The 1153433-nt window shown below is 42.6% G+C and overlaps 4 protein-coding genes, 1 long non-coding RNA gene and 2 pseudogenes across 7 annotated transcripts in view; 5 read left to right on the top strand and 2 right to left on the bottom strand.

The window, feature by feature from the left end:
• The window catches only part of HHAT (hedgehog acyltransferase), a 385158-nt gene extending 30674 nt beyond the window's left edge, over positions 1 to 354484 (top strand). For both annotated transcript variants that reach the window (XM_089677807.1, XM_089677808.1), the window contains 8 exons: positions 17091 to 17285; positions 29159 to 29371; positions 38195 to 38366; positions 100605 to 100755; positions 187927 to 187962; positions 229474 to 229675; positions 230464 to 230608; positions 354182 to 354484. In XM_089677807.1, coding sequence (XP_089533933.1) covers positions 17091 to 17285; positions 29159 to 29371; positions 38195 to 38366; positions 100605 to 100755; positions 187927 to 187962; positions 229474 to 229675; positions 230464 to 230608; positions 354182 to 354318 — 1251 coding nt within the window. In that variant the 3' untranslated portion in view covers positions 354319 to 354484. The remainder of the gene's footprint in view (positions 1 to 17090; positions 17286 to 29158; positions 29372 to 38194; positions 38367 to 100604; positions 100756 to 187926; positions 187963 to 229473; positions 229676 to 230463; positions 230609 to 354181) is intronic.
• On the top strand, positions 47268 to 48305 carry LOC149461774 (uncharacterized; annotated as a pseudogene).
• Positions 107748 to 108882, top strand: LOC149461773 (uncharacterized). The gene is made up of 2 exons (XR_016312765.1): positions 107748 to 108504; positions 108610 to 108882. It is a non-coding gene; the product is annotated as an uncharacterized LOC149461773 (long non-coding RNA).
• A 53638-nt stretch (positions 354485 to 408122) lies between the features above and the next one.
• On the bottom strand, positions 408123 to 909713 carry KCNH1 (potassium voltage-gated channel subfamily H member 1). Its single transcript, XM_089677806.1, has 11 exons — positions 909486 to 909713; positions 849746 to 849869; positions 845576 to 845682; positions 841882 to 842010; positions 837724 to 837842; positions 825803 to 826195; positions 779213 to 779642; positions 611164 to 611363; positions 596953 to 597205; positions 571563 to 571759; positions 408123 to 424518 (listed from the first exon to the last, which is right to left on the bottom strand). Exons 1-11 carry the CDS (start codon positions 909556 to 909558, stop codon positions 423679 to 423681), a joined length of 2865 nt encoding a protein of 954 aa, XP_089533932.1. The 5' UTR covers positions 909559 to 909713; the 3' UTR covers positions 408123 to 423678.
• A 69422-nt stretch (positions 909714 to 979135) lies between these two features.
• On the top strand, positions 979136 to 1053362 carry RCOR3 (REST corepressor 3). 2 transcript variants are annotated; one of them, XM_089677802.1, is made up of 12 exons: positions 979136 to 979344; positions 979500 to 979556; positions 1000710 to 1000787; positions 1003858 to 1003910; positions 1005147 to 1005308; positions 1005459 to 1005580; positions 1008525 to 1008603; positions 1012271 to 1012489; positions 1013308 to 1013385; positions 1019076 to 1019133; positions 1043801 to 1044042; positions 1047892 to 1053362. In XM_089677802.1, the coding sequence occupies exons 1-12, from the start codon at positions 979218 to 979220 to the stop codon at positions 1048234 to 1048236; spliced, it is 1620 nt and encodes a 539-aa protein (XP_089533928.1). In that variant the 5' UTR covers positions 979136 to 979217; the 3' UTR covers positions 1048237 to 1053362. The 2 variants fall into 2 exon arrangements, with proteins under 2 accessions (XP_089533928.1, XP_089533929.1); XM_089677803.1 differs by lacking the exons at positions 979136 to 979344; positions 979500 to 979556; positions 1000710 to 1000787 and adding an exon at positions 1003982 to 1004103.
• A 33607-nt stretch (positions 1053363 to 1086969) lies between these two features.
• TRAF5 (TNF receptor associated factor 5) lies at positions 1086970 to 1152085 on the top strand. The gene is made up of 11 exons (XM_089677851.1): positions 1086970 to 1087295; positions 1113112 to 1113333; positions 1119321 to 1119378; positions 1121516 to 1121617; positions 1124116 to 1124280; positions 1128480 to 1128557; positions 1134486 to 1134560; positions 1137326 to 1137418; positions 1141813 to 1141953; positions 1147387 to 1147555; positions 1151388 to 1152085. Exons 2-11 carry the CDS (start codon positions 1113119 to 1113121, stop codon positions 1151966 to 1151968), a joined length of 1677 nt encoding a protein of 558 aa, XP_089533977.1. The 5' UTR covers positions 1086970 to 1087295; positions 1113112 to 1113118; the 3' UTR covers positions 1151969 to 1152085.
• Positions 1106852 to 1106972, bottom strand: LOC149461769 (U2 spliceosomal RNA; annotated as a pseudogene).
• Positions 1152086 to 1153433: the final 1348 nt, after the last annotated feature.

Raw genomic sequence — 1153433 nt, 5'->3', positions numbered from 1 at the left:
AGGAGAAAAAAAGTATGTTTGATTTTTTTTTTTAAAATATATGTATTTATAAGGAGAATGTGGTAATGTAGGGTTTTTATTCAGAAGCTTCTTCCAAACTATTTATCATACTGATGTTTGATGTATTCGCTCAATCTGAAATACTCTGTTGCATAACAAAGGTCACACACTTCTTGTTCAGTTTTTCACATTGGAACATTAGCAGTATAGTGGAGGAGAGCTTAAGTGGTGACTTCTCGATGGCAGAGTTCATGCAGTAAAAGCGTTTTTACTGCAGTAGAGAAGCCTTTAGACACATTCCTTTTTATGACCTTCATTTGCAGATCTGAGCACCAGCCTGGCTGTCTGTGAATTCTTGTTTTTTTTTTAAGTGACCCTATCTTCTGCTTTGAATATGTAAAACTAAAAGTACTGCCTAGGATCAGGCACTCATAAAGTGCCCACTATCACCAGCCTTGTCCAGAAAAAGCTCCGTCTGGGAATGCTTTTCAGTTTGCTAGGGATACCTCAGTCCCTCCCATCATCCTCTATTCTCTAAGGCTGGCTGATTGGAATTTGGTTGGTTCAGAAAATTTTCCTCAATGAGCAGCTTCAGCCGATTTGCTGCAGCTGCTGGTAAGTGTATTCTGATAGCAGCCTGTAGAGTGGATTGCTCCCGATGGAGGTAATTGCTCCATCCACTTTGTGTGGATGGAGAAATCTGTTCTTTTTTTCTTCTTTTTTACATTCAACCTGCTGGCTGAACAAAAGAAAACTGAATGTGTATGGCCACCTTACGAACTGGATGGTATTGACTAGCAAAGCACTCTTATTGGGTGGACAGGTGCCTGGCAGGTGGGCTTTTTACATGGGCACAAGGGCCCATTCACACCATATGCGTTGTGCCAGCACCTTGACTAGGCAATTTGCCTTTTGTCCTCTTGTTTCAATTCTCACCATTACGCTGTGCAGGTGTGCGCTCAAAAAATGGAGAGGAATGCATCACAGGAGGTCTTTTAAATACTAGAGGATAACCGCTTAGACATTTGTCACCACAGCAGGGGGCCCCAATTGAAAGATCTGCCCTCATCTCCTGTTCCTATGACATCTCCAAAATGTTGGATTTTTCAGCACTTTTTTTTACCAGGGACAACGGTCACCAGTAAAGCAGACCATACATAGAATGCATTTTGGCTAGTACTTGATGAACCAGCCAAAATCTGAGCTGTAGATGGAGGCCTTGTCAGCATCCTTCCTCTTACATCCTTCAATCTGAAAATTGAAGGAAACATGCAGAAAATTGTGGTCCAGACAGTGGCTGCATGCAGTCAGATGCAACCAATGTTCAAGTATTCAGAGAGCAGCGGGTGAGGGCTGTCAAAATATAGTTGTCGGGAGAGATTTTTCCATCCATGCTGTTTCCCCAGGGGGCTGAATGAGAGAAATCTTACAATGTATAGCCCACCTGAAGGAGCATCACAGACAACAATAAAACCCTAAAAAGGGTGCTAACCCTTCCTTGTTCTATCCAAAACTGGAAAAAAAAGTTTGGGCTTGGCATACACTTGAAAGATTGAAAGCAGGTAAATCGAACAGCTTCTATTTAAAGTCTGCCCCCCATATCAGTATATACTCACTTTACCTTTACTCCCCTGCTATTCCGATTCTGAAGTCTTGAGCTGACTCCAGTTGGATCCTAGTTGGAGCCTACATGGGGCTGAAGACTATTTTTCTGCCCCCAAGTGGCAATGCTGGTGGCTGAGCTACCAGTTGAGATGAATCTGCGCTGTTACATGGGACAAGGAAGGTAAGATTAGTACAAGCCAAGCTGCTGCAGGAGCCAACATTAATGTGCATTTGTTGTTTTTTTTCCTGTAAAAGCACATTTTCACTTAAAGTGGAACTTTAGTCAGAAAATTAAGTCCTGCTAGATCACTTCAGGCTGACTTCTTTTGCAGGTATAGCTATGAGAAACATTAAAAATAAATGCCTATACTGTCTAAAATGCAGTAATACACTGTCTCACCCTGCTCTGCACATGCTCAGTTGCTGTCTATTTTTAGGCATTGTGCTGAATTTGTAGAGGATGATCTACTGATAGCCTTAAAGCAGAATTAAACCCTCCTATCCTTTACAGCCAAGGAAGCTGCTTCTGTTTAACCTGCAGCTGCCATGGTGCTACTCCTGCGATCAGTTATGACACCAGCCATTTAATGGTTTGACAGTTTGGTTGAGGACACAAGCATGTGACAGCTAACAATCCCGGAATGTAATTGTTTTTTGAAACCGTTAAATTGTTGGGTTTAGTTTTGATTTATGATTTACTGCTGTTCAGGGGCTCTGGGCTTCAGCAAAATGGTAGCCTCCAGTGAGAAGAAACATGAACAATGCTGGAGGCCATTTACAGCACACACTAATTTTGGTAGCATAATTATTAATGTGGAATGTATGTTTCTAATTAATAAACCTTATTTTTATCAAGTTCTTTAGGGTAAAGTTCCACTTTAAAGTGGTAGTTAACCTCAGACATGAAATACGAACAAAGTACATCCTTCTATACTGTGTATTTGTCTCTGACCAAAGCAATGAGTGTGACTTCTGTCTGCATGAGTCACTTCTGAAAGCTTTTCCCCACACCAAGAGATAAAAAGCAGACGGGAGGGACATCCAGCACACAGCCTATGACTCATATCCTTAGCTCTGCGTGTTCCTGTTTACTGTGAGGAGGGGGGTGTTCCTTCCCTCTAATCAGAACTCCTCACTGAGATCTGAAAAGTATAACTTCAGCTTCCTGCCCCCTGCCTTTCAGAGCTGAGGGATCCTGTGTAAATTCTGAACTTTGAATGAGTGTAGAGGATGGATAGCTGCAGATAAACAGGTACAACTTATGTAGAAGGATATGTTTCATCTCTGTGTATCATCTGATGTTAGTCAATTCACTGGGTATGCAGTATGTGAGGGATTTTTTTTAGCCATGTTGAACCTGAAGTGTAATTTATGCATACAATATATCCCCCGTCCCTATCCTGTTCAACATGCAATTAAAATGTTTCAATCAAATGATTTTGTTTTCAAGAACTCCTGCATCAGACCTAGTGACATCACTGGGTCTGTATGCTGGTCTTTGCTCTGAATTAGGTGGGAGGGGTCATCAGGCCCCTGTAAATGTCACAGTGCCCTGCCTTAGATCTCCTTTCAAGAGCCCAAGCATTCTATGAAAGTACACATTCTGAAAGAACCCTGGAGATAGGCAAGCTCCTCTTTTCTGGCCACTGGGTGGTGCAGACCTTAGCTGTGCAATGAGCAGTTGCTTGATTCGCAATGTGCAATGAGCAGTTGCTTGATTCGCAATTAAACAATTGATTAGCAGATTGCACAGCTAACGTCTGCACCCCCCAGAGAGCATAAATATCTTTTTTTTTTTTAACAGATATTTTATATTTTGCATAAAAGTCGAAAACAATGCAAAACCCAAATAGGTCTGGTTGGTACACAATGCAAAAGATACATAAAAGTGATACAGTAGATAAACAGCAGCATATACAATTTAGGGCATAGATATTTCTCTGATACAACAGTTTTCGCAGCAGAGTAGTCCAGGACATGGAGCAGTATAACCTCATAGAACATAGGTGTACAACAGGGAAAACAAACACTCATAATTCAACCCTCGGATAGAAGAAAAGGGGAGGGGAGGGGAAGAGAGGGGAGAGGGAGGAGAATCAGTAAAACAATATCCTAAAGTTAAGAAAAGGGAGTCAGCAGAAAAGGAGGGGGCAGGGGGAAACCAAAAAAGTAAGTTAACGAGGGCGAAAATGACTTGCAATGAGGCAGAGATCCCAGTAGACCATTAGAGATCAATTTGTACAGAGGAAGTACCTGGTTCACCATATTTCTCCACTGCTGAATCGTGGGTGGTTCAGAGGACTTCCACTTGGTCAGTATAAGCTTTCGCGCATAAAACGCTGCATAAAAAAGGAAGCACTTTTGGGGGAAGGAAACATCCAACTGAACTCCCATACCCAACAGTAGAAAGACCGGATCAAAGGGTAGACAAAGATCTAGGATAGTATGAAGATCCGCCAACACTTCCTGCCTGGTAGGATTGCAGTCTAGAGCAGGACCAAATCATGTGTAGGAAAGTGCCCACCTCTGACATGCACTGGGGACAATATTAGTTGACTGTAGGGTAAATGAGAGATAGGCTCTGCAGGATATGATATGCACGGTTTAAGAATTTAGGTTGAATGAATCTGTCTTTGGGCGATATCATCAGTGGTATAAATTGTTGTATATCTTCCCCCTAATTGTCTGCAGTAAAGCCAGGGAGATCATTCTGCCAGGTGCGACACAGTTAGGTAACTTTAGTCGTCTCCTAACCATAAATCCTTAGGTAAAATGAGAGTATTCTGCCCACATTTTTACAAGTCAAGAAGCGCTCAACTGATTGAGACGCTAAAGTAACCGTGGTGTGAAATTGTGCTCTAATTGCATGGCTCAATTGAATGTATGGTTAGGAAGTTGGAATTCTGATTTTAAAGTATTAAATGGTAGGAGGGATCCATTGGGGATAACATGTTTAAGAGTCCTGATACCATGTCTTGCCCACACAATTGGATCTGGAATCGATTGGAGATGTGGGAGAGTAGGGTTACACCATATCATCAAATTTAGTCATCTGTTGCCAGACCCGAATTGTAGTGCACATTGGAGTGGTTATGCCTGGATTAGAACTAGGATCTGGAAAAACCACATTGCTCAGTTCTGCATAGGAGCCTAAAAGAGCCGCCTCTGAGTTAATTACAGGGATCCCCCGAACACCAACGCCAACACCGCAGCCCAATAGTAGTGCCTAAAAGTAGGAAGGGCCAAGCCACCCTTTGGACATAGGTAGTTGTAGGGTGGTCTTTGTTAACTGTGGGATTTTCCCAGTCCAGATAAATATGGTAGTAGTTGAACAATTTTGTCAAAGAAGACCTTAGAGATCATTACCAGGGTGTTGCGGAACACATAGAAATTTAGGTAAAAAGGTAATCTTTATTAAATTGATCCTACCCACAGGAATTAAGGACAGAGATTTCCATACTCCATATTTATGGGTGAGCTGGGTCATGACCGGGTGAAGATTATTAGGCAGAAATTTAGCAAAGTCATCCGTTATTTTAATTCCTAGATACTTAAACTGGGAGACTACTAATAGTGGTATATTGGACAATTGGGCAGACATTCCTGGGGTCAACAGGAACAAAACTGACTTGTCCCAAATTACCAGCATGCCAGAAAATTCCCCAAATCAATTAATGAGAGATCAGGCTGCCGTTAAGTAGGGTGTCATCTGCATACAAAGACACTTTTTCGGTAACAGGGCCTACAGCTATGCCCTGTACAGACTCAGATCTACACAAAAGTATTGCCATGGGCTCAATAGCTAATGCAAACAGCCTTGGGGCAGCCTTGCCTTGTACCTCTAAATGGGGAAAAAAGGCAAGAGCAGTCCATTGGTTCGCACTCTAGCCATAGGATGAGCATAAAGAAGTTTAACCCTTGTTGCAAAATTAGGCCAAAATCCAAATCTCCACAGAATCAGCCATAGGTATTCCCATTCTACAGAATCAGAGGCCTTTTCTGCATCAAGGGAGGCCACTACCCCAGGGTGAGCATCAGAGCCAGCTCGTGCAATAACCATATACAGGTGATGAAGATTAATATCTGTCCCTTTACCTGTCATAAACCCAAATTGGTCCCCATGGATCAGCGTAGGAATTACTGTATTTAGCCGATTAGCTAATATCTTAGTCAGTACTTTAGCATCAACATTAAGTAGTGAAATCGAGGAGCACAGAGATGGGTCCTTACCTGGCTTAGGAGCCACCTCTATAACTGCTTTCGACAGAAAATGGAAGAGCATTTTCAGTAAGCACATATTTAAGAGTTTCGTATAAATGCAGAAGGAGTACATCTGCATAGGTTTTATAGAATTCTGTGCTTAATCCATCTATCACAGGTATTTTTCCTCCTTGAAGGGAGGTCAAGGCTCTCTTAAGCTCATCCAACGTTATGGAGGCATCTAATTTGATTCTAGCACTCGCACTAAGCACTGGGAAGTCGGTGTCCTCCAGATACTGATGTAATTGTTCAGGAGGGTAATGCACTCGAGAAGAGTACAATTGACTATAATAAGAGGCAAAGCGAGCATTAATTAAACCTGGATCTGTCAGCAACCTACCATCCTCAGCCTGAATAATTGTTTTATGAGTTATGGGGGTATAATCCTTGGAGAGCTAAAAGTGAATCAGACTGGGAGTCATGATGGGCTGCAGCAATATGAAACTGGTACTGTCCTCTAGTGAAGGCTTTGAAAGCATCCCACACTATTTCAGGGGAGGCTGTCCCAAGATTGCAATTCCAGTAGACAGAGATCTCACCAAAAAACTGGGGTTCAACCTCCTCATTCTCAATCCACTACATGGACAACCGCCATAATTTCAGCCCCTGTGGGAAGTCTCTGCCCACCAAAAAGCGTAAGAGCAGTGGAGCATGATCAGAGATTCCCCGTGGAAGGATAGAAACCTCTTGGATTCAAGGTAGCATAGCAGTAATAGCATAAATTAAATCTTTACGAGAAAGTGTGGTATAAGTAGATGAGTAACCTGTATATTCCCTACTAGCCGGGTATTTCCAATGCTAGAGATCACATAAATCAAAGGATTCCATCCATCTGGATAAAGTAGATTCAGTGGCCGCATCTGGTGTGAGTTTATCAAGCATCGGGCTAGGGGGCATAATAAGGTCACCAGCAAGGAGAATATGGTCTGTGAGGTACAAAGCTACAATTTGAATTTTTTAAGCATGCATGGAAACACTGGCCGGGGGAAGGCAGATGTAGTCCAACTACAACTATGGCAACACTATCAATCATAGCATGTATAATCACATATTTACCCTTGGGATCCAAATGAAGGACCAGCAGCGTGAAGGCCAATGTTTTATGAATCAGTATACTAACACCTCTTGTGTAGGAGGAATAGATAACATGGTAGTAATGCCCTACCCAGGGTTTCTTAAGACTTAGGATCCTACTCCCTGTCAAGTGGGTCTCCTGTAAAATACAGATATGGGGTTTATAGGTTTTGATCTTTGCATTTAGACTCCAGACATTCCAGGAAATTAAAGTCACTGGCGCCATGAGGAACCACGTATATAAATAATACGGTCACTCCATCTGCTGGACTCCATAAGAAGTGAAAAACATCCAGCCCTCAAATCATATAATATACTCAAAAGGTGCTGTAGAACATCAGTACCAGACAGTTTCCCATCATGGGGCGACACATACCAGATCAAAAACAGTAAACTAAAACAAAAACCAACTGTACAAAATATCCTCTCCCACACCCACCCCGCATCACCACCCCAAACGGGGCGTGTCTCATCCCCAAACAGTAATATGGTACAACGCCAGAAGGGAGGAAAGTTGTTCTAGATGTAAGTAGAGTAAGAGATGCCACTTGTAGTCTGAAAGGAGCAATTGTAAAGTTTCTTGAGGTAATAAGAGTTCAAGGACCACAGTTCTTCGTTACAAACAAGAAGAAAAATGAAGGCACTAAGGCCAATCTCCAAGTATATTGGTACAGCTAAAGAAATCAGCAAGTCTCTCGTGAAAATCGAGTGCACCATACTTAGTTGCAAACAAATACAATTAGTGCAGTAAACTGGTGGGTAGCAATGCAAAAAACATCAAGGCAAATATTCGACAGCATAATATTGTAGACAGCAGCTCCCAGGATATCAGAGAACAGAATATGTGTTTCTAGCCGAGGGCAGGATCCATGTGGCCAGTACAGCAGCTGAAGGTAGCTTGCAACCAGGAAGGGCCGTGAGGGATGCATCGGCCATGGTATAGTAAACTGCCAACAAGTAACATAGAGCAAAGAAGGCCCTCGTCTGCAAACAGGGTACGGAAACCATAGACCCAATAGATATCTGAGCAGAGGCTGTGAGGGCTGAGGCCAGAGGCCTAAGTGGGTAGTACACACCACCTAGGCTTCCATATTATAAGGCTTAAGGTCTGGGTAGCGGCTCAAGATATTGGGATGCCTCCTTGGGGGAAGTAAAAAACTGAACAGAGTTACCTTCTTGTATCCGGAGTCTTTCCGTAAAGTGCATACTATATTTGAGCCCCTTCCGATGGAGAGCCAGCTTCACCTGCTCAAAAGAGTACCGCAGCCTGTGCGTCGCCTCTGAATAGTCTGGAAAGATTATCAACTTGGCAGTTTCTTGTTTCCTGGCTTCCCGGAGAACCACATCACGGTCACGGAAATGAAGGAGACGTAGGATAAAAGTGTGAGGAGGCGCAACAGGGGGGCCCCGATTTGATGGCATTCTGTGGGCCCTCTCCACTGAGAAGTGTGGAGAAAATGGCGCTAGAGGCAGCAGAGCACGCAGTAGCCATTCTGAAAAAGCCGCTGGGTCTTGGCTCTCAGCCATCTCTGATAGGCCAATGATGTGGATATTATTTCTCCGGTGCCGGTTTGCGTCCTCAGCTCTAGACTCTAGGTATTTCACCTTAGTGCAAAGGGTGTGAACTTGGACAGAGTGCTCCCGGACCGTGCCTTCAGAATCACTGAGACGGAGCTCAGCTTCTGATAGCCAGTTACGGAACTTCTCCATGTCCTGCCTAATAAGCCCAATATCAGTCTGGAGGGAGTCTATTTTAGTAGTTAAGGTAGACTGGTAGCCCTTAATCGCTTGCATTAGAACCTGAAACTGATCGTGTTCTGCCACTGCCTGTTTGGCGGCCTCAGTTTGAGTTGCCATGTTGACCACGTGGCCCAGTTGCGAAACCGCCTCCAGAGACTCACTCACTGTATCTGTCGAGCATCGGGTCCCCGTCTGCTGTCAACCTCTCGTCATCATCTGGAGGGGTTCCCGGGGGTAGCAGAAGTGCTACCGCCCAGCGCTACTCCAAAATCATGGAGAAAAGAATCATAAAGCGGTGGAGCTCCTCTCTCATACTTCCTTTCCCGTCGCCATCTTGGAAACGCCCCCCAAGCATAAATGTCTAAAGGGATCTTGAGAATGTGATAATTGGACACAAAATGATTGATGGCAGGGGAAACTAGGAGGCTGTTTAAGGCTGGAGTTCAGCTTTAAATAAAGTTTTAGAGACTACAATTTTACCTTAACTGTAAAGGGATCTGAGCGATATTTAAATTGCTATGTTAAACTTAAACATTCCTTGGTTAAATGTGTATAATGTCCTTAGTCTAGTAATTCCTATTGTCCAGGCAGCCTAGACTGCACTCCCACCAGTCATTACCATACCACTTACTTATTGAAATGCTAACCCCAAGCCTTTAGTCTGAATGCACCTGCGATTGTGTTAAAAAGCAGGAAGTGATTGCAGTTGTACCTATTGGGGCTACACTTCATACCTTGCAGCTGAAATCGCATAAAAAACAAAAACCAAATGCGAAACGGAAAGGTTAATTGAAAAGAAGAAAACCAATTTCAAAATCCGAACAAGTGGAAGATAAAGTAATTATTACAAGGCATTATTACAGGGAAAAGAAAGCAGGTTAGTACACTCCGGAGTTATCGCTGCATGTATAATTTCTGGACTAATCATCTGTGTGGGTATCTCTTGTTTTCTTGTATTCATATATTCGTCATGAAATGGAATGAGTAGATTAATGGATCATAATGATGGTTTGATGAGCTGTGTGATTTAGAAAAAAAAAGTGGGTCTTTTCCGCAATCAGGTTTGTTTCATATATTCAAGTCTGTCAAGCAATTGTGCAAATGTAGCCTTTCACTTTGTGTCTTACTGCTGTATTTCCTTACTGAAATCATGAAAGGTTCTACTAGTTTAAAGTTTTTTTAATTGTTTAAAGGACAGCTACACTTTCTCTATAAATCCCCATAGGACCCCTCCTTTGCCTTGTAAACTAACTAAACTGACCTAACTTCCGACCCAGGTACATGCCTAACGCTTTGTAGTAGCACCAGCCTGCTGCTTCTGGTTTATATTCTAAATGCAACAGAAACAACTGAGTACTGTCCGTGATACTTTTTTTATTTGCACTAACATACAATTTTGAGGACAAGCTTTCGGGGAATGTCCCCTTCTTCAAGGTCTAAGCAGTACTAATCACAAAGTTTTAGCAGAATGTTAGAAGAGATGTGGGGGATGAAAAAAAAAAAAAGAGACTGGAGATAAGACACAACAAAAGCAAAGACTGGGAGGGGGGGGAGAAGACAACACTCACAGAGGGAGTCACGCTTGAGGTCATAATCATAAAACTGTTGGATAATGATTGAGGAATCTCATGTCCAAATTTAGGCCGTTTTCTCTGGTATCAAATAGAAATATCATTCTTAGTTCAAAAGTTTTTCTTTCCTGAATGGATTTGAAATTTCCTTTAAGAACTCAAATATTGAGGTCTCCCATTGTGTGGTCTGGTTGTGCGAAATGGTGTCCCACAGGTGTGCAAAAGTCATCTTTTTTATGTTCCTTGATGGTATGTCCGTGCAAATTCATCCTTGTTGCAACTTCTGTCCTGTTTCGCCAACATAAGATCCTTTGCTACATTTTCTGCACTGGATAAGGTACACAACATTACTGGAGGTGCAGCTGTATGATCCGGAGATATTGAAGATCCCTTTTGAGTGTCTGACACTTTTTGATGGATTGATTTGGTTGTACAGTTTGCAGCGTTTTTTTATTATTCTAAATGCAGAAATCTTCTCTGGCTGAGCAGTAACTCCTCATAGACATGAATGAAGGCGGTGCACTCAAGTCGCCAGGAATTCGCCTGGCAAAGTTGCACTGTAAGTCGTGTGACTTTCAGGTCACAGTAGCGTGAACCGAGCCTTAGAATCAGCAGCTGATTGATAATTATAAAACCACTCCCATTTACATTTGCTGTGCACATGGACACAAACAGCTATTTCTTCAAAAGGTAGGAATCTGCAACAAAGTTTGGTAAAATCCTTGCAATGTACATCGATCAGAGGGGAAGGTTTTCTTCTCAGCAAAGCTTTTATTTGCATTTAGAATTTGTAAAAGTGGATAGCTCAGCACACCTGATGTATCTCCCATAATCTAAGGCCATGGGTCGAATTCTGAATGAATCGGCAACAGCCGATGTTTGAGCAACCATTGAATTTGAGTGATCAGGCATGTTGGAGGTTTTTTTGAAAAACGAACAAATTTCTAATCAATGATGGGAGAATTGTGCGAGAAATGTAATTGAAAAAGAAATGAGTGTGAGCTGTGACCTGGAAAGAAAAGAAAATGATTGGCCATGAAAATTCTTCTCTGTAGCAACAAGAGTTGAAATTGAAGACTTGGTTGGTCGAATTTCGACATCAATGGTGGCACCGTCGGACTACAAAATGCACGAAATTTCAGATGTTCTAAAGAACATTCATTCGGAATTCGACCCATGCATTATTATTATTATTATACAGTATTTATAAAGCGTCAATAGTTCGCTCAGCGCTGTACATTACAAAGGGGGACAGAACATGTGACAGAACAATACCAATACAATGCAAAACATGAGGGGATTGAGGGCCCTGCTCTTTCGAGCTTACAATCTAGGAGGGAGGGGATGGTGGCACAGGAGGAGATAGCTGTGGGGGATGGAGTGGTAGGAAGAGTGAAGGAGGTCAGCAGGTTAGCAAGGGGTGGGGTAGGCTTCCCTGAAGAGGTGGGTTTTCAGGGTGCGCCTAAAGGAGAGGAGAGTAGGTGATAATCTGATGGGTTGGGGCAGGGAGTTCCAGAGGATGGGTGACACCCTGGAGAAGTCCTGGAGGCGGGCATGGGAGGAGGAGACCAGGGAACTAGAGAGAAGGAGGTCTTGTGAGGAGTGGAGTGTGCGTGCTGGGCGGTACTTGGATATTAGGTCAGTTATGTAGTTCGGGGCAGTATGGTGGACAGCTTTGTACGTCAGTGTTAGGATTTTGAATTTGATCCGTTGCCCAATCGGAAGCCAGTGGAGGGATTGGCAGAGGGGGGTGGCGGAAACGGAGCGGTTGGAAAGGTGAATGAGTCTGGCAGCCGTATTCAGGATCGACTGAAGTGTGGATAGCAAGCGGCGAGGCAGGCCAGTGAGGAGGGAGTTGCAGTAGTCGAGTCGTGATATGATGAGGGAGTGGAGTGTATGGCCTGCATTAGGAAGACTTCACCTATGAGTCTTATACACACACTTGATAAATGCAGAAATGTACTTGGTGCACGGGCGTTTGGCTCATATCAGCGTCCGGCAAGGCCAGACATTGTTTAGCAAGGTGCATTACAATGCAAAGGCTTTGTGCCTGTTTGTTATAAGCCATCTGCTGTGTATCTGGCCATAAAAATGGAAGGGGGTCATGAGAATCGCCACCAAACACCTCACCCAATGTTTGTATATCAGAAAAAAAGGGGAAAAACCTGCGCTGCACCCCAGACAATACAATATGTGAATAAGTATGTGAAAAAAATATATATTCTGAAACATTAGTGAACTGCTGCTACTCTTTACCTGAAAACCAGAAAATACAAAACCTAAAAAAAATGAGTGCGCTGTACACTAAAAATTCGTAAACAATAATAAATCAAATAAATACTGCTGCATAAAAAATGTGCTTAAATTAATTGAAATGATATGAGTCCACATTCATATATTAAATAATTAAAAGTCCCAAAATCCAATAACAGTGCTGCGTGCTAAAGAAATCCTCCAACGGAAAGTGCATAGGTGTCCACAAATGCTTGACACAAAAGAAGAAATCAGCCTTTTACCAGACACTTTGACCTCCAATCAAAAGATCAAACAAGAGGATGGTGTTCAGATCCTGACACCCTAGTTACCTGTATCAAGGAGATGAATAGGAGATGAATGGACAACTGCAGGTTCACTTGAACGAATCCATCACATCAGACAACTCTCCACATCATGCAAGGAAACGTTTAAAACAGAAGAAGAAAACTTCATAGTGCGATAAACCAGCAAAAAATGTATTAAAGTATTGCACTTACATAGATAAGGTGCAGAAAGGCAGTGTAAACATTTAAAATGCTCCTGGTGTCAGACCAACAAGGTGACATCACAGAAAGCTCTGCCTGGGCGGAGGTGACGTCACCTTGTTCTGGTAATTGAATGTGGACTTATATAATTTCAATTTATGAACATTTTTTATGTAGCAGTATTTATTTGATTTATTATTGATTATGATTTTTTAGTGTACAACGCACTCATTTTTTATCTGTTTACAATGTTTGTATATATCAGACCTTAGCTATCCCAAAAGGATAGAGAAAGCAAATCCAGCCTGTGTTGTCTTCAACATGTTTTGCTTCTGGTATTGCATTACATTAGAGATCTTGTAAGTGCCTCTCATAATAAAGTGTGCCGTGTAGATTGGAGAGCCACATTAAATTGCCACAGGAGACAGCAGGGCACTTCACTGCCTAAAGCCCTCTGTCAGCAGATATTGCCTCATAAAATATTTGCTGGCTTGGTTTTATTGGGTACAGCTGGAATGTTTTTACGTTTCTAGAACCTTTTGTTTTAGGTAGTAAAACCACTAAGCATAAGCTATCGATCTATTTATCTGTGTATTTTTGCCAGTTTTCATCAGTTTGCCTCCAATTAGTAAGATCATTTTTTTAGGCTGTATAATCTGAAGAGAATAACACAATCTCATTGTAGCTGTAGGCACTGAAGAAGAATGTATCCTCAATGTTTACAGCAAAAGCAATAAAGTTGTTTAACCTCCTCCCGCCTGCCATATAGTCCAATGATGGGCACAAGGTGGTTCTCTCGTTCTGATAGGACGTCATATGTCGTCCTTCCATTCTCACCACGCATGCGCGGCTCAGGGAGCGCGCGGCGTTCGGAGGTGCGCTGTGTCCCTCGGACACAGCGGATCACTGATCCACAGAAAGAGCCGAAGATGTCGGCTCGGTCATGTGATCAGCTGTGTCCAATCACAGCTGATCACATGTAAACAGGGAAATGCCGGTTATCGGCATTTCTCTCCTCTCGAGCTGTCACGTTGAAGTGCTGAACAGTGCCACCTGCCAGTGCCCATCAGTGCCACATCAATGCCACATATCAGTGCCTATCAGTGCCACATATCAGTGCCCATCTGAGCTGCCTTTCAGTGTCACCCATCAGTGCCGCCTATCAGTGCCAGTCAGTGCCGCCTATCAGTGCCAGTCAGTGCCGCCTATCAGTGCCAGCCCGTGCCGTCTAACAGTGCCAGTTAGTGCTGCCTATCAGTGCCAGTCAGTGCCGCCTATCAGTGCCATATATCAATGCCATATATCAGTGCTGCCTTTCAGTGCCCATCAGTGATGCCTGTCAATGCCCATCAGTGCCACCTACCAGTGCCTCCTCATCAGTGCCACCTATCAGTGTCCATCTGTGCATCTTATCAGTGGCCATCACTACAGCCTCCTTAGCGCACATCAGCGAAGGAGAAAAATCAATTATTTACAAAATGTTATAACAAAAACTAAGAAAAAACGTGTTTTTTTTTCAAAATTTTCAGTGATTTTTGGTTTGTTTAAGAAAAAATAAAAAACCCAGAGGTGATTAAATACCATTAAAATAAAGCTCTATCTATCACAAAAAAATGATAAAAATTTCATATGGTTACAGTGTTGCATGACCGCGCAATTGTCATTCAAAGTGTGATAGCGCTGAGAGCTGGAAATTGGCCTGGGCAGGAAGGGGGTATAAGTGCCCTGTAGGCAAGCGGTTAAAGCGGAGCTCCACCCAAAAGGGGAAGTTCCGCTTCAAGCCTTGTTAAGGATTGGCATCTTTGGGGAGCGGGGGGGGGGGGGGGGCGCAGATACCCAAATTTGACAGGTACCCGCTCCCTCTTCTGCTGTGATCGCCTAGTCAATTGGAAATGTAAGGTGTCCTCCCTCCCCATAGTCTTCTGCAACATGTGACAGGTCCCAGAAGACTACGGGGCTATTCACAAAGTGCAACGCTTCTCGCGCATGTGCAGTGGGCACTCGGCTGTGAAGCTGCAAATTGTCACAGCCGGGTGCCCACACTGAAGATGCCGGCGCCAGGGAGAGAAGACGGCCGGTGAAACCTGCGGTTGTGAGGACATCGCTGGACTTAGGGGAAGGTAAGTGTCTATATTTTAAAAGTCAGCAGCTACAGTTTTTTTTTTTTCGGTGGTACTCCGCTTTAAGTAATTTTACAGTAGCTCACCTCACCCTATGTTTATATTAGAGTGTAGAAGTTGAGTCACTGCTGGAAGTGGGAGCAGGAGAAGCCAAGCTGCTGGGAAGGGGGAAGTTGAGCTGCTGGGATGGGGAACAGAGGTAGCTGAGCTGCAGAGTCACTGCTGAGAGGGGGAGCAGAACTACTGAGTCCTGTCTGGGGAAGATGGGGAGGGGGTTATAGCAGAGCTGCTGAGTCACTGTTGGAAGGGGGAGCTAGGATGCTGAGTGACTTCTGGGAGGGGGGAGCAGGGAGAGCAGGGCTGCTGAGTCACTGCTGGGGAGGGGAAACGGGAAGCTGGACAAATTAAATTGTCCCTCCAAAGCCAACACTTTGATCCACTAGCACTCACCTTTCCAGTGATCCCCCAATGCTCCTTGCACCCTCCCAGCTGGCCCCTAAATTCCTAGTATTGAAGGTTAGTTGGAACTCTGATGTCACCTCCGTATCATTACATTACATTACATTACATTGAGTTTATATAGCGCCAAAGGGTTTGCTCAGCGCTGTACAATAGAGGGGGGGACAATACATGAAACATTACAGCAGCTACGAACAGCACACGAGGGGTAAGAGGGCCCTACTCTTTCGAGCTTACAATCTGGGAGGGAGGGGGTAGTGGTACAGGAGGAAGTGGCTGTGGGGGATGGAGTGGTAGGAGGAATGAAGGAGAGCAGCAGTTAGGTGAGGGTGGGGTAGGCTTCCCTGAAGAGGTGGGTTTTCAGGGAGCGCCTGAAGGTGAGAAGGGAAGGTGACAGTCTGATGGATTGGGGTAGTGAGTTCCAGAGGATGGGGGAGGACCTGGAGAAGTCTTGCAGACGTGCGTGTGAGGAGGAGACCAGGGAGCAAGATAGAAGGAGGTCCTGTGAAGAGCGAAGGGTACGGGTAGGGTGGTACTTGGGAATCAGGTCGGTGAGGTAGTTAGGGGCAGTGTTGTGAATGGCTTTGTAGGTCAGAGTGAGTAGTTTGAATTTGATGCGTTGGGCGATAGGGAGCCAGTGGAGGGAGAGGCAGAGGGGGGTGGCAGAGGTGGAGCGGCTGGTGAGGTGGATGAGTCTGGCAGCTGAGTTCAGGATGGTCTGAAGCGGGGAGAGTTTGCACTGGGGTAGGCCGGTGAGGAGGGAGTTGCAGTAGTCAAGGCGTGAGATAATCAGGGAGTGCACAAGTAGTTTAGCGGTGTCTGGGGTAAGGAAGGTGCGTATTTTGGCGATATTGCGGAGGTGGAGCCTGCATGTGTTTGTCAGTGATTTGACATGAGGTTGGAAGGAGAGGTTAGAGTCCAGAATGACCCCAAGGACTTTGGCTTGCGGGGCGGGATTGATGGTGGTGATGTTAGTAGTGATGGATAGGATGGGGGGGGGGCGCGGGCAGGAGGGAAGACGAGAAGCTCGGTTTTGGAGAGGTTGAGTTTGAGGAAATGGAGCGACATCCAGTCAGAGATGTCGTTTAGGAGGTGAGTGATGCGGGCGGAGAAAGTGGAGGTGAGGTGAGGGGTGGAGAGGTAAATTTGAGTGTCATCAGCATAGAGATGGTAGTTGAAGCCGTGGGAGTGTATGAGTTTGCCAAGGGAGGAGGTGTAGATGGAGAAGAGAAGGGGTCCAAGGACAGAGCCCTGGGGGACCCCAACAGAGAGGGGGAGGGAAGGGGAGGTGGCACCATTGTAGGAAACGCTGAAGTATCAAATGAGAATGTGACTTGGAAGCACGGGGTATTTTGTGGCAGCTGAAGCAGAGGCAGAAGCAGTGGGGGATTGCTGAAGAGGTGACTATCAGAGAGGTCAGGGGGGCTTTTTCACAGACAATGTCACTTTGCCCTGAATTGATAATTTTGTATGTAGGTTTTTTCTATTTCTTGCTGCTAATAAAATGCATTTGTCTGCAGCATCGCTTGTGGTTTCTGATGTCCTATGGCATGGTGGCCTGCTGGTTTGTACTTGGAACGAAAGGCCTGGCAACCATTTTCCTGAACACCTTTATATTTTATATGATAGCACAGACGAAGATTCCACTTCTCACCTGGCTGAGCTCTGTGCTTATCCTCCTGATGTTACATAATGAGACCGTTGAAAATACCCAGGTAAGTCTGCGACAGACCCAACCAGGGCAGGGGCTTTTGGAGGGGACTAGCCTTCTACCCACTGATTATGGCCCATGGAGGAGACCAGGGATTTTGTCTGCATCTCTCAGTCAGAGTATGGAAAAAAGCTCAGTTCAGCCTCTGATCCCAGTCTATAATGATAGATAATAAGTTGATGAACGCTGAGAGCGAGGCTTGGATTAATTCTCTGAATAAAGACAATAAAGCTTCCCTTCTGGAATGGATGGAAAGGTGTAATATTAATCTTGTACAGGTTAATGGTCAGATGAAATATGGTGGCACTCCTGCAGCCTGGGTTGGACAATATCTCTCAAAAAATCTCTGAAGATAAATTAATTCCATTTTTTCAGACTGTTGTAATATTGTATGAGTTTTGTTTTATGATGATTTTTCTAGTGGACAGATTATACAAGTGAAAGGCAAACACCTGAAAGTTAGTATGTGCAATGTACTTTGTATATCCAGGGGTGTGGGCTTGTTGCCGGGCTGTCTGGGGTGGGCTCCTGGCTGGCCCAGGTACCTGGCTGTTGATTAGCTTACTGTTAATTAGATCACTGTTAGCTGTTAAATAGATTACTGTTTGATTATATCACTATTAGATGTTAGCTATTCTGATGATATTACTGTTTACAGTTTGCATTGTTTAGGATAATGTAATCAAGCTCTTACCTGATTCTGTATGGTATAAATTCTGTGAAAGTTGACAGTAAAGAGTTTCTTGTTGCACCTAAGCTAGTGTTGTTGGGTACAATACCCAGCTATAATACCTTGGTCCTCTGTCCCAGTGGCAAGGAAGCAGTTCTCTGATGGAAGCACCCAGGTGAGGTGCTAGGTGGTACGTCACAAAGTCATTTAAGTTCCAACTGTTTGCCCGTCCATCTGTTCACCCAAGTTTTTCTGCTTTTACAGAATAAAGTTTAATATCTGATTTATAGATGCAGCATTAAAAAGAATGTCGAATGATTTGTATGTATTTTCTTATGTTTACTACCAAAAAAAAATGAGAAAGCATTGTCTTTCCTATATTTATTTATTTAAATATAAAATATTATATACTGTATGAGTAAAATATAGCACTTCAGGCTGGAAGTTAGCATGCTGGAAGCTACTTTGCAGCTCTTTACCAAACCTACTTACTACCGAGCTGGTAAAAGCTTATATTGTCAATAGAACCAAAAAGCTGGTGATAAAATAACACAGCTGAATGATTCAGATGAGGGGCACATCCCTCTCCCCTAGCAGAGACCACTCTGTACAGATTTGTAGTTATAAAGAGGATTTCAACAAGTTAGCAGGCAGTGCTGGGCTTTCTTTTTGGAATGCCTGCCATGTTTTGTAGAGTGCCTTGTAATAAATGTTTATTTGTAAAATAAATATCTTATAGAAATAAACAAACACAATTATACAAAATATCTGTTTATTATATTGTTTAAAAGCTAAAATATAATTGACCAAAAACAAATAGAAAACAATCAGCAGAGTTCAAGGTGATGTCAGTATAACAATTTCTTTTTATGAAAATTAAAACAGCATCCACTTACATAACAAAGGCTGAAATCCAGTGATGAAGTATTATATCAGCTCACGGGGAAGCAGTGTGACATCAAAAAGGGTCCAGGTTCCACATACACTGTCTGTGCTGTATAGCTCAGCATGGAGGATGACAGTCAGCCGGCGGGAGAGAAGAGAAGGGATCAGAGTATCTGCAATGGAGCAGCTGCTCGGTCCCTACTCTTCTTTCCTGCCGGCGGGCTGTTTTAATTTGTATAAAATGGAATTATGCTGAGATTGCCTTGCGCTCTGTTGTTTGTTTTATTGTTTTATCCTTGCTCCGAGGATGGTCTCCCATGATGAACTGTCAGCACCACCATCTATCCTCTCCTTCAGGTCCAATCACCTTGGGACTATTTTGACCCCCTTGAAGTTCACAGGTTTTTGGGTGTCTCATCAGTACACAGGTTAGGCTACAACTTTTTATAATCTTTTATTTGTCAAAAACAAATATATTTTCTCTCTAAAGTGGTTCTCCAGCCTATAGTGTAAACAGCAGTCCCCTTCACCTCACCTAGCAGAATCACTGTTATAATATTGAAAAATAATTAAACCTGTATACCCTTTTCATCTTTTTTTTGTCATGACCACACAACTTCCTTACCCTAGGTTCACACCTAAGCATTTTCCGAAGCGTTTTGCAGAAATGCACTACAGTCCATTTAAAATGATTTTCTATAGGACTCATTCACATTTCCGCATTTTCACCCGCTGCGTTTTTTGGAAAGGGTCAGGGACTTTTTTAAAAGCAAAAAGTTGTGTTTTTTGTTCTATAGACTTCAATGGAAACACTGCAGAAAAGCATGTAGTGCGTTTTTGCTGCATTTTTTATGTGTTTTGCATTTTAATCTGCCGAGCAACAAGAAAAATTTGAAAAATAAGCAAAACGCATCAAAAACGCATGTGCCAAAATGCACTGAAAGAGAAAGAGACCAAACACAAACTGCATAGGTGTGAACCTAGCCTAAACCAGACTGAACAAAAAGAAAACTTGTAGTGTGTACCAGGCATTACTCTGAAAAATGCTGTTATCAGTGGGTGGACACTAATAGCTGCTGCGCCTTGTCTTCCTTTGTTGGGATCCACCTGGCTGCCCGATTGTTAGAATTCACCCAACTAGCTGCCTGATTGACTTGCAGCGAGAGCCAAGCCTAGCGCCCAGGAGAGCCAAAGAGGAGAGCAGTGATTGATCGTCACTGCTCAATGATTGAAGCAGACTGAGAGCTGAATGATCAATGTCATGTGATCGCTCAGTACTTTGTCTTCTGTGTGGGACAGATGAGCGCTACACAATGCTGCAGCATGGAGGTGAGTATACATGTTTGGGTTTTTTATAATTCAACACTTCTCCTTCATCTCCAGGCAAACAGCTAAATAGGCAGTTGAAATACATTCATAGGCTGTTTTGCCTGTCAAAAGACTTGTATTTCTGTATATCCAGTCCTAGCATTTTCACCGACCAACCAAACAGTTGACCTGACGTTTCTTTACTGCACTTACAAAATACAGCAGGGTCACCTCCCCTCTCTCAGCCTGTGACTGGACAGTGAAGGAACACCGACACACAGATGCTGTTTCTGATTTCTCCTTCTTTCAGTAAATGTGCAGTCTGCTTTTAAAGCCAGCCATACATGGGTTTAATTCTGAAATAATTTTCTTTCGAAAATCTTTTCTAAGAATTTTCGTTCAAATTTCGCACAATTAGTGGGCCACAGCATCGGCCGATTTTCGTGCAACCATCGCATTTGAGTGATTGGGCATGTTGGAAATTTTTTGAAAAACAAAGAAATTTCGAATCAATGATGGGAGAATTATGCGAGAAATGTAATCGAAAAAGAAATGAGTGTGAGCTGTGACCTGGAAAGAAAAGAAGATTCCTGGCAACGAAAATTATTTTCTGTAGCAACAAGTGAATCTGAAGGCTTGATTGCTCGAATTTCGAAATCAATGATGGCGCCATCGGATTACAAAATGCACTAAATTTCCATTTTACTAACGAAAATTAGTTCAGAATTTGACCCATGTATGGTCTGCGTAAGTTCCTCTCCTCCCTCTCCCAGTCTTGTTGCTTTACGGGGTATTGTAATAGTCTGATACCATATCAAATTTAGATAGCTACACTAATTCTATTGACAAAAACATTTAATAATTGTTTTAAAGCAGAACTCCAGGAAATTATTATTTTTTCCATGCAGTGGGGCTGTGCCCACAGTGTATGGGTTAACTGCTTGTTTTGTCCAGGGGCAGGCAGAAAGTCTATACTCACCTGATCCTTCGATTATCCAGAAAACGGCACTCCCCCACGTCCAGCCGTGGACTGTTCCTTCCATCCTCACGTTCAGAGTCGGTATATAGGCATGATGACCTCAGGAAGAGTCCAGTGTACAAGACCACAGGGGAAAGGAGGGGGGTGTTGTCTTGCACTGGGAGGATTGGTGACTTAGATAAGTATATCTCCGCTCCTTTTACATCTAGACAAAAATGATCAGTTAACCCGTACATTGCGGGCAGAGCCCCACTGCATGGGAAAAACATTTGTTGGCTTGAATTGGTCTTTAAATTAATGCATACAGTAACAACATTATTTGATGTTTTCCTTTTAATCTGCCTGGCTTTCAACAATATACAATGTGACAGATGTTTGCTGTGTTATTGTATACTGTATAATATGGTCCATACTTTTCAGACTAAAACTGCTAAATTTCACAACTGCAGTTTTATGGTGCAGAGATGACATCATGAATCATAAGGGATGCAATTCTTGCAAACAATGTTTGATCAATTTTAAAGAACACCTGTAAGAATAGTTTGTATCTATCACAACCATTTTACAGTGCTGGAGGATGACACGGCCCAATTTTTGGAGTAGGTGATAGTTCTGGGTAGAGCATACTTCTGCAGCAGCATTACACACACTGTTTTTGGGTTAGGGGTTTTGACTGTGACAGATAGCCACTCTTTTCACAGATTCCCTTTACAGTGACATCCACAAATTTGCACATGTAAAAAAAACATATTGAAGCTTCATTTACACTTGTGGCTGGTGGGTGGTAAAAATAGGTGGTTGCACAATGCCACTAAATGCAACAACCACCCCGCACCTTGTAAGGCACAAAGTGGTGGCACAGTACTGTGTTATTTGAAAGGGTTAATACAGGTGGTAAGGAGGCACCATATCTCTTCCCAGTCTCCTATCAACTGCCCTCTGAAAATTAAACTACCACAAGGTGGTGAACACCATTGCAAGTGATAAGAGCCCTTAAGGATAAAGAACCAATGGACTAAGACGGCAACTAAGATAATGCTGACATCACATCCTAAAAAATTGACATGGTCCAAAGAAAAAGCACAAAGCAATACATGAAAGAGGCAATTGCAAACTGTGGTAACTAAAAAGAATAATTGAAAGCGATTCTAAAGGTTAATTTTTTTGGGGCGGAAATAACAAACGTACTGTGTGCAGTGGTTTTGCGCAGAGAAGCCCAGATCCTCCTCTTCTCAGGTCCCCTTCAGGCTCTCCTGGCCCCTCCCTCCTGTAGGGTGCCTCCACAGCAAGCAGCTTGCTATGGGGGCACCCGCTGCTCTGTGTGTCCATTTACACAATGAGCCGTAGCTTGGCCCTGCCTCCCTCTCTCCTCATTGGCTTATTGACTGTGATTGGCAGCAGTGGGAGCCAATAAGGAGGCAGAGGCCCAGGACAGCTGAGGCTGTCATTCACATCGCTGGATTGTGATGTGACTCAGGTAAGTATTGAGGAGGCTGGGAGCACTGCTGCACACAGAAGGGTTTTTACCTTCATGCATAAAATGCGTGAAGGTAAAAAACCTTCAGCCTTTACAACCACTTTAAAGTAAAAAGATGTCAGACAGCCCATCTTGAATGAGGCTGACCTGTGTGATCTGAGAGAGATTATGATTTCATAGATTGTGATGTATGAAGCATTTTTCAGGTCATAAGCACTGGTGTATTGTTTTCATACCAAAGTCTTAACTGTCTTTTAGGGCCGGTTCACACCCCATGCAGTCCAGTGCGTTTTTAATCTGCATCAAAAATGCATGGACAGTAGTTAATATGGATTCCAATGGCCCTAGTTCACGCCAGTGTAGTGCATTCCAGTGCAGTCAACAAAAGTAGAACATTAGCATTTTTTCTGCATGGAACTGCACTGGAACATGGCAGAACGCATAAAAAAAGTGTGGGGTGCTCCCCAATCTATGTCAGACCCCTTGGGACTGGTATGGATTTTAAAGGGGACCCCATGCCAAAAAAAATAGCAGGGATGACTAATCATTGTTAGGAAGCTGGTGGGTGCCAACTCCTGACAACCAAAACCTAGGAAATTTTGGTAAAACAAAAGAAAAGAGATGGGAAAATGCATTAAAAATGTATGAGAACAGTGCATGCAGAAACACATCTGGATTGCGGTGAAGTGTGGTGTGAACCGGCCCTTAGGCTGTATATACTGTTCTATATGAACCTTATTTCCAAATGAATGCCTTCTGTGTCATTTAATGGAGCTTCCTCCAGACACTTCTGCATGTACTTTAGAATGTTCCAAAGATGTCTACTGTATGTACAATGTAGCTTTTATAGAAGAGATCGGAAATGATATTTTTTTTATACCCTCACCAGCCACTTTATTAGGTACACCTTCCTAGTACCAGGTCAGACCCCTCTTTGCCTTCAGAACTGCCTTAATTCTTCGTGGCATAGATTCAACAAGATGTTTGAAACATTCCTCAGAGATTTTTGTCCATATTGACATGAGTTACTGTCGCCTTTCTATCATCTCAAAACAGCCTGCCCATTCTCCTCTGACATCAGCAAGGCATTTTCATCCAAACAACTGCCACTCACTGGATATTTTCGCTTTTTCAGACCATTCTCTGTGAACCCCAGAGATGGTTGTGCGTGAAAATCCCAGTAGATCAGTAGTTTCTGAAATGCTTAGACCAGCCCATCTGGCACCAACAACCATGCCACATTCAAGGTTGCTTAAATCCCCTTTCTTCCCCATTCTGAAGGTTGATTTGAACTTCAGCAAGTCGTCTTCAACACGTCTAGATGCCTAAATGCATTGAGTTGCTGCCATGTGATTGGCTGATTAGCAATTTGTGTTACCAAGCAATTGAACAGGCGTACCTAATAAAGTGACCAGTGAGTGTAAAATTCTGTTTTAGCAACAGAGTGAGAATGGCTTAGTAGAGATCAGAGAAGATGAAATTGGGCAGCGTAGCAGTGCTTTTATACAGCACCTCTTGTGTCTTAACCCACAAAGCATAAAATAAAAAAACTGCAGTAAATTGGCAAAATAAAGATTGGCAATAATCTGGATTTACTGTTTTGAACAAAAGATTATCTTTCCTGTGTTCTACTCATCTGTGTGTAAAGACCCTAACTGAACTTAATTGCTCTTTATGGTCTGTTAAATATACCAATCAAAGTGTTTTGTCATATCTGTTCAGTAAGTGAAAAACAAATTGTTGATTCTGCCAGAAATACAATGAGCTTGTAGCTTCCTGTGCTGCATCATTATCAGTTAATATTATTGCTGGATTTCTCCGAACTACAGAACACCTTCCTTCTATAAGTAAAAGAGAAGGGATGTTTTGTTGCCCTGTCCTAAGGTAACAATATTGCTCCTCCTATAGATACAGTCCCATGAGTTAGCATTGTCACTCTAAGACATGTATTATGTTGTTGGCAGGATCACTAGTTAAAAAAAAAATACTGCAACCCCTATGTCTAAGGACTGGTATGCTACAATGTATTATGTTTTTGTTTTTTTGTCCTTCGGTTTAGATATGCTTTAACTGCCTATTTCAGCTTAAAACACAGCATTTCAATAGTAGGACTGGGGTCAACATTTTGTCTTGGCTGCTCTAAAATACAGAATTTATTCTGTATGAGTCCTTGTAGCTTATTTACTCCTTTCATCATTTCCATGTTGTGTGAGTCAAATTCTTTTTGTTAATAGATGCCTTGACATTCTGTTGTAGAATTTGCTGGTACATAATAGAATTTATAACTCTCTCAATTACTGCAAGTTGAGGCAGTGATGCAGCAAAGTAGCTACATACTATTAAATTCCTTCCACCATGCTTCACAGTTGGGCTGAGGCTTTGTTACTGGTTTGCAGTGTCGTGTTTCCTCTGAACATAGTATTGTGTATGTTTGCCAGATATACATGTTTTTGTGACTACCTACAGTTGCAAGAAAAAGAATGTGAACCCCTTGGGATTACGTGGAGTTTTGCACGTATTGGGCATAAAATGTGCTCTGAACGTCATCTAAGTCACAACAATAGAAGAACACAGTCTGCTGAACATAATACTACACAAACATTAGATGTTGCCATGGTTTAATTGCACATAACATGTAAACATTCACAGTGCAGGGAGGAAAAAGTATGTGAACCTTTGGACTTAATAACTGGTTGACCCTCCTTTGGCAGCAATAACCTCAACCAAACATTTCCTGTAGTTGCAGATCAGACCTGCACAACGATCTGGAGACATTTTGGACCCACTCGTCTTCACAAAACTGTTTCAGTGTAGCAATATTCTTGGGATGTCTGGTGTGAATCGCTCTCTTAAGGTCTTGCCACAGCATTTCAATCGGATTGAGATCAGGACTCTGACTGGGCCACTCCAGAAGGCGTATTCTGTGCTGTTGCAGCCATTGTTTTGTTGAATTACTTGTATGCTTTGGGTCATTGTCCTGTTGCATCACCCATCCTCTGCGGAGCTTCAGTTGGCGGACAGATGGTCGTACGTTTTCCTGCAAAATGTCTTGATAAACTCTGGAATTCATTTTCCCATCAATGACAACAATCCGTCCAGACCCTGAGGCAGCAAAGCAGCCCCAAACCATGATGCTCCCTCCGCCATGTTTTACAGTGGGGATGAGGTTTTGATGTTGGTGTGCTGTGCCTTTTTTTCTCCACACATAGTGTTGTGTGTTCTTCCCAAACAACTCAATCTTGGTTTCATCTGTCCACAGTATATTTTGCCAGTAGTGCTGTGGAACATCCAGGTGCTCTTTTGAAAACTTCAAACGTGCTGCAATATTCTTTTTGGACAGCAATGGCTTCCTCCGTGGTGTCCTCCCATGTACTCCATTCTTGTTTAATTTTTTCCTTATTGTAGATGTGTCAACAAAAATGTTAGCATGTGCCAGAGATTTCTGTAGGTCTTTAGCTGACACTCTGGGATTCTTCTTTACCTCATGCAGCATTCTGCGCTGTGCTCTTGCAGTCATTTTTACAGGACGACCACGCCTAGGGTGAGTAGCAACAGTGCTAAACTTTCTCCATTTGTAGACAGTCTGTCTTACCGTGGACACATGAACCTCAAGGCTTTTGGAGATACTTTTGTAACCCTTTCCAGCTTCATGCAAGTCAACAATTCTTGATCGTAGGTCTTCTGAGAGCTCTTTTCTGCGAGGCATGGTTCACATCAGACAGTGCTTCTTGAAACCAGTAAACCCAAAACAGGTGTGTGTTTTTTAAGGGCAGGACAGCTGTCAGCAACACATCCAATATCATCTCACTGATTGGAGTCAAGGTTGGCTCACTCCTGGCTCCAATTATCTCTGGGAGAAGTCATTAAGCTAGGGCCTCACATACTTTTTCCTCCCTGCACTGTGAATGTTTACATGTTATGTGCAATGAAACCATGGCAACATCTAATGTTTGTGTAGTATTATGTTTAGCAGACTGTGTTCTTCTATTGTTGTGACTTAGATGATGTTCAGAGCACATTTTATGCCCAATTCATGCAAAACTCCATGTAATCCCAAGGGGTTCACATACTTTTTCTTGCAACTGTACATAAGAATTTGCCCACTTCTTACTGAGGAATGAATTTCTTAAATGTTGCCAATGTTTAGCTATGTGGGTGGTACGACTGAAGTTTGCATGTAAAGTGTTTGGCTTAGACTTGCACGCATGTGCATTAGATGTTTAAGTGAGCGCAGACTGAAAAGTCATCTCATGATTAGTTCAGTTTGGTAGACGACTGGGTAAAGTGACTACTTCAGTGGTCCCTTAAATATGTTGAGCTTTTCTCACTCTTATGTCCAAGTTAGTTGGACGTGTCACATACGACTATATTATCAGCAGAGAATTGTTGTTTTGTATGGATGCTGTCAAAGTCGGAGAGACATCTGTTTGAGTATGAAATGAGGAATGACAATAGGGCCACAGAAGTACACATTTTTGACTCTCAAATGCTTTCTTCCATTGTCTCCTGAAGGATATGGGTGGCTGACCCTCTCCAGTCCTCCTATCTACCAAATTTGACTTCAAAGTCCCTGATTTGTAGCGTTTATTGGCCATTTTTAAAACATGTAGTTTGCTGTATTTTGACATCTTTGTTTTTAAGGCCTTTAAGTGGAACTCTTACCAAAGGTTTTCTTATTTTGGTTCAAGAGGACATGCATTGGAACCTCATTTAGATTTTTATCGCATTCTGTGTTCTGTTTTGGAGATTCACTGTCACCACAACAAAAATTGAAGAGAAATCTCTTCAAAGTTAACAACTAGAAATTAAAATCTTTCAATGGAAGAATCCAGCTAGTTCCAACGGTCTAATCTGAGTTATTATTGTTATTATCATCTTATCTGAGTTGGCAGACATCAAGAAAACCCTGAAAGTGGTTCAAACCCTTGCCCACTATGTTTCAAATGAGCAAAAATATTTTGGCTGGTGCTTCATGTCACGGTGCGCAAGATCGCCGCCACCAACATGCGACGATTCCACGATCGCGACGTCTATTATGTCACGATCACGGCGTCGGATCCCAGACCTAGTCACCAAAACTCGTGACCGAAGGGCTAGCCGACCTAAAACTGCGATGTGACGTGCGTAACAATGCCACACCCAGCTGCACCCTGCACAACGATTTTCCAGCTAATGGATACAGATCGACGTGCCAGCAACCTGGATCGATTGTTACTGGGTCAGGTTAATTAGGCAATTAACCATTCACACTGCCACCACCTCCTTTTTATTCAGAGAAAGAGGAAACTCGACGTCCAGCTATAACACTGTAATGGTTGATATAATCGACTGCATAACCCAGTCATAATACAGGCCTGTTATACATAGGGTTAAAACAAACAGTAGCATCTCTTCAAAGGCAGGGATTTGTAAATTGCAATTAAGAGCTATAGAAACAGTTCAACACTTTCAGAAAGAGAGATTTATTACTAAAAGGGTCAAACAGGTGCAATAAAAATATTTACAGAGAAGATGTAACTAAGATATATATATATATATATATACAGAGCACAGCACAGCAGAGAGATAACAGGGAGAAGTTAAAGGGTTAAGTTACTTGCCATTAAGCCTTGGATGTAAGCAGATCACGTTTCAGAGCGAAAGGCACAGGTCTCCCCAGGTGCTATATTGATGTTAAAATGGGAGATGTCTTCAACTTCCACTCTTAGGCTTGACAGCCTGTTTTAAAGTTTTCTAGCAGGGGGTGGTTCTGAAGTAAAAGACCAATCCCCTGTTTAGGGAGGGATCGTCAGGCGGAACATTAAACTGGAGCCAACATCTTTCATAACTCATATTCTGGTCCATAACTTTCCATCTGCACAAACGGCAGTCCCCCCCGCAGGTATATTAGTATGCAGACAAGTCTGAGGATTATTTAGATATGAAACTATATACTGCACGGTTCACGAGTTCTATGTTTCGGCTTCCCTGATGGTCCGAGATAAGCGAGTGACCCATCAAACTGTTCGTCTGCTCATTGGCCATCTGACGAGGTGTCCGGTTTTTATGTAAGGCTTTCATATTCCAAGATATGAGACATAGAGGAAAAATTGATTTGAGAAGTGTTTAAGTCTGTCACCTACGCTGAGCTAGGTTATTAGCTCAGAGTCCCTTTCAACTCTTGGGAAGGCTCCGTTATCTTTTTACGAGGTGTGAAATTACATAGGTACTTTGGTCATTGAGACTCCAACTCTCTTGGGAAAGCTGCCTTATCTCTTCCTAGGTGAGAAAGGATACAGCTTCCACAGACAGCTCGGCACCTAGCTAGAGATGCCTTGGCCGGCCAGTGATCCATAAACAGTACACACACACACACACACACACACACACACACACACACACACTGGCCAGATGTCTCCTCTCAGTGAGAGGGAGGGGTAGGGGAAGGATAAGGGAGAAATGGATACCCTTAGCAAGATGGAGTCTGCGTCAGTCTCTGTTGCGCACGTTTGCGACACTTCACATTGACAGTGAAGCCAATAGCACTTGAAACTAATACCATCCTCTTTTGTTTTGCAGCGTGGTTGGTATGGAACCGAGAATGAGTATTACCTCCTGCAGTTCACTCTCACTGTACGCTGCCTTTTTTACACCAGCTTCTGCCTCGAATACAGTTGGCAACCGGGAGGTGACAGCAGATGCTACAGCTTTCCATCGCTGCTGGCCTATGTATTTTATTACCCTTTATTCCACAACGGCCCTATAATTCCTTTCAATGAGTTCTCTGAACAGGTATGCATATTTTCATAGCATGATTTAATGTGTGAAATTACTGCCCCTTATCCACCAGGGTATTTTTTTTTCCATTCACCATTTTGTCTTTGTGTTTCAGACAATCTTATAACTCATAGATACCAATCCTATGCTTTCACTGATCTATGCTGTACTGTAATAAAGTATATCTTGCCCCCGTGAACTCACACACACTGTCTTATTGTCTCACACTTTTTGCTATGCCTTTATATGGAACATCCTGTATTTTATTTTATTTGTTAGGTTTTTTTTTTTTATTTATAAACAATTAAAAATGCGGCACTAATCTATATCACAATAAATAATCATAAAGTCCAAATAATCAAAAAAAGGTTTGGATAAATTGCACAAAGAGGAGTTCGGCACTATCCACCATAACCAAGGCACCTGAATGAATAAGCCCCTTACCGGACATTCTGACCGAAACACACCAGTCAATAAACGCAGCCCTAAAGAGGGAACAGTAGTGCAGATTATGAAGCTGACAATCCTCCCCAGGATAAGATTTAGTCTTCCTTTCATAAGATCCTTAAAAGGCCTTAAAAAAGACTCCCATCCAGTAATCAGATGAAGACTCTGCCATAGATTTCTATTCCTGAATGAAATACTGCTATGCCCAAGGTTGACGTATATTCGTTTATGCAATACTTTCCCCACCAGATATGATTGTAAAGGGCGAAAATGTTTTTAAAAGTTTTGCACAGAGCAGCCCTGATCCACCCCTTCTGGGGTTCCCCACTCGCTCTCCTGGCTCCTCTACCCTGCTGAGTGCCTCCCATAGCAAGCTGCTTGTTATGGAGGTACTCATGTAGGCTCAATCCCGAGCCATGCTGTGTGTGTCCATTGACACACACAGCATTGCTTGGTCCCACCCCCTATTCCCTCCTCACTGGCTGCGATTGACAGCAGTGGGAGCCATAGGGGAGAAAGAGCAGCAATGCTGCTCTCGGGCATAGCACTGGATCGAAATCGAGCTCAGGTAAGTATGGGGGGGGGGGGCTTTATGTATAGAATGCATTAAGGTAATAAAAACCTTATGCGTTTAGAACCACTTTAAGGGCTAATTCACATCTTTGTATTGGTTACTGCATGTGACTGCTTAACCGCATTACAGTTTATAGGGGTACGATTCATTCTGAATGCACTCAATGCAGTAGCAGGCAATGTATCTGCACTGCTGCGCACCCCAAAGCACATGCCATGCATTGAACTGACTGATAATTGCAATATCATATTTTATAATGATGTTAGAATATAGTTCTTCTTTAAGGGTACATCATTTATGCTTCTGAACACTTTGCTGTATAGACGATCCTTCAGCTTCCTCTTATGCTGTGTTTTGATTGCTCCGTACCTTGCAAGCTGACGCAGATCTGCACCTAAATTATAGATGATGTACTTTTTCCATGTGTGTTGCTATGACAAATAATTTTATATACATTTCAGATGTGCTATAAATGAGTGTGGGTGTTTTGATCCATGGTGAGAGACAACTATGTGATGTGTCATATTAGAATATATAGATGCAGCTGGGATAGACTGGCTGCGCTTATACTGAAAGCTCTTAAAGGAGAAAAGTACTGAAAACGTGTAAAATCGGAAAATTCCAGTTGAAACATAGTTCTATCACCTAATGTTTCTGCCTACAGATCTGTTTTTTTTTTTCACTTCCTTTAACTCCTTCCTGTCCGGCCCCAGTATCCCTTTAAGTGGGCTCTTTATGTCCAGGTACAGAACAGACTTCCCAGTCACATGACCACTGTGATTGTTTGTCACAGCAGTCATATGATTTTGAAGCCAGCAGGGCTAGTGGCCCAGAGCTGTCTATTGCCGGGAGCACAGAAACCTCAGCTGCCCATGGACGGTTACGTGCGCCAGGTGGTCTTCAAAGCTCACCCTCCTTGCTAGCACATATGTGTTACATGGGTAGCAAGAGGTTAACAAGGTAACAGGCACATACATAGCATATGTGCACTTTATGGCAGACTTACCTCCCAGTCTACTCTTATCCAGCACTGACAGATCCACACACATTGTCACTGTTGCCACCATCTGCTCCTAGACTTCTTCTGGACCAGCGTCTTCTGATGGCCACTGATGACATTCTTGCGCATGCCCACTGGGGTTACAATGTCCCAGCATCAAGCTCCAGTCTCAACATCTTACAGATGTGAAATAGGACGTACACCAACACTGCACATGCACAGCAGGCAGCGTACATACAAAAAAAATTGCTAGCAGAAAGTCTCTTCTACCAAAAACTACTTTCTAGCATTTTTTAATTTCTTTATTATTATGGTTGCACTTTTATTTGTACAGAATCTTAACCAAACAGGAGCACTGCTCTAAAGTCTGGTACATACCACCTGCCTGCTCAGTCCTTGCTGCCAGGTGCTGGCTCATAAGGTGAGCACCTCTGACTCAAAAAGATCCAATGTAAAACAAAAACAGGGCTGCATACTGTCCGAGTTAACCTGGTAATTGTCATGGTCAGGGGTCAGGCTCAGGACCAGTAGGTATACCAGTAGAGAGGCTCCCACTGAACAGCTGGATAAGTGCAGCAGCAGGTCACCCTGGATGATGGCGTGGGCTCCCCCGAGGTGCGGAGTCTTAGCACTAACTGGCATTCACCAGAGCTCCTGATGGTGGAGATGGGTTTTGCTGCCTATTAGTACAAGGTTGCAGTCCTCAGGATTGCCCCACCAGGAGATGAACAATCCAGGGTCCAGAAGCCGATATAGCAGGTAGGGATAGGCAGAAGCATAGTCAGTAAACAAGCCAAAGGTCGGTAAGTGGTCACAGGTTGGGATTAAGCAGAAGCGTAGCTGAGGAACGTGAGTATAAATTAGTATATTACAATACTGGCAATAAAGAAGAATTTTACTCATCTACACCTGTCTATACGCTTACACACCTTTACTCACCTATACTCAACATTACTCAGGTCTTTACACACAGTGTTTGGCCCCTTGCACATGAGCGTCACAAGTTCCTGAGTAAACATCAATAAATTATGATACCCGTGTGCAAGGGGCCATATTGCTGTGAGAATGGGCTTCAGCTCAATCTCTTCACTTCTGCCACGCATCGCTAACGCATTTCACTCATATAGGGTGTTGCATAGTAAAAGGGAGGAGATTGAGCTGAAGCCAATTTTCACAGCAGTATTACCAGGTTAACTCGGACAGTGTTTGGCCTTGCTTTTCTTAACATTGCACAGTTATATTATTGCAAGTTACAGTTCAGCTCACAGCATCCTCAGGATAGCAGTGCATTTCGAGAACCTTTGTGTCATTTTTTTATGTGGATAGAAAGTTACAACAAGAATTAAACTCTCATGTAATTTGACAACAAGGTAAATCCCTAATTGTTGTGGACAGGGAGAATCAGTATTTTATTTAATATATTTCCAATTTCTATGGTATAAAGTTCAGGTTTGAGTAAAGTGGCCTGAAGCCAGAAATGATTGGGGTTAATTGGGCGCAGCGATCCCGTGTCATCATATTCCAGTCACATATGCCGTGCGGCCTTTTGCCGATGCGCATCCTTTACCATTCAGAGAGGCTTGCATATTAATGATGTTATATGTTTTGATCCCTGAACAAGTGTTTACATAAAAAGAATTAAAATGTCATCGGCGCTGTTAATGAAGGTTATAACTTGTCTGTGCTGTATCTGCATAAAGCGGCTCTCTCTGTGCTCAATGTTTGCCCGCCGCTGTCTTTGTTCATATATTATAGTTAGATATGTTAATTCTGTTGTTTCCAAGCTTCTGATGGATGTTCTCTCACACCACATCCAATTATTAGAATTTGCATGTACGGAGTTTATTGGTGATTTGATTTACACCGTCTGAACTTTAAGGTGAAAAGTCACATTAAAGATCAACATTCCTCTGAAGAATTCTAATATGTTAAGCTGGCGCAAGAGCACAGATTTTGGTCTGGCAGGAAATTTTTAGAAACAAAAAAACCGGGGCTAATCATTTTTGTGTCTGTGTAAATTTAAATACAACGGTGGCCCAAAAAAAGAACACCTTCCATTCTCAGAAACCTTAATCCACAGTTGACCTTTATAAAAGTGTGGCCCAATGTTCTTTAAGTGTATGTAAATCTAAAACTATTAACTTATAAAATAGTAACTTGGGGGAAATTTACTGAAACTGGTGCATTCAGAATCTGGTGCATGGTAGCCAATCAGCTTTTAACTTTTCATATCAAACAGCGTGCTGATGGCATATGTCGAAACGCGTAGGACAGAGCCTTGTTTAACGTCACCGTGCACTAGCCCATGATGGCTCGAGCCTGTGTTCACGACTTGAAGCGGCGGTGCTGCAATAAAATCTATTACGCTATTACCCCCTTGTGTTGGGCATGGCAGGTGAAAATGTAAGTGTATATGCTGGCTTTGAAGAATAAACGTGAATGGTTTTACACTATGTGGAGTGTCCCTTCTATTTCTGTGAGCTGTTTGATATGATGATGACCCCAAGGTATTAAGAACAAGTGAACTAAGGAGTGCAGTTGACACATTAATGGCTGGATTAGTCTCTTATTGATGCGATCTGATTGATCTGGGATCATTTTGTGTATGTGGCAACTTCCCAAAAAGATTATCGCAATTTTTTGGGTTTTACTTTAATAGGTGAAGAATACTAGGTGATATTTTCACTATAATTTCACTATAATTTTGAGATCTCCGCAGCACTATAATTTTGCATTTTATGGTAAATAAAAGGAGTTGGACTATTTTATATGCGATTTAGGTTAATATATTTGGACACAGATATAGACACTTTCTAATGGACTTTCTAATTTTATTTTATTTTTTATCATTTTTCACTGACTTTATGAATTTTTTGTTAAGATTAAGTATATTGATTGATTTATTGATTGATTTTTTGCACTAACACCTTTAATATAGCACTCAGCACTTTGGTGATTGGATAGTGGAGTGTAAATGTATGCATTATATAGGTGTACCTCGGTTTACGAATTTAATGCGTTCTCCGTGATGTTTCGTATTGCCAAAAATGTGTAAACCGAAACGTGGTTTCCCATAGGAATGCATTGAAAACCAATTAATCCGTTCCGGAGGTCAGAAAAAAGTAAGAAAAAAGTTTATCTGATCAAAACTCTTTGTAAAGTGCACTTTAACCATTTCAATACCATGCAATTTTACACCTTCCTGCCCAGGCCATTTTTCAGGTTTCAGCGCTCTCACACTTTGAATGACAATTGCGCGGTCATACAACACTGTACCCAAACTAAAATTTTATCATTTTCTTCACACAACTAGAGCTTTCTTTTGGTGGTATTTAATCACCGCTGGGGTTTTTATTTTTTGCTAAATTAACAAAAAAAGACCAAAAATTTTGAAAAAAAACATTTTTCTTTGTTTCTGTTATAAAAGTTTACAAATAAATAATTGTTCTTCATAAATTTAGGCCAAGATGTATTCTGCTACATGTCTTTGGTGAAAGTAACCCAAATTAGGATGTATTATTTAGTTTGTAGGAAAGTTATAGAGTTCACAAACTATGGTATAGATCTGAATATTGATCAATCCTGAAGTACTGACAGCCAATCTAATTTCTTGAGGTCCAAGAATGTCAGAACAGTACAGATATCCCCAAATGACCCCTTTTTGCAGAGTAGACAGTCCGACGTACTTCATAAGAGGCATGGCGAGTTTTTTGAAGTTGTATTTTTTTTGTCATAATTTTTCGGAAAATGAAAAAATTAAAAAAATTATTTTCACTATTTTTTTTTTTACATACTGTCACCAGTGCAGTACAGTGTCATCATATAACTGGCATGGCGGTGAACAGGGACACTGACTGGTGACAGTATGACAGTTTTTTTTTTTTTTTTTTTTTTTTTAAATTTGTTTTTTACATTTTTTTTAATATTTTTTAATATTTTTTTATCATATTTTACTATGACCAAAGTAGTACAGTGTTACCATAGTAACATTGTAGTACTTTGGGGAAGTGATCAGTATTTTTTTTTTTACACAATTTGCTTATAGCAAAGATTTACTTTGCTATAAGCAAGCATTTACCTGAATGAAATCGATTCATTCAGCTTTTCTTTTTTTTTTTGTGCTTAGCTGTGATTTAGTCACAGCTAATCACATGACATGTGCATGTGATTAGCTGTGACCATTCACAGCTAGGCACTAGTATACAATGGATGGCATGAATGAAGCCATCCATTGTATACAACTGCCATGTGACCTGCTGTGATTGGTCACAGCAGGTCACATGGTACCAGCAACGGGAGCCGGTACTCGGATCTGTCATCGGCCGTGTCCGAGGTACACGGCCAATGACAGATCGCGCTGCTGCGCCGCTCTGCATTAGCGCAAACTGCGCATGTGCGGGAGCACGCCAAATGGCGTGCACCCGGAATGAAGCAACACATTTAAAGCCGCCAAACGGCCATTAGCCGGGCGGCAAATGGTTAAAGGCATAAATACTGTACAGGGACATGATTAAAAATTTCCAGAATGACTCCAAAAATCGATGCAATAACCGCTACAACACCTCCACACTACCCGCAGACTCCATCATGCACGGGGCCAGCGCTATTAACCTCCCAGGCGCAATTCATCCTGGGGAAACTTGCTTCGTATTGTGAAAAAAATTTGTAAATGCATTGAAAACCAAATAATCCGTTCCGGAGGTCAGAAAAAAGTAATCAAAAAGTCTTATCTGTTCAAAACTCTTTATAAAGTGTAAGCTCCAAGGATCAGGGCCCTCCTATCCCTCTTGTATTGAACTGTATTGTTGCTGTATTGTCTCCCATTATATTGTACAGCGCTGAGCAAACTGTTGGCGCTATATAAATCCTGTATAATAATAATAACAATAATAATAAAGTGCACTTTAAAGGCACGGGGCCGGTGCTATAAACCTCCCAGGCGCAGTGCATCCTGGGGAAACTTGCTTCGCATTGCGAAACAAATTCGTAAACCGAGGCATTATTTTCAATGGATTTTCATTCGTAAACCGAAAATTACATTAACCGAGGTGCTCGTAAACTGAGGTACGCCTGTACATTTATACATCTTAGGTGATGACAGGTGACTGCAGCTTGAAAAGAAAAAACATATCTGTGGCTCAGACATATTTCTATTGATGTAGCAATAGTAGATAGTGTGTGCACTGACTGTATGGGAATTCCAGACAGGGCCCGGAAGGCAGATCTGATAACCAGGCTCTAAAGGGACCGGCAGAAAGAGATAGTCTGGGAACTGGAGTCAAGGTTATATAACCCACCCCGCAGGCCAGAGTACTTGGTGTCATTCTGGACTCCAACCTATCCTTCCAGCCCCAAGTCCAATCTTTAACAAACTCGTGCGGACTCCACCTCCGCAACATCGCCAAAATCTGCACGTTCCTAACCCCAGAAACCACTAAACAGCTCATACACTCCCTCAACATATCATGACTCGACTACTGCAACTCCCTCCTCACTGGCCTGCCTCGCCACTGGCTATCCCCACTTCAGTCGATCCTGAATACGGCTGCCATACTCATTCACCTTTCCAACCGCTCCGTCTCCGCCACCCCCCTCTGCCAATCCCTCCACTGGCATCCGATTGCGCAACGGATCAAATTCAAAATCCTAACGCTGACGTACAAAGCTGTCCACCATACTGCCCCGAACTACATCACTGACCTAATATCCAAGTACCGCCCAGCACGCACACTCCGCTCCTCACAAGACCTCCTTCTCTCTAGTTCCCTGGTCTCCTCCTCCCACGCCCGCCTCCAGAACTTCTCCAGGGTGTCACCCATCCTCTGGAACTCCCTGCCCCAACCCATCAGATTGTCACCTACTCTCCTCTCCTTTAGGCGCACCCTGAAAACCCATCTCTTCAGGGAAGCCTACCCCACCCCCTGCTAACTTGCCGACCTCCTCCACTCTTCCTACCACTCCATCCCCCACAGCTATCTCCTCCTGTGCCACCATCCCCTCCCTCCTAGATTGTAAGCTCGAAAGAGCAGGGCCCTCGATCCCCTCATGTTTTGCATTGTATTGGTATTGTTCTGTCACATGTTCTGTCCCCCTTTGTAATGTACAACGCTGAGCGAACTATTGGCGCTTTAAAAAAACTGTATAATAATAATAATAATATGCAGTCAGACATCAAGAGCCAGGCCAGGGTCATACACGAATGAGCAGAGGTAGAAGGAGCGAAGTCTGGAGACAAGCCAGGTCAAGCACAGGAGATCAAGCAGGAGCGAGGTCAAGCAGCAAGCCAGGATCATGATCAGGAGAGAGTCAGAGAGAAGTTAAGAATGGAGTCAGGAAACTGGGGTAACCAGAAAGCACAGGGACAGAATCAAAGAGCACCAAAGAACTGCCAGAAATCAGCAAGTCAGGACCTCGATGCAATAGGCAGCTTGGTGCCATCCTGGGGACTGGACATGCACGGGTGTGTGCCGACGTGTGCTGGTGCATACAAATGCGCTGACGTGTCAGTGCATGCAGGTCACTAGTCTTGAGTCCATCTATGTACTGGCACATGAGCATTAGCTGCACGAGTATTGGTCCCCTGACAATTGCTTCCTTTAGGAAGCTATGCCTTTAAATTTCCTGAAGAATAAACACTGGTGTACATAATTCGACTGCTAGAGACCTCACTAGGAGGTGTTGAGAACCTTGAGAACAAAGGGTTTCTTGGTGTGGTGTTAGCAATTCCAGAATGAAAAACCAAAGTCAAGCGAGTTATGTTCTCTGTGTGTATTAACATGCTCATTTGACCATCTGACAATTTTTTTTTAAATTTTAGATGCAGAAACCAGATACAGGATGGACAAACATTCAATATCCTGGATTATTTGCAGATGTGTTGCGTTTATTGCTGTGGTGGTGCCTGGCAGAATTGATGATCCATTTGATGTATATGCATGCAATGTATAGCCACTACCCTCTTCTTGAAGAAGCCTCTTACTGGACTCTTGGTGAGTGAGAGAAGTTCTTTTACAGTATTCTGCTTTCAAAAGGATAAATCATTTAGGAGCCTGTGCCTACAAGCTTTGGGCTTGTGTCAGTGGCCTCGGTTTGAAATGCTTCTGAGATCATTCAGAACTTTTTGATAAGTGCATTTGCATTGCAGCTCCCCTTCCTCTGAACCACGTTTGAGCTGCTTCAAGCAGGTTTTGCATTCCCGTAGACTTGTATGGGAAGAAAAAAACAGACTCAAAGCAAACAAAAGCCCTGTCGCCACAAGCCCTAGACGTTTCCTAAAAGACACATGGAGGCTGCAGTTGTTGAGGTCATTGTGAATGCCAGCTGCCTGGTCATCATGTTGACTCTTTGGCTTCAGTACTTTGAATAACTAACCAGTAACAATAATGCAGATTGGACCTGTGCTCTGATTTTCCTGATCCATATTCTTCTTCTGAGTCATCAACTTGGAAAGCATTGATTGCATTAGGTCGGCATTGCAGCCTGGCAGCTAGCCTTTTCAGGAGAGGCCATGGATGACAGCCCCATATTTATCTTAGCAATGGTTTACTGATTGCTATATGTCTCACTTTCTAGTCAATTCAAGACAGGGCTAACACATAAAACTCGCTTTGACTGCTAACAGTGGTTATTAACTAGGGATGGGGTGCTTGGGGGAGAAGCGAGTCCTAGGAATCAATAAAGACCTGACAGAGTCAGGAGATCTTGAGTGATGTTTGCTGTAACCCTTTCCCTGCCATGAACGTAAGGCTTTCAGCTGGCCAGCTCCATAAGCCTCACATTCTTGGCAGTCCGTCTGCTGCTGTAAGCTCATTGTCACTGGAGCGAACATGTGCTTTTCTCATTGTAGAGCTATAGGTTTTGCTCACCAGGTTGCATGTTGGACCTCTGAAGAGCGACCGCTGTGTTTACACAGAGAACATAGGTCCCTCTGCAGTATGCAGGCAGGGGACAGGCTTTATTCACACAGGTGCTGAGGCCCATACATCAATGAGCTGTTTGTTTATGCGACTGGAGCTGTGTGCAGACAGGCTATGTTAGGCTAGGTTCACATATGTGCGGGTGGTGCAGATGCAGATCAGCATGAAAATCCATGCAGTAGCTCCGCCCGCACAGAGGAATGCAGACCCGCGGGCTGGTGCTATTAGTTCTAATGGCACGCCACCCGCACTGGAAAAAATGCAACCGTACTGGGAACCAAGGTTCCCGTGTGGGCTGCATTTTCAGAAGAAGTTCAGGGACTTCTGTCTTACGTATCATGGGGCGCCGTGCGCATATATGTGAACCAGGGGTCACTGAATGGGGATGCAGCAGCTGTTAGGACACAGCTGAATGCCCTAATTGGACAGGTTTACAGGGGAAGGTGTGGCTTGAACGCTGTACACCGTCCTGTAGGCTGTACATGGTCTGTATCTGAACTGTGCACCTGCCCCTCACTCCTGTCAAATTAGGATGTGCCGCTGTGTCCGTAAAGTCGCTGCTTCCCGATTCAGTAATATAAGCAGTTTGCAAACAGCTCCAGGCAGGCACCACAGAGGGCTCACTCACGCTGCACGGGCCTCAGTGCCAGTGTGAAAGAAGCCTAAGTCTATAACTGCTATAGAAAGAAAAAATAAGTGTAAGGGCTTCATCACAGTAGTGATTGAGGGGCGGTAAAATTCCATGGCTGAGCCACACTTTTACTGCCCCTCCAACTGCTACTCCCTTTAGCTGCACAGCTAGCAGCTGGGGGTGTACACATATCATAGAGCAGCTGAACGCGGCTCATTCAGATGAATCGAGCGGCGCTACAAGCGCCCCACAATGCACGTGGTTGTGGCACGCTAGTGCGGGAGTTAAAGCAGACTGTGATGAGGTGATACAATGCCACCTCATCATCTGTCAAATGCTATTTGAAGAGCGATCAACGCAGATCGCTTTTCAGAGACCAAAGCTAACATCAACGAGCCCTAAAACACTAAACACCTTTTTGTTTTAATGTACTTGGAGCATATTTAGCTGAATCAAACTGAAAGGTCTGAGCTTAAAAGTGTATGTGACCTGTCCTAAAACATATCTAAGATCAAAGCTCAACTGCAGCACCTAAAGGTGTGTTCAGGTACCCTCCCTTGCTGGTCTTCAGTAATCAAACCCCACAGAGACCCCCTGCAGCCTAGACATTCACTAGCTCAGCATTAGCTTCCCTCCTAGGACAAGACAAGAAAGTAAAGGTTTTCTATTGTTCTTTGGTCACACTGGAGTTCTTCTTTAATGTGCTGTTGTGTATGAGGTGACAGGGCAACTTTAAAAGCTAATTTGCCTCATCTGATATGCAATGCAGCAATGATAGTTCACGCCAGAAATTAATTTTGAGAATAGTGAAATGGAAGCAGAAATCTGGCTTTTCCAGGATTAATAAGGAAACGGCGAGTGATTATTGTGTCTGTAAAAGTAATGTGGCCGTACAGTTCACTTACAGGACCACTCAATCAACAGATGGTGACTTTTAAACAGTGGCAGCCACACTGACATCTCACCTAAAATATGCAGCACTGATTACAGCTGGAATTACTCAACAAAAGAGCCGGAAGGAGATAAATCACTGACACTCCATGTTGTTCTGACCGTTTCTGCCCAGCAAGTAAAACTGCATGCGAGGCTGAGATCCAGTCAAATGTATTGAAGCTCAACTCTGGGCACCTTCATTGTATACTTTCGGATGGCCTAATGTTTGTGTACCTCTGCCCTTTATTATAACTGAACTCCTGAATCACCTTCAGTCTTACACAGTTGTACCGGCTCCTCTCTATTGAAATGGCTTCCTCTGATTGCACTGCACACTGTAAACTTCTCACAGTGTGTGTTAGAAACTGCAGCAAGTCATATAGAGCCCACCTCATTTCCTGGCTAGAGGACATCCAACATCATCTAGCGCTTTCCTCCCCAGCCTGACTGCCCTCGCTCCTTTTTTTTTTCTTTTCTCATTGGATTTCAGTTCTTTCAATCATGCAGGCTCAGGGTCACATGTGGGCACTAACCAGGACAGCCTGCATGCAAATACATTGAAGAAACAAAGTAAGTATCATACTCACAATAGACATAAAAACACAGGCATGTCAAACTGAACAAGATGTATGATCCAAACAAGCTCTGAGTCCATACGATGGAACCTTGGATGACCAACTGCCTAACGCATTTTGAGGACACAACCTCTTCCTCAGAGCTTGTTTGGATCCTACATCTTGTTCAGTTTGACATGTCTGTGTTTTTATGTCTAATGTGAGTATGATACTTACTTTGTTTCTTCAATAAATCTTTAAACGATAATGCACTAGGTCAGTACGTCCTTTTTCTGTTTCTCTATTTGCATCCAGTGTATTTGGACCACCCCGGTCTGTTGAGGGCAGCAAGCAGTGCATGTTCCAGAAAATTCCAGAACATTCCTATTGGGTCTACTGAGTCTTTTCCTAGCGCAGGAGAAAAGTGTTTGTTGTGTTGCATGCAAATACAGCCTGCCTAAGACTCCCACTCCTCCAGACTGACATCCTCCTATCAGGCCATTTTGATATTTACATACTGTAATTCCTCCCGCTGCTTGTGTCAGGCCTGGGGCCTCTTGGAATGAGTACTGGGGCCATGGTGCTGTGATGGTTTCAGGCAGCTATGTACAGCACCCTGCAGTCCCCTCCCACCAGGCAAGATTTGCCTGCATTTCATAGAGGAGCACCAGGACCCAGTGATGATGTCACTGAGTCTTAAAAAAAGGTAGATATTGAAAAAAGGAAAGGTTTTATTTCACAATTTCATTGGAATGTTTTCTGTGGGGAAGAACCATGGAAGGCAAATATAAGCAGACTAAACTTCAGCTGTAACTAACCGTGTGTTTTCCTGAAACCTCTTTTTTACCACTGTTTATAGCTTCCCCAGAAAGTACAGCATTAGTTCCCCTTCGAATCAGAGGTTTCTGTAACAGACACCAGTGCTAATATCTGATTGAGTAAATGAGTAGCGACTGTACTTATGCCTGAAGAGCTTGGCAGAGTTAGACCAAGGAGGAATCTGAAGACAGCACTGGAGCATGGAGAGGGTACATAGAACTTGGGAACTTTTTTAAATACAGAATTGGGATGGGAGGAAAGGGGGGCAAAAGAATAAACAATTGAACGTACAGTTTCACTTGAAAGTCCATCTCAAACTATTCTGCAGTGAAATTTCAAAGCAGTATTGTTACAGGAAGTGGGACATCAGTAAACGGGCAATACATCCATATTGCAGGTGGGGCGCATAAAAACAAAAAGTGTCATGCTAATGCTATTTACAGATTGCAATATATATATATATATGCCATTTTTAATTTTACTAAAAAAATCTACTTTTAATATTCTCTGTCCCTTTTCAAACTAAGGGTCCAATCAGGTCAACTTGTCAGTTTTTTTCAGGCGGACCTGATCAGGCGGTTTATTCACCCCTATGGACCAGCGGGTGTAAATAGACTCGTGTCCATTTACACCCGCCTACCTCTGATCTGAGCTGGTTTGCTAAAAAAAAAACGGAAGGGAATCCGTCCTCTTCTGTCTAGGTGGATCGGATCAGAGGGCAGTTGGGTGTAAACAGAATTGGATTCCGTTTACACCCGGCTGCATATACAGCAGTGCAGGCTCTGTCTGTGTCCATTCTGCAAAAACTAAGTGGACCCCGGGCGTGTCATCCATGTGCTCTGCTCTGGTCAGGAGGGGATCAGTGTACAGATTGCCTGCTGATCAAAATGGAGTCCATCCCATGTGGAAGGGGCCTTGGTGCACTTCCTGCCTTCCTACCCCAGTGCTCTATGCTGATAGCTGAGTAGCGGTCATGAGCTTCATCAAAGCCATCTTCGCACGACTTGTGCTGCAGAGAAAGTTGTAATAATGCACGCTGCCATAAAGTGAAAGTAATAAGAAAAGACTGTGAAATGAGGCGATTATTACAGTGACTCCAAGTGGGCTTTAAACCCTACTCCTGTATTTTGCATCTTGATGTGCAAAATCAGCAAAAACACCAACAGTGTAAGTAGGATTTTGCCTCCATGGGTTAAAGGAAAAGGGAATCGGTTAAACCTGAGCTGCAGGCAGCAAAAGATCATCTGGGTGATATGAGCTGATGTTGAGGATGGAGAAATGAGATAGTCAGTGCTAGACAGAGAGGAGAAGTTCCGGTTCCAAAGCCAGATAAACAGCCTGCAGCCCACAGCACACTTAATCCACCAGCGCCCTCTGCTACCAGTACGGAACACAGTAGGACAGAAGCTGTACAAATGCCAAAATATGAGTATATCTCTTATTACTTGATTAATTCAAAAACTTTCAGATGGCTTATCACACTTTAGGGGATAAATGACTGCAAGCAATTCTCACACACTGTCTTACTACACTTGTCAGCAAACCCACATGCAACTCACTAAGTAACAAAGTTATAGCCTTTTTAATGGTTGATGTTCTGAAAATTCACCATAGCTTGATCTGACAAAAAAACACATTTTTATCTAATATGTATAGAACTTTTCAAAGTGGCCTTTTAGGGCTCATTTACACCAGCCTCATTGGCATGCCTGGGAACTTTACTAAATCTCTGGGTCTGAGAATATGGGTAGGGCAGGATGCGAAGCAGGCGAAGAAGTTATTAGCTGCATGTGCAGCCGAAAAACAAGAACAGAGCCTGGTGCCCGGAGAGCTGGTAGCTATGTCAACATCCGGCATCTCCAGGAGAAAGTTGGCAAGTTCCCAGGTATGCTGTCATTGTGCTGCATTGTTCAATAAAGTCATGTTGCAAAAAAAAGCCAACAAGCCTCACACTGTAAAAACTTTGGGTGCCAATTCAGGTCTCCATCACAAGTTTCGGTGTCTCTCACTGAGAAGGGTGCATGGCGTGAAGAGAGCCCCTCCCAGCTCTATACTCCCATCACTAGACAAACAGAGATCCAAGCCGCAGCACACCAGAGAAAACCCAGGTATCAAACAAATGAGGAACAGCTTCAGTATCATTTAACTGACATTCCATTCAGCTAGATGTTGCAGCATGTTGTCACACACTGATAAAATGTATTATTCATTTCATTGCAAAGAACACCAACACAGCATATTGGTGTGCACAGGCGCTTTACAAAGCAAGCTTTTTGCCTTAGTATCAAGAAGATGAGAAGCGGTCAGCCAGACTTCATCCAGGCCACACTCCCAATGCATTTCACTCCGCCCACAGGACATAGTCATGTCACGCCCACCTCCATGACTGAGTCTTCTGGGCGGGGTGAAATTCGTCAGGAGTATGGTCTGGATGGAGTGGAGGTGAAGCCACTTCTCATCTGTTTGATACCATTATGCTGTGTCCTTGTACATTGCAATGAAATGAATAATACGTTTTAATTGTTTTCAATGCATGACAACCTGCTGCAACATCTAAATTTAAATGAAGTGTCATTTAAATAAAATAAAAAAACAAGCACTTTGACATACTGTAACAATACACATCAGCACGTGTGTTGTGCACAATGGGCATCATAACACTGGCCCTTAAATTGTAACAAAAGGCTTTTTTTTTTAAGTTTCGAATAGAGTGGAGGTGGATTAGAATACTTGTCCAGTTTTATTGCTGTCTGTGTCCCCGTTAGGAAGATTCACCCTCTCTATATGTTCTTTTTACTGTTATCATCGAATGTGAAATGACAAGAAAATCCCCACTTTTGGGCTGACACCAGAATAATAATCGGAGGGGAAATCTTCCAGTGGGGACCTTGGTGACACCCTGGCATTCTCCTACTTTGGAGTGATTTCCTCTCACTTCTTATTTTGACTATGGGACAGGAAGTGAAGGGAAATCTTTCCTATGGGACACATATGGCAGAAAATACTGACAGACTTTATAACCCTCCCTTACTCAATCCAAAATGAAAACAAAAAAAGAATATTTAACTTAAGGTACACTTTAAGTGAAAAAAAGAAAAAAATACTGCTTTTATTTCTGCGCTGTTTCCCACCACTGCAGGCCCCCATATTCCTAAACAAGTTTTGACTTTGAAAGAAAACCTCCACGCTTCCTCTGTGTGACAGCGCTTGGGACTTGGCTGCTCAGGCACCGTTGCATTGTGAATGCCTGAACATACACTATATTGCCAAAAGTGTTGAGATGCCTGCCTTTACACGCACATGAACTTTAATGGCATCCCTGTCTTAGTCCATAGGGTTCAATATCAAGTTGGCCAACCCTTTGCAGCTATAGCAACTTCAACTCTTCTGGGAAGGCCATCTAGAGTGTGTCTATGGAAATGTTTGATCATTTTTCCAGAAGCGCATTTGTGAGGTCAGGCACTGATGTTGGACGAAAAGGTCTAGCTCTCACTCTCCGCTCTAATTCATCCCAAAGGTGTTCTATCGGGTTGAGGTCAGAACTCTGTGCAGGCCAGTCACGTTCCTTTACCCCAAACTCGCACATCCGTGTCTTTATGGACCTTGCTTTGTGCACTGGTGAGCATTCATGCTGGAACAGGAAGAGGTCATCCCCAAACTGTTCCCACAAAGTTGGAAGCATGAAATTGTCCAAAATGTTTTGGTATGCTGTCACCTTAAGAGTTCCCTTCACTGGAACTGAGGGGCCAAGCCCAACCCCTGAAAAACAACCCCACACCATAATCCCCCTCTACCAAACCTTACACTTGGCACAATGCAGTCAGGCAAGTACCATTCACCTGGCAACTGCCAAGCCCAGACATGTCCATCAGATTGCCAGACAGAGAAGCGTGAATTGTCACTCCAGAGAACACGTCCGGGTCCGGTTGGACAGGAGCCTGATGTGGTTTACTCTGTTGTCCTGCTCCTTTCCTATCTTTCAGGTCAAGGCCATTGTCAAGACGAAGGTGGTCACTCCGATTAAAAGGAAGTGTCCATCTTGTAGGAATCCTCCTGAGAGATTCATAACCAAAACTGCTTTGTAGAGCATGTGTGGCGGATTTAGTAAAAGAGGAATCTTCACAGCAATGCAGTGACATGTTTGCTTCTGTCAAAAAGGAATTGTTGGAGACTCGTTTCAATCCTTGTTAGATAAACTGCTGACACTTCACCCGACTTTGCAACAGAGCACCTTGTCCAGTCCGTGGCCTTCCGTTTCAGGCCAAAAGGAAATCAGTGACTCAGTGAAGAGAGAGAGAGCGTCCTTGCATCCCTCAGAGATTCGGAGGAATAGGAGCAGGTTGCAAGCTCGTCCAGATATAAACTATCGTTGGAGGAGGTGGATGAAATGGCTGAAAGCAATATATACAACGCTGGAAATTCAGGAGAAGAATGTCCAGCTGTCAGTTCACGATAAAATGTACCAGGGCCTAGAACAAGCTAAAAATAGAGTTTTCCAGGTCCATCAGCTATTATCAGACTTGGTAAAGGAGGAATAGAAGGATCCAGAAAGGGGCCCTTTCTTTTCCAAATCGAGGAAGACAAATTGCTTGTATGGAATAAGAAACCGAGGCTGGATGCGGCCTTTTTCGCAAGTTTCGAGATTTGGCTTTTGAGGATATGGGCATCCTGAAGAATGCAATGGATAAGAGGGCAGACTTGCTCCTTAAAAAAGTGTGGGACTCTTCCCTGACCAACCTCAAGCCGGCTATGGCCTCCACAGTGGTGGCGAGAAATTTGGATTGCTGGTTAGAGCAGCTTCAAGTTGAGGTAGGGACCTCCAGGAGAGGACTTTTGGAGTTGTTCCCGATCCTTCTAAAAGCCGTAAAGTATATGGCTGACCCATCGGCAGAGTCCATTAGAATGAGGGCCAGGTCTTCTGCGTTGGTCAACTTGGCAAGGAGAGCCATCTGGCTCAAGACCTGGTCTGGGGACTCCACAACTAAGGTGTGACGTTATGCCGAATTCCATTTTCGGAGAACCTGCTATTCAGCCCAGATGTGGAATCCGTGCTGGATAGAACAGTGGATAAGAAAAAGGCTTTCCTGTCAAAAAATAAGAAGCAGCCGGACAGAAAGAATTTCCATCCTTGTTCACAAACTCAAACAATTAAGGAGCAGACCCAGAAAAGAAATTGGAGTTTCCAGAGAAACAGGGGTAAATGGGGATTACTCTTCAGACCCCCAGAATGACAGACCAAGAGCCAATGACATTTCTCTTCTGGTGGGAGTGAGGCTTCAGGCTTTCTTGTCACAGTGGGAAGAAACAACATCAAGTACCTTTTTCAGAAATATCATGGCCCAGGGGTACGGCCTGGAGTTCTCCCGGACCCCACCAACTAGATTTTGTGTGATCAGTCTCCCAAGGAGTCAGGAGACGGCCTCAGCAATGACATCCCTTTTGAAGGAACTGATGCAGCAGGAAGGCATCATTCAGGTGCCAAGGGAGCAAGAAGGTCGGGGGTTCTACTCGCACATATTTTTAGTCCAAAAGCCTTCGGGGAAGTTCCATTTAATTTTGAATCTGAAATTACTGAATAAGTCCATTCGGTACAAGTACTTCCACATGGATACAATTTTTTCAGCGAGGAAGCTGCTATCCCCGGGATGCTTTATGGCGACTATCGATCTGCGGGACGCTTACCTACATAATCCAATAGCAGTCTTCTCAGAAATTCCTCTGATTGGCGGTCAATCTGGGATCGTCCATCTAGTACATGCAGCTCAAGGCACTACCCTTTGGCCTGTCATCCTCTCCAAGGGTGTTCACCAAGGTCATGGCAGAAGCACTAGAGCCTCTGAGGTTGAGGGGGATTTCGGTTTATTTAGACGACCTACTCGTGTTTGCAGAAACCAGGACGCAGGTGCTGGTAGATCTTCAGACGACTCAGGCTCATCTGAGAAGCTTGGGATGTCTGTTAAATCTGGAAAAGTCTAACTTAATTCTGGCCCAGAGAGTAAGGTTCTTGGGATATACTGTTATTCCGTACAACAAAGGATATTCCTTCCGGAAGAGCAAATAGAAAGGATCCAGTAGACCCTGAGGCAGGTACTCTTTATAAGTAACCGCAATGGGTAGTGAGCCTACAAAAGTACTCTGGGTAGATGTCTCAGACACGCCATCAAAGAAGCTTACGGGGCATTAGACAAAGTCCCTCCGGAAGGGGATGCAGCACACTCTACAAGATCGGTGGTGGCCTCTTGGGCAGAAAGGGCTGGTGCATCTCTGGAACAGATTTGCAAAGCAACTACGTGGTCCAGTTTTTCTGCATGTACAGTGGGGCAAAAAAGTATTTAGTCAGCCACCAATTGTGCAAGTTCTCCCACTTAAAAAGATGAGAGAGGCCTGTAATTGGCATCATAGGTAGACCTCAACTATGAGAGACAAAATGAGAAAAAAAATCCAGACAATCACATTGGCTGATTTGGAAAGAATTTATTTGCAAATTATGGTGGAAAATAAGTATTTGGTCACCTACAAACAAGCAAGATTTCTGGCTCTCACAGACCTGTACCTTCTTCTTTAAGAGGCTCCTCTGTCCTGCACTCATTACCTGTATCAATGGCACCTGTTTGAACTTGTTATCAGTATAAAAGACACCTGTCCACAACCTCAAACAGTCACACTCCAAACCCCACTATGGTGAAGACCATAGAGCTGTCGAAGGACACCAGAAACAAAATTGTAGACCTGCACCAGGCTGGGAAGACTGAATCTGCAATAGCAAGCAGCTTGGTGTGAACAAATCAACTGTGGGAGCAATAATTAGAAAATGGAAGACACACAAGACCACTGATAATTTCCCTCGATCTGGGGCTCCATGCAAAATCTCACCCCGTGGGGTCAAAATGATCACAAGAACGGTGAGCAAAAATCCCAGGACCACACGGGGGGAGCTAGTGAATGACCTGCAGCGAGCTGGGACCAACCTAACAAAGGCTACCATCAGTAACACACTACGCCACCAGGGACTCAGATCCTGCAGTGCCAGATGTGTCCCCCTGCTTAAGCCAGTACATGTCCGGGCCCGTCTGAAGTTTGCTAAAGAGCATTTAGATGATCCAGAAGAGGACTGGGAGAATGACATATGGTCAGATGAAACCAAAATAGAACTGTTTGGTGGAAACACAACATGTCGTGTTTGGAGGAGAGAGAATGCTGAGTTGCATCCAAAGAACACCATACCTACTGTGAAGCATGGGGGTGGCATCATCATGCTTTGGGGCTCTTTCTCCGCAAAGGGACCAGGACGACAGATCCATGTACAGGACAGAATGAATGGGGCCATGTATCGTGAGATTTTGAGTGCAAACCTCCTTCCATCAGCAAGGGCATTGAAGATGAAACGTGGCTGGATCTTCCAACATGACAATGATCCCAAACATACCGCCTGGGCAACGAAGGAGTGGCTACGTAAGAAGCATTTCAAGGTCCTGGAGTGGCCTAGCCAGTCTCCAGATCTCAACCCCATAGAAAACCTTTGGAGGGAGTTGAAAGTCCGTGTTGCCCAGCGACAGCCCCAAAACATCATTGCTCTAGAGGAGATCTACATGGAGGAATGGGCCAACATACCAGCAACAGTGTGTGCCAACCTTGTGAAGACTTACAGGAAACGTTTGACCTCTGTCATTGCCAACAAAGGATATATAACAAGGTACTGAGATGAACTTTTGATATTGACCAAATACTTATTTTCCACCATAATTTGCAAATAAATTCTTTCCAAATCAGCCAATGTGATTGTCTGGATTTTCTTTCTCATTTTGCCTTTCAGGACAGCAGCATCTAACCCCCTCCCCTTTTCTATTCCTTGGTGACTATTATGTCTGTAATTCTGTGGTTGGCATGGTGTTTGTTTCTGTTTTTAGCATGTCAGAGGTTACTCGGCTATAACTGAGGGCATGGTGGAAGAGGCAGACTTTAAATTGTGGCGTTTCCTGTGATAATGGGTGGAGCTGCACTTTCTCCAGGTACTGCCCTAAAAGGCTCCTAGAGATTGACCCTCTCTATTTGTCTTGTTTACCATTAGCATTGAAAGAGAAAGTAAAATAAAATCCCAAATTTTAGGTTGTCCCCAGAAAAGTAATAGAGGACAAATCTTCCAATGGGGACACCAGTTTTGATTGCCCTGGAGGTTCCCAAGGGTTTTGATGGCCTGGAGGTTCCCATTTGCAAGCATTTCCTCTCTCTTCCTGTTTTGTCTATGGGTCAGGAGGTGATGGTAAATCTCCCAAATGGGGCATATATGGCAAATAATAAAACAACAGGGGTTCTAACCCACCCTCACTCTTTCCAAAATGATAAAAAAAGTTTTGCCTCTAGTTCTACTTTAAAGAGGAAATTCAATCCCCCTTTACTTTTTTTCCCTCCTACCTTTTCCACTGGGATGTTCTCCAAAAACATTCTTTCACACCCAGTGAATCCAGTGCTGTCTGGTGTAAGCTGTCCCACTGTCAAACCTGCGCTGCCATCTTCTCTTCCCGGGGACTGGCCCACTCTTTCCATTTCTTTGACTTGGCCCCCAAATGATGACGGACACCGCATGTGCAGTGTGGTGGAGATTGCTCAGCTCATGCATAGTATGGCATATACTGACCCGAAGTCTCATGGTATGCATGATATTAGCATCCCAAGAAGTTTTAGACTAGTTATCTGAATGTGCAGAGTTACAAATCCTTTGCCAGATAGACAGTTCATATATGTGTATTTACCTGTAGTTCTGCTTTCTTTCATCTTGATACCAAAACTATAATGGTATCTTACCATGACCCACAAATTTCTCTCAAATCCTGATTTTGTCTGCATTATGCCCTAATTTCTCTTTACAGTAGTATTACTGACCTATTCTTTCTCCTAACATCAGATCACGCAGATACATGTTAGTTAAACATGACACCTTTCTAAAAACCTACGATGATCCTACTTATGGAGAATTTCTACCAAAATGTTAATTCAGCATCTTTCCTGATTGCTCTTTGGTAGGTTATAAGGTCATAATGTGTGGATTCTTGTTCAGTTATATTCTATTCATAAGCATACCCACAAGAGATGAATCATGAAGATTAATTTCCAATTGACTTTGGATTACTCTGAAAAGAATGTCAACTTAGCAAAGGCTACAGAGGTCAAGAATGAATCTATCAAAACCAAATGAAACCTCTGAATTGACCAGACCCTAATGTAGATCTGATAAAAATGTTACCCTTGGGTGAATATATATTGCTGGCTGGGGAAATAAGAGATTTTGCTGCAGATATTATTTAGCTACGAAAACAATGTTGAGATGTTTGACCAGGGAGGGTCGAGATGTTGCACATATTTGGGATGTTTAAGGGCCCGTTCACACTGATCAGTTTTTCTTCCGTTTTTGCTTTCACAAAAGCGGAATAAATATGCATGACCATTCAATCCTATGGAATTCTTCACACCAGTCAGTTGTGGATCAGTTGTGTTTTTAAAAGTTCTGCATGCTGCATTTTTGGTGCAGTAAAAAAACAAAACAAAAAAAACTCTTCATTGAAATGAGTGGAAAACACACCACGGTTGCAATTTTTGTGTGATTTTTTTGAGTCACATGTATTTTCTTTACAGGTGCAAAAGGTACCGGAAACAGGAAAAAATGCATATGCATTTTTACCATGTTTTTGCAATGGAACAGTTTTAAAACAGCCTAAGGATGGGGGAGGAAAGTCATCTTAAGCTGACTATATATATCTTTCACACCCCAGCGCACAGGAATACCTTTCAATAAAAAATAGAGGTAAAAGTATACTGATGTGCACCGGTGCAATACACCAGTTAATAATAAAATATATAAACAGCGCAAATCAACCTCCTCACCATATAAACAAAATTAAAATATAAATGAAAAAATTGTGATAAATTATAGTGATAATAGTGTCAAAAAAATATATAAATTATATAAATTGCGTGCAAAAAAATATATATATAAAATTATAAAAGTTCTTTCTTCCCATAAGATAAAATCAAAAAGACTTCTCAAGCAGGAAAAGTATGCGGTCTTCTTTCTCGAGAAAGAAGACTGCATACTTTTCCTGCTTGAGAAGTATCTCTATAGACTCTTGGGAGATTTAATACAAGCTTCTATTAGGAGTAAGTGGAAGGATTACATCAAGCCATACAAGGTGAAAGGAGTTCTGGAAAATATATAGAGGGGGTGTAGGATCCCTAAAATCCTAAAAGGCGCAACACTCACTAACATCTGGTGAGTGCAGTTGATGTTGATTTCACACTGGTGAATGGTGGAAGCACATTTCTTTGGGAGAAGATCTTTTTGATTTTATCTTATGGGAAGAAAGAACTTTTATAATTTTATATATATATATTTTTTTGCAATTTATATAATTTTTATATTTTTGGGACACTATTATCACTATAATTTATTCCAATTTTTTTATTTATATTTTAATTTTGTTTATATGGTGAGGAGGTTGATTTGCGCTGTTTATATATTTTATTAAGCTGACTATACATTGATCAAAAGTCAGCCAGTCCAGCAGGGAATGGACAAATTTTGATCAGTGTGTAGCCTCTCCCGCTGAAAAGTCAATTATTTAATCTACCTCTGTCAAACTACATATTGGAAAATTTTCCAATAATCAGTGGCTGCAACCAATCACCTGCAGTCACTGATCAGTGTATTCTGACAGTGCTTCTGTTTCATGAATTTGGTGCAACACATTAACAAGAGGGATTAATATCCAAAAAGTGTCGCAGCATCTTACTGTGCAAGCTAGTTTGAAGCTAGCCTTAGGGTAATTACTTTTAAAGTAGAGAAGAGAAGAAACGCCTCTAAGTGCAGTATAGGTAACTTTAATGGGTAACTGTGCTTTAATGCATCACTACCATGGGTATTTTGCATTTATTTAATATTATTTAATATTATTTTTCATGATTAGCATTTCTAGTTTCTTTAGATAAACACAATATTAATTTTATTTTATTTCCTTTTTTCTTTTTACTTAATAGTTTTTTTTCTTCATTATTCCTTTTATGTGCATCACTACCATTGCTGTAATTCATTTTGCCATTGTTCTTTATCTGGTACTATTTAACCTGTTAATTTTATTTTAGCCTTGATTGACTTCCTCTTTAGTCTTAATTGTTACCCCAATCAGTATGATCGTTATTTTGTATTGTTAGCTTAATTAGTGTCCTTTTAATATATATATCAGAATGTTCACAGCCTCTCCCCTTAGCTTGATAAGGGAGCATGCTTCCGCCCTTAGAGGTCTAGCGCATGCTCCGAAACGCGTCACTATGCATGCTGCTCCATGTACGTCATCACGCTGATGCCGACGTCGCGCCTCAATGTGTGCTCCAGACGCCATATTTAGGAGACTCCACATGCCAGCTGGCTTCTCTCCTACATCCACGGTCTTCTGAGTGCAGATGCGGCTGTCAAAGCACTGATACAGCCGTTCTCCCATCTTTTTGAGCCTACTTTATACATGCTATATGTGAGTTGTTCTACATTTGTTACCCATTAAAGTTGCCTATACTGTACTTAGAGGCGCTTCTTCTCTTTTCTATTTTACACAGAGTTCTGCTACTACCAATATAGGAAGCTTGACCTAATTCTATATGGACTTTTGTAGCCCTACATTGGACTTTATGGACACTTTCATTATTTCTAATAGCAGGGTGGTAGCATTTTGCGCTGATTGTTCTCTATTTGAGTTTCTTGCTTAATTACTTTTAAAGGAATGCAGACACTGCAGCTTTCAGTACACTGACAATGTACAAGCTGATTGTAATGAACCAGACCCCCCCATTCAGATTCAGCCTGCACATGACATGGTCAAACAAACCACTATTTCTGCAGAGCAGAAGCAGGCAAGACTGCAACTGTTTGGTAAAATCCTTTCAGTGTACACTGAATACGCAGAAGGATTATGTTTTTCTCAGCAAAAGTGACGATATTCTTTAACTACTTGCCGACCGCAGATAGCCGAATGACAGCTACACTGCGGCCGGCCAGTTCTGGGAGGGCGTCATGTGACGTCCTCCCAGAACGCGCTTTCGGCGCGCATCCGGCGATCTCTGTGATCGCTGTGTCCTACGGACACAGCTGATCACGTGATGTGGTAAAAGGCCAATCACAGCGGCCATTTACCACGTGATCAGCCGTGTCCAATGACATGCTGATCTCTGGGAAATGCAATTGCCAGTTCTCGGCTGCACTTTCCTCACGCTGTCAGAGCGTAAGGAAAGTACTGCCAAGAACCGACAGTTGTCAGAGCAGGGATTGGCACCGATCATCAGGGCACTGATGATCAGTGCCCTGATGATCGGTGCCCAGCAGTGCCACCCACCAGTTCCACCCACCTGTGCCCAGCAGTGCACCCTTCTGTGCCCAGCAGTACCACACACCTGTGCCCAGACGTGCCACCTACCTCTGCCCAGCAGTGCTACCCACCTGTGCCCACCAGTGCCGCCCACCAGTGCCACCCACCAGTGCCCATTAGTGCAGCCCAGCAGTGCTGCCAGTCAGTGCCACCAGTCAGTGCCCAGCGGTTGTGCCAGTCATTGCCCAGCAGTGATCACAGTCAGTGCCACCTATCAGTGCTGCCTATCCGTGACACCTCATTAATGCTGCCTATCAATGCCGCCTATCCGTGCCACCTCAATAATGCTGCCTATCAGTGCCGCCTATCAGTGCCCATCAGTGCCGCCTATTAGTGCCCATCAGTGCAGCCTCATCAACGCACATCAGTGAAGGATAAAAATTACCTGTTTGAAAATTGTTATAATAGAAACAAAGAAACTTTTTTTTTAAATTTTTTGGAATTTTTGTTGTTTATAGCGCAAAAAGTGCCCAGCGGCGATTAAATACCACCAAAAGAAAGCTCTATTTGTGAGAAAAAAAATTATAAAAATTTCATATGGGTACAATCTTGCATGACCGCGCAATTGTCAATCAAAGTGCGACAGCGCTGAAAGTTGAAAATTGGCCTGGTAAAGAAGGGGGTATAAGTGCCCGGTAGGCAAGTGGTTAATATGTGGTAAATGGGGTGTGCACAGACAATAAACGTTTCAGTGTGTTAGGTTCTGGGCTACATTTAAGATTTTCTTTCTTTGCAAATAAAACTTCGCTGGCTATATTTAGTATTTTAGCAGCTTCTCATATCAGAACAACACCCTGCTTTTCCATTAGACTAGTGTTATTCTTTAAAAACAAAAACTTTGTGGAATCATCTAGTATTCTTTTTTAGCTCATAACCTCTTATGATTTTGCAGTTTCCAACTGCTTGTTGCCTAGCAACATCATCCCTGGTACTTTTATCCATCTTACACAACTTGCAGAATTTCACAGTCAGACAGGTCTGACCCTGCTTCGCTGCTTCTGTAGTTTTAAATATTCACCTCGTTGGACTGTAATTGACAGTCTAAGCCACCAGTAGTGATCTGCCTGTGAAAGCTGATATTGATTGCATTGCCTTTTCATTACCTTCTTTATATGTTGTGTTTTACGCATCTCGTCAAAATATTGATATTGATTTTACATTGAGATGGTGGTCTGTGCTAAAATAAGCATCATAACTTGTCTATGCTTTTCTTGCACTGAATGCTCCTGTGAATTCTGAAAATGTTTGACACCTGTACAAGGTTCTATAGCCTTCTGTTGGACTGATGAGTCTGCACCTAGAATCACACTAAGGAAAAGAAGTCACAGATTTTTGGTTTGTTATAACAATGTGAAAGACACCAACCCCCCAGGAACCAGATTCACAAGTCATATTTCACTGTTTAGAATAAAAAAAATAATAATAATGTGCCGCTGTGGTGCTATAGTTCTACCCTGCCTTAAATGCCCTTGTCTGTGGTCTTCAACTAAACAGCCTAGACTAGCCATTCTCAACCAGGCTTCCTCCAAAGTTTGCTAGGCGCTCCTTGAGCTGCTTATAAGTGACCTCTTGGTGTCTGCATAGTTCTGGGGTCAATGCCACTTGGCAGAGCCAGTTGAATGAACCGATTGTAACACAGACCCCAGACGGGTTTTGCAGAATTGTCCCAGATTCTATTCCCTATTGGGTTCACGGCAGCCAGGCACACAGCAGCTCCACAGTCTCACAACCCAGTAACAAACAGTGAGTGTCTTTTTGAGGTTTAATGCTTGTTGAAACTGGTTGGGGTGTAGGGCGAGCCTTGGGATGCTCCAAATTTAGTGTACAGTGTAACAGAGGACATTCTTGGTTATAACTAGACTAGACTAGCTAACTGGGCCCCCGTTGGACTTGCAGAACGTGAACAGACAACTCAGGGGACTCCAATTACAGCAGCAGTCCTAGGTCAGCAGCTCTGTAGCAAGCACTTACAGGGTTAAGCAGCAACAGTCACCAGGATCTCACTACCTCAGGCCTTTACCCACAATGTCCCTGTGAACTTGGATACCTCCTTCTAATACCAGGCAGACACTTCTCCAGTGAGCCTTCAAGCCAGATCCTCAGTGAACTCCCTCTGAATTGGCTTCAGAATCTCTCACTGCAGCCCCCCCAGCTCTCCCTGAGCTTGGACCTAAATGAGCTCCTGATGACTTTAGCTGATCTGCCCTTCAGGCTAAATCTTCTCCTCCACAACAAAGAGCCTGCTGTTCCAGGCCCCATACTATTTATACTATTTATACAGCCCCTGGCCACCTACTGGTCATTTCCCTTACAGGGATTGGCTTAGGCTTATGAATATTTAAGCCCAGGGTCTGCCCCTTCCAGCGCACTACATTCTAGAACACACAAGAGGGCGTGGGATAGCAGTTGAGGCTGCAGCCAGCTGGACCCAGTACATAGATTACAGAGGAGCCAAAAAAACTAAATTTACCTTGAAGCGGAGTTCCACTCGACCTATAAAAAAAAAAGTTTGCAGCTGCAAAAACTGTAGCTGCTGACTTTTAAAAAACAGCCACTTACCTGTCACTTGGTCCCGTGGTTTGTCCCCTGCAGCTCGTTTCACCGGCCGTCCTGGGTTCTAGGCTGGCATCTTCAGTGTGGGCACCCGGCTGTGATAGCTTGCGACTTCACAGCCGGGTACCCACTGCGCATGCGCGAGTATTGCTGTGCTTTGTGAATGGTCCTGTAGTCTTCTGGGACCTGTCACGTGTCCAAGAAAACTACAGGGAGGGAGGACACCTTCCGCTTCCGATCGTCTAGGGGATCGGACCGGAAGTGGGAGCGGGTACCTGTCAAATTTGGGTACCCACTCTCCCCCGCCCTCCAAAGGTGCCAATCCTTAATGGGGAACGGGGGAGCAGTCCTTAAAGTGGAACTTCCCTTTTTGGGTGGAGCTCCACTTTAACCTCACTAACAACCTAACTAGGAGGGTGCTATTGTCTTAAAGGTGTGCTCTGAATCAGCCACAAATCTCTTAATAGTGCGATGATCACGCTTACGTTTTTGTGAAATATCTAATGTTTTCGTACCTCATCCAAGGCATTGAACTATTTCACTCTTTTCAGCAGCAGAGAGATCTTTTTTCTTCCCCATATTGCTTGAAAATGGTGCTCTGCTTAATAATGTGGAACACCCTCCTTTAGTAGTTTTTCCTTAAATTGGGCTCACCGGCCAATCTAATTATCACAGGTGTCCGAGATTGTTTTCAGTGATCAAAAGAGCCCTGACACACAATGCCATCCATGAGTTAAACTGAAAAACAAAATATTTAATCTTTGTGACACTTAAATAGAATTTGCATAATAATTTGGAACAGGGTGTATTATCCTTTTTTTTGCCTTTTCACTATCACACCTCCAAGACTTCTCATGTGCTTCTCCATTTTTTCTTGAACTGCCTTCTACATGCATCTGGCATTCGCCAGTCTTTCAGGTTTTTAAATCTCTTCAGAAGGGCATAACATTTCTGATTCACCATTTTTTCCTATCAGCTAATACGCCCCTGATTAATACCATCACAGTTATGTTACTTACAACCCAATTACGGCTGCCTGGTGATACTGTGCAATAAATAGCCTGTATGTAATTGTATTGTAACTTAATTTAACAAGTTGCTCAGCAGAATGATGTAGTTTTCAGCATGCATTGCTGTTGCAGTGTTACTCAATTGTGTTAGACCATTAGGTGGCAGCAAGACCATCTGATAGGATATTTCATAACTTGGAGAGAGATTCCGGGCTGGATATGTTAATGGGTCTCTGAAAATACAGCTGCCTGGATTACCCATAGCAACCTGATCCTACCTTTTTATTTTCGAACCTGTGCTGGCCATCTAACAAATAGAATGTAATTGGCTGCTATTTACTGTACTGCATCTGCTTTAATTTTTTTTCCATTCAAGCTTTCTTATTGTTAAATCAATTTTATCCATTCAAGGTTAAATCAAGGTACAATCAGGGTAATGGGGAAAAGGTAGGGATAGGGATGCTGCAGGCAGGCTACATGGGATAGCCCAGCTTTAGATGGTGTAGTATAAAAGACGCAGTAAAGAGATTGTCACAGGGGTGACGAAGAAGACAGGAGCAACAAATGGAGGCAAGGGGTCCAAACTTTGTTACATTCTGAATAGTATTCAAATGCTGAGCAGTAATGATTCCATCCTATAGAAACATTTTACTCTACTCTATTTTGTTCAAGATCATCTGGCTGTCTGGTAGGGGAGGTTGTCTCCAATAACATATCTGGCCTCTGGAAAAAAATGTGGTTCAGCCTTTTGAGAGGTCTACCTGGTCCTGCAAAAATGTTTTATCTAGCAAATGTTTTACCTAGCAAATCTAGGTACATCTAGCCTACATATGGGTCCAAATCTAACCTACATATGGGTCCAGGTGGACGTAAAGACCTGATAGTTCTCTCACTAGCAATACTATCATAGTCCAATAATTTCGAACAACTGGACAGAACCAGAAGGGACTCAGAGACCCTCCTGGCTCCAACCTTTCCAACATTCGAAGGGAGTGTCAGGATAAATATGATGGAGCCTGACTGGTGTCACCATATATGTTGTTGGACATGTCACTGTGTTGGGAACAGTATATGGAGTGGAGCCCTTTCTCTATGTGTAATTGTAAAGGTTTTATGCTTTCACTTGGGTTCCAGAGATGAAGGGGGCCACAAAGATAAACTGATTTCTGTGTTGCTTGAACTATAGTTCCTCTCCATGGACTGAAACAACCATTTATAGACATTCATAGGTACTTCTGTGAAGTGGAGGTGAAGTTTTCTGCACCAGCCAGAGTACATTGAAGGAAAGGGGTTGGGGCTTAGCTGAAAGGTTTGTGGCATAACATTGAAGACACTTTACAGTGACCTTGTCAGTCTCTAAAATGAAAAAAAAAATATTTTATAGGGAAAAAGCTATTATTCTCATCTCTTTGGGGGCCCCATGTCTCCTATCCGCTCAGTCAGCCTTACGGTAAACTAGGGGACATGTACTGTACATCCAGTTTACCTTGAATACCAGCCTGTAATATTACTTTACCAATTCATTTTTCCATTTCTAGAGCTGTGATAGTTTGACAATTACTCCATCATGTAACACTAAATTTTATATTTTGTTTAGATAGATAAAACTTTCTTTTGGTGGTGTGCAATAATCACTGTTTTTCTCGCTATCAAAAATAAATAAAGGTCCAAAATTAAAAAAAAAAAAATTATATTTTGCACTATCCAGTTTTGGTAAATAACCCCCCAAGTGTGTGTCCAGCAGCGATCACAGCAGGTAATCGCTGGCAATGACGAGACCTTCGAATAGGTGCGGCTGCCGGTAACTCGTCATTGTAGTGAATGGGGCTGGCAGCCGCACCTAGCTGCTGACAGCAGCAGCAGGAGTGAGAAGATTCCTGCCTCTACAACTTGGACCGGCCCAAATCGCTTGGGTGATTGTAGCCTGATGGTACTGACAGACGGCATCATAAAGTATATGCCATTGATTTTGGCCGTAGTTACATTTCAAGGTGTGTGTTTTAACTGACCAAAAAACCAAAAAAAAATATAGATGCTAGAAGTTTTATTTTTCAGTGATCTTTTAACACAGCTCAAACCCGAATTCTATTTAAAACTGCAAAGTAATCTTTAAGACCTGTCATAAGTTGTCATTCTACATCCGATGGTGTCAAACGTATGAAATAAGGAATGATGTTTAGTTTAAAACTCTTGTAGAGATGGAAGTTCTCGCAAAGAAAATAAGTGTTTAAAGTTTTATCTCTCAGCTGCAAGAGAGACTCGGAAGTTGCATAAAATCTAACTTCAGACGGCAGAAATAAGCAATTCTGAGCGGGTAATCCTTGCGGTAATGCGGCTCATGGCCACATATCTAGGAATAAGTATGCCCTGAAATCTATTACATTGAGAAATTGATTTAAACTGTGAGCTTGCATAATTTATTTCCTCTTACATCTGCTGCCCCTAAAGAGCTATACTGTTATGGGATGTTTGTACCTCGTAGCAGATCAGAGGCAGCAATGCGCCGTTCAGCAGATTTTCTCAGAGTCTTTAGAATGCAGTTTTTCATTAGTGCTTATTAAAAGAAAAATTGTCGTTTGCTCTTTAAAAGGCTTTTATTAAAGCTGAACGTCAGGCAGACAGCTAACTACAAAGATGAACTGTGTATACATTATGCAAACTGTTTTTCCTGCCAAAGGATTTTTAATGCTGTCCAGCTGGTCCTTTGATCCAGGCAGTGTAGGCAGATTGGTGACCTCAGTTTTCTCCAGTTCAGCTAAAAAATACAGCTTGGTCACTAACCTGCCCCCCACCCTGCTGATTGGGCACTGAATGGTTTGAACAGTTATGATGTTCCCATTCTTCTCTCTTTTTTTCCTGTGAGCAAACTCCATGTCTATATTTTCTATAATTTTCTGTAAATTATACTTACCTAGGTGGATGCTGCATTGGTCCCCCTCCGGCTCTAATACAGCCGATGACAGATATGTGTACTGGCCCGTTGCCAGTACCATATGACCTGCTGTGACCAATCACAGCAGGTCACATGACAGTCGTAAACAATGGATGACTTCCTTTCATGCCATCCATTGTATACAGTTGTGTCACTAGCTGTGATTGGTTAGAGTGCTCACATGCATAGACTGGGCCAATCACAGCCCATCTGTGCCATGTAATTTGCCGTGGCCAATCACAGCTAATCACAACAAAAAAACATGAATTAATCGATTTCATTCAGTTAAATGCTTGCTTATAGCAAAGAAATTCTTTGATATAAGCAATCATATTGTGTAAAAAAAAAAAATAATAATACTGATCACTTCTCCAAAGTAGTACAATGTTACTATGTAACATTATGCTACTTTGTTCATAGTGTAATATGAAAAGAAAATTGTAAAAAAAAGAGAAAAAAATGTAATACAAAATAATATAATAAAATTAACAAAATTGAAAAAAAATTATAATTTATTATTTTTTTTTGTACTGTCACCAGTCAGTGTCCATGATCACCATCACACCAGTTATGATGATGCTGTACTGCACTGCTGACAGTATGTAAAACAAATAAAACATTTGTGAAAATATTTTTTTTAATTTCTTCATTTTCCAAAAATGTATGCCAAAAAAATTACAACTTCAAAAAACTCGCCATGCCTCTTATGAAATACGTTGGACTGTCTACATTGCAAAAAGGGGTCATTTTGGGATATCTGTACTATTCTGACATTTTTGGGCCTCAAGAAATTAGATTGGCTGTCAGTACTTCAGGATTGATCAATTTTCAGATACATCCCATAGTTTGTGAAATCTATAACTTTCCTACAAACTAAATAATAAATACTGATTTAGGTTATTTTCACCAAAGAAATGTAGCAGCATACATCTTGGCCTAAATTTATAAAGAACAATTATTTATTTGCAAATTTTTATAACAGAAACCTTTTTTGTGTTAATTTAGCAAAAGATAAAAACCCCAGCGGTGATTAAATACCACCAAAAGAAAGCTCTAGTTGTGTGAACAAAATGATAAAAATGTAGATTGGGTACAGCGTTGCATGACCGCGCAATTGTCATTCAAAGTGTGAGAGGGCTGAAACCTGAAAATTGGCCTGGGCAGGAAAGGGGTAAAAGTGCCCGGTATTGAAGTGGTTATGTTTTGGGCAATTTTTACACATTTTTCCAAGGCATCCCTGAAGAAACCTGAAGGCACCCTGGTTGAGGAAGGCTGCCTTAAAGGATAAGTTCATCTTTTAAATTAAAAAAATTACTTTTTTTGGAGGTAAAAAATGTGCATTTATTATTTTTTTACTCATCAGACTGTAAGGCATTGCGCCCTAGCAGATCGTGAGTGCAATGCCAGGCTCCTGCAGACACTCAGCTGTCTGACTGCTCCTCATATGGGTAGACAGTTATTGAATTACAGGAAGAATTAATGAACTGTGAGAGCGCTCACCAGCACCCTCATAGTTCCTGGAGAACTACAAGCCATTGGCCGTGGAGGCCAGTGGTACTTGTAGTTCATTCATTCATGGAAGCCTGTGAATGAATGATGTGGCTGTGTGGGCGAAAAACCGCATGGCCGCTCTTTTTGAATTTTGACAAAGGATGCAGGGAGACGATCCCTCGCCCGATGTCACAGGAAAGGGGGGTAAGGAGCAGAGAGGAGGCAGGAACTGGAACATGTTACATGTTCCACCCTAAATACAGGTAGATCATGTTCCAAAGACTGCAGCAGAGAAAAATCAGATTGTCCGCCTTGCCAGACAGGGCTGTGCTATGTGGTGGAGCTGTGTAAATCTCAGGACTGGATGGACAGAAAAAGCAAATCCTTTGGCAGGTAAAAATGATCATTTATATGTATTCCATCTGCTTACCTAGAGTTCAGCTATGAAGCACATTTGGAATCTCTACATGTGTATGATAGTCATTTACATACAGTCCCCTTTGGATCACAACTTTTTTTTTTTTTTTAAAGCTGCATTTCATAAAAACATTTTTCATTCAGGACATAAGAAAATTGGACTGTGAGAGCAAGATTGTAAGTTTTTTTTTTATAAGCCTTAGGCTTTGAATACATAAACACCAGAATCTGATGTTTCATGTGTCATTGTGGCTCATCGTCAATCACTATAGCTTACTGCTCATGTTATAAAATAATATTGGAACTGCTTTTTCTAATACATGCAGAAAGTGAAGATGTATCTTTGCATTTTCTTTCATCTCTGCTTCCCTGTTAAAACTCTCTCTAATATTCCCGACTTTTATTAGGAACCTGCTACAAAATAAAATGGATCAAAAAGTAATGTAAAAGCAGCCTGAACCCTATTCTGTTTAGAACCATAGGGAACCAAAAGTCATAGAGTCTTTATGATAGGAAGGAGAAACACTTTTCATGCTGTCCCTAGACCTGTAACAATAGATGTATAGACAAATCTATAAAATTAAGAAACATTTTGTCTCTTTAATGACTATGATTTTTGGCCATTTCCTTTTTTTTTTAAGTGACTTCTGCCATTCCTTAGACTAGCCCATCTAGCAGTACTTTGTGCACAGAGGCTGTTGTAAGGTCTTTGATAATCCAAAAATAGCAGCTCTGAAACTCAGATTATTTGCTTTAACTTCACCCCATCCATTTCCCCCTTCAGCTGAAATCATTTGAAAAAATAATTTCAGTCAATTGGGAAAGAAGGGATAATGTAATTGTAGAAACGCAGATTGAACACAGACAGAATTTTAGACCGGGTTCACGCTAATGCTGTGCGGGAAATGCTACGAATCCTGTGTGTTTCTTGCAATACATTGCAATCGTATCGCGTTCATGTGATCTGGTGCGGGTGTCAATGTTAAATTTATGGTGTAGTAGTGACTATACAGGATATATATATACAAAATCCTTTTTTTGTTGTTTAGTTCCCCCCTTTTTTTTCTCCTTTTTTTCTCTTTTTTTTCTCCTTTTTTCTTTTTTCTCCTTTTTCTGCCTTTTTTCTCCTTTTTCTCTCTCTTTTTTCCTTTTCTTCTCCTTTTTTTCTCCTTTTCCCCCCTTTTTTCTTCCTTTCTTTTCTCTTTTTTTTCCCTTATTTTCCTTCCCCCCTTTTTGTTTCCCTTTTTTCCTTTCTTTCCTTTTCTCCTTTTTTTTTCTCTTTTTCTTCCCCCTTTTTTCAGTTTTTTTTCCTTTTTATTTTTTTTTGTTTCCCTTTTCTCTCCTCTTTCCCTTGTGGTTTTCTTTTTTTGTTTTCCATTTTGTAGCTGATAACTGTTACATTCTTTATTTTTCACCTTCACTTCCACTTTACTTTTTTTCACAGTCCCTGGTGTCTTTACAGCTTCATTCTTGGAGCTGAGCCTGCCCTTGGCCTGATCCCATGTCATGCGTTGCCATAGTGAGGCACACCCTGATTGATGGCCACCTTCCGTTGCTTAGCAACGGCAACGCCTCACTTGCGATCCCCGAATGGGCACATCTGGCTAGTGTGCCCGATCAACAATAGAGATGAGTGCTACGCCTGCTTCACCTGGTAGATGATAATTTTGAGTGCATGGAGGTATATACACCTAATACCGTGTCTGTATTTTATCATATTTTACATATTTTGGTGGGATTGTGACGTCATAGGATGACAGATGAGGGGGGTGGGGATATGTTCTTGGCTTTGATTGGTGGTTTATGTATATATAATCTGTATAGTCACTACTGCTCCCTTATCACATGCCTGATGGAAGGGGTCCTGAGCGGCTCCGAAACATTGCACTTTTATTTGATGTGATCTTTTTGGAATAAAAACAGTTTTGGATCATATCGAGATCCGTGGTGTGCTGGCGAATATGTAAGTTTGCCTATGATGTTTCCAGTCCCAGCTGGTAGTTGGTACAGCACCCTCAGTTGATGATCCATACTTCCAGCAATGTGTGTGAAGGGGCTAGCTGTAATGTTAAATCAATGACACCCCGAAAACCGATTGCAAAACACGATGCGATTGCCAGAAATCGCAACGCATGGGTGAGAACACGATGCAATCCAAGTGCAGATAAAAAAAAGGGTCCTGCACCTGTTTGGTGCAGATGTGTTGTGATTTGAGCCATACAAAATGTATAGCTCAAATCACAGCACACAGACATTACATGTAATTCGCACAGGAATGCGGTGCGATTCCTATGCAAATGACATGCAGTGTCCCGCACCGCATTAGTGTAACCCGGTATTAAAGGTAAAACTGGATTTTACAGAGTTTTCAAGCTGCTATCTAAAGATTGCAAGTCTTTACAGCAGGCTCTGTCTACAGCAGCCATTCTCAACCAGGGTTCAATGGAATGCTAGGGTTCGACCAGAGGTTGCTAGGGGTTTCTTGAGCTGTGGCTGATTGACTTCCCATTTGATGGTGTCCATATAGTTCCAGGGCCATCACCACTTGGTAATTTCAGCAGAATGACACAATGATATTTTTGGCTATCTGAAAGGGAGGCATTCTTACCATTGACCTCCAATAAATTGTTTTTAGTAGGGGTTCCCGGAGACCTGAACATTTTTTCAAGGGTTCCTCTACAGCAGGGGTGATTAACTTACAGTTGTTTTATCACAGGTCACATCAGCATTATTGTCCCCCCTTGAAGGGCTGGTTGGTTGTATCTGTAAGACTAAATGTCCAGAGCTCCCCCACCTTGTGCTGCTGCCAGGGAGAGCTGGGGGTGGGGTTTGGAAGCAGAAAGTGCATTGTCTGGAGAAGGACCAGAGGGGGCCTGAAGTCAGCTGCCGGAGTCTGCTGAATGCTGAGACCAGGGGAGGTGGAGACAAGGGGTTGCAGCTGCTGCACAGAGAAGCATAGCATCTGGTGAAGGAGTTCTGTTTTTCTCTCTGCTGCTGACTGCTGAGATAAGGTGGGGATGAAGACGAAGGGGGTGCTGCAGCTGCAGCAGAGGTATGAGGGCCCACTGGCCTTGTGTTTCACACATGTGGTTTAGGGTAGAAAGGTTGAGAAAGGCTCTTCCACAGGTATTGTTAGAATGAAGAAGAATGGCATGAGCCACTGTAAAGGTAAATATGGGCAGCACAGTGGCTAAATGGTTAGCACTTCTCCCTGGGAGTACTCGGGTTGTTGGTTCGAATCCCAGCCACGGCACCACCTGCCTGGAGTTTGCATGTTCTCCCTGTGCCTGCGTGGGTTTCCTCCGGCTACTCCAGTTTCCTCCTTCACTCCAAAGACATGCTAGTAGGTGAATTGGATCCTGTCTAAATTGTCCCTAGTATGTGTATACATGAATGTAAGCTAGGGACCTTAGATTGTACACCCCTTGAGGGTTAGGGACTGAAGTGAATGTATAATATACAGTGGGGATCGAAAGTTTGGGCACCCCAGCTAAAAATTTGTATTTTTTTTTTTTAATTTAAATATTTATTAAATTTTTCATATTAATACAAAAACTCAAACAGGGAAGTAATTCTCATACAAGTATACATTTATAACATTTCTGTCTTTCCCTTACTTAAAACTCTTTTTTCTTTCCCATCCCACTACCCCTCCCTCCCACCCCTCTTCCCCCTCTGCAGACTCTATCCCATTCTATTCTCTTGAGGCTTTTTAATGTTATGTTAACATCCTAGTTTATGTTTTCTTATATTTCTCTTTCAATCCTGCTCTTTCCCACTTTTCCCATCTCCTTAGATACACTCCCATTCTGTCTTCCTGCATATGATATGATCTTTCCATTCTACCTATCTGGTTTACTCTGTTAATCCAGTCCACCTCCTTCGGTACCTCGACTTTCCGCCAAAACTTGGGTATCAACCCTTTCGCTGCATTCAAGAAGTACCAAATACCTGAATCTTTATATTTATTTACAGATGTCTCCACAACGTGTAGGAGACACGTCGTTGGATCTAATCCTATGTCAATTTCCGTTATTTCTTTAATCAACTTGACTATTGTCTTCCAAAAAGCCTGGATTTTCGGACATTCCCACCATATGTGAAACACCGTGCCTATATCTCCACATCCTCTCCAACACATATTTGAACTTTCCCCATTCATCTTGTGTTCAACACTTGGTGTGATGTGCCATCGTGTCACAAACTTATAATTAACCTCCACCTCTCTCATACTAACATTATCGTGTATCAATCTAAACATCTTTCTCTGTCTATCCTCATCAAACTCAACTCCCATATCTCTTTCCCATTTTGTCATAAAATTTAACTTTGTGTTTGTGTCTAATTCTGTGAGAATTCTATACACTTTTGAAACACCGTGCTTCCCATCCCTTCGTGTCTCCAGCAACCTTTCAAACATATTCCACTCCTGTTTTATTCTCAAAGGTTTCGGTAGTTTTCCAATAAAACTTTTCAATTGATGGTATTTCCACTCATCCATTCTAAAAAAAATGTCTCCCTTCTTCTCTATTAACTCTTTAAGTGATCTCAATTCCCCCTCCACCAATACATCTCTCAATTGGGTGTCTTCCTTTCTGAACCATCTCCCCGAAATCTTGTTCTTTCCCGGAGGAAAGTACTCAGAATTCGTGAGAGGCATTAATGTTGAATTAAATTCCCATTTCATATTTTTATGTAAATTGTCCCATACCCTAAAGACATTTAAAGTGTAAATACTTGTGCTTTCTTTGATTCCCCTAAACTGTGGTGGGACCCATATCATCTGACTCAATCCAATTCCACTAAGCTCATTCTCTATTGTTACCCAACTTTTCCCCTTATGGTTAAATGTCCAGTCATATATTCTTGCCAAAACCACTGCTTTATAATATCTCTTGACATCTGGTAAACCCAATCCCCCTTTCTCTTTAGTCCTACTCAATGTTTCATATGCTATTCTAGGTTTTTTATTCTTCCATATGTATCTTGTTAACATTTTTTTCATTATCTTAAAGAAGGCTTCTGGAATTTTAATTGGTACCATTTGAAATCTATACAGTATTTTAGGCATAATTACCATTTTGACTAAGTTTATACGTCCTATCCAGGATGGATTTCCTCCTTCTAGTCTTTTTAAATCTTCCCTGATCTCATTAATCAAAGAGATATAATTTACTCTATACAAATGTTTGGATGAGGCAGTGATTTTTATTCCTAGGTATTTTATCTCTTTTTCTCTCCAAATAAAGGGGAATTCTTTTTGTAATTTTTCTTTTTCATTCTTTGATATATTAATATTCAGGATCTCTGTTTTCGTTGGGTTAATTTTTAAATTTGATAGTTCACCGTACTCCTTCAGAATCTTCATTATATTTGGGAGAGTTATTCTGGGATTCCCCACATAGAACAATAAATCGTCCGCAAAGGCCGCTACTCTATGTTCTATGGATTCTATCTGAATTCCCTTTACCGATCCACTATTTCTTATTATTGACAGCAGAGGTTCGAGTGACAATACATATAGCAGGGGAGACAGAGGACAGCCCTGTCTTGTACCATTTGACATTCCAATGGGTTCTGATCTCTCCCCATTTACCGTGATGATTGCAGTAGGCTCCCTATATAGTTTACTTATCCACTCTCGCATTCTATCTCCTAACCCCAGCACTTTTAAGTTGTCCATCATAAAGCCCCAGTCCACTCTATCAAATGCCTTCTCCGCATCAATTGACAAGAGCACCACCGGGGCTTTCCCTCTTCTACTCTTCTGAATAAGCATCAGGGTTCTCAAGCCATTATCTCTACCTTCTCTCCCCGGTACAAAGCCCACCTGATCTCCGTGGATCCATTCAGGCATCAGATCTCTCAACCTGTTTGCTAACACCTTTGCATACAGTTTAGTGTCTGTGTTCAATAATGAGATCGGTCTATAGCTGGAGCACTGCGATGGGTCCTTTCCCTCCTTGTGAATAAGTACTACATGTGCCTGTAGGGATTCTCTCCTCATTTCCATCCCACCTCCCAGTGCATTCATATATTTCTCCAGTTTGGGTAACAATACTTCACTAAATTTCTTATAGTACCTAACTGTATAGCCATCCGGACCTGGACTTTTTCCCCCTCCTGTACTTCTTAATGCTATTTTAATTTCTTCCTGGGAGATTTCTACGTCTAGGGAGTTCAACTGTGCTTCACTTAGTTTTGGTAATCCCGCATTTTTTAAGTATGTCATCTTTTTTTCCTTAATTCCCTCTTGGATTTCCTTTAGAGGGTCTTGGGGGCTAATATTATATAACTTTTTATAATACTCCGTAAACACTTTAATAATCTCTTTATTTGAGTGGGCCAGCTCCCCCTTTGAACTTTTTATCTTTTCTATATAATTCCTATTTTTCTTTTTATTCAAAGCTCTCATTAAATATCTTCCTGGTCTGTCTCCCCATCTATACCTCTCATTCAAAACCCTGTTGTATACTCTTCTCTTCTCCTCATCCATCAACCTCTCTAACTCCTCTTTTTTATCCAGTAAGTTCTGTCTCGTATCTTTTGTTATTTTCTTCTTATGGATCTGCTCCAAGTCTAATATTTCTTTTAAGAGCCCACTGACCTTCTCTCTTCTTTCCTTTTTCTTCCTTGCTCCAGCCGCAATCAAGATTCCTCTTATGAATACCTTATGACTTTCCCAGACTGTAGCTATCGATACTTCCTCTGTTTCATTCTCCTTAAAGTATTCTTTAATCTCTTTCTCGATTTTCTGAACTACATCCTCATCCAGAAGAAGGGCCTCATTTAACCTCCACCCTAATCCTCCCGTCCACCTTCTTCCCCATCTCAACTTCATCACGACCGGAGCATGGTCCGAGAACGTCCTTGTCTCTATGTCAATTTTTACCAGGTGATCTATTAGTTGATGGTCTATTAAGATGTAATCTAATCTCGAGTATATCTCATGTGCATTCGAGAAGAAGGTATAGTCTCTGTCTTTCATATGCCTTATTCTCCAAGTATCCACTAGTTGATATTCATGCATCACTTTTTTCATAGCTCTCAGAGCCCTACTCCCCTCTCTTTGCACAGGAGAGGTATTATCTTTTTGTGGGTCCATACAAAAGTTTAGGTCTCCAGCTACTATCAAACGCCCTTTTTTAAAGTCCATTAATTTTTTCAACAAGCCCTTCATATACTTCTCCGAGTTTTTATTGGGACAATATATATTGGCTAAAGTACAGTCAATCCCCTGGAGTCTACCTTTTAAAAATAAGAACCTCCCCTCCGGGTCGGTTCTTCTATCCTCCAACTCAAATCTCATGTTCTTTGCCACACCTATTGCAACCCCTTTTGCTCTTTTAATTGGGGAATCTGCGTAGTACCATGTTGGATAGTATTTGGATTTCAATTTCACGTTTGCCTCTATCTCGAAATGCGTCTCTTGTAAAAATACCACTGACGTAGCCCTATGATGTAACTCTTTAAACAACCTAAATCTCTTCCCTGGACAACTCAGCCCGTTCACATTATAGGTTATAAACTGTAATTCTTCCATCTTTCCCAATTAAGTCCATCTCTCTTCCAGATTGCCTCTTCCTCTTCATCTCTTCTGTCCTGCAGAGTATTGACCCAATACCTCCTCTCCTCCCTTCCACCCACCCAACTCTCTTCCCCTCCCCCCTCCCTCCCTCCCCACCTCCCCCCACCCCTCCCATCCCCCCTTCTTTTTTCCCTACCCGTTTTTAGGCCTATAATCTGCCTACAAATCATTTGTGGATCTATTTCCACCATTGATTTAAAGTTTAGGGCATCAGCTCCGCCTATGTACGGTTCACCTCTCCTCCAACCGCCCCGATTCCCTCTCTCTGTCAAAAAGTCTTTACTCTTTACCTCCCTGCCTTAATCGGAGCCTCCAAGCGGGTCTCGGCATCCGGAGGGGGAAGGCTAGGGGCGAGAGGGAGAAGTAAGAGAGAGAGAAGAAAAAAAAAAAAAAAAAAAAAAAATTCGTTTTCTACTTAATTCTCCCTCTCCTCCTCCTCCACCCCCGATGCCTCCCTCAGCCCGACCTGTTGCCAGTCCTCTTTTCTTTTAACATTTATGTTTCCTTTATCTTCTTCCTCTTCTTCCCAGCCAGCTATCTTCATTCTTTGCAAGTCCAGTCTATCACAAAAATCTCTTAAATCATCCGGAAATCTCAAATACGCTGTGACCCCATTTTTCCAGCCAATCAGAAATGCTGAGGTACCCCATCTATACTGCACATTCTGTTTTCTCATTTGCTCCAACAGGGGTTTCAGGGATCGCCTTCTCCTTAGGGTCTCTACTGTTAAGTCCGCATAGATTTGGATAGTCAAGTCTCCATACTTAACTAATGGTCTTCCCTTGGTCTTCTTCCAGATCTCATCTTTGGCCCCAAAATTTTGGAACTGGACAATTATGTCCCTCGATCTTTCCTTCTCAGTAGCCCGTTTGAACTTTCCTACCCTAAACACTCCATCCAGGTCGATCCCATCAGATTCCGGTTTATCTCTTATGGAGTTTAGGATTTTTTTAACTAGTTCATATAGTATTTCCCCTTTAGCAGTCTCTGGGATTCCTCGTAATCTAAGATTACTCCTTCTTTCTTTATTTTCTTGAACTTCCATCCTATAGGTCATTTTTTTCTGGTTATTTTCTAATTGGCTTATTCTTTCCTTTAAATTATCTATTTTCTGGGCCTGGATTTTAACTTTCTTCTCCGTTTCTTCCATTCTCAATAGAAGGTGACCTAAATCATTTCGAATAGCTGTCATTTCATGTTTTATCGTTTTTTCCAGATTTTGAAACATTTCTGCCATCTCCTTCTTATTTGGTAGTTGTAGTTCACCTTCTGGTTCTTTTTTTCCCAAGCCCTCTACTATTTGTTGGCTACCGCTGCTATTTATGCCCAATGATAACCTAGGGCTATTTCCTGAACTAATGTCCATTTCCCCCTTTGCACCTTGGGCCCTTTCTGGTGTAGTATTTCCATAAGATGTAAATTTCTTTATTGTTCCTGTTTGGGCCCCTTTGGGCCCTGCTCCCTTGGAACCTTTGTTCTTCATATCCTCTATATATCTTGATAGCCTTGCAGTTTTTCCTATTTCCTTTACTCTCCTGGGACACCTGGACCTCCTTTCTTCTTCTTTTCTAACCCCTGGGAATCCTCCCCTCTTTAACCCCCTTGGACGCCTGTATCACTCAGGGGCTCACCATGCAATAGGCCCCCAACAGTTTTCACTCACCCTTCCCCTCTCCGGACGGTGGTTCCAGGCTTATGTGGAGGGCCTTCACTGCTGCTCAGTCCTGGGGGGGATTCCTCGGGGTATCCGATATTCAGTTTCTTTCTTTCCACCTCCTTTCTCTCTCCTTGAGGATGGTCTTGGGGAAGAAGAATAGCTGTCCTAATATTTATGGGTCTCCCTGACCCAGGATTAAACAGCCGGCCAGGGGGATAAAGGAAACTATAAGGTGGCAACACTTTATTTCATTAGAGCACCGACCAGCCTCTTCTCTCCCACCGAGGTCTTCCTCAGCTGGTCCCTTTCTCCTGCTTCACTCCTCCACTGGCCGCACAGCTTTCCAGTCCTGTAACACAGGGGGAGCCGACTTGTCACTGCCGCTCTGACAGGGAGCCGGCCGGCGTCTCTGTCTCCCAGTGATGCCTTGCGGCGAGCAGCGTGCTCACACCGCCCTGCTTCGTCTCCCCGGCAACCCGACAGCCGCCCTGGAGTCTCCGCAGCGAGATCACCTTCTGGAGGTCCGTGTCCGCTCTCCTCTCTCCTCCACGCGCCAGTCTCTCTCCGCTTGGAGCCCTCCTCAAGCAGGCAGGGCTTCACTCCATGAGGGTCTCGGAAGGTTAGTTTGGAGGTTATCGGAGAGCACTCACATCGTGCTCTCCGACGCCGCCATGTTTAGGCTCCGCCCCCCCACGAGAGTCTCAGACTTCTGATCTGGTCCACCCAGAGCTAAAAATTTGTATTAATGTGCATAAAGAAGCCAAGGAAAGATGGAAAAATCTCCAAAAGGCATCAAATTACAGATTAGACATTCTTATAATATGTCAACAAAAGTTAGATTTTATTTCCATCATTTACACTTTCAAAATAACAGAAAACAAAAAAATGGCGTCTGCAAAAGTTTGGGCACCCTGCAGAATTTATAGCATGCACTGCCCCCTTTGCAAAGCTGAGACCTGCTAGTGTCATGGATTGTTCTCAATCATCGTCTGGGAAGACCAGATGATGTCAATCTCAAAGGTTTTAAATGCCCAGACTCATCTGACCTTGCCCCAACAATCAGCACCATGAGTTCTTCAAAGCAGTTGTCTAAAAACTGAAACTGAAAATAGTTGACGCTCACAAAGCTGGAGAAGGCTATAAGAAGATAGGAAAGTGTTTTCAGATGTCAATATCCTCTGTTCGGAATGTAATTAAGAAATGGCAGTCATCAGGAACAGTGGAAGTTAAAGCAAGATCTGGAAGACCAAGAAAAATATCAGACAGAACAGCTCGCAGGATTGTGAGAAAAACAATTCAAAACCCACGTTTGACTGCACGATCCCTCCAGAAAGATCTGGCAGACACTGGAGTTGTGGTACACTATTCCACTATAAAGAGATACTTGTACAAATATGGTCTTCATGGAAGAGTCATCAGAAGAAAACCTCTTCTACGTCCTCACCACAAAAATCATCGTTTGAACTTTGCAAATGAACATATAGACAAGCCTGATGCATTTTGGAAACAAGTTTTGTGGACCGGTGAGGTTAAAATTGAACTTTTTGGCCGGAATGAGCAAAGGTACGTTTGGAGAAGAAGGGGCACAGAATTTAATGAAAAGAACCTCTGTCCAACTGTTAAGCATGGGGTTGGATCAATCATGCTTTGGGGTTGTGTTGCAGCCAGTGGCACAGGGAACATCTCACGAGTAGAAGGAAAAATGGATTCAATAAAATTTCAGCAAATTTTGGATGGTAACTTGATGCCATCTGTGAAAAAGCTGAAGTTAAAGAGAGGATGGCTTCTACAAATGGATAATGATCCTAAACACACCTCGAAATCCACGGGGGATTACATCAAGAGGCGTAAACTGAAGGTTTTGCCATGGCCTTCACAATCTCCTGACCTCAACATAATTGAAAATCTATGGATAGACCTTAAAAGAGCAGTGCGTGACAGACAGCCCAGAAATCTCAAAGAACTGGAAGACTTTTGTAAGGAAGAATGGGCAAAGATACCTCAAACAAGAATTGAAAGACTCTTGGCTGGCTACAAAAAGCGTTTACAAGCTGTGATACTTGCCAAAGGGGCAGTACAAGATATTAACTCTGCAGGGTGCCCAAACTTTTGCAGACGCCATTTTTTTGTTTTCTGTTATTTTGAAAGTGTAAATGATGGAAATAAAATCTAACTTTTGTTGACATATTATAAGAATGTCTAATCTGTAATTTGATGCCTTTTGGAGATTTTTCCATCTTTCCTTGGCTTCTTTATGCACATTAATACAAATGTTTAGCTGGGGTGCCCAAACTTTCAATCCCCACTGTATATGTAAAGCGCTGCGTAAATTGACGGCGCTATATAAGTACCTGAAATAAATAAAATAAATAAATGTGCACATTTTTCTGGCTGTTACATAATGCAGAAACACTTATTAAGTTGACTTTAAGGATGGGACAACACACTGAACCTTTTGGCCCTGATCTCAGCTGTTTCTTCCAATGAAGGGTGTAAAACAAAGAACAGTCTAATTAAAATCAAAATGCAATCATGCGACCATTTCAATATCCCTCTGTAATTGCTTTTATTGACTTCTCCCTTTCATACATCATCTCTGTTAAAAGTTACAGTTTAATTGTCAAATAACTCCGTAAATGTGCTGTGTGCACAATTTAGAAAGGAAATAATTCCATCAGACCAACTTTTGCTATTGTCCAGCAATCTCGGCTCAGAGGCGACACTTGACCTTGTCATGTACTCTGAGCTCTTATCCAATACAGTAGTCAGAAACAATGTACTGAGGGGCATTTACTACTGTGCATAACCAGCAAAGTCACCACTGAGGACACAGCTAAAGGGAATATCTTTTTTTAAGTATATTAATATGCATCAGTTTAAAGTCCAAGTTCACTATTTCACAATTACTACCTTTGTTTGTGAATGTTAGAATTTTTAGGCATTAGCCAAAATTGATATTAATTAGCAGTCTTGCATGGTACAGATTTCACCACTTCAATACCGAGCACTTTTACCCCCTTCCTGCCCAGGCCAGTTTTCAGCTTTCAGCGCTCTCACGGTTTGAATGACAATTGCGCGGTCATACAACACTGTACCCGAAATACATTTTTATCAGTTTGTTCCCACAACTAGAGCTTTAGTTTGGTGGTATTTTTTTGTTAAACAAAAAAGACTGAAATTTTTAAAAGTTTTTCTTCATTTCTGCTATAGAACTTTGCAAAAAATAATACATTTAGGCCAAAATGTATTCTGATAAATTTCTTTGGTGAAAATAACCCAATTTAGTGTATATTATTTAGTCTGTAGGAAAATTATAGAGTCCACAAACCATGGGATAGAGCGGGTAAAATAAGTATTGAACACATCACCATTTTTCTCAGTAAGTATATTTGGTGCTATTGGCATTACATTTTCACCACCTCTGTAACAACCCATGCAATCCATACATACAAAGAAACCAAAACAAATAAGTTCAGAAATTAAGTTATATGTAATAGAAACACAGGGAAAAAGTATTGAACACGCTAACTGAAATGTATTTAATATTTCATACAAACTTCTTTGTTGGCAAGCCTCTTAGATTGTAAGCTCCAAAGAGCAGGGTCCTCCTAACCCTCTTGTATTGAACTGTATTATCCCCCATTATATTGTAAAGCGCTGAGCAAACTGTTGGCGCTATATAAATCCTGTATAATAATGGCAACTTCAAGATGCCTCCTGTATGGAGAAACTAGTCACATGCATTACTCAGGTGTGATTTTGGCCCATTCTTCCACACAAACAGTCTTCACATCTTGAAGGTTCTGTGGGCCTCTTCTATGAACTCTGATCTTTAATTCTTTCCATAGATTTTCTATTGGATTCAAGGCAGGTGATTGGTTGGGCCATTCTAGCAGTTTTATTTTTTTTCTTTGAAACCAACTGAGAGATTCTTTGGCTTTGTGTTTGGGATCATCGTCTTGTTGAAACGTCCACCCTCGTTTCATTTTCATCATCCTGGTAGATTGGATAGATGGTGTGTCCTCCTATGATAAAGTTTTGGTAAATCTAAGGGAGAACAAACAGAGAATGTACAATCAAATTGCTTAGTGTATGGCCACCTTTATACACCTAAAATTAACTAGTTTCGCTTTTGGTGCCATTAATTGTTAATGGCACACCAAACACAGAAACAAGTACACATTTTGCCAGGTGAACAAACGAATGACAAATGCAGCAAAACGCACAGTAAAAAACGTGCAACTCAAATTATGCCAAAATGTCCCATGAGCTACTTTGCCACATGTAGCACAGCCCATTGAAATCAATGGGCTGCCCTATGTGTGTCACTGGAAAAAAAGAGTCAAAAAACACAAGCTCCCACTACTCTGAAATTGGTTTGTTTACAGAAGAACAATGAGACTCTATTCACATCTGGATGTTTACAAACACATGACAGTCTGCACAGAAAATGCATGATTTTGATGTACATCATGTTTGTGTTGTTATTAAATGGTAACTAGTTCCTGTCCAGCGATGTACGGTGCTTATGCTGGGATGATACCTGCAGCTGCAGGCATCACCCAGTATCTTTTTTTAGAGGCATTGGTCGCCTTCTGCGGCTCGCTCGGGCTGTCCCGTCCCATCTGCCGGCTGGCCGGACAGTCGAACATAACCAGGAACAGTGTGATTGGCTCTCAGTTACAGTAAACTGGAAGTGATGACCTGACATCAGAAGCAACTGCGCCATTTAAAAAAAAAAAAAAAAAAGAATTCAAAAACACAGATCTTGGTGTTTTGAATGCTTATAAGTGCAGAGGAGGGATTTTGAGTCTTACAGACCACAGATGTCTCCCTGAAGAACACCTGTCACATGCCTATTGCTGTCACAAAGGATGTTTACATTCCTTCTGACAGCAATAAAAGTGTTAAAAAAAAAATGAAAGCAACAGTGTAAATATAAAATAAGTTAGTAATTAAAAAAAAAAATGTGCGTGTCAGTCCTGCACGCATGCAAACTTGGCAGATCATAGGCAGTAATTCTAGCACTAAACCTCTGCTGTAAATCTAAAGTGGTAACCTCAGGGATGTTCTATTCCTATCGCCCGACGCCTAGGATATGTAGTTCCGAGGGGGCGTGTCCAAGATGGCGACCGGACAAGCCGCTTAAGCCAGAGCTCCCGACGGCCCGATCCGCATCCACCGCCATCCGGGTGACATCAGCTGGCAGGAACAACCGGGAGACCCCGTCGTCTCTGTCAGAGACATCACTGAGTGGGTCTGGGCGTTTTTGGCCCGGGTCCGCTGCGGCAATCTGGCGTGGCCTACCGCGGCTGAGTGAAGCCGCGATACTATCCAGCTCGCGCCCGCCCCGCCGGGTGCCAGGTGCACGTAGCGTGCGGTGTCGGAGGAGGGGATTGCTGATCATCTTCCCCCCTTGCCCGGATCGGTGGCGGCTGGATTCCTCCATCCCCGTTGCGAGTGTCGGCTGCTCCTCGTCTGTGGCAACGGAGCAGTGGGGCTTGTCGCAGCCCGGCGAGACCGAAACCACACCCAGTGCAAAGGACGGGTGAGTGAGTCACTCGGTGTGAAAGAGGATTGCAGGTCCTCAACTCCTTTCCACAATTATAAGTGGGCACCTCTCCCTTACCCATCGGGGCACCCCCCTCATGAACCCAGAGAGCATCGGCCTACAATAAGGGCCTATACAATCCCCTGCAGTAGTGAACTGTGTGGCAGCTAGGCCTGAGGCAGCTGACTCCCATGTAAAGATTCACTAGGGGAAAACAGAGGCAACCCCTACATTCCCTCAGAAGCCCAATATTCTGCAGAAGCCACAGACCCAACAGTACCAAACTCTGCCTTTCCTCTCACGCATGTTGAGGTATACACTGCGATACCTAGTCTATCCAGGAATAATTATCCCCCCTTCTTTCGCAAGTTTTGGGGGTCCCAGCCCGATCCCACTGAAAATGTCTACATAAATACCTAGATCCTTGACACACGGAGGTGGGATTACGCAATCATATCACAGAGAGTAACCGCTAACATGGGGAAATCTGACAAGAAATCTACTACTCCTCGTTCCAGATCCCCTCGCCGTCTGAACGGCCCTGTCAATCGCAGCATCCCGGAGTTATTCCGATCTCAGACGCCGGAGCACGCGGAAGCCTCTTCCCATGTATCTCCCCCACATTCGCCTCGTACGGAGACTCCTCTACAGTGCATGACTAAAACCGCAGCTACCGCAATCAGACATTCTGAAACCGCTCCTCTCACCATAGGGGACCTGAAAGCGGTTGCATCAGATATTAAAGGGACTCTCTCTGCGGCAATCGCTGAGTTACATATCGATATGCAGGCAGTGGCTAACAGACTTGACGCAGTAGAGGATAAAGTAATCACACAAGACCTAGCCATTCATGATATGCGCACACAGGTTGACACGCACACTATGCATTTGAGGGAGCTCGATCGTCACGTCGAAGACCTGGATAACAGGGGAAGACGACATAATTTAAGGGTACGTGGTGTCCCTGAGGCAATCGAATCTGCACAACTTTCCCAGGCGCTTTTAACCATCTTTAATGATATTTTGGAAAGACCGCCTGAATCACCAATTGAAATCGAACGTCTACATAGGGCCTTGCGTCCTAGAGGCAGAGACACTGAGCCACCGAGAGATGTAATTTGCTGTCTGGTAGACTTCAGACTTAAAGAAGAAATACTACGTAGAGCTCGGGATAAACACCACTTGCGGTATCATGAAACAGAAATTAAATTATTCCAGGATCTATCCCACCTCACCTTGCAACGTAGGAAAGACCTACGCCCATTACTAGACCTACTTCGCTCCAAGGGAATAGCATACCGCTGGAAGTTTCCGTTTGGCCTATCAGCAACACACCTGGGGAGATCAGCTCTCATGAGATTCCCGGAAGACCTTCCACTATTCTGTGAAACTCTGAATATCCCTTTACTGGACCCCATGGAGCTGCAATTCTCTAGACACTCTGGAGGAGAAAGACGAAGCAGATCCCCTCACACCTCAACCACCCCTGTACGATGGCGGCTCATTACTGGAGATAGTTTACCAGCATCACCTGCACATCGCAAGGCACGTCACGAATGACTCTCCTCAGTTTTCCCTTCTCTATCCATCTGTATAGCATCAGTCTCCCAATCGGAGGCCTCTTTACACAAGGCCCAAATGAGTTTTATATTTTTCTTGTAGTTCACGGTTCCATACCACAGTCTATCGCAGACCACCTAGGATCCCGGGGAGTGGACACTGGGGTATGTTTATTGTATCAAATCAGCATATTTTTTTTGTACACTATTTACCAGTTATATATATTTATATATCTTAAATATACCTGCTGAAGTTATTCTCGCTCTTGGCCCCAGGGGTCTATATGTGACACTGCTAATGGAGATGTGGGTTGTACCCCTGTTGACTTGGGAGTTTGCTCACCTGATCAGTACCGGCCTAATGTATTAACTTACTAGCTCTAACAGAAACAGAAATGTAGGCCTATTTGAGATCTAGAGATGCAGGCCAATTCCCTTTTCTGGATTTCCGCCTGACTCCCTGAAACTCAATGTCTTATGTGTTGGATGCACTTGGATAGGACATCCATATGTTCCTGCTTTTTGTGTCTTAACACCAAAGTTGTGTAAAACCAGCTGATCCTATCTGGAGGACACGTATTTTATATCCCTTGAGACACCCCGGGAATAGCCTCCATACTCTTCCTTACTATCTTTAAAGTGACTCTATGGTAATGCTTGTGCATGATCATATAATACTTGGCTGTACAACTTGCCCCTAATGATTCCCAGAGTTTGCTACCGCTATACGGTCCCATAGGATTCACTCTCAGTTTAACATGCTTTCCTCCATACCCATCATTCAGCCTTGATACGGGTGTATAATTACCTGGGTTAAGTAGACACTATGGTAATATCCTGATCCCGTAACCTCCTCACTCTCCCTATAATATTTTTCTCCCACATAGTATCCGGAACTCCTTCATATGCATCGTAGTACCTGGTATATTACATACCTTCTACTCACTCATGGACTAGGTGGTGTTTCAGATATGAGATATGGGACCTCCATATTCGATGTTCACATTCATGGTTCATCTCGCTGTTGTGTTAAGTTTTGACCTATACAGTTATTCGATTTGATCCATGCTCTCAGCTGGCCACGGATTATGAATGCCCTCTCTTTGATGATCTGCCACGGTTTGGTAGGCGGTGGGGAGTCCAGCATTCCTTAGTAGTGACCTTCTGTATAGCATAAGATCCCTCGGTTGGGACCAATATTTACCTTGTTTTTGGAAAACGGTTCAACGGAATGAATGGCCTAAGGCCTACATCCCGGAATATTCATATGTTATGTTATTGCTGTTGTCCTGCATTGTTTCGCATAAAGATGGTATTCTTGCTCGGAACTGATACAGTTTATGAAGACCATCCTACAATGGCACGATTGTTTGCCGTGCAGGATCGAAGTCATTTAGAGGAATTGTCTAATTATTTCCTATATTATGTTTAACTTGTGATTGTATAGTATTTTGGAGGTATGAGTATGCTTGCTACATTCTATTGAATAACACAGCCTCAGTGTGTATTCACATCAACACTTTCTACATTCAATCTCATAAGACCTTTCCGTTAGCACATACCTCCTTCACATCAGTTCTAGTGCACTTACTCCTGTGAGCCTTGCTATCTACCCTCTTGCTCATCTACAATATTTTTATTCCCCCAGCTTTATACATACTATTTTACACCGACCTCCCTTTCCCAATAGGAATAGATTACCTCTCGGTATAAATTAGCTACTTCCCACATAGTTCTGTGTGTCAGGGACACCTTATGTTAGACTAATTCCTTTGTATACCTCTCGTTTGAGAGAATAAGTCCTCCTTACGATTATATTGTATACTCACAATACGGCTGTCTCTGGGTTCGACACATTTCCACGTGTAATTTTGTAATCCTGTACACAGTTTTACATACAACCATTTTATAAGAGCTTTAATAGGAGATAGAGTAGCTGGTCTATCTCTTCTCTGGAGTTTAGTTTGTTCTGGAAGTAGAAGGAATATATATCAATACATATATATGGGTTTCTATGAGACACGCCTGACACTTCTTTTCTTCTCTGTCACACTCTTTATTTCTTCCTCCATATAATTACTATCCCTATTTCTACCTCTACACGTCCCTGTTTTAATCCCCCCCCCCCTTTTTTTTTTTTTTTTTCTCTCGTCCCGCCTCTCATTTGGTATACCTATAGACTTTGAACAGGTTTTTCTGGTATACAACATCATGGCTATCAACCACACATCTACATGTTCAGCCCGCACGCTCTCAGTGGCCTCTCTTAACGCCAAGGGCTTAAATATACCTGAGAAACGCTCACAACTTCTAACATACATGAAAAACCTTCGAGCAGATGTGCTCTTTATCCAAGAAACACACTTTCGAACGGATCACATACCTAGATTTTCAAATGCTAATTACCCAACGGCTTATCATGCAGTCAACGCGGAAGTGAAAGCAAAAGGTGTATCCATCTTACTTTCCAAACAGCTCTCATTTAAAGTTACTGAGTCTCTCGAAGACCCTGAGGGGAGGTTCCTCTTTCTCAAAGGTACCCTTTTTAATAAGCCATTTACTTTTGCCAACATCTACAGTCCCAATACCGCACAAGTATGCTTTTTTCGTAAAATCTCCAAATTACTTGCTATGTTTCAATCAGGTATTTTGATTTTGGGAGGTGATTTTAATGTAGCTTTGAACCCGTTGGAAGACGCTTCAACTGGTTTTTCCTCTAAACCTTTCAAAGCACTCAAACAGATTAAACTTGAACTTCATGACCTTCTCCTTCATGATACCTGGCGCACCCTTCACTCTACGGACAAAGACTACACCTTTTATTCCGCACCACACAAACGCCATTCCAGAATCGACTATTTTTTTCTCTCGCAAAAGGACTTACATATATTGAAATCGGCCTCGATCGAACCAATGATTTTATCTGACCATCACCCAATTATGATGACTTTACAATTCCCGGATACACCAGCCGCATCCAAAACATGGAGATTGGACCCCTTTCTTCTTACAGACTCATCCGTCACCCTCCAGATCCGTGATTCTTTGACCAACTACTTTAAAGAAAACACATCTCCAGATACGACCCCTCTCGTACAGTGGGAGGCGCACAAATGTGTAATGCGTGGCCTTCTAATGTCCATATCCGCTTTACGAAAACGCCTAGCTCAAACATCTTTTACTGCCTTAATGCAAAAAGTCCGTGCACTTGAATGCACGCATAAACGCTCTAGAGCCTTGGAATCTTCAACAGAACTAGATCAGGCGCGAAAACAACTTCAAGATGTCGTTGAAAAAAAAAACAAACGTAATTTTACGCTACAACAGAAACTTTTCTATGAACATGGAAATAAGAGTGGCAAATTTCTAGCCAGGGCCTTGCAATCTAGAAGGGCAGCTCAGCAAATCTCTCAGCTCACTTCCAAGCAGGGTCGCTTACTGAAAACATCAACGAATATTGCAGCTGAATTTGAGCAATACTATTCCTCTCTCTACAATTTACCCGTACCGTCTAAACCGACAGGAGACACTAGGCCTCGTGAGACTATTATTCAGACCTTCCTGACCCGATACCTTCCAAACTCTATTTCTAGAACACAAGCGCAAGACTTAGATGGCGCCTTGACCCTGACGGAACTACAACAAGCCATTGCACAACTGAAACCTGGTAAAAGTCCGGGTCCTGACGGGTTTATCACTTCGTACTATAAGTCTTTCAGTGACATCTTAGCACAGCCATTTCTACGGGCCTTCAACACTTTAGATACACCAGGGCAATCCATGCGCCATCTCTCTGAGGCCCATATTACGGTCATACCAAAAGAGAATAAAGACCAAACCTCTCCTGCGAACTACCGTCCGATCTCTCTATTAAACGTTGATCTAAAGATCTTTGCCAAAATCTTGGCCAATCGTCTATTACGCATCATAGATCCCATCATATCAACAGACCAGGTGGGCTTTGTACCAGGGAGAGAAGCTAGAGACAATACAATAAGGGCCATAAATATTCATCATTGGTTAACTCAAAAGCAACAATCTGGCTTCTTTCTATCTCTAGATGCAGAAAAGGCATTTGACAGACTGGCGTGGGACTACATGGAGGCAGTTCTGATTGGACTTGGATTGCCTCCGCGTTTCCTGGCATTTATCATGTCTCTATATACCACTCCCACAGCTAAAGTGCGAGTTAATGGTCTCCTTTCGGATTCCTTTTCGATAGGCAATGGGACTAGACAGGGATGTCCTTTATCCCCTCTCCTATTTATTCTGACTCTGGAACCTTTGTTGAATTGTATCAAACAGAATGATAACATCAAGGGGATTCTGATAAATGGCAAAATTCATAAATTAGCAGCCTTTGCTGATGACATACTACTTTTCCTAACAGACTCACATATCACTTTACCTAATCTGCTGCAAGAATTCAAGCTGTTCCAGTATCTGGCTAACTTCAAAATCAACTTCTCTAAATCCCAAGCCCTTAATGTCTCCTTGACCCAAGATGTGTTTAGACAAGCGAAAATGAATTTTCCTTTTACTTGGCAGTCGGCGGCGATCACATATCTGGGTATCCAATTACCAACTCACCTAACGGAACTTTACGATAAAAACTTCTTACCCCTCTTGCGTAATATCTCCTCAGACCTTCAGACTTGGAATAAACCCTGGTTCTCTTGGTTTGGTAGAGCAGCCATTCTCAAGATGAACGTACTTCCTAGAATATTGTATCTACTGCAGACAATACCGATTAAACTACCAACTTCTTTCTTCGCATCCTATAAAACACTCTGTACCGCCTTTCTTTGGTATAATAAACGCCCAAGAATTAGCTTTGCCCAACTCACCATGCCCAAGAAGGGTGGAGGTATTGGATTACCTGATATTGCCCGTTACTACAGGGCTTGTCACCTAGCAAGGGTAGTAGATTGGACCACGACCCACAATCGTAAGGTCTGGGTTGGTTTGGAGGCAGATTTCTCGACAATACCACTTGCCCCTTCCCCTTGGCTGGAAAACTCTCACATTCCTTCGGAGTTTCGGGAACACCCTCTTATAGGTCCTACCTTAAGCTGTTGCCATCAGTTGTTCCAGAAAAAAGAACTCTCTTCCTTTCCGGGTCCTTTAACTCCGATCAAAATGAATCCAGAGTTTCTGCCGGGTATGTCTCGGGCCTTCCTAGCCGGAGATACTCGTCCAGTTAATCTGACAGTACATCAACTCTTCAAAAATAAGAAGTTCTTATCTAGAGAGGACATTATGAAGACATGGCCATCCCTGAACTTTACGCCATGGATGTTCAGACAACTTCATCACTTTATACGAAGCTCCCCACATCTACAAGATTACTCAAGGCCACTTACTCCGTATGAGAAACTTTGCTTTACGGACTTCCCCCAGAGACATGTTATATCCAAGCTCTATTCCTATCTGGATACCGCCAATACGTCTCAACCTCGAAAGGCCTGTGAGGCCTGGTCGCTTGATCTACAACTGTCATTGTCACCGGAAGATTGGGATCACATCTATGACCATATGCATACAGGTTCCATTTGTGTCTCGACACAAGAAAACAACTATAAAATATATTCCAGATGGTACAGAGTTCCATCCTTGCTTCATAAATTTGACCCGGACGTTTCGGATTTATGTTGGAGATGTCAACAGGCAAAGGGTACACTCCTACATATATGGTGGGACTGTCCGCTGCTACAGCCCTTTTGGAGTAAAGTGCGAGACTTAGTTTCACAAGTAACCACATACAATCTAGACTTCACCCCGGCACAATTTTTACTCCACCACTCCTCACTTCCTTTTCGGACTTATCGTAAGTCTCTTGCCTTGCACATGATAAATGCGGCAAAACAATGTATCCCTGTTCACTGGCGGTCAAAACAGGTTCCCACTGTACGAGAGTGGTTTCTTAGGGTCATCAGGATTGCGGAGATGGAGGAGCTGATTTCAGTGGCAAAAGAACACCCCGAGAGATTCAGGAAGACTTGGGCATGTTGGAAACACTTTCAAACCACCAGTATTTATCGTTTTTCTATGAATGAATGAGACGTGATTCAAGAACACAAAAACCTTTAGAGCTCTCACCTCTAGAATTGCTCCATAGACTGAGTCTACCCGGACTATCTCTTACATAAAGGTATAATCTACGTCACCATAAATAATGTTCCGTGATATGATTAGTTAACAGCCACTATTTATTATTTGACCCCCTCCATCCCCCCCCCCCTTTTTTTTTTTTTTTTTTATCCCCTTCCTTCTATGATGCTACTCTTCACACTTCCTTTCACCTGATGTGCCTTTCTCTCTTCTTTTTCTTTCCTTCTTTCCTTCACACCTTTGTCCTCTACAAATAACTATATCTTTTATGAGGGACAGGGTGCCCTTTCACATATAGGTATGATTGTCCTTCACAATAAGAACCCTACATTGCCCGGCTATGGACACAGAAGAATTGCACGCCTTCAAATGATATTTTGTACTGCGCCTCATGGTCCCATTATTTGAATAATCCCTACGCATCAGAGCAGCATTCACTATAATCCTCTAGACTACCTATTATAATCAGTATTATTTTTTTTTGGTTTAGTTTACTCAACTGCTATAATGTGATCTTTTGTATAAGGGTAATTCACACTTCAAGTAAACAACTTATGACCCGTCTGCGCTACGGGAGATTATGACAGATGTTTATGCGCGGACTGTGTTCCGTATCCGTATATGACTTGTTATGCCTTTCTTATTTCAAAATAAAAATAAACCTTTTTTTTGGAAAAAAAAAGGATATGTAGTTCCGGGCGTTGGGCAGGTAGTTTTTATCTACCTTTAGCTGTGCTGCGGGATCACCTGTCAGGTGGAAGCATTCGGACGGCAGCTCCTGATTGCTTCCACACAGTGGCAGCCTCAATAACCCCCCCCCCGTGAAGTCTCCTGGGCTCTGCTTGCCCATCTACGGGCCCAGGACCGACTCACCGCCGTTAGCTCCCCTCCTTGTCCTGACCCAGAGGTGACGTTATGATGTCACTTCCGGGTCTCCGTTGAGAGATTCCTGCCCATGGAAGCCGGGAAAGAATGTAATGCGGTGCGATGTGCACCGCATTATATTCAGTTGGAGACATGCAGGGTCTTATACCTGGATGCCTCAATAAAGAGAGCCTGTCACCAAAAAAACATTACATGAAAAAAAAGTAAAAGAAATCAAAGAGTGTTTTCTTTGTTTGTTTTTTTTTAATTGTAAAAAATTTAAGTTACACCCAAGCACATACCATCCCCCCCAAAAAAAAGAAATTGAGGCCCCCCCACCACATATATGCACATACAAACATAAAAGCACACGCTGGGGCGCCTATGCATGAAAACGTTGATTGCGATACACATGTCATATATCCCCAGAATGAGAGCAATAATTCTAGCACCAGACCTCCTCCGTAATTCTAAACTGATGACCTATAAGGAGCTTTTAAAGTGTCGACCTATAGAAAATATAGGGTACTGAAGTTCGTCGACATTTCACAAGCGAGCACAAATTTAAGGTTTGACAAGTTGGATATCTACAGTGAGGAGTAGAATTATTTGAACACCCTGCGATTTTGCAAGTTCTCCCACTTAGAAATCATGGAGGGGTCTGAAATTCACATTGTAGGTGCATTCCCACTCAGAGACAGAATTAAAAAAAAATTCAGGAAATCGCATTGTATGATTTTTAAAGAATTTACTTGGCTTGCACTGCTGAACATAAGTATTTGAACACCTGAGAAAATCAGTGTTAATATTTGGTACAGAAGCCTTTGTTTGCAATTACAGAGGTCAAACGTTTCCTGTAGTTCTTGACCAGGTTTGCACACACTGCAACAGGGATTTTGGCCCACTCCTCCACACAGATCTCCTCTAGATCTGTCACGTTTCGGGGCTGTCGCTGAGCAACACGGAGTTTCAGCTCCCTCCAAAGATGTTCTATTGGATTAAGGTCTGGAGACTAGCTAGGCCACTCCAGAACCTTGATATGCTTCTTACAGAGCCACTCCTTGGTTATCCTGGCTGTGTGCTTCGGGTCGTTGTCATGTTGGAAGACCCAGCCATGACCCATCTTCAATGCTCTGACTGAGGGAAGGAGGTTGTTGCTCAAAATCTCACAATAAATGGCCCCATTCATCCTCTCCTTAATACAGTGCAGTCGTCCTGTCTCCTTGCAGAAAAGCACCCCCAAAGCATGATGTTACCACCCCCATGCTTCACAGTAGGGATGGTGTTTTTGGGATGCAACTCATCCTTTTTCCTCCAAACACGACGAGTGAAGTTTAGACCAAAAAGTTCTACTTTGGTCTCATCTGACCACATGACTTTCTCCCATGCCTCCTCTGGATCATCCAGATGGTCATTGGCAAACTTCAGACGGGCCTGGACATGTGATGACTTGAGCAGGGGAACCTTCCGTGCAATGCATGATTTGAAACCGTGACGGCGTAGTGTTCTACAGACAGTGACCTTTGAAACTGTGGTCCCAGCTCTCTTCATGTCATTGACCAGCTCCTCCCTTGTAGTTCTGGGCTGATTCCTCACCTTTCTTATCATCAGTGATACTCCACGAGGTGAGATCTTGCATGGAGCCCCAGTCCGAGGGAGACTGACAGTCGTCTTTAGCCTCTTCCATTTTCTAACAATTGCTCCAACAGTTGATCTATTTTCACCAAGCTGCTTGGCAATTGCCCCGTAGCCCTTTCCAGCCCTGTGGAGGTCCACAATTTTGTCTCTGGTGTCTTTTGACAGCTCTGTGGTCTTGCCCATGGTAGTAGTTGGCGTCTGACTGACTGTGGGGTGGACAGGTGTCTTTAAAGAGCTCAGACAGGTGCTACTAAGTTAGATTAATGAGTGGAGTAGAGGTGGACTTTTTAAAGGCACAGTAACAGGTCTTTGAGAGCCAGAATTCTTGCTATTTCTTAGGTGTTCAAATACTTATGTTCAGCAGTGCAAGACAAATAAATTCTTTAAAAATCATACAATGTGATTTCCTTAATTTTTTTTTAATTCTGTCTCTCAGAGTGGGAATGCAGCTACAATGTGAATTTCAGACCCCTCCATGATTTCTAAGTGGGAGAACTTGCAAAATCGCAGGGTGTTCAAATACTTCTTTTCCTCACTGTATTTACTTATTGCAACCTTATCTTTTATATTTTACAAAAAAATAGGGTAATTTATTGCTTTTTTTTGTGCCCTAAAATTAACTTGCTTGTATTTTTTACTGAAATTTTGTGGTAATATCATGCAACATAAAAAAATGGAACCACCACTATTTTATTCTCTAGGGTCTCTGCTTTCTGCAAATATATAATGTTAGGGAGTTTTATGTAATCTTCAGTTCTAAAATTATTTTTTAAACTTGTCGAAAAAATGCAAAACAGCTCTGGCAGCGAAAGGGATAAAGGATAAGCCCAGACCTACCCTTTCCTAAGGAGCATCCAATCGGTGCTCATTACACAGCAAAGTCTCTCCCATCTCTGCTAGTTACAAATGTTTAGGCATTCTCTTGTTTGTTTCTTTTGTTTGTATTGGTATGACACAAGAAAGTGGAGAAACAAAAAGCCAAATCTGACACATTCCGCACAAACCTCCAAAAATGGACTGGACAAAATTATTGGCACCTTCTTAGAATTGTAAGAAATAATTGCATTCCAAGTTTGTGATGCTCCTGTAATTTGTAATGAAACTCACCTGTATCCATTAACAGGTGCTGACAATATAGAAATCACACCACCAACCAGTTAAAATGGTGAAAAATTGACTTAACCTTTCTGTTGTGTGTCTCTCTGTGCCACATGGAGCAAGAATTGTGGAAAAGCATGGACATTCCCAAGTTTATAAGTCCATCTCCAGAGATCTTAATGTTCCTGTGTCCACTGTGTGCAACATTGTCAAAAAGTTTACAGCCCATTGCACTGTAGCTAATTATCCTTGATGTGGACAAAAGAGAAAAATTGATTAAAGATGGCAAAAAAGGATCATTCGAATGGTCGATAAAAAACCTTGATCAGCCTCCTGACAAATTCAAGCTGACCTTCAGGCACAGGGTACAACCAGGCCCAGACTGGCCATATGGCACACCAGGCATTTTCCTGGTGGGGCAGGGCCGCCTGGATAGGAGGGGCGGCCGGATGGTTCATAGAGAAACTGGAGCGTGCAATTCTCTCCTGTCGCCACTGAATGCCCGCTTCACCTCCTCCTCCTGCAGACATTAAGCAGTGGCAGATGAGAAATGCATGGTCCAGTTCCTCTGTGTGCCACCTGGCTACCCCTCCTATCCATCTCCTACTGCACCTCCTATCCATCCCCCTGCAGCCCTCCCTCAGGGTTCCTCCCTCCCTGCAGCTGCTGTGGAGAATCTGTCTCGATAGACTTCCCCAGTGCTGACCGTTACCCCACCACCACAGATGGGAGAGGAGAGGGAAAGCTGGTTCTGCCCTTCCTCCTCTCGCTCTCTCCTCCTGTGTCTGCCCTGCCACTTTCCCCAGTAGTTTTGTGTCTTTTCTCCCCTTCTTTCTGTCTTTCTTTCTTTCTTTCTCTTCTTTCTTTCGCCGGAACTACCAGGGTTGCAAAGGTTGCCTTTGCAACCTGGCCCTGGCATTCTGCCACCAGGCTCCGAAGAAAGGGTCCCCGAGCTTGGGGCTGCTCAGTCTAAAATGCTTGGGCCTATTTTATGTCCCAGTCCGGGCCTGGGTACAACTTTGTCAGCTCGCACTATACGTCACCATCTGAATAAAAAGGGACGTTATGATAGGAGACCCAGGAGGACCCCATTGCTGACACAGAAACATGAAAATGCCAGGTTGAAGTTTGCCAAAACTTACCTGACGAAGCCAAAATCCTTTTGGAATAATGTGCTGTGGACAGACGAAACAATATTATGCCTTTTTGTAAAGCCCATCATTCTGCTGTTTTCAGAAAAAGAAATGAGGCTTTTAAACAAAAGAATACAGCCCCTATAGTCAAACGTGGTAGAGGTTCACTGATGTTTTGGGGTTTCTTTGCTGCTTCAGGCGCTATTTGTTTTGACCGTGTGCATGGCATTATGAAATCTGAAGACTACCAAAGAATTCTGGGGTGCAATGTAGGGCCCAGTGTCAGAAAGTTGGGTCTCCATCAGAGGTCATGGGTTTTATAGCAGGACAATTACCCAAAGCACATGTCAAAAAGCACCCAGAAATGGTTGAAGACCAAGCGCTGGAGAGTACTGAACTGGCCAGCAATAAGTTGGATTAAATCTCATAGAGCACCAGTGGAGAGATCTCAAAACAGCAGTTGGGAAAAGGAACCCTTCCAATCTGAGAGACCTGAAGCAGTTGGCGAAAGAAGAGTGATCCAAAATTCCAGTAGAGGTGTAAGAAACTCATTGATGGTTACAGGAAGCAATTGTTTTCAGTATTTTTTCCCAGGGCTGTGCTACCAAATATTAAATTGAGGGTGCCAATAATTTTGTCCAGTCCATTTTTGAGGTTTTGCCTGGTATGTGTCAGATTTGGCTTTTTGTTTCTCCACTTTTTTGTGTCATAACAATACAAACAAAAGCAATAAACATGAGAATGTTTAAACATTTGTAATTGCAACAACTTTCTAGGTGAAGTGGTGCATTATCTGACAGAAATGCAGAGGTGCCAATATTTTTGGCCATAGCTGTATACGTGCTCAACTTGGGTGACTCTAAAATCTATAGCGTTAGGACCGCAGTACACAAAGGAGCCTTGACATAGGCACTGAGACGTACGCATATATTTTCAAACGTTTGCAAACAAAACCCTTTGTTTTTAACGTGAATAGTTAGACTTATGCAGGCCATAGATGGGGAGAAAAACGGCAGATTTTCGGCCGATTAACGAACTATCGGTCGGTCTAAAAAACTTACCTGACCACCAATTATTACGAAAATCGGCCGATTAATGAGTAACCTATAACGGGAAATGATGTCATTTTGTGGCCTTTGTGATCCTTTTTCGGAAAACGATCGTTTGTTTTTGACCATCAATGAGGATAAAGTCGGGCGTTTTTCGAAAATTTTCCAACATCACCGATAATCTGAAAGTCCAAAATACACGAAAAACGGCCGACAAAATCGTCCACTAACGATAAGATAATCGGCCGGTTTTATTTTCGGACGAAAAATCGGCCGTTTTTCTCCCCATCTATGGCCTGCATAAGTTTGGTATTTTTGCAGGCTAGCTGCTAAAAAATATGTTTTTACACTTCATTTTTAATTATTGATTATCTATTGTGGTTCTTATTAGCGCAGGTTTATATATATATTTATCCTTGTAGCTGGTAATCTAGTTGGTAATTGTGTTGTTTGTGATGTGTGTTACCCTTCCATGTGCACCTTACTACAGAAGCTAGTTATAAGTTGGGGCGATTGCCACTTTTTTTGTGATGATAAACGTGCAAAGACAAGGTGATGACAGAGGACCTTGGTATTGTAGTAATAACTGGGAAATGGATTCTCACAAAAAAAAACCTGAAATTTGGCGTACATGAGACACTATATTGGAATAAGCATGCTGAATGGGAATACAAACTTCACTGGGTACATGCTTGTTCTGAATCACTCTTAACAGAGCTAAGATGAGTATGATAACTCCAGAGATTGCACCCATAGAAATGGTACGGCAGCTCTCATGTTTTTTTTGTCTAACAGGTTCTTTTTAATCCGGATACTGATAGCTTCATAGGAAATATGTTACTTTCTCTCATTAGGAAATTTCTGCATGTTTAAATGTTTTTTGAATTTTTGCTGCCAGATCCTCTTTAAAAAGAAGTAAAAGATAAAGATATATTATTATCTCAGGTTATAAACTCCCCGATGTATGTCAAGCCGCCTCCTGGAAGAAAGGATGAGAAAGATGAGTTGAATCGGTTATTGTTGCTGTATGTTGGTGTGCCCTGAATATCCATCTAAATGGTAATGAAATGCAAACACAGCTCTGTATTTGTGTACGCTGTCTTCCCTGCCTCATTATGATAAGGTGAAAATGATAGAACGTATGGCATCTGATACGCCGCGAGGAACACAAATCAGCCAACCTAATGGCATTTTACGGGCAGCCCTGTGCCGATTGTAGCTACACAAGACAAATAATAGCAGAGCCGGGTGATCATTATTTCCGTAATGCTGGGCAGTCAGCTTGCCGAACAGTCACATTCTCACAGTTTAATATTGTTCTTCACACCTCTTTTTTCACTCCACGAAATGAGCAATAATGTAGCATATGCATGCGAGGAACGCAGGATTTCCCTGAGGGGGATTCCTCATCTCAAACAGAAGCTTGTAGTACTCGGGCTACAGGTATGCCATTTCCTATATCAGGCATTTACATATAAAAGGCAAACAGGTTTGCTGGCCCAGGATGCCGATGTACCTTTGGGGCCCATGTATGGGCACTCGAGTATGCTGTTCTGCAGAAAAGATTATATTTCGGGTTTTCAGTTTCATTGGATTCTGATACCTCGCATTGCGAATTTTGGAGTCCATAGACACCAGATGCACTGGCATGCATTGATCAAAGCAGGACCGGACATATACTGTACATTGTAAAAGCAATATATTTGAATAGTAGCAGGTCACACCAGTGCTTTGCGCTGAAAAACTTTTTTTTGCCTTGATTGCTGAAACTCCCTCATTGGCTTACCTTTACTGTACATAGGCTATCTCCCCCTCCAGTCTAGCATGAATGCCGATGCCAGGCTCATCCATCTTACCAACCGTTCAGTGTCTGCCACCCCTCTCTGCCAATCCCTCCACTGGCTTCCACTCAGTGTCCTCCACCCCTCTCTGCCAATCCCTCCACTGGCCCCCACTCAGTGTCTGCTACCCCTCTCTGCCAATCCCTCCACTGGCTTCCACTCACCCAACAAATTAGATTCAAAATACTTACAACAACTTACAAAGCCATCCACAACTCAGCCCCCAGCTACATCACTAACCTTGTCTCAAAATACCAACCAAATCGCTCTCTTCGATCCTCCCAAGACCTCCTGCACTCTAGCTCCCTTGTCACCTCCTCCCATGCTCGTCTGCAGGACTTCTCCATAGCCTCTCCCATCCTATGGAATTCCCTACCCCAATCTGTCTATCTCCTACTCTGTCTACGTTTAGGCAATCCCTGAAAACTTTTCTCTGCAGAGAAGCCTATCCTGCCTCCACCTAACAACTGTACATGTATTTTGTCCATCAGCTCATCCCCCACAGTTATTACCTTTTGTATCGCTTGCCTTTTAGATTGTAAGCTCTAATGAGCAGGGCCCTCTGATTCCTCCTGTATGCAATTGTATTGTAACTGTACTGTTTTCCCTCATGTTGTAAAGCACTGTGCAAACTGTTGGCACTGTATAAATCTTGTATAATAATAAATAATAATAATAAAAAAGTAGAACATACCCACTTTCATGTAAACACACCACAATGCGCATAAACGCAAGAGCCAAAACAATCAGTTGAAGTTTCCTTTACAAATAAAACTTACTGAAATTTAGAAAAAAAAACCATTGCATTGCATTTTATAATGCAACACAACATACAAATGCATGTCAATGCATGTGCTTTTATATGCTCCCAACGCACACATTGCAGTGTGAATAGTCCCTTTAAGTTAAAGCGTAACTAAACCCAAAAACAAAAAGGTAATATTTTGCAGCTTACCAGTCCTTAGATGTGGTGGCTGCATTAGTTTTCTTCTTTCAGACTCTTTTCCCTTTATTCTTTATTTCACTTAGTGATCCTGCCAGTAACACACTTCCTGTCCTAGGGTGACAACACTCATTCGCTGTATTCATTCAGGACAACAGACACATGGCGAGAGTACCATCTCTCCCTTTCTTCATGGGCAGCACAGTGGCTAAGCGGTTAGCACATCCGCCTGGCAGTACTAGTTCGCCGGTTCGAATCCCAACCACGGCACCACCTGCCTGGAGTTTGCATGTTCTCCCTGTGCCTGCGTGGGTTTTCTCTGGGTACTCCGGTTTCCTCCCACACTCCAAAGACATGCTGGTAGGTTAATTGGCTCCTGTCTAAATTGGCCCTAGTATGTGTATGTATGAATGTGATTTAAGGACCTTAGTTTGTACACCCCTTGAGGGTTAGGGATTGATGTGAATGTACAATATATATGTAAAGTGCTGCATAAATTGACGGCGCTATACAAGTACCTGAAATAAATAAATAACACGGGGAGGGGTAGTTCTGTAGTCATCAGAGATAACCAGGAACAATGTAACTGAATTCAGCACAGGCAGAGACCGCATGAAGTTATCTGCTGAAAAGATTTCTGGCAGGATCAACAGGTATTTTTTTGCAATCATCAATGGATATAACAAACTACCTTCAATGATAACAGACCAAAAGGGAGCCAATACGATCAGCTTTTTGTTAGGGTTTACATACACTTTAATGTTTTACCTGCAAAAGAATTTGTATTAAAGGAAATGTGGACCCAGAATAAATGACATTCTGTTTGCTAAAATACTATGAAGGGGTGTGAGGGATTGGAGCAGACAGACTGTAGAGCAGCTGTGTATGGCAACCAGTCAGCCTTGAAGTGGGAATATACGATTAGAAAATCGACCGATCGGTCATCTGACGACCAAGAAGCATTCATTGGTCGAAATAGTGGCCCACATTAACCAAGCTAAAAAAAATCGTTTGTCGGGCAATACGTAGTGATGACGTCTTCCGTACAAGTGGAAGTGATGCGGTGTGCATGTGACCTTGTAGCCACGCCCTTCCGCCCAGAACGAGCGATATACACAACAATGACCAGCAATGAGTATAATATCGTTTATTACATGACCTATATACATAAATAGTGATACATAAAATATAATCTGCAGAATTCTGGTTTCATCATCTCATTAGGACAATCTACTTTTAACATTTGGATTTTTTGTTTGTGTTTACGAAGATTCCTCGGACATAAACATCCGGGTCATCTTCTGTTTCCGCTCATGCGTGATAGCGCTTGATAGATTTTTTTCGTACGACTGTCATACCACCGCATAGAAAATCGGTCGTTCGCATGCGAAACAACAACATTTTTCACTGTTGTTCAACCGGATTTTTTAGTTCACAATATCGTTATCGGCTAAAAAAATTTCAGACGATTTTCTTATCGTGTGTACGTGGCATTAGTCTATTTTCCAGGCTTTATGCCTGTACACAAGATAAGAAAATCGTACAAAAAATTTTGTGGAACCACTGATTGAACAATTTTCTCTTCGTTGATGAGCAGGATGTTTTAGCCGATAAAGATATTGTGAACTAAAAAATCTGTGGGCCTGGTGACGCCATGGCGGGTGCTGGTAGGTGGAGTTCGTTCGCTCTTCTCCTCTTCTTTCTATGACCCGGAAGGCGACGTGTATGACGACACTTCCAGGTAATGGCTGTCACCAGACATGGCGGGTGCTGGTGAATGGAGTTCATCTGCTCTTTTCCCCTTCTTTCTATGACCCGGAAGGTGACATGTATGATGACACTTCCCGGGTCATGGCTGTCACTTTCCCCAGCTACTCTAGCTGGGAATACATGTATTGCAATGTGATCTGCATTGCAATACATGTAGTGGAGACTAGAGGAGACATGCAGGGTCTTTTAGGCATGTCTCATTAAAGAGAACCTGTCACCTAAAAATCATCGCATAGGGGACTTTTTGTCTCCTACAAATCATCACATAGGGGACTTTTTGTCACCTACAAATCATCACATAGGGGACTTTTTTTTACCTACAAATCATCACATAGGGGACTTTTTGTCCCCTATGTGATGAAAAAAAAAAAGTTAATTAAAAAATAGTTACATCCAAGCACAAAACATCCCCCCAAAAAAAGTTTGAACCCCCCCACATATACGCACGTACGAGCGTAAACGTCAGAGTGAGAGCAACAATTCTAGCACAAGACCTACTCCATAACACTAAACTGATGACCTATAGGGGCTTTTAAAGCATCGCCTATAGAACATATAGGGTACTGAAGTTTGTTGTCATTTCATAAACGCACACAAATTTAAGGGTTGGCATGTTGGGTATCTAGTTACTCATCTTTTATATTTTACCAAAAATGTGGGTAATTTATTGTGTTTGTTTGCCCTAAAATTCACTTTAGTGTGTTTTTTTAATGAAATTTTGCGTTTCTTAGACCTTTCTGGTAATATCGTGTGACAGAAAATATGTATTGTTTGGGTGGTTTGTGTAATCTTCACTCCTAAAATAGCAGCGAAAGGGTTAAAGGATAGGTGTACTTAAACAAAACTTTTGACCCTAACCCTACCCTCATCCAAGCTGGTTACTTACCTGTGCAGAAGGGGGAAGATTAGAGACATTTTTGACTAAAGGCAAACACTTCTTTGTTTGAGAGGGATTAGAACACCTTTCAAGTTTTTATTGTTGTCTGATTTACTGTTATGCCTGAGAGTGAAAATGAAAGGCTAAGTTCACCTTTATGAATCAATAATATCCACATCAGCTCCGTGACATACCCGTTGCTGTAGTTTGAGCTGTTGTAGCGGGATGATGCCTGTACCGTTATTGAGAGCTGCTTCTTGGCTTTCTTGTAAGGGTGCATGCATTGCAGCTGATAAATTGACATTCACGAGCTTTTCAGCGTCTTTTTCAGCAGCCCCTGAACTCTCCCTAATGTTTTCCTATGTGCCCATGTACATATCTTCGTTTACAGGCAGTTGAGTTTACAGTCGTTTTTTTGAACACACCAAACTTGCGTTCAGGAGTAGATTTTATCAGCATTTCAAACAGCAAAATGTAAACATGTTGAAACGCGGCTAACCGCGTTTAGAAGCGGTTTGCGTTTAGAAGCGTTTTTTAACTGTACATATCCAAATGCTGTCCAGAGTATTTTTTCATAATCAGAAATGCATGCAATGCGTTTTCCATGTATTCAAATGGACCCAGTACACCAGTGCAGCCAGGAAGGAAAAAATGGTAGAACGCGCCGCATTATGCTCATGATGGGATTCATAGTGAATACAGCCAGAAAAGATAGGTCATCTCAACACTTACTGATCTCTCTGCTTTGGCTCTTTCTATTTCTCTCAAAATGTCTGAAATAGTTGATTTTTTTTACTGTTTTTCAGTGCATTCTGGGCATTTTGGACGGTCTCTTGATGTTATCTTTAAAAAACATTTCTAAACGCAAACGCGCTATGCAAACGCGGCTAAACAGACATTTTTAACCTATGTTTTCCAGCAGTCAGTTTCCATCATCATTCAGTGTTTTCCAAACGCCCCGTGTACATGAGCCCTAATAGCAATCAGAGCGGCTAATTTGCCACTCTGCTTTTACAAGCAGCGGGAGGGGACGTTTAACCCCCCACATCCCCCACCACCACGTTCTGCAGCTTTAACGGGAGCTTCTGTCCCGCCGGAACTCCCGCTCAACCAGCCAACACTACATACAGTCATGGCCGAAATTGTTGGCACCCTTGATATTTTTCCTGAAAATCAAGTATTTCACACAAAAAAGGTATTGCATTAACACATGTTTTGCTATACACATGTTTATTCCCTTTGTATGTATTGGAACAAATATAAAACAGAGGCAGAAAAGCAAATATGACATAATGTCACACAAAACCCCAAAAATGGGCTGGACAAAAGTATTGGCACCCTTAACTTAATATTTGGTTGCACACCCTTTGGAAAACATAACTGAAATCAGTCGCTTCCTATAACCATCAATAAGCTTCTGACACCTCTCACCCGGAATTTTGGACCACTCTTCCTTTGCAAACAGCTCCAGGTCTCTCTTATTGGAAGGACACCTTTTCCCAACAGCAATTTTAAGATCTCTCCACAGGTGTTCAATGGGATTTAGATCTGGGCTCATTGCTGGCCACTTCAGAACTCTCCAGCGCTTCTTTGCCATCCATTTCTGAGTGCTTTTTGACGTATGTTTGGGGTCATTGTCCTGCTGGAAGACCCAGGATCTTGGACGCAAACCCAGCTTTCTGACACTGGGCCCTACAGTGCGACCCAAAATCCTTTGGTAATCCTCAGATTTCATGATGCCTTGCACACAGTCAAGGCACCCAGTGCCAGAGGCAGCAAAACAACCCCAAAACATCATTGAACCTCCACCATATTTTACCGTAGGTACTGTGTTTTGTTCTTTGTAGGCCTCATTCCGTTTTCGGTAAACAGTAGAATGATGTGCTTTACCGAAAAGCTCTATCTTGGTCTCATCTGTCCACAAGACGTTTTCCCAGAAGGCTTTTGGCTTACTCAAGTACATTTTGGCAAACTGTAGTCTTGCTTTTTTATGTCTCTGTGTCAGCAGTGGGGTCCTCCTGGGTCTCCTGCCATAGCGTTTCATTTCATTTAAATGTCGACGGATAGTTCGCGCTGACACTGATGCTCCCTGAGCCTGCAGGACAGCTTGAATGTCTTTGGAACATGTTTGGGGCTGCTTATCCACCATCCGGACTATTCTGCGTTGCAATCTTTCATCAATTTTCCTCATCCGTCCACGACCAGGGAGATTAGCTACAGTGCCATGGGTTGCAAACTTCTTGATAATGTTGCGCACTGTGGACAAAGGCAAATCTAGTTCTCTGGAGATGGACTTGTAACCTTGAGATTGTTGATATTTTGCCACAATTTTGGTTCTCAGGTCCTCAGACAGTTCTCGTCTCCTCTTTCTGTTGTCCATGCTTAGTGTGGCACAGACAGACACACAATGCAAAGGTTAAGTGAACGTCTCTCCTTTTTATCTGCTTTCAGGTGTGATTTCTATATTGCCCACACCTGTTACTTGCCCCAGGTGAGTTTACAGGAGCATCACATGCTTGTAACATTCTTATTTATCCGCAGTTGTGAAAGGGTGCCAATACTTTTGTCCAGCCCATTTTTGGAGGTTTGTGTGACATTATGTCGAATTTGCTTTCTTTCCTCCCTTTTTTTGTTTTGTCCCAATACACACAAAGGGAATAAACATGTGTATAGCAAAACATGTGTTAATGCAATACGTTTCGTGAGAAATACATGATTTCCTGGAGAAATATCAAGGGTGCCAACAATTTCGGCCATGACTGTAATTCTCCTGAGCTGATATTGTTATAATTAAAAAGCCAAGTGGCACAGAGGACAGGAAAAGGTGACTCTTCCAAATACACTAAAACCTTTTTCGCTGGCATACCTAAGCATAGGTGTGATCTCCCCTGTCCTCCTTCTTACTACCGTTAGATCATTGACTGTATTGTGGTCAGGTTGGATTTGATTTAAATCACGATTTAAATCACTAGTCAGTAAGGCTTGATTTATATCCTAGTTTTCTACATAAAGACTAATTCTTGCTGGTATAACTTTAATATACAAGTAGATGAAGATTTTTAGAATAACAACTTTTCATATTAGTTTTTTTTATCCCCAGTTTAATAGGTTAATCATTCATTTTTGGACAACTTTTCTGTTGTACTTGGGAAGGAGAAAAATAATCATTACCTTAATAATAACAATTTAAATAGATTTATTCAACTGAAACAATAACATTCCAGCATATGTTATTTGCCTAAACAAACATCCATGTTTGGTAACTAATTTGGCTAAACAAAATATATATATTTTAAGAAACTTAGACTGTCAGCCCCTTCCTCCTCACACTTAGTTTCACTTTCTTCTTGTGCAGATCTATTCCACTCCAAACAATCAGAAAAATATTGTTTCTATTCTATTCACTGAACTTCTTGAAACTTAGCACTGAAGGGGTTAAATCTGTATTCATAGGTTTGTAGAAGTTAGGATGAAGGTCTTTTTCTTAACTCTGTTCATGTTATAACATTTTTGCTGTGAAGAAGAGGCATGTGATCTCCGCTGAGTCAAATTCAGTTTTGAGAACTGCAAAAGTAAACCGAGCACCAATAATCAAAAACCTCTGGAAGAGCATGACATTGTGAATGGATTCATGGAATTTATTTACCAAAAAAATTAAACATATACAGCCTTATTCTACATAATTAAAAAACTAATCTTTATTTCATGATGGAATAACGTTTGGATGGTAATATATTTTCCTCAAAAAGCATTTTATTTAAAAAAAATCTGATTTAAATAAAAAAAAACAGATTTAAATAAAAAAAATCTGATTTTTTTAAAAAAAATTTTAAACATCATTGATTTGTATCCACCCTGATTGTGGTATATGTTTGTGTCTTTCAGGTGGTCTGGCATTGGCGCAGGTACTATTTTTCTATGTGAAATATTTGGTTCTGTATGGATTTCCATCACTTCTTCTACGACTGGATGGTTTGAATTCACCAGCTTTGCCTCGCTGTGTCAGCTCAATGTACAGCTTCACTGGCATATGGAGGTTAGGCATTCTTAATAACCATTTTTTATGAAAGTTTTCTTGTAAAGCAATTTCCGCAATTCCTTCCACCTAAAGCTGTTTGCTAAAAAGAAGCATCTAATTCTAGGCAGATATAAAAGACACAAATGAATGTAATAATTAAAATATAATCAAATATATATAATTTTAAATACAAGTAGTGTAGGTACCTGGATCTAATCTGGTATCAGTAAATTGCCATCCCTGCACAGCAGAGCTGGCATGTGTGAGAGGCTGAAGCAATACAAAGAGTTATTGTGCTTATATGTGGAAAGAATAAAGTGAAAGAAAGTTGAGCTGATCACTGTGCTGCTGAGGACATGTCCGGGATGACCTGGGCTCAGAGGACGTGAGTTGAATTATGCTGGTCATCCAGTGGCAGAAAAAAAAAATGACTGGATTAAAACTGAATCTGTCAGCAAAATCTGGTTGTGTTTTTTTATCTTTAGACTGTTCATTTTTAGCCTTTTTTGGACGGCTGGTTTAAAGTAAAACTGTGGGCACATATAAAGATGACATATGTGATGCAATTTATAAGTGGTTTTTAGTCTAGGTTCACACCTATGTGTTTTCCGTTGCGTTTTGCATTTTTCAGAAATGCACAGCAGTCCATTTAACATGATTTCCTATGGCACACGTTCACATCTTAAAAAGCAGGTTACTAGATGATCCACGTGGAGTAATATGAATTCAAAAGAATTTTTAACAATACTTTATTTGATCACATAGATCATAGGGAGGTTAAACATAAGCACGGTGTACATATGAAAAAAATAAAATCATGTTAAAAAACACTTAGCGTCTTCAATTTAGGGTCATCTTAGCAAATAGAGCACCATATAAGGCAGAGTTGTGTAATGATGCGATAGTTGTCCTGGATTTCTGTGGGTTTCCCACTTAAATTCGAGTAAACCATGTGTTCAACAGATGTGTTCCCCATATATGTCAGGGACCTCCTGGAATGTAAGAGCTGGAACACAAAAGTACATAATGTATGTATAGGAATATGAAAACCAATTCACATCCAAAAATCACCAGGCCTCCCTCCACATTAGTCAATGGATACTACTATTACCTTCTCAATAATGAGACTATCATGCCCGCTTCTCAAATGTAGGGACTTCCTGGATAGCCACCCCAAGTAAAACAAGGTCCACACTACCAAATGATTCTGAGGATATATATAGAGAAAAATGATAAATATATAGATCATAGGCATCAAGTGACCCCGAAAACAAAACACACACAAAATGTGGATATATTACCATCAATAAAGATCAAGAGGACTCCTGTCAACTTGAATTAGGATCAGGTCCTTGATGCTTTTTCAAAGATGCATATGGGGGTGAGGAGCCAGGTAGTCACAGTGCGTGGATTCCAAACACATATATAGTGTGTATGTAGCATATACAGTTGCAAGAAAAAGTATGTGAACCCCTTGGGATTACGTGGAGTTTTGCATGAATTGGGCATAAAATGTGCTCTGAACGACATCTAAGTCACAACAATAGAAGAACACAGTCTGCTGAACATAATACTACACAAGCATTAGATGTTGCCATGGTTTAATTGCACATAACATGTAAACATTCACAGTGCAGGGAGGAAAAAGTATGTGAACCTTTGGACTTAATAACTGGTTGACCCTCCTTTGGCAGCAATAACCTCAACCAAACGTTTCCTGTAGTTGCAGATCAGACCTGTACAACGATCTGGAGTAATTTTGGATCACTCCTCTTCACAAAACTGTTTCAGTGTAGCAATATTCTTGGGATGTCTGGTGTGAATCGCTCTCTTAAGGTCATGCCACAGCATTTCAATCGGGTTGAGGTCAGGACTCTGACTGGGCCACTCCAGAAGGTGTATTCTGTGCTGTTGCAGCCATTGTTTTGTTGAATTACTTGTATGCTTTGGGTCATTGTCCTGTTGCATCACCCATCCTCTGTTGAGCTTCATTTGGCAGAGAGATGGTCGTACGTGTTCCTGCAAAATGTCTTGATAAACTCTGGAATTCATTTTCCCATCAATGACAACAATCCGTCCAGGCCCTGAGGCAGCAAAGCAGCCCCAAACCATGATGCTCCCTCCGCCATGTTTTACAGTGGGGATGAGGTTTTGATGTTGGTGTGCTGTGCCTTTTTTTCTCCACACATAGTGTTGTGTGTTCTTCCCAAACAACTCAATCTTGGTTTCATCTGTCCACAGTATATTTTGCCAGTAGTGCTGTGGAACATCCAGGTGCTCTTTTGCAAACTTCAAACGTGCTGCAATCTTCTTTTTGGACAGCAATGGCTTCCTCCGTGGTGTCCTCCCATGTACTCCATTCTTGTTTAATGTTTTCCTTATTGTAGATGTGTCAACAAAAATGTTAGCATGTGCCAGAGGTTTCTGTAGGTCTTTAGCTTACACTCTGGGATTCTTCTTAACCTCATGAAGCATTCTGCGCTGTGCTCTTGCAGTCATTTTTACAGGACGACCACACCTAGGGAGAGTAGCAACAGTGCTAAACTTTCTCCATTTGTAGACAGTCTGTCTTACCGTGGACACATGAACATCAAGGCTTTTGGAGATACTTTTGTAACCCTTTCCAGCTTCATGCAAGTCAACAATTCTTGATCGTAGGTCTTCTGAGAGCTCTTTTCTGCGAGGCATGGTTCACATCAGAGAGTGCTTCTTGAAACCAGTAAACCCAAAACAGGTGTGTGTTTTTTAAGGGCAGGACAGCTGTCAGCAACACATCCAATATCATCACACTGATTGGAGTCAAGGTTGGCTCACTCCTGGCTCCAATTAGCTCTGGGAGAAGTCATTAAGCTAGGGCCTCACATACTTTTTCCTCCCTGCACTGTGAATGTTTACATGTTATGTGCAATTAAACCATGGCAACATCTAATGCTTGTGTAGTATTATGTTCAGCAGACTGTGTTCTTCTATTGTTGTGACTTAGATGACATTCAGAGAACATTTTATGCCCAATTCATGCAAAACTCCACGTAATCCCAAGGGGTTCACATACTTTTTCTTGCAACTGTAGCAGGCCGTAGATACCTAAGTTTAATATACCCAATACAGGGTTTCCAAAAATTGCTCAATTTGAGAAGGTTATTGCGGTTTTATAAGGATGTGGCTATGTCACAGCAAAGAATGCCTGAATAGGATAGCGTATATATATATATATATATATATATACATGTAGATTATCCTCCAAAGAGGGTTTCCAAAAAATTCCCCGAGTATACAGGGTAAATTAGGCCCATAAAACATGCCCTATTGCCACCACATAGACTCTATAAATCTCAACAGCCGTAAGCTTTAAATAACTTGCCACCGGTGGAAGGTATATTTCCCTGAGGGATTGCCGTTTTGCGAACCGCTGTAATAGTAGCCCAGTGGTAGTTCTCAGAGGGTCTTGGGCCTTCCTAGCAGGGAGCTGTGACACCGCCGTTCCTTCCCGCCTTGTGGGCGCCGCACCCAGTGAAGACGCCGAGCGAAGTGACGTCAATACGTTGACGCGTTTCGTCCGCCAATCACCGCAGACTTTGTCAGAACTGGGAGGGGACTTCAATCCTTTGCCTTATATGGTGCACTAATTGCATACCAAGTAGTCTCCACCTCGCCATCTTGTGTTGAAAGAATATCACTACACTGAGAATATCCAAAGTGAATTAAAACACATATCTTGAATTTTAAAAGAATGATTGCTGGATATACAAGAGGAGCCTAATTGCTATAGATCAAATCATCCTCTAAGAGGATAATAAAGAGGAGATTATTATAAACATATTTCTTGTTCACACTGGGAAACATTTTTTTAGGAATAATAGAGGATATTCATCAATGAGTGAGGATGATGATGAAAGTAATAAGAGATCTGTCAGTTTTTTAGAGGAAAAAACAGATGGCGAGAACCATGGAATACTAAAACAAACAAACAAACAAATGAATGGGACAAAGGAAGAAAGAAGCACCTCAGTTGCCCTAAAACCATCCAATCAAAATCGAACCAGAAGCCACAAGAGATAAAGATTAACCAAGAGGGGGGAACTAATGATCTTAAGGTAATAAATCTTTCCAATTTTGTTTTGAAAAAAAGACACTATGATTTACTGCGAAAAGGTTTAACCTTTTCTCCTACGGATAAAATGGACCTGTTTGAGGTCTATAAAGACCTAAATTTGTTTTTGAGAAAGATCCTTTTAAGAATTCCATATCTATCCAGAGAAGAACAAAATCCCTGGGACCTGAATTCAGAGAGGGAACAAGAGGCATTAAGAGATCTCATTAGTCTTATTGAGGAGACCCCCACAGATAGTGAAATTGGGGAGGGGGATGTTTCTAACAAGTGGAAAAGACACACTAGACTTAAAACTCCTTCTAGAAGAATGCCTAATATCAGGGAAAACAAATGGCTAAGTACTTTTCTAGATCTAGTACATGATGACCTTGGAAAAATAGATTGGACAATGAGGAACGCTGATAACCTCACTAGAGGTGAAAGGATAGCACTTAGGGAACTTAAAAATGCTAAAAACATTGTGATTAAAAAGAGTGATAAAGGGGGGAATGTAGTACTACTAGAGAGTGTGGAATATGAGAAGGAGGTGCTTCGACAGCTGAAGAGTCTGGATACATATCGTAAACTACATAACAATCCGTTCCCAAAACTTGTGGTTGATTTAAATAAAAAAGTGGGACTGGCACGTGAAGCAAACTTATTAACCAAACGGGAATGCGATATGTTGTTAGTTGATACATATAATATTCCCACCTTCTATGTAATCCCAAAAATACATAAAAATCCCTCTCAACCACCGGGACGCCCTATAGTATCTGCTATTGGTGGCCCCCTGGAACCAATAGGCAAATTTGTAGACGACTTAATCAAGGATCTGGTCTTGGAACTCAGATCCTATGTAAGGGACACGGGAGATGTACTTAAAAAGATTGTATATGTAAAAGTACCAAAAGGCGCACTCCTGGTGGGTATCGATGTGGAATCATTGTATACCTCCATCCCACATGTATGGGGACAGAAAGCGGTGGCCCATTTTCTGGAGACATACTTTCCCGAAATGGAGGCTCAAAATGAATTTATATTGGATCTGCTGGAGTTTATGCTGACCCATAACTGTTTTCAGTTCCTGGGTTCCTTCTACCAGCAAATATGTGGCACCTCCATGGGAGCACCCTGGGCTCCGGCATTCGCGTGTTTACATCTAGGTCTGTGGGAAGAGGAGTTAGTATATCCCTCCACTTCCTATAAACAATACGCAATAACTTGGTTGCGATACATTGATGATGTGCTGATGGTCTGGGATGGAGGTATCGATGAGCTTAAAAGATTTATGGAATTTTTGAACAAGAATGATAGAAATATCAAACTTACTTACACAGTGGATAGAGAGGTGATAACCTTTTTGGATTTGTCAATCTCTGTCCACGGAAATGAATTGGTCACCAAAACATTTAGAAAGGAAACAGCGGCCAATACACTTCTACATGCTAATAGCTATCACCCAAGGAGTTTAAAACAGGGAATTCCTATTGGTCAGTTTCAGAGAATAAAAAGAAACTGTACAGAAGATTTAGAGTATAGACATGAATCTATCCAACTCTATAAGAGGTTCAGAGAGAGGGGCTATTCACATAGAACCCTAAGAAGAGCAAAAAGAAGAGCCCTCAGTAAAACAAGAGAGGAACTCATTAATAAACCAAAATCAAAGGTAACTGCGAACACTGTAAATCAACCGGTAAGATTTATAACTAAATTTGGACAACAATGGGGTGAAGTCAAGAAGGCCCTGGACTCCCATTGGCATCTGCTAACCCAAAATCCGCAGATAGCGAGATTGGTAGGTGAGAGCCCCCACATGGTAGCAAAACGAACTCGGAATCTAAATGATATACTAGTACAATCAGAATTTCAGAGAGCACCACAAAGAAACTGGCTAACTAGGAGGACTGGGGTATATGGTATGTTTCCATGTGGCCACTGTCAGATTTGTCCATTTGTACATAAGTCCAATCAGTTCTTCAATAATGATAACTCTAGGATATTTCAAATACGAAGCTTTATTAACTGCTCTAGTAGTAAAATGATATACATGATAGAATGTCCATGTAAAAAGATATATATAGGTAAAACAAAAAGAAGCCTCAGGACTAGGATTGGCGAACATCTGAGAGATATTAGAAATGAAAATAGGAATGCAAGAAAGGGAGAAAAAGAGAACCCACTGGCACAACACTTTAAAGAAGTACACGGAGGCAAAACAGATGGTCTAAAAGTGAAAGGGATCTTCCTGCTGAATATCTCGGCTCGTCGGTGTGACTTTGACAAAGTCCTCCTACAAAAAGAAAAATTTTGGATTTATACCCTGGGGGGCACTTGTCCCATTTGGACTAAATACAGAACTCAACTTTGGGGTGTTTTTGAAATAAATTCCCCTGAACTCTTCATATACCCTGAGCTATAATCTATATTCGGATAACATATATATGAATTAAATATGGACCTCTGTGGACAAAATATGAATCTAACTATGCAATCTTCTCTATTCCTTTTGGGTGGTGAGCATGATAATAATAGGACTGATATTTGAGATTCTGGTGGCTGGACCTGGTCTTGATGTTTCCCAGTGTGAACAAGAAATATGTTTATAATAATCTCCTCTTTATTATCCTCTTAGAGGATGATTTGATCTATAGCAATTAGGCTCCTCTTGTATATCCAGCAATCATTCTTTTAAAATTCAAGATATGTGTTTTAATTCACTTTGGATATTCTCAGTGTAGTGATATTCTTTCAACACAAGATGGCGAGGTGGAGACTACTTGGTATGCAATTAGTGCACCATATAAGGCGAAGGATTGAAGTCCCCTCCCAGTTCTGATGAAGTCTGCGGTGATTGGTGGACGAAACGCGTCAACGTATTGACGTCACTTCGCTCGGCGTCTTCACTGGGTGCGGCGCCCACGAGGCGGGAAGGAACGGCGGTGTCACAGCTCCCTGCTAGGAAGGCCCAAGACCCTCTGAGAACTACCACTGGGCTACTATTACAGCGGTTCGCAAAACGGCAATCCCTCAGGGAAATATACCTTCCACCGGTGGCAAGTTATTTAAAGCTTACGGCTGTTGAGATTTATAGAGTCTATGTGGTGGGAATAGGGCATGTTTTATGGGCCTAATTTACCCTGTATACTCGGGGAATTTTTTGGAAACCCTCTTTGGAGGATAATCTACATGTATATATATATATATATATACGCTATCCTATTCAGGCATTCTTTGCTGTGACATAGCCACATCCTTATAAAACCGCAATAACCTTCTCAAATTGAGCAATTTTTGGAAACCCTGTATTGGGTATATTAAACTTAGGTATCTACGGCCTGCTATATGCTACATACACACTATATATGTGTTTGGAATCCACGCACTGTGACTACCTGGCTCCTCACCCCCATATGCATCTTTGAAAAAGCATCAAGGACCTGATCCTAATTCAAGTTGACAGGAGTCCTCTTGATCTTTATTGATGGTAATATATCCACATTTTGTGTGTGTTTTGTTTTCGGGGTCACTTGATGCCTATGATCTATATATTTATCATTTTTCTCTATATATATCCTCAGAATCATTTGGTAGTGTGGACCTTGTTTTACTTGGGGTGGCTATCCAGGAAGTCCCTACATTTGAGAAGCGGGCATGATAGTCTCATTATTGAGAAGGTAATAGTAGTATCCATTGACTAATATGGAGGGAGGCCTGGTGATTTTTGGATGTGAATTGGTTTTCATATTCCTATACATACATTATGTATTTTTGTGTTCCAGCTCTTACATTCCAGGAGGTCCCTGACATATATGGGGAACACATCTGTTGAACACATGGTTTACTCGAATTTAAGTGGGAAACCCACGGAAATCCAGGATAACTATCGCATCATTACACAACTCTGCCTTATATGGTGCTCTATTTGCTAAGATGACCCTAAATTGAAGACGCTAAGTGTTTTTTAACATGATTTTATTTTTTTCATATGTACACCATGCTCATGTTTAACCTCCCTATGATCTATGTGATCAAATAAAGTATTGTTAAAAATTCTTTTGAATTCATATTACTCCGCGTGGATCATCTAGTAACCTGCTTTTTTTAGGTAGGGGTGTTCTTGTCACACTACCATATTGTTTAGTATGTAGTTTTTGGGTTTTTGTATCCACACTTCAGATCAAATGCAAACTGTATAGGTGTGAACCTAGCCTAACACAGCACCTTTTGTTTTTCTGAGTGCCCAGTAAAGTATAGTGTTATTTGTTGATCCTGCCAGTAGATCTGTTGATTTTACAGTTCCTGTAACAGCATGACAGCGCTGTTTGTTCTGCAGTGAAATTGCGCAGTAATGTTGTCACCCTATGGAGAGGGTTGTCTTAGATGGACATGTACTTTAGTCTTTAAGACAGAAACAAACAAATTAAAGCCTAACTCCATATAATACTTTTTCTATTGGAAAAAGGGTTTCAATATGACTATAATGGTGATGGTTATAAACATAAACACCCCTGCCAGTGTTAAATGGTTTGTCCCAACCCCTGTAAATAATTTTTCACAATCATTGGCAGGAGGATGACAAGTGGAAAGTCTCCTTTTGGGTGAAGTTCCACTTTAAGCATTTGGGTTGGGGGTGTGAATACTAGGACATTAACGTGATATTAAAGGCAGATTTTGTTTTTTATAACATGTCATACTTGCCTGCTCTACACGCAGAGCGTGGCTTGGCCCTGTCCCTGCTCTCTCTTCACTGGCTCACTGGTTGTGACTGACAGTATCAGAAGCCAATGCCTCTTGCTGCTGTTTCAGCCAATGAGGAGGAAGAGTCCCTGTGGAGCCACTGCTCTCGTGCACATTGATGGATTGCCATGGCGGCATAGAATGCATTAAGTAAAAAATCTTGAGCCTTTACAGCCACTTTAATGCTGGGAATGCTTTAAGCTAAAACATGTTTGGCTTTAGAACCACTTTCACTTCCGGTGGGCTACTTTTCACATTGCACATCTGGAGAGTTGCTGGAGGGACTATAGGCGTTATTATAGTTTATGAACTGACCAAATGATTATAGTGTGCCGTCCCCTCCACTTAGCTTGTATCTTACTAAATTGGCTCAGTCTCAGTATTCACAGGACAGTTGCAGCCAAGCCTGCATGCCATTTAATCAAATCCTTGCAATGTGTAAATTTGTTATTCACCGTATTATTTCTGAACAAAACTATAGGCTAGTTCATAGCTAAATAACATGATGACCCAGGTCAGATTTACCTGGAGTCTTGCCAGTTCTCCTAGTACGTAGGATCTTTACCTAGGACCAGTGGATAATGAAACTGTTCTGTCGGTACATATTACAATTATTCTATTCTATTACCTCCATAATTCCAAGAGTTTCAAATGCCAAGATTTAAACATGTCTACGTTGACCTTTAGCAGCCACAGTCGGTAGCTTTGTGCAAAATATTGATTGGGAGCTGCAGCCAACATGTTGGTAGTTTGTTAACCTTGAATTAGACAGCAGTTCTTGTAAGTTCGCTTTTCTATCCAAGGGAATTCATATAAAGGTTTACAAAGTGCTTCTGTCAAGACAAGCTGAAATATGCGCCAGGACATGACTTCCACCATTTCAATGAGCCTAGAGCCCAGCAATGTTCACCAAAAGATTCCCTCTTGTAGAATTCAAAGTCACTTTGATTATGATAACTCATTAGTCTCCAATCTCTCCAGCTGCTTTAGTGTAATGGACAGAACTTGCTAAAGCCTTGTGACCTTCGCTGACATTGGCTTCACACATCACACTCTACCAATTAATTACAAGAGAAAACATGGCGTGCTTCCTATAGGGGAGAGAGAGGTGAAGTGTGGGTGAGAGGGCCATGCCCCCACCTTCATACAGACATTGACAGACAACATACTGTGCGTGTATTTCCAATCTTCATTGCTTTACATGACATGCAGTGGGTAAAAACTATGCTAATATAATAAACAGCAGTACTATACAGTGGATGCATAATAACATTATGGTATTGCTGGTGGTCAGATTATCAATGAAGAAGGATAATAGGTGGTGCCTTAGGTGGGGACCTTTTATTCCCTTTCTTCCTTTTCTGTTCTTAGTTTTCTCAGTTATAAACTGTACCTGTTTCTTTTTCTTCTGTTAGTTCCCTTCACCCTTCTCTGAGTGTTGCTCATTGTGGGTTATATGAAGGGAACTTCATTACCAATTCAGCAATCTTCGCTCTACTACCCCACACAGAGTCATACGGCCGTTTAACCGAAAATGGCCACTTTGTATTATGTATGTGGGCTGCAACCATATTCATTCCTTTGGGAAGCCATACTCCTGCTGGCCTCAAGGAGTCACTAGGAGTATGGCTTTCCCATAGTAATGAGTGGGGCTGCAGCTCACATTTGTACAAAAAGGTGAGTATTGTAGGGGAAAAGGCTGTGTGGGGATGAAGGTAAGTATAACACTGAATGAGAAAACTTATGGGGATGGAGGGAGCTAGTTAAAGAAAGAAAAGCTATAAAAACAGTTCTCCTTTAAAGGAGACAAGGTGTCCTCCTTTTGCCAAAATCTTCCTCCTTCAATGCCAACCCCCCCCCCCCCTAACCACCACCACCACCATAATATTCTGCTGCAATGGGGGCTGTGGCAGGCTCTCATCAAGAGTGCTGAACTATGCCCACCCTTTCTGCCCATCTGCTCTATTCATAGAAGCTGTTACTGCAGCTTCTGTGAATGAAACAGGATCTATGTATGGAGGATGGGGAAGACGATTGATAGGTCCACCCTTCATCAATCATAGATTGCAGTGTATTCATAGAAGCTGTAGTAATGGCTTCTATGAATGGATGAGCTTGGCAGAAAGGTTGGACGTAGTCAGGCACTCTGGATGAGTACCTGTTACAGCCCCTTAGTTCTATTAATGACCACTGCACTGAAGAATTATTGGGTTGGGGGGTCCACATAGCAGGAGAAAGATTTTGGGAAGGAGGAGGACACAGTAGCACAAAGGAGACATCTCATTTAACTTGAGTTAATGTCCCTTGTGCTGATTTTTTAAAGGCATTCTTCTTAGGGTGTCTACATCAGCGATATGTTCCAAACTGCACAGTTTCTATTGGCTATCCAGTGGCAGGATCCTCTCAGGGTTCAGAAGACAGATTGGAGTGATGACAATAGTATAGGGCATACAGTCAGGTCCATAAATATTGGAACATTGACACAATTCTAACATTTTTGGCTCTATACACCACCACAATGGATTTGAAATGAAACGAACAAGATGTGCTTTAACTGCAGACTGTCAGCTTTAATTTGAGGGTATTTACATCCAAATCAGGTGAATGGTGTAGGAATTACAACAGTTTGCATATGTGCCTCCCACGTGTTAAGAGACCAAAAGTAATGGGACAGAATAATAATCATAAATCAAACTTTCACTTTTTAATACTTGGTTGCAAATCCTTTGCAGTCAATTACAGCCTGAAGTCTAGAACGCATAGACATCACCAGACGCTGGGTTTCATCCCTGGTGATGCTCTGCCAGGCCTCTACTGCAACTGTCTTCAGTTCCTGCTTGTTCTTGGGGCATTTTCCCTTCAGTTTTGTCTTCAGCAAGTGAAATGCATGCTCAATCGGATTCAGGTCAGGTGATTGACTTGGCCATTGCATAACATTCCACTTCTTTCCCTTAAAAAACTCTTTGGTTGCTTTTGCAGTATGCTTTGGGTCATTGTCCATCTGCACTGTGAAGTGGCGTCCAATGAGTTCTGAAGCATTTGGCTGAATATGAGCAGATAATATTGCCCGAAACACTTCAGAATTCATCCTGCTGCTTTTGTCAGCAGTCACATCATCAATAAATACAAGAGAACCAGTTCCATTGGCAGCCATACATGCCCACGCCATGACACTACCACCACCATGCTTCACTGATGAGGTGGTATGCTTAGGATCATGAGCAGTTCCTTTCCTTCTCCATACTCTTCTCTTCCCATCACTCTGGTACAAGTTGATCTTGGTCTCATCTGTCCATAGGATGTTGTTCCAGAACTGTGAAGGCTTTTTTAGATGTCGTTTGGCAAACTCTATTCTGGCCTTCCTGTTTTTGAGGCTCACCAATGGTTTACATCTTGTGGTGAACCCTCTGTATTCAATCTGGAAAAGTCTTCTCTTGATTGTTGACTTTGACACACATACACCTACCTCCTGGAAAGTGTTTTTGATCTGGCCAACTGTTGTGAAGGGTGTTTTCTTCACCAGGGAAATAATTCTTCGGTCATCCACCACAGTTGTTTTCCGTGGTCTTCCGGGTCTTTTGGTGTTGCTGAGCTCACCGGTGCGTTCCTTCTTTTTAAGAATGTTCCAAACAGTTGTTTTGGCCATGCCTAATGTTTTTGCTATCTCTCTGATGGGTTTGTTTTGTTTTTTCAGCCTAATGATGGCTTGCTTCACTGATAGTGACAGCTCTTTGGATCTCATCTTGAGAGTTGACAGCAACAGATTCCAAATGCAAATAGCACACTTGAAATGAACTCTGGACCTTTTATCTGCTCATTGTAATTGGGATAATGAGGGAATAACACACACCTGGCCATGGAACAGCTGAGAAGCCAATTGTCCCATTACTTTTGGTCCCTTAACAAGTGGGAGGCACATATGCAAACTGTTGTAATTCCTACACCATTCACCTGATTTGGATGTAAATACCCTCAAATTAAAGCTGTCAGTCTGCAGTTAAAGCATATGTTGTTCATTTCATTTCAAATCCATTGTGGTGGTGTATAGAGCCAAAAATGTTAGAATTGTGTCGATGTCCCAATATTTATGGACCTGACTGTATCTGCAGTGCTGGGTTACTGGTCCCCTGCACACAGAAATGGGACAACAAGAGACAGGGACTGCAGACTTACGCAAGTATAAAAGTGCTTCACAATGCATTGGCCAAAAGATGAGCTTTAAAGTAAGAGTCTAAGCTAGAATTTTTTCTACTTTTGGATAGTGAAAGGAAGACTCTCACTATCACTTTCTTTCCCAGTTTCATTGGAACAAAAACTGAACAGAAATATACAATTTTTTAGTTAACAGTTGGCCACAACAGGAAGTGAGGGAAGCATTTCTCAAGGAGGACTCATGTCTCTCTCTATTAAAGATGGGATTTCTCTCCACTGTAGGGACATTTCTGCAAACGTCTTGTATTGTCACTGAGATTAGAAAGTAATAGGAGATCTCCCATGAAGGCATACAGACCACAAAAAAAGTCTAAGAGATTGTAACTCTTCCCCACACTAAAATTAGGGAAGGATATAGAATGCGACATTTTTCCTTTTTGGATCTAGAAACATAAAACCACAACAGTGTTAATTTCGTCAATGAGAATATTTTCGTCAGCTGCATGTTTTTAGTGACGAAAACTAAATGAAAATAAAATTAGAATTTTTTAGGAAACTATGACGAAAATCAATTCCAATTTTTAGTTAGTCAACTAAAATCTAATGGGTTTAGTTAAATTGTAATGCATTATTTAAGCATTTCTCTAGAATTTCCAAACTCATTATACATTCCTGGATTCAAAATCTAATAATATGTTATTATTTTTGATAGTAAGGCTTGAACATGCACTACAGACACAGATTTAGCAGTTGTGATACAGTTAGGTCCATATATATTTGGACACAGGCACAATTTTCATACTTTTGGCTCTGTATGCCACCAGAATAAATTAAAACGAAACAATCCAAATGAATTTGAAGTGCAGACTTTCAGCTTTAATTCATGGGGTTGAACATAAATATCAAGTACAAATTTTAGAACTGCAACCATTTTTATACACAGTCCCTCCATTTTCAGGGACTCAAATGTAATTGGACAAATGAATACAATCATAATTAAAATGTTAATTTTAATATTTTGTTGAGAATCTTTTACTGTCAATGACTGCCTAAAGTCTGGAACCCATGGACATTACCAAAGACTGTGTTTTGTCCTTTCTGATGCATTGCCAGGCTCCAACTGCAGCTGTCTTCTGTTGTTCTTTGTGGGTCTTTCTGCCTTTAGTTTTGCCTTCGGCAAGTGAAATGCATGCTCAATTGGGTTGAGATCAGGTGACTGACTCAGCCATTGCAGAATATTCCACTTGTTTTCCTTCAAAAGCTCCTGGGTTTCTTTTGCAGTGTGCTTTGGATCATTGTCCATCTGTACTTTGAAGCACCGTCCAATCAATTTTGCTGCATTTGGCTGAATCTGGGCTGAGAGTATATCTCTAAACACTGCAGAATTCATCCGGCTGCTTCTGTCTTCTGTCACATCATCAATAAACACAAATGACCCAGTGCCACTGGAAGCCATGCATGCCCATGCCATTACACTGCCTCCACCATGTTTTACAGATCATGAGCTGTTCCAAGCCTTCTCCACACTTTTTTTTCCTGTTATTCTGATACAGATTAATCGTAGTTTCATCCGTCGAAAGAATGGTTTTTTTGAACTGGTCTGGCTTTTTTAGATGTTTTTTTGGCAAAGTCTAATCTGGATTTTCTATTCTTCAGGCTTATGAATAGTTTGCACCTTGTGGTGAACCCTCTGTATTTGCTCTCGTGAAATCTTCTCTTGATTGTACACTTTGACAATGATACGCCCACCTCCTGGAGAGTGTCCCTTACTTGTCTGGATGTTGTGAGTGGGGTTTTTCTTTACCATAGAGAGGTTCCTGCGATCATCCACCACTGTTGTCTTCCGTGGACGTCCATGCCTTTTTATGTTGCTGAGCTTACCAGTGCATTCTTATTTCCTCAGAATGTACCAAACTGTTGATTTGGCCATTCCTAATGTTGCTGCTATCTCTCTGATGGATTTGTTTTGTCTTTGAAGTCTGTTTCACTTGCATGGACAGCTCCTTTGAAAGCATGATGTAGCATAGATTTCAAATGCAAATACCACACTTAGAATCAACTCCAGACCTTTTACCTGCTTAATTGATGAAGAAATAATGAAGGAGTAGCCCACACCTGGCCATGAAACAGCTTTTGATTCAATTGTCCAATTACTTTTGGTCCTTTGAAAAAGGGGGGATGGCTACTCTTAAGAGCTGTAATTCCTAAACCCTTCCTCCAATTTGGATGTACATACCCTCAAATTAAACCCGAGAGTGTGCACTTTCAGCCCATATCCATTATATAACTATAGTTTGAATGTGTTTTGGTAAATACCTGAAAAAAACTAAAATTGTGCTTGTGTCCAAATATATATGGACCAAACTGTATATAACGTCTTTATAAATAAAACCAAGTTTCAGAAAAAAACAAAAATATTGCTTTTTGACAAACAGAAGCGTGACTTTAACATATAAAGATAAAAAGAGTAAACTCTGTTGGCTGTAATGCCAGGCTTCAAGTGGAAATGGGAAGGTAAATGGGAGTGAGGGAGTACGCAGGGCAGCGTGCATTGTACTTTGGGGATGGGGAGGTGACCTGCAAGTGAGGATAGGGAAGTAAATAGGAGTGAGGGAGTGAACAGGGCAGAGAGTTGGACTGTCTGGGGAGGATGTTATTTTACACAGTGCTAAGCCCTGTACTTCGCTGGGAGAGGAAACACTCACAATGTCACATCAGGACAGACACGGATCCAATGGAGGAGTTCCTCTCCTGTGATTTTCAGGGCATTGTTCCAGAACTCCCGGGATGCAGGCAGACAGAGCTAGCCTGCGTCTCTCTGCCAATACAGCTTGCTGATAGAGTATTGGAGATTTTAGTCGATGAAAATATTATGGAGATTTTAGTTGACTAAAATACGACTAAAACTAAAGCAATTCAGATTGCTAAAATGTAACTAAAACTAAAATGGCATTTTAGTCAAAAGACTATTACTAAAACTTAATGGACATTTTACATCAAAATTACCGGTGCTTCACAATCAAAGGATTTGATACAATGACATGTAAAAAAATAAAAAAATTATAACAACTCAAGGAAAAAAAAAAAGTAAAATAAATGTGTACATATCTACATGAATTGTGATTATAAATGAGAAGCATCTGCTTTATTTGTTGATTCCTGGATGGGAGGAGAAGGGGTAATCTGGGATCGCAGAGGGACATTTATCAAGTCACGTAGATGAACAGCCCCTGCACCTAGAATCCATGGAGCAAACTTGCAGATTTATCATGGAAGATGAAGGAGTTCTTCACCACAAACCAGCCTATCTCAACCAGGGTTCTGTGAAACATTAGGGTTCCTCCAGAGGTTGCTAGGCGTTCCTTGAGCAAACAAGCAATTTCTGCCTCTCAGATAAGTATCGACTGACACCAATTAACTTTTTAGATCTTTGAAAGGGGGGCATTTTTCCCACTGACCATCAGTGTATGGTGGTTTTCCTCCACTGACTATCAATCTGAGGGTAACCTCTGATGACTATTGGTGTTAAGGGACACTTTATTGACCACCAGTGTAAAGGAACACTACATTTTCTCTCTTTGTGTTTCTTTTCTGGTTATTGTAATTATTTGTCTGAGAGCTGTTACCAAAAATAATTTTTAAGGATAGAGCGACCCTGGTGTAAGGAGATATCTCCTTACACCTGGTTCTTTTATCTATTTTTATATCTGGACAAAATGTTCATGTCAGTGCATCCTGAGCTGTAGGTATAATAATTATTAACAGGCTTTGCCTGAGACCTGAAAATTATTGCAGGGGTTCCCCTGTGTTAAAACAGTTAATACACGCCTTTCTAACCAATCCACAAATAAAGTATATCTACAGCAACTATTTTTTTATTTTTCATTTTGGAGAGAGTAGGGAAGGTGTAAACCAATGTCATTTTTTTGGATTTGTGTCCCACTAGGGAAATTTCCTTTATTTCCTCTGCTGTAGGCTCAACAACATTTTTTCCAAAAAGACAGAAATCCAATCTTCATTGTAAACAGAACAAGTGATCCCTTTGAAAGAGTTCCCTGTTCTGGTGACCACTTATTATTCTAGATTCTTCCTCACTTTTATTCACAAAAACTGCGATCTCCAAGACAAAAAGAGAGAGAGAATCTCCCTAGCAGGAACAAAGAAAGCAGTAAAAATGTGGCAGAGGTTCTAAGCCCTTTATTAAAGTATCCAAAACTGAAAACAAAATTTTTTTGTTCTAGATACACTGTGGGTAATGGTGGAGGCAGGTTGTCATGCTGATACACTTGCTCTAATCAGACTTTAGTTGTAGAATCTCAGCAAGTCGGACGGAAATTAAAGTGATTTCTTTTAGCAGAGTAGGGGAAGGTTAGTATCCCTCTCAGATGTTCTGGCCTAACTCTTTAATGCCATTATCATCAAGTGGGTGCGCTGTCGATGGCTGTACTGTGAAATCCAAATATAGTAAAAAGCCAGCAATCCAACATAGAAATTCAGGAAATGACCAAAGCTCCATAGAGATCGATGTTTCAGGGACAAGAAGGACCCCTTTCTCATAGTATCAGACAGAATATGTGCCTTATGAATGGGATCCTTAGTGTCCACAAAATTTTGGTAGAACTTCAGTAAATTATTGAAGTTCTTCTTTGATGTGCTGGCTTTTTTTGTAATTGTTATGTGTTTATTTTTTTATGGCCCCGTTACAGATTTTTCCTCACTTTCTGTCTGGTGAAACCATGGTCAGCTAAACAGGAAGTGAGAGGAAATTCCAAACAGAGCCCCAGATAAAAGTTAAAACAATGCAGGGGTTTTAACCCTTCCTTGCTCTTTTTTAAACTAGAAAAAAAATTTTTTGGCTTGACTTACACTTTAAAATATTAACCTTGCCTCCTGCGTAATGCATATGTTCACTAGCAAAGAGGGGGGCTTTGATGACCATGCACTTCACATATGCATTCATGGGTAGACAAGGTGCTGAGAATGTATGTCCTGCCCATTTACCAAGCTGCCATAGACAGCTCCTGGTCTCTAGTAAAGCTGGTACTAGCTTCCAATCATGTGACCATTATAAAATCCAAACACAGTGGTCACATGATTGGGCAGTCCACCTCGCCCCAGACATATAGATCCTATTAAAGAATGGCAAGGCTGGGTGGGTAACCCATCAGCTTTTCACTTCACCTTTTTTAGGTAGGCTCCATTCACACTTGTGTAAGTCGTGCGATTTCCATTGCAATTGTACACTGCAACTTGCAACTTTGGATGGGTGCGACTTCGACATGACTCTGGCTTTGACTGTTGTACAACTGTTGCATTGACAACATTAAGATGCGACTATCATGCTACTTTTGAGGGTTTACATTGCAGTCTGACTCAAGTCACATGAAAGTCGTACCTGTGCAGGAATCTTTTTAAAGTCCATGCTTCTTTAAGTCGCACACATTTGAACAGTTGTCATTAGAAAACATGGGATGCGACTTTAGTGTCCAAAGTCACATGACAAGTCGCACATAAGTGAATGGAGCCTTAAGCTTTGAAAAAAAGCTGATTGGTTGCAGTTCACAGCTGCTCCAAATTCTGACTACTCAAGCCTTAGTAAGTTCCCCTCACTGTGGCTTAGTGGTTTACATTTCTGCCTTGCAGCTCTGTGGTCCTTGGTTTGTGTCTTAGTTGGGACACTTATCTGTATGAAGTTTGCATGTTCTCCCTGTGCCTGCATGGGGTTACTCCGTGTTCTCCAGTTTCCTCCCACACTCCAAGACATGCTGGTAGGTTAACTGGCTCCTGTCTAAAATTGGCCCTGAAATGATATTCTACTGAGTGAACCCAAGATGGCTGCCTCACCATTTACCCCAACAGCAGATAAAGCACTTTGAGTCCCCAGGAAGAAAACTACTATATTGAGGAAATTGAGGGATAAATTAATACTGAAACCTTTTATTGCTACTGGAGGAGGGACCAATGTAAATAATATATAACTTGTTCACAATCCATAGAAGAACATCTATAGACCTCCTTTGCGTCATTACTTTAATTTATGCACAAGCCATAGTTTAGACTAGATCAGAACTTTTTGCTTTGGACTTCTTTCTTTCTAGGTTAAAGCCAGGATGTTCTATTCAGTGAGCATTGATTTTCTGCCCACACTTCTGCTTTGTGAATAGAGTTTATGAATGCCTTGGCAAGCATTAGGTGAATGCGGAGTTTGTTTAGAAGGAACGCACTTTCAAAATGCTTCTAAATTGCAAGCGTTTTTTCTCCCTGCTGTGTTAGATAGGATTCTAAACTTGCATAGGCTTGACTCAACTGATCATCAACTCCCACACACCGTGGCACAGAAACATGGAAAGAAAATCTCTTAATGAGTAAGCTGTTGTTTTTGCTACAAAGTACCTAACGAGGATAAAATATTTGCCGGCAACTTATTCCACGGTAAATGACAAAGAATTGTGCCTATTCAATAAAGCAATGCAAAAAATCAGTGATTGTAGGCAAAGTACTGCAACCCACGATAACTGATCAGATTTCAGGATGTGGCTGTAAAATGGGAAAAACAACATTTCTAAATTGGTTGATATGAGATAGCAGCTCAAATTTGCTCCTTGAGCTGCTCTATTGAACAAGCCTCTAGAGATAGCTAACATGGATCATTTTCACTGCGTTGGAGTAAAAGCAAAACTTCAACTTAACCAAAAAAAAAATGAATAGCCAATAAAAGTCATAAAACAGTGTTTGCTGCAATACTCATCTTCAATCAAGGGTTGTCCTCTGCAGTAAGCCTCTTTCGTGTTCTAGGTTCCATGATGGTTCGTCACCCAAAAAAACTATTTGCTGTTTGAGGATTAGCTGCATTTTTACTACTTCCCAACCATCTACCCTGTTGAATGTGACCCATTCATTTTATATGAGATCTAGTTGCTACAGCAGGGTTGATGCGGTTGAGCAGGTTAAAATAGATGAGGAGGCGCCTTCATGCCGCCTCCATACTGCTTCCATGCCCCCTGTCAAACATTCAGAAAAGCTATTCCAATTGCAAAGTTTTTCAGAGGTGTGGCAATCTTGACACACATCTAAATGTAGTCTTAGGGAGCCGGTTTCTTCCCAAATATAATGCCATATATTTGAAATGGCCATATTCAATATATTTCAAAATATATTTCAATAAATATATATATGCTGTATATACTGCATGCTGAAATGCATTTTTATTACAAAATATATGAAAAATATATGAAATGCAGTTAAAAATATGTTAAAATTACTTTTTTATATGTTAAAAAAATCTGAAGAATATAATTAAAAAAATATACAGTATATTTGAAATGTATTTTTAAAAATATTTTTCATATATTTTGTAATAAAAACGCATTTCAACATCCAGTATATATATATATATATATATATATATATATATATATATATATATATATAAATGTATTTTGAAATATATTGAATATGGCCAAAATTGTTGCATTTAAAATATATGGCAATATATTTGGGAAGAATATTTTAAAAATATATTTCAGATATATTTTTCTTCCATATGGGATAGGAGGGCCTGATTGTATATTGATCTCCCATAGGGGAGGGCCTTGAATAATAAGATGTTTGGGATGCAATAGATCACATATCATCCTTTATTTTCCAGTACACTGCTATGAAATCAAGGAATCATCAATTAAATATTTTAAATGTCACATTAGCCAGAGCAAGTTATTCACATATTCAGGAATTGGGCAGATTTGAACAGGTACCCAAAATTGTACATATTTATAGCAATGTTAGCAAATCTTTATGGTCCTTTTGAAACAGTCTGGAGTGTTTCTTTATAGCTGGCAGGCAAAGTAATGTGTGGTATAAGGCATTGTGGTACAACTCGCCATATATAGTTTAGTGGTACATTGTCATTCTGAATGGTTTTTAAATTAACAATTAGAGCAGGGGTCTCCAAACTTTCTAGCAAGGGGTTAGTTTACTGTCCTTTAGACTTTAAGTGGGCCAGACTGTGGCCTGTGGGAGTGGAAAATGGCCTGGTGTCAGTGGGAGTAAACAGTGTCATCGCTGGTGTCAGTGGGAGTAAACAGTGTCATCGCTGGTGTCAGTGGGAGTAAACAGTGTCATCGCTGGTGTCAGTGGGAAGAATAGTGCCTCATTGTTGGTGTCAGTGGGAAGAATAGTGCCTCATTGTTGGTGTCAGTGGGAAGAATAGTGCCCCTCACTGATATCAGTGAGAGGAATAGTGTGCCATCGTTGTAATTGAGAGGAATAGTGCCCCATCGTTGGTGTCAGTGGGAGGAATAATACCCCAAGGGCTGGATAAAGGCAAGCAAAGGGCCACATCCAGACCCCGTGTTGCAGTTTGAAGAGCACTGAAAGGGAGAAAAGGCAAATGCATTTGCATTGCAGCATATTACATTGCACAGTGTGGTGCTAAATTGTCTAAAAATGGAGGTGATTTTTTTCATGCGATGAGGTGCAATAAAGTGAAAAGGTGCAAAGTCTTTTGTATCCGCCTCTCACACACCACCTATCCAATAAAAAAATACAGTTTTTTTTTTTTAATAAATAAATAAAACATAAGAAAAAATAAAAGTTTCCAGCTGCTTCTGGCCTCTTCTTGTAGGCGTGACATCACCAGGCAGGGATCCTGGGAAAGCTGAGAATCCCAAATCTCACAAGAATTTGCTCTTGGACAGATTCCTGTGTGTAGGATCCTCCACTATCTCATGAGAAGACCCACTCACCTCATTTAAAGGGGGCTACAAAAGACCTGCAATGCTCAAAAAAACCCTGCTTTATGTGCACAGAAACGCGTGAACCTAAAAGTACCTGCTGGGTCATGGATTGGACTATATTTTGTCATTCTTAAATTTACCATCCATAGTTCTCAGGGGTGTTTGATGCACCAAAAGGCTTTGGTTGCTTAGTTTTTCATCGTCTATAACCATTTTCAGGTCTGTGTAACCAGCCATGCAGGATTCATTTAAAACTTCAAATACTTTCCTTTTTACATTGATTTGCAAATATGTGTTGAAGGTAGTTAATTCAAAATGGATGCTTCATTGAGCTTTGACAAGCAATTTAGAAGAATACCCATCCCTGCTAAATGTTCAAAGCTATGCAAATGTTAAATATTGTAGAGGCGTGCATGTAAATTCCGTGTGAGATTTGCAGTGTGTGTGGGAGGACCTTCCTGTGCTGGCTTAATTCTGAGATCCTGTCTCTTCTACCAAGCCAAGGCAACCTGTAATGTCTTTATGGAAGCAGACAGAAAGCAGACAATTGCAAATTAAAATAACATTACTGAGGAGCCTTTAGAAGAAGGAATCCTGCCGGCCTTAGGCATTGTGTTATGTGTGACAAGCTGAAATTTCTTCTTGTATACCTCAGCTAAGTAAGTTGTAATTCTGATACTAATTCGGTCCAGTCGAATGGCCATAGCAACCAACAAGATGCCAAATTTCGTGCTCTAGTCCTCTTTTCCATAAGCATCACCTCATTGCAGGTAAAAAAAATATGCATTTATTATTTTTGTCCAAAGGAGCCTGGAAAGCATTGCACCAGCGATCAGTAGATCGCTGATGCCATGCAGGTCTCCTGCAGACCTGTCAGATTATCTGCTTGCCGTACGTGATGTATGAGCAAGCAGATATTCTGACAGGAAACTTGAATGAACTATCACGGTGCTCCAGAGCGTCATGGTAGTTCACTGAAGACTACAAGCCGACAGCCGCTAAGGCCGCCGGGACTTGTAGGCACTCATTCACAAAACTCTATGATTGAGTGATGCGGTTGTGTGGGCGGAGCCACACACAGTCATGCTGTTTTCAAATCTGACAGATAGTACGGGGAAACTTCTCCCCATATTATCTGTCAGAGGGAGGGGGGTGGCCACCGCTGCTGCGACTATGGGAACATGCTACATGTTCCACCCTAAAAATGAGTGGAACATATAACATGTTCCAAAGGTGAACTTATCCTTTAAAGATTCACAGAATTTAGTTAGTATGGCAGCACAGTGGCTAGGGCAGCACAGTGGCTAAATGGTTAGCACTTCCGCCTGGCAGTACTAGGGTCATTGGTTTGAATCCCAGCCACGGCACCACCTGCCTGGAGTTTGCATGTTCTCTCTGTTACTGCATGGGTTTCCTCCGGGTACTCCAGTTTCCTCCCACACTCCAAAGACATGCTGGTAGGTTAATTGGCTCCTGTCTAAATTGGCCCTAGCATGTATATGTATGAATGTGAGTTAGGGACTTTAGATTGTACGCCCCTTGAGGGTTAGGGACTGATGTGAATGTACAATATATGTATGTAAAGCGCTGCGTAAATTGACGCCGCTATATAAGTACCTGAAATAAATAAAATAAATAATATGCATCAGGTAGTTTGATAATGACTCCATGACCAATTTGCCCGCCTAAATAATTTTTACATTGTTTAAGGACATATATAACTTTTATTTGGTACACTGTTTCAGTAAATTCCACTGATCTGGTGTCACTGAACTGGAATAAGTATGCTTGTGATGTGCCTGATCTGCATACCTCATCCAGCTCTCTGAAATTATTGAAATATTGGAAGATAAAGTTGGGCATCTCCCGAAGGGGGTTGGCAAGGAGAGCCCCACGTTACTTTTAAGAAAGGTTTACTTTAGCTTGCTTGGAGACACTTGAGGTCAACATCCTGGCTACGCTTTCTGGCAGGAGTGCCTGGATCACAAGGGTAGCTAAAGGAAGTACACACCTTTTGGCAGCTAAAACAAGCAACATGCATGCTTATAACAGTATTTAGCGGTTTGCCTGGAGATAAGCTTTAAATAGACATACAACAATAAAGATATTTGTCTGAATATGTACAATATATTATATAACCACTATGATTTTAAAATTTCCAGTTCATTACTGCCTTTCAAAGAAATTTTAATTTTGTCTTTTAATGGACCCATAATTTTTTGTATTTCAATAGTTTTTATTAGTTTTAAGCAGTATAAAACAGAGGCGACAAAACATGCCCCCACAGGGGCTATCAATTGCACCGATAAGATAAAAAACATAATAAAAGAAAAACAGTGCTCTAACTTCAACAAGGCAGAAGGTACGCCCACGCAGGGGCTATCAATGGCACATAGGTTACAATGACGGTAATGAAATTCTAACTGCAATTAAAGGCAACTGTCAACTATCACCCAAAAAAACTAACTTAATTTTGTCTTTTGAAGCTTATGTACGCTGAAATGCTAAGGGTTGTCTTCTGTGTCAGTTCCCGCTATTTCTATAAATCATTCTTAACAATCCCAACAGTAAGGATGATTAATACTCTCTTTAATGGAAATTAAAGGAGTAGGTTGAGGTCTTTGGTGTTCATCGTTTAGAGCTGTCTGTCCTTACTGAACACCTTTTTGGTGGTCTAAGATAAAGGGGTCTCTGATGATTTGCTTTACACAGGGTGAGAGGTCAGGCAATTTATCTGGGTAATTGAAGTCCGGGGCCAGATATTAAAGCCCCACTGGAAGAATCAATTGAGTCATTTGGCTTTCCTTGGCTCAGGAGCGTATTTCATTATGTTACAGAGAAGCTGGTTGTCCATGAGATAAAGCATGCTGTCAGTGAAAATTTGCTTGTAAGCCTTCTTGTGTCAGAAGCATTAGAATTCATGGACCCCGTAGATTTAAACACAGTCTGGTTGGGTTAGATGTGCTGTAAACCCTGAAGTGTATTTGAGCTGTTGCTTGGATGACCAGTTCATTTCCACCATGTAAAAATGGCAGAAATTTCTCCTCTTGAAGAGGCTTATTTGCATGTCTTACAAAGGTATTAAAAAAGGGATAGTTAAAATGTTACTAAACCCACAATTTACTCACTGTGGAACCTAAGGGGTTAATCCTTTACATTGTGTAAAAAGGCTGTTTAATCCTGACTTCTCTGATGCTTCCCTTCTTTTACTGTCCACAATCCATCTGCCATAGTACAGAGCAACAGTGGCAAGACTGCACATGCTCTGTTTGGTATGTGTTGCTATTGCTTTTTTTTTTGGGCGGGGGGGATTGGGAGGGTGCATGTGATCAGCACAGGGCCAATCAGCACTGTCTGGACAGAGGGTCAGGGGTTATGCATCCTCATAGGAGAATGAAAACTCCTCTTACAAGTTTAACCAGCACTTGGCTGGACACTGATAGAAGTTACAAGACTGCTATATATTGCTGGTGAGAAAAGGTATTTAGCAGTTTCTATTTAGTAAAATAATTGCATGTCCATGTTCTGTGTACTGTGGGAGACCAGATACAGTGAATGCAGGGTCCGGGGAGACCAGATATAGTGAATGCAGGGTCCAGGGAGACCAGATATAGTGAATGCAGGGTCCGGGGAGACCAGATATAGTGAATGCAGGGTCCAGGGAGACCAGATATAGTGAATGCAGGGTCCGGGGAGACCAGATACAGTGAATGCAGGAACCGGGGAGACCAGATATAGTGAATGCAGGGTCCGGGGAGACCAGATATAGTGAATGCAGGGTCCTGGGAGACCAGATATAGTGAATGCAGGGTCCTGGGAGACCAGATATAGTGAATGCAGGGTCCTGGGAGACCAGATATAGTGAATGCAGGGTCCTGGGTTTAAAGTCTCTTTGACTTTAAAGTGTCTGACTGGCCTCATCCACCCTTTTTGATGAGCTCCTGTAGGCAGTGGTGTGTTTTGGTTTTGTGCTGCCCTAGGCAAGAATAAAATCCCCCCCATCTAAATTTGTCCCACCCCTTCCTATTTAATATCCACCCCTTCATCTGTAAATTTCAAATGTATTGGGGGGGGGGGGGACAAATGTATGGAGGGGTGGGTGGATGTATGCATGTATGTGTGGATGGAGGGAAGGGTTGATGGGGGGGACAGATGTATGGAGGGATGGATGGGGGGACAGATGTATGGAGGTATGGGTGGATGGATGGGGGGACAGATGTATAGAGGGATGGGTGGATGGAAGGATGAATAGAAACAGGGAAGGGTGGTTGGGGGGATGGGTGGACGAATGGAAGGAGGGAAGGGTGGTTGGGGGAAGGGGTGGATGAATGGAAGGAGGGAAGGGTAGATGGGGGGACAGATGTATGGAGGGAGGGATGGGGGATAGATGTATGGATGGATTTAAAAGAGAAGTCTCCACCCCCCCCCCCCCCCCCCCCGTTTTAGACTTACCTAGGTGGATGCAGCATCGGTCTGATGCTGCATCTGCCCCCGGTCGGCTATAAGGGTGAGAACATGACCGCTGATCACTGAGTTCTCACAGCCACTCTGAGCAGAGAGCAGTGACTGTCAGTCACCACTGTCTGCTCTGACCCCCCCCCCCCCCCCCCCAGCTCTCATTGGATCACTGGGCTGTGGAGGGGGAGGGAGCGGCTGGCTCAGGCTCTCAGCGTTTCACTGACAGGCTGAGCCAGGTGCCACATCAGTCTCTGGGGTAGATTCTGACTTTAGAGTGACATCAGCCAACAGCAGACTTCAGCCCGCTGTCAGCTGAAAACAGGTCACTGGAGTACAGAACGAACTGCACTCCTGTGATCCACATGAGAAGTACAGCCAAAAGAGCTTTGGCTGTACTTCTCCTTTAAGGATGGACAGATGTATGGATGGATGGGTGGATGAATGGAAGGAGAGAAGGGTGGATGGGAGGACAGATGTATGGATGGATGTGTGGATGAATGGAAGGAGAGAAGGGTGGATGGGAGGACAGATGTATGGAGGGATGTGTGGAGTGAGTAGCTGTCACTCACTGACCTGGTTTTCTCTGGCCTCTTCCTCCCACTGCAGAATGGGACTCTCCTGAGCACCTCCAAGACACCCGGTCACTGTTGGACTTACTGGCTTGTCTCTTCTGTCAAATGAAAGAGCTGGCTATAGCTGCAGCCATGGTTGGTGTGGGGAATAGAGTCCCCCTAGAAGAGGATTTGGGTGTCAATAGGAGAAGAGCGCTGCCAGCTGGAGAAGAGCTCAGCTGCAGGTATGCTGTATCCTCCCCATACTCTTCTCCAGTGCCCCGCGATCCCCTGCTGTCAGGAGCCGAGACGCAGCTTCACCAGTCCGGGGTTTTGAAATCCCCGCGACATCCGTACCTGTCAGCATGTATGCACAAGAGTCATTCTAATTAGTCAGCACCGTCACATGGACGCCGCTGGCCAATCAGAATTCGTCAAGCAGCTAGCCCATCTTGTCAGCACTGCGGGCGGCCCCTCCGTGCTGGTGACACACACCACAACCAGTGGTTATGACATGCATCCCCATATGGCCAGTCCGTGCCTAGTGTCACTGCTTTGGTGGGCCTCCACACCCCCATAGCGACGTCACTGCTCGTAGGGCCCTTTATGCCTGGGGATGGCGCCAGCCTCATGAAAAATGCAGCTGAAGGCAAACACCTTGTTTGCCTCATGGTAGATATGCCCCTGCCTGTAGGTCAATATAAAACTGTACAAGGGTAGGTGAGTCTGCAAAATTTATATGGCGATTTGGTTCCCAGTGTTTGAGGCATTTGTCGATAACAGGGGGCTCCAAACTTTCCAAAGGGCCAGTTTACTGTGCTTTAGACTTTAGGGGATTTTCCAGACATGGTGGTCGTTTTTTTGAACGCAGAAAACTTACGTTCAGCAGTCAATTGTGTCTGCGTTTCAAACGCAAAACGTTTGTAAATGTGGCTAAACGCGGCAAATCGTGTTTATAAGGGTTTGCGTCTGAACATTTTTTTTACCTCTTCCAGTTCTCAGTGCTGTCCAGAGCCTTTTTTCATTGTGAAAAAATGCATGCAAAGCGTTTTCAAGGTACTGGGATGGACAAAACACTAAAAACAGGACCCCTTGCCAGGTGGCCTTTATGACTCCCTCCACCAGACACCTTTCCCACCCTTGGAAACAAAAGAAATGTTAATGAGCAACTCACACCTAAGCTAATCTCAATACATACTGCTGTCTCTGCTTCTACTCTATGTATTTCTTTGAAACAGTCTGAAATAGTTAATAATTTACCACTTTTCAGTGCATTCTGGGCATTTGGGAGGTTCTCCTGTGCTTATCTTTAAAAAAAAAGCTTCTAAATGCAAACGTTCATAAAGGCGTTATGCAAATGCGGCTAAACAGATGTTTTTTAACCTACGTTTTCCAGCAGTCAGTTTCCATCATTCAGAAGTGTCCCGTGTACATGGGGCCTAAATATACAAGTATGTCGAAATTAGGGCTGATAACAACTGTACCACATCCATAAATCATTATATCAAAAATACAAAAGATTATTACAATAAAATAAAACCCACTCATAAAAGCTTTACCAGGGAATATATCCTCTTGATAGCAGTTTAATAATATTCAACCTAGTACTGTCCAATAATCACTTTGTCATAATCAATCCCAAAAGGTTGACTTGTTTGTCATAATTTGCTTCTTCAGGACCCTGTATGCTTGGGCAAAGGAGAACAGTCTGCCTGGAAAATATACATAAAATAGTAAACATATTTATGAACATGCAAACAATCATCTAGATTATTAGTGCGCAACTGGTGTAACTCACATATCACATCTGGATCAAGGGTAGGCCTAAAGGGCCTGGCATAGCTTTTAGGGGGAACCCCATGCACTTTTTTACCACTTGCCCTCCAGAGGATTTACCCCCCCCCTCATTCCTGACCAGGTAATTTTTTGTGTTACTGCGCTGCGTTACTTTAACTGACAATTGCGCGGCCATGCATTTGATCACCCCTCATGTTAACCCCTTCCTGTCCAGTGCCATTGGTACAGTGTCAGTGCTTTTTTTTAGCACTGATCACTATATTGGTGTCACTGGGGATGTCAGGGACACCAAGTTAGTTCCCCCCAGTGTCAGAATGTCCACCGCAGTCCTGCTATAAGTCGCCGATCACCACCATTACTACTAAAAATTAAGGAAAAAAAATCCCAGTATATATGCCGCCATTGTAAACGCTTAAATAACTAATTAATAACTTTTACAATTAATTTACACGTATTTGGATTTTTTTTTTAGCAAAGACATGTAGCAGAATACATTTTGGCATACATTTATGACGATTTATGATTGATTTTTTTTTTTTTACTTGACATGTTTAATAGCAAAAATTTAAAAAAATAGTTTTTTGTTTTTTTCAAAATTGTCGGTCTTTTTTTTTTATAGTGCAAAAAATAAAAAATGCACAGGCGATTAAATACCACTGAAAGAAAGCTCAATTTGTGGGGAAAAAAAGACGTAAGTTTCATTTAATAAAATAACTAAGCTCCATAACGCAAAAAATGGCCTGGTCAGGAAGCGGGGTAAATCCTCAGGAGGGCAAGTGGTTAATGGCTGGATCAACAAAAAGAAACCTATCACAGCCACCATATCTAAGGATTGGTAATATGACATTTTGGTTTGGGTTTAATACCGCTTTAATGATTCCAGCTTCAGGTACAGTTTAAGAGCCTTTGCTAATACAAATAAGAAGGGCAAAGACCGATCCCCTTGAAATCTGCAGACATACTGTATAAGTCCCATATGTATCTAAACACTTATTTCTAAAGAGATTCCCATGCACGGATTGCTGTTATCTTTGTTTTTGTAGTGTGCCCCCCTGGCAATACAAGTCATGAATTCATATATCAGTCCAAGAACACTGTGTCCGTCTGCAGGATTCCAGATAGCTTCAGCTCTTTCCCAGCTACATTGTTATGTATAATTGCTATTGTTCTGTTATACTTGAAGGGAACACAAATCTCCTTCTTATCTGACAGTATAAAAGTGCTTGTTTTGCTGTCTCCCTTTTGTGCATATTGAAACCTCATTCATTCTTGAATTGAGAAACCCTCAAGAGATCCATGTATTAATTTTTTAAGCAGGTGTGGATAATATTTCTCTTTGCTGGACTAATATCATGTTGATCTTCTTTGACTTCTTGGTTGAAATGCCATTGAAGGAGTGGAGATCCCCCTGGGCTGCCATTAAATGATGGGTCAATTTCAATTACATGAGAGTCTTGCACATCTACAGCTTGTGCAGCTCTTGAAGTATGATGCCCTTCTGTTGTTTCTGTATAAAGTCATGGATCATTGTCTTCCCAGTGGGCCTAAATCTCCCTTTTGGTTCGATAAACAATTGAATGAAAAGTAGACTAGAAGGGTATCTTGATGGGTCAGTCTATCTGAAAACTGAAAATAATGAAGTGTTAAAGCATAGTTTCAAGAAAAATAATAAATGCACATTTTTTAGATGTTTCTGAGATTATTAAGAATTAATTGACGGGTGCATTTCAACTGCAGTTGACCTCCTACTTACCTGTAGTTGACTTGCTTCAAGCTTTAGCATCTCCATAGACTTGTACGGTGGAGAGAATGAGTTTTGACTGGGGACATTCTCTGAAAGCAATGGGCCTGTGTGCAGGGGGTCAGTAGTAAGTGGCACAGAGTTTAGAGGTCAGTAGTAAGTGACCCTCTATCCCACAGTTCATCCACACACCCCTCCTCTGCACAGCTTACCACCATCTCTGGACTCATAGTGGTTTCCTCTGTCCTCAGCGTGGGCTTTCTTCCTCTTTTCCCTAGGTCTGGTAGATGGGACTAGCAGGACTATGATTGGCCTTAGCAGTGGCTCCTCACCCTGGAAACAGGGACCTGCCCTCCAACAGACCACCACCCAATCTCCAGTGCTAGATGGATCTTTGCTTCATCTGCAAGTGAGAATTGCAGCAGAGACAGAAAACCGAAAGGTGTTTCCCCATGTTGTGCAATGTATGAGGGCACATAGACCCCACCCTACTTTGGGCATTTGGGCACCTCACACAGTGCACCCATGAAGGATATGCCACTGGTCTTGACACATACAAAAGCCTGTCAACACATATGTGAAATATGAACAAAGCATATCCCTCTATAGTGTGTACTTGTCCCAATCCAGAACACTGTCATTTCTCTCTTATGCGTGAGTCACTTCTGACAGGTTTTCCTGACACAAAAAGATAAAAAGGTGACAGGGGAGGGAGCTCCAGCACATAGCCTGTGATTGACAGCCTCAGCTCTGTTCCTGTGTGCTGTGTGAAGGGGTATGTGTCCCTTCCCTCTAATCAGCTCTCGCTGAGCTCTGCATAGTGTAGGGCTGCAGATAAAAAGGTACAATGTATGTAAGAGGAGTTGTTTTATTTCTGTGTATCACCTGAGCAGTCACTTCACTGTATATGTAAGGGTTTACAACCACTTTAATTGGATTAGCCATTATATAATGTCAAAAGTCACAAAGGTACAAATGCAGCATTTGACCAGGATAAGACAGCCTGTGGTCCTTCAGATGGAACCAGGTCTGAGCTGAAAGTTATTTGGACTTCAAACAATGCCATAAAAATGGATTTGTAGCTCTAACCACTCCATACATGCAGCATAAGATAATTCAAAGAGAGGGTGAGCAAAATAAAATAATCCCTGACAGATGTCTTTACAACAATCTTTATTGACATTTATTTAAAAATTTCATGTGAAAACACATAACAAAAGGTACCTAGTGAGTTAAAACACACACAAATCACCCATCGTGTCCTCAAATATATGAGCATTATTCAAGGATTGTCTCAAAAATTATTATGCGTATCCATATTAACATGGCAACAAATAAGCTGCTAAGAAACAAGTGAGCATACTCAAATCTGCGTAGCAAGTAAATAAGGGCTTTACTGTGGTTGTTAATTGATGAATGTCCATGACTTGACCATAGTGTTTGTGATGGACTGCCTGTCACCCTGACTGGATGATTCCATCAGAGAACTGCTTCCTCACTGCTAGGGTACAGGCTAGGCGACACTAGCTTAGGAGCAAAACTGGAACTGTTTATTGAACAGAAATACACGTTTTTATACACTTCAGAAATAGTAGCAGTACCCACTTGAATAATAAAAATAATAAAAACAAATATTACACATTGTGATAAACATCCTGTAGTGATTAGATAATGAGGTCAAGTTGACACAAGACTAATCCCATCATGTAGGCACCTCCAGGAGTACTAGCCACCAGACAGAAACAATAGGTGGCTTAATAAACTCAATTAACAATGGAACAAATACATAATGGTGAACACATCACACCTTAAAAGTGTTACTAAACCCACAACAGTAAAATCAGTCTGTATATGCAGTAAACCATGCTTGTTATACTCACTGTGGAACCTAAGGGGTTAATCCTCTGCATTATATAAAAAGGCTGTTTGATCATGTTTTCTTTGCCCCTCCTCTTGTTCAAATGGCCACCTGATAAGACAGACTGAACCCGTAGCCACATACACATGCTCAGTGTAGTGTGTATTGCTAGAGAGGTTTTTTTGTTTTCTTGGGAGAGGGTTAATCAGCACTGTCCAGACAGAGGGGCAGGTGTTTTACATCCTCTTAGAACAGAAAGAAAACTAACCAGTGCTCTGCTGAAGTCACAAGACTGCTCTAACTGCTGATGAGAAAAGGTATTTAGCATTTTATATTTACTAAAATAATTGCATTTCCATGTTGTGTGTACTGTGGGAAAGCAGATATAGTGAATGCAAGGTCCTGGGTTTAGTAACACTTTAATAAACAAATTACAGCAAGAGACCTCAGCATCGTGTTGTTTTGAGCTGATTATATTAACATCTGCTTAGAGTCTCTGAATCTAGGAGGGGGGTTAAAGCAGTGAATGCTGGTTTGGGCACAGCAACCCCAAATCTGTATCTTAGTCCTCCAGTTCTCAGAGTCTGTGTCTTTTGGGGACACATGAACTTGAATCCTAAGTACAAGGCTCCCCAGGCACACACCTCCCAAAGGATAGAGCCCCTTCAGATTCCAAGGCCCATGGTCAGTAGGCAAGAGGCTAGCCTGCAGTCCCCTCCAAAAGCCACAGTGTTCCAACAGAATTGATGTACAGGCAGGCTAAACAAGAGATGTGGATTGGCAGATTTTTGTAGTCCACCACAAAGAAATTAACATTTGTGTAGTAGTACTACAATCAAACTGCTTCCTGCCTGAGAAAGGAAGCGTCCCTTAGGAAACTCCAAGCAGCACAGGAATGTTCTTTATAGGTCAAGGACAATATCATTAAACTTAAAAGTCTATCAGGTGGAAGATTAATCCCTTTGGTCCAGAGGGGGGGGGGATGGTGAGATAGTGGAATATATGAAGGCAAAATCCCATCATTTCATTATTGCCTTGTACCTCCCTTGCACAAGTATTAGGTGTATTCAAAGGGCAACATCCATTCTTGCACCAGTCCTTAAAGTGGTTGTAAAGCCTTAAGGTTTTTGACCTTCGTGCATTCTATGCACAAAGGTTAGAAGCCTTTTCTGTGCAGTATCCCCCCAGCCCCCCCAATACTCACGTCCCCTCTTGATCCAGCGATGTGCACTGGAGTCTTGGCTATCCCGAGACTCCCTCTCCTCATTGGCTGAGACAACAGCGGGAGCCATTGGCTGTCAATCACAGGCAGTGAGCCAATGATAAGAGAGGGGGGGCAGGGCCGAGCTGCGTTTCCATTCGTGAATGCAAGTGTACAATCCAAACGTACATGTAAAAATGGCTGTGTGTATAAGTGTGTGCTGCAGCGGTTTGGAAACATGCCTGCTCAGGTGCCCCCATAGCAAGCTGCCTCCTGTGGGGGCACTTGACAGGAAGGAGGGACCAGGAGTGCCAGTGGGGGACCTGAGAAGAGGAGGATCTTCGCTGCTGTGAGCAAAAACCACTGCACAGAGTAGGTAAGTATAACATATTTGTTATTTATTTTTTAAACAAATTTAAGCCTTTATTATCACTTTAATATGTATGATAATTCAGAATAGGAAATTCCCACTTGATAAGCCTTCCTCATAAAGCCCTTAAGGCAGCTAATGCCATGTAAATGCATCAGTCATAAATGCTCCAGTATACTTATCAGTCTCTAATAATGTAGATCAAAGTGGGATCCATGGCAGGTGATGAAAAGACTGACCGGTTTTGCCAGCTCCAACCATAAATATATGGTTAAAAGGGCCGACAAATGCCTGACCACGTGTACGTGGTACGTATTGACGTCATGACATTCGCAGTGTCATGACATCACACATGGTGGTCATTTTGGGATTTGAACAACGGCGATGGATACTGCATCAAGAAGAGCTTGTTACTACCATAAAGTGAATATTAGAGGTCGTAGAAATTGGTGCTGAACAGCATTTCATTAAAAACAGCTGCACCACAATACCATACATGTATTCGTAAAGGGACCAACATTTCAAACAATATATTATCTGTATTGTTCCTAATTATTAAATATCAGAATCAATTGTCGGTGTCATCCCTCCGCATTCCTCAAATATTTTACGGAAATAACAAAGGCATTTAAAATGGTTCTATGCAAGACATCTGTCAGGGGGAAAAATTTTAAATGTGAAACAAGAAAAATAGTAGTTCAACATATCTTATTCAGTATATTGTCAACTTCATATATACTGTAGTTGCACATTGCATCTCTAAATCCCTATTTCAATTTTAGATTCAAATAATGCACAAAATGCGACTTCAAAGGATGCTCAAATAAATCAAAAGAGCAAAACTCGAGCTGTCATTGAGGCCAGGTGATCTGGTCGCTTCCAGCTCCCAGATTCACCTGGTCTCATACTGTAAAAGAACTTGACCAAAATCCCCCCCTCCTAGAATTCCAGGGTACCACTTAAACAACCACCTAACATTTCATGCACAATGGACCCCTATTATGCTCAATACAAATGTGTAGAGCAAGAGAGCCTTCAAATGTTTGGTGGATATCTCATAGATATGGTCCTGAAATCGTGTCCAAACTGAGCAGAAGGTCTTGCCAATGTAGAAGGATCCACAGAGGCATGTGGTGATATACAACACCCCAGTGGTGTCACAAGTGACCCTGTGGTTGCATCTGAGGGTCCTTCCCGTGGGCAAGACCAACCTATCCCTGTGAATCTTATAAGGACAGAAATCACATTTACTACATCTATTCATTTCAACATTTGTCTGATGAATGGAGAGGTTTCCATGTGATGTCACTATGTACAAGTAAATCTCCCAGGGAACATGCTCTACTATGTATAACCTTGTAGGTTCCTTGCCTTTTTTTTTTTCTCCATGGTCTGTAGAGTTCCCCTGAGCCCTGGGGTACTACTACCACAATGGAATATAACGGATTAATGTCTGTGGATAAAAACGTTTGGCATGCAGTAAGATGTAAGTTGCAGTGGCCTTTCTAAATTGTTTATGCAATTTTCCGTTAGTTCTGTGTGCTTGTAGAAGCACCTATGAGTTGTTCATTCCCCTTATGCTGTTGGCTAAAAGAAGATTCCCATGCACAGAGTGTCCTCCTGAAATTCAATTCCTCTAAGGAAGTTCAGTATTTGAAACCCACGTTTTAGTCCTTTCTATTATGAAGCAATATGGTATTCTGTAGCTCCCGAAAGTTGCTTGAGGGCTCCTAGGTTGTAATGACTTCTACCTCTACGTACAGCAGGTAAAATAAGTATTGAACATGTCACCATTGTTCTCAGTAAATATATTTCTAAAGGTGCAATTGACATGAAATTTTCACCATATGTTGGTAACAGCCCATGTCATCCACACATGCAAAGAAACCAAAACAAATAAGTTCAGAAATTAAGTTATTTGCAATAAAATGGAATGACACAGGAAAAAAAGTATTGAACACATGATGAAAGGGAGGTGCAAAAAGGCATTGAAAGCCAGAACACTAGCTGAAATCTATCAGTGATTTGAAAGCAATCCTGCCCCTTGTCAGTGCAAATTAATTTTGACTGGTTCAGTCTCAACTGATGGCCTACAAAAAGGTGTCACACAAAAAAAAATCACATGATGGGTAAAAGCAAAGAGCTCTCTCAAGACCTTTGCAGCCTTATTCCTCCAAAACATACTGATGGCATTGGTTACAGAAAGATTTCTGAATGTTCCAGTGAGCACTGTAGGGCCATAATCCGGAAATGGAAAGAAAATTATTTCACCATGAACCGGCCATGACCAGGTGCTCCTCGCAAGATTTCTGACAGAGGAGGGAAAAAATTATCAGAAGAGTTGTCTAAGAATCAAGGACCACTTGTGGAGAGCTTCAGAAAGACCTGGAATTCTTTCAAAGAAAACAATAAGTAATGCACTGAACCCCCACGGTCTGTTTGCACGCTCACCATAGAAGACTCCATTGCTGAAGAAAAAGCATGTTGAAGCTTGTTTTAAGTTTGCTGCACAACTTTTAGACAAGCCTGTGAAATACTGGGAGAATATAGTCTGGTCAGATGAGAACAAAATTAAACTCTCCAAATTAAACAAAATACACACCATGTTTGGAGGTCAGTTGGCACTGCACATCACCCCAGAAACACCATACCAACAGTGAAGCATGGTGGTGTGAACATCATGGTGTGGAGCTGTTTTTCAGCATACGTTACTGACAAATGTAATATTGAAGGAAGGATGAATGGAAAACTGTACCAAGACATTCTTGATAAAATTCTGCTGCCGTCTACAGGATGATGAAGATGAAACGAGGGTGCACATTGCAACAAGAAAATGATCCCAAACACAAAGCCAAAGAAACTCTCAGTTGGTTTCAAAGAAAGAAAATAAAGCTGCTAGAATGGCCCAGTCAAACACCTGACTTGATTCCAATAGAAAATCAATGTAAAGAACTGAATATCAGAGTTCATAGGAAAGGCCCAAAAAACCTTCAAGATTAGAAGACTGTGTGGAAGAATGGGTCAAAATCACACCTGAGCAATGCATGTGACCAGTTTTTCTATACAGGAGGTGTCTTGAAGTTGCCATTACCAACAAAGGATTTTGCACAAAGTATTATACAAATTTCAGTTAGTATGTTCATTACTTTTTCCCTGTGTCATTCTATGTTATTACACATAAGTTTATTTCTGTACGTATTTGTTTTGGTTTCTTTGTATGTATGGATTGCATTGGTTGTTACCGACATATGGTGCACACTCCATGTCAATAGCACCTTCAGAAATATATTTACATAAAAAAATGGTGACATGTTCAATACTTATTTTACCCGCTGTACATTTGGCCATTTGAGGGTTCCTGTAGCTTATGGGCAGACTGGCAAGTGATGCAAATAGTAATATCATGTGAAAAGCAATGTCACCAATATGTATCACATATTGTCTGAGGCAGTATGTCAGTTCCCTGTATGAAAGGGGCCTTATGGACAGAATATGTTACCTTTTTTACTCAAAGGCCTCATTAACCACTTCAAGTCCGGACACTTTTACCCCCTTCCTGTCCAGGCCAATTTTCAGCTTTCAGTGCTATCCCACTTTGAATGACAATTGCGCGGTCATGCAACACTGTACCCATATGAATTTTTTAGCATTTTTTGAGACAGATAAAGCTTTATTTTGGTGGTATTTATTCACCACTGGGATTTTTATTTGTTTTGCTATGTAAATAAAAAAGTCCAAAAATTTAAAAAAAAAGTGTTTTTCTTAGAAAATTTTGCAAATAAATAATATTTCATCATACATCTTGGCCTAAATTTATTCCGTAATCTTTTTACTAAAAAAAAATAGCCCAAATTAGTTTATAACCAAAAATTATAATTTTTAAACTTTTTTTTTACATTTTTATTTAATTTTTTTATATTATTATTTATTTTTTTTTAAACATACTGTCACCCTAGCAGTACAGTGTCACCATGGCGACACTGTACTACTTGTGGGGGGTGATGAAGATTTATTTATTTTTTTTACACTGATTGCATTTCTCCTTCTCTCTGGCTGCATTCTTGCAGCCATTGAGAACTACTGTGTGAGCTGTGATTGGTCACAGCTTGTCACATGGTACAAGACTGTTGTGAATAGCCTTGTACCATGTGACCTCTGTGATCATTCACAGATTTCACACGTAGTAAGCAATGATGTCAGAAGTGACATCTTGCTTACTACTCTGCATGTGATCATTGATTGGCCAATCAGTGATCACATGATCGGTACTTCGCAGAGAGGTCCCGTCCAACGATCGGTGTTCCACTGTGTCTGGAGGACACAGCGGGCACCGGATCGCGGTGCTGTGCGCTCCCAGGGAGTGTGCACAAGCAGGGGGCGGGGAGGCCATTTATAAACGGCCACCCAACCCTGCACTGCTCCCGTCTGGCCTTTTTTATACAACAGCCAGACGGGAGGTGGTAAACATGGGCATACTTAAGCTTATATCTGTGTTTTGCCTGCATGGGACGCACAAGTGTTCTGTGGATTTGTGTGCATGCAGTGCCATTCATACTAACTGAGACGCAGCCACTGCTCCCACTTTGCCATCTGTGTGGGTGCAGGTGCGTGTCCCGAAATGCAGACACCGGGAGTTCAGGGACATGCACCCAAACTGGGAGCAACGGCTGTGTTCATGCAGCTGTTGCATTCAAGTTGACATGAATGGCACTACCTGCACATGAATGCAAAGGGGCAGTGCCAATATTTTTGGCCATGACTGTAGGTATTTATTTCCTATGATCATCAGCTCTATCTAGTGGCCATAATGCAGTATTTCCTGATTGAAATTTAAACTATATTTATGCATAAAGAACATCCGCCCTGTGGAGATAATCACCTAGTAACATTTGATTTTGCCAGCATTCACATAGAATGAAAGTACATACGGAGGAATAGAGCTGAAATGTTTTTATTTATACACCCCTAAGTGTGTACAATGGGATGCTGCAGCTTTTCCTGTCATATCACTTATACTAATTAAGTAGTTATAGTAAAGTGAGGTCCATCTACTTAGCAGTGTGTGTGAGAAAGGGCTCTATAAAGGAATACAATAATATACACAACAGAAGCAGGTGCAAATCTGCAGTAAGGTTTACACAAATCTTTGCAGTGTATATAGTTGACTTGTAGAGGTCATTTTTATCAACAAATCCGGAATTTTCCTTTATGATTCAATGTACACTACTGTAAAATACCAACATTTAAAGTTCTTTATCATCTTATTGGTATCTTACCTTATACACTGTAGAGTAATATACAAATAATTTTCTGTCCGTAAATAAATGTTGGACTTTGTTCCTCCTTACTGGTTCTTGTTTTGATGGTACCTGTCTGACAACACCGTCAGGGGACAATGGACAGCTCGGTCAGCCCATGGCACCAGAGTCACTACACATGAGATGCGGCATAGAAAGTCCCAGGAGGGAACATTTAACTGTCAGTCTTGGCACTCTCTGGGGATGGCGAAGACAAGATGCTTTCAGTCCTAAATGCCACTGTTCAAAGCCGGATGTACATGATATGGTGTCTTGAAATATTTCTGCTTTTTACACACAGTAAGCCATGCTTTATGTACTTTGTGTAGCTCTGCAGATCCCTGATGCAACTCTGGATGACATACATTTAAAGCAGAACTCCAGACACCTCTAGAGAACTAAAATAGCAACTGAACTGCTATATCTGTCAAAATATTTGTCATGTTTTCTTCATATGATCAAAGAGAATACAACTCTGTAGCTTTCTCAGGAGCCCAAATGACCACCTCTTCTTCTCCCAGTGCATGAAACACGTTAGGATAAGCATTGTACAAAGCAGGAGAGCTGGTTTTGATGTGACGTTAACTTCATCTAGGTAGTTGTGTGCATTGTCTCAGGCTCAGGTTACCCATTAATAAGTAACATTTCAATTTTCTATGTGTTAGACTGAGGTGCCTGAGGATTTTGCATACTAGAAGGTCTAAGCTTGGGCTGTCATAAAGGCCTCATTCACATGGGCAAACTTAAGCCTACATTCCTGTGAAGGGCTGTGTGTGCCTGCATGCAATCCAGAGATTTCTGTGCATCCGCATGAAGGTAGTCTCAATAAGATCTTTTGGAACAGAGTGGCTGCATGGACACAGCTTCTGCTCCCAGTTTGATATATGTATGGGTCCGCATGGCCCCACGCACACACAGAGATGACAGATTGGGTGCAACTCCTGCATTTGTGCAGCCACTGCATCTCAATAGACATGAATGGTACTGCCTGCACACAGATGCATGGAAAACTTGTGCTTTCCATGGGGCCAAACATAGCCCTTTGCACGGATGTATGCTTAGATACACCTGTGTGAATGAGGCCTAAAATGTAGAAGAGAATGTATAAAACAGTGATACTTTCACTCCTGCCCTAAAATCCCGAAAATGGTGTTAGAGGAGTAAAAAGGGACTCTAATTGTGCTTTGGAAGGAACTCATATAAGTGAATATATAAAGTATATAAAACAATGTTTTACTCACCAACATTAAAAAAAAAAAAAAGTAAAATGCACTTTGCAAGTACAGATGATTTGTTATTGGTCATAACAATGTAGTACAATGGACTGAAAGGTACAACTCCAAAAAGGCATGATGGATTGACGTGTTTTGCGAGGTTATTGCTTCATCAGGATTCGAGCCTTCCATTACATGTATGATCCAACTCAATCACTAGTATCCGACAGGCCACAAACGCTAGCAATGTGAGACAAAAATCAGTATAAAGAATTGCAATAACCATCCTTATAGAAGGCAGTCCACTTCATAAACAGTGCTCAAGAGTGTGTCCCATAAAATGCCAGAAGGGTAAAATAGATCCATAGAATCAGCAAGGGGATGCCAATGAATGTACTGTCCCAAAACAGAGTGGCCCTCACATTAAATCAGCCAGGCACCATTGCTGTGGACCACATGGCTGGTGTAATGTGAGGAAAAAAATAAGTGTCATGCTCAATCACAAAAATAATGACCAAAAGCAGTGAATTCCATAAAATCACACTGTGATAATGAAAAGTATTCCTAAAGTGCATGTGTGCATATACACCAACACATATTCATACATCTTAGTATACAGTCATGGCCGAAATTGTTGGCACCCTTGATATTTTTCCTGAAAATCAAGTATTTCACACAAAAAAGGTATTGCATTAACACATGTTTTGCTATACACATGTTTATTCCCTTTGTATGTATTGGATCAAATATAAAACAGAGGCAGAAAAGCAAATATGACATAATGTCACACAAAACCCCAAAAATGGGCTGGACAAAAGTATTGGCACCCTTAACTTAATATTTGGTTGCACACCCTTTGGAAAACATAACTGAAATCAGTCGCTTCCTATAACCATCAATAAGCTTCTGACACCTCTCACCCGGAATTTTGGACCACTCTTCCTTTGCAAACAGCTCCAGGTCTCTCTTATTGGAAGGACACCTTTTCCCAACAGCAATTTTAAGATCTCTCCACAGGTGTTCAATGGGATTTAGATCTGGGCTCATTGCTGGCCACTTCAGAACTCTCCAGCGCTTCTTTGCCATCCATTTCTGAGTGCTTTTTGACGTAGGTTTGGGGTCATTGTCCTGCTGGAAGACCCAGGATCTTGGACGCAAACCCAGCTTTCTGACACTGGGCCCTACAGTGCGACCCAAAATCCTTTGGTAATCCTCAGATTTCATGATGCCTTGCACACAGTCAAGGCACCCAGTGCCAGAGGCAGCAAAACAACCCCAAAACATCATTGAACCTCCACCATATTTTACCGTAGGTACTGTGTTTTGTTCTTTGTAGGCCTCATTCCGTTTTCGGTAAACAGTAGAATGATGTGCTTTACCGAAAAGCTCTATCTTGGTCTCATCTGTCCACAAGACGTTTTCCCAGAAGGCTTTTGGCTTACTCAAGTACATTTTGGCAAACTGTAGTCTTGCTTTTTTATGTCTCTGTGTCAGCAGTGGGGTCCTCCTGGGTCTCCTGCCATAGCGTTTCATTTCATTTAAATGTCGACGGATAGTTCGCGCTGACACTGATGCTCCCTGAGCCTGCAGGACAGCTTGAATGTCTTTGGAACATGTTTGGGGCTGCTTATCCACCATCCGGACTATTCTGCGTTGCAATCTTTCATCAATTTTCCTCATCCGTCCACGACCAGGGAGATTAGCTACAGTGCCATGGGTTGCAAACTTCTTGATAATGTTGCGCACTGTGGACAAAGGCAAATCTAGTTCTCTGGAGATGGACTTGTAACCTTGAGATTGTTGATATTTTGCCACAATTTTGGTTCTCAGGTCCTCAGACAGTTCTCGTCTCCTCTTTCTGTTGTCCATGCTTAGTGTGGCACAGACAGACACACAATGCAAAGGTTAAGTGAACGTCTCTCCTTTTTATCTGCTTTCAGGTGTGATTTCTATATTGCCCACACCTGTTACTTGCCCCAGGTGAGTTTACAGGAGCATCACATGCTTGTAACATTCTTATTTATCCGCAGTTGTGAAAGGGTGCCAATACTTTTGTCCAGCCCATTTTTGGAGGTTTGTGTGACATTATGTCGAATTTGCTTTCTTTCCTCCCTTTTTTTGTTTTGTCCCAATACACACAAAGGGAATAAACATGTGTATAGCAAAACATGTGTTAATGCAATACGTTTCGTGAGAAATACATGATTTCCTGGAGAAATATCAAGGGTGCCAACAATTTCGGCCATGACTGTATGTAAATAAGTCTCCAAATTGTTAGTGAAAAAATAAGTGTCCAAACATTAACAAAATAGCAGCAGTACTCCAGCACAGGACTTTAACCCGATATTGCACCTGATGCAACATCAGTTCCGGTGCCCCACCACCACCAGGTGAACTCTCACCTCAATGATATGACATCCAACTTAGTGTTGGGTCTAGCAACAATTTTGGTCCTACCAATGGGACCGAATCCTCCTCTCCATTCAGGGCTCCAGCTTCAAACACGAATCCCAATATTGACAGTATTCTCTACATCTTATGGAATGGAGCTTGTTGGATGAGGGGATTTGTGTTTGAAGCTGGAGCCCTGCATGGAGAGGAGGATTTGGTCCCATTGATAGGACCAAAAGCGTTGATAGACCCAACACTAAGTGGGGGGCCATATCATTAAGCTGAGAGTTCACCTGGTGGTGGTGGGGCACCAGAACTGATGTTGCATGCGTAACAAACAGGTAGAATATCGGGTTAAAAATTTTGAAAAACATTTATCATTTTCCTTTCACGTCACAATTATGTACCACTTTGTGTTGGTCTATCACATAAAATCCCAATAAAATACATTTATGTTTTTGGTTGTAACATGACAAAAATTTGGAAAATTTCAAGGGGTATGAATACTTTTTCAAGGCACTGCATATGTGTTGGTATATATGCAAGTAGGAGTACTTTTCATTATCTCAGTGTGATTTTATGGAATTTACTGATTTTGATCATTACTTATGGGATTGAGCATGACACTTACTGTATATGTCTAGCGTAGCACTATTTTTTATTTTTATTTTTTTGAGGTTTGATGACTAGTATGAGAGGTCATTGAGTGCACTGCAGCTGGTTCACATTCATAACATTTTATCACATGTAGTGTACACACAAGTTTATGGCACAGTAGTAAATTATGAGGTTTTGATTTAATGTATCACAAGGGAATATTTTTATATTATTTCACTTTCTCGCATTTGATGTGTTTAGCACAAGGGGTTGGGATAAATCTGTAGAAGCGCACAAGGATTAGATCACTGGTGTAATGTGAGGGCCATTCTAGTTTGGGACAGTATTTTCATTGGAGCCCCCTTGCTGACTCTATGGATCTGTTTTATCCTTCTGGCTTATTATGGGACACTGTCTTGGGCATTGTTTATGATGTGCACTGCCTTCTATAAGGATGGTATTGCCCTATCCCTTATGCGTTATATTGATTTTTGCCTCATACTGCCAGCGTTTTTGGTCTGTCGGATACTAGTGATCGAGTTGGAGCATACATGTAACTGAAGGCTTGGATCCTGAGAAAGTGATAATCTTGCGAAACGCGTTGATACATCATGCCTTTTTGGAGTTTTACCCTTTAGTCCATTGTACTACATTGTTATGACCAATAAGAAATCATCAGTACTTGTAACACACATTTTAGGTATTTTTAACGTGTTGGAAAAAAACTTTGTTTTATATACTTTTTATGTTCATTTACATGCGTTCCCTCCACAGCAAATTTAAAGTCCTTTTTTTTACTCCTCTAACCCCATTTTAGGGACTTTGAGGTGGGAGTTGAAAGAATCAATATTTTGAGTGGGATGGTGTTGTGAAAGGATGGTTTTGATGATGGTGTTGCCCTTGTTGAGAAATGAATATATAAAACAGTTCTGAAACTTAGCTGCATTGAACTGATACAGTTGTTCATCTGTAAATATTTCATGACAAACTAAATACAGTGATTACATACTGAAATGAAGCAAAGGTTTTTGTTATGTGTGTTCTTTGAATGATGTGGGAAGCAAAATAATGCTTGCTGATTACTTAAGTATTCGTTTACAAGCCAGAACAATTGATAGAGTTCATTCTCGTTTTCACCCTCTTAGATAATCACTGGGAGTTAGAGGTGGCTATGCTATACTTATGGGTTACCTGCATGCAGGAGAAGTTTATGTTATGTGATTGAAAGGAAGTCTTTTCTATAGGAAGTATAGGCACAATTATGTTTTCTTTCAGAAAGTACGCTATGTTGTTTAGAGGGTGAGTCTGCCAAGGATATAGTTAAAAGTAAACCTGTTTTCACATAAAAAAAGAGTACACTGGCAGCATACATGGCAGGTAAGCCCTAGAGGCGCTTGCAGATAGTTTTAATGTTGCACTAATATGCAAACAATGACTTCAATTCTTAAAGCTGACTCCAGGTATGATGTTTACTGTATATTTACCATGGCCCAGCTTTGCATAATGTATACATATCTCATACCTGTAGAACCACTGAGGAAGTGGTGCTACTACAGTCAGATGGAATCTATCGGGTCCTGTACTGAGCAGTGTCACATCTGCACATTGACCACAGGGGGTTGCTTGCTCAGCAATGCGGCTATTCACAGAATACCTTGTATTTTTTTTACTGAATACAAGGCATTCTCTGATTTGATGAGGTGGATAGGAGGGCAGTGACCTCATGATCTCCACCTCATCCAATCAGTGCATGCCTTTTATTCATTGAGAGTTAGGTTCCACTGTCAGAATACAGTGTCGCAACAAGGGGGGGGGGGGGGGGTGCATTACTCCATCCACCTTGTTTGTGTGGATGGAGGAATCTGTTAGCCTGCTGGCTGAAATAAAATGAACATTGTATGGCTGTCTGCTGTCTTAAAGGGAATTTTCCCTAATTTTAGAGAGATGTCCCCTCACTTCCTGTTGTGTTTATAGGAGAGGATATTTAGGGAAATCTCCCAAATGGAAAGGCAATTAAAGTGATAGTGAAGGTTCAGAGCTTTTTTGCCTTTGTGTGTCTCGGCCCAGTCTCCCGCTCTCTCCTCAGTGACTGATTGACCGCAGCGGTAGCCAATGGCTCTCGTTGCTGTGTTTCAGCCAGTTAGGGGAAAGAGACCAGGGAGAGCTAAGGCTACCATGCACAGAGCGTGCACAACCACTTTTAGGCGATAGATGATGTCTTTTCTTAGTCATGACTTATTTTAAAGCAGAATTAAACTCTCAAAACAATGCTGATGGGTAGATTTTTTCTGACAGGATATATTTTATTGGTCTCTGTCCTAACTGCCTCTCCCTGCCTGCCAGGTTTAATGTACACCGAGCTGTGCATGGGCAGCTCTACATATATTTATGGCACTGCTGTGCTCTGATGATGTAATTCCTGTGCTCATGCACAGGAGTGACATCACAGTTAAGCAACTAAAGGGTCCAAACGCAGAATAATGACCGGGAGAAGATGGAAGGGCCCTTGACACAGCACTGGAGGGGATTAAACCCTTATTTTGGGTATAAGTTTAGTGCCAGCAGCTTTCTCTGAGGCTAGGATTCCATATAAGCGCAGGAGGTCTTTTGTAATACACTGGAGGGGATTGTTTGCCAGGTAAGTCTATCATAATATGCTAATGCATATGCATACTAATACATGCTGGCTTAAAACTCCCTAGAACCTTTTTAAAGAAAGGGTTTATTTCATTTTAGGAGTTTAAAATGAAGGACAGATTAAGTTTCATGAGCAAGTCCATCTTAACAGCTCTGATTTTTTTTAAAGTTGACCTTAGACATTAGATGATGGTCAGACATGGGGACATCTAATTGCTAAAAGATTATTTCTTTAAAGTAGAACTATAGGCAATTTTGTTTTTCATTTTGGATAGAACAAGGGAGGGTTATAACCCCTCTCAGATTCTTTTTTTTGCCATCTGTGACCCATTGCGGAGATTTCCCTTCACTTCCTGTCCCATAGCCAAACAGGAAGTGAGAATATATCACTGCAAATTAAGGGAATTCCTTGGGGGACCCCCAGGTCACCAGAACTAGTATCCCTATTGGAAGATTTCCCTCAATTAACGGGATGGATTTTTGTCTTATTTCAGCCAGACTAACTATGTAACTATTACTTTTCACTTTCAATGATAGTAGTAAACAGGACAAATAGGGAGGGTGAGTCTTGCTAACAGGGACAAAGACAGCAATAAAAATTGCCAGGGACTCTAATCCCTCTCCACTCCATCCAAATCTAAAAAAAAAAAAGTTTTGCCTTTAGTTATACTTTAAATAATCCTGCTATAAACATACATTCAGGTTTTGCCAGTAGAATGAAGGGAGAGCAGCCAGAAACCTCCAGTGTCACTCCAATCTCAAAGGAATTAGTACAAAGTGATGCCCCCCCAAAAAAAGAAAATCACCTGGCTGAATGCCTATTTCTAAAATATTGTTGGACGAGACTGTCTAGGACTGTGATCTGCTACTTATAGACATGAAGATCCAGACACGAAACCATAATCTGGGTAATTCAAGGATTACCTAGGGTTCCTTTCACACGTGCGGACCGTTTGTCCATTTTTTATCCATTTGTTGACAGATGAAAAACAATGACATCAATTCATCTCTATGGAAAAAACGGATGTAAACAGATTATCATCCTTTTACATCCGCATTTATCAACATTTTTTTTTAAACAGATCAGTCTATTTTTGTTCCGTTGAAAAAATGGAATGGAAGAAAAATGGATGTAAACGGACAAACGGTCCGTTTTTTGCATTGGTAGTTGATGTAACAACTGAAGGAAAAACTGATATAAACTTCATCCATTTTTTCTTTGAAAAAACATGACTGAACTGATGAAACAAACTGTCAGCATGTGTGAAAGGGGTCTAACTTTTTACTCGAAATCTTTAAACATGTTTATTCTTGGACTGGAATCCATGGACTTTATAGGCACCACAATACACTTTTTCATATAAAACATACAAAAGGCTTATTTGTACATAATAAAAAAAGCTGAAATGTTTCTTTAAAACCCAAGTAGGAATACATATTGCACCAATTGTCGACAACAATGGTTACCCCTATCATGATTCTCATACATATGTAACAATTGCTAGTCTTATATACTCATATTTAGGGGGGACAACAGAGACATGGAGACATGGGGTACCGAGTTTTTGAATAAATATCTCAAGAGGTTGCATTTTGGGAAATTTTCTGTAAATTCTGATGCTATGTAAGCTTTTCTCTGGAATTTTTCTGGTATTTTCCCTGTGAATGGCTGTCCTAAGTCATACATGTAACGTATGTACTCCATAAATATCTATGATGCTCTTTGATGTTAATGTTATTGTTATTTGTTTTTGAATATGATTACCCATTTATACTTTTGTATTACATCTTATAGTGGTGTGCTGATGTGGATTTTGTGTCTAATGAATAGCTTTTTATTGAGTACTTGGTCCCTTTTAAGGTGGGCTGAGGCAACATTGGTGGATAATTTTGTATCAGATGCATGGCCCCTTTAAGGTGATTGTAGGCATGAGTGTGGCGGTGTTGTGTTGTTGGGGATTAGCTAGGGATGGTTGGATTGGGCCATGAGCTTTGTGTCCCTCATCCTTTTGTTTCTGATTCTCCATTGCCCTCGTGTTTATTGGTGTCTAGCAATATTAGGACGTGGTATTGTATTACAAGTCGGACGCGCGAGTCTCCACACTGCCACTCAGTAGTGTCTCATGAGCATTTCATATTTTGTGATTTTTACTCAATACAATAATCACACTTTTTCTGCAGCACTATTACTAATAAAAATCTTACAGAACCTGTTTTGTTCAATAGCCCAAGTTTTCAGTTGCGTAGCTTGGTGACTGTATTTGAATCCTTCTCAGCAAGAGAGCAAACTGCTCCTGACTGCCAATAGGTGGCACTCTAGAGACTTGGCTGCTCATTCAACCCGGTAAAGAGTCGATCTCTTATTTCCAAAACATGCCGTCAAGAAGTAGCTGGGAGAGGCTTACTGGCTGGCTAAGGAGGATAACCACATTGCCCGAAAACTAGATCCTGTGCAGTTAAAATGTCCAGTTATCAGCTGTAAAAGTAGCATTTCCTACTGATATTTTGGAGGTCGCAGGGACAAGTATGAATACCAACTGCATGGTAAAAGTACAGTTTGCTTATCTTTTAAGGTAGGGTAACCAGAAATAAAGTTTGTATAGAGCTCCTATGACCTATGATATCCTGTTTTGCCGATGCTAATGTTGATGTATTCATTGTGGCCATGATATATCTGCCTTTAGTAGTCCTGTGTATCAACAAATGGTAACAAAATACCCAGATGCATTCAATATGGGACAAAGTAGATTTATTCAAATAATGCCATTTATAAGTTAAAGATGTTTGGCTGTGACAAACATCAACATTTCATCGGTGTGGGATTCATATCTTCAGATCTCACTTGCAGGGGTGTTGTACTTTTAATTAAGGTGTCTTTTAATGTCAAGGTCATCAACATTTACAGCTTAGATTAGAATCACGACAGTCTAATGCTGCAGTGCTGAATCACCACAAAAGAATCTGACACAAATCAACATCAATCTCCACGGGGGGATTAGAGGCAAGATTTCAATCTATAATTATTTCCAGAAAATATATACCAATGACTTTTGTGCATACCTTCTGAGCAAATCTTGAATTTTATTGTTTCTAACATGACAGGCCTATTAAATATTGGTGGGCAATGAGCATTAACCATACAAACCAATCAGGTTTTACCTGTCGTATAGGGTAGATACTTCACAAAGTGGTGGACAAAAGTAAGAAAAAGGGGGACGTAAAGTCCCTGAGACCCAGGATCTCCTAAGTGGAGTATTTTGGTTTAGGTCATTAGTATTTGGTGGTGCTTCTCCAGGCTGAGGTGTAGGGCGCCTTTAGCACTCAGGATAATAGGGATGCGAGCGTGAGAAAAACCATCCAGTGAGCAATGAACATTTTGGATTACGCCCCGGTAGGTGGGGCAAAATATGTCAGGGGGCATGGCCTGAGGAACGGCATTGACTGAGGCTTTCACATGGATACATCCACACTAGGATCGGCTATGGTGAGCGGCAGTTTCATGCTTAAATTTAAGGTTAGGTTGTATTGTACTTGATGATTTATACAGTAAATGGAAAAGTGGTGCTGTTAAAGGTGATGTTGTAGGACACCCAAGTGAGGTGATCAAGCACCCAAGTCATAAGGCATGCAGAGTATATTTCCATCCCTGCACTGAAGTAGGGCACACATGACGCTCATTGGGTTTTGACAGAGCAGTTTAGATGCTGATGATAAGCAGTTATTGTTCTGCAGAGGTGCCAGTGGTGGAAGAAAGTGCTTGAAGGGATTTATTCAACATGAACTGGTCATTATTGATCAAGAGACATTTGTGATTTACCATGAATGCATTCTGTGGCCTTGAAGTGTTGCTAAAGGCAAATTTTTTTTTCATTTTGGATAGAGTAAGGGATGGTTTTAACTCCTGTCAGCTTTTTTTGCCATCTGTGTCCCACTGGGGACATTTCCCTTCACTTCTTCTCCCATAGCCAAAATGGGAAGTAAGAGGAAATTCATCCAAAGCAAAGAAATTACCAGAACCAGTGTCACCACTAGAAGTTTCCCCCTCTACTCCTACTCCAATGTAAACCCGCATTTTGGGATTTTCTTTTACTTTCACTTTAGATTTTAAAGGTAAACAGGACAAACAACCAGTGCTAATCTCCCTAACAGGGGCGTAGACAGGAATAAAAATTGACAGGTGTTCTAATTCCTTTCCACTCTATCCTAAAGCCTAAACATTTTGCCTTTAGTTACAATGTAACAATGGATTTCACCTAACAGAAGAGGCATCAGCACAACGGACACATCCTGCTGAGTGTAAATTATGTCCCTTTTGCTGATTTATTGTGTTTTTTTTTATATTTGCTGCACTTAGTTTTTCTACAGGTGCTGTATGTATGTTTGACTAAATACTAATGTGTACTGTGCAGAAGGTATTTCTAAGAATAACATCTATACATATCCATTTACTTACAAAATAATGGACCCTAGTAGTGTCTTTGTATGTTTTGATTCACAACACTGCAATTAAGTTTGAATGGAGCTCTGCAAGTAACAACACAATACCTAATTATAATAGTCTTATTATCCCACTGCTGTTAATGTACATGTGTAGTTGTTTACAGCATGCAATGATTAAGCCACATGCAGTCATAATGTGTAGTACATATCTAAAAATAATTGAATAACAAAATGGTAATTATTAGTGGTTCAATACGACCTAATGAATAATATTAATAATTTGAAGTCATTTTCAGCATACTTTGCTTAAGCTTCAAAAAAATCAAATCTAGAAATAAATGAATAACAAAGCAGTTAATAATAGTAGTTTAAATATAATCTAAAAGGAAAGATCAGTTAAAACAGTCAGTAATATGAGTTTCAATATACCCTAGTGTCAAGTACCTGATTGGAGACTGAAATGATGAGGTCGGCCTCATTTGTGTTACTAGCCCTGACCCCATTGGAAGTGAAACAGAGGGTGTCTAGGGACCAGGGGGACAAGAGCGCCAGCAGATGTTGTTTGCAGCTGGAGACTTTGGAAATCGTATGTACTCTCCAGCGCCTCAGGATATGCACAGCCAAAAGGGAAGCCAAGGCTACCAGGACAGCGACAACCAAAGGAAATGTTTCAGGGGTGCAGCCCTCCTCAGACGGGGAAATCAGCCACTGGATAGAGAGAAAACAGGTGGCGCACACACCTAGTGCATTATCCAAGGTTTATTGTAGGAATGAAATAATAAAAACATACTCACAGACGAAGCATGTATCTAAAAAGCATAGAAAAATGACAATGGCCACAACGGCGGGCAAGGTGTTCTCACTGTCAGTGCGGTCAAATGGCTGACGCGTTTCGGGGACGAATCCCTTTCCTCAGAGCTGATGACCAACCTCTGATGCTGATGTATGATGTATGGACAGAAAGAGCCTCGCTGTTGATGCCTCAGCAGCGAGGCTCTTTCTGTCCATACATCAGCATCAGAGGTTGGTCATCAGCTCTGAGGAATGGGATTCGTCCCCGAAACGCGTCAGCCATTTGACCGCACTGACAGTGAGAACACCTTGCCCGCCGTTGTGGCCATTGTCATTTTTCTATGCTTTTTAGATACATGCTTCGTCTGTGAGTATGTTTTTATTATTTCATTCCTACAATAAACCTTGGATAATGCACTAGGTGTGTGCGCCACCTGTTTTCTCTCTATCTGGAGACTTTGGAAGACTGATGAACCTCCAATTCAGGCAAAGTAGTGATATGCAGAGCTGGTATGGTAGATCGCCATGCGTGCACCAGAGCAAGGCAGGAAGCTGAGATGGGAGACAGGAGCAATGTCATAGGAATAGCCAGGGTCATCAACGGGCGGACAGCGAGGTACCAAATCATAAGCAAGCCAAAATCAGGAGCAGAGCCGAAGTCAGAAACAAGTATCAAGCAGGAGAGTAATCAGAGTCAGGTCAGGAATAAGCCGAGTCAGCAACAAGGAGATCACACAGGAACGAGCAGGAAATGGGGAACAGCTGAAGACCACTCAGCACAGGCAGAATCACCTTTTAAATAGTCCGTCTGGCGCCAATCTTCACCGTGCGTGTGCGCGATCGCTCATTTCTTTGCGCATGCACACTTCTATTTGCCAATCGTTTCACCGGGATTCCCTTACACCTAGTTAATACAGTGTAGTTCTTTGTAGCATATAATACCTAAGTGTCAATGCAGTAAGGATGTGTGATACGATTTGAAGGATATACGAATAATGAAGTGCTCAATAATAATAATAATTCTAGTAAATAGTTTTCATGTAACAAAATGCTCCACGCTCCCTCCTCCTTTTCATTGATTAATATTATGCTGTAGACATGTGCTCCCTAAAATGGTCGCCTATTAGGAACCTCTACCATATGTAAAGTGACTGTGTATTCTCATGTGATGCAACACCACATGCCATTGCTTCCATGTATCCTTCACCTCTTTAATAATGTTCACCTCTGTGTTACCTTATTTTGTTCAAGTATCAATAGTAGGGCATCTCTTAAGTTTTCATGAAGTGCCTATTACTTTGGGTTCTATACTGCCTCCTTCATGCATGCTAATTACCCAATGTAACGGTTGTTTTCTATGTGCCACCATACGTGTTTGGTGATGTGCAGAAATGCATAGCTCAATGGCCATGGTATAACCAAGTCCAAAGTAAGATAAAATTACTTACAAATGAAATATAGATATTTAAATCTTTGAATTTTCAATGTTTTAAAAAATTTTGGGCATTTTTTTAATGCAACATAAAAATATGAACAAGAGAATTCAGAGCAAAAAAAAAAAAATATACGTTAATAGTAAAAATAAAAAATAAATAGATAAAACACAGCAGAAAAATAATAGCTATGGGGAGAAAGAGAAGAGGGGGGTAATAAGAACTGCTTAGCGTTAACTAAGGGTTAATAAGGGGTTGAATAGGAACACTATTTTGATACGCAGATGAATGAAACCTCCTCTTGATCGTGATCATTGTTAGAAGCTCCATTTTAAACAGCAGCTGCTGCCGCAACAGCTGTGATACAGAGTAAGTCCCTGACAGCTGCAATTTGCTGGCTAGAACAGTAAGGGAGCAGCAGCAGAGAGACAGGGCATTAGGCAAGTTTTTATGGCTTACATTGCATGACCTTAGACCACAACTGGTTAACATCCTTATATGATATAGTATGTTATATAACAAGTCACTTAGTGACTTTCCTCTTAGTTTGTAATCTTCAATCTGAGAAACTTTTTGTACCCATGATCTTTTTAGATAACAGTGGGTCATCTGCTGCAAGTAGGAGCATGGTAACACCACAATTTTCTGCCTGTTTGGTGTGTTTGTAGGCTGTTAAATCCTTGTGAATGTGCTTTCCTTCACTGAGCCATTTCGTTCTGTTTGATCCAGGATAAACAACTCAGTTTTATGTTTCACGGGTCTTAATGGTGTTGCAACAAGAATTAAAAAAGAGAGTTTTGATTAATCTTAAAAGGAAAACTTTGGGTTTGAGTAATAAATCTGTTTAATTGACTTGTTTGCTGCAGTTTCAAATTTACTCAGCTTCACACTCTCTAAATTGCCAAATTAACTTTGATAGCCCTGAAGGAATTGATGACAACTATCAAAATTTAACTCCCACTGGACTTCTTAAATGATTTTATATGGAATGTCCTAAACTATGTTATGTGAGTCAAGAGACATTTTTTTGTGCTGTGCTGTAGAACAGGTCTGGATTTGTAGAATAAAACATAGATAAGGATGGCCAAATTTGATTTTCTTGATTTTACAGTACAGGGCACCTTGTCATAACCATGGGCTATATGAAGCTACTGTCAGGTGATTGGACACTGGCAAAAAAAAGCTGCAGGGACACCATCTATATAACCCCTCCCTCTCCCAGCAAATCTTTTTTTTTTCTAGTGTCCTGGATGTCTTCTCTCTGTTGAGAGATTTCCTTTTTATTTTGTTTTTTTTTCATCAAGTACTTGCACCATAGCCACTGTGGCCCTTATTCAGCAGCTTTTTTGATTGATTTACTTCTCGGTGTAGCCTTTTGGGCTATACCTGGACCCCATCTAGAAGAAGATGCATGACTGGCCTGTAAAGCCACTTCGAGTTCCTGTGTGCGGTTCACTTTGGCATGTGGTCCATCATTTTAAGTTAGCTGCTGTGTACTATACAAGTTCAGAGCCATGGTGGAGCCCTGTCCCTAAAGAGTTCTTCAGAGGTATGCCCATTGTGGAGGGGAAACAAGACTAGGGCTGGTAAATTTCATCCTGCCAAGAATAGCTATAGTGGAGAGTAGGTTGAAACACTTTTAAATGGTGTGTTGAAGCCATGGAGCAGGATTGTTGATCTTTTTAAATTTGGTGCCGTTTTTTTTGGCCCTTTCTGGGGCAAGTCTTTAGCATGGGCCACTACTGTACTTACATGCCCTAAATTTTTATGCCACAGCGATCCTTGGATGCTTCCTTGGTTTAGCAGCCTACAATACCAGATGCAGAAGGCTTCAACCTTCCTTCCCAGTAGCTGTAAAGATTGTGAGTACACCTTTGGGGGACATTTTGCATTACAGATGGCTGATCATGGGCACAGGAGCATGGGGTCAGATGGCTTCATTGGCTCATACGCAGCTAACAGCTCCAGGGAATGGATAGTCATCATTACCCTCTGTTCTAACAGCTGCTCCCAGTATTATTCTCTGCATTCCCCTGGGAATTCCACTGGCCTTTTGAGCACACACCCTTCCTCCCATGTATGTAGACAGGACTTTTCTGCCACCATGCCTGATTTTTTGGCCAGGATCTTGGTCCTATTGGAGGCTGTAAAAACAATCTCATGAGTCGATCTCCAACTTTACTTGTGCAGCTGATTCACTGCTTGAGGAGGTGGCGAGAAAGATACTTCTACTTCTTAGGAATTGGATCAGGATGAGATGCCTTCAGGTCTCATTAAAGCTTAAGGATACCATTGCTATCTTACTGATGTGGTATGCTGTTGTTTAACATTGGAACAGTCTGAGTCTGCTCACCATAAGGTCTCTTGGATAGGCTTCCTAAAACTGCCCAAACCTGCTAAGACCTGCCCAGTTTACCTGCTCCTAAAACCTGTCTTGTACAGTTACTGACCTATCCCATAAAAAACCTCCTTACCCCTTCTTTGTGTTTTTCTCAGCAGTATTAGGGTTTCCTGCAGAAATGGATTTTCCCTGTTGCTGACCCAGCCTCTTTAAGGCCTTGTTTTCTTTGGTGGGTTTTCCCATGCAACCTGTGGTTGTCTCCATGGCTGTCTGCCAGACTCTGACTGTCTGGTCTAAGCACATGGCCTGGGACCCCAACTTTATTTTAACAAATCCATCCATTCATCACCACTTGAAGCTTTTTACCCTGGGCCTTACGTTACATGATGGATACGCTTTGATGGATCTCCAGGATGAGCCTCCTCTTTGGTACTACTTTCAAGAAGTAAGAAAGAGTATTCTCCTCTCACCAGTAAAAGGTGGCTCACACTTCTGCAGGTAGACCTTCACTTCTTGGACTAGGAAAAGGTCCTCTGTTCCCTCTTAGGCTTAGAACTTCAAGTCTATGTTTGGAGCATACTTTTGTCAGAAGATGTGGAACTCCAAACCCAACTAAATCTGGTTCCAAGCCATCTACCCAATTAACTTTTCAGACTGGAGGATATCTGTTGGCCCATTTTTGGCTTATGGTCTCAAGAAACCTTGGACAGAGTGTAATTTCCAAGGGCTACAAACTGCAGTTTGAGAATCTGCCTCCTCCCTGCTTCATGCTCTCAAATTCTCCTTTGTCCCCGCAAAGATAGGCGGATGTTCTTGCTGCTATTCATAAGCTCCTCTTTCAGGGACTCAATACCCAGGTCCCGAGGAACAATTTTAAGGCTTCTACTCTAACCAATAAACTACATCCACAATAAAATTACAGATCTGAGGTGGCTACCTCTTTCAAAATTAACAATCATATCAAAATTCATAACACAGAATAAAAAATGAATCATATAAATCTATACAGTGTTTTCAATGTATAGGTTTAATTGCATTTACATCTATGATACGGTACGATATTTTGTTTGAATTATTTGTTCACAGTATTGATGTAGTTTTGTATGTTGATTTGGAGAAGTTATTAACTGAATTGCCTCCAAGATGCGGGGTTTATAAATATTAGTTCTACTCAAACCAGTTTACAACTCCCACGGCAAATTAGGGCACTCTGCCCATCCTGGATCTAGAAACTTTCAACTTGTTCCTGCCAGTTTAAAAGTTATGCATGGAATGGGCCAGGTTAGTCATTGCCTCTTTCCTTTTGAGGACTTCCTGACCTCTGTGGACATGAGGGAGGATTACTTGCACTTTTGCTACTTTCCTCCTCACCAGCCCCATATGTGTTTTGCTGTGGGTGCTCGACACCTTTGGCTTGTCCGTGGCACACCAAATCTTTACTAAGGTGCTTAGACTGGGTCCAAGCTCCTCTTTGTTCTCAAGGGATACATGTTTTGGGATACCTGAGTAATCTTCTGTTGACCTAACTTTGCCAGCCAATGTCCAGTAGATAGTACAGACTCTGCAGAGGTTTGGCTAGATCCTCAAACCTCAGAAGTCATCACTGGAATCAACTTTCTGATTAGAGTACCTGGTCCTGACATTAGATATGACCCTGTCCTGGATCTTCCTGCCCCGAGATAAACTCTTGTTCCCCCCACTCTTGTGCCTGGGCCTTCCGGTCCCAGGGTCGGCCCTTGAATTGTGCTTGCACAAAAGTGTTGGGTCTGATGATAGTCTCTTTCAATGGCTCCCATTTTCAATGATCTGACAGCATGGAACAAACAGGTTCTTGGGCTGCCCCCTTGGTATGACCTACAAGGGAAGATTTTCCCTGACATGATGGATTTCCAACCCAGTGCTGTAGTCAGGGAAACCCTTTCCCCCAATGATGTAGAGAATACGAACAACAGATTATAGCCTATTGTAGAGTTCTGGATGCCCTTTTGGAATTTGGTCTTCGTTGCAGGAGGCTCAGTTTTTCTGTAAACATCCTGGTACTCAGGGAGATTCTGTTGTCCCTTGAGCATAGGATCTCTCAGCTTCGAGGTCACCCAATGACAGTAGAATAGATCAACCATCAAGGAGGCACCAGCCATTACGCTGCACAAAGGGTAGTAAATTTGACCCTCACTTGGGCAGAACTGCACATTCTGGTCCTTTCTGCTGTCCCATTCTAAGTGTAGAAAATTGGCAGCCAATCTTTCTTAGCTGTCAGTGTCTTGACCCACGACAATGAGTAGGGGAAGCTGGACATGAATCTTCTGACGGCCAGATTCAGCAACAAATTGTACAGGTTTGTCACCATGTCCAGGTACCCTCAGGCCTTCTCAGTGGATGCTCTGATGACTCTGTGGGATCAGTTCAACCTGATCTACTTCTTTCCTCCTCTACAGCTACTTCTTTGTCTGCTGTGCAGGGTCAAGATGGAGGGCATTACGGTGATTCTGATTGCACTAGACTGGTCCAGGAGGACCGGGTACTTGGGCATTTTCAGAATACTGGTGGACTCTCCCTGGGGCCTTTTGTATCTTCCATGCTTTCTGTCCCAAGGGCAGTACACTATCCTGCTTCCCAGCATAGTTGTTGATGTTCAGTTCCTGAAGGACAGGGACCTCTCGGATTCGGTCATCCGAAGGCTAGGAAGTTGACTCCTTGCAAGCCTACCGTCACAATTGAGGTCTATTTTGCATGGTGGTCTTAACACCTGAGGTCTTAAGTACAATCTCCTGGAAAATCTTGGCTGTTCTGTTTCAGAGACTGCTGGCTTCTGTTTCCTTAGTTAAGGTCTTTGTGCACGGTGTTGCACACATTTCTTTCCCTGTGACCCATTTGGAACCTTAATCTGGTTCTTTCAGTCCTGTAGAGGCTGCCTTTCAAACTCACTAGAGGCATTCCCATGTCTGAACTTACTCACAAGATGGCTTTTCATTCCTATAACCTCAACATGGAGGTTTTCTGAGTTAGCAGCATTACCTGATGTCTAAAACCTATTATTTGAATTGAGGGTATAACTGGTAACCTAGATATATGGTAAATGTGCAGAGAAGAAATGTATTTACTATTTAATAGAATTTAAGGATAAACCTAACTAGTCTAAAAAATGTTCCCTCCCTGATCTTGACACCTATGACTAACCTGTGTAAGAAAGACATACAGTTGTGTTCAAAATAATAGCAGTTAGACATCACTAACCTGACCAGTCACTGTTTTTGGTAGAAATGATATTTCTACATGGCAAATAATTTACTAGCAGGTGTAGTAGAGTAATAGAAATCCAACAGACCCAACAGTCATGACATGCATGCTGCTTATTCTGTGTAATTGAATCACTAATTGAAAGGGGCATGTTCAAAATAATAGCAGTGTGGAGTTCTATTAGTGAGGTCATTCATTCTTTGAAAAACAGGTGGCAATTATTGCCCTTATTTAAGGAAGGAAGGCAGCAAATGTTGTACATGCTGGTTACAGTGTATTTCTCTCTGAAATTCTGAGGAAAATGGGTCGTTCCAGACATTGTTCAGAAGAACAGCGTACCTTGATTAAAAAGTTGATTGGAGAGGGGAAAACATATAAAGAAGTGCAGAAAATGATAGGCTGCTCAGCTAAAATGATCGCAAATGCTTTAAAATGCAACCAAAACCTGAAGGACGTGGAAGAAAGTGAAAAACTACCATTCGAATGGATAGAAGAATAGCCAAAATGGCAAGGACTCAGCCGATAATCAGCTCCAGGAATATCAAAGAAGGTCTTAAGTTACCTGTGAGTACTGTTACAATTAGAAGACGCCTATGTGAAGCCAAGCTATCTGCAAGAAGCCCCCGCAAAGTCCCACTGTTGAAAAAAAGACGTGCTGAAGAGGTTACAATTTGCCAAAGAGCACATTGACTGGCCTAAAGAGAAATGGCGCAACATTTTGTGGACTGATGAAAGTAAGATTGTTCTTTTTGGGTCTAGTGGCCGGAGACAGTTTGTCTGTCAGGAATGGACTTGCCAATAGTGGTGGGACTCACCTGCCTTGTGGGCTGCAGTACCAGGGCTGGCCAGCGGGTGCTCTCAACAACCAGAGGCTCACTTCGGCAATTAGCCATCACCTGGGGCTGATTGCAGGTGGTGTATTTAAGGGGTGGCCAGACCTGCAGTCAGTGCCTTGTTGTACTGTTTGCTTAGCCCTGGTTTCCTGATCCTGTTTCTGCTGTCCTGACGCTGCCTGAACTCTGCCTGTACTGACCTCGGCTAGTCCTGACCACTCTCCCGCTTGCTCCTGGTACTCGGTTTGCCCGTTTGCTACCAACCCGGCCTGCCTGACTACTCTTGTATCGTATGTTTGTTATCTGTTGGAGGTTTGGTTCAGTTTGTTTGCACTGTGTTATGTTTAGTTTTGCACTGCGTTTGTATTGTTAGTCTTAATAAATTATATTATTTACTATATCTGAAGCCTGCATTTCCCTGTGTCAGTCCACACACTTCTGCTCATACCCGCATCTCTGACATTGTCAGACGACCCCCAAACACTGAATTCAAGCCACAGTACACTGTGAAGACAGTGAAGCATGGTTGCGCAAGCATCATGATATGGGGATGTTTCTCATACTACGGTGTTGGGCCTATTTATCGCATACCAGGGATCATGGATCAGTTTGAATACATTAGAATACTTGAAGAGGTCATGCTGCCTTATGCTGAAGAGGAAATGTCCTTGAAATGGGTGTTCCAACAAGACAACGACCCCAAACACACCAGTAAATGTGCAACATCTTGGGTCCAGACCAACAAGATTGATGTTATGGAGTGGCCAGCCCAATCCCTGGATCTTAATCCAATAGAAAACTTGGGGTGACATCATAAATGCAGTTTCTGAGGCAAAACCAAGAAATAGAGAAGAACTGTGGAATGTAGTCCAATCATCCTGGGCTGGAATACCTGTTCACAGGGGCCAGAAGTTGGGTGACTCCATGCAACACAGATGTACAGCAGTTCTCAGAAACAGTGCTTATACAACTAAATATTCATTAAGTGATTCAAAGGAAAACAAAATTGTCAAACATTTTTCAGTTTATATAGTGAATGTTTGAGTTTGTAATGAAGAATACAAACACTGCTATTTTTTTGAACAGTCTAATATTCACTTTTCTTCAATTTTTTAGAGGAACAACACAAATTTGATATATTTTTCTTCATGTTTTGATTTGGAATTGAATGTGTAGTGTTCCCAATGCATTTGTGTGTATGGAAATAAAAGCTATTAGAAGGATTTTGAGCTTTATTCACTTTTTTCAACACACTGCTATTATTTTGAACACAACTGTATATACTTATCTATTTTCAGTCTGATCATGTGATCCCCCTTAATCAGTGAGCAGCTGCTGCAGGGGAGAGGAGAGAGCACCTGACAACAACTGCTGAAGCCTGGAGCAGTGACATCACCCATAGGCTCCTATGGCCCAGCTGTTGTTGGCGCTCTCTCCTCTCCCTTGCTGCGCTCTCTCCTCTCCCCTGCAGCAGCAGTGGGCTGAAAATAGGTAAGTATATACATCTTTCTTACACAGATTAGTCCGCATAGGTGTTAAGAGGGGGGAGGGAGCATTTTTAAGACTAGTTAGGTTTAGCCCCTGGAATTCTATTATAATTTATATTGCCATTATTTGGACCTGGATGCCAGGATAACAACCTAAACTGAGAAGGTTATGGTACGTGACAAAGTCCAGGCACAGAATCCTATCAGCTACAGAAAAGTACATTACCTTGCTTAATACAGTATGTCATTTGAAGATTAGGGTGGTATCTGTGCTTATGCAGATCACAACTTTTAAAAAGTTACATTTTGTGTACCTAAATGAAGAAATGAAGGGAGAAATGAAGCTGGAAAAAAAATATATCTGCTAACAGCTTAGATGCTTGTACTTTATTCATTTTGTTAACCCACGTGTTAACTTTACTTGCTACAGAATTATTTGTTCAGTGTTTCACTAAATATCATAATATTATGATATTTTTTGATACATTTGATTACACATGATATTATATTATCATTATAAGGTCAGCTGCACAGTGTTTAAAGATAGTAAGAAGTGTTAGATGACAGAAAAAATTGAAGAATTGTTATTATCATGTGAAAACTGCATTTCCCATAGCTTATCAATTTTATTCAATTAAAATCAGCAGGTATTGTCTGTCTCCATGGTACCAACAAAACTGCAAATCTGCCCTGCTTTTAGGATCGTCTTCAATTTATAAAGGGTGAGCTAATCCTTCACTCCAAGCCCCTAAAAACTGCTGTAGAGTCAGCATGCTGTAAAGAAAACTGTCTTTTATAAATGTTCTTAGCTGACATATATTTGTATTCCTCAGACATGGTACATTTAGGCAGAGATGGATCAGAAATAGTAAAATAAACACTTGTAGTTTTCCTTTTCAGTCCATGTCTAGACATCCAAGGGCTTTATTGTATTCTAACACCATTATATGCCAATGTGTGGGAGCCTCTCAAGCAGCCAATAGACACAAGATAAAAGTCACCCAATCCAATTATATGTGACTAGATCATGTATTGCAAACATATATACAGTGAGGAAAATAATTATTTGATCCCCTGCAAGTTTTGTATGTTTGCCCACTTACAAAGAAATTAAGGGTCTATAATTTTTTTCATAGGTGTCTTTTAAATGACAGAGACCGAATATCAACCAAAAATCCAGAAAAAACACATGATAAAATGTTATAAATTGAGTTGCAGTTCAGTGAGTAAAATAAGTATTTGATCCCCTACCAACCATCATTAATTCTAGCTCCCACACACTGGCTATGTGCTCATGTTATACACAGATAAGTCCTGTCAATTTAAGAAGGTGCTCCTAACGACAACTAGTTATGTGTATAAAAGACACCTGTCCACAGATTCTCATTATTCCTCACCATGATGGGCAAGACCAAAGAGCTGTCAAAGGACATCATGGACAAGAGTGTAGACCTGCACAAGGCTGGAATGGGCAACAAGAAGCTTGGTGAGAAGGAGAGAACTGTTAGAGCGATTATTCGCAAATGGAAGAAATACAAAATAACCATCAATTGCCTTCGGTCTGGAGCTCCATGCAACATTTCACTTCATGGGGAAAGGATCATCATGAGAAAAGTGAGGGATCAGCCCAGAACGACACGGGAGGAGCTTGTGAATGCTCTCAAGGCAGTTGGGACCACAGTCACCAAACAAACCATTGGTAACACGATATGCCACCATGGATTGAAATCCTGCAGCACCCACAAGGTCCCCCTCCTCAAGAAAGCACATGTACAGGCTCGTCTGAAGTTTGCCAGTGAACATCTAAATGATTTAGAGAAGGATTGGGAGAAAGTGCTGTGGTTAGATGAGACCAAAATTGAGCTCTTTGGCATTAACTCGACTTGCCGTGTTTGGAGGAAGAAAAATGCTGACTATGACCCTATAAACACCATACCTACAGTTAAGCTTGGAGGTAGAAACATTATGCTTTGGGGCAGTTTCTCTGCTAAAGGTAGAGTCTGACTTTGCCACATTGAGGAGCCAATGGATGGGGCCATGTATTGTAAAATCTTGGATGAGAACCTTCTTTTTTTATAACCCAGAACACTGAAGATGGGTCATGGATGGGTCTCCCAGCATAACAATAATCCAAAACATACCCCCAAGGCAACAAAGGAGTGGTTCAAGAAGAAGCACATTAAGGTCATGGAGCTGTCTTAGCTAGTCTTGAGACCTTAATCCTATAGAAAGTTTATGGAGGGAGCTGAAACTTTTAGTTGCCAAACGACAGCCAAGAAACCTTAAGGATTTAGAGCAGATCTGTAAAGAAGAGTGGACCTAAATCCCTCCTAAGATGTGTGCAAACCTGGTAACCAACTACAAGAAATGTCTAACCTCTGTGCTTGCCAACAAGGGTTTCTCCACTAAGTACTAAGCCCTGTTTTGCTTGGGGATCAAATACTTATTTTACTTACTGAACTGCAACTCAATTTATAACATTTGTATCGTGTTTTTTCTGGATTTTTGGTTGATATTCTGTCTCTATCATTTAAAATACACATATGATAAAAATTATAGACCATTTCTTTGTAATTGAGCAAAGTTACAAAATCTGCAGGGTATCAAATAATTATTTTCCCCACTGTGTGTATGTGTGTGTATATATGTATATATATATATATATATATATATATATATATATATATATATATATACATATACCTGGCTTGGCCTAAATATACTCTGTTAGGTTTTTTACTGTTCAACCACCAGGCTGAATGAAAAAAAACTACTCCTAGAGTCCTGCCCTTCCACCCCGTCAGAATACACTGATCAGCCCTGTAGCCTTCGGCTGTAGCCACTGATCAAATGCAGGTTTTCCATCAGGACTATTCAGCAGAAGCTGGTCTAACAATCAGCTTCTGTTGAACAGACAGGGTTACACAGATCCAAATTCGGCCAGCTGAATTGTGATTGTGTATACCAAGCTTTAGACTATGATGTTTTCTACTTTCAAATATTTCAAGTAAAGTAGAATTCCAGCTTACACTGTATAAGCAAAAATAAATAGCCCATCACAGTTAAAAACAAAAAATGAAGCACCGGACCAGGCAGAAGAGGGAATGGTGGGGGTTGAGTATTTATTAAAATTGGAGATGGACTTTACCCATTAGAAGAACATTGCTTGTCCTGCTGGACCTTATAAGCAGTAGCACCAATCTTATTGTATCATAAACCATTGGCACAAAAAATGTTTGGTGCTTTCATTATTATTAAATGACAGATACCTGATAGCATGTAGAAGTGGGTAAAATGAAGTCCATATGCTGACCAAAAATGACAATGACTTGGAGGTTCACCTTTTAGACTAGACCAGTGGTATCTAAACTGTGGCTCAGGGGCTGCATGTGGCCCTTTTCCTGTTGTTATCTGGCCCTTGGGGTACTATTCCTTCCACTGACACAAATGATGCAACACTATTTCTCCCACTGACACCAACAATGGGGCACTATCCCCCCCCACTGAAACCAATGATGGGGCATTATGCTGTTTGGGTATTTTCTACTACTGGCCATAGGCTGCCCCCCGAAATACTGAAGGATAGTAAACTGGCCCTTTGGAAAATTTGGAGACCGCTGACCTAGACTGTAATTCAGTGGCAAAACCTAAGGGAGAGAATAGGGCCATTAGGTATGATTTGATGGATTGAGCTACCGGCCAGCCAATGTGCAGAAGAAATGTACAGTAAATGGATGGGGGTCTCTTAAAGGCTTGAACAAAAAAAAAGTAGAAAATCTGATTTCTGTGGGACATTGCGGGCATTTCGTTTAACTCTAAACTGGACTGCTGAAATGTAAAGGTAATGTGGAAAACCCCTTTAAAGTTGTCCTCAGGTGTTCTTAGACCAACATGTGACTCATCTATTAACTTTATGCAAAGCCTTTCTCCATTTATTATAACAAAAATGAAGGCTAAAAAGCAGCTGTCCGCCTAGAATGCTAAACACTTGCTGCAAAAATGTGGTGAATAAATAATAGCGCTTAATAATTTAGGATTAAAATATATCTGTCCTGATACTTTTTAATCCTAAATTATTAAAATAAATGTTTTATTTATATTCTGTGGATAGTGCTGAACTGAGGCATGGTGTGCTGCCCATACAACGTCAACATGAACTTGCACTTCTTACTTGATAGGTTGCTATGAAATTGGCTGATCAAGAAGTGCCAGAAGAAGAGTCTGACAGTTCTCTTATCAAGATAGTTTGACTAACATAGAAAAGTATTTTCAACTGGGTAACTTAGGGTACGTGATGACTGTAAAGTGCACATGACAATTTTGATGCGAATTTCACAAATTGACATATGCTGTGACATACATTTTTTTAGAGTTTTCATTTTATATTTATTATTAAAGTTTATAAGAACCAAAACTTTTTTCAAGTTTTGGATAGAGTGTGGGGGGGGGGGGGGGGATTAGAGCCACTGTCAGGTTTTTATTGCTGTTTGAGCCTCTGATGGATTGATCTCCCCTTTCTATTTGTATTGGTGACTGTTGTTACCAGGACTTACAGGTAACTGGAAATTCAAAGTTTTGAGCTGTAGGAAGAAACAGGAGTAGAGTAGAAACATTTAACTTGACACTTGTTCCAGAGACAACCAACAGGAGTTTTCCCTAACTTTGGAGAGATTTCCTCTTATGTCCTGTTAGGAATGGATTGGCAGTGAAGATACATCTTCCTAATAGGACAATGATAAAAGAAAAAACACCAAAAAAAAAAAAAATACTGACAGTGGATTTGAAGCTGAACTCTAGCTTTACCATCAGTCTTGTAAAGTTGTGCAAGTTCTGCTACATGCATACTGAGTGTTTTAGCCTGTATGCAGTAAATCTCCCGTTTTTGGGCACCCGGGAGGCAAAGCTGCAGCAATCAGCTCCACTGCCAGAAGCCTGTCAAAATCTATGTGGTATTTGCATTAAGGACCATATGAGTTCAGGGACATACTGATTACAGGAATTCTGCGTTTCATGCATGTCTCTAAAAGCATACGGCCAGTCGCATCCAGCCATAGCATATTTTAGCCTGTCATAGGTTTTGACAGGCTGCTGACATTGGGGCTTGGCACTGCACCTATGCCTCCCAGGTGCCCTAAAAAGCAGGCAGTTGATGCCCAGTGGGCATGATGCCTTCCTCTTTACTGAATTTGCTTACTCTGATTTCACTGCACACTGTGAGCATCACATGTACATATTACCTAGGGCAGTCTGCATGCAAATGTAACTTGCCTAGGAACACTTGCTTTTCCAAACTGTCATACATCCATCCATCAAGGCTTTTGATATTTGCATAATTCCTCCAGAGAGCCGGCCAGTGATTTCATAAGGGATCAGGGCTCTTAAAAGGAGGAAGGGTGCTGTGAAATTTTCAGGAAGCTATGCACAGTATCCTGCCACCCCCTCCCATCAGCCATGATCTACCTGCATTGCTTAGAGATGCACAGAAACCAAGTGATGACATCACTATATCTAAACTAAGATATGTAAGAAAACATAGGATGGGATAGTATCCCCCCAGCCCCCGACTACACCCCCCCCACCCCTTTTTTTACCTATCTGAGCCTGATCTTTATTCAGTGCTGTGCCTGAGGACAGCTCCTTTCTCTGTTCTCTCTCTGCTCACTGGGGATGGAGGCAGCTGCAGGAGCTCCTTCAGCTGTCAATCACAGCCTGTGAGGAGGGAGCAGGGATTGGGCATGTCAAAGGACACATACAGCACTGTTTGGGAACAAGTCCACTTCAGTGCCCCCATAGCAAGTGGCTTTGTGTATGGGGGCACTCAGCAGGAGGGAGGAGCCAGGAGCATCAGCAGGGGATCCCAGAAGAGAAGGATTGAGCTGCTCTGTGCAAAACCACTGCAAAGGGCAGGTAAGTATGGCATTAAAAGAAAACAAACAAATAAGTGTGAAATCACTTTAACTGGCTCATGGGAATGTCTCTTCCATGTCTGTGCAGGAGTTATTCATCCCAGCACAGGGACACTGTTACAATTTACATTCTGCAGAAAATTGCAATCTAGCAGGTTTAAGTTTGTTTTATTGCAGAAGAGATATTGCAGATATTATGTCCCTTCTGCAATCAAGAGCCTGACTGCTCACAAGTTTTTTTCCCCTTTAGTTCCTCTTTAGGAGCCTATTCACACCAAGTGCATTAGAATGCGCTGTCTTCATGTAAAAACAAAGCAATTTGCCTTGTTTCTTATGTTAGCAATTCTCTGCTTTGCAGTGGTGTGCGCTGAAAAAAAGTACTGCATGCAGCACAGTGGGCTATGGAGGAAACCACCACATCGTAAAGCTGCTGTGTGAATAGAACTTTAATTTCAATAAAGTTCTGAAAAAAAAGTGCAATGTGCCGGGGTCTGCATTTCAGCACTGTGTCCTCCCAACACACGCTGCTGGTATAAATCAGACCTAAAGTAGATCTCCTGCTTTGTTTTTTTTTCTTTTATATAATTTGCCCAGCTGTTTTAAAAATGAAAAAATGCATCTGCAGCTTGCAGTACTCACCATCTTTCCATCTCTGCTCCCCTGCCAGCTGCTGCTTCTTTTTTAGCGTTGGCCAGCATCATTCAGTCCATTTACTTGGAGCACAGCCTGTTATTGACAGACCCTCTAGGGTTGTGGCTTGGGTACATAATAGAGTACTACAGAGGGCTGCTATAACATCATGACGTCAGCACAAGACAGCATTGACCATGCACCCATTTCCTGTGAATTGGACAACATAATTGAATTATATTTTGTTTCTATGAATACTACCTGGATAATCACTCTCCGGCACCATCTGTTCATTCTGGGCACTAGCATCTCTCAGACAGCTCAGCACAGATGCCCAGTTACAACTGTTCATTCTTGTTCTTTTGCTGAAACCACAATCCATCAGACCTTTCTCTTCCATTTAATTGTGAAATATTAATGAGCTATACCTTGGATGAAAGTTTAATTAAAAAAAAGAAAAATACTGTTTGGATCTGAATAAAAACAGCACGGGGCAGCAAGGCCATTTCCTAAAATTAGAGGGTCTGTTATCCATGTTTCAGACAACTGTTCTGTCCATATGGTGCTGCATACTGTTGCCTCTAAAACCATAAAATGTAAATCATTTTCTGTTTTTATATACCAGTATGTTTTTTTCTGGGATGGATAAATAAAAGAGTAAAGCTGACCATAGACGGCCAGTTTTTTAGTTCAACCAGTGGTGTACAAAAAAACCTGACCTGGCTTCCCCATCCACACATTCGAAGTGGATGAGGGAATCCTTCCTGCTGTGTTCCAGTGGGGAGACTCTGGCTAATCAGTATGAATACTGAGTCCACTAGACTCAAAGCTGATTCCCACATGTGTGGTGTGGATTGAAGTGCAGGTTTCACAGCTAATTGATACAGTAGTTGTTCACTGTTCATGTCAGGTTTACATCAGGTTCAGGTTCCATTTTCTCTTCGTTGATGAGCAGGATGTTTTAACTGATAACGATATTGTGAACGAAAAAATCCGGTTGAACAACAGTGAAAAATTGTGTCGATTTGCATATGAACAACCGATTTTCTATGTGGTGGTATGACGGTCGTACAAAAAAAAAATCTATCAAGCGCTATTACGCATGAGCGGACACAGAAGATGACCCGGATGTTTATGTCCAAGGAATCTTTGTAAACACGAACGAAAAATCCAAATGTTAAAAGTAGATTGTCCTAATGAGATAATGAAACCAGAATTGTGCAGATTATATTTTATGTATCACTATTTATGTATATAGGTCATGTAATAAACGATATTATACTCATTGCTGGGAATTGTTATGTATATCGCTCGTTCTGGCCGGAAGGGCGTGGCTACAAGGTCACACGCACACCGCATCCCTTCCACTTGTACGGAAGATGTCAACACTACTTCTTGCCCGAAGTAGATTGGTTAATGTGGGCCACGGTTTCGACCAACGAACGAACCCCTCTCGGTCGTCAGATTACCGATCGGTCGATTTTCTAATCATGTATTCCCAACTTTAGGCTGCTTTCTCAGTGATCAGGTTTTATTCCGTGTTTGAGTAAAAAAAAAACATGGCCTTCAAATCCTATGGAACTCTTCACACTGGTCAGTTGCAGATCTGTTGCGCTTTCCCAAGTCCTGCAAGCTGCATTTTTTGTGCCGAAGAAAAACTGCCCAAAAAACAAACCTCTCCATTGAAATAAATGGAAAATGCATCAAAAACACACATACGTTTGCTTTTTTTTAATGTGTTTTTTGAGTCACATGCACCCAAAACACGGAACAAAATCATATGCATTTGTGTTTTTACCATGTTTTTGCAATGGAGCAGTGTGAAAGAAGCCTTACATACTTTCCTGAGTATGGTCATTTATTGATTAAAAGTTCAGATTTAGCCATTCAGCCACATGATCAAATGTAGGCTGTTGAAAACCTGACCAGTACAGGAGAAAGTCACAATATTACTGTTAACCTTTTTTTTGCCAGGGCCGTTTTTGCACACGTTTAAATAAATCATTTTAGGCCTGAAGATTATTTAACCCCTTCCCACCAGCCCTTTAAGAGTTTCAGAAGCCGGGAGGGGTTTAGGGATCATGTGACTACCGTGATGCGTCATCACGGCGGTCACATGATCGGGAAAGGTCCCGATCGAAAGATCAGACCGGGACTTTTCCGTGAGTACCGGACATGTGTGCTGGGAGCGCGCAAGGTGCGTGTTCTCAGCATATATGTTTTTGTTAATTGCAGGCAAATGTGTGGCCGCTCGGCGTCTAGGCCCAGATGCTGGGAGGCCGCACATTTGTGTGCTGCCGGCTGAAGAGGTTAAATCCCCCCAAACTTTATTTATTTTCTGAAAGCAGACAGCCTGGAGAATAACTTGGTGGTAGTTCCAATTTTTTTATGTCACAAGATGTTTGCGCAATGCCCAAACATTCAATAAATATTACACTAAAGTTAATTTAAAAGCATCCAAATGCAATGTGATACCCAACATGTCAAGCTTCAAATTTGCATGTGCCAGCAAACTGACAATGAACTTTGGCACTCTTTATTTTCCATAGGCAATGCTTTAAAAGCTCCTATAGGTCAGCATTTTAAAGTTAACCATCAATAATGGTCCTAGAATTATTGACCACACTCTGGCGTGTGCAGGTATGTATTTTGCAAGCAACATTTTTGTATGTAGGCACCTCAGGGGTTCCGGGGTGGGCACAGTTGCCTGCAGCTGATGTGAGTTTGTGCTTACAATAATCAGCTTTTATTAATTTTCTCAAAAGGAAAAAAAAAGCTGTTGCTGCTTAATATTTGTAAGCTTTAATTTCTTAGTCAAGTCCATCTAAATTTGCCAGTGCAAGAGGTTTGTTACTGGCCGAATCACCAAGTAGAAATAAGGGGAAAACAAATTTTAAAAAGAAAACTAATGCAGCTATCATATTTAAGGATTGATATCTGCAAAATATTACATTTTTGTTTCCAGGTTTATTACTGCTTTAACATGACAACACAATAACTCATTCATGTGCTTGCTGAAAATGCATTCTAGTTTCCTGAACCATGCCTGACATTTTCCCACAACTCCATGTACATTGCACAGCATGAGCTGCTTAAACATAACATGAAGACCACCTGCTGATACATGCGATATATTTTAAACCTCAACACCAATCTGATTTACTTCTCTATCTGCCTGGTGTATCTCTGTAACAAGGTCTGCACGTAGTGTGCATCTCAGGTTATTGACTGGTGGACGGTTTCCTGGGAGATTCATTTATCACCCTCCTGCTGTTTTAAAGTGATTTACGTTGATTGTATTTTTGTCCTTCTTTGATTAGTTCTCTTTTTAAAATTGTGTTAAGGGGCAGTTCACATTCAGCCAATGGGTGGTCAGCTTGGACACAATATTTTTTTCTGTAGTTGCAGTAAAAATGTTACAGATTGCCTTTATTTTTTTTTTAACTGCATGTTTCTTTGCAATTGAAGTTTAAGTGTACATTTTTCCTTATTTTTTGTTTCCATAGAGCCAATTCACTAAGCTGTGTAATTTATATTCATTGTACATGACATGTATTGAAAGTAATGCAAAAGTGGGCATAACTTTATTTTAACTTACATAGGTTGTTCATGTTTTGGTAGAGTAATTCTTCCTCTATAGTAACTCTTGCTCTTTTTCACTGCAGGTAAATAATGGATTCAAAGCAGAAGCAATGGGCCATCGAGTTCCTGATGAAGGAGGGGTACAGGCTGTTGGACATCCACGGAAGGCTATAGAATGTTTACACAGGTGACACCATTTAAACTTCTTCATCCTGCACATTGCTCTTGTCAATGGTGTCATCGCTGTAAACATTCTGTAACCTTCTGTTGATGTTAGGACAGCCTGCACCCCTTAAGAATTCAATGGCACATTGCTTATGCTGGGAATCAAATATTTATCTATCCCTCCTAGATTGTAAGCTCCAAGGATCAGGGCCCTCCTATCCCTCTTGTATTGAACTGTATTGTTGCTGTATTGTCTCCTGTTATATTGTAAAGCGCTGAGCAAACTGTTGGCGCTATATAAATCCTGTATAATAATAATCTACAGAAGAGTTACTATAGAGGAAGAGTTACTCTACCAACATGTGAAATTTTAATGGTCTATATAAGTTAATAACAAAGTTATGTCCACTATTTCGCTACTTTTGGTACAGCCCTTGTATTTTTTTTGTCTAATGGTAATTTTCTGAAGAAAACGTTTAGCATGTGTATTGTTATAAAGGATTTATTTAGTGCCAGCAGTTTACGCAGGACTTTACAATACATATGGAGACAGTACAGCAGCAATACAATTCAATACAAAAGGGTTATGAGGACCCTGCTCCTGAAAGCTTGCAATCTAATAGATACAGTGCCTTGAAAAAGTATTCATACCCCTTAAAATTTTTCACATTTTGTCATATTACAACTAAAAACGTAAATGTTTTTTATTGGGATTTTATGTGATAGACCAACACAAAGTGGCACATAATTGTGAAGTGGAAGGAAAATGATAAATGGTTTTCAAACTTTTTTACAAATAAATATCTGAACAGTGTGGTGTGCATTTGTATTCAGCCCCCCAGAGTCAATACTTTGTAGAACCCCCTTTCGCTGCAATTACAGCTGCAAGTCTTTTTGGGGATATCTCAACCAGCTTTGCGCATCTAGAGAGGGACATTTTTGCCCATGTTTCTTTGCAAAATAGCTCACGTTCTGTCAGATTGAATGGAGAGCATCTGTGAACAGTAATTTTTAAGTCTTGCCACAGATTCTCAGTTGGATTTAGATCTGGACTTTGACTGGGCCATTCTAACACATGAATATCCTTTGATCTAAACCATTCCTTTGTAGCTCTAGCTGTATGTTTAGGGTTGTTGTCCTGCTGGAAGGTGAACCTCCGCCCCAGTCTCAAGTCTTTTGCAGACTCTAACAGGTTTTCTTCTAAGATTGCCCTGTATTTGGCTCCATCCATCTTCCCATCAACTCTGATCAGCTTCCCTGCCCTGCTGAAGAAAAGCATCCCCACAACATGATGCTGCCATCACCATGTTTCACTGTGGGGATGGTGTGTTCAGGGTGATGTGCAGTGTTAGTTTTCCGCCACACATAGTGTTTTGCTTTTAGGCCAAAAAATTCAATTTTGGTCTCATCTGACCAGAGCGCCTTCGTCCACATTTGCTGTGTCCCCTACATGGCTTCTCGCAAACTGCAAATGAGACTTCTTAAGCCTTTCTTTCAACAATGGCTTTCTTCTTGCCACTCTTCCATAAAGGCCAGATTTGTGGAGCACACAACTAATAGTTGTCCTGTGGACAGATTCTCCCACCTGAGCTGTGGATCTCTGCAGCTCCTCCAGAGTTACCGTGGGCCTCTTGAGTGCTTCTCTGGTTAATGCTCTCCTTGCCCGGCTTGTCAGTTTCGGTGGGCAGCCATATCTTAGTAGGTTTGTAGTTGTGCCATACTCTTTCCATTTTCGGATAATGGATTGATCAGTGCTCCATGCGATGTTCAAAGCTTGGGATATTTTTTATAACCTAAGCCTGCTTTAAACGTCTCCACAACTTTATCCCTGATTGGTGTGTTTCTTGGCCTTCATGATTCTATTTGTTCACTAATGTTCTCTAACAAACCTCTGAGGGCTTCACAGAACAGCTGTATTTATACTGTGATTAAATTACACACAGGTAGACTCTATTTACTATTTATTAGGTGAATTTTGAAGGCATTTGGTTCCACTAGATTTTAGTTAAGGGTATCAGAGTAAAGGGGGCTGAATACAAATGCATGCCTCACTTTTCAGATATTTATTTGTAAAAAAAATGTGAAAGCCATTTATTATTTTCCTTCCACTTCCCAATTATGTGCCACATTGTGTTGGTCTAGCACAGGGGTGGGCAAACTTTTTGACTTGAGGGCCGCAATGGGTTCATATATTGGACCCGGGGGCCGGACCAAGAGTAGATGAATGATGTGTATGTGTCATCCATAGTAAGTATAGTAATATTCCCCCATAGTAAGCATAGTAATTAATCCCCCATATAGTAATTCATCCCCCATAGCAATTCGTCCCCCATATAGCAATTCGTCCCCCATATAGCAATTCGTCCCCCATATAGCAATTCGTCCCCCACATAGTAATTCATCCCCCACATAGTAATTCATCCCCCACATAGTAATTCATCCCCCACATAGTAATTCATCCCCCATATAGTAATTCATCCCCCATAGTAATTCATCCCCCACATAGTAATTCATCCCCCACATAGTAATTCATCCCCCACATAGTAATTCATCCCCCATATAGTAAGTCCCCCATATAGTAAGTCCCCCATATAGTAAGTCCCCCATATAGTAATTCATTCCCCATATAGTAAGTCCCCCATATAGTAATTCATTCCCCATATAGTAAGTCCCCCATATAGTAATTCATTCCCCATATAGTAAGTCCCCCATATAGTAATTCATTCCCCATATAGTAAGTCCCCCATATAGTAATTCATTCCCCATAAAGTAAGTCCCCCATATAGTAATTCATTCCCCATATAGTAAGTCCCCCATATAGTAATTCATTCCCCATAAAGTAAGTCCCCCATATAGTAATTCATTCCCCATAAAGTAAGTCCCCCATATAGTAATTCATTCCCCATATAGTAAGTCCTCCATATAGTAATTCATTCCCCATATAGTAAGTCCCCCATATAGTAATTCATTCCCCATATAGTAAGTCCCCCATATAGTAATTCATTCCCCATATAGTAAGTCCCCCATATAGTAATTCATTCCCCATAAAGTAAGTCCCCCATATAGTAATTCATTCCCCATATAGTAAGTCCCCCATATAGTAATTCATTCCCCATATAGTAAGTCCCCCATATAGTAATTCATTCCCCATATAGTAAGTCCCCCATATAGTAATTCATTCCCCATATAGCAAGTCCCCCCTATAGTAATTCATTCCCCATATAGTAAGTCCCCCATATAGTAATTCATTCCCCATATAGTAAGTCCCCCATATAGTAATTCATTCCCCATATAGTAAGACCCCCATATAGTAATTCATCCCCCATATAGTAAGTCCCCCATATAGTAATTCATTCCCCATATAGTAAGTCCCCCCTGTGTCAATTCACTTACCTTTGCTCCTCCGCGCGTTCCTCTCGTATTCCCGCGCCGTTCTGGTCTTCAGGGAGGACTGTGAGAGAAGAGTTCGTCACGCTGCCCCGCCTACATCCTGGCTGCCCCGCCTACATCCTGACAGCTGCAGAGTCCTGACGCCCGAGAGGAGGGAGGGGGCGGCCATCCGAGAGGGGGGGCGGCCATCCGAGAGGAGGGGAGGGGAGAGGAGGAGAGGAGGTCGCCCGCCCGCCCGAGAGGAGGGAGGGGAGCGGGCGCCCGGCACACAGGAGAGCCGCATCTATTGTAAAGAGCCGCGGCTTGCCGACCACTGGCCTTGCGGGAGCCTAGCTCCGCGGGCCGGATTAAAAGGTCCGCCGGGCCGTATACGGCCCGCGGGCCGTAGTTTGCCCATTGCTGGTCTAGCACATAAAATCCTATTAAAATACATTTACGTTTTTGGTTGTAACGTGACAAAAGGTGGAAAATTTGAATACTTTTTCAAGGTACTGTATTTTTATCTGTTGGTGTGCAATCGTTAATCTGTCCCATGAAGCATTTTGTCTGTAGTAGATCTAAACCAAATCACTAAAATCTTACATAAAACTTGACATGTTAATGCAATTACAAAAGTTGCTTTAAATCTGCATTTTTTGTTAAAATAATGCCTGGTGATTCTTTCATAAAACTCTTTCAGGCACTTACTGTTGTAAGATCCCTAATGGGGACTACAAGGGGCCATGCTGACACACATTGCGCAAGCATGGTCCACTGCCACTAGTAAGCTGGTCCAGTGCAAAAATGTATAGCCCACGCTAGGGTAATTGCATGTAAACACAAAGGGATGAAAGAAGCCAGAGGAGATCAGTAGCATTGGGATGCAAAAAAAAAATTATTAAAAATAGGTGAAAACATTACTGTATATAAAAAAAGTTCATGACTGTTTTAGCAAAATAATTGCCAATCTTCCGATGGACTTTGTGTTGTGCATGTGTTTTCCTTAAAGGAGAAGTATGGGTTTGCTTAACCACTTGCCGTCTGCCTGCCGTTTTTAAACGGCAGGGCGGTGGCACTTTAGGGGCGGGTTGCCGTTCATAAACGCTATTTCTAGTTGTGCGCGCTCCCTGGGAGCATGCAGCACCGCGATCCGGTGCCCGCTGTGTCCTCCGGACACAGTGAAACACCGATCGTCGGACGGGACCTCGACTGGCCAATCAGTGATCACATGCAAAGTAGTAAGCAAGATGTCACTTGTGACATCATTGCTTACTACGTGTGAAATCTATGAATGATCACAGAGGTCACATGGTACAAGACTATTCACAACAGCCTTGTACCATGTGACAAGCTTTGACAAATCACAGCTCACACAGTATTTTTCAATGGCTGCAAGAATGCAGACAGAGAGAAAGAGAAATGATTGCTTTTACATCCTATATTGGTATAAAAGCAATCAATGTAAAAAAAAAAATCTTCATCACCCCCCACAAGTAGTGCAGTGTCACCATGGTGATGGAATGTAAAAAAAATAATAATAAATAAATAAATAATAATATAAAAAAAAAAATAAAAATGTAAAAAAAAATGTTTAAAAATTATAATTTTTGGTTATAACTAATTTGGCATATTTTTTTTTTTACTAAAAAGATAACAGAATAAATTTTGGCCAAGATTTATGATGAAATATTATTTATTTGCAAAATTTTATAAGAAAAACACTTTTTTCACAATTTTTGGACTTTTTCATTGATATAGCAAAAAAATAAAAATCCCAGCGGTAAATAAATACCACCAAAATAAAGCTTTATCTGTCTCAAAAAAATGGTAAAAAATTCATATGGGTACAGTGTTGCATGACTGCACAATTGTCATTCAAATTGTGATAGCATTGAAAGCTGAAAATTGCCCTGGACAGGAAGGGGGTAAAAGTGTCCGGACTGGAAGTGGTTAAAAACACAAATCCATGCTGATCTCTATGCTGCAGTTGTCCCTGTCCCATGTCAGCTCTAAGACTGAGAACCAAGACACTACACCACTCAGTTCTCTGTCTTCTCAGAGCAGAGAGCAGTCACTATCAATCATCGCTCTGTGCTCTGCTCCTATAGCACTCACTGGATCGCTAGACTGGGGAAGGAGCAGGTACAGATAGCACGATGAGAGGCAGAGCCAGCTGTCAATCAAGCAGCTGCTGGCTCCTAAGAGTGTTTTTGGGATCCACACAAAGCCTAAAGCAGCTCTGCCATGTCAGTTCATAGCGGGCAATTGCCTGGTATCAGCTGACTCTCCGTCACAGGAGAGCAAAAGTAGGTGTACTCTTGTGACCCACAGGAGATGTATAACCAAGAAAGGTTTGGGCTTTGAATGTAATAAGTTTGAGAAGAGCTTAGCTTCTATTTATGCACATTTCAGAAAATATTGAACTAGAAAGTTTCCTCCGTTTTTGTACTATTTTTTTACATTTCTGTAATAATAAGAACAAATTATTTTTTGAATAAGATGGGACTCTGGGAAGATGAAAAGCAATATGCAGACTTATTATACTAAAATATAATTAAAAGATAAGGCATCCTGTAAAAAATGAAAATCCTAAATACCTTTTCCGTAGTGCCACTCAGCTCCCCTCCTGACTTTTATTCGGCTGCTTATATTCTGGGCAGTATTTGGGATGGAGCTGCTGTATCTTCATCCATTCCTTGTGTCATGGCCACTGCTGCTCTAACTGCAAGGTCTTTGAGTCTATGGGGTGCCCTCAGCAACAAACAAACAGTGCTGTGTTTTTAGCTGTGTCACCAACACTAGATGAGACCACAGAGGCTCATATCTTAATGTCACATTCAGCCCGGGTTCACATATATGCGGTGCGGTATATCGCATGTGATTCACGCAGGAACCACGCCGCATTCATGTGCAAATCACATGCGATTTGTGTGCAGTGCGATTGGAGACATACATTTTGTATTATTATTATACAGGATTTATATAGCGCCAACGGTTTGCTCAGCGCATTACATTATAATGGGAGACAATACAGTAACAATACAGTTGAATACAAGAGGGATAGGAGGGCCCTGCTAGCTTACAATCTAGGATTGAGGGGTGAATGGTACAATAGGTAAAAACTGTGGTTGGAAGAGTAGAGGATTCCAGTATTAGCAGAGGGCGGGATAGGCTTCCCTGAAGAGATAGGTTTTCAGTGATCGCCTAAAGGTAAGTAGAGTAGGTGATAGTCTGATAGATTGGGGTAGGGAGTTCCAGAGGATGGGTGACGCCCTGGAGAAGTTTTGGAGACAAGCATGGGAGGAGGAGATAAGGTAGCTAGAGAGTAAGAGGTCTTACGAAGAGCGGAGTGTATGGTTAGGGTGATATTTAGAGATAAGATTGGATATGTAAATCGGGGCAGTGTTGTGGATGGCTTTGTTTGTCATAGTTAGTGTTTCGAATTTTATCCGTTGGGCAACTGGGAGCAAGTGGAGGGATTGGCAGAGAGGGGTGGCGGATACAGAACGGTTAGTGAGGTGGATGAGTCTGGCAGCAGCATTCATGATAGACTGGAGGGGGGATAGCCTGCGATGAGGTAGGCCAATGAGGAGGGAGTTACAATAGTCGAGGCGTGATATGACAACGGAGTGGATAAGTTGCTTAGTGGTTTCCGTGGTTAGGAATGGTCGTATTTGCGATTGTATGGCTCTATTTGCGCTGCACCCACACCAAAAACATGCAGGACCCTTTTTTTGGGTCCGCACTAGAATCAGATTGCATGGATATTCACACCTATGTGATCCGATTCTGCACATCGCACCGTGTTTTGCTTACTGCTTGCGGGGTGTTGTTAACATACATATCCGCAGCGGTTCGCACGAACGGGTTGCAGTTCTGATGCGGTGCGGAATTCGCACTGAAAACACTGTAAATTCCACGCCGCATCAGTGTGAACCCAGGCTCAATAGTCTAAAGCAGGCCATAGACGAGCCGAAAATTGATCGTCAGATCGTTTGTTTTTCGCTCAAATTTCTTTTTTGATCAACAGAACATTTGGTTTTTGACTCGTCTATGATCGGCCTCACCCTGCTTACCTTAATAGACAACTGCTTACACCAGTTCAGCTTTAACAGTTTGCTATCATTCTTATTGCACAGTCTATAAAACTGCGAGAGCAAAGCTTTAAATGATAGAAGCAATTGCAGGGCACCAAGGTTCCTTACGCTGTATACGCCAACAGTGTGTGTTGGCTCAGTAGAGAGTCGTCTCATCCCCCGGGCTGGTTTGCAGGCATTGGCTGAAATGTGATTTGTGCACGGCCAGCTTTAGTGAGATAGTCTTCTCTGCATTAGGGGAGAAGGGATGTGTCTGCACCTCAGAGTTATTCAGCAGCCTGTGGTGTCTTATGCAGGCCATAGACGGGTCGAAAACTGGCTGTTTAAAAAAAAAAAAAAAAATCGGTCGTTTAATAGGTCAACGTTATCACCAATGTTAAAAAAACAGCCGATTTTCGTCCCGTCTACGGCCGGCATTTAATTACTTCTGTCCCTGCAGAGAACTCCGCTATTATATTTGACATGAAAAAGTATTGCGGTTGCAACAATGTATCCATTTGTATCCACTTCGGATACAGATGTTTTTATTCGGATACAAATAGATACATTGTTTCAACCGCAATACTTTTCATATAAAATATAATAGCGGACTGGAATTCTTCTTCTTTTTCTTTTTCTTCTTCTTCTTCTTTTTCTTCTTTTTTTTCCTCTTCTTGCAGGTCATGGCTCATGCGCAGATTTTTTATCGGTAAACTGATTGGCCGATTTGCCCATCATTGCTGGGAAAATCGGCCGATTGGCAAAATCTGCCGATTTTTTTCCAACTTTACCGATAAAAAAAATGTGCCAAAACCCCGAAAAACGGCTGACCAATTAATCCACTAACTGTGCGAAAATTGGCCGATTTTTTTTTCGACCCGTCTATGGCCTGCATTAGGCAGGCCATAGATGATGCAAAAATGACTCGAGCTCTTGTGTTCTCTCGGGGGGGATTGTGTCACGGGGAGCTGTGGAGCCATCCTCACTGGGGGAACACATTGATTATTGCTAATAACCATAGCCATTGGCAATCATCGCATGTAAGACTCCAAGATTCTGTTTGTACCCAAGTCGATTGATGGATTGACTTAAATACAATGTCGCTGCTGAACCGGTCGGCTTTGTCTTTTCTAAGCTTTAGTCTGTCTTACAGCAAAGTTGTACAAACAGCTCTCCTGTACTTGGTGCTATAGCTTGGAGCTCACCATCTGGCTGCAAATTGTAAATATGATAAATTTGAATGTTATTGTTACTTGATTAAAAAGAAATACATATTTAACCTGCTGCCAGCCATGTTTCACATTTGTGGCAGGAAAAGGTTGAACTTCAATGCCCACACACAACACATATGCCTCACTGGGCAGCCAATGTGTCCGTGCTGAGAATGCACTCAATGCACACTGTCAGCACAGAGACTGAGCTGTCAAAGATAGCTCTCAGTCCCCAAAACCGATCCATAGCCAGCAGAACTGGCTCTCAATCATGTTGGCACTGTGGTAACCAATCACAGTGGTCACATGATCCCTGATCCCCCCTGCCTCCTCTGGGCGTTCAGAACCTTTTAAGATATGATCAACATGTATAAATATATCAGTGGTTCATATAGTGAACTCGGTGTAGAGTTATTCCCCCTGAGGTCATCACAGAGGACAAGCGGGCACTCTTTACGTCTGGAGGAAAATAAATTTAATCTCCAAACACGGAAAGGTTTCTTCACAGTAAGAGCTGTGAAAATGTGGAATAGACTTCCTCAATAGTTGGTTCTGGCCAGCTCAGTGGATTGCTTTAAAAAAGTCCTGGATTCTTTCTTAGATACACAGAATATAACTGGATATAACATTTATAAGTAAAGTTGATCCAGGGAATATCCGATTGCCTCTCGGAGGATCAGGAAGGAATTTTTTTCCCAGCAGGAGCAAATTGGATCGTGCTTTGCTGATTTTTTTTGCCTTCCTCTGGATCAACTGTGGGTGTAGGATTATAACTTTTTTATTTTACGGTTGAACTGGATGTACTTTTGTCTTTATTCAGCCAGACTAACTATGTAACTATGTAAGAAAACTGTGGGGCAGGTGGGAAGGAGTTAAACATTTTTTAGTGCTGAACGTATTTTAAAAAATAAAATCTGTTCAAAAAATACCATAGATTAACAAATGACAAGTGACATAAATGGGCCTGAATGTTGTTAAGACCATAGTGATCAAGTACAAGAGTTACACTGATTTTTACACATGGCCGCTTCAGCTGGCAATACTCTCTGGCAATGATCGGAGCCATTATTAATGTGATAAAACAAATCTGTATAGAGGACTCCTCTATTCTCACATAATGCTGGCCGGGTGGGAATTTGACGACATTACTGAATCGATGAAAAGGAACTGAATTTTCAATAAACCTTTATGGTCTCCGAAAGCCTGATATGTATCTGGGTTAGGATGGCACCGATAACAAGATTACTGATTTCCCTGGCTGCATTATTTATTCACCGGGTCTTTGCAAATAAAAGGAAAATCTGTTGATGATGTGCGAACTGTGGAAAATCAATTGACTTGGATTCCTCTGGAATATAATATTTACTGACAGTAGATGTTCACTGTGCTCACTGTGAACGAAAACAATACCGGGTCTTATTTATCACAGGACCTGATGTCTGCAAAGTGTTCTGAAGGTAGAACACATTGCCCATGGCAACCAATGAATCCCTCAGTTGTTGTTTTTTTTTTTTTTTGCTATGAAGGTTTGAATGTAAATCGCAGTAGCTGAACTGTTCCATGGGTAATCCAAAATTTGACCAGTGACACACGTTTCATACAGCAGGTCAATAGGGAGTGAATAACTATCTGTCCATAGCAACCAATGGTCTTGTGCCACGCTGCACTAGGAGAATGCAAAGGACCATATACTGGTTACTGTGGGCTGTAGAAACAGCCTTGGTTACAAATAGACCTACAGTATTTGTAACTAATTTATATCAACCAGAGCAGTGAACAAGAGAATTGTAGACAATTCAACACTTTAGAATTCCATTGTGCCACTGCACGACAAATGTCAGTGTTGGCAACAGATTCATATGCCCGTTGGAAAACGTTACGTGAATTTAAGGCACCCCATGTGGAGGAGCATTGAGGCCAGCGTGTCCGTATGTCCAGTGGAGCTTCCTCCCCACCGTTGCAACTGTTGCATAGACAGAACAGGAGCCAAGGAGTTTTGTGACTGGGTTGGCAGAGCCTGATGGAGAAACTGAGCCACTAGCTTCCCATCATGTCCACTCTCCTTGTGATTGACAGCAGACAGTGGGCAGATTCCTTAGCCAATAGGCAGCTTACTATTGACTAGTGCAGTGATGGCGAACCTTTTTGAGCCCGAGTGCCCAAAACTGCAACACAAAACCAACTTTTTTATTTCAAAGTGCCAACACTGCAATTAACCACTTGCCTACCGGGCACTTCTACCCCCTTCCTGCCCAGACCAATTTTCAGCTTTCAGTGCTGTTGCACTTGACAATGACAATTGTGCGGTCATGCAACACTCATTTTTTCACACAAATAGAGCTTTTTTTGTGGTATTTAATCACCACTGGGTGTTTTATTTTTTGCACTATAAATGAAAAAAGAGCAAAAAATTTAAAACATAAAAGGCTTTCTTTGCTTCTATTATAAATTTTTGCAAACAGGTAATATTTCTTCTTTGATGTGCGTTGGTGAGGCTGCACTAATAGGCAGCACTGATGGGCATTGATGAGGTGGCACAGATAGGTAGCACTGATGAGGCGGCACTGGTGGGCATCGATGAGGAGGCACTGATGATGCACTGATATGCAGCAATGATGGGCACTGATAAGCGGCACTGACTGATAGCACCAACTGGAGGCACTGACAGACGGCACTGATCGGCAGCACTGCTGGGCATCATTGATGGGTGGCACTGATGGGCAGCACTGATGGGCGACACTGCTGGGCACTGACAGGTGGCACTGCTGGGCAGCACTGACAGGTGGCACTGCTGGGCAGCATTGACAGGCGACATTGCTGGGCACTGATGGGTGACACTTCTGGGCACTGATGGATGACACTGCAAGCAGGTAATCTCACCTCTGGCAGTGTCGGTGTGGCTTCCAACCCAGCAGCTCATTCCCATCCATGCTGAACACATCGCCCCTGGCCCCGGAGCAGTGTGGGAGCCTCTTCCTCTCTTCCAAGCCCATCCCCGGCTACATCACCCCTGGTGCCAGATCCGCATAGGAGCCGTTTCCTCTCGTCCACACCCACCCTGGCCCCAGAGACATGTGGGAGATGTAGTTTGATGGGGGTCCAGTGTGGACGAGATCTGGATGGCCGGTCAGTGTGTATGGTCCGTGTGCGCTCATCTTCCTCTTCTTCCTGGCATGCCCACTGAGATGGCCCTGCGTGCCAGCTCTGGCACGCGTGCCATAGGTTTGCCATCACTGGACTAGAGAATCCCCCCATCGCCTGCTGATAAAGAGAGTGGACCTGATAGAGAACTAATCCCTCAGCTTTCCCATCAGACTCTGCCCGCGGTCAGCATCAGTAGTTGCTAGGAACCTGTCTGCTGTGAGGCCGACAGTGATCTTGACAAATGATGACAGGTGGAGAGGGTAGCAGCAGCAAACATGCCGCTCTGCTGCACTTTGTGCAGAGACAGGTAATCTTCCTGTCTCTGTACACCAAATTTGAGTTGGTCTTGATTACCTCCAGTTTTGTCATCTTTGAACTGGAAGTCATCTTTTTTTTATTTATTGTAGCTATAGCTCCACTTTGTAAAGGTGGTGTTATTAAGAATTACTTGAACTTGCCACGTGTCACTAAAGCTAAACTGCCCAAACAGGCAGCAGGGCTTTTTGAATCTTGTGCAGGCCATTACTGCTGGAAAATGGGCACAAGTGCTTTATTGAATTCCCTGAATTTCCCTATGTTTTTGAGCTTGTATGCAAGACAGATGTCATATCTATTGGATTGTCCAATCAGGACTAATAGAATATGTACCACTGTATGTGCCACTACCCTAGCATTTAATATATAAAGATGGCGGCCCTTTTGGAACAGAGTGGTCATACATGGGTCAGTATTTTCAAATGGTGATAGTATCTCCATCAATGGTGCAGAAGGATCTGGGAGTTCTGGTAGATCTCTAGCTTAATAATGGCATGCAATGCCAAGCTGCAGTTTCCAAACAGAGCAAAATCCTCTCTTGTATTAAAAGAGGTATAGACTCCAGAGAGAGAGATATCATGTTACCCCAGTACAAATCATTAGTAAGACCTCATCTGGAATATGCAGTTCAGTTTTAGGCACCAATTCACAAAAAGAACATTGGGGAACTGGAGAAAGTGCAGAAATTAACGTATTGTCTCTTGAGAAGAGGAGATTAAGGGGGGATATGATCAACATGTATAAATACATCAGTGGTCCATATAGTGAACTAGGTGTAGAGTTATTCACCTTAAAGTGGTTGTCCTGAAATCTAAAATCCACTGATTGGCAGGGGTTCTATAACAGAAGAGACTCTAGACGTCTCCTCTGTCATAAATGTTCCTGCCTGGTCAGCAGGTAGTGTGATCTGAGCCGCACATGCACAGCTTAAACCACATTTACAGCCAGGCCATTCAAATGGCTGAAGTTAGGGAATTCAGAAGGAAAAATGGGCGAAGATGGAAGACGTTGGAGACCAGCAAGAGCCGTAACAGCGCAGTGCTGAAGGGCTCCATCTGCAGGTCTGTCATAATGTACTAGTATGCAGTGTATTCTAGTACATTATGACCTACACCTGTACAGGGGACCATTTTTTAAAATAATGAACAAGACTTTACTACCACTTTAAGGTCATCACAGAGGACAAGGACTCTTTATGGGTGGAGGAAAAGAGATTTAATTTCCAAATATGGAAAGGCTTCCTCACAGTAAGAGCTGTGAAAATGTGGAATAGATTGTCTCAACAGCTGGTTCTGGCCAGCTCAGTAGATTGTTTTAAGAAAGGCCTGGAATTTTTCCTAAATGCACAAAATATAACCGGATATTAATATTTATAGACAAAGTTGATCCAGGGAATATCCAATTGCCTCTTGCTGGAGCAAATTTGACCATGCTTTATTGGCGTTTTTTCTACCTTCCTCTGGATCAACTATGGGTGTAGGATAGTGTATAAGTGTGAAGTTTTCTATGTGTGTGGGTGTGTTTTCTCTGTTGGTTTACTGCATGGACTTTTTTCAACCAGATTAACTATGTAACTATAAACGTATATCAGTTTATCAAGTGCATCTCTAGCCATAAATTTATTTTACTATTTTGGGTAGAGTGTGAAAGGATTAGGACCCCTATCAAGTTTTATCACTCTCTGTGTCTCTGCTAGGGAGAGTCACCCTCTCTGTTTATCCTGGAGACATAAAGTAATGGAAAATAACATTTTACAGTTATCTCTGGAACATTTATTAGAGGTAAAATCTTCCAGTGAATGAGGACATCTAGTATCCGTTGTGAAAAAGGGATTTCTCTCACTTTGAAGAGATTTCCTTTCACTCCCCATTAGGCCTCTAATGAAAGAAATGAAGGGAAATCAAGAAAGAAAGCGTAGAAAAAAAAATGATCTAAAAAGAAATTACCAAATTATAATAAGCAATAAAGATTTTTAACATATTCCAGCAAAAAGCTGCAACATTTGGATCTTTATACGCAGATGAGAAATTTATTTTTTTTCCCATAAAGAACTCCAGACAAAACGTTTTTCTACTTTTGGAACATTTACTTTTTTATTGCTGTGTTTGTTGTTGCTGGGGAGAAGTTTCTCACTGTTTCCTAAAGAAAGAGTGAAGAAGAGGGGTGGCACTCTCTAGGTACCAAACAACAGCAACACCATTAAGATTAAAAAAATTACTAAATTTTATTAAACAAAATTAAAAATTATACATACCACACACAGAGGACCAGTCTGTACTATATTACAGCTTCAAGGATAGGTCAATTACGTTCCATATGGAAAAATGTCTTCAGATGGATTTTGAGACCTTGAATCCTCAACGCGTTTCAGCTCTTAACGAGCATTCAGGAGGAAGAGCAATGGTTCAAAAAAAGAATATACTAAAAAACATATAGAAAGACGCATGTCCTATATGGCAGACCTCCAGTGGAGTCAGATGAAGTGCAGAGGGGAGAGACCCATTCAAATGGCATAAAAGATAGAGACAACAAACAAGGATCCCTTAAGGGACGTGATGTTGGACGTTGCATGAAAAACTGGAAGTGGCGGAGTGGCCATCTTAAGTGAGGTTTACCACATTTGGCGTTCCAGGAAGCTGCTTGAGGTGGAGTTATGGGAATACATGCATTTTTTATGATTTTTAAATGTAAGCACATTTATTAAAGTCTGGATCTTTTATAATTGAACATACTACACTATATTATTATTATACAGTATTTATATAGCGCTAAAAGGTTTGCTCAGCGCTGTACATTATAGTGGGGGACAGTACATGAGACAGTACAGTAACAATACAATACACGAGGGGGTCAAGGGCCCTGCTCTTTCAAGCTTACAATCTAGGAGGGAGGGGATAGTGGTACAGGAGGAAGTGGCTGTGGGGGATGGAGTGGTAGGAGGAGATCGGCTGTTAGGTGAGGGCGGGGTAGGCTTCCCTGAAGAGATGGGTTTTCAGGGTGCGACTAAAGGTGAGGAGGGTAGGTGACAGTCTGATGGATTGGGGTAGTGAGTTCCAGAGGATGTAGTAAGTCCTGGAGAAGTCCTGCAGTCCAGCGTGGGAGGTGGAGACCAGGGAGCTAGAAAGTAGGAGGTTTTGTGAGGAGCGAAGATTACGGGTAGGGTGGTATTTGGGTATCAGGTCGGTGAGGTAATTTGGGGCAGCGTTATGAATGGCTGTTATTTCTTCTATCTATGAGTAACATGGAGAAAATGAAGGCAGGAGTATATGAATGAATAATTTGGGATCTGAAGGTATTCCTGTGGATATTGGAATGAGGTTCCACTGGATTACTATTTTCTGGATTACTATCTTTGAAGGCTGGTTTATTATCTAACTAGGGTAAGGGTATGTGATTCAGCCACTTAGATGTGTTCACAGAGGAATGTGTATATAGAATTTTACACAGAGTGCTTCACTATCACAAGTGTTTTCACGTTTTTGTGTGTTTTTATTTGCACAAAAAATATTTTCTTCTCTTTTTGGATTTCATTATTATATGATTTAATTATTGTTTAATGTTTTATTGAGGATAATACACTATCCAGTTTTCCTTTGTTTGGAGGTACACAGCAATTTTGGAGTTACACAGTGAATTTATATCAGAATTTGGATGAATAATTGTTTTGGACTTTGATTTTTGTGGATTTTTTGGTATTTCGCAGACACTGGAAAGGTTTATATAACTTTTGGAATTTCAAGGGTGAAAGTGAGACTTTTAAGTGTCATTACACAGGGAGTTTATTTTATTTTATTATGTACAGTGAATAATTTTTGATACCGATTTTTAATTCACACATTCTCTATGATTGTTGGGAACGTTTCGGGAGTACTGATGTCACTGGAGGGCTCTTTCTCGTGCCAGTCTAGATCAGTGGGTCCAGTTCTCTATAAATTGCCCCAGGAAACCCTAAAGCAGGGACTCTGTAGTATGCAACTGGCTTCCTGGTCCTCCTCCTCCACTTGACTGTTGGATACTGAAGCTGCCCATCAAAGAAATTTGAGGATATTGAGGCCGCCCATTAGAAAGGCACAAGAGGTGGGAGAGGGTATGGCAGAGTCAGCGTCTACAGGAGCTGATTGTTTGTTTGTTTTCAAGGGCATCCTTGTTGTTGAGGATTTTGAGTCACTTTGTAGAAATTTAGATCTGACTTACAGACTACGTTTCAGCATTAGTGGGAGTTTTAAATATCTGCTACAGTCACAGGAAAGCTTGATGTACCTTCGTTTAGTTTGCCAATAAACGTATTTTAGAAAATGTTTGGTTTAATTTACAGTCCTCATGTTTGTCTTTGTATGTATTGCAGATAGATTGCCTTTATTTTTTGTTGTTCTTATTGTATTTTTATCTTTATTTTCAGGTGTTTTGATGTTGGTCTCCATCGTTTTCTTGTAAGGTAAGATTAAAATGTTTACAAAATTGAAGAGACGTCATTCTAAACAGAAAAAAAAGTCTTAATCTTTCTTAATACAGCTTCTCTTGGGTAGAGTTTGGCTTTAATAAAGTTAAGCTACCATTTACACTTGTACTGCTAGCAATGTGCATTTTGTATTAGCAAGACTCATTAGCTGTAACAGCACTGCTACCAACAGCTACAGATAGATAACTGCCGTTTGTGAGTCAGTATAGTATCAGGAATATAAAGAGGGAGTATGTAGATGCTCTAGGAGACATTTATACAGAGCAAAATGTGCATTTCATTGAACTGAGCTGTAAGAGAGACAAACATGGGACTAAAAATGTATATAATTTACATTTTTAACACTTCTTAAAATACATTTCAACACTATGATTGCATCGGACAGTTACAGCATTAACCAGGGGCACTCTACCATCTACAAGCTGAAGAAGCCTCTGCAGGCTGAAATAATTTTTTCTGGACCAAACCATCAACCTGTATGCTATCAATATATCATAGCTGACATAGCAATGGCATGATCAAGATCTACTCTCAATCCTTAGTGGGGCTAAATAGATGTCAAAGGGATAATATACTGTATATTGATGTATAGTTGGCATGTGACATCAAGCTAAGAAAAGTTTATATGCAGATTGCAGGTGGGAGGCGGTTAAACAAGTTATACTTACTGTGTCATAAAGGGTAGGCTGCCTTACAGGGCAGCATCTGGGTTTTTGATGCCTCACAACCAATCTGAGTCCCTGGTATTTTAAAAAAAAGAAAAACTCTACTCTTCTGCAGCCTTCTGCATTTTCATATTTTGATTACACCTTTAAATTAGCACTTGAATTTGAATTCCTTTCTGTCTGATTTTTTTTTTTAATTAGAAAAGTATGATAGATCGCCTTGTAAGCGCTTCAGCCTTCAGACATAAATCAGAGTTTAATAACTTAGCCTGCTATGGAGGATTGTATAACAAGCTGATCTTTGCCTAATTATCATCTCACAGCTCAGTGACAAATGAACATATAAGTCATCTGACTATTTTCCTGGAAGATGCACGATTCACATCACTGAGCTCATTTCTGTTCCCCATCACATATGTGAGGGGTATATCCAGTCAGCTGCCAGGACTCTTGTCCACTCTGGAGTTTGCTGGTGATTTTAGAAATTAGTTGTGTCAGCTCGGCAACAGGACAGTATAATCAAAACGAACCGAGATTTAAACAACCTTATTGTTCAAACATTATTGTCTAATGTGCAGGATGGGATGGTCTGGCATGTTAACTGTATTGCTTAATGGAAGTGGAAAAAAGTGAAGTCACTGACTTAGATATGCTGTTTGGCAACGATGCCAGTCATAAGTCTGCGACTCCAGTGTTAAAACCTCAAGGTTCCCAAAAAGTAATTCAAATGAAAAAGTGGAGGAGTGACTGGTGAAATATCACTAAGCTAAACAACATAAAATAAAAGCCTGGTTCAGACCCAAGCAACCACTCAATGTGCACCAACTATAGAAGGAATGTCAGGAATGGACTCGCCAATGGTGGTGGGACTCACCTGCCTTGTGGGCTGCAGTACCAGGGCTGGCCAGCGGGTGCTCTCAGCAGCCAGAAGCTCAATCCTGCAATCAAGCCATCACCTGAGGCTGATTGCAGGAGATGTATTTAAGGAATGGCCAGACCTGCAGTCAGGGCCTTGGTGTATTGTTCCCATGAGACCCTGTACCTGCATCCTGTCTGCTTCCTGCCTGATCCTGACTCTGCTTGATCCTGACTCTGCTTGAACTCTGCCTGCACCGACCTCGGCTACTCCTGACCAATCTTCTGCCTACTCCTTGCACCTTGTCTGCCCGTTAGCTACCGACCCGGCCCGCCTGACTACGTTGTTCTCCATATTTATATATATATATCAGTTAAGGTTTGGGTTTGTTGCACCTTGTTGTACGTATTTGTGTTAGTTTTGGGTTTGGTTTGTTGCACTGCGTTTATGTTGCCCTTAATAAATTATATTGTTTTACATGCTATACCTGAAGTCTGTGTTTCCCTGTGTCGGTCCACACACCTCTGGTCATACCCGGAGCCCTGACAAGGAACAAACAAACCACTTATGCTGTCATTGCAATTACAAAGATCTTACAAAATTTATTGACACATATAAATCTCAAATTGAATACATTAGTATTATTATTATTATACAGGATTTATATAGCGCCAACAGTTTGCGCAGCTCTTTACAAAATGAAGGTAGACATTACAGTTACAATACAATTTGGTACAAGAGGAAACAGAGGGCCCTGCTCATTAGAGCTTACAATCTAGGAGGAAGGGTTGAGTGATACATAAGGTATTAGCTGTGGGGGGATGAGCTAATGGAGGAAATAAATTGCGGTTTACTAGGCAGAAGCAAGATAGGCTTCATTACAGAGAAGGGTTTTCAGGGATCATCAACACATTATTAAAACAACCTAGCCAAGGAAAAATAAAAGACCAGCACCCCTGAAAGGATCAATTCCTGTCTGTAGTCCAAAATGTCTTAGAATATTTTCTCAACCATGTCTGGGAGAAATAAAGCTCCAGATACCGAAGTGTGCAAGCTAAATCTCTGAAAGTTTAATCAAGACAAGAACTATTATACAGATCTCAATAGGCGTTGCTTAATCTTCGGATGACCAATAAAACATGCCACTCTTATCAGTATAGTTACATGAAGAACAGAAACTGCAAATAGATGAGGGATACCATATAAGGTAGTTCTAAAGGGAGGACAACTCCGCGGAAGTGGGAGCGGGTACCTGTCAAATTCAGGTACCCGCTCCCCCTCCCTCCCCAAAGGTCAGCAGTCATTTCCTGTACTGTCTGCAGTCTCTGGTCATCTCCTGTACTGTCCGCAGTCTCTGGTCATCTCCTGTACTGTCCGCAGTCTCTGGTCATCTCCTGCACTTTCCGCAGTCTCTGGTCATCTCCTGTACTGTCCGCAGTCTCTGGTCATCTCCTGCACTGTCCGCAGTCTCTTGTCATCTCCTGTGCTTTCCGCAATCTCTGGTCATCCCCTGCACTGTCCGCAGTCTCTGGTCATCCCTTGCACTGTCCGCAGTCTCTGGTCATCCCCTGTACTATGTCCGCAGTCTCTTGGTCATCCCCTGCACTGTCCGCAGTCTCTGGTCAGCCCCTGCACTGTCCGCAGTCTCTGGTCAGCCCCTGCACTGTCCGCAGTCTCTGGTCAGCCCCTGCACTGTCCGCAGTCTCTTGGTCATCCCCTGCACTGTCCGCGGTCTCTGGTCAGCCCCTGCACTGTCCGCAGTCTCTTGGTCATCCCCTGCACTGTCTGCAGTCTCTGGTCATCTCTTGTACTGTCCGCAGTCTCTGGTCATCCCCTGTACTATGTCCGCAGTCTCTTGGTCATCCCCTATACTGTCCGCAGTCTCTGGTCATCCCCTGTACTGTCCGCAGTCTCTGGTCATCTCCTGTACAGTCCGCTGTCTCTGGTCATCTCCTGTACTGTGTCTGCAGTCTCTGGTCATCCCCTGCACTGTCCGCAGTCTCTGGTCATCCCCTGTACTATGTCCGCAGTCTCTTGGTCATCCCCTGCACTGTCCGCAGTCTCTGGTCAGCCCCTGCACTGTCCGCAGTCTCTTGGTCATCCCCTGCACTGTCCGCAGTCTCTGGTCATCCCCTGCACTGTCCGCAGTCTCTGGTCAGCCCCTGCACTGTCCGCAGTCTCTTGGTCATCCCCTGCACTGTCCGCAGTCTCTGGTCATCCCCTGCACTGTCCGCAGTCTCTGGTCAGCCCCTGCACTGTCCGCAGTCTCTTGGTCATCCCCTGCACTGTCCGCAGTCTCTGGTCATCCCCTATACTCTCTGCAGTCTCTGGTCATCTCTTGTACTGTCCGCAGTCTCTGGTCATCCCCTGTACTATGTCCGCAGTCTCTTGGTCATCCCCTATACTGTCCGCAGTCTCTGGTCATCTCCTGTACAGTCCGCTGTCTCTGGTCATCTCCTGTACTGTGTCTGCAGTCTCTGGTCATCCCCTGCACTGTCCGCAGTCTCTGGTCATCCCCTGTACTATGTCCGCAGTCTCTTGGTCATCCCCTGCACTGTCCGCAGTCTCTGGTCATCCCCTGCACTGTCCGCAGTCTCTGGTCATCCCCTGCACTGTCCGCAGTCTCTTGGTCACCCCCTTCACTGTCCGCAGTCTGTGGTCATCTCCTGCACTGTCCGCAGTCTGTGGTCATCTCCTGCGCTGTCCGCAGTCTCTGGTTATCCCCTGTACTATGTCCGCAGTGTCTTGGTAATCCCCTATACTGTCCGTAGTCTCTGGTCATCCCCTGTACTGTCCGCAGTCTCTGGTCATCTCCTGTACGGTCCGCTGTCTCTGGTCATCTCCTGTACTGTGTCCGCAGTCTATAGAATATTTTTTATCTTGTTTTCTGCCTCTAAAACCTAGGTGCGTCTTATGGTCAGGTGCGTCTTATGGAGCAAAAAAATACGGTAAATTGTAACCACCCTTCTTTCTATTAGGAGGAAGCAGGAGGGATGAAGGGTATTAGTAGTTCAGTAGCAGCTGATTTAGTGTTTTGTTACATCTGTTTGATGTATACCCATTATACTTATTGATCATGTTAGAAATTCAGAGCTGTCATGTGCATGCTTCCTGTGTTATAGCAAAGAGTTTAATTAGCTTTCTTAGTTTTTATCTTGGGCTATAGAATAGTTAGTGTCTATGTTGTAGGGATGCCCTACACAATGTGTAGCTGTCAAGGATGACATTTTTTATATATTCTTAGCACCATCGTAATGAGGGATGTTTCTGTACGGAATGTGGGCTGATAGGAGTTAAAGGCTACAGAAAAGCAGAAAAACACATCTAATATTTACACTCACTGAACACTTTATTAGGTACACCTTGCTAGTACCGGGTTGGACCCCCTTTTGCCTTCAGAACTGCCTTCATTCTTAGTGGCATAGAGTCAACAAGGTGTTGGAAACATTCCTCAGAGATTTAGAGATTTCGGTCCATATTGGCATGATAGCATCACGTAGTTGCTGTAGATATGCTGGCTGCACATCCATAATGCGAATCTACCGTTCCACCACATCCCAAAGGTGCTCTATTGGATTGAGATCTGGTGACTGTGGAGGCCATTGGAGTACAGTGAACTCATTGTTATGTTCAAGAAACCAGTTTGAGATGATTTGAGCTTTGTGACATGAATCCATTATCCTGCTGGAAGGAGCCATCAGAGGATCGGTACACTGTAGTGTACATGCAACAATACTCAGGCTGTGGCGTTTAAACGATGCTCAATTGATATTAAGAGGCCCAGAGTGTGCCAAGAAAATATCCCCCACACCATTACACCACCACCAGCCTGAACCATTGATACAAGACAGGATGGATCCATGTTTTCATGTTTACACCAAATTCTGACCCTATCATCTGAATTTAGCAGCTGAAATTGAGAGTCAACAGACCAGGCAACAGTTTCCAATCTTCTATTGTCCAATTTTGGTGAGCCTGTGCCGCCTCTGTTTCCTGTTTAGCTGACAGGAGTAGCATCTAGTGTGGTCTCCGGCTGCTGTAGCCCATCTGCTTCAAGGTTCGACGTGTTGTGCATTCAGAGATGGTATTCTGCATATCTTGGTTGGAGTGGTTATTTGAGTTAGGCCCCTTTCACATGGACGTGCCGTTTTTTTCATAAGTTCAGTCACATTTTTTCCCCCAAAAAAATGGATCAGTTCACATCAGTATGGCTATGCAGAGCCATACAAAGCAGTGTGCAGGATCTGACAGGGTAGAGAACTGTATTGTTTACATACAGTTCTCTCCCACCATCGTTAATTCTTGGCGATCACTGGGTGCCGGCGAGTAATCACTGGCCGGGACCCGGTGATTGACAGCTGAGGCTGTGAATAGCTGTGTGGGTAGGGCACGAGGGCCCCCTACCTGGTAATGCAAAATCATATATATATATATATAGGATTTTGCGCACCCGTGCCGCCCTGTAGCAGTATATCTGCTATAGGCTGGCGGGAAAGCAGGTAATAAAAAAGTTCTGTTTGTATACAGCCTTTCTCTCTCCTGTTAATATGAGAATAGTGTACTATATGAAGAATTGTTACAGTAAAGATACAGTTCATACGGAATCATGGTAATAAGCGCACAGTAAGGACGCATGTTGAGGTAGTTGTTTTCCTGTTTTTCACATACGTTTGGAACACGTCAAACGCAGGTCATCAGAATCCTGCTGACTTCAATGTAGCAATGCATGTGGCAGGCTGAGTTGGACCCGCTTTGCTCTGTGCTGTGTTACTTTGGACACAGCATGTCTAATGAAGTGCGTATTAAACTTCAGGCAAATCAGGGTAGACGCAACCTTTTCTTGTTAAACACTGTGATTGCCATTCCAATATCAAATGCCGTACTTGACAAGAAAAGCCATTGCCATGAGCCCCAAGACATTCTTTGTAAATTGCCATATCAGCCCCTATCCTTATCTCCTTCCTTTCTTAGCCATTGTATTTGTGACACTAGTGGAATGCTTTGAAAGATGAGACTGGTATTTAAATGTCCACATCAGTTGGATGCCATAGAACAATCTTGCCTGCATGGCTGTCAGCAGGTCTGCAATTTCCTGGGAAACTGCTAATTACTATATTTCATAATCTTGAAATGTAAGACATTTGAAGTATGACAAAAAAGAGAATTCTACTTTATTTTTATCAGTTAAGTTATGTCATGCTGATTCCTAGTTTTATAGCTGGACTCCTAACAGAGATGAAAAGACACAATTATACCCATTTGTATTTATTAAACATTTAATTCAATGTACATTTACATTCAATTATTATAAGTACCAGAATCTGCCTTTATATCAGCCTTTTGTAATCCCCTGTACAGCAGAGTTTAGAATGGGGGAGGGAGAACAACATGCTGAGCTAATCAGGGCTCTATTGCTTTGTGCAGTGCTGTTGGTCTAAAATTGTTCACATACTTACAGGAGGGGACAACCATAACAGTTTGCTTCTGCTCCTTCATTATCGATTCTCAGCCTGCGGTTGGTCCATGACCAAGTCTTCTTCCTTAACTGGCAGCGCTATCTGGCTGTGATATCTATATTAAAACAGAGTCTTACAGCATTAACAGTTCATACAGTATACAGTGTATGTTTAACCATGTATTTAACTCTTTGTCTGGAGCATGGCTTTAATCACTTGAGTACCAACCTGTAATACCCCTTCATTACCAGGACAGTTTTTTTTTATGACAGCTGGGTACATAGTGATCACCAGGCAGATCGGCCACCAAGTGGCTATTTATCCATGTCATTCATAAACACCGCTGTGTAAAATAAAGCGGGCCACTGATCAGCCGTTGGTAAAGTGGTACAAAAGGGGTTAATATTTAACTGCTTCCCATTTGGCTATAGCACATAAATGGCCGGATGAGAGCAGTGCCCATGTGGGTGGATGTTCCTGTATGAAATTAGTCCTCTACCATGTGATTGATGTGTCCAGTCACCTGCCTCAGTGTCACCAGTGCTCACAGTAACATCACCATACCTCATACAAACGTCCTGATCACGCCATACCAACATCCTGATCGCCACCATACCCCATATCAACATCCTGATCACTGCCATACATGCCAGCATCCTGATCACTGTCATATCCCATACCAGCATCCTGATCACTGCCATACCTCATACCAGCGTCCTGATTTCCTCCATATACTGTTCCATACCAGTGTCCCGATCACCGCCATACCCTATACCAGCATTCCTGATCACTGCCATACACCATACCAAGGTCCTGATTGCCACCATACCAGTGTCCTGATCACTGCCATACCAGTGTCCTGATCATTGTCATACCCCACACTAGTGTCCTAATCATAGCCACACCAGTGTCCTGATCATAGCCATACCAGCGTCCTGATTACTGTCATACCAGTGTCCTGATTATTGCTATACCAGTGTCCTGATCACTGCCATACCATTACCAGTGTCAGCAGAGCCAGTGTCCCCAATTGTTTCTACTATCCTATTGCTCCAGGTCTTCCAAAAATGTGATAGGCTGTAAGAAAATTAGATGTGTAATTTATAACCCTAGAAAGCCTGAAGGTGTTCATTGGATTTTGGGCCCCTCTGTGTGGCTAGGCTGTGAAAAAGTTTCACACATGTGGTATCCCATACTCGGGAGGACTAGCAGAATGTGTTTTTGGGTGTACCTCTAAGTATGTCTATGCTGTTCATTAAAAATATTTTAATTGACAACTTTGTGTAAAAAATACATTTTCAATTTCTTTCCTACATTTTCTAAAAACTAATGTAAAAAATGACATTTTCAAAAAACTCCTTATGCTTTTCAGAAAATACATTGGAGCATTTACTTTCCAAAATTGGGTCATTTTGTGGGTGTTTCCACTGTCCTGGTGCTCCCGGGCCTCCAAAAATGTGATAGATATTCGGGAAATTAGATGCGTAATTTATGCCCCTGGAATGCCTGAAGGTGCTCCTTGGATTTTGATCCCCTTCTATACATCTAGGCTGTAAGAAAAGTCTTACATGTAAAAAAAATCTCTACACTCAGGAGGCATAGCAGCATGTGTTTTGAGGGTGTAATTTTAAGCATGCCCATGCGACATGTGAGAAATAACTTAAAATGATAACTTTGTGGGGGAAACATTTTTTTTAATTTAAGCTCTTCCTTTTCCAAAAAATTGTGATAAAAAATTTAGAACTTCAAAAACTCACCATAGCTCTTATTAAATACTTTGGACTTTCTACTTTCCAAAAATGGGTCATTTGGTGGTGTATTTATACTGTCCTGGCATTTTAGATCCTCCAGAAATATCCTTGGAGAATTGATAATATATAATATGTACCATTTTTAAAGAAAACATGAGTGAGCAGGCAGAACACATTTCTATTATTTCTTATGGGATTCATATTCAGCTGTAGGTCATAACAGAATGGCACAATCATAAAACAAAACATGGCAACAAGTAAACAAATGAAGAGACCCCTGTTCAAAAGTCTGCATCCCCTTAGTTCTTAATCCTCTGTATTGCCCCCTTTAGCATCAATGACAGCATGCAGTCTTTTATAATAGTTTTCTACGAGGCCCCTAATTCTTGCAGGTGATATAGCTACCCACTCATCTTAGCAAAATGCCTTCAGGTCATACAAAGTCTTTGGTTGTCTTGCATGAACCGCACGTTTGAGATCTCCCCAGATTGGCTCGATGATATTAAGTTCAGGAGACTGTGAAGGCCACTCCAGAACCTTCACTTTTTTCTGCTGTAACCATTGGAGGGTCAACTTGACCTTGTGGTTAGGGTCATTGTTGTGCTGGAAAGTCCAAGACTGACCCATGTGAAGGTGCAGCTTTCATGCTGTTAGAATTTCTATGAGGGAAAAAATCATATATTGAACCATGGAAGTGGTAAATCCAAATAAGCCTTAAGATCCAAGGTCATTATTAGGTCTCAGGGCCCATCAGAGACATTATGTTTTTCTCAGTTGGAACAATTTAGTCTACAAACAATTTTTGGAGAGCTAATTAAAGTCAATGCCCTTGGAGTCTTTGGACAATTGGTTTCTGATATACCAACATCTGAAACCAAAGACTTACTACATCCCCCAGACGAATCTACGTTATCCCTGTGGTGCAACGTGTTGGGGAGGGGCAGTGACGTCACCTACGATACGGCGAGTACTGACAGAGTTTGCTCACACACCCACGAGGCTGATCCTCACCGCACCCAGCAGTTTTTTACTTAATAAGCGCATTTTTATCTTGCTTGATGTGAGTGCATTATGGACGTACAATAAAGGCTTTGTAATATCTTGGATAAGGCACCATATATCTCTTCCTTTCTTTTATGGCTCATACGAGGACACATAGAGGATTGGAGTGAGAAGCGGTCTAAGGAGGGAGAAATCCCCTTATCCACACAGGCTCATACAGAAGCTGCACAATCCCAGACATCATATTATAGGCTGCTTGGAAGGAGAGTATATTGTCATCTCATTCTCTGCTGAACTTTTATTCCTATTTTCATTAATTATTTGCATATTTACACATTGGACTTTTTCATAATTTCACTTTTCTTATATCTATTGATTTATAACACAATTGGTTTATAATTTATGGAGATCTTATTTGCTTTTTATTTTGTGATCACAATTTAATTATTTAAGGATTATTTAATTTTTAAGCTGTCACCAATACATATTTTATTTGTTATTTTAACACAATATAGAGTTGTTACATCAAATATGCACTTTACACGGCATTAGCTAATTGCATTGGAATACATTTAGCTCGGCAACGCATTATCTAGTAGAATTATGACTACAATTGGGATTGTTCTTTTATGTTATGTTTTCTTTTGAGCCGGGAAATGCCAAAAGGTTCTGTTTTGTAGAGTATTTTTTCTAAAAACCAATAAAAACAATTTAAAAAAAAAAAAAAAGTATTAAAATGCTTGTCCATTCAGATGTATATAAATTCAGGATGAAATGGCATATTGTCTTAAAAGGATCTATTAAGCTTATTTTGGTTATGGTTGTTTATTTGTAATCATTATTATTTTAGAAATGTGTGCTTTATAATGTAGCCATATTTAAATAATAGTCTAAAGTGTGGGAAGTTTATGTATATCATTAACCTGTTTGCTGCCAGGCCCTTTACTCCACTTTTAAACTCAGGTGGCCAGATAATTTTTTTTTTCGATTTTTTTTAAATTTTTTTTCTTACCTTACAGCTTTCACAAATGTAAACCATACATTTTCTAAAAGCACATGACCATTAGAATAAAAAGAAGGTGCTAATGATTTATATAGGCCCTGGGATATCTGCGCAAATATTTAGCAATTCGCTATTTTCAGTAAAAATTCACTAAAATCATTATTGGTGGATACATACATAGCAAAACGTAAAAAAATTCCTACTAAATATAAAAGCTAAAACTGTATTGAGTTAATAATCAACAAATATTTGTAAATTTTAGATTGTGAAATCTGAAGGTGTGCAAAACTGTAAATAAAAACAGTGTGAAAAAAGACCCTGCAAACCATACACTTTCTAAAAGCACATGACCTGTAGAATAAAGAAATGTGCTACTGATTTTTTTAGGCCCTGCAATAGTTGAACAAATGTTTATCAACTCGCTGTTTTCACTAAAAATACACTAAAATCATTATTATTGGATACATATATGGCAGAATTTACTAAATTTGTGTTAACCTCCCTGGCGGTATTCCCGAGTGTAGCTCGGGGTAAAGTTTCAGTACCACAAGCGGTAACCCCGAGCTACACTCGGGAATACCATGCGGCGCTGCTCCACGATCCCTGTATTACTTACCTTGTCCTGTGCTCCCACGATGTCCCTCCTGCAGTGTCCCCGACAATGTAATCCGGCGGATGCCGGCATCTGTCATCTGGGTTCCGTCCCCTGTGAGCGTCGGGACGTACGGGGGACGGAACGGCGGGAAATTCAAAAATGACAAAAAGTGACATTCACTAAAATCACTAAAATCACATAGTAAAACATTACTGTATCAAACCATTTCACATACATTTTGTCCCGAGTGCTTTGTCCTGCGCCCTGCCTGCATTTTTACTGTTCTTATTGCCTGGAAACTGAGAAACGTCCATGGTGTCCAAAAAGCGTCCCTTTAGGTCAAAAGCGGTTTTAGACCAGCTAGAGAACAGCGATAGTAAATCAGAACCACTTGCAGAATTGAGTGATAATGATTTGTGGGGGAAATTCGTCATCAAACAATGAAAACGATTTTGCGACTTTGCTCAGCGATGTGCGAACTTGGCGCTATATTTCAAATTTAAGTGTTTTTGGTTTGATTATATTATTAAATTAAATTTATTATTATTATATTATTATTTTTATGATTATTTATTAAATTATAATTTATGATTTAGTGTTTCAAATTTTAACATACCCGGGATGTTTACTAGACTCTTGTTCAGACAGATTTCAGTGAGTTATTCCTAAAAATTACAGCCCTACAATAAAAAAAAAACATATTTCCATGCAAAAAAATGGTACCGCTTTCAGCACCAAAAATCTGAAATAATCATACCGCCAGGGAGGTTAAGTTCCTACTACATATAAAAGCTGAAACTGTATTGAGTTAATAAATAACAAATATTTGTACATTTTAAATTGCTCCTTTTTGTAAAATGGTGAAAATTGAAGGTGAGCTAAACTGTAAATAAAAACAATTTACTCTAAAAATCTGGAGGTTATTATTTTTCACTTACAGCTTTCAGAATTTGTAAAAGACCCCCAAACCATACATATTCTGAAAGCACATGACCTGTAGAATTTAAATAAAACTGCTGCTGATTTTGAGGGCAGTTTGAGCAGTTGTGCAAATGTGTATAAGCTCACTGTTTTCAATAAAAATACACTAAAAGTATTATTGCCCACAAACACAACATAACTTACAAAATTCCTGCTAAATTGCTCCTAAGGCCTTGTTCACTTTGGGCATTCTAACGTGTATGTCCATGGAAAGCTGTGTTTACCTGCCCAGGTGTTCTGTGCATCCCTGTGCAGGCAGTCCCATTCATGTCAATTGGGATGCAGCAGCTGCATGGGCACAACTGCTGCTTCCAATCTGACATTTGTGTGAGCTCTGGGACATGCACCCGAACTCACATGGATGACAGATTTGGAGCAGTGCTATGTTTGTGCAGTTCCTACCTCCCAGCTGACATCAATAGGAAAGGCTGCGTGGAGATGCACAAAACACCTGTGCATCCACATGCACGGCCTTGCAGGGGAATACGCTGCAGTATGCCCTGTGTGAATGAGGCCTTACTATGGGGTTTTTTTGTAATTTTTAATTACATTTTTTTCTTTTCTTTTTTTTTTTATATTTACTTTCAATATTTTGTACTTTGTTTTGCATATGAATGAATATAAATATCTGTATAGAGACTACTATTGATTCATAAAACTGAATCATAGTAAACATTACTACGCTCCAGTGATGAATGGACATAGGTGCAATCAGTACTGATTGCTTACCAAGTCTATTCAAGGAAAGGAAGAGGGTTGGTAAACACGTTTACCAACCACCTCCCCCCCCCCCCACACACACACACACACCGCTCTCCATCCTGACTGTCACAAAAGAAGCTGCAGTTGGATGGAGAGGCGGTCATTTCAGCAATGGAGGGGGTGGGGCGCCATGGATTGGGTAAGGGGTGGTTAACTGCAGGGGGGGTCAGATCGGCAAAGGGGGGGTCAGATTGGCAGAGGGGTGATCATCTGTCAGGTATTCCCCTGATTCATAAACCCACAGGGAAGGCAGATGAGGGAAACCAGCGGCTGCAGGGGAGAGACAGTGCCAACGAGATCGGTACTGGGGGTGGGAGGAGGGGGTTTGATCGGTTCAGGAAAGACACAGTGCCAACAAGATCGGTGCTGGGGGCGGGAGGAGGGGGGTCGATCAGGAAAGCAAGAGTAGCAGAAGGGGGAAATTTAGCAGCAATTTGTGGAGGCAAAGAAGTAGAGGGGAGAAATGGTGGTGGTGGCAGCAGCAGGTGGGGTACATTTTAGGTCAATAGCTCTGATCAGTGGATTCTCGGTCGCTAATCAGAGCTATTGATTTTTTCAGCAGAGTCTGCTGAACAACTCTGCTATACGTTTGTGGTCACTGAAGTGATTATGAGTTTATAGCACAGGAGGAATGTAGGTCCATACAGTGTACAGACCTGGCAGTGAAGGGTTAATATTTGATTATGATATCATGCCATCTCTGTAGTTAGAAGTTTACATTTGAGTACTGCTACACTAAAAGAGTAATTATCATAAATTAGCAATTACCAGGCTCTCCTAGGCATGCTGTATATTTTAGATAGAATCACATATTCCCACTTATGTTATAGTTATAGTAAAATATGAATTGGTCCTATAACACATTATTTTATAACATTCATATCCATACAGTCACTTCTGGTCCCAGGGTGCCATCTGGTGGCCAAGGGAGAGAATGCGCAAGTAAACACATGGTTGATGATCATCCTGTCCACCAATGAGAAGGTAGAATACACCTTCTGGGTAGGATTTTTGAATGTATTATTCACACCTGAATATATGACAAGTCAGGGTAGACCGGGGGGGGGGGGGGGGAATCAAAGGGAGACTTAAGGACAGACATAATTTGAAGAGACTCATCATCACACATCACCAGACTTCACCCCCTCATGTAGATCTGACCCTCTCTGAATCCAGGGCACACAGCTCCAGCCTAACTGGATGCGATTTTGGGGAAGATCATTAGTCGGCAGTAATTTTAGGGAGTCTGGCCAAATAGGGTAACTATATTTTCCACATGTATTATTGATTTTTTTTCTTCGAGTATTTTATGCTAGTTAATTTGCTACCCCATTAGATCTCCTAACACCCCAAAATGTGATCATTTTAATTTGTCTGTTTGGCATAACTTTAAAATAACTTCACCCAGTAATTCGACTGCAAGCGGGTTCTTGAGTCAAGTAAGTCCATCACAGACTATTATCAGACAACAATGATTTCCCTTTCTGTAGATATAATATCTGAATGAGTAAAATTTGGCAGATAGGTAAATATCCTATGGTAACAGATCATTTTCAAACCTTGCTGAAAAATTGTAGTGTCTGTGTCCACCTCTTAATCAAACTGTTAGTGGTGTTTGTAAGTATTAATTTATTTTTCTTAATGTGCAGTCTATACTCACACCGGTCTTGTTGTGGTATTTAAAGAATTCTGTTCAGCTAAAATTAACTCAGATAATTACTTGTCAGTTAAATTATTTTATAAATTATTTTTGTATTGAAGGCACTTTGGTTCGATCGATTTAGCTGACTAAATCAGTCGTTCAGTCATTCCCTGACAGTGCAGAAGAATGCAAATTGTCTTTCAGTATTTTCTGATAACATGCTGCATTCATCTTGCCATCAATTTCCAAAAGATGCCCTGTGCCTTTAGAGCTCACACATCCCCAAGACATCAGTGAGCCACCATCACTTCACAGTGGGGATGGTATTCTTGTCGCTAAAGGCTTTGTTGACCCCTCTCCAATACATATCACTAATGGTTGTTACGTTTAAGCTCTAGTTTTGACTAGTCACTGCAGATTACAGTGTGCCAGAAGCTGTGAGGCATGTCCAGGTGTTGTGCATATTGCAACCAGGCTTTTTGGTGACATTGGCACAGTAAAAGCTTCTTTCTGGCAACTCAAACATGCAGCTCATTTTCATTCAAGTATTGTCGTATTGTGTTCCTTGAAACAACCACACTGTCTTTTTCCAGAGCAGCCTGTGTTCCTCCTGAAGTTACCTTTGGGGCTTTTTTTTGTATTCCGAAACAATTCTTCAGGCAGTTGCGGCTACAATCTTTCTTGGTCTACCTGATCTTGGCTTGGTATCAAGAGATCCCCTAATTTTCCACTTCCTAATAAGTGATCGAACAGTACTGACTGGCATATTCAAGGCTTTGGATATCTTTTTATATCCTTTTCCATCTTTATAAAGTTCCATGACCTTGTTACTCAGGTCTTTTGACAGTTCTTTTCTGCTCCCCATACACAGTGTATGCACGAGAGCTAACAAACTCATTAACTATTTATACACAGACACTATTTGCAATTTAAAAAGCCACAGATGTGGGGAATTAACCTTTAATTGCCATTTTAATCTGTGTGTGTTACTTTGTGTGTCTGTACCTAGGCCAAACATTCCAGGGTATGTAAACTTTTGATCATGGCCATTTGGGTGATTTCTGTTATCATTATGATTTAAAAAGGAGCCAAACAACTATGTGATTATAAATGGCTTCATATGATCACTGTATTTAAATAAAAGTCAGTTTTCTGGCATGATCAGTCATATTTTCAATATCAGTGCCAAAAGTTCACGATTTCTGCCTTGGGTATGTAAACTTTTGAGCTCATCTGCATATACAGTGGTTTGTAGGTTCTATTACTTTCACATAGACTAAATAATATACAGTGATTTGGGTTATTTTTATCAAAGAAATATAGCAGAATACATTTTGGTCTAAATTTATGAAGAAAGATCACGTGTTTGCAAAATGTTATAACAGAAACTAAGAAAAACGTGTTCAGTCTATTTTCATTTAAATAGCAAAGTAAAGTGTGGGTGCAGGCAAAAATTAAACTAACCATTGGAAATACATAAATGGGTATTGTCTTACCTGGCAAACAATTTGTAATGTTTGGACTGTTTTGTAACACCCCTCCCAGACACTATGCAAAACCCTGACCATTCTTTACTCCGTTAACCACTTCAAGTCCAGACACTTTCACCCCCTTCCCGTCCAGGCCAATTTTCAGCTTTCAGCACTGTCGGACATTGAATGACAATTGCGTGGTCATGCAACACTGTACCCATATGAAATTTTTAGCATTTTTTTGAGACAGATAAAACTTTATTTTGGTGGTATTTATTCACCACTGGGATTTTTATTTTTTGTGTTATATACAGTGAAAGAAATAAGCATTTGATCCCCTGCTGATTTTGAATGTTTGTCCACTCACAAAGAAATGGTCAGTTCAAAAATCAAATGGTAGTTGTAACACTGAGAGACAGAAAAGCAACAAAAAATTCAAAAGAAATGCATGTCTAACAAACTATGCATGAACAGGAGCCAGGTGCTGTGTAGTTTTGTGATAAAAGTAATACACCTTATATGGAGGTGTGCCTTTAATAATTCATATGGTAAAAAACAGATAACCAGCCTGTGGCTTTAAGAAGCCAGGTTCCAAGATGGATGGTCCGTCCGCTCAGAGGGAAGTAGTGGAGTAGAATGCCTGTCAGTGCAGGGACCACGTGTATCCGATGTCCCAGCATCCCGGATGACGTTACCACAATGTGGAGAGACGGAGGGGAGGAACTCTTGCTGGAGCCGCAGCTTTAGAAGGAAGAGGCCGGTTGCTGGGACAACATGTTTCGCGCGCATGCGCTTTATAAAGGAATCATATGAGGAATCATCCTAGAATTACACGTTAGGATCTTGTCAATGATCTCCAGGCAGCTGGGACCACAGTCACCAAGAAAACAATTGGTAACACACTACGCCGACAAAAGGATTGAAATCCTGCAGTGCCTGCAAGTTCCCTCTGCTCAAGAAAGCACATGTCCAGGCCCATCTAAAGTTTGCCACTGAACATCTGAATGATGCAGAGAAGGACTGGTTGAAAGTGTTGTGGTCAGATGAGACCAAAATCGAGCTCTTTGGCATCAACTCAACTCGTCGTGGTTGGAGGAGGAAGAATGCTGCCTTTGACCCCAAGAACACCATCCCAACTGTCATACATGGTGGTGGAAACATTCTGCTTTGGGGGTGTTTTTCTGCTAAGGGGACAGGACAACTGCACTGCATCAAAGGGATGATGGATGGGGCAATGTACCGACAAATCTTGGGTGAGAACCTTCTTCCCTCAGCCAAGGCATTGAAAATGGGTCGTGGATGGGTGTTCCAGCATAACAATGACCCAAAACACGCGGCCAAGGTAACAAAGGTGTGGCTCAAGAAAAAGCACATTAAGGTCCTGGACTGGCCTAGCCAGTCTCCAGACCTTAATCTTATTGAAAATCTGTGGAGGGAGCTGAAAGTTCGAGTTGCCAAATGTCAGCCACCAAACCTTAATGACTTAGAGAGGATCTGCCAAGAGGAGTGGGCCAAAATCCCTCCTGCGATGTGTGCAAACCTGGTCGCAAACTACAGGAAATGTCTGACCTCTGTGATTGCCAACAAGGGATTTTCCACCAAGTACTAAGTCATGTTTTGTGAAAGAGATCAAATACTTATTTCCCTCATGCACATGCAAATCAGTGCATCATTTGTTAGACATGAATTTCTTTTGAATTTTTTGTTGCTATAATGTCTCTTTAGACTGATCATTTCTTTAGACTGATCATTTCTTTGTGAGTGGGCAAACATTCAAAATCAGCAGGGGATCAAATACTTATTTACTGTAAATGAAAATGTCCAAAAATTTTGGAAAAAAGTGTTTTTCTTATAAAATTTAGCAAATAATCTTTCTTCATAAATCTTGGCCAAAATGTATTCAGTTATCGTTTTAGTAAAAAAAAAATAACCCAGATTAGTTTATAACCAAAAATTATAATTTTTAAAAACATTTTTTTACATTTTTATTTTATTTTTTTATTTTATTTGTTTTTGTTTTTTTTTTAACATACTGTCACCCTAGCAGTACAGTGTCACGATAGTGACACTGTACTACTTGTGGAGGGTGATGAAGATTTTTTTTTTCTTTTTTACACTGATTGCTTTTACAGCCTTTATGGGTGTAAAAACAATCAATTCTCCTTCTCTCTGGCTGCTTTCCTGCAGCCATTGAGAAATACTGTGAGAGCTGTGATTGGTTACAGCTGGTCACATGGTACAAGGCTGTTGTGAATAGCCTTGTACCATCTGACCTCTGTAATCATTCACAGATTTCACAAGTAGTAAGCAATTATGTCAGAGGTGACATCTTGCTTACTACTATTCATGTGATCACTGATTGGCCAATCAGTGATCACATGATCGGGACCTCACACAGAGGTCCTGTACAGCAATCGGTGTTCCGCTGTGTCCGGAGGAGTGCGCACAGCCTGAAAATGCGGGCGCCGTGTATGAACGGCAACCCACTCCTGCACTGCTTTCGTCCGGCCGTTTATGTACATGGGCCGCAGGGGAAGTGGTTAAAGCAAGACATGTTGGTCAAGGCTGTGATTGGATAGTGAAGGACCACAGACTGATGAGGTCACCTCTGTGTCCTTTGCCATTGAAAAATGTGTAACTTTGTTAATCTATTTCTGAATTTATTGAATAAGATTCTTGTTTGATTCTGTTGTCCTATGGTATGATGAAAGGTAGTAATGTATTGGTTTCTGTGGATAACAGAAAGCATTCTTCATCCGGATGAATTATTATTCATGAGGAGTCATATAACTTGGCTGTAGGGATATTTCTCTGACACTTATTTGATGTTTTTACAGACCTATTTCTCTGCAGTTTAACATCCTAAAATAGAACTCCCATATATTTAGTCTAAACTAATTCAATTTCCTTTACAAATTACTGTAATTACCATGCTGTAAGTGGAAGATGGTAATTGCCCGAGTATTACTAGAAAATAATTAGGCAATAGTGTAGATGAACACAAGCAAATTATATACATTTAAAGCGGCAAAGAAGCAGCATTTGGCTAAAGGGAAGAAAAACGTAAAATAAATACCATGGGGCCAATCATTTATCTGTCACAAGAAAGGAAGGTCCTGTTCATTCCACTGGGAGCGCATATCATGTGACCGCATGCGTTGTGTACACATGATGCTATGATGCATTGTTGCAACACATTCCAGTGTTTGCCTTTTGAAGTAAAAAAAAAACCCTTCATTTTACTCTAAGTCACCGGTCACACCACTGCGCTTCAAAATTGTGTGTTTTGTGTGCAATTTCAGGTGCACTTTCTGAAGACTTTATTGCTGTTTGTGAAGATTTGCAACAATTTCTTGCAATTTGCTGTGCCATTTCCATTATATTGTATGAATGTGAAACATACTACAACAAAAGTGCAGAAAAAGTCATGCAAGAACTACTTTAGAAATCACGCTGCAGAAAATCGCACAAGTTAAGACTCTGACATTCATATTCATTAGATGCGATTTCAATTCACAAATCGTATTTGAAACTGCACCAGTGTGACCAGGCACTAAGTGAAAATTGCAGAAATTGCAATGCTCTGAAATGCTATTTAATGTGTTTTCAAGTATTACATTACATAAAAACACACATGCTAAATGTTTATGCAGCGCATGCCAACACACATATATGGTGTGAACAAGACACAGAGCGGTTGATTTACTAAAGGTAAATTTACTGTGCACTGCGAGTGTAGATGCTTAATATCCAATGGGAAGCTCTGAAATGAGGTGAAGCTCTGATTTCTTTCATCCAATCATGTGCAAGTAAAAGTGATGTTTTTTTATTTTCCTTGCATGGTCCTCTCAGATCTAGAGCAACTGCACTTGCAGCACACTTCCAAGTGCACTTGTAGTGCACAGCCTATTTGTCTTTAGTAAATCAACCCCATAGAGAACAATTGTTTTCTCAGTGCCCTTGCATTGAGCCTGTCTTAATCAAGGCAGTTCAGTGCATCTGGTGTAAATGAGCCATAGAAGGGCCGCTCTACCTCAGGCGGATGTTACCTGTTTTTGTTGAATGCTGGAGAGTTAGTCCTCATGCACACGGGATGTTTTTACAGCGGCTGTTTTTGGCTTTTGATGGTTTTTTATACAGCTAGTAAACCCCCCCAACATGTTATCCTATGTGTCCATGCACACATAGACTGTAATTAGAGATGAGCGAATCGAACTTGGCGAAGTGGAATTCGTTTAGAATATTAGGAAAAATTTGATTCGCGCCGAATCCGAAAATTAGCATACTTCGGATGCACGAATCAAATTTTCCCCGATCGGCCGATTTTCATCCCTTCTACAGCCGGCAAAAAGTGTCCCTGCAGAGAGCTCCGCTATTTCTGACAGTTCTCTGACAGTTTCTTCACATTTACAGCGGTTGAAACATTGTATCTATTTGTTTCCATTTTGGATACAGATGTTTTTATTCGGAAACAAATAGATACAATGTTTCAACCGCTGTAAATGTGAAGAAACTGTCAGAGAACTGTCAGAAATAGCGGAGTTCTCTGCAGATACACTTTTTGCTGTACTGGAATTCTTCTTATTTTCATCCTACTTCTTCTTCTTCTTCTTCTTCTTCTTCTTAATCCTCATCCTCTTCTTCTTCTTCTTCTTCATCCTCTTCCTCTTCTTCTTCATCCTCTTCCTCTTCTTCATCCTCATTCTCTTCTTCTTCATCCTCATCCTCTTCTTCTTCATCCTCTTCTTCTTCTTCTTCATCCTCATCCTCTTCTTCTTCATCATCCTCATCCTCCTTCTTCTTCTTCTTCATCATCCTCTTCTTCTTCTTCTTCCTCACCATCATCCTCTTCTTCTTCATCATCCTCATCCTCTTCTTCTTCTTCTTCTTCTTCATCCTCATCCTCTTCTTCTTCCTCATCCTCTTCTTCTTCTTCATCCTCATCCTCTTCTTCTTCTTCATCCTCATCTTCTTCTTCTTCATCCTCATCCTCTTCTTCTTCTTCTTCTTCCTCATCCTCATCATCTTCTTCTTCTTCATCCTCTTCTTCTTCTTCATCCTCATCCTCTTCTTCTTCTTCTTCTTCATCCTCATCCTCTTCTTCTTCTTCTTCCTCATCCTCATCATCTTCTTCTTCTTCATCCTCTTCTTCTTCTTCATCCTCATCCTCTTCTTCTTCTTCTTCCTCTTCTTCTTCTTCTTCTTCTTCATCCTCATCTTCTTCTTCTTCATCCTCATCCTCTTCTTCTTCTTCTTCTTCATCCTCATCGTCTTCTTCATCCTCATCCTCTTCTTCTTCTTCTTCTTCATCCTCATCCTCTTCTTCTTCTTCTTCTTCTTCTTCTTCTTCTTCATCCTCATCCTCTTCTTCTTCTTCTTCATCCTCATCCTCTTCTTCTTCTTCTTCCTCTTCTTCTTCTTCATCCTCATCTTCTTCTTCTTCTTCATCCTCATCCTCTTCTTCTTCTTCATCCTCATCTTCTTCTTCTTCATCATCATCCTCATCCTCTTCTTCTTCTTCTTCTTCTTCTTCCTCATCATCCTCTTCTTCTTCTTCTTCTTCTTCTTCCTCATCCTCTTCTTCTTCTTCTTCTTCTTCATCCTCATCCTCTTCTTCTTCTTCCTCATCCTCATCCTCTTCTTTTTCTTCCTCATCCTCTTCTTCTTCTTCATCCTCTTCTTCTTCATCCTCATCCTCTTCTTCTTCTTCATCCTCATCCTCTTCTTCTTCTTCATCCTCATCTTCTTCTTCATCATCCTCATCCTCTTCTTCTTCTTCTTCTTCATCCTCATCCTCTTCTTCTTCATCCTCATCCTCATCCTCTTCTTCTTCTTCTTCTTCATCCTCTTCTTCTTCTTCTTCATCCTCATCTTCTTCTTCTTCTTCTTCATCCTCATCCTCTTCTTCTTCTTCTTCATCCTCATCCTCTTCTTCCTCATCCTCTTCTTCATCCTCATCCTCTTCTTCTTCCTCATCCTCATCCTCTTCTTCTTCTTCATCCTCACCCTCTTCTTCTTCTTCTTCTTCATCCTCATCTTCTTCATCCTCATCCTCTTCTTCTTCTTCTTCATCCTCATCCTCTTCTTCTTCTTCCTCATCCTCTTCTTCTTCTTCTTCTTCATCCTCATCCTCTTCTTCTTCTTCTTCTTCTTCATCCTCATCTTCTTCTTCATCCTCATCCTCTTCTTCTTCTTCATCCTCATCCTCATCCTCTTCTTCTTCAATTGAAGCTGCTTCTGCTCCGCCACTCTGCCATTGGACTCTTGATAGTCGTCTCCCCACACTGCTGCTGGGGGGACTTTTTAACATAGGCCTCTGTATGGCCTTCAATTTAAGCTGCTTACGCTTCGCCACTCTGCCATGGGCCCCTGTACCGACTCCTCATGCTGCTGCCAGGCCCGTAATCTGCCATGGGCCCCTGTACCGCCTCCTCATGCTGCTGCCAGGTCCAGAGTGTGTCATGGGTCCCTGTACGGCCTCCCATTGCTGCTGTCTCTATCGCCACACTCTGCCATGTGCCACTTTCAGGTCTCCTCACACTGCTGGTGGGTTCCATTTTTGTCATAGGGTGCTGTATGGCCTCCCATTGCTGCTGCCTCCACCGCCACACTGTGGCTCCACACTCTGGTTTTGGCCCCGTGACTGCCCAAATGAGTGAAGTGTGCGGTGATTCTAAGATCGACTCATCTGCATGTCATACTGACTGACAGTATTATTTCTCTTCCCCAGCAGACTCCAAGGGCATTTAAATTAAAGGTACAGTGTTCTGCACTAATATAAAGGCTCTCTGAAGCCTAGAAACCCTTTTAATAAGTTAAATTCGCAGCGAATAAATTCGCATCGAATCAAATTTATTCCGCAAATTCGGCGAATCAGCCGAATCGAATTTTTGAATAATTCGCTCATCTCTAACTGTAATCAATGTTTTTTGGCTGGAAAAAAAACCCAGGACTAGTGGGTTTCTAGAGGAGTTTTTTTAGCTGTAAAAATTCTCTAATGCTGTAAAATGCCGCAAAATTTTTTTTTTTGGTAAAAAAAATCCCACTAAAAATCACGAACTTGGAAAAATGCAAGGAAAACACCACTAAATGCGGAAAAACACAGCTAAATGCTAATGCAAGAACTCTAAAAAAGCTGAAAAACTCACGGTTTTAACGTGACTTTACATAGCTAATGTTACCAGCGTTATCAAAAAGTCAAGTGTGCATGAGAACTTAAAGTACCTGACAGTTTTTATTTTTTCTTGATGAGTTCCAGGATCTGCACACCTATTGAGATCATATGAGGGGTTTCCAATCTCCCTGTTGGATATTATAGAGAGTGAAAAAAAGGTAGTAAAAGAAAAAAGGTTGACAGAAACACCCAAATCTCCCAGGTAGGCATGAGATGTAACTTATAACAGAGGGATTTTGCTTTTGGAGTATTTAAAACATGTTAGAAAGCAAGGGCTGACATAGCCAGCCTCAGGGGCGGACTGACAACTCATGGGGCCCCCGGGCAATAGGGGATCATGGGGCCAAAAAAGCCTATGAAAAAGGTACCAGGGGCATCTCATGGGGCCCCTACTGACCCCGGGCCCTCGGGCAGTGCCCGAGTTTCCAAATGGTCAGTCTGCCCCTGGCCAGCCTTTAATTAAAATAATAGTTTTGGGTGGACTGGCTTTTTAAACATGCCCATCATTTCTTGGATTATTGACGCATTGTAATACAATGTTGACAGCTCCATATAGGTGGAAACAAAGGCACCAGAACAAATATCTAACAACAATTCCCTGGATGGCCACCTGAAACAGAATATACTTATCTATCTGAAAGGCCTCTCATTTTTATTCCCAAGTCTAGGCAAACATTTTAATGCTTTATGAGTCCAATGTTTGCTCCTACCCTCAGCCATTGTGGTACCTCCCTCTACCCCAGATGCCCTGTAGATGGGCAATTAAAGTAATAAAATTAATGGAAACCCTTATTTAAAGTGAGGGGTTTTAAAAATTTGGCACATTCAGTTTGAAGAAAACATATCTTAGAAGTAACTTAAAGAGGAACTACTGCATCTGAGCCCACACACCACAAACGTCATATAATTCATTTTTACTGTTCAAAGCAAAGTCACCCACCCATCCATCCATGTCTCTATGCTCTATTTTGCTGTGAAGTCACTTTGAAAAGCACCCCCCTAACATTTCTGGCTGTGGCCATCTTGAGTAAGGGCAGATGATTCATGTAGCATTTTCTTCCTGGAATCCATCTACCTTTAGCTCAGGTATGCAGGAAGGAGGGTGTGCTTAGCTGAGAAAACCCCTCCTCCCCTCCTGAAGACTCCTGGAATGTATGACATCATTGCCTAGGCCTGGAAACCAGGAAGCAACTGAAGAAAGTATGAAAAAAAGTATTTGTAAATATGATATGCTTAGCTATTTACTAATGCTAGAAGCATAAGGATTACTATTTAGTCAATGTTGACCGAGAGAATGAAATTCCACTAAAACACTTTTAAATATGCCCAAGGCCAGTGTAAAGATTTGGCTTATTGTGCTTGTAGCCTCCCTAGCGGTCTGATTATGTCAGTATTTCTGTGCTGAAAGCGGTAAATTTTTTTGCATGGAAATATGTATTTTTTTTATTGTAGGCCTGTAATTTTTAGGAATAACTCACTGAAATCTGTCCGAACAAGAGTCTAGTAAGTATGTTACAATTTGAAACACGAAATCATAAATTATAATTTAATAAATAATAATTAAAAAATAATATAATAATAAATTTAATTCAATAATATAATCAAACCAAAAACTGATATTTGAAATATAGCGCCAAGTTCGCACATCACTGAGCAAAGTCGCAAAATCGTTTTCAGTGTCTGATGAGGAATTTCCCCCACGAATCATTATCACTCAATTCTGCAAGTGGTTCTAATTTACTATCGCTGTTCTCTAGCCGGTCTGAAACCGCTTTTGACCTAAAGGGACGCTTTTTGGACGCCATGGGCGTTTCTCAGTTTCCAGGCAGAAAGAACAGTAAAAATGCAGGCAGGGCGCAGGACAAAGCACTCGGGATACAATGTATGTGAAATGGTTTGATACAGGAATGTTTTACTATGTGATTTTAGTGAATTTAGTGAATGTCACTTTTTCCCATTTTCAAATTTCCTGCCGTTTTGTCCCCCGTACGTCCCGACGTCGCAGGGAACGGAACCCAGAAGACGGATTCCGGCATCGGCCGGAGGACATTGCAGGGGACACTGCAGGAGGGACATCGCGGTAGCGCAGGACAAGGTAAGTGAAGAAGAGATCCCGGAGCAGCGCTGCAGAGTGATCCCGAGTGTAGCTCGGGGTTACTGCTTGTGGTGCTGAAACTTTTCCCTGAGCTACACTCTGGAATACCTCCATGGAGGTAAATTTTTTTAAATTTTTTTATTTTTAGTTTTTGATACAGTGGGAAAGGGTTAGAACCTCTTCTGGGGGATTGCACCACTTGCCCAGTACTAGTGACAGGTTTTACCAAAACAAGAAAAATTCTCCAGTGGACATAAAACCCCCATTTTAAGTTTATGTAAACACTCACCTTGTAAAATAATCCATTCTGTTTAATATAGAGATGAAAGACACAACATTTGTTTTTAGATATAAAAAAAAAAACATTATAAATACCTTTTGTATCACATTTTTTCTGTTCCCAGCTGTATGTATAAGAGCTGGGGGAGGAGAAATAATAGCAAACTGATTTTCCCAGTGAATGACTGTGCAGGGGCGGTGGGTTTCAGGACAAGTCTGATCATTGGAGGAGAGCAGGCTGATTTCCCAGCACAGCTAGAGAGCTGATCACACTGTTCTGTCCTGCCTAGTGTGGTCAGTTTTTAATAGGAAAGCAGAGGGATTAGCAGGAACACCAGGGATTTCACACAAAGGAAGCAATACAAAGAGAACAGGATACTTTTTCATACAAGTACATGGGACAGCAGGCACATCAGGAATATGAAATGTTAGGTTTACATATTCTTTAATGTAAACTGTAGAAGACCAAAACTTCTGTTGAGATTTAGTTGTTGTTTGAGTTCCTTTCAATATTTCCTTTCACTTCCTGTCCGGGTGTCAGTAGCACAGGAAGTGAAAGGAAATATTTACTGTATTAAAGAAGACAAATGTAAAATATGGCCTGGCTTGCAGCACCTCCAACAAACAAAATAAAAAATTATAATATATTGCAGCTTACCAGTCCTTAGATGTGCGGACTGCATTAGTAAACTTTGTCTCTTTTGCTTTTATCAAGCTTTTTCTAGACAGCCTGACTCTCCATTTCTCACAGTTTCGGCTGTCAGTAGTATTGTCAGTTTCCATTAGTCCCTGTTCATTTGTGAACTGTGCAGACTGGGGTGCTGATAAACAAGATAAAATGAGAGATTCTAATTAGCGTGACACTCCTCTGTGTGTGACTGCTCTGATCAGACTGAACACATGACATTTCCTTGTACAGTCTGTCTTTTTCTTCATCACCTGATTCAACTAATATTCCCTTTTATTCAGGAAGCTTTCTAAAACTACAAAGCCAGCAGACCCGCAGAAGATCCTCTTCGTAATACAGAAGAAAAACAAAGTTCTCCCAGAGTTTACTGTTTTACTCCAATCATTTTTCACAGATTTTAAGTACACTGTCATTTTTTATAAGTGGATGTTTGTGAAAGGACAGCTTATCTGCAGACCGCTAGTTCATAACTTGTAGAAACATTCTGCTATACCTTTCAGTATTGTTGAGTGAGATTGTTTTTTACAATATCTTTTCTTTATCTTTTTTTGTGATACAGTATTTTTTTATATAGAAAGTTTAAAAACTTTTAGCTACATTTTGAAAACTGTATAAAGTCATGGGCAAAATTATTGGCGCCCCTGCAATTCTGTTAGATAATGCACCACTTCACCCAGAAAATTGTTGCAATTCCAAATGTTTCAGCATTCTGAGGTTTATTTATTTTGTTTGGAAAAACAAAAAGCCAAATCTGACTTATTTCACGCAAAACCCCTAAAATGGACTGGACAAAATTATTGGCACCTTCTCAAAATTGTAAGAATTCTGCATTCCAAGTTTGCGATGCTCCTGTAATTTGTTATTAAACTTATCTGTATCAATTAACAGGAGCTGACCATATAGAAATCACTCCCGCAACCAGTTAAAATGGTAAAAAATTGCCTGAACCTTTCTGTAGTGTGTCTCCGTATGCCACATGAAGCATGGAGAAGAGAAAGAGCAGCAAATAATTGTCTGAGGGTTTGAGAACAATAATTGTGGAAAAGCATGGACAATCTCAAGGTTGCAAGTCCATCTCCAGAGATCTTGATGTTCCTGTGTCCACCGTGCACAACATTGTCATGGCATGGCACTGTAGCAAATCTCCCTGGATATGCATGAAAGAGAAAAATTGATTAGAGACAGCAACGAAGGGCTGTTCGAATGGTGGCTAAAGAACCTCAATCAACTTCCAGATAAATTCAAGCTGACCTTCAGGCACAGGGTACAACTGTGTCAGCTTGCACTATACATCCCCATCTGAATGAAAAGGGTAGGAGACAAAGGAGGATTTCACTGCTGAAACAGAAACAAAAAAAAAAAGTCTGATTGGAGTTCGCCAAAACTTACCTGATGAAGCCAAAATTCTTTTAGGAGAACGTGCTGTGGACAGATGAAACACAATTACAGCTTTTTGGTAAAGCCCTCATTCTACTGTTTTCAGAAAAAGCAAAGAAGCCTTTAACCACTTCCTGTCCGGACACTTTTACCCCCTTCCTGTCCAGGGCAATTTTCAGCTTTCAGCGCTATCACACTTTGAATGACAATTGCGCGGTCATGCAATACTGTACCCATATGAATTTTTTACCATTTTTTTGAGACAGATAAAGCTTTATTTTGGTGGTATTTATTCACCGCTGGGATTTTTATTTTTTTTACTATGTAAATGAAAAAGTCCAAAAATTTTGAAAAAAAGTGTTTTTTTTTATAAAATTTTGCAAATAAATAATATTTCATCCTAAATCTTGGCCAAAATTTATTCCGTTATTTTTTTAGTAAAAAAAAAAATCCAAATTAGTTTATAACCAAACATTATAATTTTTAAACATTTTTTTTTACATTTTTATTTTATTTTTTTTTATATTATTTTTTATTTTTATTTTTTATTTTTACATACTGTCACCCTAGCAGTACAGTGTCACCATGGTGACACTGTACTACTTGTGGGGGGTGATGAAGATTTTTTTTTTTTTTTTTACACTGATTGCTTTTACACCCATATAGGATGTAAAAGCAATCATTTCTCTTTCTCTCTGTCTGCATTCTTGCAGTCATTGAGAAATTCTGAGTGAGCTGTGATTGGTCACAGCTTGTCACATGGTACAAGGCTGTTGTGAATAGCCTTGTACCATGTGACCTCTGTGATCATTCACAGATTTCACACGTAGTAAGCAATGATGTCACAAGTGACATCTTGCTTACTACTTTGCATGTGATCACTGATTCGCCAATCAGTGATCACATGACCGGGACCTCGTACAGAGGTCCCGTCCGACGATCGGTGTTTCACTGTGTCCGGAGGACACAGCGGACACCGGATCGCGGTGGTGCGCGCTCCTAGGGAGCGCGCACAGCTAGAAAAGGCGGGTGCCATTTAGGAACGGCAACCCGACCTTGGACTGCCACCGCCCTGCCGTTTATAAACAGCAGGCGGACGGCAAGAGGTTAAAGAAAATATTGCAGTCCCTACAGACAAACATGGTGGAGGTTCACTGATGTTTTGGGGTTGTTTTGCTGCTTCAGGCACTGGATGTCTTGACCGTGTGCATGGCATTATGAAATCTGAAGACTACCAAGAATTCTGGGGGACAAAGTAGGGTCCAGTGTCAGAAAGTTGGGTCTCTGTCAGAAATCATGGGTCGTACAGCAGGACAATGACCCAAAGCACATGTCAAAAAGCACCCAGAAATGGTTTCAGACAAAGCGCTGGAGAGGACTGAACTGGCCAGCAATGAGTCCAGATCTCAATCCCATAAAGCACCTGTGGAGAGATCTCAAAATTGCAGTTGGGAAAAGGAACCAATCCAGTATGAGAGATTGGAGCAGTTAGCGAAGGAAGAGTGGTCCAAAATTCAAGTAGAAAGGTGGAAGAAACTCATTGATGGTTACAAGAAGCGATTGATTTCAGTTATTTTTTCCAGGGCTGTGCTACCAAATATTACATTGAGGATGCCAATAATTTTGTCCAGTTCATTTTTGGGGTTTTGCATTGAATGTGTCAGATTTGGCTTTTTAGTTTCTCCACTTTTTTTGTGTCATACCAATACAAACAAAATCAATACACATGAGAATGCCTAAACATTTGTAATTGCAACAATTTTCTGGGCGAAGTGGTGCATTATCTGGCCAAAATGCAGGGGTGCCAATATTTTTGGTCCTGACTGTAGTCTTGTATATGGCAGTTGGAAAAACTTGTCAAGCATGGGTAGATCAGATGAAGCAATCAGATGGCTAATAAATCATAGCAGCCAAGTAAATAAGAAAGGCCAAGCAGACTGTCTTCCTTTTGTAATGGGCTAATCTTGGTAAACGTAGTAGATAGAAAGCAATGCCTGTTACAGCTCAATAAATCAAGCAAAGCAGTCAGCTGGCTTATAGATCTTAACAGCGTCAAAATATATGGAAGGGGCTAGGCATGCTATTTGAGACTGTCATGCGGCAGACAGATAGCATTAAGCGGGGTAGGGGAAACAGAGCATATAGGCAGAGTATAAGTAAGATGGTTGGTGCTGACAATACAAGCAAGAAGGTGAATCCAGCAGATGGATAGAGCTTAAGCTCAAGCAGGTATTCAGCTCTGTCACAAGACTCAGTAAACAGAATCCATCTCTACCACATCATGCTATTGACAACATGCCATATGTTTTTTGCAAGAGCATGTGCAAGTTCCCATTTTGAATGGCTCAGTCACACCACATCCGCATGAAAAAGGTGCAAGCAGCTTTTTTTGTTAGCACTGGAACTGAATCACATGGGTGTTTAAATCTATACAGTCTGGTTCAGGCAAACGCACTGCGTTTTGAAACCTGCTTTTGAGGTGTTGTTAACTTTTTTTTGACATCCACAGTAGGTCACATGAACACAGTGTGGTTGCGATGGGGTGCAAGAAATGCACAGGAATCGCTGTGTTTCCCATACCGCATCAGTGTGAACCAAGGCTCAATGAAACCTGCACTGAGAGAAATATTTAGACTCTCCACTCCTGACCTCTGTTTTTGAAATTGTTAGTTGTGTGGCTGTCCTGTTGATTCCGTAACTTCAGTACATATTGGGTTCCTGATCTGTTTTTGATCTAAAAGTTAGAAAGAGTTTATAGTTAGGGGTTGGGGGGCTCAGTGTTATTTTGTGTTTGAACTTTTATGGGCAACATCTTCTCTGCTTTGGAATTCCCGGATCAGGCTTCTGCCCCCACATGTGCAAACTGGGGTGCTACTTTAGAGGGGTGTATGGGGGAGTTCTCTCTTTTTATTCCCTCCTGGTGCTCCTCACTTTGACTTCATTCCCAGCTTTGTATTTTTTTGATTCTCTCATGGAAGATTTTGCCTCTTGCATTGAACGTGCTTTAACTCAGTCCAGGGTCCCTAAGAAGCACCTCTTCTACACAAACATTAACAGATTGGGTCTAACTCTTACTTTAGGGTCTTTCAGATAAACAAGTATCTCCTATTTTTTTGCTTGGACCTGGTGGAAAAACTGAATATTCAGAGTCTCAAGTATGTTTGTGATTCCTGCATTTTAGTGTTGAGAGTCTTGGTCATCATCAGCTACATAGGCTTCTCTGAATCAAGTATTGGTTTGCAGACTAGTCCTCTAAAAAGGCTCTGTGTGAACCTCTCTGCATTGGAGAACACATTTTTCGATTGGCACTGGATGAGATCACTAAAAACCTCACATGGGGCAATGGTACCTTCTTGTGTCTAACTAAGAAGTCAAACACTCTGTGTCTGAATTCAGGTCCTTTTTTCTCTACTCACAAGCAACTTTTTTGTTCACAAAAGACCTCCTAATTTTTTTCCTCATTAGACAATATAAGTCCTTAGCAGTCCAAGCCTGCTAAATCCGTGTATAAGTCCTCCTCATGAAGGTTTGCCCACACCTCTGCTTCTGCAGGTGGGGGAATGTCTTCCTTCCTTTGCAGACTTCTAGGTGACCCACACCTCAGAAAGCGGGTTGCAAACTAGTGGTTTACTGACACAAAATAGAGTTTCTATTCCCTCCACTAGAGGGTTTCTTCCCCTCCAATCAACTTCTGACAGATTTGCATTAGCAGTGAATAGAGGTATGCTTTAGTTCCTCCCTCAGGTATTCACCAAGGTATTGGCCCCTATTCTAACTTTATTAAGACTACGAGGGATCACCGTAGTCCAGTATTTGCTGAAATGACAGCTCACCCTCCACAATCAGGGGGCGGACTGACAACTCCTGGGGCCCCGGGGCAATAGGAAATCATGGGGCCCCTGTGTCCTCGCCCACACTCAAACCACACCCATAAAAGCCTATGAAAGGTACCAGGGGCATCTCATGTGGCCCCCTACTGACCCCGGGCGCTCGGGTAGTGCCCGAGTGCTTAAATGGTCAGTCCACCCCTGGGTGGGAAGGGTGTAGGGTGTTTGTTCACCTTTTCATTTTTTTGAAAAGGTGAATTAAGTCTTTATTAGACCTGAACACTATTTATTTTTTTTTCAAAAAACTAAAGTTTCACTTTGACATGCATCTTACTATCCATAATCCTGGAAATCGTAGAGATTATTATACAGTATTTATATAGCGCCAAAAGGTTTGCTCAGCGCTGTACATTGTAGTGGGGGTAGTACATGGGACAATACAGTAACAAAACAATACATGAGGGGGTTTGAGGGCCCTGCTCTTTCGAGTTTACAATCTAGGATATCAGACTGATTGGCCAAACGTATGGTTATGGGTAGTCTTAATAAAGTAATATCTAGTAAACCTTCACTGTTATTGAAATACATTCTTTAAATGTGCTGTATAAATACATAAACTTCAAGATGTCCAAGTCTCCAGCAGCATAGTGTACAGTTGTGCTGGCTTTTAGTCTAGCTCTTTAATATGCCTAGTGTTGCTTTGTTTTTCATCTGGACGCAGATTTAACGTACCATAATTGTCTAAGAAATAGAAATTGCGGCAATGCGAATTCTGTTTGGAGCCGTGACAAAACTAATTACTTGTGTTGTCTGCTTCATTAGGTAGCTCGCCTCTTTGCGTCTGCGCAGACACCCGACCGTCACACAATAGGCTGAAATGTGTTATTGATGCACAGTCAAGGAACGCAGAGCAGCTGAGCCTGATTAGTATTGATTTGAATTTTTCCTTCTTAATTATTTTTATTATGGCTCTAGAAGCTCCTGCGAACATTTTGATAGGATTATCCTCTTTACATCACAGTGAGTGCAGAGAGGATTTCCATAGTAGAAAAACCGCAGGGGATTCAAAAACAAATAAATGCTAATTTGTTAGTTTTAACTGGAATGCCAGTATTGTCGCGGGCTTAACTGCATAACGTTTTTATACAGCTCCTTAGGGACAGCTGTGAAAATGCACATCACAAGTCATGGTGTAGTGCCAGCCCCATGTTGCAGAATTCCACCACTTTTGTCAACGTTCTTAAAGCTGGCAGATCAAAAAAGGCAAAAATGAATGTGGCAATGTATTCATTGAATATATTTTTTTTAAATGCAAGCAGTGTGAGTACCTAAACTCAACTTGGTATCAGTCTCTTGCAAACTACTGCATAGTCTGTACAGTAGAACTTAAATTGGGGGTAGGGAGATGCAACACAATAGACAGTCAGATATGTTCCAGTGCATGCTTAGAGGAGGAGAAAGCAGAGTGACAGTGAGATGAGCTAATCAATGTGGTGCTTCTCTATTCACTTTGCAGTCACAGGCTGGGGAGGGGACCTGTAAGTGAAAGTGAAATTGTAGTAGGGCTGTGCTGTGGGGCAGAACTGTGTAAATCCAATAACTGGTTTGATTGGAATGCAAACCATTTGGCATGTAAAACAGCTCTCAAGTAGTTTTACACCTGTTTGCCTGTAGGTCAGCTTTGTGAATGTCCAAGTGGTTTTCTAAGTTAAAAAGTGAAATTTAACTCAAAAAGTGAAGCTGGTTTAATCCTTCCAACCAGCTTGTAAATGTTACTTTTTTTTTTAAGGGATGCGATGTTTATCAACATTTTTATTAATTGGCCCTCTTTATTTGTTGGTAATTAGATACCAGTATCATATATTAATATTGTCCTTCCTCTGGTATTTGGTTTTAATAGATATATATATTTTTCTATATATTTTTTTATATTTTTTTTTTTATCCATTTTTATGAGTATAGATAGTTGTGACCTTGTGACAGAATTTTTCCCTTTCTTTTTCCATTCAGATTGGATTTGTGTAAAAGGGACTTATTTGATGCCAGTAGTCTATTTAGGTTTTTCCCAAATATATCGGGATTTAAATGGAGTTTTTTATTGGCTGATTTTATTTTTCACATTTATTTATTTATTTATTTTTTCCTTATTTATTTAGTTATTTTGGATTTTTTTTAGATAGACTGTTCCATTTTAATTTGATGGTATTTATCCATCTGGGTTTTTTAGTATATGATAGGTAGATGGAGATATAGCTTTTTTGTCCTGAATTGCCCTGGTTAGGGTAGTAATTCTGCACCTAAAGGGGTATGTAAGGCTATTTTATAATATCCCATTAGTGACAACGTCCCATTAATAAACAAATATAATAAGCTCTAAGGATGTTGTTGCGGTTTTTTATGCCGGATTCATGATTCTTTGATTTTTTTAGTTGTTGTACGTGGTTTGTTTTTATAAATAGGGTATTAGTGCCTAGTCGTCTTTTTATATAAAAGTTTTTTCAAAATAAGTTTTTTACTAGAGCTCTCACTGGCAGAGATATATACATTTTAAATGTAGCCCAGATTATTACAATCCAGATTATATCCACAATGAGCATCCATAGGTTTCCAGTGATAGGTGTTATTAGTGTTTAGGTGGTTTAAATAAAGATATTCCATTAGGTTTTTTCACAGGCATCCTGCATATAAATCGATATGGTCGATAATAAATGTATTGAGGCTTTAAGAAAATGGCCGCGGATCTAAAAAAAAAAAGGCCTCTATGGTTGGCTTATTAGATGTCGTATAAATAGGACGCCTAGTCACCACGCCCGCTGTCCCTGAGGAAGTCACGTGATACGTGATGCAACGTGTCGGACGATACATGGAGATGTGGTGACGTCACTTCCGAGGTGGGCGCCATCTTGGTATACCCATAGCAGTACACCCAGCGTGTTCTATGAGGTTATGTGAGCACATTTTTTGCCTATACCATGTGAGTGAGCATTTGTTGGATTTTACAAACTTAAATAAATGTAACAATATTACACTATGGGAGGATTCTTCTTTTCTACACCTCATATGTGAGATGGCTGAGCTTATCATCCTGTATGAAAGATACCCGGATACCAGGATCGGTTATACCTATAGGTCCTAAAGGGGGATACTACCACTACTGCTAACCCGGATCCGTACCTGCTGATTGGTCGTTTAGCTGTGCCTAACAATACAAAGGCTTTTTGGCCCCTTGGGGTCGCTACATGAAGGTGAGGGAACAATCTAGCCAGTGACAGATCCTATTCTTTACACCTGCATCATTTATGTTCGTTGCTGGAATTTCCACTATATCCAGCTGTATTGAGGATCACACACATGGACTCATGGACTTTTGTTCTTTTTGTATCATTATTGGTGGCACATATCTCTGACATTTTCTGCCTAGTAGTGCTTTTTTATTTATGCAGCACAGAGTGTCACTTGAAAAAATTATTTGTGTTGTCACATTTTTTTTGTTTATTTAATAAGTTATTTAGTCCCACATTTCAGGGACTTGAGCACGGTATATACTTTTATACCTTTTTGTGGTCACCTATTACGTGTTGGTTACACATTTATGTGGAAGGACTTTTGTTGGTCCTATGTTTTGTCTTCAGTCAGGTCATTTATCCTGACCGTCTTATTGTCTCCGTATTAAGGCACCATTTGTGCCATTTTCCAGTTCTTCTTTCACTGCACAGTTTTGGGCATAATTTATGCCAAGCGTCTATCACCTATAATTTTGTGATTCATGCCACTTTAACCCTGTTTAGGGACACGTGTGTTTTTTTGCACTATTTCTTCTTTTTTATATGCATTCACATATGGTTTTTTTTTTATATGGGTGTTGACTTTGTATATGACTGCACGATATTGTGAATTATAGATGTATATACATCTCATATAGTGGATTACATAAGAGGATTATTTATTTATTTATTAATTTCTGAGTAGGTGTATAGCCAGGTGATAGCATCTTCCCAATCTTAGGATATAAGTGTATTCTAGGTAGTTATCAATATAATTTTGATTCCTATCTGTACCCGCTACACTTCCGCACTCCTCGCCTAGGTGAGGACTACACACCTTGACCCACCCCTGCCTCTCTTGCAGCATCCTAGGATATGTCACATGTCCTAGGAGGCTGTGGGATCATTTACTGAGCTCCTCCCAAACTTTTCAACATAAATTGGGCAGCTGGGTGTGGTTCCTCAGGAAGCCACAGCCATCTCCTGTGTAAGGGTAGTGATGCTGGGGACCCGCAGCAGTAAGAACTGACTGCGGGAAAACAGTGCTGAACTCCAGGCACTGATAAGTGCCTGATTTTTAAAATCTGAAGTTATTTTTCTAATTAATGTACTGAATGGTGTACTAATATTTGTATGTTTGTCTTATGCCTTATAACTAATCATCGCATTAAACAGACATATATATAAAGTATTGATTAAAAAATAGAGTTAATTGACTGAATACCCGTCTTAGTGTCCATATAATCAGTATAAACAATCAGAATTTAATCAAAGTAACAAAAATAAAGTCCATAAAAATTTCTTCCAAAAAAACTTGCCCTGTAAATCCAGTGTGTGCTGTGTACCTCGAAATAAAAGAAAACTCAATAGTGCATTATCCTCACATAATTTCATCAAAATATCATAAATACTTATACCAAAAAAAACCTTATAGGTCTCATGCAAAACGCATAAACCGTGCAAACACGTGGTGACCTGTGAAATACGTGATAGTTAACCACTCTGTGTATTTATAAAATACTTCAGTGAACGCTCAGTGTACACATCTAATGTGGCTGAATTGCATACCCTTACTCAAATAAGTAATATGCCAGCCTTTATATATATCCAAAGGAGGGCACAGATATAGATCTGCTAGGACCTTGTGGGTACTTTCTGATCCCCCAATACTCCCTATCGATATTCTGGTCTCTTTTAAGACTCCAGTACATTCATTCATAGAGAAAAAAAGATTCGTATAGTGTAGTATGTAAAGATATAATAACTCCACGCTTTATTGGTAAACGCCTTGTATCAGGCATAAAAGATCCCATGAATCACCTTGCAGCAGCTTCCAGGAATGCCAACCGCTTTTTCCACAGTAAAAATGGCTGCTCCACTACTTCCGGTTTCTCTGGCAACATCCAACGCGTTTCGTCGCTTCCTTGACCTCCTCATAAGGGATGTGTCCGTTGGAGAGGCGGCTGCATTATATCTTGGTCCGGATTACTAATTGGGAGTCCTCCGCCGCCATTTTGCTTAATGGAAAACTATACCAGTCCGCATATTCTATTCCTTGTTATGCCACTACATCATGTAAAACCTGTAAACCTCCATAAATACTCCGATTTTTCAGACAATTCATAAATACTCTTATAAATATACAGATTCATGTGGGGACATACATAACACTGTATGGATAAAGGAATATACACATACTTAATAAAAAGGGACATATTTAAAATCTAAATAAAACCTACTAACACTACCTACAATGTTTATTACATATATAACATTATTATTATACATCAATAACATAAACCTTCTATGTAAAGCATTCCTATTATATAAGATAATATACAAATTATATAAATTAATATATATTCCTCCCACCCCGCCCTCTAGTGGCAAAATAGGAGATAACCCTTGTCTATCCTTCCGAATACTAACTTAAAATATTCTATACAAATCTTATTATACCTCATAAACTGTATAAAATATTAAAATTAATAAAAAATAACAGTTAATAAACTATTACATTTTATAAAAAGCAGAAGTTAATTTTATTTAAAATTAATGTATAAAATATTTATTTTTATCAAACTTTATTTAAAATTTAAATTATACAAATTCTGTGTTATTCAGCCCTATATTCTAGGATATCTTGAGTATATTTAAAAATCCGAAATAAAACAATTTAAATCAAGATCCACATTGAGGGCCTTTGGTTTAAGAGTATCTAATTTGAAAATCCAAAGGGTCTCATTTTGGGAGATGGCTTGGACTTTGTTTCCACCTCTCCAATGTGATTCTGTTTTGTTTATACCACAAAATTTGAGTAATCTTGAATCACAATTGTGGAAATCTGTGAAATGTCTAGACAAGCAGTGGTCTTTTTTTCCTTTTTTAATGTTAGCCACATGCTCACTTAATCTCTTATACAGGGTCTTGTGGTTCTTCCTATATACTGAAGCCGGCATGGGCACTCCAACAAATATGTTACATAGGAGGTCGAGCACATAATACATTTTTTTATAGTATATATTTTTCCTGTAGTGCGGGAAGTAAATTCTTGAATAACTCTATTCTTTATACCAGTAATCTTACAGATATTGCATTTTTTGCACGGGTAAAAACTTTTTAAATCAAACATCTGTATCTGCATCTTTTTGGGAGGAGATATAACACTTTTAACCAATGAATTCTGAAGATTAGCTGTTTTCCGATAAATTGAATGAGGGTTTATTTGGTATTATGGACTCTAAAATCCTATCTTTTTTTACAATTGGCCAATATTGTGTGAAAATAGACTCAATATCTTTATATTGCCAATTGAATCTAGAGATGAAGGCGTACTCAGCTTTATTCTCTTTTAGTACTTTTTGATGTCTTTTAATTTTACCTTCTCCTAAATAATTTTGGCTAATTTTAAATCTAAAATTTTCAAGTATCTCAGGATCATACCCTTTCTGTATAAACCTCTCCTTAATGACCTGTGATTGCTCAATATAGTTGCTTAATCTTGAGCAATTTCTCATAATCCTGGTAAATTGGCCCTTGGGTATACCATTAATCCATTGGGGATGATGGCAACTACAAGTTGGTATATAACCATTTCTGTTGGTAAATAATTTATCTTTATCCTTAAAAATATTCAGATCTAAAAAATTAACCGATGTAGTGTCTATATTGTACGTAATACCCAATTCATACTCATTATTCTTTAATATGCTCTAAAAATATCTTTAATGAATCCAAAGGACCCTCCCATATCATTATAATATCATCTATGTACCTTCTCCAGAGTTTTAACCCTATCCACTCCTTTCCAAATATTTCTGTATCCTCCCATTTAGCTAGGAATATATTTTCTAAACTCGGTGCAAATTTTGTGCCCATGGCTTTCTTCTGTTGATAGTATTCCCCTTTATACCAGAAATCATTTCTATCCATGCTGAATTATAATAATTGTATTATACATTTTTTCTGTTTAATAAGTAGCCCTGTGTGCTTTTTGAGTGCCCATTTTATTGCCCTAATACCATCATTGTGTTTAATACTGGTATATAGCGAATTTACATCTATAGTTACCAGTAGGGCCTGCGGTATGATCACCATATTTTCTACTATATTAATCACATCCTTTCCATCTTTTAAATAGGATGGCATTGATTTGACCTCCGGCTGTAGAAAAAAATGTATATTTGTTACTTTGATTGAATTCTGATTGTTTATATTGATTATGTGGACACAAAGAAGGGTATTTATTATATGAACACTAAGAAGGGTATTCAGTCAATTAATTTATACTTTCAAGGGTGAAAGTGAGACTTCTTTAGAGTGTTTTTTACAGGGTTTTTGAATTGTTGGGACACTGATTTACGTATATTAAAAAATAGAGTTGTTTCCGTGATCAAGAAATGCTTCATTAGTTTACATTATAGCCATAGCTGCTACTCCGAAGACTCTGTTCTTTGTTTTTTCTCTCTCTGCAAACAAATTTCATTGACTGAAGAATATCAGCAGCAGCAGAGAACAACTAATAATGAACAATTGCTGAAGCCCTAATTTCCCCAAACATTTCATTCTGTCCTCTTGGTAGTATAATGTGTTATCAGAATTTAATCACACTAATCTGCTTTGACGCTCATTACCAGGCCTGTTTCATGGGAAACCTAATCAAGCAATTTGCAATTTTCTCTTTTTTTCACACAGTTCTATTTGCCTGTTTAAATTTTGTGAATATATATGGTAAAAAAAATTATATTAAGGCTGAAATCTACTCGCCAGCTTTTAGCAATACAATCTCAGCAGTTTAGAACTTCCCCCGTGGACAGCAGTTACAGGGCACTGAACAGTTAAACACAAGGGAAATCCTGGTGGAGGAGGTAGACTGGTTAACATATTCAGAATCCATGTAGATGTACATAATCTTTTTTTCTTCCCAGAAGGCCAAAAAGATATCCCATGATCTTTAAAGGAAATTCCTGCCCTTGGAGATCTGATTGCTGAAAATATTCTAGTTTGGACTACTAATATTCTTGATCACAAATATGCTTTTTGGGTTGCCTTAGAATGGATGTATAGTAAAACTGTTTTTTAGTTTTGGATAGATTAGGGAAATCCCGTCATGGTATTTTTGTGCTATTTAGGGACATTTTACTTCCTGTCACAAAAATGCAACAGGAAGTAAGAAACAATGGGGTTGATTTACGAAAAATGGAAAGTGCAGCTGTGGATGGTAGCCAATCAGCTTTAACTTCAGCTTGTTCAATTAAGCTTTCACAATAAAACCTGGAAGATGATTGGTTTAAATGTACTGCTGCACCAGATTTTTCTCCTTCCTGTTTTAGGAAGTCAACCTCAATCTCTCAAAATGTGGGGGAAAATTCCCTCTCGTATATCTGTCTCTGGAAGAGGTTTTCCCCATTGCATAATTTCCCTTTACCACTTTTTCTGGGGGCATTTCTACATTTTAGAATTTCCCCTTATATTCTGTTTGGGTGACATTGATCACCAGTACTAGACATGGGCATGCCAGAAATTTTCATTACATTTCATTTCGGATGTATTCGTTAATTGAATTTAATTTTGTCATATTCATTATGTTGACCCAATATGAATTTGGAATTCATTTTGTATCTTTGGAAATTTGTTTCATATACTTGTGTTGCAGTTTTTTTCAGAAGATTGCTACATATTCGATATGTCATCGAATCAGACGGATTTGATATTTTCAAATGCTAGTTCAACCTAGCAAGAGAAATGGCATTAGCTGATTGGACATGATTGAGTGGCGTCATGTGCATCTGAATTAACAAATGGAACGAAATTTGGATCCATTTGTTATCCAACAAATTTGTAATTCATGTAATTCATTACCCCATGGGCCCAAACTACTATGGCATCATGTGATGTCATCTGAATGAGAAAAATGCATTCAATAATTTTGTTATCATTTCTTTTTGGATTCATTGCCATTTGTTTCTGTGTCCATTCTGAGATTCGGATACATCTGAATCTCAGCAAATGACATTTTCAACCAAAAAAACGAATCAAAACTAAACAAAACGAGACATTTGTACTGTCTAACCAGTACAAATAGATCAATATCTGCCTACAAGGATAGACAGCGTTTAAAACTTGACTGAAAGTCTTACCCACTCTAACACCAGAAAAAAATAGTTTTGCCTGCAGATGCACTTTATGATGCAACTATGTATTCATGTTGGTGAGGCATTTTAAATGAGCTTAAAATGTTAAATTAAATCAAAATAAATTAATTATAAATATTATTTTTAGTATTATGATATGGACATATTTGTATAGTGTGATAGGAGAAGCTGTCAGCCCAGAAGAATGGACATCTTACAAGATGTTAGGTGTGAATATGGCTTTGTCCTCCATCAGTGAAAAAATCTGAACTGGTACAAGCATTGAGGGTTCCAGGACAGCTCACAGGAATCGCAGAAACAAGATAAAAATTGAAAGGCAAACAAGTTGAATTGGCTGGATATCCTTAAGCAGCCCTGATTTGCTTAAAAGTTGATTTGGTGTTCTTTTCCTGAACAATAGAAAGTGAAAGAAAATCAATGTGTTTTGTCTATTATTTTCTGCAGATACATTTACATTCCAATGGGCGGGTCACAAAGTGGGCTAGAAAGAATGCTGCTCTCTACCGCCTTAACTTTTATATTTGTGTGTTACTGGCATGGAAGCCATGAATACCTCTGGTACTGGACAGCACTCAACTGGATTGGAATAATCACAGAGCAAGGAGTGAAGAAGTTCCTGTCTATGTCTTTCATTCAAGAAAGAATTGTAAGTATTGGCTTAAAGATTTAAAACAACTCCAGTTGTGGGAGAACTGCTCACTAAAAAATTATGGTGTCTTACTTTGCACACATTTAGGGCCAATTTGCATAGGGAAGCATCATATTATGTGCTAGGGTAAATTTGCTGAACAACAAAAAAATCAAAGTCAGTATGTTAAAAAAAAAAACATAAATAATAATATATATATAAAAAAAAATAAAAATGTAAAAAAAGTTTAAAAATTATAATTTTTGGTTATAAACTAATTTGGGTTATTTTTTTTTTTTACTAAAAAGATAACGGAATAAATTTTAGCCAAGATTTATGATTAAATATTATTTATTTGCAAAATTTATAAGAAAAACACTTTTTTTCAAAATTTTTGGACATTTTTATTTACATAGCAAAAAACATAAAAATCCCAGCGGTGAATAAATACCACCAAAATAAAGCTTTATCTGTCTCAAAAAAAATGCTAAAACATTCATATGGGTACAGTGTTGTATGACCGCGCAATTGTCATTCAAAGTATGATAGCGCTGAAAGCTGAAAATTGGCCTGGACAGGAAGGGGGTAAAAGTGTCCGGACTGGAAGTGGTTAAAAAAGAAAAAAATCTGAAAAAAATCTAAGCGTCATGTCCAGAATCACTCTGGTTATCATTCCACAGTCACTATAGTGGTAATCCTATCATAATGTTCTTGCTAGTACATGTTCGTGTCATTATCTCCCCAGGACTGCACTGTAGTTAAAGCATAAAGATGAAATGATCACCCTTCCCTATGTGTATACACAGGATCGCCATTTGTCACCGAGGACGTTTCGTCTGCTTCACGCTGCTTCGGCATCTGTTTCCACAGCCCTGCTTATCCTCACCAACCTGGTGTTCCTGGGTGGGGAAGACGTTGGAAAGATCTACTGGGACAGACTGTTTGTACATGGTGAGTACCTTGTAAATTATATGTTTTCAATAAAGCAGCGAAGTGTTCAGTGCTTTCATGCTCACCTTCCTGCTATCCACCTGCCTCCAGGAAATTAAATTATCATTTAAAACAAAGAATGAAAGAGATAAGCACTTTTTATTGATGACTAAGCACACTTCATTTTTCTTCCTAACCCATTAAATGTTCAGATACTTTGTTTAATATGTATAATGATGTTAAAATGCCGAGGTTGACATATGTCAGCGCTGTAGGGTTTTTTCAATGTTCTTGCTCTTTTCCGAGTGATTGTAAATGTTCCTTTTTTAAATACAGATCATTAAAAAGAGATTATATTTGGTCATAACTGAACTTAGAGAACTCAGGTTGATGGAAATTTAACTCTAATAAAAGGGATACTGGAAAAACTGGTGAACAAATCAAAGCTAAACTTTTTCTTCTCTGTGTAGTCCTATACCCTACATCCTATAATTTGTGCATGACCGTAAGGCTAGGTTCACACCTATGCAGTTTGCGCTGTCCCATAGGAAATTATGTTAAATGTCCTGTAGTGCTTTTCTGCAAAATGCAAAATGGTGTGGAAAACGCTTACATGTGAACCTAGGGTAAAATACCGTTCTTCTTCTTGCCCTTCAGTGCTCTGTGTTGACAGAGCTGAGTAACAGCCACACGTCTCAGCACAAGTATCATACAAACATGTATTGTAACGGAGGAGAGGGGGTTTGTCCGAACAGAGAATCGGGTCTTACTCTGTTGAATATTGAACTTCACTGTCATATTTACACACCCTAAACAGCTGCTGTAACAGGGGAGTGGTAAGACTATAAAAATGGTGGTGGTTAGCACAAAGGTATACAGGTTTTATATAGCGCCAACGGTTTGCTCAGCGCTTTACATTATAGTGGGAGACAATACAGTAACAATACAGTTCAATACAAGAGGGATTAGAGGGCCCTGCTCCTTGGAGCTTACAATCTAGGAAGGCGGGGTGAGTGGTACAGTAGGTAGTCACTGTGGGGGATGGAGTGGTTGCAAGAGTAGAGGATACCAGAATTAGCAGAGGGCGGGATAGACTTCCCTGAAGAGAAAGGTTTTCAGTGAACGCCGAAAGGCAAGTAGAGTAGGTGATAATCTGATAGATTGGGGTAGGGAGTTCCAGAGGATGGGTGACGCCCTGGAAAAGTCTTGGAGACGAGCATGAGAGGATGTACAGTACATACACATAGATTGGGGTAGGGAGTTTCAGAGGATGGGTGACGCCCTGGAGAAGTCTTGGAGACGAGCATGGGGGGATCTACAGTACATACATATTTTTTTGTGACTTTGGTTAGGCTGCAAGTAGAAAGAAATGAACAAATTTAAAATCTGAAATAAAATCAGACTAGATATAGCTTTTAGACAGTACAACCAGTCTGGGGAACTGACTTTTCTCAACTTCAGTTAAAGGCTAAGTTCACCTTTTATGTTAAAACAAATAATAAATGTCTTTTTGCAGATACAATATGTGCATTTATTATTTTTTTACACTGCAGTCTGTAAGGCATTGCACCCACGATCAGCAGATCATCTGGAGCATTACATTTACTTAATGTTTTCTGTGACCCTTTGATAATGTCAGGGGCCACACCTAAAGCCCCCTACATTAAGCAAGTTGAACACCATTGGCCTAATATTTTATATAGTGTAGAAGATTCATACCAAATCTGAACACATCACTGAAGCTGAACAAAACACTGTTGCTAAATGCATTTATATCTATATCTATATCAACCAACATATTACTGCAGAGCAGTTTGTAAATTACTTTTGCTACTTGGTTTAAAGTAAACCTTACCTAACAGAAGTATGTGGGCTGCATCTGCTGACCTCCTCATGAAAATGCTACTTCACTGGCTGTTATGTCAATGCTCTGGCTTTAATATTTTCTGAGTCACTGGCTTGGTACAAGCATGTCAGCGAGCTTTTAGAAGGTCAGCATGACAACCAAGCAAAATAGCATATGGATAATGGAAAGTCAGCAGTGGCAGCCGCCAAGTTTATCTGTGGAAATGATCAGTTTGTGACCAGTAAAAAGCAAATGGAAAGCACACTGGCTTCATGACTTAACAAGAGTTACATAGTTAGTCTGGCTGAAAAAACACAAAAGTCCATCCAGTTCAACCATTAAAAAAAAAAGTTATAATCCTACACACACAGTTAATCCAGAAGAAGGCAAACAAATCAGCAAAGCATGGTCCAATTTGCTCCTGCAGGGAAAAATATTCCTTCCTGATCCCCCGAGAGGCAATCGGATATTCCCTGGATCAACTTTACCTATAAATGTTAGCATCCAGTTATATTCTGATTAACATCAGTCAACCTATATAAATTTAAATGCCAGGTACTCATAGCTGATCTTGATAGCAATGCTTGCCACATAAGAATCATCCCAAGATAAGAAACGTCTGTAAGAGAGAGCTCCCCTGTTGTCTGCCCTGCATAACGTGTAGGTGCTGTCACCAGTGTGCATCCTAGTTAACACGTGTCAAGGGTGGACCCTCTTCTTCAGATCTCTAAAGAAGAGAGTCTGCCCTTGAAACATGTCAGCTACTATACACATTGGGAACAGATAACTGGGGTGCTCTTGCTTGCTAACAGTTGAGTCTATTATGGATGATTGTTAAATGACAAGAATTACTATCAGGATCACCTGTGAGTACCTGTCATTTGTATATAAGGTTTTATTGATGAAACTTTGTGATGCTTGTGTAGCATAAAGATTCCCAGTCTGAGGGCGAAAGCTGCAAAGCTTCGGATACGTTCTGATTACCAACATGAAGGACTCAGACATCAATTTAAAGTGGTTGTAAACCTCAGACATGAATTATGAACAAAGCATATCCCTCTATAGTGTGGGCTTTTCTCAATTAAGAGCACTAAGTGTAATTTTTGTCTGTTGCTTCATTCCTCTGCTATCAGCATGAATCGCTTCTGATAAGTGTTCTTGACGCCAAGAAAAAAATGTTGACAAGGAAGGGATCTCCAGCAGACTGACAGCCTCAGCTCTGTTTCTGTGTGCTGTGTGGAGGGGGTGTGTCTCTTCCCTCCAATCAGCTCTCAGAGCTCTCCTCACTGAGCTTGCAGAGTGTAATTTCAGCTCTTTGCCCTTTTTTCTGAACTCTCAGATAAGCTGTAAAATTCTGGACTTTGAATGGCTGTAGAGAGGAGAATACTGCAGATAAATAGGTACAACTTATGTAGGAGGATTTCTTTAATCTCTGTGTATCACCTGAGGCCAGTCACTTCACTATGTAAGGGTTTACAACAACTTTAGGCACAAGCTACTCTGTAGCAGGATTGTTTCCATTTTACAACATGAGTGTTGTCAGCCTCTGTTTTTTAGTCTGTGATAGTATTGAACACGTCACCATTTTTCTCAGTAAATATATTTCTAAAGCTGCTATTGATATGAAATGTTCACCACATTTCGGTAACAACCCATGCAATTTGTACATACAAAGAAACTAAAACAAATAAGTTCAGAAATTAAGTTATGTGTAATAAAATATGACACAGGGAAAAAGTATTGAACACACTAACTGGAATTTATTTAATACTTTGTACAAAATCCTTTGTTGGTAATGACAATTACAAGATGCCTCCTGTATTGAGAAACTAGTTGCATGTATTGCTCAGGTGTGATTTTGGCCCATTCTTTCACACAGTCTTCAAATTTTGAAGGTTCTGTGGGCCTCTTCTATGAACTCTGATCTTTAGTTCTTTCCATGGATTTTCTGTTGGATTCAAGTCAAGTGATTGGCTGAGCCATTCTGGACGCTTTATTTTCTTTCTTTGAAACTAATTGAGAGTTTCCTTGGCTTTGTGTTTGGGATCATTGTCTTGCTGAAATGTCCACCCTAGTTTTATCTTCATCATTCTGGTAGATGGCAGCAGTTTTTTATCAAGAATGTCTTGGTACATTTTTCCATTCATCCTTCCTTCAATGACGTGAAGTTTGCCAATACTGCATGCTGAAAAATAGCCCCACATCATGATGTTCCCACCTCCAAACTTTTTTGGGGTGATGTGCAGTGCCATTTGACTTCCAAACATGGTATATACTATGGCATCCAAAGAGTTCAATTTTGGTCCAGACTATATTCTCCCAGTATTTCACAGGCTTGTCTAAATGTTGTGCAGCAAACTTTAGACGAGCTTCAACATGCTTTTTCTTCAGCAATGGAGTCTTGCGTGGTGAGCGTGCATACAGGCCATGGCAGTTCAGTGCATTACTTATTATTTTCTTTGAAATAATTGTACCTGCTAATTCCATGTTTTTCTGAAGCTCTCCACAAGTGGTCCTTGGCTCTTGGACAACTCTTATGATAATTCTTTTCACTCCTCTGTCAGAAATCTTGTGAGGAGCACCTGGTCCTGGCTGGTTTATGGTGAAATGATGTTCTTTCCACTTCTTGGAACATTCAGAAGTTTAGAAATCCTTCCGTAACCAATGCCATCAGTATGTTTTGCAACAATGCCGTGAAGTTCTTGAGAGAGCTCTTTGCTTTTACCCAACATGTGATTTTTCTTGTGTGACACCTTGGTAATGAGACACCTTTTTATAGGCCATCAGTTGAGACTGAACCAGCTGATATTAATTTGCACTGACAAGGGGCAGAACTGCTTTCTAATTACTGATAGATTTCAGCTGGTGTCTTGGCTTATTGTGCTTTTTTGCACCTCCCTTTCTTCATATGTTCAATACTTTTTTTTTTGCATTCCATTTTGTCACATTATTTAATTTCTGAACCTATTTGTTTTGGTTTCTTGTATGTATGGATTGCATATATTGTTACCAACGGTGGTGGGAATTTCATGCCAATAGCACCTTTAGAAATATATTTACTGAGAAAAATGGTGACTTGTTCAATACTTATTTTCCCGCTGTATGTGTAGGGCGCAGTGGCCATATTAAGGCGATAGGTGAGCAAACACACATGTGAAAGGGATCAGGAACAGCACAGCAGCAAGGAGAACCTCTGAGACTGAACAAAGTGTTGCTCTTTGCCAATCAGAACTGTTCTGATCCATCCTGAAAGTGCTGCAGAGAGAAAGGATTCTGGAGCCCCAGCCCACTACAACGGGTGCGTGGGCACTGACAGCTCAGTATCAACAGAGGAACGAATGAGGAGGAGATAATCAGGAGGAGAAAAGCAGGTGATTTCTGGCAGATCAAGGAGGGATTAATCCCTGCAGAGATATCCAGCTAATAAGGGGCTTACCGAGGTATCCATAGGAAAGATCACATATCCATGATATGCTACAGCTGTTCCAGCAGGTTCCAGGTTGTGTGAACCACAAGCGTGTGTGGCCTAGTTTTTAGGCATAGAAGGAGGTGAGCGCACAATCTTACTGGTTGGAGGATCACGGAAAGTCACTATCTTATGATTAATAAGTCACCACGTGAAGATTTTTGGATCACTTATTGAGTGATGGGACTATATATTTTTTAGAGTAAAGTAATAATCACGTTTTTTTGTATTTGGACATTTTTATTTATTGAAATCATGTCATTATAATTGTTTGATTATGTTATGTGTTTATTACAAATCACAAGTATGAATTAATATATTTTTTAAGGAGCGCTACATTTATAAATGTATCATATTAAGGCACCCCAATGTACTGCGGTCGTAACTCTATAATTTTGAGAGTCTCCTAAGTTGGAACACATATAGCAGTGGATAGATCAAGGGCAGGTTTGCCTGGAGGAAGCCCACCCCTCACTAAAGGTATAGGGATGCAGAGGTCACCCAGCAAGGGCACAATGGCAGCTGAAGATCCCACCACTAATTCACCAACTGTACAAACAAAGGGCAACTACCCCAACCTATAACTATCCTTTGCAGCAAGGATCACATGGAAGGGCAATGGACATCAAAAACAAACACAAATTTACCACCTCACTTAACAACTAGCCTGCAACTATACCAAATCAATGCTTTTGGTTTATTGCAGACTATCTGGTAAGTGAGCAGTGCCAATATCTGCCATCATTGCTCTGTGAGTCACAGCTCCAGAACAAGCATGCAGCAAGCAAAGTTAGTTTGCTGAAGCAGTCCCCATGCTTTCAGTGAACACCCCTCTTGTAAAAACCCTACTTTGATGCCTGTCAATAACACAGATTTATGCTGACATTAAATGTATGTAGTCTGTTAGTCAAGCAAGCAATCAAACAGACTTATCAAGTGATTAGTAAACCACATCCTGATAAGTGTGTGTTACAGGTGAGTATTTTCAACCCTAAGTGATGCCATCTCTTCCTTGCCATATTTTACCAAGTTTGTTAATAACATTTTCCATACTTCATTTGCCACTTTCAATGCATAAAATCAGCTTCAATTGTGTAGTTAGGCACAACTTAATTACAGAGGAAAAAAATCCATTTTAAAGTTACAGAGTGACGCATGTTGTGCCTATCAAATTATAATGTATCTAAGATCTTTTAGCTATTTATGTGTTTTATTTTTGTGCTTATTGGATATTCTGGAAGTTGTTGTAGATTTATATTTTTTTTAAATCTGCTTAGGAGAACCAAGCACACAAAATTCAATGACATGAATATGAATTATTCATGGGCTCTTGCTTCTCAAGTGGTGAAGTCTTAAAGAGAATTTATAATGGTTTTATTTATTTTAAGCCATATGTAAAAGTGTAAATAATATTTCCAGCATGTGTTAATTTGGGTTTCGTTATCAGAAATGATAGAACTCTTCCTGCTGCCCCGAAGCACCCAGATTCTCTCTTTTATATCATTAGTGATCTTTAGCATAATAAAAGGCAAAGACTACCTGACTGCTGTGGGTTATGTTGGTAATAAGGATCAGTATTCATAGTCATAGCTTGTTGACTAGGTATATACATGAGGTTAGATATATTTGCTCTTTATAAACTTGCTGGTTTTCTGGTTTAGCAGCAGAACACGAATGTAACATCTGAGAAACCTCAATAAAAGATTGGAGTAAGCTTAAAGCAGAACTAAAGGCTTTTTCATTTTGGCTAGAGTAAGGGAGGACTGTCATCCATGTCTTTTTGCCATGTGTGTCCCATTAGGGAGATTTCCTTTCACTCCCTGTCCCAAAGCCAAATAGGAAGTGAGAGGAAATCCCTTCAAAGTGATGGAAATTCTGGGGTGTCACCAGATCTAGTGTCCCGATTGGAAGAATTCCCCTCTATTCCTGTTCTGGTGACAACCGGAAATGTAGGATTTTCTTTCACTTTTGATGATTATAGTAATCAGGACACATAAAGAAGGTGAATCTTCCAAACTGGGGCACAGACAGCAATACGAACCTGATAGGTGTTTTAATCCCCCTCCACTCTAGCCAAAACTAAAACAAAGTTTTGCCTTTAGTTATACTTTAGTCAGAAAATCAAGTTCTGCTAGGTTACTTCAGACTGGCCCTTTTGGCAGGTATACAGTACCTATGTAAAACATTAAAAATAAGTGCCTACAGTATACTTTTTAAAATCTAGTAATACACTGTCTCGCCCTGCTCTGCACATGCTCAGTTGCTCTCAATTTTTACGCACTGTGCCGATAATGTAGAAGCCGACCTGCTAACAGCCTAAAGATTTACTGCTGCTGGGGGCTCTAGGTTTGAGCAAAATGGCAGCCTCCGGCAAGAAGAAAAAGGGAGAATGCTGGAGACAATTTACAGCACACCCTAATTTTGGTAGTATAATTATTAATGTGGAATGTACATTCTTTGTTAAAGAATATTATTATTTATTAAGCTGTTTTGGGTAAAAGGCTGTTTTAAGCTCGCCAGATATTCGGACAGACATTCATAGGAATATTCGTACAAACAAACTTGTACAAAAATTCTCAGTACATTCAATGACGTCACGAATGCCATTCAAAATTACCTGAAAATTCAGTTTCTTTTTAACATTCGAATTTGGGAATGAAAACCACGTTTACTGTTAGAATTTGTTTTCCATCCTGGTCCTTTGAATTTTCTCATCACTGTGGTCAAAAATGAGTGGCAATTTGACCTCACTAAAAATTAGAAAATCAAACGAATGTTCTAAAATTGAAAAATTTCTATCGAAATTCTATTAGTGCATGGCCAGCTTTAGAATTTAGAAATCCAATGCAAACTGTGGGAGTGGAACGGAGCAAAACTGTCCAGCTAAACTTACCTAGCCTGAAATACAATATACCTATATGTATATACAATATATGCTGATTTGTATAATACACACAAGTTGATTCTTTGATTGCTACAGAATACACACAATCATGTTAAAATATGAAAACTTCATCAGATGTCGTATCAGAGAAAAATGCTTTATTGGCAAAACAATTTACAATTAAATATAACATAGATGTTTCTTTGTGTGAACGTGAGGGATGACTCATTTTGGTGTTCTCATTTGTCATCTTACAAATTTATGCCAAATACATCAACTATGTCTATTTCCGAATGAACAATGATGGGAAAACATCTGCCAATGTGTCACATAGTCCTCCAGTCAGGAACACTATTATTTTCCTCCATATATTAATAAATGAATAATAAAGAATGCCAGTTTTTAAAATATTATAAAAATCTGATTTTTCTTTCTTTAAAACCCTTGGAACAGTACTCATTTTGTTTATAACATATCATAGGATCCTCATTTTGCTCCTTCAATTGGCTGCTTGAAGATCCCGTACATCTGAACAAAGCCTGAGGTCAACTGTCAGCATCTCCTGCAATGTTTTTAGGCCTGAAGCTGAAGATTAGTTAGTTTTTGTTGTGATACAGCACCAGGTGCATAACCTACCTGTAATTAGGGCTGGAGCCACCACTAGGCAAACTAGGCAGCCACCTAGGGTGCACTGCTGCCTAGGGTGCAGCTAAGGCCACTGGACTGGTGCTGGGAGGGGGGATTGGAGGGATTTGTGCTAAAAGGGGGGATTGGGGTAGAATTTGTGCTAGGAGAGGAGATTGGGGGGATTTGTGTTAGAAGAGGGGATTGGCGTTAGGAGGGGAGATTGGGTGGATTTGTGTTGGGGGGGGATATTGTGCTAAGAGGGGGGCTTGGGAGGGGTTGTGCTAGGAGTGGGATTTGAGTGGGGAGGAAGGATTTGTGCTGGGAAGGGTAATTTGGAGGGGGTTGTGCGAGGAGGAGGAATTTAGGGGGATTTGAGCTAGCAGGTGGGATTGGGGGGGATTTATGCTAGGAGGGGGGATTTGGGGTAGAGGATATGTGCTAGGGTGGCAAAGTAGAACTACAGGGGAAGTTTTATTTTTTTTTGGGGGGAGGGAGGGTGCAAGTAGCTGATCTTGCCTAGGGTGCAAATTAGTCCAGCACTAGCCCTGCCTGTAATGAAGGGAGTCCGATACCCAACAGGCTGCTATATAGTGTAGAAATATTCTCGACACTGCTGTCAGGTCCTCCCCACAGACCTGATCTTCGAGTGCTGCAGGGGTTAAAATCAGTGTGGAAGAATTGTGCTGCTTGCTCACCCCTTCTACCTGCCTACTCCATTGATAGAACTCATAATATTCTTTCCCAGAATGCAAAACATTCTGTGAATGGAGGACGGGTAGATGAATAACAGGACCAATCATTGTGAACAATGCACCACAAATTGGGGTACGGCCTCATTCACACAGGGTGTATGAATCCGTGCCATGTCTGAGAGCCGTGTTTCCCTGTATAAGGATGCACAGATGGTCCATGCAGCCCCATGAAGGCAGTACCATTGATGTCAATTGGGAAGAAGAGGCTGCATGGACTAAAATTACCGGAAATTTTGAAGCCATGGGAAAGAAAAACATTATTTTCCCTGTTTTTTTTTCCTGGAAGAAATGGAAAATTTCAGATTTTTTTTTTAAACTGAGTGTGGATTAGTTTTAGAAATTGAAAATAATTTTTTTACACTGGGAAGGTGAAATGCAGTGCATATAAAAGTATTATGCCTGAAATAAAAGGACGGCTTTTTAAAATTTTCTTTTTTAGTACAAATGGAATTACAAGGACTGTATAAATTAAGAAGATTTAATGTATACATGAGAACAGATAACCACTCCTCTTTCCCTCATAATAATTTAAAAGCTTCCTGACAATATTCATTTTCAGTTATTGACAGTATATTGCTCTATGAAGAGCTTGGTCAATGTTCTTCTGATTTTCAGGTGTCATTTTATCTATAAATGAAGGTAATGTGTGTTTTTTGAGGCAGTGGTTTGCAACACTTCCTTACTTGAAGATGCTGCTGAAGAAACCCTTCATCAAAATTCCATCTACTGTATCACAACAATCACCCATCTGTATGAGATGCAAGAAGGAACCAACAATCAAACTAAACTGAAGCCTTCTCGCAGTGCTCTTTAGTGGCAGAAATTCAAATTTCTCTTGTTTGAGAACTGCATTGAGAAGTACAGTGTTACTTGAACTGTATTCCAGGATTTGCTTGTCTGCAGTTGAGGGAACTAGCAATAATTTAAGACTTGACATAAAGTCTCAAAAATCTTTCATTAAGGTCTATATGTTATGTAGTTTGAATACAGTGTCATAGATATATTATTTATCTTTTTTTTTCCAGAAAAAAAAGCTTTGAAAAAAACCTGTTTTTTCCCAATTTTTCTATTTTTTTTAGGCCTTCCCATCGGTAGCACAGACACAGCTGCTGCTCCTAATGTGGCATTCATGCAAGTGCACAGTCCCAAACCCAGGTGCATTTTAGACTGTGCACCTGCACAGATGCAATTCATTTCCTCACTAGAAGACATCCATTATTGTCTATTTCCTCCATCCCCAGCCTTACGTCCTTGACTCTAGCTGAAGTAGATTAAACTTTGTAATATTCTGGGCACTGCTGCACTTTAAGTAAGGCTACATTTAATTTTGAGTATAGGTCTACAGTGACATTTCAAAAATAGCGTATTTTTAAACAGTGTATAAAATCTCAGTAGTCTGAGGGTAGGCTGATTTATTCTAAGAGCAGCTTGCGTAAACAATATTATTCTTTTATACTTTGTTCGGGATTTGCAGCCCTTTGTGGCTCGGCACGCATCAGCTTCCTCTCTTTGTTGCTGCCGGTCTCCAGTGTGGCTGATTCTTGCGGAGGCAGCCGTCAGCTCCTGGCAGGTGCACTCTTGGCAAACATCTGAGCCACTTTGCAAAATCAGAGCTCAGCAAGTGCTAACCGTCGTTCCAGAATATTGTGCCAGCTCAACTCTTCTTGTTTATTTGGAGACTCTATGTGGTCCTTTTCCCTGGTGGACATCTGCCAGTGCAAACTAAGCTGTAATTTAGCAGTTGTTAACACTTTTTTCACCTTAATATGAGTACAACATTATTATATGCCACTTTCAGAACTCAAGTTTTGTGGTTAGACAGCCGGATTTCCTGCATACTCCTTGCATTTTACTGTTTTTACTGCTCGTTGCTGTGTTTAGATTCATATTTTTTTAAACAAACATTTGAAACAGGCTGACAGCATTCATCATCATGAAACAGATGTGCTAGCATTTTTGAAGTTGGTGGCATTGAAGTGGATGCAGAACTGCAGCATTTTGTGGCTGACTAGCACTTTGCATGTGTTTTGACCACAGCATTTCTCAGGATAATTGTGGGGTATGGGAAAAATATTGAGGGGAATTTACTAAGACTGGAGCAGCCAGAATCTGGAGCAACTTTGTATGGTAACAAATCAGCTTCTAGCTTTCATTTTTCAAAGCTTAAATTAACTCATTCACTTTCATGATATGTCCACAAAATAAGACCTTTTTGATGCCTGACGTGAACTAAACCCACTCCTCAAACACACTTATTACTCTTCCCCACATGACCCCCACATAGATCGCATCTTGGTCAAATGTACATCCCTCCCGGTTCTTTCTAAAGTGAAAATGTTATCCGTACCATTGGTCTCAGCATGACCCCACTATAAGGCTAGGTTCACATATGTGCGGGTGGTGCGGCTGCGGATCCACACAAAAATCCGTACAGCTGCACCACCCACACAGAAGAATGCTGACCCGCGGGCAGGTGTCATTAATTCTAATGGCATGCCGCCCGCACTGGAAATCGCAACCATACTGGGAACAGAGGTTCCCGTGTGGGCTGCATTTTCAGAAGAAGTGCAGGTACTTCTTCCCTGCGTGTCCTGGGGCACGGGAGTCCATTCAAATGAATGGGCTCTCTTGCCCGCGCAAAACGTGGCCCGCAGGTACACGGATATGTGAACCATGGGTAATGCACTGTTGCTTCCTTCTGCTGATGCCCTGTGTGACTTCATGGTCCCTCAACAGTTCCTTTTTGGCACATCCCAAATTCTTAGAGATACTCAAATGTAATATTAAGGAATACTTACTAATAAAGATTCTGTTTCTTCACCAACAGTGTTGTGGAAAGCATACAAGGCGGTTCTTACAGGACACTTGATTCAGATAGCTTCCCAACCCAAAAAACAAAGAGATAAGCGCAGACTGAAACTTGAATCTGAATTGGAACGTGTCTCATAACTGCACAAAACTAACCCCGATCTTCATAATTGTAACCAATTAGAATAGATTAGGACAGAATTAAACCCTCATTTCACTGACACTGCCAAAAAACAACTCTGCTGGGCAAAACAAAAATTCTACAAACAAAGCAACAAACCTAACATTAAGCTAGCAAAGCACCAACACGACCTAATACTCTCCACACCAGCCAGAAAAAGCTAACCAGCAACCTTGTTAAAATTATCTCAGTGTTTCAGAGGCAGCTATCTTAACTTTATGCAGCCCCATCCCCATTTCCCACTAAAAATCGGAAAAATCCTTCTAATGGCTTCTTCTGCTCACCATTGCGGAGCATCATAGAAAGTGGTAAGCTCTGACATAGCAGAACAGGAGGTTCTCATAGCCATCAAAACTCTCAAATTGAATAAAATAATGGGCCCAGATAGTTATTCTCAATTTTATAAAAATTATTATTTTAATAAATTTTATTAATTTATTAATTAATTTTATAAAATTATGTCAATGTTTCAGAGGCAGCTATCTCAGGTTTATACAGCCCCATCCCCATTTCCCACTGAAAATCGGAAAAATCCTTCTAATGGCTTCTTATGCTCACCATTGCAGAGCATCATAGAAAGTGGTAAGCTCTGACATAGCAGAACAGGAGGTTCTCATAGCCATCAAAACTCTCAAATTGAATAAAATAATGGGCCCAGATGGTTATTCTCAATTTTATAAAAATTATTAATTAATTAATTTTATTAATTTATTAATTAATTTTATAAAATTATGTCAATGTTTCAGAGGCAGCTATCTCAGCTTTATACAGCCCCATCCCCATTTCCCACTGAAAATCGGAAAAATCCTTCTAATGGCTTCTTCTGCTCACCATCAGGAAGCATCATAGAAAGTGGTAAGCTCTGACATAGCAGAACAGGAGGTTCTCGTAGCCATCAAAACTCTCAAATTGAATAAAAGAGCGGGCCCAGATGGTTATTCTCAATTTTATAAAAAATTCTCTGACGTTTGTAGCCCCACACCTAGTAACAGCTTTCAGTTATCTTTGGAAAAGCAACTTTATCCACCAGGATCCTTAAAAGCTTTTGTCATTAGGATCCCCAAACCAATTCAAAATCCATATTCGGCTCAGCTATAGACCTGTCTCATTACTGAATACTGACAATAAACTCGTAGCAAAAATGTTACCCACCAGAATCAATGTGTTTCTGGGCAAACCTATTCACAAAGACCGATTTCTTACATTCTCGGCAGAGTTGTGATAACATGTGGCAAGTTATACAATAATCCTTCTAGCCAAATCCAGGTCCCTTGAGGCAATGGGGTTGATTTATTGTGTGCTCTTCAAGTGCAGTGCTCCAGAGCTTAGTAAATGAGGGGAAAAGCTGCTGATTTCCATCACACATCATGTGCAAGGAAACATACTGTTTTTTTTGTTATGTTTAATTTTTTTCCTTGTATGTGATTGGGCACATGCAGTTACTGACTTAACATGCCTTGTTCTGTACTGTGTTTGTGTGTGAAGGTGGCCATCTTGGTGGAGGAAGGGCTTTATTTTTGTCATGTAAAAGCCTCCATCAAGGGGGAGCAGCACAGAAGTAACATCCTCAAATCTGACTTGGTATCTCTGGAGAGTAGTAGTTAGAGGCAGCAATGCCCTAGATTTCACACTGTAGATAGACAGCTATAAGGTTGTAGGCAGAGAAGTGTCTAGGCACACTTACATACCAGCAGTTAGAGGCTCCTTTACGTATGTTCCTTTTCTTGCCCTGCTGAAAAAAAGCTTCTTGCTCACAAAGTTCAGTAGTTCAAGATTAACATATACAACTGAATCATCGGTGCAGTGGTTCCTACCCTTCCTTTTTCTGTTTGCACCCTTTCCTCTTAAAAAAAAAACATTAGTTTTCTGTGACTCAGTAACTCTTTTGTCATGTTTTCTTGTAAAACAAAGATTTTATTCAAATGGTAAAAAATGGGTATACAATATGCATTTAAAAAGGCATATAGACTTCAACTAAATTGACCATCAATTTAAATCAAAATAATCCATACTCTTCAGTTTTTCTGTAGCCTCCCTGGCGGTATTCCCGAGTGTAGCTTGGGGTAAAGTTTCAGTACCACAAGTGGTAACCCCGAGCTACACTCGGGAATACCATGCGGTGCTGCTCCGCGATCCCTCGGTTACTTACCTTGTCCTGCACTCCCGCGATGTCTCTCCTGCAGTGTCCTCGGCAATGTAATCCGGCGGATGCCGGCATCTGTCATCTAAGTTCCGTCCTCTGCAAGCGTCGGGACGTAGGGGGGACAGAACGGCGGGAAATTTGAAAATGACAAAAAGTGACATTCACAAAAATCACTAAAATCACATAGTAAATCATTACTGTACCAAACCATTTCACATACATTTTGTCCCGAGTGCTTTGTCCTGCGCCCTGCCTGCATTTTTACTGTTCTTTCTACCTGGAAACTGAGAAACGTCTATGGTGTCCAAAAAGCGTCCCTTTAGGTCAAAAGCGGTTTTAGACCAGCTAGAGAACAGCGATAGTAAATCAGAACCACTTGCAGAATTGAGTGATAATGATTCGTGGGGAAATTCATCATCAGACACTGAAAACTATTTTGCGACTTTGCTCAGTGATGTGCGAACTTGGCGCTATATTTCAAATTTCAGTGTTTTTGGTTTGATTATATTATTGAATTAAATTTATTATTATTATTTTTTATGATTATTTATTAAATTATAATTTATGATTTTGTGTTTCAAGTTTTATCCTACCCGGGATGATTTTAGTGAGTTATTCCTAAGAATTACAGGCCTACAATATACACCAAATTTCCATGCAAAATAATGGTACTGCTTTCAGCACCAAAAATCTGAAATAATCATACCGCTAGGGAGGTTAAAGAGATAAGATGCAGCTTGCCTAATATCCTGCACCCTAAGAATTGTTTGTTGGGTATTTTCGGTGATCTAACTGCATCCAAGTATGTAAAACGTTTGCTACGCATTCTGTATTTCTTTTCTAGAGTGACTATACTCTTATTCTGGAAGAGAACAATGTGCCTTGTCTTTCCCACCTGGCTTAACCTGATTAATGATATTCTTTCTTTGTACAAGATTACTTTTGATCTCAGAAAGAAGCCTGCTCTTTTTGATAAAATTTGGAGTAAATGGGTGTCCAGCCCGCTTACTTTGGCATCTCTTGATCCAGGATATTAGTATATACCTTGTGTGAGTACATTCTATGATGTAACACTACTTCTTTCCTATGTTAACCAGCCCGATTCTTTGTTAGTTCCACCCACATGCTGTGCTGTGGAGGTATGGGAGGCATCTTGAGTTGTTTTTTTTTTGTTTGGTTTTGTTTGTGGGGCTTTTTTTTGGCTTATTGTTTTGTGGGTTTTTTTGTACACATTTTTGTGTATATTTTTTTTACAAACCCAATAAAACATATCTTAAAAAAAGAGATACGATGCTTGGGATGAATAATGCCATTAAGAAACATTTTTCATAATATGTACTGTTATTTTTTTAGTGCTTATATAGTATATTGTGAGCATCATGGGTTGCATACAGTATTTTTGTCTAGACTGGCTACATATGCCTCTGCTTACTACCACGTCCTGCATTCTCCTTTCCAACTTGACTCTGATGTTAGAAAGCTAATATAGTTCTTTGCAAAAGGTAATCCCTGGCCACAGTCAGCAAAACCTGAATTCATTTCTGTCTTAAAACCAGAAGAAAATAGCTCAGTACTGGAAGGAATTTAAATTGTGATTATGTAAGAAGCCAAGCTGTTTCCATACCTCACTGATACTTTGCTAAAGTTATATTTAGAATTTTAGTGCAAGAAACAGTATAATGATGCTTGTGACCCCATCTAAAACATAATATTTTCAGGCACTGACACCTTTGTTTGTTACTATGACAAAAGATGGAACTATTCAGGATGAACCTTCTGTACAATGACTGTGGGTGGATAACCGGGGCATTTACACATTTAGAAAGATGACAAACACTAAAAGCCGTTGTGTCCTAATTGAAAATTAAATCTATTTCATTGTATCCAGTTTCAACATTTTCCATCAGCCAGTGGAGTGGAATGTTGTGGTAGAGACACACGAGTTTCAATCTTTTAGTGCTCATTCACGCTGTACAGCCTGTGCACATAACATGTTTGCTGCATTGCATTGTTGAAACACTTTGCAGTGCATGCTTTTTGTTTGTTCTTTCCTTTTAATTCTGTAGCACAGCAGTGCATTGCGACATGTCAACACGCATTGTAATGCATGTCTTAATTTTTTCTCTACCATAATGCGATGCTTTGGTGTGAGCTGGACACATAGACAACAGTAGTATTTGCTGTGTTCTTGGACTGATCTGCTTTGATCAACTCAGGTCAACCCAATTCAGTGCACTAGGTGAGAACCAGCCCTAAGGGCTCATGTACACTACAGCTGCTAAACAGATGTTCAGGAGCTGTTGAGCGTTTTTTTTCAGCAGCCCTGAACTCTCCCTAATGTTTTCCTATGTGTCCATGTACACATTGTCATTTACAGTAATTTACAGGTAGTTGAGTTTACAGTCGTTCTTTTGAACGCACCAAACTTGCGTTCAGGAGTAGATTTTACCGGCGTTTCAAATGCCAAACGCTTGTAGATGCGGTTAACCGTGTTTATAAGCGTTTGCATTTAGAAGTGTTATTTAACTGTTCCATATCCAGATGCTGTCCAGAGCCTTTTTTCATTATCAGAAATGCATGCAAAGCGTTTTCCATGTATTCAAATGGACCCGGCACACCAGCGCAGTCAGTTCCAGGTTTTGCGTGAAGGAAAAAATGGTAGAATGTGGCACAGTATGCTCATGATGGGATCAATAGTGAATACAATCAGAAAAGACAGGTCATCTCAACACATACTGCTCTCTCTGCTTCTGCTCTCTCTATTCCTCTCAAAATGTCTGAAATAGTATTTTTTTTACTATTTTTCAGTGCATTCTGGGCATTTGGAAAGGTCTCCTGAGGTTATCTTTTAAAAACGCTTCTAAATGCAAACGCACATAAACGCGGTATGCAAACACAGCTAAACTGACATTTTTTAACCTACGTTTTCCAGCAGTCAGTTTCCATTGTTCAGAAGAGTTTTCCAAATGCCCCGTGTACATGAGCCCTAACAGCTTAGAAACACCGGTTGGTTAGAGGGCTGACAGGCTGCCAAGATCTGTTCTCATAACAAAAAGCTAAGATTTCACTGCCCATGTTGTGAACTTTGAAAAATGCATTTCTCCACAATGCTTATAGATTTGAAGATGAATGAGTGCTTGTTTTTAAATATGTTTAATGCTTGTTCTAAATATGTATATACTTGTGTTTGTACATGTTCTGGGCACAGGTTCACTTTAAGCTTTTACAGTATATTTTGGTAGTTAAAGATTTAAAGTGGAACTTTACCCATAACAATGTGAAAAAAATATGTTCTTTAGTAAGGAAAATACATTACACATTAATAATTATGCTACCAAAGTTAGTGTGTGCTCTCAATTGTCTCCAGCATTGTTCCTATTTCTTTTTGCTGGAGGCTTCCATTTTGCTGAAACCCAGAGTTCCTGGGCAGCAGTAATCTTTATGCTGTCAGCAGATCGGCCTCTACAATTTCAGCACAGTGCCTGAAAAATAGAGCAACTGAGCATGAGCAGAGCAGGGAGAGACAATGTATTACTGGATTTTAAACCATATATACATTTGAGGACTATACTTGCAAAAGGGGCTATCTGTAGGTAAAGTGCCTATAAAAGTATTTACCCCCTTGGAAACGTAATACAATTTCTCATGAAGCATTGAAACACACTGAATTTTTTATATCAATCAACAAAAAATACGAAAACATATCTGCATAATAATTTAAAGACATTACAACACCAAATAAATGACTACATAAGTATCCACCCCTAGGCAGCAATTACAGCCTTGGGTCTGGATAGATCACTTTTAGCTTTGCACATCTGGGCACTGCAGATTTTCCCCATTCCTTCTAGCAAAACTGCTCCAGCTCTGTTAGGTTGCATAGGGATTATTAGTAATCAGTTTTTTCAAGTCCAGCCACAGATTCTCTATTGGACCGAGATCTGGCCATAGACTATGAGAATTTCTGCCGGTTCCTAGTGAAACTCCCAAAATGCTCTGCATGGAGGCCTCTCACCACCTTCCTGCTCAGTATTCTTCTGTTAAAAAAAAAAGTGTGGCCGGACAGAAAATTTATCGGCCAAACAGCACCTGCATTAAATTAGATCACCCAAGAATCCAGTAAACCAGAGCAACCTGGTGTGCAATTAGCAATCACCTACCTTGGTTGCCGGCTTTGGCCTGCAGTTTCTTGCCTCTTACCATTGGTTACCAAGTTTACCTGTCATATGATAGATGTATAGTGAAGAGGGGGGACTCGGTGGTTCTGCTGTCCATGCGATCTGGTTGGTGTTTGCACATCGCAATATTCTGGAGTCCCAGGAAGCTGAAGGTGACATGCTGATACTTGGAGATACAGTAATTGGTATTAACCAAATGTACTATTTTTATGTTTACACTTTTTATGCTTTCCTACAGCTTGGTATTTTGACAAAGAAATCTTTTTTTACGGGTTTTTTTTGCTCTGATGTAACTTGCCTAAAATATAAAATGCATAATATGTGAATTTTTAGTTGATTTAAGTTCACCACTCTCCTCTTCACCAACCTTCCTAGCAGCACAGGACAAGTTAACACTGATAAACACAGAAGAAAAATGTAGGCTATGGTTCAAATGTTCAGCAAGAGGGAACATTACTCAACACCAGACAGACGAGAACTTATCACCTGAACACAGACCTTGGCTGCTCGCAATCACTTGTTTTATGTAATTCTCAGAAGATACAGACAGCTGGATTGTTTGAAGATCTTAGATGCGCTGGTGTTTGTAAATAAAAGGAAAATACATTTCCTATCATGCCACACATTTTCTAGAATTATTGGGAACAAACACAGAAATAAATGAAAGGGCATCCGTGCTGGTTAAGCAACGGTAATTCAAACATGAAATACTTTTTTGTCAAAGGGTTTTTGGACCTTAAATGTTGATGGTAGGCAGTCAAGAAAGTTCTTTGTTTTAAATGTAAATTAGGTTATGTAACATTTATATTGAGGTGGCATGCAGTTATTTTAGATAGAAAGTGAATTGCTTAAAGGATAACTTCACTTTTATTCCCCATCTTTACTTTCCGTCAGACTCCCCAATGGCAGTACAGACCTCAAATCCAAATGAACAATGTCTTCTCTGGTGTCCCCTGAAATAGCTGTTTGTGCGCTAAATAGGAGACAGAGACAGCTATTATTCCCTATATCTGGGATTTGAGCATGCATTACTGTTTCATAGGATGCCAACCCTCTGGAGGTGAGTTAACAGGAAGTATGAGAAATCCCAGCAAGGTGGAGTAACTATTTGCATTCAGTGAGGCTCCATCTCATATCTTCCCCGCCTTCTGTATGCTGATATAGTGACAACTTTTCCTTATAGTTTATTATGTCATTGGTTTCTAAATGTCTACCATTTTTGCAACATATGGTTTTGTTTTCTTTTTTTTTTTTTATACATCGCACTTGTGTACGCAGTTTATTTTCTTGTCTTTCCATCAGCACATATACTGTATTATTCATCGAAAACCTTGTATGTTTAATTCCTGTCGGTCAATGCATCTGTTTTTGACTGCTTCTCTGCTGTTATCTATTCTATAATAAAACTCTTTGTAAAACAAATCCCAGCAAGTTGGAGAATAATGCTCTCTTTATTAAAACATAGCCAGCATGTTTTGGGGAATTGGAGCTTCACCTTCTTCAAGACTTTGGTAGTGTTGATATGGTGGTAGTGAGGACTGTAATCTGTGTCCTAGTATATGTGTTACAGAATGTCTTCTGCACCTACAGTGGCAAAGGCACAACAGAAACTCTGAAACATCGGTCATTGTTCTCCAACCCGCTATGGTTTCAAAGACTTTTTCTTTCACGCATGATGATTCACACCTACCTTCACATGCTTATAGAGACGTTTACCAAGGATTCTCCATGAATCGAGCTGTCATGAACCTACCCACCACCAACAAGCTCTAGAACTACCTCACAAGTAGAAGTTAGTAGAATGTCAGTCACTGGAGAGGGCATAGACAATGCTCACAATTCTAAAGTTACTCTAAAATGTCTGTAACGGTTCTTATTTAGCCAGATCATTGTATATCTAGTAGTATTTAATCACATTTAACTAGACTTGTGTTCCAAGTTCAGTTCTGCATTTCATTGCTTATCCAAGCAACTTCTTCAGTTCTAATGATTGTCAGAAAAATAACCCAACATTTATACCCACTCAGATAGCACTGTCATCATCTAGTCACATGGGAAAGCAGATGTTATTGTTCAAAAACAGAATGGGGAGTACCTAACTACTCTGAGCCCAGTCATGGGTCCTAATCTTAGTCAAGTTAGCTATGCATATGACTTTGGGCAAAGAAGGTCAGCCGGGACCGTATCATGCTTTCAGATCCTCAGCTGAAGTTGAGTGCTAAGGTTTTCTTTACTATTTTTAAGTTGCTTTGTTTAGCTTTTGTTCCCTCAATATCTTCTCATCTGGCTATGGTGTTATTAGGACCATAGGTGCCACGTGTTTAGCATAATGTATGTAATATGCAAAGCCATAAATAAATAAAGAATTAGCAAAAACAGAATGGGATTTGTGAAAATTGTTGAACCATCCTGTTCTAGTTGCATAATCTCAACCTTTGTGTCAGGAAGGCTTAACAGGTGTTATTCCTTCAATTTACATGGCTGATGGTGTGGATTATTGTCAAATCACTAAACTGTGATTTATGATTATCGCATCACTGTAATGGGTAGCTCTATGCATATATAATAGGCATGAAGATGCAAGGTCAGCCCTAGGGACTAGCATTGTTGCTTTTAATTTTCAGTACAAAGCTTGAGGTTTGAGGCTTCCTAAGAACTTGACAACAAGCATGTCAAACTGGTGGTCTCTGAACAATGTTATATAGCTCATAAAACCTTCAATTCCTTTCAATGTTTTCATGCTGAACTTCAAAAAGAAATGTTTCTAACAAATGTATCAATGATAGATTATCAGTAGTAAGTATTAAAATGTAAGCTCTTATTGTTTGTAATATATAAGTTTTCAATTGGGTGGTAGTGACCTTCAGTAGATGTAATCAAGACTCTCCAATTCTACCACTCAGTTTGTTGCTCTATTATTTACTTCAAGCCTAGCTGGTGATCTGCTAAAAGCCACACAGTCAAAATGTGGCATATCTAAGTTTTAATACTGAGTTTACAAGCTCCATCCTGCATTTTTCTTCTTCTTTGTCAGTATATATGAATCTAAATACAGGTAAATACAATGAACCTATACCTATGACTATGGATTTAGAGTACACTAGTCCAGCCAATGCTCCCTGGACAGTGCTGTTGATTGGGGAAGTGTAAAGGAGGGCGTGTTGGACCACAGGAGACGGGAGGGCGCTGCGTTTTGTGTTGTGTGTGTGCTGCCAGAGCAGGGTATTATAGCTGCTTTCCAAAGCACATAGTATATATATATATATATATATATATATATATATATATATACACACACACAGACATGGTCAAAAATATTGGCACCCTTGCATTTATGTCAGATAATGCGCCACTTCAGCCAGAGAATTGTTGCAATTACAGATGTTCAGGCATTCTCATGTTTTGTTTGTATTGGTATGACACAAAAGCAAAAAGAGAAACAAAAAGCTGGATCTGACACATTCTATGAAAACCCCCAAAAATGGACTGGACAAAATTATTGGCAACCTCAATTTAATATTTTTAGCACACCCCTTTGAAAAAATAACTGAAATCAATCGCTTCTTCTAACTATCAATGAGTTTCTTACACCTCTCTACTGGAATTTTGGACCACTCCTTCTTTCGCCAACTGCTTCAGGTCTCTCTGATTGGAAGGGTTCCTTTTCCCAACTGCTGTTTTGAGATCTCTCCACAGATGCTCTATGGGGTTGAGATCTGGACTCATTGCTGGCCAGTTCATTTTTGGGGTTTTACGTGAAAAGTGTCAGATTTGGCTGTGTGTTTCTCCACTTTTTTGTTTCATACCAATACAAACACAATTAACATGAGAATGCCTAAACATTTGTAATTGCAACAATTTTCTGGGCAAAATGGTACATTATCTGACAGAAATGCAGGGGTGCCAATTTTTTTGGCCATGACTGTATATATACACACACACACACACACATATATGAAGCAATTACAGAAGCATATTTTTACTGTTTATGCAACTTTACTGCATTACAGAATTAATGGTTAAAATAGGTTTTAAGTCAGAGAAGGACTTAAAGGGGGTCAGAGACAGTAAACACCCAGCAAGAATCCAAACCCTGCTTTACTACACTGATAACTAAAGCTTTGGATGAATTTTTGCTTTAGAACCCTCCAGATGTTTTGCATGCATTAGCATCTGATGCCCAACACTTTGCCTGGAAATGGAGGAGTAAAGAATGTTGGATAGAGGAGTAAAACAGCCTGTTAAATTCAGAAGGCAGATGTTCATGCCAGCACAAATTGACAAGCTGTCTATGAAGTGTTGCAGAGCTTTCTACTTTATAAACTGGTAAGGTGGATTTACAAGATTATGTGAAGAAAACTTGAAAATATGGAGAGGAAGAAGTCTACACTGATTTATTGAGGGAGAACAGTAGTGTTTTTGACAGCTATCTAAGCTATCTGCTTAGCCATTTCCATTAAAGAAATAGGAGTCACCCAGAGACATGAGATTATAATAGGTCTAGGCCATGGTCAGATTCAGCATTTTTTTTATCTCTTCTCTGTGGGCCTCTGAACTCAGAGACAGCTGTGTTTCTCTTTAACACTGTTTTTTTTAAAAGATGTTTAGCCTGTAACAGGCAGAAAGCTAAAATGAAGTTAGAAAGACTTCTAAGAGGCCTGCTAGGAATAAGCAAGGCTCAAAGTTTGTTTAAAGCTGATTTTGCTTTTGAAGAGTGAAAGTAGCTGTTTCAGGGCTTATCTTGTAAAATCTATCTTGTAAAAAGACGATGCATTTGCTAACATTCCCAGACGTGGGCACTTTTCTTGTTAAAGTAGTTTGATATTAATAGCTGCATTTACTTGCCTATCTAGAAAAACAAAAAGATGTACATTTTCCACATCAGTACTCCAAAGCCTGCTAGGTCATGCATGACCAACAATCCAGCACTGAGTTACAAACATTCTCTTAAGTCCTAAGACTGCCAGTTTTCCTGGGTAATTATTTATGAAGAAAGGAAGTTCATTATTCCATAACCTACTACTGCTAGGGACTATTGTTGAAGGTAAAAATACATTTTAACTCTCCATATGCCACATAAATCTTAAAGAGAAGCAATCACGAAAAGAGAAGGTGATGAAAGTTCTCTCTGCAACAGCTGTCACTGGTACAAATTTCCCTACTGGAAGATATACCATCGCCTCCCATTCTAGTAACAAATTAAAATCTTTTTCTCTCGTTTTCAGTCCCAGCAGCAATGGTCAGAAGGACAAATAGAGAAAATTAGTTTATCTAGTGAGGACACAGACAGCAGTAAATAAAACCTACGTTCAATACTAAAATTAAACTTTTGTGTTTGGAAAAGCTTTAAGCTGACAAAGAGAGAAACAAGGTTAGAAATTCCAAGTTTGCACTGCAAGGTAGGGACTGTATACAGTGAGGAACAGAAGTATTTGAACACCCTGCGATGTTGCAAGTTCTCCCACTTAGAAATCATGGAGGAGTCTGAAATTCACATTGTAGGTGCATTCCCACTCTGAGAGACAGAATTAAAAAAAAAATTCAGGAAATCACATTGTATGATTTTTAAAGAATTTATTTGTCTTGCACTGCTGAACATAAGTATTTGAACACTTAGGAAACAGCAAGAATTCTGGCTCTCAAAGACCTGTTACTGTGCCTTTAAAAAGTCCACCTCTACTCTACTCATTAATCTAACTTAGTAGCACCTGTCTGAGCTCTTTAAAGACACCTGTCCACCCCACAGTCAGTTAGACGCCAACTACTACCATGGGCAAGACCAAAGAGCTGTCAAAATACACCAGAGACAAAATTGTGGACCTCCACAGGGCTGGAAAGTGCTACGGGACAATTGCCAAGCAGCTTGGTGAAAATAGATCAACTCTTAGAGCAATTCTTAGAAAAATGGAAGAGGCTAAAGACAACTGTCTGCCTCCCTCGGACTGGGGCTCCATGCAAGATCTCACCTCGTAGGGTATCACTGATGATAAGAAAGGTGATGAATCAGCCCAAAACTACAAGGGAGGAGCTGGTCAATGACATGAAGAGAGCTGGGACCACAGTTTCAAAGGTAGAACACTACGCCGTCTTGGTTTCATATCATGCATTGCACAGAAGGTTCCCCTGCTCAAGTCATCACATGTCCAGGCCCATCTTAAGTTTGCTAATGACCATCTGGATGATCCAGAGAAGGGATGGGAGAAAGTCATGTGGTCAGATGAGACCAAAGTAGAACTTTTTGGTCTAAACTTCACTCGCTGTGTTTGGAGGAAAAAGAAGGATGAGTTGCATCCCAAGAACACCATCCCTACTGTGAAGCATGGGGGTGGTAACATCATGCTTTGGGGGTGCTTTTCTGCGAAGGGGACAGGACGACTGCACTGTATTAAGGAGAGGATTAATGGGACCATTTATTGTGAGATTTTGAGCAACAACCTCCTTCCCTCAGTCAGAGCATTGAAGATGGGTCGTGGCTGGGCCTTCCAACATGACAATGACCCGAAGCACACAGCCAGGATAACCAAGGAGTGGCTCCGTAAGAAGCATATCAAGGTTCTGGAGTGGCCTAGCTAGTCTCCAGACCTAAATCCAATAGAACCACTTTGGAGGGAGCTGAAACTCTGTGTTGCTCAGCAACAGCCCTGAAACCTGACAGATCTAGAAGAGATCTGTGTGGAGGAGTGGGCCAAAATCCCTGTTGCAGTGTGTGCAAACCTGGTCAAGAACTACAGGAAATGTTTGACCTCTGTAATTGCAAACAAAGGCTTCTGTAGCAAATATTAACCTTGATTTTCTCAGGTGTTCAAATACTTATGTTCAGCAGTGCAAGACAAATACATTCTTTACAAATCATACAATGTGATTTCCTGAATTTTTTTTTAACTTCTGTCTCTCAGAGTGGGAATGCACCTACAATGTGGATTTCAGTCCCCTCCATGATTTCTAAGTGGGAGAACTTGCAAAATCGCAGGGTGTTCAAATACTTCTGTTCCTCACTGTATGACTTACATTGACACTGGAAATTGCATCATGCCAGAACTTATTTGGGGGAGGGTGGTGGTGGAATATATGCAGATTCCATCTTTGGGAAAATTCAGGCTTGAGGATTGCCCATAGTCACATGAATTGCAACATGAAGAGTCAACAACATATTGAGAGGGACTTATATCTTGAAGGTTGCGCTGGTTTTGAAGAACCCCCTGAAGCATTGCCGCTGTAATTTTTCAATTGAAAAGGAACTGAGGGCAGCCTCTTTAGGGGCTTACAGACATTACTACAGGTCATACAGTTAAATAATGAGAGAAATATCTGTCCCTGAAGAGTAAAAAGCTGCAATATTATAACAGAATAGAGAACACAGCTTATGTGATTCCACCACAGGTGGAAGGAAAGAAATTCTCTGAATTCTCCCATCAACACAGTCAGTGTTGATGGAGGAATCTTTCCTGCATTGCTATTGTGCCTTCCTGGCCAGCAGAACACAATGATTACTGCTAGCAGTAAATCCATCAGCAGTAATCGCATTTAAAAAATCTGACAAACTGGTTGTACCCAAGTTGATCGATGGATTGACTTGGGTAAAACTAGCCTGCCCATAGATGGATCAAATCTTGGCCGATGTCTGCTAAACCGGCCAAGATTCAATCTGTCTATGTCCCGCTTAAAGGATAAGTTTGCCTTTTGGAACATGTTCCACCTGTTTTTATGGTGGAACATGGAGCTGCAGCTTCTCCACCTGATCCCCCCCCCCTCTCTCTTTAACAGCGGGCGGGGGTTTATCTCCCTGTACCCACTGTTACAATTAAAAAAAAATATGTGGCTCTGCCCACACAGGGACATCATTCATTTATAGTTTCCTGGACTGCAGTAACTGCCTGCCCATATTGGAGGTACGGGCAGACAGTGATCTGACAGTCTGCAAGAGCCTAATATTGTACCCACAATCTGCTGATCATAGGTACAGTGATTTACAGGCTCCCAAGAAAATAAATGCACATTGTACCCACAATCTGCTGATCACATTATGTTTACTGAAATAAAAAAAAAATGTGCATTTATAATTTTTTTATTAAAGTGAACTTATCCTTTAAAAGTGGACATTTGGAGTATTATATTTGCCTATTTACAATATTTACTAATTTAAAGGGAATCTATAGTGGTTTCTATAATATTTTATATATTTATTCATTCTGTTCAGCTCTAAAAAAAGAAAGTACGAAATAAAAGTTATTTTTTCAGGAATTAGATTAAAACAACAGGAAAATAAATGAAGATTTAAATTTGTACAAATGACCATGGTATATAGGGTCGCTTTACATTTCTAGATTCGGATGAACACAGACTTTAAATCTAGATTAAACACTCCATACACAGTAGTTCTTATAAGTCCCTGTTCAGTTGAGAGTTTCAGGTTTGATGGCATATAACTGCCGTAGGACAAAGAACATCTAACTAAATAAAAGTGCTTTAGAGTAGCAGTCAGCATCAAGCAAATGTTTGAACATTCAGAAGATTTCGAGTTTTCCAATTTATGACTGCACATATGTATTTATTGTGTTATGCTTCTGTGGCTTTCGGGTGAGAAGGACAGGTTAGAAGTGGATAGTTTATGTTTTGCTGAAGGCCAGGTTGTCTGGTAGCAGACCATGCTCCATTACTTTTAAGAAAATGGACATAATATAGCCCATTGTCTGTACTGTGAAATATCTGTGCTGAGCAGGATATGCTTCATTCCCAGCACACACAGAGGAAAAAAAATGATGTTAACGGCACAAATTGTTCCAAAAGTTTCTACAGCTAAAGTAACCTTGATGCAAAACTCTGCAATTCAAACTGAGCATATGTTGAAAAAATAGATAAGTAGAAGGCAGTTCAGTATTAAGTCATACCGTATTTTCCGGTGTATAAGGCGACTGGGTGTATATGACGACCCCCTAATTTTCCAGTTAAAATATAGGTTTTGGGCTATACTCGCCGTATAAGACTACCCCCCTTCCGAGGCAACACCATTTAAAAACAGCAGATTTTTTAATTGAAATGGTTATGACTTACCGGTACTTAGAATCCTTCAAAATCCTCATGTTCATCCTCTGACATCATAAGTTCATGAATGACATCTTGTGATACATTTGTAAGACAGTCATCATATGGATCAAATTCCAGATCAGATGGTTACCGCTGGATGTGCGGTAATACGGTAGCTTCGGCTACATACAGTATATATACAGCCCTCTGGATGTGCAGTAATGTACATACGGTATACCGCGCTGAGCCAAGCTGGCTCAAAACATTACTCTACTAATGAATACAAAGCCTGCTCAGATTGGCTGAGGTTGTGACATCATCATCCCACCTCTCTGACTCAGCCAATCCGAGCAGGCATTGTTTTCATTAGTAGAATACATCACTCGCCGTGATTGGCCCAGTGTATACTGTATGAAGCCACAGCTACTGTACATACACGCATCCAGTGGGCTGATTACAGTAGGGACGTACCGGTACGTTTTGAAACCGCTTGGCTCAACGCAGTTTACTGTATATACCGCACATCCAGCGGGCTGACAGATTAATCTGTAATAGGGACATTTGTTTTGAGTCAGCTTGGCTCAGTGCGGTATACTGTATGTACAGTATTACCACACATCAAGCCAGCTTGACCCAAACAAACTCAAGGTTCACATTTTATACCCCGCGTATAAGACGACCTCCAATTTTTGGGGTATATTTTTAAGTATAAAAAGTAGTCTTATATGCCAGAAAATACTGTAAATGCAAATCCTCGCTTTTCTTATAAAAAAACCAGTGCAGCTTGACTGCTGAGTATCCCTATTGGTTCTTTAATGTGACAGGTGGCTTCAAGATGGGCCGGGCAAAATGTAGGTTTTCCAAAAGAAAAAAAAAAAAGGAATTCTCCAGCTTTCCCCATGAGAACCTAGGCATTAATTATTCCCTACTATCCAAAACCAAGAAAAATAAAGTATGGCTATAGATACACTTTAAAGTGGTTGTAAAGGAAATTATAAACAACAGCAAAAAAACAACATCTCTATACTTACCTGATCTGTGCAATAGAATTGGAGCAGGAAATGAAGCTTGTATACAATGCACCCTCTTTTTGTTTATTCCAGATGGCGTTTGCGAGTACATAGAATAAAAGTCTATTGAACGCTGAACCATTTCCCAGCTTTCCCAATGAGACCCTAGGCATTAATTATTCCCTACTATCCAAAAACAAGAAAAATAAAGTATGGCTGTAGATACACTTTAAAGTGGTTGTAAAGGAAATTATAAAAGAAAAGAAAAAAAAAAACCCAACATCTCTATGCTTACCTGCTCCATGCAATAGAATTGCAGAGCGGCCCCAAACCTCTTTTTGGGTCCCCTACTGGCACGCTTGGCTTTTCCTTTTTGGCTAGTGCCACCATAGGAAGCCGCTTGGGGGTACTCGTGCGGGCTCACTCCCGAGCCCAGCTGCTGCATCCATTGATGCAGACAGCAGGACTCAATCACACCCCCCTGCTCCCTTGTCACCAGCTTTGATTGACAGCAGTGGGAGCCAATGGCTCCTGCTGCCTCAGCAAAGCCTGTGAGACCCAGAAGTGAGGGGAGAGAAGAGCTGCAGATGTGTACAGCGTTGGATCGAATGAGAGCTCTGGTTAGTATAAGGGGGTGGGGTTAAGGGCCAATACCGATGCCTATTTTTTATCTTAATGCAATGAATGCATTGAGGTAAAACATGTTTAGGCTTTAGAACCACTTTAACTGCTGCCCGTCCGCCCTATAGCAGATATACTGCCACAGGGCGGCACGGGTGCGCAAAATCATGTATATATATATGTGATTTTACATTTCCGGGTAGGGGGCACGCGCGCCTTACCTGCGCTGCCATTTGCGGCTGTCAATCACCGGGTCCTGACTGGTGATTGCTGAGCATTTCCGATGGGGGGGAGAACTGTTAGTAAACAAAACAGTTCTCCCCCCTGTCAGCTCATGCACACTGCTTTGCATGGCTGTGCTGTGCACAGCCATGCAAAGCAGTGTGCTTACAGCAGTGGTTCTCAACCTTTCTAATGCCGCGACCCCTTAATACAGTTCCTCATGTTGTGGTGACCCCCAACCATAAAATTATTTTCGTTGCTACTTCATAACTGTAATTTTGCAGTGGGAGGACTAGCGCCCCATCACTGATGTCAGTGGGATGAATAGTGTCCCATCGTTGGTATCAGTGGGAGGAATAGCGCCCCATCATTGGTGTCAGTGGGAGGAATAGTGTCCCATCATTGGTGTCAGTGGGAGGAATAGCGTCCCATCATTGGTGTCAGTGGGAGGAATAGTGTCCCATCATTGGTATCAGTGGGGGGAATAATGCCCCATCATTGGTATCAGTGGGAGGAATAATGCCCCATCATTGGTATCAGTGGGAGGAATAGTGCTCCATCATTGGTGTCAGTGGGAGGAATAGTGTACAATCATTGGCGTCAGTGGGAGGAATAGTGCCCCATCATTGGTGTCAGTGGGAGGAATAGTGTACAATCATTGGCGTCAGTGGGAGGAATAGTGCCCAATCATTGGCGTCAGTGGGAGGAATAGTGCCCCATCATTGGTGTCAGTGGGAGGAATAGTGCCCCATTGTGGGTGCCAGTGGGAGGAATAGTGCCCCATTGTGGGTGCCAGGGGGAGGAATAGTGCCCCATCGTGGGTGTCATTGGGAGGAATAGTGCCCCATCGTTGGTGTCAGTGGGAGGAATAGTGCCCCATCGTTGGTGTCAGTGGGGGGAGGAATAGTGCCCCATCGTTGGTGTCAGTGGGGGGAGGAATAGTGCCCCATCGTTGGTGTCAGTGGGGGGAGGAATAGTGCCCAATCATTGGCGTCAGTGGGAGGAATAGTGCCCCATCATTGGTGTCAGTGGGAGGAATAGTGCCCCATTGTGGGTGTCAGTGGGAGGAATAGTGCCCCATTGTGGGTGCCAGGGGGAGGAATAGTGCCCCATCGTGGGTGTCATTGGGAGGAATAGTGCCCCATCGTGGGTGTCAGTGGGGGGAGGAATAGTGCCCCATCGTTGGTGTCAGTGGGGGGAGGAATAGTGCCCCATCGTTGGTGTCAGTGGGGGGAGGAATAGTGCCCCATCGTTGGTGTCAGTGAGGGGAGGAATAGTGCCCCATCGTTGGTGTCAGTGAGGGGAGGAATAGTGCCCCATCATTGGTATCAGTGGGAGGAATAGTGCCCCATCGTTGGTGTCAGTGGGGGGAGGAATAGTGCCCCATCGTTGGTGTCAGTGGGGGGAGGAATAGTGCCCCATCGTTGGTGTCAGTGGGGGGAGGAATAGTGCCTCATCGTTGGTGTCAGTGAGGGGAGGAATAGTGTCTCATCGTTGGTGTCAGTGGGGGGAGGAATAGTGCCCCATCGTTGGTATTAGTGACACAAATGATGGGGCACTATCCCTCCCACTGACACCAATGATACTTACCTTGCTGACTCCTGCTCCAGCCTGGGCTCGCTCTCTCTCTCTCCCATCTACAGCCTGCATACCTGGCTGCAGCAGCAAAATTTGCACTTACCTGTCAGCTGTCTTCCTTCTCTGGCCTCTCTCTTCACTCGCTCCTGCAGCTCCCTCGATCTTCTTTGATCTCCGCGCGCTGCCGCTCGGCTCCTCCTCTCCAAGCTCCACCTCCTCGCCGGTGATTGGCCGCCTGTGTGCCTCTCCTGAGCTACAGTTCCGGTGGCCAATCAGCGGCGAGGAGGCGGTTACAGGGGCAGCATATCCCGCCCACACATCGCCGGAGACAGGAGCGGTGTCTCGGTTCCTAAGACCATCGGAAATATGTGTTTTCCGATGGTCTTAGGCGACCCCTGGGAAATGGTTGTTCGACCCCCAGGTTGAGAACCGCTGGCTTACAGTAAAGCACTAACACACATCTCCTAGTAAACAGGTCAGAGTTAACCCTTTGATCGCCCCACATGTTAACATCTTCCTGCCCAGTGCCATTAATACAGTGTCAGTGCTTTTTATTAGCATTGATCACTGTATTGGTGTCACTGGGGATGTCAGTGACACCAAGTCAGTTCCCCCCAGTGTCAGAATGTCCGCTGTAAGTCGCTGATCTACATTACTAGTAAAAATGTTTTTATAAAACAAAAAATCCCAGTATATATACCACCATTTGGAAATGCTATAACTTTAATGTAAACCAATTAATTTACACGTATTGGGTTTTTTTTTTAGCAAAGACATGTCACAGAATACATTTTGGCCTAAATTTATGACTAAATTTGATTTTTAAATTTTTTTTACTGCACATGTTTAATAGAAAAAAAATCAAAGATATCGTTTTTTTCTTAAAATCGTCTCTCTTTTTTAATAGCGTAAAAAATAAAAAATGCACAGGCGATCAAATACCACCAAAAGAAAGTACAATTCGTGGGGAAAAATGATTGTAAATTTAATTTGGGTGCAGCGTTGCATGGCCGCGCAATTGTCAGATAATGTAACACAGTGCCAGAAGGCAAAAAATGGCCTGGTCAGGAATCGGGGTAAATCTTCTGGAGGGCAAGTGGTTAAGCTGCTTGTGTTTCACGTAATCTCTGATTCCGCACCTTTTTTTTTATCATGTTAGGTTATATTTGTACAGATTTATGATGGATAAAATGCAAGAAGTGGATAGTTTTGTGTCCATGTCTGCTTTGTTTTTAGAGGCTCTTTTAAGCAGAAAAAAGTCATATTTGATGATGTTTGGAGCAGGAATGAAGCCTATATACAATGCACCCTCCTTCTGTTTGTTCCAGATGGTGTTTTGCTAGTACACAGAATAATAGTCTATCCAACACTGAGCCATTCCCCAGCTTTCCCCATGAGAACCTTGGCATACTCCAGTCAGAATAAAAAATAAGATGCACACAGGGAGCATAGACTACCTACTTAGTATATATGTTTTCATCCATTGTAGTACTGTACCAGTCCACCCCAGTCCTCTTTCTTGGCTCTCTGGTGCTTCCACTTGTTGTATCGCACAACCAAAAATAAAAGGCACCCAGTGCATGCAACATGCCATTATGCATGGTTAGTTTTACATTTCTTATTGCAGTCTAGAATTATCCTTTAGTACAAAATCAACACAAACACAGTAAGGGAACACCATAAAATAAGGAACACTGTAAAATTATTTATATAATCTTGTGTACATAGTTTTACATGTTAACATGTTGATTGACATTCAGCTGAGAGCCATCACTAGGATGTTCCATAGCAATAGCTGCAATCCACACAGACAAATGTGCATGCTGTTTCTTGGCTAACCAGACAGTTTTCTTTGCAGAGACTCCAACTTCTGTCCATTGTCAGCTTCCATGTCATATGAAAGAAAAAAGAAGCGCCTCTAAGTGTATTATAAGACAACTTTAATAAGTAACCAATGTAGATCAACTCCCATTTTGTATTATAACAGCAAGCTCAACTGGATGGGAGGGCGGCTGTGTCCTCGCTGTGTCAGCCACGTCCGTACTATGAAGACCATGGATGTACCAAGAAAGTCGGCTGGCTTGTGATGCCTTCTGAAACGCACCTTGAGGCGCAACGCCGGCGTCAGCGTGATGACGTATGTGGACCAGCATGCATAGCGACGCATTTCGGAGCATGCGCTAGACCTCTAAGGACAGAAGCGCGCTCCCTTGTCAAGCTTAAGGGTGTAGCTGTTTCTAATTTCCCTGCTTCTCAGTCTAGGTGTAGTCCTGTTCAGGTTTTTTTTTTTTTTGCGGACTTGGCTGTCTCCAGTCAAACAACAAGAAAAAAAAGCCTTTTATTCTGAGCCCTGTCTCGATCCAGAGCTGTGCCCAGCTGTCAATCTTCCTTCCCCTCTTTGCTCTCAGTACACTACACTGAGAGCAGTGCAAGCCATTGGCTCCTGCTGTTGTCAGTCAAACCCTGTGAGCAGACAGCTGGGGGTGGGGCTGAGCTCTATATTTAGCCCTATATTGGACTTTTGGACTTTTATGCTTTATAATTCAAAGGGGCTGGGTGATTACTGTTTGCGCTGATTGTCCTCTGTATTGAGTTTCTTGTAGCTTCCATGTCATACCTTATGCTTCTGATGAGAGGGCCTTGGCAGCACAAACCTATAGAAAGGCTTTAAACTGACACTGTTGCAAAATGGAAAATTCTAAACAAAGACTGTGTATTGGTACATATAATACTTATACACAGCCTGTTGCAGCCTATGTTTACTCTTCTGTAGAGCTTCAGCCACTGCTGGAATCCTAAGCACAATTTGGGGTATGTCAGATGTCTTCCTGCCTTGTGCAGTGACCCCCAACCCCTCGCCTGGCAACCTTCTCTATGTCTTTGCAGGACATATTGGTGATGTAGCTGCAGGGGTAATATTTTAAAAACCTTGTTTCCATATGTGACGGGTGTGACTTTGGGTGGGGGACCCATGGAACACAGATCACTTTGGAGAGGTGGGGAGACCCCTGTCTCAGCTCCCCATATCCCTCTTATGTGTAAGTCACCCTGTACCTGTTAGGGGTACAGGGTGGAATGTCCTGATATTGTGTAGACATATATAGGTGGGGTGTGGGTTTTTTTCATTGTATACTGCCATGTGGTGCATCCCATTGTTCTATTGTGTGTCTTGCTTGGGAGCAAACTATTATGGGATGTATGTGTTTGTGTATTGGCTTGGTGGGGGTTGTCTGCTGATGTGTCTCTGGTTGCTAGATTTGGTTTGCCCCGCCCTGTGTCCATAGGTGGGTTGTTCCCTTGAATGTTTATATCTTGTGTCTGTGTTAAAATAAATCAGTCTATTTCCTGGTTTAATACAAGACTGGTGCTGTCTAGTCTTGTTTGGTCAGTGGTGGGGTCCGTGGTCGGTGTTCGGACAGGGAAGCGGGAGTTTAATGGAAATACCTAAGTGTAGTCCGGGTCCGGTTTCGTTACATCATATGCCACTGTCCACCAATGTTGGAGGGGAATAAATAACACTGTCCCTGACCCCCAATGCAGGGGAAAAGAGATCAAATAACACTGCCACTATCTACCAGTGTGGGGAGGAGGGAATTAAATATCTGCCACTGACCACCAATGCAAGGGCTAAAGGGATCATATAGTGTAAATGAAATGATCAAACTCACCTAAGGTTACCCAGGAATGCATAGCTTCTGGTTCTAGTCACAGCTAAACATACTGTATTTAACTACAGCTCATTTCTAAATTAAAGTTTTTAGGTTGACCATATTTCAGCATTTGACTTTCATTATGACAACTGCTCCACCCTGTTTTCTAGATTTCTATATTTGAATATTAAAGGAAATGTAAACCCAACATTTCATATATCTGATATGTGTCTGCTGTACGTGTCTAGTTGTATGAAAACGTATCCTGTTCTCTTGGTATTGCTTCCTTTGTGTTAAATCCCTGGTATGAGAGCACAGTGTGGTTAGTTTGCCTAATCTTCTCCAATGATCAAACTTGTCCTGACACATCCCCCCAGCACAGCCATTCACTGGTAAGTTCAGTGTATGGCTGTTTCTCCTCCTCCACCTCTCTATGCAGCTGAGAACAGAGGATATGTGATCACTTATAAAAAAGGGTATTTATAATGTTTTTATATGTATACACAAATGTTTTTCCTTTCATTTCTATTTTAAACTCAATGGGATGTTTTACAAGGTGAGGGTTTACATATACTTTAAAGACGTTAGGCTAAAATCATGATTGGAGGCATAAAACAACATTAGTGGGAGGTTGTTGTATCAGTTCTGGGTGTGCTTATCTTTTAACCCAGCCCTTTGCTTACCAAGTGGCCATTCGAGTTTGATCACGTAATGTGGGAATCTTTAGAGATCCAGACACTTTCTCCATTCATCCTTTCCAAATGTTGCTTTTCCCTTTTTCTTTTTTTTTTTCGAGAAAACTAATTAAACTCATTAAAGATATTTTGTCTAGCTTGGCACAGATTGAAATCCCTTTGCATGCCTCGTCAGACTTATTAATATGACAAAAGGAGTTATAAAGCTGTTTCTCTGATATGGGTTTCAACTTGCTTTTATTTACCACTAAACCCATTGCAGTAGATCGCCAAATGTATGATAGCAGCCTTTGTGCATCATCTCCCAATGTTGGCTTTTATGTGCATCTTAGGAAGCACATCTTGCGGTTTATGTGTTTTTCTAATGTTTATTTTCAGACCGAAAGCCCATTATGTGATAGCTGACGGGATTAGACGCTTGGTTTCCTACACACATTGTAGCGCTTATTTGCATTCAGTTGGAAGTTAAAATCATGTTTACTGTGCATTGTCTGCTGTAGATAAAAAAAAAATAAAGGATCTGGCGCGTGTGCGTCTCGCCGTTTTGCTCACGCTTTTGAACTTGGCAAGAAATTAGCTAATTATACTCTGCAACGTGTTGTGATGTAAATTGGGGATTCATGTATGAGAGACAAGCTGAGGAATTTGTATTTTTTATTGGCTTTCTGGAAGATCACATAGACGTAAGCTTTTGTGATCACCAGAATGCGTCATACTATGAATTCATGCTTGCCTTGCTCATCAGTATTGGGCCAGCAAACACCTTGGCAGATTTAGTGTAATGGTTGAATGTTTCATCTGACCACTGTGGGCACGGTGTCAAGGTCCCATGATGTTTATAGAGCCAATAAAGGAGGGATAAAGATTCTAAAGTAAAAGCAGGACTATAGGCAAAACATTTTTTTCAATTTTGGATAGGGTAAGGGAGGGTTATAAACCTTGTCAGTTTTTTTGCCATCTGTATCCCTGTGGGAAGATTTACCTTCATGTCCTGTCCCATAGCCAAAACAGGAAGTGAAAGCAAATTAAGGGAATTCCTTGGGGTCCCCCAGGTCACCAGAATTAGTGTCCCCATTGGAAGATTTCCCATTTATTACTGTTCAGTAGATACCACAAAATTTGGGATTTTCTTTTACTTTCACTTTCAATGATAATGGTAAATGGGACAAATGTGGAATCTCCTGAGTGGGGGGCAGAGGTAGCTAAATTGCTAAATTAACCTTACAGGTGTTCTACTCCCTCTCCACTGTGTCCAAAACTAAAAAAAAAAAGTTTGCCTTTAGTTGTACTTTAAAGATCATCTCCTGCCCCAGTACTTGTGTTTTACCTCCTCTCAGAACCCTCACTTTTTTGGGGGTGGAATTACCAAGATATCCAGTGATATCATGAGCCCTTTCTCTTGTTGCTGTGGGCAGTCCTTACTGCTGCACGGAATAATGCTCATGAAATACTGGGAGCCCAGGCCAATGTAATAATGCACCTTCAATAAGTCATCCCTCTAATGCAGTGAGAGGCCAGTAGTGTTCTTCTTGTCTCCATACCATGATTTTTCCAGTGGAAGTTTTCCCTACCTATAGAGGAGCAGGATATATTGCTATGCGCATTTAATATGTGCTTCTAGTGAGTGCATTCAAAAGCATTATCTAGCACGGAGTCACTTTTCAGCTATTCAACACAGAGATTTCTTGGACGTTTATTTGATAGTCATCTGGATAATTTAGATTGGACTGTTCAGCATTGTCACTTTATATTAACTTTTTGATACCACTTACTCTCTGTTATTTAGCGTGACACATGTGCATTATTATTCACTTTTGCACTCATTTCAGAGTGCCTCACTTTGAGTCTGTCACTATTGTCACTTTACTTACTAGCACCTTGGTTTTCATTATTTTACAGCACTGCGTTTTAGGTTTTTCAGGTATTTACCAAAACATATTCAAGCTATAGTTATATAATGGATATGGGCTGAAAGTGCACACTCTCAGGTTTAATTTGAGGGTATGTACATCCAAATTGGAGGAAAGGTTTATGAATTACAGCTCTTAAGAACAGCCATCCCCCCTTTTTCAAGGGACCAAAAGTAATTGGACAGTTGAATCAAAAGCTGTTTCATGGCCAAGTGTGGGATACTCCTTTGTTATTCCTTCATCAATTAAGCAGGTAAAAGGTCTGCAGTTGACTCTAAGTATGGTATTTTCATTTGGAATCTATTGCTGTGAACCTACATCATGCATTTAAAGGAGTTGTCCATGCAAGTGAAACAGGCCATTGTAAGACTTCAACAATTAAACAAATCCATCAGGGAGATAGCAGCAACATTAGGAGTGACCAAATCAACAGTTTGATACATTCTGAGGAAAGAAGAACGCACTGGTGAGCTCAGCAACATAAAAAGGCATGGATGTCCACGGAAGACAACAGTGGTGGATGATCTCAAGATCCTCTCTATGGTAAAGAAAAACTCATTCACAACATGCAGTCAAGTGAGAGACACTCTCCAGGAGGTTGGCGTATCATTGTCAAAGTCTACAATCAAGAGAAGACTTCACAAGAGCAAATACAGAGGGTTCACTACAAGGTGAAAACCATTCATAAGCCTGAAGAATAGAAAAGTCAGATTAGACTTTGCCAAAAAACATCTAACAAAGCCAGATCAGTTCTGGAAAATCATTCTTTGGATGGATGAAACTAAGATTAATCAGAATGACGGGAAGAAAAAAATGTGTAGAAGGCTTGGAACAGCTCATGATCCAAAGCACACGACGTCATCTGTAAAACATGGTGGAGGCAATGTGAAGGCATGGGTATGCATGGCTTCCAGTGGCACTGGGTCATTGCTGTTTATTGATGATGTGACAGAAGCAGGCGGATGAATTCTGCAGTGTTTAGAGATATACTGTCAGCCCAGATTCAGACAAATGCAGCAAAGTTGATTGGACAGCGCTTCACAGTACAGATGGACAATGATCCAAAACACACTGCAAAAGCAACCCAGGAGCTTTTGAAGGAAAAGTGGAATATTCTGCAATGACCGAGTCAATCACCTGATCTCAACCCAATTGAGCATGCATTTCACTTCTTAAAGACAAAACTAAAGGCAGAAAGACCCACAAACAAAGAACAACTGAAGACAGCTGAAGTTAGAGCCCGGCAAAGCATCAGAAAGGAGGAAACCCAGTCTTTGGTCATGTCCATGGGTTCCAGACTTCAGGCAGTCATTGCCAGTAAAGGATTCTCAACAAAATATTAAAAATGATCATCTTATTTATGATTATATTCAATTGTCCAATTACTTTTGGTTTCTTGAAAAAGGGGGGATGGCTACTCTTAAGAGCTGTAATTCCGAAACCCTTCCTCCAATTTGGATGTACATACCCCCAAATTAAACCTGAGAGTGTGTACTTTCAGCCCATATCCATTATATAACTATAGCTTGAATTTGTTTGATAAACACCTGAAAAAACTAAAATTTTGCCTGTGTCCAAATAAATATATACGAACCTAACTGAACATACAACTCAGTACACTGTCCATACATGTCAGTATACACAATGCAGCGTGCATACAGCTCAGTACACTGTCCATAGTTGTCACTAAGTGCCTGAGAACTTGTGAATGTGTTTGGAGTAATGCATCACAGGACATGTATTTTTGGGCAGGAGAAGGAAGTAAGTTTTATTTACCTTGCTAAAGGGGTGTTCTATATTATACTTTGTGAGTTGCTATAGGGGCACTCTGAAGGCAGGAGAAGCCTAACGTGCTGGTGGGGAGCCCAAAAGAGGAGGATCAGGGCTGCTCTGTGCAAAACCATTGCACAGAGCAGGTAAGTATGACAATTTGAGGTTTTTATCTGAATAATTAAAACAATAATCAGCCAACTAATTGATTATGAAAATAACCGTTGCAGACCTAAACTTATGTCACCAACCAACCTAGAGATATGCTTTATGGCATAGGTATCTGGATCAAAAGAGTAGCTGAACAGATTTACAAATACAGTGGGGATCGAAAGTTTGGGCACCCCAGCTAAAAATTTGTATTAATGTGCATAAAGAAGCCAAGGAAAGATGGAAAAATCTCCAAAAGGCATCAAATTACAGATTAGACATTCTTATAATATGTCAACAAAAGTTAGATTTTATTTCCATCATTTACACTTTCAAAATAACAGAAAACAAAAAAATGGCGTCTCCAAAAGTTTGGGCACCCTGCAGAATTTATAGCATGCACTGCCCCCTTTGCCAAGCTGAGACCTGCCAGTGTCATGGATTGTTCTCAATCATCGTCTGTGAAGACCAGGTGATGTCAATCTCAAAGGTTTTAAATGCCCAGACTCATCTGACCTTGCCCCAACAATCAGCACCATGGGTTCTTCTAAGCAGTTGTCTAGAAAACTGAAACTGAAAATAGTTGACGCTCACAAAGCTGGAGAAGGCTATAAGAAGATAGCAAAGCGTTTTCAGATGTCAATATCCTCTGTTCGGAATGTAATTAAGAAATGGCAGTCATCAGGAACAGTGGAAGTTAAAGCAAGATCTGGAAGACCTAGAAAAATATCAGACAGAACAGCTCGCAGGATTGTGAGAAAAACAATTCAAAACCCACGTTTGACTGCACGATCCCTCCAGAAAGATCTGGCAGACACTGGAGTTGTGGTACACTATTCCACTATAAAGAGATACTTGTACAAATATGGTCTTCATGGAAGAGTCATCAGAAGAAAACCTCTTCTACATCCTCACCACAAAAATCATCGTTTGAACTTTGCAAATGAACATATAGACAAGCCTGATGCATTTTGGAAACAAGTTCTGTGGACCGATGAGGTTAAAATTGAACTTTTTGGCTGGAATGAGCAAAGGTACGTTTGGAGAAGAAGGGGCACAGAATTTAATGACAAGAACCTCTGTCCAACTGTTAAGCATGGGGTTGGATCAATCATGCTTTGGGGTTGTGTTGCAGCCAGTGGCACAGGGAACATCTCACGAGTAGAAGGAAAAATGGATTCAATAAAATTTCAGCAAATTTTGGATGGTAACTTGATGCCATCTGTGAAAAAGCTGAAGTTAAAGAGAGAATGGCTTCTACAAATGGATAATGATCCTAAGCACACCTCGAAATCCACGGGGGATTACATCAAGAGGCGTAAACTGAAGGTTTTGCCATGGCCTTCACAATCTCCTGACCTCAACATAATTGAAAATCTATGGATAGACCTTAAAAGAGCCGTGCGTGACAGACAGCCCAGAAATCTCAAAGAACTGGAAGACTTTTGTAAGGAAGAATGGGCAAAGATACCTCAAACAAGAATTGAAAGACTCTTGGCTGGCTACAAAAAGCGTTTACAAGCTGTGATACTTGCCAAAGGGGGCAGTACAAGATATTAACTCTGCAGGGGGCCCAAACTTTTGCAGACGCCATTTTTTTGTTTTCTGTTATTTTGAAAGTGTAAATGATGGAAATAAAATCTAACTTTTGTTGACATATTATAAGAATGTCTAATCTGTAATTTGATGCCTTTTGGAGATTTTTCCATCTTTCCTTGGCTTCTTTATGCACATTAATACAAATTTTTAGCTGGGGTGCCCAAACTTTCGATCCCCACTGTACATACAAAATAAATAAAATGTCCAAATAGTATTATTATTATTTTTCCTGCTTCTGTTCTCCACATTTGATAATGTTCTCAGAGTCCTTAAACCGAGCAATGTCTTGGCTTACAGCATTGAATATATAGCACAGTGGCTCAGTGGTTAAGTGGTTAGCACTTCTGCTTGGCAGCACTATGGTTTTTTGGTTTAAAACCCAATCACGGTACAGCCTTCCTGGAGTTCACATGTTCTCCCTGTGCCTGTGTAGGTTTCCTCTGGGTACTCCAGTTTCCTCCCACACTCCATAGACATGCTGGCAGGTTAATTGGCTCCTGTCTAAGGGCTGGTTCACACAGAAACAAGCGATTTACCTCTCCAGCTGCTGTCTGTTTTCGGCTGCGATAGGGGGCAGTGTGGTGCGTTATTCAGCGTATTACGCAGTGCTTTTTTTTTTATGTATTAGTGCAAACTTTATTTCAGGTGTACAAAATGTACACTTCATTCATGGCGCTGTACAGCAGTTCAGTGTGTTGCTGTACAGTGCCATGAGATTCTGTACAGTGTGCTGCACATCTGCATTTTATTGCAGCACACTGCAGCGCAGCCCTGGGATGCATTGCAGTGTGAATGGGACACCCAAGATACGGTTATTTCATGTGTGTCCTTGCAGAGACAGGCATTATACAATGCAGTAAATGCATGTGTGAAATAGCCCTAAATTGGCCCTAGTATATGAATGTGACTTAGTAAAGTATGTAAAGCACTGTGTAAATTGTCAGCGCTATGTAAGTACTTAATAATAAATACAATTGCTTTCCTTTTGATTTTGATGCAATTATTCATAACTCCTCAATGCAATATGGACTTCTTCTATTTGGGATTTCCACAGTTCCACTCCTGACTTTTTTTTTTTAATTCCTTATTTTTCAGACATATAGGAAAAAAACAGGTCAAATTGACATCAGTTAAGTACAAGTTTTGGTTAATAGGTACATTACATACTTATTCATAAGATTGAACGATATATTTTATACAACAAAATAACTCTTGACTTTTTGTATTTGCCTTTTGTTGTTCAAAATCTTATTTATTTCTGCTATAAACACTCTTCTTTTTTTAGCCTTTTTGTTTTTGCCACATAATAGGGAAGAGGTTGCTGATTAGTATCATTTAAAACATCATTCATGGCACTACCACACCAATTAACTAGGAGATAGCAGGAACAGTAGCTAGAGAAATTAATTAAACTGCCTTATTTGATGCAAAATGGTATTTGTAAAAACTCACACCAGATCCTAAATGATCATTTAATATTAAGTGCAGGAAAAACAGTCAGTATTAATTAACATCTGAATATATTGGTGTTAGCATAAATCAACAAGATAGCATGCATTAGCTGGAGTACCAATAGCAGCAAAAACATATAGTACTGTGCAAAAGTCAACTACTTAAAGCGGCAGTAAATGTATTTCTTTTTAATTAAAATAATAAACCTGTTATACTTTCCTGCTCTGTGCAATCTGGGGTCTTTCTGTGTGTGCCCCCATAGCAAGCCACTTGGTATGGGGGCACACATGCAGGCTTGCTTCTGAGCTGGGCTATGTACATACATAGAAACACACAGTGTGGCTAGGCCTTTCCCCACTCCCTACTCACAGGATTTGATTGAGAGCAGCATGAACCAAAAGTTCCCGCTGCCTCTGCATCCTATGAGGACGGGAACTTAGACCAGTGCAACTGCAGACAGGCACAGCGCTGGATTGAGACAGGACACAGGTAAGTATATAGAGAGGTGAGGGGGCGATACAGTTACTGGGACATTTTTATACCTTAAAGTGTTACTAAACCCAGGACCCCGCATTCACTATATCTGGTCTCCCCGGGCCCTGCATTCACTATATCCGGTCTCCTCGGACCCTGCATTCACTATATCTGGTCTCCCACAGTACACACAACATGGAAATGCTATTACTTTAGTAAATATAAACTGCTAAATACCTTTTCTCATCAGCAGTTAGAGCAGTCTTGTGACTTCTATCAATGTCCAGCAGAGCACTGGTTAAAGCTTGTAGGAGTAGTTTTCATTCTCCTCTATAAGGCTGCAGGACCCCTGACCCTCTGTCTGGACAGTGCTGATTGGCCCTGTGCTGATCACATGCACTCTCCCAAACAAAACAAAAAACTCTTTAGCAATACACACCAAACTGAGCATGTGCAGCTTGCCCCCAAGGCTCTGTTCTACCAGGAGATATATTGGGGATTGTGGACGGGGGCGGACTGACAAATCATGGGGCCCCTGGGCAATAGGGGATCATGGGGCCCCTGTGTTCTCGCCCACACCCAAAAAAGCCTATGAAAAAGCCAATGAAAGGTACCAGGGGCATCTCATGGGGCCCCCTACTGACCCTGGGCCCTTGGGCAGTGCCTGAGTGCTCGAATGGTCAGTCTGCCCTGATTGTGGAAGAAGGGGAAGATCAAAGAAGACAGGATCAGACATCCTTTTTACACAATGCAGAGAATTAACCCCTTTGGTTCCACAGGGAGTACAACAAGCATGCTTTACTGCATATACAGACTGACTTAACTTTTGTGTGTTTAGTAACACTTTAATACAGGAAATGCATTAAGGTAAAAAAATGTCCTGCCTGTTGAACCACTTTAAAGGCACACTGACAGCAAGCGCCAAGAAGTTTGTAAACAAACCCATGTGATCACTTTTCCTGGCTGTCATATTGATTACATGATTAGGAACCAATCATTTATTTGTTCCTTTTCCATTTTCAGCTAGTGATGCTGCCAGTAACACAATTCCGCTCCTAGGGTGAAAACACTCACTCACTGTGCTTAATATATTGAGGGAGCTGCTTTGTCAATATAGGTTGCTCTCCTGATCTGGACTAAAAATACTCTCTTTAATTCCACTACATGGGGGGAGTTGCTTTGTAGTTCACAGAAGATAGATAAAATTTGTTGTGTAGAAGTAGTTCAGTGCACAGGGCATTACAAGTATACTGTATTTCAGATATCTTTCTGTACTTGCCGATAATGTACATAACCCGAAAACTAATGCAACCACCATATCAGAGGATTTTTTCTTCTTGGGTTTAGATATACAGAGAATAACTGTTAGAAAATACATTCACTAACCATGGATTTTTAGACCAGGAAGAATTTGAAAGCAGTATGACATGCCAAAAGAGTGTCACTCCACAGAGAGTTACAGGTCATAGGCATAGGTTCTCTAAGATCTCTGTGCATTTGAGACCCCAAGACATTGTCTTTGTGTTAAATAAAGCAACAATACAAATAGCTATTTTGACGGGAGTGACTTTGGGTGGGGTGTACATGGAACACAGCTCACTTTGGAGGGGTGGGGAGACCCCTGTCTCAGTCCCCATATCCCTTCTATGTGTAAGTCACCCTGTGGCTGTTAGTGGTATATATTGTGTATTGGCTTGGTGGAGGGTGTCTGCTGATGTGTCTCTGGTTGCTAGATTTGGTTTGCCCCGCCCTGTGTCCACATGCAGGGAGGTGGGCTGTTCCCTTGAATGTTTATATCTTGTGTCTGTGTTAAAATAAAGCAGTCTATTTTCCTGGTTTTCGGTCAAGAGTGGTGTCCGTGGATCTGTGTTCGGACAGGGAAGTGGGAGTGTAATGGAAATAACCGAGTGTAGTCGGGGTCCGCTTCCATTACATTGGTGGCAGCAGTGGGATTCGAACCCATGCCCCCGAAGAGACTGGAACCTCAATCCAGCTGTTGGACAAATGCATCCCTCCATCCAAGCTCGTCCCGTGCAGAAACAGGAAAATCTAGAAACCAGAGACACATCAGCAGTCACCCCCCACCACGCCAATACACAAACACATACATCCCATAATAGTTTGCTCCCATGCAAGACACACAATAGAACAATGGGATGCACCACATGGCAGTAAACAATGAACAACCCCCACACCCCACCTATATATGTCTACACAATATCAGGACATTCCACCCTGTACCACTAACAGGCACAGGGTGACTTACACATAGGAGGGATATGGGGAGCTGAGACAGGGGTCTCCCCACCCCTCCAAAGTGAGCTGTGTTCCATGGGCCCCCCACCCAGGTCACTCCTATCACAGTTACATGGTTAATAGGGTTGAAAAATGACTGATGGCATCTAATATAGAGAAAATTAGTACATTATATTTTAGCAGAAAACCACATAGAACTTGATTTGCAAGGAAAATTCCAACCTTGACAGAAGGCAAGAAATGATGCAGAGACAGGATTTATAAAGGTAAAGTGGCTCTTAACTTAATAAAGAGAAATAAATTCAAGTGTGAGTCAGGCCATGTTCACAGTACATTATATTATTTGAATTTTAAGAACCGTTTTTATCTTAAAAGCTGTCTACTATGAACCATCTAGATAACTATCCCACTCAGGAAATGCGGTAATCTCATGATGATGCTTAAAATCTCAAGGCACCCTATTATGAAGATAACCAAGCCAAACTTGGAACCAAACTAAAGAAGTGCCAATTTGTTTTCTTAGGCCTCTTGCACATTGGTAAAAAAAAGAAATGCATTCCTACCTATGTAGGGTTTTTTCACATCTGAACAGTTCTATGGGATAGCGCACACAGATGTGTAAAGATTTGTAAAGCAGCAAAGTAAATGTTCACATCCATGTGCAAGAGGTCTTACGGGTAATATTTGGATTGTGTCTAAACAGTACTCTTAGCTTTTGTCTTAAATTCTTCATAAAAATGTATCTTATTGTATCTAGAGCTTGTATCTTGTATCTAGAGCTTCACAGCTGGATATCTGCAGTGTGAGATCATCTAAGGCAGCCTTTCTCAACCAGGGTGCCTTGAGGTTTCTTCAGGGGTGCCTTGACAAAATGTCTAAAAATTGCATAAAAACTTGTGTACAAGCCAGCGGGTGGAACAAGCCTGCCTTTTAGTTACACAAAGCTAAAAGGTTTTCATTGTGCACCATTAAGACCTTCTAGCCGTCGGCATCCTGACAACCAATGACATCATCAGTTGATAAGATGATGTCAGTTGCCTACACAGCATCCTAGTTTGACCCTCCCCTGCCCCTCTCTGTCAGTGCTGGGGTCACAATAGCACAATGATGGAGAAAACCTGAGATAGAAGAGAAACATTGGAATACTAGTCAGTACCAGTGTGCAAAAGTGTATTTGCTTTGGAAGAATAAATCACCTCTAATGTTGGATGTCCTACGTGCGTGGATCTTGCTGCATTATATAAAACTATAAAAATAGGTTTTGACATTTTGAAATGGGGTGCCCTTGTAAAATTATGGACAGTCTTGAGGCACCCCATTTTAGAATGGGGTGCCTCAAGACTGTCCATAATTTATAGGGTGCCTCTGGACTGTCCATAATTTTAAAGGGTGCTTTGACTGAAAAAAGGTTGAGAATCACTGATCTAAGGTATTGGTAAATTATTCCAAAACCTTCCATGTCATAAGAGTAAACAAATGTTTATACTAACACAATAAAAGTATGAGAATACAAAATATGTACTGAAATGCTAGACTGTTCTAGATGTAGATGGGTGTCACAGTGGGAGGATGGGTGGTTCTGAAGGGGGTTTTGTGACTTTCTAGCAGACTTGATGTCTCTTTACAGGATTCTGGAGGAAACTGAGGGCAGGTGTGAGGGATGGTGTCTCTGGAAATGGCTGTGGGTCTCTCCAGGAGGCTGGGCTCTTTCCAGGTACCCTGCTGTAGACTGGAGGTTTGGGGCACTGTGTAAGGTTGGGTGGCACTGTGGGAACTGAGAAGGTCTATGGGAGGTTAAGAAATCTGGATAGAGTTCCAGGAGGAGGGAGGCCATGGCCTGGTGGTTGAGAACCACTGATTTAAGACACTGCTGCCTCCAACTGCTAATTTCATGAGATTTAGAGTGAAATATGTTGATGTCACTACTGTGCTTTACCCCTGCAGTGCAAGGCTCTCCTTACTTCTTCTATATCCATTCTGTTGATTACTGTTTCCCTACACCTCTCCTGCTGCTTCTTGAATATTCCCCCACCAGTCATTGGGAGACAACTTTTACAGGAAGCAAAGCCCTGCCTTTAGCAAGATGGGCTGCCTTCATACAGGGACACAGTGCAGAATAAGGCATGGTAGGTCAGTAATGGGAAAAGTTAGAAAAGAACAAGCACAAATTCAATGCTTAAAAGTGATTCCACCAACTCTGAAAGGTAATGGGTACAGAATAGAAAATAGTAAAACACTGGATGTGGTGAAACCATAAGTACATTGTAAAAAACTGAGCTTACATTATTATTATTATTATACAGTATTTATAAAGCGCCAATGGTTCGCGCTGTACATTACAAAGGGGGACAGAACATGTGACAGAACAATATCAATACAATGCAAAACATGAGGAGATCGAGGGCCCTGCTCTTTGGAGCTTACAATCTAGGAGGGAGGGGATAGTGGTACAGGAGGAGATAGCTGTGGGGGATGGAGTGGTAGGAAGAGTGGAGGAGGTCGGCAGGTTAGCAGGGGGTGGGGTAGGCTTCCCTGAAGAGATGGGTTTTCAGGGTGCGCCTAAAGGAGAGGAGAGTAGGTGATAATCTGATGGGTTGGGGCAGGGAGTTCCAGAGGATGGGTGACACCCTGGAGAAGTCCTGGAGGCGGGCATGGGAGGAGGAGACCAGGGAACTAGAGAGAAGGAGGTCTTGTGAGGAGCGGAGTGTGCGTGCTGGGCGGTACTTGGATATTAGGTCAGTGATGTAGTTCGGGGCAGTATGGTGGACAGCTTTGTGGAGGGATTGGCAGAGGGGGGTGGCGGAGATGGAGCGGTTGGAAAGGTGAATGAGTCTGGCAGCCGTATTCAGGATCGACTGAAGCGGGGATAGCCAGCGGCGAGGCAGGCCAGTGAGGATTACATAGGATTACATGGTTGATAAATGATCATACTATAAGTAGATACTGTACATAGTACTGCTATTAAAGTTCAATGGTATGGTAAATATACAGTCCATCCACAATAAGAATAATAAACATAACAATAATAGACAATAATGAAATATGCAATTAATAAATGATAGAGACAATGGATAAACCATGATAAAAGATAATTATGGGCGATGTAAAATATACAAATTAAATGCATATGCACTTGAATGAAATACAATATAAGGTTCTAGATTTATATTAAAAAATTATATAAAAAATGAGTGACACTTAATAAAAGTGAAACAACAAATTTTCAGATGATTTTAAAACAGTTTTAATTATATCTTATAATTTTACATTATATATTACTTGTTTTACTTTTATTAAGGTTTATCAAGTGTCATTCATTTTTTATATAATTTTTTAATATAAATCTAGAATCTTAAATCTGTTTTAAACTCATCTGAAAATGTGTTGTTCACTTTTATTTAGGTTTATCAAGTGTCATTATTTTTTATACAATTTACATGTATCAATGTATGAAGCATCCAAAACACAAATAATTAGGCTGCAAATGGCAGTAAATCCATGCTCACCAGCGATGCTGCCTGTAGGAAATGTAAGTTCACTTTACAACTTGTGCTTCAGGGATGATGGCTAGTTTCCTCTGCCTCAGTTCTTAAAATGAAGACTGGGCTCCCAGGATGCACCTGTTTCCTTTTCTTAGAATGAAGGATGATGGGAACTTTTATTAAAGCTGAACAGTTTCTACTTTCTGTAAAACAGTAAATTTATTCTGGGCTGCATCTAATGACCAAATGTATTATTGTAGGCAAGACAGGCCAAATGTATTTCCCTGCTGGTGGCAGAACCAGTCTACCCCTGCTCTATCACAAATTGTATGTGCAGTTCCATTAAAAAAAATTAAAGGCAGCCCTTAAAATTACAAATATATTATTTACCATTCCATCTGCTGGTGAACATATCTTCACTGTCTTGAGATCTAGATGGTTCAGTAGAATCCGGTGTTGGATACTTGCAAATGGCACTTTTAGGTCACCAAGCAGTGAGAGAAAATGCTTCCTCCTGCCTGCAGTAATTGAAAAGATTGTCCCAGCTTAGGAGAAGAAAGTCGATTGAAGCTCAGTGACTGCTTTTCTATGATAAAACGTAGGGTTTTTGTTTACACTCCTGCTGTATTTTGTGACATATCATGAATTTATTCATACAGTTTAAGAGAAAAAAAGCAGAAAATTGCTGTGCTAAGCAATTACATGATAAAGCAACAATATTTTAGTGGCTGCTTATTTTTACATGTTGAGAATATATAGCTGTAGCCTCCAGTGAAATCTTTACCTTTTGGGACTGAAAATGACCTATTATTTTATTGGTTTAAACAGCTTTTTTTGTACTTTGGTGAATAAGAGCAATTTAAGAAGCAAATCTTCAAACACAAAAATGACTTTCATTCACTAGAAACTCAATCAAATAACTCTTTCTTTCAACTGACCTGATTTTAAAAATAGGTTTGTATTATATTTTGAATTAAGCTCCTTTTATCAATAGCATTCATTATAATACGGAAGGAGTGGAGTAGAAATTTTCCTGGAGACATTTTAGTCTTTTAGTGACAAAGAGAAAAACAATTCCAATTTGCTTTCCAATTTGGCCAAATAGAGGCAAAAAAGATAATTACTGCGTCAGATTGATAATTAGAAATATATTAAAATTTTGGGACCATGTCTGCACCTACTGTAACAAGCTTTAATACTGATTTTTTTCTTTATGGATGTTTGTTATTCAGAGTAAGAAATCAACTATACAAAAAGGCCATCATCACCCAAAGTTAATATTATAGATTAGTATGGTGTCAAGGTTAATAATTACTGGGTTTTGTAGTCTGTCTCCAGGAGAGCGATAACTCCAACACTATTCTCAGATCTACCCAACACCTTCGGCAATTATACAGTCCATTGGTGCTGTCACACCTTCTAATTGACCCTCCATAATCTACAGTAAACTAATAATAGGAAATTGGAAATATTTTTTGCTTCTGTTAAAGGTTCTATATAGCCAGAAACTAAAATGTTGCATTTACTCACAGAGAGGACACAATCATTCTGGAAAATGTATTTAATTTTTATCTCAGTGGTTATTTCGTGTAGCTATTTGCCCTGCCAGCTGTATCCATTTTGATTTCAGTATCCTCTTCTTCCAAGTAGCTCTGAACCTGTGGCTACTGTGGAGCAAACCACTGTGTTCCCTGGTTCATAAATTGCCCACTCTATAAGCCAGCTGCAAGACAGAACATTTGATCACAAGTCACAGATTCTAGCTGTTTAGTTCTTGTAGACATTATAATCAGGAATGAGTCTAACATACGTGGGTTCGGTTCAAGACAGTTTGGCTAACATTACTGTTTGTATGTCGAAATGGCTACTTTTTTTCTTTCAAAACCTAAATCACCGTGCTAGAGATGTGCAATAATACTCATTGAATAATAAATAACATTTATAAAGTGCCTGAAAATAGTGACTTATTTCACACATATATCCATATAAAATATAATCTGTAATAAAACACAAAAAAAAAATGCTGCTGCTTATAAATGAATGCGTGTGTCACATCCCCTTAAATACCAGTCTTTACACAATTAGTAGTGCAACTGGGTGAATAATCCAGATACTAAAGTAGACCACCTAATAATTACACAAATGCTTTTGAGACATTTGTGTAATTATTAGGTGGTATACTTTAGAACTTGGAATATTCACCCAGTTGCACTGCTAATTATGTAAAGATTACTTTTTTTCAGTTGTGTTTATTGAACAATTTTTTAAAAATAGTACAACAAAAACAGAGGTACATTACAAGCTAATCAAGAGAGCAGCTTACAGAGTAAAACATTGATCAATACTGATGACAAATTATCAAGGCATAAATGTCCCAAGTAATGCAAAAGGAACAAGGGTTTTTTAAGCCAAATACAAAAAATGTTGCAAAAGGATCAGGCAATCCACCCAAATCAGCTACTTTAATAGTGATTAAAGGATAAGTTCACCATTAGGAACATTTTAGTGTGTAACATGTTCCCGATTCTGCAGCGGCCCCTGTATCTCCCTTCCCTTCCAATAACAGAAGTACAGGGAGAAGTTCCCCATACTAGCTGTCACTTTTTAAAAACAGCGTGGCTGTGCAGGGCTTCGCCCACACGGTCACGTCATTCATCCACAGAGTTCTGTGAATGAATGGACTACAAGTCCCAATAGCCTTAGAGGCTGTCGGTTTGTATTTCTTTATGAACTACTTGGCACTGGGAGCGCTGTGGTAGTTCATTGACTTTTCTTACCAGAAGTATCGGCTTACCCGTACAGAATGTAAAAGCAGCAGATACACTGACAGTGTGCAGAAGACTTGCATGGCACCAGCGATGTGCTTTCCAGGCTCTTGGTACAAAAAATAATAAATGCACATTTTTTTACCTGCAAAAGAATGTGCATTTATTATTTTTTTGTAGAAAGGTGAACTTATCTTTTAAAGGGCAGTAGAGAAAATGTTTAAAACACTTTTTTCTAAAATAATAAATACGTCATACTTACATGCTCTGCCCAAACGCCCTCTTCTCCAGGCTCCTGCTGGTGCTCTGGGTTTCTCCTCTTCTCGGTGTGTCACCATAGGACGCCGCTTACTATGGGGGCACTTCTGTGGGCTTACTCTCAAGTATGGTAGGCTTACTGCTACTTTTTTTTTAATAGAGGAATACTATCAATCAGGACAATATTTCTAACTTATATTTATGTAACTCTTGAGACAGACATCTCTCTGACCCCATAAATGTAAAATAATTACCTGATCTAGCTGAAATCGGTGGGAGATGTTTTAGCTTATCTTAGCAGAAACCAAAACAGTTTCCCTGGTGGATACCATCTTCTATTGAACCTCAGGGCATAGTGCAGGTCTTGTCCACTGTATATTTAAAGTGACTGTAAAAAAATAAAAATGAAAGTAACGGCACCTAGGGGGGCATGCACATACCTGCAGCAGCCTACTACAGCTGAATTGAGAGTCATTCTGTCTGGGTCTTTGGTAGCATCAAAGCTTGCCTGCTCCTTTATGCATCCACCACAACCTTATTGGTTGGTCCATTACTGTGATGAGCTGCCTTATTGGCCAACAAGCATCAACATTACCGGGAAAAACTAAGCTCTGCCCATTTGGCGCAGGAATTGACTGTAATGGCATAGTTTTGGATGGCGTTGCAGATGCCTGCGTATCTTACAGTAGTTATTTTTTTTTTTAAGCCACACCATTGCTTTAAGTTGTATTAGGAACACATTCTGAACATTCTCTGTTCACATATCTCAAAATAACATATGTTTTTGCTATTTTGATCAGAGAGCAGAGTGCACTTTCAAACTAAATTACCATCTCAGGATAGATCGTTGATATAAGACATATGGTGATCTACCATTCCTGCCTTTCTCCAGTGTTGTTTTCTGCCATCTCATGTCCTTTTCCTCTTGTGTTTTCTTTATTTGCCATCTCTACTGCTTTCCATTTCATGTTCTTTGATGTGGCACTGCAGGAGAGGAGGCATGCAGCAAGGCTCAGACCCGTCTTGTGCTCTGGCACTCTTACATTACCATGCCAGCGGGGAGCCATCTAAGAAATTTTAATGTGCCTGGACTCCGGGGAGGATTTCCTAGCCATGCATAGGAACAAAATGATGCCTTGTCACCTCCCTGATTCTATTCTGGTCAATACATAATTATATAATCTTATGAGGAGACATTTTATTTGTTAGTGCTCAGAGTTGTGATAATGTGTAACAATTATTTATTAATTGTATTATTATAATTGTTCTTCTGCCTGCACCGGTTTTATCAGCTGTTTTTCTAGTCCATAAAGCAGATCTCGCACAATTGCTTATTTATTGAGCCCCCTCACCTTGCTTTAATGCTGCATTTAACTGCAAAATATAATCTGTGGGGCTGGGGGGTAGGGTGGAGAGTTAATTACTATACTTACCTGTCCCCTTCTCCCCTGACTTTCATCTCTGATGCCTAGGCAGGGGTGACGTCATTATACTCCTGGCCAGATCCTGTGGAATGCCTAGTAACCGTAATCTCACATAAAGACATTAACAATGTCCATCCTGCATCTGTGCCGGAGCATCATCAAACAAGATTTGGATTGCCCAGTATTCTGTGCCTAAGTACCATAGGCAGAAGCCAAGGGAAATGTAACTATATTTACTAACTTTGATACACATGGATGTGACAATATATTGACAGTGCCTTGAGCTTAACATTTTCCACATTTTGTCATGGTAGAACCAAAAACGTAAATGTATTTTATTGAGCTTTTATGTGCTAGGCCAACACAAAGTGGTACATAATTGTGAAGTAGAAGGAAAATTATAAATGTTTTTCAATTTTTTTTAAAAATAAATATCTGAAAAGTGTGGCGTGCATTTGTATTCAGCCCCCTTTACTCTTATACTCCTAACTAAAATCTAGTGGAACCAATTGCCTTCAGAAGTCACCTAATTAGTAAATAAAGTCCACCTGTGTGTAATTTAATCTCAGTATAAATACATCTGTTCTGTGAAGCCCTCTGAGGTTTGTTAGAGAACATTAGTCAACAAACAGCATCATGAAGGCCAAAGAACACACCAGACAGGTCTGGGATAAAGTTGCAGAGAAGTTTAAAGCCGGGTTAGGTTATAAAAAAATATCCCAAGCTTTGAACATCTCATGGAGCACTGTTCTATCCATCATCCAAAAATGGAAAGAGTATGGCTCAACTGCAAACCTACCAAGATATGACTGTCTACCTAAACTGACAGGCCGGGCAGAGAGAACATTAATCAGAGAAGCAGCCAAGAGGCCCATAGTAACTGGAGGAGCTGCAGAGATCCACAGCTCAGGTGGGAGAATCTGTCCACAGGACAACTATTAGTCGTGCACTCCACAAATCTGGCCTTTATAGAAGAGTGGCAAGAAGAAAGCCATTGTTGAAAGAAAGCCATAAGAAGTCCCATTTGCAGTCTGCGATCATCATCCCCACCGTGAAACATGGTGGTAACAGCATCATGTTGTGGAGATGCTTTTCTTCAGCAGGGACAGGGAAGCTGGACAGAGTTGATGGGAAGCTGGATGGAGCCAAATACAGGGCAATCTTAGAAGAATACCTGTTAGAGTCTGCAGAAGACTTGAGACTGGAGTGGAGGTTCACCTTCCAGCAGGACAACGATCCTAAACATATAGCCAGAGCTACAATGGAATGGTTTAGATCAAATCATATTCATGTGTTAGAATTTCCCAGTTAAAGTCCAGACCTAAATCCAATTGAGTATCTGAGGCAAGAGTTTTGTTTTTGAAAATTGCTGTTCGCAGACGCTCTCCATCCAATCTGACAGAGCTTGAGGTATTTTGCGAAGAAGAATGGGCAAAAATGTCCCTCTCTAGATGTGCAAAGCGGGTAGAGACATCCCCAAAAAGACTTGCAGCTGTAATTGCAGCGAAAGGGAGTTCTACAAAGTACTGACGCCACACTTTTCACATATTTCTTTATAAAAAATGTTATCATTTTCCTTCCACTTCACAATTATTTGCCATTTTGTGTTGGTCTATCGCATAAAATCCCAATAAAAAACATTTACGTTTTTGGTTGTAACATGACAAAATGTGGAAAATTTCAAGGGGTATGAATACTTTTTCAAAGGCACTGTATGGGGGGGGGGCCCTGATGTATTAAGTGGTCTTTGATCTTTAGTGCACAGTTCACTTAAAAGTGGAAATTAAGTCTTTTAAAGAAAAAAAAAATTCAAATCGATAGGCTTTTGTATATGTCTCCTCTTTCCTAGATGCTTCTACCAGCCTATAAGCACTATTTTCTATCAGTGTTCACTGGGCCACAAATGTCCAGCTAAGTGTACAGTCTCTGCACTGTTCTGTGCCGGGATGAAGTAGCTCCTATGCGCATGCACAGTAGTAATCACATACTGCCCTGTTCAGGGAGGGCTGAAGACCCCAAACTCAAAAGAAAACCAGGAGAAGATGGAAACACCAGTGATGGAGGAGAATATTGATATTGCAGCGCTGGAGAGGATCACTTCCCTAGGTAAGTCAACCACAAAGTGCATTATGCTGTGCATACTTACAAATTATGGAAAAATTCTGAAGTTACTCTGGTGGTTTATTTCCACTTTAATGTGTAATTTTTCAACACATAAAAGTTGTTACATAACGTTTGGTCATTTAAAGGCGACATATGTTATACGGTTTAGCAGATAAGTTATCCAGGTTTTTTGATGGACTATTATTAATCTTCTGTGGAGCTGAGCTGCCTTTATTTGAGACACACACAACAACACTTTTATGGGCTCTTTGAAGACCAGCAGTGTTTCCTGGGACAAGCTGCCATCTTTCTGCTTTTCCCTCATTCTCTGCTGGTTTATCACACAGAATGAGTGAGGACACATTAAGATAAACAGCATGCTGTGAGCACATCTGGAAATCTACAATGATTAGATTAATTTGATTAGTGAATCTCATTCAAATAGTGCTCTGAAAAATGCTGGTTTTGGCAGTGATACATTCTGATACAATGAGAACTTAAACATGGATTTTTGTACGTCTTGTAAATTCCAGGATATATTTTCCTTCATGTTTTTCTTCTTTTTGTTGATTGCTGTTTGCAGCAATCTGTTTAAAGTAGACCTATAGTGTATTCATATTTCCCCATTATGGCCTTGTTCTCCCACACCAGAATTTCTAAACCTTTTTGTAGTCACTGCACCCTTTAAATATATGCAAAAACTTGAAGCACCCTAGTTTAAAATGTAAATCATCAATGGGAAACCTAAGGCTGGGATGATGCGTACAGCCACCTTTAATGAACTTCACACCAGAAGCTCCCCATCACATCAGAGGTTCCCCCCATTACAACAAAGCCCCCCCCTCCCTCATCACAGAGTCATCTCATCCATCTCTGATCCAGTCCAACTGGCCAGCAGAGGGACTGAGTTACATGAGTATGATGAATCTGTACTCTGGTTGGTAGTAGGGTAAAGGCCAATAAGGGTCAGGACTGTATGGGACCATGATAGAATTTTATACTGGTAGGTAACAATGGTTTGAGGCATCAGAGGGGCTGCACTGCATAAGGCCCCTTTCACATGAGCAGACCAATCTGGCCCACCTGTCCTTTTTTCAGGTGGACCCAATCGGACATTTAATTGCTTTCTACGGGGAGGCAGATGTAAACAGATATGTGACCATTTACACCCGCCTGCATCCAATCCGGTCCACCAAAATCAAAATCCATCTAGCAGATCAGATGACAGTAGGATGAAAACAGAAAGGTGGTCCTTTTACATCCGACCGCCCCATTGAGAACAGTGGGCTGTGTCCGCTCTGCACAAGCGGAGCGAATGTGGACCTGTCATTTGCCTGCTCAGCAGGGATCAGCAGTCAGATTTCCTCCTGAACAGGTGGATCCGCTTGACTGAGTCTATGTGAAAGGGGCCTAGGTGTGATGAATTTGTATTCTTGTTGCTTACAAAAGGCATCTGCCCATAGGGTATGTTTACCTTTGTGAATATAATAGGAACTTTGACCTGTAAGCTCCTATGGTGCATGGGCCAAAGGTAATGGGTCAGTGTTCTCTGTCAAACTCTATGGAAAATGCCAACACTATATAAATAAAACAAACTCAGTAACGTATAAAAATTTAGAACTTGCTTCCTCACATAATTGAAACACGCCTGCTGATCCAATTTCGATTGTGGGACCCGCTGTCAGATTCGTTGTAGTAGTTCTTGATTTTCCAGTAACAAATACCGTTGATTGCATTTGCCTTGAACTTATGTGTTTTTTTCATAGCTGGTGTATAATTTGTCACTCTTTATTATAGACCACAAATCAAGTTGCCTTTTTTTCCACCCACAATTCAATCCCTCCTTTAAAGTCACAGTCCTAGTTAGTGAAATGTTAATAAATCTTATCAGTGGAAATGGCAAACGTTTTGCTTTTACCTTATAATATACATGAAGTTCAGTTGGCACATGGCATCTTTTGTATACCTGTTTTCTGTTTTGTCTCATTAACTCTGATATTAGCAAAAGTATAATGATAATATTTCTTTCTTTGAAGTACTGTATGTATACTGTATATCATTAGTTTAAAATTTTTATCCTATAGGTAAAAATCTGTTACAAGGTGCTTTCATGTTTTATTAAGGAAGCCAAGCACAAGCACTGCACATAGCTACACCACTCTGAGAAATCCAGAGAAACTGACTCTTAGAACAGAAGGAAGTTGAGTGTCTCTCCTCTGATTTATTCAGCTGTGTGTGTTTATGTCACCTAAAATGTTATGGTCAGGGCCATGTGCATTTGTGATAGGGTCCTACAGTAAAATCATTGTTGGGCTGTTTCTCTTTCTCTTATCTCTATCTCAAGGCAATTCCTCCAGTGGTAAAGAATACTGAAGGGAATCGATCAAAACTGGTGCAGCCAGAATCAAGTGCAGCTGTGCATAGTCAATCAGCTTCTATCTTCAGCTTGTCCAGTTAAGCTTTCAAAATTAGAGACAGAAGCTGATTGGTTGCCATACATGGCTGCTCCAGATTCTGGCTGCTCCAATTTTGATAATTCCCCCTCATTATGTTCTTAGAAATGGAATAGAAGAACCTCTCCCAATGCTTTTACTCAAAAGGAACCCTTAAAAAATGTTCAGGTCTCAGGAAACCCCTTATAAACATTTTTTTATCTACAGGTCACAGTACATTAGCATGACCAGTTAGTTGTAGATATATTATAAATAACAGAATAAAGAATTTGGTGCATTTTGCGCAGACTTGTTTGTCAACTTATGCAGTATAGAGGGCATCAACTGTGGCACCTGACAGCTCCTAGGGGCTCCTGTACAAAATATTCAGTAAATGATAGTAGACTTCAAACATATTAAAAGGTATTAGCTAGAGACTGTGGACATACAATAGGTGTGTTTAGAGAGTGAAAATACACTGCAGGAGATAGTCAGAGACTTGGTATGTACAACATGAGACTGCTAGAGATCATTTACCTTACAGCTTCTTTACATGTGAATGCTCCCACTACTGACTGCTAAGGTTTGTAAATGACTAGAGGGCCACATGAGACCCTCAGTCCACAGGCCGGACAACATCTAGTATATTTGACAACCAAGGAGGATCATTTTAACAACTACATGATCTATAGAATTGTGCAAGTATAATAAAGCAAATAATACAAAAAGAAAAGCAGACAGTGAAAATTGTAGTGTACATTGGTGGTTAGTGTAAACCCCCCTTTACATTGGTGTTTTAGAGAATTCTGCTTGAGAAATGCTGGTATAGGGGTTCTCAATTTTCTATACATTCATTTTATCTAAATGATATTTTCCAAATGCTACCATTACCTACATATATTACTATGTAGTTAGACAGCTCTGGGCCCCCTTTTTCATTGCATTGTTTGCTGTGGCTATAGTTACAACTTTGTCTCCTATTAGGGTCTACTATCAACATTGTTGTAAGGTGGGCAGTTGGCTCTGTTGGCTGGTGCTCACAATTTTTTACGTGGAGCTGAAACATATTGCCCAGAACTTTAAAAAATAAAAAAAAAGATTCTTTCACTGTAGCACTCGCCTTGTCTTCAGTGCTGTCCCCCACTGGTCTTTTTCTGGGTTGAAAGATAGCCAACGTCATTTATACAATCACCTGAGCTCCTACCTCACTGACAACAACCTTCTTGACCCTTTACAGTCTGGCTTTCGTAACTACACTCCACTGAAACTGCCATACTAAAACTCACTAATGATTTACTAACTGCTAAAACCAATGGCCACTGCTTCGTACTCTTACTACTTGACCTGTCTTTGGCTTTTGATGCTGCTGACCATCCTCTCCAACTCAAAAAACTCCACTCTTTTGGCCTCCGAGACTCTGCTCTCTCCTGGTTCTCCTTCCTATCGCAGCCCTCCTTCAGCTTTACCTATAACTCTGTCTCCTCCTCTCCACTTCTTCTTTCTGTAGGGGTCCCTCAAGGTTCTGTCCTTGGACCCCTTCTCTTCTCCATCTACACTTCCTCCCTTGGTCACTTGATAAACTCCCATGGCTTTAAGTACCATCTCTATGCTGATGACACACAAATCTATCTTTGTACTCCTCACCTTATCCCTTCAGTCTCCTCTCGCATTACTAACCTACTAAGTGATATATCAGCATGGATGTCACTCCACTTCCTCAAACTCAATCTTTCCAAACCAGAGCTCATACTATTCCCTCCAGCCCGTGCCCCCTCCCCGGACTTCTCCATCAAGATCAATTATACAACCATCAGTCCCTCCCCTCATGCCAGGGTACTAGGTGTAATCTGTCCTTTCAGCCCCAAATCCAATCACTGTCCAAATCTTGTAGACTTCACCTCCGCAACATCTCCAAGATACGTCCGTTCTTAACCTCTGAAACCACTAAGCAACTTATTCACTCCCTTGTTATCTGACTATTGTAACTCCCTCCTCATTGTCCTACCTAATCGCAGGCTACCCCTCTTCAGTCTATCATGAATGCTGCTGTCATTCTCATCCACCTTATCCACCTTACTAACCGTTCCATATCTGCCACCCCTCTCTGCCAATCCCTCTACTGGCTTCCCATTGCCCAATGACTAAAATTCAAAACATTAACAATAACATATGAAGCCATTTATAACTCTGCCTCAAATTACATCACCAATGTTGTCTCCAAATATCATCCAAACCGTCCTCTCCGCTCCTTCCACGACCTCCTGCTCTCTAGATCCCTTGTCTCCTCCTCTCATGCTCGTCTCCAGAACTTCTCCAGAGCCTCCCCCATCCTTTGAAACTCTCTACCCCAATCTATTCATCAACTTGATGCTGTACAAAGATCACATGAGCATATAGACAGAAAATTCACAAAGGTAAGAGCCCAACTCTAGGATATATTTTTTAAATAAGGATCCCAGGCGGCACCTCAGTATTTATTTTTCACCACAAGATGTCCATAGTCTTCCAGGTTGAATGGCTTCCAGCGTCAGACCCACTCACAGCAGGGAAACCCCATCCTTGGTAAGTGTGCCCTTCAGCATTACTTGACCAGCCTGCAGACTTTACAAAAAGTGAGTTATTAAAAAAAATGGCACAAAATGACAAACTGGAAAACCTTCAGTGGAGGGAGGGGCAGCGGGAGGGGGACGTGTGAAGTTGGAATTGGTTTTTAAAAGGATAACCTATTAAACGTGATAGACATTATCAGCAGTGCACTCAAAACATCCATCCAATGACTCAGTCTATGAATACAGTGAAATCCTATGGCATAAGTATAACCATCATTTTCCATAATTTGTAAGAGCTGTATGGGTACAGAGAGGAGTGAAAAAAGGGAATATATAAAGAGAATAAAAGAAAAAGTGGGGACCTCAAATGGTGTGGAAAATGACTCTCCTCCAAATTTTGTAAGAAATAATATTTTGAGAATGATACAGACTATGCTGATAAACTTCTGTAAATAATTTCTATAAGAACTTCATGGACAATTCCTCAAATTCCTTTTGGGATAAAAGCCCACTGAATTGACTAAGCTCTGGTGACTTTTTCCAAAACCAAAGGAAGAATTGGTTTCCCTGATCTGCAACACTTTTTACCATATTGCTAGAATTATTAACTGCAGAAACTCAGATACAAGAAATGAGTCTGACTCGAACAGGACATCACACACATTCCACTGGCTGCCATTCCCTGGCTCACGCATAAGTCCCCCACAACCAGTATATCCCATCTACTAATAAGTGCCACCCTCTGCTTTCCCCTATACTTCCCAAAAACTCATCTGACCCCCAGATATCTGTTACGTATTACAAGAAACCCTGATTTTGCCCCTAGTTTTTAATCTTCTCTATCTCCTTCTTTATTCATATGGAACCATTTCGATTAAACTACTTCCCCACATAGATTGGCTTTAAATACATCTTAGATATCCAACTAATGATATAGCCCCTCTCAACTACGGGGGGGGGGCATACAAATCAGGCACTTTCTGTCTACTACAGTAAAAAAAAATGTGGCCAATCATTCCCTCAGCATCTCCTTTCGCTGTCTACTCTGAACAAAATGCTTACAGATACTGTATACCCTTTCTCTATGCTATGCTTTCCTCATTCCTGAGGTGATTGTAGGCATTTGATTGCACTTGCAACAAAGACAATTGAATACTGTCTATGAGTTGAGTATTTTCCTCATTCGACACTATCAAGAAATGGGAAAGAGGTTTTGAGATCTCACTCACCAGAGATAAAAAAAACTAATTTATTTTGCTTGTAAGGCCTCCATATTTAACAGGAATCAGGGAAACACTAATATACCATATATACTTGGTTCCTAATAAACTGCACAAAATGTTTCTCTTCACTCTTTCGCTCTTCACAGGACCTCCTTCTATCTTGCTCCCTGGTCTCCTCCTCACACGCACGTCTGCAAGACTTCTCCAGGTCCTCCCCCATCCTCTGGAACTCACTACCCCAATCCATCAGACTGTCACCTTCCCTTCTCACCTTCAGGCGCTCCCTGAAAACCCACCTCTTCAGGGAAGCCTACCCCACCCTCACCTAACTGCTGCTCTCCTTCATTCCTCCTACCACTCCATCCCCCACAGCCACTTCCTCCTGTACCACTACCCCCTCCCTCCCAGATTGTAAGCTCGAAAGAGTAGGGCCCTCTTACCCCTCGTGTGCTGTTCGTAGCTGCTGCAATGTTTCATGTATTGTCCCCCCCTCTATTGTACAGCGCTGAGCAAACCCTTTGGCGCTATATAAACTCAATGTAATGTAATGTAATGTAATGTTTCTCAAAACAGTCTCTACCTACTGGGGCTATAACCAGGGTGAAGGAACACTTCTACACATCTTCTTAGACTGCATAGCATTTCTTTAGGGCACAGCTTGCACATTGATCACAGAACTCACGAATATAGATCTAGGCCTTAATCCAGCCAAATTAAAATGGCAGTCGGGTGTAAGCGGACAGGAGATGAATTGTGCAAGTAGCTCCTAAGTAAGCCAAATAGCATAGTAGATATATCTACCCCTTTTCAACTGTGCAGGCATGTCAGATGTGGTGTGGCGCCATTGCAGCGCAATGAAGGAGCGAATAAAATCTCAGCAATTTCATCTGAAATCAAGGCGTATAGAAAGTATATATACAGTTAGGTCCATACAGTATATATTTGGACAAATGCACAATTTTAGATTTTTTCAGGTATTTACCAAAACATATTCAAGCTATAGTTATATAATGGATATAGGCTGAAAGTGCACACTCTCAGGTTTAATTTGAGGGTATGTACATCCAAATTGGAGGAAGGGTTTAGGAGTTATAGCTCTTAAGAGTAGCCATCCCCCCTTTTTCAAGGGACAAAAAGTAATTGGAGAGTTGAATATAATCATAAATAAAATGTTCCTTTTTAATATTTTGTTGAGAATCCTTTACTGGCAATGACTGCCTGAAGTCTGGAACCCATGGACATTACCAAAGACTGGGTTTCCTCCTTTCTGATGCTTTGCCAGGTTCTATTTGCAGCTGTTTTCAGTTGTTCTTTGTTTGTGGGTCTTTCTGCCTTTAGTATTGTCTTCAGCAAGTGAAATGCATGCTCAATTGGGTTGAGATCAGGTGATTGACTCGTCCATTGCAGAATATTCCACTTCTTTTCCTTCAAAAGCTCCTGGGCTGCTTTTGTAGTTTGTTTTGGATCATTGTCCATCTGTACTGTGAAGCGCTGTCCAATCAACTTTGCTGCATTTGGCTAAATCTAAGCTGACAGTATATCTCTAAACACTGTAGACTTCATCAAGCTGCTTCTGTCTTCACATCATCAATAAGCAGTAATGACCCAGTACCACTGGAAGCCATCTATGCCCATGTCATCACACTGCCTCCTCCATGTTTTACAGATGATGTTGTATTCTTTGGATCATGAGCTGTTCCAAGCCTTCTTCATACTTTTCTTCCTATCGTGCTGGTACAGATTAATATTAGCTTCATCCGTCCAAAGAATGCTTTTCCAGAACTGGTCTGGCTTTTATAGATGTTTTTTTCAAAGTCTAATCTGGCTTTTCTATTCTTCAGGCTTAATAATGGTTTACACCTTGTGGTGAAGCCTCTGTATTTGCTCTCATGAAGTCTTATCTTGATTGTAGGCTTTGACAATGACCACCTCCTAGAGAGTGTCTTTCACTTGTCTGGATGTTGTGAATGGGTTTTTCTTTACCATAGAGAGGATCTTGAGATCATCCACCACTGTTGTCTTCCGTGGACGTCCATGCCTTTTTATGTTGTTGAACTCATCAGTGTGTTCTTTCCTCAGAATGTACCAAACTGTTGATTTGGCCACTCGTAATGTTGCCGCTATCTCTCTGATGGATTTGTTTCGTTTTTGAAGCCTTACAATGGCCTTTTTCACTTGCATGGACAGCTCCTTTGAACACATGATGTAGGTTCACACCAATAGATGCCTAATGCAAATACCACGCTTAGATTCAACTCCAGAGACTTACCTGCTTAATTGATGAAATAATGAAGGAGTAGCCCACACCTGGCCATGAAACAGCTTTTCATTCAATTGCTCAATTACTTTTGGTCCCTTGAACAATGGGGTATGGCTAATCTTAAGAGCTGTAATTCCTAAACCCTTCCTCCAATTTGGATGTACATACCCTCAAATTAAACCTGAGAGTGTGCACTTTCAGTCCATATCCATTATATAACTATAGCTTGAATATGTTTTGGTAAATTGTGCCTGTGTCCAAATATATATGGACCTAACTGTATATATGGAGTGGAGATACTATGGAACTGTAAGCACCTAGACATGCAGACTGATTCTACAAACATTTGTAAAAGAATGGGTAGCTCTCAGGAGCTCAGTGAATTCAAGCATGGTACCATGATAGGTTGCCACCTGTGCAATAAGTCCATCCATGAAATTTCCTTGCTATTAAATATTCCACCGTCAACTGTTAGCGGTATTGTAAAAAAGTGGAAGCAACTGGGAACAACAGCAACTCCACGTAAAATGACAGAGCACATGCTGAAGCTCACAGTGTGCAGAAGTCGTCAACCATCTTTAAAGTCAACAGCTAAAGACCTCCAAACTCAGTGTGGCCTTCAGATTAGCACAACAATGCATAGTGAGTTTCATGGAATAGTTTTCCGTGGCTGAGGAGCTGCATCCAAGCCTTACATCACCAAGTGCAATGCAAAGCGTCATATGCAGTGGTTTTTCAGGGGTTGGACTTGGCCCCTTAGTTCCAGTGAAGGAAAAGCTTAAGGCGACAGCATAACAAGACATTTTGGGCAATTTCATGCTCCCAACTTTGTGGGAAGAGTTTGGGGATGGCCCCTTCCTGTTCCAACATGACTGCACACCAGTGCACAAAGCAAGGTCCATAAAGACATGGATGAGCGAGTTTGGGGTGGAGGAACTTGACTGGCCTGCACAGAGTCCTGACCTCAACCCAACAGAACACCTTTGGGATGAATTAGAGCAGAGACTGCGAGCCAGGCCTTCTCATCTGACATCAGTGCCTGACCTCACAAATGTGCTTCTAGAAGAATGGTCAAACATTCCCATAGACACATTCCTAACCCTTGTAGACGGCCTTCCCAGAATAGTTGAAGCTGTTATAGGTGCAAAGGGTGGGCCAACTCATTATTGAACCCTACGGACTAAGACTGCTATGCTATTAATGTTCATGTGCGTGTAAAGCCAGGCATCCCAATACTTTTGGCAATATAGTATAGATGGAGTGGGAATGCTAAGGACCATTTGTTAGGTTATTATTGTTTTTTTTTTAATTCTCTAGGATAGGGTAAACGTTTGTCATGCAGTATCAGTACCTGTAAGGATTAATATCTTACAATATAATTATAAAAGAAAATGATGTATTCATTTTTACTAAATTTATTCCAATACAATAAAATGTGAAAGCCAATCATACTTCCTTACACTTTAATTAAAACATAATGTTTGCATACACTGAGTAGCCATCCATGTATGCTAGCACTGTTTTTATCTGTAAGGAAGTATGGTGGGCTTCCATGCTTTATTTTGTAGTAATAAATTATGTAAAACTGAATAAATTATCTACTTTAATAATTATGGTGTGAAATAATAATACTTGCAGGTGTTGATCTGTATGACAACCCCATACTCTGTTTTAGAGTCTTTGTGTTGTTGTTAAAATATTTATTAGAGTGATTTTAAAATGGGTTATTATTGTTGTCTGTATTCCTATTGTGGAGATCTTTCCTCAATTTCTGCCCCATAGACTTGACAGGAAGCGAGAGAAAATCCCACCTTTCATGTATGTCAGTGGTGGTGTCCATATAGACTCCACAACTGTCAACAGGACAGGAAATAAGAATGAATCTCCCCAATGGGGGTCACACACAGCTACACAACCTTGAGGTTCTATACATGAAGTTCTACTTTAGATCAAGTTTTCCAGTTGTGTTTTTTTTCTCTCCTTTCTGACGTTCCAGTTGTCATAACATGCTTGGTTAGTTCAGAACATTTTCAGCTGATCAGAAAACAGATTGAAAGCTGCTTCACACTGTGTGGGACGGACATGTGAAAGCACAAAGTGCGTAGATGTTTCAATCACTGGAGAGATTGTTCTGTGAATACCACCAGATTTCTGACCCTATCGCAATTATCTTATTTTGTTGATTACCACTTTGGATTCTTCTGATGAAATCAAGGTCAGGACGGTCAGAACAAGGTGCCAGAATTTTTGTAGCTTGGCCAAATGTAAAGTGCCTGGCCAATGAGCATGCTCCTCGTGTCTGTGTTGTTTCTGTGTAATGACCTCCTCCTCTGCACAGTGTGCGGTGACTTTCCAATGTTTTGGAGACAGAGCTCTATGCAGAGAACTTGTGGTTATATGGCAGATTGAGTGGAAAGGTCAATTGGATAATGTACAGCGTAGGAGAGAAATTGCAGCCCCCACACAAAATACGCGGATGGAATTTGTCACCCGCATTAGCATCACTGAATCTCTTTTGGATTAACTGTTTGCCTGTTTAAAGAAATCAAAGCAGTTTTCTGCAAGTTTCTAAAAAAAAGCTATGAGCTTACACCACTGCAAATTTAGATGCTTAGAGCCTAAATGTTTATATGTAAGCCTATATTTAGCTGCATACAAAATATGGGATTTGTTGCACCTTCCTAGGTTTTTAACATTTGCTCACCCAATCTTTTGATCCAGCCATCCATTTCAGACAACATAGTAAGGGCCTGCCCTTCCCTGCACACCATCTTAAAGTTCAATCATTCAGCCTGGCCTGAGACATCCCTAGCCTGTGACTGGACAATCATGGATCATAAGAACACTGATCATAACTTCACTCTGCTGCCTCCTCCTATCAGAAAGCTCCCAGCGTTGTATGGGCAATAGTGTACAAAGCAGTAGAGCCTGTATTGCTGCTTACCCCTCTCTCCTAGTCTAAGCATGGTGTGCAGAGGATTGCAGGAGTCCAATATCAGGAAAGATTCCGGGACTTTTGTCAGATGTAGAAATCAGTTTACCCATTTGCCTACTGGACACTTTTACCCCATTCCTGCCCAGGCCAATTTTCAGCTTTTAGTGCTGTCGCACTTTGAATGACTATTGCGCAGTCATGCAACACTGTACCCAAATGAAATTATAATTTTTTTAGCCATATAGAGCTTTCTTTTGGTGGTATTTACTCACCACTGCATTTTTTATGCTAAACAAATAAAAAAATAATCAAACATTTTGAAAAAAAAAAAAATTTCTTAGTTTCTGTAATAAATTTTGCAAGCAGGTATTTTTTCTCCTTCACTGATGTGCGCTGATGAGGCTGCACTGATGTGCGCTGATAGGCTGCACTGATGGGTACTGATGAGGCTGCACTGATAGGCAGCACTGATAGGCACTGACTGGCAGCACTAATGGACACTGACTGGCAGCACTGATGGACACTGACTGGCAGCACTGATGGACACTTCCAGAACTGCACTGATGAACACTGTTAGGGCTGCACTGATGTCCCCTTGGGTTTTCACTGATGTTCTCTGATGTTTGAGTACACTTACCAATTACTGGCTCACCTCTCTCCTCACTCTGTGACAGCGTGGGGAAAGTGCAGCCGATATCCGGCAACTGTATTTACATTGTGATTAGCTGTGATTGGCCCTTTACCATGTCACGTGATCAGCTGTGTCCAAAAGACACAGCGATCACAGAGCTCACCAGGTGTACACCCGGTTCTGGAGGACATCATATGGCGCCCTCCCAGAACTAGACGACCATGTTGTAGCCATCATTCGGCTATAGCCCGGTTGTCAAGTGGTTACAGTAGAATTTCTGCCTAACACAATCTATGCTTAAAAATATTTTCTCCTCCCCCTGCTACCTATCCTGCCTAACCTGTGTAAAAAAATAAAGATCTGTGATCCTGCAGCTTCAGCTGCCTTACAGCAATGAGTGGTAGCTACAGTTGAGAGAAGGGAGTGCCAACAATGTCTGGGCTGTGGGTGACGTCATGTCTTCCGGAATTCCGCACCATTGTCAAGCGCTCCCTGACACAGGGCCTAAAAAAGGTAATTGAACAAATCTTTTTTACACAGGTTAGGCAAGCTAGGTAGCAGAAAGGAGGGGGGGGGGATTTTTTATGAATTGTTAGTGCTGGGCAGGAATTCCACTCTAATATTTTTGAACCCCTTGTACAGGACGCCAGGGATGGGACCTGGACAGCAGGTATATTTCCCCACTTGTTGTGGTCCCTTTGGGGGTGGGGCAGTTTGAAGACATTGCTGAATACTCAGGGTTCTCACCCATACAGGGTGAGGGGTTCTGGGGTAGTCTGGTTTGGGAGGTTTGAAGAATTGTTTTTGGGGGTGGAGAACCTCCAAACCCTGATTACAGGGACTTTGGTCCTGAAGGGGTTAACGCAAGTGCATCTGTGTCCAGAAAAAGAAGGAATAGTCTCCACCTGTCTGTGAGGGAGAGAGCAGGACACACCTGAGTGAGCAGGGTGGACTATCTTGAGATTGAGCCATGGTTGCTGCACTGTGAAAACCTCCACTTTGGGATCCCTGAAGCAGATGGGAAATCCCAAAACCCAGTGTGGGACCAGTATAGTGGTGGTGAGTTATAATCTTGTTTTCCATTGTATCATAGTTATGGACTATTTTGTGTTTTTTTGCTGAAGAAAGCTGTTTTTGTTCTTTGGATTGTATGAAAGCTCAATAAAGACTCTCTTCTATCAGTATCAGGTTTCAGCACCCAATACGGGGACCTTTCCTGGATGTGCTTGCTAGTACCCTGGGAACGCTGGCTTGGGGATGCTGTCAGGCTGAGGTTTAGCTAAGGTGGCACCCCAACTTAGAAGCAAGCTGTTCACAGTTCCAATTGCAGGCTTGCACATTTACGGTTAAAGCACTTTTCCCTTGTCACTGTACAGTTCCTTCCAAATGCAGCAGTTATGAGGGGGACACAGCAGAGCTCATGGCCCACTCACCAGCACCGTTGTACCCTTACACCTCACTCTCCGTTCCTGAAGCAGTTCCTACCAGTCCCATAGTGCAGAACTCCGTGCTACTGAGCTTGAGCTAGTTCCTTTGTTTTGCACCCTCTGACTAGGTTCCTTTGCTCCAAGTGCTGTGTCACCAGTCCCGATATGGGGCACTGATCGCTAGGGAGGGGGTCAAGCTCACCAACCCCCTCGCTACCGGGGAAGCCATCACCCCTACCATGTGCCACTTCCAGTGGCTGGTTGCATTTCCGCCGCCATGCTGGTTTCCCATGGCAGAAGCACACAGGTATACACTCTGTTAGCTTCTGTTGCTTGGTTAACCCTTTGTGAGGTGGCCCTTAAGTACCTCCTTTTCATCCCCTTTTTTGTACAAGCCCATGTTCAGATACCTCCTGCATGCACCCCTTTAGGGCAGAATGTGAGACCACTAAAGAACAATGCAGGACTAGAGCAAAGACATGGTTTCCATAGAACAGTATGTACGGCTCCTGCCTTCCCTCTCTGTACATGCTCCAGGCTGCCACTCGTACCTTACATTGGGTAAAGTCTATGTTAGCAGGAGTCCACTTGTCTTTCATGGGGCCCACAGGAGAGCCCATAAAGGGGGTGTCCTGATGGAAGAATCCTTTTCATTCCATGGCCCCACGTGTCTTGCTTGGTCTGTTCCTACCAGCCAATGCCAGACTGAACCTGCCTCCCCCCTTTTGTTTCACACAGAAAAGAGCCAATTTTAACTGGGGAAAACACAAAACCAATTTTCCCACCTGGGAAGTCTGTAGTAGTACACATGGCACAGAGTAAGCACCTGCTTACAAGTAGATCACAGGTGCGATGTCAGGCTCCTGCGAACAAGCCCTACAGCATCCACCCCATTCCCCTGTACAGGATGTCGGTTTGAAAGCAACAGAACTTGTGAATGAACTACAGGCGTGTTCGGCAGCACCCTTGCAGTTCAATGAGACCTACAAGCCTTCTGCCAACAGTGCAAATGGGACTTATAGTTCTCTCATTTACAGATTCCTGTGAATAAATGAAGCAGCGGTACGGATGGAGCCCCACGCAGCTACGGCGGACTTGAAATATTACAGCGTATGTGGGGAGAGGAGGACCCCCCCCCCCCCCCCCGCTGTCACACTGGGAAGGGGGGGTTGTGGGGGACACTGTTACATATTACACCCTAAATATGGGTATAACCTGCGACATGCTCCAAAAGGTGAACGTAGCCTTTAAACTCCACGTACAGAAAGGCTTCTTAACAGTAAGTGCTTTGAAAATGTAGAAGAGATTCCCTGAAGAACCAGTTCCGGCCCACTTAGTAAATTATTTTAAAATAGAGCTGAATGTATTCCTAAATGCAAAAAATATTACTGGATACTAACATTTATAGGTAATGACACCAGAGCTTGTTGATCCAGGGAATATCTGACTGCTTTCAGGGTATGAGGAAGGAATTTTTTTCCCCCGCTGAGAGAATGGCAGATGCATCAAACTGTAACTACAAAGGAGGACTTCCAAATGTATTTATTCTTGTTCAGACTATGGTATTAATGCAAGATTTATGTGTGATTAGTCCACTTAATTTATATGCTGTACATTTTTAGCTCCTCTATACAACTTAGATGATTCTTTTGCATTTGACATCATAAGTGGACTTAGCTGAAAACTCTTGGTGTGTTACCATGGCAACTGCTGGTATGTAAAATCTTACAAAACCCAGGGCTTTATTTGCTTTGCCAAAAGAGGAAGACCTGTGTCTTAGAGGGAAACGTACGTCCTTTATGTTTAATTAGGCCAGGAGAAATGTCTAAAATGCAGCCACCCGTAACAACCAATCAGAAACAACCAATCTCTCAGTAAACTAATTATTCCGAACTACTGTAAAATAAAATTGCATTAGTCCACATGATTGCTTTTTTACAGAGTAAGTGAACCTCAGTGTCCAGACAAGTGTACAAAAGGAATTGTGGAGGTAGAGCAGGGGAGAAAGGCAGGATACATCTTCTGGGGGTTTATGAAAGAAGGCATTTCTGACAGCACCTTAGATGTACATGTTTGCCTAAAGTCCATATAAACTCAAACAGTGAAGGTTTTCTAGAAATTCTAAAGTGGTATTAAAGCCAAAAACAATCATTTAATGTATTGCAGCTTACCAGTCACTAGATGTGGTGACTGCATTAGTTTTATTTTTTTTTTGTTTTTTTTTTCCTTTATTTTACACCTGGTGATCCAACCAGTGACACACTTCCTTTCGTGGAGTGGTTCCTCTATCTATAGCACTGTACTGCACAGCTTACTGTTTTTGCTGCAGAGCTCCCTATTTCTGCTTCATTCATTTTGTGAATCTTTGCTTTCTGAACCTATCCCTCCAGAGTTGGTTCTGGCCAGCTCAGTGGATTGCTTTAAGAAAAGTCCTGGATTCTTTGTTAGATACACAGAATATAACTGGATACTAACATTTATAGGTACCGTTGATCCAGGGAATATCCCATTGCCTCTCGGGGGATCAGGAAGGAATTTATTTTCCCTGCAGAGGCAAATGTGCTGGTTTTTTTTGCCTTCCTCTGGATCAACTCTGGGTATAGGATTATAACTTTTTTTTTTTTCAATGGTTGAACTGGATGAACTTTTGTCTTTTTTCAGCCACACGAATAGCTCATGTACACTGCAGCTGATACAGCACGTTTAGGAGTTGTTCAGCATTTTTTTCAACAGCCCCTGAACTCACCCTAATGTTTTCCTATGTGCCTATGTACACATCTTAATTTACGGTCGTTTACAGACAGTTGAGTTTACAGTCATTTTTTTGAACGCAGAAAACGTGGGTTCAGCAGTCGATTTTATCAGCGTTTCAAACGTAAAACACTTGTAAAAGCAGCAAATTGCGTTGGTAAGCGTTTGCGTCTGAAATTTTTTTTTTTAACTCTTCCAGTTCCCGATGCTGTCCAGAGCCTTTTTTCATCATGAAAAATGCATGCAAGGCGTTTTCAAGGTACACTGAAAAACACTGAAAACAGGATGTTCCTACCAACCTTGTCATACATTGTAATGACCAATTCACACCTCTGACCTCTCCCACCCTTGGAAACAAAAGATATGTTAATGACCATTCACACCTCAAATTCCTCATGAAGACCCCCTGCCAGGTGGCCTTAATGACTCCCTCCACCAGACACCTTTCCCACCCTTGGAAACAAAAGAAATATTAATGACCATTCACACCTAAGCTCATCTCAACACATACTGCTGTCTCTGCTTCTGCTCTCTGTATTTCTCTGAAACAGTCTGAAATAGTTAATAATGTACCACTTTTCTGGGCATATGGGAGGTTAAAAAACGCTTCTAAACACAAACGCACATAAACGTGGTATGCAAACGCGGCTAAACAGACTTTTTTAACCTACGTATTCCAGCAGTCCGTTTCCATCGTTCAGAAGTGTCCCGTGTACATGGGGCCACTATGTAACTGATGCTTCTTGTATCAGCAGAGAACATATCACCAGTCATCAGGGCAGCAGCTCTTACATGAGGAAGCCAAAGCCCTGCCTCTAGCAAGATGGCCACTTCCATACAGAGACACAGTACAGAACAAGGCAAGAAAAGTCAGCAGAGGGGAGAGATCAGCTGAACAAGCCTACAGACAATACTGTTAACTGTTGTCCTCTGCTTGCACAGCTTCCATAGTGTTGGTTCCCTTTAAAAGGAACCTGGCAGAACAGATATATCAGAGCTTCCATTACATGTTTTGTTTTCAAAGGTGCAGGCTACAGAGGTGTCATCTTCCTTCACTACTTGGTGAGCCATTTGCATGGAGCGAGCATGTTCACGTAAGAACTATTGGCATTGGCTTTTTATTGAATAAGGCTCAAACCTTTTTATACATAGAATTGGCAGAAACTGTCTTGATAGCGGTCTCCTATAATCCACACCACTGCTCTCACATTGAGATAGAGAAGGACGGCATTCTCAGCCATTCATCTCTATTCTTTTGCACAGCCATGTTTACAGCTGCCTTGACCAGGCTATATTGTAGCTGCCGGACACTACAGGGCTTAGCTGGCCTTTGTAGCACCTGGATCATGAAACTAGCTGAACAGAATTAAAAACATTTCAAATGTAAAAACTGTTCATGTTGTTGTGTTTTAATTGTATTTGTAGCTGTTTGCCTCAAGTTCACCTCTAATAGTTTGAAAGCTTTAAAAGCAATTTGCTATGGGTTTCTGTCTACTCTTTGCACCTTTGTCTTCTGAATTTATAGCTTTATCCATTGTATAATGATTTCATTCAAAGGTCTGTGTAAGGACAAAAACAATGGAGTTCCCATTGCTGACATGGCTTCTAAGGTGCAGAATGGAAGTTCAGGATTTTTAGCCCTTACTGGATGAATAATAGTTCTAGGTAAGTAGCTCATTAAATAGTGATGGCAGAGATCAAGATGACAGCCTGCAACTGCAAAGGCTGAAATCTAGACAGATATAAAAGACACAGATTAATGCAGTTCTGAATGCAATATTACATATTCAAATGTATTTTAATGACAGCATTGAAAGTACCAGAAATTGACTTGATTTGACCTTTTTACATCCCCCACCACAGAGCTCCGACTGGGAGAAAGAGAATCAGCACAAGGAGCCAGTCACAATGTGCTACCAATGAGCATAGAGGAGGGAGCAGAGTGATAGAAGGATGAGTTCATCAGTGGGCTATTTCTCCATTCACTGTCCAATCACAGACTGGGGAAAGGGCAAGACCTTTAAGTGTTACTTACCTGCAGCAGAAACAAATCAGGGCACTGGGCCTGCCAGATAGGATCCTGTTGTGTAACTTTAGGGACTGGATGGACCAAAATAGTTTGGCAGGTATACAGCTCCCTTGTATGTGTTTCATCTGTGGATTTAGCTGTTTGCCAAGAGTTCAGCCTTAAAGTGATTGTAAAGCTTTACATTTTTTTTCATTAAAATGAAAAAAATTTCATACTTACCTTCTATGTGCACTGGGTTTTCAGAGCACCCCCGATCCTTCTCTTCTGGATTCTCTTGCTGGTGCTCCTTGCTCCTCCTCCCTTCTGAGTTCTCTGGAAGCTGCTTCCTAGGGGGAGGGCACTTGATTGTGCTCGATCCTGAGTCGGGCTCTTTGCATCTATTTAGACACGCATTCTGGCTCAGCCCCGCCCCCTGCTCTTTGCTTCAAGGTTTTGACTGACAACAGCAGCAGCCAATGGCTCCCACTGCTCTCAGCCAATTCTGTGAGAGCAGAGAAGAGCTGCTGCAGGCACGCACAGCACTGGATCGAGATTGTGCTCAGGTAGGTATTTAGGGGGGCTGTGGGGAGCTGCTAATAAAAAGTTTTTTTTAACTTATGGCAGAGAATTCATTAAGGTAAAAAAAAAACTTTTACCTTTACAACCACTTAGCTGAAGTTCCCAGGCTAGCCCCTCTGGAATTTCCCCCTGCTCTAGGGCTTTGGAGGAAGGCCTAGAGGCAGTGGGTGGATCTGAGGAATGGCTGGCTTGCACTCTTGAGGAATCCTAGCCAATCCCCAACAGAAGTCTTGCAAGGGGCTGGGATGCACTTTAAAGTGTTGGAGCCTGCTCAGCTTGGAGAGAGTTTTTTGGTGGAAGACAGTGAGGAAGAAGTGAGGCTGAAGGCAGGAGGCTGCGAGGCGGCCCAGTGAAAAGGGGCCTACCTGCAGGCCTGGAGCTGGAGCTGGTTTCACTGGCCCCCAGAGAGAGGACTACCTGTATGGCAGGGAAGGAGCGGCCCAACTGATAGGCCTGGTAGCAGCCACCAACCCACCAGTGGTACAAGAGAGAATCTGAGTGAGTACCCCTGCACCCCCTGGGTGGATAGGGGAAGAAGCACTCTGGTGGGAAATCAGATTCGCTGCGTATTTGGAACTGTCCACTTTTAAAGTAACAGACACCAGATCCCCTGTTCAGGGATACCTCCAGATTGCTGGGTGAAGAAGAGGAGTTCATCTAGGGTCTGGGTGGGGACACATTAAGGAGATGCTGGCTAGCTCTCCAACAGAGACTGTGCTGCAGTGAAGGCTTGTAAATAGTTCCAGTAAGCTGTCCTCAGTTCATAAGTTTCCTTGGGCATCCTGTACACCCCTAACCCTATCCCAGATCAAATTCCCTAAATAAAAACAACAAAACCAAAGCTCAAGGACTGATCTCTGACTCTTGATGCAAGCCTGTGTGAAGATGCATGTTGCCTGGCTGTGCAGGACTATAGGGGACCCAAATCTTCTAGCGACTCCTAGTGGGGTAGTGCTACCCATAACACCAACATTAAAGGAGCATGTTTGTTTCTATTTAAAATGACCTGTAGATACTGTAGGTTAATTGCAGTGTACTCTTTAGTCAGAGCCACTTAAGGACTCATAGCTTAACATTCTCTTACTTCAGAGGAAAAAGCTGAATGACTTCAAGCTGTTCCCTTTGGCTTCAGTCATTTGGCAATAATGTATTTAATTATTCAACTTGGTTTTTTTTTCGGAGGTCAACAACTGAAACCATTTCATCCACAGTTCTGCTTTTTAAGTTGTTCTGGATCAGAGAGGCAAGGGCATGTGTTTTGTTCAGCCTACTTAAATACATAAAACTTGTATGTCATTTATCAAGGTGAGGCAGGCATGCAATTTTTCAAATGTGTCAGCTCTCTGAGCCTTCTACATTATGCATTGTTTCCAAGGACTTAGATAATCGTGACTTGCCAAATTGGTGGTAAGGGAAACTTTTGCTGCTCTGTCACAGATGGTGGGGAGCGAAGATCATCTGCTGTGTCTTTGCTAAAGCCTTCAGCTCTTTTAGAGGATCGGTTCACATAGAACTGGTATTTTGTTTTTGGACGTATGTTAGCCGTAGAGACAAATTGAACACAAAAAAAACCGCTTGAAGGCATATTACCATGGGTTAGTGTGCCCTTTCTGCTGTGCTGCTCAATGGTTAACTCTGGTAGCTTTGGATTGCAGGCATGGTAAAACTGTGGCTAGTTTTACTCTTACTATTGGCAATAGGAAGAGGTAAATCTATACTCTAGCTGATACTGAGCACTATTGGTATAGTACCAAATTAATAGTGACCAGTAAAGTATTAAAACTTAGCAAGGATGATGACAATGTGATCCAGAGTAAAAAAAATAAGGATTTTACTATCCACTTGAAAATAATTAAAACCATTGTTCATAGTCACATGTCCAATGTAAATGAAAGAAAAGGTTGGTGGTATAGCTCAGATGTGGTCAGTAAAATTGGCTTACTGTTGAGGAAATGGGTACATCCGGACCAGGCTGCAGGAGGCTGTGGAGAGGAATCCTGTGGGCTGCTCTGCTTGAAGATAGGTCGTCAACTGTGGGAAGGCACCACTCACAGAACAGGATTCTGCCTGGGATGTCCCTGGAACTTGTGCACTGGAAATTACATCGGCGTATGCTGGAAGTGACGTCAGTGAAGCACAGAAACTGGCAGATGGATGTTGATGAACAGAGAAGCCAGAGTGCCTGGGGCGGACCACAACAAGGCCTGGTTGCTATGATGACACGTTTCACACATATACGTTCCTTGTCAAAGCACAGATACGTCCTTTGTCAATGACTTTGACAAAGGACGTATCTGTGTGAAACGCATCGTCATAGCAACGAGGTCTTGTGGTCCTCCCCAGGCACTCTGGATTCTCTGTCCATCTGCCAGTTTCTGCGCTTCACTGGCGTAACTTCTGGCGCACCAATGTCATTTCCGGTGCACGAGTTCCGGGGACATCTGAGGCAGCATCCTGTTCTGTGAGTGGTGCCTATCTTCTAGCAGAGCGGCCCAGAGCATTTTCTCTCCACTGCCTCCTGCACCCTGGTCTGGAGGTACCCATTTCCTCAGCAGTAAGCCAATTTTTTGACCACATTTGGGCTATACCACCCACTTTTTCCTTCATTTACATTTCATTTTTAACACTTTATTGGTCACTATTAATTTTGGCTCTATACCAGTAGTGCTCAGTATCAGCTACTGTTCTATTCATATATGTTTCCTATGGTATATTGAGCAGCTGTGGTTATAGCCTTCTCAAGCTACAAGACCTGATTTTTGGGATCCTCAAATAAGTTTGGTATTAGTAAAGGAGTGGGGAATACAGATCTCCGGAATTAATGATGCAGAGACTCATCCATATGATGTAGGTAATTTAAAGTGGTAATAAACCTAAAAGCAAACTTTTATTATTTATGCCCAGATTGTAAACTCTAAAGGACAGGGCCCTCTGTTTCCTCTTGTACCAAATTGTATTGTAACTGTAATGTCTACCTACATTTTGTAAAGCGCTGCGCAATCTGCTGGCGCTATATAAATCATGTATAATAATAAGGCAATTTACCAATTGTTAGATGTGATGGCAGCATAGTTTTCTAATGACCCGCATGTCATGTTAGGACACAGCAGCTGTGTCTCTGCAGCTGTGTGTCCCAATAGAAATGAAGGGAAGCCGGCACGGGGATGCACACAATGCCTAGGCATCACTGTGCTGGAAAAACACAGAGCTGCACGGGGCCCACAGTAAAGCGCCCTGTGTGAACGAGCCCTTAGAGAGTCTGCTGGAACCAGAAAGGAGTACACATAGAACCTGACCTCGCTGCTGAAGGCAGCACACCTCCAGAATGCTTTTATGTTTGCCTTTTGATATACCCCATGAGGGAAATTTATCTTTTACCATTTAGAGAAGTAAAAGTGGGTAAGATACCCTTGAAGTGACATTGCCTGTGGAATTAGCTGTCTCTTCATGTCTTTACTTGTGCTTGGACTGTTACACTAAGATCACTGCCATTTGATGCTTCTCCCACAATATATATAACATTGGAATACGCCACTTTATAATTTATCGTTATGAAAAGCTGTTTTTTCCATTTCATTCTGCAGCAAACACTGCAAAAAAAATTACTCTGTCTCTTTCATGCAAATATGACCTCTTGTTGGCGAACACCCCCAGAAATCTAATTTCCTCCCCATTTGATTGGTTCATTGTCCTTCCCAGAAGTGTGCACCGCCAGGCATCCCCAGCTAAAGGAATTTGATTTTTGAAGACATCCTTTGGAAAGAGTTATCATTACTAATGGGATGCTGTTGCTTTTCTTAACACCGCACTAGGACAGATCAGGTGATTGTAATGAAGGCAGACTCTTCGGTTTGGGAATAGAGATTATAAAGTAACAATTATTGCACAGTTTAGGTCACCTGAAGGTTATTTCTTTCCAGAACACAATGTCACTGTAAAGCGGAATTCTAGGCAGCTAAAAACATGCACCATAAGCTCCAGTCATGCATACATAAATAAATAAATTCATTTTACATACAGATGCCAAAAGTACCCAGATCTCTGGATAATTCTATCCTGTAAATTCCTGAACGGCAGGACTCACGGGGTGCTAAGAGAGGGAGAGGCAGCTAATTGGTTGAGTTAGGCTATGTTCACACTAGCATTGTGTGCAGGGGGCAGAGAGGTGTTTGGGAAGCATTTTTACCGCTTCCCAAACGCCTCTGTTAATTCTGCACATTACAGCACATAGTGCTGTTCTAACGGGAATGTTTGCGTCGCGTTGCATCGCGGCAAAACGGACGCCTCTGGTCGAGTCAGGAGGCATTGAAGTCTCCTATTCTCGTCTATGGTGCCGCTCCACAAACGCCCGGCCAGCGTTTGCGGTGCGGTTGCGGGGCGTTTGCGAAGCGGTAACACCACTCAAACTGCATTATAGGCGTTTGTGGGGCGTTATTAACGCCCGGCAAATGCCTAGCAATTGCCGCTAAACCGCGCATGCGGCGTTTGCCAAGCGTTAAAAAACGCTCTGCAAACGCCGGACCAATGCTTGCCAAACGCTATAGGGGCGTTTGGCAAGCGTTGGTAAAACAGCCAAGTGTGAACGAGCCCTTAGGGCTAAATGATGTCTCTGTCAATCTGTTGATGCTCTTGCACTGTCCAGTCACAGACTGGGATAAGTCCTAGACCGGTCTCTATTTATTAGCTGCAATGCAGAGGGCATGCAGGAGCTGGCTAAGCTATATGGATGGGTTGACTGGATCTGACCGGCTGAAAAGAACTACAGATTTTTTTGCCCGGTAAGACCGTTCCTATAAATGCACTTCAGTTGTTTGAGTTCAGTTTACAGTGTCACTAAACCGTTCAGATAAAAGAAACATCTGCATTCTGTAAAGTGTTATTTAGCACATCATGAAAAATGTACAAAGATTATTAAACACAGTTTTTCAATTCAGTTGTTTGGGTCCTCTGCTTCCTCCCAGCTGGTCGTTTACTCTAACCTCTATGTGCTGGGTAATAGCGGTGCACATACTGTATATTGTGGTCATGTGTGCTGCTCTACTCAAACTAAACGACTACAACACCCGTGAATCATCACCAGTGATACTACTGCCGACACATCCGTGACATCATTTGAGCTGGTTCCTCCCACAAGCTTATCATTGACCAATTTATTGTGTTTTTATGTACCGAAGCATCCAGAGCATCAACACAATAAACAGCCCATTGCTGAACTTGTGGGAGGAACCAGTACATTGATTTCAGGGACGTGTCTGCAGTAAGATGACATTCATGTAGTCCATCTTGGAAGTGTCAAAGAGGGTGCCTATGTTCCCCTATACATTGGGGCTATGAAAAGTGAACATAGCCACCCTCCTAAACTGAGTTGCAGCAGGGAGGATTCAAATATAATTTTATAGATGGACTATCTGTAGTTGTCATTGAAAGGGACACAGATTAATCCAAATCATGGTATGAAATCTGTTATTTTTTTTATTGGTTTTAGTGTCTATTTTAGGGCTGTGGCATGAGATAGGGCTCATGGGTCCTGCTTCCCATTCCAAAAACTTTACAATATTGGTGATACCCCTGAGAAAAGCTGAAATACATCAGGGAGGTAACTGTGTGATCCAGCTGAGAACAGAAACATATTAGGCAGCAGATGGTCTCCGTACATCCACAGCCCCAAAGCTCCTCAGTTCTGAAAACTAGCCAAGTCCCGAAGCCAACTCTTGCTCCATGCTGCATTCAGACTCAAAGGAAACGGGCTTCACACTAATGATGTCTTGAAAATCCAGTTAACTTTACTGAGCAAGCAAGCAACATACAGCACACGCTTTCAGTTAACGCGTTTCACCCAGAGCAACGTTTAATCATAAAGAATTGGTAAAACATATTAGAGGGGTGGCCTCAGGTGGAAGGTCAGCAGTGTGTGCTGTATCTTGCTTGCTCACTCAATAAATCTAATGGTATTTCCAAGATGTCATCAGTGTGTGGCCCATTTCCTTTGAGTTTGAATAATAGGCAGCTTTGTTTGCGGCCATAACATACTGTAGGTGCTCAGTGAGTTTCTGATGAAGACACAGACTAAGATTTTTGCACATATGAGAAGAAACAATGGTAAATTCTAAAGGAGTGCCTAACCAAATTCTTTGCATAGGGTTCCTGTGCAATCTGTGAACACCCATGAATGTAGAAAGCAGACAGACGTGTAGGCAGTATCCAACTTCCCTTTGGCACAACTCTCCAGAATGCTCCATGGATATGCGCATTCATCTCATCCGAATGTACACGTTTATGTAAAGGGCTGAAGAAGAGGGAGCTGAGGACAAAGAGTTCTGAAGCTGGCTTATCTGCAGGAGAATAATAGCGTATTGGACAATATTTATAAAACCCGTGTGATCATTCCCTGCAGAACTAGATGAGGCTGCCTGCAGCTATTGTGGCTGTCCAGAAAATGGTCGGGTTAGAAGATGCACATCTTAAGCCTTCAGTTGGATCGGATCCGCTGCTGGGTATCGCTTCAGTATTTTATTTCTGCACGTCAGTGGAATCCTTTTTTGGTCACAATTGTACACAGTTCTTAGTCATCGAGGGATTAGAGAGTCCAGTATGAACTGACAGCGTACGTTTTGTACAGTCTTCTGATTAGTGCACTCCTTTGAAGTGCTTTCTCTCCTGCGAGCTCCGAGCTTTATTACAGAAACATGCCGCTAATTCAACACAAGAAAAAAGAAACAGTCTTGTAAACAGTTTATTTAGAAGTTATCGGTTGTGTTATCTTAATTAAAATTAACAAGGAGGCAAAGAAGATTAGTGTAAGCCAGTATCTAAATACAGAGTAATATGCTTTGTTAAATTAAAGAAGCTTTATTTAAAGTGGCTCGTAGGTGTCATTCCCCAAAGCAGTAATCAGGCTTAAACATTTAAAACCTTTTCTTCATTCCGTAGAAACCTCACAGAGAGAAAATCTGTAATGTGTGATTTTTTATTTTTTTTTTTTTTTTTTGCCACTGCTTGACAATGCAGCCTGTAGATTATGTGGTAAGGGTATAGGATGGCCATAGATAAGCACATATATTTATATCAATCAAAATTGGAGACTCAAGATCTGCTTCGTCGTAGGGGTTACTACACTGTCAGATCTACTGCAACCCTTGATGCATATCTGCATGAGCTGGTTCTTTTTTACCTGCCAAGAGTGCAGCTTTAAAGTGGAACTAAACCCACCAATTTACCTGTTTTCTAAAAGAAAGCTGAAGTTAGAAATGTTCAATGCATGTTATTAAATCCTTAGTCAAACATGCCAATGTTGTTTTTTGCTGTGTTTTTTCTTTTGCATTCTGCCTACTAGCGAATGCTTCTGGTGATCACTGCCATAGCTGCCCATGTGCTTATGTTAACTTTACATTGATCTTAGCTTGACTAAATGACTTAGTCATTGCTGCTCACTTGTGCAGCACCTTGGCAACTGCAGATTTAAAAAGAGACTAACATGAAGACATGAAGCTTTTGTTCTATTCTAAAGCAAAACTAAACCCTTTGATTTAACTGTTTGCCAGAACAGTTCCATTGAAGGCATGAAGTTAATGCTGTCACAGTTGCTTGTGCTCCTAACTGAACTGTCAAGCCATCAAATAGCTGGTGTCATAACTGATCACGTGCAGCACCATTGCAGATTAAACAGTGGCTATGATGGAGGCTTCCTTCACTGTGAAGGATAGGAGGCTTTCGTTCTGCTTTGAAGATACCCTTGCATTTCAAACAAGGTCTGCTTTTCCAATGTGGCCCTCTTCCTTGAGCACTGCATGAAAGTGCAAAAAATGACCTGTTGGGGGGTATAGTTAGACCCCTTTCACACAAAGGGTTCAATTAGGTCCGCCTGTCAGTTTTTCAGGCAGACCCTTCATTCATCCCTATGGACCGGCAGACATCTGGTCCACTAAAAACAGGCAGAGGGCAATCTGTCTCCCTCCGTCTAGGCGGATCGGATCAGAGCACAGTCGGGTGTAAATGGACAGCGAAGTCCATTTACACCCAACCACCCACAGAGCAGAGCAGGCTCTGTCTGTGTCCACTGTGCATAAACTGAGCAGAAACGGACCTGTCATCCTCCCGCTCTACTCTGATCAGCGGACAGATCATCTGCTGATCTAAATGGATCCCGATCTTTGTGAAAGGGTCTTATTATACTCTTTTCCCTGATTTACATACTTCAGAAGTTGACATCATACTCCTGCCAACAAGATCCCAAGGAATGCTGACCAGTACAAGTCCCTCAGCACAGTGTAGGATTGACTTCTTGCAAGATTTGTGCTATTCAGCCTTCTCCAGAATCTTTCTGGAAAGGGGAGGACATCTCCCTCACCTTGTGGTGTAGATGGATGTCAAGGGAAAGTAAGATTATTTTCCATACCATAACTATATTACCACCCCCTGGGTTTATTTTTTCACTTTTATCTAGCGTTTAGCAAGGTGGAGGTGGCACCTTTTAAAAAGTGGACCTTGCTACTTACAGTAGGTGAGAAATGTTGGCCGGTATTAGTTGGGAGCAGCCCAGAACAGGCAGGTCTCTTGCGTCTCAATAATTTCAGTAAAGGATGTGCCTGTCTAAGGATCCTCTAATCAACAATTTGGTTGTTTGTCCATGTTTTTTAATTCTGCCCCCTTAGTTTGTTTATTTTGCATGCTACTGCGTGCCCCAAATCAGAAACAGATCATTTAAATTCCCTCATGGCTAAATGTTGAACACTGATCATTGCAGCCTGTAAAAAATACAGCACAGTCTGTAGCTTTATCTAAGAATACAAAATCACCTGCAGTGTTGTATGCTAAATTTACTCTCCAAATAGAGACCTATTGCTGCTACATTGATCAGGAAATGAATGCAAATCACTACTGGCTGCTCAGAGGCCTGAATCATGAAAAAATGCTTTCTCAAATCGATCTATTTCCCTCCGTTTACACCCATTTAAAACTCCTTGACCGTAGTAAGACTGTTTTATATATAATATACCTTTATACAGCCGGCTGCTGTCACATCGCATTTGTTGCTGCACAGTTAAAGCGATCAGCATCAGAAATATTTTATATCTTGAAAGTACATTTTTCTTTTGTTGCATTTTACATGTGTGTCCGTATGTGTTCCATCAATCAGTCCACCTCATGAACTTTGGAACCATGTCTTCGGAGATATATGTAGGCAACTACTGCTAACCTTGTGCTGAAAATGATAACCAACAATACATTTTGAGTAACAGATTCTGAAAAAACATGCAACAAGTTAAGTCAGAACTACTAATTTTCAAACCTGCCCCAGGTCATAAGCTAAAATATTATTTTAGTATAGTTACAGGAGTAACATGATAGCCTTAGGTCAGGTTTCTTTAAAAAGGACAACTGTGCCTTTGGTACAAGTTATCCTTTAAGCCATGGCTCCATGCTCCTGAGTGCAGCTTACCTGGTCTTATACTCACCTTTGTCCCCATTCCAGCAATCGTTACGGTGTGGTTCTGCTCACAACCTTTTTTCGGAAACCATTCTCAATTGATCCTCTTCGCCTTGCACATGCGGTGGTTCCAAAAAGGGATGAATAGTGAAGATCAATGGAATTGGGGCAAAGGTAAACATCAAACCAGGTAGGCTGTGCTCAAGGGATTAGGGCCACGGCTTAAAGGACAACTTTGGGATTTCCCTCTGTCACTCCCTAAAGCCCTCTGCACCTCGTTTTATACATGACTTTAATCCAGCAGTCTGGATGATTACTTGACATCATGGGTCCTTCCATTTCCGGTGTGATGGTGGAAGTGCCTACATATTGAAGATGCACATTGCTGCATTATTATAGTCAAAGCTTTACATGTTGAAAAAGCACTAGTTATGCAAATACAGTAGAAATATACATACATGATATAATATGTTATGACCTGTAATCTTTATTCCTGTAGCCTGGAGTCCCTGTCTTTTGGATTCGTTATGTCTTTGTCAACCTGTTCAGCATTATTGCAGTTAATCACTGTATGAATAAAGCCGCACACGGAGTAATTTTGTGCATCCTAAATACTGATGGCAATCAAATTCCGCACGAAAACCATTGTACATATTCATTTAAGCTTCCTGACAAAGACACAATGTAACCTTCAATACAGAGTATGGCTTGTCATTCTTTTCACATCTCTGATAAGCAGCTTCTCTCTGCAGCAAATAAAGAATTAGCTAATTGCACTCGTTATCTACGCAGTCTAAATGGGCATGACAAACCAAATGTAATTGCATCCACTAACAAACATTGTCCGCATGTCAGTAGTGACAGACAGCGTTTGTCCTTTCCCAGTATGAGTCTAAGCTGTCTGTAGACATTGGAGGGCAGCTGGACTTGCAAGCTGAATCCAAAGCTAATGGGCCCTTTATAAATTGGTTAGCTCTTTGCAGGCCTTGCTTAGGGCATGGTCAAAGGGGTCACATCGGTAAGCTCAGTGTTTGCGATTTTGCCACCATCGACATGAGGTTGTACACTTCTAGACCAGAATGTTTGACTTGACTATATGTCACTGGAAAAAGGAGGATGACCAATTAATTGTATCTTCTGAGAGCAGTTGACTAACAGTAATGGGTGAGGGCCAAAGACATGATCTTGTCCTAGCCATTTCCACCTGTTATCTTTTTGTCTATGGGAATGGAAAGTTTGAGACCACAATTTCTTTGATCTTCTTCAACCATTGCAATAGTCATCTGCAAATTTCAACCCTTACCAGGCTGTTCTGCTTCCCTAATCTAAGCACTGAAAATGTGATCACCAGAAAGGTACTTACACATGGGTGTTCCGTATGCCCGTTTTTCATCAAAAATTGATGTAAACAGATGTAATCGTATTAAAGGATGTAAACGGATGAAAAACAGACGTAAACGGATGTAAAATGAATTTAAATGGATATGAAAATGGAGGTAAACAGTGAAGTCTTGATCAGTTAAGGTCCGATTTTGAAAAAAAAAAAATTGACTGAAGAAAAAAACGGAATGCCCGTGTGAAAGGACCCAAAAGGTTCTTTTCACATGGGCATTCTGTTTTTTTCATCAGTTCAGTCACTTTTCTTTTAAAGAAAAAAACAGATAAGTTTACATTGGTTTTTCATAAGTTTACATCAGTTTTTTTCTTTTACAATGGATTTTATTATAGACAACAGAACAAAAAAGAAACGGTCAAAAGCAAGATCACTGACACAAAAGAATAAGGTATACAATTCTTCTGATAAAGGACATAACAAATGCACTGAAGTATTGACAAGGAGAGAAACTGAGTACATAAACACAATACATAAAAGGATGGAATGAAACCTTATAAATTGCGTTAATAGCAAAAAAGTAATGACCAATGAGCTAGTAGGCAAAGGCCAAAGATAATCACAAAAATCACATACAGAGGGTAGGAAAAGCTGAGCACGGAGCCTCACTGGACGCAAATCGGTACTCTACACCAAGGACTCTCGAGAAAGTCCAACAGGTATTGTCAGGGACCGTGGGTCTCGCCGCGGCGCTCAGGTCTGCGCATGCGTAGATTGCCTAGGCACACCAATGTGCAGGCATTAGGACCTGGGCGCCCGCGGTGGCAAGTGCGGCCGCGCATTCGCACGCGGGCGCGCGCCTGGCTCAATGGCGGTGCAGGGCGCACTATTTAAACTAGCCAGGCGGTGATCAGATTGCCGCAAGGTCTAGTTCCTGTTACCTGTTTTCCTGAAGTACGTTCCTAGTTGCTGACCCTGCCTGTCCTGATCCTTGTTGACCTTCTCCTGCTCTAATACCTGCCTCGTCCCTTACTATTCCTCTGCCTGCCCTTTTGTTATTGGACCTCCTGTTGCTGAACCTTGGCTCGTGACCCGGTTACTCTTCGCCTATTGCTCGGTACCTATCTGCCTCCACCGTTACTGACCCGACTAGTCTAACCACGCTCACTCCTGACTGTCATCCATCCATCCTGCTCGGGACCTGGACCTGTCAGCCTCTTCACATCAGGTTCACCCCTGGCAAATACCCTCAGCGGGACCCCTCTACCACAGTTGGGTGCACTCAGGGGCCGCGTCCTGGTTTCTGTCTCGCACCAAGTCCATCCCCACCATCAGGGGCTCTGGTGAAAAGGCAGACTGGGACTTAGACTCCACGTCCTGGGGAATCCCATTCTGTGGGTCACTAGAGATCCCACCGGGCAGTGCCTGACAGGTATATAAAACATTGCAGGTACGATTCTCTAGGAGTATTACAATCAGCGCAAATAGCATGAAGACTAACAAAAACAGAGGAGAAAAAGAAAAAAACAAAGAAGGGAGAAACAAGGATAGTAAAGACAAAGAAAGGGCTCCAGGGGATCGCGCCAGGAGAGTCTTGTATCGACAGAAAGGTCTGGTCAAATCTAGACGGTTGGGCCACATCAATCCAGGGGCGCCAGATCTGCAAAAACTTTGGGTGGGTGTCTAACAGCATGGCCATTAGCTTCTCATTAACCATGATAAAACCATTCGGTTCTTAACGGCCTCAATGCTAAGAAGAGAGGTTTTCCAAGCTCTCACGATCATTAATTTGGTAGCCATAAATACATGCGATGCCAGCTGCCGCTCAGGACAAAGTAGGCCTATTAATGGTTTAAAAAATAGCGCCTCGTATGGGTTGCTCTTAATATCTGTGTGTAACATATTTCGGAGAAGGGCGTAGAACCTAATCCATAGTCTGCACACCTTGGGGCAAGTAACCAAATATGAGCCATGGTGCCTATTTGTTGACAACCCCGAAAGCAATTCGGAGAATATGAAGGGATAAAACGAGCCAGCCGGGCAGGCGTATAATACCATCTGTAAAGGACTTTATAGGCTTTTTCTAAAATAACAACATTCATTGAACATTTAGACAATGCTTGAGTCATGATCCGCCAGTCTTGCTGATCTAGACAACCCCCTAGTTCCGATTGCCAATTCTGATAAGAGCGAACCCAGGGGGTCCTATAAGAAATAATAGCGGAGTAGACAAGAGAGATCAAGCCTGGCGCATGAGGCTTGTACCTGCAAAGGCTTTCGAAGGGAGTCAGCCTATAGGGTCCCAAATGGGCTTGTAATAGAGTCTCAAATGTAAGTATCCGAGTAGGAGAGAGCAAGGAGTGCACATCATAGAACCCATGAGCCAACCACCATGCAAGTGTCCAGGATTGTCAAGGCCCGGGAGAAAAAAATGGGTTGTGGAGTAGACTCATCAAAGGTAAGCGAGCAGAAATGAGACTAGCGGAATATTTAATGGGGTCCCTAAGTCGAAGCGTGTGTGCTAATGTCGGACTAAGAGGCAAAGGGCGACAAACGGGGAAGCCACGGAAAAGAAGAAAGTGGCGTCGGGTGGGAGTCCATGAGATCTACAGTAGCCCACAGGGGAATTTTGCGAAGCGCGTGAATATTGGCTAGTGGAGCAATATTCACCGCTAGGTAGTAAGCATGAAGATTTGGCACAGACAGTCCACCCTCGGTCCTATGGGCAAATAAAATTCTTTTACTAATTCTAGGGCATGTGGAGCCCCAGATAAAAGACAAAAGTTTCTGCTGATGAATGCGTAATATATGCAAAGGGACAGGGACCGGTAAAACCCGAAACACATATAATAATTTAGGGAGATAAGTCATACGGATCGCATTAATTCTGCCGAATCACGAAAGCAGGAGACGAGCCCAAGAAGACAACATCTCCATCAAATCCTTCAAGACAGGAGGGAAATTAACCTGATAAAGTCCTTCGTAAGACGAGGTGAGCTTAATCCCCAAATATGGCAAGGCCGAAAGCCATTGAAAAGAAAGCGAATGTTTTAGTTGCCAGCAGCGAAGGGGAAAGGGTAATAGACATGGCTTTAGATTTAGTGGGGTTGACATAAAAGCCTGAAAGAACAGTGAAGGAGTCCAGAACCGCCAGTAGGTTGGGCAGAGTAAACCCCAGATTCGTAACTGACAACAATATATCATCCAAACAATGACAACTTATGCTGAGAACCGGCTACATCCAGCCCTTTAATATCAGGATGCATACGAATAGCTTCTGCCAGGGGTACCAAAGCCAAAATGAATAATATGGGAGAGCGGGCAACCCTGTCTAGTTCCCCTACCAATCGAAAACGTTGAGGACTCAAAACCATAGTAGTTTTGCTTGGGGGCACGTATATAGCGACGAAATCCAACGCAAGAACGAGGGACCAAAACCAAAATGGTGAAGGACTGACAGGTAAGGCCAGGATAAGGTATCAAAGGCCTTATTAACGTCCAAGGATAGGAGCATCATATCAATTTTGTGGATGTGAGCCTTGTTCTGTAGCTGTAAAATTCATCTGATTTGCATCCCCTGCTTGCCTATGGGGGACAAAGCCCACCTTTATCTTTTTTGAGAAAGAAAAGAGTTCAAATGAGTAGCTAAAATTTTTGTAAGGATTTTCATATCGACGTTGATAAGAGAGATTGGCCTATAATTCGGCCAAGAGGAATGGTCCCAGTCCGGTTCCGGGATCATAACCACATTAGCAGTCAGCAAGTCGGGGGCGAAAAGGCTGAACCTCCTTTCACTGCATTAAACATGGCGGCGAGGTGAGGGTCCAGAACATCAGCCAGTTTCTTATAATACAAAGCCATGTAACCATCGGGGCCTGGACGTTTGCTTGTCTTCAAATTGACGATACAATGCAAGACTTCCTATATTTGAATATCACTGTCCATCAAATCTCTATGAGCTCGAGTCAAAGTAGACAAGGACAGTTGAGACAAAACGTCAGAGACAGCATGGGGTTCAGCCCGAGTGGGGTCTGTATAGAGTTTAGCAAGGCGGTACCGAAACTCCCCCCAACACCTTTGCAGGATTACTATTTAGGACATTATGACGAGTATGCAGGAAAATCGGTTTAGAATTGTGCGCAAATGAATGCAGCCTACATGCTAGCATTACATCAGTTTTTTTAATCAGTTTCTTGCCAGTTTTTACATCAGTTTTTGACATCCTTTACCAATGCAAAAACAGATGCAAAAATGGACTGTATGTCCGTTTGCATCTCTTTTTGTCCGTTCCGTTTCTTTGTTTTTTTTTTTTTACGTAAGAATAATAGGGTTTTATTCCGTTTAAAAAAAATTTTAACAGATGCGGACATTAACGGATGTAAACAGATGATCAGCAGTTTACATCTGCTAATCCATACAAATACATGGGTGTCAGTTTCATCCGTAAACAGACGTACAGAACGCCCATGTGAAAGCACCCTAACTGATCCAGTTGTGGCAAGAGAGCTGTAACTTGCAGTGTAAGAGACAGTGACTCTATCCAAATGACATTTGGCAGATCACAGAAGGCTTTAATCGAAAACTTTTGCAGATCTTGACAGATGAACATTAGGTCAAAAAATCATATTATTTATAGCTCCAGCAATTACTATTGCCCCAGGTAGAAACTAAAGACACACTGAAGCAGGGTGGGACTAACTCTACAGAGCATCTCTTAGCTCTGACAAAATAATTTAAAGGTAAATAAACAACAATGCATATGTAACATGATACAGGTACTCCAGAATTAACACCTATTTGGCCAATTATTTAAAAGTAAGCAATGTTTGAAACATTACTTGGTAATATTGCGCCATGTATGGCATCCCTTTGTCTACCCATAGGTGGTAGAACTCCTGCCAGTAGCAACCTTAAATTAGTATATTTGTACTTCTACCATATTTAGATTTGTAAATTGTGATTTAAAATGGACACATTGCCTTCCCACGTGGAAGAAAAATGTATTTTAAATATATTTAAAAAATATTCTTCCCACATATTTATGACATATTTGAAATACTACAATTTTGGCCATATTCAATATAGTTAAAAAAATTTAAAATGACAGAAAACTTTTAAAATAGCATGTCAAAGCTTATATGAGATTTTAGAGATTGGATTTACATCTGTTCTAATGAAGAACCCCAGGCTGGATCACTGAACTTGGCACATTGGGTGTAATTATGTCTATTATACAAATTCTATGCCTGACCAAGAGATATTTTTTTTTCTGCAAATTGGTGGGGTGGCACACTTAAAGAGGAGCTCCAGCCAAACCCCCCCAAAAAAATTAAGTCAGCAGCTACAAATACTGTACTGTCTTTTAATGTAAGGAAACTTACTTGTCCAGGGATCCAGCAATGTCCTCACCCGAGCTGATTCTTCAGTCGGCTTTGGGTGCAGGCACCGGCATCTTAAGTAATGGAAACGGGCAGTGAAGCCTTGCAGCAAGCAAGCAACAAGGATGCAAACAAGCAGAACATCCCCATTTGGGTGAAGTTGCTCTTTAACATAGACCTCTCTTAGTTGGGTTGGCCATGGCAGTAAATGTTTTAGGTTTAACCTAATCAGATGTTTGAAGTGACCACTGGGCTTTCAGACACTTATTCCCTATCAGGCAGTTAAGTGTTAACAAACGGTGACAATTTTACTCAATCTTGTGCAGTTATTTATCAACAGCAAAAGAATTCTGTACTGTTACCCAGAAAATAACTCAAAGCTTGTTACTTGGAAATTATTATTATTATACAGGATTTATATAACGCCAACAGTTTGCGCAGCGCTTTATAAAATGAAGGTAGACATTACAGTTACAATACAATTTGGTACAAGAGGAAACAGAGGACTCGGCTCCTTAGAGTTTACAATCTAAGAGGAAGGGATGAGTGATAAAGATAATAGCTGTGGGGGGATGAGCTGATGGGGGAAATAAAAGGCAGTTTACTAGTTAGAAGCAGGATAGGCTTCTTTAAAGAGAGATGTTCAGGGATTGTCTAAAGGTGTATAGATTAGGAGATAGTCGGACAGATTGAGGTAGGGAGTTCCATAGGAAATACCTTTTAACCTTATCTTGGTTCTTTATGAAATTCCACAGATAATTATTTTACTTAATCTAAGCCCCGACCTGCTTGTTCACCAGGTTCCTGATGGTGGGGATGGACTTGGAGCAGGCCAAAACCAGGTCGTGGCCCCTGGGTGCACCCAGCTGTGGTAGAAGCGTTTGCCGGAGGTGTATAGCAGGTGAGAGCCTGATGTAAGGAGGTAGAAAGAGCAGAGTCGGGCAGGCCGAGTCGGTAGCGGTGGAGGCAGCACGGTACAAGACAGTAGACAGAAGGATAAACTGGTCACGAGCCAGATTCGGTAACAGGAGATCAAAACGTGTGGGATTAGACAGGAGAATGGTCAGGCAAGCCAAGGTTCAGAGCAGGAGACAATCGGCACAACAAGGTCAGACAGGGTCGGCAACAAAGCAATCTTAAATCAGGAACACAGGATACAGGAAAGACCATATGGCAATTAGAGCACAGACCTGACCTGTTTTAAATAGGGCACCCTGATCGGTGCCAGGCGCGCATTCGCGAGTGCGCATGCGCGACCGCCACTGCCGTTGCGGGTGCCCAGGTCCCAATGCTCGCACGCTAGTGCAGCCGGGCATACCGTGCATGCGCAGACCCGTGCACGATCGTGGACAAATCTGGGGTCCCTGACAGCTACATACTTTACACTCCAGCTGGTAAGTATGCTGGTAAAAATTGTTTTCTCTCTGCAAAGCCCTCCCACCTTACCTTAAAGGCTAACTCTATTTTTTTCACCATGTTACACCTGTATTTAGGATGTAACATGGTGCAAATGGGCAAGAAGACTTGTAGTTCTCAATACAATACAAGTGCTGTGATCACCACACTCGTAGTTACATAGTTAGTCTGGCTGACTAACCCCGAGAGGCAATCAGATATTCCCTGGATCAACTTTACCTATAAATGTTAGTATCCAGTTATATTCTGTGTATCTAAGAAAGAATCCAGGACTTTTTTTAAAGCAATCCACTGAGCTGGCCAGAACCAACTCTTGAAGGAGTCTATTCCACATTTTCACAGCTCTTACTGTGAAGAAACCTTTCCGTATTTGGAAATAAAATTTATTTTCCTTCAGACGTAAAGAGTGCCCCCTTGTCCTCTGTGATGACCTCAGGGTGAATAACTCTACACCGAGTTCACTATATGGATCATATCCCCCCTTATGTATTATACATGTTGATCATATCCCCCCCCCTTAATTTCTACTTCTCAAGAGAGAATAAATTCAGTTCCTCTAATCTTTCCTCATAGCTGATCTCCTCCATGCTTCTTATCAGTTTGGTTGCCCTTCTCTGTACTTTCTCCAGTTCCCCAATGTTCTTTTTTGTGTATTGGTGCCCAATCTTGAACTGCATATTCCAGATGAGGTCTTACTAATGATTTGTACCGGGGTAATATGATATCTCTCTCTCTGGAGTCTATACCTCTTTTAATACAAGAGAGGATTTTGCTTGCTTTAGAAACCACAACTTGGCATTGACACTGCCTCACGATCTGCAACTGAAAGCCCATAGGAACTTGGCATTGCACCCCTAATCCACTGATCACGATGCGGTGCTTTGCATGCTCCTTTGCAAAAAAAAAATAAAACATGCACATTTTTTTGAATGCATTATATATGTAATTATTTTTTGAAGGTGGACTTTTGAAAGCTAGTTAAAAATTAGAGCAGTTTACATTTTTGTTTATTCAAGAACACCCTGTGCTTGTGCTGATGGGTAGCATATTTGAGTAGTCATCACACTGTAGTGTAGTCTTCTGGAACCTCATAGCACCCCGCTGCTCGACAGCCAAAAGGAAGTGTACATGTCACCCAGGTAACACCAGAAGCTGCAGTAAAGAAGACAAGACTGAGGACATGGAGAATCACATGACCCAAGATTTAGGTATGTAAATTTGGCTTTCAGCTTAATTTTTTTTTAACATAGCGATTACTTGGGTTAGGGGTTAGTGTACGGAGTTCATCTTAATTAGGATTAAAGACAATTCTTAGAGTGTTTTTGGAGAATTAGAACAATTCCCTCCAAGTAAAATATATCAATTCCAAGACTCTTATCAACTTGTACAGCATATCTTTACTTGCTTCTATACCGGTAACATCATCGTGGTCCTTGCCATACCCTTCTGTAAAAAGTTTAAGTAGGAAGGACTTCCTTAACCATCACTACCTAGTCCGTTTTGGTAAAACCCCTATTCCAGTGGATGCCTGTCATTATACATTAGGCTCTGTGCAGGCATCTGAGAAAGTAAGCCTGTCACATGAGCAGGGTTTGGGAATTATTGGATTTTCTGTATATTGAGTTTTGTTGCTTTGGATGCAAGGAAGGGAATTTAAAAATTTTTAAAGCTGTTTAAGAGCTGGCTGCAATGTGAATTGGAAAGGATGTTCTATCCATCAGTGGAAAATCTGCAGAAATCTGAATGAGCAGAAAAGGATGTCCTGTTGCGTGATTTGAGCATATTGTATTACTTTGCGGTTTCACCCTCTTTATTACACACAGTTTCTAGAACAACATTTTGTGTCGACATGTTTTCTTCTTCATACACTGAAAATGGATATATTCATTAAATCTAGTAAACACTTTCATGCAAATCAAGAGCTTGATAAACAGAATATGTTTTGCAAATATCCTTATCTCCTGGAAAACATCTGCTACTCCTTGAAAATGTTTAATACATGTCCTTTTACTTTCCAGATTTTATTTCCCTTTTTTTCCATACTGTAAATAAATGCCTGACATTTTTTTTCTAATTTTAAGATGAGTAAATAGATGTGTCCAACTTTCCAGTGTTTGATATTTCCGCACTTCAGGGGTTTTTAAATATACTAATTTTTATTTCAGAGATGTCACTATATGTACCACCACAGGAAAAGAAAGCCTCAGCAGATATTCTGGGAACTACACAGTGCAGGATTTGTCTCACTGTAGGTTGATTTTTTTTGTACTGATTTGTTAGAGACCTGCAAAAGGAGCTCTTCACTCTACAAAAAGAAAAAAAACCTGTAGCTGCTGACTTCTAATAAAAGGACACTTGCATGTCCAGGGGTTCAGCGCTGTCCTCACCCAGACTCATTCTTCACTAGCCTTCTGGTTCCTGGCGGCAGCATCTTAAAGCGGAGTTCCACCCAGAAAGGGAAGTTCCGCTTTAATTCCTTGTCCCCTGCTCCCCAGTAAGGATTGGCACCTTTTGGGGAGCAGGGGGGAGTAGGTATCCGAATTTGACAGGTACCCGCTCCCACTTCCACTGCAATCGCCTCCTCCCTCCCTGTAGTCTTCTTGGACACGTGACAGGTCCCAGAAGACTATGGGGCCTTTCACAAAGTGCAGCGCTACTCACGCATGCACAGTGGGCACCTGGCTGTGAAGCCGCAAGCTCTCTGAGCCAGGTGCCCACACTGAAGATGCCAACACCAGGGAGAGAAGACGACTGTGAAACCAGTGGTGGTGAGGACACCGCTGGACCGAGGGACAGGTAAGTGGCTGTATTTTTTTTTTTTCAGCTGGAACTCCGCTTTAACTGTGGACAGCCTGGCTGTGTTCTGCTTCACAACCGGCTGCCCACTGCATATGTGCAATCCTCGCTGCGGTTTGTGAGTGGTCCCACTTTTTTCTGGGACCTGTGGCATGTCCCAAAAGACTGCAGGGAGTGAGGGGAGAACGTGAAATTCCGCTTGGATCGCCCCCCTTAAAAGTCATTCCAAATGTGATGAAGGGGAGAGGTGAGCTTACAGCAGAACTTTCCCTTTTGGGTGAAGTTCTGCTTTAAACTCAACCTGAGGTCCCAGATGACATCACACAGGATCCAGTCAGATAAACTTTGTGCTGTCAACATCCATTTCCATAGCTTTAAAGTGTTACCAATAAAGAAAAAACGAAAATGTGAACTAACACCGTACACCCTCGACTCCCTTCTGGTCCCCACTGTACTTACCTCTATGATTGCTGAGCTGTCAGTGCCCACACAGCTGGTGCAGCAGTCTGGGAATTTTAAATCCCCGCTCTTCCCTTTCTTTTCTGTGCAATGCTTCTGGACCAGATCAGAGCAATTCTGATTGGTCACCACCGGTACAGCGCATCACTCTTCTCCGTCCTGAAAGCGCTGCACAAAGAAAAGGAAGACTTTAAAATCCATGGACTGCCAGATTCCTATGTGGACACTGACAGCTCAGCACCCACAGAGGTGAGTAAAGTGGAGATCAGAGGAGGGTGTACAGTGTTAGTTCACCTTTTCATTTTTACATTTTTATGGAAATGGATGTTAATGGCACAAAGTCTACTTGACTGGATACCGGGTGACTTCATCTGGGCCGTCAAGTGAAGTTTAAGTCCTCTAATAAGTCAGTAGTAATAAAAAAAAAAAAAAGCATAATGATACAATTCCTGTACTTCATAGTTCCCAGAACTACAAAATACAGGAATTGCATAGTGTGGGGAGGGGATAAGAAAACGTATTTCGGGTTTTTATACCTGTCTATGCCCTTGCTGGGGAGATTCACCCTCTCTATTTGTCCTGGTGACCGTTGTCACTGGGAATACAGAATTCAAAATTTTGAGTTGTCACCAAAAAGGACACAGGTTTTTAAAATGAGTTTGAAAAGATTTCCTCTTACATCTTATTGGGTCTACAGGACAGGAAATTAAGGTAAATATCCCCAATGGGACACAGATGAGAAGAAAAGACTGACAGGATATTTAGCCCCACCCTACTGTATCCAAAACCTTTTAAAAAACTGCTTTTGAGATGCAAGAACAATGGCATAAGGCTATTCATGTAAATAGTAATTCACCCCGATGTATTGACTACTGGGACAAGTTTCAGAAAATTTTACTTCAGAGGTATATGACCTCCATATAGTTTCTCAAATATCTTTTCTCAAGCTGCTATATTGTATGTTGGAGAGATTGCAATCAGGTATGAAAATCTTACCCATATATTTTGGGGATGCAAGAACCTTGGTCATTTTTGGAGATGTATGTCAAAGCTGGTCAGGGATCTAATTGGTAATGACTCTGCACTATCCCCCTCAATGGCCCTGTTGAGTATAGGGATTGCGATATACCTCTGTCAATACAGAACTATAGTGACCCATATACTGTTTGCAGGTAGACTAACCATTACTAGGAAATGGAAACGTTCAGATACTCCAATCTCTCTGAAGTGGTACGAAAGTTAAAGTGATATTAAAGGTTTGTTTTAGTTTTTTTTGTTTTTTAAATAACAAACATGTTAGGCCCCTTTCACACTGACGGTCCAATTGGGTCCACCTGTCAGTTTTTCAGGCAGACCCGATCAGACCATCCATAGCTCTCTATGATGCAGCGGGTGTCTCTAACACGACGTTAAAAACAGACATGGTAATTGTTCCTCATCCGTCCGGCGGATCAGATTGGATGGAAACACACAGGTGGTCCGTTTCCATCTGACTGCCCTATAGAGAACAGAGGGCTGTGTCTGTGTCCGCTCTGCATAGTGGAGCAGACACAAAGCTTTCATCTGCCTGCTTAGCAGGGATCAGCGGTGAGATCCCCTCAGCAGGGGTATCTGCTTGAGGGAATCCACTCCATCTTATACTTACCTGCTCTGTGCAATGGTTTTGCACAGAGCAGCCCCAATCCCCCACTGGTGGTTATGGCTCCTCCCCCTTGCCCAGTGTCCATAAGACACATAGAGCCACGGCTTGGCCCTGCCACCTGTTCTCTCCTCATTGGCTCAGTTGTTGCGATTGACAGCAGTGGGAGCCAATGGCTGAAGCTCCCGTACACATCGCTGGGCTCAGATAAGTATTAGGGGGCAGTATACAGAAGGTAGAAGGTTTTTTACCTTCATGCATATAATGCATGAAGGTAAAAAACCTTCAGCTTTTACAACCACTTTAAATGGCCAATATTATTATGGAAAATGTTAGCTTTGAAGGAATAAACTATTGACAATTTGAACAAAAAAATGGAAGGCTTGGTTAATACTTCCTATGGTCTTGAATAATTTTTGAAGCATGGGTTTTTTGTTGTTCAGACCTCTCAGTTTGAAGTGTTGGTGACTTTTCTTGTAAGAAGTTCTTTTGTTAACTTCTTATGTGATAATGGTACCCTACTGTAACTTTACCTATTCTTATTTTTTTTTCTTTTGTCCTTTTTTATCTTTATGAGTTATTGTTCTTTTTTAACTGGTTCGGCTACAATTAGGCTCAGTGTGAATGTTCATACAATCTAATTCAATTCCGCTCTATTTCATTCTAACACTGTATATGGATGCTTAGTTTCATTTATGCTTCATACTGCCAAACAAACCTACTTCCTGACGCTCATTAAGGCCCTCTCCTCCAATCCTCGCCGACTCTTCTCCACCTTCAACTCTCTACTCTCGCCACCCCCACCTCCACCCAGCACCTCACTCACTGCCCTTGAGATTGCCAATCACTTCAAAAACAAGATTGACACAATTCGCAAGGACATTGCCGCAACTCACACACCCTCTCAACCCGTCCCCTCTCACACAGCTACCCCCTCATCCCCCCTCCCCCTCGACATAACCCGCAGGGACTTCGTCGCTGCTCAAACTCGCTCCAACCCCCTTCCCCCTCACTCAGCTACCCCCTCTTCACCCCTCTCCCACGGCCCCACCACTGCTCTGACCTCCTCTCCCACCCCACCCTACATTCCTCATACTGAAGCTCCCCCAACACTCCGCACCTTTGACCTTACTACCATCGAAGAAGTCTCCAAGATCCTCTCTGATGCCCGCCTCACCACCTGCCCCCTCGACCCTATCCCCTCACAACTCCTACAACCTCCCTCCCCCTCCATCCTACGCTCCCTCACCCACATCTTCAATCTCTCCCTCTCCTCCGGCACTTTCCCTTCCCCTCTGAAACATGCACACATCACCCCCATACTTAAAAAGCCCTCCCTGGACCCCAATGACCCGAACAACCTCAGACCCATCTCCCTGCTCCCATTTACATCTAAACTCCTCGAGCGCCTAGTCTACACCCGCCTATGCTCTCACCTCAACGACAACAACCTCCTCGATCCCCTACAGTCCGGCTTCCGTCCCCTACACTCCACCGAAACTGCCTTACTCAAACTCTCCAACGACCTGCTAACCGCCAAAGCTAATGGCCACTATTCAGTGCTCCTACTCCTTGACCTCTCTGCGGCCTTTGACACAGTCGACCACCCCCTCCTCCTCAAAAAACTACACTCCCTCGGCCTCAGAGATTCTGCTCTCTCCTGGCTCTCATCCTACCTGTCACAACGCTCTTTCAGCGTTACCTATAATGCCACCACCTCCCTCTCGCTCCCCCTCTCTGTTGGGGTCCCTCAAGGCTCTGTCCTCGGGCCCCTTCTCTTCTCCATCTACACCTCCTCCCTTGGCCAACTCATACACTCTCACGGCTTCAACTACCACCTCTATGCTGACGACACACAAATCTATCTCTCAACCCCCCACCTCACCCCCTCGGTCTCCGCCCGAATCACACACCTGTTGAGCGACATATCAGACTGGATGTCGCTCCACTTCCTTAAACTGAACCTCTCCAAAACTGAGTTTCTTGTCTTCCCTCCAGCCCGGACACCACCCCCCATTGACTTCTCCATCATGTCCAACAACGCCACCATCAAACCCGCCCCGCAGGCCAGAGTACTTGGTGTCATTTTGGACTCCAACCTATCCTTCCAGCCCCAAGTCCACTCTTTAACAAACTCGTGCAGACTCCACCTCCACATCTCCAAAATCCGCACGTTCCTAACTCCAGAAACCACTAAACAGCTCATCCACTCCATCATATCACGACTCGACTACTGCAACTCCCTCCTCACTGGCCTGCCTCGCCGCTGGCTATCCCCGCTTCAGTCCATCCTGAATACGGCTGCCAGACTCATTCACCTTTCCAACCGCTCCGTTTCCGCCACCCCCCTCTGCCAATCCCTCCACTGGCTTCCGATTGCGCAACGGATCAAATTCAAAATCCTAACACTGACGTACAAAGCTGTCCACCATACTGCCCCGAACTACATCACTGACCTAATATCCAAGTACCGCCCAGCACGCACACTCCGCTCCTCACAAGACCTCCTTCTCTCTAGTTCCCTGGTCTCCTCCTCCCATGCCCGCCTCCAGGACTTCTCTAGGGTGTCACCCATCCTCTGGAACTCCCTACCCCAACCCATCAGATTATCACCTACTCTCCTCTCCTTTAGGCGCACCCTGAAAACCCATCTCTTCAGGGAAGCCTACCCCGCCCCCTGCTAACTTGCCGACCTTCTCCACTCTTCCTACCACTCCATCCCACACAGCTATCTCCTCCTGTGCCACCATCCCCTCCCTCCTAGACTGTAAGCTCGAAAGAGCAGGGCCCTCGATCCCCTCATGTTTTGCATTGTATTGGTATTGTTCTGTCGCATGTTCTGTTCCCCTCTGTAATGTACAGCGCTGAGCGAACTATTAGCGCTTTATAAATACTGTAGAATAATAATAATAATTTATTTTGCTAACTTTGTGGTATAACTACTACTTAATTAATGTCTGCTATTGGAGTCTGTGCTTATTGTACTTCTTTTGTTCTTCACTATTTGCACATTATTAGTTAAATGATCATTTTCTTTAAGATTTCCATTCAGGCATCTATGCCCACTGTTCGGTATATTCCACTAAGAGTGCAGGTCAGGCTTGGAGTCCGCCCTGAAATCTGCAGAACAATGAGGGAAATCTAGGCCACCACACACCATGTGTGTAGTAGGTGATAGCCAAAGCCTAATGCCAGCCCTAGATGGCTTGAATGTCGGCTGATACAGCAAGAACCGACCGAGATTCCAACCATGTATGAGTAGGCTGAATGTAACCAGGTAACTTGGGTACAACAAGCCTGCTGGATTTTACATACCATTATCGCTAGTGGCTGGTATAGCCTCTATCAATGATCATTGTCTTCTCCCAGCGGGACGGCTGGTACAGCAAGAACCGACCAAGGTTCCAACCATGAAAGAGTAGGCTGAATATACCAAGGTAACTTGGGTACAACAAGCCTGCTGGATTTTACTTACCATTATCGCTAGTGGCTGGTATAGCCTCTATCAATAATCATTGTCTTCTCCCAGCGGCGACGGTTTCCCCCGTCCCCCTGCCATGGGAATACAATGGCTTGGTGGGAGGGATTCCCCTGTCAACACTGTGTTGATGGGGAATTGAGCAAATTTCTTTCCTGCAACCTGTGGTTCCAGGAAAGAAATTGGCTCCCTGTATGGCCTGCCTAACTCCATTCTGTCTACACCCACGGTGCTGGTGCCCCCGCCCTGCCTGGATGGAGTTAGGCTGAGGCTGCTGTCACCTACTACATGCCAGGCTTACATGGTGTGTGGTGGCTGAGATTTCTTCTTGTTCTGAGAGTTAGTGCAGGGCTTGACAAATTTGCTTTGAATCTAGGAACCAGCTAAAAAAGTTCGGAACCATTTTTTTTTTAGCGTAGTGTAGGTTGTCAGCACCCAGGGCATGATAACTGATGGCGACAAGCTTCACGCGATGGTATTTGCTTTGTGATAATCACGGAAAACCCGTACCACATTTTATGTGTCGTTGAAAATAATGGCACCTGAACCGTGATCCCAAAACGCCCCGATGTGAATGGAGCTGCCCTGCTTTACACACATGCAATTTTGGATGCTCAAGCTCACAGATTCACATGACAGGCTAGATATTCTGTGTTCCTGTTGTGGTGGTCAACAGGGATGTGATCCACACACATTGTGCATTGAGTGCCATTACGAAAAAAGAGTCCTGTGCAAGTTTGTAGCGGTGCGTTCCAGACTGGCAAGTGATAGAGTAGATTGGCATTCGGAGATAAGTGTTCACATAGGAATGCTATTGCCTGGAGTTTATGCAATGAAGTCAGTGGAAGGTTGTTTTTGTATTGAAGTCAATGGGAGGCGTATTTGCATTGAAATCAGTTGGAGGCGTTTTTGCATTGAAGTCAGTTGGAGGCGTTTTTGCATTGAAGTCAGTTGGAGGCGTTTTTGCATTGAAGTCAGTTGGAGGCGTTTTTGCATTGAAGTCAGTTGGAGGCGTTTTTGCATTGAAGTCAGTTGGAGGCGTTTTTGCATTGAAGTCAGTTGGAGGCGTTTTTGCATTGAAGTCAGTTGGAGGCGTTTTTGCATTGAAGTCAGTTGGAGGCGTTTTTGCATTGAAGTCAGTTGGAGGCGTTTTTGCATTGAAGTCAAAGGGAGGTGATTTTTCATTGAAGTCAGTGGGACACGGTTCTGCATTGAAGTCAATGGGAGGTGTTTATGCATTGGAGTCAATGGGACACGGTTTTGCAATGAAGTCAATGGGAGGCGTTATTGCATTGAAGTCAATGGGACACAATTTTGTATTCCAGTCAATGGGATGAGATTTTGCATTCAAGTCAATGGGAGGCAGTGTATGAACCCAGACGGTAGGATGCAATTTCTAGTCGCCATGGCGACCTGGCACATGGGATTTGTGAAGCCCTGTATTAGTGCCTTGTTCTAGTATTTTTTCTCTTACTTAATAAGAATATTGAATTAAAAAATGCTTTAGATATCAGTTAAGGGTCTTCTTTAAGAATAGTTTACAACACCATCAAAATACCTCCTACCACAACCCCAGTTCAGATCTTGCTAGGATGAGCAGCCTTAATAGTCAATCGGAAAGGAAGTCATAGGTGGCTGGTCAGCAGGGAAGTTTTAGAATTTTAATGTCAGAGTGTTAGAGTGTCTTGAAACATGTGGTTTACTGAGAACACTGTATTGCTGGAGCCAATTTAGAAGAGTTAAAGTGAAGTTCCAGTCGTTTTTGTGTTTATTAAAAGCCAGCAGCTACAAAAACTGTATCTGCTGACTTTTAAAAACACACACCTGTCCCAGGGTCCAGTGATGTGCTGTTCCTTCTCTCCTTCTCTCCCCGGTGCCGGCATCTCAGCTGTGGGCACCCGGCTGTGACAGCTTGCGGCTTCACAGCCGGGTGCCCACTGCGCATGCTCGAGTTGAGCTACACATCCTGATTAGTCCGGCAGTTTTTTGGAACCTGTGAAGTTTCCCAGGAGACTGCGGGTGGAGGGAGGGGGTCAAACTTCCAATGCACTTCGCTGCGGTGAACTGAGCCGGATGTGGAAGCGGGTACCTGTCAAGACCAGGTATCCACTCCCCCCCAAATGGTGCCAAATATGGCAGTGGAGGGGGGAGGCAAACAAGCAGAATTTCCACTTTTGGGCGGAATTCTGCTTTAAATAAGTAACAGGTGTAATTTAAATAATAAGAAAACCAAGTCTAACGTATCCCGCCAATGAATGACCTGTGTGTGCGGAACTCCAACCTTCCAACAGGTGGATTGCTGACCTAATTAGCATAATCGCTCCTCAGAGATGAGTACAGAAATATTTTTAACGTTTGAAAGAAGTTCATTATTGCTTCATTCTGATGAAGCCTTCTTATCAAAAATTTAGTTAGTCTGTTGCTTGTCTGGCTTGCAGATGGAGAGGTTGGCAAACAGCTTTATTTCAATTAAAGGCTAATGAGTTGCATGTGCCTAGGCATATTTTTAATTAAGACATGCAGTGCTTAATTGTCTTCATTAATGCTATTATGAATGATGAGAGAGGAATATGACAGGTTTGAAATGTAGTATTGACATTTGAAAAGCACGTTATGCAGTTTTGTAGACATCTTGAATGGCACCGTACAGTACATTTTCCAGTGCCTGTAAACTGCAGTGCTTAGGTTTTGATTTCTACAAGCTAGAAGACATTTTTGGGCCAGAGCCAATGTTCATTTTGGGAATATTTTAGATTATATATCATTACAAAGCACCAAACAAATAAAATAAGACTTTGTCCCCCGCTCTCCGATAATGATTGGCACCTTTGGAGAGCGGGTACCCGAATCTGACAGGTACCCGCTCCCACTTCTGGTGGGATCGCCAAAGGCAATCGGAAGCGGAAGTTGTCCTCCCTCCCTGTACTCTTCTGGGACATGTGACAGGTCTCAGAAGACTACGGGGCCCATTCACAAAGCGCAGCGCTACTCGAGCATGCGCAGTGGGCACCCAGCTGTGAAGCTGCAAGCTGTCACAGCCCACACTGAAGATGCCGGCGCCAGGGAGAGAAGACGGCTGGTGAAACCAGCTGTGGTGAGGACACCGCTGGACCGAAGGACAGGTAAGTGTCTATATTAAAAGTCAGCAGCTACAGTTTTTGTAGCTGCTGACTTTTATTCTTTTTTTATTCAACTGGAACTCTACCTCTGCTTTTGAAATGTATGGTCTTCCTGTGCTCGCCACAGATTGTCTTCCTTAGTGTGTCAGATGCAATGAAGATTAATCCAACAAAATATCCATACCAATCCTATTCTACTGAGCCCTAAAATGGAACAAAACTGTATCTGAGCACCACAAACCGTAAAGAAATTTCATTCATCGTTAATATCCAAAGCAAACCCACCCACTCATCCATGCTTTATTTTGTTGAGAAAGCACTTTGAAAAACACCCTCCTTAGTATTTCTGGCCAGAACCATCTTGAGTAAGGGCAGATGATTAATGTAGCATTTACTTCCTAGAATTCATCTGACCTTAGTCATGGAAGTAGTAGGATATTCTTAGCTCAGAAAGCCCCTCCTCCAGATGAAAAAAATGTCTATGAGGAATCCTGGGACACATTATATCATTTTGGCCTAGGCCAGCATCCAGGAAGCAACTGAAGAAATGTAAAAAGTAATGTAAAAAAAAAGATTTAAAATAAATACATACAATCCGGTCCATAAATATTGGGACATCGACACAATTCTATCATTTTTGGCTCTATACACCACCACAATGGATTTGAAATAAAACGAACAAGATGTGCTTTAACTGCAGACTGTCAGCTTTAATTTTAGGATATTTACATCCAAATCAGGTGCACGGTGTAGGAATTACAACAGTTTGCATATGTGCCTCCCGCTTGTTAAGGGACCAAAAGTAATGGGACAATTGGCTTCTCAGCTGTTTCATGGCCAGGTGTGTGTTATTTCCTCATTATCCCAATTACAATGAGCAGATAAAAGGTCCACAGTTCATTTCAAGTGTGCTATTTGCATTTGGAATCTTTTGCTGTCAACTCTCAAGATGAGATCCAAAGAGCTGTCACTATAAGTGAAGCAAGCCATCATTAGGCTGAAAAAACAAAACAAACCCATCAGAGAGATAGCAAAAACATTAGGCGTGGCCAAAACAACTGTTTGGATCATTCTTAAAGAGAAAGAACGCACCGGTGAGCTCAGCAACACCAAAAGACCCGGAAGACCACGGAAAACAACTGTGGTGGATGACCGAAGAATTCTTACCCTGGTGAAGAAAACACCCTTCATAACAGTTGGCCAGATCAAGAACACTCTCCAGGAGGTAGGTGTATGTGTGTCAAAGTCAACAATCAAGAGAAGACTTCACCAGAGTGAATCCAGAGGGTTCACCACAAGATGTAAACCATTGGTGAGCCTCAAAAACAGGAAGGCCAGATTAGAGTTTGCCAAACGACATCTAAAAAAGCCTTCACAGTTCTGGAACAACATCCTATGGACAGATGAGACCAAGATCAACTTGTACCAGAGTGATGGGAAGAGAAGAGTATGGAGAAGGAAAGGAACTGCTCATGATCCTAAGCATACCACCTCATCAGTGAAGCATGGTGGTGGTAGTGTCATGGCGTGGGCATGTATGGCTGCCAATGGAACTGGTTCTCTTGTATTTATTGATGATGTGACTGCTGACAAAAGCAGCAGGATGAATTCTGAAGTGTTTCGGGCAATATTATCTGCTCATATTCAGCCAAATGCTTCAGAACTCATTGGATGCCGCTTCACGGTGCAGATGGACAATGACCCAAAGCATACTGCAAAAGCAACCAAAGCGTTTTTTAAGGGAAAGAAGTGGAATGTTATGCAATGGCCAAGTCAATCACCTGACCTGAATCCGATTGAGCATGCATTTCACTTGCTGAAGACAAAACTGAAGGGAAAATGCCCCAAGAACAAGCAGGAACTGAAGACAGTTGCAGTAGAGGCCTGGCAGAGCATCACCAGGGATGAAACCCAGCGTCTGGTGATGTCTATGCGTTCCAGACTTCAGGCTGTAATTGACTGCAAAGGATTTGCAACCAAGTATTAAAAAGTGAAATTTTGATTTATGATTATTATTCTGTCCCATTACTTTTGGTCCCTTAACAAGTGGGGGGCACATATGCAAGCTGTTGTAATTCCTACACCGTTCACCTGATTTGGATGTAAATACCCTCAAAGTAAAGCTGACAGTCTGCAGTTAAAGCACATCTTGTTCGTTTCATTTCAAATCCATTGTGGTGGTGTATAGTACCAAAAATGTTAGGTCCATAAATATTGAGACATCAACATAATTCTGACTGTATGATATACCTTTCTATCTATTTACTAATAATAGCAAATAAGGATTAATTGTTGATTGATAGAGTTTAATTCCACTTTACAGATCTGAACTGTGGAAAGACATTGGGAAGTGGCACAGAATTTAGGGAAATAAATTGTGCTGAAGAAGTAGGATCACAGGTTTTTTTTTTTTTTGTTTTTTTTAGCAGCATTAGTTTGAAGCAGAAGATAAAGCTGAGCATCTATTAGCAACTAGATGCAAAATCTACTAGCAACATGCTCGGCAGCTATCAGCATATATAGGGACAATAGCAAATGAAATGGGCATAGTAATATCCTTACAGTAGATACTGTGACAGTGTGGCGATCTGTCACCCTGGATTCTCAACAAGGCAGGTTGAGGGGCTCCAGGGTAAAGGTTTGATATGGAGGAAAGTGGCTTTTCATTTTCCTCCTTTGTTTGTAAGGTCTGTTTTGGGATCTGGAGCCTGGAGATTTCAAAGAGATCTGGGAGGGATGAAATCTCCAATCCTGGGACCAGGTTTTGGGATAGGCCAGGAGACTGATTGCACAGGTGTGTGCAGGCCTTTAGAGAGAGTCAGGACCAGGGTTCTGGGCTCCACCCCGGCAGCTAAGAGTCAGCAGGGCTCCACCCCGGCAGATAGGAGTCAGGAGGGCTCCATCTGGAAGACAGGAGTCAGGTGGCCTCCACCTAGGAGAGGTGGAAGCCAAAAGCAGCAAGGGGCTGCCAGAGGCCAGCGGTGTGCTAGAGCCATTCAATCTTGAAGAAGTCTGCAAGAGACAGACATCAAGCTGAGTATAAGCCAGGAGGCTGAATCGTTGTTTTGTGTGATGGTGGATACCCCTGCGTGGGAACCTCTTATGTTATTGAACTGTCATTTAAATAAAAGTGGGCTAAAAAGGCCCTGAAAAAGAAAGCGAGTAGCTGTGTGCGTTAACAAAGCTCTACCACTTTGAAGCGAGTTCCCACATATGGTGGAGGATGCAGTGGGCAGAATTGGAGATCTCAGCGATTGAAGTAAGTTCATCAGTTATATGAACGGTTTGGTGCATAAGTCTGCACTATCTGTGTGTGCAGGTGAGGAGAACCTGCTAAAGAAAAGGACTTTGCCTTAAAGAGACAGTGTTCCATGGTGTTGCTGAACTGTGTAACACACTGCTGTGTGCATGACTGCAAAGATGGGGAGGTCAAAGCAGAAAAAGGAGGCAATGTTTGCTGAAATAAGAGAGAGAGCCCTGTGGCTAGGGAGTTATGTACCACATGACCCAGCCAAGCCGGGAAATTTAGATGTGGGTGAGTCTGCTGTGGACTGGTGCAAGCGCCACCTCGCAGCATTGAACCAACCTACAGAGGAAAGCAAGCCAACCTTCAGTGAAAGGAGAGATCTGCAGGATGTCCGTACCTGGGAGAGGGGTGTTGTTGCCCCTGGCAACGCTGCTGCAGTTAAACCAGTAGCTGTTGTGAAAAATGTGAATGTGTCACGGCTTGAGAGTTGGTCCAGCAGAGAGAAGCCCATGCTATGTGCAAGGAGAGGAGCTGACCAGAGGCCAGGACCAAGGGTGAAGGCCCATAGCAACACAGAGGAGGCCAGTCGGGCTGTCTGTGTACAGGGGGCTATGTCGTATAAGGATCGTGGCAAGTGGCATCAAGAGGAGCCAATACAGCATGTTAGCCAGCAAAGTTCTGCTTGGAGAGTGCAATCTCCCATGGCGACCGGAGAAAAAATATTGCCTGGAAGGAGGAGCTGCATTGGAGATGTGGCTCAGTATCCCAATAAAGAGAAGTGCAGAAATATACCCTGCGTGGAATGTGGTCAGTGGGGGCATGGGATCTTTTCCTGTCCCACACTCTGGAATACCGCTGATATTGAGCAAATGTCGACAACTGCAAGCCCAGATTCTGGTTTTAAAATGTCAACAACCACCTCTGGCAACAGGGAGGAAGTTTCTGTTGGGCCTGCAGGGGGTGTCAGAGAGTCCATGGAGCCTATGAGGGCGTCTGTTACTTCACCTTGGGGCAAAGGAAACGTTGCCAAGGAAAGTGCAGTTGAGGATGTGTTTATGAGACGACGCACTCAAATGAAGATGGCGACACCTACTACTGTGGTGGGTAAGACTGTGTGTGATAAAACCATGGCTGGGACTGTCATGTTGAGGACTGGTTATGAGACTGTCCATTCTGATGTAGGAGTGACCCCAGTTAGTTGGGCCACTGAACATGCTTTTGAAAGTGACTTTTCCCTGTGCAGTGCCTTGTACAGTGGGGAGTTAGGAGTTAAAGTAAAACCTGTGCATGGTTCTCAAAAAGCAAGTGATGTCACTAATGTGTGCCAGTCACAGGTTGGTAGTAGGCTAGTACAGCCCACAAGAGGTACAAATGTTGATGATGGGAAATGTACTGCTGTTGGGAAAACCCTGAGCTGTTGCAGTGCAAAAGCTGTAATTAAAGATGGGTCGTTTCCCCTAGCAACTGGTGGTAAGACAGCACAGGTATCCTTAGACATCTCCAAGGGTTTCCATGTATTGGAGCCGGAGGTTGCACTGGACAACTGCGATGTCACTCTGGTGGAGCAGAGTGGAACTGCACCTTGTCATAGTAGTGTGTTGGTGCAGTCTAACAATACTGAAAGTGTTCAGGTGAACAGCGGGTTAATGCAGCCTGGGAAAAATGCAAATGTGTGTGTAATTCAGGAAGTATCACCAGAGCAAAATGGTGGATGTGAGATATTGCAACCTGCAGTGGGAAAACAGGTGTTACCCAAGTCAGACGTGATCCAGAGTGATTTGTGCAATGGATCTGCAACTAAGCCCGTCTATTCTTGTGTGTCTTCTTGGGCGGATGGATCGGTGCTGAGGAGCACTGGTGAATTGAGCACATGTACAATGGATTGGGATAGTTGGGGTAAAAGGCTAATCTCGTTGTTAGATGAGGCTTTTATGCAAAATAAGGTGGACACTGTTTCTGCTGTGCCAGCAGGAGGATCTATGGAACAGCCTATAGATAAGGGCGTGCATACAGCAGAGACTTTGTCTGTGACCCACAAAAGTGATGTTGGCATGGAGTGTCAAAATGACGTTGTCACTGGGAATGATCAGGGGCAGCTTGTGGATGCTGAGTCTGAGATGTTGAGAGTGAGCCCAGCACATGGCAGCTCTCTGGTGGAGCACAAGGCTGTGGTTATCTCCAGCTTGGAGGAGGTCCCTTTAAAAATTTCAGCTTCTCAAGTCTCAGCAGGTGAGTCTCTCAGCGTTCCCAGTGCCCTAAATATGGTCAGGAAGGTCTTAGGTCTAGAGTCAAGTGGTTGGGTTGTAACCAAAGTATTAAAGGAGATGCTTGAACTTTGGAATGTACAACCAATGTATACTGGGGTGTCTCCTCCACAGTCAGATGGTCTGGTACTGCGGAGTACCACTAGGTGGAGCACCGAATGGCTGGCTGTACATATCAAACGGAAACAAGAAAGTGGTTTATTTCTGAATTTGTTGATGGTGTTAAAAGTTGTATCAGGGTATGCCGCTGGATTACCTGTAAATGTGATAGATGAGAAATGTTTTGGAGAAATGAAAAATGAGTCAAAGCTTTCACCTCCTAACAGCCAGGTGGGAAGCATTTCTGCTGCTATGGTCCAGGATGGTGCTGGTCAGCTGTCAGTGAAGGGCGTGTTGACTGCACCATTGGACAAACCACATGAGATGGAAGGGCTGAGCATGGACCAGAGAACAGCAGAGATCCTGACCAGGGCTCAAATGGATGTGCATCAAGAAATCAGGGTCATTGGGCCAAAAAGAGATTTATGTAGCAGGTCTGATAAGACACCTGAAATACAGGGACAAATGGTATGTGAAAACTGGCAAAATAGGTCAGAAGAGAGCTCATCTGTTCAGGATTTGGATACAGATCCAAGTGGTGTAGAAAAAGTTAAAATGGTGGGACAGCCACCTGCAGAGTGCATGACACCAGGTGAAGTGGCATTTTGTGAGGTTCACGTGGGTGATGGCTGCCCTATGGTGTGTGTGCCCTCTGCAGACACTGTCCTAACAAATGCTGGAAAAGATATTGAAAGGTGTAATATTGACTGGAATATAACCGTTCATGGTAAACTGAATGCTGTGGTAATGAGTCATGCAGGTTTGATAGCTAAAGGTACAAGAAATCAGGGGGGTGGTCCTGGTACAAATACAGTAGAAATAGTTTCCCTACAGCCTTGGGACAGTAATACTGAGAGAGGTATTAGGAAACCTGAGCACCTGAAGCAAAGGGGCAGAAAGGTCGATAGAAAGGCCAGGGGGACCCAGTTAGGATTTCAAGAGAGAAAGTGTTTATGGAAATGCACCCGGAAAAAGAATAGGGAAAGTCTGAGTAGAGCCCATAGCAGAGTGACAATGGGGCTTGGGGAGAGACACCAAAGGAGTCATTGGGTAGAGTTCCCTTTTAGGAAAGGTATGGTCAGACCAGATTGGACCCCTGTAAGTGAGAGCTGGCACAGAGGTGCCAGAAGGTATAAGTTGTGTGTTCTGCCCCCTACGGGATCAAAACAAAGGGGGGGGATATGTGACAGTGTGGCGATCTGTCACCCTGGATTCTCAACAAGGCAGGTTGAGGGGCTCCAGGGTAAAGGTTTGATATGGAGGAAAGTGGCTTTTCATTTTCCTCCTTTGTTTGTAAGGTCTGTTTTGGGATCTGGAGCCTGGAGATTTCAAAGAGATCTGGGAGGGATGAAATCTCCAATCCTGGGACCAGGTTTTGGGATAGGCCAGGAGACTGATTGCACAGGTGTGTGCAGGCCTTTAGAGAGAGTCAGGACCAGGGTTCTGGGCTCCACCCCGGCAGCTAAGAGTCAGCAGGGCTCCACCCCGGCAGATAGGAGTCAGGAGGGCTCCATCTGGAAGACAGGAGTCAGGTGGCCTCCACCTAGGAGAGGTGGAAGCCAAAAGCAGCAAGGGGCTGCCAGAGGCCAGCGGTGTGCTAGAGCCATTCAATCTTGAAGAAGTCTGCAAGAGACAGACATCAAGCTGAGTATAAGCCAGGAGGCTGAATCGTTGTTTTGTGTGATGGTGGATACCCCTGCGTGGGAACCTCTTATGTTATTGAACTGTCATTTAAATAAAAGTGGGCTAAAAAGGCCCTGAAAAAGAAAGCGAGTAGCTGTGTGCGTTAACAAAGCTCTACCACTTTGAAGCGAGTTCCCACAATACATACAGTTTTTCCGATCAGTAACTTATATGCCTCCAAAAGGGCATATTATGATGGACATAAAGGTAGTTAATTAGCATAGATAACATTACCAGTTCTGGGGGTGCGAAATATCAACCACAGATTCTCCTTTTTACCTTGGAACAGCTGGAAAGAATCTTTGCTACGCTTCCTAATAATAAGGCCCTGGGGAGATGGTCTTTGGGTTGAGGTATATAAGATTTAAAAAGAATACTCTATTGTCATCACTATTAGATACTATTAACACATCTTTTGAGTTCAATTCATTACCTGCCTATGTGTATGAGGCAACACTTGTGACTTTATTAGAAATCGGGTAAGGATGTGATGCATCCAGATTCATAACACGTGATGTCCTTGCTTATAGTACATTTTAAATGAATAGCTAAAATGTTAGCAAGTTGCTTGGTTGTAGCATTACATAAAATTATAAATCCCAACCAAATAGGCTTTATACCTAATAAATCTATGGCTCTTAATATTCAGCACACTTTTGTAACTATCCAAAACTCCTTGGAAACACAGGAGCTAGAATAATATAACCTTTTAGATGTAACTAAAGCTTTTGATAGTATCAAATGTTCTTATTTGTGGTCAGTGATGAAAAAATTTAGTTTTGACCACAAATTCTTTAAATGTGTTTAAATAAAATTGTGGTCACTGCAAGACAGACAGGACATTTCACCTCCAGGGGCCACATACATAAAAGGAAAAAAAAAGAAGCCACACTTCACACCTGTGTGAAATCCAATGTTGTATGTGTTTCGTCAGATATGATGTCATTAGGGGCATGAAGGGCGCACATCTTATATTGGATATCTATAGGGCAAGGAGGAACCCTGGACCTGGCAATAAAGGAACAGACCAATATAAACATTAGCCGTAGAAATAAACACCATCCTGTAGAAAAAATAAAAATATACATAAAACACCCCAAATGAGAAATTAGATGCCTCCTAGAGGCAGCAATTACGTAAAATCTGCAAATCTCCAGTATTCCTGGGTGTTTCTCCTTTTAAAAGTTTCAGAATTGCACAATGAATATCTCAATAAATGTTCTCAAAAATTACTGCAAAGAAGTTTTAAACAAACCAAGTAATTAGCATTCACCTAAAAGAAACATAGACTGGATGGGATTAAACGCCCTTAAGGTATATTCACAAACTGAAAAAAATATGATATTTGCAAATGTATCTCAAACCATTTTTATCAGAGCTCCCAACTCAAATATTTTTTTAAAGGATAAATATATCTAAAAAAGGCTAAATAGACTGGTATTTGTTTAAAAAGAACCCGAACGAGGAAAATGGGATTAACTATTATTGATAAAAGTCCTAACATCCCATTTCATGTTAAATCCATATGGGGAGAAAACCTGTAGATTGTAAATGCATCTAGTTTCCATTTGAAATATTTCTTTCTTAACAGAATCTCCTCACAAGTGTGGGATTTATTTGTCAACCACCAAATATAAGCTCCCAGTTGGGTCTTTATTGTGGGACAATGCGTAATTCTTGGACACGCTGCGTCCTTTGAAACCCTGTCTAATATTCCCCACATGCTCGTTCAAATCAACATGTAAAGCCTAAGTAGTCCTGCCTACATATTGCAGTCCTCAAGTGCACTGCAATAAGTCTACTATGTTGTGGGTAGCACAAGCGATGAATGATTCAATGGTATATGATCTAGAAGAGTCTTAATGAGACTCAATGTGTTTGTTTGAGGACATCCCCCTGTTTAAAAACTGTGGATAAAAGGCTAGAAAACTTTTTTAAGGCCTTATTATCCGCTGAACATCTTCTCCTGCAGCCTACCATTGTGACCTACCATAGCTTTTTGATCCAAGTTTAAGTCCCAGAATCCTGGATCTCAGTGACACCTTCTGTCCTCCAGGAACTGGAGATCATACTTGCCCTAATTTATTGTGTTGACAGGCTAGTGGATATTATACTCTAAATATCCAGAATGCGCCTCCTTTCAGTACATCAAAAAAGCAAAATATACATACTACTAGCTAAGTATGACTGTACAGAAATAGAAAATGTAGAAAAATTGGAAACATTTTGATTTGTTCCTTTTGTGTTCTTTCTTTGACCTTTACCCTAAATGTGTTTTTTTTTCTTTATGCTGTGTGATGTCATCATGAGGGGATGTTGGTGGTGGTTGGGACTTTGGGTTTATCAGTCTCTTCACTTCCATATTTTAGTGTCTTGAGAAAGATGGACTGAGCTCCATCAAAACATTGACAATAAAACGTTGTTGCTTAAATTTATCTACATTGCAAGACCCTTGAGTGCCTCTATGATTGTTTTGGATATATTCATGGCTTTGCTGTTCCTACACTCCCATGCAGATTGAGCCTGTTGTGGAAGCATTGTGATTACATACTTTTCTACAGCATGCTCCTGTGAAGCAATCTGTATACAGCAATCGTCTCTTATTGCTATACTTACTGCTGGAGTCCAGCAGTCATTGACAGAAGTTTTAATGCTAGAACCCGCCAGTACCTACAGAAGCTGCTGAGTCCAGGTGCCTTTTTAAAATGCCTCATAGGACTCAAGTGGTTACTAAAGCATTTTTACAACAGCACGCTCTGGGAGTTTGTGTTTTTATGAAGGAATATGAGAGGTCCATGTCATTTTGTGCCTGCCAATTGAGGAATCTGGAATTTTGTTTGAGTAAAGAAGAGGAGCAATATTAGAGATTTTACTTTCTGAAGTGCTACTGACCTTCTGTTGATTTAGGGATCAGTTCAATGTGGGGAATTGCTCTGATCATATGGGTGCAGTTGTTGATTTCGTGCAGACTCCACCTCCGCAACATCGCCAAAATACGCACATTTTTAACCCCAGAAACCACTAAACAGCTCATCCACTCCCCCATCATATCACGACTCGACTACTGCAACTCCCTCCTCACTGGCCTGCCTCGCCGCTGGTTATCCCCGCTTCAGTCGATCCTGAATACGGCTGCCAGACTCATTCACCTTTCCAACCGCTCCATCTCCGCCACCCCCCTCTGCCAATCCCTCCACTGGCTTCTGATTGCGCAACGGATCAAATTCAAAATCCTAACACTGACTTACTAAGCTGTCCACCATACTGCCCCGAACTACATCACTGACCTAATATCCAAGTACCGCCCAGCACGCACACTCTGCTCCACAAGACCTCCTTCTCTCTAGTTCCCTGGTCTCCTCCTCCCATGCCCGCCTCCAGGACTTCTCCAGGGTGTCACCCATCCTCTGGAACTCCCTGCCCCATCCTATCAGATTATCACCTACTCTCCTCTCCTTTAGGTGCACCCTGAAAACCCATCTCTTCAGGGAAGCCTACCCCACCCCCTGCTAACCTGCCGACCTCTTCCACTCTTCCTACCACTCCATCCCCCACAGCTATCTCCTCCTGTGCCACCATCCCCTCCCTCCTAGATTGTAAGCTCGAAAGAGCAGGGCCCTCGATCCCCTCATGTTTTGCATTGTATTGGTATTGTTCTGTCACATGTTCTGTCCCCCTTTGTAATGTACAGCGCTAAGCAAACCATTGGCGCTTTATAAATACTGTATAATAATAATAATTTGCAGAACATCATTATATGATGCTGCTAAGGGAGATAATAAATCATTTGAAGATGTTTATTTGGACGTGGTTGAACTAGATGGACTTGTGTCTTTTTAAACCAGACTAACTATGTAACTATGCTTAGTAGATTTACACCAATATTGACCATTATTGTTTGTAATTTTGTTTGCATATGAAATTTTCATTAGAATCACATTGAAATAGTACGAAGATTTATAGGTTGTGGGTAGAGCGTTGTGCATGTTCACTTAATTGGTATCAGTGACAACTATAGCTTTGCTGTATATCCAAGCTTGACTTGTCACAGCTATGCTGGGGTAGGGGCGATTTTATTTCCAGAGCCCCAGACAGTATTAAATACCATCATCAAGAAAAAAAACTTTAACAGGTATTTAGGTGGTGCATGAATCAATCTTATGTGCAAAAGAACTATAAAAATATATAAAAGTGAATAAAAATATTCAACAAAAAGAAAATAATTAATATATTAAAATAATTGTTTATATTTGTATATAATCCAAAAAAAGTCCAAATAAATCAGTCCACAAAATGATCACCACATGAGAAAAAACTTGTGCAAAATGAGTGAATACATATATATGTGTGACGTGTCCCCCTCTCAGGTGTGTACTCACCAACAAGTGTTGCCTCCCACTCTCATGGTTGTCACACTAGGCTTTATCTGACGATTTTCAAGAGGTGGATCAGACCACTAGTATTTAAAGCTCATATCTTGAAAAACAAGAATCCCAGGACAGGCACTCTTGAACACCAGTATTCAAATTCCTCCTCCTAATACTCCATAATCAAATGACCATGTAAGAGAAAAAATGAGAGAGCCCCAAATGGTGAAGTACCAGCTAAATGATTCTTTATTGCACAATACACTTACAAGATGTAAATGAATAAAAAGCCCAAAGATGTTAGCTTAAATAAGCTTTAGTGTGAAGAAAGTCGAGTCAGTGCTCTCACGACCACCGTCCTGCGATCTCTGATGCTCCCGTGTCACTTCCAGGTTCCTGTCAGCGTCACTTCCGGTCACCACACAGCCACGCCCTGACACGTTTCGTCACTTCTGACTTAATCATAGGGGATGCGCCGCCTAAATGCTTGTTAAAGTTTTTTACTTGATGATTTGTTTACTTTTAAAGTGGCATCGTAGTTTATGTGGGTACACACAGTCATTATTTAATAGTGATAGTTATCACATGTTTATATATTCAGGGCAGTTGTCGGTCATACGCCTTCATCACTCTTATATTTTGCAGTATTAAACACCAGGTTGAATCTATCAGTCGGGAATGCCAGCTGAAACTTTGGCTTTATATTGTAAGTGGCTCTTATAGTGTTTTGTCAGATTGTCTGACCCATTGCTACAGAGATTCTCTATCACTTTAATCTGTGCTTCAGAGCAACGTGTCATGTTCCTGCTGTCCTTTCTCATTCAACTCTCATTAAACTAAATCAAGTGAAATTCTCTTTGACACAATGTATCTCATTTATCGGCGTTGTAATTTCCTGGTACTTGAAGTGTCTCTTTCCCCAGGATTGCTCCTCTGCAGTCAATGAAAGGATCTTGTCATAGATGCAAGATCTTCCAACATAACTCCATCAAGTCACAAGCTGGCAGTTATGTAATATCAATGCGTAAATATTCTGTAGTGCATTTCAGGTGTACTGCACGGATCTGGGGAATTAATCTTGTCTCAAAAGTAGATTTATCCCTGTGTAAAAGTAATTCTCATCACACAAAGGCAGTGCAGAGTGACTCACGGTTTTCACTCAATGATTGACAATGTAGTCTTCTGCTCTTTCAGACTGAGATATGGGGAGAATTTGACTTTGACAACAGTAAGGATTTGTGTTGACTGAAGTTTAAGAGGCTTTGAAAACACTACCTATAGCAGGGTATGCTCTGCGCTGCTGGATCAATTTCTCTACCTGCTATTGGGTTCATTATATCATATAAACAGTGGTCCTGCAGAATCCACAAACGCTTGGATGCAAAAGCACCTGTGAAGGAACATCTCCTGTTCGGATGCTTTGCACTGTGCTGGACTTAACAGACAATTGCTAAGCACTTTGCAGGACTACTGCTTGAAGCGGCACTGATCTCCTGCAATGAATGCAGTTATTTGGAGACATGGCTCAGGCAGCCTCTTGAACATGAATCTTAAGCTTGCTTAGAATGCTCTTATTTGCAAACATTGTGGCCACTAATGCAATTTGATTGCATACAACCCAAGCCACGGCCATGCACCTACCACTCCTATTTCAGTAACAGACAGAAGCTCATAGGTTGTCTAAATTTTTCCCTCTTAATTGAATTAAAGCGTCATTAAACCTTTTTTTTTCTACTAAATTAACAAATATGCTATACTTACCTGCTCTGTGCAATGGTATTGCACAGAGCAACCTGGATCATCCTTTTCTGGGGTCCCCCGCTTGTACTCCAGGCTCCTCCTCATAAGCGGGTGCCCCCATGGAAAGCTGCTTTCCATGGGGGCACCTGTGCGTTCTCGCTCCTGAGCCACCCTGTCTGTGTCCATTGACACAGAGCAGGCAGGTCGCAAACACCCCCCCCCCCCCCAGCTGGCTCGGCACAACATTTGATTGACAGTGGCCCCCTGCTTATATCAATCTGCCAAGGTAGGAGGGAGACAGCAGCGAGAACCGCTGCTCACGTGCACATCGCTGGATCGGATTGGGCTCAGGTAAGTAAAAGTAAAAGGCAGGGCTGGGGGTGGGAGGGTATCCTGCGGCACAAAAGGTTCTTCACCTTAATGCATGCATAGAATGCATTAAGGTGAAAAACCTTAAGACTTTAGAACCACTTAAGCATTGTTGTCACAAGTTTCCCACAACAACCAATGAAATGCATTAATTACTGTCTCACCTCTTAAATCTAAATATAAAGTTAAGCTAAAGATTCTTTAATGTATCCGTGGAGCCTTGAATCCTAGACCCAGGCTGTACATGGAGCCATAACATTATGATCACTGACCATAACATTATAACCACCATCGGGTAATGGTCATAATTTCATGGCTGATTGGTGTATACCTAAATTTAAAGTTAAGCCAAAAAATCTTCAGTCTCTCTGTGGATCCTAAGCTCAAGCTGTAAATGGAGCCTTAAAGAGTCCACCAAACGGATATTACGGTTTTTGGTTGATGCTGGAGAGCAAGGGCGGACTGACAACTCATTGGGCCCCTGGGTAATAGGGGATCATGGGGCCCCTGTGTCCTTGCCCAAACTCAAAAAAGCCTATGAAAAAGGTATCAGGGGCATCTCATGGGGCCCCCTATTGACCCTGGGCCCTTGGGCAGTGCCCGAGTTTCCAAATGGTCAGTCCACCCCTGCTGGAGAGTCAAAATACCTGTCAGTTTCTTATATCTCAACTTAGGGACTCTGTTGGTGACAAGTGAGTGAGAGTCTGTTCTTGAGCTCCTGGATCTGCACACAAGCTGTAAACAATATATATAGCATATATAATGAATATTTATGAACATATATGATGGAGAATGCTACAGTGGGCACAAGGACACACAAAGTGTTCATCACCTTCCTAATCCAGCAGTTCATCTTGCTGGTTCAAGTTTGTTGCTTCCTATGTCTTCGTCTTCCTTGAACCTGATCACTGGACAGTGAATAAACATAATCACCTTTCCTATCTTTTGAGTACTGGAAAAGTAAACATATATATAGTTCAACTGCGTATTGAGCAATTATCCTGTAGTTTCCACTTCCAAATCAGTCATAGAGGTTGGAGGAGTGAACCCTGTCTTTTAGGGTTTAACCTCCCTAGCGGTCTGATTATTTCAGATTTTTGGTGCTGAAAGCGGTACCATTATTCTGCATGGCAATATGTAGTTTTTTTATTGTAGGCTGTAATATTTAGGAATAGCTCACTGAAATCTGTCCGAACAAGAGTCTATTAAACATCCCGGGTATGATAAAATTTGAAACACAAAATCATAAATTATAATTTAATAAATAATCATAAAAAATAATAATATAATATTACATTTAATTCAATAATATAATCAAACCAAAAACACTGAAATTTGAAATATAGCGCCAAGTTCGCACATCACTGAGCAAAGTCGCAAAATTGTTTTCAGTGTCTGATGACGACTTTCCCCCACGAATCATTATCACTCAATTCTGCAAGTGGTTCTGATTTACTATCGCTGTTCTCTAGCTGATCTAAACCCGCTTTTGACCTAAAGGGACACTTTTTGGACGCCGTGGACTTTTCTAAGTTTACAGGCAGAAAGAACATTCAAAATGCAGACGGGACAGGACAGAGCACTCGGGACAAAATGTATGTGAAATGGGTTGAAACAGCAATGTTTTACTATGTAAAATCGTTTTGAAAAAAATTTCTTTTTTAAATTTTCAAATTTCCCGCCGCCGACGCCCGTACGTCCCGACATCACAGGAGCCGGATGCCGGCATTAGCCGGAGGAGATGGCCGGGGACGCTGCAGGGGACACATCGCGGGAGCGAAGGACAAGGTAAGTGCTTCAGGGACTCCCTATGCAGCGCCGCATGGTAAGCCCGAGTGTAACTCGGGGTTACCACTTTTGGTACCGACATTTTACCCCGAGCTACACTCGGGAATACCGTTAGGGAGGTTAAACCCTGAGACTATGACGTTTAGCTCATGGTCGGACTCAGTTCCCAGATTATCACAGCAATCTGTACATACAAAAGTAATGGAAAGTATATTCTATCTATCAAATTGCTTGAAATTTAAAATTTCATTGTTGCTTCACAGCAATTGGCTAGATCCTACAACTAATTTTTCATATGTTGTCTTTCATTGAAGGGTGGAATTGGATTGGTTGCTATAGAGCAGTGTTTCCCAACCTTTTTTCAGTCAAGGCACCCTTTTAAATGATGCACATGCTCGAGGCACCCCATTCTAAAATGTAAAAACAAAACTAATAGTTTAATATAACGCAGCACCATCCACACACATGGGACACGTAACGTTCAAGGTGATTTATTCTTCCAAAGCAAACACCTTTTCACACTGGTACTGACTAGTATTCCGATGTTTCTCTTCTCCCTCACTTTCTCTTCCTCACTCAGCTAATGTGATCCCAGTGCTGACAGAGAGGGGCAAACAAGGATAATGTTCAGGTGCTCAACATCTTCCTTATCAGCCGATTACATCATTGGTTGTCAGGACGCTGGTGGCTGGAATGTTGTAATGGTGCACAGTGAAAGCTTGTGATTTGTGTAAATAAAAGGCAGGCTTCATCCACTTGCTGACTTGTCTAAAGTTTTTGGGCAATTTTTAGGCATTTTGGCAAGGCACCCCTGAAGTAACCTGAAGGTACCCATTCAGTTATTATGCAAGATCCCTGTGTTTTTTTGCTCATGGCAAATAGTCAGAAGCCAGTTGAGTATTGGCATCTACATAGAAAGGAATAAATAGAACAAAACATTTCCAGAGCATGGGTTCTTACCTGAGAGTATTCATACCCAATAGGGGTATGGGAACCGTATGATAGTAGCTGGGGGACTGGATCTCAGAACAATAAACAAAGGTATGTGTCAGATGATATGCAGGTAACATTGTCAGTAACAGGACTGACCATGTTTTAATTGCCCAAAAACAACATCAAGTGCCTTTAACTGTAGCTAGTTTGTGTATTACTAATCTGATTTTTCATATAACGAAACAAGATGAACCAGACTATTGACATCATTTGAAGTCACACTGATAGCTAATGGGACTGGCGATGATGATTTCTTCAGTCTGGTGAGTATGGGGACATTAAAGGCAATCCACTGGGGGTCTGTAATTGTAAAACCCAACATTAGAGTCACTATTGTACATTGAGGGCTGATGTCTGACTGCTGCTTGTAGCAGAATACGAATATTACAAGTGACATTGGTAAAATGATCTATACAGGAGCTGAGACTCTCATAATTATATATTACGGCATCAATTCTAATCTTGTAGAAGAAAGTCATTTATATTGAGTGTTACACCACTCAGAAACTGTCGTCATGAAAGTCACCTTGGGATGCTGGAATATCTTTTTACTTTCATATGCTCAGAGATGACTAAGTAATGAGCTTAACCAGCTTTTTAAATAATTTAATTTGTGCCAAGCCGACGTTTGAGAACAGTCATTAACCTCCACCTGTAAAGAAAATTTGTAAAATTCAATTTCAACAGCAGGCCCATCTAAAGCATTTTTCTGCATTGGTTATAGTTGGGCAGGGGGTAATCATAGTTGGGGTTCCCTCAATGTCTGCATCATTTCTTGCCTCTCTCTTCCTGACCATAACAAACTGACAGTTTGGTTTTTGAGCTGTGCTACATTTTGTACAACCGGGTCTCCTCTACCTCTTTGAGAAAAGAAAATCAGCGCCTCTGAGTGTAGACTGTAAAAAGTAGTTAATTGTGAACATAATTAAAGCCACTCACATGTAGATGATAAAAAGTAGGCTCATAAGGGGTTAACAATGCACAACGCCTCGTAGTAATCTGGACCAGAGAACAGGAATTCTCTTCTTGTTCACTCCAGAGTCATTGGTTCACTCTACCACAGCTCACAGGGTGTTTCCAGACCATTTGTTCCCCCGCCAGCTCCTGACCCCATGCTCTGACTATGCGGACTGCGTATTCCATCGACCTGTCATCCCCTTTCTCCTCCATCTCTATGCCCTAAGTCTGGATGTGTGAAATACGTTGGAGTGGTCTAATGCTCAGCTTTTCATATTAATATCACACTAGGCTGCCAAATAGCAGAGAAGCCCTCATTGGTTATGAACTGATCCCCACACTCCCAAAAACAGAATCGGCTTTTGGTGTAGTTCCTGTTTGAAGTGAATCTGTATTCTACGCTAAATGTTAACTTCCGGCAGAATATTAACATAAACTACTCAGTATGGTAATCATAAAAGTACAGCGTGCATTTATTCCTGGGTTCACACTAATGTGGTACGGGAAATCAAGAGATCCCCGAACTTTCCACTTCTTAATAGGTGATTTAACAGTACTGATTGGCATATTCAAGGCTTTGGACATCTTTTTATGTCCTTTTCCATCTTAACTATAATGGAACTATAAAGTTCCATTACCTTGTTACTCAGGACTTTTGACAGTTCTTTTCTGATCCCCATGGCTCATTATCTAGCCTAGTTAGTGCTTCCACGTAAGAAGAGCTAACAAACTCATTGACTATTCATACACTGACACCAATTGCAATTTAAAAAGCCACAGATGTGGGACATTAACCTCTAATTGGCATTTTAACCCGTGTCTGTCACCTTGTGTGTCTGTACCAAGGCCAAACATTCCAGGGGATGAAAACTTTTGATCATGGCCATTTGAGTGATTTCTGTTATCACTGTGATTTCAAAAGGAGCCAAACAACTATATTGTGATAATAAATGGCTTCATATGATCATCATCCTTCAATAAAAGAGCATTTTTTTTGGCATGATCAGTCATATTTTCAATATCAATGCCAAAATTTCACCATTTCTGCCAGGGTATGCAAACTTTTGAGCACAACTGTATACTTCTACTCCTATATATTTACCAATGGTAGCAGCATTAGGATTTAAATAGTCAGTGTTGCCCGAGAGGGTGAAATTCCACAGACTGCTTTTTGTCTGCACCGGATCACAGCAGATCACATAGTACAAAACAACCATGCAGTTCCATTGCAGTGTGGCTCCAAAATTAGTACATGCACATCTTTGGTGCAATGCGGTGCAATTCGAGCCCTTTCAAAATGAAAGGGCTCAAATCGTACCGCACTGAATTGCACAGGAATGTGGTGCAGTTCCTCTGTGATTCAAATGCGGTGTATAGTGTGACAGACAAGCTTCCCATTGACGTTATTGCATCTCTGGAAGCTTTTGGGGAGAAGATAGGGAGAGGGTCTAGAGAAGCAGAAGTGCACTAATTATTTATTCTTAGAAGAAGATCATTAGATCTTAAAAGAAATTTCAAAACTATTCAGGAAAGGAAAACTTTTGAACTAAGAATGATATTTCTATTTGATACCAGAGATAACGGCCTTAATTTGGCCATGGGATTCCTCACTCATTATCCAACAGTTTTACGACCCCCTCTGTGAGTGTTGTCCCCCCCAGTCTGCCTTTGCTCTGTCTTATCTCTAGTCTAATCCTAGTTTTATAACCAATGCTGTGTACATTTGTTTGTGTGTGGTTTTTTTTTTCAGTTTTTTTTTTCTCCCCCTTTTAACATTTATTTTAACATTCTGCTAAAACTTTATGAAGTAGTACTGCCTGGACCATGAAGAAGATGACATACCCCAAACGCTTGTCCTCAAAATTGCATGTTGGTGCAAATTATAAAAATATCACAGACAGTAATCAATTGTTTCTGTCTAGAAGATCATCAGAAATTATTCAACAAATTGAAAACCAATTGATTGTAATGAATTACAGAACTTTTCACATCCTGGGGAATGTTCCAAACACTTATTTCAACTGAGACTGCCACTTAGATGAGTGTGAAGTGACTTCGACATTATAAACAACTCCATCTGACGGTGGCTAACTTCTACTAGCTCACGGGTGTCAAACTGGCGACCCACCAGCTGGTGCCAAACTACAAGTCCCATGAGGCATTGCAAAATTGACAGTTACAACCATGACTCCCAAAGGCAGAGGCATAAGTTTGACACCTTAGCTGTACCATGATCTGGGTTAGCAAAAACCGTCATACATACTTGATCCTAGTCATTGGTCCTTGCATTGCAAACATGGCGGATGCCGAGATCCATATACAACTAGCAAACGGAAAGGTGCACATGGGCAGGGGAATACACAGAGCAGACAACAATTCCCCAGTGCTGAATAGCTGGACGCTGTGTTGGTGAATTGTTGTATTGTTTATTGATCCTTGCATTGCCTACGAAATAGGCCTGTGTGCACAGGTATTTAAACACAGCAATGTTTATATGAAGTAAATTTGTAAATCATGTATAAAATTGTATTCTATTTTGTATGCTTTGTCTATGTATTGTACACTGCTCTCCTTGTGCACATGGCACTATTAATGTTTTGATTCTGTTTGCATTCCTTCAGGTCCTAATTAGAAGTTAGTCTGCCTATGTAACACCCCCTTGTTATCATAAAAGTACAATTGTAATATTAATGTCATACCTACGTAATCATGGATATAAAAACCTTCAAATGAGCCAATAAACAGAACAGTTATTTGGAAAGATGCTGAGTGTATCTTTTTGTGTCTGTTTCCTACTGCAGTAGTTATTAATAATTTGGAACCAGTAATCAATATGAGGGTAGGGGTTGCCTATCAATAAAATTTCCAGAACAGTTTAACATCAGTATTACTGTAGTTTATTCTCTCTTTTGTCTTCAGGTTGGCCATGGGTCCCTCTCGTAGTTCTTAGCTGCCTCTACTGCTTTGCCCAAATTGGAATTGAATGGAGCCTGTTCATATTCCCTGAATACAAGTACAAATTTCCACTTTGTGCAAGGAGGAAGTCAGAAAGATGAAGAGAATCGAACAAATTTAGAAGAAACAGAACAAAAAAAAAACAAAGACTTTGGATATTGAGGAAGTTCTCAGATGAACATCACAAGAATGTGTATCAGTATTCTATTTCTAGTTTTTATACTTCTACAGATTTTTTCATAATTAAACTATCACCTTTTTTATTGATCAGTGTTTCCTGCTTTTCTGCTTCCAGTTATAATGAATGTTACCGAACAACTGTGGCTTTGTTTTGTGCCAGTTATGTTACATTTGCTGGCAGTCCATAACGAAACCTGAATGCTGGATAATGGTGAGGGGCCACAACTTTCATAATTCTGATGTAAGAATTGGTTTAAGATGCACATAAGTAAAAAGCTAAATTACACAGTTGAAATACACATACTGTATATGAACGCTCTGCTGAAGTATTTTTTAAGTTTAAATTTATTCAGTCTTGTTACCTTAATGCTCCTGTGAGACAGCACAGCCACTGACCTCCACTGCAATTATTAGGCAGTACAGCTTAGTCAAGGATCCACCCCCAGTAAAGGACCTTTATCGCACTGAGGAGGTCGCCGTTCCTATCAGCAAGCTGCCAGTGTTTGATCAACAACACTGTGCAGTCGCATAGAGCCTGACTGTCTCAAAATCCTGTCCCTCTTTTTTCCACTGGTCCTGCTATGTAGGGGAAGAATATATTGACAGATTCAGTTACTTATACTAGCTGTTTAACTGCTTTCCCACCACTCTATAGCAGAAATACTGCTATAGGGCGGCAGGGGTGCGCAAAATCATGTATATATGCGTAATTTTGCATTTCCGGGTTTTACCCATCCCTACTCTATCTGAACCTAGGAAAAATGTTTTGGCTTTAGATGTACTTCAAGGGCTTCCTGCTCATGTGATCCTTGTGATTGCCTGTTGCCTCAATTCCCTGATCAGGGTACTGGTGACCGATCATAGTCACCAGTACTGTCATAGTCACAGTGACGGAGCACTGTGGCAAAATGGATAAAGGCTTACCCCTGTGGGCCTTTGTGTGTATGGCTGGCGAGAAGAGGTTAAAAGACATGTAAAAGCTGAATTGAATCTGATACTCTTCAAACAGAATAAACAACACAGAGAATTAAAAGCCTTAAAGTGACACTAAATGATATCCTTATCCCCCAAAAATAATCCATACACATCTACTACTTAATGGCTTTGTAATTTATTTTTCATGAAATCATTTCTTATTGCGTTTTCAGCCTCCTTTGTAAGATTGTCCATGAACCACCAAACATCTTCTATTCCCCCTCACTTTCCTTTGTTTGGAATGAGCAGTGCGTGTTAGCTGTGGTCATATATAGAGATGAGCGAAGTATTCAAAAATTCGATTCGGCTGATTCTCGAATTCGCGGAATAAATTTGATTTGAGTCGAATATATTCGCTGCGAATTTAACTTATAAAAAGGGTGTTTCTAGGCTTCAGAGAGCCTTTATATTAGTGCAGAACACTGTACCTTTAATTTAAATGCCCTTGGAGTCTGCTGGGGAAGAGAAATAATACTGTCAGTCAGTATGACATGCAGATGAGTGCCGTCGATCTTAGAATCACCGCACACTTCACTCATTTGGGCAGTCACGGGGCCAAAACCAGAGTGTGGAGCCACAGTGTGGCGGTGGAGGCAGCAGCAATGGGAGGCCATACAGCACCCTATGACAAAATGGAACCCACCAGCAGTGTGAGGAGACCTGAAAGTGGCACATGGCAGAGTGTGGCGATGGAGACAGCAGCAATGGGAGGCCGTACAGGGACCCATGAGACACTCTGGACCTGGCAGCAGCATGAGGAGGCGGTACGGGGGCCCATGGCAGATTACGGGCCTGGCAGCAGCAATGGGAGGCCCGTAATCTGCCAGCACCCTATGACAAAATGGAACCCACCAGCAGTGTGAGGAGACCTGAAAGTGGCACATGGCAGAGTGTGGCGATGGAGACAGCAGCAATGGGAGGCCGTACAGGGACCCATGACACACTCTGGACCTGGCAGCAGCATGAGGAGGCGGTACAGGGGCCCATGACAGATTACGGGCCCGGCAGTAGCAATGGGAGGCCCGTAATCTGCCAGCACCCTATGACAAAATGGAACCCACCAGCAGTGTGAGGAGACCTGAAAGTGGCACATGGCAGAGTGTGGCGATGGAGACAGCAGCAATGGGAGGCCGTACAGGGACCCATGACACACTCTGGACCTGGCAGCAGCATGAGGAGGCGGTACAGGGGCCCATGACAGATTACGGGCCTGGCAGCAGCAATGGGAGGCCCGTAATCTGCCAGCACCCTATGACAAAATGGAACCCACCAGCAGTGTGAGGAGACCTGAAAGTGGCACATGGCAGAGTGTGGCGATGGAGACAGCAGCAATGGGAGGCCGTACAGGGACCCATGACACACTCTGGACCTGGCAGCAGCATGAGGAGGCGGTACAGGGGCCCATGACAGATTACGGGCCTGGCAGCAGCAATGGGAGGCCCGTAATCTGCCAGCACCCTATGACAAAATGGAACTCACCAGCAGTGTGAGGAGACCTGAAAGTGGCACATGGCAGAGTGTGGCGATGGAGGCAGCAGCAATGGGAGGCCGTAAAGGGACCCATGAGACACTCTGGACCTGGCAGCAGCATGAGGAGGCGGTACAGGGACCCATGACACACTCTGGACCTGGCAGCAGCATGAGGAGGCGGTACAGGGGCCCATGACAGATTACGGGCCTGGCAGCAGCAATGGGAGGCCCGTAATCTGCCAGCACCCTATGACAAAATGGAACCCACCAGCAGTGTGAGGAGACCTGAAAGTGGCACATGGCAGAGTGTGGCGATGGAGACAGCAGCAATGGGAGGCCGTACAAGGACCCATGACACACTCTGGACCTGGCAGCAGCATGAGGAGGCGGTACAGGGGCCCATGACAGATTACGGGCCTGGCAGCAGCAATGGGACGCCCGTAATCTGCCAGCACCCTATGACAAAATGGAACCCACCAGCAGTGTGAGGAGACCTGAAAGTGGCACATGGCAGAGTGTGGCGATGGAGGCAGCAGCAATGGGAGGCCGTAAAGGGACCCATGAGACACTCTGGACCTGGCAGCAGCATGAGGAGGCGGTACAGGGACCCATGACACACTCTGGACCTGGCAGCAGCATGAGGAGGCGGTACAGGGGCCCATGACAGATTACGGGCCTGGCAGCAGCAATGGGAGGCCCGTAATCTGCCAGCACCCTATGACAAAATGGAACCCACCAGCAGTGTGAGGAGACCTGAAAGTGGCACATGGCAGAGTGTGGCGATGGAGACAGCAGCAATGGGAGGCCGTACAGGGACCCATGACACACTCTGGACCTGGCAGCAGCATGAGGAGGCGGTACAGGGGCCCATGACAGATTACGGGCCTGGCAGCAGCATGAGGCGTCGGTACGGGGGCCCATGGCAGATTACGGGCCTGGCAGATGACGACGAGGCTGCCAAGTGCGATCAGCCTCATCATCATCAATTAGGGTCTCCGCCTCACTACTAGCCCCCTCGGCTGCGTGTGGGTCAGGAGACAGACCTGTCTCTAGACCAGCTACCGAGCCACTCTCCTCGCCAGTACTTCTTCGCCTGGCTGCTGAAGAGGCGGATGTCTCCCCCCGTTCCTGACCGCCCTCTGTTAGCTCTTCCTCACTGTACAGTGGGGCTGAGCCCACAGCATGCGATACTTCGCTTGGTGAGGGAACACCAAAGGACAGGGGCAGGTAGAGGACACGTGATTTCAGTGGGCTTGCTCCCGGGCCATGCCAACTAACGGTTGTGTCTGACGTACCCACCGACCATTGGCTGTAGGTGTCAGAGGTGACCTGGGAAGAGGAAGACGACCGAGCCAACCAATCGATGACGGCAGGGTTGTCGGTGGAGACACGACCGCTGGATGACACCGGGAGCACTGGCCTCTGGCTGCGACTAGTGCTGCCTCGACCCCTTCCTCTGCTGCCACGTCTGCTCGCTCCTGAAACATTGCCTCCTCTGCCACTCCTCTGCGTGTTGTCTGACATACTCTTTAATTCAACGATTCTGTGTCCCTGAGTAACGATTCTGTGTCCCTCAGTAACAATTCTGTGTCCCTGAGTAACAATTCTGTGTCCCTGAGTAACGATTCTGTGTCCCTGAGTAACGATTCTGTGTCCCTCAGTAACGATTCTGTGTCCCTCAGTAACAATTCTGTGTCCCTCAGTAACAATTCTGTGTCCCTGAGTAACAATTCTGTGTCCCTGAGTAACAATTCTGTGTCTGTCCCTGAGTAACAATTCTGTGTCCCTCAGTAACAATTCTGTGTCCCTGAGTAACAATTCTGTGTCCCTGAGTAACAATTCTGTGTCCCTGAGTAACAATTCTGTGTCCCTGAGTAACAATTCTGTGTCCCTGAGTAACAATTCTGTGTCCCTCAGTAATAATTCTGTGTCTGTCCCTGAGTAACAATTCTGTGTCTGTCCCTGAGTAACAATTCTGTGTCTGTCCCTGAGTAACAATTCTGTGTCCCTGAGTAACAATTCTGTGTCCCTCAGTAACAATTCTGTGTCCCTCAGTAACAATTCTGTGTCTGTCCCTGAGTAACAATTCTGTGTCTGTCCCTGAGTAACAATTCTGTGTCTGTCCCTGAGTAACAATTCTGTGTCCCTGAGTAACAATTCTGTGTCCCTCAGTAACAATTCTGTGTCCCTCAGTAACAATTCTGTGTCTGTCCCTGAGTAACAATTCTGTGTCCCTGAGTAACAATTCTGTGTCCCTCAGTAACAATTCTGTGTCTGTCCCTGAGTAACGATTCTGTGGCCCTAAAGTCTCTCTGGCCCTAACTCTGTCCCTAATACAGACAGGTCTGTCTCTCTTGAATGACCGGAGGCTAATGGAGAATTGTAAGATGGCCGCAATTTATAGCTCCACCATTACACAGTGCTGGCTGGCTGGCTGCTGATTGGCTAATGCGATCACATGTCATGAATGAATGCATTATGGGTCAGTGCGCCTTGTCTGCGCGCCTTCCCAGAGATCCCCGCTCCATCGCCACACATGTCGCCGCCATTTTTGGGAAAATTCGATTCGTGCATCCGAAGTTGGCTAATTTTCGGATTCGGCGCAAATCGAATATTTCCCAATATTCGAAACGAATTCCACTTCGCCATGTTCGATTCGCTCATCTCTAGTCATATACATTGCTGTATGCACACTACAAACCCCATAATTCATCTCAGGAGTGAGCAAGACAGGGTGGCTACATTCCTACATACAGTGGGACCAAGGAGAAGGAACGTAGCCACCCTCTAATACACAGGTGTCAAACGGTGGCCCTCCAGCTGTTGCCAAACTACAAGTCCCATGAGGCATTGCAAGACTGACAGTTACAAGCATGATTCCCAAAGGCCGAGGCATGATGGGACTTGTAGTTTTGCAACTGCTGGAGGGCCGCCAGTTTGATACCCCTGGTCTAACAGGAAGTTGGATTACAGCTGCAAAAAAAAAAAAGATTGGAGATTTGGAGGAGGCTGAGAGCAATATGATTTTTTGTTTAGTTAAAAATACATACTTGAATAGGATATAAAGTATATTTGTTTTTAAACCCAAGTTTAGTGTTACTTTAAAGAAGCACTGCATTTTTTTAAAAAAACACAAACGCTTGTTTTCAAATAGTTCTAATGACCCCTGCCAGCCTGTAAAATTGTTCTCTTTAGGCAATCTGTTCTTTTTAATACTTTTTTTTAGAAAAATCTAATTTACAGTTAGATAAACAAAACCGATGATTATATCACAACTACATTTTTGACATTTAAAAACATGTATGCCTGCTTGTCACAATAAATATAATTTGATAACGGCGCAGCCTCTGAAAATGGTGGCCTTGGCCTTGTAATTAGCTGATAATGTCCCAGAAATAAAATACTTATGAAAGGATTGCTAAATGCCAACAATTTAACAGCTTACAAGATAGCTGTACTCCAGCGGTATGTACAGTACTTGTAATAATAACGGCTTTTATTATACACTTTCCTTTTAGTGCTACTGACATTTTAAGTTGTTCTTTCCAGCGACTCCAGAAAGCTTTGGAATGCCTACAGTATGCCATGTATTTATAGGAAGACTCTATACTGACCTTATTAAGTAAAAATTGCACAAATCGGTATATTTTCCCGTTGACCCCTGTTGAGTAATGTGCTATGGTCTTCAGGATGTCATGCCTGCCAGCAAATGCCCTTCCATTCTAGAATGTTATTAACTGTGATTCTTGAGTCACTGTCAGTAAAGGATGGAGAACTTGCTGCAAAGTCAGCCAATCAGAAGCAAGGAATGAGACTGTGCCTACTGTGGCACATAAGGTAAGTTCTTTCTATTTAATTGATGGGCTAAGGATTGGAATAGCAGCAGCATACAAAGAAAATATTTGGATAGTCACCAAAGGAGGATGTTAGATCAAGGGTTTACATTTTTTCTGACTTTTTAGGTATTCTATATTCATAATGAAATTTTCATCACGTCCCAAAACAAGAAGTACAGAAAACAACACAAAGCACATTTTTCTTCGCAACTGTAAAACAATAAAGACATGAGAACCCAAGAATAAATTACTTTTGAAAATCACGTACTAGGCTGGGTAGAGGCCCTTGCCCCCTCAGGGATAGGTCATGAGCAGGTCATTATGTTCTGTTTAAAAGGGTCAACATTTTCATGTCAGTGTGCCAGAATTTTTTGGACTTTTATAAAGCATGGAGAAAAGTATGCCCTGAGAGATCACATCATGCTGGCCCTAATGCATTGTTTCATCCTGCTCTGCACATGCTCAGTTGCTCTCTATTTTGCTGCATTGTGCAGGAAATTTAGGTGCCAATCTGCTGACAGCTTAAAGATTTATTTCTGCTCAGGGGCTCTGGACTTCAGCAAAATGGCAGCCTCCAGCAAGAAGAAACAGGAACAATGCTGAAGGCAATTTAAAGCACACACTGTTTTTGGTGGCATAGTTATTAGTGTGGAATGCATGTTCCTTGCTAAAGAATGTTATTTTTTATCAAGTTGTTATGGGCAAAATTCCACTTTAAGGAACAATTTCCATTTTAGAATGTAACAGGTCTTATTTGATCTTAAAGTATCTAAGAAGATCTTACATTTTACCTGTGTGCTTAAAACACTAGAAAAGTGATAGGCAATGCAGATATTGCCAGGTGCTCTTGAAAATCTAAGGCAGATAGGTTACTCATCAGTCTTCATTCCCTCACCTCCTGATTGGCCAGTGAGGCCACCCATAAGGATGCATTAGAGTTACATGGGGATATCACATTCTGATACATCATCCTGATGTTCTAAGTATGGATTTAAGTACGTGCATGTCATCCTATCACCACTTTCTAATATATATGAAGCCAACAGATTTATTGATTTTGCCCTCAAGCTTTGTAACAAACACCCTAGATACTTCCCCTTGCCTTCGTTTCACCATGATAGGACCTGAAATTGTTGTCCTGTTTCCAAAATGTTGGAACTGTATGACACTAACTATGTCTCCCTCCCAACAGCTCCACATGTGACAGTGCTTGGCCTGGGTACTCGCTGCTTGGGCACCTAACACTAAATTGTGAGAGTCAGTGGAGTGCCACTGACTCCCGCATACAAAGAAGTGCCAAGTTGTTCTTACAATTTGTTCCCATGGATAGAGGCCATGGGAGGGTAGGTGTGATAAAAGTAAGGAAGCATCTTAAAATGTTGTTTACAAAACCAGAGGGTTATCGAACTAATCCTGAACTGAGTATAGGTTTACTTTAAAGTGGTTGTAAACCTCTGAAATGAAAAATAAACAAACCATATCGTTGTGTAGTGTGTACTTACCTCTATCAAAAGCACCTAGTGTAATTTATGTCTTCTCTCTCCTCTATCTGCTGAATCACTTCTAACAGTCTATGCTGAGACCAGACAATCCTGGAAGATGCCCTCCCCCCATTCCAGTACAAAGCTGCGATTGAGTGTTTCACTATGAGACTGTGTAGAGTGGGATGTGTCAATTCCTTTCACTCAGGTCTCAGATTACACTTTGCTCTCTGATGCGCAGGTTGTGACATCAGACTCAGACTCCTACCCCCTGCCTATTGAATGTCAGGGCTCCGGGAATGACCGTGTGTGGACCGACACAGGGAACCACAGACTTCAGGTATAGCGTGTAAACAAGATAATTTATTAAGGACAACACAAACATAAACGCAGTGCAACAAACCAAACCCAAAACTAACACAAATACATACAACAAGGTGAAACAAACCCAAATCTAAACTGATATATATATATCTATGTGTATATATATATATATATATATATATATATATATGGAGCACAAGGTAGTCAGGTGGGCCAGGTCGGTAGCTAACGGTACCAGGAGCGAGCAGAAGAGTGGTCAGGAATAGCCGAGGTCAGGATAGGCGTAGTTCGTCCAGAGTCAGGATCAAAGCAGGATCAGGCAGGAAGCAGACAGGATGCAGGTACAGGGGCTCATGGGAAACATACACCATGGCACTGATCACAGGCCTGGTCCTGCTTAAATACACCACCTGCAATCAGCCTCAGGTGATGGCCTGATTGCAGGAGTGAGACTCTGGCTGCTGAGAGCACCCGCTGGCCAGCCTTGGTACTGCAGCCCACAAGGCAGGTGAGTCCCACCACCATTGGCGAGTCCATTCCTGACAGTGCCCCCCCTCAAGGAGTGGCCTCAGGACGCTCCAAACAGTCCTTAGTGGGCAAAATGTTCCACCGCCTGGGTCAGGTAACTGGCTGGATATCAGGGGCTGGCACAGCAGGCTGGGCAGTGGACAGAGGCACATCAGGCTGGGCAGCAGGCAGAGGCACATCAGGCGGAGCAGCGGGCACCGGCCATCAGACGAAACAGTGGGCACCGGGCCATCAGGCGAGGCAGCGGGCACCGAGTCATCGGGCAGAACAGCGGGCACCGGGTTACCAAGCTCGACAGCGGGCACCGAGTCACCTGGCATGACAGCGGGCACCGAGTCACCAAGCTCAACAGCGGGCACCGAGTCACCAAGCTCAACAGCGGGCACCGAGTCATCTGGCAGGACAGCAGGCACAGAGTCATCTGGCAGGACAGCGGGCACCGAGTTACCAAGCTCGACAGTGGGCACCGAGTCATCTGGCACGACAGCGGGCACCGAGTCATCTGGCACGACAGTGGGCACCGGGTCACCAAGCTCGACAGCGGGCACCGGGTCACCAAACTCGACAGCGGCACAGAGTCATCTGGTAGAACAGCGGGCTCCGAGGCACCAGGCAGGACCACGGGCACCGAGGCACCAGGCAGGACCGGGTCATCAGGCTGGATCTGGTCATCAGGCTGGATCACGAACACTGGGTCATCAGGCTGGATCGGGCCATCAGGCTGGGTAGCGGGCACCAGGTCATCACACTGGATAGGATCATCAGGCTGGGTAGGATCATCAGGCTGGATCACGAACACCAGGTCATCAGGCTGGATCGGGTCATCAGGCTGGATCGGGTCATCAGGCTGGTTAGCGTACACTGAGGCATCAGGGCATCAGGCTGAACAACGGAAGGCGGGTTCTCCGACAGCAGGCTGACTGGTTTGGATACTGGTAGGATGGTACTGGTTGGAAAGAATTTTAGCTTCTTCTTGGGTTTAGTTACTGGGGCACTGCAAGTAAATGCAGGTCTGTAAATGGACGGAGTAGCTGGGGACAGAGAAGAGCTGGAGGATGGAACAGAGGAGGGAATAGTTGTTACAGCAGCCTTTTTTACAGGGTTAAAGGCAGGATAGGTGCAGCGAGTGGGAACAGGGTACTGACATGTGGTAGATAGCAGGGTATATTGGGCTGTAACTGGGGGTGCTGTCGGGAATGCAGGAATAGAGCTTTGAGAAGAGGAATGATTAGAAGCAGGATGGGTTTGTTGCAAGCTGACTGAGGCTGGGTGTAACACGTCTGACCAGGACTGTAGTATTGGTTGAACAAAACTCAGCTTACACATAGCCTGTCTGACCAAAGACTGCACTGCGTTTATACACTCCACTAGCACATGTGGTGAACATGCTGAATAATGTTCACAGAAGCAATCTGGATCAACCTCCAACAACCATACCAGTGATTCTATTTGATCCACACTGAATGGTGGAAGAAAGTCATCCCTGCTTTCAGGGGTACTAGATGAAGCCAACTCAACACAAGCCTGAATCAATGGTTGCACCTCAGAGAACTCCGTGCCCTGATCTACTAGGGAATGAGCGACCCGTATGCACTCTAGCAACTGATCCTTGGTATACTCCTGCAGAGTCTGATAGGCATATTCTCTGTCATATAAGACTAGCAAATACAAGTATATAACCTCCTCCGGATGCATCCTTCACAACAACAAGCCAAGATGGCTTCCCTGTGCAGCCACTTCTGGTCAGGAATGGCCTTGGTGTAATGTCAGGGCTCCAGGAATGACCAGAGGTGTGTGGGCCGACACAGGGAAACACAGATTTCAGGTATAGCGTGTAAACAAGATAATTTATTAAGGACAACACAAACATAAACGCAGTGCAACAAACCAAACCCAAAACTAAAACAAATACATACAACAAGGTGAAACAAACCTAAACTGATATATATATATATATATATGGAGCACAACGTAGTCAGGTGGGCCGGGTCGGTAGCTAACGGGCAAACAGGGTACCAGGAGCAAGCAGAAGAGTGGTCAGGAAAAGCTGAGGTCAGGACAGGCGGAGTTCGTTCAGAGTCCGGATCAAAGCAGGATCAGGCAGGAAGCAGACAGGATGCAGGTACAGGGGCTCATGGGAAACATACACCAAGGCACTGATCACAGGCCTGGTTCTGCTTAAATACACCTACTGCAATCAGCCTCAGGTGATGGCCTGATTGCAGGAGTGAGACTCTGGCTGCTGAGAGCACCCGCTGGCCAGCCTTGGTACTGCAGCTCACAAGGCAGGCGAGTCCCACCACCATTAGCGAGTCCATTCCTGACACTGGAGCTGTAGAAATTATGTGCAAATTCTGGTCTCTGAACAGATGGAGAGGGCTACAGATAAATAGGTACAACGTATGTAGGAGAATGTGCTTCATCTCTGTGCATTACCTAACTGTAGACACTTCACTGGATAAGTAAGGGTTTACAACCACTTTGAAGACCACCAAAAAAAATTATAGCACCGGCCTGCTGAGGACTATATTGCCAGAGTGTCCCCCTCTTTCAAATGGACACACTTTAAACCCCCAAGGATCCTGTTTCTGATTATCCAGTGTGTTGGGTGTGGTTGCAGTGTCTCCCCCCCCCCCAGCTACCCATGTGACAGCGTTTATCCTGGTGACTGACTTCTTGGGCACCTAACACTAACTTGTAGGAGTCAGTGGTGTGTCACAAGTTCGCCGTATCAAGAAGTACCAAGTTGTTCTTACAACGTGGTCCCTTGGATCAAGACCACGAGAGAGTGTGACAAAAGATAAGGCATCTTAGGATGTCTTTTACAAAAATATGAGTTAGCTAACTAATCCAAAACTGAGTATAGGTTTACTTAAAGTCCACCTGAAATTAATATACCAGTCATATATTTTGAATAAATTATCATCTTATTCTGTCTCTCTGACAGTCCAGTGATCTACCCACTGGCGTTCCGGACTTCTCATTTTTGGCCTGGTGACGACTTTATAGCCCAAGCATCACCCTCTTTCAGTTGCATGCACTTTAAACCCCTGAGGATCCTGTTCTCATCACTCAGTGTCTTTCAAAGGCACGATATAATAACAAATGAATAGAAGCCCAATGAGGACTGATACATTTACTTAGGTAAAACTATAAGCAGTTGCTCATTGACCAATAATGACAATTTACAATTTATAACATAATGGATCCACGTACATCAAAGTGTAAGATAACCAGTATTGAAAACAGAAAAGTTTCAAACCAACAAGATGGCCACCGTCCCTCCAGAGCGCAGTGACGTCACATGCTGAACCTCGAGGGTTGGTGGCCATCTTGTTGGTTTGAAACTTTTCTGTTTTCAATGCTGGTTAGCTTACACTTTGATGTACGTGGATCCTTAATACATTTGCCAAAGTGTACTTTAACTACTGCACTAGGAGTTGCCTTTTCTTTGTACTTATTTCCTGACTGTCGGAAGGGAGTTTGTTCAACTTTGGAGATCTTTAAAAGTGGAGACGTTATCTTTCATCTGGGAGAGGATTTCTGCTGAGGAACGTTTGCTGTATTGATGTTGTATCACACTGCGCTTGCTGACCGGTTTAATATGGTCAAATTGTCTGGTAAGAGGCCAATTTGTTCTGGGTGTATGGTGACAGATTCCACACACTGCAGAATGATTGCGGGACAGACACTTCCGCTTTCTTTCTCATAGGAGATGAATTCAGATGGATTTCCCAACTGACTGAGATGTACTAGGGAGTCATCAAATTTCAGACAGTGGTGGGCTTACTTATTAGAAAACCCTGCATTCTTTTTTAAACTGGAGGCACGATATACTAAATGCTTATAAAACAGTTACTAAATTAGTTAACTTAAAACAGACAAAAAAAATACTATACCTCCCCTTTATTGTACTGGTAGTAAAACTAAAGGTGCCTCTGTGTGCTAAGCTGAGAACTGTCCTAGTGTCAGGAACCATGCACCAGATGGAAACAGAAAGTGCAGTTAAAATTACACCTTTAATGAAAAAGCAAATGTAACACAGATCAGGAGCATAGTCAAAACAGAAGCCAGGGTTTGGATGCAAGAGCGGGTTATCAGATGAGCCAGGGTCAGGAAACCAGAAGTCAGCATAGTCAGGAGCCAAACATCAGAAACAGGAATCAGAAGAGAAGTCAGCCAGATCGAGTTGTACACAGGGACACACTGGAGATCATAGACCATGCAAGGGCAAGGAGGAAATGAGCTAAGCCACTAAAAGTAGCAAAAAGAGCTGGCTGTAGGCTGGACTAATGAGGCAGGTAATGGTATCCAGGTGAGTCACTGTGGAGACAATGAGTAGCTGGTAAATAACTGACATCTGAGCAGCTTCTGAACATTGAAAGAAAAGAGCTGCTCGTTAAGTAGCAGGAGCCCAGCCCTGACACCTAGCCAACATTTAATGCCCGGTGATACCAGGAATCTGGGAATTGAAATTGCACCTGAAATCGCATCTAATGAATGTGAATGTCAGTGTCTTAACATTTTGAGATTTGCTGCTGCACAATTTCTAAAGTACTTGCATTACTTTTTCTGTAGTTTTGTTGCGATTTCACATACATAGAATATAATGGAAATTGCACTGCAAATTGCAAGAAAGTGTTGAAAATCTTCACAAGTAGCAATAAAGTCTTCAGAAATCACTCCTGAAATCGCGTTGAAATTGCATACAACTCGCATGATTGTAAATCGCTGAGGTGTGACCAGTGGCTTAAAGTGGACTTGTAGAGTTAGAAAAGTGTTCTTACTAACAGTGCTCCAAAGTGCAGGCATATTGCGATGCCTGCTAAGACCTGGTTCACCCCACAAATGGATTTCAGTGATCTACATCTAAGGAGCCCTAAATCTTAGAAGACACTATGCATTCCCTTGACTTATGTTCCAATGTAGAGGTAATTCCCACCCCCTCTAAACTAAAGCTACATCATGCCCCTGTGAGGTCCCACCCCCTCTGAACAGAAGTCCTATCACCTACGAGACTTAAGTCCCACCCCCTGTAAAGGGACATCCTATCACCTGTGATGCTAAATCTCACCCCCTCTGAAGTAAAGTCCTATCACCTGTGAAGTTATGTCTCACCCCCTCTGAGGGGAAGTCCAATCACTGGTGAGCATAAGTCCCACCCCCACTGAGGGGAAGTCCAATCACCTGTGAGGATAAGGCCCACCCCCTCTGAAGTGGGACATCCCATCCCATTGTGACATTCACAATGTACACAGAGTACACAAATCTGTACCTTTTTAGTAAACAAAGCACAATCTTTAACAAAATACAGTAATCCATCAGTAGTAACCTCCTGCTGCATCAAATGATATTGCTGCCCAATTACTTTCAAAATCTAAATATGAAGACAAGTGGAAGCAAATAGCACAGTGGTTTCTGTGGTGGAGATGAATAATTGATGTGAATTGTGGAGCTGCATGCTTTTATAACCTCTGCTGTATAATTGAATTTTTTTTCATATATGAGCTTCCCAGTGAGCAGCCAAGGGTTCATTGATAGGAAAATTTAACTGTTCTGCCGACATTTACATCCTCCGGCTAGGGGTGATATTTCATCGCGTGCCTAGCTTTAGATTAAAGCAAAACTCCAGACACAAATATTTCGTTTTTAAAAAGTAACTGCACTTATATGGAAGAAATATAGCATATTAAAAAAAATAATATAGCATATACAGTGTTACCGAAGCCATGTTGTATTTTAATGCTATTAAAAATCGCATTTCCTTTTCAATCTACAGCCGCTGCAGTTTTCTGTAAAATTCAATGCAGTATGACCACAGAAACGGATTTTCTGCTTGTGTGACTGATTTTAGTACCGCCTGCAGTATAAATTTCATTTTTGGTAAGATACTCCCCAGGATGTAAAATACTTCTAAAGGGAGGCAGACCCTGCAGCTTTTCTCATTAATACACTGAAAGTGCACCAGCTGACTATAATGAACCAGACCCTCCCATTCATAATTATTATTTAAAGGACAAGGTGAAACAAACAGCTATGTCTTCAGAGTAACAAAAGGTAGGAATCTGCTACAAAGTTTGTTAAAATCCTTGCAATGTACATACAGGTGCATCTCAATAAATTAGAATATCATCAAAAAGTTTAATTTATTTCAGTAATCCAATTCAAAAAGTGAAACTCATATATTGTATAGATTCATTGCACAGAGTGATGTATTTCAAGCATTTATTTATTTTAATTGTGATGATTATAGACACTGTGTGTGTAATGAATCTACAGTATATAACATATGAGTTTCTCTTTTTGAATTGAATTACTAAAATAAATTAACTTTTGGATGATATTCTAATTTACTGAGATGCACCTGAAGATCACCCTGAGGGGGTTGTTTTTTCTCCAACAAAGTTGGTTACTCTTTAGGGCTTTGTTCACACTAGTGCAATTTCAGAGGTTGCAGAGAATCGCATCACAATGGAACTCACTTTATTTTGAATGATGCCCATTCACATCAATGTAACTCAGCACAGTGTGATTTTGGGAAAAGCTTCTCTACTTTGGTGAGATTCCAGCACAATTTTGGCCTCTTAGAATATGCAAACCACCTCCATGTTGCACTACATAATCACACTGAAAATCAGATCAAAATTGGATTGCAGTAGTATGAACCTAGCCTTAAATATATTTCCCAGTTGGCACAAAGGATATTAAATCACGTTGTGTGAGTCAAATGCATTTGTAAACCCAGGTATAAGGTTGTAAAACTAGAAGTGACATCATTATGCTGCCTACCAGTGACCGGTCTTTCATACAGGAAGCTTTTGCACAGAGGCAAGGTTTCACACTGGATTGCCCTCCGCCCTGTAGCAGAAGTACTGCTACAGGGTGGCATGGCTGCTCAAAATCATCTAAATATATGTGATTTGCATTACTGGGTAGGGGGCGTGCTGCTGTTGGTGGCTGGGGATGTCAGTCACCGGGTCGATTGTCAGCAAAGCTAGCAGGGGGGAGACCTGTGTGTAAACAACACAGGTCTTTCTTCTGTCAGCATGGACATGCTGCTTTGTATCTCTGCACAGCAGAGAGATACAAAGCAGCATGTCTCCCAACTAAAAAAAGCACACAATGTAAACTCTTTGATCACAGTTAACTCTTTGATCACCCCAGATGTTAACCCCTTCCTGCCCAGTGTCATTAGTACAGTGTAAGTGCTTTTTATTACTGATCACTGTATTAGTGTCACTGGGGATGTCAGTGGCAGTTAGTTCCACCCAGTGTCAGTCCTGCAGTAAGTCGCTGATCGCCTCCATTACTAGTATAAAAAATAAATAAATTAAAATTCCAGTATATATACCACTATTTGTAGACACCATGGGGTTTATTTACTAAAGCTGGAGAGTCCAAAATCAGACTCCCTTCTGCATAGAAACCAATCAGCTTCCAGGTTTCATTGCCAAAGCTTCATTGAACAAGCTGAGGTTAGAAGCTGATTGGTTTCTATGCAGAAGGGAGTCTGATTTTGGACTCTCCAGCTTTAGTAAATAAACCCCTTTATCTTTCAACATTAACCAATTAATATACAATTATTTGGATTTTTTTTTAACAGACATGTAACACAATACATTTTGGTCTAAATGTATGAAGAAATTTTATTTTTAATTTTTATTGGATATGTTTTATAGCAAAAATTCAAAAATATTGCGTTTTCTCAAAATTGTTGGTCTTTGGTTATAGCGCAAAAAATAAAAAAACGCACAGGTGATCAAATACCAGCAAAAGAAAGCTCTATTTGTGGGAAACAATTATATCAATTTCATTTATGTACAGCGTTGCATGACCACACAATTACCAGTTAAAGTAACGCAGTGCCGTATCGCAAAAAATAGCCTGGTCAGAAAGGGGGGGAAATCCTCGGGAGGGCAAGGGGTTAAATACAAGTAGTTGTTAAGCATCAGCCTGGGACAGGACTAAGAGGGAGTTAATTTTGGAGGGCTGATATTTTCCTTACAGCTCTGCCTATTAAACAGGTGAGGTCAGAGACACTCTGGGAGTGGTATGGAGAGAGGAGAGCTGTTTGCAGCCTGGATCCCGGTGAAAGCTGACACAGGGCTCAATGAAAGGCTTGCATGTCTTACTTTCCTGGATGATGAGCCTTATCTCTTGTACTTTGAAGCTAAGCACATATCTGCCTCTGCGGAGTTGATTTACTAAAACTGGAGAGTGCAAAATCAGGTGCAGCTCTGCAGAGAAATCAATCAGCTTCCAGGTTTTATTGCCAAAGTTTAATTGAACATGCTGAAGTAAGGCTAGGTTCACATATGTGCGTGTGGTTCCACTGCGGATCTGCACAGAGGAATGTGGACCCGCGGGCAGGTGCCATTAATTCTGTCATAGGACATCATGTTTCCTGACAATTTAGGTAAATGTTAAATAAGGCAATACCTCAAAATAAATGGAAATAGACTTATAAAATTAAAGTGTTATTACAATTTTTTCATGAAAATCCTTTTTTGAACTGAAATGAGTTCACCTACACACACTAAACTCATTTCTTCTTCCCTGTGAGGCTCCTCTTGGTGCATTTACGCGTGAGTAGCATCTGGAATGTCTCTCTGAAGCATCCAACAGTAGTCTGCCATCATTGTAATGCTCCATTTTCCCTGGTATCTATTTTTTTTTACATAACACGGACAACCCCTTTAAGTTTTTTTTGGCATTTTATATCTTAAATGCACTTATGTGAATTAATTAATAGTAATTTGGACTTTAAATTTGGTTAAAAACCCATAATATAAAAAAATACCAAAAATTAAAAGAATTTGATAAATTTGAAGACAATTTTGCATTTTGTGGCAAATCATGACGTCTAGGAATTTTTTCAATATTTTATTTGTTTTCAGCACACCAAAATACATGGAAATTAGCTGAAAATTATCAAACAGCTTTTTAGTCGCAGACCTGTGTAATCTTTGTTGCGGATGCCTGTTTCCCCTCTGATCCTGACGTAGTGGAAGTACAGGAGTTTGACTTTGTATTCACCCATTGTAATCCCTTGTACAGCAGAGCTCAGATTGGGGGAGGGAGAAGCAGCCTAAGGAGCCAGTCAATTGTGCTGCAGGGTGTATGTGCTAACAATGAACTTGCTAAAAGGATGAGAGAACAGATAGCAAGAAAGATGAGCTTACCAGTCTACTGCTTCATTTTTCACTGTTCAGGCCACAGGCTGGGGGAGAGACAAGACTTGTAACTGTTACCTAACCCCTTCACGCCTAAGGGTAAAACAAATCCTAATGCCTAAGCACAATTTTTCAGCGTTGACATGTGTTAGTAAAACTGTACATATCATCACAACTACTTTGTACATCCAGGTGAATTATACCTTGTTTTTTTTTTCAGGACAAATTGGGCTTTCATTTGGTGGCAAATGGTAATGGATATCTCCTGATTTTTTTTTTTATTATCAAAGGAAAGCTGTTCAAAAATAGTAAAAAAAAAAATTTTTTTTTAATTTAGCTGTGTGTTTCTTGTTACTACCATAACCTACCACCAAAGAACAACCCAAAATAAATTTTCCAGCTCTTGATGATCGCAGCGATACCATATATGTGTATGTTGTTTGTACCCGTAGTACAGCCCAGAAACAAGAGTGCGCATTTTGTTTTTGTTTTTTTTTTTTACCTAAAACACACTGACACTAACAATGGTACCAATTAAAAATAAAATCCTGACCTTTGACCCTGACCTTTTGACCTTGACCCAAACACCTACCCTGGCACTGTACTAGATCAAATGCTGATCTAGGTATTTTTTTTTTTATTTTTTTTTTTAAATATTTAATTAGCTTTTTGTTTTTATTAACAAACATTTTTTCCCTCTATGCCAGGAGTTAGAGAGATACAATGTATTTCTCTCCTCCATTCATAGATGAAAACAAAAACAAGTGTGCGGGCTATACAGTGACTGATCACTGAGATAGCCAATCAAAGGCTATCACAGTGATCATGTGACCCAGAATCGGGAGTCCCGGGTCCCGATCGTTAGAACGGGACTCGGGGCTCTCAGCGACACTGCAGTCTTTGTGCTGGGATCTCACTGTGCGGCACGCTCCTAGCACAAAGACAGGTATGCAAATATGCGGTCCCACGGACAAAAGCCCAGTTCTGTGAGGCCACATATTTGTGTGACGTCGGCTCCAAGCGGTTAAATGAAGCAGAGAAAATCAGGTCACCTGCTCTGCCGGACAGGGCTGCACTATGTGGATGAGCTGTGTAACTTTCAGGACTGCATAGACAGAAATAACATTTCTTTTGCAGGTAACACCGCTCCCATACATGTGTTTCTGATGTTTGCTTGGAGTTGGACTTTAAATCAAACCAATCTTTTTTTTTTTATGTTATTAGGCTGGCACGAGATCCTAAAGCAGGCACCTAGAGGGGCATACAGAAGTACAGTATAAGATCCATTGCTGAGGATCATTAAAATGTAACTATTGACTTCCAACACTGAAATCTGACCTCTACAATGCATTTCTCTCTGCTGTATAGTGTGTGGTAGTGGTGGATCTTGAAAGAACTTAATAAAATATGGTCTAACAGATCCATGGGATTAAGGGTGGTTGAAATTGTCGCAGGCTGCTCTTGGGCCAAAAGAACCAGACAGACGGAACTTCATTATGAAGAACAAAAGAACTCCAGGAGAATCATACATCAACTCAATGTCCACTTGTGTTTAAAATCCCAAAGGAGCCCATGCATTTTAGGTGGAGGATCTAAGTATCTCATTATCAGGTCTGCACAACATGCACAATGGTAAGTATGGACCTAAGAGACTGCATTTCGATACATTGTAAACATGGGGAAAAAGAAGAGCTTTTGATCCCTGAAACACACTAAAATGGCTTTTGAGATGAATGGGTCGCATTTGGGGTTGGTGCTGCAGTGATAATTCTTGCTTTGGTAATTCTTCCTTTTGATAATTCTTGCTTTGCATGTGTACACCCACAGCCAACTGCTTTGCAGCTTAAAGAGTGTGGTAAAATGTGGCTCAACCACCTGGCTTTATAACCCCCCACCCCAACAGCAAGAATAAACAATCCCTAAAGGTAACCTCTCATATTTTCTACTTTTCACCCCGTGAGTTTTTTCTTTCTGCTGTGTCCCATTAGAGAGCTTTACCTTCACTTCCTGTCCTACAGACACAATTGTAAGTGAAAAGAAATCTCTCTGGCAGGCCATACATTATACATTTTTTTTTCATTCATCCAGTGAGTTGGACAAAAAAAAGTGTTGAATCCCGTGTGACAGATCCAACCAGGAAAGGGGCTTTCACTGGTATAATCTGTCCATCATAAGACAAAATTCATACAATATTCCAACAGTCTGAAAAAGTGGATTTCTTGAGGGAGATTGTTGATAAATTATTCTGTCCCAAGTGGAGGAGCTTCTCCAACCCAGTCTGCAGGAAGGCCCCATATTTCCCCTGACCATTAACCTGTACAAATATATAATTACACCTTTCCGTCTACTCCAGAAGGGAAGATTTATTGTCTTTACTCACAGAATTAATCCAAGCCTTGCTCTCAGCGTTCACCAGGTTATTATTCATCATCACAGACTGATCTGCTCTCGCCATGTGATCAGAGGCTGACCTGAGCTCTTTTCGATGCTCTGACTGGGAGAAGCAGACAAAATCCCCGGTCTCCTCCATGGGCCATAATCAGTGGGTAGAAGGCTAGCCTCTAGTCTCCTCCAAAAGCCCCTGTCCCAGTTGGGTCTGTCACATCCCCCATCCACACATTCAAGGTGGATGGGGTAATCACCCCTCCTGTTCTATTGTGTTCTGATGGCAGGTAGCCTTCCCCACCATCAGAAGATAATGATCAGCATTGCCTACTATAGCCAGCGGTATTTATCATTCGAGAAAAAAAATCTGCACGGTGGTTGTACAAAAGATCGATAGATTGACTTCTGTACAACTAGCCTGCCCCTACATGGATCTTTCGCATTTCAATCCATGTCTGACTGGCTTTACTCGGTTGCCACTAGAACAATAGTCCCCATTGGAAAATTTCCCTGCTGTTCTTGTCCTGGTAACAACTCAGTTGTAGGCTTGGTGACAATGGTCACTAGGAATGAGCTAAGATTTGGGTCAAGCTCAGTTAACCCAAACCTGTGGGAAATTGTCACATGGTAGCAGGTAGTTGGCCCAATCCGCCCCTGCTGTGGAATTCCCCACCCTGCACCCAACGTAATAAGGAGGCAGAGATGCAGGTGACCTAATCTGCCACATGGCCATATTTGGACAATGTCATTGATTAAACATGGCTGTGTGCCAAATTAGATCATCTATGGCACCAGCATCCCCGCCTTTTTTGTTACATGCAATTGTAGCCAGGAGAATTCCAGAGCTGCAGCTGATTGGGCCAACAGCCTGCCATCGTATGACATTTTTCCGTGGGTTCATGGGAGCTGAGTTCACCCCGAATCTTAGCTCACCCCAATGATCACCAAGACAAATAGAGAAAGTAAATCTGCCCATCAAGGACACATACAGCAATCAAAAACATGACATGGGTTCTAACCCTTCACCACACTATTTAAATGAAACAAGATGTTATTGAATTTAAATACACTTTAAAATGTAACTTCTCTACATTGCGTGGAATGCACAATTTCCTTCGTAGATATTACCATTATTCAAGACTGTTAGTTATTTTTAGGTACAGCTTTGATTAACAACTTAATGGCTGAATAATAAGAAATGCTCCCCAATTTTGAGCATTACATATCCTAACTGGAACATTTCTATGGCTCAATGTCCTAAACTATAATGTATGGGTTTTTTGGTGAAATGGTCTGCATTTTAAATTGAACCTTCGCTTTGCCCATGTGGGGCCCTTATTGACTGTTAAATAGAAGGAACAGGAATGAGTCACATGCTTTCATATCTAAAGTACTAAGTATTTCTCATCATTTCTGGTGGCCAAATGGAGGGCTGGGGAGCGAAAGAAACATATACAGAGGGCGGGGGAGTAAAGGAAAGGTATGTCCGCTGGGCAGGGCAGCCATTAGGAGAACCTTTTGCTTTGCACAGTCCAGGCAAAGCACAGATTCACTTTAAACAATAAGATCATTATTTAGCAGTCCTCACTGGCACTCTTGGCTCTAAAATAATTACAGTGTGTTGAATAAGGATCGCTATAGCTTAGTGAAGTGAGCTGAAGGACATGACTATGGTGGATAGGAGCTCTTGTTATTCGACTGGGAAATTTTCCAATTTGCTAGAAAATCGCCTTGCAAGTGTGCCTGGTGCCTCACTCTTCTATGTAGAAGCATGAAGGAGAAACATTACTGCCACTGTCACCATCAGGTAAGTATTTTATTTATTTATTTCAGGTACTTATATAGCACCATCAATTTATGCAGAGCTTTACATATATATTGTACATTTACATCAGTCCCTAACCCTCAAGGGGTGTACAATCTAAGGTCCCTAACTTACATTCATACATACACATACTAGGGCCAATTTAGACAGGAGCCAATTAACCTACCAGCATGTCTTGGGAGTGTGGAAGGAAACCGGAGTACCCGGAGGAAACCCACACAGGCACAGGAAGAACATGCAAACTCCAGGCAGGAAGTGCCGGGGTTGGTATACGAACCAACGACCCTAGTACTGACAGGCGGAAGTGCTAACCATTTAGCCACTGTGCTGCCCTCAGTATTACACCACCCCTTGCTTTCAAATGATTCGCTCCAAGATGGGGATATATCTCCCTACATATTGTTCTTGGATAGATACGTATCTACTAGAGATGTGCACAAGGGAAAACTGTGTTTCGTTTCAGATTTTTTGGTTAAGTTAATAACTTTGTTTCGTCATATTCGTTATGTTAGAATGATTAATTTTCGGAATTTGCTTCATATATTCGTATCGTATATCCTTTATTTTGAAATCGATTTGAAATTCGAAATGCAACATTTTTCAAATCGATTCGAATTTCGGAAGATGGCTATATTCGTTCTGTCTTATTCTGTTCTTTTCTAATCTATTTTCTATTCTATTGTTTTATTTTCTATTCTGTTATATGCTCTTTTATTTTATTCTATTCTTCTCTATTCTATTTCATTATATTCCATTCATTTATTTTCTATTCTGTTCTCTTGTATTCTATTTTATTCCCTATTCTGTTATGGGTTATTGTTTTGTATTCTATTTTATTCTGTTCTGTTTATTTATTGCGATATGTTTCCATTTCAAATTAATTTTCAAATACATTTTTGAATTCAAATTGATTATTTATTTCAGATTCATTTAAATTCATTACTATTGCGATTTAGAAATTCGGATACATCGGAATCTCTGAATAACGTAAATTTTGTCTGAATTTCGATTTTGTAACGAAACGGATTGTACATGTCTAGTATCTACTCACCTGTGGTTATTCTTGCTTAAGTTTATTGAAAATGTATTTATAAGCTGATATTTCTCTGTTCTCCTTGTTAGATTACATATAAATTTAGAAGACTGTATATCAAAATGTTCATATTAAGAAATGGTTACTTCTTCAACTTGCACTGCAAAGTTGAATGTGATTGTTGATGGTGCCCAAAAAAGGCAAACGGAGGGTAAAGGATTAGTCACCTGTATTGTGTGTGGACTTGCAGCTGGTTGTTTCCCTATGCCTTGATCTGCATTGTGTCTCTGTGCGGGGATGGACATTTTGGAAGAGACAGGGTTTTGTTGCCTCATGTCAGAGCTGTGCCCCTGATGACTGGTGATCTCAAGATGGCGTATTGATCAAGAAGCACCAGGAGATGTTTGGAAAGCACAGATACAGATATGGATGAAGCAGTGAGATCGTTGCACTGCATGTCCCCAGGTACAGCTTCCTCTTCAGTAAGAACAGCGAGCAGCACAGTACTGAGATTACCAACTCTTACTTCAAATCTTGTAAGATCAGCATTGAATGGCACAGTGCCTTAGGTGATATCAGACTGCAGATATAGAATTATGAAACTTAAGGCACAGGAGGTACACTGCTATTTTTCAGCCCTTGATAGTGAGGGTCAAGTGCTGAGAATACCCCAAGGTCACACAGACCTCTTTAACTTCCCTGGTGGATTTATCATTAGGAGGACGAAAAAGGCAATTGATTGGGTGGAACTTTTCCATTGCGGAGTCTTTCGTTTTCTCCAAGTTAAGAGTGGCAGTTAGAAATCTGGTCTGCAGGACATTTAAAAACTATGCATGTAAAATGTGTGTTTAGAGACCAAAATATCATGAAGTTTCAGAACATTAGCACCTGTTCATCAAATATCTGGTCAATAAAAAATAGAAACCAGGAATGGTTGTTCCCCATGATCTTCATACATTTGTATGTTCTGCACATATATTCTTGGAGGTGCTTTTTTGCTCTTAATAGTCATACTTATTGTTAATAGTCATGTCTTGCGTTATGAATAATTTAGCTGAATGATTTGGTTGATTTCTTTAGAGACAAGTCAGCCCCAACAGAAATAATTATAAAGGCATTTTTTTTACACTTGTATGGGGCATTTATGCTGAATGATAGTTATTAAATTGGCATCTTGAAACATTTTATATGATTTCTCTGGGCCTGAGTGTATTTCTTTGGGACTTTCCAAGTACATTAACTAGTAAATCCCATTAGAAATAATTATTCATGGATGTAATTGCATTTAGTAATCAAGACCCCTACATTTACTAAGGAAGATTTCCATGAAACACACAGGAAACTGGTTTGTCTATTAGAACCATCAAGCTGGTTCTTAATTTTTATGCGGACAAAAACCTCGAACATCTTTTATTATGTCTATTATGTTTATTATGCACACAATTGTCAGTGCTTGATAGACTTTCTGGAACCGTAAACATCACTATCTGCCTCTTAAGGAGCTTAGAGCTAATGTCCAGGATGTAGTCCTATACAGACATCTGCAGAACGAAAACATTTGTTTCATTTCAGATCAATTTGATCAGTTACTAATTTCATTTCATTGCATTCATAACAAAATTTATTTAGTTTAGTTTTGTTTCATTTTATTTATCCATTTTGACCAGATTCAAATATTTCTAATGGATTTGCAGTATTCAAATCGAATTCAAATCAAAATGATCTAAATCATCCCAAATTCATTGTGGTGAATAGCTAGTTCTATTCTCTTTGAAGTTCGTAAGACTGCTATATGCTTTCTATATTCCATTGTTTTCTCTTCTTTTCTATTCTATTATTTCATTTTCTTTTATTTTCTATTATTTTATTTTCTATTATATTCCAGTCAAGTTTATTTTTTATTTTCTATTCTATTCTGTTTTTCGCTTTGATTGTGTTTTATTCTATTCTATACTTTTCGAAAATTTGAATTTTGGAAGATGGCTGTATTCATTCTATTCTATTCTATTTGTTCTATTCTATTCCTTTTGATTCTAGTCTTTTATTTTCTGTTATATTCTATTCTGTTATTTTCTATTCTGTTTTATTCTATTCATTTCTAAATTCAAATTGCGGAAGATGACTATATTTTTTTTTTATTTCATTCTATTCTATTTGAAATTCAAATTTCAAAATTTTAATATCAGAAGATGGCTATAAATATTCAATTCTAGTCTATTTTTTCTATTCTATTATAGTCTATTCATTTCTAGTCTATTCTTTTCTATTCCGTTTTTATATATTCTTTTGTATTATTTTCAAAATTTGAATTTGGAAGATGACTATATTCTAACACTAATACTTACAGCAATACTCAGCAATATGTATGCATCAAATTTGTTTTCAAATTCAATTTCATATTCAAATTAGTTTCAAATTCGATTCAGATTTGGATAATTTGTTATTTCGGATGAAATTTTGTTTTGTTATTTCATTTAAATTAGTTACTATTATAATTTGGATACATCCAAATAATGAAAATTTTGTCAGAATTTCGATTCGGAACGAAATACACCGCAGATGTCCGGTCTTAAAGCATCCATATGTTTTAGGTACAACAGTCTGTCCTGCACCAAGTAATAACACACCCAGTATGGGAAATGCCATTTTTGAAGTTTTTTTTGGTTTTGTGAGGAAACCAAAACACCAATACATTCATAGAAACACAAGGAGATCATTCAAGCACTCTGCTGTTCAAGAGCTACAGTCATGGCCAAACATATTGGCACCCCTGCATGCCTGCATTTCTGCTAGCTAATGCACCACTTTACCCATAAAATTGTTGCAATTACAAATGTTTAGGTATTCTCGTGTTTATTTCTTTTGTTTGTATTAGTATGACACAAAAAAGTGGAGAAACAAAAAGCCAAATCAGGCACATTCCACCCTGGAGAAAATGGTTGGCATCCTCAATTTAATATTTGGTAGCACACCCCTTTGAAAAAATATCTGAAATCAATTGCTCCCTGTAACCATCAATGAGTTTCTGACACCTCTCTACTGGAATATTGGACCACTCTTCTTTTGCCAACTTCTCCAGGTCTCTCAGATTGGAAGGGTTCCTTTTCCAAACTGCTGTTTTGAGATCTCTACACAGGTGCTCTATGGGATTGAGATCTGGACTTATTGCTGGCCAGTTCAGTACTCTCCAGCGCTTTGTCTGAAACCAGACTGGGGGCTTTTTGATGTGTGGTTTGGGTCATTGTCCTGCTGTAAGACCCATGACCTCTGACGAAGACCCAACTTTCTGACACTGGGCCCTACATTGCATCCCAGAATTCTATGGTAGTCTTCAGATTTCATAATGCTATGCACACGGTCAAGACATCCAGTACCTGAAGCAGCAAAGCAAACCCAAAACATCAGTGAACCTCTACCATGTTTGTCTGTAGGGACTGTATTCTTTTCTTTAAAAGCCTTGTTTCTTTATCTAAAAACAGCAGGATGGGCTTTACCAAAAAGTTGTAATTTTGTTTTGTCTGTCCACAACACATTCTCCTCAGGTAAGTTTTGGCAAACTCCAGTCTGGTTTATTTTTATGTTTTTGTGTTAGCAATGGGGTTCTCCTGGGTCTCCTACCATAGCATCCCTTTCCATTCAGATGGCGACACGTAATGCAAGCTGACACAGTTGTACCCTGTTTGCCTGGAAGTTGATTGAGATTCTTTAGCCACCATTCAAACAATCCTTCATTGCAATCTTTGATCAATTTTTCTCTTTCGTTCATTTCCAGGGAGAGTAGCTACAGTGCCATGGGCTGTAAACTTCATGACAATGTTGCGCACAGTGGACACAGGAACATTAGGATCTCTGGGGATCGACTTGTAACATTGAGATTGTCAATGCTAGTCCACATTTTTTGTTCTCAAATCCTCAGACAATCCTTTCTTTTCTCCATGCTCCACGTGGCACATAGAGACACACAACAGAAAGAATGAGTACATTTTTCACCAGTTTAACTGGTTGTCAATGTGATTTCTGTTTTATCAGCACCTGTTAATTGATAAAGGTGAGTTTAATTACAAATTTCCGGAGCATCATAAGCTTGGAATGCAATTATTTCTTCAATTTTAAGAAGGTGCCAATAATTTTGTCCAGTCAATTTTTTGGAGTTTTGCATGGAATGTGTCAGCTTTGGCTTTTTGTTTCTCCACTTTTTTGTGTCATACCAATACAAACAAAAGAAATAAACATAAGAATGCCAAAACTAAAGTAATTGCAAAATTTTCTGGGCGAAGTAGTGCATTATCTGACAGAACTGCAGGGGTGCCAATATTTTTGGCCATGACTGTATGTAGGTGCAATAAAGAAGAAAGCAATTGTTGAAAGAAAGCCATAAGAAGTCCCGTTTGCAGTTTGCGAGAAGCCATGTGGGGGACACAGCAAACATGTGGAAGAAGGTGCTCTGGTCAGATGAGACCAAAATTGAACTTTTTGGCCTAAAAGCAAAATGCTATGTGTGGCAGAAAACTAACACTGCACATCACCCTGAACACACCACCCCCACTGTGAAACATGGTGGTGGCTGCATCCTGTTGTGGTGATGCATTTCTTCAGCAGGGATGGGGAAGCTAGTTAGAGTTGATGGGAAGATGGATGGAGCCAAATACAGGGCAATCTTAGAAGAAAACCTGTTAGAGTCTGCAAAAGACTTGAGACTGGGGCGGAGGTTCACCTTCCAGCAGGACAACAACCATAAACATCCAGCCAGACCTACAATGGAATGGTTTAGATCAAAGCATATTCATGTGTTAGAATGGCCCAGTCAAAGTTCAGACCTGAATCCAATTGAGAATCTGTGGCTTTGAGTCTCGCATGCGTTGGTAAAAATGGAAGAATAATAGTGTATAATAATAGATTTCAGGAAGATATTACCACCCAGAGGGTCCTGGAGAATCCTAAAGAGACAGCAAAGGTTTAAATGCGGTTTAGGTGGAATTTGCTGTATTAAATCAATTAAGAAAATGCACTTTCAGAACAGCAGCTGTTCCCGTATGTTTGAAATAGCCATATAAGCACACCAAACAAACAGCCAGAGAATCAGAGCCACACCTATATAGAAAACACAGATTGTCTTCTTCTCTGAAACAAAGCCAGATGCAGAATTAATGACAGAACTATAGTGTGATTTGGCAACGGAGAAGAACAGCATTAAAACTGATAGATCTCTTCTAGAGATAAAGAGTTATTATAGTAACATTTATCAACCCTGAGAGCGACTGAGAGACCATATTTGTCATATGAGCTCTTCTGAAACACTTGCAGACTTTTACAGCTGACTGAGGAAAGTCATGTAACATTGGGTGGAAACGTGCAAACAAAACGTTTGGAGAACCTGTGTTATGCACAAGGTTTGCATAGTGATTAGTTTTAACAATGAGAAGCATGGAATGGATTTTAAAAGAATGAATCCAGGTCAGTCTATTTCAAATGTCTGAATTTAGACCAATCCATGCAAAACGTGAATCCAAGCCAGGCCATTTCAACAGTGTGAATCCACACCAGCCCATTGAACATTTGTAAATCCAGACCAACCCATTACAAAAGTGTGAATCCAAGCAAGTCCATTTCAAGAGTGTAAATCCAGATAAGTTCATTTCATAATTGTAAATACAGGCCAGTCCATTCCAAAAGTGAATCGAGGTCAGTCCATTCCAAAAATGTCAATCCAGTCTCCAGCTGGGCACTGGTGGGTTGATGAATCTTTTGATTTTCTATATCTTTTGGAACCTCCAATGGCAAGATTTCTGTGATTTCAGACCATAACAAAAAATAATTGTTCTACTGTAGTACACTCTATAGACTTCATCGAGAAAGTATAACCACATCAACCGATGTCATAGTGGGACCCATGCAGAGTATATGAACAAGAGATCCACTAAACCGTCTTAAAAGAAAAACTCAAAGAACATTTATTAGTACATAAAAACTGTTAAACTTTTAGATTGAATCCATGCTGTTCTTTCTCATATACTAAGCATGGTGGTGTCCCCACGAGTACGGCTCAAAGCTAATAACCAGGTGCAGAAGATGATTCTCCAGCATGTAAGAGATGCACTTTCTCATGTTAATATCAGTTTAAAAGTAAATTTCATAATTGTCCAGTTAAATTTGATAAAATATGGACTGGGTGGGTGGAGGCTCAGGGCCTTATGGTATAATGGCGTATTCTCTTGTGGCTATGTCCAGCTTGTACTGTGTACTTGCTTGGTTATTGTCTATGTTTATAATTTGCTTTTCTTTTTTGCCTCTTTTTTTCTAATCCTCCCCCTCCCCCCCCTTTTTCTTTTTTTTTCTCTTCCTCTCTTCCCCCCCCCCCCCCCCTTTGTTAAGGATGTTCAGTTGACTCTGTATGATATTTAGTGTTGGAATTCCATGTGAATTGTATTTATACTGACTGCCTTACGTTTGCCTGTTCTTATGTATCTTGCCTTGTTCTACCTTTGTACGATTTCAATAAACGCAACTGTTAAAAAAAGAAAAAAAGTAATTTTCAATATTAAAATAGTACTTGGTTAGCCTGCCATGAAGGTTCTTCTTTCAATACTTCCTTTTACAGGGTAACAACACTCTATGAACAAAGAAAAAAAGGGCGCACTCTCATCGTGCATTACCGTGGTACACCACGTATTTATTGTGTAATCGAATAGATATATACTCACAAACCAAAGGATAATAAAAGCAGTATGAATAGTCCGCAATGGCAGTCAATGCAATGCTGTGCCCCAATTGGGGATAAGCTGATGCGTTTTGGGAGACGAACCCCCTTCCTCAGAGCTTAAGTGTGTACAAACTTGAGGTACACACTTCAGCTCTGAGAAAGGGGGTTCGTCTCCCAAAAGCATCAACTTATCCCCAATTGGGGCACAGCATTGCATTGACTGCCATTGCGGACTATTCATACTGCTTTTATTATCCTTTGGTTTGTGAGTATATATCTATTCGATTACACAATGAATACGTGGTGTACCACGGTAATGCACGATGAGAGTGCGCCCTTTTTTTCTTTGTTCATTAGTACAGAGATTTCCCGATCTTTGAAGGGCTGAATCTCTTCGTTTGCCATTGTGAATTCCTTTTAGCCTGCATGAAGATCTGAGCGCTGGTTTTGTTTGTTTGACAACACTCTATCCCTGTTTCCAACTGTGTTGCTGCGTTGTCACCCTGTCACATGGGCCTCCGGTGGAGACGGCAAGTCTCCTTTGCAACACACATAATACACACGCTGCATTGTTGTTACTATCAGGAATCCCATTATGAGAAATGTCATGCAGACATCGCTGGACTGCATATAGTTAGGAAACTGCAGATCAGTGACATTGAGGTCCAATACAGGGGAAAAAAATACAGGGGAAAAAAAAAATAAATACAGGGGAAAAAAAAGATAAAATAGTATTTAATGAAAACTAAAAAGGATATTGTTTATGATTTTTTTTTAATTTTGATAGAAATCTGGAAATATTAGAATAGCGTTATCTCTCTTTTTCACTGTTGGGGAGATTTCCCTTTCACTTCCTGTTGTGTCCCCAGGACAGGAAGCAAGAAGAAATATCCCCAAAGGAGGGGGGCATCCCATGCTATGCAAATCAAAAGTGAGAATAATTTAAAAGTAGTGGAAAAGTTTAAAAATAATACTTTCAATTTAAATATTTTGTCTTGGCCCGTGACAATGCATTCTGAGTTGAAGGAAAGCCTTTATTCATGAATTATACATTTTATTGTTATACAATATTTCTGTTGATGTTCGGGTTCACAGCCCTCTGTAGTCTGGAGACATAATATTTGGTGTAATGTGTTCCATTCCAACCACTTGTTACTCGTGTTCTGCGAAGAACATTGAAAATGCATACAGTGGAATATCAGAAAGCTTGTTAAGTTCTATATGTATCAGGGGACAATGTCTGAGCACCATGAAAGGCAGATGGAATGTGCCTGTATTCTGAATGAGAATGATCCAACTTTTTAATTTGCTCGGTACCCTTGAGGGCTCCATCACGGCGCTGAGCGGGTGGAATTGCATGTTGTAGCTGTTATATACATACCAGTCTTTATTGGCTCTCTGCATGGCTAAAGGTCTCTGCTTTATAAAGAAGACATCAGTCACTCCTTCATTGTTACCCACTCTATTTCTTATGAAAATTGAAGTATGCCTGATATTTACAGCAGCCAGATAATCTTTGATTAGCAAAGTATATATATTCATATACTAATATAGTATGATTTAAAGGGGTCTATGTATAAAACAAATGTGATGCAGATAGTGTAAGCATTCTCAGGGGCACAAGGAATGATTGCCGTATTGTTTGTAATATGATTATCTCCTATCATCATCAGCTCCATCTAGTGGCCATATTAGAGAAGAAGTCACGAGGTACGTGACGTAACGCGTAGGCAATACGTAGACGCTACTTCCGGTATCCGGAGTGTCGCACTTCCGGTGTGGGACGCCATTTTCCTGGTTATCAGGAAGTCACTATCAGAGGTTGTAGTTTACCTTGAGAGGAACGCACTGAGACTGTACAACCGAATGTAAGTCACCTGTTGTTGCTATTTAAGAATAAACCCTACTGATTGGAAATACTACACAATGGAGGATTTGTTTTTTCACTCACTGTCTTTGTGAGAGAGAGCTTGCAGACAATCGGTGGTGAGGAGCCTGGGAGGCATAGCAGTGAAGGAGTGGAGGAGACCTGATAGGAGGAATATCAGGAAGGTGCCAATACCAGGAATCTTGAGGATCCAGGGTGATCCTAAAGGCTTGTGGGCCCCTTGGGGTCGCAGGAAGGAGGTGAGCAGGCATTGCAGCCAAAGTGGATAAGGAGTGTGTTGGTTCACGTGTGGCACTATCTATACACACTATGCATGGTTATCAAGAACACTTCGAATAGATGAATGTCAATATGAATACTGGACATTGAATGAAGTTGAAGTGGCACCGTCACCTGTTATTTATTGATTTATTTATTGTTTGGAGTGACACTATCACTAATTTTTAATGTTTTATGGTCTCATTTCTTACTCAGTAGTATTTTAGCACTGAGAAGATTACAGCACTTGTCACATTTATTATCATATTATATTCTGATATTGATGGTTTTGGTTTATGTTTAAGTGCTATTAGTGGCATAAGAGCACTGTGAAGATTACAGCACTGGTCACATTTATTATTTTTATAGTCTATTAATTATGTTATTTTTTAAGCGCTACACTAATTTATATAGATTTTTACACTGATTAGGTTATTGGTTTGAGTGTCAGCAGCTTACTTACTAGGAGGGGGGATTGTCCATAGAAGCGCAGGAGGATTCATAATCATCAACTTCTTAGTGGTCATATTGCTGAACTTTTTTTTCATTGTGGTATTTCCTAAAAATACTACATTATGGCCACTAGATGGAGACAGTTTTATTACAAATAATATGACAATCATGTTGTACCTGTACAAATGTGTAAAACATCTGTACAGCGAATGTCTTAGGGCTCATGTACACTGCAGCTGATAAACTGACATTCAGGAGCTTTTCTGAGTTTTTTTCAGCAGAAAAAACTCTCCCTAATGTTTGCCTATGTGTCTGTGTACACATCGTTGTTTACAGGCAGTTGAGTTTACAGTCGTTTTTTTGAACGCACCAAACTTGCGTTCAGGAGTAGATTTTTTTCAGTGTTTCAAACGCCAACCACTTGGAAACGCGTGTAAATGCAGTTAACCGTGTTTAGAAGCATTTGCGTTTAGAAGTGTTTTTTTAACTGTTCCATATCCAGATGCTGTCCAGAGCTTTTTTTCATCATCAGAAATGCATGCTAATAGTTTTCCATGTATTCAAATAGACCCGGTACACCAGCGCAGTCAGTTCCAGGTTTTGCGTGAAGGAAAAAATGGTAGAACGTACCGCATTATGCTCATGATGGGATCCATAGTGAATACAACCAGAAAAGACAGGTCATCTCAACACATACTGCTCTCTCTGCTTCTTCTCTCTATTTCTCTCAAAATTTCTGAAATAGTTAATTTTTTACTGTTTTCAGTGCATTCTGGGCATTTTGGAAGGTCTCCTGAGGTTATCTTTAAAAAACGCTTCTAAACGCAAACGCAAACTCGGCTAAACAGATATTTTTTAACCTACGTTTTCCAGCAGTCAGTTTCCATCATTCAGAAGAGTTTTCCAAACGTCCCGTGTACATGGAGCCTTAAAGTGTTATTAAACCCACAACTAAACATTTATTATATTGCAGCTTACAAATGCTTAGATGTGATGGCTGCAAAAATATACATTCATATGCTAAAATAGTTTCTTTTATAATATGATTTAAAGGGGTCCATGTATAAAAAAATGTAATGTAGATGGCTTAAGCATTGTCAGGGGCACAAGGAATGATTGCCTTATTGTTTGTAATAGGATTATCTCCTATGATCATCAGCTCCATCTAGTGGCCATATTACTCAACTTTTTTTTCATTCTTGTATTTCATAAAAATAATGCATTATGGCTACTAGATGGAGACAGTCTTATTACAAACAATATCACAATCATGTTGTACCTGTACAAATGTGTAAGCCATCTGCGCAACGAATGTCTTAAAGCGATATTAAACCCAAAACTAAATATTTATTGTATTGCAGCTTACCAATGCTTAGATGTGATGGCTGCATTCCTTTTCTTTTTTTAGGCTTTCGTTCTTCTATTTTCATTCAGTGATCCAGCCAGTAAGTCTGTTGTATTTCAAAAGAAGAAGCTCTCCAGCAGAATGTATCAGTTAAATGGTTTTAATACTGGCAGGAGTGTTTACAATGATCAGAATTTATTTATGTAAAACCTTTATCCTAAAAGGTAAAAACTGTTTGATGTGGTTGATTATAAAATATTAGCTGGAGTTTGTATTTAAATCTGCTACACCTGGTACATCTAACACTCTGCCCGAGACTGACAATGCTGCTTTTCAAAGGTGTCCCCTGTGCTCCTTCATCCAGAATGGAGGCACTCTAATACACTGGCTTACTGCCCAGATCACCAGATGAAAATAAAAGACAGAAACCTTAAAAAAGAAAGAATAATGCAGACATGCTAGTAGGTAATTGGATCCTGTGTAAATTGGCCCTAGTATGTGTATGTATGAATGTGAGTTAGGGACCTTAGATTGTACGCCCCTTGAGGGTTAGGGACTGATGTGAATGTACAATATATATATAAAGCGCTGCGTAAATTGACAGCACTATATAAGTACCTGAAATAAATAAATCAATCACATCTAAGAATTGGCAAGCTGCAATATAATAAATTTGCTGTTGGGTTTAATACCCCTTTAATTTCCCTTTGACTTTACATCTGCTCCTGTACGTTGGGTGGTCTAACGCTTTTTTTCCTTTTAATCCAACCTTTTTAAATACCAGTTCTTTGCATGACTTTTACATGGCATTTTTGTCATACGTTTCTCTGCATTAGTCCTGCCCTGAAGAATGCAATTTCACGGCCTAACGCACTTAATTCCCTTATGTGGGATATCTGCCTTTTGAAGCCTTTCATAGACACAAAGTAGATGCATTAACTGAGCTTTATAAATAAACAAGTACGCTTGTTAAAGCAGAACTCCAGGCAAACTGCTATAGTAGAAGCAGGGGCGGACTGACAACTCATGGGGCCCCCGGGCAATAGGGGATCATGGGGCCCCTGTGTCCTTGCCCACACTCAAACCACACCCAAAAAAGCCTATAAAAAGTGTCAGGGGCATCTCATGGGGCCCCCTACTGACCTCAGGCCCTCGGGCAGTGCCCGAGTGCTCAAATGGTCAGTCCGCCCCTGAGTAGAAGTGAGCTGTTTTACCTACCAAAATATTTGTAATTCTGTTCAGCCAGTTTTGTGATACATTCTATGAGTATCACCACAGTAAGTATTTGTGTATTGCAGCTTTGTACAATGCAATAATAGCTGATCAGTCCACAGTACGGAGCCTGTTTATATGACGGTGATTACTCACAGCTTGTCCATCACAGAAAGGTTTATTGCAGGTCTAGTGCCCTCTATAACTCTGCATTCTTCCATAGAAAATCTACTGCACTGATAATATGGCTGATGATATATTTGTTACCCTAGGGCTTGATAAAGAGACAGAGCCTCAAAACACATCGCCATGTAGACAGCTTGATGATTTGTGTGACCTGGAGACGGCGAGGATTGGGCTTTGCGGGCCGGTCACCTGTCTGGCTTGTACTCGAGGGCTTGGTGTGTTTCCCCTATAGTTACACCTCTTCCCTCCTTCTCCTTCCTTGATTGGCCATGAGAGGGGAGTTTTTGGATCTCAAACTAGTGGCATCGGGATGCACTGTATTGGGCACACAGAGTTGGCTTTTATAATGTAGATGGATATTATTTTTCAATTAAATTCTCTTAAGCCCTGGTTCACACTGATGTGAATGGTCATGAGATTTGACCTTTCAAATCGCATGACAAATCGTATCCAATGTTTGGCAATGGAACTGCTCTAATCAGTGCAACTCCATGTCTGCTCTACCTCAGAAGAAGAAGTGCGCACGAAACGCATCAGGTGGAGCCCAGGATGTCGTTGACATCACGCCGCCGGTGCCACGTGGAGGCCCGGCGGCCATCTTTGAATTTGGAGGGTCAGTCATTCACTTGTATCTGGCACCACTGTGATTTTTACTAACGCTTTTTTGAATAATAAAGTATATTTATATACTACACTATGAGTTTTTCCCTGTGTCTCCTGTGAGGAGCCTTTCAACTTTTGCAGCCTCAGAGTGATCCTTGTACCAGCTCCAGAGAGGGGGAATTACTTACTCCATACATCTCTGCAAGGATATCTCTGGCCTGTGGGACCTCATCTTCACCACACGAGGGCGCTTCATCTCCACATTCTCCAGCTCCTATCCATATTCTGACCAGAAAGAGAGGGGAATCTTCACGATATTTTATACACATGCGTATTACCAATACGCTTCTGGTTAGTGCGCATTTCTACCATTTGCACTGGAAAACAGCAAGCACTATCACAGGACTGCATTTCATTTATGATTTTAATTTTATAATTTTTTTATGTCTGGCTTTACTTCTATATTATAATTGTTGCTTACATTAGGGCAATATCACACAGCGCTGCATTTTTTATTTGTATATTTATCTTGGGACTTCTTATACATTTTCCTTGAATGTTCAGCTCCTGACATTTTGGAGCGCTCACTGTAGCTTTTCTATTTATATAAATCAGTGCAACTCTGACTTCGTTGGAGTCGCACTGATTAGAAAAGTAATTCCTGCACTACCTTTGCCGATTTGGGGTGCAGCTTGCATGGACATCCATGGATGAAGTCGCACAGATGTCTATGAAATTGAAGTCACACTGCCATTCAACTTTAAAATCATGCGACTTCAAGTGAAGTCGGATCCAGTGTGAACCAGGGCTTATACTGCTAATTGGAGTTTCTCACTCCTTGTCCGGTTCCACAGAGGCTATGGTCTGGTTGCTAAATGCTGATTCCCTGCATTCAGACTTTGTAGAGCAGTACCTAGCTTTAGACTGCTCTACTCCCCCAGGCCATCAGAGTCTTCTGCTCTGGTTTCCCAAGTGCTGGTTGTTGTAGACTGTCACCAGGGGTGTCCCTAGACAGGTGCGGGGGGTGCGTGCCGCAGCGGGTGACACCTATCTCACGGGGTGACACCATACCCGGTAAGTTTTAAAGCAAGCAGGCGATCCCCGCAGAATGGATCGGATCTGTGGATTGAGTATAATGGATCAGACTCATTATGCTCAATCCGCAGATCCGATCCATCCTGCGGGGATCGTCGGAGGAGGTGTCACCAAGTGTTACCGCACCGGGTGACACCAACCCCAGGAACGCCCCAGACTGTCACAATGGATCAAAGATCAGTTAACCCCATATAGGTTGCAAGCCGATGATCCCCGCAGGATGGAGTGGATCTGCGGATTGGCGAGGATAATGGATCGGACTCCGATCCATTATGCTCAATCCGCTGATCTGATCCATCCTGCGGGATCGTCGGAGGAGGTGTCACCAAGTGTTACTGCACCGGGTGACACCAACCCTAGGGACACCCCTGACTGTCACAATATCATTGCATGTGTGGACTTTTTTTGTTGTTCGTATTCATAAATGTATTCATTCATTGATTTGAGGTGACCATCACCACCACATGAATATTAGGTTCAATGTTATTGCCTGTTTTATCTTTTACTATTTCTTCATGATCTATGCAGAGTCCTGGGCATTTCCGGTATACAGTATGCTTCTTAGCTATTTCTTCAATCATTAATGATGGATCATTGATATTAGAGATTTTGCACAGTTTCATCTTTCTTCCGTAGGCAGGATTTAGAGCCACCATTGTTGGCTAAAAGGTGGGGTACTAATGTATCCCTGGAACAGGAAATGTGGCTTACAGATGATAACATGCAGGTAGGAAGGGGTTCATTCATATCCTCTTCCAGGAACCCTAACCAGGTCTTAGTTATCAGTACTGAACTCAGGGAGGAGACAGGTCAGACCGCAAGGTGGGCTGTGCAGCCTGATGCTGGCTATTTATTCTGGTCTGACAGGGAGAGAATACAAGTGAATAGCAACACACCCAGCCATCCCTGAAGGCTAAGACTGCATTATTATAACCCTTTAGGAGTGCAAATTCAGACTCTTACAAATGCTATTTCCTGGCTGCTTCCTTTAAAGCTGAACTTTGATCAACCATTAAATATTTGTAGTTTATGGCTTCCCCTCTGGGTAGTAGTGGTTAAACAATTGTTTAGTCTAGGGAGGGTGAAAAGCTGAGGAATACTTACCTTACTATTCCACACTCCGGAAGGCTTCTTTACTGTCAGATGACCAGTTCCATGAAGCCACTCCTCTTCGCCATTCACATGGCAGCAGTCCTGAATTATGACAATATCCAGGTTACAGCCACATTCTGGGAGCAGAGTAAAGCGCCAGCCATTGGGAAAGAAAGGAATAAGGTAAGTATTCCTCTATTTATTATTACAGGTACTTATATAGCACCATCAATTTACACAGTGCTTTTACATATACTGTAAATTGTATATTTACATCGGTCCCCGCCCTCAAGGAGTGTACATTCTAAAGTCCCTGACTCACATTCATACATACACATACTAGCAGGACTGCTGTTAGAAACCATGGTGCCCCATACAGCCAACCTGACAGCCCCCCCCCCCCCAAAAAAAAACACAGTTTACTTTGCTTCAGTTATGAATGAACACAGTGGGTGATCAGTACTGATTATTGATTGTGTTCCTTCAGGAAAGGAAGTGACTGGTAACATTTACCAGAACCTTCTCCCACTCTCCATCCTCAAGAATCCTATTGTGTGTTTGCAGCTGCCAGTTGGAAGGAGAAGATGGAAACTGGCAGCACTGCAGGAATGGGGGCACACATGGGGGCACAGGAAACTGGGGGAAATATCTGGTGCACAGGGAGGGTTATGGGTGTGGCAGGGGGGGCAATTACTGGTACCGATCCCATTTATGGCTCTATGCAGCAGCTAAAAATAAGAGGGAGAGGTGAAGAAGCCAACTTTCAGCTGCTGCACAGAGAGTCATACAGGGGATCAGTTCCAGTAATTACCACGCCACCGTGCTGATCACTCTCCCTGCCCACATCCAATTCACTCAGCTTTCTGGACCCCCCTGCTGGCCTGGGCCCCGTACAGGAGGACTGCTGGTACCCCCTTATCCATGGCTCTGCAAACTACGGGCCAATTTAGACAGGATCCAATTAACCTATCAGCATGTCTTTGGAATGTGGGAGGGAACCAGAGTACCTGGAAGAAACCCACACAGGCACAGGGAGAACATCCAAACTTCAGGCAGGTGGTGCTGTGGTTGGGACTTGAACCAACGACCCTAGTACTGCCAGGCGGAAGTGCTAACCATTTAGCTGCCCTATAGTTTAACCCCCCCCCCCCCAAACATAAGCATTTTACTCTTATTATCCAGGAAGAAGGGACACAAAATACTTTTATTTAATGTCTGACCAAAGTTCATCCTTAGGGCTCATTCACACGGGGAGAAAAAAACAATGCGTTTAGATGCGTACAATGTGTAGTTTTGTGCACATCTAAATGCAGCACTACAGTAAACAATGAGCTCAAAGTAAAAAAAAAAAAAAGTGTAAGCTGCACTCCAAAACGTAGGTCTTCTTTCTGTGTTTAATAATTGTCCAAAAAAGACTGGATACATTGATGTCTCCACCCGAAACCAGCCTTCCTTGACACGTTTCACCACTGCCAGCTTGCTCACAAGGATAGGAGATTACTATAGTAATCAATGAGCCCATACAAACAGCTGCATTTACATGCCTAGACACACATAAATGCGTACAAGTCTGGAAGGAAGAATTCTACCTGTGTAAATGTTCCTAAACGCATTCCTTTGGTCACAGGATTTTGTAGACTGAGGGGACTCCTGGTGTCCACATAATATTCTGCAATTGCAGATAGTAAAGTCACCCAATAGCGAGATTTTTTCCTTTTCTTGGGCATATTACATTAAAATTGGTATTCACATTGTTCAGTGTAGACTGCTGTTTGATAAAGACTCTATGTTTTCTATGTCGGTTGTCATTGAATGGGTTATTCTGCAGCTTTGAGCTCCAGCCTTACCTTCAGTCTTGCACAGTTGTACCAGCTCCTCTGATTTCACTGCACACTGTGAGTTTTCCACAGTGTGCATTGGAAGCTGCAGCAAGTGAGATAGAACCTGCCTCATTTTCTGGCTAAAGGGAATCCAGCATCATCCAGTTCTTTCCTCCCCAGCCTTACTATCCCTGACCTGCCCCTTTCATTTATTGGATTTCAGCTATGAAAGCTCAGCATCACCTGTCTCCAGATATCCACTCATCAAGGAATTTTGAAATTGGTAGAACCCCTCTCAAGAGCCATCTCACTGCTTGCATCGGACTCTATAGTCAGGTTGCTGTGATGTTTTCAAGACGCTACGTACAGCTGGTCTCTTCCACCAGCCATGATCTACCTGCATTGCATTAAGAAGCATAGAGACCTGGTGATGACATCATTAGGGCTAAAAAAAAAAGATGAAAAAAAACAGGTTTTTATTTAAAAATATAATTAGAATGTTTATGATGGGGGGTGGGGGGAGTTCCAATAAAGGCAACATATAAGAAGATTAAACTTCTGCTTTAAATAATAGCAATCATTTAGATTCATACACCTAAACCCATTATTACATGGAAGGAACAGAATTTCTATTAGCATTCACAGGACGCCTGAAGGTAAAGCTGAGGTTCAGCTAAGAATGGCTGGTAAAAGCTTAATCATCAGGGGTTTTGGAAGATTAAAAACTGGCTTATGCCTGTGTAAGTAGAGGACGCCACGGGAAGATGTAGCGTTAAGCTCATAAAGGAGCTGCCTAATGAAAATTAAAAACAAAATGAGATCTAATGATGTGTTCCAGGAGAGGAACACATAGAAGGTTCTAGAATCTGACGAGAGAAAAAAACTGGAGGACAGGCTAGGTAAAGGTATATATGGCTCATGAAAATGAATATCAGTTTTGAGAAGGGATGGAGATAACCTGGGACCATGTACTGTGTAGCCACATGCAGACCACAATATTTTTTTGTAATCACTTTTATTGCTGTCACAAGAAATCTAAGCATCTCTCATGACAGCAATAGGCAGCGACCTTTTATGGAGAGATCTGGGGTCTATTAGACCCCAGATGTCTCCCTTGCCCTTAAAAGCATCTGGTCACATCAAAATTGGTGTGATCAGATCAGGGGCGGACTGACAACTCATGGGGCCCCCGGGCAATAAGGGATCATGGGGCCCCTGTGTCTTTGCCCAAACTCAAAAAAAGCCTATGAAAAAGGTACCGGGGCATCTCATGGGGCCCCCGACTGACCCTGGGCCCTCGGACAGTGCCCCAGTTTCCAAATGGTCAGTCTGCCCCTGGATCAGATACTTACCCAATTTAAAAGTGGCGTTGTTTACATCTAGAGAAAGTTACAAAATACTAGTCACGTCCGGTTTCCTATACCATAGAGCTGATCAGGGACCCTCTGGTCCTGGAAAAGCTCTATGGTAACCTAGTGGAACCGCTGGCTTCAGTTCTGGGATCTCTGGTGGGATTGAGAGCCCGGAGAGGCACCGGTGGAAGGGGGGCGAACCCTCCTGCTGCCTGTAAAACCAGTCCAGCTGGTAATTAGCTGGGAAGATGATTTTTACAAAAAAAAGCTGATCACCTGCAGAAAAAACAATACTGGGTTGATGCCTATAAAAGTATGTATTACAGTGAAAAAATAGAAAAAAAAATTTATGAAATTAAAAGGTAAATGAATGAGTCGGTCCTCTATGCATACATAAACTGCAATCACACCATGCATGTGAGGTATTGCTGCGAACATCAGACGAGGGCAATAATTCTAGCACCAGACCTTCTGTGTTACTCTCCACTGGTAACCTGTAAAGGCCTTTAAAGCATTAACAATGGAGAGTTCCAAATACTGTAATTTGGCACCACTCCGCGAGCGTTGGCAATTTTAAAGCGTAACAAGTTAGGAGTCTATTTACTTGGCATAACATAATCTTTTATAATTTACCCCAAAATTGGGTATTATATTGTGTTTGTGTGCATTAAAATTCATTAGAGTGTATTTTTTAGTAGAGGTGACAGTGGTCACTGCTATGGGGAGACAGAGGACACTACAATGGGGGGGGGGGCATGAAGGGGACAGAGAACACTGCTTGGGGGGGGTGAGGCAGAGGAGACTACAGTTAGGGGGTGTAAAGGGGACAGAGGACACTGCTTTGAGGGGGCACAGGACACTGCTATGGGAGTGCAGAGGACACTACAGTTTGGGTGGGTGATGTGAAGGGGACAGGAGACACTGCTATGGGCAGGGCAGAGGGCCCTACTGTGGGGCAGATGAGAGGCAGAGGACACTATAGTGGGGGGGGGATGTGAAGGGGGCAGGACACTGCTTTGGGGAGGTAGAGGACACTATTGTGAGGAAGGAGGGAAGGAAACTACTGTGGGGGGCAGAGGACACTAATGTGAGGGGGGTGATGTGAAGGGGAGTGGAGGACACAAGTGGGGGTGGGGGGCACAGGACACTATGCTGTGTTTTTTGGGGGTTTGATAGTTTTTTTTTTTGTTTTTTTTAAAGCCCCCCCCTTCCTCCAGGATCTTTTGATTCCCTCCATGTTGTCCAGTTAGATCTCAGCCTCTGAAAGGTTTCCTACCCTTGGCCTTTGCTAAATATATATATATATATATATTTCCTGTTCCAAATTATTATGCAAATGATATTTTTCTCATTTACCTAAATAATTGATGTAAATAACAGTCAGCATAATTCTCGTTATCAACTATTAAGAGTACAATTCAAATTTTATTGAACAAACCTCCTAATGATAACAGGATTTTTGTTAAACATAAAACACTTCCAATGAACTGTTCCAAATTATTACGCACAGTAAGTTTCAAAACACTTTATAGGTTGTAAAGAACTGAAAATTGTGTTTGCAGCATTTTTACTGAAATCAAAAGCTATTTCAAGCTATTACCAACATTTTAACTTTTTAAACATTTTAACAGGTCAGGTTACATTGTAACATAGGACCCCCTTATCTGATAGCAGCTTCACAAGTCTTGCATCCATTGAACTTGTGAGTTTTTGGACAGTTTCTGCTTGAATTTGTTTGCAAGATGTCAGAATAGCCTCCCAGAGCTGCTGTTTGGATGTAAACTGCCTCCCACCCTCATAGATCTTTTGCTTGAGGATGCTCCAAAGGTTCTCAATAGGATTGAGGTCAGGGGAGGATGGAGGCCACACCACGACTTTCTCTCCTTTTATCCCCATAGCAGCCATTGATGCAGAGGTATTCTTAGCAGCATGAGATGGTGCATTGTCATGCATGAAGATGATTTTATTACGGAAAGCATAGTTCTTCCTTCTGTACCAGGGAAGAAAGTGGTCAGTCATAAACTCCACATACTTTGCAGAGGTCATCTTTACACCTTCGGGGACCCTAAAGGGGCTGACCAGCTCTGTTCCCATGATTCCAGCCCAAAACATGACTCCACCACCGCCTTGCTGACGTCGCAGCCTTGTTGGAACAGGGTGGCCGTCCACCAACTATCCACTACTCCATCCATCTGGACCATCCAGGGTTGCACGGCACTCATCAGTGAACAGGACTGTTTGAAAATTAGTCTTCATATATTTTTCTGCCCAATGCAGCCGTTTCTGCTTGTGAGCATTGGTTAGTGGTGGCCGAATAGAAGGTTTATGCACAGTTGCAAGACTCTGGAGGATTCTACACCTTGATGTCCGTGGGACTCCAGAGGCACCAGCAGCTTCAAATATCTGTTTGCTGCTATGTAATGGTATTTTAGCAGCTGCTCTCTTGATCCGATGCATGGATGTGGCAGAAATCTTCCTCAATGTGCCTTTATCTGCACAAACCCGTCTGTGCTCTGAATCAGCCACAAATCTCTTAATAGTGCGATGATCACGCTTACGTTTTCCTGAAATATCTAATGTTTTCATGCCTCGTCCAAGGCATTGAACTATTTCACTCTTTTCGGCAGCAGAGAGATCCTTTTTCTTCCCAATATTGCTTGAAAATGGTGCTCTGCTTAATAATGTGGAACACCGTCCTTTAGTAGTTTTTCCTTAAATTGGGTTCACCGGCCAATCTAATTATCACAGGTGTCAGAGATTGTTTTCAGTGATCAAAAGAGCCCTGAGACACAATGCCATCCATGAGTTAAACTGAAAAACAAAATATTTCATCTTTGTGACACTTAAATAGAATTTGCATAATAATTTGGAACGGGGTGTATATATATATATATTGTTTGTTTGGGGATTTTAAGTAATTTTCTAGCAAAAAGTGTCGTAAAAGGCTTGGTCCTAAAGTGGATAGAGAACGTACGACCCATTGTAAATAACAAAGCCATTCAGATTCTCCGAGGAGTTCATCAACAGTATAAGTCTGCAAAAGCCACAAAACTCTAAGATCTGTTATGTTCTTAAAGAAGAATTCCAGGTATGGATATTTTATACATAGTTTTATTGACCCAGCTTGGACCAGTGTAACTCTGGATATAACATACCTAGCTGAAGCCCCTGGAAGGTGGAAATCACTGAAGTAGACACAGCTACTCCAATGATCTCCACTTGCTTCCAGGTCCTGTGCTGAGTGGCCAGCCTGATGTGTTCTGAATACAGGAGGCTGGTTGTTCAGCAGATATGACTAATGATTCTAATAGTATGTAATACTAAAACATTAATAATAAGGCCTCATTCACATGGCGTACTACACCCATGCAAGGGTTGTGTTTACTCACATGGGGATTACAGGTGTTGCATACATTCCCGTGCAGGCAGTACCATCATGTTGCTGCCCAGACATAGCCGCTGCTCCCAATTTGACATCCATGTGGGTGCAGGGCCCCTAACTCACCCTGTCTACGTTCAGGGCCATGCACCTACATGGATATCAAATTGGGAGCAGCAGCTGTGTCTGTGAAGCAGCTGACATGAATGGGACTGCCTGTACGGGGGTGCACAGAACACCTGTCATCCCTGTGCAGGTAAACCTGGTCCATGTAGGGGTATACACTGTAGTACACCTGGGTGAATGAGGCCCTAGAGTTTTTGTGGATGGGTTTTGGGCTTTTGTCAATGTTAACAGCTTGACAATGGTTTGAGATGCTTTTGAGCCCATTCACAATACATTTCAGACTCCAAAGGTGCAGATGACCTGCATTCAAAATGTTTTTAGCAGGTTTTGCATATCCATAGACTTTTATAGGAATGCAAAACTTGCTGACAGCAAACAAAAGCCTGTTGGTGGAGACCCTAAGACTAACAAGTCACCCAGGATAGGAGGAGGCAGAGCAAAAACATAGGCCTACAGTGGACAGAAAGTAGTAATGACTTGATGTTAATGTAGACAGGCCTCTGGTTTCTTTGCAATGTTTTATATATTCCTGGAGTATCATTTAGTGAAAAGCTAAAGCTTGAAAGTCAATGTACCATACTCTCTACTCTGCATTTTTATTATTTTCCATCACCACATAGAGAGGGGACTTCTGAATGTCAGCCTGGCAGGACTGTGATGCCTGGATAGTTGAGCACTATTTTTAATTTCAACTAAGGAGCTGACTGTTCTTAACTTAAATAAAAAGAAACTAATGCAGGCCATAGATGGGTCGAAAATCGGCCGATTTTTCGGCCGAAAATAAAATCGGCCGATTTTCGGATCGTTAGTGGGCTATTTGTTCGGCCAGTTTTCGGTATTTTGGCAGATTTTTTTTATCGGTAAAGTTGGAAAAAAAATCGGCCGATTTTGCCGATTGGCCGATTTTCGTGGCAATGGTGGGCAAATCGGCCGATTTTTTACCGATAAAAAATCTGCGCATGAGCAGTGACCTGCAAGAGGAAGACAAAAAGAAGAAAAAGAAGAAGAGAAAGAAGAAGAAGATGAAGAAGAAGAGGATGATGAAGAAGAAGAGGATGATGAAGAAGAGGAGGATAATGAAGAAGAAAAAGAAGAAGAGGATGATGAAAAAGAAGAAGAAGAAGAGGATGATGAAGAAAAAGAAGAAGAAGAGGATGATGATGAAGATGAAGAAGAGGATGATGATGAAGAAGAGGATGATGATGAAGAAGAGGAGGATGATGAAGAAGAGGAGGATGATGAAGAAGAAGAGGAGGATGATGATGATGAAGAAGAAGAAGAGGATGATGATGAAGAAGAAGAAGAAAAAGAAGAAGGATGAAAAATAAGAGGAATTCCAGTCCGGCAAAAAGTGTCCCTGCAGAGAGCTCCGCTATTTCTTTGACAGTTCCTTGACATTTACAGCGGTTGCAACATTGTATCTATTTGTTTCCGAATAAAAACATCTGTATCCTAAATGGATACAAATAGATACATTGTTGCAACCGCTATAAATGTCAAGGAACTGTCAAAGTAATAGCAGAGCTCTCTGCAGGGACACTTTTTGCTGGCTGTAGACGGGATGAAAATCGGCCGATTTTTTTTTTTACCATTGCTGGTAACGTCGGCCGCTTGAACGACCGATTTTTCGTTTTTTAAAAGAAAAATCGGCCGTTTTTCTCCCTGTCTATGGCCTGCATTAAGGTAGAATTTCACCCTAAAAGGGAAGTTCCACTTTTTTTTTAAATCCTCCTCCCCTTCTCTAATATTTTTGCCACTTTTTTGTTTGGAGGGAGCAAGTACCTAATTTTAACAGGTACCTGTTCCCATTTCTGCTTCAACCACCTAGGTGATTGAAGTGGAAGTTCACCCCCTTACCTACAACCTCCTGGGACATAGCACAGATCTCAGAAGGCTGTGGGACCATTCACTCACACTTGTACAGTGGGAAGCCAGCTGGGAGTCACAGCTGGCTTCCCACATTCAAGATGGCAGTGCTGGGGACCCAAAAATCGATGAACAACCGACTCAGTTGAGGACAGCGCTGGATCCCTGCTCCTTTTATAAAAAGTCAGCAGCTACAGAATTTGTAGCTGCTGACTTTTATTTATTTATTTTTTACTGGCTGAAGTACCTCTTTAAATATCAAAGGCTTTCCGTTTTTCTGTTGGTTTTTGGGGTAACATTCTAGGGGAGCTGATAGGCAGTCCAAGAGCGAACTGAAGGAACTCGTGTAGCAGGTTGACAACAATGCTGCTAAATTGAACATACATATGCTGGGCTGACAGATGGGTTGTGGCACCCACGTTTATGATGCTGTATTATTACATGCATTAACACCATATAAGACACAGTAACGCACATGCGCACAAGTACAGACAGGTCTGAATGGGCCCTTACAGATTCCCCATAGACATCTGTGTGTCTAACACCTAGTGGCAAAAGAAGAGAATGCAACTTAACAGGATCGAAGAGTTGGATGGTTTTTACCAGCCAACAGTATTGAGTGTTTTATATATCTCACAATCATCCAATCAGCCAGTCATCTCTTAGCGATGATGTCCTTTAAAAGTAAATCCTTGCTGTAAACCAAACGTCCAAATTCACACAGTGCTGTTATAAAAGTTATATAATGGCTTACTTATCTTTCTTCAGTAAGCAATGATTTGTTGCTATTCTGGGAGACAGAAGAAAAGGTTACGCAAGGTAATCAAGTCGCTAGACCACCCGCCTACTCATTACATTCCAAATCCAAGGCATCAAAGCCATACAAATCTGTATTGCTTACAAGGCGGCAGGATGAAAAACAAAGCAATAGACCAACAGTTTTCCGGATACAAAGTAACATTTCCAGCCTTGACAGAAAGCCGCTCTTCTCAGCTAAATAGAATTGAGGATTGCAGGCCTCAGGAGGTAACTGTGCTGTTATCACCGTTCTCCTTGCTATTCATTAGACTTAGTGCGTCTTTCCGCGGCATGCTGCTCACTAAGCTGTCTGCCACACAATAGACAGAAGAGGACTGGTGCCTTAATGCAGAAAAACAAAGGCCTTTCAATATGAGGAGAACACTTGTAGCCAACATCCGGAATCAGAGCTCAAACCGTTCGTGTAATAACATGCAAACATGCGTTCCTTCTGTGATGCTCTATCTGGATTACGAAGGCTTAGAAGATAACGACGTAGCCTTCAATGCTTTTCCATGTTAAGGACATATGTTTATGTGAATTTTGAATACAGGCATCTGTTCAGAGGTTGAACGGGGAACTTTAGTCATTGAAGTATTATCAGGTTGCATGCACTCACTGTATTGTATTGAGCCTTTTAGCTGCAACAACGTTCAAACATTGAAGGTTACAATTTTCAACTCAGATCTCTGTACCTAAAGGTAATACAAGCCATAAATAATAAATAGAAAAAACCCCGCCCTCTTCATGGCCCAGTGCTGCCCTCTTCATCTTCCTCCACCACTCGTTGCCCTCCATTTCCAGGTTAAAAGATGGCCAGCATCATTGATAGCCACCTTGTGAGCCCACGCTGTCTGGACATACCCCCTGGAGGATTTCATCGTGCAGCCCAGGCTCTGAACAGCCTGACAGCTCATTACATGAGTGCCATTCAGTGCTGCTGAAAGGGCAATAACACGGCTTCTCCAAACATACAATACTGAGGGTGAGCGTTGTCACTGTAGGACAGGAAGTGTGTTGCTGGCAGCATCATTAAGTGAAAATAAAGCAAGAAAAAAGTCTGAAAAAAGGAAACTAATACATCCACCACATTTTATGACTGGAAGGCTGCAGTTCTGTATATGACATTTTTGTTTTTGAGTTTAGATATGCTTTAATCACTTCATGTCCTTGGGCCATCTTAAAATTGTCCTCAATCTGTTGTGGTTAAAACAAGCTCATGATCTTGGTGTCATTTGTTTTAGCCAGTGATCAGCTGTTCAGTAAAATCTGGGTGGCTCTACAGCCCAATCATATTTACAGTAATGAGAAATGCCAACCTTGACCAAAGCCCCCTGCTGTTGCCTGCAATGGTTCCCAGGCTCTCCTGATCTTATGGGAGGCTTGGGATCACAGTAAATGGGCCAAACAGTGGGAGAAGGAGGACATCAAGGGGCATCCATTTCCCAACCCCCCTCCCCGTGTCTAATAAAGGTGATTGGGTGGCTCTACAGCCCAATTACTTTTACAGTAGTGAGATGCATCAACCCCTGAGCTAACCTCTTCCCTCCCACTGCTGCCCTTTCTGGTTCCCAGGCTCTCCCAATCCTCCTGGGAGCTCTGGACCACAGTAAACTGGCCAGGCAGTGGGAGAAAGAAAACATCAAGGAACATCCATTCTCTGATCTCCCCTGTGACTAATGAACCTGTTACAGGCTGGCTGTTAAGCAAACTGGGAATTTTGTTTGTTATGTTTTTTAGTAGAACAACTGCTAGAGCAGCACGTGGAAAATTATTGCTGTCATTGTATATAGTGCAGACTACTGCACTGATTTGCAGTGTCCCCACCAGCCCTCCGGATATCAGATATGGATACTGTGACAGCATTGGGCCCTGACACTGTGGAATAAGAGGTAAAGGGCACACAAGGTTCCCATGAATACATATTGAGGGGCTCCAGAATGGATTTTCTAAGTGGAGAAAATTGGTCTTTCAGTTTTCTCAAGGTTCTGGAGTTTGGAGACCTCAAAGAGTCTTGGGAGGGATGGAGTCTTTAACCCTGTGTCCAGATGTTACTGAAGACCAGCTGAGTGCCGGGATATGCACAGCCTTTATAATCAAGAGACTGTCTGCAGTTCAGGACTCCACCCAGGAGACTGGAGGTCCCCTGCCCAGAGGCCAGGGTGTGGTCCAGAGCAACAGGGAGTGAGGTGCACATGAGCACATCGGTGCTGTATAAGGGACCAGCCAAAGGTCCTAAGCTTGAGGTCTGAACAGTGGTGCAAGCAGAGTGAGCCAGGAGGCTGATGGCATTTACTTTTGTGTTTGTGGTGATGGTGGAAGCCCCTGCAAGGGCAATTGTTCTGGAACTTTTACTTTCTTTTTAAAAAAAACTTGGGCCAACAAGCACTGTATTTCCTGGCTGGAGTGAATTCACAACATTTTGCGGGAGAAACCCCACAAAAATCACAGTACTTACGTTGAGCCAAGCTGAATCAATGTAAGTATGCAAAACAAAATCCTGGGGTTCAGCATTAATTCCAAGTGACATGTAGAAATAATAATGAAACTTGGACTACTCCAGGTACCATTGCATGCCAAGACTCATACTAGCTTTATCTTCCATTCCATTTTCAGTGCTAGGGGTGTATGCAAATGAAAAGTTTTGCTAAAAAGGTAAATGACAGTGCAGTGAATGTACAATTAGTAATGGTAAGAGATCACTGCCAGCAAACATAACAATATAAATATGATATATAAATATATATAAATATGATATATAAATATATTTATCATATCATAAATATATATATAAACAATATACATACTTAGATCTTGGCACACCCTAGCAAATGTTGCTTGACTGGGCAAATTAGGAGGCTCAATATGTTTTATAAAAGTGGCAAATGTTAGGATGGCCTTTTCACTACTAAAAAAAACAGAGTTTAGACTCATAGAAACAGCTTTTATCGTAGACTATCAGACCTGTGTTTTTTTCCTGCTGTAACAGAATAACTCAGCTAAAATCTGGAGCAGCTAGATCGCTGTCATTGCTAGTGATGTCAAAATACCTCCAGCCTTCCTGCAACATTCAAACTTTCTTTAGAACTCTCAAAAGTGCAAGCATTGATCTTGTAGCTGATGGAAGCTTTGATGTGCCGAAAGCTGCGGAGAAACTTATAGACAGTGTTTTATGTAGTTATTTTATGTTTGTTCTTTAAACGTATTGTCTTATTGTGGGACCTTTATGCAGAAGAGTGGGGATTATGAAAGGCTGGTGATAATAAATGCTGAAAGTGAACTTCTATTACTGCAGTATATATAGATTGTGGTACCATCATAATCCACCCTATTGGGGTTTTCACATTATGTTCCTTATGTACTGAAAAATGAAGTCTAAGCAGACTAAACGGCACTCATATCCAAATTTAGACTTTTTTTGTTAAAAGTCTAGAGCTGATGTGGCTGTCAGAGGAAGGGCTGAGTAGTCTTTGGTGTGCGAGCTGTGATTGATAGCCTGGTTTCATCTTCTCTATACTTTACAAGAGGCAGGATGGTTCACGCCAAGTGGGGGAATAAGTAGGTCTCTGGAGACAGACTGGAGTAGAGTGGTCACTGATTGTGTCCTAGTGACTTATTTGTCCCGTTCCACTCCAGCATTGCAATGTCCGCTCACATCTTCAGTTGGTCTTCTTTCAGGTGCCGATCTTTGGCTGTTATGATTGGCCTGGACGATTGGACACTCCTGTGTATGCACAGAAGTTCATCCATCTGAGCAGATGTGGAAATTGTACAGTGAGCGACACATGTGGCTAAACAAGTAAAAAACATTAATAGAGAAGAAATGTGGTATGTTTCTTCTGCATTAAAATATCTGCATGTTGGCAATTTGTGTAACTACAGCCCCACTCTGGTTTAACAACAATATATTTAGAGGATAATTTCTCCTTTCTAAAAAAAATTAAAAAATGCACATTTTTTTGCAGGTCAAAAAAGTGCATTTATTTATTTATTTTACTATGAGCCTGCGTAGCATTGAACCCGCGATCAGCAGATCACGGGTTCTATACAAAGCTCTTTTAGACTGTGCAATAGTCTGCCCATACGGGCAGGCAGTTACAGAGTGCCTGGAAGACTCAATGAACTACCTAGAGAGCTCAACAGCGCCCTGGTAGTTCATTGAGATCTAGAAGCTGAGAGCCGCAAATGCTGTCGGTACTTGTAGTTTTCACATTCACAGAACTCTGTGAATGAATGACACGGCCAAGAAGGCAGATCCCCGAATGGCAGAGTAGTTCTTAAATTGTGACAATCACAAAATGGGGATTTGGGGGGCAGCTGCATTTGCAACATGTTACACCCTGAATATGGGTGCAACATGTTACAAAATGTGAAATTTTCTCTTAAGTATATATTCATAACTCATAAAAGTACCTTCTATTGTTCTCGGCCTCCTCCAAATCTCAAAATTACTTCTACTGCTGAGATCTAACTTCCTGTTAGAGGGTGACTACATTCGTTCTCCATGGTCCCACTATATGTAGGAAAGCAGCCACCCTCTTTTGCTCGCTCCAAAGATGGACTATGGGCTACGGAATTTGTGTGCATAGAGCAGTACACATGACCTCAACTAATGTGCACTGCTCATTCCAAACAAAAGGAAGTGAGGGGGGAAAAGGTGGAGGTTTGACCGCTCCTGAAAGAGCTCCCAGTAACACAGTAAAAAACTGTTTAATGAAATATAGATTACAAGGACATTAAGTAGTGGATTTATATTAATTATTTAGGGAGAATAAGGATATCATTAAGTGTCAATTTAACTGAACAAACTGAAGATAGAAGCCGATTGGTTGCACAGCTGCTCCAGATTCTGTCTGCTCTAATTTTGATAAATTCCTAAATTTATATAGCAGAAAGCACATTTACGTTACATCAGCAGATCCCTATGACCTCATGACTAGCATAAAGACATCCATCCACCATTGGAGTCACTTACAATAAACTGAGGAGCAACAGCAGAGACCTTGTTGAGTGGTAAGCCCAGAATGGTCAGGCCACACGGTGCAGTAACTTTGGAATGTGGGCACTACTAATGTCATATTTATTATGACAGAAGCAGTGTGTGACTTAGGCACACTTTCCATTATAGAAGATGTCTAAGAATGTCTTCTGAGGTGTGACACTGATCCTGATAAATATACGACACATTGACTGCATAATTATCCCTCACTGATGACCACTTGACATAACATATTCATATGAAGTTAAAGAAAAGGAAAGCTATTATCTTACCTTAGTAAAGTAAATCTACCGTGAGGGAAATATGGAGATGACTTTCCAGACCTCTTTCTGAAAATTCTAGTTGGCAGACTGGTATGCTGACCCACTTGCTTCAGTACTTTGCACATGAATAGATTTTTGAAGTTAACACGAGTGCCAATCACTGTACCATTTCTCATAGGTCGGTCTATCGGGGACACGGTCTTCAGTGCCTTCTCATCTACTGGCAGAATACACAAATTTAAAGGTACAAAATATAAGGAGGGGAGGGGATTTGATTTATTTCTGCAAGGACAGAGTGTTCTTTGAGGGTCCCAGAATTATTATGTGGTTTACCACTGATTGGTGGATGTCTCCAGGAGGAACCAGCTGCAGAATCCTTTGACCAGTCAGGATTTTGCAGGCAGGGAAAAGGTGAGCAAGGGGATTGCTTATATGTTTCAAACAGTTCAGAGTATTGGAAAGGATTCGTTGAGCAGTTACCATTTTTTCCTTTGCTAAGGCATATTCCTAACAATATGTAGGTCCCATACCTCCAGTGGGGAGGATCAGGAGGTAGGAGAAGGTGGGGCCAAGCCTACCTTTTCCAAAGAAAAAGAAGATTTGCATTAAACTGTAGCACTCTAGATTCCTGGATTTGCTGATCTTTTTTTAAGAGAAGTGGTTTTCATTGACTTTTAACCCTTTTAAAGGTAAGTAGAAATATCAGCTAACAGCTGTACAGTTATTTAACCACCTGCTCAATTTTCCTAGCCCCCTCCCAGTTCGGGGCCCATCCTATAAGCACTCCCTGTGCCCTCCCCCATACTCTATTCTCCCTACCACACATACACATTCCAATAGGTTACAAATTGCCATACCACACATAGACTGAATATCCTTACATCAGATCAGTGACTATAGTAGCTTGGTTGGGATCTCTAGAAAAGTCATTGCCCAGGTGACTGTCTCTAGTTCCAATAATTTTGGAGTCACTGACACAGAAAATGAAGTAGATACTCTGGTTTTGTTGTTTTTGGAGTCACTGACCCAGAACACAGAATTTGAGTATCTACTTCAGTTTCTATATCAGTGACTCCAAAAACAACAAAACCAGAGGATCAGTAAAATGGAAAATAGAATGTGCAGAAGAAAATTAGTAAAGTCTCTTATGTTATTTTCCTGATGGAGTATCTTTAACATGAATTCAAGCATCATTTGATATGGCCTCTTGTCTCATACATCCTTCGGAAACTGAACAAACCACACTGGCAATGCTTTGGATTTTGTACAAAACAAGATTTATTTCCCATGTGCAAATCTATACACACTTGTACATATTCTCCATGCTTTTGACCAGCCATATAACCATTTTCAATGTAAATATCACACAAGCAGCTTCAGTGTATAAAATATTGTATTACTATCATAAATAAAATTAAACTTTTGTTTTTAAGTTTAATATATTTACAAATTTTATTTGTGCTTGTTTAAAAATACCAGCATGGAAATTGAACACATATGTATGTATTTACTGGAACGTTCGGAAATAGGAGACTAACAAATGATCTGGGGCATCAAGGGCCCTTGACGTGTGAGAAAATCACACTGGGCCTCAAGTACATATAAGTCTGAAAGGAGCACTCTGAAGGTTGTCCTTAGGAACCAGGAACTTCCTTCTTTCTGGAGAAGATTTTAACAGTAATGGGAGAAATTGATTGGCTCATCGCCAAAATGGTCATTGATGGCCAAAGCAAACAATTAATGTCAGAACTGCAGGATGTAAGACTGAAGGAAGCAACTAGCTGTGATGGCCAGCAAGAGTGTTTTCTTTAGACGCCTATCATCATAAGGCCAAACTATCTTTTAGATACCTGCAGTTATGGAACCTCCTACTGGACATATTTAGCCAAGGCAGACATCTATATGCCAAGTGCAGTAACACACAAGGACTAATCACAATCATTTTCCATTGGTCTGATGTCAGCGAACCACAGTCTGATTGACTCCTACAGGTTACTGCACATTGGACATTAACAGTTTGCTTTGCACCGCATTACTCAGTAGGCCACCATTGTCTAGAAATGTCTTTATGTCCTGGTCCATAATTCACCCTGTCAGATGTTCAGTGGTCACAAAAACAGACACAACAGAGATGCCAGGAGTGGTTGTAACAGCCAAACAGACATACTACAGAATTCAACAAAGCCACATTTAGAAGCACATTCAGAAGTATATCACCCATGCCTTATGTTCTAGAAAGACGGTGACACTAAACTCTGGTTTAAAAAAAAATGTAAACATTAATTCTTAACTCAAAAAAGTTCCTTCTATTGCTCGCAACCTCCTCCATAACTCTAAATTCCTATTTATGTTGCTGTGATTGGACTTCCTGTTAGAGGGTGGCTATGTTCATTCTCCATGGTCCCATTGTATGGAGGAACGTAGCCACCCTCTTTTTTCTTATGGGATTTGTAATGTGGTTTATTGCTATGGACAAATGTCAATAATCAATTTATGCCCTGTAATTTTTTAATCAGACACAAAATATTCCACATGCTTTTTACAAATATTGTAGTCACATGCCTGTAAATGTCATATCAATTGGACACGTGTGTCTCTGATTCTATCTATCTATCTATCTATCTATCTATCTATCTATCTATCTATCTATCTATCTATCTATCCTTCCTTCAGTATAACTAGAGGGGAAATTCCTCAAAACTATAATCTACTGGAAAATAGAATACCCTAAGTAAAGTTTCAGAACATAATTACTATTTTAAAATATTGAAGGTCATTGATAATTACGCTCGGTTCACACTGCTGCAACCCCATTGTCATGCAATTGTCAGTGCGAATATGCAGTGTGAGGTGTCTATGACATGCAAGTTGCACGAACGTCGCATCAAAGTAGTGCAGGAACCTTTTTAAATGTGGCTTTGACTTGATTCGCATTGGTTGGAAAGGCTGCAATTAAAATAAATGATTTTTCAATTGTTGTGCGACTTTATGTGTCACAATTCGCTTGCAAAGTCACGGCAGAGATGAGCGAGATTGAGAGTTTTCATTTCCCTGCAATTTCAGCAAAAATAGGGAGAATTTTGGATAATGCACTGACAATCAATAATGCGAATGCAAAAAAATAAATTTTACGTGCTGTAGTTGGTTTTAAAAAAAGTTGCAATGGGTTAAATGGCAATTACACTGCAAAAAACAACCCCTCACTAGACTTATTCTCAAAAAATGATAAAAGAGTAAAATGCACAAAAAAAGAAGTACAATGGACACCAAGGGCCCATTCACACCAGTAGTATGTAGATTGCGCAACCACTGATGTAAACTGTGAAGGAGTTGTGCAATGCCTTGTAATGACGTATAGCACCGTTTTTTGTTTGTCTTTGTACATTTAATAAAATCTTAGAAAATAACATTTGATTCGTCTTTATGTAGTATGTTGCAACATGGTGTGCTGAAAAAAAATCTCTATGTATTGGGGGCGGATTTTATATACTAAAAATCACATGGGCAGCACAGTGGCTAAATGGTCAGCACTTGCGCCTGGCAGTACTAGGGTCGTTGGTTCAAATCCCAACCACAGCACCGCCTGCCTGGAGTTTGCATGTTCTCCCTGTGCCTGCGTGGGTTTCCTCCGGGTACTCCGGTTTCCTCCCACGCTCCAAAGACATGCTGGTAGGTTAATTGGATCCTGTCTAAACTGGCCCTAATATGTGTATGTATGAATGTAAGTTAGGGACCTTAGATTGTACACCCTCTGAGGGTTAGGGACTGATGTGAATGTACAATATATATGTAAAGCGCTGCGTAAATTGATGGCGCTATATAAGTACCTGAAATAAATAAATAGTGGTCTGAGAACAGAAATAAGATAAAGTGCCTGGGTGCTGTACACATATAGGTACTATAGACAGACTCACAGTGGTTGATGCACTTTCCAAATACAAGGGACTAATAAAGTAATGCAATTTTATTGCATGCCCAATATTTCGGCGGGACAACCCACTTTTATCAAGAAAACCAGCAATAGTGATCACATATCATTTAATACCCATAGCACTTGTAAATCCTTTTCACTGTACATGATAGCTCCACCCACAGTGAAAAATATCAAATATGGTTACCACCAATTTACTAACCCAAACAACAAATCATAAATATTAATGGTTGCGTTGATAAAGGGGGGCTGTAGCCAAAATGTCTATTGTTAGTTCCTCATGTCAAGTCCTGAGAGTGCCTCGACCACTGTGAGTCATATTTCTACATTTTGGATCATTTGAACTTTTTCTATGAAAAAAGGAACTCGATACCATCGTGAGCTTCCAGCAGAGGTATGTACAACATAATAGAATGATTCCATTACAAATATCTGAAACTGGAGAGAAAATATGTATGTGTATCTACTTTCAGTGTGCCATAATTTTCAGAGTATTTTGACAACTTTTTCGTTTTATAAGGGCTACTTTGACTTCAGGCGGTGACCATAAATAGTGAAGTGTTTTTGTGCAGCCAGTGGATGATTCACAGACTTAAATCTATCACTCACGAAGAATCTTAAGGCAAAATACTGTTTTTTTTATTGCAAAAGTCTTTCTCTCGAGATGATTTAATGTTCAGTGTAAAGAATGGCACAATGCAAGATTCATAGCTGCCAACACAAAACATTGGATATAATTGGTGCCGCTGGGTTCGTCTAAGACCTGTTATTTCATTTGCTTAGCAAAGAATCAAGAGTTAGATAAATCAGTGACTTCTTCTCTGTGGCATTAGAGGAACATTCCACTTCAAAACGATTTCAAGAAGTTGAAAGTCTCTATCATGGGGTAGAAAAGCTCCAGTTACTGTATATTGTTTGTTTTGGTCATTGGTATTCTGTGAAAATCAACTAGCACAATGTAAATTGGAGACCCCAATGGTATTTCTGTTTGCTGATGGTGAGGACACCAAGGTGATGGTGGGTTACTTCTTTAGGGATGAAACATTTTAAATTTTTTAACGAGAACCCATAATTCTTTAGAGTTCCTCTTTATTAAATTTTTTTATTTTATACATTTTTAACTGTTTTTTATTTTTGAAACTTTTTATATAACATCTTTGCTGAAGTGAGAGCACAACAGGAGTTGCTTCTTTTCAGGCACTCTTTCTCTATATCACGGTCAAACACAAGGCCCGTGGGCTGAATCTGGCCCACCAGGCCATTTCAAGTGGCTCTTGCACCTCTCCTGCAGCTGTGGCACTCCCCTCGTCTCTCCCACCTTCTCTCAGTGGCAGCAGAGAGGAGGACAGATCTCGACAAGATCCTGTGCTTCTCTGTGAAGCTGTGGAGAGTCTCATCTCTGTCCCCCTGTCTCAGCAGCTGGCAGCAGAGAGGAAGACGGAACTCCTTGCAGATTCTGTGCCTCTCTCTGCAGCTGCAGCACCCCGTCATCTCCATCTCCCCTGGTCTCAGCATTCAGCAGATTTCAGCTGCTGATTTCAGCCCTCCTCTAGTCCTTCTCTAGACCCTGCACTTTCTGCTTCCCAGCTGCACCCCCAGCGTCTTCCCAGCAGCAGCACAAGGTAAAGGGGTGCACTGTGATGTAAGGAGAGGGCGGGGGGACTCTTGATTTCCTATGCTGAGAGGTTCTTGACATCTGATGTAAGGGAGGGGTACTCTGCACATCTAGTCTTACAGATACAACCGGCCCTTTGAGGGCAACCATAATACTGATGCTGCCGACGATGAAATTGAGTTTAACATTCCTACTCTAAATAGGTGATACCAAAGGATGAGGACTTCCTAGACTAAATAGATTACATATCAGCAGCATACTATAATGTTTCTAATCTGACTTTATTGTAAAGTCGCCATTCAATGTTTTGGGACCACACAGAGTCCCCTTCATCAGGTAGTGTGCTGAAACTAAGCTGTTAAGTAACAAAAAAAAAGAAAGAATGGCCAAAAAAGCATGGTTACATTTTATGTTATACTATTATGCTGGATCTGAATATCGGATGCATTGTGATCAACAATAAGCTCATCAAGCCTTGGAGCTCCACATTATCATTACATGACCTTTATCTTTGCTTTGTGCCAGAGTTGGCTAAAAAGTTGTGGTGAGTCCAGAGACCATGGGCAGATCTCACCTCTCTGGGTACAGAGGACACATTTTAATATGAGATTTTCCCTCTTACAGTGAAGCTGTGGGGTTGTTTTGTAAGTTGGCCATAGATCACATTCTTGGTTTAGCTTCAGGAAACCTGAGTATTCCCAAAAGCTGGGAGCTCTATTTTGCAAGTATCAACCACAGCTTATGTGACTGATCTCTGGCCATCAGCTCCTGTCCCTTGGGTGTTTATATTAGCAAATGAGAGAAGTTTGAATTTTTCTGGAAGTAAACGTAATCTCTGGCTTTAAAGCCAGACCCAATTGATAAACAATTTAATGTTGCAGCTTATCAGCCCTTAAATGTGACTTTTTTCCTACCTGTGATTCTGCCAGTAACACACTTCCTATACGACTGACAACGCTCACTCAGTGTACTGTATCTATGGAGGAGCAGCATTATCACCCTTGATTAGGAACTACAGAACACCTCTCCTTCTCCTCTCATGCATACCATGGGGAGTGTTCTGTTGTCCATAGAGAGAACTAGGAACAATGCTTACTGATAGGAGTGCAGCAGAAGCAGAGAACACGGGAAGAAAAGTGCTCACTGGATTTTTGTCAGTACCAACAGCTATTTTTTTGCACTTTTCAAACAGATATAACAAATTGCTTTTCAATGGCCTTTATTATTATGGGTTATATACATCTTAACCTCCCTGGCGGTATTCCCGAGTGTAGCTCGGGGTAAAATTTTAGTACCAAGAGCGGAAACCCCGAGCTACACTCGGGCTTACCATGCGGCGTTGCTCAGGGAGTCCCTGCAGCGCTTACCTTGTCCTTCGCTCCCGCGATGTGTCCCCTGCAGCATCCCCGGCCATCTCCTCCGGCCGATGCCGGCATCCGACTTCTGTGTTCCGGTCCCTGGGACGTATGGGCGCCGGAACCGGCGGCAAATTTGAAATGTAAAAAAAATGTCATTTTTTTAAAAATGATTATTATATAGTAAAACATTGCTGTTTCAATGCATTTCACATACATTTTGTCCCTACTGCTTTGTCCTGTGCCCTGCCTACATCTTTCTGCCTGGAAACTTAGAAAAGTCCATGGCGTCCAAAAAGCGTCCCTTTAGGTCAAAAGCGGTTTTAGACCGGCTAGAGAACAGCGATAGTAAATTAGAACCACTTGCAGAATTGAGTGATAATGATTCGTGGGGAAATTCGTCATCAGACACTGAAAACGATTTTGCGACTTTGCTCAGCGATGTGAGAATTTGCCTCTGTATTTCAAATTTCAGTGTTTTTGGTTTGATTATATTATTGAATTAAATTTATTACTATTATATTATTATTATTTATGATTATTAATTAAATTCTAATTTATGATTTTGTGTTTCAAATTGTAACATACCCGGGATGTTTTTTAGACTCTTGTTCGGACAGATTTCAGTGAGTTATTCCTAAAAATTACAGGCCTACAATAAAAAACTACATATTTCCATGCAAAAAAATGGTACCACTTTCAGCACCAAAAATTGGAAATAATCATACCGCCAGGGAGGTTAATGCACATTTTTTATTATTACATGTTTTAAAAACCTTGCTTCTGTGTAAAGTTTTATAAAAGGGGCTGCCATATCTGTCCATTACCTAGGCAATCCATACTTTGTACTTAGAAGTGCTGCACAATGCCTTACTGCTTACTCTTCTTAGTGCAAATCTTTGGACTTGATTATAGACACAAAAAACTTTTTATAAAATGAAATGTTTATCTTCTGTCCTGAGCTAAATAATCTAACTAGTAAAGAGAAATTTCTTTTTACAATGTATCATTAGGGATGATACCTACCAATGCTATTTTTAAAAATAAGTATTGAAGTGGGATGTTTCTTTTTTAAATTTGAATAATCTAACCACTATCTATGATATGCAGATAACCACAAGTGGCAAGAACATTCACAACTCCCTACACAAGGTGTAGAAGTCCAAATATCGAACAGTAAGTAAAAATGTAAAAACCATGACAAAAGCTATTGTCACAATAGCCCTAAATGTGAACATATTGAAAATTCACATTCATTTCCCTTTAAGTAGTAAATATTCAAGGTAGGGTACGGCCTGGTTCACACTAGTGCGATTTCAGAAGCAACTTCAGTCGCATAGAATCGCAAGACAAGGGAAATCACATTGTTTTTAAAGATGTTCGTTCACATCAATGCAAATCAGTACGGTGCAATTTTGGAAAAGGTTCTGTACTACTTTTGTGAGATTCCAGTGTGATTTTGGCCCCATAGAATATACAGACTTTATCAAAATTGCATCCATGTAGCACTACATAATCGCACTGAGGTTCAATGCACATTGAGCATTTTAATAATGCTGGTAATGTTAGCTGTGTAAAGTCACATTAAAAACGAGTTTTTCAGCATTTTTTGTGTTTTTGCATTAGCTGCGTTTTTTCGCGTTTTTTTTTGCATTTGCGGTTTTTAACAGGTTTTTTTTGAGCAAACAAAAAATTTTTTTTATGTTTAAAAAAACTTCCAAAAACGCTGGTTTTCTGTGATTTACCGCATTAGAGTGTTTTTACTGCTAAAAAAACTCATCTAGAAAACAACTAGTTCCGGTGTTTTTTTCAGCCAAAAATTGCTGATCAGAGTCTATGTGTGCATGGACACATAGGATAACATGCTGGGGAGTTTACTGGCTGTAGAAAAAACGTCAAGCCAAAAACAGCCGCTGTAAAAACGTCCCATGTGCATGAGGACTGAAGGTCAAGATCATATCGCAGCAGCGTGGACCTAGCCTAAAGGCTGTAATTATCGGTAAGGCATGGTCATTTTCATATTTGAACCACTGTGTAATTGAGAAATGTTGCTACCAGGGGAAGGCTGACAACTCATGGGGTTGCCCACACTCAAACCACACTCAAAAAAGAGTATGAAAGGTACCAGGGGCATCTCATGGGGCCCCCCTACTGACCCCTACTGACCCTACTGAATGGTCAGTCTGCCCCTGGTTGCTACTAACCTATAACTGTGGGGTTTGCAACAAGTGGTAAAGGTTTTTTTTCTTTCTTTCTTTTTTAACTTGTATGGCATCAGTATGTTCCACAAAGTTTTATAATTCAGGGAAACAAAATAAATGGAAGGAAACCAAAGCTTTTTGCATAACAGAAAATGGGGTCAGTTTACAAAAGGATCGCTCCAATGAAAATATATTTGGTATATGGGTGGACTCTGGTGAGACTGACTTTCCACTGACTTTTGGTAACTCTTGGAGGTGAAATGTTTAGTCTGTTTCTTTAAGATTCAACTAAAATCTTATAAGCAAGATGTATCCACAGGCCCTTTCTGGCCTAAAGCTTCACAATGAGAATATCGGATGAATGATGGTCCTTTTTTTTGCATGCTAGTTTTATATCAAAAATTGTGAGGTTACTAAAATTACAAAAATGCTCGTATGACAGAATACAACTTCGGAAGTGATGTAATGTATTGTATTGCAATGTATTCTTTTGTTTCTGAGCATGCGCGGTCTTGGTTTCTTGATTTTTACAGATTAATACTGTACTGATTAAATGAAAATCATTTGTTCTGGTATCTTACAAGAAAACATTTTGTGCTCTTCAATTCAGATAATTTTGCATGAACTGTCGTGATCGGCTCTCGAAGCTGTTATACTAATGATCAGATTATTGGATGATTGCTTACAAAGTGGTATTTTTCATCCGATTTTCTCATTGTGTGTACTAGGCATGAGATGCTGATGCTTACTCAGTTTCAACCAAAATCCTATAAGCAAGGTTTAAACACAGACCTTCCTATCCTAAGATGTCAATTCTTACTCTGCTTGTAGAGTTGTCACCATTATCTGCATGCTTCCAGACTAGACCACAAGCATTCCGCCAATGCACAGTGGATGGTACATTCTGCCACAATTACCACTGTAAACTGTCATGTTTAGCAATAGGTGGAGCATGCACACATGCATAGGAAGTTCATTCAAAGAGCCTACAGTGTGTACAGTACTGGGATAGTATTTTATAACAAAACAAATAAGGCAAGCCTTTACCTTTTTTTTTACTAACAATGCTCTATAAATCAAAATATTTGTCTGTAAGTTTTAGTTCTTTCTCAAAATGAATGTCCAGACGAAACTTTTTTTTCCCGCTTTCTGTCTGATAAAATTGTTGTCACTGTGACATTAAGAGGAAAGGTGACTAACAAAGTCACGAATAGCAGTAAAAACCTGATGGGGGGTTTCAGTTCCCCCCATTACTCTATTCAAAACTATAAAAAAGAGATTTGCACAGACATATATTTTAAGTATTGGCTTAGAACCTACAAGACCAGATTTACATAACGCTACAAGAATTCTAAGATCAAATGCACTTTGAATTCTATGGACCAGCACGGGACAGTATGGCCTTTTTGGCCGTTACTGTTTCATCACTGTTTCAATTGCAAATAATAATAAAAAAACAATAACAATAAAAATAAAGAAAAGCTTGATATGGGCCTTTGTTCATTGTTGGATCATATTCAAATAATTCTGGGGAAAGCTGAGGTGTCAGTCTATTTACACTCAGATACCTAACATACATACAATTGTTTACAGTCTTCACAACACCCCATATGTCACACAAACAGGAACAAGGGATAACATTACAAACAAGATATATTCAAGTACTCTAGTTGTCAGTTACATAGACAAATGCAAATGGGACATGAAAATCAAATACACGCTGCTTCAACAGCACAATAAATTTTTGTTTGGTATCTGATAAAAAGCCACTTTGAGTCCCTGCAGAAGAAACTCCATATTGCAAGGTTGGCTGGACAGGGACTTCAGTTAAATATCACCCTAGAGAAATGCCACCATACATATATTTACACAATATATACTAGTATATACAGTCTTTATAATAAGTTTTATTTTTGAATAGTGCTGTAGGAAAATATTTTTCAGGCACATTGAGTCCCTGCCCCATAGAGCTTACAATCTAATATCTGGTGCCTGATGCACAAAGGTATAAAGTGACTCAACAAACATCAAGGGGCTGATATGAGACTTTAACAAACTGACATTGCTTAAATGATTCCTCGGCCTAATTATGAAATTTATCTCTTTCCAAGTGGCCTCTGAATTCAGATGCAAGTTGTGTCTTGACATGTTTGCACAGTGTGATTATCAAAGTTTTGCCAAATGTTTTGGGACTAGCCTTTCTAGTTGGCCGTCAGTTATAGCTATCAGTCACGAAATGATAGGTAGAAGAATTCTGCTATCTGTTACACAGAAGAAGTTTCCAAGGGATCACTTGCATCTGTATACAGAAACAGTGTAATTACAAGAGAAAAACTTCAAGTTTATCACCTTGAGCATCAAGAGAATCAGATAGGACATGATTAGTTAACGTTTTCTGTCAAGGGACAGAATATGTTTGTCCCTGATCCACAGACATCAGTTCTGAGATTGCTCATCTCAATATACTGTATATTGGAAGTAGGAAGAAGGACAGGAAGGAAAGAAGAAAAAATACATTTGAAAAAGGATAGGAAGAAAAGAAAGAAGAAAGGAGGGCAGGAAAGATGGGAAAAAGACATGTAGGTAGGTAGGAAGGAAAAATGGATATTTCTTCATGGCCATGGTCACCTCATCTTGAGCTCTGGTCCCTTTTTGATTACCAAATCTAAAAAAGAAGCTTTCGCTGGTAGATCTTTGGTATTTTTTAATTGTTTTTCTATACACATAATTTTCATCTGGCACTAAAGACAGACAGATATAAGTTGAAATAAATTAACCAAACAAAATTAAAAATAAAGGCAAATGGAAACCGTAAAAGACATATTGCAAAAAAAATAAAACATTACATAAAAGTATACTCATGCCACAACTGTAAAGACCTAATGATGGGATATTGTAGGAACCCAGGTGTGGCAGATGTTGGAAAGTCGTTCAAGATGGCATATCACGCAATACGAGATCCGCTAATGGAAATCGTTATTCTGGAGAGAAACGAGAGAACAGAAAATGGTATTCTGGGGAGCAAAACAGCAGATGTCAGAGAAAAGCAATTCCGTTGATTGAGAGCCAACGGGTAAAGCTTGTCTTCCCCAGTAAAAGGAAACCACTTGCCAAAGACAATAAGGCTCAACGTTTGTTGTGTCATCCTTCACATCCCTGAAGCCGCATTGGACAGAGGAAACAATATATATAAGGAGAACTTTCTTTTTCCCTGCTTATTGTCTTACAATTTGTCACACTGTGTTGTCAGGTCAAATGTTTTATGTTGTGATTAATACCTTACAGTACTAGCTCCTGTCATCTGTGCAAAACACATCTAGCATCCCTGAAAGTAAATTCTCTAGAACTATATATTATTATTATTGTTATAGGTCTACAAAGTGGAGTTAGTTTTACAGTTCTTTTATGCGTTTTATATACAATCACCAATCGGTTGGACTTTAAAGTGAAAAATAGCATTATGATCTTTTATGAGGTTTGGATGATAGAATATCTATATATATCTATAATATATTTTCATTTTTAAAATGACAAATATAAACCGATCTGAAGGGGAAACTGAATAAGACATATATTGGGTGTACATTAAATAGGGGAACATAAGATATCAAAATATAAGTATCTGTTCAGAAAAGTAAATTAAATGCATCATAAAAATATAGCCTGAATGTCACAATATATTTCACTATAGTACCATTCCAACTGTTATGATTAGTTGAAAGAAAACAGTACAGATTTACAGTTCTTTAAATGGTTTGGCAACTCAAATTTGATGTTTCAGGTGAAGCTGCATAGTGGAATCACCCACTGAGAAGAAAGTGGAATCTGGGGGGGGGGGGGGATAGTGTCAAACTGGCGGCCCTCCAGCTGTTGCCAAACTACAAGTCCCATGAGGCATTGCAAGATTGACAGCTACAAGCATGATTCGCAAAGGCAAAGACATGATGGGACTGGTCGTTTCACAACAGCTGGAGGGCCACCAGTTTTACACCCCTGCACTAGGGGGATAGTGGAATCACCCACTAGGGGTATAGTGGAATCAACCACTAGGGGGATAGTGGAATCACCCAGGAGGGATTCTCTAGAAAATGCATGTAAAAGGATGTCTACACAAAATGACTACAAGACGCCGAGTCAATCTTGTCTCTTGCTATGTCTCCTCTGTAATATAAAACAAAAGAGATATCCATCAAGGAAAGTAAGACAACCCTCATAACATCATCAGCATTTGGGAAGGCTTGGGAGAGGATTCTTTGAATGTTTCACCAGGGGCAAGGGGCTTAAAGGTGGCTAACATGCTCCGTTTAAGGTAATCAGCCATAAACCCTGAAATCCATTCTCCACCCTGGTACTATTAGTGCAGGAAAACCCATTAACACATTTTGTCCCTTAATCCAAGCACCCTCCCAGTGTTGTAGAGGTTTATCGGGTTTATCGGGATACTCACAGTATCACCAGCCACTGGGATACAGCCCATATCCCTGGTGTCCTTGGCTACTGCTGTCACAGGAAACCTGTAGTTAAAAAGAATGGAGGCAGCTGTTGCTGACCTCTATTTCTGAAAATTCAAGTTCCCTAAATGACATGCTGATCTAAAGACTTCATTACTTTTGAGAACTGAAGAAAGACAAAAATATGGTGGACAAAATAAAACATAAAATTGGCAGATTAGACTCTGTAAACATGGATCATGTAAATGGCCAGCTGAAATACTTTTGAAAAGTACATTGATCTCTATTCAGTGGCATAACTACAAATCAGCATTAGTCAATTAGCCAAAGGTTGGATGCACATTGGCAGGCTTGAGCTGCAACACCTGTAACCAACCCTTGAGACCTGAAGCTTACATATATAAATATGGGAATTAAATGTTACCCTTGCTGCCAGCAGAAGTGTAGTGAATATAGTGACTACGTCACAGTAAATAGGTAATGTGTGTGCCAAGATTCCTAGCTCTTGTGCAGTGACATCACTGGCCTCAGAAATATTGTGGGTGAACGTCCTGCAAGAGGCGCCAAGAGGTTCAACCTAAAACACTGTTTTTACAGAGGCAGACATACAATGTGTGCACACTATGAAAATACATAAAGGCTGTTTGGGACTTAATGTGGTTGTAAACCTCAGACATGAAACAAGAACAAAGCATATCCCTGCATAGTGTGTACTTGTCTCAATCCAGAGCACTAAGTGTCATTTCTGTCCACTGCCTCATTTCACTGCTATCTTTATGAGTAATTTTAACAAGTTTTCCTGACACCAGGAGAAAAATGGTAACGGGAGGGCACAACCTGTGATTGACAGCCTCAACTCTGTACCTGTGTAAAGGGGGTGTGTCCCTTCCCTCCAGTCAGCTCTCAAAACTCTCCTCGCGGATGTAACTTTAGCCCTCCTCCTTCTGCTTTTCAGAGCTGGAAGATACTGTGTAAATTCTGCACTTTGAATGAATGTGGAAAAGACAACTGTAGTTACAAAGGTACAACTTATGTAAGAGGATTTGTGTCAACTCTGTGTATCACCCGAGGCCAGTCACTTCACTGGGTATAGGTAAGGGTTCACAACCACTTTAAGGGCTAATACTTGACAGATGTGGATCAGGATGGGACCTGTATTGGCAGTCACAAAGACCTAAAAACTCCCAATCTAGAGTGGTGGACAACTAGGTATATACAGAAAAGTGTCTGTACTTAGGCAGTATTCGAATGGGGGGGTCAAAACAATGTTCCAGCACAGGAGACCTTTATTGACTTGTCCACCACTGTGCTTACATTACGAAATGGATGAGGGGTGAAACTGACCTTAGTTTCTGTTTGGATACTAAAGGTAAAAACCTACACACTAAATAAGCTGATTTGTAATTTAAATAATTAAAATCTAAATTCACCCTGTAAGAAAAATGTTGTGTACTATAGAGGAAACTGTAGACTTTACCAATTGTGTTATCTGCAGCTGAGTCTGTGGAATGAAGTACTAACAACCTTCGACATGCATGAACACAGCATTCCAAAGACAGATGTACTGAATAGGCAAAAAGTGTCTATGGTTCCCTGGTGACAGCAAGCAAAAATGACTACTAGGTCCAAGTGGATATAACAATACCTCATAGAAGAATTTAAGAAGAATGTAAGTAATAAATATTATTTACAAAGTAATTTCACCGCCCTATCTTACATTATTACATCTGTCAAAAAGGTGGAATTGGCCTTAAATTAAGGACAACTCCAACACTGTTTTACAGAACCAAATAAATATGAAACCAACATAAAGGATAATGTAATGGCCATAATATGACCACCATGCGTATTGGAAGACTTATCACACAGCATGTAATGATGTGTACTCATTTACGGCATCAGCATGATTTAAAAAATATCCAGGTAATTAAATGGCTGTATTACTTGGGTTAACAAATGCAAGTAAGTGTTATAAACAAAGTCATGCATTCTGTGTGAAATGCAAGGGATACATTTCTTTCATTGCAAAATCTGTGATAATCTTTTGCTAGGACTGTCGGTGATGCCGTACGCTATTGCTGACTTTAGATAGTTCCTGGAGGTCAGAGTTTCAAAAAAACACTCTTGACCTATTGGCTGAGCCAGGTACTAAGGTGCTAAGTGTTTTCATTTTTTTCCATAAAATTTGACTATATGTCTACATAAACAGAAGGGACTCTATAAAAGAAAAAAATAAGTTATGCTATTTTTGCTCTTAAAGTGTATATCAAGGCAAAAAAATGTTTGTTTGTTTTTTGCTTCTGCATGATGTATAGGGAATGGTTAAGTCCCCTGTTAGGTTATTTTTTCTTTTGCTGTATGTGTTCCATTGGAGAGAATATTTTCCACTTCTTTTTCCAGAAACACAGCGGAAAGCAGAAGTAGATCTCTCCAAAGCAAGGGGGGGGGGTCTCTTCACCATTGGAAGATTTCTCCTCACCTCCTGTTACTGTGATCAGGAAAAATTAGAAGAGTGAATCTCTCCAGTGGGGACGTAGACAAAAAAAACCTGACAGAGGGTCTAACCCTTCCACAATCTATCTAAACAAAAAAAAATGCTTTACATACACTTTAAACTTTGCTGTGCATTTTAAGAATTCATTAAAATAAATACAAATGTTGTCTATATATTGTGACATTCAGCAAATGGTTTTGCAAGCTCATTATAAAGGTAGCAGCTATGAAAATGTCTGATACAGTCCTACCATCTTGCCCATTCCTCAAAGTGGACAAAAGTGAAAAATCAGTTACATAAGGCATGCTTTTGGGAAGAAACATCACAAAAGGAACTTCCCAATATTCTGATATAAAGGTGCAACAGCCCCTCTCTTTTGCCTTTTCTTCAATCGCCAATGTCTCATATTCTGACTTAAATGACTGGAGAAATGCATCCTTTGTTTGTTGGCTCTTCTCCCTGTCATCTGTTCCTGGGTCATAGTGATATGTGCGAAATTCCTTTGAAATAGAAATCACATAGAAACTGATATTCAGTGGACAAAGGATAAAACTAGACCAACCAAATGTTTTCTGCAGCCCACTTTCAGCTGCCGCTGGAACATGCAATTGAAAACAGTTCTTTACTCCCCAGGAACATGCTGGTCATCTATGGGTGAAAAACACCCTAAAACAAACTTCCAATTAGAACTTAAAGTTCTAGGCAACTTGAAAATGTTGAGAAAGGGGCACATACTTCCTGTAGAATTTTTGATATTTCTCAGGCAGTCTTAGCTGGATCCAAATATGTCTCTCTCTGACTCTGGAGACTGGGGCCTTGATATTTCAAAGATTTCTTGGGGAGACTGGGAGCATCTTCTTGAAGCTAATATCCTTAGAATTTCAGCAAGCTGTTTTTCAATATTGATCATTTTTGAGTTCAAGGCTTTAATATCTTCTTTTAATTCATGCTTCACCTCTAACACTGTAGCTTGGAGAGTCTGTTCTGGAATGGGATAAAAAGTGTGTTTAACCTCTGTCTGTACAGGACTTCGATCCTGGGGGCTTCTAGTCTCCCCAACACTGTCCAAGCGTAAATCACTTTTTGTAATGCCACTGTCACATGAATCTGTCTTCTTTAAAGTAGCCTCCCCTGAGGGTTTAGTTCTGTCAGGCAGTATTTCCATAGACTCCGCCTTAGCCACTTTGTTCCAATCCTCCCCTTTCCCACATGCATCTCTAAACCTTGCCCACCCTTTCCGCTTCACCAGCTCCCCGGGCACTTTACCTCCAGCCGTTTCGGATACTGGAGCATGTAGCTTGGCACGGTCTGACACTCCAGAGGTGGACGCCGCTTGGAATGATGTTGGCGTGGCAGGACTTTCTGTGACCGTAACCAGACTGGCTTTTATGGTGTTGCGTACAGAATGTTCCACCAGTATGTTGCCTTTCTCAATGTCGTTGGGATCTCTTCCTCTCTCCGCTGCAAGGCGGGCTTCTTTCTGCTGGCGGAATCTCTGAAATAGTCGCCGGACGGGATGGTCGGGTGGGAGGATCAATGGGGCTTCATTTTTGCTTTTCATCCACTCTTCTTCCTCTCTTTTCACATCACTGATCTTCCGGAACACTATCTGAAAGACATTCAAAGCATTCACTCTTTATTATTGTCAATGAAAAGCATTTGTTTTTGTTGATTTCAAAGAAGAACCAAAAGAGGTGGAAGACAATTTAATATCTATAGGCACAATAATGTATGGGAATGTCTAAAGCAACCTTTCTTAACCAGGGTTCTGGGGAACCATGGGGTTTCTACAGAGATTGCTAGTGGTTCCTTTGATCAATGAGCCATCTCTCTCAGATAAGTAACCACTGGCACTAATTAGCTATCTGTAAGGAAGGCCATTATTCCCACTAATTCCCACATCAACGTAAGTAGACTTCATACCACTGACCACCAATGTAAGTGGAGTTCTTCCAACTGACCACCAATGAAGGTGAAGTTCTTCCCACTGACAATCAATATAAGTGCAATTCTTTCAAATGACCACCAGTTTAAGAAGGCCCTTCCCTCAGTAACCCCCCTGGACTGTGCAGGGTGGCTAAAAAGAAGAGCAAGGGTGGACCTTCTCCCACTGTCCACCAATGTAACTGGGTCCTTCTTCACTGAAAATGCTAGTTTCCGGGCTGAGTATGCCTTCAATAAATTACAAATCAAAGCATTGAACATCTGAACTCTGGATCTTCATTACTATTCCAGGTCAGTGACTCAGAAACTGCTGAAGCTAGAGAGTCAGCATGACAGCCAAGTAACTTATCATTTTCAGAAGGAGGGGCTAGCAATGGCAGATTCCATGTTTCCTTCATGAGATATTTTATTTAGACAACATCCAAGAATTGTACATACACTTTTTATTTTACATTTTCCTTTTTAAGATTCAGCCACGATGAGTATCCTTTTCCTTACTTATACAGGACATAAATATGACTGTTCAGGAAAGCACAGGGAAGCAAATGTTTCTTTATTAGCAGATAGTGATGAAGGTTTTATTTCCCATGATGCTAAGGAAATGGTCATCCATGTCCGCAATTAATGAGTTTGTGCTATTGTTAGATTACAGTAGTGGAGTGATGTTTCCCACAAGGGGGATTTGGGAGATCAGACTCAGCAGTAATGTTACAGTTCCAATATTAGGTGGTTTAATGGACTTCTTGGCTCTTTTGGACAATGTTTTTTTTCTATGTGAGGTTTTAACTATAGCTTGGTGATGTGAAAAAAAATAAAAGTGTAAGGTTACTGTACACAGAAATAAAAAAAAATGTTCAATGTAAATGAATTTAACCATTTCAGACCACTATCTGGCATGTGCGGGGGCGTGTATATTAAACAGTTTCATTATGTATGACTGTTCTATCCGTAATGAATGCTTTGCAGTCAATTTTATATACTATGTATATTTTTTAACTGACATTTTATTTATAAAATATCATATTTATCTTTACTGTTTATAGACAATATTCATATTACAAATACATAGTTAATACAGTGTACACCTAAGACACAGAAGTCACAGATCATTAAAGGTCTTCCACCGAAAACAGTAGAAACTGTTTGCTTTCAGACTGTCTCTCTGTAATTGAAAGCCTGTACAGAGCTGTATAGGATAGAAAGGAAGGAGTCACTTTTCTCAGCTGTGTGTGGGTAATCTTAGTTTGAGCTATTGAACTTTGGAATCCAACTTTAAGCAAAGCAGCGAAGACTAGCCTGCTAGCAATCAAAAGTAAATACAATATTCTAATGCAATATTTCATACTGACCTGAGTTAAAAGAAGAAGTAAAAATGGTTTTAAAATTGGCTTATTGTTGGTCCTTAAAATACTAATAAAAAAAAGAAAATACACAGAAACACTATACATTTCTTCATCTGAATGTTCATCTTCAGCATGGGTGGGTACATTAAAGGGCATACTGTATTTTCAATGAGAACACATTTTGAGTAATTGTAGCAATTACCTGAAAATCATTTTTAATATGAATTACAAATGATGTGTGCTTGCTTCACATGTTCTATATTTGCATGATTGTGTTTCATATACTTATACATGCAGCATTTAGCTCTACTGGCGAACTGTCCCACTGCACAACACTGAGATAAACCAGCAGATTTACTAGGAATGTTGAGAATCTTCAATTCTAAATTTTGTGAATATTGTCTTCAATTATCCAATCATTTAAAAAAACTAGTTCCTGTTCCTTATTTCATCTGCGCATAAATGGGTATTCAAAGTGAACAGAAATTTGCTTTGCATATGATTATATAATTTAAAGCCATTCTAAAGGATGAAGGTTTTTTATCTTCATGCATTCTATGCATGAAGATAAAAAACCTTCAGTATACCTGAGCCCCATCTTGATCCAGTGGTGTGTATGAGAGAGCCAGCTCTCTCGGCTCTTTCCATCCTCATTGGCTCAGACACAGCAGTGGGAGCCATTGGCTCCCACTGCCTTCGATCACAGCCAGTGAGGAGGGAGAGGGGACAGGGATAAGCCACACTCTGTGTGTATTATGGAAAATCCATGGGAGTGAGCAATGGGAGTGAGCAGGCATGAGTGTTCCCATATCAAGCAAGCACTTGGCAGGAGAGAGGAGCCAGGAGCGAAGGATGCGAGAAGAAGAGGATCGGGGCTGCTCTGTGCAAAACCACTGCACACAGCAGGTAAGTATAACATGTTTTTTTTTAATTTTACCTTTACAATCACTTTCAGTGAGTAGTCACACATTTTATTGAGTGAAGATTCCCAAATCTTTTAGTAAATCAGCCTCAAAATATTGTTCAGGTCTAGCCATTCATGTTCATTTGAATGCCTATTTAAAAAAACACTTTAAGCAGATCTGACCTTTATTTTGTTATAGCAGTTTACAGCATAAACAATTATTGCAATGTTTTTTTTTTTTCATAAAATGCTGTTTTCACTTTTTCACCCTTTATTTTACACTGCTGCTCATCTCCAGCCTCTTTGAAGCAGCTATCTGTCTACATGCAGTCACTCCATCCTCAACTGCACATCATTACATGGGACCGACTACCTCATCGTGGAAATGGTGAACCGTGCATAATATGTGTCAAAATGGCTGCATATGGTCCTCCCCATGTGACAGGCTGGCAATTCAGGAGTACAAATGGTAAGCAGAGACATGGTTCTGCCATCCTATAACAGGAAGTGCCTGAATGAGCACCTTTATGGCAGAAGCATCAGGTAATATTTCAATGAAAATTGTATATTTAAATAGAATGGAATAAACTTTTGATATGAAATTAACATGGAAAAGTTTACTGCAAATTTTTTTTCTCCACAGCTTTAGCTCCATTACTTAGCTGTAAAGTTCCATGATGTGCTGGGTTCTGTAAAAATCTATATTGCAGGGCTGCCCTGTCCTCTTCCTGTGGCTGATCTTCTGGAGCTGTGTGGGTTAACAGCTTCTGAAAGAACATTTTCCAATGGAGGAGAGGGCAGGAGGGGACGTATCCCTGTCAGATCATATTTAATGAAGCTGAACCTTAAAGACCTTAAGCCAGCAATGGGAAAACTACGGCCCGCGGGCTTGCTGTATACGGCCCGGCGGACCTTTTATTCCAGCCCGCGGAGCGTGATGTGAGGCTGTCAGGATGTGTGTAGGCGGGGCAGCGTGACGAACGTGAGGGGAGCTAGGCTCCTCTCACAGTCCGCCCTGAAGACCGGAACGGCGCGGGAACAAGGCGAGAGGAACGCGCGGAGCAAAGGTAAGTAAATTGATACAATATGGGGATGAATTACTATATGGGGGATGAATTACTATGGGGGATGAATTACTATGGGGGATGAATTACTATATGGGGGATGAATTACTATGGGGGATGAATTACTATATGGGGGATGAATTACTACGGGGGATGAATTATTATATGGGGGATGAATTACTATATGGGGGATGAATTACTATGGGGGATGAATTACTATGGGGGATGAATTACTATATGGGGGATGAATTACTATGGGGGATGAATTACTATGGGGGATGAAATACTATGGGGGATGAATTACTATGGGGGATGAATTACTATATGGGGGATGAATTACTATGGGGGATGAATTACTATATGGGGGATGAATTACTATGGGGGATGAATTACTATGGGGGATGAATTACTATATGGGGGATGAATTACTATGGGGGATGAATTACTATATGGGGGAATAATTACTATGCTTACTATGGGGGAATATTACTATACTTACTATGGATGACACATACACATCATTCCTCTACTCTTGGTCCGGCCCCCGGGCCCAATATATGAACCCATTGCGGCCCTCAAGTCAAAAAGTTTGCCCACCCCTGCCTTAAGCTGTTAACCATTGCAGCGTCAAATGTTGAGCAGAAGGAAGAGGACAGGGACGCCCTGCACTGAAGATTTCTACAGGATCCAGCAGTCTGCACATTATGTGACATACTTCATTATGAGTAAGTGTTCTAACTAAATCTGTAGAGAAACCAGTGGATGTTTTTTCTAAACTTCAGCTTTTAAGCTTGAGAATGTAGTTAAAGGGTTCTGATATACTTTAACTGCCACCATACTGAGCTTGCACATCCCAACCTTCCTTTTACTCCCCAGCCCTCCATTTGGCTGGTGGGAGGGTAGAAATGATTCACTATATAAGCTCCTAGTCACAGAAACTACTACTGTGTAAGGCGCTGTTCCCCGTTACCAACCTATTTCCTATTACAGTTATTCTTTGTGATGAAAAACCTACTTTATATTAATAAATGCACCTCTCCTCCCCAATGCGTATCATCATCTATTTACAGTAAATATATTCAGTTAAAAATATATGGGGGAATAATCTGCACATCCAAAAGCTGGCGTCATTTCACATGCTTTTTATCCAGCTATATTTGTGATATGAGATTATTATCGTCTTCCAATTTGCATACAAATGATGTACGCAGGCCAGACCTCTCGCCTGTACTCATGTTAATGAAGTGATTAGGTCTCATTTACAGTACATAACCCTGGGGGAGTAAGCTGATTGACATCTTTCATCATTGCACATCAAATAGGGCCAACTGGCTGGGAATCCAACATTTCCAGCATTTCATGGCAACCAGTGACTGTCAGGAAATGTTGAGACTTCGGGTTCTTCAGCAACAGTGGATTTAGAGAAAAGGGCATGCTGAAAATGGGGCATGGAAGGAAAACTGCCTACGATGAGGATGGAGCCAGTGGATTGAGAGCTAGCTGTTGAACAACTGGCCTAGTAAAGGATCATGGTATGAACATGCATGCTTTTGCCTGGGAAGAGGCGCTCTCGACAGACGTACCTGGTGTTGGTCTGTTTTGGGGGGAAAACAATAACAATTGGCTGGGAATACAGTTGCAAGAAAAAGTATGTGAACCCCTTGGGATTACGTGGAGTTTTGCATGAATTGGGCATAAAATGTACTCTGAACGTCATCTAAGTCACAACAATAGAAGAACACAGTCTGCTGAACATAATACTACACAAACATTAGATGTTGCCATGGTTTAATTGCACATAACATGTAAACATTCACAGTGCAGGGAGGAAAAAGTATGTGAGTCCCTAGCTTAATGACTTCCCCCAGAGCTAATTGGAGCCAGGAGTGAGCCAACCTTGACTCCAATCAGTGTGGTGATATTGGATGTGTTGCTGACAGCTGTCCTGCCCTTAAAAAACACACACCTGTTTTGGGTTTACTGGTTTCAAGAAGCACTGTCTGATGTGAACCATGCCTTGCAGAAAGAGCTCTCAGAAGACCTACGAAAAAGAATTGTTGACTTGCACGAAGCTGGAAAGGGTTACAAAAGTATCTCCAAAAGCCTTGATGTTCATGTGTCCACGGTAAGACAGACTGTCTACAAATGGAGAAAGTTTAGCACTGTTGCTACTCTCCCTAGGTGTAGTCGTCCTGTAAAAATGACTGCAAGAGCACAGCGCAGAATGCTGCATGAGGTAAAGAAGAATCCCAGAGTGTCAGCTAAAGACCTACAGAAATCTCTGGCACATGCTAACATTTTTGTTAACACATCTACAATAAGGAAAACATTAAACAAGAATGGAGTACATGGGAGGACACCACGGAGGAAGCCATTGCTGTCCAAAAAGAATATTGCAGCACGTTTGAAGTTTGCAAAAGAGCACCTGGATGTTCCACAGCACTACTGGCAAAATATACTGTGGACAGATGAAACCAAGATTGAGTTGTTTGGGAAGAACACACAACACTATGTGTGGAGAAAAAAAGGCACAGCACACCAACATCAAAACCTCATCCCCACTGTGAAACATGGCGGAGGGAGCATCATGGTTTGGGGCTGCTTTGCTGCCTCAGGGCCTGGACAGATTGTTGTCATTGATGGGAAAATGAATTCCAGAGTTTATCAAGACATTTTTCAGGAAAACGTACGACCATCTGTCCACCAACTGAAGCTCCGCAGAGGATGGGTGATGCAACAGGACAATGACCCAAAGCATACAAGTAATTCAACAGAACAATGGCTGCAACAGCACAGAATACGCCTTCTGGAGTTGCCCAGTCAGAGTCCTGACCTCAACCCGATTGAAATGCTGTGGCATGACCTTAAGAGAGCGATTCACACCAGATATCCCAAGAATATTGCTACACTGAAACAGTTTTGTGAAGAGGAGTGGTCCAAAATTACTCCAGATCGTTGTGCAGGTCTGATCTGCAACTACAGGAAACGTTTGGTTGAGGTTATTGCTGCCAAAGGAGGATCAACCAGTTATTAAGTCCAAAGGTTCACATACTTTTTCCTCCCTGCACTGTGAATGTTTACATGTTATGTGCAATTAAACCATGGCAACATCTAATGTTTGTGTAGTATTATGTTCAGCAGACTGTGTTCTTCTATTGTTGTGACTTAGATGACGTTCAGAGCACATTTTATGCCCAATTCATGCAAAACTCCACATAATCCCAAGGGGTTCACATACTTTTTCTTGCAACTGTAACATAATGTCCTATTACCCAGCACATGCTGTCTACAGCTATCTGTGAGGTCGGACAGGGCATCCTCCTCCTCTCACAGCTGTCTGACAACACAGCTAGCAAGGAGACGGCTGCCTTGACAGGTGGCACGCTTCTCTTTCTCCATGCACTTGTCTGCTTGCCTAGAACATTTTGGCTGACAAGTCCTCGTCACCTGCATTCTTTGTGAAACTCTTGTCCCAGACCTGTCTCATTGCTAGCTGCATTGTTGGGGAGGGATGAGGGGTGTACTGTCCAGCCTCACTGATGGCCTTAGTCAGCAAATAGGAAGATGGGACAAAGTACCGTATATACTTTGTCCCCTGGGAGACTAATAAGAAATCAAGTGAGGCTTATTCTTAATCCCCCCACCCCTGAGAAAGTGCAGGCAGAGGATATATACTGTGGTTAAGTACGGTCTATATATACAATATGCGCATTCCCCAAGTCCCAGATCACTGAATGTGTTCTGATGTTTTTAGTCACCTAAACGAAAAGTATAGTATGTGAGTTTGTAGTGAGCTTATATTTTTGGTTATTATTGCTGTGTTTCCATTACTGTCATTTTTTTGTGCAACTTTCACAATATTTTATATGTAAATGAGTGTGTAGCGGAGTGTTCCTCTACTCACCATGTTCAGAGTCAGGCACAGGCTCCTTTTAACTTCTCTCTCTGCATTTCCCTGGACTTCTGACTCCATGGCATACAGGTCTCCATTTTCCTGCTCTCAGGAGCTCAGTGAGACTATACCTAATCAGGCAGAGGTGGCTTGGCAGGTGATCTTCAGCCAAGTGTACAGTCCCCCATTGTTCCAACATGTGTGCAGCCAGGCTAGCGCCCAGTAGCATGCAGCTAATACTACAGACCCATGTACTGTGGGAAGCGCCTATCCAATTGTTACCATAGTACTGCGCTTTAAGTGCAGTAGCAGTGCGCCTACAGCTGCTCTCCTGTATTACCAGTCCTGAAAGCTCTCCATCTGTTCACCTGTGTTAACAGCCCTGATATCCCTCCAGCTGTTCACCTGTGTTACCAGCCCTGATATCCCTCCAGCTGCTCACCTGTGTTACCAGCCCTGATATCCCTCCAGCTGCTCACCTGTGTTACCAGCCCTGATATCCCTCCAGCTGCTCATCTGTGTTACCAGCCCTGAGATCTCTCCAGCTGTTCATCTGTGTTGCCAGACTAGGCCTGGACTTCACTTTGAGACATGCTGCCTGTCAAGATAAGTGCGAGTAGCTGCTTGTTTGAAGACCCAATTACTGTGGAAAGGGCATATCCAATTGCTACCAAAGTACTGGAGCCTTGCAAATCTAGCTGCTTACCTGTGTTACCAGCTCTGGAATCCCTCCAGCTTCTCACCTGTGTTACCAGCCCTGAGATCTCTCCAGCTGTTCATCTGTGCTACCAACCCTGGGATCCCTCCATCTGTTCATCTGTCTTACCAGCCCTGAGATCCCTCCAGCTGCTCACCTGTCTTACCAGCCCTGAGATCCCTCCAGCTGCTCACCTGTATTACCAGCCCAGCTGCTCACCTGTGTTACCAGCCCTGAGATCTCTCCAGCTGTTCATCTGTGCTACCAACCCTGGGATCCCTCCATCTGTTCATCTGTGTTACCAGCCCTGGGATCCCTCAGCTGTTCATCTGTGTTACCAGCCCTGGGATCCCTCAGCTTTTCATCTGTGTTACCAGACCTGAGATCCCTCCATCTGTTCATCTGTATTACCAGCCCTGAGATCCCTCCAGCTGCTCACCTGTATTACCAGCCCTGAGATCCCTCCATCTGTTCATCTGTATTACCAGCCCTGAGATCCTTCCATCTGTTCATCTGTGTTACCAGACCTGAGATCCCTCCATCTGTTCATCTGTATTACCAGCCCTGAGATCCCTCCATCTGTTCATCTGTATTACCAGCCCTGAGATCCCTCCATCTGTTCATCTGTATTACCAGCCCTGAGATCCCTCCATTTGTTCATCTGTATTACCAGCCCTGAGATCCCTCCATCTGTTCATCTTTGTTACCAGACCTGGCGTGGACTTCATTTTGAGGCATGCTGTCTGTCAAGATAAGTGCAAGTACTATACTATTTAGCAGTGGCCTCCAAACTGTGGCCCAAGGGCTGGACACAGCCCTTTGCTAGCCTTTATCTGGCCCTTGGGGCACTATTCCTCCCACTGATATGAGGCACTATTCCTTTCACTGATATCAACAATGGGGCAGTATTCCTTCCACTGATAATAACAATGGGACACTATTCCTCACACCAACACCAACAATAGGACACTGTTTCTTCCATTGATACCAATGTTAGTGTACTATTCTTCCCACTGATACCAATAATGGGGTACTGTTCCTTCCAGTAATACCAGAATACCAGTGATGGGCTACTATATCTCCTCCTCCTGCTGACCACAGGCACTATATAACTGACTACTAACCCTGAGGCAAGGTTCATTCTCACTGATGCTGGGTCCAGGACATTTTGACCCCCCATTGGTCACAATCTGGCCCTCCTAAAGTCTGAATGATAATAAACTGGCCCTTTGTTTGAAAAGTTTATAGACCCCTGATTAGAGTAGTGTTTTTTTCTCTAGTCTATGTTCTATGGAGACTGTGCTGTGCTACCATCTAGTGTTCTGACTAAGCCATAGAGGGATTGCTTTGAGGAGTTTCTGCTTGCACAACTTCATAGTCTGTACAACATTGTTCTGTATTGTATGCATACTTTTTGCCATGTTGACCCTGTCTGCATTGTTAATCCTACTCTGCACCTATTTAGTAAACTTCAAGATACAGTTACTTTCTGTCTGATCATCGACCAATTATGATCCTGTTACATATATGTAACAAAACTGTAGCTTCAACTTTAATTTTTGATGACAGTTTTATGCATTATGAATACATTTGCTGATACATTTTTCCTTACAGAATGCCATACTTACCGAACACTAAGCAATTATAACAAATTAGAGATTATGGAATTGAATTTTGCTAGTCTGTAATGTCTACATTTTAACTTGTTACCACAATAAAGGGAAGCACATCATTCACTGATAGAGCACTGAGCTCATTTTAATGTGTGGTCCTTTTACTGTCGGCTAGTTAATAATCTGATAACTAAAGCTCCTGTTCTGTTCCATCACCTATCCCGAAAAAAAACCACAATCACAGTCGTAATGGGCTTTACTCCCAGGAGATCAAGAAAACGAATAACCTAGTGGAACAAGCAACCTGTGCTCCTGAATTACTGAGTCCATGTTGCTTTCGCTGATAATAGGTGACTGGCACAATCCTTATTACCCTGCTTTAACAATTAATGAGCTTTTGGCTAGATGAGCAGAAGAGACAAGCTGCTTTTCTTAGAGGAACAAAGAAAGGGAAACCTATGATTTTATGGCTGGATACAAACATTAGGCAGCTGGATAATGGGATAACACCCTCTCTGCTGGGTAATATTGACATATTAAGAATCACTGAGAAGTTTGTTTCTCTGGCTATACAAATAATAAGCACATACACTGTGTGAAGAATACACAACTCTGAAACAAATATCCAATACGTTATATCCACTATAAAGGAATCCATTAAGTAGTATTAATCCCAAAACTAAACATTTAAAATACTGCAGCTTACCAATCCTTAAATGTGGTGACTGCATTCATTTTCTTTTTTTCCCCTCTGTATTCACTTGGTGATCCAGCCAGTAACACACGTCCCGTCTTAGGGTGTCTCCACTCTGGATGGAGTAGCCTTGGATCCACTCTTGGACAGCAGCATTGGCCAAGGGTGAATCAAATTATGGACTTGACTTACAAATTGAAATCAAACTCCAGATAACACTTTTTAAGCAGTTACAGCAGCATTTTATTTCCATTTGTGATAAAGGTTTTACATAAATGAATAAAAATTGACCATTGCATAGACCCATGTCAGTGTTCAATGGTTTGTCTCAACCCTCTAACTGCCACTTTTGCTGGACAATTTGGTCTATTAACGGAAGTTTAAAAATAACACTGGCAGGATCACCATATGAAAATAAAGAAAAAAAGTCTAAAAAAGAAAACTAATGCAGCCAACACATCTAAGAATTGGTAAACTGGAATATATCACATTTTATTTTTGGGTTTAATACTGTTTTATAGCCTACCTCCTCCCACTATTGAAAAGGTTAAATAAATGTTATGTCTAGGGGGGTAGGAATAAGCAGTAATACTTACCTTCCTGCCATACCACAGGTCACAGCTGTTTGATGTCATCATGCATTTCAATGCAGAACTAGCATCCCTTCATTGTACATGAGGACTCCACTATATACTCGGAGTGTCAGAAAGCAAAAAAGAGCACCGATTTCTGGGGTAGCGAGGAATAAAGTATTTATTAAAGAGGATTTTTACCCTCTCGAGTAGGTCCAGCTCTGTCCAGCTGAAATCCTCATCTCTTCTGGCAGCGCTCAGTCCTGGGACACCATCGATAGGCTTCCAGCTGTTCGGGGCTCAGTTGGAATGCCTCCCGATGACACGCTGACAAGCCCGACACCTCCTCCTTTCCTCAAGGAAAGGCAATGCTTCCTGGGATATGTGACATGCAAATCCCAGGAGGCAAAGGGAGGAGAGTACACATCTTTCACCTAGGTGAATGACATGCAAGGGGAGGCGGTACAGATATTTTATCAACTGCTTGCTGACCCACCGCAGTACATATACTGCAGATGGGCAGCTTGTACAGGCACCATAACATACCTGTATGTCATAGTCTTCCTCTGGGTTCAGGGCATGTGTGCACCCCCGCACACCGGCTCTGCTGTGATTGAACACAGTGGGACTTAGTCAACAGGTCCCAGGCCAATAATTCATGGCTGGGACCTGCTAATCGGCTGTGTCCAATCATAGCTCAGAGCCCTGTGTTGACAAACAACACATGGCTGTGTACAGAGGAAACGATCTCTGTGTTTCTTCTGCCAGCAAAGCAGGCAGAAGAAACAAAGTGATAAAGTGATATTTAGTAAATGCAACACACATTAAACAATGTTATGCACACACTTAACCCCTTGATTGCCCCTAGATGTTAACCCCTTCCCAGCCAGTGTCATTAGTACAGTGACAGTTTATTGTATAAGCACTGATCACTGTAATAGTGCAACTGTTGATGTCAGTGGCAGTTACTCAGTTCCCACAAAGTTTCAGATTGTCCACCGCACTATCACCGTCCCACTATAAGTTGCTGATCGCCGCCATTACTTAGGTAACACCAGGGCCTTTTTTTCTCATGGAATAGGTGCAGGAACTCCCCCTTCCAAGTCACCCTTGTCCCTACCCAACTCCAAGCACCGTCCCTTGTTTCCACCCCCTACTCTCCTCCCAGTACTGCCCTTTTTAGGAAATACAGAGCCAAGTACAGTGCCTTGAAAAAGTATTCCTACCCCTTGAAATTTTGCACATTTTGTCATGTTACAACCAAAAATGTAAATGTATTTTATTGGGATTTTATGTTATAGACCAATACAAAGTAGCACCTCATTGTGAAATGGAAGGAAAATGATAAATGGTTTTCAAAATTTTTTACAAATAAAATATCTGAAAAGTGTTAAATTCAGCTCACTTTACTCTGATACTCCTAACTAAAATCTAGTGGAACCAATTGTCTTCAGAAGTCACCCGATTAGTAAATAGAGTCCTCCTGTGTTAACCTCAGTATTAATACGGCTGTTCTGTGAACCCTCAGAGGTTTGTTAGAGAACATTAGTGAACAAACAGCATCATGAAGGCCAAGGAACACACCAGACAGAGCAGGGATAAAATTGTGAAAACGTTTAAAGCAAGGTTAGGTCATAAAAAATATCCCAATCATTGAACATCTCACAGAGCACTATTCAATCCATGATCTGAAAATGGAAAGAGTATGGCACAACTGCAAACCTACCAACGCATGGCCATCCACCTAAACTGACAGGCCAGATAAGGAGAGCATTACTCAGAAAAGCAGCCAAGAGGCCCATGGAAACTCTGGAGGAACTGCAGAGATCCACAGCTCAGGTGGGAGAATCTGTCCACAGGACAACTATTAGTTGTGCACTCCACAAATCTGGCCTTTGTGAAAGAGTGACAAGAAGAAAGACATTGTTGAAAGAAAGCCATAAGAAGTCCCGTTTGCAGTTTGCAAGATGCCATGTGGGGGACACAGCAAACATGTGGAAGAAGGTGCTCTGGTAAGATGAGACCAAAATTGAAAAGGAAAACGCTATGTGTGGCAGAAAACTAACACTACAAATCACCCTAAACACACCATCCCCACCGTGAAACATGGTGGTGGCAGCATCATGTTGTGAGGATGCTTTTCTGCAGCAGGGACAGGGAATCTGGTCAGAGTTAATGGGAAGATGGATGGAGCCAAATACAGGGCAATTTTGTTAATGATAACAAAAAAAGCAGTAAAATAGATCCCCTGCAGCCAGCAACAATAGACGATGACCCCCTCTAACAACAACTGAACTTCCCCATAGCAACAATAGATCCCCCACAACAATAGACCTCCTCAAAAACAGTAGATCCCCCACAACAATAGACCGCCAAGCAACAATGGACTCCCCTCAACAAAATACCACCCCAGCAACAACAGATCCACCCTAGCAACAATAGACCCCCAGCAGCAGCAACAGATCTCCCAGCAGCCAGTATCAATAGACCTCTCTCTTAACAGTAGATCTCTCCCAGCAACACAAGATCCCCCAGCAACAATAAACGTCCCCCTGCAACAATAGACTCCCAGCAGCAGCAACATATTTCCCAGCAGCCAGTATCAATAGACCTCTCCCTTAACAGTAGATCTCTCCCAGCAACATAAGACCCCCCAGCAACAATAAACTTCCCCCAGCAACAATAAACTCCCCCCTGCAGCATTACACCCCCAAAAAAGAAAGGAAATTGCTGCACACTCTGCTAGGGTGTGTTGATTTATTTAGAAGTACTCATAGACAGTTGTCAAAACATTAGGGCACACAGATAAACATAGAGTCAGGAGAAAAGGTGACGAGTTTCATGTTCCATAGTTCTTATAACAAAAATACAGCACTGGATGATGTCTCTTATATACTTCTTTAAAAGCTACACAATATACCCCCCCATGCAAGAATAGATCCCCAAGCAGGCAGCATCAATAGACCCTCCAGCACACCCAAAGCACCCCTTGCCATTACAGTGCTGGAGGTACCAGAGCTGCATTCTTACTGAAAAAAAGCCCTGGGCAAGACAATGATAATTACATTTAAATATATAAGTTCCTTAAAGGAATCAAAGGTTGCATTTGAAACCCCCAAAGTCTACGTGGTTGCCAGCCCCTGCCGTAGACAATGTAATATTCTCCACATCTGAACATTTTAGCAAATCTCCAGCCTCCTTTCAGAACATTTGTGAACATGGCAGGGCAGCCTTTCATTCTGGATCATCATGTACTTTTGCAGAAAGACTAATACGGCGTCCTTTGTTAGGACTAGAGGTCGGAGCAGAGGAGCTATTTGATGTCTCGCTGTGTTACTGAACGCTTGTCTTATCTGCAGATATCGGCTCCTGTCTGTGATACCTTTCTCTGATAACTTATTGAGCATATCAAATGTCGAGTATGCTCTGCTACGGATTAAACGTTTAATCTGAAGTGTTCATTTGACCTGGATATGAGGAAATATCTAAAACAGCCGATAAGATTAAACGCGAGGAAAGATGAAATATGTCTTCTCTGAGAGGAATTGATACATTTAAGAAGTGAAATTCTGCAGTGCTAGTTTTCTGCTCTCGTGATTTTGTTATCCTGGCCATACACGCACAGATCTTTCTTAGGGCTCGTTCACACTAGGCTGTTTTGCCAACGCTTGCCAAACGCCCCTATAGCTTTTGGCAAGCGTTGGTCCGGCGTTTGCGGAGCGTTATTAACGCTCCGCAAACGCCGCATGCGCGGTTTAGCGGCGGTTGCTAGGCGTTTGCCGAGCGTTAATAATGCCCCACAAACGCCTATAATGCAGTTTGAGTGGTGTTACCGCTCCGCAAGCGCCCCGCAACCGCACCGCAAACGCCGGCCGGGCGTTTGCGGAGCGGCACCATAGACGAGAATAGGAGGCTTCAAAGCCTCCTGACTCGTCCAGAGGCGTCCGTTTTGCCGCGACGCAACGCGACGCGACGCAAATGCTCCCGTTAGAACAGCACCATGTGCTGTAATGTGCAGAATTGGCAGAGGCGTTTGGGAAGCGGTAAAAACGCTTACCAAACGCCTCTCTGCCGCCTGCACACAAGGCTAGTGTGAACGTAGCCTTAGTTAACTAGCACGACAAAAGACTCCTAACTTCCTATGTAGATTTCTATACTGATCACTTTCAGCGATTAAAGGGATACTGTTATCCCAAAGTCCTGGCTAGTCTATGTACTGCGGAGGGCCATCAATGCTGATGAATCCCATATAGCCATGACAGTGCCTACAGCCCCAAGGCATTGAGCACCCTCCGCATAGGTAGGTGTTAGCATCTTTCTTTCACAGGGTAGTGAGACTAGGAGTTAGAAGAGGGATGAGAGTAAGGAAAAGCCTGGGATTCCACTTTAACTTCCCCACTATATAATACAGAGGAAGAATTCAGAACAACATGGAGACCCTGGAACTAAAACTACAGACCATTATCTGAAAAAGATAAAGCCTTATGGCAGGAATTATACACCCTGTTGCTTTTTGCAACACTACCCAACTACGTGCATGGAGCTGCACTGCAACCACCCTGCAACCGCGTTCAATGAACATGTTTGTGGCAGGGTGGTGCAGTATATAGAGAGTTAAAAGCGGTAGTGAGGAGGTATCGCCTCCTTGCTGTCTGCAAAACGCCTCCGTAAAATGATCCGAGCGTGAATCCCCAGGAGCAGCTAGTCCTTGCTGAAAGAGCACATGAGCCCTAAGACAGGATTGTGTTACTGGTTGGATCACCAGGTGAAAATAAATGAAAAAAGGATACAAAAGAAAATGAATGCAGCCATCACACTTGAAGTGTTACTAAACCCACAACAGTAAAATCAGTCTGTATATGCAATAAAGCATGCTTGTAATACTCATTGTGGTACCTAAGGGGTTAATCCTCTACATTGTGTAAAAATTCTGTTTGATCCTGTGTTCTCCAATCCTCCCCTTCTTCCAGTGTCCCCCTCCTATCTCCTGATAAGGGGCATCATGCGGAGATACTCTGTACATGCTCAGTTTGGTGTGTATTGCTACAGAGTATTTTTTTTCTTGGGAGAGTGCGTGTGATCAGCCCAGGGCCAATCAGCACTGTCCAGACAGAAGGTCAGGGGTTTTGCATCCTCCTAGAGCAGAAAGAAAACTCCTCCTACAAGCTTTAACAAGTGCTCTGCTGGACACTGAAAAAAGTTACAAGACTGCTCTAACTGCTGATGAGAAAAGGTATTTAGCAGTTAATATTTACTAAAATAATTGCGTTTCCATGTTCTGTGTAGAGTGGGAGACCAGATATAGTGAATGCAGGGTCCGGGGAGAGCGGATATAGTGAATGCAGGGTCCTGAGAGACCAGATATAGTGAATGCAGGGGCCTGAGAGACCAGATATAGTGAATGCAGGGTCCCAAAGACCATATATAGTGAATGCAGGGTCCTGGGAGACCGGATATAGTGAATGCAGGGTCCTGAGAGACCAGATATAGTGAATGCAGGGTCCTGGGAGACCAGATATAGTGAATGCAAGGTCCTGGGAGACCAGATATAGTGAATGCAGGGTCCGGGGAGAGTGGATATAGTGAATGCAGGGTCCGGGGAGACCAGATATAGTGAATGCAGGGTCCTGAGAGACCAGATATAGTGAATGCAGGGTCCGGGGAGACCAGATATAGTGAATGCAGGGTTTTGGGAGACCAGATATAGTGAATGCAGGGTCCTGGGAGACCAGATATAGTGAATGCAGGGTCCAGGGAGACCAGATATAGTGAATGCAGGGTCCGGGGAGACCAGATATAGTGAATGCAGGGTCCGGGGAGACCAGATATAGTGAATGCAGGGTCCGGGGAGACCAGATATAGTGAAAGCAGGGTCCGGGGAGACCAGATATAGTGAAAGCAGGGCCTTGGGCTTAGTAACACTTTAAGGACTGATAAGCTGCAATATATTACATTTTTGTTTTTTGGGTTTGGTACTGCTTTAAGGTAAATATTACAATAATGCAATATAATAAAATCTATGCTAGCTGCAAGTGCCCCATGCCTCCCTTATAATCAATGTTAGAAATCACCTGTAATACACAGGTATCTTGTTACATCAGCGAGGTACGAGGTGTGAGCGATAGCTGCCATTTTCCTCCCAACAACATAAAAAGCCGCCTTCATATGCAGAAATGACAGCGCTACTTTACAGAAGAGTGATATTTCTATCTCACACAGAGCCATTTGCATGCAGTAAGAGCTCAAGGACAACTGGGCTTTGTGCAATTATTTGGCTGTGTGTCGTCCTCGGATAAGAAATATGCCTGATGCACGCCGAAATTGTTTTCTATGCTGTCAATAAAAGCGTGTCCCATTAGCAATGATTTCCAAACTTCAACCATAAGTGTTCATTAATGTGATGGTCAGCAGAGTGAGAAAATGGAACATCTTAACCGGCATAATGCGACAATTTAACTGCCGGCCGTTTATCAAAGACGTGTCAGGATTGCCTTTATAGAAGCGTCAACAAAGTGGGAACCCCTACTGTCACAGCCATTACATGTTGCTTGGGGTAATTGTCTCTTGAAATATGCCTTGCCTTCTGGAACGATTTGGCAAAGTGTAAAAAACGGTCGCAATTTTGTATTCTCCGCAGGTATGTGCAGGCCTTACTCTGTACTTATCTCTCTCTTGTTTGATAGATGACAGCAGGTATGTTCTGCAAAAATGTTACCTTTCTGGATGTTGTGTATAAGGAGATGTTATATGCTGCCACATCAGAAAGAAGTGAAAGAATAACTGAAGACAAAACTTTTTTTTTTGTGGAGAGGGACCTGTCAGGTTTTCATTGCTGTCTGTGCCCCCGTTAGGGAGACTCACCCTCTCTATTTGCCCTGTTTACCATTATCATCAGAAGTGAAAGTGAAAGAAAACCCCAAATGTGGGTTGCCACCAGAACAGGATCAGAGGGGAAATCTTCCCAATTGTACAAGGATGGTAAAAAAAAAAAATGACGGGTAATAACGCAACTCCATCTAAAATGAAAAAAAATAAAAAACCTTTTGCCTACAGTTCTACTTTAATTTAGAGGAGTACTACAAGTTGGATAGCTCATGGGGAAAAAGACTGGAGTTACTATAATTGTAACCGTGGACAACCTTCTAAGACAACAGGATTTGTAGGGGAGGAGGGCCCCAAGCCTGCAAATGGTGATAATAACTTTACTATTTTGTTTTCCCCTTATGTACACCTCTACATATTTGTGCCCACATTCTTTGAGGGAAGGGGTACATGGGACTTTGATAGGAGCTAGACACCCTTTAGAACTCTGTTTGGCCACCACACTGAAATGGTCAGTGCTTGTGCCTGATTCATGTACCTGTCAGAGACAGGTATATGGATCTGTTGGAGCCTGGCACTGCGGTCAGAGTGTCCATAATGGACCCTAAGGTTGCAGTGTCTACACTGGACCCTGAAGTCAGAGTGTGCATACTGGACCCTGAGGTTGGAGTGTGCAAACCGAACCCTGAGGCTGGAGTGTCTAGAATGGACCCTGAAGTTGGTGTGTGCATACTGGACCCTGAAGTTGGTGTGTGCATACTGGATCCTGAATTTGGAGTGTGCATACTTGACACTGAGGTCGGAGTGTGCATACTGGACTCTGAGGTTAGAATGTGCATACTGGACCCTGAATTTGGAGTGTGTATACTGGACCCTGAGGTTGGAGTGTATATACTGGACCCTGAGGTTGGAGTGTGTATACTGGACCCTGAGGTTGGAGTGTGTATACTGGTCCCTGAAGTTGGAGTGTCTATACTGGACCCAGAGGTTGGAGTGTGTATACTGGGCCCTGAATTTGGAGTGTCTATATTGGACCCTGAGGTTGAAGTGTGTATACTGGGTCCTGAAGTTGGAGTGTCTATACTGGACCCTGAAGTTGGAGTGTCTATACTGGAAGCAGAGTGTCAGGAATCTAGGAGTGACCAGAAAGGTGTGGACTGACACAGGGGGCGCAGAGTCACCTGGCAAGTCAGCGGGCACCGAGTCACCTGGCACGACAGCGGGCACCGAGTCACCGGGCATGTCAGCGGGCACCGAGCCATCTAGCAGAACCGTGGGTACCGGGTCACCAAGCTCGACAGCGGGCACCGAGTCAACTGGCATGACAGCGGGCACCGAGTCATCAGGCATCGGGTCATGTGGCTCAACAGCGGGCATTGGGTCCTCAGGCATCAGGTCATCTGGCTCGACAGCGGGCACCGAGTCATCAGGCATCAAGTCATCTGGCTCGACAGGGGGCACCGAGTCAACTGGCACCGAGTCAACTGGCACGACAGCGGGCATCGAGTCACCGGGCATGTCAGTGGGCACCGAGCCATCTAGCAGAACCGTGGGTATCGGGTCACCAAGCTCGACAGCGGGCACCGAGTCAACTGGCACGACAGCGGGCACCGAATCATCAGGCATCAAGTCATCCGGCTCAACAGCGGGCACCGAGTCAAATGGCACGACAGTGGGCACCGAGTCAACTGGCACCGAGTCAACTGGCACGACAGTGGGCACCGAGTCAACTGGCACGACAGTGGGCACTGAATCAACTGGCACGACAGCGGGCACCAAGTCATCAGGCATCAGGTCATCTGGCTCGACAGGGGGCACCGAGTCAACTGGCACGACAGCGGGCACCGAGTCATCAGGCATCAAGTCATCCGGCTCAACAGTGGGCACCGAGTCAACTGGCACAACAGTGGGCACCGAGTCAACTGGCACCGAGTCAACTGGTACGAGAGCGGGCACCAAGTCAACTGGCACGACAGCGGGCACCGAATCATCAGGCATCAAGTCATCTGGCTCGACAGCGGGCACCGAGTCAACTGGTACAACAGCGGGCACCAAGTCAACGGGCACGACAGCGGGCACCGAATCATCGGGGATCAAGTCATCTGGCTCGACAGCGGGCACCGAGTCAACTGGCTGAACCACAGAAGGCGGGTTCTCAGACGACAGGCTGACCGGTTTGGATACTGGCAGGATGGTACAGCGAGTGGGAGCAGGGGACTGACATGTGGTAGATAGCAGGGTATACTGGGCTGTCACTGGGGGTGCTGTCGGGAATGCAGGAAGAGAGCTTTGAACAGAGGAATGATGAGAAGCAGGACTGGTTTGTTGCAAGCTGACTGAGGCTAGCTGTAACAAGTCTGACCATGTCTGCAGTAAGGGTTGGACAATGCTCAGCTTACACAAGGCCTGTCTGGTCGAAGATTGCACTGCGTTTATACACTTCTTTAGCACATGTGGTGAACATGCTGAATAATGCTCCAAGAAGCAATCCAGATCATCCTCCAACAACCATACCAGTGATATTATTTGACTCACCCTGAATGGAGGAAGGAATTCATCCCTGCTTTCAGGGGTACTAGATGAAGCCAACTCAACACAAGCCTGAATCAATGGTTGCACCTCAGAGAGCTCTAGGTCCTGACCTACTAGGGAATGAGCGACCCGTATGCACTCTAGCAGCTGATCCCTGGTATACTCCCGCAGAGTCTGATAGGCATATTCTCTGTCATCAAAGACTAGCATAGACAAATATATAACCTCATCAGGATGCATCCTTCACAACAAGTCAAGATGGCTTCCCTGTGCAGCCACTTCTGGTCAGGAAAGGCCTTGGTGTGATGTCAGGAATCTAGGAGTGACCAGAAAGGTGTGGACTGACACAGGGAAATGCAGGCCTCGGGTACAGTATAATACAGTTTATTATTAGCCACCCAGATATATATATATATATATATAAACGCACAGTGAACAAACCAACCTTCCACTAATCTTAGTAGGTGCAGGAACACAGGCGTAGTCCGGGCTGGAGAGGTGGAATGGTCAGGCCGGCCGTAGGGTTCTGTAATGACCGTTTGATGGTACCTCTAGCGGTCCCCAGGACAGGATTCCCCAGGGCGCGGAGTCTAAGTCCCAGTCTGCTTATTCACCAGGGCCGCTGATGGTGGGGATGGACTTGGAGCAGACAGGAACCAGGTCGCGGCCCCTGAGTACACCTGCTAGTGGTAGAGGGATCCGCCAGAGGTATGTGCAGGTAGAAAGCCTGATGTGAAGAGGCAGAAGGTGTGAGCAGGGACGGCTGGATCCGTGCAGGATGGATCGATGGCAGAGTAGTTAGCGTGGTCAGACGGGCCAGGTCAGCTATGTGCGGGCAGCAAGGTACCAAAGGAGCAGGCAGAGAATGGTAAGGGTCACAAGCTGGGTTCAGTAACTCACGGGCAGCGCGGTACAAAGGATCAGGCAGAGAATGGTCAGGGTCACAAGCCGGGTTCAACAGGAGACGATCATCAGAGGTCAGGATCAAGCAGGGTCAGCAACGAGGCAGGAACACAAGATACCAGGTACAGGGGCTCATGGGAAAACATATACCAAGGCCCAGACTGCAGGTCTGGCCATCCCTTAAATACACCTTCTGCAATCAGCCCCAGGTTTGGCTGATTGCAGAAGTGAGCTTCTGGCTGCTGAGAGCACCCGCTGGTCAGCCCCGGTACTGCAGCCCACACGGCAGGTGAGTCCCACCACCAGTGCTGAGTCCATTCCTGACACAGAGGTTGGAGTGTGTATACTGGGCCTTGAAGTTGGAGTGTTTATACTGCACCCTGAGGCTGGAATGTGTATACTGGGCCCTGAAGTTGGAGTGTCTATACTGGACCCTGAGGTTGGAGTGTGTATACTGGGCCCTGAAGTTGGAGTGTCTATACTGGACCCTGAAGTTGGAGTGTCTATACTGGAAACAGAGGTTGGAGTGTGTATAGTGGGCCCTGAAGTTGAAGTGTCTATACTGGACCCTGAATTTGGAGTGTGTATACTGGACCCTGAATTTGGAGTGTGTATACTGGACCCTGAGGTTGGAGTGTCTATACTGGACCCTGAATTTGGAGTGTGTATAGTGGGCCCTGAAGTTGAAGTGTCTACACTGGACCCTTAAGTTGGAGTGTCTATACTGGACCCTGAATTTGGAGTGTGTATACTGGACCCCGAGGTTGGAGTGTCTATACTGGGCCCTGAAGTTGGAGTGTCTATACTGGGCCCTGAGGTCGGAGTGTCCATACTAGTCCCTGGGGCTGGAGTGTCTATACAGGACACTGACTCAAGTAATTTCCTAAGATATGCATTCCCATATTTGAGTAATGACATAACCACCATCTCCGGTTAACATCTTAATGGGGCTGGGGATACAGCACTATGTGGGAAGCTGTCACATTCATGACAGCTTTCCAGCACAGGCACACATTTGAATGGGCTGTCCAATGCACACCAACGAAAAAAATTTAGTGTAATATCTTAAAGCGGGCCTTCACCCATGACAAGAACTTTTTCCTCCCCCCTACAACTTGCAGAATTGGAAAATATTTCACAATTTTTAGATAAGTATGTTATATTTTTTCCATGGCTAGGTAAGAATTATGTAGGGACACCCACTGTCTCTTGGTATTGCCACATCATCTCCAAGGAAGCAGTGTTTTACTCAGGGGTGCATGTGTATATACAGATATATAAAGATGGCAATGCAGAAGAGGAGTGGCGGGAGGCGATTATTACAGAGCTGAAGTTCTCCTTTAATACAGCCACTGGTGTGAAGTAGAGATGATTGCATTGCAGCCAATGAGGGAGACAGCCGAGCTTCTACCAAACTTTGTAAATTCATCATCAGAGAATGCAGCATCATCCCAGAGACAACACTTGGAGGCTTCCCTTTCCTGATGGAGACCTGGAAATGGATTTTCTTCAGCGTAACATTAGTCATCATCTGATGATTGACTGTACATTGCCGCAGCCCTTTCTACACTTGCCTTGATTTATTTTTATTCAAAGCAGTAGAAACACTATCTGACTTGGCACAGCGGCAGCCACTTGTCATTGATTAACTATTAGTTTTGGTTCTGAGCACTGCAAACAATCTGGAGGAGCCAAGTCTGGGATGCCGTTATTGCTGTCTGTGGAGCCTTTTATTTTTTAATATATTTCATTATTCAAACAAACATCCCTCAGTTCTTTATAACATCGAACTTCTTACATCAATCATTGACTCATAATCATGACTTGTATTTATTCTGACTTTCCTATTTTTATAAAATTGGAAGACTGTAGACTGTAATGAAAAAGTAATTTTACAAATGTTAAATTACAAAATGGCTTGTGTAGCATTTGTATTTGTTATATGGAGTCCTTTTTCCTTAAAAACAATCGTACAAACTTTACTTTTAGCTTTAACCAACCTATTACCGATATATTGTTAAAAAATGTTGGAGAGGATGGCATCTATTTCTGGAATGCCATTTATAAACGTCACTCCAGAAATAGCCATTTGGCAACAAGTGCACCTGTTAAAGTCAACTAAAGGCATTTTGTTTTTAATTTTGGATAGAGTAATGGAGGGTTATAGCTCCTCTCAGTAATAAATGTAAACTGGACAAATAGAGAGAGCGAATCTCCCTAACAGGGCATAGACCAAATTAAAAACTGACAGGTGTTCTAATCCCTCTCCACGCTATCCAAAATTAGAAAAATGTTGCCGTTAGTTGTACTATAATGTCTGTGAATCATGTTTGGATGCCCCTGTTCCCAGACACTGTGTACAGAGCTTATTCGTGCACCTCTGTACCACATGATCACTGTCATTGGTTATCACAGTGACTACATGATGTAATGTTTACATCTGTGAGCCTTCCTCTTCCAACACAAGAATCAATGAATGACTCATGCGATCATTAGTTCCGGATCAGCTGCTGCAGCATCAGCATTTTATATTTCAATATATTTTTTATTGAAAAAAAGAGATATACAAAAACAAGAACATGGCGACTTAGCCCACCTATAGGGCGAGTAGAGGCAAATAAACAGGTTCATAAGTATATAAACATATAATAAATATCAATCAAGAATATTGGAAGCAAAAAAATACAGCCCCCATGAGGAAGCAAACGTTCTATTGGTCAGTAAACATGGGCAGTTTAGTAACAAAAAGCCAAATAAACAAGAACATAACAGACGAAAAGAAAAGAAGAGGGGAGGGGAAGAGAGAAAGAGAAGGAAAAAAGAAGAGAGGAAAGAGAGGGTCAGCCACATTCCCATTAAGTGATAGAGATATACCTAATCCATGGTTCCCATGTAACCTCAAATTTAGAGGTATTATTGTTAACGATACTCGTAAGTTTATCATTTATCATGATCCAATTAAGTTTTTGTTTGAGCCAGTCCAGTGGAATAGATGACTGTTTCCAACTTCTATCTATTGTAATTCGTGCTGCTAACAAAATATAAAGAATTCATTTAACTGATTTCTTGGAAATAACAGTGGGCAACAGATGAAATAAAGCTACCTCCAGAGTTCTGCAAATATTAATTCCTGTTACTGAATAAAGAAAATTAAATATTTGGATCCAAAATCTATGGACCACCGGACATTTCCACTATACATGGTGCATAGTGCCCTCCTGTCCACAGCATCTAAAGCAATAGGGTGACATGGATGGGTACATTTTGGCAAGACGTGTTGGAACTAGATACCAACGAAGAAATGTTTTTAAAAATGGATTTGATAAGAGTAGTATTGATTGAAATTTTAGATAGGGTATTAGCCGTAGTCCGCCAAGTGTCTAATTCTAAAGAGCTGTTCAAATCCCTTTTAACCCCATCACCTCTCCTCCTCCCCTGTATATGTCAGCTCCATCCTGTCTCTGCAGTGACTGTATACTAACCACTTCACTTCCCTTCACATCCTGCACATCTGAATCCCTTCTTCTCTATCCTTCTTTTATGTGACCTGTACTGTAAATCAACCCTTTCACCACCTTCATTCACTGTGTATGACCCTAATGACCTTAAAGCGGAACTTCACCCAAAAGGGGACATTCTCATCTTCCTCCTCTTCCTCCTTCACATACGGCACATCATTTTTTTTGAAGGGGGTGGGGGGAGCGTACTTGGTTGTGACAGATACCTGTTCCCACTTCCACGTTCACCCTCCCCTCTCTTTCCCCACAGCTTTGCGGGACGCATTACAGATCCCAGAAAGCTGCGGGACCATTTACAAAGTGCAGTTTGGCTCGCGCATACGCAGTGGGCTGCCAGCCATGGCTGCTTGTGGCTTTAGAGCCGGCTGCTCACTGCGTATGCGCGAGCCAAACTGCACTTTGTAAATGGTCCAGCAGCTTTCTGGGATCTGTAATGCGTCCCACAAAGCTGTGGGGAAAGAGAGGGGAGGGTGAACGTGGAAGTGGGACCGGGTATCTGTCACAACCAAGTACGCTCCCCCCACCCCCTTCAAAAAAAATGATGTGCCATATGTGAAGGAGGAAAAGGAGGAAGATCAGAATGTCCCCTTTTGTGCAGTTTAGCTCACGCATACGCAGTGGGCAGCCGGCTGTAAAGCCACAAGCAGCCATGGCTGGCTGCCCACAATTAATATGCTGGCATGGAGGACCAAGGACCAATGAAGAAACTGGCCTGATCTGATCTGGAGCCTGACACAGGTGCGTGTCTGTTTAATAAAAGTTAGCAGATACAGTTTTTGGCTTGTTGCTGCTGACTTTTACTTTTTCCACAAGCAACTAAAGAACCTCTGTAATGACTTTAATGTACCAAGCTCCATGTTTGAACCACAGTAATCCCAGCATGTGTCTTAATTTCCAAAAAAATTTGATCATATAATGAAATCACCTTGGAGTGTCAACTTTCCAAAAAAGGGTCATTTTGGGGATGTTTGTACTGTCCTGGCATTTTATTTGGTATGTTTTATAACAGAAAGTTAGGGAAACCATTTTTTTTCCCAAGATGTTTATCCTTTTTTTCTTTACTACAGTAATCAAAAGAAAGTCTTGGTCTTAGAAAATATTTATACCATTCATCCTGGGATAGTGTTGCATGACTTGACATGAGTAATTGTCAGTCAAAGTATCTCAGCACTGAAAACTAAAAAATGTCCTGGTAATGAAAGGTTAGTACTAAGTGGTTATGTAAAAGGTGCCTTATATTCTCCATACCCAAAGATGCCTAATTACTTGCTGATGTGTTTAAAGTAAATATGATAGACGGTGAGGCTTTATATATTGCAAGCACATCTAGATGCTACATTAATGGAGAAGAAAGTCCTGGGAAGTGGAAAGGCAAAGCTAAAGCATAACCTCAAACTCATAAACAATTTAGTAACAACAATACAATAAACCAACGTAGGAAGCAGTTGGCCACAGACTTATTATGCCATGTGCAACAGGGGCCTACGGCACATACAATGCCAAGGCTGACAGTTAGATGTGGCAGCTTTTCCATCACCTTTTATAGGCCTTACTGGCAAGGACCCCGTCACAGCTGTGACTACTCTATGGGGAAACATAACCACAAACCAAGAAGGGATAGTGAGAGAGAATGGACATTGCTCAACCAGCTTACAAAAGGATGCTCCAGTATATACGTCCACCTCTGTGATTATCTTAAAATGGAAAATCACATAGATGAAGCCGTCTGTCAATAGCATTAACAAAGCAGGTTTTATTCCTCCGTTTGCCCTGGAACATAGTTTTATTACCTGTTACATAGTTAGTCTGGGTAAAAAAAGACAAAAGTCCATATAGTTTACCCATAAAAAAAAAAAAAGTTGTAATCCTATACCCACAGTTGATCCAAAGGAAGGCAAAAAAAAATAAAAAAAAAAACAGCAAAGCTTGATCCAATTTGTACCTGCAAGGGAAACAATTCCTTCCTGATCCCCCGATAGACAATCGGATATTCCCTGGATCGACTTTACCTATAAATAATATAATACCCCTTAGGCTCGATTCACATGCCTGCGACTCCAAAGTTGTGTGACTTCCATTGCGACTTTGCATTGCTGTCTTCAGCAAGGTGACAACACTCTTTGCTTTGCAGTGAAAACACATTAGCATTGTCACTCTAAGACAGGATACTCTTAGATGGGTATGTTGTTTTAATGGACCTTAAAGAGGAAATTCATTCTGGTTTAAAAAAAAAAATAAAAGTCAGCAGCAACAAATACTGTAGCTGCTGACTTTTAAGAAACAAACACTTACCAGAGCTTTATTCCGCAGGATTCTGCTCTCCGGGACCTCTTGGATTTAGGTGTTGGCTGGGACTTCCTGATATCTCACAGCCGGCTGTGAAACACATGGCAGCATTGTGGAACTCGTCCTCCTGTGGGCTGAAGCGGACCCAAGCAGGCATCGTTCTCACCTAGGTAAGAGTTGAGGGAGTGGGAGCAGGTGTTGGGGTGGAGGGGAAAAGGAGGATCAGTGGTACTTTCACTTTTGAGTGAAGATCTGCTTTAAAGTGTTTCTTACTTTTTTTTAAATAACAAAAATGTGATACTTACCTGCTCCATGTAATGGTTTTGCATAGAGCAACCTCAATCCTCTTCTTTTTGGGTCCCCCACTGGCAATCCTGGCTCCTCCCCCTAGACGAGTGCCCCCAATAGCAAGATGCTTGCACTCAAGCAGGCACAATCATGAGCAGCGCTCATGTGAATGGACATTGTCCATTCATGTACAGATCTCAGCTTGGCCCCACCCCCTGCTCTATCCTCATTGGGGAGAGACCGGGGAGAACCGTGGCTCACTGGCTCAGGTAAGTATAAGGGGGGATGCGAAAGAAAAACAAAAAGAAGGCGCACCGGTCTAGTGCATTATCATAAAAAAATTTTAATAAAAGAATAAAAAGTAGGTATCATACTCACAATAGACATATAAAACATGGTGTTGGCTCTGAGAAAGAGGCTGAGTCCTCGAACTGCGTTAGCCAGTTGGTCATCCAGGGTTCCATTGTTGTGGACTCAGATGTTATATGGATTGAACACTGCCGTTCATTGTGATGTGCCTGTGTTTTATATGTCTATTGTGAGTATGATACCTACTGTACTTTTTATTCTTTCATTAAATATTTTTTATGATAATGCACTAGGCCGGTGCGCCTTCTTTTTGTTTTTCTTTTGCATTCAGTGACTTTGGACTACCCCGGTCCATTGAGGGCAGCAAGGAATGCATATTCCAGGATACTTATATCGTCACCCTAGCCTCTGCTGAGTCCATCCAAAGCGCAGTAGCACTTAGCTGTGTTTGAACTGAAGTATAAGGGGGGAGTTGCACCCAAAAAGTTTTTTACCTTAATGTATAGAATGTATGAAGGTAAAAAGCCTTCTGCCTTTAGAACCACTTTAAGTATATGATAACCAAATGAATGCACAACTCAAGCCAACACTTTTACAATGTTACAGCAACTGTTTTTTTTCCTTTAGAGCTGTGTAAATTAAAGGTGACTGCTGTTCACAGTGTGATATAATCTGGCCCAACCCTGGTAACTGCCACTTTTGCTGGACATCCTGGCTTGTTACACAAAGTGGGAAAATAACACATTTATGAGCAGAATGAACAGGTAATAAAACTATGTTACAAAAGGGACTCAAAAAACAAAACCTACTGTGTTAGTCTAGATTTCTGTTTGAGCACCCTGGAAGCCCTGAAATCTGGGGTGTTCAGCTTGACATACAGTGATGTATTTAGGTTTCATGCTGTCCTAGGCAACACAAAAACCGGCTCCCACACCCACGGAGAGACCCTGACACTGACAAACACCCCCCTCCCCCACGATAAGAACCTGACATTGACCAACAACACCCCAGCCCCACCCAAGAGAGCCTTCCACTACCACCGCCCCATACACACTGGCAACCCCCCCACCTTGGCACGAGTGAAGACACTCACCTTCACAGCTCCGGATATCCCTGGGAACAAGAGTCAGGCTCTGTATACAACATCAAGCAGCCTGCAGCCTCTCTCAGACCCCACCTGGTTACCATGCAGCGTGTGTCCTTTCTTCCATCCCTTCTTTCGGGGGGCAGTGCTGCCCCCCTGAAAAAAGCCTATGCCCCCTGAAAAATGCTGCTGCCCTCCTGAAAAAATGCCACCTTAGGCAAATGCCTTGTTTGCCTTGTGATAAATATGCCCCTGTTGACATATACTGACTAAACAGAAGGTCCTGCTCTGGCCTGCTTCTCCATCTCACTATTGCTTTACAAGGATGTTCATCATAATTAGAAGGTCAGGTCAGAGCTCACCTTCTTAAACTATTGCATTAGGCTGCATTCACACTTGAGCTGGGTGTTGTGTCCATGTTTTTTTATCCAATGGGAGGCAGGAGGTGGGTCCATAATGAAAAAAGGGCAAATTACACAGATTTTTAGGGCCTCTTACACACACCCAAAAAAACAGCACTTTTTTTTACTGATCTGAACGCTGGTGCATTGTTGTCTATGGAACTATGTACACAGCTTCATGAAGATTAGTCATACAGTGAAGAGTTCAAAGCTCTAAAATAAAAAGAGAACATTTTATGTTTGAGTGCAGTCCAGTATTCATTTTTAGGTCAAATTTTGAATCAGTTTTAGTCATAGTCTTTTGACTAAAATGCCATTTTCAATTTTAGTCGTATTTTAATAATCTGAATTGTTTTAGTTTTAGTCGTATTTTAGTCATCTGAATTGTTTTAGTTTTATTCATATTTTAGTCATCTGAATTGTTCTAGTTTTAGTCATATTTTAGTCATCTGAATTGTTTTAGTTTTAGTCGTATTTTAGTCATCTGAATTGTTTTAGTTTTAGTCCTATTTTAGTCATCTGAATTGTTTTAGTTTTAGTCCTATTTTAGTCATCTGAATTGTTTTAGTTTTAGTCCTATTTTAGTCACCTGAATTGTTTTAGTTTTATTCATATTTTAGTCATCTGAATTGTTTTAGTTTTAGTCGTATTTTAGTCACCTGAATTGTTTTAGTTTTAGTCGTATTTTAGTCACCTGAATTGTTTTAGTTTTGGTCGTATTTTAGTCATCTGAATTGTTTTAGTTTTAGTCGTATTTTAGTCACCTGAATTGCTTTAGTTTTAGTCGTATTTTAGTCATCTGAATTGCTTTAGTTTTAGTCGTATTTTTGGCATCCGAATTGCTTTCGTTTTAGTCGTATTTTAGTCGTCTGAATTGCTTTAGTTTTAGTCGTATTTTCGTCATCTGAATTGTTTTAGTTTTAGTCGTATTTTAGTCATCTCAATTGTTTTAGTTTTAGTCGTATTTTAGTCATCTGAATTGCTTTAGTTATAGTTGGATTTTAGTCATCTCAATTGTTTTAGTCGTATTTAAGTCATATGAATTGTTTTAGTTTTAGTCATATTTTAGTCATCTCAATTGTTTTAGTTTTATTCGTATTTAAGTCATCTGAATTGTTTTTGTTTTAGTTGTATTTTAGTCATCTGAATTGCTTTAGTTTTAGTCATATTTTCATCATCTCAATTGTTTTAGTTTTAGTCGTATTTTAGTCATCTCAATTGTTTTAGTTTTAGTCGTATTTTAGTCATCTCAATTGTTTTAGTTTTAGTCGTATTATAGTCATCTGAATTGCTTTAGTTTTAGTCATATTTTCATCATCTCAATTGTTTTAGTTTTAGTCGTATTTTAGTCATCTCAATTGCTTTCGTTTTAGTCGTATTTTTGGCATCCGAATTGCTTTCGTTTTAGTCGTATTTTAGTCATCTGAATTGCTTTAGTTTAATCGTATTTTAGTCATCTGAATTGCTTTAGTTTTAGTCGCATTTTAGTCATCTGAATTGTTTTAGTTTTAGTCATATTTTAGTCATCTGAATTGCTTTAGTTATACTTGGATTTTAGTCATCTCAATTGTTTTAGTCGTATTTAAGTCATATGAATTGTTTTAGTTTTAGTCATATTTTAGTCATCTCAATTGTTTTAGTTTTATTCGTATTTAAGTCATCTGAATTGTTTTAGTTTTAGTTGTATTTTAGCCATCTGAATTGCTTTAGTTTTAGTCGTATTTTAGTCATCTCAATTGCTTTAGTTTTAGTCATATTTTCATCATCTCAATTGTTTAGTTTTAGTCATATTTTAGTCATCTCAATTGTTTTAGTTTTAGTCGTATTTAAGTCATCTGAATTGTTTTAGTTTTAGTCGTATTTAAGTCATCTGAATTGTTTTAGTTGTATTTTAGTCATCTGAATTGTTTTAGTTTTAGTCGTATTTTAGTCATCTGAATTGCTTTAGTTTTAGTCATATTTTCATCATCTCAATTGTTTTAGTTTTAGTCGTATTTAAGTCATCTGAATTGCTTTAGTTTTAGTTGTATTTTAGTCATCTCAATTGCTTTAGTTTTAGTCGTATTTAACTCATCTGAATTGCTTTAGTTTTAGTCATATTTTAGTCATCTAAATTGCTTTAGTTTTAGTCGTATTTTAGTCACCTGAATTGCTTTAGTTTGTCATATTTTAGTTGACAAACATCTCAAGTATATTTTAGCTGACTAAAATCTAATGGGTTTAGTTAAATTGTAAGGCATTATTTAAGCATTTCTCAACTCTTTACAAACTCCTGGAGTAAAAATCTAATAACATGTTGTTATTTATGGTATTAAGGTTTGAATGTGCACTACAGACACAGATTTAGCTGTGATATTTAACATCTTTAACTATAAAGCCAAATTTCATAAACAAAAATATTGCTTTTTGACAAACAGAAGTGCAATTTAAAATATAATTTTTTTTTTTAAAAAACGTTAAACTTTATTGGCTGTAAGGCCATTGCACATATTACCTGAATATATTACCAATCTTAAATATTAAGGAAAAAAAAAAAGAAAACCCTTTTACTTAATTTTTCTTTTCTTTCTGCAGCTTGGTAGATGCCCCCCTACTTATTCTTATGTGGTACAGCAGTGTTAATTTTAATGTAAAATTTGAATTTAGTTTTAGTCATAGTCTTTTGACTAAAATGCCATTTTAGTTTTAGTCGTATTTTAGTCATCTCAATTGTTTTAGTCGTATTTTAGTCGACTAAAATAGTTTTAATTTAGTAGACGAAATTAACACTGGTGCAGTCAGTTATACATATATGCATGTACACCGATCACATTATGACCACTGTCAGATAAAATGAATAGCATTGGCAATGGCATCTGAAAGTGGGTGGGGTATAGTAGGCAGAAAGTGAACATGTCCTTGAAGCTGATGTGTTGAAAGCGGAAAATAATGGCAAGCATAAGGATTTGAGTGACTTTGACTAGGGCCAAATAGCTAAATGAGTGGGTCAGAGCATCTCCAAAACTGCAGCTCTTGTGGGATGTTCCCACTCTTCAGGGGTCAGGACCGACCAGACATCTAAGGAAGGAAAACTGGTGTCAAGGTCGTGGGCAGCCAAAGCACATTGATGTATACAGGGAAGCTAGGCTGGCCCATGTAGTCTGATCCAATAGATGAGATACTGTAGCTCATATTGGTGAAAAAGTTCACGGTGGTTCCCCTTAGAAACATGTCGGAACACACAGTGCATCACAGTTTTTTGTGTATGGGGCTGCATAGCCACAGACCAGTTAGGATGCCCATGTTGACCTGTGTTCACAGCCAAAAACTCCTACAATGGGCATGTGAGCCTCAGAACTGGACCACAGAGCAATGGATGAAGGTGGCCTGCTCTGATGAATCCATGAATGATTTGAGGAACACAACGATTTTGAGCTTTTGACTCCAAATTCTTCAAATCTCAATCCAATTGAGCATCTATAGGATGTGCTGAAAAAAAAAATCTGATCCATGGAGGCTCCAGCTCATGAAGTACAGGACTCAAAAGATCTGCTCTTAACAGCTTGGTACCAGATATCACAGCATACCTTCAGAGGTCTAGTGGAGTCCATGTCTCAACGGGTCAAGGTGGGTGGGAATAAAGGTATGGCTGATCAGTGTATATTGCATCACTGTCAACTAGGAGGATGAAGAAGAATTTTACGCATGTATTGCATATGCACGTTTACCCTCCCTTACACGTACATGCAAGATTTTTACGAAACATTTTATTTCTGCTAGCAAGATCCTACATATAAATATCAGTAAATTATTACAACCATATACAAGAGTCTTCAGAAAACTGCACTTTTTATTATGGAGGGGAGAGGGTTAGATGGCTGCAGTTTTTGTTTATTGTGAATGGCCACTTCACCGACAAATGCGGACGCTGCTAAATGTGATCTGGACATTCAGGACTTCAGTGACCTCCAGCATGATGTGATTAATATCTGGAAAATCTAGAATGAATGCTTGATGTAGACATGCAGAAAACATATTGTCTAACTGTGCTGTCAAGATTTAGGAAAGTTCTCACTGCATTTTTAGCAACAATATTCATACATTACATGGCTGTTTTCTTCATCTTTGAAGTTGAGATCAAACTTCTCAAGAGTACCAGGTTCCGGAACCCACTTCTATCACAGAACGTTGTGCTGTGGGGCGAAAGATGGAATCAGCGCTGTTCAGTGCAAGCACAGTTCCACCTGGAAAACCCTCGGCTCTTCTAATAACGTTCAAAGCTTTTATGCCTCCATGCAGAAGACGCCTCTTCCCATTTTTTGCTTGTCTGTCTTCTACATTTTCCAATCTATTAACTTCTATCAGACTCGGCAAATCTGTCTGAGCAAGTGAATTGTTTAACTTCTCGCAATCCCTCGTCGTTAAGATGTTGTCATCATAAGATGAAGTGAAGGAACGGATTCTCATGCAGTTCTAGGAGGATTCTCTTGTATTACAAGGTGATGTTATCAGTATTTATTAGTTTATTACCACGTTGGGTTTGAAAAATAACAACATTCCTTTATGTCGACTCTCAAATAGATGTCTTAAGGGTTCGTTCATTCTATAATGTGAGTTATAATGCATTTCATGGCACACAGTATAGCAGGCATTATGGTAATACATGGTAGAAGTGCACTGCAGTGTGCTGCTGATCAGTTAATTGCCTCCCACATAAACTGCAAAAACTTGCAAAACCACTATGCAAAGTTTTCTTTTTGTTGGTAAGGGCTCTGCAACACTGACAGTAATGCTTGCCATAATGGCAGTAATGTGGTGGATTGCTTTTCAGAGGGTGGAAATGTAGCGACTGGTAGGCATTCGGGAGGTACTACTGCAGCATCCTGGTACTTTTTTTTTTACATTTCAGGACCGTGCTGCAACTGCAAGCCAAGCATTTGGCTTATGGTTGTGGTACGGCCCCATTGATCTCAGTTTGACAGGAGGTGCCACCTATCAATCTCTGCAGCCCTAGTTGCCCTAGGGCAGTGGTGGGCAACCTTTTTTTTCAACTGAGCCAAATCTCGCCAAAACCACGATTGAAATTTATTTTGAGAGCCACATTTTTAAAACTGAAAATACATAGGATGGTACACTGTTTTTAGTTTCAATAAGTTTTTATAGTAATTCATCCCCCATAGTAACTCATCCCCCATATAGTAATTCATCCCCCATATAGTAATTCATCCCCCATATAGTAATTCATCCCCCATAGTAATTCATCCCCCATATAGTAATTCATCCCCCATAGTAATTCATCCCCCATAGTAATTCATCCCCCATATAGTAATTCATCCCCCCTATAGTAATTCATCCCCCATAGTAATTCATCCCCCATATAGTAATTCATCCCCCATAGTAATTCCTCCCCCATATAGTAATTCATCCCCCATATAGTAATTCATCCCCCATATAGTAATTCATCCCCCATATAGTAATTCATCCCCCATAGTAATTCATCCCCCATATAGTAATTCATCCCCCATAGTAATTCATCCCCCATATAGTAATTCATACCCCATAGTAATTCATCCCCCCTATAGTAATTCATCCCCCATATAGTAATTCATCCCCCATAGTAATTCATCCCCCATATAGTAATTCATCCCCCATAGTAATTCATCCCCCATATAGTAATTCATCCCCCATATAGTAATTCATCTCCCATAGTAATTCATCCCCCATATAGTAATTCATCCCCCATAGTAATTCATCCCCCATATAGTAATTCATCCCCCATAGTAATTCATCCCCCATATAGTAATTCATCCCCCATAGTAATTCATCCCCCATATAGTAATTCATCCCCCATAGTAATTCATCCCCCATATAGTAATTCATTCCCCATATAGTAATTCATCCCCCATATAGTAATTCATCCCCCATAGTAATTCATCCCCCATATAGTAATTCATCCCCCATAGTAATTCATCCCCCATATAGTAATTCATCCCCCATAGTAATTCATCCCCCCATATAGTAATTCATCCCCCATATAGTAATTCATCCCCCATAGTAATTCATCCCCCATAGTAATTCATCCCCCATATAGTAATTCATCCCCCATATAGTAATTCATCCCCCATAGTAATTCATCCCCCATATAGTAATTCATCCCCCATATAGTAATTCATCCCCCATAGTAATTCATCCCCCATATAGTAATTCATCCCCCATATTAATTCATCCCTCATATAGTAATTCATCCCCCATATAGTAATTCATCCCCCATAGTAATTCATCCCCCATAGTAATTCATCCCCCATATAGTAATTCATCCCCCATAGTAATTCATCTCCCATATAGTAATTCATCCCCCATATTAATTCATCCCTCATATAGTAATTCATCCCCCATATAGTAATTCATCCCCCATAGTAATTCATCCCCCATAGTAATTCATCCCCCATATAGTAATTCATCCCCCATATTAATTCATCCCTTATATAGTAGTAGTAAGTAAGTAGCAAGTAGTAAGCCAAGTCCCTCCTGTGTCAATTCACTTACCTTTGCTCCGCGCGTTCCTCTCGCCGTGTTCCCCGCGCCGTTCCGGTCTTCAGGGCGGACTGTGAAAGGAGCCTAGCTCCCCTCACGTTCGTCACGCTGCCCCGCCTACACACATCCTAACAGCCAATCACTAGCTATCAGGATGTGAGTGGCAGCGAGACTGGCCAATCATTGCTGGGCTAGCTGCAGAGTCCTCGGCCGCCCGAGTGGAGGGAGGGGAGCGGGCGCCCGGCACACAGAAGAGCTGCATTAAAATGTGTAAAGAGCTGCATGTGGCTCGCGAGCCGCGGCTTGCCGACCACTGCCCTAGGGCAACCAAACTGATAAAAGGCATGGAGGAGTTCAACTATGAGGAAAGATTAGAGGAACTTAATTAATTCTCTCTTGAGAAGAGGAGATTAAGGGGGATATGATCAACATGTATAAATACATCAGTGGTTCATATAGTGAACTCGGTGTAGAGCTATTCACCCTGAGGTCATCACAGAGGACAAGGGAGCACTCTTTACATCTGGAGGAAAAGAGATTTAATCTCCAAACAAGGAAAGGTTTCTTCACAGTAAGAGATGTGAAAATGTGTAATAGACTCTCTCAAGAGTTGGTTCTGGCCAGGTCAGTGGATTGCTTCAAAAAAGTCCTGGATTCTTTCTTAGATACACAGAATATAACTGGATACTAACATTTATAGGTAAAGTTGATCCAGGGAATATCCGATTGCCTCTCGGGGGATCAGGAAGGAATTTTTTTTCCCAGCAGGAGCAAATTGGATCATGCTTTGCTGGGTAATTTTTTTGCCTTCCTCTGGATCAACTATGGGTATAGGATTATAATTTTTTTTTTTTTATGGTTGAACTGGATGGACTTTTGTCTTTTTTCAGCCAGACCAACTATGTAGGTAAAATTGCTGTAGTGCAAAGCCTTGTTGTAGGCATTTGGGATTTAGTAAAACCACGGCCAGCCTCTTCTTTTTACAGCCCCACCACCTGTTTTTAACCCCCCTACCCCCCCCCCCATGTGAAAGACCCCTAGGGCCTACTTTACACTTCTGGTTAGAGGGCAGTAAAAATAGGCAGTTTACTTCCCCCACAAATGCTCCCTCTTAAGCTGCAGAGGCAACCGCAGAAGGGTATACACATACGGCTGCTGCTGGACACGATTTGTTCCATTCCAATGCTAGGCTTGCAGTTACAGTGAGGAATACTCACTGAAAAGGCCATTTGATGTTTAAAAAAAAAAAAATAACAGCATCCAGGAGGTGTTGATATTGCCTCCTGAAAGCCTGTCAAACGCCACCTTGCTGCTCTGTGAAAAGGTAATCAGCTGTAGGGTTGGATAGTGCAGACACACCAGCGTAGTTATTAAAACTGGAGCCAAAATCTAAAGCACCTGTACATGCCAACCAATCAGCTTCTATTTTTCATTTTCAAAGCTGAACAGAATAAGCTGAAGATGGAAGCTGATTGGTTGCCATGCACAGCTGCTCCATATTTGACAAATTCCTATCATTGTATCTAACAGGATCGTTCTACCATTACCCCGCCATTCGAATGGAATATAACAATAAAGAAAGCTGGTAATGCCAGAAACACGGGGCTGCCATTGCTAATCTCCTCTAAGAATACTAGTTTCCTGGCTCTTTCTGGTTTCAATTCTTTCCGAATCATGACTTGGAACACGTTTACAGATTAGAGTAACCTCAGAAATTCCGGTCTGTTTTCCAAGTCTGTGACTCAGAAAAGATCTAAGCCCTGGATCGGCATGACAGCCAGCTAGCATTTTCAGAAGCCGAGGCCAACATTGACATGTAGCCAGTACCAGATGTATGTAGCTATGTGGCTGCAAAGACACAGCAGGACATAAACAGTACCCAGATGCAACAAAGTATGAAAAAAAGGTAAAAACTAATATTTTCCTAGAAAAAAAAATGTCAGTTGTTTACGCTATGCAGTGCTTCAGCAAATAAAATAACATTTGGTCAGGGTTCACATATATTTTAAGGAATCAAGAAAAAAAAATGGTTTAATTAAGTTTTAAAAATGATTGTAGGATCACTGGCTCAGTGAATCTTGCACACATAGTAATTGGATGTCTGAGCTCCAGACCTTAATTACTTATGAACAAAACAGGATCAGAATTGTTAACAGGCAGTCCGCTGGAGCACTAATGTAAAGCAGAGAGAGACTCAGCCATCAGACCAAACATATTTTCATTTATTAATATAGTAGCACTTTAATGGCACACACGATTATCCCCTCAGGGCAATGAATATTAATGAAGTAGATGCAAACCCAATCACCAAACTCTCATGTAAGCTTTAAGATGGTATTGTCATTTCAAAAGAACGCACGTTCAGAGTTTGGCTTGAGATGAGTTTAGAGGGCGCCCGATTTTATCTCTGATGAGGCTGTGTTGGAAAGCTGCTCTGCCAAACGAGTTTGGTTCTGTCACTTTACATGACCTGAGGCTGTGTGCAGGAGAGCGGCTTCTGATCACAGCTTCAGTGTGCTTTGTTTCCAGGGCTTTGTTTTGTGAGCTGGTGTTTGGGAGCATAAGGTAGCATGGTGTACTCATCAGAGGTGTATTTACCACAAGGCAAACAAGGCATTTGCCTAGGGCAGCACTTTTCAGGGGGGGCTGCACTGCCCCTTGGAAAAAGGGACGGAAGAAGGGACACACATGGCATGGGGGCCTGCTGGGTTCTGAGAGAGGCTGTGGGTTTCATGATGGTGTATGCACAGCCTGACTCTCATTCCTGGGGATGTCCGGAGCCGTAAAGGTGAGTGTCTTTCTTTGTCTCGCCATGGGCGATGGTGGCTGGTGTATGGGGGGCAGCGGTAGTGGAAGGCTCTCTCGAGTGGGGGGCAGGGTGTTGTTGGTCAATGTCAGGCTGTTTCTGCAGGGGGGGGAGGGTGCGGGCGCTGATTTTTGTGTTGCCTAGGGCAGCATAAAATGGAAATGCACATCTGGTACTCACATGTCCTATTCTGTCTTCGGTTTCTTTAGCCTCCAGAAGGTTAAAACAGATCTCCACCCACCAAGCTCCCCTTTTTTCTCATTTACCCCCGCTTACCGTGAGGAGGGATCTGCACATTTCAAATACTCACCCATCAAGCTCCAGTGTTGTCTCGCTGGGATCCTCTCATGCCCTGCCTCTGCTTGGTCCCGAGTCAACATGTTGTTTCTGACCTCATTGAGAGACCCACCAACTGTTGACGTGTCACTAGGCCTGCCCCCTTCTCCCTGTGAATGAAACAGTAAGGTCTCCTAGGACAGGTGGTGTACATATCCCTGGAGGCACAGCAAGCAAAGAACACGGCATTCACCTAGGTGAATGACATGTATAGGAGGCAGGTCCAAACCCTATTTCTAAAAAAAAAAGCCACTATACAGGTAGCGGAGGAGGGGTGGGTAGGAGGCAATTTTGATTTTAGGCTGAAGATCAACTTTAAAGGATAAGATCACCTTTGAGAACATGTTACATGTTCCCCCTGTTTTTTCATGCCAATGCCACTTGCAAATCATATGCCAAGTTGCACCCTATTGTCCACAATTAGATCGGTCAATTTCTAAAGCAGTACATGTACTACTTTAGGTGCGATTTCCATAGACATCTGTGTCAGATGTCTTGCAAATCACACCTGAAATAGGCATCTCACCTGACTTCACTGTAAGTCGCACGATTTCAAAGTCGGGCTTGATGTGACCGGGGTGTAAATTAGGAAGGAACTACACACCATTCTTACTAAATCATTTTATGAGCTCATTTAGAAGAGCTGAAGGTTTTTTTCTTGATATATAAGCAGGCCCCAGCTCAGGTTTTGCACTAGGGCCCCTTGTCTTTTAGTTAGGCCGCTGTTTATTTCCAAAGGCAAGGTGTCACAGGATGATCTCCGGGGCACATCTTCATATTTTCTCGCGGTAAATAAGCGTTTACAGGAAGCCCCCCGGCAGTGGTTTGCAGGCACTTTGTAGTCTGCAGCTGAGGTTTATGAATACATTTTCCTGCAAGCCTTCAGGTGTCCACTGTGATCAAAGGAAGACGACATTTGTATTCACCGCTAATGTCTGCACAGCCAAAATGCATGTCTTCTCTGATCAATTGCATTGCCAAGTCTTAATCGTGTGCTGGGGGAAGCCATGCATTAAATTACCATAATAACTGGACCGACCGATGCATAGAAACTCTTCACTCCTGCCTGGGATATCACCTACTACGAGAGATCCACTCACACACTCTGATCTCTGTGTACAGACGGTGAAATTAAAAGTACAACAGTAGAAAAATCCAGATTTTATTCATCACAAAATACCCAATTTTACTGGCAAACTGTCTTGACCACATCTATCATCTATCCCATGTAACTAGAGAATTAAGAATAATACTGAGAAGTAATACTGAAGGCATAACTTTTTTTTTTAATCACTTCCAGTCCGGACACTTTTACCCCCTTCCTGCCCAGGCCAAATTTCAGCTTTCAGCGCTATCACACTTTGAATGACAAATGCGCGGTCATGCAACACTGTACCCATATACATTTTTTTAATATTTTTTTGAGACAGATGAAACTTTATTTTGGTGGTATTTATTCATCACTGGGATTTTTATTTTTTTTTGCTATATAAATGAAAAAGTCCTAAAAAACAGTGTTTTTCTTATAAAATTTTGCAAATAAATAATCTTTCTTCATAAATCTTGGCCAAAATGTATTCAGTTATCTTTTATTTTATTATTTATGGGTTTTTTTTGTTAACATACTATCACCCTAACAGTAGCCGTCCTATGGCTATAGCGCGGTTGGGAACTGGATAAAGGAGAATTATACAAAAAATTATTTGTTAAACCCACAAGCATTTTCTTTCAGTGCTACTATTCTTTTATACTGGCTTGCGAAATTTACAAATGCAGCAGTTTAGAAAATGGATGAAAGGTTTAGCACTGGGAAACACTTTTTGAAAGATAAATAGTGCATTTTATATACAAGCATATGGATCAGACCAAAATGAGAGACAACTGAGGAGGAAAGAGAGACAGAGTGACTTTGTTCCAAATTAGAGGCAGTCCCTCGAAATCAGGGACAGTGGGAAGCTATGGAAACTGAAAATTTTTAGGCTTTGGGGTCTCTTCACCAGAAAATGCCAAATCATTTCATAAAGATATGACAGATTTTCAACAGCAAGAGGTAACCATAGAAGACACCAGTTAACACAGAGGGGGAATGGGTACATTAAAAAAAAAAAAGAAAAGGAATAACCAGCGGGAATGCGGGGAATCGCAGTTCCAGCACCTCTAGCACTGAATGTATGTAATGGCAAGAGGTGCTGATATGTGCTGGAGGGTCTATTGTTGTTGGTTGCTGGGGGATACATTGTCACTGAAGGGGATTTATTTCTGTGTGGTGGTCTATTGTTGCTAGAAGATATCTACTGTTGAGGGAGGGGTCTATTGTCTTGTCTATTGTTGCTAGAAGGGATCTACTGTTGAGGGAGGGGTCTATTGTCTTGTCTATTGTTGCTAGAAGGGATCTACTGTTGAGGGAGGGGTCTATTGTCTTGTCTATTGTTGCTGGCTGCTGGAGAGTCTATTGATGCTGGCTGTTGGGCAATCTGTTGTAGCTGCTGGTGGTCTATTGTTGCTGGGGTGGTATTTTGTTTTGGGGGTCCATTGTTGCTGGAGGGATCTATTGTTGCTGGGAAAGAGGGGGATCCATTGCTGCTGGCTGCGGGGATCTATTTTTCTGCTTTTCTTGTTATCAGTAACAAATTTCATACAAATGATTTAGCACCACAAAATGATACTTGGCTCTGTATTCTCTAAAAGGGGTGGTACTGGGAGGTGGGTAGGGGCTGAAACCAAGGGATGGTGCTCGGAGGTGAGTAGGGGGCGGAGACAAGATCTGACTCAAAAAGGGGGGGTTCCTGCACATATTTTCTGGAAAAAAAAGCCCTGGGAGTAACTAAGATAGCTAAGAAATGAAGAAACAATACAAAGTAACTAACACTAGAATGCAGATAATCTAGTTTAATGGGATGGTTGTAGATTCTCATTCTCAGATTCTATAGGTCCATGTGTGCCCTTCAAAATGTTGGGAATGAATACCCTACTGGAAATCTAGTGCACACCGACAGGGAATGGTGAAATAGATGGTTGCTACAGTTTAAAAAAATAAATGCAAAGATTCATTAATGAATACCTAACAGTATCATTTTAAGTCTTTTATTTTCATTTTTCTTAACACACTATCACCTGAGTGCTATTTTGCATATCTTTTTTGCATTTCTTTTTATTCCATCAGACATGATGGACCTTTCAGCTATGTGTTTTCAATGATATCAAACAGAAATGTAAACAACCTTGTGAATATTTCCAGAAGTTTTCTAACACATGAAAAGTGTAACTGTGTGATTTATGGACTACAAAGGTTATAAAATAATGATTGTGACTTCTGTTGCCTCATTTATATATCTTCAGAATGACTACAGTGAGGGCAGATTTTGTCATAAAATCTATGCAATCTTCACCCAAAGTCTGTTTTTCAGAAGAATGATATTTACATTGCACTGCACTGGGAAGACTTCGAAAATTGCATTAGCATATCGTCTGCCTCCACCAACCATCATAAATTGTCGTCATGAAGGAAAACTCAGCGGTCAATACCTTTCCAGACTTGGAGCATTTCAGGACAGTTATAAATTGTGAACTTTATTGGTAATGTTGGTGATGGCTTTGAAGGATTTCGGTCTTCCAGGCAATGAGATATGTAATGGTATTAGAAAGAGAAACAATTGTTTCAAAACAGGATTTGTGTGAACCTTAAAATTTTATTAAAATTAAATTTTTTATTAATCTTAAACATGGTTAAAAAATATACAAGAAATACAATATTTTTTCAACACATAAGGAATATGTTAACAAGATTCTTTCTCAATAAATCTGCCCCCCTTAACTATATAACAACTGTACTGTTTTTTCAACAGATTTTTTTCTGAATGTTTCTTAAATGCAAATGTTTATTTAGGATACCTTCTGAAAAAATATCTGTTGAAACAGTACAGTGGTTTTATTATTTTTATTTTTATACAGGATTTATATAGCGCCAACAGTTTGCGCAGCACTTTACAAAATGAAGGTAGACATTACAGTTACAATACAATTTGGTATAATAGGAAACAGAGGGCCCGGCTCATTATGGCTAAGGAGGATAGATTGATTGAGAAAGAGTCTTTTAAAAATAGAAGTATGGCCAAAGCTAGTTTGTTCATACTTCTCATGTGGGCCACGGCAGTGCACTTACTTTTGATGTCATACAGCAGCTTTAAATTCTGGATGTATCCCGACAATAATGTTGGGATCCACCCAGAGGCCTGACTGGGAGCTGGCTCAGCCTCTCAGTGTGCCGCTTAGAGCCTGAGCCAGCCGCTCCCGCCCCTCCACAGCTCGGCACTCCAGTGAGCACAGGAGGGGCAGAGGAGAGCGGTATCTGAAAGTCACCACTCTCTGCTCAGTGATGATTGAAAATTGAGTGATCAGCGGTCATATGATCATTTAGTTCTCTCTCTTAGAACAGGTGGGAAAAGATGCAACATTGGATCGATGCTACAGCCATATAGGTGAATATGTGTGTTTACTTTTAGTATTCCCACACTTCTCCTTTTACACATTCCTTATGTATTCAAACAATATTTTAATGCTAGCGTATGTTTTAACCATATTAAGGATTATCAATAAAAAATGCATTTTACAGTGCCTTGAAAAAGTATTCATACTTTTAAAAATATTCCACATTTTGTCAGGTTTCAACCCAAAACGTAAATGTATTTTATTGGGATTTTATGTGATAGACCAACACAAAGTGGCGCATAATTGTGAAGTGGAAGGAAAGTGATAAATGGTTTTCAAATTTTTTTACAAATAAATCTGTGAATAGTGTGGCGTGCGTTTGTATTCAGCCTCCCGGAGTCAATACTTTGTAGAATCTCCTTTCACTGCAATTCCAGCTGCAAATCTTTTTGGGGATGTCTCTTGGATGGAGAGCGTCTGTGGACAGCAATTTTCAAGTCTTACCACAGATTTCCAATTGGATTTAGGTCTGGACTTTGACTGGGCCATTCTAACACATGAATATGCTTTGATCTAAACCATTCCATTGTAGCTCTGGCTGTATGTTTAGGGTCGTTGTCCTGCTGGAAGGTGAACCTCCGCCCCAGTCTCAAGTCTTTTGCAGACTTTAGCAGGTTTTCTTCTACAATTGCCCTGTATTTGGCTCCATCCATCTTCCCATCAATTCTAACCAGTTTCCCTGTCCCAGCTGAAGAAAAGCATTCCCACAATATGATGCAGCCTCCACCATGTTTCACGGTGGGGATGATGATCGCAGACTGATGTGCAGCGTTAGTTTTCCGCTACACGTAGCGTTTTGCTCTTAGACCAAAAAGTTTCATTTTGGTCTCATCTGACCAGAGCACCTTCTTCCACATGTTTGCTGTGTCCCCCACATGGCTTCTTGCAAACTGCAAACGGGACTTCTGATGGCTTTCTTTCAACAATGTCTTTCTTTTGCCACAGTTCCATAAATGCCAGATTTGTGGAGTGCACGACTAATAGTTGCCCTGTGGACAGATTCTCCCACCTGAGCTGTGGATCTCTGCAGTTCCTCCAGAGTTACCATGGGCCTCTTGGATGCTTCTCTGATTAATGCTCTCCTTGCCCGGCCTGTCATTTTAGGTGGACAGCCATGTCTTGGTAGGTTTGCAGTTGTGTCATACTCTTTCCTTTTTCGGATGATGGATTGAACAGTGCTCCGTGAGATATTCAAAGCTTGGGATTTTATATTTAACTTAACCTTGCTTTAAACTCCACATCTTTATCCCTGACCTGTCTGGAGTGTTCCTTGGCCTTCACGATGCTGTTTGTTCACTAATGTTCTCCTCTGAGGGCTTCACAGAACAGCCGTATTTATATTGAGATTAAGTTACGCACAGGTGGACTCTATTTACTAATTAGGAGACTTCTGAAGGCAATTGATTCCACTAGATTTTAGTTAGGGGTATCAGAGTAAAAGGAGTTGAATACAAATGCACGCCACACTTTTCAGATATTTATTTGTAAGAAATTTTGAAAACCATTTATCATATTCCTTACACTTCACAATTATGTGCCACTTCGTGTTGGTCTATCACATAAAATCCCAATAAAATACATTTAATAATAAAATACATTTACGCTTTTGGTTGTAACATGACAAAATGTGGAAAATTTCAAGGGGTATGAATACTTTTTCAAGGCACTGTGATTACATTATAAGGTTAAAATATTTCTATGCACCTTAAAAAATTCTCTTTCTGATACTTTGATTTATGGGATGTGGTACAGGGACTTATCCAACATTCCAACCTATATTCTAGATATCTTAAGGCAGTTAACCACTTGCTGCTCGCCCGCAGTAGTTGTACTGCCAGCAGTATGTCGCTCTCTTCCTTCCGGGTTTGGGGCATGCATGCATGCACCACCCTCCTGCTCTGTGTTGTGATTGGACACAGCACAAGTTTGGCAGCTGATTTCAGCCAATGAGTTTGGCTGAAGTTAGCTGGTCGGCCGTGTCCAATCACACACAGTGTTCTGTCTTTACAAAACACAGAACTCTGTGTACAAGGAACAGCAATCTGGCTGTTTATTCTCCCTGCAAAGAAGGGGGAATAATCATCCATACAGCAAAGTAAAAGCAGCACATATTACCCACATTACACATTATTAGGCACACAGTTAACCCTTTTCATTGTTAACCCCTTCCCAGCCACTGTCATTAGTATAGTGACAGTGTACACTATTAGCACTAATCACTGTATTAGTGTCACTATTATGTCATCGTCAATTAGTGTTGCTCCCAGCCAGCATCAGCTACCGTCAGATTGCCCGCCACTCTATCACAGTCCCACTATAAGTCACTGATCACCACCATTACTAGTATAGTGTCATAGCTGTGTAAATTCCAGTATATACCATAGTTTATTGATGCTACAACTTTCACACAAACAAAATAATATACACATATTGGTGGTTTTTTTTGCTAAAGGCTAAATTTATAACAAAAATGTGATTTTTTTTTTATTGGACTTGTTTTACAACAGAAAGTAGAAATTATTGGGGGGTTTTTTTTCAAAATTTTTGGTCTTTTTTTTTCGTTTATATAATAAAAAATACAAAAAACCCAGTGGTGATGAAATACCAGCAAAGAAAGCTCTATTTGTGTGAAGAAAAAAGTTTCATGTTGCATGAGGAAGCAATAGCCAGTTAAATTATCACAGTGCTGAATAGCAAAAAAATGCCCTGGTCATGAAGAGGGTAATCTATCAGGAACTCAAGTGGCAATTAGGGCTAGCTGTGTGGGTTTACTACTGCTATATGCCAAGAAATTCACTTCTGTTATCTATTTTCTTGTCACTGCTCTCTTCCCACATAGTTAAGGAACCGTGTGTCTCCCAAAATCCATGTTACTTGGGGAATCAATATAATAAGGTGCATATCACCTCCAAAAGGTTATTGTTCCATCCTCTTATCATAGTATTATTAAATATGGGGCCAGATAAGTCCCAAAGGGGTAGGGGTGTAGTTGGGACTTATTTGGCCCTGTATATAATAATACTATGATAAGAAGATGGAACAATAACTTTTGGGAGGAGATATACACTGTATTATATTGATTCCCCATGTAACGTTGATTTTGGAAGACACACGGTTCCTTAATGAGCAGGAGCTAGAAATACAGTATCTCACAGAAGTGAGTACACCCCTCACACTTTTGGAAAATTTATTATATCTTTTCATGTGACAACACTGAAGAAATGACAGAGCAACAATTCTTTTTATCTGATCCTCAGAGAGTTCTTTGCCATGAGGTGCCATGTTGAACTTCCAGTGACCAGTATGAGAGAGTGAGAGCGATAACACCAAATTATACACACCTGCTCCCCATTCACACCTGAGACCTTGTAACACTAAGGAATCACATGACACTGGGGAGGGAAAATGGCTAATTGGGCCCAGTTTGGACATGTTCACTTAGGGGTGTACTCACGTTTGTTGCCAGCGGTTTAGACATTAATGGCTGTGTGTTAAGTTATTTTGAGGGAACAGTAAATTTACATGTTATACAAGCTGTACACTCACTACATCACATTGTAGCAAAGTGTCATTTCTTCAGTGTTGTCACATGAAAAGACAGAATAAAATATTTACAAAAATGTGAGGGGTGTACTCACTTCTGGGAGATACTGTATATCAATATTTATTTTTTAGTTGTTCGGGTATGTTCTATTTTTATTTTTTTATTTTTTTTAACCTGTTAGACAAATAGCTGTGACCCTTTCCCTTTGGCAATATGAAGACTGTTAAGACTTCCAATTGATGAGTGGCATTCACCAAAGCAATATTTGTTCTTAAATGTATTCAGCATGTGCAGCAGACACAGGGCAATAATTTCATATTATGTCCTGTGAAACGCATAGAAGATACACAATGCATTGGACTCCCTGATGGGGATATTGGGAGCAATATATTGAGCCATTTGCTGTAATATCGCTATATTATGTCTGTGTGGTAATCTGCCACATGCCAAACGTAGTATATTATTTCTATTTGTTGTCCTGCCCTATGGGGCTATTTTAACACATTTTTTATAGAATGTTTACAATAAAATGTATTAATTACATGTATTTCTTGGTGTGGTACCTATAAAATCCTATTATAGTTGGTTTTGTTTAGGGATTTTTGCATGCGTGTACTCAATTTAAATGATGCGGTACTAGCAAACTCAGTAGACAGTTGAGGGAGAGACGTACTAATCCGTTCCCTCTCTTCCAATCCTTTTTCTTAAACTGGCCATAGATGAGTCATTTTTTCCCCCCATCAGCCAGCTGACTGATCATAAAAAAAAATAAACGGATTCCCCCATCCACAATCAAGGTGGACGGAGGAATCCTCCCTGCTGTGCTATTGTATTCTGACAGCAGGACTCATTAGTTCAATTTCTCTAGAGCCAGAATTGCCATAGATGGATCATAATTCCCTGTTCCATGCTGAACTGGCTGAATTTTGTTCCATCTATGGCCAGCTTTACTAGCCAATAGAATGGAAGATCAGTGAAGGTTCCCTTTGCTTCCTGCTAATTCTCTCATCTGAAAAAAAACCTCTTAATTCTCCAATAATGTGAAACACCCACAATGCACTTGATAGCCAGAGACCAAGTTATTTGACCTATTTATTTATTTCAGGTACTTATATAGTGCTGTCAATTTACGCAGTGCTTTACACATATATATTGTACATTCACATCAGTTCGTAACCCTCAAGGGGTGTACAATCTAAGGTACCTAACTTACATTCATACATACACATATTGGAGACAATTTAGACAGGAGCCAATTAACCTACCAGCATGTCTTTGGAGTGTGGGAGGAAACCGGAGTACCCGGAGGAAACCCACGCAGGCACAGGGAGACCATGGAAACTCTATGCAGGTGGTGGTGCCATGGTTGGGATTCAAACCAACGACCCTAGTGCTGCCAGGCAGAAGTGCTAACCATTTAGCCACTGTTCTGCCCCTGACCTAGATTATAAATCACATGATGAAGTGGAGAAGTACATTTGATATTGATAGCAAAAAAGTTATTGCTTTTCTACTGAAAAATATGTTAGTTATAGATAATGAAAACACTCACCATGCCATATTGAGTGATGTGTAGAATAATTTTTAGTGACGGGTAAACCTTTAAGTCAACATGTGAAAAAATCTAGCTAGGCATATAATGAAAGAATGTACAATTAAAGGTTACTTTCATAGAAAACCGTATGCAAAAACGATCAGCAGATCCAGAGATATGAGAAGCTGAAGTTCTGTGCAAATCTTGAGTTTTTCCTGTGAAGGTTAAACTTGGTCCACACACTGTGGCTGGAGGAGGGCAGACCTGGTACATGTTATTAGGGGGCCGGCTGCCTGACCCCAGAAAAGACAGCCAGCTCCTGATGACATCAGAGAAGATGGCAATACGGGGCCCAGTGTGGCGGCCAAGCTGTGAATCACAGCAGGACAACGCTGTATTGGCTGGGTGCATCAAAATGTAAATTCAGGATAAAAAGTAAGAATAAACTTAAATACAAATGAACACGGGGACACTGGAAGTGATGTTCCTATTTAAATGCCCAGGTTTGTGACATGTGGAACTGAGCAGTTTATAAAAGAAGAATTGAACAAATGAAAAATGAGATAACAACAAATCATTCAAACTTATTAAAACTGTAAAATGTCACAAAATGAGGAAAAATCTAATAAAAAGATTGATCTCCTTAATAGGAGCATCATCGGCATACACCGTTCATTTATTCCTTATGTTGCACACACATAAAGTATTTATCATATTTGTAAACTGTAACCTCTACTAAACAGCATCAATTTTCCAACCATTTAAATCAATATTAATATATTATATGTTTGGTAATGCACAAAGTATACGCCCAGTCCAGTCAATAGTGCCGCCTGATTTGATAATTGGGTCCTTATTATTGACAAAGAGTATTTAGGAGGCAGGGATGTAGTATTGAGCGGGGGATGTACTGGACAGCTTTATTGCATACATCCTCATCTATATTAATGTGCATGTTTTTTTAATGATATGAAAACGCTGTACAGGACTGCTGCTCGTGACACATGGGGCAGATGTCCTAAGATCATTTATAGAATTTTGGATCCAGGCTGCAAGGTAATTTTTATTGTGTGTTATCTCATTACATCCTAATACCTTTCTATCTACAACAGGGTCATTTATTTCCCACAGTTCATTCTTTTTAAATTTGTTTCATGCGCTATGCTGGTGGGATTGCCCTCCGATCCAGGCATTCTATTTGTGGATTGTCAAACTATACTGCAAGCTCATGGCCACTCAAATCCTGCTGTCTCCCCAGATAGCTCTCTTCTCCATGATTCCTGGACCCCTCAAGTTTGCTAAAAAAAAAGGAGGCCTCTGGCATTTCCTAGCCGTGTCCAGGATGGTTATACCCCGTTATTAGATAACAACGTCTATTCCTCCTCTTGTGGAATGGGCAACTGAACTTGAATTTATCAGAGTCCTGGAACATCTGCTGTTGCAGGAGAATGGCAGGGAAGAACAGTTCAGTAAAACCTGGACCTCCTAGTCTATGTTCCACTACTTGGCTGCATTTCACAACTGAATCAAGGAGGATATTCCCAAACCTCCAACAAGCCATGCTGGAATGCCCCAACCTTCCCTCTTCTCATACCCCCAGTCACTCTCTCTCCTCTTTTTTCTTCCTATCTTTTTCCATTCTTAATTGATTTTTATTTAGTATCCTTGTTTTGCTATTCGCCACACTCCCTACAGGCTCTATTATTCTCTCTTTATCAGCAGATGAATCACCCATTTGTATTGCACCCATAAAAGGTACCACTTGGCTATTTAGTTGGGTTGTTGCCTCCTAAACTCCCTCATAGATGATCTGAGATAGTAATGCTTATCCACCAATACCTCTTGACTGCCATTAATGGAATCTGAGCCTGCTTACAAAATGTTTGACATGTATAATTCATCATTTTCAAAAATATGAATCCTACAATCTTTGTACTTTTTCTACTCTTTGTACCTGTACTTCTTGTTTAAATCTACTTTAATACAAAAGGGTTGAACAAAATCAACAAAATTAACATAGTTATGTTTTATGAGTTATATTAAATTACAGTTCTTTTAACCAAAAGGATAGAGTGTGGGAGTGTGTTGGAACCCCCCAAAAAGTGTGTATTGTTGTCTATGTCTTTGCTGGGTCCCAGCGACCATTGTCACTGGAACAGAAAGTAATGGGAAATCTAAAACTGTTTGGTCATCACTAGAGCAGGAGATGAGGGGAAATCTTCCAAATGTCCCAAAAAGGGTCAAATAGACAATGATGGATGACCGCAGAATGACAGTAAAATCCCAACTTCCTTAGTAGGATGGCCTAAAACATCCACAAGGTCACAGCACACAGAGGAGAGGCTAATGTTAATGCATTTCACATTACAAGCACCTAATCATAACAGTGCCTGCCAGGGGCGGACTGACCATTCGAGCACTTGGGCACTGCCCGAGGGCGCAGTGTCAGTAGGGGGCCCCTGGTAGGCTTTTTTGGATGTGTTTTGAGTGTTGGCAAGGACGCAGGGGCCCCATGATTTCCTATTGCCCGGGGGCCCCATGAGTTGTCAGTCCACCCCTGGTGCCTGCAGTATTTTCAAAATGCAGCCACGGGGAACTCACATGATGCTTTTGGACCATGCGATTTCCTTATGGTTCCCGCACCGAAAAACACGCTGTGGGTTTAGATGCGTGGGGGTGCTATTAAGAATGAATGGCAGCCCCTCATGTCTCTACAGAGCAGTGCATTGTGGCTGTGGGTTGTTGCTGGAACAATTGTGATTCCCACAATCACTCACAACAATGTGAACCTAGCCTAAGTAAAATGCAATAACAATAATAAACAAAAAAATTATTTTAAATTTCTTTAGCTGTCTCCTTTCTTACCGGTACTCTGTGTGCTTTATTACATATGGAAAAAAATAGCTCCAAACTTACCTCTGATTCAATAGAATATATTTACTATTCAAATGAGAATCCTAAGCAGCCCAGCTGTGACTTTCAGAAATCATCTTTTTCTCTGCTGTAATGACCCTTACCTATCATACCATGACTATCAGCCATCGGGACACCTAAGAGAACTGGCACTAGAAAACGATATTTCATTAATAAATACATCCAGGCACCTGTTGGGCTCCAATGAATATTGTTACTTACAAATATTACTTGGAAGAATGGCAAAAAATGCTAAACAAAAATCTTAAAAGATGCAGATTATGTAGAAATGGTTTTAATTTTACAGTTATTAGGGGTATACTTTATATTTATCATGGCCATTCACCATATTCTTCGGTGAACATTCACCCTATTAGTGGAAATTTGCCCAAGATTCATCTAGTGAAAATAATATTCCCTTGCAAGATCTGTTCTTGAAGAGGAAATGGTCTTTATTGTGAAATTCACCCTTATGCAAAAAATAATAAATAAAAAATAAAAAAGGAATGAACATTACCTTCTCGTACTTTCCTTCACCTGGCATCACATTAACCTACTTTTAACTAAAATTTGCCTGCTTGAGAATTTCTACTGAAAATGCAAAGATTATCTATGGAAAGTGCTGAGGATTTTCATTACAGTTTAGTAGTTTTATCATTTCTGAACTAACCACTAGCCTGGCACACCATGCATGTGGTTTGGTAGCCCCACAGCAAAGGGGATAGCAAGTAGGCAGCCCCTCTTGCTGTGTGCATCTCAGCCTGCGTACCCTTCACCACTCGGGGGAGTTGCTTTGGGAGGGATTCCCCTCAAGAATGGGAGTCCTTCCAAATCACCGGGGCCAGTGCTGATGGGCACCAGGCTGCATGGCACCCCCTAGAGGGTGTTCTGGAGAAGTGGAGTTTAGGTTTCACCTATCAGCCCCTCATGGTGTCAAATAGGTGTTTTTGCCTCTTCAACCAGTTCACTGTTTTGCAGAAAAGGAGTAAATGTAAAAGAAAACCTGCCACTTGTTTAAAAATAGTTTATTTATCTATTCTTTCCCTTTCAGGTTCTATCATCGTCCAAAGATGTCTTAATGTGTCCAATCTGGCATCAGCAGCTCAGGGGAGGGGGGAGCAGGGGTTCCCTTACCGTTGGAATAGTTTACAGTACCCAGCGAACTCTGGTGAACTTGTTCCCCGAGATATCTCTGCCCATATTTCTTATCCCGTAACTTAATGCAGTAATTATAATTACTTAAAGTTAAATTAATTATAACATGTGCTGTTGCCGCTCTTCCACTGTCCAATCACATGCTGGGATCAGGGGGATAATCAGGCTGGATTCCTTGAAGTCATATTAAATCCTCAGTTTTCTAAGCACTTTCAGCAGCTGATTTAATGAATTGCTGGGTATGTAACTTCTTTATCTATTGAGTCTTGCCTATGTCCCTGTTTAGGCTGATGCCATGAATTCTGTCCCAGGTTTCCTGTTTTCAGAGTGGCTCCTTTCATCCTATGTTGTCACCCTTGTATGCAGGGACTAGAGTTGTGTCTCCCTACACTGTGTGCAGCAATAGAAAACAAACAGCCCGGTAGCCTGGGATGACAAGGCATTCCCTTGCTCTTCCCTCCCCCCTCCTTCTCTAAGCTAACAGACTGAGCTCTGGTTCACACTAGTGCTGGCCGTGCGGCCCGCGTTTGCGTGGACACGACAGCCCATGTTTAATGCAAGGAAAAAGGGCATGCACTTTTTCCAAAATGTATCTGCACCAAAACCGCAGTCTTTTTGACCATGTGGTCTCTGTGCAGTTCTCGCACCCACGATCGCTCTGCGGGATCATATGCGTGGGGGTGCCATTCAATGGCACCCATGCACATATTGCAAGAGCAATTCTGGTGTTCAATGGCAAATGTTAATTGAGTTCTTTGGTGCCGGGCAGTGAGCACAGAGCCCACTAGCCACCCTCATGAAGTCTGTTTCTGATCATTTGGTCAGAGACATTCACACCAGTGGCCTGCTGGAGGTCATTTTGTAGGGCTCTGGCAGTGCTCATCCTGTTCCTCCTTGCACAAAAGAGCAGATACCGGTCCTGCTGATGGGTTAAGGACCTTTTATGGCCCTGTCCAGCTCTCCTAGAGTAACTGCCTGTCTCCTGGAATCTCCTCCATGCTCTTGAGATTGACTATTCCTGTTTTGGGGGGGTCGTCCCATCGTTGCCCATCTAGTGCACATGTTGTTAATTTCATTAACATCAAAGCAGCTGAAACTGATCAGCAAGCCTCTTTGCTACTTACCTGACCAGATTAACAACCTAGGAGTTTAATTGACTTGATGCCAGACTTGTATTAAAAAGAGTTCCTTTCATTTTTTTGAGCAGTGTATATACCCAGTGAAGTGAATGGCCCCGGGTGATAAACAGAGAGGATACAAATCCTCCTACATAAGCTGAACCTGTATTTTCATCCCTCTCTTCTCTATAACCTCCTAAAACACATAGATCAAAGGCTTTTTCTCAGCAAACAAGGCAGGGGGTGGGGATCTGAGTCACACACTGAACAGCATATAGAGGAGAGCTCAGTGTACTGTGAGACCTGAGTGAAGGGAATGGACATCTCCCCTCTACACGACACATGCACAGCTGGGCTGTCAATCATCTGCTGTGTGCTGGGGTGGGGGTGGGGGGATATTTCCTGAGATTGTCGACATAACCTCTTACATAACTTGCAGATAGCAGAGGAATGAGGCATCAGAGAGAAATAACACTTGTGCTTTAGACTGATACAAGTACACACTAATGAAGGATATGATTTGTTCAGTTTTCATTTCAGAGGTTTACAAGCACTTTTTCTGCAGTAAAGAAAAGTCAGGTCACTCAGGTCCCAGGACAGGATGGACAGAATTACAAATCCTTTTACAAGAAACTCAGCTCCCATACATGTAGATCAACTGTGTAATTAGCAGTTTGCCTGGTGTTCAGCTTTAAAGATCTACACATATTTTAGAAAACCATTTAAAAAAACTGGAGAAAAAAAGCTTGCTGACTAAAGTGATGAATCAGTTTTCATCTTTTGAATGAAACACGCTTCTGACGGTCACTATGAGCAACAACCCAACTTTTATTCTACTTTTTTAGTTTTTTTTTACAAAGTTTAAAATGTGATTTAGTTGGAAGGTATCTACTCTACAGATGTCTTTTAATGTATTCCACGCTTGAAGACGCTAAAAAAGAGAATGATATTTCTGCAGCTCTGTAACCCTGCGGCACCAGAGAGATTACGCGGGCCTCAAGGGCTGCAGAATTTTGCGCTTCATTGAAGAAGTCTCCTTCTAAAGTGGAGCACTATATGTCTGCATTGAAGCAGTAAAGCTGTTAATTAAGACCTATTGAAATGATTTTCTCAGGTTCACCGATTTCATAAGACTGTCAAATGACACGACATCTACTGACATCAAGGGAGAATCAAAAATAAAAGTCACATCTCTGTCTGCAAAGTTATACTTCAACAGTTTTACTGACCTTAATGTTCATTCTGAAAGTTTGAGGGAAATGCTGAGAATGATAGAGAAAGTCGAACAGAAAATGATACAACTTGCTACAGCAGTTATATTATTGGTCTAATACAGTGGGGTCCAATTTAAATGGGCCCAGTGGTATCCACAAGTTAAGATCTGCATCTAAATATACCCTTTTTTTTAAAATTACAAATCAAAAATATCAGCTCACAGCCATTGAAATAAATCAAGGAAAATAAATGTATATACAGTACAGGGCTCACCCCTTTCCAGGAAGAGGGCGTTCCACTCACCTGCATACTGCCACTGGATACCTCTCTCACACCTGCCTGATTGGAATCAGCGTGCTGCCACAGATACAGCTGCACAAGGGCTTCTGGGAAGTGGCATTCAGTGCAGTGCAAAGGCAACAATAATAAACCTCCACCATGGTGTCAGGGGCAGCCATAATAACCCTTAGCATTGGTGTCAGTGGGAGCAATAATAACTCCCATCATTGGTGCTATTGGCAGCAATAACAACCCCTAGCATTGGTGTCAGTGGCAGTAATAATAACCCCCAGCACTGGTGTCATTGGCAGCAACATTAACCCCCAGCATTGGTGCCATTGACAGCAATAATAACCTCCACTATGGTGTCAGTGGCAGCAATAATAACCTCAGCATTGCTATTAGTGGCAGCAATTATAATCCCCAGCATTGGTGTAGTTGGTAGCAATAATAACTCCCAGCACTGGTATCATTGGCAGTAATAATAAACCCCAGCATTGGCGTCGGTGGCAGCAATAATAACCCCCAGCATTGGTATCAGTGGCAGCAATAATTAACCCCCAGCATTGGTGCCATTGGCAGCAATAATAACCCCCAGCATTGGTGCCATTGGCAGCAATAACGACCTCAGCATTGGTGTCAATGGCAGCAATATTAACCCCCAGCATTAATGTCAGTGACAGCAATAATAACCCCCAGCATTGGTATCATTAGCAGAAATAATAACCCCCAGCATTGGTATCATTAGCAGCAATAATGACCCCCAGCATTGGTATCAGTAGCAGCAATAATAACCCCCAGCATTGGTGCCATTGGCAGCAATAATAACCCCCAGCATTGGTGCCATTGGCAGCAATAACGACCTCAGCATTGGTGTCAATGGCAGCAATATCAACCCCCAGCATTAATGTCAGTGACAGCAATAATAACCCCCAGCATTGGTATCATTAGCAGAAATAATAACCCCCAGCATTGGTATCATTAGCAGCAATAATGACCCCCAGCATTGGTATCAGTAGCAGCAATAATAACCCCCAGCATTGGTGCCATTGGCAGCAATAATAACCCCCAGCATTGGTGCCATTGGCAGCAATAACGACCTCAGCATTGGTGTCAATGGCAGCAATATCAACCCCCAGCATTAATGTCAGTGACAGCAATAATAACCCCCAGCATTGGTATCATTAGCAGCAATAATAACCCCCAGCACTGGTATCATTAGCAGCAATAATAACCCCCAGCATTGGTATAATTAGCAGCAATAATAACGCACAGCATTGGTGTCTGTAGCAGCAATATGAATCTACAGCATTGGTGCCAGTGACAGCAATGTTAAGCCCCCAGCATTGTCGTCAGTGGCAGCAATAATAAACCCCTTCATTGATGTCACTGGCAACAATAATAACCCCCAGCATTGTTGTCAGCGGCAGCAATAATAAACCCCAACGCTGGTGTAATTTGCAGCAATAACATCCCCCAGCATTGGCAGCAAAAATAACCCCCAACATTGGCAGCAAAAAATAACTCCCAACATTAGTGTCAGTGGCAGCAATAATAACCCCCAGCACTGGTGTCAGTGGCAGCAATAATAACCCCCAGCACTGGTGTCAGTGGCAGCAATAATAACCCCCAGCACTGGTGTCAGTGGCAGCAATAATAACCCCCAGCACTGGTGTCAGTGGCAGCAATAATAGCCCTCCACTTTGTACCTTTATATCTACCTGGAGTTTAGCCTTAACTACCGCCACATTATTTGTTATTTTTTAACTCGAAGTTAGGCTTTAAAAATATAATTTGTAACAAGCATAATAATAATGATTAACCCCAATAACCTGTGCCAAGGCTTGAGAGCAGACTTGGATGAATGCCATAAATACGCTTTACTGGCCAGCAATTGATTGCTATTGATTGTCTATAGATACACAAAGCCAGCATTTTGTGCACTGCTTTCCATGCATAGTTGTTACAGTCTTGTCAATGCAATTAACTTGAGAGGAATGTCCATTAAGATTGCTTTTTCTTCTGTCATGCTACAGAGTTTGTCACGCTAAATTATGGGCAATGAGTTCATTGTAATACAATATTTATATCTCTGGGGACACTGAATGTAGTCTTACCCTTGGGATCCCTGCAGTCCTTCAATCACATTTATTGCTAATACTGGCTTTTTTATGGAGGCGGCTGTTGGCACTTTGTCAAATAATTGTACAGAACAGGCGATTCAAGAATTTTGTGGAGTCTGGGGATAGGATGGAGCTGGGTGCATTTCAGAATATTTGGCTGGAAAGTAGAAATGGTACGTTTATGACAGCAGATTATGAATGGTGGAGGAACTTTTGATTTTAAAGCGTAACCCCGTGTCAACTCCAGAAATCATTCATAAACTGCTAATGCTGTTTAGGTAATATTGTGGGTAAGAAAAAAAGCAGATATGGCAGATAGCAGCCATGAGTCTGTTTATTTTTTAAGAGCAGGCTGCTAACTATATTGCAGATGCCATCCAGTGGCTGTATAGCCACCTGACCACTTCTACTGTGCTTCTTCTGCCCACCTTCAGTCTCCAGACTCACTGCTTCTGATGGAAGCCTGGGACTGAAAGAGAACACATTGAGATGGCAAGCTGGGAGAGATAAAGGAACATAGTATGAAGTATGAACCCAGAAGTGCTCAGCTCTGAGCACTTCCAGGCAGTGGTGTATTTTGGTTTTGTGCTGCCCTAGGCAAGACTAAAATCGGGCACCCCCCGCATCTAAATTTATCCCACCCCTTCCTGTTTAGGATCCACCCCTTTATCTGTAATTTTTAACCCCTGCCTATTTAGGCTCCACCTCTTCCTATTAGAGCTCCACCTCTTATTTTATTTAATTATCAGTGACATTTGGAGGAACAGTGACCCATCATTGGTGTCAGTGGGAGGAATAGTGCCCCATCATTGGTGTCAGTGGGAGGAATACTGCCCCATCATTGGTGTCAGCGGGAGGAATAGTGCCCCATCACTGGTGTCAGCGGGAGGAATAGTGTCCCATCTTTGGTGTCAGTGGGAGGAATAGTGTCCCATCATTGGTGTCAGCGGGAGGAATAGTGTCCCATCATTGGTGTCAGTGGGAGGAATAGTGCCCCATCACTGGTGTCAGTGGGAGGAATAGTGCCCCATCATTGGTGTCAGTGGAAGGAATAGTGCCCCATCACTGGTAGTGCCCCGTCATTGGTGTCAGTGGGAAGAATAGCGCCCCATCATTGGTGTCAGTGGGAGAAATAGTGCCCCATCATTGGTGTCAGTGGGAGGAATAGTGCCCCATCACTGGTGTCAGCGGGAGGAATAGTGCCCCATCATTGGTGTCAGTGGGAGGAATAGTGCCCCATCATTGGTGTCAGTGGGAGGAATAGTGCCCCATCATTGATGTCAGTGGGAGGAATAGTGCCGCATCATTGGTGTCAGTGGGAGGAATAGTGCTGCATCATTGGTGTCAGTGGGAGAAATAGTGCCCCATCATTAGTGTCAGTGTAGAAGGAAAAGTGCCACCTCTGCTTCCATGTTCAGAGCCATGAGTTCCCGGCTAGGAGAGTCAGATGAAGCAACTGCGCAAGGATGCTTAGTTGTCAATCAGATTTGCCAGAGTGCAGGGTGGGCTTCAGTGGGTTAAAAAAGACCCTGGATGTCTTCATAATGAGTACCTGTCATTATGCTACAAAAATAGTTTAAAATAGTTCATGTTGACTGAGAGAGTTTAGTTCTGCTTCAAATTGGATCCAGAGGGTCTGTCTGTTGTGCTGACCTGCTCAAAGCTATGTGGTCTTCCCTGCCTAACATATATATAAACATTGATAGGCTGCAATTGCCGTGCTGTTCAAATGATTTTCCTGCTTAGAGTAAATTCTAATTCATTTCTGTCAGCAGCAGCAAAGTATTGTGCTTCGGCTCTACAGTACAAAAACCTCGATACACAATGGACAATACGGAGCTGCTCATTCTGCAAACTTCCTTTGTCCCTTATTCCCTGTGATAACCATAAAGAAGCGTCTTTTACAGCGTGTGCCACAAGGCCAAATTGAAAATAATCATCTTGCTGTTTATTTTCATTGTTCTCCCTTTGATAGTGTAACATAACATGAACATGATTTTATTGGCAAAGAAAAATATATTTAAAACTGATACAAAACAGCAATTTAGCCTGCGCAAGGATACTAAAATGTAAACCTCGTGAATAACAGGTGTGCCTGGCTCAACAGACACCAACTTCAGAAATCTACCCTTGTAGTGCCCCCCCCCCCCCCTCGCAAAGGTTAAATTCTTGTTAATGCAGTATAAAACCCAAAACAAAAAATGTACTATATTGCAGCTTACCAATTATTAGATGTGATGGCTGCATTAGTTTTCATCTCTTTGGTTTTATCCACTCTGTTTTAACCTGAGGATCTGGCCAGTAACACACCTCCTGTATTAGAGTGCCCCCAATCATTTACAGCAACTTTTTTTCCCCTTTGGGATAAAGTTTTTACATGAATAAATAAAAACTGATCATTTTATTTATCCACATTAACTGATATATTCTTCTGGTGTGCTTGAGCTTCCGAAACACAGCAAACTTGTTGGCTGGATCACCAGATGAAACTAGGAGACAGAAAACCTAAAAAAAGAAACAAATGCAGCCGTCACCAGGGGCGGACTGACAACTCATGGGGCCCCTGGGCAATAGGGGATCATGGGGCCCCTGTGTCCTTGCCAAAACTAAAAAAAGCCTATGAAAAAGGTACCAGGGGCATCTCATGGGGCCCCCTACTGACTTCGGGCCCTCGGGCAGTGCCCACGTTTCCAAATTGTCAGTCCGCCCCTGGCCATCACATCTAAGAATTGGTAAGCTGCAATAAAAGAAAAGTTACCTTTGGGCAGGGGCGGACTGACAACTCATAGGGCCCCCGGGCAATAGGGGATCATGGGGCCCCTGTGTCCTTGCTCAAACTCAAAAAAGCCTATGAAAAAGGTACCAGGGGCATCTCATGGGACCCCCCTTACTGACCCCGAGTTTCCAAATGGTCAGTCCGCCCCTGCCTTTGGGTTTAATACCGCAAAGAGCTCCAATGCTCTTCTCCTCCAGCATTTCAGGCTGTGGGTGGTCCCTCAGCATCATCTTGTACAATGCAGATCTACAGTACTAACCCTGCTTTGTGTGTGGATGAGGCAAGTGTGCAAAGCTGGTAGAGACAAAAATACTTGCAGCTGGAATTTCAGCGAAAGGTGGTTCTACAAAGTATTGACTCCGGGGGGGGGGGGGGGCTGAAGAAACATTTTTCACATATTTATAAAACATTTTGAAAACCATTTATCATTTTCCTTCCACTTCACAATTATGTGACACTCTGTGTTGGTCTATCACATAAAATCCCAATAAAATACATTTACAGTTTTGGTTGTAACATGACAAAATGTGGAAAATTTCAAGGGGTATGAATACTTTTTCAAGGCACTGTAAAATGCATTTTTTATTAATAATCCTTAATATGGTTAAAACATACGCTAGCAGAGTATAAAGCACATCCCCCAAAAATGTCTCCATTCTCAGCATCATCCAAGATGGAACACCACAGAGCGAATACTTAAAGCACAAGAAGATGCAGCAAGCAGAGATGACATCAGTAAAATGTAAGTAAAACATACTGCTATTGTTGTGGGCTAATGGAGGAGTGCGCAGAACACGGAGTTGGCCTTTAAACAATGGCAGCCTGTTTTCTCAGTACAAACATACAAAGACAGATTCGTCCCGTGCATTCCAGTTATTGGAAAGTCATCCGGAGACATGTCACTGACCCCTCCTGGTATTGATGAGCCATGTAGCTGAGCTCACCCTCAACCATTCTCTTTATGGCAATGTTGTTCCATTATTGGTAGAAGGCGCACTTTTAATTGAAAGTCAAATCCAGTTAAGCGAAAAAGAAGTCCCTAGACGGGTCAATTTCATTTGAAACAACAGAGAATGAAGAATGGATTATATGGAACAAAACATCACCCGGCACAGTGTAAGAGGGGAATACCTGGAATATTACCTCACAATAGCTGGGATTCAATAAAATTTATCACCTTTTTTTGGGAAGTGTGCCTAATAAATAGGATTGTTAACTAATCCTGAAAGATGTCGGTGGATGACCAATAGGAAGCATTGGCCTGCGAGTATTATCTGTGCCCGCTCAGTGCAGTAATATTTCACTATGAACATCCTCCCAATGATACATCAGACTGGGTTGCAGTCAGGGATGAGCCGAGTATTTTTGGTACAAAATTATACATTGCTGAAACTTTGCAGATGTGGAAGTTTTAATTTTACCTATTGAGTGGCTTAGGTGAAGTTTGTTTGAAAAACAATCTTTTTCTTTTTTTTAGAGGAAGTGTTTTTATTTTTTCTTTGGGGAGGTGTTGGTTTTGATTGTATTTAGGGTAGTTTTGCTCGCTTGTATTTGAGGTTTTCATGTTTTGTTTACATTTGTCGTTATTTGTGTACTGACACTTTACATTGATACATTGTTGGTATGGTTGAGTAAAGACAGCAGTCCATCTAAGTCAACCTGTGTGGTGTGTGTGTCGGCACCATTTCTCATATCCCTGTATATTGCATTCATTAAGATGCTCATCTAAAAGCTCATCTAAAATCCCTTACACACTTAAAGGTTAAAAGGCTTCTCTTCCAATTTCATTGTGTTAGCCATGTGTCCTCTTAAATAACCTCAGGCTCAATAGTTTTCTCCCTGTGATGGAACCACCATTGAGATATCTGTTTATTCCTTTACTCTTTTTATTTAATTTTTTCACTTTATTTCTTTCAAATGTGAGGTTTGCAAGAGCTGAATTTTTGGCAATAGAAGGTCCAGCATAAAGAAGAAACTTATGTAATCTTCAGGAGTCATTTAAAAGCTCTTTGCACCCTTAAAAGTCACCTCAGTTTATCACGTGTGCGTTTTTTATTTTTTGCGCTAAAAAAAAATACTGACAATTTTGAGAAAAAAACAATATTTTTGACTTTTTGCTATTAAACATGTCCAGTAAAAAAATTTTAAATATCAAATGTTGTTATAAATTTACACCAAAATGTATTCTGCAATGTCTTTGCTAAAAAAAATCCCAATATGTGTAAATTAATTGGTTTACGTGAAAGTTATAGCATTTACAAATGACGGTATAGATACTGTTTTTTTTTTACTAGTAATGGCGGCGATCAACAACTTATACCGGGAGTGCAGGACTGTGACAGGCATTCTGACACTGGGGGGAATTGACTTGGTGTCACTGACATCCCCAGTGACACCAATACAGCGATCAGTGCTAAAAAAAAAAAAGCACTGACACTATACTAATGGCACTGGGAAGGAGGGGGTTAACATGAGGGGTGATCAAAGGGTTAACTGTGTGCTGGGTGTGTTTTACTAGGGGGTGGTGTCAGTGTGCTTCACTGTAAGCACACTGCTCTGGATGGCTGTGCTGTGCACAGCCATCCAGAGCAGTATGCCCGAGCCGACAGGGAGGAAGACTGTTAGTAAACAAAGCAGTCCTCCTACCCGTTGGAGATGCTCAGTAATCACTGGGCGCTGGCAGGGAATCACCGTCCGGGACCTGGTGATTGACAGCCGCGGCTACGAATGGCGGTGCGGGTAGGGAGCGCACGCCCCCTACCCAGAAACACGAAATCACGTATATATACGTGATTTTGCGCACCCCTGCTGCCCTGTAGCAGTATATCTGCTATAGGGCGGTCGGGAAGCAGTTAAGGAGTGGCCAGCCTATCGGCTGCCCTGTCCTTAACAACCATGACTCATCTACTGTCAGCGGGATTCCCACCGACAGTAAATAAGGGACAGGGTAACAGATGATAAGGTGTGACCCCGCCCTTTTGTTTATTTAGCCTTGCTAGGCACGGGACAGCTTTGGTTCCCATTGTTGATGGTGTCAGGGTTGTGGTTGAATTGGCCCTTGTCCTCCCTCCCTCACAAACACCTCCCTCATGTTGAGAGCATGTGGTCTGGTATGGTTCAGGGGGGGTGCTTACTTGTCCCCCCCCCTTCCTTGCCTGCAGGACTGCATTCTCGGATAAGGATCTGGTATAGATTTTGGGGGGGGGGCACACCATTTTTTTACATTTTGTCTTAGAGATCCCCTTAAAATTCTTGGGGGGGCCATGCTGTGTCTCTTTTTTTTTTTTTTAAATGTTGGCGTGGGGTTCCCCTTATCCATACCAGACTCGAAGGGCCTGATATGGATTGGGAGGGACTCCATGCTGTTTTTTTTTTTTTAATGTTGGCTCTACTTTTGTTTACATTCTGCTGTCAGCAGGGAACCCCACTGACAGCAGATGAGTCACAGTTGTTAAGAACGCAGCGACCGCCCACTCCTTAACAACAAGCTATTCGCAAATCAATTTGGATCATTTGTTACTTCAGATGCTTCAAACATCCAATGAAATGAATGAATTTTGTGGTTCCATTATAATTTATTTCAGATTTGTTGCAATTCCTTACTGTTGTTATTCGGAGATTCGGCTACATCTACAGATAAAGAAAATTGTTTATGAATTTCAATTCCTAACAAAAAAAACTGCAAATGTCTATTCCTATTGAGTAATGCCGAAAAAGAGCCCGAAGTGTCTGGGACACTTCAATGTTTTTTTAATGGCAAGACAACAGCTACAAAAGAAGATGTTACTTCAAAGGGATAGAATATGTTTGATACACAATCCATTTCTAATTTTATTAGTAAATGTCTTTTTATTTCCATCTTCAGTCTTCTATCATTTTAAGAAAAGTGACCAGAAATTCTTAAAACGTCGAAAATATTGTGTGTACAAAACACATCATTCCCTGGCCACACATCTACAGTACATGGAGGCTGAGAATACTGGGCTTCTCTTTTTCAACTGATTGTGTGATTACAACAGAGACCCTCTCAGTTAACACTCCGACTGATTGGTTTCCAGAACAGACCTACAGAACAGAAGCAGGTGAGAATCTGCAATAAAGTTTATTGAAATCCTTGCAATGTACATAATTGACCTGAAGCAAATAATTTTTTCTCAACCAAAGTGGAGATTTTGCTTTAACAGCATGGTGAGATTAGTGGGACTGAGACATCATTATATGGATTCTAAAGCACAGATGCTCAGGCAGAGTATATACTGAAGATCCTTCTATATAGATTGATTGTTTGTGAAAACAATTACAAGTAAAAGCAGAGCCAGGTATTCTATAAGCTGACATTCAGTAATAGGTACTGATTCATGAATGAGCTGGGAGGCAGGAGCAGAAGACAATTAATCATGTATCCTATGACCAGCTTACCGGTATATATACTAGATGTACCTGTGTTACACGGGTTTGGTAAACTGGATAGAGATGTTAAATCTGAACATAATCTTGAAGATTGGAATACTCTAGGTATGTCAAAATAGTCTTTTGGGGGCATCATTCCAATAAGGTATATATGATAAAAACTCACAAGTAAAAGAACTGGACTTTTTATTATGCCGCCAAGAAATTAACACGTATCCAAACAAATTAGTAAAAATCATACAATATTTTATTAGATACACAATATCATAAGAAGTCCACAAGGGCTCAGAGACTTGATAAAAAGCGTAAAGAGTAGAGGAATACATCAAGATAGACAATATATCAGTAAACATCCTCACAAATCAATGTCTACGCTTTTCAGGGTTAACCAGCTTCAGGTCTAGGAAGTGCCGTGCATGTCTTCAAGGGTACATATATGCAATATAAAGAAAAGAGCAATGTCTGCACATTTCATGGTCAACCAGCTTTTTCAGGACTAGGAAGTACTGTGCATGTCTTCAAAGGTACATATATGCAATATAAAGAAAAGAGCAATGTCAACACGTTTCAAGATCAACCAGCTTCTTCAGGACTAGGAAGTGCGGTGCATGTCTTCAAAGGTACATATATGCAATATAAAAAAAAATTCATGTCTACACATTTCATGGTCAACCAGCTTCTTCAGGAATAGGAAGTACTGTGCATGCTTTCAACGGTACATACATGCAATCTAAAGCAAAAAGCAATATCTACGTGTTTCAAGGTTAAACCATTTCATCAGGACTAGGACATACTGTGCATGTCTTCAAAGATACATATACTCAATCTAAAGAAAAAAGTCCCTTTCAAGAACCTGCATGGCTACAGAGAGCAAGCACATATCCTACCCAACCCATGGGGAGACCCTAGGGACACACGGATAAAGCCAACACTTCACATATAATATATATATTCCTAAATTCTCAGTGAAATGTTGGCTTCATCTGTGTGTCCCTCTGGTTCCCCCACGAGCTTGGTGGGGAAGGGGGGTCCCATTTTAGCAGTGCAGGTCCTTGAAAGGGACTTTTTACTTTAGATTGAATGTATGTATCTTTGAAGACATACACAGTACATCCTAGTCCTGAAGAAGCTTGTTGACCATGAAACGCGTAGACACTGATTTGTGAGGATGTTTACTGATCTATTGTCTATCTTGATGTAACCTGTACTTCTCACATCTTCACTTTTTTATCAAGTGTCTTTGATCTTTTGGGCTTTTTCTTATATTGTGTATCTAATAAAACTAGGGTATGATTTTACTAATTTCTTTGGACTCCTATTAGTATCTTGGCGGCATAATAACAAGTCCAGTTTTCCTTTGTTAGTTCATACCACGTAAAGCTGAACTCCAGCCTTTCCTTCAGGGCTTGTTCACACCATGGTGTAGAGACATCAGTTATTCTGCACGCGTTCTGCAAGGGTACAATGGAATGAATTGTTCTCTATGTGCCCTGTTCACACCACAACAGTATCACCTGCAGATTTTTTCTGCACAGGAATCTGCAACATGTATAAATCTCATTGAAGGGCGCATGAAAACTGATGTCTCTGCAAGTGAAATCTGCATGTCAGTTTCCATCAGTTTTCATGCATGGTGTGAATGAACCCTCAGCCTTAAACAGTTGTACAGGCCCCTCTCCTGTACAAAAATTGCTTTTTCTCATTTCACTGCACACTGCGAGGTTCTCACAATGTGCATTAGAAATGGCAGCAAGTCAGATAGAGCCCGCCTCATTTTCTGGCTGGAGAACATCCATCAACATCTAGCCCTTTCTTCCATAGCCTTAATGTCCCCGGCCTGCCCCCTTCATTCATTTTCAGTTCTTTTAACCATGGAGGTTTAGCATCACGTGTGTGTCACCTAGGGTGGTCTACATGCAAATGAAGCCAACCTAGGTACATCCAGCCATTTTGATATTTTGCATAGCACCTCCCACAACCCAGCCCACTACTTGTATTAAGAAGAGAGAAGAACTGAGACAGGAAGCTGTGATGATTTCAGGAGGCTATGCACAGCACCATCCCAGCCCCTTCCACCAGCCATAATCTGCCTGCACTGTATAGAGAAACACAGAGACTCGATGCTGACATCACTGGCTTTAAAATAAGGTATATAATAAAAACAAAACATTTTTATTCAAATGTTTCATTATCATGATGATGGTAGCAACAGAACACAGAGGAAGCATTTCTCATCAGGCTTTGCATTCACAAGCTGTAGATAGCATGAGGGGGCCTAGTGACACCATGAATTGCATGGTGTCACTGGTACATGGCCAGCAGTTACCAAGGCTGATTGCTGGAAAACTACATTGCAGGCAGAAGTCAAACATGGTGCTATACATGCGTTATGTGGTTGTTTCTGTTCATCATAGAAGTAATTCTAGAGCAAACTTCCACTTTAAATAGCCAGCAGGAACAAATTCTGGCTGATGTGTTTTGTGCTAGGCACATCATTTTTCTCAAAGAAGTTTTAATTTAGAGCCAACTGACCCTTAAGATGTTCTCTATGGATCAGCTGTGCCTGCTATAACAGAGATAAAAGAGTTGTAACTTAAAATCGTGAGAAAAATTCAGATGGTTGGTGGGGGAGGGGGGTGAAGTTAGAGAAGTACTTGTTACCTAACATAATGCTAATCATACGACATTATCCAATTCCAAAACAGATAAAACATAGATACGTCTGGAAATCAACCTTCTAGTGTGACAATTCCATTCAATTAATATCAAGCCCTTGATTGAAAATGGATAATTACTGCATAGATTTCATAGTAAATATCCAGAAGGAATGTGCTGAGAAAAAAGCAAACTTAATGAGACCAATTTATTTTTTTAATGATACTCATCAGGCATTTTTCCCAAGCCCTAAATCTACATTAAATTATAATAATTCACATCTAATAGTAATTATGCAAACATGAGATATTAAAAGTACCTAAATGGCTGCACCCGTGATATTCAGTCATCCGGAATGTAAAGTAGGAGCAAAGAATGGAACAAAGCAATTCTTCGAAGTTTAGGAATTGTAATGGCTGTGAGCAGGTAACGCATGCATGGAGATAAAAATGGCAGCCACCATCGTACACTAAGAAAGCTGTACTCCCGGCCTGACTGAGATTGGAATATCAGTATACAACGGCCTCAGACAGATCGCCTTCACAGGCCAGGCCCCACTTACGCGTTTCGTCCCACTCATCAGGGCTTAGTCATATATCTATAATTAAGCCCCAGTAGGTGGGGCAAAATGCATCAGAGAGGTGTGGCCTGCGAAGAAGAGCTGCTTGAGACCATTTTACACTGACATCCACATCTTGGTAAGGCCGGGAGTGCAGCTTTCTTAGTATACAATGGATCTATTACTGGGGGATGAATGAACACACTGACTGGCACCCCTATCTCTCAGGACCAATGGGATTGGTTTTTCCTATGCTTTGAGCGGCGCCCCAAGTCTAACCATAGGTCCCAGCTGCCATCGTAGATTTGGTTTCTGTCGTTGTATTTGCTGCACTAGTTGAGTTGGCCCAGATAAATAGATAATGTTTCATTCAAATATATCAATATCATATGGAAAGAATACTAAAAGCTGAAGTTTGTTTGGCCTCTATGTTTAGCCTTTCCTGGTTCCTCCTTCACCCTTCATCACAATACTAATGACATTTTTTGATGAAAGCCTTTCTGGTTTTATTACATATCCTATTTTAGACTGAGTGATGCCATCACTGGGTCTCTGTATTTCTCTATGCAACACAGGCAGATTGTAGCTGTGGCTGCATGCAGTGTATACAGCGTTCACAGCCGCTACATCTGTTAGTGAAGTAAATAGGACCAATTGGATCCAAACAAAGTATTTAAACTTCACTAAAAACTGGAGATCAGCATTTTAATTAAAGTGGAACGTCACTCTCGGACAACATTGACTGTTTGTAATCCTTAGGCTGCTAGCATTAGTAAATAGATAGGAAAGTATATTATATTTACTTGTTTTAAAAAGTTTTTACATTTCTTCAGTTACGTCTTGGTTTCCATGTCTAGGCAAATGCTGTCCACATCCCTGGAGTCTTCAGGAGGAATTCCTGTCTGAATTCCTGAGCTAAAGATACCCAAGCAGGCTCGCTCCCGAACCACTGCTCTGTGTGTCCATTCACACACAAAGCACAGCTGGGCACCGCTCCCTGCTCTCGCCTCATTGGCTCAATGAATGTGATTGACAGTAGCGGGAGCCAATAGCTACAGCTGTTGTTTCAGCCAATGAGGAGGGAGAGGCGAGGCTCTTGTGCACATCAAAGAATCGAGATGGGGCTAAGGTAAGTATTAAGGGGGTCAGGGGAGAGCTGAACACAGGTTTTTTACCTTCATGTATGCTTGAGGTGACTAAGAATGATAATTCTATTTGACACAAGAGATAACGGCCTTAACTTGGACATGGGATTCCTCAATCATTATCCGACAGCTTTATGACTATCTATTAGCTGAAGCTTGACCCCCTCTGTGTGAGTGTAGTATCCCCCCCTTCCCCCCTCGCTCTTGATGTATCTTATCTGTAGCCTTTTTTTTTTCTCAATCCCTTCTAACATTCTGCTTGAACGTAGTGATTTGTAATAGTACTGTTTGGACTTTGAAGAAGGGGACATACCCCGAAAGCTTGTCCTCAAAATTGTATGTTAGTGCAAATAAAAAAAGTATCACGGACAGTACTCAATTGTTTCTGTTACCTTCATGCATAAAACCACTTTAAAGTGTTACTAAACCCTGGACCCTGCATTCACTATATCTGGTCTCCCGGGACCTTGAATTCACTATATCTGGTCTCCCGGGACCCTGCATTCACTATATCCGGTCTCCTATGACCCTGCATTCACTATATCCGGTCTCCCCGGACCCTGCATTCACTATATCCGGTCTCCCCGGACCCTGCATTCATTATATCCGGTCTCCCCAGACCCTGCATTCACTATATCTGGTCTCCCCGGACCCTGCATTCACTATATCCGGTCTCCCCGGACCCTGCATTCACTATATCTGGTCTCCCGGGACCTTGAATTCACTATATCTGGTCTCCCGGGACCCTGCATTCACTATATCTGGTCTCCCGGGACCCCGAATTCACTATATCTAGTCTCCCGGGACCCTGCATTCACTATATCTGGTCTCCTGGGACCCTGCATTCACTATATCCGGTCTCCCTGGACCCTGCATTCACTATATCTGGTCTCCCGGGACCCGGCATTCACTATATCTGGTCTCCCCGGAACCTGCATTCACTATATCTGGTCTCCTGGGACCCTGCATTCACTATATCTGGTCTCCCTGGACCCTGCATTCAATATATCTGCTCTCACTGGACCCTGCATTCAGTATATCTGGTCTCCCCGGACCCTGCATTCACTATATCTGGTCTCTCCGGACCCTGAGTCCACTATATGTGGTCTCCCCGGACCCTGCATCCACTATATCTGGTCTCCCGGGACCCTGCATTCACTATATCTGGTCTCCCGGGACCCTGAATTCACTATATCTGGTCTCCCCGGACCCTGAGTCCACTATATCTGGTCTCCCCGGACCCTGCATTCACTATATCTGGTCTCCCGGGACCCTGCATTCACTATATCTGGTCTCCCGGGACCCTGAATTCACTATATCTGGTCTCCCCGGACCCTGAGTCCACTATATCTGGTCTCCCCGGACCCTGCATTCACTATATCCGGTCTCCAAGGACCCTGCATTCACTATATCCGGTCTCCCCGGACCCCGCATTCTCTATATCCGCTCTCCCCGGACCCTGCATTCACTATATCCGGTCTCCCCGAACCCTGCATTCACTATATCCGGTCTCCCCGGACCCTGCATTCACTATATCTGGTCTCCCCGGACCCTGCATTCACTATATCTGGTCTTCCTGGACCCTGCATTCACTATATCTGGTCTCCCACAGTACACAGGACATGGAAGTGCAATTATTTTAGTAAATATAAACCGCTAAATACCTTTTCTCATCAGCAGTTAGAGCAGTCTTGTGACTTCAGCTGAGCACTGGTTAACATGCACTCTCCCAAGAAAAAAAAAAACCCTCTCTATACACACCAAACTGAGCATGTGCAGAAGGGCTACAGGTTCAGTCTGTCTTATCAGGTGGACATTTGAACAAGAGGAGGGGCAGAGAAGACCAGATCAAATGTCCTTTTTATACAATGCAGAGGATTAACCCCTTAGGTACCACAGTGAGTATAACAAGCATGCTTTACTGCATATACAGACTGATTTTACTGTTGGGGGTTTAGTAACACTTTAAAGAATGTGTTACCTTAACATTTCATATTCCTGATGTGCCTGCTGTACTGCTGTGAAAAGTATCCTGTTCTCTTTGTATTGCTTCCTTTGTGTGAAATCCCTGGTGTTCGTGTCAGTCCCTCTGCTTTCTAACCATGCTAGGCATGAGCGCACAGTGTGGTCAGTTCTCTAGCTGTGCTGGAAACGCAGTGTGCTCTCCTTCATTGATCAGGCTTCTGGTGACACACTCCTCCTGCACAACCATTCACGGGGAAGATCACTGTATTGATGTTTCTCCTCCCCCACCTCCCTGAGCTTCTTATGCAGCTGAGAAGGGTGTATGTGGTCACTGATAAAAAAGTGAAAAAACATTTTTATAATTTTTTTATATGTATACACAAATGTCTTGGCTTTTATTTCTATTTTAAACAGAACGGGCTGTTCTACAAGGTGAGGGTTCACATACACTTTAATCTGGCTATAAAATGATTTGACATCAACACATAAAGGTGCGCGCTGATGTGACTTTTCAATGTAAGGGGGTAAAGGTTGATGTTACCATGAAAAATATCTCTGATCCCAGGTCCACTTTTTAGAATGATAATCTTTGTCAATGTACTTTTATATACTTGTTTATGGCATGGAGCTAAAATGCCACCGGATCTGCGAAAATACAGCCAGAAATGCTGCAGGTGGCATTTGCATCAATTACATAAGGTACTCCCCTCTGTACATTAGCTGTAGCCATATTTCGCCATGAATGATGAAAACAGTGAATAATATTTTTAATGGAAGAGGAAATCTAGAGAAGTAGAAGAGAAGAACAGATGAATCTATAAGAAATGGGGAAGATTCCTTTAATCTCTTCCTGCCAAATTACTTCTCTGCATCACCAAGTCCACAATTTCTAAAAATCCAGAAGCACAGCCCGGCCGCCTGACAGGTCTGCAATGCAGCAGCACCCATAAGCTTCATACGTTCATCTTTAATGGGATTAAAAAGCCAGAAGAAAATACTTGAAATGATATAAAAGAAAAGGATTATCTTCCCGGGAGCTTTGTGTCACTTTCTGGTCTAACAGAAAGGAAAGCTGATGGCTCTCCGAACAGGCTATATGGGATTTCCTGCTGCCGGAGTACATAAAAGCTTTGCATGGCCATCCGCAGACTGACCCAAAGTCTTATATAACAAAGCACAGCGCGGCCAGCAAAGACTGGACACCCACAGCAACCAATGAGAACTCAGCTTTTATAGTTAGGAGTCTGATAAGCTGACATCTGATCAGGGGCGGACTGACAACTCATGGGGCCCCCGGGCAATAGGGGATCATGGGGCCCCTGTATCCTTGCCCAAACTCAAAAAAGCCTATGAGAAAGGTACCAGGGGCATCTCATGGGGCCCCCTACTGACCCCGGGCCCTCGGGCAGTGCCCGAGTTTCCCAATGGTCAGTCCGCCCCTGCATCTGATTGGTTGCTGTAGTGCACTGCAATATCTGGATCATGAAAGAACAGTTATTGCAAAATAATATTTAACCTCTTGCATGAAAACTCCTACAATACACATCCTTTGAACCCTTCAGAAGCTCTGCCAGAGCTGTTTTTGCCTTTTTAATTCAGTTACACCCATATGGAAGAAAAATATATTTGATATATATTTTTAAAGTATTCTTCCCAAATATATTGCCAAAAATTTGAAATGCTACACTTTTGGCCATATTCAATATATTTCAATATATATATTATTATTATTATACAGTATTTATATAGCGCCAAAAGGTTTGCTCAGCGCTGTATATTATAGTGGGGGACAGTACATGAGACAATACAGTAACAAAACAGAACACGAGGGGGTCAAGGGCCCTGCTCTTTCGAGCTTACAATCTAGGAGACAGAGATATATATATATATATATATATATATATATATATTAATATATTTATATTGCATGTTGAAATGCGTTTTTATTACAAAATATATGTTAAATATTTTAAAAAATACATTTCAAATATACTGTATGTCTTTAAAAATACAAAACTACATTTCTGGAATGCATTTACAAATCTATATAAAAATATGTGTTAAAATGACTTTTTTATATGTAAAAAAATCTGAAGAATATATTTTAAAAAATATATTTTTAAAAATAAATTTTTTTAAAATATATTCTTCAGATTTTTTTTAACATATAAAAAAGTCATTTTATCAGCTACATTTTTGGAATGCATTTATAAATATATGTAAAAATATATGTAAAAATATACGTTAAAATGACTTTTTTATATGTAAATAAAAATATAATGTAGTTTTAGCTTTGCTTTGTTTTGGAGGTATTGCAAGTATGAGATATCCCAGGATGCACCAAAAGACCAACAAGCGAACCTGAAAGACGTCACCAGCAGTCACTTCCAGATCATGTGTATGTATTGTGGGAGTGTCTGGTGCAGACATGACATCTGGAGCAACTAGAAGACGGCACACATGATGTGCAACATGGGACCACTATAGTGGAAGGGGAGCAGCGACTGGAGAGAGAGGACTGAGTAGTAGAGGATCAGCAGAGCTGGCAGATCAGAGCAGGAGAAACTAGCAATGTCACATGTGGTGCGCAGCATGGGAGCAAGAGATGAGTGGGGACCAGAGAGAGAGGAGGATCAGCAAACCAGAGGATAAGTAGAGCTGGGGGTTACCACTGAGTGGAGGATCAGCAGAGATGGGGGTACTACTGAGTGTGGCATTAACAGAGCTGGGGGTAGTCCTGAGGAGGAGATCTGCTGAGTAAGCGTACTAATAATCTGGGGATCTGCTGAGTAAACGTACTAATAATCTGGGGATCTTCTGAGTAAGGGTACTAATAATCTGGGGATCTGCTGAGTGAGGGTACTAATAATCTGGGGATCTGCTGAGTAAGGGTACTAATAATCTGGGGATCTGCGTAAGTGTACTAATAATCTGGGGATCTGCTGAGTAAGCGTTCTAATAATCTGGGGATCTGCTGAGTAAGCGTTCTAATAATCTGGGGATCTGCTGAGTAAACGTTCTAATAATCTGGGGATCTGCTGAGTAAACGTTCTAATAATCTGGGGATATGCGGTATATCGCATGTGATTCACACAGGAACCGCACTGCATTCCTGTGCAAATCACATGCGATTTGTGTGCGGTGCGATTGGAGCCATACATTATGTATGGCTCCAATCGCACCACACCCGCACTAAAAAGGTGCAGGACCCTTTTTTTGGTCCGCTCTAGAATCAGATCACACGGGTATTCACACCTATGTGATCCGATTCTGCACATTTCACCGCATTTTGCAGACCGATTTTGGGGTGGTGTTAACTTAGTATACACACCCGCAGCAGTTTGCATGAACAGGGTGCGATTGTAATTCGCACAGAAAACGCTGCAAATTCCTTAACGCATCAGTGTGAACCCAGCCTTACAGACAGCTATTAACGATCATCGGGGTCATGCCGTTGGCTTTGCCAAATGGCACTGGATCTGGAGTTATTTAGGCCTCATCAGATAGGAGGTCAATCAGCTACAGCCCAAGGAAGGCCTAACAATCTCTGGAGGAGGCTGAGAATGGATGTGTAGTTCCTACGCTGCTGGGGGATGGATACCAGAAGGTTGTCTCTGCTGCTGGGGGATGGATACCAGAAGGTTGTCTCTGCTTCTGGGGGATGGATACCAGAAGGTTGTCTCTGCTGCTGGGGGATGGATACCAGAAGGTTGTCTCTGCTTCTGGGGGATGGATACCAGAAGGTTGTCTCTGGAAAGGGAAGTGGCAATAGACAGCTCCTGTTTGGCAACACAAGAAATTTCCAGTAAAAGAAAAATAAATCCGTTTTCTGAATACAAGATAAGCCCATAGATTTTCAATTTACCTTAGGAAGACGCTTTTCCAGCGTACTGAAATAATTACATTGAGAGCTACTGATAAAAACACAAAGAAAGATCTGCAAAATATATCTTTATCCCAGTCATCATTCCCTTCAGTTCAGGATCAGAAGGAGAAGCATCAATAATGAACGGATAATTCAATCTGACATTGCTTATCTTCAGCTGTTAAAGCATTGCAGTGTTACAGAGCATTACAAATGGCTTGAAAAAGGTCATGGATGACTGAAACTGACTCCATGTAAGCTGCTTTCCCTGCAAACCCATCCCGTGTGTACAGATATGAAATCCATAAATATATTTAGACAGAGAAATAATTAGGTGGTGAAACATGCTTCTCCATTGTGATGTAATGCATGGTACATGTAGTAACACCACAAAGTACATACATGTAGTACCACCACAAAGTACACACATGTAGTATCACCACAAAGTACACACATGTAGTATCACCACAAAGTACACACATGCAGTACCACCACAAAGTACACACATGTGTTACCACCACAAAGTACACAGATGTATTACCACCACAAAGTACACACATGTAGTACCACCACAAAGAACTCACTGGGGTTGAGCAGCAGAGTGGAATGAAGGGAGTTCTGCCCCCTGGAAGAATGGCCACTGGTTCTCCTGGGCAGTACAGTGGAGTGAAGGTGGTGCCACCCCTTGAAAGAATGTCTGCTGGTTTTCCTGGGCAGCAAAGTGGAGTGAAGGGAGCGCTGTCCCTTCGGAAGAATGGCCGCTGGTTCTCATGGGCAGCAGAGTGAAGTAAAGGGAGTGCTGCCCCCTGGAAGAATGGCCGCTGGTTCTCCTGGGCAGCAGAGTGGAGTGAGGGGAGCGCTGTCCCTTCGGAAGAATGGCCGCTGGTTCTCCTGGGCAGCAGAGTGAAGTGAAGGGGGTGCTGCCCCCTGGAAGAATGGCCGCTGGTTCTCCTGGACAGCAGAATGGAGTAAAGGGAGTGCTGCCCCCTGGAAGAACAGCCGCTGGTTCTCCTGGGCAGCAGAGTGGAGTGAAGAGAGCACCGCCCCCTGGAAGAATGGCCGCTGGTTCTCCTGGGCAGTAGAGTGGAGTGAAGGGAGCGCCACCCCTTGAAAGAATGGCTGCTGGTTTTCCTGGGCAGCAAAGTGGAGTGAAGGGAGCGCTGTCCCTCAGAAGAATGGCCGCTGGTTCTCCTGGGCAGCAAAGTGAAGGGAGCGATGCCCCCCGGAAGAATGGCCGCTGGTTCTCCTGGGCAGTAGAGTAGAGTGAGGGGAGCCATGGGAGTAGCCATGAAACTCTGGGATCAGAGCCGCTGTGATGGTGAGTCTCTCTCCAAGGGGAGAGGGGAGTCACAGGGGCCATGATGTGTGGGTGGGTCACAGGTGGGGAGGCTGGTGGGCAGCAGCGGGGGACAGGGGCAGCAGATTTTTTGTGTTGCCTAGGGCAGCACAAATTCTAAATACACTCCTGCCCTGCTACCTCTGATCCATCATGTTTAGGCCTGAAGAAAACTAAAAAGGTTGCAGTCCTTTTCCATTTTCTTTCTATACCTGCATGGATTTGGAGGTAGGTAGAAGTAGATGGTTACAAGTCCGTCTGCCTATAGACCTGCAAGGAGCTTCCAATCAGGTTCCTCCTGAAAAACTGACAGTTAAAAAAGGTGTAATCTTCAAAGAAGAAATTACGTCCAACCAAAAATAAGCCAAAATGTGGAGATAAATAATGAAGATCGGTCTAGGATTTGTACCATTTGAACTTGTCATCAGCTGGTATAAGTGCAAATTATACACAAATGACATTGACTTTCTAGGCAAAGTTTGCGTTTCTGCTCCCTCCATCCACCCCATGAGGCTAACGTGTAAAGAGGAGGGCAGCAAGGACACTGACCTGAGATGACTACCACAGTAGAGCTGTGGGAATGACTTGCAGGAATGCTGAGAGCCTTGTTGCCCAGCTTTGATAGGAGGTGTGGCTCTCTGTATCTGACAGAATGGACAGTTCCCATCATAGGCACATCAGACAGAAAAAGACATTTCTCTTCTTGCTTTATAACAGCAAAGGTTGCAAATCTGATGTATTGTGTAGCTTGGCCAATTTAGACACCATCAGTGTTTAATGATGTTCTTCAAATTAGTCCACATATTGCTGCAGTTTTGTTGATTGACAGCTAAATCACAATACACAGCTAATCAGGAGAAGCTAAATCGTTCTCTCATTGTTAAATCAACCTTCATAGCCTAGGAATAATATCTCTAGTGAAAGCCCAACTCTCATTATCTCCCAGAAAGAAATGATTAATATTGAGAAATGCAGGGGAATGACGGACCAGTATTAATTCCATGATTTTTCAGGGGCTATGCCAATCCTGGGCCCAAGCCACAGACGTATAAATACTAATGGCCTCGGAGACCCCCGCATTATATTACCTTATTAATATTTCATATCACAAAATGTAACATCTCATTAACCTGCTTGACGGGTTCACTAACCATCTGACGAGTTTAATAAGCAATTAGTTTAGGTAAATTTATTTTAAATACATGTTTGGTTCTTCGGCTAAATCCACATTTCAAAGGGGTTACTGATGAATGTGTAACAGTTTGGAATGAGTGAACAGTATCCTCATCATCTGAATGTTGAGCTTCTCCTTCTAGTAGTATATGGATATCAGGAAGTATAGTCAACATCCCAACTGAACAACTGCTAAGAAGAGTAATACTGAGTATTACTGTGCAATGCCACAGAGCAGGAAGCAGAGCCTGCATAGGTAATGATGATGTATGGTTGCTCCGATGTATATCATACGTAATTATAATTGGCTAAACCTGTTTTTAAGAAGGTCCAACATAATAGGGATGAGCTCAGGTGTGCTCAATCACGAGTTTGAACCCACCTGAGCTATCCCACAAGGAAGCTGTCAAAGCCGACAGTCAACAATAGGTGGCAGAGACATTCCCCAACATGAAGCCATACACATACAATTGTGTTAAAAATAATAGCAGTCAGACATCACTAACCGGATCAATCACTGTTTTTGGTAGAAATGATATTTCTACATGGCAAATAATTTACTAGCAGGTGTAGTAGAGTCATAGAAATCCAACAGACCCAACAGTCATGACATGCATGCTGCTGATTCTGTGTAATTGAATCACTAATTGAAAGGGGCATGTTCAAAATAATAGCAGTGTGGAGTTCTATTAGTGAGGTCATTCATTCTTTGAAAAACAGGTGGCAATTATTGCCCTTATTTAAGGAAGGAAGGCAGCAAATGTTGTACATGCTGGTTACAGTGCATTTCTCTCTGAAATTCTGAGGAAAATTGGTCGTTCCAGACATTGTTCAGAAGAACAGCATACCTTGATTAAAAATTTGATTGGAGAGGGGAAAACATATATAGAAGTGCAGAAAATGATAGGCTGCTCAGCTAAAATGATCGCAAATGCTTTAAAATGGCAACCAAAACTTGAAAGACGTGGAAGAAAGCGAAAAACTACCATTCGAATGGATAGAAGAATAGCCAAAATGGCAAGGACTCAGCCAACAATCAGCTCCAGGAAGATCAAAGAAGGTGTAAAGTTCCCTGTGAGGACTGTTACAATTAGAAGACGCCTATGTGAAGCCAAGCTATCTGCAAGAAGCCCCCGCAAAGTCCCACTGTTGAAAAAAAGACATGCTGAAGAGGTTACAATTTGCCAAAGAGCACATTGACTGGCCTAAAGAGAAATGGCGCAACATTTTGTGGACTGATGAAAGTAAGATTGTTCTTTTTGGGTCTAGTGGCCGGAGAGAGTTTGTCAGACGACCCCCAAACACTGAATTCAAGCCACAGTACACTGTGAAGACAGTGAAGCATGGTGGTGCAAGCATCATGATATGGGGATGTTTCTCATACTACGGTGTTGGGCCTATTTATCGCATACCAGGGATCATGGATCAGTTTGAATACATCAGAATACTTGAAGAGGTCATGCTGCCTTATGCTGAAGAGGAAATGCCCTTGAAATGGGTGTTCCAATAAGACAACGACCCCAAACACACCAGTAAACATGCAACATCTTGGTTCCAGACCAACAAGATTGACGTTATGGAGTGGCCAGCCCAATCCCCGGATCTTAATCCAATAGAAAACTTGTGGGGTGACATCAAAAATGCAGTTTCTGAGGCAAAACCAAGAAATAGAGAAGAACTGTGGAATGTAGTCCAATCATCCTGGGCTGGAATACCTGTTCACAGGGGCCAGAAGTTGGGTGACTCCATGCAACACAGATGTACAGCAGTTCTCAGAAACAGTGCTTATACAACATAAATAATATAAATCAAAAGTGCAGCGCTAAAAAAGAGACACTATAAATATAAATCATTAAATGAACAGTTCATATGGTGATTTCAAGTGACTTCAGGTGCTTTCATCTAATCGTATCCTCCTGGTGGTAAGGTGCTGTGACCTTACCACCAGGAGGATACGATTAGATGAAAGCACCTGAAGTCACTTGAAATCACCATATGAACTGTTCATTTAATGATTTATATTTATAGTGTCTCTTTTTTAGCGCTGCACTTTTGATTTATATTGTTTTAGAGGTTTTTATGGTTACCTGGTGTACAGCTGCTATACTCTATTTGTGGGAGCGCTCGCATATATTTTTCATACAGTGGTTATACAACGAAATATTCATTAAGTGATTCAAAGGAAAGCAAAATCTTCAAACATTTTTCAGTTTATATAGTGAATGTTTGAGTTTGTAAAGAAGAATACAAACACTGCTATTTTTTTGAACAGTCTAATATTCACTTTTCTTAAATTTTTTTAGAGGAACAACACAAATTTGATATATTTTTCTTCATGTTTTGATTTGGAATAGAATGTGTAGTGTTCCCAATGCATTTGTGTGAATGGAAATAAAAGCTATTAGAAGGATTTTGAGCTTTATTCACTTTTTTCAACACACTGCTATTATCTTGAACACAACTGTACATGCCCCTTGTACATGTATGGCTGTAGGGCAGGGAATGCCTCTGCTGGCTATGACTGGCTGTCAGCTATGACAGCTTCCTGGCAGGATAGCTCAGGCATGTTCAGAATTGTGTCCAAAAATGTCTGAGCTCATCCCTATTAGGGTGTCCAACCAACACACCTTAAAAATTAACTCAAATAGTATTTTTTTCCTGCAGGGGAGATTTCCCTTCACTTCCAGTTGCCTCACAAGAACCAGAAATGGGAACACAGGCAGCAATAAAAGCCCATCAAACACAAAGAACACAAAATTGCTCCTAAGCCCTGCCTCTGACCATCAGGTGTAGGCACCATGTTGGAACTCATCTTAGCTCCCTAGTGTACTCAGTAGGAAGCAGCCCAACATGCTTCTTTAGGGATTTCTTCATAGAACTTTATTGATTCAGGTGCTTGTGAACAACACCCTGCCTGGATCCAATATAAGCGTGCCACTCAAAACACCTCACACAACTCATTGCAGAATCGCCGTAAACTTGCAGAAACATGTCAAACGTCTCTGTGGCAGATTTGCCCAGTTACACACAGAATTTCACGTTTGCTCTTTGTTCTAACTTGCTGTCCATGATGAAATAGCAGACATGGTAATGCACGTGTTCAGAATAGCACCAGTTGCACAGCTCCCGATGTACACAGGACAATGTCTTATGACACACTGACTTCTGAAGGTCAGTAATCCCTGTGACTGTGTATGCAGCCTTGTGCTGCCATCTGTTGGCGTGTTACAAAACGAGTCTTGAAACTTTTCAATACCACCTGGTATATACATCCTACAAGATGTAAAAGATTAAGTAATAAAATGTACTTCTTATATATTTATGTGTGTTCTTTGTCATGCCAGTGAGGTCCGACATAGTACTAGTTGTGGAATTCTCAAGGTGCCCATCAGATATTTTGGTTCTAATTTTGGCCTTCATGTGCTTCATCCTTGAAAGTAGTTGCTGACAAATATACAGTTGCAAGAAAAAGTATGTGAACCCCTTGGGATTACATGGAGTTTTGCATGAATTGGGCAAAAAATGTGCTCTGAACGTCATCTAAGTCACAACAATAGAAGAACACAGTCTGCTGAACATAATACTACACAAACATTAGATGTTGCCATGGTTTCATTGCACATAACATGTAAACATTCACAGTGCAGGGAGGAAAAAGTATGTGAACCTTTGGACTTAATAACTGGTTGACCCTCCTTTGGCAGCAATAACCTCAACCAAACGTTTCCTGTAGTTGCAGATCAGACCTGCACAACGATCTGGAGTCATTTTGGACCCACTCGTCTTCACAAAACTGTTTCAGTGTAGCAATATTCTTGGGATGTCTGGTGTGAATCGCTCTCTTAAGGTCATGCCACAGCATTTCAATCGGGTTGAGGTCAGGCCTCTGACTGGGCTACTCCAGAAGGCGTATTCTGTGCTGTTGCAGCCATTGTTTTGTTGAATTACTTGTATGCTTTGGGTCATTGTCCTGTTGCATCACCCATCCTCTGCGGAGCTTCAGTTGGCGGACAGATGGTTGTACGTTTTCCTGCAAAATGTCTTGATAAACTCTGGAATTCATTTTCCCATCAATGACAATAATCCGTCTATTGTTGTGACTTAGATGACGTTCAGAGCACATTTTATGCCCAATTCATGCAAAACTCCACGTAATCCCAAGGGGTTCACATACTTTTTCTTGCAACTGTAGGTGCTGCAAAAACTGATGACATGAATAAGGTATGATTGTGAAGAACAGGATGTTTGTGGGAAGATAAAACGTATAAAAGTCCAGTAAAGAGACACTGTCAGATTTTTCTTCGGATGCATGTGTTCACGAAGTGTGAATGCATTTTTTTTAACTTCCCCCCAAATCAAAATTTTTAAGTAAGTTTAAGATTTTGCGTTGAACCACATTCATAGCCACCTTGGGCAAGTTGAACGCCCCTGCTCTAGGCTTTGAAAAAACTTTTTTGGTTGGAATTTCAAGTTTGTTACTTGGAGGTTACAAGGGTAAGAAGAACCTTTTACTGGCTTTCTGTCTCTGGGGAAATTTGGAGACGGCATTTCACTGAGCAAACGGAGGATTTTCATTTCTCATTTCTCTGCTGCAATAAGAGAAAGAAAAGACACGCTGAAAATTCGAGGATGGAATTGGGGACAGAGTTACAAGAAAATCACCTCTGAAGACCCAAAGTAGTACAAAAAGCCAGAAGGTGATTCAACTGGACACTGTCTACCCAAAACAGAACAGGGACCGTCTCTTTATTCATAGACAATATATCTACAAGTAGCCAATTAAAATGTGCATGACCTCAGAGCGATTCATAAATACATCTGGACTAATCCAGCTTCGTGTGCTGCTCCTTGCTAATTAGAACATTGGACTAGTTCAGCCACAGGAAGGATTACACTGTTTTTGCTGCTCATTTGTATAATAGAGTAATATCTGAAGAACTTCAAAGGAAATATGCCAAATACATTTCATAAAAGAAGGCCATAAATAAGAATCAAGGTAGCTAAAATAATTTATAGAAACCAGAAAATCCTGTCACTCCCAAAGATGCACAACTTTAAAGTGTTACTAAACCTACAGCAGTAAAATCAGTGTGTATATGCAGTAAAGCATGCTTGTTATACTTTCTGTGGAACCTAAAGCGGTTAATCCCCTGCATTCTGTAAAAAAGGACATTTGATCCTGACTTCTCTGATCCTCCTCTTCTTCCAGTGTGCCCTTCTTTTCTCCTGATAAGACATATAATGCTGAGTCACTCTGCACATGCTCAGTTTGGTGTGTAGTGCTACAGAGTTTTTATTTGGAGAGTGCATGTGATCAGCTCAGGGCCAATCAGCAATTTCCAGAAGTCAGGGGTTCTGCATCCTAGTGAATGCGGGGTCCTGGGAGACCAGATATAGTGAATGCAGGGTCCTGGGAGACCAGATATAGTGAATGCAGGGTCGGGGTTTAGTAACACTTTAATGTGGTTGTAAAAGCGCAAGGTTTTTTTTACCTTCATGCATTTTATGCATGAAGGTAAAAAAACCTTCTGTGTGCAGCTCCCCCCTGAACCCCTTAATACTTACCTTAGCCCCATCTCGATTCATCGATGTGCATGAGAGCCTCGCCTCTTTCTCCTCATTGGTTGAAACAGCAGCTGTAGCTATTGGCTCCTGCTACTGTCAACCACAGCCATTGAGCCAATGAGGTGAGAGCGGGGAGCGGTGCCCAGCTGCACTTTGTGTGTGAATGGACACACAGAGCAGTGGCTCGGGAGCGAGCCTGCTTAGGTACCCTTAGCTCAGGCATTCAGACTGGAGGGTGTGATTAATTGAGAAAACCCCTCTTCTCCTCCTGGGATGTATGACATCATTTGCCTAGACATGGAAACCAGGGAGTAACCTTAGAAATGTAAAAAATGTTTAAAACAAGTAAATACAATATACTTTCCTATCTACCGTATTTACTAGTACAAATAACACTCAAATACACCAAAAAGGGGGAACAACAACAAGAACACTAAATGAAATATATGAATATGAAAATGAATACCACCCCCTAAAAACAACACCCCCTTTAAATAAAGAAAAAAAATATTATTTGTAACAAAATTTCACCTAAGAAGAATGAACAAAATTTAGAAAAATTGCACTTGGTGAAATTTTGCAACAGTAGATTCACATTCACAGCGCTTTTAAAAAACCGTCTACTGGCATCAGACACATATTGGGACACTCTGTAATACGTGATGACGTCAAAGGCATATGACATTTTGTCAAAGATTCATGTCTTCAGGGAAACCCATCCATTTGAGTGCTATGTATGTTTAAAAAATGTAACCCCATATGGCTTTACACTATTGCAGGCCTGTTTTCTTCCTATGTATACAGTCAGGTTCATAAATATTGGGACATCTACACAATTCTAACATTTTTGGCTCTATACACCACCACAATGGATTTGAAATGAAACAAACAAGATGTGCTTTAACTGCAGACTGTCAGCTTTAATTTGAGGGTATTTACATCCAAATCAGGTGAACAGTGTAGGAATTACAACAGTTTACATATGTGCCTCCCACTTGTTAAGAGACCAAAAGTAATGGGACAGAATAATAATCATAAATCAAACTTTCACTTTTTAATACTTTGTTGCAAATCCTTTGCAGTCAATTACAGCCTGAAGTCTGGAACGCATAGACATCACCAGACGCTGGGATTCATCCCTGGTGATGCTCTGCCAGGCCTCTACTGCAACTGTCTTCAGTTCCTGCTTGTTCTTGGGGCATTTTCCCTTCAGTTTTGTCTTCAGCAAGTGAAATGCATGCTCAATCGGATTCAGGTCAGGTGATTGACTTGGCCATTGCATAACATTCCACTTCTTTCCCTTAAAAAACTCTTTGGTTGCTTTTGCAGTATGCTTTGGGTCATTGTCCATCTGCACTGTGAAGCGGCGTCCAATGAGTTCTGAAGCATTTGGCTGAATATGAGCAGATAATATTGCCCGTAACACTTCAGAATTCATCCTGCTGCTTTTGTCATCAGTCACATCATCAATAAATACAAGAGAACCAGTTCCATTGGCAGACATACATGCCCACGCCATGACACTACCACCACCATGCTTCACTGATGAGGTGGTATGCTTAGGATCATGAGCAGTTCCTTTCCTTCTCCATACTCTTCTCTTCCCATCACTCTGGTACAAGTTGATGTTGGTCTCATCTGTCCATAGGATGTTGTTCCAGAACTGTGAAGGCTTTTTTAGATGTCGTTTGGCAAACTCTAATCTGGCCTTCCTGTTTTTGAGGCTCACCAATGGTTTACATCTTGTGGTGAACCCTCTGTATTCACTCTGGTGAAGTCTTCTCTTGATTGTTGACTTTGACACACATACACCTACCTCCTGGAGAGTGTTCTTGATCTGGCCAACTGTTGAAGGGTGTTTTCTTCACCAGGGAAAGAATTATTCGCTCATCCACCACAGTTGTTTTCCATGGTCTTCCGGGTCTTTTGGTGTTGCTGAGCTCACCGGTGCGTTCCTTCTTTTTAAGAATGTTCCAAACAGTTGTTTTGGCCACGCCTAATGTTTTTGCTATCTCTCTGATGGGTTTGTTTTGTTTTTTCAGCCTAAGGATGGCTTGCTTCACTGATAGTGACAGCTCTTTGGATTTCATCTTGAGAGTTGACAGCAACAGATTCCAAATGCAAATAGCACACTTGAAATGAACGCTGGACCTTTTATTGCTCATTGTAATTGGGATAATGAGGGAATAACACACACCTGGCCATGGAACAGCTGAGAAGCCAATTGTCCCATTACTTTTGGTCCCTTAACAAGCGGGAGGCACATATGCAAACTGTTGTAATCCCTATACCGTTCACCTGATTTGGATGCAATTAAAGCTGACAGTCTGCAGTTAAAGCACATCTTGTTTGTTTCATTTCAAATCCATTGTGGTGGTGTATAGAGCCAAAAATGTTAGAATTGTGTCGATGTCCCAATATTTATGGACCTGACTGTATGTACTTATTGAGATACTGTGGAGTGGAGTTGCCTAACTACTGGGTATACAACTAAGGAGCAAAGTCATTGTGGGCACTTGCATAGGCTGTTCATGACCACTTGTAATCAGAGGGTCATGGCGTTTTGGTAAGTATCCACTTTGTGTATGGATGGAGGTGAGATGGCAGGAAGAGCACAGGTTGTAACTGGAGGATGACACCACTATTGCTTAAGTCATTTTCTTCACTTATAAGCATATGCACTTTTGTTTGGTTGGACTGATATATAAGGTTCTTTTACTAATTACAGATGGGCTTTTTTTTGCATGATTGATGAATTTGTTTAAAGGCACATGCACTTTTTGAACGAGATATATTCATATATTTAAGGTTCTTCATTATTTTTATATTTTTTTTATCAATATGTGTATTTATTTGATTGTTTAATTTGCATATGTAAAGATATGAATTTAAAAGCATGTGCACTTTACGTGTGGGGGTTTACACCATCACCTCATTGATTAATTAGTCAGCATGAATTGCTTATTTCTATCAATGTATTGGTTCTTTGTTTATTTATATTGACTTTCGGGTTTATGAGTACTAGCACTTTTTGGTTTTTAGCATTATTGCACTTAATTACATTTTGGAGATTTAGCACTGTCTCAGAAGAGATTAATTGATGTTAGTAAAACCATAACATTAGGCTAGCCACTTCATCTTCTATTTTGGTGATCATAAGCACGGTTCTTGGTTTGTATGTTTCTTTGAGATTAGGTAAAGGGGTATGCTTCTGACACTGTTTTATCATAGGAAACAAGAGCAGATTTGTGGTTTCCATATACATATGGGCAGCACAGTGGCTAAATGGTTAGCACTTCTGCCTGGCAGTACTAGGGTCGTTGGTTTGAATCCCAGCCATGGCACCTCCTGCCTGGAGTTTGCATGTTCTCCCTGTGCCTGCGTGGGTTTTCTCCGGGTACTACGGTTTCCTACCACACACCAAAGACATGCTGGTAGGTGAATTGGTTCCTGTCCAAATTGGCCCTAGTATGTATATGTATGAATGTGCACCCCTTGAGGGTTAGGGACTGATGTGAATGTACAATATATATGTAAAGCACTGCGTAAATTGACAGCACTATATAAGTACCTGAGAAAAATAAATAAAAATATCTGGACAATTTCTTCCCCTCAGATTGGATCACTGGTGGACCTTTCCTTACAGTTTACCTTTCACAGGCCTGTTCAGTTCAAATCCTACCTGTAATTAAAAATGCATAACGCTGGTTATTCTAGTTCAAAACTGCATGTCAAAGTGACCAGAAGATCCAGAGATATTGTCAGTTATTTAACTTTTAACCAGCTTTAGTACAACCCTCTCTCTCTATATGTACCTACTGGTCCATGGGTCACCCATCATAGGACCAATATGGAGGCTTCGCAGATCGGACAGGACAGGGCCAAGTTCAGCTCTTACAGGAAAATTGGAGAACTGTACATAACTACGGCTGCAAATAACTCTTGATCCACTGATCAATTTGGCATGTAGTTTTCACTGTAGGTAAGCCCTGATTATGAATTTTCCCATTATATGCTTGGTTCGAATTTCTTGGTATCTGATATATATTTTGTTGTGTGACAAATTGAAGGTTATGGAACTTACAGTATGTGCGTTTCGAAAACCATCCTCCCACTTGCACAATTTGCTGTTGATCAATTTATGAACTGCCTGCTGCTTTTTATCTACCTGCAATGTTGATGAAATGTTGGCTCTGGGAACATAGCTAGGGCAGAAAAATATTATCTGTAAGATCTATATTAAAAATTGACATTGCAAATTACATTTTCAGAAACTTAAAATAATTGTAGAGATATAAATGTTTTAGAGCCAATTAAGGCAGATCAGATAGAGTACTGAAAAGCATAGTTTAATAAAGGATGAGGAGGGAAAGGAATTAATAGAAAATTGAGAAGATGGGTTGATTCCACTGGTATATTATGATATCTTCAGCTTAAACGTAAAACCTGCAAAATACAGAATATCCATCTCTCAGAGGTCACCTTGTTTAAAGAGTTTTAAGGCTTTTCAGAATTTGTAATTTTCCTGCTCAACGAGGAAGAGAAGTTGTGGAATTGTGTTGGCATGAATTAATTGGGCAGCACAGTGGCTAAATGGTTAGCACTTCCGCCTGGCAGTACTAGGGTCATTGGTTTGAATCCCAGCCACGGCACCTACTGCCTGGAGTTTGCATGTTCTCCCTGTGCCTGTGTGGGTTTCCTCCAGGTACTTTGGTTTCCTCCCACACTCCAAAGACATGCTGGTAGGTCAATTGGATCTTGTCTAAATTGGCCCTTGTATATAAATGTGAGTTAGGGACCTTAGATTGTACACCCCTTGAGGGTTAGGGACTGATGTGAATGTACAATATATATGTAAAGTGCTGCATAAATTGATGGTGCTATATAAGTACCTGAAATAAAATAAATAGAAGATGTTGGTTGATGTCTTTAAAGGACAACTCCACCTGATATTTTATTTTTGTGAGGTTTTATAATGTTCTAAGACTTCAGCTGTGAAATTGCTTGCCACAATGCTATGAGCTGAGTCAGGTCATTCACAAGGCAACCTAGGCAAGAGCCAAAAGGCAGTGGATGTCCAGGGGGCTCAGCTATAACCTTTTTAATGGTGTGTGGGTTTTAGCACAATTTTGTACACTGCATTTAGGGCAGTCCTTTTTTTTTAAATGTGTCACACCAAAAATGCATGGTACTTTGTTACCATGTGATTTGGTGCACACACTTTAGCATGGTGGTTTAATGTGCCAATAAGAATTAATAGCACTGCCACATGCTAGAAAAAGGAATGTGCTATTTTGTGCGTTGCAGGAACATGTGCGATTTTGGGTGCATTCGCACAATGCACAAACGTGAACCTAGCCTTAGGATAGGTGGGATTACACCTGTAGGCAGTTGGTGTGTGATAGAGCTATACAAATATGGAGGCTTCCGTGTGCCTGGAGCAGTCCTTAATAATGTAATTTAAAGAGATGGGGGGGGCCAAGTTGCTACTTTACCTAAGGTCCCATTCTGCCTTGATCCACCTTTGGCTATGAAGAACCTTTCACCCACTGCTGACCTCCTTAATGATTTGTTGTTTTTACAGTGTAGAGAATTTGCTGCAATGTGATATCCACAGCTATTGGAGTTCAATGAAGAGTACTGATACGTTTATCTTGCTACTGTATCCATCAAAGCACATCAAGAAGCTGGTGGGATTTTCAACTTGCCAAATAAAACACCAGAATCCAGAAAACTAAAATATTAGATTTCAGGAGAGCTGGACATTAACGGAAACCCGATAAGTGAAAATGCAGAGTAGACAAAGCACATCTTTCTTTTTTTTTAGGTGTTTTATATATCTATTAGGGATTGTCATCATAGGAAGAGAGCAGAGTGATGAGTTTATAAGAAAGGTAATGCTCTTTCACAGCTGACAGTGTCCAAGCAACCAGTGACGCTGTGTAGCTGACAGTGACCTAGTAACTAGTGACGCTGTGTAGCTGACAGTGACCTAGCAACCAGTGATGCTGTGTAGCTGACAGTGACCTAGTAACTAGTGACGCTGTGTAGCTGACAGTGACCTAGTAACCAGTGACGCTGTGTAGCTGACAGTGACCTAGCAACCAGTGATGCTGTGTAGCTGACAGTGACCTAGTAACTAGTGACGCTGTGTAGCTGACAGTGACCTAGCAACCAGTGACGCTGTGTAGCTGACAGTGACCTAGTAACCAGTGACGCTGTGTAGCTGACAGTGACCTAGTAACCAGTGACGCTGTGTAGCTGACAGTGACCCAGTAACTAGTGACGCTGTGTAGCTGACAGTGACCTAGTAACCAGTGACGCTGTGTAGCTGACAGTGACCCAGTAACCAGTGACGCTGTGTAGCTGACAGTGACCTAGTAACCAGTGACGCTGTGTAGCTGACAGTGACCTAGTAACTAGTGACGCTGTGTAGCTGACTGTGACCTAGTAACCAGTGACGCTGTGTAGCTGACAGTGACCTAGTAACTAGTGACGCTGTGTAGCTGACAGTGACCTAGTAACTAGTGACGCTGTGTAGCTGACAGTGACCTAGTAACTAGTGACGCTGTGTAGCTGACAGTGACCTAGTGACGCTGTGTAGCTGACAGTGACCTAGTAACTAGTGATGCTGTGTAGCTGACAGTGACCTAGTAACTAGTGACGCTGTGTAGCTGACAGTGACCTAGTAACCAGTGACGCTGTGTAGCTGACAGTGACCTAGTAACCAGTGACGCTGTGTAGCTGACAGTGACCTAGTAACTAGTGACGCTGTGTAGCTGACAGTGACCTAGTAACTAGTGGTGCTGTGTAGCTGACAGTGACCTAGTAACTAGCGACACTGTGTAGCTGACAGTGACCTAGTAACTAGTGATACTGTGTAGCTGACAGTGACATAGTAACCAGTGTCGATGTGCCACCTAGGGGCTGAGCATGCAATGAAGGTGGAGCGTCTCTGGTATTGAAACTCCAGCTTTAGTGCCGCTATCCACCAAGTCCCCATGCAATAAACCCAGGTATTTGTTTCCAACAAGTACATGAATCTGTCAGAGGCACCAACAGTGGCTCTTTATGAATTCCACAGACAATGTTTTTATTTTCAGAGGAAATCAGTTTTGCTTATACAAGTCCAGTAATATAAAAAAAATTACAAATTTTGACATGTAGCACATCTGGCCACACATTGCTGAATAAATCTTTACCCTGTATAAGTCGGTATAACCATAGAGGTTATGGTGGGAAGGGACTAAAAGAATCAAAAAGCCCTCCAACCTAATCAATGTGTAGCACAGAGATACACCAGTATAGAAAAAGCTCCAGATGTGAATCAATGCAAGTGAAAAAAGCAACCATTAATAAATCATTGTATGACAAAGATTTATGGCAACTCATAAAAAGATAAAGGTTTCAGACATTTCAAAAATGTTCCATAAATGATTCATTTGTCATAAGTATTTATTACAACGCATAGCTAGCCTCAGATTGTATTTACAAACCTGGATCTGGCCATAAATACATCAGCTTTACAGTTTGTAAACCTTTCCATCTTTCCATTAATATCAATTGATTTTGTAGTAAATTTGCAGTTGTTTTCACACACATGTGCATGACTTACCTTGACTGTAAGTGAAGGTTATGCTTAAACAATGTGTAGGGCAAATGCTGCACCAAAACATAAGAAATCATTTAACTCATTTATATGGATCTAACAACATACATTATATTGCCAAACATTTTGGGACACCCCTCCAAATCATTGGATTCAGAGGTCTGAATCCAGAGTCAATAGCTAAAGACCTCCAAACCTCATGTGGTCTTCAGATTAGCACAACAACAGTGTGTAGAGAGCTTCATGAAATGGGTTTCCATGGCCGAGCAGCTGCATCCAAGCCTTACATCACCAAGTGCAATGCAAAGCGTCGGATGTAGTGGTGTAAACCACACCGCCACTGGACTCTAGAGCAGTGGAGTCGTGTTCTCTGGAGCGACGAATCACGCTTCTCTGTCTGGCAATCCAATAGACATGTCTGGGTTTGGCAGTTTCCAGGAGAACAGTACTTGCTTGATAGCATTGTGTCAAGTGTAACGTTTGGTGGAGGGAGGATTATGGTGTGGGGTTGTTTTCCAGGGGTTGGCTTGGCTCCTTAGTTCCAGTGAGGGGAACTCTTAAGGCGTCAGCATACCAAGACATTTTGGACAATTTTATGCTCCCAACTTTGTGGGAAGAGTTTGGGGATGGCTCCTTCCTGTTACAACATGACTGCACACCAGTGCACAAAGCAAGGTCCATAAAGACATGGGTGAGTGAGTTTGGGGTGGAGGAACTTTACTGGCCTGCAAAGAATCCTGACCTCAACCCGATAGAACACCTTTGGGATGAATTAGAGTGGAGACTGGGAGCCAGGCCTTCTCGTCCAACATCAGTGGCTGATTTCACAAATGCGCTTCTGGAATAATGTTCAAACATGCCCATAGACACACTCCTAAACCTTGTGAACAGCCTTCCCAGAAGAGTTGAAGCTGATATAGCTGAACCCTATGGACTAAGACTGGGATGCCATTAAAGTTCATGTGCGTGTAAAGGCAGGCCGACCAATACTTTTGGCAATAGAGTGTATGTGTCAGCTCATCACAGAAAGTGTGGAATTAATCACATCAGTCTCTGTCTGGAGTTTACCATCTAAAGTCCATAGACAGTAGGACACACTTGGGTGCAAACCATTTAGCCAACAGGAATAAGCAAAATTGAGAGTTTTCATTTCATCAAAATTTGGGTGTAAATCAGGAAATTTTGGTGAAATGTGTTATAAATGGGAAAGGTGGAACTAAGGTGGTTTGGTGATTTTTAGGGGGCATTAAATGGCTTCTGAGGGTTACGGAGGTTACTCTCTGCTATTAAGGACCTCTTCTTTTTTTCCAAAAAAGGCCCCTTATTATGTTACTTTTTACAAAAAGTAAACAGACAATAAAAAAGAAAGTAAAATAATACCTTCAAAGTGACAATACGCAAATAATCTAATACATAAAGGAAAAAAATGGAATACAATTATCATAACATTTAATAAATAAAGCACCCTTCTACCTCAATGTTGAGATCTCATATGCTGCAGAAATACAGTAGGTAGCTTACAAGTCCTCCCAAAACATATATTTTAGCTATGGGTAAACAGCATTGGGTTGAATTATCTCTTGCCTATATCAGGCTTTATATGGCCACCTATAAGGGCATGTTTATTAATCATTGAATGATCATTTTTTGATAATATGTTCCTCCACTAAAAATGAGTTGTACATATAGGGGGAGATTTACTAAAACTGGTGCACACAGAATCTGTTGAAGCTGTACATAGTAACCAATCAGCTTCCAGGTTTTATTGTCAAAGCTTAATTGAGCAAGCTGTTAGAAGTTAGAAGCTGATTGGTTGCTATGCACAGCTGCACCAGATTCTGTGTGTACCAGTTTTAGTAAATCTCCCCCATGAAGTTCGTTACCCAAGAGGATTTACTTGATCGAATCCCATTTACGCTTTTGTTTTTGGTAATGTGACCCTTGTTACATTTGCCAGCCCCCATAGCTTGTAAATGTTCATTTTGAAATGAAACATCATTGATTTGATCAAAGATTCACCATTGAAAATTAGGATTTTTATGTAATAGTTTTCATATAAATACACACAAAATGCTGCTATTATAAAACCCATAAAAAGTGGGCCAACTTGTTAAAGTTCAATTTTGGGCAGGGAAGCCCCTCAAACAACATCCCCTTTTCCTCTAGCTAACAGATAAAGTGATGTAATCCTTTTATAATAGGGGGGAAGACACATCCAAAACACATCCAAAAGCCCTCATTAATGGGCATGCTAAGCCTGCTGACCTATGATCGAAAGCTAGGCAATGGATTGTGATTGCTAAAAATACCAGACAAGCAAATTTCCACATAAATTCGTCAGGACTGAGAATTCTGAACCTACAAGACTGACTGTAAAATTACTGTAGTGGCGAGTTTAAACCTCATCCCTAGTTTTGGCTAAACTGACTCTTTCAAGAAATCTGTCAATGCAGTCATACAACATGTTAGGTGACCTTGATCATTATAATCTAGATTTCTGTAAAACTGAACCCCCATCATTGCAAAACTCAACCAATTGCTACATTACCGTAGTTAAAAAAAAAAACTCAACTAAAGCCATCTCTCTTCTTTACTGCAGAAGGTCAGGGTTATTCTTCAGGTTCACATCACGGCACTTCCTAGGTTCCTCAAGAGCTCCAGAAGACAACAACCAAGTGATGATGTCATACTGGAGAGGATGGGGCAAGTAGTCTTTACCCCCTAGGCCAGTACTAATAAGATATGGTGGACTGGTAGCTCTGAGCAGAGACATCAATCAGAGGGGGGCCTGCAGTCTGTGGCACAAACTGGACATTACATAGGTACTTGCTCTCTGTTCAGAGCTGTGATCACATCATATGGCAGCCTGAAGCCTTCCAACACCAACCATCTTGGGAACTTTGAGATGTCATGTAACTGAATGTCACAAAGAAAAGTGATGTTGGAAAATATGAAGGTGTGTCATAGTAAACAGTTTCTTTTAGGAACCCCCACAATCAATGAAGCACTACAGCACACTTTGCAGGGTACACGTTCTTTGGCCCACAGAAATCAGTACCTACAATGAAAGGGCTAGTTGGCAGTATTTAGGCTCCAAGCCAGTCCTCCATTGATATCCAAAATGAGGATGGCAATAGGACCAGTCAGCGGTGGGCACAGACTGAAACACTGGATCACCAGTCTTTAGTCTTTGATGAGATTTCTATTAGTGGCAGAGAAGGTGGACTCAGAAGAGTGGAAATCTTCTTTGGAAAAGTTTTTTTTTTGGTGGGAGAAATGGTTGGGGAGGACAAAATTTGCCCAGGCATGGGATTTGAATGCTGGTAAATGCATGCAAATCTAGGTATTCAAACATACCTAGATTTGCCCAATATTTATTTAAATATTCCCCTTGGTTATCTCATCTACCAAAGCATAAATCAGACATTTAATATACAAAACAGTACTAGACTATACAACTGTGGCTGAGCTGGTAACGCAGGGTTGATTTTGCTACAGCAGGCAGAAACCAGAGTATGATGAACTGTGTGATATTCAATTACTGAGGACAGTAGAGGAGCCATCTGTAGAATAAAAAGCCGTGTAATTTTGTGTGCCAGCAGGCGTCCATCCAGTTACTGTAATCACTGCCTTTACAGTACAGGTAGTGCAACATATTCCTTCTACTTCTATATATCTCCAAGAGAGAGGAAATTGTTTATCTGCGGTATGACCACACTCAAGAAGATTGTCAGAGACACTTTAAAGGAGATATACGTATGGACTTTTTTAAAGGTTCTTTATAGAAATACCTGGTCAGCTTAAAGCTGATCCCCAGAAATAAAAAAAAAACCCTTTACCACTCCACCTCCTGTGCATATTTTTTTTTTAATTTAAAAGTAATCTACCTAAAAGCCCCGAGTACATACCTAAAACTCTGGTCATATGACAGCCCAGTCCCAAGCTTTTTCTACTGCACTGGAGTGTGCAAGGGTCTGGTCTGCAGTGCTTACATTGCTTTCTGCTGACACTGGTGCTGCCCATTGGCTGTAAGAAGATTTCATCAAAGGGGACCCTCAAAAATCCTGAACGCTTCAGGAATCATGAAGGTCACAGAGACCTGTCAGGTTTTTATTACTTTTTTTATCCCTGTTAGGGCGATGTTCCACTTACTTTGAACTAGGGTTGCCATCTGTCCATTTGAAACCAGCAACCTGTTTTTTTATACTGTCCAGTTGATATTTTATGCAAAAAATTCAGTTTCCACCTGGTGATCCTGCCAGCAACACACTTCCTGTCCTAGGATGACAATGCCCACTTTCCATACAGTATCTAAGGCGCAGCTTTGTCACCCTAGCCTACTGTCCTGGTTTGGACAACAAATGCCTCCTTCTCTTATCTCCATTATATAGAAAGTAGGGGTTTTGTGGTTTACAGATGACAGCTTGGAAAGCTAATACTATTGTTTGAAATTTCAATTCAGTATACAGAAATTTATAAGGCTATTGTATGCTATGGATTTCTTGAAAGACCAAAGGGTATTTTTCTGTACTTGCAAAAAATGTAACTAGACCAAAGAAAGAAAATTTTACAGCCACCACCTATAAGGACTGGTAAACTGCAGTATATTACATTTTTGTTCTTGGGTTTAGATACTTTAAAAGGAAAAGGAAAGTGAGCGCAAAGCTTTTTTTTTTGGCCATACATCTCTTGTGCTCTCCTGTGACCCAGAGTCAGCTGATAACAGGCTATAACCCCATATCATATAAAATAAAGTGCCATTACATACAGTCATTTACTTGGATGCATACCACTTTGCCTGGATACCTGTCATCATTACCTGGATGCTTTTACCTTTAATAAACAAGTTTTGCTACACTATTTTGTGAGAGAGAAATTCTAGTGCACGCGCGCGACTAAGCGTGTGCCATTTTTCCGTGGGCACCAACAAACTGCGAGCTACCTGTCAACTTGAGACATGTTGGATACATGAATTGTGAACTTTACACCCTCACGGTCTCAACATCGATATAGATATAAATTGCTTTATTAACAACTAGCCTTTTATCGATATTTATTATACAAATATATTTTACCCTTTTTATATATTAGTGGGATGTTTTAACTCTGACATGCCAATTTTGAGATTTTGATGATTATTACTCTGCTATTATTCATATTTTTTATATACTTTTCTTTGATGTATTTATAGTATGTATGCTTATATTTGTTAGTATATTATCACAATATCATATTATTTTATCATTCTAATAATAGGGTTTTCTCCCCCTTTTTATGTACCATTTCCATATCTAAATATAAATAAACAGCGCAAATTTAGATAATTAATCAATATAATAAATCATTAAAATAAGTGCATAAATTATTCGTGTTTCCCCTTAATAATAAACAAAAACACCCAAAAGTCCATGTGCTGAAGACATAATTAAATTGTAGAAGTAAAAAAATATAAAAAATGAAAGTGCCAACTTCTTTTCTTCAAAAAATATTTTCACCTTCCACCAGTGCACACACCAACATTGAATACACTCACCAGAACTTGGTGAGTAAAAGACCTTTTAAGGAATTTTAGGGATCCTAAACCCTCTTTGGTGCCACGCTAGGGAAAATCTTCACCCTCCGAATAGACTCCACCATCCAACCAAAAGAAAAAAACTCACATAGCATAATATTGTTACACCATAGTAACTTATTCCAAATAGAGATTAAGGCCACTCACATGTTAATCACTTGCTAAAGGCATGTTTATTATGTAAAACAGGCTTCAGTTCCAGCAGATATACAACCTTTTCCTTCCAGGACTCTCACATCCACAATGGAACAAGGACAAAACTCCTCTTAGACCAAACAATGAACCAAGATGGCCGCTGGAACGCACCGCTCCGCGTGCGTTCCACTCACCGAAAATGACGTCAGGCGCATAGAGTGTGGACCGGAAATGCGTCAACGCGTTTCGCCCCTCCCATAGGGCGTTATCAAGCTTGTTTAAACATTTCCATATCTGATTGTAATATTATTAGATCATTTTACCCCTATACAGAGACTAATTCTCTCTGTTTTTCTGTGGAGTATAATTTTCATGGGGACATATATTTTAAGTCCTTATTCACAGGGTTAAATCCGCCTTTGAATATACCTGGGATTGTAATTAGCATCCCTTTTTCCCTTACTTGATTCCTAGTTTTTTTCCCGCTGAACATTTGTTCGCATTGACACGTCTCATTGATTAGATTACTGTTATAAACCCACGGAAAAATGGCGCACGCTTAGTCGCGCATGCGCACTAGAATTTGTCTCTCACAAAATGGCGCCTGCCTAACACGCATGTGCCATTGCCTATATAAACTGATGGCGCATGGCTTGGCGTTATTGGCGATGCCCCCAGACGACGTGCGGGTGCAAGAAACGCGTAGGAGGAGCCAGTAACGCCGTGGCGACACGCCGCCGGAGCGTTGTGGAGCTCCGGCGGCCATCTTTGAATCAGAATGGTTAGTCCCATTACATACAGTCATTTACTTGGATGCATACCACTTTACCTTGATACCTGTCATCATTACCTGGATGCTTTTACCATTAACCACTTGCCGCCCAGCCACTGCAGAAATACGGCAGCAGGGCGGCATGGCTGGGCAAAAGCAAGTTTTTAAACGCGCTTTTGCAAAACAGGTAGGGGGTGCGCACGTGGCGCCTTCACCTTCACGCACCTTCACCACCGCTCCCGGCGGCGGGTGTCAGTCACTGGTTCACGGCCGGTCATTACCGGCTGTGTCCTGTCGATTAGCGGCAATCACTGACAGAGAACAGGGCTGCAGTAGCTGTGCTTTCTGTCAGTTCCCTGACAGCTCCTGACACGCTGATCGGGAGAGAAGAGGCTATCTCTCTGGATCAGCGTGTTCCCATGCAGTACACACCCCCGCCCCCTAGTAAAACACTTCCCTCACACAGTTAACCCTTTCAGTGAATAAAAAAGTTAACCCCTTCCTCCCCAGTGCCATTAGTACAGTGTCAGTGTTTTTTTTTGCACTGATCACTGTATTGGTGTCACTGGGGATGTCAGTGACCCCAAGTCTGTCCCCCCCCAGTGTCAGAATGTCCGCCGCAGTCCCACAGTCCCGCCATAAGTCGCTGATCGCTGCCATAAGTCACTGATCGCCGCCATTATTAGTATAAAAATTTTTTTTAAATCCGAGTATCTTTCCCGCCATTTGTAAACGCTATAACTTTCACGTAAACCAATTAATTTACACGTATTGGGTTTGTTTTTAGCAAAGACATGTCTCAGAATGCATTTTGGCCAACATTTATGACGAAATTTGATTTTTAAATTTTTTTTACTGGACATGTTTTATAGCAAAAAGTCCAAAATATTGTTTTTTTTTTTCTCAAAATTGTCAGATTTTTTTTTTTTAGCGCAAAAAATAAAAACCGCACAGGTGATCAAATACCATCGAAAGAAAGCTCTATTTGTGTGAAAAAAGGACATAAATTTCATTTATGTACCGCATTGCATGACCGCGCAATTGTCCGTTAAACTAGCGCAGTGCCGTATAGCAAAAAATGGCGTAAATTGCAGTATCTATACCATAGTTTGTAGATGATATAACTTTCACACAAAGCAATCAATATACACTTATTGGGATTTTTTTTACCAAAAACATGTAGCAGAATACATTTTGGCCTAAATTTATAACCAACTTATAGCTGAAAGTAAAAAATATTGTTTTTCTTCAAAATTTTTGGTCTTTTTTTGTTTATAGCGTGAAAAATAAAAAGCGCACAGGTGATCAAATACCACCAAAAGAAAGCTCTATTTGTGTGAAAAAAAGGACGTAAATTTCCTTTGGGTGCAGCATTGCATGACCACGCAATTATCAGTTGAATTAGTGCAGTGCTGAATAGCAAAAAGAGGCGTGGTCATTAAGGGGGGTAAATCCTCAGGAGGGCAAGTGGTTAATAAACAAGTTTTACTACACTATGGGGATTTCTCTGTTTTAACTCCCCTGGGGAGTATTAATTTACCGATAACCCAGTATCCAGTCTCCAGAGAGGGAGCCCCTATACACCTGGTGAGCTGACCCGTCCATCCCTTAAAGGGATCTCTGGCACCTTTTCGGTTTACTTCAGAAGCCCTGGGATCCACACCTATCCAGTGAGGGATTTAACCCTATTCCTGCCCAGATTTGGATGGCCTTGATGACATCAGGATTTAATAAATCAATGCGCATAATATTAGGCGTCCCAGTGAGTGTGCATTTCTCCCACACCTGATTGCACAAGCACTGAATCTTAGAGGATCGCAGGATTCCTTTTTTGCACAGTCACATATGAACTATATATATTTTAATTTACTTATTTTAATATTTGATTGATCTTGTGGCTTTTGAGTACCTAATTTTAGTGCTGCACTTTATTTTATCTTGTCTGTTTGAGGTTTATTGGTTACCTTTGGTGCTCAGCAGCTTTTTGTACTTTTAAGTGCGCTGGCAACCATCTACTGTTATTTGAATATTACCCCATATCAGCTGGCATGTCAGAGCTGCTCCACGTTCTGGAAGGATCCTGACAATATTTCTGGGATCCACCCGGCTGCTTGATTAACAGCTGGCTCTACCTCTCAGCAAGCGGCTGAGAGCCGGAGTCAGCTAAGCCCGCCCCCTCTCCTGCCTGACACTCTAGTTACAGTGACAGTAACTGCTCTCCACTCTGAGCAGAAGGAGAGCTGAGCAATCTGCGGTCATGTGATCACTCATTTCTTCGGCTTAGAGCTGACCTGGAACAGCTGCAGCAATACACCAATGTTGCAGCATAGAGGTAAGTATGGGTGTTTGTTTTTTAACCTTTTACTGTCCTTTTACAGTGACACTAAACTTCGGATAAAAAAAAACGTATTCCAAGTATGTAATGCTGAACCAAAAAAGTCCCTTCTATTGCTCTCAGCCTCCTCCAAAATCTCCAAATTCCTTTTCTTGTCCCGTTAGGACAGTGTTTCTCAACTCCAGTCCTCATGGACCCCCAACAGGTCATGTTTTCAGGATTTCCCTCAGATGAAACAGCTGTGGTAATTACTAAGGCAGTGAAACTGATCAAATCACCTGTGCAAAATAATGGAAATCCTGAAAACATGACCTGTTGGGGGTCCATGAGGACTGGAGTTGAGAAACACTGCGTTAGGATGTCGAATGACGAAACGTGTAGGGCGGGGTCTGGACGTGACATCACCAAGCACATCGGGAACACTCACAGCATAGCGAGACAGCCGGAGCGAGATCTTTATACATGCCTAAGCTGTTTATACTAGTGTCGGTGGTGACACTGAAAAATGCGAGTGGTTTTTAATGCTACTTTTAATAAATGAGTTTAAAGTGTTTTACACTATGCAAGCTCTCTTCCTCCTTGTTGTATATGATGGAATTCATACTCTGGTGATTCTGGAGCTCCTGGATAAAAAGATGGTGATCTGACCCTTATAAGGATAACCCCCAGAGGGGGCCGCTTGGTGGGCTGGTTTATAATTTTACCAGCTGCATGTTCTGGTGAGTTGAAGCTAGCACAGTTAGTGGTGGATACACAACTTGGTGATGATTTATGGTGCTTTAGAGTGATTTTCCACAGAGGAAGAAAATCAGTTCCATAATTTTTTTTTTTTTTATAGATTTATAACAAAAAACTGTGGACTTTTCATATATAATATTTTCATATTTAATTTTTGTCACAGTTAATTTATGTGTTGAATATGTAAAAATAGGGACTTGTTATTTTTAGTGATATATTTTTGATTGTCACTTTATGGGTATGTTATATACACACAAGTGAGTTATATATGCACATGCACTTTATGATACACATTTGTATTTTAGGCACAGAAAATGCAAATGCACCTGGCACTTTAGGATATGCTAAAAGAGGACACATAATTGTTATTTTTGAATATGAAAGAATTTAGTAGTCACTTTATAAGTAGGCTATATATGCACAAGGAATAGATACATTGATTTGGTAGTATTGGGTTATATACACATGTGCACTTTATCTTATATACTTTTTCATAGAAAATGCTAATGCCCCTGACACTTTTATTTCTGTATGGTCCTCCCGCGATCTAGGTCCCCTGAGGAAGTCACGTGTTAGCGTGATGTAACGCGTAGGACGTGGTGACGTAATTTCCTGTGTGGATGCCATCTTGGGACTCCAATACAAACCCATGCAAGTACACCCACAGCATGTGGTTTAAAGCTTATATGATATTCATTACATGTGAGTGGGCATTTGATTGTTTCTTTTATTAAATCCATAACATTATTACACTATGGGAGCATTTTCTTTTACATTCCTTCCGGCTGTATGAGTTTTGGCTGTTCCTATACTTACTGCTCTGGAGAGGGTTCCTGCTGTGCTCATATCCACCAGTGAGGGGGATTGACCCATCTGCAGAACTGATATCTGTGGAAGTGGATCCTGGTTCCTGGTTGATGCGATAATATATGAGAAAGGCTTTTTGGCCCTGCAGGGTCACTTCATGGAGGTCAGGGGGCATTTCGCCTAGTGTTGGATCTTATTATATTGCGTATTCACCTTCACAACACCAGCACTATTGAAGAACTACAAGACACCTTCACCGTCTTTAGGTGTATTGGACTTCACGTTTTTGGCTGGAGTATATGTAGTTCATCGGACTTGTCACCATCGGGTCTTTTGTATGATATTCATGACCCATTGTGTTCATATTATTTATGTCACTTATACACCAGTTATTTCACATACCCCTGATTTAGGGGGTCACTGCTTTGTGATTTCACGTTCATTTATTTTTTCACAAATCTCACTTGAATCCATAAGTTTCAGCGGATTTCAGTAATAGATGTGTGTTGCAGAAATTACTTTGCAGTTTATTTTATTTATCCACACCAGTTTCTACTGTTTATTCATTTATTTAGATTTTATTTTTTCACTTCCACCTATCCTTTATTATGTTCACTGTGAACACTTAAATTTTGGGAGCATTTCCTATAGCAACTAATCAGTTGCTGGATATTATTTGTGTTGTATTTGTATCACTGAGTTTTGGGATCCTCAATAGGATCATATCACGGATTTTTTGGGCACTATTCAAAAAGAAGTAATATATATACATATATATATATATATATATATATATATATATATATATTTACTTTGTAATTATGTGTTTTGTTCACCCATAGTCACCTATTTTATTTCTAGGGGTGTACCTAGGTTACACCTTTTAAGTTTGGGTGGTATTTACTATTATCCACTATTTGGATGTATTCATGTGCATTCTATTCAATAATATTTGTTTTATGTAATTATGTGTTTTGTTCACCCATAGTCACCTATTTTATTTCTAGTGGTGTACCTAGGTTACACCTTTTTACGTTTCGGTGGTATTCATTATTATCCACAATTTGGATGTTTTCATGTGCATTCTATTCAATAATTTTTGGTTTATGTATATTTATTTACAATATGGGGTATTAACATCACAGGCACTTATTTATCACCTAGAGATAGCGCAGCACCAATTAGTCTTCACCTGACACTTTAAGATCTTCCGGAGGTCTGGCTGGGCTGATTTCTTGTTTGATGGCAATTTTAAAGATGAAGATATATGTAAGCACATGAATAAAGTATATTCTGTTTAAGTTTTTACGGAAGTACGCTATTGTGGTTTCATTTATGGTGGGCATCGTTTGGAGACTAATGTGGAGAGGAGTATTACTGTGGCTGTGAAGATCCCTCTGGAGGAATGTATTATATATCAGTACCCTGCCTGCAGGATTACTAAGCTTGTGTTTATATATTTTTGGTAAGGGTATTTCATTTGCACACTCTAGAAGTGGACATGTTTTTCACAGTTTTTTATTACTAGATTGTTTCACGGGCACATGTTTACACAGCTATTCACCTTACCATATAGTGATAACGAGTGTTTTTGTGTGAATCACATGCATTATGGAATGAATAATTCAAGTTAAGAATAATACACCGTGCATTTTCCTTTCTTTTTTTTGAGGTTTTTTTGGTTTCAGAAATCACTTTGGAGGCTGTCTTCACCTGGAGGTTGATTTTGAGATTTTTGAATGACTTTGATATTTTAAAGGACTATTTTATTATTTTGGGACTTGTGTGTTTTTTATTCATTGATTGTTAAGGACGCTGGTGGGTGGTTGTTAAGGAACCCGCTGGTGTCCTTAACCATTGATAATGCCTCTCCCAGTACTTCCTTGGTGGCCAGCATGCTCCAGTTCCTCTTGAGCAGGGGCGATGCTACCACCAGAATGGGGAAGAGGAGGAGAAACAGCGATTGGGACAGCATGTGCTGCCTCCTTAAAAATCAACTATTCACTAGTTGTTAAGATGCCACCGGATGCCTGCCCCTTAACAACCAGCATATTTTTGCCACGTGACCCCAAAAATGCACATAAAAACACACCCTGAGTACATTTTTGATGCGTTTCTCATTGACCAAAATGGAAAGTGCATCTTTGGTGTGCTTTTGGAAAGAGCACCAAAGATGCAGCATGCTGGACTTTTTCAAACCACAGCACAAGCGCAGCAATCTGAAAAGTCTCATAGGAAAGGGAAATATTTTTGATGGGCTTTGTTCTGCTGGAAAGGTGCAACACGGCAAAAGCACATCCGTGGGAAGGGGTCTAAGAGCAAGAGGGGCCACGTGCTTCTAATAAAAGCTGCCATATGGCCAGTTGTTCTTTTTGGCTAAGGATGTCTATTTAGCCACGCTCATGTAGGACACGCCACGTCCACCCTACAGCTGCAGCATGCTTTGTGCACCACCAACACCTCTTATCACCACCACCAATTACTTTTCCAGTGATTATGAGGTATCAGCTCTATTTCCTACCATGTTGACAATGGTCAAAAGGACAGGAAATTAGGAGAAATCTTTCCAAAAGGAGAAACATATGACAACAAAAACACTTTTTATATCTCAAATTGTCCTGCGATGCTTAGAGATCTTGGTCATGAAGGAAATGTAGTTGTATTCTTTTTATAGGTCTTCAGAGGTTTATCTTAGTGAACATAAGGTGGTAATTTACAAGATGACAAATATCCACTTAATATAACGATATCCAACTCATATATCATAGCTTGAGGGAATAACGGTGCAACGGTATCAGCTCCACATTAAACTCATCTTCACTCTTTCTTTGTTCCATTAAAGGTCACTCCTCTTTTCTCTGAAATATGAAAATCAATCAGACTTATATAGTCACTAATAAATGCTGATGTGGTTCAAATACATTCGCCATATATCTGTAGACTCACGATAAGGTAGAAACTGATGATTTGGGGATTTTGACTCCAAGTGCAAGCACAGCTAATACTGAAACAACTCATTTTCTTCAGCACCTAGAAGAATGCAGGGCTGAGGTTCTGGCTTTCAGTTTTAGAATACTGAGAATGTTCTTTTATTTCATTTGCATACAGGACCTCAGAGGCAATATATAATGATTATGTATACTGTATATTACATCTTTATATGTATCAGTATTTATTTACTGTGTAAATATGGAGTTCTTCATACAAATATTTCATACAATCATCAATGGGAGCCCTAGGCTTCTTTTCAAATCTTCCTGGTTAATCTTAACTCCTTTCCTAAAAAGAGTTTATTCTTTACAAAGTTTAATAGCTAAACTATACAGATTACATGCACAGCTGAATGAATCTGGAGAGTGAATCAACCACCCTCACTGTAAAATAAAGAATCTATATCAATAGTGACAGAAAACAGTTGAACATGTAGAAACGTAAAAATGGACCCGATACCATTAAACTTTTTAGTGGCAATGCAATTAAAGCAGAACTTTGCTGAAAAAGTGAAGCCCCGCTAGTTCACTCCCTCCCAACAGTTTGTAACTGAGGTACAGGTTTTCTTTCTCGTTGCACAAGTGGGAGCGAGTACTGATTTCTCTTGGTACCCGCTCCCATTCCACAATCCTTGTCTAGGTGAGGAAGGCATCCCTTCAAACCTGCCCCCTTCCCTCCCGCAGCCTCCTGGGACACGTCACGTTTCAGGAGGCTGCAGAACCATTCACAAAGCGCCACGCAAACTCCTGCATGCATAGTGGGAGCTGGCTGTGGTTCCTCAGGAAGCAACAGCTGGCCCTGTATCCAGGATGGCGACTCTAGGGACCTGAAGTGGTAAGGAGAACTGCTTGCGGGAAGATAGCGCTGGATCCCAGGCACTGATCAGTACCTGGCAGTTTTGTCATTGCTGACAAAAAAAGCAACCTGTTGTTCCTCTTTAAGGTAGATGCTCCAAAAGACAGCAAGGCAGGGACTCTTTCTAAATAATATGTCAGGCTCTTTGCTAGCGATGCACCGATATAATGGCCGTCAAAATTTATTGGCCGAAAAAAGGGTTATCAGCGTTTTGCTGATAGAAAAAAAAGGCGCTGATAATGTTAATTGACTTCAATGCAATATCATGTTCTATAGACTTCAAAGCAAAATCGTGTCCCATTGACTTAGTTACATAGTTAGTCTGGCGGAAAAAATACAAAAGTCCAACCAGTTCTACCATTAAAAAAAAAAAAGTTATAATCCTATATTGATCCAGAGGAAGGCAAACAAAATTGCAGAGCATAACCAATTTGCTCCTGCAGGGAAAAAAATCCTTCCTGATCCCTCAAGAGACAATCGGATATTCCTTGGATCAACTTTACCTACTATAAATGTTCGTATCCCGTTATACTCTGTGTATCTCAGAAAGAATCCAGGCCTTTTTTAAAGCAATCCACTGAGCTGGCCAGAACCAACTCTTGAGGGAGTCTATTCCACATTTTCACAGCTCTCACTGTGAAGAAACCTTTCCGTGTTTGGAGATTAATACTTCAATGCAAAAACACCCCTGACTGACTTAAATGCAAAATCGTGTCCTATTGACTTCAATTCAAAATCATGTCCTATTGACTTCAATGCAAAATCGCATCCCATTGACTTCAATGCAAAAACACCTCTATTTACATTTTTTAATTTTATATATTTCATTTTATTTTCTGTCCAATTTTTGCATGTTACGTTTTTTTTTTTACGTTACTGGATTGTATTTTTCAAATTCATATTCATTTAAATTCATGATATTAATTAAAAAGTCGACTATAATACAATTATATATATAAAAAAAATATTTGAAAAAAAACTGTCCATTTTGATTTCGGTTTTCAGCCAAGTGTATCCTGAATTTTCGGTTTCGGTTTGGTCCAGAATTTTCATTTTGGTGCACCACTACTCTTTACCCGCTCTTATGTTATTGTACCATAGCAAATACATCACATGGGTTTTTTGATTTGACATTTTTAGGAAGTTAAAAAGTTACAAGTTGTGCAAATGCAACAATTTTGCTTATTGTATTTACAGACATGTTTGTCTGCGCGCACATCAACATTTTTATTACATTTAAACCTGAGCTAGCCATACACAACTTAACTTTCACTCTATCCTGGGCTGAATGAGGAAATTTAATTGATTCCCCATCCATGCTAAACAGGAACTGGAGAACTCTCCATTGCTGGCTATTGTCGTATCCCAACCCTGGCACCACCTGCCTGGAGTTTGCATGTTCTCTCTGACTGCGTGGGTTTCCTCCGGGTACTCCGGTTTCCTCCCACACTCCAAAGACATGCTGGTAGGTAATTGGCTCCTGTCTAAATTGTCCCTAGTATGTGTATGTATGAATGTGAGTTAGGGACCTTAGACTGTATGCTTCTTGAGGGTTAGGGACTGATGTGAATGTACAATATATATATGTAAAGTGCTGTGTAAATTGACGGCGCTATATAAGTACTTGAAATAAATAAATAATAATAAAATAAATAAAAAATTGTATGTAGCAGCCATGGCACCAGCAGCTGCCTAAATACATTGGCGCTGCCAAACAGTGACTGCATAGAATGAAGTCACTGACTGGCCAGTCATTTTCCACTTGGCTCATTTGATTTTTAAATTGACTTTTGTTGAGCCAGGTGGTGCTTGCAGGTAATATACGGCAGGAATCAAACAAAAATTGAGTTGTCTGTGGCTAGCGTAAAGTGGTTTTACCCCTGGTTCACATATATGCGGCCGCACGAGGCCGCCTTTTGAGTGGGCACGAGAGCCCATTCATTTCAATGGACTCCCGTGCCCCGTGACATGCAGGGAAGAAGTCCCTGCACTTCTTCTGAAAATGCAGCCTAGTATAGTTGCGTTTTCCAGTGTGGGCGGCGTGCTATTAGAAATAATGGCACCCGCCCGCGGGTCCGCATTCCCTATGCGGGTGGTGCGGCTTCACGGATTTTCATGCGGATCCGCAGCAGCACCACCTGCACAGATGTGAACCTAGCCTTGAGGGCAGAAGTTTTGTTTGCATAAGTGGTAGTAAAGTGTTTTTTTCACTTGTACCTGCAGGTAAACCTATAATAAGGGTACTGGTGAATAAGGTAGATATAATAAAGTACTGTAAATACCTCCAAATGTGCACCATTTAGGAGATATTTACCTGTAAAAGACACCGGTGCATGCGTCCTTAAGGAAGGGCATGCCCCTACCGTTCCTTCAGAGCTGTGTGCTGTAAAAAGTGACTCCTGCACGCATGTGCGGGAGTGATGTCATCGCGGTTTGGCCATTCCAGCCACCAGAGCCTGCGGACCCGGAAGAAGGACCAGGTGAAGATGGAAGACCTGTCAGCTGTGACACAGCGCCGCTGTAGGGCTTCGTTTTAAGGTATGTTTCACATAATGTGCTAGTATGCGATGCCTATTAGCCAGGGGTGGACTGACAACTCATGGGGCCCCCGGGCAATAGGGGATCATGGGGCCCCTGTGTCCTTGCCCAAACTCAAAAAAGCCTATGAAAAGGATACCAGGGGCATCTCATGGGGCCCCCTACTGACCCCGGGCCCTCAGGCAGTGCCCGAGTTTCCAAATGGTCAGTCCGCCCCTGCTACTAGCACATTATGCCATTGTCTTGCAGGTTTTTATTTTTTAAAGAGGTCGTGGTTTATTACTGCTGTAATACATTTTATTCATTAAGGTATAAAACCTTCTTACCTAAACCCCATCATGATCCAGTTATGTGCACGAGAGCTGTGGCTCTCCCTGGTCTCTCTCTCCTCACTGGCTCACAAAGCAGCAGGAGCCAGCTGATGTCAATCACAGCCAGTGAGTCAACGAGGAGAGAGCGGGGTCAGGGCCAAGTGGCGCCCTGTGTGTCAATAGCCAATGTCCAATCACAGGAGCACAGCTTGGGAGTGAGCCTGCTCAAGTGCCCCCATAGCAAGAGGTTTGCTATTGGGAGCACTTGGCCGGGGGGAGGAGCCAGGACCGCCGGCAGACACCCAAAAAGAAGAGGATTGAAGTTGCTCTGTGTAAAACCATTACACAGAGCAGGTAGGTATAACATGTTTGTAATTTAAAGAAAAAAAAATGACAACCTTTGCAATCACTTTACCTGACAATGGAGGGCTAAACCTTGTTGTCAGTGTAATAAATTACTTAAATCTCTATCTGTTGACCTAATGTCAGATTTTCTAATAACCCCTTTTATTCCACTTATCTGTTGCTTGAAAACTTCTTTATTGGGTTCACATATATGGGGTGCGGTATATCGCATGTGATTCGCACTGGAACTGCACCGCATTCCTGTGCAAATCACATGCGATTTGTGTGCAGTGCGATTGGAGCCGTACATTTTGTATGGCTCTAATCGCACCGCACCCGCACCAAAAACATGCAGGACCCTTATTTTGGGTCCGCACTAGAATCGAATCGCATGGGTATTCACACCTATGTGATCCGATTCTGCACATCGCACTGCATTTTGCAGACCGCTTTCAGGGTGTAGTTAACATACACACCCGCAGCAGTTCACATGAACGGGGTGCGATTCTGATGTGGTGTGGAAATTGCACTGAAAACGCTGTGAATTCCAGACCGCATCAGTGTGAACCAGGGCCAAAAGCTATTCTGTCCCTCAGTCTGCCACAGACAGCGACCTCTCTTCTTCTGCAGATATCTGTCATTTCCAATCCTTCACATCAGACTGTAACACTTCAGAAGTTCTTCGTATCTTCCTGTCTTTCTTATACAACTATTGTCACTTTTTCATTTCAAGTGACACAATGACAGACCCCAAATGGGCAAAGTGACAGCGTCTATTTAATGCAATTCTTCTTTGAAAATCTTCCCTCAGCATTGCAGAGAAGTTGTAAGAATGGCTGGGAAATCCAACCACATTGATTGAATAATGTCCAGGTCCCCAAGTCTCAAGAAGCATATAGTCTTCACTGTCTGTTATCTAGGGTCATGGAAGTGATAGTAAAGGCTCTTGGGATGTTCAGGTCACATGTGCACTGGGTGTTTAGCCCCTGTGCATCCAATCCCTGCATTTTTGTGTGCTTGGGAGGCACAGGGGCAGCATCCAGCCCCATTGTCTGTCAAAGTCTATGGCAGGCTTAAAGTGTTACTAAACCCCAGACCCTGCATTCACTATATCTGGTCTCCCCGGACCCTGCATTCACTATATCTGGTCTTCCCGGACCCTGCATTCACTATATCTGGTCTCCCTGGACCCTGCATTCACTATATCTGGTCTCCTCTGAACCCTGCATTCACTATATCTGGTCTTCCAGGACCCTGCATTCACTATATCTGGTCTTCCCGGACCCTGCATTCACTATATCTGGTCTCCCCAGACCCTGCATTCACTATATCTGGTCTCCCGGGACCCTGCATTCACTATATCTGGTCTCCCGAACCCTGCATTCACTATATCTGGTCTCCCAGGACCCTGCATTCACTATATCTGGTCTCCCTGGACCCTGCATTCACTATATCTGGTCTCCCCGGACCCTGCATTCACTATATCTAGTCTCCGCGGACCCTGCATTCACTATATCTGGTCTCCTGGGACCCTGCATTCACTATATCTGGTCTCCCACAGTACACAGAACGTGGAAATGCAATTATTTTAGTAAATATAAATTGCTAAATATTTTTTCTCATCAGCAGTTAGAGCAGTCTTTTGACTTCTATCAGTGTTCAGCAGAGCACTGGTTAAAGCTTGTAGGATGAGTTTTTATTCTCCTCTGATTGTCCTATGAGGCTGCATAACCCCTGACCCTCTATCTGGTCAGTGCTGATTGGGCCTGTGCTGATCACATGCGCTTTCCCAAGAAAAAAGAAAAAAACCTCTCTAGCAATACACACCAAGCTAAGCGTGTGCAGAGTGTCTCCACATGATATGTCTTATCAGGAAATAAGAGGGAGACACTAGAAGAAGGGGAGGAACAGAGAAGTCAGAATCAAGCATCCTTTTTACACAATGCAGAGGATTAACCCCTTAGGTTCCACAGTGAGTATAACAAGCATGCTGTACTGCATATACAGACTGATTATACTGTTGTGGGTTTAGTAACACTTTAAACGCTCTGCAGCTTAATAGGGCTGGACATTGTGGGGGCTATTTACTAAAAATGGAGAGTGCTAAATCTGGTGCAGCTCTGCATAGAAACCAATCAGCTTCCAGGTTTTATTCACAAAAGCTTGATTGAACAAGCTGAAAGTAGAAGCTGATTGGTTATCATGCACAGCTGCACCAGAGTGCTCCAGTTTTAGTAAACTCCCCCACAGTCTTGAGTGATACTCGCGTTTCGGACTCTATGCGTCCAGGACATATGCAGAAGATCTGCATTCCAGATATCTGTCCCTAAACACATAAGATGCTAAACATGAGTACCTCTTGGCACAGTGTCCAGCCCCATCCAGCCACAGCATATCTATCCCTGAACATATAGGGGGTGATTTACTAAAGGCAAATAGACTGTGCACTTTGCAAGTGCAGTTTCTCCAGAGCTTAGTAACTGAGGCAAACCAAAGAATATCCAATAACGTGCAAGGAAAAATTAGAAAACAGAATTTTTGCTTGCACATGATTGGATGATGGAAGTCAGCGAATCTTCTGCTAAGCTCTGGAGCGACTGCTCTTTCAGAGTGCACAGTCTATTTGCATTTACTAAAATCAACCCCACTGGGTGCAACATGTGAGCATCACTTGGCCCCATTTAGCCACAGCATATTCCAAGCCAGTCTTGGATTTGTCGGGGTGCAGGCAGCAGGGCTGGATGCTATACCTGAGCTTCCCAGGCAGTGGCATCCCTAGGCAGGTGCACCGGGTGACACCTACTGCACGGGGTGACACCGAACCCGCTCCACGAAAAGGTAAGTTGTAAAGCAAGCCGACGATCCCCTCAGGATGTATCGGATCTGCGGACTGAGCATAATGGATCGGAGTCCGATCCATTATGCTCCCCAATCCGCAGATCCAATCCATCCTGAGGGGATCGTCGGCTTGCTTTACAACTTACCTTTTCATGGATGGGTCCGGTGTCACCCTGTATAGGTTGCTTGCTGACGATCCCCGCAGGATAGATCGGATCTGCGGACTGGGGAGGATAATGGATCGGACTCCGATCCACTATGCTCAATTCGCAGATCCGATCCATCCTGCGGGAATCGTTGGCATGCAACCTACACGGGGTGACACTGGACCCGCTCCATGAAAAGGTAAGTTGTAAAGCAAGCAGATGATCCCCGCAGAATGGATCGGATCTGCAGATTGAGCATAGTGGATCGGAGTCTGATCCAATATGCTCAATTCGCAGATCCGAACCATTGTGCGGGGATCCTCAGATGGGGTGTCACCAAGTGTTATGGCACCGGGTGACACCAACCCTAGGGACGCCCCTGCTCCCAGGCACACAAATACACCGGGATTTGACATACGTGGGCTGAACTTCCAGTGTGCATGTGGTCTCAAGCTGGGTATTTAGTGGAAACGTTTTCATTTTAATAACATTTGTGTAACTTTCTAGCTGATAGTGGCATCAGACTGATGTTCATTTTCAATCGCAGTGATGAGAAAATACAAAGGAGCAGCATAGAGAATTTATTTCTCAAATAAACAAATTTCTATCAGTGTATGTGGTTTCCATTCGGTAAATTCCATCTGATCCAACACAGAACACTAAAAGCAACTAATTTCAAACGACCTTCGTCAAGTCATCGAAAGTACTAAGATTTTTAGTACAAATTTTTGTTTGAAAATCTACTAGTGTGTACCCAGTGAAATGCGTCTATGTCACCTTCTCAGGAGTTCTGTTCACTAGAGAAGCCAGGATTACCCAAATAAATCACTAAGGACACCTACACACGGTACGGATGTTTGATCTCCAGTATTCCCGGCCAGAATTTCTTGCGTTTCTTGTGGACACAAGTAAAATAAACTATGTGAAAACAAAAAACAACACAGAGAGCGCACAGCCGCCCTAGTGTGACTCTGTTTTAATGCAATATAAAAGTATAAAAACAATTGCCCTCACATGATACAGTAATATATAGGCATTTCAGCAGGGGCGTCCCTAGGGTTGGTGTCACCCGGTGCGATAACACTTGGTGACACCCCCTCCGGCGATCCCCGCAGAATGGATCGGATCTGCGGATTGAGTATAATGGATCAGACTCCGATCTATTATGCTTCCCAATCCGCATATCCAATCCATCCTGCGGGGATCATCGGCATGCAACCTATACGGGTTGACACCGGACCCGCTCCACAAAAAGGTAAGCTGTAAAGAAAGCCGAGGATCCCCACAGGATGGATCAGATCCCCGCAGGATGGATCATCAGCTTGCTTTACAACTTACTTTTTCGTGGAGCGGGTCCGGTGTCACCCGGTGTGGCGCGCACCCCCGCACCTGCCTCGGGACACCACTGCATTTTAGACATCGGTGACTTGACAAACAGGGCCACCCCCCCCGAAACGCGTCATCATAGCAACCAATCTGTTGATGTCCTCCTCTCCTCCCTCTGAGTAGTAGAAATAGTAGACGTAGCGCACACGCATGTAAAATACTGACTAGAAACTCAGATTTCTGTATCTTTTTTTACTCATCTATACACAGTGTATTACATACGTAATAGTATGTAATTTTTGTATGTATTTTTTAATTGTACGCAAATATGCGGCCGCTCAATGTCAAGGCCCAGATGCCAAGAGGCCGCATATTTGCATGCGATCAACGTCAAGGGGTTAATAATGCTTGATGCTGCTAAAGGCGTGTACTGTGTTAGGCTAGGTTCACACCTACGCAGTTTGCATTTGATCTGTTCTTGCAGTGTATTTTGCGGTGCGTTTTGCACATGTTATGCGTTTTAGCCGCATTTTTTTCATAAATTTTTTTTTCTTGTTGCTAGGCAGATTAAAACACAAAACGCATCAAAAAATGGCAAAAACGCATTAAAAAACACAGCATAAACGCACTACATGCTTTTCTGCAGCATTTCCATTCAAGTGTATAGAACCAAAAATGCAACTTTTTTCATTTAAAATTCCATGACACTTTCCAAAAAACGCAGCAGGTGAGAACGCTAAGATGTGAACATGTCCCATAGGAAATCACGTCAAATGGACTGCTATGCATTTCTGAAAAATGCTGTTGAAAACGATTAGGTGTAAACCTGGGGTTAAGCCACATTTAGCCACATCAATTTATTCTGGCCATTGAAATTAATTAACACTCAAACATGCATTTACATGCATTTAGACGCACATTTTGCATTTTTTCATACATTTTTTTCCTTGTCGCTAGGCAGATTAAAACTCATAAAAAACAGCAAAAACACACTATATGCTTTTCTGCAGCGTTTCCATTCAAGTCTATTGAACCAAACTTGCAACTTTTTGCGTTTAAAAATGTCCCTGACCCTTTCCAAAAAATGCACCGGGTGAAAATGTGGAGGTGTGAATGTGTCCCATAGGAAAATCATGTTAAATGGACTGCTGTTCATTTCTGAAAAACGCTGCGGAAAATGATTAGGTATAAACCTGGTGTTTTACCACGTCAATTCATTCTGGCCATTGAAATTAATTAACACTCAAACAGGCATTTACATGCATTTACACGCACGTTTTGCATTTTTTTCATAACGTTTTTTCTTGTCGCTAGGACTAAATGCTTTTCTGCAGCATTTTCATTCAAGTCTATAGAACCAAAAATGCAACTTTTTGCATTTAAAAAAGTCCCTGACACTTTCCAAAAAACGCAGCGGGTGAAAACGCTGAGATGTGAATGTGTCCCGTAAGAAATCATGTTAAATGGACTATAGTGCGTTTCTGCAAAATGCTGCAGAAAACGCTTAGGTGTGAACCTAAGGTTAAGCCACATTTAGCCACGTCAATTTATTCTGGCCATTGAAATGAATTAACACTCAAACACGCGTTTACATGCATTTACACACGTTTTTGCAGCATCAAGCAATTTTATGGCAAAGCTCTTCCTTTCCTGGTTCTTCTACATTCAGGAGAGGAGGATTTTACTGCCTCCAGGGGCGGACTGACCATTTGGAAACTCGGGCACTGCCCGAGGGCCCGGGGTCAGTAGGGGGCCCCATGAGATGCCCCTGGTACCTTTTTCGGGTTTGGGCAAGGACACAGGGGCCCCATGATCCCCTATTGCCTGGGGGCCCCATGAGTTGTCAGTCCGCCCCTGACTGCCTCTAAACACTACCGCTCCTACACTCTGGTAAAAGCCTATGGGGGAGATTTACTAAAACTGCAGCACTCCGAATCTGGTGCCACTGTCTATGGTAGCCAATCAGCTTCTAATTTCAGCTTGTTCAATTAAGCATTGACAATAAAACCTGGAAGCTGATTGGTTTGTAATGCCATTGCCCTCTCTAGGTGGCACATCAGCCTTCTTGGAAGACAGTACTGCAGTGTAAGCAGGTCTACATTACACCTTCATTGTCGCCAGGCACTAGTGATATGTAATGACACCACAAGATGACATTAAATTTTCCCAAGGTTCAGAAGTTTGCATTATATATGACCTACAGGATGGCAGGATCTAATGACACTGCTGTGATATTTATCCAAGCATAAGACTTTTGCATTATGTATTTATAGACATCAAAGGCTGACTATGTATTTATTGATAGCAGAGGCTGGCGCTATGTTTAAAATAAATGTCTCAAGTAAGAAGAAACACCTTTAAAACGCTCGCTATGACCTTCCTTAACCAGAACACCTTCCACTGCATGGCCCTCCTAACCATCGCCCTCCTGAGGATTTACCCCCCTTCCCGACCAGGCCATTTTTTGCGAAACGACGCTGCGTTACTTTAACTGACAATTGTGCAGTCGTGCAATGCTGCACCCAAATGAAGTTTATGTCCTTTTTTTTCCACAAATAGAGCTTTCTTTCGGTGGTACTTGATCGCCTGTGCGGTTTTTATTTTTTGTACTAATAAACAAAACATCCGGCAATTTTGCAAAATAAATAATATATATATCTTTGACGTTTTGCTATAAAACATATCCAGTAAAAAAAGTTTTAAAATCAAATTTCGTCATAAATTTAGGCCAAAATGTATTCTGCTACATGTCTGCTAAAAATAATACCAATACGTGTAAATTAATTGGTTTACGTGAAAGTTATAGTGTCTACAAATGTAAATTTAGATTCAGCGTTAGTCATAGTCTTTTGACTAAAATGCCATTCGTATTTTAGTCATCTGAATTGTTTTATGTGTATAGAAAACCCTCAGCACTATGGACCTCCTAAAGAACTTGCGCGGCTAGCATATAATGTGTCCCCACATGTAAAACATAATAAATGAAAAAAAGCAGTACAACAATATATATATACAAATACGGTGCTAACAATATAATACGTGCAAATGAAAAAACAAAAGACTGTGCTTGTAAAAATCAATGTGTGCTATACCAGATGTCTTACCAATACATACATATAGGACCCCATAAACTGCACATAAAAACATAACTGCTATAAATGAATTGTGCACACAAATAACAAATAAAATGTCCTTAATAGTGAACTGTCCCTTTAAATCTTGAATATCAGCACGTGGACTTGTGTGGTATACATCCTATAAATTGTGATCCAAATATGCCTACTACCAGTGTCTTCCGAATATGGTCTCAAAAAATGGTGAACCGTCCCTTGTACTTCAAATAGACCAGTGTAACACACTACTGTATAAACGTATACGGCGCTCCTGTGTCACCCCTTAGTGCTCATCCACTTCCAACACTCTATTGCGCTCACCTCCAAGTTTGACCGGTCAAACATGACAGGTCAAACTGCGCTTTCCCCTTTAAACCGGGAGGGTATACTGGTACACTAATCTTCACCACCGTTAGCCAGCACTATTAAACATCTCCAGATCGCTCCACATCCATGTGAAAAGAATGCTCAATATAGTATAGTATTGCCACTCAAAACAGTCTTTATTTAAAACAATCTAGTAAAACTCACATTAAAATGTGTCCTCCTGGGACACTACAGGGTTAAAAACTCACTATACAGTGTTTGCTGTAAGAGGTGTGCAGTAAAAATCTTTTCCAAAATGGCGGCATGTGCACTTCCAGTTTGCAGCCTGATGTCATCTGCGTACCTTACATGTTACGTCACGTGACTTCATCATGAATTGTTTTACTTTTAGTCAGATTTTAGTCATCTGAATTGTTTTATTGTTTTAGTTTTAGTCGTATTTTAGTCATCTGAATTGTTTTAATTTTAGTCATATTTTAGTTGACTAAAATTTAATGGGTTTAGTTAAAATTGTAATGCATTATTTAAGCATTTCTATAGAATTATATACTCCTGGGGTAAAAACCTAATAACATGTTATTTTTATAGTATTAAGGTTTGAATGTGCCCTACAGACACAGATTTAGCCCCCGTTCACACCAATGCGAATTGTCATGTGATTTGACAGTTCAAATCGAATGACAAGTCATGCCCTATTGTTTGCAAAGGAACCGTTCTAATCAGTGCAACTTTGTTGGAGTTGCACCGATTTTGAAAGTAGTTCCTGCACTACTTTTGGCGATTTTGGGTGTGACTTGCATAGACATCTGTGCATGAAGTTGTACAGATATTTTACAAGTTGCACCTGAAGTCACACTGACATACGACTTTGAAATTGTACGACTTCAAGTGAAGTTGCGCAATTTCAAAGTCCTATTCAGTGTGAACCCGGGTTTAGCCATTGTGATATATAACATCTTTATAAATAAAACCAAGTTTCATAAACAAACAAAAATAAAGCTTTTTGACAAACAAGAATATAAGAAAAAAACCCAAAACTGTACATTCTATTGGCTGTAATGCCACTGCACATATTATCTGAATATATTACCAACATGAAATATTAGGAAACAAATAAGAAAAGCCTTTTTCTTAATTTTGTTTTCTTTCAGCAGCTTAGTAGATGCCTCCTACTTATTCTTATGTGGCATTGCAGTGTTCATTTTTATGTCAAATTTGGATTTAGTTTTAGTCATACAGTAGTCTTTTGACTAAAATGGCATTTTAGTTTTAGTCACATTTTAGTCATCTGAATTGTTTTAGTTTTAGTTATATTTTAGTCATCTGAATTGTTTTAGTTTTAGTTATATTTTAGTCATCTGAATTGTTTCAGTCATATTTTAGTCATCTGAATTGTTTTAGTTTTAGTCATATTTTAGTCATCTGAATTGTTTTAGTTTTAGTCGTATTTTAGTCATCTGAATTGTTTTAGTTTTAGTCGTATTTTAGTCATCTGAATTGTTTTAGTTTTAGTCATATTTTAGTCATCTGAATTGTTTTAGTTTTAGTCGTATTTTAGTCATCTGAATTGTTTTAGTTTTAGTCGTATTTTAGTCATCTGAATTGTTTTAGTTTTAGTCATATTTTAGTCATCAGAATTGTTTTAGTTTTAGTCATATTTTAGTCATCTGAATTGTTTTAGTTTTAGTCATATTTTAGTTATCTGAATTGTTTTAGTTTTAGTTACATTTTAGTAATCTGAATTGTTTTAGTTTTAGTCATATTTTAGTCATCTGAATTGTTTTAGTTTTAGTCATATTTTAGTCATCTGAATTGTTTTAGTTTTAGTCATATTTTAGTCATCTGAATTGTTTTAGTTTTAGTCACATTTTAGTCATCTGAATTGTTTTAGTTTTAGTCACATTTTAGTCATCTGAATTGTTTTAGTTTTAGTCGTATTTTAGTCATCTGAATTGTTTTAGTTTTAGTCGTATTTTAGTCATCTGAATTGTTTTAGTTTTAGTCATATTTTAGTCATCTGAATTGTTTTAGTTTTAGTCATATTTTAGTCATCTGAATTGTTTTAGTTTTAGTCATATTTTAGTCATCTGAATTGTTTTAATTTTTGTTCTATTTTAGTTGACTAAAATAGTGTCAATTTAGTTGATGAATATATTTCCGTTGACAAAATTAACACTGCTCTAATGAAATAACTGGCGAATAAGTAACTGTTTACAACTAATAATAAATTGGCTGAATTTTCCAAATATTCTTATCATTAGACCACTCTGTGGAAATCAGCAATACTCTAGAGATGTGAAAGTGATGTCCTTTATCACCGTGCACCAAACCTACTGGACCTGGAAAAAAATTCTACTCAAGTTAGTGCTAACAAGACCCCAAATCCCAGGATATTTCACAATTTCTGGCTTGTTCGGGGGAAATTAGTGCAACATAATGAATTAAAATGTAACCAAGGAAAGCCACATGTCTAATTTCACCCCTGACGAAGCCGAAGTGGTGAAACATGTTCAGTTTGTGGAATTTTGAGTTTTCTTAGGCCCTAATTTGAGTTTATTTTTTTGGAGAGAGGAGGAAAAGTTTGACCTCCTTAGTATAGATGGAATCCATATAGACAGAGGAGGGCTCACTAGGATTGATTTGATAATTGTGTCCACATAATCTTTTTTCCATGTAAACCATTACCTAGGGCCCTTGATGAAAAAAATGTACTATGTGCTATCACATAAAGCAGAAAGCAATGTGCAAAATGCAGCAACTACTCTGACCAATCAGAAATCATCTGTCACCGATGAGACCGGTAAAGTCTGGATTGCTGCTGTGGGTTATTACTCTTTGCACAGGCTGAGTGTATAAGGGGTGATTTTTTTTTTGTTCTACAGCAATCCCTTCTGTGATTAATCTACAGTGATGGCTATGCATGGGCAGCAATGGAGTGTAGCATGTGGCAGTGATTAATCGTTAATAAGGAAGAGCTATGGTATAGTCCGCACTTGGATTCAGGCACGCCCCCATGTGTGACCCCATAGGAAGCCGTTCCTCTGGTGGCGCATGGAGGGGAGGTGGAGCAGGAAAGCAATGCAGTGACTATTTTATGTAATATGAAGATGAAATGTGTGACCTTTGAGCTGAATACGACCACAGTTAAATGAAGCTTAAAAGTAGAAAGAAAAAGCCTTAATTAATTTCTTCCTCCCCTTCCCTGGTAGCTATTCTTTTTCTGATGATTTTTTTAATCATTTATTTATTTATTTTTTTCAGTATTCCTTAAAAAATGCACAAAATGAAAAAAAAAAACTTTTTTTTTAAAAATTTGCAAATACTATACCTTTGCCATGCGTTATACCGGAAGCATAATTTTAGTGGCATTTTAAATGAGACAAACTATACAATAAAAGTATACTTTTTATTTACGTTAAAACTACATTTTAAAAAACAATACTGGTCAAAATAATGCAGTAATGCATGCTTGTTATACTCACTGTGGAACCTAAGGGGTTAATCCTCTGCATTGTGTAAAAAGGCTGTTTGATCCTGTCTTCTATGATCCTCCACTTCTTCTACAGTCCCCATCTATCTGCCATAGTTACAGTAGCAGTGGCAAGTCTGCACATGCTCTGGTAGGTGTGTATTGCTAGAGAGTTTTCTTTTTTATTTTGGAGTGTGTATGTGATTGGCACAGGGCCAATCAGTGCTGCACAGACAGGGGTTTTGCAACCTCATAGGACAGTCAGAGGAGAATGGAAACTGATAGAAGTCACAAAACTGCTGTAACTGCTGATGAGAAAAGGTATTTAGCAGTTTATATTTACTAAAATAATTGCATTTCTATGTTAAGTGTACTGTGAGAGACCAAATATAGTGAATGCAGGGTCCGGGGAGACCAGATATAGTGAATGCAGGGTCCGGGGAGGAGACCAGATATAGTGAATGTAGGGTCCTGGGAGACCAGATATAGTGAATGCAGGGTCCGGGGAGACCAGATATGGTGAATGCAGGGTCCGAGGAGACCGGATATAGTGAATGCAGGGTCCGGGGAGACCAGATATAGTGAATGCAGGGTCCGGGGAGACCAGATATAGGGAATGCAGGGTCCAGGGAGACCAGATATAGTGAATGCAGGGTCCGGGGAGACCAGATATAGTGAATGCAGGGTCCAGGGAGACCAGATATAGATAATGCAGGGTCCGGGGAGACCAGATATAGTGAATGCAGGGTCCTGGGAGACCAGATATAGTGAATGTAGGGTTCAGGGGAGACCAGATATAGTGAATGCAGGGTCCGGGGAGGCCAGATATAGTGAATGCAGGGTCCGGGGAGACCGGATATAGTGAATGCAGGGTCCTGGGAGACCGGATATAGTGAATGCAGGGTCTTGGGTTTAGTAACACTTTATGTAATGACAAAGTTACTGTAGAATAAACAGGTCCATAGTGCAAACTTTCCTTGATCCACAATGGGTATACGGATGTGAGAGCTAAAGCGGTAAAAACAATCCAGTTTAAAATTAAAGTGTTACTAAACCCCGGACCCTGCATTCATTATATTTGGTCTCCCCGGACCCTGCATTCACTATATCTGGTCTCCCCGGACCCTGCATTCATTATATCTGGTCTCCCCGGACCCTGCATTCACTATATCTGGTCTCCCCGGACCCTGCATTCACTATATCTGGTCTCCCCGGACCCTGCATTCACTATATCTGGTCTTCCCGGACCCTGCATTCACTATATCTGGTCTCCCCGGTTCCTGCATTCACTATATCTGGTCTCCCCAGACCCTGCATACACTATATTTGGTCTCCCACAGTACACAGAACATGGAAATGCAATTATTGTAGTAAATATAAACTGCTAAATACCTTTTCTCATCACCACTTAGAGCAGTCTTGTGTCACTGAACACTCGTTAAAATTTGTGGGAGGAGTTTTCATTCTGCTCTGACTGTCCTATGATGCTGCATAACCCCTGACCCTCTGTCTGGACAGCACTGATTGGCCCTGTGCTGATCACATGCACCCTGCCAAAGAAATAAAAACTCTCTAGCAATACACACTAAACTGAGCATGTGCAAAGTGACTCCTAGAGCTCTGTACTATCAGGAAATGGATTGGGGACAATAGAAAAAGGGGAGGAGCAGAGAAGACAGGATCAAACAGCCTTTTTACACAATACGGAGGAAGAACCCTTTAGGTTCCACAGTGAGTATAACAAGCATGCTTTACTACATATACAGACTGATTTTTCTGTTGTGGGTATAGTAACATTTTAATACACTGGGCCCCAGAGCTTCACAATTGCTTCAATTGTCAGCAGCAAACCAATACAGCTTCTTTCACATCAGCGACACTGCTTACTGGCCCCTGAAAAGCAATCCACGGTGGTACAGCAGCACTACTGCTGCCTCTGAATGGCTGATCTTTGGTGTTTTTTTTACATTGGCAAATGGCAATTTTACATTGTGTGACTGCAATGTACCTGGGAGCCAAGCACTCAGCTCATAGTTTGTGGTGCGGCCCTAGTAAACTCAATGGGCGAGTTTGGCAGGCGTTGGCGCTAGTCAAACTCTGCACCCTGAGTTGAAAATGCCATGAACCAAAACATCTGGCCATATTGTTTCAGTTTGGGTAGGCGGCTGGTCTATGGATAAACCATGGCTTAGCCTCCTGTTTTTACTGCCCCCCAGCCATCCGTCTGAAAGAGCTCTGACACCCATGTACACTTTTAAAAACACCTGATCACAGGAGGAAAAAAGGTGTTTGCCAATTCCAAGCAGCGTGTCACCTCTTTTTATAGTTTTTCAATCAAATAACAGCACTTTTGTAAGCATGCTGATCTGTTTTTTTTGTCTAGTACTGAGACGGCTCTGTGAAGGTCATACCGCGGAGGAGCTGTCACAGGTAAGTAATCAGTATAATAGAGGGGCGACATGAGAGAGCCTCCCCCCACCAGTATTATGTCACATGACTTACTGGGCTTACTACAATCATGGTTACAGCTAACATTTATTGACCTTTCACTAGAATTACAATAATACAATATATGCAATCTGTAGCACATATGGCTATAAAATACTTTACATTGTAACCTGTATATGTACTGCATGTCATATATAGAGGCTTAATGATCCCGGCTTAGCTTCACTGGCAATTTTTTATGTTAAATTATGGGCCTCTTTATACTTTCCCGCATCATTGCGGCGCATTACTGTGCGGTATTTCATGTGTCAGCAGATTTGCTGTAAGGCCAATACTGAATAACAACCACATTGCCGGTTTCAGAGTTGAACTGAACTTACAAAATAAAGATTTGCTATTTTATAGGGAACATTTAGAAATGGTTATTGTGTCTAAAGGTGGTCTTAGATGACAATTAAAAAAAAAATTACTTTGTGTGCTGATCTAAAAAAAAAAAAAAAAAAAAAAAATGAAAGGATTTTTTCATCCACACAAGTGAGGTGGATAGAAGAATCCTCAATGTATTCTAACAGCAGGACTCCTCCACTGTCAGAATACACTGATCAGTGGCTGCAGTCAGACAGGGAAGGCCATACATGAATTGAAATGTATCCGGAGGAGAGAGAGACCAGGGAGAGCCACAGCTCTCGTGCACATAACTGGATCATGATGGGGTTTAGGTAAGAAGGTTTTATACCTTAATGAATAAAATGCATTACAGCAGTAGTAAACCACGACCTCTTTAAAAAATAAAAACCTGCAAGACAATGGCATAATGTACTAGTAGCAGGGGCGGACTGACCATTCAGTGGCAGAGATGGATAAAAAAAAATTTCATTCAAGAAAAAAACCAAACCAAAAAAAAACCCAAGGAATTGCAGAAGTTCTAAAGGCAGACGTTTTTCTTTTACCTTAATGTATTCTATGCATTAAGGTAAAAAAAAAAAATAACTTTCTGGCTGCAGCTCTCCCCTCAGTCCCCCCTTATACTTACCTGAGCACAGGGGCGGACTGACCATTTAGAAACTCGGGCAGTGCCCGAGGGCCCGGGGTCAGTAGGGGGCCCCATGAGATGCCCCTGGTACCTTTTTCATAGGCTTTTTTGAGTTTGGGCAAGGACACAGGGGCCCCACAATCCCCTACTGCCCGGGGGCCCCATGAGTTGTCAGTCTGCCCCTGATATCAAATACAGTATATAGTGATCTTCCGGAAAAACTGCTAAATTTTTCGAATCCATCCAGACCAACAAATATACAACAGAAATGCCAAAGATTTGAAATGAATTACAAAAACTAATTGGTTCAAAATAATGAATATGAGGAAACTAAATTCTTCAATAAACAAATGAATCGGAAACTGGATGAAATTAGGTTACGAATCGTTATATTTTCACATCATGCATTTACTTAAAGTGTATCTAAAGACAACACCTTTTATTTTAGTATTAGAGTAGAGAAGTATTAAAACCCCTGCTGACATTCCACGCAAAACCACAAAAATGGACTCGACAAAATTATTGTCACCCTCAATTTAATATTTGGTAGCACAGCCCTTTGAAAAATTAACAAAAATCAATGGCTTCCTGTAACTATCAATGAGTTTCTTACACTTCTCTACTGGAATTTTGGGCCACTCTTCTTTCGCTCCAGGTCTCTCAGATTGGAAGGGTTCCTTTTCCCAACTGCTGATTTGAGATCTCTCCACAGGTGCTCTATGGGATTGAGATCTGGACTCATTGCTGGGCAGTTCAGTACTCTCCTGCGCTTTGTCTGAAACCATTTTGGATGCTTTGGGTCATTGTCCTGCTGTAAGACCCATGATCTCTGTCGGAGACCCACCTTTCTGACACTGGGCCCTACTACATTGCACCCCAGAATTCTTTGGTAATTTTCAGATTTCATAATTGTTGACAACATTCTAATACCTCTTGCACGTGGGTGGCCGAGGGCAGTGAAAAGAGGCAGCTTATTTGCAGTTTTACCACCCCCCCAGCCGTCTACCAAAGGCTAGGTTCACACCACTGTGATCAAACTTTGATCCAATTTTCAGTGCCATTATGTAGTGCACCTTTGATAAGGTTTGCATATTCTATGGAGCTAAAATTACATCAGAGTAGCAGAGGAACCTTTTCAAAAATCGCTCAGTGCTGAGTTGCATTGATATGAATGTACACCATGAAAAGCAATGTGTTTTTCATTATCATGAGATTCTGTGTGACCCAAGTCGTAGTGTGAATGGATCCAAAGGTCTAAAGTACAGGAGGCTGTTCACATTCAAATTTAACCCAAATCAACCCAATTATCTACTGTGCTGGAAATGTAAAATGGACAACCTGAATGGCTGCTATGGGGAGCTAAATCTTTTCTCTCTTATTTGTATGGTGCCTAAATTTCCATTATATAAAAAAATCAGAGGTATGGTAGCAGAGATCAGGAGAGTGGTGGCTCTGGAACAATGAAGAGTGTCTCCTTTATGTGTTGGCTATTCACCCCATACAGTCTGCTGAGACCTTGAACTTGCCATGGATCTAAGATTGCTGACTCTGAGAGTCAATCACAGGTCAATCCATAATGGAATATTACAGGACCGACCTAAACAGAAGCTCGGCTGGATTTACTGTGGTGCGTTGGTGATTGGGGTGAAGTGGGTATTGTTATTTCTTGCTACTCCGCTCTGAAGATCATGCATTTCTTTTGATTGCATTGCTAGTTGGTATTGATTTTTTCTCCACATAAAAAAAAAAAAAAATCTGCTTCCCGAGAGTGAAAGGGAATACAACACATAATATGACAGAAACCAGAAATGAGATAAACTGACAGAGAATTCAAATATAAAATAAAAAGGGTGCTAGAGAGGGAAAACAAGCTTGAAATGGCTAATCAGACAAGAGCTCACTGTTAAGTGAACTCCAGAAACTCGAAATAAATCCAATACAGGAAAGGAAAATAGCAACAGCCTTAATGAAGAAGAGAACACTATTTAAAGCTGAGCACCATGAGAACAGCCTGGAGCTCACATACGTAAACTGGGTTAAATGTCAAAGATGTGTAATTTTGTTCAGCCAGTCTTTTGATTCCAGTATCCCTGCCAAACTGCACGTCCAGGTCAGCGACCTCACTTTTCTCCACTGCAAGGAGCGGCTTGCTCAATCAACCACCCCAAACTAATATTTGACAGTTAAATAATATGTAAACCCACCATTTCATATTTCTGATATGTGCCTGCTGTACCATGTACTTGTATGGATAAGTATCCTGTCCTCTTTGTATGGCTTCCTTTGTGTGAAATTCCTGGTGTTCCTGCCAGTCCCTCTGCTTTCCTATCCCAAACTGACCACACTAAGCAGGAGAGTACAGCGTGGTCAGTTCTCTAGCTGTGCTGGGAACTCAGCCTGCTCTCCTCCAATGATCAGACGTCTGCACAGCCATTCACAGGGAAGACCAGTGTACCGCTTTTTCTGCACCCTCACGTCTCTATGCAACTTAAGACAGAGTGTATGTGATCAATTATAAAAAAGGGGAAAAAGTTATTTATAATATTATTTTATAACTATAAACAAATGGTTTGCCTTTCATTTCTATTTTAAACAGAATGGGTTGTTTTACAAGGTGAGGGTTTACATACACTCCCCGGCCACTATATTAGGTCCACCTGTTCAATTGCTTGGTAACACAAATTGCTAATCAGCCAATCACATGGCAGCAACTCAATGCATTTAGGCATGTAAATGTGATGAAGACGATTTGCTGAAGTTCAAACAGAGCATCAGAATGGGGAAGAAAAGGGATTTAAGTAACTTTGAACTTGGCATGGATGTTGGTGCCAGACGGGCTGGTCTGAGTATTTCAAAAACTGCTGGTCTATTGGGATGTTCACACAACCATCTCTAGGGTTTACAGAGAATGGTGTGAAAAAGAGAAAATATCCAGTGTGCAGCAGCTGTGTGGACGAAAATGCCTTCTTGAGGTCAGAGGAGAATGGGGAGAGTAACTCAAATAACCACTCGTTACAACCAAGGTATGCAGAGTACCATCTCTGAACACCCAACACGTCAAACCTTGGAGCAGATGGGCTACAGCAGCAGAAGACCACACCGAGTGTTGCTCCTGTCAGCTAAGAACAGGAAAGGGAGGCTACAATTTGCACAGACTCCCCAAAATTGGATAATAGAAGACTGAAAACCATTAGCTGGTCTGATGAGTGTCACTGTAACTGCGAGCAAACGCGTGGCTCCCAGTTGTGGCATAGTGCTACAAAGTGAGATAACTGCTTGGCAATTAAAAAACTAAAAAAAAAAACACACATCAGGTGACAACAGTAGTGCCTCCTGAGCACCCTCCGGCTGCTGCTACACCACGCCTTGAAAAACAATCCACCTCAGATTGCTCTTGGAGGGTGGTAAGCATACAGCCTGTCTGAGAGAACCCTTGCTGTAAGTACTTAGAGTGATATTAAAGGCAGATTTTTTTTTTCAATTAACAACCATGTCATACTTACCTGCTCTGTGTATTTGTTTTGCACAGAGCAGCCCCGATCCTCCTCTTCTCGGGTCCCCCGCCAACGCTCCTGGCCCCTCCCTTCAGCCTAGTGCCCTCATAGCAAGCAGCTAGCTGCGGGGACACCAGAGCAGACTTGCTCCTGATCCACTGCTTTGTGTGTCCATTCACACAAGGAGGGCAGCTCAGCCCTGCCCACACTCTCTCCTCATTGGCTCACTGGCTGTGATTGACAGTAGCAGGAACCAATGGCTCTGGTTACTGTCTCAGCCAATGAGGTGGAAGAGTTCCTGGAGAGCCACTGCTCTCGTGCACAACGCTGGGGCTCAGGTAAGTTTTAATGGGGGCTGGAGGGGCTGCAGCACACAAGGTTTTTTTCCTTCATGCGTAGAATACATGAAGGTAAAAAACCTGGAGCCTTAACAACCACTTTAAAAAGTGTTAGCTGGAGCTTGGCTTTAATTTGTTAATCAAGTCCTTCTAAATGTGCTAATCTAACACTACCCCAGACTGACAACGCTGCTGTCCAAAGGTATCACTGTTGCTCCTCCACCCAGAGCTAAGACAAAAAAGCGTGTTACTGGGCTGATCAGCAGGTGAAGATAAAACGGAAGAAGCCAAAGAAAAAAGAAAGCTAAAGCAGCCACCACATCTAAGGACTGGTAAACTGCAAACATTACATTTTTTTTCCCAGGTTTAATACCACTTTAAAAAGTGACTACTCACTGATGAGTCCATTCTTCTACTCTCTCCTCTATCTGTGAGCAAGCAACCGGCATCTGACTGACAGCAATGTGCGATGAAGTATATCCTACATGAAGAAACAAAGTTAGCGGTGTTGCTGCATTGTAATGACGCATTGCACTGTTTGTTTGTTTGTTTTTTTTTCTACAATTTAGTTAAAATGTCAAATAAATAACATTTCATTCCTCTTCATTCACCACAGTGAGTAGTGATGCGGTATTCTGTGTCACAACACGCTGCGCTGAAAAAAGTAGAGCATGTCCTACTTTTTTTTAGTGCATGCCACTGCTGGATGGTGGTGTGAACTGAACTCATAGGACTCCAGGCAAATTGCCTTGTTTATGCATTGGGACTGTGTTGGGAGTGTTGGACAAGGCCACCCAGCGTAGCCTAATGCATATGGTGTGAATGGACCCTAAATCAGGAATTTCTGTTTAATAATTTCAATAAAAATTTCTGTTTAATAATTTCAGAGGTGCATGCATACCAAAAGGGTAAACCTCCTTTTTCAGTAACATTCAGTCTTCATCCTTTGTATTCCTGCACCTCTGTGAAGCACTAACTCCTTGAGAGTTGCTGAAGTTTGGGTCCCCATGTAGTCCTGCACAGCTAGGCAACACGTGTTTTCCACACAGACTTGTATCCCGGAGGCAGTAACTAGTCCCTGAGCTTGGTTTTTGGGGATTTTATTAGGGGAATTAGAAACTTGGACAGGTAAGGGGTATACGGGATGCCCAAGGGTAATGGCAACTGAGGACAATCTTCCTGAACTATGTACAAGTCTTTACATCAAAAATTATCTTCCGGATAGCTAGCCAGCAACTCCTGTAGTACCACCCCAGACCCCAGATTTTCCTAATCCAGCTGTTCTGGGTGAATCCCTGGGCAGGGGATCCAGTATCTGCCACTTTAAGGGTGAGACAGTCTTGGACAGTAGCTAAACCAGTTTCCCACAAGAATGCTCCTTCCCCTTAATGGTCCAGTGGGTGCAGGTCTACTCACTCAATCCTGCTCCTATGCAGCTGCTGGGCTGCTACCAGACCTTCTAGCTGGGCCACTCCTTCCCTGCCACACAGGTGGTCCTCGCTCTGGGGGCCAATGAAGTCCCAAGCTTTCTTCCTTCCAAGCTTCCATGTCTGTAGGTGAGCCCCTTCCCATCTGGGCTTCCTCCCAGGCTCCTGTTCTCCAGCCGCACTTCTCCCTTTTCCACCCAAACTCTCCCTCTCCTCTTTTCTTCTCCTGCTGAGTAGGCTTTGTCACTTTTAATGGCTGTCCTAACCCCATGCCAAGCCTCCTGTTGGGGATTGGTCAGGATCCCTCAAAAGTGCAGATAAACCACTCTTTAACTCCTCCCACTGCTTCTAGAACTTTCTCTAAAGTTTTAGTGCAGGGGGGGAGTCTCAGAGAGCTGATCTGCAGAGCCTCTGAGCTCTGACCACAATTTGACCCCACTCTGACTGTTACACCTGGGCTGTTACTCACCCCTTATCTAAAAAAAACAACTCTCACCCCCCCCAGCTAGGAGGGTGTTACATCCTTAAATAATTAGCAGACTTTCATGATTTAAAAAAAACCCCAGTACAACCATATATTAAAATCACTATAGAACAAATTTGATGTTTGGCTGTGCACATTACTGACTATAACCTGCTTGGCTCACACAAATGGTCTTTCCTTCCCTAGTATGAGCTCTGCTGTACAGGGAATTATAGGAAGCTAATATAAAAATGGACTAAGGCTTGGTTTACATATATGCGCTTTTGCTCGGGCATGGCAAACTCTTCATTTGAATGGACTGCCATGCCTGCGTTTCCCACGGAAAAAGGTGCAAGCACCTCTTTCAAAACATGGCCCGCAGGGAAATCCCATGGTCATTTTGACCATGTGATTTCCCTGTGGTTTCCAGCACCCGCGAACGCACTGCGTTTCTACTTTCATCGGGGTGTCATTCAGAATGAATGGCAGCTCCATGTATTTTCTCATAGCAGTGTCTGTGGGTGCGACAAATCACAGCCACCCCCATAAGTGTGAACCGAGCCTTAGTTAGCATTTAAAAATGATGTGCATTTAAAGCCCATGTTTAGGTTTTTTTTTTTCAGCACAAGGGACAGTACTTACACTGAATGAGAAATGTCCCTTGTGCTTGTGGCTGCTCTCTTAGCTGAAATCTTCTGTCCTCTGCTCCTTCCATACTCACACAACAGCAGTCATCTGGTGCTGGGGTGGGGGATGGGGTTAATAGAAGCCGCTGGACCTATCATAGGCACTTATCAAGGAATGCCCACTAAGCCCATCCTTTCCAATGGGTGGATGAATAAAAGGTCTGCCTCCTCCATTCATAGATCACATTGGCAGATGACAAAAGATTTAAACTTAGAGAGCAACAATCAGCATAAGGGACACTTCTCGATCAATGCATGTACAGTCCCTTGTACATTCAGCTAAACTTATGCATTTAGGCTGGATATGCTGTACCGCGTACCCCATGCTTGTATACGTACTAATGGTAAGATATATGAAGCCTTTCCACTACAGCGGGGGACTCGTCAGGGACTCGTGTCTTCATGTGCAGTTTGGAGGGTTGACATTGCTTAATTACCTGGTATATTATTGGGCAGTTATTTTGGTCACTGTCCGATAGTGGTTTATAGGCTCTCGAGTCAATATGTCCGTATGTATAGAGGCTGCTTTGCTGGGTTTGCTTAAAAAGCTTGCCAACCTGGTGTAGAGAGGAACCAAGGCCTATGCTGACCTTCCAGATCCTAACAGGATGGCCTTTAGGGTATGGGTCTCTGCTAGGAGACGTTTTTTGAAACCCAGTCATTGGTCACCTTATCAGCCATTATGGGGTAATCCCACCTTAGAACATTTCAGATCTATGCTGGACCCTGAGGTCTTGGATTACCTAGGTGGATGTATTTTCGCTACCTTCAGTAACGTCATGCTGCTTGAGCTCAGTTTCCGCACCCTCTCACAGTGGCGCTGGATTCTATCAAGGATCTTCTTGCTCAAGAGTCTTTGTCCAAGCCCCTTTCCTCTCTTTACTTGGCATTACTTAGTTTTGAGTCCCCCAAGATGGAGAGGTTGTGGGAGGAATGGAGGGCTGACATCATCACTCTGGACAGGGAAGACTGGGAGGACTGTTTCGAGGAAAACTCTAAAATGGTTATCTACTCTAGAGACAAATTAATTCAAACAACATTTTTACATTGGGTGTACTAAACTCCCAAGAGATTGCACAGAATTGTCAAAGGTCTCCTAATTGCTCGAGTTGCCACTAAGATGTTGGTACTTTTTTCCAAATGTCCTGGAGTTTCCCTAGGAGGGTGCAGTTCTGGACGGATGTATCTGACCTCATTAACTTTTGTCTTCAACTGTCCCTCCTGATGTCTCCTGAGTTGGTGCTACAGGGCATACAGGACAATGAGCAAATGCCTTGTTACACTAAATTATCCTATCTATTGTACCATGAAAAAAAGCAATACTCTGTAAATGGAATACACCCTCCCCTCCTTGATGGCTTTGTAGGAGAACTCAAATAATACTGTATTGCCTATGCATAAACTGATGCATATATTCATAGAAATTGTCCTAAGAATTATGATAGGGTTTGGTAGCCAAGTTATTTTTCTTCCCCACTCAGTTTCTTCACAGGGCTGCTGACCAGGGGAGGACTGACCATTCGGGCACCCGGGCACGGCCCGAGGGCCCGGGGTCAGTAGGGAGCCCCATGAGATGCCCCTGGTACCTTTTATAGGCTTTTTTGGGTATGCTTTGAGTGTGGGTGAAGACACAGGGTGCCCCATGATCCCCCATTGCCCGGGGGCCCCATGAGTTGTCAGTCCGCGCCTGCTGCTGACTACTATTTCCCAGTCCAGGCTTGTTCAGTTTTCCTCCTACTAATTTTTCAGGGAATGCTTTTTTGTTTCTACTGTTTACTCATTATTGGCTTTTGTTATGCATTACTGTTACTGTACATTGAGTGTGACTATTTGTACCACTCTGTAATATGCTGCCACTGTACCATGCCTAACATTTCAATAAACTACCATTCTAGTTGTTACAAAATGTAGGCATTAAGATTTTCTAATGAATACATAATTATATTTATTGGGTATCTTTTATCTCTCCCTACAGTTCTCCTTTAGCAAAATTTAAGTACTATAACCTTTACAAATTTATTATAAATTGTGACCCCCAATAATCACCCCTGGTATGAATTTGTGTGCCCCCCTATTTGCTTCTAATCTCATTCCCTCCTGTTTTCCCCCCCAAAAAAAGCTTTGAAGGAAACTTCTCCATGGGATGAGTGAAGTTCTGAGATTGCCATATGATGAACATTTCAGCTATAATCAGGATATTTTGGCAAAATGCATAGCAGTCAAAGGGGAAGGTGAAGTGAACCCATTCCCATCTGCTATTTGTATATTAATGTTTGTCAGCATAATGCCTCTTGTTGAGTATACTTTAATCGATGTCTTCCCTCAAGAGCTTGAGATGGTCGATTTGCTGTTTCTGGGACCTTGTGTGGATACTACTTAATATACTATACTACTTTATTAAAAACTATACTGATATTATCCCACTGGGGCATCTAGGTAATATGTGAGCTGCTTCCATACACCGAGGAATGCCCAAGGAAATCTCGGGATGTAAACACAAAAGTTGGATCAGAAGATTGGAGTGCTACAATGAAAAGCAGAAATAATAAAAAAAGGTTTTTACTCCAAATATGTAATCAACTTGATAGCCAATGCGTTTCATGGGCCACACTCTGCCCTACTTCATCAGCCCCATTTAATTGTCACTGCAACACATACCAGCTGTCGAAGGAGACCAAGATCTTTTATTGTTCAATTTTCCAGATTTTATACACAGTGTGAGTTTTCAACAGCCATTCCTTTAATCCCTGATGAAGTGGCAGATTGTGACCCCTGAAACGTGTTGGATATCAAGTTTATTACATATTTGGAAAAAAATCTCTTTTTTTTGGATTTCAACCTTTTGGTTTGGAATTCTAGTCTTCTGATCTATCTTTTGTTCTTATTTTGTTTTTTTAAAGAGCTATGTATGGCTCAAACTGACAGCTTGAGTGTCCACTGACAACCAGGAACCAATCAAAGTTGCTCCCAATCTTGAGCTATGACATAGTGATTGATATGACTGTACAATATATATATATATGTGTGTGTGTGTGTAAAGCGCTGCGTAAATTGACGGCGCTATATATGTACACTGTATATGTACGCTATATATGTACCTGTAATAAAATAATTGAATGCAGGTTGGGAGCTTTAATGAAAAAAAGTCCATTGTTAGGTTAGACATATACTTTATCCCTTTTCCTTCCAAGGTTAGTTGAAACCTTTGTCACTGTATTAGGTTTTTCAGTTTTCTTGAAAATAACTTCTTTGCTGCATTGCATTCTATTTTTACTGTATTTTTTGGGCAGATTAGAAGATTTCCCTTGATGGATTTCTTTAGTACATACCTTGCTATTATTTTTTATTGAAAGTAAACATTAGAAAACAGTGCATTTTAAAGTGTTACTAAACCCAGGACCCTGCATTCACTATATCTGGTCTCCCCGGACCCTGCATTCACTATATCTGGTCTCCCACAGTACACAGAACATGGAAATGCAATTATTTTAGTAAATATAAACTGCTAAATACCTTTTCTGATCAGCAGTTGGAGCAGTCTTGTGACTTCAGCAGAGCACTGGTTAAAGCTTGTAGGTGGAGTTTTTTTTCTGCTCTAGGAGGATGCAGAACCCTGACCTCTGTCTGCCCAGTGCTGATTGGCCCTGTGCTGTTCACATGCACTCTCCCAAGTAAAAATGCAATACATGCATGCTTTACTGTATATACAGACTGATTTTACTGTTGTGGGTTTAGTGACACTTTAAAGTGAATAACTCTACACCGAGTTCACGATATGGACCACCTATGTATTTATGTTTGTTGATCATACCCCCCTAAACTCCTCTTCTTTGCAGCACACCACAACAAATAGGAACACATTACCATGCATTTCAGAGAGTTGCTTTGCCAAAAAAAAGTCAGCTCTGATTTTAGGTGTGCTGCACTAGGAAACCCATAAAAAATGAAGGCAATGCCTTAGGCAATGCATGGCATAAGATGTGTTAATGTACAAGCTGCAACGCACATCAATGGCGTGAAGGCATCTTTTACAGTCATTGCCGATGTGTGCAGTGTGGATTCTGGAAAAAGTGACAGTTCCAGAAAGCTGGCAGATGCCAACTGCCTGTTATGGGGCATCACATGTACACCTGTCTGCAACTTGCTGAGATATTTATATAAATAGTCAAAGAAATGCAATGTTGGCTGCTCAAAATAAAAGCCTGCTGAATGTCTAGAATGATGCAGAACAGATCGTGTAGTTTTATGCTACCAGACGTTTTTTCATGACTATTCAAGATAAGGCGAGCACTCTTTGCCTAATGTCATCGAAATCAGAAGTTTGGCAGCGTGGGCATAAATAATGCATTTTACTTCAATATGTCTGACATCCTCACGCTGACGGGAAGCTGAAAAGTGAACCTCACTCCTGTGATTACACACCTAGGGAAGTGACTGGCAGAAGGAGAGAGCAGCACACATCCTGAGAGCCTGGCTTGGCAGAACAGGCCAGCTGTGTCTGACTGCCCCTGGATCTGCTTACATAACATGGCCAATATCCTGGAATCACCTGGCACCGGATACATTGGCCACTTATGGTCTTATTTCTGCTAAATTACCAATACACTTAGAGAGATGTTCCAAATCTTAACAACAAATTCCAATGGCTGAAGCACTAAAGCGGTATTACACAAAAAATCAAAGATGTAATATATTGCAGCATTTTAAAAAAATTTAACTCTCAAAAAAATGGCATTCCATTCATCTTTGTACACCACAGCATGTTACCGTGTGTTACATCCGCAACACCCTGTGCTGTGTAAAAATGCAGCATATCCTACTGCACACTTACGCAGTGCATTGGTGTGAACTGAAATAATTGGACAGAAGGAAAATTGCCTTGTCTGTTCACTGGGACTGCATTACAATGCGGTGTAGTAGTACTGACGCGTTATGTTTCAGTGTAGTACGTTGTGGCATGCTTTGTCGTTGCGTTACGATGTGGTGTAGTAGTACTGTTTAGTACATAGTGGCATGCTTTGTCGTTGCGTTATGATGTGGTGTAGTAGTACTGTTTAGTACATAGTGGCATGCTTTGTCGTTGCGTTATGATGTGGTGTAGTAGTACTATGTAGTACATTGTGGCATGCTTTGTCATTGCGTTACCATGTGGTGTAGTAGTACTGTGTAGTACGTTGTGGCATGCTTTGTTGTTGCGTTACAATGTGGTGTAGTAGTACTGTGTAGTACATTGTGGCATGCTTTGTCGTTGCGTTACAATGTGGTGTAGTAGTACTGTTTAGTACATAGTGGCATGCTTTGTCGTTGCGTTACGATGTGGTGTAGTAGTACTGTGTAGTACATTGTGGCATGCTTTGTCGTTGCGTTACCATGTGGTGTAGTAGTACTGTTTAGTACATAATGGCGTGCTTTGTCGTTGCGTTACAATGTGGTGTAGTAGTACTGTTTAGTACATAGTGGCATGCTTTGTCGTTGCGTTACGATGTGGTGTAGTAGTACTGTGTAGTACGTTGTAGCATGCTTTGTCGTTGCGTTACGATGTGGTGTAGTAGTACTGTGTAGTACATTGTGGCATGCTTTGTCGTTGCGTTACCATGTGGTGTAGTAGTACTGTGTAGTACGTTGTGGCATGCTTTGTTGTTGCGTTACCATGTGGTGTAGTAGTACTGTGTAGTACGTTGTGGCATGCTTTGTCGTTGCGTTACGATGTGGTGTAGTAGTACTGTGTAGTACGTTGTGGCATGCTTTGTCGTTGCGTTACAATGTGGTGTAGTAGTACTGTGTAGTACATTGTGGCATGCTTTGTCGTTGCGTTACGATGTGGTGTAGTAGTACTATGTAGTATATTGTGGCATGCTTTGTCGTTGCGTTATGATGTGGTGTAGTAGTACTATGTAGTACATTGTGGCATGCTTTGTCATTGCGTTACCATGTGGTGTAGTAGTACTGTGTAGTACATAGTAGCATGCTTTGTCGTTGCGTTACCATGTGGTGTAGTAGTACTGTGTAGTACATTGTGGCATGCTTTGTCGTTGCGTTACCATGTGGTGTAGTAGTACTGTGTAGTACATTGTGGCATGCTTTGTCGTTGTGTTACGATGTGGTGTAGTAGTACTGTGTAGTACATAGTAGCATGCTTTGTCGTTGCGTTACCATGTGGTGTAGTATGTTGCATTATGATGAGGTGTAGTACATTGCAATGGTGTAGTATGCCTTGCTGTTGCATTACTATGCAGTGTAGTATGTACATAGTAGCTTGTCCTATTTTTTTCCAGTGCAAACTTACGCAATGTTAACTTTTGTTAACGTGATGCCAAGATGTAGCTCCGCCTAACATGTTTCGTCGGAGGTGGCGTGCCCCAGAAATTCATCGCTGATGAAGCGCGTGGGAAAAATCTACATGCTGATGTCATCACGTTGCCAGAAGTTGACCCAGAAGTGAGCTTTTGCTGGCTTGGATTGTATTTTTACTGTGTTGTGGCTCTTTCTTCATTTGTAAGTACCGGTACATTTTAATTATATATTAAATTGGTATTTTGGATTTCACACTATGTGGAGTGTCTGATCTCCTGTCTTTTTCTGAGCATGTATGTGGGTTATGGAAGTGGATCAAGGATTTCTATGGGCATTAATGCCTTCCGCCAGAAGCCGATTCTGTCGAGGGAAGTTGGAAGCCTTGCCTTTTGCTGACCGTTATCATCACATGCCCTATATGTCTTCTCTATAATATGAGTGGCATATACTTGTGGCAAGCCTTCCGCTGTGGCTATTTGGTGGTGAAGGTTCTTTCTGCTGTGGGAACATAAGCAGGACTTTCTCGACACACATATATTTTGAACTGTTACTTTGTTATGTTTGATCATTTCACCTTATGTAATAGTTAGATTTTCTGATTAATTAGCACAAGGCGTTTTTTTAAATATAATACGTTGTGATGCAGCATAGTACATCTCCTTGTTGTGTTATGATGAGGTGTAGTACATCTCCATGTTGTGTTGTGATGCGGCGTAGTACATCTCCATGTTGTGTTGTGATGAGGCGTAGTACATCTCCATGTTGTGTTGTGATGAGGCGTAGTACATCTCCATGTTGTGTTGTGATGAGGCGTAGTACATCTCCATGTTGTGTTGTGATGAGGCGTAGTACATCTCCATGTTGTGTTGTGATGAGGCGTAGTACATCTCCATGTTGTGTTGTGATGAGGCGTAGTACATCTCCATGTTGTGTTGTGATGAGGTGTAGTACATCTCAATGTGTTGTGATGAGGTGTAGTACATCTCCATGTTGTGTTGTGATGAGGTGTAGTACATCTCCATGTTGTGTTGTAATGCGGCGTAGTACATCTCCATGTTGTGTTGTGATGCGGCGTAGTACATCTCCATGTTGTGTTGTGATGAGGTGTAGTACATCTCCATGTTGTGTTGTGATGAGGTGTAGTACATCTCCATGTTGTGTTGTGATGAGGTGTAGTACATCTCGATGTGTTATGATGAGGTGTAGTACATCTCGATGTTGTGTTGTGATGAGGTGTAGTACATCTCGATGTTGTGTTGTGATGAGGTGTAGTACATCTCGATGTTGTGTTGTGATGCGGCGTAGTACATCTCCATGTTGTGTTGTGATGAGGTGTAGTACATCTCCATGTTGTGTTGTGATGAGGTGTAGTACATCTCGATGTGTTATGATGAGGTGTAGTACATCTCGATGTTGTGTTGTGATGAGGTGTAGTACATCTCGATGTTGTGTTGTGATGAGGTGTAGTACATCTCGATGTTGTGTTGTGATGCGGCGTAGTACATCTCCATGTTGTGTTGTGATGAGGTGTAGTACATCTCCATGTTGTGTTGTGATGCAGTGTAGTACATCTCGATGTGTTATGATGAGGTGTAGTACATCGTGTAGAATGTCCTCGTCTATGCAGTATAGTATGACGTAGTACGTACACAGTGTAGAATGCAGCATGTCCTGCATTTTTCCAGTGCACACCCATGCATTGCATTCATGTGAATTGAAGCAACAGGATAAAAGTATCATGGGACCCCTGTGTCCTTGCCCAAACTCAAAAAAACCTATGAAAAAGGTACCAGGGGCATCTCATGGGGCCCCCTTCTGACCCCGGGCCCTTGGGCAGTGCCCGAGTTTCCAAATGGTCAGTCCGCCTTGTCCAGGGGCGGACTGACCATTTGGAAACTCGGGCACTGCCCAAGGGCCCGGGGTCAGAAAGGGGCCCCATGAGATGCCCCTGGTACCTTTTTCATAGGCTTTTTTGAGTTTGGGCAAGGACACAGGGGCTCCATGATCCCCTATTGCCCGGGGGCCCCATGAGTTGTCAGTCCGCCCCTGGCCTTGTCTATGCATTGGGAATAGGGTACCCAGTGCAGCCCAATCCATATGGGGTGAATGAACCTAAACAAAAATTTGGGCCAGGTATACTTTTACATTTTTGATGTTTTTTTTGTTTCCTGATAGTGGTCTCTGATCATGGCTTGGTCCAGCCAAAATTCCCTGGTCATAGAGACTGTCTTCTCTAGTATGTGTGCACCTTTGGTGTCCCACCAGATCCAATCCCTGCCCCATAATATAAAATGTCAGAAGAAGAAATGTGAGCCCCATGTGGAGTGACAACGAAGGAGCACAGCGTGACCTCGCCTTACCTCTGTCCTCCGCAGCTCATCTACCTCGGCTCTGTTCACAGCTCTTCAACCTCTCCCACCCCAGTCCAGGGCATCAGTCTCACAGGCCCGTGACTCATTCCATCACCCCAAGCAAGCCTTCACAATTGCTCCCCTGACATGCTATTAGTGACACAAATGCCATGGTTTTCTCTGGCTGGGTAAAAATAACACACAAGAAAAATGTCACTCTTAAAACAATGAACATAAGGCAGACAATTCCCACGTACAGCGGTGAGTCACGAGGAACAAACACGCTTTCACTTGAGAAGCCTACTCCAGAAAATATTCTCGGAGCAGAAATCAGGAAACAAAGAACGCAAGGAGAAAACAAAAATCAATTCATCACATAAGGATTAAAAGTACATTCCAGTTATACATTAAAATGGTGTACCTAAAGTGACTCAAGGGAGGCAGCGTGCCTATTGAATAGTTGAGTTTCATCCTAGCATTCATTTTCTGCAGTTGGCTGCCTTGTTAGTGAAATCCCACTGGTTGCTGATAGTTCCTTAAAGTGTTACTAAACCCACAACAGTAAAATCAGTCTGTATATGCAGAAACGCATGCTTGTTATACTCACTGTGGAACCTAAGGGATTAATCCACTGCATTGTGTAAAAAGGATGTTTGAACCTGTCTTCTCTGATACTCCCCTTCTTTTACTGTCCCCAATCCATCTGCCATAGTACAGAGCAGCAGTGGCAACTCTGCACATGCTCAGTTTGGCCAATCAGCATCGTTCGAACAGAGGGTCAGGGGTCATGCAGCCTCATAGGACAGTCAGGGGAAAATGAAAACTCCTCCTACAAGATTAACCAGTGCTCGGCTGGATACTGATAGAAGTCACAAAACTGCTATATAATGCTGATGAGAAAAGGTATTTAGCAGTTTATATTTATTAAAATATTTGCATTTCCATGTTCTGTGTACTGTGGAAATAGTGGAAGCAGAGGCATGGGTTTAAGAACACTTTAACCTTTTGCAAACTGAGTAAAGCATATATGCGGCAGCAAGAAACATGGGTTCTATCTGCAGACCGCTGAGAGCCAGCACCCTGAGTCAAAGGATTAAGGGAAACAAGAGTGCCTGCAGCACAATAGTATCTGTAAACTGTTTGCTGTAACTGACTATAAAGTGTAGGCGGAGTTTGACTTCAATTTGTTAATGTATTTAAAACTGCTAGTACATCTAACACTATCCTCCCCCCAGACTGACAATGCCGATGTCTGCTGTGCCCCCTGTGCTTATTCTTCCAGAGTGGGGGTACTATAAGACAGGAGGTGTGTTACTGGCCAGATCATAGGTGAAAACAGAGGGGGAAAGCCTAAAAAAAGAAAACTAATGCTGTCACAACATCTAAGGATTGATAAGTTGCAAAATATTAAATGTTTGAGTTTAGTACAGCATTAAGGATGTATATGTAGATAGGATTTTTGTGGTGAGTCAGAGGCTTTCTAGAAGCCTGGGAGTAAGGCAATGAGAATACTTCAGGTCATGCTGGGAGGCTCTATAGGTAAGGGTTTCTGGAGCCTTCCCACCCTCTAGAAACTGTTGAAACTTTCTAGAAGAGGGGTGGAGGAGGAGAGGAGGCATGTTTGAGGGAACCTGGCCAATCCCCAGGCAGGAGACCTGGCATGGTGGTTAGGACAACCCTTAAATGTGGGAGAGCCTGATCAGCAGGGAGTTGTTGGAGTCTAGTGGAAGATAGAGTAAGGGAAGGTGCTGGTGTGGAGCCTGGAAGGGGGCCCCAGCTGAGGGGGGCCTGCCTACAGGCTGATGCTGGACAGAAGAATCTCCACTGTCCCACAGTCTACCAGGAAAAACATCCTATCAGCAGGGAAGGAGCCAGCCCAGCGTAAGACCTGAAAGTAGCTGGGGCCCACTAATCTACTGAAAAAGGACTGTATGTGTACGTATACACCCCCTAGGCTAGAAAGGGGAGAGGGCGGTCAGGGGCAATGCCAAACTAGTTCTCATCTGGGACTAATTCACTGTTGATCTTCAAAACCCTTGCTCAGGGATATCCTCAAGACATCCGGGTGGATGAGGAGATTTTCATCTGGGGTCTGAAGAGGTTCACCAAAGGGGGCTTAGTGCTCCTTACTAGACTGGCTGCTGATTTTCTGTCCATTTGTGTTGAGAAGTTCATTCTCAAATTTGTACAGTTCATTGAGCATCCCATATACCCCTAGACCCCGTCCAAGTTGTTAAACCCCTAATAAAAAAAAACAACAAAACCAAGCTCAAGGACTGTTTTACTGACTTTGGATGAGTGTTGGAAAATGTGTGTTACCTGGCTGTGCAGAGCTCATGGGTGACCCAAAAAGTCAGCAGCCCTCAAGCAGGTAGCGCTACATATAAATAGTTTGATGTGATTGCAAACCCTCACCTTGTAAAACAACCCATTCAGTTTAAAATAGAAGTAAAAGATTAAACATTTGTGTATAGATAAAAAAAAATTATAAAAAACATTTTTCCCCAATTCCATAAGTGATCACATAACCTCTGTTCTCAGTTTCATAAGGAGCTCAGAGAGCTGGGAAAGGAGAAAAAGCAGCACACTAGTCTTCCTAGTGAATGGCTGGGGGGGGGGGATTTCAAGACAAGTCTGATCATTGGAGGAGACCAGGCTGACTTCCCAGCACAGCTAGAGGACTGACCATGTTGTGCTCTCATGCCCAGTTTGGTCAGTTTTTAGAGGGACTGGCAGGAGCACCAGGGATTTCCACAAAGGAAGCAATACAAAAAGAACAGGATACTTTTTCATACAAGTACGTGGTACAGCAGGCACATATCAGGAACAGGGGCGGACTGACCATTTGGAAGCTCAGGCACTGCCCGAGGGCCCAGGGTCAGTAGGGAGCCCCATGAGATTCCCCTGATACCTTTTTCCTAGGTTTTTTTGAGTTTGGGCAAGGACACAGGGGCCCCATGATCCCCTATTGCCCGGGGGCCCCATGAGTTGTCAGTCCGCCCCTGATCAGGAATATAAAATGTTGGCTTTACATATTTTTTAATGTCTATAGTTAGGACACAGGTGCTTTGCAATGAAAAACCTTACAACAAAAAAAGCAGATTAACATAAAATAAATGCAACATCAAAATACAATAAAACCAATATACCCCAAAAAGAAATGAAAACCCCCAAATTCCATCCTCTGAATCAAAACCCTACTTATTTCCTTTAACCTGAAGCCTTAAAGAAAAATGCTCTTTTCACAGACAAAACAACAGCTAAAACCAGCTGTTGACTTCACATCAACCAAAGGCAAAAAAGCCTCCAACAATAAAAAAAAAAACAGCAAAGAGTGCATCGAAGGAACTGACTGTTTAAAAAGATATCTTTTTTATCTTTCATCATGTTAAAATGCACATTTTAGACCTGAGGATTACTTAAAAGCCACAAAACATTTTATACTTCCTAAAATAGATACAGTCAGCCCTTATTGAACACATCAATCACTCTATTACAATTGCATTCATTTATAGCTGAATAGTCCAGCACAATCTACACACATTTTATAGAAAAAGGAACAGATAAAATGTGATAAAAAAGGCAATTACATATTAATTTGTATTTGCTATGAGCGAGCACTGCTATAAATGAGCACGCAGCAGTAAATATTGCTCCACTACATTACAATAAACCAAGAAATATAACAATGTGGCCAACATATGTGGATTAATGAGAAGTTAGTATCCACTCACATCCAGCCTGTCAAATGACATATCCTCCATTCCCCACCTGCAAGTACACATCTCTCTCATCCCATGGAGTAGATTAAAATCCAGCCTCGGGGTATATAATAATAATGTGAAGAGTGTATAACCAAATTATGGAGATCCTTCTTCACCTGTCAAGACCCCGGCCAGTGGCAGAATTGACAGGTGTGCAGTATTGCTGAAAAAAGCCGCAAGAAATTTGAAGAACCGCTCTAATGGTGACGTCCCTTTAAGCCTCAGCTCCACTTCCAACGCGTTTCATTTGGAACACCAATCTTTGTCATGGATTGCTGTAGGCATTTAGAGCATTTCTTTTTAACACATTCATTTAAAAGTCACATCCCTGCAGTCTCTTTCTATTATTCTCTGCACTTAACAGCATTAGAAGCATTCCTAATAATACATTCCACCTTTGACTGTTAACCCCTCTCTAGTGTATCAGAGTTACATCCCCACAGTTTCCTTGTATTAAATTCTGCACTGTAGAATAAAATCACTATTCCAAAAAAATCACTTTATAAAACGGAAAACGTGTCTCTTAGTTTCCAATCAATTTAATAAATATGCTAAAATGAAGAACAAATAAATATACATTTTTGTTATGTTGCAACCTGATACTACAGTTGTTGAAGTTCTTATTTTTTTTTTAAGTATTCAGACCCTTTGCAACAAGACTTGAAATTTAGCTCAGGTGCCTCTCATTTCTCTTGATTGTTGTTGAGATGTTTCTACACCTTGACTGGAGTCCACCTGTGGTAATTTAAATTGATTGGACATGATTTGGAAAGGCACACACCTCTTTATAAATGGGCTCAAAGATGACAATGCATACTGCATCAGAGCAAAAAGCAAGAAGGTTAAAAGGAACTGCCTGCAAAGCTCAGAGACAGGATTATTGCAAAGTACTGAGCTGGGGAAGGCTCCAAAAATTATCTGCTGCACTGATGGTTCCCAAGAGCACAGTGGCCTTCATAGTTCTCAAATGGAAGACGTTTGGCACATCCAGGACTCTTCGAAGAGCTCGTCGCCTAGCAAAACTGAGCAATCAGGGGAGAAGGGCCTTAGTACAAGAGGTGGTGAAGAACCCGATGGCCACTCTGCCTGAGATCCAGAGATCCACTTTGGAGATGGGACAAAGATCCAGAAGGACAACCATCATTGCTGCCCTCCACATCGATCTGGGCTTTATGGCAGAGTGGCTAGATGGAAGCCTCTCCTCAGTGCAAAACACATGAAAGCCCACTTGGAATTTGCAAAAGAGCACCTGAAGGACTCTCAGACTGCGAGGAACAAGATTCTCTGGTCTGATGAAACCAAGATTGAACTGTCTTGCCTCAAATCTAAACATTATATCTAGAGGAATCCAGGCACTGCTCATCACCTGCCCAATACCATCCCAACAGAAAAGCATGGCATCATGCTGTGGGGGTGTTTTTCAGCAGAAGGGACTGATAGACTGGTCAGGGTTGAGGGAAAGTTGAATGAAGCAAAGTACAGAGATATCCTCAATGAAAACCTGTTTCACAGTTGCCAGGACCTCAGACTGGGCCAAAGGTTCTCCTTTCAACATGACAATGATCCTAAGCACACAGCCAAGACAACACAGGAGTGACTTAGGGAACTCTGAATGTGCTAGAGTGGCCTATCCAAAGCCCTGACTTGAATCCTACTGAACATCTCTGGAGAGACCTGGAAACGGCTGTCCACCGATGGTTCCCATCCAACCTACTGAGCTTGAAAGAATTTGCAAAGAAAAATAGCAGAAAATCCCCCAATCCAGGTATGCAAAGCTTGTTGCATCATACCCAAAAGGACTCGAGGCTGTAATTGCTGCCAAAGGTGCTTCAACATTATGCTGAGTTAGTCCGCTTGCAGACTGCAGCTTGAAAAAGCTCAGCACAGCTTTTTTTTGGTTTTGTTTTACTGAGGTAAAATGTAGCCCATTATTTTCAATGTGCCTTTGTACACAGTTGCGTAAATAGATGCCATGTATTCTTCAGTAAAAAAAAAAAAGAAAAAGGAAAATTAGCATTTTTGGTCAGTAATTTGCGCCACCTGTGCACAAATATGTAAATGTGAGCAAAAATATGAATTCATTTTCCCTAAGAATATATTGTGCACACAAATGTGCAAACGCACATATGCATGCAAATACGTGCACATGCACAAACATATGCGCATATATACGCACAAATATGTGCAAAACGAGCAAAGTGCCTGAAATTATGTTAAAAAATCAGATGCTCAAACATCAGTACCGTGTGCAAGAGGCCTAAAGGGTCTGAATACTTATGCCAATGTGATATTTCAGTTTTGTCCTTTTAATAAATTTACAGACATTTCTAAAATTCTGTTTTCACTTTGTTATTATGGGCTACCGAGTGTAGATTGAGAAAATAAAAATTAATTTAAACAACTGTAGTATCAGGCTGCAACTTAACAAAAAAGTGAAGAGGTTCTGAATACTTTATGAATGCAATATATATATAGTTATATTATATACAGGGCACAGTTTACAATGCTTCAGTTTAGGAATGAACGCAGTGAGTGATTGGTACCGATCACTCATTGTGTTCATTCAGGAAAGGAAGGGGCTAGTGAATGTAACATTTACCAGACCCTTCTACCACTCTCCATCCTGAATGATCCTGTTGTGTGCTTGCAGCTGCTGATGGATAGGAGAGGAGGGAAGCCAGCAGCACTATGGGGGTGGGGGGCCTGGCCAGCAGGAGGATAGGTATGGTGCACAGGGAAGGTGGTGGGTGTGGCGGGGGGCAATTACTGGAACTGATCCCCTGTATGACTCTCTCTGCAGCAGCTGAAAGCCAGGGAGGGAGAGGAGAAGAAGCCAGCTTTCAGCTGCTGCAGAGGGAGTCATACAGGGGGTCAGTTCCAGTAATTGCCCTCCCACTGTGCCGATCACCCTCCTCGCCCACATCAGATCCACCCATCTGCCTGGGGCCCCCTGCTGGCCTGGGCCCCATACAGGAGGGCTGGTGGTACCGCTTATCCACGGCCCTGTATATATATATATATATATATATATATATATATATATGTGTATTACTAAAAGAAGAAATAAATAACAAAATAATTATTTCATATTTTTTAATTGAAAGCAGCTCAATAATCCTGATAAGGCCCAGAACAGGCAACAGGGTCCAGTACTTACATGCATATAGAAGTGATTGGGCAGCTAAATCACTTTATAGCTGCCCAAAGCACACCTGCAACATATTTGACACCCTGCAGAGAAAAGGTAAACAAATGCCCGGATGCTATCGTGACAGGGAATTTGTTTACATGCTCGACATGCCACCTGTAAGGCACCTTTCACGCGGGCAGACCGATGAGGTCCACCTGTCCGTTTTCCAGGTGGACCCGAACGGTCCATCCATAGACTTCTATGGTGTCAGTGGACTACCCGCCGGCATCCGATACGATCCTGTACGCCAAAAACAGATGGATGGGGATCGGGTGGAAACGGACAGGCGATCCATTTCCATCTAACCATTCCATTGAAATCAGCGGGCTGTGTCTGTGTCCACTCTGCAGCAGCAGAGTGGACAGATACCTGTCATCCAACTGCTCGGTGGGGATCAGCAGAGAGATCCCGCGCTGAGCAGGCGGATCAAGCTGACGAAGTTGCCCCATCTGAAAGGGGCCTAATAGTTACATTGCTGGTAGTGAAATGATTAAAGTACAGTTTCCTAATTGACCCTAATCTCCCCCTATGTGGTTTGTCCTCTTTCCCTATCCTTCCCCTATAGGAGATTCCAGTACAATGTCACTACGACTATTCTGCTCCCCCTTTTTTATAGTGTGGGCTCCTCTTATTGGCCCCCCTAAGAAAGATGGCCATGGTTCAAAGGCCATGCTGGATTTCACATAAAAATGCTGTCCTGGGCTACATAAATTCACTGCAACTGCAAAATTTTGAATTTACAGGATTTGCCTTGAACCCATCCTACCGGAGGGCCCGAACCTCATCTCTGGGCAGTTCTTCAGCCTTGACTTGCACACAAGGATCCTCCTCTGTGGTTTCCAATCTTTCTTCAGGAAGTAAACAATGATTAAATTGGTAAAAATGCAAATTAATAAAATACTTGTGAGCCACTAGAAGTTTTCTTACTTATAGAGCAATAAATTCTGTGTATGAAATTACTAATAATATTGAATTTATGAATCAAGTGAACAACTAATAAATCGATAACCGTGCTTAATTAAATAATAAATATTTAGATCGCCAGGTACTTTTTACACCCTCTCCAGGTGTATGGATGTTAATTTCATATATCTATATTGTACCGCGCTCCAAAATTAATAAATCTAAGTGCTCTAAATAAATAAATAAATAATAGTATATAACTAAAAATTCAATAATAATCTATATCCATAATACTTAAATTCATAATTGCATAATACTTGAATCCATGATAGAAGTGAAAAAATTCCATTAATATTGTAAATCAATACATAAAAAACTTCGTGCCTGAAAAACTATTTAAAAAATAATAAATAAATAAAATAAAATAAACTGGAAGAAAATTTTGTATGAATTAATAATAGTTCAGTTCATACGAATTGAGATGGTAATGTGAATCAATCTGACTGGCGTGGTAAGTCTATGTTCATGGCATGAACCTCTCTCTCCTTCCTCCTCTCCTTTCTCCTCAATTCAGCTTTTCTCAATTAGGACTTTCTCCTCTATCTGCTTGGCTTATTCCTCCATAAACGATGCATACATAGAAAAGGGAAAAAGAAACATAGTGTCTTATCCTTAGTAAAATTGTTTAATGAGCTTCTGATCTCCCACTCACATGGTATCAGCAAAAGTAACGCTTTGTGTAAATAAATCCAGGTCCTCCTGCAAACAGCCCTGCAGGTGTGTGTGTGTTCACTCGCTATACTCGCCGTTTCCTCTGTGGATGCGTGATGACGTCACCGCCCCTCCCCTACGCGTTACGCTACAGGGACTCGTAGCTTCCTCTGGGGGATGTAGTTTTCTACATCCCCCAGAGGAAGCTACGAGTCCCTGTAGCGTAACGCGTAGGGGAGGGGCGGTGACGTCATCACGCATCCACAGAGGAAACGGCGAGTATAGCGAGTGAACACACACACACCTGCAGGGCTGTTTGCAGGAGGACCTGGATTTATTTACACAAAGCGTTACTTTTGCTGATACCATGTGAGTGGGAGATCAGAAGCTCATTAAACAATTTTACTAAGGATAAGACACTATGTTTCTTTTTCCCTTTTCTATGTATGCATCGTTTATGGAGGAATAAGCCAAGCAGATAGAGGAGAAAGTCCTAATTGAGAAAAGCTGAATTGAGGAGAAAGGAGAGGAGGAAGGAGAGAGAGGTTCATGCCATGAACATAGACTTACCACGCCAGTCAGATTGATTCACATTACCATCTCAATTCGTATGAACTGAACTATTATTAATTCATACAAAATTTTCTTCCAGTTTATTTTATTTTATTTATTTATTATTTTTTAAATAGTTTTTCAGGCACGAAGTTTTTTATGTATTGATTTACAATATTAATGGAATTTTTTCACTTCTATCATGGATTCAAGTATTATGCAATTATGAATTTAAGTATTATGGATATAGATTATTATTGAATTTTTAGTTATATACTATTATTTATTTATTTATATATAATGATTAAATTGGTGGTTTAACCAAGCACTGTGCACATCTGTTCAGAACTAAGAAACACATCTTGGATGGACCCGTTTACCATAACAGTATAAATGTGACATTCACGTTTCCGTGTTGTAGGACTAGACTTACCCTTTTGCGTAGGTTGTAGGTCAGAATCAGGTTTCGGGAAAAGGAATGTGAAAAGGCAGTGTAGAAGTCTAGGACTTTTTGTAAGGCATCTCTCTTAATGACATGTAGATCACAGTAGGTCAGAGCTCTGACGTTGGCGCAGGACGGTGCAAGAGTGGTCTCCTTCCAAAATATGTCCCCAAATACATCACCCTTACCTGAGGAAACAACAACAGATGAGTTACTTTTTATAAAGTCCAATTGCAGGGAGTAAGTTAGATCATCAGCGAGTGGCTAATGCTCTCCAGCAATCACCACAAATGTGCTCACCTCAGTCAATATACTCAGTTCATATATTCTCACTTTACTCAGAGAATATACTGTATACTCTATTCCATATTTTTTTCAAAAATATGTAAGAAAAATCAACATAATGTAAAAATTCTTACCAGTGTAAGGTAATGTTTTGAAAATGTTATTTCTATAAATAGTTTGTGTTTTTACACGTGCATAGGTACAGCTATATTTGCTCTACATATATTTAGAAAAAATATAGAAATATACCTGCGCTCATTACACTCAGTGTAGTGAAAAAGCTGCTAAAATCAAAATGCAAGCGACATGTAAACAATAACAAAAACAGAAATTTAGCACTAATTCATGATTGCACCGAATGTAATAATAATTAATTAATAAGAGTCCTCAAAAAAGTCCAATAACTGTGATTAAATGCCAAAATGAAATCAAATCTTCAAGAAATGATGTGCCATGAATAAGAAGACAAAAGAGAAAATCCTCCATCATCACCATTTACAGCCTCTTACCGAAACAAATGACCACAGATCATGCGGTCAAAAACAGCAAATGGGTAATGGGTAATAACATTGGACCTATGATCAGATCCTAAATCTTCTCCCCCAAAAAAGGCAGTTCCCTCGTTAATGGCTCGATGTTCAAAATCCAGTGTAGATCCAGAGTAGTGCCTTGAAAATGGTGAAATGTATAGAGAAAACAAAAAGCTCCTTACAGTGTAGTAGTTAAAATAATAAGCAGTGGAGGTATTGCACTTACAGACATGAGATAGAATCGGCATGTTAAATCATGAAAGTTTCCAACCAACAAAATGGCCGCGGTGTGGCACGATGGCGTCATAGGCCGTAGCTCCACCATACGCGTTTCGTCATAAGCAGACATCGTCAGGCACTGACTCCTGCTCTGCAGTGCTATTGTGTTTTACTGCTCTTTCCCACATTTTAAATCTCATTCAGCCAACTATCCAAAAACAATGCACTCTCTGTGTGGCTGTTATCTTGTCCTAACAGTTGTTAAGCATTAACCTCCTTAGCGGTATGATTCTTTCTGATTTTTGGTGCTGAAAGCGGTATCATTATTTTGCATGAAAATATGTAGTTTTTTTATTGTAGGCTGTAATTTTTAGGAATAACTCACTGAAATCTGTCTGAACAAGATTCTAAATCATACATTTAATTCAATAATATAATCAAACCAAAAACACTGAAATTTGAAATAGAGCGCCAAGTTCGCACATCGCTGAGCAAAGTCGCAAAATTGTTTTCAGTGTCTGATGAGGAATTTCCCCCACGAATCATTATCACTCAATTCTGCAAGTAGTCCTGATTTACTATCGCTGTTCTCTAGCTGATCTAAACCCGCTTTTGACCTAAAGGGACACTTTTTGGACGCCATGGACTTTTCTACGTTTCCAGGCAGAAAGAACAATCAAAATGCAGACAGGGGACAGGACAAAGCACTCGGGACAAAATGTATGTGAAATGGGTTGAAACAGCAATGTTTTACTATGTAGAATCGTTTTGAAAACATTTTTTTAAATTTTCAAATTTCCCGCCGCCCCCGGTGGCGCCCGTACGTCCCGACGTCACAGGGACCGGAACACAGGAGCTGGATGCCGGCATCAGACGGAGGAGATGGCCGGGGACGCTGCAGGGGACACATCGCGGGAGCCAAGGACAAGGTAAGTGCTGCAGGGACTCCCTATGCAGTGCTGCATGGTAAGCCCGAGTGTAGCTCGGGGTTACCGCTTTTGGTATAGACATTTTACCCCGAGCTACACTCGGGAATACCGTTAGGGAGGTTAAGGTATTATAGTAGCTAATCTACCCTACCCTGCAATGTGGCAAATGAGGTTTAATGTTGATAAATGTAAGGTTCTGCACTTGGGGGTTAAGAATATGCATGCATCATACATACTAGGGGGGGTACAACTGGGGGAATCAATGGTGGAGAAGGATCTGGGAGTTCTGGTAGATCACAAGCTTAATAATGGCATGCAATGCCAAGCTGCAGCTTCTAAAGCGAGCAAAATCCTCTCTTGTACTAAAAGAGGTATAGACTCCAGAGAGAGAGATATCATATTACCCCGGTACAAATCATTAGTAACACCTCATCTGGAATATGCAGTTCAGTTTTGGGCACCAAATCACAAAAAGAACATTGGGGAACTGGAGAAAGTACAGAGAAGGGCAACCAAACTGAAAGAGGCATGGAGGAGATCAGCTATGAGGAAAGATTAGAGCAACTGAATTTATTCTCTCTTGAGAAGAGGAGATTAAGGGGGATATGATCTCCATGTATAATACATAAGGGGGGATATGATCACCATGTATAATACATAAGGGGGGATATGATCTCCATGTATAATACATAAGGGGGATATGATCACCATGTATAATACATAAGGGGGGATATGATCTCCATGTATAATACATAAGGGGGGATATGATCTCTATGTATAATACATAAGGGGGGATATGATCTCCATGTATAATACATAAGGGGGGATATGATCTCTATGTATAATACATAAGGGGGATATGATCTCCATGTATAATATATAAGGGGGGATATGATCTCCATGTATAATACATAAGGGGGATATGATCTCCATGTATAATACATAAGGGGGGATATGATCTCCATGTATAATACATAAGGGGGATATGATCTCCATGTATAATACATAAGGGGGGATATGATCTCCATGTATAATACATAAGGGGGGATATGATCTCCATGTATAAATACATCAGTGGTTCACATAGTGAACTCGTTGTAGAGCTATTCACCCTGAGGCCATCACAGAGGACAAGGGGGCACTCTTTACGTCTGGAGGAAAAGAAATTTAATCTACAAACACGGAAAGATTTCTTCACAGTAAGAGCTGTGAAAATGTGGAATAGACTCCCTCAAGAGTTGGTTCTGGCCAGCTCAGTGGATTGCTGTAAAAAAGTCCTGGATTATTTCCTAGATACACATAATATAACTGGATACTAACATTTATAGGTAAAGTTAATCCAGGGAATATCCGATCGCCTCTCGGGGGATCAGGAAGGAATTTTTTCACCTGCAGGAGCAAATTGGATCATGCTTTGCTGGGTTTTTTGCCTTCCTCTGGATCAACTGTTGGTAAAGGATTATAACTTTTTTTTTTAAATGGTTGAACTGGATGGACTTTTGCTTTTTTCAGCCAGACTAACTATGTAACTATGTAAGTCACAAGACTGCTCTAACTGCTGATGAGAAAAGGTATTTAGCAGTTTATATTTAGTAAAATAATTGCACTTCCATGTTCTGTATACTGTGGGAGACCAGATATAGTGAATGCAGGGTCCGGGGAGACCAGATATAGTGAATGCAGGGTCCGGGGAGACCAGATATAGTGAATGCAGGGTCCGGGGAGACCAGATATAGTGAATGCAGGGTCCGGGGAGACCAGATATAGTGAATGCCGGGTCCCGGGAGACCAGATATAGTGAATGCAGGGTCCGGGGAGACCAGATATAGTGAATGCAGGGTCCGGGGTTTAGTAACACTTGAAAATGAAAGCTAAAGCAGCCACCACATCTAAGGACTAGTACAAAACAATATATTATTATATAATTTCTGTTTCTGGGTTTAGATTTTGTTTGCTACATAAGGTTGTATTTGCCAAATGGCAGAGAGCCTACAGGTTTAAAGATTACCTCCAAGCTTCAGGCAAGAAATTGGGGGTTCCAGACCACAAGATTAGCAACAAATTAGTGGTGGGCTGTTACATTACAGCAACATCTTCATACTTAAGTGATATTTTCATTTAAAGGGTTTGTGTTGGCAAATAAAAAAGCTTTCAGGTGACTGCAAAGAGTAAACATTGTGGCCGGAGATATATGTATCACTCATTACTACCCATAATTTATACATCTCTCCATCAATGCACACACATTTTGCTGGCAGTAATACAGAGTAAAATCATTTCAGGGAAGAACAGAGGCAGGCTGTATAGCATACTACATTATAAAAAGAAGTAATAAGGCAGAAAGAAGCAGCAATGGCTTTTAGGATGCAAGTTACATGCAGCCTGTTCATTTTGATTCTGCCTCTCCTTCAGTGCACTGTAGCAAAAAACAAAAGAATTCTCCATAATAAAGGCAGTGTTAAATGTATTTCTGTTTCTGCATGACCATGTGCTCCCTGCTAACTCACTGGCAGAAAAAATTCCAGGTTAAACTTTTGCACTCATCATGTCACAACCCCTTTAATATTGCATTGATAATAATTATATGGTAGACTTGTTAAAGCTTTTGCTTAAAAACGTGGAAGGGGGTCATGAAGAGGACTTTGAACTGGTTCATCAATGAATATTCAGACAGAATAATTGCATGCTGTCTGACAAACAAATTATTACTTTAATTATTTTCAATTCAAGAGAAGATTACCAAAATATGAGACAGGCTTTCATTTCTATATTAAAATTCCCAGTGAGATGAGGTGGCAGCCTTCATGGATTTCATGGATTTCCTCTGTTGTCACTGTTTCTAAAATATGTACATATGAACTGTTTTACCTGTCAAATGGCTTTTAATCTTTAAATTTATTTTTTTTCTATCACCTCATTCTCTTGTTACATTGGCCTTTTGTTGTTCTCTGTACAGCACAATTCAGACTGGGACAAGAAGGAGCAGCTCTGCAAACCAAACAGACTGATAGGAAAAGAGAGCATAGAGCTGACCTCATGAGTGTATTGCTGCTCCTTCATTATCCAATGACTGATTGGAGAGGTGCTTGACCAAGCAATATTGCTATACCTACTATGGAAAAATAGGAGGTCAGATCCAGGTGATGCAGTCTGGATTGGAAAATGGGCCAAACAAAACAGCAAATTTTAGGCACTTCACATACATATTTCAGCATAATTTAGCCATTAATTTTCACTTTATGCAAAATAGTGTGGTGTAGGCAAGGGTGTACCATCAATATGACAAAGTGAGATGACCTCAGATGGAATTTGTTGGGAGGGCAGCATTGACACCGGAATGTCTACACCAGTGTTTCTCAACCAGGGTTCTGCAACAAGTCCCTAGGGGTTCCGCCACAATTCACCATTGTGGCGGATGTATCTCCGCTCAATAGCATATTCAATGTGCACTGACAGTGAGTACTGTCAGGATGTATGGATACAAGATGTCTCCCTTGTAGTTCCGGCTGATGCCTGTGACATCACTGCAGAGGGCAGAGGGGGACAAGAGGAGAGCGTGTGTTGCCCATTTCCCTCCCTCATCAGTGACGACTGATTGCAGAAAGTTGTAGCAAGGTGAACTTTGTGCAGCATACAGTACCTGTACTGCGACTAATCCTAACTGTACTCCACTGATCCCGGCCAGCTCTCCTCTTCTGTCCATTCCAGGCACTTGACATCATCTGGGATGGATAAAAAAGAAGAGCTTGGGGGATCAGCGTGCCAAATCCGACATGTACCAGCAACTGCCCTGAGCAGCTCTGCATGAGGAAGACGTTAAACAGTACTACAGACTACAGTGCCCTGAACTGGTGACCCTCCTGCTGTGCTCTGCCCTTTTGACACCCTTGTGGCCAGGGGCGGACTGACAACTCATGGGGCCCTCGGGCAATAGGGGATCATGGGGCCCCTGTGTCCTTGCCCAAACTCAAAAAAGCCTATGAAAAAGGTACCAGGGACATCTCATGGGGCCCCCTACTGACCCCAAGCCCTCGGGCAGTGCCCGAGTTTCCAAATGGTCAGTCCGCCCCTGCTTGTGCCCTGACCTGGTGACACCCTTGTGCCCTGACCTGGTGACACCCTTGTGCCCTGACCTGGTGACTCCCCTATGCATGCCCTGACCTGGTGACACCCTTGTGCCCTGACCTAGTGACTCCCCTATGCGTGCCCTGACCTGGTGACTCCCCTGTGCCCTGACCTGGTGACTCCCCTGTGCCCTGACCTGGCGACTCCCCTGTGCCCTGACCTGGCGACTCCCCTGTGCCCTGACCTGGCGACTCCCCTGTGCCCTGACCTGGTGACTCCTCTGTGCCCTGACCTGGTGACTCCTCTGTGCCCTGACCTGGCGACTTCCCTGTGCCCTGACCTGGTGACTTCCCTGTGCCCTGACCTGGTGACTTCCCTGTGCCCTGACCTGGCGACACCCCTGTGCCCTGACCTAGCGACTCCTCTGTGCCCTGACCTAGCGACTGCTCTGTGCCCTGACCTGGTGACTCCTCTGTGCCCTGACCTGGTGACTCCTCTGTGCCCTGCCCTAGTGACTCCTCTGTGCCCTGACCTAGCGACTTCTCTGTGCCCTGAACTGGAAACTTCCCTGTGCCCTGACCTGGTGACACCCCTGTGCCCTGAACTGGAAACTTTCCTGTGCCCTGACCTAGTGACTTCTCTGTGCCCTGACCTGGTGACTCCTCTGTGCCCTGACCTGGTGACTCCCCTATGCCCTGACCTGGTTTTGACACACCCACGTGGCTGCTTCAAAAGGAAAAAAAAAGAAAAATAGTACAATCCCCATGTATGTCACTTTTAAAGGGTTAGTTCACCTTTACCAAAAAACTGTCTCTGCAAGTAAGGGTAGATAAAAATAAACCGTGCAGCTTTGTCAAAATGCATAGGCCATTTATCTACCTCTTGAAGCCTGGCTGAAAAACTCCCAGAGATGGCATCATTCTGTCCTGCTAGGACATTGCTAAGTTACTCCCAGTCAATTCAAACATCCTCACAGGTGCTCTCTTTTCTCTGTTGCAGTAGCTTTGAGCTCAATGATGCAGTAACAGCAGAGTCGTAACTAGAACCCTCAGGGCCCCAGTGCAAGAAACCATAAAGGGACCCCTGGCCCCCAGCCGGGGCTCTTCCTAGGTCCTTTACTTTGATTGTGGGAACCTTTATTACAGTCCCCCAGTGGGCCCCCTTCCTGTTGTCTTGGGGTCCATCCACGGTGTCCCTGTTGCAAACGTGACCTTTGTGACCCTTGTAGTGTTAGCATTGGTGTCAGTTGTTTTTTATTTTTGTTATTTTTTAAAATGTATTTGCAGTTTTATTTTGAACTATTTTGTAAACATTTTTAGTAGCCCCGTTGGGGGGCTTTGGTGAAAAATTGGGGGTCTCAACAGGTCTCTGATGTATGCCCTGTTGAGACAGAGAAAGGAGATTGAGGACACCTCAACCTCCATCTCCAGCCTCAGCAGCACAGAATGAATGCACAGGAATAGCTCCATACAGAACTTCATGTTCATTCATAAACTGAAGCATAGTAACAGTTTACTATGTCACAGCCAATGCTTTTTTTAGTGGAAACGTGGGGGAACGCAGTTCCGGAACCTTTAGCACTGAATGTATTTAATGGCAAGGGATGCTGGGGTGTGCTTGGGGGTCCATTGATGTTATCTGCTTGGGATCTATTGTTGCTGGGCAGAGAGGGTGAGCTATTGTTGAATGAGGGTCTATTGTTGCTGGGAGGGATCGACTGTTGAGGAGGATCTATTGTTGTTTGCTGCTGGAGTTCTGTTAATGCTGGCGGCTGGGACTTCTGTTGTTGCTGGAGGGGTATTTTGTTTCTGGGGGTCTATTGTTCCTGGGCAGGGACCTATTGTTGCTGAGGGGTATATTGTTGTTGGCTGCAGGGGATCTATTTTGCTGATTTTCTTATGATCATGAACAAATTCCATACAAATTAATCCACAAAATGATACTTGGTTGTTTTGTCTAAAAGTAGAAGTACTGGGAGGTGGAACCAAGAGATGATGCTCAGAGGTGGTAGCGGGCAGAAACAAGGGCTGACTTGGAATTGGGGGGAGAGGACCTGCACCTATTCTCTGAAAAAAAGCCCTGGTCTAAACAATGAATGAATGAAAAAAACAAACAAACAAAACAGTCAGTAATCAATACTAATCATTAAACACATTCCCCCCTGCTCTTCATCCTGACAGTATTCCCCACAGCAGCTGACAGGAGGTGGGGGGGGGAATCTGGCAGCACTGTGGGGGGAGGGGAGTACACAGGGCCCCAGGACAGCAGGATAGGGAGGCGGCAGGGGCAGCATGTAGAGTAACTGATACCCTCCATTTCCCACCCTTAGCCACAGAATGCAGGAGGGAGAGAAGGAGAAGCAGGCATCCAGCTCCAGGTGTACAGGGGGCTGCACGGGCCCCCTGAAGCACGGGTCCAGGTCGCAATCTCAACCCCTGTATGCACGCCCCTGTGTAATAGAGAAGAGAGTGGACCATGCATGTCTAGGGGTTTGACAGCTCACTCCTGTGATGGTGGGGATAAACAGTAATAGCTGTGTTAGCAACATCCAAGGCAGAATGGGCCATCTCTGGGAGTTTTCAGTCAGGCTTGTGGAGGTACATAAATGGCCTACACCTACAGCAAGGGCATTATCCAACTTTAATAAAAGCTGCACAGTTTTTTTTTTATCTACAGGCACCCCTTACCTGCATAGGCAGTTATTTTTGTGAGCATGAACTAACCTTTAAAAGATTTGTGTCTCTACCATCAGGTTAGTATCTGTGAATCATTCCAGAGGAAGAGAGGCACCAAGCCACCAATTAACCTAACCTGGCAGCAAGCATGTGCAGAGATACTTGGTTGCCTAGGGGCCTTAGAACCCAATTACTTCACATATACAATTTCTGAAGAACCTTGCTATACCATGACTGTCCTGTCAAAACCTTGGCGGCTGGTAGGTAAGCAATGATTACCGGGAGCGCTCATTCCCAGACTGCAGGCGGCACAACTGATGATGTGTGAACACAGCTTAATGATGTTAATAAGGATGGGCATGGATCTCCTTCCATTCTCACTGTCTATCTGTTGAAAGAAGCAGTTTAGTTTACTGTTCATGAAATAATATGCTGACTATGAGATCTGATTAAGGTAAAACCTATTTATGATCACAAATGACCCCATCCTGCCGCCCCCAGCTCACACACACCATCTGTGACTTCACAGGACAACTCTGTATGGCTCCTGACAAGCAGATGGTAATTGACTTATCTCGTGTCAAAACTTCAATGGAACCTGCCCACCTCCTGCCCATTGTTAGCATCCACATGAGGGATACTGTCAGCAGAAGTGCAGAAAACGCGGTTTAGCTCCATGGCTACTAATCTGATTTACAAATAAATAAATACTGTATCTATGTAGGTGGATATTTAGGGCGTAGCCCTAGACAAGCTTTCCCAATTCACAAGCACTTTCTTTTACCAGCATTATATTTTATCTTGATGATGTTATATATTTTTTACTAAAGTTTTTACATGTTAATGTCTTTTAATGGCAGTTTCATTATTTTTAAATTTGCAGTTTTCATTAAAGTTGCTTTTTTTTGCTCCATTTTTTTCACTAAAGTTGAATTATTATCAATATGCAGAATATTTTATATCGTACCGACAGTTTGTTGGACCACTAAGGATGCACTATTATAGCGTACTAAAGTGACACTAAGGGGTAGATTTAACAAAGGCAGATAGACTGTGCACTTTGCAAGTGCAATTGCTCCAGAAACTAATAGATGAGATGAAGCTTCACTTTGCAAATAATACTCAATCACATGCAAGTAAAATTTAAAAAAAAAACCAGGATTTGAGCTTGAATGTGATTGGATTATGGAAGCCAGCAGAGCTCATTTAATACTCAAGGTCTGGAGCAACTGCTCTTGAAAAGTGCATAGTCTATTTTCCATTAGTAGATCCACCCCTACATGATATCCTTATTCTCAAAAAATAATCCATACATATCCAATACTTAATGTGGTTGTAAACCTCAGACATAAAATATGAACACAGCATAGCCCTCTATAGTGTGTACTTGCGTCAATTAAGAGCACTAAGTGTCATTTCTGTCTGCTGCTTCGTTCCTCTGCTATCCAAATTAAACAATTCTGACAAGTTGTCCTGACACCAAGAGAAAATGATGACAGGGGAGGGACTTCCAGCAGATTGACGGCCTCAGGTCTGTTCTTGTGTGCTGTATGAAGGGGGGGGGGGGGTCTCTTCCCTCCAATCAGCTCTCAGAGCTCTCCTCACTGAGGTCTGCAAAATGTAACTTCAGCTCTCTACCCCCTTTTTTCTGAACTGTCAGACAAGCATATAAAAATTCATCACTTTGAACAAATATAGAGAATAGAATACAGCAGATAAATAGGTACAATTTGTGTAGGAGGATTTGTGTATCTGCTGAGGATAGTCCCTTCCCTGCATATATGTAAGGGTTTACAACCTCTGTCCTATAATCTGTCCTATAATCCAACCAATGTCCTATAATCTCATTTTCATTAAATTGTTTCTACTGTACTTTGTTGCCTCCTTGCTACAACCTCTGTGAGCTCCGGACCCCCTCCCCCCACTTTCGTTTGTTTGGGACAAGCAGTGCACATTAGTTGCGGTCATGTGCACTGCTCTATTTACACAAAAAATCCCATAGTCCATAGTCTATCTCAGGAGCAAGCAAAAGAGGGTGGCTATATTCCTACTTGCAGTGGGACCATGGGAAATGAACGTAGCCACCCTCTAACAGGAAGTCAGATCACAGCAGCAAAAAAGAAAAAAAAAGGAATCTGGAGATTTGGAGGAGGCTGAGAGCAATGGAAGGAAGTTGTCTGAGTTAGTAATGGCATTATTCTATTTTTCAACCACAATTTCGTATACCAGCCTTTCTCAACTTTTTCACCTCAGAGGAACCAATTAATCAGGAGATCAATGGGATAAATGCCCTCTACATTGATTATCATTAGGAATAATTCAGTCCATATAGTGGTGGTCAGAATGCCGTCCTACAGACAGCTAAATATATTGGTGTCATACTGGTGGCTTTGCCAAGTGGAGTTGGCCGTGGAACTATGGAGGTACCATCAAATAGAAAGGCAAACAACTGCATCTCAAGGAACCGTTAGCAACCTCTGGAGGAACCCTATGGTTTCACAGAACCCTGGTTGAGAATGACTGGCCTACACTATTAAAGAGCACTAAGGCTGAACTATAATAGAACACTAATGTTGCGCTATTATAACAATCTAAGTGATCCAGATTATTACAAATAGCCATTCTTAGCCATCGATATAACACAGTTTAAAGCAGTTCTTCAGTCATTTCTTTAAAAATTAAAAGTCAGCGGTTACAAATACTGTAGTTGCTGACTTTTCATAAACACTCACTCACCTGTCCAAGGATCCAGCACTATCCTCACCCAGCTGGTTTCTTCACCGGTCTTCGAGTTCCCGGTATCGGCATCTTAACTGTGGGAAGCCAGCTATGACTTCTTGTGGCTTCACAGCCAGCTGCCCACTGCGCATGTGTGAGCCGCTCTGCGCCCTGTGAGTGGTCTTATGGGACCTGTGATGTGACCCAGAGGACTGAGGGGAAGGGGGGGGGGGAAGACCTCTGCTCAGGGGATCCGAGAGGAAGTGGGAGTAGGTACCAGGTTCCCACTCCCCCCCTAAAAAAATATACTAAATATTTCAAAACAGAGGGAGGGGGAGGAGGAGGAAGAGTGGAACTTTTGGGTGAAGTTCCACTTTAAATGTAAAAGGAAGGAAACACTGCTGTAGACCAGTGTTTCTCAGGGTTTCATTGAACCCTAGGGTTCCTCTAGAGGTTGCTAGGGGTTCCTTGAACAATGAGCACTTTCTGCCTCTCAGATAAGTTCCCACTGACATCACTGATCTTTTTAGCTATCTGTAAAGGCCTGATTCTTCCCAATGACCACAAGTGTAAGGAGCCTTCTTCCCACTGACCTACACATTGATGCATCATGAGTTGTGGATATAGTCATTTTTAGCAGAGGTTCCCTGAGACTGGAAAGTTATTTCCAGGGATCCTCTGTGTTGATGAGGCTGAAGAAAGGCTATTGTAGACTGTCAGAAAACCCATTTGTCTGTTTTTTTTCTGTAAACAGGGAAAAGTGCCCAGTAATAACTGAAAGTAAAATATCCAATAGAAACCTGTCTGAATTTTCATTACTGAAGCCATACAAATACACCATGGGATCCATGTAGCAGAGCAGCAGCAGAGTCTAGGGGCAGTTAAAGTGGATCCCCCCAGCCCCCCATATTCTTACCTGAGCCCAATCCGATCCAGCGATGTGCACAATAGCAGCGGCTCTCACAGCTGTCTCCCTCCTCATTGGGCAGAATAATAGCAGTGGGAGCCATTGGCTCCCGCTCTTGCCAATCAGCTCCAGTGATGAGGGAATCCCGCTGTGTGTGTCACTGGATGCAGCAGCGGGCCTCAGGTACGAGCATGGAAAGCGGCTTCCCGTGGGAGCACTGGACAGGGAAGAGGAGCCTGGAGCACTGGTGAGGGACCCGAGAAGAGGAGGTTCGGGGCTGCTCTGTGCAATTCCATTGCACAGAGCAGATAAGTATAGAGATGTTTGTTATTTAATCACTTTCTCGACGCCTTATAGAAGATATACTGCTACAGGGCGGCAGGGGTGCGCAAAATCATGTATATATACGTGATTTTGCATGTCCGGGTAGGGGGTGCGTGCCATTCACAGGAGTGCGGATTGGGAGTTAGCCTGCTTGAGTGCCCCCATAGCAAGAGGGCAGCAGGGGGGAAGAGTCAGGACCACTGGCAGGGGACCCAAAACAAGAGGATGGGGGATGTTCTGTAAGTATGACATATTTAAGAAAACCAATTTAATCTTTAGAATCACTTTAAGATTGTTTCCCTGCAACAACTAATCAAATTCAGACTTTCAGGGCAGGTTTGAAACTGATTGGTTGATGAGGTGATAGAAATTCTTTTCTTGATACATCAGGCCTTGCTTGATCCCAGAATAGCAGATTTTACACAGCTGGCTGCTCAGCTTTGCCATCATAACAAACAAAAGCCACAAGACAGTTGATGGTTTACCCGATACAGTCATTTTCTAGCTTTTAAATTTGCTGGAACATTATGGTGCAAAGTATACAAAGTGACGGGTCTTTATTGCATCCAGTTTTTGAAATGTTGTTTTGAACTATAACATTGCTTAAATAGCAGCACTTTCCTTGAATGTGCTCTGGAAATATAACACAAACGCGGAAAAAATTGGGCATCTGAGTCATAACAGGCTTTTAAGAGGAAAAAGCAAAAATTTCAACATAGAAGGACACACTTATCACAGCTTGCGCTGCATTTTAATGTGATAATTACCATTAAGTTAGCAGAGTAAATCCCATACAAGAACGCGGTTCCCATGCTGGGCAACGTACCACCAACTGCTCTAGCTGACTGCAAATGACTAGCCTCCCCTGAATACAACTTGTATTTGAGAGGGGCAACTGGACCTGTGCTGATTTGCTTATATGACAATTGTTTAAAAAAACATTAGATATAGTCTGATTCTTGTACTGGGACGGGACAGGGGGTGTCAGAATAAATGCGGGGTCTTGTGTCCTATTTATATGAACAACGAAGTAATCATTTTACTATGCAACACCTTAAATAATATACACAATTAAGTCCCGATTCACACTATGCGATTTCTGGTGCGAATTGCTGCGGCCTGGGACATGGAAAGCCACATGAGAAGAAAAAGCACATTCATTTGAGTAGGTGTCATCTTAATTTCTGCAATTCAAGTTGCAGTCACAAAACAATAGTTCCTCAACCACGTTTCTGCGTCTTTGGTGCCACATGAGTGCCATGACTGCAATGTTAAAATCACAGAAGTCACAAGGTAGTCATATCTTTGCATTGTGTTTGCAAATCCGGCTGTGACTTCAGAGGGTTTTTTTAAGCCAAAGTCACAAAACATCAAAGTCGTATGAACATTGCAGTGAAGTTGCTTCAAGTTGCAATGCAAAGTCGCACTGGAAGTTGCATGACTTTGAGGTTGCAGCAGTGTGAACCGAGCCTAAAAACACTTCCAGGTCTATTTATCAAGCTCTGATGAAGAAGGGTCCCCCTTTGAAACGCGTCAGCATCACTTTGAGAGTCTACCCTCATGATGTGACTCACACTGGCTCTACACTTCATTTTCCTTTGAGGATCTGTTTATGCTTGTTATACTTCCTTGTTTGTGAGTATATATATTTTTTATTTAATAAATTCATAGTTTACTGAGGTAATGCGTAAGGTTGGTGCGCTTTCTTTTTGCTTCACTTCACAGTTTTGGTCGGGCTTCCCCAGCCTTGTTTTAGTACTGCACAACCTTCAATGCATTTGTGGAACTGTTTCAAGGAATCCTTTCACATTTCCACCCTTTTTTTGAGTCCTAGAGCGCAGGAGGTTTTGTTTCTGTTACTTTTTATCAATGTTTGCACCTAAAATGTACTAATTGTTCACCCAAAATACAAATAGAAAACTGTGAAAATAAAATAAAAACCTAACAAGGGTTCTTCTTCATCTCTACTCTGTCCAAACAAATAAAAAAGTTTTGTACTTTAACTTAACTTAAATTCTGCACTATTTGTCGCTGCTGGACACAGGGATGCTGAAATGTGTACTTCAGTGGATGCATCTGTAGCACAAACAAGTGTTTAAAGGTTGAGAGTAGAATAAGGCAGAATGCTAGCATTGCAGAGATAATGACAACCATGAATAATCCTCATGCAGGTTTGCTGTCACCTTGTAGCTCTTGGTTCCATTATAGCATGCTTTAATGTGACAGTCCCCGTGGCTCCTGTCCTTAGTCAGCAGTTTCTACAAGTCCAGTGTGCGCTTTATTATAAAGCTGTGCATCTACTGACTTTCTGATGAGATGTGACGTGCATTCAAGAGTGTTAAGGTCAGCAAGAGGAGGAAACATATTTATTGATTGGATACATAGCAAGGAAAACCATAGATATTAGAAGTCTAGTATCGCCCCACACAGCTTGTTTACAAAACATACAAATGTATAAACCATTTATTACAATCACCCCTTACAGGGAAACGTTAATGGTTCGGGAACAATATTTTACATTTATATATATTTTTAAACTGATGTTTTATATGCAATTTGTTGCAATATGTGTACAATCTTTGTTTCACAGATAACTATTTAATGCATGACAAAAGGTTCCCAATAACAATATGGGTTATCTATAGAGAAAGCATAGTAGTAGTAGCCTGCCTTTGGCCTCTCACTCTTTAATTGAAACCTCTGAAAAAGCTGTCCGATAAGGGATGAGTCATTACTTTGACTGATTGACTTATGTGTACATTTTAACCAGAGCTATTAATCTCTTTAAACAATAGGCTTTTTGTAGCAGATGGTAATGGGACAGAGGAAAATCTGAAAAGCAGCTGAGAAACCCTCCCGTTTATAGATATAATACATATTGTCAGGGGCAGACTGACCATTTGAAAACTCGGGCACTGCCTGAGGGCCTGGGGTCAGTAGGGGGCCCCATGAGATGCCCCTGGTACCTTTTTCATAGACTTTTTTGAGTTTGGGCAAGGACACAGGGGCCCCATGATCCCCTATTGCCCAGGGGCCCCATGATTTGTCAGTCCGTTCCTGATATTGTGGTATACAGTATGTAAGAGGTCCCCAACCCCTGGGTCGTGGACCGTGGCTTGTTGGGGGTCTTGGCTGAATGGTGGGGGGTGGGCAGTGGGCAAGCGAGCAAGGCTAGATTAGTATTGGTGGCCACTTGCACTGCCATCTGGGCTGCACCTCTTGTCGGGTCGATCGCAGGGGGCCTGCTGTGTTCTGTGTTTGTGGGGGATCTGGATCCTTGTTGAGGTCTAGTGCCTAGTGGTCTGGCAGTGGCCATGCTGGGGGCCTTTATACAGAGCTGACTTAATTTTTTTTTTTGAATGTTGAAATCTTTATTTGTATCTGTTCTGCTAATCATGCCAGCTCAATTTGTATTAATTTCATATATATATATATATATATATATATATGTGTGTGTGTGTGTGTGTGTGTGTGTGTGTGTGTGTATCTGGGTGAATACATTAGCTCAATCCACTATTATGGAAAAAATATCATTAACATTATTATCATAATAGAAAAAAAATTATTATCATTATCAAAGAATATTACTATTATTGAGAAAAATGTGTTTTAATCTTTATTTGCATCTGTTTGGCTTGTCACAAGCTCAATATATTATTACATATTATAAAAATGTATTACGAAAAAAAAATATTTTCTAAATCTTTATTTGTATCTGTTTAGCTAATTACATGAGCTCATTTCAATATTATTATTATTATTATTAATAATAATAATAATAATAATAATAATAATAAATGTGAACAGCCAAAGAAACACAAATATAGATTTTAAAAAAATATATTTTTCCATTAATAATATTCTTCTCATGATAATAATAATAATAATATTAATAATGATAATAATAATAAATTGAGCTGGTGTGGTCAGCCAAAGAGATACAAATAAAAGTTAAAAAATAAATATGTGAGTGGCAGGTGAGGTGACAGACTGCAACTCCCCTTCCCTGATGAGGTAACAGGCTTGTTTCTATACAAGGGGTGATTCAGCTGCATTTTTATCTGCATTAAGTCCACCAGTTTTCCTCCTAGCACTTTAATCTCTGATAAAGGGGATGTTGTGTAAGTCCCTGAAATGCCCTGCTTAAATAAAAATATTCTGGATTCTAACCCATTGGTGTGGTGCACCTATTTCTTCCTAATCCTCATGGGGGTGTTCTTGACCCTTGCTTCTGCTGCAGTGTAGGTCTGTACTACCTGGCTGTAGTATATGGCAGGGATACTTGGATCACAAGACTGGCTGCAAAGAATTATAAATCCTTTGGCAGGTGAAAGAGTAACCCATATGTGTACCTAACTACTTTAATGATAAACTGCAGGCAAACAGCTTTATATATGGTATATATTATATATGAGTTGTTTTACTTGCCAAAGGATTTGTATTTCTGTCCATCCAGTCTTGAGAATTTCACAGCCCTGGTAGGACAGTAACGAGAAAAATCCAAAGGTGTATGATGGTGAATTTTTCCCAAGTGAACGAATTGCTACCAGTGGAAAAGTCCATTCATTAAAAAATCCAATTTTAAAAGCAAACAAAACTGTGACCTTGTATATGTATAACAAAGAGCCAGTCCAAGTGCTGAAGCTTTGGCTCCATTATCCCACTCATGAGGGTTACTGGTGTATGTGGTAATCCAGTGAGCAGTATAATGAGTAATAGATGAACGTTGTACACCCAACAGCTCCAAGTGCATAAGAAGTGAAAAATGGCCTCAGTCATGGCTCCTTCCAATAGCCACACCCCCTTGCAGTCTTGCTCCTTGACCATACCTTTATAACTAAGCTCTATGGGCGGGTTGAAACGCGTCAGAGGGTGTAGCTATCAGAAGGAAGGAGCCATGAGTTTTTTTCACTTCCTATGCACTTGGAACTGTTTTGCGTGCAGCATTCATCTACTACTTTAAAGCAAAGTTCTTTTGAATGCCATTCGTAAGTCATTGAATGTATTGAGAATCTTTACACAAATTTTACTATGAATGTTTGTTTAAAAGTTTACTAATGGATGGCTGCTTTACAGGTTTTATTCTTCCCTTAGTCTGTGAGGAGGTGCAGTGTGGTGCGGGCAGTAAACTCTTGGAACTTGTATTAAACAAAATGTCCATGTTACAAACACCTTGGCGGTAGAGCAATGCTGGGGAAATAACTCACAGTTCAATGTAGTCAGATGTAGAGGAAGAAAAGTGCCAACAACGTCTGTTTCAGAGGGTGAAGTGCAACCTGGCCAGTCCTTGTGATGTTTTTTTTTTCAGCCTGAAAAATCTCCTCTGCAAATATGCCTGTAAACACCTAAGGCCTCATGCACTCAGGACGTTAAAAAAAAAAAAAAAAAAAAAACACTCTCATAGAAGCCTTCCTCTTGGCAGCAGCAATTTTGCAGAAAAAACTCTGCAACAGAGACCCACTTTGTTGTTTATTTGGTACATGTCAAGTGAACATTCATGTGCGCCAAAAAAAAAAAATTGGAAAAATAGTTTGCATCTTCCCTGGTGTTGGAGTGTTGCAGTCATCGATGCTCTTGGATGAACCCATTTTGGGCTGTGGTTAAGAGCTCTCAGCTTAATCGGGAGATGAGCTCAGTTCAAATCTGTCCCTTGATTCTGGTGCACATGTGATGGCCTCAGCCACCTCACTGTCCATGCCCTCTGATGTGTTTTGCCCCATTTGATCACAGAGGCAGTGGATGTTCCAAAACGAGTCAGTGGGCATGGCCAGAGTGGTGGCTGAGGCCATTACATGTGCACCGAACTCCTGGGACAGGTTTTGGCGGTGTCCATCTCCCAATTACACCAAGTTTCTGGAATGACTTGTGGATGCTGCTCCCACTTCCTCTGTCGGCAGGGTGACTTCTCTTTTTTGATTCCTAGCTTGGAGCGGCACAATATGCTCCTCCACAAAGTAAGAGCTCTCAGTTGCCATCTGGATCTCTGCATTTTCATTTGTCCTTTGTCCCTTCTTGAAGCCCTTTCACCATGGAAGCACTCCACCACAACACCAGGCTTATTGTTTTTGACTTTCATCTGTAGGCTTGTAACTGCTAACCTCTCTATGAGCTTCCAGGTATATTTATTTCCCTGAGGAAGAGCAATAATTGAAACACGTTGGTAGTGTCTATATATCAAGACTGTTACACTTGAGTCTATGAGAGCTGCAAATGGGGCTGTTCTTCTATGAGCTAAGCCAACAGTATGTGTTTTAAGATATGGTTTCATGGTCTGTAATACAGAAGAAATAGACTGTTTTTACATAATTTTTGGTGTTTGAATTATATCTGGTGTCGTGAAAGTCCCATACATCTGTAGCGCACCACTGTAAGAGCCGCTGGTAAACTAAGTCCTATTTCTCCACTTAGAGCACACACAGTCAGGCATGCAGCATTTTCTACACTCTTCCACTGGCCCCAAAGAACAATTTAGGCAGCCTTTCACAACCTTTTCAACACAGAAGAACCCTTGAAATAACTTTCTGGTCTCAGGGAACGCCTGCTAAAAATGACTATAGCTACAACTCATGGTAGTGGTCAGTGGGAAGAACGCTCCTTACACTTGTGGTCATTGGGAAGAATCACCTACTTGCAGATAGCTTAAAAGATCAATGGTATCAGTGGGAACTTACAGTCAGGTCCATAAATTTTGGGACATCAACAGTTGGCCAGATCAAGAACACTCTCCAGGAGGTAGGTGTATGTGTGTCAAAGTCAACAATCAAGAGAAGACTTCACCAGAGTGAATACAGAGGGTTCACCACAAGATGTAAACCATTGTTGAGCCTCAAAACAGGAAGGCCAGATTACAGTTTGCCAAACGACATCTATAAAAGCCTTCACAGTTCTGGAACAACATCCTATGGACAGATGAGACCAAGATCAACTTGTACCAGAGTGATGGGAAGAGAAGAGTATGGAGAAGGAAAGGAACTGCTCATGATCCTAAGCATACCACCTCATCAGTGAAGCATGGTGGTGGTAGTGTCAGGGCGTGGGCATGTATGGCTGCCAATGGAACTGGTTCTCTTGTATTTATTGATGATATGACTGCTGACAAAAGCAGCAGGATGAATTCTGAAGTGTTTCGAGCAATATTATCTGCTCATATTCATCCGAAAGCTTCAGAACTCATTGGACGCTGCCTCACAGTGCAGATGGACAATGACTCAAAGCATACTGCAAAAGCAACCAAAGAGTTTTTTAAGGGAAAGAAGTGGAATGTTATGCAATGGCCAAGTCAATCACCTGACCTGAATCCGAATGAGCATGCATTTCACTTGCTGAAGACAAAACTGAAGGGAAAATGCCCCAAGAACAAGCAGGAACTGAAGACAGTTGCAGTAGAGGCCTGGCAGAGCATCACCAGGGATGAAACCCAGCGTCTGGTGATGTCTATGCGTTCCAGACTTCAGGCTATAATTGACTGCAAAGGATTTGCAACCAAGTATTAAAAAGTGAAAGTTTGATTTATGATTATTATTCTGTCCCATTACTTTTGGTCCCTTAACAAGTGGGAGGCAAATATGCAAACTGTTGTAATTCCTACATTGTTCACCTGATTTGGATGTAAATACCCTCAAATTAAAGCTGACAGTCTGCAGTTAAAGCACATCTTGTTCGTTTCATTTCAAATCCATTGTGGTGGTGTATAGAGCCAAAAATGTTAGAATTGTGTCAATGTCCCAATATTTATGGACCTGACTGTATCTGAGTGGCAAAAAGAGCTTATTGCTCAAGGAACCTCTAGCAACCTTTTGAAGGAACCCTAGTTGAGAAACCCTGGTCTATAGGGTTTTTTTGGGGGATTTTATTGGGAACATTGAATTTGGATAAGGGAGCATGGGATAACCTGAAACTGCAAAGCTGTATAACTCGAGGACTCCTCCACTTTCTGGCTGCACTGTACAAAAAAGGAATGTTCCGCAGGATCTCTATGCTAATGGTGACCTTTACTTTTTTCAGGAGTTTAGGAGCTAAACACCATCCCTAATTCCTCAGCTCTGGGGTAATTTACTCACAGGATCATCAGTTGCCTAATGCTGATATCCATCAGGCTTTTCCCTCCAACTACAGTTCTATAATCCTCTAGAACAGGGGTCTCCAAACTTTCACAACACAGGGCCAGCGTACTGGCCTTCTAATATTAGGGAGGCCAGACTGTGGCCAGTGGGAACAGAAAATGCCCCAGTGGGAGTAAACAATGCCATAGGCTTGGTGGTCAGTGGGAGTAAAAAAATCCAACCCCTTGCCCGTCCTCGCCATCTCTCACACTGATAAAACAACTTTATAGCTTGGGTGCAGTATATGTAAAATCAAGCATGGCTGAAACATAAAATACAGACTGTTACAGATTGGGATGAGAATACATTTTGTATAAAGCAGAATACATTTTGTGTAAAGCAGAAGAGTGCAATCAGACAAAATTAAATCAGCAGGGACATTGTTGAGCTTGGAGAAGAGACCACTGAGTCAGATAATAGCCACGATTGTGAGCAGAGATAAAATGTTTCTGTGTATGATCTCATCTTTTCTGTGAGACTGAAAGTTTACAGATACACAGTAGCTCAGATATCACATACAGGCTTGTTTAACAGTGATTCCTAAAAACTTCTCTTTACTTATCATGAGCAGGGGGATCTTAAAACTGAACTCCGAGCAAAAAAAGGTGAGTTTGTATATATTCCTCAACAGTCACAAAGGATGTAAATCCACTTTTCTGACACCAAATGCCTCTGCAAACTCAGATTTTACATTGTAAATGTAATGGTGAAATCATAATTGTGCAGCGTGAAGAAAGCAGAGCTTAAAGGACGGACCCAACAGACCCCACCTACTGCAGAATGCCTGTAGAAAACTATGGGAGGGAGTGGAGAAAAGACCAGTTTCTCTGCACAAGGAGAGAGAGCAGTAGTGACCAGTCTTTATTACAGGAAGCCCCTGTACAGAGGTAACATTTCACACTGAATTACTGCACAGATCTGGAAGAAATACACAAAGCACTCAAGATTTTAGAAAGAATACACATGCCTGTAGGAGAGCCAAGTGGAGAGTAGTACATACGTTCCTACGCAGGGTATCACCAGCAAGCTTCAGACTACGCTAGTGTGGGCCCTGACCCCAGAAGCAATAATGTAGGAATAGTTCCAAATATTTCAATAATCAGTAATTATTTGATTAATTGAATGTGTTGCAGGGAAGCCACTAGGCTGGTCTGACACTCCCAGGCACTACACTTTCCATATCCTCCATTCCATCCTCTTCTCTACTTCCTCCTTCCTCTCCTCCATTCAACCTGTCCTTGGCTTCTTTACCTACCCCACCCCTCCAAACCACTCCCTTTTTTTTTAGTTGGGCTGTTTAGTTTTTGCCCTCCATTTCAGATCGCTCAGAGGGCTGTTGTACAGGTACCTGTTTTCATCTCTTTACCATTCCAGACAAGCAAAACCTTGATATACCCAAAGGGTTTTGTCTTGAACTGTCTTCTCTAGGACTGTGTAGAATCTGTATCATTCTCTGCAGTACCTGTTGTCCTCTCGCTATGAATCTGCTACCTATGGAATTTTTAGCTGTATTAGTCTTAGATGTTACCGAATTTTCTTGGTACCTGTAAAGGGTACTCCAGCCCTTCCTACTGCACCTTCTGTAATTTTATTGTTTTTTTGTATACTCAACCTTTGTAAACCTGTAAATTTCAATAAAAATGTATTGAAGCAGAAAGTGTTGCAGAGTAAGCATGAGAGCAAGCATTTGCAGAACTGAGGTCAGAAATGACAGGTTTTGTAACGACTGCTAGTGGTTTCCTTTAAAAGTTCTTTAGAATAAAGAAAATGATCATATGGTTCAGATTTTAACCTGGGACACATTTTCGCTAAACCTTCTTCATTTTCTTTTATATTTTATTACCTTTCTGTCCCATTATCTTTTATCTTGAGTTTGCTGATAAATTTTGAGCCTGTCCATTTTAATGGCTGTAGAAGAAAGTGGTTGCTGAAATCCCACTAACCTTTCTGTCAATATCAATAAGGGCTTGCCCATATGACACCAAGGTAAAAAAAAAACAATTCGAAAAGTCTGAGGTCATTTTAAAAAAGGGTGGCGGTGAGATGGCAGTGCTCCCCTTTAGTTTACTAGCCCTCGACATATATATTTACGTATAGTTAGTCTGGCTGACAAAAGACAAAAGTCCATCTAGTTCAACCATTAAAAAAAAAAAAAAAAAAGTTATAATCCTATACCCACAGCTGATCCAGAGGAAGGCAAAAAAAAACACCAAAGCATGATGCAATTTGCTCCTGTAAGGGAAAAAATTCCTTCCTGATCCCCAGAGAGGCAATCGGATGTTCCCTGGATCAACTTTACCTATAAATGTTAGTATCCAGTTATATTCTGTGTATTCAAGAAACAATCTAGGCCTTTTTTGAAGCAATCCACTGAGCTGGCCAGAACCAACTCTTGAGGGAGTCTATTCCACATTCTCACAGCTCTCACTGTGAAGAAACCTTTCCGTGTTTGGAGATTACATTTATTTTCCTCCAGACGTAAAGAGTGCCCCCTTGTCCTCAGAGTGAATAGCTCTACACCGAGTTCACTATGTGAACCACTGATGTATTTGTACATGGTGATCATATCCCCCCTAATGTATTATACACGGAGACCATATCCCCCCTTAATCTCCTCTTCTCAAGAGACACATAACTTAAGGGATGCAGTCTGCCTAATAAATACTGACTCCGCTGTCCTCTTCCACTTAGTACTGGCCACATTCCAGAGTAAGCATTTTATAAATCAGTTTAATTTGTTAAAACAAAAGGGTGTGTTTGGAACCCTATGAGCATTCAAACCAAAATCAATTTAATTCAATCAACTTATCCTATCCATTCAGTAGATATCCTGTATTTTAGGAACACCATACATTGTACGTGAGCCACAGATGTCCTTGATTGTAGGACATATGCCCAGTAAGGATATGAACCTGGAGACTCAAGGGACTACAGTGGAGTGCAGGAAATGAAGCTATACAGCTCTATATACAATATGAGGGAGGTGAAGGTATACAGCTGTATCTACAGAATGTGAGGGGTGCAGATAAACAGATGTATCTACTAACCCATTACCCCAGTTTTGAGGGATAGGGGACTTTAACGTTGCTGTGCTCAGGCAGTGTTAAGAGCCCTGTCACACACACCTCTTGTGTAACCCTTCTGGAGCTCCACACACCAGACAATGAGCTGTGACATTGCTGGGCCTACAAGGAGGGGTGCTCCACAGGACAGCATTGATTAGGGGTTAGTGGAGTCACTGTAGTGTGGTGGTTGGCATTGCATGTCTTGGCCTGTGGTTGGTATGTACTCTATTTGCTCTGTCAGCCGTGAGACACTGCAAACCTGTGTTTTTTTTCCCCCCTCCATCCACCTCACCATCACTCTCCCCCCTGGCCTAACACAGAGGATATAGTTATGGGTTACAGCACACCTAAATTGTTAGTCCCACTCCGGAACTGCCAATGGTTGCCTTACCGTTCCCCAGTTAATTTTTTTCCACTTGAATTATTTTTCCCATTATGGGCATGAGTGGTGATCTTTGTGATGTTTAGCCTAAGGCCTTACAAAGCCTAGTGCCTCCTCTGAGCAGCATAGTATAAACAAGTATTCCACTTTAACAGAATCACTAAAGCAAATGTCCAAGGGTGTACATGTAGCACAGACCCCTGATGGGCCCTGAAGATTTTTTACAGGTACTCATCCCCTGTGGGTGTAAAGGCACCTAGGCACACAACAGCACGAACAATCCCACAACTCAATATCCAGGCAAGGAATGTCTTTTTAAGACTTAATGCTCATTGGACTTGGTTGGGGTGCAGGATAGGCTTTGAGTACTCCAAATTTAGTACACAAATTTACAGTGGACACTTTTGGCCTTGGCTGCACTTTTCAGGATAATTCCTCTCTTGGCAGACAATAAGAGAACAAGCAACTCAAGAACTCCAAGGAAGGAACAGTCCCAATTCAGCAAAGGGTTAGAGCAGCAAACAGTCACTAGGGTCCCACACTTAGGCCTATACTCACATCTCATGTCCCCGTATGCTTGGATGCTTCCATCCAATATTAGCCAGACACTTCTCCTGGGGGGTTCCCAGGCCAGATCCTCAGTGAATCTGCTTTGAATTGGCTTCAGCCCCTCTTAGAAAGTAGGCTCCTAGCTCCCATTGAACTGAGGCATTGATGAATTACTGCAGGCTTCAGCTAATCTGCTCAGAAGGGCAGTAGCCCATCAGGCTGGGTGTTCTCCCGCTGGACAAGAACCCTGTTGCTCCAGGACCCTGACTATTTATGCACCCCCCCAGCCACCTAATGGGTATCTTCCCACCAGGGATTGGTTGAAATCACAGAAATATTCAAGCCAGGGGCCTCCCTTTTCTAACCCACTGCATTCTGGAATCCACTAGAAGGCAGGAGGAAGCAGTTGAGCCTTCAGCCTGTGAGACCCAGAACAGCCAAAAATAATCACACACTACTGATTACAGAGGAGCTAAAGTTAAAAAATACCTGAAGCAGATCAACCAATCTAAGAGGGTGCTACGTTAATAATTTTTGAATGATAAGCAATGGTGACAACCCTTTTCCTCTTGAAATGCTCTGCCCTCTCTGATATGTCAATCCAAATAGATCATAAACCATCTTCACTTACCCAAAATAGCCACAACTTCATCATCCTGGATGACCTCCAAAGAGCCAGATACCACAAAGCAGAGGGTGTCTATACTCTCCCCGGCATGGTAGATGAGATCCCCTGGCGCACAGTGTACAGTCTGGAACTCCATGGCCAGCGCCCTCAGGCACCCATCACTAGCTAGACGAAATGCAGGGTGCTCTTTGAACACTTTGCGGTTGAGGTGGACACAGATATCTGCTCGCATGTCTTTAGGACAAATCTGCAAAACCTGCATAAAAAAAAGAAATGATTCCTGTTATTTTCTTGTGGTAAAGAAACATTACTGAAATACATCATCGGTTTCAAAAAGCTTGTGTGCCCCAGTAAAATGACTTCATAAAGAGACTGTATGACATTGTGTATATAGTTTATTTATGTATTATATTTAGCACTTCATTTCATTTCTTTCAGTTAAAGTGTTACTAAACCCTGGATCAGGGGCTATGCAGCCTCACAGGACAATCAGAGGAGAATGAAAACTTATCCTACAAGCTTTAACCAGTGCTCAGCTGGACACTGATAGAAGTCACACAACTGCTATATACTGCTGATGAGAAAAAGTATTTAGTAGTTTATAATTACTAAAATAGTTGCATTTCCATGTTCTGTGTACCATGGGAGACCAGAAATAGTAAATGCAGGGTCCGGGGAGACCAAATACAGATAATGCAGGGTCCGGGGAGACCAGATATAGTGAATGCAGGGTCCGGGAAGACCAGATATAGTGGATGCAGGGTCCGGGGAGACCAGATATAGTGAATGCAGGGTCCGGGGAGACCAGATATAGTGAATGCAGGGTCCGGGGAGACCAGATATAGTGAATGCAGGGTCCGAGGAGACCAGATATAGTGAATGCAGGGTCCGAGGAGACCAGATATAGTAAATGCGGGGTCCGGGGAGACCAGATACAGTGAATGCAGGGTCCGGGGAGACCAGATATAGTGAATGCGGGGTCCGGGGAGACCAGATATAGTGGATGCAGGGTCCGGGGAGAGCGGATATAGTGCATGCAGGGTCCAGGGAGACCGGATATATAGAATGCAGGGTCCGGGAAGACCAGATATAGTGGATGCAGGGTCCGGGGAGACCAGATATAGTGAATGCATGGTCTGGGGAGACCAGATATAGTAAATGCAGGGTCCGAGGAGACCAGATATAGTGAATGCAGGGTCCCGGGAGACCGGATATAGTGAATGCAGGGTCCGGGGAGACCAGATATAGTGAATGCAGGGTCCGGGGAGACCGGATATAGTGAATGCAGGGTCCGGGGAGACCAGATATAGTGAATGCAGGGTCCGGGGAGACCAGATATAGTGAATGCAAGGTCCGGGGAGACCAGATATAGTGAATGCAGGGTCCGGGGAGACCGGATATAGTGAATGCAGGGTCCGGGGAGACCGGATATAGTGAATGCAGGGTCCGGGGAGACCGGATATAGTGAATGCAGGGTCCGGGGAGACCGGATATAGTGAATGCAGGGTCCTGGGTTTAGTAACACTTTACGCCTTTACTGGCAATAAAGTGAATGTTGAGCAGGTGGTAGGATTTTTTTACAACGCCTGAAGTTGGTGTTGTCAGTGTGTAGGAGCTGTCCAGTGCTGAAACTGTGCTGTTACAGGTACATTGCTGGAGATCAGTTTCTGTGTTCTTTTACCCCATTTAAAGGTTATCCAAAACCAAAACCTAATATATCGCAGTTTACCAATACTTAAATGTGGTGGCTGCAATTTTTCTTTATGGAGTATGTTTACACTTGTGCTGCCCTCTGCAGAGCGATCCTCAGTAAATCAATCTTCAAAGGGCGTTTGACAGGTGGTGAGGAGGCATTATGTCACTTCCTCGCTGTCTGCTTTAACCCCTAATAACCCTCACCACTGTGCCGCAATCGCATGCATTGCATGTGGTCGCAAAGGTGGTTACAGTGTGGCCCCATTCAGTTGAATGAGTCGCATTTAGCACGCGGTGCTGCCAGCTAAGCATGACGGTAAGGATCATTTTTGCCAAATGCAGGATGCAAAAGATCATAGTCGCGGCATGTATACAATCCCTTTCTTTGCTGCTTTAGGGGGGCGAGCGGGGGCTTAACCATGTGTGTAAACCAGGCCTTTCTTCTTTTTTTTTTTAAATTTTAACCTGGTGATCTGGCCAACAATACACCTCTGCCCATGGGCAGCTACATTCATTCCTCCACTGCATTTATGGAGAAGCAATGTTGCCACCCCTGGACAGCAGCATTGTCTGTGGAAAGGGTGGTTAGATTTAGCCTGGGTACACACAGTTTGAAATTTGTCTGGTTCAACAGCCTCTCTGTCAATGACTGCAGCACTGATCAGTGTATTCTGACATAGGAAGAGTCCCTGCTGTCAGAATACAACAGCACAACAGGGGGGGGGGGGGTGTCTGGGTTGGGGTGATTCCTGCATCCACATCACGTGTGTGGTTGAACAAAAAATACAAAACCCTCAAAGTGTGTACCCAGCTTTAGGTGGAATTTACATGATTTAAAGCCTAGCTCTAGCTAACACTTTTTAAAAAGTTACAGAAACTATTCTTTTTTTTCTTTTGGGATAAAGGTTTTCCATAATTGAATAAAAGCTGATCATTGTAAGCACTCCTTCTCAGTGGGAAATGGTTTGTATGAACCCACCGACTGCCCCTATTGCTGGTCAGCTTGATCTGTTAACGAAGCTGAAAAATAACAGACTTACTGGCAGGATCACCTGATAATAAAACTTTACTGGGACATTGCTGTGTAGTTGCTACTGACAGGCTGCACCACATAAGTCAATTTGATTCTGCTTACATGCTACCAGCTATACAAATACCAGTCCACATGCCAGTCTGGTGTTTCAAGAGAATGGAACCAAAAAAGCATGTGGTCCTCCCTCCCAAAAATATTCCAAATACTTTTCTCTTCTAATTAAAACCACGATTTTCAGAAAAAAACCCAGCTTTTCAAATTAGGTATTTTTTATTGGTTTTTGTATAGTTACAAAGAAACAAAGTAAACGTTCCAGAAAAACATTGTTCCTTGATGACTCCCCCCCGGCCTTCAGGTTATGGGAAGTCTTGTTATTTGTTCAGTTCTGGAAAGAAAAGTTTTCTCATCAACAAACTGCCTTTGGCCTCAGACATGGGCAGCAAGTAATAAACAACATGTATTATGTTCTCTTACTCGTTGGCATGCTGTAATTACAGCTATCGTTTCTTTTAAGCTTTTATAGTCCGAATAATGACAGGAAATAAGCCGCCTATTATTTAGCTATACAATGCTGAACAAGGTGGGCTGTGTTGGGGAGAAATGGAAAGCACTGGCACTATTTATTCATAGCTTAAAGGGGCTGTCCACTTACAATAAAAATGCTAAAATGCCATTTGCTTCTAAAGTGATTTCACCAGCAGCTGTTGGGGATATCAGAAATTGAAACTATTGATTTAAAACTCCAACTGACCTCTATAGTGGTTGCTACTGTGGAGCAATTAATCCTCAGTAGAAGCACTGAATTTGTTCAGATCATCTCTCTTGGCAGCTCAGCTCACCCTGCTTCTTAGCAGCATTGCCAACTTCTAATCTCTAATGTGAACACAGAACAGGTGCTCTAGGAAAGGAAGGGGAGAAGGGTGAGCTCTTTTCCCCTTCCTTTCCCAGAGCACCGGCTCCGTGTTCACATTAGAGATTAGAAGTTGGCAATGCTGCTAAGAAGCAGGGTGAGCTGAGCTGCTGAGAGAATGACTTGGGCCCCTTCAGTGCTTCTGTTATAAACTTTGAGGGTGAATTGCTCCACAGTGCCTACTGCTACAGAGGTCAATGGGGGCATGTTTGGGGACTATTTACTGCTTGTTAAGAAAATGTGAATGCCCATATGTTCTCAACCTGGCCACATTTACACTTTAGCCCCAGTTTACACTACTGCAACTTAGGTGACACGTAAAGTCGCATGACTAATCAAAACATATTCATTTCAATGAGTTTTGTCTTAATCAATGTGACTCAAGTCGCAGCTACAAAAATGTTTCCTGCACTACTTTTCTGTGACTTTGGTGCTACTTGAGCACCATAGACTGCAATGTTAAATCACAAAAGATGCAAGCAAGTTGTGAGGAAGTTGCAAGAAGGTCGCATGACTTTGGGACTGCAGCAGTGTGAACCGAGCCTTAAAGCAAACCAAGTGTCTGAACAGCAAGTTGGATTCCCTGCAAAAAGAAAAAGCATTCTGGAGCATTTTTATAAATTATTGGGCAGCACAGTGGCTAAATGGTTAGCACTTCCGCCTGGCAGTACTAGGGTCATTGGTTCGAATCCCAGCCATGGCACCACCTGCCTGGAGTGTTCATGTTCTCCCTTTGCCTGTGTGGGTTTCCTCCGGGTACTCTGGTTTCCTCCCACACTCCAAAGACATGCTGGCAGGTTAATTGGATCCTGTCTAAATTGGCTCCAGTATGTGTATGTATGAATGTGAGTTAGGGGCCTTACGCTCCTTGATGGTTAGGGACTGATGTGAATGTACAATATATATGTAGAACGCTGCATAAATTGAGAATGACAGTCCAAATGAGCCCTAAAAAAGAAAACTAATGAAGTTATATCTAGGGATTGGTAAACTGCAATTTATCACACATTTCTTTTTTGTTTTTTTAAAATTGTTGTAACACAGCAGCAAAGACTCAGCACTGGACAGCTCCTACCCACTTACTACACAAACATTAGAAGTTGGAAAGGAAAGAAACCACTGCTTAACATTCACTTTATTGCTGGTAAGGTCTTAAAGTAAAACTTGAAGGCAAAACATTTTTATTTCGTTTGGATAGAGTAAGGGAGGGTTATACTCCTGTCAGCTTTTTGGCCATTTGTGTTCTATTGGGTAGATTTCCCTTCACTTCCTGTACCAAAGCCACAACAGGAAGTGAAAAAATCCATCCAAAGTGAGGAAATTCATGTATGTTACCAGGGCAACCAGAACTAGTGCTCCCATTGGAAGATTTCCCCTCTATTCCTGTTCTGGTGACAACCCACAATTTGGGATTTTCTTCACCTTTGGTGATAACAGCCACAAGGACAAATGTGGAGGGTAAATCTTCCTAATGGGGACACAGACATCAATAAAAACTGACAGATGCTCTATTCCACCTCCACTCTATCCAAAACTAAACATTTTTTTTCTTTCACATATACTTTACAGTGGAATTCAAGTTCAAGCTTACACCTACCTAGTCTTAAAACTGCCCCCCCCCCCAACACCTATATAGAGTAACTTGTGTAAGAAAGATGTAAATGCTTTCCTATTTTCAGGCCGCTCTGGTCCAGTCACATGATCCGCCTCCCCTTTGCCGGCCAGCGCAGCTGCAGGGGAGAGGAGGGAGCGCTGACAATGGATACGCCATTGAAGCCTATGGGTGACATCACTGCTCCAGGCTATACTAGCCGTTGTCAGAGCCCTCTCCTGTACCCTGCTGAGGCCGGGGATCACGTGAGCGATTAGAGGAGGCTGAAAATAGGTAAGTATATATAGTACATATTTCTTACACTGGATAGTTAGCATAAGTGTTGGGGAGGCATAGCTTATACTATTGTGGCACAAGCCATCCCACATGGAAGAAAAATGTATTTGAAATATATTTTTAAAATATTCTTCCCAAATATATTGACATATATTTGAAATACTACAATTTTGGCCATATTCAATATATTTCAAAATATATTTCAATAAATAAATATACTGTATGTTGAAATGCGGTTTTATTATAAAATATATGAAAAATATTTTTAAAAAATAAATTTTCAAATATACTGTTTGTCTTTAAAAATACATTTAATCTACATTTTTGGAATGCATTTACAAATATATGTAAAAATATATATTAAAATGATTTCTTTATATGTAAAACAAATCTGAAGAATAAATTTAAAAAATATATATTTTGAAAAATATTTTTCATATATTTTGTAATATATAAAAAACGCATTTCGACAAGCAGTATATAAATTGTAGTATTTCATATATATGTCAATATATTTGGGAAGAAAATTTTTTAAATATATTTCAAATATATTTTCTGCCATGTGGGATATTGTCATTTAATGTTATTAAGATTTACCTTTCGTTTGCAATCTGCAGCGCTGTAATTTTGTGTACAATGCAATGCAATATGGTGGTGTTCTGTACACAGATGGTGTTCATAGCACTCCCCCCCCCCCCCCCAAGAAATGTGATTTCCTTTTTGTGTGATTAGCTCACTTATTTTCCCAGAAGTCTACACTAAGATGCAAGTCAAATTTTGGGCATCCACTGCAACAAAAATATAATTTTTGGTGAGATACTTCCACAGCAAAATCACATCTAATGGGATGCAGACCCTGCCACTTTCCTCATTAGAGCCCTGCAAGTGCAGAAGATGATTACTAATTATAAAACCATTCACTCAGCACATGGACACAGATACCCAAACAGCTATTTGTTCAGAATAACACATGGTAGGAATCTGCAACCAAGTTTGTTCAAGTTCCTGCAATGTACATAGATCACCCAGAGGGGAATTTTTTTTGCAATAAAAGTGTAATTAGTCTTTAACCGCTTGGCGACCGCACACTGTACTTTTACTGCTACAGTGCGGGCTGGCTGTGCAGAATCACGTGATTGTTTATTATTGTAGGGGGCACGTGTGCGTTTGCCTGCTGACCCAGCTGTGTTGTCACTGGCTCCAGCACATGACGATCAGTAGGTCCCGGCCAAGTGTCACCGGTGATGTCAGTGTCAGTTAGAGTCAGATTACCCATCTCACTGTCAAAGTCCCGCTATAAGTCACTGATCGCAACCATTACTAGTATAAAAATTAATAAATAAAAATTCCAGTATCTATACACCGACATTTGTTGATGCTATAACTTTCACACAAACCAGTTAATATATACTTATTGAGATTTTGTTTTACCAGAGACGTGTGGCAGAATACATGGCCTAGATATATGATGAATTTATTTTTTTATCTTTTTATTGGATATATTTTATAAGAAAAAGTAAAAAATATTGGGTTTTTTTCAAAATTTTTGGTCTCTTATTTATATAATAAAAAAATAAAAAAACAGGTGGTGATCAAATACCACCAAAAGAAAGCTCCATTTGTGTGAAAATAATTATATAAATGCCATTTGTGTACAGTTTCGCTTGACCAAAAAATTGTTAGCTAAGGTAGCACAGTGCCAAATAGCAAAAAATGGCCTGGTCATGAAGAAGGTAAAAACCTTTCAAGGGGAACTGGTTAATGTAACTTTTAATCTGAGTTATCTTTGACATGAAGGACATTTCTAAACCTTAGAGTCACAAGCGACTCTTGCCTGACATGGGTCCTGGCTCTAAATCCCAAAATCCTAAAATATACTGGAAGGGTACCTTGTCCTGGTGTTCATATGACTGCAATGCGAACATTAGACTAAGCTCCTGCAGACATTGCTATGAAGGCTTTAATGGTCCCTGTAAAGCAGGGGTCTCCAAACTTTCTAAACAAGAGGCCAGTTTACTGTTCTTCAGGCTTTAGGGGTGCCCAGTGGGAGTAAACAATGCCCCATCTTTAGTATTAGGGGGAAAAATAGTTGAATTCAATGACAACAATAGTGCCCCATTGTTGGATTCAATGGCAAGAATAGTGCTCCAGTGTTGGATTCAATGGCAGGAATAGTGCTCCATTGTTGGATTCAGTGGCAGGAATAGTGCCCCATTGTTGAATACAATGGCAAAAATAGTGACCCATTGTTAGATTCAATAGCAGGAATAGTGCCCCATTTTTGGATTCAATGGCAAGAATAGTGACCCATTGTTGGATTCAATAGCAGGAATACTGCCCCATTGTTAGATTGAATGGCAGGAATAGTACCCCATTGTTGGATTCAATGGCAGGAATACTGCCCCATTGTTAGATTCATTGGCAGGAATAGTACCCCATTGTTGGATTCATTGGCAGGAATAGTACCCCATTGTTGGATTCATTGGCAGGAATAGTACCCCATTGTTGGATTCAATGGCAGGAATAGTGCCCCATTGTTGGATTCAATGGCAGGAATAGTACCCCATTGTTGGATTCATTGGCAGGAATAGTGCCCCATTGTTGGATTCATTGGCAGGAATAGTGCCCCATTATTGGATTCAATGGCAGGAATGGTGCCCCATTGTTTGATTCAATGGCAGGAATAGTGCCCTATTGTTTGATTCAATGGCAGGAATAGCACCCCATTGCTGGATTCAATGGCAGAAATAGTACCCCATTGTTGGATTCAATGGCAAAAATAATGACCCAAGGACCAGATAAAGGCAAGCAATGGGCCACATCTGGCTCCCGGGCCGTTTGGAGACCGCTGCTGTAAAGCACTGGGGAAGATAGTGGATAATTAAGTGAAACCAATAATTTTTACTAATTTCTATGTAAAAAAAAAATTGCATCACAAAGATACCAAAAAGTAATAAGCGTGGAAAATAATAGGCAGGTTTTTCTAAGAGTATTTCATTTTAGAGAGAGACGCTGTCCTAATGAATTATTAATCCATAAGGAGTCACAGATAGCATGGCATATTCCCACAGTCACTTTGTGTAATACACTTATCCAATGGGTTATGGGTAATGTGGTTATCAGAGGGGCAATCAATAATACGGCCCTCCCTAGGGAGCAGATATTATTGACTGTCTTAATATTAGCCTTTAGTAAATAAAATGTTGGATTCCGGGATATGGTGGGATGGATCCTTTGTCAAAAATACATTTGCATTAGCGAGGGAATAAAAAAAGATACAAGAAACCTGAAGTCAGTTTACTGAGACATTCATATTACTTCCCATCCAAGAAACAAACTCATTATTCAAGTCACTGCTATGACAGCCTGGAGTATACACGCACCTACAACCTTTATGCTTCACACAGCACGAGCAGCAATGTGATACATTAAGTGGTTTATTCAAATGTGCCTGAGCTGTGATAGAATGCAGAGGCAGCATGCTGCTAATGGCGCAGGCTGGAGGGAACGCTACATTTAGAGAAATACAAAGTCTTTGGAGGATCGGCTGCGTTCATTACGAATTAATATTTCAAGAACAGCGAGTGTGCATGCAGAAATCTGTTCCTTTTATTATCTGAAGTTTATTCCATCTTTTCTGCAATTTTAGGTCATCCTTGATAAAGCAAACAAACAAACATTTCTAACATAAGGTATAAAGGAAGGGACTGCATTCTAGACTGATTCCAGATGAGAAATTCATTTTATGTCAGGTGCTCCAAAACCAGTCACAAGGGCAAGAAAAAAAATATTTAGTTACACTTTAATACTACTTTAACAAGCAGTAAATGGGTTTCCAAACAAACCCCTATTGACCTCTGTAGCAGTAGGCACTGTGGAGCAATTCACCCTAAAAGAAAATCTCTTCAAATTAGGGGAATTCCTTGGGGACCCCCAGGTCACCAGAACTAGTGTCCCCATTGGAAGATTTTCCCTTTATTACTGTTCTTGGGACAGCCCAAAATTTGGGATTTCTTTTACTTTCAATGGTAAATAGGACAAACAGAGAGGGTGAATCTTCCTAATGGCTGCACAGTCAACATTAAAAACTGATAGGTGTTCTAATCCCTCTCCACTCTATCCAAACGACAAAAAAAAAGCTTTGCTGTTTATACTAAATTATTAAAACTGTGAATGTTTCTTTATTAATTATGTATATTTATCCCTTATAAGGCTTTATATCTTTGTGGAAGAATAAGTCTAGGTCCACACTAGAATGCGGTACGGGAAACCTGCAATCCGGGCATGTTTTCTGCAGCGCATTCTAATCACACTGCCCCTGCGATCTCTCCAAATGCAGTGCATTTGCCTGCCGCCAGATCGCTTGGTACAAAACGACCATGTGATCCGGTTGTAGCGCGGTTCCAAAATTGGTGCATGCATGACTTTGGTATGATGCAGTGTGCTTTGAGCCCCTTCAAGATAAACAAGCTCAAACTGCACCGCACTGAATCACAGATGAATTGAACAGGAATGGAGTGCAGTTCCTGTGCGATTCATATGTGGTTCATAGTGTAAACCATGGCATAGGGATGAGTATTATGTGTACTGTCCACTTAAAGGGACACTAAGTGTACCTATTTAGTTTCAGCACGCTCCCGTCTAGTCAAGTGATCCAGATCCCCTGTGTCAGTCAGTGGCAGCTGCAGGGGAGAGGGAGTGCTGACAGCGGCTGGGACATGGGGCTTATGGGTGACATCACCGTTCCTTGAATTCCCAGCTGGTGTCAAGCACTATCTCCCCTGCAGCCGCCACTGACTGACGCAGAGGATCACCTGACCGGACTGAAGCGAGCTGAAAATATGGAAATATACATATTTTATAAAGTGGTTGTAAACCCTTTCATACAGGGCTTTTTTCTCAGTGAATAGGTGTAGGTCCCCGTCCCCCCAATTTCCAATAACCCCTTGTCTCTGCACTCTACCCAACTCCCCACCTCCATGCATCATCCCTGGGTTCCACCCACTACGTACCTCCCGGGACTGCCCCTTATAGAGAAAAAAGAACCAAGTATCATGTTGTGGAGTAATTTGTATGGAATTTGTTAATGATTACAAGAAAAGAAGTAAAATAGATTCCCTGCAGCCAACAACGATACACCCCTCAGGAACAATAGATCCCTCCTCAGGAACAATAGATCTCCCAGCAGCCAGCATTAAGAGACCTGCCAGTACAGACCTGCCAGCAGCCAACAACAGACCCCTCCTTCAATAGTAGATCCCTACCAGCAACAATAGACTCTTCATTTAACAATAGATTCCCCTTCCCCAGTGACAATAGATCCCAAGCAGCTAACATCAATGGACCCCCAAGCACACCCCAGCATCCCTTGACCTTAAGTACATTCAGTGCTGGAGGTTCCAGAACTGTGTTCCCGCAGAAAAAAATCCCTGCTTTCATATCCCCAGTAAAGTGACCGGTCTCAGGTGATACACAGAGATGAAACAAATCTTACTACATAAGTTATACTTGTTTATCTTCAGTCTTCTCTTCTCTATATCCATTCACAGTGCAGAATTTATAAAGCTTGGCTGAGAGTTCAGAAAAAAGCGGACAGAGAGCTGAAATTACACACTGCAGAGCTCAGTGAGTAGAACTGATTGGAGGGAATGGACACTCCCCCCTCCACACAGCACACAGGAACAGAACTGAGGCTGTCAATCTGCTGGATGTCCCTCCCCTGTCACCATTTTACCTCTTGGTGTCAGGAAAGTGATTCATGCTGATTGCAGTGAAATGAAGCAGCAGACAGAAATGCCACTTAGTGCTCTTAATTGAGACAAGTACACACTATAGAGGGATATGCTTTGTTCATATTTCATGTCTGAGGCTTACAACCCCTTTAAGAATAATTAGGCTTAGGCTGGGATTCCACTTTAAAATGATACTAAACTCACATCAATCGTCTGTCATGAAGGGTTCTAATTGTATATATATATATAATTGTTCTGCTTCTTATTTCTTAAAGTACCTTTTTTATGGGTTGTGTAGTGATCATGTGACCTTTCCCTGTGCTTTCCTGGCTGCATGCAAAGATAGGGGGGGAGGCGCATGGGGGAATCTGTGATGTATGCTAGCAGCTAGATGGAGGAGGGAATCCTCTATTGTCAAATTCTGACAGCGGTGCACAAGGGGAATGTAGTTTACAATCTGCAAACACAAGCAGTCCTAGTCTTCCCGGGGAAGGGGGGAGTTTTGTGCAGGGAGATGGATTACCTACATCTATAACAGATGGAGTACACAGAGGGGAAATGTGCAGGATGAGCAGTGAAGCAGAGGTGAAGCTGCTGAGTGCCTGCACTGTTTGATAGATCACAGACGCAGTATGGAGGGAGCAGCTGTTGAGTGTGGCGTAGGAGTGACTGCACTAGGATGGTTGGCTCATGGTCACTGACATTGGAGGGAGAACAATAGTGCCGAGCTGTTAAATTGGACTGGGCACTGAACAAAGCAGTAGGAGCTGATAAATCAAGTAGAGCACACTGGAGAAGGAGAGAGGGTGGGGAATGGCAATCATCAATCTGTATCTGCCCAGAAGGATGAGTCATGTGGGGTGCTCAGACCTATACAAGGGAGGACATGACTGGCTCAAAGAGGAGCATCTGCAGTATTAGTGGCAACAGGCAATCCATAAGATCTGATGCTGCAGTGGGGACATGGACAGAAGGGAGGTGCAGGTGAGCAGCAGGATCAGCCAGGTTTTTATTACTAAATAAGTGCAACGCTAAAAACACACAATCAATATATTAAGTGGAACAGTCAAGTGCAGCATATATGTGTATAAAACTTGCATAAGTATAAAATCAGCAAGAAAATAGAGACCGTGAATAACTGTGATAATCCGTGCACTAAAGTGCAATATTATAAATCAATAGCAATGCTTGTGGTTGCACCTTTCCAATTACAATTCCATCCAAGAAATGCATTCAAATAATGTCCTTATGTTGGTAAAGTGCAATAATTGCAACGTACAGGATGTGAACGTGTGAACAATCACAAAAGGGGATCCACCACCTTGGATGGATGTACATTCACAAGAAGATATATGATATCAGGCATACAGTATATTATGATATGTTACATCTGGAGGTGAAGAGGCAGCCAGGGGGTTAATCATACTTCTCCATCCGGGCTTAGATGGAAGAAGGGACCTTTATCCTAAGGAAGATAGCTCAACCACAAGAGCCAGAAATACGTATATAGTGTAGTACTTTTATTATTCTTCAAGTAAATTATATCAATCCACGTGGAGTAATAAAAATGTAAATTACATATACAACGCGTTTCATGTGCATGCACGCCCTCAGGGCGTACCCTGAGGATGTGTATGCGCACGAAATGCATCGGGTGGAGCCTACATTGCTGACATCACGCCGTCGCTGCCTAAGGACGGAGCGGTGGCCATTTTGGTATCTGTCATTTACATTTTTATTACTCCACGTGGATTGATATATTTTACTTGAAGAATAATAAAAGTACTACACTGTATACGTATTTCTGTCTCTTGTGGTTGAGCTATTTTCCTTAGGATAAAGGTCCCTTCTTCCACCTAAGCCCAGATAGAGCAGTATGATTAACCCCCTGGCTGCCTCTTCACCTCCAGATGTGACATATCATAATATATGCCTGATATGTCCAAGGTGGTGGATTCATTTTTGTGATTGTTCACACGTTCACATCCTGTACGTTGCAATTAATGCACTTTACCAACATAAGTACATTATTTGAATGCATTTGTTGGATGGAGTTGTAATTGGAAAGGTGCAACCACAAACATTGCTATTGATTTATAATATTGCACTTTAGTGTACGGATTATCACAGTTATTCACGGACTCTATTTTCTTGCTGATGTTATACTTACGCAAGTTTTATACACATATATGCTGCACTTGACTGTTCCACTGAATATATTGAGTGTGTGTTTTTAGCGCTGCACTTCTTTATACTTGGGATTGTTACCTATACCTTGAGTGCTACCGGTAGCTGCTTTACTATTTCCACTAGCGCTCGCCTGTATACTTTTTATAAAGGTTTTTATTACTCTATAACAAATAAACATAACAATGACTTAGGCAATATGTATATAATGTAATATTACATGTAAACACACTTAAAAAAGTTTTGAGTTTAATGACACTCTAAGTAGTGGATAAGCATGGATTATCTTTAGAAAATAGGATATTGTTTGGTGTGACTTCACATGTTTTTTTCTATTATTAGTCAAAAACAAAAAAAAAGTTAAAAAAACAAGGCTACTGAGGGGCACCAGAATAGGTCCAGGCAAGGGCGGACTGACAACTCATGGGGCCCCCGGGCAATAGGGGATCCTGGGGCCCCTGTTTCCTTGCCAAAACTCAAAAAAGCCTATGAAAAAGGTACCAGGGGCATCTCATGGGTCCCCCTACTGACCCCGGGCCCTTGGGCAGTGCCCGTGTTTCCAAATGGTCAGTCCGCCCCTGGGTCCAGGACAGTTGAAACAGCTTCCATAATATGAAACCTAAAATTTATGGGATGGAAAAAGTACCAATAATAATTCAGTGTTAAAAAAATACCTGTTTCCAGTGGCCAAATAATGAAATGATAATGTAAGAGCATAACCCCCCTGCAATCACTGGAATAATTCATGGAAACAATTGCAGTCAAATACCTTTTCAGTATCGATCCCCCGAGACATAGACCAGGTAGACACTATGTAATCCATCACACGCTCACTCAGTCCTTTGGGCACTTGGTAAAGTTTGAGGAAGTCCCTCACACTGTTCAGCATTTCATGGTAGCGGTTGGTGTTGGCGTACATTTGCTGGAAGATGGTGGTCACATTACCAAAAATAGTTGCATATAGAAGAGCTGGAAAGAAAAGAGAGTAGTTAGTTACATTTTAAATAAATCTACTTATTTAGGTCAGGACTACCAATGATTTGTAATTGATTATGAAATAGTACCTTCTGAATCTATTTTTAGCCACCCGGTGGGGATTTAGGTTGCTTTTGTCATTAAAACTGTGTTATTTACAGAGCTCAGTATCTTAAGCCGAAATTTACACACACAAATATTTAAGTCAGAACAGAGATTTATAACTCCCTGCATACAAAGATTCAACAGGAGACAGATTAAGGTTGGTTTATTAAAGGCAAATAGACTGTTTCCAAGGGAATTTTCTGTAGCGCCTAATGAAAGGCATGAAGCTCTGCTGACTTCCATTACCCAATCATGTGCAAGCATTTTTTTTCTCTCTGAGCCCAGTGCAACCTTTCCCTCTCATAAACCTTGGAGCAAGAAGGAGAGTGCACAACACAGACTCATGTGGTATCTTATATCTTCACCAGCTCACCCACATTGGGGACTGCAGTTGTCAGATATTACCACCATTATTCCCACCATGTGCCACAGTCAGTACAAAACCTAGTGATGGTGTCACACTCCACCTGTGGATGAATGGAAAACCCAGCTGTTGTTGGATGGGGTGTAGATGTTATCTACCGTGAAAGGCTCTCACCACTGGAGAGACGATTCACATGGGTGGATTGATTCCAGGCAGCTTGACAACAAGAAAGCACTATAAGATCTCTCTAAAACAGTGTTCTTCAAACTGTGGCCAGTGGGCTGGTTGTGGCCCTTTGCTTGCCTTTATCTGACCCTTGGGGCACTTTTCTTCCCTCTGATACAAGACACTATTCCCACTGACACCACATTGGGGCATAATTTCTTCTACCAATATAAAACAATGGAATGCTATTCTTCCCACTGACACCAATGATGGGGTACTATTCCTCCCACTAACACCAATGATGGGGCACTATTCCTCCCACTGACACCAATGATGGGGCACAATTCCTCCCACTGACACCAATGATGGGGCACAATTCCTCCCACTAACATCAATGATGGGGCACATTTGTTTCCCCACCAGCATCAATGTTGGGCCACTATTCCTCTCAATGACACCAATAATGGGCCACTATTCCTCCCACTGACACCAATGATGGGGGAATTTTCCTCCTCCTACCAATTTTCTACTCCCACTTGCCACAGTTTGAAGGACAATAAACTGGCCCTTTGTTTAGAACATTTGGAGACCCCTGCTCTAAAAGCATCATTATTTCTGAAAGGAATATCAGTGGTGCAGAAGTTTATTGGAAATAGACTCACCTAGAAGCTGAATGTTGAGTGTCAGGGGGCAACACTGGCAATCTACTGTAAAGTTACTCTTTATACAAAATTTAATTTCTAGTAAGTGTCTAAGAAGTAGTATACCAGCCACATACTGTGGGGGATGTAGGCCAGAAAGTCACAACATTTGAGAACTTTATAATGCAATTAAAATGTTATTACTGTACATGAAAGTCTTACTGGAAGAATCTCAGTCCAGGTCTTACATCTTGGCCCTTTTCCCAAGCCACTTGCTTAATTGCTATCAGAAAAGACACAGAAGTAGTAGAAAGGTAAGGATGTCCCCAGCCAGCAAGGCACGTTCCTGGGGGAATCAACAATTTTCTCAAATATATTTAGACAATTAGGCTCTTCTTAGCTGGGACGTTGTGATAAGCATAATCCAGCAATGCTTGGCTTCCTTAAACAACTTCCATAAAGACAGTGCATCAATTTATTCTGCTGGATGTGTGGGTTTAGACGACAAGATGTATGACTGGTGTACTTTCAGCCAAACATACCCCAACACATTCACACATCTCAATTTTCTTCATAATCATATTCAAGGATTCTTCATAGTGATGGTGAAGGCATATTTTACTTTAGCAGTGTGTAAATATTTATTTATTTATCACAGGCACTTATATACCATATTTCTAGCTCCATAAGACGCACCTAGATTTTAGAGGAGCAAAACAAGAAAAAAAATATTCTGAACCAATGGACTGTAGACATAGCACAGGAATGACCAGAGACTGCAGACATAGTACAGGAGATGACCAGAGACTGCGGACACAGTACAGGAGATGATCAGAGACTGCGGACATACTACAGGAGATGACCAGAGACTGCGGACATACTACAGGAGATGACCAGAGACTGCGGACACAGTACAGGAGATGACCAGAGACTGCGGACATACTACAGGAGATGACCAGAGACTGCGGACATAGTACAAGAGATGACCAGAGACTGCGGACATAGTACAGGAGATGACCAGAGACTGCGGACACAGTACAGGAGATGACCAGAGACTGCAGACACAGTACAGGAGATGACCAGAGACTACGGACATAGTACAGGAGATGACCAGAGACTGCGGACATAGTACAGGAGATGACCAGAGACTGTGGACACAGTACAGGAGATGACCAGAGACTACGAACATGGAACTAGAGATGACCAGAGACTGCAGACCTTTTGGGAGCGGGGGGGGGCACCCGAATTTGACAGGTACCCGCTCCCATTTCCGCGGTGTTGTCCTTCCCCCTCCCTCCTTCCCCGTAGTCTTGAGGGACACGTAACAGGTCCCAGAAGACTACGGGGCCATTCACAAAGTGCAGCGCTTCACGCGCATGTGCAGTAGGTACCCGGCTGTGAAGCCAGAAGCTGTCACAGCTGGGTGCCCACACTGAAGATGCCGGCGCCTGGGAGAGAAGACTGCCGGTGAAAGCAGGATACCGCTGGACCGAGGAACAGGAAGGACGAAGGAGCAGGTTCTTCTGAACAGTAGAGCCGAGCAGCCAGCCCGGTATTCTAACACAGCAGCGGTGACGGGGGGAATAGTGGGCCGGCTGCTCCATATTCGCTCCATAAGACGCACAGACATCTTACCCCATTTTTGTGGGGGAAAAAGTGCATCTTATGGAGCGAAAAATATGGTAGCCCTGACAATTTACACAGCGCTTTACATATCTGTCTATTGTACATTTACATCAGTACCCGCCCTCAAGGAGCTCACAGCCTAAGGTCTCTAACTCATATTCATACATACACATACTAGAGCCAATTTAGACAGGAGCCAACTAACCTACCAAGCATGTCTTTGGAGTGTGGGAGGAAACTGGAGTACCTGGAGGAAACCCACACAAGCACAGGGAGAACATTCAAACGCCATGCAGGTAGAGCAGTCATTGGGATTCGAACCAATGACTCTAGTGCTGTATATGGCAGACCTGTACTCATTAATACATCATTACAGTTATTGTTTTACAAACAATTAGTGTAAATTGTTAAATTGACTTATTTCAGCACAGCTCGGGCTAGGAGAGCAAGAAGCAATACAAGCAGCCAAACAGTTGTGTGGTATGGTTCTTATTGGCTAAAAACGTAAAATGCTGATATGAGGAGAGAGCAGAGCAACAGAGAGATGAGTTTATCAGTTTGCCGGTCCAGGGGCGGACTGACCATTCGGGCACTCGGGCTCTGCCCGAGGGCCCAGGATCAGTAGGGGGCCCCATGAAATGCCCCTGGTATAATTTATAGGCTTTTTTGGGTGTGCTTTGAGTGTGGGCAAGGACACAGGGGCCCAATGATCCCCTATTGCCCGGGGGCCCCATGAGTTGTCAGTCCGACCCTGTCCTTCTTTCACTGTCCAATCATCGGCTAGAAAAGGGGCAAAACATGTAAAGGTTAATGAACTGCAGCAGAGAAATATTAGATATCTTGCTTTGCCAGACAGGTCTGTGCTATGAGGCAGAGGTCTGTAAAGCTTGCCATACATTGATTGTTTTTTATCTTGTTTTTTTTTTTCCAATCAGCTGGTAGACTGGTTTAAAAAAAAACTGACCTCAGGAATCCCCCCTTCTGTGTTACTGTATTCTGACAGTGGGGACTCCTCGGCTGTCAGGATATACTGAGCAGTGGCTATAGGTCAGTGATGGCGAACCCGTGGCACGCGTGCCACAGCCGGCACGCCGAGCCTTATCTGTGGGCACGCCAGGAGAATCCAGCGGCGCGCTGTCTTCCCGGCTGTAGTGTGCGTGACAGCCGGGTCCCAAGTGCGCATGCACAAGAAGCAGTGCTCTTTGTGAATGGTAAGGCGGTACCTGGGACACATGACAGATCCCAGAAGCCGCCGGACCAATCACAAAGCGCAGCGCTTCTCGCGCATGCGCACTGGGCATCCGGCTGTCCACCCACACTACAGAAGCCGGGAAGACAACGCGCGGCTGGATAAAGGAACAGCCGCGCGTTCCCTCCCCAAAGGTCAGCAGTCATCCCTGTACTGTCCGCAGTCTCTGGTCATCCCTGTGCTGTCCGCAGTCTCTGGTCATCTCCTGTACTGTTCGCAGTCTCTGGTCATCTCCTGCACTGTCCGCAGTCTCTGGTCATCTCCTGTACTGTCCGCAGTCTCTGGTCATCCCTGTGCTGTCCGCAGTCTCTGGTCATCCCTGTGCTGTCCGCAGTCTCTGGTCATCCCTGTGCTGTCCGCAGTCTCTGGTCATCCCTGTGCTGTCCGCAGTCTCTGGTCATCCCTGTGCTGTCCGCAGTCTCTGGTCATCCCTGTGCTGTCCGCAGTCTCTGGTCATCCCTGTGCTGTCCGCAGTCTCTGGTCATCCCTGTGCTGTCCGCAGTCTCTGGTCATCTCCTGTGCTGTCCGCAGTCTCTGGTCATCTCCTGTACTGTCAGCAGTCTCTGGTCATCTCCTGTACTGTGTCCGCAGTCTCTGGTCATCCCTGTACTGTGTCCGCAGTCTCTGGTCATCCCTGTACTGTGTCCGCAGTCTCTGGTCATCCCTGTACTGTGTCCGCAGTCTCTGGTCATCCCTGTACTGTGTCCGCAGTCTCTGGTCATCCCTGTACTGTGTCCGCAGTCTCTGGTCATCCCTGTACTGTCCGCAGTCTCTGGTCATCCCTGTACTGTGTCCGCAGTCTCTGGTCATCCCTGTACTGTCCGCAGTCACTGGTCATCCCTGTACTGTCCGCAGTCACTGGTCATCCCTGTACTGTGTCCGCAGTCTCTGGTCATCTCCTGTACTGTGTCCGCAGTCTCTGGTCATCCCTGTACTGTGTCCGCAGTCTCTGGTCATCCCTGTACTGTGTCCGCAGTCTCTGGTCATCCCTGTACTGTGTCCGCAGTCTCTGGTCATCCCTGTACTTTCCGCAGTCTCTGGTCATCCCTGTACTGTCCGCAGTCTCTGGTCATCTCCTGTACTGTCCGCAGTCTCTGGTCATCTCCTGTACTGTGTACGCAGTCTCTGGTCATCTCCTGTACTGTGTCCGCAGTCTCTGGTCATCTCCTGTACTGTGTCCGCAGTCTCTGGTCATCTCCTGTACTGTGTCCGCAGTCTCTGGTCATCTCCTGTACTGTGTCCGCAGTCTCTGGTCATCTCCTGTACTGTCCGCAGTCTCTGGTCATCTCCTGTACTGTCCGCAGTCTCTGGTCATCTCCTGTACTTTCCGCCGTCTCTGGTCATCCCTGTACTGTGTCCGCAGTCTCTGGTCATCCCTGTACTGTCCGCAGTCTCTGGTCATCTCCTGTACTCTCCGCAGTCTCTGGTCATCTTCTGTACTGTTCGCAGTCTCTGGTCATCTCTTGTACTGTGTCCGCAGTCTCTGGTCATCTCCTGTACTGTGTCCGCAGTCTCTGGTCATCTCCTGTACTGTGTCCGCAGTCTCTGGTCATCTCCTGTACTGTGTCCGCAGTCTCTGGTCATCTCCTGTACTGTCCGCAGTCTCTGGTCATCTCCTGTACTTTCCGCAGTCTCTGGTCATCCCTGTACTGTCCGCAGTCACTGGTCATCCCTGTACTGTGTCCGCAGTCTCTGGTCATCTCCTGTACTGTGTCCGCAGTCTCTGGTCATCCCTGTACTGTCCGCAGTCTCTGGTCATCTCCTGTACTTTCCGCAGTCTCTGGTCATCCCTGTACTGTGTCCGCAGTCTCTGGTCATCCCTGTACTGTGTCCGCAGTCTCTGGTCATCCCTGTACTGTCCGCAGTCTCTGGTCATCCCTGTACTGTCCGCAGTCTCTGGTCATCCCTGTACTGTGTCCGCAGTCTCTGGTTATCCCTGTACTGTGTCCGCAGTCTCTGGTCATCCCTGTACTGTCCGCAGTCTCTGGTCATCTCCTGTACTGTCCGCAGTCTCTGGTCATCTCCTGTACTGTGTCCGCAGTCTCTGGTCATCTCCTGTACTGTGTCCGCAGTCTCTGGTCATCTCCTGTACTGTGTCCGCAGTCTCTGGTCATCCCTGTACTGTTAATTAGTTTGCACTACTGTACGAGTTGTTTTTTCTAAACCAAAAGCTCGATATTCAGGTTTCATTGCAGTGTTGGCACTTTGAAAGAAATAAGTTGGTTTTGGGTTGCAGTTTGGGCACTCGGGCTCAAAAAGGTTCGCCATCACTGCTATAGGTGATTGGCTTTAAGTGGCTGATCACCAAAAGTTTTCTAGCAGTCCCATTCGACAGAAGTCTAACTTCAAATTGACTTCCATTGAGCAGAAAAGGCCATAGATAGATACTGTAGAAATTTGGCTGGTCCCTGCTGCACTGGTCGAATTACGATCCATCTATGGCCAACATGAATGGACTGAGATACAAATCCTTTGACAGGTAAGATAGATTCGATATATGTATTTCATCTATGTATTTAGCATTGGTCCTTTCATTGGGCATATCATTTGGAGTATATTTGCACTATACATTAGTGTTGTCCACTGGACTGTCATTTTAGCAGACTGATAGTCAAAAGAGATCCACCAGCAGCTATACTGCCTACTTTGCTACCTTAAAGTTATAAAAGGCAACCAAAAGATTTACTTGCACTGCAGAAAGCACGGATCCAGGATCCCACGGTGGCATAGTTATTTGATCCTAAAGGAGAGCATCAGCCAATGAGCAGCTCTGCTTGAATACTATCTTGAAAGAAGAATTCCAGGCAAAATTATTATTTTCCCATATGCCAGCATAGCATGGGTTAAATGCTTGATTTTGTCTAGGGGCTTGGAAAGCAAACATCCCTGCCACTCCTGCTCCCTCCCACCCCACACCCTAGTGGTCTTGAAAATTGGCTGTTCCTGACGTCATCACGCCCATAGACCACCTCCAGACGTGAGGACGGCAGGAACAGTCCACCACTAAATGTGGGGGAGCGCAGTTTTCCAGAAGATTGGAGGAATGGGTAAGTACAAATTTTCCCTAAGCCCTTGGACAAAGCAAGCACTTACAGTTGCAAGAAAAAGTATGTGAACCCCTTGGGATTACGTGAAGTTTTGCATGAATTGGGCATAAAATGTGCTCTGAACGTCATCTAAGTTACAACAATAGAAGAACACATTCTGCTGAACATAATACTACACAAACATTAGATGTTGCCATGGTTTAATTGCACATAACATGTAAACATTCACAGTGCAGGGAGGAAAAAGTATGTGAGGCCCTAGCTTAATGACTTCTCCCAGAGCTAATTGGAGCCAGGAGTAAGCCAACCTTGACTCCAATCAGTGTGATGATATTGGATGTGTTGCTGACAGCTGTCCTGGTCTTAAAAAACACACACCTGTTTTGGGTTTACTGGTTTCAAGAAGCACTGTCTGATGTGAACCATGCCTCGCAGAAAAGAGCTCTCAGAAGACTTACGATCAAGAATTGTTGACTTGCATGAAGCTGGAAAGCGTTACAAAAGTATCTCCAAAAGCCTTGATGTTCATGTGTCCACGGTAAGACAGACTGTCTACAAATGGATAAAGTTTAGCACTGTTGCTACTCTCCCTAGGCATGGTCGTCCTGTAAAAATGACTGCAAGAGCACAGCGCAGAATGCTGCATGAGGTAAAGAAGAATCCCAGAGTGTCAGCCAAAGACCTACAGAAATCTCTGGCACATGCTAACATTTTTGTTGACACATCTACAATAAGGAAAACATTAAACAAGAATGGAGTACAAGGGAGGACACCACGGAGGAAGCCATTGCTGTCCAAAAAGAATATTGCAGCACGTTTGAAGTTTGCAAAAGAGCACCTGGATGTTCCACAGCACTACTGGCAAAACATACTGTGGACAGATGAAACCAAGATTGAGTTGTTTGGGAAGAACACATAACACTATGTGTGGAGAAAAAAAGGCACAGCACACCAACATCAAAACCTCATCCCCACTGTAAAACATGGCGGAGGGAGCATCACGGTTTGGGGCTGCTTTGCTGCCTCAGGGCCTGGACGGATTGTTGTCATTGATGGGAAAATGAATTCCAGAGTTTATCAAGACATTTTGCAGGAAAACATACGACCATCTGTCCGCCAACTGAAGCTCCGCAGAGGATGGGTGATGCAACAGGACAATGACCCAAAGCATACAAGTAATTCAACAAAACAATGGCTGCAACAGCACAGAATACGCCTTCTGGCGTGGCCCAGTCAGAGTCCAGACCTCAACCCGATTGAAATGCTGTGGCATGACCTTAAGAGAGCAATTCACACCAGAGATCCCAAAAATATTACTACACTGAAACAGTTTTGTGAAGAGGAGTGGTCCAAAATTACTCCAGATCGTTGTGCAGGTCTGACCTGCAACTACAGGAAACGTTTGGTTGCGGTTATTGCTGCCAAAGGAGGGTCAACCAGTTATTAAGTCCAAAGGTTCACATACTTTTTCCTCCCTGCACTGTGAATGTTTACATGTTATGTGCAATTAAACCATGGCAACATCTAATGTTTGTGTAGTATTATTTTCAGCAGACTGTGTTCTTCTATTGTTGTGACTTAGGTGATGTTCAGAGCACATTTTATGCCCAATTCATGCAAAACTCCACGTAATCCCAAGGGGTTCACATACTTTTTCTTGCAACTGTACCCCATGCAGTGTAGGCACAGCCCCACTGCATGGGAAAATAAAAATGTTGAGTTCTGCTTTAAAATAAGAAAAAGTGAGTGACCCTGTAGCAATCACATGCACCCTTCCAAAAAAAACTATCTTGCAATACTAGCAATACAAACCAAACAGAGCATGTGCAGACTTGCCACTGCTGCTCTAACTAGGTCAGATGGATTGGGGACTGTGGAGGAAGGGGAGGATCAGAGAAGACAGGCTCAAACAGCCTTTTTACACAATAAAGGATAAACCACTTGGGTTCCACAGCAAGTAGAACAAGAATTCCTTACTGAATATACAGACTGATTTTACTGTTGTGGGTTTAGCAACACTTTAATTTCCTGTTTGCTGACAACACAAAGCATTTTTGTGAACTGAGTGGTGTCAGCCCTGCCCAGTTTTCATTTGCTAAACTACTCACGCCCCTTCTTCTCATTTCTACAACATGAGCACTAATTGATCTGTAGTCCACAATAGGAAATGGGAGGGCTATTAGGCTCCTTGCAATAAAACAGCATGTCTGAACAAGACACAGGACGGCTGACACGATCAACAGGCATTTTTGCACTTATTGCACTGATACAACAAAACACTTTCAATGGTATATATAACAGACAAATGGGAGCAAATACAAGAAATTAATTGTTAGGGATTGCATACACTTGTATGAACATGTTCTCACAGGCTCCAGAATCAAAACATTATTGTATGCCATATGGCCAGGTGTTGCCTAAAATTTAAAGTGGTAGCATAATATGCAGTGATATAGAAAAAAAACGTAGCAGGTAAAAGGTTAAAACCAGCTGTAAACCAGAAAAATAGGCAGACAACACATAGGATGTAGAATATTTTTTTTACTAGAGGTCAGAGACATTACTAAGAGTATAGACTGTTAATTTACTAGAGGGCAAAGGTATTACTAAGATTGCAGACTATCCATTTACTAGAGTTCAAAGACATTATGAACGATGTAGGCTATCCATTTACTAGAGACCAGAGACAGACTTGAGTATCTATCCTATCCATTCTCTAACAATCAGTGACCTCATTGAAACGCAGATGATGGCTAGTTTGTCCAACATATATTTTGTATATAGGAAACAAAAGAGGGCGCAAGGGCCTAGTGCATTACCTTTAAAAATTGGATTTATTTATAAATAGTAAAATACTCACAAGAGAAATACAATCAAATGGAAAGCGTGTCACAAAGGATGAAATGTGGTCCAAAAACCCCTGAAGGTGGTCTGGTAGGGGAGTGTAGACCTCTAGATAGCTGGTGGCTGACACGTTTCGAGGTTGTTCCTCTTCCTCAGAGCCATTTAATTTTATTTCTCTTGTGATTATTTTACTATTTATAAATAAATCTCATTTTTAAAAGGTAATGCACTAGGCCCGTGCGCCTCTTTGTTTCCTATATATACTGTTGAGGGCAGTAAGGTTTACATTCTTTTCTTACTCATGTGGGGATATTGATATTGTGGAGTCCACTGTCCAGCGCAGGAGCACATGCATTCGGTTGCTTTTTTCTTCTTTTAACATATATTTTGCCCTTTCCTAGAATAAACCACCAAATTAGAGACCAGTTGAAAAAACCCTGGGGGTGGTGCTCAGCCTAGAGATGTAAAATTCTGAATGCACAGGAAAAAACTTTTTTTGCTGTTTTTCACCAGAAAAATGGAAATGGTAAAATTAAAAAAAAAAAAAATCAATGTGGAGCAGTTTTACAAATTGAAAGTCATTTTTTTAAACTGGGAAGGTGAAATGCAGTGTATATAAAAGTATTATACTTGTAATACAACTACAGCTGATTCAGTAAATAAACTAAACTTGCTTGTTAACATTTGTGATGTACCAGAAGCAGCAGAAAGAATGTTTCTGGAATGAGAACTCTGCAGGGAAAAGTTACTTGCACTTTAATTCTGGTCCTCATCATTTAATTCCATAAAGTCTTTTTAATGTCTTTAGGACACCTCTGACATGCCAGGATGTGTTTTGTCATTGTTGTAGCATTTGGCAAAGAATATTTCTTCTCACAATATTTGCAAATTGCAGCTTTGCTCTCCGCAGAAATTGCACTGTGAAAATGTTTCCAAACTCTAGATGTTGGTCTCAGAGAGGATGAAAAGAAGAAACAATTTACTGACCAGACTATAGAGAAACATTATGCTGTGACGGTGGAGAATATTAATAGGAATCAATTAAAAGTTATAAAGATAAACTAATTTGTCAGACAAATTTACCTTATGTATCTGCCAATTAAGGCCTGAGAGGAGGACAGAAACTATCATCTACTGTATCCCAACAATCACCCAGCTGTAGGAGGTACAAGATGGAGTTCACAAGCAAACTAAACTGGAGCCTTTCCCCTGTAGTGCTCCCTAGTGGCAGAAATGCATATTTCTCTTGAGAACTGCATTGAGAAGTACAGTGTTACTTGAATTGTATTCCAGGATTTTTTTGTCTTCAGCTGAGAGAACTTGAAATAACTTAAGACTTTACAAGTCTCAGAAATCTTTCACTAAGGTCTTCATGTTATATAGTTTGAATACCATGTCATAAATATATTATTTATCATTGTAAAAGAATATATTTCAGATTCCTTTTTTTATTTTTAATTTTTCCGGAAAAATACAAAAACTGGCTTTGGAAAAAAGAGAAAATAAATTTTTTTTCCCCCAATTTTTTGATTTTTTTCATGGCCTTGCCATCTCTAATTCTGCCACCTGATTTATGACTGCAAGCAGAGAAAAGTGACCTTTCTTTGTGTCAGCAAATCTGCTGCTTTGTTACATCACCTCAAATGTAATTTAAAAAAATGTATTTGGCATACTGCAGATAAGCAGGGATGGTTGTGTGAAAGGGTTACCCATTGTCGGGTCTTTTCTCAAGATCTTGCAATGTTTCAAATTGGCTTTGTTTTATAATACCTGGAAGAGGACCAAATTTCCTCACAAATAGCATGCGGTGATTTTGGCTTTCTTTCTTTTTCAAAATTATAATGATCTATCCTGACCATCAACTTTTGATTTGCTGTGTAGCAGTGAGCCAGGATTGTAGCCCCTGGCAGGGTACCTATCAATAATGTTCTGATGGTTTCCTAATAAGCTCCAATGGTCAAGCTAATAAGTTTATATCTAATGAGCTTCCTTTTAGGCAATTCTTTGGAAGCAGATGCATTGTGAGAGCTAGAGTGGAATAGTGCGTTATTTATATTTAAGTGTTCATGCATGGCAGACCACTTCCTGTTATCTCACATATATATTCTTATTATTATAGCCAAATTTACCACCCTAACTCCTCCCACAGTTTTTACACTACATAGACAGTAATAGAGCGAAACGTGCGAATTGTTTCCCGGTTGGTGTGCTATTACTTTGTGGAACGTTTCGCCAAATGGTTCACGAAATATTGGCGTTTTTGTGGTGAAATTGGTCCCATAGGAATGAATGGCGGAATGTTCAAAACTAGAGTGGGAGCTGAAACATCAGGACATGATTTCTAAACTGCCATCACTCCCTCATTTTCAAGCCCATCTTATATCAAAACGTTCAGCTATCCCTGCTGCCACTAAAAATGTCCACGGCTAAGCCATAGTCTTGTTAGTTAGTTTTCACAATATGACCATTTGTTTGCAACTCATGCCGCCCATTGAAATTCATTGAAACTGCACTCTAGCCACCTCAAATTTGAAGGGCAATCTCTAAACTGCAACTGTGCCTTCAATTTTATTATTTCAGAGACATACTATACATCAAAATGTAGGTCTGGGTCTTGTGATTCTTACAATATAAAGTTCTTCGGTATAGGATTTACAATTTTTAAACTAAAACCATTTGAAGATGGCAACCGCCAGTGAAGTGAGCAAGTTGGAGCAGTTTGTTTTTAACCGCTCTTCTCTGCCCTTGCTGTAGAGTGAGTTGCTATAGGAACCCAGGTGTGTGAGCAGGCAGCAGAGTGACAAAAGCTAGAGTGTGAGTTGTAGACTACTGGTGGAGGCAAGAACACTTCACATAATTTCCCCAGAAATTGTAGCTTTTCTAGTTTATATAGATCTGCGGTGAATGTTCAACTCATACCACAACATCCAAAAAGTGGAGGTGCATCATCATGTTACATTGTAAATTAAAAGTGTATCTAATGCAAAAACCTTTTTTTTGTTTTTTTAGAAAGGGGTGAGGGGTTAAAACTCCTATTTACTAAAAAACTGTTACAGAGCTTAGCCATTCACTAAAAAACGGAGACACCACTAAGAATTAAACCTATCCATTCACTGAAGATCAGTAACATCACTAATAACCTGGCCTAGCCAGTCACTAAAGATCAATGAGTTCATGGACATCCTGGTCTATCCAATGACTAAGAAATGGTGAAATCACTGAGAAACTGGCCTAGCCAGTCACTAAATTTCAGTGACATCACAGAAAATCTGGCATATCCATTGACTAAGGAACAGTGAAATCTCTGACAGCCTGGCCTAGCCATTCAATAAAGTTCAGTGACACCATGGACAATCTGGCCTATGCAAACACTAAGGAACGGTGAAATCACAGAGAATCTGGCCTAGCCAGTCAATGAAGTTAAGTGACACCATGGACAAACTAACCAATCCACTGTCTAAGGAATGGTGAAATCACTGAGAACCTTCTGGGCAGGACCAGGGAGTTGTACCAAATGTGGAAGAATGGCACACAGAGACCCAAAGACCACGGCACAGTTATTATTTGGTTATGTTGTAGATAGGCAAACAACAAGTGGAGTTCAGTACCAAAGTATTTGACTCAACAGTTCCACAAAATTTAATAGCAGGAACACAATATCATAAGAACACAGTTGCGGGTGTCCTCAGCAATGTTAGCAGCACATTGGCAAGGTTCTAGCATTTAACAGCAGGCTTACGTTCAGGGGCGGACTGTGCATTTGGAAACTTGGGCACTGCCAGGGGCCCGGGGTCAGTAGGGGGCTCCATGAGATGCCCCTGGTACCTTTTTCATAGGCTTTTTTGAGTTTAGGCAAGGACACAGGGGCCCCATGATCTCCTATTGCCCGGGGGCCCCATGAGTTGTCAGTCCGCCCCTGCTTACATTACCGGAGAAGCATCTAAGGGGGTGGTTGTAGGCAAAGTGGCGGTGTATCGGCAAACAGAAGACTGATGCAGGTTCTAAGTCATAGCACAAGAGTCTTGGAATTCACAGCACTGGTAATGGTGTCCCTATTCTGTTCCTCCTAGTCAAAAATCTCTCCCTAGGCTAAATAAGGTGTCCATATCCAGCATGGATCCTGTCTCTACTCTTTCCACTTTACAACTGCATGCCAACTGCAGCAGGACACTGCTATTTACTAGCATCACCCTCACCCAAGATGGCGTCCAAGGTCATCCAGTGTTGCAGTGTCCAGTCTCACTCTCCATTCCCTCTGTATAATGGTCAACACACTGCACCACCTACAGAGAGCATGATAAATTGCACCTGCCTACAGCTTGGCCTAGCCAATCACTAAAGATCAGTGACATCACGGATAATCTGGTCTATCTATTGACTATGCAACAGTGACATCCCTGAGAATGTAGCCTATTTATTCCTTATCACCGAGAGTGGAATTTCTGCCTATAAATTATGATAGTAGCTGCTGACGTTATCGCACATTAATTCATGAAAAGTAAGTTCCTGTTCACTTTGAATGCCCAAGCATTTGCAGCTAAGGAAATGGGAATTTGCTTTTCACTTGATTGGATAATAAAGTGAATATTCACCCAAAAGTGAAGATTCCCAACTCCATTAGTAAATCAGCCCAATGTTATCTATTTTAGGGTTTCTCAACCAGGGTTCCATGGAACCCTAAGGTTCCTCTAGAGCATGGGTGTCAAACTGGCGGCCCTCCAGATGTTGCCAAACTAAAAGTCCCATGAGGCATTGCAAGATTGACAGTTACAAGCATGACTCCGAAAGGCAGAGGCATGATGGGACTTGTAGTTTAGCAACAGCTGGAGGGCCCCCAGTTTGACACCACTGCTCTAGAGATTGCTAGGGGTTGCAATGAGCAATTTCTGCCTCTCAGATAAATTCCCACTGATACCATTGATCTTTTTAGCAATCTGGGGTAATTCTTCCCAATCAGGGGGTAATTCTTCCCAATGACCACAAGTGCAAGGAAAATTCTTCCCACTTACTATCACACTAATGTATCATGGGTTGTAGATATAGTCATTGTTATCAGGAGACCAGAAAGTTATGTCAAGGGTTCTTCTGTGTTGAAAAGGTTGAGAAAGACTGATCTATTTGCTAGAACCCAAACCTATTCATAAGGCTTGGTTCACACTTGTGCAGGTGGTTCCTGCTGCGGGTCCGTACCTGTTCCCGCAGCTGCAACCATCAGCACAGAAAACCGCAGGAGATGCATGCGGTGTGTTTAAGCCAGTGCATGCACTGGAAATCTCAGCAGCTGCTTCCTGCACGGGAACAGTGCTGCACTTGTTGTTTCTGTACGGGCTGTGATTTCAAAAATGATGCAAGAACCTTTTTCCTGCAATTTCAGAAGAATGGAAGCCCAATTATGTGCCTGTGTAAAACACGGCTCTCAGCTCGCCATCACATAGTAGACGGCATTCAGATATATGTGCACGATTCAGACAACAAAAGATCTTTCACTTTGAACAATGAATATATTATCACCCATGTCACCGCTAACAAGGCTTCTATCTTCACCCGGTCTTCCTTCCAGGGTCGCAGGCTCTGGTCGCTTGACTGGGCGAGCAGCAATTTTGTCAAGATGGGTCTATGGTCATCTCACATCTATAGGGGTCTTTAGTTTGACTTATGGTACCACCCAGGGGCGGACTGACGACTCATGGGGCCCCCGGGCAATAGGGGATCATGGGGCCCCTGTGTCCTTGCCCAAACTCAAAAAAGCCTATGAAAAAGGTACCAGGGGCATCTCATGGGGCCCCCTACTGACCCTGGGCCCTTGGGCAGTGCTCGAGTTTCCAAATGGTCAGTCCGCCCCTGGTACCACCCTGTTTTATACCCTGTAGCTCATAGTAAATAATAACACCTGTCCTATGATAAATACGGAGGGATCACCTTGTTCTAGTTAACCTAATTTTACTTTGATGAATACCCCTCTAATAATATACCTTGCCTTGCAGTCTACCTTGTTTTTTTTTTTTTTTAAATATACTCAAGGATCACGAAATTAGGGTAATTCTACTAAATAAACAAATGGCTTCCATATCCTGCATTAATGTATTTGTTCTTTCTTTTCTAATTATAGTTAGTGTCATCTAGTAAACAAAGAACAAGCAGGTATATTTACAGCAGGGATTGTATTCACTTTCTTTATTTGCTCATGGTACTCCAGGGAAATAAACAACGCTTATTATTCCTGTGTCACGGAGATCTATCTTTCTGCACTACAGAGAGGAATACCTGGAATGTGAACAAGCCTTACAGTGCCTTGAAAAAGTATTCCTACCCCTTGAAAATTTTCACATTTTGTCTTGTTACAACCAAAAACGTAAATGTAATTTATTGGGATTTTATGTAATAGACCAACACAAAGTGGCACATAAATGTGTATTGGAAGGAAAATGATAAATGGTTTTCAAAAATTTATTACAAATAAATATCTGAAATTTGTGTTCAGCCCCCATTTACTCTGATACCCCTAATAAAACCTACTGGAACCAATTGCCTTCAGAAGTCACCTAATTGGTAAATAGAGTCCACCTGTGTGTAATTATAAATACAGCTGTTCTGTGAAGCCCTCAGAGTTTTGTTAGCCCCGGTTCACATATATGCGGCCGTGCGGGCTGCATTTTGTACGGGCACGAGAGCCCATTCATTTAAATGGACTCCTGTGTCCTTGACACGCAGGGAAGAAGTCCCTGCACTTATTTTGAAAACGAAGCTCGCACGTGAACCTTGGTTCCCAGTACGGTTGCGTTTTCCAGTACGGGTGGCATGCCATTAGAACTAATGGCACCTGCCCGCTGGTCCGCATTTCTCTGTGCGGGTGGTGCGGCTGCACGGATTTGTGTGCGGATCCATAGCAGCACCACCCGCACAGATATGAACCTAGCCTTAGAGAACATTAGTGAACAAACAGCATCATGAAGGCCATGGGACACACCAGACAGGTCAGGGATAAAGTTGTGGAGAAGTTTTAAACAGGATTAGATTATAAAAAAAATCAAAAGCTTTGAACATTTCACAGAGCACTGTTCAATCCTTCATCTGAAAATAGAAAGAGTATGGCACAACTGCAAACCTTCCAAGACATGGCCGTCCACCTAAACTGACAGGCCGGGCAAGGAGAGCATTAATCAGAGAAGCAGCCAAGAGGCCCATGGTATCTCTGGAGGAACTGCAGAGATCCACAGCTCAGGTGGGAGAATCTGTCCACAGGACAACTATTAGTCGTGCACTCCACAAATCTGACCTTTATGGAAGAGTGGCAAGAAGAAAGCCATTGCTGAAAGAAAGCCATAAGATGTCCCGTTTGCAGTTTGCAAGACGCCATGTGGGGGACACAGCAAACGTGGAAGAAGGTGCTCTGGTCAGATGAGACCAAAATTGAACGTTTTGGCCTAAAAGCAAAACACTATGTGTGGCAGAAAACTAACACTGCACATCACCTTGAACACACCATCCCCACCGTGAAACATGGTGGTGGCAGCATCATGTTGTGGGGATGCTTTTCTTCAGCAGGGACAGGGAAGCTGGTCAGAGTTGATGGGAAGATGGATGGAGCCAAATACAGGGCAATCTTAGAAGGAAACCTGATAGAGTCTGCAAAAGACTTGAGACCGGGGCGGATGTTCACCTTCCAGCAGGACAACGACCCGAAACATAGAGCCAGAGCTACAATGGAATGGTTTAGATCAAAGCATATTCATGTGTTAAAATGACCCAGTCAAAGTCCAGACCTAAATCCAATTGAGAATCTGTGGCAAGACTTGACAATTGCTGTTCACAGACACTCTCCATCCAGTGTGACAGAGCGTGAGCTATTTTGGCTGAGTGAGCAATAGAATGGGCAGAAATGTCCCTCTCTAGATGTGCAAAACTGGTAGAGACATCCCCAAAAAGACTTGCAGCTGGAATTGCAGCGAAAGGGGGTCCTACAAAGTATTGACTCTGGGGGGCTGAATATCATTTTCCTTCCACTTCACAATTATGTGCCACTTTGTGTTGGTCTATCACATAACATCCCAATAAAATACATTTACATTTTTGGTTGTAACATGACAAAATGTGGAAAATATCAAGAGGTATGAATACATTTTCAAGGCACTGTAAAATGTAGTTCAGATTGCAGAGCCAGGTAGTTGTTCAAAATTCATCTTAAAGTGGTTCTAAACCTCAGACATGAAATCTGAAGAAAGCATATTCCTCAATAGTGTGTATTTGTTTTACTAAGTGTCATTTCTGACTGCTGCTTCATTCCTCTGCTGTCAGCATGAATCACTTCTGACATTTTTCTGACACCAAAAGAAAAATGGTGACAGGGGAGGGACCTCCAGCAGATTGACAGCCTCAAGTCTGTTCTTGTGTGCTGTATGAAGTGGGGGGGGGGGGGGGGGGTTCTCTTCCCTCCAATCAGCTCTCAGAGCTTTTCTTACTGAGCTCTGCAATGTGTAATTTCAGCTCTCTGCCCCCTTTTTTCTGAACTCACAGACAAGCTGTATAAATTCTGGACTTTGAACAGATGTAGAGAAGAGTAGACTGCAAGTAAACAGGTACAACGTATCTTGTAAGATTTGTTTAATCACCATGTACTACCTGAAGCCAGTCACTTTACTAGGTATATGGAAGGGTTTACAACCACTTTAAGCCAAAAAAAAATATTTTTCAGGAGTTCAGCTTCAATTTGTTAGTCAGGTCCATCTGAATCTGCTACTGCATCTAACACTATCCTCCCCCAAGATCGACATTGCTGCTGTTCAAAGGTGACTCTGTTGCTCCTCCACCCTAAGACAAGAAGTGTATTACTGGCTAGATCACCAGGTGAAAATAAAGTAAAAAAGACTTCAAAAAAGAATACTGATGCAGCCACCACATTCCAAACGGCATTAAATCCAAAACCAAGGTTTTATATAAAAAAAAAATAAATAAAAGCTGATCATTGAAAGCACCCCCGTCAGTGGTAAATTGTTTGCCTCAAGACTCTGACTGCTACATCTGCAGGACAGCTTGTTCTGTTGAAAAACAACAGACTTACTGGTTGGATCATCATTGGAAAAGTTAAGAAAGAAAGCCTAAAATAGAAAACTAATGCAGGCATCACATCTAAGAACAGGTAAACTGCAGGATAATAAATGGTTGCTTCTGGATTTATTACTGCTTTAAGGACTGGTAAACTGCAATAGGTAACATTTTTACTTTTGATTTGAATATCAATTCAACCATAAGGATCCAGCCGCATGGCACTGACAGACTGGAGATAATCTACAAATTTTTAATATATGGGCAGGGCTTTTCGCAGAAAATAGGTGCAGGAACTCCTCCTTTCTGAGTCCCCCCTTGTCTCCACCCCCACCCTTCTCTGAGTACCGTGCCTTGGTTCCACCTCCCGACCCACCTCCCTGTCCTGCTCCTATTAGAGAATACAGAACCAAGTATCATTTTGTGGTGCTAAACAAATTGTATTGAATTTGTTAATGATAACAAGAAAAGCAGTAAAATAGATCCCCTGCAGTCAGCAACAATAGATCCCTCAGCAACAATAGATCATTCACTCAACAGTAGACCCCCCAGCAACAATAGATCCCTCAGCAACAATAGATCATTCACTCAACAGTAGACCCCCAGAAACAATAGATCCCCACTCCAGCAGCAAAAGATCCCCCCACAACAATAGACCCCATACACATCAACTAGACTGCCCACAACAACATTTTACCCCCAGCAACAAAAAATCACCCTCAGCAACATTCGACCCCCAGCAGCAACAACAGATCTTCCAGCAGTCAGCAACCTTTCCCTCAACAGTGGATCCCTACCAGCAACAATAAACCCTCCACCAGCAACAATAAACACAAAACCAGATCCCCACCAATGACAATACATTCCCAGCAGCTAGTATTAATAGGTCCTCCAGCACACCCCCACACCCCTTGCCATTACATACATTCAGTGCTGGAGGTGCCAGAACTACATTCCCCTGCGTTCCTGCTGATATAATGTCCTGTACATGGGAATATGTTAGTGGCAGTTAGTAACATGATGTGCCTGTGTCTGAGTGCTGCCCCTGGAATACCTGCCACCCTAATCCACAGCCTATATAGACTGTACAGAAATCCTGCTCTGCTCCACATTCTATATGAGGTATGCGACATCAAACAAGACAATGGTGCATAGCATATGCCACACACCTCCATATTTGTGGATGTCATAAGTGAGCTAGATTCATAGCAAAGTGTAGAACGTCCAACCTAAGCTAGCAGAGGGAGATCACTGTACGTAGGAGTAACCGAAAAACATAGCCTGTGGTGGTCATCAAATTTTATCCATTTGTATAAATGACTTAGTCCATATTTTATTTGGACTGTTTAGCTTTGCAGATATTCATAAGCACCATGCAGCTGAATGAATAACAATTATAATAATGTATACAGCCTCAAAGGCAAAATTAATCTGCCGAAATAGATATTCAGCTCTCTCCGTACTAACTGTAATGTTTCATTATGAAACTGAATTAAGGAATGATTACTTAATCATGACTCCAGCTTCAAAGGACTCTGTTTACTGGATGAAAAGGTAGAAAACTGACCCGACAACAAATTCTAAATAGTCGTTCTCCAGCAATGTAAAATTTAATTCTATCCTTCTTCTAACTGATGAAATTATAATTTCAAAGATAAAAGAGGCCGTACATGGCCTTTAGCAATGTCGCTGTCAAATTGAAGTAAAGGTTGAATATACACTATATTGCCAAAAGTATTGGTCGGCCTGCCTTTACACGCACATAAACTTTAATGGCATCCCAGTCTTAGTCCGTAGGGTTCAATATTGGGTTGACCCACCCTTTGCAGCTATAACAGCTTCAACTCTTCTGGGAAGGCTGTCCACAAGGTTTAGGAGGGTGTCTATGGGAAGGTTTGACCATTCTTCCAGAAGCGCATTTGTGAGGTCAGGCACTGATGTTGGACAAGGAGGCCTGGCTCACAGTCTCCACTCTTTTGTAATAACAATTTTTATTGGTTTTCAAATAAGTAAACTTATAAACATAACAGAAAAAAACATCGATGGCATAACTACACATAATCAAGTCCAATAGAGTCATACAGAGTCATACAAAATCAGTGCGGAAACAATCAGGATCTTAGATTCAGGCCGGAAAGAGGAAATGAAGGAATCTCACGGGAGCCAAATCAACTCAAATACAGCAGATGAACAATTATGTAAGGCAGTCAAATACTCCATCCGTCTTACTTCAGCAATAAGTTTGTACAAAGTCAGCATTGTAGGGGGAGTAGAAGATAACCAACCCATAGGAATACTTCTCCTGGCCGCGGTCAGCACATGAGCAGCAAGTTTTCTGGCTGGTTTAGATAGACCCGGGAATGGCAAGCCTAGCAAAAAATGCAGAGGGTCAAAAGGGTGCGAGGCATGCAGCATTGATTGCAACAAGGAGCGGACTTCCTCCCAGAAAGGAACAATAGAATTACAAGTCCAAAAAATATGATAGAGAGAACCAGAATCCCTACCACAGCGCCAGCAGACAGGAGAAGCACTCGGGTTGAAAGCATGAAGAACCTCAGGTGTTTTGTACCATAACATCATAATCTTGTAAATGTTTTCCTTAAAAACCACACAGACAGAAGATTTAGATGCATTTACCCAAATATTCTTCCACGTTAGTAAATCAATATCACATTGTACAAACTGAGACCACCTACGCATATAAAGGTGAGTTTCATTAGATAAAGGGGATGCGTCCAGAAGAATTTTATAAGTATTGGAGATGATACCCCTTTGGTGGGGGCCCTGCATACATAAACGTTCGAAGGGTGTAGGCTTCCCCAGAATCAATGAGGATGATAAAGTAGAGAAAAAATGGCGTATTTGGAAATATATATATAGGTGATGAGTAGAGATGAGCGAAGAAATGAAAAATTCGATTCGACTGATTCGGCGAATTCGTGGACAATATTCGATTCGAGTCGAATAAATTCGCTGTGAATTTAACTTAAAAAAGGGTGTTTCTAGGCTTCAGAGAGACTTAATATTAGTGCAGAACACTGTACCTTTAATTTAAATGCCCTTGGAGTCTGCTGGGGAAGAGAAATAATACTGTCAGTCAGTATGACATGCAGATGAGTGCCGTCGATCTTAGAATCACCGCACACTTCACTCATTTGGGCAGTCACGGGGCCAAAACCAGAGTGTGGAGCCACAGTGTGGCGGTGGAGGCAGCAGCAATGGGAGGCCATACAGCACCCTATGACAAAAATGGAAACCACCAGCAGTGTGAGGAGACCTGAAAGTGGCACATGGCAGAGTGTGGCGATAGAGACAGCAGCAATGGGAGGCCGTACAGGGACCCATGACACACTCTGGACCTGGCAGCAGCATGAGGAGGCGGTACAGGGGCCCATGACAGATTACGGGCCTGGCAGCAGCATGAGGAGTCGGTACAGGGGCCCATGGCAGATTACGGGCCTGGCAGCAGCAATGGGAGGCCGTACAGGGACCCATGACACACTCTGGACCTGGCAGCAGCATGGGGAGGCGGTACAGGGGCCCATGACAGATTACGGGCCTGGCAGCAGCATGAGGAGTCGGTACGGGGGCCCATGACACACTCTGGACCTGGCAGCAGCATGAGGAGGCGGTACAGGGGCGCATGACAGATTACGAGCCTGGCAGCAGCAACTTGGACAGGAGGACGTTCAGCTTCTGCACCGTCGGGTGCGTGCTCGCAAACTGTTGTCTCTTGGAAACGGATTCCAAGAAAGACTGCTGACGGAATCCGTGAAGAGGAGTAGCAGGAGAAGGAGCATCTGAACGAGCGGAATATGCCAACAAGCGACAACAGTGGCCCATGACAGATTACGGGCCTGGCAGCAGCATGAGGAGTCGGTACGGGGGCCCATGGCAGATTACGGGCCTGGCAGCAGCTATGGGAGGCCCGTAATCTGCCAGCACCCTATGACAAAAAATGGAACCCACCAGCAGTGTGAGGAGACCTGAAAGTGGCACATGGCAGAGTGTGGCGATGGAGACAGCAGCAATGGGAGGCCGTACAGGGACCCATGAGAGACTCTGGACCTGGCAGCAGCATGAGGAGGCGGTATAGGGGCCCATGGCAGATTAGGGGCCTGGCAGCAGCTATGGGAGGCCCGTAATCTGCCAGCACCCTATGACAAAAAATGGAACACACCAGCAGTGTGAGGAGACCTGAAAGTGGCACATGGCAGAGTGTGGCGATGGAGGCAGCAGCAATGGGAGGCCGTACAGGGACCCATGAGAGACTCTGGACTTGGCAGCAGCATGAGGAGGCGGTATAGGGGCCCATGGCAGATTAGGGGCCTGGCAGCAGCTATGGGAGGCCCGTAATCTGCCAGCACCCTATGACAAAAAATGGAACACACCAGCAGTGTGAGGAGACCTGAAAGTGGCACATGTTTGGGGCATGATTCATGGCGGATTTAGTCAGTTGTGTCAGGAACTGGTGGTTTGAAATCCAGACTAATCCACGCCTGATTCATTTTCACAAACGTGAGTCTCTCCACACTTTGGGTGGACAGTCGTGTCCTCCGCGGAGTTGCAATACCTCCTGCCGCACTAAACACGCGCTCCGATGCCACGCTACTGGCCGGGCATGACAGCCTTTCAAGGGCAAATTCAGCTAGTTGGGGCCAAAGGTCAAGTTTCGTTGCCCAGTAGTCAAGGGGATTGTCTACCTCGGTTGGCAGGGTGCTGTCCAAGTAGGCCTAAGCCTGTTGTTTGAGCTCCTGCTCCAGGTCCACCTGATGCTGCTGCTGCTGCTGCGGCTGGTTAGTAGTTTCCTCACTGCGCTGGTGAAGAAAGCTACTCATCATCGACTGCAGACTGAGGCAGCCGCTGCTGGTGGAGCTGCCACTGCTCCTACCACCCCACCCCTCCCCTGCTGCCATGGCAGCGGAACACGAGCGCACAGGGCCCACAGTGTCTGAGGATGGACGTTGGCGCAGACAGGCAGAGACCAGCTGACTACATAGGTGTTTTTTATAGTACGTTATTTTGGCCTCCCTCTCAGCAGGTGTGAAAAAGGCCACCATTTTTGAACGGTAGCGAGGGTCCAACAAGGTGGACAGCCAAAAGTCATCCCTCTGTCTGATGGTTATTATTCGGCTGTCGCTACGCAAGCAACCGAGCATGCTATGGGCCATTTGTGCCAAGGAATGCGAGGGACTCCCTGCCTCCATCTCCACAGCATACTGCCACGGTGCGTCTAGGTCCTCTGTCTCCTCTTCCTCCTCCTCTACCAGATGCTCCTGCTCCTCCACTCCTGTCCGCTGAGTGGAAAAACCACCCATTTCACTCAATAATTCCTGAGCACCAATGTCCTCCTCTACCTCCTCCTCTTCTTCCAGTCCTGCCCCCACAGGGGCCATGTGGCGTTGAGATCTGTGCGCCACGTCTACCGCACCCTGACCAGCCATTGTTAACAGCATTTGTTCCAGGACGTGCAACAGAGGAATGACGTCGTTCATCCCATAGTCCTGCCGACTCACGAATAGCGTGGCCTCCTCAAAGGGCCTGAGCAAGCGCAGGTGTCACGCATGAGCTGCCAATGGCTGACATCTAAGTTACACAGGGAGTACCTTTATCTGCTTTTAACATCAGGAAATCTGTGATGGCCTTTTGCTGTTCGTAAAGGCGGTCTAACATATGTAGGGTTGAATTCCACCTTGTTGCAACGTCACAGCATGAGGAGTCGGTATAGGGGCCCATGGCAGATTAAGGGCCTGGCAGCAGTTATGGGAGGCCCATAATCTGCCAGCACCCTATGACAAAAAATGGAACACACCAGCAGTGTGAGGAGACCTGAAAGTGGCACATGGCAGAGTGTGGCGATGGAGACAGCAGCAATGGGAGGCCGTACAGGGACCCATGAGAGACTCTGGACCTGGCAGCAGCATGAGGAGGCGGTATATAGGGGCCTACGGCAGATTAGGGGCCTGGCAGCAGCTATAGGAGGCCCGTAATCTGCCAGCACCCTATGTCAAAAAATTCAACACACCAGCAGTGTGTGAGGAGACCTGAAAGTGGCACATGGCAGAGTGTGGCGATGGAGACAGCAGCAATGGGAGGCCGTACAGGGACCCATGACAGACTCTGGACTTGGCAGCAGCATGAGGAGGCGGTATATAGGGGCTTATGGCAGATTAGGGGCCTGGCAGCAGCTATGTGAGGCCCGTAATCTGCCAGCACCCTATGTCAAAAAATTCAACACACCAGCAGTGTGAGGAGACCTGAAAGTGGCACATGGCAGAGTGTGGCGATGGAGACAGCAGCAATGGGAGGCCGTACAGGGACCCATGACAGACTCTGAACTTGGCAGCAGCATGAGGAGGCGGTATATAGGGGCCCATGGCAGATTAGGGGCCTGGCAGCAGCTATAGGAGGCCCGTAATCTGCCAGCACCCTATGTCAAAAAATTCAACACACCAGCAGTGTGAGGAGACCTGAAAGTGGCACATGGCAGAGTGTGGCGATGGAGACAGCAGCAATGGGAGGCCGTACAGGGACCCATGACAGACTCTGGACTTGGCAGCAGCATGAGGAGGCGGTATATAGGGGCCCATGGCAGATTAGGGGCCTGGCAGCAGCTATGGGAGGCCCGTAATCTGCCAGCACCCTATGTCAAAAAATTCTACACACCAGCAGTGTGTGAGGAGACCTGAAAGTGGCACATGGCAGAGTGTGGCGATGGAGACAGCAGCAATGGGAGGCCGTACAGGGACCCATGACAGACTCTGGACTTGGCAGCAGCATGAGGAGGCGGTATATAGGGGCCCATGGCAGATTAGGGGCCTGGCAGCAGCTATGGGAGGCCCGTAATCTGCCAGCACCCTATGTCAAAAAATTCAACACACCAGCAGTGTGTGAGGAGACCTGAAAGTGGCACATGGCAGAGTGTGGCGATGGAGAAAGCAGCAATGGGAGGCCGTACAGGGACCCATGAGAGACTCTGGACCTGGCAGCAGCATGAGGAGGCGGTATATAGGGGCCCATGGCAGATTAGGGGCCTGGCAGCAGCTATGTGAGGCCCGTAATCTGCCTGCACCCTATGTCAAAAAATTAAACACACCAGCAGTGTGAAGAGACCTGAAAGTGGCACATGGCATGAGAGACTCTGGACCTGGCAGCAGCAGGAGGAGGCGGTATAGGGGCCCATGGCTGATTAGGGGCCTGGCAGCAGCTATGTGAGGCCCGTTATCTTGCAGCACCCTATGTCAAAAAATTTAACACACCAGCAGTGTGAAGATACCTGAAAGTGGCACATGGCAGCAGAGTGTGGCGATGGAGACAGCAGCAATGGGAGGCCGTACAGGGACCCATGAGAGACTCTGGACCTGGCAGCAGCAGGAGGAGGTGGTATATAGGGGCCCATGGCAGATTAGGGGCCTGGCAGCAGCTATGTGAGGCCCGTAATCTGCCTGCACCCTATGTCAAAAAATTTAACACACCAGCAGTGTGAAGAGACCTGAAAGTGGCACATGGCAGCAGAGTGTGGCGATGGAGACAGCAGCAATGGGAGGCCGTACAGGGACCATGACAGACTCTGGACTTGGCAGCAGCATGAGGAGGCGGTATATAGGGGCCTATGGCAGATTAGGGGCCTGGCAGCAGCTATGTGAGGCCCGTAATCTGCCTGCACCCTATGTCAAAAAATTTAACACACCAGCAGTGTGAAGAGACCTGAAAGTGGCACATGGCAGCAGAGTGTGGCGATGGAGACAGCAGCAATGGGAGGCCGTACAGGGACCATGACAGACTCTGGACTTGGCAGCAGCATGAGGAGGCGGTATATAGGGGCCCATGGCAGATTAGGGGCCTGGCAGCAGCTATGTGAGGCCCGTAATCTGCCTGCACCCTATGTCAAAAAATTTAACACACCAGCAGTGTGAAGAGACCTGAAAGTGGCACATGGCAGCAGAGTGTGGCGATGGAGACAGCAGCAATGGGAGGCCGTACAGGGACCATGACAGACTCTGGACTTGGCAGCAGCATGAGGAGGCAGTATATAGGGGCCCATGGCAGATTAGGGGCCTGGCAGCAGCTATGTGAGGCCCGTAATCTGCCTGCACCCTATGTCAAAAAATTTAACACACCAGCAGTGTGAAGAGACCTGAAAGTGGCACATGGCAGCAGAGTGTGGCGATGGAGACAGCAGCAATGGGAGGCCGTACAGGGACCATGACAGACTCTGGACTTGGCAGCAGCATGAGGAGGCGGTATATAGGGGCCCATGGCAGATTAGGGGCCTGGCAGCAGCTATGTGAGGCCCGTAATCTGCCTGCACCCTATGTCAAAAAATTTAACACACCAGCAGTGTGAAGAGACCTGAAAGTGGCACATGGCATGAGAGACTCTGGACCTGGCAGCAGCAGGAGGAGGCGGTATAGGGGCCCATGGCTGATTAGGGGCCTGGCAGCAGCTATGTGAGGCCCGTTATCTTGCAGCACCCTATGTCAAAAAATTTAACACACCAGCAGTGTGAAGAGACCTGAAAGTGGCACATGGCAGCAGAGTGTGGCGATGGAGACAGCAGCAATGGGAGGCCGTACAGGGACCCATGAGAGACTCTGGACCTGGCAGCAGCAGGAGGAGGTGGTATATAGGGGCCCATGGCAGATTAGGGGCCTGGCAGCAGCTATGTGAGGCCCGTAATCTGCCTGCACCCTATGTCAAAAAATTTAACACACCAGCAGTGTGAAGAGACCTGAAAGTGGCACATGGCAGCAGAGTGTGGCGATGGAGACAGCAGCAATGGGAGGCCGTACAGGGACCATGACAGACTCTGGACTTGGCAGCAGCATGAGGAGGCGGTATATAGGGGCCCATGGCAGATTAGGGGCCTGGCAGCAGCTATGTGAGGCCCGTAATCTGCCTGCACCCTATGTCAAAAAATTTAACACACCAGCAGTGTGAAGAGACCTGAAAGTGGCACATGGCAGCAGAGTGTGGCGATGGAGACAGCAGCAATGGGAGGCCGTACAGGGACCCATGAGAGACTCTGGACTTGGCAGCAGCATGAGGAGGCGGTATATAGGGGCCCATGGCAGATTAGGGGCCTGGCAGCAGCTATGTGAGGCCCGTTATCTTGCAGCACCCTATGTCAAAAAATTAAACACACCAGCAGTGTGAAGAGACCTGAAAGTGGCACATGGCAGCAGAGTGTGGCGATGGAGACAGCAGCAATGGGAGGCCGTACAGGGACCCATGAGAGACTCTGGACCTGGCAGCAGCAGGAGGAGGTGGTATATAGGGGCCCATGGCAGATTAGGGGCCTGGCAGCAGCTATGTGAGGCCCGTAATCTGCCTGCACCCTATGTCAAAAAATTTAACACACCAGCAGTGTGAAGAGACCTGAAAGTGGCACATGGCAGCAGAGTGTGGCGATGGAGACAGCAGCAATGGGAGGCCGTACAGGGACCATGACAGACTCTGGACTTGGCAGCAGCATGAGGAGGCGGTATATAGGGGCCTATGGCAGATTAGGGGCCTGGCAGCAGCTATGTGAGGCCCGTAATCTGCCTGCACCCTATGTCAAAAAATTTAACACACCAGCAGTGTGAAGAGACCTGAAAGTGGCACATGGCAGCAGAGTGTGGCGATGGAGACAGCAGCAATGGGAGGCCGTACAGGGACCATGACAGACTCTGGACTTGGCAGCAGCATGAGGAGGCGGTATATAGGGGCCCATGGCAGATTAGGGGCCTGGCAGCAGCTATGTGAGGCCCGTAATCTGCCTGCACCCTATGTCAAAAAATTTAACACACCAGCAGTGTGAAGAGACCTGAAAGTGGCACATGGCAGCAGAGTGTGGCGATGGAGACAGCAGCAATGGGAGGCCGTACAGGGACCATGACAGACTCTGGACTTGGCAGCAGCATGAGGAGGCGGTATATAGGGGCCCATGGCAGATTAGGGGCCTGGCAGCAGCTATGTGAGGCCCGTAATCTGCCTGCACCCTATGTCAAAAAATTTAACACACCAGCAGTGTGAAGAGACCTGAAAGTGGCACATGGCAGCAGAGTGTGGCGATGGAGACAGCAGCAATGGGAGGCCGTACAGGGACCATGACAGACTCTGGACTTGGCAGCAGCATGAGGAGGCGGTATATAGGGGCCCATGGCAGATTAGGGGCCTGGCAGCAGCTATGTGAGGCCCGTAATCTGCCTGCACCCTATGTCAAAAAATTTAACACACCAGCAGTGTGAAGAGACCTGAAAGTGGCACATGGCATGAGAGACTCTGGACCTGGCAGCAGCAGGAGGAGGCGGTATAGGGGCCCATGGCTGATTAGGGGCCTGGCAGCAGCTATGTGAGGCCCGTTATCTTGCAGCACCCTATGTCAAAAAATTTAACACACCAGCAGTGTGAAGAGACCTGAAAGTGGCACATGGCAGCAGAGTGTGGCGATGGAGACAGCAGCAATGGGAGGCCGTACAGGGACCCATGAGAGACTCTGGACCTGGCAGCAGCAGGAGGAGGTGGTATATAGGGGCCCATGGCAGATTAGGGGCCTGGCAGCAGCTATGTGAGGCCCGTAATCTGCCTGCACCCTATGTCAAAAAATTTAACACACCAGCAGTGTGAAGAGACCTGAAAGTGGCACATGGCAGCAGAGTGTGGCGATGGAGACAGCAGCAATGGGAGGCCGTACAGGGACCATGACAGACTCTGGACTTGGCAGCAGCATGAGGAGGCGGTATATAGGGGCCCATGGCAGATTAGGGGCCTGGCAGCAGCTATGTGAGGCCCGTAATCTGCCTGCACCCTATGTCAAAAAATTTAACACACCAGCAGTGTGAAGAGACCTGAAAGTGGCACATGGCAGCAGAGTGTGGCGATGGAGACAGCAGCAATGGGAGGCCGTACAGGGACCATGACAGACTATGGACTTGGCAGCAGCATGAGGAGGCGGTATATAGGGGCCCATGGCAGATTAGGGGCCTGGCAGCAGCTATGTGAGGCCCGTTATCTTGCAGCACCCTATGTCAAAAAATTTAACACACCAGCAGTGTGAAGAGACCTGAAAGTGGCACATGGCAGCAGAGTGTGGCGATGGAGACAGCAGCAATGGGAGGCCGTACAGGGACCCATGAGAGACTCTGGACCTGGCAGCAGCAGGAGGAGGTGGTATATAGGGGCCCATGGCAGATTAGGGGCCTGGCAGCAGCTATGTGAGGCCCGTAATCTGCCTGCACCCTATGTCAAAAAATTTAACACACCAGCAGTGTGAAGAGACCTGAAAGTGGCACATGGCAGCAGAGTGTGGCGATGGAGACAGCAGCAATGGGAGGCCGTACAGGGACCATGACAGACTCTGGACTTGGCAGCAGCATGAGGAGGCGGTATATAGGGGCCCATGGCAGATTAGGGGCCTGGCAGCAGCTATGTGAGGCCCGTAATCTGCCTGCACCCTATGTCAAAAAATTTAACACACCAGCAGTGTGAAGAGACCTGAAAGTGGCACATGGCAGCAGAGTGTGGCGATGGAGACAGCAGCAATGGGAGGCCGTACAGGGACCCATGAGAGACTCTGGACTTGGCAGCAGCATGAGGAGGCGGTATATAGGGGCCCATGGCAGATTAGGGGCCTGGCAGCAGCTATGTGAGGCCCGTTATCTTGCAGCACCCTATGTCAAAAAATTAAACACACCAGCAGTGTGAAGAGACCTGAAAGTGGCACATGGCAGCAGAGTGTGGCGATGGAGACAGCAGCAATGGGAGGCCGTACAGGGACCCATGAGAGACTCTGGACCTGGCAGCAGCAGGAGGAGGTGGTATATAGGGGCCCATGGCAGATTAGGGGCCTGGCAGCAGCTATGTGAGGCCCGTAATCTGCCTGCACCCTATGTCAAAAAATTTAACACACCAGCAGTGTGAAGAGACCTGAAAGTGGCACATGGCAGCAGAGTGTGGCGATGGAGACAGCAGCAATGGGAGGCCGTACAGGGACCATGACAGACTCTGGACTTGGCAGCAGCATGAGGAGGTGGTATATAGGGGCCCATGGCAGATTAGGGGCCTGGCAGCAGCTATGTGAGGCCCGTAATCTGCCTGCACCCTATGTCAAAAAATTTAACACACCAGCAGTGTGAAGAGACCTGAAAGTGGCACATGGCAGCAGAGTGTGGCGATGGAGACAGCAGCAATGGGAGGCCGTACAGGGACCATGACAGACTCTGGACTTGGCAGCAGCATGAGGAGGCGGTATATAGGGGCCCATGGCAGATTAGGGGCCTGGCAGCAGCTATGTGAGGCCCGTAATCTGCCTGCACCCTATGTCAAAAAATTTAACACACCAGCAGTGTGAAGAGACCTGAAAGTGGCACATGGCAGCAGAGTGTGGCGATGGAGACAGCAGCAATGGGAGGCCGTACAGGGACCCATGAGAGACTCTGGACTTGGCAGCAGCATGAGGAGGCGGTATATAGGGGCCCATGGCAGATTAGGGGCCTGGCAGCAGCTATGTGAGGCCCGTTATCTTGCAGCACCCTATGTCAAAAAATTAAACACACCAGCAGTGTGAAGAGACCTGAAAGTGGCACATGGCAGCAGAGTGTGGCGATGGAGACAGCAGCAATGGGAGGCCGTACAGGGACCCATGAGAGACTCTGGACCTGGCAGCAGCAGGAGGAGGTGGTATATAGGGGCCCATGGCAGATTAGGGGCCTGGCAGCAGCTATGTGAGGCCCGTAATCTGCCTGCACCCTATGTCAAAAAATTTAACACACCAGCAGTGTGAAGAGACCTGAAAGTGGCACATGGCAGCAGAGTGTGGCGATGGAGACAGCAGCAATGGGAGGCCGTACAGGGACCATGACAGACTCTGGACTTGGCAGCAGCATGAGGAGGTGGTATATAGGGGCCCATGGCAGATTAGGGGCCTGGCAGCAGCTATGTGAGGCCCGTAATCTGCCTGCACCCTATGTCAAAAAATTTAACACACCAGCAGTGTGAAGAGACCTGAAAGTGGCACATGGCAGCAGAGTGTGGCGATGGAGACAGCAGCAATGGGAGGCCGTACAGGGACCATGACAGACTATGGACTTGGCAGCAGCATGAGGAGGCGGTATATAGGGGCCCATGGCAGATTAGGGGCCTGGCAGCAGCTATGTGAGGCCCGTTATCTTGCAGCACCCTATGTCAAAAAATTAAACACACCAGCAGTGTGAAGAGACCTGAAAGTGGCACATGGCAGCAGAGTGTGGCGATGGAGACAGCAGCAATGGGAGGCCGTACAGGGACCCATGAGAGACTCTGGACTTGGCAGCAGCATGAGGAGGCGGTATATAGGGGCCCATGGCAGATTAGGGGCCTGGCAGCAGCTATGTGAGGCCCGTTATCTTGCAGCACCCTATGTCAAAAAATTAAACACACCAGCAGTGTGAAGAGACCTGAAAGTGGCACATGGCAGCAGAGTGTGGCGATGGAGACAGCAGCAATGGGAGGCCGTACAGGGACCCATGAGAGACTCTAGACTTGGCAGCAGCATGAGGAGGCGGTTTATAGGGGCCCATGGCAGATTAGGGGCCTGGCAGCAGCTATGTGAGGCCCGTAATCTGCCTGCACCCTATGTCAAAAAATTTAACACACCAGCAGTGTGAAGAGACCTGAAAGTGGCACATGGCAGCAGAGTGTGGCGATGGAGACAGCAGCAATGGGAGGCCGTACAGGGACCCATGAGAGACTCTGGACTTGGCAGCAGCATGAGGAGGCGGTATATAGGGGCCTATGGCAGATTAGGGGCCTGGCAGCAGCTATGTGAGGCCCGTAATCTGCCTGCACCCTATGTCAAAAAATTTAACACACCAGCAGTGTGAAGAGACCTGAAAGTGGCACATGGCAGCAGAGTGTGGCGATGGAGTCAGCAGCAATGGGAGGCCGTACAGGGACCCATGAGAGACTCTGGACCTGGCAGCAGCAGGAGGAGGTGGTATATAGGGGCCCATGGCAGATTAGGGGCCTGGCAGCAGCTATGTGAGGCCCGTAATCTGCCTGCACCCTATGTCAAAAAATTTAACACACCAGCAGTGTGAAGAGACCTGAAAGTGGCACATGGCAGCAGAGTGTGGCGATGGAGACAGCAGCAATGGGAGGCCGTACAGGGACCCATGAGAGACTCTGGACCTGGCAGCAGCAGGAGGAGGTGGTATATAGGGGCCCATGGCAGATTAGGGGCCTGGCAGCAGCTATGTGAGGCCCGTAATCTGCCTGCACCCTATGTCAAAAAATTTAACACACCAGCAGTGTGAAGAGACCTGAAAGTGGCACATGGCAGCAGAGTGTGGCGATGGAGACAGCAGCAATGGGAGGCCGTACAGGGACCCATGAGAGACTCTGGACCTGGCAGCAGCAGGAGGAGGTGGTATATAGGGGCCTATGGCAGATTAGGGGCCTGGCAGCAGCTATAGGAGGCCCGTAATCTGCCAGCACCCTATGTCAAAAAATTCAACACACCAGCAGTGTGAGGAGACCTGAAAGTGGCACATGTTTGAGGCATGATTCATGGCGGATTTAGTCAGTTGTGTCAGGAACTGGTGGTTTGAAATCCAGACTAATCCACGCCTGATTCATTTTCACAAACGTGAGTCTCTCCACACTTTGGGTGGACAGTCGTGTCCTCCGCGGAGTTACAATACCTCCTGCCGCACTAAACACGCGCTCCGATGCCACGCTACTGGCCGGGCATGACAGCCTTTCAAGGGCAAATTCAGCTAGTTGGGGCCAAAGGTCAAGTTTCGTTGCCCAGTAGTCAAGGGGATTGTCTACCTCGGTTGGCAGGGTGCTGTCCAAGTAGGCCCAAGCCTGTTGTTTGAGCTCCTGCTCCAGGTCCACCTGATGCTGCTGCTGCTGCTGCGGCTGGTTAGTAGTTTCCTCACTGCGCTGGTGAAGAAAGCTACTCATCATCGACTGCAGACTGAGGCAGCCGCTGCTGGTGGAGCTGCCGCTGCTCCTACCACCCCACCCCTCCCCTGCTGCCATGCCAGCGGAACGCGAGCGCACAGGGCCCACAGTGTCTGAGGATGGACGATGGCGCACAAAGGCAGAGACCAACTGACTACATAGGTGGTTTTTATAGTACGTAATTTTGGCCTCCCTCTCAGCAGGTGTGAAAAAGGCCACCATTTTGGACCGGTAGCGAGGGTCCAACAAGGTGGACAGCCAAAAGTCATCCCTCTGTCTGATGGTTATTATTCGGCTGTCGCTACGCAAGCAACCGAGCATGCTATGGGCCATTTGTGCCAAGGAATGCGAGGGACTCCCTGCCTCCATCTCCACAGCATACTGCCACGGTGCGTCTGGGTCCTCTGTCTCCTCCTCCTCCTCCTCTACCAGATGCTCCTGCTCCTCCACTCCTGTCCGCTGAGTGGAAAAACCACCCATTTCACTCAATAATTCCTGAGCACAAATGTCCTCCTCTACCTCCTCCTCTTCTTCCTGTCCTGCCCCCACAGGGGTCATGTGGCGTTGAGATCTGTGCGCCACGTCTACCGCACCCTGACCAGCCATTGTTAACAGCATTTGTTCCAGGACGTGCAACAGAGGAATGACGTCGTTCATCCCATAGTCCTGCCGACTCACGAATAGCGTGGCCTCCTCAAAGGGCCTGAGCAAGCGGCAGGTGTCACGCATGAGCTGCCAATGGCTGACATCTAAGTTACACAGGGGAGTACCTTTATCCGCTTGTAACATCAGGAAATCGGTGATGGCCTTTCGCTGCTCGTAAAGGCGGTCTAACATGTGTAGGGTTGAATTCCACCTTGTTGCAACGTCGCAGATCAGGCGATGCTGTGGAATTCCGTTCTGCCGCTGCAGCTCAATGAGGGTGTTCTTTGCGGTGTAGGAATGGCTGAAATGCATGCACAGTTTACGTGACATTTTAAGGATGTCTTGCAGTGGGATGGTGGATTTTAGGAACCGCTTGACAACCAGATTGAACACGTGAGCCATGCATGGCGCATGGCACAACCTTCCTTGACGCAGAGCAGACACCATGTTCTTTCCGTTGTCAGTCAACATGGTTCCGATTTTTAGTTTGCGCGGAGACAGCCATCTGTCGATTTCTCTGTTCATTACACTCAGCAGTTCCTCCCCTGTGTGACTACGTTCGCCAAGGCATACCAGGTGCAGCACAGCGTGACACCGTTGCGCCCTGCACATGTGATATGCCGGTCGGGTAATGGGACTTGGCACGGGGGTGGCGGCTGAGGACACGGCGGAAAAAGAGGTGGTAGAGGCGGACATGCTTGCTGGACCAAGGACGTGCAAACGTGGAGGCAAAAGCGTCGTGACCTGTCCAAGTTGCTGGTGCGGCTGTGCCGGCACCACGTTCACCCAGTGGGCCGTAAATGACATGTACTGTCCCTGACCGTAGTTACAGCTCCACACGTCGGCGCTGCCGTGCACTTTGGCAGAGACCGACATGCTCAAAGACTGGCCCACCATCTCTTCTACATGTGAATGCAGGGCTGGCACTGCCTTTTGGGCAAAGAAATGACGGCTTGGCACTCTCCACCGCGGCGCGGCACAAGCCATCATTTCTCGGAAAGGTGCTGAGTCCACCAGTTGGAAAGGGAGGGACTGCAGCACCAGCAACTTGGACAGGAGGACGTTCAGCTTTTGCACCGTCGGGTGCGTGCTCGCAAACTGTTGTCTCTTGGATACGGATTCCAAGAAAGACTGTTGACGGAATCCGAGAAGAGGAGTAGCAGGAGAAGGAGCATCTGAACGAGCGGAAGATGCCAACGAGCGACAACTCCCCTCAGCAGAGGTGTTGGAGCCTTGACTGGCTGATAGAGGGCGATTGACGACGTCGGGTGACGGAGCAAGTAACGGAGCGGGTGATGGAGCGGGGGCTGGGGCAGGCAGAACCGCCGTATGTTTATCACGGTTTTCCCAGGCCACCGAATGGTGACGCTGCATATGCTGACGCAACGCTGTAGTCCCAACATGGGCCCCCTGGCCACGCTTGCATTTCTGGCCACATAGTCGACATACGGCTACGTTTACTTCCTCGGGCGGCTTGAGGAAAAATTGCCACACCACCGAGTAGGAAACTTTGCCCCCGCTACTCTTCACTGGCTGACTGCTACTTCCTCCGTGCGCACCGGCACCACTACTGGCCGTGGTGGTAGGCTGCAGTGGAGCTGGTGCTCTACTCCGTGGACGTTTGGCTCCACTGACACTGATGCGACCCTGCTGCTGTCTCCTGGGCAACCCACCGACTGTTTTGCTCGCTGCCAAGCTGCCACCCTCTTCTCCTGATGATGCGGAAGAAATTGCCTGATGACGACGAGGCTGCCAAGTGCGATCAACCTCCTCATCATCAAGTAGGGTCTCCGCCTCACTACTAGCCCCCTCGGCTGCGTCTGGGTCAGGAGACAGACCTGTCTCTAGACCGGCTACCGAGCCACTCTCCTCGCCAGTACTTGTTCGCTTGGCTGCTGAAAAGGCCGATGTCTCCCCCCGTTCCTGACCGCCCTCTGTTAGCTCTTCCTCACTGTACAGTGGGGCTGAGCCCACAGCATGCGATACTTCGCTTGGTGAGGGAACAGCAAAGGACAGGGGCAGGTAGAGGACACGTGATTTCAGTGGGCTTGGTCCCGGGCCATGCCAACTAACGGTTGTGTCTGACGTACCCACCGACCGTTGGCTGTAGGTGTCAGAGGTGACCTGGGAAGAGGAAGACGACCGAGCCAACCAATCAATGACGGCAGGGTTGTCGGTGGAGACACGACCGCTGGATGACACCGGGAGCACTGGCCTCTGGCTGCGAATACTGCTGCCTCGACCCCTTCCTCTGCTGCCACGTCTGCTCGCTCCTAAAACATTGCCTCCTCTGCCACTCCTCTGCATGTTGTCTGACATACTATTTAATTCAACGATTAGGTGTCCCTGAGTAACAATTCTCTGGCACTCAGTAACAATTCTGTCTGTCCCTGAGTATGAATTCTGTGGCCCTGAGTAACAATTCTGTGTCTGTGCGAGTAACAATTCTGTGTCTGTGCGAGTAACAATTCTGTGTCTGTGCAAGTAACAATTTTGTGTCTGTGCGAGTAACAATTCTCTGGCACTCAGTAACAATTCTGTCTGTCCCTGAGTAACAATTCTCTGGCACTCAGTAACAATTCTGTCTGTCCCTGAGTAACAATTCTCTGGCACTCAGTAACAATTCTGTCTGTCCCTGAGTAACAATTCTCTGGCACTCAGTAACAATTCTGTCTGTCCCTGAGTATGAATTCTGTGGCCCTGAGTAACAATTCTGTGTCTGCGCGAGTAACAATTCTGTGTCTGTGCAAGTAACAATTTTGTGTCTGTGCAAGTAACAATTTTGTGTCTGTGCGAGTAACAATTCTCTGGCACTCAGTAACAATTCTGTCTGTCCCTGAGTAACAATTCTCTGGCACTCAGTAACAATTCTGACTGTCCCTGAGTAACAATTCTCTGGCACTCAGTAACAATTCTGTCTGTCCCTGAGTAACAATTCTCTGGCACTCAGTAACAATTGTGTGTCTGTGCAAGTAACAATTCTGTGTCTGTGCAAGTAACAATTTTGTGTCTGTGAGAGTAACAATTCTCTGGCACTCAGTAACAATTCTGTCTGTCCCTGAGTAACAATTCTCTGGCACTCAGTAACAATTCTGTCTGTCCCTGAGTATGAATTCTGTGGCCCTGAGTAACAATTCTGTCTCTGTGCGAGTAACAATTCTGTGTCTGTGCAAGTAACAATTTTGTGTCTGTGAGAGTAACAATTCTCTGGCACTCAGTAACAATTCTGTCTGTCCCTGAGTAACAATTCTCTGGCACTCAGTAACAATTCTGTCTGTCCCTGAGTATGAATTCTGTGGCCCTGAGTAACAATTGTGTGTCTGTGCAAGTAACAATTCTGTGTCTGTGCAAGTAACAATTTTGTGTCTGTGAGAGTAACAATTCTCTGGCACTCAGTAACAATTCTGTCTGTCCCTGAGTAACAATTCTCTGGCACTCAGTAACAATTCTGTCTGTCCCTGAGTAACAATTCTGTCTGTCCCTGAGTATGAATTCTGTGGCCCTGAGTAAGAATTCTCTGGCACTCAGTAACAATTCTGTCTGTCCCTGAGTATGAATTCTGTGGCCCTGAGTAAAAATTGTGTGTCTGTGCAAGTAACAATTCTGTGTCTGTGCAAGTAACAATTTTGTGTCTGTGAGAGTAACAATTCTCTGGCACTCAGTAACAATTCTGTCTGTCCCTGAGTAACAATTCTCTGGCACTCAGTAACAATTCTGTCTGTCCCTGAGTATGAATTCTGTGGCCCTGAGTAACAATTCTGTCTCTGTGCGAGTAACAATTCTGTCTCTGTGCGAGTAACAATTCTGTGTCTGTGCAAGTAACAATTTTGTGTCTGTGAGAGTAACAATTCTCTGGCACTCAGTAACAATTCTGTCTGTCCCTGAGTAAGAATTCTCTGGCACTCAGTAACAATTCTGTCTGTCCCTGAGTAACAATTCTCTGGCACTCAGTAACAATTCTGTCTGTCCCTGAGTAACAATTCTGTCTGTCCCTGAGTATGAATTCTGTGGCCCTGAGTAAGAATTCTCTGGCACTCAGTAACAATTCTGTCTGTCCCTGAGTATGAATTCTGTGGCCCTGAGTAACAATTGTGTGTCTGTGCAAGTAACAATTCTGTGTCTGTGCAAGTAACAATTTTGTGTCTGTGAGAGTAACAATTCTCTGGCACTCAGTAACAATTCTGTCTGTCCCTGAGTAACAATTCTCTGGCACTCAGTAACAATTCTGTCTGTCCCTGAGTAACAATTCTCTGGCACTCAGTAACAATTCTGTCTGTCCCTGAGTAACAATTCTCTGGCACTCAGTAACAATTCTGTCTGTCCCTGAGTAACAATTCTGTCTGTCCCTGAGAATGAATTCTGTGGCCCTGAGTAAGAATTCTCTGGCACTCAGTAACAATTCTGTCTGTCCCTGAGTATGAATTCTGTGGCCCTGAGTAACAATTGTGTGTCTGTGCAAGTAACAATTCTGTGTCTGTGCAAGTAACAATTTTGTGTCTGTGAGAGTAACAATTCTCTGGCACTCAGTAACAATTCTGTCTGTCCCTGAGTAACAATTCTCTGGCACTCAGTAACAATTCTGTCTGTCCCTGAGTAACAATTCTCTGGCACTCAGTAACAATTCTGTCTGTCCCTGAGTAACAATTCTCTGGCACTCAGTAACAATTCTGTCTGTCCCTGAGTAACAATTCTGTCTGTCCCTGAGAATGAATTCTGTGGCCCTGAGTAAGAATTCTCTGGCACTCAGTAACAATTCTGTCTGTCCCTGAGTAACAATTCTCTGGCACTCAGTAACAATTCTGTCTGTCCCTGAGTATGAATTCTGTGGCCCTGAGTAACAATTGTGTGTCTGTGCAAGTAACAATTCTGTGTCTGTGCAAGTAACAATTTTGTGTCTGTGAGAGTAACAATTCTCTGGCACTCAGTAACAATTCTGTCTGTCCCTGAGTAACAATTCTCTGGCACTCAGTAACAATTCTGTCTGTCCCTGAGTAACAATTCTGTCTGTCCCTGAGTATGAATTCTGTGGCCCTGAGTAAGAATTCTCTGGCACTCAGTAACAATTCTGTCTGTCCCTGAGTATGAATTCTGTGGCCCTGAGTAACAATTGTGTGTCTGTGCAAGTAACAATTCTGTGTCTGTGCAAGTAACAATTTTGTGTCTGTGAGAGTAACAATTCTCTGGCACTCAGTAACAATTCTGTCTGTCCCTGAGTAACAATTCTCTGGCACTCAGTAACAATTCTGTCTGTCCCTGAGTATGAATTCTGTGGCCCTGAGTAACAATTCTGTCTCTGTGCGAGTAACAATTCTGTGTCTGTGCAAGTAACAATTTTGTGTCTGTGAGAGTAACAATTCTCTGGCACTCAGTAACAATTCTGTCTGTCCCTGAGTAAGAATTCTCTGGCACTCAGTAACAATTCTGTCTGTCCCTGAGTAACAATTCTCTGGCACTCAGTAACAATTCTGTCTGTCCCTGAGTAACAATTCTGTCTGTCCCTGAGTATGAATTCTGTGGCCCTGAGTAAGAATTCTCTGGCACTCAGTAACAATTCTGTCTGTCCCTGAGTATGAATTCTGTGGCCCTGAGTAACAATTGTGTGTCTGTGCAAGTAACAATTCTGTGTCTGTGCAAGTAACAATTTTGTGTCTGTGAGAGTAACAATTCTCTGGCACTCAGTAACAATTCTGTCTGTCCCTGAGTAACAATTCTCTGGCACTCAGTAACAATTCTGTCTGTCCCTGAGTAACAATTCTCTGGCACTCAGTAACAATTCTGTCTGTCCCTGAGTAACAATTCTCTGGCACTCAGTAACAATTCTGTCTGTCCCTGAGTAACAATTCTGTCTGTCCCTGAGAATGAATTCTGTGGCCCTGAGTAAGAATTCTCTGGCACTCAGTAACAATTCTGTCTGTCCCTGAGTAACAATTCTCTGGCACTCAGTAACAATTCTGTCTGTCCCTGAGTATGAATTCTGTGGCCCTGAGTAACAATTGTGTGTCTGTGCAAGTAACAATTCTGTGTCTGTGCAAGTAACAATTTTGTGTCTGTGAGAGTAACAATTCTCTGGCACTCAGTAACAATTCTGTCTGTCCCTGAGTAACAATTCTCTGGCACTCAGTAACAATTCTGTCTGTCCCTGAGTAACAATTCTGTCTGTCCCTGAGTATGAATTCTGTGGCCCTGAGTAAGAATTCTCTGGCACTCAGTAACAATTCTGTCTGTCCCTGAGTATGAATTCTGTGGCCCTGAGTAACAATTGTGTGTCTGTGCAAGTAACAATTCTGTGTCTGTGCAAGTAACAATTTTGTGTCTGTGAGAGTAACAATTCTCTGGCACTCAGTAACAATTCTGTCTGTCCCTGAGTAACAATTCTCTGGCACTCAGTAACAATTCTGTCTGTCCCTGAGTATGAATTCTGTGGCCCTGAGTAACAATTCTGTCTCTGTGCGAGTAACAATTCTGTGTCTGTGCAAGTAACAATTTTGTGTCTGTGAGAGTAACAATTCTCTGGCACTCAGTAACAATTCTGTCTGTCCCTGAGTAAGAATTCTCTGGCACTCAGTAACAATTCTGTCTGTCCCTGAGTAACAATTCTCTGGCACTCAGTAACAATTCTGTCTGTCCCTGAGTAACAATTCTGTCTGTCCCTGAGTATGAATTCTGTGGCCCTGAGTAAGAATTCTCTGGCACTCAGTAACAATTCTGTCTGTCCCTGAGTATGAATTCTGTGGCCCTGAGTAACAATTGTGTGTCTGTGCAAGTAACAATTCTGTGTCTGTGCAAGTAACAATTTTGTGTCTGTGAGAGTAACAATTCTCTGGCACTCAGTAACAATTCTGTCTGTCCCTGAGTAACAATTCTCTGGCACTCAGTAACAATTCTGTCTGTCCCTGAGTAACAATTCTCTGGCACTCAGTAACAATTCTGTCTGTCCCTGAGTAACAATTCTCTGGCACTCAGTAACAATTCTGTCTGTCCCTGAGTAACAATTCTGTCTGTCCCTGAGAATGAATTCTGTGGCCCTGAGTAAGAATTCTCTGGCACTCAGTAACAATTCTGTCTGTCCCTGAGTAACAATTCTCTGGCACTCAGTAACAATTCTGTCTGTCCCTGAGTAAAAATTCTGTGGCCCTAATAACGTTTCTGTGGCCCTAAGTAACAATTCTCTGGCACTGAGTAACAATTCTGTCTGTCCCTGAGTATGAATTCTGTGGCCCTAACTAGCGTTTCTTTGTCCCTAAATAACGATTCTGTGGCCCTCATTAACAAGTCTGTGTCCCTGAGTAATGGTTCTCTGTCCCTAAGTAACTTCTCTCTGTCCCCAATTCTCGTTTCTGTGGCCCTAACTCTGTCCCTGTCCCTAGTACAGAGCGGTCTGCCTCTGTTCAATGACTGCAGGCAAATGAAGATTTCCAAAATGGCCGCTATATATACCTCGACCATTACACAGTGCTGGCTGGCTGGCTGCTGATTGGCTGATGCGATCACATGTCGTTGAGGAATGCATTATGGGGCAGCGCGCCTTGTCTGCGCGCCTTCCCCGACATCCCCGCTCCGTCGCCGCACATGTCAGCCGCCATTTTCGGAAAAATTTCGATTCGCGCGTCCGAATTAGGCTGTTTTTCGGATTCGGCACGAATCGAAATTTTTCCGATATTCGACTCGAATTCCACTTCGGATACTTCGATTCGCTCATCTCTAGTGATGAGGATGTAAAGAAGCTTTTTTCTGGAGATCCGGGAATGAATGTAATTTACGAGTCACCGGATGTACCAAGTGACGTAATTGAAAAAGGTTAGATACCACCCAAAGAGACATCTGGGATATGGCCATATTGTCTGGCAGGTTAGGGTTATAGAGGATATTTGTCAGAGGGGAGCATTCAGAGGCCAGAGTAAATTGAGCCTTACATTTCTGCCATACCGTCAATGAAAATTGCATGGGACCAAGGAATAGATGACGGAAGGAAGAGACATCCACTGCCGCGGTTGACCAAAGGAGGGAACATGGATGAACTGGGGACAGTTGTAAAGATTCAATCTCAGTCCATGTATTGGGAGGGTGTTGCGTGGACCATGACAAAAGAAAACAAAGGTGAGTCGCATAATAATACTTGATTATATCCGGCGCTCCCAAACCTCCCCTAGAACGCGGAGAGAGCAGAACAGAACGTGCAATCCTGTGTCACATATTGTGCCAGATAAAGTGTAGGAAAGATTTCTGAAGGGAGTGAAGCTTGGACATAGGGACGGGAACGGGGAGAGTCGCAAACAGATATAAGAGTTTGGGTAACACGGTCATTTTTAGAACATTAATGCGACCGAGGAAAGAGATGGGCAAGGCATCCCATTGTTTCAGAGAGCGAGAAATTGCTATGAACAAAGGGGGGAAATTGGCCTCGTATATGGATTGGTAAGAAAGAGAAATATTAGTACCTAAATATTTTAAAGAGTGTGTGCACCACCGATAGGGAAAGGCTTCCTGAAGCGAGGACAGAACGATAGGCGGGACATGTATTAGGAGTGCCTCAGTTTTGGACGTATTGACTTTGTAACCTGAAATAGCCCCAAATTGTTTCAAGGTCTTATGCAAAATCAGTAAAGAAGTATGGGGACTCGTAAGCGTGAGAAGAATGTCATCTGCAAATAACGATAATTTGTACTCATGGGAATGTGACTGTATCCCACTAATATCCGGGTTTGACCTAATAGCGATGGCCAAAGGTTCCAGACAAAGAATAAACAGTAAAGGAGAGAGTGGGCAGCCCTGACGTGTACCGTTTGACATCTGAAAGGGAGGCGAGAGAAAAGAAGCTAATCTGACCTGCGAGAGGGGGGATGAATAGAGGGCCTTCAGCGCTGCTACAAATGGACCTTTGAAACCAAATCTCTCCAAGACCATGAACATATAAGGCCAGCTTAAATGGTCGAAAGCTTTTTGAGCGTCCAAGCTTAATAACACAGTAGGGGTAGAGGACCTGTTAACCAGATCAACCAGATCAATAACTCTCCTAGTGTTATCTGCGGCATGTCTGGCAGGTACAAAGCCCACTTGGTCCCTATGTATGATCTTGGAGATGATTCCGGACAATCGGTTAGCCAAAATTTTGGTAAAAATCTTGTAGTCAGAATTGAGTAGGGCAATGGGGCGGTAGTTGTCCACGATAGACTGGTCCTTATCGGGTTTAGGGATGACCGAGATATATGCACGGGAGAATTCGGTCTGGGGTATAATTCCCTTAAAAAGATCGTGATATAGAGAGAGGAGATGCGGTGCCAAAATACCAATAAAAGTTTTATAGTAGGAGTAGGGCAATCCGTCCGGTCCCGGAGCTTTACGAGAAGGGAGAAGTTTGATTGTGTCCAATAATTCCTCTAGTGTAATGTCAGCATTAAGGGTGGCAATGTCTGAAGGTGAGATTCTCGGGAGTGACAATGCGTCAAAAAAATTATCAAATAATGACTGTGTGAGGGGTGGATGCAGGTCCGGGGTTAAACAGTTGTACAATTTCCCGTAAAATGAGCCAAAAAGAGTTGCTATAACCCGAGGGTCGTAAGTGGGGCTTCCATCTGGCTGTATTAGTAGGTCAGGCATCGTAGAAGGGGACTGAGCTTTGAGACGATTGACTAACATACGATGGGGCTTATTGGAAAATTTGTAGAATTTCTGCTTAACCCAAAGGAGGGATTGAGCAGTTTTACTGGAGTCAAGAGCTTTAACTTGATCCCGTAGAGAAGTTACCCTCTGGAGCCCAGGAATAGACGGCTTAGCCAATAACCGTCCTTCCGCCCAAGATAGCTGTTGTATGAGGAAAGCCCTAGCACTCGCCGAGGACTTTTTTAAACGAGAACCCATAGAAATACAGAGCCCTCGAAAAACCGCCTTATGGGCCTCCCATAGAGTTGAGGAGGAGGTTACGGAGCCAACATTGTGGGTGAAGTAGGCATCAAGTCCCTGCGACAATTCATCTCTAAGATGGTCTGTGGAAAGAAAGGTCTCATTAAGGCACCAATGACAGGGTTTGGATATAACAGGGGGGAAAAAAAGGTTTAAAGTCAAAGAGGCATGGTCGGACCAAGTGATGGGATTAATATCAGAAGAAACCAGAAGTGGAAGCAATGGGGCAGAAACGAAAAAATGGTCTAGGCGAGAATAACTACGGTGAGGAGTAGAGTAAAAAGTGAATTGTTTATGGAGAGGATGTTTAATCCGCCATGCGTCAAAGACACGATGCTCCCTAATCAATCTACGAAAATATTTTGAAGAGGAGCATTGCCGCTTCGAGGGAGTGGACTCAAAAAGAACCTTCCTGTCTTTATGGGGGGAAAGAATCAGATTGAAATCTCCCCCAACTATCACCTGCGAAGTGGAAATGGAATCCAGTTCGGCGAGTGTTTGGGATAGGAACTGCAATTGACCCGTGTTAAGGGCATATAAATTCAGCAAAACTAGGGGAGTCTCACCAAACATACACTCCAAAATAATGAAACGACCCTGTCGGTCAACTTTGGAGGAAACAACCCGAAGGGAGCAATGTGACCCAATCAAAATTGCCACCCCGGCTTTCCCAGAAGGGTCAAAGGCCGAGTAGGCTCGGGGAAAAAATCTCGAGGCAAAACGAAAGGAGCCTGTAGATTTGAAATGGGTCTCTTGGACAAAAATGATGTCTGCTCCTGAGGATCGAAATTCCTTCAAAGCCATCCACCTTTTTTGAATAGAGTTGAGGCCCTTAACATTATATGACAGAAACTTCAAAGCCATTATAAAATAACAGTGACTGGGCCACATGTATTAGCATGACAAATGGATGAAGTACCATCGATGTAGTAAAAAGAAAAAAAAAAACAGAAAACATAAAACATGCAAAAAACACAACAGAAAAAAATACACAATGAAGAACAGGTATCCGCGAGGATATAAACTTGGGAACGTCAACTAAGCCCAAGTCGTCTAGGCCAGTGGCTAGACAGTATCGGGGGCAGCACGACATCCGACACTTCCGGGAGGACGTCAAACCCGGCCAGAAGAAACAAAAACAAAATAAAATAAAATAAAATGCACCCAGCAAGGCCATGGCCGAACAAAACAGCACCAGATTCGCCACAAAAGGTCACCCCTGAAAATCCTCAGGCAGGAGGATCGCTTGATCGGGGAGGGCGTGGACGTTGCGGTATGCGTGTGGGTCTCCTCCGACCTCCGCGGACCGGTGTCCATATCTTGGAAGGGGTGGCATAAGGACGGGATGGAGTAGGCGGCGATGAGGGCATATCATCCAGTAGAGGTGGGAGTCCCAACTGCTTAAGGAAAGATTCCACCTCTTGAAGATCTCGGAGAACAACATGGGTGTTGTCCCTAACAACCACCAGCTTGAAGGGGAACCCCCAACGATACAGGACACGATGATGCTGAAGATGTGTGGTGATTGGCTTCAAAGCACGCCGCTTAGCAAGAGTAATCGGAGAAAGATCACAGAAGAGTTGGAGTTTATCACCTTTAAACTCCAAGGAAGATTTATGGCGGGCTGCTGAAAGTAAGGCTTCTTTACTTTGGAAGTAGTGAAAGCGGACTATAACGTCACGTGGACTGGTTCCCTCAATTGGTTTAGGGCCCAGAGAGCGATGAGCCCTATCCATCCGCCAATCTGCTTCTTGAACCATGGGGGCAGTAGCGATGAAAAAGGACAGTAGATGGCGGTGCAATTGGGCATCAGCAACGGATTCGGACATACCACGTATACGGATATTTTGGCGCCGTTCCCTGTTTTCCAGGTCCTCCTGCTGGAGTTGCATTTGGGAAATGGAATGTTTCAGATAGGCGTTGTCTTCCTCCAAAACGTGAATGTATTGCACCAAATCGTCAAACTTACTTTCCAATTTATCCGTGCGGTCCCCAATCTGGGCTATTTCCCCTCTGAGCTCATTAGCCAATTTTCCCACTTCAGCGGCTATGGAAGCGGTAATATTTCGTAGAAAAATTTGCAGCTTGTCGTCTAACGCGGAGATTGTGAGCGGAGGGGACGACTTTGTCGGCTGAGGACTAGGGGCAGGAAGATACCCTGGAGTAGGGTTGTCCATAGCCTCTCCTGCTTTCGATTGGGGGTCGTGATCCCCCATTTGTGGAAGGATCGGAGCAGAGGTTTGCAGCTGTGCTGAAATTAGGCAGGGTGCAGTACCCTCCGCGGCCGCTAGAGGTCCGGGATCGTTCCTCGGACCTCTGTCTATACTAGAGGCCGGGGATTGCGGCCTATAGAGGAAGCGCCGCAGTGGCGAGGGCCGCGGGTCCTGAGGCTGCGGGGAGGGGGGCTTCCAGCGCCCTATCTTCCCCATAGAAGCCTCTCCCTGGTGCTGGGCCGGGTGCTCGGTGATACGTGACTCACCCGAGGCAGAAGATCAGCAGCAGTGTGAAGCGGGTGAGTCACTCCTGGCCGGGGATGAGCGGAGCTCAGCAGAACACGTCTGCCATCATCCCTGGCCACACATGCGCCCCCCTCCACTCTAATTCATCCCAAAGGTGTTCTATCAGGTTGAGGTCAGGACTCTGTGCAGGACAGTCAGGTTCCTCCGCCTCAAACTCACCCATGTCTTTATGGACCTTGCATTGTACACTGGTGCGCAGTCATGTTGGAACAGGAAGGGGCCATCCCCAAACTCTTCCCACAAAGTTGGGAGCATGAAATTGTCCAATATGTCTTGGTATGCCAACGCCTTAAGAGTTCCCTTCACTGGAACTAAGGGGCCAAGCTCAACCCCTGAAAAGCAACACCACACCATAATCCCCCTCCACCAAACTTTACACTTGGCACAATGCAGTCAGGCAAGTACTGTTCACTTGGCAAATGCCAAACCCAGACATGTGTATCAGATTGCCAGACAGAGAAATGTGATTCATCTCTCCAGCAAACACGTCTCCACTGCTCTAGAGTCCAGTGGCGGCGTGCTTTACACCACTGCATCCGACACTTTGCATTGCACTTGATGATGTAAGGCTTGGATGCAGCTGCTCAGCCATGGGGGGTTTCCATGAAGCTCTCTACTCACTGTTGTTGTGCTAATCTGAAGGCCACACAAAGGTTGGAGGTCTTTAGCTATTGACTCGTAGAATATTAGTAGCAAGGAAATTTCACGGATGGACTTATTGCACAGGAGGCAACACGTCACGGTATCACGCCTGACTTCACTGAGCTCCTGATAGCGACCCATTCTTTCACAAATGTTTGTAGAACCAGTCTGCATGCCTAGGGGCTTGACTGTATACACCTGTGGCCATGGAGGTGATTGGAACACCTGAATCCAATTATTTGGAGGGGTGTCAATATAGTGTATGTCAATGTAGTCAACAGTATTAAACAGATTGTTGTTCTGTAATTCATATTAATTCTGTTGAAGGGGGAGTATATCTTTGGAGGGAGTATGTCTGTGATGAGTACCTTTCTGGGGAACACTGCAGTCCCTGGCTCTGGGTTGGTTAGGTAGCCAATTTCTGGACACAAAACAAAGAATACTTTAAGCCTGGGTCATACCAATGCGTTTTTTAGTGCTGTTTGCAGAAATGCACTACAGTCCATTTAGCATGGTTTCCTATAGGACACGTTCACATCTACTGTGTGCGTTTTTCAGCTGCTGTGTTTTTGGAAAGGGACAGGGACTTTCTTTAGGCTTGATTCACACCTATGCAGTTTGCGTTTGACCTGTTTTTGCAGTGCTTTTTTGTGGTGAGTTTTGCGGTTTTGCACACACATTTTGTATGCATTTTTCACACGTTTTTGATGCTTTTTGCATTTTTTATGCTGTTTATGGCCAATTTGTTGTTGAGCAAATAAAAAATGCAAAATGCATCAGAAACACTACATGCATTTTTTGCAGTGTCTCCATTAAAGTCTATTAAACCAAAAATGCACCATTTTGTGTTTACAAAAATTCCCTGACCAAAAAACGCAGCTGAAAAACACATACATGTAAACACGTCCCATAGAAAACCATGTTAAATGGAATATAGTGCATTTCTCCAAAAAAACAAAAAGCACTAAAAATGCATTGGTGTGAACCAAGCCTTAAACGTGAAATGGGGTGTTTTTGATTCAATAGACTTCAATGGAGATGCTGCAAAAAATGCACATAGTGCGTTTTTCAAGTGTTTTGCATTTTTTAATCTACCCAACAACAAATAGGCCAAAAAAAGCATTAAAAATGACATGTGAAAAACACATAAAAAAACATACGTGCAAAAATGCAGAATGCACCACAAAAAACACTGCAGAAATGGATCAAATGTAAACTGCTAAGTTTGAACGAGGCCTTATTGCTAGGTAACACTTGGCAAGGCAGGAGCAAGGGGTCAGTGCTGCCTGTACGTAAGGCTCAGTTCACACTAGTGCGACTTGTAATGGGACTTCAGACAAAGTCACATGACAAGTCACATATGCAAATTAAGTCGCAGTGACTTTAAAAACAGTTCCTGCACTACTTTGGTATGACTTTCTTGCAACTTGAGTGCCATCGAGTGTAAAAGTCGTATGAAAGTTGCATGAAAGTCACACTCCAAAGTCGCGTGACTAGTTTGAACAGAGCCCTAAAGGGGGTCTATAATGGCTGGGGATTAGAGTTGGTCCCAGAATTTGTATGAAAATAGATTTCAAACGACTTTCATTGGTTCATATGTCTCAAGCCCAATCCAGATTTCAGGTTTAGGCCTTCTGGATGCTCCGACATCCTCTAACTGCAAATAACCCAGCTATTCTGCAGCTACATGTGCAGCTATTTGCGTGTACCTGTCATTCCATCCACAATCTGCTGATTCTTGCTGCTGGAATCTGGCATTTTCAGCTAAACGGCTAAACAGAAGCCGAGGTTTTGATAGCTCAGATGCCAAACTAAATTTGTGGCCAAAGGTTTTTCCTACCTCTTACTGTATCTTCTACTTCTGTTGCCTGGGCACCCATAGCTTGACTGCCAGCAACGCCAGGTACCACCTTTCTATCTTAGTATTCCTGGTTGAATTTTTAAAGGAACTGGCCCCACCATCTCACCAGTCAGGAATGCCAGGAGATTCCAAAACCATTCTGAACAATTCTGTATAATTTGCTAATCTAAGCCTAATTCACTAAAGGCAATTAGACTGTTCACTTTGCAAGGAAAGTTTCCCCAGAGCTTAATGAATGAGGTGAAGCTTTGCTGACTTCCATCATCCAATCATGTGTGAGCAACCATGCTGCTTTTTGATTTTTCTTGCAAAGTGAAAATGAAACGCATTCTCTAAGTTCTGGGGAGATTCCCTTGCACTGTGCAACTTACCTTGCAAAGTGAACAGTCTATTTGCCTTTACTCAGGACTTTTTTCTTAGAGAATAGGTGCAGGTAGCCCCCCCCCCCAAATCCCAGTCTCTGCCCCCACCTCCAAGCATCATCCCCCTACGCACCTCCCAGTACTGCCATTTTTAGAGAAAACAAAACCAAGTATAATTTTGTGGAGTAATTTGTATGGAATTTGTTAATGATCACAAGAAACGCAGTAAATAAAAACAATACAACCCTCACCAACAGTAGATTCCTCCCCAGGAACAATAGACCCACCAGAAACAAAATACCGCTCTAGCAACAATAGATCTCCCAGTAGCCATCATTAACAGACCTGCAAGTAAAGACCTACCAGCATCCAACAACAATAGACCCCTCCTTCAATAGTAGATGCCTCCAAGCAACAATAGACCCTTCCTTCAACAAAAGATTTCCCACTACCCAGAGACAAAAGATCCCAAGCAGCTAACATCAATGGACCCCCAAGCACACCCCAGCATCCCTTGCCATTAAATACATTCAGTGCTGTAGGTTCAGTAACTGTGTTCCCCTTTACTAAATCAACCCCATTGATCTTTTGGTTTAGAAATGCCAAATTTCAGAAGTGTTGAATATTTAAAAAGTTCAGCTGAACCACGAATGTCCAGCTTTTTAGTAGTTCCTAAATGTATACTTGGGTCATTTGAATTTACTTTGTAAAATTCATGTTCTTATAGCAGAATTTCCCTGCATCTGAGCACCACAAACCAAAACACAATTTAATTAATTTTTCAAATTCAAAGCAACCCTTTAGCATTTCTGGCTGTGTTCATCTTGAGTAAGGGCAGATGATTCATGTAGCATTTACTTCCTGAATCCAACTGCCCTTAGCTCAAGCAGGCATGCAGGGGGTGTGCTCAGATGAGAAAACCCCTCCTCCTCTCCTCTCCTTCTGAAGACTTCTGGGATACATGACATAATTTGCCAAGGCAAGAAACCAGGAAGTAACTGAAGAAATGTTTTTTTTTTTTAAAACAAGTAGATATAATATACTTTCCTATCTATTTACTTAACAGCATAAGGATTACAAATAGGTTGGTTGAGAGAGTGAAGTTCCACTTTAAGCTGGTGTTTAAAGGGTGCTCCAATGGCAGCACAACTAATGCAGTTTTCTTTCATATATTTCTCTGTAATTGAAAATACACCACATTGCCAAAAGTATTGGGACACCCCTCCAAATCACTGGATTCAGGTGTTCCAATCACCTCTATGGAGACAGGTGTATAAAATCAAGCACCTAGGCATGCAGACTGCTTCTACAAACATTTGTGAAAGAATGGGTCACTTTCAGGAGCTCAGTGACTCCAAGCGTGGTACCACGATAGGTTGCCACCTGTGCAATAAGTCCATCCGTGAAATTTCCTTCCTACTAAATATTCCACAGTCAACTTTTAGTGGTATTATAACAAAATGGAAGCAACTGGGAACAACAGCAACTCAGCCACAAAGTGGTAAGCCACGTAAAATGAAAGAGCGGGGTCAGCGCATGCTGAAGCGCACAGTGCGCAGAAGTTGCCAACTGTCTGCAGAGTCAATAGCTAAAGACCTCCAAACTTTGTGTGGCCTTCAGATTAGCACAACAGTGTGTAGAGAGCTTCAGTGCAATGCAAAGCATTGGATGCAGTGGTGTAAAGCCACTGGACTCCAGAGCATAGGAGACGTGTTCTCTGGAATGATGAATCACACTTCTCTGTCTGGCAATCCAATGGATGTGTCTGGGTTTGGCGGTTGCCAGGAGAACGGTACTTGCCTGACTGCATTTGTTCCAAGTATAAAGTTTACTGGAGGGGGGATTATGGTGTGGGGATGTTTTTCAGGGATTGGGCTCGGCCCCTTAGTTCCAGTAAAGGAAACTCTTAAGGCATCAGCATACCAAGACATCCCAACTGCACAGAGTCCTGACCTCAACCCGTCAGAACACCTTTGAGATGAATTAGAGTGGAGACTGTGAGCCAGGCCTAACCTGCACAAAGAATGGTCAAACCTTCCCATAGACACCCTCCTATACCTTGTGGATGGCCTTCCCAGAAGAGTTGAAGCTGTTATAGCTGCAAAGGGCGGACCAACTCAATATTGAACCTTATGAACTAAGACTGGGATGCCATTAAAATTTATGTGCATGTATAGACAGGCGTTCCAATACTTTTGGCAAGATAGTGTATGTACAAAGCAGAGAAAAGGAATCGGAACACATAAAAAGGTGTTCAATATACAGTATATACCATATAGCAACTTTATATAGTTTTATATAAAGATATTCTAGTCAACATTCCATGTATTGGGTGCTCACTGCAACTGCACTTTTTTATTATTCCCTTCAACAAGAACAGGAAGTGCTTAATGTTTGATAAGAATAAAGATTTCCTATAAACCACTGCAGCCTTTTCAGCTTCTAAAAGAACACCAGTGAAGGTCTCCTCCATTCTCACTTTGATACACATATGCCAAGTTCTTTCATTGTGTTTGTCACATACATAGCTAGATCACATTTAAATAGATTCAATTTGATGTGTAGGTAGCTGTTTGAAAGAAATGTATTCATTGTAAGCATTTGTGAGAGACATATAAACAAACATATTGTAATTTCAGTTTATGTGATTGTATTGCAACTTTACAGAACTATTCTCAGAAGTAAATTCAGATTTGGAAAAAAACACTATGATACTTCTGTCAGTTTTTAAAGTTTAGGATTTTCATGGCTAGCATGAATGGGGGAAGTTTGGGGCTGTGAAGGCCATGGAAGGCACTCCATGGTGCCTCCTGTAAAGCAGCTCTGCTGCTTTGTTTGAGTCACCTGATTATAAATTCTCTTTAAAGTAGCCGATTTTGCATCTTTGTTTTCTAATACTTTCTGTTCTCAATGATCTTAATCCCTTGCATAGCCAGAGGGGCAGTGAGCTCATTTGACTGCTGAGCCCCCTGGAGGAGGGATAAGTCCTGTAATAACTTGGAATAGCGTTTCTCATAAAAGATGGATGTGCCTAAGCTGTGATCAGTTTATGACTCTTTAAAAGTGGAATTTTTGCAAAACATCTCTGAACGGATTGGTACGAAGTGATCCTTATAATGCCATTGCTGCTGAACGAGTCTGAGAACGAGTCTGTAAATGTCATATTTGGCTTAGTGTGGATAGAGGCAGCCAGGAGAGGTACATGGAGAATAGTCAGCAGCTGCCTGTGCAGCTTGTGGCCAATGAATATTGAGACTGGCTTAACAGGGGATTCATAATACACAGGATGCATCGAGGTGGACTGTGGTGAGGACTATAAAAAATGCTTTTGTTATAAATAGAATCAGAGCAAGTGAAACTTTGTTTAAAAATCAGATCATCCAAAAGTTATGGTCAAAGTTCATCTCTAGCCAAAACTTTTTTTTCTTTCGATAGTGTAGTGCAGACTTTTTCAACCAGGGTACCCAGGCACCCTGGGGTGTCTTGAGGTTTCTTCAGGGGTGCCTTGGTAAAATGTTTAAAAACTGTCCAAAACTTGTATACAAGCCAGCATGTGGAAAAAGCCTGCCTTTTAGTTACACAAAGCCACAGGTTATCATTGTGCACCATTACAACCTTCGAGTTGCTGGCATCCTGACAACCAATGACATCACCAGTTTATAAGGAGGATATCAGTTGCCTGCAAAGCATCCTTGTTTGACCTTCTCAGTCAGTGCTGAGGTCACATTAGCTCAGTGATGGAGAAAAACTGAGGGAGAAGAGAAACATTGGAATACTAGTCAGGACTAGTCAGGAAAAGTGTATTTGCTTTGGAAGAATAAATCACCTCTAATGTTGGGTGTCCTATATGTGTGGATGTTGCTGTGTCATATAAACACAGGTGCAAGGTGCACCTAATAAAGTGGCTGGTGAGGATATATATATATGCATATATATATACATATATATACTGTGTATATATATATATATATATATATATATATACATATATATATACTGTGTATATATATATATATATATATATATATATATATATATGTGTATGTATATATATATATATATATATAAATAATGCACAGCTGCATTTTATATAAGGTTGCTTAACTCTGCAGATCACAATCCACCCCTCTGATCTTCAGAGGAATGAAAGCAAATGATACAAACACTGTTCAGAGGTTCCGTTTTTGACAGTTGCAGCTGCTTTGTTAGCCAGCAAATCCCCATTGTCAGAGGTAAGAGCAATAGGGGGGGTCTTTGTCATCATTAGGAGACAGATGGGGCATGCTACATGTGTAGTTCGATTACGTTTTTTGGGCATATGTAGCAATCCCAAGGTACAGAATCCATTAACACACCACAAGGGAGAATATAAGATAAATTCACTGTCAGAGTCTACACACACTTTAAATATAATCTCTGTTTCCATATGGCAAATTAATATTGGATTATGCATATGATATGAAAAAATACTGTGTTAATGGTCTAAAAAGTGTAAACTGGGGTTGTCTTTTAATTATTTTGCCTTTAAGGCTAAAGTTTTTTTTTACCTTCATGCCTTCAATGCAAAAAGGTAAAAAACATTCAGTGAGCAGCAGCCCCCCCTATACTTACCTGAGCCCCATCCCAATCCAGTGATGTGTACGAGAGCCTTGGCTCCCCAGGAACTCTCCCTCCTCATTGGCTGAGACACTAGTGGCAGCCATTTGCTCCCAATACTGTCAATCACAGCCAGTGAGCCAATGAGGAGTGAGGGGGGGCTGTGCTCCATGTGTGAATGGACATGCAGAGCAGCTGCTCATGTGCCCCCATAGCAAGCTGCTTGCTATGGGGGCACTCGGCAGGAGGGAAGGGCCAGGACCACCAGTGGAGGACCCAAGAAGAGGAGGATGGGGGCTGCTCTGTGCAAAACCACTGCATATAGCAGGTAAGTATGACATGTTTGTTATTAAAAGAAATGCCTTTTATATCACTTTTAACTACATGTTCATCAAAGACTAGCCTGTACACAAGGTGACAACACTGCAGTGTTTTCACTGCAAATTGAAGTGTTGTCACCATATTATAGGAAGTGGAAAATCAGTGACCCTACCAGAATAATCAATAGGAATAAACCTATTTTTGGGGTGAGAGGCTGCTCAAAAAACCTAAACTGCTGTGTTAATATTACTAACAGACTGCATCATAAATGTCATATTTTATCCTGACTATAGTTCTACATCAAGTATACTTCAGTTGTTCATGTAATCTAAACTGACGTGGCAACAGATGAAGATAATAAATGTGAAGAACACTTTATAGGACCTAAAACGTTAATTTGATTACATTGGTTAAGGGGAAGAAGCTTATGCAGATGAATGCCTACGTATAATGTGATATAACAATGAGCATATGGGCGACTAGTGTGGACCATCTGTTTGTGCAACAAGCTGATTGTTTTATACAATAGAACTTAAAACACCCATATGAAGAGGAAGTTATGGATATTAATGGCACGGTGACTCATCACAAACTCTGCCAAAGTAGTTTAATTAGAGTTAATTTAATTAGATGAAAAAATAACTTCTTTATGTGGTTCAAAAATCATTTTTTTTAACCTTAAAGTGGAACGTCAACAGTTTGATAACAATGAATGTTCTTTAATAAAAGAGCACATGTTCCACTTTAACCACTTCCAGTCCGGACACTTTTACCCCCTTCCTGTCCAGGCCAATTTTCAGCTTTCAGCGCTATCACACTTTGAATGACAATTGCACGGTCATGCAACACTGCACCCATATGAATTTTTTAGCATTTTTTTGAGACAGATAAAACAAAGTAGTACTGTGTTGCAACACTTGGTTGAATCTTATAGAGTATTTTATTTATTATCCTTTGCACATATACTAAAATTACTGGTTGTGCTTGCACCATTTACAATTTGACTCCAATACAACCAGAACATCAGTTCACTCTGAACTGTGTTTGTGTCTATTTTTATGGTTTCACGCAAGGGGGTCCTCCTGGTCAAAGGTTTAAGGTGATGTCAGCAGGGGTTAGGCTTCCAAGTCAGGCTCGGGACAGACAGAGAACCCAAAAATACTCAACGGCCCTTAAGGTGGTAGCACTACACTTGCATCGTTAATGGAAGGACCTTCAACATTTATAACAAGAGGAGCTCTGAGATGTACGAGGTGTGACAATTTTTGCCCTAGATGCCCGCAGCATAGCACTACGGTGGTGAATCACACAACCATTCACACTCAAGCGTATTCTGACATCTTCTAACTTGCACCCACCTGGGTCACAGACCAGTTGACTCAGTCTTTACGGAGTAGTGGAAGAAAAAACACATGTGTACCTTCAGCTCTTGGCAAAAAATGAGTGCCAAGAATCTGGAGCAGTGGATTACCATCCAATTTTGCATGAAAATCGGTAAAAATGCGAGTGAAACTTTAGCTCTGTTACAACCGGCTTATGGTGGACATTCTGTGAAGAAATCAAATGTTTTTTTAAAGGCATAGGCAGTTTAAGGAGGGGCAGGAAGATGTCCAGGATGAAACAAGAAGTGGGCATCCAGAAATGCAAAGGATGGATGGATACAAATATGGACAGAGTGAGAACACTCGTACGCTCAGATCGAAAACTGAGCATGCAAATGATGGAAGAAGAATTGAAAATGAACAAGGAAACAGTACGGCAGATTCTAACAGAAGATTTAGGAATAAAACAAGATTTCCACAAAGCTGGCGCCTCGAATCTTGACAGAAATTCAGAAAGAACGTTGTCTTCAAATTTAGGCTGATCTTTTGAAGAATGCAGAGGTATATGATAGGTTTATTACCGGTGATGAAATATGGTGTTTCTAGTATGCTCCAGAAACAAAACTCCAGAGCATGCAGTGAAAAACAAAGAATTTACCTCTCCTGAAGAAAGCATGCATGTCTCAGTTAACAAACCATGCTGGTGTGGTTTATTTTCATCACAAGGGAATAGTTCACTACGGGTTCACAGAACATGGCACAACAGTCAAACAACATTGTTAACTGAAAATTTTGAAAAGGCTACAGAAATCTGTTTGGAGCAAAAGAGTGGAACTCTGACCTGCAAGTGGTTTCTTCACCACGACAATGCTCCTGCACATGATGCGCTAAGTGTTCACGTTCAGTGTTTCTGGCACAGAAACACATTCCGAAACTTGGCCATCCACCTTATTTCCCATCCACCTGATTTAACACCCCCCTGACTTTTTGCTGTTTCCAAAATTAAAAAATGCCTTAAAAGGACACTGATTTGCTGACATTCCAGACATCCAGTGCGCCTTGACAAAGATACTGGGCAGCTTTCCGGAAAACAAATTCCAGGAATGTTTCCAGCAGTGGCACAGTGATTTAGAAAAGTGTGTTGCTTCACATAGGAACTACTTTGAAGATGACAACAGCCGCCAGTGTATAGGTAAGCAATCTTTTTTTTTTACAGTCCATTTCAGGAATTTAATTGTCACTTCTCATACTAGTCATTAGATGTAGAACTGCAGAGGGGGATTTTTGGAAAAACTTCTTGAAGGTGAGCTTACACTTTAATTCAAACAAAGCATGCTACGCTGGAAAAACGATGACTATCATCAAGTAGGTTAGGTTAGTGTAGTTTAGTAGGTCCTGTCCTAGAAGAGTCTACCTTGTTGTAGGAGACAGGCTTCTTATCATTTGTCCAAAAATGTGTCGCAGAATAGAAGATAGAAACATCTCTTCTATGAGAGTTTAATTTTTGGCCACTTAAGCTGTGATTGCAACAAAACTACATACATTTATATACATAAACATAGAATAACCACAGTCTACATCAGCAATGGGCAAACTACGGCCCGGCGGACCTTTTAATCCGGCCCGCGGAGCGTGATCCATTGGCTGTCAGGATGTGTGTAGGCGGGGCAGCATGACGAACGTGAGGGGAGCTAGGCTCCTCTCACAGTCCACCCTGAAGACCGGAACGGCGCGGGAACACGGCGAGAGTAACGCGCGGAGCAAAGGTAAGTGAATTGACACAGGGGGGACTTGGCTTACTACTTGGGGGGGAATAGTACTGTGGGGGATGAAATACTATATGAGGGATGAATTAATATGGGGGATGAATTACTATGGGGGGATGAATTACTATGGGGGATGAATTACTATATGGGGGATGAATTACTATATGGGGGATGAATTACTATGGGGGATGAATTACTATATGGGGGATTAATTACTATGGGGGATGAATTACTATATGGGGGATTAATTACTATGGGAGATGAATTACTATGGGGGATGAATTACTATGGGGGATGAATTACTATGGGGGATGAATTACTATGGGGGATGGATTACTATATGGGGGATTAATTACTATGCTTACTATGAGGGAATATTACTATACTTACTATGGATGACACATACACATCATTCATCTACTCTTGGTCCGGCCCCCGGGTCCAATATATGAACCCATTGCGGCCCTCAAGTCAAAAAGTTTGCCCACCCCTGCTCTAAACTGATGACCTGTGGAGGATTTTAAAGCGTTGCCTACAGACAGTTTTGAGTAACAAAGTCTGACGCCATTTATATATTTATTTGTATTTATATATATTATATATAATATATATATATATGTATTTGTATTTTACTGTGTGCAATAAAATTTACTTCATTGTACTTTATACTGAAACTATGGGTTTGATAAATGTAATCCAATATGTGACATTAACAATTTAAATCGACCACCATTTTATTCTCCAGGGCCTCTACTTTCATAAATTATATAATGCTTTTTGTTAATGTATTTTTATTGGTTTTACAAGTATAAATTATATTATGTTTACCTGTCTTACTATTTAATGTAATATTGATAGCATATGGACAAGTGATGAACCACACTTGAGGCCCCCTATATTTACAAAGCTGACCAGCTCTGAGTTACAGCAATCAATTAAAGGATAAGTTCACCTTTGGGAACATGTTAAATGTTCCTCCTGTTTTTAGGGTGGAACATATAATATGTTCCCACTGCTGCAGCCGCCGCCTGCTGCCTCTCTCCCTGTAACAGAAGTACAGAGAGAAGTTCCCAATATCAGCTGTCAAGGCCTGATCTAGCCTGTCTGATGTGGGGGTGAGGTAGAAAATGTTGGGGGGGGGCAGAGGATGTGAGGTCAGTAGGGTAGTCAGTATACAGGGGGTCAGCAGGGCAGAGGATAGAATCAGCAGTTTATAGGGCAGTCTACAGAAGCCATTAGTTTGTAGGACAGTGTGCATGGGGTTATCAGAGAAGAAGACAGTGTGCAGCTGGACAGTTAACAAGAGTCAGTAGGGCACTCCCCACCCAAATACCCCCAAATTCCCCTTCCTAGCACAAATCCTACCCAGCCCTCTCCTCTGAACCCAAACTCCCCCATCCCCTTTTAGCACAAATACCACCCCCCTCAATAAAATCCCCCTCTTAGTCCAAATCCCCCCATCCCCAATCCTGTCTTTTTTTAAAAATCCCCGTTTTTATTAGTTTTTGTTTCACAATTTTTCAAATAAGTATTCTTTCTTCATAAATTTAGGCCAAAATGTATTCTGCTACATTTTTTGGTCAAAATAACCCAAAGTAGTGTATATTATTTAGTTTGTGTGAAAGTTATAGAGTCTACAAATTATATATATTTGAAAATTGATTATTCCTGATGTCCTGGCCGACTATGTAATTTTCTGAGACCCTAAAATGCCAGGACAGTACAAATACCCCCCAAATTACTTCTTTTTAGAAAGTAGACAGTCCAATGTATTATATTTAGTAAGAGGCATGGTGAGTTTTTTGAACTTGTAATTTTTTTGTCAAAGCTTTTTGTAAAATGAAGGAAATTAAATAAAATGTGTTTTCTTTCCACAAAGTTTTTATTTTAACAAGCTATTTCTCATACACAAAATGGGCATAAACACATTCTGCTATGACTCTTACGTATGGGGATGCCACATGCGTGAGACTTTTTCACAGCCTAGATGCATAGAAAGGTCCAAAATCCAAGCACCTTCAGGCATTCCAGGGGCAATAATTATGCATAAATTATGCATCTAATAGCCCAGCTACCCATCACAGTTTTGGAGGCCTTGGATCACCAGGACAGTGGAAAAACCCATCAAGTGATCCCATTTTAAAAAGCAAACACTCCAAGGTATTTTCTGAAAGGCGATACCACATTTCTGAGACCTTTTCACAGCCTAACCACAAAGAGGGGCCCAAAATCCAAGTTACAACTTGAGGCTTCTTAGGGGCATAAATTATGCATCTAATTTCCTTACTATCACATTTTGGAAGCACTGGAGCGCCAGGATAGTAGAGACACCCACAAAGCAACTCTATTTAGGAGAGTAAACAGCCCAAGGTATTTTTATAAAGCATGGTGAGTCTTTTGAAAACTTCATTTTTTTTTACACAAAACTGTGGAAAATGAGGAAAGAAAATTTATTAAGCTTTTCTCACATACAGCATGGGCACATTGAATTACATATCAAAACATATTCTGCTGCTCTTCCCGAGCAAGGGGATACCACATGTCTGAGACTTTTTCACAGTCTAGCCACACAGAGGTGCCCAACAACCAAGAAGCACCTTAAGGCGTTCCAGGGGCATACATTACACATTTAATTTCCTGACTATCACATTTTTGGAGGCCCTGGAGAACCAGGACAGTGGAAACAACTGGGGTCACTGGCTCTGCTGACACTGGTACTGGCATGGTGGTGATTAGGACACTAGTTAGGCAATAATCAGAACACTGGTCAAAGACCATGTGATCACCTGGACACAGCAGTAGTGGGATCTGCTGTGTCTGGGGGTCACATTGATCATCAGGCTCCTGGGTGCACACTCTGTGAGCCGCTCACAAGCCTTTGATGCAGGATGACATACAGGTAACGTCAACCCGCATCAGCACCTCTCCCATCTCACCATTTATGTGCAGTGGGCAGATGGGAAGCAGTTTAAGTGCATTTCCACCTTTTCTGCCAGATTGGGATAATACCTATTTTAAATGTGTTGCATGTTCCCATTCACATCAATTTAAACATATTTAAGATATTTCAAAATTGCTGCTTACCTTTTCTAATGCTCTTTTCTGAAATCTCTAAGACTGAAAAATCATACTTAGCTCTCGTTTCATTGTAATGTTTTGAAGGGGTTGGTGAGTTAATGTTTACCATAATTAACCCTGCCTGTACTGCGCTGGCAGATCTCATTATCAGTTGTAAACTAGATATGAACACTGTCTTACAGAGTTAAAGATCTAGAAGATGGGCTTCTGCATTATATGGTAATGGGCGGAAACTTACAGTGGTTGCCGCTGGCTTCTTGGTCCTGTCTTGGGCAGCTGCCTAGCATTTTATTGAAAAGAGGATACCCAGTTTTCTCAATGAATGCAAAGTGTTCTCTGATTGGATGAGATGGAGATTGTAACATTATTTCCCTGCCTCTCCACTTTGTCAAATCAGAGGACACTTTGCATTCATTCAGGAAATGAAAGGTGCTCTCTTAACGGTGCCCTTGCTGAGCAGGTGAACTCCCGCATTCAGTAAGCAGCAGGGCAGCCACTTGGCACATGACCCGGAAGCTAGTGGAGATCACTGTATTAGAGGTGCCTTCTACAGGGATCCCACAGGTATGGCACATACATACTGTACTTACATTGGTCCAAGTTGGACCAATATAACTTTGTAATAATTGCCATACCAATACTTCAGCTTTAAGTAAACTTCAGCTTTAAGTGCACTCATGCCTGTTTAGTTGAAGCTCCCTCTAAATTGCAATATTAGGGCTAAGCTACACAAGGATAATTAGGGTTCCACTGCAAATTAGGTAAATGTCCATGAATCCAAAAAAAGTACTCTTTCAACACACATTATTGATCTCATTAGGGAGATGTGGTCTGAAGCTCATGAAAGTGTGCATGAGGCCTATGAAAAACAACTGCAATGGCTGCAGCAGGAGTGTGGACCACGAGACTTGCAAGGTGCAGAGATCTCAATGCCAGAGCTCACGAGAAATAAGAACATCTATTTGAAACCATTCTACTGGTTCAACCTGGACTGTTTCTAAAACTGGTTAAAAAGAGATCATTTCACTCAGTAATGTCCCTGGTTCTCTTGTCGTGATCTGTTTCATTTTCCTCCAGCCAGAAAAAACTGGTGCCTTCCCAAAGCAAGGAAATATTAATGAGCTCAGATTAAAGTTTACTAAAGCTCTTTGAAGCTTCCTCCAGGATTTAGACAAACAAATAATTCTCCTCTGCCATCTGCAGTGACGCACTGGAGAGCGAGATACACTATTTTTTAATTAAACTCTTCCAGCATATTTTATACTTCATTTCATATTGCGTGTAAATCTGCCCGCATGACTGGATCTATAGCGACCAGCTGTAATGCGTGTGCCAGACTACACACATTAGCCACTGGTGTGAATGACGAAACATTGTAAGTCAACTATTTGGAACCCTAGGAAGCATTTTACAGATACAATGATTTATTACTCTTTGTTTAAACATAATAAATGATATTCTACAACACTTGCAATCAAAATACAAAATGAACAAATGAAGAGAGTATGAGCCTGGTAAATACTAATTTTGTAGAAAAGACAAACCATTTATAACTAGAAGAATTGGGGATTTTATATTAACACTACAAGAACCACCCTGATAAATGCTGCACAAGGCAAAAATTGTGCTGGTGAATGTAGGATAGGGCGTTATTATGGATAAAAAGAAATAGTATTGGAAAGCAGGTCAATCTGAAGAAGTTTGCCACTTACACTGAGGCACTGCAGTGTAAATGAGCTAGAGACTTGGTGTTGGTGGTTAGCATTAAACTAAGCAGTGGCATTCAATGCCAAGCTGCAGCTGCCAAGTCAAACAAATTATTGGGATATATAACAAGATAAAAATGTGATGCATTTATACTATTGCCCCTGTATAAATCATTTTAAAAGCCACATCTTAAAATATGGAATACTGTTTTGGACATTTCAGCAAAGATTTCATAAGGCACAAGACCAAGCTGCACCAATACTGGACAAAAAAAAATAGGAAACTTACACAATTTTCCCTATATATTGGTGTGCTTGCGACAACTTATATCTTGGTGTGAGTTCTTCACACCAAGTTAGTTCCCTCTAGAGCAGCTTTTCCTAACCAATGTTTTGTAAACCCCTGGGGTTCCTCCAGAAGTTTCTAGGAGTTCCTTGAGCAGTAAGCATAAGTGGTTTGATCTCCTGCCTACACTGACCACCAAGGGGACAATTTCCCACTTACATCGAGTGTAAAGGGTCACGTCTACATTGAGCATCAACATAAATGGGCAATACATGGATCACCAGTGTAAAGGGGCACTTCTCCAATGATCACCAAGGTAAGGATGATCTATGGTGACTGCCAATAGAAGGGAACATCCTCCCTTGGCTGAGATACCTATTCCTTTTATCTAATAAATTCTAGTTGAGTATAACCAATATCTCAGCCAGTTTTGGTGACCCTTCTGCCCTAAGAAAATGATGAGTTGTTTAAAAAGAACTCAAAAATAAAACATTTTTCTTGTATTTTCTTCATTTGTGTGTGTTGATACATTTGACTACCTCATGTTCTTGTGACAATAAATTGGTTTCTACACATTTTGGAGATGACCAATGCAGCAATTTAATAGGATTAAGGAACCACTTGACCATTATGGAACCAGTGAACATGATATGGTCATTCAAATAGATCAAGGCAGTGGAGTCCATGGAATAGTTTCAGCATGGGAGGAATCCTGGAGAAAAGAAAGTAGGTATTGGTGCAGGTTATAATGTAATGTTAGATGGTACAGCACTCTGATTTGTAGAATATAGGAATTATCATTTTACATTTTTTTTGTAGAATGCTAGTAGACAGAACAGGAACTGTCAAAAAGTAAAATAGATAAATGGCCAGACAGAAAGATTGTACATTAGTCTACAACAAGCTTTCTCAACCAGATTTACATGGAACCCTAAGATTCCTTCAAAGGTTGCTAGGGGTTCTTTTAGCAATGAAAAATATCTGCCTCTCAGATAAGTTCCTACTGACACCATTGATATCTTTAGCTATCTATAAGGGAGGAATTCTTCCCAATGGCCACAAGTGTAATGAGAATTTTTCCTAGTGACCATCACACTAATGTATCATGAGTTATGGATATAGTCATTTTTAACAGGGGTTCCCTGTGACTGGAAAGTTATTTGAAGGGTTCCTCTGTGTTCAAAAGGTTGAGAAAGGCTGGTCTAGAATGTTTTTTTAAATGCTATAACCTCAGTTGCTCGGCACAAGTTAGGTCTGTCTTCATGAAGATACATGCACTAATTGACTTGAAGTAGAAGGCAGAATAGCATTGTAATCCAATGGGGATTTCATTGCCTGTCCTTTAGTGTGAGCCCGAGGCTGTACTTCTATTGTTATACTTTGCCCAGTTATATAAGGACACAGAGAAGAGAAAGGTTTAGGCAGTGCTAGCCATTGTGACAGCTTAATATTTTCTGTACAAAGTAAACACGTTGAAATACACTTGACTATCGCTATTTCATGTCACGTTAATTTTGGACACCAGCTCAAATAGGGTAATTTAGCAAACTGTACAGCACAGGTTCCTATCCAGCGATACATGTGCCCTGGGGGGTGCTCTTGACAGGTTTGTTGGTACTTTGGGTTGATAACATCAATCAAAATAATGATGTATTGTTTTAGCGAACAATAAATCATAAATCATATGCAAAACTTTTGAGATCTGTGTATTTTAGGTAACTGTAAGCAAGTACTCTTTGGAGAACATTTATACATAAATAGCAGATATTATAACTATACATGTCAAATATACTGTTAATGTAGAACTATAGGCAAAATAATAAAAAAAAGACATATACCATGCAGTCTTTCACTAGAAACAACACAGCAGTTTTTGATTTTCTGAGTCCCCTTGTTATATAGTTTTATTACCGGTTGATCCTGCCAGTAGATCCATTTTTTTTTTTCAAACTTCCTTTACCAGGTGACAACATGGCTTTGTGATTCCACTACAGAGTGAACAGCATTGTCAACCTGTTAAAGGAAGTGAAAAAATGGATGGGTATGGATGGAAAAATGGTTTCCATCCTCTGACCCTTTCATCATCACAAGGCACAGCAGTACTTTTGATAGAAGCATGGCACTCAATGAAGGACATAAGTATCCAATATGAGAGTATAAGGTGAAGAGCTGGCAACTTTATTAACCACTTCCTGTCAGGCCCATGTACATAAACGGCCGGACGGGAACAGTGCAGGAGTGGGTTGTCGTTCATAAACAGCACCCCTTTTTTTCGGCTGTGCGCACTCCCTGGGAGCGCACGGAACCGCGATCCGGTGCCCGTTGTGTCCGGAGGACACAGCGGAACACCAAACGCTGTAGGGGACCTCTGTCTGAGGTCCCGATCACGCAATCACTGATTAGCCAATCACTGATCACACGAATAGTAGTAAGCAAGATGTCACTTCTGACATCATTGCTTACTACTAGTGAAATCTGTGAATGATCACAGAGGTCACATGATACAAGGCTATTCACAACAGCCTTGTACCATGTGACAAGCTGTGACCAATCACAGCTCTCACAGTATTTCTCAATGGCTGCAAAAATGCAGCCAGAGAGAAGGAGAAATGATTGCTTTTACAGCCTTTATGGGTGTAAAAGGAATCAGTGTTAAAAAGAAAAAATCTTCATCACCCCCCACAAGTAGTACAGTGTTACTATGGTGACACTGTACTGCTAGGGTGTCAGCATGTTAAAAAAAAACCCATAAATAATAATATAAAAAAAAAATTAAAATGTGAAAAAAAAAAAATTTAAATTATAATTTTTGGTTATAAATAATTTGGGTTATTTTTTTTTTAATAAAAAGATAACCGAATATATTTTGGCCAAGATGTATGAAGAAAGATTACTTATTTGCAAAAAAGAAAAACACTTTTTTTTCTAAATTTTTGGACTTTCATTTATATAGCAAAACAAATTAAAATCCCAGGGGTGAATAAATACCACCAAAATAAAGTTTTATCTCCAAAAATGCTTAAAAAATTCATATGGGTACAGTGTTGCATGACCGCGCAGTTGTCATTCAAAGTGTGATAGAACTGAAAGCTGAAAATTGGCCTGGACAGGAAGGGGGAAAAGTGCCCGGACTTGAAGTGGTTAATAAAGGGTACAGCGTGCAAGTTATAGCAGCTTATGCGTTTTGGTAAAAAAAAAACCCTTATTTATAATTATCCAATACTCCCAAAAGTGTTGGGCTGCGCTATAGTTTAGTGGTTAGCACTTCTGCTTTGCAGCAGTAGGATTATCAATTCAAAACCCAACGCATGCTCCCAGAAAATGCATGAAAAACATGCCAAAATGCACATCTTGCTTGCGGTGCCATTATCTCTTAATGCCACCCCAAATATACGTAGCAGTTGTGTGTTTTGTCATGTGAAAAAATGTGCCAAAATGCACATTGCAAAAACATTGGAGATTCACTACCAAAAAAACTTGCAGGAGATACTTTAGCGTGTTTGTTACGTGTAGGGCAGACCACTCAACTAAATGGGCTGCCCTATGCCAGTGTGCAACAAATGTGCAAAAAAAGCTGACAAAATGCGATGCAATGCGTCATGCAGGTGTGAATGGGACCTTATGGTTGTAATATGGAGCACAAGTCTCTTGCAAGGCGGACAGGGAAATTTGTCAAACTTCTTGTTATAGATAACCCTGTAACTGTTTCCACAATAAATGTGTTTACAGCATAATGTCCTATTGGCTCCATCCAGTAAAATCATATAATGATACATGGCACCATAATATTTCTCAAACAGCTATTAAAATTACAGGAGGCACAAAGCCAGTATCGGTTGATGAGTAATTATGGTTCTCAATTACAGATTATAGCAATGATTATAATTATGAGTCAGCAACAATCTCTTGTCTGGCATAAAGCCATCCATCACCCGCCTTCGATCTGAAATGAAATGATCTGATATACAGATTTTTTACCTTAAAATTTAATATATTACAACTATGAGATCTAATAATGCATATTACAAACTCATTATTGATTTTTCTGTGATTGTCTAATTTATTATTGATTATATACAAGTATACAGCACAATATGCTATAGGGAATTACTACAGCAAATTATAATAGCTGCAAAAGTAGATTAAAGCTGATCTCTTGGCATCAGATCCTTTCCCAACCCCTAGCTGATCAACATGTTAGTTAAAAAAAAAAACCTAGTTTGTAAAAGCTTCCTAATTTGTAAGAGTCTTCCATATTCCAGCCTTCAAAATAGAAGGGTCCTTCTTAGGGTGTCCATGTTGCTGCATGCATGATGTGGACACTTCCCATTGGCTAACCAGCAGCGGGGTCTTCTCAGGCTGCATAGCATGATTAGGTCACGTCGAGGGAACTCGTGGGCAAAGACTGCAGCACCAGGTCAAAGGAAGAGGGACATATGATGGCCAACTGAGGTGAAAAAGTAGTTTAAAAAAAAATGGTGGAGGGTTGGAAAATGTGGATGGAAGTTGGGGTTTACCTAAAACTGTAAAGATTTTAGGATCCAGCACCTGTGTTGTTTTGGCCTCCATCAGGCTGCACTTGAACTGCTGTTGACAGGGAATCCTTAAAGTGAATGGCTAAGCATAGCCAATTGTTAGGAGAAGGCCAAGTCACTGTGTGGAAGTGTGCACTGGTTGGCCATATAGTTGTGGGGGTGCTCGGCAGTTGTGGTATATAGTTCCTGGCATTGATATGCCTATGCAAAAACTCCATTTCAATAGGCAGAAAAAACATGAAACACCGCTGCAGAGTTGGACTGCTACGCTCACACACAAGCATCAGCCTGAGTCCCCAGTGGTTTCAGCACTCCCCTTAAACAGTGTTCTAATTAATTATTAATGGCGCTGCCCAGGGAACTAGAATGCTGATGATTGGAGCAGTTTGCAGAAGAAGTGTTTGATCAGTGGAGACCTAGGCTACTGCTTGTGTGTGAGACCAATAGTCCAACTCTCCAGTGTGCTGGATATAATAACCCAAGTTGCAGCACTTAGTATGTAAACATTTTGATACTTTGGGGTTCCTCACCTATTTTTCAAAAAGGCTTCTTTTTATCATGAAACACACAAAACAGTCCATCACTCTGGTACACAAAAACAAAACTTCAGCTCACTGCCCGTATTAACTTGTCTCACAACAGGGTTTAAAGTTCACGTTTGCTCCAGGGCTCCAGAAAAGTCAAAGGAGCCCAGGCAGTGTCTCAGTAGCCAGAAAACCCACAGCCCTCTTACATCTGTGTACTGTTCCACTCAACACCTCACGGACACCTACTGGCTGCTTCCTGACCTTTGCAGCCCACCCTTGCAGGCAGGTTAACCCCTACAGTACCCATAGTCAGCATTGGAGGTCTTTCCCACCCAGGAGCTCTCTGAGCCTCCGGATTCTGCCTCCCATATCAGGACTTAACAATCCAGGGGAAACTGTAAATCAGTTTAATCTTCTCTACCTGATCACTTCAGAATCCCTCACTCTGCATGGGTGACAAACCCTGAGTACTCCAACTGTCTCTTGTCATTCCTCTTTAAGGAACCTCAACCCAAACAATGGGGACACATACAGTACCTCCCATCCCGGACCCATCCCTGGAATACTGGACAAAATGTACGAACTGACTGCATTGCAACAATATATACATGGGCTTTAGGGGTGTTGTTAATAGAAACTTTTAACTTTTTACGCATATGGGCCCTTTTTACATGGGAGAACCAGTTGGACTCACCTGTCTGTTTTTCAGGTAGACCCAATTGGACCACCTACTGTTCTCTATGGAGAGGTTGATGTCAATGAACATGAGTCCATTTACACCTGCATGCATCCTATCCGATCTGCTAAAAACAGATGGATGGGGGATCCTTTCCCCATCCATCTAGTGGATCAGATTGAATAACAGTTGGATGTAAATGGACAAACGGCCTATAAAGAACAGCGAGCTGTGTCTGTGTTCGCTTTGCACAAGTGGAGCGGACACGGACCTGTCATCTGCCTGCTCAGTAGGAATCAGTGGACAGATCCCCTGCTGTGCCCGTGTGAAAATGCCCTATATCAAAAGACATGATTATTAACAGTCTATATTTCCTATAAATGCGTTACAGCAAATTTTTCAACTTGTTGCCAAAAAGTCTGACCAATCAGAAAATCTCACATACATTTGTATACAGTTGTGTTCAAAATAATAGCAGTGTGTTGAAAAAAGTGAATAAAGCTCAAATTCCTTCTAATAGCTTTTATTTCCATCCACACAAATGCATTGGGAACACGACACATTCTATTCCAAATCAAAACATGAAGACAAATATATCAAATTTGTGTTGTTCCTCTAAAAAAATTGAAGAAAAGTGAATATTAGACCGTTCAAAAAAATAGCAGTGTTTGTATTCTTCTTTACAAACTCAAACATTCACTATATAAACTGAAAAATGTTTGAAGATTTTGCTTTCCTTTGAATCACTTAATGAATATTTGGTTGTAGTCGCACTGTTTCTGAGAACTGCTGTACATCTGTGTTGCATGGAGTCACCCAACTTCTGGCACCTGTGAACAGGTATTCCAGCCCAGGATGATTGGACTACATTCCACAGTTCTTCTCTATTTCTTGGTTTTGCATCAGAAACTGCATTTTTGATGTCACCCCACAAGTTTTCTATTGGATTAAGATCCGGGGATTGGGCTGGCCACTCCATAACGTCAATCTTGTTGGTCTGGAACCAAGATGTTGCACGTTTACTGGTGTGTTTGGGGTCGTTGTCTTGTTGGAACACCCATTTCAAGGGCATTTCCTCTTCAGCATAAGGCAGCATGACCTCTTCAAGTATTCTGATGTATTCAAACTGATCCATGATCCCTGGTATGCGATAAATAGGCCCAACACCGTAGTATGAGAAACATCCCCATATCATGATGCTTGCGCAACCATGCTTCACTGTCTTCACAGTGTACTGTGGCTTGAATTCAGTGTTTGGGGGTCGTCTGACAAACTGTCTCCGGCCACTAGACCCAAAAAGAACAATCTTACTTTCATCAGTCCACAAAATGTTGCGCCATTTCTCTTTAGGCCAGTCAATGTGCTCTTTGGCAAATTGTAACCTCTTCAGCACGTCTTTTTTTCAATAGTGGGACTTTGCGGGGGCTTCTTGCAGATAGCTTGGCTTCACATAGGCGTCTTCTAATTGTAACAGTACTCACAGGTAACTTTAGACCTTCTTTGATCTTCCTGGAGCTGATTGTTGGCTGAGTCCTTGCCATTTTGGCTATTCTTCTATCCATTGGAACGGTAGTTTTTTGCTTTCTTCCACATCTTTCAGGTTTTGGTTGCCATTTTAAAGCATTTGCGATCATTTTAGCTGAGCAGCCTATAATTTTCTGCACTTCTTTATATGTTTTCCCCTCTCCAATCAACTTTTTAATCAAGGTACGCTGTTCTTCTGAACAATGTCTGGAACGACCCATTTTCCTCAAAATTTCAAAAAGAAATGCACTGTAACCAGCATGTACAACATTTGCTGCCTTCCTTCCTTAAATAAGGGCAATAATTGCCACCTGTTTTTCAAAGAATGAATGACCTCACTAATAGAACTCCACACTGCTATTATTTTGAACATGCCCCTTTCAATTAGTGATTCAATTACACAGAATCAGCAGCATGCATGTCATGACTGTTGGGTCTGTTGGATTTCTATTACTCTACTACACCTGCTAGGAAATTATTTGCCATGTAGAAATATCATTTCTACCAAAAACAGTGATTGATCAGGTTAGTGATGTCTGACTGCTATTATTTTGAACACAACTGTATATGGCCTAAACATACAGTATGTTCTCAGTCCCAGCAGGTAGCAGTTTTGTTAGTTTTTATCCTCACAGACTACCACGTCTGATTTATTTATACCTTCATGTGAGAGGCACTTTGTTAAAGGACACATCCCTGACGTACAGACAACATAGCTGGCTGGTACAGTGAGGTAACGAGTAAGTTTTCCTGGGAAGCCCATGGGAGGACATTAGAGGAAGCTGCAAGACGGAGAGGTAACTATAGATATCACAGCAAAAATGTTTTGCTGAAAGGAGAGGATAAGTGATGTCAGGCAGAGTCTGCGGAGTGCACGCTATGCACGGCGGGCAAAAAAATAGCCAAACAATGTCAGTTTGTTGTCAAAACAAAATGTCAACTTAGGTGTGAGAGAGACAGCGTGAAGAGAGCGCGGGAATCCAGCTCTATGGAGACACCGCTGAACAGAGAGGAGGAAAGAGCAAAGCACCACTCTAAGGAAAATAACATTTAAAATGGACGTATCAGTAACTTATAAACAAAGTATAGAATGTACCTAGATATGTTCCTAAGCTCACAGTATACAGCAACAGTATTTCTTAAAGCAGAACATCATGAAAAAATTAATAGATATATTAATAAATTCACCTTCTATCCAGAAATGTTACCACTAATACTTTTTTCTGCCACTAGATGTCCTCAATCTGATGGTCAGCATTGTACAACCAATTTCCTCTGAGCCCAGGCCTCCTAGACCCAACCCCACCTTGTCTCAGTGGAAGCAACAGTGCCTTTTCAGTGGGAGGAAGACTGCTCCTGTGTCAGTAGCATGAATGGTGCCCTTGTGTCAAAGGGAGAAATGGTGCCCTTGTGTCAGTAGCAGGAATGGTGCCTCTGTGTCAGTGGGAGGAATGGTGTCCCTGTGTCCTTGGGGGGCATGGTGTCCCTGTGTCAGTGGGAGGAATGGTGGCCCTGTGTCCTTGGGGGGCATGGTGTGGTGTTCCTGTGTCAGTGGGAGGAATGGTGTCCCTGTGTCCTTGGGGAGCATGGTGTCCCTGTGTCAGTGGGAGGAATGGTGGCCCATGTTAGTGGCAGCAATAGTACCCCTGTGTCTCTAGGAGGAATAGTGTCCTTATGTCAGTGGAAGAATGGTTTCCTGTGTCTGTTGGAGGGATGGTGCCTCAGTGTCAGTAATAGCAATTGTGTCTCTTTGTCTGTGGGTAGAATGGTGCACTTGTGTTTTTAGATGGAATGGTGCCCCTGTGTCAGTAATAGGAATGGTGCCCCTGTGTCTGTTGGAGGCATGGTGCCCCTGTGTCTGTTGGAGGCATGGTGTCACTGTGTCTGTTGGAGGCATGGTGATCCTGTGTCTGTTGGAGGCATGGTGTCCCTGTGTCTGTTGGAGGCATGGTGCCCCTGTGTCTGTTGGAGGCATGGTGTCCCTGTGTCTGTTGGAGGCATGGTGTCCCTGTGTCTGTTGGAGGCATGGTGTCCCTGTGTCTGTGGGGGGCATGGTGCCCCTGTGTCTGTTGGAGGCATGGTGCCCCAGTGTCTGTTGGAGGCATGGTGCCCCAGTGTCTGTTGGAGAAATGGTGCCTCTTTGTCAGTGGGTAGAATGTTGCACCTGTGTTATTAGATGGAATGGTGCCTCAGTATGAGTGAAAAAACTGGTGCCCATATGTCAGTGATAGGAATGGTGACTTGTGTTAGAGGTAGGAATTCCTATGTCAGTGGTAGGAATGGTGACTCCGTGTCAGCGCTATACTATACATACAATCACAAATCAACCTTCAATCAAGGCTAGGTTCACACCAATGCAGGTTGCATTTGAGCCGTTTCTGCATTGCGTTTTGCCACATTTTTTGATGCGTTTATTTTTTTTATTTTTTAATTTTTCTTGTTGCTAGGCAGAGTTGAAACACAAAATGTATAAAAAATGCAACGTAATGCAACAAAAACGCAATACCTGCTTTTCTGCAGCGTTTCCATTGAAGTCTATAGAACCAAAAACGCAACTTTTTGCATTCAAAAAAGTCCCTGACCCTTTCCAAAAAACGCACCGGGTGAAAACAGAGATGTGAAAATGTCTCTTAGGAAATCATGTTAAATGGACTGTACTACACTTCTGCAAAACGCAAAATGCTTCAGAAAATGCTTAGTTGTGAACCTAGGGTTAGTGCTCATTCATAACAGGTGCGTTGAGCTGTGTTAATCAACAAAGATCAACACAAGTTCAAGCAGTTTTTTTCATGCCCTGTTCACAGCCATACATGTGTGCCATAAAAATGCAGCATAACACACATGACCAAATGTCATTGCACTGGAGCACATTGCAGCTGCAGGTATGTTCAGGGGCGGACTGACAACTCATGGGGCAATAGGGGATCATGGGGCTCCTGTGTCCTCGCCCACACCCCAAAAAAGCCTATGAAAAAGCCAATGAAAGGTACAAGGGGCATCTCATGGGGCCCCCTACTAACCCCGGGCCCTCGGGCACTGCCCGAGTGCTCGAATGGTCAGTCCGCCCCTGGGTATGTTTTAGATGAAGAGTCATACATCAAAGGGTTCAGTTCCAGACTTAATTATTGTTTTATCATAAAACTGCAGGTATTAAATTTCCTGGGATTTGGGCTTCTCCTTCTTCAGGGCTCATGGTGATCTTCTAGGAAATGTCAGGGAAAACTCGAAGGCCTGGGACCCAGTAGTTTAGGGGTAGCACTTGGGTGGGAGAATGGTTGGATAGGCAGTAACAATAAGGGAAGATTAACCTCCCTAGCGGTCTGATTATGTCCATATTTCTGTGCTCAAAGCGGTACATTATTTTGCATGGAAGTATGTGTTTTTTTTATTATAGGCCTCTAATTCTTAGGAATAACTCACTGAAATCTGTCCGAACTAGAGTCTAGTAAACATCCCGGGTATGATAAAATTTGAAACATGAAATCATAAATGATAATTTATTAAATAATCATAAAAAATAATAATAGAATAATAAATTTAATTCAATAATGTAATCAAACCAAAAACACTGAAATTTGAAATATAGCGCCATGTTCGCACATCACTGAGCAAAGTCGCAAAATTGTTTTCAGTGTCTGATGACGAATTTCCCCCACGAATCATTATCACTCAATTCTGCAAGTGGTTCTGATTTACTATCGCTGTTCTCTAGCTGATCTAAAACCACTTTTGACCTAAAGGGACGCTTTTTGGACGCCATGGACGTTTCTCAGTTTCCAGGCAGAAAGAACAGTAAAAATGCAGGCAGGGCACAGGACAAAGCACTCGGGACAAAATGTATGTGAAATGGTTTGATACAGTAATGTTTTACTTGTTTTAATGTATTTAGTGAATGTAAATTTTTGACATTTTTAAATTTCCCGCAGGGGACGGCACTCGGAAGACAGATTCCGGCATCGGCAGTAGGACATTGCTGGGAACACTGCAGGGGGGACATCGCGGGAGCGAAGGACAAGGTAAGTGAAGAAGGGATCCCGGAGCAACGCTGCAGTGTATTCCTGAGTGTAGCTCGGGGTTACCGCTTGTGGTGCTGAAACTTTACCCCGAGCTACACTCGGGAATACCTCCAGGGAGGTTAAAGGCTCTTTCACACGAACGTTCCGATCGGGTCCGCCTGCCCGTTTTTCAGGCAGACCTGATCGGAACCTTCATTCTCCTCTATGGAGCGGTGGGTGTAAACAAACATTTGTCCATTTACACCCGTTGACATGCGATCCGATCTGCCAAAAAGGAACAGACGGGGATCCAATTCCCGTTCCGTCCATCGGATCGGATCAGATGAAAATGGACATCCAACCACCCATTGAGGAGAGTGAGCAGCTCTATGTCTGCCCTGCAGCAGTGGAGGGGACAGAGACCTGTCATCTGCTTGCTCAGCGGGGATCAGCGTAGAGATCTGCTGAAAGAGCCCTTACTAAAACTGGATCACTCAGAATCTGGTGCAGATGTGCATGATAGCCAATCAGCTTCTAACTTCAGCTTGTTCAATTAACCACTTCCATACTGGGCACTTTTACCCCCTCCCTCCCAGGCTCTCACACTTTGAATGACAATTGCGCGGTCATACAACACTGTACCCAAACTAAAATTTTATCATTTTCTTCACACAACTAGAGCTTTCTTTTGGTGGTATTTTATCACCGCTGGGGTTTTTATTTTTTGCTAAATTAACAAAAAAATACTGGAAATTTTGAAACAAAAACACATTTTTCTTTGTTTCTGTTATAAAAGTTTGCAAATAAATAATTGTTCTTCATAAATTTAGGCCAAGATGTATTCTACTACATTATTACATACGTCTGTGGTGAAAATAACCCAAATTAGGATGTATTATTTAGTTTTTAGGAAAGTTATAGAGTTCATAAACTGTGGTATAGATCTGAAAATTGATCAATCCTGAAGTACTGACAGCCAATCTAATTTCTTGAGGTCCAAGAATGTCAGAACAGTACAGATGACCCTTTTTTGAAAAGCAGACAGTCCGACGTACTTTATAAGAGGAATGGCGAGTTTTTTGAAGTTGTATTTTTTTTTCATAATTTTTCGGAAAATAAAAAAATTAAAAAAAATATTTTCACAATTTTTTTTTACATACTGTAAACGGTGCAGTACAGCGTCATCATATAACTGGCATGGCGGTGATCAGAGTCACTGACTGGTGACAGTATAAAAAAATTTTTTTAAATTTTTTAAAACATTTTTTATTATTTTTAAAATTTTTATTACATTTTTTTTCTTTTTTTAAGATTTTTTTTTCATATTTCACTTTGATCAAAGTAGTACAATGTTACTATAGTAACACTGTACTGCTTTGGGGAAGTGATTAGTATTTTTTTTTTACACAATTTGCTTATAGCAAAGAATTACTTTGCTATAAGCAAGCATTTACCTGAATGACATCAATTCATTCAGGGCTTTTTTTTTTGTGCTTAGCTGTGATTTGGCCACGGCTGATCACATGACACAGCTGGGCTGTAATTGGCCCAGCTTGTGCATGTGATCGCTGTGCCCATTCTCAGCTAGGCACACTAGTATACAATGGATGGCATGAATGAAGCCATCCATTGTATACAACTGTCATGTGACCTACTGTGATTGACCTGCTTTTATGCACGTTTATGAGCGTTTGCATTTAGAACTGTTTTTAATGTAACCTCAGGAGACCTTCCAAAATGCCCAGAATGCACTGAAAACAGTAAAAAATTAAGTATTTCAGACATTTTGAGAGAAATAGAGAGAGCAGAAGCAGAGAGAGCAGTATGTGTTGAGATTAGCTGTCTTTTTTTTTGTGGTGTTTGGATGTGTTGCAGCTCATTTCTGTGCAGAAATTATTGCAGTAGTGTGTAACATATTTTCTTTCATGCGAAACCTCAAAGTATGGTGTATCGAGTCCATTTGAGTACCAGGAAAATGCTTTGCATGCATTTTTTATGATGAAAAAAGGCTCTGGACAGCATCTGGAAATGGGAGAGTTAAAAAAAATTTCCAAACGCAAATGCTTATAAACGTGGTTTGCCGCATTTAGCCGCGTTTACACACGTTTACAAGCGTTTGGCATTTGAAACGCCATTAAAATCTACTTCTAAACAAAAGTTTGTTGCGTTCAAAAAAACAACTGTAAACTCAACTGCCTGTAAACGACTGTAAACGACAGTGTACATGGACACATAGGAAACCATCAGGGAGAGTTCAGAAGCTACTGAAAAAAATGCAGAAAAGCTCCTTAACGTGAGTTTATCAGCTGCAGTGTACATGGAACCTTAACCACCTCCCGCCCGGCCGTTACATATAAACGGCCGGGCGGTGGCACTGCAGGGTCGGGTGGCCATTTATAAACGGCCTCCCCGCACCCTGCTTGTCCTTGGGAGCGCGCAGCACTGCGATCCGGTGCCCGCTGTGTCCTCCGCACATAGTGGAACACCGATCGTTGGAAGGGACCTCTGAGCGAGGTCCCGATCATGTGATCACTGATTGGCCAATCAGTGATCACATGCAGAGTAGTAAGCAAGATGTCACTTCTGACATCATTGCTTACTACGTGTGAAATCTGTGAATGATCATAGAGGTCACATGGTACAAGGCTATTCACAACAACCTTGTACCATGTGACAAGCTGTGACCAATCACTCACTCAGTAGTTCTCAATGGCTGCAAGAATGCAGCTGGAGAGAAGGAGAAATGATTGCTTTTACATCCTTTATGGGTGTAAAAGCAATCAGTTTAAAAAAAAAAATCTTCATCACCCCCCACAAGTAGTACAAGTGGTGACACTGTACTGCTAGGGTGACAGCATGTAAAAAAATTAATAAATAAATAATAATGTAAAAAAATTAAAAATACATTTTAAAAAATGTTTAAAAATTATCATTTTTGGTTATAAACTAATTTGGGGTTTTTTTTTTTACTAAAAATATAACAGAATACATTTTGGCCAAGATTTATGATGAAATACTATTTATTTGCAAAATGTTATAAGAAAAACACTTTTTTTCTAAATTTTTGGACTTTTAATTTACATAGCAAAAAAAATAAAAATCCCAGTGGTGAATAAATACCACCAGAATAAAGCTTTATCTCAAAAAAAATGCTAAACAATTCATATGGGTACAGTGTTGCATGACCGTGCAATTGTCATTCAAAGTGTGATAGCACTGAAAGCTGAAAATTGGCCTGGACAGGAAGGGGGTAAAAGTGTCCGGACTGGTAGTGATTAAGGGGTGTACAATCTAAGGTCCCTAACTCACATTCATACATATACATACTAGGGCCACATACTTGGAACTTGACAATTGGGAGGATTCCCCTTTCGGTTTGAAGTTTCACTAGCGTTTGTTGGAGAAGTCCTGTCTGCACTTATGGATCTTTGAGATCTTCATCTATATGACCAGCATAAATGCTACTATACCAGTACCATTCTGGAGGGTGCATATCCATAAGAGGTGGTGGATTCCCAAATTGGATTATGAGCACCTCACACTGGTATTGCTGTGCCTTGTAGTACCACGGATTCCTTCACTGGATTATGAGCACTATTTTGAACATTTACACTGGTATTGCTGTGCCTTGTAGTACCACGGACACTTTTTATACTCCATTTGATTTTTGAATGGTTATATATGTATTACAATAATACTATGTCCCATGGTTTATTATAACTAGGTGTTCACATTTTTTACCATAACATTTAGGTTGACATTTAATGTTTAGCACTGCATGTTTATTTGTATATGTTTTTGTGGGGTTTGTTGCCTTTGCCCTTTTGTGCTAGCAGCTCTTAATACTCAGCGCTCACCATATGCGATGTGTGGGCGGGATGATATGCTGCCCCTGTCACCGCCTCCTCGCCGCTGATTGGCCACCGGAACTGTAGCTCAGGAGAGGCACACAGGCGGCCAATCACCGGCGAGAAGGTGGAGCTTGGAGAGGAGGAGCCGAGCGGCAGCGCGCGGAGATCGAAGAAGATCGAGGGAGCTGCAGGAACGAGTGAAGAGAGAGGCCAGAGAAGGAAGACAGCTGACAGGTAAGTGCAAATTTTGCTGCTGCAGCCAGGTATGCTGCCTGTAGATGGGAGAGGGAGAGAGCGAGCCCAGGCTGGAGCAGGGGTCAGCAAGGTAAGTATCATTGGTGTCAGTGGGAGGAATAGTGCCCCATCATTTGTGTCACTAATACCAATGATGGGGCACTATTCCTCCCCCCACTGACACCAACGATGGGGCACTATTCCTCCCCCCACTGACACCAACGATGGGGCACTATTCCTCCCCTCACTTACACCAAGGATGGGGCACTATTCCTCCCCCCACTGACACCAACGATGAGACAGTATTCCTCCCCTCACTGACACCAACGATGGGGCACTATTCCTCCCCCCACTGACACCAACGATGGGGCACTATTCCTCCCCCCACTGACACCAACGATGGGGCACTATTCCTCCCCCCACTGACACCAACGATGGGGCACTATTCCTCCCCCCACTGACACCAACGATGGGGCACTATTCCTCCCCCCACTGACACCAACGATGGGGCACTATTCCTCCCCCCACTGACACCAACAATGGGGCACTATTCCTCCCACTGACACCCACAATGGGGCACTATTCCTCCCACTGACACCCACAATGGGGCACTATTCCTCCCACTGACACCCACAATGGGGCACTATTCCTCCCACTGACACCCACAATGGGGCACTATTTCTCCCACTGACACCAATGATGGGGCACTATTCTTCCCACTGACACCAATGATGGGGCACTATTCCTCCCACTGATACCAATGATGGGGCACTATTCCTCCCACTGACACCAATGATAGGGCACTATTCCTCCCACTGACACCAATGATGGGGCACTATTCCTCCCACTGACACTAATGATGGGGCACTATTCCTCCCACTGACACCAATGATGGAGCACTATTCCTCCCACTGACACCAATGATGGAGCACTATTCCTCCCACTGACACCAATGATGGGGCACTATTCCTCCCACTGATACTAATGATGGGGCACTATTCCTCCCACTGACACCAATGATGGGGCACTATTCCTCCCACTGACACCAATGATGGGGCACTATTCCTCCCACTGATACCAATGATGGGGCACTATTCCTCCCACTGACACCAATGATGGGGCACTATTCCTCCCACTGACACCCACAATGGGGCACTATTCCTCCCACTGACACCCACAATGGGGCACTATTCCTCCCACTGACACCCACGATGGGGCACTATTCCTCCCACTGACACCAATGATGGGGCACTATTCCTCCCACTGACGCCAATGATGGGGCACTATTCTTCCCACTGACACCAATGATGGGGCACTATTCCTCCCACTGATACCAATGATGGGGCACTATTCCTCCCACTGACACCAATGATGGGGCACTATTCCTCCCACTGACACCAATGATGGGGCACTATTCCTCCCACTGACACTAATGATGGGGCACTATTCCTCCCACTGACACCAATGATGGAGCACTATTCCTCCCACTGACACCAATGATGGAGCGCTATTCCTCCCACTGACACCAATGATGGGGCGCTATTCCTCCCACTGACACCAATGATGGGGCACTATTCCTCCCACTGATACTAATGATGGGGCACTATTCCTCCCACTGACACCAATGATGGGGCACTATTCCTCCCACTGACACCAATGATGGGGCACTATTCCTCCCACTGATACCAATGATGGGGCACTATTCCTCCCACTGACACCAATGATGGGGCACTATTCCTCCCACTGACACCAATGATGGGGCACTATTCCTCCAACTGACACCAATGATGGGGCACTATTCCTCCCACTGACACCAATGATGGGGCACTATTCCTCCCACTGACACCAATGATGGGGCACTATTCCTCCCACTGACACCAATGATGGGGCACTATTCCTCCCACTGACACCAATGATGGGGCACTATTCCTCCCACTGACACCAATGATGGGGCACTATTCCTCCCACTGACACCAATGATGGGGCACTATTCCTCCCACTGACACCAATGATGGGGCACTATTCCTCCCACTGATACCACTGATGGGGCACCATTTCTCCCACTGATACCAATGATGAGGCACTATTCCTCCCACTGACACCAATGATGGGACACTATTCCTCCCACTGACACCAATGATGGGACACTATTCCTCCCACTGACACCAATGATGGGGCACTATTCCTCCCACTGATACCAATGATGGGGCACTATTCCTCCCACTGACACCAATGATGGGGCACTATTCCTCCCACTGACACCAATGATGGGGCACTATTCCTCCCACTGATACTAATGATGGGGCACTATTCCTCCCACTGACACCAATGATGGGGCACTATTCCTCCCACTGACACCAATGATGGGGCACTATTCCTCCCACTGATACCAATGATGGGGCGCTATTCCTCCCACTGACACCAATGATGGGGCACTATTCCTCCCACTGACACCAATGATGGGGCACTATTCCTCCAACTGACACCAATGATGGGGCACTATTCCTCCCACTGACACCAATGATGGGGCACTATTCCTCCCACTGACACCAATGATGGGGCACTATTCCTCCCACTGACACCAATGATGGGGCACTATTCCTCCCACTGACACCAATGATGGGGCACTATTCCTCCCACTGACACCAATGATGGGGCACTATTCCTCCCACTGACACCAATGATGGGGCACTATTCCTCCCACTGACACCAATGATGGGGCACTATTCCTCTCACTGACACCAATGATGGGGCACTATTCCTCCCACTGATACCAATGATGGGGCACCATTTCTCCCACTGATACCAATGATGAGGCACTATTCCTCCCACTGACACCAATGATGGGACACTATTCCTCCCACTGACACCAATGATGGGACACTATTCCTCCCACTGACACCAATGATGGGGCACTATTCCTCCCACTGATACCAATGATGGGGCACTATTCCTCCCACTGACACCAATGATGGGGCACTATTCCTCCCACTGACACCAATGATGGGGCACTATTCCTCCCACTGATACCAATGATGGGGCACTATTCCTCCCAATGACACCAATGATGGGGCACTATTCCTCCCACTGACACCACAGTGGGGCACTATTCCTCCCACTGACACCCACAATGGGGCACTATTCCTCCCACTGACACCCACGATGGGGCACTATTCCTCCCACTGACACCAATGATGGGGCACTATTCCTCCCACTGACGCCAATGATGGGGCACTATTCTTCCCACTGACACCAATGATGGGGCACTATTCCTCCCACTGATACCAATGATGGGGCACTATTCCTCCCACTGACACCAATGATGGGGCACTATTCCTCCCACTTACACTAATGATGGGGCACTATTCCTCCCACTGACACCAATGATGGAGCACTATTCCTCCCACTGACACCAATGATGGAGCACTATTCCTCCCACTGACACCAATGATGGGGCACTATTCCTCCCACTGACACCAATGATGGGGCACTATTCCTCCCACTGATACTAATGATGGGGCACTATTCCTCCCACTGACACCAATGATGGGGCACTATTCCTCCCACTGACACCAATGATGGGGCACTATTCCTCCCACTGATACCAATGATGGGGCACTATTCCTCCCACTGATACCAATGATGGGGCACTATTCCTCCCACTGACACCAATGATGGGGCACTATTCCTCCAACTGACACCAATGATGGGGCACTATTCCTCCCACTGACACCAATGATGGGGCACTATTCCTCCCACTGACACCAATGATGGGGCACTATTCCTCCCACTGACACCAATGATGGGGCACTATTCCTCCCACTGACACCAATGATGGGGCACTATTCCTCCCACTGACACCAATGATGGGGCACTATTCCTCCCACTGATACCAATGATGGGGCACCATTTCTCCCACTGATACCAATGATGGGGCACTATTCCTCCCACTGACACCAATGATGGGACACTATTCCTCCCACTGACGCCAATGATGGGACACTATTCCTCCCACTGACACCAATGATGGGACACTATTCCTCCCACTGACGCCAATGATTGGGCACTATTCCTCCCACTGACGCCAATGATTGGGCACTATTCCTCCCACTGACGCCAATGATTGGGCACTATTCCTCCCACTGACACCAATGATGGAACACTATTCCTCCCACTGACACCAATGATGGGGCACTATTCCTCCCACTGACACCAATGATGGGACACTATTCCTCCCACTGACACCAATGATGGGACACTATTCCTCCCACTGATACCAACGATGGGACACTATTCATCCCACTGACATCAGTGATGGGGCACTATTCCTCCCACTAACGCCAATGATGGGGCGCTATTCCTCCCACTGATACCAACGATGGGACACTATTCATCCCACTGACATCAGTGATGGGGCGCTAGTCCTCCCACTGCAAAATTACAGTTATGAAGTAGCAACGAAAATAATTTTATGGTTGGGGGTCACCACAACATGAGGAACTGTATTAAGGGGTCGCGGCATTAGAAAGGTTGAGAACCACTGCTTTAAAGGCATTGTGACAACATAAATGTATTCTTGTTTTTGCTGTATTTTTCTGATGTTATTAGAAGTGATTTAATGTGGCCATTTCACTGCTTAACAAAACTCCTCTTTAGAATTTTGGACAATCACCAAGACTTTACAGCGTGCATTAACATCATTTTCTGGCCACAGGTGTTCTCAGATGCTCCATGTCACTTTCAGCATTTCAGGTGATTGAATTTGGAATTGTGGCGCCTGTCATAGCATTTATTACCATGTCAGGCTGGCGGAATGTTATGTTCTTGAGCTGTCAGTCAAAACGAAACGCAGTGAGTAAGATCAGGTTACGTTAACTGTCCTTTCTTCCATATCAGGGCCATTCCACAGAGCAACGCCAAGAGCAATGGCACAATGTCAGGAACCCATAGCATTGCATAGATCGGGGAAGTGTAATTTCTTACTGACAGATGAGCAGTTTATAGCATGACATGGGCTGAAAAAAAATATACTAGTAAGGTTCAGGCAATAGACTGCTCATTCCACAATGCTGAGGTATAGGGACTTATTATTATTATACAGGATTTATATAGCGCCAACAGTTTGCTCAGCACTTTACAATATAACGGGAGACAATACAGCAACAATACAGTTCAATACAAGAGGGATAGGAGGGCCCTGATCCTTGGAGCTTACAATCTAAGCCCTGGTTCACATATATGTGGCTGTGCGGGCCACATTTTGCGCGGACACGAGAGCCCATTCATTTGACTTGACTACCGTGCCCTATGACACGCAGAGAAGAATTCCCTGCACTTCTGAAAACGCAGCCCGCACGGGAACCTCAGTTCCCAGTACAATTGCATTCTCCAGTGCGGGTGGTGTGCCATTAGGACTAATGACACCCGCCCGCGGGTCCGCATTCCTCTCTGCGGGTGGTGCGGCTGCACAAATCTTCGTATGGATCTGCAGCGGCACCACCCGCACAGATGTGAACCTAGCCTAAGAGAATTCTCATGTGAGATTAGTAAGGCTGGCTACGTACATGGGTGTTTAAGGCTCTCAGCAGCAGAGAAGTTGAACTGCCCGTGCAGCTTACTGCTGGGGATAGATGGGTCAAATTCTGGCCATTCTGACTGCAAGAGACAATCACCCAATTCCCCCATACACTTGAACAACGTGGATGAAGGAATTTCAGGCAGCTGTGGCTTTGGGTGCCTCCAAACTGTGACTGCATCTGATTGGATGTGATCACTGTTTGGCTTCTAATTTTCAGCTTGGCGCAGTTATTTATTTATTTCAGGTACTTATATAGCGCCACCAATTTACACAGCGCTTTTACATATATGTATTGTACATTCACACCGGTCCCTAACCCTCAAGGGGCGTACAATCTAGTTGATTTTCATAACAACTTTTATCAAGTTAGGTTGTGTGTTCAGGACTACCTATGGCTCGAATTTTGTCCAATTCAGCATTAAAGTATAATTAAAAGCAAAACTTTTTTTAGTTTTGTATAGAGTGGAGATGGATTAGAGCACCTGTCAGGTTATAATTGCAGTCTGTGCGATTCACCCTATGTATCCTGTTTACCGTGAATGTAAAAGAAAACCCCAAATTTTGGGCTGTCCCCAGAAAAGTAATAGAGGGGAAATCTTTCAATGGGGACACCAGTTCTGGGGACCTGGGGGGTCCAAGGGATACCCTTACGTTGCAGAGATTTCCCCTCACTTCCTGTTTGTCTAAGGGACAGGTAAATCTCCACAATAGGACACAGATACAAGAATAAAAATCTGACAAGGGTTATAACCTTTCCTTACTCTACCCAAAATGGAAAAAAAAAGTTTTGCCTATAGTTTTACTTTAATGAACCGCAATTCAAGCTGTCTGTGCAAAGCTTAAAGTGTTACTAAACCCAAAACCGTAAACCCAGTCTGTATATGCAGTAAAGCATGCTTATTATACTCACTGTGGAATTTAAGGGGTTATTCTAAAAAGGATGTTTGCTCCTATCTCCTCTGATCCTCCCCTTCTTCCACAGTCCCTCTCCTGATAAAACACAGCCTCAGGGATACTCTGCACATGCTCAGTTTGGTGTGTACCGCTAGAGAGTTTTTTTCTTTTTCTTGGGAGGGTGCATGTGATCAGAACAGGGCCAATCAACAATGTCCAAACAGTGGGTCAGGGGTTATGCAATCTCGTAGGGCTGTGAGAGGAGCATAAAAACTCCTCCTACAAGCTTTAACATGTGCTCAGCTGGACACTGGTAGAAGTCACAAGACTGCTCTAACTGCTGACCAGAAAAGGTATTTAGCAGTTAATATTTACTATAATAATTGCATTTCCATTATACTGTGGGAGACCAGATATAGTGAATGCAGGGTCCTGGGTTTAGTAACACTTTAAGCTCATAAACAGACTGTAGCAATATGTTATATGCTGTGTATGGCCTCTAGGGGTCTCACTACTTAGATACTGGTACAACTGTGTTATTGCGTCTCTTTGGTTGTAGTTCTAAAAGCAGACACATGTTTAATGGCAGCTAGGAGCACCTAATAAAATGTCTGCTACTAACTACAGTGTGTGAGCATCTGAGCAGAATCGACTTACAGAACATGGTGGCAGCTGGGCACTGGACCTCTGAATAGCAAGTCTTCTGTCTACAAATACAGATTGTGTGACACTAGAACTGTACAGAGAATCAGCAACTGTAAGTACAGAGTCCCTATCAGACTGCACTATGGAGAGTGGGCTGAAACCCCCTCAGAGACTGGATGTCACGTCTTCCAATCTCACACAGACATGGAGACACTGGAAGGAAGAGTTTACTCTGTATGTGGACCTGACAGTGGCACCCAGAGATGAGCAGAGGGAAGTAAAGCTGTTTTATTACTTGATTGGGGAAAAAGGCAGAGAACTAGCCGAGACCCTGCTCACAGACAGCATGGCACTGACAGACATACTGCAAGCATTTGATAAGCACTGTGACCCCAAAAAGAATGAGACAGTGGAGAGATACAAGTTCTTCTCAAGGAATCAGGAGATTGGGGACAGTGTGGACAGATATGTGACAGAGCTGAGGAGACTGGCTGCAACCTGTGGATTTGGGGACATCAGGGACTCCCTTATCCGAGACAGGATAGTGTGTGGCATCAGAGACTCTCACCTCAGAGAAAGATTACTGAGGGAGGAAGAGCTGGCTTTGGAGAAATGTATACAAATCTGCAGGGCTGCTGAGCTGACTAAAGACAGGCTGAAGATGATGGAGGGCACCAGTGATGCCTCAGTACATGCAGTATCTGTGAAAGGCAGAGCAAGGTCCAGGCTCCCTGTGAGCTCAGTCCAGTGTAAATACTGTGGCAAAAGACATAAAAGAGACAAAGAGAAATGTCCAGCGTATGGGGAGTCCTGCAGGACTTGTGGCAAGATGAACCACTTTTCAGCTGTGTGCAGATTCAAAACCAGCAAACAGTACAGACAAGTCCACACAGTGACCCAGGACACAGACGAGGACAGCACAGAGGGCATCACATGGCTGCAGCTGCAGTCTGCAACAGAGAACGTCAATGCAGTCAAACAGCCAGTAGCCAATGATGCAAAGCAGCTCTTTGCCATATTTATGGTGGATGAACAGCCCATAAGATTTCAGCTGGATTGTGGAGCAAGCTGCAATGTCATTCCATTTACTCTGCTTAACAAACAGGTTCCCATTGAGCCCACTGATAAGGTACTGGTCATGTACAACAAAAGTGTTCTGAAACCCATGGGAACATGCAAGCTAAAATTAAGAAATCCACGTAACAGAAAGAGCTACAGAGTGGAGTTTACTGTGTTGCAGGAGGACGATCACATTCCTTTGCTGGGAGTTAAAGCAGTTCAGGCTATGGACTTAATAAAGGTGCAGTCCCATAACATCATGGCTCTGGACGTTTCTGAGAATACTCAAAATCCTAAACAAAAGGCAGAACACGTTTTGGATTTTTCACCACATAAAAACAGAGTATGCTGATTTATTTGAAGGTGATGGGTGCCTGGAAGGTAAATACAAACTAAAAATTGATCATACAATACAGCCTACCAGACTGCCTACAAGAAGAGTACCTGTAGCCTTAATGCAACCGCTTAAAGAGGAACTGCAGGATTTGCACAGCAGAGGTATGATAGCACCAGTACAGGAAAGCACAGACTGGATAAGCAGTTTGGTGGTAGTGAAAAAACCATCAGGCAAGTTAAGAATATGCATTGATCCTAAGCCACTGAACAAGGCCCTTAAAAGAAATCACTATCCAATGCCAACAATAGAAGATATTCTACCAGATCTATCAAAGGCTAAAATATTTTCGGTATGTGATGTGAAAAATGGGTTCTGGCACGTGGAACTGGATAAAGAATCAAGTTTATTAACAGCATTTTCTTCCCCATTTGGACGCTATAAGTGGCTGAGAATGCCAATGGGATTAAGCCCAGCTCCAGAAGTGTTCCAACAAAAATTGATGCAAGCTTTGGAAGGACTGTCTGGAGTAAAAATAATAGCAGACGATATACTAATAGTTGGGGCGGGTGATGATCTAGAATCCGCAACAAAGGATCACGATAAAAAGATGATACAATTCTTAGACAGATGTAGAAAAAAACAAATCAAACTGAACCTGGCAAAATTCAAACTAAAAATGACAGAAGTTCCATATATTGGACATCTTCTTACCTCAAATGGTGTTAAAGTCGATCCAGAGAAGGTGAGGGCGATACAGGACATGCCGACACCTACAGATATACGTGGAGTACAACGATTCCTGGGCATGGTGAATTATCTTTCCAAATTTTGCAAGCATTTATCAGACATGTGTGAGCCACTGAGACAGCTAACTCACAAAGACGTACTCTGGGAATGGACAGAAAGCCATGAAACTGCTTTTCAGTCAGTGAAAAATGCTATTGCAGACGCAGCAACGCTAAAATATTTTGATCCAGATCAAGCAGTGGTAGTACAATGTGATGCCTCAGAAACCGGCCTTGGAGCCACACTAATGCAGGATAAACAGCCAATCACATATGCAAGCAGAGCGTTAACTCTAACAGAGCAAGGATATGCTCAAATCGAGAAGGAACTACTAGCGGTAGTATTTGGGTTAGAGAAATTTCACCAGTACACCTACGGTCGACAAGTGGTGGTGCATTCAGATCACAAGCCTTTAGAAAGTATTACAAAGAAGCCACTACTGAATGCCCCAAAAAGACTGCAGCGTATGCTGTTAAGGCTTCAGAAATATGATTTTAACATTTGTTACTGTCCAGGGAAGGATTTACTGATTGCAGATGCCCTAAGCAGAGCTTACTTACCCATCACAAATGAAGAAGAAAAAGACATTGAAAGCATCAATATGTGTGAATATCTGTCTGTCTCAAAAGACAGACTGAAAGAAATACAGACCTGCACAGCGGAAGATAAAACTCTACAGATCCTAAAGACTGTCATCTTGAAGGGATGGCCAAAACACAAGCAGCATGCTCCAATTTTTTCATATAAGAGATGAACTCTCTGTGCAGCATGGAATCATCTTTAAAGGAGAAAGGGCTGTCATACCACAATCCCTTAGAAGAGACATTATAGAAAGATTGCACTCGACTCACTTAGGTGTAGAAGGATGTCTACGTCGTGCACGAGAATATGTTTATTGGCCTGGAATGAATGACCACATAAAAAACTTTATAGCACAGTGTGAAATATGTGCATCGTGCAATGATAAGCAACCGAAAGAGACATTGCAACCACATACAATTCCAAACAGACCATGGTCAAAAGTAGGAACAGATCTGTTCACGTGGAACAACAAGGAATATCTGGTAACTGTGGACTATTTTTCCACCTTCTGGGAGATAGACTACTTACAGGACACAAGGGCCAAAACAGTAATTAAAAAACTCAAGGCCCATTTTGCCAAATATGGCATTCCGGATATTGTGTTCTCTGACAACGCCGCTCAATTTACATCGGAAGAATTCAAAAAATTCAGGGAGAGGTGGGAATTTGAGCACCAGACATCATCTCCTGGATATCCACAGAGTAATGGTAAAGCGGAGTCAGCAGTGAAAACAGCCAAAAGACTCATGCAAAAGGCAAAACAGGCAGGTACAGAGATATACCTGTCTATACTGGACCACAGAAACACACCCACACAAGGCCTAGACACCAGTTCAGCACAGCGGCTTATGAGTAGATGTACAAGGACTCTCCTACCAACTGCAGGTCAACTACTAAAGCCAAAGCTTGTGGGCAATGTTAAAGCCAAACTAACGAAGAATCAAGATAGGCAAGCTTTCTATTATAATAAATCTGCAAAAGATCTGCCTGTTCTCCAGAGCAATGAAAATGTACGGATTCAGCCAATAGGCAAATATGACAAACACTGGAAAAAAGCGAAGGTTGTACAGAAATTGGGACCACGGTCCTATGAAATTATAACAGAGGAAGGATGAAGATGGAGGAGAAATCGGAGACATCTGAGAAAAACACAAGAAGGAGATGATACAGGGCCCTGGGAACAGTATATGGACACTCAAAGCGATGAGACTATGAATACCAGCAACAAAGAAACAGGGACTGCTGAGGAGCATAGGGAGGTCTCTAGGCAGAGAGAGACAGTCCCAGAAAATAAGTTGAAAAAATAGGAAAGTGAGCGCTAGATAAAAAAGCTGCTATGCGCCAATAAGTACCAAAAGACTTAATAAAAAGACATATAAGAAAGGGCGCAGCGCTAAAATACAACTAATGAACATACATAAATTAATAATAACAATGTGCCAAGAACTGTGCATGTGAAGCAAAAAAAAGTCCTTAAGAAATCAATGGTGACTTAAAACACGTGCGTCTTCCGGTGATCAGAGTAGTAGAATTATGCACTCACCAGATGCATAATTCAAATATGCATATAGATGGTATCCCGATATCCAAGCGAAGCAAGTCTTAGGCGGATAGGGTCATCATCCGGATACATCAATGCGTCCAAGTTCCTCCTCATGGATCGTGTGTTTCCACACTAGAACACCCCTCAGCTGTCCCCTAGGTGACTCTGCAAGTAAAGGACTCAGCAGGGTCCTGTTGATCCTGCTCTTTTCAGCCTCCGTTAACAGACCAAGCTGTGCAGCAAAAGCAGCAGGTTACTTGAAGTATACGGTTGAATGTTGTGATCTTTCAGAGAGAGACCGATGTGACTTATCATTCAAGATTGTTATCCCAGCTTTACAACTTCTGTACTGAAAACCTGAACATGGGATATACATTTAGTCCACAAAACGTGCTGTGGGTATGGCTGTTTACCTCTCCCTTGGTTTTAAGATCATCTTAAAACCAAGGGAGAGGTAAACAGCCATACCCACAGCACGTTTTGTGGACTAAATGTATATCCCATGTTCAGGTTTTCAGCACAGAAGTTGTAAAGCTGGGATAACAATCTTGAATGATAAGTCACATCGGTCTCTCTCTGAAAGATCACAACATTCAACCGTATACTTCAAGTAACCTGCTGCTTTTGCTGCACAGCTTGGTCTGTTAACGGAGGCTGAAAAGAGCAGGATCAACAGGACCCTGCTGAGTCCTTTACTTGCAGAGTCACCTAGGGGACAGCTGAGGGGTGTTCTAGTGTGGAAACACACGATCCATGAGGAGGAACTTGGACGCATTGATGTATCCGGATGATGACCCTATCCGCCTAAGACTTGCTTCGCTTGGATATCGGGATACCATCTATATGCATATTTGAATTATGCATCTGGTGAGTGCATAATTCTACTACTCTGATCACCGGAAGACGCACGTGTTTTAAGTCACCATTGATTTCTTAAGGACTTTTTTTTGCTTCACATGCACAGTTCTTGGCACATTGTTATTATTAATTTATGTATGTTCATTAGTTGTATTTTAGCGCTGCGCCCTTTCTTATAAGTCCCAGAAAATAGACTGCCAGAATCAGAAGAACACCAAGATTTCTGTGAAGAAACCTCATATGTTACGCGAGCTGGCAGAACAATCAGAAAGCCGGCTCACCTCAAGGATTATATCTAACTTATAGCTATGTTCTACTTCACCATTTTGTGTTTGATATATTTCATTGTTCTTTTATTTAAAAGAGAAAGGATGTAGCAATATGTTATATGCTGTGTATGGCCTCTAGGGGTCTCACTACTTAGATACTGGTACAACTGTGTTATTGCGTCTCTTTGGTTGTAGTTCTGAAAGCAGACACATGTTTAATGGCAGCTATGAGCACCTAATAAAATGTCTGCTACTAACTACAGTGTGTGAGCATCTGAGCAGGATCGACTAACAGAACACAGACTACTCTAGCAAGAGTCGTAATACCCATAAATTAAGTCAGTTTTTTTCTGACAATGCTGAATGTTTGTCAGGAAAATCGATTTGTGCCTGAAGATCGGCACATGAACACGGAAGGGTCTGTAGAACCAGGGCTGTGTGCGGGTAAGCACATTTGAATTGACTTCTGATACCCTGAGGCCTATTTAAAGCAACTTCAAAGATCACTGCTGAGTGGTCATCAGCTCCGGTGACCCATGACCAGACCCTGCTCTGTGTTCTGCTCAGCTTGATTTCTGCCATCGCCGGATTCTGATCCCTCCGTTACTTGACTTCACATCTTGCATATCATTTTGGCTTGTCTCCTGCTCGTGTGATACTGACCCTGGCCTGGCTCCTGTTTACGCTCTCATCTCCAAAATCTGTTCCTTCACTGCCTGACCATTGCCAATCTCTGCTCACTTGACCATGTTCCTTTTTCTGCCCCTGTAAGTCCTGTGACCACGTTTGGCATGAGTTCCTGCTTTTCAGCTTCTGCCTCCCTGCATGATCTAGTTCTTTTGCTGGTCAGGGCTTTGTAAAGTTGTTCGTGCCACTCCATGTCCTGTCATACCCTGTCATCAATCTCAGGGGGAAAACAGGACAGGAGGTATAAGGGGGAGCCTTCTCATCAGCCTCCGCCAAATACATGACAATGTTTGTTGAGAGTTAAAAGAGACCCAACACTTTCTTGCCACCAGAGTCCCCTGCCTCAGGGCAATAACAAACATAATCTAATACTGTAAATACAAAATAGTACAAAACAAAGATTTTTTTTTTAAATGTAAATTTAAAATTTAAAATGATAAAATCCCACTGAAAAATATATAAACACAATCACTAAAATCTCATATAAAAGTTAAAACTGAACTCCAAGGAATAAGTATTTTTGCACATTTGCTATGTACCAACAAATTCTCATTAATTATGTATCTCATGTGTGGAATTGGATGACTTCTATGTTAGAACTCTTAGTTTCCTTCATCCCTGACAGTACAGTATGCACAGAAATTCTGACCCTGACAAATTACAATTGCAGCCCTGATTTGGTACACACAGTGAGGAACAGTGAAATTGTAGGAGGGGAAAGCATGACGTTCACCTGCCCCTCCCCTCATAAAGTGTTTTTATGAAAAACATATGTCATTTGTTCATGATACACACATATCAAACCAAATGTAATCCAGTTAGGGTTTAGATATACTTTACTTGAATGGATTTTTGTATAATTATAATTTATGTTGATCCCAATTCAGTTCATACTCCTAATCCCAGAACATCTTTTTAGGATCACAGCACTAAGGGGGTGTCTATAAATGTTAGCAGAGTGTACTCCTTTTCTCAGAAAGGTAGGAGCCACACACATGTATGCACCCTGTCTTAAACAGAGGCTATTACTTAATTTATTTTTGGTTGGGTAGTAGTAAGCTCGGACTGGTTGGTATAGTTCTTCATTTGGTATTTCCCTAAATTCAGTGAGGTTGCGATTTCTCACTGCTGCCAGGTAATATGAGATTTGAGGTATGGATATTTATATTTCCTACAGCCAACCCAATAAGAGATTCACGGCCACTGGTGCTTGCTAGGGAGGATATAAATATTTGGGGCAGGGCTTGTGATCGCTCTCTGCTGCTGTATTGAGCTCTGCAATTTGGCACCATAGACTGTGTGGGGCCTAACATATGCTTAATGTGGACCCAGATCTGAAGTGGTCTTGGAGCTCTCCTGCTGGTGGTTGGGGGAAGCTGTGCCAAAGAGGAGACCCAGTTGAGGACCTTTGTTGTCGCAAGGGCCTGGTGACTCGCTTGGAGAAGGACGCACAGAGCCTAGGAAATGGAAAGTCTGTGAACAAGCTAAGATACTGCTTATAGCATTGTCGGATCTGGTTAAAGCTTCTGAGACTGTAAAGCTGGACAAGGAGGAAGTTTGTAAGCATTCTATTAGGGTATCTGGCACCCATAATCCCTCACCTTCTTGACTGTTTCACAATAAATCTTCAAAAAGCTGACTGGCACCCAATGTTCCTTCTCAGTCCCCCACCTTCACTGTGCCTTTAGGGGGCAGGGCATGTGCTATGCACATATTACCAGTATTGATTGAAACCAAAATAGCTCACTGGAATTCAACATACCTTACAGAAAAGAGCAGTTATAGGGTACATTGAACCAGTTCTGAAAGCCAGGGAACCATCAAACTCTGACATTGTCCTTGGAAACTGTGTACACTGAATATATATCCTCTAAATCAGACTTTCCCAACTAGGGTTCCTTCAGAGATTGCTATGAGGTTCATTGATCAATCACTGGAGGTGGTTTGATTTCCTGGATGATGGTGCTTGCCTAGTTTTGGGTCAAACACCACTCATAGTTAGCAACATAGGAATAGTGGGCCTTTTCTTCTCATTTTTTAGGTAAGTAACCACTGACTTCAAAGATCATGTTAGCTTGTCTGCAAATGGACACATTTTTCCCACTGACTGCCATTGTAAGAAGCATTCTTCTCCCTGACACCAACTAAAGAAGCCAATCTCTCACTGACTATGAATGTAGTGAACTGCCAATGTAATGTTGATAACACACCGTGAATTGTAGATATAATCACTATTTTCATGGGTTCCCTGAGACCCAAATTATTTCATGGGTTCTCTAGACAGTCTGCTTATTGTAAGCAGTTTTGAATAATCTGACATTGTTGCCCCATTTATAACCACTTCTAGACATCCCCGAATATGACATTTGTAAAACAGGAACTTGGAACCGAGTACAGTGGAGGAAACAGCAGCTGAGATAATTATTGAAGAATAATGATTCAGGCTTGAAGTATAATGATTTGGGGCCACAAAGTGTTAAATGATTATTTCTCCTGCAAGAAATGAATTTTCAATGATACGCTCAACATCATTATATCATGCAGTAGAGGGAGCTTTGAATCCTCATTTCTACTCTACGAGAGTCGCTAGCGTCTAATAGAAAATATGACAAACTTACTTTCAATCATTTATGATACAGGGATGGAGAAAGAATCAGAGGGAAAATGTGACCGGACTGAGAAGTGGAAGGGGGCTGTGATTTTTAATCTGTCATAGTATGTTACAATGCAAACAGTCAAGAGACAAAAGCAGCAGAAAGGGCAACCTGCCTGAAACCCATTGCAAATTCTGTGTGGTATGCATGCAAATTAGCTATTGCACGCCATTAAAATGCCACCCCCACAGAGTGGGCCCTCCCACATATGTAAATGTACTGCACTGCATTGCAATAAATGTTTTGCAACCCCAGAGATGCTCCATGTAGCTCCACTGCCTTGGGATGGCTAAATTTTGGCCCCTTTCACACTGATGTGGTGTGGTTTGACAGGAGGCTGGAGGAGGTGTAGGAAGTTCCGGGACCCCTGTTGGTATAGGGTGGATGCGATGTGGGGGCAGACCAGGGGCGGACTGACCATTTGGAAACTCGGGCACTGCCCGAGGGCCCGGGGTCAGTAGGGAGCCCCATGAGATGCCCCTGGTAACTTTTTCATAGGCTTTTTTGAGTTTGGGCAAGGACACAGGGGCCCCATGATCAACTATTGCCCGGTGGCCCCATGAGTTGTCAGTCTGCCCCTGGGGCAGACCACCTATACACCACCTCCAGTCCTGTGAGCACTGCAAGCAGCCGTGGTTTTGGATTTGACATGCACGATATAATATGTTCTTTTAACATGTGAGTTGTAACATTAATAACTGTTTGTTTGCCCATTGCTGCACTTCTTAGATGGTACTTCCCTGTCTTTCTATACTGGGATCACACAGGACCGGTGGGGAAAACTGCATGTGATTTGGACAGGAATTGCACCACATTCCTGTTCAAATCGCATGTGATTTTTTGCAGTACGATTTGATCCCATTTATTTTATACGGGCTCAAACCACACCGCAAAGGTATTGGTTTTGGGTATCTGGAGCATTTGCACGAGTATGAGTACCGGTATCAGTATCAGTGCAACCCTACTAAAAATCATGCTACATCAAGAGTCATGAGCAGTGACGAGCTTGGGTCAAACCCAAGTTCATCTGAACCCCAAAGTTAGCTGTCATTGCTGGGCCAATGAGCTACAGGTGGAAGAATGTCAAAGATGTAATATAGCCATCTGGTCATAATAGGTCAATTTATCACAATCATCTCTGCCCATTCGTATATGTGCAGCTGTGGGGTGGGAAATCTTCCAGTAATGACAGCTAACATCTGGCTTCGGACCAAACACAAGCTCATATCTAGTCATAAGTACTCATGAAAATGGGAGACAGGAAGACCTATTTGTGAGAAATTAGTGAACATTGAAATACCTGAAGGAAAGATGCTGTTTACCTCCTACAATGGATTACTTTACCAATGTACCAGAAATATAGGATTACTTTTATTTAACCAAATATTATTTGCTACATTTTTAAATCTAAAGTTTTATTTAGGCAAAAACTATATATATTTGAAGGCCCCTTAAAGGTTTGGAATTTCCAGTATAATTCGATTGTAAACTCCACGAGCAGGGCCCTCCTATTCCTTCTGTACTGAAATGTATTGTAATTGTACTGTTTCCCTTATATTGTAAAGCGCTGCGCAAACTGTTGGCGCTATATAAATCCTGTATAATAATAATTACCAATTTTCTACTAGGACTAGAAACCCTGCTTTATGGACTACTATGGACCAAAACACAAATATATGTTCAGTTTCTTTAAGCATTTTAAGAAAAAAGTTGACAAAACTGTATCCAATGCAAAAACACACTAATTCCATCATTGCATTCTATGAATAAGTGCATTGTATGGTTACTTAGGATTAAAACTGAACTCCAGGATCAACAAATATTGTCTAAATCATGTGTGTCCTTACTTGAATCTTGGTGTGCTTTGTGTATTTCTTCCAGATATGTTCAATAATCTAGTATAAAGCTTTGCCTCTGTGTAGGAGCTTCCTGTAATAAAGACCAGTCACTGTTGCTCTCTCTCCTTGTGCAGTGACAGGTCCTGTCTCCGCCCCCTCCTGTAGTTTTCTGCAGGCAGCCAGTAGTGGGTGGGGCATGCTGGGCACCTCCCTCAGCTCTGAACTTTGCACAGGATATTTTTTAGGGCAAGGGATCCTTAAAGTTTGTATCGAGGGTACCAAAGATTACCAAACTTTGTAGATTGTCATGGGGCATGGAGCTCCCTTCCAGTGACTGCGCCTATGTGTGTTTGATGAGTTGGAAGAGTAGACTTTAGTCATCTGCAACCAGGCAAAGCCCTGTGGCCACCGTAGTGGTGTTTTGCATTCCAAACATATGTGGAGCAGCAGGCTCCATTACATCACAACACGTGACTTCATCAGGAGCAGTCACATGTTGTGACGTAACGCGTAGGGTGAGCCAATGCCGTAAAGCCGCAAACCAGAAGTCTACATGCCGCCATTTTGCGAGTGAAAAAAAAAAACAACAAAAAATGCTGGAGATTACTGTGTCAGTGAGTTTATTACTGTGGTGTCCCAGGAGGACACATTTTAATGTGAGTGCATTCTTTTAAATAAAGGCTGTGTTTTGGTTGAACATACTGTACTATACTATATTCAACATTTTATCTCTACATGATTGCGGAGATTGGAGTGGATTCAATATAAGGTGTTGGGAAAGAGTGGGAAGAAGTGGTACTTTTCATATACCTGCCCGGGTAAAAGGGAAAAGCATAGTTTGACCTGTCATCATAGGTGAAATGCAAAGGTGACACATAATTGTGTTGGAAGGTGAATGAGCACTAAGGGGTTGTCACAGAAGCACTGTACACTAGAATATAAGGGTGTAAATATATTTGTTCACATAAAGTCATCGCGGAATATATGGGACTTTTATGATGTTTGATGTTATACACAAGTGGTCACAAGCACTGTGGATATAATTGCAAATATATCCATCTATACAAAACCATTGTGGAATATATGGGACTTTGAATGATGTTTGATGATATATAAGTGGTCACAAGCACTGTGGATATAATTGTTTTATATAACACTGTCACTTTAAAGTCATGTAAGTGCACATTCCGTGTATTCGATATTCGTGTGAATATATGCATTACACGCAGCGTTTTGTATTGACAACTTGATCTATGTGGGAACACAATGCATGCTAGCTCCATAATGAATATTAGGGGTATATTGCGCTGAAGTATTTTTCACGATATTAGCTCCAGCTTAATAGCTATCTTTTACCTAACAATCAGCAAAATACTAATTTCTCATTCATACCTGCGCAATTTGTCATGCTTTAGCTGTTGTGTGACAATACACATCAATAGGAATCACATTATTGTCTATAGGGCTACTTCATACCTATGCAAAGCACTTTTGTGAGACTTTGAGATGCTTTTTTGGGTGCTACATATTACATTTTTGTAGACTTATTTATTACAGGTACTTATATAGCGCTGCCAATTTATGCAGTGCTTTGCATATATATATATATATATATATATATATATATTGTACATTCACATCAGTCCCTAACCCTCAAGGGGTGTATAATCTAAGGTCCCTAACTCACATTCATACATACTCATACTAGGGCCAATTTAGACAGGAGCCAATTAACCTACCAGCATGCCTTTGGAGTGTGGGAGGAAATTGCACTACGCAGAGGAAACTCACACAAGCACAGGGAGAACATGCAAACTCCAGGCAGATGGCGCTGTGGTTGGGATTCAAACCAACGTCCCTAGTACTGCCAGGCAGAAGTGCTAACCATTTAGCCACTGTGCTGCCCATAGACTTTAATGAGAGTGCATGAATAAAGAATGTGCATGCATTTTATGAGTAATAAGTCTTCTACTGCTAGCAACATCTACTCTAAACAGGGTGATGATAGGTTAATGGAGAGAGCAAGCCACACCATGCTTGATACTCAAGAACTAATATGGTCAGTATAGGCAAGGACGTTGCTCTAGAATCCCAATGGGACGTTGCCCGTGAGGTTGGCATAGTGAGCACGTCAACATAGAAAGCACATCTACATACCACAACACAGGGCAAACACGAAGCAGATACAAGAAAGACAACACCCAACGATGTCACAGCAGATATTGTTTTGTCATTGGCCAATTAAAAAATGCATGACAAACTAAAATAAAAAATGCACATCAATCCAAAAACCACATAAAATTTTGGAAGCACAAGTGTGAATGGAGGTTTAGAGTTCATTCACCCCTGTGGGTGTTGTTCTTGCAAATCTAGCCTGGCGAATGCGGTTATACCATGATCTAGGTATAAAGCAAACTCACTTCACATCAATTTGCTCCTGCTCTGTTCTCTAATGGGCCGGGTGCAGGTGAACTATGGGGCTGTCTACGCTCCAAGAAGAAACTAACTCTTCACACTCTGATGACATCACATAGATTCCGATTTATGAGGACAACAATCACTGTGAAATCCCCGCCATTGGGACCTCCCCCCTAATGTATTTCACCTGAAAGGGCTTACATCATGAGCTAATTCCATGTTACTCTGCTGACCTTGGTCACCCACACCAGCAATACTGGGAATGAGGGAACCCCTTATGGAACCCTCTGTTTGTGTCACAATATCTTGTATTAGGTAAAAGCAGCTGCAGCTCGATTCATCCAAGCCATGCCCCCAACATGTTTCATCCCACCCCCCCGAGGATGAATCGAGCTGAGGCTGCTTTTACCTGCTAATCACTCAGGCCAGGCCAGGTTCTGCAATCTGGCTGTCTCTTCCCATGTCTACAGCATGCTTTGGATCTGGACAAACCTTTCCCCAGCTTGGACCCTCACATCCAATTAACTGGACCTTGTTAGCCTGAACAGAGAGTCGCTAAGCATCTATCTTCGTAAACTGCCATGTTCTAGATTCCATTATAAAAGGAGGCCTCTGATACCCAAACTATGTTGTTACAATGGCTCACATATTTTATTGCCTTTTCTTCTGCTAAGTATATTATCTGAAGTGACAGCTGTCTGATTGCCCACTTCATCATAATACTAGGGAATACCATTATCCCAAAGCAAATTTATTATTCACCAGTAAGTAACTCTGATTTTCTCAATAGATAAAAGAATAAAAGATGATGGGAAGAAAAAACAACACATTTTATGGAAACCCATGAATTACAATCAATGAGTATGTCTGTCCACTATACACAGAATTCATTGCCGCAATCATTGTATAATAATTACCTTGGTCATTTTACTGCTCAGCTGGGCTGTGTGAGCTTGTCACATAATATTCCATCTATAAGGAGGCATGGGATTGCTGTGGATCTGTTGTGACATATTTATTAAAGCTGTCCTTAAAAATTAACCTTTCAGTGGGGAATCCCTACATTACAAGTCCACAAGAGGATGATGTCTAAATATACTTAAAAATGTTTCCTCCCCTCCTCCTCCAACCTATCCTATCTAACCTGTTTAATAGTGTGTACTTATTTTTTTTTTGACCGGTCTGGTCACGTGATCCTGCAGCTTCAGCTCCCCTGTGTCAGTGAGAAGCTGCTGCAGGGGAGAGGAGGGAGAGTCGACAAGGGGAATTCCCAGCTGATGTGGAGCGCAGGATCCTATTAAAAATAGGTAAATATACACATCTTTTTTATACAGGTTAGGCAAGATAGGTTCGAGGAGAGGGAAGGGAACATTTTCAGAAATTGTTAGACTTAAGCTTTTTTCCGCTTTAACTCTTTTCTGCCCTCCTCCTCATCGACAGCCAACCCACTCCCTGGTGCTTCCAAAATGTTGGTGGGCCCTTGGTGCCCTCACTTACAATGCAATACCACTGGTCCTGCATTGTACATGATGACGCCAGAGAGCTGTGACAGGTTGAGCAACAAAGAGGAGCAGCTTCAGGGGACGGGTAACACAGCAGGGAGGAGGCCTTTGAAATTGAGGTATAAGGAAAATGTTAACCCTTGCAGTGCCAGGGGAACCCCACTGTAAAGTGATTCTTTTAATGATAGCTGGAGTTCAGCTTTAAAATGGTATACAAGGGATATTAGGGATAGAATTTTTTTTAAAATGATATGCGTTATGGATCATTCCTTTTTGGCACTGATATTGTTCAGTGCAATGCAATGTCAGATACTGTATGTGTCTGGCTTTAAGTGGTTTAAGTCACATATCTGAAACAAGCATGCAAACAGTGTCAGAACTTCTTATCTCTATACTCATTCAAGGTTATTGAATCAAAAGGAGTTGAAGCCAAAGCATCAGCATGGCTGCCAAGCAACTAACATTCCCAGAAGAAAAGCCTAGCAATGGAAGCCTACATGACCCAAGAACAATCATATTATCGCAGCTTACCAGTCCTTCAATGTGGTGGCTGCATTAGATGTTTTTAATTTTTTTCTCTTAATTTTTACCTAGTGATCCTGCCAGTATCACTCTTCCTGACATAGGGTGACACTGCACTATTTTTATGGAGTAGCTGGGTTGTCACCCTTAGATAGCAGTTGTCTAAGAACTGCAAAACACCCCCTCATCTCCATAACTTGGTGGGAGAGATTCCACAAAAAATACTGGCCAGTGGTGACAAAAGTATCTGAGAATTCAGAGCAACACTGTTAGGCTAGGGCTGATCACACATTTCAAATCTTCAATCATCTGCTTTTCTTTTGGCACATTCAATGTTATGATTAATCTTCTTTTCCATAGACTTGAATGGGAGTAGGAGATTGATCACCCAATAATCACTCTTTTAGAAGATTTTCATGTGATTTTTTCCCTTTAAAGTAGACCCTAAGGGGTCATTCTCATGAGACTAATCTCATAACAATCGATCAAAAAAACACAAAAATTCATCACAATTATTGAACTATTTCAGTCTATGTGATCAGAAATCACCAGTGTAGCCTTAGCTTTGTCTCATTTCAGGAAGTTAGGAGCACCCTGGATTTATGGCAGGTAACACAGTATTTGTATGTACTTGTCTCTATTTTAATAAAGGGAAAATCTAAGTAAATGTGCACATTGCAGGGATGTACTGATTCTTTATTCTGTTTAGATTACATTGCACCACTGTGCAAGATTTATTATTGTTCTCAGCGCCAACAACATTGTGCCAAAAGCTACCAACGCTAAGAGCTAATCTACCATATGCCTCGAAATGTAGTGCTTGAAATAACCTCAGAAAATATAAATATAAAGGGATACTGAAATGGTTTTGGTCAGTTTTCTTTTTTTATGTTTTCCATCTTTATGTGTGTGTGTGTGTGTGTGTGTGTGTGTGTGTGTACAGGGTGCATGCATCAGGGATGTGTTATGTACAGTGTGCAAGGGTCAGTAGTGTGTAATGTACAGGGTGCCTGGGTCCATAGAATGTAAATTACAGAGTGCATTGGTCAGTAGTGTGTAATGCATAGGGTGCCTGGGTCCATAGAATGTAAATTACAGAGTGCAGGGGTCAGTAGTGTGTAATGCATAGGGTGCCTGGGTCCATAGAATGTAAATTACAGAGTGCAGGTATCTGGAGTGTGTAATATACAGGGTGCATGGGTCCATACTATTATTATTATTATTATTATACATTATTTATATAGTGCCAAAGGGTATGCTCAGCTGTACAGTAGCAAGGGGGACAGAACATGAGACAAGACAGTAACAATAAAATACACGAGGGGTTCGAGGGCCCTGCTCTTTCGAGCTTACAATCTAGGAGGGAGGGGACAGTGGTACAGGAGGAGATGGCTGTTGGGGATGGAGTGGTGGGAGGAGTGGGGGAGGTTAGTTGTTAGGTGAGGTCAGGTGTTAGGTGAGGTTGGGGTAGGCTTCCCTGAAGAGGTAGGTTTTCAGGGTGCGCCTGAAAGTAAGGAGGGTAGGTGACAGTCTGATGTAAAATTACTATGTAAAATAAAAAGTGCAGAGGTCAGGAGTGTGTAATGCACAGGTTGAATGGGTCCATAGAATGTAAATTACAGAGTGCAGGGGTCAGGAGTGTGTAATGCACAGAAAGCAGGGGTCGGGATGATGTTATATACAGACTGCAAGGGTCAGGAGTAAAAGTAACATACAGTCCAGCAAAACAGAGTGCAAAGGTCAGGTATATCTAATGTACACAGTGCAGGGGTAGGAATGTGTAACCTGATGATTGCATTGGTCGGGAGTATAGACAGTTTAGTGCACAGCACCTAATATGAATTTCTTCCAAATCTATGCAATAATCCAGTGTGAAACGTTGCCATTCCATGGGAGCTTCCTTTAATTTAATTCCTATTCCTTTATTCAAGTCTGACCATTGCAGCTCTCTCTCTTTTTACAGGGTGATTAGTCTTGTATTGTAGTCTAGTTTTCTGCAGCCAGCCTGTAGTGGGTGGGCCGGCTGGGCTCCTCCAACAGCTTTGATTTCTGCACAGACTACAGTTAGGTCCATATATATTTGGACACAGGCACAATTTTAGTTTTTTTCAGGTATTTACCAAAACATATTCAATGGATAAGGGCTGAAAGTGCACACTCTTAGGTTTGATTTCAGGGTATGTACATCCAAACTGGAGGAAAGGTTTAGGAATTACATCTCTTAAGAGTAGCCATCCCCCCTTTTTCAAGGGACCAAAAGTAAATGGATAATTGAATAAAAAGCTGTTTCATGGCCAGGTGTGGGCTACTTCTTGATTATTTCTTTATCAAATAAGCAGGTAAAAGGTCTGGAGTTGGTTCTAAGTGTGGTATTTGCATTTGGAATCTATTGCTGTGAACCTACATCATGCGTTCAAAGGAGTTGTCCATGGAAGTGAAACAGGCCATTGTAAGGCTTAAAAAATGAGACAAATCCATCAGAGAGATAGCAGCAACATTAGGAGTGGTCAAATCAACAGTTTGGTACATTCTGAGGAAAGAAGAATGTACTGGTGAGCTCAGCAACATAAAAAGGCATGGATGTCCACAGAAGACAACAGTGGTGGATGATCACAGGATCCTCTCTATGGTAAAGAAAAAACCCATTCATAACATCCAGGCAAGTGAAGGACACTCTCCAGGAGGTGGATGTATCATTGTCAAAGTCTACAATCAAGAGAAGACTTCACGAGGGCAAATATAGAGGATTCACCACAAGGTGTAAACCATTCACAAGCCTGAAGACTAGAAAAGCCAGATTAGACTTTGCCAAAAAACATCTAAAAAAGCCAGACCAGTTCTGGAAAAGCATTCTTTGGACGGATGAAACTAAGATTTATCTGTACCAGAATGACGAGAAGAAAAAAGTGTGGAGAAGGCTTGGAACAGTTCATGAGCCAAAGCACACAACATCATCTGTAAACCATGGGGGAAGCATTTAGAAATATACTATCAGCCCAGATTCTGCCAAATGCAGCAAAGTTGATTGGACGGTGCTTAACAGTACAGATGGGCAATGATCCAAAACACACTTCAAAAGCAACCCAGGAGCTTTTGAAGGAAAAGAAGTGGAATATTCTGCAATGACCAAGTCAATCACCTGATCTCAACCCAATTGAACATGCATTTCACTTGTTGAAGGCAAAACTAAAAGGCAGAAAGACCCACAAACAAAGAACAACTGAAGACAGCTGAAGTTAGAGCCTGGCAAGCAAGGGAGGAGACCCAGTCTTTGGTAATGCCGATGGGTTCCAGACTTCAGGCAGTCATCGCCAGTAAAGGATTCTGAACAAAATATTAAAAATGAACATTTTATTTATGATTATATTCTGTTGTCCAATTATATTTGAGCCCCTGAAATTTGAGGCACTGTGTATAAAAATGGTTGCAGTTCCTAAAATTTGTACTTGATATTCATGTTCAACCCCTTGCATTAAAGCTGAAAGTCTGCATTTCAAATTCATTTGGATTGTTTCGTTTTGGTGGTATACAGAGCCAAAAGTATGAAAATTGTACCCAAATATATACAGTATGGACCTAACTGTATGTACAACACACTGCCCACAGCGATGATGTCACCACTACTTTTACACAGCAATAACTTGATTTGCAACAGCACCTGGTGCACACAGAGTGGATTTATATCCTTTGGGGCTATTGAATACTAAAAGTAAATGAACGTGTGTCTGCCTGGAGTGCAGCTTTAAGAAAATGGCACTCTGGCTCCAACAAAGCTTTCTTTCTTCATGGTAGAATACTGTAATGAGAAAGTGGTGGAGTCTATATATTCATCTACATATGCTGAGGCAGCATGATGTCTCAATACAGCTCTGCTTCGGAGGAGACTCCGTCACCACTTTATGACGTTTATGAGTACAAACCTTAACAGGATTTGTTCCAAAAAGCAAACAATTACCTGCTGCTTCTCTAATGATTAAAAGCGGGATAATAATATCATATCATGCTTCTGAATCCCCCTCGAAGAGGAGAAAAGCACATATTTTCTTAGCTAGTTATTAGAGGGAAAACATCGACTTCTGCAATCTGCTGCGTATTATTTCATCGGCAGCCAGAGACAGGTGGGCGGTATAATCTCCATTCTGCGACTGATATTTATCCAGCAGCCCAGAAATGTTTTTTATGTTTGAAGGAAACCCATAAATATTACAGAAGTACAGCATATAACCTATCCAGATTCTGCCAATTACAACATATGTCCCCTGATCATTTCTAGTACTACATTTCTGTAATTAGTCAAATCAGCTGTGATAACAGAAGAAGACTTTTACGTGGCTTGTGTCTGCATAGGAGATTTCTACAATATACCCTTTCCCGCAAATTGAATGCGACTCCTTTTAGGCGTTAATCCAACACAGGGATTATGAGGGCACACGGTAGCCAAGACTGGACCTAATATTTGTGCAACTTCTCTAGGGCCCTCTGGGGTTTGGTGGCCTTTTTACTCTAGGGTGGACGTAGAATAAACCTGACAATTTATGGCAGGACTGACACAGTCCAAACAGCCTTTCTCAACCTTTTAACATAGAGGAACCCTAGAAAATATTGTCTTGGCTCAGGGAATCTCTGCTAAATTATTACATCTCCAGCTCATGGTACATTTATATGGTCAGTAAGTTGAAAATACAATAATACATAAAGGAATAAAGAATGTAGTGCTTCAATGTCTCAGAATGACAGGAAAAAAAATGCGTGGAGAAGGCTTGAAACAGCTCATGATCCAAAGCAAACAACATCATCTGTCAAACATGGTGGAGGCAGTGTGATGGCATGGACATGCATGGCTTCCAGGGGCACTGAGTCATTGGTGTTTATTGATGATGTGACAGAACACAAAAGCAGCCGGTTGCATTCTTCAGTGTTTAGAGATATACTGTCAGCCCAGATTCAGCCAAATGCAGCAAAGTTGATTGGACAGCACTTCACAGTACAGATGGACAATGATCCAAAACACACTGCAAAAACAACCCAGGAACTTTTCAAGGAAAAGAAGTGGAATATTCTGCAATGGCCGAGTCAATTACCTGATCTCAACCCAGTTGAGCATGCATTTCACTTGCTGAAGGCAAAAAGACCCACAAACAAAGAACAACTGAAGACAGCTGCAGTTAGAGCCCGGCAAAGCATCAGAAAGGAGGAAACCCTTTGATAATGTCCATGGGTTGCAGACTTCAGGCAGTCATTGCCAGTAAAGGATTCTCAACAAAATATTAAAAATAAACATTTTATTTATGATTACATTCAATTGTCCAATTACATTTGAGCCCATGAAAATGGAGGGACTGTGCATAAAAATGATTGAAGTTCTCAAAATTTGTACTTGATATTTATGTGCAACCCTTCCTCCAATTTGGATGTGCATACCCTCAAATTAAACCTGGGAGTGTGCACTTTCAGCCCATATCCATTATATAACTATAGCTTGAACATGTTTTGGTAAATAGCTGAAAAAAGTAAAATTGTGCCTGTGTCCAAATATATATGGACCTAACTGTATGTACAAAGATTCAGATTAGCAACAGTCTCTTCTTGAAGAGCACTAAAGGCTCTTAGGTGTACCTCCTCAAATCCCAGATGATCCCTTCTCTTCACCCAGCTGCCTGAGGGTATCTATGAGCAAAGGGGCCCGAGAGCTGCCAATTTGGAACAGTCCCAGATGAGAAGCTAGTTGGGTCTTGCACCTGACTGCCCTCTCCCCTTATCTGGACCAGGGGGTGTAAGAGTACTCACACTGTCCTATCCTGTTAGCTTCGTGGGTTGGTGTCTGTCTTCAGCCCTTACGCTGGTCTACCTCCATCCATGCTACACAGGCTGTCTTCCTCTGGAGACATTGAGGCAGTGAAGATCCTATTCTCCAGTGACCTGCTTGTAGGTGGACTCCCCTCCCTGGTGCCCCCCTCCCAGGCTTCTCACTTCAGCTTTCTTCAATCCATATTCCACCTGACACTGCACACCTCCCCCCAGGCTCTGCCACACTTGAGGGTTGCCCTGGTCACCATGGCCAGCCTCCTGCCAGGGGATTGGCCAGAGTCCTTCAAACCTGCAGATCTGAGCCTCCCCTCTCCTACACCCCTCCTCCAGAAAGCTCTCAGGTTTCTGGAAAGGTAGGAGGGCTCCAGAAGCCCTGATCTGATAGAGTCTCCCAGCCTGTCCTGAGGTAACCTCACTGCCTCACTCCCTAGGATGACTCATCACCAGGCTGCTACTCAGCTTTTATCTAACAAAAAGCTACCTAACAAACCAGGAGGGTGTTACAAAGGCAGGAGAAGCTCATGGAAAGATCAGGAAAGATTAGAGGAACTCAATTTATTCTCTCTAGAGGAGATTAAGGGAGGATATGATCAACATGTATAAATACATAGGTGGTCCATATAATGAACTTGGTGTAGAGTTATTCACTTTCAGGTCATTGCAGAGGATAAGTGGGCACTCTTTACATCTGGAGGAAAATAACTTTAACCTTCACATACGGAAGACTTCTTCACAGTAAGAGCTGTGAAAATGTAGAATAGACTCCCTTAAGAAATAGTTCTGGCCAACTCAGTAGAATGTTTTAAAAGAGCTGGAAGCACTCCTCAATACACAAATTTTAACTGGATACTAACATGTATAGGTAATAACACAATGGGTAGTTGATCCAGGGAATATTTAATTACCTTCTGGGGGATCAAGAGGGATATTGGAGTAAATTGGATCATGCTTTATAGGCTTTTTTTTCCTTCCTCTTGATCAACTTTGGGTATAGGATTCTGTATATTTGTTTTATTTATAAATTTGTCATTGTTTGAACTAGATAGACCTGTGTCTTTTTTCAACCTATAACTATGTAACATCATCAGAACATGTTCCTTACTGATTGGCTGGGCTGGTAATATTCTTCAAACACAGACTTCAATGCTCAACACCAGCTGACAAAAGCCATATCCATCGGAACACTTTATTATTATAATATTATTACACTTTAGAACTGAAAGACGCTTAGGTTGGCTGCAGCCTAACTGCTCCCTGCATATCACACAAAAATATCAAATCAAATTAAAATCACTATCTGCAAAATTAGCAGATGCCTCCAATTGTAACTGACTTGCCTTAAAAATGGAGATTTTTGTTTTTTGCAGATCGGATGGCCGTAACAGAACCAATTAGTGTTTGACGGAGTTATCTAATTTGCAGATTTTGCAGCTTTACATGTACAGTAGATATCTTTATTTCTCTTCTTGACGTGTTTACACAAACACCAAGCCTTAACGGATCTTCTGAGCTTGTGTGAGTCATTAATTTCAACATGCCTAATTGTTGCAATACCAGCAGCAGGGCAGTAATTAGACCTCATTTGCAGCTCATTACAGCAGACAATGCTACATCGTGAGGATGGAGTTTTTTATTACTTTATTGCACTGTACTTAAAGATTATAACAGCAAAACATTTAGATAAAACCTGTTATTTTAGAGAGTTTGCGTAATAGGGACTCTGGAGTTATGCTCTCTATTATCCTCCACAGCCACTGCTGTCAATTCCCACACAAGCAGAGGGCCATTTCTGTGCACTTAAAGATAAATTCCAGGCAGGGGCGGACTGACAACTCATGGGGCCCCCGGGCAATAGGGGATCATGGGGCCCCTGTGTCCTTGCCCAAACTCAAAAAAGCCTATGAAAAAGGTACCAGGGGCATCTCATGGGGCCCCCTACTGACCCTGGGCCTTCAGGCAGTGCCCGAGTTTCCAAATGGTCAGTCTACCCCGGATTCCAGGTATGGATATTTAATACGTAGTTACCCCTGGTTCACAAATATGCAGCCTTACGGGCTGTGTTTTGCATGGGCACGAGAACCCATTCATTTGAATGGACTCCCGTGCCCCGTGACATGCAGGGAAAAAGTCCCTGCACTTCTTCTAAAAATGCGGCCCGCATGGGAAGTGCGAGCGGCGTGTCATTAGAACTAATGGCACCCACCCGTGGGTCCGCATTCCTCTGTGCGGGTGGTGCGGCTGCATGGATTTTCGTGCGGATCCGCACCGGCACCACCCGCACATATGTGAACCAAGCCTTACATTGGACCAATGTAACTATGTATATATAATACCTGTGGGATCACGCTAAGACAGCCTTTTTTAAACCTTTTAAACACAGAGGAACCCTTGAAATAACTTTCAGATCTCAGGGAATCTCTGCTAAAAATGACTATATCTACATCTAATGATACATTAGTGTGATGGTCAATGGGAAGAATGCTCCTTACACTGATGGTCAATGGGAAGAATGACCCCCTTATAGATAGATAAAAAGATCAATGGTGTCAGTAGGAACTTATCTGAGAGGCAGAATTTGCTCATTGAATAAGGAACCCCTAGCAACCTCTTGAAGAACTCTGCTCTAAGAGCTGGAAATCACTGAAGAAGACACCACTACTTCAGTGATCTCCATTTGCTTCCAAGTCTTGTGCTGAGCAGCCGGTCTGCTACATTCTGAACACAAGAGGTTGGCCACTCAGCATAGGTGCCATTCAGAGAATGCTTTTCATTTTCTGAATGAATGCAAAGCATTCTTTGATTGTAGGAGGTGGAGAGCATGATGTCACTGCCCTGCTTCACCACCATGTCCATTCAGAAAACACTTTGCAATAATTCAGAAATGCAAAGAATTCTGTGAATGGCACCATGCTGAGTTGCCGACCTCCTGTGGGAGGGCAGCCACTCTCTGCACGGCCCAGAAGCAAGTGAAGATCACTGGAGTACCGGTGTCTGCTTTACTGATTTCCAGCTTCCAGGGGGATCGGCCAGGTCTGCTATATACATAGTCACATTGGTCCAAACTGGATCAATGTAACTACGTATAAAATATCTATGCCTGGAATTCTTCTTTAAATTAAAAGGTCTGACTTCACTAGTTGCATGCTTGTTCTGGGCAGTGACTTGGAAGGTAAAGGAACCAGCAGGGCAGTTAGTGTTTGCAGAAGGAGATCAACAACAGCAGCCTCAGTACACCTCTCAGTACAGTTCTCTTTTATGCTCCTTAGAGACACAATAAAAGCTGATAAACATGGAACCGGGACAGCTGAAAGTAAGATTGAACATTTTCCGTGTTCCGTACTGCAGCAATGCCTCCAGATCTGCCACACTGCCTGGGGCAAGGAAAGTCATGTAGGCTGTTTATAGAACAGGCTTCATTCACAAACAATTAGATGACACAAGTTCAGCACAGACAGCAGGTGAATAGTCCTGTGTCCGTTGCAGAAATTATATTTGCAACCCTCAGTAATTTCCACCTATGAACCTGTGCCCTATTTTGATAAATAAAGTGTTACTAAACCTAGGACCCTAAACCCACTATATCTGGTCTCTAACAGTACACAGAACATGGAAATGCAATTATTTTAGAAAATATAAACTGCTAAATATCTTTTCTCATCAGCAGTTGAAGCAGTCTTGTGACTTCTATCAGTGTCCAGCCGAGCACTGGTTAAAGCTTGTAGGAGGAGTTTTCTTTCCGCTCTAGGAGGATGCAGAACCCCTGACCCCTGTCTGGACAGTGCTGATTGGCTCTGTGCTGATCATATGCACTCTCCCAAGGAAAAAACCTATCTAGCAAAACACACCAAACTGAGCATGTGCAGAGTGTCTCCACAGAATATGTCTTATCAGGAGATAAGAGTGGGACACTGAAAGAAGGGGAGGATCAGAGAAGACAGGATTAAACAGCATTTTTACACAATCTGGAGGATTAACCCCTTAGGTTCCACAGTGAGTATAACAAGCATGCTTTACTGCATATACAGACTGATTTTACTGTTGTGGGTTTAGTAGACAATTTCAATTAAAATATTAGAGGAAGTGAAAACATTTACATTGGTGACATGACAATTACTGGTGACAAGTAAAGGCTGTCCACAATTTGTGAAGCTCATTTAGCAAATGTCAAACTGGACCCCTACTAAAAGTTAATTGGCTCTGTCATTTACATTAGAAGACTGTGAATACCTAGTTCTCCAATGGGTAGCGAGTCTTCAGCTCCCCTATCTTTACAGCCTTCTGTAGAGCCTCCTACTCCATACATGTTTCACAGTAGTATTCAAACTGCAGCCCGGTGGCCAAATGTGGTCTTTTGCTTGTCGTGATCTGGTCCTTGGGGGACCACTATTCCTCCCACTGATATGAGGCACTATTCCTCCCACTGACACCAACAATAGGACTGCACTGACATCAACAACTGATCACTATTCCTCCCACTGACTCCAACGATGGGACATTATTCCTCCTACTGACTCCAACGATGGGGCACAATTCTTTCTATTGACATCAATGATGGGGCACTATTTCTCCCACTGACACCAATGGTGGGGCACTATTATTATTTCCACTGACACCAACGACTGGGCACTAATAATTCCCCTAATACCAAAGATGGGACATTGTTTACTCCCACTGATGCTGGGACATTTTATACTCCCACTGGCCATGGTCCGACCCCCCTAAAGTCTGAAGCACAGTAAACTGGCTATTTGTTTAGAAAGTCTGGAGACCCCTGGTGTAGCAGATTGTTAGAGCCAGGCTTCCTCCAGTGACTGGGATACATCAGAATTCCAGCATGTTTTTCCAAGCTTTAAAATTTTGCAAGAGACTTCAAGAAAGCATTGTGTAACTGAAGAAATTTTGCATGGAAGAGTAGTCTATTGTTCGCAGAGTTACAATAATTAATGGTCAGTTGTGCCAAACACTTACAATAAGTCATTTCTGCTAAAGGGTGCAAAACCATGAGGCCAAATGTATACTTACCCTTTCCACAGTACACCATTCATGTTTTTGTTAAATAAATGATTGAATAAGCACATTTTCCTTGCGTGTGTTTATATAAGTATATTGTATCATTCTTTTCTATAGGCACTGCGAATGAAGAACCAATATTTGCCTGTTCCAATATGCTGAAAAATCAAAAATTGCCATGGCATGTACCTACTTTATGTCATACCTGTATGCGCATGTCATATCATTGAAATAATGGGATTGCATGTTTTTTGCCTAAAGTTCTGCTGGAATAAATATTAACCCCTTCACGCCGGTGCCTCCAGGCCATTTAAGAGTTTCAGAAGCAGGGAGGCAGGATGGGCGGGGTTTAGGGATCATGTGACCACTGTGACATGTCGGGAAAGGTCCCGATCGAAAGACAAGACCGGGACCTTTCCGTGAGTACGGGACATGTGTGCTGGGAGCGCTAGAACGCAAATGTGCGGCCACTCGGCCTCAAGGTCAGACGCCAGGAGGCCGCACATTTGTGTGCAGCCGGCGTGAAGAGGTTAACATAAGTAACACCCTCATAGTCAGCTAGTGGGTGCTCTATTTCTAATCTCCAGTCAGGAGAGCTGAGTAGCAGCCTGGGTGTAATAGCCAGGGGGGCCAAATTTAAGTCAGGGGCTGAAAGGCTCTGCAGACTAGCTCTCTGAGACTTCCTCCTCCACTAGAACTTTGAAGAAAGTTCTAGATGCAGTGGGCAGAGATAAGGAGTGGGTGATCTGTACTCTTGGAGGATCCTGGCAAATCCCCAACAGGAGGCTTGGCAAGGGGCCAGGACAGCCTTTAGGAGTAACTGAGCCTGCTCAGTGGGGAGAATTGGACGAGAGTTCGAGTTAAAGTGAGGCTGGAGAGCAGGAGCCTGGGAGGGGGCCCAAATGGGAGAGGGGCTCACCTGCAGGCAGGAGAATCTTAGAAGGAGGAAAGCTTGGGACTTCACTGGCCCCCAGAGCGAGGACCACCTGTGTGGCAGGGAAGGAGAGGCCCAGCTAGAAGGTCTGATAGTCACCAACCCATCAGCAACACAGAAGGACTAAGTGAATAGACCTGCACCCCCTGGGCCAGATAGGGGAAGGTGCACTCTAGTTGGAAACCAGATTAGCAACTACCCGGGACTGTCTTACTTTAACGGGGCAGGCACTGGATCCCCTTCTCATGAATTTCCCCCAGTACGCTGGCTAGCTCTCCAAGAAGATTCTTGTTTGCTGTAAAAACTTCCAAAGTTCCATTGGACATCCTGTACAACCCCTTACCCTATCCAAGTTCTAAATCCCTTAAAACTTCAAACAAGCTCAAGGACTGGTTACTGTCTCCTGGATGCAAGCCTGTGGAAAGGAAATGTGTGTTGTCTGGCTGTGCAGGACTATAGGGGAACCCAAACTTCAGTGATTCCTAAGGGGGTAGTGCTACACATGGTTAACTTACTACTGTACTCTAGAAGCAAAAATAGATTTATGGCTTCCCATCAAAACAAAAATATGTGCTGCAGCATTTCATTGTAAGTGCACTTGTATTTATGGGCTTTCCTTTGTCCTCCTACAAAGTGTCACAAATACATGTTGACTTTGCCAATAAAATCAACCTCATACAGCTTCCTGTAATGGTTTGAAAACCCCACTGCACTGCTCAGGAATTCAGAGCAGAGTTGTCACCCTTGTGTAGGTGGTGTACCTGTAAAATAAGCTGGTTCTCCACCATGGAAGTGTATGCATTTCTGCCCACAAGGGGCCTTAATCATAGATAATTAGAGCTATGATTAAGGCCCCGTGCTGGCAGAAACATGTAATCGGACTGCACTTGTGATGTTTTACCCTGTTTTGCAATAAAAGCACTCCGTACAGTTCCATGGTGTGGTGCCAGCTTACTTTAGAGGATATATGTGTGGGGCTTATGAGAATGCCAGCTGTAGCTCCAATCCTCCTCACATATCCAATACACACCTAGGTGGAGCGTGGTGAGATCTGTTTGTTTGTGTAGGTGGTGCCTGCAAGCACTTCAGTGAATACATTCTAGCTCTCAGAATATAATTTTAACCTCATCAAATTAACATTATACATGAGTACGCACATATTTGTGTACATAAAATACTGACCAGCAACTCGGTTTTCTGTAACTTTTTACTCATACGTACGCACCACCGCATGTTTACGCACATTGAAAACAATGGGCTGTGTTTAGATCAGTAGAAAAACAGCCCGTATGCCTATAAACACTGAGTTTTATAGTAGTTGTAAACCCTCACATATACCCAGTGAACTGACTGGCCTCAGGTGATCCACAGCAATGAAACAAATCCTCCTACATACGTTGTGCTTGTTTATCTGCAGTCTTCTCTTCTCCACATCCAAAGTCCAGAATTTATTAAGCTTGTCAGAGTTGTCAGACAACAGGAGTGGTGAGATGAAATCACACACTGTAGAGCTCAGAGAGGAGAGCTCTTAGGGCTGATTGGAGGGAATGGACACACCTCCCTTCACACAGCACACAGGAGCAGAGCTGAGGCTGTCAATCACAAGCTGTGTGCTGGAGCTCCCTCCCCATCACCTTTTTTCTCTTGGTGTCGGGAAAACGTTCCAGAAGTGATTCATTCAGATAGCAAAGGAACAAAGCAACAGACAGAAATTACACTTTGCTCTTAATTAACAAAAGTACACACTATAGAGGGACATGCTTTGTTCATATTTCATGTCCGAGGTTTACAACCACTTTAACCCTCATGCACGCTGGGCGTTTTAAAAACGCCGGTAGCGTTAGCTGTAAAAGTCACATTAAAAGTCTCACATGGATTGAATCACACGGATTTACTGGAAGTCACAAAAGTATTATATGTGGATGGAGCAATAATTTGCTGACCTGACCACGTCAAGCCTGCACTATCTTTGAACAATTTCTTGGTCTATAGACTACTGATACAATCACGTTCTTATTTGGCACTTGACAATACGCCACACTCACTTATATTTATGTGATACTGAATATTATTGTTGACTAAATTTATTTAGTATAAGGTTTTTTTTTAGCGCTGCACCTTTTCTATATTTATTGATGTTTACTAGGTTTTAGGGTTCCTACGTTGGTGCATATGCAGCTGGTGACACTTCTAATTTATATAATTTATTTATTCTGTTGTGAACGCTCGCTGCATTCCTACTATTTTGTTACCTAAAAACGTAAAAACAAAAATATCGATCTTAGTATTTACTATTTAGTCTAGACATTCTAAAATTAGAAGACAGAAACAGAACAATGAGTTTCATTGAAGACTTTTTGTGTTCCATTGTTCTCTGTAATATATGTGCTCTACACGTATCAGACTGTAATTGCAGCTTGAAGTTCCACTGCCTTATGCTGTGCAGCAATAATAAAAATATATTTGAAGAAAAAACTTAATTTGCATCATTCTGCACACCACGTAGGAAGCCTTGAAATGACAAATGGATTTAATATTAGTACATTATTTGCATTTCTGTTGCACCTAGAGATTTAACTCTGTAAAATTAAAACCTGGCACCACGTCATATATAAAGAGAAGTAATAGTTTGACTTGGCTCTCAGTTACTCAGTTGGGTTCATTATTATTATATCTCTGCGCTCAGCAAATACAGTTTCATCAAAATGTCAAATGTAATGCTGTCTCGAAGTGACGTAAAGTGTGTAATTATAACTTTATAGCTCTCCCTGCTCTCATTTCATCCTCTCTTGAGTTTATTTCTGCATTGCTGCTCCTGGTTAAGGTACCGCTGGAGGCTGATCCCAAAATCTCAACATGTTGAGCACCACACTCTTGGGTCTTCATCTAAGAAAAAATCATTTTTCTTTCACTTCATTTTTGATTTATCAGCTTGCAAAATATATATTTGTTCCTTGAAATGTTCTAGCTGTTTTATGACTGTATAGGAATTATTACTACTGTTTTTTTTGTTTGCAATAAGACAGTTATACACATTTCCACCTGCACATATTAATGCTGAAGTTTATTCTGCATATTTTTTGGTTCCTCGTCCGTCCGTCCCCCCCCCCACTCCATGAACATTTGTGCTTTTCTATGCAATACAGGCAGATCATGGCTGGTGGGAGGGACTGACAGGGTTCTGTACACATCTTACTGAATACAGGAAGCTATGGTAACACTCGCATATGATGCTGAGCCTACATGATTGAGACAACTGAAGTTCAGTGAATGAAAGGAGTGGGCCAGGGATAGTAAGGTTGGTGAGGATAGGAATAGATGATGCTGGATGTCCTCCAGCCAGAAAATGAGGCAAGCTTATCTGACTTGCTGCAGCTTCTAATGCACACCATGAGAAGCTCACAGTGTGCAGTAAATTTCAAGTAGGTCATTTCAGTATAGGACAGGGGCAAGATGGAAAGTAAAGCTGAAGTTTAGCTTTAAAACAAATGGTTAACATCTACACCCATCCTATAAGTCTCTGTCTTTGACTACATTCAATTGACTATCCTCTCCAATATGTTATTATACTGCTCATTTCTCTTTTCTCTCTATCTCTGTTCTCCATTTACTGTCTATAATCTCTCTATCCTTTTTTTGTTCTCCAACTAGTGTCCACTATCTCTCTAACCTTTTCATTCTTCAACTGAGGTTTGATATTTCTCAGTCTTTTTCTGTTCCTCAACTAGTGTCTTGTCTTTAGCCTTTCTGTTTAACTACTAGTCTCTATTATAGCTCTATTCTTCTATTCTAGAAACTAGCATCTGCCTTTCTGTCTTCCAATTAGTGTCCGCCATTTCTCTACCCTTTCTGTTCTCCAACTAGTGTCTGCTGTTTCTCTACCCTTTCTGTTTTCCAACTAGTGTCCGCCATTTAGCTACCCTTTCTGTTCTTCAACTAGTGTCTGCCATTTCTCTGCCCTTTTGGTTCTCCAACTAGTGTCCACCATTTCAATACCCTTTCTGTTTTCCAACTAGTGTCCGCCATTTATCTACCCTTTCTGTTCTCCAACTAGTGTCTGCCATTTCTCTACCCTTTCGGTTCTCCAACTAGTGTCCACCGTTTCTCTACCCTTTCTGTTCTCCAACTAGTGTCCGCTGTTTCTCTACCCTTTCTGTTCTCCAACTAGTGTCCACCATTTAAATACCCTTTCTGTTTTCCAACTAGTGTCCACCATTTATCTACCCTTTCTGTTCTTCAACTAGTGTCTGCCATTTCTCTACCCTTTCGGTTCTCCAACTAGTGTCCACCGTTTCTCTACCCTTTCTGTTCTCCAACTAGTGTCCGCTGTTTCTCTACCCTTTCTGTTTTCCAACTAGTGTCCGCCATTTCAATACCCTTTCTGTTCTCCAACTAGTGTCCGCTATTTCAATACCCTTTCTGTTCTTCAACCAGTGTCCACCATTTCTCTACCCTTTCTGTTCTCCAACTAGTGTCCACTGTTTCTCTACCCTTTCTGTCCTCCAACTAGTGTCAGTTGTTTCTCTACCCTTTCTGTCCTCCAACTAGTGTCCACCGTTTCTCTACCCTTTCTATCCTCCAACTAGTGTCCACCGTTTCTCTACCTTTTCTGTTCTCCAACTAGTGTCCGCCATTTCTCTACCCTTTCTGTTCTTCAACCAGTGTCCACCATTTCTCTACCCTTTCTGTTCTCCAACTAGTGTCCACAGTTTCTCTACCCTTTCTGTTCTCCAACTAGTGTCCACAGTTTCTCTACCCTTTCTGTTATCCTATTAGATTCCACTGTCTATCTTTCCAATGTAGAAACATGTGCTTGCTGTATCTCTAGTCTTTTTCTTCTCCAACTAGGAATACCATCCTTCAACAATTTTTTGGTCCTCCAACCAGGGTCCACCAACTCTCTAGCTTTTCTGTTCCCATTCTAATGTCCACCATTTCTCTACCCTTTTCAGTATTATAACTAGTGTCAATCATCTCTTTTTTTGTTGATATCTATGTAGTGTCCACCATCTACCTACCCTTTCTGTTCTAGAAACTATCATCGACCCAATTCTCTAGCCCAGGGGTGTCCAACCTTTTGATTTTCCTGGGCCACATTGGAAAAAGAGGAATTGTTTGGGCCACACATAAATGAGCAGAAAAAAGTCAGGCAGATCACAAGTTAACGATCACTGATATAGATAATGAGTATCTGAGTAATAAAACTTAATTTTTTGGTAATATTTTTCATTCTAAAAGTAAAAGAGGGTGATATAAAACTAGTGCAATATTTGACACTGTTTTTGATAATCTAACACATCATTGTCCGGTTGGATGGATGTAGTAGCAATTCTCAATGAATTTTCCAGGTGTTCATCAGATATTTTGGTTCTAATTTTGCCCTTTGTGTGCTTCATCCTTGAAAATAACTAACATGAATAAGACGTGATTTTGAAAATTGGGAAATTTTTTTTTGGTAAGATAAAACCTATTAAAGTCCAGTAAAAAGACACTGTCACATTTTTCTTTGGCCGCATCTGTTCGCTAAGTGTAAACACATTTTTACTACAAATTCCCAAAAAATCAACATATAAAGCAAGTTTAGGAGTTTGTGTAAGGCCGCATATCTAGCCAGCTTGGGTTGGCAGGTTGGAAACCCATGTTCTAGCTCTTGTGTTCTCCTACCTGTTCTCCAACTAGTTTTCACTGTTTTTCTAGTCTTTCTGTTCTCCAACTAGTATCCCCATTCTCTCTGCTGTTTCTAGTTTTCAAATAGCATGATCCACCATCTATCTAGCCTCATCAGCCTCTTACTAGAGTCTTAAATCTCTCAAGTCTCTCCAAGGTAAACATCATTTTAACTTTTGCATTCTCCTACTACAACTACTGTCCACTGTGCATGTCTATATTCTCTTAATAGTGTCTGTCACTTATGCATTCTGCTACTAGTTTCCACCTTGCTTCCAGCCTCCCCAACTAATATCTGATATCTGTATAAATTTTCTATTCCTGAACTAGTGTCATGTCTATCTTTTTAGCCTCTCCATTTTCAAAACAAAATGTCTTTCTAAACTCTTCAGTCTACTAGCACAGTTATGACAAAAAGAAAAGAGAATGGCATGTTACTGGGGCATTTAAATCTTTTTTAAAAGAAAATAATAATTCTTTTTAATATATGATAATGTAATGTGCTGGCGGAGCCTCATACTTATGTTTTGTAACTGAGCTTATCTTGTTACATCTGGAACAAAGCTACAGCCCACGGTCTTGTAAATTCTCACTATGCGGGATCGACCTTTTACTGTATGTATAAATCACTCTACACGTTTGGAACATTACAATGGGACATGGTGTGGTGAAGACAACAAATATCACTCCTGAATATTCCATACCTTATGGATCTAGTCATGGACTTCTGTTTACTTTTTATACTTTTTTTATACCAAACCTCACTTTAGCTTGCACAAATTAGGAGTAAAAAATGAAAGAAACAAACAAAGAAAGATATATATATATATATATATATATATATACACACATTATATATTTTTAAATTTATTTTTTTTTGGGGGGGGGGGGAATAATGTTTGATTTATCTTTCACGCTGTTATCTGCTTATTGCTCCATGATTATGTTTCATATTCAAATGTATACACTCTACCTGCATATCAGGGAGTTTTGGTTAGCATCTTAACCATTGCTAAGATACAATCAGCCACTTTAATGCCTGATGGAAGAAAGATGTGCTATGGAAAAAAATATGTTGCTGCCTGTGGCTTTCCATTGTCATTTCTACAGTCTGGAATTAGAAATAATTCTGATTGGTAACTATAAGCAACAAACACCTTTTCCAGTTGGTATACTTTTCATATATAAGCCTCTTTGTAAAAAGTCTACTGAAAACTTAGCTGATCCTACACAACTCCTTGGAGGGGAGTATGTCATGAGAGAATATGGCTATCTATGTGTAAGCATCTAAAACCTAATTCTAACAACTCCCTCCAGCCCCCCTTGATCCCCCATGTATGGCCAACTTTACATCATCAATAGTTAAAAAGTATAGACATGTAAACGTGTATCTTCTGATAATAAACATAAGGCACGCATTGGGCACACTGAGTATAAAAATGATGGAGCACAAATTTTGGTAACAGTGGTTGGGGCTTAACATTGTTTGGTTATATAAAGCTTGAGCCTACCCTGTTCTGGCTCAAGAGTAAGAGCAAAGGTCAGAAGTAAGGGGGAGATTTACAATCTGGTATCAAAAGGATTTGAGACTATTTTGTAACACGCGAATAGATGGCAGCACAAGGCTGCACGTACAGTCACAGGGAGCACCAACCTTCATAAGTCAGTGTGCCAAAAGACGTCAGTCCTGTGTACATTGAAAGCCATTTTGAAAGATCCTACAATTCTGGAGAGTTTACAGTTTAATAAAAATAGTTTAAAAATAAATAACAATAGTTGTCCTTTTATTGAGTTACTGTTTTATTGTTAACCATTGTTGTTTTCTTTGCAGGAATGCCATTCAGCTGCTGCACAAATCTGTTTATTCTGACAGCAACTTGCTCTCAGAATTTACGTCAGTGTGTGCAGTGCTGCTGGCTGAGATTTTTCATCCGCAGTTAAAAAAGAACATATATGACCACTGGGGTGGCCAGTGGGTGGACTACTCCTATACTTTGGCATATATATTTTATAATATTTTTTGGCACAGAGTTCAATAAAAAAAAGTGTTGTTTTATTGAGTTACTGTTCCATCGTCACTGTTTTATTGTTAACCGTTGTCGTTTTCTTTGCAGTAACGCCATTCAGCTGCAGCACCGATCTGTGCAGAGCTGCTGATTGAGATTTCTCATCAAGAGTTAAAAAAAACAACATATATGCCCAAGTATGGGGGCCTGGTGTGGCCAGTGGGTAGATCGCTTCTATGCTTGGTCATATATTTTTTAAATTTCTTTTGGCAGAGATTTCTTCAATAGATGTGAATAGAGGAACCTGTTAGGTTCTTTTTTTTCGGGCTGAACGGAAAAAAAAAAATTCATGTATGCTCAACATTAGCAGTGGGTGGATGAAGGGCAGTATATATTCTAATGGTGGGCATACCACACACTTTTTCTGGCAGATATATCTTCTCTTCTTTTTCATTCATCCCACAGGCTGCATAAAAAAATAAACATAACTGTGCTGCCTTGTATTACACAAGGCATTCTTTAGCATTCAGCAGTGTCTGTCCCCTTTAAGGCTAGGGACATCCTGTCTGCTAACTTGGGAGGAAGTGACCTCATCTCTTCAGACTGAAGAAATTCTACTATGCAAGTAGATGTGGGATGCTGTTCTCTCTTCATATATGGGCTTGATTAGACCCCCAAAGTCTGTAAGTACCCCTCCTATATACTGAGGAATGTTATGCATATTGCTAGGTAGTTAGATATGTACTCATGTCTGTTTATTCTGTTTGTATTCCAGTTTTACCGCGCATTTACATTCATTCACATTTCATGTACTATGATCACATGTTATCAGTAAAAGATCATCGGTTATCAATCATCGACTCTTTACTGTGTGGACATCAAAGGTTATACTGCCTGTGATCCTCTGTAACCCTTTCATAACTGCAGAGAAGGCAGGACAGTAAAAAGACTTACACGGTTACTTCAGAGCACATTGTGTGAAAAATCTACAGCAAGCCCCACAACACAGAAAAGACTCTTAACTGTTAATACAGCAGCACGTGTGTGTGAAATCCCCACAGCACAGCCAGTCTAAGGCATAGCAAAGTGAAACTAACTCCGCTTTATGAAAGATATGAAAGATATCACTAAATTAACCCTTCCTAAAATCTCGTGCAAACAGGAAGAAAATATGCACAGTACGCTGGAAACTAGGTCACAATGCAGCACGCCGAGAACTTATAACAAATCGGATCTGTCGTCATCCAAAGCAGAAACCGCCAGATCTAAGCGTTCAAGTTCCAGGCATTCAAACGTCACAGACCTATTGTCAGTCAGTGCTAGGGCAGCCAGGAGTAAGCATACAAGTTCCAGACATTCTAGTGTCACAAACTTGTCTTCAGTCAGCGCTATCGCCGCCAGGGCACAAGCCAAGGCCGAGGCCGCATGCGCCATGGCCTCCTATGCCATACAGGAAGCAGAGCTTATGAAAGAGCAAGGCTACCTAGATGAAGAGCAGCAGAAGAGTCAGGCTGAAATAAAGAAGAGACAAGCCGAAGGGGAAGCTGAAATAAAAAGGAGAGAAGCAGAAACGCTTAGGAGAAAGGCAGAAGTACAAGCCTCTTTACACATACTTCAGCAACAGAAAATAGCTGCAGCAGCCATAGCTGAAGCCGAAGTTCTCGCGAGAGCTGCAGATATTCAGTTTGTAGAGAGCGATGTACTGGAAACCCTGATAACACCTCTCAGTACATTCCAACGCACCCGTGAGTACGTGCAATCACAAGCAACCCTGTACCCTGATAAACAGCCTAGTGATGCACCGAAACCATCAAGGACCCAGTTGGGAGCAGACAGCTTTGATGTTACGCATCACTACAAGACTGAACCTGAACCGCCACGTGATAAGTCAACCAATCACGGGCTCAGATACCAAACCGCCAACACGCTAAGAAACCAAGTAGATGGCGATATAACCTCTCCTCGTGCAAAACCAGATCTAGACTATAATAGAGGAGAGCAACCATCTGACCAAAATAGACTTAGTCAAATACCTCAACGAACCCATCAGTCACTATCAGCCAGTAGTCCCGCGTTTGTACCCAGAACAAACGCACCTGACACAGCAAGGGTTACAGACGTGTCGAAATACCTGATGCGCCGTGAGATGGTGAGCACTGGTCTCTTGAAGTTCGACGATCGTCCTGAAAACTACTGGGCCTGGAGGTCATCCTTCCTAAGCAGCACCCAAAACTTAGAGCTGACAGACAGAGAGAAGCTCGACCTACTCGCCAAATACCTAGGACCAGAGTCCTCAGAGCAGGCCAAAAGAATCAGGTCAGTGCATGTCCATGATGCAACAGCAGGACTTGCGATGGTCTGGCAGAGAATGGAAGACTGCTATGGGTCACCTGAAGTAATAGAAGAAGCACTTTTAAAGAAAATTGAAACTTGCCCAAAAATGACAAACAAAGACAATCAGAAGCTGAGAGAGCTTGGAGACCTACTCCTAGAGATAGAAGCAGCAAAGACTAGTGGAACTCTGCCAGGTCTCTTATACTTAGACACAGCACGTGGAGTAGAGCCCATAATCGAGAAGCTCCCTTTCAACCTGCAAGAAAGGTGGGTCTCTCAAGCATCCAGATACAAGAAAGACTATCGAGTTGCATTTCCACCGTTTGTCTTCCTTGCTGAATTCGTTGTAGACCAAGCTAAGACACGCAATGACCCAAGCTTCGCCTTCCTGAACAAGAGAGTTGCAAGCTCCTCAAGGACAGAGAAGCAGTCGCCAGTACACTACAAAGAACGCAGAGCAACAGTGTCTGTGCGGAAGACAGAAGTCCCGCCTGAGGCTGCAGCCAATCAGGAAGACAACACAAGCAAGGAAGTTGAGGATCCAGACAAACAGTGCCCAATACACAACAAGCCTCATCCACTACGAAAATGTCGCAGTTTCAGAAGTAAGACATTAGAGGAGCGCAAGGCTTACCTTAAAGACAATCACATTTGTTTCAGATGCTGCGCCTCAATGCAACATCTTGCAAAAGACTGTAAGAGAGAAATACGGTGCACAGAATGCAACAATGACCGACATCTGTCAGCACTGCACCCAGGACCACCACCATGGAGATCAGAAGTTTCAGCAACTCAAGAAGATCATGGTGGGGAGCAAAAAGAAAGTGCAACACCAGCGATAACTTCAAAGTGCACTGAGATCTGTACAGAACCAGGACTCTCTAGATCAGTGGTTCTTAACCTGGGTTCGATCGAACCCCAGGGGTTCGGTGAGTCAGTCTCGGGGGTTCGGCGGCGGTGACCCACACCCGACTCATATGATTTGTGATGACATGCCCAGTGGTCGGCAAGCCGCGGCTCTTGTGTGCCGGGCGCCCGCTCCCCTCCCTCCTCTCGGGCGGCAGGGACTCAAATGCAATGATTGGCCAGTCTCGCTGCCACTCACATCCTGATAGCCAGTGATTGGCTGTCAGGATGTGTGTAGGCGGGCCAGCGTGACGAACGTGAGAGGAGCTAGGCTCCTCTCACAGTCCGCCCTGAAGACCGGAACGGCGCGGGAATACAGCGAGAGGAACGCGCGGAGCAAAGGTAAGTGAATTGACACAGGGGGGACTTGGGGACTTAATATGGGGGATGAATTAATATGGGGAATGAATTACTATAGGGGGGATGAATTACTATATGGGGGATGAATTATTATATGGGGGATGAATTACTATATGGGGGATGAATTACTATATGGGGGATGTATTACTATATGGGGGATGAATTACTATATGGGGGATGAATTACTATGGGGGATGAATTACTATATGGGGGATGAATTACTATGGGGGATGAATTTTCATACCGTTTGTTACAACATATCTTTGCGAGCAATCCTTTTCGAGGATGCTGGACATAAAGACGAAGAAAAGGAACAGACTTTGTTGCGAAAATGACATGAGAGTGGCACTTGCCAAGGTAATGCCGCGCATTTCTGAACTGGCCTCTGAAAGACAACAGCAGAAGTCACACTGATTTGCGGTAAATATTCATTATTTTGTTTTTGTGTGAAAATCATGTTTTAATGGTTTTGTTCTTTGTTCTTAATGGTTTTGTTCATTTTGTGCACCTATGTATAAATATATACCTATGTTTTGAATTTTAAAAATCATATTTTATTTTTTCAATTAAGAAGGGTTCGGTGAATGCGCATATGAAACTGGTGGGGTTCAGTACCTCCAAAAAGGTTAAGAACCACTGCTCTAGATCATGCACCAAGATATGCTTAGTCAAAGTGTATCCCAACGGTCTCAGAGAAAAGGCAGTGAAGATGTATACAGTCCTAGACGAACAAAGTCTCTAGCAAAGACAGAGTTCTTTGACCTCTTCGGTGACAAAGGAAGTTCAACTCCATACACCTTGAAGACATGTTCTGGAGTTATAGAGACATCAGGGAGAAGAGCAAACAACTACACCATCGAGTCATTAGATGGAAAGACGCAGCTGACTCTTCCTACCCTCATAGAATGTGACATGATACCAGATGACAGGTCAGAGATTCCGACACCTGAAGTGGCACGTCACTACCCTCATCTTATGCGAATAGCAGACAAGATCCCAACACTCAACCCAGATGCTGCAATCGTCCTTCTACTAGGAAGAGACATACTGAGAGTGCACAAGGTCAGAGAACAATACAATGGGCCGCACAATGCACCATTTGCTCAACGTCTTGATCTTGGATGGGTTATCGTTGGAAATGTATGTCTGGACTTCACAAACCCGCAAAGGTGAATGTCTACAGAACAAATCTGCTGCAGAACAGTCGCACATCATGTCTTTGCCCATGTAACAACAGCATGCAGATTAAAGAGAAACTATCTAACCCAACACATCCCCAGAACATCCAGAGGTTCCTGGAAGATACAGGCTCAGCTGGAGATTCAGATCAGCTAGGCCACAAAGTGTTTGAGAGAACTCAAGATGATGACAAACTAGCACCATCTGTTGAAGATAACCTCTTCCTTGAGATCATGGACAGAGAAGTCTTCAAAGACAAAGCAGGCAGTTGGGTAGCCCCACTACCATTCCGTACACCACGGCATCGTCTTCCCAACAACAGAGTGCAAGCAGAGAAACGCCTTGCGCTATTGCAGCGCACTCTTGAAAGAAAGCCAGACATGAAAGAACATTTCCAAGAATTCATGCGGAAGATCTTTGACAATGATCAAGCTGAAAAAGCACCAGCACTGCATGAAACACAAGAATGCTGGTACTTGCCAATATTCGGAGTGTACCATCCTCAAAAACCAGGTCAGATACGTGTAGTATTTGATTCCAGTGCAAAGCATGAAGGTATTTCTCTTAATGATGTACTTCTCAGAGGACCAGACCTGAACAACACACTTCTTGGAGTCCTTATCAGATTCCGAAGAGAACTTGTTGCAGTAACAGCAGATGTACAGCAGATGTTCTACTGTTTCCTTGTCCGTGAAGACCACAGAGACTACCTGAGGTTCCTATGGTACGAAGACAACGACCTCAACAAAGGTATCATAGAGTATAGGATGAAAGTACATGTGTTTGGGAACAGTCCCTCACCAGCTGTCGCTATCTACAACTTGAGACGAGCAGCGCAGCAAGGTGACAGACACAACCCTGAAGCCAAACAATTTGTTATGAAAAACTTTTATGTAGATGATGGACTTGCTTCCTTCTCCAGTAGTGGAGAAGCCATTGACATTTTGAAAAGCACTAGAGACTTGCTAGCAGAATCTAACATAAGACTGCACAAAGTGGCTTCCAACAACAGCAAAGTCATGGAAGCATTCCCAGCAGAAGACCGTGCAAAAGACCTCAAAGACTTAGATCTAGGTACAGATTCACCACCCCTTCAAAGAAGCTTAGGGCTTAGTTGGGACTTGAAAACTGACAGCTTCACCTTCCGAGTATCCAGGGAAGAGAAGCCTTTCACAAAGCGAGGTGTCTTGTCTACGGTCAACAGTCTTTACAATCCCTTGGGGTTCGTAGCACCCATCACCATGCAAGGCAAAGCTCTTTTGAGAGAGATTACAACTGAGCTAGAACAAAGTGATTGGGACACACCTCTACCTGAAAAGAAAGAAATGCAGTGGATGTTGTGGAAAGACTCTTTGCTGGAGCTTGAGCGATTTAGCATCCAAAGACCATACGTCTCTGTTTCTTTGTCTGTTACAAAACGAAGAGAGATACACGTGTTTTCAGATGCATCCACCGTGGCTATAGCAGCTGTAGCCTACCTTAGAGTCATAGACACTCAGGGACAAAGCCATGCAGGATTCATCCTGGGAAAGTCCAAACTGGCTCCATGACCTGCTCACACGGTCCCACGCTTAGAACTTTGTGCTGCTGTCCTAGCTGTGGAGATAGCAGACTTACTCATTGCGGAACTGGACATCGAGATCCATGCAGTGAACTTCTACACAGACAGCAAGATTGTTTTAGGTTATATCCACAACGCTTCAAGAAGATTCTACACATACATGTCAAACGGAGTAACACGTATCAGAAAGTGTACAAGTCCAGAACAGTGGCATCACATCAGTACAGACAAGAACCCTGCTGACCATGGGACTAGACTGGTACCAGCTGCTGTCCTCAAACAGACTAACTGGTTCACAGGTCCATCCTTCTTGACTGGACCAGAAACTGAAGAGACTGATCAGAAAGGAACTTTTCAGCTTGTAGAACCAGACCAAGACAAAGAGGTAAGACCTCTAGCTGCAGTTTACAAGACTCTAACCACCAGAGAAGGTCTTGGCTCATGTAGGTTCGAAAGGTTTTCCAGCTGGAAGTCACTCATCCGTGCCATAGGGAAACTCATCTGCTTGGCCAGATCCTTCAGCAAAACAGCCAGTGTTGACCAGGGTAACAATGACTATCTTGAGCGAGCCAATGTCACCATTATCAGATGTGATATCTTCTGGAAAAGATGGAGACAGGAGTACCTGACGACCCTCCAACCACGCAACAAATGGCAAGCCGACAAGCCCAACTTACAAGTTGGAGATGTTGTTCTACTAAAAGACTCTCAGGCCCACAGGAATGAGTGGCCAATTGGACTCATTGTGGGGACTGATGCTAGTAGTGATAGCAGAGTCAGGAAAGTAGAGGTCAGAGTAGTAAAACGGGGCACCCCTAAGGTGTACCTTAGACCCATCACAGAAGTCGTTTTACTCCTTCCAAGAGTTTAATAGTGGCATATCATTATTATGCCAGGTGGGGAGTGTGCTGCCTTGTATTACACAAGGCATTCTTTAGCATTCAGCAGTGTCTGTCCCCTTTAAGGCTAGGGACATCCTGTCTGCTAACTTGGGAGGAAGTGACCTCATCTCTTCAGACTGAAGAAATTCTACTATGCAAGTAGATGTGGGATGCTGTTCTCTCTTCATATATGGGCTTGATTAGAAAGTCTGTAAGTACCCCTCTTATATACTGAGGAATGTTATGCATATTGCTAGGTAGTTAGATATGTACTCCTGTCTGTTTATTCTGTTTGTATTCCAGTTTTACCGCGCATTTACATTCATTCACATTTCATGTACTATGATCACATGTTATCAGTAAAAGATCATCGGTTATCAATCATCGACTCTTTACTGTGTGGACATCAAAGGTTATACTGCCTGTAATCCTCTGTAACCCTTTCATAACTGCAGAGAAGGCAGGACAGTAAAATTTATGCCCAACAAGGACCAGTGACGTACTGGTACATCACTGGACTTTGAGTGGTTATTCCAGGATGATGCCTGCAGCATCCTGGTATCGTTTTTTTCAGCCGGTGGTTGGCTTTCATGTAAAAGGAATTCTAGCAGCTAACTAGCCACAAGATTGATTTTACAAGCAGCAGGAGGCGATGCCGCCCCTCCCCCCAACGACCTTTCCACGGCTTTCTCGGGCTGCCCTGTCTCATTGGGGAACCTGAGAATGCAGCCAGCTTAGCTGACCATGGAGCTAACTAGAGACCAGAATGGTTCCAAACATCTCTATAGTCTAAGAAACCGGAAGCTAAAATCATTTGATCACTGTAGTTTTGCTGGATATAAACAGCACCATTTTTAAATTGGGAAAGCATTTGATCACACCAATCTTGGTGAGATCAGATGACTTAAGGGCAGAGGAGCGATCTAGAGTCTAATAGACCCCAGATTTCTCAGAAAAGAGTACCTGTCACTGCCTATTGCTATCACAGGGGATACTTACATTCCTTGTGAAAACAATAAAAATGATAAAAACAAATGAAAAGGGTAGTGTAAAATAAAAAAATCAAAATAAATAATAAAAAAAAAAAGCACCCTCGTTTCCCCACGCTTGTGCATAACGGTAGGCAAGCGTCGGCTCTGTGTCAGTATGTAAACAGCAGTTGCACCATGCATGTGAGGTATCGCCGCAAACATCAGATCGGGGGCAGCAATTCTAGCACTAGATATCTTGTGTAAATCTAAAGTGGCAGCCTGTAAATGCTTTTAAAGCATTGCCTATGGATATTAACCGCTTCCCGACCGCCCTATATTAGAAGTATTGCTACAGGGCAGCAGGGATGCACGAAATAACATGTATATATACGTGATTTTGCAGTTCTGGGTAGGGAGCCTCCCTACCTGCGCCACTATTGGTTCCTCGGCATGTCACACATCAGGTCCCAGCCGCTGATTCTCATCTGGGACTCGGTGATCGTCGGCGGAGCTTACAGGGGAGAGATCTGTGTGTAAACAACACAGATTTCTCCCCTGTCAGCACAAACAGGCTGCTTTGTATTGCTCTGCACAGCAGAGCAATACAAAGCAGCTTGTCTACATAGTAAAATACACACAGCACACTGTTAACCCTTTGATTGCCCCAAATGTTAATCCCTTCCTGTCCAGTGTCAGTGTTTTTTATTAGCATTGATCACTGTATTAGTGCTCTTGGAGATGTCAATGACAGTAAGTCAGTTGCCACCCAGTGTCAGAAAGCCTGCTGCAGTCCCGCAATAAGTTGCCACCCGCCATTACTAGTAAAATAATTTGTAAAAAAACGCTATAGCTTTCGCGTAAACCAATTAATTTGCTCGTATTGGAATTTTTTTTAGGAAAAACATGTAGCAGAATACATTTTGGCCTAAATTTATGAAGACATTTTATTTTTTAAATTTTTTTGTACTGAACATGTTTTATACCAAAAGGTCAAAAATAGATTTTTTTTTCTGTTTATAGCGCAAAAAAAAGCATAGGTGATGAAATACCACCAAAGAAAGCTCTATTTGTGGAAAAAAAAGGATATAGATTTAATTTATGTACAATGTTGCATGACCGTGCAATTGTCAGTTAAAGTAACGTGGCGCCGCATAGCAAAAAATGGCCTGGTCAGGAAGGGAGGTACAGATACACACCCCTGTTAAAAAGTCATGTTTCTTATAAAAGACAAGAACCTTTAGATCCCCGGCCTAATGGTGGGGACCATTATGTTTTCTACCCCTTATGCTGTGCTCATATCATTGTGAACCTTTCATGTTTATGTTTCTATATCCTCACTTATATGTTAAAATCCTTCAATAAAAATTATTTGATTAAAAAAAAAAAAAAGTCATGTTTCTGTGATGTAAAAAAATGAGACAAAGATAAATCATTTCAGAACTTTTTACACCTTTAATGTAACCTATAAAATGTACAACTCAGTTGAACAACAAACTGAAATCTTTGAGGTGGAGGGAAGTAAAAATAAAAAACTAAAATAATAAGGTTGCATAAGTGTGCACACCCTTAAACTAATACTTCATTGAAGCACCTTTTGATTTGATTCCAGCACTCAGTCTTTTTGGGTATGAGTCTATCAGCATGGCACATCTTGACTTGGCAATATTTGCCCACTCTTCCTTATAAAAACACTCTAAATCTATCAGATTGTGGGGGCATCTCCTGTACAGAGCCCTCTTAAGATCTCCCCACAGATTTTTGATCGGATTCAGGTCTGGGCTCTGGCTGGGCCATTCCAAAACTTTTATTTTCTTCTGGTGAAGCCATTCCTTTGTTGATTTGAATGTATGCTTTGGGTCGTTGTCATGCTGAAAGATGAGGTTCCTCTTCATGTTCAACTTTCTAGCAGAAGCTTGAAGGTTTTGTGCCAATATTGACTGGTATTTGGAACTGTTCATAATTCCCTCTACCTTGACTAAGACCCCAGTTCCAGCTGAAGAAAAACAGCCCAAAAGCATAATGCTGCCACCACCATGCTTCACTGTGGGTATGGTGTTCTTGTGGTGATGTGCAGTGTTGTTTTGCGCCAAACATATCTTTTGGAATTATGGCCAAAAAGTTCAACCTTAGTTTCATCAGACCATAACGCATTTTCCCACATGCTATTGGGAGACTTCAGATGTGTTTTTGCAAAATTTAGGCGGGCTTGGGTGTTTTTCTTCGTAAGAAAAGGCTTCCATCTTGCCACTCTACCCCATAGCCCAGATATATGAAGAATACGAGAGATTGTTGTCACATGTACCACACAGCCAGTACTTCCTGCAGCTCCTTTATTGTTGCTGTAGGCCTCATGGCAGCCTCCCAGACCAGTTTTCTTCTCATCTTTTCATTCAGTTTGGAGGGATGTCCAGTTCTTGGTAATGTCACTGTTTCTCCATATTTTCTCCACTTGATGATGACTGTCTTCACTGTGTTCCATGGTATATCTAATGCCTTGGAAATTGTTTTGTACTCTTCTCCTGACTGATACCTTTTCACAATGAGATTCCTCGGAAGCTTTGGAAGCTCTCTGGCTTTTGCTGTGGGATGTGACTAAGAAAATGTCAGGAAAGACCTACTAGAACAGCTGAACTTTTTTGGGGGGTTAATCAGAGGCACTTTAAATGATGGCAGGTGTGTACTGACTCCTATTTAACATGACTTTGAATGTGATTGCTTAATTCTGAGCACAGCTACATCCCCAGTTATAAGAGGGTGTGCACACTAATGCAACCACATTATTTTAGTTTTTTATGTTTACTCCCTCCACCAAAAAGATTTCAGTTTGTTTTTAATTGAGTTGTACAGTTTATAGGTCACATTAAAGGTGAAAAAGTTCTAAAATATTTGTCTCATTTTTTTAATTCACAGAAAACTGACATTTTAACAGGGGTGTGTAGACTTTTTATATCCACTGTAAATCCTCTGGAGGGCAAGTGATTAGAAGAGTGATTGATGTGTGGCATAAGCTTCTAATGAGGGACATAAAATGCCAAAAAAGCAACCCCCCCCCCCCCAAATGACCCCTTTTTGGAAAGTAGACACCACAAACTATTTGCTTAGAGACATGTTGAGTCAATAGAAGAATTTATTTTTTACCAAAAGTCTGGAAAATGACAAATAAAAAAAAATATTTTCACTCAAAGTTGTCATTTAAATGATTTATTGCTCACACATGCCATGGGTATATGTGGAGTTACACCCAAAAATACATTCTGCTACTTCTTACAAGTATGGGGATACCACAGAGACTTTTTAGCTGTCTAGCTAAGTACAGGACCCCAAAATCGAAGAAGCACCTTCAGGCTGTTAAAGGGCTTTATTTCCTCAGTACACTTCCTGACTACATATCACAGTTTCGGAGGCCCTGAAATGCCAGAATAGTATGAACCCCCCTCCCCATGACTCCTTTTTGGAAAGTATACACCCCAAGGAATATGATAAGAGGCATGGTGAGTATTTTGCAGATCTTGTTTTTTTTGCCACACATTTTTGGAAAATGAAGAGAGAAAACAAAAACATATTTTTCTTTTCTTTTTCAAAATTTTGGAAGAAAAATTGAGATCTTCAAAATACTCACCATGCCTCTTATTAAATTCCTTGGGGTGTCTACTTTCCAAAATGGGGTACACTTGGGGGTTGGTGCTTATCTCGGCATTTCAGGGCCTCTGAAACTGTGATAGTGAGGAAGTGAAATGAGGAAGTTACGCACCTTCAGGATTTCAAACTGATCATTGGATTTTGGGCTCCTGTATGCAGCTAGGCTCCCAAAAAGTTGCACACATGCGGTATCCCGATACTCAGGAGAAGTAACAGAATGTATTTTGGGATATAATTCCACATATACCCTTAGCGTGTGTGAGCAATTATACCATTTAAATTTCAACTTTGTGTAAAAAACAATAAATCTTTTGTGGACTCAACATGCCTCTCAGAAAATAGCTTAGGGTGTCTACTTTCCGAAAACGGGTTATTTTGGGGTGTTTGTACTGCCCTGGCATTTTAGCACCTCCAGAAATGTGATAGGCAATTAGAAAGTAAAAGCTGCATAAATTTCAATATATATACCATAGTTTGTAGATACTATAACGTTCACATAAACCAAGTAATATACACCTATTGGGAATTTGTTTGCCAAAGACATGTAGCAAAATACATTTTGGCTTAAATTTATGATGAAAGTTGAGTTTATTGGTTATTTTTTATTGCGCAAACATTAAAAAACCCAGAGGTGATCAAATAACACCAAAAGAAAGCTCTATTTGTGTAAAAACAAAATTTAGTTTAGGTACAGCGCTGCATGACTGCGCAATTACCAGTTGACATAGCGCAGCGCCGAATAACAAATAATGGCCTGGCCAGGAAAGGGGGTAAATTTTTCGGAGGGCAAGTGGTTAAAGTGGAGTTGACTTTAAATCCACAATGTAAGTAATACTAGCTTTTTGAAAACACTAACGCAAGCTGATAAACATTCATATTGGGATGATCAACTGTGCTCCCTGTAAGATCACAGAGCCGGGAGCTATACAACATAAGAGCCATTACAGTTGATGAAACAGGAAGATCAGCTAAACAAATAATAAAGCAAATGACAAATCTCCTGTCAAGATAACCAATACACTTATTACAAAAGTAGCCGAGCTATACAGATATGGGGCTAAACCACCCATATGGAAGACGTACGAATGGCGTTAAGGAATTTCGCTCCTCTTTAATCGCCTCCAGGACTTTACATTGCCCAAATGACAGCCCTTATTTATTGTGTGCATCCAGTTCCTGGAAACGTCATACACTATAAATGCATGATATAGATTCAATTGATTTGCCCTTGTGTATCGCCACTGCCTGTGAGGATTATAGTGTGTACAGAATATCATATTGCTTTCCAGGAGTTCCTCTGCATTAATGTGGTTCTATTGGAGGTGTCGGAATGTATTGTTTAATGCTATAGTAACAGCCAGTTCTCTATGTGCAATATGAGCAGAATATCCAAATATTAGGATGCCGTAATCAGAGAGTACCATATATTATAGAAATGCCCGTAGCGGAAAAGAGAAAAATAATTAGCGCAGGGCAGGCATGACTAGGCCTAGAGTGAGAAGAAAGAATAGAAAGGGTTAAGTATAGTGCCAGGGGGTTTGAAAAGTATAGCTGGGGAGCTGGTTGGTAGAGGGAGAGCGTGGGTGGGCTCTTCGGCACCTTAGGGTGGGGTGGGGTGGCCTGGTGGGGGGCGTCAGTCGGAGCTGGACGTTGGTGAGAGAGCTTCCCTCCCGCCCTCCCTATTTAGTAAGGATTGTGTTCCTCTTGGGGGGAATGGGGGGTTCTTTCGGTTCATGGGCAGTTGTTGGTCTTGGAGGTACAGATAATGGTGTGGGACCCATCGGTGGTATGGTGTGCCCGGGGACATTCCAGTTAACCAAGGTTTAACTGGAAGGTGGTGGTGCTGCACTGCGGACGGTATGGTTGTCTCCAAGCTGGTTGGTTGCAGCTGGAGGCCTTGTGTAATATGGTTGTCCGCAGGTGCATTTCAAATCATTTTTTGGGGGTGCCTTCGAAGACCAACAACAACTCTGTATGTTTCTGTTATAAGGAATGGTTGGTGTATTAAAATGTGTTTGTTAATAAAAGGCCGTGTTGGCCATTTTACTCCAAAAAATTGGTGTCATGTTTTCTTTAAGTATAATTAAAAGGGGGGGGGATCTGGATGAACCTATCTCTGGTGCACTAGTCAAGAGTTAGTTCAGCTTAAAGTGGAACTTTAGTCAGAAAATTAAGTCCTGCTAGATCACTTTAGGCTGGCTCCCTTTGCAGGTATAGCTATATAAAACATTACAAATAAGCGTTTATACTGTTTAAAATCCAGTAATACGCTGGCTCACCATGTCCTGCACATGCTCAGTTGCTCTCCATTTTCTAGGCATTGTGCCGAATTTCTAGAGGCTGACAGCCTTAAAGGAGAATTAAACCCTCCTATCCTTTACAGCCAAGGAAGGTGCTTCTGTTTGACCTGCAACTGCCATGGTGCTGCACATGTGATCAGTTATGACACCAGCCATTTGATGGTTTGACAGCTTGGTAGAGGACACAAGCAAATGTTACAGCCCCATGCACACGGGGTGTTTTAATAACGCTGGTAGCATTAGCTGTGTAAAGTCATGTTAAAAACGCAAGTATTTCAGTGTTTTTGCATTAGCGTTTAGCCGCATTTTGCCACGTTTTGCCATGTTTGCAGTTTTTAGCGTTTTTTGCACAAAAAAAAAATTAGCTCGAAAAAAGTCCAAAAAAGCTGGTTTGCTGCGTTTTACCACGTTTTTCAGCATTAAAGCATTTTTACAGCTAAAAACTCTCTAGAAACTCACTAGTTCTGGGATTTTTTCCAGTCAAAAAACGCCCCCTGCCAAAACACTGCAACTGCCATGGTGCTGCACATGTGATCAGTTATGACACCAGCCATTTGATGGTCTGACGGTTTGGTAGGGGACACAAACAAATGTGACAGCTCCATGCACACGGGGTGTTTTAATAACGCTGGTAGCGTTAGCTGTGCAAAGTCACGTTAAAAACGCAGGTTTTTCAGTGTTTTGCATTAGTGTTTAGCCGTGTTTTGCTGCGTTTGCGGTTTTTAGCTTTTTTGTACAAAAAAAAAAAGTTTGTTAAAAAAGCCGGTTTGCTGCGTTTTACCGTGTTTTACCACATTTTTCAGCGTTAGAACATTTTTACAGCTAAAAAACTCTAGAAACTCACTTGTCCTGGGGGTTTTTTCCAGCCAAAGAACACCCCTGCCAAAAAACGCTCATTAAAACCTATGTGAGCATGGACACATAGAATAACATGCTGGGGAGTTTACTGGCTGTAGAAAAAAACGCCAAAAGCCAACAACAGCCACTGTAAAAAACTTCCAGTGTACATGAGGACTAATTTGAAACCGTTAAATTGATGGGTTTAGTTCTGCTTTATGATTTATTGCTGTTCAGGGGCTCTGAGCTTCAGTAAGATGGTGGCAGCCTCCAGCAAGAAACAGGAGCAATTTACAGCACACACTAATTTGGTAGAACCATCATCAATGTGGAATGTATAACACAAGATATAAGGCGAGAGCAGATAATATGGTAGCTGTTAGCACAAAACGCAAGGTACCTTGCCTTTAATGTAGAATGTATGTTCCTTGCTAAAGAACATTATTTTTTATCAAGTTGTTATGAGTAAAGTTCCACTTTAGTAAAAAAAATTGCTTTATAATTTGGGACCTTCTGTTTTCACCTTTATGATAAGTTATATTATATTTTCTATATACTAGTGCAACACAAGAGCCAATTTGTTTTTAAAATCTGTGTCACTAATGTCTATTATGTCCATTTCAATACCAAAAAAACAACAACCCCAGTGTGGGAATGAGCTCTTGAAGTCAGTCATGTGACCAGAGCAGGGGCGGACTGACCATTCCGGCACTCGGGCTCTGCCCGAGGGCCGGGGTCAGTAGGGGGCCTCAAGAGATGCCCCTGGTACCTTTCATAGACGTTTTATGGTGTGGTTTGAGTGTGGGCGAGGACACAGGGGCCCCATGATCCCCTATTGCTCGGGGGCCCCATGAGTTGCAGATCCGCTCCCAGACCAGAGGGAAAATTTCTGTGCTATTCAATTTTATACACCAGCATTTTTCAACCTTTTTAACATAGACGAACCCTTGAAATAACATTCCAGGTTCAGGGAACTCCTGCTAAAATGCTCTATCTACAGCTCACAGTACATTAGCATGACAGTCACTAGCAGCAATGCTCCTTACATTTGTAGTCATTCAGTATACCTCCCCTCCCCCCCTTACAGATAGCTAAAAAGATCATCGGTGTCAGCGGACAATTATCTGAGAGGCAGGAATCACCCATCACTCAAGGAACCTCTGGCAACCTCTGGAGGAACCCTAGAGTACATGGAACCCCACTTGAGAAAAGCTCACAGTGAATTTTGGGTTTACAAAAGAGAATTCTTTTCTATGGGGGATAACAAAGGACATGAGTATGCATTGATCTATGCAGCATCAGCATGTTAATAAATGCTTCCATTGGATTTTTACACTGATTAAATACAAACAAATCATTGTGGGTCGCTGGAAAGTGATCTGACGACAGCCAGAACCCTGGGAGCAGAGGTTCTCTGCAGAATACTGATCACACTGCTTACGCCGTTGCATGCTGCTGCTTCACATTCATTTTATGGCAATGGCAGTGACGGATGGCTAAGCGCAACCTCCATTATTAGACTCATTACTGTAACTGTTACGAAGACCCGGTGAAGGACGTCCTTGCTGTAAGAGTGGTCACATGGACAAGGATCAGATTAGGCTGAAGTAGAGTACCAGGAGAGGACATTTATCTTTGTGAGTCTAGCAGGAGCTCTGGACTCAGAGTGCTTATTTAAGAAGTTTGTTAAAACTGCAGAGCAAGCAAATGCGGCAGGAGCTTCTACATGATCAAAGGTCCAGTTAGACTTGTGCATGGTGGTACCGCATGGCAAAAGAGGATACATGTGTTGCAAGGCCATTCATTGTTAATTGCACACAAAATGTACTAAGGCAAGGCAATGCACCAACCGGCGTCCTAACAGCCAGTTACTCATCCTGGCCCTGCACAATCAGCTGTCAGCTGGGGATCCCCGACTGACAACTGAATGTAAAAAAAACAGTGAGGTTCCCCCCTGGCTCAAAATTCATAGCAGGCCCTTTAGGTTGGGATGGATTTTAGGGGGACCCCATGAAAAAAATGGCATTGTCCCCCTTCCCAAATTTTATATCAGACCCTTTGAGTCTGGTATGGATTTTAAGGGGCAACCTCGCAAAAAAAGACTAAAAAAAACATGAGGTCCCCCCCAAAAGAAAAAATCCATACCAGATCCTTATCCAGACATAAAACCTGACTGGCCAGGAAAGGGGGTAATGAGCATGTGCCACCCCTCCAAACCATACCAGGCCAAATGCCATCAATATGGGGGGAATTAGGCCACTCTAATATTCCAGGTATTATATTGTTATGCTTGCACAAAGACATTTGTAAAGTATTTATTTCTAAATAGACCCCTATGTGGAACTAAGATGCTCTTTGGCAAGGTTGTAAAACCAGTAGTCCTACCAGCTTCAGGAATAGAGGAAACATTTTTAAAGGATTGACCCCAAAATGATATGGTTATTATAAGAAAGGCTTAGGGGGTTAATTAAATCCCTGGCGTTTTATACAGTATGTAGTTGATGCTCCAGCAGTGAGATGAGAGCTATAATTCCTGTCTCTGTTCCTGTCTACCTGGGAGTTTTGAGAGTTCCCATTCATATTTAAAATTTTGGCATTGATAATAAAAATATGACGTCAAAAAACCTGTCTTTTATTTAAGCATAGTGACCATATGCAGCCATATGATATGAAATCATAATGATAACAAGAAATCACCAAAATGACCCTGATCAAAGGTTTATATACCCTGGCCTTGGTACAGACATACAAGGTGGCACACACGGATTAAAATGGAACTTAAAGGTTAATTTCCCACATCTGTGGCTTATTAAATTGCAATTAGTGCCAGTGTATAAATAGCCAATGAGTTTATTAGCTCTCACGTGGATGCACTGAGCAGGCTAGATACTGTAATGAACCGCCTGGAGGTACCTCAAGCAATCCACGGAATAGGGTTCCCCAGAGCGCGGAGTCTAAGTCCCAGTCTGCTTGTTCACCAGAGCCCCTGATGGTGGGGATGGACTTGGAGCCGACTGAGACCAGGTTGAGTACACCTACCCGTGGTAGAGGGATCCGCCAGAGGTATCTGCACACTGAGAGCCTGATGTGAAGAGGCGGATGGGCCCGAGCAGGATGGATGGATGAGCAGAAGCAGGGTCAGACAAGCTGAGTCGGTAACCGTGGGGGCAGTGCAGTACAAGGCAGCAGGCAGAGAATGGTCAGGTCACACGCTGGGTCAGCAACAAGAGGTCAGAGCAAATTAGGGGCATCCAAGAGAGAGGTCAGGCAAGCCAGGGGTCAGGGCAGGAGAGTACAGCACGGTCAGGAACAATCCGGTTCAGCAACAATCAAATACCAATAACTACAGGAGCAGGAACACAGGAATGACCAAACGGCAACCAGTGTCAGCACAGAGCAGATTTAAATACCGCGCCCTGCGCTGTCATTGGTGCCAGGCACGCACCCACAGCCCCGAGTGCGCATGTGCGAGTTCCGTCTCCGCCGCGGCCAGCCAGGACCTAGTGCGCACACACCAGTGCGAGCCGGCACACTGCGCCTGCGCCGAGCCGTATGCCGCGGTTGCTCCTGACAGATACTGAGCCATTGGGGGCAGAAATGAACTATCAAAATACCTGTGTAACGAGGTAATGGAACTTTATAGAGATGGAAAAAGATATAAAAAGATATCCAAAGTCTTGAATATGCCAATCAGTACTGTTCAATCACTTATTAAGAAGTGGAAAATTTGGGGATCTCTTGATACCAAGCTAAGGTCAGGTAGACCAAGAAAGACTGCAGCCATAACTGCCAGAAGAATTGTTCAGGATACAAAGAATAACCCACAAGTAAGCTTGGCAGAAATACAGGCTGTTCTGGAAAAAGACGGCGTGGTTGTTTCAAGGAGCACAATACGACAATACTTGAACAAAAATGAGCTGCATGGTTAAGTTGCCAGAAAGAAGTCTTTACTGCACTAATGTCACATAAATTCCTGGTTGCAATGTGCCCAACAACACCTTGACACACCTCACAGCTTCTGGCACACTGTAGTCTGGAGTGACAAGATCAAAATAGAGTTTTATAGGACAAACAATATGGAAAATATATGCGAGTGCACACACAAAGAGAGTATAGCAGCTGTACACCAGGTAACCATAAAAACCTCTAAAAAACAATGTTAATCAAAAGTGCAGCGCTAGAAGAAAACACATTATGAATATAAATCATTAAGTGAACAGTTCATATGGTGACTTGAAGTGACTTCAGGTGCTTTCATGTAACTGTATCCTCCTGGTGGTAAGGTGCTGTGTGGAAAGAATGCACACTCACCAGAACGCACAATTTAATGACCGTTTATATATATATTTCTCCTGATGTCATCTGCCGGTCTGGGTGGTGTCTGGAATCCTGTATATTCCCTTCAATGGTCCTGGATGCTATTAATAGGACATCAGGGTGGTCCAGAATTCCCCTCAGGTGATAGCCTAGGGACTGCTCTATAGAGGTTGTGAAGGCTCCCTCTCCAGTGGTCAAGTGGATGGCTGTGGATTAATACTCCCCAAGGGAGTCAAAGCAGAGACATCTCCATAGTGTAGTAGGTATATACTTTATTGTGGTAAACGAAGATTCTTTAACGAGTGAAATAGATAAATAAACAAGCGGCAACATGGACTAACCGTCCAGTGTTAAAGATGGCCGCCGGAGCTCCACGATGCTCCGGCGGCGTGACGTCACGGCGTTGCTGGCTCCTCCTACGCGTAGAGTTTTATGTTCACAGCCATAAGCGCTATGTGAAGCATGGTGGTGGCTCACTGATGTTTTGGGGGGTGTGAGCTCTAAAAGCACAGGGAATCTTGTGAACATTGATGGCAAAATTAATGCAGCATGTTATCAAAAAATGCCGCAGATAATTTGCATTCTTCTGCATGAAAGCTGCACATGAGATGCTCTTGCACTTTCCAGCATGACAATGACCCTAAGCACAAGGCCAAGTTGACCCTCCTGTAGTTACAGCAAAAAAAGTGAAGGTTCTGGAGTGGCCATCACAGTCGTCTGACCTTAATATCATCGAGCCACTCTGGGGAGATCTCAAAAGTGCGGTTCATGCAAGACGACCAAAGACTTTGCATGACCTGGAGGCATTTTGCCAAGACAAATGGGCAGCTATACCCCCTACAAGAATTCAGGGCCTCATAGACAACTATTACAAATGACTGCACACTGTCATTGGTGCTAAAGGGGCAATACACTATATTAAATACTAAGGGTATGCAGACTTTTGAACAGGGGTCTCTTCATTTGTTTACTTGTTGCCATCTTTTGTTTTATGATTGTGCTATTCTGTTATGACCTACAGCTGAATATGAATCCCATAAGAAATAAAAGAAATGTGTTTTGCCGGCTCACTCATGTTTTCTTTAAAAATGGTACATACTGTAAATTAACAATTTTTCAAGGATATGCAAACTTTTGAGTACAAATGTATATATATAGGGGTTTGGAACCCCTATTAATGGTCATAGCAGGTCACAGCATGTGTAGGAACTCAGCAAAATAAGTCGCTAATACATCAAGACAAAAAAGTATTTTTCAATTTTCAATTGGGTTAGAGTGTTAAAATACCTGTCAAGTTTTTATTCCCATCTGTTTCATCCTCATTGGATAGATAATCACTCTCTTCCTCTTCTGGTGACACCTATCATGTTACACATAATATTTGTTTATCTTTTCTTCACTCTGTAGCTAGGAAGCTAGGAGATGCTCTATGTAAATAGTCCCACCCTTCTTCTTCATGCTTTAGTCTGCATTAACCACATGTGCTTGACCTACCTGATGTTCATCTGTGAAGATCTGCACAAGTTTTCGATTAAAGCTTTCCATGATCTGCAGGATACATTTGGATAAAGTCACTGTCTGCCAAGCTACTAGGCTGTAAGTTAATCTATCTCACCATAACTGGATCAGTCATAGAGATCACAATTTCATTGCTTAGATTTCTGAAACATAACAACACCAGAACAAAAAATGAGAGGGTTTAGGTGTCATTGCAATGGGATCACACAGCTGTCAGAATACAGTGATCAGCGCTGCTGGCAGTAGCCTGCAAAGCTATTTGAGCAAGGGAAACCCAACAGAGAGGTTGTACACTCTGTGCCATGGATGCAGAGTATGCTGCAAATGCACCAGTGATGTCGTCAGCTGATGCTGATGTGAATGTCTACTAAATAGCATAAGTGTGGGCTGTTTCCAAGATACCTGCAGGGAATACTTATTATAAGCTTACCTGTAGGGCAGACTTTAATATTAGAGTTTCATACCACTTCAAGGTGCCAAAGGCTAAGCAACTATAGCAGGGGTGTCAAACTCCATTTCATCATGGGCCGTATCAGCATTATGGTTGCCCTCATAGGGCCGGTTGTATCTGTAAGACTAGATGTCCAGAGCACCTCAACCCCCTATTACATCAGATGTCAAGAATCCCACACCCTCCCTAACATCACAGTGCCCTTTGGTGGCAGAGTTGGAAAGCAGAAAGTGCAGGGTCTGGAGGAGGACCAGAGGAGGAGTGCAGGGGGTACCTGCAGGAGAGGTGTAAGGGCCAAATGAAATGGCCTGAAGGGCCAGATTCAGCCTGCAGGCCTTGTGTTTGACACCTGTGAACTATAGGTTCACTACTGTTGTTCCTGAGTGGCGTCACCCCTACTATTGGCTCTCTTTCAAATTTCAGCAGGTGTGCAGGAGATGCTGGAAATGTAATAAATGCTGAATTCCACACAGGCAATATAGGATGCAAATGTTCCGTCTGTAACATTAATATTCAGAGATACAAGCTAAGAGCGTGAACAGCTCCCATGATGCCGAGCACTTTTAGCTGTCCAATATTTCTGCTCAGTGTATTGTGGGAATCAATTGCTGTGACTCATGTTATGTTTCTATATAAAAGAATAAGCAGCGTGACACCACAATGAGTCTGGAACAAGCAGTAATGATGTCACACCAGCTATATTGAATTGGAAGCGATGCATAGCGGATTTGCATTAAGTGTCTCAGTCGCATTACAGTTGAATTTCAAAGATGCTCTAGAAATGTAATAAACCTGAGAGTGTTTCTCGAGGACTCTCCAGAACTTCTAAACAGCTGCTGCTCTCATATGTACTGGCTTATTAAAGTGAACCTGTCATTTTTGTAGCAAACAATGTCAAGATACTTTACAACATATGCAAAAGTTTAATTCCACAAAGAAAATTTCAGCTCAGAAGGGAATCAGTCAAGATTAAAACATGTGAGCTGCCATCACTGACTTGTTTTTGAGGATCAAGGCTGCTATTCTGATCCTTGCTGCATTATATAGTGAGTGTCTGGAGCAAGTGAGTGTGTATTTGTAGTCCTGAGACTTGCCTATGCAGTTTGCGTTTGATCCATTTCTGCAGTGCTTTTTGCGGTGCATTTGCATTTTTGATGAGTTTGATGAGCATTTTGTGGGTTTTTTTCAACTTATTGCTGGGCAGAATAAAATGCAAAATGCATAAACAAAGCACTACATGCTTTTCTGCAGCGACCCATTGAAGTCTATAGAACCAAAACGCAACATTTTGCGTTTAACCACTTGCCGCCCTGCCACTGTAGAAATACGGCGGCAGGGCGGCACTGGCAGGCAAAACCACGTTTTAAAACACGTGTTTTGTAAACAGATAGGGGGCGCGTACGAGGTGCGCCGCCGCCCTATCTGTCCCACCGATCACCGCCGCGGATGTCAGTCGCTGGGTCACAGCCGATCCATGGGAAACCGGCTGTTTCCCGTGGATCGGCGGTAAACAGTGACAGACAGCACAGCTGCAGTAGCTGTGCTGTCTGTCACTTCCCTGACAGCTCGAGGACGAGCTGATCAAGAAAGAAGAGTTTCTCTCTCTCGATCAGTCTTGTCCCGTCCAGCACACACCCCCGCCCCCTAGTAAAACACTCCCCTCACTCAGATAACCCTTCCCTGCAAAATAAAGTTAACCCCTTCCTCCCCAGTGCCATTAATACAGTGTCAGTGTTTTTTTTTTTGCACTGATCACTGTATTAGTGTTTTTGGGGATGTCAGTGACCCCAAGTCAGTACCCCCCAATGTCAGAATGTCCGCCGCAGTCCCGCCATAAGTCGCTGGTCGCTGCCATAATTCGCTGATCGCCGCCATTATTAGTATAAACAAAAACTAAAAATCACAGTATCTTTCCCGCCATTTGTAAACGCTATAACTTTCATGTAAACCAATTAATTTACACGTATTGGGTTTTTTTTTAGCAAAGACATGTCGCAGAATGCATTTTGGCAGAAATTTATGACTAAATTTGATTTTTTCATTTTGTTTTTACTGGACATGTTTTATAGCAAAAAGTCCAAAATATTGTTTTTTCTTCCTCATAATTGTCAGCCTTTTTTTTATAGCGCAAAAAATAAAAACCTCACAGGCAATCAAATACCACCAGAAGAAAGCTCAATTTATGGGGAAAAAAAGGATGTCAATTTCATTTATGTACCATATTGCATGACCGCGCAATTGTCCGTTAAACTAGCGCAGCGCTGTATAGCAGAAAAATGGCGTAAATTGCAGTATTTATACCATAGTTTGTAGATGCTATAAGTTGCACACAAAGCAATCAATATACACTCATTGGGATTTTTTTTACCAAAAACATGGAGCAGAATACATTTTGGCCTAAATTTATAACCAACTTTGAGTTTACTATATATTTTTTATAGCTGAAAGTAAAAAATATTGTTTTTCTTCAAAATTTTTGGCATTTTTTTGTTTATAGCATGAAAAATAAAAAGCGCACAGGTGATCAAATTACACTGAAAGAAAGCTCTATTTGTGTGAAAAAAAGGATGTAAATTTCGTTTGGGTGCAGCATTGCATGACCGCGCAATTATCAGTTGAATTAGTGCAGCGCCGAGTAGCAAAAAGAGGCCTGGTCATTAAGGGGGGTAAATCCTCTGGAGGTCAAGTGGTTAAAAAAGTCCCTGACTCTTTCCAAAAAACACACCAGCTAAAAAAGCGGAAATGTGAGCGTATCCCATAGGAAAACATGTTAAACGGACTGCTGCGCATTTCTGGAAAATGCAGTGAAAAACGCATTGGTGTGAACCTAGACTAAGGGGCACAGGAATAATGAGGATCATGGATTTGGAACAGGTATATTTATGTTTTCCTATGGGACAAGTTCACATCTTTTTTACCTGGTGTGTTTTTTGGAAAGGGTCAGGGACTTTTTTAATGTTGTTCATCATCTCTGACAGTTCCATGAGTAGCAGGTCTACATTTTATATATACCAAATATGTGATAATAAATGTAACCACAAATAATAGCGCTCACAAGATATAACCAATTATATGAAAATATATATATAAATATTAATTATAATACTATTAATAATATTAATCCACCACCAAATCAAAATAAAATGTGTGAAAAAGAAAATTAAATGATAAGTCCTCATTAAAGTCCATTCAATAAAGTCCACATAACATGTATATGATCTTCACTCAAATGAAGTTATAGATTCTTTATCTTTCACCAATAGATAATCCAGTTGTGAAAGATAAAGAATCTATAACTTCATTTGAGTGCAGATCATAGACATGTTATGTGGACTTTATTGAATGGACTTTAATTATTTAATTTTCTTTTTTCACACATTTTATTTTGATTTGGTGGTGGATTAATATTAATAATAGTATTATAATTAATATTTTTATATATATTTTCATATAATTGGTTATATTTTGTGAGCGCTATTATTTGTGGTTACATTTATTATCACATATTTGTTATATATATTTTGGGTCATTGCTGTATAATAGCAGCTCCTGCTTCAAAGAATTGATTGATTAATTAATTATTTCTCAGTACTACATTCCTAAGGCGCGATGATGTAGGGTTTGGAATAGATTGATTTTTTTTATTAATAGAATTTACCAAGGTTTATATTATTACATAAATTTTATATATAGGCCTACATTTTAGCTCTGAAGAAGGGAGTCTCCTGAAACGCATCAGTCTACCTCAATAAGGGTCTCTTATTACTTTGGACTGTCACCACTGACTCTTTATCTCTGTTTTAATCCCCTTTGGTTTGTGAGTATGCACTTTTATGCTTTTAGATAAACTCGTGTTTCACCACGGTAATGCACGAAGAGAGTGCGCCCTGTTTTTGCTTTTCTTTACTAATTCACTTGTTTGTATGTATGGATTGTGTATTTAAGAGCACTGCACTTTATTTATTGATGAGGCTGGTAAGTTTGTTTTCTAGCATGTCTCTTGTCTCTGCAGAAATGAGGCAGCCTGCTCGCAATTTTTACTTTTTAACTTTAGTTTCACTTTAAAGCAGTAGTAAACTGGCCAAAAAAAAGATCTGGGCCCTCTGCAGGCTTATGCCCACATACTAGCACATCATGACAAACATATTTGCTGGGGCTCCCATCTTCACCCGGTCTTCCTTCTGGGCTTGCAAGCTCTGGTCGTTTGTATGTAGAAGTCACAATCGGGCACGGCGCTCCGTATTCCGCACTCTGTGAGCCATGAATGCAGAGTGTCACTGCGCATGCGCCGATTACTTTATCAACTATTGTGAATATCTCGTAAACGGCGCACATTTGGAAGACATTCATTGTACCTCCAGGTTGGCCCTATTTCAAGCTCACATACAGAGTGACCACCGCTTTCAGGATGTCTGAGCCTTGACAGAGGGATTCACTGAAGCCTTTAAATATTGCTCATGGTTTGTTTCTACTGTTCTGCATATTGAGGATGGAATACATTTACATGAATGAGGATAGTTGTGGTGCCAATACTTGTTAATTCCATTGGTCATATCAGGTACACCGTGCTTGTCAGGGTTTAATAGGGTGTCACAGGGTCAGGAAGTGAGGGGAAATCTCCCATCTGGGGACACACGCACAGAAAAAAAGGTGGAGTCAGAGAGTCATGCAACTAGAATTTGGACCATCAGCAGTTATAGTTTTTATCTCTCATGACAAGACTTGGCAAAATTACAAAAATTCTAAGCAATGAGAAAATCAGTGAAATGCTAACACTCTGCAGGAATATGGCAACTATGTTGAAGACTGAAAGTCCTCTGACTTTACTTAATCCTATGTATTCCAACACAGCCAGGATCAACAGGATTTTCACAGTGCTTGCGGGTAGGACTGTAGCTGCTTGTTATATGACCCCAAATGGCACAACCGACCTTTCTGTAGACTACAGAAAAATGCACTCAAAATCTAAAATCCCTGAGCCAGCATTTTAAGGTTCAAGCATGATAAGGGGGACTCTGATAGGGACCCTGATGTGAGAGGGGAATCTAATAGGGACCAAGATGTAAAGGGGGACACTAATGTAAGGGAGATTCCGATGGGGACCCTGATGAAGAAGAGACTCTGTTGGGAACATTTTTGAACAGGGAACTCTGATTGGGACCCTAATGTAGGGGGTGACTCTGATGGAGACCCTGACGTACAGGGAAACTTTGGTGGGGATCCTGATGTGAGAGGGGAATCTAACGGGGACCTTGATGTAAATAGGAACACTAATGTAATGGGGATTCTGATGGGGACCCTGATGAAGAAGAGACTCTGTTGGGAACATTGATGAACAGGGAACTCTGATTGGGACCCTAATGTAGGGGGGGACTCTGATGGGGACCATGAAGTACAGGGTAACTTTGGTGGGGACCCAGATATGAGAGGGGAATCTAATGGGGACCCTGATGTAAAGGGGGACACTAATGTAAGGGGGATTCCAATGGGGACCCTGATGAAGGAGAGACTCTGTTGGGGACATTGATGAACAGGGAACTGTGATTGGGACCCTAATGTAAGGGCGGACCCTGATGTACATGGCAACTTTTGGTATGGACCCTGATGTGAGAGGGGAATCTGATGGGGACTCTGATGTAAAGGGGGACTCTAGACAAAGGGGGATTCTGATGGGGACTCTGATGAAGCAGGGACTCTGTTGGGGACATTGATAAACGGGGAACTTTGATTAGGATCCTGATGTAATGGGGGACTCTGATGTAGACCCTGATGTACAGGGGAACTCTTGCAGGGATCCTTATGTAAGGTGGGAACTCTGATGGGTACTATTATATAAGGGGGGAGGGTGGCCCTTGTGCTGAAAAGTTTGGGGACCCCTGATATAGTGGCTAGGGAAGCCAGATGAAAGATGCTAAGATAAATAAGAGTCACAAAGCAGTTCGGCCATATCTCCTGAGGTGGTGTAAATGAACTATTTTCATGTTTGACCGGAGCGTACCTTCAAAATGGTTCACAATCAATACAAGCTTACACCCCACACATGTTATGAATACAGATCTAAAGCTGGAAGGAGATTTGTATGAGCCCAATCAACGTGAAATACATAAAAACAACTACAACGATCGAAATGTCGGCACCTCTGAATCGCTTGTGGTTACGAAAGCGCGCTGAAATTTGTATTAGCGTGCCATTTAGGCCCAGTGTGACCCACATAGTTAATTGCTGATTAGCGCATTTAGCGCTGCTCCCATGCGGCCCTATTGAATGGGTAATGAGAGCGGCTGTAAAGCAGTTTTCTTACTACAAAAAGTCAGAGGTGAGAGTGTTTAGAACAAGTAAAAGGCATAATCAAGAAGCCTGTTTGCATCTACTCCCACGCACTGCAAAGCTTCGGCTGCCTGCTGGGCCTCATATGGTCGGCTTAAGTCACTAAATGATATTGATGAATTGTAAGCTCTTGTGAACTAATTCCTTTTATTGTAAAAAGTGGAACTCTGGACAAGATCATAAAAAGGCTACACAACACAGTCTATCAATAGCATGAACAGCAGCTTTGTTTTGATGAGTTACCCCCAGGGGTGGACTGACAACTCATGGGGCCCCCAGGCAATAGGGGATCATGGGGCCCCTGTGTCCTTTCCCAAACATAAAAAAGCCTATGAAAAAGGTACCAGGGGCATCTCATGGGGTCCCCTACTGACCCCGGGCCCTCGGACAGTGCTCGAGTTTCCAAATGGTCAGTCCGCCCCTGGTTACCCTTGTAACATGGACGTAGTTTCTGTTGATCCTGCCAGGAGATCCATTATTTTTCCACATCTGCCAACAAGGTGACAACGCTGTGCATTCTGCAGTGAATTCACACAGCAGCATTCTCACTCTGTGGACATGGTAGTCTTAGATGGACATTGTAGAAGATGGACAAAGAAGAATTCCAGGTATATATATTTCATACATAGTTACACTGGTCCAGCTCAGACCATGTAACTATGTATCATACCTGGACGATGTCCCTGGAAACTAGAAATCACTGAAGTAGACACCGCTACTCCACTGATCTCCACCAGCTTCCAGGTCCTGTGCCAAGGAGCTGCCCTACTACATTGTGAACACAGGAGGTTGGCCTCTAGGCATGGGCGCCATTCAAAGAATGCTTTGTGTCCTCTGATTGGACGAGGTGGAGAGTCACTACCTCCCCCCTCCTTGCTATGGACTTTAAAATTGATCCTTAGGTATAATAAAAATTGATCCTTGCAGTGCAAATGTTAAATGCTTATATTTCTCTACGGCAGCTTTTCTCAGCCTTTTTACAATGGAAGGACCCTCAAAATAATTTTGGGGTCTCACAGAACCCCTGCTAAAATTATTATAGCTACATTTTATGGTGGAAAATCATGACCAGTAAGCTGTTGCAAGTTTTTAAACCTAAACTCCGGCATAAGTATTGTCTAAACACAAAGTCATGTGTGTGTCCCTTGAATCTTCATGTGCTTTGTGCCTTCCAGATCTGTGCAGTAATCCAGTGTGAGACTTTATCTTTGTGCAGGAATGTCCTGTAATAAATTTCGGTCACTGCTGCTCTCTTTCTTTGTGCAAGGTGATGGGTCTTGTCTCCGCCCCCTCCTGTAGTTTTCTGCAGGCAGCCTTCAGTGGGTGGAGCCAGCAGGGTCCCTCCTGCAGCTCTGCTTTCTGCACAGGCTATGTACAGCACAGTGATGATGTCACTGCTACTGCTACAAGGCAATATCTGGGGGTGTGGCACACGTAAAGTGGATTTACATCCTTTGTGGCCATTGAGAAATAGATTTAATCAAATGTTTTTGAGCCATGAGCTCAGCTTTAAATAAGTAAACAATATGGCATATCTAGAATATTTGACCCACTCCTGATTATTTTATGTTGGTATACAGTGTTCATAAATTTTGTGCAAAAACTACATCAGTATTCAGTAGAAAGAAGAAAAATGGATTGCTGCACATAAAATAACTTTTAATGACCATACAAAAGAGTGATGATCAAAATTGGACAAAGCCTTACATAATAGTGTTCAACAAATGAACAGTTTCGGCTGTTATTCAGATCAGAACACATGTTTTTCTTTTTTCTATATATGGCCTTTGGGAGGACCTGAATGCTACGCACTGTGATTGATCACCATTGTGAACTTCACCTATAGTATCTTTCAGTATTCAGTAGAGTTATATTCTTCAACCAGTAGAGGGCAGTGTTTATAAATTCATAGCTGCATCTATGGTATACTCTATGTCAGGGGCGGACTGACCATTTGGAAACTCGGGCACTGCCTGAGAGCCCGGGGTCAGTAGGGGGCCCCATGAGATGCCCCTGGTACCTTTTTCATAGGCTTTTTTGAGTTTGGGCAAGGACACAGGGGCCCCATGATCCCCTATTACCCGGGGGCCCCTTGAGTTGTCAGTCCTCCCCTGCTCTATGTCTTTTTTTAATAGTTTCCTGTTTCCTTGTTTCCAATGAGGCAGAAAAGCAGATATGGAGTGTGCACTCTCTGTTCTGTACGGCTGTATACAGAATTTCTAACATTTTACAACACTCCCTTACTCTATACATCAATAGTAATCATGAAAATGAATAATAATGGCCAGAATAGAAGCACAGCCTGTGAAAGCTGGAGTGTCCCCTTACATTAGTGGTCAGTGGAAAAATGCCTCTACATTGGTGGTCAGGGGAGAAGTGACCCCTTGCATTGGATGTCAGTGGAAAATTGCCTTACATTGGTAGTCAATGTCGGACAGACATCAATCTGCCATTGCTCAATGGTCAAGGAACCCCCCCAGCAAACTCTAATGTTTTCATTCACAACTGTTTTTGTATCTTTTTATTATATATTGCAGGGATGTGCAATTCATATTGCCCGATGCCCATGACATGCAGTTCTGGTCGCCGGGCAGGTAGTTTCTTCTCGCCTTTAGCCCTGCTGTGGGCAAGCAGCAGGGTTCACCTGTCAGGTGGAAGCCTTTGGGCGGCAGCACTGCCGCCCAGATTGCTTCCACACAGCCCACAGTGCCAGCCTCTCCCCCCTGCGGGCCCAGGACTGGTTCAGTGGGTGCCAGTGGGATGTGGTATAGGGGACGGAGGAGAGTGGACACATCCATTGCCCTCCCCTTCTTGTCCTGACCTGGAAGTGATGTGACGTCACTTCCGGGTCTCTGACAGATTTCCTGTCATTGAGGCTGGGAAAGAATGTAATACAGTGCGATGTGCGTCCATGTTACAGGGGTAACCAGGGGCGGACTGACCATTTGGAAACTCGGGGACTGCCCGAGGGCCTGGGGTCAGTAGGGGGCCCCATGAGATGCCCCTGGTACCTTTTTCATAGGCTTTTTTGAGTTTGGGCAAGGACACAGGGGCCCCATGATCCCCTATTACCCGGGGGCCCCTTGAGTTGTCAGTCCTCCCCTGCTCTATGTCTTTTTTTAATAGTTTCCTGTTTCCTTGTTTCCAATGAGGCAGAAAAGCAGATATGGAGTGTGCACTCTCTGTTCTGTACGGCTGTATACAGAATTTCTAACATTTTACAACACTCCCTTACTCTATACATCAATAGTAATCATGAAAATGAATAATAATGGCCAGAATAGAAGCACAGCCTGTGAAAGCTGGAGTGTCCCCTTACATTAGTGGTCAGTGGAAAAATGCCTCTACATTGGTGGTCAGGGGAGAAGTGACCCCTTGCATTGGATGTCAGTGGAAAATTGCCTTACATTGGTAGTCAATGTCGGACAGACATCAATCTGCCATTGCTCAATGGTCAAGGAACCCCCCCAGCAAACTCTGATGTTTTCATTCACAACTGTTTTTGTATCTTTTTATTATATATTGCAGGGATGTGCAATTCATATTGCCCGATGCCCATGACATGCAGTTCTGGTCGCCGGGCAGGTAGTTTCTTCTCGCCTTTAGCCCTGCTGTGGGCAAGCAGCAGGGTTCACCTGTCAGGTGGAAGCCTTTGGGCGGCAGCACTGCCGCCCAGATTGCTTCCACACAGCCCACAGTGCCAGCCTCTCCCCCCTGCGGGCCCAGGACTGGTTCAGTGGGTGCCAGTGGGATGTGGTATAGAGGACGGAGGAGAGTGGACACATCCATTGCCCTCCCCTTCTTGTCCTGACCTGGAAGTGATGTGACGTCACTTCCGGGTCTCTGACAGATTTCCTGTCATTGAGGCTGGGAAAGAATGTAATACAGTGCGATGTGCGTCCATGTTACAGGGGTAACCAGGGGCGGACTGACCATTTGGAAACTCGGGGACTGCCCGAGGGCCTGGGGTCAGTAGGGGGCCCCATGAGATGCCCCTGGTACCTTTTTCATAGGCTTTTTTGAGTTTGGGCAAGGACAAAGGTGCCCCGTGATCCCCTATTGCCCAGGGGCCCCATGAGTTGTCAGTCCACCCCTGGTAGAAAAAAAACATAAAAACCATACAAATTCAGTATTGTATAAAGAGGGGGCGCTGCTCCATACACTTCCAGCAAATATATAACACATTTTGTCAATGTCGTTAATTGTGGAGAATGTGTGGGATTAAAGAAATATTCCCAAGGTTCAGACAAAAACATGGATCCAGCCAGGCATGACTGTGATGAATAGGCCCTTGTGTAAATTAAAGTAGTTGTTATAAGCAACCTTGACTTGTACTGGCCCAGAACAATCGCTTCCCATAAACAACTGCTGTAGACATAAAGTACAACGATATTTTACAAATGAGGCATTGCCTATTATGAATCACCGGAGAGCAATAAAATGATGGATACCTCTTTAAATTGTTAGTGTCTGAAACAGAAGGTCACACAGCAATGGGGGATATTTACTAAAACCGGAGCACTCAGAATCTGGTGCAGCTGTGCATGATAGCCAATCAGCTTCTAACTTCAGTTTGTTCAGTTAAGCTTTGACAATAAAACCTGGAAGCTGATTGGTTTCTATACAGAGCTGCACCAGATTTTGCACTTTCCAGTTTTAGTAAATAACCCCCAATGTGAGTGAGTGTATGTGAGCGAGTGTATGTGAGCAGGGGTAATACAAAGGGATGCCAGCTTCTTAAAAGTGGTTGTAAACCCTTACATATACTGTCAGGTACCGACTGGCGGTGCCTCTAGAGATCCACAGGCCAGGATTCCCCAGGGCGCGGAGTCTAAGCCTCAGTCTGCTTATTCACCAGAGCCCCTGATGGTGGGGATGGACTTGGAGCAGGCTGAGACCTGGTCGCGGCCCCGAGTACACCCAGCTGCGGTAGAGGTCAATGCCAGTGGCACGTAGCGGGTGAGAGCCTTCTGTGAAGGGGTGGAGCAGATATGGGCCGTAGCGGATGGATCCGTGCAGGATGGATGGACGGATGACACCGTGGAGAGATAGCAAAGTCAGGCAGGCCAGGTCAGTAACAGCGGAGGCGAAACGGTACAGAGCAGTAGGCAGAGAGTAATCGGGTAACGGGCCAGGTTCAGCAGCAGGAGGTCAGATAATCAGGAACAGGCAGAAGAGAAGTCAAGACGAGCCAGGGGTCAGGGCAGGAGACGGTCAACAGCAATCAGGGTCAGGATAGGTCGGCAACAAGGCAGTCTCAGGAACAGAACAAACAGGAACAAGACCTTACGGCAATTTGAGCACTGCAAGGGGTCAATTTAAATAGTGTGCCCTGCGCTGTCATTGGTGCCAGGTGCGCGTCCACATGCACGAGTGCGCATGCGCGGCCACGATTGTTGCCGCAGTAGCCTATGTCCTAGCGCCCGCATGCTGGTGTGCATTGGTATTCTGCGTATGCACAGACCCGTGGGCCGCGGTGGACCTTAAGATCCCTGACATATACCCAGTAAAGTGACTGGTCTCAGGTGACACACAGAGATGAAGCAAATCCTCCTACATAAGTTGTACCTGTTTATTTGTATCCATCTCTTCTTTACAGCCTTCTAAAGCACACATTTTGCACAGCATTTCTGAGCACTAGAAAGCAGGGGGCATGGACCTGATATCACAAACTGCACAGCATAGAGCAGGGAGCTAAGTGTAATCTAAGACCTGAGTGGAGGGAAATGACACCCCCTACACAGTCTCATATGGAGACATGCACAGCTGAGGCTGCTTGAGAGGGAGGCGGGCAGGGCTGTCTCCTGGGATTACTTGGTGTCGACATTGACTGTCAGAAGTGACTTAAGCAGATAGCAGAGAAATGAGAGAGCAGACAGAAATTACATTAGGGCTTTGGACTGAGGCAAGTAAACCTTATAGAGGCATATGCTTTGCTCATTATTCATTTCAGAGGTTTTCAACCACTTTAACCATTAGCTGCCCAAGCCAATTCTGACTTTTCTCTCCTACGTGTCAGCTTTTTTTGCTAGAAAATTACTTAGAACTCCCAAATATTATATATAGATTTTTTTGAAGCAGAGGTCCTGGAGAATAAAATGGTGGGTGTTGCATTTCTATCATGTCACGCGATATTTGCACAGTAGTTTTTCAAATGCAAATTTTTGGGGAAAAATACACTTTATTGAAGTGTAGTGCACAAAAACACAATATAATACCCAAGTGTAAAATCTAAACGATTATGTTTTGCCAAGTAAATAGATACTTGGCATGCTACGCTTCAAATTGCGTATGCCCGTGGAATGCCGACAACGTACAATACTTAAAAATCTCCATAGGCAATGCTTTAAAAGCCTTTACAGGTTTACAGTTACACAGGAGGCCTGATGCTAGAATTATTGCTCTCACTACGGTGATAGACGGTTAAACTAGATGGACATGTGTCTTTTTTTTTTAACCAGACTAACTATGTAACTATGACGTTCACGGTGCAATCGCTGTTTGCCTTTGCATGTGAACACAGGGGGGTGGTGTGCTTTAATTTTTTTATTTGAAATTTTATTTTATATTGTCTCTTTATTTTTTTTTTATCAACTTTGTTGCTACCACAGGGAATTAGCAACATCCTTTGTGATAGCATGGGCCGTGACAGGTCCTCTTTACTGAGACATCTGAGGTCTACTAGACCCCAGATTTCTCCTCTGCCCTTAATAGCATCTGATGATCAAGATCTGTTTCATCAGATGCTTTCACAGGCCGATAACGACTTGTTTACATCAGACTGAAATCGGAGGTGACTAAATACTCATCACTTCTGGTTTTCCTAGACCATAAAGATGATTGGGGTTTTATGCAGTAGAAGATTTTTGCACACATGTTCTATGAACTATTTTGATGTTATAGATTGTCAGGGTTTTTTTTCTGTAAGAACGCAGTTCCGGCACCTCCAGCACTGAAAGTATGTTGCAAGGGGTGCTGGGGTGTGCTGGAGGGTTCACTGATGCTAGATGCTTGGGAACCTATTGTTGCAAGGTCTGTTGTTGCTGGGGGGTCAACTGTTGTTGTGAAGGATCTATTGTTGATGGAGGGGTCAATTGTTGCTTAATGCTGGGAGGTCTATTGTTGCTGGCTGGTATCTATTATTCCTGGGGTGGATCTGTTGCTGGGGGGTGGCATTTTGTTACAGGGAGCCTGCTGTGGCTGGGGGGGTAGACTATTGTTGCTGACTGCAGGGGATCTATTTTACTGTATTGTTATCATTAGCAAATTCCAATCAAATTACTTAGCACCACAAAATCATACTTGATTCTGTGTTCTCTTAAAGGGGCAGTACTGGGAGATGGGTAGGGGGTGGAACCAAAGTATAGTGCTCAGAGGTGGGTGTCGGGCAGAAACAAGGGGTGACTCAGTGTGGCAGCACCCAAATATTGCAGAGTTCCCCTTTAAGCTTTAACATTTCTAAAAGCATCTGTTTGCAGAACCAGGCCATCAGGTCACTTCTTCCTCCTCATTTCCTGTGGAACAATATGTTCCAGCCTAGCAGCTGCAATGTCTGTGAAACCGCAAAGGCTAACTGCTCAGAATGCATTTTAATGGTACAGAAAAGTAAAGAGGAAATATATGCATTGTGACGTAATTGTTGGTATATAGACAAGTAAGATACTTTTCAAGGCACTTAGCTTTGCAGACATTAGTCTGGCAAAGTCAATTTTTACAGCTGGTAAATAAAAAGCTTGTTTTCCTCAAGTTCATGTCTGAAGTTTTCCTGGAATTCCCAAAGTTGCTATTACATCAGAAGTAGGGAGTACCTGCACCTATTCTCTGAGGAAAAAAAGCCCTGTAGATTATACATTATAAACTGGGGCTATGAAATTTTCGGGGGGATCTATACAAGCACTGTAAATGTCACTTTTGTGTTGCACTGTGCACATTTGTATGAGTTTTGTTTTATTATGATATACGGTATATTTCTAATCTAATGGGATTTTTGGGATATATTTCAGACAATTTAGGAGGTTAATAAAGACTAGTTCTGTACTTTAACCACTTCCTGTCCGGCCCATGTACATAAACGGTCGGACGGGAGCACTGTAGGAGCGGGTTGCCGTTCATAAACGGTGCCCGCATTTTCAAGCTGTGCATGCTCCCTCCGGACACAGCGGAACATCGGTCGCTCTATGGGACCTCTGTGTGAGGTCCCGATCATGTGATCACTGATTGGCCAATCAGTGATCACATGAATAGTAGTAAGCAAGATGTCACTTCGGACATCATTGCTTACTACTAGTGAAATCTGTGAATGATCATAGAGGTCACATGGTACAAGGCTATTCACAACAGCCTTATACTGTGAGAGCTGTGATTGGTCACAGCTTGTCACATGGTACATCTCAATGGCTGCAAGAATACAGCCAGAGAGAAGGAGAAATAATTGCTTTTACAGCCTTCATGGGTGTAAAAGCACTGTACTGCTAGGGTGACAGTATGTTAAAAAAAAAACAACATAAAAATAATATGAAAAAATAAAAAAATTTTAAAACAAATTTTTAAAAATTATCATTTTTGATTATAAAATAATTTGGGTTTTTTTTTATACTAAAAAGATAACCAAATAAATTTATGAAAGATTATTTATTTGCAAAATGTTATAAGAAAAACACTTTTTTTCAACATTTTTGGATATTTTCATTTATATAGCAAAAAAAAATAAACATCCATTGGTGAATAAATACCACCAAAATAAAGTTTTATGCTAAAAAATTCATATGGGTACAGTGTTGCATGACCGCGCAATTGTCATGCAAGGTGTGATAGCACTGAAAGCTGAAAATTGGCCTGAACTGGAAGGGGGTGAAAGTGTCCGGACTTGAAGTGGTTAAGAAAAAACTATTTTTACGGCCTTTGTGCATATGTTCACAAAGCACAGATCTGCTTTAAGTGGAGCTGGAGGAAATAGTAAGCCTGGACCTTCTCGCATAGCAGACTCTTCCTAACCCAGTATGATGATATAGATAGGCATTTAAATCAGATGGTAAAGCAGAAAAGAGGTATGTAAAAATTACATATGTATCCAGGACTGTATTTCTGCTAAGTGCTGCCCCTAGGCACACATGAATGATGTATCCTTCAGTACAGGCTACATTCCTATAGTCATAAGTAGGCCAGCGCAGTAGACATAGAGAACACTCACAGGCTTCCAATCCCTACAATGTAGAGCAAGGGGGCATGGAAGCCTGCTACTTGATCTAGCCAGGCTCTTGTCACCCCTACCCTCTAATTGCTGCTGGTTTTACACACAAGGTTAAAGAGATGTCTAGACTATACCAAATAAATAACTAGGTAAAGAAATCAGAAACATTTATGGCATGATTAATATTTAATTGAATTATTCACATTAGGGAACATTTATTAGTTTGATGACGGGGATTCCATTAAAGTGACAGCACACTTGCTTCTTTTCTTTTCACGTTTAGAATCCAACATTCAGGGTTCCCACATGCAGCAGCCTGGCATTATATAAAGTTCAGAGCCAGGCTGTTTTATTGTAATTGATTAAAGAAAGCAGAATTACCCTTGGTACCCATGATCCGGTGCAGAATGATGTGGGCCTTATGGTAAACATGGTCCTATATCATCACCCTAATCGTCTTTGGCGCAATCCAAAAAAGACAAATATCTTTTGATTAACCGCTTGTAGACTGCCTGCAATTTACTGCGGATGGGTGGCCTGCACAGGCAAAGCGACTTACTTTTTTGGATTGGTTTTGTAGCAGAAAGTAATAAAAAGTTGGGGGTTTTTTAAAACTTTTCAGTCTTTTTTTCTCTGTTTGTTTAAAAAAAGAAATATTAAATTTTGTTTGCGTACAATGCACCGTGCAATTACCAGTTAAAATAACACAGTGCCAAATAGCAAAAAAATGGCCTGGCCATCAGGGGGGTAAAACCTTCTGGAGATGAAGTGGTTAAAGGAAATATATTCACTTTTCAGTGTTTTTCAAGATTTACATGTAAATAAGCTCAGTTTGATCTTTCTTATCCTATAAATGTGTGTACATGTTTTGTTGCTATGAACAATTTGTAATATATGTATTTGGATAAGGGGAAATATTATTATTATTATTCAGGATTTATCTAGCAACAGTTTGCTCAGCGCTTTACAATATAACGGGAGACAATACAGCAACAATACAGTTCAATACAATATGGTTAGGAGGGCCCTGCTCCTTGGAGCTTACAATCTAAGAGGGAGGGGCTAGTGGTACAAAAGGCAGCAATTGTGGGGGATGGATTGGAAAGAGGAGTAGAAGATTCCATCATTAGCTGAGGGCAGGATAGGCTTCCCTGAAGAGAGAGGTTTTCAGAGACCACCTAAAAGTGAGCAGAGTAGGCGATAGTCTGATAAATTAGGTAGAGAGTTCCAGAGGATGGGGGAAGCTCTGGAGAAGTCCTGGAGATGAGCATGGGAGGATGAGACAAGCGAGCTAGAGAGCAGGAGGTTGTGCGAGGAGCGGAGAGTACGGTTTAGGTGATATTTGGAGCCAAAATTGGTGATATATTTTGGGGCGGAGTTATAAATGACTTTATATGTGATTGTTAATGTTTTGAATTTTATCGGTTGGGCAATGGGAAGCCAGTGGAGGGATTGGCAGAGAGGGGTGGTAGATACAGAACGGTTAGTAAGGTGGATGAGTCTGGCTGCAGCATTCATGCTAGACTGAAGAGGGGACATATTTGTTCACTATATACTCTGCTTCTTGCTTTTTAGTGCTGTGCAATAGCTGTTAACCCCTAGGCACCAGCGCCTCCCGGCCCTTTAAGGGGTTTGTGATGCCGGGAGGTGGGGCGGGGTTTAGGGTCATGTGACTGCTGTGATTGGCTGTCACATGATTAGAAAGGTCCCGATCGCAAGTAGTGGCAGGGACCTTTCCATGAAGTGCTGGTAAATATGCTGGGGTGCACACTCTTGGCACGTTTGTTTACCTTCGGTATGCAAATATGTGGCCGCTTGGCATCAAGGCCCAGACGCCGAAAGGCTGCATATTTGCATACTGTTAGCATGAACAAGTTAATGCTTCTACCCACAATGCAAGTTTATGAATCAGCTGACTTTTTAAAAACAATGCACTCCCTGTGTGGCTGGTATCTTATCTTTACAGTTGTTAGGTTACTGTAGTAGTTCATTTTCTCTGTCTTCTGTAGCTAATCTACAAATTTCTATATTTAAACTAACAACAGGCAAGTCGTTATACTCACTGTGGAACCTATGGGGTTAATCCTCTGCACTTTGTAAAACTTTTCTTGGGAGAGTTTATGTGATCAACACAGGGCCAATCAGCGCTGTCCAGACAGAGGTCAGGGGTTATGCAGTCTCATGGAGAAGACTGCTATATACTGCTGATGAGAAAAGGTATTTAGCAGTTTATATTTACTTTCCATGTTCTGTGTATTGTGGGAGACCAGATATAGTGAATTCCGGGTTCCTGGGAGACCAGATATAGTGAATGCAGGGTCCGGGGAGACCAGATATAGTGAATGCAGGGTCCGGGGAGACCAGATATAGTGAATGCAGGGTCCTGGGAGACCAGATATAGTGAATGCAGGGTCCGGGGAGACCAGATATAGTGAATGCAGGGTCCGGGGAGACCAGATATAGTGAATGCAGGGTCCTGGGAGAGCGGATATAGTGAATGCAGGGTCCTGGGAGACCAGATATAGAGAATGCAGGGTCTGGGGAGAGCAGATATAGTGAATGCAGGGTCCGGGGAGAGCAGATATAGTGAATGCAGGGTCCGGGGAGAGCAGATATAGTGAATGCAGGGTCCTGAGAGACCAGATATAGTGAATGCAGGGTCCCGGAGACCATATATAGTGAATGCAGGGTCCAGGGAGAGCAGATATAGTGAATGCAGGGTCCTGAGAGACCAGATATAGTGAATGCAGGGTCCAGGGAGAGCAGATATAGTGAATGCAGGGTCCGGGGAGAGCAGATATAATGAATGCAGGGTCCGGGGAGACCAGATATAGTGAATACAGGGTCCAGGGAGACCAGATATAGTGAATGCAGGGTCCGGGGAGACCAGATATAGTGAATGCAGAGTCCAGGGAGACCATATATAGTGAATGCAGGGTCCTGGGAGACCAGATATAGTGAATGCAGGGTCCTGGGTTTAGTAACACTATTACACAAAAATATGGAAGAACAATCATACAAAAATGTCACCTCTACTGTATAAGTTGATTGCATTGCCTGTAAGGTTCCCGCATCTAGCGCTTTGTAACCTAACATTACTCTAATAGTCACCTTTATGTCTGTATGCTTAAAACTGAACATTATTGAAATGATTTAGTAAAGTAAAAACTTGAATTTAACAGAAATGTAATTTACTGTCAATTAAATATTTCAATAATAAAGTTCAATAATAACGTCTCACCTGAAATACTCTATATTTTCTCATCAATATGTTTTGATGCAAAAATGTCCAGCTAATTAAAAAGCAGCCTCACCATGACAATGTAAAATACAGTCATGTTTCCAGTTTTCATACATAACAAAATAAAATATAGGGACAATAGCCCTGATTCATCCAACTGCCATGGCAGTGCTAAATGGTGCGTGATCCATGCTAACAATAACATATAATAATACTGACTGAGAACTCTCTTTAGCGTGCCTTTAAGCCGAAATTATGTAACAGAGATAGATATGCAGTCAGGTAATCATTTGTATTAACAACCTCCAATGTATAGTCTTAGCTCCATTTTCCTGTTACAGCGGTCAGTCAGATAGTCTAAGCATGACTGTGAAGTTCAATAGCCACCAGAGTTAAGCTGGCCATAGATGGATCATCCCTGCTTAGCTAGCCGAATTGCAATCAATTGGTGGGCACTCCCACTACATAGAGGTTGATCTAACAATTGGCCTCATCTTGAACGGGACTGTGGGAGAATTTACATTCGATGAGAACTTGCAGCCAATCAGCTGTAGCACTGATCAGTGTATTCTGAGAGCAGAGGAGTCCGCTGTCAGAATACAACAGTGCAGCGGAAATTATTAATTTATCCACCTGGATTGTGTGGATCAGAAAATCCATTCGTTGATGGCTGATCAAGAAATGCACGCTGCAATGAAATAGATTTTGTCAGACACGCCCCCTCCCCTTCTGTGGAATACAAGCCTTGTGCTGAGGGGTGTGGCTGTTACTCAGCTCTGCCAGCATAGAATACTGCAATGTGAGAGCAGATACCAACAATTTCACTGAGAGTTAATAATATTTTAAAGCATTTTCAAGCAAAAATCTGTCACAGATACTAACAAGCATGAGCCCAGGACTGAAAAAAAAGATAAAAAGGAGCGAGACTTCAGTTGAGATTTAAGGTACATCAAAGCCTTTTTGTACTAATATTGTACTACTAAGACTAAGACATTTATTCTCTGCCCTAGGCGGAAGGAAAAATACTAAGACGGATATAAAAATATAACTCAAGGAAAGAAAACATCTAAATTGGCTACAGCAATCAACTAGAAGTTTGATGTCATTTTATTTTCGTTGCTAATGAAACGTTCTTGCAATCAATAGTCACACATCACTGCCAATGCTGAAAACCACACAAGAAAGGACATTGGGACTTTTCATGTGCTACCTACTGATATATGTACAAGACAATGTGTCTAAAAATGTTTCTGTTATAAAAATATGTATTAAAACATGGAAAGAAAGGACTGCATGTTTCCACAAGTATAAAGTCACATTCAGACTAGCTTCACACTTGTGCAGGTCACCGCATATGATTTGCACAGGAATCGCACCGCATTTCTGTGCACATCACATGCTATGTCTGTGCGGTGAGGTTTGAGCCATACATTTTGTATGGCTCAAATTGCATCGCATTCGCACCAAAATGGTGCAGGACCCTTTTTTTCCCTACATCTGATTGGGTGTTCATAACTGCGCAATCTGATTTCTGGCAGTCATACTGCGTTTTGCAATCTGTTTCGGGTGTCATTGATTTAACATTGCATGGATGCCGTGCGATTGCAATGCGGTATGGGAAATGCACAGGATTTGCTGCATTTCCCATATCGCATTAGGGTGAACCAGGTCTCAATGTCTTTCAAAATCAAAGGTAAGGAAATTCAGATATGCGCCTGAAGTAATCAATAGGCTATGAGTGAGATCACCGCACTTGTGCTCTTTTGATATCTACGGGTCTCTCTGCCATGGTGGGAGATTCTCTGTGAATTAATGATGTAGTTGTGTGGGAAGAGCCTTGGGTAAAAAATATACAGTATGCTACACTGAGAATAAGGGGATTGGGGGTGCAGTTTGAGGAAGGGGGGTGTGTGGAGTGTGGTCATGGGTGTAACATGACACATGGTCAGAAAGCCAGACTTAGCCTTTAAGTAAATTGTAATTATGACAATGAGACACATGTGGCTTTCAATGCATTTTCCATATTGATGGATCTACTTTGGCAGGAAACTGTAGAAAGCATACATTTATCTATGTATACCAGCCAGTCCCTAATCTCACCTTGCTTGGTATATATTCATTCATTCATGGATATATACATAACATTATGACCACCCACATAATATTGAGTAGGTCCCCTTTTGTCACCAAAACAAACCCATCGAGGCATGGACTCCACTAGACCTCTACAGGTATGCTATAGTAGCAGATCATTGCCTCCACCAGCTTGCTTTCTTATCATAGTGCATCCTGGTGCCATATCTTCCTCAGGTAAGAGATGCACATGCACCCAGCCATCCACATGATGTGAAGGAAAATGTAATTCATCAGACCAGGCCATCTTTTTTCATTGGTCTGTGGTCCAGTTCTGATGTTCCCGTGCCCATTGTGGCCAATTTTTGCTTGGGCACACTGACCAGTCTGTAGCTACGAAACCCCATATACAACTAACTGTGATGCACTGTGTGTTAGGACACATTTCTATCAGAACCAGAAATTTTAACTACAGCATTTTTTATTGGATCAAACTACTTGGGCCAGCCATCGCTCCATGGCCACCCATGACGCTTTCGTTGGTTTGCCAGTTTTTCTTCCATGGACCATTTTTGGTAATTCCTGAGCACTGCAGATCAGGAACATCCCACAAGAACTGCAGTTTTGTAGATGCTGTGACCCTATCGTGTAGCCATTACAATTTGGTCTTTGTCAAAGTCACTCAATTTTTTCACTTGCCAAATTTTTTCTTTCAGCACATCAACTTCATGGACAACATGTTCATTGCTGCTTAATACATCCCACGCACTTGCAGATGCCATTGTCATGAGATAATCAGTGTTATTCACTTCACTGGTAGGTGGGCATAATGTTATGGCTAATTAGTGTATATGCTTTCCACAGTTTCCTGATGAAGCAGATCCATTGATCTGGGAAACGTGTCGAATGCAACCCTTTCCCTGTTATTCATAATTAGCATTTACTTAAGTGAGAAGATCATTGCACCTTGGAATTTATGTATTGTGCTGGATGGTGGGATCTTCAAGGGTATTTTGAAATCCTGAAAAGCATTGAATTCAAATTTATACCATTTGTGAAAACATAAATCCATTTTCTCCCATGTGTTATGTGTTTTTACAAATTTTGCATAATAAAAAGGACATTTTTTCAACAAGTTCCATTGTACATGTTATATATCAGTTGGTAGCACCTGAAAAGTCCCAATGTTTCTTTTCTGGGGTGTTTTCATATTTAATTAGGGATGTGGTGCAATAACAATCTGCCAGCCAATGACTATATATAGGTATCACTGCTAATATACTAACTTTCTTAACCAATAATTTAGAAGAGAGACATTAAAGCACCTAAATTCAAAGAACCAAGTCGTGAGTAGATGATTGCCACTAAAAATACATCAAAGTCATGGTATGGATACAACAGGATCAAATGTATGAAGGTGAGATAATTAGCTCTATTCTTTGTACGTTTCATCCTTCTCCTTCCACTGACTGATTACTAACATATAAGAACACTTCTCTTGATACAATACATGAATCCCTTGTGTAGATAAGCTGGAAGGATTCTCTCAGCTTCAGACTACACAGCTAACCGCTACATAAAGCAGAAAGATGTAATCAGTATATTAGAGAACGAAATAAACTGCGGCTGATTAGAGTCAGTTCTCAATAAATTGATATTTCAGAATTTTGGTAGATGCTGGAAAAGTAGGTCACCTTACAGGTCATCATGTCCTTCTGGAGGTGAGGTCTCTGCATTCTCAAATGCTCTCTGATCAAATGTGGCAGCCATTACACAAGGGGTTGCGTATTCACTTTTTGGAGTCTTTATTTCTTTTATACTGTATAGAATGAAGTAAAAGAGGACTGCATGGAATGCTTTCCCCCCACCAGGATTTGGCCCTAACGTGAGCTCATTTTGGTGGGTGGAAGAGAGTATGGGGTTTCCTCTATCCCCTTCCCCTTTCATTCTGGGGGTTACACTTGTTGGATAGGAGCAGCATGGTGAGCAAGGCAGTAAGCACACAGAGTCCTAATTTGCCAGAAACAATGTATTATAAAAGTTGCCAGAAACAATGTATTACAAAAGTAGTACAACCAGCCCCAGTGGGGGGTTTGCCCAACTGGGACCACTTACAACAGCGCAGTATAGAAACCGTGGTCTGAAGATTTAGTGATGCCAACAGTGTCTGCCATGAGGAGTGGAGTGCGGCCTGGCTGGTCCAACTGAAAGGGCAAGCTTCCTGAGAAGGTAAATGTAGTCCCTGCTCTCTCCTTATTCCTCTAGAACCTTTCCCTACCGCTAGTGCTGTCCCTAACATACAGGGAATCTGTCCCTACACTACCCACTTGCATAAAGCGTGCCAAAACCCGCCGTCTGACCTAAGATGGTTGCCAAGGTCACCGCATCACTGCCCCATGTGAGAAACTCAGTTTCCCTCAACTTCCTCTCCCATCTGCATTGCTGCTGCAGTTGAACGTCACCTACAGTGGAGAATATAGACTGCACACACTTCACCCCCCCTTTCCTCCCCCACCCTTTTTTCTTCTCCTCTACCCCTCTTCCCTAGCACGTGGCTTGTCAACTCTCTATTGTTAAGAAGTTTGGCCACTAGTGGGGACTTTGTTCCCTGGTGGAGAGTCTGTTTTGGTGCAGACATTAGAGAACTCAAAGATTGAATTAGTGTAACTTATAGAGCTGGCCAATAGCTTCACGTGTTATTGACTCTTCCTCTTGGGTCTGATTTTTCTGATTAATGTGATCCTTCAGTCCTATCTAATCAGGTCATCGACTTATTATGGTTTTATATCTCAGACACCATCTGAACTGCACCTTGTATTCATAACTCATTTTAGTTGTATCTTTCCCCCAAATATTTGTATCTAGGTAGGATAGGAACTATTTATTTTTGTGTGGAGTCCCCAGAATGGATTACAAGTCAGTGAGCTGGTCAACCTACCCATAAATATGTACACATTTAGGTTAACTGAGACTGTAAGAGTAGCTTTGAAGTCTATCTAAAGCCAAAACCTTTGGCAGCCAAACAAGCTGTTGATTAGGCCTGTGCCTTTATTTCATACTGGAAAAAATACCATTGTAGGTCCAATTCACTTCTGCTTTGTTGCTAGTCAAGCTCTGATGAAGGGGGCACTTAGACGCGTTGGATACTTTTTGAATTGTACCCCTTACCTTTAATGGAATAAAGTTGTATCTGGACCTCTTAGCAGTGGTGTGGCGTTTCAATTTCAACTCTGTCATTTACTGGAGACCAGGGAGATTACTGGTCATCTCATCCATTCGATTGAGTACAGTGGCATCACTAACATCTCAAACCATGTACATGAGAAGCTGCATATATGCATTATGGTCAGGAAACACTGCAAATCTGGCATAGACCAGTAACATCATTGAGAATTCCCTCCATCCATCCATTCACCAAGGACAAAAGCAGCATAAACAGTATATTCTTTATAGCATTATTGAGAAAGCAGCCCGTCATTTACTATACACTGGTGGCATTACTGAGAAGGCAGCTGGTAATTTGCTAGAGATCACCAATGACTTCACACCATAATACATTTGTTTGTGTGTGCATACTTTTCCGATTGGGCCGTGTTGCAGTGTTTCTCTGTTTAAACCCAGTGTGTGTAGTGTGTTGCAGTGTGTTACTGTGTTATGGAGCGCACTGCTCAAAAAGGCAACATGTTCTTTTCTTTTTTGAGGCACACACCAACACAATGCATAGGTGTAAGGCAAAGGCAGCTTGACTTGTTTGTGCACTAGAACTGCATTGGACAACACAGCCGAACATTGCTGATATGGACAAGAGCTAAGAATTCATCCTGTTCATTCAGTAGATAACAGTGACATCACTGACAGGCAGACTAAGTACATTAAAAAAAAACATATTTTGTCAAAAAAAATATGCAAATCTGACATAGATCAGTGAAATCACTGAAAATTCAATCCATCCATTCACTGGAGATCAGTGACATCACCGAGAATTTAGTCAACCAATGTTCTAAAGACCAGTGACATCCCTGGGAAGGCAACCCATTTTGAAACATAGGTGACATTACTCAGAATGCAGCCTGTCATCCACTAGAGACCAGTGACATTGCCAAGAATACAGTCAACCAATGTTCTAATGACCAGTGACATCACAGAGAACGCAGCGTATCTCTTCTTGATGGCATCACTTAGAACTCATTCTGTCATTCATTCATTTCATGATTCACTGATGATAAAGCAGCCTACGATCAGGGACGTCACTCAGAAATAATGCTAGCACACAAAAGCAGCATATACTGTATATTCTTTATTACATCACTGAGAATGCAGCCCAAACTTTACAATACACTGGCAACATCATGCAGCCTGTCATTCATTAGAGCCCAATGTTATTACTGAGAGCATGGTAAACCAATGGTTTAATGACCAGTGACATCCCTGGGATAGCAGCCCATCATGAGACCATTGACATCACCGAGAATGTAGTCAACCAATACTCTGATGGCCAGTGGCATCACCGAGAAATCAGCATATCTTTTCTTTGTGACATCACTGATACCTCATTCCATCATTCACTATACACTAATGACATTGCTAATAAGGCAGTCTGTCAGTCACAGGGTGACCAAGGACATCACTCAGAATTGATTCTGTCCATTTTCTAGAAACAAGAGCAGCATATATAGTATTTATAACATCACTGAGAATACAGCCCAACATTTACTATACACTGCCGATATCACTAAGAACACACTGAACACACTGGGACATCATCAGAAACCAGTGCCACTCTTGAGAACATAGTCAAACAATGGTTTTATGACCAATGACATCCCTGGGAAGCAGCCCATAATGAAACATAGGTGATGTTACTGAGCATGTAGCCTGTCATTCACTAGAGACCATTGATGTCATCAAGAATGTCATCAACCAATGTTCTATTGGCTAGTGACATTACCGAGAAATCTGCATTTTTTTTTTTTACATCACTGATACCTCATTCTATCATTCACTATACACTAATGGCATTTACAAGAAGGCAGCCTGTCATTCATAGGGTGACCAAGGACATCACTATGTCCATTTACTAGACACAAATGCAGCATATACATTATATTATTCATAACAGTACTGAGAATACAGACTAACATTTACAATACACTGCTGACATCACTGAGAACACACCGATACATCATTAGAGACCAATGCCATCCCTGGAACAGCAGCCCATCATGAGACATAGGTGACGTTACTAAGAATGCAGTCTGCCATTCATTAGAAACCAGTGCCACCCTTGAAAACAAAGTCAGTCAGCCAATAGTTTACCAACATATCTAGGAAGGCAGCCCATCATGAGAAATAGGTGACATCACTAAGAAAGCACCTTTGAGAAAATAGTCACCAAAGGTTCAATGACCAGTGACATCCCTGGGACAGAAGCCCATCATGAGACATAGGTGACATTACTGAAAATGTAGTCTTTCATTAGAGACCAGTGCCACCCTTAGGAACATACTCAACCAATGGTTTCACGACCAGTCCCAGCCCTAGAAAGGCAGTCCATTATGGTGACATTACTCAGAATGTACCCTTACTAGCGACCAGCGAGGTAATTACACAACAAGCTCCATATATTTATCACAATCAAAATATTGCAAATCTTCTTTAATCGCAAATTAGCATCAGTCCATGTGTTTAGACAAAGCCTACTCACCAGCTGCTACATTCCAGAACTGAATTAAGTAAGCCCACACCCCCATTTCAACTATCCACATCACGTCCATCAACCATTAATTATATTATTATTTACTTACATCCAATCATCATCATGGCCACAGCAAAGATCTTTTCTCCATCGGTTGTAGGTGCAATATTTCCAAATCCAACACTAGTGAGGCTGGTCATTGTAAAGTACAATGAAGAGATGTAGACAGAATCCTTGCTTGGTCCACCTTCCCACTTCCCAGAACCTGATACATTAAACCGATAAGGGGATCCAATGGTCATTCCCAATTGAGACAGCCAGCTCTCATTCCTAATGCTGTTCGTGTCCTCGTTGATGACTTCATAATCCCCAATGCTATACCAGATACAAGCCAACCAATGGGCAGCCAAGCCAAACACGCAGACCAGAAGGACCAAGACTGCAGCTCCATACTCGATGTAGTGATCCAGTTTTCGCGCCACACGTCCCAATCGTAAAAGCCTCACCACTTTCAATGAACTGAAGAGGCTGCTGATACCCTGGAAATGTAAAAATAGTGAAATTAACACATTTATCTAACTTGCAGATATACAGTATGATTGTACATTATGTGTCTGGTTTTATTTTGTTGTCAAATACTCTATTCATAGTAGAGTGAGCAGTGGCTCAGTAGATAATACAGAATGGGGTTGCTTTGCTAAAACTGGAGAGTGCAAAATCTGGCACAGCTCTGCATAGAAACCAAGCAGCTTCCAGGCTTTACTGTCAAAGCTTAATTGAACAAGCTGAAGTTAGAAGCTGAATAGCTACCATGCACAGCTTTACACTCTCCAGTTTGTAAATTAATCTCCATGGCTGACAGATAGTGGGCTTTATGGCACACCTCTGCTGGATAAGGCCCCACTTGACCTACAGATCTGTTTAAAGGCTCTGTCCACCAAAAAGGGATATTTAATTATAGGTAGAGCCTAGTGGATTGTGTCAGCTTCTGGCTTCTAATTCCTAACTCTCTTCCTATCCTCCAGGTAGTTTTGAATGGTACTGCCCACCTGTGTTCCAGCTCCTCCTGTTACATTTGCTATGATATAAAATAAGTAAAAAAAATCAATCAGGGAAAGCGGGCGTGTTACTGGGCACACGGTATTGTGCATCATATCACATGTTAACATGCACTGTGTAATGGGCTCATTGGGTGGCACAGTGGCTTAGTGGTTAGCATGTCTGCCTTGCAGTAAATGGGTTATGGGTTTGATTCCCAACCATGGCGCCTCCTGCATGGAGCTTGCATGTTCTCCCTGTGCTTGCGTGGGTTTCCTCCCACACTCCAAAGGCATGCTGGTAGGTTAATTGGATCCTGTCTAAGTTGGCCCTAGTATGTGTATGTATGAATGTAAGTTAGGGACCTTAAATTGTACACCCCTTAAAGGTTAGGGACTGATGTGAATGTTCAATATATGTGTAAAGTGCTGTGTAAATTGACAGTGCTATATAAGTACCTGAAATAAATAATTAATTTTGAAAACGTTTCCAACTCACCGTCATGCATGGGGTATTGAAGAGGAATATTTTTTCAACACAGTGCTGTGGAAAACAGTGTAGTGCCCTGAAAATGTAGAGCCTTGAAGTGTGTTTGCAAGTGGCAGGGAGGTGCCATTCAAAATTAACATCACTGCAATAGGCCACACCATGGATTATGCATTACCACAGAGTTTGGGGTTACAGGTACATGGAGGAATATGCATGTGCAGCATAAAGACACTGTATTTCTGGTGTCCAGCAGGTCCTAGAATTGCATACAGCCACACATAGACATGAATGGGTGAAGGCGGCTGTATGCAGTTATTTGCATAAAGTGCAGGTGCGCAGACATCATGCACCAAACCTAATGTGCGTTATATCTGTGCGTGTCCGCTACTTTACGCAAATGGCGGTGCATAGCCGCCTGCATGCTCATTTTATATCTATGGGCACCTGTACACAGCTCTAGGACTTGCCGGACACCAGAAATATGCAGTTTCTCTTCGCTGCAAATGCTTAAGCGGACTTAATTCGACTGGATGGGTTCCAGCCATACTGCAAAGCATACCTGCACATTATGGCAGAAACACCTCTTACCGTGCCCTCCTTCAACGGTGACAAGTCCAGGATGCAGCTGCCTTTCCATTTGCTGTCGCCACATGGACCATTGGGCAGCTAATGGTGATGAAAGGCATGCGCATAGGAATTACATCATCCTAGACGCCCAAGTTTATTCTTTGTGTGCCAGGGATGTACAGCAAAGATTCTGTGCAGCTTGCATAAGCAGAAAAATATTGCTACCAGCATGGGGAAAAAGTTTTGGGGGGAAAGATAGCCAAAAATCAATCTGCGCAGTCAACAAACCAACGAGCTGTGGGTTGCAGGCTAACACTAAACGGGTGATTTCACAACACCTCTGCAGTAATATGAACAATGCAAAACAAAAGTATGTATAAAAATCACAAATAAACAATTATCACATGCATGTAGCATAGGAATACGTCAAATCTCATGTGCTAGATATAAAATGTGCAACACATGTAATCCACAATGAGTGGATTTTATATTTTATATCTAGCACTATGAGAATGATGTATTCTTATGCTATATGTGTATAAGAATTATTTAATTTGTGATTATATTTAGAGATGAGCGAATCGAAGTATCCGAAGTGGAATTCGAGTCGAATATCGGAAAAATTTCGATTCGTGCCGAATCCGAAAAACAGCCTAATTCGGACGCGCGAATCGAAATTTTTCCGAAAATGGCGGCTGACATGTGCGGCGACGGAGCGGGGATGTCGGGGAAGGCGCGCAGACAAGGCGCGCTGCCCCATAATGCATTCCTCAACGACATGTGATCGCATCAGCCAATCAGCAGCCAGCCAGCCAGCACTGTGTAATGGTCGAGGTATATATAGCGGCCATTTTGGAAATCTTCATTTGCCTGCAGTCATTGAACAGAGGCAGACCGCTCTGTACTAGGGACAGGGACAGAGTTAGGGCCACAGAAACGAGAATTGGGGACAGAGAGAAGTTACTTAGGGACAGAGAACCATTACTCAGGGACACAGACTTGTTAATGAGGGCCACAGAATCGTTATTTAGGGACAAAGAAACGCTAGTTAGGGCCACAGAATTCATACTCAGGGACAGACAGAATTTTCACTCAGTGCCAGAGAATTGTTACTTAGGGCCACAGAAACGTTATTAGGGCCACAGAATTTTTACTCAGGGACAGACAGAATTGTTACTGAGTGCCAGAGAATTGTTACTCAGGGACAGACAGAATTGTTACTGAGTGCCAGAGAATTCTTACTCAGGGACAGACAGAATTGTTACTCAGGGACAGACAGAATTGTTACTGAGTGCCAGAGAATTGTTACTCAGGGACAGACAGAATTGTTACTGAGTGCCAGAGAATTGTTACTCAGGGACAGACAGAATTGTTACTGAGTGCCAGAGAATTGTTACTCAGGGACAGACAGAATTGTTACTGAGTGCCAGAGAATTGTTACTCGCACAGACACAAAATTGTTACTTGCACAGACACAGAATTGTTACTCGCACAGACAGAATTGTTACTCAGGGCCACAGAATTCATACTCAGGGACAGACAGAATTGTTACTGAGTGCCAGAGAATTGTTACTCAGGGACAGACAGAATTGTTACTGAGTGCCAGAGAATTGTTACTCAGGGACAGACAGAATTGTTACTGAGTGCCAGAGAATTGTTACTCGCACAGACACAAAATTGTTACTTGCACAGACACAGAATTGTTACTCGCACAGACACAGAATTGTTACTCAGGGCCACAGAATTCATACTCAGGGACAGACAGAATTGTTACTGAGTGCCAGAGAATTGTTACTCAGGGACAGACAGAATTGTTACTGAGTGCCAGAGAATTGTTACTCAGGGACAGACAGAATTGTTACTGAGTGCCAGAGAATTGTTACTCGCACAGACACAAAATTGTTACTTGCACAGACACAGAATTGTTACTCGCACAGACACAGAATTGTTACTCAGGGCCACAGAATTCATACTCAGGGACAGACAGAATTGTTACTGAGTGCCAGAGAATTGTTACTCAGGGACAGACAGAATTGTTACTGAGTGCCAGAGAATTGTTACTCAGGGACAGACAGAATTGTTACTGAGTGCCAGAGAATTGTTACTCGCACAGACACAAAATTGTTACTTGCACAGACACAGAATTGTTACTCGCACAGACACAGAATTGTTACTGAGTGCCAGAGAATTGTTACTCAGGGACAGACAGAATTGTTACTGAGTGCCAGAGAATTGTTACTCAGGGACAGACAGAATTGTTACTGAGTGCCAGAGAATTGTTACTCAGGGACAGACAGAATTGTTACTGAGTGCCAGAGAATTGTTACTCGCACAGACACAAAATTGTTACTTGCACAGACACAGAATTGTTACTCGCACAGACACAGAATTGTTACTCAGGGCCACAGAATTCATACTCAGGGACAGACAGAATTGTTACTGAGTGCCAGAGAATTGTTACTCAGGGACAGACAGAATTGTTACTGAGTGCCAGAGAATTGTTACTCAGGGACAGACAGAATTGTTACTGAGTGCCAGAGAATTGTTACTCGCACAGACACAAAATTGTTACTTGCACAGACACAGAATTGTTACTCGCACAGACACAGAATTGTTACTCGCACAGACACAGAATTGTTACTCAGGGCCACAGAATTCATACTCAGGGACAGACAGAATTGTTACTGAGTGCCAGAGAATTGTTACTCAGGGACACCTAATCGTTGAATTAAATAGTATGTCAGACAACATGCAGAGGAGTGGCAGAGGAGGCAATGTTTTAGGAGCGAGCAGACGTGGCAGCAGAGGAAGGGGTCGAGGCAGCAGTATTCGCAGCCAGAGGCCAGTGCTCCCGGTGTCATCCAGCGGTCGTGTCTCCACCGACAACCCTGCCGTCATTGATTGGTTGGCTCGGTCGTCTTCCTCTTCCCAGGTCACCTCTGACACCTACAGCCAACGGTCGGTGGGTACGTCAGACACAACCGTTAGTTGGCATGGCCCGGGAGCAAGCCCACTGAAATCACGTGTCCTCTACCTGCCCCTGTCCTTTGCTGTTCCCTCACCAAGCGAAGTATCGCATGCTGTGGGCTCAGCCCCACTGTACAGTGAGGAAGAGCTAACAGAGGGCGGTCAGGAACGGGGGGAGACATCGGCCTTTTCAGCAGCCAAGCGAACAAGTACTGGCGAGGAGAGTGGCTCGGTAGCCGGTCTAGAGACAGGTCTGTCTCCTGACCCAGACGCAGCCGAGGGGGCTAGTAGTGAGGCGGAGACCCTACTTGATGATGAGGAGGTTGATCGCACTTGGCAGCCTCGTCGTCATCAGGCAATTTCTTCCGCATCATCAGGAGAAGAGGGTGGCAGCTTGGCAGCGAGCAAAACAGTCGGTGGGTTGCCCAGGAGACAGCAGCAGGGTCGCATCAGTGTCAGTGGAGCCAAACGTCCACGGAGTAGAGCACCAGCTCCACTGCAGCCTACCACCACGGCCAGTAGTGGTGCCGGTGCGCACGGAGGAAGTAGCAGTCAGCCAGTGAAGAGTAGCGGGGGCAAAGTTTCCTACTCGGTGGTGTGGCAATTTTTCCTCAAGCCGCCCGAGGAAGTAAACGTAGCCGTATGTCGACTATGTGGCCAGAAATGCAAGCGTGGCCAGGGGGCCCATGTTGGGACTACAGCGTTGCGTCAGCATATGCAGCGTCACCATTCGGTGGCCTGGGAAAACCGTGATAAACATACGGCGGTTCTGCCTGCCCCAGCCCCCGCTCCATCACCCGCTCCGTTACTTGCTCCGTCACCCGACGTCGTCAATCGCCCTCTATCAGCCAGTCAAGGCTCCAACACCTCTGCTGAGGGGAGTTGTCGCTCGTTGGCATCTTCCGCTCGTTCAGATGCTCCTTCTCCTGCTACTCCTCTTCTCGGATTCCGTCAACAGTCTTTCTTGGAATCCGTATCCAAGAGACAACAGTTTGCGAGCACGCACCCGACGGTGCAAAAGCTGAACGTCCTCCTGTCCAAGTTGCTGGTGCTGCAGTCCCTCCCTTTCCAACTGGTGGACTCAGCACCTTTCCGAGAAATGATGGCTTGTGCCGCGCCGCGGTGGAGAGTGCCAAGCCGTCATTTCTTTGCCCAAAAGGCAGTGCCAGCCCTGCATTCACATGTAGAAGAGATGGTGGGCCAGTCTTTGAGCATGTCGGTCTCTGCCAAAGTGCACGGCAGCGCCGACGTGTGGAGCTGTAACTACGGTCAGGGACAGTACATGTCATTTACGGCCCACTGGGTGAACGTGGTGCCGGCACAGCCGCACCAGCAACTTGGACAGGTCACGACGCTTTTGCCTCCACGTTTGCACGTCCTTGGTCCAGCAAGCATGTCCGCCTCTACCACCTCTTTTTCCGCCGTGTCCTCAGCCGCCACCCCCGTGCCAAGTCCCATTACCCGACCGGCATATCACATGTGCAGGGCGCAACGGTGTCACGCTGTGCTGCACCTGGTATGCCTTGGCGAACGTAGTCACACAGGGGAGGAACTGCTGAGTGTAATGAACAGAGAAATCGACAGATGGCTGTCTCCGCGCAAACTAAAAATCGGAACCATGTTGACTGACAACGGAAAGAACATGGTGTCTGCTCTGCGTCAAGGAAGGTTGTGCCATGCGCCATGCATGGCTCACGTGTTCAATCTGGTTGTCAAGCGGTTCCTAAAATCCACCATCCCACTGCAAGACATCCTTAAAATGTCACGTAAACTGTGCATGCATTTCAGCCATTCCTACACCGCAAAGAACACCCTCATTGAGCTGCAGCGGCAGAACGGAATTCCACAGCATCGCCTGATCTGCGACGTTGCAACAAGGTGGAATTCAACCCTACACATGTTAGACCGCCTTTACGAGCAGCGAAAGGCCATCACCGATTTCCTGATGTTACAAGCGGATAAAGGTACTCCCCTGTGTAACTTAGATGTCAGCCATTGGCAGCTCATGCGTGACACCTGCCGCTTGCTCAGGCCCTTTGAGGAGGCCACGCTATTCGTGAGTCGGCAGGACTATGGGATGAACGACGTCATTCCTCTGTTGCACGTCCTGGAACAAATGCTGTTAACAATGGCTGGTCAGGGTGCGGTAGACGTGGCGCACAGATCTCAACGCCACATGACCCCTGTGGGGGCAGGACAGGAAGAAGAGGAGGAGGTAGAGGAGGACATTTGTGCTCAGGAATTATTGAGTGAAATGGGTGGTTTTTCCACTCAGCGGACAGGAGTGGAGGAGCAGGAGCATCTGGTAGAGGAGGAGGAGACAGAGGACCCAGACGCACCGTGGCAGTATGCTGTGGAGATGGAGGCAGGGAGTCCCTCGCATTCCTTGGCACAAATGGCCCATAGCATGCTCGGTTGCTTGCGTAGCGACAGCCGAATAATAACCATCAGACAGAGGGATGACTTTTGGCTGTCCACCTTGTTGGACCCTCGCTACCGGTCCAAAATGGTGGCCTTTTTCACACCTGCTGAGAGGGAGGCCAAAATTACGTACTATAAAAACCACCTATGTAGTCAGTTGGTCTCTGCCTTTGTGCGCCAACGTCCATCCTCAGACACTGTGGGCCCTGTGCGCTCGCGTTCCGCTGGCATGGCAGCAGGGGAGGGGTGGGGTGGTAGGAGCAGTGGCAGCTCCACCAGCAGTGGCTGCCTCAGTCTGCAGTCGATGATGAGTAGCTTTCTTCACCAGCGCAGTGAGGAAACTACTAACCAGCCGCAGCAGCAGCAGCAGCATCAGGTGGACCTGGAGCAGGAGCTCAAACAACAGGCTTGGGCCTACTTGGACAGCACCCTGCCAACCGAGGTAGACAATCCCCTTGACTACTGGGCAACGAAACTTGACCTTTGGCCCCAACTAGCTGAATTTGCCCTTGAAAGGCTGTCATGCCCGGCCAGTAGCGTGGCATCGGAGCGCGTGTTTAGTGCGGCAGGAGGTATTGTAACTCCGCGGAGGACACGACTGTCCACCCAAAGTGTGGAGAGACTGACGTTTGTGAAAATGAATCAGGCGTGGATTAGTCTGGATTTCAAACCACCAGTTCCTGACACAACTGACTAAATCCGCCATGAATCATGCCTCAAACATGTGCCACTTTCAGGTGTCCTCACACTGCTGGTGTGTTTAATTTTTTGACATAGGGTGCTGGCAGATTACGGGCCTCCTATAGCTGCTGCCAGGCCCCTAATCTGCCATAGGCCCCTATATACCGCCTCCTCATGCTGCTGCTAGGTCCAGAGTCTCTCATGGGTCCCTGTACGGCCTCCCATTGCTGCTGTCTCCATCGCCACACTCTGCTGCCATGTGCCACTTTCAGGTCTCTTCACACTGCTGGTGTGTTTAATTTTTTGACATAGGGTGCAGGCAGATTACGGGCCTCACATAGCTGCTGCCAGGCCCCTAATCTGCCATGGGCCCCTATATACCGCCTCCTCATGCTGCTGCCAAGTCTAGAGTCTGTCATGGGTCCCTGTACGGCCTCCCATTGCTGCTGTCTCCATCGCCACACTCTGCCATGTGCCACTTTCAGGTCTCTTCACACTGCTGGTGTGTTTAATTTTTTGACATAGGGTGCAGGCAGATTACGGGCCTCACATAGCTGCTGCCAGGCCCCTAATCTGCCATGGGCCCCTATATACCGCCTCCTCATGCTGCTGCCAAGTCCAGAGTCTCTCATGGGTCCCTGTACGGCCTCCCATTGCTGCTGTCTCCATCGCCACACTCTGCTGCCATGTGCCACTTTCAGGTCTCTTCACACTGCTGGTGTGTTAAATTTTTTGACATAGGGTGCAGGCAGATTACGGGCCTCACATAGCTGCTGCCAGGCCCCTAATCTGCCATGGGCCCCTATATACCGCCTCCTCATGCTGCTGCCAAGTCTAGAGTCTCTCATGGGTCCCTGTACGGCCTCCCATTGCTGCTGTCTCCATCGCCACACTCTGCTGCCATGTGCCACTTTCAGGTCTCTTCACACTGCTGGTGTGTTTAATTTTTTGACATAGGGTGCAGGCAGATTACGGGCCTCACATAGCTGCTGCCAGGCCCCTAATCTGCCATGGGCCCCTATATACCGCCTCCTCATGCTGCTGCCAAGTCCAGAGTCTCTCATGGGTCCCTGTACGGCCTCCCATTGCTGCTGTCTCCATCGCCACACTCTGCTGCCATGTGCCACTTTCAGGTCTCTTCACACTGCTGGTGTGTTAAATTTTTTGACATAGGGTGCAGGCAGATTACGGGCCTCACATAGCTGCTGCCAGGCCCCTAATCTGCCATGGGCCCCTATATACCGCCTCCTCATGCTGCTGCCAAGTCTAGAGTCTCTCATGGGTCCCTGTACGGCCTCCCATTGCTGCTGTCTCCATCGCCACACTCTGCTGCCATGTGCCACTTTCAGGTCTCTTCACACTGCTGGTGTGTTTAATTTTTTGACATAGGGTGCTGCAAGATAACGGGCCTCACATAGCTGCTGCCAGGCCCCTAATCTGCCATGGGCCCCTATATACCGCCTCCTCATGCTGCTGCCAAGTCCAGAGTCTCTCATGGGTCCCTGTACGGCCTCCCATTGCTGCTGTCTCCATCGCCACACTCTGCTGCCATGTGCCACTTTCAGGTCTCTTCACACTGCTGGTGTGTTAAATTTTTTGACATAGGGTGCAGGCAGATTACGGGCCTCACATAGCTGCTGCCAGGCCCCTAATCTGCCATGGGCCCCTATATACCGCCTCCTCATGCTGCTGCCAAGTCTAGAGTCTCTCATGGGTCCCTGTACGGCCTCCCATTGCTGCTGTCTCCATCGCCACACTCTGCTGCCATGTGCCACTTTCAGGTCTCTTCACACTGCTGGTGTGTTTAATTTTTTGACATAGGGTGCTGCAAGATAACGGGCCTCACATAGCTGCTGCCAGGCCCCTAATCTGCCATGGGCCCCTATATACCGCCTCCTCATGCTGCTGCCAAGTCCAGAGTCTCTCATGGGTCCCTGTACGGCCTCCCATTGCTGCTGTCTCCATCGCCACACTCTGCTGCCATGTGCCACTTTCAGGTCTCTTCACACTGCTGGTGTGTTAAATTTTTTGACATAGGGTGCAGGCAGATTACGGGCCTCACATAGCTGCTGCCAGGCCCCTAATCTGCCATGGGCCCCTATATACCGCCTCCTCATGCTGCTGCCAAGTCTAGAGTCTGTCATGGGTCCCTGTACGGCCTCCCATTGCTGCTGTCTCCATCGCCACACTCTGCCATGTGCCACTTTCAGGTCTCTTCACACTGCTGGTGTGTTTAATTTTTGACATAGGGTGCAGGCAGATTACGGGCCTCACATAGCTGCTGCCAGGCCCCTAATCTGCCATGGGCCCCTATATACCGCCTCCTCATGCTGCTGCCAAGTCCAGAGTCTCTCATGGGTCCCTGTACGGCCTCCCATTGCTGCTGTCTCCATCGCCACACTCTGCTGCCATGTGCCACTTTCAGGTCTCTTCACACTGCTGGTGTGTTAAATTTTTTGACATAGGGTGCAGGCAGATTACGGGCCTCACATAGCTGCTGCCAGGCCCCTAATCTGCCATGGGCCCCTATATACCGCCTCCTCATGCTGCTGCCAAGTCTAGAGTCTCTCATGGGTCCCTGTACGGCCTCCCATTGCTGCTGTCTCCATCGCCACACTCTGCTGCCATGTGCCACTTTCAGGTCTCTTCACACTGCTGGTGTGTTTAATTTTTTGACATAGGGTGCTGCAAGATAACGGGCCTCACATAGCTGCTGCCAGGCCCCTAATCTGCCATGGGCCCCTATATACCGCCTCCTCATGCTGCTGCCAAGTCCAGAGTCTCTCATGGGTCCCTGTACGGCCTCCCATTGCTGCTGTCTCCATCGCCACACTCTGCTGCCATGTGCCACTTTCAGGTCTCTTCACACTGCTGGTGTGTTAAATTTTTTGACATAGGGTGCAGGCAGATTACGGGCCTCACATAGCTGCTGCCAGGCCCCTAATCTGCCATGGGCCCCTATATACCGCCTCCTCATGCTGCTGCCAAGTCTAGAGTCTGTCATGGGTCCCTGTACGGCCTCCCATTGCTGCTGTCTCCATCGCCACACTCTGCCATGTGCCACTTTCAGGTCTCTTCACACTGCTGGTGTGTTTAATTTTTTGACATAGGGTGCAGGCAGATTACGGGCCTCACATAGCTGCTGCCAGGCCCCTAATCTGCCATGGGCCCCTATATACCGCCTCCTCATGCTGCTGCCAAGTCCAGAGTCTCTCATGGGTCCCTGTACGGCCTCCCATTGCTGCTGTCTCCATCGCCACACTCTGCTGCCATGTGCCACTTTCAGGTCTCTTCACACTGCTGGTGTGTTTAATTTTTTGACATAGGGTGCAGGCAGATTACGGGCCTCACATAGCTGCTGCCAGGCCCCTAATCTGCCATGGGCCCCTATATACCGCCTCCTCATGCTGCTGCCAAGTCTAGAGTCTCTCATGGGTCCCTGTACGGCCTCCCATTGCTGCTGTCTCCATCGCCACACTCTGCTGCCATGTGCCACTTTCAGGTCTCTTCACACTGCTGGTGTGTTTAATTTTTTGACATAGGGTGCAGGCAGATTACGGGCCTCACATAGCTGCTGCCAGGCCCCTAATCTGCCATGGGCCCCTATATACCGCCTCCTCATGCTGCTGCCAAGTCCAGAGTCTCTCATGGGTCCCTGTACGGCCTCCCATTGCTGCTGTCTCCATCGCCACACTCTGCTGCCATGTGCCACTTTCAGGTCTCTTCACACTGCTGGTGTGTTAAATTTTTTGACATAGGGTGCTGGCAGATTACGGGCCTCCCATTGCTGCTGCCAGACATGTAATCTGCCATGGGCCCCCGTACCGACTCCTCATGCTGTGACGTTGCAACAAGGTGTAATTCAACCCTACATATGTTAGACCGCCTTTACGAACAGCTAAAGGCCATCACAGATTTCCTGATGTTAAAAGCGGATAAAGGTACTCCCTGTGTAACTTAGATGTCAGCCATTGTCAGCTCATGTGTGACACCTGCGCTTGCTCAGGCCCTTTGAGGAGGCCACGCTATTCGTGAGTCGGCAGGACTATGGGATGAATGAGGTCAAATCGGCCATGGGCCCCCGTACCGCCTGTTCACGCTGATGCTGGTCCCACAGTGTGACCTGGGTCCCTGTACGGCCTCCCATTGCTTCCACTCTGCCATGTACCTCTTTGAAATCTCCTCACACTCCTGCGGTTGTCCATTTTGTCATAGGTTGCTGGCAGATTAGCGGCCTTCCATAGGTGCCGCCAGGCCCCATATCGACCATGGGCCCCCGTACCTCCTGGTCACGCTGCTGCTGAGCCCACAGTGTGACCTGGGTCCCTGTACGGCCTCCCATTGCTTCAACTCTGCCATGTGCCACTTTGAAATCTCCTCACACTCCTGCGGTTGTCCATTTTGTCATAGGTTGCTGGCAGATTACAGGCCTTCCATAGGTGCCACCAAGCCCCATATCGGCCATGGGCCCCCGTACCGCCTGGTCACGCTGCTGCTGGGCCCACAGTGTGACCTGGGTCCCTGTACCGCCTCCCATTGCTCCCACTCTGCCATGTGCCACTTTCAGGTCTCCTCACGCTCCTGCTGGTTTCCATTTTGTCATAGGTTGCTGTATGGCCTCCCATTGCTGCTGCCTCCACCGCCACACTGTGGCTCCAAACACTGGTTTTGGCCCCGTGACTGGCCAAAGGAGTGAAGTGTGCAGTGATTCTAAGATCGACGGCACTCATCTGCATGTCATACTAACAGACAGTATTATTTCTCTTCCCCAGCAGACTCCAAGGGCATTTAAATTAAAGGTACAGTGTTCTGCACTAATATTAAGTCTCTCTGAAGCCTAGAAACACCCTTTTTTAAGTTAAATTCACAGCGAATTTATTCGACTCGAATCGAATATTGTCCACGAATTCGCCGAATCAGTCGAATCGAATTTTTCATTTCTTCGCTCATCTCTAATTATATTCATAGTTTTGTTGGGTAGAGCTACACTGTTTTTGCATTTTTCATATTTTTGGGGGAAAAGAAACTTTGCATGTCTACTCTACAGAAAAACTCTAACAGCAATTTTTTTAAAAGGGGGACTTTAAGCGTAAAACCATCCTGAATCATTTGGTCTTATTGGACATTTTGCGCATCTTTACCTTACGCAACGCTGTTCAAATTTTAGTTTACATAGCATGGTGGCTGATCTGTTAAATCTTTTACATTGCCACATTTTGAGGGCAGTAGACTTCAAAGTAGATTTTTATTCTCTCTTGAGATTAATTATTGAATATTTGAAACATATATTTTATGTGAATCGTGTCTGCAGGGATAGCAGCTGGTATAAATGCTGAATATTCTATACATTTATCATGATTGTATCTTTAATATTTTATGCAGAATCTAAGCTCTGTGGGCCTAGTGTCAGAGATAGACCTTTTTCATGTATATTTTTATTTGAATGATGACGTAGGGTAAACCTATTTGATCAGCACATAAAAATATGATTTATTTTAATATGCCCTGGGAAAGAAAAAGATATTGTGTTGCCAGTCATTTTTCCTCTTGCTGATACTGTCTTTTTCTTTCTGATTGATGGTACCTCTAGAAGCCTATATAAAAAAGGGTGTATGTATTTAATATGCTTCTATTTATTTTTCTTTGCCTTCCCTAAAGGAGTTCCCTAATTTACATTGAGATGTATCCCTGCGTGAACTTCAGGATACTCTCGCTAACTTCTACTATACTAGCCTATACTCCACTTTAAACTCTTAAAATGAAGGTTCTGCCTAAGAGCAGATATGCTAGCATGCCGGCATTTAAGCCTGTGCATCGAAAATTGCGGCGAAAGCCCAGGTGTTGCGTACAGCTGCCCATAGTCATGAAAACCTGTGCATAGTATATACCGGCGCTTATGTAAACATGAGTATACCCAGTGCTGTATTTAAGTTTTGTGCTGCCCTAGGCAACACAAAGGTCGGAGGCCCCCCTCCCCGGCAGAGAGAGCCTGACACCAACCAACACCAGACACCCCCCCTTCCACGGAGAGAGACCGACAGTGACCAATAACACCTCTGCCCTGTCCCTCCCCTCCCACCCGAGAGAGCCTTCCACTAACACCCCCCCCCCCCCCCAGCAACAGAGAGAAAAACACGACTTCACAACTCAGGCCCTGAGTTGATAGTTGGGCTCTGCATACACCATCAATCAGCCCGCAGCCTCTCCCGCATTCCACCTGGACACCATGCATTTAGGCATTTGCCTAGGGTGGCATTTTTTTTAGGGGGGCCAGTGCTGCCCCCCTAAAAAAAATGCCACCCTAGGCAAATGCCTTGTTTGCCTTGTGGTAAATGCACCCCTGAGTATAGCGTACAGGCATGCAAAAAATAGAACATATTCTGCATATGCCCGTACACTATGTGGCTAGGTCCTTGCCTAGAGAGAGAGCTGATTAGACTGCAGCTGCTCTCTATGCCCTCACTGAACTGTTCCTGCTGGATCTAGTAACATTGTCTACCTCCCATCAGCAGGGGGAGTGATTAAGCCGAAGGAGCTCCATGAACTTGTACACTGGCTGCATTGAACTGTGGGACATTGAAGTCCTAAATGGTTCCCATGCTGTGGAATCCTATGAACCATTGAACTACAGTACCCACAAGCAGACTGACTGGGCAGAAGGAAAGACTGTATTTCCTGGGCTACAGAACAAGGAACTACCTGTTTTGCAGCAGGGAGACCACACCTGCCTATCTGGGTGTGCACCCACCTGATTCAAGCCCACAACCTGAGCCAGAGATCGGGGGTTCTGTGAGCTGGGGACCAGAGAGAGAACAAATTGGAGTGTGCAGAGGTTGCGACTGAACTATTGGCAGGGCACAGATATTTGCTGAAGAGAGACCAGAATGCTGTATACCTGTGGGCTGAGGACTGGAGCCACTGCAGGCAAATCCAGAGAACATATCACTGGGATTGGTGAGAGGGAAGTACTACCACTGACTTGTCGTTGCTAGTAGAGATTGAGTACTTAGGGACTGGACATTTGACTAGCAGTCTTTACCTTGCATGCATACTTTACTGGGACTGTACTTATTTGCACCATAGTAAAGAATGGGTCCCAACGCTAACCGACTGAAGAACTAGGACAAAGCACTGTCTCTCGAGACAAGCTGCTCTGCAAGGACTTCACTCACTGCCTAAAGTAAGGGGTACCATTGCAGTAGACCTGGGTCTTAGCGCAGTCATTCCCAGAGTGCACTCTAGCAGCATAGTACACTGGTTGCAGGAAAGTAATTACGGTACCATATACTATTGCAATTGATGTTATCTCTGCTATTTTATAATGCTGATTTGAAGATTACCAGGTACAGATAATCTAATCTTATAGATCCTTTTTTTAAACTACTACAGCATAGTACATCTTGTGTCTAGAGAATTATGTTTGACTTTCATACTACCTGTTCCTATATGTACATATTGCCTCCTACTCTGATTCATTACAATATAATTTTTTATCCCTAAGCAGTCTGGTGTTTGCTTCCCGATACTGAACTGTAGTGTGTATACTTGTGTATTTATACTTGCACTCGTAATAGTAGTGTAATATGCTCTTTGATTAAACTGGTGTGTCAGAGGGGCTGAGGTCGTTCACCAAGTCAAGGCAAAGTACAGAGAACCCAATCTACCAAGCAGCTTCTTCAGGGGTAGCTCTACAACTATACTCATGGCTATGAAATCACCAGTGCAAACCAGAACTCACAAAGCAAAGCTAACATAATTTTGGAGTACTTCCGTACAGGGGCGGACTGACCATTTGGAAACTCGGGCACTGCCCGAGGGCCCTGGGTCAGTAGGGGGCCCCATGAGATGCCCCTGGTACCTTTTTCATAGGCTTTTTTGAGTTTGGGCAAGGACACAGGGGCCCCATGATCCCCTATTGCCCAGGGGCCCCATGAGTTTTCAGTCCGCCCCTGCTTCCGTACGAATGTTCATACAAACATTTATTCCAAAATCTACTACTGCATGGCCAAGTCATGCATGCCAAGACAGATGTAATCTCTAGTCACTAACACATCTGTTTTTATCGCCTCCTTACTAATATATCTTGCAATCATTTCAAAAAAGAGATATTATGTGTCACATTTAACACATTTGAAGCCAAAAAGTGAATGTAGACGGAGATTTAATTGGCTTTCTGACATCACAAGGCCCACATATGTCTGCCTTAGAATTACCTTGCCATTTATCTGTCTAGCCTAAAATTTATCATTATTCTGATCTATAGTCCCAGACACAGTAAACGCAATGTTTTGAAGAATCATATGCTAACCAATGCATAGGAAGGAAAACACGATAAAAAATTATTTCCTCTCTGCTGCCAAACGACCAACGGCAACACCTGTCAGCACAATTCTCACCCCATTTGGCAGCTAAATGCCTGACGGAGGCCTGATTACCCTGCAGAACACAGATACATCTGTTAACTGGAAGTGGACTGATTGGAACACACCATACATGTACAGCCTATAATTATCAAGGATCATCTATCAAGTTAATGAGCAGTATGGGATTATATGGGGCAGCGGTCAAGGTGGCAGAGGTGGGTTCATTCTGTGATCAATACAGAAGAGAATGCAGCTAACAGATTCGTTATAGAAAAGAATCACCCCCCTTTAAATAATCACATTTTGCTGCTTTGCAGCCTAAAATAAGGACAGACACAGTTTTTATTTTATCCAGCTGTATTTACTCAGTGCAACTTATAACATCCATGTGAGAGATACAACACCAACATGTCAGAAAAAGTAAAAAAAAAATCAAATACAGAATCACTGAGTTGAAAAAAGGATCACCCCCTTGTGTCAGTATTTTGTTGAACCACCTATTGCATTAATTACAGCCATTAGTCTCTTGGGATTTGTCTCTACTAACTTTGCACATCTAGAATTTACAAACTTGGCCCACTCTGCTTTGCAGAACTGCCAAATTTGTTAAATTTGAAGTTGACCGTTTGTGGACTGCAGTCTTCAAGTCATTCCACAGATTTTCAATGGGGTTTAAGTCTGGGCTCTGACTAGGCCATGCAAGGACATTCACCTTTTTCTCCTTCAACCTCTGTGTTTCACTGTATGCTTTGGGTCATTCTCATGATGGAAGGTAAACATTTTTCCCAGTGACAACTTTCTGGCAGAGGGCAGCAGATTTTTCTCCAGAATTTGATGGTATTTTGTCCCTACCATTTTTCCTTCTATCCTGACAAGTGCTCCAGTCCCTGCTACAGAAAACAACCCCCCCCCCCCATAACAGGATATTACAACCTCCATGCTTTACTGTAGGAATGGTGGTATTTGGATGGTGAACTGGATTGGATTTCCACCAGACATGTGTGTCGAGGCCAAATAGTTCCGTTTTAATCTCATCTGACCAGAACACCCTTTTCCACGTGGCCTCAGAATCTTGGGACAGGGGAAAACAAGCGCTATCTAGGTGTAGTATTAAATTAACCATTAGTGATCAAAGACAATTGCACTCACAAGGAAGGAATAGGTCAAAGCATGTGTGACAATAGGAGTGGTCGTCAGTGCCGGTCCTGGGCCTCAGGAGATGGAGGCTGTGAACCGGCTGGCAGGATGTTCTGGAGACTCCCAGGGCTTCCTGGTCAGTGTGGAACGCAACATGTTAGACGGAAGGGACGTCACAACCGGAACTAAAATTTAAGATGACCGCCGGGGACTGGCACTGACGACCACTCCTATTGTCACACATGCTTTGACCTATTCCATCCTTGTGAGTGCAACTGTCTTTGATTATTAAATGGTAATTTTAATACTACACCTAGATGGCGCTTGTTTTGCCTCTCCATTGATTTATTTACAGAGTTACCTCCTGCTCTAATGACAAGCTGCTTCCTAGTAGACATTTGACCTGATTAGGTCTTTGGACTTCCTTCATTTAGATGCATTCTCCTATCGATTTTGCCTAGTAGCGCTCAATTTGTTAGTTCTCTAGGCCTCAGAATCTTCAAGGTACGTTTTGGCAAAGCTTAGTTGTGACTGCATGTGGCCTTTCTTGAGAAGTGGCTTTTTTTCTTGCAACCCCTCATACAAGTATAGCAGTACCCTCTTAGGAATTGCTGAAGCTTGGGTCCCCCTTTAGTCCTGCACAGCCAGGCAACATGCATTTTATAACACATACTTGCATCCAGGAGACAGTAACCAGCCCTTGAGCTTGTTTTTTTTTTTTTTGTTTTTTATTAGAGGAATTAGAACTTGCATAGGGTAGGGATGCTTGGGATGCCCAAGGGTATGGCAATAGAGGACAATCTTCCTGAACTATGTACAAGTCTTTATAGCAAAATGTTCTTCTGGAGAGCTAGCTAGCATCTCCTGTAGTGCCACCCCAGTCCCCAGATTCTCATAATCCAGCTGCTCTGGGTGAATCCCTGGGAAGGGGATCCAGTGCCTGCAACTTTAAATAGAAGACAGTCCCAGGCAGAAAGCTAATCCACTTTTTCACTAGAATGCTCCTTCCCCTTACTGGCCCAAGTGGGGTATAGGTCTACTCACTCAGTCCTTCTCCCATGCTGATGGTGGGTTGGTGGCTACTACCAGACCTTCTAGATGGGCCTCTCCTTCCCTGCTGCAAAGGTGGTCCTCGCTCTGGGGGCCAGTGAAGTCCCAAGCTTTCCTCCTTCCAAGAGCCTCTGCCTGTAGCCCCTCTCCATCTGGGCCCCCTCCCAGGCTCCTACTCTCAAGCCTCACTTCTCCATTTTCCACCCAAACTCTCCTGATGCAGAGCAGGCTCTGTCACTTTTAAGGGATATCCTGACCCCAAGCCAAGCCTCCTGTTGGGGATTGGGCAGGATTCCTCAAGAGTGAAGACCAGCCACTCCTCACCTCTGCCCACTGCTTCTAGAACTTTCTCCAAAGTTCTAGTGCAGAGGAAATCCCAGAGAGCTGATCTGCAGAGCCTCTCAGCTCTGACCGAAGTTTGATCACACCCAAGCTGCTACCCAGCCCTTATGACTAAGATTTAGACTCTAGCTCCCCCTAGCCATCTAGGAGGGTGCTGCACAAGCCACATTTGTGGAGAATTTTTCATATTGTTGTCACAAGCACACATTTACCACTGTTTGCTTGCTGTAGGTCTCTTGGTAGCCTCTCTGACCAGTTTCCTCCTGGCTCTGTCATGCAGTTTGCAGCAAGGTCCTGATCTAGGGAGGGTCTGTGTTGTACCAAATACCTTCCACTTCTTAATAACAGACTTCACTGTGCTTCTAGGCATTGATATAGCTTTTACAATTTTTTTGTAGCCATGTCCTGATTTCTGCCTATTCACAACTTTATTCTGGAGATCTTTTGACAGTGCCTTGCCACCCATAGTTGAATGTTTACTTCAGTTGCATACCAGGCACTGAAATGCTCCAGAAAAGTTCTTTTCATGTTGAGCTAATTAAAATGACAACAGCTGACCATAGTTGAAAGTCAAATGGCTTTGTGTGCCATTGAGAAGGTGATTAGCTACACCTGTTTTTAGAGGGGGGAGGGGGGGGTCCTTTTCCAGTGTTTCTGTTTTGATTTTTTTTTTCTGACATGTTGGTTATATCTGGATGTTATAAGTTGCACTGAGTAAATACAGCTGCATAACACAAAAATTGTGTCTGTCTTCATTTCAGGCTACAAAGCAACAAAATGTGATTCTTTTAAAGGGGGGGGGGGGTGATTCTTTTCTATACCCACTGTAGATTGTATTGCTAAGGAATATACTATCAAATATTATTATAACCCCAATTCCAAAAAACGTGGGTGTAAAATCTATATACATACAGAATGCAATGATTTGCAAATCTCATAAACCAATATTTTATTCACAATAGAAAATACTATAGAAATAGTAATAAAAACAAAAAATACAACAAAGAAGACCCAGGGCTGTTGTGCAGTTAGAATCCTATATCAGGCAAGAATAGGACAACATTCCTCTCCCAAAACTCCTGCAACTGGTCTCCTCAGTTCCCCGACATTTACTGAGCGTTGTTAAAAGATGAGGGGATGCTACACCATCATTAACACAGCCCTGTTTCAACTTTTTTTAAGACGTGTTGCTGCCAACAAAAAATGTTTTTCTTAAAATGGTGCGCTTTTATAAAGCACACCAAACTCGCAGGATATAGTAGAAGTGTGCTTCGCTGGTTTGAGCTCAAGGACTACATCAGAGAGCAAAAACACATGTGCAAAAACGCAAAACGAACCGCAAAAAGCACTGCAGAAACGGATCAAACGCAAACTACATAGGTGTGAACCTAGCCTTAAAGAGGAAAGTAGTTCAATATTTAGTTTCACTTGTTGCCTGGAATTGCACTTTAAGTATTTTTGCAAAATGTACCTTCTTGCCTATATAGCAAGCTAAGTAAATATTATTCAAGTCACACAATGGTGAAGTATTATGACCTAATGCCAGAAAAGCACGCTGAAGCACGCTGAACACAAAAGATAAACAGCCTTACTTGTATTGCTCCATTCACTACGCCATACATTATACCACTGGAGACTCAATGCAATCCTCTTAGGGCTCATTCAGACAGGCAGCTAGACTGCAGCATTCAAATGCAGATAAACTCCACATCAAGATGCAGAAGCACATTTTTATGTCTGCTACAAAATACACCAATTTTTGTGCGTCCAGAACCACGAGCACTGAGCACAAAGGGGGAGATGTACTACGCTGGATCACTCAGAATCTGGTGCTCCTGTGCAGGGTAACCAATCATCTTCTAGCTTCAGCTTGTACAATTATGCTTTGACAATAAAAGCTGGAAGCTGATTGGTTTCTATGCAGATCTGCATTGGATTTTGCACTCTCCAGTTTTAGTAAATCCACCCCAAAGTGTCTGAATCAGAGGCCAATCAGAAGCCCAAATCTCACAAATCCAGTTGTATGAGCAACTACATGTGTGCAGCAATAGGACTCAAGCCGTGTACACATGATGAGAATATCGTACGAACAATCGCCCGTTTTTTTTCGCCTGCTAGTCTCACATCAAAAGTGAAAAGGTTATTAAAGAAACGAAAATTCTCCTGTGAAAGAAAATAATTTTGAAAGTGGTGTCATGTATTGTATAGAAATGCCCGCAGCGAAAAAAGAAGAAAAGAATTAGCGCAGGGCAGGCATGACTAGGCCCAGAGTGGGAAGGAAGATGTGTAAGGGTTAATGTTAGTATTAGGGTTGGTAAAGGATAGCTGGGGGATCTGGTTGGTAGAGGAGAGTGTAGGTGGGGTCTCCTGCACTTTAGGGTGGAGTGTTCTGGGGAGGGGCATCAGTTGGGAGCTGGACGTGGGAAAGAGAGCTTCCCTCCCGCCCGCCCTGTTTGGTGAATGTTGTGTTCCTCCTGGGGGGGGGGTGATTTTGGTTCCTGGGCGGTGGTTGGTCTTTGGAGGCGGTTCTTATCTTGGAGGTACAAAATGGTGTGGGACCCATCGTTGGTATGGTGTGCCCGGGAACATTCCCAGTTAACCGAGGTTTAACTGGAAGGTGGTGGTGCTGCACTGCGGACAGTATGGTTGTCTCCGAGCTGGTTGGTTGCGGCTGGAGGCCTAGTGGAATATGGTTGTCCGCAGGTGCATTTCGGATCGTTTTGGTGGTGCCTTCAAAGACCAACGACAACTCTTTATGTTTTCTGTTATAAGGAATGGTTGATGTGTTTAAACTTGATTGGTTAATAAAAGGCCGTGCTGGCCATTTACTCCAAAATTGGTGTTGTGTTTTCTGTAAGTATAGTAAGTAAAGGGGATTGGTATGGAAGGGTAATGGTGGTGTAGTGGGGTCTGGATGAACCTATCTCGGGTGCACTAGTCATGTATTTTTGGACGACTACTGTACTGATTAAACAAAAATCGTACTATCTGGTATTGTACGAGAAAAATGTTTGCGCTTGTCCCTTTGGATATTGCCGCGCAAGTTGTTGTGATCGGCTCTCGAAAGCTGTGTACTAACGATCCGATTATCGGACAATTGGTCCTCGTACGAAAATTTCCGTACAATATTCTTATAGTGTGTATGGGGCATAACCATTAGCTTGTACAGGGAACAAATCTGGCCACGCAGCTGCTTGCCATGGCTGTGCATGGAACTGGCCCTTTGATGGCAGATGAATGAGCCACCACAGTCTACATTACATTACAGCTTACCAAATCTGGGCACAGCATTTCTACTACCATATCTTATAAACCATAAAAAAACTGTTCAAAGTCAGCTCCATATAGTTGAATAGTGGAAAGAGGGACTACCTCGCCAAAGGACACACAAGCTGCATGCGTTCCAGGCATACATTCTTAAGTGGATATGGTCCCAAACACGACAATGTTGTTTTCGGTTATAAATGAGATGGGTTAAAGCGGAGTTCCAATCACACTGTAAAAAAAATAAAAGTCATCAGCTACAAAAACTGTAGCTGCTGACTTTTAAAAAACAGCCACTCACCTGCCCCATAATCCCGTGGTGCCCCCGCCGCAGCCCATTTTACCGGCCATCCTGTATTCCAGGTGCCAGCATCTTCAGTGTGGGCACCTGGCTGAGACAGCTTGCGGCTTCACAGCCGGGTGCCCACTGCGCATGCGTGAGAAGCCCTGCGCTTCCTGAATGACCCCGTAGTCTTCTGGGACCTGTCACGTGTCCCACAAGACTATGGAAGGGAGGGTAGGAGGACAACTTCCGCTTCTGATCACCTAGGCAATCACAGCGGAAGTGTGAGCCGGTACCTGTCAAATTCGGGTACCTGTCTCCCCCCCTACTCCCCAAATGTGCCAATCCTTAATGGGGAGCAGAGGACCAATATTTAAAGTGGAACTTCCCCTTTTGGGTGGAACCAGGGGCGGACTGACCATTTGGAAACTCAGGCACTGCCGACGGCCCGGGGTCAGTAGGGGGCCCTATGAGATGCCCCTGGTACCTTTTTCATAGGCTTTTTTGAGTTTGGGCAAGGACACAGGGGCCCCATGATCCCCTATTGCCCGGGGGCCCCATGAGTTGTCAGTCCGCCCATGGGTGGAACTCCACTTTAAATCTGAACTCTGGGAACAAAAACTTTAACTTATATTCCTCAATAGCCACAAAGTGTATACATTTCCTTTTGTGTGCACACAATGCCTACCAACTCAGATATTACCTTGTAAAAGTAGTAATGACATCATCACTGTGCTGTAAATAGACTGAGTAGAGAGCAGAGCTGTGGGAGGGACCCAGCAGACCCCACCCACTACAGTTTGCCTGCAGAAAACTACAGGAGGGGCGGAGACAAGACCAGTCACCCAGCACAAGGAGAGAGAGCAGCAGCGACCGGTCTTTATTATAGGAAGTAACGTTTCACACTGGATTACAGCACAGATCTGGAAGAATTACACAAAGCACACCAAGATTCAAGGACAAATACACAGCGCTTTTGTATATTGACTATTTGCTTATCTTGGAGTTCAGCTTTAAAACCTTTTTTTTTTTGCTGTCTGTGTCCAGTTGAAGAGAATTCCCTACCCTGCCTGTCCCAGAAACACAATTGGACCTGAGAGTAAACCTCCACAACTGAGAGGAATCATCACTGGATCAGATGTCTCTATTAGATTTCCTCTCACCACGTCTTCTAGTGACAAGTGTGAGATTTTGGGTTTTCCATTACTTTCTGTCTTGGTGACAGTGATCACCAAGGAGAATAGAAAGAGGGAATTTCCCCAGTGGGAAAAAATAGCAATAAAAGGAGTTCTAATCCTTTCTTAGGCCTGGTTCACACCTATGCAGTTTGTGTTTTTTGTCTTTTTCTGCAGTGCTTTTTGCGGTGCGTATTTTGAATGCTCATCTCTTACACGTTTTTTTTTAAATGTTTTGAATTTTTGTGCTTTTTATGGGGGTTATGGGGCCAACTTGCTGCTGAGCAGAAAAAAAATGCAAAACGCATTAAAATTAGAGTTGCCACCTCGTCCCTTTAAAACCGAACACATATTAAGTACACAGGTTCTGAGGCTAATTTATTGCAGATAAGGCACCAAGTAAGTTTAATTTCCACCTTAATCAGCCACAGAACCTGTATAATTAATATGTGTTTGGGTTTAAAGGGATGAGGTGGCAACCCTAATTAAAATGCATCAAAAACACAAAAAAAAATGCACTACATGCGTTTTCTGCAGCTTCTCCATTGAAGTTTATTGAACCAAAAATGCAACGTTTTGTGTTAAAAAGTCCCTGGCCCTTTCCAAAAACGCAGCAGCTGAAAAACTCATAGATGTGAATGTGTCCCGTAGGAAACCATGAAGTACTGCTGCAGGGTGGCAGGGCTGCGCAAAATCACGTATATATAGGAGATTTGCATTTCCAGGTAGGGGGCGTTCACTATAGATGTCAATCACCGGGTCCTGGCCGCCGATTCCCATCCGGCACTCAGCGATCATCGGGGAAAGCTGACGGGAGAGACGTGTGTAAACAACACAGATCTGTCTCCTGTCAGAATGGACATGCTGCTTTATATCTCTCACAAAACAGCATGTCTTCCTAGTAAAACACAACACAGCACACAGTTAACCCTTTGATCACTCCAAATGTTAACCCCTTCCTGCCCAGTGTCATCAGTAAAGTGTCAGTGCTTTTTATTCGCACTGATCACTGTATAAGTGTCACTGAGGATGTCAGTGGGAGTTAGTCAGTTCCTTCCCCAGTGTCAGAATGCCCACCACAGTCCCACTTTAAGTCGCTGATCGCTGCCATTACTAGTATAAAAAAAATTAAAATAGAAATTCCAGTATCTATACCGCCATTTGTAGACGCTATAACTTTCACATAAACCAACTAATTTACATGTATTGGGTTTTTCTTTTAGCAAAGACATGGAGCAGAATACATTTTGGCCTAAACTTATGAAGAAATTAGATTTTTTTAATTTCTTAATGGATATGCTTTATAGCAAAAAGAAAAAAATATTGTTTTTTTTTTCAAAATTGTTGGTCTTATTTGGTTTATAGCGCAAATACCACCAAATGAAAGCTCTATTTGTGGGGAAAAAATGACAAATTTAAATTTATGTACAGCATTGCATGACTGCGCAATTGTCAGTTAAAGTGATGCAGCATCGTATCGCAAAAAATGACCTTGTCAGGAAGGGGGGCAAATCCTCTGGAGGGCAAGTGGTTAAATGGACTGTAGCGTGTTTCTGTAAAAAGCACCAAAAAAAGCATTGGTGTGAACCAGGCCTTATTCTATCCAAAACAAGAAAAAGGTTTTGTCAATGCAAACACTTTAACTCTTTTACTACTGGCAACGAAACTACTACATCAGTGCCAGTAGCGGCATGTAAACATACTCATGGCTGCAGTATCCACGGCTGCTGGCCACTCAATTGCTTCAATGTTTATTTCTATGAATCCTCGTCTTTGCACCCCCCCCCTCTCAGTTCCATGACCCCACTTGTAAAAAAGAACATGAGGACGACGGCTGAGGCTGCTTTCACACTGATCCATTTTTCTTTCACTTTTGCATGTATATAAGCATAAGAAAAACGTGAGACCATGCGATTTTGAAAATCCTGCTTGCTGCCCATTGAAATGAATAGAAAACATGGCAAAAACACATAAAAAAATGCACCCACGCTGCGTTTTTGATGCAGTTTTGCACATGCACGACCTGTAAAAAATGCACTGCAAACGTGGCAAAAATGCAGCAAAAATGCCTATGCCTTTTTGCTACAGAGCAGTGTGAAAGTAGCCCAAGAGATGGAGGAATGTGCATTTTTTTATTGCATTCAATGTATGAAGGTAAAATTAGTAGGCAAATACAATTGTTTCATGTCAACCTGATAATTTATCTGACTATTCAGATTCTTGCATAAGCTCAATAGTGACTGGTTCCCTTTAAACCAAAAGTCAGATATAATAAAATTCAATTATAAAACTGCTTCTGCACTGCTCAAAAAAATTAAAGGAACACTTTGAAAACACTTCGGGTCTCAATGGGGAAATATCTCCTGCTGGATATCTATACTGATATGGACGGGGTAATGTGTTAGGAATGTAAGGATGCCCCATCGTTTGATGGAAATGTAAATTATCAACCTACAGAGGATTGAATTCAAAGACACCCCAAAAATCAAAGTGAAAAAATGATGCAGCAGGCTAGTCCATTCTACTGAAATTTCATTGCAGCAACTCAAAATGGTCCTCAGTAGTTTGTATGGCCCCCATGTGCTTGTATGCATGCCTGACAACGTCGGGGCATTCTCCTAATGAGACGACGGATGGTGTCCTGGGGTATTTCCTCCCAGATCTGGACCAGGGCATCACTGAGCTCCTGGACAGTCTGAGGTGCAACCTGGCGGTGTCGGATGGACCAAAACATGATATTCCAGAGGTGTTCTATTGCATTTAGGTCATGCGAGCGTGGGGGCCATTCAATGGTATCAATTCCTTCATCTTCCAGGAACTGCCTGCATACTCTCATCACATGAGGCTCGGCATTGTCATGCACCAGGAGGAACCCAGGTACCCACTGCACCAGCGTAGGGTCTGACAATGGGTCCAAGGATTTCATCCCGATACCTAATGGCAGTGACATTGTCTAGCCTGTAGAGGTCTGTGCGTCCCTCCATGGATATGTCTCCCAGACCATCACTGACCCACCACCAAAACGGTTACACTGAACGATGTTACAGGCAGCATAACATTCTCCATGACTTCTCCAGACCCTTTCATGTCTGTCACATGTGCTCAGGGTGAACCTGCTCCCATCTGTAAAAAGCACAGGGCACCAGTGGTGGACCTACCAATTCTGGTGTTCAATAGCAAATGCCAATCAAGCTCTATGGTGCCAGGCAGTGAGCACAGGGCCCACTAGAGGATGTCGGGCCCTCAGGCCACCCTTATAAAGTCTGTTTCTGATTGTTTGGTCAGAGACATTCACACCAGTGGCCTGCTGGAGGTCATTTTGTAGGGCTCTGGCAGTGCTCATCCTGTTCCTCCTTGCACAAAGGAGCAGATACCTGTCCTGCTGATGGGTTAAGGACCTTCTACGGCCCTGTTCAGCTCTCCTAGAGCAGTGGTTTCAAAATCAAATGCGGCCCTTTGCTTGCTTTTATATGGCCCTTGGGACACTATTTAATTCACTGACACCAAAAAAAGGCATTCTTCCCCCCAATGACACCAACAATCGGGCCCAATGAAGGGGCACAATACCTCCCAATGACACCAATGATGAGGCACAATTCCTCCCACAGTCACACAATGATAGGGGATTGTTTACTCCCAATGATTCTGGGACATTTTGTATTCCTGTTGGCCATAGTCCGGCCCCCCTAAAAACTGAAGGACAGCAAACTGGCCCTTTGTTTAGGAAGTTTGGAGACCCCTGTCCTAAAGTAACTGCCTGTCTCCTGGAATCTCCTCCATGCTCTTGAGAGTGTGCTGGGAGACACAGCAAACATTCTGGCAATGGTACATATTGATGTGCCATCCTAGAGGAGTTGGACTGCCTGTGCAACCTCTTTAGGGTCCAGGTATCGCCCCAGATGCTGTCACTAGTGACACTGACCCTAGCCAAATGCAAAACTAGTGATAAACAGTCAGAAAAAGATGAGTAGGGAAAAAAATGTCAGTGGCCTCCATGTGTAAAACCATTCCTGTTTTGGGGGTCTTCTCATTGTTACCCATCTAGCGCACCTGTTGTTAATTTCATTAACACCAAAGCAGCTGAAACTGATTAACATCCCTCCTCTGCTACTTAACTGACCAGATCAATATTCCAGGCGTTTCATTGACTTGCTAAACTCTGATTAAAAATTGTTCCTTTAATGTTTTTGAGCAGGGTATAATGATTCTATGTATTTTTAGCTAAACGGGAGTTTTCTTGTGACTCAAACATTGTTCTTATTTAACTCCTTGCTTTAAGCTCATTTTGGAGTTTACATAGCCCAATAGTATATGAATGTACAGATGTTTTTTCTCATTACGGAGCAAATTCTGCATCAGACATGTCTGTGTTTTGCCTCGGTTGGCATTCCTCTCCATATTTTTCGAAAAAAGCATTAGTGATACACAAGCAGACGTAATAAATTGACATAATCCCGTACATATATGGTGTATCCAGTGCTGGTTGGGGCACTTAGAATGGAAAGTGAAGCCTAAAGCTCAGATTATCTATGCCAGAGATTATGTAATGGAAGAGGCCAGAGTTAATGCTGTGTGGATTCGTGACTGCACGGTGTCGGGCTGAGAATTGTTGGCTCCGTTACTAAACTGAGAAGCCAAGGGCTGACGCTGTCACGAAATACTAGCCTGCCACATACGCTATAAACCTGTGCAATATTATAATGATGGCACAGCTGCTGTCTACAATACAGAAAAGACAGGCTGAGAATGATTGCAGCTGAAAAGAAATAGTCATTCATGTTTGTGGAGTCTGGATATGTGGATGACAGTTGAGACTCCTATTTATACGAGTCATATATTATATTGATTTTATTAGCTAATCAAAGTAAATCTAAACCCAATCAACAGAGCAGTGAGAGAATGCTTCAGTGTCCCCTACAAGCAGGTAAAGCCAATCACTACAATCTCATTAAAGTTTAATGTCTTAGGCTGGCCATACATTATATCATTTTCTTGAGAACTTTGCTTTAGATTTACCAAAAACCATATAATAGGAGGTCAAATCTAAACAATACTTTCAGTTGTATCCAATTAATCAGGCCCTTGCACTACATAGTTGAAGGTAAATTTAAAGGAAATTGAGCAGAACTTTGACAGAAAATTGTATAGTGTATGGCCAGCCTTAGGCTTCATGCGGCTAAAAACTCCTGTTTTACAGGCATTTGACATTTTTTGCTGCCTCTAAACACCCCTCTATGTGAGCCATGCACACTTAGGTGTTTAGAGGCAGAAATCTGAACGCAACAAACTTGCGTTCAAGAGAAGAGCATTTGGGTAGAAAAAATGCCAGATACATGTAAAAACACCTAAACGCTTGAGCGTTCATTTATTTCAATGTTGAGAATAAATTAATATTCTGGCTAATGAAATGAATGAATGGCCAAAGGCTTGACGTGCCTGAACACGTCTAAACACACCTAAACGCATTTGAAAGATGCAACTTTATTATTACTGTTATTAATGCAGCTTTCCTCCTAAAGGTGTTCAGAAGAGTTGGGCAAACACCTAGTGTACATAAGGCCTTACAGAGTACGGCCCCTTTCACACGAGCAGACTAATGGGGTCCGCCCAGGGGCGGACTGACCATTCTAGCTCTCGGGCACTGCCTGAGGACCCGGGGTCAGTAGGGGGCCCCATAAAATGCCCCTGGTACCTTTTATAGACTTTTTTGGGTGTGTTTTGAGTGTGGGCAAGGACACAGGGGCCCCATGAGTTGTCAGTCCGCCCCTGGGTCCGCCTGTCCATTTTTCAGGCGGACCTGACCAGTCCATCCATAGACTTCTATGGACAATAGTCCACTGATACCCACCGGCATCCGATCCAATTCTGTACGCCAAAAACAGACGAATGGGGATCCGTTCCTCATCAGTCCAGCAGATCGGATCGGATGACAATCAGGTGGAAACGGACAGGCGTCCATTTCCATCTGACCGTCCCATTGAAATCAGTGGGCAGTGTCTGTGGCTAATGAAATGAATGAATAACCAAATGCTTGACGTGCCTGAATGCGTCTAAACACGTCTGAAAGATGCAACTTTAGCTGTGTTATTAACGCTGCTTTTCTCCTAAAGGCGTTAAAAAGAGTTGGGCAAATACCTAGTGTACATAAGGCCTTACAGAGTACGGCCCCTTTCGCAGGAGCAGACCGATGGGGCCCGCCTGTCCGTTTTTCAGGCGGACCCGACCAGTTTATCCATAGACTTCTATGGACAATAGTCCGCTGATACCTGCCGGCATCCGATCCGATTCTGTACGCCAAAAACAGACAGATGGGGATCTATTCCTCATCAGTCCAGCAGATTGGATCAGATGACAATTGGGTGGAAACGGACAGGCGTCCATTTCCATTTGACCGTCCCATTGAAATCAGCGGGCAGTGTCTGTATCTGTTCTGCAATAGTAGAGTAGACACAGACCTGTCATCCGCCTGCTCAGCAGGGATCAGCGGAAAGATCCTCCACTGAGCAGGAGGACCACGCTGACAGATCCGCCCCATCTGAAAGAGGCCTAACTTCACTTTTGTTCATTAAAAGACCTTCCCCTCTGGGTCATAAATGTATATTACAGGGATTTTAACACATTTTGTTACAGATTCCTACCTTTCTTATTTTGAAGAAATAGCTGTTTGTTTCTCTGTGTCCATGTGCAGAGTTAAAGAGTAACTCCACTTTTGTTGCGAAAAAAACATTCTGCTCTGGGAGATCTATGTATATTGCAGGGGTTTTAACAAACTTTGTTGCAGATTCCTACCTTTTGTTATTCTGAAGAAATAGCTGTTTGTTTGTCTGCGTCCATGTATAAAGTGAATCTGTGTGGGAGTGGTTTTAAAATTATCTATCAGCTGCTGCATCTGCAGGGCTCTAATGAGGTAAGTGTCAGGGTTTGCATCTCTTTAGACGTGACTTCCTATAGGGAGTATCTTACTAAAAATGTAATTTTTGTTGCAGGAGATGTCAAAAATCTGGCTTGTATCCTTTTGCAGACTTCTGGGAAAATCAGTAAGCCAATCACACAAGCAGGAAATTACATTTTCAGGGGGTGTTCTGTACCAGGGGCAGACTGACAACTCATGGGGCCCCTGGGCAATAGGGGATCATGGGGCCCCTGTCTCCTTGCCCAAACTCAAAAAAGCCTATGAAAAAGGTACCAGGGGCATCTCATGGGGCCCCCTACTGACCCCGGGCCCTCGGGCAGTGCCCGAGTTTCCAAATGGTCAGTCCGCCCCTGTTCTGTACACACTCTGTGTATGGAACACCTCAAGGTAGCCGTATTGCATTGCATTTTGCAGAAAATTACACTGCAGATTGAAAAAAGTATTTTTTAATAACATTCAATTACAGTATGGCTTGAGTCGCAATTGTAAACGCTATATTATATTTTTTATATTTTCTAATTTTTTTCCCCACAAAAGTGTAATTACACTTTAAACTTTATGGGAGTGATTTATTAATTATCTATCTATCTATCTATCTATCTATCTATCTATCTATCTATCAGCTGCAGCACTTGTAGGGATCTAATAAGGAAAGTGTCAGGGTCTGCATCCCTTTAGATGTTATTTCCCTTTGGCAGTATCTCACCAAAACTGACATTTTTGTTGCAGGGGCTGCCTGAAATCTGACTTGTATCTTAGTGCAGACTTCTGGGAAAATCAGTGAGCCAATCACACAAACAGGAAATGATATTTTTTGGGGGTATCCTGTACATCATCTATGTACAGAACGCCTCCAGGTTGCCGTATTGCTTTGCATTTAACAGAAAATCGCAGTAGCTGCGATTGAAAAGGAAAGGTAATTTTTATTAAATTACAATATGACTTGTGTCGCAATTATACAGGCTATTTTATTTATTATTTGCTATTTTTTCTCACAAAAGTGGAGTTACCCTGTAATGTAATTCAAAAAGATGTAATTTTTAAAATCTCCAGCACTCATTAGCTGAACTCCAAGTAAATATTGTCTACATATAATAGTTATGTGTATTCCTTGAATCTTGGTGAGCTTTGTGCATTTCTTGCAGACCTGTGCAGTAATCCAGTGTGAGACTTCCCCTGCAGACCACTCACTACTGCTCTCTTTCCTTGTGCAGAGTGACTGGTCTTGTCTCCGCCTCTCCTGTATTTTTCTGCAGGCAGACTGTAGTGGGTTGAGCCTGCTGGGTCCCTCCCACAGCACAGGCTGTGAACAGCTGTGAACAGCACAGTGGTAATGTCACTTGTAATTTTGCAAAGGCATCTGATGCACACAAAGTGGGTTTATATGCATAGTGCCTTTTGAGAAACATATTTAATTAACTTTTTTTGTGGCTATAGTTCAGCTTTAAAATAATTGATTCTGCCATGGAAGTGCTTGTTCAGCTACAGTTCTTCCTGTTATAGGGTGACAACTGTCTCCCAAGTTTTGCTGCTGCCTTGTCACATGTGCCCCTGTTGAAAATTAGAGATGGTCATGCCGACACACATGGTGCAGGCATGGTCCAATGTTGTCACCGTTAGGAAGCTGATTCAGATCAATGATGTATTGCAGGAGCTAATGTATGTAGACAGAAAGGGGCTGAAAAAAACTGGAAGAGGTCATCAGGCAAGATAAACGTTAGGAAAAAAAAAAGATCAAAACAGTATATTATAAAAAAAAAAAGCCATGCCAATTGCATATGATACACAGAACAAGCTAAATGTCATTCAGTTAGGGTTTACATCGACTTTAAAGCCCAACTCCGGACTCCCCCACACTGCAAGTGTTAAATGCTGGTTACATCTAGGAGGAGATGAGGAGGCTGCATGGCTTGCCTTACTTCTATTCCAGCTGGCTCTGGTGCTCCCCTCCTCTCCTTCTGCCATTCCATGCTGTGGATGGTCCCTCAGTGTAATCACTCACAATGCAGGGCTAATACGCCTGCACTGTACATGAAGGGGGCAGGAGTGCAACCATGGCTGGGAGCACCTTAGAGAGGAGGCTTCATGGGACTAGTCACAACACTGGAGAGGCATTGCTGGAGTGAGGAATCAGATAAATGTAGTGTTACCCCCTAAGGAGCCGCTGAATTTTGGGTCCCCATTTTTCCTGCACAACCAGGCAACATGCGTTTTCAGCAAACACACATAGTCAAAAATCCTATCCATGGGCTTGTTTTTGTTAATTTATTTAGGGGGAAAACAACTTGGATAGGGATTAGGGGTTATGGGATGCCCAACTTGACTAGAAAGAACAGGGCAAACTTTCTGCATTTATGTACAAGAAAAATGGATGTTACTCCAGTTGGAGTGGTATCAGTCCCTTTAAGGATCAGTAGCAAAGTTACTTTAAGGAGCACTAGGTCCCCTTTGTGAAGTCTTGGGAAGTCCCAGTACTTGATGAGAAAAGCCCAACTGGCTGCTTTGTATAAGTGTCCCAGAGCAAGGGATTAGGTTAGCTGTGACACTGTCCCTGTAAAAGCATGCTGGATATTGCATTTGGTAGCCCTCTCCCTTATAGGCCCTGGGGGTGAAGAGGTACTCATTCTGTCCCTTGTTTCCTGCTGCTTTGGACAAGACGGACTTTTAGCTGCACTAGTCTTCCCATGCTGGGCAAGATGCCTCCTGGATAGAACTTGTAATGAAGCACACTTTCTAACTTCTTCTTCTCCTTCCTTCCTTCCTTCTTTCCTCCTTAGCTCCAGCCTGGAGGCAGAGCCCCCCTTCCCCAGGGTCCCCTCCCAGTGCTCACGAACCTCAACATTCCATCTTCCACCCAATCACCAGTCTCCCCTGCTGGCTAGGCTCTCTCATATTTATGGTATTTTTGGGCCCATCTACCACACTGCCAAGCCTCTTGCCTGGGATTGGTCAGACTTCCATGAATATGTAGAGTTTGCTCTCCACCCCTCCACCCATTAGCTTCTAGAATTTTCTGGCAACTCCAGAACCAGGGAAAGGTGCCAGAGGCCTGACTGTAGAGGCCTCCAGCCTGACCTAAGCTTAAACCAAACAGACATGCTCACTTCAGTTACTTCTGTGAGCCAAACTAAATTTACCTCTCTGGCACCTCTAGAGGGTCCTATGTGAGTATTAAAATTCTGTCCTCTACCCCTAGACATAACAAGCTATTAGCCATTGCATTATAGTTCGGCGCTCACTGTAGCTTTTTCTAGTGCCTGGAGTTGGGCTTTAAATTCTTTGTAAATGCTTGCTGAACCTGATGCTCTCCAGACTAGTTTTTGTACTGTAAAGTTCACAGAAGTGTTTATAGAAATGTATTCCATTGCTTCCAGGGAATGAAAAAAAAGAATAAAACAAAGAGACAATTCACTTTCAAATGTCCCCTGGACGTTCTGTTAATTTCTAGCACAATGTAATAGTCTGCTATCCGACTCAACACTCACTGTTCTGACTTCCAGGGAAATTGACACAAATACACGGAGGAGAGAGCCAACATTTAACACGACAAGCAAAAGAATGAATTAAAAGGAAAAAAGCCATTAAGGGAAGTGTCACTTGCAATCTTTGCTGTAATTTTTACCATGCAGCCAAATAAAAATGGGAATCAAAATCTGTCTTGTTTCTTTTTTTAATGTGTGCATTGCAAGCAAATGTCACAAATGTGGAACTGTTGTGGAATAAAACTAGTGTAAAGAAATAAATACAAAACAATTTAGGCTGATCACTAAGGACTCATGCATATGGCCGTACAGCACTCAGAGCCTGTGGAATCACGCTCCTGGACTCGCTGCCACCATGTACAGCGGCAATTGAAGAGGTGGCTGTAAGCAGTTGTGCGCCAGGGGTTGTGAAAAGTGCCCACATGTGCACTGACATATGCACCAAATGCACAAAATCAGCTTTCTGAGCATACATCAGTCCACATGTGCTGCTTTATGAAACCCTCGGCATACAACAGTCTAAAGCTGCCTCTTCTAATGCATGTCAATGGGTGGATGTATGCGGTGGCAGTGGGTCCTGGGAATGTCATTATGCAGGCTCTTCACACTGTATGGCCCCTGCACAGCCATGTTCATGAAGCTTTAAACTATATCTAAACAAAAGAACAAAAATGTAATATATTGCGGCTTACCAATCCTTAGATGCAGTAGCTGCATTAGTTATCTTTTTTTGGACCAAGTATATTTTATGCAAGTACGGAAAAAGCCATTTTGATCCTGTCAAAAACCCAACCTCCCTTCCATGTTAAGCATATGATGAAAGGAGAAGGTGTTTTGTAGCCCTGCCCAAGGGTGACAATGCTACTACTCCACAGATACAGTACATAACCTATTGTATCTATAGATACAGTACTTGAGGACATCTTTGGACAAATTTCAAAGCCTTTTTTCATGGTTTCATCCAGTTTCCTTTCTAAGAGGTCCAAAATGTTTCCAAGTACCTCGGGGTACTTGGAGATATCTTGGAACACGGTTTTTCCATGGTGTCATCCACTTTCCTCTCCAAATGTTCTCAAGTATCTTGGGGCACATGGATACATCTTAGAACAAACTGCAGTGCCTTTTTTCCATGGTTTCAACCATTGTCCAAGATGTTCCCAAGTACCTTGGGGCACCTGGGTACACCCTGGAACAAGTTTTTATGCCTTTTCCATGGTTTCATCCAGTTGTCCTTTGGTACTTGAATACATCTTGGGGCAAGTTGCAGTTATCATGGTTTCCATTCATCCAGTGTCCTCTCCAAGATGTCCACAATGTTTTCAAGCATCCTGGGGTACTTGGGGATATCTTGGGACAGGTTGTATTGCATTTTTGTGTTGCATTTTTCCACGGTTTCATCTAGTTTCCTCTCCAAGATGTCCAAAGTACCTTGGGGTACTTGTGTACATCTTGGGACAAGTTGCACTGCCTTTTTTCCATGATTTCATTGAGTATCCTCTCCAAGATGTTTCCAAGTTCCAAGGACATCTTGGTACACGCTTTATTGGCTTTTTTTTTTACATGGCTTCATTTGGTATCCCCTCTCCCCCCCCCCCCCCTCCCCAAGATGTCTAAGATGTTCGCAAGTGTCTTGGAGATATCTTGGGACAAGTTGTAGTGTCTTTTTGGGGTTTTTTTGCATGGTTTTATCCACTGTCCAGTTTCCAGTGTTTCCATGAGTACTTTTATTTCCCCTGATGCTGGCTTCCTGTAAGTGCTTTTAGTAAACTATACTTTAGATGTGACCTGGTTCCTTTTGGAAGAAGGTTCTGATCAAGCCACTATTTTGTAAGTCTAATTTTATCATTTGTGTTTTACATTTGAAGATTTTGTTTAGCAGTAAAGCCTGACAGGGGTTTTAAAGCTGGCCATACACAAAGTACATTTTGTCCAGTTCCTAATAAACTGGCTAAAATTTGATTAGTGTGTGGCCCTGTCGACACCACTCTTCCTAACATCCTTCAATAAAAAAAAAAGTTAAGAACTAGGCGGAAGCCTATTGGCCGAATAGTGTCTGCATCAAGTCAGGTGGAGGAGCTGTTCAGATATTCTGACAGCCTCAGCAGGAGATCAATCCCACTGGAGGAATCTGTCAGGTTCAACCTGCGGGCTGAACAAAAGAAGTCTATGGTTGCATGGCCAACTAATTTCTTCTCTAGTCTACAATATTTCTAGTCAACAATTTTATTGCAACTGCACCTCTAGTAATGTTGTGTACCCTATCCAGTGCAGAAAATGTAGCAAAGGATCTTATGTTGGCGAAACAGGACAGAAGTTGCAAACAAGGATGAATTTGCACAGACATACCATCAAGGAACATAAAGAAGATCACCTCTGCACACCTGTGGGACACCATTTCGCACAACCGGACCACATTATGGAAGACCTCAATGTTCTAGTTCTTAAAGGAAATTTCAAATCCATTCAGGAAAGAAAAACTTTTGAACTAAGAATGATAATTCTATTTGACACAAGAGATAACAGCCTGAATTTGGACATGGGATTCCTCAATCATTATCTGACAGTTTTATGACTATCAGCTCAAGCATGACTGCCTCTGCTAGTGTTGTCTCTCTCCCCCCCCCCCCCCCCATCCCCCAGACTTTGCTTTTGCTGTATCTTATCTCTGTTTTTTTTTGTTTTTTTTTCCCATCCCCTACATCTCTTCCAACATTCTGCTAAATCTTTGTTTCAGTACTGCTTAGACCTGAAGAAGGGGGCATTCCCTGAAAGCTTGTCCTCAAAATTGTATGTTAGTGCAAATAAAAAAAGTATCACGGACAGTACTCAATTGTTCCTATTGCAAGGGGATATAACTTTGTACTGATAAGTATATAAATACACAATTTTTATATTGTAAAGCCCTGAGCAAACTGTTAGCACTATATAAATACTGTATAATAATAATAATATAAACGTCAAGTCAAAGAGAGCGCCTACATTGTTGTATGGCACACTATGTACATCATGCTTGTCATGTCTGCATGTAATCACCTGCAGTCCTTTTCCTTTCAGCACCAAGGACAGCGAATGGGCTTTGCTACAAGCTGCATGCCGTGCTGAATAGACAATTGTTCCTGCTGATGTAATGTGGGAAATTCAGCTTTCGTTAATAATCATTTATATAATGTGAGAGACCAGGGTTGGCTTAAAGAAAATTTATATTAAGGCTGAGTGATGATCAATGGTTAGCATCAACGCTGGGTGACATTGGCTTGTTCTAAATATATTCACTGAATCCTAATTATCAATACTGTGAAGTGAAAACAAACAAAGAGCGCTCCATCCTTGCGCATTACCTCAGTAAGCCAAAATTTATTAATTACCATTACCAATTCAGTATAGAAGAGAGAACAATTAAGTTGATTAGTTACTACAAGCAACTCAGGCTTAGGGAATTTTACCCCAGACATGTTGATAACTGAGGTCTGTTGGCCAGTGCTGTAGGATCTTGCAACTCATAGGGTAGATTTACTAAAACTGGTACACTCAGAATCTGGTGCAGCTGTATATGTAAGTTCAGCTTGTTCAATTAAGCTTTGGCAATAAAACCTGGAAGTTGATTGGTTTTTATGCAGAGCTGCACCCGGTTTAGCACCATGCAGTTTAATAACCCCCATGTATTCAGCGCTCCAGACTACACATGAGCAGCATGCCTCTTTATTGAGTGTTTAGGAAGCAGAAACACCATCCTTTGCAGCAGCATTTGTGCCATATATGTATTTATGACCAAAAAACAACCTAAAACAGTACCACTGAAACTGATGGGATCCATAGTGCATACAGCCAGAAGAGACAGGTCATCGCAACACATACTGCTCTTTCTGCTTCTGCTCTCTCTATTTCTCTCAAAATGTCTGAAATAGTTAATTTTTTACTGTTTTTCAGTGCATTCTGGGCATTTTGAAAGGTCTCCTGAGGTTATCTTAAAAAACACTTCGAAACGTGCATAAACGCAATATGCAAACGCGGCTAAACAGACAATTTTTAACCTATGTTTTCCAGCAGTCAGTTTCTATCGTTCAGAAGAGTTTTCCAAACATCCCGTGTACATGAGCCCTTACATTCAATGAGAAGTGTCCCTTGTGCAGGTGGCTGCTGTCCCAGTTGAAATCTTTTGTCCTCTGCCCCCTTCCTTACTTTTGCAGCGATAACCTTCCAGTGCTGCAGGAGCTAATACAGCCACTGGAGCTGTCATAGGCACTTGTCAAGGGTGCTGAATATGCCTGTTCTTTCTGCCCCCCTCCATTCATAGAAGCTGTACTTTGGCTTTCATCAATGGAAAGTACTCTATGAATGGAGGAGGAGAAGCTTTTCACTCATCTGCCCATCCTAAATTCATATAGCATTTGATGGAAGTTATATGTGCTTATAACAGGTCCAATGGCAGCACCAAAGGATTTAGGTATTTGGGGGACAGAGGATGGAAGATTTCAACTAAGACAGCAGCCACCAGCACAAGGGATATTCCTCAATGATAGTAAGAACTGCCCCTTGTGCTGATTTTTTTTCTTTGAATTAATTTTAATTTTAAATAGACTTTGGCTTTAAGGATGTAAGAATGAATTCAGAGCTGCATTAATTTGTGCCTTTTATATCTGCCCAGAGGTTAGCTTTAAAATAATTTACTTTGGTATATTCAAACTGCTGAGGCAATTACCACAATGTAAAGCTGCTTAATAAATAGGACTGGGGAACAAGGACAAAAGACTTTGCGTCACATAGCATGTGGATTCTGTAAATCAGTAAATCAGAAGCAGCAAAGCTATATATACAGGGTGAAAGTGTGCGTGGGGCCAAACTATCCTTTTTGCAAATTGTAGCATATCAAATCATCATACTTATAAAATGGCCCTTAAGTGAATCTTATGACTTTTGCACATTTACTTTGATTTCTGAACAGCATCTCGATAATTTCCTGGAATCGCTCTCTAAATAAAAAAGCTAATTGCAGCGTTCCTATTCCGCGCCGTGATCATCCAGCCAGAAATTCATATAAAGTTGCATGTTACAAAACCACTCAACAAGAAGACATTAGTAGCGGCCTGAACAGATCATTTAGCAGGATGAAAACTACAGCATGGGTAGAGGCAAATATCTATTCTTCAAGCTTTGGATGACAAGAGCTTCCCCTGATCTGAAACTGTTTTCTGAAGAGTCTGCTGAACACAATAATTTGGGGCACTTTAGCTGAATTGACCATTTGAAAATAACAGTTTCATCTGCTGTAATAGACAATGATAACGAGTGGTGAAAAGCAGGCTGACACCCCAACCTTGACATTAAAGCTTGTTTTATGGCCGTGTTTAGTATATTTATGCAGGATTAGAACATTGTGATTTCAGGTAGTGCAAGCAAACGCTCCTTTTTTAACCCCTTAATGATAAGGTAAAAACAAACCTTAAGGTTTGAATGGAATTTTGAAACTTTGGTACGTCTGAGCAACTTTATATCTTTATAACTACTTTGAAAGAGGGTCCATGCAATGCAGAGAGCCTCCACACCAGGGGAGGACTGACCATTTGGAAACTCGGGCACTTCCCGAGGGACGGGGAGAGTAGGGGGCCCCATGAGATGCCCCTGGTACCTTTTTCATAGGCTTTTTTGAGTTTGGGCAAGGACATAGGGGCCCTATGATCCCCTATTGCCCGGGGGCCCCATGAGTTCTCAGTCCGCCCCTGCTCCACACATAGGTGTCCGTTTATGAACCAGCGGTAAATGATCGTTGCTCAGTTCTCCGGCATTCTCGGAGAACACAGTTCTCCTCTGAATGCCTTTTATGAAGCGGTGCAGATCAGTTCTCCGAACGAAGGGAGAGCGGTCTACAAATGCTGGAGAACGGTCTACAAACGCTGGAAAATGGCTGATTTTACTATAATCTTGCTAAATTACAGTAAAAGATCAGTTTACTAAGCAGAGGTAAATTATCGCTGCTTAGTTTGCGGTTCCTCCGATTCTCCAGCTCTGGGCTGGAGAATCTGGAAGGAGAACACAGATCTCCAGTGAAGGGCTGAACATGTTCTCCTCTGATCTCCTGAGTGTCATAAACTGTGAATGACCAGAGAATAGCTGCGATCCTCTGAATCGCAGCTATTCTCTGTGTCATAAACAGATACCATAGTGAGGAGTATAATACCAGTGACCTAGAGTGGAGAAACCAAGCTTTCCCGAAGTAGTCTGCCAGAAGAACTCAGGACAATTCTCATGGAGATGCAACCAAATGGCAGCATGTTCACAAACATGGTGTCAGTGATAGACAAATGTCATGCTGAAGGGGAAGAATTAAAGATAATGATTTCAGGATTAGACCCAATTATGCTAAGCAGTACAAGATTGGAGGAGAAGCCTGAGAAGGGTGCAGTGTCACCCACAAGGGAAAGTAAAAGCATCAGTGATTGGGCCTATGGTCAGAGTTTTGGTTCAGGAGCTTTTTAAGAAAAAGGTCTCCAAGATACCCTGGTACATGCAAGTTAAGGATATGATTAGGCCAGGCCACAAACCAGTGGGTTGAATGAAAATAAATGTGCTGACATTCAGACATTTCGAGGTGGATGGGGGAATCACTCCCACTGCGCTATTATGTTCTCACAACATGGAGACTTTCTAACAGTCAGAGCTGAATGATCAGTGTTGCTGACTGTAGCTGGCAGCACTGATCATTTGGAAAAAACCCATCAGGGTGGTTGTACACTACTCCATCCATAGACCAACTTCTATACAACCAGGGTATCCATACATGGCTCACAATTTGGCCCATCCCTGCTGAACTGGATGAATTTCAATCTATATATACCTGGCTTAAGGGTCTAATGACATAGCACCACACAGTGTGGTGAGTTCAGCAATGTAAAAATTAAATTGAAGTATGGAAAGTAAGTAAGTAAAACCCAATCACATTGCGGTTGCTGTTACAATTAGAGGAGCTCTCATATGACAGATATGGTAGTAAGTCTACAGAAGTCACTGAGCTGCAGGAGACTTAGGGACAAGGCTACAAGAGACCAGCTAGGAGGTTGGTCACTGCAGTAAATAGAATAGATGTTCTTAGGAGAGTGATGGGAAATGCATTGTTGAATTGATGGGGGTCTATGAGCAGGGTTTTTAAAGTCTTTGAAGCCCTCCCTAAAAGGGAAAGGGATGACTACCCCCTGTGATTATGATCTGCAAAGAAGTGTAAGAAAAATAGTCTGCCTTGTAAAGCAGCAAGTAAGAACATGAGGCATAAAAAAATGCGGACAGAGGACAGTACTAAAGCTTCTATGTGTTTCACTCTTAAGAACAGAGTGACTTAAAAGATCGGGATGTCTTTGGCTAAGCAGGGGCAAATGTTACCAGAGATCACTCTCCCCCTTTTTGTCAGGGGTGGGGGTAACTTTTATTGCAAAGAAAGCTTTTGAACAGGTCCGTTGGGCTTAGAGGTGAGGGTCTGCCATGAGGTGAGGGACCTAGAGAAGATTGGACAAACAGATTGTATACGTTTGGTAGGAGAGGCTCATAGAATGAGGAGGTGAGATTGAGGATAGTAGGGTAGGAACTCCCTTCCCTCAGTAGCTGTCTCAATGTATTCCTCCAGGAAATTTCCAAAGAGTACCGTACCATCGAACAGCATGCGCAACAAGCACCTTTCACTTTTCAGACGTTATAGACTGGAGCCGCTTATCAGAGTCCAGGTACGGTTCCCAAGAAGTACATTGATTATACGCGATCCATAGAATGCTAGTGAGCCTTAAGGCAATAAGCAGTCAGATCTTGCAGGAAGTGTCAGTTGAAGAAGGAAGGAAGACCAAGGAAATATATAAAAATATCTTCTCCAACAGGGGAAGAGGTCCATCACCTAAGGACACCAGCAAAATATTGAAGCCTCACAAATTGGGCAGGATTATAAGGGTACACTGGTGGTTCCCAGCAAAGCTTTTTTTCAAGTGTGCAATCACCAGGAGGTAGTAGCATACAACCCAGTATCTAAAAAGAGACTTGTGTCCTCTACTGTACGTTTAAGATATTTAGGGGGTTTTGGTATATTTCTTGCCATTGCCATGACCCACCACCAAACAAAAACCCAAAATAAATTTTCCTACTGTATATGTGCATTATTTGTTGTTTGTATCCATAGGGGACCAGAAACAATAGTGTGCATGGTCTTCCCATCCATGAGATCACTATGATTGGCTGTCACAGTGATCACATTATCAGGAACCTGTCCTACTGACATCTGATTGTCACTCTGTGACTGCACTCCTATCCATAGGGGACCAGAAACAATAGTGTGCATGGTCTTCCCATCCATGAGATCACTATGATTGGCTGTCACAGTGATCACATTATCAGGAACCTGTCCTACTGACATCTGATTGTCACTCTGTGACTGCACTCAACATAAAAACATAGATGTGGCAGCGAGGATCAGGCCTGCTCTGTATTGCCACATATAAATATTTATCAGCATGGAAACATTGTTAATGACATAAGAATGGATATTTCTTTGCACCCTTCAGTGGAATGCCACACCTTAGGAAATGCGAAGGTGTAGAACAGCTAAAAGAAAGTTAGATTGCTGGAATGTTCATAGCTAGACTTGTGTGATTTGTTTCATTCCGAATCGAAATTCGGTCAAAACTTTCACTATTTACGATAGTAAATGTATTTACATTATTTACCATAGTAAATTTACAACAGTAACAAATGTAAACAAATCCAAAATAATGAAACACTGAATTATTCTAATTCAAATCAAATTCGAAACAAATTTGAGAACAACATCAAATTCGAAAACAAATTTGAAATGTAAACATATTGCTGACTATTGCTGGTTTTCTTCAAAGACTGTGTGTATAGGAATATAAGTCTTCCGAAATTCAAATTTTGAAAAGAATAAAACAGAATAGAATAGGAAATAATAGAGAAAATAAAGTAATAGAATAGGATAGAAAAAAAGCAGTATAGAATAGAAAGAATATAGCCTTCTTCCGAAATTCAAATTTCAAAATTCAAATAGCATGGAATAGAATAAAATGGAAAGAATATAACCATCTTCCGAAATTAAAATTTTGAAAATAATAGAATAGAATAAAATAGAATAGAATAAAAAACAATAGAATAACAAATAAAATAAATTAATAGAATAGAAAAGAATGGAATAGAAAAAAAATAAATTAAAATAGAATTTAGTAGAATAGTATTAAATAGAATGTAGTCGTCTTTCAAAATTCGAATTTTAAATAGAATAGAATAAAACAGAATAGGATAGAAAATACAAAAACAGAAAATAGAACATAAAGGAATGGAACAGAAAATAAAGGAATAGAGTAGAAAAGAATAGAATAGAATAGAGAAGAATAGAATAGAAAAGAAAAAAAAGGAACAGAACAGAATAGAAAAGAATAGGATAGAAAATATTAGACTAGAATAGAAAAAATAGAATAGAATGAATATAGAAGTCTTAGGAAATCCAAAATTCGAATAGAATAGAGCAAGCTATTCTTCAGAAATAATTTGGATCAATTCAATATTTTTGATTCAAATCAAGTCGAATACTTCAAATCCATTGGAAAAATTTGAATCCAGTTGAAAACAAATAAATGAAACAAAATTAAATTAGTAACTTAACTAATCGATCCGAAACAAAACTAAACAAATTTTTTTGTTCTGCATGTCTATTCATAGCAGGACAAGGTATTTGTATTCTGTAGCCATTAGGTCACTACTCAGTGGAAATGGTTTTCTTGGCTGTTCAGTCAATCTTTGGTTCCACCTGTGTCCATAGCACAATAAGAGGCTCCTATTTTCTGAGAATAAACTGTCATTTCTGTAGGCGTCTTTCCTATATTCCTGATTTTTGTCTACTACATAAATACTTTCCCCTGCTAACTCCAGTGATGAACTATGGCGCTACAAGAGCTGCACATAAAAAACACACAATACATGTTAATACACATTATATGCGTTAGTGTGTTGGAGTGCCATTCATGGGGCTATGGTAACACAATGCCACTATTATGCATTGTTGTGTGCTGCATTACCACAATAGGTAACAAGAGAAATCACAAGGGGGCGCCTCTAAGTGCAGCATTTGAAACACTTTATAAAAAATTCATCAGTAATGCACTCACATTTATAGATGAATAGTGCGCTTGTAAAATAAAACAGGCCTCAATATCGGATCTGCAAGTCCACCGGTGGTGGTGTGGGAGATAGAAACTGGGTCCAGGTGGTAGCAGACCGCAGTAACCACCGATGTAGGACAGACGTGGGACCGGAAGTGACGCTAGAACCACTGTGGAACACACGACCGGATGTGAAGTCAGGAGGATCCAAGACCTGGGTTGCCAATGTGACGCGTTCAGGCGCACCTATCAGCTCCTGTCTCAGACCCGCGGATCCGATATTGAGGCCTGTTTCATTTTACAAGCGCACTATTCATCTATAAATGTGAGTGCATTCCTGATGATTTTTTAATAAAGTGTTTCAAATGCTGCACTTAGAGGCGCCCCCTTGTGCTTTCTCTTGTTCATACAGAAGGGATCCATTCCAGTCTTCTTGGCGGAGCTGCTTATATGGTGCATTATCAATTTATGGACTATTTTACTAGTTTGGACTTTATGGACTTATGCAGTTGTTATTAATTTGGCTCTTGTTTTCCATGTGGACCAGGGTTGCGCCATAGAATTTGATTGATTACCACAAATGGTGCATGTCTACTTTTTCTTGGACATTTTGGTGCGTTGCCAGCCCATTGATTTAAATAAGCTGCCTTAATGCAACGCACATTAACACGTGAAAAAAAAAATAGACAGCAACACAAGTACAATAATGCAACAAGGTATCTGGGTGCCAAGTCTGAATGTTCCCTTATCTTATTGTGACCTCAAAATAGCAGAAGTAACCAAATCTGTCTTGTATCAGCCGCCCCGCACAGCAGCACTTAGGAGGAAGGAAGAGCAAATCAATGCCCTACTACTCACAGGAAGCAGGGTTATAGAGGGGCAGGGCATAGAATGACCTCATCAGTTAGCTTCTACTCAGTTATTGAGTCCCAAGGGGCGACATAAGCTATAGAACACAACTGCAAGGCTTCAGAGATGCAGCATTTGGCTGTGCTGTCTGGTAGAGGTACCTAGACCACAAGACTGCCTTTAAAGAATTACATATCCTTACCCAGATAAGACAGTTCCCTTGTGTGTATCTCAACTGGATGTTTAACTGTTTTCCCAATGCTCAGCTTTAAAGTGTATGTAAACCCTCACCATGTAAAACAAACCATTCAGTTTAAAATAGAAATGTGACACAAAAATTTGTGTACATTATATATATATATATATATATATATATATAATTATTCCACTGCATAAGGAGCTCAGAGAGCTGGGAGAGGAGGAACAGCAGTATAATGGTCTTCCCAGTGAATGGCTGGGTAGGGAAGGCATATCAGGATAAGTCTGATCTCTAGATGAGAGGAGGCTGAGTTCCCAGCACTGCTAGAGAACTGACCATGCTGTGCTCCCATGCCAAGTGTGGTCAGTTCATGATAGGAAAGCAGAAGGACTGGCAAGAACACCAGGGATTCAGTTTAAAATAGAAATGTAAGCCAAAACATTTGTGTGTGTGTGTATATATATATATATGTAACATTAGAAATACCTTTTTTTTCCTTTTTCATAAGTGATCACCACCCTCTGTTCTCCGCTGCATAAGGAGCTCAAAGGGCTGGGAGAAGAGAAACAGCAGCTAATGGTCTTCCCAGTGAATGGCTGGGTAGGGAAGGCGTGTCAGGATAAGTCTGATCTCTGGATGAGAGGAGGCTGAATTCCCAGCACAGCTAGAGAACTGACCGTGCTGTGCTCCCATGCCAAGTGTGGTCAGTTTATGATAGGAAAGCAGGGGGACTGGTAGGAACACTAGGGATGCAGTTTAAAATAGAAGTGTAAGTCAAAACATTTGTATAAATATATATATATATATATATATATGTATATATATCTCATTATAAATACCTTTTTTTTTTCCTTTTTCGTAAGTGATCATCACCCTCTGTTCTCCGCTGCATAAGGAGCTCAGAGAGGCAGAAGAGGAGAAACAGCAGTATAATGGTCTTCCCAGTGAATGGCTGGGCAAAGAGGGCGTGTCAGGATAAATCTGATCTCTCGATGAGAGCAGGCTGAGTTCCCAGCACAGCTAGAGAACTGACCATGCTGTACTCCCATGCCTAGTGTAGTCAGTTTATGATAGAAAAGTAGAGGGACTGGCAGGAACACCAAGCATTTCACTTAAAGAAAGCATTACAAAGTGAACAGGATACTTTTCCATACAAGTACATGGTACAGCAGGCTCATATCAGGAATATGAAATGTTGGGTTTACATATTGTTGATGTTATTTTGTGTAGCATTTCTGATTTAGAATGGCAACTACATGACAGCTTCACTTCATGATTCCATTATTGCATTTGGAACCTGGAACATACATATATCAAAACACCCAAACATTACTGACCTCATCCACATTTTCAAAGGCATTGATGACATCATACGGCAAACAGGACAAGAGATCGATGACAAACCATGTCTTCAAGTAGTTCATTCGAATTAACTTTGGGTCCGAAATGACTTCCCCAGCGGGCCCAACAAAGGTAGTGTGAAAATTAAGCACAATGTCCACCAGAAATATGACATCCACTATACTGTCCACCACCAGCCAGGCCACGTTGTTCTGTTTGGTTTTGAAGGAGACATTGTAAGGGACTAGGATAGCGGTGTAAAACGTTAATATCAAGATGACCCAGTCCCAGGTGGTTTTAAAAACACAATAATGAAGAATGATATGAGGAGGGGTCTTCGGGGCTTCTTGTTTGTATTGTGGAAGAATCTCAGATCCAAGCTGCAGCACCTAGAAGATTAAATGGATAGTGATAAATGATTGCAGAAAAATAGATCTCCAACAGGTAGCAATTACAGACCCCCTGGCAAAAATAAATCCCCCCCCAGCAACAATAGATTCCCCCCAACAAAATAAACCATCCCACAACAAAATACCCTTCCAGTATCAATTGAACCCCCGCCAGTAACAATAGTTCTCCCAGCAGCCAGCATCAATACACACTCCAACAGCCAGCAACAATAGATCCCTCTCTCATCAGTAGATCCCTCCCAGCAAAAATGTACCCCTCAGCAACAATAGATACCCCACCAGCAGCAATAGACCCCCCAGCAACAGTAGACCTGCTGCACAACAACATATCCCCCCAGTGATAATAGATCATCCTGCAGTCAGCAACAATAAACCCCCCAGCACACCCCACCACCCCTTGCCATTACATACATTTAGTGCTGGGGGTGCCTGAAAATACCAACTTGGCCAACCCCTCCAGCCTCCTGGACCTGCACTGGCCAGTGGGACTATCTGTCATAGTTATGGACCAGAAATGAGAAGCAGGAGCAGGAAGGTCGAAACTGAACTTCAGGAACTAAAGTCAACATTTACACAATAAAGCACCTTGTGCCACAAGGCTCCTATGGATGAGTAACCACACTTTTGTCAAGAGAAAAAAACAATCCCCTCTGGGTGACCAATGTTCCTCTAAAGACATAACTGTTTGTTTCACCAGGTCCTTTGCTGATTCTGAATGGGAGGGTCTGGTTCATTATATTTGCCTGGTGCACTCTAAGTGTTCCAATGAGGATAACTGCAGTGTTATTCATCCCTTTAGAAGTATTTAACCCTTAGGGAGTATGTCACCAAAACTGACATTTTTGCCTAAAATTTGACATATCTTAGTGTAGACATCTGGGAAAATCAGTGAGCCAATCACACAAGCAGGAAATGACATATTTGGGGAGGCTCTGTACACCAACGGTACAGAATGCCTGCAGACTGCAACGATGCATTGAAAGTTACAGAAATGATATTTGAATTGAAAAGGAAGGATGATTTTTAATAACATTCAATTACAATATGGCCTGTGTAGCAGCTGTATATGCGATATTATTTTGTTTTTATTTGCTATATTTGTTTCCATGAAAGTGGATTTATGCTTTAAGATACATTCAGACATCCTTAGGGACATCCAATATGTCCTGCTGACAGACAAGCATTTACTGTGGGACATGTTCATTCTAACCACGTCCTTTCATCATTATGAAAATTTTATATGTTGAGCTAAAATAAATAGAAATAACAGGTCAGGAAGAGAAGAGCAAGTGGGGCACTAAATCCAATAAACAAGCATGAGTAAATGAATTCTGAAACTTCTGTGCTGGACGATGAGCTCCACCATGTCAGTAACCCCACATGGAGTACTTTTTGGGAATGCAAGCCTTGCTGCCCTCAACGGACCAGGGAAATCCAAAGAAGCTGTGTGCAAAGAAATAAACAGAGGGTGCACGGGCCTAGTGCATTACCTTCTAAAAATGAGATTTATTGAATAAAAAGTAGTATACTCACAAGAGAATAAAATCAAAGGCACATCACAAAAAAAGACAACATGGTCCAATCTCCTAGATGGTGGCTGTTGGGGGACTGTAGGCCTCCAAATGGCTGACGTGTTTTGAGACAGAACCCCTTCCTCAGAGCTCACGGGGCACTACATCCATATGTGTTTAGCCCAGGGGTGGACTGACAACTCATGGGGCCCCCGGGCAATAGGGGATGATGGGGCCCCTGTGTCCTTGCCCAAACTCAAAAAAGCCAATGAAAAAGGTACCAGGGGCATCTCATGGGGCCCCCTATTGACCCCGGGCCCTCGGGCAGTGCCCGGGTTTCCAAATGGTCAGGCCGCCTCTGGTTTAGCCCCATTCCTCATTGGGCTTACTACAGATCCCACAATCCTGCCACAGCCCCCCCCCAGCCATAGGAGCTTCCACTTCTGGGACCTTTGGCTTCAGAGTGTGTCTAGCACTAATATTGGTCATGTATAAATCCATGGGAGATTCCTCAACATCCAACATTTTTATGAAGGTAGTCACAGGTATCTCTTCTTTATACTGTTTTAGAAATTTATTTTTTAAAACGTTGTTTTATAAGTACAGATTTAATACAGGGAGCAGTCTCCCTTTCTCTTACTGAAACTTTCTCTAAAGTCTCTTGAAAACCAGGTGAAGCAAGGGAGATGAGCCACTCCTTTGACTCATTTAGTTTTGTGAGTAAAGTCCAGCTTTAGTTACTGAGCTTTTTAACCAACAGACTTTCATCTGTAAAGCAGTTAAGTTCACTCTGAAAAACATGCAAAAAAAAGCCGTGTACTCCACCTTCTGTTAGAAAATGAAAATACAAAATTGTCATATGCAGCTTAGCTTTCCAAAAGCAAATAATTCTTTCTAAAGTTGTGAAATAAAAAAAAACATTCAAAATCATTATATATTCCTCTTCAAAGAGCTATGAATAATGCCTATTTTTTATATTTTACTGGGTTAGGTAAATAGATGCAGATTAATCAGGTCTATAAAGAACATACTAAATTCTCCATGGAATAATCTTGCCAATTTACACCGCTCTAAAAGCCTTTCTCACTAATGGCCCCAGCCTAATACTGATCTATAAGCAGATATGCACTCTTATGCGTTTGCATGGGGAATTAATACCTTGCAAACTGTAAACAGTCAATATCTCATTAATCTGAATAATGACATAATCAATTGGATAAAGAGCATTTTACAGCATGTATTGAAATGTGATTTGTGCCGCACAAAATACAGAGATCTGTGCAGTGTTTGCTGTATTCAGGGCTGTAGTTAGCCCAAGGCAAAGTTGGAATGAGATGATAGGGTGCCCAAAGCAAGAGTGGAAAAAAGCCCCCACATCCTCATCATTAGAGGATAATTAAATGGAAAGAGAAAGATGGAGATAGATAGATAGATAGATAGATAGATAGATAGATAGATAGATAGATAGATAGATAGATAGATAGATAGATAGATCAGCATGGTTAGCACTTCTACCTGGCAGAACTAGAGTCATTGGTTTGAATCCCAACCATGACACTACTTGCCTTGCATGTTCTGCCTGTGTGGGTTTCCTTTGGGCACTCTAGTTTTCTCCCACACTCCAAAGATATGCAGGTAGGTCAATTGGCTCCTAACTAAATTGGCCCTAGTATGTGTATGTATGAATGTGAGTTAGGGACCTTAAACTCCTTGATTGCAGGGACTGATGTGAATGTGCAATAAACACTATATTGCCAAAAGTATTGGGACACCCCTCCATAACATTGGATTCAGGTGTTCCAATCACCTCCATGGAGACAGGTGTATACAATCAAGCACCTAGACATGCAGACTGCTTCTACAAACATTTGTGAAAGAATGGGTCCTCTCAGGAGCTCAGTGAATTCAAGCGTGGTACCGTGATAGGTTGCCAACTGTGCAATAAGTCCATTTGTAAAATTTCCTTGCTACTAAATATTCCACGGTCAACTGTTAGTGATATTATAACAAAGTGGAAGCAACTGAGAACAACAGTATTTCAGCCAGCAAGTGGTAGGCCACGTAAAATGACAGAGCGGGGTCAGCGCATGCTGAAGTGCACAGAGCGTAGAAGTTACCAACTGTCTGCAGAGTCAATAGCTAAAGACCTCCAAACGTCATGTGGCCTTCAGATTAGCACAACAACAATTCTTAGAGAGCTTCATGGAATGTGTTTTCATGGCCGAACAGCTGCATCCAAGCCTTACATCAATAAGTGCAATGCGAAGCATCAGTGGTGTAAAGCATGTTGCCACTGGACTCTAGAGCAGTAGAGACGTGTTCTCTGGAGTGATGAATCACGCTTCTCTGTCTGGCAATCCAATGTATGTGACTGGATTTAGAAGTTGCCAGGAGAACGGTAATAGCCTGACTGCATTGTGCCAAGTGTAAAGTTTGGTGGATGGGGGATTATGGTGTGGGGTTGTTTCTCAGGGGTTGGACTTGGCCCCTTAGTTCCAGTGAAGGGAACTCTTAAGGCATCAGCATACCAAGACATTCTGGACAATTTCATGCTTCCACTTTTGTGGGTAGAGTTTGGGGATGGCCCCTTCCTGTTCCAACATGACTGCACACCAGTGCACAAAGCAAGGTCCATAAAGACATGGATGGTGAGTTTGGAGTGGAGGAACTTGACTGGCCTGCACAGAGTCCTGGCCTCAACCCAGTAGAACACCTTTGGAATGAATTAGCCAGGCCTTCTCGTCCAACATCAGTTCCTGACCTCACAAATGCGCTTCTGGTAGAATGGTCAAACATTCCCATAGACACACTCCTGAACCTTGTGGACAGCCTTCCCAGAAGAGTTGGAGCTGTTATAGTGCAAAGGGTGGCCAACTCAAAATAAATCCTACAGACTGAGACTGGGATGCCATTAAAGTTAATGTGCATGTAAAGGTAGGTGTCCAAATACTTTTGGCAATATAGTGTATGTAAAGCGCCTCGGAAATTGATGGTGATATATAAGTACCTGTAATAATAAATAGGCAGACAAAGATAACCGGCAACATTAGGACTCATGCAGAGGGATGTTGTTATTCCGTATTTAATGTGTGTTTGAAATGCACATCAAACACAGGTCAGTAAAATCCCATTGACTTCAAAAGAGTAGAATACAATACATTTCAAAGTCTGTATGTGACCTGCTTTGCATTTTTTCGAACACAATATGTCCTATTGAGGTGTGTTTGAATTGCAGGCAAAGCAGGTCATAAGCTGAGTTTGACAAGAACACCTATCATCACAAGTCCTTAGAGTCGTGGGTTTAATTACAACCAAGGACACTATCTGCATGGAGCATGTATGGTAGTATGGCAGGCTGATTCTGCAATCATTCCCAGCACTGGTTGACCGCCTTTATTTCAGTGTTCTCAACATGCAAGTCCTTTGGTTCAGCAGCAGGGTGCCTCCTCCCTATCAGCAGGTAATGGTGATCTGAGAGGAGGTAGAAAAAAGTGAACTGCTTTCTTCATCTCTGTTACCCTCCTGATCTCAACTTCACTTACTGGAGAAAAGTGTTGCTACTAAAATGAGAAGTGGAACTGCTGGTTAGCTGCATTTCAGTTTGTGCCTGCTACATCAGATCTCAGCTGTGACTCAGGGCCAGGACCTGATTATGGGGCGCAATTCAAGTTATTTAAGAAATTATGAATTTGTGGCTGGTTCTCTGGAGTGTTCCTTGAGCATTATGGAACCTTTAGACTAGGCTTTCCAAACCTTTTCAGCACAGAGGAACCCTTGAAATAATTTTCTGGTCTCAGGGAACTCCTGATAAAATGTTCTATATGTACAACTCATGATACAGTAGTCTGATGGCCAGTGGGGAAAAAAAACCCTATAAAGATAGCTAAAAAAAATAATGGTGTCAGTAGAAACTTATCTGAGAGGCAGAAATTGCTCATTGCTCAAGGAACCCCTAGCAACCTCTGGAGGAATCCTAAGCTTCCATGAATCCTGGTTGAGAAATGACTTTTATGAGTTAATGGAGATGGTTGGCCGTGAGAAGGCTCACCACACACTGGAAGAATCTAAAGAGCCTTCTGATACCCTACTGTTGTTAGAGGGGGGAATGTAGATGAAAAGATGATATTATATGTTGTATATTTGTATAAAACTTTATTTGGGTCCACCAGGAATTAGGGGTTTTCATTTTTAAGGGCTCAATAAGTTTTAGTTTTTCCAGGATCCTAGAGAGTTAATCCATCCAAAAATTCCTTATATTTCAAGGAAGGTATTGGTGAAATCTGTTCCAACCCACCCCCACCCCTGAGGTCCTTTTAATTAGAGCTAGCAATATAAATCAGACATTTGATGCAGTAATGTTGCCCAGTTTGCCCAGAGCCAGACAATGTTAATGGGCCATGATGTAGTTTGCTGTGGTAAACGTGAGAAAACACTACTAATGGCATTCCCACACACATGTGCCAAGTACAGTCATTTTTCTCTATGCCATCTTCTGCCACAAAGAATTCACTGCAGCCAGAGCCTATAAAGCATCGTCTGGTCATGGGGAGGGTGGCAGGGATGATGAGGGTCCAGGGTGTGGAAGATGAAGGGAACTTGGAAATATATTAGCATTTTTTGGAATCTTTCTTTCTTTTGTATGTTTATGCTCATTGCAATATTTGTACACCAAAGGTGCCTCTAAGATTGTAATCTTTCTCCCGTCAGGAGAATATTCTTTCTTAAATTTGAATAAAATTCCAAATTCTCCAAATCTCAATCCAATCAAGCATATGTAGTATGTGCTGTAAAAACAAGTCCGATGCATGGAGGCCCCACATCCTAACTTGCAGGACTTAGAGGATCTATTAATAATGGTTTGGTGCCAGATACCACAGCCTACCTTCAGAGGTCTAGTGGAGTTTATGCCTTGATGGGTCAGGGCTGTTATGGTGGCAAAATGGGGACCTACTCAGTATTCAGTATCCACTCAGGTGGATGGTCTTAATGTTATGGCTGAACACTGTATACACATATTTATATACACATTTTATTCCTATACAGCTTTTGTACCATTAAATAATAAAAGAAAAGAAACACTGAGAATGTAAGACAGACAGAAGCTGAAACATGGAGATCCTTAGAGGCCTGAACACTTGTCATTTCCCTGCACTCTTCTGCATTAATAGAATGTCTATGAGAAGACAAGGTCCATCAGATATGCCACAGGGAAGACCCTGGGAATTCACCAGATAACGCATATGATTCAAAAGTGACATTTCAGATGTTAAACTACGCTGGACGGGTCTTCAGTGCGAAACCAGATCATTGCAGCTTAAAATACAAGATTTATCTTAAGGAAAAAAGGCAATGTAAAACATCCAGAGCAGAACACCAGACAGGAGGTTAAATAGCTCTGGCATCTGGGTAATAGTTTTTATTTCAAAGTTGTAAATTGCCAAAGTGTCAACCAATGGTGACATGCAGATGTCTTTTTCCATGGGGTTGTAGTTTTTTTTTAGGTTCTCACATACAAGACACCCTTCTGGGTCTGGATCAACCGCCAGTATCCATGCTTTAGTACTGAACCTTTGCAGATGGGATACCTCTAAATCAGTAGCAGAACAGGGTTCAATCACTATTTATGGATTTTTTTTGGATTGGCACATGTACAGTATTTCTATTTGTCACTTCACAATAATTTGATATATCATTGGTCTTAATTATGTTTTATCACACAATGCAACACTTTGATCTCACATTTATACTGTATTTATCTGTGTAAGGACAAGAAGGTTTATTTTCTTTCTTTTTTTTAATAACTGTTTTGTTGCCCTGATGAAGGGGGAGTATTGTAGTCCCCGAAACGTGTTGGATATTTTTGATGGTTCTTCTTGGACTCTTTCACCTTTATGGTCTGGCACCCATTTGTGTATGTTTATTCATATCCTGCCAGTGACCTTATTAGAAAACTTCCTACAGTTGACTGTTTGACTAAACATGGGAATCCCAGCATCTATCAAACATTTTCTTTCTATACAAACACAATTCTGTTTTAGGTCTCTACATTTTTAAACGCATTTTAATTAATTTCAATGGGAAGGTGTGTTTTTGATTGGGGGTTTTTTTACTGCACCAAAAATGCAGCATGCAGGACTTCTTTTAAAAACACAACTGACCCGCAACTGACTAGTGCAAAGATTTCCATGGTCATGCATTTTTCACCCACTTATTGTAAGGGCCAGTTCACATCATACAAATCAATCCATTCTTCGTGCGTGTTTTTGCTGCGCTTTTCATGCATTCTGGTGTGTTTTTGATGTGTTCCAGAGCATTTCCCCTCTTTTTTCTTCACCTTGAGCCCTGGTTCACACTGATGCGGTGCAGCGTTTTCAGTGAGAATTCCGCACCGCATCAGAATCGCACCTCGTTCATGCGAACCGCTGCCCTGGTTCACACTGATGCGGTGCAGTGTTTTCAGTGAGAATTCCGCACTGCATCAGAATCGCACCTCGTTCATTCGAACCGCTGCAGGTGTGTATGTTAGGTTAACAACACCCCAAAAGCGGTCCGCAAAATGCAGTGCGATGTGCAGAATTGGATTGCATAGGTGTGAATACCCATGCGATCCGATTCTAGTGGGGACCCAAAAAAGGGTCCTGCACGTTTTTGGTGCGAGTGCGGTGCGATTCTATCTGTATATGCATTCAGTTGTATGTGACCCTTGGCGATTGCATGGACCTTCACTCGTAAGCAACTTCTTCCATTAATTCTCTTAGCAATTATTTTACAGGGTAGGTTGCCAGGTCTTTCCCCAACCCCTACCATGGAGGAAATCTACCAGCATGTCTTTGGAGAGTGTGAGGAAACCGAGGTATCCGGAGGAAACCCACAGAGAACATGCAAACTAAATGCAGGAGGTGCCATGGTTGGGAATTGAACCCATGACCCAATTACTGCAAGACAGAAGTGCTAACCACAAAACCACTGTGCCGCCCACAAAATGTATGGCTCCAATCGCACCACACACAAATCGCATGTGATTTTCTCAGGAATGTGGTGCGGTTCCTGTGTGAATCACATGCGATGTTCCGCATTGCACGTATGTGAACCCAGGCAAAATAAAGACATGTGTGTTCCAGTGCATGTTTGATGCATTTTGCCTTGTTCCAGTACAGTTCAGTGCAGAAAAAATGCAGCGCATTCTACATTTTTTTTTCTGGAACTGGAACACACTGGAATTGACCGCACTAATGTGAACTATGCCATTAGAAACCATATAACCTACTATCCAGAGGCGGACTGACAATTCATGGGGCCCCCGGGCAATAGGGGATCATGGGGCCCCTGTGTCCTTGCCCAAACTCAAAAAAGCCTATGAAAATGGTACCAGGGGCATCTCATGGGGCCCCCTACTGACCCCGGGCCCTCGGGCAGTGCCCGAGTTTCCAAATTGTCAGTCTGCCCCTACTACTATCCATGCGATTTGGATGCCGGAAAAAAAAACTCACTAAGGTGTGAATGCAAGAATGGCAAGAAAAACTGATCAGTGTGAAAGGGCCCTTAGATGTGCAACTGAACACACCGATCCTCTGAAGAGTGATCCACGTTTGCTTCTCAGAGGCAACTGACAGGCAGGAAGCAGGTGATGTGATGCCTATTTTAACCCCATTTTTGGCAACAAACGCAGCAATCACTTTGTGGGGTTTTTCTGGCTCTTCCCCATACTGAGGTGTGAACGCAAAAACGGCAATAAAAAATGATCAGTGTGAAAGGGCCCTTGGATGTGCAACTGAATGCACCGCTCTTCTGAACAGTGATTCACGTTTGCTTTTCAGAGGCACGCGACAGGCAGGAAGCAGGTGATGATACCTATTTTAACCCCATTTTTGCCAACAAACACGCCACAATCACTTTGTGGGGTTTTTCTGGCTCTTCCCCATACTGAGGTGTGAATGCAAGAACAGCAAGAAAAAACGATCAGTGTGAAAGGGCCCTTGGATGTGCAACTGAACGCACCACTCCTCTGAAGAGTGATCCACGTTTGCTTTTCAGAGGCAACTGACAGGCAGGAAGCAGGTGATGTGATGCCTATTTTAACCCCATTTTTGCCAACAAACACGCCACAATCACTTTGTGAGGTTTTTCTGGCTCTTCTTCATTTATTTAAATGGGTCACATTTGGCATGCTTTCTGACCACTGATCTTGACATGTTGGATAATTTTTGCTGTGGGTGTACAGCAAAGCATTGTGATCATGGAATGTAGATACTCCTGTCCTCTGCCACTGCAGCTTATACAGGGGATGGTTTGGGTGTGCTAAAAATGGTGTTCAACCACGCATTTTTACCATCCCCCAACCCCATGTCTAAACTTAGACATACTGAAAGAAAGTTTACTACATTACAGGCCCAGACGAGAACGGGTCATAAGCATACTGAGGCTCTAAGCCTAATAGGATTTTCTATTCTCTAACAATAGCAGCGAAGGGTGATTAATCACAAGAGCGTATTTATCTCCAACAGAAACAAGGCAATGTACTTCTCTTGTGTTAACGCACACTCCGATGTCATATCTACAGGAATCTGTAAGATCTTCGGGACGTAGAGTCATTCATATCCCTCCCTATTTCTATCACAAGGTGTGCTGAGTATGAACAGCCGCTCAATCAGCTGTGTGCGAGCGCGTTGCGTCCATGAATGCAAATGTTCCATAATCACTACTGTCTTATACAAGAGTGGGGAAGAATATTAAACGAGGCACCGAGCGCCGCTCTTCAGATATATCGTTTCAGCCGCTGCCCACATCCCCGCCATCCGCCAATATATCTATATTACCCATTTATATTTGACAGTCGTATGCTTTGCATCGTTATGAATAAAGTGCATGCTGACGAGATAGATGCGTGTGAACTCAAGGTTGCATTGCAAGGAAAATCGTGATTGATTCAGTATATAGAGGCTGTATGGTGCGTGTTATTATATCAAATATTTTTATGCTGTATTTCTTAGTGCTCTGGGTAATAGATATTCACTTTCAATATCAATTTGAATAGATCATTTTTTTTCTTTATTTACTGAAGTTGCTATAATGGTAAATTTGTATAAAAAATATTGACACAGTTAGGCCCCATCCACACCTGCATTCGCGTGCTCTTTTTTTTTTATTTGGTGTGTTTTTACAGGATGCTCATAGGGCAGCCAATTCACGTGATTGAGCTGCCCTATGTGCGACAAATGTACCAAAGACGCTCCAGAACCTTTTTGGGCCGTGTGACGGGAGTGACTTTAGGGGGTGGGGGGACCCCTGTTGTTCCTCTTATGTGTAATCCACCCTGTGCCTGTTAGGGGTACAGGGTGGTCTGTCCTAATATGGTGTAGACATGTATTGGTGGGGTGGGGGGTTGTCCATTGTTCACTGCCAGGTGGTTGTTACATTGTTCATTGTTCTCTGCCATGCTGCTGCATGCCATTGTTCTAGCAAACTAATATGGGATGTAATGTTTGTGTATTGGTGTGGGGGTTGGTCAATGTTCACTGCCATGTACTGCATCCCATTGTTTTGTGTCCTGGTTTGGTGGGGGGTGTTTCCAGCAGCCCTTCCCCCTGATGGGAGGGCCTGCTGTTGTGTTTCCTGTTCCTGGTTGTATTTCCCCGCCCTGTGTATATATCTTGTGTTTGTGTTAAAATAAAGCAGTTGACTTCCTGTCTTAAGAAGAGTCTGGTGCTGTCTATTTCCTGTATGATCAGTGGGGGTGTCCATGGATGGTGTCTGGACAGGGAAGCAAGAGTCTAACGGAAATACCCAAGTGCGGTCTGGGTCCAGTTCCGTTACAGGCCGCATGTTCTTTCAATGCACGTTTTGGCACATTTGCCGAGGGGCAAAAGGTGCGTCTGCTAAGTGTGCTCGGGGTGCCATTGACAATTAATGGCACCACAAGTGCGAGGCACAATTCTAGCTTGTTTTGGCATGGCTATGTCTATCCTGGAAGACACCCTGAGCAGTGTACAATATTACCTCAGCAAGCCGGGAGTGTTTGTGTACGTTCTCCCCTTTATGGACGGTGGGAGCGAGCTGTTGTAAGACCCCTCTGCTGCTGGTCAGAGCTCTTGTTAAACGTGCTAGTTTCCCCCAGCCTAGGGAAAAAAAATACATATATATATTATAGACATAATGCAAAGTTTATAGTCATTTGTAACTCATATATATCAAACAAATGTGCATGCCATTTTCATACATAAGGGGCTGTGGTAATCTTCCCTTATAGAATGTGTCTTCCACAGCTCTGCACCACTAATCAGGAGAAATATTCTAAAACTGTAGTCCTCAACCACCGGGCCATGGCCCACTACCGGCCCATTGCCTTCCTCCTCCCGGCCCACAGTCCTGCCCAGCAGTGCTGTATTTAGACTTTGTGTTGCCCTAGGCAACACAAAAATTGCCCCCCCCCCACGGAGAGAGCCTCATATTAACCAACAACACCCCTGCCCACCCCCCACCTGAGAGAGCCTTCCACTAACACCCCTCCCCCTGGTGAGAGAGAGAAAGACACTCACCTTCGCAGCTACCGGACATCCCCAGGAACAAGAGTTGGGCTCTGCATACACCATCCAGCAGCCCTCAACCTCTCTTGGATCCCACCTGGTCCCCATGCTGCATGTGTCCCTTTTTCTGGCCCTTCTTTGAGGGGGCCTTGTGGTAAATACGCCCCTGCTGCCCAGCCTCCCACAGTGCCCCCACCCTCTTCCCTACCTGCTACAGAGCCTTCAGCCCTACACAGTGCCACCAACCCCAAGTGTGCCACAGTGCAGTGCTCCCCAGTCCCCCCCAAAAACCTCATCCCCTACAGGGCCACCAAGTCTGCTGCAGAATCACTCTGGCTGAATGAAAAAAATAAAAGATTCCTCCATCCGCAAAACATTAGGTGGATGGCAGATTCCCCCCCCCCACCCAGGGACATTATATTCCGATAGCAGCTCCCTCTCCTGTAGAATGAACTGATGAGTGACTGCGGCCACCAATTGAGAAAGGTTTTGCAGCAGGCCCCTTCGATGGAAGTTGATTAAACAACCAACTTCTGTAGGGTGGGGACGGTCACACACTGATCAGACGTTGGTCGGTCCATGCTCAAGCGGACACATTTCCACCAGTGTAAGGCCAGCTTACAGTGGAACTGAACCCTCCTCTCCTTTTCAGCCAAGGAAGCTGCCATCTTGGCCTCTGTTTGATCTGCAGTTGCCATGGTGCTGCACATGTAATCAGTTAAGACATCAGCCATCTGATGACTTGACAGGTCTATCTCAAGCCAGTTGCTTGTGATTACAAACGAATTTTGACAGTTACCATTCACCACATGCCTGGAATGTAACTGTTTTCAGAAACCGTTAAATCGATGGGTTTAGTTTTTCCAAAACAGTTACACTCAAGGCATGCCAAGAGGGATAACTGTCACGGGTGCTTGTGTTCTCAACCAAACTGTCAAGCCATCAAATTGTTGGTATCATAACTGGTCACATGTGCAGCACCATGGCAACTGCAGATCAAACAAAGGCTAAGATGGCAGCTTCCACGGCTGTAAAGGATATGGGGGGTTTAGTTCCACTTTAATGTCAACTAGGTCAAACTTTTTTAAACATTTTTGCCCTTCTCACCAAGTAATATTTAGATGAGGTTAGGTTTTGGTTAAAGAAAAAGGAAAAGAAGCAGTGGAAAAAAAATGCAGATTGGGTTTATATGACATTTTTGTCTTGGCCCATGCAACGGGGGATGAGGCACGGATGTGTCCTTTGCTTACATATTCTATTGCAAATAGGTGTCCCTCTACTCCATCTCAGTATGTTGGGGATTGCAGAACTGGGCAAGACAAAGAACACTGAATATTTGGAGTTCCCTTTGAATGATGTAATAGGGGATGTATCTCAGAACTCAACACTTTCTATTGGCTGAGAGAGGATACCATTATTTATTTGTGACAATCTGCTGTCTAATTAACTTCATTAGAAGAAGTACACCTTATCTAAAGGTAAGATACACCGATTTCTTCAAACAAAATCGGAACACATTATGAGTGATACCATTACTGCCAGGCCTGAATCACATTAATAGAAGAGATCAAATGTCACAAATGGCTTTTACCAGCAGTACAGATCACGGTGGCCGGAGCCTTCTGGACGGACCCCCTGAATAAAAGTGTCGTGTTTGCTTTTTTGGGACTGTGTAAGGCAGGCGTGTCACACTCAGATGGAGCAGCAGAACAAATTAAGAAGACTAAATCTTTAACGGGACCGCATTATGTCTACTGAGGGATGCATTATGTCTAATGAAGGAAGTAATTACTTAATTCCACAAAACGACTACAGCACTTTGGAAATTCACAATATAGCAAAAATGACTGCTAACCATATTTAGTCCCAGAGAAGGGATCAAACATTTTTCCTGAAGTATTTAGCTGCAAAATGGTGTACGGCAGTGTAACTTATCAACTGAAGAACAGATGGGGACATTTATTTTTCCTTAAAGTGTTTTTAAAGGAAATAATTAAAATAGGAATAACAAACATGTTATACCTGATAACATCAATTTCTGTCTGTAGCCTGACCTGGGCTGGTTCCCCCCTCCTTAGGACAACCTGGTGGCCCCTGGCTCCTCTAGAGCCACCATATTGATACCAAACTTAGTGTGGACTCCCGATCAACACAGTGAAGGGTAGACCAGAACTCCTGGACTCAAGCAATCTGACAGCCTCAGCCTCCCGAGTAGCTGGGATTACAGACGCACGCCACTGCACCCGGCCAGCCTACCTGCTGGTGTAATGGTTTTGCACAGAGCAGCCCTGATTCTCTTCTTTTTGGGTTGTGTGCTGGTGGTCCTGGCTCCTCTCCTGCCGAGTGCCCCCAATAGTAAGTCTCTAGCTATGGGGGCACTCAAGCAGGATCATCTCCTAGATTGTAAGCTCAAAAGAGCAGGGCCCTCGATCCCCTCATGTTTTGCATTGTGTTGGTATTATTCTGTCACATGTTCTGTCCCCCTTTGTAATGTACAGCGCTGAGCGAACTATTGGCGCTTTATAAATACTGTATAATAATAATAATAATTCCCAAACTGTGCTCTGTGTGTCCATTCACACACGTAGCATGGCTCGGCCCCTCCCCTCACACTCTTTCCTCATTGGCTTGCTGGTTGTGATTGACAGCAGACCATTGGCTCCAACTGCTGTCAATCACAGCAAGTGAGGAGAGAACAGGAGTGGCGCCAAACCACACCCTATGTGTCAATGAGCACACACAGTGCAGCTATGGCAGTGTTTCTCAACTCCAGTCCTCATGGACCCCCAACAGGTCATGTTTTCAGGATTTCCCTCAGATGAAACAGCTGTGGTAATTACTAAGGCAGTGAAACTGATCAAATCACCTGTGCAAAATAATGGAAATCCTGAAAACATGACCTGTTGGGGGTCCATGAGGACTGGAGTTGAGAAACACTGAGCTATGGGGACACTCAGTGGAGGGGAGGAACACCGGTGGGGGACCAGAAGAGGAGAATCAGTGTTGCTCTGTGCAAAACCATTACACATAGCAGGTAAGTATGATATGTGTGTTTGTTTGTTGTTTTTTTAAATAAAAAAAAGGTTTACAATCACTTTAAGCATGATCAGCAAAACGTTTATATCTTTGTGAAGCCTTTAGATGGTGGAAAAACAAGTGTTCCACTTCCAAAAAAATGCTTAGGGCTTTTGTGTTGTTTTTTTTTTTTACTTAACCAACAACATTTTTTATGCATTTTTTATTGATTTTCTTTTAAGCTGCAGGCAACAGTGTCATTTGACCTCTGACCTCCAGAATGAATAACCTTCAATCAGTATTATGTCATGTTGCTGCCTTTTCAACAAAACTCTGAATGGTAAAATATGTAGATAGAAATCAAAAGAAAACATCTCTACCTGCATAAATTGATTATCTCGGTGAGAGGCAGGGTGCAGCATAAGCTGACGACAGCAGTGATGGGAGGCGAGCCCAAAATAGGTCCTCTATTCCAAAAACGTAAAATGTGACAGCCAAGATCTACGGGCTTATGTAACTCCAAATAATCATTTCTAGAACGCCGCTCAATGATGAGCCCCCGTGAGTCAATTCCACAAATGTAAACGCATAAAGATAAAAGATGAGCAATACAAACCCTTCGTTGAATCATCTTCGATTGGTTGCTTAAAGGCTGTGATGTCACTAAAAGTGCAAAGAAACAATACCACTTTGTCCTGTTCATTTCGGATGGGAGCGATCTTCACAAAGAACCACACTGGCGTCCCTGAAACAGGAATATGAAGGTTATGCACTTTAAACAAAACGTATTCTCACTTCTCACCTGATGTCTGCAGATGTAGGGTGCCATGGAGATTGGTAGGAGACTAATGCAGGCCATAGATGGGTCGTTAATCGTCCGATTTTTTGGCCAAAAGAAAAATCGTCCGATTTTCATACCTCAGATCATCGGTTATGTTGGGAAATTTGCGGCCGATTTGGACGATCGGCCGATTTTCCCGGCAATGATGGCCAAATCCTTTTAACAATAAAAAAATCTGCGCATGAGCCGTGACCTGAAAGGGACAGAAGTTATGGGGTGAACTTTATGATTTAGTCGGACAATTTTTTTATTCGTTTGTGGTAACATCGGCTGAACGAGTGACCGATTTTTCGTTTATCGTTCGAAAAATCAGCCGATGTTGGACCCGTCTATGGCCTGCATTAGGCTGGCCATACACTACACAATTTTCTGTCCAATTTCTGCTCAATTTCCTTTAGATTTACCTTCAACTATGTAGTGCAAGAACCTGCCTAATTGGATACAATTGAAAGTGTTGTTTAGGTTTGATCTCCTATTATATGGTTTTTGGTAAATCTAAAGCAAAATTCTCAAGAAAATTGTATAATGTATGGCCAGCCTTATGTAAGAGACTTTTTGTGGACAAAAAGCATGGGGTCATTTTTTGTTTGGTAATTGTCTGAGATCTGGTTTTAGACTGAGCTGCCATCTGTGAGTAGAACTATAAGCAAAACCTTTTATATATATTTGGTTAGGCTAAGGCTGGCCATATACAATTTTCTTGAGATTTTTGGTTTAGATTTACCAAAAACCATATAATAGGAGGTCAAACCTAACAACACTTTCAGTTGTATCCAATTAGGTAGGCTCTTGCACAACATAATTGAAGGTAAATCTAAATTGGGAAATTGGGCAGAAATTGGACAGAACATTGTATAGTGTATGGCCAGCCTAAGGAAGGGTTATAAGCCCGTCAGATTTTTTTTTTTTTTGCCATCTGGATATTTCCCTTCACTTCCTGTAAAAAAGCCAAAACTGGAAATCTCTACAAATTAAGGGAATCCCTTGGGGACCCCCAGGTCTCCAGAACTAGTGTCCCCATTGGAAGATTTCCCCTCTATTTCTTTTTTGGGGGCAACCCAAAATGTAGGATTTTCTTTCACTTTCACTGATAGATAAATAGAGAGGGTGAATCCCCCTAATGGGGGCACAGTCAGCAATAAAAATCTGACAGGGGCTCTAAGTTTGCATTGCACATTAAGGTCTGTTTTCAGGTTGTGGTGCTCAGATACAGCTGAGTTCGGCTTTAATTTAATTTTCCTGTAATTCCTTGTAATGCAGCGCTCTGGAAGGTAGGGAGGGGAAATCATTACTCGCATGGCAGGAATACACAGTAAGAAAATCGACCGATCGATCATCCGACGACCGATTAGTGTTCGTTCGTTGGTTGAAATCGTAGCCCATATTAATCAATCGAAAAAAAATCGTTCATCGAGCAATACGTAGTGTTGACGTCTTCTGTACACGTGGAAGTGATGCAGTGTGCATGTGACCTTGTAGCCACACCCTTCTGAGCATTCAATGTCTTGCCGCCAAGCGATTGGACATAAATCCTTGGAATTAATTGGATTAAATTGGATTTATGGATCCTTGAACATAAACATGAGGGTCATCTTCTGTTTCCACTCATGCATGATAGCGCTTGATAGTTTTTTTTCGGACAACCGTCATACCACCGCATAGAAAATCGGTCGTTTGCATCCAAAATGACAAAATGTTTCACTGTTGTTCAACCGGATTTTTTGGTTCACAGTATCGTTATCGGTTATAACATCCTGCTCATCAATGAAGAGAAACTCGGATGATCATTTGATCAACAACATTTTTCGGATGATTTTCTTACCGTGTATTCCTGGCTTAAGCCAATAGGCTCTGCTACTTACATATGTGCGGAAAAGAAACATGCTGACCGCAGGAGATTGATGACTTCATCAGTGTGCTGCAGCTGTGCCCCATCCAGCAACATATCGGCTGTGCAAAATTGGGCCAAACACTTGCATGTGTTCTGCAATTTCCATTCAATATTATATAGAGCCAGGGATTTTCTTCAGCGGAAACGTGGGGGAACTACTGATGCTGGCTGCTTGGGGTTTATTCTCACTGTTGGGGATCTATTGCTGAAGGGGTTTTATTGTTGCTGGGTAGATCTATTGTAGCTGGCTGGGGTCAACTACGAGGGATCTACTCTTGAGGGAGGGTCTATTGATGCTGGCTGCTGGGAGATCTATTATTACTGATGGGGTTCTTTGGTTGCATGGGGGTCTGCTGTTGCTGGAGGGGTATTTTTTTTTGCAGGGAGTCTATCGTTCCTGAACCAGCAAACACAAATGCTCCTGCGCTTGGGGATGGACTCGATGCAGGCTGCAACCAAATTAAGAATGTCCTGGAACATGCACACCTTGCTGCCCTCAACAGACCAGGGGAATCCAAATATACTGAATGAGGAAAGAACAAAGAGAGGGCGCACAGGCCTAGTGCATTACCATAAAAAATGTTTAATAAAAAATAAAGTAGGTGTTGTACTCACAAACGACAATAAAGTCAAGGCACATCATAAAAGAACAGCTGGGTCAACACCGCGCTGAGTAACAGTCCGCAATGGGGAATGTAGAAATCCAATAAGCTGATGCGTTTCGAGGACTTGCCTCTTCCTCAGTCTATCGTTCCTGGGGGGAGCTATTGTTGTTGGCTGCAGGGTATCTATTTTACTGCTTTTCTTGTTATCATTAACAAATTCAATACAAACTACCTAGCGTTGCAAAATGAGACTTATGTTTATTTTATTCTCTAAAAGGGGTAGTACTTGGAGGTGGGTAGGGGGAGGAACCAAAGGACCCTGCTCATGGGTGGGTAAGGGGTGACTCAGAAGGGGGGAGTACCAGTACCTATTATTTGAGAAAAAAGCCATGTGTAGAGCTCATACTCTGGAATACAATATTTTCTGTAGGATTGAATGGAGGGTGACATGCGTGGGGCAGCAGTCGCAGACTTTGACTAGTGCTGCCTAGTGAATATTTTATGGGATCAGGAACAAGTGAGTATAAATCAGCAAGGGGTACTTGTAGGCAGAATGGCAGTATCAAGATGAATGTAATTGCACTAAAAGTGTTATATTTAAGGGCTGACAGTAGATATCACAAACCTAAAATCTTTATGATTTATTAAAACCGAGTTGTGCAAAGCATAGACAGATCCAATGGCTGATAACAACATCTGCACCTCAGCTGAACACTCATTCTATGAATGCAAATAGATTACTAGGAGCAGAGCTCTGAACCAGCAGAAGATAATGAACAGAGGTGATTTGGCAATTTACCAATCACGCAGAACTCATTGTTCTTTAATGATCACTGCAGCACTGAATAAAGCATTGGAGTAGAAAACAGTACAATTATATTATCTGTCGTGTAACAACACAAAGGAGCGAGAAAAAAACACCATAGACCTGAGTACATGTAAAGAGGAAGATGGTTGTAGTAAAGGCACTTACTGTTCTTTTTATACATTAAAATTTCAAAGGAATTCATTTCATAATTCTCAAACGTCTGCCGGACTTTTTCAATGGTCTCTTTGTCTGTCAACTCCCCGTACATAAAGCTGTAATAAAAACATAAGACTTTGAATAATGTTTGTTAAAGTGGTCCTAAACCTCAGACATGAAATATGAGCAAAACATATCCCTCTATGGCGTGTACTCTGTACTAGAAAGTTGTACTCAATTAACAGCACTAAGTGTAATTTCTGTCTATTGCTTTGTTCCTGGGTCACCCACAGCCAGGGCCAGACAGAGAATTCTCTCCCCAAAAAAGATCGACTTTTTTTTCTTGATAAAATATTTTTATATATGTAAAGGGGAACACTGCAGACTGTGATGTAAAGGGGAACACTGCAGACTGTGATGTAAAGGGGAACACTGCAGACTGTAATGTAAAGGGGAACACTGCAGACTGTAATGTAAAGGGGAACACTGTGCAGACTGTGATGTAAATGGGAACACTGCAGACTGTAATGTAAAGATGAACACTGTGCAAACTGTGATGTAAATGGGAACACTGCAGACTGGGATGTAGAGGGGAACACTGCAGACTGTAATGTAAAGGGGAACACTGCAGACTGGGATGTAGAGGGGAACACTGCAGACTGTAATGTAAAGGGGAACACTGCAGACTGGGATGTAGAGGGGAACACTGCAGACTGTAATGTAAAGGGGAACACTGCAGACTGTGATGTAAAGGGGAACACTGTGCAGACTGTGATGTAAATGGGAACACTGCAGACTGTAATGTAAAGGGGAACACTGCAGACTGTAATGTAAAGGGGAACACTGCAGACTGTGATGTAAAGGGGAACACTGCAGACTGTAATGTAAAGGGGAACACTGCAGACTGTGATGTAAAGGGGAACACTGCAGACTGTAATGTAAAGGGGAACACTGCAGACTATAATGTAAAGGGGAACACTGCAGACTGTGATGTAAAGGGGAACTCTGTTGTAAGGGAGTCTCTGGTCATCACAGCCCCCCCTTATACAAGAGTCCCCAGAGTTCCCATTACATCCCAGTCCTCAGAGCTCTCCCTTACATCAGAATCTGCAGGATTCCCCCTTACATTGCAAGGGGGACCTCGGCGGACCCTGATGTAAAAGGGAACTCCAATGTAACGGAGATACTGCAGACTGTGATGTTAAGGGGAACTCTGAAGAGAGGTGGTCTCTGGTCACCAAACCCCCCCCCCCCCTTACATCACAGTCAGCAGTGTTCCCCTTTCCTTTACATCAGGGTCCGCAGAGGCACCCTTGCACTGTGGGGGGAAGGGGCTCTAGTGACCACAGCCCCCCCTCACATCTCATCCTCCCCTCCCCCATTATCTATGTGCAGGACAACTGTGCAGAGACTCCTCGACTCTGATCACTGACAGGGACTCACTGCGTGTGCCCTTTTTGCTCTGCCTAGAGAGAACATGACTTGCCCCGGACTGGACTCCTCCGCTCACTTCCCTCCCCTAGTACCTACTAGAGAGGGAATGGCTCCATTCACAGTGTCTGCAGAACGACTGTGTCTGTCACACCTGCAGCAGATGGCGGGCCAGCATGATCACCTCCAAGGTAACCACACCCCCTCCCGAGTCCCGCCAAATCACTGCAAACCTCCTTTCACCAATAGAGCAGCTTGATCAGCTGCTGGGGACCAGGAGGCGGAGGAGGTAGGGATCTGTGTGCTGCAGGTTATGTTTTTTACCCACCCCGCAGCATCTATTTTGGTGCCACCTGCACTAAGTTCACTGCAAGCAGCTCAGCTGTCTGTTACAGACCTTCATTTCCGGGACTCCTCGGGCAGCTGTAAAAAAGAACCTCATAGCCCCTCTAGGTAGGGAGCCTGTAGGCACATGTCTACTGTGCCTATTGGGAAATCCGGCCCTGCCCACAGCTCAGATTGGTTAGATGGAGGAACCAGTGATCACTGCAAGGGACACAGGAGATTGACAAGCCTGGAAATTTTTCCAGCCAACTCTGAAGTTTTCCGAAAGTGTTAGTTTCCCTAGAGTGGTCTGCATGCAAATGCAGTCCGCCTGTGAACACCCAATCCTTCATACATCCACCCATCAAGGCATTCTGATATTTGCATAACAGGGAACTAGTTCTGGTGATCAAAGTGGAGTACCTCAGGGTGATTATTTACTGTCTTCTTTGTATTTAATGTTTTTGGCAAATTTCAGCTATATACTAATGCAAAAGCAGGCAGTAAATGCATTTTAATCACGTATTTCTGAATTTCATTGTCTTTCTCACTGAGTTACTGTACTTAAAGCCCTGCTAAAACTAATTTTTTGCCATTCCTTACTCCCAATCCCTTCTAGCTCATCCTGCTATGCCCTTTCCCCCCCCCCCCCTTACCTTGTGAACTCAGGGCGCAGTGCATTGTGGGTCACGGCGGGCGAACAATCCACCAAAAGCACTTACCGTTTGTGTGTTCGCCGATGTTCAAGTTATGTTCGACTCAAACATCATGCCCAACACTAATTATTTATCTTTTTTCTCCCTTTCTGAAAGTAAGGCAGCTCATGCATTGGTCAGTTTTTTCATTTAACCACTGGGCTGAATGAAAAAACAGACCAAATTCCCCCATTCACACATTCAATGTGAATGGAGGAATCTTTCTTGCTGAGCAATTGTATTTTGACAGTGGGAAGACTTTTTCAATGTCTGAATACACTGGTCAGTGCTGCAGGCTATAGCCTGCAGAGCTGATCAAGCAAGGAAAATCCAACCAGGTGGTTGTACAGGGGTCGATAGGTAGATCAACTTTTGTACAGCCACGGTGCCCATACATAGACTGAAATTCAACCAATCCCTTGTAAACCAATTCAATTCATGTATGGCTGGCTACTAAACCCAGGACACTGCATTCACTATATCTGGTCTCCCCGGACCCTGCATTCACTATATCTGCTCTCCCCGGACTCTGCATTCACTATATCTGCTCTCCCCGGACCCTGCATTCACTATATCTGGTCTCCCACAGTACACAGAACATGGAAATGCAATTAGTTTAATAAATATCAACTGCTAAATACCTTTTCTCATCAGCAGTTAGAGCAGTCTTGTGACTTCTATCAGTGTCCAGCTGAGCACTGGTTAAATCTCGTAAGAGGAGTTTTCATTCTGCTCTGACTGTCCTTTGAGGCTGCATAACCCCTATCCCTCTGTCTGGACAGTGCTGATTGGCCCTGTGCTTATCACATGCACCCTCCCAAAGAACACACACTAAACTGAGCATGTGCAAAGTGACTCCCAGAGCTCTGTATCAGCAGATGAATTGGGTGCTGTGGAAGAAGGGGAGGATCAGAGAAGACAGGATCAAAAAGTCTTTTTAGACAATGTGAAGGATTAACCCCTTAGATTTCACAGTGAGTATAACAAGCATGCTTTACTGCATATACAGACTGATTTTACTGTTGTGGGTTTAGTAACACTTTAAGGCCTCATGCACACTGGACATTTCTCTATCTCTCCTAGACATCTTTCCCCTGGCAGTGGCATTTTGGCATAAAAAATTCTTGATGCTTGTTAAAGTTTTTAACACATTTAGCCTTGTTAAGCATTTAGGCATTAATTCATTTAATTTTCAGAATAATAATTTATTCTGGCCATTGAAATGAATTAACGCCTAGCAACTTCTACTCAGCAATTGCAAGCCCCCACAGAAGCTGTCTTAACTTAGTTCAGTGCATATAAAAGACAATCTGAGCTACTGCAGAATAAAACTATATTAAAAAAAAAAGTCACTCCTAAGAGCAGAAAATAAAAATGTAACCTTTGCAATTTGACAATTTTGTAATCACATTCTTCCTACTACAACAGCCAGTAATGACTGTTATCAACACAGATCTCAGATAGGAGATAAAACATCCTCTGTGGGGCTTATAGCTGACTTTCAGAGCAAAAATGTCACCTTTGGAAGGAGTAAACCCAGAAAAATAACACAACTAATTTCTACCAAATTGCTTTGCAAATGCACACCAACAAAAAAGTCAAGAAAAACCCAAAATAACAAACCAGTGTACACAAGCCCTAACTTGGCTCTTTGTCTACGTTCTACACAGCTACAAATAAAACTGCACATTGTTTCATCATAAGAGAAGCCACACATAATTATTATTACCTGCATGTGCTACTTTTTTGCATAACTTCAGCTCGGTGATATCCCGATAGCTTGCAGAACCCGTCATTGCTGTAGACAATTGGCCAATCCACTATCTGGGCATTACCCAAGACAAAATTAGTATCTGTTCCAAAAAAACATGAAAAACATTTTACTGGCACAACTATTGCATTTAGCCACTAGTCATCACTGATTATATCCCTGTGAGATGAATAATAATAATAATATCAGCCTTATACTTTCAGTGGGTAGTAACTTGTATTATCCAATGTGCTTGGACCATTCACTCCTTTCAGCAAAATTGAAATCTTATTGATTACTCTTGATAATTGCACATAGTACTTGCCTTTGGCACTGCAATGGTAAGGGATATATATATATAACAACTTCCCCACCACTCACTTACAACACTAAAAAAAAAAAATATATATATATATATATTTATTTCAGGTACTTGTATAGCGCCATCAATTTACGCAGCGCTTTACATATATATTGTACATTCACATCAGTCCCTAACCCTCAAGGGGTGTACAATCTAAGGTATATATATATATACAGTGGGGCAAAAAAGTATTTAGTCAGCCACCAATTGTGCAAGTTCTCCCACTTAAAAAGATGAGAGAGGCCTGTAATTGGCATCATAGGTAGACCTCAACTATGAGAGACAAAATGAGAAAAAAAATCCAGACAATCACATTGGCTGATTTGGAAAGAATTTATTTGCAAATTATGGTGGAAAATATGTATTTGGTCACCTACAAACAAGCAAGATTTCTGGCTCTCACAGACCTGTACCTTCCTCTTTAAGAGGCTCCTCTGTCATGCACTCATTACCTGTATCAATGGCACCTGTTTGAACTTGTTATCAGTATAAAAGACACCTGTCCACAACCTCAAACAGTCACACTCAAAACTCCACTATGGTGAAGACCAAAGAGCTGTCGAAGGACACCAGAAACAAAATTGTAGACCTGCACCAAGCTGGGAAGACTGAATCTGCAATAGGCAAGCAGCTTGGTGTGAACAAATCAACTGTGGGAGCAATAATTAGAAAATGGAAGACATACAAGACCACTGATAATCTCCCTTGATCTGGGGCTCCACGCAAGATCTCACCCCGTGCAGTCAAAATGATCACAAGAACAGTGAGCAAAAATCCCAGGACCACACGGGGGGACCCAGTGAATGACCTGCAGAGAGCTGGGACCAACGTAACAAAGGCTACCATCAGTAACACACTACGCCGCCAGGGACTCAGATCCTGCACTTCCAGACGTGTTCCCCTGCTTAAGCCAGTACATGTCCGGGCCCGTCTGAAGTTTGCTAGAGAGCATTTGGATAATCCAGAAGAGGATTGGGAGAATGTCATATGGTCAGATGAAACCAAAATAGAACTGTTTGGTAGAAACACAACTCATCGTGTTTGGAGGAGAGAGAATGCTGAGTTGCATCCAAAGAACACCATACCTACTGTGAAGCATGGGGGTGGCAACATCATAGTTTGGGGCTGTTTCTCCGCAAAGGGACCAGGACAACTGATCCATGTACAGGACAGAATGAATGGGGCCATGTATTGTAAGATTTTGAGTGCAAACCTCCTTCCATCAGCAAGGGCATTGAAGATGAAATGTGGCTGGGTCTTCCAACATGACAATGATCCCAAACATACCGCCCGGGCAACGAAGGAGTGGCTTCGTAAGAAGCATTTCAAGGTCCTGGAGTGGCCTAGCCAGTCTCCAGATCTCAAACCCATAGAAAAAGTTTGGAGGGAGTTGAAAGTCCGTGTTGAGCAGCGACAGCCCAAAAACATCACTGCTCTGTCATTGCCAACAAAGGATATATAACAAAGTATTGAGATGAACTTTTGATATTGACCAAATACTTATTTTCCACCATAATTTGCAAATAAATTCTTTCCAAATCAGCCAATGTGATTGTCTGGATTTTTTTTCTCATTTTGTCTCTCATAGTTGAGGTCTACCTATGATGCCAATTACAGGCCTCTCTCATCTTTTTAAGTGGGAGAACTTGCACAATTGGTGGCTGACTAAATACTTTTTTGCCCCACTGTATATATATATATATATATATATATATAACAATTCCCCCACCACTTTCTTGCAACACTATGCTGTAAAAAAACTTAAAATAAATAATAAAAAAACAAATATATATATATATATATATCTCCACCATGTATTGTTTTTCAGAATATGGACTAGTGTGAACCCCTAGCCTTACCAGACCAGAAGTGAAGGAATCTCAAATGGAGACTGATGGCAAGGAGACCTGACAGACTTTCTAATCTTTCCCCACTCTCCAAAAATAAAAACAATGTTTTGGCCATAAATACACTTTAAAGTTTTCATGGAACATTGCACTATTTTTGCCATATTAATGAAAAGTTTCAGGCTTTTTGCAAACCTGTCAGTTCTAAAGGGGCACTAGTTTTGCACTTCCCCCAAGTAATGAAAACAATGAGGATGTCTCCTCATTCTAATGAATAATTCAATCTTAATGGCAGATCCATATGAATAATTCAGGCACAAATTAGGTGGAACCGAGCATTATTTTAAGAGAACAGCATAAAACAGAAATGTAATAACAGGGGATGTCCCGAGTGCCATTATGCATGACTTTGATGCAATAATTTTGCCTCTTCCACAATACATACTCTCATGAGTTCAAATTTGTAGATGATCAGTCTTCTTAGATTGAAGGCCATACCAAAACCAAGTGGACTGTCATCTAATCATGTAGAAAGCAATCAAATGGGCCTACAGATGCTTTGTTCTCTCTACTTCACCCAAACTCCTAATGATTCATAAATGATCCTTTCTGTATCCCCTGAGTTAGGCCCTTCAAATCCTTTGATGTTTATTTAATAAGCAGCCCACACGTGTTGATTTTTCATTATTTTACTTTGAATCAATCATAAAGTACAGACATCATTAGAAATATTTTAACAGTACCAACACGTAGTGTTTATCAAATTTGATAAAAATTCCAGTCAGGAACCAACAGAACTCAATACTTTTTAAATTTATTTGTAGAATTTGCCATTTTTTTCATGCTTTAATGAACAGCGTTTGACTTAAAAAAAAAAAATCACAGACTGAACTAAAAAGGAAGTGGAGCCAGGCAGGGCTGCTGTTAGAAACCATGGGGACCCATACAGCCAACCTGTATGGGTCCCCACTATGCTTCAGTTATGAATGAACACAGCGAGTGATCAGTACCAATCACTCATTGTGTCCATTTAGGAAAGAAAGGAGCTGGTAAATGTGACATATTTACTGGGCTCTTCCCCCACTCTCCATCCTGAAGGATCCTAGTGTGTGCTTGCAGCTGCAGGTGGGAAAGAGGGGAGGGAAACCAACAGCACTGTGGGGATGAGGCCACACAGGGGGCCTGGGCAGCTGGGGGAAGCGCATGGTGCGCAGGGAGGGTGATGGGTGCGTAGTGGGGGGTAATTACTGGAACCGATCCCCTGTATGGGTCTCTCTGCAGCAGCTGAAAGTCAGCAGGAGGGAGAGGAGAAGAAACCAGCTTTCAGCTATACAGGGGATCGATTCCAGTAATTGCCCCCCCCCCACACTGCGCCAATCACTCTCCCTCCCTGCCTACATCCAAATCACCCAGCTGCCTGGGCCCCCCTGCTGGCCTTAGCCCTGTACAGGAGGATTGGTGGTACCCCCTTATCCACGGCCCTGGAGCCAGGAGGGATTGGTCGCAGCTGCTGAGGATTCAGCTTTTTAAAGTTCAGTCTCTCCTATGTTCTGTAAGTCGCGAATAAGCGCTAGCAGCACAAAACGCGTTGACTGTGTTTCCTTGCTCCCACAGTGTCTACTCTTGCTGTATATGACGTTTTAAAGATTACAAATAAAGTGAATGCAGTTTTAAATTGGGCAGCCCTTTGGATCCTATTGCATTTGCTCCAAGTGAATGTAATGTACAATTAAATGCATGTGAATATATTTGCAGCAACATTAGGGTTGCAACCTCATCCTTTTAAAACCGAACACATATTAATTACACAGGTTCTGGGGCTAATGTAATGCAGATAAGGCACTAGATGAGTTTAATGACCACCATAATCAGCCACTGAACCTGTGTAAATTATATTTGTTCAGTTTTAAAGGGATGAGGTGGCAACTCTAAGTAACATGTATCATAAACTCACATTTCTCCATGTGCAAAGGTTTACAAGAGTCCTTATACATTTCTTCTAGCTCTGATTCAACCCCAATGTTGTGTGCATAGGAGATCCTTTCTCATGCTAGGACCTGAATGGTTTAGAAGTGTGTAATCTGCTTGTAGATCCTAAACAAAAGACTATTTTTTAAGAGCAGGTTGACACTATGCCAGTATCTGAATTGAACAGGAATGTGCTGTGCGTTCCTGTGCGATTCACATGCAGTTCTGTGGGGGTGCAAACTGCAGCACACCACACCAAATGTAGCTCGTGCACTACTTTTTCAAACGCACTGCAACCGGACTGCATGGTACAAATGTACTATGCGATATGGTGCAGGCAGGTGTGGGCAAACACAGTGCGTTTGTGACCTGAGTTTGGGGTATTGTGACTTTTTTATTGACACCTGCAGCAGATCACAACTTTAGTGCGTTTTCCATGCGGTTTGAATCACACAGGAACACACAGCGTGTTCCTGTGCAATTCAGATGCAGGCATGGTGTGAACTGGACCTATAAGAGAAGTATGGCTAAAGCTTTTCCATGACCCAGAGTCAGTTTATAGCTGGTTATTGGCCGCTATCAGCTGACTTGGCAAAACAGCTCCAGGCTGCCTGATTGACAGCTGGCTCCACCTCTCATTGCATGTCTGAAAGCAAAGGTGTATTTACCACAAGGCAAACAAGGCATTTGCCTAGGGCGGCATTTTTCAGGGGGGCAGCACTGCCCCTTGGAAGAAGGGACGGAAGAAGGGACACACACGGCATGGGGACCTGGTGGGTTCCGAGAGAGGCTGTGGGTTTCATGACGGTGTATGCACAGCCCAACTGTCGTTCCTGGGGATGTCTGGAGCTGTCTTTCTCTCTCTCGCCGCGGGCAATGGTGGCTGGTGTATGGGGGGCAGTGGTAGTGGAAGGCTCTCTCGAGTGGGGGGCAGGGGTGTTGTTGGCCAATGTCAGGCTCTCTCTGCGGTGGGGGGGGCTGATTTTTGTGTTGCCTAGGGCAGCATAAAACCTAAATACACCACTGTGTGAAAGCCGAAGCCAGCTGTGCCCACCCCCTTTCCTGCCTGGCTTTCCAGTGAGCACTGGATGAACAGAGCAGAGAGCAGTGACTGGCATATGACTTATAGTTATGTAAAGCAAGTCACCGCCAGAAAGCAGAGCCAGGTTGGTGACCTCGCATTTCTCTACTGCAGTTAAGCAAAGGAACTTGGTCAACTCCCTATCCCTGGACTGTGATTGGACAGTGAAAGTCTTTGAGGTCATCTCTAGTCTTTTCCTCTGCTGGTATGGCCTACTGACTTACCGCTGTACAGAGGATCACAGGAGGCTGATGTCAAGATAGGTTCAGGTACTTACACAAAGTTGCATTTAAAAATACATTTAATAATGTTTTAATTAATACAAAACAGCATTGTATCTGATATATTTGAGGAATTCAGTTTTAATCATTTAAACTTGTTATCATTATTATATTGTATGCAAATAAACCCTTTTAGGTTAATAACATTTTTATATGGTTGAAACAGTATTGTGCATGGCTTGATGTTCTGGTTTGGTAAAGGTCATACTGCACTTTGAAGTAAACCTTGTAGCCATTTTAATAAATTAAAAGTAATGCAAAATAAATTCAGATCATTCATTATGTCACTACATTTCAGATGCTTCAAATATTAATAAAAGGCCCAAACTATTGCACCATGTCATCTGTCATTTCAGATTTGTTGAAATTCATTACCAGGGGCGGACTGACCATTTGGAAACTCGGGCACTGCCCGAGGGCCCGGGGTCAGTAGGGGGCCCCATGAGATGCCCCTGGTACCTTTTTCATAGGCTTTTTGAGTTTGGGCAAGGACACAGGGGCCCTGGGGCGGACTGACCATTTGGAAACTCGGGCACTGCCCGAGGGCCCCGGGCCAGTTGGGAGCCCCATGAGATGCCCCTGGTACCTTTTTCATAGGCTTTTTTGAGTTTGGGCAAGGACACAGGGGCCTCATGATCCCTTATTTCCCGGGGGCCCCATGAGTTGTCAGTCCGCCCCTGTTCATTACTATTGTGATTTGGAGATTCGGATATATCTGAATAACAAAACTTTTTTCAGAATTTCGATTGGTAACAAAACAAATGAATGTCTAGGCAGCTAAGAGTGTCATTCATGCATCTAATGGCCTGCAAGTATGTTCAGCCTTGGTATGGCACACTGTGTTTTTTTTCAGGTTTCTAATACTAGGTCACACCTACCTTGACCCAATAGAGGTAGAATGAAAGTACATGACCCATCCCTCCCAAAAACACACCATTACAAAGAATAACCCCTTCACAAAAACATTTGTTCCAGCGTGTGGTATTGAGTGAGGCTAGCTGACAACTGAAGTGGAAACCTTCACAGTGCAAGAAAGGCTATCTTTGTCCCATTCTGTTGGCATGGTAGGGTGTCAGAATGTAAACCATCAATTATGGACTGGTAGATCAGTCTTAGCACCACATCCCAAAAAACATTTGACCATTAATAAGTTTAAATACTGCAATACTGAAATGTTTGTTTAAATCTCCTAAAAAGTCTCACTGCAATGTTTGCATTTTATTAACAGAACATAACAGTCAAATAGTCGGGCTATAGATGGTTCAATTAAAATGCAGGGTGGGAGGGACTCCAAATCAGCAGGTTCGGGGCAGGAGCAGAAAGTATAAATCTCATCTTTTATACTGGATATTTTTAGGAAGATCAATACAAGGCCATATACACTAATTCCACACTGTGCAGCATTAAATTCGGGTACATATGGTCCCCCAAAATGTGATATTGTGGGTTCAGCATAGGATTAAAAATAACATATACTAATGAGAAATTATTACATTATTACATCAAAAATACAAGATTCACATTTATGATCAAATTTGTTACATGATTTTAAGATACTGATATTGCAAAGAAATATTTTTTTCTGATATAAGTAAACCCTATTGGCTGGGACCACCAGAAGGTATTCTTCTAGCATCCCCGGATAGGTTAGATTCAACATTGCCAAATCAATGAAAATAATTAAATACTATAGTACATTTTACATTATCCATTTTACACATTCATATTATTTAAAGTCACCTGGCTAATGTAAGTTAGATTAATGGTGAAATTATCTTCAATTACGACTTGATCCATAATACACACAGTAACCAGAGAGTAACTGATTATAGAACGTACTTAACATCTTAAACACACTCACAGGGAATTGAAATGACTCATTAGTCTTTGTTATAATATATATTTATTTTTCAGTGCATTTTTTTCCTTTGTGTGATTTTTTTTTTAACGTAATGGATTATATAACCAATTACATAATTTTACAACTTGTATAATGTTATTTCGCTGTATGCATTTCATTTCCAAAGTCTCATTACATAAAAAAACATGTACAAACACATTTAAAGGGCTAAGCTACACGAGCGATATTTGGTCACAATAAACAAATTGCTTTCATGTATAACCAACATTTTTAATTTGTGATTTTTTTAAGCGTGTTTTCAGACATAAAACATAAAAACATAACATTATTCCAGCAAAATACAGCTGTTTGCTGCAAAGTGCTCCAGAGGGATGGACTCAGAATAATCAAGCTGCATAGAAGCTAATCCTGCTTGAGCTAAAGCTGGCCATAGATAGATTGAATCCTGGCCAGTTCAGCAGGAACCAGATGAGATTTGATACATCTACAGTTGTGGCCAAAATTATTCAACCCCCAATGCTGTAAAGGGGTTTAGGGACTATAGTGTACATTTGGAATTGTATTCAGAATCAAATCCTACAAGGACGTTGTAACTACCCAAATGCAACTAAAATGACATCAATTGTTTATGTAATACAGTAGTAAATGGTTCTTATGTGGTTTCTTCATTGCCACAATTATTCAACCCCTTAAAGACTACCACTCTGAAGAACAGAGGTTCATACAGGTGCTTTCCATCAGGTATTGAAAACACCTGTGGATGTCACCGAGCAGCAATCAAGCATAATAAGCACCAATTAGGCAGCTTTAAAATGACTGTGATACTCAGCTCCTTCTAGACATTTACTGGTGTGGTTACAAACATGGTGAAGGCAAGAGAATGGTCCAGGAAGACAAGAGAAGAGGTGATTTCTCTTCACAGGAAGGGCAATGGCTATAAGAAGATTGCAAAGATGTTAAACATACCAAGAGACACCTTAGGAAGCATCATTCGCAAATTCAAGGCAAAGGGCACTGTTGAAACGCTACCTGGTCGTGGCAGAAAGAAGATGCTGACTTCGACTGCTGTGCGCTACCTGAAGCGTAGAGTGGAGAGAAGTCCCCGTGTGACTGCTGAGGAACTGAGAAAAGATTTGTCAGATGTGGGTACAGAAGTTTCAGCCCAGACAATAAGACGCACACTGCGTAATGAAGGCCTCCGTGCCAGAACTCCCAGGCGTACCCCCTTGCTGTCTCCAAAGAATAAGAAGAGTCGACTGCAGTATGCCAAAAGCCATGTGGACAAACCACAAAAGTTGTGGGATAGTGTTCTGTGGACTGATGAAACAAAATTAGAACTGTTTGGGCCCATGGATCAACGCTATGTTTGGAGGAGGAAGAACAAGGCCTATGATGAAAAGAACACCTTGCCTACTGTGAAGCATGGTGGAGGGTCAATCATGCTTTGGGGCTGTTTTGCTTCTGCAGGTACAGGGAAGCTTCAGCGTGTGCAAGGTACCATGAATTCTCTTCAGTACCAGGAGATATTGGATGGAAACGTGATGCAGTCCGTCACACACCTGAGGCTTGGGAGACGTTGGACCTTTCAACAGGACAATGATCCCAAGCATACCTCCAAGTCCACTAGAGCATGGTTGCAGAGGAAAGGCTGGAACATTTTGGAGTGGCCATCGCAGTCACCAGACTTAAATCCGATTGAGAACCTCTGGTGGGACTTAAAGAAAGCAGTTGCAGTGCGCAAGCCTAAGAATGTGACTGAACTGGAGGCCTTTGCCCATGAAGAATGGGCGAAGATACCCGTAGATCGCTGCAAGACACTTGTGTCAAGCTATGCTTCACGTTTAAAAGCTGTTATAACTGTAAAAGGATGCTGTACTAAGTACTAAGATTGAATGTCACTTGGGGGTTGAATAAAACTGATAATGCTGTGAGCACAGAAAAGACATTTGTGGTTATTTCATTATAACTGTTATGTTATATTTGTCTGACCTACAAGTGCCTCTTTAATGTAAATGTAAGCAAGATGACTGAATGATCAAAAGCAATGTCAAACTGGCCAAAACACTCAATTTCAGTGGGGGTTGAATAATTTTGGCCACAACTGTATGGGCAGGCAGATTGTACCTTGACTTGGGTACAACTGGCCTGTTGGATTTTTAGCATGCAAATACTGCCCACAGCTATAACTTCTAGCAGTAATCATTGTGTTCTTTTGTCTGGGAAGGCTCCCCTCCCAGGTAGAACACAATAGCACTGCATTCCCCCATCAACACTGACTGTGTAATGGGGGAATCGAGCGATTTTCTTTCCTTCTACCACAGGTGTAAGGAAAGAAAATTAAGTCATCTATGGCTTGCCTAACTAACTCCTACCTGTTCTTTTTGTAACTCATCTATTCGTAGGCAACCCATAGATAACTCGAATTTCTTTCCTTCTACCATGGGTGGAAGAAAAGAAAATCACTCGATTCCCCCAATGACACAGTCAGTGTTGATAGGGGAATGCCTCCCATAGTGCAACTGTATTCTGCCAGCGGACTGCACGGGGAGCCTTCTTGGCTGGCAGAATGACTACTGCTAGCTGCTATAGCTGCTGCCAGTAATCACAGAATCCGACAGGCTGGATGTACCCAGTCAATTGATCGATCGACTTGGGTACAATCAGCCTGCCCATAGATGGATCAATCCTCGTGCGGTCCTTGCTGAACTGGCCGAAATGAGATCCATCTATGGCTGGCTTTAGACTTCAGTGTCTGTCTACAGCCTCCCTTTCTCTCCTTCATTATTTTGTATAAGCCAAGCAGTTGACACAGTTAAGAAAATGCTCAAATGAATAAAATATTCAATAATAATGAAGTTGCGAATTATTTGAGCATTTTCCCACACTGCCTCTGCATCTATTTTAAGATAACGGACACCTATTTGACACACAGAGCATCATTGTTTAATCACTCAGACCTAGTCCTTATATACAGCGGGGATCGAACGTTTGGGCACCCCAGCTAAAAATTTGTATTAATGTGCATAAAGAAGCCAAGGAAAGATGGAATGGAAATCTCCAAAAGGCATCAAATTACAGATTAGACATTCTTATAATATTTCAACAAAAGTTGGATTTTATTTCCATCATTTACACTTTCAAAATGACAGAAAACAAAAAAATGGCGTCTGCAAACGTTTGGGCACCCTGCAGAATTTATAGCATGCACTGCCCCCTTTGCAAAGCTGAGACCTGCCAGTGTCATGGATTGTTCTCAATCATCATCTGGGAAGACCAGGTGATGTCAATATCAAAGGTTTTAAATGCCCAGACTCATCTGACCTTGCCCCAACAATCAGCACCATGGGTTCTTCTAAGCAGTTGTCTAGAAAACTGAAACTGAAAATAGTTGACGCTCACAAAGCTGGAGAAGGCTATAAGAAGATAGCAAAGCGTTTTCAGATGTCAATATCCTCTGTTCAGAATGTAATTAAGAAATGGCAGTCATCAGGAACAGTGGAAGTTAAAGCAACATCTGGAAGACCAAGAAAAATATCAGACAGAACAGCTTGCAGGATTGTGAGAAAAACAATTCAAAACCCACGTTTGACTGCACGATCCCTCCAGAAAGATCTGGCAGACACTGGAGTTGTGGTACACTATTCCACTATAAAGAGATACTTGTACAAATATGGTGTTCATGGAAGAGTCATCAGAAGAAAACCTCTTCTACGTCCTCACCACAAAAATCATCATTTGAACTTTGCAAATGAACATATAGACAAGCCTGATGCATTTTGGAAACAAGTTCTGTGGACCGATGAGGTTAAAATTGAACTTTCTGGCCGGAATGAGCAAAGGTACGTTTGGAGAAGAAGGGGCACAGAATTTAATGAAAAGAACCTCTGTCCAAGTGTTAAGCATGGGGTTGGATCAATCATGCTTTGGGGTTGTGTTGCAGCCAGTGGCACAGGGAACATCTCACGAGTAGAAGGAAAAATGGATTCAATAAAATTTCAGCAAATTTTGGATGGTAACTTGATGCCATCTGTGAAAAAGCTGAAGTTAAAGAGAGGATGGCTTCTACAAATGGATAATGATCCTAAACACACCTCGAAATCCACGGGGGATTACATCAAGAGGTGTAAACTGAAGGTTTTGCCATGGCCTTCACAATCTCCTGACCTCAACATAATTGAAAATCTATGGATAGACCTTAAAAGATCAGTGCGTGACAGACAGCCCAGAAATCTCAAAGAACTTGAAGACTTTTGTAAGGAAGAATGGGCAAAGATACCTCAAACAAGAATTGAAAGACTCTTGGCTGGCTACAAAAAGCGTTTACAAGCTGTGATACTTGCCAAAGGGGGCAGTACAAGATATTAACTCTGCAGGGTGCCCAAACTTTTGCAGACACCATTTTTTTGTTTTCTGTTATTTTGAAAGTGTAAATGATGGAAATAAAATCAAACTTTTGTTGACATATTATAAGAATATCTAATCTGTAATTTGATGCCTTTTGGAGATTTTTTCATCTTTCCTTGGCTTCTTTATGCACATTAATACAAATTTTTAGCTGGGGTGCCCAAACTTTCGATCCCCACTGTAGTGTTTCAAAGCGATAACTGCATATTTATGACAGATGATCTCCAAGTTTTTCTACATTATAATGGCAAACAGTTATCTATGGATTTATGAGACTGCTGGCAAATGTTCTTGTAACCACCTTTGTGCAATTAATCCTATAAGAACATTCTAACATCTATTGCCCCATGAACCTTTTTGTATCAGCCATGATTATACTAGGGGGTTCCCCGTGTAGCATAGCCCTAATGGATGCGATAGGAAACTGAGTTGCCTAAGACACAGGTACAAACAATGCACACAATTTGGAATGAGTCTATTCAGTAGAGATCCTGCAAGATCTTTCTCCCATTACACTGCTTTCTGGTCTTATTTAGAAAAAAACACAATATGCTCAAAGTTAATTGTGTATGCCTAAAATATATTGGAAGATGTCACTGAAAACTCTTATCAGCTTGTGATCTGGTAATATTAAGACATGCCGATGTACTTCCTAAAAGTGAGTGCCTGGTCTGCGTAATACAGTCACCCTGTCCTGTAATATAAAAAAATATAATAATAATATAAAAAATATGGCATCCTGCATCCCACTAAAGATAAAAGGATCTCTGCAGAAAGCTAAGGTGCTTGAAGTTTGCAAGAGCAGGGTGATGAAAATGATGGGAGGTAAGGCGCACAGGGTACAGCTGCCATGGTTGCATGAAAGTAAAATGTGAACATTTTTTGCCAGTTTAAAATATAGTTGGCTGCAAATCCAAATGGAAAAATAATTTTTTTATAAAAAATGACAAAATTTTAATTTAGCCAGTCTAAATTGTATTAATTTTCTATTTACAAAGGAGAAATTTTATTTAAGGGGGAATTTCTATCAGAATGCGCATTACCATACACAATGTCAGGTGATTTGGATTTTCTAGTAACTGTGTGCTAGAGAAGCCCCTGTGAAAACATTTATTACTTAGCTTCCAGCACTGGTTGACTTGGGGAAGGCACTACTGCTTACCTGAGCACTTCTGTCTCTCTAGGCTAGCTTGTTGTGTGCAACACAGAGCAGGACCTGACCAAATCCAGATATCAGCTCCACTGGCAATAGCTAAAATGAAAAAGTATTCAATGACTTTCCATTGAATATTTAAAGTCTAAATGTAGTTAAAGTAAAAAAAAAATAAGCACAAGGGACATTACTAACACTTTGTGCTGGTGCCCGCTGCCCCATTTTGAAATCTTCCATCGTCTGTCCCCACCCTCACACTCCTGCTGTGGGGGTTAACACAGCCACTGGACCTGTCAAGTGTGCTGTCATACTAAAGCTTCCATCAATGAAATCACTCTATGAATGGAGGATAGGTTTGTGAATGAAGGTCCACTTCCTCCATTCATAGAGCATTTTTCTTTGATGGAAGCTATAGCACAACTTCTATGAATGGAAGAGAAAGGCAGAAAGCATAGTCCGTACACTTAACAAGTGCTTTAACCACTTCCAGTCCGGACACTTTTACCCCCTTCCTGCCCAGGCCAATTTTCAGCTTTCAGCGCTGTCACACTTTGAATGAATGCAACCCATATGAATTTTTTAGCATTTTTTTGAGACAGATAAAACTTTATTTCGGTGGTATTTATTCACCACTAGGATTTTTTTTTTTTTTTTGCTATATAAATGAAAAAGTCCAACATTTAAAAAAAAAAGTGTTTTTCTTATAAAATTTTGCAAAAAAATAATCTTTCTTCATAAATCTTGGACAAAATGTATTCAGCTATCTTTTTAGTAAAAAATAAAAAAATAACCCAAATTAGTTTATATCCAAAAATTATAATTCTCCTAATTTTTTTTTTATATTTGCAGCCATTGAGAAATACTGTGAGAGCTGTGATTGGTCACAGCTTGTCACATGGTACAAGGCTGTTGTGAATAGCCTTGTACCATGTGATCTTTGTGATCATTCACAGATTTCACAAGTAGTAAGCAATGATGTCAGAAGTGACATCTTGCTTACTACTATTCACGTGATCACTGATTGGCCAATCAGTGATCACATGATCAGGAGCTCATACAGAGGTCCCGTACAGCGATCGAGCACCGGATCGTGGTGCCGCGCGCTCCCAGGGAGGGCGCACAGGCTGAAAATGCGGGGGCCATTTATGAATGGCAACCCGCTCCTGCACTGCTCCCGTCTGGCCTTTTATGTACATGGGCCGGACGGAAAGTGGTTACGCTGGCCATGGACAGTTCAGATCTCAAGATTCAAACCATGTATGGGCAAGCCAACAGCCTGTCAGATTTTACAAGCGATTATTGCTATCGGCAGTTATAGCTGTTAGCAGTAATCATCATATTCTCAGGGCAGGGACGGCTCCCTCTGCCCCCTGCCGGGAGAACACACCCATGGTTGCTGGAAAGAAAATCGCTCCATCTACGGCCAGCTTTGGACAAGCCCAGCAGCTGTATTAGGACAGGCGGAGGACAGAGGCTGGAAGATTTCAACCACTAGCACAGCTTCCCATTAAATGCAAATACCATCCTTTGTGCTGATTTTTAAAAAAATGTAACTAAACATAGATTTTAAGTGAACCTAAAGGTGTGTTTATACATTTACCTATAAAAAGTAACATCAAAAGCTCAACTATTTCCCTCACCTTAGTTTTCATTATTTCCTGTATTACTCCCTGTTGCTTTGATCATCTACTGAATGGACGGCACACTTTTGGCTAAAAACAAAGGCATTGGAGAATTTCGACTGGAACATATACACAGACACAAATTAACATTGCTAAGCACACGCTACATGTTAAAGGTCATCTCCACCTAGAACCCATTTCAGCTTTGTGTGATTGCTGGCAAGCTGAATCACATGCTGGTTTCTTTCATTTTATGAGGACAGCAAATATCTATGAGTAAGAGTACACAATGGCCAGAGCTATCTCACAGACATCACTTACCCAGAACAATGTACAATATACTATGAGACCCTCTCTACTAGCTCAGTAGTGTAAATTGCATTAAACAAAGGCTACCTAAGTATGGAATAATGCCTAGTCTGTTCTGTACTTACAAAATAAAGTCTTATTAAAGTGTGACTATGGGAAAAATAAAAAAACAGATTTATGCTGCAGTCTGTTGCTAGATTTAACACAGGAGTTTTTGTTTTCCTGAGCCCCCATGTAACATAGTTTTATCACTTGTTCATCCTACAGATCTGTTATGTTTCCACTTTCCTGTAACAGGCCAAGCTATCCACAAAAAAGTGGCAGTTACAGCCCATATAAAAAAAAAACTACATGTCCCTTTAAGACTACCCTGACCAGGGTGACAACACTGCTGTCTGATTTCACTGCAGAATGAACAGAGTTGTCACCCTAGGATAGGCAACATAACAAATCTACTGTCTGGATTAACCGCTAGTAAAACTATGTTACACTCCAATAAAACTATGTACTCAGATAAACAAAAACTGCAGATTTTTAGTTCATTTTTATAATTAAAATATAAATAAAAAAATATACATAAAATAATATAGATAGATTTAAAGGTTACAAATTATAAATAAAAATTGCAGTGTAACGTTTCAGAGAAAACAGGCAGAAATATTGTATAAAGTATGTACTGCAAGCACTTTTACAAGGCCGCAATTTAAGAAGGAGAAACCATCATGTTATGGCAGCATATGCTGTGTGTAATTTTTGATTTTGCCTATAGTTTCCTTTTTAATTATAAAATTCTCACCCTGATTGAGCTAGTGGAGAGGGTCCCATATCATGCTGTACCAGGTGACTGATTTCTGGAAGACCACAGTGGTTAGATATCCCATCAGACTTCTCATTTACATTCATCTGCAGTGTAGAACCTCCATTTGTCTTTGCAGTGGCCATTACAAAGACAAACAATGGTGTCATGCTCCTCCGAATAATGCCTTGTAGGCACAAATTGCTGAAGGGTAACCACACAATCGAAGACTTAAAAAGATACAAGATGCTGGCAGGTGATTCAATTTACTGCTACCCACCCAAGCCTGAAATAAAGGTTTTGGATGGATTTGACCTTTAATACATTAGTTCTATGCCAACATTTGTTATTTTACAAGAGATAACACAAAACACAATGTACCCAGGATGTGGGAAATCAGAACCCTCAAACTCTTTGACAACGCGGCAGGCTTTTGGTGATATACCGTCCTCCCTGTTTTTTGTTTTTTTTTTTGTTTGGTTGTTTTTTTTTTGTTTCTTTTTTTTTAAACTGCGGTGTTTTGTAAATTAACAGAGATTGGTACAGAACAAATAAGGCAGCAGGAGGGATGGAGTCAGAAAGTAGTTAATGGATACGTTGTCACTACAGAGTGTTATAGTTGTACCTGTCTGTCTATGGGATAATGTCCAGACTGAAAGTTAAAGAAGAAAACATGTTAAAGTACAAATTATTCACAAAAGAAATTACACTTAAAAGGCGCGACATCTTTACAAAGTCCTCCACGAAAGTCTCTATAATTAATGCCCAACTGAGCATGCAAGTTTAGACTTTTGAGACTTCACTGGCTACATGCTTTCTTCAGGGTAACGACTCATTAGGAAATGAATCCAGGATCAGGATGACAAACCAGCAGCCTACACCTTTAATTATAATTTGCCCATAGTAGCACCCATATTGCTATCTTCGCAAGTTCACTTTAAAGCTCAATTGATGTTTCAGGTGAAAAGCTTGTTTTTAATTGGGTGTGCAGGTAAACTGTAAGTTTTCAGTACCTTTCTATTTTTCTGTACAGCAGCCCCAGCGAGAGCAAGACAAACTGTGTTCAGCATTATGCTGCAAAGAAGAAATACTGGTCTCTGTGTGGAAGCAGTTGTCTCTCTTTAGGAGTCCGCCATGCCGCCTTTGCTGAGTCAAAGTGAGAGCCCAAGAATGAGCAAAGATCATGCTCCCTGCCGATTGCTGGCTCTAGCTCTGACTCAGGGAAACTTTAGGTTTTTTAGTGTCTTACCATTATTTATCTGTACAGCAGCCCCAGTGAGAGTAGGAAAAATGATGTTCTGCATTAAACTGAACAAAAGACCCACTGCTCTGTGTGTGGAAGCAGCAGTCTCTCTGCAGGAGTCTGCCATACCCCCTTTGAGTTACAGTGAGAGCCCTTCAATGAGCAAGGCTCAAGCACCCTGCTGATTTCTGGTTCTAGCTGTGACTCAGCAGGGAGCGTGTTGGACCTCTGCAGAAAGGTTGCTGCTTCCACACAGTTCTCTACAGCACAGAGTATGTCCTACTCTGAGACTGCTGTAAAAAAAACAAAAAAAAAACAGCAAGACACTGAAATTCAATGTTTCCTTTACACCATATCATCAATATCATTTATAATCAATAGACCTTAGGCCCATGTACACGGGACACTTCTGAACAATGGAAACTGACTGCTGGAAAACGTAGGTTAAAAACGTCTGTTTAGTCATGTTTGCATAACACGTTTATGCGCATTTATGTTTAGAAGCGTTTTTTATAGATAAGCACAGGAGAACCTCCCAAATGCCCAGAATGCACAGAAAAGTGGTAAATTATTAACTATTTTAGACTGTTTCAGAGAAATACAGAGAGTAGAAGCAGAGACAGCAGTATGTGTTGAGATTATCTTAGGTGTGAGTTGCTCATTAAGATTTCTTTTGTTTCCAAGGGTGGGAAAGGTGTCTGGTGGAGTCCTTATGGCCACCTGGCAGGGGGTCTTCATGAGGAATTTGAGGTGTAAATGGTCATTAACATATCTTTTGTTTCCAAGGGTGGGAGAGGCCTGAGGTGTGAATTGGTCATTACAATGTGTGACAAGCTTGGTAGGAACATCCTGTGTTCAGTGTTTTGTCCATCTGAGTACCTTGAAAACGCTTTTCATGCATTTTTCCTGATGAAAAAAGGCTCTGGACAGCATGGGGAACTGAAAGAGTTAAAACAAATTTTCAAACGCAAATGCTTATAAACGCAATTTGCGGTTTGCGTTTGAAACGCTGATAAAATCGACTGCTGAATGCAAGTTTCCTGCATTCAAAAAAACTACTGTAAACTCAAATGTCTGTAAACGACTGTAAACGAAGACACATACACATGTACGTGGACACATAGGAAAGCATTAGGGTTAGTTCAGGGGCTGCTGAAAAAAATGCTGAACAGCTGCTAAACGTGAGTTTATCAGCTGCAGTGTACATGAGCACTTAAAGTGAGGACAGCAATATGGGCTTTATCATGGCTGACTTGTTCTTAAAGGTGCAGGCTCCAGGTTTGCTATCCCGATCTTGATTCCTTACCTAATGAATCTATCACCTAGAAAAAACATGTAGTTACTGCAGCCTCAAGTCTGAACTCACATGCTTGTCCCAGGTCAGTGGCCAAATAAGTAGTCAAACCAGCACCAAGATGCTGTCCCTGGAGCGTACATCTGCACAAAGCACGTCATTGATCTTTTTTATGTGAGACATCATAGAAACTCGGTCAGCTTCCAGCTTCATAGGAACTTAAAAGGAAATATCTGAGCAGACAGGGTGGTGTTCATTCTCTGATTTTGATATTACTGAATGCACACAAGCCATGTCTGCACCCAGTTTTAGGGATTTATACTGTAGGATCCCCGCTTTGAATGGAAACATTGTACTAAAGGGCATCATCCTATTTTTGATGGCAGTTGCTATTTTTTTTAACTCAGGGAAATGGTTTATTAATAAACTTCTAAGAATTACAGTCCTCAGTATACAAATGTCAGTACACATTGCATCCAGCCAACAAATACAGCAAATTAATGATGATACATGTTACAAAACCCATAATACATAATGACAGTGTATCAGTATGTTAGCACACCAATATATTACAGCAGTTTCAGGTGACTTGCCTAAAGCTCCAACCATGTCATATCTACAGCTTCAGTTAAGCATCACGTTATACATCATAACGACAATCTGTGCATCGCCAAATCTACAGGTGCCAACCCGGGGGTATTCAACCACCCTCCCCAGACTTTGTCACAATTTAGCCAGACAGGCCCTTTTGCTGGTATATTAGTCGTTCATACCTTAGGATCACCCCTATGTGTTCAGTCCACGCTTGTGGTGATGGAGGAGTTGTGGTCTTCCACTGACATAGGGATCTAAAGACTGCTTCTTTTATATACTGGTCACTGACCACCTCATCAATACTGCCTAAAATACATTGCTTTGGGTCCAGTGCAATCGCGATTTAGAAAAGCCAGTTAATAGAAGTAACGACTGTTCCCCAGTATCTGTGTAATTTGGGGCAGCGCCATTTCATGTGGATCAGGTCCCCATGATCCCTACTGCATTTGCAACAAATTAGGTCCTGCCAGAGCCCCATATTATACAACTTAAGAGGGGTATGGTGCATCCTGAGCCAAAGATACAGTTGTGAAAGCCTCTGAGACAAGTTAGCAAGCTGGAGCACACTGACTCCATGGCCTCTTCACCAGTCAGCATTCCTACATCCCCCTCCCATTTAGCTATGGCTCTACAAGAATAGGTATCCAAATAAGTAGTAAGTAGCATACTATAGTAGCTAGAAATAAAGCCCTTTGTTGTGTCTGATTACCACATCATGTTAAAAATAGGAATAGGGGAGTAGTGCATGTCTCCAGTAAGGGTTTGAGCCTTCATTGCATGTTGGAGCTCTACTTACGTGCATAGTAAATATACATACTGGATGGGAGGCAACGTTGGAATTGTAGAGGGATTGTAGCCCCCCCCCAAAGGATATGGCGCAGGTGTGTGATACCATATGCCCCCCACTTAGAAAAAACTGAAGTTTGGCTAGTTCCAGGTAAGATGCGTTCTCCCAAATGGGGCTGTAGATAATGCAACTGTTCACCTGTTGTAATTGTTTTGCCTTACACCAAATTTTGTGCATGAGTCTATAAGTAGAAAGAGTCTCATTTGGCTTAAAGAAGTAATGGGCTTACAGTCCCTCAGACAGGGACTTAGCCTTAGTGAAGTATAGAGCAACAGATAATGTGGTATCCCGTTCCACCTCCTGCCCTTCTGACTCCTGAGCAAGACCTTCCACTATATGTTGAGGTTGAGTCACCATATAATACAACCATAGGGTTTGGTAGGGCAATACCCCTTTTATCCTTTGCCCGCTGTAACTACTCAAACCTAATCCTAGATGTCCTATTACACCTCAGACAGGGACTTAGCCTTAGTGAAGTGTAGAGCAACAGATAATGTGGCATCCCATTCCACCTCCTGCCCTTCTGACTCCTGACCAAAGACCTTCCACCATATGATGAGGTTGAGCCACCACATAGTACAACCATAGGGTTTGGTAGGGCAATACCCCTTCTATCCTTTGGCCGCTGTAACTACTCAAAGCTAATCCTAGGTGTCCCATTACGTCACAACAAGATGGAGTTCACTAATTTCTACAGGTATAACCACTGCCAAATTGTGCAGGAAGTAGAGTAATTGGGGCATTAGTATCCCTTTTATTGAATTAGCTCTGCTGATCACAGAGAGAGCCATAGCCTATTCCATACCTTAACCTTATCTCTGAAGCGTACAGCTGTGTTCAGTTGGCAGTAATCTGTTCATTCCAAGGAAACCACTATCCTCAAATGCTTAAAAGAAGACACTACTGCCACCATGCAGAAAAATGTCAGTCATGAGTTACTTGCCTGATATGACAGTTGCTCTTTAAATTTGCTCCAATTTAAATTAAAATTTACTCCACACAAACAGCTAAATATACAGAAAAAATGCACATATAGATGTTTTTCCTGCTAAAATATGTGTATTTCTGGGCATCCATTCCAGAGATTTACATCTCTGCCAAACAAAAGAGCCCATCTGGTGACCTAAATTTCATCAGCTGCAGCTAAGCAATGCAGACTTCTCACCTTCCCATTCCCAGCCTGTGATTGAACAGTAAAACAATAGCAGCAGTCCATTGAGGTCATCTCTGTGCTCTCTGCTCCTGTCTGCATGTTTTTGTCAGCACGTGTGAATACAGCACCTCCACCGAACACTGACTGTCTTTCTCATATAATCTGAGTACTGCTGTACAGGTTTTGAACTCAAGTCAAATTTAAGTATTAACAAGTATTACGTCTGCACTAGCTGCATGTAAAAAGCCTTTTTTTCCATAAAAGTTTAAAAGCCTTTTATTTGTTTATAATTAATATATAACCACATTCATTGTTTTTTTTAATGTTTGGAATTCAGCTTTAAAGGGTTAGTTCACCTTTACTGAAAAAAACATAAATGTGATAAAACACTGGACACCCTGCCCACCCCCTGGTCCCCGTTGTACTTACCTCCGGAGTTGTTGAGCTGTCAGCACCCCAGCAGCCACTCCAGCGGTTCAGGGATTTCAAATCTCCTCTCGGCTCCATGCAGAACTTCTGGGATGTACCAGATTGATTCAATATGACAGTGCTGGCCAATCAGAATTTATCTGGTCCATCCCAGAAGCACTGCACAGAAAAGAGATTTTGAATCATCAGTCCAATGATCTGGCTGCTGGGGTGCTGACAGCTCAGCAACCCTGGAAGTAAGTACAGCGGGGACCAGGGGGATAGGTAGCATGTCTGGTGTTAGTTCACTTTTTAATTTTTTTCTCTAAAGGTGAACAAACCTTTAGGCCTCATGTACACTGCTGCTCCTAAACATGAGTTTATAAGCTTTTGTAATTTTTTTGCCAAAGTCCCTGAACTCAACTCAACAAAAGCCTATGTGTCCATGTACACATAGGCTTTTAGGAGAGTTTAGGAGCAGCAGAGTTTAGGGGCAGTTAAATGTTCCTCTTCTGAATGTAGAATAATCACATTCAGGAGAGGAACGTTTTGGCCAAAAAACACTAAACGCGGCAAAAACACATGTAAACGTGGCTCGACACTAGTCATGTTTAGTGCTTGAGTGTTTATCCAAGGGAAAATACTCTGGCCATTGGAATGAATAAATGCCAAGCACTAAATGCGGGTAAACGAGGTACAGCGTTTACACGTGTTTTTGCCATGTTTAGTGTTTTTTTCTGCTGCCAGGAGAGTTTAATGACTAGGTGAGTTCATGTGTACATGAGGCCTTAAAAGCATACTTGTCAGATGTTTTAAACTTTTTAAACTCATATTCCTTTGAAGAGTAAGCAAAGGTGCAATGATATTGTCTTTATTAAAAAAGATTCTTCTGCACATTCCTTGGTGGTTTATGTTTGCTACCAAGGACTTAAAACTGAAGATTAGTATTAAACCCAACAGCAAACATTTATTATATTCACCAATTCTTAGATATAATGACTGCATTAGTTTTCTTTTTTATGCTTTCTTTCTTCTTTTTTCATCTGGTGATCACGTAAGGCTGTACACTGGCAGCTCCTAAACCTGAGTTTAGGAGCTTTTGGTGATTTTTTTTTGTCAAAGCTCCTAAACTCAACTCCATAAAAGCCTATATGTCCATGTAAAATAGGCTTTTAGCAGAGTTTAGGAGTTGTCATGTTTAGGTGAGGTTAACCTTCCTGTCCTGACGCAGAAGAATCACATTCAGGATAGGAACATTTTGACTGGCGACCACAGGAAAACGCAAAAAGCAGCACAAACACGGCAAAAACGCATGTAAACATGGCACCGCGTTTCTGCTGCGTTTAAATGTGTTTCTGCCACATTTTGCATTTTTCTGTTGTCAGGGTGGGTTAGTGTACATGAAGCCTAAGGCTAAGTTCACACTAGCGTTGTGTGCAGGTGGCAGAGAGGCATTTGGGAAGCATTTTTACGGCTTCCCAAACGCCTCTGCCAATTCTGCACATTACAGCACATGGTGCTGTTCTAACGGGAGCATTTGCGTCGCGGCAAAACAGATGCCTCTGGTCGAGTCAGGAGGCGTTGAAGCCTCCTATTCTAGTCTATGGTGCCGCTCTGCAAACGCCCGGCCGGTGTTTGCGGTGCAGTTGCGACGTGGTTGCGGGGCGTTTGCGGAGCGGTAACACCATTCAAACTGCATTATAGGCGTTTGTGGGGCATTTTTAACGCTCGGCAAACGCCTAGCAACCACCGCTAAACCGCGCATGCGGCGTTTGCAGAGCGTTTGACGAGCGTTAAAAACCGCTCCGCAAACGCCGGACGCAACACTTGCTATAGGGGCATTTGGCAAGCGTTGGTAAAACAGCCAAGTGTGAATGAGCCCTAACAGTATTATGTAGTAGTATGTCTGTTGTTTTTCAAAAGCACAAACTCTCCAGCAGAATGTGTTGGTTTACATGGATGAGACAAGCTACTTGACAGTGGCAGGGGTGATTAAAATGATCAGCTTTTTCAGTTTCCTACATTGTTTAAATCTGATTATACTGTTAACAGCCCCTCTAGGACACTCCAGTGGGTATGCTCACAGTATGTAGCATCCAGCGTTTTGGGTCACTCACAAAATGGCAGCTCATAAACTTCCGGTTTGCGGCTTGACATCATCTGCCCACCCTACGCGTTATATCATGACATGTGACTTCATCAGGAGTCCTGATGGACACTTTTTAAAGTTTTCTTTTTTAAATAAATATTGATGGTTGTACATACTACACTATGTTGAGTATTTTCTCTCTGCATGACATCGGAGAATATATTGGATAACAAATAACAAGGATAAGATGAAAAAGAGTTTGGAGAAGAGTTATAGTTAAGGATATCATACCTGCCTGGGTGAAAGGGAAAAGTGTGGTTTGACCTGTCATTATGGGTCAAGCAAGGTGAGAGTATAAGTGTGCTAGAGGTGGAGGAACACTGAAGGGTGCTGAGTTGTTTGCACGTTTTGAAGAATCGTGTTTACATGCACAAGATTTCAACCATTTAAGTGGAATCCGAGCACATAATTGGACTTTGTGTATATGGGAGTCTACACTATGCAATATCGATGCACATATGTGGTTGAATTTAAGCACTTTGTTTATTTATTTACATTTATTATCACTGCACTAGCACTTTAATATTAAGGTATTGCACAAATATTGATATTTACACATATAGTATTTGATATGCGCAGCATTGATTAATGATTGTCAAAATTAAAAACGTATTTTATGGCACCTGCTCTCAGACAGAATTTTCACTTTTAGAAGTTTTAAATAGACAACAGGGTCACTTTAAGGGGATACAAAAGATGATGGAGGAGCAAAAATGAGTGACCCGATCCATGATAATAATGATTGGTGAACGCCATGAAACCTAATGGATACAACGATGAGCTGCAAGAAGAATCAAAAAGTCATGCATCTGAAATCATCAAATTCTCCCGATTGGTATTTCAATTTGCTGCATAGGGGATCTCAGAAGCATCGGGAAATATTTGCATCTGTGTATTGTGAGCGAACATTATTCCATTTGTTTCCCACCAGTACACACATTGCTGTCACCGGTAAACCCATCACATTGTAATCCAAGTCCCAGCTGGTGACCACATCTCTGTTATTAGGATTTGATATCACTTTTAAAGGTGTTGCTGTGGTGACTGCAGCTGTTTTTTCACCGAGGATTATCATAATGACATATTTAGGGATATTTGTTGGAATAAAAGACTAGACTTCTTTTTTTCTGACATCTGCGATGAAACTAAATATCGCTGTGAAATAAACTCAGATTGTGAGAGGCAGGGCTCCGCCATATCAGCAGGCATCCCATCAGATCTGTCAGTGGTGACATTTCAGCCAGTGCAGATTTATCAGCTGAACTAATCATATATAGACCTAACATTTGTCTTAAAGTACAACTAAAGGACGGAATTTATTTTTGTAGTTTTGGATGGAGCGGAGATGGACTAGAACACTTGTAAGGTTTTTTATTGCTGTCTATGCCCCAGTTAAGAAGATTTATCCTCTCTATTTGTCCTATTTAACGTTACCATTGAAAGTAAAAGAAAATCCTAAATTTTGGGATTGTCACCTGAACAGAAATAGAGGGGAAATCCTCCAATGGGGACACTAGTTCCTATGACCCGGGTCACACCCCGGTTTTCCCTCACTTTGGAGGTATGTCTTTTCACTTCCTGTGTTGGCTATGGGACACAGAAGGGGAATTTTCCAAATAGGCCACAGATGGGGCCCCATGCAGTGTATTTACTACCTTGCTTTAAAATGTGTGAAAGGGAGAGAAAGGTCAACAGGAATGTGCCTAGGTTAATTGCCACTTGAGGAAGCTGTTTTTGTGCCCACCACCATTTCTGATGCCCCCTTTGGTTGCTAGGACACTGTAACAGCAACCAATGATGCTGTGGCTCAGCTGTCAGCATCATAACAACCAAAGACGCAATGGGGGGGATTTACTAAAACTGAAGAGTGCAAAATATAGTGCAGCTCTGCATAGAAACCAATCAGCTTCCAGGTTTTATTGTCAAAGCTCAATTGGACAAGCTGGCGTTAGAAGATGATTGGCTACTATGCTCAGCTGCACCAGATTCTGATTGAGTCAGTTTTAGTAAGTCTCCCCCTATGCTGGAACTCTGACAGTTGGGCTCTACAGCGTCATCGGTTGTCTTGGTGCAGGCTGTACCTCCCAGCCTCCAGTGTTCTAACAACCAGCTTGGTAATCCTGCTTGGTAAATACAAGCCAACGCTACTGAGCTTCAGTGAGGACAGAGTATCTAGTATGAACAGCCTCAGTGCTGCCTAAGTATTGTCAATGGCCAGCCATATAGGCAGCCATTTAGCACAGGTTTGTTTTAAAAGGCGTGCATGAAAGAAACAGGTCAACAGGAGTATGCTTAGGTTAACTGCCACATGAGGCAGAATTTTTGTGCCCACCACCATTTCTGACACCCCCTTTGGTTGCTAGGACACTGACACAGCAACAATTGATGCTGTGGTCTAGATACCATCACCCTAGCAACCAAAGACGCTGGGCATCATTGGTTGCTGGGACTGTATGGCTGGGCTCATTGGTTGTCTTGGTGCAGGCTGTATCGCCCAGCCTCCAATGTCCTAACAACCAGCTCGGTAATGTCGGCCAGTATATACAGGCTAATGATTCTGAGCTGCATTGAGGACAGAGTGTCTAGTATGGACATTTCAGCCTTAGTGCTGTCTAAGTATTGTCAATGGCCAGCGATATAGGCAGCCAAATAGCAAATGTTTGCTTTAAATGGCATGCAACAGGAGTTTGCCTAGGTTAAGTAAGGAAAAATGTCACCAGCACACCGAGGATCACCTATATGGGTCCAAAGGTTTTAATAAACGATCACATAGTTACAGCAAGGCAACGTTTCAGAGTCTCGCAGGACCCCTTCATCAGGCATGTGAGACTCCGAAACGTGGCCTTGCTGTAACTATGTGATCATTTAATAAAACCTTTGGACCCATATTGGTGATCCTCGGTCTGCTGGTGACATTTTTCCTTGCTGATTTTGTTCGGTTCCAGCCAACGGTCGCTGCAGCACCCACTTATACACAAAGCCATTTTTAACGTAGGAACGTGTGCATTTGGATTATACACTTGCCTAGGTTAAGTGCCACTTGAGGCGGATGTTTTTGCACCCACTACCATTTCTGACAACCCTTTGGTGGGTAGGACACTGGCACACCAACCAATGAAGCTGTGGCCTGGCAACAAGGATCATAGCAACAAAACATTGTGCATCAATGGTTGCTGGAACTCTGGTGGTTGGGCTGTTCAGAGTCATTATTTTAGAATTCGTTTTCTTTTACATGTGTTTTAATAGCACATTGAGCTATTTGGCTACAATTGCACTTTAACAGAAAGTTAAGAAGTGATTTATCTCACTGGATCTATGCCCGGTGTCTGAGAACGAAGTTGGAGTTTTTATGCTATTGAGTGAATTCTCCTTCATCTCTGGATTGTACATCTTCTAGCAAAGTAGGGACTCACAGAACACTATAGCCCAGCCTGTGAAGGCTTCTTATCTAAATATATCATTAGACAGTGGTGTTGGCAGATCTCCAGCCCTTTACAACTGCCATGGTAAAAATCACGATTAAATATGTTACACGGAAAAAAATAAATAAGACAGAACCCTCGAAAGTGCCAGCTTCTCTTCCATTGTACAATACGAGGCTGTGAGCTGCGTATTATGAAAGCTGGAGGAAGAGAGATGGCTCAGGAATTAAGATAGAGCAAAAGCTTCTTGACGGGTTTTGATGTTAAGCGCCTACTGGCATCATGTCGGCATTTCGGGTATATTTACCCCAGGTCATTTTACTGTATAGGGAAGTAAAATACATTTGGGAGAATGTAGTCTACCATTAACAACTTCCTCCTGAAAGTCTGGTCTGTTAGATGGAATGCTGGACATCCAGCTTCAATATGTTCAGAGTTGCTGACATGGAAACAGTATTCAGCCAGTCTTCACTCTTAATTCTCCTTCATTTTCAAACAGGGCCGGATCTATCCTATCTGATATGGGGGTGCAGTAAAAAAACTAAGGGGACATAATGTCAACACTGTGTGTGTGTCACTGGTACTCTGTTACACAGGATCAGAACCTGGGAAACACTATAATGCATTAGGTTGTCTTTAGATTATGGTGACTATTATTATTATTATACAGGATTTATATAGCGCCAACAGTTTGCACAGCGCTTTACAAAATGAAGGTAGACATTACAATTACAATACAATTTGGTAAAAGAGGAAACAGAGGGTCCTGCTTGATTAAACAGAACCTGTGCGTCCTTATATCAGATGTACCTATCAGAGTCCCCCTTTACATCAGGAGTCCTCATCAGTCCATTTTTACATCATGACTACTAATCAAAGTCCCCCTTTACATCAGGTTTCCATCAGAGTGCCCCCTTACATCAGGTGTCCCCATTTGAGTGTCCCCGTACATCAGCTGTCTTCACCAGAGTGCCCCCGTACATCCGGGTCCCCACATAAGTGCCCCCTTACATCAGTGTCCTCATCAGAGTTCCCCCTTACATCAGAGTCCCCATACCAGTGCCCGCTTACATCAGTTGTCCCCATCTGAGTGCCCCTTACATCTGTGCTCCCATCATAGTGCCCCCTTACATCAGGGTCCCCATACGAGTTCCCCCTTACACCAGGATCCTCATCAAAGTGCCCCCTTACATAAGGGTCCACATATGAGTGCCCCCTTACATAAGGTTCCTCATAAGAACACCTCCTTAAATCAGTGTCCCCATCAGAGTCCCCCCTTAAAACAATTGTCCCCATCAGAGTGTCCCCTTACATATGATCAGTTATGCCCATCATAGTGCCCCCTTAGACCAGTTGTCCAAAACAGTGCACCCCTTCACATCAGGTGTCAGAAACAGAGTGCCCCCTTACATGGATAGTCCCCATCAGAGTGCCTCCTTGCCTGTATCAGACTGGCTCATGGATCAGTGGTTGCACTATCAGAGACCTGGGGGGGCACAACTAAAATCTGGGGGAGGCACAGTCCACCCGATCACCCGCTAGATCTGGCCCAGCCCTGCAGACTCTCAGAATGTTTAAAAGCCTTTAGATCAGTATCACAGCCAGGAAACTAGAATTTTTAAAAAAGTTCTCTTAAAACAAGTTTCCTTTGTTTTTGTATTAATTTGTATTTCTGTAGCCATGTTGTCCCTGGGAAGTCAAAACGCTTTATGTCCTGTTGGGGCAGATGGTGTGGGAGCCATTTTGGGTGCCCTCAGTAGAATTTCATATTAGGACAATATTTTAGACAGGAGGCAGTCAACCTACCAGGATGTCTTTGGCATGTAGGAGGAAAATGGTGTTTCCAGGGGAAACCCACACAAGCACAAGGAGAACACGCAAACTCCAAACTGTTTTTTAGTCTTCAAGTCAGTGTGGTTACATTAGGGTTCCTATCTCTTCTTCCTCCACTGCCCTTTCTTCGATACTGAGCTGTACTCATATAATGACGTTATTTACTGTGAGCTCAGCAATGAAATTGGATTGAATAATACTGGCCATCCTTCCACCCGGAAGACTGGCAGCATCTAACGGTGAAGAAATAGCACTGTGAGGGCCAGCTCCAGAATGAAGGTGAGTATTACAGCCAATGCTGCTTTTTTTTTTTTTTACAGAAGCACAACAGCAAAGTCCTTGAGTTCCACTAAAGGCAAATAATATATACTAAAATATATTACATTTTACGTCAGACCGGTCAATGAATATGCAAGACAGCCTGTCTTTAAGACACTTTTCTAAATGATGTTCTTTGTAGTTACATAAAAAAATAAAGTTGCCATTAATATTGAATATACAGCACATATTGGGATTCATCACATCTTATTCAGACTTACTTATGCATGACATTACTTGGAGAAGAAAAACTACTGACTAAAATAATATTCTAGCAGCTAGTTTGCTGTCAGAACTACTCTATGTAATATCATTAGGTTGACAGAGATTTCTCGATGCTCACGTTTCAATCCACACTGAAATCAAACTCCACTCTGGAGAAAAAAAGTCTCCTTTTCAAGCTCCATTATGCTCAGCGCTGATAAATAGCAATACCCGCTACATGAAACATCCATTAGTGAAACCTTTTAATACATTACGGAGTAAATTGCAAGTTGCAGCCATGGTTTGGTTATCTTATTAATGTGGCTCTCTTTACTAATGTCCTTTCTTGCAGAATTTTGCTGGTTTAAGGTTCAAACCATTTTATTGTGCTTGATCACCTGAGGTGTTTAACGTACATGACATACCTCTGCAGCTAGGTATGTGATATATTCTAGAACCAGTCTCAACAAGGCATCCTGAATCTGAATAACTATATGTAGCACTACCCCCTTAGGGACTGCTGATGAATTTGGGTCCCCCTATAGTCTTTAGGTTAAGGGGTGTATAGGATACCCAAGGGAACCGACATCTGAGGACAACTTCGTGAATTATTCACAGTGTCTTTTCTCTGACAGTCTCTGTTGGAGTGCTAACCAGCAGTTCTAGTTGTACTACCCCAGACCCTAGATAAACTTCTTTTCACCCAGCAATCTGGAGACTTCCTTCCTGAGCAGGGGATCTGGCAACTGTCCTTTTAAATGGGTAACAGTCACTAGCAGGGGGCTAATCTGGTTTCCCCTCCTTCCCCTATCCACCCAGGGGGTGTAGGTGTACTCACTCAGATCCTCTCCTGTACCACTTGTGGGATGGCTGCTGCTACCAGGTCTATCAGCTGGGCTGCTTCTTTCCTGCCATACAGGTGGTCGTTGCTCAGGGGGCCAGTAAGTCCTGAGTTTTTCTCCTTTCCAGCTCTAGGCTTGCAGGCAGGCCCCATCCCACTAGGCCTCCTGGCAGCCTTCCTCCTCTAGCCTCACATCTTTGTGCTCCAAACTCCTCTCCCACCATCACACTCCTGCTACTGAGCAGGCTCTTCCACTTTTAAGGGAGTCCCAGCCCCTTGGTTGAGGTCCCTCAAGAGTGTAGCCAGCCACCCCTCAGATCCACCCACTGCCTCCAAGGTGCTCCTCCAAAAGCCTCAGAGCAGGGGTAAATTCTAGAGGGGCTGGCCTGCAGATTCTCCCAGTCCCAACCAGGGACAATCTGACCCCTCTGACTATCTTACCTGAGCTGCTAATCAGCTCCTCACTAGCCATTAGGGTCCAGCTCTTTCTAGCCACACTAGGAAGGTGCTACATATAATACACTAATTAAAATATTCTGGAGGAATCCCTGGGCAATGGGATCCAGTGCCTGCCACTTTCAGATGAAGAGTCCTGGGTAAGAAGCTAACCAGGTTTCCCACCAGAGTGCGCTTTTCCCCTTAGCTGGCCCAGGGGGTGTAGGATTACATACTCAGTCTCTTTCCTGTGAGCTAGCTCCTTTCCTGGCTATACAGGTAGTCCTCTCTCCAGGGACTGGTTAGGCTGAGTGATCCTCCTGTCCAAGACCCAGCTTGTAGGTAGGCTTCTTTCCACTGGGCTCTCTCCCAGACTCCTGTATCTCTTTCTCTCACTCCATCTTCCACCCAAACTCTCCTGCTGCTGAGCAGTCTCAGTCATACTTAAGAGCTGTCCCAACCCCATGCCAAGCCTCCTGCCTGGGGATTGGTTGGGATCCTCTAAGTATGTAGATCAGCCCCTCCTCACTCCTGCCCACTGAGTTCTAGAGACTTCTCCAAGTCTCTAGATCAGGGGGAGGTATCAGTGAGCTGGTCTGCAAAGCCTCTCAGCCCTGACTCAAATATGACCCCTCTGACTATCACCCAGACTGCTACTCAGCCTTCTATCTAAAAAAAATAATTAGCTAATTCCCTCTGGCTAGCTTGAAGGGTGTTACCATTATAATATATAATAGTCATAATTATAACTGTACAAGCTTACTTAACCTCCCTAGCGGTATGATTATTTCATATTTTTGGTGCTGAAAGCGGTACCATTATTTTGCATGGAAATATGTAGTTTTTTTATTGTAGGCTGTAATTTTTAGGAATAACTCACTGAAATCTGTCTGAACAAGATTCTAAATCATACATTTAATTCAATAATATAATCAAACCAAAAACACTGAAATTTGAAATATAGCGCCAAGTTCGCACATCACTGAGCAAAGTCGCAAAATTGTTTTCAGTGTCTGATGACGAATTTCCCCACGAATCATTATGACTCAATTCTGCAAGTGGTTCTGATTTACTATCGCTGTTCTCTAGCTGATCTAAACCCGCTTTTGACCTAAAGGGACACTTTTTGGACGCCATGGACTTTTCTACGTTTCCAGGCAGAAAGAACAATCAAAATGCAGACAGGGGACAGGACAAAGCACTCGGGACAAAATGTATGTGAAATGGGTTGAAACAGCAATGTTTTACTATGTAAAATCGTTTTGAAAAAAATGAAATTTTTTTTAAATTTTCAAATTTCCCACCGCCGGCGGTGCCCGTACGTCCCGACGTCACAGGGACCGGAACACAGGAGGCGGATGCCGGCATCCGTCGGAGGAGATGGCCGGGGACGCTGCAGGGGACACATCACGGGAGCGAAGGACAAGGTAAGTGCTGCAGGGACTCCCTATGCAGCGCTGCATGGTAAGCCCGAGTTTAGCTCGGGGTTACCGCTTTTGGTATAGACATTTTACCCCGAGCTACACTCGGGAATACTGTTAGGGAGGTTAATATAGAAAGTCTCTGTTTTTTCTATAATATTATGTTAGTGAAGGACTCATCAGACGTGCAGGTAGTGAACTTACCGATTTGGGCAAAATGTAAACTAATACTACCTAATTTTGTATGATTTGTGAATAAAGTGAAAAAATGTGTGTTTTTTTTAAAGAAGTGGGCAGTAGATGGGGATACTAGCTGCCTTAAATTGATAAAGGATGGGAAACTACGCCCATTAAAAGAACCTTAGAGAGGAGTATGGAAAATTTCCCCTAGATGATTGGCGTTATCAACAGCTACAACATTTTGTTGTTTCACATTTGAAAGGACTTAGATGGGACAATTCCGTTACAGGATTTGAATCCCTTTGGCTTAAACTGTCAGTAGATAGGGGATTGTTGTCTATCTCCTATAAGTTATTGAATCACTGTGGATCATATGAAGGTCTCAGGTTCTTTAGGGAATGGAAGATGGAGCTGGGAGTCACAAGAATGTGCAATCCTGAACCTAACCCACTCCTCCTCTGTCTGTTCAAAGGCACAGGAGACTAATTATACAATTTTGCAGAGATGGTATAGGGCCCCGAAGCTGGTACCCCAGATGTTCCCACGTGTCTCGGATATGTGTTGAAAGGGTTGTGGCCAGCGAAGTCAGTCACTTTACTGAGTGTATATAAGGGTTTACAACCACTTTAAGCCCACAGCTGGATGAATGAAAAAAATGTAAGAGCATGTGGCCATCTTCAATCTGCTGGCGCTACTGACATAACATTCAAGATTGAGGCACCTACAAGCAGTCTAAGAGCTTTTGGACGTCTATACAAGGGAAGCTTTTACAGGAAAACAACATGCATAATATACTGTATGTTAAATACACATACAAATTAATGGGAAGATTTTAGTTGAAATCAATGATCTGGTGACAGGGTCTCTTTAATAAATGGTATAGATAACACTAAGGCCTCATACACACGGGACGTTAAAAAAAACTCTTCTAGAAGCTGTCCTCCTTGCAGCAGTGTTTTTGCATAAAAAATGCCTGATGCTTGTAAAAGTATCTAATGCTTTTACAAGCACTTATGGCACATTTACAAGTGTCAAGCACTTGGGTGTTAATTCATTTCATTGGCCAGAATGATAATTTATTCTGGCCATTGAAATGAATTAACCCTGAAGTGCTAAATGTGCCTAGCGTTTAGGTGCCTTTAGACACGTTTAGCAGCGCCAAGCGTTTTTTCTGCCAAAACTCTGCTGCTCCTGGATGCACTGGTCCTGGGTTTTTTTCCTGCTGGCAAGAGCTACTGCTACTAAAAGCATCCAAAAGTCTATGTGTGTACCCAAAGAACCCCTAGTGGGACTTTAATGCAGCAATAGAATCATACATATATTGGAAAAGACATTTGTTTAAAAAAGATTTTTATCAACTATATTACATACAGATTGTTCTGGTGCCCCTCTGTCAGTCCTTGTTGTCTGGTGACTTACATCTGACCACTCTTGCCCTCTTGGATGATGCACCCCACCGGAGCATGGTGTCCAGCCTTTCATCTTGGAAGTTATCCTTTATTTTGCTCTGACATATGCTTTTGTAAGTAAAAAAATTCTTTGGTTATGTGAAATCATTTTTTGGGTTATCTGTTTATTTATTTTTGGTATATTCATCTATAATTGTTTATATATTTACTAGAAAGTCATTTGTCTCTCATGCCCCCTGAGGAAGATCTAGAATGTGGAATGATCGAAATGTGTCGTGTTTTTTTTCTTTTCTGTGTGGTTTCATATTTTTGCATTAAGAGTTTTCTTATAGTAATTTTGTCAGAGCAATATTCTTTTTAGAAATCATGTATTTAACATTACAATGGAAATGTGTATGTAATAAAGTTGATAAAAATATTTTTTACCAAATGTCTTTTCCAATATATGTATGATCCTATTGCTGCATTAAAGCCCCACTGGGGGTTCTTTGGGTACATTCATTCATATAGGGATGAGCAGCCAGATACTTGACCCTTTTGGTTTTTACCAAAAGTCTGTGTGCATGGACACATAGCATAACATGGAGGGCCGTTTGGAAACAGTAAAAAAAAAACGCCTGACGCCCTTAAATGTGGCTGCAAAAATGCCCTGTGTGCATGAGGCTGATTCACAAGCACTTAGTATGTCACTGTTGGCATTGAAAAGGTTTCCTGGATGTGGTCTGGTACCAAGCTTAGTTAATCCATAAAAAAGTTTTTGTTTTTTTGTAAAGTTACTTTATATTTGCCTTTCTTACCCAACTTGATTTATGCTGTTTGAATTTAACACTTCAGCTGCTGTAAGTCACACTTGGAAGCTTTCCAGCAGTATAACACATGGATTTCAGTCCATGAAAATGCATTTGATGATAAAAATCCCATTCTGGGGGTCACATCTATTTGTTACTGTTTGGCATTTCTTTAAATGGAAACTATAGGGGCCCATTTACACCTATATACTGTATGTATGTTCTCCCTGTGACTGTGTGAGTTTCCTTTGGGTACTTCAGTTTCCTCCTACATTTCAAAGACATACTGGTAGCTTAATTGTATTCTATCTAAATTAGCTCTAGTATGTGTTTGTATGAATGTTGTAAGTGATAAAGTAAATTCTTGCACTCAGTCAGTAAAATATTGTGTACATAGGACTGCTACAACAAAATATACCGAATACTGGACCCACTCACATTAAAATAAAAAAGTGTGCTGTCCTTTTAAATTAAAAATGAATAAATAAATAACTTACAAATTCATGAATATGTGCAAATAAACAAATGTAAGCACATCTAACATAATAAATATGTGCAAAATAACTTTTCAGCTGAAACAAAAGTTCATATACTACTCATATCATTTAATAGTCCATGCTGGATCAAAACCGTGACAAAGTGCTCAGTACTGTAAGCATCCATGCAAAAGTGCTCCAGTGCTCAAGGTGCTCCTTAAGGAGCAATAAAGTGGCCTCTTACCAAATCAAAATGGTCTTGAATTACAGAGATCAAAGGAGCTCAGAATCCAAATCAAAGGATGGCACTCTCACTGTCAAACCCTTGAATGGATAAAAACCTCATTGGTGGAAAATGTTGGTAAATCCCTTGACATCTGAATATTGCTCATCATAAAGTCACATATAAAGCAAAAATAGGCAGAAGCCTTATAGCGCAGTATGTTAAAACTTGCTTTATTTAAAAAAAGGTAAAGCACTTACATGTATGCAAATAAAAACAATCCTTTTAATTAAAAAAAAAAGAAAAAAACCTGGCTGCGATGTCAGCCGACACAGCGATGCACGATGACGTCACACTCATACTCCGCCCAACGTGTTTCCCAAAACAGGCGGCCGTTTTGTTTTTGTATAACAAGGTTTGTTCTTATCCGCATATATGTAAGTTCATTGCCTTTTTTAATAAAGCCTTTTTTAAATGCACAGACAGAAATGAATTATTGTTGTGCCAAAAGATATGTTTTAATAAATTAACCCCCTAAAGGGGTGTTTCCAGCTGCCCCAAAAAGTGAATGCAACACTTGCAAGTGAATTAGTGATGAATAGATAGGCGCTGTGCTCAAATAGGGTAAGTAGTATAAAGTTTAGGTATGCACCCTATACTCCCCATATAATAGCTAAATGATGAGTTTTATGGATGAATACCAATAAATAAATATCAAACATAAATGAAGTATACATATAAAGTAACTGAATATTCCCTGTTTTATAAAATGTCCCTATGCTTCCACCAAGTGCAGCATGAATTCAAATTGTGGCAGTCCTTCTCTGACTTCAAAATTTGGTGACATAGAAATCCATGTGTCCACACATGGATCACTCACCAGACCTATATGACCTCCATTACAGTGGTCATATATCACATTGTGTGTTATAAATCTGATCACCAACACTCGCACTTCCAGGTTGGATAGCCAGAGCTACTGATGTATAATTTCCAATAAATTCCCCAAACGATAGTTGAAGGGATGTGAATAGATAATCCTGGCTTTCTATGCCATAATACTCAAAAAGACCACAGCTGTCTAAGTGTAGTATTTAATATGCCAAGAGTAAGAATAGTAACAAACACCTTATCATGTGAGTGCATTGAGTTTGTTACTATTCTTACTCTTGGCATATTAAATACTACATTTAGACTGTTGTGGATTTTTGGAGTATTATGGCATAGAAAGCCAGGATTATCTATTCGATTCCCTTCAACTATCGTTTAGGGAATTTATTGGAAATCATAAATTAGTCCCTCTGGCTATCCAACCTGGAAGTGCAGGTGTTGGTGATCAGATTTATAACACACAATGTGATCTATGACCACTGTAATGGAGGTCATATAGGTCTGGTGAGTGATCCTTTTGTTTGCTTTTTGCACTGAGGTGTGGACACATGGATTTCTATGTCACCAAATTTTGAAGTCAAAGCAGGACTGTCACAATTTGAATTCATGCAGCACTTGATGGAAGCATAAGGACATTTTATAAAATTGGGAATATTCAGTCACTTTATATGTTTAATTCATTTATGTTTGGTATATGTATGTTTGATATTTATTTATTGGTATTCATCCACAAAACTCATCATTCAGCTAATATATGGGGAGTATAGGGTGCATACCTACAGTGAAGGAAATACCGTATTTTTCGCTCCATAAGACGCACCTAGGTTTTAGAGATGAAAAACAAGAAAAAAAAATATTCTGAACCAATGGACTGCAGACATAGTACAGGAGATGACCAGAGACTGCGGACATAGTACAGGAGATGACCAGAGACTGCGGACACAGTACAGGAGATGACCAGAGACTGCGGACACAGTACAGGGGATGACCAGAGACTGCAGACATAGTACAGGAGATGACCGGAGACTGCAGACATAGTACAGGAGATGACCAGAGACTGCGGACACAGCACACGAGATGACCAGAGACTGCAGACATAGTACAGGAGATGACCGGAGACTGCAGACATAGTACAGGAGATGACCAGAGACTGCAGACATAGTACAGGAGATGACCAGAGACTGCGGACACAGTACAGGAGATGACCAGAGACTGCGGACACAGTACAGGAGAAGACCAAAGACTGCGGACACAGTACAGGAGATGACCAGAGACTGCGGACACAGTACAGGAGATGACCAGAGACTGCAGACACAGCACAGGAGATGACCAGAGACTGCGGACACAGCACAGGAGATGACCAGAGACTGCGGACACAGCACAGGAGATGACCAGAGACTGCGGACACAGTACAGGAGATGACCAGAGACTGCGGACACAGCACAGGAGATGACCAGAGACTGCGGACACAGCACAGGAGATGACCAGAGACTGCGGACACAGTACAGGAGATGACCAGAGACTGGGGACACGGTACAGGAGATGACCAGAGACTGCGGACATAGTACAGATGACCAGAGACTGCGGACATAGTACAGGAGATGACCAGAGACTGCGGACAGAGTACAGGAGATGATCAGAGACTGCAGACACAGTACAGGAGATGACCAGAGACTGTGGACATAGTACAGGGAAAATACCAGGGACACAGTACAGATGACCAGAGACTGCAGACAGTGCAGGGAATAACCAGAGACTGCAGACAGTGCAGGGGATGACCAGAGACTGCAGACAGTGCAGGGGATGACCAGAGACTGCAGACAGTACAGGGAATGACCAGAGACTGCAGACAGTGCAGGGAATGACCAGAGACTGCAGACAGTGCAGGGGATGACCAGAGACTGCTGACCTTTGGGGAGGGAGGGGGAGCGGGTACCTGAATTTGACAAGTACCCGCTCCCACTTCCGCGGAGTTGTCTTTCTCTCTTCTTCCCGCGCCGGCTTCTGTGACAGCCGGGTGCCCACTGCGCATGCGCGAGAAGCGCTGCACTTTGTGAATGGCCAGGCGCCTTCTGGGACCTGCCATGTGTCCCAGAAAACACCGGACCATTCACAAAGCACAGCGCATGCGCAGTGGGCACCCGGCTGTCAAAGAAGCCAGCGTGGGAAGACTGTGCAGCGCTGGAGCAAGGAACAGGTAAGGCCCTGCAGGAGAGAAGAGCTGAGCGGCCGCCCCGGTATTCTGACATGGTGGCGGCAGAAATACCGGACCGGCCGCTTTATATTCGCTCCATAAGACGCACTGACATTTTCCCCCCTTTTTTGGGGGGAAAAAAGTGCGTCTTATGCAGCGAAAAATACGGTAAGTATTTGATCCCCTGCTGATTTTGGATGTTTGCCCACTCACAAAGTAATGATCAGTCTAAAAATCGAATGGTAGGTGTATTGTAACACTGAGAGACAGAATAGCAACAAAATATTCAAAAGAAACGCATGTCTAACAAATTATGCATTGATTTGCATGTTCATGAGGGAAATAAGTATTTGATCCCCTATCATTCAGCAGGATTTCTGGCTACCAGGTGTCTTTCATACAGGTAACAAGCTGAGATTAGAAGCAGTCTCTTAAAGGGAGTGCTGCTAATCTCATTTTGTTACCTGTATAAAAGACACCTGTCCACAGGAGCAATCAAACAATCAAATTCCAAACTCTCCACCATGGCAAAGACCAAAGAGCTGTCCAAGGATGTCAGGGACAAGATTGTAGACCTACACAAGGCTGGACTGAGCTACCAAACTACCAACAAGCAGCTTGGTGAGAAGGTGACAACAGTTGGTGCAATCATTCACAAATGGAAGAAACACAAAACAACTGTCAGTCTCCCTAGGTCTGGTGCACCATGCAAGATCTCCCCTCGTGGAGTGTCAATGATCATGAGAACAGTGAAGAATCATCCTAGAACTACACGTGAGGATTTTGTCAATGATCTCCAGGCAGCCGGGACCACAGTCACCAAGAAAATGATTGGTAACAGACTACGCCAACAAGGATTGAAATCCTGCAGTCAAAGAAGGACTGTCACAATTTGAATTCATGCAGCACTCGGTGGAAGCATAAGGACGTTTTATAAAATTGAAAATATTCAGTCACTTTATATGTTTAATTCATTTGTTTGGTATATGTATTGTTTGATATTTATTTATTGGTATTCATCCACAACACTCATCATTTAGCTATTATATGGGGAGTATAGGGTGCATACCTACACTTTATGCTACTTACCCTATTTGAGCACAGCGCCTATCTATTCATCACTTTTTTAAATAAAGTTTTAACATACTGCACTATGAGGCTTCTCCCTGTTTGTGCTTTATATATAATAGGAAAAAGGGTCTTGGTGATTGTGGTCCCAGCTGCCTGGAGATCATTGGCACACCGGAGGATAGATGAATATAGTGTGTATTTATAAATCCATAGGACACACAAAACACCAGGACATGAATACAGGACTTGTTAACGCGTTTCACACGATCTCGTGCTTAATCATAACCAGTTATGTCAACTAGTTATGATTAAGCACAAGATTGTGTGAAACGCGTTAACAAGTCCAGTATTCATGTCCTGGTGTTTTGTGTGTCCTATGGATTAATAAACACACACTATATTCATCTATCCTCCGGTGTGCGGCTGACCCTTCTTCCTATTGCATCATGTTTGGTGGCGAGCCAGAGACTGCACTTGTTGTGGATTGATCTCGATTGTTTGCCTGAGCGGTATACCTTTTGTTCTTTGTGCTTTATATATACCTTTATGATAAGTGATATTCGGATGTCAAGGGATTTATCAACATTTTTCACGGATGAGGTTTCAATCCATTCAAGGGTTTGACAGTGAGAGTGCCATCTTTTGATTTGGAGTCTGAGCTCCTTTGATCTCTGTAATTCAAGACCATTTTGATTTGGTAAGAGGCGCCTTACTTAAGGAATACCTTGAGCACTGGAGCACTTTTGCATGGATGCTTACAGAACTGAGCACTTTGTCACGGTTTTGTTCCAGCATGGACTGTTAAATGATATGAGTAGTATATGAACTTTTTTCAGCAGATAAGTTATTGTGCACATATTTATTATGTTAGATTTGTTTACATTTGTTTATTTGCACATATTCATGAATTTGTCAGTTATTTAATATAACTTTTTTATTTAAAGGGATAGCACACTATTTTGTTTTATTGTGTATGAATGTTAGTTAGCAACCTTAGATTGTAAGCTCCTTGAGTACGGGGACTGATGTGAATGTAAAATATGTATGTAAAGCGCTGTGTAAAATTGTCAGCGCTATATAAATACATAAAAAAATAAATCAATATGCGTGTAAACACACGAATGGGTATGAATTGGCCCTCAGGGGACCAGAATTCACTCGAAGTGACCTTTGACCCCCTAACACAAGCTGAAGGTAAAGTATATTTAAGCCCAATCACTAACATCTCATATAATCTTTAATATGGTATTTTAATTTCGCAAGTCATATAGTTACATAGTTAGCCTGGCTGAAAAAAGACAAAATCCATCCAGTTCAATCATATAAAAAAAAAAAAAAAGTTATAATCCTATACCCACAGCAACGCATTGTCCTGCTGGGAAAAAAATTCCTTCCTGATCCCCTGAGAGGTAATCGGATATTCCCTGGATCAACTTTACCTATAAATGTTAGTATCCAGTTATATTCTGCGTATCCAAGAAAGAATCCAGGACTTTTTTGAAGCAATCCACTGAGCTGGCCAGAACCAACTCTTGAGGGAGTCTATTCCACATTTTCACAGCTCTGACTGTGAAGAAACCTTTCCGTATTTGGAGATTAAATCTCTTTTCCTCCAGATGTAAAGAGTGCCCCCTTGTTCTCTGTGATGACCTCAGGGTGAATAGCTCTACACCGAGTTCACTATATGAACAACTGATGTATTTATACATGTTGATCATATCCCCCTTAATCTCCTCTTCTCAAGAGAGAATAAATTCAGTTCCTCTAATCTTTCCTCATAGCTGAGCTCCTCCATGCCTCTTATCAGTTTGGTTGCTCATCTCTGAACTTTCTCCAGTTCCCCAATGTTCTTTTTGTGAATTGGTGCCCAAAACTGAACTGCATATTCCAGATGAGGTATTACTAATGATTTGCAATGTTCATTCTTTTTAAATCTGCAGCTTTCATTAAAATTATACCTAGTAATCCTGCCATGAAACAAAACTCCTTGTTCAGGCACTTACTTTTATAGGCTGACAACACTCTGTCCTTGTCTCCAAATTACTTTCCTTTGTTGTCACCCTATCACATGCAATGCCTATGGATACTACAAGCAGCAATGCCAACACTTCATGCAGAACCATTTTCTGCTGTTGTCACAACCCTCCCTGAGCAATGACATACAAAAAAAAAAAAAGGATTAAAAAAAGGTGAAATCAGTAGTGGAAGCAGTGGTCTCTATGCAGAGGTCTGACATGCCCCTGTTGAGTCAGAACGAGCTGTGATGGTTGCATAGTTATGGGTAGGCTTGCCACCTCATCTCTTTAAAACCGAACACATATTATTTACACAGGTTCTGTGGCTGATTGAGGTGTTAATTAAACTCACTTAGTGTCTCATCTGCATTAAATTAGCCTCAAAACCTGTGTAATTAATATGTGTTCAGTTTTAAAGGGATGAGGTGGCAACCCTAGTTAGTTAGTTCAGCATATGGAATATCAGCCTCTGCAGAGAGACCACTGCTTCCACATGGAGATCAAGGGTCCTTCTCTACAGCATGCATGGCTGAACACAAGCTTTTTTACTCAGGCTGTGGCTGCTTTAGAAAGAAGCCAACTATAAGACATTGCACACCTTTTGCTTTCATGTACCTGGAATATATTTAGTTGTTTTAAATGAAGTTGGAAGATGGGGATAACAGTCCTAGAAAGTGTAGCTTGTTAAAAAAAAACTGAAAGCAGGCAATGGCAGCTCCCCTATGTCTATACTGGCAGTTCCCTTTATCTTTGCCAGTTGTATCTTCTTAAAACCTTACATGGAATCCCCTGCTGTTCAGAAGTACCAAAGGAAAACAGAAGTAATCAGGAGACTATATGACCCCTCTCAATGAGCAATCAATGCTAGCCAATCACAGGAGAGAACTCTGACAATCAAAAGGATTCTTTCGGACAAAATGACATCAGACTGATCAGGAAACTCACTGTCACCTTGGAATATCTGATTAGCCTTTACTAAAACATAACAAGTGATATCCATAAAATCTTTTTTTAAATACAATGTTCAGTGTGACAACGTTAAAAGCCCCCCAAGATTCTCTTTTCTTACTTTTGCTTACAACACTTTGAGGCTAACAGAATACAGCGATTCCCACACAGATCTATTGTATTATGTGGTCCTACTCTAATTCCGGATTCCACCAGTGGGTGGCGCTGCCAGTGAAATCTGTTATTGCAGCTCTTTGCCCTCAGAGAATGCAAGATCCCTCTGTCCCGTTATACGGAAGGTTTCACAGCAACTCTATGGAGTAAAGTTTTCCAAGAATCCTGTCAAATGCTTGCTACCTTAGGGTGCCTGAAATCCATTATTTTTAAAGAATATGTAAACCTAACATTTCATATTCCTGATATGTGCCTACTGTACCATGTACTTGTATGAATATTATCCTGTTCTCTTTGTATTGCTTCCTTTGAGTGAAATCCCTGGTGGTCCTGCCAGTCCCTCTACTTTCCTATGAAAAACTGACCACACAAAGCAGGAGAGTACAGTGTGGTTAGTTCTCTAGCTGTGCTGGGAACTTGCCTGCTCTCCTCCAATGATGAGGCTTGTCCTGACACGCCCCCCACATAGCCTTTCACTGGGAAGACCGGTGTGATGCTGTTTCTCCTCCCCCACCTCTCTGTGCAGCTGAGAACAGAAGGTATGTGATCATATATAAAAAAGGGAAAAAAAGGTATTCATAATGTTTTTAATATCTATACACTAATGTTTTCCCTTTCATGTCTATTTTACACTGAATGTTTTACAAAGTGAGAAATTACATAAACTTTAAAGACAGGAAGCTGAAACCAGATGTGTCCTTGGGGTCTTGATAGGAGAGGTACTAATGTGTACCTGTTGTGTTCATATACATGTTTTCTTCTCACTACATTCAACTAATTTCGGTAGCTATTACCTGAACCTGGATGACAAATCACCTACTAAAGCACTGTATATCAGAAACAATGGCTGTATTCCTGTAGCAGCTACATGGCTACAGGCATGGATGTCAGTGATGGCTGCATGATATTTCTCAGGGCAGGGTTCCTGATGGTGGCAGCAGTGGACAATGCCCATGTAATGTGTGTTACTATGGCCAACTGTAGTCTCCATCTGACATGGTGACAACACAAGAACACATCTTTGAACAGTTACAGAACATTGCTATACTATAACATTAAGGGGTGTATTTATTTTTAAAAAATGTGCATAGCTGTTTGCTCATCGAAGCTGCATGTAAATTGTTCTGTTTGAATGGGGATAAATTGAATGTTCTTAGGCTACATTCTCTGAAGATTGAATGTATGAATAGGGAAAATAGAGCATTATGGCCAGTAGATGGCGCTGAGTATCATATGAAATAAGTATGCTCATCAGCTCCCTCTAATGGTCATAATGTGATACGTTCTCCATTCAAGCTATAGCTTAATATGGAACTTAATCACTCGCACCCCAGATTTTACCCCCATTCGTGACCAGGCCATTTTTTGCTATCCAGCACTACACCACTTTAACTGACAATTGCGTGGTCATGCAATGTTGTACCCAAATGAAATTTATATCATTTTTTTCACACAAATACAGCTTTCTTTGGATGGTATTTGATCACCACTGGGTTTTTTTTTTCAGAAAAAAATACCAAAAACTTAAAAAATGTATATATATTTTTTTTACTTTCTGCTTTATAAAACTTTTAAAAAAATCTAATTTCTTTATAAATTCCTACTACGTCTTTGGTAAAAAAAAAAAAAACAATAATAAATGTATATTGTTTGGTTTACATGAAAGTTATTGCATCTATAAACTATGGTATATACCAGGGGAGTTCAACCTGTGGTCCGTGGGCCACATGTGGCCCTTGGCGCTCTCTGATGTGGCCCTTGACCTCAGACCAGGGAAGCACACTTGTATTATATCCTGTGGATTTGGTGAGCTTTCTGAAAACACACCAAAACTCCTGAATGCAGGTGTTTTGATGAGCGTTCAAAAAGTGAACAATACCTGCAAGTTATAATAGAAGTCTATGGCAAAGCGCAACAAACCCGCAGGAAAGCCGCAGGTGCACTGTGCTGCACACGCAATGTGGATAAACTGCAGCTTATCAATGTGAAAGCAGCCTTATACGGGGCTCAGGGCAGTAAGGGCTCATTTCCATTTGTGGTATGGGGGGCCGTCAAACCCCACTAGCGTCAGGGGTCATATTGGTGACCCCACCCCATGCCTCAGGGGGCTGGTGAGGCCTATCTGTCACATTCTGTTTTACACATCGACAGGAGGGATGGTTGGGGCTGCATATAAAGGAACCAATGCCCTCCATTTTTCTCCTACCATCAATAAAAGCCAGCTTCCCCTCCCTCCCACCGGCATTCAGCAGCCGCAGGAGGAAAATGTTCATTATGATATTCAAAATTCTGAACCATTTCATTTCATTGTAGCTGGAATTTTTATTTATTTGTTTTTTATACTACTAATGGCGGTGATCAGCAACTTATAGTGGGACTGTGATAGTGTGACGGGCAATCTGATAGTAGCTGACACTTGCTGGGGGGTACACTAACTGACTGACACTAACATCAATAGTGACACTAATAAAGTGATTAGTACTAATACCATACACTGTCACTGTAATAATGACACTGGCTGGGAAGCAGTTAATGTCTAGTGGCGATCAAGGGGTTAACTGCGTGGCTAACAATGCGTAATGTGTTTACATTGTTCGGCTTTTACAAAATGATCTTGTTTTTTTTCCCTTACTTTGGGGGAAAAAAACGAGTACCATCATTTCTCAGTGCCAAGTGCCCAGTGTTGTTTATCAACACTGGGCACTGCTCTGTGATTTGCTGAGCCGATCAGCAGGTCCCAGCTATCAATCATTGGCTGGGACCCACTGATCGCCTTGTGCTATGCCAATTCACAGCACAGCGAGGCCACAGGAGCGGATCACATACTAGGGATTTGATCCAGTGCAGAAGTGCCACTGTAGATCTGGAGAATTTGGAGACCAAGTCAGCACCTTGAGCTTGTTGTGTTTCTCAACTGTTCTTAAACCACGTTTGCAGTGTGGCTGGGCGCATTATGCTGCTGAAAGAGGCCACTGCTATCAGGGAATATTGTTTCCATGAAGGGGTGTAGTTGTTCATCATCAATGTTTAGGTAGATAGGACATGTCAAAGTAGCATTCACATGAATGGCAGGAGCCAAGGATTCATTGCCCAAAGCAACACACTGCCTCTGCTGGCTTGCATTCTTCCCATACTGCATGCTGGTGCCATTTCTTCCCAAGGTAAGTAACACACACCCACCCGATCATCCACATGATGTAAAATAAAACCTGATTCATCAGACAGGCCACCTTCCATTGCTTTGTGGTCCAGTTCTGATGCTCACATGCCCACTGTAGGCACTTTTGGCTGTGAAAACGGGTCAGCATATGCAACAAACTGTGATGGCCATTTTTTCTGGTATATACACACTATATTGCAAAAAGTATTAGGACATGTTGGAAAAGGAAGGGGCCATCCCCCTTGGTATGCTGGTGCCTTAAGAGTTCCCTTCACTGGAACTAAGGGACAAAGACAAACCCCTGAAAAACAACCCCACTATCTCATGTTGGTCCTTCACCATTTTGGCTTTGGTCCCTCGTTCTTGCGTTGGATTTCTTCGCTACATACGTCACCCCAAGCAAACTCAAATATTATGGTTTTGAGTCCCCAATGTTCCAGATTGGCAGGGGAACTAGACAAGGTTTCCCACTTTCCCCCATACTATTTATTTTGGCTTTAAAACCCTTGGCAGAAGCCATCCATATGCATCCTGATATTAAGGGAATGGATGTAGCTGGTTCTCAGCACAAGTTATCTCTGTTCGCTGACGATATATTATTGTCAGTTACGAATCCGGGGGTTACTTTGCCAAACCTACTTGCGGTTTTGGAGTCCTTTGCAGTTCTCTCAGGCCTCCATGTCAACCTTGCCAAATCTAAGGCAATGTCGATTACCTTCTCACCATCAATGTTGGCGACTCTGAAACATTCGTTCCCTTTTCAATGGCTTTCGGCCTTGCCGTATTTAGGAATATAGCTCACTCCGACTTATGAAGGACTTTATCGGGATAATTTCTCCGCTGTCTTTAATGACAGATATGTTGTCCTCCTGGTCTCACTATCCGCTTTCATGGTTCGGTAGAATCAATGCGATTCGCATGACTTATCTTCCCAAATTATTGTATGTGTTTCAAGTTCTACCAGTTCCTGTTCCCTCACATATACTGCGTATTCATCAGCAAAAACTCCTGTCTTTTATCTGGGGTTCCACTCGACCCAGAATTAGCAAACAAATCTTATTTGCCTGTAAGACCGAGGGTGGGTTATCTGTCCCGAATCTTCAGGCTTACTATTTAGCGGCCAATATTGCCCCTCTTCATCCATCTCTCAATATTCCCTTGTGGGCTATTGTAGACTTGATGGATTCCCACCTGATACCACTCTCTTCTTTGCCATGGCTTCCTCCTGTTCATCGCCTTTCATTCCTTATCCGACGTTGACGCTTACACTTCGACTTTGGGATTCTATTAAATATTTCGCTGGTCTTATTTCCGCACGCCTGCCGTTACTACGTTTGCTACATAATGCATTATTTCCCCCAGGTTGTGACAATGCCAGACAGTTTGCTTGGTGGCTAGCCCATGGCTTCTACGATGTACATTCCTTGCTCTCTCCCACTCGGATACTCACCTTTGGAACTCTGCGCTCCTCTTATGATATCCCATTGCGAGAACATTTTGGCTACCTTCAGCTCCGTCACTTTCTTAACAAATTAATACAGGCGCATTCGGGACCCTACCGGTTGACCCCTTTTGAAAGTCAATGCAGACATAGACCCCATGCTCCGGGCTTAATCTCTCCTGTCTACTCCGCCATTATTTCTTATAGAACGCCTCCGTTTCATTCTTATCATCAACATTGGCAGTCGGAACTTGGAGGCACTCTGGATCAGCAGGATTGGCAGACCATGACCCAAACATTATCTAAATGTTCTAGGAATGTTATCATTCTATAAAATGCCTATAAGGTTCTTTATAGATGGTATTACATGTCTGCTCGTCTGGCTCATTTTATCCCCACATACTCCCTGACTTGCTTTCGGGGTTGTCAACAAATAGGCACCATGGCCCATATTTGGTGGACTTGCCCCAAGGTTTGCAGATTGTGGATCAGGGTTTATGCCCTTCTCCGCACTATGTTTCACACAGACATTAAGTGCAACCTGTATGAAGCGCTCATATTTAAACCATTAGTGGGCCTACTTCGTCTACGACAGCTGGCATCGCATCTATTCATGGCTACCAAACGGACGATCGCGAGGGCTTGGAAGACTCCCCTCCTCAGCTTCGAGGCTGTCAAAAATCGGATGAACTTTATAATGGTTAATGAAAAGCTGATGGCTATACTGTTAGACACCCATACAAAGTTTATGCAGACCTGGCGTCTCTGGCTTGATAAAGCCCAACCGTCGAGATTTGCCCAGTCCTTTTTGTCGATATAAGATTTACTTATTATTTTCTCTTTTTCCGTCGCGGTCACCCTGGAGCCCTTTCTTTGTTCTTTGTTTTTTATCCTTTGTCTCCTTTCTCTTAGTTCCTCTCTTTCCTTCTTCTTAGCCTGTTCTTATGATATTTGTGCTGATTGTAATTGTTGTCTTAAGTGCCGTACCAGCAATACTATATCAACATGCTGGACTCCATCGGGAGTCCTGAGTATAGAGTACCAATAAGCATTCGGCTCCATATTCCATCTTCCCTGCCTTCTGTATGCAGATTTAGTGATATACTTTTAGTTTATTATCTCATTGGTCTCCAAATGTCTACCATTTTTGCAACGTATTGTTTTGTTTACCCTTTTTATATACGGCACTTGTGTACTAAGTTTATTTTCTTGTTTATCCATCAGTGCATACTCTGTATTGTTCATCAGAAAACTTGTATGTTTTATTCCTGTTGGTCAGTGCATCTGTTTTTGACTGATTCTCTGATGTTATTTATTCTGCAATAAAATTCATTGTAAAAGAAAAACAACCCCACACCATAATCCCCCCCCCCCCCCGACACCAAACTTTACACTTGGCACAGTGCAGTCAGGCAAGTACCGTTCTCCTGGCAACTGCCAAACCCAGACATGTCCATTGGATGGCCAGATAGAGAAATGTGATTCCTCACTCCAGAGAACACATCTCCACTGCTCTAGAGTCCAGTGGCGGCATGCTTTACACCACTGCATCTGCCACTTTGCATTGCACTTGGTGATGTAAGGCTTTGATGCAGCTGCTCGGCCATGGAAACGCATTCCATGAAGATCTCTACGCACTGTTGTTGGGCCCATCTGAAGGCCACACAAAGTTTGGAGGTCTTTAGCTAGTGACTCTGCAGACAGCGCACTCTGCGCTTCAGCATGCCCTGCCCAAATCTGTCATTTTACCTGGCCTACCACTTTGTGGCTGAGTTGCTGTTGTTCCCAGTTGCTTCCACTTTGTTATAATACCACTAACAGTTGTCCGTGGAATATTTAGTAGCAGAGAAAGTTCATGGATGGACATATTGCACAGGTGCCAACCTATCACGGGACCACGCTTGACTTCACTGAGCTCCTGAGAGCGACCCATTCTTTCACAAATGTCTGTAGAAGCAGTCTGCATGCCTAGGTGCTTGATTTTATACACATGTGGCCATGGAGGTGATTGGAACACCTGAATCCAGTGATATGGAGGGGCGTCTGTATACTTTTGGCAATATAGTGTATGTATATATAGATAGATAGAGATAGAGAGATAGTAGAGAGAGAGAGAGATAGATAGATGAATATCATCAGCTCCATTTAGTGGCTATAATGTGGTAATTTCCTGATTCACTCTATGAAGAAATTGTTCTTGCCCTCATTCATTCAGAACTAATGCATATGCAGTTTCACAGGATGAGCCCCTATATGTTTAAATCTTTGCTGATTTATATTACAATTTATACAAAGTCAGACCAGGGCAAACGCTGACTACATTGTGAAATCTGATTTATAATGTATTTGTTGTAAACTAAATGCACATGCTGAATAACGTTGAATAACTTTGTACAATTTCTTTTGACAGCCATCTGATGAAGATCAAAAATTTCAATACAGGCAAATTTCAATCTGCCTGTATGGGAGGGATGTCAGAACGGATAACACCGCCTTGAAGCTCTCAGTATCAGACTCTTCCTCTGCTCTCTGCCCTCCCCTTCTCTCTGCATGTTTCACTTCAGTGGACCCTGGCACATACATGTCTGTCTAGCACAGGCAGGGAAGGCAGCGTCTTCTGGGAGTCCAGGGATTGTTTTGACTTTTTGAGACATTGCTATTCAGAATCCAGAAAATCTGACAGAGGAGTGTATAGACACTGAATAAGAGCTGTATACCTGTATTCAGCATTCAGTCCTATCTGGTTCGTGATTTTCATTCAATACATGTAAATCCACTTCACCCAGCAAACACACATTTAGGCACAAATATTTTAGCAGGAAGCGATGGGAATAGAAAGCAGAATCTTTTATTTATTACTAAGCCCGGGTACAGCTGCTGTAATCAATTAAGCACCTAGAAGTCACAAAATGGTTTTCCAAGTCAAGTGCTTATAAATGACCTAAAACACTTTGCACTATTCATCCTCTGCTGTGACTACGGAAAAGACTGCCGAGCAGGCCTGATCCGCCAGATTAAACAAATGCATAGCGTGAATTCATAAAAGCTTCAGAAGCCAAATCACACGGCAGAAATCCTTTCCTGGTGATTCTAAATGATGTACCAGGTAACACAATGGCAAAATGTACAACAGTAATTACAAAGGCTTTAGTTAATAACACAGCGGAAACAGTTAAGAAGTGCAGCAATGCAAAGCAACCAATTACAAAGCAGATTTGTGGTTATAAGGAAGAATCCAGTTTGTAGGCTTTGCCTGGATTTTCTGGGAAACGGGATAACAAATTTCACCTGCACCTCCACCTGCAGGTGACATCTAGTATTGCTGCACAATCACTCAGGAACAATGTTTGCCCATGACCAGTATTGTATCTAAATCAGAAAATAGGGAGGAAGGGGGTAAAGAGAGCTATAGTCAGGGGGAGGAAGGGAAGAGAGGAGAGAAAAAAGAAAGGAATGAAAGAGAGAAGGAAGGGGGAGGGAGGAATGATGGAAGGGAGGGAGAAAAGAAAGCAGAGAGAAAGGAAGCAAACAACTAAGGAAGAAATGGGGAGGGAAGGAGGGAGTGTGAAAAAGGGAGGGAGGAATAAGAGAGGTGAAGGGAAGGGTAAGGGGTGATGGAACATAGAAAAGAAGGATGGAAGGAAGGAAATGGGGTAGAGGAAGGAAAGTAAAAAGGGAAGGAAAGGAGGAAGTGAAAGAAGGAAGGAAGGGAAAGAAAGAAAGAAAGAAAGAAAGAAAGAAAGAAAGAAAGAAAGAAAGAAAGAAAGAAAGAAAGAAAGAAAGAGAAAGAAAGACTGAATTGCAGGATTTCACTGTTTGACAGGGAGCTATTAAACTACATTTTCCAGAAGAGCTAACTACTGGGCAGATAAATACATGAGCCTGGGAACCAATTGACAGGAACTGAAGGAGGAGAGCTAGAGAATAGGTGTGGAGGAGAGGTCCGTGTGGGACTCCGGAGGACCGGGCCAGACTAGGTCGCAGAGAGAGAGAGAAGGGAGAAGAAGAAGTTGCTGACTGCTGACACTGCTGACGAGTCCGGGGAGTGATCTCTGAAGGAGGACGTGCAGAAATACTTGGGGACCTCATCTACAGAGAGACCATCAGCTACCAGACCGGAGCCATGGATCTGGGGAGAGAGTTCCATTCTCAAGCTATTCAAATTGTCAATAACATTAGTCAAGTCTGCTGCTTTCTGCCTAAATTTAGCTGACTCTTCACAACTTACACATGTTAAAGCCTAGTTCACCCGGCCTACCGGTTACAACACACTCAACATAATCCAATCACAGGAGCCCACTGCCATGTCTTGCCCTCTGCAAGTTAAGCCACATCATTGCTTCCATTAGAGTCAGCCCACATTCACCAAAGAGTTCCTGCATTGCTGCTGTTTTCTACTGGAGTAGCAAAAGGAATTCATTCCTACACAAGGGGCTTCTGCTCATTCTTTAATCCCTGCCTAAATTTACATTTTACCCTGTGTATGTTAAAGGGGTACCATCCAGGCTACCTACCACTTAATGGGACAGCTCCTTTCCTTTGTATTCACACCTTATTAAGGAACTTCTACATTTGCTACCAGAGGGATTTTAATTCTTAAAGTGCACCACCTCGGGCCCCATCAAATGCACAGAAGATCTTATACTGCAGTTTAAAGGAACATTGAACTCATTGATCCTAGAGTTTTTTTTCTTAACCTCAGAATTGAACCCTGTCATCTACTTCTGAGAGCCCTACGTGAGCTAGTTGCTCTGCTTGGTAGTTTTTTTCTTGCTCACAGGGGAAAGACATCTCAGGACTGGGGTTACTGGATACATTTTGAATTGCAGGACACCCATAACAGATTGAGATTTTGCTGTGTTTGATTTTTTTTGTTTGAAATGACTCCAAGTGATAGTTATTATTTCATGCACAAACATTTCTGTTGTTTTACTGTGCTTATATTTAATCTCAGTACAGCCGAGATATCAGTTCATTCCAAACTGTCTGTGAGTCTAATTTGTGGTTGTAGTCAATGGGTCCCTCTGACTGGAGGTTTAAGGTGGTGTCAGCAGGGGTTGGGCTTTCAGAGTGGGGCCAGGCCAGGCAGGGAACCCAAAAATGACTCAGCTACCCCTGAGAGGGTAGTGCTACAAGTGGAAGGAAGTCAGGAAGAAGACCGTAAAGTCATGTAGGAGAAAGAAAACATAGGAAAGGTAGAGAGAGAGAAAGAAACAGAAGTAAACCAGAGGGGAAAAGGTGACAAAAAGATAATGGAAGAAAAGTAAAAAGGGAAGAGAAGGAAGGAAAATAAAATAAAATGGGTGGAAGGAAGAAAGAACATAAAGTCATGTAGGAGAAGGAAAGTAGAAAAAAGGTGGAGAGAGAAAAAAAAAGAAACAAAAAATAAATAAACCAAAGAGAAAAAGATGACAGAAAGAGAATATAGCAGAGTGTAGGAAGAAGTGGTTGGCACATATGCCAGAATTTCAATCCATTACACTCTTATTAAAGTGCAGGACATGCAGACAGCAGGCAAGTTAATGTGCTACTAAACCCAGGTCCCGGCATTCACTATATCTGGTCTCCCCGGACCCTGCATTCACTATATCTGGTCTCCCAGGACCCTGCATTCACTATATCTGGTCTCCCTGGACCCTGCATTCACTATATCTGGTCTCCCCAGACCCTGCATTCACTATATCTGGTCTCCCAGGTCCCAGCATTCACTATATTTGGTCTCCCAGGACCCTGCATTCACTATATCTGGTCTCCCCGGACCCTGCATTCACTATATCTGGTCTCCCCGGACCCTGCATTCACTATATCTGGTCTCCCCAGACCCTGCATTCACTATATCTGGTCTCCCCGGACCCTGCATTCACTATATCTGGTCTCCCCAGACCCTGCATTTACTATATCTGGTCTCCCTGGACCCTGCATTCACTATATCTGGTCTCCCCGGACCCTGCATTCACTATATCTGGTCTCCCACAGTACACAGAACATGGAAATACAATTATTATAGTTAGTATAAACTGCTAAATACTTTTTCTCATCAGCAGTTAGAGCAGTCGTGTGACTTCTAACAGTGTCCAGCAGAGCACTGGTAAACGCTTGTAGGAGGAGTTTTCATTATCCTGATTGTCCTTTGAGGCTGCAGGACCCCTGACTCTCTGTCTGGACAATGCTGATTGACTCTATGCTGATAACCTGCCCCCACCCCAAAAAAAAAATTTTCTAGCAATATACACTAAACTGAGCATGTTCAGCTTGCCCCCAAGGCTCTGTCCTATCAGCAGGTAAATTGGGGACAGTAGAAGAAGGGGAGGAGCAGAGAAGACAGGATCAAACAGCCTTTTTACACAATGCAGAGAATTAAACCTTTAGGTTCCACAGTGAGTATAACAAGCATGCTTTACTGCATATACAGACTGATTTTACCGTTGTGGGTTTAGTAACACTTGAAAGAGCACACTCCTCCATACGACATTGCAATCTTTAGAGCCACCAAGCATGCTATTTTAGCATAGAGTACTCCATTGTTTGGTGGCTCAAAACATTTCAATTTTTATATAGAGGATCAAACATTCTGGTATACAAGTCCTCAGTGCAAATGACTTTTTCTACACTAGAGAATTGTTTGTCTAATTTTGGCCATTAGGCTGTCATTTTCTTGCACGTGGCATTTGACGTAATGTGGATTGGAGTGGCCCTTCAGTATACAACACATTAGAGGATAACGTGGACAGAGGAATATGGATGTATATTGGGAGGCAGGGGGAGAAGATCTAAACAATATTCCTCCATATCATTACAATAATGTTGTATTTTCCTGCACCTGTGTCACCATACATCTCCAGATACAATTCATTCATTAGTACAGAAAACATGCTTCTTTTATACTTTGCATGCTCCCCATCACTCACAGGGAAATGTATCTCATCAGCTATTGTGATTGTATCTGTGCCATTGTTAATATGACAGAAACAAATATAATGGTTACATCATAAAGTACACAAGACCCATGGCAGCTTTCTAACTGTCATAAGAGCTAACATGGACTTGTCATCATTAGTGATACACCAAACATACAAACACAAGTGCCACAGACAGCTCCCAGCATATGATCAAAAGCTGGAGAGTAACACACAAACTCCACAAAGCTGGGACTCCTGACTATAAGAGAAGTCTTTGCTGATTTACTACAGCAGTGTAATGCTGACATGTAACGTGCAGTAACCCAGAGCAGCCAATCACTTTTCACCTTTACCACTTAAGAATTGTCAAAATGATGACAGATGACTGTATATTGGTTGCTTTGCACTCTGCTTTACTGAATTCTGCCTCTGCACTGCAAGGGTTAACTGCTCATTTATGTCTAAGGGACGAGAAAAGCATTTATTTACCTGATCCTCCACTCCCCCAGCAGGTGGTACTCCCCCATGCTCCAACAATGGACTGTCCCTCGGTGTCCTTCTGTCCAGTACAAGGTTATGGTCCCTGCATTGGTCTTGATGATGTCAGGGTCATTTGACCAGGGAGTACAGGGGAGAAGTGGTTGCAGGGACTAGTCTAGCAGTACAGAGGAACCTGCACAAGCAGAGTATCGGGTAAGTAAAAGCTGTTTTACCCAGTCCCTCTAGCATTCCATGCATTTCCATTCCATGCATACTTAGTTGTATGTAGTTCCATATATCTGATAGACCTAATAAGCAGTACAATGGCAAACTGAAGAATCACACATGGTAGACTGACAATGCTGTGGGAATATGCGCTAGGGCTATTGATTCAGGTATACCATTTCTGTATTCATTATGCTTGCATTGTGATAAGAGTTAGAGTGATGCTTTAAGTAGATGAAATATTATGTCTTAAGTAAAGAAATGTCAGCATTATTGTCGAGCTTATATGGAAAATTTTAATTGTAACAAGTACAACCGCAAAATGTTACAGGAAGAACGCTAGACTGCAGGTGTCTTCAAAAGGTGTATTGTTACTAAATGGCAAGGCAGTGGCTTAGTATTGTCAACCTCTAACAGAAAGTGTTGTTACTGGCAGGATCTCCAGGTAAGAAACTGCAAATGATTCACACACAAACATTGGTATACAGTAAGGCATTATGCCAGGAATACTGTTAAATACAATTTTGGCTTGATATACATTTATAAGACTTCTTAGCTATTGATCCAGAACAAATGATGCAGCAAGTGAAATCAGACTGAATTCAGAACTCCATGAAGTATTAAAAAGACACAGGAGCTGTTCACAATAATAATTTATATATGTATATATATATATATATATATATATATATATATATATATATATATATATCCTGCTTTTTAGGTTACAGAATAAAATAAGTAGACCTACAGCTAAAGTACTCAACCAATATTTAACCCTTTAATTAAAGGGTCTTCTCTTCAAAAGTAATCATTTTAGTTATAGACAAAGCTTGGTGGGCTGAGTCAGCCCCTGGCTTTTTATTTCTTGCATAATTTAACAGCAAGATCATCATCCTATAATTCCCAACTCTGTTCCTAACCCCCTAGGTGTTTTGGGTGTTCCCACCCACCTTTGCACGCTCCAACACCTCCTCTCACATTCTCCGTAATATAAAATGAAAAATATCCAGCAGGGAGAGTGGGAATCCCTCATAATGGGCACAGCAGGTACGCAGGTATTCAAGAGCAGAGATTTCACCCACAGTTGCTGAGAGACATAGGAAACTGTCAGATGGTTTAACCAGCATCTACCAAAAGCTAAAATAGAAATGACACTGGAATAAGACAAAAATAAAAAAAAGCAACGCGGTTCAAAAAAGTTCCAAAACCCACAGCAACCAACCAAGTATCTTTCACTTGCCTGCTCACACTGAACCGGTTGCTATTCACAACTGCACAGCATTGCTCTTGCCATTTATATGATGACCTCTTGACTGCCTCTGACTGCAATAGGAACCGTTCCACAAATCTAAATGAAGATTACAGTCTCCTGAGAATTTGGCAAAGCACTGCTCCATCACTCCGCTGGACGTTTGACACAAGACCCTCTTCATCAAAAATTCATTTTCTCTTTCTACAAAGTGAAAACAGGCAAAGAGCAATGGGGCTTACCAAACCTGAAGTCAGATTTAAGTCATAAATTAATGAGTTGACATGCAATGCTAAATGTTAAAGCTAGCTTTAAAAAATGTAATCACGAAAAACATATGTTCACTAAAAGCTTTCAAAGGTGATGGAAGAAAGATACCTAGGCAACTGATCTGATCACACACATTGCATAATGTGGAGACTCTTGTCTGTCTATATGACCTATTGCTCCAATTCCAGAGGTATACATACCAGGATGAAGCACAAATTATTATGAATAAATAAATGGTAAAAAAGTAAATATATATTTCTGCTGCTTTCTGAGAGTTGGTGTGACATCTAGATTGGCAAGTCTTAGATTTCACCTACTCAGCCCCAAAGTAATGGTAAAGAAAGTATTTGCGTCTCAAAAGAGCTAACTGGGCTCTTCATTAAAAGACTATCTGAAGGCTTCAAAAAAAAATCAAAACCACTTTATTTGCAATAGTCAACTTACATTGCTGAGCAATGAAGGATATGTCAATAGTTTTGACTTTATGGAATGATTTCATAAAACAAAAGAAAACAGCATATATGTTATGCAATGTGCTGGAGCCCCAAGCAACAAATCAGAAATGATCTTTTCCTGGGATGTTAGGAAACTGAACTCAGTTGCTTGGGGATATTGCAATATGCACATTTACTGTTTGAAATCCATTATACAGGTTACTTTTCATTACTGTCTATTGTAAAAGTATTGCATGTTAATGAAAAAACGATCAGAATCTGCTCAAGGTGGGATTTCCATTTCTATATATATATATATATATATATATATATATATATATTCAGCTGCTTAGGCATGAGTAAATGTATGACATCTATCACTCATCATCATCATGTGTCACAGAGGACCAGTGATGACTCAGGATCCTGCTTGAGAAAATTCTGCAAACCAAACAAGGAACAAGAAATCAAGGGCAATTTCTACATGGATAAAATGTATATTTTTTATTAACCACAGTTATTCTTCTCCTGGTCATCAAGTAAACCCAAATAGACCTCAAACCGTCTCTCCCAGCCATCCAATACTAACCTTGCCATGAACAATGTTATATGTGTTTTAACATCTAATGGGCTGATTCACTTTGATTACCCTTTTTAATGACATATATATTTTTTCAATTAATTTACACTTCTGGTTGCCCAGTTAACCCAAAGGAGACCTCCAACAAGCCATCCAATACAAACCTTACAATGAACAATGTTATCTCTGTATTACCTCCTAATGGGCTGATCCACTTTGATTACCCTTTCCGATGACATGTTCTGTATATTTGGTATTGATCATAGATACACCTCTCCTAGGTGCCCAGTTAACCCAAGACCTCCAAAAATTCCTCCCAGCCATCTAATAGAAACATTAGCTTTATTTAATGTGAGAAAGTTATGCATTTCAAATAAGGATTTGAGAATAAAGTGTAATTTGTACATTGATAACATTCAATTTTATTGACCACAGTTACACTTCTCCTGGGTGCCTTGTAAACCCAAAGAGACCTCCAGCAATCCCTCCAGCAATCCCTCCAGCCATCCAATATAAACCTTGCCATGAACAATATTAAATCTGTATTACCTTCTGATGGGCTGATTCACTTTGATTACCCATGCTGATAATATGTATACTTTTATTGACCACAGTTACATTTCTTCTGGGTGCCAAGTAAACATAAAGAGACCTCTACCTCACCCCACCCCCATTTATCCAATACAAACTTTGCCATGAACAATATTATATCTGTACTACCTTCTAATGGGCTGATTCACTTTGATTACCCATGCTGATAATACTGTACGCATACTTTTATTGACCACAGTTTCACTTCTGGGTGCAAAGTAAACCCAAAGAGACCTCCAACAATCCCTCCAACACATACCTTGCCATGAACAATTATATAGCTGTATTAACTTCTAATGGGCTGATTCACTGTGATTACCCATGCTGATAACATCTAATTTTACATTAACACATTACATGTCTCCTGGGTACCTAGTAAACCCAAAGAGACCTCCAAAAGCTTTCCCAGCCAGGAAATACAAACAGTGCCATGAACAAATGTTATATCCGTATTGCCTTCTAATGGACAGATTTTCTTTGATTACCATTGATGTACATTTTCTGACCAGAGCTACACTTTTCCAGGGTGCAAAGTCAACCCAAAGAGCCCTCCAACAATCCCTCCCAACCATTCAATACAAACAGTGTTATTAACAATGTTAAGTCTGTATTACCTTTAATGGGTTGAATCACTTTGATTAGCCTTGCTGATACTATGTATGTATTTTTTTTTACCACATTTAGATGTCTCCTGGGTTCCAGGTCAACCCAAAGAGACCTCCAACAATCCCTCCCAACCATTCAACAAAAACAGTGCCATTAACAAGGCTAAATATGAATTACCTTCTAAAGGACTGAATCACTTTGATTACCCTTGCTGATACCATGTATTTTTTTTTTACCACAGTTACACTTCTCCTGGGTGCCAAGTCAACCCAAAGAGACCTCCAACAATCCCTCCCAACCATTCAACAAAAACAGTGCCATTAACAAGGCTAAATGTGAATTACCTTCTAAAGGACTGATTCACTTTAATTACCCTTGCTGATACCATGTATATTTTTTTACCACAGTTACACTTCTCCGGGGTGCCAAGTCAACCCAAATAGACCGCCAACATTTCCTCCCAACCATTCAATACAAACAGTGCCATTAACAATGTTAAATGTGAATTACCTTCTAAAGGACTGATTCACTTTGATTACCCTTGCTGATACCATGTGTATTTTTTTGACCATAGTACACATCTCCTGGGTGCCAAGTCAACTCAAGGAGACCGCCAACATTTCCTCCCAACCATTCAATACAAACAGTGCAATTAACAATGTTAAATGTGAATTACCTTCTAAAGGACTGATTCACTTTTACTACCCTTGCTGATACCATGTATATTTTTTTTACGATAGTACATGTCTCCTGGGTGCCAACTCAATCCAAAGAGACCTCCAATAATCCCTCACAACCATTCAATACAAATAGTGCCATGAACAATGTTAAATATGAATTGCCTTCTAAAGGACTGATTCACTTTGACTACCCTTGCTGATACCATGTATATTTTTTTTACGATAGTACATGTCTCCTGGGTGCCAACTCAATCCAAAGAGACCTCCAATAATCCCTCACAACCATTCAATACAAATAGTGCCATGAACAATGTTAAATATGAATTGCCTTCTAAAGGACTGATTCACTTTGACTACCCTTGCTGATACCATGTGTATTTTTTTTACCATAGTTACACTTGTCCTGGGTGCCAACTCAGTCCAAAGAGACCTCCAACGATCCCTTCCAACCATTCAATACAAATAGTGCCATTAACAATGTTAAATGTGAATTACCTTCTAAAAGAATGATTCACTTTGATTACCCTTGCTGATACAATGTATTTTTCTTTTACCATAGTTACACATCTCCTGGGTTCCAAGTCAACCCAAAGAGACCTCCAACAATCCCTCCCAACCATCCAATACAAACCTTGCCATGAACAATGTTATATCTGTATTACCTTCTAATGGGCTGATTCACTTTGATTACCCATGCTGAGCACTGATGCCTTAACCACTTCGCTGCCACATGCTTCAGCCGTGTCTAGTGTGATCCCTGGTGGTTGAAAGGGGGTTAAATGGCAAAGTGAAGACTCCCATGCAAAGTATTGAATAAGCGCAACATCCTGAATCCTCAATGCTGGACAATGGCGAGGAGTGAGATGGCTTTTCCTGGTCCTTACCATTAGATCTCCGGACAATGTTCTCCAAAAAGGTGTTTTGGGGGGCCACCAGACCTCTGCGACCCCCTGCCATGGTCAAGGTAGCTGCAGTCCGGAGCTGGGGAGGGCAGTGGGGGGGTTTCAGGATAGTGGTGGGAGAAGGAGAGCCAGAGCTCCAGTTCTTTCAAGTGAGGTCCTCATGGTCCTGAGTAGAATCCAGCTCAGCTGCTATTGCATCAGTAGAAGGGAAGGAAGAGATCTCCCTGCCATCCACCCCAATCACTCCCCCCGTGCCCCCCACCCCATCAGCCCCAGCACACCTCCCACATAAAGCCTTCTCCCCCCTGCGCTCCGCGGAGCTCCCCAGCCGCTCTGCGCTCTCCGAGGTGCTGAAATGAGCTGCGCCGGCGGCACACACAGGACGAGCCGCAGCACCGCCACCACCGCTCACTGCCCCGGATTGGGTAACCTCTTCGCTGCCTCTCTGCTCCCTCTCTTCTTATGCAATTAACTCGTACGTGCCTTTCCCAAAATATCCGCAGCTATTAAAGAGGAAACCTGTATCCAGAGAGCTGGGGGGAGCTGCCAGTGCTTCTTCTGAAAATGCTGCCTTTGCCTTCAGTAGCTGGAATAAGCATGCAAGCAGTGAAGGCAGGACTAATAAAGAGGTACTGAACTACTGAATCAAGTCAATTAGGAGCCAGATAACTAGCATTTTAAAAAGATCAGCAGTAGCAGAAATCCTATTTTTTTTTAATAGTATAGGTTTCCTTAAGGCTTAAGGAGTTCAATTCACGTATATTTTGCCTTCCCAGGCTCCTCCCTGGCCATCAATATGCAAATTACCTTTTTAAATAAAAGCTATTCATTGTCTTTACATACCTTATTTTAACTTTATTGAATTTATAATATTTTATTGTCATTTATTTATTTTTATTTTGCTTTGGAAATTAACTTTTAAGAAACTGTGGACAGCATTATAGGTGCTGGTTACCCCATATAGCATAGATCTTACCTACCCAGGGGGGTAGTATACATAAACTATCCAGCAGCTGGGAATTTTTTATAAAGCTTCTCAAGTGCTGATTAATTATTTGATCTTATTTTTATTTTAATCTACTTATATGTTGACTTCTCTGGTCCCTGGTTCCTCTCCCCCAACCCGTTTGTTTTTTGTTTTGTTTTTTAATAAAAAGTTTTGTGATTTCATTATATACCTTATTTTAACTTTATTGTATTTTATAATATTTTATTGTCATTTATTTTTATTTTGCTTTGGAAATTAATTTTTAAGAAACTGTGGACAGTATTATAGGTGCTGGTTACCTATATAGCATAGATCTTACCTACCCAGGGGGGTAGTATACATAAACTATCCAGCAGCTGGGAATTTCTTCTAAAACTTCTCAAACGCTGATTAATTATTTGATCTTATTTTTATTTTAATCTACTTATATGTTGACTTCTCTGGTCCCTAGTTCCTCTCCCCCAACCCCAACATGTTTGGGGGTTTTTTTGTTTTTTTTTTAATAAAAAGTTTTCTGATTTCATTACATACCTTATTTTAACTTTATTGTATTTTATAATATTTTATTGTAATTTATTTATTTTTACTTTACTTTGGTAATTACCTTTTAAGAAACTGTGCACAGTATTAAAGGAGCTGGTTACCCATATAACATAGATCTTACCTACCTAGGGGGGTAGTATACATAAACTATCCAGCAGCTGGGAATTTATTTTAAAATTTGTCAGGCGCTGATTAATTATTTGATCTTATTTTTATTTTAATCTACTTGTATTTTGCCTTCTCTGGTCCCTGGTTCCATTCCTCCATGCAACACCAACATGTTTGTTTTTTTTTAAATAAAAAGTTTTCTGATTTCATTACATACCTTAGTTTAATTTAAAAAAGAACTCTGGGAAATTTTTCTTGTTTCATTCAGTGGGGCTATGCCCGCACTTAATGGGTTAACTGCTCGTTTTTGTCTAGGGGTTCGGATAGCGGAGACATACTTGCCTAATTCGCTGATCCTCCAAGTGCAAGACCTGTCCCCGCCTCTCCTGACCCACACACCCCTCCCCCGCTTGCTAGCGGTCTTGTGCATGCACTGTTCCTGACGTCATCATGCCCATAGACCAGCTCTGGATGTGAGGATGGCAGGAACAGTCCACCACTGGTCATGGGGGAGCAATGTTTTCCGCAGGATTGAAGGATCGGGTAAGTATAGCCTTTCTGTGCGCCCCTGGACAAAACAAGTGGACAACCCATGCAGTGTGGGCACAGCCCCACTGCATGGTGGAAAAAAATTCCTGGAGTTCTGCTTAATTATATTTGATACTATTTTATTTTTATTTATGTCATTTTTATTCTAATCTATTTATATTTTGCCTTCCCTGGTTCTTGGTTTCATTCAGCACTTTCATCATTTTTTTTTATTTGCCTTCCTCTGGATCAACTGTGGGTATAGGATTATAACTTTTTTTTTTTCTGTGGTTGAACTGGATGGACTTTTGTCTTTTTTCAGCCAGACTAACTATGTAACTATATAACTATCACAGCAATTTTTTCTGTTTTCATTACACACCTTATTTTCTTTATTTATAGTTTATATTATCTTATTTTTATTTATTTAATTTTTATCATGATCTGCTTATATTTTGACTTCTATTGTTCCCCCTCCCAACTCTCACCATAAAACCTGTTTGCTTTCATGACATACCTTATCTTTATTGTAATTTATTTAGTTTTATCTCAGATTTTTATATTTTAATTTTTTTTTTATTCTACTTATGTTTTTGCTTTCCTGATCCCTTGGATCAACATGCTAATTACATTTTTAAAAGAAAACATTTCTACTTTCATTACATATCTTATTTTGATTTAATTTTTCATTTATTTCTATTTTTATTTACTTATATTTTACTTTCCTTGGAACCACAACAAAGCTTGTCAGTATGATTTGTATAGTGGAACTTTACCATTTGCAGAGTGGGTAAGCTTTTGCCATGTGAAAGCATGCACAGTATACATGCAAATTATGTCACATTAACTCTCTAGTTCTGGGTTTCTCAACCAGGGTTCCATGGATCCCTAGGGTTCCTCCAGAGGTTGCTTGGGGTTCCTTGAGTGATAAGTAATTTCTGCCCCTCAGATAAGTTCCCACTGATACCAATGATCTGTTTAGCAGTCTGTAAGAGGGTAAATCTTCACAATGACCACAAGTGTAAGCAACATTCTTCCCATCACATTAATGTATCAAGAGCTGAAGATATGGTAACTTTAGCCGGGTTTCCCCAAGACTGAAAAAATATTTCAAGGGTTCCTCTATGTTGGAAATGTTAAGAAAGGCTGCTCTAGTGAGTCCTCCTCCTTGCTCCCTCCTGTTAATCTATCACCACCGCTGCTATCTTCTGCTGATCGTCTTCCAGGCATCTTCTGACTCTGCCATTTGGCTGCCACTAATTATGTAACTCCTAAACAGCCTGCATGCAGAATACTCAAATTAAAAAAAAATAGTAGGAGCAAGAAGATTTTTTTTTTTTAAAGAAGTTACTTTGTCTGCCAAAAAATAGTCTCCAAGCAATTTTTTTATTTTTGGACTTTAGTTTTGCCAAAAATGTACATAAGGGCAAATATTTTGAGAAGGGTATGACCCCTATCAGGTTTTTGTGTTACTGTCTGTGGCCCATCAGGGAGATTTCCTTACTCTTCCTGTTCCGGAGATACCACAGGAAGTCAGAGGAGATCTCTCCAAAGTGAGGACACTTGATCAGAGCAAAGGCAGTAGTTATGTGTTTGGCACCAAAGTGAGCTGGAGGGCAGGCCTTCATGTACAACTGTTCTGTCTGAATTCTGAACCTTTCCCTTGGCAGAGAACATGTGACCAATGCCCACTTGATCAGCACTGAAAGTGTATTGTGTTGGAAAAAATGGAGCCCATCCAGTTTTCAGGAGTTTTTGGTGTGTTGGAAGCCCGTTATTTTCAATGTGCTGCCACAATGTACATTAATGCGTGACATAATGCATCTTAATACTCTGCAAAAATGTAAATGGGCCCCTTAAAGTGTTACTAACCCCACAATAGTATAATCAGTCTGTATATGCAGTAAAACATGCTTGTTATACTCACTGTGGAACCTAAGGGGTTAATCCTCTGCATTGTGTAAAAAGGCTGTTTGATCCTGTCTTCTCTGCCCCTCCTCTTGTTAAAATGTCCACGTCTTATCTCCTGAGAAGACAGACTGAACTGTAGCCACATGCACATGCTCAGTTTGGTGTGTATTGCTAATGAAGTTTTTTTTTTTTTCTTGGAAGAGTGCATGTGATCAGCATAGGGCCAATCAGCACTTTCCAGATAGAGGGCAGGGGTTTTGAATCCTCCTAGACCAGAAAGAAAACTCCTTCTACAAGTGCTCTGCTGAAGTTACAAGACCGCTCTAACTGCTGATTAGAAAAGGTATTTAGCAGTTTATATTTACTAAAATAATTTCATTTCCATGTTGTGTGTACTGTGGGAGACCAGATATAGTATATAGTGAATGTAGGGTCCTGGGTTTAGTATTGCTTTAATGTTACCTTAAAGTGATACTAAAGGTTCATATTAAAGAAAAAAAAACAAACATGTCATACTTACATGCTTTGTGCATCTTCCTCTTCTCGGGTCCCCCGCCAGCGCTCCTGGCCCCTCCCCCCTGCTGAGTGCCACCAGAGCAAGCTGCTTGCTCTGGGGGCACTTGTGCATGCTTGCTCCCTTGTAAGACACACAAAGCACAGCTCGGCCTGCCCCGTTCTACCTCCTAACTGACTGTGATTGACAGCAGCCAGAGCTGATGGCTCTGGCTGCTGTGTCTCAGCCAATGAGGAGTGAGAGACCCAGGAGAGCCGCTGCACTAGTGCACATTGCTGGATCGGGATTGGGCTCAGAATGGGGGGTTGAGGGGGGAGCTGCACACAGAAGGTTTTTTCCCTTCATGCATAGAATGCGTAAGAAACCTTCAGCCTTTACAGCCATTTTAACAGCATGTGTGTTTTACCCTGTAACTCCGCTGCAAACCTTAGCAGGTGGCTGTGGACCCATGAGCCCCAGGATGGCCTGCCATCGACTCTATTGCTGGCTAGTAACCTTCACATGTCCAATGTAGAGAGAAGCAACAAGTTAATCTTAAACAGACCATGGAGGCTGCTTATACCTATTCAGCCATCACTTCCCCAATACTCTGCCTGTAAGAAGAAAGAGGAATAGCCAAGGCTTTGGGCATAGTGAAGCATGTTCCTTCCATATGCTTGGGCATTGGTGTCACATGCTGGGGGGGAGTCACCAGCCCTGTGCAGGGATCAACATGGAGCTTGCACAGAACTTCATCTCATCACTAACAGTGAATAGAACTGCAGGAGAGTAAAGGGAAGGTACAGATAAGCTGCTGCAGGGTCTGCCTGTAAAGGGAACCCGTATTTGACACTACGTAGGTAAAGCACACATTCACTTTAAGGGAAACCTGTAATGAAGAAGTATGGAGACTGCCATTGCTGAACACTCCTTCTGTAAAATGCTAGCTGCCTGGTTGTCATTCTGAAACAATGGTTTTAGTATTTTCTAAGTCCCTGACCTGGAACAAGTAAGCAGATCAGGGGTTGTGACTTTCCTCTGACTTTCATGCTGATCCAAGTTCAGTGACTGGGAAACTTCTGAAATCAATGGTTCAGCAGGTCACCGAGGCAATGGCAGCCTTGATTTTTCTTTTTTGCCCTCACTTCCATTTGCTTGGAAGGAGCAGTGAGTATTAATTGAGTTCATGCAGTCTGCTCTATGCGCATTAAAAATCCCATAGTCCATAATTCATTTTAGGATTGAGTAAGAGAGGGTGGCTACGTTCCTATATATAGTGGGACCATGGAGAACAAATGTAGCCACCCTCTAACAGGAAATCACAGCAGCTAGAAAAGGAATTTGGAGATTAGGAGGAAATTGAAAGCAATAGAAGGGACTTTGAGTAATTAATACATACTTGAATAGAATTTATTTTTTTTAATCAGAGTTTGGTGTCACTTTAAAGTAACTTGTTGCCCTTCATCTCGTTTGGGAGACCACCAGCCTAGCACACTCTGCAATCATGAACCTTGCCAGTGGCCACGCTAATGACAACTTACCAAGTTTGTGGCTTTCGAGATGCTGGAGAATTACCTGCAAGTCACTGACTTGTTAAGCCTGTCAAACTTCCCAGCTTCTGGGAACTACAGATTCCAGCATTCCTTAACATCCAAAACTCTGTGTCATCTAATCAACATTATACCTGCAAATCCAAGTCAACTTGTTAGTGCATCAGACCAGAACTCTAGATCAGCCTTCTAAGAATCTGAATTTTGCTGTCTCCCTTTATATTGTAAAGCGCTGCGTAAACTGTTAGTGCTATATAAATCCTGTATAATAATTTTAATATCATTTTGACCCACTAAGTTTGCAAACGCTTACTAATGTTATGTATTCACATCCTGCCAAGCAAATGAGTCGGCTTTTTTCATCCAAATCTGGCATTCCTGCGTGGATTCCTTCCAACAGGCAGCCGTGGCTATGATGTCACATAAGGAGTTAAACTGTCAGCTGCCACCCACTCATTGACTCACTGGGGAACCCATGCTGATTCCACGCTATACGTACTGTATCCACCTACTCAATAGGATTTCCCTTTGCTGCAAACTTTAAGAAGAACTGTCATTGTGACAGCGAGATGACAGAAGTTCTACTTCTTACACACGGAAAGCTGATCTAGGTAAGAGAGTGCATGTCATACAATACAGAGCAGAATCACAGGTCATCCTCTGCAATGACAATCTATCATTTTCCAGCCCTCTAGTTCATCTGTCATACTGGTCGTTTGCTTTGCTCGCTCTATGTGCAAACAGTATGAAGGCTGATAGTTCAGCAGCATTGTCCTCCAATAACAGACAATATATACACTCACCGGCCAATTAGGTACTCCTGTTCAATTGCTTGGTAACACAAATTACTAATCAGCCAATCATATGGCAGCAATTCAATGATTTAGGCATCTAGACGTGGTGAAGACAACTTGCTGATGTTTAACTGAGCATCAGAATGGGGAAGAAAGGGGATTTAAGTGACTTTGAACATGGCATGGTTGTTGGTGCCAGACAGGCTGGTCTGAGTATTTCAGAAGCTGTTGATCTACTGGGATTTTCACACACAACCATCTCTAGGGTTTATAGAGAAAAGAAAAAATATCCAGTGAGTGGCAGTTGTGTGGATGAAAACGCCTTGCTGATAATAGAAAAGCAACAGTAACCCATGTCAATATGGACAAAAATCTCTGAGAACTGTTTCCAACACCTTGTTGAATCTATGCCACGAAGATTTAAGGCAGTTCTGAAGGCAAAAAGGGGTCCAACCCAGTACTATCAAGGTGTACCTAATAAAGTGGCCGGTGAGTGTACATGTCATAATAATTGTCTTTCCTATAAGAAGAGTGGGTAAGGCCATGCAAACCACCCCTTTACCTGCCCGCCCAGGTCTTTTAGGACCAGGAACAGATACAACTTGAAAGTGGCTGTAAGTGAAGTGACTATCCTCAGGTGTTAGACAGAGATGAAGCAAATCCTCCTACATACTGTAAGTTGTACCTGTTTAACTTCAGCCCTCTCTCCTCTACAGCTGTTCAAAGTTCATAATTTACAAAGCATTTCTGAGCTCCAGAAGGCAGGGGGTAGAGATCTGATGTCACACACTGCACAGCACAGAGCAGAGAGCTGAGTGTAATCTGAGACCTGAGTGGAGGAAATGGACGCAACTCCCTACACATAGGGAAACATGCATAGTTGAGGCTGTCAATCACCTGCTATCTGTAGGAGTGGGGCGGACAATCTCCCAGGATTGTCTGGTGCCAGCATAGACTGTCAGTAATTACTCATGAAGCAGCAGAGTAGTGTGTGAGGAGACAGAAATCACACTAGGTGCTTTGGATAGAGGCAAGAACACACTATAAAAGGATATGCTTTCTTCATTTTTTATGTCAGAAGTTTACAACCACTTTAAAGCAGATCTAAACTCAATAAATAAACCCCTGCTTTAGCTTGTAAATGTCATTTTAATCTTTTTAAATTTTGTAGTTTTTGTTAAGAAATACCTGACAATCCTGCCATGACAGTCCTTGTTCAGGCACTTCCTTTACTGGGGTGACAAGTGTTTTCCAGTTGTCACCATGTTAAGTGCACTGCTGGTGGAGACTACAAGCTGCTATACCAGCACACATTGCCACGTATGGTCCACTGTTGTCAGGAAGCCAGTCCATAGTAATGATGTGCAGATGATGCTAGAGAGGGTGAAAGTAGATGGGAAGTGGCTGTAAGAGGCTGGAGGAGTGGAGAAGATCAGCATTACTGAGATGAAAAAAGGGATGAAATTAAATTTACATTCTAGGTGGTATCTACCTCCTCAAAGACTTCACATGTTTTCTGAGGTTCCTGACACCTATGTTTGAGGCTGTCCTTCTGTATTAATCTGTGAAGGATGAGCATATTCTCTGGATCTACGGGATCGAACTTCATCCCTAATGGCAAGATACCACTTTTCTGGCATCACAACTGATTGTACAATAATAATATATTTATAGGTTGCTTTAGGCACCACATCCTATATATTGTATAGCAAAACCAGGTAAAAAGTACCTAATAAAGATGATTTTTTTTCAGGTGCCAGGAAACAGTGTAGACCACAATTAAAATATAACAAAGCTTTATTGACAAAATCATAATTGTTAAAAAACAATGACAATATAACATTTCTAGTGCTAGAACAGCAACAGTGACTCCCTTTAGAACATCACCCCCGAGGACCAAAACCCCAAACATTGACTGAGACCGAAGGGAACAAAAAGGATAACTTTGGACCTGTGATTGCACTGGAGCCCTCCATCAAGCGCTGCATGGCTCGACATATTTCGTGGGTAACCCCACTTCTTCAGGAACATTGGGGGTACTATTCAAAACTATAAATGACACTAAGCATACATCAGTTATATAATACAAAATCAACATAAATTAAAATGTTTCTAAAGGTTAGTTTTTGTTTACAAAAATAACATACACGTTATACTTTCCTGCTCTGTGCAATGTTTACACACAGATCAGCCTCGATCCTCCTCTTCTTGGGTCCCCCACCAGCATTCCTGGCTCCTCTTCTTTATCCAGTGCCCCCATAGGAAGCCACTTCCTATGGGGGCACTTGTGCTGGCTCGCTCCCCAGCCCTGCTGCCTGCGTCCATAGACAAAGACAGTGGGCCACGGATTCCCTCATCACAGAGTTTGATTGACAGCAGTGGGAGCCAATGGCACCTGCTGCTATCAATCTGCCCTATGAAGAGGGACAGAGCAGAGAGAGCTGCAGTTCTCATGCACAGCGCTGGATCGCAATAGGGCTCAGGTAAGTATAAGGGGGGCTTGGGGGGGGGGGCTGGATACAGACTTTTTTTTACCTTTATTCAGCTTTTCAAATCATTTTAATATGCGCATCAGCTCAGAACAAAACTCACCAATACACTCTAAGGGTCCACTCAGTCCAAGGAGGAAGGATAACAAGGTCAGTAACCTGAAATGCCTCGTCTTGGGCAGGTGTAAGGGCAAAAGGGGCAGCAACGACGGGAGAGAGAAACATGGTAGAGTAATTAGAAAGGCTGAGACCCTACATCACTGCCAACTCTCCCAACCAGCAGATACATACAATATATTGCCAGCAGTATTGGTCGGCCTGCCTTTACACACACAAACTTTAATGGCATCCCAGTCTTAGTCCATAGGGAATGTTTGACCATTCTTCCAGAAGCACATTTGTGAGGTCAGGCACTGATGTGGGATGAGAAGGCCTGGCTCGCAGTCTCCGCTCTAATTCATCCCAAAGGTGTTCTATCGGGTTGAGGTCAGGACTCTCAGCAGGCCAGTCAAGTTCCTCCACCCCAGACTCGCTCATCCATGTCTTTATGGACCTTGCTTTGTACACTGGTGCGCAGTCATGTTGGAACAGGAAGGGGCCATTCCCAAACTCTTCCCACAAAGTTGGGAGCATGAAATTGTCCAATATGTCTTGGTATGCTGACGCCTTAAGATGTCCCTTCACTGGAACTAAGGGGCAAAGCCCAAACCCTGAAAAACAACCCCACACCATAATCCCCCCTCCACCAAACTTTACACTTGGCACAGTGCAGTCAGTACCGTTCTCCTGGCAACCGGCAAACCCAGACACGTCCATCAGATTGCCAGACAGAGAAGCGTGATTGGTCACTCCAGAGAACACGTCTCCACTGCTCTAGAGTCCAGTGGCGTTGTGCTTTACACCACTGCATCTGGCGCTTTGCATTGCACTTGGTGATGTAAGGCTTGGATGCAGCTGCTCGGCCATGGAAACCCAATCCATGAAGCTCTCTACGCACTGTTGTTGTGCTAATCTGAAGGCCACACAAAGTTTGGAGGTCTTTAGCTATTGACTCTGCAGATAGTTGGCAACTTCTGTGAGCTTCAGCATGCACTGACCCGTTCTGTCATTTTACGTGGCCTACCACTTGGTGGCTGAGTTGCAGTTGCTTCCACTGTTACAATACCACTAACATTTGACCGTGGAATATTTAGTAGCCAGGAAATGTCATGGATGGACTTATTGCACAGGTGACAACCTATCACGGTACCCCGCTTGAATTAATGAACTCCTGAGAGCACCCCATTCTTTCACAAATGTTTGTAGAAGCAGTCTGCATGCCTAGGTGCTGATTTTATACACCTGTGGCCATGGAGGTGATTGGAACACCTGAATCCAATGATTTTGAGGACTGGCCCAATATTTTGGCAATATAGTGTGTATGCCAGCTAGGGGAGCAACCACCTAATATACAGGAGACCACATCAACCTTTTCATAATTCACGGTGTTTTAGCAAACTAAGGCTACGTTCACACTAGCCTTGTGTGCAGGCGGCAGAGAGGCGTTTGGGAAGCGTTTTTACCGCTTCCCAAACGCCTCTGCCAATTCTGCACATTACAGCACATGGTGTTGTTCTAACGGGAGCGTTTGCGTCGCGTCACGGCAAAACGGACGCCTCTGGACGAGTCAGGAGGCGTTGAAGCCTCCTATTCTCGTCTATGGTGCCGCTCCGCAAACGCCCGGCCGGCGTTTGCGATGCGGTTGCGACGCGGTTGCGGGGCGTTTGCGGAGCGGTAACACCACTCAAACTGCATTATAGGCGTTTGTGGGGCGTTATTAACGCTCGGCAAACGCCTAGCAACTGCCGCTAAACCGCGCATGCGGCGTTTGCGGAGCGTTAAAAAACGCTCAGCAAATGCCGGACCAACGCTTGCCAAACGCTATAGGGGCGTTTGGCAAGCGTTGGCAAAACAGCCAAGTGTGAACGAGCCCTAAATGTCTTCCAGTTACTGTTTAGGTCTGCTTTAAAGATAAGGGAATGTTCAGTAATAAAACAGGCTATGGATCAGAAATGATTTTGCATATCAATAAATATAATACAGACTTCAGTGCACTAGATAAGGCTGCTGCTGCCATCACACCTGTTGCTTGTCCCTGAGATGACAGGGATGAAGTCTGGATACCGTTTCCTATATCCTCACCTCGGCGAGCAAGGTGGCACCCGCAGCATCTGGTCTTCATACAAAAGTGGAGCAGACATATTGAGGCAACCTGTTGCAAACAGGTACCAACCTTTACATGGGGAAATGTAAAGTGATTTTACAACTTCAGGGAATGTTTTTTAAGCACAACATTACCCATTAAAGCTGAATTCCAGGTATAGCTATTTTTGCACAGATATATTGGTCCAGCTTGGACAAATGTAAGTACCTATGCATCAGGTATGAAGATCCTCCTGGAAGATAGAAATCATTGCAGTAGGCACCGCTACTCCAGTGATTGCCTATGGCTTCCTTGTGCTTCGTGAACACAGGAGATACCTCTAGGCACAGGCACCATTTACAGAAACTTGGGTACGCTTTGACAGCACCCAACGTGGACTGAGTTAGGACAGCAGAGAAAGTGAGGGAGAGTGAGAGGTGAACATAGGTGGATCAGGGGGTGCCTCTAAAGTTATTATGTCACTTTGCCTTGTATTGTCCAAGTGACAGGTTCTCTTTAAAGCAGGGTATCATGTTGTATGCCAAAAATTCTACATCATGCACCAATAATGCCAAACTGATGTTATTGTGTGGTAACAGCAAAAACATTAAAACAGTGAAAGATAAGCAATCCAGATTGTTTAATCTTTCACTGTTTTTAATTTTGTGTTCAGTAGTTGTATGTGTTACCATCTATGGATATCACTTTTTTTCTCCCAAAAATGGGATTAATAAAAATATGTGGTTAAACATATGAGCTATATTGCTTGGGTGGTTATTACCTACTTTGGTAGATTGCGCTATGCAACTACAACTCCTTTGGTCACCCAATTCACACCATGCCTACATCTGAATTGCATAGGAATGTGCTGCACTTTCCTGTGCAATTCCACCTGCATGCAAAATGCACTGTGTTGGCGATTTGCAGCGGGTGTAAAAAAAAATATATATATATATATAATGACACCCCAAACGCAGGTCTCAAATACAGTGCATTCACCTGCACTAGATTACATGGTACTTTGTATCGTGTACCAGGGAAGACCTGATGTCAGGTCTTCTTCTGAGTACTGATCTGCGGTTGTTTTCATTGGCACGGCTGAGATGACATCGTTCCCATGCACATGCAGGAGTTAATTTATCTCAGCATTGCAGAAATTGTACGCTGAGCGTGTCTCTGCTGCATTAAAAATCTTGCCTGATTGCAATTTTTCCCCTAAAGTGTTTAGTAATGAACAAACTGAAGTCTCACTCCAAATAAAGATTTTTACAGCAACATTTGGTTTCTTTTGGGGAAAAAACCCACACGAGCACAAGTTGACCATTGTGGTTTTTTTTAAAGATGTTTATTGAATTTCTAAATTGTACAAAAGCACAAGTACCATAATGATAACAATAAACTCTTACAACCTTTTACAAAGTTTGTTTCTTGTGCAATTCATATACAATATATTTCCATTACAAAACAAAGCCTGGTTGGTGGGAAGGACCTCTTCCAGGTGATTAAAATACTGTTTTAGGCGTAAAAGGAAAATATATGTAATAGATTGTTGATATGAGAGCTAACCAGTAGGTCCTCCGCCAGCCCCATCAGACAGATCCTGGGGCAATGAATATTTGTGAGCCCATAGCCAAATTGAGAAATTCGCACACTTGAGACCAGGGGCGGACTGACAACTCATGGGGCCCCAGGGCAATAGGGGATCATGGGGCCCCTGTGATTTCGCCCACACCCAAAAAAGCCTATGAAAAAGCCAATGAAAGGTACCAGGGGCATCTCATGAGGCCCCCTACTGACCCCGGGCCCTCGGGCAGTGCCCGATTGCTCAAATGGTCAGTCCGCCCCTGTTGAGACCAGAATCCTTGAATACATAACCATAAGGCATGAAAGAAGTCCACTTCTTGACCGCATAAACAAAAACAAAAAGGTCACCACTGCTAGCACCACCAGCAGTATTATATGGTTGGCACTACACCCTGCAACTTTTAGTTTTGCTGGCCAGCTTGTCTGGCATGTAAATTTGTGGGAAAGGTGAAAAAAATAAAAGGTGTTCATATATACAGGTATTAAATAAGAATTCTGGGATAAACCTAACTAAACTGAAATATGCTCCCTCCCTCCTCCTAGCACCTATGCTAACTAACCTGGGGAAAAAAAGATCTCTATATTTACCTGTTTTCAGGCCTCTCTGAACCAGTCATATGATCCCTTGTGTGAGCCACCAGCAGCTGCAGGGGAGAGGAGAGCACACTCCACAGTGGCTGGTAAAGCCTGGAGTGGTTGCTCCAAAGTGCATCGAATAATGTATTGGCTATTTGGGTTTTTTTTTGCAAATATTTAAAATGATATGTATAGTAGGAAACGTGTAGTGTAGGCGCTCATGCACACAGCAGCAGAGGAGTGTACAACATCATGAAGCGGCTTATTTCAGCATCCAGGGGTCACTGGTGTCCAAGGCCAGCAGTCTGTGAATTTCAAAGACAGGCTGACTCGAGCCGTGACTGTATAGTTGTAACCGCACATCCGAACAGTTACATAGTTAGTCCAGCTGAAAAAAGACAAAAGTCTATCCAGTTCAACCATTAAAAAAAAAAAGTTATAATCCTACACCCACAGTTGATCCAGAGAAAGGCAAAATAACCCAGCAAAGCACGATCCAATTTGCACCTGCTGGGAAAAAATTCCTTCCTGATCCCCCGAGAGGCAATCGGATATTCCGTGGATCAACTTTACCTATAATGTTAGTATCCAGTTATATTCTGTGTATCCAATAAATAATCCAGTCCCTTTTTTTTTTTTTTTGTTTACAAACGATTTTATTGTACATGAGTAGACAGTAGAACAACAGCACACTTTAAAAGTGATATTGTCAGCAAAAACAAGGCACTTTTGAAAAGTACAATACATAAAAGTATATTAACATAACAAAGAAGATAAGAAAAAAAGAGGAAGTTACAAGTGCATGAAGTACGTAAACGACAAAGTAGGTTAGGTGATACACCTGTCAATAGTACATGCCAGCCAACTTTTACTGGGGATGTTATTAAGCATGTAATAAGTGTCTGCAATCTCTCCATGACTCCCATTTTTTATCGTATAAGTGCATCTTATCCAGTAGGGTATAATGAATGCGTTCCATAAGCATTACAGTGTCAATTCTGTGTAAAACAGAGTCCAAGGGTACAACATTGGACCTCCAATGTAGGGCAATAGACCATAAAGTGGCAATACATAATGTGTGTATCAATCTCAGATTGGCATCAGAGACCCCTGGGATATGGGCCCCCAATAAACAGGTCTGCATGGACAATCGTATCGGGGCACCCGACAATAAGGCAGCGACCTCAGAAATCCTACATCCAGTCCCTTTTTAAAGCAATCTACTGAGTTGGCCAGAAACAACTCTTGAGGGAGTCTAGTCCACATTTTCACAGCTCTTACTGTGAAGAAACCTTTCCGTATTTGGAGATTAATTTTCTTTTCCTCCAGACGTAAAGAGTGCCCCCCCCTTGTCCTCTGTGCTGACCTCAGGGTGAATAACTACACAGAGTTCACTATATGAACCACTGATGTATTTATACATGGAGATCATATCCCCCTTAATCACCTCTTCTCAAGCGAGAATAAATTCATGCATAGAGAGATGGATAAAAGGCCAAGGATGCAAACTGTGCCCAGGGCCTCTCATCCCTCTTTGTATGCATGTAACTTCTCAGATGTGTAGTTACATCCATACAGCCATGGTGTCTGTTAGCCTTTCATTGATTCGTACAGGCAGCTGGCCTCAGCTCTACCAAACACATGGGTGCAAAATCATGCTGCTTCTTGACAGTGTACACTCCTCTGGATGAACAGGGTTTTTTTTAATTAGAGAATATGTGCAGGTATTTCCCCCTTTCGAGTCACTCTTTGTTCTGGCCCCCTACCTGTCTTTGAGCACCATCCCTTGGTTCCACCCCATACCCACCTCCTAGTACCCCCCTTTAGGGAATACAGAACCAAGTATTTTGTGGTGCTAATTCATGTGTATGGGATTTGTTATTTATAACAAGAAATGCAATTAAATAGTTCCCCTGTAGTCAGCAACAAAATACCCCACAGCAACAATAGATCCCCCAGCAACCAGCATCAATAGACCCTCCAGCAGCCAGGAACAATAGACAATAGTAGATCCCTCCTAGGAAATGACCCCCTCCCCAGCAACATAAGACCCCCAACAACAATAGATCACCCTCTAACAACAGATATCCCCAGCAACAAAAAATGTCCTGCAACAATAGATCCCTCCCAGCAACAATAGATCCCCAGCAGCCAGCATCAGTTTGGGTGACCCTCCAGCACACCCCAGCACCCCTTGCCATTACGTACATTCAGTGCTGGACCTGCATTCCTGCTAAAAAAAAGCCCCGAGAGCACATGTGCATGAACCCTAAAATTCTGGAGCGCTAAAATATTTTACAAAATATTTTTTTTAACATAATACAACTGTGATGATTGCCACTCCAAGTCAGAGTGAATTGTGTTATTTCACAAACATAATTCAAGAAAGAAAAATTGTTTGGTAGGGAGAATAGTTGATTTCAGGACCATGGGGAGCAAGGACATGCACCTAGCTGACAACTAAAAAGACATCTCAGCAGGGGACAGCCTATCTGTGCTGCATGAGAATGCTTTTCTATAGTGGGAGGGTGCTGCCCTCTACTGGAGGTACACAGGTGCTGCATGTTCTTTGCAATGCTCAGCTTATAGGTTATACAACATCTCCCCCTAATGGTGAATAAATAAAACGTTTATTTTCTTTGGAGATGATGGAAGTACACAGCTTACAGTAGATGCATTAAAAACACTGATGATCAATAAAGCATAAAGAAGGACTTCTAGTCAAAAAGAAACAAATTGGTAAAACAGTCAAGGTGTATTTCCATGAAAAAAATTATCTGGCACTTAGAGACCACATGACAGTTCTGTATAACACTTGGCGACCCTATTGGTGAGGTCGCTGTGTGGAATTCCCAGGTCTGCATACCTGCTGTGGCCATTATGAGGGGTTTCCATTATCATTGTTAGATTTTTAATTTATTTTATATTGTTGAGAATGTAACGGGGGAACTAGAGGATACAAAGGTGGATGGGAGCACCCAAAACTCCGAGGTGGGCAGGAACATGGCTGGGAGATCTTGCTTCTAGAGCATTCAAAACATATAGGCAGGTAGGGGCTGACACACTGGAGGCTAATTAGAACTCTTCAGGTTTACTGTTAAACTGGCTCTGTATTAGTAGCACTAGAACTGTAGTAGCCGCCATCAGCCTGTGCCCTGATGGCTTGAACATGAAAGTGTTATATAGCCACTGATCACTTTCACAGTGCAGGCGGCACAGTGTTCAACCCTCTTGCATGGATCTCTTGCTCTCCTGCTATTACTGGGAGCCCAGATCCACATCAGGCTGCTTCAGGATGGAGAACGGAAGAGACTGAGGTGTATCCATACCTTGATCTCCTATAAACAAAAAACTTGCAGCAACAATGATTTAGTCGCTTCTGGTTTCAGATCTACCATTTCTTGGATGGTACAGCCAGGTGACCATCTAACCAAGCAGATCTGGGCCACATACATGCATAAGAGGGCAGGGGAGACATTGGGGTCTACTAGGCCCCTAATGTCTCCAAAAAGAGTAGTTGTCACCTGCCCAATGCTATCACATGGGTCTTATTAACCTCTTGTAATAGTCATAAAGTAAAAATAAATAAATTAAATAAAAAGTAGAAAAAAAATAGAATCCTAAAAATGAACCGTAAGCCCTGTTGCACAACCACAACGCACACCCAAGGCGTGCACATGTATTAAAACCATGATGGTATCACCCGAAATGTCAAAGTGAGAGCAATAATCCTAGCACAAGAGCTCTTTTTTAACTCTAAATTGATGAGCTGTAAAGGCTTTTAGAAATCACCTATGGAGATTTGTGGGTACCGTAGTTTTTTGCAATATCATAGGCACATACAATTTTAAGACTTGAAATGTTAGGTAGTTATTTACTCGAAGCAACCTCATCTTTTATATTTTACCAAAAAGTTGGGTTTACAGTATATTGTGTGTGTTTGCACTAAAATTCATTTTATTATATTTTGTCCTGAAAATGTGCATTTGATAAACAGTTGCACAAATATTGTTCAACATACAAAATTGCAACTATCATCTTTTTTATTCTACAGCTGCACACTGAAGGATTCTAACCTTCATGCATAGAATGCATGAGGGTAAAAAAAAACCTTCAGCCTTTACAACCACTTTTAATAATGTATTAATGATAAACATATTTAAAGTATTTTGATGCAATAAGTGGAATACCTGAGTTGACCTAGCACTGATCTCTTACAGTCCCTGTACAGCAGGCCTTAGACTAGTAGAAGTAGAAGTAGCACATCATTCAGAGCTGTAGTGCTCATAGGAGGAGAAAGCAGAGTGACAGGGAGATGAGCTCATCACTCTGCTACTTCCCCTTTCACTGTCCAGTCACAGGATGTGTGAGAGTGAATTGCTTTAAGGCAGTGGTGCTCAACCACCAGTCTGTGGTTCAACTGGGGGCAGTGGTCTTCCTCCTACCTCTGCCAGCTGCAGATTCCCTATCTTCCCACAGTGCCTCCCAGCTCCCATAGTGCCCCCCCCCCAACCTTCCATAGTGGACCTCAGTTCCTCCAACCTTCCACAGTGCCCTCGGGCCCCTGCTGTGCCCCCAGCCTACTGCAGAGCCTCTATTCCTCCACAGCGCCTCCAACTTCCAACACTGTCCTGCACTGCCCCTCAAACTCCCACAGTGCCTCCCAGCCCCTGCAGCACCTTCCCATCTGCTACATTGCCTCTACAAACTTCCAAGCCTTTGTAGAGACCCCATCCCCCACCGTTTTTCCCAGCAGAAGCAACACAACAGTTAAAGCTGCAGTGCTCATAGGAGGAGAAGCAGAGTGGCCCCTGGTTCACACTAGCCCACAAGCTGGGGGCTGGTTGCAGGTGCGGGAATCGATGCAATTCCCGCAGCTGCAAGCACCCGCAGCCACATAGCATTTCTCTTGAGACGCGCAAGGGCACCATTTATTCTGAATGGCACCCCCACGCATCTCATCCTGCAGCATGATCAAGGGTTCAAGAAACGCATGGAAACCTCATGGTCAAAAAAATCTTATGGTTTCGCAGCGGATACGTTTGCATGCACCTTTTCCTTGCATGTAACACGGGCACAGTAGCCCATTCAAATGAAGACATAGGCCTCACAGTGAGATGAGCTACTTGGCCTGCTGCTTCTTCTTTCACTGTCCAGCCACAGGATGGGGGAGAGACAAGTGCTTTAGGACAGTGGTACTCAAATGTCAGGCTGTGGCTCACTGTTGAGCAGCAGCCTTCCTTCTACCTCCTGCCAGCTGCAGATTCTCTATCTTCCCACAGTGCCTCCCAGCTCCCATAGTGCAAAGGATGGGGGAAACCTCATCCTCTACAAGGCCACCAATTCTGATGCAGAGTCCCCTAACCCCCTCCAGAACCCCCATCACTCCACAGTGACACCCAACCCCAAGGAGAGCCTTGCAGCATTTTAATACATATTTTGCATTCCCATACTTTTTTGTGTGTATAGGTTTTTTTTTCTTTTTAATTGTTGGAGCACGGAAGGTTTGGAAGAATTCCCAGGCCCTAGTTTCAGTATGGTTGAGAGCCAATGCTGTAAGGGGGATTCTAATAATGGAGCAGGAATATCCTCATCCATTTTTACCACTTGCACAGTGCAGCCTGTATTTTCGGATATACGAAGCCAGCAGAGAACTAAGCACATTTGTAAAGCGCATTACTAAATGTGTGGTATTTCTTTTCCTTTTAAAGCAGTGAGTGTCAACTGTAGGAGCAATGTTGACACACAAAGACAGGACGTATGTTTGGACTACAAAACATCTTCCCCTACCTTCAGCTTTATAACATACAATACAGGGGAAGTGTTCTGTAGTCCACATAGAGCTGATAACATTGCTAATGTAGCGCACCCCCTAAAGAGGCGCTGGTGAATTTGGGCTTATTTCCCCCTTTAAAGTACACAGCCAGGCACACAGCATTTTTACTATTCCTCCTCTGACTCAAGAATCAGTCTAGGGGTTTCTTTTTTGTTTTATGGGGGAACAATGAACTTGGATAGGGATAGGGAGCATGGGTTACCTTGGAACAAATTGAGGACTGCTAAACTCCTGGCTGCTCTGCACAACTTCTGAAAAGCCTTGCACAACTTTGGCTGCACTGCATGACTCCCAAGGGTATTCCGCCACTACTTGGCTGTATTGCACAACTTCTGGATGCACCTTCACAAAGTAGTGTCCCACAGGACCTCTAAGCTGTCTATGACCTGCACCACACTTTCACACCTGCAGCACTGGGGTCATGTCCTCACTTAGCCACATAATCATTAGTTGCCTCCTGCCAATATCCACCAGGATCTTCCTAGTGAGGGAGATGTAGACTCACACTGATTCTGGACAACTTGGGCTCTCTCCCACAGTTTCCTTTCAGCTTTATCCAGTGAACTTCTCCTGACCCAGCTAGATCCTTGGACTTGGATTGGCCCCCCAGCTAAGCCTACCTGGGACCTCGATGTCTTCAAGTTGGCATCTTCCCAGACGTCTTCCGTAGGGCAGATTGCCTGCACATTGTTCTCTCCCTGCAGATGTGGACCCAGGAACACTGGCCCTGCTGCTCATGATCAAACGATTGATAGGCTCTCTCTCAACCTTCTGGGCACTACTCCCCAGGAATTGGCTGGAGTTCCATAATTATTTAGGCTGCAAAATCTGCCCTTCCTCCCACTATATTCTAGAAATCTCTAGAATACAGGGGGAAGTAACAGAGCAGCAGCCCGCAAAACACTGAGCATCCCTAAACAACCAACACCTACTTCTATGATTATAGTGGACCTAAACTAAATTGGCCTAGCACCCTGCTCTAACCTAGGAAGAGTGTGTAGAGCCCTCCTAGTTAGCTAGAGGGAGCCAGAGTCCAAATTGATAGAGAGGAGGGCTGAGTAGCAGCCTGGGTGTAATAGTCACAAGGTCAAATTGTGGTCAGGAGCTGAGAAGCTCTGCAGGCCAGCCCCTCTGGAATTTCTTCTTGCTCTGGGGCTTTGGAGGAAGGCCTAGAGGCAATGGGTGGATCTGAGGAGTGGCTGGCTTGCACTCTTGAGGGATCCTAGCCAATCCCCAACAAAAGGCTTGGCAAGGGGCTGGGACACCCTCAAAAGTGTTGGAGTCTGCTCAGCTGAGAGAGTGGAAGATAGCGAGGAAATTGCAAGGCAGAAGGCTGTGAGGAGGCCCAGTGAGATGAGGTCTACTTGCAGACCTGGATCTGAAAAGAGCGAGGACCACCTGTATGGCAGGGAAGGAGCGGCCCAGCTGATAGGCCTGGTAGCAGGCACCAACCCACCAGTCGTACCGGAGAGAATCTGAGTGAGTACCCATGCATCCCCTTTGTGGATAGGGGAAGGAGCACTCTGGTAGGAAACCAGGTTCACTCCCTATATGGGACTGTCCACTTTTAACAGGCACTAAGAAGTAATAAGCATTAAATCCCCTGTTCAGGGATACCTCTAGATTGCTGGGTGAAGAAGAGGATTTCATCTACAGTCTGGGGTGGTACATTAAGGAGACGCTGGCTACCTCTCCAACAGAGACTGTGCTGCAGTGAAGCCTCGTAAATAGTTCCAGGAAGTTGTCCTCAGTGCATCAGTTTTCTTGGGCATCCTACACACTCCTAACCCTATCCCAGTTCAAATCCCCTAAATAAAAAACAACAAAACCAAAGCTCAAGGACTGATTTCTGACTCTGGATGCAAGTCTTTGCGAAGATGCATGTTGCCTGGCTGTGCAGGACTATAGGGGGACCCAAATCTTCTAGCGACTCCTAAGGGTGTAGTGTTACAGATGCTACACTAATATTAGCAGTGCAGCACAGGCACTTTTCAAACAAATGTCTAAACCAAAGTCACCAGCACTCAATTAATAAATGAATAAATATCAGTAACCCTCCAGATGCTGCATACAACACATTAAGTGTCTATATACTTAATCTCTATATATGCAGTGCTAGTATCAAGTTTGTAAACTCAGATTCCTAATCACACATATACATTATGATTTACATACATTAAATAAGTGAAAAACCCCTTATTTAGTAGCTCTAATAAATGTAAACTGCATAAACCAAACCATCCATTAAAGAGCATCATTTATCCACTTCAAAAAAAGTGTCCATTTCATTATAAAGTGCCTCATTCTTCTACCAAGGGAAGTATTGGAGAACATATGAATATTAAAAAAGGATATACAATCATAGTGTTTCCAGGCATTTCAATGAATGCCATGGAAAAGATGCAAGCCTGTTGAATTTTTATGGGCTAGATAAAGTAGTAGGCCACTGGAGGGGGCAAAATAAAAAAACAAAGGTTTCCCAAAATATAACCAAATGGATATACATACTAGATACGTTAACACCATCAGGCCTAAAAATAGATATGGATCTAAACTGCTTTATTGCTAATTTTGTAGTATATTTATACATGTCTTTAAATGCATTAGGATAAAATGTCACTTACATGCCTGCAATGTTTTTTGGCTAGGAAGAATACAATACAATATGGTCTGTAGTAACATCATTACAATATAGTAACATTATAGTAGCATATTGAGTAGCCTTTAAAGGAATGGGATTTCATGTGTAAACTAAGTGCTCCATATATTGATCGATGTGATTGTATGGATCGCGGACATGTAGGGGGCATTGTATTTATACATATTGTAGCACCACCCACGTAAGGGCTGCTGGATTTGTTTTGGGTCCCCCTAAACTCTGCATGGCCAGGCAAGACGAATTTTCCACACTTTGCACACTTGGAGTCCTTGAGCTTGGTTTTATGGGTTTATTATTAAGGGGTTAAATTTAGATGGGGTCTAGGGGTATATGGGATGCACGAGGAACTGTAGAACTTGACAAATCCTTAGCAACTATGTACAAGAAATGTGGACTGAAGAAAAATAGCTTCAGTCTCAGATGAGGAGCGTTAAAGTCCCTTTTTGTGTACCTCCTCAGACCCCAGATGATTCCTTCACCTAGCTGCACTGAGGGTATCGCAGGGCAAGGGGGCCCAAGAGCTGTCAAGTGAACAGTCCCAGATGTGAAGCTAGTTGGGTCTTGCACCTAATTGCACTCTCCCCTTATCTGGCCCAGGGGGTGTAGCAGTACTCACACTGTTCTGTCCTGTCAACGTGGTGGGTTGGTAGCTGCTTTCAGGCCTTTTGCTGGGCTGGCTCCTTCCTTGCTGCTCAGGATGTCCTCCCTAGGAGACTTTTGGCAGTGGAGATCCTCCCATCCAGAAACCAGCCTGTAGGTAGGCTCCCCTCCAAGGCTCCACACTCCAACCTTCTCTCAGTCCATCTTCCACCAGACACTGCACACTGCTACCCAGGCTCTGTGATATTTGAGGGTTCCCTTGGTCACTATGCCCAGCCTCCTGCCAGGGGATTGGTCAAGGTTCCTCAGACATGCAGATCTGAGCCTCCTTCCCTACTCCACCCCTGTTCCAGAAGGTTCTCCAGTTTCTGGAAGGGTGGGAGGGCTCCAGAAGCCCTGACCTGTAAAACTTCCCATCTTGTCCTGAGGTGAACTCACTGCCTCACTCTCTGGCTGACTCATCCCAGGCTGCTACTCAGCTTCTATCTAAAAAAAAAAGAAAACAACAAAGCCTATCTGGCTAAACCTGGAGGGTGTTACAATATTTTTAGATTTCTTCTTATCTATTGCCACATTAAGAATGTGTTTAATAATACTTGTTTTTAAGCGATATTTGTAGCAACAAATAAGATTTTACATGTACGTTTTTTGTTGTAAGCAATAGAGCAAGGTTAACACGCTGTATTTATGGATAGTATGGCAGAAGCTTCCTGTAATGCCTCCTGAGGATGTCAGTGCGGAGAAACGTATGTCGAGGCAAAGCTGCAGAAAGTGATGGTGTTCTGCTGTCATCTGGAAGTGGTGAGACAACTTGATGGTTGGAGCGGTCCGTGTCTGCACTGTTAGTGGAGTTGGACAGCAACATTAAAAATCTATTGAAACCAGGTGCACGGTGGAATGCACTTATGAATGTGAGATGATACATATGTTATAACATGAATAAAATGGTTTTACACTATCAGAGGCAGACTGACAACTCATGGGACCCCTGGGCAATAGGGGATCATGGGGCCCCTGTGTCCTCACCCACACCCAAAAAAGCCTATAAAAAAGCCAATGAAAGGTACCACGGGCATCTCATGGGCCCCCCCCCCCCTACTGACTCAGGGCCCTCGGGCAGTGCCCGAGAGCTCTAATGGTCAGTCTGCCCCTGTACACTATTGAAGCCCTTCTCAGCTTTTGCATTTCATGACATTCCTGGGAATACTTGAGAGAAGGACGTGGAGTAGCCTTGGAGGTTGATTCCTTGGAGAAATAAGGTGCATTTAGACCTATTGTTAAATGGGAGGTCATGGTCATTTGAGGAGTCTTCTGGAGTGGTGGCAATGCACATTGGTGGTGCAGAGCACAGAAGATTCATTGTGAATTATCATTGCACAGTTACATGAGGCACTTTATAATGACATGGGCACTTTTGTAGTGGATATATGCACTTTCAAGGACTTTTTGGTTTATGCAGTTTACATTTATTATAGCTACTAAATAAGGGATTTTTCACGTATTTAACCATTTTCCTGCCGCTCTATGGCAGAAATACTGCTACAGGGCGGCAGAGGTGCACAAAATCACGTGTATATATATGTGACCTTGCATTTCTGGGTAGGGGGCACACACGAGCACCCTACCCACGCCACCATTGGTGGCCTCAACTGTTGATCACCGGGTCCCAGCCGGTGACTCCCTGCCATAAACAATACAGATCTCTCCCCTGTCAGCTCCTGCACACTGCTTTGTATGGCTCTGCATAGCAGAGCCATACAAAGCAGTGTGCTTACAGTGTATTGCACATACACAGCACACAACCCTTTGATCAGCCCAGATGTTAACTCCTTCCTGCCCATTGTCAGTGCTTTTTATTAGCACTGATCACTGTATTGGTGTCAGTAGGGGTGTCAGTGACAGTTAGTCAATTTCCACCCCAGTGTCAGAATGCCTGCCGCAGTCCTACTATAGGTTGCTGATCGCTGCCATTACTAGTACAAAAAAAAAAATTCCAGTATATATACAGCCATTTGTAAACGCTATAACTTTCACATAAACTAATTAATATACACGTATTGGAATTTTTTTTTAGCAAAGACATGGAGCAGAATACATTTTGGCCTAAATTTATGACGAAATTAGATTTTTGACATTTTTTTATTGGACATGATTCATAGCAAAGAGTCAAAAATATTGTTTTTTTCTCAAAATTGTCGGTCTTTTTTCATATTGCAAAAAATAAAAAACACACAGGCGATCAAATACCACCAAAAGAAAGCTCAATTTGTGGGAAAAAAAGAACTGAAATTTCATTTGGGTGCATGACCGCGCAATTGTTAAAGTAACGCAGCGCCGTATCGCAAAAAATGGCCTGGTCAGGAAGGGAGGTAAATCCTCTGGAGGGCAAGTGGTTAATGTATGCACATCATGATGTATATGTGCAGGGGCAGACTGACAACTCATGGGGCCCCAAGGCAATTGGGGATCATGGGGCCCCTGTGTCCTTGCCCACACTCAAAACACACCCAAAAAAGCCTATAGAAAAAAGGTACCAGGAGCATTTTATGGGGCCCCCTACTGACCTCGGGCAGTGCCCGAGTGCTCGAATTGTCAGTGCGCCCTTGTATATGTGTGATTAGGAATACATGGGATTACACACTTGATATTAGCAATGTATATATAGAGTTTCAAACAGATGTAACACACTTTCAATGGTGTATTTAACAAACCAAAAGGGAGGAAATAAGAGAAGGTTATTATTAAGTTTCACACTTTAGACTGACATACCGGCTTCCTTCATAATCTCCTCTGGTTTACCAGACTGTGTTTTTATTTTGCATGTATTCTCATGTCGTTATTTTTGACTTTTGTCCATTTGTTTTTTGCTTGTTCCAGGCAGCAGACTACTAGCATTTTTAGGAAATTGGCAATGGTAGCCTGCATGTTGATCCCAGGTTTACTTCAACACCCAGCAGAGGAGTCACAAGTCTCTAAATGTGGATGTGATAATATCTGGTAATTTGACTGTGCTTGTTCTGTAGTATGCTGCAGCAGCTGCCATCTAGTGGCAGTTTATAAGAAAACACATTCCCTGGAATTTATAAAGATTATCACAGCCAGAATTTGCGAAAGTGTGAGAGATGCCCTTTGTGATGCTGATGTAGCACTACCTTCTTGGGAGCAGCTGGTTTTGGGTCCCCTTTACTTCCTGCACAGCCAGGCAATATGTATTTGCCATTTGCATTCATAAACAAGAAACAGTCCATGGGCTTGTTTTTTTTCGTTTTCTTAGGGAATTTAACTTTGATAAGGTAAAGGGGTTATGGGATGTCCAAATTGATTGCAGAATAACAGTTTGGGGCCAACTTCCTTTTCTAGAAAATGCTACAGCAATGGCAGATGAATGACTGGTTCAGCCAGAATCCTGACAGCCTCTTTAGCAAAGTAAGCAACTTGCAGGATCTCTGAATCCCCTTGATTGGATTTAAGAAAAGTCTCAGCTTGTTGGGGCTCTGTGTCCCCTAAGTGTGCAAAATACCAGCCCACCTGGCTATGGTATCTGATCCCAGGACAACAGCTTGGCTAAGCTATGAACTGTCCCCTGAAGACTTGCCAGAACTTACTTCCAGCAGACTTCTAGGCCCTGGGGGTGTAGAGATACTCACACTATCCTTGTTCTGCAGCTATGGATAGAACTGCTTTCAGGCCTCTGTATCTGGGCTGGTTCCTCTCTAAGCTTGACAGGCTGTCCCTCCCTGGTGGACTGCAGGGCAGTGGAGCTCCCTCTTTCAGTCTCTCTCTTTCAACTTCCAGCCTCCAGCATGGAAGACCCCCCCCCTTCTCCGGGGGCCCCATCCCAGGCTACATAGCAGCACCTCTCAGCACTCCATCTTCCACCCAACTCCCCTGCTGGCCAAGCTCTGTCATATTTATGAGCTGGTCTGTCACACTGCCAGACCTCCTGCCTGGGATTGGCCAGAATCCAATAAATATGCAGATCAGCCCCACCTCACCTCCACCTACTGACTTTTAGAAGCTTCTTCAAGTTTCTAGAGCAGAGGGAGGTCTGACCTGTAGAACCCTCTAACTAAACCCAGGCTTCTAGCAAGCCTCTAACTACTCTAACCAACTATGTACACCAGACGGCACTGCACTGAATTTCCCATCTCTTTTCCAAAACAGCCCATGTACTCCCTCCAGTATGATTGGCTAGAGCTTCCTTCACAATGCAGCCATGAATGAGGAGAATGTTTGGCTCCTGGAACATCCCTGGCACCCCATTAAAAGTCAAAATGTGAAGGGTGATTAGGGAGCTGGTGAGTTCCCAGGACTGGCTGATTCACTACACTGTTTTGCCAACAGTTGTCACAGGGAGGTTACTTCTACCTTGGGCCTGGAGCTAGAGTGTGGTGCTTCTGCTGCCAATCTGGGCAGCTCTGTACCCTCTGTCTCTCTGTGACCAATCGCAGTGTTCTCAGATGTAAACAGTATGTTTAATTGTAAACCGCTGCGTACACTGTTGGCGCTATATAAATCCTGTATAATAATAATAATCCCTCCAACTGATACTGCAATTTTGCTGCACTTATAATCCCCTGCAGCACATGTGTTGGTTCACTCTTTTTTTCTGAGTGCCCAAAGAGGGGGGCAGACAGACAGGCAGGCTGGCTGTACAGAGTCCCATGGTTTCTAATGGAGGCCCTGTTATTCCTGATCACAGTATGCACATGGCCATGGCACATTCAAGTAAAGATTTTAACCCTCCCCAACCCCCCCCCCCCCTACATCTGATACCCCGCTTGCCTCTTTGTGACCTGTATATTAACCCTTCACTTTCCTTAGTCTGCACATCTGAACATCTACACATTAACCCCATCATCTTTCATCCTTCTACTGTATTTGACCTGTACATTATTCCTTTATGTCCTCTCTATGTATGGCCTTTATGTGTCTAGTGCAACATTACCAAGCTCAGTGTTTTAACTCTATAAATACCAACATGTTTCTTCATCTCCAAAAGAATACGGCAAAAAAAATGAGATCACCTTGAGGTATCTATTATCCAAAAATTGGTCATTTTAGTCGTGTCCTGAAATTTTTATTTTAACAGAAAGTAAGGGAAAGTTTTTTTCCAAATGTTTGGCTTTTCCCTTTCTATAGTAAAGAAAAACAAACAAACTGTGGTTTCTAGATACCACCAAAAGAAAGCTCTATCTAAAAAAAAGATGTAGCATTTATTTCGGTCAATGTTGCATGACAAAATAATTGTCAAAATATCACAACTCTGAAAAGTGAAAAATTGCCTTGTAATGAAGGGGTATTACAGGCTTGTACCCAAGTGGTTAAAATACAGATTTTATACAATTTATTTCTGTTAAATGTAACATCAGCTTTTAAACTTTCAAACTAACAAATTACAAAGAAGCATCCTTATAAAGAAGAGAATCTGACATTCTGTAAATATTTTCTGCAGGTGAATCTTCCAGGTCCATGTGTTGTAAATGACAAGGATTGATTCTCCACCACCAGAGAATGTTCAGTAAAAGCCATTGTCTGCTTTATAATAATCCAGACCATTTATATACCTTTATGCAGGTCCCCTCTGCTGTCCACATCCCTGTGCATGCTTCTGCCGGGCCTGACCTTTAAACTGACAAAAGTTCTGGTCTGCAAGCAGTGAGAATTGTAAAGGACAGCTACAGTGATTGTTCAATGTAGCATTGTAAATTATTATTATTATTCATATTATACAGGATTTATATAGTGCCAACAGTTTGCTCAGCGCTTTACAAAGTGAAGGCAGACATTACAGTTGCAATACAATTTGGTAAAAGAAGATTGTTCCTTAGTATTTTTTCATTTATAGCACAAAAAATAAAAAAACTCAGTAATTATTATTATACACTATTTATAAAGTGCCGATAGTTCGCTCAGCGCTGTACATTACAAAGGGGGACAGAACATGTGATAGAACAATACCAATACAATGCAAAACATGAGGGGATTGAGGGCCCTGCTCTTTCGTGCTTACAATCTAGGAGGGAGGGGATGGTGGCACAGGAGGAGATAGCTGTGGGGGATGGAGTGGTAGGAAGAGTGGAGGAGGTCAGAAAGTTAGCAGGGGGTGGGGTAGGCTTCCCTAAAGAGATGGGTTTTCAGGGTGCGCCGAGAGGAGAGTAGGTGATAATCTTATGGGTTGGGGCAGGGAGTTCCAGAGGATGGGTGACACCTTGGAGAAGTCCTGGAGGCGGGCATGGGAGGAGGAGACCAGGGAACTAGAGAGAAGGAGGTCTTGTGAGGAGCGGAGTGTGCGTGTTGGGTGGTACTTGGATATTAGGTCGGTGATGTAGTTCGGGGCAGTGTGGACGGCTTTGTACATCAGTGTTAGGATTTTGAATTTGATCCGTTGCGCAATCGGAAGCCAATGAAGTAATGATCAAATACCATCAAAAGAAAGCTCTATTTGTGGGGAAACGAATTATTTCAATTTCATTTATGTACATCGTTGCATGACATGGTCATGAAAGGGCATGGACCTTTGCTTAGAGGCTGGTGAAGTCAGTCGGTCACACCGTGAGATCCTGGTGAGGACCTCAAATCTTGCAAGAATCAGAAGCAGAAGTCTTGCAAGATTTAGGATCCTCAGCTTTCCCAATATCTTGCAGTGTGACCGAATGATGTCACTGGCCCTTTCTCCATTTTGCAATTCCTTACCTTGCACTTTCATTTATGGTACACTTATGGGTTAAGCATGCTCATTTTCTTTTAACTGCAGCACCCTCTACTGTGCTACTAGTGTAGTGTAGGTAAATTTATTGTGTACGACTCATGGTAACTGTGTGAGTCTGAAGAACTCCAGGATAGGCAAAAAAAAAAAAATCACTCATTCGTACACCCCCCTACACAAAACACTAAACAGGTATACATTTTTGAAAATCCTTATCATTTCTAAGAAATGTTTAAATTAATTTTTATGACCTCATCTCTGTAATTCAAAAGATAACAGAATCTGCTCTAACAAGGAGGATGTGTAACAGGAGGGATTCCATCATATCCTCTCCTCTCTCTCTGCAGTAAAAGGCAACTGTGTCAAGGTCCTACCTTTTCCCAGAGGTTATGTTACTCCATGTGCTGGCATCCATCTTGGATTTTTGCTGAGCATGGTGGGAATCTTTTATGCCTTTAGGTCTCTGAGGTCCATCCCCCAGAGGGGTGTGGCTGAGTACATATAAGCCTGTGATCCGCACATGCTCTTTGCACTTGTGTCTTGGTCTTGCTACAGCTCTGTGTATATGTTCGTGACTCTTCTGGTATTTGACTCGGCTTGTGACTAAGACCATTCTCTGTGTTTTCCTTCGATCTGACCTTCTGTTGCTGAACCCGGCCCGTGACCTGTTATTCTCTGTCTACTGTTCTGTACCATTTTGTCCCGTTGTTGTCGACCCGGCTTGCCTGACTACGCTATTTTCATTCTCACCAGCTACACGCCATTGGCGGCGGCCATTACCGCAGCCGGGGTGTCTCGGGGGCCGCGACCTGGTTCCTGGCTGCGTCAAGTCCATCCCCACCATCAGGGGCCCTGGTGAAGGGCAGCCTGGGACTTAGACTCCGCGCCCTGAGGGACTTCGGTCTGTTGGTGGTGGTTGTCGTCAGCCAGTGCGTTACCCTGCCACTAGGCCTACCTGTCCGTTCCACAGCCCTGCCCTGACATTACACAAGTGCCATGAACCCTGACGGTGCAGGTACGCCTTCGCTTCCAATGTTGGTCGCCAGACTGGATCATCAGGATCTCCTGTTGGATCAGTTCACTCAGGCGTTGCAAACTCTGCTTGCACGCACCGCGCACCTTACTCCTGGTGTTATTAGGCCGGTTGTCACTCCGGTGGTCGCTCCCGCTGCTGTTCCGCTTGTTGCACCTACCGCTGCGGCTGATGCGGCACCCGCGGCGCCCAGTGGTATGACTGGTTCAGCCCCTCTTCCACAGCGCTTTGGGGGTGAGCCGAGTCAGTGTCGTGGGTTTCTCAACCAGGTGGGGATTTACTTCGAATTAATACCCCACGCTTTTCCGACTGAGAGGTCAAAGGTGGGTTTCCTAATATCGCTACTCTCAGACAAGGCCTTGGCCTGGGCGAATCCCTTATGGGAGAGGAATGACCCAGTGATTCACGAGTTTTCCGGTTTTGTCGATGCCTTCCGTAGGGTATTCGACGTACCGGCTCGCTCCGCCTCGGCTGCCAAGCTGCTCATGTCTATGCATCAGGGTTCACGGACCGTTGCAGAGTACGCCATAGAGTTTCGTACCCTGGCAGCAGAGGTGGGTTGGAACAATGAGGCTCTGGTGGCTGCGTTTTCTCAGGGTCTTTCTGATGCATTGAAGGACGAGATCGCAGCCAAGGAATTGCCTGTGGAGCTGGAAGCACTAATTTCCTTCCTGATCCTGATTGATACCAGGCTCAGGGAGAGGCCTTCACTCAAGGAACGCCTGCGGAGGCCTTCCAATCGACTGGCACCTGCGTTTTCTGTCCCACCCGTTCCTCCCTCTCCTCCCACGCCTCCTGGGGATAGATTGTCTGGTGGTGAGCCCATGCAGCTGGGGTTTGCTCACCTTTCTGAGGGAGAGCGGGCCGCTCGGCGTCGGGAGGGTCGCTGCCTGTACTGTGGCCTTGGTGGGCACTTTCGGCAGTCCTGTCCGGTCCGTCCGGGAAACGCTCTTACCTGAGATCCTGTCGGGGACAGATCTTGGGTGGAGTCTCCTCGTCCCCGGCGTTCCGCAAAGATAAGCCACTGATCACCGTTGTCCTCTCTTGGGCGGAGGGCTCGGTGACGGCCCAGGCGTTGGTAGATTCTGGGGCCGGCGGGTTGTTTATGGACAGCTCGTTTGCTGCCCAGCACTCCAATCCCCTGCAGGCTCGAGTTACCCCATTGGTTCTCGAGGCGATAGATGGCAGGCCGCTGCAACCACCGCAGGTTACCCTCGAGACCATGCCAGTTGAAGTAGCTATTGGGGCTGTTCACAGGGAGTTGGCCTGTTTCCAGGTGATTTCTTCTCCGCACTATTCGGTGGTTTTGGGGTATCCCTGGCTCCAGATGCACAATCCAACCTTCAATTGGCAAACAGCCGAGATTCTCTCGTGGTCTCCACAGTGTGGGGCCGGGTGCATCCGTGGGCCGGTTAAGGTGTTGTGTGCCTCCTCGGACTCTGCGTTGCCCACTGATTATGGGGAGTACCAGGACGTGTTTGATAAGGTGCGCGCTGGTGCCTTACCTGCTCATCGTCCTTACGACTGCGCCATATCCTTGCTACCCGGTGCCACTCCTCCGCGTGGCAGGGTGTATCCTCTCTCGGTTGCGGAGAATAAGGCCATGGAGGAGTACGTTGCGGATGCGCTTTCCCGGGGGCACATTCGTAAGTCTACTTCCCCAGCAGGAGCTGGCTTTTTCTTTGTAAAGAAGAAGGGTGGTGAATTGAGGCCTTGCATTGATTATAGGGGTCTCAATCGAATCACCACTAAGAATGCCTACCCGATTCCCTTGATTACCGAGTTGTTCGACCGCCTTAAGGGGGCAACAGTCTTTACCAAACTTGACCTTAGGGCGGCGTACAACCTCGTACGGATCAAACAGGGGGATGAGTGGAAGACCGCGTTTAACACCAGAACCGGTCACTACGAATACCTGGTGATGCCCTTCGGGTTGTGTAACGCGCCCGCAGTTTTTCAGGAATTCATAAATGATGTCCTTCGTGACTTGTTGCAGCAGTGCGTGGTAGTTTACTTGGATGACATCCTGGTTTACTCTGCCTCCATGGAGTCCCATATACAGGATGTCAAGCAGGTGCTGCAACGATTACGTGAGAATGAACTTTTTTGTAAACTTGAGAAGTGCGAATTCCATTGATCCCAAGTTGCCTTTTTAGGCTACATCATTTCTGCGGAGGGATTCTCCATGGACCCTCAGAAGGTTTCGGCGGTTCTGCAGTGGCCTCGTCCCAATGGTCTTCGGCCCATTCAGCGCTTTTTGGGTTTTGCCAACTACTATCGGAAGTTCATCAGGAACTTCTCCACGCTGGCAAAGCCTCTCTCAGACCTAACCAAGAAGGGCAGTAATCCTCATGAGTGGCCATCCGAGGCCATCGTAGCTTTCGAGGCTCTGAAATCCGCCTTCGCTTCGGCTCCGATACTGTCTCATCCCAATCCTGGATTGCCCTTCGTCCTTGAGGTTGATGCATCAGAGACGGGAGTAGGCGCTCTCCTGTCTCAACGTCGGTCGCCCGATGGACCTCTACTTCCCTGTGGGTTCTACTCCAGGAAGCTTTCCTCTGCAGAGTGCAACTACCAGATTGGAGATAGGGAGTTGTTGGCAATCATTCTGGCTCTCAAGGAATGGAGGCACCTGCTCGAGGGCTCCGCGGTTCCGGTCCTCATTCTTACCGATCATAAGAACCTGACTTATCTTTCGGAGGCCAAAAGATTGACACCCCGTCAGGCCAGATGGGCCTTGTTCTTGTCGCGGTTCAACTATGTGGTCTCCTATTTGCCTGGTTCCAAGAATGTCAGGACTGATGCATTATCGCGGCAATACTCTGAGTTGTCCAGGGAGGACTCTGAGCCAACCTCGGTCATACCTCCGGATCAGATCCTGGCTGCCATTCGCACCAGTCTGACTTCTCCCCTTGGGGAGCAGATTTTGGCGGCTCAAACTGGAGCTCCTCCCGAGAGACCGGAGGGTAGATGTTTTGTACCCGAGGGGTTGCGCACCCGTCTGCTGCGTACCTACCATAACTCCAAAACTGCTGGGTATCCGGGGAGGAACCAGTTGTCTTGGGTCGTCTCTCGGTTGTTCTGGTGGCCAACGCTCTGTGCCGACATCGCCTCTTATGTAGCAGCATGTTCGATCTGTGCCCAGAATAAATCTCCACGGCATCTTCCAATGGGTCTTCTGCAACCCATCCCCAATGGGGAGCGTCCTTGGTCACACCTAGTCATGGACTTTATTGTAGACCTCCCTGTGTCTCGGGGTCATACGGTCATTCTCATGGTCGTCGATCGTTTTTCCAAAATTTGCCATTGCATTCCACTCAAGAAATTACCAACAGCGCAAGAACTGGCCACGGTCTTTTCCAGGGAGATTTTTTGCCTGCATGGGTTGCCCAAGGTGATTGTCTCGGACCGCGGGAGTCAGTTCGTGTCCAGATTCTGGCGCGCCTTCTGCTCCCAGTTAGGTATTAGTCTCTCCTTTTCCTCAGCCTACCACCCGCAGTCCAATGGGGCTGCGGAGCGTTCCAATCAGGCCTTAGAACAATTCCTTCGGTGTTATATCTCGGACCATCAGGACGATTGGGCCGATCTCCTGCCTTGGGCAGAGTTTGCCAGGAACTCAGCGGTCAACTCCTCCTCCGGGATGTCTCCCTTCATGGCCAACTATGGGTACCAACCCGCGGTATTACCTGAGAGGTTCTCACCACAGGACATTCCGGCTGTGGAGAACCATCTTGCTGCTCTGCGTTCTTCATGGGGGCAGATCCAGAAGGCTTTGAGGGACTTGGCTCAGCGTCAGAAGTTCCAGGCTGATCGCAGACGGTTGCCAGCTCCTTCATACCAGGTCGGCGATCGGGTGTGGTTGTCTACTCGTAACCTCAATCTTCGGGTGCCCACTCCCAAACTAGCTCCCCGTTTTGTCGGTCCTTTTCGCATTCTCCGCAAGGTGAATCCGGTGGCCTATGCCCTTGCCCTTCCACCTGGGATGCGGATCTCCAATATCTTTCATGTATCACTGTTGAAACCTCTGATCTGCAATCGCTTCACTACCTCTCTGCCTCGGCCCTGCCCCATTCGGGTTGACGGTCATGAGGAGTATGAGGTGAGCCGGTTCCTGGACTCTCGATTGGTGCGTGGTCGATTACAGTTCCTGGTTCATTGGCGCGGTTATGGTCCCGAGGAGCGTTCCTGGGTTCCTTCCGCGGATGTCCATGCTCCTGCCCTCCTCCGCGCTTTTCATACCCGCTTTCCTCAGAAACCTTTTGTTGAGCCGCGGAGGGGGAGGGGCCCTTGAGGGGGAGGTACTGTCAAGGTCCTACCTTTTCCCAGAGGTTATGTTACTCCATGTGCTGGCATCCATCTTGGATTTTTGCTGAGCATGGTGGGAATCTTTTATGCCTTTAGGTCTCTGAGGTCCATCCCCCAGAGGGGTGTGGCTGAGTACATATAAGCCTGTGATCCGCACATGCTCTTTTCACTTGTGTCTTGGTCTTGCTACAGCTCTGTGTATACGCTCGTGACTCTTCTGGTATTTGACTCGGCTTGTGACTAAGACCATTCTCTGTGTTTTCCTTCGATCTGACCTTCCGTTGCTGAACCCGGCCCGTGACCTGTTATTCTCTGTCTACTGTTCTGTACCATTTTGTCCCGTTGTTGTCGACCCGGCTTGCCTGACTACGCTATTGTCATTCTCACCAGCTACACGCCATTGGCGGGCCGGGTGTCTCGGGGGCCGTGACCTGGTTCCTGGCTGCGTCAAGTCCATCCCCACCATCAGGGGCCCTGGTGAAGGGCAGCCTGGGACTTAGACTCCGCGCCCTGAGGGACTTCGGTCTGTTGGTGGTGGTTGTCGTCAGCCAGTGCGTTACCCTGCCACTAGGCCTACCTGTCCGTTCCACAGCCCTGCCCTGACAAACTGTAGTTCCCATCAACCACAGGAAATTGTAGTGAATGTGGGTGGGTACACTAGGCCTTTGCATGTTGCATGTGTCTGAAAGTCTCGGTCCACCCACCACTGCAAGTGGGTCAGAATTAGATCACTGTTTCCTGCAGAAAGAACTACAGAAGGGATGTGCCAAGACCATTGGCTGGGAGAATAAGAGGCATAGCAGCCACCAGTCTAACAAAAAGGAAACCAAAGAGAATGAATGGTTTGATTTGAAAATGAATAGGCTATTTCAGAGCAACTACTGTGTGAACCAGAAAATGGATGACATTCAGTGAAGGTAGGAAATCAGCAACAAGGCCATGTAAAGAATTTACTGACGGTAAAGCTGGATGGCTTAACATGTTGGGACTCTATCGCCTCCACCTTTCTCATAGGTTCATAGGATCATAGAACCTTTCAGAAGCCAGTGGGCAGAAGAGGTGGAGACCTAATCTGCATGTTTATGGGACTCTGACTAATCCCAGGTTTGGAGGCCCTGATAGAGTGGTGAGACGAACTCATAAATATGGGATAGTCAGGCCGGCAAAGGGAGTCCGATGGCAAAAGGAATGCTGAGGAGACTGACAGTGGCCTGGGAGGGTTCCCCTAAGTCTAGCGGGGCTGGCCTCCAAGCTAGGCTTGGCCTGGCTCAGGAGGGCCCATTCAGCAGTTTGGCATGAAAAGGATAAAGGACAGGGAGCAGTGGGAGCAAGGAGGACAGAGTGAGTACATCAGCACACCCAGGAATTCACAAGGGGACAGACTACCATTCGTAGCAAGCTTTCAAAGGACAGCGCTGTGCTTAACCCTTTATCCTTGTCCTGGGAGATCTTCAGAGCAGCCAGGGGGGCTGGTAGTGTCTGCAGGCTGTGCAGCTGGGAGCAGTTCTACAGCGGAGAGGAGACATCTCTGCATGTAGCTTGCAACAATCTAAGCAAACTTTCAGAGACTCCCTAGCCCAGTGGTCGGCAAGCCGCGGCTCGCGAGCCACATGCGGCTCTTTACCCAGTCTAATGCGGCTCTTCTGTGTGCCGGGCGCCTGCTCCCCTCCCTCCTCTCGGTCGGCCGCTCCCCTGCCTCCTCTCGGTTGGCAGCCCCAAAAGTCCGCGCGGACCTTTTAATCCGGCCTACGGATGTGGCTGTCAGGATGTGTGTAGGCGGGGCAGCGTGCCGAACGTGAGGGGAGGGGAGCTAGGCTCCTCTCACAGTCCGCCCTGAAGACCCGAACGGCGCGGGAAGACAGCGAGAGGAACGCAAAAGGTAAGTGAATTGACACGGGGGACTTGGCTTACTAGAAGGGGGGGGGGGGAATAGTACTGTGGGGGATGAAATACTATATGAGGGATGAATTACTTTATGAGGGATGAAATACTATATGGGGGGATGAAATACTATATGAGGGATGAAATACTATATGAGGGATGAAATACTATATGAGGGATGAATTACTATATGAGGGATGAATTACTATATGAGGGATGAAATACTATATGGGGGGATGAAATACTATATGGGGGGATGAATTACTATATGAGGGATGAATTACTATATGAGGGATGAATTACTATATGAGGGATGAAATACTATATGGGGGGATGAAATACTATATGGGGGATGAATTACTTTATGAGGGATGAAATACTATATGGGGGGATGAAATACTATATGAGGGATGAAATACTATATGAGGGATGAATTACTATATGAGGGATGAAATACTATATGAGGGGATGAAATACTATGTGGGGGGATGAATTACTATATGGGGGATGAAATACTATATGAGGGATGAAATACTATATGAGGGATGAAATACTATATGAGGGATGAATTACTATATGAGGGATGAAATACTATATGGGGGGATGAAATACTATATGGGGGGATGAAATACTATATGGGGGGATGAAATACTATATGAGGGATGAAATACTATATGGGGGGATGAAATACTATATGGGGGGATGAAATACTATATGAGGGATGAATTACTATATGAGGGATGAAATACTATATGGGGGGATGAAATACTATATGAGGGATGAATTACTATATGAGGGATGAAATACTATATGGGGGGATGAAATACTATATGAGGGATGAAATACTATATGGGGGGATGAAATACTATATGAGGGATGAAATACTATATGGGGGGATGAAATACTATATGAGGGATGAAATACTATATGAGGGATGAAATACTATATGAGGGATGAAATACTATATGGGGGATGAAATACTATATGGGGGATGAAATACTATATGGGGGATGAAATACTATATGGGGGATGAAATACTATACGGGGGATGAAATACTATACGAGGGATGAAATACTATACGGGGGATGAATTGCTATGGGGGATGAATTACTATATGGGGGATGAATTACTATATGGGGGATGAATTACTATATGGGGGATGAATTACTATGGGGGATGAATTACACCATGGGGGATGAATTACACTATGGGGGATGAATTACTATATGGGAGATGTATTTTCAGTTTTAAAAATGTGGCTCTCAAAATAAATTTCAATCATGGTTTTGGCGAGATTTGGCTCAGTTGAAAAAAAAGGTTGCCCACCACTGCCCTAGCCCATAAAGGGCTTTTGCTACTGATCCGTAAAGACTTACTGCATTCAAGGAGAACAGTCCAGGATCTGTTTCCGCATATAGGAAAGAAGTTGTCCCGTGAATTTATTCAGCCAAGTTGGGCATTCCATAATCCCTATTACCCTATCCAAGTTAATTTCCCCTAATAAATTAACCTCCCTGGCGGTATTCCCGAGTGTAGCTCGGGGTAAAGTTTCTGTACCAAAAGCGGTAACCCCGAGCTACACTCGGGCTTACCATGCAGCGCTGCATAGGGAGTCCCTCCAGCACTTACCTTGTCCTTCGCTCCCGCGAAGTGTCCCCTGCAGCGTCCCCGGCCAACTCCTCCGGCTGATGCCGGCATCCGACTTTTGTGTTCCGGTCCCTGTGACGTCAGAACGTACGGGCGCCGACGGCCGGCAGAGGGAAATTTGAAAATTTAAAAAAAAATGTCATAGTAAAACATTGCTGTTTCAAACCATTTCACATACATTTTGTCCTGAGTGCTTTGTCCTGTGCCCTGCCTGCATTTTGACTGTTTTCTGCCTGGAAACTTAGAAAAGTCCATGGCGTCCAAAAAGCGTCCCTTTAGGTCAAAAGCAGTTTTAGACCGGCTAGAGAACAGCGATAGTAACCACTTGTAGAATTGAGTGATAATGATTCGTGGAGAAATTCGTCTTCAGACACTGAAAACAATTTTGCGACTTTGCTCAGTGATGTGCGAACTTAGCACTATATTTCAAATTTCAGTGTTTTTGATTTGATTATATTATTGAATTAACTGTATTATTATTATATTATTATTTTTTATGATTATTTATTAAATTATAATTTATGATTTTGTGTTTCAAATTTTATCATACCCGGGATGTTTAATAGACTCTTGTTCGGACAGATTTCAGTGAGTTATTCCTAAATATTACAGCCTACAATAAAAAAACTACATATTTCCATGCAAAATAATGGTACCGCTTTCAGCACCAAAAATCTGAAATAATCATACGGCTAGGGAGGTCAACAAACTCCAAGCTCATGGACTGTTCACGGACTGTGGTTGCTAGTGTGGAAATGCATGTTGCCCGGCTACGCAGAGTTTAGTGGGACCTAAAAACACAGCAACCAGAGGGTTTATGAAGGTGGTGCACATAACAAAAACTAAAACTACAGCAACCATCTAAAGACAAATCTATAAATATACTTCTTGTGTTTTTATTCACAGAAGTCTTCTGACCCATGGTGATCATGAGCCATCATGTGCACATAAATAACCCTTTCTTCTGGGAGCTGGAATTACCAGCAGTTTTAAAATGAGTTTCGGAAATCCTTAAATATAACCAATACGATCCTTGTACACAGGGGGAGAAAAATAGAACCTGATGTTACACTGGTGCCCGGCAATGTGTCAGGAGATGAACATTGCTGGCAATGTTGGTTTGGAGTACTTGTTTACTTCATACACTCTCCTGAGGGGCTACAGGCAACACAAAGCCTCCATTTTAATGTTAAATAATTTAAACATGTGCCTAATGACTATGTAAAGAAACCCCCCAAGGGCTATACAGCCTGTCCTGGGAGTGGTACTTGTATGTATGTGCCTAATGACCCCATAAACAGGAAATGTATTTATTTTTTTAACAGAAAGGGTTATTGTTTCTCTGAAACTTCATTTTAGTTATATGTCCAACAAAATGATTTAAAGCTGAAAATGGTCAGCATTAAAAAAAATGGCATGTGGATGCACCTACATTCATATAATGCTTTTTTATAGTTGTGCTCAAATGTTTGCATACCCTGGTGGAAATCGTGAAAATTTGGCATTTACGGTATATTGAAAATATGACTGATCATGCCAAAAAACTGTCTTTTATTTAAGGATAGTGATCATATGAAGTCATTTATTATCACATAGTTTGGCTAAATCATTATGACAGCAGAAATCTTACAAATGGCCCTCATCAGGGGTGGGCTGACCATTTGCAGCTCGGGCACTGCCCGAGGGCCTGGAGTCAGTAGGGGGCCCCATGAGATGCCCCTGGTACCTTTTCAAAGGCTTTTTTGAGTTTGGGCAAGGACACAGGGGCCCCATGATCCCCTATTGCCCGGAGGCCCCATGAGTTGTCAGTCCGCCCCTGGCCCTGATCAAAAGTTCACATACCCTGGAATGTTTGCCCTTGGTACAGACATACACACAGGTTAAAATTAAAGGTTAATTTCCCATATCTGTAGCTTTTAAATTGCAATTATTGTTTGTGTATAGTCAGTGAGTTTGTTAGTTCTCATGTGGATGCACATGAGCAGGCTAGACACTTTGCCATGGGAAACACAATAGAACTGTCAAAAAAACTCTGTAAATTTCAAAGATAATATGGATAGCATCAAAAATTATAAACACTGATTAAAAAGGATAAAAAATATAAATAAATTTTTTTTTTTTAAATATATAGCTGCAGAACCTAATCTAAAAGGTGCATATATCAGTGAGAAAATAGGTTAGCGCTCATATAACACAATTAAATGATATCCACAATATCTAGATAATAATATTTAGATATTGTGGCTATAATTTTATTGTGTTATATAAGCGCAAACCTATTTTCTCACTGATATCAAAAAAACTCCGTAACAAGGTAATGGAACTTTATAAAGATGGAAAAGGATAAAAAAAGATATCCAAAGCCTTAAATACGCCAGTCAGTACAGTTCAATCACTTATTAAGAAGTGCAAAATTTGGGGATCTCTTGATACCTAGCCCAGGTCAGGTAGACCAAGAAAGATTGCAGCCACAACTGCCAGAAGAATTGTTCAGGACACAAAAAAAAACCAGCAGATAACCTCAGGAGAAATACAGGCTGCTTTGGAAAAAGACGTTGTGGTTGCTTCAAGAAGTACAGTACAACGATACATGAACAAAAATGAGCTGCATGGCTGAGTTGCCAGAAAGAAACCTTTGCTGTGCCAATTCCACAAAAAAGCCTGGTTACAATATGCTCAACAACACCTTGACACCCCTCACCGTGGCATTGGTGCAGTAAAGGCCGATAAAAAAATGGCTTCATATGATCACTATCCTTAAAAGACATTTTTTGGCATGATCAGTCATATTTTCAATAACAATGTCACACTTTCACAATTCCTGCCAGGATATGCAATTTTTTTAGCATGACTATAGTCTTGAGGGGATGTAATAGAAAGAATTTCTCACTTTAATCCACAGTCGCTGCTGGCTTCCTCCTTGCTAGTTTGGTATTGACTACCAGTATTGCTGTCATGCCCCCGTATGAGGAGCTCGAGATGTTAGGGATGGCCTCTTGCACAATTCCCATCCAAGCACCCCTGGAGGTGGAGACAGGAACTATTAGGGCAGTAGAATGGTGTAAGTGCCAGGAAGCTGGAAGCATGGGCTTGAACTTGGGAGCACTGGTGTCAGTTAAGCAGAAAAGTGACGAGGGCACCCCAACTTCGCCCAGACCAGCAGAAAGCAGAATTAGATCACAAGTCGAATTCGGTATGTCAGGCAGAAAGAAACCCAATCACAAGCAAGATCAAGGTCAGAGTTGAGCAGAAGTTGGCAACATGCAGGAAAAGAGGTACAGAATCTATAGGCAAAATCTTGGTCAAGAGTCCAGGCTGAGGTCAGAAACACAGGTAGGCAGCATATTTAAACAGGCAGGGGTAATCCAGAGGCAGGTCAAAGGAAAGCCGGGTCAATAAGAGCGCCAAACAGGATTCTAGATCAAGGATAACAGAGATATAAACTGAAAGACCATCCAGCAATGATCCCATGCAGGCCTCAGGTTTAAATACTCTACTAGGTGCCAGTATCTGTGATAAATGTGCCCTTGTATCCACGTGCACACTGTTGAGCATAATTTCTTTGACAGCTGACACGAAGTTCCTGACCCTCACGAAACCACTCCTCTACTCTTATCAGGTCTTCTCTCTTGCTGATGTCATTGTGTACAATTCAGAACGAGGGTCCAACAATGGCCCTGCAACCTATTTGACATCAAGGGCCTACCCAAATGTAGGGTGGGACTAATGTGCAATTTGAGCAAAAACTGAATCGACAAACAACTGAAAAGTCATAACTTCCCTTCCATTCGACTGGATTCTATCACACTGAGTTGATTGGCCAGGGTGGAAATTATCAATCATATTGCATTGACCAACGGTACTATGGTTTGTTCCTGAATTTTATTGGATTTTGAATAACCAGATTAAGAGACTGCATGGTAAAAAGAGAGTTGTGATCAATAACTTACAATTACAGTATATCTTCCAAATATTGATCGAAATCTTATAAGCACCTGTAGGAGATCACTGTAAATGCAATGCTTCATAATTGTGTTGTCACCGGGAAATGTGTGACACCACAGCACTTCATCCTAGTATAAAAGCTTGCTCAATGCTGCTGCAGCTCTGTCCAACCTCTCCCTGCAGCAGATCACTTCTTAAAGTGGTTGTAAACCTCAGATGAAATATGAACAAAACATATCCCTCTAGTGGGTACTTGTCTCAATTAAGAACACTGTCATTTGTTTGCTGCTTTCTTCCTCTGCTATCTTCTGAGACATTTTCCTGCCACCAAGAGAAAAATGGAGACGGGAGGCACCTCCAGCAGACAGCCTGTGATTGACAGCCTCATCTCCACTCCTGTAAGCTGTGCGGAGTGGGGGGGTGTACTTTCCCTCCAATCAACTGTCAAAGCTCTCCTCACTGAGCTCTGCAGAGTGTAACCTCAGCTCCCTGCCCCCTGTTTTCTGAAAGCTCAGACAAGCTGTATGGATTATGCACTTTGAATGGATGTAGAGAAAAGAACACTGCAGGTAAACAGGTACAACTTATGTAGGAGGATATGTTCCATCTCTGTGTATCATCTGAGGCCAGTCACTTCTCTGGGTATATGTAAGGGTTTACAACCACTTTAAGTGACCTATTGCTATTTGTTTGCAGTATTGGAAGTGATCTGTTGCTGCACAGCTAAACTGAAGGGTCCCCACTGGCCAGATCCAGCCTCCCATGAAGAAAAAATGAAAAAAAAAAATTAAATAAAAATATTTCCTTTTCAGTTCATGACAATGACGTCATAAGGTTTGGCTGATATTTGTACTTATTGCACAATCATTAACTGCTCACATAAGTAAGCGGAAGTCAAATGTAAAATGATTGCAAACCTGTGAAAAATGTCATTGTTGTGTTAGTTTGTGTTCTCATTAACCTGACAAATTTACGCAAACTTTTTTTTTCCTGAGTGCGTCACTGTACCATCAATAGTGGATAAAGCTCTTCCAAAGAAAAACGCGCATGTTCACTCATTTTAGACAGTAGGCATTGGTGATTACATTTTGTAGTAAATATTGAAGGGTGTGCCAATTGGAAAGACTTAGCGGGAAATGCCATGGTCTAATTTTTTTCAATTTATTCCCAATATAAAGCCAGAAAATATAAATATATGCATCCAAATCTGACACCAAATAAAAGTCATATTTGTCCCCAAAAAAGGATGTATAAAATGCTAAGGAAGACTACAAACGCTAAAAAGGTATAATGTGCGGAATGGAGACTTTTCAGAAATAAAAAAGCTCTGCGACTCCAGGGGACTTTAGGAGAAAAAGGCCCCAGTAGTTATTTCACATAACAGTTCAGCAAAACGAAGGAATGTGAGAAATGTGTGTCCTTGAGACTAGAACATCTTGGGTTTTTAATATGTTTCACAAACTACAAAGTTTCTGTTCACACAAGGCTTTTATTGTTAGCAAGATGTAGCCGAATGTAATCTAAGTAAATGATAAATGGCAGGGAGTGTAATTAAAACTATAGGCAGAGACAATATAGCTGACTATAAACCTTTCCTAATATGAAGTTTATCCTGAATTTACTGGGGGAGGGTGTAATGATTTTGTAGGACTTCATTCACATTATAAATGCAATGTACAGATGTTTACAATATAGTTTTGTACGTATCTGTAAGCAGCAATACTGTAAATAAGTCTATTGGTCCATTCATACAACTGTGTCTGGGCCGTAATGTTGCACTGTATTCAGCAGCGTAGAAAATGTGGGTGTTCATTTTAGCACTATTAGGCTTGTAGGGAGGTGCAGAATGGTGCAGGCAGTAAATACACAGAGTCCAGTTGCAGTACAACTTGGAACTTGTATTAACCTCCCTGGCGGTATTCCCGAGTGTAGCTCGGGGTAAAATTTCAGTACCAAAAGCGGTAACCCCGAGCTACACTCGGGCTTACCATGCGGCGCTGCATAGGGATTCCCTGCAGAGCTTACCTTGTCCTTCACTCCCGCGATGTGTCCCCTGCAGCGTCCCCGGCCATCTCCTCCGGCCGATGCCGGCATCCGGCTTCTGTGTTCCAGTCCCTGTGACATCAGGACGTACAGGCGCTGGATCCGGCGGGAAATTTGAAAATTTTAAAAAATGTCATTTTTTCTAAACAAATTTTACATAGTATAACATTGCTGTTTCAAACCATTTCACGTACATTTTGTCCCTAGTGCTTTGTCCTGTCCCCTGTCTGCATTTTGACTATTCTTTCTGCCTGGAAACTTAGAAAAGTCCATGGCGTCCAAAAAGCGTCCCTTTAGGTCAAAAGCGGTTTTAGACCGGCTAGAGAACAGCGATAGTAAATCAGAACCACTTGCAAAATTGAGTGATGATTCGTGGGGAAATTCGTCATCAGACACTGAAAACAATTTTGCGACTTTGCTCAGTGATGTGCGAACTTGGCGCTATATTTCAAATTTCAGTGTTTTTGGTTTGATTATATTATTGAATTAAATTATTATTATATTATTATTCTTTATGATTATTTATTAAATTATAATTTATGATTTTGTGTTTCAAATTTTATCATACCCGGGATGTTTACTAGACTCTTGTTCGGACAGATTTCAGTGAGTTATTCCTAAAAATTACAGCCTGCAATAAAAAAAACTACATATTTCCATGCAAAATAATGGTACCGCTTTCAGCACCAAAAATCTGAAATAATCATACCGCTAGGGAGGTTAAACAGAATGCCAATGTTACAAACACCCAGACAGAAGAGCACCACTAGGGAAATAACTCACAGTTCAATTTAGTCAGATGTAGAGGAGGAAAGGTGCCGACAGCATCTGTTTCAGAAGGTGAAGGCTGGTCCAGTCCCAAGAGGGAAGCTTCCTTCCAGGAAAGGGAGTCCCTAATCTTTCCCTCCTCATCAGGAACCTTTCCCTATTGCTAGTTGCTTTCCCTAACAAGCAGAATCTCTCTCCCTACACTAGCCACACGCCAGAAAACCGCCAAAACCAGGGGGCAGGGACTTAAAAGGATAAGTTCACCTTTTTAAAAAAAATAAATGCACATATTTTTATGTTCATGTGCATTTTTTTTTTACTTGGAACCTGTAAAGCATTGCCATGAAAGACTCTCTCAGTGTATCTATCTGCTTGTAGATGCACACTGAGAGCAAGAGGGAATGAACTACCACAGTGCTCAACAACGCCATGATAGTTCATTTAGAATTACAAGCCAACATTCTCAAATGCCAACCAGACATGTAGTTTTCCAATTCACAGAACACTGTGAATGGATGATGTGGCTAGGTGGTGCAACTATAAAGTTACACCCTGAATATGGGTGTAGCACAGAGCTCACAATTTCAAGTCCTGAGCTACTAGCCAGGCCTTAAGAGTTACTCGCCACCAGTTGACGCACTAAACCCCTACCCCTTCCCTAATTCTGTCCCAAAACTCGCTCTTGTAAATTATCTCATTAAGTGACACTGTTAAATGTCATATGCAGAATAAAGTTACAAAAATAAATATTAAATAAACATCTATCAGGTGTTCTCGTTTACATCAGGTGTCCCCATCAAAATCCCCTTTACATCAGGTGTCCCCATTAGAGCCCCCCTTTACATCAGGTGTCTCTATCAAAGTCCCATTCTCTGGTGCCTTCATCTGCCCCCATGTGCTGTGGTAAGCCCGCTGCAGATACCCCGATTCAATATCTCATGCCACAAAAATAGGATAACTATACTGCGCTAATCCGTGCCACCCACAGATATTAGAATGCCAAAAAGGTGAGTAGTGCAGCCAAAGCAACCAAAAGAAGGGAAGGAAGGAGAGGAGGAGGGGGAGGAAGGAAGAAAGGAAGGAATGGAGGGATGAAGAAAGGGGAGGGAGGAAGGAAGGAGGGAAGGAAGAAAGGGAGGAATAGAAGGGAGGAAGGAAAGGAGGGGAGGAACTGGAAGGAAGGTCCGACTCTCATGGATGGTCCCCAGCTCACTGGCTCAGTCAGAAGCATTACGGAGCTGCCGGTTCCTCTGTATACCATTTCCCACCCACACATCCCCTTCTCAGATGCTGCACGGAGTGGAATGTGATCCAGCCTCTCTCCTTTCCTATTGGTACAGAGGATGGGGGGGAAGGACTGGGCTCTAAGGAGCACACAAGGGAGCTAGCAAGAAAGGGAAATCCAATGGTTGGTCAAGGGTGATCGGTGCAGCTGTGGGGAAGTTACAAGCACCGATCTCCTTGTATGGCCTTTCACTGAAGCCACTTCTCCTCCTCTCCCTCCCATGGATTTCAGATGCTGCATTAAAATCCATACTGGGAGATCAGTGCTTGTAACTGCCCCCACTACTGCACTGATCATCCCCGACTGTAAATTCCACCTGCTGCAGTCTGTCCAGCAGCCTAATTTAGTGGGGGGGGGGGGGGCACGGTCCTGCAGGGAGCCGCCACAACAACACAACAGAAGCGACAATCAGGGTCCAACAAGAGCACCAAGCCCTGGACCGACAGCGCAGGAAATACAAGCAGAGGGAGGAGGCGAGGCAGATATGTAGGGGAGAAGGGAGAGAGGGTAAAACACTGGTAGTGAGTGGGGGGAGGAAGAGGTACCAGAGGAATGATGGCAGAATAGGGCAAGGATTTTTTTTAGGAGAAGGTGCATTTTACACTTCTCCTATCCTGGTGCTGGCCCTGGAGACACTCGCTCACACATTATTTCCACTCGCCAATGCAACATATGAGAGACATAACATGTTACGAATGGTGAACTTCTCTTCACTAGACCCTGCTGACCCAAGATGGCCACTGAAGGTCACATGGGCACAGTGTAGCCAACTGGAACGCTGCTCCATTGACCCAGGAAATGTCAAGGTCCTACCTTTTCCCTGAGGTTATGTTACTCCATGTGCTGGCGTCCATCTTGGATTCTGCTGTGCATGATAGGAATCCTTTTATGCCTTCAGGTTTCTGTGGTCCATCCCCCAGAGGGGTGTGGCTGATGACATATAAGCCTGTGGCCCGCACATGCTCTTTGCACTTGTGTCTTGTGTCTTTGTGTTGCTATTACTCTGTTCTGACTCTCGTGACTCTCCTGGTATCTGATTCGGCTTGTGACTTGACTATTCTTTGTATTCTCCTTTGATCTGACCCTCTGTTGCTGAACCCAGCTCGTGACCTGTGATTCTCATCTGCTGTCCTGTACTGTTTTGTCCTGTTGTTGTTGACCCCGGCTTGTCTGACTACTCTTTTGTCTCTTCCACCAGCTACACGCCATTGGCGGCGGCCATTACCGCAGCTGAGGTGTCTCGGGGGCCGCGACCTGGTTCCTGGCTGCGTCAAGTCCATCGCCACCATCAGGGGCCCTGGTGAAGGGCAGCCTGGGACTTAGACTCCGCACCCTGAGGGACTTCGGTCTGTGGGTGGTGGTTGTTGTCAGCCAGTGCGTTACATTGTTAGGCCTGCCTGTCCGTTCCCCAGCTCCTGCCCTGACAGGAAACCATAGAGAGACATTGTGTCTCTTAGACTTCCTCACCAGGCTGAGGTGCCACTCGATATGAGCACCACCTGAAGTGGAGAAAACAAATTGCACCTGCCTACAGGCTGTACATATGTGCTGTGAGGGTTGACTCTGATTGGGATCACCTTTTTTGGGTTATAGCAGTAAGAAAAATGGGCCTTAAGGCCCAGCCGTAGCACATATTTGTCCACAGTGGTCTTAGGTTGTGTGCTGAGAGCACAGTTCGTGGTCACAGCTTCTGATCAGGAGCCAGTGGGATGGGCTCCCAATCAGGTAACTGCTGTGATAGCCAATCACAGTGGTCACATACTCACGAAGGTGCCCTGCTTCCTGGAATTAAAGACCACTTAAAGAGCCACCAAGAGGTGGTGAATAAATATCAGATAGAATCCAAATTTTGGACTGGACTATCTCTAGTTTCCCACATATGACAGAAACCATGGGGAAATATACTGTACCTCTTCTCACAACGTCACATATTCCCAATCTCTGCTGAAACTGTCACAGTTAAGCAACTGTCACTTACAGGCAATGGACACAGGAATGGGTATCTATGTTGTTTTGAAGCTTCCCAGCTCTGTATTCAACTGTAAATTGAATGCTTGCAGTACCAAGAACCATCTTGTCACTCAGCTGTTTCTCTCTTTTTTTTTTTTAACACATCCACTTAAGGGAGGCATGATCCGCAACAAACTTATATTGTCTACCCAATGGGTAATACTTGAAGGCTTCCAAAGCCCATTTGATAGCCAAACATTCCTTTTCCACAGTGACATGGTTTTTTCATGTATGTTAAGTTTTCTTCTTAGGTACACCAAAGAGTGCACCTCTGTCTCTAATGTGGAAAAATATTGTGCCTGCTCCCACCTCAGAGGCATCCATCTGCATCACAAACAGTTTTTATGACATCAGGAGTCACCAACACTGGTTGGGCACAAAGTGCATGATTCAGGGTTTGAAATGATTTTTTGACCCAAGATGTAACCCAGATATTTAGCTTCCTCCAAATTGGGTTTGATGTGAGCCCCGCTTTCTTGTGGGAGTCCATTAGCCCTTACATGTGAGACAGGGGAGTCTCCCAGCCTGGACTGTGGATGACTATATTGTCCAGATCAGCTGCTGCATATTGGTGGTGTGGTCTCAGTCTTTTCCATCATTCTCTGGAATGAGGCTGCAGCCCATGTACAGTAAGTCAAAAGGCAGCCTCTTATATTGGAAATTGTATTTTTATTTAAAAACTTTCAAGTATACAGCTCCCATAAAGCATATATACAAATGTACAAAATAAATATATACATATAAACCAAAGAAAATATAAGCATACTTCAGCAAGAAAAATAACAGAAAAGTACAACGTTTTGTCAAAGAAAACATAACAAAAGTATATAAAATATCATACTCTATTAATTATATATGAATCATGATTACTAATGCTTTGATTATATAGATAACAGAAAACCAAAAACCCTCTCCAACTCCTAAACATAAATACAGGCTAAGAAATGCTTGAACATTAACCCATGCATACAGCCTATTTCAAAAATCGAGGACAGAAAGAAAAGCCACACACCCAGAGATTGACAGCTACAAAGACCTAACTTTCCTTAAAGCCTTTGTTCTGGCCTCCCGCTGTCACCTGCCTTTCTTAAAGCAGAACTATACTCACCTTGGCTCCGGTGATACGGCTTCCCAGAGCTCCCTGCCCGGCTGCTGACACCTTTGGGCCGTCGGTTTCCAAGTCTCCATCGTCGGCTGCTTTCATTGGCCTGGATGATGTCATTCCTGCACATGTGCGGGAGTTCTGTTGGATTCTGCATTGCTGAATTTGTACAGTGAGCAGCCTGTACACAGCTTACTGTACAAGGGTGGAGAGGCAGGTAAGTAACTTTAATGCTGGAGAGACAAATATGCCTGTCCTGCAATAACAATCCTGCCTTTTCACCCTTGTCTAATTTTGGCATAAAGTTCCACTTGAATTTTTTCAACCTCACTTAGAATATCATGCACCACCACCTTGACAGGAAGGTCTTTTTGCCGAATAAATACCTATCACAGTGCATTCCATGTGAAGTAATGGACTACTAAGCTAACTAGCAAAACTGTCTCAAAGTCAAAATCCTGGTATGTCTGAAAAGCTCCATTTACCCACTCCACATAACTCATGCAGGAAAAGAAAATAATACTCAGAGCCCCTTTCACCCACTTATAAACTTCTATATTAAAAGGGCACTGAAGCAAGAAATGATCCATTGTCTCCTCCACCCCACCACACTTCCCTTCTGGATAACTAAAGGTAGAGCATGGTACTTCAGGTTCCCCCTCACAAAATCTCTGCCATGGAACAAGAGCCAGGCCAAATCCATAAAGTTTAATGGAATTTTTTCCAGATTAACAGAACTCTCTCTCATAGCAGGCCCTGGGCAAACCTTCAAGGCCAGTGGCTCATTATCTTCTTAGGACCTTCCTAGGAAGACTTAATTTTTCTGACATCACCCACCACTGCTGAAGTATTTTCAGGCATGGAGCAATGTAAGTCGAAAGCTCACCATGCCAGATCCTCAGGCTTTCCACTGACCCACCACTCTCCCAGCTTCACAGAAATGGCCTAAACCAGAAAATACCAACCCACCCAGGTGGTTCTTCTGCCCGCAGGTTATCAAGATTTTGTTTAAAAGACGAAGAAAAGAATACCAGCAGTTTGACCATACCTAGGCCCCCCCATTCACCTGGGAAGGTGGGTTATAGATCTCTTAATAAGGTTTAGCCTGACCCCCCTATAAAAGCTGGAAGAAACAGCTATAGACCCTAGCATTGAGAGACTCTGGCACAACAAACACAGCAGACAGAGAAAAACAGGGATCAGGTAAGTTTTAAGGAGGTAAACCTTTACCACTCTATTTCCTTGAGTTGTTATATCCATTACAGAGTGAAATTCTATTTGTTCCATACATTGGCCTGCTCAAGACAGTCAGTTTTATCTCTTGATATATCCTTTATGGACCATTCTTGAATGCATATTCTTTTATTAGGTATATTTCTTTGGTCTGATGATTTGGAATTTAATATATTCTGTTTTTCATACCATCTTTAGTCCCATTGGGGGCATGTTTTGGTGCCCCTCTGTTAGTCCTTGTTGTCTGGTGACTTACATCTAACCACTCTTGCCCTCTTGGATGATGCACCCTCCGCCAGAACATGGTGTCCAGCCTCCCATCTTGGAAGTCATTCCCTCTTTTGTTGACATATGTTTTTGTAAGTAAAAAAAATTTTTTTTTTTTGGTTATGTGATAAAATCTTTTTGATTCTGTTTATTTATCTTTTGGTATGCTCATTTATGATTGCTTATATATTTACTAGAAAGCTTTTTCTCTTCCATGCCCCCTGAGGAAGATCTAGAATGATCGCAACAAGTCACTGTATTTTCTCTCATAAGAACACTATCAGAGCAATATTCTTTTTAGAAACTATGTATTTAATAAAGGGGCGGACTGACAACTCATGGGGCCCCCAGGCAATAGGGGATCATGGGGCCCCTGTGTCCTGGCCCACACTCAAACCACACCGAAAAAAGCCTATGAAAGGTACCAGGGGCATCTCATGGGGCCCCCTACTGACCCCAGGCCCTCGGGCAGTGCCCGAGTTCCCAAATGGTCAGTCCCCCCCCTGATTTAATGTTACAATGGAAATGTGTATCTAATAAAGTTGATATAGATCTCTTTTAACAAAATGTCTCTTTCAACATATGTATGATCCTATTGCTGCATTAAGTCCCACTGGGGGTTCTTTGGGTATATGCATTCATTTAGGGATGAGCAGCCAGATATTCAACCTTTTTTGGCAATGAGGTAAACCTTTTCACTCAATGAGAGCTTCCAGACTGCAACCTTGGCACCAACATCTTGTAGCCTGCTCACGCAATTTGCATAGCTGTAATTGCCAGGACCAAACTTGAATGCCAAAACCTTATTTTCCTGCCAGGACTCTGGCAAGGTGTCCAGAAACTCAAAGCTCTTGTATGCCTCTCCCATTCAGAAAATCTCACTCTTATGCTGATTGATCTTTGAACCTGAGGCCTCTGCATACTGCTTCATCACTGAGACCACCTCCTCCACCTCTTCTGTTCTAGAGATGAAAACAGCTTCATCAGCAGGAGGCTCACCAGTGATGCCCAAAGGTACTCCACACACCAGCCTGCTCTCTATCCTTCTGTTGAAGGGATTGATTGCACATGTGTGTAGCAGAGAACTCAAATGGCAACCCTGATGCAAAACCTAGCCATCAAAAGGCCATCCAATCCAACCATTCACAAGCATTAAGCTTTCAACCCCTCTGTACAAGGTCATAATCCAATCAATAAAGCCCCTCTCCGGGCCATACTTGCTAAGGTACAGCCATAAGTACTCATGACTTACCTTATCAAAAGCTTTAAGCTTAGTACACATGATCAGAAAATCGCACAAAAAATACCACTTTTAAAGCAATCACACAATAATCTGATTGTTAGTACACAGTTTTCGGCCGCAATTATTTGAAGGGACAAGCACAAAAAGTTCTCGAACGATACCAGATCATACGATTTTTACTTAAATAGTACAGTTTTTGTCTGAAAATACAAAACATTACATCACTAACGAATGTATTTTCTGCTGTACAAGAATTTTTGTAACTTTAGTAACCTCTTCACTTTCAATATAAGACTAACATGCAAAAAAAAAAAAGGACAATCATTCGACCAATATTGCCCTCGTGTGTATGGGGCTTAAGTGTGACCTAATGCCAGCAAGAACTTTCTCCAGCTTGCAGACCTGCACTGGTCCAAGGCCTCCCAGAGTGATTCTACCCTGAATCCTACAGTGGTGATGGTGAGACAGTAAACTGCCTACTACTGATAAATGCCATAAAATTATGTTTGCCAACATCTTCCTATGAACATTGAGAAGGCTAATGGGCCACCAATTTTCAATCCTCAAATGGTCCTTACCTTTTGACAGAAGAATCACTGCATGGAGGGAGGGAGTGAACCCTCTCTCAGACAACGATTGAAAACCTCCTCCAAATATGGGGCCAGAGCAAGCTTTAATTTTTCATGTTTAACTCAGCTGTCAATCCACCTGTCCCAGGCGATTTAACAGCAAACTTATCTATAGCTTTTTCAACTCATCTGCAGTGATATCGCATATCAAACTTATCAGAGAACTGCCATTTCCCAATCCTGGAGTCCAGAAAGCTTGACATGTTTACTCAATCAAGGTCCCTTCTACCCAGGAGGTCAGCATATGAGCTAGCGGTCTCCCCATTTATACCTCAATAACCTGATGAAAGGTTACCTTGCTGGAAAAAAGCAACACAACTGCATTGTGAGGCTTTGTCAAAAGAGTCTTTGCCATCCACATTATAAATCCTCTTCTGCGATTCTTGGACTTGCTCATTATGCTCCCGAACAAGGGGCACGACAGATGCAATTCTACCTTGCATCAAGGACATCTCCTCCATGACTCTTCTATGGGAGACTCTTTTCCCTTGATTCTTTTGCGACATCAAGCAATCCCCTTGATGCCTGCCAAAAAAGTAGCCTGGTGGTGACTGAGGAACGTCTCATACTGCAAACATGAGGTAGGGCAAAAAAAAAAAAAAAATCCCAATGCTTCTCATCTTCATGTACCACTTTAACATGTCCTTTTTAGATCTTTCCACCAGACCTTTGGTGTGAGATTTTGAACAGTTTTTGGTGTTCTTTAGTGACTCTAGACATGAACAGTGTGCCTTAATGGTTAATATTCCTGTCAGCAACCAGCAGCAGGGATGGCCAAATCTGCATAGCTACACTTAGGAAACAGAGATCAGACCATACATTATATGCTCACTGGCCACTTTATTAGGTACACCTTGCAACCCAGTGTGGTCTTCTGCTGTAGCCCATCTGCTTCAAGGTTCTACATGTTGTGCATTCAAAGATGGTATTCTGCATACCTTGGTTGTAACGAGTGGTTATTTGAGTTACTGTTGCCTATCATCTCGAACCAGTCTGCCCATTCTCCTCTGACCTCAATAAGGCATTGCAACTGCCACTCACTGGATATTTTCTCTTTTTTGGACCACTCTGTAAACCCTAGAGATGGTTGTGTGTGAAAATCCCAGCAGATCAGCAGTTTTTACACTACTCAAACCAGACCGTCTGGCACCAACAACCATGCCACGTTCAAAGTCACCTAAATCCCCTTTTTTCCCCATTCTGATGCACGGTTTGAACTTCAGCAAGTTGTCTTCAACACATCTAGATGGCCAAATGCATTGAGTTGCTGTCATGTTATTGGCTAATTAGCAATTTATGTTACCAAGCAATTAAACAGGTATACCTAATAAAGTGGCCAGTGAGTGTATATTTAAAGTGAAATTGATTTACAGTGAAACCAAAATCCATCCAAACACCAGCAAACAGAATATACAGCAAACACGAATATATAAGTGAACAAAAAGCAAATGCCAAAATGTCTAACTAGCAACCTAACAGGAGGCCTAAATAACAAACTATAAACAGTATGTACAAAAAGGGGAAAAAGGATCAACAGGGTAAAACAAGAGATGCAAGGAGGAGGGGGAACCAGAGCTGGAATCAGGAACAAGGGGAGCAGGTACAAAGCAGTAGAGAATATAGGTACAAGGCAAGAGCAGGCTCAGGCAGGAATCAGGCTCAGGATCAAGCAGGTACAAGGTAGCATGGTAGAAGGTACAAGATGCAGAACAAGATCAGGATCAATTAGAAAGCAGTCTCTAGCAACACTGGTCTACAAGAAGAAAGCCTTGGAAATGATTATTATATTATTATACAGGATTTATATAGCGCCAACAGTTTGCTCAGCACTTTACAATATAACGGGAGACAATACAGCAACAATACAGTTCAATACAAGAGGAATTTGAGGGCCCTGCTCCTTGGAGCTTACAATCTAGGAGATAAAAGTAGCTATATTTTACCAGAATTGGGTCACTAATAAAGGAAAAGTAAGTCCTGAGTATTAATTGGCTCCAGTTTCCAAGATACAGTTTCAGGTCAAAATTGCATCAAAATAATTGAAAATTACGAGAGGGATGTGCAATTATTCTCCATAACTTTTCTGAAAAACATGATATAGCGATTAGAATGGTGCCACACCAATCATAACTGTTTGGATATTCCATGGTCCACTTCTTTCTTGAGATTCCTTTTGCATTTGGGGGAACCATGCAAAAATAGCAGTCGCTACTATGATTGGTGAGCTCCCTCCACACCATTGGGACTGCGAAAGGCATGGACTTGCTTCTTGTTTAGCCAATGAAACAAATAAGTTGCACATGTAATGCAATAATAAGGGGCCCAACTCCTGTCCCGATACCCTATTTTGCATCCAAAATATAGATGGTATGCCTTTTTAACCACTGCCGTCATACTGCACTTTTGGGATGCAAATGTAACCTCGCCACAAATGTAGCAGAAGTTATCTGTGTTTACACAGTTTCGAGGCATCTTGCCTTCTGAGGGAAAATATCATGCAACTGTTCCTTGGAAATGTTAGGCAATCACACATTCACAAACCACCAGATGTAACTGTATGATGCGTAGATCTGACCAAGACAAATGTACCTTGCAATATAAGAACAATAAATTACAGTTAGGTAATAATCTTTAATCTCAAAGTGAAGATAAATGTATACACTTCCATGTGGTACCATTTTAATTGTTCTTCCGTACTTTGTCGGGAAGATACAAGGATAAAGTCATAAGACACCTCCCCCTCCCTTGTAGGCATATATACTCACCTGTGTATAAATCTTTATTGTAAAATATCTTGAAAACTTTAGCCAACCAGCACCTTTATCAGTTGTTTTCTAATTCATCTAATCAAAATATGTAAGAATTAGCACATTTCATTTCAGAGACCGATAATTTCCCAAAATTTGTAGATCAGTGCTAGCTGGGCAAAACTCAGGTACAGGGCAGGAGCAAGTAAAACATTGGAGCTAGAGGAAAATGTAGAGCAGGAATTAATACTCTCCTAGAAGCCACCATCAGATGGAGAATAATTACTGGGATCTGTTGTCTGCTGGGAGATACCAGAACTACAACCTTCCACTCTGGGAACCACAATGCCACCAACAGGTGATCCAGGTCCTGACAATTCCATTTGGAATGCCCATGTGACTGAATATCTGGACAAGGTCCTTAGAAAGTTTTAGATGAGGTATTGAGCAAAGGCGTAACTTCAGGATATCACATAGCATAGTCCAGTATATGCTGATGGCCCCAGTCAGACTTTACCACTGGTCCTACTAAGACCACACCAATTATTTCAAAGAGTACTTCAATGATTGGCAAAAGTTCCAGTGGGCTGCGAAAATGGGGAAATGGTGCAGGATACTGATATCCTGGGCATGACTCAATCTTTTACATCCGCATGTAAACCAGGACCAAAGTTTATCTGGGTTATTCTGTTTAGTTTTCTCTATCCCCAGGTGCCCCATACCTTTTTTTGATAAAGATTTAACACCATCCTTTGGTAAGATTTTGGGACTACTAATTGCTCCACAACATCTTCCTACTGCTTTAACACTTGATGCAGTGATTCATTTTTAAGAGCCATGTGGGAAAAGACAGTCTCACAACAGGATCAACAGGTTCCCCATCCATCGTTTCTATGTTTTTGCTGGCTTTAATAAATTTAGAATCTTTAAATGGCTCTGTATCAAAATGATCCTTTCTGAAGTCTGGTAAATAATCCTGTCCGCTTTCACCATTATAGCCAGACATAACATTCTGCACATCATTTGCAACCTTGGGGTCAGGCTCAGCCTTCTCCTGATCCCAGATATTACTGATAAAGGGGCCGAGTTGTGGATGGCTTTGTAAGTTGTTAGTATTTGAACTTTTATTTTTTGGGCGATTGGAAGCCAAGGAGGCATTAGCAGAGATGGGTGGCGGACACTGGACGTTTGGTAAGGTGGATGAGTTTGATAGCAGCATTAATGATAAACTGGAGAGGGTATAGTCTGTGTAGGGGTAGGCCAGTAACAAAGAATCTGCAATAGTCAAAGTGAGATAGTGTGGTACACAAACGGCCCTTGACTTGCTTTTATTGGGCCTTTGGGGCATTATTTAATCCACTGATACCAACAATGGGACATGATTTTCCCCATTGACACCAATGAAGGAGCACAATTCCTCCCAATGATAGGGCACAATTCTTTTCAATGACAAACAATGGGGCACAATTTTTTTCCCAATGACACAAAAAATGGGGCCTATGAAACCAATGATGGGGCACAATTCCTCCCACTGACACCAACGAGTACGGCTTTGTCCCACTGACGTTGGGACACTTTTCTACTCCCAATGGCCACAGTCCGGCCCCCCTAAAGTCTGAAGGACAGTAAACTGGCCCTTCGTTTTAGAAAGGATAAAGACCCCTTGGTGGTTGCATTGGATAAGAGGAGGCTTATTTTGGAAATATCACAGAGGTGAAGGCAGCAAGAATTGAACAGTGGTTGTCTTTGGGGCTGAAAGGACAGTTCAGAGTCCAAGATTACACCTAGTACCCTGGCATGAGGAGAGGGACTAATCGTTTTGATCTTAATCGAAAGGTTGGGGAAGGGGCCATATCAGAGAGGAAATATTATGAGCTCAGTGTTGGACAGATTGAGTTTTAGGAAGTGGTGTGACATCCATACAGATATGTCAATTGGTAAACTAGAAATTCAAGAGGAGACTAAAGGGGTGAGCTGAAGAGTATGGAGATTTTGGTGTCACCAGTGTAGAAATGATATTGTAAGACATGGGAAGTTCTCAAGCGAGCAAGGGTTGAGGTGTATATAGAGAATAGAGGGGGTCCAATGACAGAGCCTTGAGAGACCCCTACAGAAAGGAGGAAACAGGACATAGAGTTGTAGGCGACACTGAAGTAGTACTAGATAGACAGAGAACCAGGCAAACAGCAGAGTTTTGGAGGCCAAGGGAGTGGAGGTTTTAATGAGGAGTGGGTGGTCAGCTGTACCAAAGGCTGCAGAAAGGTCTAACAAGATGGAGTAGAGGCCATTGGTTTTAAAAAGGAAGACTTAACCAGAAACTTCCACAAAGTGATATCAGAGGTCAGTTCTTCGAGTATGTGCTGGAAGGAAGAAATGACCTGCAGGTTTGGTTGCTTGGTAACAAGGCACTGGAAGCCCAATATGTAGCAGAACACAGAAGGACGCCTGGTTTAATTTCGAGGAGTAGTAGGCTTATGGAAACAGTCATATTTTGGTAGATAGGCCGAGAAAGGAAGAAGTGGCCCTGTGTCCATGTCAGGCAAAGGGAGAAGGGGTCAGCCAGACGTGGAATGGTTGTGTGATGACAATGAGATGTATAGAGGAGATCTACATGTTGGAGCTGTTGTCACAGAGGGCTCCATTCATTAAAGACTATCTCATGAGATAATTGAATCAAGTGACATTTTTTCGAATTATCTCATGAGATACTGAAAATGTCCATTCACTATCATCTGATGAGGTATTTACCTCACAAACCAAAAACATGCTAAATATCTTTAAAAAGAAAAAGTAAAGTGCCTCTAAGAAAAAGTAAAAAAGTAAAAGTAAAGGTGCCTCTAAGTGTAGACTTTAAAAACACATTTATTGCACAAGAGCAGCTTACAAGAGGGTAGAATAAAAGCAGGTACATCAAATATCCATCATGGGGAAGTCTGCCAAGGTAACAGAATGTTGCTCTCCATGTGAAATCCAGACTTGGCATGCGATTTGCAAGTCGCATAGAATGCAAATCGCATGCCAATTCGCATCCCAGTGTGACCGGGGACTTAGAGGCGCCTTTCATTTTTCTTTTTTACATGCACCATTCTGGAACAAGCTTCAATCCAGTGAGAGGCAGCCACACGTGTAAAGGACTCTCTCCATCCTGCTGTATAAAGATACGTCATCAGCTGTGTTACCCATTACACTTACTGTTCACAGTTACCAGATGTATCTTTAGGGTTTTTGCATAATCTTAATGTTTATGGTTAAACAATATTGTTTTTTATTTCAGTTTATATATGATGTTTTTTTGCATTTAATCCATGGGTAGAGTGCCACTATTGGATTGATATTAGGTTGCGCCTATTCCCCTTGTGTACACCACATGCAGTCCAGTGCATTTTTTTTTTCTTCATCAAAAATGCATTGATCATAGGTTACAAGTATTCCAATGGCACAGTTCACACCAGTGCGGTCAGTTCCAGTGAGTTCCTGTTCCAGAAACAAAAAAAAGTAGAACATGCTGCATTTTGTCTGCACTGAACTATACTGGAACGCAGTAAAATGCATCAAAAACGCACCAGAATGCACATGTCCTTATTTGACTGCCTCCCGCCCGCCATATAGTACAACAGGCGCAAGGCGGTTCTCTCGTTCTAAGAGGACATCATATTACGTCCTCCCATTCTAACCGTAGGAGCGTGCGGCAATCGGTGGTGCGCTGTGTCACTCGGACACAGCGGATCACCGATCGATGGAAAGAAACGAAGATGTCGGTTCGGTCATGTGATCAGCTGTCCAATCACAGCTGATCTCATGTAAATATGGAAATGCCAGTTATCGGCATTTTTCTCCTCATGAGCTGTCACGCTGACAGCTCGAGAGGAGAGCCGGTAATCGGCATTCCTCGGAGGGGACATGTACACTGATCATCAGGGCACTGATGATCAGTGTGCCCTGATGATTTGTGTAGCCCCAGCAGTGTCACTTGTCAGTGTCCATCAGTGCCAGCTGTCAATGCTTATCCATGCCACCTGCCAGTGCCCATCAATGTCACATATCAGTGCCCATCTGAGCTGCCTTTCAGTGTCACCCATCAGTGCTGCCAGTCAGTGGCACCTAACAGTGCTGCCAGTCAGTGCCACCTAACAGTGCCATATATGAGTGCTGCCTTTCAGTGCCCAGTGATGCCTGTCAATGCCCATCAGTGCCACCTATCAGTGTCCATCAGTGCAGCCTACCAGTGCCCATCACTGCAGCCTCATTAGCGCACATCAGTGAAGGAGAAAAATCCTTATTTACAAAATTTTATAACAAAAACTAAGAAAAAACATTTTTCAAAATTTTCAGTGGTTTTTGGTTTAAGAAAAAATAAAAAACCCAGAGGTGATTAAATACCACCAAAATAAAGCTCTGTCACAAAAAAAGGATAAAAATTTCATATGGGTACAATGTTGCATGACTGCGCAATTGTCATTCAAAGTGTGACAGTGCTGAAAGCTGAAATATAGACTAGGCAGGAAGGGGGTATAAGTGTCCTGTAGGCTAGTGGTTAAGTTGAAGAAATAAAGAGGAGAAAAAATTAACCGCAACGCCTCAAAATGCGCATACAGAAACGCATCCGGACTATGTTTCTATGGTGTGAACAGACCCTAAAGTCAATTCATCAAAGGAAATAAATAAATAAATTCATGTGTTACATAAGTAGTGGTCCGTGCATGAGATATTTAACCGCTTCCATATCGGGCACGTTTACCCCCTCCCTGCCCAGGCCAATTTTCAGGTCTCAGCGCTCTCATACTTTGAATGACAATTGCGCGGTCATACAACACTGTACCCAAACTAAAATGTTATCATTTTCTTCGCACAACTAGAGCTTTCTTTTGGTGGTATTTAATCACTGCTGGGGTTTTTAGTTTTTGCTAAATTAATAAAAAAGACCAAAAATTTGGAAAAAAAAACCTCTTTTCTTTGTTTGTTATAAAAGTTTGCAAATAAATAATTGTTCTTCATAAATTTAGGCCAAGATGTATTCTACTACATGTCTTTGGTGAAAATAACCCAAATTAGTATTTATGATTTAGTCTGAAGGGAAGTTAGAGTTCACAAACTATGGTATAGATCTGAATATTGATCAATCCTGAAGTACTGACAGCCAATCTAATTTCTTGAGGTCCAAGAATGTCAGAATAGTACAGATATCCCCCAAATGACCCCTTTTTGCAAAGTAGACAGTCCGACATACTTCATAAGAGGCATGGAATTTTTTTGTCATAATTTTTCGGAAAATGAAGAAATTAAAAAAATGATTTTCACTATTTTTTCTTTTTTTCATACTATCACCAGTGCAGTACAGAGTCATCAAATAACTGGCATGGCGGTGATCAGGGACACTGACTGGTGACAGTACGAAAAAAAAAAAAATTTCAATTTTTTTTTTTATTAAAATTTTTTCTCTTTGTAAGATTTTTTCATTTTATACTATGACCAAAGTAGTATAATGTTACCATAGTAACATTGTACTACTTTGGGGAAGTGATCAGGTTTTGTTTTTTGTTTTTTTTACACAATTTGCTTATAGCAAAGAATTACTTTGCTATAAGCAAGCATTTACCTGAATGAAATCAATTCATTCCGGATTTCTTTTTTTTGTGATTAGCTGTGATTGGCCATGGCTAATGACAGCTGGGCTGTGATTGGCCCAGCTTGTGTATGTGATCACTGTGACCATTCACAGCTAGACACACTAGTATACAATGGATGGCATGAAAGGAAGCCATCCATTGTATACAACTGTCATGTGACCTGCTGTGATTGGTCATGGTACTGACAACGGGGTCGGTACACAGATCTGTCATCGACCGTGTCCGAGGAAGACGGCCGGTGACAGATCTCACCACAGTGCGGCCCTGCACAATGTGCGTTCCAGAAAGGACGCCATATGGTGTCCACCTGGAGGAATGAGCTGTTCGCCCGGCCGCCATCCGGCTATAGGCCGGGCAACAACTGGTTAAGGAATGTAAAAATATCATTTTAAAAAAGTTTCTCAACAGTAATCCAGAGAAACCTAAATATAGAAAAACACACAATCATTGGGGCTGATTTACTTAAAGCGATACTAAATGTTCAGGTTTTTTTTTTAAATAACAAGCATGTTATACTTACCTGTTCTGTGTAGTGGGTTTGTGCAGAGCAGCCTGGATCCTCCTTTTCTTGGGTCCCCCGCAGGCTCTCCTGTCTGTCGGGTGACCCCACAGCAAGCAGCTTGCTATGGGGGCACCCGCTGCTCGGTGTGTCCATGATGGACAGCAGCGAGAGTATCTCAGCCAATAAAGGGGCAGAGACCCGGAACAGCCGAGGCTGCCATTCACATTGCTGGATCATGATGAGGCTGAGGTAAGTATTGAGGGGGCTGAGGGCACTACGGCACACAGGTTTTTTACCTTCATACATAGAATGCATGAAGGTAAAAACCCTTCAGCCTTCACAACCACTTTAAAGGGAGGCAGCAACTGGAAGAGGTTGAAGCATGCAACACTACCTATCATGGTGACTGAAAGCAGATATATCATTTTAAAGGGAAGGATTGAGAATCATGCATGCTTTTATTAAGGACATTATAAACCTCCCTACCTGCACCTTGTGTCTTTCACCTGCATAAGCTATTGCATTGATCATACAGTTTCTTGGTGTCATTTGTTACCCTTTACATACAGCCTATAGGAAGGAAGTCATTCACATTCCTTTGTTAGCAATTTCTGTTTGTGTTCAAACATGAGACATGCCTGAATCCTCCCCTTCTTGGGTCCTGGTTCCTCTTTCCTGTTGCGCTCCATACATCCATTCACACATGGAGCCGCGGCTTGGCCCTGCCCCCTCTGTCTCATCATTGGCTCACTGGCTGTGATTAACAGCAGCAGGAGCCAACTGCCTCTGCTGCTGTCCCAGCCAATGTGAAGGCAGACACCCGAGGTTCTTGTGCACATCGCTGGATCGCGATGAGGTTTTTTTACCTTGCATAGAATACATAAAGGTAAAAAAAACTTCAGCCTTTACAACCACTTTAAAGTAACTAAAAGGCAAAACTTTTTTTTTATGTTTTGGACAGAGTGGAGATGGATATGACCCCGTCAGGTTTTATTGCGGTCTGTGCCCCCGGTAGGGAGAGTCACCCTATTTGTCCTGTTTATCATTATTGAAAGTAAAGGAAAATCACTAAGTTTTGGTTGTCCCCGAAACTGTAATAGAGGAGAAATCTTCCAATGGGGACACCGGTTCTGGTAAACGGGGGGGGGGCATAAAGGATTTGTTTAATTTGCATGGATTTCCTCCACTTCCTGTATTGGTGAAGTGAAGGGAAATCTCCCCACTACATTACTTTTCATTGGTAGAGGAATGGTATTTATATGTGTGTGATTTTTTTAATACTATTTTTGTTTAATATTTGACATTCATAAATATATTTTGTATTTACTTCATGTAAACTAGTTCATTTTTAATACGCCACGTGTCCTGTGAAAGCCACTTCCCTTTGGTATTCCGGTCACTTTTTTTCTGTAGTATTAATACATCTGCTGCAGGGAGCGCACTTAGTGAGTTGGCATATTTCTGCGGTTTCCCCATTTTACCTCTTTATTAACACTACAGGCAGGGACTGTCATCCTTCCCCACTGTATCCATCCGTCCATCCATCCCCACTGTATCCATCCGTCCATCCATCTATCCCCACTGTATGCATCCATCCATCCCCACTGTATCCATCCATCCCCACTGGATATCACATCATGAGATAAACACTGAACATTGTCATGAAATAACTCATGATTTATTTTAGTTTTATTTATTTTGTTGTGAATTGCAAAAACATTTTTTAAAAAAAGCTACAAGTTATTATCTCTGATTTTAAGAGTAAAATAACTCTTTGTGAGCTGAGCCCAGAAAGAGATCCGAGACTGGCTGGGATCTTCATCAGCTGAGAGAGGACATCATGTCCACACTTGGGGCTCACCATGACCAGCGTGCCCGCACAGGGATCCCCATGACGAGCGTGCCCACACAAGGAACCCCATGAAAAGCATTAGTGGTGTGACCCTCCTGCGCTTCAAGTGTGTGTTTAAAAATGATATTAAACCAAATGAATAAATGGGTGTATGTATCCCAAAGGGAGCTGCTAGCATTAAATCATATACCAGTGATCAAGTGAATATAAAACATAAGGAATGCTGCGCTACATTCAAATCAATTTGTGAATGTGGGATCCCAAAATATTAAATCAAAGAGTGTGACAATATTACCAATATTAATCTATAGGTGCTTACTGATACTATCAAAATCAATTGAATCACTTAAAAATTATATAGAAACACAAAAAACTGTATCTATACATATGTGCATAAATACAAACACATATATATATACTTAAATCACACGTGCCTGTTGTGAAGTGAAAAAGAATGACCAAAATATTGATACACGCAAACTTATATCTCAAAGTCCAAAAAATAGAATATTGTAAGTGAAAAAACAGTAAACGGTGCTTCCAAATTATACTGTTAGTGACCACGAGTGAAAAAAAATCGTGCAGGTTTCTGGGTGTATATAGATCTATGAATCCAACCACCTTCTGGATTGGCCTCTCACCTCATCCCTTCGACCCTTGCGGGTCAATGAGCAGTAGTGGATCCCTCTCACAGATCCTCCAGGTACCAAAGCACTCCAAGACAGCTCTCAGAATATAATATTCCCACTCAGGCTCTTCTCCAGGAAAAGTTGAAATATCAATCTCTCAGAAAGAGACAAAAGAATCCTCCCATAGTGTAGTATATTTATTATACCATAGGAACATGTAACAAGTGTAAATAAGAACTCACGTAGCAGCCAGTCCACATTAAAGCCTCATGCTTTCAGATGAGGATATGTCTGTTGGGTGTACAGCTGAATGCACAGGTGTACCAAGATGGCCGCCACGCCGGAAATACGTCACCGCGCCACGCCAGTAGTAGCGCGGTGACGTATTTCCGGCGTGGCGGCCATCTTGGTACACCTGTGCATTCAGCTGTACACCCAACAGACATATCCTCATCTGAAAGCATGAGGCTTTAATGTGGACTGGCTGCTACGTGAGTTCTTATTTACACTTGTTACATGTTCCTATGGTATAATAAATATACTACACTATGGGAGGATTCTTTTGTCTCATTCTGAGAGATTGATATTTCAACTTTTCCTGGAGAAGAGCCTGAGTGGGAATATTATATTCTGAGAGCTGTCTTGGAGTGCTTTGGTACCTGGAGGATCTGAGAGGGATCCACTACTGCTCTTTGACCCGCAAGGGTCGAAGGGATGAGGTGAGAGGCCAATCCAGAAGGTGGTTGGATTCATAGATCTATATACACCCAGAAACCTGCACGATTTTTTTTCACTCGTGGTCACTAACAGTATAATTTGGAAGCACCGTTTACTGTTTTTTCACTTACAATTATCTATTTTTTGGACTTTGAGATATAAGTTTGCGTGTATCAATATTTTGGTCATTCTTTTTCACTTCACAACAGGCACGTGTGATTTAAGTATATATATATGTGTTTGTATTTATGCACATATGTATAGATACAGTTTTTTGTGTTTCTATATAATTTTTAAGTGATTCAATTGATTTTGATAGTATCAGTAAGCACCTATAGATTAATATTGGTAATATTGTCACACTCTTTGATTTAATATTTTGGGATCCCACATTCACAAATTGATTTGAATGTAGCGCAGCATTCCTTATGTTTTATATTCCCATGAAAAGCATGCCCGCATAGGGATCCCCAGGACCAGCGTGCCCGCATAGGGATCCCCAGGACCAAAGATCCACATGCCCAGCGTGCCCACACAGGGATTTCAATGCCCAGCGTCCCCACACAGGGATCCCCGTGACGAGCGTGCCCACATAAGGATCTCCATGACCAGCGTGCCCACATAAGGATCTCCATGACCAGCGTGCCCACATAAGGATCCCCATGACCAGTGTGCCCACATACAGCTCTAATCTGTCTAGCTTTGCTCTGTACCTGGCTCTGCTCTGACATTGTTCTGAGCCTGGCCTCCACTTTCCATAGTCCATGGATATATGCCAAGCTCCCCTCTATCCAGTATTGCTCTGTGTCTGGTTCTGCTCTGTTTGGCATTACACGGTGTCCAGCTCCCGTCAGGCATTGCTCTGTGCCCCTACTCTGACAGTGCTATGTGCCTGGCTCCCCCGTCTGACAATGCCGTGTGCCTGGCTTCCCTCTGTCTGGCATGGCTCTTTGCCTGATTCCCGTCACTCATTTCTGTGTCCAGTTCCCCTTTGTCACTCTCTGCTGTGTGCCTGGTCCTCCCTTACAGACATTACTGTGTGCCCAGCTTCCCTCTATCTGGCACTGCTCTGTGCCTGGCTCCATACTGTCTGGCATTGATGTGTGCCCTTCTCTCCTCTGTCTAGCATTGCTATGTGCTTGGCATCGCTGTTTTCCATCATTGCTCTGTCAGACTGTCCCAGGCTCCCCATTGTCTGGCATTATGTGACCTACTCCCCTGTCCGTCATTGTTCTGTGCCTGGCTCTCTTCTGACAAGTATTATGTGCCTGGCTCCACCTCTGTCTAGCATTGCTCTTTGCCTGGCTCCTCTGTTTTGTTGGGGACTTCTATATGCCTAGCTCGCTTCTGTCACACATTGCTGTATGCCTTGCTCCCCTTCATCTGACAATGTTCTCTGCCTGGCTCCACTGTCAGGCACTGCTGTGTGCAAAGCACCCCCCCCCCCCCCGGCTTCCCATTGTCTTGCACTGCCCTGTGCCTGGTGTCCCTGTCAGACATTGCTAGGTGACCTACTCCCCTGTCTGGCATTGCTCTGCGCCTGGCACCCCTCTAACAGAGGTTGCTCTGTGCCAGGCTGCTGTCAGACATTGCAGTGCCTGGCTTCCATCTGTTTACCAGGCTCCCCAATGTCTGGGTGCCTGGCATCTGTCCGGTATTGCTCTGTACCTGGCTTCCCTCTGTCATACATTGCTGTGTTCCTGGTTCCACTGTGTCTGGAATTGCTGTGCCTGGCTCCCCTCTGTCATACATTGCTTTTTTTCCTGGCTCAAGTGCCTGGTATTGCTGTTTTCCTGGCTCCACTCTGATATTGCTGTGTTCCTGGCACCACCATGTCTGGTATTGCTGTGTTCCTGGCTCCCGTGTCCGGTATTGCTGTGTTCCTGGCTCCCCTCTGATATTGCTGTGTTCCTGGCTCCCCTCATACATTGCTGTGTTCCTGACTCCCCTCTCATACACTTCTGTGTTCTGGGCTCCCGTGTCCAGTATTGTTGTCCCCGGCTCCCCTCATACATTCCTGTGTTCCTGGCTCCCGTGTTCGGTATTGCTGTGTTCCTGGCTCCCCTCTCATACTTTGCTGTGTTCCTGTCTCTCGTCCCCAGTATTGCTGTGTTCCTGTCTCCCCTGTCCCCGGTATTGCTGTGTTCCTGTCTCCCCTGTCCCTGGTATTGCTGTTTTCCTGGCTCCCCTGTGTCCGGTATTGCTGTTCCTGGCTCCACTCATACATTGCTGTTCCTGGCTCCCTTGTGTCCGGTATTGCTGTGTTCCTGGTTTCCCTCCCATACATTGCTGTGTTCCTGGCTCCCTTGTGTCCGGTTTTGCTGTGTTCTGGCTCTCCTCATACATTGCTGTGTTCCTGGATTCCCTGTCCGGTTTTGCTGTGTTCCTGGCTCCCCTCATACACTGCTGTGTTCCTGGCTCCCGTGTCCAGTATTGCTGTTCCTGGCTCCCTTCTCATACATTGCTGTGTTCCTGACACCCGTCATACATGTGTTCCTGGCTCCCATGTCCGGTATTGCTGTGTTCCTGGCTCCCCTCCCATATATTGCTGTTCCTGGCTCCCCTCCCATACATTGCTGTGTTCCCGGCTCCTCTGTGTCCAGTATTTGTGTTCCTGGCTCCCCTCTCATATATTGCTGTGTTCCTGGCTCCCCTCTCATACTTTGCTGTGTTCCTGTCTCCCCTGTCCCCGGTATTGCTGTTTTCCTGGTTCCCCTCCCATACATTGCTGTGTTCCTGGCTCCCGTCCCCAGAATTGCTGTTCCTGGCTCTACTCATACATTACTGTGTTCCTGGATCCCCTCCCATACATTGCTGTGTTCCTGGCTCCCTTGTGTCCGGTACAGCTGTGTTCCTGGCTCTCCTCATACATTGCTGTGTTCCTGGCTCCCTTGTGTCCGGTACAGCTGTGTTCCTGGCTCCCCTCATACACTGCTGTGTTCCTGGCTCCCATGTCCAGTATTGCTGTTCCTGGCTCCTTTCTCATATATTGCTGTGTTCCTGGCTCCCTTGTGTCCGGTTTTGCTGTGTTCCTGGCTCCCCTCCCATACATTGCTGTGTTCCCGGCTCCCCTGTGTCCAGTATTTCTGTGTTCCTGGCTCCCCTCTCATACTTTGCTGTGTTCCTGTCTTCCCTGTCCCCGGTATTGCTGTTTTCCTGGCTCCCCTCCCATACATTGCTGTGTTCCTGGCTCCACTCATACATTGCTGTTCCTGGCTCCCTTGTGTCCGGTATTGCTGTGTTCCTGGCTCCCCTCCCATACATTGCTGTGTTCCTGGCTCCCGTGTCCGGTATTGCTGTGTTCCTGGCTCCCCTCCCATACATTGCTGTGTTCCTGGCTCCCCCCATACATTGCTGTGTTCCTGGCTCCCTTGTGTCCAGTACAGCTGTGTTCCTGGCTCCCCTCATACACTGCTGTGTTCCTGGCTCCCGTGTCCAGTATTGCTGTTCCTGGCTCCCTTCTCATATATTGCTGTGTTCCTGACACCCGTCATACATGTGTTCCTGGCTCCCCTGTGTCCGGTATTGCTGTGTTCCTGGCTCCCCTCCCATACATTGCTGTGTTCCTGGCTCCCTTGTGTCCAGTACAGCTGTGTTCCTGGCTCCCCTCATACACTGCTGTGTTGCTGGCTCCCGTGTCCAGTATTGCTGTTCCTGGCTCCCTTCTCATACATTGCTGTGTTCCTGACACCCCTCTCATACATGTGTTCCTGGCTCCTGTGTCCAGTATTGCTGTGTTCCTGGCTCCCCTCCCATACATTGCTGTGTTCCTGGCTCCCATGTCCGGTATTGCTCTGTACCTGGCTCCCCTCATACATTGCTGTGTTCCCGGCTCCCGTGTCCAGTATTTCTGTGTTCCTGGCTCTCCTCATACATTGCTGTGTTCCTGGCTCCCCTGTCCCCGGTATTGCTGTGTTCACGGCTCTCCTCATACATTGCTGTGTTCCTGGCTCCCATCTCATACATTGCTGTGTTCCTGGCTCTCCTCATACATTGCTGTGTTCCTGGCTCTCCTCATACATTGCTGTGTTCCTGGCTCCCCTGTCCCCGGTATTGCTGTGTTCCTGGCTCCCCTGTCCCCGGTATTGCTGTGTTCCCGGCTCTCCTCATACATTGCTGCGTTCCTGGCTCCGCTGTCCCCGGTATTGCTGTGTTCCCGGCTCTCCTCATACATTGCTGTCCTCCTGGCTCCCCTGTCCCCGGTATTGCTGTGTTCCCGGCTCTCCTCATACATTGCTGTCCTCCTGGCTCCGCTGTCCCCGGTATTGCTGTGTTCCCGGCTCTCCTCATACATTGCTGTCCTCCTGGCTCCCCTGTCCCCGGTATTGCTGTGTTCCTGGCTCTCCTTATACATTGCTGCGTTCCTGGCTCCGCTGTCCCCGGTATTGCTGTGTTCCCGGCTCCCCTCCCATAATTGCTGTGTTCCTGGCTCCGCTGTCCCCGGTATTGCTGTGTTCCTGGCTCCCCTGTGTCCCTCTGTCTCTCTCCGGGTGACACAGTCGCCCCCTCCCGTCCTCTCCCTGCTCCTGTCCCCGGCCTCCCCCCTTCCTCCTCTTCCCCTCCCCCTCCTCCGCCCGCCGTGGTAGGGGAGCCCCGGGCCGGCGCACTGATCTCCTGTGTGCTGCGGCTGCGTGTCCCTGCGCCCCGAGCCGCCTCCATATTAACGAGTCCTCCCAGCCAGCCATCCCGGGGAGAGCCATGCCGGGCATGATGGACAAAGGCACCGAGTTCCTGGGCAAGAGCCGCTCCAACGGCACCAAGAGCCCGTCCAGCGCCTCCAACGGCCACTACTCCGAGGAGAGCGGGAGCGACGACGAGCACGGCGGTAGCCTCGAACGGAGTGAATGAGCCTCGAACGAATGCTGACCTCCCCTCCCCCCTCCTCTTCCTCCTCCCCCTCCCCGGACTGAGAGTGAATGTGAGCCCGCTCTGCCCCTCATTCCCTCGCCGCTTTAGCCGTCTTCTCTTTTCCTTTTCCAGATGTGGGTATGAGGGTGGGAGCCGACTTCCAGGCCCAGATCCCGGACTACGAGCCCGGTGAGTGGCCATTTTGTGTGTGTGGTGGTAGCCTCGGTACTGGTGGGCGGGGCTCCGGGGTGTCCGAGGCTCCCATCTGTCTGCAGAGTCCTCATCATACATGTCTGTCTATTGTGTGTAGTATGACCGCCACTCATCGTTCATCCGTGTCACATGCGCATCGCCAAGGTTCAATTTTTCAAAAATGTATCGCCTGAGCGCACATGTTTATGTACAAAGGTGAACGGATAGCGGGAACTGGTCACCACGGCTGATTTCCTATTGGCCGACACCAATCGGGGCGTCACAATCCAAATGGTCCCTGAGAGAAATTATATCAATTAAAAACACTAGCTGAGCGTACATGTTCATGTAGAAAGGTGATTGGCCGCTCCCAGAACAGACCGCTTCCAATAGCGGGATCTGGTCGCCGCCAACTGATTTACTATTGGCCGACAGCGATCATTCGGTACGTCAGAATCAAATGGTCCTTCAACTAACTGATATAGAATACAAATGCATTAGCTGAGCATACATGTTAATGTACAAAGGTGATCAAACGCTTCCGGAACAGACCAGTTTCCAATAGTGGGATCTGGTCGCCGGCAACTGATTTCCTATTGGTCAACAGCGATCATTGGGTGCATCAGAATCCAAATGGTCCCTTAGAGAACTGACTAGAGAACAATAATGCACTAGCTGAGCGTACATGTTCATGTAGGAAGGTGATCGGCCGCTCCCGGAGCAGACCGCTTCCAATAGCGGGATCTGGTTGCCGCCAACTGATTTCCTATTGGCTGACAGCAATCATTCGGTACGTCAGAATCAAATGGTCCTTCAACTAACTGATATAGAATACAAATGCATTAGCTGAGCATACATGTTAATGTACAAAGGTGATCAGACGCTTCCAGAACAGACCAGTTTCCAATAGTGGGATCTGGTCGCCAGCAACTGATTTCCTATTGGCTGACAGCAATCATTCGGTACGTCAGAATCCAAATGGTCCTTGAATGAACTGATATAGAATAAAAATGCATTAGCTGAGCGTACATGTTCATGTACAAAGGTGATCAGACGTTTCCGGAACAGACCAGTTTCTAATAGCGGGATCTGGTCGCCGCCAAATGATTTCCTATTGGCCGACAGCGATCATTGGGTGCGTCAGAATCCAAATGGTCTCTTAGAGAACTGAAAGAGAACAATAATGCACTAGCTGAGCATACATGTTCATGTAGGAAGGTGATCAGACACTCTCAGACTGTTTCCAATAGCTGGAACTGAGCACCACTGGCTGATTTCATAGTGGCCAACAGGATTCAGTCAGTGCTTTAGAATCCAACTGGTCCCTGAGAGAACTGACATAGAATAAAAATGCACTAGGTGAGCGTACATGTTCATGTACAAGGGCGTTCTGATGCTTCCGGAACAGACTGTTTCCAATAGCATGAACTGGTCACCGCCAAATGATTTCCTGTTGGCCAACAACGATCATTGGGTGTGTCAGCATCCAAATGGTCCCTGAGAGAACGGACAGAATTAAAATGTGCTAGCTGAGTGTACATGTTCATGTATGAAGGTGATCAGACGCTTCTGGAACAGACCAATTTCCAATAGCAGGAACTGGTCACCACCAACTGATTTCCTTTTGGCCAACAGCGATCATTGGGCGTGTCAGTATAAAAATGGTCCCTGAGAGAACTGACAGAATAATAATGCACTAGCTGAGCGTACATGTTCATGTATGAAGGTGATCAGACGCTCGCAGAACAGACCAGTTTCCGATAGCGAGAACTGGTCACCACCAACTGATTTCCTATTGGCCAACAACGATCATTGGGTGTGTCAGCATCCAAATGGTCCCTGAAAGAACTGGCAGAATTAAAATGTGCTAGCTGAGCGTACATGTATGAAGGTGATCAGGCGCGTCCAGAACAGACCAATTTCCAATAGCAGGAACTAGTCACCACCAACTGATTTCCTATTGGCCAACAGCAATCATTGGGCGTGTCAGAATACAAATTGTCCCTGAGAGAACTGACAGAGTAATAATGCACTAGCTGAGCATACATGTTCATGTACAAAAGTGATCAGACGCTTGCAGAACAGACCAGTTTCCGATAGCGAGAACTGGTGACCACCAACTGATTTCCTATTGGCCAACAACGATCATTGAGTGTGACAGAATTAAAATGTGCTAGCTGAGCGTACATGTTCATGTATTAAGGTGATCAGACGCTTCCGGAACAGACCAATTTCCAATAGCAGGAACTGGTCACCACCAACTGATTTCCTATTGGCCGACAGCGATCAGTCAGGGCATCACAATCCAGATGTTAGTTGATGTCTATGGCTGTCACAATTGCATGTCATCAGTTTTTGACAAGGCTGCCAGTGACCGGTCACCTGGCAGATATGTCACGGAATAAACATGCACTAGGTGAGCACACACGTTCATGTACGAAGCTGACCAGACATACCCGGCATGGACTGTGTCCAATAGTTGCCGACTATTTTCCTATTGGTCAGGGCATTTGGCAGAACATCCAATCCCAATGGTCGTCTATGATGGCCGTCTATGATGGTCATAGTTGCTGGTTACTAATGAAGTGTTCTCACATGGCGACCACTTCCTGTTATCTCACATATATATTCTTATTATTATAGCCACATTTACCACCCTAACTCCTCCCACAGTTTTTACACCACATAGACAGTAATATAGGGAAGCGTGCGGATTGTTCCCGATTGGTGTGCTATTACTTTGCGGAACGTTTCGCCGAATGGGTCACGAAATATCGGCGTTTTTGTGGTGACATTGGTCCCATAGGAATGAATGGCGGAATGTTCAAAACTAGAGTGGGAGCTGACAAAAGCTAGAGTGTGAGCTGAAAAATCAGGACATGATTTCTAAACTGCCATCACTCCCTCATGTTCAAGCCCACCTACACAAATCTTATATCAAAACGTTCAGCTATCCCTGCTGCCACTAAAAATGTCAACGGCTAAGCCATAGTCCTGATAGTTTTCACAATATGACCATTTGTTTGCAACTCACGCTGCCCATTGACATTCATTGAAACTCCACTCTAGCCACCTCAAATTTGAAGGGCAATTTCTAAACTGCGACTGTGCCTTCATTTTTAATATTTCAGAGACAAACTATGCATCAAAATGTAGGTCTGGGTCTTGTGATTCTCACAATATAAAGCTCTTCAGTATAGAATTTATAATTTTTAAACTACAACCGTTTGAAGATGGCAACCGCCAGTGAAGTGAGCAAGTTGGAGCAGTTTGTCTTTAACCGCTCTTCTCTGCCCTTGTTGTAGAGTGAGTTGCCATAGGAACCCAGGTGTGTGAGCAGGCAGCAGAGTGACAAAAGCTAGAGTGTGAGCCACACAGTTACTCTGCCCACTCCATAAAGTTACTCTGCCCAGTCCAACCACACAACAGTTACTCCGCCCACTCCACCCAGTTACTCCGCCCACTCCAGTTGTAGACGACTGGTGGAGGCAAGAACACTTCACACAATTTCCCCAGAAATTGTAGCTTTTCTAGTTTCCATTGGTTTTCCACAAGTCTGTCTGTGCCCTTAGCTGCCATTGACAGGAAATGACGGGCGGACGATCCCACCAATGCGCAATCACCTGACCGAACTGTAGTGGATTAAAAATGTAGGCATGGGAAGACAGGTTACTTGAGCGTCTGCAGGATTCAGGCATTGCTTCCATGATCTGCTGATTGCGGGTGCAATGCCCTAATGACCAATGTAAAAAAATAATAAGTGCAATTTTTTTTTTCTTTTTGCCTGCAAAGAGATGTGCATTTATTATTTCTTTGTAAAAAGTGAACTGATCCTTTAACCGCTTCCCGACCACTCTATAGCCGATATACATCTACAGGGCGGCATGGGTGCGCAAAATCACGTGTGTAATATATATGTGTGTGATTTTGCATTTCTGGGTAGGGGGCGCTGTTAATCACCGAGTCCTAGCCAATGATTACTCACCGGCACCCGGTGATTTACTAGCATCTCCGACAGGGAAGGGAACTGTATGTAAACAGTACAGTTCTCCTCCGTCAGCTCATGCAGACTGCTTTTGGATGGCTGTGCACAGCCATCCAAAGCAGTGTGCTTACAGTGAAGCACATGGACACAGCACAGGGTTAACACTTTGATCACCCTCATGTTAACCCCTTCCTGCCCAGTGCCATTATTACATTTGCTGTGCTTTGCTTTTTTTTTTTTTGGTAGCACTGATCACTGTATTGGTGTCACTGGGGATGTTAGTGACACCAAGTCAGTTCCCCCCAGTGTCAGAATGCCTGCTGCAGTCCCGCTATTATTCGCGGATCGCCACCATTACTAATAAAAATAAAACCCATTAAAATGCCAGTATATATTCCGCCATTTGTAAATGCTATAACTATCGAGTAAACCAATTAATTTACACGTATTGGGGTTTGTTTTTTTTAGCAAAGGCATGTAGCAGAACACATTTTGGCCTAAATTTTTGGCGAAATTTGTTTTTTTTTTTTTTTTTTTAAACTTTTACTGAACATACTTAATAGCAAAAACTCAAACATACTGTTTTTTTGTTTTTTTTCTCAAAATTGTCGCCTTTTTTTTTTTTTTTTTTTTTTTAAATAAAAATGCACAGACGATCAAATACCACTTAAAGAAAGGTCAATTCGTTGGAAAGAAAGGACATACATTTAATTTGGGTGCAGCGTTGCATGACCGCACAATTGTCAGTTAAAGTAACGCAGCGCCGTAACGCCAAAAAATGGCCTGGTCAGGAAGGGGGGAAATCCTCTGGAGGGCAAGGGGTTAAAGACGGGGTCTCCAAACTATGTCCCTCTGGGTGTTGAGGAACTGCAAGTCCCATGAGGCCCTGCAAGACTGACAGCCACGGCCAAGACTCCCAGAGGCATGATGGGATTTGTAGTACTTCAACAGCTGGAGGGCCATAGTTTGGAGACTCCCTGCTTTAAATGCACATTTATGTCTACAGATCAGAAGGAGCAGTTTACTTGCCCAATCCTGTGCTCCCCGTGAAGATGGCGCTACCCTACGCTCTGGCAGTGGACTGTTCCTCGGCTATGGGCCCTGCATCAGTCCTGATGACTGACCACTGGAGCGTTGTGGGATCGGTCTTGCAGCGCCTCCGGAGGAGCTTGCAGGAGTGGAGGATCAGGTTAGTAAACCTGCTTTTGCTGGCCCCCTAGACACAGACAGGCATTTGACCCTTGCAGTGCAGGGGCAGCTCACTGTACAAGAGCATTTTTAGAGCAACTCTAAGCAAACATTTAAAGTGTTACTAAACCCAGGACCCTGCATTTGCTATATCCGGCCTCCCTGGACCCTGCATTTGCTATATCCGGCCTCCCTGGACCCTGCATTTGCTATATCCGGCCTCCCTGGACCCTGCATTTGCTATATTCTTCCTCCCCGGACCCTGCATTTGCTATATCCCGCCTCCCCGGACCCTGCATTTGCTATATCCCGCCTCCCCGGACCCTGCATTTGCTATATCCCGCCTCCCCGGACCCTCCATTTGCTATATCCCGCCTCCCCGGACCCTGCATTTGCTATGTCCCGCCTCCCCGGACCCTGCATTTGCTATATCCCGCCTCCCCGGACCCTCCATTTGCTATATCCCGCCTCCCCGGACCCTCCATTTGCTATATCCCGCCTCCCCGGACCCTGCATTTGCTATGTCCCGCCTCCCCGGACCCTGCATTTGCTATGTCCCGCCTCCCCGGACCCTGCATTTGCTATGTCCCGCCTCCCCGGACCCTGCATTTGCTATGTCCCGCCTCCCCGGACCCTGCATTTGCTATGTCCCGCCTCTCCGGACCCTGCATTTGCTATGTCCGGCCTCCCCGGACCCTGCATTTGCTATATCCCGCCTCCTCGGACCCTGCATTTGCTATATCCAGGCTCCCCGGAAACCGCACTCGCTATATCTGGTCTCCCACAGTACACACAACATGGAAATGCAATTACTTTATGACACTGCATAACCTCTGACCCTCTGTCTGATCAGTGCTGATTGGCCCTGTGCTGATCACATGCACTCTCCCAAGAAATAAAAAAACTCTAGCAATACACACCAAACTGAACATGTGCAGCTTACCCCCAAGGCTCTGTACTATCAGCAGATGGATTGGGGACAGTAGAAGGGGAGGATCAGAGAAGACAGGATCAAATAGCCTTTACACAATGCAGAAGATTAACCCCTTTGGTTCGACAGCAAGTATAACAAGCATGTTTTACTGCGTATGCAGACTGATTGTACTGTTGTGGGTTTGGTAACACTTTAAAGCTAACCTCCAGCCTTGCTTTCAGTCTTGCAGAGTTGTACAGGTTCCTCTCCTGGACTGAAATTGCTTATTCTCATTTCACTGCACACTGTGAGCTTCTCAGTGTGCTTTAGAAGCTGCAGCAGGTCAGATGGCGCTCGCCTCATTTCCTGGAGGATGTCCAGCATCATTTTAGCCCTTTTCTTTCCAGCCTGACTTTTCCTGTCTCTTGCTTTTTAAAGTGTAAGTTCATCTTTTCACAAAAAATAATGTGAGCAAATTCCAAAACCCTCGGCCACCTCTCCTGACCTTTTGCTCCTAGCAGCCATGATGGTCCTGGTGTAGTGATCCCCACACCATAGTGACCCCTACACCACAGTACACAGATCTGGAGTGAGTACCCTTCATAATGCTTGCAATGGCAAGCGCTCAGTGGCCAGTGTGGACGCATGATCATGCTGACCAATTGGAGAGCTTCTTTCTTCTTGGATACCTTACCAGAAGAAGCCTCATATTCTTAGTCTGCAGGGTCACATGACCAATAAGTACTTTCCATTGCAAGCATTATGAGGTTGATGTACAGACCTCCACACCAGTAGCACAGTTAATTCATTGCATTTCAGTTCTTAAATTCATACAAGCTCAGCAGGACATATGGGCATTAACATGGACAGTCTGCATGAAGTACAGTCTGTGTAGCAATGCCCACCCCTCCAGGCTGAAATCCACCCATCAAGACCTTTTTGCGATTTGCATTACAGAGACGGTGCTGTGCTGTTTTAAGGAAGTCATGTACAGCACCCTGCTGGCTCCCCCCACCAGCTATGATCTGCCTGCATTGTATAGAGAAGCACAGAGACCGAGTGATGCCAATACTGGATTTAAAATGATGTATGTAATGAAAACAATATTTGTTCTTAAAAATATTATTAGCATATTACAAGGGGGCCTTAAGGCTAGGTTCACATATGTGTGGGTGGTGCCGCTGCGGATCCGCACACAAATCCGTGTAGCCGCAACACCCGCACAGATGAATGCGGACCCGTGAGCAGGTGCCATTAATTGTAATGGAACACCGCCCACACTGGAAATCGCAACTGTATTGGGAACTGAGGTTCCTGTGCAGGCTGCATTTTCAAAAGTGCAGGGACTTCTTCCCTGCGTGTCCCGGAGCACGGGAGTCCATTCAAATGAATGGGCTCTTGTGCCTGTGCAAAACGCAGCCCGCAGGAATGGAATGGATATGTGAACCAGGGGTAAAGGTAGACAAAGCGTAGTGCTCTGGTTTCTTCAACACACCTCTGTACCTGTCAGTATCACCTTGTACCCAGGAGGGTGCTACAAAATCACAGCCAGACTTGTGTTAATTATGACCTCTGGGAGGATTCCTCCTCGTTTGGTTCCAGCATTGTGAAAATGAATGCTTAAATCTCCTCACTGCAGGTGACAACAGGATCAGTGTGAGGCTGACTTTTCCATCAACCTCATTTGTATGTATGATTATGGCTGAGACCTTCTAGACTTCTCCCAGCCACAGCGGCTGTAGAGGGGTATGCTGTTGTGCCTCTGTCAGCAGTGCTCAGCAGGTTCAGTTTCTCTTTTAAATGTCCTATATTGCTTAGACATGACTCCCTTACGACCCGTTGGCCCGGTCGTGACTCCCTTACGAAAAAAAAAACCAAGCTCTTCCTGATGCTTTGTAGCTTTGGGCTTTATTCACATGGTGGTATCTGTTTTAAGATCCACAGTAAAATAAGACTTTTTTTGCAGTTCACTAAAAAAATACTTAAAGCAGAGCTCCGCCCAAAGGGGAAGTTACGCTTTAAGGACTGCTCCCCATTAAGGATTGGCACCTTTGGGGAATGGGTAACCAAATGACAGGTACCCGCTCCCACTTCCGGTCCGATCACCTAGGCGAAAGGAAGTGGAAGGTGTCCTTCCTCCCTCCCTGTAGTCTTTTAGGACATGTGACAGGTCCCAGAAGGCTACAGGACCATTCACGAAGCGCAGCAATACTCGCGCATGCGCAGTGGGTACCCGGCTGTGAAGCCGCAAGCTATCACAGCCGGGTGCCCACACTGAAGATGCCGGCCTCCTGGAATACAGGACGGCCGGTGAAACGGGCTGCGGGGATACACCATGGGACCAAGGGACATGTAAGTGGCTGTTTTTTTAATAGTCAGTTTTTGTAGCTGATGACTTACTTTTTGATAGGTTGAGTGGAACTCCGCTTTAAATACCACATAAGCTGTTTGTGAAGGGATGCGGTATTTTAGTAGTGAAAGCTAGTGGTATTTTAATGCAGGAAGTAGCCAGCATCCTTAACCAGTAAATAGTTGGTTGTAAGGAGCGGGCGGCGACCATGTTCATAACAACCAGTAAACAGCTGGTTGTTAAGGAGCAGGCGGCCACTTTTTCCTTAACAACCGTGACTGGTGTGGATTTTGAGGGGAACCCCAAAACCAAAATTAAAAAAGAAATAAATGGCTTGGGGTCAACCCCAGAATCTGAGACCCTTGTGTGAGTAAGCAGGCCAGGAAAGGTTGGAGGGGGATGGATGAGTGAGTGCCCCCCTCCCCTCGCGCTGAATGACAGCTCTGCCGCCTTAAAATAAACTAAGGGGTGGAGTCATCTGATGATGTGCTTGGGTGGCCCCACCACGTAGGACTTCATTGACTGGAGCATGCTGGGTCAATCATGGGGTGACTTCATCGGGTGGCCCCCCACCCCTTAGTTTTTATAGCAGCTGGAGGCAGCAGAGCTGTCATTCAGCGGGAAACAAGCAATGGTGCGAGTTGCTGGTGGCTGCCGGCTCCTTAACTAGCTAAAATAAAACAGATTCCTTAATTATAGCATGCCTGGATCGGTTCCTATTTTACCGCATGCATTTATTTCCTTTAGTGAATTGATATTAACGCTGTTTTTATGCGGTATTAATTTTGATTTTGAGGTAAATACCACATAAAGGGATAGTGAATTGACATTTTCAGCATCGCATGTGATATTTGGGGGGGGAAATATGTTAGACCACCTAAATACTGCATGCAATGTGCTTTAGTGAGCAGAGCTTTTTGCGTTTATTGGGTATCTTTCACTTTCTGATTGTTGAAGTCACAGGTAAAAACTGTTGCATTCCTTGTGGTGATTAACACCGATTTCTCCAACTATATTCGGTTTAAGATCTGTCTGATTGCCAAACGATTGTCCATCAAAAGCAATCCACCTGCATAGTGAAAATATTTGTTCTGACTGGTCTCTGCTGTATTGATATGTTATGATTGTGGTAAATATACCTGTTATACGCCTCACACTGTAATAGACTTCACTTCAACTCATATTTCTTCCTCATCAATAGATAAAAAAATTAGATCTTGTACTGTCAATGTTAGGCTGCCCATAGATGTTAGGGCATGGCAGTCAACTTGAAAATTAGAGGACCTTAAAGTATATGTAAACCTTCACCTTATAAAATAGCCCATAGACTCCAGAGAGAGATATCATATTTCATTAGTAAGACCTCATCTGGAATATGCAGTTTAGTTTTGGGCACCAATTCACAAAAAGAACATTGGGGAACTGGAGAAAGTACAGAGAAGGGCAACCAAACTGATAAGAGGCATAGAGGAGCTCAGCTATGAGGAAAGATTAGAGGAACTGAATCTATTCTCACTTGAGAAAAGGAGATTAAGGGGCAATATGATCAACACAATACATAAGGGGGATATGATCTCCATGTATAATACATAAGGGGGATATGATCTCCATGTATAATACATAAGGGGGGATATGATCTCCATGTATAATACATAAGGGGGATATGATCTCCATGTATAATACATAAGGGGGGATATGATCTCCATGTATAATACATAAGGGGGGATATGATCTCCATGTATAATACATAAGGGGGGATATGATCTCCATGTATAATACATAAGGGGGGATATGATCTCCATGTATAATACATAAGGGGGGATATGATCTCCATGTATAATACATAAGGGGGGATATGATCTCCATGTATAAATACATCAGTGGTTCATATAGTGAACTCGGTGTAGTTATTCACTCTGGGGTCATCACAGAGGACAAGGGAGCGCTCTTTACGTCTGGAGGAAAATAAATTTAATCTCCAAATATGGAAAGGTTTCTTCACAGTAAGAGCTGTGAAAATGTGGAATAGACTCCCCCAAGAGTTGGTTCTGGCCAGCTCAGTGGATTTCTTTAAATAAATCCTGGATTCTTTCTTGGATACACAGAATATAACTGGATACTAACATTTATAGGTAAATTTGTTCCAGGGAATATCCAGTTACCTCTCGGGGGATCAGGAAGGAATTTTTTCCCCTGCAGTAGCAAATTGGATTGTTGTTTGCTGGAGTTTTCTTGCCTTCCTCTGGATCAACTGTGGGTGTAGGATTATAAGTATTTTTTCTTTTTAATGGTTGAACTGGATGGACTTTTGTCTTTTTTCAGCCAGACTAACTATGTAACTATTCAGTTTAAAATAGAGATGAAAAGTAAACTTAAAATTGCTGGGGGAGGAGAAATAGCAGTAGATTGATCTTCCCAGTGAATGGCTGTGTGGAAGGGGGAGCGTGTTAGGACAAGTCTGATGTCAACACTTGTGGTAGTGAGCTCTATTGATACACAACTTGGGGTTCCCCAGGGTGCGGAGTCTAAGCCCCCACCTGCTTGTTCACCAGGACCCCTGATGGTGGGGATGGACTTGCAGCAGGCTGGGACCAGGTCACAGCCCCTAGGTACACCCAGCTGAGGTAGAGGAGACCAGGAGCAGGATGCAATGGGAGAAACCACAGGCAATCCAATAGGCAAGTTGAGGTTAGGACAGGCAGAAACCAAGCAAGGCATGCCACCAGGATCAGTACACAGCCACTATAGCCTTCACAGGAGAACAACAAGCCATTGCTCAGGCAGAGTGGCCTAGTCTGAGCACATCTTATATAGACAGGCAAACGAGGAGGCGGGACAGGAAGTGATGGAAGAGAAGGAAATAAAACCCAGAGGACAGCAGATGACGCCCATAGAAGAACAGGCAAACATGAGAAGGGATCAAAAACAGGACTGCAGCAAGAAGGGTAAGAACACAAATGGAACTGCAGTCTAACATGACCTCTCATCATTGGAGAAGAGCAAGCTGAGTTCCCAGCATAGCTAGAGAACTGACCATGCTGTGCTCTTATGGCTAGTGTGGTCAGTTTTTAATAGGAAAGCAGAGGGACTTGCAGAAACATCAGAGATTTCACACAAAGCAATACAAAGAGAACAGGAAACCTTTTTCATACAAGTCCATGGTACAGCCGGCACATATCAGGAATGTGACATGTTGGGTTTACATATTCTTTAATTTGTTGCTTGGTTGTTCCATGTCATGACTCCAAGTATTGAAGCTGGAGATAACCAGACAGATGACATTTTCAAAAGAAAATCAGTAGTGACAGCCTACTTTCTGGTCACAAGTTGCCTAGGCTGTCCAGGTGCAGTTTGTAGATTACTATTCAGCTCCCTCTCTCTGGCTGTGCAGTCAGGCTGATGAATATACAGGTAAAGGGGATAAATAATTTGTAAAGCGCTGTGCAAACTGTTGGTGCTATATAAATCCTGTATAATAATAGGGTTCTATACAGGGGATAGAGAAGAATATGGAAACGCTACATGATTTGCAGGTGTCAAAGTGACGACGTTTCGTGTTGAAAGTGATGTAACATTCTTTTCTTCTGCTGTGTGATGAGACACCTAGCTAACAGGTGGGAAGCCTCATTCTCGTCATTCACAGCATGCGCTGCTAGTAATACGGAGTCATGTCAGAACTTACTGAGCTTCAAAGTGGGCAAATTGTTGGTGCCAATTAGCTGGTGCCTCTGTGACTGAAATTGCCAATTTATTTGCCGTGTCGTGAAGTACAGTATCAAAGGTTGTGGTGGCATACACATTTTCCAGGAAAATGTCTGAAAAGCAAAAGTGTGGTCAACATGGTCAACTGACTGAGACAACAGAACATTGCGCAGGTTTGTGACCCGGAATAAGGAAACAACTGCTGCAAAAGTGACCGCAGAGCTCAATCTCAGTCCCGTGTAGTCACTCTATTCAAAACTTTAAAAAACAAAACAAAAAAACATTTACCTTTTAGTTACACTTTAAAGCGGAGTTCCACTCGACCTATCAAAAAATAAAAGCGCAGCTACAAAAACTGTGGCCGCTGACTTTTAAAAAACAGCCACTTGCCTGTCCCGAGGTGTGTGTCCCGCAGCTCGTTTCATTGGCCGTCCTGTATTCCAGGTGCCAGCATCTTCAGTGTGGGCACCCGGCTGTGACAGCTTGCAGCTTCACAGCTGGGTAACCACTGCGCATGCGAGAGAAGCGCTGCGCTTCATGAATGGTCCTGTAGTCTTCTGGGACCTGTCATGTGTCCCAAAAGACTACAGGGAGGGAAGGGCACCTTCCGTTTCCGATCGCCGCGACGATTAGACCGGAAGTGGGAGCGGGTACCTGTCAAATTCGGGTACCCACTCCCCCCCAAAGGTGCCAATCCTTAATGGGGAGCGGGGGAGCAGTCCTTAAAGCGGAACTTCCCCTTTTTGGTGGAGCTCCGCTTTAAGCACTAGTGACTTAACTCCAACCTGATGGTGGTCATATAGTTCTGCCACCAATGGCTCGTGGCAGAAGCAGCAGCATAGGATCAGTGGAGTTTCTCCTCCATCTTATAACTAACAACTCTCAACAATATCTTCGCTGTCTGAAATGTGGGAGCATTCTTTCCACTAACCACCAGTGATAGGAGTGTTCTCCTCACTGTCCCCCAATGTATCAATGTATGGGGGCACCTCACCAGGGGTGGACTTACAATTCATGGGGCCCCCGGGCAATAGGGGATCATGGGGCCCCTGTGTCCTCACCAACACCCAAAAAAACCCATGAAATGCCAATGAAAGGTACCAGGGGAATCTCATGGGGCCCCCTACTGACCCTGGGCCCTTGGGCAGTGCCCGAGTGTTCGAATGGTGTAATTGGCATTCCTCTAAACAATTACCAGTGTAACAGGCAGCTCTTTCCACTGACCCACCAGTGTAAGGGGACCATCTCTCATTAAGCCCTGGTTCACACTGATGCGGTGCAGAATCAGAACACACCCGCATCAGAATCACACCCCGTTCATGCGAACTGCTGCGAGTGTGTATGTTAAATTAACACCCCAAAAGCAGTCCGCAAAACGCAGTGCAATGAGCAGAATCTGATCGCATAGGTGTGAATACCCATGCGATCCGATTCTAGTGCGGACCAAAAAAGGGTCCTGCACCTTTTTTGGTGCGGTGCGATTAGAGAATGTATGGCTCCAATCGCACCACACACAAATCGCATGTGATTTGCACAGGAATGCGGTGCGGTTCCTGTGCGAATCACATGCGATATACCACACCGCATATATGTGAACCCGGGCTTAAGCAGAACTTCATCCTAGGTGGGAGGTTCCACTTTTAACAATCCTACCCCTCCCTTAACATTATTGGAGGTCTTTCTCTTTTTTTTGGGGGGGGGGGGGGGGGGGGGGACAGATACCTAGTTTTGGCAGGTACCCGCTCCCACTTTCACTGGAGTCGCCTTGGTGATTCCACCAGAAGATGTCTTCCCCCCCACCCGCAACCTCTTGAGACATGTCACGGGTCCCAGGAGGCTGCAGGTCAATTCACGACTCGTGCATCCAGCTGTGAAGCCGGCTGCCCACACTAAACATACCAAGGACCCGAAGCCCGAAGAAAAACTTGCTTAGGTGAGGATGGTGCTGGATCCCTGGACAGGTAAGTGTCCTTTTATTAAAAGTCAGCAGCTACAAATACTTTTTTTTTTTTTTTTTTCTAGAGACTGAGGATTCTTTTTAACCACCCATGTGATGTGGCCAACATACTGTAATTTCCGACCAAAATTATTTTTAGCAAAGGTCCACCAAGATCTGAACATTATTTCAAGGGTTCTTGTGGGAAAGGCTGCGCTATACAGACAGCAACTAAAAAGCTTAAGTACACATGCCATGTTATGTTGGAGCCTGAAGCAGTGGTAGTTTTGCATTCCTTTTGCAAAATATAAAATCTGACATCCGATTTAGAGTGAAATTCAAATTGAAGTATGTTGTGTTTTCCTTTTCTGAAGTCACAAAATATTTAGTCAAATAGACATTGTACTACTAACCTACATTTTTAATAGTCTAACTTCACTCAGTAGCAGACCTAGTCAGGCACACCCCCTTTCCTTGGATGAGACGTGTGCTGAGGGGTGTGGCTGTTACTCAGCTCTGCAAGGACAGAGTAGTGGAGCCAGAGATTGGTAGCAGCATAACTGGGAGAGAAACTATTTCTTTATCATCCCTTGAGGGACACTGAAATTCAGAAAAAGTTGGGGTATAGTACCGCCTGCAGAAGGTTGGAACACTGGCATACAGAAAAATCAGAAGTCTGTCCCGCATAACACCTGTATCCAGCAGGTCAATCATTTGTTAGTGGTCTAGGAGGTTGGACGCTCTTCAGTTCTGCTGAAAAATAATCTTTGCTAGTCATCAAACGTGATCGTATTTTCCCTCCCCGTCTAATCTTGTGTGGGTGTCAGCTCACCCTTATTACTCTTTCAGTCAGTCTCATTTGAGGGGGTAACCTTGGGACTTTTTTCCCACCAGCCTCTAGGGCTGGTTGTCTTTCTCTTGGTATCTCATGGACATATTACTGCCAGGATGCCCAATTAATTTGGCAACCTCTGCACTTATGGAACCTCAATTCCCTGAATCATAAGGGTTAGGCCCCTTTCACCCGGGTGTTCCATATGTCCGTTTTTCATTTGTCCATTTACGGAAGAAAAACAGATTCCCATGTATTTCTATGGACTAGTGGATGTAAACAGATCATCATCTGTTTACATCCATTAATGTCTGCATCCGTTAACATCCTTTTTTTTTTGAACAGAAGAAAACCCTATTTTTTTTTTTTTCCATTAAAAAAAATGGATGTAAATTGATGAAAAACTAATGTGAGCTGATCCATGTTTTTCCTTGAAAAAAACGTAACTGAACTGATGAAAAAACGAAACGCCCGTGTGAAAGGGGCCTTAAGATTATGAGGCTTGGGCCTTCTTGTGTAGACCTGGACTTTTCTGTTCAGTCTTTTGGGTTGTCTAAATTTCCCTGTGGGGATCTGCTATCCTGGGACTTATCGGTGTTCTTGGTTGATCACACCTTTTTGTTTGAACTAGGTACCCATTTTTTAGGTTACAGGTTGCTCCACCTGTTTTTGGTGAATTGACATTGACTGGGGATAAATGTGTTTTGCGCTTTGGTGGTTGCATTTTACTGATCTGAAGCTTGGTTGGTTCTCTGGGGTCTCCCCTTGGGTGTGGTAATTCCTCAGTCCTGCTAGGGTCCTACTTTGGTTAAAATTTGGGCGTTAGCCACTGACAGGCCCAAGATATTAAGAAACATTGAGGAAACAAAGGGCTGTCGCCCACCCTTCAGTTGGACAATAAACAAAGAAAGTAAGATTTTTGTACTTGCTGTATTTTTTACTTGAAGTCCATTGAGGGATACAGGTCCCATCCTCTGTGTGCTTGTTGCTCTTGGCCTTGGTACTGTTCTCTTACAAAACTGAGGCATGCTGGCTAGAAGAGGTCCTGTATGGGGTTGGAGGTTGGCTTACGGATTTTGTTTTTTGGGGGTTTTTATTGTGCCAGTGTCCAAACCTCCTTAAAGTGGATCTCCACTGAAAAGGGAAAGTTCTGATTTAAGGCCTCCTCCCGTGCTCCTGTTTGTGAAATGGCACTTTTGGGAAGAGGAGGTTTTGAAAAGTACCCACTCCCACTTCCGCTTTGTCCCAACGCCCCCCGCAATCTTCTGGGACACATGGCAGGTTGTAGAACAGTGCGGGACCATTTACAATTTGCAGTGCGGCTTGCACATGCGCAGTGGGCACCCAGCTGTGAAGTCACAACCTGTCACAGACTGGAGCTGACGGTGAAGGTGCCAGCACCGGGCACAGACAACAGGAGGTAAAAATGGTTAGGGTGAGCACAGTGCTGGATTGTGGGACAGGTGAGTGGCTGTTAAAAGGCAGCAGCTACAGTTTTTGTAGCTGCGGACTTTTAATGTTTACATCGGAGACTAGAGCTCCTCTTTCGCACAGCCGGATTGGTGCAGCCACCAGATTCCTGCAGGAAGAATCTGTGGATTCTTGCTCCTGGATTGTCTGGGTTAGGCGATCAGCGGCTGCACACCAATATTTCGGCTAATGGCAGGCTGACAGCGGCCGCTGCTGTTTGCATTTAGCCACACAGTGTAGATAGCTGTGAAAAGGAACAGATGTCTAAGCCTGGACACAGCTTATATCTCAGTCCCATAATAATTAATCCCTGCTGTCTCATTAAAGTGGTAGTAAGCTTTCTAACACAGGATATTCATGACAGAAGAGATCCTATTGGTCTCTTCTTTGTCCTGCCTGTCAGCTGTCATGTACACTGAACAGGGTATGCACAGCTCCGTGAACATTTACGGCCCCAATCTGTGCTGCTGCCATGTGACTTCTTTGCGCATGTGCAGGAATGACATCATTGTGGCCCGGCCATTCAAGCAGCCGAAGGCACGGAAACTGGAAAGAGGACCGGGCGAAGATGGAAGCACCTGGGACCCACCGGATTGTTCACAGTGCAGCGCTTGATGGCTCAGTTTGACAGGCAAGTCTGTCAGATTTGTGCTATTATGCAGTGCATGCTAGCACATTATGGCATAAACCCCCTTGGGTCCCTATAAAGAAGAAACAAAAGCTGACTTTACTACCGATGTAATCATTAAAACACCATTTTCTTTTGGTGCCCATACAGGCTTCATTATGGTAAAGGCAAGCTCAAATATAATAAGCAGATGAATATATTGACCTCACGGTATACAGTGACTAGCTACCAAGCTATCCTTCCAGCCCCATGTCCAATCGGTGGCAAATTCATGCAGGCTCCACCTTCGCAACATCTCCAAAATACGTCCGTTCCTAACCCCAGACACTACTAAACAACTCATTCACTCACGACTCGACTACTGCAACTCCCTCCTCACCGGCCTACCTCATCACAGACTATCCCCGCTTCAGTCTATGCTGAAATCAGCAGCCAGACTCATCCACCTTACCAACTGCTCCTCTTCTGCCACCCCCCTCTGCCAATCTCTCCACTGGCTTCCGATTGCCCAACGCATACAATTCAAACTACTAACATTGACGTACAAAGCTATTGATAATACTGCCCCAAACTACCTCACCGACCTGATACCCAAATACCACCCAACACGTACTCTTCGCTCCTCACAAGACCACCTACTCTCCAGTTCCCTGGTCTCCTCCTCCCATGCCCGACTCCAGGACTTCTCCAGGTCTTCCCCTATCCTCTGGAACTCACTACCCCAATCCATCAGACTGTCACCTACCTTCCTCACCTTTAGGCGCACCCTGAAAACCCATCTCTTCAGGGAAGCCTACCCCGCCCTCACCTAACTGCCGATCTCCTCCTACCACTCCATCCCCCACAGCTATTTCCTCCTGTACCACTACCTCCTCCCTCCTAGATTGTAAGCTCCAAGGAGCAGGGCCCTCGAACCCCTCGTGTATTGTTACTGTATTGTCTCATGTACTGTCTCCCACTATAATGTACAGCGCTGAGCAAACGTTTTGGCGCTATATAAATACTGTATAATAATACCCATAGATGTACAGGGTGGCATTTTGTTAATATATGAAACATTTATCACTTCAGGGTTTGCTTGTTCCTAACTAAATGTATTTATTTCAGGTACTTGTATAGCGCCATCAATTTACACAGCACTTTACATATATATTGTACATTCACATCAGTCCCTAACCCTCAAGGGGTGTACAATCTAAGGTCCCTATATTGACCTCACGGTATACAGTGACTATCTATAGATGTACAGGGTGGCATTTTGTTAATTTATGAAACAAGACATTTATCACTTGAGGTTTTGTTTGTTCCTAACAAAATTTATTTATTTCAGGTACTTATATAGCGCCGTCAATTTACGCAGCACTTTACATATATATTGTACATTCACATCGGTCCCTAACCCTCAAGGGGTGTACAATCTAAGGTCCCTAACTCACATTCATACATACACATAATAGGGCCAATTTAGACAGGAGCCAATTAACCTACCAGCATGTCTTGGGAGTGTGGGAGGAAACCCACGGAGGCACAGGGAGAACATGCAAACTTCAGGCAGGTCGTGCCGTGGTTGGGATTCAAACCAATGACCCTAGTACTGTCAGGCGGAAGTGCTAAACATTTAGCCAATGAAATGTTCAGAAGTCCTTGTATGTATAAAGCTTAAAGTGGTTGTGAACCCTCACATTTACCCAGTGAAGTGACTATCCTCAGGTGATACAGAGATTAAACAAATCCTTCTACATAAGTTGTACCTGTTTATCTGCTTTATTTTCTTATCTACATCCATTCAAAGTGCTGAATCTTAAAGCTTGTCTGAGAGTTCAGAACAAGGGGCGGAGGGCTGAAGATAACCTTTGCAGAGCTCAGTGCAGAGAGCTCTGAGAGCTGATTGGAGGGAAGACACACACCCCCCTCCACAGGAACAGAGCTGAGGTTGTCAATCTGCTGGGAGTCCCTCCCCTGTCATCATTTTTCTCTTGGTGTCAGGAAAACTTGTCAGAAGTGATGCATGATGATAGAGGAATGAAGCGGCAGACAAATGACACTTAGGGGGACATTTACTAAAACTGGAGCACTCAGGATCTGGTGCAGCTGTACATGGTAGCCAATCAGCTTCTAACTTCCACTTATTCAATTAAACTTTGGCAGTACAACCTGGAAGATGATTGGTTTCTTTGTGGAGCTGCACCAGATTTTGCACTCTGCAGTTTTAATAAATGACCCCCTTAGTGTTCTTAATTGAGACAAGTACACACTATAGAGGGATATGCTTTGTTCATATTTCTTGTCTGAGGTTCAAAACTGCTTTAAATTGAAGCTGTCAGGTCTTCATATATACACAGCAGTGCCACTAATATATTATCTACTAATGTATATACAGAGCTGGTTTTTCATTACTGGGATTCTGAAGGCACACGACCTTTGGCACCCAATCCAACAACCATCTGCAGGGATACTTGTATTTCAACATGTGTTGTAGACCTATTGATGGCATGGAAAGTGCCTGGAAAGATGTGAATGCAGCCTGAGGGTCCACATATACTGCACATCAACGCAAGTGCATAGGTTTGCCATTGTTTTTAATGGTGTTCGTTCACATATATGCAGTTTGCAGACATGCATTGACCAAATCCAAAAGGAAGATGTTTGGACGGGATCTGTCTATCAGGTTCATAATGAATAATAGCAGGCCTAAAGCCGATCCCCTCCATCCTTCTTTCAAAGCATGCTATATCACCTCTTCTGGTACATTACATGAGTGTCGGGTACAGGCACTCCACCCTTCTGCAGGGCATTTTGGCCATGGCAATGTGAACTCTCCCCTCCAGCTGCTGTTTTCATTTGGAGATAGGCTTTGCCTATGTGAGCACAGCCTTGCACTTTAAAAAGGTGCACATGTACAGTGAGGACCCTTCTCACACTAGCAGTGTTTTCCATCAAAAGAACAAGCAGCTTGCCTTGTGTTGTATGCCTCCATTCCCCACTAATGCACTGCATTGGTTTGTACCGCGCATTCTAACACTCTGTAACGCAGTGGTTCTCAACCTTCCGAATGCCGCGACCCTTTAATACAGTTCCTCATGTTGTGGTGACCCCCAACCATAAAATTATTTTCGTTACTACTTCATTTATACATTTTACACTTATCCAGTAATTATAATTCATGAAGTGTCGTTTTACCTCCAACACTGCTGCTTTCTGCACAGTAGCTGCTTTCTGCACAGTAGCTGCTCTTTACACATGTGTGACTGGTCCACATAAGTACATTATGGTGCCAACCCTGTCACATACACCTGTATTTGTACGGGGTGTATGTGATGGGGTTGGCGCGATGATGTCATCACGCCAGGTAGTCGTATGTGGGCGTATCTGCATGTGGGCAGACCTGCCTGGAGACAGATAGAGGAGCGGTGTCTCGTTTCCTAAGACCATCAGAAATGTGTTTTCTGATGGTCTTAGGTGACCCCTGTGACAGGGTGGTTCAACCCCCAAAGGGGTCGCGACCCACAGGTTGAGAACCGCTGCTGTAATGCATCACAAAAAAAGCGGGAATTGCAGTACATTTTAACAACCCTGTCTGGTACACTTGAAGGCCTTTTCCATAGAAATTCCTTGGCAAAGGTAGGTCGCCAAGTCTTTTCTCAACCCCCAGTTGCTCAGGCTTGGGACCAGTAAAAAAAGAATGTGATAACACATGTACCTAGTCAAGTTGTATACATAATATTCGTTCCAATTTGAACAGGAGCCATTTAACCTATTGGCATGTCATTGGAGTGTAGGAGGAAACCAGAGTACCCAAAGGAAACCCATGCAAACACAGGGCAAACATGCAAATTCCATGCAGATAGTCCTGGATTCCAGGATTCAAACCAAGGGCCACCAAGCCACCGTGCTACCCTTTTAATTGTTGCTATGGTTTTTTTGTTTTGCTTTGTTTTTTGGTGATCTCTTTATTTTCATCCAAAGCTTTATGGATGAATCTCTTAACTTCTGTTTGTTTTTTTTTTTTTTTGGTTTTTTTACTATGTCAGAAGCATTATTGCAGGATTGCTTTTGGTAAAATTATATTTGTACAGATTACTGATTAAGAAGAATGTCATCACCTGAGGCACTAATTTTTTTTTTTTTGTTTTTTTTTTGTTAAAGGGGCTACAAAGTATACCGATAAGGACAGCGGAGGGATGTTGGTGTGGTCTCCTTATCATAGTATATCAGATCTGAAGTGTAAGTACATTTTTGGGGGAACTTTTTTTTTTTTTTTTTTTTTTTAAAGTCCCAAAATGGGCATCTCCTAGTCACTTTTCTGGCAGTATCTACAAGTTAACCTGTTCCTGACAAGCGTATGCATACATGTGGACGCTGGGTAGGTGGGCTTTAAAGTGGTTGTAAAGACTGAAGGATTTTTACCTTCATGCATTCTATAAATGCATGAAGGTTAAAAAAACCCTGAAAGGTTAAAAAGCCTGATCTTAATCCAGTGATGTGCATGAGAGCAGAGGTTCTGCCGGTTCTCTCCCTCATTGGCTCAGACACAGGAAAGCCTTTGGCTCCTGCTGCTGCCAATCACAGCCGGCGAGGAGGGAGCAGTGGGTGGGGCTGACCTGCACTGTGGGTGTCTTATGGACGCACAAAGCGGGACTCGGGAGTGCGCATGTACAAGTGCCCTCATAGCAAGCGGCTTGCTCTGGGGGCACTTGGCAGCGGGGAGGACTTTTACAATCGCTTTAACACTGAGCAGCTGCAAATATGCAGCCATAGGGAATGGTTTACTGTGCTGAGAGCCCGCTCACTTAATGCTCCCAGTACAGTAACTAAAATGACATGGAAAGCTCCCAACACATACTTGCAATCAGGAGCCTCCAATGAGGATCTGATTGCCCGTCTCCGCCTCCTGGCTGCTCCTGTCTGTCGGGTGCCCCCACAGCAAGCAGCTTGCTATGGGGGCACCCGCTGCTGGGTGTGTCCATTCACACACACGGTGCTCCAATGAGGATCTGATTGCCCGTCTCCGCCTCCTGGCATTTAGAACCCCTTAAAGCGATTCTAAAGGTTCATTTTTTTTATTTTTTGTAAAATAACAAACATGTTATACTTGCCTGCTGTATGCAGTGGTTTGCACAGAGCAGCCTGGATCCTCCTCTTCTTGGGTCCCCCACAGGCTCTCCTGGCTGCTCCTGTCTGTCGGGTGCCCCCACAGCAAGCAGCTTGCTATGGGGGCACCCGCTGCTGGGTGTGTCCATTCACACACACGGTGCTCCAATGAGGATCTGATTGCCCGTCTCCGCCTCCTGGCATTTAGAACCCCTTAAAGCGATTTCTAAAGGTTCATTTTTTTTATTTTTTGTAAAATAACAAACATGTTATACTTGCCTGCTGTATGCAGTGGTTTGCACAGAGCAGCCTGGATCCTCCTCTTCTTGGGTCCCCCACAGGCTCTCCTGGCTGCTCCTGTCTGTCGGGTGCCCCCACAGCAAGCAGCTTGCTATGGGGGCACCCGCTGCTGGGTGTGTCCATTCACACACACGGTGCTCCAATGAGGATCTGATTGCCCGTCTCCGCCTCCTGGCATTTAGAACCCCTTAAAGCGATTCTAAAGGTTCATTTTTTTATTTTTTGTAAAATAACAAACATGTTATACTTGCCTGCTGTGTGCAGTGGTCTGCACAGAGCAGCCTGGATCCTCCTCTTCTCGGGTCCCCCACAGGCTCTCCTGGCTGCTCCTGTTTGTTGGGTGCCCCCACAGCAAGCAGCTTGCTATGGGGGCACCCGCTGCTGGGTGTGTCCATTCACACACACGGAGCCGTGGCTTGCCCCCCCCCTCCCCCTCCCCCTCCCCCTCCTCCTCCTCATTGGCTGACTGGCTGTGATTAACAGCAGCGAGAGCCAATGTCTCCCACTTGCTATCTCAGCCAATAAGGGGGCAGAGATCTGGAACAGCTGAGGCTGTCTTTCACCTTGCTGGATCATGATGAGGCTCCGGTAAGTATTGAGGGGGCTGGGGGCACTACTACGCACAAGGTTTTTTACCTTCATGCATAGAATGCATGAAGGTAAAAACCATTCAGCCTTCACAACCACTTTAAAGGGAAAGGAGGCAACAGCCGGAAGAGGTTGAAGCATGCAACACTACCTATCATGGTGACTTTGAAAGCTGATATATCATTTTAAAGGGAAGGATTGAGAATCATGCATGCCTTAATTAAGGACATTATAAACCTCCCTACCTGCACCTTGTGTTTTTCACCTGCATAAGCTATTGCATTGATCATACAGTTTCTTGGTGTCATTTGTTACCCTTTACATACAGCCTATAGGAAGGAAGTCATTCACATTCCTTTGTTAGCAATTTCTGTTTGTCTTCAAACATGAGACATGTGGCGTGACATGGCATTGTACAGGTCAATGTATGACCTCCTGTCTGTAGTGTAAGCGCTAACATTTCCTGTGAAGAAACTACATCTCAGTCTGTCTAGTCCCCTTAAGGTGCAGTAATTAGATCTGACACAGATACAAGCAGGCAAAGCAATGAAGGGCAAAGGTGTGTTTTCATCACATTAGCACTGCCACATTTGTGATGCAACACATAGAAAATTGTGAGGCATGGATTGTGAGCTGGAACAAGAAGCTGGCTGCCCCCTTGATGAATAGGGATAAGCTAGGTCACGGGTAGGCAACCTGAGAGCCGCAGGACTACAAGTTCCATCATGCCTCTGCAAGTCATAGCTGTAACTGTCAGTTTTGTAATCTTTGCAATGCCTCATGGGAAATGTAGTTCCACAACAGCTAGAGAGCCACAGGTTGCCTACCCCTGAGCTAGGTGAATGAATACATGGACGTAGTGGAATCGATCAGCCATGACACTGCAAACTGGAGCCACAACATGTGAGCCCAACATTACAAGGTAAGGCAAACAAAAAACAGAGGATATAACTACACTAATACATAGTTGACAACAAAAACCACAAAAGTGTAAAATGCCTTTAAGACAGTGTTTCTCAACTCCAGTCCTCATGGACCCCCAACAGGTCATGTTTTCAGAATTTCCATTATTTTGCACAGGTGATTTGATCAGTTTCACTGCCTTAGTAATTACCACAGCTGTTTCATCTGAGGGAAATCCTGAAAACATGACCTGTTGGTGGTCCATGAGGACTGGAGTTGAGAAACACTGCTTTAAGGGAAGATTGTCAAGGAGTGGAAAATGTTTTATCCTTGAAAGGTGATGTACTGTGCTGTCATTTCATATGATGCTACTATATAAACATGTACATTTCTATTTGATCTTTTTAAACAGTGGATGAGTATATTGCAATTGCAAAAGAAAAACACGGCTACAACGTGGAACAGGTATGTTTGTAATTGTGTTTGCTATATTGATTTGCAAATATTTTGTGTTTATATTTTTGTTTGGTTTGCAGCTTTCTGTGATGTGACGAGCCGCCTTATTTTGGTTAAAGTCCAACTCCAAGGAGATGTGAAAGACACAAATTAAAGCATTCATTAATAACCTCATTAAATGTATTTTTCAAATACAAGCAGCGTAAGTACCTGAATTTGACCTGGAATCGGCCTCTTGTAGTCCCTGTATTACGCTGGAGTGCGATAGGATGAAGCAGCACAAGGAGCCAATCAGTTTATGTGCTGAAATAGAAACATGCTGATTGGAGGAGAAAGCAGAGTGACTTGGATAAACTCATCACTTTGCTGCTTCTCTTTCACTGTTTAGTCGCTGGCTGGGGGAGGGGCCATGATATTTTCAGAGGAAGTGGGTTGAATTATGCTGGCCGTCACTCAACCTGGAAGACTGAATTCATCTAGTGGCAGAAGGGACAACTCTGAATTGAAGATGAGTATTGCCACAAGAATTTTTTTTTTTTTTAGATTATCTTTTTAATGGGCTATTGATATATTTTTTGGGGGTAAACTTTTGCTTTAAATTTAGAAATGATGCTTTTACATTTTCCAGTAAGTCATCTTATGAATGTGTTGCTTTTTTTTTTTCTAAGTGCTGTGTGGTGTGTGAGCCCCAGCAGTAGTTTTGAATTCCCTGTAGCAGTGATGTCATCCCACCAGCGTCCATGGCTCCTTTCCTTGTTGAGGCAGGGGCAGACTGACCATTTGGAAACTCGGGCACTGCCTGAGGGCCCGGGGTTAGTAGAGGGCCCCATGAGATGTCCCTGGTACCTTTTTTCATAGGCTTTTTTGAGTTTGGGCAAGGATACAGGGGCCCCACGATCCCCTATTGCCCAGGGGCCCCATGAGTTGTCAGTCCGCCCCTGTTTTGAGGCAAAGAGTCCTGTCCGCCATCAGCAGAGAAGGGGGGGGGGGGGAGAAGAAGAGGTAGAGCTTTGTGGTCACATGACATTCTCCTCCCAGAACTCCCTGCTTAAAACTGAAATCTCTGCATTTGTGAATGTCAGAGTATGGAGACACGTACAGCGAAGCTGGCTTTTACGATTATTTTGTAGTGGTAATATGTTATGTTGCCAAGACTGTACTGTTCTTACCAGATTTCTCTTTTAGTACCTGCATAGTTTGAGGTAGATGGCCTGAATTATCAGAGATTCTTTATTTTCTCTTAAGGCCCTCGGCATGCTGTTTTGGCACAAGCACAATATTGAGAAATCCCTCGCTGACCTGCCCAACTTTACACCCTTTCCCGATGAATGGACGGTGGAAGACAAAGTTCTTTTTGAACAAGCATTCAGTTTCCACGGGAAGAGTTTCCATAGGATTCAACAGATGGTAAGACTTTTGTAGTGGTGATTGTATGATGACTTCATAGACCGAGACAGAACATATAATATATAGTGGTAACTAGTCTAAGAATATTTTCAGTACAGTATGTAGTATCACTGTATGTCTATTCTCTGGTAAATGAACCCTTTACTTTAGCTTCCAGATAAAACAATAGCTAGCCTTGTGAAATACTACTACTCCTGGAAAAAAACACGATCTCGGACAAGTTTAATGGACAGACAGGCACGGAAGTTGACCAGTAAAAACAATGGAGAAAGGTATTGTCCACTGGTTTTGTCAACTTTGATGTGTTTTAATGAACATCTGTGTCATTCCTTGTAATCACCCTTTCTGCCGACATTTCTGTTGTAGGTGTGCAAAAAAGATTTATTTGGTCCTTGGACTGCTGTTATCATTCTAATAATGGCTGGACTTTGTGCCCCATTGCCCATTCCAATTCCATTTAGAACAAACTTGTAAGGAGTGTTTTTGCAGGGGCCCTGGTCCCAGACTTCCAGCACCATCCTAGTTACTTCGACCAGGGTGATTGTGGCCTAGACAGGGGTTATTTGGGACAATTTCCTTTTATTGGTGAATGGTTTATGGGTCTCATTTAATGTGCTGATTTGTATTGTTTAATATTTACAATAAATATTTTTTGTACATATACAATACCAATATGTGGATTAATCCTACTGGATTTTGCACTTTTCAAGACATACAGCATATGGCTGTCACTTATATAGAATGCATATAGAATCTATAGTGAAAATGCATTTAAAATTATGTATATAAAAGGAGAAGTATAGTCAAAGTTCTGACCTCTCCTGTGGGTCATAGGGGTGCACTGTTCTGCACTGTTGTCACCCATTTTCAGCTGACAGTGGGCCAAAGCCTGCTGTTAGCTGATGTCACTTAGCCAGTCCAGACTCTGGAGTGATTCTAACTTTAAAGTCGAGATCCACCAAGATACCTGGACCGCCCCCTCCACAGCCTGGGTCTCCAGTGAGCGCTGGAGGGGCAAAGCAGCGAGCCAGTGTCTGACAGTCACTGGCTCTCTGCTCACTGAAGACCAAGAACTGAGCAATAACCGGTGTTTGATTGCGTGGTTGTTATGCTTGTCCAGTGGTTTTAGTAGTTTGAGTCACTGACTTGGGACCAGGTCAGAGTCTGAGAGCATATTGTAGACTACTAGTATTTCCAGTGGGTTGCTTAAGCGTAAATAAATGCACTTAAAGCTGCATTTTTCAAATGCGTTTAGGCCCATCAAGATTTGATGATATTCAATTATTCTGGCCATTGAAATTAATGACTGCTCAAGCACTAAATGCGCCTAGCTTTTAGATGTGTTGAGCGTTCTCTGCCGAAACGCTCCTTTCCTGAGCCTGAAATGCTCCTGCCTCTAAATGCCTGTAAACGCCTGTGTGTGCAAGGAAACCTAGGCTAACATGGAGGGGCATTTAGAGACAGAAAAAGTCAAATGTCCTATAAAGCTGCGTTTTTGATGAGGCCTTAGACTGTGAATCAACATAATTAAAAGCACTGCTAATTCACTGTCCTTTAACCACTTCAAGTCCGGACACTTTTACCCCCTTCCTGTCCACGCCAATTTTCAGCTTTCAGTGCTATCACACTTTGAATGACAATTGCGTGGTCATGCAACACTGTACCCATATGAATTGTTTAGAATTTTTTTGAGACAGATAAAGCGTTATTTTGGTGGTATTTATTCACCACTGGGATTTTTATTTTTTTTTTGCTATGTAAATGAAAGTCCAAAAATTTTGAGAAGTTTTTCTTATAAAATTTTGCAAATAAATATTTCATTATAAATACTGGCCAAAATTTATTCCGTTATCTTTTTAGTAAAAAAAAGTAGCCCAAATTTGTTTATAACCAAAAATTATTATAATTTTGAAACTTTTTTTTTTCCATTTTTATTTTTTTTTTACATACTGTCACCCTAGCAGTACAGTGTCACCATGACACTGTACTACTTGTGGGGGGTGATGAAGATTTTTTTTTTTTACACTGCTTGCTTTTGCACCCATAAAGGCTGTAAAAGCAATCAATTCTCATTCTCTAGCTGCATTCATGCAGCCATTGAGAACTACTGTGTGAGCTGTGATTGGTCACAGTTTGTCACATGGTACAAGGCTGTTGTGAATAGCCTTGTACCATGTGACCTCTGTGATCATTCACAGATTTCACACGTAGTAAGCAATGATGTTAGAAGTGACATCTTGCTTACTACTCTGCATGTGATCACTGATTGGCCACTCAGTGATCACATAATCGGGACCTCGCACAGAGGTCCCGTACGATGATCAGTGTTCCACTGTGTCCGGAGGACACAGCGGGCACCGGATCGCGGTGCTGCACGCTCCCAGGGAGAGCGCACAAGCAGGGGGCGGGGAGGCCATTTATAAACGGCCACCCGACCCTGCACTGCCACCGTCCGGCCATTTATATACATGGGCCAGATGGGAGGTGGTTAAGCTAAATGGAAAGCTCCAAAGCTGAGCCAAGACTATGTGGTTTTGCTTGACTAGCTGTGCATTGTCAAAAAGGTTAGTGGATCATAAGATTGGCTGAACGGTATGACACTATCTGAGCTGGTAAAGCATTTTTCACAAATATCCCTGTCAACTGTGTATTTAGCTGTTGGCATGGAGTTCTGATATAAAGTGATTCTAAAGGTTCAAATTTTTTTTTTTGTTTCATTTTAATGTCATATTTGCCTGCTTTATGCAAAAGTTTTGCACAGAGCATCCCAAATCCTCCTCTTTTCTGGTTCCCTGCCTGCACTCCTGGCTCCTCACCCCCGCTGTGTGGCACAAAGCAAGCTGTTTGCTCTGGGAGCACTTGTGCGCCACTCAAACCCACTCCCTTCTCACTGGCTGTGATTGACAGCAGCAGGAGTAGATGGTTCTTGCTGCTGTGTATCAGCCAATGAGGTGGGAGAGACCCAAGAGAGTCACTTGTCTCTGGCACAGTGCTGGATCGCAATCAGGTTTAGTTATGTATTAAGGGGGGCTGAGGGGGACGCTACACACTGAAGGTTTTTACTTTAATGTATAGAATTCATGAAGTTAAAACACCTTCAACCTTTAGAATCCCTTTAAACCATCATTTTTGTCAGGTTGTATAATGGTTGTGTGACTCATGTCTTGAGGGGGGGGGGGGGAATGGATCAAATTAAATCTTTGTGTTTATACTCAGTGATGAAGAAGTGGAGCCTGGAAGTCCTAAGGATGGAAATGATAGTGATTATGATCCCAAAAAAGAAGCCAAGAAGGAGGTGAGTAAAGTGGACTACTTCCCATGTTTTAATAATGCGTTGCTTCTTCCTTGTCAAAAGATTTTGAGAGTGGATTGTTTAGCCAGCTATTGCATTGTGCTCTGTCCACGGCAACCTCATTGTCCTTCTGTATACTGCAGAGAGGGAAGAAGTATGTATACAGTATATATGATTTATTATTATTATTATTATTATTATTATTACTACTAAGCAACTTATTCACTATCTGGTTATCTCTCGCCTTAACTCTTGTAACTCCCTCCTCATTGGCCTACCGAATTGCAGCCTATCCCCTCTTCAGTCTATCATGAATGCTGCTGCCAGAATCATTCACCTTACTAACCGTTCTGTATCTGCCACCCCTCTGCCAATCCCTCCACTGGCTTCCCATTGCCCCACAAATAAAATTCAGAACCCTAACAATAACGTATAAAGGCGGTACCACCCCTTGATGACGTCGTGGTGACGAAACGTGTTGGGCGTGGCCTACTCGATGCTGCAGTTGGGAAGTTCTGTTCCCAATGTGTGTTGGAGGTGATCCGCGGTGAGCGGGGATCTTCGTTTGCTCAGTTGCTGTGTATCGCTGATTAAGCTGGTGTCTGTCTGGACACCTTTTTTTGCACCTCATGCATTTTGGAGAGATGGATTTGAATGGAGAGATATAATATGAGATCTCTGGCTGCAGAGTATTGCTTCTGGTAGTGATATGCTGTTCTCTATGCCGACTGCCATTATTGATTATCAGGATTTGATTATTTATTACATCTAATACCTGGATATCGTTTCACCCATCGCTCCCAGTGCTATTGCTGGTCTATAATCTGATCAGCGTTTAGCTCTGGTGAGCTTATTTAATTCATTTGGTGGTGGATTCAAAAGACAAGGGGGCTTACAGACTGTCATGTAGCAGTTAGGTCTAGACCGCAACTCCCTAATCTCAAGGACAAATGTCCCTAAGATTAATTTCTGGAGAGAATTACTCCCTGTATGTAGGAAACATTAAGTAAAGGCAAATAATTCTTATATCTGGAGTGAGCTGTTATTGTTATCCTCTCATTTCCTGGAGGGGGGGAGTCCAAGTACCAGCTGAAGTTGTAGCTCAGTGGAGACTTCTAAGGTGACTGGCATCCATGTCAGTGACCTGAAGCAGGCAACCAAAAGAGAGAATGGGAAATAATAAAGCAGTCCCTCGTGTAACCTGTAATTGTCAATAAGATGGAATGGATGGGAGAGTTAGGTAGCAAAAGAAAGGGAGAGGGTTGGGGCAGAGCCCCATGAGGTTTGATACATAAGAGATGCCTATCCAGTAGTGAGCCCAGATACGCCCCAAGCTGCAGGAATTAATATTTGAGTTGGGATTTGTATATTTTCCAGTGTCCTGTGCTTCCCGGGATTTTTGTAGATTGCGTATTGTATTGGAGACTTCTATGGTGACTGGCATCCATGTCGGTGACCTGAAGCAGGCAACCAAACGAGACAATGGGAAATAATATACCAGTCCCCTGTGTAACCTGTAATTGTCATTAACAAGATGAAGTGGATCGGAGAGTTAGGTAGAGAAAGAAAAGAGGGAGATTGGGGCAGAGTCCCATGAGGTTTGATACGTAAGTGATGCTTATCCAGTAGTGAGCCCAGTTACACCCAAGCTTCAGGAATTCATATTTGAGTTGGGATATGCTCCAGTGCCCCACCCTTCCTGGAATTTATGTACATTGCATATTGTAGCTGTTGGCATTTCCATCAGCTTTATTTCCCTAATTCAGTTGAGTTGATTCCAGTGGGTTGGGGAATAAGTAATTTTCCATGTGAAAGTAAGCGGTCAAGGGGGATACTGTAAGGATGTGTGCGATTTGTTCATTTACATAATCTAGTTATCAGCCTAACTGTTTAATTGATCTTGATTTATGGGGCAGTCACAGATCCTGGAGAGTTTGACCTCTCTCCAAAATGGAGTGACACCTGGCATGTCCCCATGTGGTAAAGAGCGCCCACCTGAGATTGGCATTTCCAGCAAACTTTGCTAGAGATGGAAAAGTTTTTTATTGGCCTGTGTTCATAACGTCCTCCATACTTCCAATGGAATTTTTCTTCTCAGTATTGTTTTCCCATACGTTTTTATGTAAAGGTGTTTTGGAAAGGGGTTTTTTGAGTCTCAGAAACTTATAGATGGCCCTTTATGAGGTGGGTCATCAACAAAGGCCAGGTTGGCTGAGACCCGAAAATATTATATCTTTGATTGGGTGAGGTGATAGATTTGCAAATAACTATAGAATTCTGTACAAGGCATTTAAATATATTCCTATGTATCAGAGAAGGGGAATAATGTTTTGGTGCTTTGAATAATTAAATAGCCAAATTTTAAAAAGAAATTTTTTTCAAGACTGGAATAATCTGGGAGGAGAGACTGTCTGGTGTCCTGGGTTGTGAATAAGAATGATGTCATCCTATATTGCTGGGTAGTTAAGTGATATTTGTTCCAAGATGTGTACAAGAGATTGTTTGTTAGTAAATTGCTTTGGGGCCAACAAATGTGCTTTTGGGATTTTTTGGTTTGAGTTCCACAACCTTGAGTCTGGCTGTACACACACACACACTTCCTCACAGCCCTTATACTCAACTGAGTACCCGCTCAATCCAGCAATGTGCACGGGAGCCTTGACTGTTCTGGGTCCCTCTCTCCTCATTGGCTGAGACACAGCAATGAGAGCCATTGGTTCCCAGTGCTATCAATCACAGCCAGTGAGGAGAGAGCGGGGGTGGGGCCAAGCTTCTACTCTGTGTCTTATAGCAGCATAGAGCAGGGCTCGGGAATGAGAACACACCCGTGCGGATCAGCAACAAGCACGCACCAGTGTCCCCATAGCAAGCGGCTTGCTATTGGGGGCACTGGTCAAGGGGGAGGAGCCATGAGCATCAACAGAGGACCTGAGAAGAGGATCGGGGTTGCTCTGTGAAAAAAAACATTGCACAGAGCAGATAAGTATGACATGTTTATTTAAAAAAAAAAAAAAACCTTTTACACTAGACTAACTTTATTGCTGAAGTTAACATGTTTTTCCAAGGGGCACATCAGGGTTTTAAAGAGTCTATGGCATGGACAGTCACCGTCAGTCTCAAAGTGGCACAGGTCTTCTTGTGCTTCCTAATGCATTTCAATAAAAGAATTGTGACAGTAAGTACTGGAATTTCCCCCAAAAGGTGGCAGCACCCTTCTTGGTTTGTGAGTGTGCCTAGGCTCTCTTGTGCCTACAGCCTCATCGCTGTATATCTGTAGTGTGAAATATAAGGATTGCCTCTGACTGTTAGTTTCAGGAGATATGGAATGAGATTTGGATATGCCGCTACTGCCCTGTTCACTGGTCTGCTTGCTGAAGCTTTAACAAGATGCATGGTAAGTCAGTAATCAGGAACAAAATTATCTGCAGGGAGACGCAGCAACCCTGGTAATTCATCTGCCTTCTGTCTGACTTTATGTATACATTTTTCGGGGGGGGGGGGGGGGGCACAGCTTCCAGAGTTTAGTCCCTCTTAATTCCACCTTTTATGTGGGTGACGTACTTTAAAAGAGAAGACATTCTGTGGTAACATTTCTAGCACATGACCATTTTTATGTTCACAGGCAATAGCTAATTATGGCTGGAAATCTATATCTTTCTCTCTTATATAGGCGACCACGGAAACCTGTATTCAGCCAGTAAAAGTTGCACTTGGTAGAAGAGAATACCAAAGTTTGCAGCATCGACACCACTCTCAGCGGTCCAAATGCCGGCCTCCAAAGGGCATGTACATAAGCAAGGACGATGTTGTAGCTGTGTCATGTAGCCCAAATGCCGCCAATACTATTCTTCGGCAACTGGACATGGAACTAATATCATTAAAGCGTCAGGTAGTACTTTTTTTTTTTTTTTTCATGTGTGCACTAAACTGACACTACTTATTCAGGGGAAAACCACTGGCAGGGGTCTCTGATCTCTTCCATGTTGTTCACCTACCTTTCCAGGGTTACCTACCTCCGCTTTACACTGTGCCTGCTCGACTCCTTAGACTACGCATACCTTACTACAGATGGCTCCACTTTGTACATTGTGCTTTATTATGCACACTGTTGTAGTATGGTCTATACTCCACGTGTGTGTGTGTGTGTGTGTGTGTGTGTGTGTCTCTCACTGTCTGTTATCCCCTCCAGACTCACCAGGCAAAAGATTGCATTTATAGTCACAGACCTTTGTGTCATAGAAGGCTTATGTTTGCTAGTATAATAACAGTAGAAGATAACTGTCCAGATACCTCTCACTGTAGATTCTCTAATTCCAGGACCATTTTCACCTCCCCGCAGGCAGCCCCCCATGCACGACCTGGGAAACCTATCTGTAAGCCTTGGCATTATCATACAAGGTGGATAGGCATAAGGGTGCCTAAGCTTGTGAAATTGGTGGCCAAAGTAAATGGCTTGAGAGGGCTCTGCACCAGTGGAGTGAGAGATTCTGCAGCAATTTGACAGGTTTAGCTGTAACCTGTCCGATGCTGCTATGTTTATGCATTTCTCTCTCGAATTCTGTTTTTTACATTTGAGACACCGCAAACTATTAAAGAAAAAAAGGTAACAAGCCAAAAGATTCTGAACACCTTATGTGCCCCAGATTGTTTATGCTTTTATACTGATCCTCCTGTTGATTTGCTAAATGTGACTTTTTACATTTCAAGGTTCAGAATGCTAAGCAGATAAACAGTGCACTTAAACAGAAGCTGGATGGCGGAATAGAGGAGTTCAAACCAGCAGAGGTAAAGCCGACAACCTATGTCCTCCATGTTACTCTCTCAGGTTTGAGCTTACTGAAATTGTAAGTTAATTTTGGCTGCTCAGAAAAGAAAATCAATTCATGGATGTATTGCATTTACTGATTTTATTTAGGTATAATCTGAATACCACAAAATGTAGTATATTCTGTTTTTTTAAATGACGTATGCTTGGGTGTTGCATGTAATAGATGCAGTAGTTTATTGGTAAGAACCATTATTTAAAAAAAAAAAAAAAAACTGTTACATGTATGTAGTTTATAGCATTCATTATGTGAATTTTGAATTTCCTTGTTTGTCTTTTTTTTTTTTTTTTTTCTTTATTTTGTTATTATTCAGGACTTGTATAGCTCCAACAGTTTGCACAGAGCTTTACAATTTAGTGGGGAGACAGTACCATTTCGATACAGTTCAATTCAAGGGGTTTAGAAGGGCCCTGTTCAGGACAGCTTACAATCTAATGGAATATGTTACTATATATATATATATATATATATATATATATATATATATATATATATATTAATATTAATTATAGTATTTATATACCTTTTTATATTTTACTTTATATTTAAATGCAGACTGAACTGTCTAGAAAGTGACAGAGGTGGGGACAAAAATTTGTTTCTGTGATCGTCCAATTCCTGCAATATAAACAACATTTATGTATCCATGTGTGTTGACTGCTCCTAATTCACGGGTAAACGGGTGAGGCCCCACCTACGTCCAATTCCTGCAATATAAACAACATTTATGTATCCATGTGTGTTGACTGCTCCTAATTCACGGGTAAACGGGTGAGGCCCCACCTACCTGACATAGTTGACGACAAGATATGGAAAATCTGTCCTTAACAGCAGGTGCAGCTTGAACTGTTACCATGGTCCTTTTTAAGGAGCAGCTTTGGCACTGGTAATGGCACGAACATGGAAACCTGTTACAAGTGCTGATGGCACACCTCTCTGATCTTGCGATTAACTCCCTGGAGGGTAATGCTTAGAGAGCTGTACTCTTATTGCCCCTGAATGGTCTGTATGGTTCCCTGAAAAGGGTGCTGAGAGACCATGTGAGAGTTGATGCATTGGTATTGCTGTCTTTGAAGAAACAGAGCGAGAGCAGGAGGAGACAGAAGCCAGGGTGGTGGGCACTTTTTTTTTTTTCTGCCCTGGCACACACTGGGGATGCAGCGCCCATTTGAGAAAGATACTAAACATTCCCCCAGGTCACTGTTAAGAGATTACTAATGTGTTGCAGAGTGGGGTCATTCAGGTAAGCAGGTGTCCCTGGGCTGCGGCAATATTTTTCATGAGAGAAAAAGATGGATGTCTTCATCCTGTATAGATTAGGGTATATGTTTGCACCCACCGTTATGCTTACCTCTTGCAAAGGTTTACTTGTTGCTATTTACTTTTCTTCAATAGATTTGGCTAGGTGAGAGTGGCAAGTGCCCATTAAGGATGAAGATGGTGGGAAGACAGCCCTTGTCACCCTGCTGGGGCTATACCAAGTCAACTACATGCCTTTTGGGCTAATTGGTGCCCCCCAACACTTTTCAGAGGCTTACAGAATGCTACTTGGGGAACCTCAACTTTAACGCTGTCTTAATTTACCTCGACGATATCTTCTCAAAGACTTTTGTAGACCATCTCAGATGGTTTGTTTAGGTCTTTATGCCGATGACTCAATATGGACTAAAGCTCAAGCCAAACAAGTGTCATCGCATGCAAAACTGAATACAGTATCTTGGCCATATCTTGGAGGAGGGCAAGTTTCTCCTGATCTTGCCAAGATGTAGGCGGTACGGGATTGGCCAGTTCCAAAAACAGTAACCAAAATTTACTCCTTTGTGGTGCCGGTAGGGTACTACCCGGTTTTTCCCAATTTTGCCCAGATTGCTGCTCCCATTGCACAGTTATTGTGTGGATATGCAACCCTCCAGATTTTCAGACACTCAAGGAACTAACTATTGCACTACTCGTGGTGTATGCTGATTACACCAAACCTTTTTGTATATACACTGATGGCAGCTCTCATGGACTATACTTGCCTCTGAGCTGGATAGGGTTAAACTAACCGCAACCCACATAAATATATTTCCTTCAATTTGGAGTTACAGGCACTGCTATTGGCTCATAACAGAAGTTTATAAAATATTTGTTGTGGCAGGTGGTCATCTACAGCGACAACAGTTCTCTAGTGTACCTATAAACTGCAAAACTTGCTGCCTTAGATGAACGTCATTGGGTTGCTCCTCTGGCTTGCTTGAATTATACAATCCACTACAAGCTGAGATGGTTCCTTTGTAACATTGATACTTTGTCCTGATATCCTTTGGAATGACCACAAGGGGGTGGGGATGAACATCGGCAAAAAATAAGAGGTTATTCACTCTCAAACAGGAAATCTGGAAGTGCAAGCTATGTTGGCTCCTCGGAATAGACAGCAACATCAAAGTGTACCTGAAATATAATGTCCAGCAGAATGTGCTGAAATGCAACAAGGCAATCCCAACACCTCTCAGGCTTAGAATTCCTGTATAGAAAAGCCCACTTACTGGGAACAGGTCCAGCTTACCTCCTCAGTTCAACATCTGCTTCAACAATGAGACAGGCTAGAGTCGCAAAATGAACAGTTTGTCAACAAACCCATACTTATGAGGAGTGCCGAAATTGTGCTCTTCATATAGCACAGGCTGAGCAAACCGCACCTCTCAAGGTTACAACAGCTGAAATGTTTGAGCTGCTGACCAAGGACATTCTGACTGTGGCAAGGATATCCTCTGGATATCATTACACTTTGGTGTTTGTAGATACCCTTGTACCATCATGATGCCCACATGAGATTAGACAATTGTCACCATGGCTTAGTGCTTTTGGACACATGTAGAACACAGCCTTGTGTCTGTCCTAAATGGATTCTGTCTGATCAAGGTCCTAATTTTGAATCGCAAGTCACATACTAGTCCGTACCATCTGCGAGGAAATGGTAAATCTGTACTCTTGAATCCAACTCTGCTAGGCAAGACTTGCACCTTGGAGCAAGAGTATCCTGATCGATGCCCGCAGCATGTAGGCAATGTGGTTTGGGCCTAAAACTAACAGTTTACAAGGCCACAGGGTGTATGCCCTGCTTAATGTGCAAATGAAGTAACCAGTTATACGTGGATGTGCTCTTGGATACATCTGAACCTGTGTCTCTGAACATTCACCTAAAAAGTGGATGCAGGAGCATTGGCACTGCCTAATGAAAGCCAAGCAGGGGGCATTAGAACAGAATCCAAACCTTTTAGACGAATGTGTGGCAGGTCCTTTTTTCCCCTCACAACTTGCCATAGGATTGTTATTGGTAATCCCAAATATAAGCAGGACAGTGTATTGGAGCCCAGAAGGAGCCTCGTCCATACTGCATTGAAAATTAATTCAGGAAGGGCTTCATAAGCATTTACATCAGAATCTGGAAGTGTAGGCAGGCCCTAACCAGCACACCCAAGAAATGAGACGTCAACAAGTGGATAATACTTAAACATTGTTTATAATATAGAAATTGAATGATCGCAGAAACAAGGAAGTTTAGAGCAATGGCGCTACATATTTTACAGGTCAGAAACTTCTTCAGGCAAAGAAAAGGAATGTCTATCAGCAAAACATTTTTTTCTATAGTAATATGCTTTGAGTTTACAGACCACAGAATGTCTGTCTGAGGATCACTTCCCTTAGAGAAGGTATAATATGTCTGGATCATCCTGAGATCCCCAAATTCCTTGCAGTTATTTGGCTGCCAGTGGGAGACAGTTCCATGAAGCTGGCAGAAAGCTACTCTTTTCCCCCTTTATCAGGTGCCACTTCCTATCACTGCTTCAGCACTTTCCTGAACCAATGGGGCTCTGTTCCTGAGTTATTTTCACATTGCATGTGCTCCGAATGGCACAGAATCTGATATTTGAGCAATTCTGTGTAAAGATGGCTGCCCAAATATTGCAAAGTTTTGTTATCCAATAAAAGATGACAACCTCCCCAAGATGGCTTCCTGGAGCCCATAATACAGGACAAACTAGTCTTCAGTGGTCTCCTGCCAGCCTAAAGACGCAGCACCGTGCCACCTTCAGGTTGTCAGACCAACACCTGCCTCCATGCACCTCCAGAACTTTGCTGAATTGTAGGTTGGGGGAATGGACCCTGGAGGACTGAGCACCTGCAAGCTAGAGCTGATGATTGCAGAGTTCTTAGGCGCGACTTCATCACTTGTTTATACTGTCAATACATGTATTCCCCGCATGCTTTATTCAGAACATAGTTTTTGTAAGAATGTTCCTTCAGTGTTAATTGCATCTCTTCAGCCATTTATGTAATCTGCACTGCAGTAAACTATATTTGACTGTAGCATATAGTCAGGTCAGAATGCCCTCATCAGTCTTTTTGTCTACCAGCATTGTGTGATTAGACACCCACAGCAGCCAGTAGATTTTATGCAATCTAGAGCTGCACAGAAAGTCAGGTGTGATGAAAGGGGAAAAAATAACCACAGCCAATATGTTTTAAATCTGCCTGGAATCCAGTTACATCCATGCCCATTTAGAAGTACCATTAAACTCAGTAATGTATTCTTCTTCTCTCTCTTTTTTTTTTTTTTTTAAACTGTATTTAAAATAAAATGTAATTAACACACATGAATATGTCTGTCTTGGAGCTGGTAAATAAAATTTGGGGGTTTTTTGCTCACATTTTATTTTTATTTATTTTACATACTATCAGCAGTGCAGTACAGCGTCTTCATGTAACTGGTGTGGTTGTGATCAGGGACACTGACTGGTGACAGTATGTTTACAAAAAAAAAATTGAATAAGAAATTTAAAAAATATATATATAAAGTGGTAGTAAATCGCAACCTTACAAAAAAAAAAAAAACCCTGCAAGCCAATGTCATAATGTGCTAGTGGGCATCGCATACTAGGACTCTATGTGAAACTTCCCTTAAAACCAAGCCCTTCAGCAGCGCGCTGTCACCGCTGACTGGGCATCCATATTCACCTAGTCTTCCGGGTTTGCTAATTCCGGCCTCTTGAATGGCCAAGCCATGCATGACAGCTGTAATTATTAGTGATCTTTGACTGGCCCAGGTACCATGTGATGGCAATCACAGCATCTAGGTAAAGAAAGCAAAGCTGATATTAATGAGATTCATTCAGAAAAGCTTTGATGACATTATGATCACATGATCACCGAGCTGCTCAAAGTGGTCCGGTACCGAGAGCCGCAATCTGCTGTGTCAGGTGGACACAGCGTTGGCGGGAGCTGGTATCTGTGCACCTCTAACCCGGAGCAGGCTGGATCATGTACATGCCACCCACCTGCAGTAAATGTACTGTGTGCGGGGCAGCAAGTGGGTAATGAACACATCTGCGTGGCAATGTGCCTTCAGTGGTAGGGAGTAGACCCATGACCAAGGTGCATTCTTTGAAGAAACGTTAGATTATCGGTCTAACTACACAGGCAGGAGTGGCTTGATTATCTTACAAGCAGATTTTCAATGTTCAGTCAATTTAGTAGTTTACATGTATGTATTTGACTGAAAACTTTGCTGTTTGCCTGGAATTCAGGTTTTTAAAAAAAAAAGTGAACTTGCACTTTAATGGTAGTTTCTTCTGTCACTTCACATTTACTTTTTGCCTTTTACAGTCGACTCAGAAAGTAAATGCCCGATGGACTACAGAGGAGCAGCTTCTCGCAGTGCAAGGTAAGTGGAGCAAAAAAGAAGCTGTAAAATTTGAAAGCTTTTTAGTATATTGCCCCCCTTCTACATGGTTCATATATGGTAGTTTGTCATTTTTTATATTTCCCTTGCTTTATGAACCTGGAGTGACTCTGTAGATTTCCTTTTTGTCAGTGATTTCCTTTTGCTGGTAGCGGAGTTGCTGTGATCCCACCAGAGTTCACCTGGTGCTTTAACATCAGAACCCTTACCAGTGCTTGTACACAGCTACTGACACAGGAAATATGTTGTCTTTGGTGTACAAAGAGGAAGTCACAGCAACAAGCAAACAACTTTTCAAAATTAATAAAAATGGCAAGATAAAAACAAATGATTGTTTTAGTGATGAAACAAAGAACATGTTAAAACGTGTGATTTGTTGATGTGGAGTATTGAAAACGTACTATGCAGGGCTGCACTAGAAAAACCACTATCTTTATTCAAAGCATCTTAAAAATATGTAGTGCACTCTGCAACCAAATATATGTTCACAGCTTGTACTATGTGTGAAAGATATCTGAACAAAGATTTAGGGAGGAAGTTTACTAAAACTGGAGCACACAGAATCTGGTGCAGCTGTGCATGGTAACCAATCAGCTTCTAACTTCAGCTTGTTCAGTTAAGCTTTGACAATAAAACCTGGAAGCTGATTGGTTTCTATGCAGAGGTGCACCAGATTTTGCATGCTGCATTTTGGACATAACTCCCACTGTGTCTCTCTGGAGCGTGTAATGGGTCTGACTGCTTCCCAAACAGGTCTTCCGGTCCACTTACACAGTGTATTCCCACATCTGTGCTGTGTGCGACAATGGCCGTGTGTCCTCAAATGTTTATGGTGTAATGTAAAGGGCTGTTTTTATTTTACGTACACAAATTACTGTTCCTGGTCACTAAAATACTACTAAAAAATATTTTTTTAAAAGTTATTACAATTACTTCTTCACTGGCTAGCCCTCGTAAAGGAGTCGGCATTCCACGGCACATATGCATGGGCAGGCACGCAATGTTTTTTTTCACCCAGAAACACAGTTGCAAAAGGCTCTAGTTGACAGCTGACTAGGCTGTCAATTGCAAAGCCTGGCTTGCCTTGCACCCACAACTTACCCACTTCCTTGACACCAATGATGTTCAGGTGTTGGCCCTCCTTCCAGTACCAGCGTAGTCCCACCGGCACCTGTGGGTATCAATATAGTGTACAAAAAGATGCCCACTTGCCTACCCTCTTAGAGAAACTGCCTGCTGCAGCTGGAATGCATGTAGAAATGCAGCATTTCTGTGCAGGAATTGGGACTGATCTGAAGTGTGAAGGTGCAGGAATTAGGACTGATCTCAGGTGTGGCGGTGCAAAGAACTAGGACTGATCTCAGGTGTGGCGGTGCAAAGAACTAGGACTGATCTCAGGTGTGGCGGTGCAAAGAACTAGGACTGATCTCAGGTGTGGCGGTGCAAAGAACTAGGACTGATCTCAGGTGTGGCGGTGCAAAGAACTAGGACTGATCTCAGGTGTGGAGGTGCAAAGAACTAGGACTGATCTCAGGTGTGGAGGTGCAAAGAACTAGGACTGATCTCAGGTGTGGAGGTGCAAAGAACTAGGACTGATGTCAGGTGTGGAGGTGCAAAGAACTAGGACTGATCTCAGGTGTGGAGGTGCAAAGAACTAGGACTGATGTCAGGTGTGGAGGTGCAAAGAACTAGGACTGATATCAGGTGTGGAGGTGCAGGAACTGGAGCTGGACTGAGGACTGAGGGTGCAGGAATTGGGGGTTATCTTGGCTTTGAAGATGCAGGAATTGAAGATCTGAAGACTGTAGATGCAAGGGTTTGGGCTGAGCTGAGGTCTGAAGATGCATGGATTGGTGAACAGGCTCTGTGTGTGCACTTGTTAATATATTTCATGGTTTAACTCACCATTAGCAGTTCAACTATATGTGCAAAAAAATTTAAATCAGCTACATGACTACGGCACGCTGTAGTGTTTTTTTGTTTTTTTTTCCAAGATGTTCACAATCCCAGCTGACCATTAGAGATCAGACAGGTTAGACAACCTGGACTAAGCACTATTCTTTCCTCCTGATATGCCAGCGCTGGCTTTCTTTACTCCTTTCTCTTTTTGCCATTCACCTAAAGTCCAACTCTACTCTCAGCAGTGTACTAAAAAATTAAACTAAGGGTGCTAAAAATAGTATTTGTTTTTTGTTTGTTTTTTTGTTAGTTGCTGTTTAGCATATACCATGTTATGCTCCCCTTCAATGGCCTAGTTCTAGCTGTGACTCAGGAGAGACCATGTCCCAGCACAAATTTTCTTTTGATCCCTATGCTCCCTCCCCTCCTCTACTGCAAAAAATGGCAACATTTTAAAGTACTGTACTTGTCTGGGCATGAGCCACATTTACTCCCAAACCCTCGACCTTCCCTGTAGAGCATCCTTTCTCAATCTTCTTACCCCAGAGGAACCCTTGAATTGATTTTCAGATCTTGGTGAATCCCTTCTAAAGTCAAATCATCTGTTAGTGAGAAACCTGTCCCGTTCATTGGAAAAAAAATAAGAAGAATGCCCCTCTTTAGTGGTTGTTGGACTGCCACCCTTAAAGAGTAACTCCACTTGTGTGGAGAAAAAAAAATCCCTCTTGGTGATTAAAGTACATTGCAGGGATGTTAACAAACTTTGTTTCAGATTCCTACCTTTTTGTTATTCTGAATAAATAGCTGTTTTTCCATGTACAGAGTAAAGCTGTAAGGGAGTGATTTTATAAATATCAATCAGTTGCTGCACCTGCAGGGCTCTGAGGAAAGTGGCAGGGTCTGCATCCCTTCCCCAGTTTCAAGCAGAATTTCACGTTTTCTCCTTTGTTCTAACTTGCTTTCCATGATGAAATAGCAGTTGTGGTAATGCATGTGGTCAGAATAGCACTAGTTGCACAGCTCCCGATGTACACAGGACGATGTCTTTTGGTACACTGACTTATGAAGGTGGGGGCTCACTGTAACTCTGCATTCAGCCTTGTGCTGTCATCTGTTGGCTTGTTACAAAACTAGTGTTGAAAATGTTCAATACCACCTCGTACATGACTGTCATATCTGAGCCAACATCTCAGTCCAGGAAGTAGGTGCTGACCTTCATGATGGAGGGTAAATTTGTCAGGGGAAGTATTTGTCTCTGCGAGAGGTAATAAATATCTGGATGTGTTACACTGTCATTATTTAGTATGCATGCACTTAGCAAGGAAACATTTACCAGATGTCCTTGAGCTCCAGCGACATCAGGTGAGCCGTTATACCGGGATGGGGACTGAAGCTGCAGGTACCGTGTTTGGTGTTTTTTTGTTTTTTTTTTTTTTGTTTTTTTTTTGAGTGGGCGGATGGCTCTCTTGCAATAGCAATCCCAGCAGCTAACTAGCTGCTTGATTGCTATTACAAGCAGCCGGAGAGGTTGTGCCTCTGCCTTCCGTGGCCTTATCGGGATCTCCCATCCCACCAGGAGACCTGATTAACCAGCTGCTGCTTCCGCTGGCTGATCAGAGCCAAGCAAAGACCGGGTTGGCTTTGTTGAGCTCTAAGATATAGTAACCTGGAAGCGATGACCTTACATCACTGTCTGTTTACTCTGATAGAAATGGTGCTATTGACAGAAAAAAAAAACATTTGATTACACCAATCTTGGTATGATGAATTGCTTTTAAGAGCAGAGAATAAAAGTGATCAAAAAGATATTTTCCAAAGCGACAGTGTGAAGAAAAAAAAATGGAAAACAAATATTAAAGTGCCCCTGTCTTGTGGTTCTTGTGTGCAAAGGCAGATGCACGCATCAGTCACTCACGCAAAAAACAATTGTGAGGTATCGTTGTGAACGGCAGATCATGGGCAGTAATTCTAGCCCCAGACCTCCTCTGTAAATTTAAAGTAACCTGTAAAGGCTTTTAAAGCATTGCCTATGGATAGTGACCTTGGTCACAAACAGAAGTGTTCCTCCTCTCCTTCCCCTTCCCTGTTAACAGAGGAGTAACCAGTGGAACATGTAGCGGAAGAAGGGCATGTTCCAATAGAAGGAGAGGCAGAAGAATCCTCATACAAGGAATTTACTCTTGATGAACCCCAGGGTAAGGCTGGCCATAGAATATCCAATTTTCTTGAGATTTTGGTTTAGATTTACCAAAAACCATATAATAGGAGGTCAAACCTAACACTTTCAATTGTATCCAATTAGGCAGGCTCTTGCACTACATAGTTGAAGGTAAATCTAAAGGAAATTGGATAGAAAATTGTATAGTGTATGGCCAGCTTTAGTGTTTCTCTCAAACATCCTTGGTGAGTTTTCTCACAAGTTGTCCTGATTCATTTAAAGCTACCTCTTCCTGAGTCCACCACTCCAAAGGTTACAGGATTTGGATCATGGTGTCCGCCACAGCATTTTCACCCCTACCCTGTATATTTACGATTTAAAGAATGTTTTGTACGCAGACTGGGATCACTCTTACTAGATGTTTGTTCTGTCGAAAAGGTTTTGTCAGCAATGCACCATGGAGAGTGAGTTCACTAACAAATGGAGTATGCCTTTGGTGCATCCAGCAGTCTCTTACCACAGCAAGACCCTCCAGTGCCTAGTGGATGAGGTCCTAGTATTTAAGGCTGCCTCGGACAAATGTCCGGAGGAATTGTTCAAGGCCTCTTTTGCACTGGCAAGAGCATCTTTACAAACCGCAATTGCGGCTGTTGGCAATGGATATCAATTATGCTTACCAGCGCGTTCCGATCTTTCCACCTCACCAAAGGTTTCTTTGGAAAGTGGAGGACTACCACTTTCATTTTGTGGCCGTACTGTTTGGCCTGTCCACAGCTCCCAGATTGGTCACTAAGGTTCTGTCTAGTGGCGCACCGAAATTAAAATTCTGGTGCAGAAACCTATATTGAAAATTCAGAATGCATGTGGCCGAAAAGCGAACCAAAACTGCAATGTCTGCGTATGTGGGGGTAGGGAGGCTCCAATTTTTTTGTCGTATTTTTTCTTCTTTCATGTGTATTTTTTTTTTTTAACATGATTTTATTGCTATCACATAGGGGACCAATAGTCCTCTATGTGATAGCATCTGAGTGACAGGCCATCTTTGTGGGGGAGCAGTGTGTGCAAGGAGGGGGCAGGAGAGAAGTGTATATGGTGAGGGAGCAGTGTATACATAGGCTTTTTCTTTACTATAGCTCAGAGAAACTTTTTTTGTTTCTTTTTACCTTGGGGAAAGAAACTAAAAAAACTGTTTTTTGTTTCTTTTCACTAAGGGAAAGAAACTGGGGAAAAAAACTAAATAGAAACTTTGTTTCTTTTAACTCGGGGAAAGTGACAGGTCATTCTTTGAGCTATAGTGAAGAAAATAAAAGCTGGTAATTAGATTTAAAAACCTGCACTGACATGCTGTGACAGCCAGTCACTGTATACACTGTATATATCCCCCCCACATCTGCAGTACACAGTCCCCTGTATCGGCTAAATGTTTCCTAACGGCAAAATGCTGATAGGGCTATTTTCGGCCAAAATGTTTCATTGGCCGAAATTTCGGTGCATCCCTAGTTCTCTCTAATTCTGTGACTCCTGCATACCCAGGGTTTCCCTATTGTAGGATACCTGGACGATTTATTTCTGAGAGAGCAATCCGCTTCTCTTCTGGATATCAATGTGTTTCTTACTATGCACATTCTGGAGAGATTCAGATGGGTTTTGAATTTGCAGACGTCAGCCTTAGCCCCAGTTGAGTGGTTGGAATATTTAGGCCTGATCCTAGTTCCCATCCAGGTGATTGATCCTCCTCTGGGCAAATGTCTTGCTCTGATGGCTCAGGTGCCCTTGCTCACAACTTTGTAAAATCCCTTAATTCCCCTTTGCATGAGTGTTCTTGGAAAGATGGTAGCTTCCTTCAAGGCAATGCCCTTTTACCCATTTTTATTCCTAGCCCAGTGGTCGGCAAGCCGCGGCTCGCGAGCCAAATGCGGCTCTATACAAGCTTAAATGCGGCTCTTCTGTGTGCCGGGCGCCCGCTCCCCTCCCTCCCCTCCCTCCCCTCCCTCCCCTCCCTCCTCTCCCTCCCCTCCCTCCTCTCCCTCCCCTCCCTCCTCTCGGACGGGCGTGTGCCGGGCGGCCGCCCCCTCACCTCCCCTCCCCTCCCTCCTCTCGGACGGCCGCCCGCTCCCCTCCCTCCTCTCGGGCGGCCGCCCCAAAAGTCAGGACTCTGCAGCTGTCAGGATGTAGGCGGGGCAGCCAGGATGTAGGCGGGGCAGCGTGACGAACTCCTCTCCTCTCACAGTCCGCCCTGAAGACCAGAACGGCGCGGGAAGCACGACGAGAGGAACGCGCGGAGCAAAGGTAAGTGAATTGACACAGGGGGGACTTACTATATGGGGGGGACTTGCTATATGGGGGGGGACTTACTATATGGGGGGGGACTTACTATATGGGGGGGGACTTACTATATTGGGGATGAATTACTATATGGGGGGGGACTTACTATATGGGGGACTTACTATATGGGGGACTTACTATATGGGGGACTTACTATATGGGGGACTTACTATATGGGGGATGAATTACTATATGGGAGATAAATTACTATATGGGAGATGAATTACTATATGGGGGATGAATTACTATATGGGGGATGAATTACTATGGGGGATGAATTACTATGGGGGATGAATTACTATATGGGGGATGAATTACTATGGGGAATGAATTACTATGGGGGGGATGAATTCCTATGGGGGGATGAATTCCTATGGGGGGATGAATTCCTATGGGGGGATGAATTCCTATGGGGGGATGAATTACTATATGGGGGATGAATTGCTATATGGGGGATGAATTGCTATATGGGGGATGAATTACTATATGGGGGATGAATTACTATGGGGGATGAATTACTACAGTTGCAAGAAAAAGTATGTGAACCCCTTGGGATTACGTGGAGTTTTGCATGAATTGGGCATAAAATGTGCTCTGAACGTCATCTAAGTCACAACAATAGAAGAACACAGTCTGCTGAACATAATACTACACAAACATTAGATGTTGCCATGGTTTAATTGCACATAACATGTAAACATTCACAGTGCAGGGAGGAAAAAGTATGTGAACCTTTGGACTTAATAACTGGTTGACCCTCCTTTGGCAGCAATAACCTCAACCAAACATTTCCTGTAGTTGCAGATCAGACCTGCACAACGACCTGGAGTAATTTTGGACCACTCCTCTTCACAAAACTGTTTCAGTGTAGTAATATTCTTGGGATGTCTGGTATGAACCGCTCTCTTAAGGTCATGCCACAGCATTTCAATTGGGTTGAGGTCAGGACTCTGACTGGGCCACTCCAGAAGGCATATTCTGTGCTGTTGCCGCCATTGTTTTGTTGAATTACTTGTATGCTTTGTGTCATTGTCCTGTTGCATCACCCATCCTCTGCGGAGCTTCAGCTGGCGGACAGATGGTCGTACGTTTTCCTGCAAAATGTCTTGATAAACTCTGGAATTCATTTTCCCATCAATGACAACAATCCGTCCAGGCCCTGAGGCAACAAAGCAGCCCCAAACCATGATGCTCCCTCCGCCATGTTTTACAGTGGGGATGATGTTTTGATGTTGGTGTGCTGTGCCTTTTTTTCTCCACACATAGTGTTGTGTGTTCTTCCCAAACAACTCAATCTTGGTTTCATCTGTCCACAGTATATTTTGCCAGTAGTGCTGTGGAACATCCAGGTGCTCTTTTGCAAACTTCAAACATGCTGCAATATTCTTTTTGGACAGCAATGGCTTCCTCCGTGGTGTCCTCCCATGTACTCCATTCTTGTTTAATGTTTTCCTTATTGTAGATGTGTCAACAAAAATGTTAGCATGTGCCAGAGATTTCTGTAGGTCTTTAGCTGACACTCTGGGATTCTTCTTTACCTCATGCAGCATTCTGCGCTGTGTTCTTGCAGTCATGTTTACAGGACGACCACGCCCAGGGAGAGTAGCAACAGTGCTAAACTTTCTCCATTTGTAGACAGTCTGTCTTACCATGGACACATGAACCTCAAGGCTTTTGGAGATACTTTTGTAACCCTTTCCAGCTTCATGCAAGTCAACAATTCTTGATCGTAGGTCTTCTGAGAACTCTTTTCTGCGAGGCATGGTTCACATCAGACAATGCTTCTTGAAACCAGTAAACCCAAAACAGGTGTGTGTTTTTTAAGGGCAGGACAGCTGTCAGCAACACATCCAATATCATCACACTGATTGGAGTCAAGGCTGGCTCACTCCTGGCTCCAATTGGCTCTGGGAGAAGTCATTAAGCTAGGGCCTCACATACTTTTTCCTCCCTGCACTGTGAATGTTTACATGTTATGTGCAATTAAACCATGGCAACATCTAATGTTTGTGTAGTATTATGTTCAGCAGACTGTGTTCTTCTATTGTTGTGACTTAGATGACGTTCAGAGCACATTTTATGCCCAATTCATGCAAAACTCCACGTAATCCCAAGGGGTTCACATACTTTTTCTTGCAACTGTATATGGGAGATGTATTTTCAGTTTTAAAAATGTGGCTCTCAAAATAAATTTCAATCGTGGTTTTGGCGAGATTTGGCTCAGTTGAAAAAAAAGGTTGCCCACCACTGTCCTAGCCCCTCCAATGGAAAGTCTTAGCGACATGGAACAGGAGGATGCAGTTGCTAAATTACTTAATGTCGTTAAACCCCAGCATGAGGCTGTCTCTCGAAGGGTGACTCTTCTCACTGATGCTGGAGATGGGAAAATCGTTCCTCCCTGTTAATCTTCTGGAGGGTCCTGATGAAGAAAGCCAGCCTGCGTGAAATTCTGGACAATTTTATTGGTCCCAGAGAATTTGGTTACTGCAATATCCTGGCATTGAGAGCGATTCGCCTTCCCCTACTGCATTGGTTGGTACAGCTGGAGGGCCTTCTTGTAAGGATCCAGCTGGACAACTCCACAAATGGTGGAGTACATAAATCATCAAGGAGGCACCAGACGTTGGGCTGCTGAAGAGGAAATAGATCTCATCCTTCTTAGGTGGAACTGCATGTTCTGCAGTGTTTGCCATCCACATTCCAGGCATGGAAAATTGGTGGGTGAATTTTCTGTCCTCAACTGTCCGGGAAAGTTGGCTTTTCATCAAGAGGTGTTCAAGGAACTCTGAGTGGGAAACCCAGAATGTGGATCTTCTGCCATCCAGGTTCAATGTGAAGCTGGACCGGACCATCTCTAGGACCAGGAGTCCTCAAGCAGTGGATGCTTTGGTGACATCACAAGACCAGCTCTCTTAATTTTATGCCTTCTTGCCATTACTGCTTCTACTTCATATGCTTCACAGAATTTGAGTGGAAGGAATTCTGGTGATCGCCCTGCCATGGTCTAGGACAGTGGTCGGCAAGCCGCGGCTCGCGAGCCACATGCGGCTCATTACAAACTTTAATGCGGCTCTTCTGTGTGCCGGGCGCCCGCTCCCCTCCCTCCTCTCGGGCGGCCGCCCCAAAAGTCAGGACTCTGCAGCTAGCCCAGCAATGGGCAAACTACGGCCCGGCGGACCTTTTAATCTGGCCCGTGGAGCGTGGCAAACATTGGCTGTCAGGATGTAGGCGGGGCAGCGTGACGAACTCCTCTCCTCTCACAGTCCGCCCTGAAGACCAGAACGGCGCGGGAACACGGCGAGAGGAACGCGCGGAGCAAAGGTAAGTGAATTGACACAATATGGGGAATGAATTACTATAGGGGGGGCGAATTACTATAGGGGGGGCGAATTACTATAGGGGGGGCGAATTACTATAGGGGGGACGAATTACTATAGGGGGGACGAATTACTATAGGGGGGACGAATTACTATATGGGGGATGAATTACTATATGGGGGATGAATTACTATGGGGGATGAATTACTATATGGGGGATGTATTTTCAGTTTTAAAAATGTGGCTCTCAAAATAAATTTCAATCGTGGTTTTGGCGAGATTTGGCTCAGTTGAAAAAAAAGGTTGCCCACCACTGGTCTAGGAGAACTTGATGCTCCAATGTTGTGAACATGTTGGCAGAAGACACTTTGTTTTCTTCCAGATTAACCTGACCTTCTGTCACAAGGTCTCAGCTTACATTCCTCTTTAGTCACTGGCTATAACATGGCTAGGGAGTCTCTGATTTGGACATTCCTACCCTACTGAAGGTTCGGATGGTGACCACAGAACTTGGAAATCCTATTTTCCTTGGTGTGAGGCTACGGGATTTCACCCTTGCAAGTATGCCATGGATTACATCCTGCCTTTTCTCCAATCTTGAGTTGATCTGAGATTGGCCTTGAGTATGATCAAGGGTCAGCTTTCAACCTTGGTGGTCCTTTTTCGGATTGCTTTACATTCCTTGCTGCATGTCTTTGTTCAAGGCATCCACCTCTCAGGACTTTGTGGGAAATCAACCTGGTACTTTCTGTTTTGCAGAAATCTGTCTGAACACGTGTGGGATATTATTTTAGTCCTTTTCTCTCAGAAAGTTATTTTTATGATTGCATTACTTTGGCTAACAGAGTTCCATAATTGGATCCCCTTTCCAACTGTTCCTGGTGCTCCACTATGACGAGGTGGTTCTACGGCCTCAGCTGTCATGTTTACCTAGGGTGGTTCCTACAATCTATCTCAACCAGGACATTGTGTTGCCATCTTTCTGTCCTAAGCTGTAGACACTGGGTGACGAGGCTCTTTAAATTTGTGTGTGGTTCTTGCTATCAGTTGTTACCTGAAGTTGATTGCCGATGTTCATCTGTCAGATTCTCTCTTTATTCTTCCTGAAGGCCCAAAGAAGGGTCACACAGCTACCAAATGTACCATTTCTCAGTGGATGCACTGGCTTATTTATCAGGCTTTTGGGTCCAATGGGCAAAGTTCTACCATATTCTGAGGTCATTCTTCCAGGAGTGTGGGTGCTTCCTGGGCTATTCGTCATCAGGTCTCAAGTTTGTAAAGTTGCTTCCTGTTCCTTGGTTCATACTTTTTTACAAAGTTTTACCAAGTGGATGTTAAAGCCTCTGAAGACGTTTGGTCGGCGTGTGTTGCAGACTGCTGCATCAGGTTTTATCCTGTTTTGGTTTAGTTGTTTGCTGCCAGTCGGCCTGTTGCCATATTGCCCTCCCCTCACATTCAGTGCTTTGGGATTTCCCAATCATGGAAATGAAGATCCTCCTATGTTCCATGTTGTCTGATAAAGAAAATTGAATGTTTTGGTTTAACTATAATATCCTTTTTTTGAAGTACATCACAGGACACAGAAATTCCACCCCTCTTCCTTTTGTGGTTCATGGCTTGCTCCAAGGAGGGGATTTCTCGTCCTTTTTTTTTTTTTTTTTTTTTTTCCCCACCGTATCCAATCACCTGCAGATGGCAACATACCCCTATCATCATGGATATTATACATTATGCAGTATTTATATAGCGCCAATAGTTTGCTTAGCGCTTTGCAGTATAAAGGGAGACAATACAGCAACAATACAGTTCAATACAAGAGGGATAGGAGGGCCCTGCTCCTTGGAGCTTACAATCTAGGAGATGAAGATGCTCTGTGTCCCATGATGTACTCAGAGAAAAGTGATTTTACAGGTAAACCAAAAATCCCATTTGTTTTTTTGTTTTTTTTTTTTATTTCTCATCCAGTCCTGAGATGTATACAGCACAGCCCTGTCTATCAGGATACCTAAACCTACTCCACTACAGTTTCACTTTCACTTACAAGTCCCTTCCCCAACACACCCTCCTTGACTGGAGAATGACAAGAAAAGCAGCTCGTCAGATCTCATCTCTGTCACTCTGCTCTCACCCCACTCCTCGGCATGATTCTTGCATTGCAACAGACCTGTTTATGCTGCTTCTCCCTCCCCCTTCCTAAGGTCTACTGTACAAGTCAAATTCTGGTACTTGCGCTACTTACATTAAAAGAATACCCTTGATGATGTGTTCATTATTATATTTGCACTAATATTTTTTTATTCTTTTTTGAGATCTGACTAGTTAACTTTAAAAGCAGAATAAAAGTTTGCTACCTGCTGCAAAAAAACCTTCAGAATCCCATTTAAATAAAAAATGATTGATAAATGATCGAAATAACTGTATTTAAGCCATTACTTTATCTGGTGTAGGCTGCACTAGCCCAGCAGTCTTTGAAGCCGCCATCATTTTAAGTATCTCTGCATTTTATTTCCCCATCCTTTCTCTTGCCCTCTATGAACATCAGCAGCAGGTCCCATACATGTGCAGACCAGACCCCTTTGCTAGTCACATGCGGTTTCAGGAAGTAAAGCTAGATCCTTGGAGTGATGTATGATGACTTCATCCCAACATAGGCGCTCGTCACCTCTTGATATGGCCAGACTGCAAATGTACCATCAATTTCTCACAAATGAAAATGCTTTGGAGGATGGAGATAACGAGTAGGAGTATGTATATTACGCTTGTTAATGAGAAAGTTATAGTGGTGACTTTACTGCTCACTTTTTTGGTCAACTATATTTAATTTTAAACTGTGTCTTCTGACAGTTTGAATTAGTTAGCTTGTATATTTCCACCAGCAGCTCCTTATCCCCTTTCTAGCTCCGGCACTGGTCTGTGGTGGAGATACTGGGTGATGGGGGTCTGTATCTCATGCTAGACATTGCTCGCTGTGGGCCAACCTGACATATGAAGTAAATATCCTTTCCGAAGCACCAAACCTGTAGAAAGCACACTTATCCTTTCACTCCAGACTGCAGTTTGAAAGGAAGAGAAGATGAAAATTGCTGCTGTAATTATGATCTTGGCTAAGGTTCTAAATTATCACTGAGCCCCCGCACATAATAGATTTGTTCTGTGAGTCATCGGTGCTCCTGCTAGATCTGTATTTATCAGATATCACAAAGCTCTGTCTGTAGGTAATTCATTTTTTAGTGTCCAGGATATATTATCGAATTCTAGTGCAGGATTTATTATCGAATTATAGTGCAGGATATATTAAATATTCCAGGGGTGTTCTGCTGCGCAGTGTTTTTGTAGCTTCCTTTATTTTTCTCAAATCATATAATATTGCAGATCTGATAGTTCAAATATTTTAAAGGGAACCCCTGAATTACCTTGCCTACCCTGATTCCTTTAAATCATAAAGGGTGGAAAAACGTCATTTTTCTTTTGCAGCAAAAATGTCTAGCCCAGGATTTAGCAGCAGATGAATTGGCAACCGTCTATCTTTGCTGAAGGGAAGGAGCAGATTTTAGGCAGAACCTGTCATTGGCTAATCCTGTCCTTCAGCAGAGAGCATGCTACCTGTGCCTTGGCCAGGGGTTTCCAAACTTTCTTAACAAAAGGACAGATTGTTGTCCTTCAGACTATTGGGGGGCCAGTCTGTGGATAGAAAGAGTAATAAATGTGCCAGTGTCAGTGGGTGTAAGCCATGCCTCAGGATTGGTTGTCAGTGGGAGTAAAAAAAATTACGTAGCACTTATGGTCAGTAGAAAAGGTGTCCCGTCATTGATCTTGGTATGAGGAATAGTGTCAATTGTTATCTTTGGAAGAAATAGTGCCCTGTCATTGGTGTCAGTGGGAGTAAGTGCCCCATCATTTGGTGTCAGTGGAAACAATAGTGCCTCGTCATTGGTGTCATTGAGAGTAATAGTGCCCCATCATTGGTGTCCGTGGAAACAATGGTGCCCCATCATTGGTGTCAGTGGAAACAATAGTGCCCCATCATTGGTGTCAGTGGAAACAATAGTGCCTCATCATTGGTGTCAGTGGAAACAATAGTGCCCCATCATTGGTGTCCGTGGAAACAATAGTGCCCCATCATTGGTGTCAGTGGAAACAATAGTGCCCCATCATTGGTGTCAGTGGAAACAATAGTGCCCCATTGTTGTCATTGCAAGAAATGGTTTCTCCTTGTTGGTGTCAGTGGGGGGGAATAGTGTCCCAAGAGCAAGCAAAGAGCCACATCTGGCCCCTGAGCCACAGTTTGGAGACCACTGGGCTAGGCCATGGCCATGTGACAAACCATTCCAGAGCAGCAGTTTCTGAAATTAAAGTAGAACTCCAGCCAGGAGGAATAGAATCTTGATAGGAAGGTACTAGCTTACCTTGTGTCCAAACCTTCTCCCTTTCTTTTTACAGTCTGTTTTTCAGCTAGTTCCTCTCCTTCCAAAAGTCCCTTTTTGCCTCCCGTTTTATGGTATCTTTCAGTTTGTGAGACCAGGCAATGTTTGCTTCCTGGGGAAAAATGGTTAACGATCATGTTTCATCCTCATTGTAGTTTCCTGAAGCAGCTGTGCCACGGCATGCTCCATAGTATGTGGTCGTGACCCACATTGCTGTTAGCACCATCTGCATGCACACCCAGCATGTAACTACTTTCCAAAAAATGTATGGGAAATGCAGTTTATATTAACCAGAAAACTGCACCCAAAAATTTCTCAGGACATATCCGTGGCAGGAATCCTCTCATTCTCAGGGAGAAGGCAATAGGCAACATAACAACCTAGCAGAACACCCTACAAAATGGGGAGTGAAAGCACTGCGTCAACCTTGGTCTGAAGTGGAGGGGGCCAAATCACTGGATTCCGTCCAGATATGCCACATCTTAGTAAATTTTGCAGGACAACCCCTAGATTCATAAGTGTATTTATATAATGGGAGGACCATATTAACCAAGTGCTTCCAGAAACCAGAGGTAGGGGCCAGGGGGGACTTCCACCTCAAAGGTATGGCTTTACGGGCATAAAAAAGTAGCAGACCAATCAAAGTCCACAGGGCACGTGAGATGGTTAATGCTTGAACCAAACCCAACAGACAGACTTCCAATAGAGAAAGGCACTGAGATCGTAGTTATGGAGGATATACTGTCAACCACTTCTTCCTAGAAAATCTGAATAATAGGACAGCTCCAGAATACATGCAAAAATGGTGCTGGATCCTCAGGACAATGGCAACATTTAGAATCAAAGTGAATCAATCGGTCCCAGGTAGAGACCAATTGCTGCATAGGCTGCTGCCAAACGTCCTCCGAGTCCAAGGCAATCTAAACTTACAGGGACTGACGGGCGTAAGGCAAATTCAGTTTATATTTGAATTTAGGAAGCATATGGGATATGACACCCCCCCCCCCCCCACCTCACTCCCTGAGCTGTGCTGTACGAGTTCAGTGCTGCATAGCACCTTGTCATAACCAATCCTCAGGTATTGATTGACAGCTGTGCTGATAGCTGCTCTCTAGTTGGCACATTGCTGTTAGCACCATCAGCATGCAGACCCAGCATGTCTCTGCATTCTTCCCATAGAAATATGGGAAATTTTTTAGTTTTTATTTGCATTTAGGAAGCACATTGGATGTGACATGCACCACCTGTCTAAATTCTTACTCTACCTGTAATGAAGGAGCTGAGCACAAAGTATTAGTAACTCAAAGAGGCATTATTTGAAAAAAACTAATAGCATTTTTAGTGAGCATGGGGTAAGGGAGCTAAGGGTTAAGAGTGGGCAAGAAGCTGGAGTTCACATTTTAAGCATTTTATTCCTTTTCAGAATTTGTATTACTACAAAGAGAACTGTGAAGATTTGCTCTTGCTTACTTGTAAAGTTGCAGGCACCTGGACTTTCAAACTAAATTCTGGCCTCGATGTCTACTAAGGAATTTGCATCAAACATGCAGGATAGAATAGTAAACTGCAAATATCTCAATGTTCCAGGTTTGCAGCTTCAGGTTGCTTGGATTCCAGCTCTTGCAACAGCTCACTACAAACCTCATATGTTGCATGTAAAGAGATAATGGGAGCCATGCAGCAAATCATTGACAGTTAATGATGCTTACCCATAATCTCTATATTATATTGTCACCAACTGGAATATCAAAGTAGATTGTGGGGGTACCTGCCTTGTTTGCTAAAGACAAGGCAGATGACTCAACATGTACTGCTCAAAAAAATGAATAGAACACACTTTAATCAGAGTATAGCATCAAGTCAGTTAAGCTCCTGGGATATTGATCTGGTCATTTAGGTAGCAGAGGGGGTTGTTAATTTCCTTAACACCAAAGCAGCTGAAACTGATTAACAGATGCACTAGATGGGCAACAATGAAACAACCCCCAAAACAGGACTAGTTTTACAGGTGGAGGCCACTGACATTTTTTCCCTACTCTTTTTCACTAGTTTTGCATTTGGCTAGGGTCAGTGTCACTACTGGTAGCATGAGGCGATACCTGGACCCTACAGGGGTTGCAAAGACAGTCCAACTCCTCCGGGATGGCAGATCAATACGTGCCATTGCCAGAAGGTTTGCTGTGTCTCCCTTCACAGTCTCAAGAGCATGGAGGAGATTCCAGGAGACAGGCAGTTGCTCTAGGAGAGCTGGACAGGGCCATAGAAGGTTCTTAACCCATCAGCAGAATCCAAAATATGCTTCTTTGTGCAAGGAGGAACAGGATGAGCACTGCCAGAGTCCTACAAAATGACCTCCAGCAGGCAACTAGTGTGTCTCTGACCAAACAATCAGAAACAGACTTCATGAGGGTGGCCTGAGGGCTCGACGTCCTCTAGTGGGCCCTGTGCTCACTGCCCGGCACCATAGAGCTCGCTTGGCATTTGCCATTGAACACTAGAATTGTCTGGTCCACCACTGGTGCCCTGTGCTTTTAACAGATTAGAGGAGGTTCACCCTGAGCACATGAGACAAGATGTGAAAGGGTTTGGAGAAGCCATGGAGGATGTTATGCTGCCTGTAACATCGTTCAGCGTGACCATTTTGGTGGTGGGTCAGTGATGGTCTGGGGAGGCATATCCATGGAGGGACGCACAGACCTCTACAGGATAGACTTTGTACTCTGATTGCCATTAGGTATCGGGATGAAATCCTTGGACACATTGTCAGACCCTACGCTGGTGCAGTGGGTTCTGGGCTGCTCCTGGTGCACAATAATGCCCGGCCTCGTGGCAAGAGTATGCAGGCAGTTCCTGGAGGATGAAGGGATTGATACAATTGAATGGCCCCCAACGCTCGCCTGACCTAAATCCAATAGAACACCTCTGGGATATCATGTTTCGGTCCATCTGACGCCTCCAGGTTGCACCTCAGACTGTCCAGGAGCTCAGTGATGCCCTGGTCCAGATTTGGGAGGATATACCCCAGGACACCATCCGTCATCTCATTAGGAGCATGCCCCGACGTTGTCATGCATGCATACAAGCACGTGGGGGCCATACTAACTACTGAGGACCATTTTGAGTTGCTTCAATGAGATTTCAACAAAATGGACTAGCCTGCTGCATCATTTTTTCACTTTGATTTTCAGGGTGTCTTTGAATTCAGTCCTCTGTAGGTTAATAATTTTCATTTCCATCAAACGATGGGGCATCCTTACATTCCTAACACATTACCCCATCCATATCAGTATAGATATCCAGCAGGAGATTTCCCCATTGAGAACCGATGTGTTTTCAAACTGTTCCTTTTAATTTTTTTGAGCAGTGTAGTATCTTCAGTTTCTTGTATGTGGTCTTTAGACATATGCAGAACAAAAACATTTTGTTTTGTTTGAGATCGATTCCTTTTAATTACAAATTTCTTTTCGTATTGTTGCATTTGTAACAAAATTTGTTTTGTTTAGTTTTGTTCGTTTTCGATCGGATTCAAATTGTTCCAGTGGATTCGAGGTATTGAATCAATCTGAATTCATTGTGAAAAATAGCTGATTCTATTAGAATTTCAGAAGACAGCTATATTCTATTTTATATTTTCTATGCTATTCTTTGTTCTATTTTATTCTGTTATTTTATATTCTCTTTTGTTGTACTCTGTTCTTTTCTATTTTATTTTCTAAATTCAAATTTCATAAGATGGTTTATATTCTTTCGATTTTATTCTATTCTGTTCAAATCTATTCTGTTTTTTCTATTCTATTTTTTATTGTATTCCTTTATTTTCTATTCTGTTCTGTTTTTTTATTTTCTATTCTGTTTTATTCTTTTCGAACACTAATACACATAGTCTTTAACTCCTTGGTGCCGAGTGAACACAAATATGCGGCCTCTTGGTGGCTGGGCCTTGGTGCCCAGGGGCCGTATATTTGTATACCCAATGTAAACAAAAGATATGATAACAGCGCGCTCCCTGTGTGCTCCTGGCACGTTTACCAGCGCCTCACGGAAAGGTCCCGATCACTACTTGCGGTCGGGAGCTTTCCAATCATGTGACACCCGATCACAGGGGTCACGTGACCCTAAACCCCGCTTCCCAGTGTCACAAACCCATTAAAGGGCCGGGAGGCGCTGCCGCTAAGGGGTTAAAGGAAATCGACAGTAGTCAGCAATATGTTTGTATTTCAAAACTGTTTCTGAATTCAGTTCAAATTTCGGACAAAAATTGTGTTTTTGTTATTTCGGATTCGTTTTTAGTTGGTTACTATTGTCATTCGGAAATTTGGATACATCCGAATCTCTGAATAAAGAAAATTTTGTCTGAATTTCAATTCTGACCATAACGGACCACACATGTCTAGTGATGTTGTAGCACTATATTATTTAATTCACACAAGTTGGGTACCGGAGGTTTTTATACAGACCAAGAGCCCGTTCACACCATTGTACAGTTAATGGCACCCTAAAACCTCATGTATGCCACAAAGCACAGTATCCTGTGCATTGTGCTGCACGGAAATGCAGCTTGCCCCATTTTCATATGTGTTGTGTGGCGTTTCAGTTTCAATTATAATTGGGATGTTCTAACACAATTTTAATGCATTTCAACTCATGACAATGCGATTGTTGCAGCCTACAGTGTTGTGATGTGGTGTGGTGTGGTGCGATGGACCCTAAAAGTTCAGACGGGGCAAGATTTTAAGGGAAGCAGAGTTGAAAAGAGAAAATGTAGCTGCAGCAAAGGAAATCTTCTTCAGCCTGTTTGAATAAAACCATACACTGCTTTATAACTTTGTCCTCTCAAGTGCCAGCCTGCTGTGAATTTGATTAGAATGTGTTTTGTGGTCTTTGCACCTGCAGGGAACAATTTTGCTGAGTTTAGCAGCTGGTTAAAATTTGTGATTACTTTTTTTTTTACTTCTAAAGCGTTCAAGGTTATTTTTACTAGATATTATAAATCTAACTAATAACTGGTTATAAAAAAATGTTCATGATCCTCTTTGGTATAGGTTATGTAGAATGCAAGCTGTTTTTAACAACTTTCAGTGTAGCTTCTTTAATATCCTCTTACAAATCATGCAAGTTTGCAAATATGGGGTCTAAATTTCTTTCTGCCTCCTGATAGTCATCTGCAGCCACAGAACTCCCTGTCTTCAGTATGTATTTTTAAAAATTCTTTTAGGTGTCCGTCTTCTAAGTGTGTTCACAGGTGACTGCAAGTAAGCATCAGAGCTTATTCATGTAAAGCAGAGGACTCCAAACTTTCTAAACAAAGGGCCAGTTTGCTGTTTTTCAGACTTTAGGGGTCCAGACTGTGGCGATTGGAAATAGAAAATTCCCCATCTTTTGGTGTCAGTGTGAGCAATTGTGCCCCATTGTTGGTGTCAGTGTGAGCAATTGTGCCCCATTGTTGGTGTCAGTGTGAGCAATTGTGCCCCATTGTTGGTGTCAGTGTGAGCAATTGTGCCCCATTGTTGGTGTCAGTGTGAGCAATTGTGCCCCATTGTTGGTGTCAGTGTGAGCAATTGTACCCCATTGTTGGTGTCAGTGAGGAATTGTGCCATATCGTTGATGTCAATGGGTGGGAAGAATTGTGCCCCATTGTTGGTGTCAACGGGGGGAATTATGCCCTACTGTTGGTGTCAGAGGATGAAATAATTGCTCCAAGGGCCAGATGAAAGCAAGCAAAGGGCCACAGTTTGGAGACTACTGATCTAAAATGTCAGGGTTGCACCTGATATAGCACCAGAAAACCTTACCTGCTTTTCTCTTCTCCGCACTCTTGGCACATTTTTCTTATATACAGCACAAGATTGAAATGTGCAGAAACATGTACTAAGTATTAATTTGGGCTGTTGTCATTTAATCAACTAGGCATAAGCAAGTGTAGCACCCTCCTAGATAGGTGCTAGGATTAGTTAGATTTAGTGCTGGCGCACTGTTTTTTTTTTTTGTGTTCTAGGTAAATTTAGCTTGTCTCACTGTAACCATTGTGGCTGTAATTCTGTAAATGTAGTTGTGCTCGCTGTAATCAGTGCAGCTATATGCAATCTAGTTAAGGCTGGTCAGTGTTTCAGCTGCTGCTGGTTTGCCTGCTTCCTCTGCTTTCTAGAGATCCGTAGAATCCTCTGGAGCATAGGTGTAGAACAATGCAAATAGTCGTATGAATAATTATACAGCCCTGGCCAGTCTCAAGGCAGATGGCCCTGAAGACTGCTGGGAGTCTATATAAATTCTTTGGGACACAGAGTTTCTGGGTCTTTGCCTGCAGAAGAGAAGTTCAGCTTGTAGGGCTTGCTGCCCTGTGGGAATTGCTGCCATGTGCTTGCTTGTTCGTGAGGCCTCAGGTGGGTGACCTGACGGTCTGAATGCTGAAGTTACAAAGAGCTGACTGAGGGGCTGTCATCTGAAGATCTAGTCTGGTATCACAGGAGAAAGGTGTCATGTGGATGTTGGAAGGGGGCAACCAACTTTCCCTGGACATTTGTGAGGACAGACTGCTATGAGAGATCTTAGGAACTTTCAGGCTGCTGCCACCCCTCTTGTGCTAGAGAGTCAGTAATGTGTTTGTCTAAAGGGTACATCGGCTGGTGTCTTGAAGAGCTCAGTCTATCTCGTTCTATATGAGGGGATTCTGCTCTGTTTGCTCTAAAGAGAGAAATCTGCTTTTAACTGCTTCTACTACAAAGCCAAGTCCACAGTTTTCTACTGCAAGGACTACTGCTTTTTGAGTATCCCACTCAAGTCCCTCAACCCTATCCCAGATACTCAAAAAAAAAAAAAAAAAAAAAAAAGTAACAAAAAACATCCTTTAGACTTGTTTTTAAGCCAAAGAGTGATCGTGTGCTTGGCTGCAGAGCAATCTACTGGGAAAAGAACCTGGGCAAATTTCCAACAGCTCCTATGGGGGTAGTGCTACACAAACCTGGGCAATGTTGTATTACTCTAGCACAATTGTAAGTCTAGTTTATATACTCCTAGTAATGGAGTTAGAAAATTCAGCTTTCATGGCCAGGCTATTGGTATTTTTAGCGCTTCTAGCTGCTCAAGAGCCATTGTTTTCCCAGTAAAGGTATTTAGATAAGTCTTCTGTTTTCCTGATTTTCTTCTAACTATATTTGGGAAGTCATACAAAATTCATAAGAAACAATAGTCACAGGCAGGCAGTTTATGGTGAATGCAGATACCTTAATCATAATCCTCAGATCTTGGAGCTAAGCCAGTCCCTGACCTTTTTAAGTTTGACACACAGACCCATTATGGACAGCTGAGACTCTCACATTGGATTGTTAAATAGAGGTGGGGCTTAGTTAGGGCATTGGTTGAGGCCTGATTATGGCATTGGCCAGAACTGATTGGCTCCCTGGGTGCAAGAAACTTCACTGAGGATTATGACACTTGGGAGCATTGTTAATCTTTACATTTTAAAGACCTGATTTGTTCCTTTTTTGTTGTTGCTTGTGCTTTATTTGTTAAAGACGAAGTTCACCCTTTTGGAAAAAATAATAAATTCACATATTTTTGCAGGAAAAAAGTGATTTTCTTTTTTCAGAGGGGCCTGCAGAGGTGCAATCAGTAGAACATAAATAGAAAAGCAGGTATAGGTGAATCAGAGTGACTTGCGAGCCACAGGTGTGATAATTACTAGAGGATCGCAAACATGAAACACATAACTACAACTGTGTTGGAAATATCTACAAATATATGTTGCGCTCCTAAATACTTCTCAATAAATAATAATTAAATTATTACCATTAAATTAATTCAAATTATGATACAAATAACTAATAAAAGTGTATACATACCAAAAAATATTTAAATAGATAATTTCAACTAATCATTCTCCTCCAAATAAATATCAAAATAATTCCACATGAAATACTCCTCTAAAAAAATATTTTACCAAGTGCTCATAAATCATCTATTAGTGACATGTGTTTTAGTTGAGGGTTATTAGTTGGTTTATTATCTTTATTATATTAAATGAGGGTATTATGAATATAAATTAAATTGAGGGTATTAGTAAGTACATCATGTCACTAATAGATGATTTATGAGCACTTGGTAAAATATTTTTTTTAGAGGAGTATTTCATGTGGAATTATTTTGATATTTATTTGGAGGAGATTGATTAGTTGAAATTATCTATTTAAATATTTTTTGGTATGTATACACTTTTATTAGTTATTTGTATCATAATTTGAATTAATTTAATGGTAATAATTTAATTATTATTTATTGAAGTATTTAGGAGCGCAACATATATTTGTAAATAGAAAAGCAACCACTAAGAGGTTACCACATCTTACAAATTTCTTTGACTTCCAAGTAGTTTGTTTTTGCAATTCACAATTTCATGTTACATGTTGCTGATATGACCGTTTTTCATGAATTTCACTTGTCTGTCTGCTGGCTTTACATTTTTTTATTAAAGGAGGCCCAGCCACAAATTCAAACAGTACAGAGAAAATTGGCATGTAGACTACTCATTTAGTCGTACTTTCAGCTGCTGAGAATGGGTTTACTAGGAGCTACAATCTAATTGTTAGGGTTTACTTCTAATATTTCAGTTATGGTTGGATGCAGGTGGTCTAAGTCACCCATTGTTTGCTTATATTTCTTGAGACCTCTAAGACCAGCTGTCCCCATCAAAGTTTCCGACTCTCCAGCATGAGCAGTGAGAGCTCCTATCAGAGTTTCTGACTTTGCCTATCTCTGTCATTGGGTGGTCTAAGAACCTCCAAGTGTTAAAAGGAGTCACTGGGTGACCCAACCTACTGACCATCTGCCCAAAACTGAAGTAATGGCTTTAAGTTGGCAATCCTTTAATACAGCTCTGTTGCTAGAGTAAAAAAATGTAGCAAAGCACCACATGCCATAAAGGACTTTATACTCACCTGTACTGAATATTAAAAATTTACTTGTGAGCCAATAAGGTGTATAATAAACAGCTTCTATCAATAAGATCGCAGGCTATCTTGCTCACCCTCATAAATGTGAGTTATCAGTGCATACAAATGAAGAAAATATAGATGCCGCGCTCTAGCAAGACCTATTACTTATATATAGTATAAAAACTGTATTTGCATTAAATCTCTAATAGCGGCATGATCTTTTATGTGTAACCATACATGATTGTGATACCAATAAATACCCAAACATGTGTTGATGATAATGAATAAATGAATTTAAAAAATATATATCAAAATTGGTGATAACCAAAAAAAAATAAAAAGTCTGTGCAAAATTATTCAAATTTGTGTCCTTCGATGATTAAATATTCAATTAAGAAATAAATATCAAAAATAAAAATCGAAAAATACGGAAAATAAATAAAAGGTAAAAATTCAATGAATTTTGTGCAAAAGCGCAAAACAAACTTGGTGCAGAGTTCAGCAGGGATGAAATATCTGTGTGCTCTCCTTCCTATCAGTCTGAGGTGATGCAGGTGAAGGTTGCAGATAGAGGGCTATTATGTAAGCCTGAATGGTCATATGGATCTCTCCCTCCTCAGATCTTTCCTTGATCCAGCCCTTAAAGCATTCCTCATACGGATCATGTAAATAGAGAAAAGTGCATAGTGCTTTATCGTTGATAAAAATAAACACTTTAATATGCGCTCAATATGCAGTCACATTGATTAAAAACAATCTGCACTTTGTATAATAGACCAGCCTCTCGGGTGTGCTCACATACACTACCAGTGCTTGCCATGTAAGGATCCATGGTGATGTCACCAATTTTGATATATATATTTTTTTATTTAATTTATTCATTATCAACACATGTTTGGGTATTTATTGGTATTACAATCATGTATGGTTACACATAAAAGATCATGCAGCTATTAGAGACTTAATGCAAATACAGTTTTTATACTATATACAGGTAATCGGTCTTGATAGAGCGCGGCATCTATATTTTCTTCATTTGTATTCTCACCTGTACTGTTGCCATTCCTCTGATCTTCACTGTAAGAGATTTGGCCTCCTGAAATATCCTCACATCCAACACTTCCAGGAGTATTGGATGCTTATGTCCCCAACAATACCACTGTGGTTCCTTCCACTCACCCTTACATCACATCTGTGTCCTGTAATGGTGTAGGAGCCAGCAGAAAGAACCACAGTGGGGGGACCAGGTATCTGTCACACTGCGTTGATGTGAAGAGGCCATTTCTCTTCAAGAGCTAAGTTCTGAAGAACGGGTGGTATGACAGGTAGGTACAATACTTCTATGGCACGTGACTCCTTCCTATATATTTTTAACCCAAAAAAAGTTGCTTTAAATAGTGTCTGAAATGTACTTGCCTGTGTATATTTATCTATTTTGTAAATGCAACAAGTGTCCTCCAAAGAATATATAAGAACTATCCCTATCATGTTGCCACAAGATTTGTAGAAGCCAAAATTGCAGCCATACACAATATGTTGACATACAAAACACTCGAATGAGCCTGCCGTCTTTGGTGAATGTTGTACTTTGCCTTCCAGGTGTCCGCAAATATGGTAAAGATTTTCAAGCTATTGCAGATGTAATTGGCAACAAGACAGTGGGTCAAGTGAAGAACTTCTTTGTAAACTACAGGCGTCGGTTTAACTTAGAGGAGGTATTGCAGGAATGGGAAGCAGAACAAGGAACCCAGGCCTCTAATGGTGATGCCTCTGCTTTAGGGGATGACACAAAAAACACTTCTCATGTACCATCAGGAAAGAGCACTGATGAAGAGGATGAGGTGTGTTTGTGTACCCGCAGCTCAGACATGTCATTTTTTATTTTATTTTTTTTCCATTTTTTTTTGTAGTTATTATTGATAAATAGGTAGTATTCAGCAGTGTAAAATGCTGCTCTGTAATTGTCTACACTTGAATATTATCTTTATGTAATGTATGCATTTATATATTTATATGAATATTATATTTGTTCAAAAGTTACTTTTACTTTTATTAGATAAGACTATACATTGTTATGTAATGCATATAAACATGTATTTTTTTTTTTTTTTTTTTTTTTTAGTTTTATAAACTTTTATTTTTCTTCCCGCACATAGAGGGACACTGAGAAGATGATTCTGAGGTATAGGCCACATTTGAAAGATATATGGAGTACTAAAATGCTGAAAAGTCTATCACTCTAGTGGTCTTCCATATGTAGTCCTATAAGGAGGTGACCGTATCATTGTAATATGCTTTCAGGGCCAACTAGTTTTCCTCCATTACTCTTTTTAAGTGCGGAGAGGGTAAAGTAAATATAAGACCAGCATTTGAAACAATCAGGCAGTAGTACACATCTAAATCATAAACAAACATACCACACATCGTTTAAAAAATAAAAATAAAAATAGAATTTAATTTTTATAAATATTCAGTAAATACTTTTCACATAGCCCCAATTCTCATTTTAAAGCAGAACTATACTCCCCTTGGCTCCAGCGATGCCATGTCCTGGAACATCCCTCCAGACTTTGACATCTTCGAGCTGCTGGCTTCCAGGTATCAAGCATCTGCTGCTTCTATTTGCTGGACAGGGATGATGTCACTCCCGCGTATGCAGGGGAGTTCTGTTGGTTTCGCATTGCCAAATTTCTGCAGTAAGCAGCATGTGTGCCGCTCCCTGTACAGGTTCGGACAGGCAAGAAGGTCATTTTAATGCCAGAGACAGAGCATGTCTCTTCTGCATTAAAAATCCTGCCTGTTCACCCATTTTTATGTACTACCTTAAGTTTAAGTTGCGTGCACCCCTGGGTCATAGAAGGGTTCTAAGCTAGAGCGTCTGACTAGAGCCAGTGATGTTGCTGTCAGCTTTAGAACTACAATTCCAATGCTGCCTTGCCACTGACTTACAATGACACTCTGCATGGAATACTCATGTGATACTGACAGCGCCAAGAGAGGATTAGAATGTTATGAGTAGCGTTGTCACCTGAGAACAGGAAGAAGGGCAAAGTACTAGCAGGAGCAACCGGTATTTTTTGGCTATTTTAAGAAAACGTGAACAAAAAGCTTATACTACTATGTTAAACAGACCAAACGGCAAGAAATAAATTAATCTCTGCAACGGGGACAGTACAGTGAGAGCCTGGTAGAAGTGGTGACAATTGTGCATTTTGTCCAAAGCGAAAAAATAAAGTTTTGGCCAGAGTTTAGTTTTAAAGGTTGCATTTATGTGCAGTTCTGAGCTGCCGCCTGTACTGCTTTCATTTAGGGGCCTATTCACCCTATATGTGGTGCCAGACGTTTTACTGCATTGTAAAATGTTTGTCGCTGCAAGGAGACACAGGAAACCATTGTTCACACTGCAATGCTGCATATGGCTGCTCTGTAGTACGCTGCGATAAAATGCAGACATGCTGCATTTTATTGTGGCACACCATGCCAAATTGCACGGCAATGTAGAACGCAGGGCATCCTACTGCTGTACATTGCCGTGACTGAAGTGGATGTTTTGTACACTACAAATAAAGTTTGTACAAAACAAAGAGCAGGAAACCGCAGCTGGGAACGGAGAGCTACCGGACCAGTAAAGCGCTCTTGCAGCTCTCCGTTTTATAGCATGCATTTGCCCTAAAGCTTCTTTTCATCTGAGAGCATCTCTGGCTCCAGCCTCAGAAACTCATTGGGGTAGATTTACTAAAGGTAAATAGACTGTGTACTTTGCAAGTGCAGTTGCCCCAGAGCTTACTAAATGAGGATAAGAGTTCTGCTGACTTCCATCATCCAATCATGTGCAAGCAATAATGCTGTTTTTTTTTTTTCTATTTTCCATGCATATTATTGGGTATTCTTTACGAAGTGAAGCTTCACCTCATTTCCTAAGCTCTGGGGCAACTGCTCTTGCAAACTGCATAGTCCTTTTTGCCTTTAGTAAATCAAACCCATTCTTTTTCAAATTTAAAAACCTTCTATAAAAACTTGGAAGATTGTTTTAGTATTATTGGCCTCGAAAGAGCTAGCAATTGGAAAGGAACAGACCATGTGAGAAACAGGAGTTATTTTGAATTCCAGTTTTAGTGGTAAAACTGCGTTGACCCATAAAATAGTGGTGGCAGAAGCAACCCTACAGTGTACTCTGGTTCACATGCAGCTTCCTTTTACTTAGTTGATGCTGGGTTTGCAATTTTCCATAATTTTACTGCTGTTAAGAAAACAGTGGAAGGCAGCAGCTATGGCTTATTTAGATTTCCCTGGCTCCAAAAGCCTCTAGATCAGCCTTTCTTAACCTTTTCAACACAGAGAACCTCTTTAAAATAACTTTCTGGTCTCAGGGAACCCCTGCCAAAGTTACTATGTCTACAACTCCTGATACTTTAGTGTGATGGTCGGTGGGAAGAATGCTTCTTACATTGTCATTGGGACAAGTTACCCCCTTACAGATAGCTAAAATGATCAATGGTGTCAATGAGAACTTATCTGTGGGGAACCCCTAGCAACCTCTGGAGGAATGCAAAAGAAAAACAGAGGGCACACCGGCCTAGTGCATTATCGTTTAAAATATTTAATGAAAGAATAAAAAAGTAGGTATCATACTCACAATGGACATATAAAACACAGGCACATCACAATGAACAAAAGTGTTCAATTCATATAGCATCTGAGTCCACAACGATGAAGCCCTGGATGACGCATTTTGAGAATTCAGCCTCTTCCTCAGAGCCAACCAGGGTGGCTCTGAGGAAGAAGCTGAGTCCTCGAAACCAACCAGGTTGGCTCTGAGGAAGAAGCGGAGTCCTCAAAACCAACCAGATTGACTCTGAGGAAGAAGCGGAGTCCTCGAAACCAACCAGGTTGACTCTGAGGAAGAAGCGGAGTCCTCGAAACCAACCAGGTTGACTCTGAGGAAGAAGCTGAGTCCTCGAAACCAACCAGGTTGGCTCTGAGGAAGAAGCTGAGTCCTCGAAACCAACCAGGTTGGCTCTGAGGAAGAGGCTGAGTCTTCGAAACGCGTCAGCCAGGGCTCTATGGTTGTGGACTCAGATGCTATATGAATTGAACACTTTTGTTCATTGTGATGTGTCTGTGTTTTTATATGTCCATTGTGAGTATGATACCTACTTTTTTATTCTTTCATTATATATTTTAAACGATAATACACTAGGCCAGTGCGCCCTCCTTCTTTTTTTTTTTTTTTTTTTTTCCTTTTGCATTCAGTGATTTTGGACTACCCCGGTCCGTTGAGGGCAGCAAGCAGTGCATATTCCAGAACATTTACATTGTCATCCAAGTGTCTGCTGAGTGCATCCCCAGCGCAGGAGTAAAGTGTTTGCTGTATTTAACCTCTGAAGGAAGCCTGGTTGAAAGACCCACCATAGCCAAGAGAAGTACTGGGTACAGTTTTTTATAAAATGTGTACGCGTTTCTTGTCCTTTTCACTTATAGAAGGGTGGGATTTGAAGGGAGATCTAGGAGGGAGGATGTCTTTCAGTTTCTCATTGTTATACCTTCTAAAGTTGGGGTCTGTTACCTTGAGTCATCTTCTCTGCATCCCCCTAGGTGTTTCATGAAAAGGATTTTACGGTGAGTACAGAAATCCTTTATTAAAGGATTTAACTTGAAAATGGATTTTTTTCCTTTCTGTTTTGTCTTAGGTACAGAACAGCCAGACAGTTCCTCCAACCAGCCAGTCCCCTCCAGAACAGTCCTCTGCCCCAGCACCGGCAGCTTCAGCCTCAGCCTTGAACCAGCCTCCACCTCTTCTTCGGCCCTCACTACCAGCTGCCCCAGCCCTACATCGGCAACCTCCACCTCTACAGCAGCAGGCTCGCTTTGTCCAGCCAAGACCCACCCTCAACCAGCCGCCTCCTCCTCTAATTCGGCCTGCTAGCTCCTTGCCCCCTCGTCTGAACCCAAGGCCAGTCGTGACCACAAGCTCTGGTCAGCAGCCGCCTTCCCTTATTGGGATTCAGACCGAACCACAGCAGACAATGCATTGATTTTATGCAGATAAGTTCTCAGCTTAAAAAGGTGAACTTTTTAATAAGCTATTTTTGAGAGAGAAGAGTCAGTTTTGGAGCCTCTGTCCGAAGTTTGACAAATCCTTCTACCACTTCTAACAAAGATCATGACGTTTCAGATGTTAAGGATTTTTGTACCATACACTAAACTGATACAGAATGTAATGTAGCCTTTTTTATATACATAGAGTCAGACGTAAACCTCTTGTACACCAAAGTGTGTGTTTTTGTTTTGTTTTGTTTTTTTTTCTAGATTCATCTGTTACTTGTTATGTGTTTTGTATTCGTGCACTTATTGGCTGACCATATTATGCAATAATTCTCAAATGAACTTGTGAATGGTTAAGTGATGTGCAATGTGAAGATTTATAAAACATATCTGATTGTGCTAACCAGTGTTAAAGTGAACCATGCACACAGAGCACAGATGACCATGATGTCGCTAACCCAGCATTAAAGTGAACCCGTCACCTACAGGTATAAGAGGTATCTTTTAAGTCAAAGCTTGAAGAGATGTCTTGACTGTCCATGGGCCTCTGTTTTTTTTATCCAGCCATAATTGTAGTCCACCAAGCCATATTACTTATTTAGATGGCCTTGTCTGTAATATGGTTTACTGAGAGCACCAGTTCCTGAGGAATGCAAAAGAGCAGGACAAGTTTTGTAACATTGGCCATCGGAGGCGCCATCATGTAACATGTAGCTACAGCAGTGTGTACAAACACACATGTAAAAAGCATCTGGCTAGGATTAAAGGAAAATTCAGGGCCTTTGCAAGTTAAAAATGATTGCAGTATTTCATGATTGCATTAACAGTTCACTAACTCATATTACATGTTGCATTGAATTGCTCTTCAGCAAGTGTTCATGTTGCTTGTGCTTAGTGAATTCAAAAACTGATTGATAACCCTCTCCCTCCCACCAAAAATAAACAAACATAACCGCTTTGTCTATCATACAAGTAAAAATTACACAAAGATCACGAAGGCGACAAAAGTTGACCTTAGCAACTAATTTCTGTTATTAGTGAATTGGATTTAAGGGATGAGTTCACCTTTCCTAATATATTACTCATTTCACCTGTATCATGTTACTCTGTAAGGAACCACCCCCCTTTACTCTAAATCACCCTTGTGACAGCGGGCTGGGGATCATTTCCCTGCACCTGTCACAATTTTTTAAAACTGTGGCCGTGCGGGGCTTTGCCCATCTGCCCGTGTCATACATTCAGAGTTCAAGTACTGCTTGTAGTTCTCAATGAAGATCTACCAGGGGGTTGGTGAGCGCTCTAGTAGTTCATTGATTCTTCTTGTCCTTCAGTAACTGCCAGCCCATACGAGGTACAAGCAGACAGCTACACTGACAGTCCGCAGGAGCCTGACATTGCACCCCTCATGGTTGCAGTGCTTTACAGGCTCCTAATAAAGTAAATAAATGAATGCACATTTATTTATTTTTTTTAACTACAAAAAAATGTTCATTTTATTTGTTTTTAAAAAGGTGAACTCGTACTTTTAAAGTTGCTAAGCTACTGAGATAGATATGTTCTCATAGAGCGTAGTGCACACCCAAAGTTGGAACTTAAGTTATGACTGGAATCACCCAATTCCACCCCCTCCCTTCCATGCTACTAGTCAGTCACTAAGATTGGCAACCTTACTGACCAATAGTGTGTGGGGTGGAGAGGAGGTTGGAATGGGCACAGCTTCAGTTCCTGAAAATGCTATTTGCACATTAGAGCACACATGCTATGAATATGATGCTGGCATTTTCATATGCCTGATCCACATGTCTGCCAGCAGTGTAGTCATTTTAAAGTACACATAGGTTAACGTTGAGCTTTAGGATCAGCTGCTATAGGCAGCACATCCAGTCTCTTTTCCACCATTGTAATAGTACACTCTGCAGACTGGGTATTCCTGCAGCAATTTATATCTGCCAATCATCATTCTTGGATTCTTTAAATTGGACCTTCACTCTCCCAATCAACATTGACTATTTTTAATATTCTGCTGCTAGCATTAGTAAATGAATAGGAAAGTATATGCATAGTAAAAGATCCCAAACCCCGCACACCTAGCAAAGCCAGTCGTAAACTGGTGAAAGCGACCTCAGCCAGCTTTATCTAAAGCCACGCTCTCAATGTGTTTTCACCCCGACCACGGGACTTAATCGTGGAGGTAGGGATAGATAGGATGTATATCATATTTGCTTGTGTTTTTTAAACTTTTTTTTTTTTTTTTTTGTTCCTGTTACTTCCTGGTTTTCAAGGCTAGGCAAATGGTGTCATACATCCCAGGAGCCTTTAGGAGGGGACTGTTTTTTTGTTTTTTTTTCTTAGCTCAGGCATGCAGGTAGGAGGGTGTGCTTAGTTAAAAGTAGATGGATTCCAGCAAGTAAATGCCACATGAATCATCTGCCCTTACTCAAGATGGCCGCGGCCAGAAATACTAGGGGGTGGTTTTCAAAGTGATTTCTCAACAAAACAAAGCATGGAAACATGGATGGGTGAGTTTGCTGTGAATAATAAATACAAATTAAATTACTTTTTTAGATTTGTGGTGCCCAGATGCAGTTTAGTTCCACTTTAAACAGATGATTGGTTATTTCTTATTGGCTGCTGTGAAATGCTGCATATTGTTGTCCTTTATTATGAGGCTGAACGTGCCCCTTTCTTCCCATCGAATGGCCAAGTTGCGCTCTCATAAACTGGTTGGTGAAGTATCTGTTGTTCATGGGTCCACTTCAGTAAGTGTTGTTGTTCCTTATTTGTTCTACTTAAAATGTTATTTTTAACATAACAGTGAAGTGTAGTTATCATGTTCGTGTCCTTGTCAATTTGTGTCATCAGTATTTCACTCTATCAATGGCTTAAAACTGAAAAATAATGTATATATTTAGTATTCTATTTATTATTTCCCTTCCTTCATTGCACACATTATTGGGATTATTCAGTAAGACAATTGCAGTTGCCTGTGAATGAATGCAATGAACACAGAACGGAATGTTCCATCACGTTTCTACACTGAAAATTCTGATTCTCCTCTATGATTTAGATTTTTCATCTATCGCTAGGAAGCACTTCTGATTGCCCTCTAGTTGGGATCATTGTATTTGTCCATGTTGTTTTTTGCTTTTTTGTTTATTTTTTGGCCTGTTGTATTTTTCGTTTACAGTTTTCTGTGTGATATTAGTGCTAGTGATGGCATGACAGTTCTGTTGGTATTGGATATCTGCACCATAGTACAACCAATAACTGTTTAGTTGTAGGGTACAAAAAATTGTAGAACTGTATTTGATCTGACAGGACTATTGTGGTGTTTTTGGCAGCAGTATAATTGCAGAGAAATGTCATACCTTATAATCCTAAATGTTCCCATACCCTTGTGCCTGATTGGTGATGACATGTTTGGTCCAGTAGCCCGGCCTGAACAGTTATGGCACCACAGCTCCACGGTGCCTCCACCTACAGAGGTCAGTGAGGATTTATTTTTAAATTTTATTTATGGCTTGTTAAAATTGTGAATATTTGAATGGCCACAGTTCCACTTTAAGGCGACTTCACTTTTATCAAACGTTACGAAATAAGCTGACCCTGTAAAAGATATGAATAACTACCTCTCCGCTGCCCATGCAGCTATTAAAGTGATCACTTACATTATCCTTTATCTTCCTGTATACGGAGGATGGCACAGTAATTATTAAAAAGAAAATACCTTTATTCCTAATTGATATACAGCTGTCCCATGACACTTCTTTCCTATTCTGTCTGCAAGGAAACAGTGGCAGGAAGAACTTCTAGTCTTCTGCTGCTGGTCACATGTTCAAAAGAAAAAAAAAAGTTTTTATACAGAGTAAAAATAAATAATATCAATAAACTGTTTTAAATTGTCATACAAGTATATATTTTAAATCTTTTTTTTTTTTTTTTTGTTTTTTGCGATAACATGGTGTGGGCGGATTTCTGCCAGTCACAGGCAATATCCCACCCCCATTGTGTTTAACTGGTTAGTGGGCATAGAGGAGGCAGGAGGGAGTGGGCTGTAATCTACCACTGTGTAGATGCTCAAATGTGTGACTCTATAGTCCTATGGGCTGCTCAGATGTGATGTGCTCAGGGTTAGAAATGCACTGAAAACTGAGCATGTGCACTAGTTGCCAACACTGCTCTGAAAAATTCCCAACTGCAGTAGGGGCATAGACAAGAGGGGGAGACAGAGAACAACAGGAACAACAAGTGTGTGGGTTTTTTTTTTGCATAATCTAGAAATCCAATCCCATAGTGCGTATGAACAGGATTTATTGATTAGCTTTAATGATGTGGGTTTAATGAAATTTTAGGAAATCCTCCTTATGAAGTGTCTTCTAAAACTGACACTTTCAGGTATGTCAATCTGCTGTCTCCCCCAGCTCTCAGTGGTTCCTTCCACAAACCTATTGTGTCCTGTCCTGATGTAGGGGTCAACTGAAAGTACTACTGAGCGCTGCAGGGGCACAGCAAATCAACACTTCAGAGGAGGATTTTTCCACAAAAGTTTGGGTTCAGCAGCACAGGCAGCAGGAGAAGCATGCAAATATGTACGGTTTTAACACTGCCAGTTTATTTCAGCATGTTTGGTAAAGCAATAGTCGCCTTGGTTTAGGGTTTTTTTAATGGGGTTAATTTTTGGGATGTTAAATTAATGCCAAACCTATTATACCTAGAACAACCATAGCAGATTTCTTTTGCCAAAATTCAGTGTAAATTCTAAAAAAAAAAACACCTTTAAGTTAAATTGGCCTCACGGTTCACAATGCAGTTGCGATAAATTAAATTTTTTGTTAAAGTGCACATCAACTGTCATTTGTAAGATATACCTATGGCCTAGGTGGAAGAAATGATCATGCTTGACTTGTCATGCTATTGTTTATTTATTTGCTGTTTGTCTTGGTGTAATTATGATAAAAACTGTTTTGTGTCTTCTGTATGTGACCGTCCAGTATAAATTGATGAATTGTCAACGGTGTTTCTGGTTTACTCAGAACTATGTGTAAAATTGATGACTTCTGTCTCCCTTTCTGAAAAGGAATACTGTTTTTTAAATAAATTATTTATTGTTTGTTAACTGCTCCTGAATTACATTCTCAATGAACTTGTCTTTTATTTTTTTATTTTTGTCATTAAAGTGTCAGTCTACCCAAAAGTTATATTTCCGTTACAGATGGGGTTTGGTTGGCTGGATTTTTTGCCGGTTTCTTATTTCTGATTGGGCATTGAACAGTGAGATCTTTCTGCAGCTTCCCGACATTCCTGGGGTTTGACTCCTCTTGTTGCTGAATGTTCCCACATATTGCATTCACCTAAATATTAAAGTAATTTGAACCCAAACTGGATTTAGTTTTCTAAAGCACAGGTAACCGCTGTAGTGTGTGTTTGTTTTTTCCCAATGCGAAAAATACATCTCTTTAAAAGAGGTATGGGCTTTCTTCCCCCCAGTTATACTTACCTAGGTGGATGCAGCATCGCTCCCCTGCTGGCTCTAAGGGTGAAAACTCGGCGATTACATGACCGCTGAGCTCTCACAGGAGAGGTACAGCCAAAAGAGATTTGGCTGTTCTAGGGATCACAGGAGTGCACTTAGTTCTGCTAAAGACTGCTCTCAGCTGACATCCCAGCCGGTCCAGGCTCTGAAAACATCCACTCAGCTGCCTGGACCAATAGTTGTCTCAGCCTCTCGGTGAGCCACTGAGAGCCTGAGCCAGCTGCTCCCGCCACCTCCACAGTCTGGCACTCCAGTGAGGGCCAGGGCAGAAAGCCAGTGACTGACAGTCAAAGGTTCTTGGCTTTCTAAAGACTGAGAACTGAGTGATCAAAGACTACTGATCACTCAGGTCTCAGACTGTAGAATAAAATAATCGGGAGACAGATGCAGCATTGGAGCGATGCTGCATCCACCTTGGTGAGTATGAATGTTTTTTTGTTTTGTTTTTTATAACCCTATACTTCTTTTAGCTTTTTTTCCATCCTTTACTGAATTTCAGCAGCTTCTTTGCAGCGGTGTCCTGTCTATAGCCATATGCTCCAATGGTACCTGTATATCATTGCTGGTTCCTGGTGAACATGTCTGCATATTGAGTGCTGGTAGGGCTATGTATAGTCTGCACTGGAAGCACATGGGATAGGGTGAGAATGAAGGAACACAATCAGGAGATGGGGACAGAACATTGTCACCTGTAACAAGTGCTTAAACATGGACCATCATATCAGGATTACTAAGTTATTTTTGGTCTTTTTAAAATGTACAGATTTCTATAAAGTGCACTAACATGTAGATTAAATGAAATGTTCATGTTTGAGATTTACATTCTCCTTTTAAAACTCAAAATCCAAGAGATTGACACCCCCCCCCCCCCCCCCCCCCATTCCCTGAGTCGCCAGGACTAGAGCATACAAATGCAGAGATCTCAACAGCGGAGTCCATATAAATTATAAACACTGTTGGGCAGTTTACTATACCATCACTTACCTGAAATCTATTTTGGGTAGACGGACATTTTAAAATCCACTTACTTTCTCTGATAAATGTGATATTGTAAAGCAAGGCAGTGCAACAATATTGTAAATACCAATTTAGCAACTCCCATGATATTAATGTTTCCTGTATTTCGATTCCTCCATCATTGTAAGCAGTGATTTATGTAGTACAAGTTCACGGTGCTAGTTTCTGCTCCATTGGGGTTTACCAGTCTAATGACCTTTGCAGTATGCTTGTTCAGTCTTTGAAATTGTCCCTCTTGCCTTCTAAATTGCTTGGCGGAATTATAGAGACAGAAGATTTCAATGGACACTGTGTATATGCTAAGGAGCATGGCTGTTCTCCTACGTAGTGTTTGCATGGAGAATAGTGTGTATGTTGTGTCCACTGTTGCCCTATGGATACACTCAAGAGTTTGTAAAAAGCATGAAGGATCCAGACAGATTATTCTGTTTAAAGACCTGATGTTTTCATTGCCCTGTCTTTCAGTATCAGATTTGTCAGGTGAGGATGAGCATTAAAATCTTTCCAAAACGTAATAACATTTGTCCATTTTTACTTTTGGGGCTGCTATGTGATTTACAGTCTTCAGCTCCATAAATTCTATGGGAAAGCTGAAGGCTGTGTAAAGTATAAACCCTTAACTGAAATCAAGATACAGTGCATCCAGAAAGTATTCACAGCGCTTAACTTTTGCCACATCGTCATGTTACAGCCTTATTCCAAAATTTATTAAATTAATTTTTTTTCCTCAACATTCTACAAACAATATCCCATAATGACCATGTGAAATCTTTGCAATTTATTAAAAATAAAAAATGAAAAAAAAAACACATGTACATAAGTATTCACAGCCTTTGCTCAATACTTTGTTAAAGCACCTTTAGCACCAATTACAGCCTCAAGTCATTTTGAGTATGATGCTACAAGCTTGGCACACCTATTTTTGGGCAATTTCTCCCATTCTTCTTTGCAGTATCTCTCAAGCTCCATCAGGTTGGTGCACAGCCATTTTCAGATCTCTCCAGAGATGTTCAATCGGGTTCAAGTCTGAGCTCTGGCTGGGCCACTCCAGGACATTCACAGAGTTGACCTGTTACCACTCCTTTGTTATGGGGGCTGTGTGCTTAGGGTCGTTGTCCTGTTGAAAGATGAACCGTTGCCCCAGCCTAAGGTCTAGAGCGTTTTGGAACAGGTTTTCATCAAGGATGTCTCTGTACATTGCTGCAGTCATCTGTCCTTTGATCCTGACTAGTCTCCCAGTTCCTGCTGCTGAAAAACATCCCCACAGCATGATGCTGCACCACCATGCTTCACTGTAGGGATGGTATTGGCCAGGTGGTGAGCGGTGCCTGGTTTCCTCCAGACATGACGATTAGCATTCAGGCCAGAGTTAAATCTATGTTTCATCAGACCAGAGAGTTTTGTTTCTCATGGTCTGAGAGTCCCTCAGGTGCATTTTGCCAAGCTCCTTTTACTGAGAAGTGACTTCCTTCTGGCCACTCTACCATACAGACCTGATTGGTGGAATGCTGCAGAGATGGTTGTTCTTCTGGAAGGTTCTCCTCTCTCCACAGAGAAACGCTGGAGCTCTTTCAGAGTGACCATTGGGTGCTTGGTTACCTCCCTGGCTAAGGCTCTTCTACCTCAGTCGCTCATTTTGGCCAGGCGGCCAAAGATTCCTGGTTGTTCCAAACCTCTTCCATTTACAGATGGAGGCCACTGTGCTCATTGGCACCTTCAATGCTGCAGAAATTTTTCTGTGCCCTTCCCCAGATCTGTGCCTTGATACAATCCTGTCTCGGAGGTCTGCGGACAATTCCTTGGACTTCATGGCTTGGTTTGTGCTCTGACATGCACTGTTAACCGTGGGACCTTTTTATATAGACAGGTTTATGCCTTTCCTAATCATGTCCAATCAACAATCTCCCACAGGTGGACTCCAATCAAGTTGTGGAAACATCTCAAGGATGATCAGTGGGAACAGGATGCAATTTTGAGTGTCATGGCAAAGGCTGTGAATACTTGTGTGCATGTGGTGGTTTTTTTTTTGTTTTTTCTTTTTTTTTTAAATTGCAAAGATTTCAAAACAAACTTCTTTCACGTTGTCATTATGGGGTATTGTTTGTAGAATGCTGAGGAAAAAAATGAATTTAATCCATTTTGGAATAAGGCTGTAATATAACAATGTTGCAAGTTAAGCGCTGCGAATACTTTCTAGATGCACTGTATGTAATTAGGTGCACCATAGAAATCTAGGATTAAGGGGCAGCACCTTACCTAACAAACAGGTCCCATTCACACTTGAAATGAAGTAATGCATGGAGAAATTGTGCTTGTGAGCAATTTATTTTTTTTGCGCCCTGTAGATGTGTTGGGTTGCAATTCAAAATGGCACCTCAATGAAGTAAAACATGCCTTACCACAGTGAATGGGCCCTTCAGGCCTGCAGATTTCAGATAAGAACTCACACTTCACATAGTCTGTTATTCTGTGGAATGAGTTGATGTCAATCAGCCTTCAAGTACATAGAAATGGTTGAACTCTTTCCTCTTCATCCCTAGTAAAGCTAAAATATATGCTTCCTTTTCAAAAATGTGCTCTCTTTATTTAGCAAAACTCTACATTGGAAATACACCTGTCTGTAAAAAAAAATATAATGATCTGGCATTGCTGAACTTTTGAAAATGCAATTTGTCGGACAGTTACAAGGGATAGTCTGGCTCAATACATTGACTCCCTGACCCAGAACAAGCCTGTTTGATTGTAATATTATTTTTATTTATTTTTTTAATCTGTGTATTGTTTCAGGTCCATAACTAGGCAATATCTATGGGCGGAACAGTGGCTTAGTGGTTAGCACGTCTGCCTTGCATGGGTTCGATTCCCAACCATGGTGCCTCCTGCATGGAGTTTGCATGTTCTCCCTGTGCTTGCGTGGGTTTCCTCCGGGTGCTCCGGTATCCTCCCACACTCCAAAGACATGCTGGTAGGTTAATTGGATCCTGTCTAAATTGGCCCTAATATGTGTATGTATGAATGTGAGTTAGGGACCTTAGATTGTACACCCCTTGAGGGTTAGGCACTGATGTGAATGTTCAATATATATGTGTAAAGCGCTGCGTAAATTGACAGCGCTATATAAGTGCCTGAAATAAATATCTGTATACAAGGTTGGTCTGAAAAGTTCATGTCCCAACACGGAAGGAGTGACCACACTGAGATGAAACTTTATCACTTCACCAAGCCATTCTTCCCGATGTTCGGCACTGAATATGGCGAATGAGCGCTATACGGTTTTCATCCGTTCTCTACAAACATTTAGCACTGCCATAGCCAGGTCAAAAAATGGAGAGTGGAAGAAGAAAGCTCAAAGTATTCCATCAATGGGAAAAGTGATGGCAACAATCTACTGGTACTTTGCTCACTGATGGAATACTTTGAGCTTTCTTCTTCCAAAGTACCAGTAGACTGTTGCCATCACTTTTCCCATTGATGGAATACTTTGAGCTTTCTTCTTCCACTTCATTTTTGACCTGGCTATGGGGGTGCTAACTGTTTGCAAAGAGTGCATAAAAACCGAATAGCGTGCATTCACTATTTTCAGTTCTGAACATCTAGAAGAGGGTTGGTGCAGTGATAGTTTCATCTCTGTGTGGCCACTCCTTCCTTGTTGGACCATGAACTTTTCAGACTACCCTCGTATACGGATATTGCCTACTCATGCAACTGAAACAATAGACAGATTAGAAAAAAGAATCCTATCAGGCTTGTTCTGGGTCACTGACTCAAAGTATTTCAGCAGAACGATCAGCTTAAAATCCAGGCTGTCAGCAGTGGTAGCTTCCATGTTTTTTCATAATGATAGGTTTATTTTAGGTTAGGTTCATTGGGTTTTTGGACATAGGCTGAAAAACTTTTGCTTGCGGTGCTGTTCATTTTTAAATTTTAGAACATCTGTTGAATTACAAAATTATGCCTACATGTTTGAGATTTGTATCTATGGCTCTTTTATTTAAATGAAGCTATAATTGAGGTGTACTGGCCCTCTTTGTTGTTAAAAGTGCACTTACATCAAGCTTGAGCAGTGAGTGGTCCAGTCCATCCAACTGATAAGAACTACAAGGAACTGTCTGGACAAGTGAAATGTTAGGTTTTTTTTGGAGGGAGGGATGTCCATCCAAGCCTTACTAAGATGACTATTTTAGTGGCAAAAAATGTTTTACCAATAAGCTATTTGCCAGATTTTTAGTTACAGAACGTGATCGCGAGACAGAATTCTTTCAGGCTTTGTAAAACTGTATGACATCTTTTATGGTAGTGTACTTGTTATTGTAACTTTTTTTTAAACTGCTCCATCTCCCCTTTAAACTGTATTTAACACATTGTAGATAACTGTAATCTTTACCTTCATTTTCTTGCATGTATTGAATTATGAGAACGTAAAAACTGCCGGCTGTAAAGGAGATTGATCGTACAAGTTCTGTAACAAAATAAAGTCCTTGGTACTTGTTTTCCACTCCTTAGGAAGCAGATAAATGGTGACTATGTATTTGTGTTTGAAAAATTACTGTAATGTTCTCAGTATTTATATAATTTACAAGGACTGGGAAATGGTAACATTCAATTACCATAGTAAAAGTTTTGAGTGATGCCTTACCTGTAAAAGTTGGTAAACACAACTATTCCTGCTGTCCATACCTATAAATGCTAATCAGATCCTCACAGAAACCAACACTTCTGGAAGTGGCAATCTTTTGGTTCTCCTACAACTCTCACAGATTCTTCCCTCTAACCTTTACCCCATTTCTGCCTCCTGTAGGTCAACAGGAGGAGCCAGTGAGAACTGCTGGGAGTCCAGGAGTTTTGACACTCCAAAAAGAGAGTGCATCCCCAGGCGTGCTCTGCTTCAGGGTATACCAATGATAAAATACTTGGACAACCTTCTATTGGAACTTTGCTAGCCTTGGAGAAAAATGTGTCAGTCATAGTGAAAACTTCAGAAAGATCCTGAACATCAATTGTGGTCAACACATTGTTTGAAATGACTGGACTGGTACTTGGGATCTAAGTGTCTTTGGAGAACTGCTGACTCTTCAGTTTCATATATGTGCCTCTCTGGTCTTTAAATCAACTAACTCTTCACTTCTACATGAGAAGTTTGGCACAGATGGCGGTTTCCTTCAAAGCTGTCTCCTTTGCTCAGTTCCACTCTCAAAACCTAAATTGGAACATGTGGGATAAGTCGCCTCTCTCTCTGGATAGACCAATTCCCTTAAAATCAATGGACCAGGATATCACTGTTATGGCTTTGGCACCCAGCAAAGCATTTGGGCAAGTCCTTTCTTCTCTTCTGGAAGAATAGCTTTAAGTGTATGTAAAGCCAATACTTAAGAAAAAAAAATGGATAGAGCAGGGAATGGTTAGAACCCCTGTCTGAGGCCATTCACCCTCACTATTGGTTGAGTAGAATAGTAGTGTTACTTTTTTTTTTTTTTTTACCAGTAATAGGAACATTTAAATATTAGGTTGTCACCAGAACAGAAATAAAGTGGAAATCTTCCAGTGGGAAAACTTGTTTCTGTGGAAACTGTCCTAGAGGGCATCTCTCCATACTTTGCATAGACATTTCCAGGACAAGATGTAGAGCAATTTTTCCAGTGGGGAAAAGAAGAAAAAAAAAATCACATGACAAGGGTTTTACTCTCTACTTTAAAGTATATTTAAAGCAAAAATGTAATTTTGTTTAGTTTTGAATAAAGTGAATGTATGCCTTTTTTTTTTTTTTTACCATTTTTGACAGCGCAGGTAGAGATTAGAATCCCCGGGCATGTTTTTATGGATGTCTGCATACCCGCTGCTGTGGAGATTGTTATTCTTTTTGTCCTGGTGCCAAAATGTGATGGAAAAATCCAACATTTTAGAGCGGTCATCGGAAGAAGAGGTGTGGACAAATTTTCCAATGGAGACACCTGTTCCTATGACAATTAAGATGGGAATTTTGTTCATTTTGAAAAATTTCCTGTTACATCTTCAGAGCAAGAATTTAAATTCCCCCACAGTTGTACAGATACTGTTGCTTACAGGAGGACTTGACACTGGGGGAAAAAAAAAAAATAATTGTACATTTGCTCCAAGGTAACTCATCCTCTGCTCACCATGCCTCAGGGTTTTTTTTTTACTAATGTCTCTGACGGTTGGATGTCTTTTATAGCTGTGATGAGAAAAATTATATACTGCTCAAAAAAAAGAAACACTTTGAAAACATCAGATCTCAATGGGGAAAAATATGCTGGATCTGTATACTGATATGGACTGGGTAATGTGTTAGGAACATAAGGATGCACTGTCATTTAATGGAAATTAAAATTATCAACCTACAGCAGACTGAATTCAAAGACACCCCAAAAATCAAAGTGAAAAAAATGATGCAGCAGGCTAGTCCATTTTGCTGAAATTTCATTGCAGCAACTCAAAATGGTATTCAGTAGTTTGAATGGCCCCCATGTGCTTGTAGGCATGTCTGACAATGTTGGGGCATGCACCTAATGAGACGACAGATGGTGTCCTGGGGTATTTCCTCCCAGATCTGGGCTAGGGTATCTCTGAGCTCCTGGACGGTCTGAGGTGCAACCTGGTGGAGTCGGAAACATGATATCCCAGAGGCGTTCTATTGGATTTAGGTCAGGCAAGCATGGGGGCCATTCAATGGTATCAATTGCTTCATCCTCCAGGAACTTCCTGCATACTCTCCCCACATGAGGCTGGGCATTGTCATGCACCAGGAGGAACCCAGGATCCACTGCACCAGCATAGGGTCTGACAATGGGTCCAAGGATTTCATCCCGATACCTAATGGCAGTCGGTGCCATTGTCTAGCTTGTAGAGGTCTGTGCATCCCTCTATGGATATGCCTCCCCAGACCATCACTGACCCACCACCAAAATGATCATGCAGAATGATGTTACAGGCAGCATAACATTCTCCACGGCTTCTCCAGACCCTTTCATGTCTGTCACATGCGCTCAGAGTAAACCTGCTCTCACCTGTGAAAAGCACAGGGTGCCAGTGGTGGACCTACCAATTCTGGTGTTCAATGTCAAATGCAAATTGAGCTCTATGGTGCTGGTTAGTGAGCACAGGACCCGCTTGAGGACGTCGGGCCCTCAGGCCACCCTCATGAAGTTTGTTTCTGATTGGTCATAGACATTCACACCAGTGGCCTGCTGGAAGTCATTTTGTAGGGCTCTAGCAGTGCTCATCCTGTTCCTCCTTGCACAAAGGAGCAGATACTGGTCCTGCTGATGGGTTAGGGACCTTCTATGGCCCTGTCCAGGTCTCCTAGAGTAAATGCCTGTCTCTTGGAATCTCCCCCATGCTTTTGAGACTGTGCTGGGAGAGACAGCAAACTCTCTGACAATGGCACATATTGATCTACCATCCTGGAGGAGTTGGACTGCCTTTGCAATCTCTGTAGGGTCCAGGTATCGCCTCCTGCTACCAGTAGTGACACTGTCCCTAGCCAACTACAAAACTAGTGAAAAACAGTCAGAATAAATGAGTAGGGAAAAAATATCAGTGGCCTCCACCTGTAAAACCATTCCTGTTTTGGGTGTTGTCTCATTGTTACCCATCTAGTGGACCTGTTGTTAATCAGTTTCAGCTGCTTTGGTGTTAATGAAATTAACAACCCCCTCTGCTACTTAGCTGACCAGATCCGTATCCCAGGAGTTTCATGGACTTGATGCTATACTCTGATTAAAAAGTGTTCCTTTAATTTTTTTGAGCAGTGTGTATATATACACATTTGTAGTATTTTTTTAGCCCATGGACTTCAACCAAAATTCCTCATTACATCACTGCATACACTGGTCTCTACATGGCAGCTATCCAGATCAGACATTCAGACAGGGCTAGCCTGGAACAAAACTCTCCAGCACAGGGTTTCACATTTGTGGTGTATGCCAGACAGTTCACCGCACAACGCTTTCCAGGTCCAGAGCCATGACACTGCCTCAGTACTTGCCTGGTCTCTGAAGATTAACTAGGCTGATCAGACTGAGCACTAGGGGCTACCTCATTATTTGCATGGCTGAGCATTTTTAAATGTCACCTGCTGCCTGTTTTACCGTGGAAAGGCTTGATGCTGAGAGGTTGAACGCTGACAACATCTACTGGCTGGAGTGTCATGCACTCCATGCCCTCTTTCCTACCATTTAATGTAGAGGATGAATGGTCCTGCTACAGCTACGGCTTTGAAATGCTCTACGTTTAACTCCTATCTCCAGACTGTTCCTAGTGTCTGCCTACATCTGACCCTCACCAGCTGCCTGGGTTTATGTGTACCCAAGGCCTTACCACAATCTTTAAGTCTAATTGCATCACTGCCACATGGAACCAACATGTGTGTATCCAGAAACAAAGGGGATAGCCCCACTGTAGTTGACTCTATCCCACATTCTTCCAAAGTTTCTGGTAAACATTTTACTCCTCTGAGGGAATGATCTCTTCATTCTGCAATCCAGCGAACGTATGGCTATAAGGACTGCCTCATCGGAATATCCCTTATCTCCGCTGGGTAAGGCTGAGTCCCCTACCCTATCAGTAGAGGCCTCTACTGCAGTCATACAAGATTTTGAGACCAAATTCATCCAATTCCTTGTGGATACTGGCTGCAAAACCAGTTGGAATCCTTCCTTAAATCTGTTTTCCCTGGCAAGTTCTGCTCTCTTTGCTGTGGCTATAATCTGTCAAACCATAATATAATAGGTTAGATCACTTAAAAGAAAAAAAAAATCTCTCCACAGCCAGGGTAGACGCCTTTGTAACAGAGCATGTGGAGCAGATGCCTGGAGCCATAAGCTTGGCTTGTAATGGCTTGTTAGAAGTGTCTAAACGTTTGTGTCCACAATTCCTGGGCACTGCTGCTATATCTAAAGAGCATCTGACTCACTTGGCCTTTGAGGGACTTGGTCTTTTTGGACCTATCCTTGATACCATCATCACAAATTCCATGGGAGGCTAGAGCATACACTTGCCTCCATGTCAAAGGTTCAAGGAAAGATCGGCCGAGTCCTAGCCTTTTCCTTCATCTACTTATGCAGTAGGTGCTCCCAGAGCCTGACTCTCAGACAGTCCATATGGCTAGAAGTCAGAAACCAGCTAAGCCCACTGAAAAAATCTACATGAAGGTGCACTTCCACTTATGCAAGTAAAATGCTAATTGTGAACCCTTGCGAGTTCTTCAACTTTAATAGTTTTCTCTTGGGCATTCAACTGCACCCCCTTAGGCTCTTAAGATAACCCCTTGAATCTTCCACTCTTTTCAGCTGCTACATCTTTTTTCTTCCCTGTGTTACCACATATATAAATCTTCTCCAGTCCCCTTGGGTTCCTCTCATTCTTCAGAGGGACCCTCTAATTGACTAGGTCAACTGGGACTAGCTTTGGCTGATCCTCACTCAGGATATGGATCTACAGTCTGTCACCTAAGCTTATCTGATATTTCTCAGAGCATTAACTCCTGTGTTTGGCCTAGAGCCTTTTCCTGCAATCTCCATTGTAAGACAATCGGACAACTTCTTGTGAAGAGTAAGCGATGTGCATCCTAGTGGACAACATCTCAAAAACGCTTAACACATGCAAGATCTAGACCTTTCTGATTTTGTCATTTTTCAGCATCTGTGAACTGTAGACAAATGTAGCCAACATATACTATATTGCCAAAAGTATTGGGATGCCTGCCTTTACACGTATGTTAACTTTAATGGCATCGCACTCAGTCCATAGGGTTCAATATTGAGTTGGCCCAGCCTTTGCAGCTATAACAGCTTCAACTCTTCTGGGAAGGCTGTCCACAAGGTTTAGGAGTGTGTCTATGGGAATGTTTGACCATTCTTCTGCATTTTATGAGGTCAGGCACTGATTGTCTGATGAGAAGGCCTGGCTCACAGTCGCCACTCTAATTCATCTCAAAGGTGTTCTATCGGGTTGAGGTCAGGACTTTGTGCAGGCCAGTCAAGTTCCTCCACCCCAAACTCACTCATCCATGTCTTTTATGGACAGGAGGTCATGTTGGAACAGGAGGGGCCATCCCCAAACTGTTGCCACAAAGTTGGGAGCATGAAATTATCCAAAATGTCTTGGTATGCTGACGTCTTTGAGTCTTGTGAGTGAATGCAATCCAATCTGGTATCTAATCATCGCAGTATACGCTTTGACATCTGACATCAGTGTCATTCACCATCCAGTGCTCTTTGTGTGGAGTGAACTGATATTGTCCATAAACATTAGTGACATAAAATCGTGCTCATATGTGCTCCCCTTATTCATCACACTCACCACAATTTTAGACTCCTATAAAAAGCAGGTCATATGCGCTTCAATAAATATCCAATTGGGATGGATGGTGGCAGGGTAATTGATATATATCTTCCCTGTCCTATCTGGTTAATTCTTCCTCCATACGGATCATGAAATGAGAATCCAGAAAGAGAGGAGCCCCATAGCGTGAATCCGTTTATTGAAATGAAGGCATGCAAAATATTGCACTTACAGGTAAAAAGAGAAGTTGGCACTTTAAGGATAACAAAGACTGGACTGGCGTGTGTTCCACCACCAAAACTGGAAGTCGGAAATTACGTAATTATCTCCGCTTCCGCTCTGATGGTACCTCACTTGCATTCACTGAGCTGCTGAAAGCGAACCATTCTTTCACAAATGTTTGTAGAAGCAGTCTGCATGCCTAGGTGCTTGATTTTATACACCTGTGGCCATGGAGGTGATTGGAACCCCTGAATTCAACAATTTGGAGGGGTGTCCAAATACTTTTGACAATATAGTGTAGTTTCTCACTGTAAAGTTCCACAGTATGTTTACCTTCAGGCCGCTCCTCATTAGACAGGGAGTTACTCCTATCTCCTCCCTTACAGGAGCGTTTGGGGACCCACCTATTAGAAATGTCTCCCATTTCTAATGGGTTTTTTTCCAATAATGTAGGTCTAGTTTCTGAGTAGTTAACGTGTCTACCTCTTCAAACCAGGTAGTCTCTGGTGTGATCACTCAGCCTCCCAATCCCCTGGTAAGGATTATTTTCCCCCTATTTGGGGGGTCCACAGTGGAGAATGTTTATATCCAGGGCTGCTTTCTGATCAGGCAGTTCTTTCTACATTGTGGTATTTTGACTTGGGTTTGGAATCAGTTGGACAATATCTGGGTACTGCTCTGTCTTCACCTACGAGAAGGAATGGGAGTCCTCCCTACATCAGGAGAGGTAGTCTGGTACCTATGCTCTACGATACCTTGAGTCTTGTCTCCTACACACTGACCTCTTTAAGGGCAGTTCTCTGAAAACCGGTTCCCTCAACTGATAGCACATACAGGGGAACGTTAGAGAGATTCATGCTTCTAGATACATCTCAGACCCTGAATGGCAGGTCAGGATTGTCGGAGGAGGACCCCATGTCTTCTTAGATTTTCAGCAGTCAGAATAGTTTCCTGGTGCAGGTATCTCCTGACAGGAATTGGGAATGTCTTAATTACTGTGGTGTTAGGCCCTCTTTCCTTGAGTAATTAGCTGTCTTTTTAGGAAGGTCTTTTCAGGCACTTTCCCCTGTTTTGCCTTCGATCAGGTGAATGTTCTTTGCTGTCCTGATAAGATTCCTGTCCCTTGCTCCACAAATCTTGGTGCTTTGCTGGATTTAGGGGTTCATGAGCATTCCTAGACCAATGGCTTTAGGCCAGAGATAGGATTGCTCTTCAGAAAACTGCCCCTGGTGTGGCCCCAGAGGTACTTCTTGCATAAAAGAGCATGTTTCAACTCCTTCCTCAGCTCTACCTGGCTTTTTTCAACTCATCAGTGTGAGGATAAGGTCTACATCCTACTTCCTACCTTACCCCTGTGAGGTGCTTCCCAGTAATTCTGATTTTGTAGGGTCAAATTCCTGAGTTAAGAGTCGCTTTACACCTTTTGTAGGCTTGTTTTGTTCTAGTTGATTCTGGACTTTCTCTGATAAGTCTTGCTTAGTGAGGATAGTTGTCTGTCCAGACAATCTTTATAGACCGAGAGTTCTGCTCATTTGATCCTGGGGGGTCTGGACTATAAAGGCTTAGGGCCATCCCACTTAGATCAGCTGCTTTTTCCCAGCAGAACCTGTTTTGTCTTAGGTTCCTTTTCAAGACCTGTTCTTGCTAGGGGCTTGACCCCATTCCTTGTTGACCAAATCAGGTTGTGGGTTCCCTTTTGTCTACATGGGAATTTGTGGTTGGTATATTGGTCGGTTCTGGTTGATCAGCTTTGTGCTTGATCCAACTTTTGGTGTTTTTTTCCCTCAATGTTGAATCATTCCCCTGTATTGCTGATCTTTCCAATTTTTGGTGTTGAGTAGAGATGAGCGAATTGAACATGACGAAGTGGAATTCGTTCCGAAGATTTGGAAAAATTCGATTCGCGACGAATCCGAAGATTAGCAAACTTCGGATGCACGAATCGAATTTTCCCAAAAATGGCGGCGACATGTGTGGCGACGGAGAAAATGGACAGAGAAGATGGGGCGGGGATCTCTGGGAAGGCGCGCAGACAAGGCGCGCTGACCCATAATGCATTCATGACATGTGATCGCATTAGCCAATCAGCAGCCAGCCAGCACTGTGTAATGGTGGAGCTATAAATTGCGGCCATCTTAGAATTCTCCATTAGCCTACGGTCATTCAAGAGAGACAGACCTGTGTGTATTAAGGGACAGAGTTAGGGCCACAGAGACTTTAGGGCCACAGAATCGTTACTCAGGGACACAGAATCGTTACTCAGGGACACAGAATCGTTACTCAGGGACACAGAATCGTTACTTAGGGCCACAGCTATCAAAGAATCGAAAATTTAAAGTGACATACACCCTTTTTTTTTTTGGTGGCTGTCGTGCACAGTTGGTGCTGCAGTTTGCCGATTGTGCAAAATAAACTGACTTTCTGCTTCACAACCACTATTGTACGTTCAAAGAGTTAAATCCATTTACACGCCGGCTGGCGGTAATATTTTTTGGGTGATTAGTACATTCCAGTGACAGAAACGTACAGTTTCCAGCCAACGGCAAGCTGCAATTGACCGATTGTGTACAATAAACTGACTTTCTGCTTCACAACCACTATTGTACGTTCAAAGAGTTAGATCCATTTACACGCCGGGTGGCGGTAATATTTTTTGGGTGATTAGTGCATTCCAGTCACATAAACGTACAGTTTCCAGCCAACGGCAAGCTGCAATTGACCGATTGTGCTAAATAAACTGACTTTCTGCTTCACAACCACTATTGTACGTTCAAAGAGTTAAATCCATTTACACGCCGGCTGGCGGTAATATTTTTTGGCCCCCTGTACCGGCTCCTCATGAACGTGGTTCAGCGGGTTTGCATCACTTAACGGCAAATCGTTGACAAACGCTGGGACGTTCAGTGTTGTGCGCATTAAGCCAGACACCAAAGGGCAGCACAGACCTGTTATTACTCGCTCAAGCATGGCTGAACAAAACCAGTCTCTACCACAAATTGGACCCAGACCTGCCCAGGGTCTCGTAAGTAGATTGCACGGAGGAGTAGAGTTCGTTATTGGAATTAACTGTGAGGGACTTTTAAACCTAGGCCTGTGTATGGCCTTCAATTGAAGCTGCTTCTGCTCCGCCACTCTGCCATTGGACTCTTGATAGTCGTCTCCCCACGCTGCTGCTGGGGGGACTTTTAACATAGGCCTCTGTATGGCCTTCAATTTTAGCTGCTTACGCTCCGCCACTCTGCCATGGGCCCCTGTACCGCCTCCTCATGCTGCTGCCAGGCCCGTAATCTGCCATGGGCCCCCGTACTGACTCCTCATGCTGCTGCCAGGCCCGTAATCTGTCATGGGCCCCTGTACCGCCTCCTCATGCTGCTGCCAGGTCCAGAGTGTGTCATGGGTCCCTGAACGGCCTCCCATTGCTGCTGTCTCCATCGCCACACTCTGCCATGTGCCACTTTCAGGTCTCCTCACACTGCTGGTGGGTTCCATTTTGTCATAGGGTGCTGTATGGCCTCCCATTGCTGCTGCCTCCACCGCCACACTGTGGCTCCACACTCTGGTTTTGGCCCCGTGACTGCCCAAATGAGTGAAGTGTGCGGTGATTCTAAGATCGACGGCACTCATCTGCATGTCATACTGACTGACAGTATTATTTCTCTTCCCCAGCAGACTCCAAGGGCATTTAAATTAAAGGTACAGTGTTCTGCACTAATATAAAGGCTCTCTGAAGCCTAGAAACACCCTTTTTATAAGTTAAATTCGCAGCGAATATATTCGGCTCGAAGCGAATTTATTCGGCGAATCAGCCGAACCGAATTTTTGAATAATTCGCTCATCTCTAGTGTTGAGCATCAGATTCTCCTGCCTCTGGTCATCTTGGCAGATTCCCCTATCGGGTAGGGGGCTCAGCCTCACTGGCTACTAGATTTGGATTTTGGTCTTATGGGCAGCTCTTGGGATGCAAGGAGTTCCTCTGGACCTGTGTTGTCCAACAACCAGACTTCTGTGTTTACAAATGACAATAGTGCATGACTAGCACAGGCCCAGTGCTGGAGGTGGCAGAAATGAGTTCCCTCATGTTTTGGTTGAAAATAAGTCCTGCAGACATATCTTGATATAGGGGTCCTGGGCGTCCCTGAACTGTTGCATGTTTTACTGTGTGAGTTAATGCAATCAAAAATATATTTTATTTGACCTTTTAAATTGGTGTGCAAATTATTTATCTTCACGAGGTTTGCTGACTAAGGCAAAAAGTCTGTTGTCACAGCATCTATCTGCAACAGGGAGTGTTCCAGTGTGGCACTTGATGGGAATATACCATATTGTTTCTCACTACGGTTCTGATTTTAAGTGTTCGCCTTTTCAGAAAAAATGAAAAGGTGAACTAACACCATACACCCTGTCCACCTCTCTGGTCCAAGATGTCAGTGCCCATGCGGTCTGCCTGTGGATTTTAAATCCCTGCACTTTTCCACTTTTCTATGCAGTGCATCTGGGACAGATCAGATGCATTGCTTAGTAACACGTTAGGAAAGACTTGCCTTAGAAAAGTGGCAGTGGAGGCCCTGGAGTACTGGAACAGCTGCATGGGCACTGAAAGCTCAGCATCACTGAAGGTAAGTGCAGTGGGTTGGGTGGGGAGGTGTAAGGTGTTAATTCACCTTTACATTTTTTTTTTTTTCTCTAAAGGTGAACTAACATGTTTAGGCAGAACCTAAGTATTTTGTCCCCCATGAGCTTTTGCCATAATGTATGAGTATGAATAGTATATTTTGCATGTTATAGCTTAATTATAGACCTCCTGCGATGTGACGTCCTTGCCTCTCTTACTGCTGTCATCTTCTCCAGGTGGTTGTGCAAGGAAGTTTCTTCATCCAGACCCTTAGGCAGGCCATAGATGGGGCAGGCCAAACAGGGCCGTCTTTAAGGCAGGGCAAAAGGGGCAGCTGCCCTGGGTCCAGTCATTTTTGTGGGGCCCAAAGCAGCTGCCCCATATTTTCCAACTATCCCGTTTTACATTGGTTTGCAGAGTACTGATGACCCAGATCATGTCAGCATTCACATGTAAATAACCGGCATTGATATGTAAATAGCGGCGGCATTCATATGCCCCCCCAAGGTTCCATCCACCATCACCTCATGGGGGGGGGGGGGGGGGTCTGGAGTACAGAAGTTTGGGGTGCAGAGGTTATCAATCAGTCAGCCATAATGATGCTCTGTAACCTCTAGCAACCAATCAGTGAGCAGTAATGATGTGCAGTAACCTCTAGCAACTAATCAGTGGGCCATAGTGTGTGCTGTAACCTCTAGCAACCAGTCAGTGAACAGTAATGACATGTAACCTATGGCAACCAGTAAAAATCCCTGCCTGATCTGCTACAGTAAATTAATTTTCAGTCTAGTTGCTATTTATTGTCTCAGAGAAGGTGGAGAGTGAAATTGCAAGGGGGGGGGGGCGCGCAAACGTTTGCACAGGGTCCAATCAATATTAAAGACAGCCCTGAGGCCAGCTACAGGGTGCAGGAAAGAAGGTCGCTCAATTCCCCCATCATCGCAGGCAGTGTTGATGGGGAAATCCTTCCTGGTATGAGGGGAGATATACTAAATCTGGTGCATTCAGAATTTGCTGCAGCTGTGCATAGTAACCAATCAGCTTCTAACAGATTGTTCAATTAAGCTTTGGCAATAAAACCTGGAAGCTGATTGGTTACGATGCAAAGCTGCACCGGATTTTGCACCATGCATTTTTAGTAAATAACCCCCATTGTGTTCTGACAGGGAGCAGTGCTTACTGCTAGTGGTTATAGCTGATGGCAATAAATGCATGCTAAAAATTCAACAAGCTGGTTGTGTCTTGGAAATTCGCTTTAACGAATTTCTCCTTACCGTGAGTACTCGCATTTGGATGCGCAGAAATCCCCCATAAAGCTGTGCGAATCTCGCTTACCACGACTGCAGCTAAACTACACGATTCCTGCCCATCCAAATACTTTGGTTCTGTTGAAATGTGGGTGATTGGAGCTCCGTTACCCTAGAATGATCACACGACACTCTAAGGCTGGTGTTGCAATTCACATAAGGCCTCATTTTAGACCCAGCTCTCTGTTTTATTCAAAATACACACATGCCCCCCACATGAATAAAGTCAATCCCCTCCCACCAAACAATGCAATGGGGAGTACCTATACACAGGATGTACATTCCAATTGGAGCATAGCCTTTCCTATTATCTATCACTGGTCCTCCCCCATGAGTCTTCTGAGGTCAGCAGACTTCCTCCCCTTCCCCCCCATGAGCCATCTGAGGTCATATTTCCTGTCCTACTAGCTTCTATTGGTATGTAAATTCTCTGCACAAGCATCTCCTAAAAATATCAGTCTGTACCTGGATGGGCCCGATACGATCTTTATTAAAACACATCCATCCAAGATACAGTTCAGATTAGTAATGGGTTGTAAGATATGAATAAGCCTACACGTGGAGTTCACACCGCTTGCGCATTGCGTTATGAAGCCCACGTGGTACCATGCTGCTGATATGTGGATACAGGCCCACGGTCTACTGACAGCAGCATTCGCATCGAATGCCGTGGTGGTATACACGCCGGTCTATAAGCGCAGATCTGCCATCTCATCCATTACCAAGCTGAGTACTGTAATACATACATTGTACATGCGCATGGCCCAATTGCAGCCTTCAGAGCTTTAATTAAGCCACACGAGAGACATATGAATAACACGAATATATGACACATTTAAAGTTCGACCAACAATACAAAATTTCCATGACATTCCCTCCTGTTTTATCATATTCTCCTCGTGTCCCTTCTTGATCTTCTTCAGCTTGATGGGTGTAGTCTCAAACTTCAAAGAGTTCCTGTAGTTGTCCCTGAGAATAAAGCTCCACGGGGTACCTGAAACAACAAGACTCGACGCAAACAGGCTTGATTGAAGCGATGATCCTCAAGAGCGTTGGAACCTTCACTACAGGAAGGCTCTTGCAAAAACCACAAACAGACTTGTGGTATGAATAAAGCTTGTGATCCCACGGTGGTCTGGGGAGATCCAGCAATAGATTCTCAAATTGCCCCTGCAGACGGGGCCACACAAGGCTGGTCTCGACCCAGACGGTTTTCCAAATCGCAGACACAAACCATGATGAGGCTTGAAGCTTGCTTGAAGGTCTTGGAGAATGTGGTCTTCAGAGAGATAAATTAGAGGGAAGCCAGGACGTAATCTGTAGAGAAGGTGGATGGTTGGTGAGGTCTTCCTCCGATCAGTGGTTGGAGTGGGATCCCAGGAGCGGGCATGGAGATGTGGTCGTCTGCCCGAGCTTGGTTTACACGGTCGATGAGGCAACAGGAACATCTCACCGCGGCATATAAAAGGCAGATGAAAAAGAGAAGCATCAGGATATACACTCCCACTTCCTTCAACCAAGATCCGATGGAGAACAGGAAATCTCCCAATCCTCCCAAACCCTTGAACGGATTCCAACCCTCACTAGCTATAGCTCTAGCTTTTCCCTGTAGTTCACTAACTTTGTCCATATGGGCCTGGACCTTGTCATCGGTGTCTTCTATCCAAGTACAACAATCCTCTCCGATGAACTCACAGAACCCCCCTTTGGCGGCTAAAAGATAATCAAGGGCCATCTTCTCCTGAAGCACTAAAATTCCCATCTGCCGTTGTTCTTGGGCAATTTCTCTGACAGCCTCTACGGTCTCGTTAAACATACTATCCACGATGACAGAAAAATTGTTCAGGCGCTTCATAAGTTCTATTCCCCATCCTGTCCATGAGGGGAACCAAGCCCATGCCTGGTCGCCCTCAGAGAACAGCTCCCTGCGAACTCTCCCTGCCATCCTTACCTTCTTGTGGACCATCAACTCTTCATGGTCCATCACTACATAGGATGCGGGGACTAGCTTTATGAGGGCACACGAACCTTTCGCGTTCTGGGGAAATGTTCTATAGGCTGCCGAACCACACAGAAAATAGTATGGACCTGTCAGAGCAGAACAGGAGGAGTTTCTTGTTCGGCCTCTGGCACTGAGCAACAGTTGCACAGACTGGGGGATTGCTCCCTCAGTCTGCACATCACATCCGTCCTTCCAACACACGTGGTCTGGTCGGTCAGTGTGGTTACTCAGAAGGGAAGTCTGGTTAGTCAGATTGACAGTTATACCTCCCTCGCAGGTGGTAGTCCCAACAAACTTGTTACCTGTGCCAAAGCTGATGTTAAAGCACACCTGAGGGCTGCCTAGCTGCCCAGTTACCCATAATGGACTGGTGAGGGCCCTACAGGAGCTAGAGCTAATGTTGGTGCTGAAACTGATGTTACCTGCTAAAAATGTGTCATTAAGTTCTACCGACAAATGTCTACGTGGGGGCTGACCAGGGGTCCCTTGCTTTTTCATGCCGACGCGGATGTCATATAGGGCATGAACAGCGGCCATTGCGGACATGTGATGACTGGGTGGGGGCTTAGAGCATACCCAACAGTTGGTTTTGTTGGCGGTTCTGGCTAAACGCAGGTGCATTTTAAATAAAAGGTTGGGGTATCTGCCGTCTTTTCCTCCGTTCACACACATGTAAGACATACAAACAAAAAGAAAAAGGAAAATGACACCCCTCATTCTCTGGTGTAGCTGAAAAGCTTCTTGCAGTGGCTTGCGTGCACCCAGTTGTCTCGTCCCTCGAGTTTGAGTGAGGTAGGTGTCGTCAGCTGGACTTGGTATGGTCCGGTGAACCGTGGCTCGAGTCCGGTTCTTTGATGTTTCTTTAGGACGACCCAATCACCTGGCTCAATAGAAAGAACACCTGTTATTGTATTTGGATCGGGGAGCGATTCGCGAACCCGATGGTGTATCTTCTGCAGCTCCCGTTGCAGAGATTGCACATAACCTGTATGCTGTGAATGCAAAGACGACAACTGTTGAGGAAAGTACAACCCTGTTTTGGGAGGTCCCCCAAACAACACCTCGTAGGGTGACAGCCCATGTGGTTGCCGAGGGGCATTCCAGATGGAATAGGGGGCAATGGGGAGACACTCAGGCCAAGGTTTTTGGGTATCGGAAGACGTTCAACCTTACCGCTACTCTCGGGGTGATATGGGGTGTGTCGCCGCTGACTCCAGTTCCACCAAAGAAATGCAGTCGTGTCCTTTGGAAGAGAGATTAGCAGTGGACAAAGAAGACATGTTAGCAGAAGAGGTGTTAGTATTGTTAGTCGTGTTGCAAAATTCAGCACTGTCATTGCTGTCCTCCCCCCCCTTCTCATCTTCCAACACAGGAAGAAGAGAAGCTGGGTTAAGAATAGTGCATCGTTTGATAGTGAGGTTAGTAGGGGTTAGGAGGGCTTTCCCCTGAGAGGGGTACCTTGCCTTGGATGTCCTGTTTTTGCAGGACCGTTCTTGCTGCACCGGTGTCGGTGAGGCAAGGGAGGGGATATTTTAATTCCTCTAGAAAAAGATGGATCTGGGCTGACACCGATTTGTCAACTTCCTATGAGAATTCATAGGAGTTACTTACCATGGTGGTCATAGGGGCGGAGGACTCATCAGGAATGAACTGCCACCGACCTTTAGGTAATTGGGGACAGCTCCTCCTCATGTGCCCCGTTTGGTGGCACTGGAAGCACCTGGGTGGGGGCCTATCCTTCCTGTGACCCAGATCCCTTGGTTTTTCGTGTGGGGTCTGGGACATAAGAACTTTGGCCTTGTCTTGTTTTCTTCTATCCATTTCCCTCTCTATTGCTGCAAGAGTGGAAAGGATAGCAGGGATAGACATCTCATTATATTCGGGTCGGGCCAGAACCAGCCTTTCCCGAATTTTAGTATCGATGCCTTCCAAAAATTTGGCCCGCAACAGAATGTGCGTCGCGGTCACCTTTACCCCTTCAGTTGGAGCATCAGGTCCAACTTCCAGATCCGCATCCAGTGCCGTCTGCTTGAGACGGCGCCAGAAGCAGGCGCTTTCCTCATTAGGACCCTGGGTGAGCTTCATCATGTCCGTAGTAGAGGTAGCACCATACATTTCTGGAAGCTTTGCCTTTAGCTGTGTACAGAACTCTTTGCCCCCTGAAGTCATCTCCTCATGCGTGGTTATAGAGCACCCTGCAATCACTGTACTGGCCACTTCCATGCCCACCTTTGCCCGTAGGATCTGTGCACAATCTGACCCGCTCATACCATAGCTGAACTGGTTTTGTCCAAACATTCGAGCAAATCCTCTCGGATTGACTCGATAGTCCGGGAGCTCAGCCAGAATAGTGCGGATCTCTGCCGGGGTGAAGGGGACATGCCAAACTACCCGTTCCCCTAAAGTCCGTTCCCCCCGTGCATTGGGAGGACCTTCAAATTGCTGCACTCTGACTGGATAGGCCTCGGTCCGGGAAGAGTGCAAGGGCTGGCCCAGCTTCATCGGTGGGCTTAGATTAACCACCTCGCTTACTGCACCTTCAGGTTTGAGGTCCCTCAGATCAGGGTATAGCTGGGGGGCAGGGGTCTGATCAGTGGTTCGTAGCGCTTTGATGCAATCCGCCCTGTTTCTTAACCGGGTGTCTATTCCCCTTGATTCACAGATAGTCTGCAAATCGGTTGTTGAGAAGGCTTCATAGTTGGAAACAGAAGGAGCTGGGGTGAAGCAGGGAGAAGGGAGAGGTAGAGGCAGAGGCTGAGGCATAGATACAGAAGACACAGAAGGTACATCAAGAGTGACGTCACTAACAGAAGAGACAGGTGCAGTTATACTTATCTCAGCCACTGTTGGTTGTTGGGGAACCCCAGCAGACCCTGATCCTGCCTGCCTTAGTAGAGTCAGCCCTGAAAGAGCTTCCTCCACCTCTGACACCGGATCCTCCTGTTTTATTCCCTCTGGAGGCCAGGTATACATCACCTGGTTCTTCCGGACAGACACCAGTTTATGTATGCCCTGCTTCCCTAATCGGATTGACCTGTGAAGCCATAACTGTGCGATCTCTAGTTCTGACGCCTGCATCCGTGGTTCAAATTCAGAGATGAATTTTTCCCACCTCCATGCGTCAAATGTACCTTCCCGGGGAATTTCCCATCTGGTACCCTTCGACCATTTATTCCACCTTTTGAGGGGTTCTGTAGACTTCCCCCCCAAACTCACCTTCATCAGTTGTGCAGCTGTCCTTACCCTGAAGAGGGCTGGTTCCCCCTCTCTCTTCATGGACTGACTACTGCCCATCGTGACTAGTCACTGGTATATATCCCGCGTCCGGGTACCTGTTTACCCCCTGGAGCACTCGGTGGGATCCTACCGAGAGGCCTGATTCCACCACTTTCCCAGCACAGCGTAATTTATGTGATACTTATCGATCACCCGAAGCGCATCAAGTGGCGGTCAGACTGAGAGCACACCTCCCACTCCCACAGCGTAATTTATGTGATCCTGACCACCCGAAGTGTTTGTGGTAACCAGGACTTCCCTGGACCGCCCACTCACACAGCGTAATTTATGTGGCTCTCATCACCCACTGTGTTTGGCAGGCCACACCGCACAATGATGAAAGTGGCTTTTCTCTCCCTGCACACAGTAGCTAACACAAGTCAAAACAAAAAGAGGGGTTCTTGGATGTTACTTAGGGGTCACTGGTTGGGCAGAAACCTGCTAACTGACCTTTAGGAAATTTGTGTAAAGAAAAAACTTTCCTAATACACACAGAAAAAAACCCTTTTCAACCTGAAAAACTGTTAAAAAGGACAAAGTGGATCCTTATGAAAAACACAGGACGTTTCACAGTAAAACAATTACACCGAGGTAAACCGAAAAACTGCGCCAAAAGTAACCTTGTTGCTGACGCAAAAATCACTCCTATCAGCACCGCTAAACGATCCACGTTACACACGCAATCTTCACTGCAACCACCTAGAACCGTTTACACAAAAAGTCTGCTGGACGCGAAACACGTGACACAGCAGCTTAAAACAAACCCGCTTTACAATAAGGAACTACTTTTAACAGGAAAAACACAAGAAAAACAATCACTATACAAGAAATCTATGTGCAAAAACCCAGACTTCACCGCGCTCACTAAATGTGGAACACATGAAGGGAAAACTCGCTTAACACACTTTAAGTTGGCTGGCAATACACAAATTTAAAGCTAAAAGCAAACAAATGAAACTGTAAAAAATTTGGATTAAAAACACAATATGGGTCAAATGCATATAGAAAACTGCATACACATTGCATAGAGATTACTGCACATATGGTAGTCAACAAAATGGCCACCAACAGGGAAAGCACATGGTAGCCAACAAAATGGCCACCAAACAAAAGGAGTCCATGTGGTTAGTCAAGAAGATGACCCCCCACAGAGGAGCACATGGCAGATACTAGAATTACCCCCCACAGGGAAGCACATGGTAACACTCTAGCCTCAAAATTGCCTCTTACATAAAACAGACTTTTAGACAGAACATACACTGGACAATTACACAACAATATGAAGCACACATACAACACAATTTGGGCACAATCACAGAACGGACATAAAACACCAACATATCACACTAACATGCACATGTAACAGAAAGGACCCCCTGCTGCATGCTTGCTGGGAGCAGTAGTACCACAAAACATTGTACAGACTACATACACACAGAGATCTTACAACAGTTAACAATTAACCTAAGCCTTTCAGCACTGTAATAATTACCTCACGTGGAGGGGGTAAAGCAATTACCACAGTACCTACAGCCCACAAATACTTACCTAACACTATGCAACAACTTTTACCCGCTAAAACATATACCCGTTTAATTTTTGGTTGGAAGATTTTTAAACTTGACCAAATCCAGCCAACCAAACCCACCCCTCTGCTGCTCTCCGCAGAGACAAACCCTTGTCTTTCACCCACAAATCAAGAGTTTAGGACAAAAAACGAGGTCCTTGTTAAGCGGTATTTCTTGTTAGCTAACAGAGAGCGAAATCAGCCACACGAACACGCAAAAAGCGATCCTCTTAATGGCAGAGAGACCTGAAATGTGCCGGCATACTTTTTGCTAGTTCATGATAGTTCATTCCCCCCTCGTTCTTTGTTAGCTATGCAATAATACGCGTTAGTATCCACCAGGCTCGCCAAACTGTCTTGGAAATTCGCTTTAACGAATTTCTCCTTACCGTGAGTACTCGCAGTTGGATGCGCAGAAATCCCCCATAAAGCTGTGCGAATCTCGCTTACCACGACTGCAGCTAAACTACACGATTCCTGCCCATCCAAATACTTTGGTTCTGTTGAAATGTGGGTGATTGGAGCTCCGTTACCCTAGAATGATCACACGACACTCTAAGGCTGGTGTTGCAATTCACATAAGGCCTCATTTTAGACCCAGCTCTCTGTTTTATTCAAAATACACACATGCCCCCCACATGAATAAAGTCAATCCCCTCCCACCAAACAATGCAATGGGGAGTACCTATACACAGGATGTACATTCCAATTGGAGCATAGCCTTTCCTATTATCTATCACTGGTCCTCCCCCATGAGTCTTCTGAGGTCAGCAGACTTCCTCCCCTTCCCCCCCATGAGCCATCTGAGGTCATATTTCCTGTCCTACTAGCTTCTATTGGTATGTAAATTCTCTGCACAAGCATCTCCTAAAAATATCAGTCTGTACCTGGATGGGCCCGATACGATCTTTATTAAAACACATCCATCCAAGATACAGTTCAGATTAGTAATGGGTTGTAAGATATGAATAAGCCTACACGTGGAGTTCACACCGCTTGCACATTGCGTTATGAAGCCCACGTGGTACCATGCTGCTGATATGTGGATACAGGCCCACGGTCTACTGACAGCAGCATTCGCATCGAATGCCGTGGTGGTATACACGCCGGTCTATAAGCGCAGATCTGCCATCTCATCCATTACCAAGCTGAGTACTGTAATACATACATTGTACATGCGCATGGCCCAATTGCAGCCTTCAGAGCTTTAATTAAGCCACACGAGAGACATATGAATAACACGAATATATGACACATTTAAAGTTCGACCAACAATACAAAATTTCCATGACAGTTGTAGCCAAGTCCATTGATGGACCCCCGCTGAACCGACCAAGATTCAAACCACCTATGGCCGGCTTTGCTCCCGATATTATACATTAAGCTGTGTGCGTTACAGCCAATGTACAGTGTAAAGAACTTCTACCAGGCACGGTAAAGATTTTATTGCAGAGACTTTTGTACCATAAATACCTACATGCTGCCACTTTTTCACATGTCAAGTTTAGCTCTGCCTTAAGAGAAACCCATATTGAGAAAGTATAGATGATGTCACTACTGATCTCTCTTTGAAGTTTTCATTTTGGGTCGAGTAAGGGAGGGTTAGTTTTTTGGGGGTTTTTTTTTTCCCCCATCTGTGTCCCATCGGGCAGATTTCCCTTCATGTCCTGCTTTTATAGCTCTAACAGGGAGTGAGGGAAAATCCCTCCAAAGTGAGAGAATCCCTGGTTGTCACCAGAGCTAGTATCCCCATGAGATGATTTCCCCTCTATGCATGTTCTGGTAATGAGCCGATATTTGGGATTTTCTTTCACTTTCAGTGGGAATGGTAAATGTGACAAATGGCGAGGGTGAATCTTCCTAACTGGGGCACAGACAGCAATAACAGCTGGACAGGTGTTCTAATCCCACTCCACAAAATACATTTTTTCTTTTAGTTATTATTTAAGAAAATAAAAGTTCCCTGGCTGTCATGCTAATCCAGTGGCTTCAGGACCTTCTGAGTCTGACTCAGAACATACAGTACATGCATCTAAAGGAGTTCTGATTTATAATTTGTATGGCTGTTTTACCTTTTCTCACTTAGTAATTTTACTAGTAACACCCTTTCTGTCCTAGGGTGACTATGCTGTACTATATCTATGGAGGAGCAGTTTTGCCATCCTAGAACAGAACTACAGAACACTGCTCCCTCTCCTTTTCTACATAATACGTGGGAGATGTTCTGTTGTTACAGAGAGAACAAGGAACAATGTAACTGACTAAGGCCAGGTTCACACTAATGCGGTGCGGGGCGCTGCATGTAAATCGCACCCCATTCCTGTGTGAATTACATGTGCTGTCTGTGTGGTGCGATTTGAGCCATACACTTTGTATGGCTCAAATTTCATCCACATGAAAACGGTGCAGGACCCTTTTTTTTAACCTGCACCTGAATTGCACCGCATGAGTGTTCTCACCCATGCCATGCGATTTCTGACAAACGCACTGCGTTTTGCGATCTGTTTCTGGGTGTCATAAATTTAACATTGACACCTGCAGCAGATCACATGAACATAGCAATTTCGGTGTGGGAAACGCACAGGATTCTCAGTGTTTCCCGCCCTGCTTCAGAGTGAATCTGGTCTAAAGCAAATAAAAGACAATAAATTCTAAGACTTTACACTTACACGTTATACTCCAGAACTCAAGATAAAAAACAAATTCAAATGAATAACCTATTAAACGATAAAATTAGAAAAAAAATGCTTTTGTTGGAATGCTCACTTTCAGTGTGGAATGTTCCCTTGCAGTACAGCTTTTCTGCCACAAGATGTCCTCAGTCACATGGCCAGCATCTTCTGTGCCCAGGTTATTCTGGACCCGCCCCCAGCCTGTGATTGGACAGTGAAAGGAGAAGCAGGACAGTGATCTATTTTTCTGTCATCCTGCCCTCTCCTCCTATCAGCATGGTCCTTGTCAGTTGCGGCTTCTGCTGAATTTTCTGCTCATGCATCGGGAACTGGAAGAGGCCATATTCAGGTACAATGTTTGCAATAAAAAATACATGTAATAATTTAATTGTGATTACAGAGCCGCATCTATGTGTGTGCATTAGGACTCCTGCATAGGAACGTATTTGCAGGCATATTGGCATCTGAAAGAGCATAAAATACACTTGCATTTGTGGTGCGTGGACACCCCAACCGCTGCATAATCCTGCCTCCAGGAAAGAATTACACAGTCTGCTGTACGTCGGGTATATGCTGGTATTGTATTTACAGGCACCTGTGTATGAGTATATTTACGCCCATCCGCCTGCAAATGCATCTGTGTGCATAGCTCTTATGCCATCAAATGCGGACAGAAAATGTGCATTACTGCACATAACAAAATGCCCAAGAAAGTTGCACGTAGAGCAGTCCATCTAAATAAAAGGGCTGCCCTATGCATGCTGTTCAAAAAAAAATTGAAAGTTCACGTGGCACTTAGATGTGACTGCAGCCTCAGGCCCCATTTACACCGATGCGTTTTAGGTGCGATGCATGAAGAACAAAAGTCCTGCATGCCGCATCTTTGATGAGCTTTCAGCAAAATGCATGTTCTATAGAGTTCAATGGTAGTGCGCCTAAAACGCAGCGCACCAAAAAAACGCACTGCAGAGATGTGAACCGCTTCTTTTTTGTGTGTTTGTCAAACTACAGCATAGGGCCAAAGTAGATCCGGCACTTTTTATCGGCAGAGAGCCTCGCATGTGTACTTAAAAGAAGTTAGAGGATGGCTTTTCTCTTCCCTATTTATACTTACCAAGATGGATGCAGTATCAGTTAAATGTTGCATCTGTCCCCCCCCCCCCCATCCGTCGGCTCTAAGGGTGAGAACTGCTGATTGCTGAGTTCTCACAGCCACTCTGAGCAGAGAGCGGTGACTATCAAAATGGTCAGTCCGCCCCTGATACAGCAACAATACAGTTCAATACAAGAGGGTTAGGAGGGCCCTGATCCTTGGAGCTTACAATCTAGGAGGGAGGGGCTAGTGGTCGGAAAGGTAGTAACTGTGGGGGATGGAGTGGTAGGAAGAGAAGATTCCGTTAATAGCTGAGGACAGGATAGACTTCCCTGAAGAGAGGTGTTCAGAGATCGCCTAAAAGTGAGCAGAGTAGGCAGTTTAGTTCATGTCCAGGGATGACTGACAATATGGAAACTCGAGGGCCCGGAGTCAGTAGGGGGCCCCATGAGATGCCCCTGAAAGCCAGTATTGGGGGTTGCTGGAAGATTTCTTTCAGGCTCAGTTCACACTGCATGTGTTTCAGTTGCTTTTTTTCTGCATCCAAAATGCACAGAATGTAGGTTATATGGTTGTCAATGTCATAGTTCACATCAGTGCTTGCAGTTCTGGTTGCAGAAAAAAAAAAGTAGAACAGGCTGCATTTTTTTCTGCACAGAACTGTACTGGAACGCAATAAAACGCATCAAAAACGCACTGGAACGCACATGTCCCTATTTAAATTGAAGAAATAGAGAGGAAAAAATGAACTGGAATGCATCAAAAATACATCAAAAACGTACTGGAGCGCACCAAAAACACACATGCAAAAACGCATCCAGAACACATCTGGATCGCATTTCTATAGTGTGAAGCGGCCCTCCATCCTCGGTTAGGACGGGTTGTAAATCTGATGATTTGTATCCCTCCTAGTGCTGGGTTGTCATACTACAAGTACACGGTTGTTTGTACCTCTGCTGTTCCTTGCATGTATTAGAGCCGTGTGCTGTATGGAAAGGATCAGCACTATATAAATACTGGTACTAAATAAAGAAATGTGCAATTTCACGCACGTTTACAAAACGCATGCTGCGCTTGCATTGCCATTGACTGCTTGACACCCTAAACGTGGCAAAGAAAAACCATGCAGCAAAAAGTCGCCGTTAGCATGCCGCACAGCTTGACACTCCTGATCTAGTTTGCCATGTTTGTTGTGCGTAGGGGACCCATTGACATTCTCAGGCTGCCTTATGTGTATGGTACAAAAACGCACAGAAACGCGGCACAATTCCGAACGCTGACCCCAGGAGGTGCACTAAAAAGCACTACAGTCAATTTAATATGATTTCCTATTGGACAGGTTCACATCTCCATGTGTGTTTTTTGTTTTTTTTTTTTTTGATTTTTTTTTTATGGAAAGGGTCAGGAACTTTTTTGAACACAAGTCGTGTTTTTGGTTCTTTAATGGAAACACTGCAGAAAAGCATGTAGTGCGTTGTTTGCCGCTTTATTGTATGCGTTTGTGCCGCATTCCTTTTAGATGCGTTTTGCATTTTAAATCTGTCTAGCAATAAGAAAAAAAATATATATTTTTTTAAAAAACGCAGCAAAAATGCAAAAGTGCAAAACGCAATGCAGAAACGTCTCAAACGCAACCTGCACAGGTGTGAAGCTAGCCTTAGTCTAGGTTCACAGCTAAGCGTTTCTGCCGCGTTTTGCAGAAACATACAGCAGTCTCTTTAACATGATTTCCTATGGGACACGTTCACATCTCTGCGTTCTCACCCGGTGCATTTTTTGGAAAGGGTCAGGGACTTTTTTGAGCGTAAAAAGTAGCATTTTTGGTTTTATAGACTTCAATGGAAACACTGCAGAGAAGCATGTAGTGCGTTTTTGCCACTTTTTTATGCATGTATGCCACGTTGCTGATGCATTTTAGATGCGTTTTGCATTTTAAATCTGCCTAGCAATAATAAAAACGCAGCAAAAATGCAAGTGCAAAACGCAATGCAGAAACAGCTCAAACGCAACCTGCATTGGTGAGAACCTAGCTTTAATCTAGGTTCACACCTAAGCGTTTGCTGCCGTGTTTTTAAGAAACGCACAGCAGTCCATTTAACATGATTTCCTATGGGACACGTTCACATCTTCATGTTTTCACCCGGTGCGTTTTTTGGAAAGGCTCAGGGACTTTGTTAAACACAACAAGTTGCATTTTTTGGTTCTATAGACTTCAATGGAAACACTGCAGAAAAGCATGTAGTGCGCTTTTTCTGTTTTTGATGCATTTTGCATTTTAAATCTGCCTAGCTATAAAAAAAGAATGAAAAAAATTCAAAACGCATCAAGAAGTGCAGAAACGCACTGCAAAAATGGCTCAAACGCAACCTGCATAGGTGTGAACGTAGCCTTACTATAGGTTCACACCTCAGCGTTTTCTGCCATGTTTTGCAGAAACGCACAGCAGTCCATTTAACATGTTTTCTTATGGGACACATTCACATCTCTGCATTTTCACCCGGTGCGTTTTTTGGAAAGGGTCAGGGACTTTTTTGAACGCAACAAGTTGTGTTTTTGGTTCTATAGACTTCAATGGAAACGCTGCAGAAAAGCATGTAGTGTGATTTTTGCCATTTTTTTTATGCATTTATGCCGCATTTCTGATGCGTTTTGAATGCGTTTTGCGTTTTAAATCTGCCTAGCAATAAGAAAAAAAAATGTAAAAACACAGCAAAAATGCAAGCGCAAAACGCAATGCAGAAACGGCTCAAACGCAACCTCAAAAAACGCACAGCAGTCCATTTAACATGATTTCCTATGGGACAGGTTCACATCTCCCTGTTTTCACCCGGTGCGTTTTTTTGGAAAGGGTCAGGGACTTTGTTGAACACAAGTTGCATTTTTGGTTCTATAGACTTCAATGGAAACACTGCAGAAAAGCATGTAGTGTGTTTTTGCTGCTTTTTTTATGCATTTTGCATTTTAAATCTGCCTAGCTACAAAAATATGAAAAAAATGCAAAACACATCAAAAAGCTGCAAAAACGCAGTGCAGAAATGGCTGAAATACAACCTGCATAGGTGTGAACCTTGCCTTACTATAAGTTCACACCTAAACATTTTCTGCCGCATTTTGTAGTACAGTCCATTTAACATGATTTCCTATGGGACACGTTCACATCTCTGCGTTTTCACCCGGTGCGTTTTTTGGAAAGGGTCAGGGAGTTCTTTGAACACAAGTTGCGGTTCTATAGACTTCAATGGAGACGCTGCAGAAAAGTATGTAGTGCGTTTTTGCTGCTTTTTGATGTGTTTTAAATCTGCCTAGCAACAAGACAAATTAAAAAAAAAAAAAATTCAAAACGCATCAAAAACGCAACACAGAAGCCAACGCAGAAATGTCTGAGACACAACCTGCACATGTGCACCCAGCCGTATACTGATTGGTATATGTTCAGCTGTGCTCCTCCCAATTACCCCTCCTGTGCCTTTCCTCCTCCGTTACCCCTCCTGTGCCTCTCCTCCTGCCAGTTACCCCTCCTGTGCCTTTCCTCCTGCCAGTTACCCCTCCTGTGCCTTTCCTCCTGCCAGTTACCCCCCCTGTGCCTTTCCTCCTGCCAGTTACCCCTCCTGTACCTTTCCTCCTGCCAGTTACCCCCCCTGTGCCTTTCCTCCTGCCAGTTACCCCTCCTGTACCTTTCCTCCTGCCAGTTACCCCCCCTGTGCCTTTCCTCCTCCCAGTCACCCCCCCCCCTGTGCCTTTCCTCCTCCCAGTCACCCCCCCCCTGTGCCTTTCCTCCTGCCAGTTACCTCTCCTGTGCCTTTCCTCCTGCCAGTTACCCCCCTGTGCCTTTCCTCCTCCCAGTCACCCCCCCCCGTGCCTTTCCTCCTCCCAGTCACCCCCCCCCGTGCCTTTCCTCCTCCCAGTCACCCCCCCCGTGCCTTTCCTCCTCCCAGTCACCCCCCCCGTGCCTTTCCTCCTCCCAGTCACCCCCCCCCCCGTGCCTTTCCTCCTCCCAGTCACCCCCCCCCGTGCCTTTCCTCCTGCCAGTCACCCCCCTGTGCCTTTCCTCCTGCCAGTCACCCCCCTGTGCCTTTCCTCCTGCCAGTCACCCCCCCTGTGCCTCTCCTCCTGCCAGTTACCTCTCCTGTGCCTTTCCTCCTGCCAGTTACCCCCACTGTGCCTTTCCTCCTCCCAGTCACCCCTCCTGTGCCTTTCCTCCTGCCAGTCACCCCCCCCCCCGTGCCTTTCCTCCTGCCAGTCACCCCCCCCCCCCCGTGCCTTTCCTCCTGCCAGTCACCCCTCCTGTGCCTTTCCTCCTCCCAGTCACCCCCCCCCCGTGCCTTTCCTCCTCCCAATCACCCCCCCCCCCCTGTGCCTTTCCTCCTCCCAGTCACCCCCCCCCCGTGCCTTTCCTCCTGCCAGTCACACCCCCCCCCCCCATGCCTTTCCTCCTGCCAGTCACCCCCCCTGTGCCTTTCCTCCTGCCAGTCACCCCCCCTGTGCCTTTCCTCTTGCCAGTCACCCCCCCTTTGCCTTTCCTCCTGCCAGTCACCCCCCCTGTGCCTTTCCTCCTGCCAGTCACCCCCCCCCCCCCCCTGTGCCTTTCCTCCTGCCAGTCACCCCCCCCCCCGTGCCTTTCCTCCTCCCAGTCACCCCCCCCCCCCGTGCCTTTCCTCCTCCCAGTCACCCCCCCCCCCCCGTGCCTTTCCTCCTCCCAGTCACCCCCCCCCCGTGCCTTTCCTCCTTCCAGTCACCCCCCCCCCCCGCCTTTCCTCCTTCCAGTCACCCCCCCCCCCGTGCCTTTCCTCCTCCCAGTCACCCCTCCTGTGCCTTTCCTCCTGCCAGTCGCCCCTCCTGTGCCTTTCCTCCTGCCAGTCGCCCCTCCTGTGCCTTTCCTCCTGCCAGTCGCCCCTTCTGTGCCTTTCCTCCTGCCAGTTACCCCCCCTGTGCCTTTCCTCCTGCCAGTCACCCCCCCCTGTGCCTTTCCTCCTGCCAGTCGCCCCTCCTGTGCCTTTCCTCCTGCCAGTCACCCCCCCCCTGTGCCCTTTCCTCCTGCCAGTCGCCCCTCCTGTGCCTTTCCTCCTGCCAGTCACCCCCCCTGTGCCTTTCCTCCTGCCAGTCACCCCTCCTGTGCCTTTCCTCCTGCAGGGTGAGACAATCTTTGTGTGTGATGACAGCCGCCCCCGAGATCTGAGATCTGATCCCAGTCGGTGGTCTTGTCTCCTGCTACTGGGGGCCGTACAGCAGCTGCAACCTCCCCCCCAGGATGCAGTGACAGCTTCCATCTGATGTGTAGGATTTCCTCCAAGCCGACGGCCGCCCACAACACTGACGTTCAGACGCAGAGCATCCATCCCGGGGCTTCCCTCCGCCTCCAGTGTGAAAACGAAAATAAAAACCGTGTCACTGGAGGACGGGACCAGCGAATGACGGCGACAGACTCCGCTTCTCTCATCGGGGACTGACGGTAAGAGAGCAGCAACTCTATACTGTGCAAGCTGGCCATACACCATACAATCTGGTTGTACAATCTCCTTTAGATTTACCAAAACATACAATAAGAAGATTCTATCATCTAAAAAGCAGAATGTAATATAATGACAAACCTAAAGAATCCGCTTGGATCAAAGCAGACAGACACGAGTACTACATAGTCGATGGCAGAGCTAAAGGAGATGATACAATCTGATTGTACAGTGTATGATCAGCTGGCTATACACTTTACAATCTGTGTGTTCTCTGTCCAGTGTGAGGGCACGCCAAAGCAATCTATTTGTTTTGTAATCAGGCAGTCTTTTGTACTGTAGATCTAATGGAGATTGTACAATCGGATTGTATAGTGTATGGTAAGCCTAACTCTGGCTATACACTAAATGAATTTGTTTTACAATCTCCTTTAACCTGGCCATGAACTGATCAATTGCCTGATTGGCTGGGACCGGACGAATGTCAGTGTGTGGCCATCCCCGCTCAGAAGAAGCCATGTTAGATCTAATGGAGATGATACAATCAGATTGTACAGTGTATGGTAAGCCTAAGGCTGGCTATCCACAAAACAATTTGTTGCACTCTGTACAATCTCATATAAGCTGGCTGTACACTGATCAAAATGTGGTTGTGTGGCCGTCCCTGCTCAAGAGATACGATGGTAGATGTAATGGAGATTGTACAGATTGTATAGTGTATGGTAAACTTAAACCTGGCTATACCCCATACCATATGATTGCACGATATTTGTACAATTTACTGAAGGTTTACAAAAATGATATGATATGAGGACATATCAAGACAAACAATCTACTCAGTCAGGCGGGCCAAGGCATTACATAGTGGACGGTAGATCTAAAGGAGATTGTATAGTGTGTGGAAGCCTAACGATACACTAAGCAATCCTGGTGCACATCTCCTGCACAATCTCCTTTACTATGAAGACACACCTGACGAATCTATTCAATTAGTATCCAATCAGGCAGGCCCTTGATGGTAGCTATAAAGGAGATTGTACAATCAGATTGTATAGTGTATGGCAAGCAAGTGTTACTAAACCCACAACAGTACAATCAGTCTGTATATACAGTAAAGCATGCTTGTCATACTCACTGTGGAACCTAAGGGGTTAATCCTCTGCATTGTGTAAAAAGGACATTTGATATTTTCTTCTCTGATCCTCCCCTTCTACTGTTCCCAATCCATCTGCTGATAGAACAGAGCCTTGGGGGCAAGCTGCACATGCTCAGTTTGGTGTGTGTTGCTAGAGAGGTTTTCTTTTTCCTTGGGAGGGTGCACTTGATCAGCACAGGGCCAATCAACACTGTCCAGACAGAGGGTAAGGGGTCCTGCATCCTCCTAGAGCAGAATGAAAACTCCTCCTACAAGCTTTAACCAGTGCTCTGATGAAGTCACAAGACTGCGCCAACTGCTGATGAAAAAAGGTATTTAGCAGTTTATATTTACTTTCTGTGTACTGTGGGAGACCAGATATAGTGAATGCAGGGTCCTGGGAGAGCAGATATAGTGAATGCAGGGTCCGGGGAGAGCGGATATAGTGAATGCAGGGTCCGGGGAGAGCAGATATAGTGAATGCAGGGTCCATGGAGACCGGATATAGTGAATGCAGGGTCCTGGGAGACCCGATATAGTGAATGCAGGGTCCGGGGAGACCAGATATAGTGAATGCAGGGTCCTGGGAGAGCGGATATAGTGAATGCAGGGTCCTGGGAGACCAGATATAGTGAATGCGGGGTCCGGGGAGAGCGGATATAGTGAATGCAGGGTCCGGGGAGAGCGGATATAGTGAATGCGGGGTCCGGGGAGAGCAGATATAGTGAATGCAGGGTCCGGGGAGAGCGGATATAGTGAATGCGGGGTCCTGGGAGAGCGGATATAGTGAATGCGGGGTCCGGGGAGAGCAGATATAGTGAATGCAGGGTCCGGGGAGAGCAGATATAGTGAATGCGGGGTCCTGGGAGAGCGGATATAGTGAATGCAGGGTCCGGGGAGACCGGATATAGTGAATGCAGGGTCCGGGGTTTTGTAACACTTTAGGACTACCTGATTAGTTCTAAATTGAATTTCCAGCAAGTCCCGGCTCTATATAGGTTCACACTGGCAGCTGAGGGTGTTAAAACCCTGTGGTCACATTTTTACCATCCCCCAACCACTTCTGCTTTAGCTGCAGAGGCAGCGGGTCAGGGGTGTACACACACTGCAGGAATGATACCCCCAAGTGAATGGGGCAAGTTCCCCGCATCTGCCTGCAATCTACACAGTTGCAGGGCGCTAGTGTGGAGTTCAAGGTGATGAAGCAGGCGGTGAGGAGACATTACAACGCCTTCTCACTACCTGTCAAATATTCTTTGAAGAGTGACCCAAATGTGGATCACTCTTCAGCTCAAAGCAAGCATGAAAGAGCCTTTAGTCAGTCGGATTGTACACAGATTGTAACGTATCCAACATCCTCATCCATCGTGATCAGAGTTTTCATGGCTAGTCGTCTGATGATGTCCTCTGATACCGACAGACACACGTGAGCGTTCAATTGGAAATTTCCACTTCTGTTTAATATGCCTGGAAATTCCATGACATTCAAAAACATGTCACATGACCGGTTGTAAAAGGATCCATCCATGTGATGCAGGAACACACGCATGAACGCAGGCTTTCCCGCAATACTTGGGAACACATATTACATGAATGGACATGTTGTGCCGCCATTCATTCTGAATGCCACCTAAGCCTTGGTTCCCACTGAGTGCGGCTTTGAAGTCGGGATTCTTCCCTTGGTCAGAGCGATTTCACGTGCGGCTTGCCTGAGATCTGTGCGACTTCATTATTTATTTATTTCAGGTACTTATATAGCGCCATCAATTTACACAGCACTTTACATATATATTGTACATTCACATCAGTCCCTAACCCTCAAGGGCGTACAATCTAAGGTCCCTAACTCACATTCATACATACACATACTAGGGACAATATAGACAGGAGCCAATGAACCTACCAGCACGTCTTTGGAGTGTGGGAGGAAACCGGAGTACCCAGAGGAAACCGGAGTTTCCGGAGGAAACCCACGCAGGCACAGGGAGAACATGCAAACTCCAGGCAGGTGGTGCCGTGGTCAGTGGTGTATTTAGGTTCCGTGCTGCCCTAGGCAACACAAAAATCTGCTCCCCTCCATGTAGAGACCCTGACACTGACCAACAACCCCCTCCCCCACGAATAGAGCCTGCCATTGACCAACAACCCCCTCCCCCATGTAAAGAGCCTGCCATTGACCGACAACCCCCTCCCCCACGAAGAGAGCCTGCCATTGACCGACAACCCCCTCCCCCACGAAGAGAGCCTGACATTGACCGACAACCCCCTCCCCCACGAAAAGAGCCTGACATTGACCGACAACCCCCTCCCCCACGAAGAGAGCCTGACATTGACCGACCACCCCCTCCCCCACGAAGAGAGCCTGCCATTGACCGACCCCCCCCTCTCCACGAAGAGAGCCTGACATTGACCGACCACCCCCTCCCCCACGAAGAGAGCCTGCCATTGACCGACAACCCCCTCCCCCACGAAGAGAGCCTGACATTGACCGACAACCCCCTCCCCCACGAAGAGAGCCTGACATTGACCGACCACCCCCTCCCCCACGAAGAGAGCCTGCCATTGACCGACCACCCCCTCCCCCACGAAGAGAGCCTGACATTGACAGACAACCCCCTCCCCCACGAAGAGAGCCTGACATTGACAGACAACCCCCTCCCCCACGAAGAGAGCCTGACATTGACCGACCACCCCCTCCCCCATGAAGAGGGCCTGACATTGACCGACAACCCCCTCCCCCACGAAGAGGGCCTGACATTGACCGACAACCCCCTCCCCCACGAAGAGAGCTTGACATTGACCGACAACCCCCTCCCCCACGAAGAGAGCCTGCCATTGACCGACAACTACCTTCCCCCACGAAGAGGGCCTGACATTGACCGACAACCCCCTCCCCCACGAAGAGGGCCTGACATTGACCGACAACCCCCTCCCCCACGAAGAGGGCCTGACATTGACCGACAACCCCCTCCCCCACGAAGAGGGCCTGACATTGACCGACAACCCCCACGAAGAGGGCCTGCCATTGACCGACAACCCCCTCCCCCACGAAGAGGGCCGGACATTGACCGACAACCCCCTCCCCCACGAAAAGAGCCTGCCATTGACCGACAACCCCCTCCCCCACGAAGAGAGCCTGCCATTGACCGACAACCCCCTCCCCCACGAAAAGAGCCTGCCATTGACCGACAACCCCCTCCCCCACGAAGAGAGCCTGCCATTGACCGACAACCCCCACGAAAAGAGCCTGCCATTGACCGACAACCCCCTCCCCCACGAAGAGAGCCTGCCATTGACCGTCCACCCCCTCCCCCACGAAGAGAGCCTGACATTGACCAACAACACCCTAGCCCCCCCCTACCCGAGAGAGCCTTCCACTACCACCACCCCCCATACACTGGCAACCCCCCACCCTGGCGAGAGAAAAGACACTCACCTTCACAGCTCCGGACATCCCCAGGAGTCAGGCTCTGCATACACCATCAAGCAGCCCGCAGCCTCTCTCAGATCCAACCTGGTCCCTGTGCTGCGTGTCTCTTCTTCCATTCCTTTGTTTAGGGGGGGGGCGACGCTGACCCCCATGAAAGATGCCGCTGCCCCCATGAAAGATGCTGCCCTAGGCAAATGCCTTGTTTGCCTTGTGGTAAATACTCCCCTGGCCGTGGTTGGGATTTGAACCGGCAACCCTAGTACTGCCAGGCAGAAGTGCTAACCATTTACACTAGGTTCACACCTAACCATTTTGTGCTTTGCAGAAACAAAGTACAGTCCATTTAACATGATTTCCTATGGGACACATTCACATCTCAGCGTTTTTGCCCAGTGCGGTTTTTGGAAAGGGTCAGGGACTTTTTTAAACGCAAAACATTGCATTTTTGGTTATATAGACTTCAATGGAGATGCTGCAGAAATGCATGTAGTGCTAGGGCAGCACAGTGGCTAAATGGTTAGCACTTCCGCCTGGCAGTACTAGGGTTGTTGGTTGGAATCCCAGCCACGGCTCCACCTGCCTTGAGTTTGCATGTTCTCCCTGTGCCTGCATGGGATTCCCCTGGGTACTCCGGTTTCCTCCCACACTCCAAAGACATGCTGGTAGGTTAGTTGGCTCCTGTCTAAATTGTCCCTAGTATGTGTGCATGTATGTGAGTTAGGGACCTTAGATTGTATGCCCCTTGAGGGTTAGGGACTGATGTACAATATATATGTGTAAAGTGCTTGTATATTGACGGCGCTATATAAGTACCTGAAATAAATAGTGCATTTTGGTGCATTTCCACATTTTAATTCTGCCTAGAAACAAGAAAAATGTTTAAAAAATGAAAAAAAAAACCCCTGCATAACACAAAACGCTGCAAAAATTCAATGCAGAAACGGATCAAACGCAACCTGCATAGGTGCAAACCAAGCCTTAGTCTAGGTTCACACCTATGCGTTATACATTGCGTGTTGCAGAGACGCACAGCAGTCCATTTAACATGATTTCCTATGGGACACGTTCACATCTTCGTGTTTTCACCCGGGTCAGGGACTTTTTGAAGCACAAAACGTTGCATTTTTGGTTCAACAGACTTCAAGGGAGATGCTGCAGAAATGCATGTAGTGCGTTTTTGATGCACAACAAGTTGGACAAAAACACAAAACGCATCAAAAATGCACTAAATGCATTTCTGCAGCATCTCCGTTGAAGTCTATTGAACCAAAAACGCATGTGATAAAAAGCTCTGCAAAAACGGATTAAACGCAAACTCCATAGGTGTGAACCTACCCTCAGACGTGATTTCCCTTAGGGAGTATCTCACCAAAATGACATTATTGTTGCAGGGGATGCCCAAAATGTGACTTGTATCTTAGTGCAAACTTCTGGGAAAATCAGTGAGCCAATCAAACAAGCAGGAAATTACATTTCTGGAGGGGGAGGGGGGGTTCTGTATACAGAACACCCCCAGGTAGCCATATTGCATTTTACAGAAAATGTCAGTGCTGCAGATTGAAAAGGAAAGGTCATTTTTATTAACATTCAGTGACAATAAGATTTGTGATGCAGTTGTATACACTATATTAATCTGTTTTTTATTTGCTCATTTTCCCCCACGGAGGTGGAGTTACCCTTTAATGCAATTTTAAACAACAAATGTAAATGGAATCTCAATCAAAGCGGGAGAATTCCACGATTGGAATGTAGTGCTGGCCATACACTAGTAGATTTTCAAATGAATGTTCATGTGAAAATTCTCAGTACATTCAATGAATGTCATTCAGAAATACTTCAAAATGTAGTTTGCTTTTAGCAATCGATTTTGGAATGAATGTCATTTCCCGAACAATAACCACAATCACTGATAGAAATTTGTTTCCGAAAAATCTTCCATCCTACACCTTCAAAGTGTTCTTGTCACTGCGGTCAGAGACGAACCCAGATTTGACCCCACTAACATTTAGTAAATCGAACAAATGTTGATAATTGCAGAGTACAGGTTGTACTTAACCACTTCAGCTCCAGGAGATTTTACCTGCTTCATAACCGGGACATTTCTTGCTATACCGCACTGCGCTACTTTAACTGGTAATTGCGCGCTTATGCAACGCTGTACCCAAACAAATGTTAGATTTTTTTTCACACAAATAGAGCTTTGTTTTGGTGGTATTGGATCACCACTGGGTTTTTTTTATTTTTTTGCAATATAAAAAAAAACATTTTTGAAAAAAAAATATTTTTTAATTTCAGCTATGGAACATATCCAATAAAAAAAAAAAAAAAATCAAATTTCTTCATAAATTTTGGCCAAAATGTATCTTTCTTCATATCTTTGGTTAAAAAAAATTCCCAATAGGCGTATATTGATTGGTTTGTGTTATAGTGTCTACAATCTATGGTATGTATACTGGATTTTTAAAAAATATTTCTAATGGCGGTGATCAGCGATTTATAATGGGGAGTGTGGCGGGCAATCTGACACTAACTGCCACTGACATCACCAGTGGCATTAATACAGTGATCAGTGATAATACCATGGCTCAGGAGTCCCCCCTTGTCTCCACACACCACCCCCCTCTGACCACCCCCACCTCCCAGACCCACCCCTATTAGAGAATGAAGTATCATTTTGTGGTGCTAAATAATTTGTATGTATTTGGTGATAACAAGAAAAGCAGTAAAATAGATCCCCCCAGCAACAATAGAATCCACCCCAGCAACAATAGGTACCCCCCAACAATAGACCCCACTCCAGCAACAATAGGTCCCCCCCAACAATGGACCCCACTCCAGCAACAATAGGTACCCCCCAACAATAGACCCCACCCCAGCAACAATAGGTACCCCCAACAATAGACCCAACTCCAGCAACAATAGGTACCCCCCAACAATAGACCCCACCCCAGCAACAATAGGTACCCCCCAGCAATAGACCCCACTCCAGCAACAATAGACCCCACCCCAGCAACAATAGGTACCCCCCAACAATAGACCCCACTCCAGCAACAATAGACCCCACCCCAGCAACAATAGGTCCCCCCCAACAATGGACCCCACCCCAGCAACAATAGGTCCCCCCCAACAATAGATTCCACCCCAGCAACAATAGATCCCCCCAACAATAGACCCACCTCCAGCAACAATAGGTACCCCCAACAATAGACCCCACCCCAGCAACAATAGGTACCCCCCAACAATAGACCCCACTCCAGCAACAATAGGTACCCCCCAACAATAGACCCCACCCCAGCAACAATAGGTCCCCCCCAACAATAGACCCCACCCCAGCAACAATAGGTCCCCCCCAACAATAGACCCACCTCCAGCAACAATAGGTACCCCCCAACAATAGACCCCACCCCAGCAACAATAGGTACCCCCCAACAATAGACCCCACTCCAGCAACAATAGACTCCACCCCAGCAACAATAGGTCCCCCCCAACAATAGACCCCACCCCAGCAACAATAGGTCCCCCCCAACAATGGACCCCACCCCAGCAACAATAGGTCCCCCCCCAACAATGGACCCCACCCCAGCAACAATAGGTACCCCCCAACAATAGACTCCACCCCAGCAACAATAGGTCACCCCCAACAATGGACCCCACCCCAGCAACAATAGGTCCCCCCCAACAATAGACCCCACCCCAGCAACAATAGGTACCCCCCAACAATAGACCCCACCCCAGCAACAATAGGTACCCCCCAACAATAGACCCCACTCCAGCAACAATAGACTCCACCCCAGCAACAATAGGTCCCCCCCAACAATAGACCCCACCCCAGCAACAATAGGTCCCCCCCAACAATGGACCCCACCCCAGCAACAATAGGTCCCCCCCCAACAATGGACCCCACCCCAGCAACAATAGGTACCCCCCAACAATAGACTCCACCCCAGCAACAATAGGTCACCCCCAACAATGGACCCCACCCCAGCAACAATAGGTACCCCCCAACAATAGACCCCACCCCAGCAACAATAGGTCCCCCCCAACCAGGGACCCCACCCCAGCAACAATAGGTACCCTCCAACAATAGACCCCACTCCAGTAACAATAAGTACCCCCCAAGTGCAGGAGCTGACAGGGGAGAGATCTGTGTTGTTTCTCTCCCCCGCCAGTGATACTCAGCGATCGCCGGGTGCCGGCGGGTAATCACCAGCCGCAACCCGGTGACTGACAGCTGAGGCCACGAATGGCGATGTGGGTAGGGCACACACATGCCCCCTACCCGGAAATGCGAAATCACATACAGTTGCAAGAAAAAGTATGTGAACCCTTTGGGATTACGTGCAGTTTTGCATGAATTGGGCATAAAATGTGCTCTGAACGTCATCTAAGTCACAACAATAGAAGAACACAGTCTGCTGAACATAATACTACACAAACATTAGATGTTGCCATGGTTTAATTGCACATAACATGTAAACATTCACAGTGCAGGGAGGAAAAAGTATGTGAACCTTTGGACTTAATAACTGGTTGACCATCCTTTAGCAGCAATAACCTCAACCAAACGTTTCCTGTAGTTGCAGATCAGACCTGCACAATGATCTTGAGTAATTTTGGACCACTCCTCTTCCCAAAACTGTTTCAGTGTAGCAATATTCTTGGGATGTCTGGTGTGAATCGCTCTCTTAAGGTCATGCCACAGCATTTCAATCGGGTTGAGGTCAGGACTCTGACTGGGCCACTCCAGAAGGCGTATTCTGTGCTGTTGCACCCATTGTTTTGTTGAATTACTTGTATGCTTTGGGTCATTGTCTTGTTGCATCACCCATCCTCTGTGGAGCTTCAGTTGGCGGACAGATGGTCGTACGTTTTCCTGCAAAATCTCTTGATAAACTCTGGAATTCATTTTCCCATCAATGACAACAATCCGTCCAGGCCCTGAGGCAGCAAAGCAGCCCCAAACCATGATGCTCCCTCCGCCATGTTTTACAGTGGGGATGAGGTTTTGATGTTGGTGTGCTGTGCCTTTTTTTCTCCACACATAGTGTTGTGTGCTCTTCCCAAACAACTCAATCTTGGTTTCATCTGTCCACAGTATATTTTGCCAGTAGTGCTGTGGAACATCCAGGTGCTCTTTTGCAAACTTCAAACGTCCTGCAATATTCTTTTTGGACAGCAATGGCTTCCTCCGTGGTGTCCTCCCATGTACTCCATTCTTGTTTAATGTTTTCCTTATTGTAGATGTGTCAACAAAAATGTTAGCATGTGCCAGAGATTTCTGTAGGTCTTTAGCTGACACTGGGATTCTTCTTTACCTCATGCAGCATTCTGCGCTGTTCTCTTGCAGTCATTTTTACAGGACGACCACGCCTAGGGAGAGTAGCAACAGTGCTAAACTTTCTCCATTTGTAGACAGTCTGTCTTACCGTGGACACATGAACATCAAGGCTTTTGGAGATACTTTTGTAACCCTTTCCAGCTTCATGCAAGTCAACAATTCTTGATCGTAGGTCTTCTGAGAGCTCTTTTCTATGAGGCATGGTTCACATCAGACAGTGCTTCTTGAAACCAGTAAACCCAAAACAGGTGTGTGTTTTTTAAGGGCAGGACAGCTGTCAGCAACACATCCAATATCATCACACTGATTGGAGTCAAGGTTGGCTCACTCCTGGCTCCAATTAGCTCTGGGAGAAGTCATTAAGCTAGGGCCTCACATACTTTTTCCTCCCTGCACTGTGAATGTTTACATGTTATGTGCAATTAAACCATGGCAACATCTAATGTTTGTGTAGTATTATGTTCAGCAGACTGTGTTCTTCTATTGTTGTGACTTAGATGACGTTCAGAGCACATTTTATGCCCAATTCATGCAAAACTACACCTAATCCCAAGGGGTTCACATACTTTTTCTTGCAACTGTATATATACATGATTTTGCGCATCCGTTCCACCCTGTAGCAGTATAGGGCGGCACAGAAGCAGTTCAAATCCCTGCAATGTACATAGATCTCCCAGAGGGGAATGTTTTTTTTTCTCACATCTTTTTTTTTTTTGCATCTCTATTTACATTGTGTAATTTCATAATCGAAATACCGTGTTCATCAACAAAGTATGTCAGTGCTGCCGATCGGTGCTAAGCGATCGATAATTTGCCATATCCTGTACTAAGCAGATACAATAGGTTAATCCCCCAGAACCAAAAACATGTCTCTGATGCGTCAACGCATGCGTTGCTCAGTTTGCACGCACCTCATATATATGTGCTTTTTCAGTAAAGCTGTGCTATGAGCTACAGATATGCTTTGCACTGTAAACCACAACAACCAATCAGATCTTACTTGATGAGATCACTGATAGGTGAACTCTGGTTGGTTGCTGTGGCTGCGATTTGCTATTCGTGGAATGAGTCATATTAAGTGAATGTCAGAGGAAACATTTTTTTTTTAGCTCTGACCATACTCAGTCCCACCTCTGGTTTTCTCCCCACTCATGATCTTACTATATTTTATTTTCCTATGATGTCAGAATAGTATTCAGTCTCGTTCAGGCAGACGCTGACACCCATAGCCCGTGAACGAGTGCCTTGTTTATGTGGCTTCAGCCTCCAGGTGTTGTGTGCAGGCAGCCCATTCATGTCTATTGGGACCCAACATCTCCTCCCAGTTTTACAGCCATGCATGTAGGCAGCTGCAGGTAGCTAGTTTGCCACTAGATGGCTCTGTTCCAGACTAGTGTATGGTAACAGCAGGCAGTGTCATCAGGTGCTAGGCCCCTTTTGGGTAGAGCCCTCCTGCAGTGATGTCACGGGTTACATACAGTGGATAGAAAAAGTCTACACACCCCTGTTAAAATGTCAGGTTTCTGCTATGTAACAAAAATGAGCCCAGACCTGAATCCGATTGAAAATCTGTGGGGTGCTCTGAAGAGGGCTGTGCACAGGAGATGCCCTCGCAATCTGACAGATTTGGAGTGTTTTTGCAAGGAAGAGCGGGCAAATATTGCCAAGTCAAGATGTGCCATGCTGATAGACTCATACCCAAAAAGTCTGAGTGCTGGAATCAAATCAAAAGGGGCTTCAACAAAGGATTAGTTTAAGGGTGTGCACACTTATGCAACCATATTATTTTAGTGTTTTATTTATTTCAGGTACTTGTATAGGGCTGTCAATTTACGCAGTGCTTTACATATATATTGTACATTCATATCAGTCCCTAACCCTCAAGGAGTGTACAATCTAAGGTCCTTAATGTACATTCATACATACACATAATAGGGCCAATTTAGACAGGAGCCAATTAACCTACCAGCATGTCTTTGGAGTGTGGGAGGAAACCGGAGTACCCGGAGGAAACCCACGCAGGCACAGGGAGAACATGCAAACTCCAGGCAGGTGGTGCTGTGGTTGGGATTTGAACCAACGACCCAAGTACTGCCAGGCGGAGGTGCTAACCCTTTAGCTCCTGTGCTGCCCTAATTACTTTACTTCCTTCCATCTAGAAGATTTCCGTCTATTCAACTGAGTTGTACAGTTTATAGGTTACATTAAAGGTGGAAAAAGTTCTGAAATGATTTATCTTTGTCTAATTTTTTTACATCACAGAAACCTGACATTTTAACAGGGGTGTGTAGACTTTTTATATCCACTGTAGTTAGTCTGGCTGAAAAAAGACAAAAGTCCATCCAGTTCAACCATATAGAAACAAAAAAAAAAGTTATAATCCTACACCCACAGTTGATCCAGAGGAAGGCAAAAACCCCAGCAAAGCATGATCCAATTTGCTCCTGCAGGGAAAAAAATTCCTTCCTGATCCCCCGAGAGGCAATCGGATATTCCCTGGATCAACTTTACCTATAAATGTTATATCTAGTTATATTCTGTGTATCTAAGAAAGAATCCAGGACTTTTTTAAAGCAATCCACTGAGCTGGCCAGGACCAGCTCTTGAGGGAGTCTATTCCACATTCTCACAGCTCTTACTGTGAAGAACCCTTTCTGTATTTGGAGATTAAATCTCTTTTCTTCCAGATGTAAAGAGTGCCCCTTTGTCCTCTGTGATGAGGGTGAGGCAGCACTCACATATAAGCCAGGGTAGAAGTCCTAGTGCACTTGGGGCATGGGAGCCAAACACCCCACACCAGCATAGATGTAACCAGCATGTGCAGGCCCTGGACAGGGCTGGAGGCTGGGGAGGAGTAGACCTGCACCCAGGGGAGCCGGCTGTAGACTTCCTTAAATAGCTATTTATGTCCATGCACAACAAGAATGTGAATGGGAGTGACTTCATAACTGTCAATCAGCTGCTGGACCTGCAGGGCACTAATGAGGAAAGTGGCAGGGTCTGCATCCCTTTTGAAGTAATTAAACCTTTGGGAGTATTTCACCAATACTGACATTTTTGTTGCAGAGGATACTCTAAATCTGACTTGTATCTTAGTGCAAACTTCTGAGATAATCAGTAAGCCAATCACACATGACATTTCTGGGGGGGTGGGGGGCTTCCATACACCATCTGTGTACAAAACTCCTCCAGGTTGCAGAGCTGTCATTGTCTGTAAAAGGCAATACAATATGGCAGAGTGACAAGGAAAGGTCATTTCTAATACCGTTTTATTACAATATGACTTGTTGCAATTGTATATTGTACACTATATTGTTTATTTTTTTATTTTCAATATTTTTTCCCACAAAAGTGAAGTTAAATCCCAGCTGTAGCACATATGAATCCATGGCGGCATGAGGTTTGTGCGCACGCTCATTGCATGCCCCCAGCACACTGGCCAAGCTGTCACTGGTCAAGGCTTTTGATTTGGAGCCAATGCAACGAGCTCCTAATCATGTGACGGCTGTGAGAACCAATCACAGCTATCATGTTATGCAGAAGCCATGCTGCCTCTGGGGCATTAACCGCTTCTCCGCTGCCCTATAGCAGAGCTACTGCTACAGGGCGGCAGGGCTACGCAAAATCACGCATATATACGTGATTTGCATGTCCGGTTAAAGGGGCGCACTCGCCGCCCTACCCGCACTGCCATTGGCAGCTACGGAAGTCCCGGCCAAAGATTCCCCGCCAGCATCCAGCGATTGCCGTGTGTAACTGATAGGATAGAGACCTGTGTGTAAACAACACAGTTCTCTCTACTGCCAGCAAGGACATGCTGCTGTGTATTTCTCTGCACAGCAGAGAAATACACAGCAGCATGTCTCATAGGTAAAACACACACAGCACACATTTAACCCTTTGATCGCCCCAGATGTTAACTCCTTCCTGCCGAGTGTCAGTACAGTGTCAGCGTAAAATTCCAGTATATATACCGCCATTTGTAAACGCTACAACTTTCACGTAAACCAATTAATTGACACGTATTGCGATTTTTTTGTTGTTGTTTTTTGTTTTGTTTTTTTTAGCAAAGACATTCAGCAGAATACATTTTGGCCTAAATTTATGAAGAAATTAATTTTTTTACATTTTTTTACTGGACATGTTTAATAGCAAAAAGTCAAAAATCTTGTTTTTTTTTTTTTCAAAATTGTCTTTTGTTTGTTTATAGCACAAAAAATAAAAACTGCACAGGCGATCAAATACCGCCAAAAGAAAGCTCTATTTATGGGGAAAAAGAGACGTACATTTTATTTGGGTGCAATGTTGCATGACCACTCAATTGTCAGTTAAAGTAACGGAGTGCCGTAACGCAAAAAATGGCCTGATCAGGAAGGGGGAGTAAATCCTCTGGAGGGCAAAGGGCTGCAAGGAGGCAGCTTTATGGGGTTAAAGGAATCATTTGTGGAATCATGTGGCTTGCATTACTGGAGGCATGGCAGGGAATGTGCTTCTTTGCCTATATATCTTGTACCATAATGCACCCCTCCTTCCCATGTTGGGGGTATGATGTTTTGGCTCAAGCACAAAGTATTCCTGGAAAAGACTTTAAACATTTGGCAGCTCTGCTCTCGTCTGTTGTTTTATCAGTAAGTCCCGCTCTCCCCTCCGAGGCACAATGGCAGATGAGAGACCAGGAAAGTACTTCTTCTTCTTTACTTCCTGCACATCGGCGGTTCATGAATCGCTTCCTGCCATTAGACTTCTTATAGAAGATTTCAGGGAAAGCACCCAGAAGTGTTCACAGGTTCCAGCAGCCTTTGGGGAATCAGATGGTGCCTGCCCACATGTACCATACAAGCATTGCTGCTGTACAAAGACACTTTGCTTTCTAAAGCTGCCCTTAGGCCTGCTTTACACCAATGCAGTTTGCTTTTGATCTGTTTTTGCGGTGCAGTTTGCATTTTTGACACATTTTTCATGCATTTTTTTATGCACTGCATAGTCGTACAACAACGGGGTTGCAGCAGTGTGAATCGAGCCTTAACATCCCTAGCGGTCTGATTGTGTCCATATTTCTGTGCTCAAAGCGGTACATTTTTTTGCATGGAAATGTGTATTTTTTTTTATTGTAGGCCTGTAATTTTTAGGAATAACTCACTGAAATCTGTCCGAACAAGAATCTAGTAAACATCCCGGGTATGTTACAATTTGAAACACGAAATTATAAATTATAATTTAATAAATAATCATAAAAAATAATATAATAATAATAAATCTAATTCAATAATATAATCAAACCAAAAACACTGAAATTTGAAATATAGCGCCAAGTTCGCACATCACTGAGCAAAGTCGCAGAATCGTTTTCAGTGTCTGATGAGGAATTTCCCCCACGAATCATTATCACTCAATTCTGCAAGTGGTTCTGATTTACTATCGCTGTTCTCTAGCTGATCTAAAACCGCTTTTGACCTAAAGGGACATTTCTCAGTTTCCAGGCAGAAAGAACAGTAAAAATGCAGGCAGGGCACAGGACAAAGCACTCGGGACAAAATGTATGTGAAATGGTTTGATACAGTAATGTTTTACTATGTGATTTTAGTGAATTTAGTGAATGTCACTTTTTGTCATTTTCAAATTTCCCGCCGTTCCGTCCCCCGTACGTCCCGATGCTTGCAGGGGACGGAACCCAGATGACAGATGCCGGCATCCGCCGGAGGACATTGTCGGGGACACTGCAGGAGGGACATCGCGGGAGCGCAGGACAAGGAAAGAGAACAGATCCCGGAGCAGCGCCTCATGGTAAGCCCGAGTGTAGCTCGGGGTTACCGCGTGTGGTACTGAATCTTTACCCCGAGCTACACTCAGGAATACCACCAGGGAGGCTACAGTGTATGTAAAGGCAAATCTTTTTAGGAATTAATTACAAAAATTACGCCTAAAATGTGTGCAGCCTGCATCTATGTGTGTGACATTCATCCAAGGAATGTTGTATGAATAGACCCCTAGTGTGCGTTAAAACTCCTGTCGGGTTTTTTGCTGTCTGTGTACGGTACTTCTTGTATTAGGAAGTAAGACAAGATCTGTAGGGCTGCAAAGAATGGCGCCATCCTCTGCAGCTGCACTGTAAGACTAGACCGGTATGATGTCATCCTTCTCCTATGCGTCTATGACACCCTGAGCTATGGGTTTGATGATGCTGGGTGTCATTCATCCTGGAACAGTTGTGGTGCTGAACCTTTAAGCCTGCGGGAACAGCGTCGGAGAGAAGCTAAGGCTAGCCGTACGTTATGCAATTTTCTTTCCTTCAACCATGGGTTGCCTTCAACCATGCATTTGCCTGACTCCTCCATCAATAGAGTCAGATCACTGGGGGAATCCCTCCCGCAGTGATCTTGTGTTCTTCTGGCAGGGAGAATTCCCCACTGGCAGAATACAATGATTACTGCTGGTGGCTGTAGCCGCCGGCAGTGATCGCACAAACCCCATCCCGAAAGGCTGGTTACACTAAAGTCAATTGATAGACTGAGTCCAGTACAACCAGCCTTCCCATAGATAGATCGAAATTTGGCTGGTTTAGCAGGAATTTCAATCCATCTATGGCCGGTTTAAGTATTGCAGTGAAAGCTCTTTTTTTATTCACAACTGCATAAGCGGGTTGCAATTTAGTGAGCTACGTGAGGTCCCAGACCAGAGGGTTAGGGTTAACCTTAGTTCCCGGGTTTTCCTTTTGGCAGACTTTTTGGGGTTTATTTACTAAAGCTGGAGAGTCCAAAATCAGACTCCCTTCTGCATAGAAACCAATCAGCTTCTAACCTCAGCTTGTTCAATGAAGCTTTGGCAATGAAACCTGGAAGCTGATTGGTTTCTATGCAGAAGGGAGTCTGATTTTGGACTCTCCAGCTTTAGTAAATAAACCCCTTTGTGTCTGACCTACTAATCCTGGATATATAAAAGGGACAGTGGTCCGGAGCCAGGAGCTTTTTGCTTCTTGCTGTTAGTCCTTGGCTGGAGAGAGCGTGACATTACATTTGCTATCATCTTGGAACCTGCAGTGATGTGGGAAGCCACTGAAGCTTGGTGTTTCACCCCAAAGATACCAGCTACTGGGGACTGCCATGATATAGACTCTATTACAGACAGACGCTACCTTTGCAGGTATGCCAGGGAAGCACACAAATCTGAGTTAGGGATTAGGGACCTAGGGAAAAGGACTCTCCTTGTATGTTGGACTCATGCATTGTTTGCACCTTTTCTAAGTAAGCTTTTCAAACTTTGCCTTTTGCCTGGTCTGAAGTTCTTAAATGAGTGCAATGCAAGCAACCAGCACATTTTACACATTAATCTGCAACTTGGGTCACAAGGCACATTGGGGTATGAAGAGACCGCACTTAAGAGTCATCCTGGTACAGTGCAGCCAGTGGTTACCATGGGTAACAGAACTCTACAGTCAGTCAAGCAGCCTGTTGTTAGCGTTTACCTGTTATAGGTGGGATGGCCTCTAGCAGCGAGGAAGATGTTGTCGCCACTCCTTCTGACCACGGTCTGTCTCCTATAGCAATGGGAACAGATCGAAACCACAAAGGTTTCATCCTGTACAGAGGTACGGAAGCTCAAGAGTTATGTCAAGTGCACGTATGGAGCCCGCATTAGGTGCATGGCAGGGCCCACTCTGCTACTGAGAGAGGTAGTGGAGAACGCTGGACAGGTAGATGTGGACAAGGCTCAACGTGTTCCTCCTAATTGTAAGTCAACAGTGAGGGTGCACATTAACACGAGAGCCCAAGAGTTAACTGGAGTACAGTTACTATGGAAGAGTACACGGTGTGCATTTATCTCTGAGAGTAAGGTTGAGTATTTCCCCAATGGCAGCCTCAGCCTTGTCCCAGGGCAGTAATGAAAAAGGTACCCCATGCATGAGGCAGTGACCCTGTTACAGGTGCCTAGCATAGCCCAGAAGAACCCACCCCAGGGGTAGTCTTCCCATGTGACCCAGACTTGGCGGCCAACAAGTTAATGGGAAACATGGAAAAAGGTCTGCCATCTTCTACCCCTCGTCCCCTGTGCTGGGCAACTTTACTTTAAAATATATAAAAATCCTGGAGTTGGACTCACAAAAAATGTTTTTAAGAGAGGCTCTGAGATATGACCAGGAACAATGCCAAAACCATTAGCCACATAGAAGTATGGCCGATGACCATCTTATAAATTTATGATTCAGCATTTGGAAGTTCAATTCTCATCTCTTCTTGCAGTCTGACTGTTGAATATGAAATCCCGGGTTGCTTTATGATCTGTGCCTTTTGCTGGTTTTCTTTTAAATTTAGAGGAACACTTTTAGGGCCCATTAGCACTGCAGCAACGCATGGCAAAATGGGGCTCTGGTATAACTTATACAATGTGGGAAAAAGTTGTTCTTTTTTTCAAATTGTTTAAAAAAAAAAAAACTGACAAAAACTATTGAAAATGTTGGGTTAAAGGTGTGAAAAATGTTCCTTGTAGCTTCCATGAGTAGAGAGCACAACAAAAATAAATGATGAAAAGTGTTCTGCCCTATGTACAGAAAACCCCTGAATTGTTATTAGTTATCTCCTCTACAAAGTCCAGTCCACAGAGTGAGATCTGCTGGTGTACGGCTGTATCGGAGCAGACCAATGACTCATTATATACTACAACTGTATGCAATTACTCATAGGCACTTACCATTTCCTGAACAACAAGCAAACAAGGTAACACTCTGACTCTGATTTACCGAAAAACTAAATAAAATGAATACGGCCTCAGGAAGGGACACCACCTATGTAACAATAGCTAGAATCTTGATCACACTCATTTATATGGCGGGGATGTCAACCAGCAACTCTGGGCAACACATAAAGTGGATGAGATATTAAAGTAAATGTAAACCCAAACTGGGTGACACATTTTTATTTTTTTTTTTAGGAGCCCACGTACGGTGTGGTGCACAAAAACTAAACATCAAAAGTGAACAAAAAAAAGCATATGAACACAAACAAAACAAAGTGCACTTGGAGTGTGTCTATTAGTCCCCTCCCGAAGAAGAAGGACCCTTCCCTGACCCCACAACACTCTTTACAGGGATAAGGCACACTCAGGTCCACCAAGCCTAAAAGCCCAGTGGACCACTCTCCTCATGGTCAGCCAAACCCGACCAGCGAGCACTAGGTGAGGGGCTGTCTCGAAGCAAGACAAGGAACCTGATGGCCGCCCATCCTTCCTCTAGATTTTAGAGTAGTCCCAAAGACCCACACCCTTCATCCTAAGTGAAAGAAAAAAACACATACATAAGTGCAGGGTACTGCACATAAATAAATATCCAAAAATAAAAAAGTGTCAGTACAGGTGCTTTGGCTAGTCCTTGCAGTTCGATAACAAAAATTGTCCCTGTGTTGGCCAAAAGGCCTGGACCATGAGGCGTAGTGCAGAAAAAAAAGCAAGAGGTGTTGTAGCCTAGTGCAGTTTCACACAGTGGGGTCCCAGACCTATAGTGCTCCCAGGATCCCCCCTTTCGTGGGGTGCTTGACACCACAGGCCTTCTAAGCCCCTTACCAGACAAGATAGCACAGTCAGATTGGGAGGCACTGGGCCCCTCAGGTTCCACCACTAGGAAATTACTCCCATGCCCCATCCCTCGTAACCCCCATCATACCAGCAGTGGTACTGTACAGCCAGCCATCCCAGCCATAAAGCCCGAATAACAGCGGTGCACCCCTCCTGGCTACTGCAAGGTGCAGATACTACACTTGATCTTAGCCAAAAGGCCGAGAAGTGACCCATCATGGGTGACATATCCATTGCTATCAGAGAGGCAGCAGCTGAGACCCTGACAGGGCTAACCTACACCATACTTTCATTGGCTATAAACCCCCTTGAAGGACAACACTGTCCAGATCACCTCCAGTAATATCACACCATACACTGGTCCAGTGCTGTCACACACACACAGTTTGTATTGGCCAGAGAGGCAGCCCATTATAGTGACAGGCCAGATAAGTAATGCTTTATCAGACCTATAGCACTCCCAGGATCCAACTTTCAGGGGGTGCTTGACACCACGGGGTTTATTTACTAAAGCGGGAGAGTCCAAAATCAGACTCCCTTCTGCATAGAAACCAATCAGCTTCTAACCTCAGCTTGTTCAATGAAGCTTTGGCAATGAAACCTGGAAGCTGATTGGTTTCTATGCAGAAGTGAGTCTGATTTTGGACTCTCCAGCTTTAGTAAATAAACCCCCACAGGCCTTCTAAGACCCTTACCAGACAAGGTAGCACAGTCAGATTGGGAGGCACTGGGCCCCTCAGGTTCCACCACTAGGAAATTACTCCCATGCCCCATCCCTCGTAACCCCCATCATACCAGCAGTGGTACTGTACAGCCAGCCATCCCAGCCATAAAGCCTGAATGACAGCGGTGCACCCCTCCTGGATACTGCAAGGTGCAGATATTACACTTGATCTTAGCCAAAAGGCCAAGAAGGAACCCATCATGGGTGACATATTATTTGCTAAAGCATAAAAAATTGCAATACACCACAGATGGATTATTTGTTATTTATTTTTCATTATGGAGAATCCATCAGTAAAGTGTGATACCATCATTTTGTCTTGTGATAGCCAGGGCAGAAAAGTTGGAAATACTGGTGGGAGAGAAATCGGAAGACAGTATGAAAATTGCAATGCCGGCAACCATGCAAACATTGAATGATCTGTTTTGGGTGGTCTTTATTTTCACGCTGCAAACATTCTGCTCCTCCACCACCCCTTCTGTACACAAAGGTGTGACGACTGTACATTTTTTATACACAGGAAGAGCTTCCTGTACAGTATAGAAGTTGTATTCTACCGGCTCTGCGCTCGTCTTTCCACAGCTAATCTCTGATCTCTTCTGTACTTTTACCACAGAGCACATTGGTCAGGTAGCCTCTTATGTCAACAGGAAAGTATTAGTAAATTCAGAATTGTTGGTAGATTATGGGCTGGATAGATTACCCTGGAGGGGGAAAAATTCTCTATTACCTCCATAGCACAGACACGTGGGTGTAGGTGAACTTATGCTGGAACCGCAAGCAATATTGAAACATGCTCTTTAGCTTAGTTATGTATTTATTTAAGAAAAAGGAAACTGGTCGTGGAAACATGGATGCTTCCATTGCTCGTATGCCATGAGCCTGAACATACCTGCCCCAGTGCCAGGTTGTTCTGAAGCTCCTTCTGGTGCATTTCCTTGTTTTGAAGGAGCTTTCCCATGCTATCTCAGCTCCTAAACATTTCTATTGGCCAGTGAACTTAGATAGAGGCGCACTCGGTATAGAAGTTCACAACACTTGAGATTTCTGTTTAACAAGCTTATTGAAATTGACAGTTCAAAGGTGATGAGCAATTCCAACACATTTTTGGGGAAGTTCCTCCCCCTTGCTCATGGCTGTGATGCCAACTACTATAGGTTAATCATTCATATTTGGACAACTTTTCTGTTGTACTTAGGAAGGAGAAAAATAATCATTACCTTAATAATAACAATTTAAATAGATTTATTCAACTGAAACAATAACATTCCAGCATATGTTATTTGCCTAAACAAACATCCATGTTTGGTAACTAATTTGGCTAAACAAAATATATATATTTTAAGAAACTTAGACTGTCAGCCCCTTCCTCCTCACACTAAGGGCTCGTTCACACTAGGCTGTTTTGCCAACGCTTGCCAAACGCCCCTATAGCGTTTGGCAAGCTTTGGTCCGGTGTTTGCGGAGCGTTTTTAACGCTCGGCAAACGCTCCCCAAACGCCGCATGCGCGGTTTAGCGGCGGTTGCTAGGCGTTTGCCGAGTGTTAATAACTCCCCACAAACGCCTATAATGCATTTGAGTGGTGTTACCGCTCCGCAAACACCCCGCAACCGCGTCGCAACCGCACCGCAAACGCCGGCCGGGCGTTTGCGGAGCGGCACCATAGACGAGAATAGGAGGCTTCAAAGCCTCCTGACTCGACCAGAGGCGTCCGTTTTGCCGCGACGCAACGCGACGCGACGCAAACGCTCCTGTTAGAACAGCACCATGTGCTGTAATGTGCAGAATTGGCAGAGGCGTTTGGGAAGCGGTAAAAACGCTTCCCAAACGCCTCTCTGCCGCCTGCACACAAGGCTAGTGTGAACGTAGCCTTAGTTTCACTTTCTTCTTGTGCAGATCTATTCCACTCCAAACAATCAGAAAAATATTGTTTCTATTCTATTCACTGAACTTCTTGAAACTTAGCACTGAAGGGGTTGATTCTGTATTCATAGGTTTGTAGAAGTTAGGATGAAGGTCTTTTTCTTAACTCTGTTCACGTTATAACATTTTTGCTGTGAAGAAGAGGCATGTGATCTCCGCTGAGTCAAATTCAGTTTTGAGAACTGCAAAAGTAAACCGAGCATCTGTGATAATATCTTGTAGGCAGAGAAACTGCCCAATAATCTTACAAAAACCTCTGGAAGAGCATGACATTGTGAATGGATTCATGGAATTTATTTACCAAAAAAATTAAACATATACAGCCTTATTCTACATAATTAAAAAACTAATCTTTATTTCATGATGGAATAACCTTTGGATGGTAATATATTTTCCTCAAAAAGCATTTTATTTTAAAAAATCCGATTTAAATAAAAAAAATCTGATTTTTAAATTTTTTTTTTTAAAAATCATTGATTTTTATCCACCCTGCTATAAACCCCCTTGAAGGACAACACTGCCCAGATCACCTCCAGTAATATCAGACCATACACTGGTCCCGTGCTGTCACACACACAGTTTGTATTGGCCAGTGAGGCAGCCTATTATAGTGACAGGCCAGATAAGTAATATGTGTGTTCAGCTTTATTAAGTTTTTTCAGACTGTATGTATTTTTTGTTCTGAATGGCACCCCAACACGCATGCATCGCAGCACACCAAAATGTACGGTAACACACTGACACCAAAAATAGTATAGGTCCAATTTTAGGACATCGGTGGTGCAGTCACTGGAATGGGCAGCCTGAACATAATGTGTGTTAAAGTGTTGTTAAACCTACAACAGTAAAATCAGTCTGTATATGCAGTAAAGCATGCTTGTTATGCTTACTGTGGAACCAAAGAGGTTAATCCTCTGTATTGTGTAAAAAGGATGTTTGCTCCTATCTTCTCTGATCCTCCCCTTCTTCTACTGTCCCCAATCCATCTGCTGATAGAACAGAACCTTGGTGGTAAGCTGCATATGCTCAGTTTGGTGTGTATTGCTAGAGAGTTTTGTTTTTTTTCGTGGGAGAGTGCATGTGATCAGCAAAGGGCCAATCAGAACTGTCCAGACAGAGGGTCAGGAGACAAGAGTGCTATACACTGCTGATGAGAAAAGGTATTTTTGCAGTTTATATTTACTGAAATAATTGCATTTCCATGTTGTGTGCACTGTGGGAGACTAGATATAGTGAATGCAGGGTCCGGGGTTTAGTAACGCTTTAATGCAACATATTAGACCGCACAGACATTTCAATATTAAGCAGTCTGACATCTATTATGGTCCATTTAATTTAATTGTTTCACTGAATCTTCCAAGTGATCACCAGTGTACCTGAGACCACATGCACTTTGTCCTCCAGTGCCCCTGTGCACTCCAGCCTGCACCCTGTGACACCCAGAGCATTCCAGCACGGCTAAAGACTCTTGTCATCTAAGCCTGCTGTCCCTTCAGTTCCTGTGAACCCAGAACCCCAGTGCCGTATGAGACGCTCTGTAGTGTATCTGTGCCTGCTCCTCTGTAGCTGCCTATCACAGAGACGCAATCTTGGAGCCGCCAGCATCAAAATGCAGGCAGCTCTTTAGACCCCGTGCTTCAGCCCCTTTTTGGGTTCTCATCACTGTTGAATGAGCAAAATCTGAGTCCTCTTCCTTCTGTGTGACTGGGTATTCTTCCGTCCTAGTACCTGCTGCCTATGTATATTAAAGGCATTTTATTTACACACAGCTGCTAAGAAGAGATAGGTAAGCATGCCAAAAGGAGCCTGGGACTCCGTCTGTTGTCTGTAAATGGACATATGCAATATTTAATGGTAACTCCACTTTGGGGATAAAAAAAATAAAGCAAATAAAAAAATACAATATAGCATATACAATTAGGACACAAGCAATATATTAGTGTGTGTGTATAAGTATGTGTATGTATATATATACATACATGCACACAGTGCTCAGCATAAATAAGTACACCCCAACAGATTTGTCAGAAAACCTTTACTTTCCTTTCAGAATCAACATTTTCTATGGGACACTATACTACAAAATACTACCACAAATGCGGACCATTGATTGCAAACAAGATTTGTTAATTTGCACACACAAAAAAGTATTTTTCCTAACAAATTCATTCAAGACCATGTTGCAAAAATGAATACACCCTAATGAAAGTCTTAGGGGCAAAGCTAAATTTTAGACAACAAAATCCTAATTAACAAGAATTCAACTACAGGTGAATCTAATTACTCATTAAACAGGTGTCCAGCAGACAGCTGATTATAAAGGGCCTTACTTAACAAAGAAAACCCCTCCCATTTCATGCTGTCAGCAATGGCGCTACATGGAAGTGAAGTGTCACAAGGCCTGAGAAAGAAAATAATTTCTTTACACAAGAAAGGTGTAGTCAGAATACTGTAGCAAAAGTGATATAAAAATTTAACAAAGATGGAACTGCAACCATCACACAGAGACGTCCAGGCTGTCCACAGAAGTTAACACCTCGACAGGAGCGTCTTCTGATGAGAAGGGTTGAAGAAAATCGCCATGCAAGTTCACTGCTAAAGAAGTAGAAAGCCAAACTGGGGTGATTGTTTCCCATGACCAAATATGGCGTACACTGCGGAGGAATGGACATGCATAGGTGTCGTCAACGAAGGAAGCCTTTCCTAAAGCCCATGCACAAAAAAGCCCACCTAGAATTTCCCAGGGCCCATGCTGAAAAAGAAGACTACTGGGACTCTGTACTCTGAAGTGATGAGACCAAGATAAATGTTTTTGGAACGGATGGCTTCAAACCTGTATGATGTCTCAAAGACGAGGAGTACAAAGAAAAATGCATGGTGTGTTCAGTGAAACATGGTAGTAGCAGTGTCCTTTTGTTGAGCTGCATGAGTGCTGCTGGTGTCGGGGAGCTGCATTTCATTGATGGTATCATGAATTCACAGATGTACTGCTCTATATTGAAAGACATTTGACAATGATCCAAAACACACATCTAGGGCCACTAATGCATTTCTGAAGATGAACAGGGTGAGAGTGATTCAGTAGCCATGTATGTCTTCTGATCTGAATCCAATCGAATACCTATGGGGAATTCTGAAGAGACAAGTTGAGCATCACTCTCTATCCAGCATCCAGGCTCTAAAAGAGGTTTTGCATTAATAAATAAAAGCTGATCTTTGTAAGCACCCCTGCCAGTGTTAAGAGGTTTGGGTCATCCCTATACACTGATGTATTCTGCTGGAAAGCTTGTTCTTTTGAAAAACAGGCTTGTTGGCTGAGCTAAAATGGAACAAAGACCTAAAAAAAAAGGAAACTAATGCAGCTATCACATCTAAAAACTGGTAAGCTGCAATATAATAAATGTTTGCTTTTGGATTTAATACAGCTTTAACATTGCTTTAACCTTTGCCGTGTGGGTGCAGCCCCACTGCAAGGGAGGGTTTTTTTTGTATTTTTATGTACAGAAGCTTGGCTTTAACACTCAGTGATAATATTATCAACATTGATCTTGTATACATCCAATAAACCATTTGTTGCTTTATTGGTCTTAGGTTATTGTATGTTTCTCGCCTTGGAATGTACAGTACACATTGCTTGACATTTGATGACTTTTTCAGGTTAGTATTGTAACGCGTGTGTCACTTTCCTCTTCTGTCAGCACAGCTGCGACATGGCTTTTGAAGAGAAGACAGTACACCCTCTGGAGCTGGCCCGTCAGAACTCCAACACCGGGCTGTCTCTGGACTTCGAGCCCCAGCAGGAGTACACGTTTGTGGACAAGTTACAAGATCGATACAAGTGTGCGAACTGCCACCAAGTTCTGCATAATCCTCACCAAACAGGATGTGGTCACCGATTCTGTGATAGTTGTGTACTGAGGAACAAGTGAGTTTTATCTACAATCTTCTCCACTTTTCTGGCGGGTTACAATACTTTTGAGTAACTGTAAAACACACAAAGTCTATTTTTACATTTGGAGAGATGTGATGGGACATCTCTGAGCTACCCACCAAAAGACCAAACCAGTGGATGATCCTCATGTGTATGAATTTCATACAATATCCCTAGCTGATTGTTTTGGGGAAAATAGTGATCTCTTGGATATATTTGGGGGATGGAGGGTGTCCATTATTGTTTCCTCAGAATGAGACTGGTGCTGGGGGGTGTCCAATTGCCCCTCCCTTGATGAGTTGATCAGAGGGGTGCATGTCTATAGAGCGGCCTTTCACAACAAGGATTCTGTGGAACCCTAGGGGTCCTTCAGAGGTTGCTAGGGGTAACTTGAGAAATTTCTTTTGCTTAGATAAGTAAGCATTGACTCCAATCTTCTTTTTAGCTATCTGTAAGGGGGTCTTCCTCCCAATGACCACCAGTATAAGGCAGCCCTTCTTCACTGACCACTAATGAAAGGGGGCACTACACTGACCACAAATGAAAGGGGGCACTTCACTGACCACTAGTGAGAGGGAACACTACAATTTTCACTCTGTGTTTTGTTTTCTGGCCATATTTCTTATTTTCATTATTCTTTTTTTTTGCATTCACAATTTTAATACTATTACTGATAATAATGTATTACCAGGGGTTCCTTGAGACCTGAAAGGTATTTCAAGGGTCCCTCCTAATCAAAAGGTTGAGAGAGGCTGCTATAGAGACAGCATTTCATATTCAGAATAATCACACAATTAAAAAAGATCTATCATTATAATTTTTATTTTATAGTTCTATCTTTGCTAGGTGCTCCTCCCATGGTTGTTCTGACATCAGCTAGAAAGGAGACAGCTAATTCATAACTGCAGCTTGTCTCGTCTGTGAGCAATTTCTACAGACAAGCAATGGCAAGAGGAATGCAAAGGGAATGGGGTGTGTCAGCCTCTGCATTCCTTTGGCTTTAATGCACTGTGTTTCCCGGGTTGTTCCTAGGAAAGGGCAATGTTCTTTCCACTGAATTAGACAGGATGGAGTTGTTGCCCCATCTGATTTTTATTGCTATCCAGGGCTATTTTAGAGAGATCTCCCCTCAATTTCTGTCCCATTGGAAATAATTTTACCTTTCAGGAAATGAAGGAAAGTCTGCAATAGGGACACAAGAACCCCTTTGTTTTAGACCCCAGGTTATTTATGCTCCCTCCCAGCAACCATCTGGACACCATCCCCCAGGGATTGGCTAAGACTGCATAAATATTCAGCTGCTAATTTGATTCTGTCCCAGTCCACTGCCTTCCAGAACCCTCCCGGCGGACAGGGAGAACCTGTCAACTCTGTAGCCAGTGAAACACAGAAAAGACCAAAATTATCACATAGAGCTCACCTCATTACATTGAGTAATCACTGCCCCTTCTGGGCAGGCTTGCCTTCTACTGCACATTGAGGTCTCAGCTATGCTAGCTGGGGCCTATTCTGTTGAAATACACTGGAGCAGGCTGGAGGACTTGTTTTTGGGGATCTGGCCTGAAGAATTCATAGAACAGGTGTCTGGAAGATACTGGAAGGAGGCATCCAATTATCCAAGGACATTAGTGAGTACAGACCAGTGTGAGAAATCCCTGAGACTGTGTTGCCATTATCCCCCTGGTGCGTTTGCTTAAAAGTCAGTGTTCCTTAAAAGGGGATTTTGTTCCTGGTGTCCTGTAAAACTCAGCTCAATATTTGCTGCTGCAAGGACTGCGCTCAGATTCTTAGGAGGAAGATTAGTGTCCTCATGTTGCTGGAGTGTTCCACAGTCACACTATATCTATCTAAGTTCAAGTTCTTCTATAAAGCCTAAAAAACGAATGCCCTAGTCTGATCATTGAGCCAAAAGAGTGACTTTGGCTGCGGGTGCCACTACGGGAAAAAGGACCGTAGGGACCTAAAGAGCTGACTCCTATGAGGGTGAACTCTACATGGAGGCATGATGCAGCCTAATAGTTTGGTGCAGAAGATGTTACATTTGGCTTGAAGTCATATTTTAGCATTAGGGATTAGGTAAAAATTATGGTTAAGAGAGTAAATTGATAGAAGACTTTAACAGGACACTAAAGCTGGTCATAGATGGACTAAAAAGTCTAATGTTGTAATGATTGACTTCTCACGAACAAGCTTGCTGGAAAATGTTTGTTTGATCATCGCTGCAGCTGATTGGAGGAGTCCCCGCTCTCAGAATTTATTAGCACAGTAAGGAGGATTTCTCCATATACCTTGCTAGTGTAGATGAGGAAATCCATTCAGTCTTTTACGATCAGCCCGCTGGCTGATGGAAAAAAACTGAGTCATGAATGGTCAGCTTAAAATTGTAACTGTAAAATCAGTGTTTTTTGAGATGTGGGATGTAAGTATGGTACAGCCTGATATATTGGTGATGGAGAGTTTGGTTTGAAGGGGTTATCTTAGCATTAGGGATAAGCTTGGCTATATATGGTTCATTTTGGGCAGCACAGTGGCTAAATGGCTAGCACTTCTGCCTTGCAGTACTAGGGGTCGTTGGTTCAAATCCCAACCGTGGCACCACCTGCCTGGAGTTTGCATGTTCTCCCTGTGCCTGCGTGGGTTTCCTGCAGGTACTCCAGTTTCCTCCCACACTCCAAAGACATGCTGTAGGTTATTGGATCCTCTCTAAATTGGCCCTAGTATGTGTATGTGTGAATGTGAGTTAGGGACCTTAGATTGTACACCCCTTGAGGGTTAGGGACTGATGTGAATGTACAATATATATGTAAAGCGCTGCGTAAATTGACAGTGCTATATAAGTACCTGAAATAAAATAAATATTTTTTTTCTTTCAGCTAGTAGGCTGAACAAAAAAAACTGACTCAATTCCCCATCCACACATTCGAGGTAGATGGGGGGTATCCTCCCAGCTGTGTGATTCTATTCTGACAGCAGGGAGACTCCACAGCTGTCAGAATACATAGATCAACACTGCAGCCGCTGATCGAGGTGACTTTTAACCGACAGGGCAGTTGAACAGAAGTCAATCTACCAATCGACTTGTGTTCAACTGCGGAGGCCATAGATGGATCAAAATGTGGCCGGTCCTTGCCGAACCAGACAAATTTCAATCCATGTATGGCCACCATTAGGTTAAGGTTATGATTAAGAAGATATATCTCAATAATTGCTTTAAACTGACTCTGCTGTTACATAAAAATTGTCAAAAAAGGTCTCCTGTGGATGCCTACCTATACATTTTTTTTTTCTCTCACCCAAGTAAACCTCATTAAATCCCCACAACGGGCACTATTGGGCCATCCAGTGGAGGGGACATCAGGACACACAAGGAAATTTTTAGCATATTTCTTTATAACAGCTAGAAACTCTATTGCCAGGTCACGGAAATCCCCAGCAATTCTATTTAACCTACTAAATGCCATGCCATTGTGGATCATGGTTAACCATGTCATTACCATGCTATAGCCGAATGATGGCTACAGAGCACTTCTCTTGTTCTGGGAAGGCACCTTTAGGCGTCCTCCGAGAAGACGCCTTGTGCGCGCCCCCTGAGGTGCGCATCGGGCATGCTCACAGCTGATCACATATTTCTGTAAAGGTCCAATCCAATCACAGCTCCCCTTTACTGTATGATTAGCTGTGTCCAATCACAGTTGACAACATATAAACAGATTATCAGTTACCTGCTCTTCCTTTCCTCAGCGTTGTCACTGTGAGGAAAGGATTGCTGATAACTGGCAATCTTGACTGCGCTTTGTTTACACTGATAATCAGGGCACTGATCATTAGTGTCCTGATGATCAGTGCAGCCCCAACAGTGCCCATCAGTGCCGCCAATCAGGGCCCATCAGTGCGGCTTTTCGGGGCCCATCAGTGCAGCCTCACCAGTGCCCAACAGTGCGGCTTATCGAGGCCCATCAGTGCGGCTTATTGGGGCCCATTAGTGCAGCCTCATCAGTGCCCATTAGTGCACATCAGTGCAGCCTCATTAGCGCACATCAGTGAAAAAGAAACTTTACTTATTTGCAAAATTTAAAAAACTGAAATGAAGAAAACTTTCTTTCCAAAATGTTCAGTCTTTTTTGTTTGTTTAGCACAAAATAAAAAAAACCCAGTGGTGATTAAATACCGTCAAAAGAAAGATACCTGTCTAAAAAAAAAATTATAAAAATGTCATATGGGTACAGTGTTGATTGTCATTCAAAGTGCAACAGTGCTGAAAGCTGAAAATTGTCCTGGGCAGGTAGGTGTGAAAGTGCCCGGCAGGCTAGTGGTTAATGAACGTTTGGCTATTCTGCACTATAAACTTGCTTTCTTTGAGAAAATCTGAAACTCTTGGATTAAAGACCTCTCTAGAGCCTCATGTTACCTGAAACCACATATAGGATGAGTTGCACTTTTCCCTCTACCTTTTTCTTTCTTTTCTATTCCTTTCATCTACCTTGGTCAGTTCCTCTGACATTTTGAATGATAGCGTGTGGAGCGCTCAACAGACACAGGTCTGCGTTCTTAAGACATGAACCATAGCTAACGAGGGTGTTCAGAACAATTAGACACCTATAGCTAAAGTGTGCTTTAACTCTGATTTAATACCAACCCTAAGTGCAGGAGGGACCATTTCAGGGTTACTGTTGTCCTGGTGCCCTCCCTATATTTGTGACATTGACGTAGGTGTGGCATAGGACGTGGTCTATGGATGAATGCCTTGTATGTCTTCAATCTCTGCCTCCTGTGTTGTCTCATGGGAATATTATACTTACCTTTGTTCATTTTCTTTGTGCTCATACTTATTTGTTTGCAGCAACTGTTACATATTGTCATGTGTAATGGTGTTTGAATTCTTTGTAATTTCTTTGATATACCTAATAAAAATTATTAGAAAAGAAAAAAGTACCACCTGCAAAAAAGATATTTAAAGTGTTACTAAACCCAGGACCCTGCATTCACTAAATTTGCTCTCCTACAGTGCACAGAACATGGAAATGCAATTATTTTAGTAAATATAAACTGCTAAACACCTTTTCTCATCAGCAGTTAGAGCAGTCTTGTGACTTCTATCAGTGTCCAACCAAGCACTGGTTAATCTTGTAGGAGGTGTTTTCATTCTCCTCTGACTGTCCTATGAGGCTACATAACCCCTGACCCTCTGTCTGGACATCACTGATTGGCCCTGTGATCATTACATGCATCCTCTCTAGCAATACACACCAAACAGAGCATGTGCAGACTTGCCACTGCTGCTCTAACTATGGCAGATGGATTGGGGACAGCAAAATAAGGGGAGGATCAGAGAAGACAGGATCAAACAGCCTTTTTTACACAATGCGAGGGATTAACCCCTTAGGTCCCACAGTGAGTATACCAATTATACTTTACCGCATATACAGACTGATATTGCTGTTGTGGGATTAGTAACACTTTAAGGCCTAAGAGGAGGACAGAAATAATCTACTGTATCCTAGTATCCTAACAATCATCCAGCTGTAGGAGCTACAAGATGGAGCCCACAAGCATACTAAACTGGAGTCTTTCCCTGCATTTCCTCCTAGTAGCAGAATGCATATTTCTCTTGTTTGCTAACTGCTTTGAGAAGTACAGTACAGTGTTACTTGAATTGCATTCCAGGATTTGCTTGTCTTCAGCTGGAAGAACTTGCAATAATTTATAAATTTACATAAACTGTTGTGGGTTTACTAACACTTTAAAGCTCCTCTCTCAGCCTGCACTACAAATTGCTTCTTTATTGCTTACATTAGGAGAAGTGAGTATTAAACATCTTCTTGAATTTATGACCATTTTTTTTTTTTTTGTACCAGCAAGACTCACTTTAACATGTATAGTAGAATGTAACCAATTACATATTCGAATTATTATTATTGATAGTCATAATTAGTCAATGCAAATTTTTAGAAGTAACATCCTTTCTTGTGTTTCTCTTGCAGTGAATGCTATATCTTATCACAGTGTCCTATCGACAAAGAAGACATTAAACCTCAAGAGGTATGGTTGGCTCTAAGATTACTATAGCTGTGAGTCCCCCATATTCCTGGGTGAGACACGCCAATCTTCAGCTACTCCAGAGATGTCATTGGAAGTTGAATATTCTCAGCTTTATTGCAGTGGAACAAGAATGCAAGCTGGGGATCACAGACTTGCTTTACTGCTGAGGCTTCCCCAAGCTCAGGGAGTCATGAAGAATGACAGGTGATGATCCCTATCACCTGAGAGCCTTGTAGCAAGTACTGCATGCATCATCTCAAGTGTGCAAGGCAGTCGCCAAAGGGTACAGCCAGGGGCGGACTGACAACTCATGGGGCCCCCAGGCAATAGGGGATCATGGGGCACCTGTGTCCTTGCCCACACTCAAAAAAGCCTATGAAAAAGGTACCAGGGACATCTCATGGGGCCCCCTACTGACCCCAGGCCCTCGGGCAGCGCCCGAGTTTCCAAATGGTCAGTCTGCCCCTGGGTACAGCTTATCTTTGATCACTGCCACACCAGTTATATGATGACATTTTTTTTTTTTTTCATTTCTTAATTTTCCATAAAATTATGACAAAAAAATTACAACTTCAAAAGACTCGCCATGCCTCTTACTAAATACTGCAGACTGTCTACTTTCAAAAAAGGGTAATTTGGCGGTATTTGTACTGTCCTGACATTTTTGGGCCTCAAGAAATGAGATCAGTGCCATCAGTACAGCAGGATTGATCAATTTTCAGATATATACCATAATCTGCTGACTAAATAATATACACTGATTCGGGTTATTTTCACCAAAGAAATGTAGCAGAATACATTTTGGCCTAAATTTATGAAGAACAATTATTTATTTGCAAAATTTGCAGAAACAAAAAAATCCAAAAGAAAGCTCTATTTGTGTGAATAAAATTATAAAAATTTAGTTTGGGTACAGTGTTGCATGACCGCGCAATTGTCATTCAAACTGTGAGAGTGCCAAAAATTGGCCTGGGCAGGAAGGGGGTAAATGTACCTGGTACTGAAGTGGTTAAGTTACACTCTGCATGGCTCAGTGAGATCTGATTAGAAGGAAGGGACACAACCCCATTATACAGCACACAAGAACAGAGGCTGAGGCTGTCAATCACAGGCTGAGTGCTTGCAGTCCCTCCCGTCACCTTTTTTCTCTTGGTGTCAGGAAAACTTGTCAGAAGTGACTCATGCTTATGGCAGAGGAACGAAGAAGCATAGACACTTAGTGCTTTGGATTGAGACAAATGAACACTATAGAGGGATATGCTTTGTTCATGATACATGTCAGAGGTTTACAACCGCTCCAAGTAAACTAATGGTCAGTTAAGGTATATGTCTAAGAGGAGAGAGAGGGGCGCCAGACTAAGTGCAGTATTTGACAATCATTTATTGCACACAATGGTATGTAACTCACAAGTGGTAAGTAGTTAGCAGGCGTGGGTACATAGAGACGTCATCCAGAAAAGGTTCCAGAAGAACCTACTAACTACTTGCCTCTTGTGAGTTACATACCATTGTGTGCAATAAATGATTGTCAAATACTGCACTTAGTCCGGCGCCCCTATCTCCACTACAGAGTCCAGCTTAACTCTATAGGGTGCTGCCTCATGACTGTGCTATCCTAATAGCTGACTACCTCCCTACTACCCATGGGACTGTTATATTTAACCCCATCTCTCCAGCGCCGATATATCACCTAAGGTATACATCCACTCTAAGGGGCGTTTGCACCAAGATTCATGTTCCCATTTGGTGTGTCTTTCACAGCCTATTTATTTTAATGGGCTGCTAAATGTGTGGGAATGCACAAAAAGTATGGCAGCTGCGACTTTTAAAATATCACCACAACATACTGCATGATACTGGAGTACCACGCATTTTTTTGGTGGCCACAAAATGTGTGCATTCGCTAAATGGGCTTGGGTTGCTAATAACTATTAATGGCACATGCTCACATCTAATAAGGGCAGTGTGCTTCCATGCAGTCCAAGAAGCGCACATGTACGCACGTTTCCTGCACCACAGGTGGCGTTAATCGGCCCTAAGTAATTCAGTGTATGGATGGGGTTTTGAACAGTGAAAAAAATATACGCTTTTGTAGAAGCACAATAGGAACGCTGATCATGTTATTTTTCCTTTACAGATATTCAAAGACAATTGCTGTAAAAGAGAAGTCCTGAACTTACTGGTTTTCTGCAGAAATGCCCCTGAATGTGATGTGAAAGTAATGCTTGGGAGGTTCCAGGTAGAGGATTTATTATTTTTTTTTTTAACCATAGAATATCCGTCTTGGTGGTCTCTGTCTGTAGGAATGTAGCCACACTCTCTTGCTCACGGACCAAAAGGACTATGGACTATGGCATTTTTAGTGTGCATAGATCAGTGCACTGCTTGTTCCAAACCAACAGATCCCCTGCTGATCGGAGCAGAGCGGGTGGATGACACATCTGTGTCCACTCTGAGCCCTCTCTACTTACCTATGGGTGGTCAGGAGTAAACGGACCCTGTCTGTATACACTCAACTGCCCCCCCCACCTGATCCACCTAGCAGGTCTGCTGTTAAAAACCATGGGGCCCATATAGCCAACCTGACAGCCCCCCCCCCCCAAAAAAAACCACATTTTACAATGCTTCAGCTATGATTGAACACAGTGAGTGATTGGTACTGATCACTCATTATGTTCATTCAAGAAAGGGGCTGGTAAAAGTGACATATCTACTGGACCCTTACCCCACTCTTTATCCTGAATGATCCTATTGTGTGCTTGCAGCTGCCAATAGAAAAGAGAGGAGGGAAGCCGGCAGCACTGTGGGGGTACACAGGGGGGCCAGGACAGCAGGGGGAAATCTATAGTGCACAGGGAGGGTGATGGGTGTGGCTGGGGGCAATTACTGGAACCGATCCCCAATATGGCTCTCTCTGCAGCAGCTGAAAGCCGGCAGAAGGGAGAGAAGAGGCCAGCTTTCAGCTGCTGCAGAGAGAGCCATACAGGGGATTGGTTCCAGTAATTGCCCCCCCCCTCCCCAAGACGCCAATCACCCTCCCTGCCCACATCCGATTCACCCAGCTACCTGGGCCCCTCTGCTGGCCTGGGCCCCATTCAGGAGGACAGGCGGTACCCCCTTATGCACAGCCCTGCCGCCTAGGAGGGTGTGAAGCCACAAGCTGTAACAACCGGGTGCCCACACTGAAGGTGCCAGCACCGGGAACACAGGGCGGCCGGTGAAATGGGCTGCGGGGAGGACACCACGGGATCGAGGGACAGGTGAGTGGCCATTTTTTAAAAATCAGCAGCTACAGTTTTTGTAGCTGCTGGCTTTTATTTTTTACAGTTTGACTGGAAATGCGCTTTAAGCTGGTTATACACAGAGTACATTGGTCAATGTTTGCTCTGTTGGTGGCCCTATCACCACCCTTCCACCCAACATCATTTAACATTGGGAGCCAGGAGGAAGATTGTTAGCTGAGCAGCGCCTACGTCCAATCAGATGCAGGCACTGTTCGGCTATTTTGACTGCCAGTGGTGATAGCTGCAGCAGTGGGAGATTCATCTATCTGGGCTGTTTAGTGTAGCTGGAGGAATCTGCAAGATTCTTTTCTCCTACCAGCCTGCTGGTGAAAAAAAAAAAAAATCTAAGTGCTTCTAGCCAACTTTAGCGCTCATTCACATCTAGGGATTTGGTATCGTGGGCGGAATTGCCGTGATTCTGCCTGCGATTCCAAAACACACAGCAATCCTGGCAAACTAGGAAACTTTTAGCTGCAAACATTTTGAATTGGTGAAAAAAAAGGTTTGTAGCGGGTGTTCAGCTGTCCTCATCAGAATCCCGTATACCTGAGATGAACGCACCTCATTTCATTCATTTTATTCTTTTTTTTGTTTTTTTTAAATAAAATCCTTTTTATTGAGTTTTGCATATGTAAGCACATACAGCTTGAAAATAAAATAACAAAAAAAAAACCCAAAACAACCAGCGGCCTTGCAGGGCTGTAACCACAGAGAGTAACAACCAGGGGCAGACTGACAACTCATGGGGCCCCTGGGCAATAGGGGATCATGGGGCCCCTGTGTCCTTGCCCAAACTCAAAAAAGCCTATTAAAAAGGTACCAGGGGCATCTCATGGGGCCCCCTACTGACCCCGGGCCTCGGGCACTGCCCGAGTTTCTAAATGGTCAGTCCGCCCCTGGTAACATTTTTGTTGCACAACAATCGCGTCAAAACTGCACCGCATTTGAGGTGCCTTTAAAAAGGAATGCCACACAAACATGTGGAGTGCATTTTGCCAGGATTGCAGTGCGATTTGGAATCGCAGGCAGAATTTCTGAGATTCTGCCCGCAATTTTAAATCCCCAGATGTGAACGGGGCCTAACCCCTGGTTCACATGTATGCGGGTGGTGCCGCTGCAGATCTGCATGAAAATCCGTGCAGCCGCCCCACCCGCACAGAGAATTGCGGACCCGCGGGTGGGTGCCATTATTTCTAATGGCATGCCGCCCGCACTGGGAAATGCAACCGTACTGGGAACCGAGGTTCCTGTGTGGGCTTTGTTTTCCAAAGTAGTGCAGGGACTTCTTTCCCTGCGTGTCACGGGCACCACGGTGTCTATTTAAATGAATGGGCTCTCGTGTCCGCGTAAAACTGGGCCCACATGGCCACATAGGTGTGAACCCGGGGGGTAAGAGTGTAGCCATGCACTGAAGTCTCCCAGTACCTGAATTCACTGTATTATTCTTGTGCAGGATCATCTGGCCCAGTGCTCCTATGAAGCGGTTCTGTGCAGTAACAATGGATGTCATGACAAAGTCTGCAGAAAAGACCTGGAGACCCATTTATTGACACAGTGCGAGCTAAGAGATGAGGCATGCCAATACTGCAGCAAAAGCATGGCATCAATTGACCTTCAGGTAATACGAGGGTTTCCTCCACATCAACGCATACAGAGAAACAGGACTTTTTTTCAGCGGCAATGCAGTTCCGGCACCTCCAGCACTGAATGTATGTAATGGCAAGGGATGCTGGGGTGTGCTGGAGGGTCTGTTGATGCTGGCTGCTGGGGATCTATTGTCACTGATGGAAATCTATTTTGTGCATGGGGATCTATTGTTGCGGGGGGGGGGGTCCGATTTTGCTGGGAGGGATCTCCTGTTGAGGGAGGAGATTATTGTTGCTGACTGCTGGACGGCCTATTGATGCTGGCCGGTGGGAGATCTGTTGTTGCTGCTGGGGGTCTATAATTACTGGGGTGGTATTTTGTTCTGGGGGGTCCATTGTTGCTGGGGGGGTCTATTGTGTAGGGGGATCAATTGTTGCTGACTGCAAGGGATTTACTGTATTTTACTGCTTTTCTTGTTATCATTAACACATTACATACAAATTACCACAAAACACCATACCACAATGATACTTGGTGCTGTATTTTTTTAAAAGGAGTGGTACTGGGAGGTGGGTAGGAGGTGGAACGTAGGGACGATGCTTGGAGGTGGGTAGAGGGTGGAGACAAGGGGGTGACTCAAAAAGTGGGGAGTTCCTGCACCTATTCTCTGAGAAATAAAAGCCCTGCAGAGAAATACAATAAAAGTAAAAAGAACATAAATAAGTAAAGAACACCATAAACAGTGCTCACTAATAAGATGCAATACAATCCCCAAATTTATTTGGAATATAAAATAATTGAAAATTCATAAATAAATATAAATTTTACATAAACGATAAAATAAATAAATAATAAATAACACTTCTACCAAACAGTGCAAAAGTGAAAAAATATTAGTTCATAATATAAAGTAAAGTCCAATTCTTTCTTTCAAAAAGTATCCACAAAAGAAAGATTTGGACTTTATATTATGAACTGATATTTTTTTCACTTTTGCACTGTTTGGTAGAAGTGTTATTTATTATTTATTTATTTTATCGTTTATGTAATATTTATATTTATTTATGAATTTTTTATTTTATAGTCCAAATAATTTTGGGGATTGTATTGCATCTTATTAGTGAGCACTGTTTATGGTGGTCTTAAATTATTTATGTTCTTTTTGAATTTATTTAAAATAGCAGCTCCAGTCACAGTTTGAGTTATGTTATTGATATAAATTATTTCACTTTTTTGGCGCAGTGATATAGTCTATATATCTTTAGTTTATATATATAATTTTTGCTTACTAAAAATAAAAAGATTGTTAAAGCCTATTTCCAGCCAAGCTTTTGTTTTTTTGGAATGAGGAAAGTGTATCTAAACCCAAAATCAATAATATAATATATTGCATCTTACATGTGGTGCCTGCATTCATTTCTTTTTTCAAGCTCCTTCTCGCTTTATTTTAACCTGGTAATCCTGAAAAAACACACTTCCTTTTCCCGGGTGTCTATGCTCACTCCTGCGCTGTATCTATGGAGGGAGCCATGGTTGTCATCCTAGGCTTCTCTCCTGATATCTACTACAAACATTGCCATCTCTCTTCTTCTCCATTACATGTGGGATGGGGGGGCAATTGGTGGATTACAGTGGATAATTAGGAAGGAAGATATTCGTCATTGCAGCTGAGAGAAGAGATAAGGACAGTGCATTTTTGGCAGGATCAACATGTATTGCATTGCATTGTTGTTCTTGTGTGATGATTATCTTGTTGTCTGTTTTCCCCACTTTCTGTCCTGGTGATCTTTATGTGTTAGGAAGTGACAGAATCCCCCCCAGTGGGGTCATTTAGAACAGCCTTTCTCAATCTCAACCTCTCCCACCCTTGGAAACAAAAGATATGTTAATGACCATTCACACATCAATACCTCATGAAGACCCCCTGCCAGGTGACCTTAATGACTCCCTCCACCAGACACCTTTCCCACCCTTGGAAACAAAAGAAATGTTAATATTCAACTAACACCTAATTATCTCAACACATACTGCTGTCTCTGCTTCTACTCTCTGTATTTCTCTGAAACAGTCTGAAATAGTTAATAATTTACAACTTTTCAGCGCATTCTGGGCATTTGGGAGGTTCTCTTGAGGTTATCTTTAAAAAACGTGTTATGCAAACACGGCTAGACAGACATTTTTAACCTACGTTTTCCAGTAGTTTCCATCGTTCAGAAACGTTCCGTGTACATGGGGCCTAACTGTACCCAATAATTGTATATTAATGCTTATAAAATCTTTTTTTTTTTTTTCTATTGAATTACTTTAACAAGAAACTATCATGGGTTTTTGTGGGTACATTATAATTTTGTAAAGCCTACGTTTAGTCAAAATGAAAAAAAAGTGGAGGGGGTAGACCTTTCATTCATCCACCTGCCCTCCATTCACAGATCCTGTTTCATTTATAGAAGCTATGGTACAACTTCTGTGGAGCTGGGTGGAAAGATCGAACTTAGTTTGGGTGAGTAGAAGTTTGATGAGTACTTGCCATCGGTCTGTTGGACCTATTAACCCCCACTACCAGAAGATTGTGGCAGCAGGATGGGGGGGATTAATAGAGGAAGGTTTCAATGAATGCAGGAACCAGCAACAAAAGGGATACATGGGATTAATAGTAAGTGATGTCCCTTGTGCTGATTTTTATTTATTTTTTTTATTATTATAACTAAACCTAGGCTTTAAAGTGGTTCTAAAGGATGAAGGTTTTTTACCTTAAAGCAAGGGTGGGCAACTGTGGAACTACAAGTCCCATGAGGCATTGAAAAACTGACAGTTTTAAGCAGGACTCCCAAAGGCAGAGGCATGATGGGACTTGTAGTTCACCAACAGATGGAGGACCACAGTTGCCCACCCCTGCCTTTTAAAGTGTTACTAAACCCACAACAGTAAAATCAGTCTGTATATGCAGTAAAGCATGCTTGGTATACTCGCTGTATGATTGTCTTTTCTGATCCTCCCCTTCTTCCACTGTCCCCCTCTGATCTCCTGATAAGACATTTGTGTGGAGTCACTCCGCACATGCTCAGTTTTGTGTAATTGCTAGAAAGTTTTTTGTTTTTTTTCTTGGGATAGTGCATGTGATCAGCACAGGGCCAATCAGCACTGTCCAGACAGAGGGGTCAGGGGTTCTGCATCCTCCTAGAGAAAAATTAAAACTCCTCCTACAAGCTTTAACCAGTGCTCTGCTGGACACTGATAGAAGTCACAAGACTGCTCTAACTGCTAATGAGAAAAGGTATTTAGCAGTTTATATTTACTAAAATAATTGCACTTCCATGTTGTGTGTACTTTGGGAGACCGGATATAGTGAATGCAGGGTCCGGGGAGACCGGATATAGTGAATGCAGGGTCCGGGGAGACCGGATATAGTGAATGCAGGGTCCGGGGAGACCGGATATAGTGAATGCAGGGTCCTGGGTTTAGTAACACTTTAATGCATGCACTTTATATGCATTAAGGTATAAAACTGCAATCAACCCCCCCCCCTAGCCACCCCCTTATACTTACCTGAGCCCAATCTCAATCCAGCACTGTACATGAGAGCAGAAGCTCTCTCTGCTCTCCCCCTCCTCACGGAGTCAGAGACCGCAATGGGAGCCATTGGTTTGCTGCTGTCAATCACAGCCAGTGAGTAGATAAACAAGGAGTAAAATGGAGCCTACTCCCACCTGCTGGCTGAATATGAAATTTTACACACACACCACACACACAGACATACATACATCTATCTATATATTTATATCTCTATATATATATATATATATATATATATATATATATATATATAATGGATTGATGCACATAAAATAACTTTTTAATGTTGAAAAATCATCATACAAAAGACTGATCAAAAATTGACAAGGCCTTGCATAATAGTGTTGAACACTATTATGCATGGCTTATACTTGTATGGTGATTTTTCAACATTAAAGGTTTTTTTATGTGCGGCAATTCTTTTTTCCTTTTTCTATATATGGCCTTTGGGAGAGCCTGATTGTTATGCACTGTGATTGTGTGATTGATCATCGTACACTCCACCTATACCATTGATATATATATAATCAATCACATTTCATACCCATCTAACTGGCTTAAAATTTGTTTTTTTATTTTAATATTTTTTATTCTTGACATCCATAACTTTATAGTAGGACCTGTGGCTGTGTTAATCAGTTTTATTTTCCATTTTAGGTTCACCTAAGAAAGTATTGCCCATTGTATCCAGTTTCATGTCCCAACAACTGCAGCAATACTTGTTCAAGAGAAGAGGTATGTTGGCTTTTTTGTGGACCCTCTTAAAGTGTATGTATTGTCAAAGCTTTTTTTTTTTAATGGATAAAGTAGGGGAGGGTTAGAATCCCTGTCGGGTTTTTATTGTTGTGTCATTTCCACAATTCACTCCTCATATTTGTTCTGGTGGCTATTGGGAAAATAAAAATGTTACAGGTGTCACAGATGCAGGCAGTGGGCTGGATCTTGGGAGGAGCAGCTAAGCAAATATTAAAATTAGCGGTGCACCGAAATGAAAATTCTGAACCGAAAGCAAAACCGAAAATTCAGGATGCATTTGGCCAAAAGCCAGAACAGAAATGGACAGTTTTTTAAAAAATTGATATTTTTAATAAATAATTGTATTGTATTCAACTTTTTATTTAATATCATAAATTTTAATGAATATGAATTTATTTTTAGCACCTTTTTCAGCCAATAGGCTGCTTTCACACTCAGCAGTTTTTGAAGTGGTTTTGCGTTACAAAAAAGCGCAAGAAAAATGCCTCCCTTTACATTCAGTGTATGTCTTTACACTGGTCTGTTGAGCTTCTTTTGTTGTGTTAAAAATCCTGCTTGCCACATTGGTTAAAAAAAAAAAACGTACCTCCCTACTGAGGCCTTGTTCACACCTATGAGATTTTTAGTGCTTCTTGCAGAAACACACTACAGCCCATTTAACATGGACACATCTAAGCTTTTTTCACGTCTATTCTTTTTTGCTGTGTTTTTAAAAAGGGTCATGAACTTTTTTAAATGCAAAACGTTGCATTTTTGGTTCAATAGATTTCAATGGAGACTCTTCAGAAAAGCATGTAATGCGGTTTTGACGCTTTTTTTTATGTGTTTTGCATTTTTATTCTGCCCAGCAACAAGTTGGTCCAAAAAATGGACAAAACGCAAGCTGCATTGGTGTAAACAAGGACTGAAATGCATTGAAAACACAGCAAAAACACACACATGTTGCGTTTTTTATGTTTTTTGAGTCACATGACCTATGAAAAACGCACCCTAAATGTGGTAAAATTGCAGAAGCAAAATCTAGGTAAAATCACATGTTTATCGGTGGCCATTGTAGGCACCTTCTTTCGGGAAAATGCTGATATTTTTGGGCGATGCATTTTGGCCCCCGATATATCGGTGTATCCCTAAAATTTAAAATACTTACATGGGTGAGTGTCAGTCTGGAGGAGTGTGGGTGAATGTCAGTCTGGAGGAGTGTGGGTGACTGTCAGTCTGGAGGAGTGTGGGTGACTGTCAGTCTGGAGGAGTGTGGGTGAGTGTCCGTCTGGAGGAGTGTGGGTGAGTGTCCGTCTGGAGGAGTGTGGGTGAGTGTCCGTCTGCAGGAGTGTGGGTGAGTGTCCGTCTGCAGGAGTGTGGGTGAGTGTCCGTCTGGAGGAGTGTGGGTGAGTGTCCGTCTGCAGGGGTGTGGGTGAGTGTCCGCCTGGAGGGGTGTGAGTGAGTGTCCGCCTGGAGGGGTGTGGGTGAGTGTCCGCCTGGAGGAGTGTGGGTGAGTGTCCGCCTGGAGGAGTGTGGGTGAGTGTCCGCCTGGAGGAGTGTGGGTGAGTGTCCGCCTGGAGGAGTGTGGGTGAGTGTCCGCCTGGAGGAGTGTGGGTGAGTGTCCGCCTGGAGGAGTGTGGGTGAGTGTCCGCCTGGAGGAGTGTGGGTGAGTGTCCGCCTGGAGGAGTGTGGGTGAGTGTCCGTCTGGAGGAGTGTGGGTGAGTGTCAGTCTGGAGGAGTGTGGGTGAGTGTCAGTCTGGAGGAGTGTGGGTGAGTGTCAGTCTGGAGGAGTGTGGGTGAGTGTCAGTCTGGAGGAGTGTGGGTGAGTGTCCGTCTGGAGGAGTGTGGGTGAGTGTCCGTCTGGAGGAGTGTGGGTTCCTAAGCAGTTCCTAGGCAGCCCACATATGTTTGCTGGCCTCCTTGATTGAAAGAATTGAAACCCAGTGAATGAATGGGGCAGGCCAGGAACAGCAGGGTTGGGGAGGAAAGAACAAGATAATGCTGGATGTCTTCCAAACAGGAAATGGGCTCTATATGACTTGCTGCAGCTTTCAGTGCACATTGTTAGAAGCTCATGGTGTGCAGTGAAATCAAAGTAAGCCATTTCAGTACAGAAGAGGAGCTTGTATGGCTGTCCAAGACTATAGGAAAGGTTGGAGTTCAGCTAGAAGGTTTTAAAATCTTGTTTGTATGTATAAATTGTAATTATAGTTGTACACATGGAAAGTCATATTTGTTTATGACATATGCAGACCGCTGCTTCAGAGTGCTATACAATAATGGTCGTGTTTTATTGCTCTCAATGAAAGTCTAAAGCAGGAGTCTTCAAACTTTTCAAACAAAGGGCCGATATACTGTCCTTCAAACTGTAGGAGGGCTGGATTGTGACCAGTGGGGGTAGAGAATGTCCCAGGTCCAGCATCAGTGAAAATAAACATGGGGTACTATTCCTCTCATTAATACCATCAATACCCATCATTGGTATTAATGGGAGGAATAATGCTCCATCATTCGTATCAGTGTAAGATATAGTGTTCCATTGTTGGTGTCAGTGGGAGGAATAGTGCCCCATCATCGGTATCAGTGTAAGATATAGTGTCCCATTGTTGGTGTCAGTGGGAGGAATAGTGCCCCATCATCGGTATTAGTGTAAGATATAGTGTTCCATTGTTGGTGTCAGTGGGAGGAATAGTGCCCCATCATCGGTATCAGTGTAAGATATAGTGTCCCATTGTTGGTGTCAGTGGGAGGAATAGTGCCCCATCATCGGTATCAGTGTAAGATATAGTGCCCCATCATTGGTATCAGTGGGAGGAATATTGCCCCATCAGCGGTATCAGTGTAAGATATAGTGTTCCATTTTTGGTGTCAGTGGGAGGAATAGTGCCCCATCATCGGTATCAGTGTAAGATATAGTGTCCCATTGTTGGTGTCAGTGGGAGGAATAGTGCCTCATATCATTGGGAGGAATAGTGCCCCAATGGCCAGATAAAGGCTAGCAAAGGACCTCATCCAGCCCTTGGGCCACAGTTTGGAGATCCCTGGTCTAAAGTATTGACTGCCAGAACAAGGCACTCCCTGTGTGGATGATATTTTATCTCAGTATTTGTTAGGAGAGACGGAGTAATTTATTACAGGTATTTATGTAGCAACAACAATGTTATGCAACGCTTTACCTGTTGTACATTTATATCAGTCCCTGCCTTCTAGGAGCTTACAATCTAATGTCCCTAAAGCCGGCCATAGCTGGATTGAGTCTCAGCCAGTTCAGCAGGAACCGGGACGAATTTCGATCCATCTGTGGGCAGGCTGATCATACTGATGTTGATTTATCAATTAACTTCAGTTCAACCAGCCTGTCGAATTTTTGTGGTGCAATCACTGCCAGCGGCTATAGCTGCCAGCAGTGATCATTGTGTTCCCCGCCGGCAGAATACGATAGCTCTGTAGGAGGAATTCCCCCATTTACACTGACTGTGTTGATGGGGAAATCAAGCGATGTTCTTTCCTTCAACCTGTAGCTCACATGCACACATAGATATACTAGGTCTAGTTTAGATCAGAGCCAATTAATCAACCAGAATGTCTTTGGAGTGCATGTGGAAACCCATACAATCACAGAGGGAAGGTGGAAGCCCCATGCAGGTAGTGTTGGTTGGGATTCGAACCGATGACCCTAGTGCTGCAACCCTAGGTTCACACCTAAGCATTTTCTGCAGCATTTTGCAGAAACACAGTACAGTCCATTTAACATGATTTCCTATGGGACATGTTCACACCTGTGCGCTTTCACCCGGTGCGTTTTTTGGAAAGGGTCAGGGACTTTTTTGAATGCAAAACATTGAGTTTTTGGTTCTATAGACTTCAATTGGAATGCTGCAGAAAAGCATGTATTGCGTTTTTGCTGTGTTTTGCATTTCAAATCTGCCTAGCATCAAGAAAAAAAAAAAGAAAAACGCAAGTGCAAAAATGTGGCAAAAATGCAAAATGCTACACAAAATGCAACGCAGAAATTACTCAAATGCAACCTGCGCAGGTGTGAACCTAGGGTTAGGCAGGAATGCTAACCACTAAGCCACTGTGTGACGGAGGGTAGGCAGGATAGAACACACAGAGCAGATGGCAAACCCACAAAGCTTTATTGAGACAAAAAAATGACAGTCACTCAATGGGGGGATTGCCGGGAGGGTGGTCTCGCCACTGGAGGGGGCAGCAAGAAAGGGGCTAAAACTCTTATAGTGCAGCACCAAGGGCAAAGGGAAAGTCTCTGTGGCAGATTGTAATCCAACAAGGGCAAGGGGTTCTCACTGGAACAGTTCAGGTAAAACAGGGGGAGACATACGCTCACGGATCCGACAGGGTGCCCGGTCTCCCAGGGGTAAGGTAATAAATCACAGGTACCTGTTGAGGTCCGGAGGAGTCTCGTAGTCCCTCTCCAAGGCTTGGGGGACTCCGGCAGCTGGTGGCTGTCTCTCCCCTAGACTTGGGGTCTCAGGCAACAGGCAGGCAATCCCCCTTGACTTGGGGTCTCAGGCAACAGGCAGGCAATCCCCCTTGGCTTGGGGGTCTCAGGTGGCTGGCAGGCAACCCCCTTAGCTGGGGTCTCAGGTGGCTGGCAGGCAACCCCCTTAGCTGGGGTCTCAGGTGGCTGGCAGGCAATCCCCTTAGCTGGGGTCTCAGGTGGCTGGCAGGCGATCTCCCTCTAGGCTTGGGGTCTGCAGGCAGGGTGCTGCGGTCTCCCCCTATCCTTGGGGGTCTTAGGCTGGGTGGCTGCGGTCTCCCCCTATCCTTGGGGTCTGCAGGCAGGGTGACTGCGGTCTCCCCCTTTAGCTTGGGGGTCTCCGGCTGAGTGGCTGTGGTCTCCCCTTATCCTTTGGGTCTTCAGGCAGAGTTAGCCATGAGGGTCCCGCCGCAGCTGGGGATCCCTCGGTGGCTTGGCAGCAGAAGAGGATGATCAGGGAGAGCCCGGCATCGGTCTTTTAAGCCGATGCAGGACGCTTCCCGGTCATCCGGGCAACGGTGGGCGGTGTGCCCCGTTGCTCGACAATGAGGCACGCCCCTCTGGACATGGTTCGCGCTCTCATGAGCGCGGCCTTTGTCCAGAGGCATTCGCAAGCGCGGGAACTCCTCGTGCCCGTGCTGCGGATGCCGGGATCGTGCGGCGTCAGCCTGATGCCGTGGTCCAGGACATCTCTGCAGGAGGTTCACACCTCTCCGCAGAGAGGTGTGAACCTCACTATCTTGTCCCCTCCAGCTTTGCCAGATGGGCATAAGATAGTGGCAGAGGTGAGAGGAGCTGCGCCTCTCATCCTGTGCGGCTCAGCTTCAAAGAGCAGCGGCAGGACGAGAGACAGCAGGGGGTCATCACAGATGCGGGCCAGCGGAGGGGGGGGAGCGCCCACTGTGACACACTGTAATTGTAATAACAAAATCTGAAACAGCAAATGTGTAAAAATTTAAAAGTCGCATCAAAGATCAAACATCTTTAAGGTAGACTCTTTAAGTGTTAATCTTTACTGCCGGTTTGCACTGATACGGTGCGGGATTCGCAGTGATTCTTGAGCGTTTCCCGCACCACATCACAATCGCACTCCATTCATGCAAATAACTGCAGGTGTCTATGTTAAGTTAGCAACACCCTAAAAACGGTTTGCAAAACGCAGTGCAATTGGCTGAATTGCATTGTATGGGTATGAACACCTATGCAATCTGATTCCAGTGCAAGAAAATAAGTGCCTGCACCTTATGTGCGGGTGCGGTGTGATTTGCATTGTGATTTTAGCCATACAAAGAATTGCATGTGATTTGAACAGGAATGCGGTGCAATTCCTGTCCGAAACACATGCGATTTCCTGCACCGCAATAATGTTAAAGTTTATCTCGAAAGAGAAGCCCAGCTAATAAGAAGTGGATATACTTGTTTTACAGTTGGACCAACATCTCACCATCTGTCCTGAAGCCGAGGTAGATTGTCCTTTCACCAATTATGGCTGCTATGTAAAGGTAAACCACAAAAACAATAATTCCTCATGTTCCGGAGGTTTTCTTATTGCTCATGAAACCACATACACTATTTGGCTACTATGATTGAGTTCAGGTGTTTCCTGTGAAGGGTACTGTAAATACGACACCATACAAAGATATTTTAGACCAGGCTTGTCCAACCGCGGCCCAAAACGGCAATGAATTTGGCTCAACACAGAATTGTAAACTTACATAAAAATGTTTTTTTTTTTTTTTTTTTTTAAATAAAAATGCGTTTAGGCTCTGTTCACACCTATGCAGTTTGCTTTTTGTCCATTTTGCAGTGCTTTTCGCAGTTCAATTTGCATTTTTCTACATGCGTTTTTGACGCATTTTGCATTTTGTTTAGCTCTTTTTTTTTTTTTTTTTTTTTTAAGTGGATTTTTTTTTTTTTGCTGGGCAGAATAAAAATGCAAAATTCAAAACGCTGCAAAAACACACTACCATGCATTTCAGCAGATTCTCCATTGAAATCTATTCTAGCAAAAACACTGCTTTTTGCTTTTAAAAACGTCCCCGACCTTTTCCAAAAACACAGCAACTCAAAAAAGCATTGGTAGGAATATTTTCCACAGGAAACCATGTTAAATGGACTGCAGTGCGTTTCTGCAAAAAGCAGTAAAATCGCACTGGTGTGAACGGAACCTAACACTTACCAAACACATGCAGCCGAATTAAAATTTGACAGTGTCTCTTGATTGGACTTTTATAAGTTTTATCTTCCCAAAGAAAACTATCCTGTTCTTCACAATCACACCTTATTTATGTCAGCAGTTTTCGGCAGCACCTATATTTGTGAGCACCTATTTTCAAGGATGAAGCACATAAAGGGAAAAATCGGAACCTAAATGTCTGATGAGCACCTTGAGAATTCATTGAGAATCGATACTACACCCATCCAACTAGATATTGATGAGTTTATCAAAAACAGTGTCATAGTTACATAGTTAGTGTGGCTGAAAAAAGACAAAATTCCATCCAGTTCAACCTTTAAAAAAAAGGTTATAGTCCTACACCCACAGTTGATCCAGAGGAAGGCAAAAAAAAACAGTAAAGCATGATCCAATTTGCTCCTGCAGGGAATAAAATTCCTTCCGGATCACTATATGAACCACTGATGTATTATACATGTTGATCATATTCCCCCTTAATCTCCTCTTCTGAAGAGACAATAAATTCAGTTCCTCTAATCTTTCCTCATAGCTGATCTCCTCCATGCCTCTTATCAGTTTAGTTGCCCTTCTCTGCACTTTCTCCAGTTCCCCAATGTCCTTTTTTTGGATTGGTACCCAAAACTGAACTGCATATTCCAGATGAGTTATTACTAATGATTTGTACCGGGGGAAATGATATCTCTCTCTGGAGTCTATACCTCTTTTAATACAAGAGAGGATTTTGCTCGCTTTAGAACCCGCAGCTTGGCATTGCATGACATTATTAAGCTTGTGATCTACCAGAACTCCCAGATCCTTCTCCACCATTGATTCCCCCAGTTGTACCCCCCCCAGTATGTATGATTCATGCATATTCTTAGCCCCCAAGTGCAGAACCTTACATTTATCAACATTAAACCTCATTTCCACATAGTTGCCCAATTACACAGAGCATTGAGGTCGGCTTGTAAGTTGGAGACATCCTGTAAGGACGTTATTCCACTGCACAGCTTGGTGTCATCTGCAAAGACTGAAATGGGATTTTTAATCCCAGACCCTATATAGTTTATAGATATATTAAAAAGTAAGAGTCCCAACACTGAACCTTGGGGTACACCACTAATGACCCTAGACCATTCAGAGTATGAATCATTAACCACTACTCTTTGAATACGTAAACTCATGTATTGCACTAGTTTTATATTGCCCTCTTTTACTTTTATACAAAAAATTATGTTTTATTACTCCGATAGGTACATTATCTATATCAATTATCGTTAATTTGTGATCTGCCTGACTTGTTCTGCTTATCAGCTATCATTATTGTTAGTGTTTTTATGTGTGGCCCAAGACAATTCCCCATCTTCCAGTGTTGCCCAGTAAGGTCAAAAGGCTGGACACCTCTGCTTTAGATAATTGTGCTCTTCCAACCTTGTGGACACAGTCTGGAGAAGATGATTTTCTGTTCCAGTATGACTGTGTCCCTCTGCAAAAAGCCACCTCCATAAAGACATGGTTTGATGAGTTTGGTGTAGAGGAACTTTAGGGTCTTGCACAGAGCCCTGACCTCAACCCTACTGAACACCTTTGGGATGCCAACTGGGAGCCAGGTCTTCTCTTCCAACACCGGAACCCAACCTCAGAAACGCTCTTTTGGCTGAATGAGCTCAAAATCTCTCAGCACACTCCAAACGTCTGTAGAAACCCTTCCTAGAAGAATGGGGGCTGTTATAGCCAAATGAGTGGAGGACAACTCCAAATTAATGGCCGTGGCTTCGGAATGGGAGATCCAACAAGCTCAGATTGGTGTGATGGCCAGGTGTCTACCTGCTTCCACCTTCTCTCTGCTGGATACACTAACCTTTGTTCCACTGCTCCTTTTTTTATTCCAAAGCATCTTTTAGGAGGATGGAAAAGGGTTACAATTCCAGGCAGTATTTTAATGTTGTCTGTTTTGCCTCTGGAGAGATGTCCACAATGAGACAATAAAAATCCAACATCGATTCTAACCACTCAATCCAAAAACAAAATGAAAACATTTTGGTTAGAGTTCCACTGAAACTTTACAATGTTTTTCTGTTATCTTTGCAGGTAAAAAGGGCTAAACTGAAACTGCATGAAGAGACTTTTCTCAAAGACCACATGCTCTACGTACTGAACAGAAACACCAAACTTGAGAAGCAGGTAAACACATGTCTGTGAATGGGCACGCCCTAGATTGTAACTCTGCGGAGCAGAGCTGTCATCCCTGGCTTGTGACTGTAGCAGAAAATGTTTAGTACCCTAAAGCTGAGCAAATATGATCTGAATACAAGCATCCTGTGTGTTCTTCCTTGACCCTTGGTATGTTTTGTGTATTTCTTCCAGACCTGTGCAGTAATCCAGTGTGAGACTTTCCCTCCGTGCAAGAGATTCCTATAATAAAGACCGGTCCCTGCCTCTCTCTCTGCTTCTGCAGAGTGACTGGTCTTGTCTCTGCCCTCCTCCTGTAGTTTTCTCCAGCAGTCTGCAGTGGATGGGGCCTGCCAGGCTATGTACAGCACAGTGATGGTGTCACTGCCAACCCACAAAATAACTGTGTTTGCAAGATTATTTGGTGCACACAGAGTGTATTTATATCCTTTGTGGATTTTGAGGAATATACTTAAGTTTTTGTGACCAGCGTGCCCTCACTGTCTTTCACCTGCCTCTGAAAGGAGATCCAAGCATGGATCACTTTTCAGAGGAGCAGTGGATTTAGATGCATGTTTAAATATACCATAAAAGACAAAAAAAAGAGAGCACCAGCCTCATGCAAAGTTTTCAATAAAATGTTATTAATACATATTTATGATACTCACACATGTGCTTTCAAAATCTGCATTTAAAACATAGCTTACATATTGGTATGAATTTCCTCAGTGACTAACTATAGGGCTCGATCAGCCACCCCTTGTTGCTGCCTCATTTGTGCGAGGTGCTTACATGTTGCAAGGGCAGCAACTCTACATAGAAACCAATCAACTTCCAGGTTTTATTGTCAAAATTTATTTGAACAATCTGACATTAGAAGCTGATTGGCTACCATGTACAGCTGCACCAGATTCTGAGTGCTTCAGTTTTAGTAAATCTACCCCAAGGCGTCCACTTTTGGGTGTACACTTTTGGGATTTCATTCCTTGAAAGCTGATTCCCACAGTGGTGGTGCGGTTTGAAGCTCAGGTTTCACAGCTAACTGATACAGTAGTTGTTCACCGTTCATGTCAGGTTTACATCAGGTTCTGGATAGGATTAGATCAGGTTCAGGTCAGGATTTTATCCTGTTCACAACTGATTACATGTGCGGTATAGAAACGTTTTCCATATTTCAAGGAAAAAACCCTCTTCATCAGAGCTACTTAACCTGAACAAAATGTGCCTTTTAACCACTTCCTGACCGGCCGTTGTATATAAACGGCCGGACGGTGGCACTGCAGGGTTGGTTGGCCGTTTATAAACAGCCTCCCCGCACCCTGCTTGTGCGCGCTCCCTGGGAGCGCGCAGCACCGCAATCCGGTGCCCGCTGTGTCCTCCGGACACAGTGAAACACCGATCGTCGGACGGGACCTCTGTACAAGGTCCCGATCATGTGATCACTGATTGGCCAATCACATGCAAAGTAGTAAGCAAGAGGTCACTTGTGACATCATTGCTTACTACGTGTGAAATCTGTGAATGATCACAGAGGTCACATGGTACAAGGCTATTCACAACAGCCTTGTACCATGTGACAAGCTGTGACCAATCACAGCTCACTCAGTTCTTCTCAATGACTGCAAGAATGCAGACAGAGAGAAACAGAAATGATTGCTTTTACATCCTATATGGGTGTAAAAGCAATCAGTGTAAAAAGAAAAAAAAAAAAATCTTCATCACCCCCCACAAGTAGTACAGTGTCACCATGGGGACACTGTACTGCTAGGGTGACAGTATGTAAAAAAAAATAAAAATAAAAAATAATAAAAAAATAAAATAAAAATGTAAAAACAAATTTTAAAAATTATAATTTTTGGTTATAAACTAATTTGGATTTTTTTTTTTTACTAAAAAGATAACGGAATACATTTTGGCCAAGATTTATGATGAAATATTATTTATTTGCAAAATTTTATAAAAAAAAACACTTTTTTTCAAAATTTTTGGACATTTTCATTTACATAGCAAAAAAAATAAAACTCCCAGCGGTGAATAAATACCACAAAAATAAAGCTTTATCTGTCTCAAAAAAATGGTAAAAAATTCATTTGGGTACAGTGTTGCATGACCGCGCAATTGTCATTCAAAGTGTGATAGCGCTGAAAGCTGAAAATTGCCCTGGTCAGGAAGGGAGTAAAAGTGTCCGGTCTGGAAGTGGTTAAATAGTCTTCCCTTTGTTCATGAAACATCCCTGAGGCCCTTCCCTCTAAATGTACATAGAAGGTGTATTCAAACAGTTTACATTATTAGTGTCGGTTCACATATATGTGGATTGGATGTGGTTTGAACCGCATCCAATCCATATGACATGTGAAATAACATTGCTTCCTATGGTGCCTGTTCACATATGTCCAGTGCACTGGCGGTGCAGATTCAGTGTGGATTGCAAAAGAATCCTGTCCGATTTCTGAGCAGTGCGGTCTGGTTCAGGTGCGGATTGCAGGCTGTTGACTTCTATGGGAACCATTTCTATACCGTATATGACATCAGTTGTGAACAGGATAAAATCCTGTCCTGAACCTGATCTAATCCTGTCCTGAACCTGATCTAATCCTGTCCTGAACCGCATGTAAACCTGACATGAACAGTGAACAACTACTGTATCAGCTAGCTGTGAAACCTGAGCTTCAATCCGCACCGCACATGTGGGAATCAGAACTCAAGGAATGAAATCCCAAAAGTGTACATTCTTAATGTTATCATTTTTGGGATATCGTTCAATAGGGATGTAGGCTGTTTGTAAACGTCCTCTATGTAGATTTAGAGGGAAGGTCCTCAGAGATGTTTTAGGAATAAAAGGAAGACTATTTAAAGGTGCATTTTATGCAATTTAGGTAGCCCTGATGAAGAGGGTTTTGCCCTTGAAACATGTCAGCACTATGCACAAATCAGGCAGCAACTATTGCCCTTCCCTCTAAATGTACATAGAAGGTGTATTCAAACAGTTTACATTATTAGTGTCGGTTCACATATATGTGGATTGGATGTGGTTTGAACCGCATCCAATCCATATGACATGTGAAATAACATTGCTTCCTATGGTGCCTGTTCACATATGTCCAGTGCACTGGCGGTGCAGATTCAGTGTGGATTGCAAAAGAATCCTGTCCGATTTCTGAGCAGTGCGGTCTGGTTCAGGTGCGGATTGCAGGCTGTTGACTTCTATGGGAACCATTTCTATACCGTATATGACATCAGTTGTGAACAGGATAAAATCCTGTCCTGAACCTGATCTAATCCTGTCCTGAACCTGATCTAATCCTGTCCTGAACCGCATGTAAACCTGACATGAACAGTGAACAACTACTGTATCAGCTAGCTGTGAAACCTGAGCTTCAATCCGCACCGCACATGTGGGAATCAGAACTCAAGGAATGAAATCCCAAAAGTGTACATTCTTAATGTTATCATTTTTGGGATATCGTTCAATAGGGATGTAGGCTGTTTGTAAACGTCCTCTATGTAGATTTAGAGGGAAGGTCCTCAGAGATGTTTTAGGAATAAAAGGAAGACTATTTAAAGGTGCATTTTATGCAATTTAGGTAGCCCTGATGAAGAGGGTTTTGCCCTTGAAACATGTCAGCACTATGCACAAATCAGGCAGCAACTATTGCTGAATGAGTCCTATAGCTGGTCATTCACATGTGGTGAACCTAGGAAGTCTATAGTAGGATGGACACCTTGGGGTAGATTTACTAAAACTGAAGCACTCAGAATCTGGTGCAGTTGTACATGGTAGCCAATCAGCTTCTAACTTCAGCTTGTTCAAATAAACTTTGACAATAAAACCTGGAAGCTGATTGGTTTTCTATGCAAAGTTGCTCCAGGTTTTCTACTCTCCAGTCCTAATAAATAACCCCCTTTCTGTTTACATTCTTATTTTGTAACCATCTTTGTGTGTGTGAGAAATAATAATAAAGTTTTATTGAAGATTTTGCATGAGGACAATGAATGCCCTCTCTTTTTGGCCTTTACTATCTTGGGAGGAGAGTGATATGAGTCAGGAAAACTTAACCATCCTGGCTGAATCTGGCCTGGAGGAACTACAGGCACAAAGCATTACCAGTCCTAACATAACTGGCTGAACTGGGCAAGTGACTTATTAATTTTGTGGACACTTAGGGGTTTATTTACTAAAGCTGGAGAGTCCAAAATCAGACTCCCTTCTGCATAGAAACCAATCAGCTTCCAGGTTTCATTGCCAAAGCTTCATTGAACAAGCTGAGGTTAGAAGCTGATTGGTTTCTATGCAGAAGGGAGTCTGATTTTGGACTCTCCAGCTTTAGTAAATAAACCCCTTATGGTCTGTTCTAAAAGTTTTTGTGCCTAATTCCTGATTTCAGTGTATTATATTCTTTCACAAGATGCTGGATTTGCAGCAGAGTCTGGAACACAAAGAGAGCACAATTCAGGAGCTGTCAAACACGGTCAAATGGTGTGAGAAGGAATGTCGGCAATTTGTGCAGCTTGGAGGCACCAATGGAAATCACTTCTCCAGCTCACAGGTGAGAAGTCGGCCCATCACTGGGCAACTTTTTTTTTTTCTGCTGATGACAGATTTCAGCTGAAATACAGCCAAACATACACTATATTGCCAAAAGTATGGGGACACCTCTCCAAATCATTGGATTCAGGTCTTCCAATTACCTCCATGGCCACAGGTGTATTCAATCCCGCACCTAGGCATGCAGACTGCTTCTACAAACATTTGTGAAAGAATGGGTCGCTCTCAGGAGCTCAGTGACTCCAAGCGTGGTACCGTGATAGGTTGCCACCTGTGCAATAAGTCCATTTGTAAAATTTCCTTGCTACTAAATATTCCACGGTCAACTGTTAGTGGGATTATAACAAAGTGGGAGCAACTGGGAGCAACAGCAACTCAGCTACCAAGTGGTAGGCCACATAAAATGACAGAGCGGGGTCAGCACATACTTAATCGCACAGTGCGCACAAGTCGCCAATTGTCTGCAGAGTCAATAGCTAAAGACCTCTAAACTTCATTGGCCTTCAGATTAGCGCAACAACAGTGCGTAGAGAGCTTCATGGAATGGGTTTCCATGGCCGAGCAGCTGCATCCAAGCCTTCCATCACCAAGTGCAATGCAAAGCACCGGATGCCGTGGTGTAAAGCACATCGCCAATAGATTTTAGAGCAGCAAAGATTTGTTCTCTGGAGTGACTAATCACTCTTCTCTGTCTGGCAATCCAATGGACATGTCTGGGTTTGGTGGTTGCCAAGAGAACAGTACTTGCCTGACTGCATTGTGCCAAGTGTAAAGTTTGGTGGAGGAAGGATTATGGTGTGGGGATGTTTTTCAGGGGTTGGGCTTGGCCCCCTAGTTGCAGTGAAGGGAACTCTTAAGGCACCAGCATACCAAGACATTTTGGACAATTTCATGCTCCCAACTTTGTGGGAACAGTTTGGGGATGGCCCCTTCCTATTCCAACATGACTGCGCACCAGTGCACAAAGCAAGGTCCATAAAGACATGGATGAGCGAGTCTGGGGCGGAGGAACCTGGCTGGCCTGCTGAGAGTCCTGACCTCAACCTGATAGAACACCTTTGGTATGAATTAGAGGGAAGACTGTGAGCTAGGCCTTCTTGTCCAACATCAGTGCCTGACCTCACAAATGCGCTTCTGGAAGAATGGTCAAACATTCCCATAGACACACTCCTAAACCTTGCATACAGCCTTCCCAGAAGAGTTGAAGCTGCTGTAGCTGCAAAAAGGTGCGCCAACTCAATATTGAACCCTACGGACTAAGACTGGGATTCCATTAAAGTTCATGTGCGTGTAAAGGCAGGCCGACCAATACATTTGGCAATATAGTGTATGTGTCACCTGCATATCAACCAATTCACCTATCTCTTCATTCCACGGTGAATACCTTCTCCATGTTAGAGTCATTTCGTGGGGAATACTTTCTTCATGTTCTCTATGTAGGGTTGTTAACGTTTGGCAATATCACACAATAGAAAGGCCTCCTTTAAATTTAAAAGTGCATTTTAACCTACACTTTCGATTCACAAGTAACACTTTCGATTCACAAGTAAATAATCTTGTTAGCACATCTGTTCTTGGGTGCTGCAAGCAATTTCTTATTACTTTGATGCTGTCCTATGTAGCTTAATAGGGGGGCTGTCCTGGACCTGTCAGATGGAGAGTGTTATTCCCTCCTACACGTTACCACACTTTTCCCCATTGCAAGGGAAGATACATTCTACTCCCAGGGATATACCGCAATTGGTTGGCAATCTCATTGTGCTATACTGAGCCTCTCCAAACAACAGAAACACTCAATATCACAGTCTGTGGTTGGCACATACAGTCCAAGCATTGAAAGTAATGTTTGACATCTTGTTCATTGCTTTTAGTTATCCACTGGTTTACAGCACTGCTGCTAAATTCCATCAGATCAGTATAGGAATTATTGTGATTCCCTGTCAGGAGGTAATCCGCTTTCAAAAGTGTTTTATATAGCATTAAATGTATTGTAATGAATTTGCACTGTGACAACACATGTGACTGCAGGCAAACAAAATTTGATATACGCAAACCTAAAGAAAGACAATATCGTGAAACATGGATGCAATGTCAGTGAATATAACAAAAAACATGCAAAAAGAAAAACAAATAAGAAAACAGTGTTCAATGTACCAAACATGAAGTCTCTCTTAAATCAAAGTCCATATATGCATATAAAAAAGAACTTACACCATCCAGCAGATCCTTGTAGTGTAACAAAAACACCAAGTGCCACCACCCTAATCAAATGCACACTTGCCAAACCATAAGCTGTAACAGGTACAGCAGACACAAGATGTTTCTTAAGCATAGATCCTCCCCAAGTATATGTATGTCCACTCTGGAATCACTACACCATCAGTGGCAGGGCCATGGGTAAGGTGGTACCACTAGTCCTCTCTGGAATCACTACACCATCAGTGGCAGAACCGAGGGTAAGGGGGTACTACTAGTCGTCCTGTACAGGGCCCAGGCAGCTATGTGAATCAGATGTGGGCAGGGAGGGTGATCGGCACGGCAGGGAGACAAATACTGGAAACGATCCACTGTATGGCTCTCTCCATAGCAGCTGAAAGCTGGCTTTTTCTCCCCTCCCTCCTGCTGACTTTCAGCTACTTCAGAGAGGTCCATACAGGGGATCAGTTTTAGTAATTGCCCCCCCCCCCCATCTTCACCCATCACCCTCCCTGTACACCGTATATTTCCCCCTGCTGCCCAGGCCTCCTTGTGTGCCCTGATGCTCACTGTGCTGCAGAATTCCCTCCTCTCCTTCCCACCAGCAACTGCCAGCACACAACAGGATTCATCAGGATGGAGAATGGGGGATGGGTTCAGAAAATATGTCACATTTACCAGCCCTTCCTTTCCTGAATGAACACAATGAGTGATTGGTACCAATCACTCATGGTGTCCCTTCATAACTGAAGCATAGTTAACTGTGTTTTTTTGGGGGGGGAGGGGGAGGGTGATGTCAGATTTGCTGTATGGAACCCTGTGGTTTCTAATAGCAGCCCTGATCACTGACTTTCTGTTGGGAGTGATTTTGGAGTGGAGGTGCACACACCTGGGAAGGATCTATGCTTAAGAAACATGCTGTGTCTGCTGTACCTGTGTAGCTTGTGGTTTGGTGAGTGTGCATTTGATTAGGGTGGTGGCACTTGGTGTTTTTATTAAGCTAAAAGGATCTGCTGGATGGTGGAATATCTTTTTTATCAGAACATATATGGAGTTTGATTTAAAAGAGACTTCATGTTTGGCACATTGAATACTGGTTTCTTGTTTTGTTTTTTATTTTTTTTTAATGATTTTGTTATATTCACTGTCACTGCATCATTTCACAATATTGTAAGTCTTTGGGTTACGTTTGGCACATTGAACACTGTTTACTTATTTGCTTTTTTGTATGTTTTTGTTATATTCACTGGCATTTCATGATATTATAACTTTATATAGCATTGAAGCTTTAAAATGAGGACACTCAGGAGATACGGTTGCAAGAAAAAGTATGTGAACCCCTTGGGATTACGTGGAGTTTTGCATGAATTGGGCATAAAATGTGCTCTTAACGTCATCTAAGTCACAACAATAGAAGAACACAGTCTGCTGAATATAATAATACAAAAACATTAGATGTTGCCATGGTTTAATTGCACATAACATGTAAACATTCACAGTGCAGGGAGGAAAATGTATGTGAACCTTTGGACTTAATAACTGGTTGACCCTCCTCTGGCAGCAATAACCTCAACCAAACATTTCCTGTAGTTGCAGATCAGACCTGCACAACGATCTGGAGTAATTTTGGTCCACTCCTCTTCACAAAACTGTTTCAGTGTAGCAATATTCTTGGGATGTCTGGTGTGAATCGCTCTCTTAATGTCATGCCACAGCATTTCAATCGGTTGAGGTCAGAACTCTGACTGGGCCACTCCAGAAGGCATATTCTGTGCTGTTGCAGCCATTGTTTTGTTAAATTACTTGTATGCTTTGGGTCATTGTCCTGTTGCATCACCCATCCTCTGCGGAGCTTCAGTTGGCGGACAGATGGTCGTACGTTTTCCTGCAAAATGTCTTGATAAACTCTGGAATTCATTTTCCCATCAATGACAACAATCCGTCCAGGCCCTGAGGCAGCAAAGCAGCCCCAAACCTTGATGCTCCCTCCGCCATGTTTTACAGTTGGGATGAGGTTTTGATGTTGGTGTGCTGTGCCTTTTTTTCTCCACACATAGTGTTGTGTGTTCTTCCCAAACAACTCAATCTTGGTTTCATCTGTCCACAGTATATTCTGCCAGTATTGCTGTGGAACATCCAGGTGCTCTTTTGCAAACTTCAAACGTGCTGCAATATTTTTTTTGGACAGCGATGGCTTCCTCCGTGGTGTCCTCCCATGTACTCCATTCTTGTTTAATGTTTTCCTTATTGTAGATGTGTCAACAAAAATGTTAGCATGTGCCAGAGATTTCTGTAGGTCTTTAGCTGACACTCTGGGATTCTTCTTTACCTCATGCAGCATTCTGCGCTGTGCTCTTGCAGTCATTTTGACAGGACGACCACGCCTAGGGAGAGTAGCAACAGTGCTAAACTTTCTCCATTTGTAGACAGTCTGTCTTACCGTGGACACATGAACATCAAGGCTCAAGGAGATACTTTTGTAACCCTTTCCAGCTTCATGCAAGTCAACAATTCTTGATCGTAGGTCTTCTGAGAGCTCTTTTCTGCGAGGCATGGTTCACATCAGACAGTGCTTCTTGAATCCAGTAAACCCAAAACAGGTGTGTGTTTTTTAAGGGCAGGACAGCTGTCAGCAACACATCCAATATCATCACACTGATTGGAGTCAAGGTTGGCTCACTCCTGGCTCCAATTAGCTCTGGGAGAAGTCATTAAGCTAGGGCCTCACATACTTTTTCCTCCCTGCACTGTGAATGTTTACATGTTATGTGCAATTAAACCATGGCAACATCTAATGTTTGTGTAGTATTATGTTCAGCAGACTGTGTTCTTCTATTGTTGTGACTTAGATGATGTTCAGAGCACATTTTATGCCCAATTCATGCAAAACTCCACGTAATCCCAAGGGGTTCACATACTTTTTCTTGCAACTGTATACACATACTGTTAAGCCATTGCAACTCTCAAATATTTGTTTGTTTGGGAATTAAACCCATTGATTTAATGTTTTCACAAAACAGTTACATTAAAGGCATGCCATGAATAACTGTCACAGTTGCTTGCACTCTCAAACAAACTGTCAAGCCATCAAATGGCTGATGTCATAACTAATCACATGTGAAACCCCATGGCATCTGCAGATCAAATGGAGGCAAAGCTGGCAGTTCAATTTAAGATGAAAAATCAGAACTCATGTAAGTACTTTTATAACAACTGTCTATTGCTTTTTCTTTCTTAGACTCTGGCTAGTTACATGGAAAAGGCTTCCTGGCTAGAAGAACAGGTGATGCAGTTAGTACAGTTAATAAGTGAAGAGCAGAGCCGCCATGACTTGAAGCCATTAATTGAGGCCATTGAGTGTATCAAACAGAAGGTGACCGCCATTGAGAACTACAAGGAACGCATAGGTATGTATCTACTCTTAGTGAGCTGGAGATATGTATCATGAATGATCTACAAGGAGTTCAGAAGAGGAACAGTTTGTAGTCTTGTTTCTGTTGGCTTACAGCTTCATTTGCTAATTAGAACAGTTTCCTTTTAACGGGTCACACCACCCAAAATTTCAGGAGGGCTTAGTCACCTCATTTCTTTTATACTCCCTGTACTTGACTTCCCAGGTGTACACACTTACCATTAGTGTTCCAACTATTGGTTAAGAAGAACATACCAGGAAGAGTTAGAACAACTACTGTAGCAGGAGTCCAATTCCAAAGTTAGCCATAGACATTGGAGAACAGTGAACTGTAAATTTATGGTCCAGGTAGCTCATGATGCCTGTTTCTTTCATGAAAAGGAATACTGTAAGATTGCCATAGATGGAGCAAAATTTGTCCAATTCAGCAGGAACTGGCAGAATTTTGATCCATCAATGGTCGTTTCTGTTCATGAGAAGTTCATCTATCAATCGACTGCTCATGAACTGGCTTGTTGGACAATTTTATTTTGATCAGCGCATGCAGCCAATTGGCTGCAGTGCCTATCGGTGCATTCTGATGGTGGGGTAATCCCACTGTTGGAATACAAGGACAGAATGGGGAGGATTCCCTTCTCCACCTCGAATGTGTGCATGGGGGGATTGGTTCCATTTTTTTTTTTGTTGAGCCTGCTGGCTGAATGAAAAAAAAAAAAAAGCTGTGCCATCTATGGCCTGCTTTAGCCACACAAGCATTCCTGTTTAGTGTATAAGTAGCTGCAGAAGGACAGTTATTTTCCACTTTTTTGGGGTTTTGCTTTGCTGGTCTGCAGACATTGGGGTTGATTTACTAAAGCTGGAGAGTGCAAAATCTGGTGCATCTCTGCATGGTAGCCAATCTGCGTCTAGGTTCAGCTTGTTAAATTAAGCTTTGACAAAAAAAAAAACTGGAAGCTGATTGGTTATTGTGCAGAGCTGCACCAGATTGTGTACTCTCCAGTTTTAGCAAATCAACCCCAATGGATCATTATCCATTTGGCCATAAAAAGGTGTATTGGGAAACTATCATTTAGTGTTTACAGGCATGTCAAGGTAGGCAGGGATAACTGTGATATCACTTATTAGTGGACTGTGTAGTGCCACACCATCTTTGTCTATAATTCTATCCAACGGATAAGTGGTAAGTTCATTTGCCCTTATGGTAGAGCTAATGAGCACTCACAACCATAAGACGAGCTCCATACTGTTTGCTGAGATTTTTCGGCATTCTTACATAATCAGGTTAAAAAGAAAGACATGTCCATCAACCAAATATAAATGAATGAAAAACCTTGCCTTGTCTGAACAATAAACCTATCATTGATCCAGAAGAAGGCAAAAAACACAATTTTTTATAGATAATAAATAGTGTTTTCTACATTTTTTCTTTAATTGTGTATTATATTCAGGTCTAAGCTTTTTTATATTATTTATTACATTTTTGCATAACAGATTGGGGTGCGGCTGCACCAAGACATCCATACACACAAGGGGACATTCCCCATTTTTCACAGTACAAAACGACAAACTGAACAACCAACAAATACATAGAGAGTACCCATAGTAAGCACTATGTGAAAAGCTTAGCTGAGCTTTGGCATGGCAATTACCCCGTCTGAACTACCCACTACAAACAAACATCAAAGTAGATTGGTTAAGACAGAGTATAGAAGAAAGGGGAACAAGAAAAACAGGGAGGGAGGGGGACAGAAAAAAGTCCAATGAAACCCCATGCACCTGAATTTTCTTCTTTGCCACGTAGAGCTGCTGTGATACTTTTCATAGAGTGGATTTTGGTTATACTGATAAACCACATTGAGATCATAGGGGGGAAACTTTGCTTCCAAAGTGGATAGTTTCTTGTATCTGTGTTTCGGGAGTTCCAAAAGATGTAGCAGTTACCAGGGGTGGACTGACCATTTGGAAACTCGGGCACTGCCCGAGGGCCCGGAGTCAGTAGGGAGCCCCATGAGATGCCCCTGGTACCTTTTCCATAGGCTTTTTTGAGTTTGGGCAAGGACACAGGGGCCCCATGATCCCCTATTGCCTGGGGGCCCCATGAGTTGTCAGTCCGCCCCTGGCAGTTACCTGGTTGGATCTGTACCTAAATTGAATTCAGTCTGCTGCTTGATCATTTCCCATACTTGGGCCCAAAACCCTTCAAGTTTTGTTGCAAGACCAGAATATTAAACTATTTTTTTTTTTTTGCTGTTGGCTTCCTTTTGACCAAGTAAATAATAAATATTGCATAGAAAAAAAGGTTTTAGAAGGCTGGTTTACTGATGTGCTGTGAATACAGATCTGAATAGCAGAATCTTATATTACACAAACAACAGATGTCTTTTTTCAACCTATGTAACTATAATAAAATGAACCAAAAACCATTAGAGTTTCTATATAAATTATGAAAGCAATAGCAGAAGGAAAATACTCAAGGTGTGTGAATGGAACTGGAAGGAGATGAGGGAAAGTTGCCAATGGAATTCCCAAAAAGTACAAAAATGTTGGAGAGTGACTCAGCCCATCAGACAGGGAACAGCAGAAGTCTTGCTACACGTGTACTCAATGAGGCATCTGCCACATTTTAGGAAGGACCTCAAGGGGAATGACAGATGGTGAGGCATCTTATAAATAATACCCTTTAACAATTTATTGGTTTCTTATGGGCAGGGCCTTTTTATTCAGAGAATAGCTACAGGTACTTCCTCCTTCTGAGGCACCCTTTGTCTCCGTCACCCCCTTCCCACCTCTGAACACCATCCTTTGGTTCCCCCTACCAACCTCACAATACTACCCCTCTTATGGAACCAGAACCAAGTAAACTAAGAGCTAAGTACCGGTAATTTGTATGGAATTTGTTCGTAGATCCACCCCAGCAAAAATAGACTCCTGCCAGCAACAACAGATTTCCAAGTAGCCAGCATCAATAGACTCTCCAGAAGCCAGCAACACTATACCCCTTCCATAGCAGTAGATCCCTCCCAGCAACAACTGGATGAGGTTTTCAGGACCCAGAAGAGGCAAAGGCAGAGACTCTGCAGTTGTCCCTGCTGCTTCAAAGTCAGGACAGTTTGGAAGTACAACAGATCCCTCTGCAGAGCAGCGGGAGGGAGAAAGCTGGCAGAGCTGCAGGGGGATCCAGAGGAGACAGAAGGCAGTACAGCTGGCTTTTCTGCTTAGGTCGGCTGTACTGCCTTATAAGCCGCCCTGCTGCCCCTGTTGTCACCTTTCTGGTGTCCGCACCCCCATAGAGACACCACTGGACCTTCCCAACAACAATAGACCTCCGCCAGCAACAATAGATCTCTCAGCCACCAGCATTAATAGATTCTCCAGTAGCCAGCAACAATAGATTCCTCCCTCAACAGTAGATCCTTCCCAGGAACAACTGACCCCCAGCAACAATATATCCCCCATCAGCAACAACAGACCCAAGGCAATAATAGATCCCCAACAGCAACAATAGATCACCCAGTAGCCAGCATCAATAGACCCTATAGCACTCCTTTCCAGTACATGAATTCAGTGCTGGAGGTGCCAGAACTGCATTCCCCCATGGAAAAAAGCCCCCCTAATGTTTTCTCAGTGTAAGACCTACACAGTGAGAGCTTTGTGCCCTTTCTTCATAGAAAAGGGGGTGATTGGAAGTCCGCCTGCTTGTGGCAATGAATCCTGGTCACAATGATAACTACTCCTTATTGCTCTATTTACTAACCATTGCAGAGACTTGACTTTGCCGCCAGTTTTAGAGTTAAACAATCCTTACTCTTCTTTAATTTCTTGATCAGATAACCTAGAGAACCAGTTCAACAAGCACAATATGCAGATTAACCTCCACAAAAATCAGCTCAGCAACAACGAGGAACGATTCAGACTTTTAGAGAGCACCTGCTACAACGGCAAGCTGATCTGGAAAATCACAGACTACGAGAGGAAGAAGAGGGAGGCGGTGGAAGGTCGTGTGGTCTCCATCTATAGTCAACACTTCTACACCAGCCGATGTGGTTACCGCCTGTGTGCTCGGGCCTACCTCAACGGGGATGGTTCAGGCAAAGGAAACTATTTCTCACTGTACTTTGTAGTCATGAGAGGAGAGTTTGACTCACTCCTCTCCTGGCCTTTCAAGCAGAAGGTCACATTGATACTTCTTGACCAGAGTGGGAAAAAGAACAATATTGTGGAGGTTTTCAAAGCTGACCCCCACAGTAGCAGTTTTAAAAGGCCAGAAGGGGAAATGAATATTGCCTCTGGATGTCCACGTTTCGTGTCTCACAACCAGCTAGAGAATCCAAGGAATGGCTGCTATATCAAAGACGATACCTTGTTCATTAAGGTTGTTGTGGATCTTACTGATCTGGAGGAGTTATAAGACAATGTCAGGAAGTCAATAAAAACCTGACAGACTTCGATTTGGAAAAGGAAGAATTATATTCCGAATTTTGCATTTATAAATAGTATTTTGAAAATAAATCTGTTATTTTGCCCATTTTAGGCAAAGTGAAAGGTTTTCTTGATGGCCCTCTGTCTCTCCCATGGATACTTACATGGATACTTACATGGATACTTCCTAGTGCTCCTACACCAACTGATTCACCTGTGAGAGTCCCCTATGTAAGCTCATGTTCATGTTCATTCAGAGTTTATGAAATTACATTTTCCCTGCCCAGACATGCTGAACCTTGGGTACCCAACACAGCATCATCGGTTAAGGAAAGGTCACATGCTCCCCCATACCCTAAAGTACCAGGTCCTTCCAAGGGCTCTGCCAGGTGAATGGAACAGCTGAGAAACACAGTATAGGGAAGTATCGGTGGAAGTAGATGGAGTTCCTATCAAGAGAACCTGTTAATTTAAGCTCATTTGCTGCTAGAGTGGTCTGATGTTTGTATTGTAAGCTGCAAACTTTGAGGAACCTCACCTTGAGTGGACATGCCTGTCCTTGCAAAGAATAAGATATTTTGTAGAAATAGGAAGAGATGGCCCGACCGCCACACACCTCATATCATTGGGAAGAAAAGTGCCCCAAGGTCCTTATAAAGGTTAGAAAAGGGCCGCATTCAGCCCTTGGGATGAAGTTTGGAGACCACTGATCCAAGCCATGCCCCCAATGACTGGGAGCATGACTTGGATGAATCGAGTTGAGGCTGCTTTCACCTGCTAACCACTCAGGCCAGGTGAGGTGTGCAGCGGTCGGCCTATCTCTTTGGGTCTGGACAAACCTTTCTCCAGCCTGCACCCTCACTAGTCAGCGGCATCCAATTAATCAGACCTTGTTAGCCTGAGCAGGGGCCCCCAAGCATTTATGCCGGGTCATATTAGATATTTTATTGAATATCTTTATTGTATATTTTTATATCGTTTTTAAGTCTACAAAACGGGATTTATTTAAGGCAGTGTGAAGGCTAAAAAAGTGTCTTATTTATATATGCTCCCAAAAGGTGCAAAAACATTCTAAAAAGCAGAGTTGTATTTCCCTTTCTGGCCACATCTAGACATTTGCAGATAAACCCAGCAATGGAACTGTACAGGAAGGGGGAGCAGGGTTTGTAGAAAGGAATAACAAATCACTGTAGGACAAAAGCATGTGCCCATCCCCTCTCTTTGATGAAGAAAACAGGTAAAAAGTACTCATTTTCTCAAAAGAAGTCAGCAAGCTGTTTCTAAATGTATTTTTTCTTTTTAGTTTTTGCAAAAATTCTGAACTGACAAGCCAAGAATAACCTATACAAATGGGTGTGATTATCCAGATGTACCCGTTAAAATGTCAGGTTTCTGTGATGTAAAAAAATGAGACAAAGATAAATAATTTCAGAACTTTTGTTTACATACAGGTC

Source organism: Staurois parvus, unplaced genomic scaffold, assembly GCF_062004578.1.
Source record: "Staurois parvus isolate SC_StPar_1 unplaced genomic scaffold, SC_StPar_1.0 ptg000192l, whole genome shotgun sequence".
NCBI classification, from domain to species: domain Eukaryota; kingdom Metazoa; phylum Chordata; class Amphibia; order Anura; family Ranidae; genus Staurois; species Staurois parvus.
The sequence above is the reverse complement of the archived record's forward strand: the minus strand, read 5'-3'. Positions and strand labels throughout refer to the sequence as shown.

Bases quoted from the DNA above. Each gene is read 5' to 3' on its own strand.
- RCOR3 (XM_089677802.1), top strand. From the start codon at position 979,218: ATGCCGGGCATGATGGACAAAGGCACCGAGTTCCTGGGCAAGAGCCGC. The intron at 1,000,788-1,003,857 runs GTAAGTACATTT...CTTTTTAAACAG, and splicing joins TAGTATATCAGATCTGAAGT to TGGATGAGTATATTGCAATT. The intron at 1,008,604-1,012,270 runs GTGAGTAAAGTG...TCTCTTATATAG, and splicing joins AAAAAGAAGCCAAGAAGGAG to GCGACCACGGAAACCTGTAT.
- TRAF5 (XM_089677851.1), top strand. From the start codon at position 1,113,119: ATGGCTTTTGAAGAGAAGACAGTACACCCTCTGGAGCTGGCCCGTCAG. The intron at 1,119,379-1,121,515 runs GTATGGTTGGCT...TTTCCTTTACAG, and splicing joins AAGACATTAAACCTCAAGAG to ATATTCAAAGACAATTGCTG. The intron at 1,121,618-1,124,115 runs GTAGAGGATTTA...ATTCTTGTGCAG, and splicing joins TAATGCTTGGGAGGTTCCAG to GATCATCTGGCCCAGTGCTC.
- KCNH1 (XM_089677806.1), bottom strand. From the start codon at position 909,558: ATGGCAGGGGGTCGCAGAGGTCTGGTGGCCCCCCAAAACACCTTTTTG. The intron at 779,643-825,802 runs GTCAGTAATGTT...TTACATTTCCAG, and splicing joins CCTTTGAAAATGTGGATGAG to GGTATCAGCAGCCTCTTCAG. The intron at 571,760-596,952 runs GTAAGTGAAGAT...TTGTTTCCTCAG, and splicing joins TGAAGTTGTGGCTATTTTGG to GTAAGGGTGATGTATTTGGG.